The sequence below is a fragment of the Sarcophilus harrisii genome, chromosome 6 (assembly GCF_902635505.1).
Source record: "Sarcophilus harrisii chromosome 6, mSarHar1.11, whole genome shotgun sequence".
In the NCBI taxonomy this organism is placed as follows: Eukaryota; Metazoa; Chordata; class Mammalia; order Dasyuromorphia; family Dasyuridae; genus Sarcophilus; species Sarcophilus harrisii.
The window spans coordinates 36,698,024-37,851,456 of NC_045431.1; the positions used below are offsets into that span (position 1 = coordinate 36,698,024).

At 37.5% G+C, this 1,153,433-nt stretch overlaps 6 protein-coding genes, 2 long non-coding RNA genes and 2 other non-coding genes across 17 annotated transcripts; 6 read left to right on the forward strand and 4 right to left on the reverse strand.

Annotated features, from left to right (window-relative positions):
* The first annotated feature begins 21,880 nt into the window (after nt 1-21,880).
* LOC105750905 (protein GVQW3) lies at nt 21,881-26,892 on the forward strand. Of its 2 annotated transcripts, none has more exons than XM_012552252.3 (3): nt 21,881-22,103; nt 22,821-22,988; nt 23,748-26,892. In XM_012552252.3, exon 3 carries the CDS (start codon nt 23,970-23,972, stop codon nt 24,402-24,404), a length of 435 nt encoding a protein of 144 aa, XP_012407706.1. In that variant the 5' UTR covers nt 21,881-22,103; nt 22,821-22,988; nt 23,748-23,969; the 3' UTR covers nt 24,405-26,892. The 2 variants fall into 2 exon arrangements, with proteins under 2 accessions (XP_012407706.1, XP_031797409.1); XM_031941549.1 differs by lacking the exon at nt 21,881-22,103 and adding an exon at nt 22,124-22,233.
* LOC111721374 lies at nt 22,604-22,725 on the forward strand. The gene has a single exon (XR_002770605.1). It is a non-coding gene; the product is annotated as a small nucleolar RNA SNORA26 (small nucleolar RNA).
* LOC111721373 lies at nt 23,338-23,460 on the forward strand. Its single transcript, XR_002770604.1, has one exon. It is a non-coding gene; the product is annotated as a small nucleolar RNA SNORA26 (small nucleolar RNA).
* A 66,532-nt stretch (nt 26,893-93,424) lies between the features above and the next one.
* Nucleotides 93,425-98,623, forward strand: RASL11B (RAS like family 11 member B). The gene is made up of 4 exons (XM_031941597.1): nt 93,425-94,401; nt 94,820-94,876; nt 96,298-96,374; nt 97,112-98,623. Exons 1-4 carry the CDS (start codon nt 94,248-94,250, stop codon nt 97,580-97,582), a joined length of 759 nt encoding a protein of 252 aa, XP_031797457.1. The 5' UTR covers nt 93,425-94,247; the 3' UTR covers nt 97,583-98,623.
* Nucleotides 98,624-110,257: 11,634 nt separating this feature from the next.
* SCFD2 (sec1 family domain containing 2) lies at nt 110,258-497,176 on the reverse strand. 2 transcript variants are annotated; one of them, XR_004230411.1, is made up of 10 exons: nt 496,260-497,176; nt 485,579-485,747; nt 426,865-426,992; nt 417,792-417,967; nt 343,061-343,310; nt 145,610-145,755; nt 137,059-137,193; nt 123,355-123,474; nt 110,843-110,973; nt 110,258-110,616 (listed from the first exon to the last, which is right to left on the reverse strand). XR_004230411.1 is itself a non-coding variant. In XM_031943952.1 (9 exons), the coding sequence occupies exons 1-9, from the start codon at nt 497,095-497,097 to the stop codon at nt 110,524-110,526; spliced, it is 2,055 nt and encodes a 684-aa protein (XP_031799812.1). In that variant the 5' UTR covers nt 497,098-497,176; the 3' UTR covers nt 110,258-110,523. The 2 variants fall into 2 exon arrangements, 1 of the variants encoding a protein (XP_031799812.1); XM_031943952.1 differs by lacking the exon at nt 110,843-110,973.
* On the forward strand, nt 231,777-253,961 carry LOC116420141. Its single transcript, XR_004230412.1, has 2 exons — nt 231,777-232,093; nt 252,752-253,961. It is a non-coding gene; the product is annotated as an uncharacterized LOC116420141 (long non-coding RNA).
* Nucleotides 497,177-506,939: 9,763 nt separating the features above from the next.
* On the forward strand, nt 506,940-582,223 carry FIP1L1 (factor interacting with PAPOLA and CPSF1). 4 transcript variants are annotated; one of them, XM_031942612.1, is made up of 18 exons: nt 506,940-507,213; nt 508,579-508,618; nt 517,109-517,166; nt 519,478-519,581; nt 521,515-521,579; nt 524,946-525,053; nt 525,638-525,753; nt 526,027-526,095; nt 533,731-533,840; nt 536,560-536,667; nt 539,989-540,082; nt 540,921-541,077; nt 553,629-553,655; nt 555,797-555,851; nt 558,261-558,316; nt 572,327-572,540; nt 581,070-581,210; nt 581,908-582,223. In XM_031942612.1, exons 1-18 carry the CDS (start codon nt 507,129-507,131, stop codon nt 582,053-582,055), a joined length of 1,755 nt encoding a protein of 584 aa, XP_031798472.1. In that variant the 5' UTR covers nt 506,940-507,128; the 3' UTR covers nt 582,056-582,223. The 4 variants fall into 4 exon arrangements, with proteins under 4 accessions (XP_031798472.1, XP_031798474.1, XP_031798475.1 ...); XM_031942614.1 differs by lacking the exon at nt 553,629-553,655 and having other exon boundaries at nt 506,941-507,213; XM_031942615.1 differs by lacking the exon at nt 526,027-526,095 and having other exon boundaries at nt 506,941-507,213.
* Nucleotides 582,224-583,180: 957 nt separating this feature from the next.
* Nucleotides 583,181-792,056, reverse strand: LNX1 (ligand of numb-protein X 1). 3 transcript variants are annotated; one of them, XM_031942611.1, is made up of 11 exons: nt 791,766-792,056; nt 691,238-691,718; nt 618,858-619,093; nt 618,297-618,449; nt 615,871-616,073; nt 614,019-614,393; nt 601,416-601,550; nt 593,875-594,052; nt 590,240-590,468; nt 583,994-584,152; nt 583,181-583,591 (listed from the first exon to the last, which is right to left on the reverse strand). In XM_031942611.1, the coding sequence occupies exons 2-11, from the start codon at nt 691,627-691,629 to the stop codon at nt 583,456-583,458; spliced, it is 2,196 nt and encodes a 731-aa protein (XP_031798471.1). In that variant the 5' UTR covers nt 691,630-691,718; nt 791,766-792,056; the 3' UTR covers nt 583,181-583,455. The 3 variants fall into 3 exon arrangements, with proteins under 3 accessions (XP_031798471.1, XP_003773297.1, XP_023361774.1); XM_003773249.4 differs by lacking the exon at nt 791,766-792,056 and adding an exon at nt 719,639-719,959; XM_023506006.2 differs by lacking the exons at nt 691,238-691,718; nt 791,766-792,056 and adding an exon at nt 679,057-679,726.
* A 290,565-nt stretch (nt 792,057-1,082,621) lies between these two features.
* LOC116419930 lies at nt 1,082,622-1,089,143 on the reverse strand. Its single transcript, XR_004230253.1, has 2 exons — nt 1,086,336-1,089,143; nt 1,082,622-1,084,607 (listed from the first exon to the last, which is right to left on the reverse strand). It is a non-coding gene; the product is annotated as an uncharacterized LOC116419930 (long non-coding RNA).
* A 1,689-nt stretch (nt 1,089,144-1,090,832) lies between these two features.
* Nucleotides 1,090,833-1,128,135, reverse strand: CHIC2 (cysteine rich hydrophobic domain 2). Its single transcript, XM_031942618.1, has 6 exons — nt 1,127,932-1,128,135; nt 1,112,393-1,112,447; nt 1,112,091-1,112,246; nt 1,098,011-1,098,067; nt 1,097,785-1,097,844; nt 1,090,833-1,092,652 (listed from the first exon to the last, which is right to left on the reverse strand). Exons 1-6 carry the CDS (start codon nt 1,128,048-1,128,050, stop codon nt 1,092,602-1,092,604), a joined length of 498 nt encoding a protein of 165 aa, XP_031798478.1. The 5' UTR covers nt 1,128,051-1,128,135; the 3' UTR covers nt 1,090,833-1,092,601.
* Nucleotides 1,128,136-1,153,433: the final 25,298 nt, after the last annotated feature.

Genomic DNA, 1,153,433 nt, shown 5'->3' on the forward strand with positions numbered 1-1,153,433 from the left:
CATTTTTTGAGGTAAATAAATTCTAAATTTCCCCCAAACTGGCTTAAAAGTAAAATCTTTTATCATGAACTAGAAGTTGATAAATGCCCATCCAAATATAATTTTACTTTTGAAAACTGTGATGAGGCTGGGGAAAAGGGGTAATTAAAAATGAAATCCTTATTGGAAAAATAGCTGAGAACTATTCTTGTCAATTTCTCTAAGATAATTGCTGTTCTCCATATTTGTACTTTAATTCAATCAAATCAACCAATTAAGTCACAGGTTGTTATAAAATATTTTATCTTATTGGTCTGTTTTAAAAGGCTGACTAAATAAAATGGGCTTAACTTTTATGGGCATACCAACTATACTTTTGAAAACTCAATTCCATCAGATTAGCATTTAAAATCTGCTAGATGCTTTTGCAATATCCTGAATAGGCATTTAGCTGACAATAAAGCCCCCTCTATTTTCTAGCTTATTGCTTAATTACATTTGACAAAATTGTTTTCTCTATGTAAATTAATAGCTCTGTGCAACAGAAACACTGAATCAGCTCTTGCCTCTGGTTGTATAGCTCACTCATTCGTGTTATCTAGCTTTTCTAGGGCATTACCCAATAAAAAATATTCATTGGCTTCCATAATTAAGGAGCCTGCTCAGCACCAAGGGAATTGCATCACACAGATGTCTAACTCAGCAAAAAAGCAAGCTAGCCAAGGATTTAAAATAATCCTTTTTGCTTCAGGTAATTGTCACATTAATGAAAAATGAATAGCAGTATTTTTATGGGTGAAAACCACCAACAACAACCGATTCCACTTGCAAGTGGAAAAGACTATCGCTACCAACATCTCTCATTCATTAGGAAAGGCCTCCCTGTTCTCTCACCCTCCTTTTTCTATCTCATCTTTTACTCTAAAACCTTGGCAGGACTCAAATTGTAGATTTATTAGTTGTCTTCAAAGATATCTTACTCACCTTGCTTCCCCCCACTCCCTCAGCTCATTAAATTGTTACTCAGGTGCCTAATTGTGACATGGTAGTGAACTGGACTCTCAAAGTCTGTTTGTTACCAATAGATAAAAAAATCAAGCAAGATGGTAAAGACTCAAATAAAGGTCTGACAATGGGTTGCCATCCATGCTTCAGATTTAATCATTCTAGAGAAGCTCAGAACAGGAAGGTTAACAAATGACAAAATTTTTCTGGATCTATCAAATCATAGTCACCCACTAAGATTGTGGATATGAATTCTGTCAATGGCAGAAGTGTCAGCACTGATGGAATCACATGGTCTGGGTTTTCTTTCTTTTTCTTTTTTTTTTTTTTTTTTTTTTGGATACTTGATAGATGCTAACAAAACGGACATTTCTACATGCAAAGGAGAAAATAGGGATTATACAAGAAAGCACAAATCTCTGTCATATAGTTTAGCCCTCCTTTCTTTAAAGTATACAGTAAGTTCAGCATTATACTACCAAAGCTTGTCTACATTTTGCCATGCACTTTCTTTTCTATTCAATGGCATTTTTAAAAAGGCAACAAATTCTGAAATACTAAATTGTCACTATGAAGGGGTAATAAGTTTAGGGAAGGACATAATTTCTTTTTCATACCCAAGTCCCTCTAATCTAAATGTACTAAGTATATAAGGGTCCATCTTTATGAAACCCTTCCTATATTTTGAATTTTACTTGACCCTTACATTAATTCTTTTATTTTCATCTTTGTTTTTTCTCCATGAAATCCTATTTCAACCCCCTATTGTGGAAGAGAAGTGAACCTGAGTTCTTGAAAATTATTGCAGGAAAGCAAAAGCCTTGACAAGTTCTATTATGTTGAGAAGCAATATGGGGTCTAAGTGATATTTGTAGACAAAGAATCTGGGTTTGATTTCAGGTTCTGTACCTTACTACCTGTTTGACTTTGGAAAACCAAAGTTGTCCTTGTCCTTGTCTGTAAAATAAGAACATCCGATCAGATGTCCTCCATGGTCAACTTTCAGCGCTGAATCCCCTTTCTGAGGATCAATCCAGCCAAGTATTGGAAGGCTCATTACCAGAAGGCACATGACTAAGAGAAGAGTTCCTTCTATAGATGTTAAAAGTAGAGAAATTCTATGAAAATGCTAAGAACTGGTGAATGTCAGCATAGAGCAGTATGTTAAAAAGTTTATTGGAAAATATGCTTTGTGTTTAAAAAAGTGAAAAAAGATAAAAGTCTTGTAGAATGAGCAGAAGCAACACAAATCAATATATCAAGACTTTCTTCAAATACAATTGGAAGCTGTTATTCACAGCAGCAAAGGGCATCAGAAAAAAATGAAACTATGTTTCAGCAGCCAGGAAATGACCAGTGGAAATCCAGATGTGGAGATTATATCATAATCATTTGTCATACACTATTTGCTAGTTAGAACAAAGGTCAAGATCAACATGAAATTAAAAGAAAAGCTAATAATAATAAGATGGCAATGTATATTATTGCATCAGCTTCCTCCTGACCTATTTAAACACATCATCTGGGTTTTAAGAAAGGAAAAATTTCTAAACGTAAAGATAATGACTTTAATTATCACTGTTTCCCACAAAAATTTAATTTGCACAAGGCGATCTACACAACAAAATGGCTCTAAAAGTCCAGAAATTCAATACCAGTCCAGACAATCAGCATTTTTCATCCACTTGGATTCTTTTGCTCTGTGTGAATTGTTCACATAAACTCTTCTGAGGAATTATGAATCTCATTTAACAGCATCTACAGCATTATAGTGTTTGATTTAATCAATCCATTTGTAATGACAGTAGCTAATGGCATTGAGGAGAACATGTCTCCTTTTTTTTTGTTTCTCATTTATAAAAGTATTGATGAACAAAGCAAGTCTGTTGTAACGTCTTTCAGAAAATCTAGAATGATTTTGATAGCTATGTAGTAGTCATATTATTGATGAACAACCTGTAAGGTACTAATTTGATCTGTGGAATTTAATGATTTTTTTAAGTCAATAAAATAATATGCACAGGGCCTTGTATTCCTTATGCTTCAGTCAATCACTGTGTGACTCAAGAGCTATGACCAATGGAAACCTTTCCATTCCCTTCTCATTGTTTCTTGATTAATGTCATAAAAATGCTGAGAAAAGGAAAGTAGACATATGCGTTGTTAGTCATTTGCTATTTTTTTAGCAGCCATTTTTGATAATATTGTTTGGTGAAATTTTTTCCCAAGCTTTTGGTATTTTCCTCTCTTTCAGAAACAATGAATATGGACTTCTCAGTGCCCTCCCCATTATATGATCTCCAGCACAGACTTCCTATTGCATTTGTTCTTCTTCCCTTTGCTTTCTTTGACATGTCTCCTTCCTATTAACTAGCACCTTTGAGACTTTTCTGTTAAAAGTCCAAATGGGTGACTTCACTGTCATAGATCCTTAAAAAGTTTGTTAAATCTTTATAGATTTTCGCCCCAATTCTTTGTTTGTTGTCCTATTTCAGCTTTATGCTTAAATATCCACAGGGTGATTATTCTTAATTGGGTCTTTCCAGATTTTCTGCAAGCTTTTCCCCTCTGCTGCATCTTACTGTTTTCTCATTAGGTAATACTACTCATAATCTTCCACCAGTCCATAAGATTTCACAAATTAGTTTCTATTCTCAATTAATGTTGTTCTTGGAAAAGAGATTAAGCATTAGTTGGCAGTGTTTCTAATCTTTAGTAAATTCCTGATTGAGGTGACCAAATTGCATCCTTTAGGCTTCTTTGTGAAATGGTGATAATCTGCTAATCTGGTTTTTTTAATTCATTTCCTATTTTTAACCATCAAGAGTAAATAGGTCAGGCTGGAGTTTCTATAATTGTATGCCATATCTTTTCATTTGTATTCCTTTATATTTGATATTTTTTAAAAATGTTGTGATATGTACTTTTCAATCCAGTGACAATGGCCTCCTTGCTCTTCTACAAACAAGACATGTCATTTCTTGGCTCCAGGCATTTTTCCTGGCTTTTTCTCATAAGTGGAATGCTCTCTCTCTTTATCTGGCCTATTGGCCTCCCTAGCTTCCTTTAAGTCCTGATTAAAATCTCATTTTCTAGATCCCACCTTCTTAAACTGTTAGTCACAACCCCATAAAGGGTCTCATAACTGAATGCGGAAGTCACAAAATTATGATTCATTGTCAGTAAATGTTTTAATTGCATACTTATTTTATGTATCATATACCTGAGGTCATATTACAATTTCTTGGGTGAAAAAAGGTCATGAATGGAAAAAGTTTAAGAAGCCCTGTTCTAGAGGAAGATTTTCCCAATCTCTATTTTAGTGCCTTCCCTCTGTGAATTATTTCCTATTTATCCTATATTTAGCTTGCTCTCTATATAATTTGTTTGCATGCTTCCCTAATTAGATTATAAACTCCTTGAAAGCAAAAACTGTTTTTTGCCTCTTTTTGTATTCCCAAGACTTAAGCCCAGTGTCTGGCAATTAGTAGGCCCCTAAATAAAAATTTACTGATTGATTGATGTTTAATAAATTAGTGGCATGATGTCAAATTAGGCAGCTGGTTTGAAAATATCTCCAGGAGACTTACATGAACTGATGTCAAGTGAAATGAGCAGAACCAGATCATTGTACATGGCAACAACAAAATTATATGATGGTTAGTTCTGATGGACTTGACTCTTTTCAACAATGAGATGATTCAGGCCAGTTTCAATGATTTTGTGATGAAGAGAGCCATCTACATGCGGAGAGAGGACTATGGGAACAGCATAGATCACAATGTAGCATTTTCACTCTTTTTGTTGTTGTTTGCTTGCATTTTATTTTCTTTCTCATTTTTCCCTTATCTGATTTTTTTGTGCAGCAATTGTATAAATATATATGCCTATATTGGATTTAACATATATAGTTTTACCATGTTTAACATATATTGGATTACTTGCCATCTAAGGGAGGGGATGGAGGGAAGGAGGAGGAAATTGGAGCACAAAGTTTTTCAAGGATTAATGTTGAAAAATTATCCTTGCATATGCCTTGAAAATAAAAAACTTAAAGAAAAAAAGAAAGAAAATGACTCCAGGTATTTCCTGTTGGTTAAACTGTAACCAGTATCATTTTTGGTCATGTTATTTGGGGATCACTACGTCTGATGCCTCCCATCTCTCTTCTCAAAGATAAGTATAATATACAACTGTGAGGCTTCAGTATATTTGCAAATATACATGTATATGTATATATATTTATATATTCTCATTTCTTTCTCTCAAACCATGTTTACCAGAATACTTATCACTTTCTTCCTTATAGCAATCTTTGCATTAAAGTCACCAAATAAATGTAGATTAACTGAGGAGTCTTCATAGAATGTCCCTTCTTCATCACCCTCTGTAAAAGATGTTGACAAGTAATCTGAACATCTTTTCATAATGGTCTTTTTATAAATGTTTATTGCAGTCATTGCAACAGGAGATGATGAGGAGACCGAATAAATGATATATCTTATTACCTTTGTAAGCACAGTAAAACCAACTCTGCCAACCCCATTATTTGTATTTCCAAGGACAGTCTGCGTGCCATCTTTCATTTAGCTACAATTACTTTTTTTTTCTTTTTGGCTTCATTTTTACTGAGCACAGAAAGATTCATGTAATTCACTTCTTCCAGAGCATACTTACCTAGTCCCTGGACAAGGATGTCTCACACTTGGAACCCTGAGAACTAAGTTATGTCTGGAGATGGTCTGCTCCTCAATTATCAGAGGGTTGTTGAGCAAAGTGTGTCTGTGATAAGGTCTTCCAGGAAATCTTGAATGATTTTGATAATTATGCAGGAATTGCATTGTTGGTGAACCATCTGCAGGGTACTAATCTGATCTATGGAATCAGATGGCTCATACTCAACAAATAAGTATTCCTTATACTTCGATCATTCTTTTTTTTTTTTTTTTTTAATTTTTAATAGCTTTTTATTTACAAGTTACATGCATGGGTAATTTTCCAGCATTGACAATTGCAAAACCTTTTGTTCCAATTTTTCCCCTCCTTCCCCACACCCCCTCCCTAGATGGCAGGACGACCAATACATGTTAAATATGTTAAATTACAAATTAAATACAAAATAAGTATACATGTCCAAGCCGTTATTTTGCTGTAGAAAAAGAATCAGACTCTGAAATATTATACAATTAACCTGTGAAGGAAATCAAAAATGCAGGTGGGCAAAAATATAGGGATTGAGAATTCTATGTAATGGTTCTTAGTCATCTCCCAGAGTTCTTTTGCTGGAGCTGGTTCAGTTCATTACTGCTCCATTGGAATTGATTTGGTTCATCTCATTGCTGAAGATGGTCAGGTCCTTCGATCATTCTTTATGCTTCAATTAGAAGCTATGACCAATGGAAGAACATTATTTGTGAAAACCCGACTATTCTCTTCTCATTGCTTCTTGATGAACATCATAAAAATTTGGAGAAAGGTCAAGTGGGTTCATAATTTCTTCTATACCACAATAAGGCATCAAAGTAAAACTTTGTAAAGGCAAACAGACACACAGAGGGAGATAATGATGGTACAATTGTGCTAGGGATAAATTTGAGATCACGATGATAAATTTATAGCTACTATAGATCCTGCCCTCTGAGCAGTCATAGCTATTGAAAACATAGAAAGCAAATTCTTACACAAAAGTCCTGAACATATGAAATGATTGAACATCAAAAAGTGAATGACATTAAAAAAGATGCATTACTTTGTGCTTTGAGTTCAAATCCAGCCTTAGACAACTCACTGTGTGATGGTAGGCAAGTCATTTAACCTATTTGTGCCTCAGTTTTCTCAGTTGTAAAGTGGGGATAATAAAACCACCTACCTCTGAGAGTTGTGGGTTTAGAATTAAAGAAAAGAACATTTAAAGCACTTAATACGATAGCAGTTGGTGCTAAATAAATGCTTCCTTCCTTGCAATTGTTCTCTATAGTTCTTTCCATCTTAAACCTCCTATATGGATGATCTTCCCTTGACTTGAGATTAGGAACTGTAGAGATAACTAGATGATGCAATGAATAGAGCACCAGCCCTGGAGCCAGGAGGACCTGAGTTCAAGCCTGGCATCAGACACCTAACCTAGCTGCGAAACTCTGAGTAAAATTGCCTCGTGAGGAAAAAGAGAGAGAGATTAGGAACCATCTTCACAATTCTGTATGTGTTTTTAATGTTGATCACAGCACTTTATACATTGTTTAGTCATTTTTCAATCATATCCTACTCTTTGTGACCTCATTTCAGGTTTTTTTTAGCAAAGGTACTTGAGTGATTTGCCATTTCTTTCTCCAGCTCATTTTACAGATGAGGAAACTGAGACAGACAATGACTTGCCCAGGATCCCACAACTCATAATTATCTGGAGTCAAATTTGACCTCTTTCTGACCAGGCAGTAATATGCCATCTGTTTACATATTATATTATTATTATTATTATATATCATAATATATATTATAATAAATGATTTTTCATTCATCCACTCAGTTAATATAATAATGGTTAAATTGATTCGAACTGGATAAATGGTAAACTGTTCTACAATAATTAAACTGTGAATTCCATGTAGACAAAGACTGTATTTTATTAAAAGAACAAACAAAAAAACATTATGTTCTTCTCAGTAGTGACCACAATACTCTGCAAACTGTGGATATTCAATATTATAAATAAACTGAATTATAGTAGAATAAGAGTAACACCTAAAAGTAGAAGGGGAGAGGAAAAAGGCTTGAGACTAGTCTAAAGAACATAAAAATGGGCAAAATGTATACCACTTGTTCCATTCAGGAGGCTTCCTTATCCACCTCCTGATATCACTGGTTTCTTTCAAGACCCAGCTAAATACTCACTTTCTACAAGAAACTTTTCCTGATTCCTTTTAGTAATTTCTTCCCTCTGTTGTCCCAATGTATCCTGTAGAAATCTTATTTTACATGGTTGTTTGAATATCATCTCCCTTTTAAATTATGAGCTCCTTTAGATTAGGAACTATTTTTGTCTATCTTTTTATCCTCTGTGCTTTGCACAGTGCCTGACACACATTGTCCAGGTACTATTTTATAAGTGGCTTTTGTTTGCCCTTTGTTTTCCAAGAGGACCATGGTATCAAGGAGGTGATGCCATGACATGCAAGTGTATTGGATTTCAGTGAGGGAGGGCTGGGCAAAACCACCAGCATCTCTTTCTTCTCCAGAGTCATCTGATCCACTGGCCAAATAGAGATCAAGACAACTATCCAATTCTGAAAGCCTATGCTTTTAGCAGTTGCTTACATGGGGTTAGTTATAGACAAGGAATAAACTTTGGGTGAAGAAGTGCTCAAGCCATTTGAAATTCCTAGGGCTCTTTTCTGGCAGTTAACCCAAGGCCCAATTAAAAAAAAAAATTCCCTTCACCCTTTGCTCTACCCCTCACTTAAAGGACTCCAACAAATACAACCCACAACTCTGCAAGACTAACTTCCTTGTAGGTTTAAGTCTGGACAGAGACTTAATAAGGTCTTAATAAAAACAGGTATCTTTATTGATTCTTGGACTCAGAGCTCAGTGGGTATGTGATTGCCCACCACTGTAGCACAATTTGACAAAATAACAGAAAAAAAAAAAGATCAGAAAGGGAAATGAAGCAAATGATATCCTTTTGTTAAAGTTATTTTATGAACTTTAATTTTTAATTGTGGTTTGTGATATTTTAAAATATGTTCTTTCTCTCACCAAAAAATGAATGGAAATCGGGGATTTTGTATCTTTGTATGCTTTATGTTGGGGAATTTTTACCATTGTGGTTACTAGCAACATTTCCTTCATACGGTTTATAAACATCCATTTATTTGTAGTCATAATGCTTTTTTAAAAGTGAAATCATTTGGACAGAAAATGCCATCTGCATCCAGAAAAAGAGAACTAAGGAACCAGAATATAAATCAACATATGCTATGTTCACTTTTTTTCCTGTTTTTTTATCTCTCCCATGATTTTTCCATTATGCTCTGATTTTTCTCTCCCAATGTATTCATAAAGCAATGTGTATTAAAAATAAATTTACCAGAGTAAAAAATAAATTAAAAATGGAAGTCATAATTGTTCCTCTAAGCATATTTGGAATTTTGAGGAATTATTTCATATATTCTCTAAGAACTGAAAGCATTCTTCATTTCCCATTCCCTTTCTTTTTCTATCCAAAGGCTCTCCTTTTACCAGGCAACACCTCTACTATAGTATACTTTCTTCGAGTGATTCCCAGGATCTTTAGTCAAGAACTGAACAACATAAATGAGAATTGGACAGAACACACATTTTCAGTTGTCACAATTCTTTATTGAGCCACAGAAAAGATAACATAGATGAATATGTACACACACACAAACATGTAAATATATATGTATATGCACTCACATACACATATATCATGGAAAAGATATGTAAATATATATGGTATTTACATAATAACATAGCAAATGATGTGTAAACCATGGAAAAGAACCAAAATTGGATTCCAACCCCAGGTCTACATGTTCTTAGCTCTGTGACCTCAGCCAATTCATTTAAACACTTCAGTTTTATCTCTTAACTGAGCATAACATTTTCACTACCTATTGTTGTAAGGATCATTGAGTGAGTACAAATGTACACTCCAGTAAAACAGTTCCAGAGTTCAAAATTCCTTTAAAATGGGGTCAGTTGGCTTTTTGTTTCAGCCAATCACTATATGGCCTTTGTGTCTCATAAACTTCCTAAATCCAGTGGCTGACACCATAATCTCAATCAGATTATTTGAAAATCTTAATTCAATGCTATGTTATCAATCAAGGGAGCTAAAATATGATCAATAATAATCTATCTAGCAGGAAAATGGGCATTTAATGAAATAAAAAAATTTCAGGAATTCATGATGAAATAAATAAGAGCTGAACAAATATGAAACCTTTATTCGAGAAATTGTCTCTCTATATTTTTTTCGATTTTCTGCTTTCCTTCTAATCTTGGCTATATTTATTTATACGGAAACTTTTAAAATTTAATGTAATCCTGGGAGATGACTAAAAACCATTACATTGAATTCCCAGTCCCTATATTTATGCACACCTGCATCTTTGATTTCCTTCACAAGCTAATTGTACAATAATTCAGAGTCTGATTCTTTTTGTACAGCAAAATAATGTTGTGGTCATGTATACTTATTGTGTATCTAAGTTATATTTTAATATATTTAACATCTACTGGTCATCCTGCCATTTAGGGGAGGGGGTGGGGGGGGGTAAGAGGTGAAAAATTGGAACAAGAGGTTTGGCAATTGTTAATGCTGTAAAGTTACCCATGTATATATCCTGTAAATTAAAGGCTATTAAATAAAAAAAAAAAAAAAAAAAAAAAAAAAAATTTAATGTAATCAAATTTATCCATTTAAACCTCATTTTGCTCTTTATCTCTTATTTTATTTATTTTTATTTTTCTTCCCATTTTTCTTTAGTAATATGACTATAGTACAAATATATCTTGCATGCCTTCATATGTTTAATGGTTACCATTATGGTTGTCTTCTCATTGGATTAAAGAAAAAATTTGAAACTTAAAAAAAAGAAAATATTAATTCCATTTATTAAACAATAACAAATGACCCATACTCTACAAGAAAGGTGTTAAACATGCTCAGGTTCCCCAATGCAGTCTGAATCAGATTAAAATGTAATTGAGAAACATTTTTTAAAATTAAAAAATAAAACATAGATAATCAGTCTTTTTCCAAATATGTGGCCCACAAGGATCCTTATGTATAGTTTAGTGGATGATTCTGTTTGACATCACTGTTCTACAGTGTTATCAGATGGTTTCAGAAAATATCCCTGTTTGAGCCAAAACTGTTGTCACCTCCTTTATACCAGGGCTTCTTAAACTTTTTCCACTCACGATCCCTTTTCACCTGAGAAATTTTTATGCAATTCTGGGTATATGGACATGTAAAATATACAAACCAAATATTTACTGATAAAAAAAATCATAATTTCATGACCTCTACATTCAGTTACATGACCTCCTATTGAGATCCACAATTTAAGAAGCTTTGCTTTACACTAAAGTTAAAAATGCTCTTTACCACAGACATCTGAAATTTTTCATGGCCTACCAAACTTAAGTGATGGCTCTTTCATGGCTTTGCAGCTTTCCCAATCTCAAGTGAAATCAAATTCTCCCTTGAAATTTTTGCAGATTTCGGCCCTCTTATTCTTTATCCACATTTCGACCTTGTATCACATTTATTCATAACTATATTTACTTTATCATTTCTCCTTAGATTCTAAATTCCTTGATGTCAGAGCCACAATTGTTTTTTATTCTTTGAATTCTCAGCACCAGCATAGTTTCTTAAACATAGCAAGTACTTCTTAATTATTTGTTGAATTGTCAGAAGTGATATAGTTGGATTCTTGAAATATCCTTTTACTTACCTAAAATAATTAGATGAAATAATCTTAACAAAACCCCAACATTTATCAGTCTTTTAAAAAGAATCAGCATACTTTAGCTAACTGTAGCGTTAAAATGCCTTAAACTTTTATCAGAGGGATTCAAGTAGATTAGCTTCTCTTTTAACACAAATGTAATGAGGCCTCCTTCATTGGCTCTATTCTAACTCAGAAAAAGAACACAAACTACTTGAAATTCTGTTTCTGGCTCAACCATTGATCTGGCTATTCTGCACTGAGCCAGAGAGATTCATTTTTCCACTTTCATCTGTAACATGCAAACCACGTTTTTAATCTTTTTCCCTGTGGTGGTAGGATTAATGAGCCACTAACCTGACATTAAAAGTCATTTCTATCAATAGATATTTAATGACAAAGGCTAAGGATAGCATCGAACAATTTTTAGATTATAGCCAGTAGGTCCTTTGCTCTGTTTTAAATTTCCAATTTCTAAATTTAAGCAAATGGGCAACAGATAAATCTCTCAAGTGATAACACAAGTTGAAAAAGGAAGTGACAAATGTTCACCTTTAAAATAATGAGTTTCTCAACTTTAAATAATTTTGTCACCTTCAAATAGATTTTTCATTGTCAGAAAATGTTTCATGTGCTGGGACAAGAATCAATAAAATGCCTTATTTTGAGAATAAGAACATCATAAATTGCAAATGATAATTCTCTACTGGTGCCCCAAATACTTTTTTTATGTACTTACAACAGGGAATAGATAAAGCTGATTTACCATTTCATGTGCTTATTAGAGTTTTTACACTAATAAGACATCCTCATCAATACAGATCATTAAATATTATTAACTATTTTATAATAGGTAACATCCAGTCCTCTAGGAACAAACCAGCAACTTGCTCTATACAGGTCCTGATATGTACTCATGACAAGGTTCCTTCTGTGAAATCTGTGCCCTATAACTTCCTTTAAGGTGATATTCTGTCAAATACTTGACATGTATTTGACATGTACTTCATGAAATAGTACTTCTTTCTAGTGAACAAAGGATGCTCACACGTCCAAGTGCAAAGAATAGGCTTCTGTCATAGTCACAGTCCAGAAACAGGCTGGTGTCTATGATAGGTTTTTAGGGTGCTGGCTAAGAATGTTTAGAAATTACATATAGGGGAGATTACATATAGGTAACCATCAAGGAGAACAACTTCCCCATCATCCATGTCCAAAAAACAACATCTCCATTTGCAATCTGAATCCATCTCTGTCAGGAGGTAGGAAGCATGCATCATCATAAGTCCTATGGACTATTGGTTGATCATTGTATTGATCAGAGTTCTTAAGTTTTTCAAAGTTATTCGAAAAAGTTTGTATCAGTTCATACAAATTTTCCCAGGTTTCTCTGAAACTGTTCCCTTACCACAGCAATAAGAAAAACAACAAAAATCCTAAGACTATATCAATGGATGCAGAAAAAAGCTCTTGATAAAATACAATACTAATTCCTATTTTTAAAAAAATCACTAGAAAGCATAGGAATAAATGGAAACTTTTCTTAAAGTGATAAGTAGTACGTACCTGAAACCAAGATTAAAAAAAAAATCTCTGTAATAGGAATGAAGTATAAGCCTTTCTGATAAGATTAGGAGTGAAGTAAGGATGACCATTATCATCCCTATTATTCAGTATTATACTAGGCATTTGTGTTTGTTTAGTCTTTCTTTCTTTTTTTTAATCTTGTCTGACTCTGTGACCTCAACTGGGGTTTTCTTGGCAAAGATATTGGACAAGTTTGCCATTTCCTTCTTCAACTCCTGTTATAAATGAGGAACTGAAGCAAATAGGATTAGGTAGGTGACTTACCAGGTTCATACAGCTAGTATCTGAGTCAGATTTGAATTTGGAATTCCCTCACTCCAGGCCCAGTTCTCTATCCATTGCATCACCTAGCTGACCTAGCATTTCTATATGTTACCAATAAAATCCAGGGTAAAGAGACTGAAAATTGGAAGACAATGTAGGGTACTTTAAAGCTAAAAGAATTAAAATGGAAAATAGACTGAGAAGAAAAAATTTAAGATCATTAGACTTCCCAAAAGCATCATCAAAATCATCAAAATCATCATCAAAATCCAAGAGTTTCCAGGTCAAATATATATATTGGAAGGCAACAGAAATAATTCAAATACTAAGCAAACACAGTCATGATCATATGTGACTTAGTAGCTACTGCTCTAAAGGACCAGAGAACTTGGAATACAATATTCCAAAAGGCAAAGGACATAGTCCTAGAGCCAAAAATAACTTAACCAGCAAAAGTGAATGTAATGTTACACAAGAAAATATAGATTTTAAATGAAATAGAAAAATTTGAAGCATTCCTAACAAAAAAAATCAGAGCTATTTAGAATTTTAAAGTTCAAATACAGGAATGATGAGAAACAAAAAGGTGGACATGAATGTACAATGATAAAGGATGAAACAAGAATAAACTACTTGGAATCAAATATGGTGAGACTATATACGTGTTTCTTCTTAACCCTACCATCATCAAAGGTCACAGGAGTCCAATTAAACAAGGACTGGGAGTAGTCCTGTTTTTATCTTGATAATTTTAGAAAGGAGAGAGGAAAAGGAATACACTAGAGCTAGAAGATTGGGGAAAAGAAAGAAAGATTAGGAAAATGATCTCACATAATCAGAGTGTACAGAGAAGGTGGGTTATTAGGGGGAGTGGCTGATACTTCAATTTCACTCTCATCTGAACTGATCAAAGGAGGAAAATATATATATATACAGAGAGAGAATTGAATGTAGAGATACATTTCATTCAAAAGGGAAATAAGAGGGAAAAGGGAGAAGGGAGAAGGGGGAATTAGAAGGACGGTAAAATTAAGGGAGGTATGAGTCCAAAGCAAAACAAATTTTAACTGAGGAAGTACAAAAATAGCTCTTTTTCAGGTGATAAAGAATGGGAATCTGAAGAGGTGCCCAGAATCTGAAAAGTGGCTGAACAAGTTATGGTATATAAATGTGATGGAATACTATTATGCTATAAGAAAAGATGAAGGCATGGTTTCAGAAAAACCTGGGATGTCTCACTGTATGAAGTGATAAACAAGTTTAGTGACTACAATGAAAGAAATTTATATGATGACAACAGTAGGAATCAATGACTGAAAAATTTAGGAATATGGATCAGCATAATGATCAACCACTAGTGAATGACTCAAGTACAGAGTGAGACTTTTTTCCCAACATGAACAGTATGGAAATTTGTCTCGTCTGACTATATTTGTTTGTAAAAAGTATTTTGTTTTTCTTTCATTTTCAATTTGGGGAGGGAGTTAGAATGGGATGGAGAGAGGATAGATTTTTGCTGATTTAAAAGAAATACAATTTAATTTAAAAAGCCATTCACATTCATGAAAATGTTTAAAGGACCTATCAGCCAAGAAAGGATACATTTCTAAAATAACCAGCTTTCTACTTAGAATTCATGCTAATACTTAGATGAAGGCAATGCTACAAAGAGCATTTTACTGGGAATCAACCCAGACATATTTGATGTCTTTATCATTGCAAGGGGTTCATTAATAGAAGAGCTAAGATACATACCTTCTTGCCTTCTTTGATGGCTGGAGACTGAATATATAATATTGACTATACTGTGAGATAAGGTTGATATAGTGATTGTTTTTGCTGAACTGCTTTTTGTCCTCTTTCTTTTTTATTCTCTGATACATGAGATAATTCTCTGGCCAGAAGAGGGGGAAAGAGATATTCAGAAATATCAGGATACTAAAACAAAGACTATCAATAACATATTTTTAAATAGGAGTTATTTTCACCTATTTAAGCTGACTCATTTGCTACTTATCAACAAAGCTGAAATTAGAAACTGTTTGGATTCCTGTTCTAGTATTTTTTTTTCCAGGAGATTTCACCAGAACCAGAAACTCATCATATTAAGTACAGAAGGAATGATGTGGTCTATTTTAAACGACTTGATCATCTGTCTTTTTGTATGTACTACATTTATAAAAGCTACAGTTTCTATTTTAGATAAATAAACTACACTTCAGATTATTTTTGTCTGTTAAGGATTGGAAAATTGGAAACTATTCTCAAATAATAGTAAAGAAATATAATAGCATGTATATATAGCACTTTAAGGTTTATAAAATACTTCATTAATAATCTCTCAGTTTATTCTCCTAATGTATCTGGGAGCTCATGCTATTTTGCAGATGAGGAAACTGAAGCAGACACGTTAAGTGACTTATCCAAGGACAAAAAGCTGGTGTTTGCGATTATATTTGAATTCAGGTCTTCTTGACTCTAAACCAATGCTGTCTTCATTGTGCCATCCAGTTAAGTCAGAAAAGAGAAGTCAAGAAAAGTAAATTGACTTAAATTCAAAACCTGATCCTAAGACTTTATGTTCAATACTCTTTCCATTGTTCTATGTCCCTTATTCTCCCTATTCCTAAAGAGTCACTCTCTTCCAAAGACTCTTCCTTTGACATGTTTCCTTCCACATCATATATTCTACTATCATTTTTCTTCTTGATTTTATTTTATTTTTTTAAAGTTTTCTCTTGACTTAACTCTTTCAAACCTAACCTCTTCCTAGGGACCAACACTTTTTCGAGATACATGGTTGATAGGAAGGATCTTAGTTTTCAAGCAAACTGTTTTGAGGTAGCCAGAAAGAACCACAAATGGCTTTTTCATTAAGGAGTGATGAATTAGAGTAAATAGTGGAGAATATGTGCCTAGGACAGAATACGATTGGTAGGCCTATATGCAGAGAACTTTGTCAAGGATAACAATTTGTTTTCTGTTGTTCAATTATGCATTTATGCTATTCTTGAATATGATAGAGAAAAAAGATTTATTTGACATCTGGCTGATATTTAGCTGAAATACCATTCTCCAGCATTAATTTCAATTAAAATCCTAAGTGGTTAGTATGATGAGGTGAAAGGCACTGGAGATTTAGACAAAAATATCCTTAAGGTTCCTTTCAGGTCTGTCTGAGTCTAAAAACTGATTTAATCAGCTGAGAACATCTTTAAGGACTCTAGAAGCTAAAAACAGCTTGAGATCAGGAGATAGGTTAGATTAGGGTGGAGCTGGGAACAGGGGACAATTTGAGATGTGATATGCTTTAATGGTAGAAGGGAAAGAAATAGCATGATGTAATGTTTGTTGACCCCTTCTTTGGGGGCTAAGCCTTTAAACATTTTCTTTTCCTTTGGCAATTAGTAAGGTTTTCTAATATGTCTGTCCTCATTGGTTTAAGGGCTCAAATAGCACCTCTCCCACCAATCCAAGGAAAATGTGTTTGACTTGGCTGCCATCACCCTTTCCTAATTTTGTGTTCTGGTTTAAGAAGCAGATGAAATGGTATTTGTGTGTGTGTGTCAATTTGTCAAGGGACTGTCTTATTTGTTTTTGTTCCCTTTTGTATTTTTAACTTTTCATCACAGCATTTAGAGGAAAATGTATGGTCTCCTAGCAAATCTCAATTTTTTTTATGAAACAAAATAATAATACTTGTATAGACAAGTAGAAGAAAAAAGCCTGAAAGGCATTCATCTGAAATATACTGATATGTATACCTTTTTCTGTTTAGATTCCTTTGAAGTGAAAATCTGATGTGGTCCTTTCTCACTAGCTCATCTTTGATGTTTTTCTTTGCTATTGCTTCAATTCCATACATAGGCAAAACCTAAAATAGGGCAATATATAATCATCATTCTATGATTAACTTAAATGAGATGGTTGTCAAAAAAAACTTAATCTGTTATGGTTCAATTAACTTTTTATGATGTTTCTGAGTATATCAAAGAAAAAGATTAATTTAGCTGAAATGTTATTTTTTGGCACCAATTTCAATTTATGCCATAAGTTAGTTTTTAAATTGCCTTAACAGATTAAAAACAAATGCGTTAAAATGCCTATGAAAAAATTTGATTATAGTGTCAGCTTGATGTTTAATTGGAAACTAAGTAAATCTCCTGGCAATCTAGGGTATAATTCCTTCTTTTACTATGTTCCATTAAGATGGGAAAGAGAGGAAGGAACAATCTCCAGAAATAAGTTATGAGCCAAATCAATCCTGCTTATAAACTTAGAAAACTGGCCTTGCTCACAAAGCTTCCACCAAAAGAACCAAAATTGAGGCAAGAGATCAATTTAGAGCCCAAAGTGTTCTAGGATGGAGGTATTAAATACATGGTAGGATGCCATAGAATCAGATTAAAATATACTTGGGACTTAACATGTCCTCTCTGTGTGACTCTGGGTAAAGTCACTTTACCCTAATTGCCTCAGCAAAAAAAAAAAAAAAAAAAAAAAAAGTACTTGGGAAATATTTAACAAAATAGAAAAAAAGACAATAAAACATAGATAATATTAATATGTGATTTTCTAGGACAATATGCAGCTCACAGGGATCCATATGTAAGGCTTAGTGATCCCTGTGTCAATTTGGGTTTGACAACATTGTTCTAGGACGTGGCTAACATGTGTGTCAACCTGGGAAGAAGAAATTCAAAGGCAAGGGGGAGGAATATCCAATGAGGGAGAAATTCTACTACTCCTTTAAGAAAAAAGCAGGAAGATTAACTGAGGTTCCATATAATCAAATTGGGACAAAAAGTATTTGGGAGATTAGATCACTGGTTCTATCTAGCAACAGTATGGTGAGTGACAAAAAGTGTTTGAAAGATGAATGAGTCTTGAGTTCTAGATATTGACCTTCCCAGAGTTCATGAACAGAAGGAAAATAACAAAATCAGGAATGTTTGTTTGCTCGTGGCAGAAGCAGCTGGCAGAGTAGTCTAAACAAAACAAAGCACCTAAAATGTGCTACTGAATGAAGATGGAGAAAATCATGCAACCATTCTGAGTCTACTATAAATTTAAGTTACACAACTTCAACTGGGCCCTCATTGCTACTAGGCAATCTAACTATATCTCTTATGCTATTCTTATATTCACCATGCTACTCTCCAGAGAGACTCTTCTAAGCTTTCTCATCCTTCCTCAAACTTTTCATGGCTCTTCCTCCCAGCATTGTCTCGACCAAGAACTTTGTCTCATATTTTATCTTAATATTTTATTTATGCCCTAATTACATGTTAAAACAATTTCTAACATTTATTGTTATTAAGTTTTTAAGTTTTAATTTATGGTATTTAAAATAGAATCTGAATTCTTCCCTCCCTCCCTTTCCCCTCTTCCATTTCTCTGAAAAAACTGATATTATCTGAATACTTCTCTACTTGTTCAAGTGATCCTATTCCATCCTGCCTCCTCCAACAGATTGTGCTCTCTGCCATCTCCATGCTTTCATTCATTTTCATTTTCTCCCTCTCTACTGGCTCATTTCTTATTGCATCATTTCAAATATGCCCATGTCTCTCCTATCCTCCCCCCCAAAACAAAACAAAACAAAACAAAACCCTTCAGTAGATCCTTCCATTGGTGTTCTGATCACACATTCTCTTCTGCCCCTTGTAGTTAAGGTGCTTCCACTTTTTCTCCTTTCATTGTCTTACTAACCCTTTACAATCTGGCTCTGATCTTATCATTTCCACCAGAACTATTTCTCTAAAGTAACCCTAAAGATCTTTTAGTTGTCAGATCTAATGGTCTTTTTTCCTTTTTATTCTTAATAGTATTTTCTTTTTCCAAATACATGTAAAGATAGTTTTCCACATTCACCTTTGCAAAATATTGAGTTCTAAATTTTTCTTCCTCTCCTCCTCTTCTCCCTTTCCCCCAAAATAATAAGCAATCTATTATATGTTAAAGGTACAATTCTTCTACACATATTTCCATATTTGTCATACTGTGCAAAAAAAAAAAAAGATCAAAAGGGAAACAAACACAAGAAACAAAACAAACAAACAAAAAAACAACAAGCAACCAACCAACCAAAAAAAGGTGAAAATACTATGTTTTGATCCGCAGCTCTCCATAATTCTCTCTCTGGGTGCACATGGCTCTTTCCATTACAAGTCTATTGAAATTGCCTTAAATCACCTTATTGTTGAGAAGAGCCATGTCCATCACAATTAATAATAATCTGATTGTTGATATGTACAATGTTCTCTTGCTTCTGCTTACTCCACTCAGCACCAGGTCGTATAAGTCTTTTCAGGCTTTTCTGAAATCAGTCTATTCATCATTTCTTATAGAACAATAATATTCTGCTAATGCTCTTTTTTTTTTCATTCCCCACCCTTCTTGAACTCCTTGCAGCCTCTGCTTATTAATCATGCTCTGCTCCTTGACACTTCATTCAGTTGCAACTGTTCTCTTCATAGTAATGATCTCTTAATGCCAGATCTAATAGCCTTTTCTCAATGCCCATCCTTGATCTTTCTGCAGCTTCTGAAAGTGTTGATTACTCTCTTTCTCTCTCTTTTTTCCTTTATTAAGGCTTTTTATTTTTCAAAATATACATGTGGACAATTCTTCAACATTAGCCCTTGCAAAACCATGTGCTCCAATTCCCTCCTCCCTTTCCCCCACTCCCTCCCCTAGATGGCAAGTAGTCCAATACATGTTAAACATGGTAGAAACATATATTAAATCCAATATATGCATACATATTAATACAATTATCATGTCACACAAGAAAAATCAAATCAAATCATTAAAAAAAAAAGAGGGGGGAGCAAAATAAAATAGTGCTGATTATTCTCATCTCCTTTTTTGGGTTCACCATTCTTTCCTGGTTCTCTTCCTATCTATAAGACTGCTCCTTCTCTGTCTCCTTTTTCAGACACTCTTCTAATTATGCCCTTTGATCTGGGTGTCCTTAAAGGTTCTCTATCCTGAGGTCTTCTTCTCTTCCTTCCTACCTATACTGCCCCAAACCCTCTGCTGATTCTCATATCTCCAAAATTAAAATATCCAAATTTTGATTTGCCCAACCCAGTGGTCTTTTCTCATGCTTATTCTAGTTATAGACTAGTAGTAATCAACATTGTTGACATTTTTCCTTCTAGACACTATAGCTTTGGCTTCCTTGACACTGTAGCACATGAAGAAGTGGAAAGTGTTGCATTTGTTGGCTAGAAATTTTCCCCTGGGTGTCTGATTGTACTTTAAATTTGATTCATCCAAAAATGAACTCATCACATTGAGAGGATTCATAAGGTAGTGGGGGAGGGACCTCTGGAATCAAATGTGACCTCCATTTTGACTTTTTGGGGACACCATCCTTTTGGTTCTCCTCCTATCAGACTTCTCCTTCTCTGTCTCCTTTTCCACATTATGCCCTCTGATCACAGGTGTCCTTCGGGTTCTGTCCTGGAGCCCTCTTGCCTTCCTACCTATACTGGTCCAAATCTTCTGCTGATTTTCTTATCTCCAATTGCCTTTCAGTGGTATCAAAATAGATATCCACTACATCTCGAAATCAGTGTCCAAAATGGAACTCATTCTCCTCTTTCCTACTTTCTCTTTTACTGAAAAGATAACAGAAACTCCCCAGTCCCTCAGGTATACATCCTAGTAGTTCCTTCTCATTTCCCGTACCCCATCTGTTGTCAGTGTCCATCTCCTGATTATAACCCCTTCTCTCCACACTGCCAGCATTCTAGACCATCATTGTTTTCTTGGGCAAGTCTGCTGAATTTCGACCTTCTGTCTCTAAGTTCTTACATATACCTACTAATACATATTCCTACTCCATATATACAGCGACACAACTACATACATATATGAATGTGTAGATAAATGTATGTTTGTGTGTAATTGCTTACTGGCTCCCTGATCAGAATGTGACTTCCTTGAAGACAACGGCTTTTAGAAATTCGATTTTTTCTTTACATCGGTAGAGCTTAGCACAGCATCAGGTATACAGAAAGAGCTCACTAAATGTTTGTTGACTTAACAACCCCTCTCTCGGACCCTCAGTTTTCCAGCTGGAAGATGAGGGCACTAGACTAGAAGGCCTCTGAGGTCCCATGACTTCAGGACGCTCCTATGACCAAGAGTTTATGAGAGATGTTATTACGCTGGGAATATAGGTCTCAAACTTGAACGTGACCTAGATCTTGCAGTTATGTTTGGAGGCCATTTGGGGCGCGGGGAGGGGGCTTCAGGTGGAGACAGCTGGAAGAGATCCGCTTTCGTTCTCCTCTCACTGCTATCATTAGGAGCCACGTGGAAACGGGCTCAGGTTTACACCAGGGCTATTTAGGGAAGAGGAGGAGGTAAGTGCTGGGGGAAAGATGAGCCAGATGCTTTTCAGAACCCGGCGAGAGAAGGGGTGGCTAAGGAGGAGCAGTCGCAGATTTGGTAGTGGGAACACGTGTCACAATCATCGGTTCCTGCACGGGGGAGGGAGGGTGTGGGGGAGGAGAAAAAGGGGGAGGAAAAACCAGAATGGAGGTCACATGCTCCTGCTGCTTTCGGCCAATAGCAATGGCCGGCCGCCCCTCTCCCTCCTCCCCTGCTCGTCACTTTCTCTAGGATTGGTGGGCCCACCCTTCCCGGAGGCACGCACGGGCCGGGCTCTCGCGAGGGTAAAGGCCTTTGTTAAAGCCCGGCCACCGACTCACCTTTCTCTCTCTTCTTCACGGCGGCAAAGGTAGAGGATGCGGGCGGCCGCCGGGGCCAAAGGTAGCCGGGGCTCTGGGGCCCTCCTCCTTCCTTCTCCCCTCCCCCTCACTTCTCGCCCCATGCAGCCCTGGCCCTGGCCGCAGCCCCTTGCGTCCTGATCGGACCCGGACCTTGGTGTCGGAAACGGGCGGTGAGGAGTCAGGGCTGGCTGGCTGGCTGCGCGGGGGAGGCAGCGGGGCCGGACGCGGCCCTGGTGGGCTTTGCATGCATGCGGGTGGGTGGGGTGGGCTACACAGCGCTCCCGGACCTGACTCCATGCAGTGGTTCACTACTCACCTGGGTACTCCATTCCCCCAGCTCCTCGGTGCATGGCCAGAGCCGGGGGTCCAGGAGTCGGAGGGTAGGCGGGTGGGCTGGGCCGCTACTGGAACCACTGGAGGATGGGTGGAGGCGGGTGGCAGGGACTTTCGGGCCTCCCCTGGAAGCAAGGCCTGAGGCTGGGCCTTCTGTTGCGCCGCGTGTCTCTCTGCGTGTTCGGAGTCGCGGCCTCCCCTCGAGCTTTGCCCACCTGGAGCTCCCGGTGCACCACGTGGCCAGAACAGAGGGGTAAAGCAGCTTTCTCTCTCAAACCCGGGCCAGACCATCCCCGCCTCTGCCCCGGATCCTGTCGTGAGAAACAGGCTAGTTCCTTACCCCCCCTTACCCCTCCAACGGGCTCAGCATCTCGCCGGGACCTTGATCTATACTAACTTGCCACACTTGCCCATGTTTTCCCAGGAGCTTCGCGGAAGGGCCGCCCCGGGTTGCTAACAATGTTGCTGCTTGGAAGAGGTGAACTTTGAAAATCCGTTCGCCAAAGGAACGGGCGGGCACTGAACCCCGAAGCCGAGGGCATCGAAGGCCTGGAAGAAGCGAAAGTCAAAATAAGACATTTTGCAGTATCAGGTAGTAAGATGTGTCCCTATTATTAAGCTCCTTAAAGGGGTATCTTAGGTTCTAACTATGTATTTTTATGGGGATATATTTGCTGTAGTCTTAAAAAAATCAGTTTTTTTATTCCTGTTCTTGGTATGGAGTAATATGTTGATTTTTTTTTTTTTTTTTTAAGGACCATATTCAATTTGTATGAATATTTCCCTTGCTCTAAAGCAGTATTTTCAGGAATTTCTTTGTGTAGAGAATGTTTTCTCCTCTCCCAATCAGAATTACTAGCAGTTAGGTTATATTCCCATTGAAAATGAGGGACTATAATAAAATGTTATGGAAGGAATAATACTAAAAGTAACCCTTTCATGTGGCCTGTTAAAGCTGATAGTGCCTTAAGAGGCTAACCCAAAAGGAAGGGTATAATATTTCTCCATTAAACCCAAACTTGAGATTTAAAGCTCATTTTTGGATCCTGTCTGGAGTTACAACTAAAAATTGGTGGAGTTAGGGATTTCTTGTTGGATTCTGAATTTGTAGTCTTTCTCTAAAGACCAAGTTATCCAAACTACTTAGAAATCAAATCCTGTGACTGAAAAGGACTCTAGTTCAATAAAATATTTTCAGCAGATGAGGAAAAAAATCTGATAGGTCAAAAATATCAAGTTACCTTTTGTAATTAATGCACCAAGACAGTCTAGCATTGAGAATGTTGCAGAACTTCTTGCTTCTGTATCATCAGTACTAAATGCCTTTTTCCCCCCTTTCTTTTTTTTGTAGGTAGGAAAAATACAAGCTGGGATGATCTGATTCTGAGACTCCTCCAAAAATCTTTTAATCCACTGCTGTATGATGTACAAGGTGTGACCATTACATGAGACTAGTTTTTATTGTCTGACTTGTGGAAGCAGAGAAGTGACCCTAGTGGAATATGCTTCACTTTGTAGAAAAAAAAAGTCAGGGGCCATGAATCCATATTGTAGTTGCATAGTGTAGAAAAGCATGCTTTCTGTTGGTATAAAAATGAGTGACCGTTACTTAGAACAAAGAATTCATATCAAACTTTGTGTAAAATTAAACAAATCTGCCAGTGAGACACTTGAAATGTTAAAAGAAGCTTATGGGGATGAAGTAATGTCCAGAGCGAGAGTTTTTGACTGGCACAAAAGGTTTAAGGAAGGTAGGGTTGATGTCCATGATGATGCACGTAGTGGGCGCCCAATTACTCACAGGACCAATGAAAATGTTGAAAAGGTCAGAGATTTGGTTCGTTCAAATAGCCGATTAACTGTGAGAATGATGGCTGAACAGTTATCTTTAGATAAAGAGACAGTTAGACTTATTTTGAAAGAGAATTTGAATATGAGGAAAGTTTCTGGGAAGATCGTTCCCTGTACAGTTTCAGTAGATGCTGCTGCTGAGGGAGAGATAAAGTAGGGGACTATAAGTTGTCAGTTTGCAGGGTTGATTTAACTTTCAGAGATTTTTTCCCCCCTATTCTGTTCATTTCATTGCTTATAGAACCCTAACCTAAAATAACCTTGACCATCTTCAAGCCTCATTAGGTTTTCTTGGTATGAAATGTGAAGGTATAAGTGGAAGTCATGATGAGTTGGCATCTCCTACTTTATCATAATAGAACTAGATTTTTTTTTAAATACATGAGATGGTTTTGCCTCATTAAGATACAGCCCATACATCTGAAAGGTTAATAACAAATTGCTAAGATTTGGTAGGCTGTAAGGTCTAAGACTAATTTATTGGGATTATCTATTCCATTAATTTCCTTTCATTTTAAATTTGGTTCAATGAATTAGTATATTTTCAGTATTGGTAAAGCAGAAAAATTAGTTCTTATAAAATTGCTATTAACCATAGAAATTGGCTTACAATTTATATTTTAATTGTCAAATGTTGATTTGATTTTTTTTTTTTTTTTTTTTTGAACAACCAGCAGTTTTAGAAAGGGACTAGAGAGGATCGTTGTTTTAATGTTATGGATCACTGTTCTGAAATCATGTTGAAAGTATTTCACATGAAAAGGCCAAAGGACTTAAAATCAAATGGCATAGAACACTAGGAATGATCAAGAACTTAGCATCTCTTGGTCTTCAGGTAAATGCTTATACTGAAATATTAATGACTTGGGATTTTTCATTACACCAATGGAATTAGTTAATGGCCTCCCTTAAGCTTCACTAATAGATCAGCAGGATTATCTAGGGAGTATTGGAGAACTACATTTGGTCCACTAGGGATTGAAGTTCACAACTTGTAAATTGAAAAACGGTAGCAAGTAGCTGTGAGGTCAATGAGGAAGGCAAGATTTTAAAAAATTATTAAAGAGTTTAGGTAAAAGAACAATTGGCTGTAATCTAAAACAAACTAATAAATACTGTGTTTTAGCTAGAACTTGTTTTGGTCAGCAAGGTTATTGTATAAAGTATACAGATATAACCCATAGATCTCTAAGGAACCACAAACTACTATTTGACCTTTGTTATCAGTTAATTGCCATTATTTGGATATTTAGCTAGATTCTAGTCTAGTCATATCTTCCCTTCCTGATTTAATGGTGCAATACTATGTTATTTATGTTACTAGTTTTTAAAAATTTGAAACTTGATACAGAATTGACTTTGTTCAAGGATTGAAACACTAACAAAGATTTCAAGACTCTTAAACGTTTTTAACCTCTTTTAAACTTTCCTGCCCCATAACCTCATAATTGCCTTCATTTAAACCATAAAGCATTTGTACTTTAATAATTTTTGTAACATGCATTTTCTCCTGTTCTTTTGGCAAAAATCAGGTTAAAGTAAATGTTCTCTCAACTGTTGCTAACAAAACTAAATTTGAATAGTGCATGTCACTAACCCTCTCTAGATTTAATGTGTATCTTGAATAAATTATCCCCTTGTTTACAAGCAGATCTCTACAACATGTGTATCTGTATTTTCTATTAGACCATAGCTATTTTATCAGTTTGCACTGATGTAATTCCCCATAATTTTCACATCATATATTCTGTGTAATGAATACTCAGCATTTGTTTTTTCAAATGCTTGCACAATTTGTAAGTATGACTAGTTGTATTCATGACTTATTCATAGTGCCTTTACTTGAAGTTTGTGCTTTTTTGTGTCAAGCCTGTTAAATATAATAGAAAAATTTGAGCTTACACACGAATTAAATTTTGTCAAAGTCATTGGCTTCAGATTTTATCTTGTGGTCAAAGGATGCCAAATACAATAATTATCATTGTGAGATTTATTATGAATAAATGATTGAATTTTTAGTGTTTAATGTGTTAAAGATACTGAGCCAGCCATTGTATCTTAAGGATGACCATTTTTTGTCAAGTAAAGAAAAATTGTATCAACCCAAGAGTTAGTTGTTGGATAACTACTATAAGTCTATTCTGATCATTTGAGATAAGTATGACAATCTTATCTCTAAGCCTTCACAAAATAGTGTTCATTCACTACCAGCCCTAGCAGGATAAATGGCACTTACCTCTAGTTTCTTACAAAACAAAGCGAATCTGGTAAGATTATTTTTTAAACTTAATTACATCTTGAGACTTAACTGGTATTAGGTATGACCATTATCCAATCAGGTGCTTTAATTTTGTACTAATACATTTCTCGTAATCTAAACCTGTTAAATATCTTTAGCTCATGGTAACAGTGTAAAACTAATTTGTTTGGAAACTAATTTACATTAAGTTGTGCACTTTGTCATAATTAGATGAACTTTTTTTCATATTTTCTTAACATTGTTGCCTATTCCTAGTGATACTGTTCTTTTGTAGCTTAAAGTCTGTTGCACAGTTCCTAAATTCACCTTTTGGGAAGGAGCATGGAAACAATGAAGTTGTATTTAATTGTAGTGAAATAAAAATAAAGCTCGTACAAAAACTAAAGTTCTTTGGTGATCTTTGATAATCAACACATCTCCCCTTAAGTGTTAAAGTTCACATTAGTAATAATGCTTATTTTAATCAAACAGTAAAGGGTATGTGAAGGGTGCTTTGACACTGAACTCATTCCCTTATGGCTTTATTGTCATCTTGGCTATTTGCAAAAGGAAGTAGGATATAAGAATTAAATGAGAAGGCAACTTATTAAAGGTTTTTGGAATGAACTCCTTAAAGTAACTAAAACACTTATGAGTAAGGGAAGGTCTTCTATTGTTTTCAGGTAAGGAGAGTTGCCTTTTGAAGGTAAGGGGAACAAATTAAGCACATATATATATATATATATATATGCCAGATAGTGTTTTACAGATGATTTGATCCTTGCCACAATCCTGGGAGTTAGCATTATCCTATACTATTAACAGTGGAGGAAGCAACATGAGCTTAAGTTCGAGCTGAGGTCACTGGGCCTGAATTTAATGTCAGTTCTTCCTGATTCTAGGCCCATTATTTACAAATGAAGAGATCAATTATCTTGAAGGTTGAGTTTGGAAAGGATAGGTCTAAAAAGTAGCTTGAGTGAATTAATCTTGAGTCATTTCTCATCTTTAAAACAAAGGTTTGATTTGATGGTCTTTTGTATCTCCAGGTTTTACTGAATGGCATAGGTTGGGGTGGAGAAAGCATAGCCAACCACCCCATGAATGGACTTCAAGGCTTCTAGGTATCTGGAAACTCTAGTTTCCATGGTATCCAGCTCGATTGGGGGGGGGGAAATTTTGGATATTGAATATGGCTTCAGGTAAAGACCACAGGATTTGGGAGGGCTTGGTCTTCACATCCCCTTTTCTCACTAATTTTTGCGTGACTCCAGGTATACAAGTACATAAAATGGGTATAGGTATGTGTACTTCTGTAACTTGGAGTTTAACAAGCTTTGGAATATAGAACACTTTGCCTACCCCTGCAAGGCAAGTATTACCAAAGGAAAAAAAGTGATAGTTAAAGCATAGTTTTGATATTGATGGGGAAAAATTCAATCTGTTGAGCCCTTGGAAGTAAGAACTGTATTGTAAATACAAGCAGGATTTAATATAGTTTGAATGTAGTAGACCAGTATCAATAGGACTTTGATTTTAGTAGACAAATCGGTGGGATCTGTATGATTTGAAGACTCTGGAATAGTTACCCACCCCTTAGTGGCAATCCCCTTTATGACAGCTTAGACAAGTAATGTCTAATGCAGAAATAGCCCATTCCATATGGGGCTTATAATTCTACCTAGTTCTGGCTTTTTTATTAGAGCTTATCCCAAGTCAAATCCCCTTCAAAATGCAGTCCTTTTGTGTGAAGATGACAGCATGTTAGCTGTCTCATAAGTGCTTACTGAGTTGACAGATGGCTTAGCTACAAATCTGTTAACAGTTAACGGATAGAATGTTGGGCTTGTGCTGTACCTTTGCCTCCATTTCCTGTAGAATGGGAATAATAGTTCCTACTGCCCACTGTTGGGAGAATCAAATGAGATACTTGCAAAGCAAGAACAATGGCTGGCACATACTGGGTGCTATATAAATGTTGGCTATTATATTCATCTCCACAAGAGGCATATCAGAAGGAAGGCAGACCTTGGGTTTGTAACTGTCAAAGCCATCTCAGAAGACATCAATCCATAACCATCACTATAAGGCTCTACCCAGTGATATCTAGCATCACCTACCACTTTTGTCTTATGCTGCTCTTCAGACTGAAGTACAGACACCTTTCTGGTCTTGCTTGTCTTTGAGACCAATTATGGGATTTCAACTCTCCTATTCTATGCCTAATTTAGCCAGAATAATGTGATTGCCGCCTTCAGTTCATTTTCCCCCCCTTAACAATTCATATTTATGGATGAGATTATTTTAAAAATTTATTAGAAAAGTCAATAGGGTTGTTAATTAAGAATAACTTATTGTAACTAATTGTATGCTAGCAAGTAACTTCTATAATTGGATGAGTCAATCAAATTTTTTTGTAGCATAATTTTAACAGGCCACCAACGCTGAGCTCAGTTCAGAATCAGAAAAGAAGCAGAAATTATTTGGATTGCTATTTCTGGCCTTGCCACTGACTGCTATTATGCTCAGAGCATGACAATTAGGTGCTTTCCCCCTCCCCATCTGCAAAATGCAGACAGTAGTTTTGACCTCTTTCATTTGCTCTGAAAGTGCCAGGATATTTTAATTGCTCTACTTTTAATGAAGAAAAAAAGTCAATTTTTTTATTAAGCTAATTTAGACTAAAAAGTTTAAAAAGATGAAGCACTGTCTCATTAATTGCTTCTTTTTAAAGTTTCAGTTTCTAAAAGGAAACATGATGAATATCTTCTGAATCAAAAGTTTAAAAGTTTCAGCTTTCAAAATATGACATTAAAAAGTGAAAGCCTGTATTTTGATCAGATTTTTTTTCCTATATATTAGAAGCATGAGCCAGGTCACCAGAAGAAACTAACAAAACTGAACTGCCATGATAGTGTGTGACTCTGTATATATTTAAACTTCAAAATCGGCAAAGAAGATGGTTATTACCTGCTTCAGGTTTGCCTGCAACTTGATATCTATCCTATAACCAAAGATGACTTGGGTGTTGACTGATCTGGTAAAATACAAAGAAGACAATATTGAGTGACAGTCAACATCATTCAGATTATGATGGCTACACACTACAAGGTCATAGGGCTTGCCCTTGGGCAGAGCATGGTGAAAGTAGAATATGGGTTAAATTAGATCTGTGTTGCTAACTGAAATCTTCCTCTTGAATAGTAGGAAGGGAAAAGACATGGGAAATTTTTAATGTGTGATGTTTGAAAGATTCAAGAGACATAACTTCTGGGCAATTAATAATTTTATTAATCATGCAAGCAATAATATAAAAGGTCAGTGACACTCTCCAGTACCAAATACTCTCCATGAAACCCACTTAGTGCTTATATGCCCTTGGAAGAGTGGCCATTGTCTCTGAGTTTAACCAAGTATTAAGAGAGGATGAATAAATATAATGACAGGTAGATCTATTCTAAGAAGAGGCTGGGCATGTTGCATTGATCAAGTCATTTACTTCCAAACTACCCCCAGCCTAGAAGCGCTTTGATAATCAAAAAATTTATCACCTCCCAAACTGGAGTAGGAGCTTCCCCACCTCGATAGTCTGAACAAGATTGAGGAGAAAGTTTATCCAATCTTATCAGCAATATTCAATATTTCAATTCTGCCTTGGCCTAGTAGAGAATGAGGATTCAGAAAGGGAAAAATCTGGGTCTCTCCAATATTAACAGCAAGTCATTTCTCTCAACTGCAAATGGAGACTAAGAACACAGTACAACAAACAACTACTAGGAATCAGGTGAACAGATGGATGCGTTTTGAGAAAGCCAGAAATAAGGATCCAGAAATTCATTAGAAGGTTTTAAGGAAGTGTTGACAAGCAGTAGTTGAATTTCAGTTTGTTTTGGGGTCAGTCTGGGCATTCGCGCTTGTGCAGTTGAGCGTCAGCACTAGAAGATCTGGGTTCCAGTCCTACATTTGATGCTTACTATTTGTGTGACAATTAACCTTCCTGGATCTTTACTTTCTTCATCTGTAAAATCAGGAACTTAGACTACATGGCTTAGGAGATTCCTTTCTAGATTAATGAGTTTATGGACTAATCAATCAACAAGTATTTATTATGTTACTATCACATGCTAGAAACTGATATAACTGGATATAGAATACATTTAATCAATCATACTTAAAACTTTTAAATCCTAAAGATCTGTAAGTAGATCTGTCTGCTGCTTCCTTCATTAACTTCTATGGGCTTTATGGGGCAACAAACAGGTTTTTGGCCACTGATCAATTAGTACAGACCAACTAATGCTAACAACAATGAATTCTTTTGTAAAATAGTTACATTTCGAAGACCTGATTTTGTTTCATATAAATCACAGAATTCTAAAACTAGAAATTGCTGTAAAGAGTCATAGATGAGGAAATTAGGTGGTTAGTGATAGAATTTGGACTATAATTCAGACCTCCTGAGCCCCATTCCCCAACACATCACACTATGTTTTATTTGTTGGAATATAATTAGACTTGAGAGGCAGTGTAGCGCCAATAGAGAGCTGGATTTAATCAGGAAGAATTGGTTTTGAGTCTGACTGTGTAATCCTAGGCAAGTCATTTACCCTCTCACTGTCCTAAGCAATTCTCTAAGACTATGCAGTTCAGAGAAGATACCAACTTGCATTTATATAGCTTCATTATCTGGGAGCTCTCTATACCACTGATATCACATCTAGTAGCTACTCTTATCCTCCATCCTTTTCAAGAGGTGAGATTTAACTTTTATTTATTCATTCCACAAATTTAACAACTTTATGTAATGTACTGTGATATCCAGTGAGAAAGATAAGAAACATCTTAACCATAGTTCCTGCCCTTAAAAACTCAAACTTTGTGTGAAGTTGCGGAAGTCACTTAATCTGTTTGGGTCCCAGTTTCTTCATCTGTGAACCATGAGAGTTTAGACTAGTTGACTAATAAAATCATTTCCAACTCTATTATCGTAAAGCACTTTTTATCACCAAGATAGGTTTGGGGCTTTAAGGTTTGGGGTAATAGAAGAGGCTATTAGTAGGCAATAATCTGTTGAATGAATGTCCATAAGTAATTAGGGCATGCTTATCACCATCCCTAAAATATTCAGTAAAGCAGGCAGGATAAAGAGTAATATCCTGAGGTTGGAAGCATCAGAAGCAGTAGGTAGAACCTGAATGGCATCTGCATCTATAAATCTTAAGTCAGATGTTTTCTTCCCCTTCCCCCCTCAAAAGTAAACATGGACCTAGATTTGGGACTTGAAAAAAATCATCTCTGTCATTAAAGTCAATAGCAGCTAATGTTTTGTCTATCTGTTACTAATAATTAGTTCATATTTATGATGACCAATTTAGCATAACATCCTGGAGATGATTTTGAGAGCTTTTAGACTAATCTTCCTATAAGTTTTGAAGCCAATTGGATATTTTCTATCAGGATTAATCAGGGGATATACAAAATAGCCTAACAATTCTCTACCACCCCCATCTATAACAGCCCCTTTCCCAATAAAATTATATTTTCCAAACAGAAGAAATTCAATATTTTCAAGTTTCAGTTTAGGGAGCTGCTCTTTAAAAATAATGGAAATGTCTCCACTTCCATGATCTTCTTTTGTCAGTGAATAACTGTAATCCCTTCATAAAGAAAAAGGATAATGGCAAGATCAGCACAGGGGTTGGATTGCAGAATATGGGCAAGGACATAGGGCCACTGCATAGTCAGACTTATGAAACTGAGTGCTGGAAATATAAGTTTCTAAGTTGCAATAAATACTACCCCATAAGCATTTCTGCAGACCAGACCAGACTGGAAAAGACTAGTACATCAGAAACAAAGAATGAGTAAGGGTTGAAGCCATGAATATAGCCACAAACTTTACAGGATTTTTTTTTCACTTGATTACTATGAAATCCCTGCTTCTAGACTATTTGATCAAGTACTTTCTCCATAGAATTTCATATAGCAAATTTCCCACAGATTAGGGGAGTTATAGAGTAGAAGAAGCAATTGAAGTTCTCATTCTTCAAGGTCCTATGATGCCCTGGTGTGATGGTAGTGTCAACCAGAGTAGAACTAGTCTCTTAACTAGCTATCTATCTGTAGATAGCCAAGCAAAGAAGGTTAAATATAGGAGAGTCAGGAATCAAAAGTTTAATTTCAAAGGGGGAAAATATTTGCAATCAGGAGATTGCAAAGGAGAACTTGTAGTTCTCTGGGAATAGTTTCTAAGTTATTAGAATAATTGATCCTTGTGATTGTCTCAAATGCTTACAGTTGTTGAGTCTTGTGATCATTCAGCAGGGTATAGAACCAGTTAGCATGGTGGGAACAAGAGTGTAGCACCTGGTTCAGTTCACTTAGCACTTACAAGGACAGACATCAACCCCAAATTAATTAATTAATAAATGTAATCAATTACAGGAAATTTAATTGATCACTTTCTGCTGCAGTTATGTTGGGTGCAGTTTTGAGTCTTAGGTCAGGTTTCCCTGGGAAATAAGGAAATTGTAAGTCCCAGTCTGGGATTTTGCTGTATACGAGATCATCCAGAGTGAGATTGCTGTTATGCCGAACTCAGGGTACATCCTGCTTGCTGGGCCTTAGCTCTGGAAAACAGGGTGTTTGCTAATATTTTGACAGTAGTGGTATTGACAATTTTTTTCTCCAAGCACCAGGGACCTAGGAATGGAGGTAGTGGTAAAATGGAGTTAGCCTTTGGTAAATACTTGGTGAACCTACTGGTTCCTTTCCAGGTGCCTGCAAATATGAGCAGGACTTCCTTATTCTGAAACACACACACACACACTCTCTCTCTCTCTCTCTCACAAAGTCACACATATACTCTGTATTTGATCCGGCCATCCTCTAAAGCTATTTTTCAAATTTCTCTCCAGGCTTTCACTGTCAAGTACTTCAATACTGGTTTTTTGGTTTTTTTTTTTTTTTTTACATTTTCTGACTCTACTTTCTAACTTATTTCTCAACAATTTCTAGCATCTAACTTCACCACTCTACTGAAACTACTCCCAAAGACTACCAACAATCTCTTTACTAAGTTCATGACCCTTTTCTCAATCTTCATTCTGTTGATCCACCAGATAATTTTTTCCTCCTCCTTGTCTTTTCCCTTGGCTACCATGACATTATTTTATTCTTGTTCTTCTATATGCTTGAATGCTTCTTCTGACTCTAATTTGCTGGGATTGCCATTCATTGCCTGCCACATATGTGTGGATGTCATCTAATTGTCTGTCATGGCCCCTCTTTGCTGTTCTCAATGCCTTCTAATATTTGGTGATCCTATCAGATTCTTATCTTAACTCCATATCAGAGTTAGTTATCATCTCTATGTAGCTGATTCCCAAGCATAAGTATATATAGATCATTTTTGAATGAATAAATAAAAGTTAAAATCCTACCTACTGGGAAGGATGGAGGCTGGGAATAGGTACTAGATGTGATTTCATTGATATGGAGAGCTCCCAGATAAGAAAATTGTACAAATTTGTGCTATCTTCTCTGATGAGACAACCATTATCATTGGCTCTTTCCTCAAATTTATATATTCTATCAGTTTCTCTCCTTCCATATTATGAATTGCCCATTAGACAGTTTCATCTTCATACAGACATTTCCAATTCCATGTATTCAAAACAGAACTACTAAACTTCTTTATTAAATCTATTTCTCTTCCAAACTCTTATCCAGTGCTTCACCATTTTCTCAATTTCCCAGATTTATAGATTCAGAGCCATCAATAAATATTATCTCTTTTACCTTCTCTCCATTTAGATTCCAGTTCTCATTTTTTATCTCCACAGTATAGCTCCCCTTCTCTCCAGTCACACAGTCACTATTCTAACTCAGGTTATTGCTTCTCCTCTGGTGTTGAAAAGAACCTTTTAATTGATTTCTGTTCTTTCAGACTCTCCCTTCTTCAATCAATTTACACAGCTGCCATAATTGTCTTCCTAAGGAAAAGCCTGACTATGTCAAATCCTCTGCTTATGAGAATGCTAACATGTTTTTTAGGATAAAATACAAACTCATTAGCTTGACATTTAAGATGATTCAGGAGAAAATGTATAGTTTCCTGATGAGGCTTACTTTTCTCTATAAAACACACTAATGCTTGCATAAACAGCTGAGGAGAAAAGCCTGAATGACGTTAATCTGTAAGGTATTGCTGTGCACATTTTTCTGTTTGAATCCCTTTGAAGTAGAGATCACAGATGATTTTCTCCCACCCGTATCCCTTTGATGTTTCACTGTGCCTTTACTTAGATCTATTATATAAACATAAAACAGGAATATCTACAATCACCATTTTATTATTAAATAAGAAATTTGTCAAAGAAAACTGTTCAGTAATGTCTTATTTATAAAGATTCAAGGCATCCTAGAGAGAAAGTTAATTTAGTGGCAATGAGACCCTTTAGGTATGAATTTCTATTAAAAACTTTAAATTTTAATGGGTTGGAAATGAATGTATCAAAATCCCCCCAAAGAGTTTGATTTTTTATAGTCATAATGTGGTATTTAGTGAAAAAATAAGTCACCTTCCTGGAAATAAAATGTGAAATAATCATCTCATAAAATCATTTTGAATACACTTGTTGTTATTACTGTATTAGAACTATAATTTCATCAATATAGTGAGGAAATTAGTGTGGAAACTCCTACTAGTAAGGAAACTTCCTTCATCAAATTAGACTGGGACTTTTTCTGTAATATACAGTTACAGCTAAATGGTGCACTAGATTTAGCACTGAGCTTGCAGTCAAATGAAGCCTCAAATCCTCTGTGATCCTGGGCAAGTCATTTAAATTCTGCCTGACTCAGTTTCCTCAGTTGTAAAATAGGAGTAATAATACCACCAATCGCTCAGAGTTATTGTGATGTTCAAATAAAATAATATTTGTAAAGCACCTGGAACATAGTAGGTCCCTAATATTTGTTCTCTCCTCCCGCCCCCCTTTCTCCTTATATAGTCTTAGAATTGATTATGATAATGAAAATTTAGGTGACTTACCCAACATCACTCCTCCAGTGTGTGTCAGAAGTGGGATCTGAAGCCAGATGTGCTTTGATTTTAAGAGAGGCTTTATATCTACCACACTCTGTGTCTCTCATATTCAGTCATTCATTCAGTCACTTCCAACTCTTCTTGATATTGTATCTGGTTGTCTTGACAAAGATAAAGGAATGATTTGCCATTTCTTTCTCCAGTGGAGCAAGGATAAGTGACTTGCTTAAGGTCACATAGCCTAGTGTCTGAGGCTAGATTTGAACTTGGGTTTTCCTGATTCCAGGCTTAATGTTCTATCCATTGAGCCACTTTGCCACCTCTCTTAGCTACATGTAAATGACTGATATTCAGAAATTCCCAAGTTTTAAACAAAATCATATTAACTTAATATTATATGGCTAGTTCTCTGTCTTTCCTTATCCTTGTCCTATCTCTTATCTTAGCCAAACATATTGAATTTTCCTTGTCTCCAAAGGCTGAAAGTACTTTTGCTTTCAAAGGCAGTAGAATAGGGATCTAGATTGTACACCAAAGAAATAGATACTTAATTACAGCATCTCTGTATGCTTTGATTTATAGCAATAAGCTTTCTTAACAGAAAGTTAAATAAGTTGGGATTAGCTACATTTTACATAGAACGTGGAAAAGGATTATCATAATTTGAGAGATCAAAGAAGAATCCCTTTAAAAGCACCTTTTTTGCTTTTGTTTTACATATTGCTATTTGGTATTCTGTAAGCACAATCACAGAATCGTGCCAGGCTGAAGGATGATGTCAGTTTATCAGCTAATATTTGAAAATGAAAGGCTTTTTGTAGCTTTTGAGAGGCTGCCATAGACTACATAATGTTGGCAACTGATTCTTACAAAAGTTAAATTTTTTTTTCAAAAATTACAAATTTAGTGACCATCAATATACTTATAAAGTATACAAATAAGAATTTTTTTAAAGGTTATACATGAAACTATGACCTATTATAGTTTCACTACATTTTAAACAGCATATCACTTTAACTAGGCAAGGGCAATGTCATCCTGTTTGTTGCTGGGTTGACTTCTGAATGGTTTTTGTTTTTGCACAGTTTTCCCAATTTTTGTTGCTCTTAGATGGTTATAGTGAGGGTCTATTTTGGTTGTTTGGTTCTGCATCACTTATGTCATTGCAGACTGGAGTTTTCTTCTGGGGCAAAAGTCCTCAAACTGGACACAGCTAAGTGACTCCATCCAACCCTCTTCCATTTTGATTAACATTAGATAAGTAGCCCATGGTAATTTGCATAACCCTGTCCTGGAGGAAAAAGGAAATAGGCAATGTCTCTCCAACACCAAAAGACTCACAGGAAATCTGACAGGAATGAGAAGAATGAGGGAAGAGGTAAACCGAGTCAATATGGTCTGACCCACAGCAAAACCAAAAATCCAAAGTATAGAAGTGTTTGCGAGAGGCCTACCACCCAGCTATGGCCTCAGACCAAAAGAGAATGGCCAGCTGTATCATGCTCACATTTACTGCCAGTAATTCTAATTAGGGAATACTTTTATGAAATTCTTATTTCCTTGGGGGAAAAAAAAATAACAGTTTATAAAAGCTCTGGAGATGACTGGAGCCCCATGGAGATAATATCCCAACCACCAGCTCCCTGTAGGAGAAGAGTATTGGAAAGTCAATGAATCGGATTCCACAAAGTTTCTATCCACCATGTACAAATGTCAAGATTAGGACAAAGTAGAAACTGAATTTGCCTGTATCATAGGAGAACACATACAGGTTTCCAAGGCTGTCTCAATCTAGGGGGAACCTGTGCTGTAGCAAGAATGATATGTGAATCAGGAGAAAGTCACCTTTTTCTTGGAAGTCCCCAGGGGAGAAGGGGATATATGGAGGCTAAAAGCTTAGGGAATAAAGAAATGTCCATTTGTTCTAGACTATCCATGGGCCTCAAGCTAGGACCCCAGGACAACTGTCTACCTCTTTTCCACTACAGACAGTGGACTATCTGGAAGGAGTATTTAGTTATAGTAGAGGTGTCTAGGTGCACCCAGAGGTATATCTTACTATGTTTCTTGAACTTGATCTTTCTTTTTTTTTTTTTTTTTTTTTTTTTTGCCCCTAGGCATTCACCTAGTCATTCTCTATGATTGAAATGCATTTATTCCTCTATTTTCCATCTCAGAATCATCACCTTCTTTCAAGGCTCCATTCTAATTCTACCTCCTCTATAAAGTTTCCCCTGATTACAATCCCCCTCATTTGTGCTTACATCTTCAATTAGTGTTGAATTTTAAAATGAGCATATACTTATTTTCCAAATTATTCTGACCTCAAACAAATATTTCCATGAGTATTTCCATATATATAAAATAATACACAAAAAGAAAATTATATATGAAACTGTGAATCTCTATTCCCTGATATTTAAGATATATGTATTTTACATATACTTTTGATTTATTTATATATATATTTATATATATATATCACAATAATATAATATTTATGTAATTTATCTATAGAATATATATTTAAAACAAGTAGTAGGAACTGTATTTCACAAAATATACAATCTCATTTCATAGTTTCATATATAAATTTAACTTTTCTCTCTGTGTATATACATATGTATTATATATATTTAAACATATGTAGGCACACATATGTATAGATATATATATATATACACACATGCAGCTCTCCTTTCTCTGTGTGTGTCTACATATATGCATAAATACATGCAACGCATATGTATATACAGAGAGAAAATTTATATATTAATTTATATATTTTATATATTATTAATTTATTATATTATGTAATAATTATATAATAATGATATATATTATATAGTAATTTATATATTAAATTATATAGGAAACTATGAAAAAAAAAGTAATCTCCTTGTTTTGTTTAGTGCCTGTCATAAGCAAATGCTTAAAAAATCCAATTTGACTTGACGCCTGACAAAATAACTACTATAACTGAGAATTTTGTGTTCAACTCTTTAAGTAAAAGAAAAAAATCTATTACTTAGCCTCACATCATCTCTAACAAACACGCTGAAAATTCATTAGTTCTGTCCTTCAAACCAAGAGCTATACTAAGTGGGATGGATATTCCACATATTTACTCTACCTGTGTTTTATGTAGAAAATTTAGTTAAAATCTATTCGAAGTAGAGACCATATCACTTGCAGCTCTGCTTTCATGATGCAAGAGTTTAAAGAGTTACCACCTGGTGTTTATGATTTCAAATATGAATAGCACCATAAGGCAGAGCCAAGAAATAGTAGAAAAGCAGGAAGATGCACAAGATTGCCACACCCCCAACTCCTCCCAATAGAGCTAGAAAATACAGCAGCCTGAGTCCTTATCAAGAAATCCAAGAAAAAGTCACCATGAATATATTCTCTGCTGTCTTCCAGACTGTGTGAGGGCTTTGGGACTGCTTTTGGCCATGCAGCGACTCATTGTCAAATGGACTTGGTTTTTTAATGTGACACAAAAGATCTTGAATGGTTTCTTTTTGTCCTTTCCACTCCCTACTACCTATGACAGTTATCAAGGCGTTAATGAGATAATGCCAACCAGAGACTAATTAGTTTATGAGCAGACTCAGAAAAACTGTTTTGTCTTCTTGAGGTTTAACTATTAGCCTCCTAACAGATTATACCAGTGGTTATGTTACTGAATTTTATTCTAAACAATCTGTTGATGTGCATGAGGATTTTTTTGTTTGTTTATCATTGCATTTTGTTCTGGTGTAAAGTATCTGTTTTCTATCTTATTGCTATTATTGAGTATCTCTTTTACTTTCCTTTTTGAGAAGACCTATGACTTTTATTGTCATTAGCACTTTTACTATAACTGGCACCATCTTTGAGATGCTGGCCTGAGACAATTAGGGTGAGAATGGGGATCCCATTGACGTAGGACAAACAGGAATGCTAACTCCAGGACGGAAGTTGTGTGACCATCAGCCCCTGTGAGTCCTAGGGTTGCTGAATGGAAATCCATGTCAAGAATTGCCTATTTTCCCCATTCATCAAGCAGCAAACTTATGGCCTTTTCTTTCTAGGTGGTTCCAGACTTTTCGAGTTTTCGATGAAGTTCCTGGCCTAGCTCACCATTCTACAACATAGCAAACTTTGGCAGAAAACATCAAACTTCCATCTTTTTAGTGAGAAAAATCTTTTGCTTTTTTTTTTTTTTTTAATTAAGAAAAGGAATAATAGAGAAACCTTCTGGCTGAGGAAGCCTTACTCAGCCAGTAACAGGAAGACTTCTCTTTCACCCCCAAGTCATCAATGAGCCTCTCTCTCTCTCTCTCTCTCTCTCTCTCTCTCTCTCTCTCTCTCTTTCTTTCTTTCTTTCCAATTGAGGTTAAGTGACTTGCTCAGGGTCACATCTAGGAAGTGTGAAGTGTCTGAGGTCACATTTGAACTCAGGTCCTCCTGACTTCAGGGCTGGTACTCTATCCACTGCACCACCTAGCTCTCCCAATCCCTATTTTTCCATGATAAAGTATCACTGAGGAAACTTATGCTATAAAAAGGAGATGGTCAGGTCATGTGGCAGGAGTGGGGGATAACTTGAGCAGTCCAAAAGATGCATTGGGATCCCAAAATGTTTTTTTTTTTTAAGTCATGAAAACCAGATGGAAGCCTCCAGCAAGTTGGCTGGCTCCTTTATGGAGGAACTATGCAAGAATCTGGGTGAAAATCACACTTAAATGAGAAGGCATGAATGAGTAGCAATTTACATCAGAATGCTCATGTTGATGAGATCACAGATCAACCAATCAAGAAGGACCATTAAGCATCTAATGGGAAACATTTGAGCTTTTCACTTTGCCAGTTGTTCTTTGCTAGTTTTAAGTGGTCCTATTTCAGAATCAAAGTGATTAGAAGGGGTAAGTACTGATTCTCCCACTTTCTGCAGTTTATGTCCTGAATTCATAGGGCAGCTCATGGAAACTTTTGAAGCAGTGATTTTCCATGACATTCTTTAAAATCACAGTGCTTGGAAGTAACATCAACATGTGGCCAATGTCTGGTGTAGGAAATGATCTTTTTACTAATGATGACAGAGTCCTGGAATGCGGAGGGTTTTTTAAAAGGGGGGAGAAGAAATTAAAATAATTAGCTAATAGGCTTGTATTTTCAAATAGGTCATTTCATTCAAACAATCCCAACCACTTGTAAGGGAAGTTGTTCTCCTCCTGTGACAAGAATAGAAACATATCTTCAGTCAGAATGCACTGAAAAGGGGATGATTCATACAGTGACAGGTTCCACACTGTAATGAAAGTAAATTCTCAATTCTGGAACCATAAAAACATATCAGAACTACAAAGGAAGGGAAGGATCGTCTAAGTAAGAGGTCTCCAAACTGATGGCCATGGGCTTCTGGGAGCTGAGAGTTGCAGTAAGATCATACAATCTGTAGCTGGAATGTTGTTATACATACACACACATTTGCACAAATATACATGTATACACATATGTTACTGTATGTATAGTATAGTGTATATATTCATGATTCAGAAAGTACATAGTTATTTTAAAGTACTACTGATTTCATACAAGCTCTTTTTCAGCAGTATATCCTAAGTCTTTGGATACTAAGCGTATACTTGCTGTCATGTAAGGATCTGTGCCTCTGTCAATTTTTTCCTGGTAAAGAGGGGTCTTCATATTCAAAAAATCTGAGAATCACTGCTAGAGCTCAACCTCCTGATTTTATAGATAAATAACTTAAAACCCACACTTTCTGAAGGCCATTTAGCAAATCATTACCACAGACAGACCCAGAATCCTGGGTCCATTGAATGCTAGCCCAAGTGTGCCTTTTACTACTCCCAGCTACCTGCCCATGGCCTTGCATCATTTTGTGGCATTATCTCCCATTTTATGAGATATAAACTCAGTGTGTAGACATCAAATAAGTACATAGGAAGGCAGCTGTCAAAGCTTTCCACCCCAAGCTCACTTGCTAATCTGTTTTGAGTTATAATGTTAGAATCGCTACCTGTCCTAGCAAGTTTTCTTAGAAGATAGAAATAGATATGTTTCCTTTAAAGGCTTCAGAATTTCTCTGTAATCAGCAGGTTATTAGAAAAGAGGAAAAAGGGATGGAACTTGCCATTTCTCATAAATGGGGCATGTGAAAAGGAAAAAAAAAATATACAAATAGGGGGTTGGTAGGAAGTGGGTATCGAATGAACCCCATTCTTATCTGAAAAGGACAAAGGAGGTTTGAAAACACACACACACATACATGTTCACACCGAGTTTGATGTAGAAATACTTTGAATTCAAAAGAGAAAAGAAAGGAGCAGGGATAGTGGGATAGAGTGAGAAAGTGGATAATACCAAGAAGGACATAGTTGCGAGCAAAATAAACTTTCCTCATCCTGGAGTGGGGATTGAAATAGGGAAAAGGAAAAGAAATAAAGAAAAAAGAAAGTAAACTAAGCTCTAGATAAGAGCTTAGATTGCACAAAAATATAGGCAAGAATTGCACATGATGAGAAGATGTGGAAAGATTATAATCTACATTCACGGAGTATCCACACAATGAAATCATGACTCCATTTGATTATCTAATGTGCTAGACACTGGGGGAATTGTGAATATAATAATAAAAACATTAATATAAACCTTTTAAAATTTGTATGATGCATTTCTTTAGTTCACATTTTTTATTTCATTGATTTTTAGGAACTCTCTTTACTAATGCAAATCTGTTGAATTGTATGAAGCACTGAGAAGTTAGGTGACTTAGCTAGGGACATTGAGCCATTATAATCAGAGATGAGGTTTGAACTCAGACCTTTCTGATGCTAAGATCAGCTCTCTATCCAATATGTCATACTGCTCCTGATTACAAGATGGGTTACAACATTATCTTACTCTGTTATAAACAAAATAACCTCTCTCCTAAGTAACTCTGTCCAAAAACATCCTCCCTTGAAGCAGATTTTCAGCCTTTGAAGATAAACTTTATTTTTGGAGACATAAAAAGTAATCTAGAGCCAAATCTGATGAGTGAGGCAAGTGATACCTTCTTTAGTGATCTGGGTGTTGCTGTTTGGCTAAAAAGACAAAAAAGAAAAGAATCTGGAGCAGGGTGAAGAAAAAGAAGCATCTGAAGCTCTAGTCTCAGGAAACATTCCTAAAGGAGATCCTTTAGTCTAGACTCTTGACCTATCATTGCCTCTCTCTCTAAGCAGGATCTTAAAGTCTGTGATTTTCCATGTGAGCTCCCACACATGTGGTATTTGGATTTCCTGGAAAAGAAAATCCCAGCTTTGTCACATCGCATCCTTTTGCCCCCAAAATTCCATAGAGTAAGTGACTGGAGAGACCCATTCAGTGAAAGCCTCTAGCCTGCTGTCTGGGTCTAGCGGCTGATTCATTCAACCCAGAAGTACGTCAGAGGTCACTGGAGACATTCTCCATTCATCTGGTCCTTGTACTCAGTCAGTTTCATTGATGGGTCCTTTGGCCATTTCCTACTAGATGGGGAATATCTTTGAGCATGGAGGCTCTTTAATTTCCATGGTGTCCAGAGTTCAGAGAAATGGACATTTAAAAAATTTAAAGATGTAACACCCGGTATTTAATAATACTGTTTTGCTCTGATTCCTTTCCCTGCCCCAAACTTTCACAGTTATTATCTCATCTTCCCAACCAAATATATAAAGGCAGTATAGCTTATTGGATAGTGGCCTTGACCTTGGAGTCAGAACAATCAGAATCCAAGTTCTAAGCCTGATTCATACTATTTATGTGACTTGGGACAAGATACTTACCCTCAATGACTCACAAAACCTTCTAACATTATGTTTCCTTATGCCCAAAGGGCTATAAAACTTTACACTCTGATGCAGCAGTGTGTCTACTGGGATTGTATGCCAAAGAGATCATAATGGAAGAGAAAAGACTCTCATGTGCAAAAATGTTTATAGCAGCTCTTTTTGTGGTGGTAAGGAATTGAAAACTGAGAGAATGTCTATCAATTGGGAAATGGTTGAATAAGTTGGATTACATAATGTAATGGAATATTATTGTTCTGTAAGAAATGATGAGCACTTATTTCAGAAAAGCCTGGAAAGTCTTACATGAATTAATGCTAAGTGAAATGAGCAGAACCATGAAAACGTTGTACACAATTACAACAAAATTATATAATACTCAACCGTGATGGACTTGGCTCTTCTCAACAATAAAGTAATTCAAGGCAATTCCCATAGACTTGTACTGGAAAGAGCCATCTTCATCTAGTGAACTATGGAGACTGAATGTGGATCAAAGTATAGTGTTTTCACCTTTTTGTTGTTATTGTTTGTTGGCTTGGTTTTTTCCTTTCAATTTTTTTTCCTTTAGATTTGATTTTTCTTGCATAGAATGACTAACATGGAAATACACTTAGAAGAATTGCACATGTTTAACCTGTATCAGATTGCTTACTGTCTTGAGGAGGTGGAGGGGGGAGGAAAGAGAGAAAAAATTTAGAACACAAGTAAAAGTGAAGGTTGAAAACTATCTTTGCATATATTTGGAAAAACAAGAGACTATTAAATTTTTTAAAATTTTAAGTTTCTGATTTTCACTGTAGAGGGAACTTCCTCATCAGCAATCCCTACATGGATTAAATCTACACAGATAAAACCGTATGTCCAGATCTTCCCACCATCTCTCCCCCATATATACTATATAGGTGCTTTACAGATGTCCAACAAATAAGTCCAACAAATTTTGTGTTAATGCTGAAGATCACATAGCAAATTATTAATTTGCTATTAATAAATCTAAGACAAGAACAATGTTCTCCTCATCTAATCATCTTCCTATTATTACATACTTTGTCCAAGCTTCATCATGCCCTGGAAGAGAGACTACGGAAGTATTACTACTACTGTTGTTTAGATGGGAAAATAAAAGCAAAAAGAATTCAAAAGACTTATCAGAGGTTGCATAGCAAGAATGGGAGCAAAGCTATGAAGAGTCTGGGTTCTCTACTCTTTTCCCTCTCTACTTTTATATTTGGTGATCTCACAAGATCTCATGGAGTCAGTAATCATCTCTGTGCAGATGACTCTCAGATTTACTTGAACAGCCATAATCTCTTTTCCAACTTCCGTTCTCACATCTCTGACTGACTATTAGGCATTTCCAACTGGATGTCCTGTAAACATTTTAAACTCAACATGGCTAAAACTGAACTCATTATCTTTCCCCTCAAGCCCTCCCCTTGATTCCTCTATCACTGTAGAGATTGCCACCAGCCTTCTAGCCACCTGGACTTGAAGCCCAGGTATTACCCTTTACTCTTCACTCTCATCCACTTTATCAAATCATTTGGTAAGTCCTTTCTGTCTTTATGACATCTTCCCTATATGTCCCCCTTTCTCCTCAGATACTGACACCAGGCCCTCATTTCCTCATGTCTAGACTAGCGTGATGAGGGCTGATGGTTGTCCTTTCCAATGCAATCTCTTCAATCCATTCTTGCAAATGTTGTCAAATTGTTGTCCCTAAAATAGAGGACTGTTAATCCCTTCAGGATTTTAAAATTTTTATTTCATTTTTTTTTTCTTTTTCCCTCCAGGATTAAATATAAAATCCTCTCTTTGGTTTTCAAATTTCTCCACATCCTCCCCATCTTTCTAGTTGTCCCACACCTTCATCCCTCCCATGTATTCTAAGATCTAGTGACATCCCTACCTTTAGCTTAGTGCCTGGCGCATAGTAGGTACTTAATAAATCTTAGTTATCTGACTAACCCAGTCTTTTGTCCTTCCATTCCCGGTGTGAAAGTACATACCCCGATTCTTGACATTCAGTGTCAAATCAGTGTTATTGAAAGCAAGTAGATCCATAGAATTTCACAAATATTGTAAACAAGTAATTAGCCAAGCAACGACATAGCAGCAGGTTGATGAAATCTAGTCAGTGTTATTAAGTCCAAATGATGTTGGGTGAGAGGGATTTTATGGAACGTACCTGTAACTAATCCTTTTTTTTTTTTTTTTTTTTTTTTTTTTTTAATGAGCATCCCAAGAAATGGTTCTGTGACTGGGAGATAAGGCCAGGGCAAAGGCACATTTTTAATATGACTTCACTTACCACAGCATAGCAATAGTAGAGACTTTGAAAAACACATAACAAGTGTCATAATAACATGACTGACATATCCAAACAAGAATAAAGTAGGCAAAAGACAAGAAACAAGAATACTAAGAAAAGCACCATCAGTTCATTAAGTTTTAATCTTTCTTAGCAAATAGTATATATCCCCAAAAAACATTCTCACCAGCTGATAATTTTCTTTGATGTTCTAATGGCCATTATTTGAGTAAGTAGAGAAAAAGCCCAGGGAGGCAGCTTGAAAAGGGCAAATGTGAGTGGAAAAAAAAGGTGTGTGTGTGTGTGTGTGTGTGTGTGTGCGAACTCATTCTGCATTGGGAATGGTGATAGTAGCACTAGTCAGGGCAGCAGCCAGCATAAAATTCTTCCCTGGACTTATTTTTACATGGCAGAGTGCCTGCCCAATTCAGGCTCTCAATGCCTTATTTGACAGCCATTTGGATACACCAAATTCACTGATTTCTAATTAGTACATGCTGGAATTGCTCTTTGGAAAGTATTTTGGTAGTTACACCCACTGGCATGCTTAATTACCCCTCTCATTAAGGGACCAAAATACATCCCTTGAAAGTGTAACCTTTTCCATTTTTTACTGGGTACTTTTCAGTTCATCCGGCTAAGATTTATGCATCCCTAGATGGCTTTTAAACCACTTTATAACTGAAACAACACCATTCTGCCACCGAAACCAGGGATGTCTGGGGATAATGAACTATTAGATGGACAGGCTTTGAATCTACCTTATGCACTGACCATTATCCCCATTTCTCAGCAGCTAAACTACTTTAGGACTTCTTGGGTGCTCTTCATCATGCCATCTTCACCCAGGAAACTCATCATTGGTAAATCTCATTATCCCATGACACTGAATCTGCCTGATACTTATTTCTTATCATTACTTGCTCCCTGTGCCTTCTGCTTATAAAGTGTTTCTGAAAGAGGAAGGAAAAGGTCGGTTGGCCCAGTCTTCTGCCTGTGTCCCACCATTGTTTTTGTATTTTTTTGGATTTTTCCACCATGCTCTAGAGCTGGGTATCTTTCCCCACTCCTTGAGATCAGGAACTGTCTTTCTTTAAACTTGCATTTGTATCCCAGAATGTATCATAGGGCCTGGACACATAGTGGCACTTCATAAATATTGAGTGGTTTGGCTATCAGAAACAAATTGAACATAAATGTAACATACGCTGAATGTAATTAAATGTTTCAGTTCTATGTTCAGCTCCCTGGGTGGGCTCAGTCCCCTCATCTGTAAAAAGAGGGAATTAGAATACATAACATCCAGGGTCCTTTCTAGCACTAACATTCTGAGAGCCTGTTGTTTTAAATTCCTGGGATCGGGAGGATACGGGAAACTTCATCAGAAATATCAACAAAGTGGCATTTAATTTGTAGTGAGAAACCAGAAGAACATCAAATTCTTCCCTCCCTCCTCCTTTCCCAAACTGCAATGGATCTCCTTCTCGATTCTTACCTGTCAATCAATCAATCAAGAAGTACTGATTAAGTACCCCCTGTGGACAACAGAAGATGAGATGGAGAGATAATGCCATGGAAGTAATGTACGTGAATTTTGACAGATTTCAAGAAATAACGGAAAGCAGAAGGTCCAGCCTTGCTTATTATCCCTGGAGTCAGCAAGATGGACCAAGCCCTATGCCCCACACCTGTTATCCAGGGCTCATAATGTGATAATCTGGTATAAGAGGCTCTATCACAAGTCATAGGGAAGACTCGGGAGTTATTGGTCTAATGGGTTGCTATTTAAGCCAGAGTTAGCAGTCAGGAACAGCAGAGGCTTTTACTTCACTACCTTCCACCATCCCCAGCACCTCCACTACCCCACTCTTCACCACCCTGCATTAAGAGGATGGGAGCTGGAAGGGTCCTTAGAAATCAATTAGTTCCATTGTCTTATTTTAAAGATGAATACACTGGAACAGCTTGGTGGTGCAGTGGATTGAGCACCAGCTCTGAAGTCAGGAGGATCTGAGTTCAAATGTAACCTCAGACACTTAACACTTCCTAGTTGTGTGACCCTGGGTAAGTCACTTAACCCCAATTGCCCCAACCCCCTACCTCCCCCAAAAGATGAACACACTGATATTCAGATAAGAATCATATAAATAAATATCATAAATAAATCATATAAATAATCATTGAATCATTGTATTATCCAAATTCACATGGGCAGTAAATGAAAGACTTCATGACTTGTAGATTAGATACAAGTCTCATACTTCAGATAATCATGGAAATGTATGCATATTGCTGTTGATCGTAGGTTGTTGTAATTACACTAAATAGCATGATAAAGAATAAAATAGATTCTATTTTAGCACACAGGAAAGACTTGTTATTGATGTAGGAGTTATCTCTGAGTCAACTGGGCACAGTCAGACAAGTGACTGGCCAGAGTGAAGATTGGAATTATAAACAAATAATCATAATAAAAAATAAATTTAAAAAATCAAGGAGAATAACAATTAAAAATGGAGATAACTTGATCTGCATTATTTTTGATACTCAAAAAGAGAAATCACACTGAATATTTATTGCTCCAATTACAGTGTGTATTTATGCAAACAACCTATTCAATTGTTTCAACAGTATGTCTCTCTAGGCCACACAGTACAGATATTATGAGTTAGGTCCAGAATTAAACCAGAGGAGGTAGTAGGCTGGGTTGACTTTGAGAAATTGCAAAACTTCCCAGGAAAGCAAAGGCCTATTTTAAAAATGCTAACCATATGGCAGCAAGACGTAGAATATAATAGCCTGTGAAGAAATAAAAATGAATGTCACACAGATGGCTATGAAGGTAATCATGGTGGGTGTGAGGAGGCAGCAACATGACCAATAAGGAACTCTAAAGAACAAAAGCCAAAAGAGATCTCACCACCAAGAAGAATTTGGACTGATCCTATGGCAAATGTCAGGGATGAATTGTTGGTAGATGCCTAGAATGATCTACTGATATTTTTTTTATTAAAGCTTTTTATTTACAAAGCATATGCATGGGTACTTTTTCCAACACTGAGCCTTGCAAAACCTTGTGTTCCAAATTTTCTCCTCCTTCCTTTCAATCCCCTCCCCTAGCTGGCAGGGAGTCTAATACATGCTGAATATGTTGAAATACATGTTAAATCCAATATATATAACATATTTACACAGTTATCTTGTCGCACAAGAAAAATCAGATCAAGAAGGAAGGAAAAGAAAAACTGAGAAAGAAAACAAAATACAAGCAAAGAACAGAAAGAGTGAGAATGCTAGGTTGTGATCCACACTCGGTTCCCACAGGCCTCTCCCTGGGTGTAGATGGTTCGCTCCATCACTGCACAGGTGGAATTGATTTGAAACCTCTCATTGTTGAAGAGAGCCACGTCTGTCAGAATTGATCGTCAATTGATATAGTCTTCTTGTTGCTGTGTACAGTGACCTCCTGGTTCTGCTCATTTCACTTCGCAGATCCACGATTCTTTATGATGGTCAGAAGATAGCAAGGGCTCTAGTGTGCTGGGTGGAACACATGGCCAACATTTTGGAGAACACAGACAAGGTTTTAGCATGGACAGGCATGGGTGGGTTACAGTCTGTCTAATTGAAGAAATTTCCAAATTGAAGACATCAAGGGATCTTTTTAGGTAAATTAGTATCATCTGGGGCAAAAGAAGTTGGCAGAGGTATGGAGGTCACGGTTCATTTCTTCTTCCTACTCTTCTGGCCCCAACTAGCTTAAGACCTCCTCTTTCTCATTCCCTATGGGCCTTCCCCCCTGCCTACATCCCGTGGGGGTGGGAGTCAGCAAAAGGCCTCAAGATGCAAGGCTGGGGATATTGTTCTTCAGACCAATGAAGAGAAGAATCATTTCCCACCCAAATGTTAGCTTATTAGACAAAGTTCCAGCTATCCTGGCTTTAAGAGGAAAAGGAAATCCCTCACCAGAGAAGAGCTTCCCTCAAAGTGGCAACCACTACTGGCAGCTTAGTTAAGAAGCACAATTCATCAGTCTTTCTTTTCTTTTTTTTCCCTTCTTTTTCTTTCTTTCTTTCTTTTTCTTTCTTTCTTTCTTTCTTTCTTTCTTTCTTTCTTTCTTTCTTTCTTTCTTTCTTTCTTTCTTTCTTTCTTTTTCTCTCTCTATTTTTTTTTTTTTTTTTGCTGAGGCAGTTGGGGTTAAGTGACTTGCCCAGGGTCACATAGTTAGGGAGTATTAAGTGTCTGAGACCAAATTTGAACTCAGGTCATTCTGACTTCAGGGCTGGTGCTCTGTCTGCTGCGCCACCTAGTGCCCAGTCTTTCAAATTTCAAAGCAAATATGATGCTGGTAATCAGCTGATCTATGAAAGTCCTTCGGTCATTAACAGACTAACGGATCCCATGATTGGCTAGCAAATTATTCATAATTTAATTTACATTAATTAATGTCAATTATGGTCAATAATTAATTTAACTAATTAATGATATTTGATATGTTAATTAGATTCATAATTTAAATAATTCTCCAGAATTAGCCAGTTTATATAACCCAATTCTGGGTTTGTTTATATGCTCTTTAGGCTTTGGTTTTCTCCTCTGCAAAGTGTGGGGGCCGGAGCTGTGTGGTCTCTTCCATCTCTGGTGGAATGACAACAAGTTGGACCCAACATTGAACAGGAGGAGAAAGTGAGCTGGATTGCTTGTGAGAAACCGCAAAGCTCCCCTTCTGGAGAAAGTAAAAATAGAATGTTCTATATTCTAACTTTTCTGCGGTCGCAGCTTTTCCCAAACCCAAACTCAGGTCTTGAAATCTTACCTGCAATTAAGGCTGAGAATAATAGACCAACTGAATTCGGGAACTAAGCCAATTCTCTGGGGAGTTCAAATGGAAAAGCAGCAACTCCAGAGTGCTTTCTGCCCCATTCATCTGCAGGATTCAGACAAGAGCAGGTTTTTGACCTACATTTCCCCCTAAATTTTCATATGCAGACAGTGAGATAGGGTTTCTGAACTAAGACAGCTCATTAGAGTCTGGGGCGTTCAGCAAAAAAGGTGAACTGTTGGAAGAGAAGAAATTTCATACCCGCCCAGCCTTTTATCCCTAATTTGTAAAATGAGGATGATACCCACCCTCCCCACCCCAAAAAATTGTGGAGAAATTGCTTTTAAAACTTAAAGGGCAAAAGAAATGGGAGCTGTTGTTTAGGGGAATGGAAAAGTACTCAGCTTTAGCCTTTGGGCCCTGCCCCTCTGGGATGCTGAGGAGTTCCTGCTGCTCCAGACCCTTTTGCTCCAGTATTCAAAAAGGTCTAGGTTATCTCACAATTTCCACCTTAAAACAACAACAACAACAAAAAAAAAAAACATAGATGTGCCACGCATTGTGCCAAGTTCCCACCATGCAAAGAAAGGGAAAAACCCAGCACTATCCTTGCCTTCAAAGAGTTTATCATATTTAGTCCTTTCTTAACAATCAGAGGACCCCTAAGGACAATCTAGTCTTAGAAAGTTGTTGCCATTCACTGAGATGTTAAATGACTTGCCCTTTTCAGGTGCCTTCCCGACTTTGCCTCCAGCAACTTGGCAACACATGTTGCCACACTTTCCACAATGTGATCCCTTCTACTTCCACAGAGCACATATACTCCCTCGTGCTTGGAACCTGCAGATTTTAATGCTGGGTGACCTTGGAAAGGTTCCAATAGACTCCAGACAAAGCGAAACCGAATGAAAGTAAATGTCAGCTGTAGAGAACTAGACCAACAGTCATTTTCTAAGTGCAGTGTAGGCTGGCTGGCTTTGGAGCAAAAACAGGGACAGACACAGTCTTTGTTTCTCTTTCTGAACAGTGAATCTGGAGGGAAGTTTCTGCACATTCAGAATATTACTATGAATTTCTATGATGCTTCCTCACTTTGGTCAGTAAGGAAACACTACTAGATAATCTATTTCCATAACCTGGTTTTTAGATTTGTCGTGATCTTCAAGAGAGAAGATGCGAAATGAGGCAACACAATAAGATGTTTTAGGATGATTCTTACAGATGGAACCTTTGGTGCTCGAAACCGGCTAAAGGCTCTTTCTATTAAAGAGCTCTTGTGAATTTAGGTCATAAACATGGCAAACCCCAAATGTAAACATCTTCATGATGGATGTTTCTCCAGTATTTAAACAACCCTATATTAACTGTAATCTTTTCATAAGTAGTAACACCTACATTGAGGTAGCTATGTAAATAGGTAAGCAAGTAAGTAGGTAAATAATGACAGCTATAAGGGGCAGGAATCAGAAAATCATAGCACTCTCCAATTAATTAATGGATTCTCTGAAAATTGCCTGCTCTAAATCTTTTTTTTTTTTTTTTTTTTTTTTTTTTGTTAATGAGTGAAACTATCCAAGTCAATTCCAAAGTATACATTTGTTTAAAACACAGACATGTAATCTGAAATTTGAGAAAATTTTTTTTGTTAATTTCTCATCTTCATTTCCAAATATAGCCTTCCTTCCTCCTTCTTAGAGAGTCATTCTTTATTATAAAGAATAAAAAATAAAGAGAAAAAAAAAGTCATTCAACAAAATTAACCAACAAATCAACTAAGTTTGAGAGTATATGTAGGTTTTCACATACATTGCTCCACTTCTCTAAAGAAGGAGTAGATCTCCTTGGTAATTATAATTAGATCATATTCAGTTTTACTTCTTTAGGGTTATTATTTTTTTTTCTGTTCATGTTCCTGTAGTTCCTACATATGCTTTTTTTTTTCTGCTTCTGTTTACTTTGTATCAGTCCATTTAAATCTTCTAATGTTTCCTTGTAATCTTCATATTCATGGTTTCTTGTGGAGTAGCAATATTTCATCACATTAATATAATAATATAATAATATTATTTAGTCCCCAATTCTGTCTCTGTCTGTCTCTATCTCTCTATCTCTGTATCCCTGTCTCTGTCTCTCTTTCTTCTCAAATTGCCACTATAATATAAATTAGACCTCTTGTTTTTTATATTAGACTTTTATTGAAGTATCTGCTGAGCAGTGGGATCTATAGCTCAAAGTTTTAAAGTCATTTTCTTAGCAACATTTCAAACTATTTTCCAGAATGGTTCCATTGTATCCTCTCCAATATTACTTCTTAGGAAATGCTTTTTCACTTCATCTTGAAGCATTATACTAAGACTTATCCTCTTGTTTAGGTCCCTATTAAGAGGATTAATTAGAAGCACCTAAGCCTCTAAGAAGGATGGTATTTACTTCTTTTCTAAGTGCTACACTCATAAGGTGAGTAGTAGGGAAATGCTTTATAAATAGGAAGCAAAGCAATCTAGTCTGAGGGCTAATTCTCATCAGGGTTTACCTCTCATAGTCTGACTAAAACTAGCTCTTTAGTTCCCTCTATCTACTCCCATAAAGATTTGTATTCTCGGCTATAAAGGATGGCTCTGAATGGAGAAAGGATCAAGAATATATTGGAAAATGCCAAGGAGCAAAGAAGAAGAAAGAAATGTTATACTGATCCTAAGAAGTATTACACTAGACCCAGTTGGGTCGGTTCCTTAAGTAATAAACAACCTTACAGAAACAGACAGAAGGGGGAGGAAAAGCCCAATAGGAATAAAGGCCCCTCCTTTTCAGGGTCCTGCAAGCATTCTTATTTAGAAATCCTGATTTCCCAATTATAATTTGCTTCTCAAGAGAAGAGAAAAACAACTAAGTCAATATAAGTAGCTGTGTGAATCTTGGGCAAGTCATTTAATTCTGATTTGCTTCCCCCTTAAAATTAAAAAAAAAACCCAAAACCAACAATTCCCCAACCATGAACTTTAGTTGACTTCAGTTGTCCTTTAGACCTTATTAGCTTAGAATAAACAGTCATCCCATGGTTTATATTCTTTTGGTTTTACACCACTAGTGCTTCACATGAATGTGCTTCTATGTGTATGCACACACATACACACATATCATGTCTATATATTAATATTTTCCTTCTGGTTCCATGTTTGATAGCCACATTTGCTGTGTATCTTGAAAGAAAGGCACACATTTCTCTTCATTCCCTTTACCATTTTAAAAACTGGTTCTCTTGAACAGTGTATCATTGTGTGAACGGCAGAGCTATTTTTCTCCACACAGTCATAATGTCCCTTGCTTCTTCCCTCCCTCCCTCCTCCATTATTATTAATCCCATGAAGTAATATTTGGAAATATGGTGGCCCTGCCCTACTGACATAGAGAATTCAAACCAGTAAAACCTAATATCTGAAGTCTTCATGATGGAAGAATTTCTAAAGTGCTTAAACATCCCTTAAATGGAAAGTATCATTTAAATAAAACTGTTTAGAATAATTTTGGACAGTTTAGAGTAGACTTAAAGGAAAACATTTGTTTTGTTTTGCTTCAGATCCTAAATTCAACCTAACAAATGGAAGGAGGCCACTTCCAGTGAACTCTTGTTGAGAATTTATTTGGCAACATCAGGCAAAATGGATTGAAATAGGTCATGTCCCCATCAGTTGTTTTTAAGAGGGAAAAACCCAGATGAGGCCATAAGAAGTCACATTTTCAAAGGTCTATCTCTTACCCAAAGAATCTTCAATATACTCATAGGATATGAGAGCTGGGTATGGTCATAAAGATGAACTACTGCACGGTTCCCATTTCATGGACTAAGTCCAATGAGATGAAGTAATAGGAATCATAATATTTTAGAGCTAGAAAGAATTTTTAAAGGTCACCCAGTTCAACTACATTTTAGCAATGACGGAGCTTAAACACAGAGATAAAAAGTAACTTTCCAAGGTCATACAAGCTAACTAAGGAGATGATCCAAGTCTGACACTAAGGATTCCTTACTCCCTCGTAGTGGTTTTTCCCCCCAATTAAAACAACCTGAAGACTTGGTTGTAATAGAAAAGAATATTTGATTTGGGGTCAAAGCATTTTACTTTGAATCTTACCTAAGCTCTGAGCAAGTCACCACAACATCATTTATTTTAATTTGTTGTATGAGAGTATTGGATTAGAATAACATACTGGATCCCAGCTTCTTAAGCTATAGTTTGTGACCCTTCTATGCGGGCTTGTGACTGAATGTGGAGGTTGCAGAATTTTGATTTATTATCAGTAAATGGTTGATTTGTATATTTGTGCTATATATTTATATACTTGGGCCACATAAAAATTTCTTGGACAAAAAGGGTCTGTGAGTGGAAAAAGTTTAAGAAACCCCAAACCAGATGATCTAGGTGCCTTTTAATTCTGAGATCTATAAACTAAGAGCTGGACTGTAGAATGCACAGCATTATTAAAGACCTGAGTAATTTCAGACAAATTGCTTCATTTTTATGATCTTCAATTTCTCATCTGTTCATCTTTAAATTTTAAAAATTCCATGTTGACATTCGGATTTTTGATATAGCTTCTAAAGATACCTATTTTACAACAGGCAGTAGCTTTAGCACTGAGAGAAATTAGCTTCATGGGAAACATCTCTAAAAGAGACTTGGCTAGTACTCTTAGCAATATGACACCTCAGATTTTGATTCTGATGGGTTTCAGCAAATGGGGAGCTGCCTGTGTACCAAGATCATCAGGAGGGGATGTTCACCTATGTTGACTTCAGGGGTAGGAAAGAAAAAGGGAAGTGGAAGGGGCTAGGCATTTGTTCTGGCCACCAATTTGAATATTGACTTTTTGAGGGTTGTTGAGAATATTAATAAGGCTAGCATGTACGTAGCACTTTAAGGTTTGCTAAATGTTCTACAAATACTATTTCATTTTATCCTCACAACAATCTCGGATTGTATATACTATTATTATCCCCATTTACTGATAAGGGAACTGAAGTAGATGGCAGATAAGTGACTTAAAGTCACCTAGCCAGTAACAGCCTAAAGTTAGATTTGAACTTAGTTATCTCTGACCTATGTGAAGTTCAGTGTTCTTTCCACTATAGTGCTGCTGCTGATTGGTTATCACCACTAGGGCAAAGGATAGCAGGGAAGCTAAAAGCAATTAACTGAACCAGCACTGCAAATAAGCTGAGCTCTCCTGTACTGCATTATGTATATGAAGATGTCTTGTGTAGGGGCTGATTTAAAGAGATTGTAGAGAAGATCCTATTTGTCAGGAGAAGTCACCATCATGGCATTTTGGGGCAGACTCTGGTGCTTATGGAGAATGTCAAAGACCCAACTGATCCTTGAGCTTGATTAAATTGTCCATTTCCAGGAGTTTTCTCAAGTAATGATTGATATCTCTACAACTTTTCTGTTCTAAAGTACATTATCTCATTGGAACCTTAGAACAATCCAGTGCTATTATGAATCTCCAATACCCAGATGAATAAATCAAAGTACAGAAGTTAAGTGACTTCCCTAGCGTCACAAAGCTAGACTGTGTTTGAGACTCAGACTCCTGACTCCAAGTACAGAACAAGATTCATTATGCACTGGGTCAAGAATACCCAACAAAAGACAAGTATAGGTCACAGTCTTGTTGATGGAAAGTCAGCAAAATGGTGGATTTATAACACAGCTGCCAACATGAAAGAAAGACATAAGTCATCCACTCAGCCACAAGTTCTTATGATGAATTAAGTCATTGTCTCTCTGTGGCATCCGTACTCCCCAGCGTCCACTTGGTTAAACACGACACTTTCCAGATCCATTTTTTGGTAGCCTGTTTTGCTAAAACCTCAAAACCCAAAGGGCCATCTACTCTAGAGTATACTACCACTTCCTACATTTAAGTGGATTTTCTGTAATCTAATTTAGGCCAGATTTTAAAACGTGATTCCTATATAAGAATGACTACTTTGCTCCAAGAATCACTAATCACTTGTACTTTATGCTTAGCATAAGGCATTGTATAATCCAGGACAGGGATGCATAATCTGGTTTTGGTCTTAGTCTTGTACAAAACTTGGTCTTGGTAAATTTCCCAAAGTCCCCGACACCCCAGATTTTCCTCAGTAGTATTTATTGTCAATTTTAAAATCTCAGTCAGAAATGAAGCCAGCAGAGGTAAATGCCTTCAGGTAGGTCTGAAAGCAATATTTTTTTGATATAATTTTTGACTACTGGAATAAGATAGGGTCTCCTTTTTTCTTAAGAGCCTCATCTTATTCTCATTGGACCCTCATTAGAGCATTTCATCCTCAGGGCTACTACAAATGTAAATGATTTTTGTGGACCTTTCCTGGCGCCCTAACTCTTGGAAAGGGATGTGATCTGGGAGTTAGGTATTTTTATTGTTGCTCTTGGGTTGGGGGCTACTTTTTGTGACCCTGTGGACCACAGCCCGCGAGGTCTTTCTCTCCTCTACCAAATCTTGAAGTTCATCCACATTCATGTACATTATTTCCAGGACACTATCAGTCCACTTGGTCTTCCTTCTCATCCACTTGGTGTCTTGTCCATTTGCTCTGTCTCATGGCCTCTATTCACTGGACAGTGACAAGGCTTCCCTGAGCTAGCTTAGGCTATGCTCCAGTGCAGTGATCCTCTGACTCTACCATCCAACTCAGGTCAAGTCAGAGAGATCCAGACTTTGTGGCTGGAGGGGATGATGAGCAGTTTGTATTAGAATCCAGGCCAGCAGCCAAGGAAAACTACTTCCACCCGTCATTATGTGCGGAGGCAACCGACACTGGGGCTACATTACAGATGGCATTTTTGCCTATGAGAGCAGCGGGCAGGCGCTCTGCCTTCCGTTACTTAAACAAATGATGCCCATTTGGCTCTGCCTTCCAGCTTAATGAATTCTACAGAGACACTTTTTCTTTCTGCCCCCTTTAAATATTTCAAGTGCAGTTCCCCTAGACGCAAAGCCTGTAAGTGGGTGAGAAGATTTTAAGGCCGGGTGAGACTGGAGGGACTTGACATGTTATTGAATGGGGGGGCCTTAGAAGGCGAAGCGCGAGCCCTTTCGGAGTTCAGGAATGCGGATGTGCGCATGAAGCTGACAGGGTTTGACAAGAGCCATCTGCGAACAATAACACAGGGAGAGTGGGCTCTGGGCTGTGGGCAGGTGGGCGGCCCTGGAAGGCTCCCAGAGTTCCCGACCACTCTTGGGATTACGTCAGGCTCATCCCCACCCTCCGTGGCCAAGAGCCATTAGCCTGGGGTTTAGAATGCACTATCTCCTGGTGTGCCCCATGGGGGAGGAGCACCCAGCCGGCCCTACCCGGCCTACTTAATATAGAAGTAGCCGGCAGATTCATTTCTTTTTTTTTATTCCTTTCTGGGAGACTAGGAGAGATGCCTCTGTAAGAAGGTAATGGCAAATCCCAAGGGATCAGCCGGCTGGCAGCTGATTATTTCCTCCTCTGCTTCTGGCTGCGGTGAAATAATGTGTTTATGTCACAATTAATACTGCAATCACTCTTTGGACTTACATGGTGCCTTTCATCTTGGAAGTTCAAAGAACTTTTCAAACCCCCCCTGTTAATCCTCACTCTGATCTGAATTTTGTTGTGTAACTAAACTGATTACAAGAACTTTGTGAATTACTATTAAGCTCCTTCCTCAGGGCCTCAGAGGGCTGCTGATGCCTTGAATTTTGGGCAATAAGATATGGGACTCTCCTCCCAGAAGTACCTGTTCAACCTGAATGGAAGAAGGGGGATGGTTGTCCTTGGGGCTCTGCTCTTCCTGGAGGATACATAGCCTTCCAACTCTCCCCCTCCACTCCCAGCCCTTCCAAGAGAATGTTCCACAGAGACCTATATACTTCACCTGCCCTCTTCGCCCTTTGACCTCCACCAGTTGGACCGGTCCTTCTCCACCAGATTCTGCTGTCCTCTCCAAAACCCTCATCTTTGTGCATTTGTTTGTGAGTTACCTGTTCAGAGTCATCGGATCATGGATGGAGACCTGGTTCTTAGGCTTCAACTGATCCAACCTTTCCATTTTACAAATTTTACAAATTTACATTTTACAGATGAGAAAATTGGGATCCACAGCCTCACTCCAAGTCATAAGGCCAGAAGCAAAAGAAGTGGGACATGAACCCAGAACTCTCAACCCCAGAGTCAGTGCTTGAGTTATATCCATGGAGATATAATAAGAAAGAAATAAAAAATTACATTTCTTACGTAATATAAATAATATTATAATAATATTAATGTAATTATTAATAATAATAATAATGTAATAAAATAAGTAATTACATTACCTTCTTTGTTTATTCTCGGATCACTAGTTCTCTGGGATAAATAAAACAAGAATTATTTTCCTGGAAGACAAGAAATAATAGGATGTAGAATAAAGAACACCAGAAAGGAAGTTCAAAATGTAGGGTTCTAGTCCTGGTTCTGTCACTATTGGTGTGATCCCAGGCAAGCTACTTTACCTTGAGGATCTCAGTTTTCCCATTTATAAAAAGGAAGGGATTGGACTAGACCACTTATTTTGAAAAGAGCATTACAAGTCACTGAAATTCAACCTCTTCATTTTACAGATAAAGAAACTGACCTTGCTCAAGGTCTTAGAGGGGGGGAAGAGGCAGAGCCCGGGTTTGACGCCAGATCCTCGGGTTCCAAGTTCAGTCTCCTTTCCACTACACCATGCTGCCTCAAATTCCCTCAAGTGTTAGCATTTTGAGTAATGAAAATGCCACTCACCAGTCTTGAAAGGAAGTCCCACTGCAGTTCACCTGGTTCTTCCAGATATTCTAGTGAAGGGACCTGGAAGGAAATATTCTTTCTTTTGGTTGATAGAGGCCACACTGCTTTCAAAGCATTAGTAGTATTTAGAGCTAGAAGCAATAGCCCTATTTTGTTGTTGTTCAGTCATTTTTCCATTGTTTCCTACTCTTTACTCCATTTGGAGTTTTTTAAGTAGAGATATTAAAGTGGTTTTCTATTTCCTTCTGCAGCTCATTTTACAGATGGGGAAACTGAGACAAACAGGGTTAAGTGATTTGTTCAGGATCAAACAGCTAGGAAGTGTCTGAGATCAAATTTGGACTCAAGAATATTTGTCTTTCTTACTCCAGTCCTGGTGCTTTATCTACTGCACCACCCAGCTGCCTTCAGTTACATAATACTTTAAAATGTTCAAAGGGTCTTTCAGAGGGTCTTCTTACAATGACTCTGTGGGATAGCAGATCAGGCATTGTTACTCTCACTTTACAGAGGAGGAAACTGAAGTGAGGTGCAAGTTAAGTGAGTTGCCAGGGTCACAAGAGTAGTAAGCAAGAAGTCCCAGATTAAGTCAAAAGACCTGAATTTTAGTTCCTTTGTTGGCAGTTAGTCTCTTTGAGCCCATCCTCTAGTCCATAAATGATAGTGGTAATGATGGTGGTGGTGATAGTGGTGAATACAATCATGGTGATGATAATAACTGATGTGGGAAGCATGACATAGTAAAAACACCTCACTGAAGTCAGCCCTGGTTCCTAGTCCTGCTTTTAATGATGGATCTTCAGACAAATCACTTCACATCTCTGCGATCTGATGACGTAAAATGGGGACAATAATTACTTATGCAATCTGCTTTACAGGAAAACATTTTGTAAATTTTAAAGTGACATAAATATAAGGTGTCACTCCTCAGAATTTGGTAGCATTTTACAATGTTCAAAAGGCTGCGGGCCATGAAGGCGGAACTATATCATTTACCTTTATGGGTCTCTCGTTACAGTACAATAAATGCTTAATAGATGTTTGTCGAATGGAGTTATGATGTTGGTTATCTTGATCTGTACCACATCCTAGTGAGGTATTATTCCCATTTGACAAATAAGTTCACTGAGGTTAAATGATTTGCTCAGAGTCATATATCCAGATACAAGAAATCAGATCTCAAGATCTTCTAGAGAAGGACCTTGACCTTTTGTTATATAGTCTCTGGCATAGTCCATTTTTCTCATCTTATTCCTGACTTTTGTTCCTTTCTGTCTTAGCTCATATTCCCTGGTCTCTTGCCAGACTGGTTGGGTCTGTAGTGCTTCCATGCTTTTGAAGCCCTTTCTAGAGATAACCTCCATTTTTCTGGACTATGGACAGTGCCGACCTCTGCCTTGATCACTGGGCACTGCTCCCAACTCTATTTATTTTGCCCTATTTTATTACTAAGCAAAACCCAGTGGGATACCAACCATTTTGTAGACCCAAACAAGCCTATGTATTCTTTGTTCAAACTTGATTTGGGAAAATGAGTAAATGGGGAAAGGTGATGTCTTTCTTTGATTGTTAGAATAACAGATCAGTATGTATGACAGGCATGTGATTGCCAAGGGCATCGAAAAGAGCCATCTTTTTCCTGGTTTACATGAACAGGATGCCAAGCATCATCTGAAATGATAGAAATGATGTCTCTAAATGGGGGGCCTAACAAGTTGCCCATAAGATTACTTCACTTTTATGACTCATTTCCCTTATTACATACTTCTTCCTCCTTCCTTCCTGGCCTCGGAGGGATACATGCCATCCAATTTGAGCTGGACCCTTGTTACTGGGTGGTAATACCCTTATTTATCTCTCATCAACTCCCTAACACGCTTCCCTCAGCAACTGACTCTTCTCTCCTTATTATTTCAACTTTGTGCCCCACTTTTGGGCTGGGGCATCCTATCTTATTTTACTAAGATGGCCGTCTGGAGTAAGCCATCTCAACTATTGTTGATCTATCTCAGCAGTACTTTCTCAGCTTTGCCTCCACCTAAATCTAACCCTGTATCATGCTTGTTCTAAATCCCAGCCTTTTACAGCGCCTAAGGGAGTGCACTTCTCTACTCATCCCACCTTCATCATCTTCACTCCTTCTCCACTGGCTCCTGTCCTTGTGCCCTAGAGCATAAACATGTCTTCCCCATACTGAAGGAAAAAAAATAACCCCAAATTTCTGCTTTAGTATGCTGACAGTGCCTCTAGTTACTATTGCCTTTATCTCTACCATAACAGGCAGGTCTGTCTCCTGAATATGTCATCTTCATTCTTATCTCTTAAGTCTTTGTTAAGACCTTTCTCCACACCTGGGATGAGATCATCCAGTCCAATTTGTTCAAGAGCCAAGATTCCAACCTGTGCTTTCTGATTCCAAACCCAAGGCTATGCATGACAAAGCTAAGAGAGCTTAATTCCAGGCTCCCAGTAGAGGCAGCCCTTTCTCGTGTCTCCTCTTGAGTTCTGCTTAATCTTTTGACCTGAAATCACCACCCTTATTGTTCAAATAGCCACCTTGACTGGCTCCATGTTTATGATTTCAGCAAAGCCCTAGTCAGCAGAGGCATTGATCAGAAGGAAAATGGAGTTAGTGGAGTTTATTTCAATTGGGAGGGACCTGAAAAAGAGCTGGTCCAAAGCTGTCTTTTGGCAGAGGAGCAAACTGAAGCCTGAAAAGAGGAAATACCTTTGGTCATTGAAATAATGCTGGAATTCCTTGACATCTTTGTCTGAAAGTAGGCACTGTAGACTCATCCAAGACAGTCCCAAGCTGCCAAGAACTTGAGCACTGGATGTCTCGGCTCCCTTGATCCATACTTGACCGCCGGAGTAGAAAGGTGGAAGAGTACCATTCATCATTATTTTTTTTTTAATGGAAAATACAGTTCTCTCCCATTCAGACCTTTCCATAGTGGGTTTGGCTTCCTCAGAGATGGCAGCCAGCAAGATTCAAGCTCTCCATAATCCTACAATTTTCTACTAATCAGATGTCTAGACAAGAAAGGCCTCTGCCTCCTTTCCTGTTTGCAAATCTGCCCTGACAGGTCATATCCTCCTGGCAATACCATTCAAATGTGCTTTATTGGCACAGTGGGACTTGTGAAACTGGCGGCTGGAAATACTATCAGGTCCTGGATCAAATCAATTCTTTCTCAATCGGGCTTTGATATTTCTCTGCTTAAATTTCATTCTCTTGAGAGGAGCTCTGTTAACAAGGCAATTAGTAATGCTTTGAATATAAATACAGTACTGTGTTGTTTGTGGCCAGATGTCCTGGAAGCCAAACTTTCCTCAGGTTTACAGTGACTTTGGAAAGAAAATCCTTCTTGCTCTGACCCAAGCTCATTTAGGCAGCACAATGAATGTATTTCTGTAACACTGTAAGGAAAAGGATCCTGGGAAATGTTCTCCATTTCCTTCCAGCTCCTTGAGAGTCTATTCCTCTATTTGCCCAAGGAGGGTCAAATATTTCTAGTCTGCAAAAACCTGAAAAACCCCACCCAACTGAGGTTTGGTTATTTTGTTTTTTAAAGGATCTTGGTCTAACCACTAATGACAGTGCTGATGGGAGGGTAGGGGGAGAGCTTTTTGTTGGGAGTGGATGGCAGGGAAAATGGGGACATCTTAAAAGAAGGGCTACCAGACGATGCAAATCCCAGCCTCATACCAGAAGCTGAAAGAGAAGTGAAACAAGGGAGCAGAGAATGGTAAATGTGGAGTTTTTGTTCAATCCCTTATTTTACAGATAGGGAAAATGAGAGGGGCTAAGTGACTGCCACAGATGACACAGTTCATCTGCACAAGTGGAGGTGAAATGAGAACCTGCATGTTCTTTACAGCCGGGCTGCTTAAACTTTTTCCACTTGCGACCCTTTTTTGCCTGAAAAATTTTTATCTGGATATGACCCTGGGTATATAGGTCTATAAAAAAAAATATACAATCAAACATTTACTGGTAACAAATCACAATTTCATGACCCGTACATTCAATCACAAGACCCCATATTAAGAACCACACTTGAAGAAGCTGGGTTGTACGGTACCAGCTTGGTGTTCTTCCCAAGATATAGTGAGCAGCTGGCCACCTCCTTTGTGCAGCCCATCCTGATTCCTCCTAGTGTTTAATATTCCCTCTCTCCTTCAAATTGTTTTATATTTACTTCTGTGTACATACATGTTGTATTCCTGCTCCTAAAATGTAAGCACAAGGAAGTGTTTCAGGAAATTCACTTTTGCAAGAATTTCTAAAGATAAATTTGTAGTTCACAGGAATCACTGATGTCTACTAAGCTGAAGTTGGTTGGGAGTTTGGTCCCAGACCTGGGTAACTCCAATCTTAGTTTGTCCATGATTATATCTGGGGTGGCTGGGCGGGGAATCTTGCTATCCTTTCTTACTTACTCGCTCAGTTGTGTGCAAATGAGAAAAATCCTCCCACTTCTCTCCTGGAGGATGTAGGTGTAAATCTCTGTGTATAGAGAAATGAACTGGTTTGGGATGGATTTGTGAATGAATAAATGAATGAAGCATTTATTAAGTGCTTACTATATACAGAGTACTATGCTAAGTGCTGAGGACACAAATAGAAGCACAACAGTCCCTTTTCTCAAGAAGCTCACGTTCTAACGGGTTTTTTCTCAAGGCGCTCCCGCATATACAGATTTCAGCTGCAAGTCCGGGGGAAGGTTCAGGGTTCAATGGCAAAACAGGGGGTTATACCTCTTCATTAATGCCATTTCCTCTGATAGACCCATATCGCTTTCTGATGCCGAGCCATCTAACAGCACTGAGGACTTCCTTTTCTGGCTCTGCCGTAGCTGTGGGTGGCTGACCTCTAGAAGTAGCTGCCAGGCTCTGTCTTGGCTGGGGCTGCTTCCCAGAAGGATGGCTTCAGACCCTGGGGAGTGTGTGTGGTGACCCTGGCGTTTTTCCATCCTGGAATCTGCCTCCAAGATTTTCCTGCCTCTGAGAGGCTGGGTGAACAAGAGTTCATGGAGGACTAAGGACTATTGATGAACTTGAATCTTTTCAGGGGGATATTTTAAAATATTTTGATTTTGAAGGATATTGTTCAAGTATTATATTTTTACATATATGTATACATTTCCACAAATACATTTGTATATGAGAGGCAGTGTGGCATATTGGTTAGACAACTGGTCTCAGATTCAGGAAGAACTCGGTCCCAATCCTAACTCTTACTTATTGACTATAAGTCACTGAACTCAATGTCCCAAGAAACGCTCCAAGATAACGAGCTGCTGAATACTTGGATGCCTCCATGTGTAGTTCTATATCACTCAAATCACAGGTTTATTCTAGAAAGTTTATGGAGATATTCTTACATGCTTAAAGATATTCATATATTAAATATCATTTCAATCTCTGCTAAAGACCTATTCTGATGCCTCCTGATGATAGATAGGTGAGCCTGGCTTTTAAAAACGGTGGCAGCAGAGACATTCTGGTAAAGTCTATAAAACTAAAAAGGCCTCGAGTGTGGGACTACACAGAGTATGTACTCACTGCAAGGACTCAGACAAACTTGTAAAGGTGGGTCACCACAAGGCTGGACATTAAGGAAAGGGAACTGAGGAAACTGGGGCAAATAGAGACATAGAGCTGGTAAGTGTTTGAGGTCACATTTGACCCAGGGATTATGGTTTCCTGCTCCAGTGCTCTGGCCACTGTACCACTAGCTGCCTCTTATGATGAAAATTAAGTGTTTTTCTTTTTTTTTTTTTTTTGTTCATTCATAATTCATGAAGACCATTTACTAAGGCATTGTGGGAGAGGTGATCTGAATTAGAGAAGAGTGGACCTAAACTGCTGAAATTCTCCATCTTCAAAGGAGTTTCCAAAATGCAGATAACTTTTTAAAAATGTTATAATTCTTATAATTTTTTCCCAATCATGTATAAAATCTTTTAAACACTTTTTAAAAATTTGAATTCCAAATTCTCTCCCTCTCCCCCGCCTCCTTGAGAAGGCAAGCAATTTCATATAGATTATTCATGTGCAGTCATGCAAAACATATTTCTATATTAGGCATGTTGTGAAAGAAAACACAGGAAAAAATCCAAGAAAAATGAGGAAAGTTTTTAAAATATGCCTTGGTCTGCAAAAGAAATAATTTTACCTGAAGCTTATTGGATGATATGCGCATTCTTCAGTTCCTGGCAAACTGGAAGAATTCTACTTTCCTACCCTCCTCATTTGCCTTTTTCTATTGGCCCAGTGGGGGCACTAGATAGGGCAGTGGATCAAGATCCGTTCTGCTTGGAAGGAAGGTCAACAAGATTCTTCTTCCTGAGTTCAAACCAGCTTCAGACAATTGCTAATTGCTGCCTTGTTTGCCTCAGTTTATAAAATTTATAAAATGAACTAGAAAATGAAATGTCAAACCACTCCATGATCTTTGGCAAGAAAACCCCAAATCACGTCTCTAAGAGTCAGACATGACTGAAAAATGACTAAACAACATATATTGGGGCTTCAATTTTAGGACATAGATAATAAAGGATCTAGAAAATAAAGACTTTTCTGGTACTTTTCAACTTTTATAGTGACATTAAGGACAGTTGACATTTGACAGTGTCCAAGGACTGAATAACAAAGCAAAGGAGCACTGGATTAAGTTCAGATTTCACTGTTGACATTCCCTGTCAATTTACCTCCCTAGGCCTGTTTTTTCTTTAATAAATGAAACGATGGGACTAGAAAGCCTCTGAAGATCCTTGAACTTTTCCTCAATTTCTCACTCTACTGGGAATACTAATCCTACAAAAGGTCACGAGGCAAAGTTAATTAATATTTGCCACTTGGTCCTAAAATAATCTAAGAATTATGTTTTGCCCACTTTCCATCTTGCCTCTATTTATAGAAAATCAATCTACTGTAATGCTGAAAACAGCTTTCTCCTGAATTGGAAACAACCCTCCTGTGCAATCTAAAAAGGCCAAATAAAAGAATTGTAATATACAGAAAATATCTGCTACCATTATCAATGGAAATTTCTTAGTCGTAGTTGTTTGAAGACAAGGGAAATTGTCTTTTCCATTTCTAAGTGGAAGCACACGTGTTGTCTGGATTAAACTTTTATCGCTGCCGTTCAGGTGTTTCAGTCATGTTCAACTCTTTGTGACCTGATTTGGGGTTTTTTTTGGCAAAGATATTGGAGTGGTTTGCCATTTCCTTCTCCGACTCAAGGCAAATGGGATGAAATGATTCATTTGGGCTCTCATAGCTAGCAAGTCTGAGGTCAAATTTGAATTCAGGTTTTCCTGACTCACGGCCTGGCACTCTATGCAGTGCACCCCCCCCCCCCACTCCCCCTGCTGCCCCATGTACAACTGAACCACTTCAGTCCAAAACTCTGCATCTTGCAAAGGGCCAGTCTCCACCCTGGAACACCCGTGATGTCTGAAAAGTACATTACACAGGAGTGGAGCCGATCCAAGTTTTTAATACGGCTTTCCTCTTACCCCAGCTGGCTCTGACTTCCGTATGCTTTCTCACCACAATTTCTTGGAGACTTTCTTAAAGAAAAGAAATAGAGAACAAGAGATCTTTGCCCCCACAAAAGCAGCCCCCCAAAATCAGACCACACCAAATACTGTGCCTCTTCTGTTAACACGACGGAACGATGGCTTATTGTTCCTTGGGTTTGAAGCTTTTCCTCAGAGTTTCCCGAGCTCACAGATGCTGGCATTCGCTTTGCCGCCAAGGACTCTGGTAATGTCTGCTCTTTCTTCCCCAAGGAGCAGGAGGCAGTCAGAATTTGGCAGACAAACAAAAGTCATTTGCAACGTCTGGAAGAAGGAGACAGACGAGTAACTAACAGCAGTGGCGGCCAGGGGCCCTTTTTGGTGACGTGTATTACAATTCTTTTATTATTTGGCCTTTTAAAATTGCACAGTAGGGTCATTTCCAATTCAGGAGGAAGCTATGCTTTTCAAGATTACAATAGATTGATTTTCCAGAAATAAAGAGGCAAGATGGAAGGTAGGCAAAACAAGCAATGCTCCCTCTTGTTCCCTTTCTACAATGTACTTAGAGACCCTGGGAGACAAGTATTATATATAAATGCCAAGCCTGATTACCCAGAAGCTTACTGGTATGCTCAGATGTTGCAGGGAACATATGAAAAGCAAGATTCTGCCTATTTGAACAGAATTCTGTTTGAAATCTTCCTTCAAATGGAAGGTACTCCAATGGATCCCCAGCCTTGTAGCTGTGGGTACCAAGTTCCAGGCAGACATTCACCCTTCCCCCTTTTCATCTTGGGTAGTCTCCCCATAAATCTAGCTTACATACAGAGAGAGCCCTCTCTCTGATTCTTCTCCTATTTCACAGATGTCAGTGAAATACCTGGACTATCTATCTGTCATCTCCAGCTTTCTCTTACTTCTAAGGGCCGTGGTATTCACAAGAGTATCATGTCATTTTTTAAATTTGTAGTTACCCATGACCTTGATGCTATCTTGGGCCATTTCTTAATCCAGATATAAGAGTTTTGCTATGATAGCAGGCAGGAATGTTGTCAGAAAACTCACTGCTCGAGTCCCTTCCTCCCATCAGTTTTTTGACCCCTCCTTGAGGTTTACAGGGGCTTTGGGGAAATTTGCACCCAGGGCATAATGGGATTTAAAAAAAAAAAAACCAATGAAGAAAACTGTGGTGAGAAATGTGCATGGGGTTGGGAGGTCCCTTATCTGTCTATCTCTGAAGTAGGGGTGAGGTTAAAGAAAGTCATTCACTCTAACCCAGATACAAATCAAGGCTGGTGTGGGGTAAAAAAGGATTTTCCCCCAATAACTACCTGGGGAGTCTCTTTGGTTCCATTTAAGTAAAGCCTGGGTACATGTGAAAAAGAAAAATCAAAGCATGTTGTGAATAAAACCCAGGGAAATCTAACTCACTTGTACTTTGCAGAGCCTAAGGCCTGGGGAGTTTGAATCTACAAGAACAGATTGCCTCTTTGACATACAGTTAGTGAGATCTAAAATAGTGAGGAAGAAGAGCAAAAGGGGAGATGGAGGCTTCAACTTTTAGGCAAAGCAAAGGTTGTGAAAGGGACTCGGCTGTGATTGATGGGAGCAGGGACAGAGGCTTATCTGGTGACAGATGAAGAAACTCTGGGGCAGCTGTTGGAGGAGTAATTCAATTCTCTCTCCAGTGTCTCCAAAGGAGTGGGTTAGTATCAAAGAAAACTCTCATTCAGAAGAAAAGGATGATACCTTTTTTCATCATGTCAAACATTGGCTAAAACTTCTTTATTTCTTTTTGACGTAGTGAAAAAAGATGTCATCATACACCCAACCTTTTCAAGAAGACTAAACCTATCAACACAGACATATCACATTCACAGAAATGAAAATGACACATTTTTGTTCCTGATACAAAAAGCCTCCATTTACTTGTTTGATTAACCACACTGACTTTTTCTAATGGAAGAGAAACTGTCAGTAGGTTCTAAGGAATATACTTTACATCCTCAATATTTAATTAGACCATCTCAAGACACAAAATAATCAGGTCTTATTCCTTTTTGATGGGATTACCAGGTGGTTAGATCAGGGAATTTCCATAAATATAGTACACTTAGATTTCAACAAGAGATTCACTATTCTTGTAAGAAAGATAGATATAAGATAGATGGCAGCACAAACAGATGGCTTTAGAACCTCAGTGGTATGCTGGTAAATATTTAACAACTAACTTGGGGGAGGAGGGTATACATAATACACTTTCAGTTTACTCTGCATCATTAACATTTTCTCTATCACCTTCTTAAATTTAAACCTTAATTTGCAGCCTTTGCCAGTTTTTGAGGTATAAACACACTCACACTAAAAATTTAAGAGTAGGCTCTTAGGAACTGGTTCAACCTGGCTTTAGCACTCCTTTGGAGCTGGTTGAATAATGCAATTCAGAAAGTAATCTGGAGGGAAGAATCTGGTGGAGAACTCTAGGGATTTCTTTCTGTCCCTCTGCTGATTAACATTTTTATCACTGATCTGGAGAAAGGCATAAATGGAATGGTTATCAGATTTACAGATAAGTCAAGATGACAGCCCGAGTGTTTTGAAGGGTGGCTGTCTCTTCAACACCCCTTAAACAAATAAACAAACCTGAAAAGAAACATTAAAGAGAAAGCAAATGATCACGAATAAAAATCAACCAAAATTAAACGCTAGCAAAGCAGTGCCGGTATTATTGTTAAAAAGACTACTGAGTTAAAAGTACTAGACACAATGCAAGGGTAAGGTATTCTAAGAGATCCTCTCAGAAGCCAAATTCAAAGAAGTTAAGTGTGGACTAACATAAGAAAGACAAACACACAAATCACAAAACACAAAATCACAAGACAAAGTTAAAATATTTGAAAGTAAGAAATCACAAAAGAAAAATCAAGTTAAAATGTAAGAACTTTTTAAAAGGTAGCCAATAATAAAGAAAAAGACCAATATGGAAAACAAGATAGAAAACCTGGAAGAATGATAGAACCAACCATCAATACATTCACCATAGTCAGCCCAGATCAAGGGGAAGAAAAAAGGCATAAAAACCACTTGATTATCTAAAGAATTTGAAAACACACAGCATTAAGTAGCAGCCATGTCAGACGAAAGAGAACACAAGGTAATAAACAAGAGCATAGGGCTAGGATTTTAGGTTTGAATCCTGTATCAGAAACTTGTTCTTTATGTAACTACAAACAATTCAATTCAAGAAATATTTTGTTAAATGCATACTGTGTGTGAGACATTGGTGCAAGAGAAATTGCATTGGATTTTGAGCCAGAAGTAGGTTCAATTTGAACTTAAAAGGACTCAGTTTCCTCATTTATAAAATGAATGGATTGACTATATACCTTATGTGCCTTTTAGTTCTAAACCGATAGTATTATAATAGATTATAATACAGTGATTTTAGGATTACTTTGAGGTTAGAAAATTTAGAAATCCCCCCAAATCTTGATTTGACATTTCAGCAAATGACCAAAGAACGCGCCCCAGAAATAGTAAAAATAATCTGTTATATTCAAATAGGGAGAAACTACAAGATCACAACAAATAATAAACCAAGAATCAACTCTCCCAGACACAATATAATTTATCTCCAACAATATAATGATCAGGGAAATTACTTATCAAGGATCATTAATCCCTATCATAATGACATTTTAGCAAGGAAAAGGGATAACTCTGATCTTGTCATCCCCTGCAAATGTTTCACCTCTACATTTAAGAATTCTGAAATTCTCTTATATGATTTTAATCCACTAGCTTTTCCCTCTATCTTCCTTTACAAAATCTTTCTCTTTGTCCTCATTGTGATTTCCAATTTCCTAATCCTCCAGTTCTTTCCCAGTTATCTCCTGTGCACTAGCCACTCTTTTCTCTCTTCCCTTTCTTGACCCCTTGTAAAGTTCAATTTTACAATTCTCTTTTGAATCCCTGTATCCCCATATCACATCATCATTTATGCCCTGCCAAGGCTTAAGCTTGAATTACCGAAATCGTTCACTGATTTTGCTCATGAATAAATGCTGCTGAACAATGTAGAGAAAATCACACAACCATTTTGATTGGGTCCATTACAATTTCGTTACAGAGCTTCATCTGGGTCCTCACTGCTTCTAGGCAATCCTACTATGTTAAATTTTTTCTTTTTTAATCAACTCTCTATCCCACTGTCCACAGTAGTTCTTCCAATCTCCAAACAGTTCATCCCTCTTCAAATCTCCTATGGTTCTTCCTCCTGCAAGGATTAGTTGAGAACTTTGTCTCATGTTTTGCAGAAAAAAATTGGACAACAAATACCATATCAACTATTCTTTGGCCCTTTCTGAAGCCATACTGGCTCTCAAGTAGACAACCATCTTCTGGCAAAGAATCAGCTAATTAAGGAGGACTTGAGCAAGAATCATGCCAGCAATGACAGAGACCTCCCCCCACCCCATGTGATTGTCACAATTCATTTCTTTTTTCTTTATAGAAATGGACAACGGAGGTATCCTTGAACTCCTGGAGGATAAACTCCTCTAAGATTTGCTTATACTTTATTTCTGATGGAGTTAAATGTTGTCTTTTTTAGAGATGGCAGATTTTCTTGATGGTAGACTCTGTAAAGTTCTTGATTTTCACTAAGTAGCTTCTGAATTTCCTCATCATTTTCATCAAACCAATCCTAATGATTGTGAGTGGTCTGGCTCAGATGAGTAAATGCAGTGTTGTTCACCACATCTCTGAAAGCAGTTCATTTCTTTTCTGTTCCACTGTTCCACAGTCAGTAACTTTCAAGCTTTTCTTTCAAGTCAGTAACTGTTTGTACATACACACACTACTGTAATCCGCTGGCATTGAGTCCTAGTTGCCATGCCTTGAGGCTACCCCTTTTGTTGAATGGTTAGCTTGGAGACAAGTCTAAGTTCCAACATTCTGTACCATGTATCACCTTTGTCATTCTCACATCCTGTCTGTCTCCTCTCAAAATATGCAGCTGGGTGGTGCAGTGGATGGAGCACCAGCCCCGAAGTCAGGAGGACCTAAGTTCAAATCTGGCCTCAGACACTTAATTCTCCCTAGCTGTGTAAGCCTAAGCAAGTCACTTAACTCCAATTACCTCAGAAAAAAAAAGTCATAGTCTATTAAATGGTTTTGCTGTGAGGATGGATTCATGAAGTTTTGTTGCATGTTGGTAACTGGAAGACAGTTCCAGTGATGAGAAGCTGATGAGACAGACTTGTGTGTCTCTTTTGGGATATTGATGATAAGGGTTTCCAGGTCTTCATAAAATTTTTATTTGACATCATCAGGGTTTGTCATGATAAGAGCATAAGTGCTAATGATGCTAGCTAGCATGGTGCTTTCCTACCAGCGGCAATCACATTGTCATGAGTCGGTCATTCACTCCTTTTGAGAAGCATACAAACTTGTAGACTAGATTAGATTTAATTGTGGAACCTACGCCATCTTCACAGCACTCCCCTTAGCCACTCCAGGAGGAATGCTAAAGGACAGTAGTACTGAAGTACCTAGAAAACCAAAGTACATCTGTCTTCCACTCATGGCTCTTCCCTGGTGTTCCCTAACATTCAGTTCACATTACAATAATAATATTTATAAAGATGCTACTTTAGGGCTTGTAAGGCACTATCCTCATAATTCTCCCTAGGAGGTAGTTAATACAAGTATCATTATTCCCATTTTACAGACAAGAAAATTGAAGATTTATGGTTAAATGACATGTCTTTGATCACACAGCTAGTGAGATGGGATTCAAATTCAGGTGCCCTGACTTCAAGATTTATATTCTCACCAACCATGCCAAATTGTCACTCATTGCCATAGGATGAATATGAAAAGTCTAATAACCAGTGGGAAGAAGAATATCGGGTACATCGAGGCATGTAATGCATGCAGTTGCAAAGATATCTCAGTAGGACAGATGGGCAAAGCTGAGCATAAGCAGCTGAGTTGGGCCCAGAGAGCCATACTGTATCTGTGCCAAAAATAGTATTCTCTCTCCCAAACCCCTGCTGGAACCACTAAACTGCACAATCATGGTCACATTGACAGAACACATACAGCAAGGGGAGCAGGGCTTTGGTTGACAATGCAAGACTAAAGTAGAACAGTGGTATTTATTAACAACCAACCTCTCCCAGTGAATGGCTTTTACTTTTCTGAAGGTTATCCCTTTTTTGCATCAACGTCATTCAGCTTCTGAATGGTACAACAGGCAGATTATGTAACAACGTGGAACAAGTGAAAAACAACCAAGAGACACAGGACTGCCATTTTTCTTTTTCTGCCCTCAGTTGTAAGTCCTATCCTGCTTCAGTTTCTGGCTTTGGAACATCAGGGGCCAGGTGAACTAATTGCTTAAATTAATTTCAAGTACTTGATTTCTTGGGACAAGTCTAAACAACTCTGTCATTGAGCTTTGATGAGATCAAAGAACTAACACACGCATGTCTCAAAGGATAGAATATTATGAGCCATAGTTGTGTTGTTTTTATTACCTACTGAGCTCTAGCTAGAGTCAGACCTGGAAATCTGGGGCTGAAAAAGCAAAAGAGAAAAAAAATCTAAACTTAAAGAGGTCTACCAGTCCTAGGCTTCCCCTCCCTTGCCCAGGATGTGTTTTCATCTGTTTCCCACATTACTACTCTCTTCTCCCAGTTTTCTGCACCTGTGCCTTTCATTCTCCTCCTGAACTCTCTGCAATCCCACTTAATCCTGCTCCTTCTCCACACATTTACCTAACTTTCCCCATACTCCCTCCCCCCCCACCTGATTTTTAGCTCTTTCACTCATATTTGGTCAGTTCATTCAACCAATATCTATCTGTGACCCCAGGAAATTTCAGGGCTCAAACTGAATTTCTATGTTCAAATCTATGTTCTTGACTCTAGACTCTATTGCTTACCTTCTTTCCTTGTTTTTGGCAATATATTCTTGGTTTTCTTGCCCTTTCTCTGTTCTCCTATACAGGCTCATCTTTAAAAAAAAAATTGATAGTTTTTTTTCTGGTTATATGTGTACATTCATTTTTTAAACTATAAATTCCTGTATGAATCATGTTGAGAAAAATTAGAACAAAAGGGAAAAAATCACAAGAGAAAAAAAAACAGAAGAAAAAAGGAAAAAAAGTGACTACAGCATGTGTTGATTTACATTCAGTGTTCATAGTTCTCTCTCTGGATGCAGATGGCGTATTTCATCTTCTTGACCTCTAAATGTAGGTGCTCCTAAAGCTCTCTTCAGTTGTTCTCACTCTACATTCTGACCCTCAGAGCTTTGGGCTAAGATGATACTATCTTCTTCTTTGGATGGTCTTTCCCAGTAGTAGGAAAAGGGAAAGCCTCGGGGACATATGCTGAGATCAGAGACTAGTCAACCTAGTTGCCCATTGATTTTCCATCAATATCCATTGCTCATTGCAACCCGATCAACTCAGTTCAGTCCCCCAACTCCTTCTGGACACCAGTTGATAGAGATTTAAAGATTTCATCTTTCCTTCACAAAACCACTCTCCTATAATTCCCAATAATAGAATCAGCATCTACTACTAATCTAGTTGGGATCCACGAATGGCAAGAAGACTATCTAGTACCTGCTATAGTCGTCTCTGGCTTGATTGACATTGCATTGACCTGTGAGTCAACACACTTATCTGACCAGCTAAATGAATGTGGATGTGACAGAGGGCTATGTCCAATTGAACCAATGCTTTATCTTTGCTGAATAGCTTTTCTGTGCTTTTGTTGAGTAATCTTTTGTTCAAGACTATGTGGCCCATGAATGTGTTATTTCATTCTAATCCTGGATCTGAACCATAAAAGTGATCTGGGTCAGGCTGGGTCCAGAACACTTCCCCAATCACATAAAATGATGACATTTATTCATTGTGATTTTGACCAGGAAGAAAACATGCACTTATGTAAAGCGTCAGGTGAAGTATACTTCTCCGAGGCATCACAGCTGACATTTATTAATTGGTGGACATACTGAAGTCTTTAATGCTGGCCTCTAGATAGATGACTTCACAAATTCTATCTCCGGTTTTGAACTTTCTCTCAAGATCTGCTCTCATGTTTTCAGTTGTTCAATGGATATTTGCACTTAAATGTCCTGCCTATTCTCTTGTATATAACTTGTATAAAACTGAGCCCATAAGAAAAAAAAATCAATGCAGCTGGATATGAAAGGAAGCGGCTGTCAATGGGAGAAAAAAATCTTTGCATCAAAAGTTTCTTAAAAGGGCCTGATAGTCAAGCTATATAAGTTATTAACACACACATGTAAGATCATCCTAATGTATAATTTGAACAACCAAAAATGAACAAACAGCACTCCAAAGAATTGTGAACTATTAAGAACTGTATGAAAGATTGCTCCAAATCACTACTAGGAGAGATGTACATCAAAATAACTATTATACCTCATATATATGCCTTATACACAGAAAACTGTCAAAGATGACAGGTTTTAGAGGAAACTGAAGGAAGATGAGCACACTATTTACTGTTGAAGTTCAGTGTTGGAAAGCCATTTGGAATTATGCTGAAAAAGTGACTGAAATATATCAAGGAGGTTAAAGGTAAAAGGAAAGGTCCATAATACACTGAAATATTAAAGCATCACTTTGTAAAATGGTAGCAAAGAGCTAGAGACAAAGTAGATTCTGCTGAATAGTTAAACAAATTGTAGTACATGAATGTTAAGGAATAGGAATGTCCTGTAAGAACACTTACATAGACCATATAATAGGAAGAATTCTATGAACAGAGTGATGTAAGCAGCACTAGCAAAATAACTGATACAATGTCTACCACAATTTAGATGGAAAGAACACCAAGAACAACAACAAAAATCTAAATTCTGGCCCTGGAGAAGAATTGAAGAAAAGTGGCAAACCCCCTTCTTTGCAGAGGTGGGTGATGATGGTGTGGAATATTGCATATATTGTCAGACTTCACCATCATGTTTAATGGTTTTGCTGAACTGCCTATTTTCCTTTCTTTTTTTTTAAAAAAATGCTTGATTATAAGGCAATGTTGAAGGATGCGTGATGAAAAATGCTATCTATCTCCAGAAAGAGAACTAATGAACTCTGAATGCATGTTGAAATATATATATATATATATTTTTTTTTCCCTCCCTTTACTTTTCTTGCCTTTTTTTTGCAACATGTTTTGCATGATTTCACATGTATAATTGATGTAAAATTGCTTGCCTTCTAAATGGGTAGCTAAGGGAAGAAGAGAACTTGGAACTCAAAATTTTTAAAAAATTATGAATGTTAAAAATAAATAATTTAAAATTATAAAAATTCATGACTTCCTAGATGTAGGCATGTGTGTGTGTGTGTGTGTGTGTGTGTGTGTGTGCAGGTCCTACACTGCCTCCTACCCCCATTTCACCCTCTGGTGAAATTAGTCTAGAAAGCCTTCAGTGGGGAAACTTTTCATTTAACTCTCTCTTCCATATGGGGTGCCTTCCCAATTAGAAAGTGATTTCCCAGGGGCAGGGACTTTCTTACTGTTGTCTTTGTACCCTCAGTGCTTAGCTTTGCACAAAGTAAGCACTATTGAATGCTGGATTCATTCATTGTGATTCAGAGGGACAAAGAGTTTTACATACATTTTCCCATTTGATCCTCACAAAAACCTTTATTAAAGGACTATCCATGGGCATAACACTATGCCTAGACATTGGGGGAGATAGAAAGTTTCAATATGATGTGAGGGAGCCTGCAATCTAGTAAGAGTGACAATAATGTTACTGTTTATTATTAAGCCTTAATAGACAGTAACACAACAATAACATAACAATATTATGTAATAGGTGCATTAGAGAATTACAGAGTAAAATATTACATGGGATAGAATGAGTATTATATTCCCATGTTTTGGATTAGGAAACAGGTTCTGGAAGTTATGTGAGTTGTCTAAAGTCAGTTATGTGAGTAGAAAAGCCAGAATTTGAAGAAAGCTTTTTGACTCCAAGTCCATGGCTGTTTCCACTGTACCAAGATGCTTATTTCTTGTATCATTGGTCTCTGTAGTGGGGTACCATACCAAACGTTTTGTGATGAAATGTTTCCAGGGTGGGAAGATGGTATCCATCGCATTCTCTTCATAATATAACCAAACATAAGACTTGTCTCCAACACAACCATATCTGTTGCTGTTCCCATCCTTCCGGCTCCTAAGGCCCCTCAGGGCAGTTAATAACTGGGGCATCCACAATAGCAATCTGGCAGGCACGAAAGGGATAATTTTACCCATCCCCAGTACCCCTGCTCCTTCCCCATTGCCATCACCTCATAGCTGTATCAGCGTTCCTCTTCTCCAGGTTCTGTACTCTGAGACAGGGATATGAAAGTAAGAAACCCCACTTTCATTTTGGTTGGGACAGAGTGAGTAATACAGGATTAGCAAATATAAATGGGTTGTAATATAGGTCAGAGACTTCATCACGTTTTCTTTACCCTCAAAGGCACTCCTCTTCTAAACTTCTCTGTATCTGTACAGGGTACAATTTTCCTGGTAGTTACCTACATTTAAAATCTCCCTCTTATCCTTAACTTCTCACTTTTACTTACTACACATTTCCAAGCAGTTGCCAAATAGTTATCTCTGTTTCTCAGATTGATTTACTACTTGCCACACATATAGCTGCCAACCTGCTTCACTTCTTACCTGGAATATTGCTTTTTTTGTTGTTCATTCATTTTCAGTTTTGTTTTCGCATAACCCCATTTGCAGTTTTTTTGGCAAAGATACTAGAGTGGTTTGCCATTCCTTCTCTAGCTCACTTTACAGATGAGGAAATTTAGGCAAACAGGATTAAATGACTTGCCCAATGTCACATAGCTTGTAAGGGTCTGAGGTCAGATTTGAATTTAGGAAGATGAATCTTTCTGACGTCAGACCTGGTACTTATCCACTGTGTCATCTAGTTGCCCTGGAAATGACCTCTTTTTTTAAAAAAAAATAGTATTATATTCCTTTCCTAATTATATATAAAGGAATTTTTTAGCATTCATTTTTACACAATTTTGAGTTTCATTTTTTTCTCCCTCTCTTTTTCTTCTCCGCTCTTCTTAAAATGGTAAGCAATTTGATATAGATTATATATAAATGCAATTATATAAAATAATTCCATATTGGTCACAGTTGAGAAAGAAGAATGGACCATTGAAAAAAACAATAGGTACATACATACACACACACATATACATATATACAAAATAAAGTGAAAACCATATGCTTTGATCTGCATTCAGAATCCATCATTTATTTATCTGGATGTGGATAGCATTTTCCATCATGAGTTCTTTGTAATTGTTTTGCATCATTATGTTGTTGAACGGAGTCAAGTAATCCATAGTTGTTCATTACACATTGCTGCTGTACTGGGTACAATGTTTTGTTTTGTTTTGTTTTTCATTCTACTCATTTCACTTTGCATCAGTTCATATATGTCTTTCCAGGTTTTTCTGAAATCTGCCTGCTCCTCATTTCTTATTGCACAATAGTATTCTTTTTTTGTGTTTAATCTGTTATTATTTTATTATCATTTCCATTTCCATAGCATCTTAAGGTTTGCAAAACACATTTTCTTTTATATATATATTTTTATTATAACTTTTTATTTACAAGATATTTCAGCATTGATAATTGCAAAACCTTTTGTTCCAATTTTCCCCCTCCTTCCCCCCAATACTATTCTATTACATTTATATACCACAGCTTGTTTGAGCCATTCCCCAATTGATGGGCACCCCACCTTAACTTCCAATATTTTCCTAGCAATGGCCTCTTGTTGTTCTGATTCAATTGTTATTTCACTCCAATTCCTTCATACTCTATTCATCTGCCAAAGTGATTTTCTTAAAATTTAGATTTGATCAAGTTATTCCTCTACTCAATAAATCGCAATGACTCTTGTCTCTAAGAGTCAAATATAAGCTCCTCCTTGTAAATGAAGCTGTTTACAACCTTGCCCCATCTTATTTTTCTAGGTTCCTACCTTTCCCTCCTTTCACTCTAGAGTCCAACCAAACTGATTTCTGGATCAGACGGATGATTTCAGAAAAGCCTGGAGAGACTTGCATGAACATGTTAAGTGAAGTTTCATACAAATTCATCCAAAACCAGAAAATTAAGTTCTTACCTATTATATAGAACAACACAAAGAAAGATGAATGAATTTATACCAAAAACTTCCTGCTAAGTTATAACTAGGTACAATTCTCATTTGCTTGTTTTTGCATTGTATGTAGTGAATATCTAGACATGGAGAAACATAATGCTTGCTAAAGAAGGCTATTCTCTCCACTGACTATTATGGTCTATTACTTTCTGAATTGTGTATCTTTCAATGAAGAAGAATCTGAAAAAAGAAATCCACTTCCTTCTCTAGTTACATTGATCAAATTAACCAAATAATTATTAAAAATAATTATTATTTCCAAGTTCTCTCTATCCCCTGAAGCATATTTAATCACATTGCTGTCACTAAAAATATTATTTTTATAATTATAATTATAATAATAACTATTAACATAATAGTTATATTACTAATAATATTTCAGTGAGAGAAAAGGGAATTTTATTCCATTAACAAATGAAATTTTTAAAATATTTGATCATTGAAATTTTGCATTATATAACCATTAAAATACATGATATACCAGTTCAGTAGCACATTAATGAGTTACTTTATACATACTTTGGTAAATAAATACATTGTAAATAAATATACACATTGGGGTATATACTATAATAGCTTTTTATTTTCAAAATATATGCAAAGATAGTTTTCAACATTCACCCTTGCAAGAGCTTGTGTTCCAAATTTTTTGCCTCCTTTCACCCTCCAATATATGTTAAACATGTGCAATTCTTCTATCCATATTTCCACAATTATTATTCTGCACAAGAAAAATCAGATCAAAAAGGAAAAAATTGAGAAAGAAAAAGCAAGAAAACAAACAACAAAAAAGATTAAATATTATGCTGTGATTCACACTCAGTCCCCACAGTACTCTTTCTGGATGATGGTTCTCTCTGTCATAAGTCTATTAGAATTGGCCTGAATCACCTTGCTATTGAAAAAAACCACATTCATCAGAATTGATCATTGTATAATCTTCTTGTTGCTGTGTACAATGATCTCCTGGTTCTGCTCACTTCACTTAGCATCAATTCATGCAAATCCCTCCAGACTTTTCTGAAGTCATACTGCTGATCATTTCTTATATCACAATAATCCATAACATTCACATACCATAACTTATTCAGCCATTCTCCAACTAATGGGCATCCACTCAGTTTCCAGTTCCTTGCCACTACAAAAGGGCTGCCACAAACATTTTTGCACATGAGTCCTTTTCCCTTTTTTATGATTTCTTTGGGATACAGAGCCATCAGAGACATGGCGGGATTAAAGTATATGCACAATTTGATAGCCATTTGGGCATAGTTCCAAATTGCTCTTCCAAATGATTGGACTGGTTCATAATTCCACCAACAATGTATTAGTGTCCCAGTTTTCCCACATTCCCTCCAACATTTAATATTATCTTTTCCTGTTATCTTAGTCAATCTGAGAGATATGTAGTGGTACCTCAGATTTGTTTTAATTTGCATTTCTCTGATCAATAGTGATTTAGAGCATTTTTCATATGACTAGAAATGGTTTTAATTTCTTCATCTGAAAATGGTCTGTTCGTATCCTTCAACCATTTAGCAATTGGAGAATGGCTTGTATTTTTATAAATTTTAATCAATTCTTTATGTATTTTAGAAATGAGATCTTTACCAAAATCCTGGGATGTAATTTCCCCCTTTGTACAAACTTAATATGATCAAAATTATCCATTTTACATTTCATAATGCATTTTAGTTCCTCTTTGGCCATAAATTCCTTCCTTCTCTACATATCTGAGAGGTAGACCATACTTTGTTCTTCTAATTTGCTTATAGTATCACTCTTTAAAACTAAATCATGAACCTATTTTGACCTTATCTTGGTATATAGGGTGTTAGGTGTTGGTCAATGCCTAGTTTCTGCCATACTACTTTCTAATTTTCTCAGCAATTTTTGTCAAATAGTGAGTTTTTATTCCAGAAGTTGGGCTTATCAAATACTACATTACAATGGTTATTGACTATTGTGAACCTAACCTGCTCCATTGACCAACTGCTCTATTTCTTAGCCAGTACCAAATGGCTTTGATGACCATTGCTTTATAATATAGCTCTAAGTCTGGTACAGTTAGGTCAGGTTTTTATTTGCATTTTTAAAATTAATTCACTTGAAATTCTTGACCTTTTCTTCTTCCAGAGGAACTTTGTTATTTTTTTTTTCTAGTTCTGTAATTTCTTGGCAGTTTGATTGGTATGGCACTGAATAAGTAGATTAATTTAGGTAGAATTGTCATTTTTATTAGCTCAGCCTACCCACGAGCACATGATACTCTTCCAGTTGTCTAGATCTGACTTTATTGATATTGAAAGTGTTTTGTAATTGTTCATATAGTTTGTGTCTTGGCAGGTATGATATTTTATATTATCTATTTTTTTAAAAGGAATTTCTTTTTGTATCTCTTACTGTTGGACTTTATTGGTAACATATAAAAATGCTGATGATTCATATGAATTTATTTTGTATCCTGAAACTTTGCTAAAGTTAATTGTTTCTAGTAGTTTTTTAGTTGATTCTCTAGGATTCATTAAGTCCACCATCATATCATCTGCAAGTGTGATAATTGGTTTTTTCATTACCTGCTCTAATTCTTTTAATTTCTTTTTCTTCTCTTATTGCTAAAGCTAACATTTCTAATACAATATTGAATAGTAATAGTGATAGTGGGCAACCTTGTTCATGTCTGATTTTATTGGGAATGCTTCTAGTTTATCCCCATTACATAATACACACTTAATTTTTAAAATGTTTAGGGCAAATGGGCAAAAAAGTTGGGAGACACTGGTTTATATAATAAAGATCATAATAGTTACTTGGCATTCAAGGTCTTCCATAATCTGGCTTATGCCTATATCTCTATACTATCTTCCAACACTCCTCAATAATTCCAGTGTAAGTAATAATCTTTGAGGAAAGAGTGATAATATTCAAAGGATTCAATGAGGACTTGGATAGTTGGTTTGTTTTTTTTTTTTGCATTGTCTGATTAATATGAATGTAAATAGAATGCTAAACAAGTTTAGTTAATTTTATTGATGTTCAGTGTTAGATTTCTAATAAAATGCTGTTTTTAAAATGCCATTTCTAACATACATCAGCAAGATTCCATTCCCATTCAGCTACCCTTTGTTTTTCTGTTTCTTTATTTATTCCTGTTCTTTCCTGCTCCAGTCCACCTATCTGTAAGCTGGGTCTTTGAGGATTTAAAATACAGTTATCCCTTCCATATCATGACTTTCCCTCTTGCGATTTTAACATATTGTGGGTTGGTATAAGAAATTAAATGTGAATTTTGGGAGAGTGTTGAGGAAGCCAAAGATGTCACTTGAAGGCCAGCAGATGACACAGAGGCTATGACCAGATACTTAACCCAGGCTTTACATACAGTATTGTAAACACTTTATATAAGAAAAAATTCAGACTTTTCTGTTACAAAGGGAGTGCCAAAATTTTTTACACAGATTTTTTAGATGTGGAAGGGAGAACTGTACTGAGAAACTCCCAGGGTCTGTGCCCATAAGAAAATTAAACATGCTAATCAGGTCAGTGAGGATACAATGGAAATCTATCTTTGGCTCCATGAACTGCTATTATTTTGAGATGTCAGATCCTTCCAATAGAATGTGAGTTCTTAGAGAGTAAAGACTTTCATTCTTTTGTACTTGTATATTCCATGTCTAGCTTACTCGATTCCTGGCAAATAGTAGGAGCTTAATAAGTGTTTGTTGATTGATTGCCCAAAGTCACATGTGGATTCCACATATGTCCAACTGTGCATGTATAGATCCAAAGAACACTAGCCAGTCTCTCGCCTAGGAACAAGGTTGAGGCTCTATCACATAAGAAAGCAATCCTCATTTATCTCTAGGCTCTTTTAAAATAGAATTTGTAGTAAGACTGAATCCTGTTTGGGGAACATACCATCTCCTAACAATAGGTCAAAATAATAATTGTGGTTGGAAAAAACCCATCCTTTGCTGTGCTACACAATCTGAGATAAAGATTTTTGTATGTGCCTATTAATTTCTTGAAATTATATGTCCTACTGAATTCATTAGCTATTGCCATTAACATGGAAGCAAAAGGACACTTCTTTTTAAAACAAAGGATTTTTAAATTTAAAGTTGGGTAAGATTAGTCTCAATGAACACAGGAGTTTTCATACCTTGAAACCCTTACATTCCATTTGGAGAGACTAGATTTCCACTCCAGATGCATTATTAATGGGCTTCACACTCTATTCCCAGTAGAGATGCCCTAGCATACCAACCTTTGTGTTTTTGGTGCTTGGAATGTACAACTTCTCCGGGAACTGCATTCTCCTAAGTGTTACTTCTATTTTAGGGATGTTTATTCTTTATATAGAAACCAGTTCCCTTGTCAGACTAAATGATTATGTGAATCATTTTTCTGTTTTCTAAATGGCCGAAAGGAATTTTTTCTCGACTGTTATTCACTTTCCCCATTATAATAAAGATATGTTGACTGAATGCAAATATCTTAGTGAAAATCCCAAATTGTATGTGCTATATGAAGCAATGGAAAATTGCATTTTGTTGTTGGAAAGAAAATGTCAAAAATGCTTTGGAAGTTGCCACAGCTCCAGTTGCCTCTGTGGCAACAGGCTCATTGGTATGCCTTTGTTAACTTCTGATTGCAGTGCTGAATTCCACAATACATATTTTGAACCTGGGTGTGAACCCAGAAATCAGAATGAACGGCAAATGGGATGAAGGGGAAATGGTCCATAAATAATTAGCACCTAGGCAATATCTGACTGCTCCTATCCATGAGATGACCAAATAAAGCAAAGGAGATGGGCTCCATACCAGAACATTTTGTTCCTTCCTCCCACAACTATGGAGGGAACTAGAAATAAAGAATTCGGGCCCCAGTTTCCTGATGCAGAAAATGAAATTTGTTGCCTCCTTAATTAATTGATGACTTTCTTGTCATCTTTTAGGATGGTGCTGGGAAGCGGCCTGCACATCCCAGAAGGTAGTGATCTCGGGTCTACTCCTAAAATCGTGACAACTGAAGTAGAACCGACGTCATGGAGTGTGCAATTAAACTCTTCAATTTTGCAGATAAGGAAAGGAATCCTGTATGGGCCAGAATGACATGGATACACAAGAATGTCACACAGCTATGACTTCAAATTTAGGGCCTGGCTTTGACCTGGCTGACAACAAGGTCACAGCATCGCCAATAAGGCATTTGGCGTTATCACCTCCTGCATTCCCCTGCCGTCCCTTGGCATGGTAACCAACTATACAGTCCTATAGAAGTTGTTTTTGGGGAAAATGAAATTTCCCAGTGCGTGATACTAGAGGTACAAAAGTTTCTTTAACATGGCAGGTGTGCTCCCATTTCAGCATTAGAAGGGGATGACTACTCAGCCTAATTATTCAAATTCAAACCAGACTTATTCAAATTCAAACCAGACATTTCTATTCCTTATCTACCTGGCCCATGTCTGTGGAGCAGAAACAGGAACATCTTTTGATCTTTGTATCCATCTATGTGGAATATGAACACCTGTAGGACCTGAAGCTAGCAGCTTTAATGGAGAGAAGGGTCAGATGGTCAGGACCATTTGAGCAGGAAATCTTGTTCCACTGAAGAACAAGGGGAAAGATACAGTTAAAAAATGATATCTGCAAAGGCAATAGAATTCTCTCGAGAGCACACAATGATGACTTTTTTAAAATAATGGAGTCATGTTAACTACTAATATAGTTTAATATTCTCTAAAAGGCATTTGTAATCTGGCCAATGGGATTACCTCCTACTTAATCAAAGGATATTGGCAGCTTCCTAATAAGTCTTTAATAATAGATAAAGCATGGATTTATTCAAAGATGCCTGTCATCAGACTGCTTATGAGGAGAACATTCCATGCTCTTAGAAAAATGATTTAGGCTATTGAAAGAATGAAAGAAAAAGGCACAAAAGATGTTTTGAATGAAGATTCACTTTCACTTCTTTTTGCCTTCAGTTTAAATACTTTTTTTTTTTTTTTTTTTTTAAGAGGGGAAAAGGGTAAGACCTTTCAAAGTAAAAAAAGATAAAATCTGTTTAGGATGCAAATTAAATAGAAAATTAACAATTTTTTAAAAATTTTTTTATTTTGTGGAAGGAGGAAAATGTGTATCATTATGCTGCTATAGCAACCAGCTAGGATATGTGGGATGGGAGGAAACAGACATATACTATGAGCCCATCCCCCACTTCTTGGTATTTGAGCATCCTATTAGAAACAACAGTGATAAGTGAGGGCTCTGTTGTCCAGGTGATTTTTCTAATGGAAAGAAAACTTGCTATTTAATTTCCAGTCTGCCCTCCCTGCTACTTTGATCATAAAGATCACGGTCTGGTGATTTAGCATTGTGCCCAAAGGCCAAGTTTGGGGGTGACCTACTGGTTGCTTAGGTCTTCAGACCTAAGAAACATCTGCCCTAATCCTGACTGTTATACTGAGGCATGAGGAAATTAGACCTTTCAGATGTCCAGAGATTTCTTAGAAGATAAACACCCCCGATATGCTTTTCCCTCCATTAAGGCAGAAAATGCTTAGGAACATTTGGTTCCTGGGGCTTTTACTTTTTTTTTTTTTAATTCAATTTTAAAAGCCCACATTACAAATGAGCCCCAGCATAGGGAGAAAGGACATAGCTCTTATTTGTAATGTTCTTTCCAACATTTAATATCGCATTGCGTCTCTGCTTCTTATTTCTTTTATCTGTCCTTTCCAAAACACCATATATAGCATAGGAACATTGGATCAGTTATTTAAAATTGGTATAACTTCAGGAAGTTACTTAAAAAAAGAAATTAGGCTTAGATTGACTACTTATTATGGGACAGGCTGTGGAAGAGCACTGATACATATTGAGTAAAACATGAAATCCAGCTTTGGAATGACTGGAATGTATACAGCACAAGGCACTTATAGCCATGACTTCATTTAGTCCTTCCACCAACACTGAGATACCGTATTACCATCTCCATTTAACAGAGAGGTAAACTGAGGCACAAGGATGTGGAATCATGCAGCTGTTGTTAGGGACATAATTGAACCCAGCATCCCAATTCCAAGTTCATCGCCAATTACGAGACAAATAGGATTTTCAGGAATGAACTTTAAAAAGTTCAAATTCCTACCCAAATCAGAGATATAGAAACGTTGGATCAATCTAACTGAAAATCAAGAGATTTGGAGAAAATATGAGTCTGTTGTACAGTTGGGTCTGACTCTTTGTGACTCTATTTTGTTGTTTTTTTGACAAAGGTACTGGAGGGTTATTAAAATTTTTTTTATCATTTCCTTTTCTAGTTCATTTATTTATTTAACAGATGAGAAACTGAGGCAAACAGGATTAAGTGATTGGCCCAACTAGTAAGTATCTGAGACCAGATTTGAACTCAGGAAGAGGCGTCTTCCTGATTACAAGCCCAGTACTCTATCCATTGGGACATATAACTAGTCTAGATGAGAGTCTGCAAATATCAAAAAAAGCAATGATAAGAACGATTCAAACTTAAATTTTGGGTCCCCAAAGCAAAAATTTCATAACTCCCCTGTCCTTTAACCTTTAAAATGACAGAATGAACAGGTATTTGTGTCTGAAACAATTCTCTCCTACTGGGGGCGGGGGGGAAGGTGGAAGGGGATGGTGACCCAAAGGCTTAGGGGTGAGAAAGGAGGATTTGCACATCTGCTGGGAAGCCTCCTGACTGGTCAGACAGGGTAGAGTTTGCAGCTCCCTTGGGTGACATCAATTCAAGAGAAGGACCATTTGCTTCCAGGGGAGCATGTTTCACGAGGGGCCAGCCACATGCGGCTGTTTTCTTGCTCACTGGTCCATCTATAAATGTAAAGAGTTTACAGTGGCCCCCACTCACCTGCTGCCAAGCTCCACAGCCAAAGCTGATTTCCTCAGATCAGTCGAGTGACCCTATCTCTAAGGAAGACAGAATGGAGGAGAAATTTCACGTACTGAAGCTATTATAGCGGAAAGACTTGGAAAAAGCTTCCTCTTTTCCTTTCCCCCTCTTCCTGGACCTCAGCTATGTCTTCCCCTGAAGGAAGAAAGCTAGAAATGTGCTTTGGTCTCTAGAATTTTTCTTCTTGCTGCATCTGGGGCTGCTGGTTGACTTGACTGGTGAAAGAAGATCACATACTTTGTTCTAGAACATTGCGTCTGAGAATAGTGACTCACTTGACCAGTCCGAGTGACTCAGTTATTGATCTTGCTCATGAACTGTGTCCCAGAAAGGGTACACTCAATTGAAAGGGGGAGGCTACCTGTGGCTATTAGCACCTAAGGAGTTGTTATAGATTAGAGCAGACCCGTTCACTAATTTTCTCTTTGTCTTTTGGCATTTCTTTTCTGTACAATCAAGAGATTGTACAGCTAGATGGATTTGGGGCTAAAAATAAGAAGACCGTATTGAGCTTTTGTGTTACAGACAGAAAAATCATAGGTTGATCCAACTTCCTAGTAACAGAAATGAAATTCCAAGAAGTAAAGAGATTTCAAAGTAAAACTCTTTTTGGCAACCATTCGTTTGGCTGGCAAACTTTTAAGTGGTATGTGGATGTGGATATAAGCATAACCAGCAGCTTTAATGAATGTCTTGATTTTAAAAACTATTTTACAAAAGAAAAAGAGGATGGTAAATGAGACTGACGATTTTTTTCATTAAAAATTCATGTAGATTTTCCTTTCTTTTTGAGGACAGCAGTCTTGCCAAGTCTAAAGTTAAAGCAAAAACCAGGCTTGATTTAAACCATACAAAAATGTGCTAAACATTAGTAATGCTCTCGTTCTCTTTTTTCCACTTGAACTCAACTGTTGGCACTTACATAGTCTTGGATCTTTCCTTTCAAAATATGTTAACCTTTAGAATATAAAGAAACAGGGTAAACTTTCTTTGTAAAAGTAACTTTTAGACAAATGAACTACCAGAAATATTAACCACTGGACAAATAGCAGTTCAGCATAATTGGTGAATCCTTTAATTCCCTCTCACAATGATCATTGCCTTCTCTATCATTCAGCAGGGGAAAGAGAAGGTATGGGTCTAACAGCCTGGTGGACTGGATAAAACACTGGATTCAAAGTCAGAAAGAATAGGTTGGAATTCTCACTCCCAGATAGCAGCTCACTGGCTATTGAAACTTGAACAAGTCAGTTAACCTCTATGCCTCAGGTTTGGTGATAATTATAGCATTTACTTCACAGTGTGGTCATGAGGTTCAAATAAGATAAAGCAGGAAAAAGTGATTTGTAACCCTTATGGTGCTGTCTAAATGTAAGCTCTTGATCATTTGTATATTCCATTCTAAAACTAAAACTAAAAAAATTTCAATCTACTTTGAAAATTTTAGGATACCGTGCAATACTTGAATCCTTTTATTATTATATTTACAATGTATTATAATAAGCATAATTGTTATATAAAATTACATTTTTTATTATTATTAATAGTAGTTTTTGCTAGGATTATGTGTGTTTACCTTGTTTATGGATTATTACATTGCCTATTATAGGGGCAGCTAGATGGTACAGTGAATAGAATGCTGTCTCTAGAATTCAAATCTTCCTCAGTTCATATCTGGCCTTAGATACTAGCTGTGTGACTCTGGGCAAGCCATATAACCCTAGTTGCCTCTGTTTCCACATTTATAAAATCAGCTGGTGTCTTTGCCAAGAAAACCCCAAATGGGGTCAGGAAGAGTTAAACATCATTGCAAACCACTGAACAACAACAACAAATATTGCCCATTATACATGGTGTATCACTTGAGATTTTATTTCATGTTGCTTGTCTTGAAGCACTTCTTGCTACAGGTTACAGGTTAATAAGCAAGAAGATGGAATAATGGAAAGATCATTAAAAATAAAGGTCCTGGAGTCAGTCAGAGTACCTGTGTTCAAAAGTAGTCTCCACCACCTTTGAGTTATGGGAGCTAAAAGAAGTCACTGGATTGCATTGAAGATGATCATCATAATCCTTATTTACTGCACAAAATTGTGGACATCAAGTGAAGATAATGTGCATAAATTTAATTATTAAAAAACCCTTAATGTGGTCTACAATTAAGAGCTATTGTGATCTAACAGGAGAGTTGTTTCAGTCTAGCAAAGACATCAATTTCAGTAGAAAAATAAAATACTTTGGCATTCTATAAGCAAAATCAAGTTTTACTTTTTTTTTTTTTAAACAGCTCTGTTTCTCTGACAAAGATATCCAATGTCACATTGTGATACAGGGAAGTGACATTTGTTTTTTGTTTTTTAAAGTTATGCTAATTGATGCACTGGAGAGTTCTACTTAACTGAAGCTTTCATGTATATGACTGGTAATGAACTCAAGCTATTCTGATACCAGCCCAATTAAGGGCAGAGAGGCTCTATACAAGGTTGGCTGAAATATGATATTTTTCAGTCACAGTGGCTCTAAAAGTGATTGACTGATTCTTGGAAAGGTCAAAATCTGAATAAATGGAGGAAATAACCCACACTGAGGAATAAGATCCTTGGAAGTATAAGTATGTGGGTGTTGTCTCTTTCTCTCCTGATCTTCTCCTTCCATGGTCGAATTCAATTTAATTTGACAAGCATTTATTAAACAGCCACTATTATTTTTCAAAAATTGGGTTTCAAATTCTCTCCCTCTCTCCTGACCCTCCCCCACCTTTGGAGAAGGCAAGAAATATGATATCAATTGTACATGTGAAATCACACATAAGATGTCCATATTATTAGCCATGTTGTCACAACAACAACCCAAAAAAGCAAGAAAAATAAAGGGGGAAAATACCTAAATCTGCACTCAAGACTCCATTGAGATGGGTAGCATTTTTCATCCTAAATCTTTCAGAATTCTTTTGGATCATAATATTGATAAGAATAAAAAAGAAAAAGTCTTTCACAGTTGATTATTCTAACAATACTGCTATTACTGTATACAGTGTTGTACTGGTTTTGTTCATTATCGCTTTGCATCAGTTAATGTAAGTAACTTCATGTTACTTCCCAGGTTTTTCTGAAATCATCACCTTTAACACTTTTTATAGTACAATAGGATTCCAACATTATCATAAACCACAAATTATTAAGCCATTCCCCAGTTAATGTCTAATTCTTTGCCACCATAAAGAATTAACAACTCTTTTCTTTTCTTTTTAAATTTTAATAGCCTTTTATTTACAGGTTATATGTATGGGTAACTTTACAGCATTGACAATTGCCAAACCTCTTGTTCCAATTTTTCCCCTCCTTCCCCCCACCCCCTCCCCCAGATGGCAGGATGACCAGTAGATGTTAAATATATTAAAATATAAATTAGATACACAATAAGTATACATGACCAAACCGTTATTTTGCTGTGCAAAAAGAATGGGACTCTGAAATATTGTACAGTTAGCCTGTGAAGGAAATCAAAAATGCAGGCGAGCAAAAATAGAGGGATTGGGAATTCAATGTAATGGTTTTTAGTCATCTCCCGGAGTTCTTTCTCCGGGCGTAGCTGGTTCAGTTCATTACTGCTCCATTGGAAATGATTTGGTTCATCTCATTGCTGAAAATGGCCAGGTCCATCAGAATTGATCATCATATGGTATTGTTGTTGAAGCATATAATGATCTCCTGATTCTGCTCATTTCACTCAGCATCAGTTAGTGTAAGTCTCTCCAGGCCTTTCTGAAATCATCTTGAACAACTCTTTTCAAAGTGTTGTCTTAAACAGTGGAGAAAGAAGAAGGGAGGGAGAGAGAGGGAGGGAGGGAGAGCAAGATGGAGGGAGGGGGGAGAGAGAAAAAGGGGGGGGACGGGAAGGAAAAAGAGGGAGGGAGCGAGAGATCTTGCCTTCAAGGTTTGCATTCCAATAGGGGGCTATGACATGTACTCAAATAAAAATGATACATGCTGAGAAGTAATGGGTACAGGAGAGGGATTGAAACCATATGCTGAAGAAAACTTTGTTAGGATGGGGGGGAAGAACATTTTTAGTTGTAAGAAATGGAGATTAAGAAAGCTTTAAAGAGAAGGTAGCACCTACCTTGAGTCTTAAGCTTCTGAGATGAGGACAGTGTATTTCAGAAATAGGAGGCAGAACGCACTGAGCTACAATGGGGCATACAATGCTTGGGGGAAAGGGAGTGGACTATTTTGGTTGGGATGTAGATGCCATAGGAATGATTTCAGATGAAGTTGAAAAGTGAATTGGAGTTAGACTGTGGAGGGCATTGCATGCCAGGCTGAGGACATTGTATTGACTCCTACAGGGAAAAGGAGGCAGTAAAATTTTGAGGAGAAATCACATGGTCAGATTGATGGGTTAGGAGGACTGTAGCAGGTATGAGGAAGGAGAATTTGAATAAGAGACTGGAAGTGAAAACAGAAGTGAGGAGTCTGTTCTAATACTCTGAAAGAGCATGATGAACTGAAACAGAATTGTGAGTTCATGAATGGAGAGAAGGGGACAGATGTGAGGGGCACTGTAAAAGCAAAATTGACAAGTACTGGCAGGTGATTGGAGGGGGGTGGGAGAGAGGACAAATTCAGGGATGCCTCAGGTAGAGTGCCCTAGTAAAATGATAGCATACAAAAATGCCTAAGTACACAAAGGGACAGAGTCGGGAGAAGGGGCCATTTTAGAGTGAAAGCTGATGAATTTATTTTAGGACATGTTGATTTTGTGGCAGTGGTGTGACATTTCAATGAAGGGATCATGTTATTAAAATTTACAAGAGAGGTTATGGTTGAATATATGAATTTGGGAGTTATCCCCATCAAGGTAAAAACTGAATCTTTGGGAGATCAGATCAAAAAGGCAGGGAAGCACATGAAGAAAGAATGGCCTTGCTCTTTTATGCCTGTTAATGTCCAACCTATTTTTCTCTGTTGAAATATTACCTACTCTTCAAGATCCAGCCCAAACATTACCTCAATCTTAAAATCTTCCCTGATCCCTTCTGTTGGACTTAATTCTCTTTTTCCTTACTTTTCAGAGAGTACATCTCTCTTGTGCACTTATCATATTCTTGAATTTCAATTATCTGAATGTGTCATATTTCTCTGATTGGACTGTCAGTTGCATAAGAATCAATGTCTTATCTAAAGTTCGTTTCTTTTCCTTATCTGTGTTCTGAATCTAGTTGCTACTTAATAGAAAAATTGAATCAAATTGAATTTGTTTAATTACATAATCCTCCAATATATATTAACGTAATCTTATAATAGTAATAATAGTTCATACTTATACAATGTGTTTTGATTTAAAACCCGCTTCACTCATGACAGTCCTGTGAGCTGGTTGGTGTATTATAGGAAGTATGAGTAGCATCCACGTGGGTCTTTCTGTGCTTGGAGTTCCATCAGCGGAGGGCCTTGAAGAGCGAATGGTAAAAGTTGTTTGGGGGCAGCGGGCTGGAAAGCGTTCCCTGAGCAAACTTTTGTTTGAGCGTCTGAAATTAACCTTGCTGTTAAAAGCTCTTATTAAAAGTTGCAACAACATTTCACTTCTATTGTAACCAATTCTGTGGTTACGAGGAATTGATGCATACATTGAAACATACACAGATAGATATTATGTTTCAAAACAACCAACCAGCTAGTCAGGGAAGGTATTATTGCTTCCATCTCGCAGAACTTTGGAAACATTCAGGGACTCTTCTAAAGGAACGTTTATTGCTAGAAAGCAATGGAAGCGGATGCTTCTAAGTCCGTTGCTGTGAGGTAATGACTGTGTTTCTATGGCCTCTGTGCTTTAGAAGACTACTTAGGAATGTTCTCTGGGAGAAGGCACTTGGCCTTGTCCCAGTATATCCCGTGGGAGGAGTTGCCAGCATCGTGGGTGACACCTAGGACAGGAGTGCTCCGAGGAGCTTTATTTAGAGTGTGAACCTCCGGGATTCTCGCTGGCTTTTAATCTAAGACAATAGGGCTATTTCCTACGAATAGGATGGACGGCGGACTGGTCAGCGGCAGCTGCAGAGGTCCCACAAAACCCTAAAAGGGAGCGATGCCTCCTGGGTCCCGGGGACCCTCCGCAGAGAGCGGGGGGCGGGGGGGGAGGAGCCCCGCGCGGGCGAGAAACCCTGGCCCGCTCGGGGGACGCAGGCCGGCGGGGGGAGGGCGAGCGCTTGTTTGTGGGGCGTGAGTGGGTGAGAACGCGCGGCGGCCCCGACGGCTTCGGCCGTTCTTCACAAAGCCGGGACTCGCAGGAAGCGTGTCCTTGTCCTTGGCGTGAATGTCCCCTTAGGGAGGAAGCGACTGAGCGCGACCGGTCCCCGCCACGGAGCAAGGCTTCCTCAGAGCAGGAGCGGGTGTGAGACGCACCGCCGCCGCCGGGGAACTGGGAGACCCGCCCGCACAAAGGCCTCGCCGGCACAAAGGCGAGGGGAGTCCGAGGGGCGGGGGGAGGCGGCCGCCGCGCTCCCCTCCCCCACGCCCCCCGCCCCCCGCCGCGAGGCCGGGAGGGGCGGCGGCAGCGCGGGCTGCAGGTACCCGCCCGTGCGCCAGGGCGTGCACAAGCACGAGGGAGCCGGGGCCTCCATGTGCGCGCGCCCCGGGGACGGGGAGGGCCCTGGTACGCGGCCGCCGCCCGAGAAAGCCCACGCGGAAGGAGCCGGCCCCCCCGCCCCCCGCGGCCCCGCCCTGCGCCCCCCCTCCCCCCGCGGGGCCGGCCCGAGGGCCCCTTCCAGGTGCTCACGTTGCTCACCTGGGGAAGCGCAGCGGCGGCAGGCCTGGGCTGCCCCACTTTTTCCGAGCCCCAGGGCCTCGGCAGTCTCACGGGGCCCGGCACTGGACCCGGCCCTTTCAGCGGAGGCTGGCGGCCCGGGCGGGGGGTAGGGGGAGGCGAGAAGGGCGGAGGGGGATGCGGCCAACGGCCCAGCGAGGGGGCGGAGTCTCCCCGCGGCCCGCGGCCGGATTGGCTGCGGGAGGCGAGGGGCGGGGCCACCTCGGCACAAAATAGCCTGCGCGCCGGGAGACAGCCGCCACAAACTCTGCCCCTAAGCTTGAGCTTTCGAGCAGCGTTTAGTGGCTACAACCCCTTACCGATCTCCGGGAGCCGCCGCCGCTCCTGCAGCCGCTCCCGCTCCCGCTCCCGCTCCCGCCGCCGCAGCGCCCGCCTCCTTCCCCGGCTCGTCCAGCCCTCCCCGGCCGGGGCGATGCGCCTGATCCAGAACATGTGCACCATCGCCGAGTACCCCGCTCCGGGCAGCGCCGCCGCCGCCGCCGCCATCGAGTGCTGCCTGGGCGCGGGGCCCGGCCGCCGCCTGGTCAAGATCGCCGTGGTGGGGGCCAGCGGAGTGGGCAAGACCGGTGAGCCTCGCGCCCGGCCCCGGGAGGGCGGGGCGGCTCCGGCCGGACAGCGGCTCTCCCAGCGCCCTCGGCCCCGCTCCTCCTCCGGTCTCGGACCTCTCCGGTCGGGCAGCCGCCGTCACCCGCGGTGACGCCGAAGTCGCTCCCCTGGCCCCGCTTAAAGCGCGGGCGCTGCTCCCCTGCTCGGGAGCGGCGCGGCCCTGCCCAGAGGCAGAGGGCTGCCCCGATGCCCGTCCGGCGCAGGTCCTCGGGGGCTCCTCCTCCTTCTCCCCCCTTGGGGCTCTGGTCAGCGACCCGCAGCCTTAGTGTAGACATGGCGTTTCCCTTGGCTTCTGGCCCATTCCCCGGGGAGGGAGAGGGAGAGACCCCCGCCAGCCCGTGTCCCGAGGGTTAACCGAGCTTTCTTTCTGACCCTCAGCGCTGGTGGTGCGATTCCTGACCAAACGGTTCATTGGCGACTATGAAAGAAATGCAGGTGAGCATCTCGCAAAAGGTCCTCCTCCTGGGGGGGGGGGGGGGGAAGGCGGGTTTGGTGCCGTTATTGTTATGGGGCTTTGAAAACAGGCAGGCAGAGCATTGTGACTCCCAGTCCTCCCAAATTCTGCTTCCCTCGCCCCCACCCCCCAGCCCCTGCCATCTGGCCTCATTCCATTCTGCCCTCATTCATCATTTTACCCCAAAAAGGATTCTTGTCCTTGGTATGTTTTAACCATTGGCGTCTCAGTAGGAAGTAGCCTTTGAACTCGGGCTCAGTCTCCACAACACTCTTGCTAGAGCCATAAAAAGATAGCCTGGCTCTCCCCCCCGGAGTGCTAGCTTTCAGATTTGACCTTTTCAACCACAGAGCAAAGCAAAGTAGTTATAAACTTAAACCTCCCTCTTTCCCAATAGCGTGTGTCTAAGAGGAAGAAATGGTGGTGCTTTGACTTTGTTGTTTTTGAGGAGCTAGCCTGAATAATTGTGAGAGCTCACACTTGAAAATCCTTATTAGGAACTAGATTATTTAATTTATATATATATATATATATATATATATATATATATAGAGAGAGAGAGAGAGAGAGAGAGAGAGAGAGAGAGATAATTATATGCACTCATACACATGTCCAGTAGACCATTAGATTGTATTACAAGGTGGTGGAAATCTTCAGGCGAATATGGGAAGGTCTATGCCAAGTAGCTTGCTATGGTTTTGGTCATTGCTACTGTAAGTGGATTAAGTGCCACTATAAGTGAATCCACATTAGTGGGTGGTGTGGGTTGTGCTTTTAACTATCCAACTAACCTGTTTTGAGGTTATGTCAAGCAGTGATCAGAACTGGGGGGGGAGGGGGGAGATACAGGGAAAGGAGCATTCAACTTGATTTACTTGGTTTTAGAAGGACCAGGGGTCAAGTTTTCAGCCACTTATTAGCTGTGTCATCATAAGCCAGTCAGAGTCTTGTTAAACCTCAGTTCCTCATCTGTAAAGTGAAGGATTGTATTAAATGAGCTCTTAAGGCCTCTGCTAATTCTGATATTCTTTGATTTTATGATTTCCAGCATGGAAACAGACATAAGGAAATGCTTGTCCATATATAGAAATAGAGTTTGGGAAGAGGTCAATCCTCTAAAAAAAATGAGTTTCCTGTCATAAAAAAAGACCCTATAAATATCATGCAGTATTCTTTTGTTAAATATTGGCAGACTGCTTTAGTTTTCAGTTGATGACGATGAACCCTTTTCAATTCAAATAAAAAACCCTTATAAGCCCATTAATAAGTTTTTAAAGTACTGGAGCTTTAGGCAGATGGGTTTATTTTGTTTGAGCGTGTGTGTCTGTTTTAATGCAGTGCTTTGAGCACCCTCTCAATGAGAGACAAATAACCTTTTTTCTTTTCTTTTCCCCTTGAATAGGTAACCTTTATACCAGACAAGTCCAAATAGAGGGAGAAACACTGGCGATTCAGGTTCAAGATACACCAGGAGTCCAGGTGAGAACCTTATTTATAGTTTCATAGACACTATCCATTTGTTTATATTTTACATCAAAATGTCATTGCCCTTTAGCTAGAGCCAGCAGAGGAGAGGTTATGAGCTAATGGAATGTTGAGAGGATCTCTTTAGCAGCTGATCAGTCACTGCCTGAGAAATTCTGGGGTACAGAATCCCCCCTCCTTTTACCTGTTACAGGAAAGGAGAAGTCTAGTGCCCAAAAAGGGGGAAAGAGATTTATTCTTGTAGCTGAAAACTTTAGCTTTATGGTGGCATTCACCACAACTTAAGAGTCAGTTTTATATTGTGGAAAGTTAGTCTGTGGACAAAAGAACCATACTAGTGATAGAGTGGGGCTTTTTTTCCTTCTCTCACTTGAACTGGGCAGTTATCCAGGTTTAAATGCTTCCAGCTCATATCTTCACTTCCCCAGACTTACTGTCTAGCCAGCTAATTTCCCATTTTGTGAAACTACAAAGTCTCTCTGCGTGTAGTACTATGCAGGTCAATTTTCCACTTGAGTGTAGTGAGCTGCAGAGTTTTATTTATTCCACCTTCTTGCAGCTGGATCAACATATTCTTAAGAAAGCCAAAATGTGCAGGAATGCAATTTGTATTTATGGCCCTTGGTGGTGCGAGTCCAGAGAGCTCTCCTGACTTAGACTAAGCTAACCAGACCGGGAATTTTTCCTGTCTCCATGAATTCACTCATGATCCTTCTCTTTTTTTCTTTCAGATCCATGAACAAGGGTTGAGCTGTAATGAACAACTGAACAGATGCATCCGTTGGGCTGATGCCGTGGTGATCGTTTTCTCCATCATCGATTACAAGAGCTACGAGCTCATCGGCCAGTTGCACCAGCACGTCCAGCAGTTGCACCCGGGTGCCCGGCTGCCCGTCGTCATCGTGGCGAACAAGGCCGACCTGCTCCACATCAAGCAGGTGGAGCCCCAGCACGGACTGCAGCTGGCCAACATGCTGGGGTGCACGTTTTACGAAGTGTCCGTCAGCGAGAATTACAACGATGTCTACAACGCCTTCCACGTCCTGTGCAAAGAAGTGAGTCACAAACAGCAGGTGACTAGCACCCCAGAGAAGAGGAGAACGTCCCTCATTCCCAGGCCCAAGTCCCCCAATATGCAGGACCTTAAGAGAAGGTTCAAGCAAGCCCTGTCTGCAAAAGTGAGAACTGTCACCTCAGTCTGAGAGCAGAACTTTGGAGAGAGATTTTGGTCTTCCGAGGAAGTAGTCCTGAAGTTCCCATCCCGGAGCATGGAATTCTGGTACTTCAGGGTCTGCGGGAAGGGCTGAACCTGAGGGTCCTTCTGAACTGCTGCAGAAAGGGAAGAGCCCTTTTCTTAGCAGGGAAGAACTGAGGAGCCATGAAAAAGCCCGCGAAGTGGTTCTAGCATGTGGCCAGCTGGATGAGTGCTGTTCCGAAGGGTTGGGCCTCTCTGAATCAGTGAAATAATCCGTGTTGTCTTTCCTTGTGGGGTGTGAGTGCTGTAGTGTATGTCTACACCTGCCTCCTTTGTAAAGAAGCTAGTCAGTTGTAGTTTCACAGGACAAGTACAGAAACACCGTGATGTACAATGAGACTGGAGGAAGTTCTTGTCCCCTTGTCCCTGTCCCACAAGAGTTTAAATTGCCAGTGCTGAAGCACAAACAAATTAATTGCAAGATGCCATTCTAAGTTGGGGGGCAACCAAATTCCTTCATGGATAAGGAGCAAAATGTTCCCCATGAATAAATACCCCTGTTGTGTTTCTGGCCTCTAAACTTTCTGTATGACCAATACAGACATCTGTAAACTTACACAAATGTAAAAAAAAATTTAGTTGATGTTTGCTTGAAATACGATGGGTGTGATTCGCCGGGTCCAAAAGATTCTGTGGTTGAGTATGATGCTTCTGCCGTGGATGCTTAGTAATTGTTAGTAACTGTCCTATTGTTTCCTTCTGTTTTGACATCAGGTGAAGAAAAAAAAGTGGATATCATGTTCATTGATTTTGATGTGATTTGTATAACAGACTCTTGGCGATGAAGTTGGGCTGCCTTCTAGGCTTGGCTGAGCCATGACTGGTGGCTAAATGCTAACGCACCATCTTGCAGCGAGCAGATGGGGATGGGGGAGGTCATACGGTCCCCAAACCTATGGAGATGCACTTTAAAAAGCCAAGTGTGCTTTTGCTTAAACTGTAATTAATTTATTTTGTGTACAATAAAAAGGTCATCTAGATGAACAGACTTTTGCCTTCACTATCTTTACTTTTTAACACTTCTCTTCTGCGTCACACACACGCCATTCGGCAAGAATACCTGACAACTTGCTTGCCAGGTCACACACTAGAGTAGAACCCATCCCACCATTTCCCTCCCTCAGTTCCCCATGAAAACTTCAGGCAGATGACAAATGTCCGCCTCCCCTTATAAGGCACTAAGACTCAACATTCAGCCCACCAAAGTTAGGAAGAGCCTTTCTTAAGTCTGGTTGAAAGACTGCATACCTGATCTTGTAGACCAGGTCTGTCGTTTGACCAATCACCTGTTGTCACTAGGGTTTGAATGTTAAAATATTCCAGGTTAGGGTCTGTATCCACCTGGGGGTGGGGGAATCCAGTGCTGCTTGAGGCTCTGCCCTTGGCATAATAAGTTAGGGCTTTAGCAAAAACAGATGATCCAGAGGAAAGGCAGGTGGTCTAGGGAAAAGTGGGTGGGCCCCTCTTGGAATTAGACATGGATCCATATCCTTTGACACATACTAGCACCGCATCCCCACTCATGATGCAAATAAAATGAATTGGGAGAGAGGATGCTTTCTAGTGGATCGAGATCTCATTTACTGATTGCCTCTGATACACGTCGGCAGTCTGTCTAGCTATGGGTTAATTAATGATTAATTAGACTTTCTTTAAGTCTAATACTGTAAGCTACAAATGAATCTTCAATCTGCACGTTTGGGGTGACAACACTATTCCCTACACTGAAGAAATCCATATTTCAACCACTCCCACCTAAGGAAAAAAGGGAGCCATGCTCCATCCCAGTTTCAACAAGTAGGTCTGGTAAGACTGTCGGTTTCCCTACCACTCATGACATATATCTGGGGGCCGGATCTCTTTCAAGTCTACCTGTGGGCTTAAGTGCTGTATCAAAATGGCATCTCATTTCCAAAAAACAAATAAACAAACAAACAAAAAAAAAACCCAGGTATCATTAGCTAGCTACTTTAGAATTCGCTTTTAGTTTTATCCTTTCTATTTTGTGGATTAATGAAGCTTTAGCAGTGAGAGTTTAAATCTTCCTATGCTTAACTGCACAGTCTCCTTACTAAGCTATCATAATTATACAGGGAAAAAAAAAGCTTTTAAGTACCAATTTTAGTTTTTATCTTGCAAAGTTCTGAACACTGCCAGGCTTCAATTTGCTGGCACTCCATTAACTCTCTTCCCACTCACTCCCAAGTTTGGTAAGAGCTGTGTTCTTTGATCTCCTTGATTTGGAGAGCCTTTTAAGAGGCAGAAGGAGGAACGAAGATGCACCAGGAAACTCTTTTCAAGATTTCTCACCATTTCTCATATGTCTACTTCTAGATCTGCCATTAACTTTTTACGTCCTCAATTGGGGATTCTTAAACTTTTCTGACCCCTTTTTTGTCAGAGAAATTTTTATACAATCTCGGGTATATAGGTAAAGAAAATAGGTATTCAAATAAAAAATTTACTGATAATAAATCATGATGCAATTTATTTGAAATAATTCTTTGGTATACTTATAATTTTATCATTTATCAGAACATTCTGAGATGGATGAGTTTATTTTTACATAAAGAATTAAATCTTGGCCGAATATTTGATACCTTTTGCTGCTGCCAAATTTTTCATGACCCTCACATTCACTTACTCGACCCCATGTGGAGTCATGACCCACAGTTCAAGAAGCTTTGGACTTCACTAGATGGGCATATATTCCCATCTGTAAAATGGGGGTTGTGTACCCCACTTCCTTTATTTCTTTTTCATTCCCTTTCCTTCCACTCACTCACTCTTTCTAAGGGATCTGGGAAATTATGTTAGGAAATACTGCCATTTTGGAGAAGGCACTTAGGGAGAAACTACGGAACACCAGAAAAATGCCCTATATTAAGAATTAAGAGGATATTGATTCAAGTCCCAGTTCTGAAACTAAGCTGTGTGACTGTGGGCAAGTCACTGAATCATGCTGAGCTCTTTTCTTCATCTTTAAAAAGAGAGAAATGACATATCTAGTTCTTATGTGGCAAGGTTGCTGTGTAAATGCTATGGAAAGTTTAAAGCCTGGGATGTTTTAAGACAATTTTAAAGTTTTTCAAGCTAACAAATAGTTTTATTATTTTTTTGTTAGAGCTGAAGCTCATCTTAACTCTCTGCTGCTTTTTCACCCCCACTATTTGAAATCCTTTACAGTTGGTCCCTATTGTCTATATTCTGAAAATATATTAACAATGTTTTCTTCTCTTCTTGGTACTTTTGCTTGATGCATCTTTCTTGTTGTTGCTCAGTTATTTGTCCTATCTGGCTCTTTATGACCTCATTTGGCAGAGATACAGGAGTGACTTGCCATTTCCTTCTCTTCCATTTTACAGATGAGGAACTGAGGCAAATAGAGTTAGGTGACTTGCCCACAGTCACCCAGCAAAGAAGCGTCTGAGGCAAGATTTGAACTCAGGAAGATGAGATACATTATGCACTGCACCATGGCGCTACCCAGCTGCCCCTGGTGTATCTTTTTTCCATCCCTTGAATATCTTTCTGATTTGAGTTTCTGACATGTAACTCTCTGCCACTGAGATTTCTTTCTTTCTTCTTCTCTCCTCCTATTTAAAAACGGACCCAGACGGATCCTCGAGTCAGAAGCGTCCTGGAGCAGTGATCTCCTGGGCAGCCTCCATGCTTTCTTCCCGTATCTTGCCGTGCATTTTCTCAGACTGTTGTTCCTGCCTGTTCTGGGCCTGCTGTCGGTCCTGGGTCTGCCTCAGCAGCGGTTGTAACATCTGCTGTTTTCATTAGGAGGCCGTTCCCTTCCATTCCCAGATCACTAATAAAGACGTGGAAGGAGAGGGGCCAAATCTCCACTTCTGAGGAGCTGTACCAGACAGCTTGCCTCATAACCGGATATGTGTCTGTCTTGATGTCTGGCTTTGGAGTTTTCTATCCTTCTTCAAATCAGAAGCACTCATCACAGAATGAGATGTGCCCTGCCCTGGCCCGAATGGGGAGCCTGCCCCTGCCTTTTGGCAACTTCTCATCCAAGGCAGTTAGGAAGCCCTGCTAAGGAGGAGGGAGAGGTCTCTGGCTGAAGAGATCCCTAATCTTTTTTGTTCTCACATGGAACAAGAAAAGCAAAATATTTTCTGGGACAAATAATTAGGTTTGTGGATAAAATCATCTCAAAAAAGAAAACCCTTGATTTAGTGGTCCCGCCTCTCTGACTACTGGGGTGTCTGGGAGAACAGCTTCGCAGGCTTAATTTCCAGGAAACTGCAGAGATGTCCCAGGGAGAGTGACCCAGCCAGGATAACAGTGAATTGTTGATCTGGTTTACTGTGACCAACCCGAGAAAGCAGATGTCTGCTTCGCTCTCAACAAGGGGAGCCTAAGCAGACGCTGTATTTCTGGTTTTCCACCAACAATTCAACAAATATTTTTTAAATAAGTGCAAACTTGTCTGCTGGATCTGGGGAAGACAAATATAAAAAATGAAGCCATCTTTGTCTTTGAGGAGCTCGCTTTCTCATGGGTAAATGTAACTTGCACAAAGAGAAGAATAAACCAAAGTAGAATGTGATGGGAGCTGAGGAATAATGAGCTCCAGAGGAATTTGATAAGGGAAAGGAATACATCTAGCTGGGAGGCAGCCATGTGTGATGTGGACTAATGTGGACAGAGCTAGAGGGGTGGAACAGAGGAAAGAAATCTGGGGAGGAAATCTGTATTTTTTCCTAGAGGTCTCAGGGAAGTGACATGAAGACTCAGAGACTTTCAGAGTGGTAAGGGACCTCACTCCCAAATAAGAATCTCTTCACTTAGATCATATGGTCATTGATCATTTCTAAGGATGGGAAACTGAAAAGCTAATGCAGCCTCTCTCTTCTACTCACCAATGTTCTTCAAATGTCACAGCCAAAACTGAAGCTAATATTACGATAGCATCTGAGCATGGCAGAGGAGAATGGGAGTCTCGCCTCCCTAGGCCTGGACACCACGTCTCTCCTAAATGTGGTCTGAGGCTGCATCAGCTTTTCTGGCTTGCCATATCACACAGGTGGTCCATGTTTTGAGCTTATAATTCACTAAAACGCTGGGGTCTTTTTCACATAGATTGCTGATTGGCCATCTTGTACAGGTGAAATTTATTTTTTTGTACCTAAGGTAAGACATGTTTTAGAAAGATCAGTTTGATAGTGGAGTGGATGCTATGATCAAGGATGGCTTTCTAATCTACATAAATGTATTTACACATATTTTAAATTTGAAATAAATGCATGCATGTGTATATATGTATAACATGCATACATGCACACATGTATACATACATATATGTGTATATATACATATTTATGTGCACACACATGCATATATATATGTATCTCAGGCAATTTTGTAACCAAAAGGGGAGAAAGCATAGACTAGATTGTAAATAGATCATTTTTGATAATCTAATTAATAAAGCATTTGATGCAGAGAGAGAATGAGATGAACTGGATTTTGAGTTCTCTACACTAGAAATACTAGTTTGTCCATGAGCCACAGTTTTTCTTTGATGGAGTTAATTGTTGCCAAGCATTTAGGAAGACTGAATTTAAAGGTTATGAAGCTTTTACCTGGCAATCTTTGGGGCGTGTGTGTGTGTGTGTGTGTGTGTGTATTTTGAGAAGATTGAGTCTGTATCACCATGTATCTGTCAATTAGTTTTACCCAGCAATCAATCAGGGAGTGTCCACTGCAGACAGGACTGGACAAAACACAGCCAAAGGAAACCACGCTGGCTCTCTTCATGTGACTGAAACCTCTGTTATTAATAAGGGTGGAACTGTACCCAGAGGAAGAGACAGATCGGACCAGGATTATAACAGTATGTTTGGGAATCTTCAAGACCAGCACGCTTTCCACTGTATTTCACACATAAATCACCTCTGAATCACAGAGGGCTGTGATTCAGCCCTTGTGACCTTGCCCCTTGACCTGGACTCCCATAACAGATGGAGGAGGTGCAGGGCCTTGAGTAAGAATGACTCAAACAAAAGGCAACCCTATAACTCAAGGGGAGTCATTTTCATTTAGCCAAAGGAAGCCAAAAGTCCTCAAGAGAGTGCAGACTTACCTGGAGAACATCACACTATCCATCAGTGTGGACAGAAAAGGGTCCCAGGTGGAGGAAAATCCAATTAGTGGGAGAACCGACTGGCAGAAAGAGATCCTCTACTCTACTTATTTGGCTCTACTCTATAGAGCAGAGCATTGTTGCTTGTCTGGCCTTAGAGCAATAAGATTCCACTGGATCCTCCCATTTATCTTGCATATCTTCAGTTTATCCAATACACATCTTGCCTGCCCATATTTATTTAAATATCTGTCTCATTAGACTGGAAACTCCTTGGAATAGGAGCACTAAAAATGGTGAATCAGAAAATGCCTTTTATAGACTGAACTGGAATTGGGCCCTAATGGGAGCCTAGTGGGTTAACTCAAGGTGGAGATGAGGAGAGAACCTTCTAAGCTTGATTGGGTGTAAAGGAAAAGGAAGATGGAAGCTGGGACTGGGAATAGCATGACTGGAAAGGAGAGTGTGTGAAAATGTGTATGTGGGTGTACATTCACATGCATAATTATAATCAATCTAAAAAATTTAAGCCCAGATTCTTAATCTGAGGCTGGGGATAGATATCAGGATAGATCTTCCTGCTGGGGTTTAGGAGGGGGAGATCTGTGAATCTGAATGGGAAAAAAAAATTAATTTCTATTACTAATCTCTGAAATTGGGCATCTTGTCAATTATGATTTTTTAAAAAAATAACCACAGTAATCCAAGGGTCCACAGGTTTTATAAGACTGCCCAGAGGTCCATGATACATAAAAAGATTAAGAATTTCTGGATTATAAGGAGCCAGATTGTGAAAGCCTTCAAAAGCTGAACAGAGGAGTTTGTATTTAATCCTTCGGTTTTTAAATCAGGAAGTAGTATACCGTGCGGGGCTTTAGGAATATCCCTTTGGCAGCTGTGTAGGGAACAGACAAGACAAGGAACAGGAGGGTGGGAGATCAATTAGGATTCTACTGCACTAGTCCAGGCAAGAAGGGCCAAACTAAATTAGCAGCCCTCTGAGTGGAGTGGAGAGGAGGAATGGCTGGCTGATTTATGAGGAGGTAGAAGAAGAGTCAATAATGGATTAGATATGGGGTCACAATGAGAGTAAAGACAGGCTGCAAACCTGGTTTACTAGAATTGTTTATACTCTCAACACAAAGAGTAAAGTTAGGAGGAGGGATTGGTTTGGGGAGAAAAATTTGGTTTTGGACATGTTGAGCCTGAGATGCCTACGGGGCATCCAAGCGCTGCTGCCCAGTGGGCAGATAGGAGTGCAGTCTACACTGGGGCTTCTTAAATCTTTTCCACTCCTGAGCCCTTTTTGCCTGAGAAATTTTTATGGGACCAAACATTTACTGATGGTAAATCACTATTCTGAGATCCCCCATTCAGCTTTGTGAGCCCATGTGGGGGTCAAGAACCACAATTTAAAAAGCTTTGTTCTGTAGTTGAGAAATAATACACAACTTGGGATTCAACTCCATGGAGATGAATGATATCAGAATCCATGGAAATTAATGAGATTATTGAAAGAAAATATTTTTTAAAAATCCCAATGATTTGTCCGTTGCAAAGGAGACAGAAATAAGAGAACTATGGCAGACGAATATCACAAAAATCATAGGGAGGAGCTAATATCTATTAGGAAGGATTAGACAACTGTCAAATGTTACACAGAGATCAAGCATAATGAGAACTGAAAAAAGACCACTGGGTTTTATAATAAACAGTAAGTTTGGATAGAGTAATTTGCTTAATGAGATGAGGAAGGAGGCAACATCACAAGGAGTTGAGAAGTGAGTAGAGATGAGAAAGTAGAGGGAAGGAGTATAAATACTCTTCTAGGAGTTTAGCTGTGGGAGGAAGGAGCGCTATACATTGAGGGGATGCTAGAGTGGAACGAAGGATTTGTGGAAAGTTTGGTGGCGATATAGGCATTTCTTTTTTATGTTATGTTTCCTTTTTCTGGTTATACATGTTCATTAGTTTTTAAAACACACATTTCTTCATGAATAATGTTGGGGATAGAGGCATTTCTGAAAGTGGATGAGAAGATGAGATTTAGGGAAGATGATTGAAGAGACAGATTTCTAGAAGTCATAAGCAGGGATGGGATCAAGGACAAAAGCTGAAGGGCTGAAGTCCTCAAGTACAAGGGCAGTAACCGTGAGCTAACATTGAACAGCTTGAGGTAGGAAGAAGGATGATGGTGAATGTTGAGAGTGGTCTCCAAAGTGTGGATGGTGCCCTAAAAAGTGACATGGTGGAACAAGAGGCAGTTTGTTCCCCACAGGATATATCATTTAATCAATATTGTTATTTAAAGGTAGTTGGTTTATTGGATAGAGTAGGGTGAAGAGAAAGGACTGATATTCAGGCTATAATTCATCTGGGCAACTCTACTGAGAAATACACTGAAGTCCTAGAGAGAAAAATCACAGATCTCTTTAATACTACTCTGTGATCCTCTGGGGAATTTAAAAAACTTTGGTTGTACTAATGGAATCAGATACAAATATATAATGTTCTGCATTCACATTATGTGTAAACAAAGCACATAAGCAGCACTTAATTTTTAAATTTTTTTTGCTGAGGCAATTGGGGTTGAATGACTTACCCAGGATGACACAGCCAGGAAATGTTAAGTGTCTTAGAACAGATTGAACTCAGATTCTCCTGACTTCAGGGCTGGTGCTCTATCCACTTTGCCCACTAGCTGCCCCACTTATTTTTTTTTAAATTTGAACTGAAATAATAGGCTGCTAAATTAATGGGACTTCTGGATTTGTATAGAACTTATCTCCCCACTTTCTCCTTAATTTTCCGGGAGTAGCTATTCTCATAGATACGTCCTTGCAAGATATGAGTGTGCTTCTTTTAAATAAGTGTACAGAGCTTTTAGATTATAACATCATAGTAGCACTTATTACCCCAAGTCTTACTCTATGGCACACGGTGAATGTTTTATAAATGCTTTATCTCTTACTAGCCTATTCAAACTGATCTAACACTGTAGATGGTCATCCGATACGGTCTGGGGATGGCAAAGTATTTTTTTTTTTTCACCAAAAAGCAGCAATAAATCAAAACGCTCTGATTTGGGTGACTCATCAGACTCCTGACCATCCCTACAAAGGAAAGACGGTTGGCCAATCTTTGTCTTCCAAAGTGTGAGTAGCTGCCTTCTTCCCCACCCCCTCACCCTCCCGCCCCAGCCAGGTGAGCCGACTTGTCTCCACCTGCAGACTTGGGCCTGCCCACACTCAGAGGTCAGTTCTGGCTTCAGACCGGAAGCTCCGAAGGGGCCTTGCCTCAGAAAGTCCTTGGCACGTTATCAACTTCCATTCTTCCCACTGGCGCCCACCGTCTATAATTATTCAGTCTTCTGCTCCTGCTTATCTCTACCTGCAGTCTACCCCAAATGCCGATTCCAGCCCCCTCTGACTCGCAGCCCCCGTGTTTGCTTTCTGTTAGCCCTGGCGTCAAATAAAGCGCCCGATTGGGAGAAGGCCGCATTGTTGTGGGACTCGAAGATCTTGTTCCAAACCCCGGCTCTGCTAATTATTACCTTGGTAATTCAGCACAAGTCATTCACCTCCCTGGGCCTCAGTGTCTTTGTCTACAAACCAAGTTTGAGCTACTTGATCTCTGAAGTCCCTTTCAATCGCCACCATCCCCGGCTCCCTCACTGGCTTTCATGCGGAGTGCCTTGTCTCGAGTCCCATGCTGCGCTTGCCACCCTAGGGGAGGTGCTAAGAATCAACAACTAGGAGGATAAAATCGGTGTGCCTGTGCCCAAATGTGGCACTCTGTAATCATACAATTAGTTTATCTGCCTTAAGCATTTTTGTAAACCTGAAGGAATTATGCAAATGTGATCATATATCACATTTATAAGCTATTGCCATTAAGTGTGTTGTTGTCTTGCTAGATTGTAAACTTGCTATTTTGTGCCTAGTGAATGCTGGGTAGATGTTTGTATTCTCAGTACAATTGAAATTGTACCATTCCACTTGGGGTTTGCAAACCTTTTACTCTCAGAACCCCTTTATTCTCCTAAAAACTATTGAGGTCTCTCTAAAGAACTTTTCTAAAATGAGTTATATCGACTATATTTAATAAATAGCATTATGAAAATAATGATTCATGATGAGACCCTTAGAGGTCCCTGGACCGCATTTTGAAAACTGCAATACTAGACCACACCAATGATTGTTTCCCCTTAATGTCCTTGCAGAAATTCCAAACTAGTTGCCTGTGACCCTTTCACCTTTTTCTCTCTCCAATATATCCTGTGATTTCCTCCTCCTCCTCCTCCTCCCTTGCTCCCCTCCTTCATAGATGGCAGCTATTTTTATCCTTGAGCCCTTTGCTATCTCCGTGAGTCATGTGTAGAAATTATCATTTCAAGTGTCTACGCAGAGAAACAAGGCCTAGGACAAACTACTAAGGACAAACAAGATATATACAGAATAAAGTGGAAATAACCAATGGAGAGGAAGCACTAGCATTTAGGGAGCCCTTGGAAGGTAGGATTTTGGACCAGGGGGTGACATGGTCAGAGTTGGTGGGGGTGGGCTGGCGTTCAGACTTGAGGCAGGCAGACCAGCCAGCAGGCAAGGGCAGCAGTCCAGGTGTGAGATGCTGAGGGCCTGAATCAAGACTCACTCCCCACTGGACCCCATCTTTCTTCCACTGGACACTCATTTTTAAAGGGTTTCTGTGAATATGAATCCTTGTGGCTACCCCTTGTGGCTCAAGGTTCAGCACCTGCAGGGGAAAGCCTTTCCGGGTCCCTCCCACAAAATTTATTCTTTCCTTCTCAAATAATATTTTAAAAATCTATTTCAATGTGCTATTTTCCCCAATAGAGTGTAAACTCTAGGGCAGCAACTGCATTTTTGTGTCTTTGGCTCAGGGCCTAGGACATAGAAAGTATGTTCAAATCTTCCTGGGGAAGCTAAGTGACAAAAGTGAAAAGCAGTCAGATTTAAATTTAAATCTAGCCTCAGACTTATTTTTGTGACCTGTTGCCTCAGTTTCTTTAACTGAGAATGTGGATAATAATAGCACCTACCTCCCAGTGTTGTAAGGAGATAATATATGTAAAGTGCTTAGCACAGTGCTTGGTACATAAATGCTTGTTTCCTTCCTTAATAAGTGCTGGTAAATTGAAGTGATTTGAATTGGAAAAATGGCAGAGCTACAAAGGCAAAACTCAAACAGTTCCTGCCCCCAAGAAGGCGGTTAGACCATCCAACCCCAAGCCCAGAAGTGGAAAGCCCATGTCGGAGGATGAGAAGTGCTGTCAGAGAGAAATCCAGACCTCCTCTTCCACACCCTGGGAGGATTCCCAAGCCCAAGCTAACGACCTGCTCTGGAAGCCGGCTTGACTGGCTTGTCCAGTGCCTTCTGGGGCCCTTCAGCCAATTAAGGCTGCAACCTGCTTGGGAGTTTGTTTGGTTTCATTTTATTGCCACGGCCTGTACATCAATTCACAAGAGGTATTGTTCCAGCTTTATCAATCAGTGCAAACATCTTTTGGGGCTAACCCAGGTTTGCCATTAACTATGGAATCAAATCAGATGAGGTTTTCCCATCTCCAATCGTGCCGGCTCCAGAGCACCGGTTTGCTTTTCGGGGACTCTTACATTACCCCTTCATCCATTGGGTTTAGGTTCCCAGCTTCTGATGAAAGGTTAGATATTCAGAAACAGAAGCTTTACATTTCGGTCATACAGATTAGGATGAGCAAAATCAGGCAGAAGAGAACTTCAAAGGGGGAATGGGGGGCTCTAGCACATGCCTGTGGGGACCAATTATTTTCTGGCTCAGCCTTCTCCTAGAGCTGAGGGGAAGCACCGGGATGCGACTCTCTAAGCCAGTCCCTATCATTCTGAATTGCCTTCCCGGTGTGGAATGGCTGCTCTGCCCCTCCAGGAAGATCTCAAAGACTTCAGGAGGGCCAGTTCCTAGCTTCCCTAGAACTTCTCTGGCTAGAACACAACAGCCCTGCTTGCTAATCCCCTCTACCTCTTTCCTCCAGACTTTCAGACGGTCCCCAGTCTCTGACTGCAAAGGTCCTGGTTACAGTTGTTTTGCAATCTCAAAGAACAACAAACCTGCTTCTCTCCCTTATTCCCAAATGCAGATAGCCAGCTTTACCCATCGGCAGTATTGACTAGCTGCAAATAAGGAAAAAATGTAATTTATCTAATAAGTCTGCCAACAAGTATTTCTTTAGGATTAACGAGCCGGCAAGTCTAATCACCAGATAGCACAGAAGAAACTGGGAAATATCACTAATCATGTGGGAGGCGAATGAATGACAGCTTGACACCTTTATTTTTTTTTTTTTAATTTTAAAAATTTTTTTTTAAACCAGTACAATCTCAACAACAAAATTTTTAAACCAGTGCAATCTCAACAACAAAATTTTTAAACCAGTAAAATCTCAACAACAAAATTTTTAAACCAGTACAATTCTCAACAACAAAATTTTTAAACCAGTAAAATCTCAACAACAAAATTTTTAAACCAGTAAAATCTCAACAACAAAATTTTTAAACCAGTACAATTCTCAACAACAAAATTTTTAAACCAGTAAAATCTCAACAACAAATTATCTCCCCTCTTTCCCCCCTCCCCCCATTATCCAGGGCCTTCAGGCAAGATTCAATTATTCCTACAATTAGTAACAGGGCAGCTCAGTTTGGGAAGCGTATCTCAACTGGTGACAGACAATAGAGCAGGTCTTTCCAGACCGGCTAAGTCTTATCTTCTTAGCAGATGGAGCTGGCTCAGATGCCAATGTCTGGATGAAGTCGATCCGTTGCAAATAACAGCTCCGGAATGTTAAGTGGGTTCAGGAGTCGCGTGGACAGCACAATTACCTAAGAACAGGAGGGGGTGGGGAAACACCACATATAATTAGGGAGGGAAAATCCGATCCTGCCTTAGCCAAGGTGAAAGAAACAAAAAGGGCATGGGGTATTACTTTTTAATGGACTGGGGGATTTGGGGGGCAGGCAGATCCCATTTCCAAGTTTCAAGAATGGAACACAATCCACTTTTAGATTTTCTGAGGTTCATGGCTTGGGGGAGTAGCATGATGGCTACCTTGTGCTTCATCTCAGAATCTGTGCTCGTTACTCCCCATCCTCCATCTGAACTCAGACTCTCCGAATCTGTGCTCATCACTCCCCATCATCCCTCAGAACTCGGACACTTAGTAGATAGCAACTCTACTGCTGAGAATTTGGACAGAAAGTGATTTTGCTTTCAGTTAGAATTGCTCCCTCCTAATACCACTCTCTGGCTCCAAAGACGAATTGCTGCTCCCTTTCGCACAGTCGATCAGATCATTTTTAAGCCTGGGGTTCCTGATGTTCTGGCCCCTCCACTTCCTAACTCAAACCTTCCTCTGGTTTGGGTCTTCATCCCTGGAGCACAAAGGGCCTTGCAGAGCCAAGGAAGCACTGGGTCAATGGTAATCTTTGCTCTGGGCTTATCTACTCTAAAAAGGAGGAAGTCTAGTATACTGGGAAGGGCTGGCTTTGGAGCTGGAGGCTATGGATTCAAATCCCAGATCTGCTGCATTGGGTGTGTAAAATGGACTTGGACAGCTCTAAATCTAGGGTCAGAGGGCGATGGTAGCCAGTATCTTTGTCAAGAAACCCTAAATGGAGTCACAACTAAATAACAAAAGTGACATATAAATGTCAATTATTATGAGACCCTGAGGCTTTCTACAGCTTAGGGGTATGAGGGACAAAGCCTGAAAGTTGAGTCACAAAGTCCTAAATTCAAATCCAAATGCAAATATCTAGTAGCTGTGAGTCAAGTCAAGACATTATCCTGAATGTGGTTAGTCCTCTTCAGAAATAAAGGATGAACCACTACTGACAGAGAACAAGGCTGCCTGCCTTAGTTTCTAAAATGGACACAAAAGTACCTACCTTTTTTGCTGTATCAGATGAAATATTTCTAAAGCTCTCTGCAAACTTTAAAATATTAAATAAATGCTATCGATTTTTTATTACATTATTATTATTAGGAGTTGTGATGTAAAAAAAGAAAATGTCAATAAAACTTAAAAAAAGAAAGTGAAAGAATTCTCCTAATTTGGGTCAGAGAAGAAAGAAAACCTAGAAGTGGAATCCAAAGATAACTGGCAATATCTACTCATTCTAGTTTAAATATAGGCCTTACTCTTAAAAAACTGGTCTTTCAAAGTAAAAATATATTATGAAAGTAACATTGATAATTTAGACCATAAAACTTGGGTTTTATGTAAGATAGATTTCAGAGGAAAATATGGGCTCTACAATAGCTGGTTATCTTCCTTTCGAAAGAGAAAATGCCTTTTTAAAATCAATATGGTATCATCCTTGCTATTTTTGAGACAGAAAAAAAAATCCTAAATACAAGAAAAAAATGCCAAGTCCTTCTATGAATAATATAAAGTCCCAGCTCAAGGATTACATTTCTCTTTTCATAGTTTATATAACCTCCCTATCAACAAGGCCTGCGCAGTCTGTGTGGTACAGTATGAGATTCTGTGGAGATATCAGATTCCAGACAGTTTCTAGCCTCCAGAATCTAAAATCCAGAACATAATATTAATTCTAAGAACTCTGTCCATAACAGATTGGTGGAATTTCAGCCCCACTGGTAGCTTTGGAGGTGGTGGTGCTTAGGGAAGGAAGAAGAAAAGCAAAGCTACACACATACACACACACACATGTGCACACACACACATATAAATAATATATTCTATATATCTGTCTTATATCTATATAGAATATACAAGATATGTACAAACTCACTCTCTTCTCCATATATATATATATACACATACACACACACACATACATATATATATTTTTTTCTAGCCACAATGGCCAAATTCACCCAAATAGTCAAAGCACATCAGCTTTAGGCTTTGAAAATGCTGGCCCTAAAATATATATGAAGGCATCTTATTGGGAAGGGAAATTGACTGAAAATTTAGTCGAAGTTTTATGAGCACCATGTTGTTTAGGCGCAGAAGTATGATTGGGGTTGAGTAATTCTAACTCTTGAAACCTTCCCCCCCTTCCATGGAATTGAGACCTTCTGTTACACAGAACCCATAATGCAAAAGGCTCTTTAGGCTGTTCAAGCCAAGCTGGGCCTAGGTCTCTCCCCTGTGAGGCTGAGAATTCCCCCTTTTCTCACTTCTCGTCAGAGAAGCAGCCCCTTCCCTCCTTATCCAACTACTACATTTTCTAAATAAGGAAAATAGAAGGGAAATGATGACTTAGATTCAGATCTTTGACCTCTCAGTCTAATATTCTTTTCATTAAATGGACCTGCAGGCTTTCATCATATGCATAGGGCCCCCGTCCCACTACTCTCAAGGAAACTGTTGGCCTGGTGTCCTTGAATTGTACCCAAGGAAATTGTTTCTGAAAAGCTGCTGTTAACTGATAAAGATATGACTTTCTCTTTTCCCTTTCTTCCCTCTTTTTCCTTCCCTTTTTATTCTCTATAATCTTTTCCATAAAGGGTCTGATTAGTGGGAAGACAGGTCACTGATAAAGTTCCAGACCTCCCATGAAGGAGACAGTATGGTTTAGTGGAAAGAACAATGATATAGTCTCAGATGATCTGGATTTGGATCCCATCTTTGCTACTCACTCACTAAAAACCTTAGTTTCCTCATCTACAAACTTGGGAGAATAGTGATTATATGACCTCCCCTTCATAGGGGGGTGTTATGAGGAAAGCATTGGATGAACCTTAGAGCACAGAGACACAAGTTATTATCCATTTATTTTTGTGGGCTCCTTAATTCCTAGTACAGTGCCATACCTATTTGAAACATTTAGAAATGTTTTTGAAAAAGTGAGGGTAGACCCGAAGTCTGAGCCCAGATTCAACCCACACTAATATACTAATCTATGGCTTGATCCAGAGATTCTTAACCTTTTTTGCATCAAGAATCACTGGGGAAGACTATAAGAGGAACCTTTCCCCATAATGGTTTTTTAATTGTTCTTATTTTCTTTTAAATTTATAATTAAAGGAAATGCTAAATTTTAACCAGAAGTTAGTGAAAATAAAAGTATATATGCCCCTCCCCCCCCCAATCCAAGTTCATGGACCTGCCCCTGTGAAATCTATCCACAGAACCCACAAAGAAGCCAGTGGCAAGGGGCCGGCTGGCAGCTAACTGCCTTGAGAGGTGTTGCCCTTCCCAGTGACCAAAATCAGGGGTATGTGTAGGTAGAACATAGGAGCCCAGCCCCAGAGCCAGGGGCCAGGGGCCAGGGAAGCTTGGGGGCTGGAGGGAGAGGGATCTTCCCTGCTCAGCCTTCCCTTTCCTGCTCATCTGTAAACACTTCTGGAATAAATGAGCAAGGCACAGTGCTCATCTCATGGATCAGAGCATTGTATCCCACTTAAGGAAGAGAAAGCGGAAAAAGGGGGAGACATCTGACTCAAGTGGATCATGCTCTCAGACATGGAAATAAGGGCCTCTGAGACAAAGCCATGAGTTCCTCTGCAGCCTCAGGGCAGCCATAATTTGTGCGTCAACAAGCTTGGGTGATTGCAGACAACTACATCCTGGAGTTTTATGACACAGCTGGTACATGGGGGAGAGGCGCCCAGTGCCAGAGTGGGACCCCCCCCCTCCAGCAAGAGCACGTCCTGGCCGGAGAGGGGGGCAGAAAAGCCCTATGGGAGGGAGCATGGGGGCCCAACCCCCCGCGGCCTTCTTTCCCAACAGCTCCCAAAGCAGAGACAAAGACAACTATCTCCAGAGGCCTTTGTGTGTCACATCCCCACTGTCCTCCCACTCACACCTGGCCCACCGGTGGGATTGTGCCCTTTGTTTTCCCCTTCTCCAAGCTATCGCTTGTGATGGCAGGTGCCAGAGCCTTCCCATGTCTGCCCCCCAGCAGAAAATACGAGGGGATGAAGGCTGCGGGCTCTGCCTTCAGGACCTCTAGGATTTCTTACCCGAAAGAAGCTGAGGAAGGCGGGGCAAGGCTTCCCCCTCCCTTTGGGTATCTCTCCTGCTGAAAGTGGGCATCTGTGTGCCCTCTCACACACACACACAATCATTCTCCCTTTACAGTCACATACACAATTACACACATATTCACACACTCTCTCTCCTCTCCATCTCTGTCTCTCCATCTCTGATTCTATCTCTCTGTCTCTCTCTCCATCTCTGATTCTATCTCTGTTTCTCTCCCTCTCTGTCTCTCTCTCCATCTCTGTCCCTCCATCTCTGATTCTATCTCTCTCTGTCTCTCCATCTCTGATTCTCTCTGTCTCTCCATCTCTGATTCTATCTCTGTCTCTCTTTTTCTCTCAAGCACACACACACAACACAAACTCACACACTTTGTCTTCCTTTTCTTTCTCCCTCTTTCCTTTTCTCTTCCCCTTCCTGTAAAAGGGGAAAAGCTGGAGCACACAATTGCAGAATTCCCTTCTAGTTCTAACTGCTGTTTCGTGCTGGGAGTACCAAGTTTTGGAGCAGGGCTTCTGACCATGCTGAGCCTTCCTGGTCTGCCTGGAGGATGTATCCAGGAAGCAGAGGCAGGAACTGGAAGTCAGCCAGATCATCTTGTCTCTGACTCTATCCCTCACTGTTGATCTCAAAAGGAAGTTAGATATTCTACCTTTGGAGAATCCTATAGGATCTGATCTTGATTAGAGGCCTCAGAAAACAGCTTATGTTAATGATTCTAGCTGCCAGACTGCTCCTTATTTCTCCTCCAAACCTAGATAATTAGATAAAATTATTTTCCTTCTTTGAAACTTACCACCTGTAAGATACTACCTTAGATTCTCCTGTATATTAAGGGAAAGAACTTAGATCGATAAAAGCACCTAAAAAGACAGGACCAAGTGTCTTGGCTACCTCTTCTGCCTCTCCTTCCACCTTTGCAAACACACAGCAGTTGTCGATAATAAAATTATAAGTATTCCAAGACAGTGATATCACTTAGAAGGACTTGATTAATTAAGTCGATAAACACTGAATGAGCACCTTCTCCGTGACAGCCATGTGTTGTGTGCTTGGGGAAATCGAAAGAGAGGCAATGTAGCAAGAGGCAATGTAGCTTACAATCTAATAGATCATAATAGGAGAATTACTTTGATGTTCCTGCTTGTTCAGTTTGATTTATGGGTTACCACACCAGCAGACTGTTGATTTTCTCTGGTTCTTTTTTCTCATTTCTACCTACTGGACTCCTGGCTTCCTTCAAGCTCCAAATGAAGTTGTGCTTTCTACAGGAAGCGATTTCCAACCCCTCTGAATTCTAGCACCTTTCTCCTGTTGATTATTTCCCATTTTTCTTCTATAATTTGTTTGTAGATATATATATATTGCTAGCTTGTTGCCTTTCCCATACGAAATTCGATATCCTCAAATCCCTAAAGTTTAGAATGAGTTTTAATCCTGGCCTCCTGGTTCCTATATTAAAAATAGCTGGTGGTAGTCAGATCTAAATTTGTAGATATTTCTCTGAGTGAGTAGGGAGGGAAAAGATGGGAATAAGGAAAGCGGGAAGGAAAGGGAGGAACACCTACTATGTATAAGCCATGTATTTTTTCCCTTTGGGGAGAAGGAGGAAGAGAAGGAAGTCTAAAAGGGGTGAGGGAAGATAGGTTTAGGGGTGAGAGTGAAGGCAGATAGTGACTTTTCAGTGTGGAAATAAGCTAAGTACAGGAGATGATGATATAATAAAGGTTCTAGGACAACTCTCTTGAAGGAGGAGTTGATGACTAACTATTCCACTATAAAAATAAAGTACAACTTCTTAAAAGTACAAAGAATTTGCCCACCCACTTCTTGCCTCCATCTTTTCCAGCTGCCTTCCGTCTCCTCCCCACCAGCTCCTCCGAGCACGTCGGGCCCGTGCCCTCCTCCCATTCATGGGCTTCCGGAGCCACCCATGCCATTCTCTGTGAGGTGTGCTCTGCCAGGAATGCTTGGCAGGGGAGGCCGTCTGCCAGGGGGTGAGGGAGTACTGAGGCAGAAGACTGCAGGATGGAAACTCTCAGCTAAGCTCCGGAACAAAGGAGGCCTGAAAATACGCCCGATTTACATCCAAGACACCAGGGATGGGGCGTGGGAGGCAGTGGAGGGAGTTGAGAGATTTGTTCTCTTATCTACAGCCAAGTGTGGAAGATGAGTCAGGGAAGGGGGGAGGGGGTGGGCCATCATTAACCCAACTCTTAACTTCTCTACTTCTTTCTCCCTTTGGCCATTTTGTTTTCCTTTTGGCTACTGATCAGCACATCCATTAACAGATGAGTGGAGAGAGACTATAGAACACAAATAAGTTTTAGATTGTGACTAGCTCTAATAGGTTTGGCAGATAACAAATGAAGAAAGTTATTGGGAAACCCAAAGCAACACTGAACATTAGAATCGGAAAAAGCCCCCAAATCCATTTCTCATCAGGAACATACATTTCCTTTCTATCACCTCAAAGTCCGGATGGCCTCCACAATGACCGCTGTCTAGTGGGTCAGCCCATTTGATTTTTGAAGGTTTCTGTATTTTAAAATTCATGTTATATACTCATCTACTTTTACAAAGGTGAGTTAATTTCTGAATGTACCTTAAAAAACAACTTTATTTGCTTGTATAAGTGAAGAGAATAATATATTATCCTACTATAGTATAGTAGTATATCATCCTAATCATCCTCCTTATTCAGTCAGCCTTAGGGTCTGAAAATGCTTCTTTTTCATTTTGAAAAGCACAAATGTCCCCAATCTCCCATATGAATATCTTGTTCAGCCAGCCACTGAACCTAGTGTGGTTTTTGTATATGGCCTGCATGGATTACTGGACACCCAAGCCCAGCTTTCTTTATGCTCTAAACAGCTGAAGACTAAATGTATCTCAGGCTTAAGCAAAGGCGAAGCTCCAAGCTGGGGCAGCTGAATGTCCGGCTCTTTGAAAAGTGAATAATCCTAAACAGGTGACATGGTCTTTTGGTTTCCTTGTAGAAACCTAGGTAATCCAAGTCACTCTATCAAAAACTTTGAGGGGCTGAGTGGAGAGGAAGGCTCAGAAATAAATGACCTGCTCAGTATTTTTCTCTTAGGCTGTCTGCTTTTGGACTCTCTCCGGAGACCTTTAACTCCTTAATGGAGTGTTTTTTTACAGAAAGGACAAGTGACATTAAAAGCTATAATTTAAGCTCTAAATCCTTTGGGAGCCCATCTCAGCGGATGACCTGCCACTGAGGTCAACCCAGATCAAAGTCACTCTTGATTCTCTGTCCTTGCTGTCAAATGTCCAACCTTTAGAAAAAGGTTGCTCCCAACCAAGCGCCATGCATAGTTGGAAACCTCTTTCCCTTCCTCATAAATGCTGTGCAATTCTTTTTGGCTGCATTTAAATGTATTTAGGGACTGGATTAGCTCATCTGTCAGGACATCACAATTCAATTATTCTCAAGAGTAGCCAAGAATTTGGTTCACCATATTAGGGAGGGAAGTGAGAAGCTAATTGGAGAGAAACTGGGTGTTTAATCGCCTCTTGAATGAACTCTTAACAAAAAGAGTGCTGCCAGAGAGGAGAGAAATAGTTATTTGAGGCATTTGGGTTAATGATGCAGTATTCACTTGCCCAGCCTTGTTAGAATCTCCACTAGCTGTGAACATGGCAGGTGATTTTAAGGGTAGAAATTGGTACAATCAAAGGTCCACTACCACCCCACTCAACAGCTTGTGGTACCTCTCTGATCACTATTTTATCAAATTTTAATTTCTGTTTGGTATTCAAATGTATAAATGAACTGTTTCCTTCTACCCACTAACCTATTTACCAATCATTCCCCAACAACAAGCTCTGCTATAATCAGGCTAATTTTTTCATTAGTTGAAAATTTTATCCAGGCCTGAAGGCCCAGCTCAAATGCTACTTCCTCCACGATGCCTTCTTTGACCATCTGTCAGAAAGGATTTCTTCCTTTTCAGAATCTCATAGCTCCTTATCAATAACTTTTTTTTTCTGGGGTGTGGTCCTATCACTTTCTTAATGCACTTATGTCCTTTGTATATTATTTTATCCTCCTTACTAGATTATAAACCCCATAGGGAACTATCTCACTTTCTGTCTTCCCCTGGGCCTAAATCACTGTTTTTTTTTTTTTTTGTAAATTAATTCTATTGCATGGTGGATAGCACGATGGAGTGGAAGTTGGGCCAGCATGAGCCATCAGCCTGACAGGTATTAGCTGTATGGTCTTGGCCATGTTTTTTATTTATGTAAAATGGGGGGATAAGGGAGAGGAGTAATAATAGCACCTGTCTCAAAAAGTTGTTAATGAGGATCAAATGAGATAATATACATAAAGTAATATTTACCTTAAAGCACTACATAAATTTTAATTATCATTTTTATTTCTGTTTTGTATGAGGTAATAAATAACAGAACAATTTACTGAGTGACTGTACGATACCTTGCATTGTGAGGTATGTGACAGAAATATGAATGTGATATATGAGCTGGCAACCACCTAGTCTATTTATGGGATCACTCAGAGAACATTAAAGTTAGATAACCGTTATTAAATGCTTATTGTGTGCCTGGCACTGAGCGAAGTGCTGTGAATAAAAATATGGAAAAGTCCAAAGTTCTGCATGGGGAGAGATGAAGAAGGGGGTGCCTTCCTCAAATGGGAGCTCTGGGAGAAGTTATCCAGAGAGGAGGCGGCATAGGGACAGAGGGGACTTCAGGGATGAATGTTAAGAGAGCACACCTGGAAGGCTTTCCATCATCATCATCACAGTCCTCTCCTTGGCTTCCTTCCACTCCCAATTAAAATCCCACTTCTCCAGGAAGCCCTTGCCAACCCCTCTTACTTCTAGTACCTTCTCTCCATTAATTTTTTTTTTTTTTTTTTTTTGGTCCATAGCTTGTTTCTATTTACTTATTTGCTTCTTATCTTCCTCATTAGATTATGAGCTCTTTGAGGGCAGGGTCTGTGTCTTTTGCCTTTTAATCCCTAGAGGTTAGCATAGTGCCTGGTATATAGTAGGTACTTAACTGTTTATAATTCATTGGCATATAGTAAGCATCAAATAAATGCTTTTGGAGTGACTGGACATTTGCATGGGAAAGACTGGAATTTAGAAACTAGGGGCTGAGATGAAGAAGTGAGAGGCTTCACATAAGCCTTTTTGCTCTTGTCTCCCTAGGAGAGCTAGGGAAGGGGAAATCTCATTTATTTACATGATAGAACCCGAGGATCTTGGTACTCCGAGGGAAGCTGAGTAGCCTTGTAGCCACCACAATGAAGAGGAAAGAACAAAAATTTCAGAGGACGTGTGTCCTGTATTCCTACTTTTCCACATGAAGCTGTGACCGGCTATAAACTTCTCAGGATTTGGAGTTAAGAGAAAGGAGAAAGCTTCATGGATCAGAGGGGTTTTAGAGAGTGAGAGCTTGGGCTAAGCCCTGAAGGAGAACTAGAATTTAACTGGGTGCAAGGGCAGGAGAAGCCTCGAGCCATTAAATCTTAGTCCTGTGAATACACAGTGTCCTGGGTGATGGAAGTAATCCTCCCACTGCCCCATCAGAACACGGCTGCAGTATCCATCAGTTTTGAGCATTGCTATTTAGGAAGGTCACAGCCGAGCTGGGACATGTCCAGAAGGGGACACTAATCACAGCTGGCATTTATATAGGGCTAAGGGCTAAGGGCCATGATCTTCCCAACACCATGGGAAGCAGATGCTAGGGTGGCTGAGGAAGGTAAAAATCACTTGTTCAGGGTCCCAGGCAAATGCTCATGAAATGTGAGCATAAATTGAAAGATTTGGATACACTGAATTTGGAGAAGATGATTAGTGACATTTAGTGATGTTCTCCTGGACCCTGGAGGTCAGAACGAGCAGCAATAAATAGGCAGAAGAGACAGAAATAGGGTTCATGTAGAAACGAGGAAAAATTTCAAAACAATTAGAGCTGCTTTTAAAAAATAGAACAGACATTTCAAGAGGTAGTGAGCTTCCCCCCCACAGAGGGTCCTTAAAAGCAGAGTCTATAAGTCCACCCTTAAGGGATGGTGTGAAGTAAATTATTACTTATGTAAATATTGGACAAGAAGACTTCTGAGTCCAACTCAGAGCTTCTGCGAAGGTTGATGTAGAATGGGGACCTCTGGCTTCTAATAGTGGAAGGCTTGTCAAGAGGGATTTTTCTGCAGCGAATGCAACAGAGTTTCAGTTTATTGTAAAAGAAAAGTTTATAATAATTAGAGCTCTTTCCAAAAAGGAATGGATTACCTCAGGCAGCAGTGAATTTCCCATCAATGGAGGTCTTCCAGCAGAGGCTATCTGACCACTTCTTGGGTCAGATTAAAGCCATAATTGGTAGGAATAATGGACACAGAGGAATAAAGAAAATATGTACCATGTAAATATAATGTTGGGGAGAAACTTTAGTAATTGGGGATATCAAGACGGGATTAATGTAGGTGGTAGGCCTTCAACTATGCCTTGAAGGAAATCAAGAAGGACCCTCTGTTGGTGGATTGACTTTGGGAATTGCCAAATTCTGGGATTCAGGGAGTTGTGATCAAAGTAGGAAATAACCTTTTTGGCAAAAAACAAAACAAAACAAAAGGAAGCCATCACCTTTTCGTATATGACTTATGAGTGGGCTCTGAATGTAATATCAAAAGAAGAGGTTCAAAATTGTTTCCAGAAATGGCAGAATTGGAATAAATGTCTTAGGGAGGTTGCACTCATTTTGATGCAAATGTTATGGAATCATTGTAAAATAAAATAAAATTTAAAAAATGCTAGCTAATAGCTAGCATTTGTTTAATGCTTTAAGAGCTTTATGTATGAACATTAATGTTTTTCTTTATAGATATATTAACATCCTTTAGCCATCATTTCTTGAGTTTATTTGGCTGTAGCCAAGGATAAACAGTCATGTCTGACTTTTCATGACTCCATTTGGGGTTTTCTGAGCAAAAATACTGAAGTAGTTTGCTATTTCGCAAATTATTTAGCAGATCATTTTACAGATGAGAAAACTGAGGTAAACAGGTTGCACAGCTAGTAAGTGTCTAAGGCCAGCTTTGAGTACAGGTCTTTTTGACTTTAGGCCAGGTACTCTATACACTACACCATCTTGATGCCTAATAATAATAATAATAACTTGCTAATATTTCTACTATGTGTCAGGCACTGTGCACTATTTTATAATTATTATCTCATTTGATCCTCACAACAACTTAGGAGCTAGGGATTATTAGAAACACCATTTTACTGTTAAGGAAATTGAGGCAGAGGTAAAATGACTTGTTTAGGATCAAACAGTAAGTGCTGGAAGGCAAATTTGAACTCCAGTCTTCTTGACTTGAAGCCCCTTGCCTTCTATCCACTATACCATCTCACTTTTACCCTTTCTAGTGTTGTAATGGCTAAGTTTTTGGCTCCCAGAAAGGCAATAAATTGGTCATGGCACTAGGAAAAAGTAACAGTAGTAGTAGTAGTAATAATAGTAATAGAAGAAAGTAGGAGTAATAGTAGTAGGAGTAGTAATAATAGTAATAGTAATAGTAGTAGTAGGAGGAGTAATGGCAGTAGGAGAAGGAGCAATACCAATAGGAGAAGGAGCAATGGTAGTAGGGAGAAGGAGGAGGTAGAAAGAGTAGGAGTAATATGAGTAGTAATATTAATAGAAGTAGGAGTAATAGTAGTAGTAGGAAGAGTAATAGTAATAGGATTAGGAATAATAGTAGTAGTAAAATAGTAATAGTAGTAGTAGTAATAGTAATAGCATTAGAAGTAATAGTGGTAGTAGTAATAATAGTAATAGGAATAGGAGTAATAGTAGCGGTAGGAATAATAATAGTAGTTGTGGTAGTAGGAGTAGGAGTAGTAATAGCAGTAGAAGTAGGAGTAATGGTAGTAGGAGGAGAAGGAGTAGTATGAGTAGTAACAGTAATAGGAGTAGGAGTAATAGTAGTAGTAGTAGGAGGAGTTAATTGGAGTAGGAATAATAATAGTAGGAGTAGTGGTAGTAGGAGTAGTAATAGCAGTAGAAGTAGGAATAATGGTAGTAGTAGTAGTACTAGCAGGAGTAATAGGAATAATAGTAAAAGTAGAAGTAGTAATAGCAATAGTAATAATAGTAGAAGTAATAGTAGCAGTAGTAATAAAATAAAAGTAATAGGAGTAGGAGTAATAGTAATAGCAATAGGAGTAGGAGTAATGATAGTAGTAGCAGGAGGAGGAGAATAGAAGGAGTAGTAGTAGTTTGAGTAGTAACAGTAATAGGAGTGGGAGTAATAGTAGTGGTAGGAGGAGGAGTAATAGTACTAGTAGTAAGAGTAATAATAATAGGAGTAGGAGTATACAAGTAATAGTAGTAGTAGTAATAATAGGAGTAGGAGTAGGAGTAATAATAGTTGTAGTAATAGTAGTATCTGACATTTACACAGTGCTTCACAATTTTCAAAGTTCTTTCTATAAATCATCTCCTCTGATGCTATCTCTCCCCAAGCCTCAGACCCACCCTTGTGGGAACAGCCAGACTCTCCCATCCTTGACCCAGGTACACATATTTCCTCTTATTTCAGGCTCGGTACCTGTGTTCCAGGTTTCAGGGAAGAAACAAGGTCTTTAACCATCTTGGCCTCCGAGATTGTCACCCCACCAACCACAAAGAGGATCAGGAGCGGATGGTCACCGGGATGAGGGCGGCTCACCTGTAACACAGTCACCATAGCAAGGATGGGGTCAGCACTCAGACAGCATGTCAGTTAGTGTTGCTACAAATGAGCTACATAAAACCCAACTGAAAATATATGGCTCATTAGCGATCAAATACAGATCTTGCGTTAGGACATCATGCTCCTAGATTTTCAGCTATGGAATCAGTTTTAGAACTGGAAAGAACCCTCGTGGTCATGTAGCTCAACTCTCTCATTTAACATATGAGGAAACTGAGGCTCAGGGAGTTTAAGTGATGATAAAAAGTCATGCAAGTAAAAAATAAATATCAGACCAAAATTCCACTTGTTTAATGTTACTTTATTACAGTATCTTTCCGCTACCCCATCCCACCACCTTTTTTTTTTTTTTTTTAAGACTTAATATGTTTAGACATAGGTTAGATGATATGAGTATGGAAATACACACATACATCTACACATATACATACATGTATATATATGTATATACATATACCTACATATATATAAATAAAATGAGTATCTAGAGGTGACATGATAGTATTAATTAACAGGATTTGTTTGAATCTTGTCTCTGCTACTTACAATCTGTATGCGCTTGAACAATAGACTGAATCTTTCTGAGTCTCAGTAACTTTCTCTGTAAAATATGGGGATTCAACCAGAAACCCTGAACTATTCCTGCCAGCTCAAAAATCCATGATGCTGTGACTCTACTTGAAAACAAGTAGTTCTCAAAGGCTTGTTTTCTCTGTGGAGCAAAAATGATTGCATCCGCTTCCGAGAAACTCATCTTAGGGAAAAACAAGTAAATTTCTACTAAGTAGTATATCAAGAAACCCAAATATGTAAGCTGAAGGACTTGGCAGACAAGGAAAAACTTCTGGAGAAGAATTAAAATTTTAATTTGATTTTTAAAAATGAACTTCATCATCAAACTTCATCATTTCAATATACAAGAAAATTATATGAGAATGAAAACTTATGCACAATTTGAAGAAATTTTTAAAAATGTGTGCATTGGATTTAATATGGAAATAACAAAACTATCCTTTTTATTCCTTCTGAATTTCTTTTTGGAGATTTTTTTATTTATTAAAAAATTTAATCAATGCTTCTTTCTTTTTTTTCTTTCCTTTCATATTTCTATCACTAAACAACAATTCCTTACTGCTCCTGTCCTAAAAGCCCTCCCTTGTAACAAATAAGCATAGTCAAAAACAAAACAATTCAACAAATTTGTCTGAAAATGCCCACCTTCATTTTCTACCTCTCTGCCTGGAAACGGGAAATATGCATTAAATCTGTGAAGTCTTTTAGAAAGACACTCCTTTACATTATTGTGTTCGTTGTCTAAATTGTTCCTGTTCTGTCTGCTCTGTCTGACATATATCTTGGAAGGAAGAGTTTCACAGAATAGAGAAAGGGATGCTTAAGAAGTCTGGGACAACTAGCTAAAATAAAGTAGTTTACTTTTTCTGTGTCCATTTTCCCCTTACTATGTTCTTTCTCCTTTTAGAAGACCTGACAAACAACTACTTCCTTCTACTAAATATGTCTAATACTCCATAGCTGAGACTTACAACATATGTTCACTATATTTCACATTAATTGCGAATGAAAGAAATCCAAATTAAAACAACTCCAATATTTTACTGCAAACCTGTTAAACTGACAATGAAGTTAAAAAACAAAAATAAGAAAGCAAGCCAGCAAGAAATAAAGGAGGAGAAAAGAAAAGAAAGAAAGGAAAAAGAGAAAGAGAGAAAGAAAAAAAGAACAAGGAAAGAAAGAAGAAAGGAAGAAAAATAGGAAGGAAGGAAGGAAGAAAAATAAATCCAAAGCATCAATAAAACTTTTTTTTTTTTTTTTTAAATCCTAGATCAGGTATATAACAACTTGAGCTTTGTGAGACAAAATATAAGGAAACCCAAGAAAAAGAACTGGAAATTGAGATGATCTCCATCAAATGGGGAGTGGCTAAACAAATTATGGTATGTGATTGTGATAGAATACTACTATGCTGTAAGAAATGTTGAGCAGTTGCTTTTAGAGAAAAAAAAATATGGAAAGGCTTACATGAAATAAAGAAGGAAACATGCAGAACCAAGAGAATATTATATACAGTAACAGCAACATTGTTCAAAGAATAACTGAATGACTAAGTAACTCTGAGTATTAAAAATACTCAAATCATCTACAAAGGACTTTTGAAGGAAGATGCCGTCTGTCTTCAGAGAAAAAACTGAAATAGAAATATATCTAGCATGGTTTTGCATACACATACAAACATAACAGTATCAAATCTTAGCCTTCTTTAGTGCAGGAAAGAAGAATTTAAAATGTAAACAAAATTTTTTTATTAAATTTAATTAAAAAGAGACAGCTAAGGAAGAAATGAATAAAGAATTCCTAAGAACTTTTTAACATCGGGAGTGTGGAAAACTCTGGGATAGGTTCTACAGGCCAAATATGGAATCTACTTGCTTGGAGATGTCTAGGAACAAATTCCTGGTTAGGAGCGGTTTGCACATGATTCTGCCTAGAAGTAAAGGCGGAACTCCTGGCATCCGTCCTTTTGCCTCACAAGAATTAGCTATTTTCCAACTCATGCTGGTCCATGGATTCTGACAGTCTCATGGTCTCTTAGTGGTACAGTATGTTCCCAAGGACATATGCTTTCTATAAGAGATTCTGCAGCCAATAGTGCAAGATGAAAAGGCAGAAATGAAATGAATAACAACAGAGAAAACACCACGGGGGGGTGGGGGTGGAGAAGAAGGAAGGAATGCTCGTTTCTCTATAAATAAACTGGTTCAATTACTTCATGTTTACATTTGCTATTCTTGGTTCTTTCAAGATTCATTTTCCGATATGAGACATTTCCTTGTACACTTCTTCACATTGGGGGTCATTTTGGAAGCACGGCAAATTGACTTGTAGGTCAAGTTTTTCTCTCTTATAATAAAAATATGTTCCTTACAAACAACTAAATATCTGATGAGTTCGATGGGGGACTTTGTCAAGAAGCAGACAAATCAAATAAGTACATAAATGTAAGTATCATAACTATCAATTGTGCATGAGATGGATTAAGAGAGTAAATCAGCATCCCCTCACTCTATTTCTCTCTCACGCCTTGATTTTACCATTTGTCACATTAAGACATCATATTTCAGGTTGGAGGAGTCTGCTTCCCTTGGCCATTGTGAGCCCAACCTTTGAAGCCTTCAGGCCGGCTTGGACACATGCCCAGCGGGACCCTTTGATGTCCACGGTGGTCTCTGTCTGGTGGGGTGACCAGGTGCAAGGTTCCCGCCGCTTCCGGTTTCTTCACAGCTCTCGATGGGGTACCAGAAGATCCCTGTTGCTTCCCCCCCAATCCTCTGCTGTTTCCTTTTTCTGGCTCTTCTTCCCCATGACCTGCTTCTCTCTAGAATATACAAAGGTCAGGTGCCCTCACTCTCCCCACACTTTGCAACATTTTACCAATCCTTCAATCATCTCCCCATATCGGGGTCTTGCTGACGATGGGTCATCCACAGGAAATGGTGACATCAGCTAGAGTGTCTTTGAACAGAAAGGACAATAAATCCTAAGCTGAATGCTCTCTTTGGGACAACTCCTTGATTACTGATCTACCAAGTATGACGTAAGAAGCGACTGACAGTTTTTTTCCCCAATAAATTTACATGAAAATATTTTCAAAATGAAGGAAATAAAAAAAAAGACAAAACAAAATTAATTTCTATCTCTTTAAACCTTTAGTTTTCTCATCCTTTAGAAAAATCTGCCAGTTACCTAATTTCTTTGGGAAACAGTAGTTAAGTTTGTATAGAATATTCCTAAACCAAATTAGGAGACCACCAACCATCCTATGCAACTCTCATATGATTATCTCCTTAAAGACTACAGGCTCTATTTAATTTGGTCATGGCATTATTCTATGGGGTAGGGTAGACAATTCAGCAGGGGCAAATGCATTCAAGATGAGCAACGATAATTCCTTAAGTCGTCTTTGACTTTGCAATTTCCAAAGTGCTTACATGTCTGTTCTCTCATCTCATTTTCAAAACAACTTGTAAGGGAGGTAATAATAGTAACAACAGCAGTGAATATCTCACTTATGCTGAACTTTATTATTTTTTTTTTTGTTTAAACATTCCATTGATTTTTTCCCTTTAACATGTCACTTCCCTACCACAGAATTCTCCCCTGTAACAGATAATTAAACTAAACCAACATATTTATCATTCCTGATGAGGTCACTGTCTCTATGTTAGAGAAAGGAGACACATTTTGCCATAAGATCATAGCTAGAAGAGATGTTAGGGATCATCTGGTCCAAATCCATCTCTCATTTCACTGATGAGAAGTCTGAGGTCCAGGAGGGACCAAGGACACATGAATAGGGACTGAGACATATTGAACATGAAAAAGTAGTGCTGTTCACATGGTACTATGCAGTTTCTTATCCTCTTGGATGCACTTAAATAGGGCCTGGAGTTAGGAAGATAGGGATTAAAATATGCCCAAAGACCCTTCTAATTGTGTGACCTTGGCCAAGTCATTTGCTTAAAACTTACTGCCTGGCTCAGTCTCTTCACCTGTAAAATGGGGATAAAAATAGTACCTTGCTCTTAAGCGTTGTTGCAAGGATCAAATGAGATATTTGTAAAATTCTTTGCGAACCTTGCAGCATGATACAAATGTTATCTATCATTGGTAAAAGCCCAGATTTGAGGTTGCATTAATTAACATAGTTATATTTTTCACAATTATTTTCCTTTCCATTATTTCAGTCATTGTGGAAATCATTCCAATTTGGTTACTTTGCATCAGTTCATACAAGTCTGCTCAAGTTTTTTTTTTAATTTCCTCATATTCATTTCTTATTGCACAATAATATTCCATTACATTCAAATGCCACAATTTGCTGCTTCTTTGATTCTACTTTCCTATCACAAAGAATATGCTGTAAATATTTGTGTATATGAAGGCTCCTTCTCTGTATCGCGGATACAGAATAGCCTTGATAGTGGTATCTTTGGAGCAAAGGAGCATAAATAGTTTGGGGACATAAATTTTGTCCTCAAGAGAGAAAGAGTGAGTGGTTCCTGGTTCTCAGTTGAGTTTACTACCATTACACTTTCACTTTGTCTCCTGAGTTGAGTGGGTGAAGGCTCTCCCCAATTGCTGCCATTTTAGAGAACTGTGTCGATTTATCGACTGGGTACCAAAGACACTCCTTGCCTCCCTTACTGGACTTAAATGTATCCATGTATCCATGACTGTGGATGCACTAAATGCAATAGCACCTTTGAAAGGGGAAGCTTGTTAAAAAGAGAAGGTAGCAAGAAGTAAACTGGCCCTGCATTTTTATGATAGATAAAACACCCTCATGGCTTCTCCTGCAGAGAAAACATCTTGACAAATCATTTCTTTCAGTCAAAACAAGCCTGGGTCCAAACACATGGAGTCTATATAAAAAGATATTATTTTTCAGGAGACCAAAATCCAAACCACAAATTCCAGAAATGCACATAAAGCGTACTCCCCATTAGACATGCAAGCCCTAAATTAAATTAAAGCTTCAGCCGAAAGGGTTGAGGCATGCTATTGATTTATTAATTAGATTGCTATCTCGCTTTTCTGGGGCAGAGCCCAAGGGGCTGCAGATGCCCGGGGGTTTGGGGCAGGCCGTCCCTCTGGGTACTGGGAGGCTGCCTTAAGAATGCGAGTCTGTGCCAGAGCTTCTTCCCTCCTGATAGTGCACCCCCAAAGGCCCTTTCTTTTGAAGCCAAAAGTTTTATGTGGCTAACCACAGTCCATCCTTCGACTGAACATCAGACTGTGGTGGACTCGAAGTACTTTCTTGGTATCTCAGGGAGGTGCACACATGATCCTTGGGGCTCACGGCCCTCCCCAAATCACTGCATGCAAAGGGTCCCAATGGAGTACATCCAGGAAAGTAAAGAGCCATGACTGAATTTCCTGTGAACTAGGAGGCCTGCTAGGTTTTCAGAAACACAGCGGAAAAAAAATAACTCAGGAAAGGAGAGGCCGCGTGTCTGCCTGTCTTTTCATTGCTGCAGCCTTCCTGGTCCTACAGAGTCTGAATGTGGGCCAGGCTTGTTAAGGCAACTTTCTGACCTCAGGGAGAGGAGTTTCGGAAAGACCGCTCGGTTTCATCCTTGGCGGGGCACCCGGGGCCTGTGCAATTCAGAAGGCTGTACAAAACAACCCACCCCACAGAATTCAGTCGGACATTGCCCAAGAGACCCTTTGCTTTGTAAGTGGCAAAACTAGAACACGATGTTCCTCAGGAGAGAAGACCAAAATAATCTGAAGAAATGAATCTCGGCAAATTGCAGAGTGGGGCATCAGCAAGGGGAGAAACGAGCTGCCGTACCTTTTCTGCCCTCAGAAACGAAGGGACCGTTTAACACTGAGAAACGAGTGCAAATGCATCCTCGCTGCCTGGAGATATTTTACAATGCTTAAAAAAAAATTAATGTGTTGGATCTACTTCAAAGTGTCTGGAAGCAAGGCTTCCATTTCCCCGCAGCACAGAAGCTGCCTTTAGAGCTGTCTCCAAAGCCCCACCAAGCATCTGTGCATTCAAAGCCCAGGCCAAGACACTCAGGAGACTCTCTACCATCTGGAAAGAGAAAACATATTTCTAAAGTCTTAAGAAGTATTAGAAGCCAAAGTTATTTTGGGGCTTCTGGCAGTGTGTCTTGAGAGTCTGTTTCGCTGCGGAATATCTTCCAATTTCTAGGCATCCTTCTTAATCCTTCATCTAAATGACAAGAGTCACAAGGATCCCTAGAGCGTGGCGCTGTAGGAGTTGGCTGAGGTCTCCACAAATGAGCAAGGGGTCAAACAGGCTATTAGAGAGAGGGATGTGCTCCAGGAGGAGGAAGGTGCTTCTGCCCAGAGTCACATGGCTCCCCAAAGGCTCAGAAGTCCCTTACCCCTGGAGGAAGCCTCCCAGCTCCCTGGCAGTACCATGGCCAACAAAATTCACATGTTCTCCATAATCCGAAGGCTTTCCATTAGAGGGGAGTCCAGCTCTGAATTCTATAAAGTCCAGCTTCTTAAACTGTGGTTACACAGGGGATCTTCTAACTGAATGTAGACTCATGAAATTAGGATTTGTTATCAGTAAAGATTTGATTTGCATACCTATTTTATATAACTCTATAGATATAAAAATTTCTCAAGCGAGAAGGGGTCTTAAGTGGAAAAAGTTCAAGAAGCTCTACCTTAGAGAATCCCAGAGCCGGGAATGATCCCAAGAGATCCCCACTTCATCTGTCTCTCTTAGGAAAGGTCATATCTGAATCATCTTCAATGATGAACATTTATTTTTATGGCATTGGATATTTTTTTTCAAAGCAGATAGAAACTTTGCCTTTGACTTGAGGGCAATAGCAAAAGGAAGACCAAGGAGTTGAAGAAAATAGATCTGTTTCTGGCTGAGCCGCACAAAAGGTCCAGGGAAGCCTCGGCTGCTCCTCTGGGCCATATCGAGCTTGGAGGATTCTCCACTTGCTTTTCTTAGACTGTCCCCTGAGAGGGCTCTTGGGCAAGGGATTTTCCTGGTGAACAAGCCAGAGAGTCTGCCCATTGTGTCTCCAACAATCACCGACCTTCCTTCATCGTAGAAAGACTCCAGCCAGGATCATTTGACCAAACTCTGTCTCCTTGGGTTTTTTTTTTTTTTTTGTTACAAGTATGACTTCACCGTGGAGGAAGCAGGGGATTGACCCCAGGTCCAGAACAGAACAGCAGCAGAAATGGCTATAAATAGCCAGGGAGCAACGTCCCCTCAACAGAAAGTGGCCAAGGCAACCTGCCTTCTGTTCTGCTGGGAGAGGGGGAAGACAATGAGTGAGGCAGAAATCGGAAGGTAGAGAGTCTACTGGCCCATGACAGGAGTCAACACCAGGATTCTGAGAGAGAACTGGTATCCCTACCAAACCATACTGAGTCAGGAATCATGATCACAATAACTAGCAGCTATATGGTGCTTACCATATGTCAGGCACCGTGCTAAGTGTTTTACAAACATTATCTCATTTAATCCTCAACTCTGGGAGGTAGAGGCTATTTTTATCCCCATTTTACAGCTGGGAAAACTGACAGGCAGAGGTTAAGTGATTTGCTTAGGGTTACACAGCTAGAACAATAATAACAACTAACATTTATACAGTGACAACTATGTTCCAGGCACTGTGCTAAGTATTTTACAATTATTATCTCATTTAATCCTCACAACTCCAGGAGGTAGATTGTATAGATGAAGAAACTGAGGCAGACTGAAGTTAAGTGACTTGTCTGGTGATTAAGTGTCCAAGGCTGGACTTAACTCTGGTCTTCAGAACTCCTGGTCCAGGATTGTAGTACTCAGCTGCTGAACAGATAGAACCTGAATATGGAAGAACTTGCTACTAATAACCATAAATTGATGCGATAACTTGGCAAGCATCCAGAGAAGCTCAGACAGGATGATAAAAGCTTGGAGTCTGTTTCATCAGAAATGGTTAAAGAGCTGGGAATGCTTAGCCAAGAAAATCAGGGAAAATGGACAGAAGTTGCCAATACAAAAACTTAGATTTAATGTCAAGAAAAAAAAATCATAGCATCGAGAAATGACCCAAAGCAGCATGGGACTTTGAGAGTTCCCTTCACTGGAAGTGTTCGAGCAAAGCCCGGATGAGAGATCTGTCTGGTCTGTAAGTGTAAGGATTCTTTGGTTAATGAGATAAGAGGTTCTTCTTAAGAAGTGGTGAACTTAAAAAAATACACATAAATGTTTGATAACTGTATTTCAACATAATTTTTTTCTTTGTAACCCTATGTATTTTATTTTATGAGTTCAAAAGCGTTCTGAGAAGGGGTCTAAAGGCTTCACTAGATCCCTTGCTGATAAGTGTAATCTTTCCTTCATGAAAACTACCTCCATTTTCCAGCAGGGCCCTTTAGTAAATCACAAGTAGTGCCCCAAAAGGACCCCCATTGCCTGATGCTCATTACATCCCGTCCGACTTATTTATACCCTGGAAACACAGACCTGAGCTTATCTTGCTGATTAGGCTCTCTGAAACAAGACCCATGTGGAAAAATAGACCAAGACTTTGGGTGGGGCCTGGAGTGGTGAGGAGACTTCATGGGGTGTGCTGATGGCCCTCTAAATCTCCAGCTGACAGATGAGAAGGACTCCCGGCAACTGACAGGAGGGGCCCCTGGCAGCTGAGACCAAGGAACAGCTCCTGACAGCTGCTGGGAGGGCAAGAATTCCTGTTCCTTAAATCCATTACTTGGAAACCCCTCTTTGAGATCAGTTTCAAGCCACAGGGGCAATTCCTCATAAGGCCTTCTTTCAGGAGGGGGTTCAGTGGAGGAGAGAAACAAGGAATAAATAAAATCCTGGCCCAGGGGGTCCCAGAATGTTTTCCAAGATGACGCCCACTTTAGTACTTCTGGGCCTGGGAACCAGGAAGGCTGCTCACAGTCCCAGGAAGAAACACAGAAAAGGTGTGATTTTTAAATGTTACTTTCTGGAGGTGGCTATGAAAAGTGGAAGGCCCCCTGACATGGGATAAAAGACATCTGAGTATTTCTATAGTCCTCAGATCTCATTCTAGAGCATAAACGAGGAAAGCAATCTCAGCCTAGAGGGGCAAGACCCAATTTGTTGGATGAGGGAGGATCAGGGGCAACTCACGTTCTGGAGGCATGGCTAGATTGGGGATCCCTGAGAAAAGGGAATAAGCTTCAGAAACCCAAGCTAACTCGACTCAGTCACACTCAACTCTGGGTCCTCACACACTTCTGAAGAGGCAAGGGTGGAGGAAAAAGTCCCTGACCCAGGACATCTGGGCTCCATCCCACCTCAGGTCCACAACATGAGCCAGGGGCACATTCACTGGTTCAGAACTTCAGAGCTGGTTTTTCCTTCAGTTCCAGGATGGCACTTCTTTTCCAGGAATATATATTACTGAACTCAAAAAGGCAAGATCTTCCATGCAGATTAATTTGCATTTTCAAAACATCTTTGAAGATGAAAAAAAAAAATCTGCAATTTCTAAATGTTATTATATTTGGAACACCAGGCAAAGTACAGGAAGGAGGTCAACATTTAGTAGTTTTTGTTTGTTTATTCACACACACACACACACACACACACACACATACACACACACACACACACACACACACACACTGAATATTCAGAAAGAAAACTAGAAGGCTTTGGACACAGAGTGCTGAATAACATCCTCCCCTAAAATTGATGATATCTCAACAGATAGAAAAAAAAAAGCAAGTTGCTAATATAGTCATTTCTAAATCAACTTAGATCATGAACTTTTTTTTGCAATTATGTAAAATATTTCCATACTAGTTATTTTGTACAAGAAGACTTAAATGAAAGAAAAAAGACAGAAAAAGGAAGACAGAAAGACAGGAAGAAAGGAAGAAAGAGAGAAAGAGAGAAAGAGAGAGAGGGAGAAAGAGAGAAAAAGAAAGAAAGAAAAAGAAAGAAAGAAAGAAAGGAAAGAAGGAAGGAAGGAAGGAAGGAAGGAAGGAAGGAAGGGAGACAGGAAGAAAAAAGAAGGAAGTAAAGAAGGAAGACAGAAAAAAAGAAAAAGAAAGAAAGAGAAAGAAGAAAACAAAAAATAGCATACTTGGTCTATACTCAATATCAGTTCTTTCTCAGAGGGCAGATTATATGGTTCATCATGAGTCCTTTGGGATTGTCTTGGATCATTGTATTGCTGAGAATAATTATGTCATTCACAGTTCTTAACTGAATAATATTGCTGCTAACTGTGTACAACATGCTCCTTGTTCTATTCACTCCACTTTGAATCAGTTCATATAAGTCTTTTCTAGGTTTTTCTGAAATCATCCTGCTTGCCATTTCTTATAGCACAATAATATTTCATTATAATCTTTTAACCACAGCTTTGATTTCTAATTCTTAGCCACTACAAAAAGAGCTGCTATAAATGTTTTTGAACAAATAGGTCCTTTCCCCCTTTTTGGAGGTCTTTGGGACATAGATTTAGCAGTGGTATTAGTGGTATTGCTGGATCAAAAGGTATGGCCAGATTCATCGCCCTTTGGGCAGAATGCTAAATTGCATTTCAGAATGGTTGAATCAATTCACAACTCCACTAACAATAAATTACTGTCCCAGTTTCCCAAAGGCCCTGCAATAAAGTATGAAGCAGTACCTCAGAGCTGTTTTAATTTATATTTCTCTGATTAATAGAGATTTAGAGCATTTTTCTTTTCATATGACTATGGAGAGACTATAGAGAGACCATAGAAATTGATTTCTTTGTCTGAAAATTGTCTGCTCATATCCTTTGACCATTTATCAATTGGGGAATGACTTGTATTTTATAAATTTGCTTCATTTCTCTATATATTTGAGAAATGAAGCTTTTATCACAGATACCTATTGCAAAAATTTTCCCCAGGTTTCTGCTTTCTTTATAATTTTGTTTGCATTGGTTTTGTTTGTTCAAAAACTTTCTGATTTTGTATATTCAAAATTATCTCCTTTACATTTTGTAATGCTCCCTGTATTTTCTTTGGTCCTAAATTCTTCCCCTATCTATAAATCTGATAGATAAACTATTTCATGCTCTCTTAGTTTTCTTATGGTTATCACCCTTTATGTGTAAATCATGCACTTATTTTGATCTACCAATCATCTTGTTTAGATTAATGTAAATTTAGCAACTTTATGTTTTAAACATAGAAAAAAATTTATAGAGTTGGAAAAGCAGATTAAATAAAGAAGTTTTTTCTATCTTCATCCTCACATCCAGTGTTGCTTAATATTTGAACATCCTTGCTACCCTCACCCCCGCCCAATAGTAATTAGAGAAATTCTGGATTTCATCAGCAAGTTTTCTGTTAAGCAGAAAAAAGTATAGTTGTTGTTCAGGAAGTGATGGTGTGGGAGCCTGGTGAGACCTGAACAGAATCATACCTCAAACTTCTTACTGAACAGTCTATTTCTTATATTTAACATTTAATGAATGTTGGTTGAATGAATGAAATAAAAAAAAAAAAAAAAAGGAAGTGGTATATGGCCTTAGTTTACACCGAAACATGGTTCACAACTAGCCAAGTGTTGGGAATGAGGGAGGGAAAAATATTTATATAGTGCCTATTATATAAAGTGCCAAGTACTTTATATCAATCCTGCCAGGTAGATATTATTATTCCCATTTTACAGATGAGGAAACTGAGGCAAACAGAGATTTAAGTGACTTGCCCAGAGTCATACAGCTGGTGTTTGAAATCAGTTGTGCTGATTCAAGTGAGATCCAACAGTGTTATCCACTGTACCACCCAGCTGCCAATAATTTTAGAAAAAGTCTTCATCTATATGTAATTCAATTCAACAAACATTTATTAAACTTCTACTATTTGCAAGTCATTTTTTTTTCTGGGAACCAGGCATAGGATGATGAAAAAGAATAGTTTCTGAACTCAAAGAATCTGCTGTTTTTGTTTTTTTTAAAGATAGGGTCTCTCTTTCCCAGACTATTTGTACTTCTAGTACATATAGGGCTAACTCAGCAGGCTGGCCCTACCTTGATCCCCATATTAACACTGAATTTAGAGTGGATAGCAGATCAGCTTAGCCCACTCGGGCTCAAGCAAAGCAGAGATGTCAGGCATGTACTACTGCAGAACCCAGTGACTTTGCATTCTAGTGGGAAACAGGCACATTGAGTTAAGGAGATGAATAAATCCAAGACATCAGAGGGAGAGAAGCACCCCATCACTTGGGGAATCAGAAAATCCTTCCCTGAAGGAAGTAAGGATTCTACAGGGGTCCTCAAACTACATCCCCGTGGGCCAGATGCAGCAGCTGAGGACGTTTATCCCCCTTACTCAGGGCTATGAAGTTTCTTTAAAGGCCACAAAACAAAAGTTTTGTTTTTACTATAGTCTGGCTCTCCAACAGTCTGAGGGACAGTGAACTGGCCCCCTATTTAAAAAGTTTGAGGACCCCTGGAATAGAGCTAAGAGGTAGGGAGGAGGAGGGAGAGCATTCTTGTTAGGGAGAACAGTCTGGGTAAAGCCATGGGAGATTAATGCTCAAGAACAGCAAGTAGCTTAATTTTACTGGAATAAAGAATGTCTCAAGGGGAGGAATGTGAAGTAAATCTAGAAAGATGGGCAGGAATCAGACTGTGAAGGGTTGAATAATTTACAATTAATCCTGGAGGCACTGGGGAGCCACTGAATAATCTAGAGAGGAGAGGAATAGCATAAATTTTTAGAGAACATGTAAATTAATAACACCTGACTCCTACTTAGAAAAACCCAGTTGACCCCGGAATTATAGGTTTAATATATGACTGCAGTGCTAAGGTTTGAGGATCTGCCACTATCTCAATTCTTTGTCTCTAATTTTCATGGACATGAGTGTCTCGATTATAAAACAAAACACCCAAAGCTTCTGAGGAGAGCTCACTTATGCTAATGATGCACCCTCATTTCAGTTCTCTGCACAACGACCTGCAATCCTGCAGGTAGATTATCTCCATGTAGCTGCTTTACCTTCATGAACATGCTAAATCCCGTTTTAAGCAGGTCACTGAGGCCCGAAGACACGTGCTCAATATCGCCAGAATCTGGTCGCTCTGGATTAACTATCTCCTCCACAATCTGCTTCAGCAATGGCTTATAGGTTGCCTGAAAAGGTAAAATGTTACCGCATTAGTGAAAGATATGTGTCCATAAAAACCATTACATTGAATTCCCAATCCCTATATTTAGGCCCACCTGCATTTTTGATTTCTTTCACAAGCTAATTGTACAATATTTCAGAGTCTGATTCTTTTTGTACAGCAAAAGACTGGTTTGGTCATGTATACTTATTGTTTATCTAATTTATATTTTAATATATTTAACATCTACTGGTCATCCTGCCATCTGGGGGAGGGGGTGGGGGGTAAGAGGTGAAAAATCGGAACAAAAGGTTTGGCCATTGTTAATGCTGTAAAGTTACCCATGCATATAACCTGTAAATAAAAGGCTATTAATTAAAAAAAAAAAAATAAAAAAAAAAAAATAAAAAAAAGGAAGATATGTGTCCAATTGATCTACTGGAATAACTATCCAAAAACTGCAATTTTGGGTGGAGGGGAAAGAGGGGAGGAAAGAGAAGTCAACACTTTTCCAAGCCAGATAGAAAGCAACATTTTAGCTTATGAAATTAGAGAATAAAATATAATAGTTTAATACTCACTTGAAGACAGTCTCAGTCTTTGAGAGAAGTTCTTGGTATATGTTCATTACTGCCAGGAAGGATTTATCTATCCAGTCATTATTCATTTACCCACCCATCTGTTTATTCATTCATTCTCTATCTATATCTATATATTTTAATCCATCTATTCATTCTCTTTTCTACCTATAAATCTCTTTACTACCTATAAATCTCTTTTCTACCTACAAATCTCTTTACTACCTATAAATCTCTTTTCTATTAATCTCTTTTCTATCTATAAATCTCTTTTCTACCTATAAATCTCTTTTTCTACCTATAAATCTCTTTTTCTACCTATAAATCTCTCTATTAACTTATTCATCCATCTATTATTATCTATTTATCTTTGCATCAGTGTATCTATTCATCAATCTGTTTGTCCTATCTATCTAATCTATTAGTCTATTCATTCATCCACCCATCCTCACTCATCCACCCACCCATCCCTCTCTCTCCCTTTGCTGTCAGGATACAACTGGATTGTTGTGGAGAGAACATCACCTTTAATGTCAGAAAACCTTGAGTGTTCTTGGGCATGTCACAATGAGCTAGGTCTCCATGGAGAAGGTAAGCAAGGCAACTGCTCATTAGATGAGGTTAGTGTTTAGCCTATATGCAGAGGTTTTCTTTTTTAAAAAATTTTTTTTATTAAAGCTTTTTATTTACAAAACATACGCAGGAGTAATTTTTTAACATTGACCCTTGCGAAACCTTTTGTTCCAAATTTTTCCCTCCTCCCCACCTCCTCCCCTAGATGACAGGTAGTTACATGTTAAATATGTTAAAATATATGTTAAACCCAATATATGTAAACATATTTATACAATTATCTTGCTTAGGCAGAGATTTTCTTCCTACTTCTTTTGTTAACGTTATTTTCCCCAGTAGAATATAAACTCTGCAGGCAAAGACAATTTTGTTTTTATCTTTCTATCTCCAGGGTCTAGTGTAATGTATGACACATAGCAACTATGTAATATATGCTTGTTACTTGTTTATTTGTGCTTTGCCGATTGAGGAGTCCAAGGCGGATGGATGAGGTGGGGTACCGGATGAATGATACGGTCACAAAAGACATCGGGACCAGAATCTGGGGACACGAGTAAAAGAAGCCAGTGGGGAAGGGAGCTAAGCCCCCATATTGTTCTTGGGATGGAGCCTAGGCTTTGGCTGAGAAGCAGAAAGAGCTCAGGCCAGGGTTAAATCCCCTGAATGCTTTATCAGGTGCCTTTCATCTTGTACAATTTGGAAAATACCCCTTTGAACGCTGCAGATCTTGAATCCCCTTATTAATTGGGCAAGGGGGGTTGTCTGCACAAGACACGTCCAATCTTATGCCAAGGTTATCATGTTAGATCCCTATGATAGTAAGTCTGGAAGAGGTCATGAGCAACATGCCCTGAGAACAACATCTGCTTAATAGCTCTCTAATGCCACAGCTGAAAAACACCAATAAATCAAATGTTGCAACAACTGGGGGAAGAGATTAAAGCGCACATTAAACAGAAGCATTTGCTTTGAGAAATTGTAGGGTAAAGATCATTTTAAACAAAATAAAAACTATGTGTTCCAATTGTCAGGTAGCCGAGTCCCCTGAATAAACACAACCAATTTAAATCCTGGGTTAAGAACAAGTCTGAAGTCTCAACACTCGGTGGTGTTGGGCTTGAAAGGATTCCCCAATCTGTTAGGGCCCTGTCCCGCTTTCTCCCTGAGAGAGGGGGACCTGACCCTCAGCCCTGTCGGTTCAGGGGCAGAGATGGGATACTTGTTGGTCACTGAGCGGCCAGCAAAAACTGGTTTACTTAGCCACGACATAGAAAAGAGATCAGGAAAGATGCAATCCCATTTAGGTTCAGTTTTGGGAAATGTGGCCTCCCTGCTGCCTTATGGAAACAGGGCTGGTCAGCTGGCAGAGCACTGGGATCTTTCATCAGGACTGAGAGGCTCAGACTCCATACGGGTGGAACTTTATATGCTTTGGGGTGATCGGGAAGTTTTGTCATGACAGGACAATGTTGTCTCCCTTTTAGGGAGAATGAATTGAAGGGGAGGGGGCTGGGAGCTGCTAAGGTTAGAGGGAGGTATGGCCCTAATCCAGGTTGTGGAGAAACCCTGGCAGGTATTTATCCTACCACACTCTGTTCCTTCCTCCAAAAAGAAAAAAGGTGATAGGGACATTCTACCCTTAAGAAAGTGCTTTGTACAATGCCTGGTAATCAACATCCCCATCATCCCCTCCACCATCATCATCATTATGACCACCACCATCATCATTATGACCACCATCATCTTCACCATCATCATCCCCATCCCCATCACCACCATCAACATCATCATCATTATGACCACCATCATCTTCATCATCACCACCACCATCATCATCCCCATCACCACCACCATTATCTCAGCTAACACAGCGCTCGCCAGATGCTACCTCCTGTGCTAAGCACTTCACATTTGTCCCTGCGGGGTCCTCCTCTCAACCCTGGAAGTGGGGGTATTATTTTTTCCCACTTTTAAAGATGGGGCAGCTGGGCAACCTCTGCCAGGGTCACACAGCCCGAGTTCAGGCCCGGGACTCTGCCTGCACGGGGCATTTGAGTGCTTGCTGACTAAGGACTAAGGACATTACCACTGCCTCACTGGGTCAGAGCCCCAGCTCTCCCTTGCTCTCCGTAACCTGTCTCTGCCCCGTGAAGCCCACGGCTGTGCCATGGACATGGGAACAGCTACCACCATGTGGGTGGAAGAGCATTCGGCGCCTCCCACGTGCCAGCACCACAGAGGACAGGGAGCTCCTCCTCTGCTCAGTTAGCATGGGTAGGTTTTAGAGCCTCTCAGGGGCCAAAAGGGCTCTAAGCTGTTTGCAGAGACTACTAAAAGGATTCAAGGGTGAGCTCCCCACAATTATTTACCATCCTTTCACGCTCCGTGATTGTCCTGAGGAATGGAATTTTCTAGTTTGCTGACTAAGAGGGATGAAAGGCTGGTGCCTGTGGGATGCAGAGCCTCCCTTTGTATGTCTGTGTGTAAAATACATCCGAGGGAGTGCATTCTGTGCATCTATGAGAAATTGTTCTGTCTCTATGCTAATAAATGCAGCCAGGTTTTTGAAGAGGTGATTGGCAACGGATAAGCACCAAGGGCCTTTGGCATTGCCCACAGAAACAGAACTGGTTCTTCACCAGCTCCAAGGTGGAGGCTGATAGTCTTGGAGATGCCAGGTTCCTCACAGAACCACAGCTCAAGTAACCAGGGCCTGGGGAGCCTCGGCCAGGTTTATCCCTCCTTCAGTTTCCGGAGGAGCTCAGAGCCAACCTCAGGTTGGACAGAAGGGAGCAACAGGGTGACCCTAAGTAAAGAACAGAGACATTTCCAGGATCCGAGAGAGGAGGAAAGTTCCAAGTGTCAGGGGGTCTCAACCTGGGATATATCAAGTTGATTTTCAAAACTATTTTTAATAATGAATGTTGAAAACTATCTTTACCTGTATTTGGAAAAAAATGAAATACTATTGAGAAAAAATAAAAACTATTTTAAAACTGTATGTCAGTAGGACCGATTCCCTTGTAATCCTATTTCTTTTATCTTAAGCATTTAAAAACTTCTATTCCTAGAAGAGGCAGTCACCAGACTGTCAAAAAAGTCCATGATACAAAAAAGTTAAGAAAGAAAGGATGTTAAAAAGAAGTCAGGACTAGACTTTAGACTCTGTCTGCTATTGTGTGCCTATAGTTGCCTGTATTTGAAAAAAAAAAAAAGTTGATAATAACAGCTGACATAGTAAGTGGATAAATAAAGTGGATATATTACCTTATTTGTTTTCCACAAAAACCCCACGAGAAAGGGCTGAGGACATCCTACCCATTTTACAGATAAGAAAAAGCTGAGAATGAGTAAATGACAGGATCACCTAAACTCTGAGTCTGAGGGGGGCATTTGAGCTCATATTTTCCTGGCCCCAAGACTGGTCCTTTAGCTGCTCTACCACTTAGCTTCCCCAAGGGACCTCTCCTCCCTTTTGTGCCCTTTCTATACACTAGGGTCCCGATTAATGCCCCAAAGCACTTACACTATTTGAATTTCCATTGGATACTTCCAATCAGGCTGGAACCAAGTGACCATATTTTAAATAATTATCATTTCAAATAGAATTGGAATACATATAGGAACACTTCTGGGGACTCATTATTTGCACTCATCAGGACCTAACAGTGGAAATGAGATTCTTGACACTCAAATCAGAGGTAATGGATGGTACAATCCATGGAATACTGGGTCTGGGGGCAGGAAAACTGGTTGAAATTCAGTCTCAGACACTTACTAGCTGTGTGACTTTGGGAAAGCCATTGACCATAGCCTGCTTCAGTTTCCCCAACTGTAAAATGATGATAATAATACCAGCCTTTCAGGTTATTGTGAACATCGAATTATATAATATATTACAAATAAGGTGCTCACAACACTTTGTTGTATTACAACACCTGGCACATAGGAGGTAGATAAATAAATGCCTTTTCTCTTCTCCTTTGATTCCCTTTCCCCTTCAGGGTAAATGGCCTAAACTCTGTTAGTATGGCTGATATTATGAAGAAGGATAGAGACGATAAGGTTGGGTTCTTGAGCCTGCCAGTCACAGAAAGGAGCCCCAGCCCTGGAAGCGATGGCGTACACGTAGAATTCCTGGCAGATCTTACACCATGTTGTGGAGGCAGGGGCCGGTAGGAGACACCTGGCAAACTGTCATGGTATTTCCCAAAAACACATTAAATGTTAAGTTATAAGAGAAACTGTGACTTCTGTGTGTCACATAAACTAAATGTCTATGTGAAGTTAGCCAAGGTCCTCCTCACTGCTGGCCATAAATACTCCAAGTCCTCATTAGGGTCCCCCTGCCAAAATTTACAATAAACGCACTAAATCTTACTTGGTTCTTGTCATTCTGCTGTCTAACTGTCACCATATATCCTAGTTCAAATCTGCTACTCTGACAGACTTACAAGAGAATTTAAGGTTATCCTTTTTAATAACCGAGCAACACATGATTAATTATCTAAGTAATTTTATTTCTCATTTTTATGGCCCCTAGTACATTGAATAAAGGGAGAAAATATTTTGCTTTTAATTAAAAGGCAAGTCTAAATGACCGTCTGCATCAATATTTCTAGAACCCTTAGCAGGAGGTAATATTAGATCGCTATCACCACCATCAATTAATTTAATCACCCCGATGGAGTGTAGAGCTCAGGAAATGGAAGAGACTGGTAGAGAAGAAAGGGACACAGGAGATCCACATTGGAGCCTCATCTTTACCATTTTTTGTGCCTTAACCTCCTCATCCATAAAGTGAGTTTAATTATACCTGCCCACATTGACCAGCAGAGTTGTCGTGAGGATCAAAATGAGAAACAGGCATGAAATGGCTTTCCTGTCTAAGGCCAGGGCCTAATACCTAAGAAAAATCTGAGATTCCATCAGTCTTGGAACTCCCAAATGGAAATCCCCTCCACTAACAGCCCACTACTCATCTATGACTTTACAGATAAACAAAAATAAATGAATATTATAAATAAAACTAAAAAGATATTCTGTGCTGAAAGACCTACTTTTGGGCAGCAAAGGCCAGTTCTCTCAGGCAGTATGGGAACGTCATTGTGTGGCCCAAAGGGAGGCAGAAGGGTCTTCCTTCTACCCCCCCCCCCCCAAGGGAGGCTTTAATTCCTGCCAGGGGGGAAAGCAGGGAGCTGGAGTCAGGAGCTAGCCACTCTGCTTTCCTCAGAGAGAAGGGGAATGGAGCTAGAATTATGTTTCTGTTCTCTTAAACATCATTCATTGAGGCAATGTGGTTTCTAGATTCAAGCTCAACTTTTGATCGCTGTCTCTTAATGGGGAAAGAATGGCCTCAAGCTCGATTCAAGACTTGACTTGCTTCCCATCATTCCCTGCCTTTATAATGAACACTCTTACAGCAATTAGCAAAGAAAGCTATTTTCCCAAGTTGGTAGTAAACCAGAAATTGGAGAAAGCAAAATAGTTAAATATATAGTAAACAAAATGGGGTGAAGCAGCTCTCTGGCCGGCAGCGAGGTGATTCGCCCCAACAAGAGTCTCCTCGAGATCACCCATGTCTCTAGGGGAGCAGGGGCAGGGGAGGAATATGGTGAAGTGTTGGAATCTTTACAAAGTGTTAAGCCATTGGAGTTGATTTAATCTTAGAAAGAGTTATTTTGGGTCAGAACTTGAACTAGGTACTAAGTATAACTAATGGAAACAATGCTTGTGTTCACACCTTTAGAGAGCTCATAAGTATCTAAGAACTCAATGGAGTTCACATGTTTGGGAGATTTCAGAGAGCATGCTGGGAGATATCCCACAATCCCACTCTCAGAGAAGTAGCATAAATACAGTTCCAGTGATCGACTCGAGGGAGTTTTTGGGGGAACATCGACTGGGGTCGGAGATAGACACTCTGGAAGAAAGCCTACAAGCCCTATCTTCGAGGCAAGAGAGATTCATTCATATCTTCTAACTTGGTGCTGGCTGGAGGCTGAAGAAAGCAGAGGCAGAAGCCAAGGACAAAGCTGCAAGATCTCTTGGAGCCGAGCAGAGAGATAGGCCTCAACTAACTGGGCTAATTTGGAAGGAGAAATAAACGTTTGCATTTTTACCAGCTGGCTGCATTTTGGAGTAATTATTTATTTCAACTGAGACTAAGGCTGCCTCCAAGAAAACCTTCACAGTGAAGACCACTAGCTCCTCTCCCCTCAGCTTTCCCTTCAGCCACAGGAAGTGAGCTTGGGATCATCCATTTCTTCTCTTGGAGTTTAAAGTCAAAAGCTACAGATCCTGAAGGAGTCTCCTTCCTTCTGCTCTTGCCAACTCTGCCTTTCTCCGATGGCGGTGCAGGGCCTTGATCTCCGTCAGGGAGAAAACTCTCATACTAATGGGCTGAGTTATGTCCATAAGCATGAGGAGAGAGATCTGAATTCGGGGCATTTAGAATTCAAGTCCATAACTCTATCCACTAGGCCATCCACCTTTATTTTCTCACTAACCTGAATCACTGACTTTGTACGATTGAGCTTTGAGTACAAAGGACTTCTAATTGCAAGACAATTAGCACGTGAGATCCAATGCTGGGCTTGGAGTCAGGAAGACCTGTTCAAATGTATACTTATTACCCATAAGACCAATGGGAAATTACTTAAGGGGGTAGGGGTGGGGAAAGGAAACAAGCATGAACATATATATGTTCATAATTTTTTGTTATATATCATAGAAAATATATAATTTATAATTATTTGATAACATATGGCACATATATTTGTATATATAAATATACATATTCATATGTGTATATATCAGTTATAAGTATCACCACTATTTGAAAGACTAGAGAAAGATCACAAGTTGGAGCGGAGAGGTGATTGCCCTGATTTTCAACATAGGAAGGAGAACAGAGTCTGAAAATGATAGTCCAGTGAGCTTGACTTGACTTTCTGGGAAAATTCTAGATTACACTGTTAAAAAGCTAATTACTGAGCAGTTAAAAGAGAAATGGCCATTGAAAAAGGGCCAGCAAGGAGATGAGCGTCCTGCTGAAGCACAGAAGTAAGCGCCAGAATCAGGAATTGATCCCAGCCAGGGCTCCTTCCAAAAGACCTTCCTGTATCATTATTCTCTCCACTGTATACATCTCCATCTGTCTGAGAGGGCTTTAGGATGCTCTACTGAGTAAAACCCATCTCCCCACCGTCCCTCTCCCCCCCAAAAAAAATTTAATTGGGAACAATTCTGCATAGATTAAAAAGTCATTTGCAAGCACGTGTTACTTGCCTGGTGGGTGTGACTTCCAGGAACATACACAGATTTAAACTGTTTCATGAAACTTCGGGCTGTGGTGATATCGTGAAGTGACTCAAAGAGCTCATCCACAGCTATTCTGGCCTTCTGAAATGTCAGGTTAATTGCAGATTCACATTCTGGAAAAATACAGAGACATTTCTATGAGCAAGAAGAGAACTTTAATTTGTGTTTTAATAATGATAGCTTAAGCTAAGATTTAACAGTTGAAAACAGTTTATTTATTTGTTTTAACTAATTTTCTCCAGCTGTGTCTCCACTGGGTTAGTTTTGCTCTGCGTGGACACAAAGGAATATAAAGCCAGGAAATGGGTTTGACAGAATTAGAACTTGATCCCTGTTGAAGTCTTTGCCATTGGTCTCACTTGTTAGGATGGCATAAGTGACACGAAGAGCTGTCTAGGATCAGCTGTCTTTAATTTCATGAATATTAGGGAGGAGTAAAAATTTTAAATCTGAAAAGAATTCTGATGAAATCTCCCTATTTTTCCTTTCTTATCACAAATATTGTCCTCCTAACTCTTGAAAAACACATATTGTTAACAAAAACATTATTATGGATGCAATTACAAATGCTGTGTTAATGAAAGAGTCATCAACTTTGATATTTTTAATAATGAATTTTATGGGTATGGTTTGTTTTAATATGTCATCATTTGAGAGATACAATCAACCCTTGAGTTTCATGGAGGGAACATTCCTAGAAAATGGCACAAGAGTAAAAGCTGTGAATGTTGATACATCAAACCTATGGGAAATGAGTGAGATTCCCATAAGCACCCAAAACCGGCATCTTTCCCTGCTTACAGCAGCTGCAGATATTCCAGTATCAAGTTTATCTAACATCTTTATTTTCTCACTAAACTGAATCCCTGACTTTGTACTCTTGAACTCAGAGAACAAAGGACTTCTAATTCCAAGACAAAAGTTGAGTTGTAAAGTCAAAGAATGATAACATGCAACAAATGCATGAGCTCACTAGACGCTGCAATGATGGGGGGAACGACCTTAGTAACTCATCAGCCAGTGCAGAAACCTGGTGCACAGCATTGAATGAGATTATTGATAAAATTGCAAAAATAATTGATGTTGGGGAAGTTAAACACAACCTCCAACCAAAGGCACTCGTTAAACAAAACCAACCGGAATGGAGATCGGTGCTGGCTGTGTACATAGCACTCCACAGCACTTGCCCCTTTCCCCTTTCACTTTACCACAGAAAGGAGGGGGGGCCATAGGATCATGGCTTTCAAACTGGAAGGGCCTTATTTACTTCCACCCCCTTCATTTTGCAAATGAGGAATCTGATGGCTTAGCTCTGCTCATTTTCTCTGGCTGTCTCCATGCCTGGGATGCTCTCCCTTCTCTGTCCAATTACTGACCTCCCCAGTTTCCTTTAAGTCCTAACTAAAATCCTACCTTCTTCTCTAAAATCTCTTAATTCCAGTGATTTCTCTCTATTAATCATTTCCTATTTATCTTGTATGTATTATATATCTTGTTAAGTATACATACATATATCTTGTATATGTTATATATCTTGCTGTTAATACTTATTTGCATCTTGTTCCCTCTGTTAGATTGTGAGCTCTTTGAGAACAGGGATTGGCTTTTGGCTCTTTTTTGTATCCACAGCAAAATCTCTTAATTCCAGTGATTTCTCTCTATTAATCATTTCCTATTTATCTTGTATGTATTATATATCTTGTTAAGTATACATACATATATCTTGTATATGTTATATATCTTGCTGTTAATACTTATTTGCATCTTGTTCCCTCTGTTAGATTGTGAGCTCTTTGAGAACAGGGATTGGCTTTTGGCTCTTTTTTGTATCCACAGCAAAATCTCTTAATTCCAGTGATTTCTCTCTATTAATCATTTCCTATTTATCTTGTATGTATTATATATCTTGTTAAGTATACATACATATATCTTGTATATGTTATATATCTTGCTGTTAATACTTATTTGCATCTTGTTCCCTCTGTTAGATTGTGAGCTCTTTGAGAACAGGGATTGGCTTTTGGCTCTTTTTTGTATCCACAGCACCTGATAAACAGTAAGCACGTAATAAATGTATATTCAATTGAATCAATGCCCAAAGAGGTTAAGTGATCAGATCAAATGGGCAGAGACAGAAATAGGATTTGAATCCACATCTTCTGATCTCAAATTTATTCTCTGGGGCCAAGATTTGTCAAGACAGGTTCTTTCAGATTATGTCCTTTTGATGGAATTTAATTTTAGGGTTAGTTAAACTGCAGATAAAGGGAATTGATTGGGACAACTTTATGCATGATGTGACATTTTATACAGTTACTGAATAGTTATTCAATAACTGGAGGTCTTCATGAAAACAAAATAAAATATGCTGTAAAAAAGGAATGAAAGATTACAGAAATGCTTCCAAAAAAAGTAATGAGACTGATCTAACACTCAAATAAAGCAACTTCATATCTCAAGAAATAAATAATACAAAATAGATATGCATGAAAATGCATCAAAAATATCTATATAGCTAATATAACAACCAGAGCTAACATGGTGCCATAGTGCACAAAGCCCCAGGTCTGGAGTCAGGAAGACTCATCTTCCTGAATTCAAATCCAATCTCAGACACTTACTAGCTGTGTGATTCTGGGCAAGTTACTTTGCCCTTTTTGCCTCAGTTTCCCCATCTGTAAAATGAGCTGGAGAAGGAAATAGTAAGCCACTCCAATATCTTTGCCAAGAAAACCCCAAATGGGGTCATGAAGAGTTGGACATGACTGAAATACAAAAAGGCACCAGGCACTGGGCTAAGCGCTTTACAATTATTATCTCATTTGATTCTCTCCAAAACCATGAGAAGTATATTATCATACTCGTTTTATGGATGAAAAAAACTAAAGCAAACAAGGTTAAGTGTCATACAAGGTCATACAGGTAGTTAGTGTCTGAGACCAGAAGATTTGAACTCAGGTCCTCCTGACTCCATCCATTATGTCCCTTAGCTGACCTATAGTCTCAGGAATTATTATATTCCACTCCCTCTATTGTGGAGGCTGTAAGATTCTGGAACTGCTTTTCATTTTGTCTGTGCATCTCTAGTCTATCTAGAGAGATAAGGTGTTATAATGAACTTTGGATCAAGAAAACGTGGTCTCAAGTCCTAGTGGTCTCTGATAGATAGTAGCTAGAGGACTTAATCAAATAACAAGAAAAACACCTACTATGTGGAAGGCACAGGTGATATAAATATAAAGCATTAAATTATCTCTCCTGAAATGGGCTCTCTCTAGGTTCTATGATTATTACTTTATAGAAGAGTAGTCGATTTGCATTAGTGCAGAGAGATTTCATACCAAGAGTCTGGACAAAAAAAGAAAGAAAGAAAGAAAGAAAAATCCAAGCATTTAACAATCCCTTACACATAGTAGGTATAAGTGCTTCAGAGGAATAAAAAGTAACATTATTGAGAACCAAATGTTCTAAACTCCTTTAAAATAAGACTTGGAGACTTTGTGAAATTACCTGATATTAATGAATCAATCTAAGACTTCTATTCCAAAGAGAATTTCTTATTGTAGTTTATCCGTGATCATATTAACAGTGATTGTCAAAAGAAAAGTAATGTTTTGTTCATTGGTTATAGACTAACGGTAATAAATCAGCAGCAGGATGTTCAGAACTTCTTTCTCTGAAGTACAATCTTGTGATCCTGGCTTTGGCCAAGAATTTTACCGAGTAAGCTCCTGGGAAATCTTGGCTCCTCAATCATTTTTATGTTTTTATCTTTAACGACTCATTTGGAGCCATTTTTGTAAATATTGGGAAACAGAGAGTTGAGGAAATATTGCCTAAATGCAAACAATAGACTTAAGAACTAGGAATGCTTCTTTGTTAACGGACCATAGCAAGTCACTTAAATTTTTAAAGGCTTGGTTTCTTCATCTGAAAAATGAGGATAATAATAACTGTAAGACTTACCTCCTGTGGTTGTAGGAAGATTCATATGAGATAATTATATTAAGCATTTTACAAACATTAAAACAATATACAAATGTCAGCTCTGATTATCATTATCAAGGAGGGAGAAAAAACTATTACATTTATCTTATATACTGCTTTTGTTATAACTTGTTTAAATTAAGCCAATGTCTCTATCAGGCCTATTTAAATGGCATTCCATTTTATGGAAAGCAGAAGGATTAACATTATTATTTCACATGTTGACAGTTAAGTTTAGCTTTTTGGAAGTAGGGAAATTTAGACTCAATACTAAGAGCTAAGTGTAAGCCATATAATTGTTCATAAAATTTCCAATGACTGGGATGGAGGGAAAAAAAAGGCAATTTCTGGGTACATTTGGTAAAGCTTAGGTTAATTGGAGCAATGTTCAGAACTGTTCTTGCTTGTATTCCTAGTAAATGAAAATCAAATGAATACAGTAGAAAAATAAGCTTTTCAAAGAAATGAGGTAGCGAGTAACCAGATAGACTAAACACTGCATCTAAAATAAAATTTTCCTATAAGCAGCCAAGATTGTAATTACTCAAAATGAAAAAGTGGGATGGAACCTCTATAGTTACTTGTTTTAAGTGCCATGGAAGCCCCAAAGCAAACATCCTGGAACACAGACACAAGATACAGTGGAAAGAGCAATATTTCTAGAGGAAATTCAGGGCCTTCCTCCAATGTTTTCTTCTTATGGTTAAGTCAGTGAAGATGCTGGGTCCTCCTTTTCTTCATCTGTAAGAGGTTAATTCTAAGATACCTTTTGGCTTTAGAAGTAACTGTGTGTTATGCCTTATTTTAAAGTTTCTTGGTGGAGGCAAACAGGGACACCTGACTTGCTCAGTCACAGAACTAGTAAGTGTTAAGTATCTGAGGCTGGACTTGAACTCACACCTCCTAAATCCCAAATGACCTATTGCATTATCTCTTCCATTAACATGTAAAAAAATACAAATATAGATATTTTATGTCTGCATTCTATTCATTCCCAAAGGTAGCTTTTGGTACCCTTACCCATAGTAACTTTTACAAATCCCATCTGCTCCAACTCCATAATTGACACAAATACTCTCCATAACATTTGGCAGAATGTTTCCACTTTGGTCTGCATGAAGCTATTTCATCGGGACCGTGGCTGAAATATTTCTGATTTCCCTCGGAGCCGGAGAAGTTCTCCCGGCTGAATGAGCTAAGCAAAGGTAGGGGCAGAAGGGGCAGGGAGGACATGGATTCTAACTGTGGGCATTTCCTCTCTGTTCATCTTGTCCTTCCAAATACAACCAAAGGAAGCATTTGTTTTGTTTCCCCATTTCCAGAGTTCATTAGCTGGGACGGGATCTTCAAGGGTTTTCCTTTCCTATCGTTGTTTTGGCAGTATTTTCTCTTTTGTTCTCAGAGACATATGTGGTGGCCAGACCACTAAAGCCAACTTAAAATTTCCTGAATTTGGATTTGGAAAGACTAGAGGAAAGAGTAAGAAAAAGGAGAAAAGGACAAAGAAAGGGAGAAAAGAATAAAGGCAAAGGATGGACCAGATGGGGAAAAGAACAGAATTTATTCCCCTACTAGCCTACTGCTTTATTTCTTTTGGCCCCCAGGCATTTGGGCACATGCTAAATTGCATGGCTACGCCTTTGCCCCCATGTCAATTGACCTTCAAAATGACTTCCAGACATACAAGGTGAAGGGATTTTTTTTTTTTTTTCTGAATTCCTTCTAAACATTTTCTTTAGGTGGGTTTTGTTTTTCTAGCTAGCTTCTGAACTAATAACATCAATCCCTAAAGGATGTTTCCAGTGCCCCAGAAACCTAGAGGAAACATCCCTTATCATTCTTTTCTGAGGATTAAGGCTTTATTTGTTTATTTGGTAAACAAAGCTGTTTTTTCTGGATGAGGGCTGAATGTTTCTGACCAGCCAGGGACTGTGAACAGTTCTTTGGGAGGGCCAGAATCTGTATTTCTAGCTTATAAATTAATGACTCCCCAAACCGAGCCTTGACTTTCTGACTTCAAGTTCAGGCTACAGAAACACTTAAAAGGACATTTAGTCTCATCTCTCCCATTTTATAGAGAAAGAAACAGAGGTCAGGGCTGGAACAGACTTCAGAGGTCCCCTTAGTCCTATTACAGAAGTCAGGAGAGGTAAGCTAGCTTGCTGGAGGTTACTCAAGCATTACATTGCACAGTTAGGGTTTGGATCCAGTTTCTTTGTCTCCAAGGCAGTTAGTGACTCAGTGACAGAACTCTGGGCCTGGAATCCGGGAGATCCGAGTTCACCTGTGGCCCCAGACTGCTACTGGCTGTGGGACACTGGGCAAATCACTTAATTTGGAGCTGGAGAAAGAAATGTAAAAGCGCTTCAGAGTCTTTGCCCAGAAAACCCCCAAAAGAGGGTCAGGAAGGGTGGGACAGACTCAAAAACCACCTCCAACTCTAAACCCAGCCTTGCTTCCACCGCACCCCAGAGGGGTCAGATGGCTTGTCACACAACACAAGGGAATCAACAGCACAATCGTACTTCAGGGTTTCCAGTGTAGCCCTCTTCCCACTGTGGCTGGATCCCCTGGGGTTGTGTGTGTGTGTTTGTGTGTGTGCGTGTGTGTGTGTGTGTTGCTTCCCCTTTTCCTTCTGGCTCAATAAGATAACCAGGCAAGCCTCAGAATTGGTCATTTAAAGCATTTCAAGCATATTTTACAATAACAATAAAAGCTCTGGGACCTTCTGTGGCAACAGAAGCCTTGGGCAGGAGACTCCCAGTGGGGCAAGGGCCCTATCACCCGGGGCCTCCCCGGGGCCCCCTCCGTAAGACACTGTATTCGGTTACTCCTCATCAGCATTCCTGACAGCCAGTCCATTGAGCCAGTTTATGAGATAATGGCATTTGGTAAGACTATCCACCAAGTGACCTCACTCCCTACAATTCTAGTCAGTTCACATTTAATCCTTTCAGTTAAACCCACAATAAATCACTAGCTCCTCCTAGCATGTGGCCAGTTACTCTGGCTGATAAAGGGATGCGGCCTCGGGTCCCTCCCCATCTGTGTGATGACTCATTTGCCGGCTCCCTCTCTCCCCCAAAGGACCCTGGGTCTCTTGTGTGACGCTCACTGGTCGGTTCCGTTCAGGGTTAACCCTTTGGGCAGTAAATCTGGGCATGGGCACTCACTGCCATTTCCTCTCTACTGACTAAAGTGGCCCACGCAGTGACTCGGAACCGTTTCCAAACCACGACTGATACACAAATGCTTTGCGTGAGCTGGTTAATCAGATTTTTTTGTCCTAGAATTTAGTGAAATCTCCTCTGGCCTTAAACAGCCTTCCATAAGATTGATGCTGGCTGCCACCAGCTTGGTTTTGGCCAGGCAACTGGGGAATGTAAGTCTGGGGCCCCAAAGTATGAGCGCTGGCAGGGTCTTTCTTTCAAAGTCTTGGGCTGAACCAGCGGCTGAGATGGGAGCTGCTTTTATTCCTTGTCCATGATCATAACCATGCAGTTGCATGGAAGGAACTTCGGATGGCTTAGTCACTTGGGATAAAGGAGGGGACGGGGTGGGGGAGGAGGTGGGGGGTGGGAAGGGTTGGGGTAAGAAACTAAAACAAAAAATGAGCCTTGATATTACATGTTCCCCTTCCCCCACGCCCTTCTCAATTTATTTTTATTGTCCTAAATTTAACTCCCCCCCCCATAAACTTATTAGTTGCTGAGTTTGGGCAAATTTCCTCATATATGAACAGAGACGTTTGGACTAGATGTTCTCTGGGCTATCTTGCAGCTCTAGAGCTACGCTCCTGTGCCCAGTAAAAAAGGGAAAACAAAATACGTCCTAAAGCCCTCAAGGGTGTTTATAAACTTAAAGACACGTAAATTTCTCCTTTTTTTTGGCCCATGCTCCTGATTCCATTGGAGGAACTCACTGTCTGGAAACGCCACTGGACAGAGGTCGACAACTAGTCTGCACCTCAGTTTACTGAGAGGTTAGGTGACTTCCCATTGTCCCCTCCCCATATGGGCCCCGGCTCTGACCCAAGTCTTGCTGACTTCCAGGTCAGCCTACTATCCATAAGGCTTCTGTGAAGATGTCTCTTCCTATAGATAAACGTCAGTGGAATCAGGGACCTCACAGGCCTTTTGGTCCAATGCCTTCCTCTTGCAGATGAGTAAACTGAGGCCCAGGGAGGAGCTGAACAGCTGGACTGGACTCTGCACCACTGGCATATGTTATAATAATAAATAATGCAGAGTTAAATGGAGGCAGCCTTAGCCTGGGCAGGTGGGCCCGATTCACGTCACGGACTAGCTTCTGACTATGGCTGTGTCTGAATGGCCGAAAACATCTGTATCACGGGCAGTTAACATCCATGCCCTTCGGCAGCCCCGGAGCAGCAGGGAGCAGCTTCCCAGGCTCCTTGTGACAATTAGAAAACAGGCCGGGAAGGGCCTCTGCAAAGCCCCTGATCTGAGAGGTCAGGACCCCTCCATCCAGCACCCTGACAGCTGCCTTTCTCTCCAGCTAAACGTAAGGATTTGCATCCACTGCCCCCCATCCTTCACCACCTCCACCAGGGGGGCAAGAGAGCACTACCACATGTGTGGGCCTTGTGTGTGCATGGATTTCTGAGTGTATGATGTCAGCTCTTGGAAGTCTGTAGTCCCAGCTCAGTTAGGCTGCACTAGGGCCACCAGCATCTACAAAGGAAGGGCCCGATGGTCACCGAAACTCCTTCCAGCTACAGCTCTGTGTGGTGGGATGCAGGAGCTGTGGGCACTTCCCCGAGTGCGCGAGGAGATTGGGGGCCTCTTATTAGGCTCCCCTTGGACCTCGGTCTCAGTCTGGTCCCGGAGGAAGGACCGCTCTGACAGCATCTTCCTCTTGCCTCTTCCTAGCTCAGTTCCCTTCCTGGGTGTCAGAGCTACAATAGGGAGGGGAGGAGAGAGGGAGGAAGAGAGAGGGAGAAAGAGTGAAAGATGAGAGAGACAGAGAGGGAAAGAGAGAGAGAGAGAGAGAGAGAGAGAGAGAGAGAGAAAAGAAACAGTCAAAGCCAGAGGGAGGAGACAGAGGCAGAGACACAGCAGAGAGACAGAGAGCAAGACAGATACAGAGAAAAAGGAGGAGGAGGAGGAGAGAAGAAGGAGGAGAAGGAGGAGGAGGAGAAGAGAAGGAGGAGAAGGAAGAGGAGGAGAAAAAGAAGAAAAAGGAGGAGAAAGAGAAGAAGGAAAAAGAGGATGAGAATGAGAATGAGAAGGAAGAGGAAAAGGAGGAGGAGATGGGAGGAGAGGAGAGGAAAGGGGTAAATAAACTAAGAGCTTTAGGATAATTTAGTTTGTTCCATTTCACAGAGAAAAAAACTGATTCTTATCTTTGGGCCAGCACCAATCTAGTCTTTTCTGGGGGCTCTAAACAGAAGAGGGAGCACTCTGGGGTGAAGCCCAACAACATTAGAAGAGAGGGGAGGTGGGAGGAAGGGGGAAGAGGATGTATGACAAAGGGATGATGTCCCATAGCTCAAAGTAACGAATTTGAATTTCACAGGGAGCAAGTGACATGGCTAAGGAGCCAGTTCCAGAAGGCTCTGGATCTGAGGCTTCGCCGGGGCACAAGGCCCCTCTGGGCTCCGAAGAGGCTAGGCCGGGATCAGCAGAGCGCCAGCACTGAGCAGTCTGCACCAGTCTGTCCCTGTGCCAGGCTGTCCAGGAGAAGGCAGACTGCCAGGGGAAGACGCGCTCAGCCCACACCCTGCCCTTGTGGAGCTTGTGAGAGGGCAAGAGGACAGTCACAGATTTATTGCGGCGTGGTGAGACTCTAAAGCAGATCGGGCCTCGGAGCTAGTTTTCTGGTGACAATAAAGGCAGCATATGGTCTGCCTAAGGGGCAAGGAGATCACAAGGACTCCTGGATCATTAAATATCTCATGTTCTCTCCAGCCCCATTGAGAGAGGTCAGCATTTTGATTGTGGAAGTAATCACTCAGTTCTGGGGCGATCAGTCAGACCCTTGATGTAATTAGAGGAGCTTTCTCCAGTGTGGTCAGAGGCACCTGCGGGGTCCAGTGCACAGGGCTCTGGGTCAGGAGTCAGGATGACGAGTTCAAACCTGCCTGACTCAGTTTCCCCCACCAGGGAAAATGGGGATAGTAATAGCACCCACATCTCAGGACAAACTGAGAGAACAGTTAAAGAGCACTTTGCAAACATGAAAGGGCCATATAAATGCTAACTTTATTGTCAGGTTCGGTGCTGGAAAGGCGGAGGGAAAGGAGGCACAAACATTTCAAATTCCCAAGAGACTCAGTGGAAGGTACTTGATCCAAAGGAAGACAGTGGCCAGAGCCCGGGAGGAGGGAAGAAAATGCAAAATGGACTCAGAATAGCCTTAATCAGAATGGAAAGGGAGAGACCTTGAAGTGAGCCTGGGAAGAAGAGGTGCAGGGGCTGTTGAACCAGTGAAAATCTAGGGAGCATCCAGGTAAGTCCTGTGAGTCCTGCGGACCACACCAGTGCTGGGGCAGTGCTGATATCCCAAGGAGGTAATCAGAATGATGATCCTGACACATGTCAAGACATTATTCTTGAGCACTCTTTTCCAAGGCAGGGAAATGGAATATTATGTTTCTGAAAAATTTCCAACAGATACACTTTTCTGTTTAAGCTTTAATTAAATCAATTGAATTTAATGAATTCTGCTATACAAAAGTAAACCAAGCTCAGACCAATATTATCTAAGCATTCTGAGTAATCAAGGCTTTACTATATGGCAAGTTTCTGGGAAAAAGATGTGTAAATTCAATATATAATAATCATGAGTAATATTGATAATCATGTGTATTTTATAAATAATAAACTATAGTATATATTTTCAAAAGAAGAGACCATATAGTCCCATCCATTCATTTTACAGACGATGAAACCATTTCAGAGACATCAAGTTTCTGAAATGTCTAACTGGGATCTTAACTCAGATCTCTGAAACACCAAATCTAGTTTTCTTTTACACTTGAGCACCTCTAAAAAGGTGAATTATTTTATTTTAAAAAGTTATTTAAATCATCTACTGTTTTTCTTCATGTTGACCAGCACACAACGTGGATGATAAATGCTATTTGATAGATGTGAACTTGGTCATACAAATACTTTACAAACGTGCCCTAACCCAAGATCTTATATTTGAGGATGGCGATATGAACTTTGGGGATTCAGGAAGGTAATGGGGAGCCAGAGAAGCATAGTTTAACCATAGTCATCCACACTTGTTGAACGCCCATGGTAGTAGACTTAAAAAAAAATTAGATTCAACTGTGTATTTTTAGTTAATGCTAGTGACCTAGGGGAAGGAGTTTATATTCTAGCTGTGATGTTTGTTATTGAGAAACACCTTCTTATCTAGGGTTATGATGAGTATGTTAGTGAACATCTGGGTCATCTGCTAATTATAGTATCCTCTACTACAGCTAAATTATTTAGTTATTAAAAGGAATATAATTAGACATCCATGTTGAGATATGCTAGGACTTAAAATGGACCTGGCTCATCTTCGCTGCCACTTATAGTAATAACTTTCTGAAACCAGGAGCAACCTCTTCTTTGCCAAAGTGATTTGCTCTGCTCTGAGCTGTAGAATGTGTGTGAATATGAATGTGTGTGTGTGTGACTTTAAGAGCAATGATGTCTTTGTTTAATAAAAGAGACCCAAACCTTTTTTCTTTCTTTTTTTTCCTGAGTCCTGGGAACATGAAGAATGAATAAAAGGGAGACTTATTCACTTAAATTTGCTTTCTTTCCCCGCCTTCCTTTCAAACAGAACAGGAGAGCTTTATTTGTCTTCCTATAGGAGACAATCTCTAATGTAATCCCCCCACAAGAAAATCCCTTGCTGCCTCATCATTTTCAACCTCCTGTCCACTTGTTGGTGTCGGTCTCAGCTGAGTTACATCAGCCTTGTACTTTTTGAAATTTAATCTCTGACTAAATCAGGGGCCCTTATCCATCACTCTATACACTTCTCAGAAGTTTCCTTTTTAAGTCAGTGTGCTCAGAAACTTCTCCCTTTTAGATAGGGCTGGATCTAACAAAGTTTGTCAGTGGGCCCATGAAGAGGGGAGGAAGAGGAGAGATGGAGATTCTCCCTTTTAGATAGGGCTGGATCTAACAAAGTTTGTCAGTGGGCCCGTGAAGAGGGGAGGAAGAGGAGAAATGGAGATCTTCTTCCTCACCCCTTCCTGCTGTACTGTGTGGCCACATGGCTGAATCATGGCAGGGAGATGGGAGGAGAGGACGGGGAGATTTCCTCTTTCAGATCTTCTCAGCCCAGAATTAGAGAAGAGGCAAGAAGGGAACAGATTTCTCTCTCTCCCTTCACCCCCACCCTGTTCCCATCCTGCCTGAATAAAAACCTGTTTTCTGCTAGGATACCACTATATCCATCAGCCTCCTTGCTCCTGAGAGTTGGGTCCCACTGGTTTAGAGGTACTTATCCCCCTGCCCACTCAACATCTGGTATGGAGGAGCAACTGTCTGCAAGGGGCTTCTGAGTCCCTCTGATGTAAGCAAGTTATCATAGGACACAAAGCCCGGGTCTTGTAGGTTAACTCTCTCTCCAGTGGGGCTATTCTTGAACCCACAGCTGTTTTCCCAGTTACTTGAACCCATCCCACACTCCCCATGGGCCAAAATGAGTAATTCGGTGAATCCTCCAACAAGGAGGCCGAGCTGAAGAAGCTCTTAGCATGGAAAGAGTCAGGGATGGGGGCTTGAAGAGGGGGAGTGAAATCAGGTACAGCTGCATGCAGATGCCTCTGGATCCAGGACCTGATCAGAAGACAGGAAAAAGGAAGGAAGCCGCAGAGGAGCCCTGGAAAACTGACTGTTAGCTAGCAAAATCCCAGAGCGGACTGAAGGTTGTTTTTGCTGTCTATATATATATACATGTATATATACATATCATATAGAGATATATATATATATATATATACACACACGTTTATACATAGGTGTATGAATATATACATATATACAGACATCATTTAGACATTTTTATACATACACATGTATATATATGATATATATGTACATCATATATAAAAGTGTATATATGAAACACACATCATATATGTATATACACATGTAAATACAAATTATATATACATATATAATTACTTTCAAAAATATATTTGTATATACATATATATAATATATATCCCAGATTACTTGGTTCTCGGATAAACACAATTAACTAGCTTTCTGTACAAGTCTCTAAGTGCTCCAAAATGAATGATCTTTGACCCCCTTCCCAGTGAATGGATATTGCATATTGCTCTGTATCGGATTTACCTAACAACCCTCCTTTTCACTAGTGGAATCAGTACAAAGCTTTCATTGTGAACCCATGAATCCCGCCGGGTCTCCTGCTCGCAACAAAAATGTTCAGCGCCCCTGCTTTGGCGCCTTACAGAGGGCCAGGAACCCAGGAGGTGCTCAATAAACGGTTTGTGTGGCTAGATGCAAAACACCGAGCCCCGCTGACAAAAACTCCTCAGAGAACGGCCTGCCCTTTGTCTGAGGGGCCGAGCGCATTTGCAACAGCTGGATTCTGGGGGATGGTTCTGTTTGCTGTGAAAAGCTACAAAGCACAACTCTGGGCATGAAACGTACTGAAAGCCCAGCTGGGGGAGGCAGCCGCCTTCCCACTCCTGAGGTCTATTCCCAGGGAGTGACCGGGGCTAAAGTGCCCAGCAATTCCATGTACGCTGTCTTAGGTCAAAAACGGTGCTTTTTCTTTCTTTTTTTAAATGTCCACTGAGGGAGGAAATCTGCAAACGCCAAAGAATAAGACCCCAAGCTTAATTTATGCAAAGTCTTCCTGGCTGCTTCAGTGCTATATCTAACACCTCAAGGGCTCCAAGTCAGCCCAGAAAACACACACTTGATTTCTAGGGTAAAGCAAAACATGTAGTTCATTCTCTAATAGGAAATGGCTCTTGATTATTGCTCGCACGCCTGTGAATCAATCAACAATCATTTATTAAAAAGTCCCCACAATCCGGGATGTACCATGCTAAGCATGCTGAGGGTACAAATGGGGAATGATGAAGCCTTGGATATGGAGGTTAGGTTCTCCTTTCCCAACTAATGAACGGCAATCAGAAGTTTAGCTTCAACCCCAAAACTACATCCCCAAGGCCAACAATATTTAAGGGGGCAGAGACATTGCTAATGGGGTACCCCTCTCTAAGGAGAGCAGAATGGCTAAGTTTCTGGCCCCAACCCTGCCTCCCCTCCTGGAATGAATTAAATTCTCCCTCGGAGAGAGGGGGAAGAAACCAGAGGTCTATTCTGCCTCCCTTCCAGCCGTGATGACACTTCCATGCTACATGGGGGGAACAGCCTTCATGCACAAGCTTTACCCAAGGGAGCTTTGGGAGGAAGAGAACAGTTTCAGAGGTTGAGTCTTAAAGGAAACAGGGATTGCAAGAGGTGAAGATGAAGAAGGAATTCAGTCCAGGGGGGACAACCAGCAAAGGAAGGTGGACGCGACTGATCTGTGCTCAGAGAGGCCAGTAGGGATGGATTGCACTGTGGGGAAAGCAATAGGTAGGAGACCGGAAAAGTAGTCTGGAACTCGGTTTGAAGAGATCTGAATTTTGCTTTCAGTCACGTTTGACTTTTTATGACCCCATCAGGGACTCCTAGGCAGACGCTGGAGAGCTTTGCCATTTCCTTCTTGGGCTCATTTTATAGAGGGGGAATCTGGGTTAAGTGACTTGCCCAGGGTCTCCCAGCTGGTACATGTGATTAGGAGTCACCGGGATTTGGGAGGACCTGGGAGTGTGTGACACGATCGGACCTCTCCTTTTAGGGTGCTCGTGATGACAGCTGCATGAAAAATGGATTGGAGCGGAGGGAGGCAGGAGGCCAGGAGAGCAGGTAAGAGGTTATGGCAATAGTCCAGGTCAGAGTGATCTGTGAGTGGGGAGGGCAAGTCCATGAGACAGAAACGGGAGGACGTGGTGCCCGACAGGGAACGGGAGATAAGGGAAATTTAGGAGCTGAGGATGAACCAACATTGTGTGGCTCCCTGACTGGGAGCAAGGAGGTGGTCCTGACAGGAAGAGGGGGAAAGGTAAGCTCTGTTTTAGACACACTCACTAGGTGTGGAATGCCTGTGGGTGTCCTGTTAGAAATGCGATGTATGATAGGGATTGTATCTCAGTGAAAGACCAGGCTGGAGGAGGGTTGAAAAATTATCCGTGCATATGTTTTGAAAATAAAAAGTTTTAATTAAAAAAAATTTTTTTTTTAAACACACACACACACACACACACACACACACACGAAATTTCAGTGTTTTGGGATCATGGAAAGAGGCAGCATGGCCTAAAGCAGAAAGAGATCTGTCTGTGAAGATTTGGGCTCAAGCCCTATCTTTGGCATCTGTGTATCTCTGGGGAAATCATTTAACCCCTCAGTGGTCTAGGTAATTCTCTAAGACTGAGTTGTAGGGAGGGTGCCGATCTGCATTGGGAAAGGGCACTTCCTCACCAAGAGGTCTCAGTACCAATGAAATCACCAACCTGGGCTCTATCCCCATAGATGCCAGGAACAGTGGCCTTGTGGGTAACAGGAAGTTAAAGGCACAACACTTTGATGGGTTGAAGGGTGGAGGGAGGGACAGGAATGAGGTGAAGGAAGCATCCTCATCTCAACTAAGATGGAAACGCGAGGGAAACAGGGTGGCTTGCTGCAAACGGTGTCACTCCATTAAAATCGGATGCCAGAGGCTTGTTCTCCCAGTCCAGCTGTTGACAAGGTCAGCCAGAGCGCCCACCCACCTCACCTGTCCCTGCTTCCCAGTATGGCCCCTCTGCTCCTGCCAAATTGCCTTGCTTTTCTCTGCCCTGCATTCTGCTCATGTGGCTTCCTGCCCATCTCTTGCATGAGCCGTTGCTCCCTTTCAAATGCCTTACCTTCTGGTCACGTTCAACCTGTGCCAGGCTTTGAAGGAAACTGGCTCAAAATTCATCAGCTCTAGGAAGCTCTTGACTTTCCTCTGGATCCCATCAGCACTTGGGGGAATTTTAACTAGGTTACACATCAACATTTCATTTCATATGTCCATGTTGTTCCCTCATCCCCATCTGGGATCTCCTCCACAGCTAGAGTTAAGGAAATTTTCCATTTCTATTGTACTTCCTCTTTGGAACAATAATAGTAACTCACATGTATAAACAGAGCTTTAGGGTTGGCAAAAAAACAAACAAACAAACAAACAAACAAACACCCTCAGTCCCATAAGGTGGGTGGTGTGAGTCTTGCCTCCATTTTATAGGTAAAGACAGAGAATTTAAAAAATACGGTTGTCATATAGAACACAGCTTCTTAAACTTTTTCCTCATGATCCCTTTTTACCCAAGAAATTGTTACGTGACTCTGGGTATAGAGGTCCGTAAAAGAGGTATATAAATCAAACATTTACTGATAATAAATCATAATTTTGCAACCTCCACATTCATTTATACATCCCCATAGGGAGTCGCAAGCAACAGTTTAAGAAGCAATAGAAAGACTAGAATGGATATATATATATATGTGTGTATATATATATATATATATATATATGAATATATATATATATATTTATACTTTATTAAGTATTTATTCTGTTTCTAACTCTGAGTTAAGTAAGTAGTGAGAATATAAATATAATCAAGAAAAAACAGTTCCTGCCCTCAAGAAACTTACATTTTAATGGATGCACTATCCCTTTGACATCATGACTTTGCCCATTGTGGTTTTGATGTATCTCAGGCTGGCATAAGAAATTAAATGGGATAGATGATGGCCAGTTCTGATGGACCTGGCCATCCTCAGCAATGAGATCAACCAAATCATTTCCAGTGGAGCAGTAATGAACTGAACCAGCTACGCCCAGAGAAAGAACTCTGGGAGATGACTAAAAACCATTACATTGAACTCCCAATCCCTATATTTATGTACACCTGCATTTTTGATTTCCTTCACAAGCTAATTGTACAATATTTCAAAGTCTGATTCTTTTTGTACAGCAAAATAACGGTTTGGTCATGTATACTTATTGTGTATCTAATTTATATTTTAATATATTTAACATCTACTGGTTATCCTGCCATCTGGGGGAGGGGGTGGGGAGTAAGAGGTGAAAAATTGGAACAAGAGGTTTGGCAATTGTTAATGCTGTAAAGTTACCCATGCATATAACCTGTAAATAAAAGGCTATTAAATAAAAAAATAAAAAAAAATGAAAAAAAAAATGAAATTAAATGGGAATTTGGGGGGAGTTTTGTGGAAGTCCCAGATGATGCATAAAGACTAGCAGATGACACAGAAAAAAAGTTTAAGAAACTCAGAAATGCATAAAATATATGTATAACATTGTATAATATCAATCTAAATAAGAAAAGATTCAGACTTTTTCTCTGGTACAAAGATTTTCTAGATGAAGGGGAAACTGTGCCCCTAATACCCCACAAAGTGGAAGGGACAACTATATTGTTCTGAAGAGCAGGGAGGAAAGGGGGATTAGGAACTCAAAAATAACATAGAGATCTGGACCTTAGAAAGAGGAGGTGAAAACTCCCCTAGCAGAGGCAGGAAGGGGACCCAGGTGTGGAGTACAAGTTGCCAGTGGGATGGAAATGATAAAGAAGTAATCCATGGCGAAGAAATGGCAGAGAAGGGGTATACAGAAGAAATAACAAACGCCTTTGGATGAATACAGTTCTTTAAAACACTGACAGGTTAGTCACAATAGCGAATGCTGCCTCCTCCTTCTATAGAATATTGTTTTGCTTGCTTTTTTCAGGCTTTTCCTGATTTCTGTTTGTGTGCCAGAAACCTGCCTAAAGACTTGATTGTGTAATTGCTTCTCTGCTTTTTTTGGCTTCCCTAGTCAGTGCGGCTTTTTCACTTAACTCTCGGTGGCCTTTGATGCCCAAGGACTTGATTCTTTGGGGTGAGGGGAGCGAAGGTTCAGGAAAATGGACAGTGCTGGGGGCAGGTGATGAGGTAAAGTAGGGAAGGGGCAATGGAATGGGTAGTGGGAACCAAGCCTTCATAAACCAAATGAACTGGGGAGGGTCGTTGCTAACGGTTTGGGGGAGGGCTGAAATCCAAAGGGCTAAAGAGAAGAGAAATTCAGTTGTAGAAGCAGAGTTCATGTGAGGATCAAAGACATGGGGAGGAGTTGACCATTTTCCTAATTTGACTCAACTCTGCTTGAAGCGTTGGTCTTTCTGGTGGATGCTTGTATTCCCTGTCCCTGTGCTGCCAAGGACAGCAAGATGGGAAGGAAATGTAAACCTCCAAAACATCTGTGTCAGCCAAGCCATGACCCTCCCAAAGGTCCAACTGGCATAACTCGATACAGGATCACTTGGGGCCTTGTGGCCCTTCTCTAGGGCAAAGATTCTTAATCTGGGGTCCAAGTTGTTTTTAAAATTTGTCTAACTGTCTTAATATACTTGGTTTCTTTTGTAATCTTATGCATTTTATTCTATGCATTTAAAAACCTCAGTCTAAGAAGAGGTCACCAGGCTGTATAAAGAGTTCAGGGTAGAAAAAAAAAGAATTCATGATAAGACTTTAGAAGAATTCAAATAAAACTGACTAGTTTATAATTTATGACAGCAAGAAGAATTTTTCCAGTTCTAGGTGTCAACACACAATACTGTTTGGAGACCCACTTGAAAATAAAAATTAAGATTACAGGTTTAGGTTTAGAAAGCCATTTAAAGATCATCGAATCTATGATAATAAATCATAATTATGATTTATTAGAGATGCCTAATTGCCATGGACCCCTCTGGTGATCTGGGGAAGCCATGGAGAGGTCCCCCCCCCCCGACTCCCACCTCATTGTACAAAATAAAGTACATAAGATAATAAAGGAATCCAATTAGACTAGAGTATAGTTGTCAGATTTTTTTTTAAGTTCACAAACCCTAGGCTGTAGGGTTAACAACTCATAATTTAGTCTTAGTCTAGAGTTTGTCTTAGTTTCCTCAATTATAAAGTGGGGGTAATAATGGCATGTGCTCAAAGACTTGTGAAGATTAAACGAAGCAACGTTTGTAAAAAAATCGCTTAGCACAGTGTCTGGTAACTTGTTGGTGCTATTTAAATGCTTATTCCCTTTCCTCCCCCTTGTCTAAACCCCACATGTTATAAGAGAGGAAATTTAAACCAGAGGAATTACGAGATTTTTCATGTTACAGGTAGTTAAGTGACAGTTAGGATTTGAATCCAGGTCCTGCCAATCCAAATCTAACACCATTTTTATGGTTTCAAGTTAATATACTTTAATTAACTTCAAAGGAGAATTACACTTATCTCATATGTTCTACAAATTCAGCCAGATTGTTAGGATGTTAGAAAAGGTTTTTTTGCTTTTTTGTTTTTAAAAGCTTCCTAACTGTTGGCTTTCCCCAAATGGCAGAAGGCTCTCCCGCTTTGATTGGTCTTAGCTTAGCCTCTGTGGGTCAGAGGCTCACCCTATCATCAAGGGCCTTCCTTTTCTGGACCAGATGGTTACCTCCCTAACTTGGATGATCTTTGATGCTGTGGATGAGGTGACTGGAGTACATGATGAAGGGATGGAAGAAAAGGAGCAGTTTAGTATAAAGTATAATTAGAGATAGTAGAAAAGGGAAAACTAAAGGCTGAGATTGGCTATTTTGCCTTGTGCTGACAAGTGACTTTATTTAGCTTCCAAGAGAGGAACTGTATGAAAAATAGTCTCCTTTCTGAAGAATGAGTTTTAGGGATATTTGCAGCCTTCAGGAAGAAGCAGACCATCTGGAGGACTGTGGGTTATAGAGAACAGATGACAATCTATGGGTTTCACGTGTCGAGCAGGTGGAGGATCATCAAAGCAGTTCCAGGGATATTTTTCTATCTCCATGCCTGGTTAAATTCACCTGGATCCAGACAATGACTTACAATTCAAACTCCATGAGGCAGCAAGCCATATGACATACAGTTAATGTAGAAGGAAACAGGATCATTTCCTTAGCCTAACATAAGAGCGACAAGCTTCCACTGCAGGGGTGCTGAAATATGAGGGAAGTTAAAGGGAGCAAGAAGAAGGGTCTCATCTGAAGCAGAACTTTGCTTTGAAAAGGAGGTCAGTGCAAGTAAGTAAAGGGAAAAAGGAGCAAGGATGAGACCATAAGATCAGTGTGTAGACCTATATGCAATTCTGAACATATGAAAGTTAACCTTTGCCAAAGCAAACTTTAAAAGCAGAGAATAATCAATTCCATATAATAATATAAAAAACCTGGCCTTTGGTTTCAATATGATCCTTAACTTTAATATTCTTTATGGAGGATACTTCAGTGATGCATAATTTAATTGATGAAGGGATTCCTTTCCATGGTGGATGCAGATTGTAACCTATCCGAATCTTTTTATTTTTTAAATCCCGTATAACTCTTGTCCACATTCTCCCAGCAATCCTTTACTCAGGATATTAAAGGTTTTCTTTTAGGTGTTTTCACTATCCTTTTTGAAGGTCAATCTGGCTCAGACTAGAATCATATAATATATATTCCTTCTGCAGTTTTCACTATGTCTAGCATGGTGCAAGTAGACACATAGCAAACGATCCATTTGCTCATTTAACAAACATCTGTTAAGTCCCTACTCTGTGCAAAAGCTCAGGAAACATTCGTTGATTAACTATCATTGTGAAAGGTCCAGTCTGAAGCTTGTCTCCTTTCACCAATATGGATTAATCAGGGAGAAGGTTAGTCTGAACTTATAAGTACTGCAAATAAAAAACATTTTATTACTTTCAAATAACTACAGTTACCAGAACAAACTGCTAAAAGATGCTTTAAAAAAAATTCTGGCCAATGAACAGATATGATTCACGAGTAATTAAAGTCTCCCTAGCCATTTAAAAATTGATATCATAAAACAGTTCGTTCTCAAGCTTTACCACCCTTCATTCTTATTTTATTTGTAAGATTAATTTATGTAGACAACCTCTTTTTCATAGTACAGGCCAGTTCAGGTCCTGGATATTATTTTATATTAATGGATATTATTTTATATTAATGAGATCTTACCGTACTTCAGAGTCTACCAATCTTAAATTTATTCTGGAATGATAGCCAATAAAGGGGAGATAGTAAAGAAATCAGTGACCCTAAGAGCAGAACAGATAAGAACTAATTTATCCTAAAGGCCCCAAATACATAAGTAGCATCAAATGAAAAGATAAAATGGAGAAGGGTGGAGGAGAAAGGATGGGAATTAACAAAAGAAAATGGAACAGGGCAAAGCAAAGCTGAGCAAATGAAAGACAAAGAATACCCAGATGAAAAGGAATCTTAAAGCAGCCCCATTTCTGCTCTGTATTAGTGCACATTTGGCAAAAACGTGTCATATGCCTGATGTTGGCACAGAGAAGTATAGCCTCCAGCTGAATGGCAGGCAAGGAGAGAAGAAATCAAAGGCATCGTTTGAAAAGCTAAAGGACGGCATCCATTCGATCCCACTAAATGTCATTTTCCAGACTCATTGGCCTAGGGAATACAAACAGAATTAAGCTTGTGTTTGCAAGGGGCCCTGAGCGGTCTCTCAACACATTAAGTCCAAAGGATGAACAGGGTGTTTGCTGGCGAGTGAAGGGAGGCGTTTGACACCACTAAAATCCAGTGAAATGTGTAATTGTGCCATACTGTTTTTAGCCTGAAATCTGCCCTGGTTTAGATCTAACTGTCAACTGTCGTGTCAGACAAGGCTCTCTCGGCCTTTGGTGACTATTAAGTAAATAGAGTGGAAGGACTAGGATGGTGGCTGCCTGACAATCCCTCAGGTCCCTGAGTCGAGGGCATGTGTGAATAGGTTGAAAAGTCACATCTCCTCTAAGAATAGGAACAACAACAGCTTCTCTTCCAGTGCCCCTTGCATTTTGCTTATTGGATCCTCTCAATAATCTTGTGAACTAGTGAAAGCATCAGTATCCTCATTTCAGAAACGAGAGAATGATGGTCTTGAGATGCAAAGTGAGTTGCCCGAGATCCCATGAGTTCTTAACCTTGATACCAGCCTTCTGGTTCCAAAGCCCACACTCTCTCCTTTGGAAATGCATTTTCCAAGAGTGGTCCCCTTCAGAGCATCATTAGCTTAAATCCCCATATTATGATCATGTTGAAACATTAAACTGAAAAACTGAAAAGAATCCAGTCACCTTGTCCAGTCCCATAATTTTATAGACCCGAGGCCCAAGGTAACACAGCCAGGGGCAGCGTAAGTAATTCATTAGTGTAGGGTATTCTACTCACATTGAATCTGTCAAGATGGTAAACTCCTAAGACCCTTTATTTTACAGAGAAACTAATTAGAAAAAATAGGTTTGTGATTATCAATTGGCACTTTTTAAAGAAAATTGGAACAACTTTTCTCTAGGGAACACTCAGAATGTTCTGGTGAGTCACCACCATTTTCATTGGTCAATTAATTTAAGTAAATTGAAACAATCTCTAGTAACACCTTTAGGTGATTAACAAAGCTAGCCATATTAAACACTCCAGAGAAATAAGTCTCAAACTGTTCTAATAAAACTTAAGACCCTATAAATGTGTATCCATTTTTTTGGAAAAAAAACTATTCATTTGTCTTTGGTTAATCTCAGCTCGTTAAAGAGCCAATTTCTTATTTTGTAAAATCTGTAGTAACAGCGTCAGAGAGGAGGAAGGAAAGGTTACCAGAGAAACAAAAGCCAGAGTCCCTCCAACCTGCAGGAAGACACTCACTAGTGGGGCCGACATATGTGTACGGGGCACCATGTCTATATGTGTAAAAAATTATGCTTTGGTTCAAACTGAGGTCGAATGGACCAAGGGGGGATGTAGGACAGACATCAGCCAGTCATGTCTCCCTGGGCAGGAAAAGTTTCCTGAGGTAGGGAAATTTTGGATTATATTTTGAAGGAGAAGGAAGAGAAGGACATAGAATGTTTTGGTTTTTTTTAAAGTGGAGAAGAATAAGATGAGATTTCAATATGTGCAAATTTACATGCAAAGTTAAAGAAGTAGGAATGAGCAAATGGCATATGTTTTGTGTGGAGGACCCAGAAAGCGGACTAGTTTGGCTAAAGCCAAGAAGAATAATGAGAGCTTACATTCAGAAAGATTGGGCATGGGGGATATGGCTTTGGGAGGGTTTTGAATGTCAGGCAAAAGCAAAACAAAACAAAACAAAAAACCCAAACCAAGGTAATTTTAGAATATTAGTTCCCAGAACAAACAAAATGCAGTATTTGAGAAAGCATCATTTTCAGAATTGCAGAAGACCTCTTGGAAGTAGGAAATGATTGTGAGGGTCTAAGTGTTGGCTATCAGAACTGAGAGGAAAGGGAAGACAAGAGAGAATATTCTGGTGAAGATGTGGAAGATTGGCCGTGGACCATGGTGGGGCTGAAGGTGGAGATAAAGCCGAGGCGGGGGGGGGGGGGGGGGGGGGGGGGGGGGGGCAATGGCAGCTCTAAAATCACAAGTCTGTGAGATTGGGAGATGTAGCTTGTGTATATAGTTGTTTGCTTGTTGAGTCCCCCCTTAGACAGTGAGTTCCTTAAGCGCAAAGACTGAGTTTTTACCTTTCTTTATCCCCAGTACTTGACATGGTACCTGACACATACTATTGCTATACAGCTAATATTTACACAGCACTTATCATGTCAGACGCTCTGCTAAGTACTTTACATTTATTTTCTCTTTTGATTTTCTCAACAACCTTGGGAAGTTGATATTTATCCTCATTTGGCTTGCACAGGGTCACCACAGGTTGTATCTAAGCCTAGATTTGAACTCAGGTTTTCCTCTTTCCTTTTGCTTAATAAATGTTTGTTGATGGAATGGTTTCAAGGAGAATTTGGGAAGAGAAACCAGTCTGGGAAGAGAGAGAATGAATCACTGAGTTTGTTTTCTAATGGAAGGGGTTCAATAACAGTAAGAAATACAGGAGAGGTAAGATGAGAGGGCAGAACTGGAGATATAGAGATGTGGAAATACAGACCTAGGAGTTTTTCACATTGTTATAAGTCATCCTTCATTTTCAAGTGTGATCACCTGTAATGCTGTCTTGACTTAAGGGTGAGTTGGAGTTAAGGGAGGGAGAATTGCACAAAGTCCCCAGCCTAACTCTCTCCTGGGGTCACTGGTCCAGTGGCAGGACTGATGGGCCAAGATGCAATGGATGACCACGGCCTCTTCAATGGCTGACCAAGCTCCAGGAGCTCCACAGCACTTGCTTCGGCCTCCTTCATGGCTACTGAAAAAATTGTTCTTGTCCACTCACTCCACTGAAAGAACTCTCCAAATTCTTGGGGCAGACATTCCCCCTAACTCACTGACTGGTTTTGGAGCCACAGGTGAGAGGTAGATGATTGGTAGATACCAAGGGTGCTTAAGCAACCTGAAAAGGGTTTGGCAAACTCTCACTCCAGAGGTGATAGTAATATTAATTCATTATATATTTTTAATATTTAATTTATATATGTAAATGAATAGAATTCATAAATTAGAGCATTCACATTATTTATAAAATCTTTTTTTTTTACCTTTTATATAAAGCCTTTCCTAATGTCTCCAGTTGCTAGAACTCCCTCCCAAATTATATTTATTTTCTTTACATATATATACACACATATATGCATAAATATAAAATATATTTTCTTTATATGTTTTATATTTTTGCATACATTGTTTCCCTACATAGAATATAAGGTCCTTCAGGACCAACTGACATTGTTTCATTCTCTGGCACCTAGAACAGTGCTTTGAAGTTACCTTAATAAAGGTAGGTTCTATTAATAGCCTCATTCTGTTTTTACAGCTAAAGGTATTGAGGTTCAGGGAGAAGCTGCAAGCTGGAGAAGCAGGCCTCCGCTCAGGTCCTGTGACTCTATCCAGAGATTCCTCTCGGCATTATACCAGAGTAATCTGTACTTGCATCAGATCACTTCTCCAAGTGGAACAGGGCTATCAAGGTCAGAAAATGGGCCTAAGTCTTGAGCCTTTCACCCTTGGGCCTGTTGGGTCAGTGGGGGGGATCGTGGTAATGTGGCTATGGAGCCAAAAAGACCATTATGTCTACTGTAAGCTATGTCTTGCCCATAGCTGCTATCATCCACCTGTACGACTTTAGGCAAACCACGTCTCTGGGTCTCAGTTTCCTCATCTGCAAAAATCGAGGTTGGAACTCTGAGGTCCCTTCCATAAGTCTATGATCCTGTGATCCTGACAAGTAACACAAAATAGAGACTACTGGATTATAGGCTACAGACACCTTACTAGAAGGAAAATAATCTTACATGAGAAGGATTTAGCATTGTGGCAAAGAGAAATCTGTGAAACAAAATCCATTGGAGGCAGTTTTTCTGCAGACTCTATCTAACGACCTTTTGACTGTGGAGACAGAGGTTTTCAAAAAATCAGAATAAAGTGAGTTGGGTACAACAAGTCCATGGGGACAGGGCTGGGGAGGGAGGACAGAATCTCATCATTAGATGTGTTCCAAGCACAAGAGAACATTTGCTACCCATCGCTCTACCCAAACTTCTTCCTGAATTCGGTGAATTCTGAACATCCCCCTGTTAGGGAAAATGTGTTACCTAGTAACTGAGGCTAAAAAAATGCTCCATAAAGAAATTCAGCAGGCTTAGCCATTATGTTAATAGAGAAAGCAGAACAATGAGGACAACATTATAAGCAACTCTCACATAATATCATGGATTTACATGACCCATCCCTTTGCTGTCTGCTGCACAATTCCCCAGACCCAGAATAGAAATGAATGGAAGATCTGAATAGAGATATAGGATGAGGGACTTAATTTTGCCTATGAAACCCTTTCTGTTTATCTAATCACATCCTGAAAGTACAGACAGAAGAAAAAAAACTATCAAAATGGAGGCAACATGGAAATGCTGCCCTTGACCATCTGGGGCAAAGCTTTCCTACAGTCAGCAGGTAGGAGAGTCACCTAGCAGCCCCTAGACACGAGGGGCACTTGAGAAGGCACTCAATGGAATTTATGTAATGGCAACTAATCAATATAATTATGAACTTACTATTGGAGGTCGATAGAGTTACAAAACCAGTTCCATATGCTTTTTGTTACCATGGTTTTATGTCAAGTTTAAGATCTTTCTTATTTCTTTTATTATTATTATTATTAGTTTATTTATCTATTTTTACAAGTGAATGCTTACTTTCTCTCTTGGTCTTTCTCTCCTACCCAAATCCCAACACTATGACTGAACTCAGTTTGGAGGAGAATATGGCATGAAAGCTGGTAAAGTTTCTATTCCTGCCTTTTTTATGTGGTTAGAGCTTAGGGCCAGATACTTAGAAGCAGAACAAAGCTACGGAGTAATCCAGGCTGGGAAAGGGAACAAAAAGACCATTAATTCATTCACTATGTTTAAAAAAAAAAAAGAAAAAGAAAAGGACATTGCTATATCAGCTACTGAGAGATGCAAAGCTTATCATCCCTATTGGCTTTCAAGGACAAAACTGGATAGTTATGTCTGTGCAGCAATTATTTATGTTTTTCAAACCTCTTGCAAGTGAGTTGGAGCTGATCCGCTGGGAGCTTGGGAGGAGAGCTCAAACAAATTCAGCAAAGCCGGGGTGCGCGGACAAGAGTTAAGGTTTTTTTTTTTATGCCGTGTTTGGCCCCGTGCCTCGTAGATAACAAACATTAATATTTGTTGAAAGAACAAAAGTGGGAAATGTTCATCTTATGCACTCCCATATTTTCATCGGCCGGGCCTTCCTCAAAGCTTTTGCCCCTATCATTGTAACATTTCCAATACCCGCTCCTTTCCAGAGTTTGCCAGTCCTGAACCTCATTCCCTCAAAGACCCTATCTCTCCCGTTCTGCCCAATTAATGTGTTCAATTAAATTTTTTTTACAGGATGCCGATGGACTTTTACCTTCCAGATAAAATTCAGAATTTTAACAGGGGCCTTTAAAGGACTGGCTCCAGATGGTGGGATATTCAGGCGCTACTGCTGCATACCCACAGGAGCAGAGGGCATGGACTTAGTCCCTCAAAGTCAATGGATGCTTCTTAAATCACATTCTTGAGATAGATGGTCACCTCCTCTGACTGCACAGCAGGGACTTTAGTATTACTGAAGTCATAGCAAGACTTACAATAAGTGGTTCCTTAACTTCCCCAGTTCCAGCTGTGATACCTCCCACTACCTTTGTCAAGTAACTTCACATTTTTATTTTGATTCTATATCTATTTGAGATAAAAGGGGGGACTATACCAGATGATCACTAGGGCTTCTTTTAGTTCTAAAGTTTTGGCTCTATCTGGACCACAGCGGTGTGCAGAAAGACAGAATGGCTTCCAGGAAGAGCCGAACCTTCATAAACTTGGGCCACCTTGTAAAGGTGATTTAATCCCTCAAATCCTCAACTCCATTCTGAATCTAAAAGGGGACACTGTCCTCAATGCAAAACTCTAGGACACTTTATTGAAATGTTTTCAGTCCTGTCCTTGGAGATAGATTGCATCTTTAATTATTTTTAAATCCTACATTCTCATAGGGGAGGAGGTCACTTTCTTCAGTTAAGGCTATAAGGCTGTTGCATCTCTGCAGCAGAGCAGTAGAACAGGACCTGGCCTGAGTGGAAAGAAATTACATTTTTATCATATCCACAACAAAGGCTCTTTTGAATTGGTTTTGTCAGATAAGGTGCCCTATCTAGCCCAAGTAACAAACACTTGGCAGGGGGAACCCAGGCTCTTCTGAGAAATAAAGTATTTTTCTGGGGAATGAAGAGACAAACATGTTCTGTCATGACTTTCTACCCAATGCCCTAAGAAAAAAGTTATTGCTTTTATGGTCAAAAGCTTGTGGTAGCCAGCTATAATACACAGATAGCTGCTGGATGGTCAGGAGCGGTCCAGGAATAAGCCGTCCATTTCAGCGGACTCAGGAGAATTGAGTCTCTGACTTAAGCCAAAGTTTAGCTGGCCTGAGGACAGATGATGAATCTCTCAAAGACAGGGATGGTTGCCAAGGCCCTGCTAAGGGAGATAGTGGTATTGGGTTGAAAGGGAACTGTCGCAGGGCAGGAACTAGCACAGTTTTCTGCTGAGAAAGGCCAGCAATGCACAAGATTTCTCATGAAACTCATCAGACTATTTTCTTGGATGAAGAAATCTATTCATTAATATGTAACATCCAAGTATCTGGCATATCTATCTATCTATCTATCTATCTACCTACCTACCTACCTACCTACCTATCTATTTACCTACCTACCCATTCATCCATTCATCCATCTATCTATCTACCCATATATTTATCTACCTACCTATCTACTCATCTATTTATCTACCTATCATTTCTACCTATCCATCATCTCTCTCTCTCTCTCTCTCTCTCTCCCTATCTATCTATCCTTTATGATTAATTCATACTTGTACTAAAAATATTACTAGCTGGATGTTTTTAGAACTTTATACCCTTATCTCATTTGATTCTTCAGCCGACAATTCGGCACTGCCATTATCCCCATTTTACAGATGAGGAAAATGAAGACGCTTGGGCACGTAAGTCACAAGTTAATGTTGAAGGCAGGATTCCAGGCTGGCTCTTCTTACTGACTCCCAAGCACTAGGCATTACACCATACGAGTTGGCAGTGCTGTTCCAAAGAACACCTGTGGATAGATTTCCCAGCTATCCTCTCCAAGTCTCCCCCATTGTCTCCCAATGTATCTATCACACACAAACAGGATTCAAAGCCCTGGGAGAAGGAAGGCGAAGACAGTGGAAGGAGAGGGAAAAGGAAGGAGTGGGATAACAGGAGAGGAGAAGAAGGAGGTAAAGGAAGAAGTGAGAGACCTGCGCACACAAACACAGAGAAAGAAAAAACCTTTTAAGTCAAAGGCTCTGATGGTTTAAGTTTCATGGACTTAGGTAAGTAACACCACATTTGAGTTTCCAGTTCAAATTTCAGGTTTGAGTGATCCTAGAAATTTGGGTCAAAAGCAAGTGGAGAAAACTGAACTCCTCTGCATTGGTGACCTTGGGTCCAGCATCATGTGTGGAACCAAATCGAGGGGCTGTTTTTCTTGGTTTCAGGTTTTCCTCTAAGAGCTATTCTGCTATAGAAGAACCTCATTGATTCAAGCAGTCTGCCAGATGATAAAATAGCCATTAATGGGGGGAGGGTGAGGAGGTGGGAGGGGAAGCAAGGCAGGTGCTTTCACCCATTCAAAGCTAAAGGATTACTGTGGGAGTTCAGCAGAAATCAGGCTGCATCCTTCTTTCATTGTTGAGCAGTAAACAGTTTCTTTTCCTTCCTAGTTCCTGGGATTGAGACACTCTTAAGAACCTTCAGAATCAGCGCACCCATGGACAATGGCTGCATGGATCTCTTGGTCCTATGATTTCCACTGTTCTGGTCCCAGAACAGATCTGATTCAATTCAATGAATCTTTATTAAATTCCTATTAAGTCCAAGGGCATATGCTAGGCACTGATGATATAAACACAAAAACTTAATAGTCTACATCCTCAGGGGGCTGACATTACATTCTACCTACACAGAGAAATAAGCAGAAGGTAATTTTAAGAGGGAGAAAGCACTAAAGAATTGGGATATGGAGGTAGAATGGGCACCCAAGCTGCACCTTGAAAAAAGACAAGGATTTTAAGTAATAGAGATGGGAAGGGGTATGTTCCAGGCATGTAGGACAATCTATGCAAAGGGACTGATTCAGAAGACGGATGCTAACCAGGAGGAACAGGAAAGTGGTCCTTTGGTTGAAATGGAATAAGTCAAGGAGAGTAATAGGAGATGAGGCTAGAAAAGTAGGTGAAAGTCAGATTTTGAAGGGCTTTAAATGGCAGGCTGAAGAGTCTCTACTTTATACTAGTGGTAACAAGGAGCTGATATAGTTGTCTGAGTGGAGGTTGATTGGAGTTCGGGGAAGGAAGTCAGATCTACATTTTCAGATGCATTGTTTTGGAAGCTGGAAGGAGAATGGATTAAGAGAGGAGGAGATAAGAAAAGCAAGTAGATTGATTAGTCCAGATAAAAAAATAATGAGGGTCTGGTAACAAGAGTCCTTATGAGTGGAAAAAGGGAGATGGATGAAGAGATGAGATAGAGGTAGTAGTAACAAGAAATGCTAAATGACCAGGATGTAGGAGTGTGAGCAAGGAAAAGTGAAGGGTGACTTCAAGATGACCAATCTGTGTGACTAAGAAGGCATGAATAAGAGGAGGAACTTGAGAAAGGTAAGGAATCACTGCTCTAATTTTAGAAGAGCAGACTTTCAAGAATTGAGGGTTCAGCCCTGCAGGGAACTCAACCTGTGAGTTGTAGGGGCGTCCAAGAGGTGCTAAATACAACTTCTATGAGAGAAACCAAACCCTGCTTTAGACCTTTAGGTGTTTTTGATCCTGATTTCACATTCATTACTCTATTCTCTACTTTTGGTGGCTCTAGAGAAAGCAGTTTTCAAGATGGCCAGAAGGAGCCATATTTCAAAATGTAAGATCAAACAGAGCAAAGATGAGGAGCCAATCTTTTTGTTGTCTCTTTGCCCCAGGTCCAAGTTTTTCCATGGGACAATGAAAAATAGGACTTTATCTTCATATTTTTGTTACTGCCTAGTTCTGAATTATAAGCACAATAATATGTACTTAATATAGTTTTGTGACATGCAAGTCAAACTCCTGTCAAAAAAGCTCAACAGAATAACAGAGGAGAAAATGCAATGTTATTTCTATTTTACTTTAAGAGCTTTAAAATTAAAAATAAAGCTTTCTCATTAAACATGTAAAGCTCCACTCTCTGAAAGTAGATTATAGGCTAGGAGAAGCAGTGGGAAGAAAAACAAGTCTGTCTAAGGTTAAAAAAAAAAGAAATCAGAAATTTATCACACATGAGCCAAGGGTGAACGGAGAGGCGCCTTTGAGTGGCAAGGTTTGGGACAGCTCAATGTAAAAGAGAAAATGTGTTGGGGGAGAAAAGAAAAAGCTTCCCTGCCATCCCCCTTTTCCTAAATATCCATATGCTCAGCACAGATTGGGGCTTATCGTCATTGCTGTTCTGGCCCTTCCTGATGTGTGACTGGACACTGCACTGTCTTTTGTAAAAGGGGGATATTTGCACTACTTCTCTCAAAGGATTGTTGTATGGAAAGCAATTTTTAAAAATTGTTGTAATAATCACATTACAAAGGCCTTCTGGGAGAAGGGGGAGAGAGAGCTGAAGGCAGCTATTACCCTCTTCTCCAGTGCTTTGGAAGTAAATAAATGAAGGATTTGGCATATTCTCTTTGAGAGGCTAAAGGTCCTTTTGACTGAATCTAAGTAACTAAATAAAACACATCAGCCACATTTTGTTTGCAAACTTTTTCTTTCTCCAATCCCAAACTCAAAGATCTTGAGAAATGTTTCCATTAAGATGGTGGAATTATTTTTTAAATAAGGGAACCATATTGTGACTGCAATATTTCAAAACATGTAGCTTAAATAAGATCTAAGCTGCCAGTTGCTAATGAGAACCTTCCACCTTCACTAATATGTGATTCATTCAGTCAACAAGCGTTTATTAAGCACTTACTATGTGCCGTGCTAAATGCTGGGAAATATTAAGAAAAGCAAAAAGAAATTCTAATGAATACACATTCTTATGATGAAGGACCACATGTAAGCCACTAGAAACATACAAGATATATACAGAGTGCATGGAAGGTAATCTGAGCTGGGAAGGCAATAGCAGTTGGGGGTAATGGGGGATGGAGAGAAGACAGGACCAAGAAAAAGCCCTTATAGAAGATAGGACTTGAGCTAAACAAGGAAGCCAGGGAAACAAGAGGTAGAGGTGAAGGGCAAAGCATGATTCTTGACTCTGTGTGAGCTCAGGACACAGGACAAAAGTTTGACAATCATTTAATGATCAAGAGAAAGTGTTAAGAACTACCCCTCTGCAAAATTTGTTATTCTTTTTTTTTTTTCTGAAAACTTACTAAAATTTTTGTCCCCTCCTCCCAGATAAAAGTAGAAAGTTCTATGCTCCTGAAATGTTCCCTGGGAAAGGAACAAAATGAGAACTACTTCACTTAATCCATGAAATGATTTCCCTCAAAATTCTTATAAAGAAATGACAGCCTAAGTCTTAAGATTTATCAAAAGTGACATTTTAGTAGCTGACAGCAGAAAATGTTTTTCCATGGCCCTGAAATTATAAAAGCTCAGTTAGCTAGAGTGAGTATTGATTTGTGATGGAAAAGCAGCAGAGTACAATGATCTAATTCATTTTTACAAGCTGTGTGGCCAGTGTTGGATTATACCGGTGACAGTCAGGCATTCGCTAAGTGGGGTAAGAGGAGGTGGGGAAGGGAACTTAACTGAATTGTAAGAGATCTAGGGATGGAAAAGATCTCAGAGGCCATATGGTCCAATTTCCTCATTTTCCATATGAAGAAACTGAGGATCAGGGATATTAAGTGACTTGCCCATTTGAACCCCAGTCCTATGAAAGAAGAGCTAGTTCACTTTCCATTGTACTTCACTGCTTTTCCTTCTGGGGGTCAGAAACGATAACAACTGGCTGGCCAATTTCGTAGAGTATCACATTAGAAGACAGGCTTAAAACCCCAAATAACTCATCCAAAATACACTTTCACTAATGGTTTTTCATGACTCATTACCCATGAAAATTCTTTCATGCAAGCCATCAGAAGCACCCAGATATCCAAAAAGCAAAAGGCCAATCTATGAATGTTTGATAAATAATAATAACTGTGTTTAACAATTAATGTGTTAAAGACATGCATGAGTCACCCAATAGCTGGAAGAGATGTACAGAGCTCCTAATTCCAGTTGGGCTTTTCCATTCTCTACTTGGGTAAGCATTTTCCCATTAGCACCAAGAAATGCTTGATCCATAGCTACACAGACCACATGGTGCTTAACGGCCTCAAATTAGTTTTTGTCCTTAAAATTACAAGTAAAATATTAAAATAAGAGAAGTATTATAGAAAAGCATACCCTAGAGGCTAGGTGATGAGAAAGTTATATAGCCACGGGTTTTTTATTTGTGTCAAAAAATGTCATAGAAACAGCTAAAGACTGTTATAGCAGCTTGTATGATTATAGGAACATTAAAGAAATATATAAATTATTTCATTGAGTTATTTCTATGTAAATATCAGCACAAGATGGAGGTGCTATTAAAGTAAAGTTGGAAGATGCCCATAAGAAGTTGCACTAAGTAGAGAAGGATGTTTCGAAAGAACAAAAGGAATGAGGAGCCCTTGCTGTCTCTCCTATCTATCTCTTTCCTTTTTCTTCATTGGTTTAGGTCTTCTCCTTCATCCCTCTTTTATTTCATTTCTTGATCTCTTTAAATCATACAACTCAATCTCCTATCACTCCTCTTCTTCTGATCTTCTTACATTGGATATCGGGTCTTGTGTCTCTCTATAAGTTATTTTTAAAACAATTCCCATCCCACATAGAATCATAGAGCTGGAAGCAATCTTAGAGATAACCTGAGTCTAACTTTGCAAACGATAAAACTAAGGTCCAGAGTAGTTAACTAAGTCACCCAAGATCTTCCTAATCCCAAATCCAGCAACTCTATTCATTACCCCTATCTAACTGACAATTGGCTATTTTTGTCTCCAGTCTTCAAAGTCTATCTTGCATCTCACTGATCCCATAAATTAAGAGGAACAAAAAGGAAAACCATTTCTAACTTTTCTGTAACCAGCAACTTATCCAATTAAGATTTCCCTATTCATTCTTCAAGAGCCAGTTTATACACTAAACCAGTGCTTTAGCACAGTACCTGGCATATAGTAGGAGCCTAATAAATGTTTATTGGCTATTACTGTGATTAAATCTGCTCCATGAAGTGGCTGACTCCAGCTACAAGAAATCCTTCCATTTTCTTTTAACTCGTAAAAACTTACTTTGCATCTTGCTTGTTGCACTTTTGTATTCTGCTATGCATTTTGGGCACACGGTTTACCTTTCCCACAAGACTATAAATTCACTTGGATTGCCTACAATTTGTATATTTCCCTGTACCAAAAACAATATTTGAATGAGTGTGGCCCTATGGAAATGATATCTTTGAGGTTTTTGGTATAATATTTGATACAGTGCTACAGGCAAGAATTTACCCTCCCTTTATTCTAGTTCTGTATTTGATTTATTTGCTCTCTGTTTATTTGCCAGGTTCCACATCCCAGAGGCAAAGTCTGTGCTCTGTCTTGTACATGGTGTGACTGTAAAATAATGAATCATAAATAAAAATGTCTCATTACTTTTTAACTATCCTTCATCCTTAAATGAAAGTGAAGACATTTAGGATTGGAAGCTGATAGAAGTCACTAATGCAGCCATTCAGGAATATAGGAAAACATTGTTAATTTGATTGGTGAAAGGAAAAAGCAACAACAAAACCATGCGGCTTTCCATTTATGGCTTATTTGCCAAAGATCGAGAGTAATTGATTTAGGGTGAAGGGAAATATTCCCTGAATTACTTAAGGTAGGACACATGTTCTGTGAAATAGAGGTGAACACATTTCATTGACCCCAAAAGATTGGCTCGGTCCTGACTCGAGTATGATGTGCTCCTGTGCTCAATGGGACACCAGGAAGGCTGTAGCAGGCCTGCCAGGGAGACCCAGTGAGCAGATCACACGCCCTGGGCTCCAAGTAACATCCTGTTACTAACATAAAACATCTATTCATTAAAGGGCTCATGACCTGGTCGATTCAATTTGACTAAACACTTATTATGGGTCTGCTCTGTTCAGGTACTGCGTGGGCTTTGGTGATTCCAAAGGCAAAAGGAAATAGACCTTGTTCTCAGAGACTTACATCCTATTAGAAGGAAGATGCAGCCTGTAGACAGATAAGGACAGAAGAACACTTTGCAATCATTATGCACACACCCCTCCCTCCAAAGCCACAAATCCCTATTCTTCGGTGACTTGGCAGAAGGTCTCCAAGAGTTCCACAGCCCCGATGCAATTAGATAATAAACCTTTCTGAATTTAGCTAAGCCGGTTGTCCCACAACAGATGGACAGCCCATGCTGCCCAGTGCTGGAAGTCTTTCCAGTGAGATGGGATCTATCAGGGCTCCTACAAGCCGACCCAGGCCTTGAGAAATTGCATCCACATAAGGATGAGGTACATACCAAAACTCAAGTATTAGTGGAGGAATGGACTTTTTGGTTTAAAAATAAGCAGGCAAGTTTCATGTTAACAATTCTCATGATATGCACAAGATGATCTGAGAGAAAAAAAATACAAGAAAAGCCACGCAGGTCCTTATATTTTCTGAATACACCTGAAGAGACATTACTGAAAGTTAGCCGGACATGGAAACTACAACATCTGGTTAACTTCTTATCTGCCATTCTAAAAGAAACATTGAATAATCAGCAAGACAGGAGTGGCACGTGGCCTGAACAAAAATAAAACACATGAGAACATACATATGCAAGTATATACATATATGGATGGATATATACATAGACAAGAACACGTATACTTATGTAGTCATAGCAGCTGTTGCCAAATGGCAGTTGCTGGGGCAAGCAACATTTCTCTCTGATTTAAAAATGTATGAGCTTTCGGAAAAAAAGACCCATTTGCTCCCAAATAAGCATAACCTCCATAGATTTCATATGAAGGACATTAATGGTTGATATCTCACAAAAGAAACTTATGAATCTGCACTCTATACAAATTTTCCCCAGATTTCTATTGTGACATAAGCCAGAAAAACTAGAAGGCTTTCTGGATAAATGAAGGGAAAAAAAACACTGGTTTCACTTGAATTATCTTAATTTATTAACAGATACTCAAACACAATGTGCTTTAGGGCTAATTTGCACTCAGTCTAATTTTCATCCATCCAGTCCTAGTGTGAAACTCAAAATTGGTAGCAACATGCATCTGCATCCAACCAAAGGTATAATTATATCATCATTAGAATGCAGTTCCTACACATCGGAGTGGAAGGACCTCAGGCAGGAGTGGGCATGGTTTGCAGGAGCTGGTTTTCATTATCTAACTGGTGGTTGTTTTTAATTGAGTACTATTAAACTTGATTTAAGGACTCTGTGTGTATTCGAATAATAAATGGGATTGTTATGATCAAAACTGTCATTTCTAGGTGTTCCTCTAAACACTTGTCTTGTGTATTAGAGAATTATAGTCAGACACAAAAGAAAAAAGCTCCCACCACCTTTGCACCTATTAAAATGATTTCTTTATAATAAGCCTTTCTGCTTTTCCTTTGAGGTAGTGGAAAAAAACAAAACAAAGCCTGCGCAATTAGAAAAGGTACAAAATATAAACAGTAGATCGCTGTTCTTGTTATGAGGTTAGGAACCCAGAGCTAAAGTCTCCATTTACTCTGAGTTAAGGTACCTTTTTGTTAATGCCATAATGATCGTTTATGTTTCTGGTAGACAGGGAATAACACAACTCCCCTGGAGATGGCTTCTATCACTGATTCAATCTTAAATGTTGATCAACTCCCTTAACTTTCCTGCTCTTGTTTTTCTACTCATTCAAAGAACATTTCTTAAGTATCTAACCCTAACCCTAAATTCTTATTCTTAAGTATCTAAGTAGTGGAAGAACCAATTTAGATATTGGACTTTTTACTTTTCTTTTCTTTTTTATATAATAATATGCTTTTTTTGCTATGATATTAATCATTCAAACATTAGTAACCTTCATAATAAAAGTCTCAGCTCACACAAGATCTTTATTTGCATGATCGTATTGCTTTTTTCCCTAATGTCACAAACTTATTAGTTATATATGAAATTTTTCTATATTAAATTTATCATGCTGTAGAAGAAAAATCAGATCAAAAAGGGAAAAAAAAATGAGAAAGAAAAAAAAGCCACCAACAATTAACACAGCAAAAGGTTGTGATCCACACTCTCTCTGGATGCAGATGGCTCTCTCCATCACAAGTCTACTGGGATTGCCCTGAATCATCTCATTGTTGAAGAGAGCCACGTCCATCAGGGCTGATCACCTCACAATCTTTCTTGTTGTTGTGTACAGTGATCTCTTGGTTCTGTTTATTTCACTCAGCATCAGTTCATGTAAGTCTTTCCAGGCCTCCCAGAAATCCTCCTGCTGGTCGTTTCTCACAGAACAATAATATTCCATAACATTCATCCCATCACTTATCCAGCCATTCCCCAGCTGATGAGCATCCCCTCAGTTTCCAGTTCTTTGCCACCACAAAAGGAGCTGCTGCCAACAGTTTTCATGCTCATATTTCAATAAAAGAAGTAATTCCTGTGTGTGCATGCCGATGAGTCACCAATCACCCATGACATTCTCCTTATGACCACAGTCGGATGGCACACGTTCCATAAATAGCCCTTCAGTAGCAAGATGGTGGAGTGGATAAAGTACTGGACCTAGAGTCAGAAGGACTCAAGATCAAATTCAGCTTCTGATGCTTTCTAAAGTTGTGCCAAGATGTGAGGCTTATTTCTTCAGTTTACTTATGTATAAAATGAGGATAATAATAGCACCTATCTTCCCAGGTCATTGTGAGGATAAACTCAAATAATACTTCATCAGGTGCTTTGTAAATCTTAAATTGTTACCAAAACGCTAGCTATAATTATCTGTCTAGAATCTAGAAGACCAGTGAGGAAAAAAGCATACCTGGGAGAAGCCTCCTAGTTTCTCTTTTGATCTCTGGGTCAAATTAATACAGAAGATCTTCTATTGACAATTTACTTCCTATTCCTCTAGCTCCTCCATTCTCACTGCCTTTGGTGCAAGTAACATGACCAAACTACCTATTCTTCAGCCTAATCCTTATTCTGCTCACTTTATTCCTCTCCAGACCCACTCTAATACAAGCTATCCATTTTCTAATTTCACTTCACTCTGCCTCTACATATTCCTATTTTTGAATTTTCCAGTCAACCTTCCCCACCCCCCCCATCTCCCTTTAATGGAATCCTGGCTCTCCCCTGAGGGTATCTCTGATAATCCTCTGCCCTCAGGTCTCTCTCTAAGAGGAGGAATGTCCATACTGCCACTTTTGGATCATCCTCACTACAATGGCTCCCCAGAAAGCTTCCTATTTTAAGATCCACACAATCCATTTATTCCATTCCAAACCCTGCCACTGTTATCTACTGACCTCGAGGTCAGGCTCATCATTTTTTCACCAACTCCATTTTGAGACTGACTGATCATGTACAAATACAATTTGTCCTGCCCCCAGAGCACCTTTCCATATCATCATGAATAGTTATTAAGCAGCACCTCTGGGCAGGGGTTGAGTGGGGGAGGAGAGACATTCTGGATTTTGCACATGACACAAAGGAAAATTTGTGTTGGGCGAAAGAAGCAATAAAAAGAACATTAGTCTGAAAACCTAGTATAATATAAGTTTGTTGAAGTTGGAGACTATCCAGTTTTTGCCTTTGAATACTTAGGGCCTAATGTAGAATCCAGCAAACTATGCGCTTGATAAATTTTTAAAAATCTAATTTTTGAGACAGTTTATGGTCTTGATTTTCCTACTAAAAAGTTGTATTCTTTGGAGCACTTCCCTTTGTTTGGTCTCAGTTTTGTCACCTTTAAAATAGATCTCTAAAGAGATCTATGATTGCGAGTTGGACATTTATGTTCCACTATTTTTTTCTTTTGGAGGGCAGCTAGGTAATACAGTGGGTAAAGTGTCAAGAAAGTCTCAAATCAGGTCACAGAGAGATGGACATGATTAAAATAACTGAAGAACATTTTTCCTTTAGGTAACAGAGAACTCAGACAGCTAGGTGATATAGTGGCTAGAGTGTTCAGCCTAGAGTCAGGATGGTTCATCTTCCCGAGTTCAAATCTGACCTCCAACACTTACTAGCTTTGTGACCATGGGTCAGTTAGTTACCCCTGTTTGCCTCAAATTTCTCCTCTGTAAAATGAGTTGAAAAAGAGAATGGGAAACTTCTCCAATATCTTTGCAAGAAAATTCCAAATGAGGTCACAAAGAGTTGTTCATGACTGAAAGAACTGAACTAAGTTGGATTTTTCAGTTGCACACAATCATTACTAACTTTATATTTTTGTTTATGTAAAAAATATTTATCAAAAATCCAACTAAGTGTGCTTAAGTTTTCCATTAGATCACCTTTAGGCAACACAAGATCCTGTTTCACAGATGATTCGAGCCAATTGTTCGTTCTCCTAAATGTTTAAATTGTGCAAAACAAATTCTTCACATTGCAAAGGAATGCCAAAAACAAGATGACATGACCTTAGCCCAAGGAATTTACTTAAAGCTGTTTTATAAACAAAGGACAATAAACATATGGGAAGAATTACTGAGAAAGGGGTTACTTGAGCATGAAACACTGAGGAGATCACCAAGACATGAGTTTCAATAGGAAAAGTTTCCAAAGCTAAAAAAGGTAAATTCAGGAATATTAGATGGTATGTGATGGGGGAATACATTTTTAGTGAAGACAAAAGAGCTGTCCTGTTTTTGGCCATTAAGTACAAGGAGAGTGATTTTTAAAAAAATGTCTTTAACCTCCATCGGCAGCATGGTGTAGCACAGAAAGCCCTGGTTTTAGAGTCAGGATACCCGGGCATGGATCCCAGCTCAGTCACAACTACCTGTATCACCTTGAGCAAGTCACTGAATATCTCTGTATCTCAGCTCCATCACCTGGAAAAATGAGGTCACTGCACTAGATAGTCATCAATTTGCAAACATTCTTTCAAGCTCTAAGTCTAGAATGTCCCTTAATGGAAATAGCCATTGTTTGCGTAGGCTGGGGCTACATGGGAAAATGGCGATATAATCTCATTGCATTGACCAAAAGATAGGAGCCAGCACTTGCTGGCCATGGTTAGTGGCTACAGAAAGACACCTTCTCTTGAAATATACAAGTTTTTCTTATGCATTCTGTAAATGAGGAATCTCTCCCTCTCTTCTCTCTCTCCTCTCTCCCTCTTTCTATTTCTGTCTGTCTCATACACTGCTGCAAAAGCAGTTTGTATAACCACAAATATCTGTGAATTCCAGCAAGATTCTTTGCTCGAGATGCAAAGAAGTATAAGCTATGATCCTTATTTACATCATCTAACCTTAGCTAGCCCTGTACTACTGATCACCAATCTTTTGTTTACCTTTTGTTGATTCTTTATGTCACATTGCACAATTGGTATTTTAGACCTTCTCGATTTTTTTTTCCAGTCTCCAAGTCAATCTTCACTCCCCCTAGGTGCCTGCCTCTGCTCCTCACTGTTCCCCTGATCCAGGTAGACTCTGCCTCCCCTCCCCTTGCCTCCAGGTCTCATTCCTCCCTTGCTCAAGGGGAATAGTCCTTTCTCTTTTCTAAGGTAAATATGACCATCTACAAGAAGATTGGGGAATCTTTTTTTTTTTTTTTTCCTGCCAAGGGCTATTTCATGGGTCATACAAAATTATCAGTTTATCGAACCCAAGCAGTGGAAGATTGCCCCTAGCTTTCAGCTGCTCGTTGCCTATGGTTACCTGGGCAAATTATTTTGTGGAATTTATATGGCTTGTGGAACAGGCATTCTCCACTCTGGTCCAAAAAAGATTCTCAGGTCTGCCCCTGCCTGAAAAACAAACAAAACCACTTCTCTTGACTCAAACTTGCTTACACTGTCTCTGCTGGATATATCTACAACTGGTTGCCTTGTTGATACCTCAAAACAAAGATATCCAGTACTAAACTGATAACTTTTATCCCAATCTGTCTTTCCTCCTGGCCATTTCTATTTTGGTCACTCATCTTGGACTTCTTAATCCTCCCTTCTCCCTATTTTCCAATCAGTTGCCAAGTTCTATTAATTCTATCTCACATTCATCCCCTCATTTCCTCTGGTCTTGTAAAAAAACTTGCAAAAATCTCCCAATTAGTCTTACATTTAGGTTTTTTTCCCCCCTATCTTCCAATTCATCCTCTTCATTGCTAAAAGATTTATGTTCCTAAAGTTTTTCTTTGGCCATGATGCTCCACACTCAAAACCTCTGTAAGAGCTCCTTTAGAATCCAAGAGACAGACACCATTTAAACTCACTAAATTACCTAGTTATAACTTATTAACATTAAAAATTGGTTGTCCTGTGACTTTTCAACAGTTCCTTTTTGTCTTGATTCCAGAACATGACCCTGCAGCTAGTAGTTTCTGCAAGCACAGCAGCCTACTATGTGTGGTTGTCTCGAGTCCATTTCTTTCTGCTCAAGAATGAATAAGGTAATAATTTGCCCTTTTAGAAATACACTAATCAAAGTTAAGAAAGACCCACGTACCTATGATAATATTAAAAAATCTATCAGCAATCATAGAGCAACCAAGACCCATAGAGGGATATTCAATTACCCATATCATACAGTAAGTAAAGAGCAAATTCAGGGCTTAAATTCCAAACTTCTGAATCCAATTCTCAACAAACATTTTTAAAGTGCTTCCTATATGCTAAACACTATATTCCAAATTTAATCATCTTTATTAGCTAAGATTAACCTAACATTTTAGGTTAATAAAAACAAATACTCCTATAATTTCCTAAAGCAATAGAGTTAGCAGCATTTTGAGCAAGCACCTATTTTTAGAAGTGGAAAGGCTCCAAGTTGTTAAGTTCTAAGCCTTAAGATAATTAAGGAATTATTTTTATCTTTGCATCATGTAAAGATTTAAAAATTAGGTCAGGAATTTTTCTGGCTTCCGTCAGTTATTTACTTTCTGAATTTACTTTCTGGTTGGTGCAGATCAGGGAAAGGATAAAGATATTCACAATCTGGGTTCAAGTTTGATCCAGATCAGTTATCAGTAATAATTGCAAATGGCATTAGTTGAATGTGAGCTGATTTTTTAAAAAATGGGCAAAGGAAACATTTTCTTCTGCTCAGAGTTTCCTGAGGCTGACCAGAATTAATACCTGCTAATCCAACAAAGGTTTGTGTCATTTTTTCTTATTTTCAGTCCAGATTTCCAGGCTTACTCTGTAACATGAATGATCATATTCAGACCACCCTAAAGACCAGGCTAAAAATACTACTTTCCATGTGTTACCATTCACAGTCCATCTATCTTTTCAAATTAGATACTCAAATGGGTTGAATGTTTTGTGGGCACCATTAGTCCATTTATCCTGACAGTCACTGGAAATCTGGGTATTAGAGTTAAGGTCTATTCCAGAATCAGGGATTCTTAGAGTTGAAAGGATCTTTCTAAGTCATTTAGGTCACTCTATTGTCTAAATCAGGATCCTGTCCCTTCCACAGCATCTACGTAAGGTAATATTTCTGCCTTTATTTGAATTCTCTTAGTGACAGGAAACTTATGACTTCACAAGGCTACCTATTACATTTTTGAAAAGCTTGACTTTTTACAAAGGCTGTCAAGGTGGCACCTTTCACAAGCATAAAAGGAAAAGAATAGTTCATAGTTCAAGTCATGTATTTTGTGTTTGGGGGCAATGAGATGGTACAATGGATAAAGTACTGGATCTGAGGTCAGGATGACCCGAGTTCAAATCGGAACTCAGATACTTATTACTGTGTGACCTTAGGTAAGTTAGGTCATATAACTCCATTTGTTTCAATTTCCTTATCTGTAAAATGACCTGGAAGAGATGGCAAACAGCTCCAGTAATCTTTGCTAAGAAAACCCCGAAAGGGATCACTGAGAGTTGAACAAGATCGAAATGACTCAACAACAACGTTTTGTCTTTTAGGAATTCTTAAAAGCAGCACGTCGGAGAGAGTAGCATCTGTGGACAAGAAATGCAAAGGATGAAACGCAATCAGAGAAGGACTATAATATATCAGTGCCTAAGGGAATGAGCATCTCAATCCACTGGAGTACCACTCCCATTCACAACTGGAAATTCTGATCGATGTTAACGGTGGGAAAGACGCTTAGAATATTTTGGTCACATTTCATATTTTAGGAGCATTTATGATGTCAGCAAGTCTCACATAGGTTCAGTGAAGAACATTTCCATGTGTTCTACTGAAAGGAGAAACCTGGTCTGCCGATGGAATGTGGGCTGGGAAAGAGCTTTTTGTAATTCCACGACTTTTTAAATATTCAAATATTCAAAATTTCAAATTTTAATATTCAAAAAACATACCAAAAAACATATCGGAAGAATCGTTTGGTTGGAGTTTGGCATCATCTTTTGAGTTGTTTTTCAAGAAAACGTTTGGTTGGCAGAGTCATGTTCACTATTTAGAACCTGAAAAATCCTGCTCTTTTAATTGCCTTCCTTACATGCTATTTGGCAACATGTGCACAAAGCCAGGTTGCCTGGCTGGAGGCCTCCGAGGCAGTGGGTGACATGGGCTGAGGTCATCTGGGTGACCTGGTTGTTTTCCAAGCCCGAATCCCCTGTAATCTGCTTGTCGGCCACAGTGACTCTCGGGTTCCTCTTTATGCTCCTTGTCTGGTTTACTCCATCCAGCCCTTTAAGCCTTGCCTTCTGGAATCAAATTTAAACGTTCTGTCATCACTTATACAAATTCCTTTCCCTGCCTGCCTCCCCTCTCACCTCTGACTCTGGTCAAACACTTTTCTGTTTGTTTTTATTCCTGCCTCAGCCATCTTCCAAGCTAGCATAGGTCTTAAAAACTCTTCCAATGACTTGTTCCTCCTCTCCTCTCCTCCCTCTTCAAGCCTAGCTTTTTCCGAGAAGTTTAACTTAAATTACCAGAGGCCTTTGCGGAAACATGGCGACACAATCCCAATTTTTGTATCATGTTAGACTGAAAACTCTTTAACTGTAAAGACTGTGCCTTTTTTGGGGAAAGGGTGTCTTTATAAATCCAGCATTTAGCATAGTGTGTCTAGCACAGGGTGGTCACTTAAATATTTATAGAATTAAATTTAATGGGGTGTTATCACCCTTATTTTTAATTCTATGCTATACTGGCATCTAATCTACAGAATTTAAGATATCAAGTCTGTCATGACTACATCTACCTGAATGTCTTATATAATTTTTTTTTTAACAACGTTTTTATTTTATCAATGTCACAGACTTTTCTTTTTTATGGAATGTTTTTATTTTACCAATGTGATAATTTTCTTTTTTTTAAAAGAATGTTTTTATTTTTTCAATCTTTTATATCATTTTCTATGTATGTATGTATGTATGCATGTATGTATGCATGGCTTTGGTCTGCCCATTCAGGGAACAGCAGGAGGATCAACCGGAAACTATCCTGCTCTTAATACAGCCCAAGATAGAATTAAGGCTTTGGCCTACTATAGCACATTGAGGGTTCATACTGAGTTTGTAGTTCACTCCAACTGCGAGATCCTTTTTTCAAACTTCTGCCTAAACATGACTTCTCCATCTTGGACCTGTGAAGTCTATGTGTTGAACCTAAGTATAAGCTTTATATCTATGCTTTTAAATTAAATCTTCTTTGTCTCAATTTTTCTGGCCTGTTACATTTTTGGATCCAGCCCCTTTCGGTGAATTAGCTATGCCTTCTAGCTTTTCATCCTTTACAAATTCAATAATAATGGCTTTATCCAAGTCACAGATTAAAATACCCAATAGTAGAGGGCCAGGTACAGATGCCCGAGACATTCTCCAGCAGTCTACTTCCAAAATGACCAAATGCTCTTGGAGTCTGGGTCTTCAATCAGTTCTGAAGCCATCTAGCTCATTATCTTTTCCACAAAAATAGCATGAGATGCTTTATCAAAGGCTTTGTTAAAATCTAGTTGAACCATGTGTATATGTGCATACATGTATACTACATACAGGGGATGTGTGTTTATATGTATATATAATACATAGGTATGTATAATATGTATGTGTGTATAGAAAACTATATGTATATGTGTGTGTACAGAGGCAAAAGCAGAGAGAGAGTGAGAGACACAGACATAGAGAGAAAGAAAGAGACAGACACAGAGAGACAGATGAGAAAGGGGGGAGGAAAGAGAGAGAGGGAGAGAAGAAGGGTGGAAAGAGAGGGAGAGAAGAAGGGAAGAAGGGAGAGAGAGAAAAGGAGGGAGCAAGGGAGAGAGACAAGAGAGAGAGGGGAGGGGAGGGAGGGAAGGAGAGAGCACATAAAAACAAACATTCCTTTGATCTACTAGTTTAGTAACACTGTAAATAAAGGAAAGGAAACAAGATTAGCCTAGCATTACCTGATGTTGATGGAGTCCTGCAGACTCTTTGTGTGCATGATTTCCTTCCACAAACTTCACTAATAATAACACATCCTAGATTTTCAGAAGCAGAAATGTCAAGCTCACTGGCCTATATTTACTCCCCTCTTTTAAAAACTAGACAGCTCCTGCTAGCCTTGCGTCCGGCGTACTTCTCTTATTGACCACAGCTATTCCGATATCCTGATGTAGCAGTCATACCTGGCAGCTCTTTCACTCCTGGAGGATGTTGCTCATTTGGGCAAAGATGATTTAAATTGATCAGAGGCACAAAGTGCTCTCCTACTACCTCCTCACTTATTTTGATTATCACCTTCCCATGAGCCATTTTTTTGTTCTACCTTTTCTAGGTCAAAGATTTTTCTCCTTGCTAGAGGAAAAAGAAGCTAAGTAAGAATTGAGCAGCTCTCCCATCTTCCTGTGGTTAGCTATCACTGTCCCATTCACTCCAAACAACAATCTCATTCTTTTTTTGATCCTCCTCCGAACCCCCGCCCACTTTGTCGTCCTTAGCTCCCCTCTTCCGCCTCTCTTGATTCTGAACTTTAGCATTTGTGACATTATTCATGTAGGATTACATCACAACAGGCCTTCTATTATTTGACTTTGTTTCCAATTTCTTTGGATAGCTTAAAAAAAAAATCTATATTTTTTGGTGAGTTCTCCGTGCATCTAAGTCTGCTCCTTTGGAAAACACTGATCTCCTTTTCTCTGGGAATTGTTTTTCTTCCTGTCTTCAGAGTTTTCTCATCCCTCCTTTCATGATTTCTCTTGCCTCTCTAGAATTCTCATCCATGGGATCTTACCCATCCTTTCTGAAAGTTTTCTGAAAACTCTTACACAGTGTTCATGTTACTACATGTCATATCATATCCAACTTTTCTCCATTCTATCATAGACTATAGGTGAGAAGGATCATTTCTTCCTCGAGGCTTCCATCGTTTGCAACCCCTCTAGTTTCTTCTTGTTGGTGACACAGATAAGACAGGGATAGGATCTGAACCTGTGCTTTCAATGGCATAAGGAATGCCTGTTTGATCGAGGCAGACCAGCACCTTCCTTGAAACAGTCTAAGAGAATGAGCTTGAGCACGGGGTGAGATTAAGTGATTTTCCCTGTGATCATTTCGGGACCCCGTGATGCTTCCAGATTTGCTGACTCCCACTCAGGGGCTCCTACACTGCACAGCCTGCCACGTTGTGTAATTAAGTAGAGACAACAGTCTCAATAAAACCGTGTTGGGGGATGAGAGGTGGGACAGCAAAACACACCTTGCAGTTTTTCAAGGCAGTTGTTTAATCATCCTGGGAAGCAGATGAAGTGCTCATTAGCACAGGTTGACCTAAATATCAGTGGACAAATCAGGACATGCAGACACATCCTCCTACCCTGGAGAGCTGGATGCGGCAGCCATGAGGCAAGCAGGTGATCAAAGGCACATGTCAGCAGCTTTCTAACTACCCTGCTTGTCAACCAAGAGAAGACTCTAAACTCTCTGCTGTGACATCACGGTGTGGACCATATCCAGGCGAAGAGAAAGATCATGAAAACAATTTGCAATTTGTGGCTGGGAACTCAAGGGAGCAGTTAACTCTCCAACATGGCAGCAGATCTCTGACTCCTATTTCCATGACAATCCAATATGCTTTACAGATAAGAAAATGAAAACATTAGATTGTAAGCTCCTTGAAGGCACGGACTGGCTTTGACCTCTTTTTTGTATCTGCAGGGCTTAGCACAGTGCCTGGCACATAGTGGGCACTTAATAAATGTTTTTTAATTATTGACAGATTCTAATTCTAGGGCCTGGCACATAGTAGGTGCTTAATAAACATTTATTATTGACCGATTCTCTATCTAGATCCTGGCACAGATTAGGTGCTTAATAAATGAGTGAAATGACAACGATCAGAACCAGGATTCTAACTTCTTTAGCTGTTCAATAGCAAACAACTACTTTCTCAATGGAGAGAACTGGATTTGGGGAGTTTCACTTTTTACAACTTAAAGTAATTTTCTTCTTATTCTTCTTTAGTTGAAAGGGAGATACAGACTGAGTAGTCTATACCAGTTGCCCTCATTTCCTCAAGAAAAAAAATATTTATAGGTGAAAGCTCCAAAAAAAAAAAAAAAAAAAAAAAAAGAACTATAATATTTTGGAGCTATGATATAGACCAACCTTCTTCCCTTTTCTACTCTCTTTCTGCAGATGGGGAACTGAGGCCCAGAGGAGTTAAATGACTTGCTCAATATGCATTAAGGGGAGATAAGAGGAAGGGAGGGTTTAGGAACAACATATCATGGGCATGGAAAAGACAATAAACAATGGAAAATAAGGTAAGCTCATTTAAAATAGAAAAGACTGAGAAATGGAAATAACAATCTACCTTAAGATAGAGAAGGTACTCCTCCTCTTCCTCTTCCTCCTCATACTACCACCATTACTATGACAATCACTGCTGCTACTACTATTATCATTGTTACTATTACTACTACTACCACTGCTACTATTACTAATACCACTATTACTACTACTACTACTATTAATACAATATTAATACAATTACTACTACCACTATCACCACCACTACTACTATTTATGTGTGCTTTAGAATCTACAGAGAGCTTTATATCCATTATTTCATTTGACCTTCACAATAACTCCATGAGTTATTGTAGATATTATCCTTATTTATTTTAAATGGAGAAACCGAGACTGAAGGGGTTCAATAGCACGTTTCATCAGTGTCTCAGGCAGGATTTGAATCTATGTGTTTCTGATTTTATATATACCCTGATTACTGTTCCATAGTAACAGATGCCCCTTTTTGCTGGCCCTTAGGTATAAAATCAAGGCTTGGGTTTTTTTGGGGAAAGGGAGGTGTAAAGGGATTATAAGTGAGCTTTGACTCTGGAGAGTCAGAGGAGCCAGTGTGGGCCTTGGATACCCTACACATCATCTTTATGAGTCACATCCCATTGTTCCTTCTTCACTCTACTCTCTGAAAAAAGAGTGCCTTTGGGCCAAGAAAAATCATTTTCTTTGTGCTTTTGGTCCTTTCCTTTTTTATGTTCTTTTATTTTTTTACTATTCAAATTCTTATTCAAGAATTCTTTTATTCTTACTCCTCTCCATCATTCTCCCTCTACCTTCTTATCTTCATTTTCTCCTTGCTTATCATCTCCTTTTCATGCAGCCTCTAAATATGTCTAGATCATGTAGCCAATATTAGAAGGGAAGTAAAAAACTAGGAAAAAATTTTACATTCAAGGACTCTGATAAAGGCCTCATTTCTAAAATATATAGAGAATTGACACAAATTTATAAGAATACAAGTAATTCCCTAGTTGTTAAATGGTCAAAAGATATGAACAATTTTCAGATGAAAAAATTAAAGCCATTTCTAGTCGTATGAAAAAATGCTCTAAATCACCATTGATTAGAGAAATGCAAATTAAGACGATTCTGAGGTACTACATACACTACTTACTTCTTAGATTGGCTAAGATGACAGGAATAGATAATGATGAATGTTGGAAGGGATGGGAAAACTGGGACACTAGTATATTGTTGGTAGAGTTGTGAACTGATCCAACCATTCTGAAGAGCAATTTGATGTTAAGTCCAAAGGGCTATCAAACTGTGCATACCCTTTGATACAGAAGTATCTCTACTGGGTCTATATTCCAAAGAGGCCATAAAAAAGGGAAAAGGACCCATGTATGCAAAAACATTTGTAGCAGCTCTTTTTTTGAAGTAGCAACAACAGGAAACTTGAGTGGATACCCATTAACTGGAGAATGGCTGAACAAGTTATGGTATGCTAATATTATGGAATATTATTGTTCTGTAAGAAACGACCAGCAAGATGATTTCAGAAAGGCCTGGAGAGGCTTACAGGAACTGATGTTGAGGGAAATGAGCAGGACCAGGAGATCATTGTACATGGCAACAAGATTATGTGATGATCAACAGTGATGGATGTGATTTTTTTTCAACACTGAGCTGTGTCAGGCCTTTTCCAATAGACTTGTGATAGAGAGAGTCATTTGCACCCAGAGAGAGGATTGTGGGAACTGAGTGTGAACCAAAGCATAGCATTTTCACCTTTGTTGTTTGTTTGCTTGTATTTTCTTTCTTTTTGATCTGATTTTTCTTGTTCAGCATGATAATTGTGGAAATATGTATAGAAGAATTGCACATGTTTAATCTATATTGGATCATTTGCTGTCTAGGGGAGGGGGTTGGGAGGAAGGAAGGGAGAAAAATCTGGAACACAAGGTTTTGCAAGGGTGAATATTGAAAAGTATCTTTGCATGTAATTTGAAAATAAAAAAGCTAATTAAAAAATAAGTTAAACATATCCAGGTCTCCTCCAGTTTAAAAAAAAAAAATACTCCAGCAGATCTTGCAAGTTCTTTAAGCTTTTAGTCCATATTTCTTCCTTTTTTTTTTTTTTTTACAGCTAAACTGCTAGAAAACATCTTGCTGTCTCAACTTCTCCATACTTCCCTTACTTCTGAAAGCCTTTGCAATCTGGCTTCTAAGCCTTCCTCCAATACTGTCCTCATCAAGTTAGCTTTTCAATCTCCCCAATCATTAAGGATAACTTTCTAGTTTTCTAGTTTTGCTATTTTGGAATCCACCTTGACTCTTTCTTACCTCCCATATGTCATGTCCAGTGAATCACTAGATCCTATTGTTGATCTTCTGTCTATAACATCTGTTCAATCTATCCTCTTCTCTTCTCTTACATGTTTTCTACCTTGGTTAGGACCCTCAGTTCCTTGTCTGTACTGTTATGATAATCCCTTAATTGATCTATCTGTTCCTTCCTGGCTCTCACTTCTTCAATTTGTCCTCCAAATAACTGCCAAATGAATATTGCAAAAACCCTCAAACACTCGCTCAAAAAGCTTCTATTTCATCTGAATTATTAAAATAGAAACTCTTTATTCATTTAAAGGCCTCCCCAAATCCAGCTCCCATCTCTCATTTTAGGCTTATTAGATACTTTTCTCTTTAATGCATTTAACATTTCAATCAAATTGGCCTATTTGTTCTTCCTCAAATATAAATTTCTGTCTCTTGTCTCTGCTTTTCCACAGGATGTTACCCATTCTGAGAACATGTTCCCTCTTTCTCCTCTGCTTCCTAGAATTCTGAGTGTTCTTCAAGTCAATGTGTCTCTAGGATGACACATTGGGAGCTGGAAGGGACCCAGGAGGCCATGTAATCCAATCCTCTCGTTTTATAGATGAGAAAACAGAAACTATGAGAAACTAAATGACTTCTTCTTTGAAGACTGACCTGGAAGGATTTAAACTCAGCTTTCTAAAAGCAGTTTTCTTCCCACCGTACTCCTTCTCATTGAAGTGCCAGATCCTGCACAAGACCCTAATCTAGGTACTAGTGCCTTTTCCCTGAAATCACTTCATATTTTGTATGTGTACATGTACACGCAAACACACATAATGTATACTTACAACATGTATACTGCACATGCATGCCCACATATGAGTATGCATATATATATATATATATATATATATATATATATATTTTTTTACTTATATGTAATCAGGTTGTTGTCCCTCTCAACAGAATGTCACTTCCAGGAGAGCAGAGACTTTTTGATTTTTAAAATGAAAAAAAAATTTATTAAAGCCTTTTATTTTCAAAATGTATGTATGGATAATTTTTCAACATTAACCTTGTAAAACTTTGTATTTCAATCCCTCCCTTTCCCCTACCTCCTCCCCTAGATGGCAGGTAATCAATGTTAAACATGTTAAAAATACATGTTAAATTCAATATATATAATTATCTTGAAAAACCAAATCAAGCAGGAAAAAATGAGAAAGAAAACAAAATTCAAGCAAACAACAACAGAAAGAGCAAAAATGCTATATTTTGTTCCACACTCGGTTCCCACAGTCCTCTCTGGGTGCGGATGGCTCTCTTCATCACTGATCAAGTGGAACTGGTTTGAATCCTCTCATTGTTGAAGAGAGCCACGTCCATCAGAATTGATCATTACATCATCTTGCTGTTGCCATATACAATGCTCTCCTGGTTCTGCTCATTTCACTCAGCATCAGTTCATGTAAGTGAGAGCAGAAACTTAAAAAAAAATTTCTATCCCTAGTTCCTAGCACAGTGCCTGGCACATATAAGACTTAATAAATGTCTGTCAGATAAGTGAATGAATGAATGCATTAATAAATAAGTGATGAGTTCTCAGAGTTAGCATGTTTCTTCTACGATCAAGGAAAGGCTTCTGCGTTTCCTTCTGGATTGTTCAGGACAGTTCAGCATGTTAGGAAGAGAAACAGAGTCTCAGGAAAGATATTTGAAGTCTCCAAGTGTATTCAATTCCCTTATACTTTATCTGTAAGGAACCTGAGCACACTGAGAGGACGAAGAAATCTAAACAATAAAGAGAATACAAGAGTTGGAGAGAGTTTCTGCCTCTTAACTGATCAGGCAAAGTCTATCCTTTTAATGAAGTTGGATGAATAGATCTTCACTGGTTAAAGTGGAGACAAGCTGATGGCAGATGTGGAAAGTCAATCAGAAGAACTTCGGATGCTTGGATGACAAGAAGTCACACAGCTTAGTTTGATTCTAAGATAGGATATAAAGCAAATTGTTCAGTCATTTTTCAGCCATGTCCAACTCTTCATGAACCCTTTTAGGGTTTTCTTGGCAGAGATACAGAAGTGGTTTGCCATTTCTTTCTCTTACTCATTTTACAGATGAGGAAACTGAGGTAAACAGGCTTAAATGATTTGCCCAGAGTCACACAGCCATTAAGTATGTGAGTTGGAATTAGGAAGGAGAACTCTGATTATTGTCTGAGATTAAGGCTGGTCTGTTGATCTGTGGCTGTTCACAGTTAAGAATTATCTAGAAAAAGTACCAAATTATACCTATGTACCCATCTCCTTAAAAAAAACCCTAAACTTTCTCCATAGGATTATCTGATTCATTTTATTTAGTCATTTAATAGTCAATTTTTCCTCCTAAAAAATGATGGATTCTTGGTTGTAATCTAAATCTGAGATATATGGCATGCTTTGTTGACTGAACCACACAAATCAGATCATGGTTGCTATCTGATGGAAGTACATTTCAATTACAAAACCAAAGCTTTCTAAGAAAAAAAAAATAAGGGCTAAAAACATCACAGGCAATACAAAGCACAGGTTAAAATAAAAACAAGAAGCATGAACATAAATTTACTCTGGCTTTACCATTCATGTTTTCCGGTAAGAAAGAACAACATATTCTAAAAACAAAGGGATGTTACGAGACCCAAAAGGGAAGTTGGTGAGGATTATTTAGGACGTCACATGTTAATAGAGCAGAAGGAAGAGTCTGCGTTCTTGGTGCTATTAATACCCTTCTCTCTCCCCCCCAAACACAAGTATCACCAAAACAGTTTGGTACGTATGCTGCTCAGCATTGGGATGTCATCTACATCCCAATGTTCTCAAGTGAGTAACAGAGCACTATTTTCAGGCTCTTCTGCTGTCATCATGTTCTGAAGTCACATTTATAGAAGGATTTGCATATGGAATTTCTTTTTTCTGTGTCTCATTAAAACTTCACACTCACACATCTAATGAAGAGATATTTCAAATACATATTATAGTGCAGAAATTAGCTTCTATTGTTGGAGATGATAATACTAAGGCTCATGAGAAAGACTGACACATACACTTTAGTTATTAATAATGCTGGGAAGGAGTCAGACTCTGTAGATAGGACAACTGCCCAAAAGAAAGTCAAACTGGAATTCTAGTGTCCTTCATGTAAATGTATCATTGGAAAGAATCAAATCTCAATGATTCCTACTCACATGGTGCAGCAATGTCACATTATGCAAAAAGCCACAGATAATCCAAAATCATCATATTTGGGCTTTGGAATATTGTCAGAGACACAACATTCTGAATCATCCGCACGTCATGTCTAACTGACTGTGCTCAGCTCTGACTCTTAGATCATTCAGCTCAGGACCCAGAGAAGTTATAGAAGGTGGAAGGCCCCAGAATGTTCAAGATGCCATGGAAAGTGAATAATGCACTCAACCGATGGAGAGACTTATCTGGTGATCAACTGTGATGGACTTGGCTCTTTTCAACAATGTGCTGATTGAAGGTGACTCCAATAGACATGGGATGGAAATGTCAATTGAGTCCAGAGAGAAAACTTTGGAGACTGAATGTGGATCAAAGGATAGTATTTCCACCTTTGGTTTATTTTTTTCTCTTGTGGGTTTTTCCCCCCTTTTTGGCCTGATTTTTTTCTTATACAACATGACAAATATGAAAATATGTTTAGAAGGATTGCATACATTTAACCAAATCAAATTGCTTGCTGTCTTGGGGAGGGGGAAAGTAAGGGACAGAAGGAGAAAAATTTAGAACAAAAATGAATGTTGAAAACTGTTTTTTTAATATATATTTGGAAAAATAAAATGCTATATATAAAAAGCGAGAGACTTACACCGGACAGGCTCTTTCTCAAGAGGATACCTACACACGGAAGAAGCTAATAATAATGACGATAAGAAGAGTTAACATTTAATATGGCATTTTAAAGTTTACAAAGCAATTTACATGTTAAATTATATGATTGTTGCAATAATCCTGTGAGGGAGGTGCTATTATTACCCACATTTTAAAATGAGCAAACTGAGGCTGAGAGGGTAACTGACTTGTCTAGTCACAAAGCAAGAAATTTCTGAAACTACTTCTTTTAGTAGAAGCAAAATCTATCGTTTATAAGGGGGGTTTTAAGCTTTCCATTTTCCCACTGATGGAGATATTCCAGCACACCAAAAACCACATTTTTATAAGATTTTATCATTATAGGGAATCTAGATGGTGTAGTGGATAGAGCATAAGATCTGGAATCAAAAAGACTCATCTTCCTGAGTTCAAATGTGTCCTCAGACACTAGCTGTATGACCCTGGGCAAGTCACCTAACCCTGTTGGCCACATTTGCTCATCTGTAAAACGAGCTAGAGAAGGAAATGGCAAACCGCTCTAAGAAAACCCCAAATGGGGTCAAAAAACAGTCATGCGCCACTGAAGAAGAATTAAATAACTTCATCACTATAGGTTTAGATAAATGCATTTAGAAATATCCTAATTTGGTGGTGGTGGTGTCTGTAACCAGTGGTGGAGGTAATGAGGTAATTTAGTCCAGATCTGCCTAAAATAAAAGCATTCAATCAGGATGGTTGAGCATTTTGAAACTGAAAACCTAATCCTGCCCTACTGATGAGCAGTTAACAGTTCCAAGATACTGTTCTCAAGAAAGGAACCAGAGCACATCAAGTTCTCCCACCCAGAACCCACCTGTTCAGCAGAAACTGCATCTTGATAAGAAAACAAAGACTTCAGAATTTCATCCTAAGAATTAAGACCCTCCCCTCATTTCAGGCATTAAGGCTTTTCTCATGTGATAAACATGCTTCTGATAACATAACAGTAAGAAGTTACTGAGCACTGCACTTGAAGACCTTGAGAGTGCTTTAATGCATTATTTCTGATCCCCATGACACCATGTGAGGTGGGTGCTATCATTTTCTGCATTTTACAGGTGGGCAGAGGCAGGCACATCTAAGTGACATACTGAGTGTCACACAGCTAGCATCTACAGCAAAATTTGAATTCAGGTCTTCCTGACTCCAGTGCTTTATAAACATTGCTGGCTACTGTACAGATTATCATTTCAGGGGATGTTGATGCACAGGGTGCTCTCTATTGTGCTAGGAAAATATTTTCCCAAGGAAATATGGCTCATTTCTCATTTTACTTTAGGCCCTGAGCTTGAATGAAAACTATTGAAAGACAACATAGGAAAAAAAATTCTTTTTTAAAGAATCAATAATTTTAAGTCATTGACTCACTTTGCTGGGAGGGGCCTTTTACTTTAGCCCATCATTCTTAAGATGAGGGAAGGAAGGCCCAGAGAGACTGAGTAATTTATCCAAAATCATCCACCCACTTAATGACAAGTTATGAACAGAACATGCATCTCCTGACCCCCAGTCTGGTGCTCTAAGGGCATTTGGGTGGCTCAGTGGTTACAGAGCTAGGTCTCAAATCAAGAAAACTTGAATTTGACTATGACCTCAAATACTTATGGCTCCACAACTCTGTGCAGGCCTCTTCACCTAACTTATCTGAAGAAGTTTCCTTGACTATAAAATAAGGATAACGATAGCATCTCCTTCTCAGGATAGTTGTGAGTGTCAAATGAGATAACATTTATCATGCTTATCATGCTGCCTAACAAACAGTAGGCACTCGATAAATGTTTCCTTTTTTCTTTCCTCTTTCCATTGTATTCCAATGATTAAAAAAAAAAAATAAAAATGACATTTAGGACCACCTCAGCACCAAAATGAAACTTGTTACAGGTTGTTTTTTCAATCCTATCTTATTCTTTGTTGACCCCATTTGGAATTTTATTGGCAAAGATATTGGAATTATTTACCATTTCTTTCTCCAGTTCATTTTACAGATGAGAAAATTGAGGCAAATAGGGTTAAGTGACTTGCTTAGAGTCACCCAGTTAGTAAATTCGTTATATATAAAATGTATTAAAGTACCCAAATGATAACAATATTCCATCTATTGGATAACTACACTCTGAACGCCTACATTCCAGACTGCTTCATAGACAGCAATCCAGAAGATCCTCAGCTTATATGGGCGACTTTTAATTCCTCCAAAGTAAATAACATTCTTTAAGTTAAAATAAACACAGACAATCAGTATAAATAATGGCATTTTTGAATTGCGGCCCATTAAACAACTTTGGACGTCATTCACACAACTTCCCAAACCAGACATTTAAAAAACACATTTTAAATGCATCTGTCCCATTCTCCTTGGAGACAAAGTCCAATACTAAAAGAACATACTGGGTTGTTATTATTATTTTTTTTTTAAACAGCTTGATTTTCTTTCTGCTTGGATACTAAAACATTCCTCTACTGCTCTCTACTGTCCATAGTACAGAAAAGCCTGACAATACTATTTCTAAGAATTTCATTTGGGGAAAAACAGCTTCTCCATAAGCCTTCAACTGTAATTGGAAGGAAAAAATCCCCATAAAATCCCATGGTCTGAAAGATTAGCTGACTTTTCCAATATCACACATCACCACCATCATCATCATCATGATTATTATTAAATCACAGAACTGGGATTTGAAGGAATAAAACCCCAACTATAAAATCATGAGGTCCAGAAAGATTAGTTGACTTATCTGATATCACACATCACCACCATCATCATGATTATTATTAAATCACAGAACTGAGATTTGAAGGGAAAAAAAAAAAACAATCCTAAAATCCTCAGGTCCTGAAAGATTAGTTGACTTATCTGATATCACACACCACTACCATCATCATCATGATTATTATTAAATCACAGAACCGGGATTTGAACTCAAGTCTTCAAATCCAGTATTCCTTTTTTCTACGTCATCAGCCACAGTTGAGCCAATTCATGCCTATTTGGATTCTCTGCTTACCATTTTCTGTTTTAACATTTTCCAGTTCTTATCACTAGTGAAACTGAGCAATGGAGGAATGTGAGGGGGCAAGGAAAATAGAGAAAAATGTAAGATTCAGTAGAAACTCAAAACAGGATGGGGTTTTTTTTCCCCTCTCTTGAGTCAGAAAGTTCAAGTTAATCAAAAAATATTTTTATCCTCCTTAGAAATCAAGATTATTTTTTGCTTAAGAGAATTTAAACCTGTGGTGTCTTCTGTAAACATAAGGGATAGAAAAGTATTTTAATCAGCTAAAAGGCGATCTCTCGAAATACTAAATTTAAATAGTTTGAAGAGCTTATACTTGACACATGCTTCTGACTACAGTCTTCATCTTTTTGCATAAAATGCGTGCCCAACTATAAGTCCCCAGTGACATTTACAATCCTCCCTCACTTACAAGGTGAGTGACAGGAAGTTCTTTCTTTTGAGGGAAACAACTGTCTTGAGTGTCCTACACTAAGGCTCAAGCACCGACTAAATCATGGAAACAGTGACCTCTGCTGTCGTTTGTGGGAAATACAAGAGGGACCAAAATTGCTTTCCCTTCTCAGGTTTCCTGCAACACAGGGAGAACGGACCCATCCTCACTGCTTGGTGACAAAATTAGGGATTACCCGAAGACCCTCATATGCCACTATCCAATCAAGAAGGCCACAATGAAAAGCACGGGTCTGCTCAGTTCCTGATGGATGCTTGTTTTTTGTGTTACTGAAATACTCGGACAATTCAATAAATATTTATTAAGCTCCTGCTACTAAACAAATGGAGACAGGAAGGTGAAAATAAAATGGCATCATTATCATAGAGAGCCGAGCTGGAAGGAGCCTGGAACAGAAAGCCGGATTTGACCTGAACCCCCCCAAGGAGCTTGCTGACTGAGGCTTTGACTTGATTGCTGCTTCCCTGGGGGGCCTCTGCAGCTGGAGTCTGCGCCAGGGCAGAGTGGAGGCCAATCAGAATGCACTTGGGGGCCTGATCTCCTCAGATTCTGTCCGATTCCGAAATGAAAGCCAGTTGCTTTGGCAATGACTGGGACCTCTGCTCCTCGGGTTCTTCCAAGGATGCTTTTTACAAGGATATGTTCCTAATCAGCATGATTGAGATGCAGGGGCTGAAAGCCTCAGTTGTTTACATTATTGTACCAAGGCTAAGCTACTTGGGGGCTGACTTTCCTTAAAAGTGGTTCTTTTTGCAGCTGTAGAGTGTGGAGACCCCAGCTCGAAGCCAGAAGAGCTCGCAACCGGTCCACGGGAGGGTCTTCCCACTGGAGACCTGAAGAGGCGGCAGCTGCTCCGATTGCAGAAGCAAAAGAACAAGAGCTACTTTCATATCCTCATTCAACACCTTATTGTGGAAATGAGCTGAACTCGACCCATTCTTTGCAAGAAAACCCAGAATCATCGCTACCATCAATCTTGGGGACCCAGAACCCTAAGAATGGCAGCCGATGAGTATTGTCTCTGAGGTCTGAAGCCTACAATACCGATGTCCCATAGAGGGCTGGCAAGTTCTGTGCAGAATTTTTGCTTTGGGTTGGTTTCTTGAACCTCCTTCCCAGATCCAAATAAAACACTTCAGTGACCTATAGAGGGTAATAGGATGAAAGATTTAGGGCCAAAAGGAACCTGCATTTCACAGGTGAGGGAAAGGAGGCCATGAAAGACTCGGCCAAGAAGTCACAGAGCTGGGATTTGACGCTTGTATTCTGACGTCAAATTCCTATTTCCTAATATACAATGCTGCTTTTCCTAGAGACTTGGTGCTCTATATAATAACTCAAAAAAAGAGAGAAATATATGGAATCTAGATTTCTAGCCCTGCCTGGAACATTTTGCATGAGACTCTGCTAATTGCTGGTGAGAATACTACTGGGACAATAAAGTGTTGGAGAGGGGAAACCTTCTTCATTTGCCCCTTCTACCTTTGAGAAAAACAAAAGGTTCTAGACTGTCTAGAACCAACTATAGGGAGGAGAAAAAGAACAATTTTCCTGCAGATGTATAGTAGAAGTCCTCTAAACAAGTCCCTAAATTCCAGCTTACCTTTCTAGAGACTTTGGGCACTTTCTATTTGAAATTGGGGCTTCTCTCTTGATTTAGAAATTATATTCTAATTTTATTTATTTATTTTTTTAGATTGTAATTTTAGAACACCAATTTCTGCCGACTATTTACTTGGACAAATGGATTGATTAGCGGTTCACTATCTCTGATGGTCTTTCGTGTAACCAATATTTAGGAGGAAGGGGTCAAGCTGGTGGATATAAGCTTAAGGTACCCTCCTGCATTGAGAAATAGTAGCTAAGAAAATGGATTTTTTGTTCTAATCATACCTATGACCATGAGTCATATTTACAAGGAAATACTTAATTCTAGTTTGGTACCTCCTCCCTCAAAGAAGAGAACAAATCTCTTGGTTCTTCTCCTGTTCCCCCAGGACAGGAACTGCATCACCTCTTGCAGCAGAATGGACAAGATAGCAAAGATATATTGATATCTTTCCTGAAACCATTTAGGCAATTAGGTGATGCAGGGGATAGCATGCCGGGCCTGCACTCAGGAGTAAATTCAAACCAGATATTTACTATCTACATAGCTCTAGGCAAGTTACCTAATCTCTGTCTCAGTTTCCCCAACTATAAAATGGGGATAATAGCAGCTAATTGTAAAGTTCTTAGTACATGGCCTGGGACACAGGGGTGTTGAAATTTTATTTCTTCCCTCTCATTTAGATATGGAGAGCTTCATGTAGGCATATACATCTTACCTGAGCAAAGCAAACATCTTACATAATATTTTGCTCACTTGGCAAAGACTAAAATCTCAAATAATATTTAAACCTACTGAATTCTGAACCCACAACAATTTTGGTTTTTAAAATGGAGAGTCTTAACCTATGAATTTATTGAGATAGAGATCATTCAGGTTGGCAAACCGTACCATGTAGTCGGAGCCTTCTCTGAAACTTTTAATTAGAATACTGTATTGAGAACTGAGAGGTTAAATAACTTGCTTAGAGGGACCCAGTCAATATATGTCAAAGAAGGTACTGGGCCCCAGACCTTCCTTATCCTTCAGGCCTCTCAGTTTTTAAAGTAGCCACAGGATAGCTTATTTACAAATAATTCACTCGTTTTACAGGAGCCACATATCTAAATTTAGGAAATTTTAAGGAGTAAAATTACTTTTAAAGTTTTACATGATTTTTAACAGGATTGATTATAAAATAATTTCTGGTGACACTACCATTCTCTCAATCCCTCAAAGCTCAAAGTCATCCGATTCCTTCCTCTTCCAAATTGCTTGCTTTCATCCACAGCCTGCAGACACTACCTCACACGCCAACTTTTCACATCTATTCCTTCCTTCCTACACCCTAGCCACCACCCATTAGTTCAACCTGGGTCTGATCTCCCAACTGATGTCTGACACTAATCCCTTTTTCATTTCAACCTTCACTCCACTGCCAGAATAATCCTTCTAAGGTACAATTACTCCTCTTTTCAAAACATCTAAGATTGCTTCTAGAATAAAATAATTATTCCTTAATTTGGCATTTAAGGCCTTCTACCGTCCATCTCCAACCTACCTTTCTAGATTAATCTCATTCCAGTTCTATATTCTCATGGCATTCTACATTCCTGTCAAAGCCGGCCACCCCGTCTTCCCTGATCTCATCCAATCCTGTTCTAGTTTTGTCCACACCTTTACACCTGCTGTTCCCTATCCCTGGAATGTCCACATCTCGGCCTGTTCATGGAATCATAATTTAGGCCCCTACAGATTCCTAGAATTCAGATTTTACGTTGAAAAAATGGAGCAGAGGGATGCTAAATGACTGATAGTGAATGGCAAGGCTAGGATTCTGTAAACAAAAGAGTTGATGCACTGAGGTTGGACAACCAAGCACTTAAGGCTAATTACCGATTGGACAATACTCTATTAGCATGTGCTTGGAAAATAGTCCTTCCCACTTTCCTGTGCTGGCTCGATGATGGGTGCATACAGAGAACTGTAGGAGGGACGAGGGGGTGGAGTAAGACTAGCCAGAATCACTTTTGGCGGTAGAGAAAGAGAGGAGAGGTCAGGAGATTCTCTTCCATCCCCTTCACTTCTATCCCTAAAGACCAAGAATAAAGACCAAGGACATTTGCTTATCCTGACTCTGGCTGATTCTAAGGTATCCAGGGTGATAACTCGGTCTTCACAGGATTCCATTCCCATCTGAATTCAGGGATCTTAAGCCTAAAAACCAAACTCTTTTTTGGTTAAGCTCTTGGGATTATTTCTTGCTGCATCCAGCACAGGTAATTTCTCCCTCATGCACTGACATACTGTAAAAGACTGCCTTCCAGTTATTTTTGGAGTCCTCCCCCCCCCCCCCCAAAAAAAAAACAAGGTCCTTAAAGGCAGAGGCTCTATTGTTTTTTTTACTGGTCTCAGTCCTCCTTTACATTCTTCAAAATTATTGCATTCTCCGTCCCTTCCCTGAGAACTTTTATTTGTATTTGTTATAGCTATCGACACTGACCACATTAGAAATGAAAACATTGCAGTATTATCATGAAAATTAGTTTTGGCTTCCAGGATAGGGAGTCAGTTTCCAAGTCAGGAAGACCCCAGGTACAATTCTGTCTCTCGTACCCTAAGAAAGTCCCAATCTCTAAACATACGAGTAACTCAGAGTTATGTCATCCAGATGTTCTCTGTATGACTGAAATGACAGGCCCGGCCAATTCTCTCAATTTCTCCCCAGTGCTTGGCAGAGTGCATAATCCAGGTTAGCTAAAAACTATCCACTATTGCTTCATTCTGATTTCTCAGTGATACTGGGCTGTCTCTGACCTATTTCCTTCCATTTCCATTTCAAAGAGCCGGGAATCATAGTGTGTGTCTGTGAGTGTAAATCAACCCGTTTGGGATTTTTCAGCTTGTGGATGAATCCGTAAAATCCAATTTTTAAAGACTCTTCCATTGAAGTAAAGATCTCTCAGTTGTTTCCAATAAATATTTATTTAATTTGGCACAGTGTTCAGCCCACACTTTATTAATTAGTCAGTCATGCTACATTTTGAACACTGAAATGAAGACTTTTAAAGTAACAGAGGGCCCCAAGTGCCCCCAGAATAAGCCCATATGTACAAGCCCAATGTAGTTCTTTTGTGTATTTTAGTTTCGGGCACCAGGGAACTGGGGTGGGTGGTGTTTGTTTGTTTGCATATGTTGATATTTAACTTGACCAAAGCAGAGTTTTGTTCTATTAAGAAAACAGGCCCCTTGAAAAGGTGTCTGTTCGACTTCCTACCAAAAGCTGCAAAACACCAGATACAATTTCCTGTATTTTCAAGTATTTTCAGAAAACTCAAGAACCCAATATTTATGATTTGAAAAGCTCTCAATGTTTTAAGTCTCTGTCTGGGATTCTGCATGAGACTTAACGTTTTGGAGACATGTTACAATTATTAAAAAAAATAAATTTCTAAACAAATAACAGATGGCACTCCACAATCCCATCTCTCCACCCACCTCCAGGAATATCAAATCAAATCAAATCCTGGACACATTCTGGAATTTGCAGATCAGACAAAAAACCAGAGAGAAGAAGAAGAAAACTGCAAAACCCTGAAAAACTCCTCATGAAATTATTTTTTCTTAAAGAAAATTTTGACAGGGACCAAGTTTTGCAAAATTCTCTCTCTGTCCTCTTTTGCTGGTCTGCCAGGAGGGGGCAGAAGAATAGCTTTTGTTTGTGGTCCCCTCCTGAGGCTGCTGCAGGGGTCAGGCCTGGAAGCTGCGGTTTCAATCATTGCCTCTGTGGCTGAAATTTTTCCTGGTCTCTGCATCTGAGCCCTTCCCTGCCGCCCCTCCTCCAAATGTGTTGATAAAAGGGAGGTTTTTATAATTCCTGGCACCTTTCACTTTGTTTATCAAGGAGGGACACAGCGTATCTTCAAGTTCCATAGCTAGCAGTAGTAAATGGCATGGAAACGGGACTCTGGGTATGGGATCGTAACTGCATCTGTGCAGGGATTTAAGGACCTCTGTACTTTCTTCATTACTTTTAAGTATGATATGGTTTTTAATTGTTTGATATGAAAACTCCACTTCTCCTCAATTGTGCATTCATCATTCGTTCCCTTTTTTCCTCCTCTTTCAGACGGAGGAATTTGTTTTCCCCAAACGCAGGGCTGCACTGGGCCTAAGAGATTTGATCAGCCAGATACACAAAACGCACAGGAATGTGGGGCAGGAGGGTGGAAGACAATGACTTCCAGTGACCTTTCTCTCAGTTTTTGTATTTGTTCAGATTGACTGGCAAGGGCTCATTCCTTTGGGATTTGTTAGAATGCAGCCTTCCAAAATGATTTGTCTAAAAATGAAGGCCGGAAGGTAGAGAATCCCCCTTCAACTTTTGTCAAGTCCTAATTCTAAGTCAGAGAAAAACCTGGAGAGGTGAGTTGTTCCTGATAGCAAGAGGAAGTCAGTTGTAAGAAACCAATTATTCCTTCTACACCAAGGAGTTTGGGGCATAGCATCCCTTTCTCCTATCTGGAAAATCTGCATAAAATATTTTTTGTCCTTTCTTCATATGGGAAAAAGTCTAAATTTTTCTTTTTATAAGAAAATAATATAAATATTTATTATATATATATAATATATTAAGTTATTCCTTCCACATCAAGGAGTTTGGGCACAGCATCCCCTCCTCCAATCTGGAAAATCTGCATATTTTTTTTGTCCTTTCTTCATATGGGAAAAGTCTAAATTTTTCTTTTTATAAGAAACCAATTATTCCTTCCACATCAAGGGGTTTGGGGCACAGCATCCCCTTCCCCAATCTGGAAAATCTGCATAAAAATTTTTTTGTCCTTTCTTCATAAGGGGAAAAGTCTAAATGTTTTCTTTTTATAAGAAAATTATATATAATATTAATTTATTCCTTCCACATCGAGAAGTTGGGGGTACAGCATCCCCTCCCCCAATCTGGAAAAACTACATAAAATTTTTTTGCCCTTTTTTCATATGGGAAAAGTCTAATTTTTTTCTTTTTATTTAAAGGATGTTCAAAGTATCTAACTGCAAAATCTGGGTTAAGTATTTGGTCACAAGCTCTCTGTTATCCACTGTCCTTCTATGTTGTTTGTGGCTTCTGCAAAACTCCCCTCCCCAAATTCCCATTTAATTTCTTATGTCCATGTGCAACGTATGGACATCTTGATGGGGAAAGTCATGGAGTGGAAGGGATAATTGTAGATTTAATCTTAATCCAGGAGGCACTCTGTTAGGTTATTTTAGTGGGGTGGCTCATAGGAAAGTTCCCAGCTTCTTTATAGTCACTGACCCTAGTAGACACTGTCTGCTAGTGACAGAGAGAGCTGGTGACAGAGAGAAGTTTGGCAGTCAGGGCCTTGTGGAAATGTGGGAGACCCCACGACCAGCAGAGAGATGCAGCTGTGCAATATACGGTAGAGAGTAGAACCAGGAGACATAATGCCCGTTGGGCATCAGGCCCAGTGAAACTGAGGTAACGGACTGGACTGGTCAGCCTTAGCCTGCCAAAAATGTTCCCTGCATATAACCAGCCACTCTTCCCATTGACAGTGTCTATGTTTATGGTAGAATGTGCTCAAGAATATAGAAAGAAAATAGGGGCAATGTTTTCCTATGCCATGTCAGGAAATTCTACTTTGCATCAGTTTTGCCCTCTGATTAGTAAAAGCTAACACATTGGGAAAGGCTCTTGAGCAATGATTTTGAGAGAATGGGGATCTCTAGATTTCCTTGAGCCTAGGGCAGATTTTCTTGGGGTCCCACATTTGAGGAGGTATATCAGGAACTACACATAGATGGCAGAATTTTAATTTTATTTACTAAAGCTATTACTATTTCCCTCCCTCTTCAATACTCTCCCTTTCTAGATTCTATTATTATGTGCCTCTCATCGTTTTGAATATTCTCAAGCATAGGTCAAAGGTTCTTGGAGAATTAAGTCACTTCCTTCATGGACATGATCCCTTGTGACTCAGATTAAACATACAGGTGCTGTAACCTTCCACCATTAACAGAGATTTTGAGATTTTTCTAAATATGAGAATTTGCAAATTTCTTTCCAAAATGAACTGGGCAATAGTAATTCTTTTGTCTGTTCCCTTAAACAAACTGGTGTGGTTCTGCTCCTCCTGCCCCCCAATTCTGCTTTTTAAAAGTATCTCCCACAGAATCATGGATGCTTAGGGTTGGAAGAGGTCATCTCAATCCCATCCTCAAGTCTGCTTCTACACAACAAGTTCCAAAGGTTGTTACCTACGCTTTGCCTGAAGACCACAGGTACATTAAAGTTAATATAAAGGAACCATTCCATTTTCATCTAAATGTTACTGCTTCTCAGTAGCTTTCAGCCATCGCTCACAGCTCAAGGCTAAAGAGAATAAATCTGGCCCTTTTCCCATATGATAATTCATCAAATGTTTGAGGAATTGATATCATGTTCTTCCCTCCCCCAACCCTCAAACCATCTCATCTGTAGGTGAAAAAGTTCAGATGAATACTGGGGATAATGATGATCAGATTCTTGAGAAAGCAAATCCATCACTGTCATTAGAGCTCAGTTTCTATCTGCTTCGTTTTCTTGACATTTTAGGTACAGAGTAAGATATTTTTAAGGGCTACGAGCTCTGTCTTAACAGTATTTCAGGAAGTCTGCGGCTGAATTTGCCCTATTTCTATATTTGTATCAGTTTCTTTATATTCACTCAGATATGAAAGTGATTTATGTTTTAATAGGTAAAATGATAAACTAATATCAAAATGTTTTCTGTTCCAACCATGACTATTTGAAATTACTCTTCCTTTATTTAATTTTGCCTTTTTTTTTTTTTTTTTTTTTTTTTGTGGAGTAGAGGTGGAGATAGGAGGAGTTCCGGCAATTATAGTTTTTTTCCCCCTTTACTTTACTGTCTACTGTACCTGTAATTCTACCCATTAACATTTCTCTGTTGAAAGTAGCACACCTTTGGGAAAAGAATAGGACAGAAAATTAACCGAGTGAGAAATGTAGATTATGTCTCTTGCTAAATGATTTTAATGGTCATTTTGCAAATTTGGAAACTGAGACCCAGAGAAATTATGTGCTTCACTCAAGATCATAGTTAGTATGGGATTCAAATCCAGGTCCTTTGACATCAAGTCCAAAGCTTTTCCAGAGCAAAATAATGTCTTCTTTGGAAAAAACTTTAAACTTTTTGGCTAAAACAGAAATCCTAGTAAATGAATCAAATGTTCAAAAAGAGTTGTTATGAAGACTGATATGTTAATGTTTATGAATATTCCTAGGAAAGGGGACACAAAAGCTCCTTTAATTATCTAGATCCAGATCATTTCATTGAGATTTTCATTTACTTTTTCCATGTCTCCAGAATGCTGTGACTTAAAAGAGATCCCTGATAGGAGGACATTCTTTAATCTTCCACAGCTAGTCTATTTCATAATATGCTACAAACATAGCTATTATGAAGAAAGAGGAAGAATCAACACATCTTACTACTCTTGCAAGAGCCACTTCAGAGAACTCACTAATTTTTTTTTCAATTTTAATACATTTTATTTATTTTTTGCCTTTCTTTTCACTCAGTAAATTTTAACAGAAGATAGTTTTGCTTTTGTTAGTATAAAATTAGCATAGTTTAAGAATGCAAATTTTAATTTAGGCATTTAATATTCTTCTTCCTTTACTCCATCCTGTCTTCTCCTTATTTATGTGATTTATTTTACTGCATCTTTTTATCTTTCTTAATGTTTTCTCTTTACTATGAACTTGAGTAATGAGTCTTCTCTTTCTAGTCTTCCTTTTCTTTTCTTTTCTGAATGCCGGTGAATTTCCCTTCTTCCTCCAGTCTTTTTTAAGTTTGAGGTCGCTACATTCTGTTTCCTTTCCCTTCCTTCAATTCTATGTTCCCCACTATCTCTGTCCTTTCCTCCCTTCTCCATTCTTCAACTTCTTCTCAGCTTTTCCTCATTACTGCAGAATTGACAAATAACCTTGATGTGATCTATCACTCATCTAAACCTTCTTGGAAGAATCTCTGAACACGTCTCCCGTACAGTAGTCAACTGCAGTGGGAACATTAACGTAAATGTAGTCATCTGTCATGTTCTTGAGGAGGAGTGTTGAAGCAAGGGTCAAAATGACAGAACTTTCTGAGGATGTTCAGGTCACTCAGGAGCTCCTAGAGGAGGTCCTGGGGATTCCCAGAAAGGGGACATTTTTATTTTAGACAAAGCAGTCTAGAATATACATTTTAACACAGCTATAACATCTATAACCTTATGCATTTTTTTTTTTTTTTTTGCCCTTTCTCTGTATGTTTTCAATCTCTTGGATTGTTTTCATTTGTCTAGACAGAGCTCTTGCTTCAGGAATTTAGTCATTTTTCAGTCACGTCCTACTCTTTGTGAACCCATTTGGAGTTTTCTTGGCAAAGATACTGGAGTGGTTTGCCATTTCCTTTTCCAGCTCATTTTACAGGTGAGACAACCGAGGCAAACGGGATAAAGTGACTTACCCAGGATCACACAGCTAGTAACGTGTCTTAGTCTGGATTTGAACTCGGGTGTTTCTCACTTGTGCTCTACCCACTGCACCACCTAGCTAAAAATCTGAAAATCTGTCCTTTTCCACACAACTGATAATCAGATAGCAGTTATTCATGTCAATGTGTACTATACCCACAAGGAACTCAATAAAGATTTATTAACTGACATACAGAAAAGCTCAGCACTAGAAGGGTCTCGGAGAGCATCCGGTTCAAGCCCTTCATTGGGGCTGAACAAAGCGTTAGGGGAGGTCTGTGAGATAATGGAACGTGTATTCCACCTGTTGTTTCCTTTTTCAAGTTATTTCAGATTCCTGGCCCGCGGTTTTCTAATTTATAAATTGGTCTCTAAGGTCCTTTCTGTCTGTAAATCTTAGATTTTCTGACACTGAGAGCTATGGAGGAGAAGCAGCTTATTTTAAACACGATCGTACCATCTGTTAATACACGCCCTAGGACTATACGTGGGCCTGGCGGGCCCATTCCCCAGGCAGCCTTAGACCACAAACAACAAAACTCTGTTGTTCCGGGTGCTCCTTTTCTTGAGCGGAACGTGCTATTTCTGTGCCGTAGCTGAATCACCAACACACATTCTGTGGGATGCATATGCAAAAGCGACTATATGTTTTGGTCTCATATGTGTTTACAGGATTCACATAATTTTCTTCGTATGTTGTTTCTCTCCTTAAAATGAATGCTTCAAGGAAATTTAAGAAACAGAGATAGTGCCAAGAAGGCAACGACAACAAAGTGCGAGGGAAAAGTCTGCAAGAGAACAGATTTCAACTGTAAGTTTCCAATTTGTGGTTATAAAAAAAAAAAACCCATTAAATTCATCCAAATTATTTAAAATCTCTAGGGTGGGCTCTTTTAACTTTAACACCCAGATTATTCCCAGACTGCTCTGTTCCTGGCACCGAATGACCCCCCGAGAAAGGGAGGATGAGTCTTTGTGTCCCCACTGCCAAGCACGGAACTTGCGGGTGGTTAATGAATGCTTGTTGATTGACTAATGGCAGGCTGAAGAAAAGCATGATGAACTGGGCCACTCCTGAGACTGCAGTTGGTGGTAAAGCCAGCACTAGAACTGAGGGCCCCTTGTAGGTCTCAAGAGAACGCTGCAGGACCCAGAGAGCAGTAATAGTGACCACTACCTAAGCAGACCCCGCGATAGCTGAGGACACGGGACATATTCGGAAATAAGACTTGTGAGCATGGCTGTGGGTTCTTTTTAACTGTTCTGTTTCTTATATATTCAGATATACTTTTGCACTGCTGGAAAACGCCTCTAGTTCCTTTGGTGTATATACAACACTGGGTTCTTAAATGGGGGGTCCGATGGCCGCCTACCTGCCTTAACGCGGGGAACAAGTATATTCCGAGAACATTTCACAAACTGGGGTATCTGTGTATTTTGAGTAATGAAGGAGTGGTTGGTCAGAAGCAATTAGGTCACATAGTAAATAGAGCGCCAGACTCAGATTCATGAAGAACTAAGTCTGAAACTTGCTTCAGACAATTACTAATGACTAGACTGGCTATGAACCTCAGTCTTCCCATCTGTATAATGGGAATATTAACAGGATCTACCTCATGTAATTGTTTTGAGGATCAAAAGAGGTAAAATAAGTAACGTACTTTATAACACTTTAAATGTTATGTAAAGGTTAGTTATTACCACCACCACCACCACCACCACCACCTCCGCTACTACCATTACTACTAGTAGTAACAGCTTGTACTTGGATTGGTCCAAAGTCATTCGTTAACATGGCAGGAATCATAGTCTCGTGTTCTAGACATCATAAAGTATGGAATTTTCCCATGCATCATTAAGGCTGCTACATATACGGTATTTTTCACATTTAGAGGAAGAGAAGGGAATAAACTTTTATATAGTGACTACAGGGCAGCTAGATGGCACAATGGATAGACTACTGAGTTTGGAATCGGCAAGACTCACAAGGCCTCAAATATTTAGTAACCATGTGACTCTGGGCAAGTCCCATCACCCTGTTTGCCTTATCTGTAAGATCAGCTAACCAAGGAAATGGCGAACCATTCCAGTGTCTCTGCCAAGAAAACCCCTAAATAGGGTCATGAAGAATTGGACTTGATCGAAATGACCGAACGACAACAATATAGCTCCTGTCACATGCCAGGCACTGTGGGCTAAATTCTTTTACAAATATTATCTCAATTGATCCATTTAAGCCAACCGAGAGAGGGGCTAACCTGTTGCCTGGTGCCATATCAAGCATGTTTATGAAGCTTGCCGGCCTCCCGCTCTGATCCTTGTGGATTATTAATGCCCCACCTATGACCAAAGTCTGATTCACAAACGTTATTTTTGTTCCCAATACCTTAGTTGGAACTGGATGAGACCTGGGATACTTAAATAAAAGCGTAGTGCATTTCCCTAGATCAATGCAGACCGTACTGCTTCCTTTGCACGTACCAGCTAAAGGACATTCTAAAGTTAAGGGAAGCCAAACTTTTTATTCAAATCTCTTAAATAGTGGAACAGACAGAGGGGTTCCTAAAGGTCACTTCTTCATTCCAGGATCCCATCCATTAGGCAACGTCTCTCTGTGTTGGCTGGATCAAAATGATCTTGGAGATGGGATGCGTAAGGGATGGTGTGATGATAATGATAAAACTCCAGCTGGATCTGACCACACTGTCTCCATTCCTGTTTCCTACATGGTGAATATTGGAAACACATTGGACTTATTTTCCCTTTTAAAGAAGCTGTTGTCTTATATTCCAGTCTTTAAACTGTCCTAATTTCTATGAAGTAATATCCCCATATAATAGCTCAAGGTGTTTCCAAGCTTGCTTTCAGAGAGAAAAGAGAGGGCTCTGGGTTAGGCGGTAAAGGACTAGCCAATGGGGGTGGGAATACGGAGGGACACAAAGAAACTCAAACTAATTGGACTCATCTCAGAAAACCAAGATCTTATGAATTATTTATTACAGTACTGACCCTAGCAGCAATGTAGATTTTGGGTCTTGCCAAGAACAAATTAGGCTGTCTGCATTTGTTACTCCTCCCTTGTCTTAGGAAGAAACAAGGCCCTGCGCCAGGACAAAGGATCAACAAGACTAAAGATAAGGCTCTCATTCCACTGGTTCTTTTGCAGAGGCTTCACATCTGAGGCCCAATAATTTTTTTCCCCCAAAAGCTAGAAGGATAACTAGGTTGAGTTTGTACTTCTGGAAAATCTGGATATCAGAGGTATTGGGGACATTTCAAATGTTAAACATGCTAAGTGCTAGGGAACAAACATGACCTCAAATAATGGCCTTGACTGGGAACAGATTACTTCAGGTCACTGTTTAACTTCAAAAAAACCTGCTGGCTAGGACCTATTAAGGGCAGAGGAGGAGACAAAGTTTAAATAGCTTATGACCTCTGGCTTCAAGAAGAAGCTCATGATCTTAGAAAGAGACATTCTCCATCTTTAAGACTCAGTTTATGCAGTTTTAGACAGTTTTTTTTTTTTTTTTTTTAAAATACAGTATGGTTACACCCTCCATAGCCCAGTGAATGGTCTTCATGAATTGCCATGGGTAAAAAAATAAATAAATAAAAAATAAAAGGTGGGCCAAGACTTTGGCCAAGAATCACAAGTTCTAGCACAGCTAAAGAAAGTCTGCCCATGATGGATCATGTAGACAGCTATAGAGTGAGTTGCTGGCTTGTATTTTTTTTTTTTAACTTGGCAGGACCTACCAGGGTTTGGAATCTGTTGACAAAACCTTCTAGAAGTTACTGACTAACTCCAGGCGGTAATGGGCACTTCAGGGGAAGAAAAGGGATGAAACATATACTCAAATGACCATAATACATGCATGGTGAGCAAACAGGAGTGGTAGGAGCCTAGGGCCATTTGAGGTCCGAGGAGGGAAGGATTGTTCTAAGTGGGTGTGTCAGTTTTCAGAGGGTGGATTGGGCTGCCTCTGGTTCCAGGAGCCAAGTTCCAGGCCAGATGTGGCTCTTGGACTTTGTCTGTATTTTCTTCCCCCACCATGGCCATACTTCCTGACTGCAGAGTCACAGTATGATTAGGGTTAAAAGCTCTCAGTCCTAACCCCACTTTGGAGAGTCTTTCCCTGTCTCCTCCAGGAGTGAAGACAATTGTTTTATCAATGTCTTGATGCTCCTCGAAGGCAGACCAAATAAGAATATTCTTTGGGGGTAAAATCTCTCATATTCTTCCTTATAAGACAATTTTTTGGGTACATTAGTATATAACTTAATAGGAAAATTATAAAGTCATAGAATCTTATAACTTACAGAAGAAAATTATAAAGTCATAGAATATTAGAGTTGGAAAGAGTCCTCGGAATGGGCCAGCCCAACCCCTTCATTCAGAGCTGGGGCTAGAGGAGTTATGGGAATTAAAATAATGCCCTTCAGCTGGTTAACAGCAGAGACACAGAACCTGAGCTAAAACATAAAGAAAGTTAGAGGCCGGAGTGAAGGCTAACGGTTAATTTAGAAAATCAAATTCTATTGTACAAAATCAGTATTAAAAACAAACTAATTGTGCAGTGGATAGAGCCCCACCTCTGACGTCAGGAGGACCTGAGTACAAATCTGGTCTCAGACACTTAACTTCCTGGCTGTGTGACCCTGAGCAAGTCACTTAACCTCAATTGCCTCAGCCAAAAAACCAAACCAAACCAAAACAAAAAACTCATTGCTTTAAGGACAATAAAGGACTATAGATTGCATTTCCCTAATGGCGTCTTGGTACAAACCATTATAAGTCAAAGAGAATGTTGTAGGGCAATGACTTACAATCAAGTAGCTACACACTGTGCTAAGCCTTTTATAAATACGTTCTCATATTTTCTTTGGCCTCAAGTACACTCAGTCATTAGTGACCATCAAAAATAAGAACTTAAGCTATGTGACTCTGAGCAATCACCTCAGCCAAACAAATAAATAAATAAATAAGAGCTTGAGATTTCACCGATACATGAAAAGGCAGGAAATAATCATCTTAAGACAGTCTTAGATTTTTCCTAATATCTAACTCAAAAAACCACTTAAATCTCTGGAAAATTTCCCTTAAAGTTTCTGATTTTTACTATTGTTTTTAATAGCTGACCTCTCCTTAGTGATAAAACATCTTCTAACAGAATCACATAAAAACAAAACACTAGATTATCTATCATATAACTGACTGAGTAGCAGAATTACTGACCATTTTCTTTCTTAACTCTGGAATAAATGGAAGGGGAAAGGTGATTTCTTCAAAATGTTGTTTTAAACCCTTGAATAATAATAGCTAAAATTTATATAGCACTTTAACATTTTTTAGGAACATACACACTTCTATATATTTATTGTTATTATTAATTATTCCTACAACAACTCGGTGAGATAGACATACTATCCCCATTTAACAAAGGAGGAAAGTAAGACTCACTACAATAAGTGATTTGCTCATCTAGCTAGTATCTGGGAAGACTTGAAATTGGATCTTCCTGGTTCTAAATGCATCACACTATCCACCATTCCATCTGATTTAATAAAAGCTTTTTCACAAGACTATCTTCCAAAAATTGTTTGGCTCTCCATCATATTCTTAGCAGTATGGCCAATTATAATAACAGGGTTACAGAGCTACAGGAAGCCTAGAGGGGAGTCCCCCAGGATATTTTAGGCCCCATCTATAGGGGGGTCTGATAGTACTAGCTTGACCTCAGATGGATAGAAATCCATCCTATTTCTGATGATTTGCAGAGAATTCAAATTCCACAAGCTCCAATGGAAACTCATTTTAATGGAGTAAAATTTCACTAGTTCCAAGACAGTTAAAATTTGAAAATCTTATGAAATATTGTAAAAGGAAGTCTAGTTCTATAATTTTCATGTGCACTGATCCTTCCTTGTTGGCAAAAATTAAAAAAATAAAGGAAAGCAGAAATGCTTGGGGATAGATTTTAAGGTAAGACAAGAAGTTTATGATCAGTAAATCGGGTACTTATTTTAGTAGATGCTCATACAAAAACAAATTGTTCTTTTAAGTTAAACATCCAGCTAAGTGGAGTGAGTTGAACCAAGAGAACATTGTATAAAGCAACAAGATTATTCAATGATCAACTCAAAGTTATTCTTTTATGAATAAGAATGGCGATGATAGAGAAGACATTAATGTATTATTACCTAATGTTCCACCTTGTTATCTAATACTTCATTCATCATAAAACTTTTCAAAAGCGAGGCGATTAAGGCCAATTCCAATACACTTCTGATGGAGAGAGCCATCTGTGTCCAGAGAAAGGACTGTGGGAACTGAGTGTGAATCAAAGCATAATATTTTCACCTTGTTATTGTTTGCTTGCTTATGTTTTTTTTTCCTTATGTTTATTTTCCCCTTTTGATCTGACTTTCCTTGTGTAGCATGATAATTGTGGAAATATATATATAGAATAATTGCAGATGTTTAACACTGGATCACTTGCAAGGGTGAGAGGAAGGGAGGGAGAAAAAAACTGGAACACAAGGTTTTGGAAGAATGAATATTGAAAACCATCTTTGTATGCATTTTGAAAAATAGAAAGCTATTATTTAAAATAAAACAAATGTCTTTTTCCGAGAATAAATCGTCCTTTTTTTGAGGGTAGGGATGATGGTCTTATTATTAATCCCTCGATCACCTCTGCACTCTCTGTCAAGGTCCTGACCAGCATTTCTCAGATCTTAAGACTAGACTCCCCTGTGCCAAATGTTCCCATACAAAGTACCAAATCTTTCCTGAAGTTTGAGTGGAAAGCAATCCAGACCCAGTAGAGGCTCCTGGCGTGGGCCTCTCATGGAGGCAGTTCCAGCTAGTACCCAAAGCCAATTTCTTTTGTGTCTGTCTCTCCCTCAGAAGGGAATGGGCATTTTTTAGTGAATGGAAACAGGAAGTAGGGAGGGATTTATTCTTTTCTGACAGAAGTTGTTTTTAGTATCAAAAAAGAAGTCTCCCCTGCTTCTCAGGTTATGTGAGGTTATGTGTGACAGTTTCTGGCTGAGAGCAGCTGGCTTATGTATTTCCATTTTTTTTTTCTCTCTCTTAATTCCAGGTGTTAGGCAGGATTCCCTGATCCGTAGTTGCTGGCTTTCCTGCATGTGAACCAAGGAAAGAAGACTCCAAAAACTCTAATAAAAGCTTTATGATGAATGCAGTGTTTAGATAACAAGGTAGAACGTTAGGTAATATTACATTAATGTCTTCTCTGTCATCGCCATTCTTATTCATAAAAGAAAAAAGGAATTCATTTCACCTGTGAAATCAGGAACAGAAATGAATCCTTTAAATGTATTTTGTTGCTTTTTAGAACTTCTGGAATTACTGTCTACATCCTAATTCATTTGACTTTCGGTATTTCGTGTCACATTCTACTTCCATTGATATTTCTAGCATTCAGGTTCATCAAAAGACATATTGTGGACAGCACAGCACCCATCGTATCCCCAAATTTGCTTGTGATTTCTTATAGCTTCCCCTTTGCCTTTGGGATTAAATGAGAACTTCGAGGTTGGGTCTTTACGTATGCTGGCTCCATGTTGCCTTTCCTATGCTTATTTCACGTAGTATGTTATATAATATTGAGTTGGCATTTAATCAATGCTTGTTGACTGATCAAATGAGACACGATCTGGGTGTATGAAAATTTGCAAAATTCAGAAATGTCTCAGAACCATTTTTCTGCATGAAAGAATACACTGGCCATACCAAGGCTTACGTGACAAAGGAAAGGGAAGACGAGAAGACTGCAGGACTCAAATCACATTAAGCTGATAGAGAATGGTGTATAATAAAATTCTATAAGACAGAAGGTCAATTCATAGAGTTCAGCCACCATAGATAGAGGCTTATGAATATCATTAATTAAAAGAGCACAAACTAGTTCAAAACCCCAGAATCCCTTCCTGAACTACATGGAAATATATAGGAATTAAATTTCCATGTAGGCAAACCAATGTCAGCATTCAGACATTGAGATGTAAAGGAGGGGAGAGGCAAGAAATACATTTTTAAAAGGAGACTGGGTACAGAATCCCTGGGTCCATCCAGCCCGAAGGTGGGTTCATGAAGATAGCAAAAGAAAATTACTAGATTTTACTCAGGCATAGAAGTTAGCTGCTTTTTGAAGCAATCTAATATGATCTCCTGAATGGTGGCAAAGAGAGCCTGGTGAGAATGGGCCAGATTTTGGTTTAGCAGCAGACAGGGTTCTTGACTGTACTTCACACATGTAGCTGTAAAGGTGATGAGCACGCTATGTGGAGAAATCTGAGATATGAGATGATCTCAAGTTTACTAATATGGAATCACCTGAGAAGAACATTACCTCAGAGTGTCCATGACTGTAAGATGAAAGTTCAAAAATTAGGGAAGATCACATAAAAATTCAGATTGGCTATCTTTCCTTTAGATCTACTATATAAAAATGACATGTTCAGACTTATTAATGTATTCATTACATAAGTTTCTTAAAAGGAAAATTTGGGATACTAAATTATATCGCCCTATTGAATTACTCTACTCAAAGAAGCATTTCTATGGGAAAAGAATTTTTTTTTTAATCTATGATTATCTTCGATAATAAAATAACATTTAGTAAAGAAATGCAGAGAAAAACCAGGCTTTATTCTAAGTGACGGCCCAAACAAAACCTCTTGATAGTGTGTAGGAGAACATCAGCTGAACATCAGTCTCAACTTCTAAGCCATAAGCTTATACCTCTATGGAAAAGAAAGGGGAAAGAAAGGGAAAAGAAAGGGAAAAGAAGGGGAAATCAGTCTTTGTGACTCCAGTCACCAACTATATTCTGGGACATCTCCTGTCACTTATAGGTAGCTGCAATTATTAGGGATTCCCCCTTACTTCAACTCCAAATTTATTTCTTTCTAACTTTCAACCATTGCTTTTGGTTTTGCCCTATGGGGCCAAGAAAAATAAAGTCCAATTCCATCAGCACATCACGGCCCTTCAGTTACTTAAAGATGGCTATTACACACTTCCTGAATCTTCTCTTTACCATTCTGGATGTCCAGTTTTAGGTATTATCCATCTTACAAATGTCCACCCTAAAATGCCACACCCAGAACTGAACACCATATTCCAGATGTGGACTGATAAGACTAAGAACATAATGGGACATTAGAAATTTATTAATGAAGATTAATCAACCAATAAACACTTATTAAGCACCTGCTGTATGCAAAGCATTGTGCTATGTGCCTGGGATACAAAAAGAGGCATAAAATAGTCCCTCCTTTCAAAGAGCTTACAATCTAATAGGGAAGACAACATGCAAGCAAATATTTACAATACATGCTATAAATACGACAAATAGGAAATAATTTACAGATGGGGGGTGGTGCTAGAATTAAGCAGAAAGGTTTCCTGTGGAAGGTGGGTCTTAGGTGGGACTAAAAATTTAAAAAATTTTAAATCAGATTCGTGGCTTCATGGCTGACACATCACATTGTGGAATCCTACTGAGTTTGGAGTCCTTTAAAAACCTCTCTTTCTCTGGCAAATTGCCTAGGAGCCCTTCTTCATCTTGGGCTTTTGATATTGGCTTTTTGATCTCTCAAATTCAAGATTTTTACACGCATCTCTATTATATTCGTCTTATTATTTAGTCCAATGTGCTGTGACCTGTCAAGATCTCTTTGAGTACTGATTCTGTCATCTAATATATTTGTTATCAGACTTGCATCCAATAAGCATGGAATCTATGTCTTTATTCAGGTCTGAATTATGAAAATGTAAGCTGGCAAAGGGTTTAAGTTATGTTGGGAGAAACAAGGGGATTAAAGAAGCATTAGGACCTTGGCCAGGATTGGATGGAACAATGAAAGGGGACAAGAAAACAGACAGATCTGTCCAACTCCTCTTTTCCTTCCATTTTCTCTGCCAAAATTATCCTTTATATTTGAAATTTTTCAAACAAAAATGACTCATAGGGAAATGATACTTAAGATAAGTCAAGAATATGAAGACACATCTAGTTATCTGTGATGAATTTGAGTCACAGTTGAACAACATCCTTGGAGAGTGAAAGAGTTGACCTATATACATATGATTGCTGAGCCATCAGCAGGATGGCTAAAAGATTGTGGCACAAGATTGGAGAAAGACAAATGTCCCAATTATCTCCCCAAAAAGAGAGTAGCAATTAGAACCAAAGGCTGGTGAGCAGGACATCTATTCCATAGGAAAATTATGAAAGAGATCATTAAAGAGACAGCTAGAGACCATCTGGAAAGAGCAGTGATGGTTACAAAACGTTGGCGTGGTTGCATCAAGAATGAATCTTGCCAGGTTAGGTCCATTGCTTCTTTGAAAAACAGGATTACTAAACTAGTAGATAAAAGGAATGGGCTCAAGTTTACTCTAGAGAAGAGAAAACTCAGGTGGGGCCATGATGATTGATAAGTATCAGAAGGGTTGTCACGTGGAGGAGGATTGGACTTATTCTGTTTGGTCCTAGTGGGAAGAACCAGGATAAGTGGAAAGGAATTGCAAAGCCAAATCTTTAGGCTGGATATCAGGAAAAACATTCTAGTACCTAGAAATATGCTAGAGTAGAATGGGCTGTCCCAGGAGATCTTCAAGCAGAGGCTGGCTTTCACTGATAGGGAATACTCTGCCTTTCAAGGTATCCAAGTCCTTTTTTGGGACATAGTAGTACTGAGCCCCAAGCTGCCCCTCTAAAGCTTTTATCTGTGGGTTCTAATTTTACCTGCTGGGGCCAATTAAGTCTAAATCCTCTTTTACCTAAAAACAGTTGAAATATTAGAAAAATAAAAAAGATGTAGATCATGTCTTTCCTAAAACTTCCCTTCTCTAGGCTAAAAACAAATTCTTTAATCATTTTTTTTTTTTTTTTTTTGGTATGGCACAGTTTTCCTGTGAATTCACAATCTTATCTGCCCTCATCTGCAACTGGTCCAGCTTATTAACATTCTCACAATGTGGTGCTTATGTCTGAACAGGGTACTCCAGATGTGGTTGACCAACACAAGGGATTATCACTGCCTTTACCCGAGAAACACAGGCAGATCATGAAAGCGGCCTAGGATCAGTTTAGCTCTTGTATCTGCCACAATATACTGTTGCTCATACTGAGCTTATATGCAACTAAAACTCCTACAACTAGGTCTTTTTCTTGATATTTCATTTGACATGAAATGAGGCCAATCGCTGTTTCTCCCTTCTGCCTTTATGAAGTACCTTAAAAAAAAAAGTTAGTTGACATGTTTCTCCTATTAAACTTAATTAATTATAAGCACTTCTGTTTCCCTTCCTGACCAGGTAAGAAAGGTTTGCTCTAATCTATAGCAAAGTGCTTGCCTTCTTAACAAGGAGGGAAAGAAAAGAGGGAGGAAGAGAATTTGGAACGGAAAATTTTTTTAAATGTTAAGATTGTCTTCACATATGATTAGGAAAAATAAAGTAGTATATTTAAATTGGATGTTGATATAACTAACTTGTTTAGAAACTTATTTTTGAGAGAAAAGCAGAAGAAAATCTGGTTCTTAGATTATAAAAGTCTTTTTATTAATTTTTATTTTATTTATATTATTTATATTTATATATGTGGCATACATAAATATATATTATTTATATTATATTACTTTATTACAACAATGATTTACTATATTTCAGGCATTAAAACTAACTAGTATTCCAGGAAAGGGTGAAATAAAGAACATTCATAACAAATTAAGATCCTCTTTCGCATGAAGACTGAGTTCTTAGCAGTGTACCAGGTGTAACAATAAAGAAGGTGATTAAATAAAGCACCTTAATTAACAACTAAAATGTACATGCATATGATCAACCACATTAACACCATTGGCATGGAATCATATATCAAGAAGACAAACTCTATGCAGGATGAAGAACAATTGTTAAGACTAAAACAATAGAGAAGGTTATTTTATGAATGCTCCAAAGGGGGAAGGAAAGGGCCCTTGGGAGAGTCATTGATGGTTGGGCATTGGAGTCTTGCCTCTGACAAACACTAGTTACACACTTAACCCCTCAGTGATTGTGGTAACTCTCCAATGCTGTAAGGTACTATGGTTTACTCATCTGCAGCAGTGGAGATTTTTTTCCACACCAAGAGTTCTCTATCCTGATGAAATTACAGATATAGACCAAATAAAATGTAATGGAGAATACAACGTGTACTAAATCTACATTTTTTCCCCCTGTGAAATTCAAGTAGACGACCTTTTCCTATAATAAAAATTTAGCCATTTTCCATGATAGTTCTTTCTGTTTCTTTGATTCTGACCTGATTTTGATTTTCTCCACATTTTGTTCCTAGCAGACTAAATGCTCAACATTTAAAAGTATGGTTTGCTTAAAGTCCAGGCAAACCGGCGCTGCCAAACATTTTCTTTTCATCTCCCTTCCAACTCCACGTCAAAGGTGAAGGAGTGAAGAGGTCAGGAAGGGCCAGAAGGCCAGGACAACTCCGAGCACTGGCTGTCCCCAACTATCTAAACAGTCTTCTAAGGAACGGCGCTGGAATTCAGAAGAACTGAAGCATTTCTACTTAAGGGAAGCCATTTATCAGATTTTTAAATGACCGGGGCACAGGGGAGAACTATATATAAGCCAAATCCCTGGACTGATTCTTCCCTTCAAATAGCAAAGGGCAACTGAATACATAGTTTAGTCAATATTCTGAGTGAGGGACTTATAAACTTAAAAAAAAATAGACATAGTTTGATAAAATTGGTTTCTTTTGCAATTTTATGGGTTCTATTTCATATATTTAAACTACTATTCTGAGGAGGGCCCTAGAGCCTTCTCCAGACCACCAAAGAGGTTCTTAATTTTAAAAAATAGGTTAAGAACTCTTGTTCTTAGTGAGAATTCACAACCCTTTCTATGTTAGTAGCTGGTCTGAGTTGCTATGGCCAGTAACTTTTTGGGGAAAAAATAGGGCAGGAAGAGAATTTCCTTACACAATTAAACGGATGCTTTAATAAATGTGTTAGCAAAAAACAACTTCTCAAACAAGGGAGGGACATTAAAACCTGCAGGGGAAACAATATGTTCAGATAATTGAGGAGTTTCTCATTAGGAGGAAGTAAGAAAAAGTACATTCTTCTTATTTTAGGAAATGCACAGTTTGCCATCGATTCTTGAAATATTCCTGTTGCTAAGTATCATTCTAGTCTTTGAAATGATACCCTGTTAGGGTTCCCCTTTAATCATAGGATCTGCTGGTCAAAGACGCTATAAAAAGAAGCTGTGGTTAGGTATCCATTCTTCAGCCACAAAAGGAGGCTGGGTAACAACAAACACACACGTGGTGTGTGTGTGGTAAGTGATGGAGACTTCAAGAGGCTGATTCCAGTAATTGGAGGGTCCACAGCTTTCCATTCCTGCCATGTGTCTCTTATACATTAGTGGGTACGGACTGGAAGGCATAGGAAAAACATTTGAAAAAAGTGAACACAGAACACAGGGAATAAGACAAGGATTGTTTACTACATAAAATGCAAGGTTTCTTTGGGATAGGTAAGTTCCTCTAGTGTAAGGGACCTTTCTGAATGAGGGACCTATAAACTTAAAAAAAGATGTAGTTTGATTAAATTGGTTTCTTTTGGGTTCTATTTTATGTATTTAAAAATACTATTCTGAGAAGGGTTCTAGAGCCTTCTCCGGACCATCAAAGGTATTCTTGATTTAAAAAAAAACAAAACTTTCATTCCTAGTGACAGAATTCACATTTTAGTAGACAGTCTACCTGGCTAAAAAACTTATCTCCAATCTTAAAGTGATGACGAATTACTACACAAAGGAGTTATTAAAATTATTCTGTTTGCAGACTATTTTGAATTTTATTTACTTATTTATTTGCTTTTCAGAGGCAGAGCTCAGGAATTCAATGCAGTCTATGAATTAGGTAGATAGAAAGGGCAAAAAGCTTGGGAGGAAAGGATATCTGAGAGTTTGCAATAGATAAGGAAAGGAAAGTTATAGTACAAACTCAAAAATAAGCCAACTCTAGGCATGGTTTGATCTGAGCTCTGAGATTGAAGGCAGGTTTTTTTTAAAAAATGGGGGTGGGAAAGTAGGGGAGCAAGATATATTAGGAACCTGAGACTAAAAGGGAATAAGCAGTAAAAGGGAATAAGCTCAGGAGGGAAGGTTCAACATAACAAAACTCTGATGATGAATTCCTAAATGATTTTATTGAGGAAAGGGAGAAAGAGCTATCTAAATAATATGGTTGCATGGGGAGTTTATTGATGAACTCCGATTAAAAAGCCATGCATTAAAAATAAACCCCACAAGTGACAGCATGAATATGACAGGGTCATAAAGATGAATGCCTTTAATAATCTGAGTCTTTTGATAAATGCACGGGACAAATAAAGGTGTTTTTAAGTATTGTTCAGATCAAGAGAAGAAATAAAAGAAACAGACTGCTTGGGAGAGGTGGGACAATGATAAAAGATGACCAAGAAAAGGCAAGACTACTCAGATCTTAAAACTTTGCTTCTGTTTTCTCTCTAGAAGGATAATCTTAAGACAGAGAAAAAGATAAAAAACTAGTTAACAGGGAGAAGCAAAAGGTAGTGAGTTTGGCCATGACTGGAAAACTTCAAAAGGAATCACAATGATTACTTGTAGAAGAGCCTATTGCAGAGATTCATGCTTCAGGAGAAGGGGCTGGGCTGTCAGAAGTTCTTAAACACGACTCCTTTTGCCTGAGAAATTTTCATACAACCCTAGGTATATAGGTATACAAAATATGTATGCAAATCAAATATTTATTGATAATAAAACATCACTTCCTGATGCCCACATTTAGTTATGTGACCCTGACCCACAGTTTAAGAAGCTTCGGGTAGATGACCATGATTCTATAAAGTCAACGTATACCTTACTTATCCACGAATATATATCTTAACTTATATATTTTTATCCTCTATTACCTCCTCAGACAACAAATTTCATATTTTCATAGAATCTCTGGATTTTTGAGTTAGCAGGAGTAGCAGCAGTAGCAGTAATAGAAGTAGTGAAGTAGTAGTAGTAATAGTAATACTAGTAATAGTAGTAGTAGTAAAATATAAGTAGTAGTAGTAGCAAAGTAATAGTAGTAATAGTAAAGTAATAGTAGTAGTAGCAGCAGTAACAGTAAAGTAATAGAAATAGTAGTAGTAGTAAAGTAATAGTAGTAGCAATAATAGTAGTAAAATAATATAAGTAGTAACAGTAATAGTAAAGCAATAGAAGTAGCAGTAGTTAAGTAAAAGAAGTTAGTAGTATGGTAGTGGTAGTAAAGTAATATTAGTAGTAGTAGTAAAGTAACAGTAGTAGTATTAAAATAATATAAGTAATAGTAGTAGTAGTTGTTGTTGTTGTCAAAATAATAATAGTAGTAGTGATGGCAGCTAGGGGCACAGTGGATAGAGTGCCAGACCTGGAGTCAGGAAGACTCCTCTTGCAGCCTCAGACACTTCCAAGCTGTGTGATTCTGGGCAATCACTTACACCTGTTTGCCTCAGTTTCCTCATCTGTAAAATGAGCTGGAGAAGGAAATGGCAAACTATTCAAATATATTTGTTATGAAAACCCCAAATGGGGTCATAAAAAGTTGAACAAAACTGAAAATGACCTATCAGTAGTAGCAGCCATCGCAGTAACTATGATATATGAAGTGCTTTAAAATTTGCAAAGTGTTTTACATGCATTGTCCCATTTGAGTCCCAGAACAACCCTGTAGAATGGGTTCAGTCAATATTATTGTCCTGATTTTACAGATAAGAAAATGCGAAGGCAAACAGGACTAACCTGCATTTCCCAAACCTCAATCAGGTGCATAAATGTACACCTGAAGAGGCTCTCCCTGACAGCATGCCCTCTGAAAAGCTGGAGTAACAGGGAGGCTCACCACTTTGTCCTTCTATGCGTCCTGAATTTATTTACCTCTTTTGGGGAGCACACCTGAACAGGACAGGGATTGTGAAATCAGGCTCTGCTTCCTCCTTTTTTCCCCCCTGAGGTAATTGGGGTTAAGTGACTTGTCCAGGATCCCAGAGGTAAGAATTGTTAAGTGTCTGAGAGCACATCCGAACTCAGTCCCCCTGACTTCAGGGCTGGTGCTCTATCCACTCACCACCTAGCTGCCCCTTTCTGCTTCCTCCCTGCCAGACACTAGCTCCTTGGGATTGTTGGTGGAGTTGGATGCAATAATCTCTGAGATCCCAGGTTTCAGCCCTGCTCCCCCATTCCCCATCCCACACCCTGCCTCCAGTTTGATAAGGTTGGTATTTGACATTTGATGCATTTGCCTGCATTACTTTATAGACACTGAGTATCCTCTCTCTTAACAACCGATTCTGGTTCTTTATGGCTTGTCCTTCTATAGTAAATATACGTTCCTCTTGACCTGTTGTGAATCTGGCTGACCGAAGGATACCTGCTCTAGACTAAATGCTTAATAAATTCTGGTTGAGGGACTGAGGAGGTGGAAACCTGTGGTTACCAGCCAGAAGGCAACATGAGGGACCAGAGAGGAAAGGTTATCTCCACATTGGAAGAAGAATCAATACCGGCTTTGCTCCCCAAGATTGTTAGAGGGAAAATGTCTTGTAAATCTATATACAGGTGAATGATTATTACCAGGATCAAATCAGAGCTGGAAACAGACAAATGAAGACATGTGGTCCAAGGAAGGGTGCAGGGCTAACAGCGAGGGAGGGGCTGCTTTGCACCTCTTTTTTCAGGAATATGGGTTTTTATTCCTGGCCGTACCTGTTAGCCTCATCTTGCCCCTCCCTTTAAGTTCCTCGCAGTTGGACAGCTCCCAGGCAAGTAATCATCCCCGGACAGCAGAGGAGATGCATCTCCCTGTGCCCTTTGCCACTGATCATTTCAACTACCCTTCTCTGGACTTTCTCCAGATCTAAGGTTATCTCTTGAACTACAAGGCCTAATCCTGCCAACAGGGCTGCAGGCCTGGGCAGACTAAGGTTCTTGCAGGGAAAAAAAGGCAAATGTGTTTAGTTCTATTTCCAATACTCTTCTTAACCCACAGCATCTTGTTGGCCTTTTACTTGAAGCAGCAGACCTGGGTTGATACCTCCAGGAAATGTTTTCCAATGACTCCAAAAAGCCTTGATTTGGTTCCAATGATAAGGAGAACCCATAAGCCTTTAAGTCCATGGTTTATTTAAGCCTGGACTCAGTTAGATTACAAGGTCCTTGAGGAACGTCACTTCCTTTTATTTAATTTTATTCCTTATAGTAACTTATGTATTTTTCTTTTGATTGGTTAACTTGATTAAACAATGTGGGTTATTTCCCCTAATGTGTTATCTTGCACACACCCACACAAACCCATTTGCCATTTTCTGCTCACCCACACAGTCCTGGCAAGGTCTTTGTGCATTTTATCTATGTCAGCTCACATAAAAAAACTAAGTTTATATATAGTGAATGTCCTTAATGAACTCAAAATATTTTCCATGAACTATTTCTTGGATCTTTTTGTCACTTTGTGGCAGATAAGAGATCCATATCAAATTACTAGAAATACCGCCTTTAAAATGAATAATGGACTTAAAACAAGAGAGAAACATTTGGTCATTAAACCAAGAATCAAGTAAGTAGATTTAGTTTTTTGGGTTCAAACTCAGTGAGATTCTTATGATGTCAAGGCTGAACAGAACAATACAAGCTCCTCATTAACTACAGAAAGGAAAACAAAATATTCTTGGCAAATAGTAAGGGAGGGAGAGGGTGTGTGCCAAAAGGAGTAGGAAAGTTGAGGGCAGCATGTGATGTTACCTTTTATAATAATCTTCTTTTTCAAAATCTGATGAATAGTAGAAGTTTAAATTCTGAGACTTCAAGCACAATTTTTTTTTTTTTTTAACCAACCCCCCTCATCTCTCCCTTAATTTTTCTGCCAGAAGAAACACCCTCATAGGGACTATAGATTTCTCCCCTCCTCCCAATACTGAAGGAGCTTGTTGGGAAGTAGCCAGGTTTACAGTCATGTAAACTTAAAACTTTTAGAACTATTATATCTTACTTTTAAAAAGGCACACTTTTAAATAATTCTAACTGTATCGAATGCAGTTCCATTATAATAAATCCCCTGAAAATGGTTTAAAGAAAATGGAGCTGAAATGAATTTCCATAGAAGACCTTGGGGGAAAGGCACTTGAAGGCCAAAATTCATCAGAAACAGGCTCTTCTACAGCACTCAAAGATCTGATTTCAATCTTTCCATTTGGACTTTTTTAATACTATTTCTCCCAAGGTGGGTGAAAAGAGAAAAGAAACATTATTTTATACATTTTCTGTACAATCATGACTATTCTGTATCTATTTCCAGAGCAGTACTGCTATGCACAATGCTTGTAATAAAAACTTCATACTAAATCTCTATGCACCTTATGAATTTCACTGAATTTTTTTTTAAAGAAAACCCTACTCAGGTTCCTTTAATAATACTAGCAAATGGCTCCAGCTTTCCACAGCTGCAGAGGTTTGCTTTCCCCAGAGATTTTCAATGGTACGATTCATGCTTCCAATCAAAACAGTGACAGAGTTGACATGATTTACAGACTAGAAGGGGCTGATTAGGGAATAGCACACTACTGAGCAAATATTAAATAGCTCTGAGTAATTTTTAATATTCAGTGTTTTCTATCTTCACAACAAAAGACAAGCCAAAAATTATTTCCTGTCCAAAAAGTAAGGGAAAAGGGAACCCATATTTAAGATGTCTCTCTCTCTCTGTTGTGGAGGTTTTGGCAAATAACTTTCACCTATGAAGGAGACTGGCTCCTTAAACAATTTTATCCTTATAATTTCAAATGGGAACCATCTGCACCTTTAAAAATCTAACAAGAACTCATATTTATGAGGTCACAACTGGGCTCCACCGTACCTCTCTGAGAACTGGTCAAGTTTCTTCAACTGAGCTACAGAAGTTTGCGCCGATATAGGTTGAGTAAGTAGCCAGAATTCATAGGCTAGTATTAAATTTCTTGATATTCTGAGATGGTTATTCTTTCTCTCTCTCTCTCTCTCTCTCTCTCTCTCTCTCTCTCTCTCTCTCTCTCTCTCTCTCTCTCCTCCCTCCCTTCCTCCCTCCTTCCTTCTCCTTCTCTTTTTCTTTCTTTCTCTATTTTTCTCTCATCTCAACCATGAAACTGTGGTTCATGCATTTATGAGTTCTTTTGAAAAATAAAACAATGCTTGGGGAGGGGGAAGAGAGAAAATAGACAGCATTTCTACCTGAATAAGTTAATATTTAAAGACTATTTTTATCCGTCTAATTTTGGCTTTTACAAGCAATTCCTTCTTAGAACTGGGGAGATTTGAGTGGAAAAATAATCTCCCTAAACATACAAAATCCCTGCAGCAGTCAAAGGGTCAATGGTACCAAATAGCTTTCAGGTTCAAGTATGGAGGAGATGTTTCTTTAACTTAGAACACTGGCAACAAGAAAGCCACACTTGTGTTAGATTGAATCATGGCTTGACAAGAGATTCCAGCCCATAAATATGAGTTGTACATACAGCCCTTACAAATTGTATAGTTTGCAAATCTCTAGGGATGAACCTGATATGGGGAATTGGCAAAACGTCTTATTAGCATAAAATGTCAGAGAGAAAAAGAATCTACAGGCGAATAAAGGACTCCAGCAATCACTCTGTGTTTGGAGTCTAATTATAAACTTACAGACCTGTATGATCATGTGTTACACATTATGGAGAAGCCCCCAAGGCTATTTGTCTGCTCTATAGGCCAATCTGATGGTTTTACATATGTTGAGGTTTTTCTTTTCCACTTCAAAAAATTATTTTTAAAAATTAAAATTCTTCTCTTCCTTGGTTCTAATGATGGCAGAATTTTGTAATTCTCAGTGCATGATTGGATCATGTATTTATTTTTAATCAGGAGAAATGAAATAATGCCATCTTACTAGCCTAGGTTAGTCCCACCAAAAAAAAAAAAAAAAAAACACTCACCTGCATTTAAGGAGTTAATTGTCATTTTATTAATTTTGCTCAGCTTCTTTCTCTTCCTACCTCCCTCTTTTTCTCTCCCCCTTCCTATTTTTTTTTTTTTATAGAAACCTAATGAAAACCATGTTTATGTGCTCAAAGGAACAGAAGAAATTCATTACTCTGAGGAATAACACACTCCACAAGTGAAATGAAAGTAATCTTATTTATGACAGGAAGGGGCCTTAGCTAGACTGAACTCCACCACATTGAGACTGATAGGAGCAGGAGGGAAGAAGCTGCAAACCAGGCACCATTTGCAGAGGGAGGCCTTGCATGGGCAGCTTTGTTTAGAAGCATCCAGGAGGTTCACCAGAACTCCTGGTCATACTTCAGGAAGGGCAGGTCCCTTGCCTGGATAGGGTAGAAACGATCTCTGAGTATCTGCTGAACTCTTTCCCCAAAGGCACCTTCCCAGGGCTCCTTGCTGGCAGATTTCAAAACAAAGCCTTAAGTTAGCACTAACATACATTTATCAGGTGCTCCCCTGGGTATGGCGCCAAGATTCCCTCATTATAAGGTGGTCGGCAGGGACGACGAGGCAAATAAAAGACTGGGCTTCTTAAATATCCCATTTTTACTGGGAATTTCCATTTGCCCTCTTGGGAATCAAGTCCCCTAGGATTCTCTCTCCTGGAAATGTCTAAAAATGCCCTCACCTCACCCTTCCAACTTGCCCTTTAAGACATTAATTATTCTCTTTATTAAGGAATCACAGGGTCATAGGTCTAGAGCTGGATAGGCCCTTGGGGACCATCTAGTCAACCCCCTCATTTTACAGATGCAAATACTAAAGTTGAAGGAGACAAAGTAATTTGTCCAAAATCACATAGACAGTAGGGATCCATATGTAATATTTGAACCCGGAGCTTCTGACTCCAAAGCCAGTGACTTTTCCATGATACCATGTTGCCTAAAGTACCTTGTTTGTACCTTGTACTTAACGACATAAGGTCATGTGCTTGCTTAGATGATTAAATCATATGCTTGTGACAACTGACCCTTCATTAACAATATACAAGATTTCCCTGGGATAAAAGTTTCTAAGTGCATTTGTATTCAACTTTCCATAAGGAAATAAAGCCCAAGAAATTTGGGCAGTGGATGAAAAATATTCCTTTCTTTTCCAACATTTTGGGTTCCGAGTGGTTCCCCTCCCTCCAACACACACAGATCCTCAGAGTTAGAAGGGGATCCTCAAGGCTCCCCAGCCTTCCTCTGACCAACAATCTCCAGCATGGCATCCCTTTGCTTGGAGACTCTACTACAGGGAAATCCTCCGTCTATCTCCCAAGTTAGTCTCTTCTTTCATTAGGTTCTTTTTGCTAGTTAAATAATTCAATGGATAACTATTTTAGAAAGGTTTTTTTTTTATTATTATTATACAAAGCCTAAATCTGCCTCTCTGCAACTTCCTCTGACTGTTGCCAGTTCTCCCTGGGGCCAAGCTCTGGAGTCAGGAAAACCTAAGTCCAAATCTGGCTTCAGATCCTAATTAGCTGTGTGACCCTGGGCAAATCATTAAGACATTAATCATGTCTGACTCAGTTTTCTTAAAGTGTAAAATGGAGATGATAAAAAAAAAACTTAGTTGTTATGAGAATCAAATGAGATAATTTATAAAAGGCTTATCCCAGTGCTTGGTACATGCTTCTTTAAATACTTGTTTCCTGCCTTATAACATGAAATAAAATGGGGGTAAGTATCTTGGTCAGTTCAGCAATTCAATTGATCAGATTTAAAAGAGATCATTCTGCTCAAAAGAATGAATTGGAGGACTTTAAAAAAGGGAATGCCTTCAATGAATTAAAGGTATAAAAGAGAGATATTAAGACGTAATCTCTGGTTTTCCCTCGTCATACTCAGAATCCAAGCATTCCCATCATATTCACTTTTGGGGATGGGGGGTGGGGGTGGTTATGCTGTTAACTACTCCTTCATAACACTTTCGCTTGGTTCATCTCCAGTTTCACAACAGCTCAGGGAGTCTCCAATTGTTTTGGAGGGCTCTAAAATGAATTTCAATTGGACAAGTAGTGACCCCGTACACATTATGTACTTCACAACTTATATGAGGCTAAACTGTCAAAACAAAGTTCATCTCTCCTTCCTTCTGCTTTATGAAGACTCAATATTTTAGGAGGGGAGAAATGTCAAGAAAATCACTTCTAAAAAAAAGTTGGGAATCCCTGCTCCCGGAAACACACAAACCATCATCGTCTTGCCCGCTAAGATAATGCTGGACTCTATCCTACTTGGAATCTGCAGCTTCTAGCAGGCTAAAAGCTACTCGTACACCACTGGGTCATCATTTAGTGGCAGATGTTTTAAATAAAAGTTAGACATTACAAGCTAATGATTTAGCAAAACAAACAAACACAGAGCCCCCATTTCCCGCAAGTCTGGAGAGAGGAGAGAGGCTATATTAAAATGATGGGCTTTTTGGGAGGGTTTTTCTTTGTACCTCAGTTTCTCATTAAGGAAAGCACACTATATTTAAGGCAATTTTTAAAGAGCAAGTATAGAAAAAGACCATAATATAGACTTAACCATACACTCCCAGTTGGTCTAGAGCACAGGCCAATTTTGCACAATTTTATCCTTCCAGCTGCATTAACCCTAAGCAGTCTCTAGTTTATGTGTCACAAGGACAAAGCCGGCACATGGGGATGGATCAGCACTGATATATCACCATTATTGGGGGAAAAAATTTGGTCACACACATGAGTATATCATTAAGCCATATTTATCACATTTTGTCTTATTCAAACTTTCAAAGTGTATGGGCTGGAAGAACTCTTGAAGAGAACTCTGCTCTTACTTTCTCTTGGCAGTAATTTACTAGCACCACAAGGAGGCACTCTGGGTTAAAGAATAAGAGGTTTTTTGTTTTTGGTTTTTTGTTGTTAAACAGCTGCCAAGGTTTGCATTCTTTCTATCTCTGCTAGGGACTCACAGAGAGCGATGAATTTATCTAACATCATGAAGGACAGCTGCCCTTATAGGAATGCAGATGTTTGTCCAGCACAAAGTTCAGATGCTTGACCAAAGTCAGTCGAGAAATTCTCGTATAAAGAAATTTATGGAAGAAGAAAGCAGGACTTCTTAAAGGGGGCTTTGTCACTTTTTAAAAAACTCTTTAAAAATCTGAAAATATTAGAATTGAAAAAAAAAGTATACAAAGGACATTGCCAGAGTCAGGCACTCATTGTACTTACTCCTGTATTCAACTCTGTCCTTAAACTAGAGTTTAAAACTAAAGTCAATAATCCCATGTTTGAAACATTACAGTTGGTTGCTATGGAATTGAATCTGATGTCACAAATGTAGCATATTATGATCACTCCAGGATCAAGAACCGGATTTCATCAGGAAGGCAAAGAAACTTCCTTTCAAACTATAATCATTTTAATTGTCAAATGGATTAAGAAAAAACTCATAAAAAATAAGCCATTACAATGCCTGCTTCAGTATAAAACATTCAAGAGTCTTGATAGAATTTACATATTTTTTGCAAAGCTTGTGCTCTGGGTGCATACATCCAAAGGTGACAGCTTTATTTAATTATGACATTCTTTGGGGGAAAGAAGGGGGGGCTAGATTTGAGGTCAATGATCACTACCTCTTCTTTCTTCCAGACTAATGACAGAATTACAAACAGAGATGAGCAAGAGGTTCTAATTAGAAGAAGCCTGGTGGAAAGAAAGCAAAATCTTCTGCATTTGCAACATTTAGGCTGAATATAGAGTTTATATGACAATTTTAAATAAGAAAAAGATCTTCCAATTAGTTGAAAACATTCATCTTTCCTAGTACCATATTTTAATCCCCTCTGAATTTCTGATTATTTTCTTAGCAAACACAGAATAAGGAAAACTTCTTGAGAGTGTCTATAAAAATCATATTTGGATAGGCAATATGCTAATTATTACACAATAGACAACTTTCCTCCTCTTCCTTAAAATAATGTGGGAATTGGCCACGGGTGGGAATAGCTCTACACATAAGCAAAATTCCACCCAGAAAATGAGGGGATTCAAACGGGTTGGCTTTAAAAATTAAGAAATGCAAGATGGGAGAGGGGAAGAAAGGGAATGGGGGATAAGTTAAATAACATTTAAGGGGAAGCAGTCAATGAGTCATCCATCCCCCCAACTTTCATTGGCCTTTCATGGGATCCAAACTTGGAGTAATGATAATAATAATAGCAGTAAAATAATAATAATATGGCTGACATATACAATCAGAAATCATATAGTTCTATTTCTATTGCAAATGAGGACCCTGAAGCTCAAAGTAATGAATTTTCTTGGTAATATTTGTTTTTTATAGCACAAGATGGATAAAGATGCCCAGGCATCTTTTAACTACTGACATTTTTGCCCTGAGGATGAATTTAACTACTCTTTGCCTACACAATATTTTTTTTTTAACTTGGAAAAAGATTAGGTAGAAATAAATATATAAAACACAATGAACTCCACACTGCCTGTAGTTATTCTAATTCTAAAATTTAAACTGAATAAATTCATAAAAGCTTAAAGAAGGGACCTTTGGAATCATCTGGTTCCATCTCCCGATTTTACTGATGAAGTCAATTGCAAGAAAGTCTATAATCATGTTTCAAAAGAAATATAAATTTTATTTAATTTTGATGTATTTTTGTTTTTTCATTTAAGTCATATACAATTGCTCATAACCTGACCTGATATATTATCTATGATTTCAATGGAATATAATTATTATTAATTCAATTTGACAAACATTTATTAAGCACTTAAACAGGAAAGGCATCGTACTAGTAACTGGGGACACAAAAATGGTGGAAAGATGATAGTTCTTGCCCTTTAGAGAAGAGAATGAGAAACACCAAGAGTTTTAGTAGTAAAAACAATGATGTTTTACTGTAATTTAGATATTTTCAATAGAGAATGTTGACATTGCTATAATTTCAGTGCTATGGGACTTGTAATAAACAGCAAGACACAAATGGGAATTTCACCAGCCCCTTTATCCATTTAAACATTTGTTAAATGTCTATACTGTTCGATTCTTTGCTATGTGTGTTGGAAAAGGCAAAAGGGAAGAAACCCACAGTCCTTGCCCCAAAGAACTTCCTGTCTCGGTGATTTCCCAAAGCAAGACTTGTTCTTCTGAAGGTGAAGGAGAAAGGATCAAAGAAAGATATGTCTTCCACCAGGTGCATCAGCATCTTAAAAGTTTTCATCACAGTACCCCAAACAATGAGAGCTCCAAAGGGGGAAAATTATATACTACTTTTTCCTGTTGCTTTGATTTAATAAACATAACATTCTACTAGGGGAAATGGCTTTACTAGGTACTGAGTATCCAATGGAGAACAACACAGTCCCTGCTCCCAGGGAGCTTGCAATATAAGTGGAAAATGGGGAAGGGAGAAAATGCAAGTAACCAGCATCTTGCTGAATTGAGGAGGTGGCTCCTTGAAAGATTTCAACAGATGGAGGCAAGGAGGGCTTAGTCTGAGGGAAGTGTTCAGAGACCAAAGAGGGTCATCCAGTTTGGATGCAATGGAACAGCTCTTAGTTCAATTTGGATGGAATGCAGTATGTGTGAAAGGGAGTAATAGATAAATCAGGAAAGGTAGAGAGTGGTCAGGCAGTGATGCAGGGTCTTGACTCTCAGGTTGAAGATATTGTTTATTTTTTTTCTTACAAGTATGAGAGAAGAAAACTTTTAAGCAGGAGAATAAATGATGTGGTTGAGCTGTGAATTTGGGGGATGACTATGCGTTGTATGAAGGGCATCTGTGAAGGGATGGGTATGAAAACTGGTAAATAGAAAGAGAAAGCTTGACACAATTTCTAGAAGAGCATCGAAGAGTTGGATGCTACCATATTTCAGAGTCTTCTCAGAATATTGGACTGGGAGTAAAGATATCTGGGTCTGAACTTAGTTTGCATTGTTGGGCAAATCACTTCTCTGGACCTCAGTTTCCTGATATGGAACACAGGAGGGGAGATTCAGGCCATCTGATAATAAAATGTTTATTTAACTCAAAGCTTTAAGAACTGGAATGTTCAGCTAGGAGTAAGAAAAAACCCATGTTCCAAACCCTGCCTCAGATACTTAGCTGTATGACCATGTCTAAGTCATTAACTTCCCTGAACCTTAGTTTCCTTATTTGTAAAATGGTGGAAATGATAAAACCTAACTTACATGGACGTTATGAGACTCAAATGCTTTAAAATGGTAGGCAAACTTTAAAGCATTAGACGAATGCTAGTTATTATAAAAAATAATTATAAATTCAGGTTCCAACTGATTTCTTTTTTGGTTGTAGCAAGTACAGAGAAAAAGTCAAGGGAGAGGAATTTACTCTCAGGCTATCAAATTCGTTATCAGCAAGAAAACTTTGCCCAATCCGTGGGAGCAATTTGCATTCTTGGTGTTTCCTTTATTGCTAGACAGACCCCTATATTATCTACACTGGAGATCACAGACAGCCCCCTCACAGACCGGCTGTTCAGGAAATGTAAATATAGCCAAGCCTATGCCAGTCTGACCTTGTTCATTAATAACGAAGAACACAGCCTGGGTTCCTGCAGCCACGTCAGTGGCTGTAGCATTGGTTCCCATTAACCTCCGGACTGCTGGCGGTCCCAAACCAGGCGGCCGTCCCGGGCTCTCTCTTGCAAAGCATTTTCTGGGTTTGACCCAGTCAGTAAGCATGCTGCTTTTTCACAAAATAATGTCCTATAAAAAGACTGCAGGCCGATAACTCCCTCAAATGTTTCAATTTCAACTTGACGCGTTTAGAGGGCAGAAAGAATCTTGGCGGCTTTGCAAAAATGTGATTGGGATGTCTAGTAGTTACTAGAACTACTATTGCTTTTATCAGGAATCTCTTGCTTGTAACTGGTTCTGAGATAATGAAACTGGGGTCCCTCCAGTTGTCCCCTCCGCACAGGTTCTAATGTGATCAGTCATCAATTGGATATCGATGATGTGGCTGGTCTTTGGTGACGGGCCAGGGGAGCCGTTGCTGACATCCCTGCTTTGGACCCCATGGCCATGCAAATTGTTCACCGGAATAAGACACGCTATTCACAAGGTTTAAAGTTCAGGCACAGAAGGCTTTGTCTAAATTTCCACTATTTGACTAATCAGATTACAAGGGCCTGGTGAGTCCAAACCACCGATTCCTAACCCAGAAGTCAAAGCTGGGCTGTGGTCCATCTTAACCTAATCTTAACACCAAGATTTATAACATCCCATCTCCTCCTCCATTATCACCATGAGCAACCAGAATCTCTCATTCTTAGATGACTAATTTCCTTTATGGTTATTTTTACATAAAGAGAGTACTCTGAAAGCTCTTCTGACTTGGGTTCTGTGACATGTCCTATACTCTCATTTTAAATTAACACGAACAATTCTTTTTAAGTACTAATTTTTCTAGCATTCTCTACCGCTACAGCCTAACTGGAAGAATGTGTTTGTAGTCATTTCAGTTGTATCCAATTCTTTTTGACATCTTTTGGGATTTTCTTGGGATAGGTACTGGAGTGATTTGCCATTTCCTTGTCCAGCTCGTTATACAGATGGGGAAACTTAAGCAGCTGGCATTTAAATGGCTTGCTCTGGGTCCCACAGCTAAATCTATAACCATATTTAACTGAGGAAGATGAATCTTCCTGCTTTCAGATCTGGCATTCCATCCACTGAAGCACCAAACGGCCCAAGAGTAATGGATGTGTTAATAATACTAACTTCAGTCTTTCTGTGTGCCATGTGAAGAAACTTTAACACCGCTGGCTAAGTGACTTTCCCCATCATCCAGCTAGGAAGTGACAAAGGGGAATGAAATCCAGGTCCCCTGGCACAAAGGGCTAGTTCTGCCATTGGTTCTGATACCTATTAAGTGTGGGAGTGCACTCAAGTCATTTAAGCTTGTTCATTTTCACTTTTCTTATCTTTAAAAGGGTCATGGGCACGGAGGTACTGAGCTGTGCTCGTTGCTTGAAGGATTTGAGATCTTGTCTCTTCTATGAGAAAGTCTGTAGCCCCCTCTTCCCCAAGGAGGATCATACTAGTGACAAACGTCTGAGATTCAGCTAGACAGCTCCCTGCACCCCAGACCTAGTCCTGAAGTGATTTTTCCAGATCTTGTACTCTCTACCAGCCTAGCCTTTGAGATCCCCAGTTTAAATCCATTTCTAAATAAAGCATCAGAGCAGGACATTCGTGAAGTATTGGATAATGCTCATTCCCACCACTGACCCTCCATCTCACCTAAAACAGGGCTTCTTAAACTTTCCACTCAGGATCCCTTTTCACCTGTGAAATTTCACATGACCTTAGCAACATAAATATATAAAATCAGAATATAACATTCACATACATCGGTATACAAACATTTACAGAAAATAAACATAATTTCACTACCACTGCATTGTTACATGATCCCATATGGGGTTGTGACCCACAATTTAAGAAGCTTTGCTCTAAAAAGTCTCATAGCACACATTAGGAGCTTCATGTTTGTTGAATGACAAATCCCTTAAAACATGGTTTATGGTCAAAGTCAACTGAAAGTTCCCTCTCCAAAGTTACCAATGATCTCTTAATTGGCAAGTCTAAAGGCACTTTCTCAATCATTCTGCTTGACCTTCTGGCATTTAATATAGCAGTTAGCATATCAGAGGCACCTAAATGTTGATGGACTGATAGATTGATTGACCTCTGTGTACATTTGCCATCTTTAGCCATCTCTTTCTGGCCACACACTATTCCAGCTTAGTATAATGGATAGACTGTTACTGGTACCACGTCCTAGCTGCTGACACTGGGCACAACGCATAGTCTCTCTGTGTTCCAATTTTCTCAGCTGTAAATGGGCTCAATGTCTGCTCCTTAGGGTCCCTTCTAGATCTGGATTCCTCTACCTCTCAGACCATTATCAGTCTCTTATGCAGGATCTTGATCCATATCATGTCAACTAATGGTGGGTATAACTCAAGGCTCTGTGCTGGGCCCTTTTCTCTTTTCTCTCTTAGTGATTCAATCATCTCCAAAAGATTTGAATATCACCTCTGTGCAGATGACTCCAGCATGTACATATCCAGTCCTACTCTCTCTCCTGAGCTCCATTCTTACAGTGTGAACTGCCTTTTGAGCATTTCAAACTTTTTTTCCCTAGAAATATATTTTTAATACATATTGGTTTATGAATTATGTTGGGAGAGAAAAATCATAGCAAAAGGGAAAACGATGAGAGAGATTTAAAAAAAAAACAGGAAAAAAAAACTTGATTTACATTCATCCTGAATAGTTCTTTTTCTGGATGCAGATGGTATTTTCTGTCTAAAGTCTATTGGGATTGCCTTCGATTACTGAACCCCTAAGAAAAACCAAGTTTTTCATAGTTGATGATCACACATTTTTGCTGTTTCTGTGTACAATGTATTCCTGATTCTGCTTGTTTCACTCTGCATCAGTTCATGTAAATCTTTCCAGGCCTTTCTATAATCTGCTTGTTCATTATTTTAAAAAAAACCTATTGCCTTCATATATCACAACTTGTTCAGCCATTTCCCTATTGATGAGCATCTTCTCTTTTTCCAATTCTTTGACATTAGGCTCTGAGCTACAGACACTGCACCACCCAGCTGCCTCTAGAATTCAAGTTCCCCAAGAGAAAATGTTTTGCTTTGGCCTTTGCAGCTTCAATGCTAAGCCCACAATATCTGGCCTATAATAGGTGATAAAAAATACTTTTCTGACTAAGAGACTGACCCAAAGCAGAGGAGTTAGTGATGCTTTTTTGGCTTGTGAGTTAAAATAAAGACGTTTGGTAACTGCTGGGATGTGTGGGGTGAAGGAGGAAGAGGATGAAAGATAGCAGGGAAATATGAACTTGGTGACTGAAAGGAGAATGGCTCCCATGTCAGGAAGAGGGGGGTTTGAGGAGGGGGACAATGGTTATGGCAGGTGGGGGGAGACAACGGCCTTAGAACTATGAGGTGCTGCAATTCGCCTAGCCTGGGTATTATGTGCAACTCCCTCTGTGCCTACAAATGATTAGGGTGAGGGCACAGTTCTTAGTACCTAGTGGTGTTCATGCTCTGAGAGGCTCCTGTAGCCATTGATAACCTGGGAGACGTGGGATGAAGAGAGAGAATTTGCTCAGTAGCACCTGTGCGGTTGCTGCTGTGGGTCCCAAAGAGTGACCACCACCGGGTTCTGAAGGGCAAGAGTGGGTAGTGAGGGTAGTGGGGACAGGAACCTTGTGGCTGTGTTGCGACAAGTTGGATGATGATTGGCTGTTTCTGGACTAATGGAGTAGAGCCCTTCTTTCTGCCCTCCCATGTCACACATACCTTGGGGTCGAGCCATTTTGAACTCAGTGCTCTAGATAGGATTCCTTTTCTTTCCTTCAGTCTCTAAACACCAGTGGCAGTTTCTGGCTGCAGAAAGTTCACAGTCAGCCCCCCTCTGTAATTTCACAAAGTGGGGCACAAGAGCATTATCTAACTCGAACTCGCACACCTCGACGTGGGACAGAATGGGCTGCACACACATATACGCGCTTTTCTCTGAAAGTTTTGGGAAGTGCAGCACCTCGCACTTTGTGAACCTTAAGAAAACCCTTGGACCACATTTGCATTTCTTTCAAGTAACTTGTCCTTCCGTAAATCAGAAATCATCTTGTTCTGGTGAGACAAAATAAACTGCCAGCTGATGATGGGATGGCTTCTCTTTTGTTAGAGAATCTCTAGTCTTGGCACTGGAGTCAGAAAATAGGGAGCCAAGGGACACTCTAGGGCTCCTGGTGCCAATTTAGCAGATGGAAAACATTCCTGGGGCAATTCTGGCCAAGCAATTGGATACCAGGACCCCAGAGTGAAAAATGAATTGAGGTCAGAGGTCAAGGCATTATAAAGCATGACAGTGAACGCCACTAGAGATGTTGTCAGTCCTTCATGTGAAGTGATTCGGGTTGTCGGAAACTCTTCTCTGACGATAATTCCTTGTTCTGTTACCTTTGGGAATATGAAAAATGCTATCTTTGCTGTGTTGGAAAGGAGGTCTCGATTGCAAATGGATGTCAAGCATGAGTCGACTATAGAGACATGCATCTTAAAAAGAACGGAGAAAATCCTCCTTCCTTTTTGGAGGATTTTCCTCCCCCCATCGAAAATGATGAGAAATAAGAACGTGGATAGTTTTTTGTTTTGTTTCTGAGTATGAAAAGAAATCATGAAATATGGATGAATTCTTGGAATGGAATAAATTAATTCTTGTGACCTGAGCCTACATAAATCAAATGTAGATCTATAAGAAATTATGAATTTTACAAAAAATGGACAGATTCTTCCTCTTTCAGCAGGTCCTCACTGATTTCCCTATTGTTAGTGCTCTCCCCAGAAAGATTCTGTATTTGTTTTGTGATAAATAAGAGGGCTTTGACACATGCCCAGATCATCTAAGAGGGGGAGCCCATGTGAGAAACACCAGGACCTGACTCTGGGAGAAAACATTCTACATCCCGCTGTCATGTGGGCTGGAGCAGGCTTTTCCACCGGCTTTGTCACATCAGGTTTTGTCTTTAAAACTACCTGACTGGCACAGCATCCCTTTCTAGTGGCATCCAAGGGCAAGGGGAGGCGGAAGTGAGGGTATTTTTCTCCAAGAGCTTTCCTTTTCCCTCCTTCCTTTTCAATTCTAGGCATAACAGGTGAAGTCCCTGACCTGGGCTTGGCTCATAGAGACCTTGACGGCAAGATTCCAGAATGGATGTTACAGCCATGAGGGAAGCCCTGAGAGACCAGGGTACTGGGACACAAGCCAAAGGGGAAATTCTGACTTGGAACTCAGTGGAATCCTGAGCTAAGCTAAGCTATGAACCCAATCTCCTTCCCCCTTCAGAGACTGAGGTGGCGTAGGGGGATGGGGTTGGAGGGGATGTTTGTATAGTTATTCTTGATATGCCTCTTTGTAAAAGCTAATCTGATTGCTAAGTGATCAAATGAAACAGAAGTATAGGGAACTCCTAAAATTGGACAAAAACCACTGGCTGGGGCTGAAACCAATGGCAGAGACTAGATGCTCCCCAAACCCTTTAAGGATATTGGAGAACCCTGGGGAAGGAGGGAAATGTAACACACCTGGTCTTCAGACAATAGGGCTAGGAAAGCCACTGTTACAGAAATAGTTTGTGTTTGCTTATCTGTGTACATGTTATGCTAATAGGCTTTTTCAGGGATCATTGTTACTACAGCTGTTTTGTATTTTTATCTTTTTCCTTCTTTCTATTCATCTATCTATCCATCAATCTGTTTATCCATCTATCTAGCTATCTATCCATTCATCTATCTATCCATGTACTATCCATCTGTCTGTCTCTCCATCTATCTGTCTATTCATCTGTCTATCTATCTATCCATTCGTCCGTCTATCTATCTATCCATCTATCTAACTATCTTTAACCCAGCGTCTAACACAGTTCCTGGCACATAGAAAATGCTTATTAAGTGTTGCATACAGAACCAAACTGAATGATCAGAATTTGTTGAGTTTTCTTAGGAATCCATGCTGGCATTAGAGAGAAGAAAAGACAGAACTGTGGGCCCTATTGTGTCTTTTTTGGTCACTGATACAGGCAATATTTAAATGGGGTGAGGATGGCTGAGTGGAACAGAGGATAGCAGAAATCAATTGGAAATTGGACAATATAAATCCCATCTATTAAGTAATTACTGATTCCTAAACCTTCCCATATCAAAAAAATGTTAGGAGAATAATCTAAGCACATATCATAAGTTTATAAATTTGGGAAGAGACAGAAAAGGCCATAAAGTTCAATCATTTCATTTTAAAGATAAAGTAATGGAGATCCAAAGAAGGCAAATAACTTGTCTTGGATCACAAAGCTAACAAATGCTTGAGTTGAGCTTTGAACCTATTTCTTTCTGACTCCAAGTCCAGCATCCTATCCACTACAACACAATACTGAGGGTATTCCTGATAAAGATAAGAACAGAGAATAAGGAAGCTGTTGCACACAATATTCTATAGCAGATTTCAGACAAATGTGTAAATATAAAAATGTAAAGTACATAGAATAGAAAAGCCCAATATGTTTATTGATTATGGACTATTTAAAAAGTGAGTGTTCTTCCGGTGAGCAAAATGAAACTTTTCACGTGCTCCTCCGACAATACATTTTCCACGCATGTGTTAAAATGAATTCTTTGCAAAATAGAGTAATAAGAGGCCAATTTGTTTGATCATCGATCAAGACATAAAAAAGGAGGCACACTTGCCAAAGGTATATGGCACTGTCATGGAGGCCATCCAATATAGTCATCAAATGGAAGAAGGATTATCTGGGGATGCTGAAGTTCTCCAGATACTCTCATTTGTGGATTGCATTTTGTTCATTCCATCAATCAACGAGCCTTCTGATCTACATCCAAGATCACTTAAGAGTTTGGCCAGTCTATTCAGGAAAACCAAAATGAATTAAGAATAGCTATTGTTCAGATTATGTTATTGAAGGTGGATGGAAAATCCATAAGGCTGATCTATTACTATAAATATATCTTGGATAGACACGGTAATTAATCAGTCAAAAAGCTTTTGTTAAGCACCTACCAAGGGTCCAACAAATTTGTGAAGTGCTGAAAATATAAAGACAAAAGTAAAAAGTCTCTATCCTCAGGGAACTTATACTCTATTGAGGGGAAATAATAATATAAGTAAATACTACAGATGTGGCTATGTCCATCCATATCTATATTTATGTATAAATAGGTAGCTATCGAGAGTTATACATTAAATACAAGATTATTTCAGTGAGTCACTCTTAATACACTCCATATAAATGGACAATGACCTGAGTTTTGCATGGAATGAGAGGAAAATATGAGGATTCTCTTTGGGAAAATGCACAGTGATGGGCCCCAAACTTCTCCCTATAACAAAGATCTGTCTTTTTAATAACAATATTATTCTGGTCATGCCAGATGGAATGATGGAATATCCTACTGTCTGAAGAATCAGAAGAGGCGAATCCCAAGTGCAATGGAGGGACATAGAACATAAAGAAGCTAGTATATTCCCACATATAACTCTCAGCATAAGCACTTCAAAGATATCTGAAAAGATGGTTGACTGGATGTGGAGATAGGACAGTGATGCAACAAGAGTAAGACATAAAAGATGAATAGCCTATGTGCCCCCATAGGTGCCCACATAATGTCAGGAATATTACAGGAAGGTCCCTCAGATCAGTAGTTTTTAAAGTATGGTCTGGGAACACTTGGGATCCCCAAGAATTTGTCAGGAATCTACCAGGTCAAAACCATTTTTGTTAGAGTACCAAGATGATCTAATTTCTATTTTGGTGAATACAGGTATAACCAACATATTTTCCATCAGCAGCTCTGCTTTGTTTGGGCTCCATGAACATTATACCTCCCCCAGCATAAGCGTAATACCTGAAATTTCATTACCACACTCAGTCACTTGGTTTTTGGTATTGAAGAGCTTTTCAACTCCCTCAGCTACTTCTCTCTGTCAGGGGGACAGAAGGATGGAGCAATAAATTCCTCCCAAAGCCTGCCTTGATAGAGGGTTTGGAACTCCCATGGGGTTCCAGGGAAGTCTCCATTTGTGGCTCTGCCTGGTTCCTACTCCATGCAGTCCTTGGCATACAGACACTCCTCCTGCTGCTCAATTTCCTTTTGTATGTCGTCATCTTCTCCCACTGGATCATAAGCTTCTTGAAAGTAGAGATTCTTTCCCATCACTTAGAAAAGTGACTGGCACAGAAAAGGAGCTTAAATGTTTAGTGAATTGAAGTGAGAAATGTCTTAATACCTTTTTAGAGAGGCGACAGAGAGAGAGAGAGAGAAAGAAATTGTAACCTCCACTGGAGGATTACCCACAGTGATGAAATTTTTCATCTTTGGTTCACAGATAGATGAGCAGGGCAGATCTAAAGGCAATAATAATAAACTGATTCCTATCCATCTGGTTGAGCTTTTTATATATGGTAAAGGGTTAAATCACTGCTGACAGCCTGGGGAATGCCTAAGGGGCCACAGCATAGAAGGGAAATGATCTTTCCAATCTTGAGTGGACTATAGTAGTTTCTCAATTCTTATCCTTCTTCTTAGTCCTGGAATATTAACTTATTTCTAGCTAGGACCTAAATTTCTGTAGACTGGTGGAGTCAAAGTGAGGAAGAAAACCAATCATGTATGGCCCAGAGTCAGTGTTGCTAAAAACACAATGTCAGTATGCCTGGGGAAATCCGAGATAGTCTCCCAAAACTACAGTTTTGGAAACCAACTTGCAAGGAAGAAGACTGAAGCCCCCCAAATAGTAACCAGGTCATAGAAGCCCACAGTTCTGGACTATCTTTTAGAACCTCGTCTCTTCTCCTAGAGAAGCAAGCCATGGTAGGCTCTGGCTGGGGCGTTAGGGAGAGTCTATTCCCTCGCCACACATTCTAGAGCTGATAAATTGATGCACTAAACTGTTTCTTCACAACGTGGAAACAGAAGTGCATTCAATTCAACTTTTAAAAAAATGACTAAACATCAGTTAGAAACATTAAGTCATCATCCCATGAGCTAAGAGCTTGTGAGGATATTTTCTCAGCAGGTTTACATGCAATTTGTATACTCTCCCCCCAGGCTGACAATTGTCACATGTTTCGTTTATAAAGATGTTACAGAAGTATTCGTTTTCTCACTGGATTTCTTTCTCTTCTTTAGGTGACTCTGCCAGTTTCTGCTTTTCTCTCCTCCGCATTACTCTTTTCACCTATATCTTGAAGGTTTCTTCCAAGGTACTAACCTCACAGTAGCCATACTGAGCAGGATGTAACAGTGTGGTAGATGGCGACAACGAATGTGGAGTCAGAGAATCTGGATTCAAGTACTAGCTCCTCCATGGTGTGATCTTGAACAGTCTACCCTCTGAAACTTATTGTGTTTATCTGTAAAAGGGGAGTCTTGGACATTATAATCTCTACGGTCCCTTCTAGTGCTAAATCTTCTGGGTCTAAGTTACAGGACAGGAAGCAAGGGCTCTCGGGAGCCCTTTTCACTTTCAATAATTAGAATTATCTTTGGAGTGGAGAAATGCTATGACTTGTTTTGAAGCATTGGAAGGCTTGTCAAAGGCACAAGAAATTAGACTTATTCTCTTTGACGTAAGAGGGTAGCATGAGTAGGAGCAATGGGAAGAAGATACTGGGTTAAGTAGACTTACTAATCCAAGTTACTTGATTCATTCCATATATTTGTGATCTTTTTGATCTAGTGCAGATTTGAAATTTAACACACTTTCTCATCCTGGGTAAAACATGCCCCCATCACCCAAGTCTTCCATGGAACTCAACATGGGTAAGAAGAAGAATGACTTTTTTTAGATCTCTCAACAGTGTGTAGGTACCAAAGGTATTTCTGACATTAACTACATGATCATCCCACCTTTGTTTCTTTTCTATTCTCCATCTCTGATGATGTTCTTTAGGCCATTTTTAATCATTGATATTAAATGCCCAACATGGGGCTCTCCAATGCCCTCAGAGTGACCTGTAAAATTATAAAAAAGGATTCTCTTCCAGAAAACTATGAGTGGCACTGGGGACATTGTAAGCATCAAATATCAGCCTCCCAAAATGAAATCAAATAGATCTTAATACACTATAAATGATTCCTTACTGTTGAAAGAGTAATTTCTAAAACAGATATTTTTACATCTAATCGGCTCATTGACAAAGCAAATTATCAAAATCATCACTGAATCAGAAAAATAAGAAGTTACGTTAAACAATTAGCTATGATCTGACCAATTTAATTAAACAAATAATTAACAACAGAAAGAAATAAGGAATGGGAATATCAACCAAATCTGGAAGCAAAGAAAATATCGAGAAAGATTACTTGGGCCTTCTGGGTGGCCAACTCTTATTAGAAATACATTATTACTCATAATATACTAAGTTAATTCCTCAGATCACATTTGCACACACAAAAATGTTTCAAAGTTATGTTCAAAAATCAGATAGGGAAACACTTGGGTAATGAATTACAAGATTAAAAACAGTAAACTCGGCACTAATCTGTAAAAACATGGAATCTGTTTAACTGACTGCAAAAAAACATACAATTTTCAAAGTGAAAAATAATTGTTGGTGATAAATCTTAATATCCCCTGTGCTGCTAATGGAGAATACCCAATAGGTGCAGTTTAAGAAGATCATCACCATGGGAGGAAGGAAACAATCCCAAACTAGTATTTCATTCAAAATACAATCCTCCCTTCCACAATAGACCTTTTCACTTTCACTCCTCCCTACTGTTAGGAAACCAATTATCTATCTATTGGCAGAATTCTTGCATATACACTCAGGAGGTGAAGATTTGTTTTGTTTTGTTTTTTTAATTTTCTGGAAGTCAGTAAAAAGGCCTGTTCATGTAAAATGATACTTTTTATAAGTATAGGTTTTTTATAATTTTTATGCTAGCATTTATTATGCTGGTATATTGAAATCTTTACTTTTTGAATAAGCATACACATAATCAAACCCATAAACACATATGATTTGGTATCTTATAGGTATACACACATACATATACACCCATATATGAACACACAGAGAAGTTTATTCGCAAAAGGCACCCATAAGACCCTTAGATATTTACATTATCATATGTTCTTGAATTTCAAATCATGTTATAGTGGAGAGAGGGATTGATATATATAGTTTTGTCTTTTCTTCTTCCCCTTTCCAGGAAGTTTTTTCTCTAAGTGATAATCTCCTCAAATGTTAACATTTAAGAAACCAAGAAAGTCTTTGCAGTATTCCAAAAAGAATTACCGATGTGGTGTGGGTTCCATTCCCCTCAAAATTTAAATTACATTTTAGCCCCTTAACAGCCTTTGAAAAGCCATACTAATTCTTTGAATCATCAGATGTTGGAGTTAGAACCTTAAAGATTATTTACTCCAGGGCTTCTTAAATTTTTCTCTACTGGTGACCCCTTTTTGCCCAAGAAATTTTTACAATATATATAATAAAGGTATATAAAACAGGCATACAAATCAAATATTTAATGATAATAAGTCATAATTTTATGATCCCCGCATTCAGTTCCATGACCCCATATGGAGTTGCGAACCACAATTTAAGAAGTTGGAATCTAGTCCTGCTTCTTCATTTACTGATGAATAATTAAAGATTCTTGAGAAGTAAATGATGTGCCCAAAGTTTTCAGAGCTGGTTCCCAAATCTACATCTTTTGACTCATGTGCTATGGAGGCATAGAAGAGTAGTAATACAATGCACAGGAAACAAGTTACTTGATTCAAGTAACGTAGCAGTTCCCATGTTATCAATAAGTATTTGCCTGCACTGAGGGTTAATCTCTTGTTGAATGTGGAAGTAAAGGCAAAAATGACTTCATGTTTCTAAAGGAGATGTTTTCTTTCTCAGTTATTATGTACAAGATGTTGGGAGCTTGGAGAAAATTAAACAATTGTGTGTTTGATGAGCTGGATTTAATCAAAATAATGGAGACAGTGGAAAGAAAGAGCATACGGGCTCTGGAATGCCAGGCCTCGGGGACCTGAGCAAGTTGCTTAGCCCTGCTGAGCTAGAATTAGAAATGAGAACTAGGTTAGATCAGATGAGCTCTGAGATCTTTTCAAACTCTAGTCCTATAATCATGATTCCTACCTAAACAAACATCAGTTAGTGCATTTAAAACCCTATGCAAGAACAAAAATGAAACAGCCCCTACCCTCAAGAAACTGACATTCTACTAAGAAAACAACAGTTAAATACAAAATATATGGGAAATAATACAAAGGGATGATTATATTTGGGTTTTTTTTTGCTGAGGCAGTTGGAGTTAAGTGACTTGCCCAGGGTCACACAGCGAGAAAGTGTTAAGTGTCTGAGAACAGATTTGAACTGGGTCCTCCTAACTTCAGGGTTGGTGCTCTATCCACTGCGCACCTAGCTGCCCTACAAAGAGATTTCGAGGGAGAGAGTGTTATCTGAGGTTTAGGTAGATCAAACAAAGCTTTATGTAGGCACCTGAATCACCAGCAGCCATTGAAGGGTAGGGAGGAAAGCCCAGTACCTCATGCTTTGTTTGAGGCACTGGAGTGCTGGTTCATTGTGTCCCCAGAAGCTTTAAAGTTATCTCAGGATTACAAGGTGCCCCTCAGACAGGAAGTATTTGGCAAACAGGAAGAAAACTAAAGAAATGCCCAGATAGGACACATTTTGACTTGAGTGATTAAAGAGAGAAAAATTCCATATCTTGCAGGACTGTTCAACTCTTCCCCTTTTCCCCAGTGGTGAAGATGAAAACTATTAAAATGATTGATCTGGCCACCTCACAAGTGCATCATTTACTGCCACTCTCCTGGAGTGCAAGCTAGCCTTCGGGGCTTGATTCAGTATCCATCGCTTCATGGGTTCCTACCTTTCAGAACTCCTTTCTTTTGTACCATTTTGCATCAAGAGTATATTAAGTGTATCATCATTTCAATGTTTCTTTCATCTTTATCTTCTCTCCCTCAAACAGACTGCCTTATACTTCGATATTTCCCACAGCAGCCAACAAACTACAGTGAATATGGGAGCTACGCAGGAGCCTTGGATGGATGGATGGATGGATGGAATACCTTCCTTGGACTTTCAAATGCCTCTTGTCATCTGAGAGCTTCCTGGGCTGGGCAAAAGGAGGGGTCTCTGAGGTCCTGTGCCATCTGCTCTGAGCACCTTTACAGAGTTGCCTCATTTGCCCTCAAGCTTAATCGAGGTCGCTTAGGGCCAAGCTGCTAAACCATAGGAAGGAAAGAAGCATCTGTTGTTTTGTTGCTATTATTTTTCCCTCCGAGCTGCTTCTTCGGTAGATGTATTTTCCATTCATTTTATGCCCCTTTGTTATTACACTATTTGAAACCCCTAAAGTGGTACCTACTGATACTCTATTCCAATGGAAACAGAATACCAAGTGCTGAGAAGTTAGAAATCTGACATTTTGTGCTTAAACAAATGCCAAATGTTTTTGAGCTGTAAAATTGGACTTCTGATGTGGCCTGAAGGGTTATTTTGCAATTTCACACTTTCCCTATTAGGAAGAATCTGGAAAAACTTAACACTAATTTTCATCTTTGGGAAAAAAATTTTAAAAAGATTTTTAGCTCAAGTAGCTTTGTTCTTCCTTTCCTCCTCAAATTTGGTCAAGATCACATCCTACCAAAATGAACCATAGTAGTGAGAAGAGAGAAGTAGGGTGAAGGCTTTTCCCAACCAGAAAGATAGTAAACCAGACCTGCAACTCCATCTTCCTTTATCTTACCACTGTGGATAATGAGAAAAGGAAGGGGAAAAGAGAATTTTCTTTATTGTAGAGGTAAGTAGCAAGTGGAAGAAATGTTAAAGGAGATGGGAATGGCACAGAGATGGTTCTCATTTCATTCTGCTCTCTCTTAGACACTGGGCATTATTAGTAGGGCATAATTAAAAAGCATCTATGAAACCCTCACATTCCTACTGATGACGACATGGTTCTGCACTGTGGGATAAGCTATGTAACTAATTACCTGGGAGTCTCTATTAGGAGGGGATGGAATTTTTTCTTTGAGTCCTTGATTAAGAACCCAAAGAGTTGGCCTGTATCTAAGGTATCTAGTATTCTAAATGTAAGATGTAGGGTAAATACAATGGAAGCTTAAGGATGATATTCTCTTCCCTTTATAGTTAAAGGGTGATGTTATGGAAACCACATACAGTAAATTCAAAAGAAGGAAGAAAATGAGTCAAAATTCATGGAAAGAAAAGTTGACACTACTCATTTCTAAAATGAGAAGACCCAGTGTAAGTTAACTACTGAATCCTACAGAAAATGATTCTTTCTATGTATTTCAGTGATTAAGCAGAGTTAAAAGACTTTTACTTTTGAAATAGTTGCTTTCTGCTGAGGTTAAAGAATAGTATAAAGAGGGATTTTCTGTTGGTTTAAAAGATTAACCTAGTTACAAAGCACATAACAGTTAGAAAAATCATCTAAAGGTAATTAGAATTTCTCTTTTCCTTCCCACTAGAACAGGAAAATAATCCATTGACATATTCTTATTGTTTGTAAAAAGCATTGAAATATTGAATGTTTGCATATACATTAAGGTAGGGGATGTGAAAAGACTTTGAAAAGTATAAAGCACTGCATTTTGTTTCCTTACTTATTTTCTTTCCTTTTTGATCTGATTTTTCTTATGCAGCATGTGAATTGTATAAATATGTTGACACATATTAGATTTAACATATATTTTAACATATATAACATGTATTGGATTGCTTGCCATATAGGGGAGGGGGTGGAAGGAAGAAGAGGAAAATCTGAAACACAAGGCTATGTAAGGGTCAATGTTAAAAAATTATCTGTGCATATGTTTTGAAAATAAAATGCTTTAAAATAATTTTTTTAAAAGAAAAATATAAAGCACTACATGAGTGTAAAGTATGATAATAGTCTAATGGAAAAATCACAAACTTATTTTAAGGAGATTTTTAATAAGATTACAAATGTCTTCCTGTTAATATAGAACAGAACTAGGAAAATACCGATTATAATATTTAGAATGTATTTAAGAAACCTTAGATATCCAAAGGTTTTATTGAACTGACTCACGAAATGTTTTTTCTAAGTTCATTGAAAGGTAAACAAAAACAGATTTTTCTATTACCCATTCCTAGCACAGACTTGGAAGCAAAATGGCAGATTTTATAAATTCACACCTTTTATTAATGATATATTTTTCTTCCAGTGGCATGGGAGGTTGGCAAATCCATGCCATTAGGAAAGTTAATGTGAGTTTGAAGAATGGTTTCTAGGAACAATTTGAGCAAGAGCTCAATTCCATGTTTTGAATAAAATTTCAGGATCCTATTAGCAATATTCCTTTCATACAAGCATTGGCATCCTGAGTGTGTTCTATCTATTTAAACCTAACACTACTACATGGGACAGGGTATTTTTATTGGCAAATCATTATTCTACCTATGAATTGCAAAAATAAAAAAAACATTTTTAAATAATGAAAAGATACCTCAGGAAGAGAAAAATCCTGCCATCACAGGTGCATGTAATACTAAGGCCTATTAAGAACAAAAAACAAAACAAAACCCAAACCAAAAAAAAAAAATCCTCACCCCAAGCCAATTTTTAAAAAAAGACTCTTGTTATTCTGTCAGCTTTGAGGTTGCTTTTCACAGTAAAATAGCTAAGCACTGCAGAAACACATGTATCAGTTACAGGTGGCCAGAGAATTCATCTCGGCCAAGAAAGCAGAGGAAATCCAAGATAAACATGACGCTGATCTGACACTGAGCACAATGTCAAAACTCAACGATACCCTTGGAAATACAGACCCTGAATTTTAGGGAAGAACATTCCACCTTTGAGTCAATTAGAATGAGAAGGTTAATACCTAGGATTCTTCTTTTGTAGAAATGGAATGGTGGCGCTATGGATCTTTTAAAAGTCAATTCCTGGAAGCAAGCACCAAGCCTAACATCATTTTTGAAAATTAATTGGAAACACAAATTGATTCTTTCAGAGCCACAGGGTTCCCAGAAATTTTCTTAATAAAGACAGCATGTTTCATATGCTTCATAAAAGGAAAGAATATGGACCTAAAAACCAAAAAAACCCACAAAAACCTGATTTTTGGCTTGAATGAGCATTCATTAATGTTCACGGTAGTATGATAGATTCCTGCTCTTACAGACATCCCCAGAATTTGACAAATCCCTTCATGAAGATGAGGAGCAGGACCTATAGATCAGAGAGGCCAAGTGAAACTATTTCCTTTCCCCTTACTAACCTTTGTCCATCTTCAATTATCAAGGCAGCTAGGTACATTTGGATATGAGTTTCCAGATTAACGAGACAGTTTACATTTCATTCATTACAAGTGGCTTAAGTGTTCCAAGAACATCACATCTTGTTTGAATAAGCTATATTTAAAAGGATCGTTATGAAGTAACATACCTAAAAACTTAACTTGGATAGGGCGATCAAGTCTTCCTCCAGAGTACCAGCATTCAGATAATGCTTTATTCCTTCAGTAGGTAGAAACAACTAGGCATTGCACTTAATAAGAATAATTAGTTAAAATAGGAAGCTGGCACATGGTAAGTTTCTACTCTCTAGCTCCCCTTGATCGGGCACTCGTGGTATTCGAAAGTTTGAATTTGCTTCCTTGGTTCCTTTCCTTCCCCATCTCAGCTCAAATAGTCTTATAGGGTTGGTGTCAAGAAACTTTTTGTGGTGTTTCTTCATGGTCACAGGAACACTAGTTGCAGATCTATATATAATTATATCTACATCCCTATATATTTCCCACCTAATTTCATTTATTGGTTTTGTAGACACATGACCAAATAATGATACAAAGGGATAGTTAGTCCTATTGGAACAATATTTTTTTAAAATTCCATAGCCAGGTCAGTCATAATGCATTAATGTCATTGAAATGGCAGTAGCATTCTGGATGTACCTCTATGTAATGATTATTCATTTTAATATCAGAAACTGAAAATAGAGTGAAAAAATCTAATAAAGCACAGATTTTATCAATTGCAAAAATATGATCAATTTTATTGCCAAGTTTGTTGAAAACATCTGAATCTGGAAATTGTCTTTTATCATTAGTGTAGATAGGTTTTCTTTTATTTCTTATGATGATTACTTGGGTTCACAGAATGCTTGGAAGCTTTTTCAGAATGGACAAAACTTTTAACACAAGTCTTCCTTCCAACATGTCACTTTACCTCCAAGGAACTTCATTTCCTCAACTAAAAGGGAAAGGTCCAAAGTCCCCTTCTGTTCAGTGATTTTTGGCGTGGTTTTATTATGGTGTTGGAAAGCCAAAGTTATCCCTCTTTTTGCTTTTTAATTAAAAACCTTTTTTTTTCCCCTAGGAAAGACTCTAAAACCTTACAGGGCTAGGGATTATATAGTCAGCTTATTTTAAGAAAAATGAAACATAGTGCCAGGACACTTATGTACGGTGATTGAAAGTATACAAGGCAGGTTCCCCTTTTTCCTTGTAACTCCTCCATACTCAGTTTGCAATTGCCTAAAATACTAGCATGCTAGCCAAAATGAATTATTTACTCTGAATATGTCCCATAGTTGCCCTCCTGTATGTCTTTATATCAGACTCTTTCTCTCTTTCAGGCCCAACTCAGATGGCATATGTTTAATGAAGTTTTCCCTGATTCCCCTAGAAGGAAGTTAATTGTTGCTTCATTGAACTAGTACAAAATTTTGTGCATCTCTTCTTGTACTTTCCTGTTACACCTTGTACTGTAACCATCCCATCTGTGTACATATCTCTTCTACTAGACTTGAGGTCCATAAGACAGAGACAAATGTCAGCAGCTGGCACAGTGCCAGGCAGACGAGAGTCTCTAAACAGATCTGATTCTACTTCCACAATATAAGCAGAGGCCACGAAAAACAAAAACCCAGTTCCTAGGACTAGGAATATTAGATTGAGGCTAGAAAGGTCCTTACACATTATCTGGGCCAAGCCCCCCATTTTATGGATGAGGAAATGGAGGCTGAAGAAGGTTGTGTCTTATCAGTGAAAAAGTAAGTTACAATCAAACCTATATGTCCTGTCATTGTGGCTTGAAATCCATTATTCTTTTCATCAGGGTCGTTGTTCTCATTTATTTAAAAAAATTATTATGAAGCACGTTATGATGTTCAACCAGGCCCAATACTGACAAAAAACTTAGTATCTGCCCTTCACATTCTACTAGGGATACTCCATGCAAACAGCTCCATAATGAGATATATATAGTAGAGAAGCAACTGGAGGAGGAGGGGAAAGTTAGGAAAGGTTTCATGCAAATGGAGAAATTTAAACTGAGTTTCCTGAAGGAAATCAGAGGAACCAGGAGCTGGAAACGAAGAGGGAAAGCATTTTACTCATGGGGGACAGCCACTGAAAAGTCATGGGGTCTCTAGTGAGGAACAGCAGGAAAGCCAGTTATGGAAAGTAGAATATGTGGAGGGGAAAAAATGTAAGAAGACTGGAAAAATAGGTTGGGGACAGGCTGTAAAGGGCTTCAAAATAAGGTTTTTGGTTTTGGGTTTTCTAAAATTTCTTTCATCCTGGAAGTAATAGGGAGCCACAGGAATTTACTGAGGGAGTGGGCAGAGTGGTAGCACTCTGACTTCTGCTTTAGGAAGACCACTTTGGCAGTTCCTCAGTCTCTCCTCATTACTTTTCTTCCTGTTGGTCATAGGCAGAACAAATAGAAAATGTCTACACAAAGGAAGACTCCATGCAGAACCCTCCTCTTAGAAAGGAGTTGTGTCGTTCCAGTCCCAAAAGTACAGCCGAGAGTGATCCTATCCTGTTGTTTCTGCCCAAAGAAGAGAATTCATTATATTCTGTTGCCTTTTACCTGATAATACAAAGATAGGAATATACTTTCTCTTTTTTATTTAAAGGAAGGAAGGAAGGAAGGAAAGAAGGAAGGAAGGAAGAGAGGGAGGGAAGGAAGGAAAGAGATGAAGGAAGGAAGGAAAGAGATGAAGGAAGGAAGGAAGGAAGGAAGAAAGGAAGGAAGAGAGGGAGGGAGGAAGGAAGGAAGGAAGGGAGGAAGAGAGGGAAGGAGGAAGGGAGGAAGGATGGGAGTTTTTTGACTTCTAACTGGGCTGTGTGCAGGCCAGAATTTCCCAAAGACTTCTACAGTGTGGCTTTAAAGCAGGATACCCACAGCAGCTGGGGTGATGCGACTCTAAAAGATCACTATGGAGTCAGCAGTACACAGATGAGAGTATGAGCAGCTGTACACTCCTCAAGGGCCAGAGCTTGTTTACAAAATGTCCTGCACCTCGGAAAATAACATGGAGGCTCAGTAAGGCCGTCGATGATGTCAAGGAGGCGGTGAAGTCAAGAAGATTTATAAAGTGTTTCACAGGGCAGAGAGTGTCACTGACACAGTGCCCAGTCATTCCTTCGGAGTCTTACAGCTATAACAGCTTTATGCTGAAGGCACCAATGTTGCACTACGTGTGTCCAATTCTATCACTCGTGGAAAGAGCAAAATTCCATTTAAAGCGGGAGACGCAGTTTGGCATAAGTTACCAAGTCCATGAAGCTGGATTTGGTCCCATGAAGTATGGGAATCCAGTCCTGCAAAAACATTTCATGGGGTGAGGAAAGGAGAATAATCCCAACCAGTCCGTGAAACCTGCAAGAGGGCACTTGGTAGGTTATTGGTGCAATGGCTGAGCAAGTGTTCACTTTCCATAGGTCACTCTTCCATTGCCCAGCGGCCCCAGGCCTGGAGCTGGTCTTCCAGCTACCTCCAGAGGCACTTCCCAGCCCAGCCCCTTCCTACGTTTCTCATTCTCAGTGATGGGATACCCAACAAGGATTTGCTGGAGCCAGCTTGAAGTAATTCCAAAGAGCCACTTGTTAAATTTTGCACATGGGCATTTAAATCTTGGGAATCGACAAATGCTACAAATCAAGATTGGATTTGCTATTTTATTCACTTTCAATATTTAAGAAAGTAATGTGAAAATGCTAATATTACAGATTAAACATAAAAATGTGTCACGTGTAGTTTTTTTCAGGACAGCTCATTATTCATTATTCATCAGCACATATCTTTTCTTTCTTATAACTTCAAAAATATCTGCAAATGGGATGAATGGCTGACCAAAAGCAGAGAAAATCTTAGGGACTTGTTATTAAAAGTATCCCATAGGCAGGATATATATTTTTATTAAGGATTCAGGGATAACATTCAGCATCATTTCAAATGGCATATGTTTTCTCAATCAGCTAAATTAGGAAGTAGAACTTATTCTAGAAACATTACATAAGGCACCAAAGCACACTATGCTGAAATAAGAATGAATCACTGAATCCTAGAGTAGAATGGAAGTTGGAGTTTATTTGGCCCACTCCCAATGCAATGTCAGAAACTTCTTTATAGCTCTCCCAAAGAGTGGTCATTTAATTCTGTTTGAAGGTCTCTGCTGAATGGGAACTTGCTACATCCTGAAGTTGCTTATTCTATTTTCAGACGTGGCTAGTTCATAGGAAATATATTCAAAAATTAAGCTGAGATATGTGCCCCCTATGGCTTTTCATGTTTTTACTCTAAGTCTGCCCTCTAGAACCACACAGAATTAATATCTTTATTCTTCCACCTGAAAACCTTTAGAATAGAGAGAGACAGAGACAGAGAGACCATAATTAATATTTAAAAAGAAATTCATTTCCTAACTCTCTTATCTAGAGTAAACACCTCAAATCCTTTGACTATTCATCCTATGACAAGATTTTGAGCTCTCTCTCCAACTTGGCAGCCATTCTTTGGACTTGTTCCAACTAGTTGATACTGCTTTTAAAATGTGGCACCTAGAACTTAGCATAATTATTTCAAATGTGCTAATAGATTCAGGTTATAGAACATCAGAACAATGATCTTTTTGTGCTAGATTTTGAAATATGCTAACTCATATCTAATTTTGTAAAGTAACAGCTATTTTATAAAGTCCTTTTTAAATTTTGACTGATTTCTTATCTTCTTCCTGTCAAAAGTAACATATGAATCATTTCCGAGTACTGGAGAAAATCTGAAACAAAAAAAACTGCTGCTTCCTAGTTGTTGTTTTTAATTTAAAAAAGAATATGAACTTGTATAATCTAGCTCAAGATAATGGCTTGAGCCATTTAGGCATGAACTTAGAACATCCATTCCCAGTTCTAAGCCCAAGATCTACAGGTTGAAGTTCTTGTGCTATCTCATTCAAAGAAGAATGTCTTCCATAATTACAAATGCTTGCCAACCATCAATTCAAATAATGCTCATTAGCTATAAGTGAAATTCTCTCCAACGCCTTTCATTTCAATCCCACTTTTTCCAAAAGATCACATTTTATCTTTATTTTTTTCTGAGGCAATTGGGGTTAAGTGACTTGCCCAGGGTCACACAGTTAGGAAATGTTACGTGTCTGAAACCAGATTTGAACTCAAATCCTCCTGACTTCAGGGCTGGTGCTCTATCCTAGCGTCATCTAGCTACCCCCAATGTCACATTTTATAAGGAATATTAGACTTCTCTAAAAGATTCTTCTAACTACAAAAACAAGTTTCTCTGATCATTAATAGATTTTCCATTGGGCAAGATACAGCCAAAAGAAGCCAGGTTTTATTTCTTTTATATTTCAAAAGTCAAGAAATTTCATAGGTATTTCTTGCTGGTATAGTTTTAGAAATAATGTTTCTGCTTTTTGAGACCCAAACTGGCTAAGTCTGGAGAGGTTCATCATTAGGAGGCTAGCATTTAGTGTCAAATTTTTTGGCCATGAAAACCAATCCAATGAAGAAAAGTACCAAAAATCTCCCCGATCTTGTATGACCCCCCTTCTACTTCTGCAGAGATGATTCTGAGACACAGAAAGGGAGACAGAACATACTAAGCTTGGATAGTTTTTAGATTGTCTATAAATATTAATTTCGCTGAAGGGGAGATATTTATCCCATCACCAATGAACAGATGTACCAGGAAGAACTAAAGCTATCAATTTTAAAATTCTTGCTATGAAAGAAACTAAAAGACAAAACAAAGTTGTGTAAGTTGGAAAAATGGGTCACAGGTTCTCAATGGGAAAGCAAAGAAGAATAATGATGATGATGATGATGATGATAATGATAACTAGCATTTACATAGTATTTTAAGATCTGCAAAGCCCTCCTTAAAAATTATCTCATTTTATCTACACAAGAACCCTATGAGAAAGGACCTATTATTATCCCCATTTTACAGATAATGAAACTGAGGTAGACAAAAACTGAATGAGTCTCTCAGGGTCACACAATAAGTGTCTGAGGCCAAATCTGAACTCAAGTTTTCAATGCTCCCTCATCCACAAAACTCAGATGTCAGAAGAGAGCGTCTTCAAAGTCAACAAGGAACATTATTTATTCAATGATCTTAAAATTCTGAATTTAAACAAGTAAAATAGGCATTTCCGTAAAAGTAATAGAAGAGAAAAAAAGGATTGTATATAAAATGATGAATCTCTATTTTTTATTGCTTATTTTTCTTTTAAATTATATGTGACTACATATGTAATGGATTTGTTTGTTTAATTATTTCCTTAATGGTTTGAGGGAAGGAAGGAGGGAGAGAATTTAGAACCAAAAAAAAAAAATTAATAATGAATTTTGAAAAATAAAGTATATGACAAATTCAAAATACTAAGGTTGTCCCATCTGGTTGATTCTTTCTCAATTTTCTACTCTACATTTAAAATAATTTAATGATATTTTTTTGAGGTGAGGAGAGATAATCTAACCATAGCTCCCTTCTCAGCACTTCCATGGGGGGCAGGGAAGCAGAACTTAGTAAAACACATGCACAGACAAGCAAAACAAATTCTCACATTGGCTCTGTCTGAAAATGTATGTTTTATCCAGCATCTTGAGTCCATTACCTCTCTGTCAGGAGGTAGGGAGCTTGGTTCATCATTAGTGCCTTGGGATTGCTGTTGGAACTAGACTGACTGGAGCTGTTAAAGTTGTTTGTATTTACCATGTTGTTGTTATTATATAAATCATTTTGTTCCCTTCACTGTGTTTTACTTCTTAAAAGATTTTCATGTCTATAAAGTTATCCTTTTTGTCATTTTTTGACATGGGATATCAATAACATCCCATGATAAGCATACAATAAAGTTTGTTCAGCTATTCCCCAATTAATGGTTACTCCCTTGATAAGAAACATTTTTTATGACACATTTGGTCATCTTGCTATATTACAATAACGGTAAGAATTTGCTAAAAAGAACAATATCCCTCCCCCTCACCAAGAAAGAATAATTACAACTTACATGTCAATATATTTTGCGATAAAGAGGTAGGAAAATTCCAAGAGCTTCTTTACAAGATTCTCCAGACAAAATCAACATCTACTGTAATATCTGGTGACTTTATACATGGCAGACTAGGCAGAGAGAGACAGTGTGGCCTTGGATAAAAAGCTAGTCTTGCAGTTATGAAAACTTGGGTTCAAGCCCCATCTTGGACACATCCTGGCTGTGTGGCCCTGAACAAATCATTTAACATTTCAATGTCCCACATACTCTCCAAGTTGGAAAAAAAAATGCAGATTCACTATCAATCTCTTTTGGCAGAGAGTGTTATCAGATGCTTTTAAAAACCACTCACAAGAGGGCACAGGCAAGGATAGTGAAAAATATAATGGAAAATGTGGTTCTAGAGTAAGAAATAAGAAAGGCTCAAAATACTGGACTGCATAGAAATTTCATTTCTAAACATTTATTTTTACTTTCTTAGAGAAAAGAACTGGTATATAACAAATTTGACGAGTGCCAAAAATAATCACAAAAGTAACTATCTTTTAACAGAGAAATAACTTGCAATTCATTATTAAAATAATAAAATATAATCATTAATTAGTTGTGCTTATAAAATCAAGCAACCAACTTGTTAGAAAAAGCACCACAGTTAATGCCAATAATTTTTCATATTTATATCTAGCTCCAGTCTCTCTCCTGAGCTCATCCCATATCACCAATTGCCTTTTAGAGATTGTTTAAATTTTTTTCATGAATTATTTTCTTTTTTTAAAAAATAATATTTTCTTTTTCCAAATACATGCAAAGGTAGTTTTCAACATTCACCTCTGCAAAACCTTGCGTTTCAAATTTTTCTCCTGCCCTCCTCCCACTTTCCCCGCCAAGACAGCAAGCAATCAATATAGGTTAAATGTGCAATTTTTCTAAATATATTTATATATTAGTCATGCAACCCCCCCCCAAATCAGATCAAAAGGGAAAAAATACAAGACAAAAAAACAAGCATAACAACAATAATAACAAAAGATGATAATACTATGCTTTTATTCACATTCAGTCTCTGGATGTGGATGGTCTCTCCATCACAAGTCTACTAGCCTGAATCATCTCATTGTTGAAGAGAGCCACGTCCATCAGAATTAATCATTGTATAATCTTGTTGTTGTGTACAATGATCTCCTGGTTCTGCTCACTTCACTTAGTATTAATTCATGTAAGTCTCTCCAGGCCTCTCTGCAATCATCCTGCTGATTGTTTCTTACAGAACAATAATATTCCATAACATTCATATACCATAATTTATTCAGCCATTCTCCAGCTGATGGTCATCCACTCAGTTTCCAGTTTCTGCCACAAACACTGTTGCACATGTGGGTCCCTTTCCCTTCTTTAAAATCTCTTTGGGATAAAAGCCCAGTAGTAACACTGCTGGGTCAAAGGGTGTGCATATCTTGATAGTCCTTTAGGCATAGTTCTTTTGAAATTTTTTTTTTCTTTTTCAAGGCAATTGTGGTTAAGTGACTTGCCCAGGGTCACACAGTCAGGAAGTGTTAAGTGTCTGAGGTTGAATTTGAACTTGGGTCCTCCTGATTTCAGGGTGGTGCTCTATCCACTACATCAGCTAGTTGCCCCTCTTTTGGTGATTTTTAACTGCTTGTACCATCAGCAACTCAATCTTATGGCTTCCAAAATAGAACTTTCTCCTGGATCTTTCTCTTTTCCAGACTTCTCTGTTATTATCCTAGAGATTACCATTATCTGAGTCACCCACAGAAGTTTGCAACCTCTGTATCATACTTTGCTCTTTATTCTCTCCATCCACATATCCAATATGTTGCCCAATCTTGTTTCTATCTATCTCCCACAAATGCAAACTTGGTATCATCCTCGACCTCTCCCTTATACCCACTTCATATAACCAATCCATTGCCAAATCTTGCAATTTCCATATTCAAATTTCATATATAATATATATATATATACGTATATGTATACATCTATATCTAAATGTGCGCTCTCTCTCTCTCTCTCTCTCTCTCTCTCTCTCTCTCTCTCTCTCTCTCTCCTTCTACGGTCACCAACCAAATTCAGGCCCTCGTCAGCTCTCACCGGAACCCTGCAACAGTTCCGGTGTTCTACTTGGCCTCCCGACCTCAAGTCTTCTCTCATTCTGATCTACGCTCCACTCATCTGCTGAAATGATTTTCCTAAAGTCTAGATAGGGCCACATAATCCCTTTATTCAATAAATTCCAGTGATTCTCTATTATCTCAAAGATCCAACATAAAGTCTCTTATCTATTATTTTAAAATTTTCATGATGGGGGCCTTCTCTATCTTAAAGGCAGGGAATGTTGTTTATTTTAAAGTAAAGGTAAAATAATTACTTCTTTTTAAAAATAGATTAATTTAAAACCTAAATGCAAAATAGAAAAACATTGCCATGTGCACAGTAGAACATAAGAGAAGATTTGCAATATAAAGCAATAAATTTCCACTTTAAGAAAGCCCCAAATAAGTGCTACACATTACGTTCAGAACCGTCCACCTATTCTTTGTTCTTTGTAGATTTTCTTTTGTTCTTCCTGTGCACTTTTTATTCTGTTCTTTTCTCCCTTTCCCCCCAAATTTATTAAGCACAAATACATTTATATATACATATACACACACTCATACATATACACATAGATATACATAATCAGACATTATATTTTATATATATAAAGACTGTACCATAATTCTTTAGCTACTATTTCTCTGAAGATGGATAATATCATCCTTCATAAGTCTAAGTCTTTCAATAATTTTTTAAATCCACCAACTCATCATTTCCTATTCCAAAGAAATATTGTGGGAATGTTTTTGCATTTCTTTGCATCCCAAGTGCTTAGCACGATGCTTTGTACAATAAGTACTTAATAAATGCTTGTTGAGTGATCCAAAATAAGACTGAAAATAATAAAAAGATATAGTGTACAATTAAGACAATTCAAACTTGACCTATTTAAGAAGTTGCAGAAGAAATGGGAAATGGATAGAGGCAAGGACATTGACATAGATTAAAGGAGGACATTGACATAGATTAAAATGATTTCTTAATGAGAACTCCATAGCTACCTAAGTTGGCAAATACCTAATTTATTTTCAAAGTTCAGAAATATGATAGTCAAGAGCAGCAATTATCTAAAATATAAGATCACTTACAAATTCTATATAGAAGGACAGAGGAGGAGTATGACTAGTATGGCCTCAAAAAATCACATAAAGAACTGGGAGGAAGAGCAAGTTTAAAGAAAGCTTCATAGGAGACACAATTAAGCAAAATCAAGTCAGGGACATTTAAGAATAAAACTGGGAGAATTAAAAAAAATCAGATCAGGACCCAAGTCAAAGACAGATTCCCTAAAGTGGTAAGGTTTTCCTATGTTCCTGCTTTTGGATGATGTTGTGCTAATTGTATCAAGCTCTTGAACAATTCAAAATATATGAGATTCACAATAATTCAAAAGAAGTTGGCTTTTTTACACAGGAAAACCCAATGGAAAATTAATTCCTATTATCCAAACATGATACTAGGTAACTAAATAGACAACACATAATTTCTTTCCTCTTCCTTCTACCTTTTCTCTCTCTTTATATATTTATATGTATAGTTATATGTATGCTGCATATATATTTATATATGTACTTGTAGACATAAATATAGCCATATGTGTCCTTCTAGCCACATATACATCCAAATCCAGCCATATGTTTATATATACATGCATGTGTATACATAGATATTTATATATGTATTTATAAATAAAAATATAGCTCTGTCCATAGCTCGTTATAGACATATGTCCATCTCTCTTCCTCCATATATTTAAATACACATGTATATGTGATATTGACAATGTTGGGGAATTGCAGGATCAACAACCATTAATATGTACACAATACTCTGAAGTTTGCAAAGTACTTTACAACCCATTATTTCTTGAACCTCACAATAACCATGACATAGTTATTAATACGCCTATTTTACAAATGAGAAAACTAAGGTCCAGTGCCAATGGTCAATCAGCTTGTGAATTTTCGAGAAGGGATCTGAGGTTAGGTTTTCCTTATTTCAAGTCTACCTCTCTATTCACTATTCCCCAATGTCTATGCAAAAGCTTCTTAAAATGTAGATTATGATCCCCACATAGGGTCTAATAAAAGAATGCAGGGTTTGTGAAATTATAATTTACTATCAGAATTACAATTGATCATTAAATGTATACATATATATCTACATAAATGTATGTAAACGTTCTTGGGCCAAAAGGGGTCGCCAAGTAGAAAAAGTTTTAAGAAACCCTGAGACAGAAGTAAAAAGCAGTGGAATCTTTTGAGGAGATGGAGAGTAATCCTATTTGGAGGAAGTGCAGAGTACATGAATTAGAGTAACATGGAAGAAGTTTGCAAAGGTAGACTGGAGGGAATATCCTCTGCATTTAGTGACAGCCTCACTCTGGGGGAGGGACAAGGCTAGACAAGCAGGAGAGCAACTTGGTGAGTTAGCTCTGTTTTCCAAAATGTTGGAACAGACCGTGAGTCAGGTTAGGAAAGTCACCATTAGTGATGAAATGAAGCAAAAGCAGGTGATGGCTGAGGTAAGGCTTTGGCTGCAAGCCCAGCGAGAGGGAAACAGATGGTAGCAAAATTATAGTTTTTGAATGGGCCAGAGGTCTTGGGCTACTTTTAAAATACCCAAAATGCACTTAGGGCAATAGAGTACCTGTTATTTTCATGTAATGTTAAATGCCATTGATATTTTTATTATACATCCAAATGTTTGGGGCATATTATGCCTTCCAGTTAAGAATTGGTCCATGTCCCAATTTTATGTAGGCATACACATACTTCATTTTATGGAAACTAAAATGTTGATAGTAAAGCAAATTCCTGAAAACTGAATAATACTTTCCTACTGCCATTACAAAATTGGAAGTGTGCTCATGGAAGAAGACTTGGGTTCTAAGACATAATAACAGTTACACTTAAGAAAACTTTATCTCTTCTCCCTATCCCTCCCCTGAATTAAATGTTGCATCTACCTTATCATACAGAAGGTCCCCAGAAAGTTCTTATGCACCTTTAGTCACAAAGGCTGTAGGCATGATACAAGTGAACTGTGGACAGTTTTGAAATTAAAATTTACTCAAGATTAGGAAAACAAGATTGATTGTTCACAATTCCATGTTGTATTCCACAGTACTAGAAAAAAAGCATCACCAAATACAAAAAAAAAAGACAAAAAAGGTAAACTGCATCTTACAATAAGCAGAACTAGAGCCATGTCAGCTATGAGAGGAAAAGTCAGTTGGCCTTTATAGTCAGCATTTCTGTATTATTTGCATATGATGAGGAATTAAGTAAAGTTGCAAACTTAAAGGTTCAGAAATGCTTTGGAGACTGGGTATTGACAATTTTCCTAACAAAGGGATCTTTATTATTTGCACTAATGAATAAAGTGAAATTATCTAGATGATCTAAAATGGCAGATAATACACATTGATATTTTCCTTCGGCATATACTGTATTTATATTGCTTATATAAATACACATTTGAATACAGAGCTGCCTGGGAATTGACAAAGGAATGAAATCACACTCTGAAAGCCTGACATGGGAAGAGCCAGAAAATTGGGTTTACAAGGTACCATTAAATTTCATCAGATGGTAAAACAACACTGGAGAACTGCCACGAACATGGATTTACATACTGTGAGTGAGGTACTCGCAAACTTATACATATTTGTGTATAAGTTTGTCAGTCAGTCTCTCATTCTTCAAATGGAAGCTTTTACTCAATCAGGCTCTCTTCTGGTATTTTTCTTTGGTACCGTTTTCAGATATTTTCCATTCTGACTCCCTTAACCACATTTTTCTCCTTTCACTTCTCTTGAAGGGTTGGAATGCTACCCACTAACCACACATATTCATCATTTTCTCTATAATATCATGTATGTGACTAAAATTCCTTTTATTTTTAGTTGTTCATGGTTTCATATGGCTTGTTCTGTATCCCAAAACACCAAGAAGTGTTTTTGTTTTGTTTTACCAGGTCTTTCAATCTAGTTTCTTCTCATTTGCTTCATCTCAAGGAGATAGCAAATTTTGGGGAAGCCTCCTTTGGAAAAAAAAGGGGATAAGGAAATTCTTTGCATTCAAATTTTGAGAAGAGTAATTCTCTTGAAAATCTGGAAACTCCTAGATCTGGGGCAATCCTTCTGCCTGCTTTAATTATACAAGATAACCCCAGGACTTTGGACATTGCTTTACCAGGCAAGATTCTATTGAGGTGACTTGAAAGTAATTTAATTTAAATTTTAACACTTTGCTTTTACTTAGGGGAATTTTCTTGACCTTAGAGACATAATAAATTAACAAAACACATCAACTCTTGGGAGTCTAAAAAAATGAAAACATAAAACAGTTGGCATTAGGAAACTCATCACAAAAGACATGAGGAATGATTTTGCAAAAGATAGAAATATTTATAATTATATTATAACATAAAACACAAAAAATATCTGTGTATATAAGCCCCAGGAAATCTCTTATTTAACAAGCATGCTCTCATTCTCTTTGAAAGCAAATTTCAGTTTCTGATTGACTAGAATATCTCAACACATATTCTAGATACCTTATAAGAAATACAGATGCTCCCGACTCACTAGATAAGCATTCCTATTTATTTATTTATTCATTTGCTCTTATTCATATATTCTTTAATTCATTCGTTCATTCAATAATTAGTTATCAAAAGGTCAGCTATGCGCAAAGTGAGACTAGTCTAACGACTTGGCTCTGGACATATAAGGAAGGGAATAGAAATGAGGTTTGTGGGCTGTTGGTACAGAAATAAAAGGCCCTTCATTTTTGAAGGACATCATCACCCTGTGATGTCCTGGTGCTGGTGTGAATTGGATTTAAGTTGGTCAGAGTTTCATGAGGTTATCAGCCTTATTCTATCTTCCAGAATCATCCAATTTCAGTGGCAAGCTGAGAGCCAAGATGACTGATAATGGCCGCCTTCAACGTCACAGGAACAAAATGTCTTCATCTGCCCTTCCCTCTAACTTCCCGAGAGGCCTAAGGCCTTTTAACCATCCCTAACCTGTTCCAGGCCATCTGCCAGCCAATTTTACTGGGGTGTTTGCTACAGCTTCTTGGTTCAGGGAGAACCAGCAGCCGTGGGAGAAGGCTGGCTGGGCCCTTTTCAGGGATGCTCACCTGCCTTTGGGGTCTGTCTCTCACCCAACAGTACACCTGGAATCTCCTCTTTGTGTTGGGAACAAATGTGAGATCATTTGCTTTGCTTTTATAGGCTTTGGGGGAGGCGAGCATGGAAATGGGATACAGAGACCAGACCTACAGTTTCATCTCTAGAGAAAGCTACAATTGAGCAAACTCCCATCCCGATTTAGAATAAAACCCACTCCGCAACTTGTACTCTGGGAGTATTTTTGTCTTCCCTCATACTCTCTAGATGTGGTACAATGCCGGGCACGTGGTGAGGGTAGGTCCTCAAGACCACCCTGTGAAGTAGGAGAGTTTAAGTGATTTACCCAGGTTACAGAGCCTGTATATGTTAGAAGTGAGAATTGAACACAGGTCTTCCTGACCAGATCGCCACCCACTATACCATGCTTGCCTCCATCTTTATCTTGTGGATTAAAAAAAAAAAGACAAAGCTATTTAGACAGACAAAAATCATGGCTTAATGAAAAAGAATCCAATTTAATGAAAACAGAGCTGAAAGGGGCTTGTCTAAGTTCAGTTTTGTCATATTACAGATGAGGAAACTGTTTTCAGAGAGATTTGCTCAGGGTCAGAATCATCAAACAACAGATCCACAATTTAAATGCAGAACCTTGGATTCCAAAGCATCACTATTTCAACTAAGAAAAAAAAAAAAAAGAATGATATCATAACCCTGAGTGACTGGGAGGAGGAACTGGCATTAATGAGCACTTTGGAAAGGAGGGCCATTCTTTTTTTATATGACAGAAGACAACATGTAGTTCCAGATTCTTTTTGGTTCTGATTCCAAGCAAGAGAGAGATTGAGGGCAAGGCTTTGTAAGGGATAAACATGTAGGGGAAGCTGGCTCCTCAATATGCTCCTGATTTCCAGGTTGTTCCCTAGAGACTCTAGGGAATTTCTCCTTGGATGAAATAAATATGTCTCTTGGTTAATCCAAGATAACTTGTTTTCCATGGGAAGACTCATTCACTCTATGTATTTGAGTATATTCTAATCTGTATAAATTCTTTTGACTTGTTTTTATTGCTGGATAAATGAATTAATTCCCCATTTTCTAACTGTAGTGATCTTTGGTATAACTGGCATTTGGTGGGAAGGGTCTAAGTTGCTAAATGTATGAAGATTAGGGAATCTAGTGATCTTCCTTTTTTCCTTTCTTCCCTTTCTCTTTCCTTCTATTCCTCTGTCCTTTCTTCCCTTCCATCCCTCTTTCTTTCCTTCCTTCCCTTCCTTTCCTCCCTCTCTTCCTTTCTTCTTTCTTTCCTTCTCCCTTTGGACTTAAAAATAATGCCCCATATCAGCAATATTTGCAGAGGGGAAGTAAACGGATATAATGCAGAAATCCTCTTTTTCATAGAACTGCGTAGTCAACCTCAAAGTCTGTCTTCTGCTTTCCTCAAAGTAGTACAGTAGTTTTCCTCAAGGAAAGGTAGAAATGATTCCAAAAATAGTTGCCTCCTGTCAAGCTGGCTTTCTATACATTTAGACAGTCTATATGGATATACATACAATGGGCAGCGCATACCTTACATGATAATGTTTAATTTATTTGGAAGTCAGACATCCAATAAACTCAACCATTTATAACTGAGAAGAAAACTTTTAAACAAAAGAAAGCAATGTAACAATTCCCTTGTCACAAAGATTATGTACTTTTCCCTGTGGATAGAAGGAAGGTACTGTCAATTCTTAATTATGCAGATTCTTGTCTATTTGATTTTGCCAATTCTGTCTTCACAGCATCTCTGACATCTGGCTTCTTTAGTATTTTCATATGGGAATTCTCTCCTGTTATATTTCTTTCTCTCTCTCTCAAACAATAATAATGATAATAATAATAATAAAATAATAATAAAATGTATTTTTCAAAATACATGCAAACATAATTTTCAACATTCACCCTTGCAAAATCTTGTGTTTCAAATTTTTCTCCCCTCCTCTCCCCTACTCCCTTAGACAGCAAGTAATTCAATTAAACAGGGTTTAACAGGGGCAGTTCTTCTAAATATATTTCCACAATTATCATGCTGCACAAGAAAAAAAATATCAAAAAGAGAAAAGATGAGAAAGAAAAAAAACAAGCAAACAACAACAAAAGGTAAAAATATTATGATGTGATCCACACTCAGTTCCCACAGTCCTCTCTCTGGCTGTAGATGGCTCTCTCCATTACAAGATTATTGAAACTGATCTGAATCATCTCATTGTTGAAAAGAGCCAAATCCATCAGAATTGATCATTGTATAATCTCGTTGTTGCAGTGAACAATGATCTCCTGGTTCTGCTTATTTCATTTAGCATAATTTCAAATAAGTCTCTCCAGGCCTCTCTGAAATCATACTGCTGGTCATTTCTCACAGAACAGTAATATTCCATAACATTCATATGTCATAATCCATTCAGCCATTCTCCAATCAATGGGCATCCACTCATTTTCCAATTTCTTGCCACTACGAAAAGGGCTGCCACAAACATTTTTGCACATGTGGGCCCCTTTCCCTCCTTTATGATCTCTTTGGGATACAGACCTAGTAGAAATACTGCTGGATCAAAGGGTATGTAGAGTTTCATAACTCTTTGGGCATAGTTCCAAATTGCTGTCCAGAATGATTGGGTCGTTTCACAACTCTACCAACAATGCATTAGTTTCCCCACATTCCCTCCAGCATTCATCATTATCTTTTCCTGTCATCTTAGCCAATCTGAGAAATGTGTAGTGGTACCTCAGAGTTGTCTTAACTTGCAATTCTCTATTCAACAGAGATTTAGAGCGTTTTTTCATATAACTAGAAATGGCTTTAATTCCTTTGAAAACTGTTCATATTCTTTAACCAGTAATCAATTCTTCCTCTTATTTCTCAAGAAATTTATGGCTTTTTTCTGTATCCTAAGAAAAATAAGTAGTTACAAAATTGGAAAAATTTAATTGAACACTCCAATCTGGAACTATGTTCAAAGAGCTATAAAACTGTGCATTCCCTTTGATCCAACAATACCACTACCAGGTCTATAATCCAAAGAGATCAAAGAAAAGGGGAAAGGATCCATTTATAGCAGTTCTTTTTGTAGTGGTAAAGAACTGGAAGTTGAGGAGATGCCCATCAACTGAAGAATGGCTGAATAAGTTGTGGTTTATAATTGTATGGGATACTAGGGTACTATAATAAATGATGAGCAACATGGTTTCAGAAAAACCTGATAAGACTTATATGAACTGATGTAAAGTGAAGTGAGCAGAGTCAAAAGAATATTGTATACAGTAACAGCAATATTATAATAATGATTTACTGTGAAAGACTTAGTTATTCTGATCAAGGTAATGATCTTAGACAATTACAAAGGACCCATAATGAAAAATACTATCACTAGAAATGATGAACTCTACAGACTGAAGTATAATTTTCTCACTTTCTTTATGTTTCTTCCCTTCCTTTTTTTTTTGCAACATGGCTAATATGGAAATATGTTTTTCATTACATTATAATTGATACCATATTGCTTGCCTTCTCAATGGGTGGGGATGAGGCAAAAAAGAAGGGAGAGAATTTGGAACTTAAGATTTGTTAAATGAATGTTTAAAACAAATAAAAAAGAAGAAAAGAATTATTAGAATTTTCCTTTGAGAATTAAAGCTAGCAACCAACATAGAGACATTACTGGCTTGAAGCAATTGAGCATCAAGATGAAAGCAAGATGAATAAACACTGTTTTTGGAACTACACTCAAGATAATGCTCCAGCGATTTTCCGAAGTCTAGGCTGACATAAAGAAAGCCACACTATAACCTGTCAGTCTTTTTCATAACTGTTTCTTGTGTTTTAAGTTTGAGTTCACAGCTGTCTACTGCAAATGAGGAATCGTCCTTGCAAACAAAAGAAATATTAATAAGTTTACACACATGGTATAATTTACACAAATTCTATGATTGGTACTCTACAGTACGATAAATTTTGGAGGAAAAATAAATTTTAAAATATGATTCTGGGTACCTTGGAGCTATTAGCCTTTCTAGAAGATTTAGAAATTATGTCATTCAAATACTAGCCAATAATATTTAGTGATATTTTCCAGTGTTTAAATATTTGCAAAAGGATGCTACTATTTGCTATAATTCTTTGTAAATACTATTAAAATTAATATTTCTTATTTGTTAAATAATTTTAGCTATCCATAATAATAAGTAAAGAGCATGAAAAATACTGAAAATATTTTAAGCAAGATAGAGGAAATAAGGCAGTTCATTGCCAGATACATCCCAATGTACTAGTTCATAATAATACTATGCTTTTATTATTATTATTTATAGAAAATCTCAAATTTTTAGTATAATCTGACCACAGGGGAAAATTATTCACTGTATATTATTATGATCACTCATTATTTTTTAGAAACATAACTACAATGTTATAGAAAATGGAGACTAACATGATTTTAGAAAATCTGCTTTGTCATTCCCAGATCCTGAAGATTAATATGTTGGGAATTTGGAACCATTACTCTTCTCTTCACTTACATGGCCAACTCTCTTGCTCAGGACCTCATCAACTTTTCCCAGATTATTTCAATAGCCTCCTGATCAGCTTCCTTGTTTCAAATCTCTCCGCTCTCTAATTTATAGTCTACTGTCAACAACCACAAGAAAAATGCCCCAAACCACTAATTGTAAGAGAAACACAAATTAAAACAACTCTGAGTTCTCAAGCTACCACCAGGACCCTGGCAAAGATGACAAAAGCTGGAGATACAATCAGTATTGAAAAGAATAAAAAGATACTAAATGTGAATGAGTCTAACCATGCTGGAAAATGACTGATAATTACTAAACTGTTTACACTGTCTGACTGGGCAATATACCCCAAGTAGTTAGGTGACAGGAAGAAAGAAAAGAAATATCAGAAATATTCATAACAACATTTTTGGTAGAACTAAAACGTTGCTTGGCCACAAATAATTCTTTGTGATCCTATCTGGGGTTTTCTTGGCAAAGATACTGGAGTGATTTGCCATTTCCTTCTTTTGCTCATTTTACAAATGGGGAAACAGAGGCAAACTGGATGAGGTGACTTGTCCAGGGGTTGTGACCCCTAGTATCTGAGGCCAGATTTGAATCCAGGAAGTTGAGCCTTCCTGTCTCCTGGCCCAGTTCTCCATCCACGGCACCGCCTTGCTTTACAGAAGCAAAATGGGTGACAATCAAATAGTAACAAATGTCAACATATAAATGAATAAAATATTGTTGCACTGTAAGAATTCAGGGAAACGTAGGAAGACCTAGGAACTAATTCAGAGAAAAGAAATTACAATCAAGGAAAAAAATATACCCAATGATTACAATAATGTAAATGATAATGCTAAAAAGCCACTGAACCTGAATGAATAGCAAGGAACAATCTTTGTTTTGGAGAACTGAGAGGAAAATAGGTCTCCTCCTCAGTGGGGAGGCAGGAAGGCAGAAGTTTCAGCTGTAGAATACAACATACACTGTCTGAAGCAATCAGACAGTATCAATTGGTTTTGATTAAATATTTTTCCTAGTTACCTGAAAGAATTCAGTGGGTTTGGGGGAGATGGTAACCCTTAAGTAAGAAATATGCATTCATCCATACATATATATGTGTAAACACACAAACACACACACACACACACACACACACACACAACATTTCTAAAAATTAACTTGAGGTCATGTATACTTATTGTGTATCTAAGTTATATTTTAATATATTTAACATCTACTGGTCATCCTGCCATTTAGGGGAGGGGGTGGGGGGGGGTAAGAGGTGAAAAATTGGAACAAGAGGTTTGGCAATTGTTAATGCTGTAAAGTTACCCATGTATATATCCTGTAAATTAAAGGCTATTAAATAAAATAAAATAAAATAAAATAAAATAAAAATTAACTTGAGTTGAGCACTTCATTCCTTGACCAGGCCGGCTCAAGGAGGCACTGCTGACAGGTACTGAATGATTTCTTGCCTTTGGAATCAGGAAACCCAGTCTCGGAGTTTTGCTCCCACACTTATCAAGGATGTGACTGTGGGCAAGGTACTTAAGCCCTCTCTGAGCTGGTCTGCAGAATGGTGATACTGGTTGTGATGACAAACGCATTCTGTCAATCTCCGAGTGCTCTAAATGTGATTTATTATTATCGTGAGTGTAAATAGTGGGCAGAGCAGCCATGCCCTTTGATCCCTGGGAATTCCAGATAAGCTTTCAGCCAACCTAGATGATAGTGGTCTGCTTACACAAGCAGCTGGATGATTTGAATCAAAACAGAGTTGAGGGGCCATGAGGAGTATTTTTAGATGACATCATACCTTGAAGGAGATTGGATTATTCCATTGCAATAACAAAGGCAGAATTCTCCCTGTCTGGGGCACTTGCCCCCTCTAAGATGATCAGAGCATTGTATAAATTCTGCTGAAGAAGAGTGGCTAGGTTACCAAGCAAGAGAAAATGAGGAAAGAGTTGTAGCCTAACAATAATGCATCGATTGGATTAATCCTAAATGCTTTTCAAATTTGTTGTCCTTCCTTTGGGTCCAATTCTTTTGGGCCCATTTAGGGTTTTCTTGGCAAAGATACTGGAGTATTTTGCCATTTCCTTCTCTAGCTCATTTTACAGATGAGGAAGCTGAGGCAAACAGGATTATGTGACCTGACCAAGGTCACACACCTAGTAAATATCTGAGATTAATTTGAACTCAGAAAAAAATGTCTTCCTGATTCTAGGCCTAGCACTCTATGCACTATGATACCACCCAGTTGCCCCCAACTTTTCAAGTTTGATCCAAAATCAATCAATATTTATTAAGCACCTACTATGTGCCTAGCACTGTGTGAAGATCCAAATTCAAACCTCTTCAGAGCATGTACTGGAAAGCATGCAGTATTTGAAGTCAGGAAAAATCCGTAGTTGAATCCAGACTCTGTGATCTTAGAGCAATCATTTAACCTCTAGGAACCTTAGTTTCCCCATCAGTAAAATGGGCATAATAATTCTTGCACTATTTACTTCTTAGGATTGTTGTGAGGAAAGTACTTTGTCAGCCTTAAAATTTCTTTCAAATATATTGTTTTACCATTTAACCAAAAAGCAAAGTATTGCTGGGAACAAAAGAAACTCATTCCCTTCTTATCTCCGTAGAGGGGATATATTGATAGAGAAACTTCTCAGTGTTTGTAATATATCTCTCATATAATAGAATATGTAAAATAGAATGTTTTCTGTATCTGATTCCTAGGAATTTGACTTTCTACTACGTGCCTGGCACTGTGGGAAGATCCAAATTCAAGCCTCTTCAGAGCATGTACTGGAATTGCTCCATCACATCAGCCTGGATATCTCTATTTCATCCCCAAGACCTCCTTATACCTTATACCTCTGCACATATACCCCAGTATAGCATCCTCAGTTTGTCTTTTGTTGATTGATCTTAGGACTACCAACATTAGATTACAGCTGTAGGGACTTGAGAGATTCAGGTATTCTAATTTCTCATCTCATAAAAGAATCCCAGATAAAGATCTAGAGCTAGACAGAGCATCATTAAGCACATAACATAACGGGAGTCCAACACTCACTCACTTAACCTGCCCTTCCTTTACCTCCAAAATATTCTGTGTCATGCTTAACTGTGTACCCATCACATATCTTCTGTTCCTTTGAGGATATAGATTGTTTTGTGGTCTTCATGTCCTGAGGGTAGGCCCAGTGCTGGACCCAATGAGTTCCTCTTTAGAGGAGAAAGTAGAATGGAGGGTTCAAGGACAGAACAGATTACTTCCCTGTAACGAGTATCATGTAAGTGGAGGTAGGATGGCTACTGATACGGGAGACTATAGAAGGGATTCATGAGGCTGGTCGAAAACTAATGACTTTCCCAGATCCTTTCCAATCTGAGGACCGTGCTTGCTTGTTGGGAGAACTTAAAGGTTCATGGGCAGATAGGGATGAGCCAGATGAAAACAAGAACAAGAACCATAAAAAAAAAAAAAACAGTCCTTAGAGTTAAAAGACCAAGCTGGCCAGATTGAGAGGAGAGAAAGTGAGGACAATATTACAAGGCTAAGTGAAATCGGTACAAGATGGTCAAGTGCCATGGGAGGTCCATGCAAGGGGAAACATCACAATGAAGTCATTACAGTAAATAAATGACATTTCAATGATGGAGAAGTTGTAAGTATAAGTATAGGCCTGTGATTATGAATGGGAAGTGATTAATATTTTGAAGTCAGCCAGAACATTAATGAAAATGGCAATTTTCCTCCCCAATCCAGTTATGTGTTGAGCGATTTTGAGTATGAAAGAATAAAAACAGAGAGTCTTAATGATTAACAGGGGTATAGCTGCATGCTAAATATCCCTGAGAATTTTTGCATTGGGATTCAGGAGATATGGGCAGTAACGGTCTTTAGAATCCACTATTATTTTATACTTTCCATTTTTAAATGATTACTTTCCTATCTCTGAATGGTAATTTAAAATTTCATTTGGGAATCTCATTGACCAATAAACTAATTGGGGAACAAGAGGCAAAGAAAATGCATGAGTTTTGTCTGATGGCGTAGAAAATTCAAGCAGTTGTATTCATTTGATGTATTTGGTTTCATCAGTTGCTAACTGATCCTGAATCCTGTAGGTGGGACAATCATCAATAACAATGGTAACCTGAAAAAGTAAGTTTAGCAAGAAGCCAAAAAGAGAAGGAGGAAAATCAGTTTGGGAGGCACTCGCCATTAAGAACAGCTTTCAGAACATGAATGAATCAAAAGAGAAGAATAGGGAAAAAAAATACGAGGAAAGGTAAAGAATCAGGGGGCCCTTAAATAAAAAAAAAAAAAAAAAGGCCTTGCAAAATATGGTAGAGAACCAGAAAATGAAGAAGCAAAAAGTCTCAAAAGATATGGAAATTCTTGTTAAGATAGAGGCTGAAAAACCTAATCCAGCACATTGTATGTGGACACAGTGGATACATTTTGGAGAAAACTTTGACAAAAAGGGAAGAAGGAGAATAATAAATGTGTCAGCAACTGGGAGAAAGGGAGGGAGAGGAGAGAGGATGCTACTGTCCCAAATATGTCCCAAACACCTCCAAGGATGTTGGAAGATGGAATTAATTTACCTAAGGGGAAGCAGGGGGAAGGAATATATAGGAAATAATGACAGAATGGTACTCATGTTAGCAACAGGCAGCATAGCATTATAGTACTAGTGTGCCTCTGAGCAATTCTCCTCTGTAATGACCATCAGAGCTCTGAAAACTTGGAGAGATGGACAGAAAGGCTGCATAGCCTCCTTTCCTATTAGCCAGATAAAGCAATCCAGAAGCCCACAGTTGTAGAATTACCTTGGGAATGAAGGGAACGAGAGTTTCAAGCTTTAGAAATGTCTTTAAAAATAAATGTTGCAAAACCACATGTGAAATTGTGTGGTGATTTCCTGTAAGGGATCCCCATACTTAACAAATCCCAAAGAGAACCACCCTGGAAGATCCCACAACATGAGCACACTGTGAAAATGACTCCAAAGGTCCCCTGACCTTACAATAATTCTCCCCCTCAACATATATACACTATTCGTCTCCCTCCCCGCCATGAATGGGATATACCAACTTCTTGAGATGAAAGCATAGGAAGCACATGCATAAAGATTATATTAGACATGCTGGAGGACTAAATGACAAGCAGGTTATTTGGGGAAATCTCAGGAGCAATGCATTTAGTGGTCTGTTTGTAAAAAAAAGTCCATCTCTCTGCCTGCCTGTGAACCTAATGATGGCTCTGTGGAAAGCCAACTACCATCAGAGAACCACCAACTGCTTGGCAATTTCTGATGTAGTTCATTCCCAAAATCAATACTTAAAAAGGAAAAGGCAATGGTGAGTGTAAAGAGAACACAAATTAAAAATTCTGTCCCTAGAAGCTTTGCCAATTTCATTGCCAATTTTTTTTCCCATTCCCCAAAGCACCTTCCAAACCCAACATTTACAGGGTGTTTTGCTGCTCTGCAATGCAGTTGATTCAGCTTGGTACAGAGGAAAACCAAATTAAAACATTTAAAAACTAACAGCATCAAAAACCAAAAGAAAAAGAAAGTCTCCATTAAATAGCCAATATATAGCCTGTTCAATATAGTGTCGTTTTGCCAGTGTTCATTTGTATTCTAGTATCATCAATTGGCTCCGACAAAATTAACTGAATGTTATTAGGCGAATCCTTCAGGGATTGTCATACATTATAACCTCTCACTATTATACTTGGTCATCATTTAAAATATTTTGCTACCTCTAGTATATTAAAAAGCAAGCTTCTTCATACTTGAAAAGTGATCAAGTAGGAAGATTTTGTGGGAAATAGAAATTTAGTTTTATCTACAACCAAAAAAAATTACAAGTACATTTCCTGTATATATTATTCATTCCAACTGCAAAATAACATCTTTGAAATAATTTACAATAATGTGAATTAACTGCAGTTAATACCACTTAAAAAATGTTTCCTTCAAAAACAGTTGACTATAGACAGTAAGCATCCCATGAATGGATAAATGCAGAGGTTTGCTGTCATTAAAGAAATCAAAATTAGAAAAAATTTAACAGTAAGTTTAATATATCTGTGAAGCTAATAGACATAAGTAAGAATGATAAAAGTCAACTGCAAGATAATAGAGAAACAGGTACATTCATACACTGGAAATTGCAATGGAAACTGGCTTAATCCTTTTGGAAGGCAAACTGGTAACATAAGAAAGGTTACAAAACAAACTGCTCATCCACTTTGATGCAGGGATTTTACTTGGAGAATACAGTTCAAGGGAAAAAAGACTATTTGTATTAAGAAATTCATGGTAGCATTACTTATAATAGTAAAACACACACACACACACACACACACACAAAAGAATAAAAAAACAAAAAAATTCCTCAAGACTCAATCTGGAAATCACACAAATATCCAGGAATAGAAGCAATCCATGATGGGTCTCACAGGATTTAGATATCCATCCATCAATCAAGAAGCATTTATGAAGGCTTTTTAATCTACCAAGAGCCATAACAAGCACTAGGGATATAAAAATAAAACACCTCCACCCCCATGCCCTGATAAAATCTGCACTTACAACCATACGTACATACACAAATACACTCACCCCACAACATACACACACTTTTTGGTCTGGATTTGGGAAATCGTTGGTGTAGGACATTCTGTGAATTTGAAAATGTGAAAAATTGTGAAAAATATCCTCTACTCAGTGAACATTAGCAATTATCTGTAACTTAGAGTCTTTCCAGTTGCCTAAGGCAACTGGAGCACTGAGTGACTGAGCCATATGCTTAGTATTTGTCAGAGGCAGAATGTGTGACTCCAAAGCCGACCTGCTCAATCTGTGATTCAAACGGACAATTATGTGTGCTACCACAATGTTTTGAAGAATGTATATGAAATATACATGAAATATATGAAATAATATTTAATGAAAAAAATAGAGCCTAAATGTTATATTTATGAAAAATGTGTGCATATGCATATAATAAAGTAAAATTGGAAGAAAAATTGGAATGATGCGGTCTCCCATTTAATGTTTACTGAATACTTTTTCACATAAAAAGGCTTCTTTGTTTAATTAAGGGTGTGTAACTATTACAATGAAGAAAATGACTTTTTCTTTGATACATTTGATCAGATAGAATCAATATGATTCTTTGATATTTTTGATACATATAGAATTCTCCCTTACTGTTCTTTTCCCCAGTTTTTTTTCCTAGCTGTTATGAGGGGGACCCTTTTAATTATCTATGGATGAACATTATTGGAAAATGAAAAAGAAAGAGAAAAAAGCTGGAGAGTAGAGTAAAATACAGAAAAAAGAAAGAGGAGAATGTAGGAAAAGGAAAGAAGAAAAAAAGCAAATAAGCATAAATAATGGAACAAAAATACTGGGGAAATTGAGGATTGAGCCTTAAAGTCGAGCAAAAGGTAAATCAAATACCAGACTCAGGAAGGGTAACTAGTACTCTTAAATTAGTTCTACATAAGTAGAAGAGTTAAAAAAAAAAAAAAAGCATGTTAGTCATATTCTATTGCTTTAAAAAATAAGGTGATAAACACTGACTTTTAAGAATTAAGTGGAATATAATTTACAAATAGTAGCATAAGCCTTAAGGACAGTTTCTTTTTACAGACATGTTTTAGATAGGGCATCATGTAGGACTTGGGGGACAAGAATATTTGGGTATCATGTACACTGAGATAACATTTAAACCTATGGGAATTCAGAAGATCTCTAAGGAAGAAGGTAGAAAGAATGAAGGTAGCCAGGGTCAAAACTCTGGAGATACCCATATTTATGAACAAAAAGGAAGATGAAGAGGAGGAAGGTATGGAAAGACAAGGAGAGAACCACAATTCAGTATCATGGAAACTAAGGGAAGAAGGAGGGAGTGCTCTCAAGCATCAAATGCTGCATGTAGGGAGTTCAAGGAAAATGAGACAAGGAAAGGAAGGCAATAAGGCACTTATCAGTGATACTGGAAATTACTTCAGTAGACTGATGGGGACATAGCATTAAGAAATGGGAGCAGTGATTGTAGATTTTTTGTCCCTCTTTGACACAGAAAAATAGCACACAGGATAGCTTGAAGGAGTAAAAAGGAGGATCGAGAAAGGGGTTGGGTTTTGTTTTTTTTTGGCAGGAAGTGGGGCTGGTATGAGAGACCTGAGTATATTTTATAGCTAAAAGGAATGAGGGAGAGTCTGAAGTTTCCAGAGAGAGATGGCTGACGGAGCAAGGTCACAGAGGATGAAGGGATGGCACTGAGATACAGGTAAAGAGGTTTGTTTTGGCAAGAAGGAGAATCTGGGTTCAAATCCCATCTCTGATGAATACTCCCTGTGTGATCTTAGGCAAGTCACACCACATGGACCTCAACTTCCTCATCTATAAAAATGATCAAGTTGAGATAGAAGGTCCCTGAGGATAGTGCTAAATCTATATGAATCTATGATCCTAAAACTAGGTGAGGACAGTGCAAGGTTAAGAAGAGTGAAAAAGGTTCCCATGGGTTGAGAGGAAACTGGGGTCAACCTTGAACTCCATTTCTCATTTAATGAGAGTACCTTTCTCTTTCTGTTGCATTGAAAAATGAAAAATAAATTGAGTGTAGATCCCAACATAGCATTTTCATTTTTTTGTTGTTGCCTGCTTGTTTTCCCCCTTTCTTGTTTTTTTTCTTTTTGATTTGATTTTCTTGTGCAGCATAAATGTGAAAATATGTATAGAAGAATTGTGCATGGTTAACATATATTGGATTACTTGTCTCTGGAGTCGGGGGAGAGGGAGGGAGACAAAATGAGGAACACAAGGTTTTACAAGGATGAATGTTGAAAACTATCTTTGCATATGTTTTGTAAATAAAAAAATTTAATTTAATTTAATTTTAAAAAAAGAAGAAAAGAAAAGTGATCCCAGGTGACAATTTGATTCAAGAGACTCTAAGTCATTTCCTCTAAATCGACAGCTCATCATCCTGTTAGAAAGAGAAGAGAGGAGGAAAGGGCTCCATTACTGTATTCAGGTGCAGAACAAGTTTTTGTTTTTGTCTTTTAGCAATTCTCCAAGTAAGGAGAATAACAGCCAACTGCTGTGAAGGTGACTTTTTGGTTCTCGAAAATGGAAAAGTTCATTTTCTACCATTAAGCTCCTTACCCTTGTCTAGACAACAGCTGATTTGGAAATCTTCCTGTTTCTGCTGAATCTCAAAATCTGGTTATCAGATATCATGTCACTGAATTACACATATTTTTTGTTTCCTCCTTAAAGCATATATTACTAACACTGCGACAGACAGCACGCATTTATAATTGGTTGATTAGAGTAATCAGGAGAGAAGGAATGATAGATATACTCTGCCTTGATTTACAAAACTAGCAGCCTTCCTATCTGAGTCTTATTGCTCCTAGGTAACTTTTCCCAAGACAGTAAGTTATAGCTATGTTCTGGAACTAAATTAGGGAAAGGAGTTTCCAATCAAGAGGACCCTACATTGATGGAGTCAGAGGTCTGAACTCCAGCCTGACTATTAAAAAAAACCAAATACCAACTACCAAAAAAGGTGGTCTTCCAATTCCAAATCCAGGGCCCTTGCCAGGACACTATGCAGTGGAGGGATAGAACAAAGTTAACTAGGAAGTGACATATCTTCAAAGATAATGACTGAATAATTGGGCGGGGGGTGGGGGGGAGGGAGAAAAACATAGTCTTTGTCCTAAATATAACCAATCCTAAAATTTGGAGAAAAAATAAATATGTCTACAGAAATATCATTAGAATGAAACTTAGGTGAGATGTCAGATTGGAGAAAACATACACACAAATCGCAAGTAGAGCTGCTGAGAAATATCCTAGAGAGTCCTCAACAAGGAGGATGGTAATTTAATTTTTTCAAATTAGATTGAGACAGTTTTTAAAGTTAAACATGTAGGATTATGGTTCTTTGCCTCCATGTTGTTAAGACAGTTTGGAACAGCAAGCGATGACATTTTCAAGGTGCGTACAGCATCACAGAACCTCCCGATACAGAAACAACCACAATCCTCCACGTTCAGTCTCATTTGGAAATGCAGTTTTTGTCTTCCTTCTGTTTCTGTCACAGCAAATTCTCTGGCCATGGAGTCAAAGTCAGAGAAAGGGTTGGGACTTTCATTCTGGCTCTTCCACTAACTACTTCTTAGTCAAGTCACCTCACTTGTCCATCTCCCAAGCTCCTCACCTGTAAGATGAGGGGGCTCTCTTAGCGATCTCTTAGGTCTTTGATGACTGAACCTCAGGTGTTTATTTTCTTATATTTTAAAATAATTATAAATGTACATGTTGCCAACCCCAGTAGAGCATAAGCTCCTTTGGGGAAGAATTTTTTTGTTGTTATTGGTTTTTTTTTTTCTTTTTTCCCATTTTTGCCTTTGTATTCTTGAAAGACACTGTGGCCTAGTTCTTGCGGCTTGTTTGAAAGGCAGGAAGTTCTATGCCGGCATTTTCTAATATCTGACACTGGGCATTTCAGTTTATTTCTCAGTGGTCTAGGCCAAAACATTTTTTTTTTTGGCTTTTTATTTTTAAAATACATGCAAAGATAGTTTTCAACATCTACCCTTGCAAAATCTTGTGTTCCAAATTTTATCTCCTTCTGTTTCCCCCAACCCCTTCTCTAGACAGCAAGTAAACCAATAGAGGTTAAATATGAACAATTCTTTTAAATACATTTCCATATTTATCATGCTGCATTAGAAAAATCAGATCAAAAAGGGGGGAAAAATGAGAAAGAAAAAAAAAGCAAGAAAACAACAAAAAGGTGAAAATACTATGCTGTGATCCACATTCAGTCCCCATGATCCTCTCAGACCCCACGATCAGTCAGTACAGATGGCTGTCTCCATCATAAAACCATTGGAACTGGACTGAATCATTTCATTGTTGGAAAGATAAGCCAAAACTTCTTAAACTGTAGATTGTGACCCCATATGGAATCTCATAACTACATGTGGGGGTCATAAAGTCATGATTTATTATCAATAAATATTTGATTTGTATGCCTGTTTTAGATACTTATATACCCAAGGTCACATAAAAATTTCTCAGGTGGAAAGGGCCACAAGTGAAAAAAGTTTAAGAAATTCGGGTCTAGACAACTCTACAAGACTAGAGTTTACTGAAATTGTGCCTAACTATTTATATGTCCAGGAGAGGGAGTTACCTCACCTGGGAGTTCTCTGTGTCAATGAAATTACAGGTTCAGTCCCTCTCTTTGTATCCTTAGTATTCAGCACAGTACCTGATTTAATGAGTGGGATTCATTGATCCACTGACTTCTTCCTTTTTTTTTTTTCTTTTAAGAAATTACATACACTTAAAAAAAAAACAACAACCCATTTTGTTCTCTTTTTTATTTATTTCTCTTGGAATGTTTTATTTTATAAGAAGACTGCATCACATTAAAGTGATATAGATTCAGAAAATGAACAAAACTGCTCAATGCAGGTAAAAAAAATTTGATCAAGACAGCTCTATAAGAAGAGCATGTTTTATAAAATTTGTTTTCTTGCTACTCTATTTGTTTAAATTCTCTTTCAGGAATAAAACTTTGAGAAAAGAGAACCTATAAGACTGAGCAATAAAACTGGAGAATTTGATTAGAGTTATAATCTTTCCCTTCAGATTCAATTGATTTGATGCTTCCATTTCCCCACGAAAATAATTACAGATGAAAGTTCTGACCAGCTCTCAGCTTCCTTAAAATCCTCAGCTTCCCAACTCAGTTCTAAAACTATAAAAGGGACAAAAAAGCAAACCTGTGTCTAGGACTCGAGAGTTCTGTGCTTCTAGCTAAAACCAAAGCTTGATATTAAATCAAATTGAAGCATTGGTCCAGGAGTGAGGAGAGGTGAAATCACGTTATTGAGACAACCTGTGTCTGGGAGGCTGACCTTTGACACTTCTTAGAATTGTTAAGGCCAGTTAGCAATTAAAATAAAAACAGAAAACTGGTATTTTTTTTTTTTCTCTTGAGATCTACAATGAACATTTTGATTGAGTACTAAAAGAGCACAGTTGTAAAAACAAATTCTGTAACTCAGGGAAAATATAAAAAATGAATATCAGAGAGTCAAGAAAACATGGTTTTGTGTAAGAATCAGGAAGCAAAACAGGTGCCTTTTCTCCCTCCTACATGGAATGAAAATCCAAACAACAAACACTGGAACAGTTGGGTTCTACAGTCTGAAACACACTGCCAGGAGGTTAGGCAAAATTGAGAAACAGCCAAAATAAATAAATAAGCAAATGAAGGAATAAATGAAATAACAAATAAATGATTAAGTGAAAGGAATGAATAAACAAATAAATAGATAAGTAAACAAATAAATAAATGGGAGGGTGATGCCTTTTCAGTCTTTGTAATTTACCCATTCTCTACCCTAGCCTTTAATGGTTTATATTTCATAATTATATTAATTTACATTTTTATAGCATTTTATGGTTACAGACTCTCTGAGGTTGCTTTGCCCAAGGTCACAAGGCTGGGAGGTGTGAGAGGCAGGGATTGAGCTCAGGACTCTGAACTTCACATTCAGGGGCTTTCTCATTTCCTGCCCTTGCCTTGAGCTTGGCTTAAACCCAAGTCTCCCCACTCCCTTCTTAAAGCACACACCGCCATTGCTTCTTGCTAATCTGACATTTTGTTACATCTCTAAGATTTGCATTTTAATATAGGGGATTTATGGAGACAGTGCTTTATTTTTGTTAACAAAAGAAATTACTCTATTTACTCTAATAAAGCAATATGGTAGGGTTTGATGTCTGATGTCTGGAATCATGTGTAAGTAAGGAATAGAGAAGAGTGGGATCATCCTTGTCTGATACCTTGAGGGAAGGGATACATTTTGAAACATAGCCCTAGATTTTAGCAGTTCCATCAGTGTTTAAATAGCAAGCAACCAATGATCCACTGTTAGTACATACCAGCCACTTGGGGAAGCAATGTGGAACAAGGCTCCCCAAAGTCATTTAACAGTGTTTACTTTTTTTCACCCAGAAATACCACAACTAGACTTTTATCCCAGTGAGATCAAAATAAAAGGAAAGGATGCATATGTACAAAAATATTTATAGCAGCTCATGTTAGAGTGTCAAGTAAATGGAAACTAAGGGGATGCTCATAAATTAGGAAATAAATGAATAAATTATGTATATGAATAGTATGTGCCATAAGAAATTAATGGTTTCAGAGAAAGTTAGGAAGACTTATATGAACTAATGCAAGTGAAGTAAAGACTATTTATGTAAATAATAACACTTTAGAGGCAGCTAGATGGTGCAGTAGATAGAGTACCAGCCAGGGAGTCAGAAGGACCTGACACTTGACATTAATACTCCCTAGCTATATGATCCTGGACACGTCACTTAACCCCAATTACCTAGCAAAAACAAACAAATAATAACACTTTATATAATAATAAGAAGAACTTTGAAAGACTTAAGAACTCTAATCAATGCAAAGAGCAGCCTTATATCCAGATCACTGAAGACAAAGCATTTTTCCTGAAAGAGGCATGATAGACTTAAGAAGCAGATTCAGACATATATTTTGGACATGGTCAGTCAGTACAGGATTTTTTTTTTTTTGCTTGAAACATATATTTATTACAAAGATTTTTATTTTTATGTTTTTAAAAAATAGGGAGATGGGAAGAAGAGCAAACTAGATTAATGTTCATTAAAAAATAAAATACAACTAAATAAAAGATAGATAGCTAATAATTCAAAATGAAAGGAATACCCACAAAACCAAGAAATACCCAAGTTCTAAAGAAAGATCTCTTCTTTCTTCAGAGATACTCTGGCAAAAAAGCCAACCAAAAAAAGCCATCTAGTTCAATAAATATGTACTTAATTTCCATGATGTTATAGAACTAATGTGGTTACTTTTTATCTCCTGTTGATAAACTTTTTTTGGCCGACTCTTGAAGAAGGAAGAGGCTGGACAATTCTAAGCAAATATATAAACTCTGACCTATACATGTTCTGTGACTCTGAAGAAATCAGTTTCCTCATCTATAAAATGAGAGATTTGAATTTGATGACTTTGAAGGGACCTTGCAGGTCTAACTCAGATACCAATGATCATGTTAGCATATTTTGGAGATTTCACATGAGAATTATAAACTCAACCAACACAAACAAAAGTCTTGTGGGAACAGCTTCTTCTGTTCTGAGCTAACTGGTCCAGACTTGCTATTGCAGACAAGGGGATCAGTATTTATTTCTGAAGCCGTGAACATCTGCCTCAGTTCATTCTCCTGAATATTCTTAAAGTGTGGTACTTTGGGGGTGGGAAAATCTAACAGGCTAAACACTGAGCATCTATCTTAATCTTTGTACAAGACACTAGTATTGGCAATGCTGGCGAAGAAGGAAAACTCTTCTTAGGACCCCAATTTTGCTCTAGACGGATGTACATGGTACAAAGCCAGCAAAGTGATAAATAGCTTCTGGCAGCCTTCTCTTCCTACCTTGAGTAGAATTACAGTTTATCATTGGTGTGGGTCATTTAGAACAGGAAATAGGGGAAGTAATGCAGTGTTCTTTCCCAGTGAAAATTCACAGATACTTCATAGAAGTCTTTGGCAGTATGCTCACTAGGCACCAAGAAGTATAAAAAGTGGCTTTATTTTAAGGAGCAGACTCATCTCAAAGGATCCGTGAGGGAATCCAGAGAAAGGGAAGCCTGGGCTGTAGTTAAAATAGCTGATTGATTCTTGACTTCACAGTGCACAAAAGCTTTACTCATTCCCCCTACAAGCCATGTGCTAATCTCACACCTTGGAAATAGTAGTACACACACATACAAATTAACATCAAATCAGCATCCATGAAGGGAAAGAAATCTAAGAGTCTAGATCTTTAATTCAAAATGTTAAGAGTATTTTTGTGACCATATGGCAACTCAAGGTTATCTGTGTTACTACTGTAGGGCAGGCAAAAAAGCTTTATTAGTGAAAGAAATCATGACATGGAAAAGCTTTCTCTCTGAAATCTCCCATACACCATGGTCTCAGAACCAAAGCTATATGACATCAACTTCTTAGACTGCTGCTTTGCATTTGCTTTAAAGAGATGAATGGTATTAGGAAAAGTAACCATTGTTCTGAAAATTTTAAAACATTAGCTCTTTTCATATTTAAATAATACTGTATATTTTAACTTTGAAAACCAGAAGAGTAAGAACATACTTGTTTTAACAAAGTGTTTTAATGGTAACAACTGATTTTTTTTTCCTCAAAGAAGCGAAATCTATCAGGAGACTCTTTAAAATTAAAATGAACAATTTAACCATTAGTATCTGAAAATTTCCACATGAACAAGAATGTGCTCAACAAAAAAAAATCATTAAAATGATTAAAAATGCTTATATTCCTATAGTAGGACTTATCCACTGTTTACTCCTAAAAATAGATTAAATTAAAAATTTTTTTAACTTTAGGCTGTTTAATAGATGTTGCTCAATATGAAATAAAAATACAAAAAAAAAATTTAACTATTCAATAAAAACTCCTAAAATACAAATTCAATTAAGGTGGAGAAATTGAATTGCTACACTAAATTAATATGGAATCTTATACTTATTAAAAGGAATATTTAGTACATTGTATTTGAATCTTTATCTGTGTATAAAATGAAAAGAGAACAAGGAATGATTGATTTTTTAAAATCACTTAAAATTTGCTAAAGAGGAAATTAATAAATTTTCAAGTATATAAAAAAGACGCAAGAAAAGACTATTTGTAAAATATATTTAATCTTAATAGTGAATTAACTTAAAATTATGTTGCATTTGTGCTTGGCACACAATAAGCACTTTGAAAATGCTTCTTGCCTCAGTGACTATCTTCTTCCTGCTCATAGGACTATTATATAAGTAAGAGTTTAGAGAACTAAAATATGGAAATAGTTCTTCTATCAGTCTACAATTTTGTAAATGAATAGAAATGAATCATTAGAGACATATTCTAGAGGCTTATAGCCTGAATTGTATGGCCTTGGTACACATAAAGCATAAAAGTAGTTTGTCAGTATTCAAAGTATGCAAGCTAAAACTTACTTAGGTACTTCAGGATTTCACTTAGATGGGTTCTACTAAAGCAGATTGCAATACCTCCTTGTTTGATTAAATAATCTTAAGGTCTTGAGTCTTATAATATTTATCACAAGTTGGCTGACTTTTTGATGCTCAGTATCTCTAGGTTAAATCTCTAATAATAAATATAGAATCCTTCCCTGAGCCTATACGTACTATCTAGCTCAGTAAGACTGTTAGATGGCAGCTAGGGGATACCTTAGTGCACAGAGCACTGAAGTCAGGAAGCTTCATGTCCCAAGTTCAAATCTGGCCTCAGACAGTTACTAGCTGTGTGACCATGAGCAAATCACTTAACTCTGTCTGCCTCAGTTTCCTCATCTGTAAAATGAGCTGGAGAAGGAAGTCCTCCTGACTTCAGGGCTGGTGCTCCATCCACTGCACCAAGAACCAAAATATTTTCAAGAAAGGCAAGCTGTTATCCATTGTATTTGGAATCCCTAATAAGAAAAACGTAAATTCAAACATTTGAAGTTTCACCTCATAGCTATCAAATTGTCTGAGAGGTAAACTATCCTATGCTCTTCTAATTTATTTATAATCTATTTCTTTATGCCTAGATCATGAATCCATTTTGACCTTATCTTGGTGTACTGTGTTAAGTGTAGGTCAATGCCTAGTTTCTGTCATACTAATTTCCAGTTTTCCCAGCAGTTTTTGTCAAATAATGAATTCTTATCCCAAAAGTTGAGATCTTTGGGTTTGTCAAACACTAGATTATTAAAGTTATTGACTATTTTGTCCTTTGAACCTAACCTATTCCACTGATCAGCAATTTTATTTCTTAGCCAATACCAAATGGTTTTGATGACTGCTGCTTTATAATATAATTTTAGATCTGATACAGCTAAGCCACCTTCATTTGATGTTTTTTTCATTAATTCCCTTGAAATTCTTGACCTTTTGTTCTTCCAGATGAATTCTGTTATTATTTTTTCTAGATCATTAAGATATTTTCTTGGAAGTCTGATTGGTATAGCACTAAATAAAGAGATTAGCTTAGGTAGTATTGTCATCTTTATTATACTCGCTTGATCTATCCAAGAACACTTAATATTTTTCCAATTGGTTAGATCTGGCTTTATTTGTGTGGAAAGTGTTTTGTAGTTCTGCTCTTATAATTCCTGACTTGCCTTTGGTAGATAGATTTCCAAATATTTTTTGCTATCAACAGTTATTTTAAATAGAATTTCTCTTTGTATTTCTTGCTGTTGGATTTTGTTAGTGATGTATAAAAATGCTGCCGATTTACATGGATTTATTTTGTATCCTGCAACTGTGCTAAACTTGTGGATTATTTCTAATAGCTTTTTAGTAGAATCTCTGGGGTTCTCTAAGTATACCATCATATCATCTGCAAAGAGTGATAATTTGGTTTCCTCATTACCTACTCTAATTCCTTTAATTTCTTTCTCAATTCTTATTGCCGGTTAGCATTTCTAATAAAATATTAAATAGTAATGGTGATAATGGGCAACCTTGTTTCACTCCTGATTTGACTGGGAATGGTTCCAATTTATCACCATTATATATGATGCTTACTGATGGTCTTAAATAGATGCTATTGATTATTTTAAGGAAAACCCTATTTATTCCTATACTCTCAAGTGTTTTTAATAGGAATGGGTGTTGGATATAGCTATCAAATTGTCAAAGATGATAAAAAAAAAAAGTCAATGTCAGAGGGGAAATAGGAAGAAAGGTACATTATTATGCTGTTTATATTGCTGTAAAAGGATTCATTCCTTTTGGAAAACAATTTGGAATTGTGGAGAAAAAGTCACTTATTTGTTCATACACTTTGAGAGTCTCAGTCTCTTTGACTCTCATGGATTGACTGGCCAAAAGATAAGTTCTAGTCCAAGCCTCACCTGATCATTATTTGGGTCCTGATATCTCAGAGTGAATGTAAATAGTTATTGGTTCTGTTTTTGGCCAGAAACCCCAAAGGGTCTCCTCTCTGAGACTGATTTGTTTGTTTGTTGTTGTTGTTGTTGAGATAAGAGAGGCCATTCTTTGCCTCATTTCTTACCTGGCCTTAATTACTGAATGGGCATTTCCTCAATCAGACTGAGATCTGGCTTAAAAAAGCCAAAGTCTCCCACTGCATCCAGGGCCATCTCCGGTCACCCTGATATCTATCTTGCCCCTGGGCCAAGATGAGTCTGGAGGCCGGGGACTTTGCAAAAGCACCCCTCACTTAAATCCAAATCACCTGCAAGCCATGGCACCATCTTCCTGATGCTATGGTCCTCTCTGAGAATGAAGAACAAACAACAATTCATCGATAGGTACAATGTCAAAAGAAAAGTCCTAAACGTAATAAAATATTAAAAGCATCACTCTTTGTGGTAGTAAAAACAAAAACAAAAACAAAAACCACAAGCAAAAGTGGAAACAAGAGAGGTACCAATTGATTGGGGAATGCCTGAAGAAATTGCTATATAAACACAATGGAGTATAACAGGACTATAACAAAAAGGGAATTGAGAGAAGCATGGAAAGACATACAGAATGAAGAAAGAAGAACTAAGAGAACTATATATGCTATGCTAACAATACTGTAAATTCTAACAAAACTAAAAAGTCCATCAACTTTGGAAAGAGAGATGGGGACTACAAATATGAAGTGCAGTATACACATAATAAGAATAGTTGTTGGGTCAGTTTGACTTTAGATATCTTAGCTATGAAGAAAGCATCAATGGGAAAGGGGGAAACAAGATGTGTAATAAAAACAGACCATAATGAATTAGAACATATTAAATATTCTATTCTGCAAATAGCTGATGCCTAATTTAGAAATTTTTCTGAAATTTCAGTATTTATACATTGAATTTGTAAAAGAAAAAAAAAGTAAAATTTACTTGACAAACTTTTGACCATTCACACTCACACAAGAAAAAAAATACAAAATTTCTATATATTTGCTTTTTTGCCTATACTTGAAGTTTTTAAAAGTCATTCTCTTTCCATCAGCCTAAAGAAGCTTATTTAGTGATGCACACAGGGTTGTTTGGGCATTATAATTTTCCTGGCTCTGTTTAGTTATTAGCTATCAGCCATCATCTGTTTAGTTGCTAATCATTTAGTTACTAGATCAGTCCTGATCTCTACAGATCTCCTCTGCTGTCAGAATCAGAATTAGAATAGCATTCCAGTCATTCCAATCTGTGTGCAACTCCAAACACTGCAACATGGACGTTCTCTCTGAAAATGAAATCAAGATGCTGAAAAAAAAAATCTAAAAAAAAAGCTTTTCTCCTTCCAGGGATTTGTTGACGTGACTGGCCAAGATGGTATGAGTGTGTGAGAACTTAAAAAAAAAAATCAGAAGAAAATATTTTTATAGCAAAAGGTACAATTTCTTAATGGCATCTAATGAAATGTGAGCCCAGAAAGGGATGCCCTCCTCAAATCATCATTTTCATCCATTACTATAAAAAGCTCATGTCATAGTTTCAACTTTGCACTCAGACATCTGGGTTGTTTTTGTCTTTTTTTTTTTTCCTTTTCTAAAATCTTCTATCCACAAAACTGTTCAGTTATTTTCTTATGAATTAAATAGAAAAAAAAAATCCAGTTTTATTAAGTAGGTGTCCTCTGCTAAATCAAGGTTGATGAAAACCACAGCCTTGAACAGGAAGTTCAAAAGATGGAGAATGGCAGACAAGAGCTGCTCCATCTGTTCTGGACACATGTTACCACACTGCAAGGGCCAATACAACTGACAAGATTCCAGAATTATTTATGAAAAGATTTTGCACTCTGACCATTTGTCAAGCTCACTCAAGGAGCTCTTGCTAGGGCTGATATCTTGTCTGGAGTTGTATTTTGACAATGGTGCTGGTCAGAAGTACTACAGAAACAAATGGAGAAAATGGAAGAGCGAAGGGGGGTAGCCCTAACCATCTGTAGGAAGCTTTCCCAATACAAATGCAAAAGGTAAAAGCCCACCTTTCAAAAACTGAGAGAGGAAATAGGATTCCTGCTTCCCACCACTTTGATGTAATTCTGAAGCACATCCAATAAATTCTAACAACAATACTAATAACTGACATTTATAGAGCACTTGGAGTTTACCAAGTATTATATGTATATATTATTTCATTGGAGTCTCATGACAACCTTGCTAAAAAGGTATCTTATTCACCCTCACCTCCTTTTTCGAATAGATGAGGAAATTGAGAATCCCAGCAGCTGCACTCTTTGGATTCCACTCCATCATCATGGCTCCAGGAAAAACTCATCACCACAGAGATGGCAGAGGCCTTCTATTCATACCTCCTCTGATTGGAAGGCAGAACAAAAAACTCCTCCCAAAGCCTTCATTTAAAGAGGTCTCACAGGCAACCTGCAATTATCATCCACCATAGCCTTCCCAGTCCAGGAGATTAGACTGCAAACTCACTGAGGTCAGAAGCCATCTTTTTTTCTTATTTGTATCTCCAGCACTTAGCACAGTGCCTGACAAATAGTAGGTGTTTAAGAAATAGGTAGTGAAGATGACAGGAAAAGATAATGACATATGTTGGAGGGGATGTGGGAAAACTGGGACACTGATACATTGTTGGTGGAACTGTGAACAAATCCAACCATTCTGGAGAACAGTTGGAACTATGTTCAAAGGCCTATAAACTCTGCACACCCTTCAATTCAGCAGTATTTCTATTGGGCCTATATCCCAAAGAAATCTTAAAGGAGGGAAAGGGACCCATATGGGCAAACATGTTTGTGGCAGCCCTCTTTGTCGTGGCCAGAAACAGGAAACTGAATGGATGCCCATCAATTGGAGAATGACTAAGTTATGGTATATGAATTTTATGGAATATTATTTTGTTCTGTAAGAAACGATCATCAGGATGATTTCAGAGAGGCCTGGAGAGACTTAAAGGAACTGATGCTAAAGGAAATGAGCAGAACCAGGAGATCATTATACACGGCAACAACAAGACAATATGATGATCAATTCTGACGGACGTGGCTCTCAAACAGTGAAATAATTCAGACCAGTTCTACTTGTGCAGTAATGAAGAGACCCATCTACACCCAGAGAGAGGACTGTGGGAACTGAGGGTACAGCACAACATAATATTTTCACTTTTTGTTGTTGTTTGCTTGCGTTTTGTTTTCCCTTTTTAATCTGATTTTTCTTGTGCAATACAATAATTAAATAAACATGTATACATATATTGGATTTAACATATATTTTTAAAACTTTTTTTTAACATATATTGAATTACTTGCCATCTAGGGGAGAGAATGGGGGGGAAATTTGGAACACAAGGCTTTGCAAGGGTCAATGCTAAAAAATTATCTGTGCATATGTTTTGAAAATAAAATCTTAATAAAAAATTAATTAAAAAAAGAAACAGTAGCAAATTGAACTGGGAGTCACAATGGCCTTTTCTTATTCATTCTTTTTCAAACCTTTGCCATATTTGGGACTATTAGCCACCCTTTCTGCCTGATTCTCTCTCATCCCTCAGTTTTTATACAATAATCCCAGACGTATTATCATCCAACTTGTTATTTCTTTCATCTCTATCACTAGAACAGAGGGATTCTACACTCTATGTTTGGGGGAATTGATCCAATTAGTTTTAGAACTGTCTTAGAGTGGAATTATTCTGATTGGTGAGTGAATTAGTGAGTGCAAACTCACTTAGTAATCAGCTATATCAAGCCTACCCCAGACCATGCTAACTTAACATCTATCTAACCTTTCCTATATGATCTACATCTAGACCATCTCCCTTCCTCCCATTTTGTTATGCAAGTAAGAATCAAATTAACACTATCATTGATTTCAGAAAGGATCAACCAACTGCCAATCAACCTGCCCATGATTCTATTCGTTTTTCCTTTGACTCCTTAGAACAAATCTCCCTTCCATGGTTTTATATTCTATGTTGATTTGGTGAGTTGATTAGCTCAGTGAGACATAATCTGTCTAAATTTTATTCTCCAATTTCTATTTTTTTATTCGATTCCCACTCTCTCTCTAGCCCAAAGCTTCTTAAATTGTAAATCGTGACCCCATATGAGGTCACATAACTGAATGTGGGGGGGTTGTAAAAAATTTAGCAAAAGTAAAAGATATTAAATGTTCTGATAAGATTTAATGCTTTATGTAAAAATAAACAAGCATATCTACCTCATTAGTATGCAAATTTGCTTTTGTCTTTAATAAATGGTAAAATTATGTATATATACCAAAGAATTGTTTTGAAATTAATTTCCTTATGATTTATTATTAGTGAATGTTTGATTCGTATACCTATTTTATATACCTTTTTATCCGAGATCATATAAAAATTTCTCAAGTGAAAAGGGGTTGTGAGTAAAAAAAAGTTTAAGAAGCCCTGCTGTAGCCCCTAATAGCCACTTTTATTTACTGTAAAAATGCTTCCTGAACAAATCAAGGCAATTTCAAAGAATTTTTAATTTTAGAAATATTAATAAAATCTTTTTAATGTCTCTCAATTTATTGTTTTTCTTCAATAAGGTTTTATTTTTCCAAATAGAGGTAAAGATAAACACTGATTTTTGTAAAACTTTGTGTTTCAAATTTTACTTCCTCCTTCCCTTATCTCCCCCATCCTCAAGACAGTAAGCAAACTGATATGGGTTACATATGTGCAATCCTTTTAAACATATTTCTATATTAGTCATAACCTTTTTGTGGCAACTCCTCATAGTCACAGAACTTTAGATGAAGACGGTAACTTAGAGATCATCTACTCTAATTTTTTTTTCAGTTTACAAAAAAGAAAGTGAGATGAAGATATTAAATGATTTGTCCAGGTCTCCAAACAATTTTTTTAAAATGCCACTTTTTGGTGGGATATAAAAGAAAAAAAGCATGCTGTAACTAAAAGTATATTTAAATATAACCCTGATTTTACATACCCTCAAAGTGTGATCAAAACGAAAAAAGAACAGCATTCATAGCATCATTATTTGAATTTGCAAAAAAATAAATAATAAATTAAAAATTAATTGAAGCAACTGTGTCTAACAAGAAGTTGAATAAACTGGTGGGATTAAGATTATAGAATACTTTATTGTAATTAAAACTGACAAGTACAAACTCTGGAAAATCTTTATAAAAATGCAAATTCCAAAAATAAGCAATACTAGCAGAAAAAAGGTTCATATTAACAATGACTTTACAGGAACAAAAGAGAATTATGAGAATGATTACAGAATTGTGACAGAATTTAGAAAAATCATGATATTTCATATTTAGAAAATTATTTAAATATAAATAATTGCAATATTATGTTTGCTATCAGCAAATACAGGGCTGACTTCAAGGGCAAGAAGACCTTGGACAAAATCCAAACATACACTAGACATCCAAACCAGGGCAAGTCATTTCATTTTTCTCTGCCCCAGAAAAGTCTCTCAAGACTAGAATCTACAGATCAGTTGATACTACACATTGGCTGAAGAAGTTTCCTTTCTAAAGTTTCCCAAAACAGATGAATTCACAGGTTTGGATAAAAAAAAAAAAAAGTTTAACATTAAATTCATAATGAGCCAATAAAAATAATCCATGATCGCCTTTATGTGGGACCTCTCCCTATCAATATTTAGATGATAATTCTCTTATTTTTTTTTTTTAGTAGAATCCTCAAAGATGCTATCTTCTCCCCCCACCTAAAAAGCCTCCATTACCACATAGCTAATTTTTTGTAATCCAGACTCTGAAGTTAGATAGGATGGATAGTTCTTGGATGACAGATCTGTACAGTTCACTACCAAGAATGAAGTAGATGCTTTCTAGCTTCTATATGTTTATGCTCAGTCCAAAAGTCATTTCTATGACATAATAGAGTATCTGAGTAGGGCTTTAGTAGAGGAACAGAAAATGTTACTCTAAATGTTGAGAAATAGCTTAGCGTTGTAGCAAATAAAGAGCCAGGCTTCCTCCAGCGAAGTCCTAGAGGTTCAAGTACCACAACCAGCTGTTAACCTCTCCATGCTCCAGACGATTCTCTTATAACATATGTTGTAGAATTGTTGCCTTTCTACATTTGTTTGGGGAATTGTTCAAAGAGAGATTCCCCTATACTAATGAAATCCCAAGTCTGGACCAAATCAGAACCAAAACCTAACCCCCCCAAACTAAATGTAAATTAGTACCATTAAAAAGACAACAATATGTGTATGATCAGTCACATCATTTTTAGGCCAATTATAATTCAAAACAAGTGTTCAAAACAAGAATTTTGAAGCAAAGGAGAAAAGCATAATCTATGAAGCTATGGAACATAGGGAACTTGGCATTAGTTGAATGCATGAGTAACTGGACTACACTCAAAAAAATAATTCAACAAAGTATCTTGTTAAACATTTGGAACAAAAGCAAAATAAAATCTTATTTGAGAATTCCTTGTGTGAGAACCAGAAACAAACTTATTTGTAAAAGAAAAGGTATTTAGGCTCCTATTCTCCAATAGTGTAAATGTTATACTGAACACATTTTAAAGCAACTACAGTACCAGTTTTCCCAGTTTTGTATAAAAGAGGGCATTTGGAATAGGCTTTTTTATTTTTTAGCCTTTTGAGCCAAATAAAGTAAACAAATGTGCCAAAAGAAGATGGATCTTTAATTTGGATATGTAATAAAGCATTAATTTTATAATTTCTGTTACTAGAAAAGATACAGCATTTAGAACTGAAATAAATCTGTTTTAAAATGGAGAAGATATCTTATGCTCTACTGACAACTTTGGGAAAGACTCAATTTTGTTTGGAAATTTGAGTCTGACAATGAAATAACCCATACCTTTTTCATTTTTAACCTTAGCTTCCCTTTCTGTATTAGTCTGTTGAATAAATAAATAATTCAAGGGCTTTGACTTTCATTTTATGAACTATGCTGCTTTTGTAAGGAGATTAGGAAGTAGTTTCTGTGCCTGAATAAATATACTGGAAGCCTTACCAACCTATGAAAAACTTGGGGGAAATTCTCTATACAAAATGCATTTTATGATATCAAAATCAAACCTGCCAGCTTGGCAATTCCTCTAATGAAGAAAAATGACTTATAAGGGTGAGGTAATTAAGTAAATCAATCAAGTTGCCCCAGTAAACTAAGTGATAAGATGCTGGGTCAATTAACTTCAATTATAGACTCTACACTAAGGATAAAAAGTCTTTGAAAGCCGTTGGATGAAATGATGCCAGAAAGGAAGTTTGTTTCAATTGGCTAAGGGACATCATAATCTCTGGATTTAAAAGAAAAAAAGCATCAAATTAGCTAGGATTGGATATTTCCAGTGAGTGAGAAGCTAAGGGAAAGATTGTTCCGGCAAATTCCCAAGGAAGAATTGCTATGGGTTAGGAGAAGAGGGGGAAAAAAACAGAAAGAAAAGGGGAGGAGGTAGTGGGGAGAAAAAGGGGGGAAGGAGATAATGGGGAAAGGAAGAGGAGGAGATAAATAGGAGAGGATATGGAGGAAAGAGAAGGGGAGATTACAGCTTTAGGTTTAGCTCTTTGACCAGAGGAAAAAGTTGTGAACTTTGAATGGCTGGGAAGATACTGGTCTTTTTAGTCTGCCATCTTATCAACTTTACCAGTCTTATTAATAACTGTGGATCAGCTGATGGTAGTGTCTGCATGGGACAGATATAAATTCACATCTCTGTGAGTATCTGAATAAAGAAATGTTACTATACAGACATGGGGATTTTTTTTTCTTTTTTTTTTTTTTTGGCTTTTAGGATGGCTGAGAAATCTAAGGTACCAGTTTTAAGCTCAAGCTTCCTCTGTGTTAGGAGTCTTCTGGTCTCCATAATGGAGTCATGGGTTGAAATCCCACTCCTGATAGGTCTCTGTTTGAGGGGCAGGTTGGTATTGCAGAGCACTGGGCTTGGGGTGATGAAGACTCATCTTCTTGAATTGAAATCTGGTCTCAGATACTTACTAAGTGAGCCATGGACAGGTCATTTAAACCTGTTTCCTTATTTTTAATTATTTGTAAAATAAGCTGCAGAGGGAAATGGCAAAGAATCCCAATATCTTTGCCAAAAAAATTCCAAATGGGATCATGAAGATTCTGACAAAACCAAACAACAATAACAAAAGGAAACTTTGAGATGACTTCCAGTATCCAGGAACACCCTCTAAATTTTTTTTTAATTATTATTTATTTCATTAAATATTTCCCAAATACATGTAAAAAAATAACATTCTTTTTTTAAAGTTGTGAATGGATCACATTCTTTTGGAATATTCTTGTATCACTCACTGTCGGGATCAGAATAACAGCATTTCATAGATGCTCATTATTTCAATGTTGCTGTTACTTTATACAGTGTTCTCTCGGTTGTGCTCACTTCACTTTGCATCAGTTCACACATGCCTTCCCAAAATTTCCTAAAACGATTCTACTTGTCAGTTCTTATAGCACACTAGTATCCCATCACAATCATATACAACCTCAAGCACCCGCTTTCTGCAGGACTCTGGATGTATTTGTAGGAAGGCATGTCACAGACCCGGCCAGACACAGGGGCAAGGAGGAATGTTGTGTACCAATCGTTCTTACTGTAACACTTTAGTTTCTAAAGGCTACTTAAGGCTGGCTGACTAAACTGAGTCTCAACTAATAATCTTGGGTGGGGAGTACAAGAGGTGGGATGGGGGCCCTATACCATTAGAGAAGAATCACCCTGCCATCTCAGATGTATTCCTAGATTCTAAGAGAGAGATGGACTCACTCCGGGGACTCAACTAGCTAGTGTGCCCATGAATCTCTATCAGACTCCAATTGTGGTATTTGCTCACAGTGTGGAAAATGGTCTTTTCCTGTCCTTCATTCCTACTTTCTCCTTCCAATACTCTCTTTCTTCCTTTCCTTCCTTTCAGATCCAATTTGTGTAATTTTCTCCATACACTGTCTCTTTTCTTTTTTCCACTAATCTGTTGCCATTTCTGTACTAGTAGAATTATTCCCCCCCAAGACGGAGAGTTATTGTGTATTTTTCTTTTTTTTTCAAAATAAAAGGGGTAACAAGTTCATTGACCAATGGTCAAATGAAGCTCTATACACGTTTAGGTGGTGTGACAACTAGTTACCAGGGTTGGACTTGGAGTCTTCTCAGTATGTTAGAAAACGCTATATCTCATCTTATTCTGGTGCGGACCCAGGGTCACCTCCACACCACAACAAAGCACCAGCATAAAAACCAGCTCATGCCTGGTTGGGGAACCAAACCAAGAAAGTGGGGGAAACCCTGCAGACAGGCCAGCATTTAACGTTCCCAACTATTTTTGGCAAAATAACACAATCCCTAGGTGTTTTCCTAAATTCTGGAAAGATGCTTGTGCCTGTAGTGCCAGAACTTGGGAAGCCAGAACTACTGTCAATATGCACAGTGTGGGGCAGCTAAGTATGGAGTGAATAGAATACCAGCCCAGGACTCAGGAGGACCTAAGTTCAAATTCAGTCTCAACTTCACTTACTAGCTGTGTGTTCCTGGGCAAATCATGTAACCCTTATTGCCCTGCCAAAAAATAAAATAAAAAACCAAAAATTGAGATATTATTGCTTGATGGAGCTTATTATACAGTTAATATATATTTAAACATAAGCTCTAGTTACTTAAATATTAGAATAGTTTCACATTTGGGGGGGGATAAAATAGCATCTTTTGTGAGGGAAGTATTTTAATAATGTAAAAAATAGGTCTCTGCCCATCCTCCACATTTGAGTATTCCCTAATTCATTCAAGAAGTACATGCTGATGTCTTATTAATGCATGATCCTTGGGGCCCATGTAGTGATACATGGGTGAAACCGTTTTCATATTTAAGTAACTAGAGCACTGTATCACTTGGCTGCCCAAGTGCATATTGACAGGAGTTCTGGCTTCCTGAGTTCCAGCAGTCAGGCACAGACATCTCTCAAGGATTTAGGGAAAGGATCCAGGTCAACATGCAGGGAGGACTTTATTCTTGGGACTCATCTAGGTTATAGGTGCTCATGCCTGGTTGGGGAACCAAACCAAGAAAATGGGGGAAACCCTGCAGGCAGGCCAGCATTTAACATTTCCAACCTGAAACACCTCCCTATATTTCCAAGATTAATTTCTACCTTTAATTACCTATGTCTGTGTTGGAAACATTAATTGAAATATGACCATGTATCACTGTAGCAACATAAGGTTCTACTGGGTGGTGTTGTGTTGTGTTCTGTCATTTGCTTGGCTAGAGTTATTCCTTCCACATCGCAACTTTCCCCATCATGGTTTTGAAACATCTCGGGTAAGCATAAGAAATTAAATGGGAATTTTGGGGGAGTTTTGTGGAAACCCCAGAGGACATGCGAAAGCCAACAGATAATACAGAAAAGTTTGGAAACTCAGAAATGCATAAAATTTATGTATAGTATTATGTAATATCAACATATTTTATCTTTTAATACCAACAGAATTCAAACTTCTCTTGCAACAAAGGAAGGCCAAAAAATTTTATAGATTTTTCCATATTGCAGACGTACTGTGTCCTTACCCACTGTGATGTGGAAGGGATAACTATATACTATAAGGACCATGAGACCTTTCCACCTCACTTTTAGTTGGTATCTACTAATTCATATTAGAATATGAACCTGATATCAGGGACTATCTTTTCTAATTATATCCCCAAAACTTAGCCTAGTGCTGTGTACATTACATAGTCAACATTTAACAAATAGCTTTTCATTCATCCATTTATTCAAATGGGCCCAAAGGTGTACACCAAGTGTATTTCTAGAGTTAATGGATAAAGGAAAGAGTAAAATTTTGTTTAGACTTTATACAACTGGACTAAATCAACTATCCAGCTTCTTAAAGAATTAAATTCATCATGCCAGTATCCTGCTCTAAATTGCCTAAGGGCTTTCTAATGCCTAGAGGAAAAACAAAAACAAAACCTAAACTCCTCACTTAGCCTAGAAATCAAGGTTCTTCACAACCCATATCCCCAATCTTATCCAATTGATCTTACTTCTCATGGCTCCCAAACATCTCTGGCTCCAGACTGGCTGGTCTCTCCAAACTGATCCCTAAATACATGATGTTTATTCTCCAATCTGACATTTAGTTCATGTTGTAATAATCTTTTACAATCTTTTGCTTTTTGGAATTCTATATTCCAAGATTTCTCTCCTTTTGTGGTAGGAACTATACAGGGTCTTGTGTGATCCTCAATGTGGTTCCTTGGTCTTTGAATTTTTATTTCTGGCTGCTTCTAGCATTTTACCTTAACCTGGAAATTAGAATTTTGGCTATGACATTTCTAGGCATTTTCTTTTAGGTTTTTTTTTTTTTCTTTAGGACGTGACTATTGAATTCTTAGTATTTTTACTTTGCCCTTTGGTTATCATTGAGTTACCAAGTTCTTTTCAGTCCATTCTGATATTCAAGGGAACTGCAACTGGAGTACAGTTTTCTACCTTATTTTCTCAGCTATTTCTTCTTCAAATTCTTCTCTCCTGAGCTCTCATTCTACTTGTAATTCCATGTGTAATCTCTTGCTTCCTTTCTTCCAAGTACTGTGGCAGTCCTGTGGCAAAGCCTCTGGCTTCCATGACTGTTCTGTGCTTTTCTTATCCCTCAATGTCTAGCCCCATAAGGAGACTGTGACTATTCCAGCCCCTCTAGGGCATCCTCAGCAAGAACAATAAGCATTCTCCTTCTCCCTGGGGTGTCCCCAGAGTTCTGGGTTTCCATCTTCCTACTAAAGGCTTTCTGGGCAATTTATACTTATATTGGATCCTCTGTTAGAAGCCCTCCTTCAGGCACTGGGATTTAAGCTATCTTTCTGTGCAGTCCTGAGATGGCTAAAGAGAACTTGCTGATGTTTCTCTTTGTAATTTTCTGGTCATTGCTTGATCTGCTATCCTTTGAATTCATTGATGGAGTGTATAGGTGGAAAAGCTGGGCTCCTTTGTGACTGTATATAACTCGATAAGCTCTTAGGGAATAATAATGCAATTCAGTTCTAATACCCCTTTCTCCTTGGACCTTGAAGGAAGAGGAAGAAGGCTATCATTTAATATCCATACAGTAAGACAGGCCGGGAGTATGGGAAGTCCTAATTTAACCTCAGAATTATTTTTGATGCTACAAGACATATGTCAACAGCCAGTTTTAAAAACTTCAAAATAAACACGCCACTAGGGTATAAAGTCAATGATACTGTACTACAAATAATTCTCTTGGGGTTATAATAGTTGATCCAGTGTGAAGTTAAGGATTCTAAGAGGGCTTCGAAATACAAATATATACAGACACTACTACATAAATATTTATAAAATTGAGGAAATGTTCACTATAGTATTTTTCCTAGTTATTATTTGTTCAGGATTAGACATCTGATGAGGGAGAATTCAAGCCACTTAACTTTGAATGCCAACTGAGTGGAAAAATAGAACAAAATTTATACTTTTTTCAGGTGTTTTCAGGAATCTCCCTTTGCTTGGTATTTTGAATGAACAAAGTCTTCCTGATAAAATGACGATCAATCTAAATGATCATTTTTAATGGTGGCAACTTGATATTTCATACAATCATTCTGAGGGCAAGATGTGAATTTTTGATGATGACTTTTTCTGAATCAGAAAAATGACACCTTCTTATTTGTTGTAGATTTATGGAGCTATAAGAAGTTCAGAAGCAATTAGGTGGCAAAGTGGATAGAGTGCTAGGCCAGAAATCAGGAACACTTGAATTCAAATTCAGCCTCAGATATTTACTGGCTGCAAATCATTTAATCTCTGCTTCAGTTTCTCCAACTATGAAATAAATGCAAATAATAATAACAGCCCCCAGGATTGTGTTGAGAATCAAATGAGATAATATTTGTAAAATGCTTAACACAGTGCCTAGAACTGAGTGGGTACCCTTATTACTATTATTATTATTATTATTATTATTATTATTCTAGTATAAAGCTGTAATTTCTTAAATATTAAAAAAAAGAATATTAATTTTTTAATAGTACAACTATTTGGAAAAGGCCAGTCAATCTCCTCAAATTAAAATGTAGATCATTCAGTTGATGACTTCAATAAGAATTCAAATTAGAATTCAGTAAGAATGATCTAAAATTGCTCTATTTCAAGAAACATGATTAAAGTCGCAAAAATATGTCAGCTTAATTATTAAGAAGCAACTATAGAAACCACAGTCTGATTTTCTCAGTAGAAAATATTTTTTAAAATGCAAACTAGAAGAAAGTTCGCTTAGTTTTTCAGGGACAAATGACAATGCTTTTGTCATGCAACAATTCCTATAAAATAAGTTTAAAGTATTTGTTTTCTTTACTATACAAGTTACCAGAAACATGTTTAACACGAAACCAAAATAAATTTTAAGGAACTATACCACAATGGATCATTACAACCATATTCAAGTGGATGCTGCCAGCAGAATTTCCATATATTTTTCACAAAACTTGGAATCGACATCTGGACTGAATACTACCATTCGCTAATTCAGAGAACATTTTAGTTTGTCATCATTTATGTCTTAATCACACGCAAAAAAATTATCAAAATGTGTTTTCTCTGTATGCTATTTTCCCTACTACACATCAAAATATGCAATATACCATTAAGAGAAAATTAATTCCAAAAATTGTGCCAATATGTTTTGCTTCTTCTATAAATGAGTTTTCAATGACTATTTCCAAAGCTTTGTTTTTGGTAATGATATATTATGCTAATATAACAAAATATAGCCTTTTATAGTAAACAATCACAAAAAAAAAAAAACTTGAAGGTTTGTCAAAAACTGTGAATACTGGGTGGCAAGTAAGATTTTGTTGAGCCTATGGGACATTGCAAAATCTAATTCTTTGGGCTTGAACACTTCTCAACCATCTGTGCTTTTTATCTGAAATTCTACTGGAAGTCCGTCAGAAAGAGAATACACAAGTGAAAACTATTTTGGCAATGAAACAAAAATAAACAAAAACAAAAAGAGGAATTTTTTTATATTAAAGTCATATACAGCAACAAATTTTTCTAAAATACAACTATTGTGACCCAATTCAAGAATGCAACAGAAAACTAGTTCAGAGGGACAAAAAAGGAGGGGGAAATAATCTGCAAGAAGGATTTTAAAGGAGGGTATGAGCTGGTGGCAGAGAGAATTACTAGAGCAAAAAGGGTAAACTAGAGAAAATTCTTATGAAGGCAGTCACTTGGGATTTTAAAGAGATGATTGCAGTGATTGTGTTCAGACTGGAGAGTTTGATCTGGGATGGGAATTACACAAGGCAGGTGCTGGGCAGGAAAAGTCATCCAGGGATAGAAAATCTGGTTTCTGAGTTTACATAGGCTGAGTCCATGGATTTAATGTCAGAAACCATATGTCACAGGGAATTCCTATCAGAGAAGGAAGAAAATTTTATTCAGGGTCCAAAATTAGGAAGGTTGATCAAAAATGAAAGGCAGAAGCATTTCCAGTAGAGATTCCTGAAATGAATTCTGGGAACACTTAACAATTCTATGCATTGCCCCAGATTGAGGGGAGTTGTTTCTAAGTAGAGATCCATTTGGGGATCTAAAAATCTCTGAAACCAGATGTGAGGCTCCTAGAGCAGAGAAATCTCATTTAATTTTTTTTGAAAGTTTACTTTAAACAAAACTTTGGCAGAAGGTATGTGAATACAATTTTTAAATGATTTTTAAATGCTAATTTTTCATTTCTAATTTGGAATAGAACAGGAAAGGTAAAAGAACAAGCATTTAAGCACTTCCATGTGCTAGGCACTGTACCAAGAACTTTACAAATATAATCTTATTTTGATCATTCTACTAGGCAACTCCCAGTGTGGATACTCTCTCCACCAATGCTAACCAGCAACTGTCCCAAGACTTTCACTGAAGAGTTTTCCTGGAACACTGAAAAATTAAGTGATTTGCTCAGAATCACATGGTCAGTCTATGTCAGGAAGACCTGTAGCTTTCTCTATCCACTAATGCCTCTTGCCAAGTATTTAATGATATATCAAATATGATAAAGCTGGAAAAAACAGCTTTGTATTTGTAGGATCGACTGTATCCCAAATCTCTAACAATATTAGCAGAAGGTTCTTAGCAATCATGGAGTTCAAAACATAATGGCCCAGAAACTGGAAACTGAGTAGTTGCCCATCGATTGAAGAATGGTTGAATAAATTGTGGTATATGAATATTATTGTTTGGTAAGAAATGATCAACAGGATGATTTCAGAAAGGCCTGGAGAGACTTACATGAACTGATGCTGAATGAAATGAGCAGGGACAGGAGATCATTATATACTTCAACAACAATACTATGTGATGATCAATTGTGATGGACCTGGTCCTCTTCAGCAATGAGATGAACCAAATCAGTTCTAATAGAGCAGTAATGAACTGAACCAGCTACACCCAGCGAAAGAACTCTGGGAGATGAACCACTACGTAGGATTCCCAATCCCTATATTTTTGCCCACCTGCACTTTTGATTTCCTTCACAGGCTAATTGTACAATATTTCAGAGTCCGATTCTTTTTGCACAGCAAAATAATGGTTTGGTCATGTATACTTATTTTGTATTTAATTTATACTTTAATATATTTAACATGTATTGGTCATCCTGCCATCTGGGGGAGGGGGTGGGGGAAAGGAGGGGAAAAATTGGAACAAAAGGTTTGGCAATTGTCAATGCTGTAAAATTACCCATGCATATAACTTGTAAATAAAAAGCTATTAATTTTTTTTTAAAAAGCATGCAGTAGAATCTAAAAACAAAACAAAACATAATGGCCCAAATATTTGATAAATATGTTATCAATAAGGGTCATGGATTTAGGACAGAAAGTTTGAACTTTGGAAGCCAATGAGTTCACTTTCCCTCAGGTCACATATCCAGTATGTTTCAGAAACAGAATTTGAACCCAAAGCTTACCAATTTCAAAGCTAGCTTTCTATACAAAACACAATGTTGTTTGAAGCTTTTTATAACTGAGAATGCCATTATATGCAATAAGTTCTCATATAAAAAATGTTGGCTATAATGCATTTGCTTCCTTTTCTTTAAACTTCTCAATTTTCAGAAGTTGTTGGTCCAAAAGTATAATTTTTAAAAAAATCCAAATCCAACCTCCCTCTCCAAAACTAATATAGAGACCAATTATTTTATGACACTCTAATAAAGGAGAATGACAAGAAATTAATTGTTTTATATAATTTAGGATACGCTCAGTGGTCGATCCTAGACCAATAATAAACTAACTTTTTTATTAAAGAGATCAATTTCAACCAATCTGTGATGGTTTTCTGCATCAAAACAAACACACAACACATGTACCCAGTTCCAATATACAGCAAAATTAAAAGATTTATTATATATGCTACTCTCCATGACACCCTCTTTCTCTATAAAATCCCAGAATTTCATGGAATATTGTTTGAGAAATGCTGTCCTTGACAGGAAAAGAATGATAAATGTTGGAGGGGATGTGGGAAAATTGGGACACTAAGGCACTGTTGGTGCAATTAAAAAAAAAGAGAGAGAGAGAGAGAGAAAGAAAAATGCTGTCCTACACTGACAGTATGAGAATCTGTTTTTCTTGTCTATGTGTTCAAGAGCTTCCTTTCTTTTTCTCCTTACTTTCTTCTTCATTTTCTTCCTTGCTTTCTTATTTCTTTCCTCCTTTCTTCTTTTGTTCCAATGGGAGTAAGTAAGAGAGAGAACATAAAGTGGAAGTGGGGAAGAGAGATTGCATTCAAAAAGTAAAACAAAATAACAACTTAAAAATAAGAATGAAGAAATATTGTCCTCAGCTATGAGGAGAATTTGGCAGGTATGTAAAATATGGGAATTGGTTACTTTGTGAAACAAGGAAGAATGGTGGTCCCAGAGAAGGGAAATCTTTTCTCAGCAAGAGATTTGGAGTAAAAAATTTAAAAAACTTATTCAGAAATGTTTCCTTTGACATAATCTACTATGACTTTACTAGACAGTAAACTCCTAAGGATCTGAGTCTCTGGCTAACATCTTATAAAACTGTAATTTCATCTATCAGAGACACATTCATGAATCTGATTTCTAAATGGAAGTTAATTATGAAGTATTGTTCTGTAAAATGTCAGTTCATTTAAACTTAGGACAGCTCAAAATTACACTGCTTAAAATCCTATCTGAGTGCTTTTGCTATAGGTTTTGTAAACACTACTAAGGTGACCTGTGACATAAAACAGAACAAGGGATTACTAGAAGAGAGGTCACCTTTGAAGTGTCTGGTTGTGAAATATGGTACTTTTAATTCTATTTTATCACTATCACATCATCACTACTGGAAGACTATAACTTATGTATATCTTCTAATTAATGCAACTTATTTCTTTCCTCTCAAAGAGTAAATCCCTTAGTTTATATTCCACCAAAGGGGCAACAGTCTCAAAACTGCAATGACAGGACAACTGGGGGGAAAAAAGCCCTACACACTTTCAAATTACCTTGATTGTATAGTTCTAGTTTGGATGGGGAAAAAAACCCAGAGAGACTTAAAAAAGTTATAGTAGAACATTTGTAGAAGTATTGTTTTCTGCCATGTAAAAAAATTTCATTGGCAAAATATATATAATTTGTACTACACTGTATCACTGTTATATGCATTTGAATATGGTCCTATCTTTTGGAAATCATAAAATATTCCTCCAAAGAATAAAACCTCAATTACATGAAGATTTAAGGGAAGAGAAAATATACTTCCTACCTTTGGCAACCACTTGAGTTGAAGTAGCCGTTTTCAAAACTTGCTAATTGAGCTCACACGTTCAGTGGGGAGGTAATTAAGTGCTGTGATTTAAAAGCTCTTTCTTTCTAACTAAGTATGAAAGGTAACCTCCTATCATTTTGTTTTCTGGACTGAAGGGCATAAAATGATGGATATATACATATAAAACTACAAGTATAAAATACAATGGAGTAATATTCCATTCTAAGAAATAAGAAACTAAACAACAAATAAGAAAAGATGCATGTGACAGATGTATATCAACTGATGTAGAGTAAAGTGAGCAAAAACAGAATAATTTATACTGTAACATCAGTGTTTTAAATGAAACTATTTTGAGGAATTTCACAAATTAATGAAGAATGAAATAGGCTAAACCAGAACAATTTATATGGCAATATCGTAAAAACAGACAACTCTGAAAGTTGTAAGAATGAGGATCATTACAATGATCATTCATGTTCCTATAAGACTTAGGTGAAGAATTTAGGATTCAGAATGAAAAAGACATGTGTATATATATATATATATATATATATATATATATATATGTGTGTGTGTGTGTGTGTGTGTGTGTGTGTGTACATATATATGTATATGTATGTATGTGTTGCATATAGCTATTGGGGAAATTTGTTTCACTTGATTAAATGTATTTGTAATGAGAAATTAATTTTTTTCTTTTACAAATGGGCATAGAAGGAATGAAAATTAATTTCTGTTCATTTTTTAGTGAAGGTGCTATAAACAACATATGACTCATGAACTTTCAGAAGAAGTCGATAGATGATCAGCTTTACTTAACAATTTTTCTTCATTCTTCATAGACCTCTGACAAATCAAGAGTAATCTATAAGCATGTATAATATTTTTTAAAAATCAATAAAACTGAAAAAATTAAATATGTTCAAATGTGATTTTATCACGGTAACAAATTCTAGGTGCTAAAACTCTCCTGTGATACATATCGATATATAGCCAATGATTTATTTAACTGTTTATGAATATAAGTGATTTGTCTAGGGTCATGTAGCCAGTATATATCAGAGGCAGGCCTTGAACCCAGGTCCTTCTAGCTCCAATGGCTGGCTCTGTCATTTCCTTTTCAAGAGTACATTATTAGTCCAAAATTTTAAATGAATAAATTGGAATTAAATAATTGCTAATCAAATAAATTGGAATTAAAAAATAAATACTGGAGCATCTATTTAAAACCAGCAGTAAGCATCATATGTAATGGGGACAAACTGCAACCATTCCCAATAAGATCAGGAGTGAAACAAGGTTGCCCACTATCACCATTACTATTCAATATTGTATTAGAAATGCTAGCTTTGGCAATAAGAGTTAAGAAAGAGATTAAAGGAATTAGAGTAGGCAATGAGGAAACCAAATTATCACTCTTTGCTGAGGATATGATGATATAGTTAGAGAACCCCAGAGATTCTACTAAAAAGTTATTAGAAATAATCCACCCCTTTAGCAAAGTTGCAGGATATAAAATAAACCCACATAAGTCATCAGCATTCTTATATATCACTAATAAAATCCAACAGTTAGAGTTACAAAGAGAAATTTCATTTAAAGTAACTACTGATAGTATAAAATATTTAGGAATCTATCTGCTAAGGGAAAATCAGAAACTTTATGAGCAAAACTACAAAACACTTTCCATATAAATTAAGTCTGATCTAACCAACTGGAAAAATATTAAATGCTCTTAGATTGGGTGAGCAAATATAATAAAGATGACAATACTACCTAAACTAATTTATTTAGCGCTATACCAATCAGACTCCCAAAAAATAAATACTGGGTAAATTAAGTAGCTAATTTTCCCTACAGAAGATATCATAATTATAATCAATGCTCCCTAAGCACCACTGGGTCATTGGCAGTGTTGTTTATACCCATCCTTTTTCTCAAGAAATTGTAAAAGACTGAGACAAAATTTAAGTCACAAAGAAAAAAGTAACTATTATTTCATTCCTACATTATACCAACTGAACTAATAATTTCCAGCACTTCTCTCTATAACTACTCTCTCCTCCTAAAGATGCTAATTAAAACAAAACAAAACAAGTCACTTGCTTGATAGAGGATGAAATTATGCAAAGCTTTATTCTAGGTCCTGTGAAAATGATCATCCAAGTCGCATGGATAAATTTAAGAAAGAAGTTGAAATGTGCCAAAAGATTAGGATAAATGATGTAGTAAACAAACTAAAGGGAGACTGTAGGACAATGGCAGAGAAAATCTAGTAATGCTATTCTGCTATCTGGCATGCTAGTAACCATGACTTTCCTAATATTTCTGTATGTAAAATGAAAAGTCATATTTATAATGATGACCATGAGGCAAAAACCAGAAATCCATTATATATTATCAGAGAATTATTCAATTATTTTAACAGGGGGAGAAAAACACCTATTTATTAAGTACTTATTGTGCAGGGCAGTATGTAAGTGCTAAACAGAGACACAATGAAATAATACCTGTCCTCAAGGAGCTTAGTGTAGTGTTAGAATATTCTAAATTGCAGTTATTTAAGACTTGGTAATCTATTCATAAAACAGAGAGAAACCTACTATTAGTTTGCTGGGTTTGATAAAAAGTATATAGCTCATTCTGCATGCTGGATAACAGCACTTATCGGGTCTTTACTGAATTAGCTGATAATAACGCAGAGGGCCTAGATTATAAATTCTCATTAAAATCAGGCTGGTGGGAGCAGCTAGATGGTACAGTGGATAGAGCACAGGCCTTAAAGCCAGGAGACCCTGAATTCAAATCCAGACTCAGATATTTAATACTTACTAGCTGTGTGATCCAGGGCATGTCAGTCACTCAACCCCAATTGCCTTGCCAAAAAAACAAAAAACAAAAACGTTGACTAGCAAGGAATTCTGACTTGAAAAGATGAGAAAATGTGAATGGAATCAGTTGACAGTAGTCAAAAGAGGGTGAAAGTGGGAGTCAGGGGTCCTGGGTTCTAATTTGAGATGTGTAAACAACTTAGTGGATATCCTTGTCACTTCATTTTACGAGGACTAAGATTTTTCTTTTATAAAATCATGGGGGTTGAGGAGATGATGTCTGAGGTCCTTCTCAGTGCCATGAGTCTATGAAATATATATGATTCCCTTCGGAACAATGAAGTGCCCCAGCCCTGACCTGTGGAGCAACAAAGGTCACAGAATCGGCATTTCTGGATTTACTTCGAATTTCTGTTTTATTTCACTGGGTTATCTGGCCCTTGTTGAAATGTTTTCATTTGCCACAGTCTGGGATTAACACAAAAAACCCCAACAACCCCCAAATCTTATGTTAAAACTGTCTTGTTTTTATTGTTTTTTTGTCAAAGGTTAGAAGTTTTCATCAAACAATGATAAATATTTAAATAGCTGAGTATAGCATCAACACTGTCCTTCTGTCTTCCTAATTCTGTACTGCAGAATTAATCTTGTCAACTCACAGCTGTTTTATTAAGTATGGGAGAAGCAGTATTCTTCTGGCATTGTTTCAAGTACCTAAGTAGAGAAAAATGCCCCTCAGAGTTCACACGAAAGGGCTGGTATGCAATGGGTATGAGACATCATGGTACTTTTCTATAGGTTGAACACTTGAGATGCTTTGCTTCTCATCTACTTACTTTTTTTTAAAGGATTAAGTTGAAAAAACTTGGAAAAGAGCTGTGGGTAGGTCCTGTATCTCCATTTCACTTTCTGTCTCACAACAGCTTTTTGAAATAATCAGATACAGAACAGATGATGCTTTTTGAAATGAAATGAAGCACTCCAATCTGCTGCTCTTCAACTTGCACTTCACCACAGCCACAAAAGCAACAGCACCAAGAGCTTCCAACTTAACTTTCTGTCTCTCTGACCCTGTGTCTCTCTGTCCCTCTTCTTTCTCTCTCTGTCCTTCTCCCTCCCCCCGCTTCTCTCCTTGTCCCTCCCTCTCCCCCTCTTCTTCTCTCTCCCTTCCTCCCTCTCTCCCTCTTTCTGTCTCTATCTATCCCTGTCTCTATCCCTATTTCTGTTCCTATCTGTCTCTCTGTCCCTGTTTCTGCCCTTTCTTTCTCTCTCTGTTCCTATCCCTTTCTCTCTGTCTCTCTTGATAACACTTAAATGCTTTTTGATTTTCTAGCAAGTGAAGGGTCTTCAGTGGATGCTAAGGCCTGGTACATGTGTGAGGATTTAATGCTTTCTTTTGACACACAGGAAATTACTCATAAAAGAACTATCTATGGCTCATGAGATACAAGACTATTCTGGCTGTGTTGGAATGGTTGTTGGTATGTAAACAGTCTTCTGAATCATAGATTTTTATTCTGATGGATTCTTATATGAAACCCAGTGGTAGACAGATGATAGTTTGATAGATTTAGATAGAGATAAAATAAAATATTGTCTAGTATGGTCAAAGAAATATATATATATATATATATCTTTTGATATATATGGATATATAGATATATATCTACATATCTTTTGATATGTCTCTTTGATATATATATGTGCATATATATATATGAATAATTTTATAAGTTTTGCATTGAAATCTCTTGCTTTTAGACAGGAAGACCGATAAAATAAGATGAGAAGTGATAAGAGTAAATATTTATTAAGTGCTTACTATGTACTACGCACCTAAGCTCCTAGGATAGAAAAAATGAGAAAATCTACCATATAGGAACTAACATTTGAATGGAGGAAGGTAATATGTTTAAATGGATTACTTAGTATTTTTTGTGTCTTTTTTATTTTTAAAGCTTTTTATTTTGAAAACTTATGCATGGATAATTTTTCAACATTGACCCTTGCATATCCTTGTGTTTCACATTTTCCCCTCCTTCCCTCGACCCCCTCCCCTAGAAATCTAATATATGTTATATATTTTAAAATATATGATTACTTAGTATTAATATAAATAGTTAACACTTGTGTACCATTCTAAGATTAGCAAAGTGTTTCTCAGGCATTATCTCATGTCACGTTCATGTAAGATAGGTATTATTATTATTACCCTTTTTATAGATTTCAGGAAGCAAACAACCAGAAAAATGACACAAATTGTCTCAGGTCATATAGTTAGTAAGTAGCAGAATTAATTTACTTTTTGATCTTATCAGTTCCCATGCATTCAATTATCATCTCTATGTGGAGAACTCTTATATGTATTTGTTCAGCTCTGATTTCTGTCCTGTGGGGCTGCTAGGTGGAGTAGTAGGTAGAACACTGGGCCTGGAGTCACGAAGATTCGTATTTTCAAAAGTTTCTTCTTATGTAAAATAAGCTGGAGAAGGAAATGGCAAACCACTCCAGCAGAGTTGCCAAGAAAATCTCAAAAGGGGTCATGAAGAATAAAACGACTGAAAATGTATGAACAAAAATTTCTCTCATGTCTTACCCTAAATGCGCCTCCCAACTCTAACCCTAAGTCCTATTTGGCTTCCTGAAATAGATATCCCATAGACATTTTGAACTCAACATTCCCAAACTGAACTCATTCTCCTTTCCCCCAAATTCTCCTGTATTTCCTATTACTGTCAAGGCTCCCACTATCTCTCAGCCACCCAGGCTCACAACTTTGGTATAATACTTGATGCTCCACTCTCTTTTACCTTGCCATATCTAATCAAGCGTCAAGTCCTATCATTCAACCTTTGAAACATTTCTCATCTCTGCCTCCTCACCTCCTCTGACATGTGAAAATCCCCTTCTGCAGACCCTCATCATCTTATGCCAGATTTGAACTCATGAAGATGAGTCTTCCCGACTCCAGACCCAGGACTTTATCCATTGAGTCACTTAGATGCCCTGCTATCATGAAAAAGGGTAAAAAGTGGATGATTCTGAGCTAGGTCCAGAAAGAAACATGAGCAGGACATCAGACTTGACTGTATTTGGGAATCGGGAGCACTTTCAAAGATCCCTAATTAGTCATTCCTTAAAAAGTTCATTTTTAAGCCCAATATTTTCCTTGATGCTACTCTATGTCTATAGATCTCTGGCTACCATGATTCATAGAAGAATCCCTTACCAAATGTACTACTAAGCAGCTAGATCAAGTGACCTGAAAGCCAATTTGACACATTCTCATAATGTCAAGTCACAAAATAAAGCCACTGGTTTGTCTTTTTCCTCTTCATTTTTATAAAAAATACACATTATTTTCTTTTCCCAAAATAACTTCCTAATTGTTACAGCTACTGCATCTACCATCAAAAGATGCATTGTAGTTTGAGTCTCTTTTGCCCAAAAGTAGTGAGGAGTTTGCACTGAGCCATTAATATTTTTAGAGCATATGATATCAGAACTAGAAGAGTGGTCGAGACCAATACTTCCCCTTATAACATTCCCATCTCCTCTGGTTCTTCTTGTAACCCCTAACACTTAATAGATCATGAACCAGAGTTGAGAGGTAGCTTTGCGCCTGCGAGGTTTTCTTGGGTAAGTGACTGTGGTAACCCTCACAGGCTTGACCCTGACCTCTTCAGCACTATATCCTGAGCAGCAAAGATCAGTGGTCCGGTTAAAATACCCAAAAGGTCATTAGGGCAATGAAGCTTGAATGTTGGGTTTCTTTTCTTCTGGAGTTATTCCATAAGAATAAGAAACAAAAGTCAGAAGCTGAAAGAAAATGGAAGAGTGACAAGGTGCTATAATCTACAAATTGGTAAATTACAAGTTATCCACATTATCAGTACATAACTAAGTAAGGGTTAATTGAATTAGGTCTCAGTGTTTCTGATGTTGTACTTATCCTAGAAAATGATTTCATAGCGAAAGCATCATTCTTTTCATCAGCCCACTGATTTATTAATTCATGCTTCATCAAAAGGCCTGGATGCAAAACACAGTGGGAGTTTTGACTCTAAAAAAAGACATATCAGTTCTTTTTTTCATCCTCTGCCAACCAGTAGCTGCGAATCATCTGAAACCAAAATGTAGGAGGAAAGGGTTCACAACATGTATGTAACATCCATAACTGATCTTTCTTTTGTCATGATTTGGGAGCAAAATATTATAAGTATTTAAAGGTAAGTCTTATACAAGTTGGGGGAATAAGCTTTATCCATATTTTTCTGGTATTTGAGTTTCATTCTTCTGGCATCGGGAGATTAAAAACACAGTATTCTAAAAAACACACGATACATTTTGAACAGCTTTTTCTAATTCTTACTGCAGAGTATCATCATATGATGGAAACATTTCCCTCCAGTCCCATAATATTAGATATCACAGGGTCACCCAGAAGAAAGTACATGTGTGTGCATGTGTATGTGTGTTGAGGGAAAGGGCTTGCTAGAAACAGAAATGATATAATGACAGGGAGGCATATTGTTTGTTTGTTTTTCTGAGGCAATTGGGGTTAAGCGACTTGTCCAGGGTCACACAGCTGGGAAGTGTTAAGTGTCTGAGACCAAATTTGAACTCAAGTCCTCCTGACTTCAGGGCTGGTACTCTATCCACTGCACCACCTAGTTGCCCCTATTGTTTACAAATTTTTTTAGCACCTAATATTTTCCTACTTTTTATATCACTTTTATTGGGATTACACTTCTATTTCTCTCTAGATTTTCCATTTTTATATAAAACTTTAAGATACTTAAAAAGACAAGAATTAGATAAAATTTCAGACCAAACATTCCTCAAAATAGATGAAAAGTTCATGAATTTCTTCCTAGAAGCCAAGGCTGTGATATGGACATTTGAGAGCTAAGAGAGAAGGTTAATGACCAGAGTTAAAAAAAAAAAAATCTGTCATAGACACATGGTCATTTAATAATACACAAACTAATAATTGTTACATTTGAATTTTCCAATTTTCATTTTCTAGTATACCAATATGAACTACTGACCTCACTATCAGAAGCTTTTTCCTACTAAGACTACTTAGTACAATAAGAATGGTAAGTTTTTTTATATTTAACATAGCACTTTGTAGTCACAAAGCCCTCTAACATACACTGTGATTTTTATTTTATATTGATGCTTCTAAATAAATTTAAATATATGTGTGTTTGCTTATCACTGTTATTTCCCAGTGATTCCTTCCATAGATTTCTCCCTTATAAACAAAACAAACAAAAAAACACACATGGTAAAAGCAAGCAGATGTCTAAATGATAGTATTCAGCATTCTATCCACACTGTTCAGCACATTTATACTAAAAGGAAGGAATTAAGTTTTGTCCTCAGCCCTTTGAAATAAAGATTTTTCACAGTATTTCATTTGATCCTCCTGAGAACCCTGTGAAATAACTAGTGCTGGTGTTATTATTATTTTTTTAGGGATGAGGAAAATGAGAAATGAAATAATATATCTCAGGTTATATAGATAGTAACTGGTGGATTCAAACCTAGGTTTTTCAGGTGCTTTTTCCAGTATACTATATAAGCAACATCAGGCAGCTAGGTGGTACAGTGGATAGAGCACTGGGCCTAAAATCAGGACACCTCATCTCCCCAAGTTCAAATATGGCCTCAGACACTTATGGTGTGTGATCCTGAACAAGTCACTTAACCCTGTTTGTTAACCTCAGTTCCTCAACTGTAAAATGATCCGGAGGAGGAAGTGGCAAAACACTTCAATATCTCTGCCAAGGAATCCCCAAATGACTGTACAATATAAGTAACGTGGCAGATTTGCCAATCTCCAATTCAACCTAATCTCCCTTACCAATAAATAGAATGCAGTCAGTTTCTTAACAGTTCTAACTTAATATATTTTATAATACAAAACAAAACTTTGATAACTAAGATTACACTACACTTGTGGTCTTGTAAGAAGGATTATCCCAACTACTTTACACGCTATATTACACAATCTGGCATCTATTAACCTTTTAACCTTCTAAAGGACTTATTTGCTCTTTAAACAGTGTTCCATTTCTACCCCCATCCTCCCATGTCTATGCACAGGCTGTGTCCGAAGACATTTTAATTCCATTTTCCCACATCTCTTTCAGGATCCCCTAATTGTTCATACCCTCTCTCTCTCACATGACCTTACACTTACTGACCTTGCAAAAATTTGCATCTGTCAATATGAACTCCTTCAGGATTCCTTTTCTCAACACATCACATGGTGCCTTCCAATTAATAATAAATAATAGCTCCCATTTATTATAGTGCAATCTCATTTGATCCTCACAGCTCAGCAAAGCAGGTGATATGTTCATCTTGCAGATGATAAAATCAAGATTTAGAGTTAAGTAACTTATTCAGAGTTGAACAGATGGGATTCAAACTCAGCTCTTCTCAAACCTAAGCCTGTTCTAACCATTATGACATTTAATAAATTCTTATTGAGTTTTTAAAAGGGACTACAAGATACTTGAATTTTGGCTGATCTTTTCCTACCTCAACCTTGAAATTTGAATTTTCTCATGACATCTTTATTGTTTTTAATATTTAGCAATAAAATGGGTTCCAATATTTGCCTTCACCAGGATGCAGAGTATAGGACTTTTATAAAATTTTATAATGGCAATACACCATCCGCTCTTAACAAAGGCACATCCAAGTGAAGATGACATGGGATTATTCCTTAAAAACAATGTGAAAAAGCTGCTGAGAAAATCATTCTTGTTTCTTAACCCATACCTACATTAAAACAAGCAAAACAGGATTCTATTTTCTGTGCAATACTGAAAGACTCTTAAGGGACCAAATGTCCTCCATGTACCATATTTTGCCCTGGCTTTCCCAGTGGCAGTGGGATCAAAACACAAGTAGGTTTGTTTACTCCCAGTCCGTTACACCTACAGGTGTGATTACACAAGGAGAGAAGCAGTTGTCAAAGAAAATCTAGAAAGGACCTAAATTCTAATTGTGTATGGAAAGGATTTTTGTGCATAAAAATTTCTTACAGTGAAAGGGGGTTGTGAGTGGAAAAAAGTTTAAGAAGCTCTGATATAGGGAATTTGTTTCAATTTAAACTTTCTCTAGACCTGTCCTACAAGATGGTGCCAAAATCTTTTCTCCTGCCAATCTTAGGTGGAAATGTAGAACCAACAGGGATGGGCATGAGCTTATCCTGCTGTCCACTAGCTCACAATCTGTCTTTTTGGTTTGGAAAAGCCTTTGTTAAGCTACAAAAAGTACCACAATATTTGGGAAAGGATGTTTGAACTTTCTTCTAGGAAAATTCCCAGAAGAAACATTTCTTCTTTCCTTTGTAAAATGAGTCTGTAAGCATTTGAGATGGTGTAGAAAGCCAAGATTTGGGTATAGAGTCAAGGAAAGCAAGGATTCAACAAATCCCCTAAAGGTCTGTGTGAACACCAGTCCATTTGTGGCTCTAATGAGTCTCTATTGTCACATAGGAAACAGTTAATGTCCAAGACTATAAAAAATATTAAACTGCAGACCCTGAAGCCTTACAATGCTCTGGGGTTCTGCCATAAAGGAAGCTTTTTTGGCGAGTTTCAGACAAGCCCAGGGCCTTCCCCACTGGGTCCAGGACTCACTCTGGAACCCTTCTAAATGCAAAGAGAGGGGTTTCCATGGCCCTAAAGACTCATGCTGCTCAAACTTCTCTTGGTTCATTCAAATTCTGGTGTTATTTCCGCAGTACTGGGCATTAACAGCAGCAGCCACATTATTTGGCATGAGGACTGCTTTTCTATACGTATCAGATTATCTAGGGACTAAATTAAATGAGTATTTGAGATCTGAAATGAGATATAGCCCCAGATGAGAGAAGACTACTCACACAGCTATTATTAGAAATAGATGGGTTTACAAATTGCTTTACCACATCAGACCTCAAAATTTATTAAAAAAAAAAAAAAAAAGTAAAAGCAAAAATCAAAAACAACAACAACAAAAAACAACAAAAAACCACTTCAAGATTCAGCCAACAGCTATCAGAGCAAGAATATTATGTTTTCAGTGTAATAGTGATGTTTCATATTTTTATGGCACTTCACAGTTTACTAAATACTTTCTATATGACAACCCTAAGAAGTAGTTTATACAAGTATTATTATCCCCATTTTAGGAAGGTTACCTGATTTGCCCATGGACAAACACTCTTAGCAGTTTAGTACTTAGTACTAGTAGAAGTCCCAAATAGGAACTTTTTTTTTTTTAACCAACCTGTGATTTCATTGCTATAGGAAATTTCCAATAAGGAAACCCCCTTTCCCAATGCAGATTAACACATACTCTATGATTTCTAATCTTATCAAATGAGATCATTCTTATAAAGCATTTAACACAGTACCTGGCACACAGTGGGAAGTTAGGAGGTACAAGTAGATAAAGTGCCAGGCCTTGTGTCAGAAGACCTGATTTCAAACGTGGTTTCAGACACTACCTGTGTAACTCTGGGCAGGTCACTTAACCCTGCTTGTCTCAGTTTCCTCATCTGTAAAATGAGCTAGAGATGGAAATGATAAACTATTCCAGTCTCTTTGCCAAGAAAACCCCCAAAAAACATCACAAAGAGTCAGATATGACAACTGAGAACACAATAGGCACTAATTAAAGTGGTCCCCTTCCCTGGAGACTTACCTTGACTGATATTAGAATGTTTTCCATAATTATTCCTTCCATAATGTTTACATTTTTTCTTTCATGATAATTAATAATTTGAAGTCACATATAGCTTCAGCCAAATAGGTGTAATCTTTTGAGCATGTCATTGGTCTACCTTATGCTTTTGCCTTTCTACAGTATGAAATGTGATCATCTTTTCTCTTTTTACCTAAGGTCTGATTCAGTACCTCCTCCTCTGTGATCAATCTCTTTCCTACAGTTTTTCTCATTCATTCCCATTTATTTAGTGCTTGCCCTAGTTTTTATGTACATATCTTATTTTTGCAACTAGACTGTATGCCACAAAAAGGCAGGTACTTCAATGAAAAACTCTGTCCTCGATATACTCTCAGAAAATGCTTGTACAGAAGTGAAGGAGCTATAGAGACCCCTTAAAAAGTCAACTGTTGCCCCTAATATTCTACTTAACTTGCTCCCCTTTCCAAAGGTCTGTAAAACTCTTCCAATCACCAAAAGGAGGGAAGGGGAGGGAAGGAAAGCAGAAAAAGGAAAAGAGGGAAAGGAAGGAAGAAAAAGAAGAGAAGGAAGGGAGGGAAAGAAAAGGAAAGGAAAGAAGGAAAGGAAGGAAAAGAAAGAAGGAAAGAAAGGGAAGGAAAGAAAAGAAAAAGGGAGGGGAGGAGGAAGGAAGGGAGGGAGGGACGGAGGAAAGGAGAAAGAAAGGGAGGGAGAGAAGGAGAGGGGGGAAAAGGAAATGAGAGAGGAAGGGAGTGAAGGATGGAGAAAGGGAAGGAGGTAACAGGAAAGGAGGGAAAGGAGAAACAAAAGGAGGGAAAGAGAGAAGGATGGAAGGAGTGGAGGGAGAAGAGAGGGAATGGGGAAAGGAAGAAGGGGAAGGGGAGAAAGAAGGAAGTGAGGGGAAAAGGGAAGGAGAAGGGGGAGAGGGAAGGAGGGGGACAGGAGAAGAAAGAAGGAAAACAAACTTCTAAATGTTATTATTTACTTTATAGCATCTACCACTGCTATCTGGACAAGTTTCTATCTTAACTGGGGGTGGGGTTGAAGAGGTTGGGGACAGGGAAGACTGTTAAAATAATCTTGTGGTTTGGATGACCAAGAGAAAATAGAGTCTCCTTGAGATTAACTTTTGCGTTGGACTTGCAGCGAACACTGCCAATGTTTTCGATATACATTTTTTACCACTGAAGTAGGCTTTCATTTCAGAGCTGCTCAAACCCCTTATGAGTCCTGAAACCCTCCATGGAAAACAGACAAGGCTGAGCTATTCCAATAACACAGATGAAACCCAGAACGAGCAAGGCAATAATCAGAGGAAACGCACATGGGGCTGTCATCGGCCTCCAACAACACGACACTCAGGCATTAAATCAGAACCTTCCTTTTTTATGGATAATCAAGAGGAGAATACAGTTCAAATTTTTACAGCAAAACAATTACTACAGAAGTATAATTGCCCAAGCTCAACTGGACTTCATCTGCCCTTCATAATTAGGGAAGGAAAGAGCCCCTTTGGATTCTGTAAATTCAATGATTTTGTTCGGGAAAGCAGCCGAGCATTTAGTATTTCTATACTCTGATTAAAGAGGATCTTTCTCCTTGGCTATGAAAATGGCTTTGAGATGAAACTTAAAATTCTAAGTGGACACAATGTGCCCAGGGGAGGTCTTGATAGTTCAGTGATGCAGTAAACGGAGTGCTGGGCTTGGAATCAGGAGAGTAACTCAAACTCTGGTATCAGACACTTATTGGCTATATGACCCTATTCAAGTCACTAACTTGTCTGAGACTCAATCTCCTCATTTGTAAAATGGGGATAATAAATCACTCACCTTCCACAACTGTTGCAAGGATAAAATGAAATAATATTTTAAAAGAGTTTTGCAAACTTTTAAGCACTATATAAATGTTGGGTATTATTATTGTTGCTGTACATTTGACCTCCATGACATCTCTTGATCTGTCCCATTTTTTCCCCACTGGCATGGCTACCACCTAACTCAGATGTTTACTCAACGCTCTTATCAGGATTATCACCACAGCCTTCCTCTTAACTGCCTTCTCCATCCCACAACCAATTTAATTTTCCTATAGCACAGGTCTCACTCTCTCCTTGAGAATATTCAGTGGCTCCCTATTACCTCTAGGAGAAAATGCAGACTCCTCAGCTTAGCATTTACAGCCTTCACAATCTCAAAGCAAGTTGTTACCACAAGTTTTTACTGTTGCGCCCCTTCACACATCAAACTGACCTACTTATGTTCCTGACCTTATATTTCACCCCTCACTTCCATGTCTTTTCACAGGCTGTGTCTGTGTCTTCCATGCTTGGAATGAACTAACTCTTTCTTATTTCTGCCTCTTTGCATTCTTAACTTCTTTTATGATAGGTAATCCAAAGTTCACTTCTGGGAAGCTTTTCCTGATCTTCATTTGCTTTCTCTCTATTCAAATGATCTTGCATTGATACTTATCAATTTTTTGTTTGATTTTACTTGTTTATATCCCCTGGTAGAATTAGGGCAAGAGCAAAGTTTTTTCATTTTTGTCTCTAGTAATAGGTGATGATAACAACAATAGTGGCCATGGGAACAAGTAGCCCATCAAAAAGTAGCTCAATGCTTCACCACTCAACACGCTTCATCTCGTTTCCCACTAAAATAATCCTTTCGGGTTCATAATGCATGAAGACAGCAAAGGGAATGGGGAAGAGAAGGAGGAAGAGGAAAAGGAATAGAAGGAAGAAGAGGAAAACAAAGAAGAGCAAAAGGAACAGAAGGAGGAAGAAGAAAACATAATCACAACAACAATTAGGCTGAGGCCAGTCACTAAATAATAGAAAGAATGAGCCAGGGATGGCTCCTCAGCTCAGTGGTCTATCTGCTGGAACAAGCTTTATAATGACTGGATTGCTGGTCCCCAAAGATGGAAAGAACAAGGGATACATATGATCTTCACTCTCCTTAAGCAGGGAGAGAAAATTCCATTCCGGCCTGCTGCTGTGTCTGTGTATTGTTTTTTAGCTACATAAACAAACTTAATTGCTTATGACTGACTCAGGGATTGGAGAGGCCTTTCTAATTAGATAACAAGCTCACAGTAATCAGGAATGGAAAAAAATTACGCAGCTACCAAGATTTTGATAGCTTTTCTTCTCCAAAGTATGGTATTGCTTTTAAAGTTCTGGCCATAAATATCAAAATATCACAAATATCATTATCTTAAATCAGACTCTAATGCCGTACAATCATCTAGGAAGGGCTTCCCAAGCTTCATTTATTTTGGTACCAAATCCAAATCCAAGGGAAAAAAGCCTCCTGGACTGTGACCTCTGACCAATACATTCTGACAAACTCCAGCACCATTCACCATGAAAGAGAATGAAGGGTCACACCAATCCCCAGTTTGTTGAGAACTTTATCCACTATAGGTAACAGCTGTGTAACTATAAACAGGAAAAAAACAGAATTATACGGGTGTGAAACACAGGAGCAGTGCAGGCCAGAGTTAAGTTTATAGATCACTGTACTAACAACTTTTCAGTTAGGATTTAATATTGCCACACCATTACATATGTGTCCATTTGTGACTCCTTTTCACCTGAGAAATGTTTACGTGACCCCGAGTATATGGGTATATAAAATAGGCATACAAATTGAACATTTGTTGATAGTAAATCATAATTTACAATCCCTAAATTCAGTTATAAGACCCCATAAGGAGTCAGAATTCACAGTTTAAAAAACTGGATGCTAAAGGATAACCTAGACAAAATGTCATTTTTAGTTTCCATATTCAACAGCAAAATAACCTGGCAAAATATAAAATCTGATTATACAGGGAAAGAATGCAAATTTATCTCATTGCTGGATTATTCCTCTCCTTTTTTCTTGCAGACTCCTCAGCTTATAGTCATTCTGATGTTCATAAATATCTCTAGCAATTGTGAGGTATTAGAAGAACAGACCCGTTGCTCAGGCTAGGGCTGCTTGTGTTATATCAGCAAGAAGAGTGTGTACGATACAATTACTCTCATTTGGCACACAGAATTTAGAAAAACTTAAAAGACAAGCCATGTATTGCTAGAGATACCGTATATCACTGTAAATACCTGCAGCTAGGAGGCCATAGCAGCCCTTTTATATTTAGGTCCCAAGACAGGATGTGACACCGTTTTCCAAAGCCCAGGTTTGATGAGGTTTCTCCCCCTTTCAAGAAGCTTCAATGGCTCCCAACTTCCTCTAGGATAAACCACAAATGGCTCTCATAGACATTTAAGGGTTTTGACTGGCTCCAGCCTTTCTTTTTTTTACTGATTTCAAGTTATTTTGCATACTCCACATTTCAACCAAAGCAGCTTGCCTGCCATGTCTGATCCATGATGCTCTACCTTCTACCCCGGTGACCTGGCACATGCTGTGACCTGTGCTTACAATGCTCTCCCTCCTCCCCTTTGCTTCCCAGAATCCTTAGCTTCCTTTAAGGCTCAGCCCAAGCAACACTTCCACAAGAAGACTTTTCTGAGCCCTCCAGTCCTTCCCTCCATGAAATCATTTTCTATTTAATATTATAATCATTAAAAATGATTAGTAACAGGTTAGAGATATGGATCAAAACTGGACCTGGGGACTCATAGTGAATTCCCGAGTGATGAAATGTCTTTTACCAATGCAGGCTGATACCTTTTATTCAACTCCCTTGCTTAGAGCCAGACAGACCAGAAGACCAGAAGCAAAACTTGAACCCAGAACCATCTGATTTCAAAGCTGGCTCTCCCTAAATCAAGAGTTCTTCATTTTTTTAAGTATATGAAGGAACCCTCTGGTAAAAAGCCTGTGGACCTCTTCTCAGAATAATATTCTTAATAACTGAAAATAATGCAAAGTTTCAATGACAGATTGGTGAAAATAAACATATATGCATATACATCAACATGTATATATGTATGTATTGTAAACATATATTTATTTATTTATTTACACACACATGTATATATGTATATCCTATTCAAAGGTCATGGATCTCCTGAGATCCAGTGATCACTTGGAGGTCTGTGGACCCACGATTAAGGGTCCCTGTTCTTCATGACAAATGATTTAATTATTAATTAATCATGTTTTTTTATTTACTTGGCATTTATTTTTATAGTTACTCATTAGTATATGAGTTTTCTTATAGTAAATATTTCTTATAGAAAAAGGGATGTTTTGCTTTTGTCTTTGTGTCAGTGTCTAACACAAAAAAGATGGTTAATAAATGCTTGCTAAATTGAAATGAACTACTTAACAGGTCAGGGAAATAAATAGTACGGGAACGATGATGGAAATAGCCAAGCGTAAACTTTTGTTGTGATTCTGGCTTATTCTGTTCTTCAGTAAAAAGATTTGGAGTTTTTGCACAAATCTGTCCTTGACCCTTATTCTTTTCTAAAACCAAGCTCATTAAATAACTCCAGTGTAGAAAATCGAGCTCATAAGTGCATTCATGTGAAATATTAAAGCAAAATACTCAAGGCAGAAATTACGAATGAGGGGAAGACTTCACTGCGGGTAACAGGAAAATGGAGACAGATTATTCTTGTTCAGCAGTCAGACTAGGAAGAGGAAAGACTTCTGGAGGACATTTTAACTTGTTTTTAGAAGTTCCATTTGACCACTGAGTAAGACTAGGATTACAACTAGGAACATGTATGGCACCGTGTTTAAAGGGATGGGGTTGGGAGGAGGTCAGAGGGTTGATGTAACAAATGATTACATCATCTGATAAAACAGTCTATCTCTAGAATGGAGGCGTGCTCCATTAGAGAGACCAAAATATCACTTGAGTGTTTGTTTGGATTCTAAGATAATTGGACAGGGTCATCCCTAATTATATGTTTGATATGCTGCCTGGTACATTTTTGATGCTCAAGAAACATCCATTCCAATTAGTGTAGGCCAGTTTGCCAGGTATCCTGGGCCAAATATTTTAGGGAGAGATATTTTATCAGCTCTTCTCTCTCAATATTAATAGACATGTTAGTAGTTGCTAACCTTGTATCACCTCATCATTTGAGAGCAGACTGTATGCCAGATAATTATTCCCATTTCCAAAAGACTGTCCTAAAAAAATAAACTCTTCTATATCTGTAGCAAATATCTTTCATGTATAAGGAAAGTAAGATATGATATAGTTCCACACATGTATGTGGACTAGAAGAATGAAAAATTCAATTATGATATCAACAAAGAAGTTTTAGGGAAGGCTGTCTAGAAGAGTTGATGATAGAATGTTATATTTTTCATGGTGTTTTACTTGACAGGGAATAAAAGAAAAAAGTTTTCCATAGAGTAGAAGGTAGATTATTAAATTAAACTACACTAGACTTTTTTGTTTTATTAACAATTATTTTTATAGCCTTTCTATATTTCTATATGTAAATATCTACATTTTATATATAATGTATTATACATACATAAATATACATTCAGTATATATTACCGACATTAATATATACTATATTACTTCAAAATAACCATCCTTCCATAAAATCTTCCCTCTTATCAAAAACAATCAGTTAAGCAAAAAAAAGACTATTACAATAATTCCATCTGAGTAATCAGTCACCTCTCATGTTACAGAAGGGAACTTACTATAGTTTCTCTCTGAGGTAAGATTTTGCATTCAAGTTCATTAAACATTTTCCTTCTCACGTAAATATCTCATAACCTGGCATATAGCATAGCAATTGGGGCAGCTAGATGGCACAGTGGATAGACCACCTGAGTTCAAATTTGACCTCTAACACTTAATACTTCCTGGCTGTGTGACACTGGGCAAGTCATTTTACTCCAATTGCTTCAGCAAAAGATGCGTATATATATATATAGCATAAACTTTTAGTTCAATTTTAATTTAGGCTTAGTCTAAATTTTCATTTATCCATTCAACAAATCTATATATCACATGTCTACTATGTGCCATGTATCATACTAGGCTTGGAAGGTGACTAAGAGGAATAAATTACAATCCTGTTGTAGTAGGTCCATGGTAATCCCATTTTCCACAGCAAGTATTACTTTCCCTAAAAGGCAATAAAGTGCACCCAGGATTTGAGTGACCCTCCTTTGCTTATAGAGTTTTCTGGCCATCTAAGTGAACTTAGGTTTTTTGAATCTTAACCAATGCCAGTTTAGCATTTGAATAAACATGTACAAACCATGTAATGCATCTATCTCTGTCTTAATTTTCTCATCTGTAAAATGGGGGTAGCAATAGACACACTGGGTACCTCAACAAGACTACTGTGGGGATCAATTGAAATATACCTGTAAAGTGCTCTGCAATGTCCATCACTTCCAATACAAATATGAGATGTAGTTCTCACAGAGGCACTCAGTCCAAATCTCAGGACAGTAAGCCCAAGTTAGCACAAAGCATCATGTCTCTTTGCTGGCAGTATCCCAATCATTTTATATACCATCACCATACATACAGCATTCATAAAGTTTTCTTTGCTATTCTCTTTAAGATAATAATGATCTTGATTTCAGACAACAAAACTCTTGTTTCTCACGATTGCCCCAGAGTTCTGCATCCTCCATTCTCTTGTCCCAACTTCTGGTCTATTTCTCATGGTTGAGTTTTTAAACTTGAAATCATTTTTGACTCCTCCTTAAAGGGATTGTAAAAAAATAATAATAATAATGAAGATAGAGATCTTTAGGTGGCTGAAACCAAGAAAAGAGATGTTCCTAGGAACCACAAACTAGTCAGAAATAGAACCAACAATTTGGGCTGCCTGTAAATGAACTTAAATGGCTTCTTCTGCACCGTAGATAATGAAATGCAAACATGCCTTCGAATGGAAATGCAAGGGGAAACAAGTTCTAAAGTTCTGATTTTGACACTAACATACTTTATATGATATTGTGCAGGAAATCTATGAAATGGACTGAGATCACTCATGGTGTCTAAAATATGTCACATGATTCTAAACCTCTGTGAAAGAAAAGAGGCAATAAATTTGTTGAAAAAAAAAAAACACAAGAAGATATTCAGCAAAATGATCTTATTTGTCTCAAACGGAAGGGTAGGGTGACTATTTTAGAATGAGACAGTCCTGCTCTGTTTTAGAATACACACAGTGAAGAGCTCACTTTCCTGGCTCTGGAATGCAGAGCACAGTCTGGGTGTAGTACACTATTTGGAAACCCTTTCTAGATCCTCCCTACCCTGGAGTGCAATGACCTGGATTTTTTTCTGCCCGATCATATTCTTTTTTGGATATTCCATGATTTCACACAAAGTTCTGCATTTTCAATGTCAAACTAAAACACATAAGCACTTACAAAAGAGGCCCATCTGAAAGAAGAAAAACAAAACCAAAATACTGCATTGTCCACGTTTATAGGATTTCAATGTTCGTTTCCATACCTTCTACTTGATTTTAAAGTCAATCTACACTTAAATGAGCTCTAGAAATGATGATTGTTAATAAGAAAGCAACGGACAGAGATTGTATATATTCAGGTTTTTTTTTTTTATTTGCACAACTCAACAAAACAACCCTTAAGAAATACACCCTAGTGACTTCTTTCTGTTTTAGACTCTTTGTACATCTGTCTTCACTGAAATATTATACCTTCAACACATCTTCGTTAATATTTGAATGAACTGTTACTCTGAAATGCTGTAACCACTCTAAAGTCAAAAATCATAAAATGTCCATTTCTAAAAGAAAAGGCTTTTGCTTGCTTCAGATGATGTCATCTTGTCTGGGCTTCTGCATTCCCAAAGAGAACAACTTGAGGTAACCAGGACTGGGGGTGGCAGCTCCCAGAATCACTGGGCACGGGGGGGTGGCAAGTACATGAAGTCATAATGTCTGGCTGAGGGACCCATGTGTAGGAGTCTGCTGGGAGAGACTGGCTTTTTCAGCATTCTTTTCTTTTTTCAATAGGTAAAACCATGTGTTTGGTTATTTTGAGTATTTTCCCCCTTTTTTTATAAGCAAGTAAGCCAAGCACCAGGCCCATAATAATTTCATCTTCATAATTCTAATTTATGTATTGCACTGAGTTGGCAGGTTGAGTTTGTGTTCATTAGCTAATGGGAATCCACTCAACATTATAAATTTAAAGGAATTATTCCCTTCTAAGTTTGACGTCCTTGCAAGGAAATTATTTATATAGGAAACATCTTATACACCATTCACTAAATTTAAACACAAAAGTCCAACAGCAGATTGGACTTTCTGTGTTTTTTTAAGAAAGAGAAAGCAAAGAGTCCCATCACTTTGGAGTACAGTTTGGCAAAGTCTAGTCTATTACAATTAAAATGCCATTTCATTTGCATGTTGAAAAAGAATATAAATTGTTAATGAACATTGCACCATACTAGTTTCCTGTTCCAGTTGGCTGACTTGTCAGGTTGGCAACAATTCAGGGGCTTGTTGAGCTACAGGCATATGTCTTGTGTTAAAAACAAAAAACAAAAAAAAAAAATAATTTTTTTTAAATACTGAAAGAAAAAAAGAGGGAGACATCAAATTATAAACACTTCAATGAAAATTACCATCCAGTTTCAAGCCAACTCAGACCAGGTGCTGAAGACAGAATAAGAGACATCATATGAAGACAGAAGAAAAGTCAATAGAGATTATGTTCTATGGTATTTTTAAGATACCACCTTGTTATATAAGTCAATGTCTCCATCACTAGAAATACAAAATTCTCTAATTCTGTGAACTTTTTTTATTTGTCATTATCTCCTTGATGTACCTAATAACATAGTGTGAGAAAGAAATTATTCTGGTGTGCTATTATTATTACTTCTTCTAAACATTTAGGCTGAACTGACTGTACTCAAATAATACAATTCTATTCAAATGAACATATTATTCCCAAGGCCACAGTGGCCCTCAATTGTCTCAGAGGGCACCTATCTGCATCTTGATGATAGATATGTCTCTCTTTAGGGAAAGTATCTCCTCTAACCTTAGAACACCCACTCAGTCATTCTGAACCACTTCCCAAGGTCAGTTTTACTAACCTTATACAGAGTGTTCTAAAAGTCTCAGTGATTTTCATTTTTAACAAGGAGCAGGATTCAAGAGATCAAGGATACAGATGATTAGAAAAGGAGGTGGGTTGGCCATATAGAAAGAGTGAGGAATAACAGATGGATAATACCGAGTATTGTAATGGAAGCTCAAAAAAATACAAAAAAGTCTAGAGAAAGAACTACAGTGAATTATGTTTCCAGAGCATTAAAATAAAAAAGAAATATTCCAACTTGCACTACAACTGTCATAAGTAAAAAAAAAAAATTTTTTTTGTTTATCCCAAATAAGCCTACTTTAGCATTTTACTCTGTGGGCCGTGACTTTATTTAAAAGCATTTAAGGAACCTTTAAGAATTACACAATCAACTTTATCTTATTGTGCTTTCTCATCTCCTGAAAGCTAGGTTAAAATCAGGGCACACAAGTCATGCAACAATTCAATAGCAAAACCAGGGTTTTGCATAGGGAAAATGTAAAGTTGCCTATGGCGGTTTTAGGTTTTTATGGTTATTCAGGATCCGTGGGAAGAATGGTCACTTTATTGAGAAATTGGGTATTTTACTAATAGAATAGGAGTTGTGATGTTAGCATATTAGGGAAGGCAATGCAACTGAACTGGATTAGCACTAAGGCCTCTCCCGAGTCTCTCATACTTGGACAAAGCACAGAAAAAACTTTATAGAAAAAACAACAGTATTTCTGCAGATGTCAAGGATGCTTGAAGTTAATATACTTCATGGGAGGGACAAATTAACCATCACTAGTATATAAAAGACTTTGAACTATGTTTGTATGGGCTAAAAAAAATGACAGGAGGGATCTATTAAGTAAATCATAGCATCTATAGTAGAAGTCTAGCCAAAGAAAGCTATACTTCTAAGTTTAGTTCCTTCAATCCTACTACACAGTTTTCTCAAGTACACATTTATTAGTGAGTCTGATCCACAATCATTTTTTCCCTCAAAGGCTTAATGAATGTCTTATTCCTATGCCATCCCTTCCTCTTCTGGCGAATGGAACAGTGATGGAGAAAACAGAGCAGAGGGCGCTAAGAACCACAGAGTTTTTTAGACTATCTGTAACCTTTAATTAAAAGTTTATGCAAATATACAAAGGAGACATGATGTGTTTTAACACATTAAATGTAAGATATGTGTCCACTGACAAATGCTTTTACATACTAATGAAAGAACCGAATAGTAGCAATATTGACATTTTCTCTTTAAATCAAGTCCAAAGACCAAAAGAAATTGCAGATAAATGGAAGAATAGGTTGTAGATTTTCCTTGAAAAGAAGAGATATCCTTCATGTGACTCTTAGTTATTACTTTTACTTGCAGGACTTATGATAGACATATTTTTTCTTTTCTTTTTTTTTAAATAATAGCTTCTTTTTTTTTCAAAATACATGCAAAGATAGGTTTTAACATTCACCTTTGCAAAGCCTTATGTTCCATATTTTCCCCTCCTTCTTCACTACTCTCTTCCCATAGACAGCAAATAATTTGACATAATTTAAACATGTGGAATTCTTCTAAACATATTTCTACATTTATCATGCTGCACAAGAAAAATGATAGACACATTTAAAAAGGTAAATTCAAAGATAACTCTTGTATACACACCACAATTTGCTGCAGCCAATGAAGTTCTATTAAAAACGACAAGGTGTTTTAAAGTTAACAGATATTGAGTTATTGCATAAACTGATATATGCTTGCTTCAAGGATAGACAACAAGAAATGTACTAGAAAATATGGTTCAAGATTATAAAATTAAAGATACCAAAGATTCTCAGACTACTCAGTAACTTTAAACTTGTTTATCATACTTTATTCAAGAAGAGAGGTAGAAGGTATTAACTATGGTAGTACTCCAAAAATCACCAAAAAAGAGAAAAGAAAATGACTGTCAATCATGAGAGGAAATTAGTGTAAACAATGAGAAGCCATTTCTAAATGTCTAAACTAGACATGTGTATGTAGTTAGACTATTGACCCACTGGAACAAAGAAGAAACTCCATATCAAGTAAAACGAAAAGATAAAAAAAATGAAAAGACACTAGTAGTGAATATACGAGTTCCAGTCTAGTGAAGTAAGCTATTTTTGCTGGGGAAAAAAGGGGCAATAGACCATGGAAAAAACATTGCAAATTTTCACCATGTCATACAAATACCAAACCAAAATAATATCCACAACAAATAAGTCCAAAATGGCCACCAACCAGACAAAACAGCAAACACTTGATTTTCTTATTAAACGGAGACATAACTATCAATAACAACAGTAGGTTAGAATATTCATTTACACAATATGACAGAGGAGAATAGTGGATGATACAAAGAATACTGCCCCATGGAAAACTAAAAAGTGGCAAAGTTGAAAATAAATTTATAGAAAGGCTGGCTTTTTTAGATGCAACTAAACTAGTTTATTCTAAGAGCTTCTACTAATAAAATTGGAGGGACAAAAAATGGACACTAAACAGGTCTTTTAGCATTTCTAATATTCACTAGTTTCTTTATTAGTAGTGGCAAAATCATAACATTTGAACTCTAACATTTCAGTCCCTGATATGAGGAAGCAGAAATGGCAGAAAAGAAGATGGAGAGATCATCAGAACCACTTTGCTCTCCTTGGATTTTGTGTAGAATAGCTGCCATGACAGTGGTGTATACCTTTTACAGACATTCATCTTTTCTCAATTGATGTCTTGCATTTTACACATTTCTACCTCCTCTGTAAATGTCTGACACTAAGTAGGCTCTTTCTTGGTAGTTTGTTGTTGTTTTTTTGTTTTTTTTCTGGAGAAAAGTTTCATTTGAGCTTATCTTTTCTGCCCCTGTTGAAATAGCATATGCTCTGTTGACCCCTTCCCTCCAGCTTAGGTATTCAGAAAAGGAAAAATAGCATCTGTCTTTTGGGATATCATAAGGCCCTGTTTCAAAGGGCCCCATCCCAGGCACAGATTTACTTAAGTGATTATGGCTATCCTCCATCAGGCTCTCTGGACAGTTCCAAAGTTGTCCTTGAATTTCAAAGACAGAGGAGAAGGCAGGATCGTTCCTCCCTTATATCCAGAATTATCGCTCAGCAGTCAATTAAGAATCATTATCCCCATGCAGTACCACTCCATACGTCACTATGCCAACGTGGAGCCAGAGGTGGGCCAACAGGAGACAGAGGATATCTATGCATGTTCTGAAGTAAGGAGATGTGAAAGGGGGGTGGAAGGTAGGAAAGTCCCAGTTATCATTCCTGTCCAAACACAGGCCCACCCTGTTTCATGCTCTAAGGAAGGCCCTCAAAGGTATTTGCTTTGCTTCTTAGATAATGGTTAAAAAACAAAAGCAGATGGATGATATTCCAGATGTAGGAAACAATATGTACAAAAGACATGGTGAGCAGGAAATTGCCAGCTGTGTTCAGGCCCTTGTGAATAGTCCAATCTGACTCCAACATAGAATGTGTGGAGGAGAGTAACATAAGAAAAGGGGGGGCAATCAAATTGTGGAGAGTCTCGAGTTTAATGGGTACCAAACAGGCAATAATAACAAAAGGGAGAATGGTCAATATTAAAGAGATTGTGAAAAGATAGACATAATAAAAATACCATTTGGGGAAATATGAAAATTGATCCAAACATTGTTAAAAGTAACTTAAGAGTTATGCTAAAGAAATTTCTAAAACTGCCACATATTTTTATTTGATATTTAGCAATGCTAAGTATATCTCCCATTTTCTTTCTTCCCCTAGAGGTTAATAATAAAGGAAAGGACCATTTTGGTGTCTCTAGAAACCCTAAAATATTCACAGAAGCACTTTTGTGTAGCAGCAAAGAGCTAGACACAAAAGCATTTGCCCATCTATTGGAGAATGACTCAACATGGTGTGTTACATGAGTAGGAAACAACATTGTTGTGCCTTAAGAAAGGAAGAATAAGAAAAGAAGCAAGGGAAAGATTTACATGAATGTTTGCAATACTGAGTAAGTGGAACCAGGAAAATAACCTACACAACTACAGTTAACATAGGTGATAACGTAGGTAGCAAGAATATCAACAAGATAATCAAAAATAAATGTGGTGAAATTGTGACCACAGGTGGCCCCAAAGAGGAAAACTTAGAATGCTAGTCCTTCCTTTGTTTCCGATTTGGAGGGCTGGGAGTGGGGACCTCTTCCTATTATCCAAGGCTAGGTCAATGTATCAATTTGATCAATTGTTTCCCACGCCATCTCCTCTATTTTTTGTGGTTGTTATTGTTATTAGGGATGGTTCTTATAGAAAGGAGGAGAAATATATTGAAAAATGTCAGTGATTTTTAAATCTTAAGTACCAATATTTTTTTTTAATTCACAAGTTTAGAGAATCTGATTACTGACTAGGAAGATGGAAGATGAAGTAGAGGAATGAGTTCAACATGACTATGAAGTTTAGCCTGGGTAATTAAGGTGACGGTAATCCTATTGAAATAGATAGGGTTATTGGGTTAAGGAACAGATGCTCAGTTCAGAGGAGGAAAGTAAGTTCAACTGGAGTAATATCCTAATTATAAGAGTTTTTAAATTGCAGAACATGTTCCTGAAAGAAGCTTTTGAATCTCTTACACAAGGGATAATTTGGAAGAGGACTAACATCCATTTGTCTGAAATGATTTACTAGTGCCCTGTGTAGAAGCAGGAAGAGGGACCAAATGACCTCATTTTTCTTTACAAGAAAAAATGGTTAAAAGTCAAAGTTGGCAAGAACACATCTTTGAAGTGGCATAGACTTTCACCTGGAATAATGTCTTTTTAAATAGAGGGAGACGTGTGTGTGTGTGTGTGTGTGTGTGTGTGTGTGTGTGTGTAGGGGTGAGAGAAAAGGAAAAAAGAGAAGGGGAGGAGAAATGAAGGAAGCCAAGTGAATTGTTTTCAAAGGCTGGTTTTTCAACTAGCTTGTGGACACTCCAGAGACCATAAAAAGTTCCATTTGTCATTTCTATTTTTGTTATGGAATTCTGTAATTTGGTAGGGAAAATACCAATACAAAACCCAACAATATCACAGCCAAAATATAAAGAAGTTATATTGATCAGCAGAGACTTATGTTAATATCCATAAAACTTACAAATCATCTTCATGATCAATCAGAATTTCCTCTGAAATCTTCAAATCAGAAGTTCCATTAAGGCCACCTTTGAAATATCTATTTCCTTTTCTGCTGCCTTCCTATCCACTTAACTATTATCCTATCCAAATTCTTTACTGGAAGCCATTTGATTCTGGAAGTGATGTGGGCAGAGTCAAGGTCAAGCATAGAGCAGTGAAGGTGGCCTGAAAATCAGTGAGAAATCTCACAAGGAAGAAAATCTTTAATGCACATGGAAGAAGAAGGGGTGACCCCCAGGACATTTTCTATCTGCTGCTTCCTGACTCCTTCATGAAGGTCTTACTGATCCTTTCTAACTACAATGGATGTTTCCCTCCCCTGCCCTTCACTTCTCTCTCCAGAATCAAATCCTGCCTCTGACACTTAACTAGCTGGGCAAACCTGGGCAAGTCATTTGAGTTCCCGAAGCCTCAGTTTCTCCATTTGTAAAATGGAAATTAAAATATCCTTAAATACCTCCCTCAAAGTTGTTGAGGCTCAGATGGATTTACTGTCTATATTTCACCTTCGCTGAACATGGAAAATTACACATAGCTGGTACTTCATAGTTGCTGAAATCAAATGAAATACTTAAAAAAAAAAAAAAAAAAAAACTAATGTTTAGAATACCCTCTTAGTGATTTAAGGGCCATTTAATATAGGGTCATTTAAAACAGAAATCATGATTTGTGGGGTTTTTGTTTATTTTATTGATAAAAGTTTGCCTTAAAGACATTTATTAGCATGAAAAATGTCCTTTGTGAATGCATATCCAAGGACCTTTCTCTTGATTATTATAAGGGCTGTGTTGCTTAAAGACAGCAATTATATTAAAATAATACACCTTTGCAAAGGAAGGTTGATAAATGATTAAAAAGACAAAAAAAAACAAACAAACAAAAAAAAAAAACAGACTCTAAGGTTTTTTCCCTTCTCATTCCTTTCTTACCATCACTCCCCATATCTCACCTCTTTCCCTTTATATGCTATCTTATGAAACATAAAGGGCCACTTTTTTTTTTTTTTGCTTTTAAAATCCTATTCTAACTGAAGGACATTTTTCAAAATTTCAAAAATCCAGCCCTTGATGTTCCCAGGCCCCTGAGCATCACTTGTGGCCAGGCAGTACAACAGGATGTTGCTGTGGTAACTGGCAAAGGGATCAGAAAATTCCTCCCATCACTAGCATGAATGTTCCACACACTTCAATGCCAACTTGATCCCATTCCAGCACTGGGAGGGCTTTATAAAAATCATGACTATGCAGAAGACACCATGGTTCTGGAGCATGGACTTGAGGATCTTGCTGGGGGTAGGGTGGGGAACATAAATTCTTCATCCCATCATGTATGGAAAAAAGATTTTGCTTCCTCACCAAGGTCTGCTATGATTAGCTTTCCCTCATAGTGGCACACTAATAACTGATTCTTCCCTTCGTTAATATACTTACTTAGCTTATTTTGCTTCTTTACTTTTCTTGACTGCCAAAAGTAAAAAAATCAATCTGCTTAAAAAAAATATTGTTTTGTATTATAGTTTGCAATACTGTTTGGTGTAACAGGGTATTTTCCTGTATTTCTAAGGTTTCTGCTAGAAACACTGATGAAGAACACATGTCTTCTCTAAATCACTCCCATGAGAAATCTTGGAGCTGTTACATTTCATTTTATTGTCCAACACATTAAAATAGCCCTTCACTCCACTCATTACTCAACAGCTACGTCAAACGAAGGTAAGAAATATGGAGTTCACATTTCTAATGGATCACATACACAGTAGAAAGAATAGCATAATCTCAGTTTTTCAAAGAAGATAGCAATGTAATATTCATTTCAAGTAACTACTTCAAATCTTTATTTTTTTATGATATATGATTAAAATACCCTTTTTGAATCACAGGATCATTGGCTTAGTGCTGGAAAAGAGCTTAAAAGCCATTGTATCCAAGTCTCTCATTTTAAAAATAAGGAAATTAATTCTGAGTGAGGTTGAGTGACTTGCCTGGGTTCATAAAGTTAATAAATGTCTAAGGCAGCATTTGAATTCTGGACTACACAGCCAGTATTCTATCCACTGTATCATATTGCTATGAAATAACAGCCAACTTTACAATGACATGCATATATTTGAAACTAGTGGCAGTGATCACTATCTATATGAGTAATTAAGACTTTTGGTACCCAGTAATATCCCCTTTTTTCAATGGTTTGGTCCATGATTCTGGTGGACCAATATGGAGGGATGGGACGAGGTTGTTGATGAACTTTGAGTTTAGAAGGAGACATATCTTTTGGACATGGCCAATCCAGAAATTCGTTTTGATTATTTATATTTGTCACAACTTTCTCAAAGTGAGGGAGGGAGAAGATAAAAAATAGATTTTTAGTAATTAAAAAATATTTTAAAATGTAAAACATAAAAAGACAGAGTCTGTCTAAAGATACAAAATGTAATGCATCTATAACTTGTCATCCTGTCTAAGTCTTATTCAAGTCCTCTGGAAAATCTTCCCCAAGGGGTTCACAAAACATGCTAGAATCATTAACATTACAAGGGTACCCATGGAGAATGGAAACAGTTCATCTTTTATCTCCCATTCTTGTTCTTCTTCCTACCTGGTCATACATCTTTAACGCTACTTTTTGAATGTAATTCTTCAATTGGTTACCTACTACAGTCTATTTACACACATTATGTCACTCTCCATTGGATTTTTCAGAGACTTCATGGACATAGAGAATCATGAATACTAGTATTTTTTTAATCAAAGAAAAAGAAGGTTTTTGATTTAAGAGATATTTTGATAACAAGAGAAACTTATTAGGTCACTAAGATCAATGCAGAATTCCCCCTAAGGAATCCAATCTGTCTCTTCTTCCTATTCAATTCAGGGACCATAGACAACATATATTTACTGACAGAATAGAAAATTTTGAAACACTGTCAGAGCAACGTTCTTTACTTGAGGATCTGTGAACTTGTTTTTTAAGAAAATATTTTCCTATTTCAATTTCAGTGGTTTCTTCTGTAAGCCTATATATTTTTATTTTTTTGCATTTAAAACATTATTCATAGGTTTTATTAAAATCCCAAAGAAGTCGACGACCAATAAATAAATAAAAGGTCAAGAATCTGTGGTTTAGACATTTTTCATCTACTTGGCTATATCCCCATCAGACTGAGGGCAGAGACTGTCTTTTGTATCCCTAGAGCTTAGCCCAATGCCTGGCACATAGCAGGTGCTTAATAAATATTGGTTGGTCAATTGATTGAAAGTCTGTTCTATTACTTCTACTCTGAGCAGCAATTAAAATTCTTTTTTCAGTGGCAAGATGTTTATGGATGAAAACTGAATCTCTGATTCCCTTTATGATCAAATTTTTCAATAAAAGTATATCCAGTATGTATATAAATAAAATTTTCTCTTTCAAAATAGAGTTCATTGTTGGATTAGTGTTCATACAGCATCCCATTTCTTCTTTTTGTATAGATGAGTTACCATCTTTAAATGTTTAAGGCAGTAGAAAGACTTAGGCTATATCTAAGTCACTGATTTTTTCCATCTAGTTTTATCAACACAATAAAAGCAAAACTATGGACATAGAATCAAATACTTTGAACAACACTACTAAGATTTCACTGCATTTAAAAAAACAAACAATAATATACCTTTTTTTAACAAGTTTACATTTTCAGTGTTTACTTACGTGACCTGTAAAATTCTTATTCTAAATATTCTATAGGATCATTTTGAAAATGTAATTACATTCAAATACAAATATGTTGAATAACTGAAAGCAGTGAACATCATAAAAGGATGAAAAAGTAGGCCTTTAGCATATGTTAAATGGAAATAACACTGATGTTGCCCAAATGGCATATAAACATCCACTCCTGAGAACAGCTGGCACAAATCTTCGCTATAACATGTTGTTATTAGTTGTCTGTTTGTGGAATCATGGATTTTAGGAATAAACTTTGCAGTTCAAGATGCCTAATCCAATCAGGTTTCAGGAAATGCACTTTTTAAGCTTATCCTAGTAAAAACCATTTTAAATCTCTCCTCTAGAACTCATGGTCTTCATTTATATTGGCAAATAAACATAAAAATACATGATTCTGTACTTTACACACACACCTTAATACGAGACAAAATTCCATGAGTATTTGCCAAACAAACTCTTAAAGCGGGAAAAAAAGAAGGCTCTGTGTTGAGTAGTGAAATTTGCCCTTTTAAGAAAAGCTATTTTGAATTCATCACCTCAATTGACTTCTTATCCTGGAAATCCTTATATTTTCATTTTTAAATGTAATATAATCTCTAAATAATTTAAATACAAGCCACAGAAGGCATGGAAACACAAGCTAAAACAAATTTTAAAACAGTTCCCAATGAAACATATTCTTCAGGATATGAATCAGAATCTGCAGGGGCCACTTTTGGAAAAATCTAAGGATAGGTTTTTCCAAAAGTAGGGAAACTGAATAAAGGGTAACATATAGGGTGGCAGTATATATATTATTATTTTATATTATAAATATATGATTATTTATTTATAAATATATTTAAGAATACATGAAATAGAGTTTGGTAACATAAAATTAGCATTAATAAAAATTTGTCAAAATCTGCTAAAACTGGATTTTTCTTTTAAAGCTGAAGAAATTCAACATGTAAAGATGCTTACAGGAATTAATTTTCTACCAAAAAAAAAATAGATTAAAACTTTGCATCTAATATACAGGAATTGTTTCTATAAACCATTTATGGATTTTCATTGTAAGCAGAAATGTGTTGCCTGCTCAAAATATAAGGAAAAAGATGAATTTTGTAATATTTTAATTGACAATTTAAAAAATTATTTCTGTTCATTTTTTATGATGTTTAGTTATTACTTCAGATTATGCAGGTTTAGGATCAAATATGGGGCAACATAGAAGAATAGAAGTTTTATTAATTTCCTGATTTTTAAAATATTTTTCAAATGGCTATAACCTTAAGAAGAATTACTGGATGGAAATATCGTGAAGATAGCTGGTTTTCACTTAAAGGATCCAACCAAATTGTTAATCCACTTTATATCCATCACTATTTCAACAGGGCTTTGGCAAGAATTGTTTGTTGGTTGTTTTGGGTTTGGGGTTTTTTTGGGGGAAGGGAAGAATGTTTTTTATGCCCAGTGTTTAGCACAATCCTGAATACACAGTAGGTATCAGTAGGTATTACTGATAAATGCTAGTTGAATCGGATTTCAGAAAGTGAATTGTGATAATTCATTAGATGGGAAACTAAGCAAACAGTGGCTCAATTTGGAAAGTATTGAGAGGGAGAACTGATGAAATCATAGTCTGAAAATATGGTTAATAAAGAGCAGAACTTAATTAGAATTGAAACAAATCTAAGAAAACAGACTTACAATGGCGCATACTCTTGTGGAAATAACTCTGGGTTTGGGAGATTGGTGGGGCTCGTGTCTTATCTGCTTGTTAAACACTCACCTAAAATTTTCTGCAGCAAAGGAGGCAGCTCGGGTTCTTCAGAAAGGGCCACAGTGAGTGCCATCTTCACCATTTCTTCAGCTGTGTCCAGGTCTTTGTCAATTGGGATTTCTCCAACAACTGAATAAATGTACACTAGCAAGACCAAAAGGTCTTCTGGGCTGTAGTCATCACTGGTCCTCTGGCTAAAAGATTTAATCATGGGCAGCAACTGATTGAGTACATTGGACATCGATGATTCCCCAATACTCTGGAATAAAGAAGTAGGGATTTATAATATAAGAGAAACCATAAAGGAAAGAAATAACAATAATAATGATAAAAATTATATAAATACCTATAACTTAAATAATTTAAATGTGTCACCTATATTATCTTAATAGACCTTCGCTACAATCCTGTGAAGTAGGAGCTATTATTATCCAGATAGAGATTTTTCTTTTCTTGCCTAGGTCTACCTGGTTAATAAGTGCCTGAGACAGGATGTGAACTCTGGTCTTTTTGACTCCAAGACAGTGCTCTACCCACTATACTACTCAGTCCATCATCCGAAACATGTGGGCTAAGTGGCCCTACACAAATGCCCCACACAACTTTGTCTGATCATAAAGTGTAGGGCAACTGCCAACTTCAATCCTTAGAGGAAGGTTCTTCACTGGGAGTTCCCCACACCAATAAAAAAAAAATCCAAAATTTAAAAACATAGTTTACAAGAACATTTCCATTCTATAAATGTCATTTTTCTACACTACATAAGCCACACACAATTGGAAATCAAATCTCTTACAGTTACTGTCCAAACTAACTTTATTTTTTCTTTTGCCATGGAGAAGATATTGGCAGGAAATTGGGCGTTCCTCCCTCAAATGGGCTAAATATTCTTTTAAGGAGATCAACAGGAAGATAAAATATGGTGTGCTTTTATCCTTAAAGTTGTTTTTAATTGTAATGATGTTATGAAACAAAAATAAAAAGCATTAGAACTTAAACAATGAAAAATTTGAATTTGAAATAATTTAATAAATTCAAGATGTAACGAATCAGTAATGTCACAGAGTTGATTGTTTTTAATAAGTCACACAATCAAATGAGTACTGACATCTTCAAAGACACTATGTGGGAGGCCATGTTTATTCTCAAACTGCTGCCCCTGCTCCAAATATTGCTGAAACCCCTCTTCTGTAACTGACTTCAGAGCCTGCTGCTTTTTTTCAAGGATATTCTAAGTAGTGGCAAATATTCCTTTGAAGATGTTTGATTTTTGGAAACAACTAAACATTATTAAAAATGGGGAATTGAGCCAGATAATACTGCCTGTGATTTTAAAAATAATAAGTATGACTGTTAAGAAGAGCTACTGATATCTCTTGTATGACACAAAAAGTGGCCTCTAAGGTAGCTTAAAAAGACAAATTTCAGAACTGCTGGCAGCAACAGTTGTATCATGGGATTGGGTACGAAGCTCCTCAGATTCATTCATTCACTAAACACCATTCTGAAGCAGATTTGTCTCTCATTTGACTCTGAAATATACTTGTCCAATCCTAACTTCAATCTCGAGTCAGTCTATTGGACATCTAGAACTGGATATCCTGTAGACACCTTAAATTTAACATGTACTAAATACAGGATTGAAGCAAGGATGCTCACTCTACTCACTACTATGTTATCTAGTTCTGGAAAGGAGAGAGAATTAAAGTCACAAAGTATGGTATATAATTGGAAAAATCCGAGGAAATCAGCCAACATGATTGAGATATTGGTTTTAGTGAAGTTGAAGGCAACAAAATAAATCCTCAAAATTCAACACTATTGGGGCAGCTAGGTGGTGCATTGGATAGAGCACCAGTCCTAAAGCTAGGAGGACCTGAATTCAAACCTGGCCTCAGATACTTAAAACTTCCTAGCTGGGTGACCCTGGACAAATCACTTAACCCCAATTTGCCTCAGCAAAAAAAAAAGAAAGAAAAAGAAAAAGAAAAAGAAAAGAAAAGAAAAGAGGGGGGAAAATTCAGCAGCATTTCTATGCAATAATAACAAAACCTAAGAATCAGTAATAGAAAGGGAAATTCCAAGGGATACTTTATGGAACTTTGTTCATTCTCTAAGAGTCTGAAGGTTCACTGTATACCTCACAAAAGCAAAATGCTACATCCGAAAGCCTTAAAATTAATCAAGTATTTAATGGAGAATGTATATAGGCTAATGTTCACAAGAGAGTCAGGAAAAGCAATACAAGGATACTCTCAAGGTCTCTCTTAAGAACTTTAGAACTGATTTAGAACATGATAAACACTGGTATAGGACCACCCAGCATGGGAACAAAGCAGAATTGAATTAGCCCAAAGGAAATGCATATCATTTCATCACAAAATCTTACAAAAATGAATGCCGAAACTATCTTTACATGTATTTGGGAAAATAAAATACTATGAGAAAAAAAAAACAAACAAAAGAAATACTGTTTTATTTGCTCCTCACAACAACCCTAATAGTAAGTACTATTATCATCCCCATTTTCCAAATGAGAAAACTGAGACAAACAGGGTTAAATGACTTGGCCAGGACCACATAGCTAGTAAGTGTCTGAGGCCAGATTTGAACTCATTTTCATGACTTTCGACTCAGCGCTTTATCCACTGAGTCACTAGTGGGCCATGTACCAGGAACTATGCTAAGCACCAGGGATACAAAGACCCAAAAGTGAGTTTTCTTGCTTTCAATCTATCACTGACTCATTGTATAACATTAAGTAATTTTGATCTGAACCTGTAATTCCTTTGGGAGGTGAAGGAAATTGCCAATATGCAAACTCCCGCTGCTCATGGCCCTAGATGTCTGGGACACGAGGGGTTAGGGACTTATCCACAGTCCCCTTCGCAGCCTGAGTCATGGGTAGAATTGGAACCCTGTTCCTTTTTACTTTAAGGTCAGCCCTTTTATAGAAAATGTTGTTTCTCCAAATGGTTGCATGTGATCAGAGAACAGAGTTGTGAGAGCCATCTAGTCCAGTCTCTGCCTAAAGCAGTGACAAGGCAGAGCCATAGCCACAGTGCATAGAATTCCCTGTCAGCAGCAAGTTCTGGATTCAAATCCAGCCTCTTTCACATATTAGCTATGTGACCTTGGGCAAGTCATTCTCTTGTTTCCTCATCTATTAAATAGAGATAATAATGGCATCTACCTTCCAGGGTTATTGTAAGGATCAAATGACATAATAATTGCAAAACATTTTGCAAACCTTAAAGCTACATAATTGCTATTGTGATCATTGCTATTGAAAAGGAATTCACTCTTACAACCTCCCTGGCTTGAAATAGTCCAGCTTCTACCTTTTTAGTCCCGACTCGTGAAAAGCAGGTTTATAACACACCAAAAACCCTATGAAGTCCTTCAAATTTCCCTCCAACTTTTATGGAAGGAGAATTATGAAGGAATAAGAGAATAAAAAAAATTTGGTCAGGATCCATGTTCTCGAGTATCAAAATTCAATCTTTCAGCACTCCGTTGAGGATTTAATATTATAAAGAATTCTCATTTATCTATTTTAACATTAAACAGGCTACTGTGGGCACGTTAAGATACACACACCAGCTTGGTTGAAATGGAAAGAAATAACTTTGGAGCAGCTAGGTGTGTAATGGATAGAGCACCAGTCCAGAAGTCAGGAAGACCCGAGTTCAAATCTGGTCTCAGACATTTAACACTTCCTGGCTCTGTGACCCTGGGCAAGTCACTTACCCCCAATGGCCTCAGGGAAAGAAAAACCTTTACTTAATTTAAGAAAATTGAATCACTGCTAAAGCTGAACATAAACCCAAGAATGTGAAAAAGTCCCATTTTTACAACCTAATCAAAGTGCCGAGTGTGTGCTCTGACCTCTTCAAATTACTATTGGGATGGGAGATAGCAAAACAGCATCTTGTAAACAAGATAGCTTTACTGCAAAGCTGTGAATGGCACCAGAGCCAAGCCAAGAAATGCATAAAAGATGACAGTTCTAGACAACCGTTAGTCCCTTTTCTGATAATGGATGTGGGAATTAGAAATAAGGCTCGAGATAAGGAAAGGCTTTTTGATGACATTAGCCATCCGCTAACGGAACAGGCTTGTCTGGTAGAAAGGAAGCGCCTTCTCATTGGAAGGATGTCAGCCAAGTATAGATCACCCTCTGTCAGGGATGGTGGCTGATGGGACCACAGGGGCTTGGTCCTAGGGTTATAAAAGGTAAAGGACGCCAACAGAACTTCCAGTTCTTTAACAGCATAGAGCAACCCTCAGCACTCAGCTAGCAAGAATCATCCATTGAAATGGGCAGCGAGGAGATGCAGTCTCCTCCATTGGCAGCTGTACTTTCCTCTAGAGAAGGGACAGCGGTTTCTCTGTCTGTTTGTCTCTTTGTATTCTCTGTACATGGCATGGCACCTAGCGCGTAGTAAGAACTTAAGAAATACTTGCTGACTGAATTTTCTCATCTGTTGTGCTCTTTCAAATGAAATCAGGGTAAGAAAGAAGTCAGAGATGGGAGAGAGCTAAGAGATCAGCTAGTATTAGTCATATCTCAGCATTAGTTCCCTCTATTACAGTTACATCATCCTCCTGTCTCCATGGGAAGATCTACGGTGGAGAAAAGACGAACAGCCATTGACAACCCTTCCACTTTTGGATAGTCACAAATGAGAAGATCCATAAATTATAATGATGACTGTTATTTTTGTGCTGCTTTAAAATTTATAAAGCATTTTCCTAATAACAATTAAGTGAGGAATACAAGACTTTGATCCTCATTGAGGTGTTCGCTTCTAACAGTGTAGCAGGGGTCCTCAAACTTTTTAAATAGGGGGCTAGTTCACTGTCCCTCAGACTGTTGGAGGGCCAGACTATAGTAAAAACAAAAACTTTGTTTTGTGGACCTTTAAGTAAAGAAACTTCATAGCCCTGGGTGAGGGGGATAAACATCCTCAACTGCCACATCTGGCCCGCGGGCCGTAGTTTGAGGACCCCTGGGAGAGATGATGAGTTTTCCTCCTTGCCCCACTCTAGCCCAGTAAAAATGAAGAAAAAAATCATTAGGGAAAATTCAGTTTCACTTTGTAGGATTCAAAAATTAGCACTTGCTCGGACCAGGAGATCATTATATACTTCAACAACAATACTATATGATGACCAGTTCTGATGGACCTGGCCATCCTCAGCAACGAGATCAACCAAATCATTTCCAATGGAGCAGTAATGAACTGAACCAGCTACACCCAGAGAAAGAACTCTGGGAGATGACTAAAAACCATTACATTGAATTCCCAATCCCTATATTTATGCCCACCTGCATTTTTGATTTCCTTTCCAAGCTAATTGTACAATATTTCAGAGTCTGATTCTTTTTATACAGCAAAATAATGTTTTGGTCATGTATACTTATTGTGTATCTAATTTATATTTTAATGTATTTAACATCTACTGGTCATCCTGCCATCTAGGGGAGGGGGGTAGGGGGGTAAGAGGTGAAAAATTGGAACAAGAGGTTTGGCAATTGTTAACGCTGTAAAGTTACCCATGCATATAACCTGTAAATAAAAGGCTATTAAATTAAAAAAAAAATTAGCACTTGCTCGATAAATTGAATTTGTAGGGATATAATCTGGAAACCCTGGAGTTGAAGTCACTAAATCACTTCTTAGAACTTCATTTCTTCACTGCCAGCACTTAACCAGTGGAATCAGAAGCTAGGTGAGAGAGACAGAGAGGGAGACACATAGAGAAGAGAGACACAGATACAGACACACAGAGGCAGAGAGACAGAGACAGAGGCAGAGAGACAGAAGCAGTCACAAGGAGACCAAGATAAAATAATCCTCAGAGATTATTAACCTTTAACTCTTCATTTTAAAGCAACAGGGCTTATTGACTGGAGTTGAGAAGACCAGAATTATGTTGACAGTGATAAAACTTTCTGATTATTTTACAGTCTGGGACCGATATTATTTTTGAACAAGTCCCAATATCTTCATACAAAGAGCTCTTTGTCAGCTTCATATGGTCTTTCGAAAAGAAGTATTTGGGGTTGACATTAAAATGACGATGCTTAGTCAGATTTAGACTTCCTGGCCATATAGAAAGGTACTCTACATGAGCATGACAGGGAAATGAGTCATATTACACCTGGGCAGACAGAAGAACCCACAGCATGCATTTGGGGCACAACCACAGTTGACTGCTTTAATGGCTTCTCATATGAATGAAGCTTCTGGGTGGGTCACTATAATTTCATTTAAGACACCATTCCTCAAATGTTTAACTAATTCCACCCACACATACAGAAAAAGGAGGACACTGACCAAGTGGAATAACTGAGAGGTACTAGAAGGTTTTTCTAACTAAAATCTGCTGTCTCACTCTCATTCTGTTTCTGTGGGTGGGCGGGTGTATCTGTCTGTCTGTGGGAAGGAAGGAAGGAAGGAAGGAAGGAAGGAAGGAAGGAAGGAAGGAAGGAAGGAAGGAAGGAAGGAAGGAAGAAAAATTACATTAAAGGGTAGTACTGTATTCTAAGGATCATAGTACCTTTCCAACTGACAGATAGCTGAAACCTTCCATGTGTATTGTCTCTCCTATTAAATTTTAGCAGGAACTGTGGTACTTTTTTAGGGGTATCTGAATACCAGAGAAACTGCAGGTCTAGATTACCTCCCTCACCACACTAGGCCATAATCACATTGGCAGAAGCACATTCCCTGTAGGAACAAAGCAAGTCTGGCTCAGTGCAAAGTGAAAAGGCCCAGAACATGAATGGCAGCAGGGAGGCCAGAGAACAGCAAGAATGCTCTGGACATCTATGGGAAGGTAGCTCCCGATGGATGTTCAGTATCAGGGGGGCTGCCAAAAATAAACTTTACGGACTTCCCACTAGTGCCTGAAACTAGCCATGCTCGCCATACTCGCAATCACACACTGTTTGTTCTTCAGTAACACTCGTCAAGCCTCGTATTATCAGAGGACACTCTGACCAAACAAATTAAGAAGGCACCAGGAATTTCTCTTGTCAGGAGGGGTAACTGAGGACACATCATCAGGAATGGATTATTGTATTTCCACTTTATATCCAGCACTGAGATAGCTATTGTTGATGTATAAGGGGGGAGGAAGGAGAGATAATTTTTTTTTGTTGTTCTAGTCAATGTAGTAAATTGTTTTGTTTGGCTCTGCCTATTAGTTTGAGGATTTATTGGGTTTATTTATTTTTCCAGTGGTGGTGATGGGGAAATGAGGGGGGAAATATATATATATATATATATTTGAAAGATGTTTTCAATTTTAAAAAATCAAATGCTGCTGGAAGTTATATGCAAAACAAAGACCAAGGGAAAAGGCACTGGATTTCAGAGTTAGAAGATGGCCACAGAAAATATAATTTCAGTAGAAAAGTAAGGACAAGAAAAATAACTATGACACAAATAGAAACAACAATCCTTACTAATTTTAATTTATTAACTTAATTAGTTCTTAGTTGTCATGCTGTATATGTAATGGGCTGAGGCTTGAGTTGATGCACTGAGGTCCCAAGTAGGTGAGGCTAAATACTAATTGGACTATACCCTATTAATATACATGATTGGATAAAGAATGACCCTTGCCCACTCTCTGCGCAAGTCCTGATGAGTTATATAGGAAATGACGATTTTGGTGGGTGGAGACAGGGAGACAGGAAGAGAAGCTGAGAGAGATTGACCTTGGGTCCATACTCCGAGCTGCTGGTCATGTGGCTGCTGGTCTAGCTAGCTTCTTGACTCAGCTACACACATTGCTATTGTCCATTCTCTTCCACCTCCGATCCTTCTTCACTGAGAATAAAGACTGATGATTTTCCCCTAACCTGAATTCCTGACTCCTGCTGATTTTAAAATATGTGGTCTTCACATTATACACTATATAGTAATTATTATATAATATATTAAATAATATATTTGTCATATTGATTATGAATTAATAGTTTAATTTAATTACTACTCCTTACTTATTTCTATTAGCAGTGTGGGCTTTAGTGCTGGCAGGATGTACGTTTGTTGAGGACAGGAACTATCTTGTTTTCACTCTTTTATCCCTAGTTACTTCCATTCCTGGCAATGCTTGTTGAATAAATAATAATAGTAATAACAGAATTTCTCAAACCAAAGTTATTTTAATAGTAGTGCTGGAGATAAGGGTTATCTTAACTATGATATTGGTCATGGTAGTGAAGAGACAAGTGGGGGTGCGAGAGAGAGACAGAAAGAGCCGGACGCAGAGAGACGCAGAGACACAGAGCCCGAGAGACGGTGTTTGGCTCCGCGCACCGCTTGGGACATTCCCGGGGGGCGGGAGGGTCCGTAAAGTACCTTCCCCGCCACATGTGCCGCCGTGACGGTTTCTTTCTGCCGCGTGCTGGGAGAAAGGGGCCCATCACAGAGAGCAGTGCGCTTGGCCCCGCGGCCGGAGGAGCCACCCGTGGCCTGGTCTGCTGGCCCTTCACTCGCCCCCCGCCAAGGGAAGACGCAGAGTTCTCCCTTTCCGAGAGGGCGGGGGTAACTATTCTCAGTTACTGTAATAAACTGTTCCGCTTAAACCCCGTCCATGCGGTTTCAGGATATGAACTTGGGGGGGGGGGGCGGGGGGCGTTTCTCCCCATCTCTTGGGAAACGATGTTCCACCGGGCTCCACGCGGGGCTGCCAAGTTTGGGAGGCTGTTTTCTGGGGCCGGAACTTGCGTGAAATAAGGGACAGGGCACCCCTCGGAAGGCAGAAGGCCGCTCCGCGGGAGGGCTGAGAAGCGGGCCGCCAACAAAACTGGCCAGTTCTTTATCGTCCCCCAGCCACCTCGAATGATTCAGGGCTTCTCTCTGCCGTGCTATCGTCCATCAATTACAATGACTGAACGGACCCTAAAAGCCCCAGTTTTTAAAATGTAACTACCCATGACCTAAATTTCCTGCTGGTTGTGCGGGCCCCAGGTTAGCCCGGTTTGTCTATCATCAAGGGAGCCCATAAAAATAATAAAAACAGGTCAACGCTGAGCTTCCCAAAGCCTCCATAAAAACATTCACGCTCCTCCACCAGGGGCCAATGTAATTTATTCTCTCTTTGGTCATGTTCTTCACAAATGCTAACATTAGTGCTGCTGCTACTGCTAATAATAATAATAATGATAATGATACTATGTTTCTTCCCAAAAAATGTATTATTAAAGAAAGCTTTTTCTTTTGTTTCCTTTCTTCTTTTCCCTCTTTAATCCTGCCCTAAACCACAATTTTGAAATTCTCAACAGACAAATTAAATGATGTCACTTTGCTGACTTAGCACAGGATCTGCATTTTGGCAGGTTGGGGGGATATATGAGAAGGCAGAAACGTCCACCTCAGTTGCCCCAGTGGTGAACGTGACATTCGGCTTCCCAAGGTGTGCTGGAGTTTAACTTCCAGGATCTAAAGGATGAAGACAAATGACTGCAGAGCACTGGGAAAGGGGGCGGGCAGAGAAAGAAAAGAATAAGAGGTGGTGGAGATGAAAAAGGCTAGCTTAAAGCAGACATTAAAACTGGGGGGAGGGGGGAATAAAAAGCAAAGTCAAGTGAGATTTCAACACATTCCATATCATTTGATGAAGGAGAGAGGGCGAGATAAGAGCGAAGCTGTCAAAGAGCTTCCTAAACTCCTCCTTTATGACACTAACTTAGAATGCTGAAATTTTTATTTAGTAACCAAGAAGAGTCTCACAGCTGTGATCTGCTTTCTAAAAGCTACAAGAGCTGTGGGGCTCGGGAAAGGTCCCAGGGAGCCTGGCCTGGCAAATGTCAAAACAAAGGTTTCGGCTCTCTGCTTGAGAAAGAGGCCCTGAACTCACATGCACTACGCTATGTCTGTGTCTGCATGTGTGTGTGTGTGTGTGTGCCTCTGTCTGTCTCTCTTTGTGCCTTTGTCTCTGTCTCTCTGTGTCTGTCTCTCTCTCTCTCTCTGCTTCTCTCTCTCTGTCTTCATCCCTCTCCCAATGTTTTACTGATGCTTTTTTATATTACAGTCACTTCCTGAACACCAGGGGCCAGACATAGATCAAGATGACTAAAGATGGCCCTGGATGGAGTGGGAGATCTTGGCCTTTTTAAGCTAAGGTCTTTCCTGATTCTCATTTTGTCTGATGCAACATAACCATTCAGTGATTAAGGCTGGGTAAGAAATGAGACCCAAAAAATATCATCTTTTAACTAAAAAAAAAATCAATCTGGGAGGGGAAAATCTCTGGATTTCTGGCCAGAACAAAACAATTGCTATATACACTCAGTCTGAGCGAACAAAACCAAACTATGGCCCACTGAGGCTTGGATTGGGGTCCATTATTGGTCAATCAGAGGCAGAGTGATTTGGGTTTAAGGTATAATCAAGTAACTTCATCTGAATCCCAATGACTTTATCAATGCCTGGTTTTCTAAAGCTCTATTTCAAGAAATTTATCTACCTTGTAAAGTCTTTCCTAGGTCTCAGTATGTTTGAAATAACATCCATTCAGTGATTTAAAGTTGGGTAAGAAATGAAGCAAAGGTTGGTTTACTTTGCCTAGTCAAAAAAGGAAAAAAGTCAATTTTTTTTTTGGGGGGGGGATCCCTCAAGATTTCCAATCAGTACAAAAACAATTGCTACTTACACTCACTCTAAGTCATCAAAAAAATTCAAATGATCTTAACTGATATAAAATCAATTTGGGAGTTATTCCCAATTAATTATCTCTGTGTTGTCATACTACTGACTAGTTAAAACTCTGATGAAAATTAACACCAAATAAGATGATAGATATAAAGAAAATGTTGCATACAATTATAGAAATTTCAACCTGATCTATTCAAACAGACTGATCCCCTCTCCCCCCTTCCTACCTCCAGTAGGAAATGAAAAAGGGAAGATATTGTTGTAGATGATTGCCACTTCCTAAGTTTAACTGATAATAAAGCAATTATCATAATTAGGAGGACAAAAAAAAACCACCTGACCCAGTCAACCTTTGATCTCCTTGCTCAGCAGAGAGACATAAAGGTCTAGCATTACTATATTATAACAGTCATTTTCAAAATATTTCAGTGAGAATAACAAAGATTATAAGCAGTGTCATATCACAAAGCAGTGGATGATGGGAAAAAATGTCTTCCACACCAACTAAATCATCCCAAGAGCAGTTTAAAGATAAAAGTGGAAGTATACAAAATAGACAACAAGTGGAAGGGTCCTATTGATGTTTTCATAGTAATCTATTTCATCTATTTCACTTTGATAGTGGAGGTATCAATATGTTCTCTTAATTTCTCAGGCTTCATTTATGCTGTCAATTCCAAAACACTTATTAAGCACCTACTAAGTACTAAGCACTGTTATAGAAGCTGGGCACACAAACACAAAAAATGAAACAGTCCTTGTCTTTAAGGAATTTACATTCTATTACCAACAGAAGTGGAAAAGGCATTAAAAATGAAATTAGGAAAACCAACTGGATTAGACAAATACACGCATGAGACACAAGCAATCCATGCTAGAGCCAAAACAACCACAAAAGCAATGAGAAACTGATTTTCAAGGTATCTAAAAGAAGGAGATTTTTTAAAATGGAAAAAAATCACAGATATTACAATTACTAAAAAAAATCTGATATTTTTATATCTCATTGAAGTATTTCCAGCAATAGTTTTCAATAAAAAAATTATTTGGATGAAGACATGAAAGGCATTTTTTTTTTTTCTGGTAGAAGGATTTAAAAAAAAATCAAGGCTGCAGGTGATATAAGTTGAGGAGGAAATGAGAAAATCATGATCTCAATGGGCATTTATCATATGCTATCCTTTATTATTACTCATATTATCTCCTTTCCAAAATAAGAAGCATCTGGATGGAAGGAAAGGTGTCTTCCTCATCCCTGAACCCCTTCCTGTGGTGTCTGCAGAAATGATGTGGAGAATTAAAAATATGGTTGAGTTGGTTCCCAAATCTGACAATCCCTAGCTATATTACTGAGGATAAATTACATAAATTCTCTTAAGTCCTAATTTCCTGATCTATAAAATGGATATAATAATAATAATATATATGTATACATATATCTCACAAGATTCTCATGAGGAGTATTTTTGAAAACTTTAGTATTTATGTAAAGGCGCATATTATTTGTTTTCATGTAAGTACAGTATGTTTTATAGAGTAAGTTCTTAAATATTTGAATGATGAACAAATATGATGGGGTGAAACTAAGATTAAATTTAAAATGTGGTTCCAATAAATAGTATGTTAAAGTTTGAGGATGTTCTTCATTTGACTTAATTTTATATTTATTTAGGTTTTAAAAAAACTCTGAAAAGTACAGAATGAAAACTAAGTAATCTGATTCAATATTACTGTTGTTGTTATTTGTTTGTCTTTTGCTCTCAAAGAGCACCATGACATCAGGGAGGTGATGCTATGACATGCAGTGAATTGGATTGAAGTGGAGGAGGGCCGTGCAAGGTTTCTTTCCTCACTTTCCCATCCAGAACCATCTGGGTTCCAGTGACCAGATAGAGATGGCCCTGGATGAAATGGGAGATCTTACTTTTTAAGCTAAGGTCTTCAACAGGTCTCAGTTTGATTGAGACTGAACCCATTAGACCTAAGGAGCTTTAAGTTAATATAATTTTAAGAAAAACCAATAGTCCACAATGACTATAAAAAAATAACCTCATGTAATATTAGATTGATTTAATTAACAGAAAGTGTTCACATCAAGTGTGGCAAAATGGAAACTGGCCAAGTGATCTAATCTTTTATTGCTCTAGATTACTCTCTAAGGCTGGGCAGCTAGGTGACATAGAGAATATCACGATGGGCCTCAAGTCAGTAAGACTCACCTTCCTGAATTCAAATCCCACCAAAGACACTCCCTACCAGTGTGATACTGGGCAAGTCACTTAACCTTGTTTACCTCAGTTTCCCCATCTGTAAAAAGAGCCAGAGAAGGAAATGGCAAAACACTCCAGCCAAGAAATCCCCAAATGGGGTCATGAAACATTGGACAAGACTGAAACAACTGAAGAATAACACCAGCAACACTTTTTAAGGCTTAAAGGTGCAAAACTAATGTAGCAATTCTGTTTGCCATTGAAAAGGAAAAAGCCCAGGCCCTATCCCTATCAAGGTGAGTAATAGCAACCACCATAACACTATTATAGTACAATTTCTACTAAAATACTGTGTTTTGATCTAAATTTTCCTATTTTAAAAGGAAGAAATGATAGTTTCTGGGAAGTTTTAAAGACATATTAGATTGTAAGCTCCTTAAGGGCAGGAAATGTCCTTTACCTTCCTTTGTATACTAAGGACTTAATACAGTGTTAGGCACAACAAAGCCTATTAACTGGCTAATGTTACCAGATAAATACATAGTAAAAGATCTGGAAATATTTAATTTGGAAAAGAGACATCTTAAATTAGTGAGAGAGGGTGCAGATGAAATCATAACTGTATTCAATTATTTTAATAATATGTTGACGAGGTGATATACTTATTATGTACTGATCCAAATTTCTAGCAATTAGAACTACTCAGCAATAAAATGAGTAGCCTCAAAAAGGAGTCAGCTCTTCCTTACCACAAGAGTCATGATGAGTAGAAAGATGAATTAAATAATCCCTAAGGGCCCTTAGAATTTTTCTTTTTAATTTTCATTAATTTTTTTAACAACATAAATTCCTCCCAGTATTCCTACCTTTTTTCCTTCAAGAAAGCCATTTATTATTATTTTTAAGAGAAAAAAAGATGAGGAAAAAAAAAACAATCAACCAAGCTGATCAACATACAGAAGAAAAAGAAATTGACAAAGCTGATCAATATACCAAAATAAAAAAAAATCTGAAAATTTATACAGTGTTATATATCTATGGACTTCCTATTTTTATTAAGCAGGGGAAGAAGATGTGTTTCATATTTCTTTTTTGGAACCATGCTTGTTCTTGGTAATTCTACAACATTCACTTTTAATTGTTCTGTAGTTGCTGTTCCTTAACATATTCTTTACTATCTACACTTTGCTCTGCATTAATTCATACAGGCGTTTCCAAACTTCTCCGTATTTATCATATTTGTTGTTTCTTACAGCACAATTATATTTCATTATATTCATGTACTATAATTTAACTACCAATTCCCCAATCAATGGATAACAATTTTGTCTCCAGTTCTTTGCTATCAGAAAAAAGTAATGCTGTAAGTATTTTGGTGCACATAGAAACTTTTTTTAATCCATAATTTCCTTGGGGCACAACTATAGTAGTGAAATGTCTACACCATAAAATATGGACTGATTTTCAATGAATCTCCAAAAATGGGTTATTTGAACCTTTAAAAAATCAATTTTTCCCACTTAATTAAATCAATTTCCAGGATGCATCAAATAAGACAGTTCTATGTCAAGCAAATCTGATTAAAACTTTCATTCAATAACTTATTTAAATGCACTTTTGTGAACAAGATAGAAAAATGTGGAGTAGAGAAGAGTCAAATTACATCTACTCAGTTTGTGGGTCAATGCCAAAAAAAAATGAATGAATAAATAAGGACTGAGCAAGAAAGTGGTATTAATCTAAAAGGAGATTCCTAGGGTTCCATCCTTCACTCTGTCCTGTAGCATGCTATTGTTAGGAATAGTTTAGTGTGACGATGACTGCAATCAGACATTGATTAAATGCCTGCTATGCAGCCCTGTAGTATAATGAATAGGATCATTATAGAAATGATCCTATAATCAGGAATCAGGAAAATGGAGTCTCAAATTTTTCTTGATACTTCTTAGCTCTTGACTAAAAACAAGTTACTCAACCTGAGTCTTAGTTTCCTCAGCACTAAAACAGCTTTATTAATGTAGTTCTACACCATAGAATTACAGCAAGACTCAAATGAGGTAAGGTATACAGGCCACTTTGCCAATTTTAAGGTGCTTTATAAAAGCCTATGATAATGTGCAAAGAGCCATACTGGATATCAAGAAAGGAAAACTAAGTATACAGCAACTATGGTAAAAAAGAAAGGGAGCAAAATAAAAGTGTCTTCCTCTCCTCCTCTTGCAAAGGCACAAAACCCTTCCTCAACAGTTGGAATGTTTTTATTTATAAGAATCATACCATCAATATAAATGCACATATTCATGCAGTGCTCTTGGGATCTGCTATTGGTAGCCCCCGCTTTGTCAATTGTAGCAGACCAACTCAATAGGGTATCTTTTAGACAAATCTTACTAAGCTCTGATTTCAGTTTGCCTGAGATTTCACATTCTGCTGAGTGAAGACAATTGTTCTTAGCCTCATAAATGTTGGTACATTTTGACCTATTTAATGATTTCTATGAGGGTGTCTTGAAAAATGCTAACTCTAAGGAAAGAGGAAAATTTCAGGCCATCCTTGAAGTTTATCATTTTTCCACTGCTGTAAATATTATCAGGACAGCCATAAACTTGAGTTCTTAAAACAGAGCCTTGTAGAAGGGATGCTTTTAGCATGTTTTGAATTTCTGTATTTCCTGTTTTAAGAAACTTGGAACATGAATATAAAGACTCATTGGGGCACAAATTCCATAATTTATTCCAAATTATTTAAGTAGAAAGCAAAAACATTACTGGGTTTAAAAAGGAAAATTAAAATAAAAATATAAATAAAAACACATTTGTATAACAGAATAAAAAAATTCCAATAAAAGTCAATTAATAAGTCATATCTTTGGTATCTAAAAAGTCAAACGTGAAAATTATTCAATTCAATTAATACTAATCTAGATTAATACTAATACTACATGACCATCTTCAGAGTAGAAGCTCCTTAAGAAGAGGTTTTTTTTTTTTTTTTTGCTTTTCTTTGTATCTACAGCACTTAACCCAATGCCAAGCATTTAACAAAAACTTAATAAATGCCTTTGATCAGCTGATCCAAGAAACTTTTAGTCTTATTCAAGAACATCAGAAATTTCACCCTGCTTTTGACCACTGGTTAGCTCAGACAAACCATGAACCAATCCATGGGTGAACACAGCTGTTCTCCATTACAATATTCTCAAAAGTTAAAATAGAGCAGGATCTAGAGCCCCATGATTTCTAATTCTCATTCCCATGGATGTGGAAAAACCATGGGAATAAGAATCATCGGACTGTATATTCTGCTCTATTTTAACCATGACCATAGGTAATTTCACTTCTCTAAGACTTAGTTTCCTCATGTGGAAAAGAAGAAGCATAAGGAGGAGTATAACTGAGAAGCTTTCTATCTTTATGACTTCAAAAAGTTGACTACATGCCCCATGCTTCCATTAAAGTACTAACTGATGTTCTATTGTTAGGGAGAGGTAGCTCTGGGTTCTTGAAGGCTTTGTTAGGGAGAGATGTTCTATTGTTAGCTCTGGGTTCTTGAAGGCTGGACCAGTGAGGTTGAAGCTCTGACATGTTCTTCTAGTCAAGGAGGGCTTTTAGTTCAAGACCAGTGATAGGCTGAGGTTGAGACAAGCTAGGCTCATCACCAAAAGGCCGGCTGCCATGAAATGAGTGCTTTTAGCCACAGCAGCTCGTGAAGACTATCTCCTAGTACATCAATGTGCAATGATCTGCACTAGTGAAAGGAGTATCCACACAGAGGACATTTTAGATCTTTGAGGTATTAAAGCACATGTCAGATACTACCAAAGACATAAGACAAGTAAACAAATCTCTTTACAATACATGGCAGAATAGAAGTACAGTTCCATCCACATCATGACTTTCTCATCATGATTCCAATATTAAGAAATTAAATAGGAACTTTCAGGGAGTTTTGTAGAAGATACAAATGATAAAAAAGGACAGCAGACAACACAGAAAAAATTTAGAAACTCAGAAATACATAAAATATATGTTTCATTGTATAATATCAAAATATTGTTTCTTTTATCTTTTAGTATCATAATAATTCAGACCTCTCTGGTATGAAGGGAGGGTCAAGAAATTTGACACAGATTTTCCAGATTTCTGGGGCACAGAGCTTCTAACTTCTGCAATGTGGAAGAAATAATTATACAAAGAAGGGCATTTAAAGTGATATGAAAAGCTTCTTTCTTTGGAGATCTTGAAAGACTTTATAGTGGAAGTGGCATCTGAATTGAACCTATAAGCAAGCCTTTTCACAACAGGCAGTTTGGAGGAAGAACCAGAAAAGAAGGATCTATTATTGCACAGGCATGAGAGAGTAAGAAGAAAGCTGTGGAGAAAGAAAGGACATGGCAGGAAGAGAATGGGGAATAGTACATAGGCCAATTTAGTAAGAATACAAAATAAGTGAAGGTAGAGAGGGACATAAGGGTAGCAGCATTATGGAATTCCTCAAACGTCAAAATAAGAAGTTCAAAGTACATTGTAGAGGTAATAAAGATTCCCTAGAGATTTGATTCTACAATACCTCTCTCGACTAGACAAATTAAATCCATCACAGTCCAATCATCTAAGAACCTGATGTCACTACAGCACTATAGCAATAGTTTTTGAAGAAAAACAATTACTACTATTTTCAGTCATTCCTTAGTAAATAATATGTACTCTTATAAGTTTAATTTGATGGTGTTTGTGAGTGATTGAAGGTACCTGTAAATTTGTATTGCTGAGAGTAAAAAAAATTCACAAAATATAACTTCTCATTTAGACATTTATAAGTATATTATGTCCACCTCAAAAAAACACTTATAAAATTTAAAACATTCAACCCAGTAAAAAAGTGCAATATTTTGCTAAGTCTGAAAACTCTCATCAGATTTAAAAATTACTCATCTTTGAAGATTCAAAGACTGACCCAAGTAAATTTTTTTAATTATTCAAAAGAAAATCAGTTGTAGTAGATGTATTTTAAGACTTAAGGACCAGGGGCAGCTCGGTGACCCAGTGGATAGAGCACCAGTCCTGAAGTCAGGAGGACCTGAGTTCAAATCTGCTCTCAGACACTTAACACTGCCTAGCTGTGTGACTCTGGGCAAGTCACTTGGCCCCAGTTGCCTTGGAGGGAAAAAGACTTAAGGACCATTGGGTTTTTTGGATTTTCAAATTCAAAAATTACATTCTTTAGCAAAACTCTAGTAATGATTTGATTGGAAACGGTAAAAAAAAAAAAAAAGCCTGATTATTACATTGTCAAGCAAACCAAAGAGTTATGATCCCACTGCTACAAATCTTTGATATTTATTCTCTCCTGCCTACTTAGTTCTATAGGTGATATGTAAAGAGTAAAATCAGGTCAACAAGCATTTATTAAAGGTTTACTATGTGCCGGGCATTGTGCTAAGTACTGAAGATACAAACACAAGCAGAAAGAAAACAGTACTTGTCCTCAAGAAGCTTATTTTCCAAAGAAGTAGGATTAGAGAGATCAGACACAATGACGGAAGGTTCAACAACATTAAGTCTGTCCTGGCACTTTTGAAACCGAGCTTTTTCTTTTTTTCCCCTCATTTTTCTTCTGTTCTTGAGCATCCTGCCAAATTGATGAGTTAAGCAAAAATGTGCCCAGAGTGTTAACATGCTTGTGGTCAGCATTTTATCCAACTCAGCTCTGAGGCAGTAATCACTGATACCCTTCTTTTTCTTCCTTTATTCTCTCCCCTTTTCTAACTCATTTTTTCTTCCTTCATTTCTCTATTTTCCTAAGCCCCAATTTGGATTTATTTCATTTGGGAAAAAAATTAGAAAAGGCAAATACACTGCCAAATAAAAAAAGGTATTAAGAAATAAACAATTTTCCAAGACAATCCCAAAAATCTTTGGATAGAAAACACCATCTGCATCCAGAAAAAAAGAACCATGGAGATTAAATGTAAATCAATACATTTTCTGTTTTGTTTTTTTTTCCCTTCTCCCCTGGTTTTTCCCTCTCGTTCTGATTTTTCTCTCCAAATATGATTCACAAAGCGATGTGTATTAAAAAAAATAAAATCTTAAAAAAAAAGAAATAAACAATTTAAGATTGTAAAAGCCAGAAGAGAAACAGCATGGGGGTGGAAGAAAGACAGCCTAACTCAGAGTCAGAAAAACTTGGGTACAATTTCTTCCTCTCTCACATACCCCAGTGACCCCAGGCAAGTTTAGCTGAACCTATTAGTGCTCCAGACAAATAGTTCCCTTAGACTCTTAGTTGCAGGCCAGCTGCATTGTAGAGGGCCTTTCCTCTCTGGGAGTTCCCTATGCCAATGAAATTACAGAACGATCCTTCAAAAATGAGAAATGTAATAAAAAATAAACTGAGATCAGTCTATACAAAGGCCAGGTTCACTTTGGAGGTTACAGTAACTGGGATGATAAAGGCTGTTAAGAACACAGTGAAACTTTAAGGAACGTAGATTTAATTTACTACCTTCTCTTTCTGTATCTGCAACTCCTCTGCACTGACAGCTGGCTGGTCACCTGACCACACAGGTGGCTACAGCCGGTGGTCATTGAGGGACACAGAGTCAGCAGGGCAGATAGCTCTGGTCTACCTATCAGCCCTGGTCAGGGGAACTGCCCACCCACCCAGGTCGCTAGAGGCTATGTAAAAGCACCGAGGAAGCTCCCTGAGCCTACACAGGACAACAGAGCTTCACTTAAGTCACTGCATTTGGGGAGGTAGTCCAGTTATGAGCCAATACATACAAATGAAGAAACTGAGTCAGAGAAGTGATGCGACTTGCCCAAAGTCACACAGCTAGGAGGTGTCAGAGGCGGGATTTGAAATCAGCTCTGCCCAGTATTCTGTGTTGAGTTCCCCAGCTGCCTCTAAAGGCACAAACCACTGTAGTTATGAGGGATACCTTTTCCCTTTCCATGAGAAACCGCTGGATTGCAAAATTACCACACAATTCATACAGAGAGGCAATGTGGTACAGTGAATAGCATGAATGCATGACATGAATTCAAGGGGGATATGATACTTAGTAACTGAGTGACCCCTGATAAGTCATTAATCCCCTCCGAATTTCTATTTCCTTAACTGTAAAATGGGAAGAATTTTTTCTGAAATACCTACTTCACAGGGTTGTTGTGAGGCTCAAATGAGACAATGTATACAAAGAACTATATAAATCTTTAGGCATTTCAAATAAATATTACTTGAAATATAAACAAATATAGTACAGTTATTATTTCTAGTATTATTATCCTAATATAATAGTATTTCTGTTGTGCTTAATATTTGTTGAATGAATGAATAAGCTTTTTAAAAAAATCATCCCACTAGGTTTCTAAGAAGTTTTTCAACCTCATTTCTTCCTCTTTCAGAGTTGTCTAGAACCCTCATTCCCATTGCTCCCCAAACCAGACTAGCAATCACTCCACTCCATTTTTTATTCAAGGACTCAGCAAAGAAATAATTGTTTTGGCAAGATTTCTGCTATCCGACAAGCTGACCATCAGGTATCATTATTTCTCCGGTTCCCTCTTTAAATAAATGCAGTGAGTTTATAACTGTGTGAAAGTTTTGGTTACTGCTGTTGAACTGATCCCAAGTGTAATAAACCTCTAAAATATGTAATTCAAATCTAGATTTTACTAGACATTTCTACAAGATCAGCTTCTTTGTTAATAATAACAATAACCGCAGAACTCTGCAGCTCGACAGAAGGGCAGCCTTCTCCAGAATGTCTATTCATGTCCTTTCCAGAATCCCACACCTGAATCATTTTACATTACAAATCCCCACCCATGTGTTAGGTGAAGAGTATTAGGTCAAATCATGAGTGGGCAGTTGGGTAGCACAGTGGATAGAGACCCAGGCCTGGAGTCAAGAATATGCCTCTGCCTGCATTTAAATTGGGCCTCATACACTTCCTAGCTGTGCGTACCTGGGCAAGTCAACTTACCCTGTTTGCCTCAGTTTTCTCACCTGTAAAATGAGCTGGAGAAGGAAAAAAAAACATTCTAGTATTTGACAGTTGCTTTTTACCCGTCTTTCACTTATGTCCAACTCTTTGTGATCTTTTTTGGAGTTTTCTTGACATGGACTGAACAACATGTAACATGAATTTAGAAATTCAATGTAGCTTTGATCCAGCAGTGTTTCTAGTGGGCTTATAACCCAAAGAGATTAGAAAGGAGAGAAAGGGACCCACATGTGCAGAAATGTTTGTGGAAGTCATTTTTGTAGTGGCAAGAAACTAGAAACTGAGTGGATGCCCATCAGTGGGGGAATGGCTGAATAAGTTACGGTTTATGAATGTGAGGGAATATTACTGTTCTGTAAGAAACGACCAGTAGGAATGTTTTCAGAAAGGCCTGGAGAGACTTAACGTGACCTGATGCTAAGTGAGCAAAACCAGGAGATCATTGTACTTGGCAAAAAGATTATATGATGATTCTGATGGACCTGGCTCTTTTCAACAATGAGATGATTCAGTTCCAATAGATTTGTCATGAAGAGAGCCATCTGCTTTCAGAGAGAGGGCTGTGGGAACCAAGTGTGGATCATAACATAATGTTTTCACCATTTTTATTGTTGTTTGCTTACTTTTTTGTTCTCATTTTTTTCCTTTTTGATGTGATTTTTCTTGTGCAGCATGATAATTATGGAAATATGTATGGAAGAATTGCACATGTTTAATCTATATTGGATTCCTTGCTGTCTAGGAGGGAAAGTAGGGAGAAGGGAAGAAAAAAAATTTTGAACACGAGGTTTTGCAAGGGTGGATATTGAAAATTATCTATGCAGATGTATTGAAAATAAAAAACTTTATTAAAAACAGGAAAAAAAGAAATTCAGGGTAGAACTTGGAGATGTAGCAAGGTAGAATGATAATCCAATGCTTTAGTTCAATTGAAATATGAAAAGCCCTTCAGAAAGCCCTTCCTGTCTCCTCTTGCTCTGTCCTTTCTACTCTACCTTTCTCCACGTACCAATTGAGAGATGCTGGGCCTATAACCGGACACCTAACAGGTGTGGAGGGATGAGATGCTCTCCAGGATCAGAGCCGTAATGTTAGATGAGACCCAGGACAGCATTTAATCCAATCTTACTCAATTTAAGAATTGAAAAGCATTTATTAAGCACCTTCTAAGGTTCAGTTACTAGGGACATTTCTTTCCCTCAACCAGGGGAAACAACCAAAACATTGATAAAGTCCTATAAAATAAATAAATAGAAATATGAGTAATTTTAATAAGGAGGGAGAAAACAGTTCAGGGTAGACTTGAGGGAAGGAGTGAAGGATACATGAAGAAGAGGGTACCTGAGCTAACCTTTGAGGGAAAGTCAAGATTTTAAGAGACCAGATAAGGAGAAAATACCTCTCCAGCATGGGACACAGTCTGGATAAGACACGTAGATGACAGATGGATTGTCTTGTGAAGGGATCGCATAAAGGCTGGCCCCTATGAACCAAGAACAAGTGAGAGAGAGTTTGGGGAGGCAGGCTGAAGCTGAATGATGAATGACTTTAAATACTAAGTAGAAAAACCGTACTTGGAGAGCTGCTAGAGTTTCATTAGGAGTATTACTTCCACAGGTGTCAACACTGATTAGAGTGGAGAGGGAATGGAGGCAGGATGACCAATTAGGAGGCTACAAGAATGGATCTCCTAAGTGGTGAAGGTTTGAATTAGGGTCATGGCTCTGTCAGTCAAAAGAATGAGATGAAAATGAAGTGTTGTGGAAGGAAAATCAGTGATACTTCCTAACTGATTGGGTTTGGGGAGGAAGGTGAGGAAGACATTCCACTTCTTTCTTCAGTAGCCCTAAAGAGGCTTCTTATCTTATTTAATAACAAGGAGCTTACCTCTTTACAAGGCTGAAAAATTCTACTTTGGAGTCATTCTACTTATTAGAACTATTCCTCATGCTAAGGAAAAAAAACAAACTCTGAAACTTCCATGTACTGTTGCTAGTTTGGCCTTTGGAAACTATATTTGAATTTTATAGTGTAATTCACAGAGACATGCTGATCTGAACCAGGTACAATGAGACTAAATAACCCTTGTACTGGACAATCTGCCATTTTTAATGTAGTCTGATGTTGTCACAGCTTTCCAGCTCTAGAAGCTTGCAGTCAACCAAATCACTGTCTTCTGGCTTTGGAATATTATCTGAAACCAGGTACTTGTACCTTGGCCCTCTACCCCATCCTATACACAGAGGTATAGCTCAGTTCCTTAAAGCAACTTCTTTTTCTTCTGCTCTTCCTTCTTCAGCTAAGCAGCACAAAATTTTACAAGCATTTCAAACTGCATCTCGTTAGTTTAGGCCCTTATTCCAATCCATCTGAAAACTTTATAAATTCTGGTTCTGTTAATTCTGTATACCAGATACATCTGAGTTATAATCTCCCTAAATTTGATAAGCTTGACATCCAGGTGACAACTATCCATTAATTAAAACTCCCCCCCCCCCCATAGTTTAATCAGCTACGAATAAACCTAACTGGTAGATTTGACTTAAGAACTCAATAGGAGCAGATTGTTAAATGTCTGGTTAAATGGTTCAATCCATGACTTTCCTCTAATTGGTTGTTCAATAACCCTGTCCAAAAAAAAGCAAATGAGACTCACTTTGTATTATTTGCTTATAGAGAACCCATGCTAGCTCTCTCAGTAAAATCTGCTTTGCTTTAAAAGTAAATCTAGGTCCTGATTAATATCAATTAAAAATCCTCACAAGTGATTGCATGCATGTATATCTCTGAATTTGAACTATGCAAAGTCAGAATTAGATAAAATATGGCAATCGTTTCCAACTAATGGAATTGTGCAGTGTGGATTCAAATAAGTGGGGGTGGGGAAGGTGGGATTCAGTGTTTACATTAATTGGGCTCTGAATGTAGTCAAAAACAAAAGGTTTTCTGAGAAAAGACTGATTATGCTATTCTAATACTCTTCTCTGTGGATTCTTTTTTTTTTTTTTTTTTTTTTTTGGCTGAAGCAATTGGGATTAAGTGACTTGCCCATGGTCACACAGCTAGGAAGTGTTAAATGTCTGAGATCAGTTTTGAACTCGGCTCCTTCTGACTTCAGGGCTGGTGCTCTATCCACTGCACCACCTCACTGTCCCTATAGATTCTTATAGAATTGCCTTTATTCTTAACTTTTTTTGGATAATCTCTTATTGGCTGTAAAGAGTGTGTCTGACAAGCAGAAGGAACCTAATGTCACCCAAGTTCTGATAACAGCAAAATAAATATCCTTGATAAAGGAAACCTTCCCACTGAAAGTCTGTAATAAATTGACATTGTATAGATGCATTTCAGGATAGAGACTTAGCTCCAAAGAATAACACACACTTTTAAAAACATGTGTATTCTTGTGTCCTTCATGAAAGGTTGTATTGTATTATAAAAAGAAATCCTCTGAGATCTACCTCTGCCTTTTATGAGCTAGTTGACCTTTTTTGGACCAAAAAAAAAAAAAAAAGTCTGAATCTGTTGTCTTATTTATAAAAGAATAATGATCTTTATACTACCTACCTCGCAAAGCCATAGAATAAAATGAAACCATTGCTATTGATTATTATTATGATTGTAGTAGTAGTGGTAGAAGAGTTAGGATTAGGGTTATGTAGCAGCAGCAGCAGCAGCAGCAGCAGCAGCAGCAGCAGAGTTAGCATTAGGATTATGTAATAAGAGAAGGAGGAGGACAGGAGAAGAGGAGGAAGAGGAAGAGAAGAAAGAAGAGGAAGATGAAGAGGAGAAGGAGGAGGAAGAGGAGGAGGAGGATTAGGGTTAAGGCTAGGTTTAGGAGTAGGGATGGTGATGGTGGTAACACAGACATTTAAATATGCAAAATACTTTACATGCATTTGAGTCCCCAACAAACTTGTGCGGCAGGTATTACAGAGATCACTGTATCCCCATAAATAAAATATGAGTTGCTCCTGGTCACAAAGGTAGAAAGAAACTAGGCAAGATCTGGGGTTAGATGTTTCTGACACATTTTAAGCAACATTTTAAACACTACAGCACACAGTCTCTCTGAGGGACAATTTGCATGTGGGGATATGACCACTGTAAGACAAACACTGTGTGATTTTTTTTTCCTTTGGGATTATTTTAGCTGCATTGAAGCCTAAGGCATATTTGTAATAAGCCAACATACTTTTCAAAATTGAAAGCATAATAGCAATATTCTTACAAAATATAATAAAACTGATTTGGGCAGCTGGCTCTTTTGAGTTAATTAAATTCACTTTCCTTAGGGAACGCATTTTGAACTTCTTGAATACTAGTCTCTAAATACAGTATAATTGGCTTTGCAAAAGAAAGCAAAGCAGAAAAAATTTTGTGGAACACAGTTGATTAAATATGAGTCAGCAACCCTTAAGTTAAAAGCAAAAAACACAAGTGATATTGTGATATGTAAACAGTCTAGCTATTGGGAAGCAAAGAGAAATAATCCCCCATAGCCAGCACTGATCAGCCTTTTATTAAAATTTAGTGTCCCACAATTAAAGAGAGAGAGAGAAGATCAAGAGAAGAACTACAAAAATGTTCCAGAAATTATACTAGAGAACCCATGAGGAAAGAAGAAAAACCTAGAAGAGAATAGAGGTGGTGACAGATTACAAACCTCTAGAGTCCCAGGGAACCAAGACTTTGGAAGCCTTTCCTTGGAGTTTATATTTTTTAAAATTAAATAAACAATAACATATATTGGATTAATTACCATCTAAAAGAGGGGGTGGAGGAAGGGGAGAGAAAATTGGAACACAACGTTTTGCAGGGGTTAATGTTGAAAAATTATCTATGCATATATTTTGAAAATAAAAAGCTTTAATTTAAAAAAATAAACAAGACATATATAGTATTATGCTGTAATTTTTTAAAATTGCAATCTCTAAAACTGGAGAATAGGCTCAATATTCCATTATTTTATTGAATAGTTTTTTAACATTTTAATTTATATTTTAAGATATCCTTAAATACTGAAATAGATTTATGATCTCAATGACGTAGAAGTCAGCTCTGATGATGAGATTATCAGCATAGCTACCCTTCTGATGGAACCTCTGCCCACATTCACAAATTCATTTGTCCAACTTTCATAATTCTAGGACAGTGAATATACTCAGGGTTCCGGGACCCTTATCACCTTCTCTGTACATCTCTCTAATAGTAATACAGCACATGGCCTGTCCATTATTTATCCCTTGCTGTTGACAAACTGACAAACCTGAAGATTTTTTTTTTACTCTTGTTCCTGTTTCTGTGTTAATTCATTCACACCCACCATGCATCTCTCCATTACCTTCCAAGGAACACTCAATTTTAAGTCTTCAGGGAACTGTGTTCTATGACTCACAATTATAACACAGCACCAACAATATATTGGTATTTAAAAGATGGGTCTTTATGGGGTAAGTTTAAAAGGTTTGTAATTTCCTAAAGGAGATAAAAATCAGGAAAAATAAACAGGTGCTCCTGTTTAATTATGGATCCAATTCATTGTCTATCTTCTGTATCTTTCCAAGATATTTGTTTTAGTATTTTTAAGATTGAAATATAAAAATAAGCATTAACATTACTTGATTTTTAAATTATAAGAAGGACCTGTGAAACTGTAGAAGAAAAATTGGATTGATAATATAAAAATCATACCAATTTTAGCAAAGTGAAATTATAACAAAGATAAAAAATCAAAGAAAATTTAGGGAAAGCTGAATATCATTAAATTGAATTAACAAGCTTAGCAAAATAGTTTTTTTTTTTTTTAAATAATACAGGAGACAGTATTCTTACATATTAACATTTTAGCCTGGAATCTATAACCTTTTTTAAATGCTTTAATAATTGGTTTTGTCACCGATCAGTTATTTCAGTCATGTCTCACTTTTCATGTTGGGCTTTTTTCTTGGCAAAGAAACTGGAGTGGTTTCCCACTACATTCTCCAGTTCATTTTATAGATAAGGGAACTGAGGTAAACAGGGTCAAGAAACTTGCCCAGAATCCCACAGCAAGTAAGTGTCTGAGGCCACATTTGAACTGTTTTGTACACTGTGTCACTTGTCTTCCCTTGATAACTGCATTTTTCAATATAGTTGATTTCCACTGAAATCAATTCATTTTACTTTAAGCATTTAAAAACATTATTTTGAAAAGGAGTCCAAAGTTTTACCCTCCTGAGAAAGGGGATGAAACGAAAAGGGTAAAAAAGTCTTTAGTGTCTGCTTTACAACTTTAGTCTACATGCCAGAGCCCTGGGTTTCAAGGTCATGGCAGAAATCAGGAGGGATGACACTCAAAACTGGACTGATCAATTAAGACTCCACAGAGGCTTACTCAAGTGAACTCTAGGTTATTCCTACTTTGTTCACCCATTGGAGGTGCCATTTAAAAAATGTTGGGAGGTAGCCATTCTAACTATTGTTTGAATGTCTGTGTTTGGGGATTCAAACAAACAAATAAATGCAGAGGGATAGTCTGGTTATCTCTACCCCATATTACTGTGGATATGAAAAAAAAAAAAAAAAGAATTCAGGAGGGACAAGGGAATATAAAAGAAGTAGTTTAAAACCCATGCACCCAAGTGGAACCTTCCACACATGGGACCAGCTTGACTTTGTCTTTAGGCTAAGCACTTTGGTTCTGATAAGCTCCAAACCCTAGGCCATGCCTCGTGTGCTAATTACATATTTGGGTTCTAGAATAACAGGAAAGGGTGACAGATTTAAAGCTGAAAGGGACTTCAGAAATCTAGTCCAACTTCCTCATTTTAGAATTGAAGGAAAACTTTAAAACTGAAACCCAGAAAGAGCCCAGATTCATCCAGCGAATAAGTGACAGAAATCAAACTCAAGCCCATTTCCCGGACTTTGCAAATCCAGTCTTTTTTCCATGGCTCCCTGAAAGTACTGCCTGTATTTTTGCATCCATTGCTAGTATTTCTGTTGTTCTCTTCCCACCACCCCACTATGAATGTACAGTTACTTCTATATCTCCGGGGCTCAGCACCTGAGCCTGATGATAGATGGATGGATGGATTATAATAGGCAGTCACTCTTCGGATCTGCTGCATTTGATTCAATAAACAGTTATTAAGTGCTTACCATAGAGGATTGGGCTAGACTATTATGTGATTCAGAGTTTAGATAAGACGTACATCTGACCAGAAAAAAAGAGAAGAAAAGAAAACTGGATAAAATTGTAGCAGGGTAGATTTAGAAATAGCATTAGATTATATAATATATAATATATATGTTGGATAAATAACAGATTCCAACTGAATCTTTTTTTCAGGGAACATTGTCCTTCCAATGCTTGAAGGTAAGCTAAGACTCCCAATTGCAGCCCTTGCTATACAGGGGTTTCTATTCTTAGTGGTGCTAGAATCAGCTTAGGTAGTTCTATTCTGAGAAAAGCTCAGTTATGTATTGAAAACAAGTTATTATAACATATCCTCAGTGATTAAATGTGAGAAAGCATTAAAAGCATAAGGATAAAACTAAATCCTTTAGTATCGTGCTTACTCGGCAATAATGAGAAAGCAAAATTTGGAGACATTAATTAGAGAAGACACAGTGATCTGTATGGTTAGTCTTGCAGAAACATTCCCAGCGTATGTTATTTCTATTTACTTAGTCACTGCTTTCTGAAAATTTAAAGGATCCTCTTGGCTGGAGGTTCAAATGCTTGGTCTCAGCTAAGGAAAATCTGTCTAACCACATATGAGTTGGGCAAGGGGGAAAAGTCCCTATTCTTCAAATAAATGTTGTTTTTTTTAAAGGAGTTCTAATTTTGTACATAAGATAGAAAAAATACAATTTGATAATTAAGAAAATGTGAATAAATGTTCAGTCTGCTCCATTTTTCTCTAAAGCCAGGGAAACAAAATTTTGGAAGGGACCTGGAATATGCATTTATCACAGTGAAGGGAGAGAATTCTTTTCCCTCTGGGGCTTGTTATTTTGCTCATGGCCTTCTGAGATTCAAGATGGGTAGGCCTGGTGGAATCTTTATTCATGTAGTCATTCATCCAATAAATATTTATTGAGCACCTTCTGTGTGTAAAACAATGTAAACAGAACTGGAGACAGCCATGACAAGTCTCAATGGCTATGGCCTCCTTAAAACTAAAGGAAAATTTAGCTGTCTGAACCACTTTAACTTCAAACAAGGAAAAGTGTTCAAAACTTCATCTCTGAATAGTGGGCAATAGAAACCCAAAATATAAGCCAGAAGTGAACTCTTGACTTAAACAGCATCAAATCATAAGATTTCAAAATGACCAAATCATAGGATTTCAAAATGATTCCCAGACTAGCTACAAGCTCCCACTGTGGTCATCCAGCTACCACTTTAAAAACTCTTACTTACAGGAAACCTATGACCTTCCCTTCACTTTTAACCAATTCTAATTGTCCCAGGTTTTTTTTTTTTCCTATCAAGCCCAAATCTGCCATTCACTGAAGAATTTTGACTTCTAGAACCAAACAAACCTATTCTTCTACTTAAAGAATGTTCTCATGGACTCCTAATTCTTCTGTTCCCTGCATTAAATAAGCTCAGTCCCTCCCTAAGTCTGATCCTCAAATAGCAGGACGATAGGGCCCTTTCCTACACTGATTACCCTCCCCTCTGAATACTCCCTAGATGAACAATTTCCTCCCCCCCCCCACAAAGTAACTGGGATTAAGTGACTTGTCTAGGGTCACACAGCTAGGAAGTGTTAAGTGTCTGAGGCCACATTTGAACTCAGATCCTCCTGCCTTTAGGGCTGGTGCTCTATCCACTGCATAAAAATGTCCTTGTTAAGTGTGGCTCTCAAAACTGAGCATCAGACATGAGAAGTTGTGGGGCCAGAGTAGAATATCTTTGTTCCCTGAGTCTGCACAATACTGCTAATACAGCCTAAGGAACAATTGCTTATTTGCCTGCCATCTTGTACTTCTGAGTCATCCTAATCTTATGCCTACTGAAAATCTCTAATTTTTTTTTTTGCACATGCAAACTGCTTTTTAGCTGCAGTTACTTTCCAACCTGCATTCGTGCAACTGGTTTTAGAGTAAACTGCAGAACCCTTAGAGTTCATCTTACTAGAATTGACCCATCCTTCCAGACTGCTAGATCTTTTGAGATCCTGCTTCTGTGATCCAACATAAAAGCTATCTACTTCAGCTGTGTATCACTGGAAAATATGATAAACAAGACAAGTTTTCGTCCAAGTCATTGAGAAAATGGCTGAAAAGAATATGACTAAAAAGGAAACCCTTTGCCATTACACTAGAAAATTTTATCTCCAGGTACACATGGATCCAAAAATCAATGCTTTATAACTAAACGCATCCAACTAGTTCTGAATCAACCACATTTTTCTAGTCCATACATCCACAGTTTAAACCTGAGGAGATTATCCAATGAATCCCTGAAATCTGGGTATACTGTGTCCAGGTATTTTGTTGTCTACAACATTCCCTACTCAACAACTAATATTCCTCAACTAGCCTTCCCCAAGTCTAGCCACTCGTCAAAGAAAAAAGAGTCAATGAGATCAATCCACTAGAACCTGTTCTTAATGAACCCAAGTTGATTTTCAGTGATCTCTCTGAAAGTTTTGGTCACAATTTCATCTATTTCTTCTACAATCTTTGGATAAAATAATCTGCTGGACTGGGGCATGGGGATTAGATTGAAATATTTATATGTTTCTTGTTGAGTCAAGGACACTGAGATTTTCTATTGTAGATATTTTCTATGTAGGATGAATAACCATAAAATAACGGATGATCAGACTTAACAGGGATACACAGGAAAAGCAAATACAGATTTTAAAATATGCCCTCATTTTAAAAAAAAATCTCAAAAACATAACTAACTTTTCAGTCAGGCTACACAGGAAGGTCATTGAATTTCCTTGTGAAATAAAGATAAATTTAAGGTCAGAAAGTTCAGACAAGTTAAGTTTTCAAGAGTCTTATATATGACAGAAAGAGTAACTAGGCCTAAGGCAATGACACAAGTAAGGAACAAAGCGCTTACAGAGGAAGCTAAGAAAAATGTTTGTGCCAAACATAAATGAACAGCTATCATTACTGATTCTGAGCAGAAAGAAGAATATTAAATTTCACCCCTGACTGACCAGTTTTAAGACACAAAATAGGCAAGTTTACCAGTATCTCTCATAAAGAGTCCTGCAAAGTAAAATTACAATCTGGCTACAAAAAAAAACCAAAAAACAAAAACCCTCAAAATCCTTGAAAGCTCATCACACTACATTCATCAAGCAAATCTATAGCTTTATCCAAAGCCATGAAGGCAGCTAGGGGCTGACTGAAATCAGATTTCCTGTGTTCAAATCCAGCCTCAGACATTTACTACCTGTCACCTTAGCCAAGTCACTTGACCCTGCTTGCCTCAGTTTCCTCATCTGTCAAATGTACAGGAGAAGAAAATGGTAAAACATTCCAGTATCTTTACCCAGAAAACCCCAAATGGGCAGTTGAACATGACTGAAACAATTCAACAATAACATTCCAATCTGCTCACTTTAAATAAAACAAAACTGTGCTCCAGAAAGATGAAGTGACTTGGTTCTATAGGGGGGCAGTGGCAGAATTTGGATTCAAATTCAGTCAATGAAAACAAAGACATAACATGGAGAAAGAATACTGCAGGAAATCAAATATTCACATAAACCCAATTTTTAAAAAATCCTTAGACTATAATTAAAAACCATGGCATAAAAATCCTATGATGAAATCACAAAATAACAGACAAGGGAGAGAGGGAGGGAGGAAGGGAGAAAAGAAGGGAGGGAAGAAGGAAGGAAGGAAGAAGGAAGAAAGGAAAGAAGGAAGGGAAGGAACGGAGGGAGGGAGGGAAGGAGGGAGGGAGAAAGGAAGGGAAGGAAAGAGGAAGGAAGAGAGGGAGAGAGGAGGGAGGGAGAGAAGGAGGGAGGAGGAAAGGAGAGAAGAAGACTGGTTTTAAAAAAGGAAGGTATTTGTGACTTTTATGAGGCCTTTTTGTTAACTTTTAAATATATTTTTAAAGCTACTCAAAGATATACCTGAAAAGACAACTTTTTCTGGAAAATGCAAGTTTCAAAATAATTGCTTACCCTTGGAACTGTCTCAAGAAGAGACCTGCATATTAATAGTCATGAATTTTATGTATTTAAAAATAATTATTTGGAGAGATGATTACAGACCAGCTGCAGATTTTAAAAAAATCATTATAATGAGACTTTAGACTATATTAACAGATGCAGAGTGTCCAGAACAAGAAGAGATATCGATAGTGTGGTTGCACTCTGCCTAGGTCATAAGCACAGCTGGACTTTTATTTTCAGTTCTATGTACCACATTTTTTCCCCCCTTTAATAGTATTTTCCCTCAATTACATGTCAAGACAATTGTTAACATTCTATATTAAACAGAGGAAAAATTTCCCAACAAGATTAGATCTGATTGGAAAGAAATACTTCAGAGAGCTCTTCAGGTTTCCTATAACTGGAGATCTTCTAGAAAGGTTTGCTAATTTGAAAACTTAGACCATTTCTACAGAATCTTAGAGTTGGGAGTTTAAAAATCATTTAGTTTTACTGGAATGAAAATCCCCTCAACAATATCTTTGGCAGGTAGTCATCAATCCTTTCTAGAAAACATCCAGAACCAGGACAAAAGTCCCATCTACAAAACATTGCACAAGTAGTTATCCAGCCTTTGCTTGAAAACTAAGGAGCAATGGTAGAGCCTGTAAAGGGAAATCTAGGCTTAATGAAAGAATTTCCTAAAAAGAGGAGCCATTCAAAAGTGAAGTGGGCAATGCTATCTCTACTTCATGCATAGACTAATACAAATAGTCTTTTGCTTGGTCTCCCTGAATCATATCTCTTCCCAATTCTCCCCTCAGCTATCAAATTGATTTGACAAAAATCAATAAAAGCCAGTGGCTCCCAAGTACTCCCATGATCAAATATAAAATCCCTGTTAGCTTTTAATGCCCCTTAAAAATCCACCTTTTCAGTCTTCTTATTCCTTACTTCTCTCTACATTCTGAGATCCAATGATAAAGAGCTCTTTGCTGTTCCTCAAACAAGACATCTCTGCATTACATTAATTTTCTCCCATAGTATCCCATACCTTGACCCTTTCTCATTTCCACTTCTTGGCTTCCCTGGTTTCCTTCAAGTCTCTCTTAAAGGTTTATCTTCTACAAGAAGCCTTCCCCAATGATGACAGCCATCTATACCCAGAGAGAGGACTGTGAGTCCTCATAATATTTTTACTTCTTTTGTTTTTTGCTTGAATTTTATTTTCTTTCTCATTTTGTTTTCCTTTTTGATCTGATTCTTCTTGTGCAGCAAGATAATTGTATAAATACATATGCCTATATTGGATTTACATATATATTTTACCATGTTTAACATATATTGGATTAGTTGCCATCTAAGGGGGCGGGGAAGGAAAGGAAATTGGAACACAAGGTTTTGCAAGGGTCAATGATGAAAAATTATTCTTGCATATGTTTTGAAAATAAAAAGCTTCAATAAAAAAATGATAAAAAGAAGCCTTCCCCAGTCTTCCTTAACCTTAGTGCTTTCCCTCTGAAATTACATCCATTTTATTCTGTATATGTATGTGTGTGTGTGTGTGTGTGTGTGTGTGTGTGTGTAGGTCATCTATTTATCTATCTATTATCTAGTTGATTGTATGCTATCTTCCCTACCCCTCCCCCCCCCCAATAAATTGCTTCTAAAAAGCAGGGACTGTTTTATTTTTTTGCCTTTTTTGTATCCCCAGCATTTAGCATAGTGCCTGGCTAAACACAGTAGGCACTAAAAAGACTTACTGACTGACTAGAAATAGTGATTTTCTTTATTTACTTTTAAATAGAACTAATTTTTAGAAGCTCTTTCTTACATCAAACCCAGATTTCTCTTTTTAATTTCAATGCATTATTTCTGTAGAAGCCTTCTGGGACTAAGCAGAACAATCATAATCCCTATTCCACATAACATCATACAACTACTTGAAGATAGCAATCCTGTCTCCCCCTCCCCACTTCAATTCCTACCTCATCCAAATTTTCTTTTCTCCATGCTAATCATGCCTAATTTCAACATCCTTCCCATTAATTTGTCATCCAAACAATTCATATATCAGATCACATAAGTTCCTAATATGTGTCTCTCATTTACATTTTCACATTTGTTTTTCATGCTTTGGGTCTTGTCTAATGATAATAAATGTGATTACCACCATAGTTGTTTTGGCTGCTACAACAGATATCAATGTAGACGTAAAGATCATACAAATAGATGCAATCAGCTCATGGCATCAGCGAGGATGTAAGTTATGTATTTGGTTTGCAAATCTAAAGCTAAGAATAAATCAAATTAATCCGTATAGCGCTGTCCATATGTAACAGAGAATACTCTTTTGAGTAGTTCTTTAAGGAAAACATATAACATTAGCTTTGGTTAATATATATATAATATTATATATATATTATATTATATATAATAATATATATTAATATAATAATATATAATATATTATAATATAATAATATATAATATATTATAATAATAATATCTTGTCCACTCCCCTGTTGATTCCTAATGAGTAATAGGTTCTTCCCTTTATCAAAACAATCAGCTATCTCTTGCCCTATTGTCAAAACAAGGGGACATGGTTCTAGGCTATAAAGTAGAAACTATTCCTTTTTGGCCAAGTTGAGAGCTGTAAACCCCCAATGGCCAATACCATTAGATAAGCAGGAGACACTTGTGAATTCCTGGTTTCATGTTACAGTTTTAAAATTCCTCCATCAAGACAACTCTTAGAATCAATCCTTATTTTTTAGTTTATAAATATTAAAACCAAATATTTAGAAGAAGATAGCTAAGAATTTTAAGAAACAGATGTGCTACCTTCTATTCAGATGTTTGAAACCCAAAGCAACACTGAAACAATGATACCTGTCTAGTAACTACAAAAGTAATTCATGTTGACATAAGAATGCTTTAGGAAAAAAGTCCCTCCCAAGAGCGCTTTCTGGAGCAGTGGAAGAAGACCTTGCTAAAGCATCTTTCAAGACTAAAAAGAGAAATGAGATAAAAACCAAACTATTGCAAAACAGAAAAGGAGCTCATGAACCTGAAATCTCCATATGTGAAACGTCAAACAAATTGCTGTTCTAATCTAGAACTGTGATCTTTCCTTTCAGCCTTTTCCATTTTATTAGAACAAATATTCCATATCTCATGTGTGTGCTATTACAGATCCGAAGGACAACCGGACTACCATGACTGTTTACAGCATGCAGGGACCCCTTTGCCGTCAGCTTTGAGTCACAATGTTTGCAAAGAGGACCCTTTGTAATGCTCCAACCAATCTGCCCCTCCTTGGCATTTTATTTTGTTTTGGTTCCTCCACCCCCTCCATGCCAATACAGTCTCATCATCAAAATAAATTATTACTTGGTGGTCTGGTTAGTCCTCCCAATGATACATTTTAATTAGGCAAAGCACTGAAAGAGATAATTGCAGAAATGCTGGCGCATCTTCAAACAAGACTGCCTGCTGTCCATTTTCCTCACAATGAAAATGCTCTTAAAGAGATTTCGAGCAAGATTTGCCTCCTACTTGCAGTCCACATTTGTAATGTTTATATAAGTGGGGAATATAAATCTTCCCCCAATGAACCCACCATTTTTAAGCTAGACTGCTTGTTATAAACTGCCTGTTTCCGTTTTGCCTGCCTAAGCAAGCAATGCAAAGCCCATTCTGGATAGGCTGGAACTAATTTAATGTGCTCCAGGTTGAATCCCCTATCCTACCAGCTTTTACGGGGAGATTTTACACAATGGATTAGTGCTGACTTTAACAATGATTCATGTGATAAGTGGGTTTTGATTTGTTTTTCAATGTCAGAAAATATGTGCTGGCAAAAGCAATGTCACTGGGATCACTCTGTTCAAGCAAAGAAAAAAGAAAAAAAAGGGGGGGGGAAAAAACAACAAAGGAGTTCACAACTGGTAACACAGAAATCAGGCAGAGAGCTTACCCAAATGAACTCGGAGTTTCAGTTAGGCAAAAGAACAGAAAGTTGTTTGCAGAAAGCTACATTTGGGACTGGAGAGGCGCCAATGTGTGATCGGTTAAATTGATACACTTTACCGCAAGACTCATTCCTATTATTAAAAATACCAAAGTTATACCGAAGATAGACAAAAGCATTATTCTTTTTTCCAGCCTGAAAGCTACCTTATGTAGTTTTCCCCTACAGATTTAAAATTCCTTGAAACCAACACTAATTAAAACAATAACACACTCACAAAACCCCCAGTAAAAGCCATCATGGAAGAGGGAGGGGATCAAAAAAGATTCCTCATCTAGAGTAAAGGAATAGAGGAACAGTGTCTTGAATTTAAAAGAAACTATATGAAGGGGAGGGGGGGGTAGAGAAACTTGTTTTTGTTGTTATTGTTAGCCAGGTTTGTACATTTGAGGACCTGATCGGGGAGGAGAAAGGGTGTAGAATTTATGTTTTCAACGTTATAAGAAACTCCCAGAGGAAGGAACAGGAGAGAGTTTGCTCCGATTTCTAATCTGTGAGAGGTGTCTGGGACACTGGGATGTTAGTCCATGTTTGCCCACTTCACACAACCGATGAGTGTCTGAGGAAGAACTGGAACCCAGCCTGCCCTGAGGCCGACTGTTTAAAAATGGCATTGGGCTGGCTACTCATTACCCTTATCAACTAAGCCAAATGGTTAGCTTGAGGCAATAGCAAATGTTGCAGTAGATGGCAGTATTGTATCACCGAGATCTCACTGGAAACATTAAACAGAATCCTTGGTGGGTTTTGGGGGGAGAGCAGGGTGGGGAAAAGGCCATTATTCTTCATTAAGATTGAACCATGTCAGAGTAATTACTCTAATTTATTACAAAATTTCAGATTTTTTTAAAACAAAACCTTGTTCGTTTTTTTCCTTTGTAAAAACATCTGCAATATACTAAGTCTCCACTTAAAGGGACAGAAATTTTATTGTGTTCTAAAAATATGAAAACAAAACAAACCCCCAAAATACCACAATCTCAAAATCACACCAAATGCTGTTGAATACCAGAAACAGTACTATTTAAATGCCTTAAAAAAAAAAAAAAAAGAACATCAACTTTTCCCACTCTTATACAAAAAGAAAATCCAGATGTTCCTTATTGTAAACCTAATTTGACATTGGAAAATGGCAAAAATGAATGGATATTTTAGCTTGGTCTGAAAATGAACGAAAGGTGGAACTGGTTTAAAAGCACAAATCTGAATGCATCATACTAATCTGGTGTTTATTTCAGAAATTTAAAGTAAGCCAATATTTGCAACAAGTGCAAGGATTGCTTTCTGTTTTATAGCACTGAATTGTTCTTTCAGTCTGCCTAGAACAGTTAACAAGACAGCTAGAAAAGGAAACTAAAACTTATTGTAGCAAATGTTTGACTTTTAATGTTTTAATGCTATTCTCCCCCCGCCTTTATTCTTTTTCTTCTTTTTTTTGGGGGGGGAAGCAGTAAATCCTTTGCCAGGTCCTCTGAGGGGACAATAAACAACAACTCAACAACTGGAATGTATTCTATGAAAAGCAACCTGTGATATCCCTGATTTGTGAATTCTTTCCTTCACTATTTGATTACAAAAGAGTCAATGAACATGTGGACAGAAGACTGACTTGTTTAACTAAAGTTAAACATGCTATATTGGTACTCTAAGTGAAATATTCATTCACTGGCAGCTCACTAAGCAGAAAGGAAAATGGAAAAACAGCCTGGAATGGTGCAGTCAAGATCTTTTTTTGACTTTCAATATAATCTTTTGGATGGAAAAAAAAGGCAGCAGCCAATTTATTAAAAAGTCCCCCCTACCATTTCATTTGATAAGATGAAAAAACTCTTCCTATAAAAATTATTATTTTAAAGAAATAGATTGCTCAGAGAATTACAGTATTTTTGCATCAAATGAGACAGAAGAAAAGGAAGAGAAGGAGACAGAGTTATTAATATGGAATGAGAATGGAAGGCTAAATGTAAAAATGACACTGATGTAAAAATAAAATAAATTAATAACTCCTAAAAAGCCAAAAGTTGTAAATTTCCTTTAAAACCATATAGTCATTTAAAAAAAAAAACATTCAGGATCCACTAAGAAAGCCAACATTGATGAAGGTGATGCCAAATTAGTCATCAGAGTAGTCACATAAATTCCTAATTGATTACACTTTGTAATTGTTCAATTTTTTTTAAAGTCATTATTCTTTGGAACCCCAACCAAAGGGCTATGAAACTGGGCATACCCTTTGAATCAGCAGTGCCATTACTGGGTGTGTATCCCCAGGAAATCATAAAGGAGGAAAAAGGACCCACATTTGCAACAATGTTTGTAGCAGCTTTTTTGTGGTGGCAAAAAAATTGGAAAAAATAAGTAGATGCCCATCAAGTGGGGAATGGCTGAACAAGTTGTGGTATATGAAGATATGAAAATAATGGAATATTATTGTTTTATAAAAAATGATGAACAAGATGATTTTTAGAAAGGCCTGGAAAGATTTACATGAACTGATGCTGAGGGAAACAGTCAGAACCAGGAATATATTGTACACAGTAGCAGCAAGAATGTGTAGTGATCAGTTATGAAAGACTTGATTCTTCTCAGCAGTTCAGTAATTCAAGACAATCCCAATAAACTTTGGATAGAAAACACCATCTGCATGCAGAGAAAGAACTATGAAGGCTGATTATAAATAAATCAACATGTGCTTATATTCACTTTGTTTTTCTTTTTCTTCTGTTTTTTTTCCTCTTGTGGTTTTTCCCTTTTGTTCTGTTTTTTTTCTCTCCTAACATGATTCATTTAAAAAGTGTAATAAAAAATTAATGAACATGTATAACCAGAAAAAATAAAACAATTAAAAAAATAAAATGTTGTAATTCTCAGAATAACATTTCAATCTGTATTCTTTATTCTTTTTTTCCCCTTTATATAATTATGTTTTAAAATACTAAGAGAATACCCTTAACATAATTCTTGGAAGATGTGATCAGTTTATAATCCTTTCTCCAAGGCATTCTTGACTAGTGTGTTAGGTTCATTTTTCAGGACTCAATAGGAAAACTATGACTGTAATTACCACTAAACTTTCTTGAAGATGGGCTAACATGTACACATTTCCATGACCAGCAGGGACTAATTCTTCATAATTAATGCATCCAATAGCCTGTGACTGCTGCAACAAAGTATTTACCCCAGGAAACCATGACAGGTATGCATTTCACCAAACATCTGTTTGTAAGCTAGGGGTCAAAGGATAATTCAAAGTAATGGTCTCATCCTCCAACAAATGGTTCCTGGGCCAAAACGTTCCTGTGAGAGTTAATTCAAGTGGTTTCTAGGGACCAAAATTCTGCCACAGAAATGACTATGAGTCTTGTGCTTTGGCCTTCTAAAGCCAGGCACAAACTTCAATTTCAAACTTTGACCTACAGAACACAAGGTAGCATTTATGTCTCCAAATTAAAAAATGAAAGAGAAAACTTCAAGTGAAATAATAAGTCCCTTTCTCACAAAGGCAAATTGAGAATTGTAATGTCATAGACTTTAAGCTGAAAGAGATATGACATCATCTAGCCCAACCTCCATCACTTTATCAATGTGCAAATTGAGGCCCCCCAAGATTAGGTGAAATCCTGTCAAGTCAGTGTAGGTGCATTGAAGTAATCAGGTAGTGCAGCAGGTATTAAAGTCATGTTCCAAAAAGTAATGGTGCTACTAAGGTGCATGGTCAGAATTCGAACTCAAGTTCTCTGAATCCAAATTCAATGATCTTTCCACAAACCACAGTGGTTTACCACACTTTTGAAAATCTTTTAGTTGCTAATGAAAGTTTAATAGAAGAATGAAGAACAATTCCTTTTCCTTTTTATATCTTCACACTACTCTGAAATTGTTCAGGAAACAAAAACTATTTTATTTCATAGTAATATTGGACAGAAAAGAAGAAAGGGGAGGGGTATGGAAGGCAGGAAAGCATGACCCCAAAGAAGAGATATGAAAAAGATACCTCTCCTCACTCCTTTGAAGGGGAGAAAGGAATACAAAAGTGTGGAATATTACATATAATGTTAGGGTTTGTTTTTTTTTTTCAGTGTACTGATCTGCTTTGCCAAAATTTTTCTCTTTATCTTTTTCATTTTAATCTCTAGAAAATTCTTTGTTAAAAACCTGACTCTTTGGAAGAGGGGCGCAGACACAGGTGGAAATCTGGGTAACGTACAAACAAAAGTTACCAATAAAAATTTATTTTTTAAAATGAAGATTTCCCCCTAACTGATAAAGTCAAAAGATATGAACAGCTAGTTTTCAGCAGCAGTCAAAGCTATCCTTAGGACATGAAAAAATGTTTGAAATCACTATTGATAAGGGAAATACAAGTTAAAACTTCTCTTAGGTACTTAATAAATCCTTCCTACTTCCCTTCCCTCTTTCCTTCTTTCTTCCTTTCTTTTTCTTCCTTCCTTCCTTCTTTTCTTTCTTTCTTACTGTCTTTCCTTTCTTCCTTATTTTCTATTATCTTTGCCCTCCAAACATACGATTGTTCCAATTTGTCTAACATGATAGATAAAAAATGATAAACCCTGGAGGGGATACAGAGAAACAGGGAGACTAATGTACTATTGGTAGAATTGTGAGCTGGTCCAGCCACTATAGAGAATAATTTGGAACTATACCCAAAGCGTTATAAAGCTATATTTATTGTTTGATCCAGTACTACCACTAAAAAGCCTGTAATCCAAAGAGATTAAAAAGTAAAAGGACCTATGTGGACAAAAATATAGCAGCAATTTTTGTAGTAGCAAAGAACTGGGCACTGAGAGGATGCCCATCATTGGGGAATGGCTGAACAAGCATGGCTTCTGTCATAATGGGACACTATTGTGCTATTGGAAAGGTTGAAAGTGATAAGTTCAGAAAAACCTGGGAAGATTTACACAAACTCATGCAAAGGGAAGTGAACAGAACCAGGAGAATATTGTATACAGTAAAAGAAAATAACTGACAATGAGTCAATATGGTAAAGTGAATAAGGCCAGAGGCAAGATGAGATAGACTTCGGTTGTGATCCACCTCTGACAATAACTAGCCATGTGATCATGAGTAAATTGATTACCATCTCAATCCTTATCTAGGGATGGTGATATCTCTAGTACTTGGTTCACAGGATCAGTGAGACTCAGATGAGATGATGTGTGTAAAGGCTAAACAAGGTCAGTTTTTATCATGTTTAACCTCTCAGTATATTTCACATATACCATGGTAATGTTGCTTCACGTGGTCTTCCTACCTCTAGGTTCCCATGAACTCTCATAGGTCCAATGATCATTTTTCAAGCAGAACTCTCCAACATCTAGAGATCTATTGCTGGTTTCTTTCCTTAACTACAGTACCATATCATCAGTTAGATATTTACAAGAGACATTTCAAACTCACATGTCCAAACTATACAGCAAAGTGAAACATAACTAGTGAGGTGGACCTTGAATCCGGGAGACCCATGTTCAAATGTTGCCTCAGATGCTCACCTCTGCCTCAGTTTTCTCTCCTGTAAATTAGGGATAATAATTGAAACATGCCTCCCAGGGTTGCTGTGAGAATCAACAGAGACAATATTTGTAAAGTACTCAGCACTGTGCCTGGCACATAGTAGGTACTTAATAAGTCCTTCTTCTCTCTCTTCCCTCTTTCCTTCCTCCCTTCCTTCCTTTCTTTCTTCCTTCCTTCCTTCTTTTCTTTCTTTCCTTCCCTTTTTCCTTCCTTATTTTTTATTACCTTTATCCCCAAACAAACCACTGTTCCAAATGTCCTTATTTCTATCAATCCTTCCATTCTTTTATCCAATTTGATATATCCTATGTGCCAAGACTAGGCTAGACATTGGTGAGAAAAAAAAAAAAAACCCACCACCACCAAAGACTATAACAAAGCATAATGAAACATTCTAACAGAGGAGACATCAACAAATTAAGATATATAGAATAAATTTAAATAAAATAAAAAATAAGTGACATACAAAGTAGGGAAGGAGGGCATTCTCAGGAGGGGAGATCAGGAAAGATGATAGAATCTGGTGTTTGAGCTGCGCCCTAAAGAAAGAGTCCTTCAAACTATGAAGGAAGAGACAAGGACAGGATGCTCTCCAGGCTGGCTATAAATACAGAGGCATAAAGTGGAGAACTGGAATTTCATGTGTGAGGAAGAGAATGAAATCTCATTGTGGCTGATTCACAGCATACAGGAGTATAAGTAATTTCCAATGAAACTGGAAATATAGGTTGGGGGCAAGTTGGGAAAGGCTTTAAAAGATAAACAGGAGCTCATATTTTATCCTAGAGATAGTAGAGGCAGTGAGTTTTATTCCTTCCTAACATCTGCCTCTTAGAAGCCCTACTATTCTTCAAGACTCATTTCAAGCACCATATTCTATTCAGTCTCCCCGATTCCCCAAAGCTGCCAGTGACTTTTCCTCCTAAATTACCTTTGAACTGTTCTGTATAGACTCAAATATATGCACCTGCTATCTCTCCCCCACCAGAATATAAACCCCATAAGGAGGGGTATTTCCTTTTTCATCTTTGTATCATCGGTACCTGGTATACAGCTCATGGATAAAAGATTCTGGTCCATCTCTGACTTTATTACATGTTTTTTTTTCCCCATGCTTAGAATGGATTCCTTTCTCTCTCCTGTCCCCATCTCCAATGACAAGATTTCTCCCTTCCTTCAAGGATAAACTCAAGTGCCACATCTTCTTGATGTTTTCCTTAATGATCATTCCCCATGCCAAAGACCCCTTCTTCTTCACATTTCTCAAAGCATTTTGCAAAGACGGGTTTTTGTTTGTTTGTTTGTTGCATCCTGTGTCTTGTCTCAATCAAACTGAGACCAGGTAAAGACCTTAGTTTAAAAAGGCCAAGGTCTCCCATTGCATCCAGGCCATCTCTATCCTGATCTAAATCCAGCCCCTGGACCCCTATGGCTCTAGAGAAGAAAGTGTGGCTGGTGACTTTGAACAGGTCACTTCAATCCAATTCACTTGCATAACATGCATCACTTCCCTGATGTCATGGTCCTCATCGAGAATGAGGGACAAAACCCAACAAAATGCATACTGCAATTATTTGATATTTTTATTATTTATTATATTTAATTATTTGGATATTTTTCTCTTCCATTAAGTTCCTGGAGGGCAGGGTGTAGGGGGTTGTACCTTTCTAGTAGCAAGCCTTGATTTAATACTTAAACACTTAAGGTTTTTCCCATATTTATGGAAATTCTTCTCAGTAATTAATCTCTCTTGGCCATTTTAATTTCTTTTATTGCGATTCTTCCACCAGTGATACATTCATTCTTAAAAGAAAAATATAAACATTTAGCAGAGTTCATGCATCTGCTATACACTGGAACTAGGGTTAGGTTCCACAAACACAAGGAATATGCCAAAAATAAAGGAGATGAAGCAATCTCTTTACCTTGTACATGATCACTCAGGAAACTATGGCCACCAAAGTAGCTGCAAATGACAACCATCTTGAATTACTTTTGATTAAAAAAGAATAATGGGGAAAACCATGTGAAATTAGTCAGATTACTTGAATTAAGCCTTCATTGTTAACTAAAATAAGGCTTTTATAATATACTCGAATTTTAAAGTTACTTTTTTAAAAATTCTATTTTCATGGTAATTTTGTGAGACTCAGAAAAATAAAAGTGATGAATGACTATAAATTCATTAATTAACAAAAAATTTCAATACTGACTTGGAAATCTTTTTCTTTTAAATCTTCTTTTTAAAAGATTTTTGGAAATCTTTTAATCTTTTTTCTATTTTTATATAAAATGTAAACACATAAACTTTTTAGTAATGTATCATAAAGCTCTTTTCCAGCAGGGCATGCTCTATTTCTTTTGACAACCATCATGGACCACCAGTCTCATCTTTCTCTAGCCCAAATAAAACATAAACTTGTTGCTTAGGAACTATTTTCCAAGTATTCTCCACAGTGTCTGAAAAACATGATGGTGTCGCATGAAATAACTAATTTAAAAACTATCCCAGCCCTTTTAATTTTCATTTATTTTTGACACAAAAACAAGGATTGTTACTTGGGTTACATCCTAAGATTTTTAAGGTAATGTTATCATTTTTAAAAAGCATATATTAGAAAAAATTTGTGATAAAATCACATTCAATATAAAATGTGATAACTGCATATTTGATAATGCTTTTTCCATGGTCATGGTCCATGGAATGTAATCTTAAAAACATAAAATAGAAAAAAAAAATATGGACGATCTTAACTTAATTGCAAACAAACTCGCAGTGCGTTGAATATATCTGCTTTTTCTGTGTGTTTTAACACATAATTAAAACAAAGCTTAATTTGGATTCCTTCTAATTGTTTCCACAGATTCAGTGGTGGTGGGGGTGGGCAAAAGTATTCTTAGGGTCTTTTTTGATGATTGCTCAGTTAAAAACTTCCAATCTTGTCTGTCCTTCCCCCTCTTCACTTTCCCCCTTCCACCTTGAGCCTTTGAACTGTCTCTAGGTGAATACAACTATTTGGCCAATCAGTTGTGCTTAATTCTATAAGCATTAAGGTGTCAACGTTTCATTTACTGTACAACCTATAAAATCACAAATTTGCAGTTAACAATGGCTTTTTTTTTTTAAGGGAGTGAGTGGAGAAGAGATTCTTTTTTATTTTTTCCATAATACTCTTCTTTTCTCAAACCAAAGTGTTCTTCAGTCTTCCAAACTTTGATTAACTTAACCATATGTCTTAGCTAGCAGAAGCAGAAGCTTAAAGAGCAAAAACATTAGGAAAATCTATTGGGTTTGGTCCAATTTTTGATGCACCAAAAATGACAGACTGGTGACTGAAACCACTATTTATCTAGTCAGTGAATTTATGCACATTGACTTCCCAAAGTAAAAAAAAACAATTTTGGGAAGCTTGGAAAAAATAAAAATAAGAGCTGTTTATATACGAGTGGGGAACTCAATAGTGAACTCCTGGGAGAAGGATCCTTATTTTCCTTGAATTTTCCAAAATGGCAGATGATTGCTGAATATTCTTTATGCTTTCAACTTTGGAATGATTGCATTCTTCTAGTTTTTCTGCAGCCTGAGTATTTTTTCTTCAGTCTCTTTCAAAATGTTTATTTCTGTCTCTTCTAGCATCTACACATGGCAGGACCCAAGAGCTCTGTCCCTGTACCCCTCCTGTTCACATTCTCTCACTTGGCAACGTACACTCACATGGGTTCATTTATGAATTCTATAAACACAACATTCAAATCCATACTTTCATCCCTAATTTCCCTCTAAGCTCCATTTTCATGTTTTCCATTGCCTGTATGATATATAGTCATATATATATCCAAATATAGTCCTCTGACACCTAAACCTCCATAAATTCAAAACTAAACTTTTCATCTTCCTGCCTATTTTTCCCATCTTTATATTTATTAGTGCCTAGAATACAAAAAGGCACTTAGTAATTGTTTGTTGAACTGAATTAATTACTGCTTAAATGAATATTAAGTGTTTTGTAGTGATTATATCCCTGATGAAAAGAAACATAAAAGCATGAGATCCACTTTTTTTTTTTAACTCAATGGTAAATGTTTTCTTAGTCCACTTATGAAAGAACCTGTAGAAAAGTTCTAAAACAAAATTTTGTTTACTTTAAAAAATAACTTCATTTATCATTGTACTGTTTGTCTCTGAGGGTTGCAGAGTGACAAAACTATCACTCTTTTGGTCACTTGATCAGTTTACAATATGAAGGTCACTTAAACATGTAAGGCCAAGAAAATCAAGAATTTTTCTTCAAATGAAACTTTTTCAAAGTTATAATCAATAATTATTTAAATGTCTATTGTGGGCTAGATTTGGGGGATACAGTGGTAGAGGTGGGAAAGGAGGAATGGAGGGAAAGAGAAAGGAAGGAAGAAAGGGAGAGAGAGAGGAAAGAAGGCTGGGAGGAAGGGAGAAAGGGAGAAAGGAAGGAAGGGAAAAAGGAAGGAAAGAAAGGAAGGAGGGAAGGAGAGAGGAAGAAAGGAAGGGAGGAAGGAGGGAAGGAGAGAGGAAGAAAAGAAGGAAGGAAGGAAAAAGGGAAGGAAGGAAAGAAGGAAGGAAGGAGAAAAGGAAGGAAGGAGGGAAGGAGAAAAGGAAGGAAGGAAGGAAGGAAGGAAGGAAGGAAGGAAGGAAGGAAGGAAGGAAGGAAGAAAGACATGCACATAATACTCCATGTAATACTCTATATACCCATAATACTCCTACCCCATTAGCTTTCCTAATGAAATCATTTAAGCAAACATTTAAATCCCTTTCTAGATTTAGAAATTCAACTGTATGTACAATAGGTCCATAACAGCTTGTCATTCTGGTCTGTGGTTATTCCACTCTGTCTATATACACATTTCCTTTTCTAGAATATTATTAGTGTATATGATGATAATGCTTCATTTGGTTCACAATACAATTTCCAAAGATTTCCTTGAAAAATTCTTAAAATGAAAAAAGTATTGGTGCTTGAAATGTATAAGTTATCCATGTGTCCTATGTCAGCATATGACAAATATATTTATGGTGAACACTTCATTCTCTAGTAATGTCAGATAAATGAGGTGTGATTTTATATGTCTATGTAAATATTTATCAGTTATGATAATCAAGCTGAAATCACTTTGTACATTCTCACAATGGAAGAAAACATCACCAGTTTAGAAAATTCAGTGTCTAAAGCCAAATATATCTGTGACTTTAGAAGCTGATTATTAGTTCATTTGTATATCTTTAATATAAAGAGCCAAGACTACATCCTAAACGCCTCCCCTCCCCTCTCTCCCATGCAGGTGTATGTAAGCATTTTTTTCCCTTTAAAAAAAAAAATTTTTTTTTGGACATACACAGTGCCAAGACAAAACCTAAAACATATTAAGTTGGCCTTAGAGTGAAGAAGGGAAATATTCCTAACTTAATAATGAACTTCATTTCTCTTTGGGGACTTGACTTTTGACACAAAAGGAGTTCGAAATAGGAACCAGAATGAGTGAGATCTCCAAATCAACCTGCTTTTAATTAGGCCTTGTAAAGCAACACTTCTGCTAAAACTCTCAGGTTGGAGAGTTCACTCACATTGGCTCATGCATGAACACAGTCAGGAACTAGGAAATTCAAGCATTTGTTTTGCTGTTGTTTTAAAAGTTGCTGAAATTTACTTTTAAAATTTATAAATTTTCAATTTAATTTGCAGAATTATATGTATTCTAGTTTAATGCCTAAAATCGAATAAATGTTACTGACACTATTAATAGCATCTGAATTTATCTATCATATTTCCATATTTCTTCAGGAGCACAAAGCATGATCACATATATTACCATCTATACTTTGTCATCCTTTATCATCAAGACATAGGATGCGCTAATTTAAAGAAAAATCATGTCATTTACATTTACATTACATTCATATTATTTTCAAAGATTGAGAATATAGTATTGTATTTTTTGTTTTAAAATTTAAAGGTGACTTAAAACCTCCACACTGGAAAATAAAAACAAAACACCCTAATGCTTATTGATTGTTCAATTGGGAAGGGATGCGGTAACATTCCTTTAAGGTAACAAAAATTAATGCAAATTATCAAATTTGTAAAACAAAATAGCAAACATCTCAACTTGAATCTGAAGAGCACCATTATTTCATCATTTTTATAAAGGAAAAAATATACATATTCAAATTATAATTACTTTGAAAATAAAAAAAACTCACTATAACTGCTACAATTAGTACTGCTGCAGTACTGTTGCTACTACCACTAAATACTACTGCTGCTACTACTACTGTTATTACTGCTGCTTCTGTTACTGGTACAGTTGCTGCTGCTGTTATTGTTATTAGTACTACTACTACTGTTACTATATACTGACACTGTTAACTGTTACTAGCCCTGCTGCTTCTGCTGCTGTTACTGTAACTAATACTGTTCTACTGATGTTAACTAGTTCTGCTGCTGCTATTGATGCAACTATTATTAGTGCTGCTGCTGTTACTGGTATTGCTGCTTGCTACTACTGTTAGTAGCACAGCTGCTACTCTTCCTAGTACTTCTGTTATTACTACTGGTGTTATTGGTGCTGGTACTACTACTAGTAGTATTAGTATGGCTTCTATTATTGTTACAAATACTGTTGGTACTGTTGTTACACTTACTAATACTGCTACTGTAAAGCATACTGCTGCTGCTGCAGCTACTAATACAACTACTGATGCTGCTATTGTTACTGGTACTGCTATTGTTACTCTTACTAGTATGGCTGCTGCTGTTATTAGTATAGCCTGTTGCTATTGCTACTATTACCAGGATTGCTGCTGCTGCTACTGTTACTAGTGATGCTGCTGCTACTGCTACTGTTACTATGACTGCTGCTGGTGATACTGTTACTAGGGCTGCTATTGTTACTGTTGTCCTGCTAGGGCAGCGGTGTATAGAGCACTAGCTTTGAAGTCAGGAGGACCCGAGTTCAAATTTAAGCTCAGACACTTCACACTTCCTAGCTGTGTGACCCTGGACAAATCGCTCAACACCAATTGCCTCAGAAAAAAAAAATAGTACTCCTGCTGCTGCTGATCCTGTTACTAGTGCTGCTGCTAATAATAATAATTCTAGGAGTGGATCTAATTTTTGCCAAATTACTTTTTCACTTTTTTCCCCCATTTTAACAGTATAGTTTTCCATATATATATAATGTTTCCAAGAGTAATTTCTTTAAGATTTTGAATTCCAGTTTTTTTACTCCCCACCCTTTCCTTCTCTCCCCATTACTCAAGACAGTAAGCAAGCTGGTATAGGTTATATATGTGCAATCATTTAAAACAAATTTCCATATTCGTCATGTTGGGAAAGGAATATTGAATGGATAAAACCATGAAAAACCAAACCAAACAAAAAGGTCCCATGCTTCAGTGCTCATTCAGTCTACTTAGTTCTTTTCCTACAAGCAGAGGACATTTTTTTTCCATCTCAAATCTATTGGAATTATCTTGGTATTGCTACATTGCTGAGAAGAGCTTTCAGAGGTGACCATCACATAATCTTGCTATTACTGTGTACAATGTTCTTTTGGTTCTGCTCCCTTCACTCAGCATAGTGATTTCATGTAAGTCTTGCTAAGTTTTTCTGAAATCAGCCTGCTGATCACTTCTTAGGGAACAATATTTCATTACTTTCATATACCATAATTTATTCAGCCATTCCCCAATTGATGGGAACATCCAATCAATTTCATATTCCTTGTCACCATAAAAAAAGATTTGCTACATGATAATTGTGGAAATATATACAGAAGAATCACATGTGTTTATCCTACATTGGATTACTTGCTGTCTAGGGGATGGGGAAAGTGGGTAAGGAAGGAGAGAAATTTGGACATGTTTTGCAAGGGTGAATGTTGAAAATTATCTTTGCATGTATTTTGAAAAATAAAAAGCTATTATTTCTTTAAAGAGTTGCTACAAATATTTTTGCACATATGGGTCCTCAATCTTCTTTTATGATCTCTTTGGGATACCAATCCAGTAGTGACACTGCTGGATCAAAGGGTATGCACAGTTTTATCGGCCTTTGGGTCAATAAATTGCTCTCCAGAATAACTAGACCAATTCACAATTCCACTAAAAATGCATTAGTATCTCGGTTTTCCCATATGTCCTCCCAACATTTAACATTATCCCAAATTATTTTTTCTAAGAATTTAGTTTGATTTCTACATAGAAAAATCAAATATATGACATGACAGCTCCAGTGAGCTGGTCATCAATATGTATAATCTAGGATGTGGAACTCATAATTAAAAAGAAGAGGGGTCTACTTGTCCTTCAGAAAATGGCAAGGAATCTTCAATTATTCCAAATTTCTCCCTGTAACAAAGACCCATCTTTTTAATGGAAATATGCTATCAGTGTTACTAAGTGATTATGAGACATGGAACACAATCTCTGAAAAACTGAAAATCAGTATCACACAGAGGGCAATGAAGATGTATGAAGAATATGAAAAGGCTGCTATGACACCTACAATGAATAAGAAACTTTGAAGAAGAAAAGAAGCAAAAGATGTAATCAGGGAAATGTATATGACAGGCAGTTCAGCTCAAATGCTTTACAGGATGAAAGAGAGGAGGGAAGGAGGGAAAGAAGGGAGAAGGGAAGAAGAGACTGAGAGAAGGGGAGGGGGGAACACTTAATTAAGGTCTTATTATGTGTCAGACATTGTGCTAAGTATAAATATCATCTAATTTTACCCTCACAACAATCTTGAGAGATAGTGCAATTATTATTTCCATTTCCAGATAAGGAAACTGGGGCAAACAGATTAACTGACTTGTTCAATCATACACACATATTTAGTTATGTGAGACCAGATTTGAACTCAATATTCTACCAACTGTGCTCTACCCAATTTACAAAGACAGCATTATGAAAAAGCCAAGAAGCTCCATGGGACACTGGGCCCTGTCTTTTCAGCTTTGGGGAGGATATAAATAAGATTTTCACAGAATGGGCAGGCTTAAGTACATTGCAATGTGGATTTTCAGAGGGAACAACTAAATATGAGAATATAGATCCATCTGAGTGATGGTTTTGAAGAAATCCACTTAATAGACCTGTCAGATAATGAGCACATTTGCTTAGTCAAGTGACAGTTCACTTATGATCTAGCAGTCAACATCACAGAATATCTTCAAGGAAGAAAGAAACAGGCATTAGTCTGACTCCATTCTACTCTAATCATAATACAAGGCATAACATAAAATAGGCTATAAATGGTATAAAACTAAAATCCAGGTCTTTCCTCTCCTAAATTCTCCTAAAATATTTTTATTTTATTGAAATTCTATATTAATGCTACATATTTTGGTAAAATAAAAATACATGACTATAAGATTTTGGTAAAACAATATTGGTCTTATTGATGTAGGCAATATTGGTGTGTGGTATAAAATAGTATTATATAATAAAAAAATAATAAAAACAGTCATTTGGAATAAGTTTTAAAATATTTAAATGAAAATGTAAACAAGTCAAACAAAAACATCCCCCCAAATCCTATATCTAAAAAGATTTTTTAAAAATTTATCTTTGATTGGCAATAAGTCCATTGGTTGGAAGATTGATCCCAAATGAAATGTTAACTTGGAAGCAAATACTCGATTTAATTAGCTGTTGTTTAATGATAATTATTGAGAATCTGGTAAAAGAAAAAAATGAATGAATGAAAAAATATTCATTGCCTGCTTGCTGAATCATTATTATGTATAAAGTGAATTCTCTCTCAAATATTTCAGATAAATGCTATTATCTCAGAAAAATATAATAGAATAAAATAATTTAAAAATAGGTTGAGAAGAGAATGAAATTCATATTGTAGGAAAATTGTGATGAGGGCATATGTTACAGGTGAAAAGTAATGTCTCTCCTATAGCTGGCAAATGTCCAGGTCCCTAAATCCCACCAAGCACCATGGGAGGCTACAAGAAGCAACGGAGGAACAACAAAAAAAAATCCCTTATGTTTAGAAACATATGTGACTAGTTCTGCTAACTCCAGCGAGCCCCCTTTCTTCCTTGTCTACCTGACAGTAAATTGAAGGAGTCAAGTTTCAGTATCACCGAGTTTCCTGACCATACTCTTTTTCCATTAGGCTTATTACCAAAACAGCTTTTCACAGTGTCAGTTAACACTTTCAAAATCTTTTCCTATATTTCTTTAAAAAAAAAAATCTATACTATTGTTTCTGCTTTGTTTTATAAGCACAGGAAAACTGTATTAATTTTAAGCAGTTAGAGCAAGTTGGAAATAGAAGAAAAATGCTGGTGCTGAAAATGAGAATCAGGGTTCTGTCCCTTACACACTATTAGACTTAGGGAAAATCACTTCATGTGTTTCTCTTGATGATAGTAGTGCCGGATAACCCAGCTATCATTTTAAATTTTTTCTATTTTCTAGGTTTATTTCCCCCACAGTATAAAGGTAAAGTCTTTCTACAGTAGATTTCCAAAATGTTGAATAACAACAAAGAATATCAAGATGTTTTTCTCTTACACTTTTTTTTCCCTTAAGTATAACTTGCTGAGAAGCATTTTAAAAATTATGGAAATGGCAGATTTTGAATGTGAACAAAAATACAATTTATTAGTAAAGAAGCCAGGAGCCACTGCAAAAAAGCTATTTTTTTTCCCATATTGCCTATTGAGTATAACATGCTATAAGCCAATAATAGTTCTGCTTACCATATTTGATCATGATTTCAAGGAAATATCAAAACATCAAAGAAACACCATCACAAAATAAATGAATAAATAAATAAATAAATAAATAAAAAGCAAAAAACTAATGGCAAAGAGGTTAAAACCCAAATTTGTTACTGTGCCTTACCTAGTTACTATTTGTTATCTTTAAAAGTTAAGAAAATTTTATTTTTACCCAATTTGATTTGGAACCCAGATATGTGAAGGAGAAAGTAGGAGCAGATTCCACAGAAATGCTCTTCTGTAGCCTCTCAAAGGGAGCTTTATTTTTTTCTGAAGACCATGGAATGTTTACCAGATGTGAAACACACATGGCATCTGGACATGAGAGTGATGTGATGATAAAAGATTAATCTAATCACTAAAACACAAAATAATAATCACAAAGAGATGATGGGGGAGTGTTTGGTTCCATTTTTTTTACTTACAAATTATTTTTTCAATCCAGACATATGATTAAGCTGATTATTTTTCTCATTCTTGGCCCCTTTTTATTGTTGCTTTTATTTTAAAAGAGAATTTTTCTCTATGTAGCCTACTACTTGTTTGGTCTGAACTTTGTCCTAGAGAAATTCAGTTCTTACCAAAATTAAAAGGATGAATCAGAGATTCCAAGTTTTTTTTTAAATCCTAACATCAATAAACTTGTATTGTGTGCCAACTTATCACACACAGGGAATAGAAGTAGGGATGGGATAGAGAAGTGACTTCATTGGTTTAGAAAACTGGGGAAGGGGGAAGAAGAAAACTGGGAGGGGCTGAAAAATTTCCTTCCAACTAGGAAGACTGGCACCTTTTTGGTGATTTATAAAACCAGAGAACTGTATGGGCCATGGAGAATTATGTGCCCACTATCACAAATCCAGTGTGTCAAACTGTCCAGGCATTGGGAATACAGAGATAAAAAGAAAATAAAGTCTCTTCCTTCTTGGAGTTACATTGTATTAGGGAAGGGAAGAAGGAATAACATATGAAAATAGTTTCAAAACATATTGAACAAATGCCAGATATTGAAAACATTTTTTTGGCACTTCTATTTTCTACTTCCAACTTCTTGCCAGATTCAATCAACAAACATTTATTGAGTGCCTACTATGTGTCAGACACTGATTCATTGATTCACTCATTTATCAGGCTGAGCCTTAATATTCCGCCCAGACTGGAAGTACTGCAGCCACTCATGAGCTTGATCCCAATACCAATTGGACCAGAAGCATCTTGTTGCTCCATTTTTCCTACCGGGGTGGTTTGTTCCTCCTTGGTCAGTCTGGTAGTGAGCCACTAATAAGAAAAATCTCTGGAAGATCACAGTAGTTATTTGCTGGTTTAAAAGCTAAATCTGGGGAGTTGGGGGCGGCGGCGGTTAGTGAATGAATAGGGTACACTTTCTAAGTTCATTCTGAAATATTAAGAAAGTGATGGAAGAAATGTTAAGTCTAGACAATTAACAAAACAATAAATCAAGTCCTGATTTGGAGATTTTGACAATTTCTGAGATATAAATGCTAATACTGAAAATTTTCCAATAGGCTCCCTACGGAGCTGGAAGCAGCTGACTAGCACAATTATTCTTACTGGTGACTTTGCATCTCCTCTGCAAATAAAGCACCTAGGAGGCACTCAACATATGTCTGCTGAACTGAATGTCTAAATTAGGAGTACATATTGAAATAGAAAAATTAAATAATTGCACATATATAACCTAAATCAGATTGCTTGCTGTCTTGGGGAAGGGAAGGCAATGGAGGGAGGGAGAACAAAGTTTGGAACTCAAAATCTTACAAAAATGAATTTTGAAAACTATCTTTACATGTAATTGGAAAAATAAAATACTATTGAATTAAAAAAATAAATGACTGTACACTTATAACTTTAAAAAAAATTAGGAATACAGACTATATAATACCATTGTGCTATTTTTCAAAGGTTTTGCCTGCAAAGACATGAACTGTGAAAGGGAACTGTGAATCCTTTATTATTTTTTAAAGCATACACCACTCATCTTCCTATATTGTGCTACATTTCTTAGCCTGGGAAAATGATGCCCTCTCTCTGGGTCTCAGGTTTCTCTAGAAAATAAAAGGACTATATTATAAGATCTCTAAAGTCATTTTCTAGGAGTAAATACCACTATGATGTTTCTTAAGGGAAGGATTTTGTAGGAGAGAAGACACTAGGATGACTGATTAAAGACCAAAAGATGTTTCAGTTAAAGCAGTCTCAAAGCATGGAAGATTTAAATAGTTTATCTGTAGCTATAGGTGAATATCCACGTTCAAGAAATTCCCTATTTGTACAAATAAAGCTCATACTCTTCCCTGAAATTTAAGAAAGTTGTATCATTTCTGATACAATCACATTTGGGAGATTCCCATCTTCCTTGATCCCAGCAAGAGAGTTACAAGTACATCAATATCGTGTTTGTAAAGCTTTTGCTTAGCTGATAATTTTTCTACCATCACAGAAACGGTCTCATTCTTTACAAAAACAGATCTTGCCAAGACTGTGTACAGCCGTATGACTAGGGGCCATTTCAATGAAAGCCAATCAAAAACATTTATTAACTGCTTACTTTGTGACAGATATTGTGTAAGTATTGAGGACACCATGAAGAGTTCCATCCAAAAGCCTGAAACCCCCAAGTGAAAATTTAAAAAGAGACTAGAAGCCTTCCCATCTGCCCACCAATGGAAAGCCCTATGAAGCCCGAAGTCGCCGTTGAGAAGCAGGTTTCAGAGTGGACTTTGTCCCCAGACGGCAGCTGCTTGGTTTCTGTGTGCAGCTATGCAGGCCCAGAAGATGCAGTTCTTGAGCCTAGAAGGTGGTAATATCTTTGCAAAAACAGCATTGCAGCTCTAAAGATAGAAGGGACTTCAGAGACCATTTCTCCCTATCTTCTCATGTGATAGATAAGAATACCAAAGATTGGGGAGGTTCAGTGACCCCTCAAAGTCACCCAGTAGTAAGACTCGGGTATGCTATTTGAACCCAGGTCTTCATTACTCTAGAATGTAAGCTCCATTAGGGTAGGGAGTGCTTTAATTTTGTCTCTGTACAATAATGGGCACATGGTTGATTAATCAATGCTTGTTGACTAATTAGATTATATGCTGATTCCCTAAAAGCTAGTCTTGATATTCTCATCTCTGAACACAAACCAGTTTCCTTATTTTTACCTTGGTTGGTCAATGTAATTCTCAGACCACAAAATAATCATGCTTCCAATTCTACTGTACTTCCATCCTCCATTTATATATTTCTGCTTTTTCCAAAATGGAAAGCATCCACCAGAATCCACCTAATGAAGACTACTTATTTCAGAGCTATGATTGAGGGTAAAATTAATAGACATGTAATTTACTATACATTTCAACCAATTTGTCTTCTCAAAAATAAAGTAACAAGATCAGTTTTATTGATAAGTGGTCAAATGAGGAGGAATATTTTGGCACTGACCAAATGTGCAACTATTGTCAGAGGAAGTGAGTTGAAATGTGAAAAAGAAATGAAGTGTCCCTTGGTGGTCTTCACGCTGCTATAGAAAATTAACTGCTGTCATACTTCCTTTAAAGAGGTCTCTGAACTCCATGGCCTCTCAATTGGCTAAAGGAACCTGGACGGTTCATCAGAAATGGAATGGAAGTATATTCTTTGAGGTCTATTATTTCTCTTAAAAAGGCTTCAATCAGCTGAATAACCTATATTTATAGTCTCCTGAAATGTAAAAAGCAAACATAATTTATTTCTTTCAGTCAAGAATGAATTTTAGGATTTTAAGGGTTTTCTGTGCCTAATTTGAACGGTAAATGAACAAATTAGGCTGTACTATTTTGTTGCTATATAAAAATACTATATATTATCTCACCCACTGATGTAGGACTTAGCATTTAAGGCCCATTAGGCACACTTGTAAGAGAGTTATCAGAGTCTAATCCATTTGTTCCCCCCCTGCTGCTTAAACCTGGAGACTTTTTAGCACACTGATTTTCAGCCCTTGAAGCTCTATTTCTAAAATGCACTAAGTCTGGCATGACAGTGGCCTTCTAAGATTCCCCTTTTTTTAAAGGGCCCTTGAAATTTCACAATGGAAGCACCTCAGGCCCCAAGTCTTATGGGAAAGTGGCAAGTACAGTTTTAAAATTGTCTAGGTGCTCAATACACATTCAAATGTGTACTGACTGAATTAGACCTTTCCAGTTTCAAACAGCACTTGGTGCCCAGTCCTGCTAGATGAAAAACTCTGGGAACAGCACAGCAAGAAGGGTTTACAAAAACAAAAAAATGGGATTTGTTCTCTGTAAGGGAAGGGGATTTTTCTTCTATGGAATATGGCCACCCAAAGCCAGCACCCTATAAGAACTGAGCTGAGTCAAGAGGAAGTGGGAAATGAAGGGCCAGGTTTACAATTCTTCTTGAGATTCTCACTTTCAACCAAACTAGGGACTAAAAAGGATTTTGAAAAATACGGAAACAATTAGTAACAATAACATTTGCAAATGCCAAAAGGACTTATCCACAGCAGCACATTTTATTTATCTTGGACATTTCATTCTCAGAGACTATGAAGGTTAAAAAAAAAAAAAAGACCCCATTAATCCTCCAAGGAACAGCCATCAGGATTCTGACCATGTCTCACACACCTCGCTCAGTGAGTTCCAGTGGCTGTAAAGCCAAATATAAACTCCTCTATTTGCCACTAAAGATCTTTATAATAATTCAGCCTCTTCTTACTTTCCCTGTCTCTGTATTACTATGCTCACCTTTGCACAAGCTGCCTCTCATACATGGAATGCTTTGTCCCCTCAACTCCACTTCCTATGTCACTTCCTGCTTCCTTCACAATGAAGCTCAAATACCACCTTCAGCAGAAGGCCTTTCCTCCATCTCCCCAATTACTGATGCTTTCCCCTCTCAGATTGTTTTCTTTCTACTCAATTTAATTTAGATGTATCTAGTTAAGCACATGATATCTCCCCTTTGTTAGAAGGTAAACTCCTTGAGGACAAACTATTTTCCCTCCTTGTTTAGTACAGTGCCTGGCACAAACAGGCCGAACAGTAGTTAAGTGGCTGGCCGATGTTGTTTGGTCTAGTTCGACTCTTGCTGGACCCACTTGAGGCTTTCTAGGCAAAGATGCTGGAATGGTTTGCCATTTCCCTCTCCAAGAAAAGGGGAAAAAAAGTCTCTGCTCTCAAGAAGTTCACAATCTAATGAGAGATACCACATCATATCATTAAGTCATTCAATTGGTCATAAAGACTTATATCCTCAAGAGCTCAGTGATACGGAAGATATAGATTAGAACATGATCTGTGCAAACATGTTTGTGGCAGCCCTTCCTGTAGTGGCCAGAAACTGGAAACTGAATGGAGGTCCAGCAGCGAGAGAATGACTGAATAAATTGTGGTATATGAATATTATGGAATATTATTGTTCTGTAAGAAATGACCAGCAGGAGGATTTCAGAAAGGCCTGGAGAGACTTACACGAACTGATGCTGAGTGAAATGAGCAGGACCAGAAGATCATTGCATCAACTAGACTATTCTGATGGACGTGGCTCTCTTCAACAATGAGATAATGAGAGAGCCATCTACAGCCAGAGAGAGCACTGTGGGGACTGAGTGGGGATCACATCATAGCATTTTCACTTTTTTTGTTCTTGTGTGCTGAGATTTCATTTTCCTTCTCATTTTTTTTCCTTTTTGATCTGATCCTTCTTGGGCAGCAAGATAATTATATAAATATATATGCCTATATTTGATTTACATATATTTTTACCATATTTAACATATATTGGATTACTTGCCATTTAGGACAGGGGGTGGGAGAAAGGGGAGGAGATTGGAACACAAGGTTTGGCAAAAGTCAATGATGAAAAATTATCCTTGCATATTATTTGAAAATAAAAATCTTCAAGAAAAAAAAGACTGAATGAGCACTAGGGTATATTTTTACATCAAACTCTGTGTTTTTACCCTTTGACAATTTCAAATTAAAGTGAAGTTCAAATAAAAAAGAAAGATTAGGACATGATCCTCACCTTCAAGGGGCTTATACTTTAGTTGGAAGATATAACATACAAATGAAATAATTAAAGAACAATTACAGGCATGGGGTAGTACTGGTAGCGATGGGACTTGTTACAAAGGGAAAATCAGCAGAGGGTAGTATGTGAAGTGAGACACGCTAAGCCTGAAGAACTGATAAGATGACAAGTTGCGGATATGTTCATAAAAGAGGAAAATAATTGGCAAAAAGGGTCCAATAATGTGTTAAGAGGCTCAGTGTGGAGATCTTTTATGACAAAAGGACCCAAAATTCAACAACTAAAGCAAATCTTGAACAAGGTTGCCAGGAAGATTCATGGGGAACTCTGCCTACCAAAACATTTGATAGTCATTTATTAAATGTGATGCACTCTGCCAGGTGTTGGGAGAGGTACTAAGATAAATGTGAGATGGTCTGTGCCTTCATGGAACTTAAGGCAGATACCAAAACACCTTCTCTCCTTCCCCCCCACATATGCACACTCCCTACCTCTCTGATCCATGTCATAACTATAGAGGAGAAGCTCCTTATCATTAATCCTATGAAGTCTACAAAAGGAAAGAGCTTTTTTGGATCTGATTTTTCTTGTGCAGCATGATTAGGGTGGAAATATGTACAGAAGAATTACACGTTTACTTTGGACTACCTGCTGTCTAGGGAAGAGAGTGGGAGGAAGGGAGAACAAATTTGGAACACTAGATTTTGCAAGGGTGAAATCTATGCATATATTTTGAAAATAAAAAGCCTTAAAAAATTAAAAAGGAATTAAAAAGGAAAGGGTATAATGGGGGTAGGGTATAATGGGAACCAGACATTTCATGGAGAAACTTGATTCAAGTCTATGGAAGAAAAAAAGCTCAAGCTCTCTCTGAGGCCCACCTGAATCTCATAAGTAAATAAATAATTTCATTTCTGCCCCTTTTCAGGAGCCTAGCAACTATTATGAATGTCACTTTGGCACAGACAGATAAAGTACGCAGAGTAGGCTTTGGGACCATAAAGGCACAGGCACCATTGTTTCCCTCTTGGCTTAGGGAAGCCAGAATGACTATGGACAATTATACCCCTTCTGTCTTAAGAGTAATAATTATTTATGTACAATATTTGTTTTTCATAATACCTTAGCGAGATGGCTACTTCAGGAATTATTACCCACATTTCACAGATAAAAGAATTGAGGTTCAGAGAGATAAGCTGACTTTCACTCACGATTAAAGCTGGGAAGTGGAACTTGAACTCGGGCTTTCTCCGCTGACAAATCTTTCCATTAAAGCATGTTGCCTCACACTATTTTTAAGATTAAAATATCCCATTTGTGTAAGCTTCCATATCCAATGACTCGGTTCATATTAATTTTATTTTTCTACAAGACAAAATGCTAGGGACTAAATGGTTAGACTAACACTCTGGCACATTGGCAGGCCACTCTAGGTTCCGGAGGTGACGGCACTCAAAGTGCTGCTTTCCAGTAAGGGAAACCCAGCAAAGTCAAAGGATTACACGCTCTAAAGCTCCACTCCCAGCTCCCTATCATGCTGGCCTTAAGCCTACCTCCTGGAAATCTGGCAATCCACCTTTCCCAGAAAAATAAGGAACGAGAAGTACTGATTTTTTCCTCCTTTCCCTTCCCCACCATTTGGCTTTTCCCTTTAATCACTTTAAAATCTGTTACCTCAGTGTGACAAAGGAGAAAGACAGAATTATGGCATGAGAGATTCTGTAGAAGAGCAACCTAGAGACAATGTAATTCTAGAGAAATAGGTAAAAGCATTTGGTAAAAGCATACTCAGGAGATAAACTTGAAGAAAAGTACACTTCGATCTTTATTTTATAAACTTAGCAAAACAATACAAAATGGAAAAAAAAGACTTTTTTCAGACTTTTTCTAACATTTTAAGACGTAAAAACTGAATAATTGAATATAATTTAAATATTAAATATAATTGAATATAATTTAAATATTAAATATAAATATATAGTAAATATAAATAAGATATATAAATGTATATATGTGTATAGGTATGTATGTACCTACCTATATATTTATAGATGCATATGGAATGTATAACATAAGCTATGCAGCATAAACATGATCTACTTACATCCCAGTGTTTGCCCAAAGCCCACGGGATATGGCAAAAGCTGAAGAGAGCTGTTGTCAGCCATCCTTCAGCAAATGAGCCAGGAAAGTATTTTCCCAGCAACAAGGTAAAGCAATAATGATTTCTGCTAGATTCGTGGCCACATATGTATGGCAGAATGGCATTATAGCATGCGAACAATAGCAATCCAACAAATCACAAGCCATACCTGAGATAGTGATCTCATGACTAAGACGACCTCATGGAAACGGCACGTACAAGGGGAAAGCCCTCTTGCAGAGAGACAGTAAGTTGTGTAATGAACACATAGGAGAAAAACTAGAAAACTGGCATTCCTACAAAAAGACAAACCTTCACTAAAGTCTTGTAGGTCTAAGATATCTCCAAGATAACTCTGATCACAGAGAGAGCCTAAGTCCCCAACAGGATCATGAGTCTTGGAGGAATTGATCTCCTAAGCTGGGGAAAAGTAGCAGGATGTGCTCTTCATTGGGAAATGTGACTGATATTATCTTTAAATGCTTTTTAATTCATTTTGTGGCAACAAAGGTGTCCAATGGATAGAGTGCCAGGCCTGAAGCCCGAAATCTGGAATTAAATCTGACCTCAGATATTTATTAGCTGTATGACCCCGGGCTAGTCACCTCTATTTGCCTTAATTTCCTCATCTGTAAAATGGGCATAATAATAACACTTACCTTACAGGGTTATGAAGATCAAATGAAATTGATTTCTATGAGGATTAAACTATAACTTAGCACAGTCCCTGGCACATAGTAAGTACTATGAATGTTAGCTATCACCACCACCACCCACCATCATTATTGTCCCAACAAAAGGTTTTATTGCTTCCTGGCTTTTCAGTCAGTGGGTCTCTTAGCACGATGAGCAATGGAATGCCTCGTCCTGAATTAACTTTACAAGTTTCCAGTTTCTTAAGAAAATGAAGCAAAAGAACGAGAAAAAGAAATGACCATTTAGCAAGAGGGGAACAGGAGGCAACACAGGTTCCCTAAGCCAGCCAACAAGTAATTTTTTTTTGCTAAACATATTATGTCTTGGGGGTTTCCAAGATAGTTGCAAATACAGAATCACTGGATTCAGCACCGAAAGGGTCTTTTGCCATAAGCTTTGCCTTGCTTGTATCTGCCCAAGAGGAAGCCCTGGCCTCCAGTGCAGTCCTTCCATCATGCTCCAGGCTATTCTCTTCAGCTGCAACTCTCCTGACTGTCCTTCCACTCCCTCTCCCTGCTATTTACACAGATCTCTTTATATCTTCTTTTATTCAGAAAGACTCAGTTCCCTCCGGATGATTCATTTTTAGCCACCATTTTTAGCAGTGGCTGGACTTCTGTGCAAACTCCTAACTCCCTGGTCCAGATTGTCCCTCCACCATCATCACTCAGCAATCTCTTTTTCTTTGAGGTTTGTTTGTTTGTTTGTTTGTTTTGATACATATTTATCACTTTATCACTATTCTGGTGGAGGTTGTCTTATGATCTCCAGGACACCATTCCTCTTTCTTCTCTGGTTCAATGTTTCTTTCCCAACTTTTCTCCTCATACTAAGGGAATTCAGCATACAAAGTGATACTCCTTCAAAGACTCTATTTTCTCAACTTATTCATTAACCATAACCCATTCTTCTGCCCCACCACAGGTCCACATAAAGATTACTGTCATATCTTTAATTTTGCTAACTCCCACAAATGTGCCAGAGAGCTCTTTAATACTCAACTCTAATGCCTTTTTTCTCTTTTTTTTTATTTTTTGCAATAGTATTTTATTTTTCCAATTACATATAAAGATAATTTTCAACATGCATTTTTGTAATATTTTGAATTCCAAATTTTTTCTCTCTTTCCCTTATATCTCCCCATTCCCCAAGACAGCAAGTAATCTGATATACATGTTATACATATACAATGATTTTAAATAAATTTCCACATTAATCATGTTGTAAAAGAAAAAAAGAGAGAACAAAAGGAAAAAAAAACACCAGAAAGAAAAAGCAAACAAGTTCTCAAAAGGTAAAAAATAATATGCTTTGCTCTGCATTCAGTCTCCATAGTTCTTTCTCTGGATAGGGATGGCATTTTCTATCCCAAGTCTACTGAAATTGTCTTGAATCATTTCATTGTTTAAAAGAGCCAAGTCCATCACAGTTGATCATTACATAATCTTGTTACTGTCTACAACATTCTCCTGGTTCTGCTCAGTTCACTCAGCATCAGTTCATGTAGATATTTCCAGGCTTTTCTGAAATCAGCCTGCTCATCTTATAGAACAATAATATTCCATTATGTCTAGTGCTTTTTCTTGAACCTCATTCTTCTGGATTTCTCTTCAGCCTCTGATACCACTGATCATCCTCTTCTCCTGGACACTTGCTTCTTTCTAGGTTGTCATTATACTACCGTCCTTTGATTCTCCTCCTATTTCTCTGATTGTTCCTTCTCAATTTCCTTTGCTGGATCTCCATCCTGGGCAGATCCCTTAACCATGGAGTATCTCACTAGGCTCTATTTTCTGCCCTCTTGTTCCTCTACACAGTTTTTCTGGGTGATCTCATCAGGTACTATGGATTCAATTATCACTTCCAGGCAGATGATTATCACTTCTATTAGTGTAACCCTAATCAGTAGGGATAAGACTCTATGATGGGAAGAAAGAAATGAATTAGCAAGGGTTTCATGTAGAAAATGGCACTAAATATGACTTTTGAAGGAAACTAAAAATTCAAAAGGCAAAAGGAAGAGGGAGTGAATTCTAGACAACTTGTGCCAAAAGGAGAGGCAGAGTCTTGTTAGAGGGATAATATGACATTTTAGAATGTGTTTAAGAGAATAATATATCACAAAAGACACATACAAATTTTAATATGTACTCCGGAAGGTGCCATTTAAAGAATCTGATGGCGAATCCTTTAGGGTAAAGCACTTTTTGGGTAATTTATCTGCTTTGTAAATTAGGATTTTCATTTAGAGAGTGTCCTTACAGAGTTAAAGCAAATCCACATTTTAGGAAAGAAACATAATTCTCTCCTTGTCCAGATTTAAAGAAAAGAGACATTCAAAAGCATATCCCAAGAAATTACTCCAATTTAAGAGCAATTATCTGAAATAACTATCCTGAAGAAAATGAAAATATCATCACACATTGTTCTTCCTTGGGGGAAGAAATTCTATATGAACAGAAAAGTGTTTCATAGTCAGGTTACTTTATATCTGCCTATTTGTAAGACATGCAAAAATAAGATGTGATACTAAGTACTTACAAGTTGTATCTGGCAACACTTCTGGTCAGCTTCCCTATGTCAGCTCCCAAACTTGTGCGTGGTTCTTTTTTCCCCCAAGTCGGAACACCTGAATGGTGCAATCAAATCATTCTTTTGCACTTTCCATAAAGTCTGAGCCGTCTATCAAACCCATGGAAAATTTTACTTTATCCTGAGCCTGATATCTACAAGATAGCAATCTAGCCAAGAACTATGCCTTTTGATATTTCAAAATGCTCAATGCAATTTGCAGTCAAAATGAGAAAGCAAAGAACCTCATTTGAGAATGATTGTCAATCAATTTCATTATCTTCAGGGAACATTTACCAATCCTCTCCCCTCCCTGCGACTCATTACAAAGCTTTTTATTTTGTTGTCCTCTTAATAAATCCTTTTCTTGAAAATGAATAACTGACTTAATTTGCAAAGAAGTAATAGGTAAGCAAATGATCCATTAGAGACCTCATATGTGCTCTCTGTCTCCTGAAATTACTTTCTAGATAGTTTGTACTTAATTATCTTGTTCTTTTCTTCCCATTCCCACATTCTCCTGCCCAGTAAAATGTATGCTCTTTATCCCAGGGGGTATTTAGTTTTTCTCTTTCCACCTCACCTAGCACAAAGCCTTATTATACATTATAGGGACTTAATAAATTGAATCAACAGATATTTTACTGGATTAGGTGGTACAGAGGATGAAGTGCTAAGTCTGGAATCAGGAAGACTCACCTTCATGAGTTCAAATCTGAGCTCAGACACTTACTAGCGGTGTGATTTTGGGCAAGTCACTTAACCCTGTTTGCCATCAATAAAAGGAGCTGAAGAAGAAAATGGCAAGTCATTCAGTATCTCAGCCAAGAAAATTCCAAATGGGGTCACAAAGAATCAGAAATGACTAAAAAACAAATGAACAACCACAACCACTGGATAATCAAACAATTCAGCAACAACTACTAATAAATCCCACAAACCAGTTATTCTTGTCTACACAACACTCACATGAAACTGAAACACAAGATATAAGGCATCAAAAACTTGCTAAGCCTTTAACCTTGATGAGATAATTATGTACTTTCTTTCAAATCAAGTCCTTCATGGCAATTTTAAAAGTGTTTCATTATTTTATTACACATTTTTATCTTAGTTCAAAGAAGGATCACAAACTAATCTGCTTCATTTGAGCACATCGAATTAGGCCACATGGAAGGTGAGTGAAGCACGCTTTTAAGAAAGGAGTTTTTCCTCTTTTGGCCAACAAAGTTACAGCAGATTTAAAGATCAAAGATGTAGCAGCTGAAGCAACCTCAGGGCCACCTGAAAGGTGAAGTGGATTGCAGAAGGTTACACAGGTAGAATCAAAGGTGAGATGTGAACCCAGATCCTCTGACTCCAGAAACAGCCTCTTCCCACTGTAATGTAATTAAGCAACTGTCTCTAAGGAAGATACCTGAATGAAGACATATCCTAATCCTCCCAGGTGCTGGTGTTTCCCATACCCCCTTACAGTCTTGGATTTATGGTATATACACTTACACATAGATGTTTTTTCTCTCCAATATAGAGCAGAAGCTGCTTCATTTTTGTCCTTGTATTCCCAGTATCAAGTACATAGCAAATGGTTAATAAATTCCTTATGGTTAGTTGATTAATTCCATCACTAAACGGCACTGGATTAAAGCTATAGGGAGAAGGAGAGGGTTATGCTCATTTTAACTTAGTAGAACTTTAAATTAATAGAACACATATACAAAAATGCTGTTGGCTCTAACAGAACTCAAGAGAAGGGAAACTTCTAAAGCTTCTCTATCAGACATCTGAATGTAGGAACAGACCTTCCTCACTTAAATCCAACTCACTTGCATGCAAACATTTGCTTGTTTTGTTGTTTGGGTTTGTTTGTTTGTTTTTATGGCTAGCTGATAATGATGCTTTGCCTCAATTGCTACCTAGCCTTCTAGCCTCACAGACATGTAAAAACATACATATGTATGTATATGTACACATACATATGTCCCATATACGTCAAAACGTTTATAGAAGCACTTTTATAGCAGTTTTTACTAAACTGAAAGCAAAGTAGATGACCCCTGATGGGGAATATCTAAACAAATTATAGTGCATAAATGTGATGGAATATTACTGGATTGTAAGAAATGAATATGATGATTATAGTAAAGCATATGGTGAAAAACTTATGTGAATTGATGCAGAGTCAAGTAAGGAGAAACGAGAAAACAATATACACAATGAATGTAGCAATGTAAACGGAAAAAGCAACCACAAACCAATCAAAATGAAATATTCTGACATTAAAAAAAGCAAACATGGTCCCCAAAAAGAAATATGAGAATATATCCCACCCTACTCTCCTCTCAGAGGTGGGAGGTGCACAAGTTTACAATATGTATATATACATGTGTGCATGTATATATTATCTCTATGCATAAATATACATATACACATATACATATATGTGTGTATTTTTCAACTTTTTTGATGTATCAATCAGTTACATTGATTTTTTTCCCCTCTTTTCCTTTAAAAATATTGTTTGTCATATAGTATGACTTTCTGGGAAGGGAAGAAAAGGAATAATGGCCCCAAAAACTAATGATAAAAAAAATTAAATAAAATTCATTTTTAAAAAGTTTAAGATACTTATCAACAGATGCAAATATTTCAACATAAGAAGAAAAATTAGAAGAGAATTGTATTGTGAACAGAATATGTTTAGCCATTTCCCAATATTACATGTAATTTGTAACACCTATGATAAACCGAATGTATTGAAAAATTGTCTTGTATAGCCTTTTCTTAATTTGTTTTCTTTTGTGCATTTTAAACCATTTTAAATATATGCTTAAAAATTATTTTACATCTCTATCACTAGTTACTAATTCATTCCCCTCTGCCTGCAAAAGGAGCCTTCCTTTGGAACAAATAAGTAATTTTAAGCAAAATTAATCAATATATTGGCCACTTCTGAAAACTTATGTCTCATTTTATACCTGTAATCCACCACTTCTTTGTCAAGAGGTAGATAGCATGGTTCAGTGTGAATCTTTTGAAGTCATGCTTGCTTTAATCAGAGTTCTGAAACTGTTAGCTTAACTTTTACAAAACTGTAGAGCAGAGAATAGAGTGCCAGACCTGGAGTCACCAAGACTCATCTTCTTGAGTTCAAATCTCACCTGTGACACTAGTTAAATGACCCTAGACAGGTCACTTAATCCCGTTTGCCCCAGTTTCCTCATCTGTAAAATGACCTCAAGAAGGAAATGGCAAACTATTCCAGTATCCTGGCCAAGAAGACCCCAAATGGGGTCTCAAGGAATCAGAAGTGACTGAAAAATTGATGAACATAATTATGAAACTTCATATAAACTGCTCTCTTAATTCAACTTGCTTCATTCTGAATCAGTTCATATAAGCTTTCCCAAGTTGTTCCCCCCCCCCAAATCCACTGTGTTCATCATTTCTTATTGCACAAAAGGGACAGAGATAGAGAACTGGAGCTGGATCATTTTCATTGATCTAGGGAATCCCCAAATGAAGAAACTGTCTTGATTAAGGTAGGTCACCAAGTTCCCTTCAACTTGTAGAGTTATTTGAAAATTTTAGTGACTTGTCCAAGGATATATAATCACTATGTCTCAGAGATTGGATCCAAACCAGGATTTCACAGCTGCAAGACTAGCTCTCCATCCATTATACCCTGCCACCTATCTTGCACAATAACATTCCATTACTCAAATGTCAGAATATGTTTAGCCATTCCCCAATTGATGGGTACCCACAATGTTTCCAGTCCTTTGTGATGGAAAGAAGTGCTGCTATAAATATTATCAAGCTTATAGGTCCTTTCTCTCTGCCTTTGAAATTTGGGGAGTATATACCTCAGAGAGGGATTGGCAGGTCAAAAAGTCTGCAAAATTTAATAACATTAGGGGTATAGTTCTAAATTGTTTTCCATAATGGTTGAAACAATTCACAACTCCATGGGATATTTTTTCTCACTCTCTTTACTCTGGTAGATTTCACTCTGTTTTCCAAATGACAAGCTCTTTATAAACTTAAACCATCTCTAGGAACTAACTCTTTGCCAAGAAAGAAGTGGGGAGGTGTGATGTTCATTCTCCCAGTAAAGTTGAATCCAACTTGGCTGCAAACATGTCATTATACAAATACAGCCTCCATGGCTATCAGCTGTCTGAAACACATTTAAAGGCTTTTACGGCCTCAAACAACCAAGAGACTGAAAAAGTAAAACTGGTTTGCTATAGAGCAAATAGACATGGTGCTATTTAACCTACCATTAAAAAAAAAAAAATCTCAGTCAATGCATCATATAGCTTAATCTGGGCCATTAACACTATAATGCACATTTTTCATTTCAAAGATGGTAAAAGGTAGAATTAGAGGCAGTAACTTTTTCTGACTCTTTTGGTTGAGTTTACAGCTCACCTTAAGGTTATTGTAAAGTGTTTTCTTAGTTGGATTTTTGGAGACTTACTATAAATTTATCCTACAGCAATAATTAAAGATGGATAAAACACTACATTTTAAAAAAGTATAAAGCAGCTGTTTTTCTTCACCATACAGCCTGCAGTAACTTTACAACTACAATAAATTCTTGCTAATAAATTTTTTTCTCTGTGATGATTAACATAAAAACATTAGCTATATATTAAACAAGAGAATGAGGTTTTTTTAGTAAGAAAAATATTATCAAAATTCTAGACAAGTATGAAGTACAGAATAAATATGCTTAAGTAACAGTTGTCCCTTCTTTCAATAATAACAAACTCAGGAAAACAAAAACTAAGTATGAGTTTGGGCTCTAAATCCTTGACACTTCTGATATTATAATTACTAATGACAATGTTTTGGGTCCAAGCAAAGGGTGTGCTTTTTTTTTTCCTAACCACTCCTCTACCAGATTAAGTATATTAGCATTTATGAGAAACAAAAGTATGCAAAGTATATGCAAAGTATACTTATTTACTAAATATTTCTATCTATTGTGATGTGAAATTTTCCAAATTTTAAGTGAAAACTAAAATCAGCAATTATTATGTTTTGTTTTTTCCCTAAAGTGACATGACAAAGTGGATGGAATCCTCTTGTAAAGAGATTAGATAACCTACAATCAAGGTTATGAAAAGAATCATCCTCTTGATTCAATTATTTTATTCTTGGTAATATTCCCTGGAAATTATACAAACAAAAAGGAGCTGACTATTCCAAAGTTCTCGTGATGGCATTCTCTGAAATTGAAAAAAGCTGGGAGCAACCTAAATGAATAACAACAGGGGGAATGAATGATTAAATGGGACACTGACAAATTTACTGGAATATGAGTCAAATTAAAATGAGTGTCCATTTCTGACCAATTCCATTCTCACTGAGTTGAGTAACTAGGAGATGGGACCTTAAACATTTATAATCTATTTAAATTGGCAGCAGTGGAATTCTAAACAATAATAAATAAATTTAAAAGGTAGAAAGGAAGGAAGGGAGGAAAAAAGAAAAGATTTGCCTGTGAGGCAACATTGAGGTTATAGTAACTGAAGTCTGAAATCCAAGCATTGCTGAACATTAGAGCTGAAAACTAAGAAACCATTGAGGCTCAAAATGACTGTCTCAGGAACATACAACTGCTTAGGTAAATATCTAGCATTAGAATCCTGGTCTCCTGATTGTTGTTCTACTGTTCTCAAAAATAATGGGATAAGAGCAACTTTTAGACTCAGAAAAATTAATGCCCCCCTCAAAGGGCTGAAAATTTCTTTTCAATTATGATAAAGCCTTTGTGGAAAAACTACAAGCTACTCTCGTTCCCAAAATAGACTTAACTATTTTGTTTTCAGACAAGAGTCTGTAGAAGAGACAGCTGACCATGGATTATACCTTGGCATTCAAAATTAATGGTTGTGTGGGCACTGAAGAAAATCAGTAGGTTCATAAACAAAGGTCAGAGAGAATAACTAGCTTCAAAATTTGCCTTGGCTCCACAAATGACTCATGAAGACATGGGAACAACTGAGAACATAGTGCTATCCAGAGTAGGGCAAAATTATAATGAAAGAGAGGTCTCAAATTGTTTAAATGGCTACTTGCCATAGTTGCCATGTTCTTTTCCCCCTTTTTTCTCCTTGCCATGAGCACTGGGGCTCAGGCAGTCCAAATTATGAGCGAAGACGACAATCCCGCAAATGGATCATCTTCACAGGCAGAGACAGGGCTTCAAGTCATCTTCTTAGCATTTCCAAGGATTCAGAGAAGTGTTCAAGTGATATAAGAACCTTGGAGGAAATCCCTCTGTGTGTATTTGCTTCCACATGTTCTGTCAGTGATGTTACAGAATAAAGGGCCTTCGGAAACCAAAAATTCCAACACATGCAGAAGCAAAAATTCCTTTTTAAGAACCCTAATAAGGAGTCATTTGATTTTGCAGGAGGACATCTACTCAGGGAAAACTCACTAACTCCTAAGGAAGGATATTCCACTTTCAGATAGCTCTAACTATATAGGAAATTGATTTTTTCCCCTTCCTTTATCAGACCTAAAACTACCTCCCTAACTTCTTCCCACAGACCTGAGTTTTGCTATATGGAGCCAAAGAGGACAATACAAATCCTTATTCCATACAGACCTTCAAACAATTGAAAACACTATCAACTACCCTAAGACCCAATTCCTTCATGATAAGGGATGTGACATTGTGATATGATGGAAAAAATACTGGACCTTAAAGTGAAGAGAAACTTAAGTTTAAATATTGCCTTGGACCTTTACTAGCTGGGGGTCTTGGGTGAATCAAGTCTCCTTTCTCAGTCATGGTCAAATTCAACTGTAAATCTAATATAATGACAGCACCTACTGTAATAGGGTTGGTGTAAGGTTCAAGTGAAATAACATGTAATGTCTTGCAAACAAATGTCAACTGCTACTGCTACTGCTATCATCATCTCAAGTTTCTTCACCTTTCTAAAAACTTTTCTCTGAACGTCCTCCAGTTTATCAGTATCCTATCTAAAATATAGTACTTAAAATGGAATAAAAAATTCCAGGTGAGATCTGACCAGAGCACAACACAGTAAGGCTATTTATGGCATCCCTCAGTTTGGAGATCACATCTTTCTTAATTAGACATTCTAAGATTAAGCTGGCTGTTTTGGTCACTCTATCACATTCTTAACTCATCTTGAGCTTGCAGTTAGTCCACTAAAACTACAAACTTCTCATATAAATTACTCTCTAGCCATGTCTCCTCCAACTTGTATCTAAAAGATTGACCTTTTTTTAAGTTACCAAAACATTGGCCCAAACAGTCCTCAGAACCCTGTATTCCTGAGACTTCAGGATAGACTGATTATAAAAGGACAAGGCCTTGGGATAACAAAACTGGCAAAGAAGAATGTATATGACCTAAAGATGGAAGCTGTTCTAGATGTCTTATTCTCTGTAATGACTAAGTTAGTCCAAGTCCAGTCCAGGTGTTCACTTAATTTCAGTCCAGATCCCAGAGACCCAAACCTCTGTCTTGAGATTTACTATGATAGTCAGTTCCCCCATGTTTGTTTTTTAATTAAATATTTTATTTTCCATCTAATTACATGTAAAAGCAATTTTAAAATTCATTTTTAAAAATTTTGAATTCTAACTTCTTTCCTTCCCTTCCTTTCTTCCCCCTTTGTTAGAAAGGCAAACAATTTGATATACGTTATACATGTCCAATCGTGCAAAACATATTTTCCTACAAAACAAAAACAAACAAAAAAAAACAAACCCATGGAAAAAAATAAAATGAAAAATTGTGCACTTTGATTTGTTCAGACTCCATCAATGCTTTCTCTGGAGAAGGAAGCAATTTTTAACATAAGTTATTCTGAACTACCTTGGATTATTGTATTGTTGAAAATAGCTGTCATTCACAGTTGTTCATAGTATAATGAACATAGTACGTGAACAACCGTTCATGCTATAATATTGTTGTCAGTGTGTACAATGTTCCCCTTGATTCTATTCACTTTGCATCCAGTTGATGGAATTCTTTTCAGGTTTCTTTGAAATCATTCTGCTCATCATTTCCGGTATTACACCAAAATCACATACCACAGCCTGTTCAGCCATTCCCCAACTGAGGGCATCCGTTCAGTTTCCAATTCTTTGCCACCACAAAGAGTTGTTACAAATATTTTTGTACATACAGTCCCTCTTCTTTTTCCTTTTTCTAATCTCTGGAATATAGAACTAGTAGTTGTATTATGGCAGTTTGACAATTCTTTGAGTATAAGAGCATTTTATGGTCCCAATTTTCCTACAACCTTTCCAACACCTGCCATTTTCCTTGTCTGTCATACTAAGCAAGCTCAGAGGTGGTACCTTTTGTTTTAATTTGTTTTAATCTGCACAGCTCTAGTCAATAGTGACTTAGAGCATTTTTTCACATAGCTATAGATAGCTTTGATTTTTACATGCAATTGCATGTTCATATCCTTTGACCGGTTATCAACTGGGGAATGACTTGTATTCTTATTAATTTGACTTAGTTCTCTATATATTTGAGAAATGAGGCAAAACTTGCTTTAAATTTTTTTTCAGTCAAGATTATTATGTATTTCCCTCCCTATTTTCCCCCTATTCTCTCTCCTTTCATCTTGTCTTTTCTCAAAAGCATTTCATTTTTAGCTACTGCCTCCTCCAATCCACTTTCCCTTCTATCAATCTCTTCTCACTTCTTTTATCCTTTTCTTCTCCTACTTTTCTGCAAGGGAAAGATAGTTTTCTATACCCAACTGAGTGTGTATGTTATACCCTCTCTGATCCAATTCTGATAAAAATAAGGTTCAAGCATTATCTGCCATCAAACTCTACTTTCCCTTCACTAGAAAAGCTCTTTCATATCTTTTATGTGAGATAATTTACCCCATTCTCTCTCCTTTCCCCCTTCTTCCTCCATGTTTAGAGAGGAAACATTAAACCAATTTCAACCTCCAACACCACAAGACTTTGAAACCCAGAGGCAAAAACCAGCTACTATATTCAGCTAGCAAATGTAAACCTACTGGTCCCTTAATTTCAGAAATCCAGATTTGTGATCTACTGAAACAAAAGCTCTCTTTGACTGATAGTTCTCCCCACACTCGTCTCCATTCAAGTTAATTCTAATAGTCTCTTTCCTCCCCTAACATTTCATTGAGACCTCTAAAATCCCATTCTATTGCAAATAACTTGCCTGAATCCTTTGCTTCTCTTTTTCACATACTTTCCCTCTTTTTTGAACATGAAAAAATCTGGCTTTCTTCATAAGATTGCACATCTTTTCACCCCGACTCCCAGAATTAGTTCTGGCTAATCCTTTCTTCATGTCATTGACACATTGGACCAAGCATACTAACTTCTCTCTCCAGAACCTTTGTCATTATCATTCTGCAACTTCTCCTTTGAGGCTCATTCCATTTATCTATATGATCGGTTCAAATCACTGTTATCTTCCAGTAGCAAGATCAACGTTTTCTGATTTCTCTAGTTTAGTATTTAGCTCACAGGCTCCTTTTTCAGCCCCAATCCGTGACTTTAAACTGGATATCCTATACCCACAATGAGGTGCCCTCAAATATGATAACTTCTTCTTTTAGCAGAACCCAATCTTAGTTGTCACTATTACCCAAAATTGTGCGACTGCCATGATTCTGAAGTCTGAAATTTCCCTCTCTGATCTCTAATCTTTCTAATTCTTTTAAACCTATTCTATAAAATAAACACACAAACTTAGTCTTTCTCCTTAGATCAATATAATCCCAGACTCCTCTCTAACCTACTCCATTCTTCCATTCCATCACTCCTTCTCTGGGATCATTTTCCTCTTGCTCCTAGAGTTGATCTGTTCAACTATATTTTGCTTTCTGTTGTTGGCTTTCTTGCCCCTTTGTCTTAGCATCATTTACAATCCTCCAGGTAACTTTAACTTTATTGCTTCTGCTCCCTTTTTGAAGAATCTGAATGATAAGGAAGGAAGAAATCCCAAAGTGTCAGCTAGGTCTACCACAAATCATACAACCTAATTTTAACTGGACCCTCATGATTAGAAGTAAAACTTTTCTTTGACTTAATTTCTTCTTTGCTTCCTTTAGGGGCTAAGAGTAGTTTTAGAGAAAACTTATCTTCTATCTTCAGCCCCTCAATGCTTCCTTTAAATCCATCTCTTTTATCAAGTGTGATTTGGTAAGAAAATAGAAACTATCTGCCACAATCTTTTGTCCCCTACTCCATACATCAAAACTCTACTACTACATCTTTATCTACAAAGATGCATGTAAATGGAATGGCATGTGTATACAAGAAATAGGTACCTAAAAAGGAGATATGAAATATAGTTGGATGCCAGTGATGATTTTCCATATTCAATATGTCAAAAAGACAAAAAAGATAAAGAAACAAAATTTCCACTTGGACCTTTAGGTTTTTTCTTTTTTTCTGGGAAATAGTTGAAGAGAAGAGAAAGAGAAAGAGAAAGAGAAAGAGAAAGAGAAAGAGAAAGAGAAAGAGAAAGAGAAAGAGAAAGAGAAAGAGAAAGAGAAAGAGAAAGAGAAAGAGAACTGAGGGATATGGGGAGAAAGTGATTTAAAGAAAAAGCTTTTAGAGGCATCTAGGAGGCACAACTGATAGAGCACTGGCCCTGATGTCAAGAGGATCTGAGTTCAAATCAGTCTCAGGTACTTCACACTTACTAGCTGGGCGACCCTGGTCAAGTCATTTAACGCCAATTGCTTTGTGCCTTTCCCCCAAAAAAAGTCTACATGACAAAATTTTTTAAAAGCTTTTAAATGACAATAATAAAACCTCCAAAGTAACCTGTGATATTTTATTTTTAAAACATGAACCTTAGAAAATTGTTTCAAAACCTCAATTGCTAATATTCTAATAAACTCAAGTAGCATTTTACCTGGAGAAGGAGTCTTTCAAAAGCCAGAAAGTTGTCCCACTTGGCAGACAGGGGATGTTTTAAAGTCTGGACTGCAGCCAGTCCAAGTTGCAGGAGACCACAGTGACTTTCCAAGGCTTTGAAGTTTTTCTTGAAAAGCTGGATGTAAGAGGCAAGCTGCCCAGAAGTAACTCGTCCTATCAGTGAAGAAAAAAAAAAAAAAAAGTTTTCTCAATGTATTCTTCCTGAGTGATCAAGTGAAAATCTTGAGTGACTTTGCAATAAAAAAAATAATACTTCCAATAATCATGTAAATAACATTTCATGGTCAATGTACTTTCTCCATAATGTAGCAATGGGATAGGCAGGTCAAACACACAACAGAAGGGACAATCCTTGGTCAGAATCTCATTCCTGCATAAGACATTCACAGAACTGATGCAGAGTAAAGTAAGGAGAACCAGAAGAACACTATACAAATGACAACAATAACATTTTTTTAAAAAGACAACATGGAGACTGACCTTGAAATAGATGCAAAGACTTACATTTAATCTAGAGGTCAGATGACTACAGAAGCCCAGAGTGACAGACTTGGGCATGAATGTCTGTTATATTGGTCACTTTTGCTTCACTCTTCTTTGCTAGAAAAAAGGGTTAGGGATTTGAGGGGGAAGGATGGTAGGATATAATTCTAATATAATTATAAATTATTATAAAAACATCAACATTTCTTTGAAAGAACTCTTCCTATGAGAACAAAAGACATTTTGATAATGAAGGTTAAGCATAGTTTCATTTTGCAACAAGATTTCACATTTACAGTTGTGCTTTAGGGTTCATAAAGAACCATAAAAAGCCCTTAAAGGGCTTTCCTTAAAACAAAGCTGTGGTAATACAATTATTATTTCCCCCATTTTGCAGGTAAGGAAACTGAGACCCAGAGAAATGAAGTGATTTGCCCTTGCTCAAGCAACTAGAAAGTGACAGAACTTGTATTGAAGTCTAGGTTTTCGAACTCAAAGTCAGAAGTCTGATTCTGGAATTCTAAGCACATTTCTTCCTTGGCAGTACGTAGTTAACAGGTCTGGAATGCTGAAAGATTTCATTGGAAAGGAGGAACAAGAAATGAGGAATCACCAGAAGTGTATCAGCACTGATGACACATCACATTTGGAGCAACAATCATCTGCTTAATATTTATTGAAGGATCCTACAACGTACTGGACACTGTACAGAAAAACTCTATTCGGTGTTTATTCCTTCCTTGCCTCCAACTCCATCTAAAACCATCTGCCCGTAACATTCCAGAGGCCTGAGATAGCTTCCCCTTCTCTCCATCTGCCAAACTACATTCTTTAAGATGCAACTGCCCAGAAGTAACATTCTCTATAAAATCCCACATCATTTCACATCTTTGAGATTCCATGTTCTCATCTGTAAGATGAAGTTGGATTAGATGACCTTTCAACTCTAAATCCATGATCTCTCTGTCTTAATCTTAATCTAAATTAAAGAAGCCAGTCAACTCACACCCAGAGGAAGGTAATCAAGGAACCTTCCTCACACATACAGGCAGAATTGATTATTCCTTGAAAGTTGATATGGCATAACAATAAGGAGGTAGCCTTAGAGTTAAGATAGTCTAGGTTCAAGACCTGCCCACAATACGTATTAATTATGTGGCCAAAAGCAGGTCATTTAACTTCTCAGTTTAGTCAGGCAAGTCTTTTAAGGATCCAACTAAAAAGCAATTTTTCTGATTTTTATTAGTGTAGGGAGTTTCTATATTATTGCAAATGAGTGCAAAAATAGCTTTAGTCCATCACTAAGTAAAAGATAAATAAATTTTAAAGAAACTGGTAATGCTTTGATGCTTTTCATATCACAGCCATCCTTTGTCCCTAAAAAGATGAGTGCAAGCCCTATTTTCTCCCTCTAGAGTTTTAATTAACAAACAACTCTTCAAGTGTGTGGCCAACAGACATATCGACCTCAACATGTTCCCCCCCAAAAAACTTACTAGCTTCCCTCCAAAATCTATCCATTTCTGATTTCCCAATTTCCATCTTTCTGAGCACTATTCTACCAGTTACCCAAATTCACAACCTAGGAATCATCCTCTATTCCACACCCTCCCTCATTCCCCTCATTTTTTGTTGTTCTGTCATGTCCACTTCTTTTTAATTCTAAGGATATTAGATCCTTCTACCCTCCACCATTTCTCAAAGACTGGCCAAGTTCATGTTCATCTCATCCTCTGCCATCCCCTTTTCCTTTTACCTTAAATTTTTCCTAACATCAAGGTCTTTTCCAATGAGTCCTTTTCTTGTCATTATGCCACCAAAGTAAGCCTCCAGCGAATAATTTCAGTTAATTTAAGCATTGACTGATTTAATCTCCTCACTGTCCATGGTTTCTCAAAAGTCTTCTCCAGCACTGTTTCTACACATCTTTACATCCATCATTTCTTCTTCATTCACACAGATATTCCATCACTTTTAACTTTGACTACTATAATAGCCTTCTAATTGGTCTCCCTGCCTAAAATTTCTCTTCTCTCCATTCTATCCTAAATACAGCTGCCAAAACAATATCCCTAAATGTCACTTCTCTAATCAAAAGGCTTCACTGGCTCCTTACCTCCTCTAGAGAAAACATAAATTTCCCAGTTTAGTGTTTAAAATTCTTCACAGTCTGGTTCAAACCCATCTTTTCAGAGTAACTATATATTACTTCCCTTTATACATTCTATGTTCGGGCTAAGCCGGGCTTTTTCCTGTTTCCTATACATGGCATTCCATCTCCCATCTTCATTTCTTTGCAGTGCCTCCTTCATCAGAAATGTAGTCCCTCTTCACCTTCATCTCCTAAAATATCAAGCTTTCTTAAGAGCACAACTCATCCGCCACCTCCTTCAAGAAGGTTTTCATAAGATTTCCTAAGCTTTTTGCTCACTCCCTCTAAAACCCCAAGTATTCTGCTATTTACTTTGTATAGGTATATGCTGTTTGATTCCACTGGCACCAGAACTATCTATCTTTCTTTGTGCCCGGCACATAATCAATGGTTAATAATGCTTACTGGCCGACTGCTTTCCACTATCCCAAGCAACCTCTCAAAATTCATTTCATACTGGGATCCCTGACTTAGTCAACCCTTTCAGATACAGACATGTAAGACATATGATCTTAATTAATGAAACAAATGTTTATCTTTCATTACATAAATCTAAATAGTATCCTCATTAGCAAATCTGGCAATTATTCACTATTACTACAATATTCTCTTGCTTGTAACATCCAAAAAAAAAAAAAAAGCAAATACAGAAATCCATATAAAAACACTTATGTAGAAAGGGGGCATGAAAGCAACACATATTTCCCCTTTTCCATGGATTTATGAACAAATAACTCAAACAGTTATAGGCTACTGGTTTTGTTGTTTTTGTTTTAAGTCAGGATACATCTATCCTGAATATAAAACACAACGAAAAGACTATTTTTCAAATCAACTAAATGACAAGATTACAATATGTCATTAGAACATATAGCCCTTAGTCAAGGGCTTCTAACATTCAGTCTACATCAACTAACAGAACCCCAAGCTTTGAGTATTGAAGAACAGACAGAACTTCCATTCATGCTTTTTTCTTTCCTCCTTTAAAAATCATCAGAAAGATTTACTTAGTGGTTTAAAAACTTGTCAATCCAGACTGCCTTTGCAAGGTACTTTGAAAACAATCCCTCTTTTATACTGAGTTTTCATATGAGTCACTATTTTACTGAGGCAACTGGGAGACACAGTGTATAGACAACCAAGCCTGGAGTCAGGCAAACTTCAATACAAAGATGACCTCAGACACTTATTTGCTATGTGATCCTGAGCAAGTCAACTCTGTTTGCCTCAGTTTCCTCATCTGTAAAATGACTTGGAGAAGGAAACAGCAAACCACTCCAGTATCTTTGTGAAGAAAACCCCAAAGGGGGTCATGAAGCGTTGGACATGACTAAACAACACCGTTTCAAAAATGAAAATTTGTAGCAACACAGGAAGCTAAAAAATAAATAAATAATAAACCCTTTTGTTACTGTTACTGCTATTGCTGGGAGTCAGTAATGATAAGCAAATAGTTTGCTGATTTCAATTTGTAAAAAATGAATTTCATCATACTTTACTGCTTTTTATAATACTAACAAAAATGAATCCAGACACGATGTTGGCTCCATTCATTTACACATCCCATGAGCACGAAGACTGCAGATTTGAATAGAAGTATCTTTGTTTTTTTGGAATTATTAAATAGAAACACATCTATAGATTTGGGGTGGAGCAAACTCCATTGTAGCAGCCTCAAAATAAAGAGCAGTTTGCCAGTAACATCTGTAATGATTTATTAAAAATGGATTAGACAGAAGAAGGAACCCATACTTTGAGAACTGCACATGAAGTACATTGCTTAGTTATGAAATGGTTTCATGAGAGTTCCACTGAGCAAGAAAACAAACTGGAAGATGTCAGCAAGAATGGTGCTAACCAGATAAACTGATGAGTCAATGCTTAATACACAAGATATTTCCCAAACCAATTAGACTCATCTCAATTGATTCTTCTATGGTGTAACAAAGAATAATATAAGCTCAAAACGAAGGCAATCACAGATTTAAAGCTGAAAGACTCTGAAAGTCAATCATTCTAACCGTCTGATTTCATAAATTAAACTTGAACAAGGTTAACTGACTTGCTCACATTATTATGGATGTTATCATTGAGATCTTAACTCGGGCTTTCTGAGCCTGATTCTAACATATCCTTTCATCTAAAAGAATTGTTACTACTCAGTCAATGTCATTAGATACAATCATAATATTATTATCTTTCATCTGAATCCCAAGGATGCTCCAATGAAAAGAGAAAATTAGGTTCTATTTGTTAAAATGACTGAATGCAAACTACTCTCCCAGTGATCTGTAAATTATTAGAATGTGTAAAGCGTGGTGAAAGAAAGAACAATAAGACTTTATAAAGGTACTTGTTTGTTTGTTTTTAAAGCATCATAGAGTGGTTAGAAAATAAAGAATTAGAGTTCCAACAAGATACTCCAATAAGCAGACAGAACCAACCTCAGCATTAGTTAGTTGCAATGCTGATTTAAAACATTTGAATATGAAAATTATACTCCTCTTAAAGGCTATGTATACAATGAAAATATGTGAAATATATATGCACATTATATTATTATACCTACACATATACATACATGCCAAAAATCACAGAGACTTAGTACTTACAAGAAAAGTTAACAAAAATACAAGATTTAGACAGCAAGGTATTAATGATTAGAGAAGTTTATCCATACCTGACAAGTTAAACTGAAAGGTAAACAAGAAGAAAATTATTATATTGTAGAGGACTATGAAGTGATCAACACACGCACCTATAACACATTCCTTCTTTAATTTTTCAAAAGCATTCTATCTCTTAAATTTAAATTAAATAAATCAGAGCCAGACATATTTTAAAAATACAGCCTCAAAAGGAATTTGCATTTGAACGTCTGGGAGTTTTGTTCATGAGAAAAAAGCAACATAAAACATTTGCTTCATCCAAAAACTTAAGACTAGCAAAGAAAAGAGGGAAAGGAGAAGGCAATTGTCAATAAATCCTATTACAAAAAGCACCAAAGGGGTTTCTTTGTTCCAACAATGCTTTACAAAAACCCAAGTATCACCACTATACTAGTCTGTTTTACATCACTAGTCAAGATTTCCAAAGTCTTATTCTAACTACTAATAGACATAAAAAAGAGATTGTAAGGAAAATGAGTTATGGGACAGAATGATGACACACATTCTAATATGGCCACAACTTAAGTAATAAAACACTACATTTAAAAATTCTCTCAAAATTTTATCAATATTTAAATGGATGGGGTGAGGTGAGGAATATGATCTAGCATGCTAGCTGGGATGAAGATGCAGTCATAGATAAGCTTGATAGAAGTAACTAAAACTACAAAAGGTATTTTAAATCATTCTTTGTAACTTTCTTTGCAAATTCAACAGCAATATAAATAAATCTTCCTACCTACAATAGAGGTTACAGGTTGAAATGTTATTCTAGATGGAGTGTTCACTACAATGAACCTGGAGCTCAAATTCCCAGTCCTTTTTCTTCCCCATAAACTTGCATTAAAAAAACACAACCACCAAGAAAACAAATATCATTCAGGAAGGAGGAGGAGGGCAGAGAGAATAAAAAAGATAAAATAAAACATTGACATGATGATTATAATATCTTTTTCATTATTTTGCCCATAACATATGTAAACTCTCCCATCATGAGCCTTGGAGCTGTCATGTAATGAAATACATATGCTCCAAAGAAGTAGTTTGCATACAAGCTGTAAATTGTTATATTTTCCTACTTTCTTCCATGACACTAGAAACGTCTTCTAACAGAGGGAAAAAAAATCCTTTAAATTTTATCTTTTAGCATATGAGGAAAATGACTACCCACTCCAGTCCTGGGGATGGGGAGCCCCCTGGAATGACTATCCACCCCATTCCTATTGTAGGATCCAGAACATCCCCCTGAGATGACACCTGTGATCAGAAGTTCTTCTCATGGTATCTCATGACTTTTTCATGAAAGCTGACACTTTCTCAAGGTCTACCCAGGCAAAATAAACACCAACCAAATAGCTAAATTTGGTTTAGCACAGCTAAATTAAGTGCTGTAAGAAAAGCTCTATACCAGATGGTTAGCCACCCAAAGATTAGGTACAATGTCAAGATTCTGATTAATAAAAATCATTGGTCAGAGGATAGAGATATCCCTTAATTCTATGTCTGATGGGTAACTACAGCCCTTGATTGAAGAGAAAAATAATATAAGTAGAATTTAGATTATTATTTCTTCCTTCAGACCCTTTCCACATCCAGAGGACAGTACTTGGTTAACTGGCATATATGTAGAAGACATTTCCATTCTTTTTCTCTAGCCTTATTTGAATTCCAATGCTATCAAATGATCTACAAATAACTAAATAGCCCATTGTGTGTGTGATCTCATCGATGTGCATACACATCTAGTAATCACCAATCACAATTCATCCAACCCTTCTCAACTTATACTGCTCTTATCCACATCATCTTAACAATCCTTCACAAGACATCCCCCACCATACTGTTGGTCTTCCTTTTGATCTCCTGACACTTGTGCAGTGACCAATGTCATACATAGTCTGTCCCCCTCTTACTATGTAACAGGTCCAAGTCATCCTCTGGCCATAAGGGAAATGACATTTTTAAATTAACTTTATCTTTTACACTGCTTTGTACATGCACTTTATTATTGGCAATGAACCTATTTATGCCTAATGTTTGTCTCTTCTTTGCCCTTTATTTGACATGCAATTTTGACTCCTTCAATATTGTATTATGCCTTCATTTACAGCAATGTAACATCATCAAAAGATTATTAATATAAGATTGGTTCTTTTGGCCTTTCTATTTTGGCAAATGCTTTACAGAAGTTATATTTCTATAGGAAATGGTGAGAGTTCCTGATGACGTCTGTTCTTTTATCTATTTCTATGAATAAATGGCAACATATTTGTAGCCAAGAATTTATATCTCTGGATACAAGTAGAGGACAATGTCTATAGTATAGAAGAATGCTGACCAGATTCATGAATATGGGTCCTATTTATACTTTTTTCTAAAAAAGATAATTACTTGTTTTGTTGTGATATCCTAGTAATCTTCAAACATAATACATGAAATTCATTCAAATTCACATTCACTGACAAATACAATGACTTTTATGGAGTCAGAAAATCTTAGATGAATTCATTCACTTATTCACCTATACATTTACTAATTATAATGTAATTTATTAGTTAGATTTTCATATATATATTTATAATGGTCCATTATGTACAAAATACTAGGCTAGAGCTACAGGATTTTCAAAATGAGGACAATATTCCTACAATTTGGTAAAGGAGATATAGCAGATAAATATATATAATTGAAGATAGAAACTCAAAGAAAATGCCATGGGAATAAACATACCATTAGAGTTGACAAAAGAAGTGGTTTTTAGATATCAATTTTAAAGTAATCAACTCTTAATTATCTAGCTACTAAACATATTTTTAAACAAAAACCTGTTCTCATATTTATCTTAAGTGATTATGTTTCCATTAAATTATTACATAAAACCAAAAAACAATTAATATATATATACATACATATATATATTTTTTTAGAAAAAGGGACTCTGGGAATCTCTAATTTTTCACCAAAATAGACCCAACCCCCCCCCCCCCAAAAAAAAAAGGTCCATTTAACTTACATTTTATCAGAGTTTAGTTCTTCTAATTTTAAAGTCCAAGTTCATTGGGCCAGAATGAATAGTAAGAGACAGGCAATGTACTGTAAAAGAAGTGATAATAATTCTGGAGTACAAAATGGCAGATGAGAGAGAGGGGCAGGGGATGTCTAAACAGGCTTGATCTTTTTTCCAGGTACAGTAGTTCTATTCCTCAGAATCTGTAAAACAAGAGGTTTTTTGTGCACTATAAAAAGAAGAAATAATGAAAACAAAGGGGAGAAGGTCAAAGCCAACTTCTGACAGTGATATTTGTAACATCATCTGTTTGCCCATCAAGTACAGAAGGCAAGCAGGCTGCCTTTGGGAAATCCTCTCCTATAAGTCCCATGTGTTGCTAGAAAGGCAAAAGGGAAGGACTGATGACTCTGTGTGTGTGTGTGTGTGTGTGTGTGTGTGTGTGTAGATAGCAAAATGTTGAAATGGTATTAGGAAGAATATACACATATATATGTATCTCACACACACACATTCACACTCACATTCTCACATTCACACACACATTTCTTCCTAATACCATTAGACCATTTTGCAAATTTTTCAAAGCTTTTCCAAGATTTTATTTTAGCCAAGGAGGAAACAAAGCCAGGGCTTAGTTTATGATCATCTCAGCCACAAAAGGCCAGTTTCCCCCAGGCTCTCTAAAGGACGATGACCTTAAACAGGGGCCAGCCCTTGGGCCGGCCCCCTGACTCACCCATGCTCATTTTGATGGGCAGGCTCTCCCTGCTCGCTGCTTCCACCAGGTGTCTCCTAACTTCCATCAGAGCTTCTTTGTGCTTGGTGCTCAGTAAAGACTCCCAGAGGGCTCTTGCTGCTGTGTCACTGCAATAAAATCACAAAGAACATGGGTTAAATTTCCAGTGTGTAATAAAAAGGATAAAAAGCATAAACTTTTTTTTAAGTCTGAACACTAATGTTTACTCATCAAGTTAGGGGTTGCTTGACTCACTCTTTTGAATTAATGTTTATCACTGAAAAAGTAATGAAAACCCCCCCACTCCCTCCCCCCCCACACACAAATTCATCAAATACATAGGGAGGGGGAAGAAAAAAAAAGAAGAAAAGAAGAGAGAGATAGAAAGGGGAAAAGAAAGAAACAAAAAGAAGGAAAGCAAAGAGGGAGGGAGGATAGGAAGGAGGGAAGAAAGAGGAAGGAAAGAAAGATGGGAGGGAGGAAGAGAAGAAAATAATACCATGTTATAGAAGATGAGGGTGAATAAGGTAAATGAAATTATTTAATAATTTAAAAATTAAAAAATCCAAATTACTTTAAGATACATAATGCTTGCTATTGAGATGCCAAAGATAATCAGTGACTGTTTAATAGCACTATTTATTAAAAGGTCATACAATAAATTTAATAATCACTTAAAATTCAGGCAAACAATTTAGAACTGAGTGTTTTAACAAAAATGGCTACACTGCCCAATGTTAGAAAATATTATGTCTAAGAACCCAAAGTAATTAGCAAGATAATTGGACTTAACAAAATAACTATACTTAACAAAACTCCTTTAACAGACTAGCTCATTAATAAATGAAAAAGTAATTACTCTATGGTAAAATTGCATCAAATCCTGTTGATTGTCACATCACTAGCATGATGATGGAAGGGTGATATTTCAACAAATCTCTCACAATTAACCTTTCATAAAAGGCACAAAGTTTAAGACCATATTAGGCTTATCTTAGCTCATTTCCTCCATACTTCTCAATCTCAGCAAAGTACCATATCCAATTTGTGAATGAATACAGTGTTTATCTCTGGAAGAATGATGACTGAATGCCAAATATACACATTTGGATTCACTTTTTTAAAACAGAGGATAAAAGAACAAAGATGACTTCTGTTCCCTTTCAGTGGCTTTTTCCCTTTCCAAGTCCCCAGGAACATTTCCTGTCATCTAGTTTGCTCAAAGATGTTCTACTTAATGTTTTAAATGACCTATTTGAATGTAGTTTGTAAAATAATGATAATATATAATAAAATAATTTTCAAGATTACATTTAAGTTAACAGCTAGTATTCTACAGGGAAAACTAACACTGAACTTTAACCTTTTAAAAATTACTTTAATTATAACTTCAGGTAGCTCCTAATCTAAAAAGTTAATCAATTAGCAAGTATTTAATAAGCATTTACTATGTTCAAGACAGTGTGCTGAATACTGGATAGAAAAAGACAAAAAAAAAAAGGGCAATTAGGTGGCACCATGAACAGAACACCAGCCCTGAAGTCAGGAGGACCTGAGTTCAAATGTGATCTCAGACATTTAGCACTTCCTATCTGTGTGACTCTGGGCAAGTTACTTAACCCCAATAGTTTCAGATATATATATATATATATATATAAAAATAAATGCAAAATAACTGGGAAGGGCTGGATAGGGCACTAGGAACCGAGTAGATCAGGGGAGATTTATGAAAAAGTAGAATTTGAGCCTAGTTGTTAAAGAAAGAAGGAATCTAAAAAGCAAAGATGCAGAGGAAGTGCATTCCTGATTTAGCAAACAACTAATGCAAAGGCAAAAAAAATTAGAGTGTGATTGAGCTGCAAGAAGGTCAATCTGCCTGGACTAGAGAGTGAAAGATGAATTATGGACAAAAAAGCACTTTGGGATTAGGTTGTGAAGGGTTTTCAAAGTCAAGCAGAAAGGTTTATGTTTCATCCTACAGGCAATAATATGGAGACACTAAAATTTATTCAATAGGGGAATAACATAGTAAGACTCATGCTTTGGGGAAAACATTTTACAGTGGGGCAAGATTTGAAGTAGGAAGACCAACTGCAGTTTGTTGTAATAGTCTAGGAGAGTGATTATGACAGCCTGTTTGAGGGCTTATTTGAGTAGAAAAATGAGGACAGATCTAAGAGATGTGGAGATCAGAAATAGCAACATCTGATTACTACTTGGATAGGTTGGGTGACTTAGTGTTAGAAATTAAAGATAATATGGAGGCTGTGAACTCCTCTGAGGATTTTGGTGTCCTAGACAGAAATGGGGAAGTTCAGAAAAGGGAAGAGGTTGAGGGAAAAGATAATGAGCTCTGTTTTGGCCATGATGAGTTTGAGAAACCTATGAGCCATCTAGTTTGCACATTTACTTAGCATTGAAGTTTTATCCATAGCATTTTCCATTAAAATCCACAAACTCTTTCAAAGGTTAATTAAATAAGCTTGGATTAGAGACAAAAAGGATCAGGGGGTTGATCTTTAAATGAGGAAACAGTAATATATTTACTAAACTCCAATTCTTACCCTTTTACAAATCATTTCTCTTCATCTATCTCCTTTACCAAATACATCCTTCCCCCCTTCATCTACCTAATCTGATTCGTTCAGTGTCATAAAAAATGAGACAAAAAGTAGAAAGAATATCTCATCAGCTTTTCTACAAGCTATCCAAAAGATATCCAAGAAGTGATCATCTATAAAAACAAAACTAAATCTAACGTTATCTATGATGGGTATGTCAGCTAACAAGGAAAATAAGAGGTTGGGGATGAATCCCTTTAAATACAGACAGTTTTCAAATCCAGGTTTATTTTTCCTAGTAATTATAAAATACCAGCTATTTTGAGGTGGCTATATTGGAAACAATAAAGCTTTATTTTTCTTTAAAATGTCTCATATTACGATTAAACTACTTATTCTTGGCTTTGAAATATGGAAGATTTTTTGTCTTTTTTCTTATTTGTATCCCAAGCATTTAGCACAATGCCTGGCACATAAGGACAATTAATAATCATTGTATTATATATTGTAAAAGATTGAGGAGGTTAAAATATACGTCACTTTCTTTTTGCATTCATGGTGATCTTGGTAACAACATCACCACAAAGTGCTCTTCAGTAACAGAGACCATGATAATTGTGAATGCTGTGTCCCCCCAAATTTTCTTACTGCATATATTAACAGTTAATGCCCCAAATTAGATGGCTTTCATTCAACATTTAACATAGGGGCAGATAGGTGGCGCAGTGGATAGAGCACCAGCCCTGAGTCAGGAGAACTCGAGTCCAAATCTGATCCAGCCTCAGACGCTTAACACTTTCTAGCTGTGCATGGCCTAAGCAAGTCACCTAACCCTAACTGCCTTAGCAAAAAAATAAATAAACAAATAAATGAATGATTGAATGAATGAATGAATAAATCTAATGTACATGAAAATGTCCTAAAATATTCATGTAAAGCATTTATACTTTAAGGATTTGTTAAGTACAGCTGAAGGAGCAGATTTTTCTTCTAGTGCTTTGCATAACAATAAGTAGTAGATTAGATAATCTTTCAGGATAATATTGGATATTAATGTCATTAAACATCATCTGTTAATTTGTCACTTATATTTCATAGCTAATCCTCTAAATGCTTGACAATTTTAAAGGTAGTACTCTTAATCTGAACATTAATCAGAAGAGTCTATTGTTATTATTGCCAGAAATAATGACAGTTGACATGTATATATAAAGTGTTAAGGTTAAACGAAATATTATCTTTACAATAAACTTATGAGATCGATGTAAGTATTGTTATCTCCCTTTGTTTATATGACAAAACTTATTTTAACTTTCCCAAGGTCACACAAAGTGGTGCATCTAGAACTCCAAGCTGAATGCCAGCTCCACCAGAGGTGATTTCTGTTCCATTTTGTCAGCTGGGTGATTCTAGACAAGTTGGTTAACCCCTCTTGGCCTGAGTTGCCACACTGTAAAATGAGAAAAGTAATACCTCATTTTTACCTTCTGAACCCAATTCTCCCTGTGCAACAAGAAAACTGTTTGGATCTGCACACATACATTGTATCTAGGATATACTACGACATGTTCAACATATATAGAACTGCTTGCCATCTAGGGGAGGGGGTGGAGGGTGGGAGGGAAAAATTGGAACAGAAGTGAGTGCAAGGGATAATGTTGTAAAAAAAAATTATCCTGGCATGGGTTCTGTCAATAAAAAGTTACTATAAAAAAAAAAAGAGAAAGAGAGAGAGAGAAAAGTAATACCTCATATGAACCATGTTCCTTCTTAGATAGATACTTCTCATTTGAAGAGGTATCACCTATGACCTTGAAATGTTAGTAATTACTGGTTGTAAATTGTACCAAATCTATTGCTAAAAATACAGAAATTTCTGATCTTTCCCCAAATTTTAATATTATTCAGATTTTTGAGGATAACATTAAAATTATTTAAATGGTTGACTAAGCAGAACTTGAATTTCAGCAGTAATATAAATAATTTTAAATGGCAAATATTTTTACAGCAGTATATTTACAAATATAGTTACAGCAGTAGCTGCTTACTTATGTCTATACACATACACATTAGAGAATAAAGGGCTTCTAATAATTAGGATGACCAATTTCTATAGAGTATATCCTACTTTTGTTGCTGTTCAGTCATTTTGCAGTCATGTTTAACTCTTCATGATTCCATTGCGAGTTTTTTTGTTTTGTTTTGCAAAGATACTGGAGTGGTTCGCCATTTCCTTTTCCAGCTCATTTTACAGATGAGGAGGCAAAGAGAGATAAGGGACTTGCCTAGAGTCACACAGTTATTAAGTGTCTAAAGACAGATTGGAACTCAGAAAGATGAGTCTTCCTGACTCCAGGCTGGCGCTCTATGCACTACAACACTCCTAGCCACTCTTCTACTTTTATGACTGATATCCATAGTCTAATATAGTCCATAAGCCAGAGGTTGTCTCGCATAGGAAACATTAGAAGTTATAATTATAATTGTGGCAACAGAGACTTAGTGCCTAATAGGATTTTAATTCCAATCAGCAGTTCACACTATTTTTTCATTACTTTTCCAGCTCTGGGATCTGTCCCCTACAAGTATTCCATTTCTCATGCTACAGACTTAGTCACAAAGCCTCAGCTGCACCCTGGCTCTGATTATGCCGTCTCTTTTTCCGGAGGGAGCTCTTTCCAAAACATCCATTCATTCTCCATTTGGCCTCATGTCCCCATACTCCTACCTCCCTGCTTTTTGGTTCCCTCTTTATGTGATGTCTTCCCCTATTAGAATGTAAGCTTGTTGAGGACAGAGACTGTCTTTCTTTTCTTGTATTTGTATTCCTAATGCCTAGCACAGTGCCTGGTATGATAAATAAATGCTTGTTACCTTAATTTGATTTGGGTTTGGCTCTGCATCGGCTCTCACAAAACTAATCTGAAATATCACAATAGGTCATTGGATACACTCTCTTATGGTCTATTCCAACATGAAGATGCCATAAAAATTAAGAAGCTTAGATTTTATAAAACTAATTGGCTCACCAATTTATCATATCTATTAGTTTTGAGATTAGGGGAAAAGAGAGAGTATTTCCTCACCCTAAAAGATACCTATACTTAATGTATCTAGCCACAATTAAAGTTAAAATATATATGTCATGTTGATTTTCTATATGTCAAAGATCACATGGAGTTTAGAATTCTGTCATTCTATTAGTGAAAGATTCTAGAAAAAAACATAAGTTCTATGTAAACCCCTTTATTTTTAATTGACTCACACAAAGGTAGCCTGGTTGCTTCTCCTGTGAAGTTCATGTTTTTATTATTAAAAATTTTGTAGAATTTAGGATTCAAAGGACCTTTTGAAATTGCTTGGCTCAAATACCACATTTAACAGATACTGAGAATAGAAGTCATGTCCCAAGGATCATACACTGGGATTAGAACATACTTTCTTCCCCTTAAAATGCAAACTCTTTGAGGGAAGGCACTGTTTTTGCCCCCTTCTTGATCACTGCATTTTTAAGGCAGAGGGACCTGCATAGCTCAATGAAATTATGAGCTCTGCTGAGCAAGTTTACTCTGATAGGTCAGAGTGGAGATCAAAGGTGACCTACTGGAGACGGAAACAGCAAACCACTCTAGTGTCTGTGCCAAGAAAAGTTCATGAGTAGTATGAAAATGATAAGATATGACATCAGAAATGAATCCCTCAGCTTGGAAGATCCAACAGGTAGGAGGGAAGAGCAAAGTACAACTACAAATAGCTCCAATACTAATGAAGCAGCTGGGCCAAAGGCAGAAGGAAATATGGATGTAGCTGGAGCCAAAAGGAAAATCCAATGCTACAAAGATCAAAGATCAATATTGCATAGAAACCTAGAATTTAAGATTTATGAACTAAGGTAAGCTGGATGTGGTTAAACAGAGATTGAAAGATTAAACAGACATCTTAGATGTCAGTGAATTTAAATGGACAAGAATGAGTGAATTTAATTCAAGTGATCATTACATAGACTACCATGGGCAATTTTCCCTTAGAAAATATGGGAGCAGTCAATAAAGTGGTCATAGTCAAAAAAAGTGTTAAAAAAGGCAGGACTGGGGTATAAACTCAAAAATAACAGGATGATACCTGTTTGAATCTAAAGCAAACCATTCAACATCACAGTAATACATATCTGTGTTCTAACTACTGATGCTTAAGAGCCCCAAACTGCTCAATTCTATGAAAACCAACAATGTCTTCTAGAAATAACACCCCAAAATGTTGTTACATTCAACATAGGGGATTAGAATGCTAAAGTAGGAAATCAAAAGATCATTAGAATAACAAGCAAGTTTGGCTTTGGAGTATACAATGAAGCAAGACAAAGGCTAACAGAATTTTGTCAAGATAACTTGCTGGTCAAAGGAAACGCTCTTCTTCAACAACCCAAAAAATGAATCTACATATAGACATCATCAGATGGTCAATATCAAAGTCTGATTGGTTGTATACTTTGCAATTAAAGGTAAAATAAACTCTTTATAGTCAGAAAAAAAAAAAAAAAAAAAAAAGGCCTGGAGCTGACTATGGCTTAAAATCACGAGCTTCTTATTGCAAAATTCAAATTTAATTTGCAGAAAGTGGGGAAAACCATTAGCCCTATGACCTAAAGAATATACCTTATGAACATGAAGGAGAACAGATAAATAGAATTAAGACATTAAATCTGGTAAAAAGAGTGTCTAAAGAACTATGGACAGAAGTTCATAGTTTTGTACAGGAGGCAGCAATACCCCCCTCCCAAAAAAAAAAGAACAAGAAAGCAAAATGGATGTCTAATAAAGCTTTACAAATAGTTGAGGCAAGAGAGAAATGGAAAAGGGAAAGGGAAAGGGAAAGGGAAAAGGGAAAAGGGAAAGGTAAAAGGAAAGGAAAAGGGGAAAGGGAAGGGAAAAGGGAAAAGAGAAAGGAAAAGGAAAAGGGAAAAGGAAAGGGAAAGGAAAAGGGAAAGATATTCTCAACTGAATGTTGAATTCTAGAGAATAGTAAAGGAGAAATAAAAAAGGTTTTCTTTAAAATGAGCAGTGCAAAGAAATAGAAAGATAATAGAATAAGAAAGACAAGACATTTCTTCCTTCAAGAAAATTAAAGCTATCAAGGAAACTTCTCATACAAAAACAGGATGATAAAATACAAAAACAGTACGGAATGAATAGAAGTAAAAGAGCTTAAGACGAGGTGTCAAGAATACACAGAGGAACTATATAAGAAAGATCTTAATGTCACCGATCACCATGATGATGTGGTTAGTTATCTAGAGTTAGACATCATGGGAAGTCAAACAAACTTTAGGAAATAGTGCTAACAATAACAGTGACAGTGATGGTGACAGAATGCCATCTAAGCTATTTAAAATCCTAAAAGACGATGCTGTTAAAGTGCCACAGTTAATATGTCAGTAAATTTGGAAAATAACAATAGTTATGAGGTTGGAAAAGATCAGTTTAAGACCAAAGTCTAAAGAAGGGCAAGGTTAAAGAATGTTCAAATTATCAAACAATTGCACTAATTTCACATGCTAACAAGGTTATGCTTAAGGTTCTACAAGCTAAGCTTCAGTAATATGTGAATCAAGTGGAAGTGGATTTCTTTGACAAAGAGACCTAATTCAGTTTCAATTGATCAATGATGGACAGAAGCAGCTACACCCAAAGGAAAAAACACTGGGAAATGAATGTAAACTGTTTGCATTTTTGTTTTTCTTCCCGGGTTATTTCTACCTTCTGAATCCAATTCTCCTTGTGCAACAAGAAAACTGTTTGGATCTGCACACATACATTGTATCTAGGATATACTAGGACATATTCAACATATATAGGACTGCTTGCCATCTAGGGGAGGGGGTGGAGGGTGGGAGGGAAAAATCGGAACAGAAGTGAGTGCAAGGGATAATGTTGTAAAAAAATTTACCCTGGCATGGATTCTGTCAATAAAAAATTACTATAAAAAAAAAAAATATGTGAATCAAGAATTTCCAGAACTGAGTGCTGGTTTTGGATGTGACTGAAGAACTGCCAATATTTGCTGGACTATGGAGAAAGCAAAGGAATTCCAGGGGGAAAAAATCTACTTCTGTTTCATTAATTACACTAAAGCTTTTGAATGTATGGATCATAACAAAATGTAGCAAATCCTCAAAGATATGGGAGAACCAGATCATGTTACTTGTCTTTTAAGGAGCCTGTCTGCTGCTCAAGAAACAATAGTTAGAATTGAACATACCTGCACGAATGTTTGTGGCAGCCCTCTTTGTAGTGGCTAGAAACTGGAAACTGAATGGATGCCCATCAGTTGGAGAATGGCTGAATAAATTGTGGTATATGAATATTATGGAATATTACTGTTCTGTAAGAAATGACCAACAGGATGATTTCAGAAAGGCCTGGAGAGACTTACATGAACTGATGGCTGAGTGAAACGAGCAGGACCAGGAAATCATTATAAACTTCAACAACAATACTATATGATGACCAGTTCTGATGGACCTGGCCATCCTCAGCAAGGAGATCAACCAAATCATTTCCAATGGAGCAGTAATGAATTGAACCAGCTACGCCCAGAGAAAGAACTCTAGGTGATGACTAAAAACCATTACATTGAACTCCCAATCCCTATATTTATGCCCACCTGCATTTTTGATTTCCTTCACAAGCTAATTGTACAATATTTCAGAGTCTGATTCTTTTTGTACAGCAAACGGTTTGGTCATGTATACTTATTGTGTATCTAATTTATATTTTAATATATTAAACATCTACTGGTCATCCTGCCATCTGGGGGAGGGGGTGGGGGGTAAGAGGTGAAAAATTGGAACAAGAGGTTTGGCAATTGTTAATGCTGTAAAGTTACCCATGCATATAACCTGTAAATAAAAGGCTATTAAATTAATTAATTAATTAATTAAAAAAAAAATAGAATTGAACATACCACAACTGGTTGGTTTAAGATTGGGAAAGGAATACAAGGCTGTACGCTGTCATCTTATTTAAGTCGTGCAGAATGCATCATGCAAAATACCAGGAGAATGTTGCTGGGAGATCTATCAACTTCAGACAGACAAATGATACCATTGTAATAGGCAGGAAGTAAAAAAAAAATTAAGAAGCTTCTTGTTGAGGATGAAAGCGGAGAGTGGAAAAGTTGATTTGAAGCTTTAAAAAAAAAAAAAAAAAAAAAAACTAAGATCTTAGCAACTAACCCCATCACTTCCTGGAGAATAAAGGGAGAAGAAATGGGAAATAGTGTCAGATTTTATACTTTTAGGCTCAAAGATCACTGCAGACAGCAGCTGCAGTCATGAAATTAAAAGACATTTGCTCCTTGGAAGAAGCTGTGGCAAATATGAACAGCATTCTAAAAAGCATACAGAGATAGCACCTTGCTGACAAAGGGCCTTCTTATCAAAGCTGTAGTTTCCCAAAAACTACATAGAGGGCCATGAGAGCTGAACTACAAGGAGAGCTGAGCACCACAGAATAGATGCTATTGAATTGTGGTGTTGAAGATTTTTGAGAGTTCCTTGGACAGTAGGGAGGTCAAAGTAGTCACCCCTTAAAGACATTAATTCAGACTACTTACTGGAAGGACAAATAATAAAGCTAAAGCTTAAACTACTTGGCCACATAATGAGAAGATCAGGACTCATGGAAAAGAATGATGTTTGGAAAGATTAAAGGTAAAAGAAGGGGACAAGAGAGAATGAGATGGATGGATAATTTCATGGAAACAATGAATATGAGCTCGGACAGACTTGGGGAGATAGTAGAGGATAAAAGGGCCTGACATGCTATTGTCTGTGGGATCACGAAGGGTCACACAAAAATGAACAACAATTGTTTTGTCTGCCTTTGTGTCTCCAGCACTTAGCCTAGTGTCTGGTATATTGTAGGTGCTTAAGACAAGCTTGCTGACTAAGAAAATAGGTCTACTGGCTTCCATTCCAAAACTCTTAACCAAACTTTCTGCTGATTTATCATGATTTCAGACGGTTGTCTTTTAAAATACCTACTTGCTGTTCAAAAACCATGCACTAAAAACACGATAAACACATGTCATCATCGTGAGCTAAGTTAACCACTAGAAGTTTTTGGATGGAAGTCACTGAGGAGATCAAAGACTAATTGACGGACATTTCTTGTCTCCTATCACAACCCACAATGTCACATTTCATTAAAATTGTTTGGTGACTCTTTTGCTAATTATCTAGTTAAATTTTAATTCACTGGTGAAGTTAAATCACCCTTTTCTTTTATAGGCTTAAATAAGTTAATTCAAGAGGAGTTTTGCAAACTATTGACAATTTCTTTGAATCACCTCAGGATGTGTTTTCCCAATCAAGAGAATTCCAACCAATCACTTTAGTGTTCCAGTGCATTTTATTATATTCTCTCATCCCTCTCCTACCCTGCATACTGAAACAATCTTAGGACCTTCCCTTATGGTAGATACTCGGCATAATAAAAAGGAATATGAAGTAAATTGAAGTGATAGGGAATAAATATCCTAGCAGACATAAATTACTGAGCATTTCTATTTCTATTTCTGATGGTTAGATAATGGTCTTGCCCAGTCATATTTATCTAAACTGTCATCAACCATTATTCAAGTCATCATATTTTGAGAGAATAAAAAACAATATACAGCCTAGCTTTCAATGGCTCCCTCTACTTCAGACATTTCTATCAACTGCCTGTAGAGTGTAGATTCATAAATATCCCTAAGATAATATTTTACTAACTCTATTAGAACAAAATGTTACAACTGCAATAAAGAATCTTATAAACACTTTCAGATCAAAACTGCAAGCCAAGCACTTATGTAACCCAGGGTTCAGGTTGACACATTTGCAAAGTTGATGCAGAGACTGATTGACACTGGATGTCTATGTGAAAGGCAGAGTTGGTGAGATCCTGGGAGAGCAAAGACCTTCTTGTGGTTTCTAGCTTCAAGGGAAGAAATAGGTGATCGTAGGTTCTCTTCAGAGAGAAATCCTTGAAAAAGAAAGGACTGTAAGAAGCAGCAGACGTATAAAGGAGCCGGCACCTTATTTCTGGCTTGCCTACCTAGAGACTTCAGGGAATTTTCCCCTGAGTGAGAGTGGGGACTTTTTTTTTTTTCTTGATTAGGCTAAGCTGTATTACTCATAGTGGAAGTGCTCATTCTCTGTATGTATTGTCTGGTATATTATAATGTGTATAACTTCTGATTTCTATTTACCATATGAACATGTGGGTTTATTCACTATTTATAATGTTCTTTTGTGTAACTAATATTTGGTGGGAATAGAGAAGGGCCTCAGATATAAACTTGAAGCACTCTTTCCCACTTAAGGGACAGAGGTTAGCTTGAATCTAACAACAAAATCATTACCCTTGGACTAGCAATATTTAGGTAGATAAGATAAGATAGATACAGTTCTAGCCCAATACCTCCTCTCTGGGGAAGGGCAGAGGGGCTAGCCCATTTGCCCTAATTTCCTGTCTCCCTTCAGGTAGTAATCAAAGTTTCCCTAAGAGAATAGTAGATAAGTTTCCTAAATAGTATTCCCATGTGGGGATTCCTTCCTAGCATTTCTGTGAAGATTTATGGTTTTTTTTTTCCTTTTCTTTTTTTTTAATTTATGGCTTTTTTTCTGAGAAAAACCAAATAAGATATTGGGAAGGATATTTTGATTCTCCTGCAAAAATCACTACAAAAATATTATTAGTTCAAAAGAATTCACTGTTTCAAGTCAAAATCAAGAAAACGCTGAGATACAAAGTCAAAGCTTATGGTTGACATTTCCAGGTACCAGGATAGGATCAAATAAGAAAGACATAGTCACGATATTACCCAGCAGTCTTGCTTGGTCAGGCTATAAATGTGAGTTTGTGTCCCAGTCTGCTGCTAATGTCTTTTATGAAATTAAGAAATATTAATAACTTTGTATGTACTGCATACCTTATACAAATCTTAAATTTATAAAAATTTAAGAAATATAAGTTTTAGAATTAATGTAAGTCCTTAGATTAGCCATCTCAGCATGTGATTCGATGTATTGCCATTGATCTTGCTGAATGTTACATTGGTCAAATATTACCCAATTATGTTTACTGGCTTTTTCCAGTATTTGAATCGTCACTATAGTCTATACTTCTTTGAAATACTATTAAATCTGATATTTCATTTTAAGAATGATAACTTTGAAATATTAAATATTGTAATAGTATCTTTCCATTTTATAATGTTTTTCATTTGTTATTTTATGATAATATTGCCTTCGTTTAATGTTTTCTATTATCAAATGCCTATGAGATAGACATAATTTTCACTATTAAAAATAAAAATTTCACTTTCTTAATACATTGGTCTAGAATACCAATAAAGCACATATTAATTAATATAATCCTATAATAGAAAAATGATATGATTCATCACTTATTATTATTATGGTCATTCATTAGTATTTAAAATCACATATATGAAATGTTATGAAAAACAGAACATATGATTTGGGGTATTTGTGAAAATTACGGTTCCTAGTTCTGGAATCCCAAAGATTAATATCTATCAGAAATAATCAGAAATATTATATTATGATAATATGATAAATGATTGACTTATTTTCCCAAGATTTGTATTAATATCTCAATTTTAAGTCACAGCATTTAGATGACTCATAAGGACATACATATTACCTACACAAGTGACACATACATCATATACTTACACAACAGACCTAATTTCAGAATACACTCTGAAACAATAATCATCAGAATGATTTAGTATTGGTTAAAAAATTAGAAATGTCTATCAGTGGAACAGATTAAGTAAGAAGAATTAGAAAAGAATGAACTATAAACTATATTAAATAAACTCGACAACATAATTTGCTTGGGAAAACCTCCTCTACTTGACAAGAACTCCTGGAAAAAATGCTAAGTACTTTGACAGAAACTGAGTTTAGACTGACATCTTACATAACAGGTCATGATAAACTTAAAATGGGCAATGACATGAATATTCAACATCATATCATAGAAAGAGAAGGGAGGAAGAAAAGGAGGGAAGGCAAGAGCAAGAGAATGAGAGAGAGAGAAGATGGAAATAATCAATGTGTAAAGATTGTGAAAATATAGATACACTAGCACATTGCTGGTGAACTTGTGAATTGGTCTAATCACTTTGAAAAACAATTTGGCATTATGCTAAGAAATATTAATCACTCATCGTTAGATCAAGCCAATGTAATAAAAATGATAAAATCCAAACCAATTTATTTAGTCAATGCCTTATAGATTAAACTACTTAAAGACTGCTTTTTAGAACTAAAAAAATAACAAAATTCATCTGAAAGAACCAAAGGCCAAATATATCAAAGGAATACATGAAATAAAAATAGGAAGGAAAAGGGCCTAGCAAAACTACTATTCTACAAAGCTGTAATAATCAAAACAATCAGGTACTTGCTAAGAAATAGAGTGGTGACTATCTATGCATGCTTTGAAAATAAAAAGCTTTAATTAAAAAAAAAAAAGAAATAGAATGGGATAGATTGGATACATTGTAGTAGTAAAGAAATTTCGTGTTTGGTAAACCCAAAGATCCAAGCTTTTGGGACAAAAACTCATTATTTTATTTAAAACAAAAAAGATGAGAAAACAGGAAAACAGTAGGGCAGAAACTTGGTATAGACCAGCAATTTACTTCAAGATAAGGTTAAACTGAGTAGATGATTTAAATATAAAGGGTACCAAAGGCAAATTAGGAGAGCACGTAACAGTTTACCTGTCACTATGGATAAGCGAAGAATTTAGAAGCAAACAATATAGAGAGATTATTAGGAGATGTAAAATGAATAATTTTAATTGTGTAAAATTAAAAACTTTTTGCACAAACAAAATCATAAAGCAGAAAATAGAGTCGAGGTGGGGATTTTATAGCAACTCTCTCTCTCTCATAAAGGTTTTATTTCTCAAATAGAGAACTGAGACAAATTTATAAGAATCCATTGACAAATGGTCAAAGGATATGAAGAGGCAGTTTTCAAGCAAAGAAATCAAAACTATCTATAGTCATATGAAAAAATGCTCTAAATCGCTACTAATTAGAGAAATACCAATTAAAACAATTCTGAGGAACCATCTCACACCTATCGGACTGGCTAATATGACCAAAAAAAAAAGTGAAATGTTAGAGATGTGAGAAAAAAAGGGATATTAACATCCTGCTGGTGAAGTTGTAAACTGATCAAACCATTCTGGAGAGTAATTTATAACTATGCTCAAAGGGCTATCAAACTGTGCATACCCTTTGACCCAGAATATTACACTAGGTCTGTATTCCAAAGAAATGTTTCAAAAAAGAGAAAAGAATATGGAAGATAAAATGATTTATAGTAGTTTTTTGTGGTAGCAAAGAGTTGGAAACTGAGACTCCTATCAATTGGGAAGTGGCTGAACAAGTTGTGGTATATGATTATAATGGAATACTGTTGTGCTAATAAAAAAGGCAAGCAGGATGACTTCAGAAAACCTGGAAAGACTTATGCAAACTGATACAAAATGAAGTAAGCAGAAACAGAACATTACACAGTAAGAGCAATAGTACAAGATGATCAACTGGGAATGACTTAGCTATTCTTAGGAATACAATGATCCAACACAGTTCCAAAGGACTCATAAGGAAAAAATAATATCTACCTCCTGAGAAAGAATTAATGGAATGTAAATGCAGATTGAAAAATGTCATTTTGCATGTTTTGTATGCTTGCATGTGCATAATCCATATTCAATTTTACCATCTCAGGGAAGAGGGGGAAAGGAAAAGGGGAAAAAATTTGGAACTTAAATTTTTTTAAATGAATGTTAAAAATTGTATTCATATGCAATGGGGAAAAAATAAAATATTATTTTAAAAAAAGAAAATGTTCTATGGTACACACAATAGAATGCTTTGGTATCCCATTTCTCCAATATTTGCTTTTACATGAAGACATTTCTCAACTTCCAAGTTGTTGATTGATAACCTATAAATATTTACAGTCTGGAAAAAAGATGGACAAAACCATAAGAGATGGAAGAAAACCTTATGTGGTTATTTAATCCATCTCCTGATTTACAGCAAAGCTATTCCCAACCTATCAGAGACAGGCAACAAATTACCCTGTTTTGAAAAGTCCTTTGAATGATACTTTATAATGTACCTGAGAAATATACTGTCAAATCTAAAAATCTTTATATCTAATCTAAACTTTTCATGCTATAGTGTAAACTTATTTCTTCTTGTTTAGTCTTCAGTAGAGAAGGCCAACAGCTGGTCAACATCTTTTGTATCACTATTTTTCACACACTTTAACAGAATTATTGGTTTTCTCTTAGAGGTCTTTTTCCCAGGCTAAAGAAATGAAGTTTGTCATAGGTCTTCTGAGTTTGTATAACAACTAAAGAGGGGAGGAGTAATGATTACACTGAACACCTACAGACAGCCCCTGACTAATATATGACTGAATTAAATATACAAACTGCTACATATTGGGCTGCAAACCAGCAAATGAAGTATGCTCACATAAGCAAACTTGTTAGAAGTCACATATTTGAGAGTGCTGTTGTTCCTCTAAATGGGAGATCTTTGTCTAATAAATGGTCATGCTACTGGAGGAAATGACTCCCATCCACACTGACATTCTTACTATAAATTTCAGTCAAACAGAACACAAAGACGTTTCGGTGAAGGAAAAAGATGAGATGTAGTTTCTCCTCAGAAAGGAAAATAAAACGACTGATTTAAACAGCAAAGGGAAGATAATGCTTATAATCATTCAGGAAGAACAGGGGCTACAGTAGAATAGGAGTGGTACCATAGGGGAAGAGGCATATTCTTGGTGCATAAGACTCCTTTTTCTCTAAAACAGCATTGATCATCCAGAGAGAATATTTTACTACAAAAAAAAAAAAAAAAAAGAAATAAGAGCTACTAGGGGACAAACAGCACCCACCCTTATGGGACTGCCAGGGAAAGGGGAGGAAACGATCTCAGGAAGGACAGGGGGACAAAAATGGATTGTTTGATTCAGGAAATTTGTACCAAAGGAAAATGTTTCTCTCTTCATTACTTTCCTCAGTATTTCCCACGCAGATACATCCCTCTGGATTTCATCAATGTTCTCTTGAATCTTATCATTCCTGCAAGAGGACCTCTGAAAATTTACATTTTTCTCAGTATTCCCTGCCCCTTCTTCAAATTGGAGAAAGGAGAGGATGGATACCGGAAGCTCCTCCAGGGTCCTGCATTAAAGAAGGATACCATCTCATCATTTCCCACTTAGTTGCACTCCACTGGACATCATCAAGTCTCCAACCCCTTTTCAGCTTCTTTTTATGTATCAGCTATCTCAGTGGTTCTCAAACTTTATCTCAATATCTTTATACTATTAAAAATTATTAGGATCAGGTCTGCAGAGTTTTTGGTTACGTGGGTTGTATTTTGAGATATTTACTATATTAGAAATAAAAACTAATTTTGAATTTGTAGACCCTCTGAAAGGGTTATGATTCTCTGGACCACACTGAGAACTACTGTTTTACCCCCAAGTTATGAGCAAAGGGATCTTTTGCCTTTTCTGGATCTCTAACACTTACTACAGGAAAGACACATAGTAGACTTTTAATGTTTATTAACTGAATAGTTATTTCTAAGGCCAATGCATCAGAGAGATGCAGTAGAGAGACCAGTAGCAGACAATGCAACCAGATAGGAGGGAAACAGGATCAGTTAAAATAAAAACAACAACAACAACAACAACAACAACAACAACAACAACAACAACAACAACAACATCAACCACCCTCCATCTGGGAACTAACGAGATAAACAGGATAGATATATGCAGAGGGGTATTTACTAAAACATTTCTGCGTGGAGATTCTGTGAAGGAGAAAAAACTTCCAGTACCAAGAGCTGTGAAGAAAGCCAGATTCAAGTAGCATGACTCTCTCATGGCTGACAGATGTGCCAGCTCTGGATTCCAAAAAGGCCTGGACCCTCATAATCCAGTAGTGATTTACCCCTAAGAGGAACTTCTGCAGGGCTTCTAATGGAATAAGGGACTTCTAAGAAGAGATCTAGGAGCTGCCTCTGTTATTTGTGTTATTCAAGGCATGAATCTACTCTTACCACAGGCCTATATTTGTGGGATATTCTGTCCCCAGTTTTGGAGGAAATTTTTTATACTTTCTTCCTGTAAGTGGTACAATGGATAGAGAGTAGCATGGAGTAAGAAAATCCCAAAATCAAATCTTGGACACTTAATAGCTGTGTAATTCTAGGCAAATCACCAAATCTCTCTGTACCTCCATTTCCTCAACTGTATTTAACTAATATTATTATTATTATTATTATTATTATTATTGCTGCTAAACCCTCTTAGTAAAATGTCCTTTCTAAAAAAATAATTAATAAGACAACTCTTGAGGCACCACTTCACATCTCTCATATTGGTGAAAGTGATAGGAAAAGACAATGATAAATGCTGGAGGGGATGCGGGAAAATTAGGATGCTAATACATTCTTTGGTGGAGTTGTAAACTAATCCAACCATTTTAGAGAGCAGTTTGAAACTATGCCCAAAGGAGTATCAAACAAAAATTTGACTCAACAGTGTCTCTACTGGGCCCATATCCCAAAGAGATCATAAAAAAGGGAAAGGGACCTACATGTGCAAAAATGTTTGTAGCAGCCCTTTTTGTAGTGGCAAGGAACTGGAAACTGAGTGGATGGCCATAAGCGGGTGAAAGGCTCAATGAGTTATGGTACATGAATGTTATTGATTTTAGTCTTCTATAAGAAACGATCAGGAGGATGATTTTAGAGAGACCCAGAGAAACTGACATGAACTGATGCCAAGTGAAGTAAACAGAACCAAGAGAACATTGTACATGGCAACAGCAAGAATATGCAATAATCAATTCTGATGGACAAGGTTCTTTTTGACAATGAGGTGTTTCAGGCCAGTTCCAATAGATTTGTAATGGAGAGAGCCATCTCCACCTAGAAAGAGAGTCAGGGGAACTGAATATGGATCATAACATAGTATTTTCGCCTTTTTTATTATTGTTGGCTTGCTTTTTGTTTTCATCCTATCATTTTTTTTCTTTTTGATCTGATTTTTTTTTTATGCAGCATGATATATGTGGAAATATGTATAGAAGAACTGCACATGTTTAACCTATGTTGGATTACTTGCTGTCTAAGGGAGGGAAGAGAAAGGGAGGGCCAGAGAAAAATATGGAACATAAGGTGTTTTGTTTTGGGGGGGCTTTATTTATTAAAAATTTCCCCCCAGTTATATTCAAAACAAATTTTTTTACATTTGTTTTTAAAGTTTTTGAGTTCTAGTTTCTTTCCCTTATTCCTACCAATAATGTGAAACCACATGTGAAGTTATACAAAACATCTCCATACATGTATGTCAAGTTGGAATACAAGGTTGAAAGCTGAAAACTATCTTTGCATATATTTTGAAAAATAAAAAGCTGCTATTATAAAATAAATAAATAAAAGATAATTAAATTTACTGACTAATCACTGTGCACATTGGTGGAAGCTCAGTAACCATATTTGAAAGGTAAACATTCAGGGTTATCCTTAAAACCAGAATAACTAGTCTGTGAGGACCCCAATCTGTGAATACAAGCACACACTGGGGAAATGTCCCCAGCAGGGTTGCTCCCTAGAGAAGAGAGCTAGTAACATTAACTATGTGGCTGGAGGTGTCGATTTATTTGGACGAGCTCAATATTATAGGTTCACAGATCTCAAACTGGGGGGAGCGGGGGCAGGGGAATGCCTCAGAAGCTATCAGTCCAGTTTCCAGAACAGAAAATGGATCCTAGAGCAGGGAACTGAAGTGTGTCAGCACAGACCACTCAAGCAGTTAGCAACAGAGTAGGGTTTTGAACTCGGGTCCTTCCAGAGCCAATACACCTTCCATTGTACCAGCCTTTGGAACACCAGGGACATTTCCCGAGATGTAGCTTGGCTACTTCAACCTCAGAAGGCAGTGCAGTGCTATCTGCTGACAAACCTCAGCTCTCCAGAGCCTCTCTACTTCCTGAGTCATACGGAGCTCAGCAGACCCCAGCTGGGAGTAATGACCCCAAAAAACAGAGGAACTAGAAAGTCTGTCACCATTGGGAGAAGCTGGGGATAAATGAATGGAAAAATATTCGTTATTTGCTTACTTTGTGGCAAGCATTATGCTAAGCCATGCAGATAGAAAAACAAAAGGAAGATAGCCCTTATACTCAAGGAGTTTACATTCTAAAAGGGGGGCTATATACATCATACATTCATACATGTGTGTACATGTACATACATTATGCAAACATGCACTTGTATGCATGTGGCCATGTATGTGTACCTGCGTACACATCTGCAAATACATATGCATGCATTTGTGTATGTATACACATATACCTCTTGATCATACTTCAGTGTCTCTCTCTCACACACACACACACAGAGTTGGCCAAGAAAAGGTATTCTATTCTGCTATGGAAATATTTAGGTCTTGGTTTCTGGGTAGAGGCAAAGTGGATTTGATTATGTTTCCAGGACTGTAAAGAGGAGGAAGCATGTGGTTATCAGGACAGGGTAGAGTCTGGTTTGGTCTTCTGAAAACTAAAAGTCAGAGGCCTTCATTCTTTTTATGCCCTCATGTGACTAAGCAGTTTCTGCAAGAAAGGTCAAAATTGATCAAGGCGCCATGATGGGTTTTCTTTGCTTTTTAGATTAGAATAATTCCTAGTGGGGGGAAATGGAGAACCGGGTCCTGCCATACAGGTGGGACTATGTGTGCAGTAGCCAGGTAGCTGCTGAGAGAATGGTGAGGGAATAAAGCAAAATGTGGGATATAACAATTTTAATTTAATTTACTGTACAACCACAGTACTGCTGGGCGTGGGTAAATCTAGTTGATAAATCTAGCTGACCCTTTTCTTTTATTAAACAGAAATTAACTTAGAAGGCTTGAGTGGGCATCACTGGCATAGAAGGTAATTCATAGTGGGTCAAGCTGCTTTGGGAAGGGAGGGAGGATGTTGCACTGCAAGAGCCCCACTTGCACCCTTGTGGGGACAGAAGAGACAAAGGCAAGTCCCCAGGAGGCAGGAACAATAGGAGTAGGATGATGCAGAAGGTGGAACAAGATACACAAGGTCTTGCTGTGCTAGGCAGGGACCTTGAGAATGTGGCTTAGGTGAGAGCTGAACCATAATTCTCAGCACAGACCAATGAATGATAGCAAAACAGGGAAGACATATTGTGAAGCTCATGAACAGGACCCTTTAGACAATCCCAAGGAAGAGATGTACACCTTCCTACTGTACAAAGCCCTGAGAGGCCACCCGTAGTTACAGCTCTGGAACATAAATGCTCCACTCTATATTAGATATTCTTTTAAATGAGAACAATGCAACAATCATTCAATTTGTGGCATATTGTTCCCTCGGAGGATTTTTCTTCTGCCCTAACAGTGCCAGTCATTCTCTCTCATTCTCTCCCATGAATTGTATATAACTTTTCTCCTTATCCCTACTGGATTTCGTTCTTTACTTGTAGCCATTTATTCAATGAATTTAATTTCTTTCATATTTTTCTTTTAAAAAATCTTTCAGGCCTTCTTAAGGTGCTTTAGCTTACATCAGTCATTACCGAATTTACATCACTTATGTTATTTTAAGAAGACACAGGTATTATTTCCATTCCTGTTCTTCTTTGATCTAAATGGGACTCCTGTGAAGTAGCTAGCACAGGAATATTAATCACCCTCTTACAACTAAAAATGATAACAGCTTTTTCCAAAGTGGCCAATGATTTCTTTTTCATCTTTTAAAAATTTTATTTTTACATTTTGTTTTCATATCACATTTATTTCCAAACATATTTCTTTCATCTCTTTCCCAAAAAGCATCTCTTATAACCAAAAATTCAAAAAGGCAGAGTGGGGCGGGGAGAGTAATTGAACAAAATTAATAAACACATCAATCAAGTCTGACATCACAGGCAATGTTCCATCATAGTCATTCAACCTCTGTATAAAAGCCAGGGTGATAAATTTTCCCTTTTCCTCTGTGGGACCTAGTTTAGTCATTTTAATTGCAAACATTCAGTTTTTTTCTTAAAAATGAATTTTTATCAATTCTGATGCATGTGGCCCTCTTTAACAATGAGATGAACCAAATCAGTTCCAATTGAGCAGTAATGAACAAAACCAGCTACACCCAGGGAAAGAACTCTGGGAGATGACTATGAACCACTACATAGAATTCCCAATCCCTCTATTTTTGTCCACCTGCATTTTTGATTTCCTTCACAAGCTAATAGTACACTATTTCAAAGTCTGATTCTTTTTGTACAGCAAAATAACTATTTGGACATGTATACATATATTGTATTTAACATGTATTGGTCAACCTGCCATCTGGGGGAGTAGGGGGGAAGGAGGGGAAAAATTGGAACAAAAGGTTTGGCAATTGTCAATGCTGTAAAATTACCCATGCATATAACTTGTAAATAAAAAGCTATAATAATAAAAATAAATATCAGTGTCTTTTTTTTTAACTTCAAAGTTTTCCTTTTACAGAGAGCCATTCCATTTAACAAGTATTAAAAAAAAAAAAAAAAAAAAAAAAGGTAAAAAGAGGAAATATCTGTGCAACTGATCATACCATGAAAGAAAGTTAGTTTTGATTGTTTTCATTGTTATTTGTTCCATTTACACTGCTGCAGTGCTTTTTCATATTGTTCTCCTGGTTCTGTGTTGGAATACATGGGAGAGCTGCTTACACAGGAGCCACCTGACAGTGGCTGCTGGAGATCCAACCAAGACTGAATCTCTTCTTGTGAGAGGAAGATACAAGGAGACTGAGAGGCAGTTGCTGTTCTCTGACTGAGAGACAGTTGCGTTGTCTGACCTCTCTCCTCTTCCCTCTGCCTCCAATTTATCTCATTCCCAATCTGCAACACCTGGGTCAGCAAAGGCTGCCCTGCAGCCCCTTCCGATGTTATGATCCACAGCTGTGGAGGCTCTCAGAGAATTGATCCATCCCTTAACAGTTCCGATTGCTTTATTTTGAGTCCTCTCATATAAATTCTTTCATATTTCCTTGTATTTATCATATACATCATAAACAAAATCAGTTGCCAAATCCAATGGTCTTTTCTTAAGTATCATTCTTTTTTTATATCTTGTAGCAATTGGCATTTTCAACAACTACCTGAAAACACTTTTTTTTTCTTGGTTTTCATAACACCTTAGTGTGTAAGCTACCTCTTTTACTCCTCCACTCTGCGATTTTTCTGGCAACTCCTCAGTCTCTTTTGCTTGATCCTTTTTCCTGTCCCTTAACTGTTTACTCCCAAGGTGTACCCTAGGCTTTGTCCTGAACCCTTTTTTCTCTACACAAATTCCTAGTGACTTCATAAGCTCTCATGGGTTTATCTGTTCTAGTCAGATAACTCCCAGATAAACATTCAACGGTCTCTCTCCCCTAATCTCAAATTCTGCTTGGATATTCCTAGGAGATGTCCAATAGAGATCTCAAAATCATTATGTCCAAAACAGAAAAGATCTTTGCACTAAAACCACCTTCTCTCCCCTTCAGATGGGTCAGAAGAAAGAACAGGGTCTTGTTGTGCTAGGGAGGGATCCCCTAATTCTTCCAAGGGTGCCCCCATTCTTCCAGTCTCTTTGGCCTGGACTGCACTCCCCTTTTACCTTGACCACAAAGAACCTCTTATCTTATCAAAAGAAGCTCAATTCGAATGTTTCCTCTTCCAGGAAGCCTTTCCTGATCCCCTCATCCAATAGTTGTTCTCTTACCCTCTTGCCATTTTCTTTTAGTTTCTTTGCACATAAAATATTTTGTTTCCTTATATGTATAAATATTATTTAAAAGCTAAGTTTCTGGATGGCAGGCTTTGTTTTGCCTTTGTAGATCTATAGGCTAACACTGCCTGGCACACAGTAGATACTTAATAAGTGCTTATTGATCAATAAGTCTGAAGGTTGCTTTTTATTTATTGACCATCACACAACTAGTTAATGGATGAGGCAGAACCACACACAACCTATTTCTTTGCTCACAGTGAATACTCTTATGTGCCATTTTCTACTCTGGTTGAAGAAGGCTGATTTTAATCACTTTGGCTCTTATTATTTCCTTTATTGTTACTATTTGTGGGGGTAGCCAAGTGGCAAAGTGGATAGAGTTCCGAGCCTGGAGTCAGGAAGTCTCAGCTTCCTGAGTTCAAATTCAGTCTTGACACTAACAGTGTGATCCTGGGCAAGTCCTTTAACTCTGTTTACCTCAGGATCCTCATCTGTAAAATGAGCTGGAGAAGGAAAATGCAAACCACTCTAGTATTTTTGCCAAGAAAACACAATATAGGATCATAGAGAGATGGACACAGTTAAAACTACATAACAACAGAATTTGTCTTTTCCCATAATTTGAAATATAATGAGAAAGATTAATGCAGAGATTTAAAATACATTGTGCTGGGAAATCTTAAATAACTCTATACAAATTGTATTTTTTTCAAAGACCTCACTTTGCAAAAGGGCAGCTACAATTTATTTTAACCATTAGAATTCTATTATATCTGTAAGTTAAAATATATTCCACTTAGTGAATGGCATTCAACACAATATGACAACTATTAAAATGTTTCTTCCACAAAAAGATATATAGTGTTGCTATTAAGTAGCATTAGTTTCTATATTAAACTATCACCTATGTAAAATACCAAGTACAAATAATAAAAGCTACCTTTGTGGAGGTTTCTCATTATGCTTCTGAATTTGCTTTAAACATTTTCCTTTTGAATTTTCCTATTTAATGACCACTCAATACTCTATAGTTCAAATTATATCTCTCCATGAATAAAATAAAATTTAAAACCAATTAACCTAAAAAGAATATGTGATAGTTAGTAATATCACTTTCAAGTACTGGATATTTAAATTTCAATTTTACAAGAATATCATATTGTTGAAATCTACTTCTACCAAAATGCTAGAATAACCAACTTGGTTTTCTTCTTAACTTTATAATTAAATAACAGTATTTTGTTAAAATCAACAACTCCAAACCATTATCTTATTTTTTCCAATTATCTGTAGACAATTTAAACATTCATTTTTACAGAATTTTGAATTCCACATTTTTCTCCCTCCATCATTCCCTCTTCCTAAAATGGTAAGCAATTTAATATAGGTTATAACAACTCCACCCTGTTCAAACACTTCCTTTGAGAAGCTGTTCCCCTCTAATCTGCCCAGTTTTTCAATATTATCACTCTACTTCTATCCAATTACATAGAAAGATCACTGGAAAGGTTCCCTGGGAAAGTCTGGTATATACCCTCATTGATCCTTGGTTAATTCATCATTATCTTACAGTATCTGACTCCCAAAAGACCCCCTGCTCCTCCCAAAAGAGCCAAAGCATTGCCTTTAGGTTCCTTCTGTCCTGTAATCAATTGCTAAGCTTTAAGCCACTGCCAACTTCTCGCGTGGGTGTGCCCACTGTGGGATCCTCACTGCCCATATCTTTCATCTGATTGGGAGAGGAGATAATTCTTCCATGTTTTTGAGACTATGGTCAAATCAACAGTCAAAAATGCAAAGGAACACCAGAGCAGAGGCCAGATTCACTATTAGGTGGCTTAGAGTAAGAATTTGGGAACAGGGGTGGAATAAGCTCCTTAGGGAGTCACGTGGATTGTCCTCCCAGAAATCTTTTAATTATTTGTAGATCTGTTTGTAGGTCACAAGAAAGCATTTCTCCTCGATGGAGACCATGCTATCCTCATAGCATGCTCTAGATGCTCCAATCAATCCTTCATATGGCAGAGATACTAATGCATAGTCAATCCGGGGCTTGATAAAATTCACAAGCTCTTTGCTGTTGGCCAAATCAAGTTCAAAGTTCTTTGGAAGATCTCCACCCCCCATCGCAATATTCTTCTGTGCTCTTGAGAATATCACAAAAATCAAAGATTTAAAGGGACACTAGATCAAAGGCCAGGTGCACTATAAAGTATAGGAATGGAATAAGCTGCCTTATCTTGCTAGTTTTAGCTTAAACCATTCTCTAACCCAATGTAGGGAAGGGATGTGCCACGAGGAAGGTTCAGGGAAATTAAAAATATTTTTTAAAATAATAAAACAAAGATGCTTTTATTTTTAATATGGTAAATGTCAGTAGATATAACCCATATAAATAAAAGCACTTGGAGATAAGATAGGGGATGGAGTCTTCAATAATTTTTAAGAGTGTAAAGGAGTCTAGAGAGCAAAAACCTTGAAAGATGCTGCTCTAGCTAAATGTGACTAGCTTCTATTCCCTCCAAAGACCCTATACTTTTTAAACTTTGTCTTTGCTCATGGTTTTCCTATTCTGGTAATGTTTTCTATACATTTGCCTGCTGGATTTCTTACATCTACTCTGTAAAGTCTTTTTTAACTTCTTACGACTAGGAACAATGTCATTGATTTGGATGCAATTGATTCATATTTATTAAGCATATTGTGTGTAGAGAATGGTGCTAGAAAATAGAGAAAATAAAAAAGGTTAGATAGAATACAGTCTGGTATTACAGAGCTTACAGATAGCATAGACTTAAAATATAGTACCTACATTTATAAAGTATTTTAAGGTTTAAAACAATGTTTTCCTCACACCAGCTCTAAAAGGTTGCCACAGCAAATATTATGAATTTTATTTTATTGCAGTGAAGACCTGAGTGATTCATTTGTCTGTGGTACAGTTAATAAGTATCAAAGCTAAGATTCGAATCCAGTCCCCTAATCTCCAATTGAGCATTTTTCTTCTACCCTCTAGTCTTGACTCATGCAATTTGAAAAAATTGCAAACCCGGCACTTCATTTCATTTTTCATCTCTCAAGTGCATTGTATTGCTTTGTATTATATTTATTCATTTATACATACATAGAGAGATTTATTATGTAGTATTGCCATTTATTCATTAAAATGTCATAAGAGATAGCTGGGTGGCATAGTGAACAGAATGCTGGGTCTAAAGTTCGGCAGACATCTTCCTGAATTCAAATCTGGCCTCAGACCCATATTAGCTGTGTGACCTTGGGCAAGTCACCTCACTCTATTTGTCTCAGTTTCTTCATCTGTAAAACAAGATAGAGAAGGAAATGGCAAGCCATTCTAATATCTTTACCCTAAATAGGCTCATAAAAAATTGGACACAACTGAAAAACGACTGAGCAAAGACTTTATACTCCTTATCTATATTTCATACTAACTACCGATACTTAAGCAATGAGTCTTGAATTGAATTTGGAATCATCCTGAAAATAGGAAGGTTCTTGGCTTCTAGACTCAACTTTCTTCATTTTTTGATTATTTTATTTGTTATTTTTATATAAATTTATTCTTATATTTAGATTTTATATAAATTTACTAATATTTATCACTATTTTATTATATTACTCAAGTCAATCTTAGCTCCAGATGAGGTGAAAATTAGAAGTAGGTTTGGTTCAGTCTGATAAGAATCATATGGAGTTTTGTTAAGAACCAATAGAAAACACACACACACACACACACACACGCACAGAAAAAGAAATGTTGGGGAGTGGGGGGAAATTGTGACCCTGAACAAATCACTTAATCCCAATTGCCTCACAAAAATAATATTCCTTATGAAATAAAAAGTAAACAAGACATTTTTCATTTTGAAAAGTTGGTAAAATTTTAAGTCATAATCTTTAACACATCATGCTAAAGGTATAATGAAGTGACCGAGGAAAGCAAAATCATCAACCAAAATTTTTCAAAATGAATTAAAAATGAATCATTTTCTCATAATGTGAGGTCTAAAACTTAGTTACAATATTTTAATAGAAGTACAAATCAGACTAACTCAACAGGGAGTCAATTTGTGTTAACAGTGTGTTATATACATACGTATATACATATACATAATGTATATGTACATAACAAAATCAGTCATCAACAGTCATCTTCTGAATTTTTAAGGCAAATGTGTCAAATCAAGTCACAAGCCATTTACTAGTCATCTATTCTCTTTAGGTTTTACCATCCTCTCTTTTTTTTAAAGTGGAGAATCACATCATTTTTGAAAATGATTCACCAAAGTCTCTCTCAGTAGAAGTAGCTTAATACTGGTAAGGCATGTGTTCTTGCAACTCAAGCTTCATGACTTGAAAGCCACAGGAAGTAAGGGTGAAATGTACAGTTATCACATAGCCTGCCATTCTCTGACTGTCCAGGAAAGCGGAGACAGGAGTAGGTATTGTGTTAAAGGGGGAGATGATAGGGAACATGAAGTCAGTAATTACTGAGGTAAGTCCAGAGCATCCCAACTCCAGTGAATCATGGATAAAAGATTTCACTAGAAGAGAAATGAGACACAGGGAAGAGTAGCCCAGAAAAAAGTAAACAAATAGAAGAGCTGAAAATAGGGGACGAAATAAAAGACATAGCCAAAGGTCTAAGAAAAGTGTAATGCAATCAATCAAGTTTCCAAGTGGTTGACAGTTCTAACAAAATCAAAGTAAGCCTCCTGTACAAAGTCCTTTCAAGCTGGGTTTACATTGGCAGCCACAGACAGTCACACTCACACAGATATCTTCACTAACATAGAGAAAAAGCAGCCTGAATAATGTCAAAAAGGGGAAATCTCAAAATCATTTTCTTTGGGGTAAGAGAAAAAAAAAATTCTTGACTTAATTATTTATATTCAGAAGAAAATACTGAGAGGCATGAACATCTATTTTGACTGAGATTTTTTTTCATGAATTGGCTCTTATAGTGATGTCAAAATGTGTATGCAAACGCAGGCTTAATCACAAGGACTTTCTGACTTTGGAGGAGACCTATCAGCCTGGTTGCTCATATAATACTCTGCTTAGGACAACCACCAGTTGTTAGCACCAAGCATTTGCAATGCTATACAAACGAAGCTTATTCCTCAGTGTGATGAAAGACAGGGATTTTCAAAGCAGTCTTCCCACAAGCGTACAGACATGATTTTGTTCATATAAAAATAACTGAACATAATTGAATATCAAAATCTCTCATACTGAACAAATATTTGTGATTTTTCAGAATTATTCATTTATCTCAAAAATGCAATCATTGTAAATCATCAAAAACTATGAAAAAAAGTTTTAAGAAAAAGTAATCAAAGATAACAATATTCAATAAATAATGTTGTAGTTCATTAATAATTATAGAAATAAAAATCTTAAAACCCTGAGGTACCAGCACACACCTATCAGATTGGCTACTCTGACACATAAGGAAACTGACAAATGCTGGGAGGGATGTGGAAAAATAGATGTGCTACTGGTAGACCTGCAAAATTGCTCAACCTTTTGGAAGAACAATTTGTAATTATGTCCCAAAGACTATAAAACTCTGCATAAACTTTGACCCAGTAATAATTGCACTAGTAGGTCTGTACCACAAAGAGATCAAAATAAAAATGAAAAAGTGAGAGAGAGTGAGCATCTCTTTTTGTGGTGACAAAGAACTGGAAACTGAAGGGAAGCCCATCGCTTGGGAAATGGCTGAATAAATTGTAGCATATGATTGTGATGAAATGGCATTGTGCTGTAAGAAATGACAAACAAGATGGTTTCAGACAAACCTGGGAAGTTGTATATAAACTCATCAATACAACAACCAACTAAGGCACCAAGAGATTCACGATGAAACCAGCCACCTACATTTCGACAGAGAGGCATTGGACTAAGAGTACACATAGAGACACAGTTGGAGGTATTTGGAAAGGGGAGGGATGACCAAGATGGAAATTTATTTTACCTGACTACGCATTTTCATTACAAGGGTTTTAGTTTTCTTCCTTTTACAAAGGAGGACAGAGGAGGTTGAAGAGAAAATGTTTTTGTTAATTATATTAATTGAGTGATTTGATTCTATCACACAAGGGAATTTGTGTCCCATAATGAATATAGCATTAAATGAAGATGGCTTATTTTCTTGTCTTTTATTTCTTTTGTCTAGACTCTTAGTGTCTCCTCCTTAAATGGCTTTACTCAATACTGATGAATGCAGAATTTAGTTTTTAATTACATTATTTATAAGCAATATTCCCATTGGTTGGAAAGGACAAGGTAATCAACCCCACTAAGGGGTTTTATACAAATTATAGGAAATTTCTAACAATTACAGCTGTCTGCAAATGGAATACGCTTCCTTAGGTTAGTTTACTGACACCAGACACATTTAAGCAAGGCTAGATAACAGTGTGTTGAACATCTTTTAGGGAGATTTATACTTCAAGTAAGAGTTGAACCATTTTTATCTCTGAGACATTCTCTTCAAATTTATGATTTTATGATTCTATGAAACACATGCTTTTAATATAATGATCTATAGCAGCTATGTTGACTATGTGGATAATAAGAGAATACAAATTTACTTAAGAGTAACTTTAGCATTTAAGTATAGAACTCATAGCTATGTGGTAAGAAAACTAAATAAAAACTCGGATAAAAATGGTTAATTCCAAGAACATAATTTGTTGTTATACAAAAAATGCAAATTAAAGCAACTCTGAAGTTCTACTTTATAAACTTTAGATTGGCAAAGTTGATCCCCCCCCCCCAAAAAAAAAAAAACAAATCAATTAAAGTACAAATAGTAACTAATAACCAGTTTCACTTCTTGCCCTCTGTGCAAAGGCTTCTCCATTTATACCCTCTCCCATTGCTATTAATAATTATAACAGAAATTTGCATAAGGCTTTAGCCAAGGATATCCATAGAGGGTAGTTGTAAAGAAAGTCTAAATATTCTTATGCTGGTTTTATAGATAAGAAAACTGAAGTTCAAAGAGGCTATGTGACTTTCCCTGTAGTCTAACTTCTAGGAAATATGTGATAGGACCAGAATTTCCCTGATACAATTTTTCCCTCTCTCTTCATCCTTCCAAATAAGGGGAAGCCAAAGCACCTCCTTATTTCTTAATCCTTAAGGGTAGCTTTCCCTTTAAAAGAGACAAAATTATCCCCAGGATCCAGTTGGCCCGGCTTTCCGGTCACCTAAAGGCAAAGGAAGGCCCCGCAATGGACAGTCAGAGCATCTCAGACTTGGTAGATTTCTAAAGAGCACAGGACACCATGTCCTTTAACATATCCTGCCCTGATGACCAGACACGCTTGATGAAAAGCTAATAGTCCCCACCTGGCTGCACTTCCCTCGACTTCTAGCATGCCCTCTGGAATCTCATCATTCTGCAAGATCATATCAACTCTGAAATTCATATCGCCTCAGCACCCCCTGGCCCTGGGGCCCCCCGGTACCTTTACCAAGAAAAGCCCAAATGGAGTCATGAAATCAAATGGATGGAAATGACTAGACAACAAAAGATGAGCAAAATAATGAGAGTTTTTCAATGCACAACTAAAGGACAAATCCTTTCTCATATACACATTAAAGGCCCTGTTCTTTGTCCTTGAATGTTTAAAAGATAACTTCCCTACTCTATTCCAAAGCCCTGAGTTGCTCCACTGGAGTGTTGGGCCCTAGGCTGTTATATTTGTCTATTTTGGCTAGGAATCAAAATATTAAGGTTCTAGTCTGATTTATGTGCCAACAGACTGGGAGATAAAGAGCCAATGACAGACTGAGAACTCAGAAAATCCTAGAAGCAAACATCCCTAGCTGGCTGCTCTACTTTTCTCCATGAATTTATTCAGAGGGAAGAGTATCATTTCAAAATCTGCTTATCCAATTACCCTGAGGTTAGAGTGCTTTGACAACAAAATCTATCACTCCATGGCTAGCTGTGTTTTATTCCCATAGACATGTGTAAAGCTTCCTAGGCACTGAACTGTAAAAAGCTTATTTCATTTCAAAATTTTAGTTTTCTTTTCAGTACAAGTGTAGAGCAGGCAAAGGTCAGAGAAAAAGACCATCCAAATGATATTTCTGGTTTTGTTCTGGATCAAGCACAAGTACCCACAAAGGACAGACAGATTCAGCCCCAAACCAGAAGCACATGTGTACTACGAATTATCTCGACTGTTTAGGGAGCCATTCAGAAGGACTGGCCCTATTCTAAAAACTATGAGTTCTGAGATTACAGCAATGGTGTTTAAAAAGCTGTTTATATGATGGGAAAATATGATATGATGGAGAAAAAAAGTAAAAGGCCTTCCTGTCATAATTAATGTTTCTTAGGTAAGGTGAATTATGCCACTAGATGGTGTCAGTCTTGGAAGCTGGAAGACTGGAGTAATAAACCCAGAAGGAAAGAGTGAAGCCAGTGATTTTGCAACAGCCTTCCTCACTTAAATCCAATTCACTTGCATATCATGGTGTCACCTTTCTGATGTCATGCGTCACCTTTCTGATGTGAGGTCCTCTTTGAGCATAAAGGACAAACAAGAACAACAACAATAATAACAATAATATTGAACTTGGCTGTCCAAAGAAAGTACTAGAATTAGAACTTTTCAAGTGTCAAACATCATCAAACTGGAGCACAAAGAATTCATTAACATGGAGGAAGCAGGTGGATAATAAAGGACTGGTAATAACCTTCCTCTTATTTGAGTTGAAGAAGAAACAACTTATATATCTGAAAAGGTTTAGAAGTCTTTTGAACATTGAGAGAAGTGAGAAAAATATAAAGGAAGGAGGCTTTACAGTACCAGATTTTAAGCTGTATTATAAGGCAGTAATTTTCAAAATTATTGGTACTGGCTAAGAAAAAGAAGTACATCAATGGAATATAGTAGACATACAATTTATAGCAACAAATAAACATAATAGTCTTGTATTTAACAAGTGTAGAAAAGATTTTGGGATAAGAATTCATTATTTGGTAAAAAATGTTGGGAAAACTGGAAAGCAATATAACAGAAATTGGGCACAGACCAATATCTTATCCCAAAACAAAGTAAAAATGGATACATGATCTAGATGGAAAGAGAGATTTTTTTCAAGAAAATTTGATGAACACTGATATCAGATTTATGAAGAAGCAAACATTTGTGAATAACCAAGAGACAGGGAGCAAAGCTAGGTGTAAAATGGATAATTATGAATACACGAAATTATAAAGGTTTTATTCAAATAAAACAAATATGGCCAAAATCAGAAGGAAAGCAGAAAATTAAGGAGAAAATATTATAGACAGTTTACCAGACAAAGGTCTCATATCTAAACTACATAAAGAATTTTGTCAAATCTATGAGAATATGAGTCATTTGCCAATTGATAAATGGTCACAGGATATGAACAGAACTGTAATTACAGAAATGCAAATTAAAACATTGAGACTATCACATTATCCCTACCAGCCTGACTAAAATGATAGAAGAGGAAAGTGACAAATGAATGTTAAAGGAAATGTGGAAAAATTGGGACACTAATTCATTGTTGATGTTGTGAACTGATCAAATATTTTTAGAGACCAATCTGAAATTATACATAGAGTTATTAAACTACCCATATCTTTGACTCAGCAATACCACTACCTGTTTATTTCCAAAGGTAATTAGGGGAAAAGGAAAAGAACCTATATATTCCAGAATGTTTATAGCAGCTCTCTTGATACTGGCAAGGAAGTGGAAATTGTAAGGATTCCCATTAATTAGGGAATGGCTGTACAAGTTGTGTGGTACATGATTGTGATGGAATATTAATGTGCTATAGAAATAAACTCACTAATTTAAAAAATATATATGGAAAGACTTGCACAAAAAACATGAAGAGAAAAATGAACTAAATCTAGAGAATATTGTATATAGCAAGGATAGGGAACATCCAGTCTGCAGACTGTATAAGGTCTGCAAAATCATTCTCTAAGACAACTGCATATAATAATGAGCTGAGCTACGTACAATCTTCCACTGCTTGAGTTCTGTAAGCTGACAATTTTGTATGGCCCAAGAATGATGTTAAATGGTCCTTGGAAGAATAAAGGTTCTCCAACCCTCGTAAACAGTAACAACAATATTGTTTTAAGAACAACTTTGAGCGAATAGGTTATTTTGACTATTATAAATATTCAAATTAACTATAAAGGACATATGATGAAAGACTCTACCTGCATCCAGAGAAAGAACTGAAAAATAGAAAAATAAAAATAGAAATAGAATAATTTTACATATAGATACATACACACACACATACACAATTATTTTTGTCTAATGGTGGCCATCTCTAGGATGGCTAGTTGTAGGGGAAGGAAGAAATTTACATGAAAATTTTATTGGACATCTGAAAAGAATAGCAAGTTGTACATAGAAGATTTGCAGTTTCATGTCCAACCATCTCTTTTTAATTGCACTATGTTGTGGAAATGCTTGTTTTATTCCATAAATTTAAAAAACATTAAAAAAAAAAAACCCACACAATTAACTCAATCCAATATATGATTGAGGGGGCAGCTAGATGGCACAATGGATACGGCACTGGTCCTGGAATCTGGAGTTCAAATACGACCTCAAACATATCTGGGTGACCTTAGGCAAGTCACTTAACCCCAATTGCCTCAAAAAAACAAAATACAAGATATTATTAAGCTCTCTCAAATATAGAGTTAAGAAAAGAAAGAGAATGATGAGAAAGGCCTTTTCCCTAAGGAGGGGCGTAATTATATGCTAATCTTACTGGGAAACCTAGAATTAGAGTACAGTGAGTATTAGCTCACAGGAACAAAAAGGAAAACTAGCCAACACTCCATATGTTTGAGTTTAAGACAACATCACTCAAATAATCAGTTGTATAGGGGAAAAGGGAAATGTTTAAAACACAGAATTAATCACCAGGACACTGGTCAAATTTCCCAAAAGTGAAGAAAGAAGCCATTCTTTTCTGAAGCTTCACTACAAAAACCCAAGAGATATCTATGACAACTAATATATGTTGATTACATGAATCACTCAAAATATACAAATATGTATATATAACAAGGATATATCATATGCAAATGTACATTCTCATACACACATGCATCATTTTATAAGGTAAGTACATAAGAATCCATTTCCAAGTTCTGAGTGCTGACTTATTTCTAGAGAGAAATTTTTTATCCTCCCTGTAAAGGATTCTCTCTCTGAACAAGCCCTTCCTGTGACCATCTCTTTATGTAACCTTGAAATAAAGTTAGCATAATGCCAAACCATGCTGGTTCTTCCCAATCCTATTCCTAGTCTTCAATCCTCTTAGATCTAAGTTGCTTCTTTATGCTATGATTAAAATTATATTTATGATGTATTTAGTCCTCCCAGTCATGATTTCTTATCATTTTTAGCTAGTAAACATTTCTGTAGAGAACTTGATCTGCATTTATACTGAGAAAACTGAGATGACAAGCTTTCTTATTAACATTTAACTTGCAAGTATTTTTGCTAACATCTAATTTATAGTTATAAGCATCCCTTAATTACCTTGCTAGTACTTAATTTCAACTTGGTGGATTTATTTATCCTGGAAAAAATCAGTCTAGATAAAATTTCTTTATCTATGAAGCTATGAAGTATATAGGAATATTTTATGAAGCTATAGGAGTATATAGTGCCAGCTATCAAAGAAAGAAATTAACAGCTTAGTAAAAGAAGTACAAAACTTTACTAAAGAAAATAACTCCTTGAAAATCATAATGGGCCAAATGGAATCTAATGATTCCATGAGACATCAAGAAATAATAAAATAACATCAAAAGATTAAAAAAGAAGAAAATTACAAAGATCTCATGGAAAAAAAACAGCTGGAAAACAGATTGAGAAGAGATAGTTTTAGAATCACTGGGCTACAAAGAGATCAAAGAAGGAGAAGGGCCCACGTGAACAAAAGTGTTTGTAGCAGTTCTATTTGAGGTGGCAAGGAATTGGAACATCAGTAGATGGATGGCCATCAATTGAAGAATGGTTGAAGAAGCTATGGTATATAAATGAAATGGAACACTATTGTTCTATAAGAAATGATGAATAGATTGATTTCAGAAAAGCCTGGAAAGACTTACATGAACTGATGCTGAGTTTAGTGAGCAGAACCAAGAAAACATCATATATGGTAAGAAGAAGACTCTGTGATAATCAGCTCTGAAAGACTTAACTCTTCTTAGCAACACAGTGATTCAGGACAATTCCAATAGACTATGGATGGAAAGTGTCCTCCAAATCCAGAGAAAGAACTATGGAGACCGTGAATCAATATTTTCACCTTTTTGTCATTACTGTTTTCTCATGTTTTTTTCCATTTTGCTCTGATTTTTCTTTCCCAACATGATGGAAATATGTTAAAAATTGATTGTACATGTATAATTTATATCAATTTGCATGCTATCTTGGTGGGGAGGGAAATAAGGGAAGGAGGAAGAAATAATTGGAACTCAAAATCTTACAAAAATGAATGCTGAAAACCATCTTTACTTGTATTTGGAAAAATAATATACTATTACAATACAAATTTCTTTTTAAAATCATTGGGTTCCTTGAAAGCTACATAAAGCATGCAAAGTTTAAACATCCTATTTCAAGAAAGCTATAGAGAAATTTGCCCAGGTGTCTTAGAATTGGAGAGCAAAAAGTGAAAGAATTAATCACCTCCTGAAAAGAATCTTAATATATAAACTACTAGGAATATTAAAACCAAAATCCAGAACTCTCAGATCAAGGAAAAATACTTCAATAAGTCAGAAAGAAATAATTCAAATACTACAAAGTCACAGTCGAGATCATACAAGACTTAGAAGTCCCAACAATAAAGGAATAGAGAACTTGAAATATGGTTTTCCAGAAGATTCCTTTGATGCAGGATTTCAACTAAGAATAAACTATCCAATAACACTGAATATAATTCTACAAGGGGAAAAGGAGATCTTTAATGACATTAATGACATAGAAGACTTACAAGTATTCCTGATGAAATGATTAGTTGATTATTAAATGATTAGATGAAGTTGATTAGAAAACCTGATATTTTAACAAGAGTTAACAGAAGAATAAAAATGAAACATCAGTGAGGAATCTTAACAGACCAAACAAGGCTAAACTATTCACATACTTATATGGAGGAAATAATTTGGATAATCGCTCAGGATTTTATCACTATCAGAGTTCTCGGAGGACTCTAATTAGACAGAAAGCCTAGGTATGATTCTATTGTTTTTGGATGATCTCAAAGGAAGAATGGAAGGGTTAGAAAAAGGATTGCATGAGAAGATGGGGATGGAGGAGAAGGGAGGGGAAGCATGAGGGAAATTATTCATACATTAAATCCTAAATTATCTCATGAGCAAGAAAGTTTTATATAACAGAGGGGCAAGTTGGGGAAGCTGGTGGCACTTGGACCTCTCATCTGAACTGATTAAAGGCTGGAAGAAACTCATATACATATAGCGTGGTACAGAAATGTATCTTACACAACAAGGAAATAAGGGAGAAAGAAGTTAAGGAAATAAAGAGGGAGGAAGAACAGATGAAGTAAAGAGTGGTCAGAAGCAAAAGAGATATTAGAATAGATGATAGAGGGAAAATGAGAAGAAAAAGCATAAGAGAATAGGATGAAGGGAAATACAAAATTAGCAATCATAACTGTGAATGTGAATGGAATGAACTCACCCATAGAACAGAAGAATGAATTAGAAACTAAAGTTCAACAATATGCTATCACAAGAAACACATTTGAAACAGAAAAACAGATATAGAATTAAAATTAGGGGCTAGAGCAGAATCTATTATGCTTTTCAGAACAGGTTATATGAATTGGCTTTTGGTTCATGACAAGTGAAGAAGACACATGTAGCTACCCTCAGCTTTATCGCTATGTATATAATGTTTTCCCAAAACTATTTGCTCACAATTGCCTTCCTTTAAAAGTATATAATATATTATGCACACATGCATTTTTGATTTCCTTCACAAGCTAATTGTACAATAATTCAGAGTCTGATTCTTTTTGTACAGCAAAATAATGTTTTGGTCATGTATACTTATTGTGTATCTAAGTTATATTTTAATATATTTAACATCTACTGGTCATCCTGCCATCTAGGGGAGGGGGTGGGGGGGGGGTAAGAGGTGAAAAATTGGAGCAAGAGGTTTGGCAATTGTTAATCCTGTAAAGTTACCCATGTATATATCCTGTAAATAAAAGGCTATTAAAAAAAAAAAAAAAGTATATAATATAAATCTGGAAGATTTGAGAGAGAATGAAAATATAGTCAGTAATAAGTGTAATGGGCTGAAGCTCAAATTGAAGCACTGAGGTCCCAAGCACGTGAGGCTAAATAATAATTGGACCATACTCTATTAATACATATGCTTGGAGAAAGAATGGCCCCCGCCCACTCTTTGTGCAAGTCCTGATGTGTTGTATGGGAAATGACGATTTTGGTGGGTGGAGGCAGAGAGGCGGAGAGAGGAGCAAAATGAGATGGCTGGCTGGCTGGCTTCTTGTCACAGCTGGCACACATTGCTATTGCGATCCCCCCTTCACCTCCAATCCTTCTTCACCTCTATTGAGAATAAAGATTGAAGATTTTCCCTTAACCTGAATTCCTGACTAATTCTGATTTTAAATAATCAACAAATAGGGATACTTCAGAAGGAGAGACTATGACTTTTCTATTAGAAACAAATAACACATTCTTGGAATCTGTCCCAGTCTTAATTAAGGTCACCAGCATTCTGAAGTTTTCAATGAACTAAATATGCAAATAAATTAAGCACTGCTTGATAAGATTTCAACTAATCAGAACATCAGAAGGTTTGTAGGAGTAGAATAGAAAAGATAATGGGGTAAGAGCAAAATATTGCATTCAATAAGTACAAAATGGAGTTCATGCTTCCATCCCTCATAATACATGCAAGTTTCTATTGGGCCAATAGCAAACTTGCTAAAGAAAAATAAGGGAACCCACTTATTGGATTTTATGAGTTTTGTAGGAAACTAAAACTTCCCTCATATTTTGGGGACAAACATAGAATCCAGAAGTAGTGAAAAAAAAAATCATTTTGAAATAAGAAAGTAGAGTCATGATAATTCAGGAATAACAGGAAAAAGAAAATTTAAACAAATTGCTGGTCAGAAGTAAAGTTCTAAGAAGCCAGTGTAAAACAAATTCAACCAGAAAATTGGCCATCATTTATTAAGGCTACTATAGAGGAAATTCATTTATGATACTAGGGGTTGGATTAGAATACCATTAAAGGTCTTTTCCATCTCTGAAATTCTATAACTCTAAAACAACTCAAACTAAAATACAACTCAATTCAAACATCTATTAAAAATAAAGCAAAATCTTAAAAACAAAATATTTTAGTTTGATAACAGCTTATAAAAAATAGGCAAATAATGAAAAAAATCAACTTTTCAAATTCTGATAGACAAATAGATCAATTTAATTGGTTTATAGGGGCAGCTAGATGATGCAGTGGATAGGGCACCAGGCCTGAAGTCAGGAGGAGCTGTGTTCAAATCTGGCCTCAGATACTTTAACACTTTCTAGCATTGTGACCCTAGGCAAGTCACTTAACCCCAATCACCCCAGCAAAAATAAATAAAGATATAGAGGGCCATAGATAGTGGGAGAAGTGCTGGGTAAGGTATAAGACCCTTTAGCCCGGAAACCTACTGACAATGTCTGGTTTGGCTCCCTATTTCCCTTTGGTGGCCACCTCCCTTCCTGAGAAATCAGGGAGAGTGTGACCACCTGTTTTCTACTTGAAGCAAGCGATACTTACAGCAGGCACTTATAGTTAGCACACACCCAGTGTGATTGATGAGATAATGGTCTCTAGTTCACACATACTTAGTGTGATGTAGTGATGTAATACTACTGAGGTATTTAAGGGCTAAGAGGACTGGAAATGAGAGACTCCATCTTTGACCACCATCCTGATGGCTCTCCTGCCTCCTGCCCTCCTACACTAAGATAAGGCTGGTCCCGAGATCCTCCAGAGAGCAAGTCTGGACACTACATTTTGGCGCCCGAACAGGGACCTCTAGAAGGACACTACATAAAATAAGGTGGTTTATGATTTCTCTTTCTCTGAAAAGAAACCTGCCATACAATAGAGTATCATATGTAAATGTGTTACTGTGATGCACTTTGTGAGTTTAGAAACACTGCTTTATTTAACATCTTCCAGATTCTCTTCCTTCATATCTTACAAAAGAAAAATTTTTGGCTTCAAATACCTTGCCTTCTAAAGCAGGGGTCCTCAAACTTTTTAAATAGGGGGCCAGTTCACTGTCCCTGAGACTGTTGGAGGGCTGGGCTATAGTAAAAACAAAAACTTTGTTTTGTGGGCCTTTAAATAAAGAAAGTTCATAGCCCTGGGTGAGAGGGATAATTGTCCTCAGCTGTCTCATCTAGCCCGCGGACCGTAGTTTGAGGACTTTTGCTCTAAAGTTTGCTTCCAATTACTTTTACATACTTTGTATGTACCGATGTATGTTCATATTGTTTCACCCATTTGAATGTGAGTTCCTTGAAAGTACCATTTTGCCTTTCTTTATAGCATTTAGTACAATGGCTGAGACATAAGAAGAACCTAGTAAATACATATTGATTGATCAATATGGGCAACCACGTGCTGATCAATAATTCATAACCATGACAGAATTCATTATCTCAATAGTTTTCAAACATTTTGAAAATTGTAAAGACTTACCATTTGGCAAACAGGAGTTACATGGTAGCAGAGTACAAGGATATAATTTTTCCCCTCTCTAATCAAAAAATACACAAAAGCCCCAATATTCACGATCAAATAAAGAGAAAGCCCTTTACTAAGCTGGTATAGAGAAAAATAGACACAACCATACAGAAGATTTTTTATATCAAGATTTTTACTCCAATCATTATATATTTCAACAACAATACTGTATGAAGATGTATTCTGATGGAAGTGGATTTCTTTGACGAAGAGACCTAATTCAGTTTCAACGGATCAATGATGGACAGGAGCAGCTACACCCAAAGAAAGAACATTGGGAAATGGATGTAAACTATGTGCATTTTTGTTTTTCTTTCCGGGTTATTTTTACCTTCTGAATCCAATTCTCCCAGTGCAACAATTGTATCTAGGATATACTGCGACATAGGTCAACATATAGGACTGCTTGCCATCTAAGGAAGGGAGTGGAGGGAGAAAGGGGAAAAATCAGAACAGAAGTGAGTGCAAGGGATAATGTTGTAAAAAAATTACCCTGGCATGAGTTCTGTCAATAAAAAGTTATTATAATAAATAAAAGCATTATTTTGAGAAAAAAAAAAAAAGATTTTCACTCCAAACAGTTATTTTACAGGATAAAAACTGACCTATAGTATTCCCAAAAGAAGATGGAAACCTTCATCTTGGATAAATACTAAATACTGACAATGACAAAGACACAGAATTGGGGAGCTGGAAGAAACTGGTAGGATTGTGTTTAATAAACTGGAAAACTATTTTGATAATTTCAAGACATTCATTGTCATAAAAACCCCTCTATTTAAATACCAATATTCTCCTGGTGACGGCCATTACTCAGGAACTATCAAGAGCTTAGAAGAATAAAAACATCGACTTAGTTGGTTTCCTTTGTTACAGGGAAGAATGTAATTCCTAGAACAGGAGAGGATATATCTAGAAATACTGTTACATTTTTTTAGAAAGATAAACAAAAGCCTTTTTTTCATTACAAGTAATTCAAAAGGCAATGGAAAGATCCATGGGTAGATGGGAGTTTATCAACAATGATTTCTACAACAAGGAGCATTTAATATAAAAGATGCCATGGAAGACAAGTATAAGTGGAAAAGGAAACCAGTCAGTCACTTAGTGAAAATGGGAGGCAACAGATGGGATGTGCAAGTGTTACAATAGAACCCCTGAGATACTGAAAACATGAAATAGAGGTCTCCAGGACATTGAGTCCATCTTCCATGAAGGATTTATGGAATTGTCAGATATGTTCAATGTAGCAGTTTTGTGGAACTGTTTTTTTCCCCTCCCTCTCTTTTTTTTTTTTTTTATCTTCATGAAACAAAGGGAATGGCTTTTGGGTAGGGGAGTATGAAGGAATATACAATATTCAGAAAGAAATATAAAAACAAAAGATAGCAATAAAATGGGAAATATTATTAAAGGATTTATTAAAAAATTTGAATAAGAATTATAAGGAATGATTAAGCATGGAAACACTGGGATGCATCCAGGGAAAGAACATCCATATTAATGAAATAAAAGATTCATCAAAGTATCAAATAAAAAGGCCCATTAATCAACAACCTATAAAATCAACACCACAGAAAGGAGTATTCTAAGGACACACCAGTACAAAGCTCAGCAACAGCAAGAAGCTATAGATGCCCAGCCCTTGTTTCTTAGCTAAGAATACCAATGTATATTGTTGCAAACTGTTCTTTAAATTTAAAATTTTCATATTGTTCTGCTTAGATCATGTACAAGCTTTTACAAAGCTGTGGTTAATGCATTCCCAAAGTGTGGAACTTGACATTTTAGAAGTATGGGAGTACTTAAAACAAACAGAATACTAAATTTACTCAATCGAGCCAAGCTATAGATTATGAAATACCCTTAGAGAATTTTAGATTGCTCCCTCTCCAATAACAGAAGAGTAATATTAAACACTGGGTTTGGGCAAAACCAAATGTGGCTCAGTTTTCCAGAAAACTTTTCCCACCCCACCCCCATGAACATAGGGTAAAAGGTAAACATTAAAAAACATTCTGTAATTGTACAAATGGTGGTTGGATTAGTCTTGTAAGATGCTATTCCTCAGTGATATAACCCAGGCCAAAATGTAGTAGATAAAATCCTACTGAGAAGTAAAAACCATCCTTATCAGAAGACCACCATTTGGTCTTTCTAAAATACATAAAGGGGCAGCCAGGTAATGCAATGGATATAGCACTGGCCCTGGAATCAGGAGGATCTGAGTTCCAATTTGACTCAGACACTCAACATTGTTAACTGTGTAACCCCAGGCAAATCACTTAACTCCAACTGCCTCACCAAAAAAACTCCAAAACAATACAGAAACATACACAATATTGGCCTAATAAAATATTCCGGCCTGCTACACTCAGTGATAACCCCAGAAATTCAGTATCTAACAATGATACAGTAGAAATAATCACAGCACAAATTTATAGAGCACCAAGCATTTTAATTATAATCCCAGAATATGAGAATCAAAAGGGGCCTTAGCTAGGACCTCATCCAATCTAGAACCAAAAGGAATTTTTATCATAACATAACAGGACAAATGGTCAAGCAGCATCAGCTTTTGAAGGTCTCCAAAGACAAGGAATCGTAACAATATAAGAGAGACATGTCTGAGCCTCCAGACATTACACTGCTCTCTGGGACAAAACTCTCTTGTGGTCCGGAAGTTTTCCCTGACATCAAGCCTCTTTGCAGTTTCAAGCCACTGCTCCTGACTCTACCCCTCTGAAGACAAATAAATCTAATCCACTACATCAGTTGGGGAATGGCTAAATAAGTTCTGGTATGTGAATGTAATGGAATATTACTGTTCTGTAAGAAATGACCAGCAGGACGATTTCAGAAGACTTACATGAAATGATGCCGAGTGAAGTAAGCAGAACCAAAAGAACATTGTAAACAGTCCCAAGATTATAAGATAATCAATTGTGATGGACTTGGCCCTTCTCAACAAGGAAATGATTCCAAGACAATTACAATAGACTTGGAATGGAAAATGCCATCTGCATCCAGAGAAAGAATTATGGAGACTGAATGTGGATCAAAGCATAATATTTTCACCATTTTTAAAAAGCTGTTGTTGATTGTTTGTTTGCTTGGTTTTTTGGTATTTCTTTCTCATGTTTTTTTCCCTTTTGATCTATTTTTTTTTTTTTTTTGTGCAGCATGAGAACTATGGAGATATATTTAGAAGAATTGTACATGTTTTAACCTATACTGGATTGCTTGGTGTCTTACACAAGGGAGGAGGGAGAAAAAGTTAGAATGCAAGGTTTTGCAAAGGTGAATGTTGAAAACTCTTTGCATGTAAGTGAAATGAGCAGAACCAGGAGATCATTATATACTTCAACAACGATACTGTATGAGGATGTATTCTGATGGACGTGGATTTCTTTGACAAAGAGACCTAACTCAGTTTCAAATGATCAAGGATGGAAAGAAGCAGCTACACCCAAAGAAAGAACACTGGGAAATGAATGTAAACTGTTTGCATTTTTGTTTTTCTTCCCGGGTTATTTACACCTTCTGAATCCAATTCTCCCTGAGCAACAAGAGAACTGTTTGGTTCTGCACACATATAGTGTATCTAGGATATACAACAAGAGAACTGTTCGGTTCTGCACACATATATTGTATCTAAGATATACTGTAACCTATTTAATATGTATAGGACTGCTTGCCGTCTTGGGGAGGGGGTGGAGGGAGGGAGGGAGGGGAAAAATCAGAAGTGAGTGCAAGGGATAATGTTGTAAAAAATTACCCTGGCATGGGTTCTGTCAATAAAAATTTATTAAAAACAAACAAACAAAAAAAAAAACCTCTTTGCATGTATTTGGAAAAGTAAAATACTATTTAAAAAATAAGGTTAATCCATCTTCCACACAGTATGCTATTATTACTCTTATTTTACAGATAAGGAAACAGAATCTCAGAGGTTAAATAACTTGTCCATAGTCCCAAAGCCTGTAATTTCCTGAGGTAGTATTCAAACCCAAGGATTCCCAATTCCAAACTATTCAGTGAACCATCTATTTCTCCACTGAATCTGAAGCCTAAGGATTTGGGTTCAAACCTGGGGTTCTTCCACTTCTTACTTATGTGAATATATGCAATGCATTTAAATGGATAATATCTCTGTTTCCTCATATATAAAACAAAATAAAAAGATTGGATCATGTCATCTCTAGAAGTTGATCATGTGATCAATATTTTTGACAAGATGCTCAGGTTTATTTATACCTCAAAGAAAACAAGTTAGGGGTAATGTTAAAAACATCTTTTAAATGATGCAGTAAAATGTCAACAGTGAAATTAAAATGTGCATTATGTTCAGTTAAAGAAAACCGAGTCATGTATTCTCCCCTCCACATCTGTTTGTGCTTAAGCAGTTTCTGTGACACTAACATTCATTAGAAACTGTCAGCTGAAGAAAGAGGAACATAATTTACTCTTGGCAATCGCTGCCCCAAACACTAAGCTGCAATGTCAACAGCTTTCTTTTTTTTTTAAGTAGTATTTGTACTTTTCTGATAACTATAATGGGCACAGAATTCTGGATTCAGAACTAGAGGGGATGATAGAGTCAATAAACTCAATTCTTTTAATGATGGGTGACAAATTGAGGCTTAGAGAGGGAGTGTGCCTTGCCCACCTGGATTTGTCAAACAGATGTAGGCCTTGGGTGTCCCATAAGGGGAAGATGAGAAATGAAGCTTTAGACCCATTCCAATAACACAGAAGTTCCTTTTTCTCTTTTTTATTTTCATCATCTTGTGCCTGTATTCATCTTCATCTTCTTCCTCCTTTACTTCATCTCCTTCCCTCTTTTTGTTTTCCTATTCCTCTTCTCATTAATATGTTATTTCTGTCAGGCTCCTGCCCGTAATGAGAAGGAAGAGCAGGTGGGCACAAAATGGTGTTGGTAACTGTGAGTAATAGAAAGGTCAAAGAAGAAAATGCAGGGTGAGAGGGGAGAATACCATTCGTACTAAGATGCAAGTAGGTAAACAGAAAACCTAAGAAAAATCAAAGTCAGAAAATCACAAAGGTTCTATGAGTTAGACCAGAAAAATGGCAACAATTATGAGTATCAGCATCATGACTCTCAATCCTAAAAGCAAGAGTTTTCATCACTATAACCCTGTGAGGTATATTATGAAAATTATCAGTAGTCCCATTTTACAGATACTGGCATAGGGAAGTGAAGAAGAAACTATACCTCCATTCTCCAAGTTTCAGGATCAATCATCTTTCCAGCATACTACAATAGAACGATCAAGCCTGAGTAAAAGATCCAAATCAGAATTTAAGTAAGTAAAGAAAAAGCTAGGACTGCCAAAGGAAATAATTACATAGGCTCATGGCAGGACATTATAAACTGAACCTGTCACCAAAAGGTCTAAAGCCAGTGATGGTAGGCCACACCAAAAGTCAGGAAAAATGTCACAAGTTGCTAATGAAGGAAGCACAAAATATCAGCGACAGCCATTTTATCCCATTTGAAAAATAAGTCTTGGAAAGCAGAGGATAACGCCTCCTCACTCAGCTGCAGCTGAAGAAATATAGGGCAAGACAAGTTTAGCCCTAGATCAAGAAACAGAAATTTGCTTGGCCACCACAGTTTATGGGCTGGGTCTATTCTGCTTTTTGGAAGTGAAGGAAGATGTCCGTACAAAAGGGAAAGTGCACCACAGCACTAAGGAATAATGGAGTGGAGCTGCCTCAGTCCACTCACCACCCTCCTCTGACCCCCCAAAGAATTCCAACGTTAGTGGTAGTTTGAGACTACAATGCTACAGCAGCAAGGAGATACTACTGCCTTCTCATCATCAGATATAGAAATATCTCATCATGAGATATAGAAAATGCTTGACTTCAGATTCACATCATGAAAATATCAGTCTTCTGATTACAAAAATAGAATGTTAAAATGTCATTTATTTATTCTCATAGAATATGAGAAGAAGGAAAGACACTGAAAAAACCTATTGTCTACACCAGTCTATACTCCCTCTCATTTGAAAGGCTAATGAAAAATCTGCCATATTACAGAAGGCTTCCCAGAGTCAGAAGATTGTTGCCTAGGGATTCAACAAAGGTCTAAACACATTAATAGAACTAATAAAGGCACACTTTTTGGAGAAAAACCTGAATTGAGTTCCACAGATTACCTCCTTGCTTATCATCTTGCCTCAAGCAAAGTCAAAGCTTTTGGGGGTCTGTAATGGCCTTTTTCAGCAGCCGCAATTCATTCTGGGCCTTAGCAGTTCTGCTACAATTCCATAATCTGGTCTTTGATTATGTAATTTCCCTTCTATCTTTTGTTCTTGTCTTTCAAAATCTGAGATCATTAATCTCATACCTCCTTCATCTCTTTAGTGGCTCCCCTTTTCTCTGTGAATGGCAACATTTGTTCCAATCCTCAGAATTCAAATTTTGAGACCTTTTTCTATAGTCTTCCATACTCAGTTCATTGGAACACAACTATCTGTTTGTTTGTTTTTTTTTAGCTTAAAAAACTCAACTTTCCTAAAACTGAGAGTAAACATTAATATACAGTATTTCTCTCCTTGTTTTTTACAGTCCCTTAATGACAGTCACTTTCTTCTCTTTTGCCCTCAATTCTACTGCCTGTCAGTTCCTCTTTGTAGATCAGAATGAAATTCCTCTCCTGATTTGTTTGACCTTGTGAGAAAGGAAAATTTTTGCAAGGCAACTCAAGGTTTTATCAGATGGTCTGCTTTTAATAAAATGAAACTTCTAATAAATGTCTGGATACCCAAAGACCCACATAATTACCATATTATATATCTCTGCCAGCTTCATGATCTGTGTCAAGAACTCCTTATCCATTTTTTCCATCTTGCCAGGCAATCTATGGTACATTCCCTCCTACCATGAAATAATTTGTTTCTCCCTTTATCTGCACCTAATCACTCACCATCATGTTCTATTTTGGCATCGTACAGATACTCAGATACAATGGAAAGAAAAATGGATTTGGAATCCAAAAACCTGGATCCAAGTCTAAAGCTTTGCCATTCTGTAGCTTTGGGACCTTAGGCAAAGTACAACTTCCCTAAGCCTAAATTCTCTCCAGTGTAAAATGGGACTACTAAGTCCCTATTTAGTGCCCTATTTAGCTCACAGGAAACCACTGTAAACTTTGGGATTCTATAAAAGGGTGAGTTGCTACCAACCACGTCTTAAGGAGTACTTACTCCTTTGTGCCAAAAATCACATCCAATACATTGTGTTAGTTATAAAAATGTGAACCATCCAGTACCATTCAGGACAACCTAACCAATTTTTTTGCCCAAGGGCAGCTTGACTATTGTTATTCTTATTTTTATATTATAACCGAAGTCCTCTAGAGTTAGTCTTATCAGCATTTTCCCTACTTCTCTTCCATTTTCAATTATATTGGGTAACAATGACAGGGAATAAATACAATTAATATAGGGATTATCCAACAAGTCAAGTGCATTTTTTGTTTAACAAATGGATTTCCATTAATTGTACATAGACCTTGTGCACCTCAATTTGTTTTCTCTTATATGAATATGCTCAACAAATGCAAATGAGATTATTAATCAAAGAATCTAGATCATTACCATTTCAAATAGCTTAACAGGGAGAACTTTACCTAAACTGGCCTCTTTAGACTATTCCTGGGAGTTAATAGGGAAATCTACTCTTATATGTTCCATGCATGACTTTAGACAAGACTCAATCAGTCTAAACCTCAGTTTCTCCTTCACTGTAGTGAACATGAAAGGAAGTTACATGTGTGAAGCATTTTGCAAACTTTAAAGTACAATACAAAGGTCAGCTATTATTATTATAGTAATGTAATGAGGCTACCTACAATTTGTTTTGAACTGCTTTGTTTTTATAAATATAACTTGAGGTGATTTAATTATTCTAATCTATGTAAAAAATATCCAGAAATCTTAGATGATATTGTCAGTTGAATTCCATGAGCAAAAAATTCTAAACATTAAACATCTTCACTGTTCCAAACATCTTCATAAGAACAAGTATTTTAAAGTAGTTAAATGTTATTTAAACTGTTTTAAAATGTCTCATTTTAAAATATATGCTCAATGTTTGAGTTCTATTTTACCAAAATACCATATTGTTCCAAACTTACATACACATGAGAAATGTAAAGCCTTCCAAGAATGCAAAAGAAAAATAAACTGAATCCAGGAAGCCATCAAAATATAAATCAACCTGTTAAAATACATATGATTAAAAAAATAAAATATTTTGTAAGAAGGGAATTGAAAATGCATTGCAGAGAACATGGCTAAAAAGTGAAAATGCTATTTTTTTCAAATGTATTTACAAATTTATGTGTTTTCTTTTGCTTTATCTGATTCAGTACCCTACAAGGAGGTTCACTGACCTCATAAGCTCATACTTGCCCTTCCCACCCCTTTTCACAGCATATTTGTCCATTTTAAATTTCTTTTTGAGTACAAGGAGGAAGCTAAGAGGGATAATGAGTAAGGGAGTAGATAGGGTTGAAAAAGCCAAGGGATGATGGGATAAGCTTCCTCTAAAGGATTACACAGAAGAAGAGGAAGAAAAGGAGGAAGCAGAGAAGGGTGAGGAGGAAGAGGAAGAAAAAGGAAGCAGAGGAGGAAGAGGAAGAAAAAGAAGGAAGAGGTAGAGAAGATTATGGTAGATGGTGATGGTAATGAAGATGAAGAGAGAGAATTGAGTGGTAGTGGATACTTGGCTTCCTTGAGTCAAATGTTCAAGGGTCTGCTTACGTGCCATCTCCTATGAGAATCTCTTCGGATCACAGTGCTTGTTAAAGTTTTCTCTTTCTCCTCTTCAAATTATTGTGCATGTTCTGATTTATTCAAATGTTGGATCCCTCCAGGAGAATATAACACTCCTCTTGAGGAGAGTTACCAAGGTATTATGTGTATTTAGGATCACTAAGTTACATTATAAAGGGTAAAAGCAAAAAACAACCACCACAAACAGAAACAAACCCCCAAAGTCCTGAGACCTTTCAGAACTCTGCTCTTCTGCTTAATATCTTAGTAACCTTGAACAGCTCTCTTGATATTTCTAAGCATCAATTACCTCCAATTTGACAAGTGGAAAAATAATGCTTAACCTCTCTTGTGTCACACAATGGTTTTTGAGACTTAAATGAGAATAATGTATAAAAACCATAAAATATCATACCAGTGAAAGATAATATTATCTTCAAAAGTATGATCTTATTTTCTGATCTCTTCCTGGACCAGGTTAAACCCAAAACTCCCTGACCCCATATAAACCTCTCCCAGAGTCTCTCCTTGGGATACTGACTCCCCCAATACCAAGACCATTGATTCTATTCTCTGACACGTCCCCAAATCTCTACTGGTCCTGACTCCTGCCCAGACAACTTTTTCTACTGTCCATATCCCAGTGTGATACATGCGGTAATAGGGAAGGGACATACTGGCTATAAGGCACTGCAGCAAAAATTGAAGAGCAGGTAAGCCATAAGAGGAGCTGTCACCATCAAAAATACAAGGAAATTCTGGCTTCCTGCAACCTGCCTACATTTTATAGCCGTGCTCTATATAGGTATGCCACAACACACTGGCATAGAAACACTGCGGTTCCCTGACTTTTGATCTTGGCTCCCTTATCAACATACACAGACCCACAGACAGAATCCAGACTTTTTATTGGCCTTTAAAAAGCAATTACAGGGACAGCTAGGTGGTGCAGTGGATAGAGCACCAGCCCTGAAGTCAGGAGGACCTGAGTTCAAATCTGGCCTCAGACACTTAACACTCCCTAGTTGTGTGATCCTGTGCAAGTCACTTAATCCCAATTGCCTCAGCCAAAAAAAAAAAAAAAAAAAAAAAAAAAGAGTGACAAAAACCTAATGATCAAATCCTAGAAGTAGCATCTAAAAGGACTGAGCCACTTCCAGTGTCCACTTTGCTTCTTTAGGGGACCTCAGAGAATTCCACCCTTTGTTTGAATGAATAATTGTTTCCACTTAAATCATGTGCATTCGTAGCATAATTCAGTTTAGGGACTTCACAACATAGAGAACCATAAGCCATTTCAAATCTTTAAATGAGAAAAAGATTCTATAGCTCCCTTGAACATTCCTTGCCAAACAGAGATCCGTGACAGGGCAGCAATGTGCAAGCAATTACACAACCAGATTGACTACCCTTCAATTCTTTTTCTCTTAATTTCTGAAGACCAGTGAAAAAAGAATTCTTTTTGAAAAAAATCATCTTTTTAACTTTTCAATCCTTTATCAAGATATAGAACTTAAGCAACATCTGGCATGTAAAATTTTCATTTAAATCTTTCAAGTGGTTCATTTTTCCTCAGCTTTACGAAAAGAACCCTGCTTTATTTCACCACGCCAGCCATAAATTATTCATTAATTCTGTTTGCTAAACCCATAACTGAGCCCAGATGTTTCTTCTGGAGAGCTATATCTCAAAAATATAGCAATCTGCAAGGGGTGGAGGGACAGGTCTTTCTCCCAAATAAGATGCAGTGTTTATTTGAAAAGAACAATGCAATGATATTTTTTTTTCAGGGATGGAGCACAGAGGTAATTAAAGGGATGGAAACTGTCCTATAGGACTAATATTAACTTCAGCTCCAGAGCATTGGTCTCCTCCTCCTCCTCCTCCTCCTCCTCCTCTGAAATGCACCAGTGGAGACTGGAGATTCCATCCTAAAGCATTTAAAGGAAAACAGTCTCCACTTGCCACACAATGAGTAAATATTTATGTGGTGTTTAAAGACACATTTTAACAAGACAAAGACAAAGAATGTTATTTGTAGTTGAATTTTAATTCAAATCAGCATTTCTGAACCTAAATCAAGAATTACTTTTCAAAAAAAGAAGGTAGTGTTTATATTAATAGCTTGAGGTTTTATAAAAATTTAAATAACAATGAACTCGGAGTAAACAGAATACTGTAAACAATAATTCTTTTGGACTAAAGAAGATCTATGTAATAAAGGAATTAATTCAGGCCACAATTTTCTGTAACACAGTAAAAATGAATCTCTCTGTCAAAGGAAAACAATGAACACTTTCCTCACTCATCAAATAGAAGCCATTGGTGTATCCATGTATGCTAACTACTTTAAAATACATGAAGGTCTATTCCCCTGGGAGGACCAGGACAGAATTGTTCTCCTTGAACTCCTCAAGAACAATGAATAGACATTGTAAAGAAGCAGATTCAGATTTAATGTAAGGAAAAACTTCCTACCAATCAGTCTCATCCAAAAGTGGAATGGGCTGCCTCAAGAGGCAGGGATTACACTTCATTGAGGACTTCAAAGAAAGGCTGGCTGACTACTTCTTAAGAGATGTGGGGACAGCTAGGTGGTGCAGTGGTTAGAGCACCAGCCCTGAAGTCTGACTTCACACACTTAACACTTCCTAGATGCGTGACCCTGGGCAAGTGGCTTACTCCCAACTGTCTCACCAAAAAGAAAGAATGCAAAAAAAGAGATGTGGTAGCAAAATTCCTGCAGAGGTAAAGGTTGGGCTAGATGGCCTCTCTGATCCCTTTCCATGGCTGGTGGAACTGCAGCCAGCTCCCTGACTCTATTCACTACCTCTGGCCAGTGCAATGATTGGGGGAAGGTGAAACAAGTGGACCTTAGTGTCATGACATGCAATGGTGGCAGCTAACCTGGATTGAAGAGCAGCCTATATATGACTGTCTGCAAAAGCAGGGAGCATCATTATGGAGTCAAGATGGATGCAAGTCTAATCAAGACTGGAAAGCAGGGCCAAAAAGAACAAAGATAAGATAGGGAATAGGGCCAACCCCAGACTAAGAGTCCACATGGGACAGAGGAATTGCTGCTTTCAGCACATGCTGCAAATGCTCTAGATAAGCCAGAAATCCAGATGGACAGAGAGAGCGCTAGCTCATAGTTCCATTTTATTTTCATTCTTATCTGTTCACTTTGGTTGGCCAATAAGAGTTTTTTTTTTTTTTTTAAACTGTTTATATATAAAGAGAAAGAGAGCATTTTTTACAAGGATTACATCAGGGATCATTTTTAACTATCAGTGTTTATATCACAATTGGAAACTTTTACTTCGTTAAGTTGTTTTCATGGACAAGCATATCACTTACTCTTTGGCAGTAGTATCCACCTGTTTTTCATCTCAATGTATTTTTCTCTCCCTGCCCCCCATTTTCTTAAAAGGTTTTGGGTTTTCTTATAGAAGTATATAAAAAGGACCCTGCCCCCCACTTTCTTCAAAGGTTTCGGGGTTTTTTATAGAAGTATATACAAAGGAAGCTGTGATTTGTTTTAATATCCCTTTTGCAATGAAATTTTAATGTAATCATTTTCTCAGGCCCCCCTTCCCTATGGGTTCAAATATCCTACTCTCAGGTCTCCCTAATTATAAAATGCATAAAATTATAAGATGGTCAAAGGACACAAACACAATTTTCAGATGATGAAATTAAAGCGATCTATAGTCATATGGAAAAAATGCTACAAAACACTTTTGATTAGAGAAATGCAAATTCAAACAACTCTGGTATACCATCTCACATCTTTCAAATGGGCTAAGATGACAGGAAAAGGTAATGATAAATGCTGGAGGAAGTGTGGGAAAACTGGGACACAGATGCATTGTTGGTGGAGCTGTGAAATGATCCAAACATTCAGAAGAGCAATCTGGAACTATACCCAAAGGGCTATCAAACTGTACATACCCTTTGACCCAGCAGTATCACAACTGGGTCTGTATCCCATGGAAATCATGAAGGAGGGGAAAGGACCCACATGTGCAAAAATGTTTGTAGTAGCTCTTTTTTTGTAACAAAGAACTGGAAAATGAATGGATGCCGATCAATTGGGGAATGGCTGAATAAGTTGTGGTACCTGAAGATAATGGAATATTATTGTTCTATAAAAAATGATAAACAAGCTGATTTTAGAAAGACCTTGAGAGATTTACAGAAACTGATGCTGAGTACAATGAGCAGAACCAGGAATACATTTTAGACAATAACAGCAAGAATGTGTGATCAACTATGAAAGACTTGGTTCTTCTCGATGGTTCAGATATCCAAAGCAATCCCAATAGACTTTCGACAGAAAATATCATCTGCATGCAGAAAAGTATGGAGATTGAATGTAAACCAACATATACTATGTTTACTTCTTTTTTTCTGTTTATTTTTTCTCTCCCATGCTTTTTCCCTTTTGCTTTGATTTTTCTCTCCCACATGATTCATAAAGCAGTATGCCTTAAAAATAAATAAATGAAAAATAACCATAAGAAACAAATAGATAAAATAGGTAAATTATTTTGTAAACTATAAAATTATTTATATCTGTACAATTATTTTGTGTAAACCTACACGTACATATGAGCTCACCTTACTCCCACTATCATAAATAAGCCACCACTTCCCCTGGAAGTTATAATCTATACTTATTTTCATGGCCAAATTTTGGTAAAGACAATTAGTTGCCTGAATTTAATCAATACCTGCCTACTGGCCAAAGTGGCTAGTGGCTTGGACAATTCTATGGATATTAAAGATACTAATTAGCATCTTCTTGGATAGATCTCAAGATTTCTCTTTATCCCTCTGGGGCTGTCTTTCTACCCTAGAATATTTTTTACAACCACTACAAGTTTCAAGATCCTGACCCTAGACTCCACAGACATTCACTTTTAATCTGGGAACAAGACAGGAATAAAGAACAATAAAAAGAGTTTCAAAGAAACCAATACTGTAATGCTGGAGAAAGTGAGGCAAGATAGAGATTAGAGAATTTTTAATAACTTATTTAAAGGGGAGAGATTGTGCTGGAGGCATGCTGACCCCAGAGCTGATGTCCAAAGCATCCAGCAACTAATATGTGCTTCCCATGAAGTATATATACTTGTGGCTCAGCTACAGGGGTAGACTGAGGCAGGGGCGGAGTCAGAGCACTGAGAGCGGGAACAGACTATCAATCTGGTTCTGACAGGATCGGGGGAGGCACTGGACATTCTGATAAGTAGGGAGGGTCTGGGATCATGATGCCTAAGATAGAAGATCTTTGTCCTTATCAAACATCCTTTTGATTAGGAGGGAGGAGAGGTAGTGTTTCAAGATTGAGCAGAACAATTAGGAACTGAGGCAGAACAATTCAGAGAAACTGAGGCAGGACAAATTAGGGAAACTGAGGCAGAACAATAAAAGGGAACTGTGGCACAACAATACAAATAAAAGGCAGCTAATGGGTCCAAGAGCCCCCAAAGGGGAAAGGGGTAGTGAGTCTCCTGACAGAGCAGAACAGAGCAAGAAGACTTGCATAGCGCCATTGGCTCCCAGTTCTGCTTATGTACAGCTGACTATCCTTCCTAATTGTTATTACTTCCCTGTCCATTAATCATGAATTCATTTCCTGAGTCTTCTCACTGTCTCCTCTTTATCTTCTACACAAACATCCACTGTAAGCTCATTCACTCACTAGATTTCAGTGAGTGCAGACATCTGGAGGCCTATGATGTCACTACCTCTAGAGGATCCCTCACCTAAAATGTGCTGCTGACACCTAAACTAATGGAAAATAAGAAACTTTTCATGACAACCCAGAAAAAAAGAAAAAGGGGAGAGTAGAAGAGAAAGCAGAGATGGAGAAGAACCTCATTAGCCTGAATACGTCCCCCTGAAGCTCTTCCCAGACAGAGGATCAGGGACGACTTCTGACACTATTATTAAAGATCACTTCAATCTTTTTCCATTGTATGAGAGGCTCTACCAGCCTCTAAGGAGTCAGTTTGCTATAGGCAAAACAAAATTCTGTACCTGCATTCCAAAAAGTCAATAATATCAATACAGAAAGAGCAAGGCAGAAGAAAAGTCATTATGTGGAAAAGGCCTGGCATCTTACCAAATATCAAGCCTGATTTGAATCAACGGTGTTACATGACAGCTAAAAAAGGAAAAATAACAACAATCATCCAATGAGGCTGCTGATCAGGATGCACTGATAGAAGCTCAGGATCCAACATGAGGGAGAGACGCTTCTGATTTATTCAGCCCTCTGATTCTGGTCACCACAATGCCAAGCTGAAACATATCCATGAGAGGGGGGCCAAGATGTTGTGAAGACTAAAATCTATAACATACAAGGAGAAACTGAAAGATATGAATGTGAAACATGTGAAGAACCGGAGACTTTTTCAGTGTACAATATTCCTGGCCTGGCAATTTCTTACAGTAATGCAAACCCATCTAAGACTTACTGATTAACGGTAAGGAGTAAGCTAAGGTTCAGAGGTTAAGTAACTTGTCAAGGACCCTACAGGAAGTAAGTATCAAAGGCTAAATTTGAATCTAGTTCTTCCTGAATCCAAACTTGGCATTCCATCCAATACGCAAAGCTGTGCTAAAAACAAAGGGCATCTTCAGCCAGGAGAGGAGACTCAGTGGAAGAGTCTAATAGTTTCAAGCATGGGAAGGACTATCCCCATGGAATAAGGAAGAAGCCGATCCAGCTTGGTCCCAGAGGCCAAAAGTCAAAGTAAAGATCACAAGTGCGGGGTAGATGTTGGCCCAATATAAGGAAATACTAAAAATAATAATGTGAAAAAGTGGTATGAGGTTAACTTCACCTGTTGCCAGAGGTCTTCAGGATGACCGCTGGTAACGATGCAATAGAAATGCTTGCCACTTCAATATAAGTACAACAGCTCTGAGAATGGCAGCATTTCTAGACTACAATTCCTGTTTCCATGCCAGCTCTCACAGTCAACATCTGAGGAAGCAATTTCTATAAAAAAAACACCCATTTCCACCAAAAGCCGACCAATCAATACCACAGGATGGTCAAGTCAGCCTAGCTAAAGCCCTAAGAGCCCTGAGAGATGGGCAGCCCATACCGGTAAGCCACACCAGACCCATCACCTTGGCCCCATCTCCCCTCAGATCTCGATGTACACAATTTAGCACTCTGAACCCAAGAGCCTTGAGAATAGCAACGCTTCTAGTCCAGTACCCTCAGACTTCAGCCTTGGAAGCCACCCCTGCCAAGGCACAGCCTGGAAGTTGCTTGTATGGAGGCTGTAGTCGCAGCCACTGAAGACTCAGAATAGAAAGTCTATGACATTGTCAATGCTTCAATATCAGAAAATGAGGCGATTTTGTCCAAGAAAATTAGTTTAAAGGAGAGACATTGTTATCTGATTTCCCATTGTACTCTAAACCTGCCACGTGAAACCTCGCCCACTGGAATATGAGCTCTTAGGGAGAAGAGAATGTTCTCCTTTTCTATTTGTTCTCCCACCCGTTAGGACAGTGCTTACTAAATGCTGCTTCAATGCATTTTTCTCTCATTCCTTTGTTCAGGTGGGTTTAACTGATCTCTAAAACACTTAAATTTCAACTTCTGCTTCGTTTCAGCAAGTGGAATTTCTCAGTACCAGCTCTTCTTTTCCATTTGTAAGAACAAAACCTTAACTGAAATTCTAACTGCTTTGTGTCTGCAAACCACTCCAATAACTTCTAAATTGGACTACTTTCAGTGGCATTAATCTGATCAGCTATAATAGTAAGAATCCTTCTCCTTGCACACTAGATTTAATTCCCTATTTAAACCAAGAGGTTGTAAATTGTTCCTCATATAAAATTAAAATTATGGATCATATCATTTAAGATACTCTACAGACTGTTCACTTATATTGAAATAAGAAAGGGACCAAAATCAGACAAGCCAGATGATAAGAGTTATTTGCCTAGATTATCTTTATTCTTATTAGAGTCCTAGAAATGACCTGAAAATTAGCTATCATTTAGTATTATATCTTTTTATCATCAACATGGACAGCCAAATTCTGTCTCTCTTTCTCTGTAAACCACTAGTTTCTTCAGATCGTTCTCCTGACCAAGAACCCACAATGGCTTCCCCCTGCCTATGTGATCCAGTAGAACCAGTTTAGAGGCTCTCAATGATCTGGCCCCACTTTTTCTCTCCCACAAATGCTCCCATTGAGCTGGTCTGTTTCCTTCCTCAACTTTATACTTTTACAGGCTTTTGCTTATCCTGTTTCTTTCCCCTATCTATCCCACCTCCCCAAATCGCCATTGCCCTCACTCTTAAGTTGAATTCATAATTAAAGCTACCTCTTCCACAATGTCTGGCCAAAGTCTAGAATCACAGGATGCTGTATCTGGCAAAGATCTTGGGCATCATTTAAACAAGCTTCGATTTTAAACATGAGGAAAGGAGATGTTCACCAAGAGAAGTAACTTGACCAAAGACCAAATGCACATCCATCCATAAGGTGGAATTGAGTTGGGATATAAATCATAGTCTTCTAAATCTAAATCCAAGGCTCTTCTAGGACATCTAAAGATATTTGAAATACATCATATTTCTTTCCTATTTCTACAAAGCATTTCCAGCCCAATATGAGGTACACAATGGACACTCATCAAAGATCTGCCTATTCTCTGTACTTCCCTGTTTCTGATGTATGTACAGACTTTTTCCAGGCAAGGATTCCTCTAAAAGATTCTTGAAGGCTTAATGACCACTTTTAGGGTACAATGGGATTTTCTTTCTGGTATGGTTTGCTACAGTCCCTTTACACTGGTCAGAGTCTGTGGTTCTGTTTCTTCTCTTCTTTTGTCTATAGCCGACACTCAAACGCAGCTAATTTTTTTCCATAAAATAGTTATAAATTTTAGTAGATCAAAATTAACAATTACACTGATATTATTGATTTCTAAATTATAAAGCTTTCTGTGACTGAAAGATCATAATAGGAAGAATTCAATATTTTGCTTAAAAATATAAAAAATTACCATAAAAGAAGTCTAAATATATTTTTTCATTTCCAAAATAATGCTTCTACAATGAAGAAAGTCAAGAAGCTCACTTCACTCTTTCTATATCTACATCATTTCTGGCCATAATTTATTTGAAAGAAAAAGGGAGGAAGACCAAGAAAAACAACATATAATTTACACAGAAAATTATAATACAGTTCCAGAACCACATGGACTGTGTAATAGCTATGTGAATAATAGGAGAAAGGCTGAGAAAACTTACATATCATGTAATTCCAGGTGTGCGAAATGGAAAGTCATATATCAACTCCCTTAAGTATTCTTGAGGACAATCTTATATGATACTTCTATGAAATTCTACACTTTGATTTATTCGAATGTTTGTGGGATACAGCTATTATAAAGTTAGAGAAAATTATTTTAAATGCTATCCACTAAAGATTTTGTCAGCCAGAAAAGAGTTTTGCTCGGTGTTCCCATCGCAGAGAAACATTCCTTTGGGAAGAAAAAAGAAGAAGCACATCTTACTTGGATTGGGCTAAGCAGCCAGGTGCTACGAGTGTATAATTCTCTTCCTTTGTCTGGAACGCAGTGAGTTCTACCATATTAACCATCACATCATTTGTGTGGCCTGGAAGTTTGGGAAGAAATGAAATTATCTTCTCTACTAAATTGTCTCCATGGTGTCCAACAGCTCCTATTGAAACAAAAATTAGAATAAAAATGGTTAGAGAATGGGAGAAAAAAACCAACATATAGTCAATCAGTCTTCAGAAGCAAGTTAAATATTATATAAGGTTTTGCCACCAACTAAGAAGTCATAAAATTTTGGAAGTAGAAAAGACTTCAGAGGTTGCCTAGGCTAACTTATTCATGTTCCAGATACAGAAATGAACGACTAAATGACGCAGTTATTAAATGTTTACTATGTCTATAGCAATGAAAATAGGAATAGAAAAAGATCATCCCTGACCTAAAGGTCACATTCTAATGAGAGAAATAAAAAGGCTTTAGCTGTGGGCCAGATGGAAAATCCCATGGTTCTTTGGGCACAGCAGCAAAAGCGACAGCAATGCCTCTTTAATGCTACTTCTACTAAAAAAATAAAATTAAATAAATAAATAAAAATTAAAATTAAAAAAAAAAAAAATGCTACTTCTACTGACAAAACCGTATCTTTGACTGATGTCAAACCATTTGACAATGTCCAAAACTCTGGTGTTAAAGAACTTTCTTTCCTGGTTCTTCAGTAGCTATGGTGATAGTACCTGCAGAAACGACTGCCAGAGTACATCCCAACAATGCATGCCTGCTTCTTAGGATGTTATCTGAAGGCACTGTGCTAGAAGCAAGGTTTTTCCCAAGGCTCTTGGGTTCAAGATCATGGGCTGTCTCCACCAAGGTCTAAGGGGAGTTAAGTAGCTAAAGTGGTGGCTTGTCTAGCCTGGCACATGCTGCCACCCTGCTGCCTTCTATCTTTCTTGCTCTGTCTCTGTCCCTATGTTTCTTGTCTGTTTTGTCTTGCTCTATGTGTGTGTGTGTGTGTGTGTGTGTGTGTGTGTATGTGTGTGTACACACACCTTGCTGCTGCTTAAATTAGGCTAGTTTGCTTGCCCTATGGGTGGTTGGCAGTTGATAAGAAATAAATCTTGGTTAGTTTAAATGAACTCTCCAAGGCCATTCTGTCAATAAAGGCAGAACAATGAACTAGAACATAAATCTCTTATTACCAGTCTTGTCTTGTGCCTTTTTTGTGACACCTTAATGCCTTCTGAAACATCGCAACTCAGAAAGGTAAATGTAAGTGGAAGTCATGAAATTCTGAATCAGTCCTCAAAAGAGAATTATCCCCTTAGTTTCTAGGTTTTTTTCCATCACAAAAAGAGCTCCTAGGAATATTTTTGCCCATACAGGGCTTCTTGTTCTTTCCTTGATCTCCTTTGGGGCTAGGCTTAGCAGTAAAATAGTTGGGTCAAAGGGATGCATTGTTCAGTAATTCTTTGTGTACAACTACAAATTGTTTTGATTGAACCCATTCACGGGGTCAGAATGTCTGCTTTCCCACATCTCTTCCAACATTTATCATTTTCCTGTTATAAAATGATGAAAAATGAAATGAGAAGAACCAGAAGAACAATTTTAAAATACCTGCAAGACATTCTTCTTCAGGTTGCACTTCTGATTTCCTTTTCTATGTCCATTTCTACATCCTAAACCCTCCCCTGCAGACTCTCCTTCAAATGTTAACTCCAACAAAACTTCCCCTCAAGGAGGTCCCCCAAGCCAGCCATGTCTCATTCCTTTTTCTTCTCCCTTCCCCACCCAAATCCTTTACAACTTCCATTTTTTGAAGGTTTTTCCTCTCAGCAGAATGTAATCTCCTTGAGGGCAGAAAAGCTTTTCTTTGGATTTGGATTTGGATTCTCAGCAATGAAACAGTACAGAGCATGTAGTAATATTTAATAAATGCATGACTTATTACATGAGAGAGAAGTGATGATTTAATGTGCACAATGAGACATCCGTTTTTATATAATAATTGAGGGAATTTGTTTTTGTTTACTATGCATATTAATATATTATAGGATTCTGTTTTTGAATCCACTCCCATTTTATAGGAGAGATCATCCCATTCACAATTAAGATTATTAACTCTCTATTTTCTGCCACCCTATGTTTTCCAGGCATATATTTTTCTCTCTCCTTTTACCCTTTTTATCACCACTTCTCTCAATTTGGCCTCCCTTTTTTCAGCTTCCTCTTCCTTTTCACCGTCTGACTTTTCTTCTTTCTATTAGCTCTCCCATTTTCCTTTCTCCCTTTCCTCTTACTTCCCTACAGGGTGAGATAAATTGTTATACCAAACTAAATATGTATGGTATTCTTCTGATGAGATTAAGGGTCAAACAATGCTCATCTCCCTCCCTTCTTTCCCTCTACCTTAATAGGTCTTTTGTGCCTCTTCATGCAATGTAATTTACCATATTTTACCTCCCCTTTCCTCTTCTCCCAGTACAAACCTTTTGTCACGTCTAATTTTTTTACATCATAATATTAAAGTCAACTTATACATTCACCTTCTAAGTATACTCCTTCTAACTGCCCTGACAAAAATAACAGTTCTCAAGAGTTACACATTTCATCTTCTTATGTAGGGATATAAACACTATAACTTTAAAAAAAAAAAAAAAAAAAAAAAACAGCTTTTTTTTTTCTTCCTTGTTACCTCTTTATGCTTCTCTTGAGTTCTGTGTTTGAAGATCAAATTTTCTGTTCAGCTTTGGTCTTTTCGTCAGAAATGAGTGATAATCCCCTATTTCATTGAATGTCCATTTTTTCCCATGAAAGATGACGCTTAATTTTTCTGGGTAATTGATTCTTGGTTGGAGTTCAAGCTCCTCTGCTCTCCATATTATCGTACTCTAGATCTTTCAATTCTTTAATGTGGAAGCTATTGTGGCTCTTCAATATGTGAAGTGTTTCCTTCCGTCTGCTTGTAGTATTTTCTTCTTAATCTGATAATTCTGGAATTTAGTTATGATATTCCTTGCAGTTTTCATTTTGGAGTCTTTTTTAGGGGACTGGTGGATTCTTTCAATGATTATTTTACTTTTGAATTCTAGGATATCAAGGCAATTTTCCTTAATGATTTCTTGAAAGATGTTGTCTAACTTGGCTCTTTTCAACAATGAACTCATTCAAGGCAATTCCAATGGATTTTTTTGGTCTTAATTCTTTTTTTTTACTTTTTTTTTATAAATAATAGCTTTTTATTTTTCAAAATACATACAAAGACAGTTTTCAACATTCACTCTTGCAAAATCTTGTATTCCAAATTTTTCTCCCTCCCTTCTCTCCTCCCCCTCTACTAGAAATCAAATAATCCAATATAGATTAAATATGTGCAATTCTTTTTAAACATATTTCCACATAGCTTTCTGTGAAGACCGAGTTAGCACCCTGGATACCTTAGAATCAGCCGGAGTCAGGAAAAGCAAAAGTCCTTGGTCCTTAGGGGTAGAAGTGAATAGGATGGACGCAGAATATCCACGACCTTCCTTTCTCTTTGTCTACCACCAAAAGTGACTCTGGCTTGACTTACTCCACCCCCCTAATCCTTCCCACTATTCTCTGTATACACCAAAAGAATGAACCATCACAGAATAGTGGGAAGGACCATTTTCCAAGCTTATGCTAATAGAGTATTATCCAATAGGTAATTAGCCTTAAATGCTCTGTTTTCAGACCTCAGTGCATCAACTCAAAGTTTTACTCCTTTACAGCTTTCAAGGAGTTCAAAAATTCTTAGATGGTCTATATTAGATTTTTTTTCTTTTCTAATGAGATATTTTACATTTTCTTTTTTCTTTTTTGTTTTTTTTTGTTTGTTTTTATCTCATTTGAGTCATTCACTTCCACCTGTCCAATTCCAATTTTTAGTGAATTATTTTCTTATAGCTTTTTTACCTCATTTTGCATTTGGCCAATTGTACTTTTAAAGGATTTGTTCTGTTCAGTGGATTTTTTTTTCCATGTTGCCAATTCTAGTCTTTAAGAAGTTTTTTTTATTTTTCAAAATACATGCAAAGACAGTTTTCAACATTCATCTTGCAAAACCTTGTGTTCCAAATTTTTCTCCCTCCCTCCCTCTCTCCTTAAGTGTTTTTTTTTCCATTTCACCAAATTTATTTTTTAAGCAGTTGTTTTCTTCAATTTTTGTGCTTCCTTTTTCAAGCTATTTCATAATTCTTTCATAATTCTCCCGTGCTCTCATTTTCCCCCATTTTCTTCTCTCTCTCTGTCTTTCTCTCTCTTTTTTTTCTTTCTCTCTCTTTCTCTCAAGATCCTTTTTTGAGCTTTTCCAAGAGTGCCTTTTGAGCTTGAGATTAGCTCATACCCCCCTTTGAAAGTTCACTGTAGGCATTTTGCTCTTGCTGTCCTCTTCTGGATTTGTGTTCTGATCTTCCCTGTCTCCATAGTAGCTTTTTAAGGTCAGAGTTCTTTTTGCTTTTTTGCTCATTTTAAAAAGTTGAGCTCTGCTCCTAGGGCACAGGAAATATTGTTCTAAGCTTCTTTTTGCAGAGGGGTAGGGGCCACTCATTGCCTGCACTGGGGCCAGTGGTTCTACTGTGTTGGGTGGGCCTGACCAAGTCCTGCCTGTTATGCTGAGTTCCGAAGCTCACGATTTACTTTTTGTGATTGTCTTGGAGGTCTCACATCTAGTCTGCAGATCCACTAGCCTTCTGAACCCATCAGAGTAGCCAGAGTTGCTATACTTTGGCTAAGAGCTTCCAGCTAGATTTCCCCAACCCTGGCTGCTAAACGTGCACTGGGCCATGTTTCCCTCTGCCCAGTTGAGAGACACCTTTTCTGAAGTCCTTCCAAGATGTCTTAAGCTGAAAAATTATTACACTTCAAATGTTTGTGGGTTTTGTCACTCCAAATTCTATTCAGAGGCTTGATTTAGCTTTGATTCTGAGGGAAGCTGGGGAGAGATCAGGCAATGTTCTGTCTACTCTTCACCATCTTGGCTCCACACCTTATCTGGACATGCTTCTATGTTACAAGGAACTTTGCAAGATCTTTTGAATATAGAATCCTTGCTAGATTTCACAGACATTCAGGAGAGTTCAATTTATTTATTATTCCAGAGATCTTGAGGAAGAGACTTCTGCCCAAGCTTTGAGGTTTCAGACAGGACAAAGAAAAACAAGAGTAAGACTCAAGCAAATGAACTTATAAAGAGGAAAATAAGAGGTGAGAGGAGAGTGATATGGTCGGTCTTCAATACTTCTGGAATACCAGTTTTGCTGTCAAGTGTTTGCATGTATTGGGAAAAGGGAAGAAATGAATATAGCAGACCAATTAGAAGACTTTTATAATAACTGATATAAGAGATAATACAAGCCTGGACTATAGTTTTAGAGGGAATAGGATGTGGATACAAAAAGCAAAAGAACTGGAAAGAAAAAATGGAATTGCCAAGACTTGACTTGGATGACTGGATATTGGGGAGTCCTGGATTATTTTCATGTCGTATAACTTGGGAACTGTGGTTTTGCTATATAAGATACATCCATTAAGAGCCATTCTTCAAAAAGAGATAGATAGACAAGGAATATTAACAGTTTTCCAAATAAATTAACAAACACATGAAAAAATAGTCGCTAGTAAGAAAAATACAAATCTAAACAATTCACCTCATACTCAAATTGGCAAAGATGATACTAGCAAATATTAGAGGGATTGTGGGAAGATGAGAATACTTTTACATTGTTGCTGAAGCTGGGAATTTGTCCAACTATTCTGAAAAAAGACAAGGTGGAATTCCTTATGAAAAGTGAATATTTGCTATCCATACTCAATTGACCCCATGTTGCCATCTCTGGGAATGTAACACAAAGGAAGTAAAAACCAGGTCTTACATATGCAAACATATTCACCATAGGCTGAAAGGACATGTGCTTCCACTGAGTTGAGAAGTGAGGAATTAGAGGCATAGAACATTGCATGTACTGTTAGATCTGCTAGCTATTTCTGACTATTTTACATAGCTTTTTCTTTAAAAAAGACATCTGGACTATGACATGGAGTAGCAAATCAGGAAATGACCAATACCCAAAAAAAGCTACCTAAAAATAATTTTCAGAAACATATGAAGGAGATATAGTAATTGATAATCCTGCTAATTTTGCCTAATTCTTGCTTCTTACAAAGAGAGTGAATATGTAGGAAAGCATTTTGAGATTCTGCTGACAGCCAGTTAGTTAGGCTTGTGATTTTTATAGTCATGGTATTATAATGCTTAGGATAGAAAACCTTGTTTGAAATGCATCAAGTAGTAAAAATCATAGCTGCTTATTTTTATCAAATAGATCACCAATTTGGGATTACTTTAGATCAGGGGTCCTCAAACTACAGGGGCCAAATGCAGCAGCTGAGGACGATTATCCCCCTCACCCAGGGCTTTGAAGTTTCTTTATTTAAAGGCCCACAAAACAAAGTTTTTTTACTATAGTCTGGCCCTCTAACAGAATGAGGGACAGAACTGGCACCCTATTTAAAAAGTTTGAGGACCCCTGCCTTAGATAGTAAGAATAATAGTTCACATTTATATTGTCTTTAAAGGTTTGCAAAACAATGCATATATTTATTTATATGATCCTCACAATAACTCTATGGGGAGAAAATGCTCTTAATGATGACTTTTTATTAGGTCAGGAAATTGAGTTTTAGGGGAAGTGACTTACCCAGGATCACAGAACTAGTAAGTGTCTGAGAGAAGATTTGAACTCAGGTTTTCTTATATCTATGTCGAGTATTCTCTTACTACTCCACATTACCTCAAACACAACACTTCAAAATAAGAGATTATTGTGGCAAACTTTTCTCTCAGGGAGAAAAGTGCTTGAATTTGTTGCCATAGTTGAAAGTTAAAAAAAAAAAAAAGTGTTTGTTTTGGCCACTGAAATCATAGGGAGTCCAATAACTATTCTGAGTTTCTGAGTCTTGCAATGATGTATGGTAGTACTTATTCAGATACATAATCTCTCCACAATATCAACATTCCCTCTGTCTTTTAAGGGTTAGTCCTTAGTCTGCTGGATTTAATCCAAGAAAAAGGTTTTCATTCTTCTTAAATCTAAAAGGGTCAAACCAATAAAGGAAAAATCAATTCTGAGTTTTCCACAAATTGTCGAATTTTAACATGAAGACCATTAGTAAAACCTCCTGGCTGATGTCAAATGTCATAAGGGAAAAGGAGAGGAAACAAGGCCCAAGTTATATAAATCAAATCTAACCTCTAAATTATTCTTGGAAGCCAATCAGCAGGCAAAGCTACCTATGAATGCAACTATTAAATGCTCTGTGCAACAATGGTTGAAGCAGCTATCTCAAGGTCTTCAGCAACAGAAGTTCCCGGTGGTCTCCATGTATAACAAAAATCTGCTCTGAAAGTCACAAAGGTTCAAGCAGGAACTGCTAGTCACATCTTATGAAAAAAACCTAAACTTTCTATATGTTCAAAATGTTGAATAAAGTAAACAAATGAATTTACTAATTATAATTACCAATCAAGGAAGACACAAAGGGCCTAAAAGCTCTAAAGAATGTAAATGATTGATGCTTTGGGGTAGATGACCACAAAAAGATGACACACCAAAATTACAAATAAAAGTCACTGGTCATACTTTTTTTTTTTTTAAACAGTAATATTGTTGCTGATAAACCAGATGTTTACAGATCACATAATACCACTGTTTGGGAAGAATTTAAATAAATGAATGAAAAATCATTAAGTCCTTAATTGTAAAAAAAAAAAAAAAAACCCCACTGTCAACAGATATATAAACATGATTGAAACCACTGAATTTGCAGGAGAAAATAAACAAGAATATCATAGAATGAAAGAGCCTGCATATATTGATAGTAATCTATATCACTACAGGATGAAATCAGGTCCATTTAAATATCAATAAAGTTCATAAATTGTTTTGACAATTTTCATATTCACCCAAATGAAATGTGATATAGACCAATATACCAGATGTCAGTTTACTGACACAGAATCATGATGACACTCTTCTATAAGATCTCCACAAAAGAATGGACCAACATATTATCTGACTTCTCTAAATGGAACTAAAATGTATAATCACTAGGTGCAACAGACATCATCTGATAAAGAACCAACCATTTGAGAACTCCAACTCAATTCAATTTGATCAGGCAAGATCAAAAGTCATATTTGAATTACATTTACTTATTCCCAATCCCTAAAGCTAACTATAACTATGAGGATTTACCATATTTAAGATACAAGAAGAAAGCTCACTTATAATACACCACATGCCAAAAGATTGATGGTTAGTTACATCAGTAAAATAAAATCGCAGTTTTTCAAGGTTGAGAAAGGAGGCACTAGAAAACTGAATGAATCCTTCTTTAGTATTGTCCTCAGGACTTTTTTTTTTTTAATACAGACTTATACATTTTTGTAAAAAAAAAAAAAAAAAAAAGAACTCCAGATGTAGTCTGACCAAGGTAGAATATGACACTGTGTTGTTCTCTAACTGGTATAGCATGGATGTGGAATCAAGTCATTGAAGACCTGGCTCCTGATATAATAGCTGCATCCCCTTTCTATCTTTCTGGGCTGGCTCATTCACTCCAGTCTGTAGTCACACCAGCAAGTATGAGAAATGGAGCACTTCTTCAGTATAAGTATGACCACTCTACTAGCAAACTCTTTCAGGGTCCGAGGGATAATTGGTATGAAAAGGAAAAACTTTTACTAGTTATATAACTCTACCTCCTGAGCCCCAACCCTGGATACTTCCCATTGATATAAAAATGGCCATGACACCACTGACTCTTAAACATGAAACATTTGCCTAAATGATAAGGCAAAAAGCAAGCATAATAATAGTATTTACTTAATAGAATAATCATAGTATTTACTTAACAGAAATGAAAAGCAGCAAGGACCAAAATGTGAATAGTTTACTCACAAACCTAAATCACATTCTTCCACTAACACACCCAGGGTCCTTGAAGACCTAGATATTAGTGATTTCTTTTAGGGAAGAGTCTACATCATGTGGCACCTGTATCTCTTCTAAGTTTCCTCCTGGATAAGTTGCTTCTCTTCTACTTGGACTCTTTTAGTAAGCAGTAGCGCTGTATTTTCTCAGCAAAAGAGCAGTCCTAATGTTCCTGCAACATTTATCATCTCATACTCAATTTAGATCTGTTCCTTTTCTTTTCTTCTAGAATTCTTTTATTTTTTGTTCTTGAACCTCCCAGGCATAGGATACAATAGACTACTAATAATTATCTGCTGTTTGATTGATTCGAGATAGTATCCTTCAAAGATCTGTATTTTGAGAAGGAAAGCTAGTGTATTCTTTGCATACATTCCAATGTATCCCTAATTGGCAATCAGCGTATAAAGCTAACTCTCTTCTTTGTAGATATTTTTGCTTTCTGCATCACTGTGGTCTCATTTTCATTGTAAGGTCCGACAGAACAGGATAACAACTCTCTTTGGCATCTGCAAATCACAGACATAAGCACAGGAGATACATGGCAAATAATGCTCCCACTATGAAAACAGTTGTACAGCAAGAAAGGCATTACCTATCTTTCCAGATATAAAAAGCATATAGAACCCAATTGCCAGGAGCTCAATGCTTATCTAACTGGAAATAAGACAAAAAGAGGACATGAGTGATCAACTTAACAATGCAATAAATTAAATCACACATTTTTGCCTTGTGGAAAATTGTTAAAAAACATTTTCACAGATCTTTCACGGAAATGTTAAATATGGTGCGCAAATGTTTTCTCCCAAAAAACAACTATCTTATGACAAAGTTGGAGAAAGATGAACTAGGCCCCAAGTGATTCTCTGCAGCCACGCTGAGTTAACAGCATGATACAACATGACAATTTCTTATCACTAAAACTAAAATCTAAATTTCCATACACTTATATATATGCTATGAATATATATATCCATAGATATATTAAGAGCATATATAGATGCTCTTAATTTATCTATGAATCCCAAACAATCTCATCAACTAATTAACACTTTGTAAAGGTTTATTTCCCAATCAATCCCGGAAATGCTAATAATCACAGGTTTTTAACTAGAGTGTCCTCTATAATGTAGAGGTCTGATCTGGAATACATGACTGCTATCCTCTGAATGTAACAAGAAAAAGCAGGAAGTCCCTCTGTTTATTTAGAAGATGTCATTTTCTGGATGGACAAATGAGTTAAATGCTCTAATTTTGTTTGTCACTTTTCTGTCCATGATTAAATCATACAATAAGTAAATCATACAATTTACTTTGGCATAGAAGGCTCAATTTGCTAATTAGCTTATGGCTTTTCAAGGCCAAGCGGCAGTTTATGTCTGTGACGTTCAATCCAAAGACAACGGATGCAGCGTGCTACATTTTACCGTTTTTCCCCCAAAGTAGGTGTTTTCCGGGCGAGTTTTCTTTTTTTTATTTAATAGCCTTTTATTTACAGGATATATACATGGGTAACTTTACAGCATTAATAATTGCCGGGCGAGCTTTCTAAAGAGCCCCAGCGCTAGAGCGGCCTGCCCCTGCCCCAGGCCCGGGCGGTGGTGCGGCGGCAGAGACCCTGCCCGCACTTGGGCGTGTCCCAGCACCCGCGGCCCGCCACCCACCTGTGAGATCCAGCGTCCGGTCCACGAAGAGCAGCGAGGCCCGGGCCGCGGCCGCCTTGCGGCGGCTCTTGGCCGGGGCGTAGGCGGCCAGGTCGGCGGCCAGCACGCGGCTGAGGCCGCCCACGGAGAAGCAGTCCTCGCGGACGCCGAGGTGCTCGCAGAAGGCGCTGAGGCCCGACACCAGGCACCGGAGCTGCAGCTGCAGCTCGGGGCTCAGGCTGGCGGCGTCCAGCTCGGCCAGGCTGGCGGGCTTCCTCCTGTCCGGCCGGGCGCCGTGGGGGAGCCTCAGGTCCCGCGGCAGGGGCGGAAAGAGCGAGGCGAAGGCCGGGGTCACGGCCAGGTGCGGCGCGAGGGGGGCCAGCAGCAGGGGCACGTGCAGCACCTCGGCCGTGTAGTTCATGTTGCCCATCCACTCGCAGAGCTTCTCCTCCAGCTGCTCGAACACGGGCTGCCGCCCCTCCAGCTCGGCCACGGCGCCGGCCGGCAGGTGGCTGGCGGTCAGGTGCGCGGGGTGGCCCACGGCGGTGACCACCACGCAGTACTGGAAGCGGCTGCGCCCCACCAGGGCGCGCAGGGTCTCCACGGCCCGGCCCTTGAGCAGGCCGCTCAGCACGAACAAGGCCTTGGGCTGCCCGGGCCCGCCCCCGGCCGCCCGCGGGCCGAACTCCCGCACGTCCCGCGCAGGCCCCCCCACGGCGGCCAGCAGCCGCTCCGGGCCGCAGCTCCAGTGCAGGCTCTCGGCGCAGGCGGCGTCCAGGTAGACCACGGCCCTCTTCGCCTTGGCCAGCACCTGCTCCCAGGCCTGCTGGGCGAAAGACTGCACGCCCGGGGCGCTCATCTCCGCGGGGACCCGGCTCCGGCCGCCGCGACCGCCCCGAATTACTACAGCCCCAGGGAGGAGGTGACAGTCAACACGGTACACGTGGTACGCCCTCTGACGCGGCCACTGCGGGCGCCGGGTGATGACGTAGGAACCAAGCCGCGCGCCGATTGGCGGGTCCGGGAGCGGCCGGGGAGGAAAAGGTGGGTGTGTCTGCCCGGCTTCTCCCCGGTGCTGGGGAGGGGAGGAGGCGGCTCCGATCGGGCTGCTGCGTTCGGGAAGCAAGCGGGCACCCGGAGGCGCGGGTGACCTGGGCACACTCTACGGGATGAAAAGAAAAGAAAAAGTAACCCGACACCCCTTGCCTTTCCTCCTGGCTTTGGAACAACCTGCTTTCGGCTTGCAGCCCCCTCGTTCAAGTCCATTTCACTGAGAGCTCCCTGCCAGTGCCCAGCGTCTCCTCCAGTTTGTGTCCAGATGCTCGCTGCAAGCGCGGAACAGCTGCTGTTTTCTTTCATTGATGCCCGCATTCCTTCCTTCCTTCCCCCCTTCATTGATGCACGCATTCCTTCCTTCCTTCCCTCCTTCATTAATGCATGCATTCATTCCTTCCTTCCCTCTTTCATTAATGCACGCACTCATTCCTTCCTTCCCTCTTTCATTGATGCATGCATTCCTTCCTTCCTTCCCTCTTTCATTGATGCATGCATTCATTCATTCCTTCCCTCCTTCATTAATGCACGCATTCCTTCCTTCCCTCTTTCATTGATGCATGCATTCCTTCCTTCCTCCTTCATTAATGCATGCATTCATTCCTTCCTTCCCTCCTTCATTAATGCACGCACTCATTCCTTCCTTCCCTCTTTCATTGATGCATGCATTCCTTCCTTCCTTCCCTCCTTCATTAATGCATGCATTCCTTCCTTCCTTCCCTCTTTCATTAATGCATGCATTCCTTCCTTCCTTCCCTCTTTCATTGATGCATGCATTCCTTCCTTCCTTCCCTCCTTCATTGATGCATGCATTCCTTCCTTCCTTCCCTCCTTCATTAATGCATGCATTCATTCCTTCCTTCCCTCTTTCATTAAGGCATGCATTCATTCCTTCCTTCCCTCTTTCATTGATGCATGCATTCCTTCCTTCCTTCCCTCCTTCATTAATGCACGCATTCCTTCCTTCCTTCCCTCTTTCATTGATGCATGCATTCCTTCCTTCCTTCCCTCCTTCATTAATGCATGCATTCATTCCTTCCTTCCCTCTTTCATTAATGCATGCATTCATTCCTTCCTTCCCTCCTTCATTAATGCAAGCACTCATTCCTTCCTTCCCTCTTTCATTGATGCATGCATTCCTTCCTTCCCCCTTCATTGATGCATGCATTCCTTCCTTCCTTCCCTCCTTCATTAATGCACGCATTCATTCCTTCCTTCCCTCTTTCATTGATGCATGCATTCCTTCCTTCCTTCCCTCCTTCATTGATGCATGCATTCCTTCCTTCCTTCCCTCCTTCATTAATGCACGCATTCATTCCTTCCTTCCCTCTTTCATTGATGCATGCATTCCTTCCTTCCTTCCCCCCTTCATTAATGCATGCATTCCTTCCTTCCTTCCCTCCTTCATTAATGCACGCATTCATTCCTTCCTTCCCTCTTTCATTGATGCATGCATTCCTTCCTTCCTTCCCCCCTTCATTGATGCATGCATTCCTTCCTTCCCTCCTTTTTCTGCTTCCTTCCCCTTCCCTCCTTTTGATGCATGTTCCTTCCTTCCCTCCTTCATTAATGCACGCATTCATTCCTTCCTTCCCTCTTTCATTGATGCATGCATTCCTTCCTTCCTTCCCCCCTTCATTAATGCATGCATTCCTTCCTTCCTTCCCTCCTTCATTAATGCACGCATTCATTCCTTCCTTCCCTCTTTCATTGATGCATGCATTCCTTCCTTCCTTCCCTCCTTCATTGATGCATGCATTCCTTCCTTCCTTCCCTCCTTCATTAATGCACGCATTCATTCCTTCCTTCCCTCTTTCATTGATGCATGCATTCCTTCCTTCCTTCCCTCCTTCATTGATGCATGCATTCCTTCCTTCCTTCCCTCCTTCATTAATGCACGCATTCATTCCTTCCTTCCCTCTTTCATTGATGCATGCATTCATTCATTCCTTCCCTCCTTCATTAATGCACGCACTCTTCCTTCCTTCCCTCTTTCATTGATGCATGCATTCCTTCCTTCCTTCCCTCCTTTATTAATGCATGCATTCTTCCTTCCTTCCCTCTTTCATTGATGCAAGCACTCCTTCCTTCCTTCCCCCCTTCATTAATGCATGCATTCCTTCCTTCCTTCCCTCCTTCATTAATGCACGCATTCCTTCCTTCCTTCCCTCTTTCATTGATGCATGCATTCCTTCCTTCCTTCCCTCCTTCATTAATGCACGCATTCATTCCTTCCTTCCCTCTTTCATTGATGCATGCATTCCTTCCTTCCTTCCCTCCTTCATTAATGCACGCATTCATTCCTTCCTTCCCTCTTTCATTGATGCATGCATTCCTTCCTTCCTTCCCTCCTTCATTAATGCACGCATTCATTCCTTCCTTCCCTCTTTCATTGATGCATGCATTCCTTCCTTCCTTCCCTCCTTCATTAATGCACGCATTCATTCCTTCCTTCCCTCTTTCATTGATGCATGCATTCCTTCCTTCCTTCCCTCCTTCATTAATGCACGCATTCATTCCTTCCTTCCCTCTTTCATTGATGCATGCATTCCTTCCTTCCTTCCCTCCTTCATTAATGCACGCATTCATTCCTTCCTTCCCTCTTTCATTGATGCATGCATTCCTTCCTTCCTTCCCTCCTTCATTAATGCACGCATTCATTCCTTCCTTCCCTCTTTCATTGATGCATGCATTCCTTCCTTCCTTCCCTCCTTCATTAATGCACGCATTCATTCCTTCCTTCCCTCTTTCATTGATGCATGCATTCCTTCCTTCCTTCCCTCCTTCATTAATGCACGCATTCATTCCTTCCTTCCCTCTTTCATTGATGCATGCATTCATTCCTTCCTTCCCTCCTTCATTAATGCACGCATTCATTCCTTCCTTCCCTCTTTCATTGATGCATGCATTCCTTCCTTCCTTCCCTCCTTCATTAATGCATGCATTCCTTCCTTCCTTCCCTCTTTCATTGATGCATGCATTCCTTCCTTCCTTCCCTCTTTCATTAATGCATGCATTCCTTCTTTCCTTCCCTCTTTCATTGATGCATGCATTCATTCCTTCCTTTCCTCTTTCATTAATGCATGCATTCATTCATTCCTTCCCTCCTTCATTAATGCACGCATTCCTTCCTTCCTTCCCTCTTTCATTAAGGCATGCATTCATTCCTTCCTTCCCTCTTTCATTGATGCATGCATTCATTCCTTCCTTTCCTCTTTCATTAATGCATGCATTCCTTCTTTCCTTCCCTCTTTCATTGATGCATGCATTCATTCCTTCCTTTCCTCTTTCATTAATGCATGCATCCATTCATTCCTTCCCTCCTCCATGAGTGCTCCCCTCTCTTTCTTCCACCGTCTCCCAAACCAGAACACTTTTTTTTCCGTATTTATATTCCAAGTATTTAGCACACAATAGATACGTAATAATTACATTTTCATTTATTCATTCATTCACTCACCCACAAAAATTGCTTATCACAACCCACTAATGCTGGGATACTTCCTTCATGTGTGGAGAAGCCTGGGAACTCTCCAAGCTTTGGATTGTTGCTGTTGGCTATGGATCCATTTATATGGATTCCAATATTTAGCCTTACCTTCCTGGAACTTGGGGAACTAGTCTTAGAAAACTTATGTGGTTAACACTGGCCTGCCTGGTTTTCAGGTCTCATGTGAATATATATGTATTGCCTACTGCTATGTGCCTAAGGGATCATAAATTTAGGGTTGGAAGAAGGGACCCTGAAGTCATCTCGACCAAACCCCTCATTTTACAGATGAGGAAACTGAAGCCAAAACTACTCATACACACACACACACACACGGAGGGGAGGGAGAAGAGAAGAGAGAGATAGAGAGAGGAGAGAGAGAGAGAGGGAAGGAGAGAGAAGAATCTGGACAACATCTAGACAAGTAGTTTAATGGGAAGAATACTGGATCTGGAGTTCAAATCTCAGATTTTTCATATACTCTGGGCAAGTCATGTAACCTATCCCCATTTACACTATAAAATGAAATGTTTGGACTAGATAATCTCTAAGACTTCTTCCAACTCTAAAACCATGATAACTGGCATAATGTGCAAAGACTTCATATTGAAGCAGGATTTTCTTTCCTTTCCAGAAAGGCAAGTGTCTCCCCTATTCCCTCTTAATTAGATGTTACAAAAGTGACCAGACCTGAACTCCACCCCTCATTACATAACCAGTTCCTGCCCCCAAAGAGTTTACATTCTAGAAGGGGGGAAATACCAGTGGAGGGCTAGAGACAAAGAACAAAAGATGTTTTTCAAATCTCAGATCTCCACTCCTGATTATAAAACCCAGTTCCTGCCCCCAAGGAGCTTACATTCTTAAATTCTTTTGGGGAAGCTAACCACCAATCTGGGGGATTTCAATTTTCTAATTTAAGTTTCAATTCTCCAATTTAATTTTTATAACTGTGGATACCAAATACATGCCCATCCATTTCTCTCAGAGGTATATGTAAGAAATGTTTCATAGGCAGAACCAATTGGACTTGGCAGCAGAACTGATAAAAGGAAGTGAGAAAAAGTAAGGAATCAATGAAAACTACTTCAATTGTAAGACTAGAAGACTGGGAACATGATAGTACTCAAGAAAGTAATAAGGAAGTTTTGAAGATGGAGGATTTGAAGGGAAAGATAAATTTAGTTTTGGATCTGCTGAGTTTGAGTCTATGGGACATCCAATTTGAGATGTCCAAAAAACAACTGGAAATATGAGATTGCAAGTCAGGTGAGAGAGTACAGCTGAAAAATTGACCTGAGACTTCTGCAGAGAAATGATAAAGTTTCAATAAAATTCATTCTCAAGAATTAATTGTACAACAGAGGAGACATTGGCACAGGATCACACAGCATGGTGTGCCCTCACCAGAGAAGATGCTGTGCTCTATGAGCAAAGCAAAATTGAAGGAGTTCAAGATGTGCAACATTAAAGAATCCACCCCAAATATCATATGGACTATTTGTGCCTGAGCCACTGTGGCAGAGCTCTTATTGGTCAGATCAGCCAGTTAGACACCGAAACTTGATTCTAACATAGTGATGTCATTTTGGTCTTCTTTGAGAACTAAGGACTAACCAACCAAATAGCAGAAAATTAAGAAGTGAGAATAAAGGTTAGCCAAGAATGAGAGATATAGGAAGAGGGTAGAGGCAATGAAGGAATCCAGTGCAGATACCTTTAGGTAATACCAATAGATGAGATGTGATTATGTTTGTAGGTGTCAGGGAGTAGCCAGTATTTAGGGAGATTTTGAAGTTTACTGAGAGATTTGGCAATATGGTAGTGAATCCAGCACAGAACAGGATTATTTGTACTTGTTGGGAGTGGGGTATTAGCTCAGTAAGGAGAAAGGTCCCTTCCTTCATTTGACACTAATAAAGGAGAAGATTAGAGATAAGTTGAGGGAAGGGGAATATGGTTCTGGAAGAGGGATGAAAAGATTTGCAAAAACTACTGAAATAAGTGGGATAATTAAGTAAAGAAGGAGGTTTCCTTGCAAGCTCCATTGAGGATCAAGATGAGATTATGTAAATAAATTTGTCTTGGACCCAAGTCAGCATGATTTTGCAATTTCTCCAGCTCTCTTCCAAAGTATGTGAATAGGGGTGAAGGATGAAAGATTAATTCAAAGAGTTTGGCAAGGCAAGATAGGTTATAACATGTGGGGATTCAAAAAAAGAAAATAGAGAATTCATCTAATTCACAAAGATCAAGGTGGGTATGGAAGGAGAATGTAACCAATATATAAATAAGCATTATGGTCTGGGAAAGAACTGGAGGATAAAGATTTTAAGAGGTCATGGAAGAAGTCTAATAGAATTATGTCTTTATTCAGTTTAAAGGAAAATGAAAAACAGACATATAATAAAAGAAATATACTTCAATTAACATTTGCACATAAAAGAAAAAAATGGCTTTTTAAAGTGTTCTGACATCTTTGTCTCATTTGCTATTCATTTATTATTTATTAATATATTTATTATATAATATAATTTATTATTATAGTTAGCCAAGTATTATTTTTCTTTTACAAATTTAATGCTTGAAGCTAAGAATTTTTTTAATTTTTTAAATTGTAAATAATTTTATTTTTCCCCCACTTAGTATTTTATTTTTTCCAATTACATGTAAAAATACTTTTCAACATTCCTCTTTATAAGATTTTGTTTTCCAAATTTTTCTTCTTCTTTCTCTCCCCTTCCTTTTCCCTAAGACAGCAAGCAATTCAATATTAGTTATACATGTATAATCATGTTAAACCTATTTCCACACATTAGTCATGTTTTAAAAGAAAACTCAGAACAAAAGGAAAAAAACCTTGAAAAAGAAAAAAAAAATTAAAAGATTATGCTTCAATTTTCATTTAGATTCCATAGTTCTTTCTCTGTATGTGGATAGCATTTTCAAAGAACATTTTTAAGAAAAAACTATTTTGAGGTGACACTGTTTTTTACAAACAAAATTAAAAAGAGATAGCAGTGTGAGGTAGTGACACTTTTGTTGAAATCAAAAGATGTGAGCTAGAGTTTCAGCTCTGATAACTTTCAGTTCATACTACCATAGAAGAATCTCCTAACCTAAATTTGCTCATCTATAAAATGGGCATTAAGTTCATCATGGAATTGTTGTGAGCAAAGTGCTTTCTAGACTTTAATGTAATAAGTCAATATTACCAATAATAAAGTTATACCATAATGATTGAAAGCCAACATTAAATTAAGCGTGAGTACTTAAGACAAATGATATAATTTTTATTTATAAAAAAGAGCAAAAAAGCTTTCACAACTTGAAGAAAATAAAGATTGAAAAAATCCAATAAACCAAAAACAGCTTTTCTAATTTGATTTGTCATTAGCCTTAGAACCAGGTGTGCTGATATATTAATCAAACTTCGCTATCTTGGTCTTTAAACTGTACATAGCTGGAGTTGCACAAAGCAAGAGACAAGTTTTAGAGATTTAATTAATCACTCTCAGAGTGAGGAATACAGTTTGTAAACGGGAAGTTCTCCTATGCAGGAGAACTCTTCCTGCTGCAGAAAAGGGAGAGATTTTATATACAAATTATAAATGGAAAGAGAGGGGAAATGTAGATTAGGATTCAATCAGTTTTAGGAGTTGAGTGCATTCCCATGACAGGCCCACAAATTCAGGACAACATGAGTGTTCTCCAATCCTGTGGAAGAAACAGTTTGTAAGTGATTATTTCAAATCAGAGGGATTGTTACTTGGTGGGGAATGGGACCAGAGTTTTGTAAGGAGAACAGGTTCTACAATCTTTGATTCACTTCACTTAACATATACAGGAGAGCATTGTCAAGAATTGACTGATCATTTCAAACTATATTGTAAGATTATGACTCTCAGACCAAAAGAGGCAGCTCTGAGAAATCTAAATTATCAGTATATTAATTACATACATTTTGTTATGAAAATCATAATTTTCCTTCACCCCATCTGATAAAACAATCCATTTGTGAAATATCGTGTAGCACATCGTAGTTTGTAAAACATTTGAAGTTTAATTAAACAAAGCTATTTATTTGACATTTATCTTAGAAAAGGATAACAAGCAACAAGAAGGCCTGGTTATATTGTTAGAGTCATTCAATCGTTTCAGTCATGTCCAATCCTAAACGATCTCATTTGGGTTTTTCTGAACCTATTCAGAAAATAGGTTACCTATTGTTGTTACCTATTTGGGGTTTTCTTGGTCCAGACACTGCAGTAGTCTGCCATGTCCTTATCCAGTTCATTTTACAGATAAGGAAATTGAGGCAATCAGGATGCAGTGACATGTCCAGAGTCACATAGCTAGTATGTCTGAGGCCACATTTGAATCCTGGTCTTCCTAATTCCAGGCCCAGAGTTAATTTATAATTTTTATTTATAATTATAAATTATAATTTATATATTTATATTAATTTATAATTAACTTTTTAATTATTTAATTTATATTATTGGGTTAATTTATACTTTTCACTTGCTCCACCCTGTTAGGCATTTTAAGTTAGGACTTAAAGCAAAACAAAAAGTAAGCCTGGGAACTTTGTCTATTTAGCACCAATAGGTGGTAGAGCTGAGATTAGAACTCAGTCTCCTGAATGTTTTCTCATGCATCACACTAAGCTTGATTTTGCTTTGTGCTTGAGTGCACCTGGATTTACAAAGATTGGCAGTCATTGATTCTCTCATTATCAAACAGTAAAATATTGGCTCATCATTCATTTCCATGCTAGTCACTGTACAACATATTTATTTCCTATATGTTTCATAGGCTTAATTGTATGAAGCAGATAAAACTAGTAAAAATGAACAATAAACACCAACTGAAAAAGTAAAACAAAGTATAGAAGAGTAAAATGTGCTGTCAGGGTATAACACAAGAGAACATGTTTGGAAATGGGATTTGGAGCTGTTTTCATGAAAAGAAAGGAAAAGGGGGACCTTAAAGTAAAGTGGGAAAAAAACCTAGTCTTGGAGTCATAAGACTGAAATTCAAATCCCAGTTTATTTACCACTCAAGTAAATGATTTTATCTTTCTGGCACCGAGCTTGCTCCTCTGCAATTCATGTGTGTGAATGACCTAGACACCCCTTCCAGTTCTAACATTCTGCAATTCTACTAATGGCTCATGTTTAAGGTTTTCCTTCTTTCTAAAAATTCTGATATAATGAAAAGTATGATTATGCATTTACAGATAAGCTTAACCTGAGGCTCTGATTGAGAATTGCCTGCAGAAAAAGAACTAATAAAACCTGTAGGGATTTAGCCTTCAGAATCCAAGTCTGGAAATCTATCGATTAAGTTGTATTACTTTATTTTTTTTTTCATTACAATAACTTTTTATTGACAGAGGTTGCATTACTTCTTAAAAGCAAGGAAGTGTTTTAAATAATTAGAAGGTCGAGGTCAGGGGTCAAATGATCTTAAAGCAAAAACTTCTTTTGTTTGTATATTTGAAAAAAAAAATGAACATTGAAAAAAAAATCGCCCCTCCCCCACACCATAAAAGGCAAATAATATCAATTATATATGTGCAATCATGCAAAACATTTTCATGCTAGCCATGTCGCAATAAAAAGTGGGAAAAATAAAAAAAAATGTAAATGCTTTAATCTGCATCATTTCTCTCTCTGGCAGCAGAGAGCATTTTTCGTCTGGAGTCTTCTGGAGATGTCTTCCCTTGTTGAACTGATTATACTCTCTATGAATAAGCCGGGCAGGTAGGCGGCGTCAGGAAGACGGCTGGATAAAAGCAATGGGAACTTGGTTAAAAAACCAGTTCTGGATGTTCCGAAGTGAGCAGCTCAGGACCGGTCTCGTGTTTTACAAAACAGGAAAGAGCTGGGTGCAAAAACATCGCGAGAAAAAGTTAACTGCGAAGTTAAGCCAAGTAGGCAAGGGCGGTGGAAGCGCACCTAAGGAGCTTCAAAACTTGTCCAGGCCATGTAAACAGGGAAAGGACGTAATGGGAGGAAGGATGCTCAGAGAGGCAGGAAGTGGGGCTGGGGGGAGGAGCGCCCTCCTCTCGGAGCGTGCGGGGGCGGGGCGGCGCCCGCCTCGCCTCCGCGCACGCGCGCGCACGCGCCCCTGTCCGCGCTGCCCTCGCGTCGTGCCGCTCAGTTCAGGCTGCGCTTGCGCGAGCGAACCTGTGCCGGCGCGGGGGGGGGGGCTCGTCGTCACGCCCGCCGCCTTGGTCCGCTCCTGTGCGGTTCCCCATCTCGCGCTCTCCCGCTCCCCCCTCGGAAGTGGGACAGAGGGGGACTGGGGGTGCCGGCGTCTGTTCCCGGTCGCAGGCGGCCATGTCGGCCGGGGAGGTGGAGCGGCTGGTGTCGGAGCTGAGCGGCGGCACCGGCGGGGATGAGGAGGAAGAGTGGCTCTATGGCGGTACGCAGTCCCTTCCCCTCCCCCTCCGCCGCCGGTTTGCTCCGGACCTCTTCTCCTTCCCCTCCCGCAGGGTGGGGGTGAGGGGCGGCCTGCGGCACCGACCGGGACGCTAGGCCCGAGCGCAGCGCGCCCAAACCCTCGGGAGCTCCTCCTCCTGTTCCTCCTCCGCTCCCCGGGGCGTGCAACCCCTCCCCCCGCGAGCCGGGCGGCCCGAGGGACGCCCCCGGAGGGTGCCCACTCCTTGGTGCCCCCACCGCCGTGCATGGCCCGGGGCCGGTGCTCGTGCCCTTCTCACTAGAAACAACCTCCCCCTCCTGGGCTCGTGTGTGCTCGGCTCCTTCCGTGCGTGCGGAGACCAAGTTGCAGAGAGGCCGACCCTGAGCTTCTGGCACTCTTCTTTAGCGATTTAACAGTACTAGCCCTGGATGGAGCCAGAGGCTCGGGCGAGCGGCAGCTGCTTTTTCAGACACAAGAAGTGGCGAAGGGGGCGACTTATTTCTTTTTTTATTTTTTTCGGCTTTTTTTTCCGTTGGCGACTTACTAGTAACGCCCCGGATGGAGCCAATAAAATAGTGGCTCATCACCCCTGATTACCGTCGGGTGTTAGGAGTAGCTCGGGAAGTTTTGTGTTTGCAAGCCAGTTAATAAATGCTTGTGGAATCAATGGTCTGTCCTCCCTCCTCCTGTCGACGTCGCCTTCGAGGGACTGACTCCGGTTAGGTTTCACGTGCCTATTTGCTAAGAGTTCAACCTTTTATTTGATGTCTTTGCGGAATCAAGCAGCCGGGTGATTGACATCAGAACCTTCACGAGCATATTTCTAAAAGAGCTTAACTTTGTATTTGATGCTTCTTGCCTGATCAAGCAGCCGGGTGATTGACATCTGAACCTTCACGAGCATATTTTTACCTTGCTTTTGATGCTGTTTGCCTGATCCAGGCAGTCAGATGTTTGACATTTGAACAAGTGTAGTATCACCCCAGTGTCTTCTGGGTACTGTGTGTCATGTTTTTGTTATTCCATAGTTAACGTAATGCAAGTCACTACCATGCCTCCCTTCCGTGGATTCTAGGTTTTCATCACACTTAAGTCAGACTGTTTTGACAAGAACAATTTATCAATAGCTTTAAGTAAGTTTGGAAGGATGAGGTTTCCTTTGAGAAATTTAAAAATAACTTAAGTATATATAGAAATAAGGTCTGATTTTTCTACTTTTAAAACATCTAGTAATCAGTTTTAGGTATTTGTTCATTTGTAGGTGATATACGAAGTGAATTTTGAAAGATTGGATTAATACTTGTGCATCCAGGTTTGGAGTAGATTCATTGACGGTGTTGTTTTGTTTTTTTGTTTTTCTTTTGACAGATGAAAATGAAGTTGAAAGGCCAGAAGAAGAAAATGCCAGGTGAGTGAAATTGCCAGTTGATACCTTTAATGATCTTTAGTGGTGTCGGTCACAATTATTAAGTTATGATTTTGGTATTTTATTTGAGATTATCAGGGTTAAACTGAAATTTTTAGTCGATTTAAAGCTAAAGCTTTGAGTATCTGCTCATCCAATATAGAGAAGACTTTTCTGGACTTTGTCAGCAACTTAAGAGACAGACTTGAAACTATGATTTCATTGGCATATGGAACTTTTATGTGAGGAAACTACTACAATGTAGGATCCCTTCATCTCTTCAGTTTACAGCTTTAGAGTTTCCTAAAGTAACTAGAGGGAATTAAATGAGCTAGAAGTCATCACCTTGACTTCTAGATTAGCTTTTGACCCCTTATGACCTTTCCTGCCTAAAAAAACTCAGGACATGATTTCTTTTATTTTCACAAATTTTTTTGTTTTTACACATTTGCTAACTCACAGTGAATTTTTTAAAAAATTATACATTCTTTAGGCTTTTCCAAAATTTTAACAAGTATGATAGTTAAAATTAATACACTGGTCAAAAAGTTTGCCTCTTTCAATTTGTTTAAATTGCTAAGTGCATTGTTAGAAGAATATAATTTGATGTGTGCTAGATTAAATTTGTGGCTACTTTTTTACTGAATTAATTATCTATTTTATTTCTATATATGTTTATAGAAGAAATTATGTTTATAGAAGAAATCTCCAGTTTCTAAAAATTCAATTTGTCCACACACCATATAAGTAAATTGCCATATAATATATTGTCCTGTTTCTTTAGGCCTAAACTCATCACAATGTGAAAGAATTTGAGCTTATAGAAAACTTCTAGATATAGAAGAGAACATTGAGAAAATTAAGAAAATTTTTGTTCACCTTCACTACTTTTGAGCCTTCCTCCACTGTTTGTTATAACTTTCTTTTTAGAAAGAGCAAGGTATCTGAGTTGGAAGGCCTTGGTAGAAAGTGTCCTATCTTTCCTAATTCTGTTGGTTGGACAAGATGTTTATATCCTTCCTGAAGCTTTGGTTTCCTTATCTGTAAAATAAGGGTATTAATACTTGTACTACTAACTTCACAAAGATTTTTTTTGAAAAAAGTATTCATAAACCAAAAATCGCTTCATAAAATTGGACTCTGTAATAGCACTTGAGCTAGTAAGTACTCTTTAGTATTAAAGTTTGCCTATGTTTTGAATTAAGTAGACTTCTGTGAGCAAGAGTAGGAATCTAATTTTCAATTTCTATGGAAAATGTAGCTTTTTACAAGCTTATTTATGAAAGGCCACCCTTTCCTAAGTAAAGACTACCCATATCAATTCTCATTAATCTAGAATAAATTGTTTTTAGTCTTTTCTTATTATCATTACAATTGTCTTATGTTTTGAGAAAAGACTTCTGTCAGTTTAGTCCTTTATAACATTAGACTTCTGTTGAAAAGTTTCTAATTCCGATTATACTAATCAATAAAGGTGGTCATTGTTTGTTGTGCCCTGCTTTCTAGAGCCCTCACACCTGGGTCATTAAAATATACTGTCTTAATGGAGAAATGATGAGGCCCTGGGACTCCTGGGGATGGTGGGAAAATGGAGTCTGTTTATTCCAAGGACTTTGCCCTTTTTATACCCTTATTTAACAAAAACAACACTGGGCAGTAAATACTGCATGTGTGGGACCACATAAACAAGTTGCTATTGTAATTTGCCGCCTGGTATCATTCTGCTTCAATCACAACAGGTTGTCATCACCCCCCAACTGCCCAGGAAGACTGAGGGTCCTTAGGGGAGACGGGGAGACAAATCAGACATTATCAGCAGGTTTCCTCTGGACTGAAAGGTCTTATACCTCACCCAGAGGTTCCTCACTGTCTGTGGCCCTCTATAATTGTTGTTTCATAAACTTGAAAGACTAAAATTTTTAGTTTTTAAGTGTTGATTTAGTCTTCTGAATCCTTAAAAATCCTTATTACAATCAGCAATGATTATTTCATAAATTTTATTTGCATTACTTTAATTAAGCTTTTAAAAATTAACACCATGAGGACAGCTAGGTGGCACCAGCTCTGAAGTCAGGAGGGCCTGAGTTCAAATATGACCTCAGACACTTAACACTTCCTAGCTGTGTGATGGGCAAGGTACTTAACCCCAGTTGCCTCAGCAAAAAAAAAAAAAAAAAAAAAAAAAAAAAAAAAAGCACCATGTAAGCACTACTAGTGCATATCATTTTGCATTTTGATGCATAGTCAAAGAAAAACAAAGTCAATCAAAAAAACAAATTTGTTAAGTTTCAGAAATTTACCTTTAATGACTAATGGCTCATTTTGATGATTGGTAGTGGTGGACTTCATATATCACTTCATGCTTCCATTCTAATGCATTTCTCATTAAATTTGTGTATTATAGTTATCTTATTTGACTCTTAAGTTTCATAGGGGCAGGGATCATGATGTCATTTTCAATCTAACACAGGGTCTGCAAGTACTAAATGTTTAATGAATGAATAAGGGAGCTAGAACAAAGAAAGGCTTTGTGGAAAAGATCATTTTAGTTATGTTTATAGATTTAGAACCAGAGTATATATTGGGTTATGTAGTCAAATTGTCTCATTTTACAGATGAGGAACCTGAAGCCCAGGAGGGTTTAAGTGAATTACTCAGGTTCACACAGGTAATAAATTACAGAGCTAGAATATGAACCAAACAGACTCTTCTGACCTGAACTCTGACCTGACTACTGTTTTAAAAGATGGGTAAGGATTCAACAGACAGGCAGGAGAAAGCACAGTTCAGGCAGAGAGCATTGTTTTTATGGGAATCGAAGGCTTTTGTTAACCAAAAAAAATCTTCATTATTCTGAAATTTTCTATCTGATCATAATCTGTTCACATTCTACCTAACCTTCTACCTTGCTCCTTACCCTGCTCTTCAACCTCATTGTGACTTGCAGTTCCTCCCTGGCCCATCACTCCTGTACTGGCTGTACTCTTTGCCCTTACTCATCTTGACTCTTACCTGAACCAGCCCTTATCCCATCACCCTTCTGGCCCTGATAAATCCCAGCCTTAAATTATTCCCATCACCCATTGTCATCACTCCTAAATTCATATGCTATTCAACAATACTAGAGAAAAATCATGAAATTGTGCCGATTGTATCCACTAAAATTTGTTACATGTTTTTAATTGAGCATCTCACCCAGGGTCAAGACAGCCTTTTACACCTCAGGCATTGACTATCCCACTAGCCACAGACCCTTTTCTAACCTTTTCATCCCTATTTAAACCTGTTTGTTCAGCTCCCCTTGCCCTCTCAGCTTAGAATCATCTTCATATTTGACTGAAAAAAGGCATTTTGTTCTTCCCACCTCTGATGTTTTGAGCCCCTATGTCCTCCTGTCTCATAGAAAGAGATGGTCCTGCTCTTTGAACAGGCAGATCCTTTTTTTTTTTTTTTTTTTGGCAATTGGGGTTAAGTTACTTGCCCAGGATTGCACAGCTAGGAAATGTTAAGTGTCTGAGGTCAGAAGACCCCTCCACTTTCACAAGTGATTCTGTTCCTTCAGCAGATTGACCATTCTCTCACTATCCTCAATATCTCCATCTCTGCAGGCTGCTTTCTGCTGCCTACAAACAGGCCATGTCTTCTAATTCTCAGGAAATCCCTCATTTTATCTTTTCTTCCCATCTAGATAGCATCCTGTATCTCTTCTTGCTTTCATGGCTAAATTCCTTGTGTAAGATGTCTGCATGCAGTTCCTCTACTTCCTTTCCTCTTACTCTTAACTCATCATTTAATCAAAGCTCCTCTCTTTAGTGATACCTTACCAATGATCTCTTAATTGTCAGATCTGATGGACTTTTTTCAATATTGATCCTTCTTGATTTCTCTGAAACACCTTAATCGAATTGTTTGCTCCCTTGTCCTTGCTATTCTCTTCTCTATGTTTTTATGACATTGCTTTCTCCTGGTTATCCTCCATGTTTGAACATTCCTCAGTCTCCCTTGCTAGGTTTTCATCCAGGTTCTGTCTGCTCGCTCAACCCTCTACTCTTTTCCAGATATATTGTTTTGCTTTGTGATCTCATCAGCTCCTGTAGATTCAATCATCATCTTCTGTGCATATGATTCTTAGTTTTTTAATTCAATCTTTACTTCTCTTCCAACTCCCAAGATCCCAATCTGATCTTGCATTTCCAGCTACTTATGGGATTGGATGTCCCATAAACATCTTAAACATGTTTCCAAAAGTGAATTTTCTCCTGTGAAGTTTTTCCTCTTCCAAACTTCCCTGTCATAGTCATGGACATTTCCATTCTCCTAGCTGTCCAGGCTCACAACCTAGTTGTTATCCTGGACTCTTCATTCTTTTTCATATACACATATAGATACCCACAACCCTGCTCAATCACATCTATTGCTAAGTCTATTCCATTCTATCTTTGAAACACCTCTTGCATCTATTCCCTTTCTCTTTTCTGTCTTTCTTCCCCTTCTTTCTTTTCTTTCTCTTTCCCTCTTGTTCTTTCCTTCTTTCCTCATGCTTAAAAGTTTTTCTTCTTCTTCCTCTCCTTCTTCCTCCTCCCTTTTCTTCTGCTTCCTCCTTCTGTTTTCTGATTTTTTTTAATGTCTCAGCTAAAATCTTACCCTTAATTCAAGTGCCTTTCCTCTCAGATTATCTTCAGTTTATCCTAAATTACACCCTATCCCCTACCCAATTAAATTCTAAATTTCTTGAGAGTAAGGGCTGTTTTTGCCTTGCTTTATATCTTCTAACACTTAGCATGTTACCTGCCATATAAGTACTTAATATTTGTCATCTTGAAAATAAATTTATTACTTAATTTATGGAATTTATTACTTTAAAGATCTTTATGAATTACTGCAATTGAAACAAATTACTTCATAACTAGTAAATTGAAAGGAGATGAGGAGGAGGAGATACTTCATATTTGAGCCGCGGAGGGAAGACAGGCACACTAATATAACCGGTTTATAGAATTGTTAATTTCTCCAACTATTATGGAATCAATTTTGGGATTGTTTAAAAAGTGATTAAAATGTCCATCCCCTTTGATCCAGTGATCCCATTGCTAAGTATATGCCTGAAAGAAGTTTTTGTCAAAGACAGGTTCCATATGTATGTATGTATGTTTATTTAGCACACAATGCATTATTAAGAAATAGCAGGGATACAGAAACAAGATACTACATATATGTTTATATACATGTATGTTTTCTTATATACATGTGTGTATGCCAAAATATTCATTGTAGTGTTTTTTAAAAATTAAAACTTGTGGGGTTATCTTTTATCTTTGTATCATATGTGTTTCCTGATGCATCTTTCCTATATAAAAGGGAGATCTACTCATTCTTCCCAGAAAGCTTTTTTTAATTTTATTTTTTAATAATAGCTTTTTATTTTCAAAATACATGGCAAAGATAGTTTTCAACCTTGCAAAACCTGGTATTCCAAATTTTTCTCTCTCCTTTACCCCCTTCCCCATGTCCAATTCTTCTATACCTATTTCCACATTTATCATGCTACAAAAGAAAAATCAGGTCAAAAAGGAGGGGGGGGGGGAAACCAAGCAAACAAAAAAGGTGAAAATACTAGGTTGTGATTCACATATAGTCCCCAGATCTATCACAGATCTATTGGGATTGGCCTGAATCACCTCATTGTTGAAAAGAGCCAAGTCCATCAGATTTGATCATCTTATAATCTTGTTGCTGTGTATAATGTTCTCTGGGTTCTACTCACTTCACTTAGCTTCAGTTCATGTAACTCTCTCCAGGTCTCTCTGAAATCATCCTCCTGATCATTTCTTATAGAATAATAATATTCCATAACTTATTCAGCCATTCTCCAACTGAAGGGCATTCACTCAGTTTCCAATTCCTTGCCACTGCAAAAAGGGCTGCTCCAAACATTTTTGCACATGTGTCCCTTTCCCTTTTTTATGATCTCTTTGAGACACAGACCCAATAGAGACACTGCTGGATCAAAGGGCATGCACAGTTTGACAACCCTTTGGCATAGTTCCAAATTGTTCTCCAGAATGGTTGGATCAGTTCACAACTCCATAAACAATATATTATTGTCCTAGTTTTCCTACATTCCCTCCAACATTTATCATTATCTTTTCTGTCATTTTAGCCAATCTAAGAGTTATATAGGGCTTTCTTAAGAGTTGACTGAATTTTTATTTCTCTAGTGAATACTGATTTAGAGCATTTTTCAGATGATTAATTTCTTTGAAAATTTTCATATCCTTTCAACGTTTATCAATTGGAAAATGGCTGGTATTTATATAAATTTGAGTCAATTCTCTATATTTTAGAAATGAGGTCTTTATCAGAATCCTTGGGCCATCTCTTGTTTTAAAAAAAAAAAAAAGTTTAGGGATACTAACATGTAAAAAAAGTTTGACATTCTATATTTTATTCCACTCCTGTGAATCTGTTCAAAGAAATAGCAAGAATTGGAAACAAAATCAGTATGGATGGGGAGCAGTTAAACAAATAGTGGTCTATACAAAGTTTTGTTCCATATGAAACAAGGAATATAAAGAATTTGCTAAGATATGTGAAAACAAGCTGATACCAAGTGAAGTTAATCATATACATAATTACTGCAGCAACATAAATGGGAAAAAAGCAATAAATAAAGTTGAGCAGTGTGTAAATTATAATGACCAAGAAGAATTGAGAAAATTACCTCTTGAAGAGGTGAAAGACTGGGGATATTAATATGTTGTTGGGTGTGACCTCTGTTGTGCTGAACTTTTTAAAAAGATCTTTTGTTTGGAGTAATCTATATCTGGAAATAACTGATCTAAAAAAATACCAATAAAATAACAACAAATATTTTAAATCCAGTTCAGAGAACATTGGATTTAATAATGAAAATATTAGGCTTTTTCTGAATCATGACACCAAATATTTAAAAGGGTTTTGATGGGTCATTTAGTTGCTTTGTTCCTCATAGTCCTTTTGTGTCACGTATATTTATCTTGGCTTCTTTAAAAATAAAATTGTTGATGATTCTGGTTTTTTAATCATCTTAATTTGTTCCAGTATCTTTCTCCCTCCACTTTACAGAGCTATCTCATATAGCAATTGTTTTTTTAAAGGCTCTCCTCTTCCCCCCCCAAAAAAAAAAAGAAAAAGAGGAGAGAAATCTCTGAAAAATATACAATAAAAAATCTTGTGAAACACCCACTTCTTCTAAGGAATAGTGTGATCGTGGGGTGTCTTATATTTCTCATGCTTGTTTTTGATAGTTTTCAAAGATTGACTTATTTTTTTATGAGTCTTTTCATTTACACTAATATATAGACATTATACATGCTATTTTCTTGGCTCTACTTTTCACTCTATTTCAGTTCATATGGGTCTTTTCATTCTACTCTATATTCATCACATTTATCATGAAGTTGTTAATGTTTTCCATTCTACAACTCATAGTTGTTGGAAACTTTTTTTTGGTAAAGGCTTAAGTGTAGTATCTGGTATATAAAGGTAGTATATATAGGACCTGCTCATTATATAGACAGTGGTTTTTTGTTTGTTTTTTGGTATTTGATTATAGGAATTTTAAGGTCAAAATTGGGTGGAGTGATCTTTATCATATGAGAGGACACTTTTCACTTAAGTTTAAAAATTTCACTTAATCATTTAAGTTTAAAAATAGTATTTTAAACTGCTTCTTAATCAACTGTTAAATTATATCATTGATTTAGAGAATGGAATTAACTAGCTTACGTGCTTCTCATCAGCAAAAATAATCTTTAATTGTATTTGAACTCTCTTAAATTGTATATGTAATGGAAAGAGCATTTGGGGGGGAGGGGCAGCTGGGGGCATAGTGGATAGAGTACCAGCCCTGAAGTCAGGAGGACCTGAGTTCAAATGTGATCTCAGAAACTTAATACTTCCTAGCTGTGTGACCCTGGGCAAGTCATTTAACCCCAAATTCCAGAAAGAAAGAAAAAGAAAACACTTAGATTGGGATCAAGAAACCCAGTTTGAATTCTATCACTAAGTTGTCATCATTAGTGATTCATTTTACTTGGTCAAAGTGGTGTCCTCATCTATACAAAAAGGCTTTTTAACTTTAAAATATCAATCAATACAGATGTCATTTTTTTCTTCCTTCTCTATATTATCATATTCTGTTATTATTTATTTGCATATATTCCTTTTTACCACTACCGCCCAATCCTTTCTCACTTTCAATAAGACTATAAGCAGTTTGAAGCCAAGTACCTTTGTTTGGTTCCTACTGTCTCATTATACTGTATTTGTGATAGCCAATTATGTATATATATATATGTGTGTGTGTGTGTGTATGTATGTGTGTATATATATATATATATATTGAATGAATGACCTTAAAAATACTAAAGTGGCATGATAGAGTTTATGTACTGGTTATATAATAACTGAGTTGACTGCATTTTTATTTATTTATTTGTTTGTTTTTTTAAGTGCTAATCCTCCATCTGGAATTGAAGATGAAACTGCAGAAAATGGGATATCAAAACCAGTAAGTTTAATTGTGTCTTATCAAACTAACATAATTCCTATATGGGTTAGGATATTTTGTAGAGAAATGTTTTTTCTTTGCTTAAAGTAAGCCTCTGAGTATAGAACTTGATATCAAAAAAGCATAGGATTTATAATCTAAAGATCTGGGAACCAATTAATAGTGATGATTGAACAAATAACTTAGTCTCTATTAATCTCAGTTCCTTTATCCATAAAATGGGGATAATTATATTCCTGATTATCACAGGATAGCTTTAAGGAAAATACTTTCTGAACTTCACAGAACTATGTAAATTCAAATTTTTATTAATGCTATTTTGTTTTGCTTTCTCAGAATATCATATCTATGGGAATCATGGCCAGAATAATTTGCTCATAATGGATAGTCATAAGTAATTATTCTCTCAATTTGATTAGGTTTTCCAGTGCTACTAAGTCAAAGAATCTTAAACTTGTCGACGCTGAGCTGCAGAACCCTTGTATTACATCCAAACTATGAAATTGCTCTGTATTTGTCAAAATGTTCCCTGACTTTGAGCCTACTTTTTAGTTCTTGCATTACATTTAGTAATTTTTTATATTTTATGTTATGGAAGGATGGATGTTCTGTTGGAATGACTGGATCTCCATTAGGTATTAAACTTTCATACTTGCTCCTACCTGGAATCTCTTCCCTTCAACCTGCTTCTATGCAGTTTGCTCCTTCTGTCACCCTATCTCAGGCCAGTCCAGCATGTGATGGTAATGACAAGGAAACAGGAGAATATATAAACTTTGCTATTTCCCTACCCCATTCCCGTTTCACACATTCCCCTTCTATTTCCTTTGCTTCTCTTGTGTTGAGAAACTAATCTCAGTTCTTTTGAAATGGTTAGGATAGTTTGATCTTATTTTCCTCTGAAATACTATAAAAAATAAATCTTAATTTTTCATTTAGAACCTCAACATTTATTATGCATTTTTAAAAAATGGTGTCTAATTGAATAAAGAGAATTTGGAAAGCAGGCATATAAAGGAGTCTTTTCGTTCCCTACATATTTCTTTCCTTTTAGCCTATGAACCTTAAAAGGTCTATACATTTTAGGGATGGGAATATACATTCAAAAGTATGAAACTTGATTCCTTCGTTTTTGGTTTTCCAAAACCTAACATAGTATATCATTTAGTAGGCATGTAATAAATGCTCATTAATTCATTGCTTGATTCGTATTAAGCTTGAGGAAAAACTATTGGGAGGCAATAAATAGTAGGTATAGTAGAAAGGGAAGTATTCATTTGTGTGTGTGTGTGTGTGTGTGTGTGTATTCACACACACATATAAATAAGGTTTTAAGGGAAAAGAGTTATTAAGCTAAAGGTGGGGTAGAGGTGGGATATCATGTGACCTTGGCAAACCAAGAACTCTGTAAGGGTGTTTTCCCATAGGAACATTGGGGGACATGATGTTTAGATTTCATAATACAAGTTAATTTAACTTATGGGGATTGGATTAGGGATGTTACTGTATTAATACCATTGTTTCTTTGAGAAGATGTGTTTAAGTAAAGCAACTTAAGAAAAGACACCCTGGGATATAGTATGCTAAGTTTGGTACTTATCTTTAAGAACCATAGATTTAGAGCTAGAACAAATTTCATTTATGTAAAGTCATTAAACTCAAACCTCCATCACCTCTCCTTTTATAGATGAGGAGATTGAGGTCCAATGAAGTTGTCATATTCCCAAGTTGTGCAGATAATAAGCATTAGAGCCATCTTACAAAGCCAGATTCAGTGGAATTTTGTATTAGGAGAGTATTTTAACAAAAATTATGGTCATTTTTTCAGAAACTCTATTTGTTGTATGGGGCAGTGCTTCTACCCAGGGTTCTGTCATTAAATATTTTTACCTTTTACCCTGGAAAGGCAAGACCAGGGAATTGCAGAGCTTGAGTTTTTATATGGAACACTCTACTCCAGCAGTGGGATTTTGCTTCATCTCCTTATTGACGACTTTGTGGTTGGACCCAAAGCTGGGCAGCTCTCTCACAAGTAATTCTCTGAGGAAGAGATTTACATACTGATGTATATATATGTGCTAAGCATCATATCACTGAGAAAAGTGTGAATTATTTTGTTCTACCTCACATTAATATTAAAGTCAAAGTTGGAAATAATAAAATCAACTGATCATCCAGTGAACTCTGATTCTCCTCCCAAGATAACTAAGGAAATTTTGATTTAACACAGTACACTTTTGATCTCTTCCAACCCTTGTGGATTTTTTATACTAAATTAACTGAAGAATCTTTTAAATTATTCTCTGTGTAGAAGGTGACTGAAACTGAAGATGATAGTGAGAGTGACAGTGATGATGATGAAGATGATGTTCATGTTACCATTGGTGATATTAAAACTGGAGCACCACAGTATGGGTGAGTTAACTTTCTTCTTCTTCTTTTTTTTTTTTTTTTTTTTTTTTTGCTGAGGCATTTGGAGTTAAATGACTTGTCCAGGGTCACATGTGTGTTAAATGTCTGAGGGCAGATTTGAATTCGGGTCTTCCTGACTTCAGGGCTGATCTTCTATCCACCACTCCACCTAGTTGCCCCTGAGTTAACTTTCAAGAGTAAAATTTAAAAGCTTCATGAGTCATAAAATAGTTGTTGACCCTGTCCTTTTTTCATTTTTCTACCATTTTAAAAGCGCCTTATAAACGCTATTAAGACATAGTTGCATCGACCTCTGATGGACTAAAATGAGACACAGGGGAGTGGAAATTTAAAATAGGGCAGTGAAGTCACCTGGATAGAAACAAAAATCTATTGATCTAGAAAACAATGAATCAGTATTTTGTTGCATTATTTATTAAATGTTTCCTAGTTTTTGTTTTTAATTGAGTCAGCCTGCACTGGAATGGGAGTGGAGGAGGGCGGGAATGATGTGAATTTGCCATCTCTGGTACAGGAGATGTTAACAGACAGAAGTACCAGAGGAACGAAGTATATGATAGGAAGAGAGGATGTGCTGAGGGGTAACAGGGAGACATGTGTGTTCCCCATTTGGTTCTCCTGCAGTGTCATTAGAGAAAGAAGAACGCTTCCAATATGTTGGATAAATGCCCAACTTTTGTGGGTAGCATGAGTATGGAACAAGGTCTTAACTTTTGGAAAGACATGGATGGGTTGTGAATTGCATGGTTTTAGTGAACTTATAAACTAATGCATTCAGAGATCCATTGGAATAGTATCACAATCTCACAATCTCTGCCATTTGAAAAAAAATCTAAATGGCACCAAAATAAAGATAAAACACACAACACACAGAGGAGGTCTGTTCTGGAAGTTAGACTATTTCTGGAGGGTGGAGAGGATGAATCTCAAACTACCTGGAAAAAAAGACTACAACAAACACTTGGAAAAAATCATGACATCATTGTTATATGTCCTCCTCCTGCCCCGCCTTCTCCCCATCCTTGCAAAAAAAATTTTTTTTAAGTCAATTGAGAGATCCTTTTCATCTCTTGAATTTTTTTTTGAGAATTAGCATTTATAGAAAACGTGTTCTTGATAGCATGAGTATGAAACAAGGTTTCCAAAACTACATCAGTGTTCATATCTTTTTTATAATCACAGAATTGACTGAAATATTAAATCCTTGTGTACTTTCTGTTTTAATGTAAAAAAAAAAAAATTTTTTTTTCTATGAAGCAAAGTGACATCCTATGGATAAACAAGAAACTGGGCCCAGAATTGAATAAGGGGAAAAGAGCAGCCTGAATGAGGATTAAGGAACTATTTTGTTTTAGTGACCTTTAATTTTTTTACTTTGGAATTGTGGTTGGTTATTTTACTGAGTCCTTAATTCTTTCAGATGTCGTTTTCTTTATAGTGTTGTAATTATGTAAAATGTTTTCCTGGTTTAACTTGTTTCACTCTGCCTCAGTTCATATTAATCTTTCTAGGTCTTTTTGAAATTACCGTTTCATCTTTTTTTTTTCCCCCTTTCATCATTTATTTGGCACAATAATATTGCATTGCAATTGTATTACATGACTTGTGCAGCTATTCCTTAATTAATGAACTAGAATTGATTCTAGTTCTTTGCCATTACAAAAAAAAAAAAGCTATTATAAATAACAATGTTCAATAAGGCAAGCTCATTGTACTAGGATTTCATCTAGTATAGTGTTAACTGTTTTTTATCTTTGTACTTCAGTTTAGGGTTTTGAGTCATTTTAAATGAAAGTATCTTTTTAATGTAAATTTATCTTGAGTACACAACATAACTCAGATTTTTTGTGTAGGTACATGAGGATTCGTGCTGACTTAATTCTCTGATTAATCATAATATAATTGTTACTTTTAGGAGCTATGGTACAGCACCTGTAAATCTTAACATCAAGACAGGAGGAAGAGTTTATGGAGCTGCAGGTAAATTTGCATATTGGCATGAGTAGAAATTAAAATGAAATAATATTGGCAAAAGTTAGATTGCAATTCAGGGAGAAGGTAAAAATCAAGAGTTAAGTTTTACTGATGTACAAATAAGTCAGGAGCTTTATGTGGTAAAGATTGCAATTCAGCTTTTGTGTGATGTTTCCAATAAATTGTATGTGTTCTGAATTATGCAATAAATTGGCAAAACAATTATATGGGGACTAATAAAGTTATCTTCATTTTTATAATTAATATGATTTCGATGTATTAGAAACAACCCTTGGAGTTGTACTTTTGAGGAAGCATTTTGCTGTATAGTAGGGATTGCTAAAATCTGGCCTTCACCATATGTTTTTGTATGATTATCAAGCTAACATTAAGAATGTTTTTTTTACATTTTAAAATTTTTACCGTACTTAAAAATATAACAACCATTTTTACTTAGATAAGAACAGGTTTTACTCCTTGACCCTCAGATCAGTCTGTAGTTTGCCAACCTATGCTTTAGAAGAATCAGATTTTTTTAGTCATCACCAGATAAATACAGAGAGGCATGTTACATTCTCTACAGTTTTTGTTCAATTAAGTAATGATTTACTATTTGGAAAACCTTAAAGCTACTTGAGTGAGTGCTTAGATTTCTTTTATATTTTATAGAAATGGGGAAGTATTCATTCATGTTCACTAATGATTATTGAAATTCTGTCTTGCTGTATTTGCATATTTATGTTTATGTAAAGTTAAGAATTTTCTCCAAATCTTTGCTATCTTTCTTGTTTTCAGATGCCTTGATGCTTAATCCTTCAAGGCCTCCCCAGTTTCTTTCCCATTTTTTTATGTACTTCAGTATATTTGTTTATGGATCATGACCAGGTGTTCCTGTGTCAGTTTCAACTCTTAGCACTAGATCAGGGGAAGTAATATCAGTCCAAATATTATAGCTTCATTGTCTTTGATATGAAACAGTTTTTAAGAGTGATTTTGATTGCTCTTGACTTTTTGTCTCCTTTGTGCATCTTCAATTTCATCATTGAAAGCCTTTGGAATGATTACTTAGATCTGTTGCCAAACTTTCTACTAATTTTACCTTCTTCTACTTCTCACTTATATTTAAAATCCAAAATGATCTTAGTTGCTGCATCTCTATTTGAAGAGATCAAGTGTGTGTTGAGGTGGTTTCATTATTCCTTTGGTTTCCTCAGGATAACTGATTTACCTGACTGAGTAAATAGTCTTCAGAAAATTGTTAAAATTTGTGTTGCTACTCCTCCATTCTATCTAATCTGGCTTTATTTTATTTTATTTTTATTAACATTATAAGCTTCTTTAAGTCAAGCTGAAATTGTTTAATTTGTTTGACAGGACATCCTTTTGTCACTTTTGTTCTTCTAACTTTGGAATTAAGTTGTTCTTTTTTTTTAATCTTTGTGCTAACAAGCCAGCAGTTTGACTATAAACATAGACAGCTGTTATTTGGTGCTTGTGCTTTTCTTTCTGTTTTCCTTGGGGCAATCGGGGTTAAATGACTTGGCCAAGGTCACACAGCCAGGAAGTGTTAAGTGTCTGTGGTCAAATTTGAACTCAGGTCCTCCTGACTTCAGGGCTAGTGCTCTATCCACTGCACCACCTAGCTGCCCCTATGTTTATAAAGGATTTTCTTGAAGAAAGTTTTCATGTTTGACAAACATGAAGCTGTCTTGTAGTCTTTTGGCCTCTTACTTTATTTGTAAATTATATTTTCCAACTCTTTTCATCCATCTTTGCATTGAAGACATTTAATGTCTTTATATTTAATCAATTGGAAAGAAATTATTGAATTCTTCATCGTGTTTCTGTAACCTTTTTTCTCAGCAACAAATCTTGGCAATGTACAGTCGTATTTATGATATTTCTACAAATGGGTATTTTCAACACTTCATTTTAAGATGAACTAATAACCCATGAAACAAAAATTCACTCCTTTTTTTGCATATTTAGATGTAAATTTAAATTGCTCTTCAAGTTAGTTTTACTGAGAAAATATCCAGTTTGATCTAATTCACTTCTCTCAGCACTGTGTCTATTTGCTGATTGACTGAGGAACTCCCATTTGGAATACCAATAGCTTTTAAGTAGTCTAAAGGCCAATCAATCACTGTTCTTGGTGCCCTTTTCCTGTTCTGTTACTGTTACCACAGGACAGACAATGTCTTCACGCAGAATTTGCATAGTTTCATGGTTTTGTTTTGTTTGTTTCGTGGATTTCCATGGCCAAAAAAGTTAGTAGCCTTCTGAGAAGTAAGACTCCTTATATTTAACTCATGATAGTTCTTGGAGAATAGAACTAGTTATTGCTGAAATTGAACTCAAAGTCTTTCTCACATGGAAGACTGCTAGAACTTGGTTTTTACTGCTATGTCATTTGACAACCTAGGATCTTCTTCCTGTGCTAAGGCATGGGCCTAGGACTTGTGACTTATTTAATTTTCAAGCTTGTTAACTAACTTTCCTGACTTTTTTTTTTTTTTTAAGGAAAGGAGTATGTTTTTAACATTTTCATCACTTGAAATTGGTGCTTCATCTCCTTATTGACTTCTTTGTGGTTGGACCCAAAGCTGGGCAGCTCTCTCACAAGTAATTCTCTGAGGAAGAGATTTACATACTGATGTATATATATGTGCTAAGCCTAAAAAAAAAAGAGAACCAATTTTTAGTGATGAAAATGTTTAAAATGTTAAAAACGTCAAATCTTATTTTATTGTGACTTTTCAGCTTCCTCTCCTCCCACCCACCACGTCCAACCCTTCTGTCCCCTAATACTAAGAGTTTATAATACTTCCTGAATTCAAATTCTTCCAGTTTTATTTCATGACATTACCCTTTATAAATGTTTTATTGACCAAATTAAATTCAGAGACTAAAATAGAGCATTAATAAATTAGTATTTGTAATCTGGAAGTGAAATATATTGTAGTTGATAGCGGGCTGCCTTGGACACATGCTGGTTGCTCAAGTCACAAGCTCTTATTGCCCCAGGTAACACTCTTAAAATGATAGGTTATTAGCTAATTGTCATTTAGGATCAGCAAAAGGGAATCCTAATATAGACTGATGAAAACACAGCTTTATCAGAATCAAAATTCTTTTTACAATACCTTTTTAATTCAGTTTTGTCCTGTGTTTCTAGATTTCTTCTTGGCGAATGAATCAACAAATCAAACAAATAAATGGGGCTATGTTCATTTCTTCTTTCTTCATATATAGATCTGACTTTTTAAAGTCTCATTTGTTTGTCCATTAGTGAAATAATATATATGGCATATGGATTGATTACTTTTTGTTTATATAGCTAAATAGCTGTTGCATAATTTTTCCTAATAGGGACAAAAGTCAAAGGTGTAGACCTTGATGCACCTGGAAGCATTAACGGAGTTCCACTATTAGAAGTAGATTTAGATTCTTTTGAAGATAAACCATGGCGGAAACCAGGTAATATTACTCATTTATATCATTGTACACAATGCTTGGGAGGGTAGAGCAGGCGTTTGTTTACTAATGCTTATTGAATTAATCACATGTTTGTGATTAATGAATGTTACTTGTTTTAGGTTTTTCTTTTCCTAATCAAATATGTTAATTCAAATAATTTTGTTTTAGATGGTTATTTTTATTTTTTCTTAAGACCTAGGCACCATTTAAAAATAATTAGTTCTAATTATGTACTGATGACATTTTTCACATGTAACTAAATGCTATCTGAGATAGAATTATCTTGAACAAAAAAGGAATATGATCTTAATAAATTAGAAGTGTTAGTAATTGCTATAGAAAGAGAATAGATGTGTGTGTATTTAATTTTCATTTCTATATGCATACACAGAGATAAACGCATTTGTTTTCCACTAATATACTTACACTGGAAAAAATATATCACAAATAGAATTAATGTAATTTCACCACAATTAATTAATTAATTTTTTTTTTTTTTTGGTATTACTTTGCTGTATGAAAGTGATTAAAACTGGAGAAAACCAGAACATATTTGTGCATTAAAAAGAATGTTTAATTTATAGGTGCTGATCTTTCTGATTACTTTAATTATGGTTTTAATGAAGATACATGGAAAGCTTACTGTGAAAAACAAAAGAGGATACGAATGGGACTTGAATTAATACCAAATAAAATTACGGTAATTAGTAAATATTGTATCATTCCTCTTTTCTCCCTCCCCATATCCCAGTCACTTTTTCCACCCCATAAAGGTGGTTAACTGCAATATTATTGCAGTTTAAAAAGCCATTCTTTTTCTTTTGTTAATGAATTTGTTCTTTTTCCCTTCCCTTCCAGAGTTTCAGTAATGTTTCTCAATATTGTTCTTACTTTCATGTGACAGACTAGCTACAACTAGTAGCTAATTCAAAATTGTGTGGTATCTTAATGGGGAATATGTTATTTAACTTAGGCCGAAGACTATACTATGGAAGTTACACCAGGTGCAGAGATCCAAGATGGCAGATACAATCTTTTTAAGGTGAATTTTAGTAAATTATCCTTGGTTGCTCTCATTTTTGTTCTTGAGTATGCTTCCCATACCACTACTTAAAGTGACAAGATTGAAGTGGAAGTAACTACTTTTTTTCAAACTCTCAGCTTCCTGGTGACTTACAAATTTGCTGAATTGTTTTGTCTCCACTGCTGCAAGCATGTGAGTTATTAGTAGCCTACTGTACTAACAAATGCCAGATAAAACTGTATGTACTTTGTTTCCTTATTTTAAATTATGATACATTTTAGGATATTAAAATTACATGCCAACATACTAGGCAGATGCTATATAAATATGTATATATGTATATATCAAGGCATTATCTTTTAATAGTAAAGTTGGACTATTTCATTTTTTTACACTTCTCACATATAGTCTAAAGGAACATAGCAACTTAACTTTTTTTTTTTTTTAATTGACATATTCTTTTATTTTTTAAAAATTTCTTAGTGGTATTTAATTCCTTTCCTAGTTACATGTAAAGATATTTTGATATTCATTTTTGCAAGATTTTTGAGTTCCACATTTTTCCCCTCCTTCCCTTACCTCCCTCTTCTCAAGATAGCAAGCAATCTGACATAGGTTATACATGTAACATTTTAAACATATTTCCATATTTATGCTGTGAAAGAAAAATCGCAATAAAAGGGAAAGACCACAAGAAAGGAAAAAAAGTGAAAATAGTATGCTTCAATTTGCATTCAGTCTCCATAAATCCTTTGTCTGGATGTGGATGGGATTTTCCATCCCAACTCTATTGGAATTATCTTGGATCACTGTATTGCTGAGAAGAGCTAAGTCTATCAGAGCTGATTATCACACAATCTTGCTGTTATTGTGTACAGTGTTCTTCTGGTTTTGCTCATTTCATTCAGCATCAATTCCTGAGCTTATCTGATTTCATTTGATACTTATTTTATTGATGAAAAGTCCTTTCGTAATTCATTCTGGTGAAAAATATTAACTCTCCAGTCAATGTCCACTATTTGGTGAAATGGTAAAAAAAAAAAAAAAAAAAAATAATAATAATTTTCTGTCTTTTATGAACTACTGAAAAGTAGGTTTGTATAAAGAACACCAAGACTGGCTCAATCCTGCCCCTTAATATGATTAGAAGGAATAATAGTACAATGATATCTTTTCTCACCCCAAGTTCACACCCACCCCATCTACATTTGCATATATATACATATATATTTGATTCAAGAAATAGTTATTTTGATTTTAGTATACACACATTTCTTCTCTCTCTCTCTCTTTTTTTTTTTTTTTTTTTTTTTTGAGACCTGGTCTTTCATGGTGGTTGAAATCTGGGGAAAAGTTAAAAGTAGTTCTTATACTGCTCTCTAATTGTACTCTGCTACCTTCTGTGGACTGGATGTGAAGTTTTATACCCACTTCTGAATCATAATCCTCTTCTAAAATTGCTGTTTTAAACAAATGCATGGTTAATATCTCTAGAAATGCCAGCTCTGCTGGAACTCAATACTCTTAATGCTGAATTTAGTTTCAGTTTAGCTTTTGCATACGGTAAGTATCTTGTCTTTGCTGCAAATATTTTTATTGTAGTAGATTATTTTTCTCATGTTCTGAATTTAACAGGGTTTTAATCTGATCAGTGGTCATTTAAAATAGGATTGTTTTAATGATGAAAAACAATTCTTCTAATTTCTCCCTCACACTTTTCTGTGCTCCAAATAAAAGCTCTTTTTCTAAACAACTGCTTCTATATGCTTTACTTCCTTTCTCCCACAGTGGACTCTTCTAAGCCAGGAGAGACAGAAAATGAAAGGGGCTTGGTTTCCCATTGTAGGCATCCATAAGAGTGAGTTATATATATATATGGGAGGTACCATTCTAGAAATTAGTCTAAAGTTGCTTTCAAATGCAAAAAAATCTCTGAGTGCTTCATTCTGTGTCTGGTATCTTGAATGAACTAAGATTTAAAATTTCACTGTGTTATATGGTGGTTTAACATCTTTAATCTTTTTTATTGATTTATACCTGTGTATCAAAAGTCATACAATAGTTATCTCATGTAACTTAAAAGATCCCTTCATTTTTATATCACTGCTTCCAGGGGTGACTATTTTTTAATCTAAAAATATATAAAATGTGGTTACCCATTATGCTAGGTTTTAAGTCAAGAACATAATAGAATAGACTTGTGGTCTCTGCTCTCAGAGAATTTATTTAATTTAATTTAACAAAAAGAACACTTGTTAGGTTCTAAGGAAAATCAAAAGTTTAATAATGTAAGGTCCCTGTCCTGGAGCTCAGTTTCTAAAAGAAAATTAAGCACAAAAGAGGAACTGTAATATATCTATATATACCATGATCTAAGTGTTTGAAGGGAAAGACATGACTTATGATCTAGGATGATCATAATACTTCTTCCTCCTCCATTCAGTGGACTGTTAAACAGAAACCAAAGAGGTAGGATAGTACAGGGAGAGTTCAAGGAGGAGTAGGTGGTCTGATTTGGTCAAAATGTGTGTTTCATGAAAAACAGTATTGGAGATGGAGAAAAGAAGCAAAGTTTATAAAAAATATAGTAGGAAGTGACCCTAGAGATGGTTTTGGCTTCATTTTATAGGTAAGGAACTGAAACCAGAAGTCAATTAAGGGAGGGAGATACAGAGCTTGAAATTAAAAGTGGGTCCTTTGAATGCAGATTCCAAAGAGGCATATTTATGTTGAGGAAGTACACAGAATTTAGAATTAAAGCTCCCATGTTCATTTTTAGTTTTCTTGTTTGTGTCCTTAGACAAGTTATGAACTCTCTGGGCCTGAGGTTTCTTATCTGAATAATGGAACATTTGGGCTGTGTTCACAACTGGGGCCTTTGGGAATTGGAGCAAGCTGAATATTTGATCTTAGCTGCAAACACAGACATGTTTACAAGTAGTCATATCTCTAACACCATACTTTTCTAAGGCTTGAGAATACTCTTCCTCACTTTGCCCTTCTTCACTCTTCCTCACCCTTTCTCCTTTTTTCTTTATTTCCCCACAGTTTGAATCTCCCTTAGTGCTCTCTGGATAGAGGTGAAGGTCTAACTCTTCAAATTATGAAGCCTAGAAAGACCTGGTACCAAATGGTAGTTTAGAAGTAGAAAGAGGAAAGTAAAAGTCTTGAGATATGGGGGGAAAAATTCCCCAAAAAGCTAAACTAAAGACTTCTGAGGTTCCTGCCAGCTTGAAATCAGTTTGTTTTCTGCAATGTCACACTGGAATGACACTAAGAATTTTGACCTTTATTTGATAGGCAGAGGAGGAGCTTTTTTGCATTTCTTTGAGCACAGAATGTAAAGTAATACATAGAATGTATTGGGAAGGAAGAGAATGGAATCAACTGATTGAGATTTCCTTGCTATAATTATTATGGAAGTAATAAGAACCTGAACTAGGATGGAAGTGTTGACATGAAAGCATGGGAGAATATTGCAAAGAAAGTTTTGGTGGGCTGATATATAGTCTTTCCATTAGCAACAAGGGAACGCCTTTTGGGGAGGGAGGACTGAATGATTTCAGTGCAAATAAAAATGAAGTTTAAAGTGAAACAATTGTAGGAAGTTGGAAATGTGTGTCTGGAACTTGAAAGAAAGCTAAAGGAAGAGTGGAGAAGGATAGAAATTAAACTCTGAACATTGTTTTAAGGTGGGGAGGAGAAAGAGTAACAAGAGGAAACCAGGAAGAAAGCGGGTGTTATCACAAAAATTTAAGGATTAGCAGATAGCAAAAATGGACAAATTCTGCAATGTCAGATGCAGTAGAAAGTTAGGAGCAGATTTGAGGGAAAGGAATTGAACAGCAATTAGGAATTCCTTAATAATCTTTGAAAAAGTGTTGTTAGCAAAGGAATGGGTATGGATATCAGATTTCAAGGTGTGGAGGAATGAATGAGTTGTGAGAGGCAACAAATAAAAGACTGCTCTTGAAAATTTAGAAGACTAAAAGGAAGGAGAAAAGATATCTAAGATGGGTAGCAGGGTTCTTTTTAGAATCTAAAGAACTGATCATATTGAAAATAAAGAGGAAGTAGCCACTGGAGGAAGAAAGGTGGAAAAGGAGAGAGAATTTGGAGCAAGGTGCCAGAACCAAGATGAAATCCGTTATCTCTCTGTCCCCTGAAAGGGGAGAAAAGAAAAAACTTATGGGTAAAAATGCATTGTCTATTTGAGGAAAGTTGAGGGGGCTTGCATCTTTGTAAAGTAGAAATTATAGGCTGATTTAGAAGAAATTTTATACAAATAAGTGGTGATCTAGCCCCTTCCCTTGATGAGAAAGAAAGCAGAGTTAGGGAATGGAAGAAAAGAGGCGTTTCAGTGAATAAACAAATTAGGAAGTAGACAACTGTAGGACAGTGATCTCCAAAGGGATTGGCCCCTCAAGACAAACCTTGACTGCAACAGCTGTGATTAGTGTACTTGGGAAAATCACCCTCAAAGCTCTAGCACATCCACCCGGAAAAAAATGTCATGAATCCTCAGTCAAAAAAGTTTGGAGGCCACATTGTATGACAGTAAGTCCACTAAAAATGCATAACATTTAGGACTGTTGTCATCAGTTGTGCTAAGTTTGGAGAGTGTAAATTTGTAGAAGTGCAAATGTTTTACTTGAGCTTTCTCTAGTTGTACTCAGCAGGCTTCAAACAGGAAAGAAGAGTAAAAAGTGAGAATGTAGGCTGTCAGGTTCTCTATAGCCATCTTGATGTAATGGGACTAAAACCAGGAAAAATATTCTCTGTGCTGGATCTAATGGAGAGACTGACTTCGTAGCTCTTGCATGGCATACATACTCTTAACTGTTTCCAAATTGCACTGACTGTTGAATAATGGCATGTGTGACTCTTATTCCTTACCACCTTAAGTGTTTTTTTTTTCCCCCTTAGTTTTACCTGTTCTGGTTTTTTTTTAACCTATATAGTATGCATTAGATTCATTAGTGTACTATTTAGCATATGATTATAACTTCATTTTGATGTAAAATAGGTCTCCTTATCACATGGTCAAAATATTACACTTTTTTCACAATCTAATTCCATCCAACTTGATAAAATTTATTTTTATGAGCCAGAGTTGTCATTTAGACAACTGTGGATGTCCCAGCTCTGAACTTGGGACTTTTGAAATGCATCTCTCCCTCCTTTCAGCCTGACTTTGTCATTAGAACTATTTTTAGAGTAAAATGTTAAATTCTTTTGTGAATGTGCCTTACAATAACATTTCAGACAGTTACCTTCTTTGCTTGTTAATTAGAAATTTGTCTGGGGTGTAATCAATAATAGGCCTTGCTTGGCCTATATTGCTTATGTTTATGTAGTTAAAGTGACATCCCCCCGAAGAAGGTACAGTTTCCTTTTCCCGCCTTCCTCTTCACCCCCAAATTTTGTAGAGGAACAAACAGGTGAAGGAGGATGAGATGATTTCTCCCCACCCCTTCCTCCTGGGGTCATACGGCTGGTAAGTGTCAGAAACATGTTAGAACCCATGTCTCCTGACTTCTAGTCCTCTTTCTGCCTCAATTACTTGACCTCAAGCTGTCTTGGGAAGCTTCAGCATCGCCGTCATTCACTTAGTTTATACTAAATATTGATTGAAAATGTCACTAAAGAAGTTTTGAATCTTTAAAGAAACAGCACAGCAAGCTAACTAAATGGCAAGTATTAAAAGCCATTCATCTTTCTTTAGAGTGTTCATTAGATTTTGTTGACTAAAACTGACAGTGACTTAAGTAAATTTACTGAATACAAAATACTGCAGATGTATACACCTAACATAGGTACGTGGGGTACATAGATGATGCAAGATATAATAATTGAGTGTAAAAACTCATCTCTTAACTTAAATAAAATTTAAAATAATAATAGTGGAGACAGTCCTAGGATTTGAAAGTTATAAGATACATTAGTGAACACTTAGTCTTAACTCCTTCATCCTAGAGGTGAGAAGATAAAGGCCCAGAGAAATTGTTACTTGCCCTGGTCAAGAAGCTAATTAGTGGCAGAATCGAGAATAACATCCTAAAAGTCCTAAGATATGATAAAAACTTTAATCTCTGTTCCAACAATCATTAAAAATACTGAATTCTAGGAAAATTAGGTCACTGGTCTTAAAGAATGTTTCCATATTATATGCATAGACTTCATAGAATAGTAACTCTTTCTGACAACTGTAGGCTGTCAGATATGTTTACCCATAAATCTTGTACCATATGAGATAATGTAAAAATGTAGAAAGAAGCCTACAAAGAGCTAAATGGAGTTTACTTCCAGCTGATAAGATCTGTGAAAGTTTCATAGATTTGATGGTATTTGAGCTGGCCCTTGAAGTCTGGGAATTGAATAGGGCAGAATTGAGGAAGAAGCATCTAGTATATACTATACTGGAACAGTATAAACAGTCAAAGTAATGGAAGTTGGAATATGTAGTGGTGAGCAGTCATGCTCACCTAAAGCATGGTATCTGAAACAGGGTTGCAAATTGAAGTTTAGATTAATCCCTTTATAATTAGAATCTTGAATCCAAAATTCTAAAGACTTTCTGTCTCAAAAAGCTATTATAATAGTTCAGGCAATTAGTAACGAGGATGTGTGAAATAGAATATAGACAGCTAGAATGGAAAGGAAAGGTAGGAATAACAACTTAAGAACCTGAGGGAAAAGAACATTTTAAAAAAAAGAGATCAAAGATTCTCTAAAGTCTGAAGCTGAGTCAATCACAATAGACAGTGATGTTATTAATTGGAAAATAGACAAGATGGGGTGGGGGATTGAAATTATACTTTTTGTTTTGAGTCATTTTGAGTTTTAAGTGCTGACATCCTCAAGTCACATGGAGACCTTTTATGCACTCTGTTAATTATTCAGGTTACCTAGATTTATTATAATATACTCCAAAAGTCCTAGCAAAATGAGAAAAAGACCAGTTCATTCTGTAATTCTATACTATGTCAAGTAGAGAAATAGTTTAGAAGTCTTCCTATGTGTTTCCCTAGAAGTTATATTTACTCTGTTGTACTCGAACCCAGTTTTTAAAAATACTCAAAAGATCCTAGTAGTAAGACTTGTTTAGCTTTTAAGTTGAAAAAAGTTGATATGGACAAAACATTAATATTCACATTTGTTTGCACCTACTCTTTATGTTAGTTATTTTATACTAGTATAATAGTGACTATGCTAGTAAAACCTCACAATTTTGATATATTAAAGTGAAAAGTTTGCTTCTTGTGATGTTTAAAATTCTCATTTGCCACTTGGTGGTTGGGCACTTCATTTGTTTTTTAAATCTTGGGATTTTCTGCAAAATTCAAAGAGCTAATTATTTTTTAATTCAGTAAGTAAACATTTCTGAAAGAAACAAAAAATTTTGGGTTTTGTGTGGTTTTTTTTGTTTTGTTTTGTTTTTGTTTTTTTGGTATGCTTTGTTATATCCTTTAACACAAAAAACAATGAATTCCTAATGCCTGTGGAACGCTTGATATTCCACAAGCAATTCATTATGTCTTTCATCCTGTTTTGAAATGTTTCATTTTGTTAGATATCCATTAACATTTCCAATATAATAAATGTTAACTGAAATTCAATTTGAAGAGCTAATAAGAAAACATTATTTTGAAGGTACAGCAGGGCAGAACTGGAAATGCAGAGAAGGAGACAGTGCTACAGTCTGCCAAAGCTGAGTTTACATCTCCTCCTTCTCTATTCAAAACAGGACTTCCTCCAAGCAGGTTAGTGAATATTTGTAATCAGCAAATCATCATAAATTATTATGTTGTGATAATACTATGTGAAATGTAGGGAAAGTCAGACAAGTGATATCTGATTTGGCCTAACTACCAAGCCTAGTGCAACATGAAAGAGTCTTCTAATGTATTGTCCTTAATAAATAGATTGAAACTGAACCAGAAGTAAAGTGTGTGGCTGGTCTTGTCATTTCCATTTTTAATGATCATGTTTCCAGAAAGAATTATGTGGATTATAAAGCCTGTGGGTTGAATGATTTCTTAATATCCATAATGCAATTTGTGGAGAGTACATATTAAGAAGTCTTCCAAAACAAAATAGTTTTTCATATTTCTGTTTTGAGTTAGATGTAATATGTTTCCCCCGAATACCATTTATAATGCGACACATTTATGCTTCATAATTTCCTAACAAACTAGTAAATGACCAATCCCATATTTGGAGGCCAGTCTGATTATAATGCAAGATCTAAAATCACATGTTCAGACTGAAAGTAATTTAAAGAATTCTTTTTATTATGTATTAATTACATCCAGAAAAGCTAGGGGAAGAGTGTCATCCTTATAGGTATTTATCTGTTCTTGAATTGGTCCAGAATGACTCAGATCAAAATATATTCTAACATAGTTTTGAAACTTTAAGTGCTTTAAGGTCTTGTTTATATTTGATTCTGTAATACGATACTTATCCATTACATTGCAGGTTAAAGATTTTGTTAAAATAGAATTATAAAGTACCTCAGGGTCATCTTATTTAGCATCTTGTATCCAGGTAAATAACTAAGCCATGCAGAACAGATGACTGTTGTTAAACATACAGGAATGGAGCTTACCGTGGTCATCAAATTCAGCATATTATTCCTTTAAAAAGTTGAGTAGTTAGCAAAAGAATTATTTCCTGGTATTTTGATATCTTATACTCCAAATACAAACATTGGCTTAATCCCCACCCACCTTCCTCCCCCCCCAAAAATTCTATTTTAATGATTCTCTTAGTTTACAATGTTCAAATAAATACCATAATATATTTTTCAATTTAGTTTTACTAAGGTTAATTTAAAAATTAACTTATTATTTTTAATATTTGGCAAGCAAAGAAAGATACTATTTTGAGAATCCATGTATTGGTTAAAATAAGTTAACATTTAATTTGTATGAATATTCATACATATATAATCCTAACTGTTCATCATGTCATAGCTACAAGTGCTTAGAATATAAAATGTATATTATGGTATCTTAAAATATAATCTTGCCTTGTTTGATAAACCTGGATTTAATTTTATAGCATTTAAGTTAGCTAAGTTGATCATTCCCTCAGTGCTATCATGCTCTAGTCAAAAGTTTAATTTCTTTCTGTGTCAGCTTGTTTTACTGATTCTCTAGACTAAATCCCTACTCTCCTAATCCTTGAGACTACTTGGGTCATGATAGTGCTAAGGCAAGCAAGGATGGATAGGTCAAATACAACTCAGTTACCATTTCTAGAAAACATATAATCTGCCGTCAGTACAGCAGTTGTGTCGTCTTTGTGTATAAAAAAGAAGGCTCATTTGATATTAGGACTTTTTTGGAGAGTTCATTTTCACTTGATGGGAGCCAAAATCGGGGTAGGGAGAGGAAGACCTTTTGAATCAATATAAATAAATCACACGTCTTAGTACCAAACTATGTGGAATTGAAATGCTAAAAGAATAGAAATTAAATAAGACTATATTTAGTCTTATTTTTAAGACTTTAGTCTAATTTTTCAAAATTAGATTTAGCATGTTTCATATAGTCATTTAGGACACTGTTCCAGGTATCACTAAGCTCTAACATTCTGTCACTGAAAATGTTATTGTATTCTCAGTTTAAATATTACCTGTGTTATGCATATTGAATATGGCTGTATATTTTATACAGCAGTATTTCATTAAAACAATGCTAAAGGTTTTATTACTGAAAATACTAGTTTCTTGACTTTAGGTTTGTAGGAGAAACAAGATCAAGTCAAAATGTTATGTTCAGTACTTGTGTAGATCTGTATATTTTGCCGCATTAATCTTCAAAAGTTTTGTAAATTATTGGATGGAACCTTTTTATTCTTTAGTAATACTTGAAAAGAATGACAAAAAGAAAATAGTTAAACTTCTTACATATTGTATGTAATTATAGATGCTATTAGCTTTTTTAATAAATGTATTTTGAAGAGATTAAATTGAAATTGTTTTATGTAACAAATATTAATTTATCATGAAATATTGTTGGCATAGTATCTTGATTGATTCATTAAAATCTCTTAATACCTTTGAATGAAAAGAGGGAAAGAATATAAAGTCGTAGTATAATTTTTTGAACCCACAAAAATTAAAGTAATGTTATTTATGCACAAAAGCAGGAAATTTGTTCATATTATCCTTTTTGTTCATACGTTGTAATCAGAAATAATGTTTAGGTCATATTCTTCCTTTTTTAACATTTGGAAGAATGCGGTATTACGCTAGAAAATATTTCTGAAAGTACTCCTATTAAACTAGTTGATAGCCCTTATTTATTCAAACACTAGCAGAAATTTTAAGTGTGATGTATTCTTTGTGGGGTAGAAGGAAGAGTATATAGGGACATGAAAAAGAAATTGTTTAGGAATGAAAATAATGACAAAGAAACCTAATATAATGGTAGTAAAGATACGGGAAAAGACGTAGAAAATTTATCTCACCAGAAACAGCGCCTCTTCTCAGTCTCAGACAAGTTCTGCCTCCAGAAAAGCCAATTCAGGCATCGGGAAGTGGCAGGATCGATATGGGAGGGCCGAATCACCTGACTTAAGGTAAGACTACCCTAAAGAATGTTGTATCAGCCCTTCCCCTTGAGATGATTACCACTGTTTTGTTTTATTTATGGGGACAGTAATTTTGATTAAACTTGCCACATTTATATAAGCCTTGATATTGCAACACATATCTTTTTGTCTGATAAGCAATACTTTTTTAGTCCTTAATGTGAAGGATTTTTTTCTGAGTCTAATACTACCTTTGAAAAATTCAAGATCCCAAGACCTGGACAAGAGAGAATAGATTATAAATTCATTATTTGTGAGAGTGGTTATAGAGGGTTCCCTCAATTTAAATGCCTTACTGGTGATCTATCTCAGCCAACAGCAGCAGCATTATCAAAAGCAGAAAGATAACAGATCATTTTTGTGGGTTTTTTTTTTAAAGTTGGATCTTCATGAGTGATGCTCTGAATGGAAGAAGCAATAGTCTTTAAACCAATAGATGTAGTTTTTGGTTCTAGGTTAATCTTTAAGTAGCTGCTGTTCATCCTTCGTTCTAGGTGAGGATCAGGATCTCAGGGAGGTGGCACCATGACATGCAAGTGAGGGAAGGCTGGGCAAGGCCACCTGCCTCACTTTCCCCTCCAGAGCCCTCAGAGTCCAGTGGCTCTGGAATGGGAGACCTGGGCCTTTAACTTAAAAAGTCTTCAACAGACCTTGGTGTGACAATTCATAGCCATTCAATGATTAAAACTAGTAGCAATTGAGGCTAAAAGTCTCCTCTTCAGCCTGGTCCCCCAAAAATCTAAATAGATGCATGAATATATATATCTGAGAGAGGGGTGATTCTGGTTTAATTAACTTGTGATTTCAAACAAGTCACCTATCCTCCTAGATATTTTTTTTTCTTTTATCTATAAAGAGAAAATTATGAAAGGTAATCTCAAAGTTTTCTGATTCTAGGATTAAATTTTCGTCTCATATCTTCCAAATCCATTTTTGAGGACTAGGTTCTTTGATTTGTTAATAATTACTTTCAGTTTGTTTCTTTTTATTTGAATGGTTAATTAATGTATTGATAGCTCTAATTATCATATACTCTCCAAAACATCATCTTTTTAACACAAAAAAGATAGTCATACTTAATATGTGATTATTTGGGGGAGAAGAGGAAATAATGTATTTAGTAGTAATTTTACTATAAAATTGACTTTTTGCATTTTGTGGTTTGGAAATTTGGGGAAGTGATGTGATAGGTTTAACTAAATATTACAATACTGCCATTATTTGATGTTTTGGATAATGCTATTTGGTGATATTTTTTAAAAAATCTTTTATTTGGTCACTGGTGTTTCAAGGTACTTAAATAATTTGAGAACCAATATGTCAAAATGTGAGATTAGAAAAGACAAAAATTTCTCTCTTATTTATTTAAATTGTTCTTTGTTAACTTTTTTTTTTTGGGGGGGGGGGGGGGGTGTTAAGTGACTTGCCCAGGATCACACAACTAGGAAAGTTTGTTCAAATGTAATTCTTTAGAGAACTTTTAGTTCTAGACAGCATTTTAAAACTAGCACTTTACTTTATGTTTGTTTCTGGCCCTGTTTTAGAGCAGTTAAGCTTGAATTAAGACACAGTTATCAATATGCTTTTAAATTTATCTGTATATTATAGGAAAAATTATTTTAAGGTTCTTTAGTCCTTCATACCTTAAGGGCAATTACTTTAATCATATTAATTTCTATTCAGTATTTTTACTCAGGGACCATTTGTTATAAAGGGTGAGAAGGGAAAGAAATTTTGATATTGTTTAGAAGGGCAAGCTTGATTGGGGTGCTGTTCTTGGATGACTTTGGATAGTGAAAATAACTTGGGAAGAACAAAGGATTTGGGCTGCTAAGTGTGCAGGGAGGGCCTGTGCTCAGTAAACCCTTGGGATAACTAAAATTTTAGGATCTTAGGATGCTTCTTATCTCTTCTGCCTGCTCTATTTGTTATACCTACCTTATTATATTGTTGCATAGACATTATACTTTATTATAACTCTTGACAGCTTTACACTTTTAAAAGTGTTTACATTTTAGTACTAAGGATTCAAAGTTCAGGAGAATACAGTGGAATCTTCTGTTTCTCCATTAATAGTTATTTTAACTTTCTTAATGTAACATAGTATATCTTTATGTATGTTTTACTTTAAATTTGAAAGTTTATGTAAATGTTTCATATTTCAATCATATAAAATTTTCATGAATTCAAATGCAAAGACATTTTCCTTAAAGTACCTAGTATATTGGCAGCTGGGTGGCACCATAGCGCACAGAGTGTCAGGTCTGGAATCAGGAAGTCAGTCTTAACCCTGTTTGCCTCAGTTTCCTCATCTGTAGAATAAGCTGGAGAAATAAATGGTAAACCACTCTAGTATCTTTGCTAAGAAAACTTCAATTAGGCTTGTTATGAATAACACAATTGAAGTAACCTATTATATGAACTCGAACCCTTACGAAATATCAGTTCACAAATTTTTTTTTTACTGTAAATATTTCCCATGTTTATTTTTAACTTTTCATATGAGCTACTTGAATTTTTATTTTGCTTTTTCTTTGTTACCACAGGGGCTTAAAACTTCCTGTAGTCCTAAAGGAACTTAAGTATTCAGAGGGAAAAAAAAAAACCTGCCATTAAACATTCTAGATTTAATTTCTAAAACCTGTATTTTTCAAGAGTAGAAAACTGGCATTCTTATATTATTTATTTTTATGCTTTGTAATGGACTCAATAAAAAATAAATTTTTTTTAACATTTAAATATTCTAATGAGTCTACAGTAGAAACATATGTGCTGCAATATAAAATGGCCCTATGGTACAAATTATTGTTCTCATTACTCTAATTATCTACCTAGTTTAACAGATTCAGTTATGAATTAGTTGTACAGTTTTAACTGAATTTCCTGACTTTTGTAGTATTCCTATAACATTATTTCAATGTTGTGACCAGCTTTGCTAGATGAAGATGACAGTGGTACTCTAGCTTGTTAAGAAGCAGCAATAATCATCAAATGGGCAGTTGATATTTCATTCAGTAAATATTTTCTCGAATAAGTAATATATTGGTCTGAATACAGGCCATATTTGTTCCACAGGCCAGCTCATCCAGAGCCTAAGTGAGGTATTTAATCAGTTATTTTATATAATATACTTTTCCCTCCCAAAAGTTTGCCTTATTTAAGGAGAATGGCCTGTATTTGGACCAATATTATAATCTCATTTTAGAATGATAACCAGGGACTAAATGTGCTTTTTCAATGCTGTTTTAAATATAATTTTTTAGAAAAGTCTAAAGGTATGATACTGAATTAATATGATTTATGTTGTAGGAGATTATCTGGCACAATAGATGTCATTGGGCAGACTATCACTATTAGCCGGGTAGAAGGAAGAAGGCGTGCAAATGAAAATAGCAACATTCAGGTTGAGTATTTTTGTATTTAATACTTCTTTTCCTAATCAACAGATTATTTTTCATCTTGAGAAAGATGACTTTTTTTTTTTTTTTTTTTACACCAAAGGATCATGTTAGGTATTAGAAGAAATATAGAAAACCTGAGCTCAAATTCAGCCTCAGACACTTAATGACTGTGACCCCTGAGCAAGACACATAAACTCAGTTTGCCCCAAGTTTTCTCAACTGCTAGAGTAAAATGAAGATAATGAAAACACATACCTAGTGGGGTTATTGTGAGTTTCAAATGAGATACTTGTAAAGCTTTTTTTTGCACAGTGCTTGGCAACATAGTAGCCCCTATAGAAATGCTTGTTCGGGAGTTTACATTCTGCTGGACAAGCTTGCGCTTTACTGAGTTATCGAATATTGTCAAAAATGTAGAATGATATACCATCTCCCACTTATAGCCTACACTTTTTCTGAAACAATTCTATTCAATAAATACATTATGAGCATAGAGTTGGTGCCTAACACCATTAGTATTTAGGTGTTTCCAACATATGATCTTCCCCATAAGTTTGTCTAACAAATAACACTTATTGGCTTGACTTTGTTTTTTAAAGCAAAATAGAACCTGGTAATGAAAGTTGTTGTTTTTGTATGTGTAAGTATAAATTCTAACATATAGGAGAATTAATAATTAAAAAAGAAACTTGATTTCAAATCTATCCCTTAACTTTATGCAATATTCAGTTTTTTTTTTTTTTTTTCATTTCTTTCTAGAGTAAATAAAATTTTAATTATGGTTACTCTTTAGAAAATATATATTATATGCATATATATAAATGTTCTTAATTCCTGTAGGTTCTTTCCGAACGATCTGCTGCTGAAGTAGACAACAATTTTAGCAAACCACCTCCATTTTTCCCTCCAGGAGCTCCTCCTACTCATCTCCCACCACCTCCATTTCTTCCTCCTCCTCCAACTGTCAGCACTGCTCCGCCTCTTATTCCCCCCCCAGGTAAGTAATACACGTAACTTGTAAAGAAAGCAGTATGAAAGGACTTGTTTTAATTTTTTCTAGGGAGAATATAAAATGTACCATTATTTCAGTAGTGTTTTGGGTAATGGTACAACACGTGGTGCATGTGAAACTGATTTAATGAAGACCTATGTTTTTTATCTGTATTTACATATACATACACACACATATTTGTATGTATGTGTTTTTATGTATTGTTGTACTTTATAGATGTATATGCATATGTATGTATAATGCATATTTTCAAGTTTGAACACTTATGTGACTTAGTTGGTTTAGGGGAGCCCCATAGTGTGAAGACTCTCTGCAGAGATGGAGATTGACAACTCAGCTCAAATTTATGCTGTTAAAGACTTGCTTGGGCCATTGAGAGGTTGAGTAACTTGGTTACATAGAGAATTTCCTGCCTTCAGGGCAGGATTTCCCTTCATTGTATCATACTGATCCTCATGTGTCACACACATGTGCGTGCGCACACACGCACACACACACAGTTTTATATTTCAGCACAGCAACATTATATGGTAATAAAAGACAAAATGATGTAATTAGAAAATGTATGTAATAACTGTAATCCTAAGTTCAGCTGATTCTTCCCTAATATAATATCCTGTGTATATTAAATAGTCATATAACAAACAAGATAAACTTTTCAAGTTGTTTTAAAAATCCTTTCAGGAGTCATTTTTATAATCTGAGTGAGACAAAAGAAGATTATATTGTTTATAGAAACCCTGAAAAAATATCAGGATTTGTTTGTTCTTTTGAAATACATTCTGATTTACTTTGTGAGGCTTTTCCTATATTCTACTGTAACTCCTATTCAGTTTTTAAAAATAGGACAGCAAAAAGATATTCTATTTTTTAATGGGTTCAGTTCCACTCTTGAGTATGGCAAGTAGCATCAAGAATAACACAGATCATTGAAATATGTAAATAATTGAGTCACTTTATTCCCACTCCTAGCATACTTCCCAATAAACTTCTGATTAAAGCTACTAACCAGTAACAAGATGGATTAAAAATGTTTTACTTCTTAACTCTTTTTCATTGTAGGGGAGGTAGTAAACCTTATGTAATTGTATGCTGCTCTTATTAGAAAAATGATGCTACTAATGTCTGCTGAAAGTGTTGAGTTGATTTTTTCCCCCAGTATTATCAGAGAATTTTTACTTTTTTACTTTATTTCCCCTTGTACTTTTGTATAACAACTGCTAGGATCCTAAAACTCAGCATATAGAAATGACTCATGCACAAATGTACAAGTTCTGCGACTCTGCTGCATGAGGCCAGGTTTTTTTGTTTTCTTTTGTTTTGTTTTGAATGGGCAACTGAAAGAAACTGGTGGGCTTAGAAGCATAGAGAGAGCATGAGTGAGCGCACACTATGAAAAGCAGGCTCATTTTAGGAGGTTGACCATGACACAGCCGACTGTTTATCATAAATTTCTTGCTTCAAAATATATTCTCCTTAGTGTTTAAACTATTGTTTCATTCAGTATAAATTCCATAATTAAAGTATCTTTGGAGTCGGTTCAAACATCTCTCTAAAATGTGTAAATTAGATATAGTCATCTAATCAATCATTCCTTAAATTAATTCATATTGCTTTCCTTGAAATACTCAGATAAAAACATTTGCACTAAAGAATATATATTTTAATTGATGTAGGAGAAGAGATAAGTCACTTTGAACAGTAAATCAGACTTACATGGGATGTCAATTTAGAGGTTTGATGTTGTGGGGAGCAAGGCACAAATGGGTGATAGCATGCCAGAAATTAACTTTAGTTTTGCCTTATATCAGAATGTCTAGAAATGTTCTTCCTCTTCATTAGCATTTACAAGGGAAAATGCTCTTTCCAGACAACTAGTTTAAAGGGAACTTTTGGATTACAAATCCAGTCATCAATTGGAAACTACCTACATAAAGATTATTAACCATGCCTTTGACCTCTTGAATATAATAAAAATTGATGAAATGACAAAGAGAAGCTATATGATAGTATATATGATCCATCCATAAACTGCTTTATTATTAGCCTTGGGTCTATTTAGCTTTATAATTTATATAATTAGCCTTAACGATAATTTTTTTCTTAATTTAGAAGAATTAGGAGTAAGAATGATAGGTATATTCATTAAGACCTTTAATGGTGAATATGCTTTATTTAAATGCATAAATTATATGTAAGAATAAAATGTGTAACTGTTTAAAGAACATTGGCACTCCTGCCATAGACTGCACCTGTGTAAATCTTAGTCCACAGTTTGTTTCTCTTCATTGTTGGTTGGTTGTAAAAGAAAGTGGGTAATGTGGTAAGAGAAGTGCTCATCCTATGGATTTCTAGTACTCAGGGTCTCTCTAAAATAGAGAGTGACATTTTTTGGCAAAAGCAGAAGAGAGCCTCCAGATATCTTATGGGGCCAACACTCGGCCACCTTCTCTTCTGGTTAATACACAGAAGATGCTCACTCGCAGAAATCACTTAATCCTGTTCCATACTCTTTGTATCTGTGTAGTCAACTATCAGTATGTGTGTTGTAGATTTTTTAAAATTTAGTGCAGAAAGCTCTCTATTTAACATCCTCTTCTGCACACTATTTATCAAGATAAGTTGTTTCATTTCCATTCGAGTGTTTCACAACAATATATAAGTATAAATATATAATATGGAGAAATGCAATATGTAGTTCAAATTTAGATTGTTAATAATTTTAGAATATCTGAACTAGATTTTTTTTTTTTTTATAAATAATTGAGGGTCAGCCATCTGTTTTTATACTTTTTGTAAAGTGCTGTGGTGCACTTTTGGGACTCAAGTGAAACTTTTGACACTTCCTCAAAGAACCCATATGTCTAGTCTTTTGAGGTCTGTTATGGGGAAGGTAACATGTTCCCATGGAAAGTGGGCTGAATCTGTAATCTGAAGAAGTGAGTCTACATCTCAACTCTGCTTTAGGGTTTTTGTGATTTGGGGGCAAATTACTTAATCTCTCTGGGCCTCAGGTACTTCCCATGCAAAATGAAGTAGATTAGATAATTTTGAAGCTCCTTTTCAATTCTAAAATCTTTGTTCTCTATAGTCTTTCAAGACCTGTAGAACTGCAAGTTGAAGTAGAAGTATTAAAAAAAAAAAAATTAGAGGTTTTCTATAGTCCTTGCATTTATCAAATATCACAGCTAAGAGAAAAATAATTCTTTGCATTACAAGGATTAATTTTATATTCCTGTTTTGCTTTTGTTGTCATTGGAACTGTAAATACACATGCCAGGCAATTTTTAATTAAACTAAATGTCTATCATAAAAGATTGGTCTTAAAAAACAAAACATAATTTATGGTTTGTAACTTCTTTCTTGGAGATCTACAAATGAATGGATTTTTGGTATAGGCAGAAGACATTGCTTGTTAGTGGCCAAATATCTTAATATTTAACGATGCCCATCCTTCTGATACTATATTCTCACCAAGTAACCTTTATTCCCCTTAGCCAACAATAACTTCTGTATATGTCTCTCAGCCAATAATCATAATATTATCTGAGAAGGGAAGGGAAAAGAAAAAATAAGTCTAGGGAAGCGAGCAAAGATGGGAATCTGGAAGTAAAGTAAGGAAGCAAGCATAAATGGGACCCACAGCCCTAAACCAAATCTAGTGTGTCGAGGTCAAAGTAACCATCTGATGGTTATGACACTGCAGTTGATGGCATGACCCTCAAACTGCATCATAATTCTTATAGAAAAAAATCATTTGATTTAGTTGGCCAACAATATATTGGAATAAATTTTAAAATTAACCTTTAAACTTAACATTTGCAGAATGGATTACTTTTATTGACAGAACTCCTTTTTTGTTTTATCTCTTGAAAAATATTTTTAAAACATTTTTATAATGTTCTAACAAAATTAAAATTCTTTTGAGGATCTTACAATATCTTGGATTCATTTTTTTAACCATTCTACTTTATTGTGTAGTTGTATGCAGTATAGATCTATATAGCTCTAGAAAGTTAAGTTAAATACTTGTTAGCCCCAAGTTACAAAGTTGGTTTTGAGTAATTCCTTAGCAGCTTTTTGTTTTGTTTTGTGATTCATGTCTTAAAAGTAGAGTATATAAAAGAGAAGGAAATGTAGTTATTTGAGAGAATCAACTAGTTGTGTGACACAGTTAAGGTTTTCAATAAGGTTGAAGTTTTAAAATGTTTCATGTTATGATGAATAAAAATGTTTCCAAGTAATAATAGACTATATAATATATGGAAAAGGGGGAGTGATTGTGAATACAGCAAGGACAGAAAAAAAAATACTTAAGAATTCTGAGTAGTTTCTACTATTTCCCTAATTATTGGGGCTTGATGTTTTTGACCAAACCATTTTTTATGTCTCTGCCAACTATGTTTAGGTATAAAATTCACCTTTGTATTCATGGAATTAATACTTTTAAAAAATTAGGTTATGTAGAGTGGTCAGTTTATCTTGACTATTAAAATGTAGTCTTGGAAAGAAAAGAAAGCAGTTAATATTAAAAATCATTAGCAAGTATTGATTTTTTAGGAAGATTTGTATAGCTGAACTAGCAGAACCACAATAGCAACTAGTTCTACTGCAAATAGAGATATTTCCTGAGAAATATAATCTAATTTAACCTTCTATTTAAGATATTGTAATTTGATTTAGTTTTCTTTGCTTTAGTGTAAATGTTTTGCATTTCATAAAATTTACCTCTTAAAACAAGAGATATTGTGTGTGTGTGCGCAAAATATGTTTTCAAGTTACTTCATGTTTTCAGTCTTTTGTTTCATAAAATGGTTTAGGACATGCTCTTGTTCAAAAAAAAAAACCAATAATATTGTAATTTTGAGAGCTGGGGCTCTCTTCTTTTCATGTTTTTCTTAAATTGTCTTTTGTTGTGCCTTCCTAAACAAACAAAATAGTTATCTCTGTTTTCGCTGAGATTTTAATGTCTTTGAGATTTAATGTACTGCTTATAGGAGGCTATATTTGTTACTTGTTATAATTGGCATATATATTGGTAATTGAAAATTATGATTTAAAAAATTACGATCTCATTGGTTTTGAATACTTTAGAGTTTTTCTGTCTCTGATTTCTCTCTTTTTTTAACTAGTAAGAGAAATTGCATTTCTTGGGACCATAATTGCCTTTAATTTCAAGAATTTAATACCTTTGTCTTTTCAGTGACCCCATCCTATAATATAATTATATAGAAGAAATATCATCTAGAGAGGTTATAGAAATATTAAAATAGTAGAATGATCCCTCAAATAATTCTAGAAAAAAAGGATGTCCACTTTAATATAAAATTATTCTATCATTATTTAGGGGGCTACATAAGTAAAGGATTTAAAGATAGCTACCAATGTTAATTGGAAAAGCGGGTATCTAATTGTCTTGTTTTTAAAATTATACTCTATTGCCTTAAAACTTTTTTCTGATTAATTTAAATCTTTACAAAACAGGAACTTTGATGTAGCTTATATAGTGCCCTGAATTATATAGATTATAAATCAAATGACTACATTTTATTGAACATATGAGGAGTATCTTTCATATTTCATTCAGAAGTTCTATGTCATTTTGACCAAAGGATAGGAATACATATTGGGATTGAGAAGATGATTCATTAGCGTTTATTAAGCCTTCATTGTGTAAAGAGCCTTTCTTCTACCACCAGCTTCTAGACTATGATTTCCCCCTCTTCCCCTAGGCAATTGAAGTTAAGTGACTTGCCACATAGCTAGGAAGTGTTAAGTGTCAGAGACTAGATTGGAACTCAGGTTCTCCTGATTTCAGGGCTGGTGCTTTATCTACTGCACCAATTAGCTGCCCCTACACTATGATTTCAACACAAACAGCTACGCCCACTGTCTGCCTGACCCATGCTATTCAGTTTTTTTCAGTATTACTTAGGACACGGTTGATGCCATTGATGTGGCTATTTCCTTTATATCTTAGTAAACTTTTTGTGAGTTTCTGTCTCTCCCCCCCCCCCCAAAAAAAAAAAAAACAAAAAAAAACAAATTAATCTCAAGGTAACCAGTGTTCTGTTAATGCCATATGCCTATATTTGTTCTCAGATAACAAGCATATAGTATCCAACCCATTCTAGGAGACTTTCTAGCTTTGAAGCATAGCCTTAGAAAATCTTATTTTCACATCATTTTGAAGTACTTGTGCTAGACCTAAACTTAAAATTTCATTCTTTAGATTTTATTATAATAATGCTAAATAGATAAAGAGATACCTCTTTGAGTACAGTAATGGAATTTTACTATGCTGATAATATAGTTTTAGGGTAATCTTTTTCTTCAGAGTCTCTTGCTAGCAAGACTGAGCCAGGAAGGAAGCTTAGACTTTATTGGGTTCTCAGTATTTGGATGTCATATTTTAAGAATCTTCAAGTCAGTATTAATGAATACTTTTTTTTTCTTCCCCTATTTAAGAGTTTAAGGACACACAGAAAATTGATTGCGACTTGCCTAATATGTAAAAAGGTTTCTAAAGAAACAAGATACCCTAGATAATAATCAATAAGCATTTGTTTAAGTGCCAAATAATGGATTATACTAGGGATACAGATAAGAAAAGAGGTAAGGCAGAATTAACCTAATCTAATTATAGGCCAAGTATGTCTCTTTTATTCAATTCTTCTATTCAGTAATAAAACCTAAAGAATCAAGATGATGATTTCACAGAAGTTTAAGGCAGGAATTTCTTTTTCCTTACTGGAAAAATTTTATGTAATAATCATGACAACTTTTGCTGTTTTCTAAATCAATTTTATGACTTTTGAATATTATTAATTTATTGTACTTGTATAGGTTTTTCTTATGTATCATTAGAAAAGTATAATTATGTTTAGGAATGAAGATTTTAAATAGAATCAGGAAATCTCTTTGATAGGTTGAAAGGCAACCGTATCTTAGATTCTTTTCCCATCCTTTTCTGTTAGTTTTAATCGAAGTTTGTTGAGAAATTGGCCTTGTATAAATTAATTGATTATATACTCTTGACAAAGGTATTACCTGTTACAAACAGAGGTCAAAATAATCATCTTATAATGTTTTTATTTCTCAAGTAGGATGCTTATAACCAATTTTTACTTAGAAGGCTCTACCTTGAAAAGAACTGTAGTGAGTTTAGGGAAAGCCAGTGTGGCCTACAGCAAGTTCCTTCTCTTTTTTTTATCCATAATTTCCTCCTCTGTGAAAGTGAGGGATTTGGAAAGGATGGTCTTTCAAGTCTATTTTCAGTTTAATATAAAAGACTGTTGAGTCATGGGGGCAGCAAGTAAATATGCAAAAGTATTAAAGAATAGGAAAAGATAAGAAAATAAAAAGTAATAGAATTAAGCTAAAGAAAAGAATATGTGAAGAATAGTGGAAAATCTTTGAAAGTAGTTTGTATTCAGATTTGTAAGGAGTCTTTGATAAGCTAAGGAGTTTGTTTTTTATTTCATGTCCTCACTTGTATTCCAAAATGTTTTATTAGATCCCTTCCAGGTGATTCTTGCTATCATATCTCTTCTATTAATGTTATTAATTATAGTGAAAACCATTAATAGAAATGGTAACCGATTATTACTTTTACTTAATTCTTAAGTAATTTCTTACTGGATCTGTTTATACCTCTTTTTTTTTCTGCTAGTTACCTATATTACTAAGCAGATTACAACTGTTAACCATTCATTAGTCATATACTAGGTGACAGGTGATATGCTAGGCACCAGAAATCCAAAGACAAAAATGAAATGGTCCCTGCTTTCAAGGAACTTATCTTCTTTGGGAGAGACATCATATGTACTTGCAAAATAAATACAAGATAATGGGAGAGGGGAAACAGGAGCTCTGATAGCCAAGAACAATGGAGGAATGTGTTTTATAAATATACAAATTATAATTATGAATTATATAAGTTACACTGAAGAAATTAGGGATTCTAAGAGGCAGGGTTGAAGAGAATACATTGCTATCATGGTAAAGGAATGCGTTGAAAGATGAATGTCATCTGTGAGGAATAATATCAATTTGGCTAATGTGAAGAATACACAACGTGAAGATATGAGTAATAAGACTTGAAAATCTAAAACACTCAAGTGCTTTCTTACTCACAAAAATACTCTCATTAATCAAACTATTGTTTAATATTACAATAAAATTGGTTGGCTGATTTATTTTGTGAAAATCATAGACATAGACATAACTATGCATTTCAAATTAGGGGAACAGAAAGAAACATACAGTGCAGGATGTTGGATAGAAAGCCTAATGTCTTTGTAGCAGGCTTTAAATGCTAAGGTTATGTTTTATCCTTTATCTTTAAAGCTATTGAGCTCTATTGAAGGTTCTTAAGCAGTGAGATAGTGAGATGTGTTTTAGGAATGTTGTATTGCTAAATGTGAAAACAAATTGAAGGGAAGGAAGACTGGAACATGGAGGTCCATATTTTAGAAGTGGATTGGAATAATCCGTACAAGAAGTGATGGCTTGAATTATGTAGTGACTGTGTGAATATAAAAAGGAAACAAATGCAGAATGCATTTTGTAGATAGAATCAACAAATCTTTAAAACTGATTAAAGAAGGGACCACAAGTTTAGGAATCTTTATGACTGGAAAGACTGGTTACCTTAACAGAAAGAGAGAAATTTGGAAGAGTGTGATTTAAGGGAGAATTATAAGCCATTCCATTTTGGTTATATTAGATTTGAAGTTTCTGTTCTGTGAACATCATTTGGAAATGCCTATTAAACATATAGTGGAGTAAAACGAGTTTTGAAGGACTAGGGTTGGATCTATGATCTAGAATTTATCTGCAGAATAGGATAATTATATAGATACAATAGGAATCACTGAAACTTCTTAGGAAAGTGATTTACACTGTCTCATCTGTCCTTGTCAACTGGGTAGAATATGAAAAGAGGTGAGACTCTTAAGAGAAATCAGTTTGGAGGTTAGGGTCTAAAAGGTATAAGGTAATGAAGTAAGGTAGGTAGCAACCTTATGAGTAATAGAGAAAAGGGAATAAATTCAAGATGAGAGGCAGATAATTCAAGTTTGAATCTGTATAAACAAAAAGATGTTCATGCTTGACAGAAATTAAAAAAAAATTAGTAAGGGAGATGGTTTGGAGGGAAAGACACTGAATTTGAAATGTCTAAGATTAAATAATAGGTAAGTGGTGATAATTTTAATTGTAAGGACTAGGCTCAAGTCAGAAGTAGTATGGTTATTTAGATTGCAGGAAAATTTTTTTTCTTTTTTTTTTTTTCTTTTTTTTTTTTTTTACTCTGAGGCAATTAGGGTTAAGTGACTTTCCCAGGGTCACACAGCTAGAAAGTGTCAAAGTGTCTGAGATCAATAGGAAAATTTTTTAGAGAGACTTGAACATGTGGGAAATAGTGAGCTCTTTATGAAAGGGTTTACATAGTAGAAGAGGACATGGAAAATTATTCAACAAATGACTGGAGTTTTTCATTTGAGAAAAGTTTAGGGAGGAAAGTATACGGGCATGGGGTATCAAGGTGTACATAGAGTGAAAAAAGATGAGAACTGAAAAGAGACCCTTCAGATTTAGTCATTACCAAAGTTTATTGGTAATCCTGAGAAGAGAGTGGGAGGTTTACAAGAAGTTGAGAAATTGGAGGAGAGGGGGTGTTTGCAGACAGAAAGTAGAGACAAGTACAGATCTGAATTTTGGCTGTGAATGGGAGATGAACTATGGTATAGCCTGAGGGGTGGAGGAGGGGTAATGGTAATTCCAAGTGAAAAGTGTTTTATTTTGGTTTGTTTTTTTTTAAGAGGCTCTGGAACCTGGATATGTTTGTAGAAGGCAGGGAAGGAAGCAGTAGGTAAATAGGGAGACATTGTCTGTTGGAGAGAGATGGAGGTGACTGAAACGACTCTGTGTGGGAATTAAAAAAAACATTGAATAATCAAAGACAAAAATGGAGATTGGGGGTGTCCTTGGCAAGAAATGCCAGCTCTTAACCTAGAGCAAAGATGATTTAGGGAAATGGTGTTGGGAGATTTTGAAGTACCTGATATAAGAGAGGGCTCAGAGGATGGCCTCTCTTCTCAGGTTAGGCTTGTGATGAGACAAGGGTGGGAGTTGTGTTTCTGGAACCTTGAAGAAAGAATGTTTGAAGTAGCCATTGTGGAGAGGACCCTAGAAAACTGATTAGTGAAGGACAGGGCTCAGTTGGGAGGAATATATTTTAGTAGACTCAGTCAACAGGGTTGGATTTCTTGGGTTGTCTTTTAGCATCATGAATAGGAGCAAAGAAGGTTCAGTTGAGATTTGTGTGAGTGAGAGCAGCAGGACACAAAGGTGGAAGCGAGCTCAAGAGTCTAAAAGACTGTATGGTCAAATCAGCCAGTTATAGTCAAAATTGTTTATGGTGGGAAGTAAGGCCAAAAGAAGCTCTGATTAGGAAAGGAGTCCCCTGCACAGAGTAGCATAATTAGGACAGATGGTGAGAACAAATAGATGGTCATCCTTTAGAGTCTTCAAGAACAATTTTAGGACAGGACTAGGTTGGAAAGCTTAAACTTCATGCATTAACTCCTTGGAAAGGGCATTATGACCTTGAGCTGCTAGATAAATGCTATCAGAATCTGGATGGGTTGATGGTTCTCTTTAAATTTAGCTAGTCTACTCCTTGTTCTATAGACATGCAATAAATTTATCACTAGGCCTTTATTGGAAAACCTGTTCAATTGATGACTTGCCAGAACCTTCTGTTCTGTCTGTATAATTTTCAAAAAACAACAGTCAGTTACATGCCATGATGAGACAGTTAAGCAGGATCGTAGAACTTAGAGATAGAAGGGAATTTATAGATCATTCCAATGGATCTTTTTCAAAGATGAGGAAATCCAAGTCCAGATGGAGTAACTTCCCCAAAGTTACAAAGGATGTATAATGCAGAGTCAGAACTCATCTCGAGAGCTTCTCAATTTAAAGATAGCCTGCTTTCCATAATATCCCACAGAATTGTAGTGGTAGAAAATTAGGTGACAATGATTAGCAAAATAACACATGGCCTTTCTTCACTTTTTTTTTTTTTTTGTCTCCATGGAAGTCTATTTGTGGTGTACTTGGTGTTTTTGCTGTATTTAGCAATGTGGAAAACAGCAAAAGAAATCATAAATGGATGGGAATTAACATTAACGAATGTGATTATGTCCAACAGAATTTATTTAGGACTAATATTTTCAAAGCTGTATCTTAGAACTTTTAGAATTTCTCTTTGTGTTTGCATTTTTAAGATCTTCTAAATGCATAGGTGGAGTAGATATCTATCTAGATATCTAGATCACTATTTTAAAATCAATTTTTGATTTAAAATTTTTTATAAACATGTTTCTAACTGAAACAGTATAGAATGTGCTCATACTGCATATATTAAGCAACTTTTTGGATTTTTTTTTATTAATTAGACAAAATTGGATCATTCAGTTAGGATTTAGGAAATGTTAACATTTTGGTCAAATAGCCTTTTTAAATACAAATTTTTAATGATTCAAAAATTGTTTTCATTTTCTTTTTTCTCTTATTAGCATCTTTTTCTCTAAGGTAAAACAGTTGTTTATGGAACACAGTTAACTTTTTTATACCATTGTCTTGAATATTTAGTTTATTTTGAATGCATAGTAAATGTAAATAAGTAAATTTCATCATTAGTGTTTTGGCAGCACTTAGCTGGCATAAATTGATAATATTTTCTTTGTCCTAAAATCAGAGCATCTTAGGCTGAAAGTGTTGTTATTGAAACACTGCAACTCTTCAGAGTTTACCAACAAATTCTATACAATTTTGAGGAATGTACCAGGATATTATTCACTGAAATTTATGGCAATAAATTGAGCATCTTTTTCTTCAGGTGCTCTTCATTGTTTATATTTATAGAATCTTCCCTTCCTTCCATCAGCAAAATGTTGTATTTTCATTCATTTTTCCATTAACTATAATAAAATGTTGTATTGAATGCTTGTTTAGTATCCCAAACTATATTGAAGTTTGTGAAAGAGTGCTAGATCTCATCTTCAAAGTTGTGTTTTGTAATTCGTTAAGGCTACAAAAAGAGCCAATTATCTTATCATCCAAGTGTCAAAATGTATTCATGGAGCTTTTGTGGAAATGTGTGAAGGGTCCACTTGGGACCTATATTTTAGTCGGGCTATATCATGGGGTTTGATATGTGTGCACGAGTGTGCTTTTTAAATGATTGCTAAATCTTCATTTGCTGTTTTAACAAATGGGAAAACTAATATCAAGTTGTTAGATTGGGTTTCATGAGGAAAGTTGGATGTTATTCTCTTGTACTGTTACTTTTACACAAGATGGAGAATGATCAAAAAGCATGGCTCATGATTCTTTTGAGTGAATGAAGCCAGGAAAATGAGAGGCCAAGGGTTTTTATTTCAAAGTTTGTTTTGGTGATGGCATTAAATTACGTACCAGGTAATGAAATCCAATTACTATATTAAATTTCATCACTTGTTTTTTAGGTATTCCAATAACTGTACCACCTCCAGGTAAAACCTTTTTTCATGTTTTCTACATCGTTGTTAATAAACATGAAATTTCACGCATGTAGTTACAGGAGGGACAGTGGTGATGTGGTTAGCATATGGAATAGGCTATTGAGATTTCAGGTCCTATTTTCAGCTCTGCCTTTGCTTCATTCCAGTCCTGATTCAGAAAACTACTTTTAGTTTTCTCTTACCATTTGTTTTACCCATTGATATAGCAACAACTATTCTGTAGGTGAAAGGAATCTGTTAAAATCATCACCAAACTAATTCATAAAAACCTCGAAGAAACAGATTACAAGGAAATAAAGACTATGATTCTCTTAAGAACAAGTCTTCTCAAACTGACAGTTTTCTTCTGTAACAAAGTGACTGGCTTGGTAAATCTAAAGAAACAGATGTAATCTTATCTTGACCTGAGTATAGATTCTTATTTTTATCCCACTGGTGTATTCATCTGTATACTGGGATAATATGGTCTCAACCACACAACTATTAGATGAGTACTCAACTGGTTGGATAGTTGTATTCACAGTGACTATCAGTTGATCAGTGTCGGAAGAGTATGATCTACAGGGTTTGGTCCTTGACCCAGAGTTGTTGGTGGTTTTTTCTTTAAAAAAAACAAATTTCGTCAGTGGCCTTGATAATGGGAGCAGTGAGCATGTTTGTTAAGTTTATTTAAAACTCAAGAGGAGTGGAACATGTGGGAGGATAACTAGTACTTTGAAGGATGGAACTAAATTTCAAATTGACCTTGCTAAATGGGAGAATCAATAATAGGCTGAGAATGAAGTTTAGTAAGAGTAAGTGCCAAATATTACACCGGCTTATGGATAGAGAATGACTTGCTATGTACGAGTATGGTAAAATTTATCATAGTGGATGACAAGGAATACATAAATCATTGGTGTGTCATGGTAGTTTTTAAATGTATCAAAGTATCAAAGCATATAGAAATAAAAATAATGAAGTAATTTCATTATATTCAGCATTTTGCAGACTCTTGATACATAAATAATGGATCCTCAAACTTATAAGCTAGAGCAAAAAATGGCATGGTGACTTGAGGAAAATTGGAGAGCCACAAAAATGTTTAGATTAGTCCTTCAAAGAAAGGGTAAAAGAAGTGAGATCTCTTAACCTGTAACAGAAGGGTAAGGAGAGCTTAATAATAATCTTCACATATATGAAGGGTAATTAGAGTGAAAATAACTACCTATACCCTGACTCCATTAAGAATAACCTAAGAGGAAGTGGTCTAAAACTAATATAAGGAATTTAATTAATATATAACATTTCTTAACTGGGTTTGGTAAAATTGGGGTGGGTTGCCACAGAAGATTAAAGAACCTCTTTTTTTTTTTTTTTTTTTTTTACTAAGTCTTTAAAAAGTTTTCTTTTTTTGGAATGGGAATACAGCTCTGTCAGAAACTGGAAATTTAAACTAGTTAGTTGAACACTCAAGGCCCTTTTAGTCCTGTGATTTTTTTTTTTTTAAAGTATATCATTTAGGTATTGTAAATAACTAAGAATAAAGCTATTCTATGAGGGAGTACATAATGGTGCAAATTTCTTTCTAAACTAAATTAAAAGCTACACTAAGTGCTTTGCTTTTTTCTTTTTAAAATAAATTAGTTTCTTCGGATTATGCTGTCAGCCTTAAGTGCTTTAGATCTTTCCTGTAATATATTTATAAACTAAGACTTACAAAGTAAATTCTGACATATCTCAGATTATTTTTTAAAGTGGTAAATATATCTTTTCATATATGTTTCATCTAAACTATCAGAACAATAATAGATGTCTGGTGTAATATAGGTTATTTTATGTTTTATATATGGAAAAGGTAAGGCATTGAAATTGACTTTGTCAGACTTAATAAAATGGGCTATGTGTGGTGCTGAAAATAAGACCGGGTCTCCTGAGTCCCAATTAGCAGACAAGACTACTTTATAAAATGTTAGAGGTACCTTTTTTTTTTTTTTTTTTTAATTTAGGGATTCTTTTGCTGTCCAGTACAGACAATAGAAGAATATTTGTTTCCAGAAAAATGGAATAATATTCAATAACTTGATTTTAACTCCTTACACACTATGTTGACACCCTATTAATTAATTCTTTTATTTTATGATTGAATACAGGTTTTCCTCCTCCCCCAGGAGCTCCTCCTCCATCTCTCATACCAACAATAGAAAGGTAAAGTAGAATGGATTTTATAAACTACTGATTGATGATTGGTGACAGTTGGCAGATTGGAATTTTTAAGAAAGCCTTTTTATAGCTTAGAAATTGGTTTTTAAAGATTTTATCTTACGTAAAATATTAATTTGCTAATATATTTAGTAATATTTAATAAGTTTTATACATTTACTTGAAGAGCTAGACTTAGTCACACACCAAAATTACTGAAAAGGAAAAAAACCCACAAGAGATATTATTAAAACATAATGTGTGATGATTGCTTGTTGAATTTGATGAATATATCATTATGGTTTTCCCAATTCCTGATTTAACAGTATTATTATTATTATCTATGCCTCATGGAAATATAGAAGATGCATTAGCAGGGAGTAAACCAAGAAAATGGCACTTGACATAGTTTGTAACTAAAATCCTTTACTTTATAAAAAGAGAGACTTACCACGGAAAAACAAGCATAAATAGAGATGTTGCTATTTCTATCCTTACCTGTCCATTGATTCTTTTAAGAAGCAATGAGCCTCCAAACTATTCCCTGAAGCAGGAACTACATAATGAGAAATTCTCTTGGAAGGAATTAAGTAGTTTCAGTTTGGAAAGGTTCTAAAAATAAAGCATCATAGTATATAACTGGGTTGAGTGGGTCCTGGTTATTATAGTTTTCTACAACAATATGGTAGTTGTATGCCAAGGAATCCAAAAATAAGAAACAGATCTATATTCTGTGGTAAAATTGTATCAGTCAACCAACTTGTTTAGCTCTTGTTAAACAAAATTTTATCTCTGGATTGTAGTGAATTGGATATATTTCCATACTTTACCTATTACCAATTAAGAACCTTTTAGTTGACTTCGCTTAAAAAAAAAAGAAAAAGAAAGGTTTTGCTTTAATGTCTATTGGATAAATAAAATTTCCAGGGCACAATTTTCATTAATCTGTTCCTCAGCTGCCAATTTTCAAATCAGTGTAAAATCTTGTTTATTATTCTATATATATATATATATATACACACACACACAACACACACATACACATACATTATTATCACTTGTAGGTTAGGAACAGTAGGGGGAGAGAGAGAAGAGGTTAGTGCTAGCTTTTAATTATTAGACCCTTATTTTCAAGTACTCAGCATTTAATTCTGAATACTTAACTCCTTTCATGCTTGTGCTGATAGATATACTAGTGTGCTGTGATATGCTAAAGGATTTTTTTGCCCTTAAATGGCAACTTCTCTGTAAAAAAATACATATCTAAGAAAAGAATGTGGCATGTGGAAAATGTAAAGTAAAATATGAAGCCTGGGAGAAATCATTATAGAAATTTCAATCATAAATGTGTAAGTAAGCATTTTTTAAATTTGTTGAAAGAGATATTTTCCTACTTATGATATATATCCCTTCTTAGTAGGCATCTTAAGTGTGTATTGGAGGTATAGATAGTATGATGGATTTGGAATATGGAAAGTCCCGGGTTCAAATCCAGCCATAACACTTAGAAAGTGTATGATCTTGGATAAATCACTTGCCCTCTGTTTCCATTTTCTTATCTGGAAAATAAGGTGGTTGGGCTAAAGGATTGACTTTTAACATCCCATTCAGTTCTAAATCTTCTCATTTAAAAAGTCAGTTAAGCTGTTCTTTGATCCAGTGGAGCCAGCTGTATTCTTAAAAATGGTATATTGTGTATACTATATGATAACCTGTTCTGATGGACCTGGCCATCCTCAGCAAGGAGATCAACCAAATCATTTCCAATGGAGCAGTAATGAACTGAACCAGCTACGCCCAGAGAAAGAACTCTGGGAGATGACTAAAAAACCATTACATTGAATTCCCAATCCCTATATTTATGCCCACCTGCATTTTTGATTTCCTTCACAAGCTAATTGTACAATATTTCAGAGTCTGATTCTTTTTGTACAGCAAAATAACGGTTTGGTCATGTATACTTACTGTGTATCTAATTTATATTTTAATATATTTAACATCTACTGGACATCCTGCCATCTGGGGGAGGGGGTGGGGGGTAAGAGGTGAAAAATTGGAACAAGAGGTTTGGCAATTGTTAATGCTGTAAAGTTACTCATACATATAACCTGTAAATAAAAGGCTATTAAGTTAAAAAAAAAAAAAAAAAAAGAAAAAAATGGTATTGTGTGTTTGTATATTTTAATATTGATCTTTCTGTGTGTTTTTAGTAAGATTAACTAGTATTTGAAGATTTAAAAAATTAATTTGTAGCAGTTAATTATTCGTTATATAGTTCCAGTAACTATTTGATATTTAAATTCTATTGTCTCTTTCAAGTTTTCCTTAAATCTTTAAACCTTTAAATCTAAGCTAGTGAAATTAAAAATTCAATATGATTGTCTTGGAATTAATAAAATATTTTCCTTCCCATAGTGGACATTCTTCTGGATATGATAGTCGTTCTGCTCGGGCATTTCCATACGGCAATGGTAAGTTTGTTAATTTCCTAAGATTTAAGTTGAATGTACTTAAAAATATACTTAAAGGTATATAAATTAAAACTAAAAAAAACTTCCATTACTTAAGGCCATATTATACAAAGCAGTGAAAAGATCATTGCACTGTAAGGAAAATTTATTTATGTTGTTGTGTAATATATCACTTAATAGTGGTTCCTGTCAATGATAAATGGTATTTGGAATACAATCATCAACACACTTGTATAAATAAGGCAAAATATCGCTATTTATTTAGTTTTGGTAAAAAGTTGACTAAAACATGTATTTTTGGGAAGGCTAGTATAGTATATACAGTAAAATATGGCAGGAAAAGGGAATGACGCAACAAGATTATAAAGGGCTTTAACTGCCATTCTAAGTTTATGTTTTAGTCAATCAGCATTTATTAAATGCCTATTATCTCCCAGGAACTTTAATAAACTGTTTAACAAAAAACAACAACAAAACAGGGATGGATTAGATAACCCTTTTTTCCTTACCAAGAAAATGGTGATGATTACATGTTCTAAATGTGTTATAGTATGGGTAAGGAAAAAAACTTTTGTAAACCTTAAAGTACTACAAAAGTACTATTATTTGTAAACCTTAAAGTACTACAAACGTGAATTGGCATTCCCAGTGTAGAATTATTATTCTCTTATAGTCAGTTTTTCATTTGGCTCAGTACTCCTTTTTGTTTGTTTGTTTGTTTTTTACATCTTATTATTTTACAGATATATCCTTCCTCTCTCAGTGAACCTTTCTTTGAAACAAAAAAAAATTGAAGAAATAACGTTAGCAAAGTCAGCTGACAACTCAATCCTTATGATTTCTAACAGTAAATCCTAAGTAGTTTTAACTTCTTAATGAATTTCCCCTTTCTTGAACTTAACTATTTTTTACAAGGACTTCATCCAAGGATTTAACCTAGAGGTTCTCTCCCTAGACTTTCCTACTCTAATCTTACCTTAATTTATTTTGTTTGCATTTTTATATATCTCTGAGTGGTTTGTGATTGTTATTCCATGGGGCCTCAGCCTTTTTTATATGTAAAATGAGAGTGTTGAGCAAGGTAATCTTTAAAATCCTTTCTATCCTGAATCTTATCCTGTATTTAATCAGTTTTTTTTTTTAAGTACCTACCACTATGCTAGACTGAAACTACAGAGGGAAAAAATAGAAATGGCTTTGTCCCAGGTACACAGATAGAAATGCAAATACAAGTTTCCTGACTTCAGCTTCAGAACTTTTCCCCATGGACTTTGATGCCTTAATTTTAACTATGTTATGGATTAAGATAAAATAATGATCAAATTAAGACTAGAATTATTTTATTTTTGTTTAGCAGTAGAGATATATGGGGTATGTAGGGAAAGGGAATGATTTGGAATTAGGAGGACCTACATTTAACTTCCAATTTCATATACACAGTAGATGTGTGACTCCTGGCAAGAGTACCATTTTCCTTATCTAAAGTCATGGGAAATAAGGTTGAATTAGATAGGCATTTATTATGGGCAATGTTCTCCCCTCCCCCCCAGAATCATTGTTGACATGTTTATTCTTTTCTCTGAGGATTAGAATCATCATGTCTGAGTTGGCAGGATTGTTAGAATAATTATTCCCAATCTCCTCATATTATGAATAAAATTGAGGGATGGAGAATTTTATCTTGTTGTGATAAACTAGGGCCTGAATTTAGAGGTTCGCCTGTATTGTATATGGCCCTAACTCTCAGATGTTAAATGAGGGCTTCTTTTAAAGAATCCAAGGGTTTTAAAGAATTTTTGTTTTTGTTTGTGTGTTTATTAATCTCTTTCCATCAGCTTTAAAAACAATTTCTTTTATGGTTGTCCATTGCAGTGAAATGAGTCCAGTTAGAGGTTTTAAGTTCTGTGTCCAAAAGAAGGTCATGCAGATTTCTTCCATTGTTTCATCTCTCCCTGTGCCTTAACTATTTTTGCTCTCATCATCACAAGAATTTATGATGATGCCCTCCAAGTTTAGAATTGTAGATGTAGATATGGAAGGAACTCTGGAGACTTTATCTCATGACAGATGAGGAAACAGACTCTGGCAGAGGAAGAGTGACTAGCCAAGTTTCCACGGAGGTAGTATCTTAGCATTTGAACTCAGGTCTCTGACTTGAGGGCCAGTGCTCTTTCTACCATATTATGCTGCTTGCCTGCATGAGTCCACAGAACTTTCTCAATCCTTTACTTCTATTTTACTCCCTTTTATACCATCAAATCTCATCGTTGCTTATTCTTTGCCAAACCTCACCCCTGGATTATTTCTACCATCTGCCTCTGTTCCTCACTTGTGCTAAAGATTGATAGAAATTGCCATCTACCTCCTCTGCTCCCACTCATGTGCTTGAGCAGAATTAGAAGTCAAACAACTGAGTTGACTGATTCCAACTAGAAGTTGGTTGACTAACTTTGCTGGCCCTCACTTCAGCAAGAAAATCCTTTTACCTGTCACCAATTGGTCTCTTGGTCACCCAGCTCCTCCTCCTCCCCCCATTTTGCAAAGCTTCTCTGAGCCTTTGTTTCTCACCCCTTCACATCAACTGGAAATTTTTTGCTTAAATTTTTTTGTTTGTTTTTTTTTTTCCATGAAGTTTAAGTAAAAGTAAAAAATAGCCTAAACCTGGGTTTGAGAGTAAAAACTATTTTGAATTGATATTTTGTTTTAATATCTCATTCATTTTCATGTCTGACCCTCACCAAAATCCATTACCCCAGAGTGCACTTTGAAAAAGAATAAAAAAGAAAAAATTTTAAGAAGTTTAAAACCACCTGAAACATTACATTTGACAATATGTGTATATATGTAATTCATACTTGTAGTTTCTTCCCTCCATTCTTCCTTCAACAAAGAGAGCCCAGACTTGGTTGTTATCATTTGCTTGAATTCTAAAAAGTGATTTTTACATAAATGTCTATGACTTCTCAAGGATCCTGTTGCTAAATGAATCAGTTCACTATTGGATGAAAGTGGTTTAAATTGTTATTAACACTTTTTGAGAATTTAACCAAAAAAGTCTAACTTATCTTAAAAAAAAAAAAAAAAACACTCTTCTTAGTTATTCTTGCTGTAAATTATTACTAGATATAGTACAGATTTATTTCTGTAACAGTACATACAAGTTGTCTGTTATATAATGGTGGTCAGTAAATTTGTTGGCAAACATCTGTAACCATCTGCTTCAGAGTTTAGAATTAGGTTTTAATCTTCCATGGTCCTATTCTATAAATATTTGTAATTATTTCTGTGAAAATGTAGGTAACTTATAATACTGTATGTATATAATATAATGATGTCTGGTACCACTAGTTGTTATAAATGAAATTAGTTATTTACAGCTGAAAGATTCATTATTAAAAGTACTTGTGGCTAGATCTACATTGGGCTAAACTATTTGAATTAAAAGCAATTTCCTTTTAGGAAAGGGAAACTAAAGATTTGGGCTGCTTGAAAAAATTAATACTTGAAAAAGTTGTTTTGGTGACTTAATGGTGAATCCCAAGAGCAGTGATGTGACAAAATTTCAAATGGAGATAAGGAAGTGAGAGCGAGTCACAGAAGAATTTCTTAAAGTAAAAATACCATCTGTGTAGAAAAGTAAAAATAAAACCAAAATGCATTTAGAAGTCAGAAGATCAGATTCTTAGCAAATAGAATAATCAAGTTAATTGCATGTTATCACTTGTTTACAATATAATACATTCATTCTTCTAATGTATTTAGGTACATTCAACATTATGTACAGTTTTATTTCAGAATACATTTTTCCATTTGTTTTTGATTTTGTTATGGATATGTTTTTGCTAATATTTAACTATGAAAAGATTAATACTCTTTTTCTAAATACTTTAAATTCTATGATTGTGAATTTTAAATTATTAAACATTCTCATCTTTTAGAAGGGAGATGTGAATAGTCTGAGAGACATTTCTTTGGTTTTGATTCACATCAAATTTTTAGACTTCGATAATAATAACAAAGCCTGTTATATAAAGGCAACAGGCAGAGTGATAGTTTATATATGTTATATAAAGGCAAGTTAGAGTGATAATTTAGGTGTTTTATTATACTTCTAATAAAGATTCCCATATGAGTCCTAGAAAACACACTTTTTTCTCCTCCGCAAATGGTGTCATGCTGTCAGATTGTGTCTTGCTTCAATATTTAAAAGATCCATGATTTCTTCAATTCTCCCACTCTCTACCACATCATGGAACACTAATCTAGTGTAGAAGTTAGTAGGTGGTTTGAGGAGTTTCTATGTCTGAAAAATCAATCATATTACAGCCAATCTAGTGGTATGTCTCTTATGCCTAAAAAGGCTGAGTCTTATATTGCACATTACAGTCCATGTTCCTTTGAAATTTGAATCCAAGTCTTCCAATGATAAATCTATTCTTTTTTCCATCAAGATATTCCCCTGCTTTGAGGATTCTCGTAGATGTTATTAGTCTATAGAACCTTCTTCATTTAATCTCAGCACAGCTTCTGTTTTCTCTGAAGAATGAGAGGTAGAAGTATATTCAATTTATTGGGAGTGAAAAAAGAGGAATGTATAAGTTTTCTTCAAAGATAGCATCTTAATTCAGCTGTTTAGTGTTATCATGGACTTCTCAAAACCACAGGGTGTTAAAAAAAATTCATTAATAAGGATTTTGAGTAGGGGAGAAGAGAGGAGGCTCATGGTAAATGTCTGCTTTTCTCAATCAGTTATTAGGGGAAGTCTTCAGTTGAGAGGGTAGAGGGAGAAGGCCATGTGAGAGGCTTGAAAAAGAAAACAAAGGTACGTAATAGATGGGGTGGGGGTGGGAGGGGTGTAGAGTGCAGCGCTTGGCTTGCTTCAGGAAGGGTCTTATTGAAATCAGATAATTTATAATGGACCTGTCAGCACAATTTCCTTTCATTCTCAACTTTAACAGCACATAATAGGAGCAGAGGTAGCAGATGATTGAAGTAATCCAGGGTTGAAATTTGGCAGGTCATGAACAAGGGGACAAGGGAGATGAGAACCCAGGTAATGTAAATTTTGAGTAGATGAGTAATGTCGTTTGGGAGAAAGGCAAGAAAGCAAAGCAAAGAAGGAGGGAGAAATTGGGAGAAGTGAAGCATGGATAAAATTGTTAGGAAGATGTGATTAAATAGTTCAGAAAGTTTCATCATGAAAATGAAACACTTGTTGAATGATGGAGAGTTCAAGTGTGATTATCCTCATGTGTGGCTAAGGTGGAAGGGAGGAAAGAAAATGTGAGAATTGAGAGAAAGTCAACAAAAACGTGTATGAAGTCCCCTAGTATGATAGGCAGGTATCAAGAAAATGGAGCAGATACTGAACAACTTAAGAAAGGAACGAGTGTGATCTGGGGACTGGTAGAGGCAACCTTAAAAGGAGCAAAGGGTTTGCCAAATAAACGATGGCAGAAGATAGAATAGAAATAGCAAAGGTGATACAAATAGCAAAAGGGGGTGGGGGTGGGGTTAAGAAAAGTGTACCAACTTCCTCTCTTGGAAAGACACAACACGGTATCACAGATTAGTTTTTGAAAACTAAACTCAACACTCAAAATTCTGACAACTGAAAGAGTTTGTATTTGTGTTTTCACTGTATTGGAGAGAGAAAGGAGAAGCAAAAAAATTGGGTTTGCTGGTTGAGATTGATGATATCAATGATAATAGGTTATGGAGTCAGGTGTAGAGCTAAAATAAACCATAAAAGTTACAACCCTGCACTCCATGTGATAGATGAAGAGCCTGAAAGCTTAAGTGTCTCTCCCTGTGCCACACAGCTAGTGAGCACTTGAGAAAGGGGTCAAATTTGCCTTCCTGATTGCCAAGGCCAGTGCTGTGACTGGATATATATATATATATATATATATATATTCCAAAATTCAGTCTTTTATCTTCTTGTCTTTCTCTCCATTTCTCTACCTCTCAGCTATCTCATCAGCTTCATTATCTTCTCTAATCAGATAACTCTCAGATCTGTACAGCTAGCCTAAAGGCATTTCCCCTAAAGGCATGAGCTACTTAAGAGTAGTAGTTCTTTATTTTTATATCTTTTGGTTTTTCAATATCTGAAACATAGGAACACTGGACCAGTGACTTCATTGATTTAGAGAATCGCTGGTAAAGAACTTCCTTTACCAGTGAAAGTGGGAATCTACAACAGACTATCGTAGAAAGCTGGATAGTTACGTATCTTGCTTGGGTTCACCCAGTCAATCTGTGTTAGGGACATGGCACATAGCAAATAAACATTGAGTAAATTGCTTGTTTGATTGACTGATAGATAATAAGACATTGTCATTCAGAAGGTTTTGATGAACTCAATACTAGTCCTATTTGAATTCTATCCCAGGGTGCTGAAATACTGGTAATTGTGATTACTGTGTCTTTGCCAATCCATGAAAGAATATGAAAAAGTACAACATAACTAGGAAAGGACAATTCTGGAAAAATAGTAGAGTACAAATTAGTGTTTAGTGACCTTGACTTGAAATAATGGCAAAATTATAGTTTATATTAGTAAAGGTGTGACTTTTATCAAGAGCAAATGATGCCAAACTAACTTCATTTTCATTTTGAAAGAATTGTAGTTTGAATCAGGAAAATGCTATAAATATTTCATTTACCAAGTTTTTAGTGAAATAGTTCATAAAATTTTTCATGTTGTCCATGAAGATAAAAGGAGAGATTAGATTAAAGGATCACATAGGTGTATTCAGATTGATTGAATAATCAGCATAGTCATTAGTGATTGAATTGTCACTTTGAAAGAGGCACCTGTTCTTTTCTCTCTTTCTCTTTTTTTTTTTTTTTTTTGATAATATTTTTTTTATTTTCAAAATACATAAAAAGATTGTCTTCAACATTCACCCTTGAAAAAAACCTTGTGTTTCAAGTTTTTTTCTCCTGTTTCCCCCATCCCCTTTCCCTAGATAACAAATAATCCAGTATGGGTTAAATATGTACAATTCTTTTACACATGTTTCCACATTAATCATGCTACACAAGAAAAATCAAAGAGAAAAAAATGAGAAAGAAAACAAAAAGCAAGCAAACAACAAAAAAGGTGAATGTGATGTGATCCACACTCAGTTCCCATAGTCCTTTTTCTGGATACGAATGGTCTCTCCATCACAAGACCATTGGACCTGGCCTGAATCACCTCATTGTTGAAAAGAGCCACGTCCATCAGAATTGATCATCATATAATCTTTGTTGCCGTGTACAACGATGTCCCAGTTCTATTCACTTCACTCAGTATCAGTTCATGTAAGTCTTTCCAGGCCTTACTGAAATTGGCCTGCTGATTGTTTCTTATAGAACAATAACATTTCATTATATTCATGTGCCATAAGAAAGAGATACTCTTTGAATGGCTAGGGATCTAAGGTGCTTGTTTAACCTTTCTTAATAAGAGGGAGGTTGGCATGGATATGTCATTTGTAGATTTGGGGAGTGTGCTAAGAGAGCTAGCTAACACTTTGATAAGGGATCCAAAAAAGATCTTGAAAAATCTAGAGAGAGGCTTATCTAAAGTAATATCCCTGAAAAATATTCACAACTTTTAGTGGACTGAGAACTCAGCAGAATGATATGGCAGTGCAAAAAAGAACAAAGAAGATCTTAGGTTGTATTTAAAGAAGCCATTATATTTTCCTCCTGATCAGACTACATCTAGAACTTCATGTTGAATTCTGAGTTCCATATTTTAGGAAAGGACATTAATAAAAGCAATCGAAATAGTGAAGACTGCCTTCAAAGTTATTCTATACATTAGAAGGATTAGTTGAAGAAGCTATACATTTGGGGCAATGAGGAAAAATTTACTGGCAATTAAAGAAGTGATCATTAGAGCTATCTAAAAGTGGAACAGATTGCATTGGAAGTTTTCAAACGGAAGTTTAGTGATTGCTCTGAGTTTCTGTAGTAGCAGAGATTTGTATGCAAGTATAGTTTGGACTAAAAGGCCATTATGATCTCTTTTCAATTTTAAATTCAATTTGGTTGCTTTCTGTTCTTTCTCATTTTTTTCTCTTTGATTTTTCTTGTGTGAGTCTGTGAATAAAGACTATCAAACATAATCAGCCAGCAACCAAAATTAGCACAAAACTGCAGAAAGATTTTTTTCTTTGCTGTTCTTACTATTTTTGAAAGGGACAAAGAAAGATAACAAGAACTTTTAACCTGCCTTGATACTTGATAGGTCTTTTGAACCATGTACTTTCTTTCTCTTCCTTTCCTAGGTAGATCTTGGACAGAACAAATGAATAATAGTAAAGAAAGATGGGAATGACTATTGGGAGTAGGGAAGGGAAATTTACCTGCCATTTCATTGGTATAGGAAATTCCTAGTGAGGAAGCTTCCTTTACCAATTAACATCTTTGCAACTAAAAATGTTATAGAAATGTTTTGAGCACTGAAAAATATCAAAGTACTTAAACCCAGAATTTTCTGATTTTTGAAGTCAGCTCTATCTACTATGAAACTTACTTCTCTAAAAGGAATATTGGATTAACTGGAATTTTATGTATGTTAACAATCCCATTTTCTCAACTTTGCCAGATAGCAGAACTTTTGATGATGATCCTTAGGTCTTACTAGAAACTTGCAATGCGCTGTCCTTCCATTTCCCCCTCAATGTATATTCCGTAGTTGCACACACTTAAACAGAACTTATTTTCCCTTAATTCTCTGTATGTTTGTCAGTAATCGTCTCTTGATTTTTATTGTGCTGGGGAAAAAATAGTCTTGAGATATTCTTCAGAACCTTCTCTATCCTAAAGCACCAATATTTTCGATTACTATCCTTTCAACCCTAGACTGTCACTCCAACTGATTACAACATTGTTTTCGAGTCTCCTGTCTAAAAATTTCTCTTGGTATAGTTCCTTGGTTCTTGTTGAAAACAAATGTAATTTTAAATTACAGTTAAATAATAAGCTCTATACATTAATTATATTTCTTAGTGCTGAAGTGCCTTTTCTTGATGCTTTAAGCATATTACTTGAATAAGTAATTTTTCTCTCTCATTCTTGGTACTTGGAACTTGGTACTTGGAAAGTTCTTTATAAACCTTAAAACACTATTTATTTTAATGTTCTTCTTGTGATTATTACACAATAAGCCAAAACATTTATTAATGGATCACCATTGAACTTTCTTGGAGGACTCATGAAGTGTAAGAAAAACAGTTCTGTTTGGGCAAGTCACTTTATCTGTATAGACTTCTACTTTTTTTTTTCCTTCCCTATACAATGTAAGGATTTAACTGTGTGACTTCTAAGGTGAAGCTATGTATGATCTGAAATCTCATTATTTGAAAACCACTTAAGTAAAGATTTATTTAAATTCTTCCACATTAACATAAGAGTACTGTCCTACTTGCTTTGTGCATACTGGGCAGTAAACTAAAAGGAAGTTAATATTGTCTCTTTAGATTTATGTTTTTAACCTCATTTGAACCTTATAGCGAGGGGAAAAAATCTTGAGTAATCACCTGGTATTAATCACTTGTATGTCACTCTCTGCTAAGCACTAACAATTTAAAGAACAAAAAAAAGTTACCACTCTCAGGGAGCTCACAGAATGTTGACAACATTCAAATAATAATGTATTTTTAAAAACTGCGAATTCAATCTACATTGGAGATAATCCATAGAGGAAAGACACCAGCATTTAGGCAAAGTAGGTGAGGCTTCTTGCTAAAGGTAGAGCTTTAGCTGAGACTTGAAGGAAGTTAGGAGATGGAGATGAGGAAGAAGAAAGTTCCAGTTAATGAAAGACAATAAGCAAAAATGTCCAGAATTGAAAATTAGAGGAGAATCTTGAGCTGGGAATGCCAGTATTACTTTATTGAAGGAGCAGTAGGAAGTGTCTAAGGAGTAAAAAGACAGGAAAGATAAAAAGGTACCAGATTATGGAAGGCTTTCAAAGCCAAATAGAGTGTTTTATATTTTATTTTAGAGGCACTAAAGAACCCCTAGAATTTAATAGAAGAATTTAGGGATTAGAAGGAAGTAGCATAAAGGGAAAAGAAAAGAAGGATGGAACCATGGGATATACCCATAGTTAATTGTGGGTACTGTGTCAGGTACTGTACTAATAAGTACTTTACAAATATTCTCATTTGATCTTCATAATAATTTTATGAGGTGTTAGTATTTTTATTATCCTATTTTTATCATTTCGTTTTATAGTCGTAATTGATGCTAGAATGAAGATCCAGCAAGGAAGACAGAGAATGAAGGGTCAGAAATGTAGGAGAACCAATAGAATATCAAGGTTTTTTAAAAAGGTGGTCAGTAGTGTCATAGATTGTAGACAGTTGAAAAGGATGAGGATTGAGTACAATACTGATTCATGTAACTTCGTGTCTTTAGGCCATTGTGTTCTATGACTTGTGTTTGCAAATTCCAGAGTAAGGAAGTCTAGAGCGTACGGCAGAAATAAAGTTTTTGTCAGCCTAATGAGCTTTTTGTTGATGATGGCAATATATACTCCTGTATCAAGTCCACACTTGACTTCTGTTTATTTATATGCTGTCAAGATAATATTGAGTATATACTTTACAGAACATGTATAAGAATAGAAGGCTCCTAGAAAATCAATTAAAAAATCTTAACAATTCACAGCTTCAGCAGAGTTGCAAGATACAAAATAAATTCACACAAATCATCAGCATTTTTATATATTACCAACAAAGTCCAACAGCAAGAGATAAAAGAGAAATTCCATTTAAAATAACTGTCAATAATATAAAATATTTGGGAGTCTATCTGCTAAGAAAGTCTAGAACCATATGAACACAATTATGTTGCAAAGCTGCGGTTATCAAAACCATTTGGTACTAGCTAAGAAATAGAGTTGTTGATCGGTGGAATAGGTTCATTTTCCACAGATCTAGGCAATAAACTATACTTCGTTCTTCTAATTTGCTAATAATATCACTATGTCTAAATCATGAACTAATTTCAGCCTTATCTTGGTATATGGTGTTAGGTGTAGCTTAATGCTTAGTTTTTGCCATACTAGTTTCCAATTTTTCCAGCAGTTTTTGTCAAATATTGAGTTATCCCAAAAGCTAGCGTCTTGCTATAGTTATTGACTATTTTGTCCTGTGAACCTAACCTATTCCACTGATTGACTACTCTATTTCTTAGCCAGTACCAAATGGGTTTGAAAACTGAGACATTAGTACATTGTTGGTGGATTTGTGAACTGATTCAACCATTCTGGAGAGCAATATAGGACTATGCCCAAAAGGCTATCAAACTGTGCATCTCCTTTGATCAGCAGTGTCCCTATTGAGCCTGTATTCCAAAGAGATCTTAAAGGAGAGAAAAGGACCCACATGTGCAAAAATGTTTGTGGCAGCCCCCTTTGTAATGGCAAGAAACTGGAACCTGAATGGATGCCCATCAGTTAGAGAAGGGCTGAATAAGTTATGGTATATGAATTTAATGGAATATTATTATTCTATAAAAAATGATAAACAGAATTATTTCAGAGAGGTATGGAGAGACTTGCATAAACTAATAAGTGAAATGAGCAGAACCAGGAGATCATCATGCAGAGTGACATCAAGATAATAAAGTGATCAATTCTGATGGACGTGACTCCTTTCAATAATGAGATGATTCAGGCCAGTTCCAATGGATTTGTGATGTAGAGAGCCAGAGAGAGGACCGAGTGTGTGCTTTTTTGTTGTTTGCTTGCTTTTTGTTTTCTTTCATAATGGTGGTATCATTATCTTCCCTGCTGGTTTTATATGTTTGTGCTCAAAGATCTTTTCTCATTTTCTCAGTCTTTTCCTAATATTCCCCTGTTCCTTATTTGCTGGTTCTCCCCTTTATTGGCCATTTCCTTAGGGACCAGACTTCAAATCCATATTAAGCCTCTCATGCATTTCAGGCTTCTCCAACCTCAATCTTTGCCACAATCAGTGCCCAATCCCAATATCCTCTGTTCTTACAACATGATCGGACCACTGCCACACTGTAGTCCTCAGCAGAGAATGTCCACTTGACACTGCAGGAGTAAAGGAAGGGTTGAGTTCTTAAAATAGTTCTTTGATAATTTGTTTGGCATGGAACTGCACAGGTAAATTAATTTGTGTAACACTATCATTGTTATCATAGTGCTTCAGCCAACTAATATTGCTTCAGTTATTTAAATCTGTCTTTGTGTACGGAGGGATTTATAGTTCTATTCATATAGTTCATGTGATTCTTTGTAGGTACACTCCACAGAGTCTTAAACATTCTGCAGTTAATTTTTTTAAAATAAGATCCTTTTATTTTTCAAAATACGTGCAAAGATGGTTTTCAACATTCATCCTTGCAAAACTTGTATTCCAAATTTTTCTCCCCTTCACCTCTCCTCTCCCTTCTCTAGATAGCAAGCAATTCAACATAGATTGAACATGTGTAATTCTTCTAAATGTATTTCCGTATTTATCATGCTGTACGAGAAAAATCAGATCGAGGGGGGGGGGGGGAATGAGAGAGGAAATAAAACCAAGCAAACAACAACAAAAAAGGTGGAAATATTATATTGTGATCCACATTCAGTCCCCACAGTCTCTCTCTGGGTACAGATGGCTCTTTCCATCACAAGACTATTGGAATTGACCTGTATCACCTCATTGTTGAAAAGAGCTAAGTCAGTGATAATTGATCATCACATAATCTTGTTGCTGTGTACAATGTTCTCCTTGCCCTACTTCACTCAGAATCAGCCTATAGTTACTTTAAATGGAATCTCACTGCCTCTTCCTGCTGAGTTTTATTGACATATAGAAATGCTGATGATTTATGTTAGTTTATTTTATATTCTGCAATTTTGCTAAAGTTATTATTTCATTCATTTTTTAGTTGATTCTCCAGGATTTTGAATGTATACCAAACATCATGTCATCTGCAAAAGTTGACTTTTATTTCCTATTTACCTATATTCCCTCAATTTTCCTTTTTGTGTCATACTAGATTATATTAAAAAGTATTTCTAATATGACACACAGGAAATTATTGTATTTTATCCGATGGTTTTCAATTCTGCAACTATTGATAAAATCATTGGGGAGGGGGTGTTTATTAGTATGATAATTCAAGTTTGTAGTTTTCTTAATATTAAACCAAAACTGAATTCTTGTTATATATCCAATATAGTCACAGTGTATGTAATCTTTGTAATGTATCTAGTCTTGTTAAATTTTATTTTAAAATTTTGCATCTATATTCATTGAGATCTTTTTCTAAACTTTTTTTATTCTATTAAGAGAATATTTGTATCATAAAAGAAACTTGGTTAAAATTCCCTTTACTGGTTTTGCAAGCATATTGTTTTCTATTGGAATTAGTTGTTCTTTGAATGTTTATTAGAATTTGCTCATGAATCCATTTGGTCCTGGGGAAGGGAGAGTTCCTGTTTCATAAAACCTTTCCTTTCCCTATTGACCCTCCCACTCCCTAATTCACACTTCATTTTGGGTTCCTTGACACTTAGGAGCTTGTGATCTTTTCTTCTATTAACAAATTAAGAAGTTCTAGTTCATGCATGAGTATGCATGAAAAATTTTTGAAGGTTGAAATGTTTTGTGGTTTGGTGGAATCCCAGTGGTAAATAAGCATTTCTTTTTTTTATCTTTGCAGCAGAATTGGGCTTGACTTGCCCGGGGTCACACAGCTAGTATCAAGTATCTAAGACTAAATTTGAAGTCAGATTCTCCTGACTCCAGAACTAGTTCTCTGTCTACTGTACCACCCATGTGCTCTTAAGCATTTGTAATTTTTCTTTTTCTTCAGGAGCATTATCTTGTTAAATTTGCAACATGCCTCACACTTTAATATAAACAGCATATCTATTTTTTCTTTTCTGTGAAAAAAAAAATTTTATTCCAGTCTCTTTAAGCACCTTCTTTTGTTTTCAGTGTGTTAACTTTTGTTCCTAATTATTTCATTTTCTTTCAGTTGCTTTCCCTCATCTTCCTGGTTCTGCTCCTTCATGGCCTAGTCTTGTTGACACCACCAAACAGTGGGACTACTATGCCAGGAGAGAGAAAGATCGAGAGCGAGAAAGAGAACGAGACCGAGAGAGAGATCGTGATCGTGATAGGGAAAGAGAACGTACCAGAGAGAGAGAGCGAGAACGTGATCACAGCCCAACACCAAGTGTATTCAACAGGTTTGTTAAAACATACCTCAATTTATGCTTAATATTAGATATACATCAGAGTTTTAAATTCAAATAAATGTTTTGGAGGAAGAGTGAAAATTTCCAATGGAAAATTTTTTAAATATGTTAAAAATTACTTGCTAAATGTTTTCAGGACAATTGAACTAATTATAACTTATTATTAAAGAAGTGTGAGAGAGATGCCTCTTTACCCAAGAATAGTATTATCTTTTTTTTTTTTTTTTTTTTTCCCTGAGGCAATTGGAGTAGAGTTGCACAGCTAGGAGGTGTTAAGTGTCTTGAAGCAGATTTTCCCTCAGGTTCTCCTGACTTCATGGCTGGTTCTCTACCCATTGTGCCACCTAGCTGCCCCAATAGTATTATCCTTCAAAGAGGAAAAAAGAATAACAATGGAATTCATAAGTCATGTTTATGTTGCTGCCTAGGAAACTATTGTAACATCAAGTGGCCATCTCCTTTATTCAGTCAAGCATTTATTAAGTACCTACTGTATAATGGGTACCAGTCCACATACTGAGATTACACAGACAAAAAGAAATAATTTGTGTGCAGGTGAATGTCTAGAAATTGTATTTTAAGACCTCAGGAATCAGGTCCTTTCTCCCTATCCCTCCCAGGATGCCACTATCTCCCTCCCACCCTTCCACATCTATCTTCATAGTCTTTCAGTATGTCCTGTCCATTTCTGTTTTCTCCACACATTCTTCTGCTCTAGTTCAGGACTTCATCATCATTAGCAGATCACTATAACAGCCCTCAAATTGTTGCAGTTACTTTGTCTCCTTTTTCCTCTCATTTGCCATCTATATAACTGCCAAAATAATCTTCCAGGGCACAGGTCCACCATATAATTATTCAAAATGCTGAAAACCATGAAGGATTCCTCATGGCCTTTAGGAGAAAATATAATACTTTCCTCACTCATTTAAGGCTCACTGCAGTCAGATTCCCACTTAGTCTTATGCCCTTTTAATACTAATCCCTGATACACACTAGACATTCCACCAAACCACCACTAGCCATTTCCTTTCTGTCCCCTTCCCCAGTCCCTGAGAAGGCAAGGCAATATGATATCAGTTATTCATGTGAAATTAAGTAAAACATTTCTTTTTTGCCAGATTTTTTTAAAGTGAGAAATTATATTTCAGTTTGCACTCTTTCTGGAGGTGGATGGCATTTTTTTCATCATTAGTCTTTTGGAATTGTCTTGAATTATTGTATTGATTAGAATAGCTCAAGTTTTTCACACCATTACATATCATTTCAATTCTCACTTCACTGGGTACCAATCCACATACATTGCATCAGTTCATACAGTCCTAGCCATGTTTTTCTGAAACTATCCTCTTCATTTCTTATAGCACAGTGGTACTACATCACAATCATATACTCCAACTTGTTCAGTTGTAACCCAGTTGATGAGCATTCCCTTTGGTTTCCAATTATTTGCCACCACAAGATGACTCTGCTCTATATTCAGTATATATTTAAGAAATGAGACTTTTATCAGAATATTTGCTGTAAAGTTTTTGCTTTTCTACCTTTTTTTTTTTTTTTTTTTTACTTCATCTAATGTTGCTTTTTAGAAAAATGTTTCCCCAATTATCCCTTGTAATTAACTTTATTTTTGCTTTTACTTTATCTGAAATCATGGTTGCTCCCCTTGCCTCTTTTTTTTTTTTTTTTTTTTTTTTTTTTTTTTTTTTTTTTTTTTTTTTTTTAAGTTTTGCTGAAGCATACTATTTCTGCTCCAGCTCTTTATTTTAATTAAGCAAGTCTTTCAGTATCAAGTGTCTCTTATAAATAACACTTGTTGATTGGATTCTGGTTTCTAATCAGTTCTTGCTGTTTAAATTTTATGAGTGAACTCATGTCATTTATATTCAACAGTTATGACTACTTTGTATTTCCCTCCATGCCATTTTCTTGTTTTTTATTCTTTCTCTATATTCTATCACTCTTCATAAATGTTTTGCTTCTATTCCATACGTCTCTTAATTTTTAAAAGGGAAGAAAAATTATCCCAGCTTTCTTGTGCACATATGTATGTGTGTATTTTTCTGTCTTTGAACCAATTCCAATGAGGTTCAAGCATTGCTTTTCACCCCTACTTCCCATTTTCCACTAGACTATAAAAGCTCTTCCTTGTGTGTCTTTTATATTTAAAAAAAAAAAAAAATTACCATTTCCCCTCTCCCTCATTCCTCACAGTATATTCCTTTTTCTCACCTCTTCATTTTTTTAATCATCCCATTATAATTGAGTCACATCCATGCCCTCTAAATTCTCTCTCCTTGATCTATTTTGCAAAGAAGTTATATTTCCAAAATTTTGTTTCTTCTATTTTTCATTCTTTTGACTTTGTTTTCTTGTTTCTTGATGTTTCATGAAGCCAGGTTCCAAGCTTTAGCTTGGCCCAGTTTTGATTTTTAACGTATTATTTGCTTCAGCTAATATTCTGTACTACTTTATCCATTTGGCCAATTCTTTTTGTAAGTTTTTAAGTTTAATTTTGTATCTTTGTTCTATTCTGCTCTTTAAGGAATTTTTTCCTTCAGTAAATTTTTGTGCCTTTTTTCCATTAGACCAATTTGTTTTTATTAAGATGTCATTTTATTCAGTATTTTTTGTGCCTCTTAAAGAGGCACAGTAAATTATTACTACTTTTTCATAATTTTAGTGGATTCTTTTCTCAATTTTACCTTTACTACTATTATCTCTAATTCTTCTGGGAATTCTTATCAGGCTTGAGTTCAATTAACATTTTTCTTTGAGGCTTTGGTGACATTGTTTTCTTTTAAATTTGTGTCTTGGTTTTTACTGCTACTTTATTAACTTTTTATGATCAAGATCGTTTTTTGTTATTTGCTCATTTTTCAAGCCTTTTTCTTCACACTGATGTGCAAATCCAAATTTGAGGTGTTATTCTAAACTTAAGAGAGGAATGTTGACAGACTCAGCAGCAGTGTTGCCTCTGATCCTCCATCTTGGCTCTCATTTTATTTTAAAGTTAACAAGCACCAATGAGTAAGAAATAAAATCACAAGTTTCAATCAATTTATGAATTAAATGTATAAATGTGTAATGTATTGCTCTACATTTGCCTTAAAAGTTGATCAAGGAACTAATTTATTATATTGCTTACTGGAAACATTTAATACTAAGGATAATACCTAAATTAAATGATGAGTTTTCTGGTCATGATTTTCTAAGATTTATAAATATATGTGTGTGTATATATATATATTTCTGTGTGTGTGTATATCCTTTTTATTTTTTTTTTTACTTTATATTTTTATTTTACTTTAGTAAAGTAACTTGATATTAGGAATATAATTTAGGTTACTTTCATAATTTTGAAACTTGGAAATACCTATTTTGATTTTATTATTGAGTTACTTAGTTAACTAGCATTTTGCAGCTGACTTGACCAAGTAATTGCTGAAAGTTCTGTCCACTTTTAGGATTTTATAGTTTTATCATTCTGCAATAAAGTCTTACAGGACAGTTTTAATTCCCATTTGCCTTCTCTTTTACTTGAGTTGAGGATTTAGGCAGAGGTTACACAATATGATTCTTCTTTTTGCAGGTGCATATGCACCTACAATACCCTTGGGCAGATGATGACTAATTTTGATATTCTGTCTAAAGCAGTAATTATTCCCTCATGCCTATTATATTCAGAAGAAAGTATTATAAAGATTCCAGTATTTAAGTGATTCCAAGAAATATTTCCAAGTTCATGCTTACATTATGAAATTATATGAAGAAAAATTCATATTAGAGTGTATGTGTGTGGCTATTATTGATCACTGAAAATAAAGCTGTCAGACAGATAATAGTTACTTAAGTATAAATTTAATATGATTCAGCTGGGATGTGGAAATTACAGAATAATAGTGGAATTAATAAAATTATCATTCTTCCTGAAACTTCTACTCAAATTTAACCTCACCAGCCCACAACTATTTCCTCACCTGCCCCACAGATTGTAATTCTAGCTTATCTCCTGTGATGAAGGAATAATCAAAGAGAGAGTGCGTGAAATATGCATGTTCATAAACAAAGGGCTTAACCTTAATAAGCAGAAATTAACTAGTATTCCATAGAATTACACATTTTCATTGTGTATTAATAATGCAGGTACTTGCAGAGTAGTTTTGACTTATTGGTGAAGAAGAGGACTTTTTAAAAAAAAATCTTTTAAGTGCTATTTAATTTTCGGTGAAAGAACATGCGTTAACAATTATATTAAGCCAGTTTAAAGAAAGTGTAACCTTTAGATTCCTGAGGAGTACCAGCCCTCAGTGTTTACCTTTATCTAAGATTTTAGGGTAGGGCATGATTAAAAAATAAAACCAAGAGGGTGAAATGTATTTGTAGTATTATTTATGTATTATGTAGTTTTGTATGTAGATTTGAATTGTCTCCAGCATTGAAACATACTTTAAAGGTCCAAATTAAGTATAAGAAAATGCAGTTTGTTTGTTTTGTTTTGCTTTGTTTTTGGGGGGGTGTTTGATTTTTTTTTTTTAAACAGTCATTATATTGATAGGGCATCTAGTATGTGTGTTGTATTACAAATTACAGGGTCAGTGTTTTAAGAAGTCCAGACCAGTTGTAACATCTGTTTTTCAGACAATTAAATTGAGGGCCAGAAAGAAGACTGGTCATTCTAGGGTGCTTAAAATGAGGTATAATGACTTCCAGGCCCAGAGAAACTTCTGTGTGGCTGCCAGAGTTATCAGTAAAAAGGGTGGGAGAAGAGGTCTTGAGTTTTGTGTGTGGGACTAAATTATCTACCATCTGCAGTAAAGCTGCTGCCATATGGCTGTATTTAGAAACTGAAAGACCTTATGCTAACAGAAGTTGGTTTTTAGGGTAAGTAGGATGGTTAAAATGACAAATCATGAAGTAATTGGCATGTGTTTAAAAGAGAGAGGAAGAAAAAAGTGTTCTACTTTAAATCATTTAAAAAAAAATTGGTACTGTGTGTTATTTTAGAGATTAGCTCAATTGTCAAAATCTTGATTTTTAAAAAAAAAAAATTTTACTATTTCTACCTTTTTCCCCTCCTCTTCTCCGCCCCCCTCAAAAAAAAAAAAAAAAAACTTTCTCACAAAAAGTAAATTAGATGAGGTCTTTTGCTGCTATCACAATGGATTACTGCTGGTAGTAAAATTACTACCACTACTATTACCTCTTTTTAAAGTGATTGGTGTTATTTGGACTTTAATATTCATTTTTCTTTTCCCCAATATCTTGCTTTTCTTCAGCCAACATTGTACCAACTTAACTAGTTGGCTAGTATTGAGATAGATGTTAAAGGGGAAACAAGAGTATGAGAGGTGGGTACCAAAAAAAGAAATTGGGGAAAGGAATCACAGGTTAGAGAAGTGTGGGGAAAGAAGCAAAGAATATTCCAGCAACGTTCAAAACATTAGGCACATTTATTCCATTTTTATCAGTGTACTATTTATTAATACTCATTGTCCCCAAATTAATATTTTACCTTCATGCACCTCAGTGATGTCAGAAGTCAATTTTTCTTTAATTTCAGGCTCCCTCCTTCTTCTCTCTTCTTGAAGCCACAGTGTTTTTCGTGACCTATTTCACACTTTTCTAAGTTATAATTTACCGACATGATGAGCAAGAAGAAAGTAGTTGGGCTGGTTCCCCCCCCCCCCCCATTCAGTTGGTTAGAAAAGGTGTTTTAATTAAAAATTTTACAAACAAGATAAGCATGATAACTTGGTGACAGTGTATCATTTTGTTTATGAACTGCTTGAAACTGCTTTTTGCTCAGCTTTTCCCCTGCAGTTTTTTGGGGTTTTGGAAATTTTTTTTTTTAAACTGCATAGTACAGTTCACAGAAACGTTGGTTTTGAGCCTTAAGCAAATCAGTCCTTGTTCCAAATTTCAAATTGCTTAACTATAAATAGAGACTGAACTATATGATATCAGAAGTGTTTTCCAACTCTAACACTATCTGATCTTATGTACTTTTCTTACCATGTATCTCACATGGTAAAATAAATTTTAAGGCATTTAAATACTTTTTTATATAGGTAGGCTAACCATAATTACCAGATCTTGTTTTTTGAAAAAAATAACGTTAGTACATGTGCAGTAGGATCATATATTTAGACCTTGAGGGAACATTAGAGGTCATGTAATCTGAACCATATATTTTTAGATGAGGAAACTGAGGTCCAAAGAGTTAATTTGATTTGAGGTTATATAGTTTGAGTTGACAAGTGCTACTTATAGAATCAAATTATTATTTCCTTAAATTTTAGAAAATTGTATTCCATGTACTTGAAAATATTTCCATTTTGGGGGGGAGCAGTGCTCTACAAAATGAGATGATGACCCCTATTTTCTTCAATTCCCTTATTCTTTGCATTAATGGTGGAGTTAGGAAAGGGGTCAGGGGTTCTAAGAGTCACAGGTTTTTGACCATCAAATTTGAATTTGACTATTGGTTACTGTAAATGTGAGGTTCTTGAGTCCATATGTCTTAAGTGGAACATATCACTCTTGATATTTCTGCTATAAATGAAACCAAAATAAGGAAATTGGAGCTAATTGAAATGATGGGTCACAGGATTTTTGAAGAGGCAAAGAAAGAGATTGGCAGCATCAGTTTTATATGGTCAATGCATCATCATCATGTACTGCAGCTCTGTTGGAAAGACCAAATAGATGAACATAATTTACCCAAATTCAATGTATATCTTATCTATTTATGTCTAGCAGACTTAATGTTATCTGTCTGAAACAGACCTCAGTCTGGATCAAATGGGTTCAAAATTTAAAAAGAAGGTGGAAATTGGATTACTTTTGGGAAATTGCAAAGCTTCTCATAATAGCCATGGCCCATCCTTTTAGCATATTTTACTAGTGTTGTTACACAGCAGCAAGTCTATAACATCACTTCTTCCAAAACAATTGAAGATGAACATGGCTGGTAGATAGGCTCATGGTGGGTTTGAACAAGTATATAACCAAGAATTTACTTGAGAGAGAAGAGGGGTTGGTTACATAAAGGTTAGTGGTTGGCTAGAATGCTGGCACTTTAGCAATTTAAGGAGAAAATAAGAGTAGAAAACTCATAAGTATGAGTTCCTAAATCATTTTGAGTAAGGAAAAAGGATTTATAAAAACTTTCAAATAAAATAGTCTATAATTTACTTTGGAACCATTGTGGTTCCATAGTCGCATTATATCATATTACATCATCCCATTACATAATTACATATTACATCTTATATAAATCATATTACATCTTATAATGCCAACCTGGCAACTCAAAATACAAGGTATGACGTCTTTCGGTCATTCTACACATTTTTGCAATCATAACTAGACATCTAATTTAGTCCCAGCAACTTACTTAATAAAATAGCTCATTAAAGATGGGGAACACTTTTATTATTTTCATTGCTTACCAGTGTCTTGAAATATAAGTATTTATGCTAAATGTTTGAATTAAACTGAATTTATTGAGTTTCTGTGGGTAAGGCATTGTACAAAGATTGTATAAGAAATTTCTTACTTTTTGTGGTACCTAGGCTAGATTATTTCTCTGGCCTTAATTTTTCTGGTAACTGAATTTTAACTATTTCACTCCCTCTAATCACAAATTAAATTTTCTATGGAGACCGTCAAATTTCTTTCCCCTCCTTGAACCAGCATAGCATTCTTTGGTTGACATTCGGGGTATCAAAAGGAAGACTTGGATTATTCTTTTTTAAAATCAGAATCAACTAACTTTTTGGTTGGTTATACTGCATATTTTTACAGACTTGTGTATACTTAGATATACTACTAAGGGTACTTTATGATTTCATTACATAAAAATCAACGTTGGAACTTAATGGATGGAACATTATCATGCATCTTAATTTCTTCATTGTCATCTAAAATATTGCTTACTTTGCTCTCTGTATAAGTTTTTCCAAATTCTTTAGTGAAATTAATTCTCATATTTTACAAGGAATTTGAGAAGGAATTAAACACAAGCTATATCACTTCCAAATTATGTGTATATGTGTGTTTTATCCATAAATAGACAGATGGTGTGTCTTTCATGTGAAAAAAATAACTAGAGAAAAACTATTTTATTTAGTTATCCGAGATAATTGTGAAGCTGGAGTTTAGCTAGTTATTACTTGCAGAAAGCAGCTAGGTTATAAATTTTTTCTAAAATAGGTGATACTGTATTCTAGAAAAGAGAGCCCATGTCTTCTCTCAAACCCCCATCCAAATCCCTCTCCTCCAAATCTGTCACTTACCGCATTGAACCCTAGCAAGTAGTTCTTGCTGTACTGCGATTCCAGTATACTCACTTATATCAGAGGGTGAAACCAGGAGGTCTTGAGCCACGACTGGTAGTATTTAACAGCAGTATGTAGTGACAGCTTTGTGTGGCTGCGCTACCTGCAGGTATACTGATACCTGCCCCCACTTTGGATGTCTGAGAGTTTCTGGGTAACTTTTTCCTGCTTTCTCCAGTGATGAAGAACAACGATACAGATACAGGGAATACACAGAAAGAGGCTATGAGCGTCACAGAGCAAGTCGAGAAAAAGAAGAGCGGCACAGAGAAAGGAGACACAGGGAAAAAGAGGAGACGAGACACAAGTCCTCGCGAAGGTGCGTTCTTTAATTTAAAAAGGTGAAGTGAATATTGGGAGCAACCTCGGATTGAAATATCAGAAAACTCACATAAACCCACTTGCCAGTAATCAGGAGCATCCATTACATCATTAGGAATGACCTGTTGAAACCCAGAACTTATTCATTGTCATTAGACAGTGCATTCAGGCTTTCACTATCCACAGATTTGGATGACAGCATAGCACTGAATGTGATTTGGAAAATAGGAGTGTGCTTTTTTTTTTAAGAGAAACAATTAATGTAAGCTATTATATAAGCAGCCCAGCATGTCCTCCCTTTTTTAAAAGTATATTCTGCTTTAAATTCATTGTTTAAATCCCACAACTGCTTTTTCCTTTTTATAATATAAATATAATGATTTATAATAATTATTTATAATAATAAATAAATTCTATAATTTAGTTTGCATAAATAGTAAGTATAATATGAATCAACGAAGTCCACATATGGTTTTTTATATTTATATATGTATATGTCTAAAGGTCATCTGGAAAAATTGTCTTCCAAATGATGGTATCTGTTCAGTATTTTGTTTTTCCTTCATCCCCAAAGCACACAGAAACATTAAGGTTTCATAGAAGGAGGCTTACTTTCATCAGGTTTTAGTGTAAAAAAATATTATAAACACTAGTCACTATACAATAGCTGACCTTTTTTCCCCCTTTTCCTTTAGTAATAGCAGACGACGCCATGAAAGTGAAGAAGGGGACAGTCACAGGAGACACAAACACAAAAAATCAAAAAGAAGCAAAGAAGGAAAAGAAGCTGGTAATGAACCTGCCCCTGAGCAGGAGAGCACTGAGGCTACCCCTGCTGAGTAAGCCAGTAGTGCTTGCATTAATGCCAGAAACTGGCTGCTTTAAATCTTGTTATTTTTTTCTGGATAATGTTTAAGAAATTTCTGCTTAATCTTGTTCTGTTAGCATAAAGATAAAAGGTTAAATTTTTTTTTCCAAAATAAAAGTGAATTTTTCATGTCAAGTTTAGACTTCCTTGAATTTGTCATTATCTCATAATGTATGTTTGAGAAATCAGAGGACAGAAATCACTAGAGCGTATTGTGGACAAACTACTTAGCAGATTGAGAGAGGATGTGCCTTTCAACCTAAACACCAAATTGGATCTCATAGTTTTCATGAGTTAATCAACTGCCTATCACCTGCAAGTAAGTTTTTTTTTTTTTCCCTTTCATTCTTATATTTGAATGGAGGTCTCTCTATTGACATGATCCAACACTTGTTTTGGTATTACAGCTATTTGACATCAATTTTTTAGTCTAAATTTGGGAGTGTAAACAAATGGTGGCATGTTTTGTGTGTTTTTGTTTCCAAATCAGGAAAATCCAATTTTAACACAATGTGGTAATTTTATTGGAAAGTGCTTGACATACAGTTCCTAGCAGGCATATATAGAATAATAAATAACTTGTCACTTTGGCACAATTTTGAACCTCTTCATGATCATTCAGAAGAGCCAAGATTTAAATTGGTTTTATATTACATTTGGTGATTTTTTCCCCCAAGGCTTCTTGGCCTACTCACGTGTATAGTTCTATATTGTTATTACCTGTGTTGTGAATAAAAACCTTCATTTCTGGTAAATCAATCATTTATAAAGACTTTAAAAAGGCAAACCCATAATTCTGAATGCTTATGAATTGATCCTAAAGTTGATGTTGGAAGTTTTTGTGACAAATAACATGGAATTACAAAAAATGAGTTATAGTTTATTTTTATAGTAAGTTCAATTTATCATAATGTAATTAAGATAACAAATTTGAGAAATATTTGCTGCCTATAAGATCATGAAAGATCTTGCTTCAGCTATTTAGGGTTGAAACCATAAATTTCTTCATGTTATTTCTATGGTGTTTTGACTGCTGATTTTCTCCTTATCGATTTCTTAATCAAACTGCATATATATTTGAATAAGGAGCACACAGGTAGTTCTAGCTAAAGGGTTTTTATTACATTATTATGTAGAAAAATATAAACTTAGAGACATGAAATAATGAGTCTTCCACTTTGATGAAAAACTACTAATAGTTTTCAGGTTTTTCGAAGCATTTTTCTTGAGATGCTACTTTGCCTGACATGCAAGTTTACATTTTTCTTAATGTATCCTTTAAGAAATTAAGTTGGAAAAAAAAAAATTCAAATCTCATGTCAAATTTTAAATAGCTTGTCTCCGTGTTCTGTGTTCCACCATAGCATCACTTGTTCTATAAAAAAGTTCCAGGCCAGGAGACAATAGTGAGGGTAATTCTTCCTTTAAGTTCTTTAAGCATCCTTGCCAAACAAGCATGCATCATTCCTGATGTACTTCTACCATTGACAGCAAGAAGAATATCACCACATCTAAAAATAGAGAGACACAATATGTTTATCCATAGTTAGTTATTTTAAGATTATTCTGCTAGTTTTAGTTTCCCTTACATCAGTTGATTTTCCCATTAACGATATGACAATCTCAAGCCTTTTTTGTGTATATAAATCATGTATCTAACGTATTTTATTACCAAAGAGGACGGTTATACCCTTACTTTTCCATTGTTCCTTAAATTCACATATGATAGGAAGAAGTTATTTACATAACTTCTACATAAGCCTAAAAATCTATAGCCAGGCTTTTTTAAGTAATATGGAGCAAAAAATACTCTCTCCCCCAGTCCTTAACATTACTTAGATTTAAAAAAAAAAAAAAAAAAAAAGGAAATTCTGCTGGAACAGAACCCCCTTCAATTACCCATTCATCCTTACCTAATTCTTCCATCATTATATGCTGGTGTTCCTTCAACAATAGATTTAATAAAAAATGGTTTGTTTCCACTATATTCTTCATAACCTCCTACAATGCTGAAACCTAGACTTCCAGCTGGATTCCTTCGTAATATTACATCTTTGCAGCTGTATAAATACCTGAAATATCAATATGATTAATGTGCATACAGAAGGTTAAGCTTAATTACTGATGACTCTTAATTTACCTTAATATTCTTCATATTTTTTAGATTAATAATGCTAATCTAAAAAAAAGAAAAACAATGTTAGCTTGTCGAAGACCTTGATTTTTCTGGCATCCTCTAATACACTCTTAAGTTTTGTATGATAGAACATTACAGAAAGCTAAAGATGATAAACACCAATTAGTCTCATGCTAGTAGGATTGCAACAGCAATTAGCTATGTCAGATGTGTATGGAGGGAGAGTGAAATATGATTCTGGTTAATATATTTTTGTTAGGAATAATGATTTGTTAAATTGAGTGTCTTGCAAACAAGTATTTAAATGTTAATTGTTTCAAAACAAATATTTACATGTATGTCCTCATGGGTGCACAAATATGGCATTCAGAAAAAAGCAGATATTAATGTAAACCAAGTTTTATATATGTCAAGATTGAAAGGATAATTCATCTGCAAAATAGAAACTGAGAATGGCTTCCTAACAAAAAGCATGGAGAGGACCAAAAATCTGAACTTAGTATTTCTTTGTATTAAAGTAGGAAATTGGATAAGGAATGTTTCCATCTAATTTAGTATATATTAATAACTTAGTTGTACTAATCACTTAAATTTGTTTAGATTTTACTGTATGCAGGTAAGTCTGTATGTGTATAATCACCTAAAATGAGCCTTAAAGTATGATAACTATTCTGAAAGAGCAGAAGGCATGTATTCCAGATGTTTGGAGGTAGCTTTAAAAAAAAAAAAGTTTTAAAAGGGAGATTGTGAAGGAAGATTCCTTTAGAAGCTGGCAGGTGTGTGAAGGAGAAATTGGAGATATATCAAGAATTGTATTGCATTAGTGTAGGTAAGAGAGAAAGATCTGATGAACTTGAAGGTCACACAAATAAATATTTAAATGAGCAGTTATGAAGATGCAATTTTGAAATAGCCATGGGGGCAAAAGAAGAATCAAGGATGACTGAAGTTGAAAAAATCTGGCTAACTGAAGAGATGACTCAAGTTAGAGCATTGGAGTAGACCCATTATCTAATACATGAGAAGTTGTGGTCTGAGGGGTAGGAGGAGAAATCGGCAGAGAGATTAAAACCAAGGGGACAAGAAGTGTCACAATCAGCGTAGAGGTCAAATGGATGAGGGTTAGAAAAAGGCCATGCTTTAGGAGTTAAGGTGACTGATAATGGAAAAAACAATTTCAGGTAAGTGGTAGGATTGGAAATGAGATGGAAATCAATTGAGAGTTAAGAATAAAATGGAGACCGTAAACAAGGTTAGATTGTGAAAAGGAGGAAGATACAGGATTGGGGAGCCAATCTCATTCCTATCCTATACATATTGATGATTCTGTCTCTCTAAAGCATTTCCCACCCTCCCCATTCCTTACCTACCAGACCACTTTTCCTACTGCTCATCACTTCTGAACTCAACTGGTGAAATGGCCTAATTATTTATTCTCTTTGATTCAAGTCTTTTCTCTCTCTCCAATTAATCCTCCACACAGCTGCCAAAGTAGTCTTTCTAAGGTACAAATCTTCATTTCCTAGAGTATAAGGTAACTTGAGGGTATAGCAGGGTCAAGTGAAGGTTTTTAAAGGATGGAGGAGACATTTTATCTTAATATCCATTGGCATCTGGATCAACATGTTCCTGTCAGTAGACTAACCATAAATTGTTTATATTATGAAATTAATACATATTGGCAGCTAATCTCGATTATTATGCTAAAATGCCTACAATGCCATCTCAACAATACAGAAAGTCTGTTTGAATTAATATAGCAATAAAATGTAAACTATTGATAATGTTTGTATGTTAATTACTATTACTGTTTATTATATTTGCAATTCAATCTCCCCTGTTTCTAACTGCCACATAAAAAAAGATTTGAAATAAAGCAAAAAACCTTTTGATTATTGGATTTTTAAAATGTGGTGTTTAAATGAGTTCATTACATATCCAGGTTTTCAGGTTCTATTAAAAATTAATCTAATCATTTAGGACATTATACCAATTTTGTTGGTTTTTTAAAATACATAATCTAGTTGCTCAGCAAAAACAGGGTAGCTGAAAAGCATGAATTTCAGTAAATAAGAATCCATTATTTTTGATGTAAAATAATATTCTTTTGCTTTGTTTCACAGCAGGATTTTATGGTAGTAGTAGATTCTTCCCAGAGGAACTACAAATATTCACCTGCTGCTAGGATGTTAGAAACCATGTTTACACAACAGTTCACTGACTGCTAATGTTAAAAACAGACGATTTGGGGCTTTTCTCCAGAAACCAAAGAATATTACTTTACCATCTGGGTGGTTGTGCACCAAATTACTTTGAGGGAAGAGTTAGAGAATTTGGTTGATACTTAACCAAGGTCATGGTCAGGCTATTGTCAGTTTTAGTTCTCAGTGTTAATATGTTATTAGCATATTAATTTTAAATTGGCATGCAGATTAGTATTTAATTATTTGCTTTCATAATAAGTCTTGTCATTTAGCATCTCCTAAGTCCCATGCTATTTTTGGCATTTGCTAAATACCTAGTCTACTATGAACAGTGACTGAAAATACAAATACTGAAACAACAACAATAAAAATTTAATGACATTTTTAGGAAATCTCTTTCCTTTTTTTTCTTTTTGGTTGCTATCACATGCCAAAAATACAGATCTTGGAAAATTAAATTTCTGCGATTTAGGAGACAAAATAATTCTTGGATAGAGAATGCCATTCTGTGTATCATATTAAGTCATAGAGATAAGTTTAGTTTTCATTTAATCATAAAGTCATAGATCTTTAGAAAGAAAGAAAGCTGGAAGAGACCTCAATGAAACCCATTCATATTTTACAAATGAAGAAACTGAAGCCCAAAGAGCTTAGTGATATGGTCAGTAAATCGTAAGGGGTGGGATTGGAAACCATTTGCAAGCAATAGATAAATGTCAGTTCCTGTCATTTTGAAAAGCTAACAAAAGCAATTAATTATGCCGGCTAATCAGTTTTTATGAATTCTTCATGAAAAGAATGTGTATTCCACAAGGAGGAGCTGAATATTATACATGCCCTACTGTGCCACATCCTAGAGAAAATTATGGCTCAAATTGTGCTTTGTTTTGCTTTTTTAATTTAAGCATCCAAGGGGGTGCTTTCTAAATGGCAGAAAATTAAGAGCTGTCCTGAAATTTTTAGAGCAACACTTCCTTTACAAACTGTGGGCTAGCTTGGGCTAGTCACAGTTTCCCTGATTCTACATGTGTGCTTTTGTCTTAATTGGAGGGTACAGGAGGAGGTGTTTCCCCCCGCCCCCCCAAAAAAAAGTCTAAACACTGATTTGATTGTGCACATACTCAAAAAAGTGTGTCTCATATTGTGATCTGATATGTCCAAAACTCTTGAAAATACCTCTATAATTCAGTGAAATTTACAATTTGACATTTCTTAGGATATTTGGTTTGTTTCCAGTGTACCGAATGATTTTCTCCTTGGTGATCCAAGTGGGAGCTCTGGTGGCTAGTCAAAGCTGTAGGAGCCAGGCTCTGAAGATCCTTTTCATCCTCTGAGAGTTAGTGAGCCACCTTAAATATTCATGTTGCTAAATGAACTGGGACTAGAGATCATAACAGGTGTGCAATAAAGAGAAAGACCACCCCTGATCTCCCAGCTCCTGGATCTCTCTCCTGGTTCAGAGATCCTATTTCATTCAAAATGAGAGTTCTAAGTCACAGGCCTTGCTTTTGCCTTTGATAACTTGCTCCCTTTTGTTTCAGTCATCTTAATCTATACCTGGCCCCTGAACCCCAGGGTTCTGGAGGGGAAAATGGGGCAGGTGACCTGACCCAGCCATCCCTCCCTGAAATGCAACTCAAGTGCATGTGCTGGTCCTCTTGGAGAACAAAGGAGTACCAACAACAATCCTTACTATCATCTGAGATGTGACCGGCATTTCCATTTGTGTTAAATGGAATCCTCCTTTCCTCGAGTTATTTCAAACTCCTTCCTCCAGAATCTCACGGTCATACAGACAAGGAAGCAGTGTCTAAAAGTGGAGGGTTTTCTGCTGCTATCTTCCATCACCCACCACGAACAATAATGCGGGAATCTTCCCCAGACGCCATCCCCAGCATTTGTTCCTGGGCAAAGATAGACTCCTGGTGCCAAGCCACCCAGTCTGAGCCCGTGTCTCACCTAACTTAGAGGTGAGAGGTCTAACCGAACTCTTCTAGGAGGGGTAGCAAAGGTGTTTGGTTGTTTAATGAGGAAACCTCTGCCCAAACATGTAGGACTTCCAGGATAGGAAAAGGTTAAGTTCTTAGGGAAGAAGGGAAATGATTTAATGTGGATTAATGTGATACATGTCCTGATGAGAGAATTTGTTGAAGGACTTCCAGATGCTGAGTATGGGCCCTCAAGAGCTAGCAGAATAAAGGTCATAAGTATTCACTGAGTCAGCTCCCATTAAGTGGCATCTGATAACCTGTACCACTAAATGACGTCTGAAGCTTGTGTCTAGCCCAGCACACAATCGCGCATTAATGAGGGTGAGACACAGCTCTGTTCATTGTCTGGCTGAAGCCACTTTTACTCCTAGCAAAGTCTGAATATAAGAGTATGGGCACTCACTGGATTAGCATACTAATGCCCCCCCATACACAGTCAGGCTCTTTTTGTGTGAATTTGGTTGTAGCTGGGATGTGATTACACTGAATTTCCTGTTTCTAGACCTGATGATATGGGGCGTATTTTTTTCATAATTGGGGGCTAAGAGGGCTGGCTTGGTCTGGCATTAGGGGAAGGACACCTGGCTGATCATAATAGAGAATCTAAAGGAAGACCATGTCCGGGATCTAAATGGAGGTGAGATTTTTTTAAATAATATTCTGCCCTGTTTGTGATTTACTGGGGCTTTCATAGCTAACTAGAATGTCTTTCATAAAGGGTTATAAAGTAGCCTGAAACTCTCCCACCTGAGAAATCAAGATGGATGCCGAGAGACATCCCCTTGTAATGGGGCCAAAAGTGTAATGAATTTGTCTCTATCAAGCATAGGCTGATTTGGGGAGTCCCCCAGGGATTCCACACTAGCTGGAACAGCAAAAGTTAAAGACAAGAATGCTCAGCCTCCAAGTGAAAAGCAAAAAGCGTTCCAGGGAGGGAACTGGATCCTGGCACTGCCCAAATGGGTGATGTAGCAATGAAGATGGAAGATTTCCTAAGAATACCCAGGCAACTGAAACCAGCCATTTGTCGATGGGAAACACTTCAGGACACTCCCTCACTCTTCCCTTAGAGGGCACTCAGGAAAAGCTCATGTTTCTCTCCCACCAAAGAGATAGGCTACATTGTTCCCTCCGCCAAATGAAAGCTTTTTAGTTAGGTGGAAATCTTGGCATTTGATTTCAATGCTATGGAAGAAAGGGAAGTTTATGTTTGTTATTTCTTATTTGTGATTGCATTGTGGCTTTTAAGTCAGAAAGACCTTCCTTCCTGATCTCACATCGGCCTTGTATTAAATGTTGCCTAAGAGGCCTTCCATCTCCAAATCCTATCTTTAGCAGAAACAAACTCCCAATTTCAACTTTTCCTTGGCTTAATTTCCATTTGGTAGAGATAGTGGGACACCTTTCTCCCTGGAGATTGTGTGAGAAAATAAGTCTCACCCTGTAACAGGTCTAATTACACTTAGCCAAAATTATGATTCAGCTGCTTCCCAGGTTTTGCAAATGAACTTTTCAGTTGCAGAGGGTGAAGAGGAGAAAAAGGCAGACAGCTCAGCTCCAGTGGGCTTATGGCAGAATTGCACAAGAGCTGCAGAGGTTAAATTGGGGGGCAGAATGCACTAAATTAGCAATGAACTCTCAGGTCCTGGAAAACCTAAGAGTTCATTTTCAGGAAGAGGTCATAGACACAAGTCTTTTACCCACAAATTAATCTCTCCCCATGCTGCAGGGGAAAGAGTCCCCCTAGGAAGACTGGTTCCACTTAAGATGGGAGTCTTAAGTCCTATGAAAGAGATGTCTCAGGAGCACATCTTTGCGCGCACTTACCGTGGCAATTCCAACCACATGACCCAGGCTGGCGACCACTCGCTGACTTGTGCCGTGTTCTGGTTGGGCTCCGGGATTGGCCAGTTGTTGCCATTTTCCAGGGCCTCGCATTCTCTCAGTTCCAGGGCTTTGAGAACTACAGCTGAGGAGGTATTTTTCAATAGGGCCACAGCTTCCCCACGACTGGCCCCGGTCAGGTCGATGCCATTTACATTCAACAAGATGTCACCTGTTAGTCAAAAAGCACAAACTGCTTTTTATGCTTCACATAGGGATCTGCGTTTACATGGTTTACCGCCTTCAATGCAGCAGTCATTTTGGGGACTTCATGCAAAACTTAGACCTACTGCCTTCAATCTACTTAAATTTGTTTTCCCTCTCTTTCTTATTTCATCTTCAATAGGGAAGGAACAGCATGAGTTGAAATGACTATCCCCAAATCATCAAGAATCCTTCCTATTATTAGAAAACCTAGAACTGTGGTTTAAAAAAGGATCATTTTCTGTGATTGTTCTTTCTCTTTGTCTATGCAAAGATGAATGAATGTAGCTGACAAATAGCACATAGTAGGAACTTAAGAAATGCTTCCTGTTTGATCCAGTTGAAGCGCCCCTTTTAGCTATCTACATCTTGGGCAGAAATTGCTGAGAACAGAGAGGATGACCTGACTGGATCAGAGAGATATTGGTCAAAGGTTGTTACTCCTAGCCCCTCAATTTACAGGTAAGGAAATTGAAGCAGAGAAAGGCGAAAGTACTTGGCCAAAGTCACCCGGCCAGCCCTCTTTGAATCCCAGTCCTTTGGCTCTCAGAGCTCTGTCATCACTCCACTCTATACCCCCAGCTTCCTTTCCCTTCTCTGAGACTGAGCCCCATCAAGCAGCCCTGGCACCAGGAATGGGGGCTGAGCCAGGCTGAAGTTCTGCAGGTTCTCATCCTGTGGCACAGAGTGCTGAGCACATGGGCAAGGGCACCTTACTGTGCCACATGAAGCAAGGGCATCCTGAGAAAGGCAGGGAGAGGAGACCCAAGGGGACAGTGGATGCAAGTGCAAAAATGTATGATCTATAAACAGCAAAAGGCGCCGTCTGATTGGTTTGTACCATTCTGCCCTGAGGCATTAGAGACCTAATGATGAAATCCATTTCTTCCTCTCACCAGAGGGGTGAAGAATGACACAAAGAATGGGGATGCAGACCCATTCAGTTAAACTTGCTTAATTGTTCTTTAATGTCAGGGAGAGCTTAATGGGAATGGGGGTAAGAGTGTTAAATGCTTAATATCAAAACAAAAAGTGGCAATAATATATATATTCTTTGGAATCAGCCCTAAGATTTCCTCTTTATAGGGACCCTCCAATGAAGAAATTCATGTTAACGCAGATGGGCACTTGCTTGGTGACTTACGGTCCGGCAGGAACCCAGATTTTCACAACTGAGACTAGCTCTGCTCACTGTGCTACCCTGCCTTCCCTAGGTCCTTCTGAGGTTCCTGCTTCCAGGTCTTCACCTCTCCCTCACGCAGTGACTATTAAATCCCTCACTCACTCGTTCCAATTCATCACATCCTTTCAAGGCAACCCATTTGACTGCTTCCCTCAGCTTGCTGCTACTTTATCTGAAGCTCAAATTCACCTCTTCCTGCCCTCTGAATAAAGGGAAACACAATCAGAGGCATTGATTAATGGAATCGTAATCTGAGTTCAAGTCCCATTTCTGAGAGTGAGCCCAGTTGCAAATCACTTAACCTTTCAGAACCCAGATAGCTCTCCAGGACGACAAGCTAAAGACAAGTGGGCTGCAGTTGGAGGAAGAAACTTCCTACATGGGCAGTTCCGTCCCCAATTGAAATCCTAGGTCCCCCCAAACAAAACCAAAAATAAAACAAAAACCACCCTGAGCATAATGGATCAAATTTAGAATTTTTGTCTCCCAGGGAACAGATGAGATTAATTTTATATAGCTATATAAATAATTACCTTGTCCCTTCCTTCCCATCCATCTCTAGAGTAAAGACATTATGGTAACAGAACACAGAAATTTTTACCAGCCTACAGAAGATATAATTCCTCTCAGGGATAAACAAATGTGTGCTTTTTTTCTAAAGGCCCATGTATGTGTCTCTGCCTTAATCACATTATTGCATTATACATAAGTACATGCCATATTGGAAAGGGCAATAGCAAACCATTCTAGTATTTCTGCCAAGAAAACCCCAAATGGGGTCACCAAGAGTCACATAAGACTGACCCATAACAACAAACATGCCCTAAAGCCACATGCACTATTCCCACTGGTAAAATGTAAGCATGGGGAGAGCGGGGAATATTATTTTTATCTTTGTATGTGTGTCCTAAGCCCACCATATAAGAAATAATAAATTTCCAGATAAATGTCTCTGGAATTTAAGTAATAGTCATTTCAGAGGTTAAGAAAGCCTAAATCTTTTTCAGCTCCTGATCCCATGACATTTGCGCGATACTACAGCCAGGAAGTATTGGAACTTGAATCCAGGACTCCAAACTCATGTTTTTTCCCTCTGATATCAAACTGCTTTAATCAATTAGGCAATCTAAGGGAGAGAATGGAGGGAGGAAATTGGAACACAAGGTTTTTCAAGGGTCTTTGTTGAAATTATCCTGGCGTATGTTTTGAAAATAAATTTTAAAAAATAATAAAGAAAAGAAAACCTCCCCAAAATAAATACATATGCAACCATTTTCTTAAGTCACCTATAACCAAAATCATTTAGATAAACAATTATATTTCATTCTCAGGGGAGTGATAGAGTGCTAAGATTGGGGTCAGGAAGACCTGAGGTCAAAACTGACCTCTGACACCATTACCTGTGTGACACTGGGCAAGTCACTTGATCTCTGCTTGCCTCAGTTTCCTCATCTATAAAACCAGAGGATTTAATAAGAAATTAATTATAAGGCACTTAGCACAGTGGCTGGCACATGTAAGTGCTACATAAATATTAGTTATTGCCGTTATTATTGAAATACTGGGCATCTGGATAGCTCAGTGGATAGAGTAGGTCTGGAGTCAGGGAGACTTCTTCAAATCTGACCTCACCTACTTCATGGTTATGTGGCCTTGAGCAAAAAACCTAACTTTTTTTTTTTGCCTCACTTTCCTCAACTTTAAAACTGGAATAATGATAGTACCTACCTCCCATAAATGAAATAATTTTTGTAAAGTGATTAGCACAGTGCCTGGTAGGCGCCATATAAATGCTAGATTCTGAATGGTTGTTGTGTCTGACATCATTACTATTATTACAATTTCCACTGAGGATCCAACCATGAAATTTAACCAAAACAACTTGGTGTTAATTCTTAGAGCTTCTGGTGGTTCCTGAGTTTGTTGTGGGGTTCTAGCAAAGGAAATCGGAACCCTAAGAGCAAAAGGATGGCACTCTTTGCATACGACTGTGTGTGGGGAATATGGAAAGGGGAAGTTTGGTTAGCCTGTGAGCCCAACTCAATCTGGTGGTCAGCGCCGTGACAGCTTACACCAGCAAATAGCTTTTATCTTCTTATGGGGTGAAAGGCAACAAGGCACAGCAGAAACCCGATGCCTCCTAGCTCCGCGTAAGTCACTTAACATTGGCTTGGGTCTCCTGAGTTTTTACCTGTTTTTATCCGTCCATCTCTGTTTATGACTCCTCCGGGTTCAACGCTGGTGACGTAGACAGGCAAGTCCCATTCTCTGTGGGATGCTCCCCCTGCAACGGTCATACCCAGTGATTCTGTATAGTCTTTGCGAACACTGACCACCTTCTCATGGCAGGTAACAGCATGGAGGAGAGTCTGTGAAGGATAAATGGTTTAAAAAAAAAAAAAAAAAGGACATAACTAGCAAGCATGATTCACCCATTTAAAAGGGTCTTATATATATATTTATAATTTATTAAAATTGCCCCAACAGTGTGTCATTGTAGTACTTGATACAGAAATCTAGTTATGACAGCAAGAGTTCTGAACAGAGACCCAGCTCTGCCACTGATTTTTGTGAGCTTCGGTGTCATCATTTGTAAAACAGGAAGATACTTAATACTTACCTCATCATAAGGTCTTTGGGAGAATGAAAATATACAATGTATTTAATGAGTTTAAATTGAGTTACATAAATTGCATTTCCTATGATTATTAATAAGGTAAAAGAGATGGACTGGGTAATTCTTCTTTTTAAAAACTTTATCATTTTCCAAATTTTCTCCCTCTCACTGAGAAGACAGTCACACAAAACTTATTTCCGTGTTGGACTAGATAATCTCCAAAAGCTTTCCAGTCTTATGAACCTAAAATGTATAATTCCCAAACCAGCAAACATCTAAGAATGACAATAGTACTATTAAGATAATGAATGTATACTACTAGGTAATGAAATTAGCTATTATATTTAATAAATAATACCCCTCAGTTTTAGGCTTCTTTCATCAAAGAGTTCAGAGATATAGTCTGTCTCATCAATCTTCACAAAACCCTTAAGTAGGTTGTTCTAGTCCTTGGAGTAACCATGAAGAAACAAAGAGCTTAACCGGTTTGTTTGTCTTTGTCGGGGACAGTTTCCATTAAAAAGCTTCCCAGAATTTCAGAGACAACTTCCCTAATTATTTGGGCTGACTCAGAGGGAAATTTTTTTCATTTGAAAAAAGAACCAACAAAAATGGTGGGAGGAACTGACCAGACTCCCTTGGAGGAAGATCAGAACACAAAGTGAACCAAGAGTTATAAATTTCTCAAATGACTCATTTATCACTTAGAGTAAGTGAATTAACATTTTAAAAAGTTTCTACCCCCAGCAAATTGGAAGGCTGATGTTTTAAACCACATCCCAGCCCACCAAAGACAACATATTTTTATTGTCAGTCATCATGCTTAGCTTCTGAATACTTTGCAAGAAAATTATTTGTTACAGATATTTTAATAGCAACTCCATTGTTATTTCCAGTCTCAAAGTAGATTCATATAGATACACCTACCATCCCAGGAATCTGTCAGCAAAATTCATTAGATAGATGAGAATCTGGTTGTCAGCAAAATCAGAGACTGCAGTAAGACTGACTCAGGAGACCCGAGTTCAAATCCAGACTTTGCACCTGCCACCTCTGCAATCTTGTTAAATCATAAAACTTTTCTGGACTCAATCCCTTTGTTTTTCAGATGAGGAAATTAGACTAATTCAATCCACAGACATCTCTTCCCAGAAGTTTCTTTGGTATGTCAAACTTATCACTTCCAAATGGGACTTCCATTTCTCCCAAAGCCCCTAAATTTCTTCCAGACTCCTTTATTACATTAAGACCCCACCATTCTTCCCATCCCTCAGACTCACCACCTTGGAGGGCATCATCTTTGACTCTTTTTTTTCTCCTGCACACTCAACCCTAATTAGTTGTCAGCCTCGTTGATTTTACTTCCACAAAATCTCTTGCATCTATTCTCATGTCTCTGCTCACACAGCTATTCCTTGTCTTATGTCTTCCCTACTTCTCATCTGAGCAATGACAACACCTTCCTAATTGGTCATCCTGTCTCTAATCCACCTGCCATCCAACTGATACTCCTAATGCTCAAGTCAGAGTATGTATCTTCCCTACTCAGGAAAGTTCAGTGGTTCCTATTGCTCCTAGGACAAGATACAAAAATCTTTGTTAGGCTTAAAATGCCTCCAACCTTTTGTTCCACACTTATTTCAGATTGCTTCCTCAGAACTCAAAACTACATTCATTCAATTTGGCCTGCTTGAGGTTCCCTACACAAGACATCTCATCTCCTTCCACTGTGCCTTTGACAGGCTGTACCCTACACTTAGTATTCACTCCTCTGCCTCACACAATCCCTAGCTTCCTTCAAGGTTCAATGAAGGTATCGCCTCATATGGGATAAAAAGGTGGTAGAAGAAAGAGTAAGCCATTTCCAAGGCACTGTTTAATGCATTTTGATATATTTTTCATTTTACTTTCCCCCCTCAATTACAAACAAAATTTTTAACATTTTGATATACTTTTCTAAATAAACATTCTTTTGTAATTAACTTGAAGGCCTTCGTAATGAATGTATTTCAGGACTTTTTTAGGTTAAAGAAAGTATTTAAAAGAGATGGCCATTGCCTTAACATTTTGCCTACATCACCAAAGCTTGGTTCACAAACATGTCTGTGAGAAACAGTACTTTCTCAACTGGTTAGTACCATACACAGAACACAATGGCCATTTAGAATGCTTGGGACAGAACTTAGATAAGCTATAAAAAAGGGCCATCTTTTAGGTACCAAAATTGATTATTAGGGTGCTATTGGAAAAACCCAATAGGCTGTTGCTTACTTTTGTCCACAGTGAGCGTTCAAGAAAATAACACAAAACCAACTTTCTGACTAGTATAAGTATAGTTTTGCCAAGAGTAAATATGGATTAGACCAACGTTTTCCAAATTAATTTCTGTTGTACATTTTGAGCCTTAAGATATATTGCCAAAAACTCATAAATGTTGATCTGGGAGAGCAGAGGAATAGAGAAGGAGAAGGGCAGAAAAAATTTTAATTATGTTAAAGGAAATGAAATATTTCCATACCAGAACTTTCCACACCTAATATGTATTTTTGATATATGTATGTAATTTCTTTTTTAACATTTAAGCAGGAAAAATAATATCAGCATTTTTTTAATTTTAGAACCCTAAATTATGTACCAGATTGATGTTCATAACATTATCTGGTTCCCTGTTGCCGTTTGAGAATTCTGTTCTACCTTCAGTCACTCTATAGCACTTATTTTCAATCTTTTCTTCATGTCTTCTCTACACCACAATAACTCTACTTTCCTCTGCATCCCAACATTTATGCCAAATGATCTTGCCTCCTACTTATTGAGAAAGCTGAATCTATCAGACTATCAACTATAAATTCCCTCCTGTCTCTACTCTCAAAATTTCTCAGCATGACTCATTCTGTACTCCTCCCTTCTGATTACAGAAAACATATCTTTACTTCTTATTAAATGTTGCCTCTAACAGCTTCAAACCTGTTCCCTGTCATTACTATGGATCCAAAAGTCACCCTCTCTCTCTTTTTTGTATCTTTAGTATCTTACCTTGCACTAGGCTCATATCTTCTCAATTCCCCCCAATCCCCCCCAAAAAAGCCTTCCCTGGATTTCTTCCTCTCATCTAGCTGCTATAGTTTCTGTGTTCTCTCCCTTCCCTGATAAACTTCTTGAAAAAGTTGTCTATAGTACTTCTATTCCTTATTCTTCACTCCCTAGTCCACCCTTTGCACTATACTATCTGCCTCTCCATTATTCTGTATAAACTATTTGGAGGTCACCAATGACCAAATCCAATGTTTTTTCCCCTCTATAAATCCTAATTCTTGACCTTGAAGAGTCCCTTCTATTAGATCCTTTCTTCTCTCTTGGTTTTAGACAACAAATGGTCCTGATTCTCACCTATTCCTTCTATAACCATCTACTCCCTGTTCTCTTGATAGAAATATTTCCTAAAGATCTAAGACCTTCCTCTCTCTCAACATTATTTCTTTTGACAAACTCAGTCTCTCCCATGGCTACAACTCCCAAATGACTCCCAAAGTCAGATCTTCAGTCCTAATCTCTCTTCAGAGCTCTGGACCCTTATCTCTATACAACTATACAACTTCTCTCCCTGGCAGTACCAGCAATACTTCAAACTAAACAAACAAGTAAAAAACCTTTTTTTTTTTTCCTTAAATTGAATCTTCCTTCTGATTTTGCTACTTCTGTAGCACAAACTTTCATCTAATCTCCCATAATAATTCCAAATCTTGGAATTATCAAAATTTAATTAGTTTCCAAATTCTGTTGCTTCTATCTCCTTTTATTGTCCCCACCACCACAGAAGACATCCTCATTGTTTTTTGTATGGATCTCCACCCAGATTTTCCTGAGTCCGTGGTCTCCCTTGGAAATAATACAGCATTTTATTTTGTAATAACTGTCTAGGAATTATGAAATAGTGTATATTATGGATTTCTGGTTTTATTGTTTGCATGCAGTATGGCATAATTATTATTTTATTTATTAATTTGGTATCAATGTAAATTATGTAAGGAAAACAGTGAAGACTATTATTTTTTATTGTTGATTACTTAGGGATTAATGTGGATTAAGCAAGAAAACAGTGAAGATTTTATAATATGTTATTGCAGGAATTATATTTATATGTATTTATATATGTATATATGTGTGTGTATGTATATATACGTATATACATATATATGCATATATATGCATATACATGTATATATTTATATTATAAAAATTTAGAACCTGCTAAACACCTACCGAGATCTTTCATGAACTGACAGGTGACAAATCCCTGTACTACAAATACAGACCTGAAGAATTGAATAAAACAACAACAAAAACCCATAAACAGAACTAAATCTGAATCACATCAGAATCTATCAGAAACCCTGATTCATTAAAAATTAAGAATAATGGTTTGAATAGAAATCATCATCCCAAATAATCATAATCTTTAAATTACACAGAACAAAAAGCTTTCAAAACGTATCCCCATTATCCTGTCTGCACTTAAAATTGTACTGAGAAACTTTTCAGATAAACACATCCCGACTCATTTTTTTTCAGCTGGAAAAAAAAAAAAAACACTTTGCTTTTTGCATGGTGGCAAAGAATTGGATACTGAGAGAGGGTGTCTATCAATTGGGAAATGAACAAGCTGTGATATATAAATTCAATGGAATACTACTATGTAAAAAATGATACAAGAAGTCGTTTTACAAAACCTGAGAAAATTTGTGTCCACTGATGCAAAATGAAGTGAGCAGAATCAGGAGAACAATCTACATAGTAAGTGCAATATTGTAATTAAAAATGGTAACTTTGATCAATACAGTGACCTACCATAAATCCAAAAGTTTCATGATAAAATTTGCTATCTACCTCCAGAGAGAAAACTGATTGAATCAAAGAACAGATTGAACCATATTTTTTTTTCCTCGTTTTTCTTGAGGGAGGAGGAAAGGAACATGGTTAATGTAAAAAAATTGTTTTGCAAGACTATAAATATCTGTAATGTATTTTGTTTTTCTTGCCTTCTCATTGGCTGGGAAAGGAAGCAGGAGGAGAGAGAATTTGGAACAAAAAAAGAAACAGAAGAAAAAACTCTTCTCTTAAAAGTTATTTTGTCTATCTTTGTAAAAATACATAGAACATTTGACTATAAAGGATTAATACTGGGATAGTAATGTGTCTCTGGACTGTTTTTATCTGAACCCCATTGAAAAAGATAATTACAATAGCTTACGTTGGGATAGCACCTCAAGGTCTGTGAAAAGCTAAACATATAATTATCTCATTTCATTATCAGAGACAAGGGAGAACCTAGAGCAAATTCCACCTCTGAGGCTTAGTAGCTAAGTGACTTTGGCAAGACACTCAAAATTTTTCTGATTCTCAGTTTCTTGGCCTGTAAAATAGGGATGATAATACCCAGTACCTTCTTCACAGGGTTGCTATGAGGATGCAATAAGAAAATATTTTGATTTCCCAAAAAGCATCTTTATGCTATGGAAGCTGTTTAGAACTCTAGCTGGTGCTATCTCTGTTTCTCAGTTTCTTTTTCCTTCCCTCCCCCTATTTCTCTCTCCCCCCATCCCCTTCCCTATCAGGGTTTATATGATTCTAAGACACCAATGAACTGCCCTTTTGTTTTTGCTTGGCCTTTTTCAGTGTTTTCAGTCACACAAAGAATAGAAATATACAAAATTGGAGCTAGAGATGAAGCTGAAAAGGTGAGTGATCAGAGAGCCAGATGCTTCTTGGTTTCATTCTGAATATAATTTTGTATCTTTTGCCAAGGAGGGGACAGCATCTGTGACTGATAGAGGGAATTCCCCGTTGGGGAAAATGAGAGGCCCAGAGACACAACCATATGTGTCAGGAGCAGATCTTGAACTCTAGCTCACAAACCAACTTCCTCTCTGCTCTAGCAGGCTGCCTCTTTTCTGTACCTCCATCCATCCATCCATCCATCCACCCACCCACCCACCCACAGAGACACCCACATCTTCCATCACCCAAGCTTGTGAAAACCTCCCTCCCCCTTGAAGACACCGCATTTCTGCAGCCTGGGCAAGGCCATTTCCCATCCCACTCCCAGCCTAACCCCCAGGCAGGCAACCCGTGGCCTCCTCCTTGGTCCCCACCTCCTCTTTAAGACCTTCCCTCTATCCCTCTTACACAGCAGTCCCTTTAAAACTCCCTCTCACACTTCCAGATCCTCTCCCTCTCATTCTAGATGACTCTCCTCTTCCCTCTCTTAAGGACCAGCTCACAGTCACTCCTCCGTCTCAGTCCCTGTCCCTTCCCTTCCAATCCCCCAGCATCTGTGATCTCAGCCTTGTGGGCTGTCAGGCAACAGACAGAGAAAGTCTGTCCCAGGCTCTCCCCCTCAATCCCCTTTCTCTCAGCTCTTACTCAAGGGGGAAAATTCCTTCTTAGGGCTCTGGTTGCAGAGGGAGTTCTAATGAGGAAATGGGGGAGGTGGTCAGTCAGGTCATTAGCAATTGATAGTGATAGAAATAGTCACAGACCAAAGTACAAGCTGTACCTACTGAGTCACCCCAACTCATCCACTCAAGGAACAAACGTCAGGACTGTCATTATGCTGAGCTTCAGCCAGACTGAGAACTGCCCAAACCCAAATCCAGTCAAACTTCTTGCTTTATCCTAGAGTCCTTCCTTCCTTCCTCTCTCCCTTCCCTCTCTTCCTTACTCACTCCCTATCTGTCTTCCTCTCTGCCTCACCACTCCCCCCCCCCCCCCCAACTTTGTCTCTCTCTCCCTCTTTCTCATCAATCTAGAAGAATTTTTACTAGGGAGCCTTGCACTTAATTGTCTGATGGGAAAGCAGCTTTGTCTAGAATATGTCTGTAATACCTGACATGTTCATTTTCATCACTCATCTTCCCCTTTTCCTCACCTAGATAGAAGATACCATATGAATACAGAAACATGGGTTTGGGGGGTTTGTTTTGTTTTGTTTTTACATTTATAACATCAATCCAGCAGTGCTCTTCCTGGGGATGATATCCAGAGGCCATACCTAGAGATTTTTAAACGATAAGGCAGCAAAACAGTCCCCATTTCTGTAGCCTACACAGCCTTACCTTGTGAGCATTCCTCCTCTCGCTGTGACGCAAAGGGGGGCTGCCGTTCGCGTTCCAGCCTCCCTCCTGCAAGATGTCAGGCCCCTGCTGTCGGGTCTGCCTGGACACAACGAAGTGAACACGTCTCTCACTGGCCTGTGTGATAAGACACAAAGACATAAATGTAAATCCTGCTATTAGCCTGAATAAATCCCATACCAGAGGATGGATTACAGGATTACAGAATATTAGCATTGGAAGGGACTTTGGAGATCCTCTTGGCCCCACTCTGATTTCACAGATGAAAAACGGAGACCCAAAGAATTTGAGGGAGCTTTGCCCGACGTCACCCAATTTCCTAGTGCCACAATCAGAACCAGAACCTATTTTCAACTGCCAACCAAGGCTCTTTCTTCTACAGAATGGCTCACTCCTGTAAGACTGAAGTTTGAGAATCTCTCTGTTCTTAAAAATGGGTCATCTAGAAATCAATATCAGCATCAATAAATACCTCTTTTTTTTTTTTAATCTTTGTTCCAAAGAGCTCAGAGTACTTTAATAATAGGCACATTTTCACTCATTGCCTTAGCAACAATATTTCAGAGCATCTTACTGGGTACCATGTACTATATTTATTATCTACCAAGAAAAAAAAAAACTCTTAAAATGGAAGATAAAGAAAAAATGGGGGGATGGAAGATAAGAGTAAGAAAAAAAAATGAGATTATTTAATTGTATCCCTAGAATAATTTAAATTTCTAGTAGAGAAATAAAAGTAGGCACACCCAGACAATTCAAAAAAGTATTCCAAAATAATAATTATTATTATTTTTATACATATAACACTTAAAATTAATAAGGAACATTATATAGCTATAGAGAGAATAATTTGAGCCTCACATTAATTCTGTGGAATAAAGCATTTTACATATTATTATACTGAATATACACATGAGGAAAACAGAAGGTAGTAGAAATTTTAACCAACTCATGTCACACAACTAATAACTATTACAAATAGAATTTGAACTCCAACTGCAGAATTCTGTACTATGATATACAGAAGACTTTAAACGATCTGCACAGTGAAAATTTGGGCGAAATTTTTTTCTGAGAGGATATGAAATGTTAGGATTAGACTCACAAAAAAAAAAATCTTGCATTTTAAATAAGATGCTAGTCTTATACTGTATAGACCACTATTAATAGCTAGCATGTGCATTATGCATTGAGGTTTACAAGGTGCATTATAAATCTTATTTCAGTTGAACTTCACAACCCTGAAAGGCAGGTGCTGTTATAATCCTTATTTTTACAGATGAGGAAATTGAGACAAACAAACTGACTTACTCAAGGCCATCTAGCTAGCGTCAAGGGCGTGATTTTGTCCTATCTACCATGCAATCTACATTATCTCATTTGATTCCCACAACCACCCTTGGATATAGGTCATACAAGTAGGATTATCCCCATTTTATAGATAAGAAAAGAGATTAAGCCAGCTGAGCTCCCTGAGCTAATTAATGAGGCCCCAGATTAGAATCTGTCTCTTGAATTTTTCTATGCGCTTATATGTGTATACATATACACATGTACACACATACATATACAATATATTCTGCTACAATATATTGCAGTATCCTAAAGATGGGGCGGGGGAAAACAAACAGGGTTGCAGCATGAAGGATACAGAATAAGAATATCCAAAATATAAAAATTCCTGGGAAAGCTCTAGTATCTTTGCTTCTAAAAACATTTCCTGAATAGCTTTAAAACTATCCAAGGAAAAGGCTAGGGTTTTGTTATATTCTTATCCCATACATTATTCCATTCAGTGAACGTCCCATTTTTTTCTAACCTATCCAACTTCATTGTATTATATTGTGCCTTCCTTATATATATATATATATATACACACACAATCAGCATCCTGCTATTGCTCTTTGGATCATCCACTGTTCTGATTTTTCAACGCTTGTGATGTTCCTTGGTTCACAACCACATAATACCAAAAGAATTTTGATTTAAGAAGATGGGTTTGTGTGCAAGGACAGAGAATAGATGTGTTCTAGGGAACCCCCTGATGGATATTCTGACACCTTTCCCACACCTTTCAGCTTTGAAAAGTTGCCTAGGTCTTTAGGAAGATAAGTGACTTGCCCAGCATAGCAAAGCCAGTACATGTAAGAGACTGAACTTGAATCTGGTCTTTCTGACTTTGAGAATGACTCTCCAGCCTCATCTATGTCAAACCTGCTGGAGAGCACTGAAACACTGCAATTTCCCAAATGTAATCCAACTCCCCGCCTCCACCAAAAGCATTGTCTAAAGCAACAATCCAACTCGTGAACTTCATTCTTTTGGTTTCAAGTCCAGCTTAATGCACGAGGGTACAGTACAACGGATTCACCACCCAAAATGGTTGATATTATACTAGAGATGATAGATTCCCCCTCACACACCCAGATACTCTGGAGGTCCCTTCACAGGAAGATCTGATGTGCATTTTTTATTAGGTGGCTGGTGTGAGCCGAGAATTTAAAGTTATAAGTAAGGATTTCCACATACATGGAGAGCAGTAATTTATTAGGGGAGTCTCCTTGCCAATAACTTAATGCTAGACATAGCACATGAAAATCCAGTGAAGTCTGAGCCTGAAAATGTGAATTGAATAACTGCTGCGGACTGTTCCTTGGCATGTGGGCTTTGTCTGGCCACTTGATATGATGTATGAGCCTAAAATGCTCTTGATCCTTTATGAGGTGATTAGATCTGGTGTCCTCTCCTCTTCCAAGACTAACTCAACACGAAACACAGGCCCAGAGGGGGAAGTCGCGCCAACATGAAGCCTGAAGTTTCCCAAAGAGAGAGAGACCAACTCGAGCTCCTCAGTTCAAGATTCATCCCTAAGGTTTCCCTCAACTTATCTCAGAAAAGTTTTTTGTTGCTTTTTTTTTCTCTCAGAGAGTATGGAAGATAACCTCATTAGGATAATTAATGCCAGCAGTACAAAGAAACGGACACAGTTATTACAAAATACTTTTCCAAGAAGTGCATTTAGCTAGCTAAAGTCGTAGATCTCTGTGTCAGGTTTCTCAATTCCTGCTTCCTGGATGAGCTATTTATGTGGCGCTCTGAACCTGACTTGAACATCTTTGCTTTATATCTGATGAGAAATACCAGGGGAAGAAAAGGCAGTGACTCCTCTGATCAGCAGAGATTACTGGGCTTAAGAATTCTCTGAATTCACAGGCTCTATTTATCTTCAGGCTCTGGGGGTGCTTCCAGTTGCAATGCGTCGGAATGTGGAATTCTTCACTTTTATAATGTTCTGGTTAATAATCAATCAGCTAGGAGGTAGATAGAGTGCCTAGTCTGGACTCTGGGAGACCTGAATTCAAATCTGGTCTCAGCTATTAATGAGCAGTGTGACCCTGGACAAGGCACTTAACTCTCTTTGCCTCAGTTTCCTCATCTGAAAAAAATCTGAAAGAGATGGCAAACCGCTCCAGAAAACCCTAAATGGGTCACAAAAGAATCAGCTACAACTGAACAACAGCAGCAAATTTTGCAAACCATATAGCATTACATTAGAGACATGGATTATTATTGATAACTACCAGGAAGTCAATATATTGGAGCACTTGGCACAAGGGATTGTTTCCTTCCACTCGTCAGGGTACAAGAGCCAGTTGTTGACAGTCTTCTTCACTTCCCACATGTGCCATGGGAATGGATGACTAAAGGGGAAAAACTCACAGAGAAGTTGTCAATAACAGGAATTACTAATGATGGAAGTCTGCCTGGGAGGCAAAAGGATACCTAAGTATTTCCGTGTGATTTTGCTTCACTAAAGTCTTCCTGAGATGTTTTGTCGGGTGTGGAAGGAACCCAGGGCCGGTGAGACCAGTATTTATGTAAACTGTGATAGGGCCAAAGACATGATGGTATAGCAGAAAGAGCTTTGAATCTGGAATCAGGAGAGGTAGATTTGAAGGCCATCTCCACTATGTCCTACCTAGGCAAGTAACTTAATGTATCTGGGTCTGAAAAAAGAGAAGGGACTGGATAACTTCCAAGGTCCCTCCCAGCTTTCAATTTGTAATCCTATAATCTTACCCAGGTGGAAAGAACTCAAGGCTAGGACCCAACAGCTGTCAGCTGAGGACTGATCTAGCCAGATGTGGACAGGTTTGGCTTCTCCTGAAGCTGTGAGAAAGCCACAAGGTAAATGGAATTTCTGGCCACAGCATCTCATGAACTAGCTCAAAGGCATCTATAAGATATTTATGGTATTATGACAATTATACCTTATAGATATGGGTACCCTGGCAGCAGGGCTGCAACCTGCAATCATACAGGGTGAATAAAATCACTGATTTTAAAAAGTTTTTCTGGGAAAATGGCAGAATAGGTTGGTAAATTTCAAGCTCTCCCAGATTTCTCCCATAAATAGAACAAATTTGCACCTTAGGGCAAATATAGACTGGGGAAAAATCAAGAAGATTTGGGGTAGAACCTGATACAACCCGAGAACCTGATACAATCCAGGCCAGGGATTAACCCTTATGAAGTGCAAACACCTCTGGGCTAGCTCCTGAGAAATATCCAATGGGGACTCCTTGGGCTAGCTGGGTAAGGCTGGAGCCTCAGCAGGAACCACAGAGATTTTCACCTCTCAGACTGTTTGTGGAGTCAGGGTCTGAGTTCGGGAAAGCTGAGGGTTCTCTGCTGACTGTTCTGTGCTGCTGAGATGCATCCCTGGGCAAGAAGGAACCATCACTTGTTTAATGCAGAAAGAGCAGAATAGGGGACACTGCTGGCTGTGGGCACTTACAGAAGGGTGGGGCTCTTGGTTTGGAGTTCCTGGTCAGAGAGGAGAGCTGGAGGGAAGTTTGAGGCACCATTCCCCCATCCCATAATGAGAAGTACTTATACTAATACTTCTGATTAAAAATAAAGAACCAGCAAAGAAGAAAGACCCCACCAATGAAACATATTATGGGAACAGGAAAGACTGGGATTTATCTTCAGAGGAGGAGCCTGAAGGAAAAAAGCTTCTACCCCAAAGAATAATGTGAAATGGCTCCCTGCCCAGAGAGAATTTATAGAAGAACTCAAAAAAGAATTCAAAAATCAAATGAGAGACATTGAGGAAAAACTAAAGAAAAAAATTAAAACCATCCAAGAAAAACAAGAAGTTTATGAAAACAAAGTTAACCAACCAGAAAAAGAGATAGAATCTCAAAGATGAAAATAATACTTTGAAAATTAGAATTGGGCAGGGGAAGCCAGTGAAGCTTTGAGAGACCAAGAAATAACAAAACAGATTATAAAGAATGAAAAAATAGAACAGAATGTGAAACATCTTACAAGAAAAATGACAGATCTAAAGAATAGATCAAGAAGAGAAAATTAAGAATAATTGGACTGCCAGAAAGTTCTGACCACAAAGAGAATCTCTACACAATAATGCAGGAAATAATTCAAGAAAATTGTCCTGGAGTAATAGAATATGAAGGGAAAGTAGAAATAGAAAAAAAAAATCCAACTATCACCCTTAAAGAGATCCTGTATGGAAAATACACAGGAATATTATTGTCAAATTTTGAAACCCCCAGATCAAAGAAAAAATTTTGCAAGAAACAAGAAAAATGCTGAAACTAGAATTGTACAAGACTTATCAACAGCTACAATAAAAGACTCTAGGTCCTCGAATCATATCTACCAACAATCAAAAGAACTAGGCCTGTGACCAAAAATATCATATTCAGCAAAATTTTCTATGATCCTGAATGAGAAAAAACAGACATTCAATGAACTTGCAGATTTTCAGTACTTTCTATCAAACAAACCTAAACTTAACAGGAAATTTCCTATAGAAGAGCCACTATGAAAGCTCAATTTTAAGAAACTTAATATGGGCAAACTTGTTTAAACATGGACAAATTATTTTTCTATATTATATATGTATGTACATACATACATATAGATAGATAAAGATTCACATCAACAATAGGGTAGTTCAAAAGAAAAATTGGCAGAGTTAAGGTAAAGATAACAATCATGTTATACAAATGAGGTGAAGAAGAAGAATAGACACAGAGACATTAGAGAGGGGAAGGGGGTTGTAATTCTGAAAATCTACTTGCATCGGAATGGGTTCAATAGTTAACACTACATATAGACCATGAAGGATATAGCACTTTCCAAAATCTATAATATATTTTCTTGATCTGATAGTTTGTTGTTATATATTTTTAATTCTCCCTGATGTTCTGCTGGGCACATAACAATGTTTTCTTTTTTTCCTTTTTTTTTTTCCTTTTTTCTTTTCTTTTCTTTTCTTTTTTTTTTTTTTTTTTTTTGCTGAGGCAATTAGAGTCAAGAGACTTGCCCAGGGTCACACAGCTAGGAAGTATTAAGTGTCTGAGGCCGGATTTGAACTCAGGTCCTCCTGACTTCAGAGCTGGTGCTCTATCCACTGCACCACCTAGCTGCTCTTTGTTTTGTATTTCTTTTCTGTTTTCCTTTTTTTCTAACTCTGTTTTTTCAAATAGAAAAAATAAAAAGGAAAAAGTACCTGTAAAAACAAAAAAAGTAAATTTTTCTTCACCTTTGTTGAATTATGGACTCCTTTGGGAAGTTTGGGAAGCCTATGGACCCCTCTTTGGAATAATGTTTTTGAAAGCATAAAATGAATTACAATTATATAAAATGCAAAACTTTTTTTTTTTTAAGTTCAAAAGCCTTCATATTAAGAATCACTGTTGCAGAGAGAAGGAATGTGTAGAAATTTCATCAACTGGAATTCCAAAGTTACATCATTTTAATTCAGGTTTCTTCTCTGAATCTTGACTTTCCCAAGTCAGATAATGAAACTAATTCTAAGAACTGAAGAATTATTCCTCACACTTCCCATTCCAACTTCCATCTCTTTTACACTCACAGCCTCTTTGCATTCAAAGATGTAGATTCTATCTCAGTTTCAACACTTCCAATTCCTAGTAAAGCACTTCATAAACCTGGTAGTCTTCCACAAATGTAAACTAGCCTATTTTTTTGTTAATAGCATTAAGGTCAAAATCGATAACCTACAGAGCTCTGTGTTAGAAAGCAGCCTCCTTTTTGACTGTGAGACTTGGCCATGTCTCGAATAGTGCCTCTCAAGGATCACAGCCATTTGGCAGTTTCCTTTTCATTTACCATCCAAAACACTTAGCCCTCCAGAGAAGCCAAATGTTATTGTGTCCAATACAGCAGCATGGATTTGGAAGGCAGTCAATTAGCTGTTTGATAACGCCAACTGATGGTAGCTTGTCCAAGTCACTCTGAACGAAAGGGCTAACAGAGTAAAATTCAAAATATAAGTCAAGTGGGCAAGGGAAAGATCCACACCTTTCACAATACTTAAGGTCAACCTCTCATTGTTTGGGGATAGCCACATGGGTATAAAGGGATTTAGACAGTGCAAGGACATGGAAAAAGATGGAGGAGAAAAACCTGGAAGAATTTCGTTCGAAAAAAATATTGGTGTTTCCTGGATATACACAGATCATTAGAAAACTCTGTGTAAACTACCGCAGTGCAAGATAAGCTTTTTGAGGGTAAGACCTATTTTTCACAAGGCCTTTTTATCCCCAGAACATACCACAATGTCTTGTTCACAGCAGGTGCTTAATAAATGCTTATTGGTTTTAATTGAAAAACTTATAAGCTAGAATAGAAAGACCTCAAAAATTCTCTAGTTCAAGCCCCTCCATTTTTACAGATCAGGAAATTAAGGCCTAAAAAAAAGGGTCTTCAAGACAAGATGGTGTCTAAAAAGACCTAGAAAGTATACATCTACAAGATACTTAATTTTGTCATCTACGTTGCTGAATCTTTCATTGGGTAAGTCTGAATTTGCTTTTAAAAATAGTGTTGCAGCATAGTATTTTCACTTTTTTTGTTGTTTGCATTTTGTTTTCTCAGTTTTTTTTTTCCTTTTTGATCTGATTTTTCTTGTGCAATACTTCTATACATATTTCTGCAAGTATGCTGTACATGTTTAACATATATTGGATTGCTTGCTGAATAGGGCAAGAGGTGGAAGGAAGAGAGGGGAAAAAAAAAATTGAAATACAAGGTTTTCCAAGGGTGAATGTTGAAAATTTTGCATATATTTTAAAAATAAAAAGTTTTAATTAAAAAATAACATCCCCTTCCCCCTCTCCCCCCATTGGAGAATCAGGAAAACTCACTATCCCCTCCAGGATCAAATATAAAAATCTTCTGACATTCAAAGCCTTTCATATCCTAACTCCCTCCTTCCTTTCCGGTCATCTTACACCCCAACACATACTCTTGGATCCAATGACACTAGATTGCTGGCTGTTCCACAGAGGAGATCCTCTGTCTCTTGACTGAGTATTTTTTCTGGGTTGTCTCCCATCCTGAAATGGTCTCCCTCTTCATCTTTGCCTACTGGCTTTTCTGGCTAAGCCCCAATGAAAATCTTCTTCAAGAAGCCTTCCTTAACCCCTCTTAATTCCAGTGCCTTTTCTCTGTTAATTATTTCCAATTTAGACCCAGTACAAACTAATTACTGTCTGGAATATCTCATTAGGTTAGTCACTATGTAGCTTAGTTTTGCTTTTGTTTCCAAAACTGTTACAAAGAAGGGTTGGATGAGAGGGAAACCATTATAGTTTTCAACAATCATTGTTTCCTAGAAACTTTCTAATAAAAAAATTTCCAATTTATCTTGTATACAGGTTACTTTGTGTATATTTATTTACATATAATGAGCTGGGCTTCTCAAACATTGGTACTGTCCCACAGGTACTTAACATAGGCCAAATGCATGAAAATACTCACTCTTGGAAAAGAGTGATTAGATTGTAAACTCCTTGAGGGCAGGGGCTATTTCTACATTTTTGTTTTAACCCTTGACCCTCCACAGAGTGCTTGACACAAAGAAGGCAATTAATAAATGTTTATTTATGGCTATAAACTCTCCGAGAAACTCTGTAAGGCTATTAGTGACAGCTGAGTTTCTGCTTTCTTGATGGAGGGGGTTTCCACACTGATGAAATTCAAGTCCAGTCCAAAATACTTTAGTGACAGAATTTCATAATGAGAATGATTCTCACATCCACACCCATTCTCGTTGCTTGTACGTAGGTGATTAGATAATGTATTTTTATTAAGAAATCAGTACCCACTAACACCCCAAAGTTCAATACATTGAGTTCTCTGATGGATTTATCTCAGGACCCAAGTTTAAATAATGGTTCTGCTACTTAACTCCTGCCTAGAGGACCTTAAGTCAAACTTTTGGGACCTCAGTTCCTCATCTGGAAAAGGAAGGACTTGGAGTAAATGACTTCAAAGTTTCCTCAAATTTAATTCTGAGATTATGACCTTCAACTCTTTTTCTCCCTTATTTTTGACCCATCTGTTTCAGGTATAATCCTGCAGATTTCAGCAGGAGCCTTTGTTTAAGTCAATCACACAAATGCCGTTTTCAAAATTATTAAAAAACTGACACCGATAGGTAAGGATAATGATATCAAAGGTGTGAAGGAAATGACTTTCACATAACTTGGAACTCTTGGTTCTCTCATGCCATGACCCTGGGTCCAACAAAGGAGTCTGGCAAATTGAGGGTTGCTGAGGTTAAGGTCTGTCCAATTCAAAATATTTGCGGCTTCTTCTGTAATAATTCTTCCCTGAAATCATGTGGAAAGAACCAGAGTGTGTGGAACCGTAAGAGAACACATGACCAAAAAGACATGGTGTCTGGGAATCCTTCCCTTAGGCTGATGTGATTCACGGAGTACACATTTCGGGCCACGGATGGCTGAGGATTGGTGGCAAATCTGACCATCGCCTTCTGATGGGGGATGCTCCCCCCACCTCCACCCTGGCCTGGTGTGTGTTACAAGAATCACAGAAATATCCACATTTTAGAATTAACATGGCTTAGCTGGCTGGGTTTTTTCCAACAGTGTTTCATTTTTTCCCATTTATTCTCCAACCAGCTTTTTGGTGGGATCTTCCCCCAGCCCACTCTTCTTCTGCTTATAAAGCAAACTGGTTTTGTTTAGTAAGCAAAAGGAAACATTTTCAGAAATTCCCAGTGTTAGGCAAGATTTCATTTCATAAATTACCCTCCTTGGAATAGAGTTTGTTTTTTTTTGTTTTTTGCCTCTCTTAATAAGAGGAAAAATCCTGAATTCAATTAAGATCTTTTCAACTGACACAGATAGTGAGTTGCCTCAGCAAACTCATTTGTCAGAGTTTTATATCTGGGATTGTTTTTTATTTTCTCAAAAAATTTCAAATGCACTAGATGCGGTGCAGATGAAGCTGAGAGACCTAAAACAGATCGCAACAATGAGAGAGACAGTTTGTGGTCCTTTGTCTGTTTTTTTACCCTTAATTTAAAATCTCCCCCCACGTGACCCAGACATAAAGAAAACCAGAGCGGCCCCCTCCTTCTCCAAGAGTACTTTCATGCATTTGGCCTATGTTAGGCGCCCGTGGAACGGTACCAGCTTTGAGATGCCCATACTCATCGCATGCAAATGGGACTTAATTTCAAAGTTGTTTAGCCAGCTGTGTTAAAGGCTTTCCAAGGAGCCTTCAAAGCCTTGGGGCCTCCAAGAAGGAGGGAAAAGCCAAAGACTGCCATGAGGACAAATGGTGTTTAAAAGGGGATTCACGGCTGATCCTCTTGGCAAGGGGCTTCAGGAGGAATCCCCACAGGGCAGGGCTGACACGAGACAGCTTCATCACTGCCTGACTAAACCATTTGCCATCAGAAAAGGAACAATCCTGGCTTCGCTCTAGGTTTGTCCCACAGTACAAGGGTCTGTTACGGTGCACAGAGCAGGTGAGAATTGTGACAGCGGGAAGATGAACAACAGCTCAGGTTGGCTTCTCATGAGGGAAGAGTGCGTCATGGAACCTCCCTGCTCCTCCACTAGATTTCCCCATCACTAAAACTGAACTATCAATATACATCCTGAATATGAGTCAGAGCAGTAGTATCAACACTGCAGAAAAGAGCAGGAGTCTAAGGCTCCTATAAATATAATTATATTTAAATATAAAATTAGAGGGAAACATTGCTTCAGGGCAGGGAGTGGGTTCCTGACTCCAGCACTGCTCTCTCAATGAGGCATGACTGACAATCCTCCTATCAGGTTCTTCTGTGATTTTATGAACCAAGATATTACTAAATGCAATTTAAAATCCAAGTCCCCAGATTGGATTTCTTTAAGGGAATGCTTTTGTACAATATATAATAGTTTATATAATTATAATTATCATATATATAATAATTATAAAAATTAATATAACATTTATATAATAGTACCAACAAGAAAGGGTAGATTTAACAAAGGGGTAGAAATGGCAAATATTAACACTCTTCTCTATGTCTCATCTATATTCCATCCCACAGAAACTCAAGGATATGAATTCTGAGCCAACATGAGGTCTGGGATTTGCGTGATGAAGCAAACAATTGTCTTAATGCTCCTCTGGGCATCCTGGTGTGGGTGGGGTAGGAACAGAGGAGAGGAGGGGGTGACATATGTGTGAGGCTCCCAGCTGCTCCAGGAGAGGCTCAAACAAAGGGAACCTAAGAATTTAGAGTTATCCTAAAGTAGTTTCCATCCCCAGCATCCTAAAAGGGGCTGCAGGGAGGCTTTCTTCTCCAGACATGTCAAGAATGGGCTGGAATACCTGGGGATCCTGGAACATACAAGTATCTGGGAGGTGTTATCTGCGACACAGAGGTAAATGCCAGAACTCAGCTGTGTGAAGCTATGAACATGTGTCCCATGATACACTGCCAGGGGCTACTTTGGCACGGCGGCAGGCCGGAGTGGGCAGACAGCAAGTGTGGGAAGCAAACAAAGCTTGGGTTCAAGCCCTTCCTCCGGGCATCCTGGCTGGCTCTGGGCAAGTCTCATAAACTTTCAGTCTCAAATCAACTTTCTAACACCATTAATTTCAGAACAGGCCCCGATCTACCTCGGTGAGGGAAAATCCTGCTCAGGAGTTGTCGGAACCAGTGAAATCACAGGCCCAGGTTAAAACAATGACAACAACGGTAATAATAACTCGCTTCCCATTTTACAGCACTTTCTAATTGACAAAACACTCCTCTCACAGCTTCCCTGGGAGGAAAGCAGTACAGGTATTATTCTCCTCCTTTCACAGGGGAGCAAGCTGAGCTTCCAAGAAGTGATTTGCCCACGATACACAGCTGATGTTAGCTCCAGGATTGAGAACCGGGTCGGAGCCCTCTTTTTAGGACAAATACCGCCCCATATTCATTTTCATTGATTTCGTTCATCGATTATTATCGGGCAATTTCCAGCATTCACATGAGTATCATTTACAGCAACACTACGGGGGCAAAGCCTGTATCCGCGCTAGGCCTGCCCCCTTTTGTCCCCAGTTATGTGTGGAGGTGACGAGGCAGGTGCGGAAGGGCACTGATGGCAGGGGCGGAGGGCACTGATGGCAGGGGCGGAGGGCACTGATGGCAGGGGCAGAGGGCACTGATGGCAGGGGCAGAGGGCACTGATGGCAGGGGCAGAGGGTGATGGAGCCACCGGGACTCACCTGGATCAGCTGGGCTGCCCTTTCCGGGCTGCCGTAGCGAAGGTCGTGTCCATTGATGGCTATCACCCGGTCGTTCTCCTCCAGCTGGCCGTGGCGGTCGGCGACCCCGCCATCCAGCAGGTTGAAGATGAACACCCCGGGTTCGTCCACCTTGCGCACTAGTTTGATGCCGAGCTGCTCCTCTGGGCTGCTTTTGTTCAGGATCACGTGAAAACTGTCGTCGCGGGGGCTCTGCGCCTCCAGGGCCAGCCCGGGAGTCCGGCTGCTGCGGTACCTCTGCTCCCTCAGGACCGTCAGCCGCAGCACCGGGCAGGGCTGTCTCAGGAGGCCCAGGGCATAGTTGTGAGGCACGCTGCTGATGTCCATGCCGTTGACCTAGGGGGGAGGGAACAAGGATCAGAGGGGGACAAGAGAACAGCGCGGTGTTCTGTTCCAAACAAGGTCCTAGAGGGGCTCGGGCATCCACAGGTCCCCACTTCCTTCCTACACACAATGCCCACGCTTTCTTTTCAGCCCAGATCCCGTTGTACTTATCTCATGTTCGTAGAAAAGAAACATTTTTACAGCAGAGACTTGCTCATTTGTGTCTCTCCACGTCCAGAGCCCATTCTTATTGTTGAATTGTGTCCAATTTGGGGGTTTTCATGGCAAAGATACTAGAGTCATTTGCCATTTCCTTCCCTAACTCCTTTTACAGGTAAGAAAACTGAGGCAAACTGCCCAAAGTCGTCCAGTTAGAAAGTGTCTAAATTTAGAACTTCCTGATTCTAACCCCAGCACACTATCCACTCATTATGCCACCTAGAAACCTGTAGCCAGGTAGCTACCTGGAGTTTTGTTTTTACTTATTTCAGTGAAACTCTTTGCTGCTCCTAAAAAAATGTGATAGTCTTCCTTCCTCCCTGATTTTCCCTTTTTTTCAGTCACAGAGAAATCTTTGCAGCATTTAAGTCAAACTGAAGTAAAGAAGAACTTCCAACCATACATATTCCGTGCAATATTAGAGCATTTGGAAATGCCATTTAAAGAGGCTGAAAGTACGCCCATCCCGGTAGTACAACAATAAGGCTCGACAGGGCTTTCTGGTTTGAATTACTCTTTTCCAAACAGTCCCTGGCTGAGAGGTTGCACCCCTGAAAGTTCCCCATGACTCTGGAAGAAAACAATTTCACAGCAGCTCTGTAGCTCAATTCTCCCGGGGTTGAAACCATGACAAAGGAGAAACAAGTGGTCTGGATTGCCCTAATATTGGTGAGATTTCTTTTTCTGGTAGTTATTCATTAGAGGAACCTTGAAACCAGATTATAAATCAATTCCACCCAATGTATGTATCCTCGGGGAGCATCTTCGGGATCTCCAGCAAACAAAGCGGAGGGAATAGGGATGGGGGTGAGGGAGGGCGTTTAGTCAAGAACAGTCAACCCCCTACCCCTCTGCCCAATCACAGACAGAGGAGAAGAAGAAAAACAGGATGAGATTGGCTCTAGTTACCTACTCTGCCATCCATTCTATGAAGAATTCAACATGGCTTATTTAAGCACAAGGAACCTTTCTGTCTCCAAACTCTACCCAAGAAGCTGCACGTTTGTGGCACAGTACTCAAAGGAACAACTTCATCTTGTTTCCTTTGGTTCTAGGAAGGGAGAAATGCTTGGGACAGTGGACAGACAATTTCTGTGGCTTCATAGACACACAGAAAGAAAATCAGAGGAGGAAAATCAAAAGGTAGCGAGAGGGACAAGGATATACACATAAAGGAACCATGTACCAGATTGGAGTCACATAGTTATATAGAAATACCCAGGAAAATTTAAGTTCATTAATTGAACCCTGCAGCCATAGATTTCTGTACCTTTAATATCATGTCCCCTGGTAGTAATCTTCCATCTCTGGCAATCACTCCATCTCGATAAATATGCTGGATAATTATATGGACCAAGGGAGTTTCACTGCCTCCCACCACCCTGATAGCCAGGCTTTCATTAGGATCCACCCGGGTGATCTTGATGCTGGTGATTTCCCCATCTGGAATCAGGTGATACAATCTGGGGAAAACTAAGACACACAAAAAGAAAGACAAAAGACAAAAAGACTCACTGAATGGTGAGCACTCATCTTTGTTGGAACAGTTTTAATTCTAAGGCTCCCAAACCAATTAAAAATGCTTTATTATTTGGTTATTGAAAAGACTGGGAGCAATCTACCTGTTTTTTTGTCCTCTGATCTATCTCATACATTTCTTTCTTGTACTTCTAGATTTAGTGCTATGACAAATATTTCTCCTCTCTAATGAATACCAACATAATAATAACTTATATGTATATAGTACATTTCATCTGATCCTAACAAAGTCTTTGAGGTCAATGCTATTATAATTCTCATTTTAGAAAGGAGAAAACTGAAGCAGAAGGTCAAGTGACTTGTCCTGGCTCACACAGTTAGTGTCTGAAACTAGATTTGAGCTCACGAAGCTGAATGTTCCTGATTAAGCCCAGCTCTCTATATACTATGGCACCACCTAGCTGCCCAGTTTTTTTTTTAAAATAATAGCTTTTTTTTATTATCAAATTACATGCAAAGATAGTTTTCAACATTCATCCTTGCAAAACCTTGAGTTCCAAATTTTTCTACCTTCCTACCCCCAATCTTCTCCTAGATAGCAAGTGATTTTTTTATATATTATATACATGCAATCCTTCTCTGAATATTTCCACATTTATCGTGCATAAGAAAAATCAAATCAAAAGAGAAAAAGAAAATGAGTGAAAAAAAACAAGCAAACAAACAATGACAACAACCTAAAAGGTGATCCACAGTCAGTCCCCATAATCCTCTTTCTGGATGCAGATGACTCTCTCCATCACAAGTCTATTGGAATTGCTGCCCTAATTTCTTAAGAGATTATAATGTGTGAATTGTAATAATAACAGGAAACATTCTAAAAATGGATCTCTCTATGTCTATACACACATATGTGTGGATAATGTGTATAATATATAAAATAATATGTTTGTATGCATCTGTATGTCTATGTGTGTATATAGCTAGTGGTTTGTACATACATACATACACACACACATATGGGGAGGGAAAACCTTTAGGAGTGGGGTAGAACATGATGGTGGGCAGTAGCAGCTCTGAACTCAAGCCTTCCAGATTCCCAGTCTCACACTCTTACCATCATACACCTAACTGCTTCCATTCAAAGTCCTCCGAACTCTTTGGTCCCATAGTTGTGAACCCAAACACCCACAGACAGCACCAAATAGCATACTCTTGTTAAAGCTAGGAAAGAATCTTCAGGCTAAATGGCACTGACTTCTATTTCTAAGGCAGAGCTCCCAGTTTCAGCAAGGACAGGTTTAAGCACCTAGGACATTGAGTCCCATTGAAAGGAGAAGCCATGGCTGTCTCTGCCCCAGGAGGCTTGACTAATTATGTCAATTGGAAAGGTCACAACAATGGGTCCAGGGTCTTTGTAATCCACTCCTCTGTCTGTCACTATTTCCCAAACCCATGACCTTAATCCATTTTCTATAATAGGATAACAAGCGGGCTGCTCTCTGGGGAAAATACAGGGAAGAGCTAAGTTCCTTAAAGTTAGTAACCATTTACCATTCAGTTACAGAAGAAAACAAGGTCTCAAAAAATCTGGACTCAAAACTGAGTTTCTGATCCAATTTAATTAGTTCTTTTGGGAAACATTATGCATATGACTTAACTTCTCCTTCCTCAGTTTCTTTACTTGGTGTAAAAATTAGGCAATTTAAACTTAAATCTTTTAGTCACTATGAAGGTGAAAAACAATATATTTGATTATTTTATTCACACACACACAGACACACACTTTTTTATTGTTCTTGCAAAACCCACTTGAGAAATTTTCTATTTGTCAGTTTGGATAAGGAAAGTTGACATGTTCAAGATGATGGCTATAAGCCACTATTATTATTCTTGGGCAGCTAGGGCAGCTGGAGCTAGGAAGATCCATCTTCCTGAGTTCAAATCTCGCCTGGTCATTTCCTAGCTGTGTGACTCCAGGCAAGTCACTTATCCCTGTTTGCCTCAGTTTCCTCATCTGTAAAATGAGCTGCAGAAAGAAATGGCAAACCACTTTAATATCTTTGCCAAGAAAACTCCAAATGGGCTCACAGAGAGTCAGACATCACTGAAAAATGACTGAACAAAATTATTATTCTTATTACCAGGAACTGAATTGCATAATTCATCCCAAGTCCCCACCCAAATCCAGCTGGGAATTTAAGTGACCACACTTACCTTCCATGGCAATGGCATTCTCAGAACTTTCTCTTGGTTGGTCAGCTTGGTTGGCCACTGCACTTCCACTTTTTGTCCTCCGAAGGACACTCAGAGCTCTATTTATTTTTTTAAAAGACCTGCTTCTGATGGTGGATCGCTCAAAGTGCTGGGCTGTTGTAGGAGAAAAGAGACAATCAGGGAAGTTGGAAAAGCCACCAGTTCCACTCAAATAGTGATCGTGGCCCTGTCGTGATCCCCCATTCAGTGCTTCGGCTTCTCATGGCAGCTAAGGAAAAGGAACTTCTTCATAGAAGGCTGTTCTATGGTTAAACTCCACAGAGTTCTCCTTATATCCCTGATTAGTTAATTAACAGCCCTTGAAAAGGTAATGCAATCCATATGGCTTTGGATTTGTAGTTGGAAGACCCAAGTTCAAATCATCCATTCACCCTTACTTTTCTCAGAAATAAAATGAAGGAGTTGAACACAGAGGCTGCTGAAGTCCCTTTCCAGCTCTAACTCCATGATCCTATTCAAGGACCCCGTCCCCAGAGTCCCCTTCTTTTCTTTCCTACTCACTTCTATTGCTTCGACCGGACTCCCCTGGGCTGTTGGCCGACTGGCCATCATCTGTGGCAGAGACATAAGCAGGGTTGTCCAGGCCCGGCTCGTCGGTCATCAAGGCGATGGTTGCCGCCACTGACACGTCCGGAGAGACTGCTGCTGACGTCAAGCTGGCGCAGCCTTCTGAGCCACCATCTTGTGAGCGCCTCTTGCGGTCCTTGGTAAGGCCATAATGGGAGGCACCTTTACAGCTAAAGGCAGCAAAAAGAAGAGAAAAAGTTTAGTTTGAGAGGAAAACATTCTGATAAACCATGTCTAGAATGGCCAAAATAAACTGATGTCCACTTAACTTTGATGGCTCTGACTATACTGTCCTGCAAAAGTTGCTCAAGCTTATGATGAGCATAACAAATTCTTTCATAATCACAGTTAGGTATCTTGCGTTACTGCCAGTTGATCATCTCTCTCTTTTATTTTTTAAACCCCTAAAGTCCTGAACACAACTGATGCCGTGCCAGTATTACAAACTCCTAATACCAGCACATCCTATTGCGCCTCGCTCCCTAAATGTAAACAAGGGACTTCCTGGGATTCCATATTTAACCTCTTTAAGCCACCAAATCACACAGAAACCACAAAACCAATGTGGTCTGATGAGTTTTCCCCAGAGTCTTTCTTGGTCGCTGCTCGTCTCTTGGTATTCCCAATCAGAAATACTTGGCTGTAGATTTGCTCTGTTTACTACTACCATCAACAGTTTCTGATGGCAGAGATTAATTTGCCATTTATGCATTCTGCACACGATCATCTCTGCCCTTCAGAATCCTACAGAATCACTCAGTGGCCACCTTCTTCACGAAGTCTTTCCTGATCTCCCTCAGCTGAAAATAGGCTCTCTCCCAACTCAGATTGCTAAAGTCAGGTCTCCATAGCTCTTCTTTGCCCTGATTACTGTTTTCCTCCTTCTGTAAGGTAACCAGGATAACTTTTCACCCCCAATCTCAACACACACACACACTGCCTTTTAGAACATAAACTCTCAAGAACCAAGATTATCCCAGTTTCATTTCTGTACAGCCAGGAACTTGATAAATGTAGAAATGAATTTCACTGAATCTTTGACAATTCAGAAAGATTTAAAAATGTTCTAGTATCTTATGGCGTAGCCTAGTGGAAAAGAAAGAACACTATGTTTGGACTGACAAGAGTTGGGTTTGAATCCCACGTCTAATACTTAGGTTAGCTTGATGGAATGGTGGATAGAGCACTGGAGCTGGAGAAAGGAAGGGCCAACTTTACATCTATCCTCAGATATTACTAGCTGTATCATCCTGGGCAAGACATCTAATATCTATTTAGTATCTGTTGTAAAGTCGGGATAATAATAGACTAATCTCCCAGGTTGTAGTAAAGATTAAATAAGATAATGTAAACTGTTGGCCCATAAAAGGCACAATATAAAGAAAGGCTTATTTTCTTCCGACATTAAGCAAGTCACTGGACTATCTGATATCTCAATTTTCTCATCTTTGAAATGAGGGATTAATTAATAATATAATAATATTAATAATACACTATAAATAAAATAATAACAATGAATGAAAAGACTTCAGTCCTGGAACAGAGACTCTATTCTTAATTTTCCCCTTTTTTCTAATGGCTTAAGTGTAGCAGCTAGGTGGTACTATCGACCTACAGTCAGGAAGACCTGAGTTCAAAGACACTAGCTTGACCCTGAACAAATCATTTCACCTCAATCTGCCTCAAGTTTTCACACTTCTAAAATGGGGATAACAGTAGCCCCACTTCCCAGGGTGGTTGTGAGGATAAAATGAAATCATACTTATAAAGCATTTTGCCACCCTTAAGACACTATATAAATGCTAGCTCTTATTATTAAGTGTGAAGGAAAGTTAATAAAAATTAACTCCAGTCACCCTCAAACTTTGTTCTCAGTATTTTTATGTTATTAAAAATTATTGAGGATCTGTCCAAAGAGGTTTTAATTATGTGGGATATATATATATGTGTGTGTGTATATATATATATGCACATGTATATATATATATATATATATATACTAATTTTTAATTTGTAGACCTTCTGAAAGGGTCAGAGAATCCCAGGATTTTCTGGACCATATTTTGAGAACCACTGATCAATTATCAATTAAACATTCTACTATGTATAGCATTATGCTTTAAAAAAAAAAAAAAAGATTAACATTTCCTTGACTTTTGCTTATCAATAGTTGAATGGTAGGACAGATGGAGGAGGCAACAGAATCCACTTAAACTTGATTTTACAGAATGCTGGAGCAGAATGGAACCTTCTAGATTTTTTTGTCCAACCCTTTAGTTTAACAGAAGAGGAAGAACGCCTAAAGGGAGTGAAGTGATTTACACATACACATTCTTGTTGCCCCTTTAAGCTGTCAGTGTTAATTTATCACTCTACTGTTGCCCAGATTTGAAAAAAGACTCCAAAATGTCCATCTCTCAAGAAGTAGATATTTAGATATTATTAAAATTCATTTTAATGATTTTTTAATCTCTTGAATTCATCTCTCGCTAATTTAGACTGTACAATAGCAGCACAGTTTATCCTTTGCATACATTTTTAGAGCAAGTTTTCCAAATTAAATTAATGCTGCCTTCAAGATTCATCAAGTTCATTGGGGATTAAGAAAATAAACTTAGCTCTGCTCTTTCATAGATAGTTTATATACTAATTACACATCTTTGCTTCATAAAATCTCCCCAACCTGATTATATTAATCAACACTTTGTGTAGTTTGAATGACCAGTGATTTTAAAAGAATAAAACTCTTATTTCTTATTTGAAAAAAATTAGTTGAAAAAAAAAAACCTCAAACTTCTCTCCATTAAGCCAAATTATTAAGTTGCTATTGCTTATTGGCCTGGAAATAGCAAAATAGTTGATATGGGAAACTCAAAATTGGAAGAAACACTGGGAGATGGGAAAAATAAAATGAGATAAGAGTTTGGACGGCCAGAAAACCACACAAATCTACGAACGGAACATTTCCTAACCGGGCCAACAGTACTTGGTTTACAATGCATGTATCAGGGGTGGGAAGTTCCTAGATTGTCAAATTGGTTTGGAAATATTCCTTCTTTTCTCAGGGCATCATTGCTCATGACAATACACTCTACTAGAGCCAGGGAATGACTTCTCCCTTTGGACAGATGGCTGGAAGAAGTCTCCAAGATCTGATTTGTTGGGGAAAAAGAAATATTGTGATCAAAGGCGAGAGAGGCAGCCTCTCCCGGTGTTGCAGGAGTTAAAAGGATCCATCCAGGCTTTGAAAGTGTGAATACTAAGAAGGTACTACTACAAAACCATGGCAGTGTCAAATCCCTGAGGTTCCAGGCCTTTCAGGAAACAGACTCTACTGTCTCCAGAAAGGGAGTGATTTTAAACTTGAGAAATGGAAGGGGAGATACTTCCCAGATATGAGCACTGACCCAGAGACTGAAGCAGGGCACGTTTAACATACAAAAGAGAAAGCAGTAGAGGGCCCAATAATTCCCAGGAGGCAATAATGGAGAAGGGAGAACATGATAATGCATCTTAGGTTCCTGCCTCAGTTTACCTGCCTGTTACACCAGTTCCTCTGGTGGACTCTCTTTGCTCCCTCTAAGCTGTCTGGGAACTAGAATCCTGAACCCCCAGTTTCTGACACTGGGTCTCACTGGCCCTTATGGTCTCCTCCTTGCTTACACCTCCATCTACTGCTCACAGCCAAGGAGTCGCTAAAGGATTTTGAGTAAGGGAGTGAGCGATATGATAGAAGTTGTATTTCAGCAAGGTAATGTGGACATCGGTAATTATAGAAGCAGCAACTGGCTTTTTATACTGCTCTCAAGTTCATAAAGCTCTTAATATAGTTCCCTCTCTGGATTCCACAACAACCCAGTGATAGAAGTACTGCACAGATTATTATGCATATTTTAAAGATAAAACCAGGAGGCCAAAAAGGTTAAATATACTGCCCATTTTCACATGGCTAAAAATCACCAGAGATAGAATTCACATGATCATACAAGAGGAAGCCAGATAAGGAAGCTGAGGCACAGAGAGAGTAACTTGTTAGCCAAAGATCAAAAAGGGAATAAGTAAGATAGATTGTAAGCTCCGTGAGGGCAAGGAATGTTTTTTGCCTTTCTTGGTTTCCTTAGTGATTAGCAGGAAGCCTGACAGATAGTAGGTATTTTAATTAATGGGGACAACTGGGATTTGGAATTGAATCATTTCCCTTCATGGCCTAATGTATCAGTTAAAATGATGTAAATATATACGTGTATATATTGTAAAATATATTTTTAAAAATGTAAATAATGTACACTTAAAAATAATGAACCAAGTTAGGAAGTCTAGCATCTCCTTTGGATCAAATCCCTTAACTCTATATCCAGTTCCCTCCCCTATGATCAAGCTGGAAATAGATTTCTTCCTACTGCTAAGAAGTGGTAGAATAAGCCCAAAGGAAAAATCTCATGTTGCCAACTGACCTGTTCCAATCCTCTAAATAAATGTACAAAATCCCTGGAAAAATCCTTCCTGTCCTTAGAGACATCCTTGGGCCAGTCTCCCTCCCAAAGCCCATATAACTAGGGGCAAGCCTTCCACACACATCTATCTCCCTTTATTTAGACCTCTTGCCAGCCTTTATAATACTGGAATTATTAGCACGTACTTCTCATATCCCCTTCTATTCAGATTGGAAATCCCTCTGTAACACAAATCATGCCATAGTCACCTTTGTACCCCATGCTCTACCCATAACAGATACCTAACCAATCAGTCTTAAATATGTTGAAATGATGAATCTCTCTCCTCCCCGGTCTTAATGCACAACTGTGTTTTTTTACGAGAGAATGGGAAGGGGAACTGAAGGATTCTGACTCATGAAGCTTTAGCAGAGGAGGGGGTTCATACTTGTGCAACACTGGCTTTCCCCTTTCTTTAAGATGAGCTGGAATCTGAGGCACAGTTAACTATGAAACATACACATGTAAGTACTAATCTCTTTCATTGTGACTAATGCTTAGGTCTAGTGAAAGGAAGAAAAGAAGGAAAGAAGGAAAGGAAGGAAGGAAGGAAAGGAAGGAAAGGAAGGAAAAGAAGGAAAGGAGGGAAAGGAGGGAAAGGAAGGAAAGGAAGGAAAGGAAGGAAAGGAAGGAAAAAAGGCAAGGAAAGAAAAAGGAAAGGAAGGAAGGAAGGTGTGTAAGAGGGAAGGAGAGAGGGAGGAAGGAAGGGAGAGAGGGAAGAAGGAAGGGAGAGAGGGAAAAAGGAAGGAAGGAAAGAAGGAAGGAAAAGAAGGAAGGAAGAAAGGAAGGAAAGAAGGAAGGAAAGAAAGGAAGGAAAGAAGGAAGGAAAGGAAGAAAGGAAGGAAGGAAGGAAAGGAAGGAAGAAAGGAAAGAAGGAAGGGAGAGAGGTAAGGAGGAAGGGAAGGAGGAGAATGCAACCTCAGAGACTTACTACTGTGTGACCCTGGGTGAGTCACTTAACCCCAATTTCTATATATGTATATGTCTGTTTGCATGCACACACACATGTGTAGATATGTGTCTATGTATATCTATAGTGACATTTAGGAATGCAAATCACCTCTGTATCTACTACCAACTTTAGGAATCCTGAACACTCGAGGGTTGTGACCACCTAGAAGGAAAACGACCGGCTCCCCCATTTTTGAAAACCCAAAGAAGTCCTTCTGCTGTGTGGCTGTGAAATACGCCAAGTCCGAAAATTGTCTTTCCTGGCAGTTCTGCAGCGAGGGGCCTGTTCCTTCTTCACAAAGTGAGCAATGACAAATAACTCATCGGAACAAGAATAACAAGTTACAAAGAGGTCATGGGTTATTGGTGCTTTTAGAAAAGAGGGGAAAAAAAACAACCCATTCCAAACCAAAGCCCAGTGAGCTTATTGCTAATGAGTCTTGGAGGCCGATAGCAGATGTTGAGCTCTAATTCAGACGAGGTCTGATGGGGCTTCCTTTTCAGAGTTCAGCCAACTGTACCTTGGATCTGTATCAACCCTGTTCAGAAAGCAGATTCACAGGGTGGAGTGGAATTTGGAGAGCGGGTAGAAAGCTGGTTTCAAAGCCAGAAATACCGGGTTCAAATCTTGCCCCTAACGTGGAACTTTGGGCACACTCACTTAATCTTTCACTAGTCTAGCTGACTAAGACTCTAAATTGCAGAGAAGAAGCCAAACCAGATTGGGAAAAGGAGTTTTTAACCTCAGGGAGTTCCATACACCAATGAAATCTCAGGTCCTGTCTCTTTGTTCCCACCTAAGTGACCTTAGTTGTATCACCTCCCTGGGTCTTGGGATTTCCTTTGTAAAATGAGAGGTTGGATTATAAATTCTCCAAGGATCCTTTCTGTTCTAAATATTATGATTCTGTGTCCCTGAAAACTGCTCTGTACAGATACACGAATGTATCACCTACAAGGAAGTTGGATGAAAGACTATTGTCATGGTTATACTGACTGTTGTTTTTTAAATTAGGTTACACATAAAATCAGCTTGCAGCAGCAACACATTTTCCTCTGTGGATGGGAGATTTGAATTCATTACCTATCCAAAATGACTTTGATATTAAGAACAACAAAAAAGCTGCCAGGCCAAGGAAATGTTCATCAGCCTAATGTCCCTAGCACACTGCTTGGCACATAGTAGGAGCTTACTAAATGCTTGCTGACTGGTTCGGTGCTTTTATTCCTCCACTGTTATGATGACTTTTTCTTTTGAACCAGAATTTGGGACCAATGGTTTAAGACAGAATCCCAGAATCTCATAAGGTAAATCAAAATCATCTGGACCAATATGGCCCAAACTCCTTAAGAATCTACTGTAGATTTCTTTTTTTTTTTTTTTAAATCCGATTTCTCGTGTAGCAAGAGAATTGTATAAATATTTAGACATATTGAATTTAATATATATTTTAACATGTTTAACATATATTGGATTGCTTGCCCTCTAGGGGAGGGAATAGGGGGAAGGAGGAGAAAATCTAAAACACAAGGCTATGCGAGGGTTAATGTTGTCAAATTATCTGTGCATATGTTTTGAAAATAAAAAGCTTTATTTAAAAAGAAAGGGGGTGAATGTAGAAATAAAAAATCCACTGATTAAAAAAAAAAGAATCTTCTGTAGAAAACTTTCAACAAGTAGTCATCTGACTATTGCATAAAGACCTCCATTGATAGGGAAACTGTTAGGTTGCAGGACAGCTTGCTCCCCCTTTTTAGATAATCTTTTTTTTTTTTCCCAAAGAATTCTTTGGGCTAATCTAATCTCTGAATTTCCTGAAATTTCCACTCCTCACTGCTCCTAATTTTGCCTTCTGGAGAACATCTAATTCTTTTTCCATGACAAATCTTCAAATACTTGAAGACGGCTATTGTATCCTTCTTGAACCTTCTCTTGTCCAGGCTAAACATGTCCAGAGCCTTCAACTGATCCTGGCCTTCTCTGACCTTCTTGGGACGCTCTCTGAAATAGAAATGGCATCCTTACAGGATGCTTATACACAGATATGCTCACACCACACTTGTATGGCATATAAATGTGTATACCGTATTTATATGGTATACACATACTCTAGCCCAGATGGAAACCAAGAGACCTCCCTCTCAATATTCACAACCCCAAGTTTGATACAGGGGAGGAAAAAAAAATCAAGCTGAATACTTATTATTCCTGGCTTCCAGATTTTCTCTTCTTAGCTCTAAGTCTTTGTCTCAGGAGCAGAGGCTTGGACTGGATAGTGATTGAAACAATTAGCCCGGAGAAAGGTCCAGCTCTATTGTAGCTGGGAGAAAGGAGATATTCAGCCTTAATGGATGTATTCAACTAATCAGACAGCAACCGGAATCAAGATTAGCAGACTCTACAGGGACTTGTCTCCCAGAGTTCACAGCAGAGTACAGGTTACACAGGCTAAGCCAGAAGAGTGACTTTTAAGCTAAGCTCAATGGCAGAAGTCAGATAGCCGAGGCTGCAGATGGATGGCAGAAGAGATGACAACAGAAGGATACTAAAAAGACTGAACTTTTCTTAGAGACGCCATCTAAGCTGGGACGTTTCTAATATTATTGCCTTTGACCCCATCCCCACGATTCCTTTCTCTAGGGCTGGAATATCCACTAGTATAAGTCAGCTAACCGGGTGACAATTTTTCTCCCCATTTATCCCTCCAGTTCCAGTGTCTACCACGAGTGGGGTCTGTACCAGCAGAAATCCTAGCCTGGGGATGATGCAGCTGTCCCCTACACTGCTACATCCACCCAGTCAGAGATACCAGATTTATCCACCCTCTCCCCACCCTGCCCTAACTTCAACTTCTGCTCATTCGCCAGCATATACATAAAAGCCAAATGGTTTTGTTCCGAGAGAACTCTTCTGTAAGCAAAGAGTTTTAGCTGCTCTTGGCAACCTCACACAGCACCACCATTCTGAGGGCATTTCCCAGATACAGCATTTGCTTCTGAGCCTGCTGCCATGCCCATAGCTGCCCTGTCCCCCTCATACTGCCATAAACCTTTACCCATGGTATTCCTCCCACAAGGAATAGCCTACCTTCCCCTACCTCAAATGCAAACCCTAGTCATCCTCCAAAGGCCAGGAACTGTCCCTTTTTCTCCATGGGTTCTGGATCCTCTGCTCTCCCCTTCTTTACATTTCTATACACTTGGTCATTATCTGTATCACTCATTTTACACAGTGCTGCACACATTAGGGGTCTAATAAGTGCCCATACTCTTTAGTTCAGAGATTGTGCAGATAGGTATATATCTCAAGGAAGAAAGGCTCCCAAGATACTCATAAATATTGATAGCGGTGCTTTTTTTGGTAATAAAGAATTGAAGATGCTCAGTGATTAGGGAGGGAACAGCCAAATTGTAGTATGTGAATGTGATCGAATATAGTTACGCTCTGAGAAGTAATGAACACAAACACAAAGAAACATGGGAACGTTTATATGAAATGATACAAAATATAGCAAATAGAACTAGGAAAAAATATAGACAACAACTGGAATAATGTGGACAAAAGGACCACCAAAACCCCTCTGAATTGGAATTCTATTTAATTAGACTGATCAGACTTGGTCACAAAGAAGAAATGAGCTCTCCCTCTCATGAGATTATAGTTTTGAAACAATTCATATAATATAGTAACAGTAGCAACAGCAACAACTTCTCACATTTATGTAGTGTTTACTATGTACCAGGAACCGGGCTAAGCACCTTATACATTCCAACTCATTTGATCTTCACAACAACCCTGGAAAGTAGGAGCTATTATTGTTGCCATTTTACAGATGAGGAAACTGAGGCAAATAGTGATTACATGATTTGTCTAGAAACATTTTTAAATTGAAATTTTAATTTCGAGTTTTATTATTTTTAATTCAAGTTTAATTTTTTAAGTTTAAATTCAAATCTTCCTAACTCCAGTTAGTACTTTATCCACTGTACCAAAAATCAGCTTGAATTTTAAAAGAGAGACTTATTTGGAAATGAATGTTATATAAAAACAAAACATCAATAAAGTTCTTTTTCCAAGTCCTGAATAAATGAATGAGTAGTTTATTCATGCTTTAAAGATACTAGGTAGGCAAACTAGTTGGCTAAGAGGTTAGTGTGATGAGCCTGAAGACTCCTCGTCCTAGATTCAAACCTAATCTCAGGCACTTATTAGTTGTGTGACCCTGGGCAAGTCACTTCACATCTGTTTGCCTCAGTTTTCTCATCTGTAAAATGAGTTGGAGAAGGAGATGGCAAACCACTCCAGTATCTTTGCCAAAGGTTGGGAAGAGTCAGACGTGGCTGAAAAATGCCTGGACAACAATAAGTGATAGGTAAGGAGATACAGTTAATGAAAGTGATTAGTATTGGGGTTTACAATAGCATGATGTAATCTTCTTTCTAAAATGATTTTCCTTGAAGTGGATCTGTTGAATTTTTTTTATTTTTTGGCAAGGCAGTCGGGTTAAGTGACATAGCTGGGGTCATGCAGCTAGTAAGTGTCAAGGCTGGATTCAAACTCAGATTTCCCTGGCTCCGGGTCAGAACTCTCTCTTCATTACAACACTTAGCTGTCCATTTAAAAACTCTCTACTGATGGGAAAACCATGACCTTCAAGCCCATTCTGCTGCTGGATACACCTAATCAGGATATTTTTCTTTACGTCAAGTCTAACTTAGTTTTTAATCATTGCCTCTACAAAGTATTCATCGCTCCTAGATGTATGCTCCGAGTCCAAACAGAACTGCCAAAAAATCCCTTCCACTTTGGGGAGGGACAATTGTAAACAGGCCCCGGATAAAGTGCACACAAGTTCATGAGTACAAAGAGTCAGGCTGGGCCCCCACCCTTTGGCATTTGGTTCCACCATGGCCAAGGGTGACCTTCAGCCCAGATGTGGCCCGTGCAATTTATTTGCTTCTGTTACCAGTAAAACTAATATGGCCTTCTCCTTGCGGCTGCCATTTCTGCGCCACTGAAGTACTTATCTACATGGGGGAAAGCGTGTTCGGCTTTATCTGCTCCTTCTGTTTGACTTACTGATGAAAACCAAACCAACACAGAACAGGACAGGAAAGTAACATTAAAATTCAAACTGACTTAGGAGCAGAACTCCCCCAAACCTGCCCAACTCTACCCAAAAAGATCGAGCTGGCCAAGGCCCTGCATCAAAGCAAAGGGCTCCGTGCCCCTGGCCACATCCCACTCTAAACAAACACCATCAATCTGCTTTAGCAAAAAAGGTGACATTTTCCCTGCAAGATATATTATAAAATGCCATGGAGGCATGAGAAATTTTATTATTTCTGTAGTGGATGAAATGCCGAGTTGGAAGATGGGAGGTGGGAGGACTTCTTCCCACATCTCCCTTGGTCTTTACCTTCCTCCTTCCTGCCACTGGAGCTAACCTCGCAAAGGCAGAATGCTGACATCCCTAGTCAAAGGTCACGAGGTGCTGTCCCAAAGGGCTGGACCCTGACATCACGGAAATACTGCAAAGGCCCCGGTGTGACATTCTAGCCACAGGCTAGTCGGTTGTAGACTGGGATTCAAAACAGCATTCTCTCTTCTCCTTCTCCCCTCTTCAGTTTTTCTATTCTCCTGATAATTTAAGAGCAGTGAGACGGCAGACAGAGGAAAGACAGACTTGTTTTTATTTCCCCCAAAGAATTATGACTTGGAGACATCCCCAGTGCCAAGAAGTCTATTGCTGATCAATATTCTGACCCCAGTGGACCCTAGCTTGGTCACCGTTTCAGAATGTGCACGAATTCCAGACCTGCCTTGTTCTTTCTTTGCTATAACCCTGCTGTGGACTCTGCCTCAGGGGATTATTTTGGGGGTGACAGGGAAACACAAATGATGAGAAATGTTCCCAAGAAAAGGTAGCTGTAAAAAACCCTGATGTTTCTTCATACGGATTACTCACTACACACAAACGAGTGGCTGCCAACAGAAATACAAACATCACAATCCGGTAATAATGCCAGACCGTAAACTCTGCTACTGGACGAGTTGCTCTAATTATGTCTGCATCCACATGGGCGGACATACTGAGGCTCCTGCTTCATCGACAGGGACGTTTTTCAAAAGCAAGAGAAAGCTGGAGTGGGGGGGGGAAGGAGGTGCTGGTTCTGAGTGGCAGAGGAAGAGGTTACTAGGACGACCACATTGTTTCTCTTAGGCTCCAGACTTCTCTTTTCTTTTCTTTTTTCTTTTTGCTGAGGCAATTGGGGTCAAGTGACTCACCCAAAGTCACACAGCTAGGAAATGTGTCTGAGATTTGAACTCAGGTCCTGATTGGTGCTCTATCCACTGTGCCACTAGCTGCCCCAGGCTCTGAACTTCTTATCTCAACAACCTGGCTATCTAGGACAGAGATGTCTCCATTTATTTGGAAGGAAATGGTACCCAAGTGGTAGGATGGGGAACATGGTAGAAGGAAGATGAGAGTATTTCATTCTAACACTTCAGGGGTTTCCCTCCCACACCATCAAATAGGAGTGTACCAGCTTAACAGAAGAAGAAAAAGCACCAGATCCTTTCGATATCAGGAGCACATTTCCTTTTTCACTGAAAATAAATACTGTATATATTGTAGCATACAAGATCTCAGCTTCTCAAATTGTGGTTTGCGACCTCATCTGGGGTCATGAGAGTATGATTTATTACCCATAAATGTTTGACTTATGTGCCCATTTTTTATATCTATGTATCCAGGGTCGTGAAAAGGGGTCGTGAGTGGAAAAAATTTAAGCCACCCTGGTCTAGATAAGAAAGCCAGACTTGGGGTTGGGGGTTGTCACTGACATGTACCAGCCATGTGAAGATGTTACATCCAAGCAGGAAGGCATCCCTACACCAGGGCTCCCCACATGGATGAAACTATAGATTTGGACCAAAGAGAGAAAACGGGATTGTCTCGTTAACAGCTGCCAAGGCATTTACCTTGCCCAAGTATTACCTGCGGAAACAACAGAAACCCAAGCGAAAGGAGGCGATGCTTTCCCCGCATTCACAGGAGCTCCCGGTTCTTTTCTAGACCTCCAGGATTCTACCACAGGCCGAGCAACTGCCCTAAGAGCAGACCGGGGAGTGGCCAGAGAAGACCCAAGGGATCTCCAGTGACTGAAAGGATGACATTCATTGTTTAGTTAGGAAGAGCCAGCTAATAGTCATGACTGCCTGATAAATACCATTCCTGCTCCCCCGGGGGAGGCCGAAGAGAATTCCAAAGTCAGAAACCAGATGTTAAATTGACAGTGGTTAATGGGGAATGTTTGAGGATTTGGGCACAGTCCAAATGCCAGGCTAATTCCTCAAAGAGATAGATGTATGTGTCCCTTCTGTGGCTCTCCTGTAGCCAGTTCTCTCTGAGGTCACAGGCAAGCCATGGCTGGCATGTTTTGAGGGAGAAGGAGATATCCCGGCACTTGGAGACAATTCTAATATTGCAGATGAATTGGACTTTCCATCAGCTTGTTTTAAATTTGAAGATTATCTCATTGTTTGTTAACATTTATTATGCTGTAACATTCAGAGGGCCTGTAACGCTTAATTATGTTCTCAATTTTGGTGTTATACTTTTAAAACACTTGGAAATGTTCAAAATTGATCATTTCATTGCTTACAAGAGCATTTGAATCTCTATAATGGAGAAAAGCTGTCCCTTTCTCCCGTCCCCTAATAAAGCCCAGATTCAAAACAAAAGAAATTCAAATTAAGACATCAATAAATCAAAAAAAATTTTTTTTGCTGTACTCCAAGACATTTATTCTATGATAAATCTCAAGAAAAAAATGCAATATTTTCTTATCAATCATCTCTCTCAAAGCTGCTTCTGGGCTGGGTGTTTTAAGAATTTTTTGGAAGAATATTCTATTAGACTAAGCATATTTGACTATGAATCATATTTTTCTTTCTCTGGTCTGAAGATGTTTACTATATGAATAGTGGAGAGAGAGAAAGAGAAAGAGAGACAGAGACAGAGACAGACCTAAAATTCATATTCTTGACTTTAGGAGGGCCAACTTCAAGATGTCTGGGAAATACTCTCTCTTCCCCAAATTTCAGTATATCAATCTGCCTGGTTTCTTTGTTCCCTGGGAGAGCATTCCATCTTCTCAAAATCTCCATGAGTATATGGTAAGTAACGGCAGGCATCAGAAGTAGGGCTTAAACAGTCTTCCAGACCCCAAGTTCAGCCCTTGGTCACTAGACCACATTGGCTTCCAAAGCTTCCAGTGTTGAAAATGACACTGTCTCTTTTAGAGTACAGAGAGATTTCTCCATAGGAGGTAATGACTGGATTTAAGTATAAGATTATTTTAAACCCCCTTTTTCCCCCTCCATCGCCTTCTTACTCTGCCCTCCAACATTCTTCTTTTTTTTTTAAAAGTTACTGTTGGGGCAGCTAAGTGATACAGGAGGTGGTGTACTAGTCCAGGAGTCACAAGAACCCAAGTTCAAATTTGGCCTCAGATACTTGCTAGCTGCCAGACCCCAGACAAATCACTTAACCCCAATTGCTGACAAAAGAAAAAGTTGCTGTAACAGTAGAATTCCTAAAACTACAACAAGTGTTCATGAAATATACATTCAGGAGAGAGGCCATTCCCCTTTTGTTATAACCCAGATCTTTGAGTTTTTCAGTTATTCTCTCGGACAAAGCTTTTAATAGTGGAACGTGTTCCAAATTGTCTCATGCTCACAGCATATTCCCGCCCACCTCTATACCTGCTTCAGTCTATTGTCCACCTAAAATAACCTGCAATCATCCTTCATATCTCAATGCCATAAGCGCCATAAAACATTTGATCCTCAAAATGATTGGGAGAAGTAGATGTTATAATTATCTTGATTTTACAATTGAATAAATTAAGGCAGAGGTTAAGTAACCTGCCCAGTCTTGACCATGTATTTGAACTTGGATCTTCCTGAATCTACATCTAGAGCTTCATCCAGTGCACCACCAGGTTTGGAGGCGAGGTCCAATGAAACAAAAAGAGCATTGGTCTCGGAACCCAAAACCTGGGTTCAAATCTTAACTTTGAAATGTAATTCAAATGAAATTACATTTAAAATGAAATGTAATCTAAGCAATTTAAGAGTGCTTAGATTCTAAGCAAGTTATTTAATTATTCTAAACCTCAGTTTATAGTTGCAAAATAGGAATAAAAGTGGGTTTATAACAATTATGGGATTGTTATAAAGAAAAAAAAACTTGAATACCTTGAAGCACTGTATCCAAGTGCTTTTATTTTTATTTAAATTATTTTTATGTCTCTGACTCCTACTTCTAATTAATTTGATAAAACAGGAGGACCACCATATTGTATTCAGAAGAAGCTGTGTAGATTTTAGCCTTTTCAAACTTTTTCTTCTTTTTATTTTGCTGGGGAACTCGGCAATCCTTGCCTACAGCTCAGGGGCAGGGGGGTGGGAGTGGGGGGCAGGCCAGAAAAAGCCTCGAGAACTGAAACAAAGCATGGCTTTTGGCCACTTGCCAGCCAGGCCAGCACAGCCTATTCAGAAGAGATTTCATTATAAAGTAAATTGAATTCAGAAGAGATTCCATTGTAAAGTAAATTGAATGCCTTGGCTGAGGTCAAACTTTTTAATTGCTCCAATCACTCCAGAGGGGGTAAGTAACCCAAATCCCTAGATCCCTATATTAAGAATTACATGGCTTTCACTGATTTTTCCAATCCAGCCTCTACCCAACTGCCAGCCCAGGTAAGGTGAGCAGAACTGAACTCCCAATGGACCTACAGCTGGAGAACTCATTTAAAACAACAACAATGAGACCAGCTTTTAGAAGTGTGAGGATTTAAAGAGCTTCACCGGTGACATTTTCTCTGCCCTCCTGGACCCAAACACTCCAGACCTGCCATGTCAGCCTAAGGTTTCTTCCCTTTGCTTCCAGTATCTCCCATAGGAAAGGCCCCGATGAATAACCTTTGAAATCTCAGAATAGAGCAAAGTGGACCATCCAGAAACCTTCTAAGCAAATGTCAAACTAAGTTTGGCCGAGTTTGGGTAGCTCTAGCCAGTGGTATGCTGGTAGATGTTTAACAACAAGCTCTCAAAAACTAATACTTTTAGGTTTAATCTGCATTCTTATAATTTTCTCCATCACCATAAATCTAGAAAAACCAAGAAAACAATAAATCAAGTCCTATTGGGTAGTATTTCTAAGGTGTAAGTATTCACACTGAAAATTTAATAATCGGCTTTTGAAACCTCTAGCATAATCCTGACTCCAGCCTACTTTTCCAGCCCTACCTGTTTCTCTCCAGGTCCAAGAAGATGCAACTAACTTTTCTCAGCTTCAAGTTTGGCTCACCTCATTCCCTTTTGGTCAAAATGCTTCCTCCTACCCAAATCTCTACCTATTAAAATTCTTCAGATTTCTTCTTCTTTCAGATACTTAGATGGATCATCTTCCATAAAACTTTCCCCATCTCTCTAGATGTTATCTTCTTCTTTTGAGCTCTGCTACATCATCTCTTTCTGTTATACAATTATCTATTATATTCTAATTTACATTGGAGTTATCTATATGCTACATCTCCTCTGAATCCCTTGAGGACAAAGTTATTCATCTTGGTCCTGTCTTCAGTGGCTAACACCTGCTTTTGAACATAGTTTTTTGCAGGTTTGGGGGGGTTTAAAATTTGTCATTTCACTGTGTAGGGGACTTCTTGTATGGAAACTACCTCCACTTCTTAGAAAAACAACTTCTCTGTTACTCTCAAAGGGTAGTTTGGAGCCCCAGAGGTTAAGTACCTTGACAGCTAAAGTGTATAAACAGACCATTTTGAGAGAAGAAACTCCCCACATTTTGAAATTCGAAAGTGTTATTTTGATCCATTCAACTTATGTTCTAGTCTTTCAAAAACAATAAGATATAAATCTGAAAATATGTCAGTGAAAGTCTACCATTCATAATTCCTAAATGGGGATGTTAGAAATGAAAATATTTCTTGATTTATTCCTGAACTAATAAGCTCTCTAAGGTTTCTTTCCCTAAGTAAGGATGGATTTGAAAATATAAAGCAACTGGGGTGTTACAGGAATCACTTTTCATCCTGGTGGGTTTTATGTATTTGAAATGGTCAGCAGGCAGGCCCAGCTTTGCCAATTAGATTCCAACATCTTGTGGGTTTCCTTTCATGCTCATTCCCCTTCCTCCCACTGTGACCATTATTGACAAAGGATTTGGTTAATTGCGATCCCAAGAGCTGATTTTCAGAAGCAGCTTTTCCTTCCTTGGTACTGGGCTGCATTCTGGGTGGGCAAGATTGTTCCTGGGTTGACCGTTAATGGGATTAATGGGATGCCATTTGGGTAAAGTGCTCTGTTCTTTACAGCTTTCTTGCCCTTTCTCAAAACATAAATCCTGTTGTTATGTTTGGGGAGACAATGTCATCACCTGGTTTAAATTGTGAAGTTCGTTTTAAAACCCAATAGTCAAATATAATCGACGTTGCATTTAGTCCTGTTCATGACGGCGTCAGCCATCTTGCTGAAGGAAAACCATGGATCTAGAACTGGAATTCGAGAACAGCCAGGAGAAATCTTAGGATATTGAATCCAGCTCTCTTAATTTACAAATGAGGAAAGGAAGGCCCAACGGGGTTAAGTAATTTGTCCAAAGTTTGTTTTTTTATTATGGCTAATTTGTAGAATCGAGAGTGGAGGCTATGCTAATAGTGGTCATAAACCAACCCAAGATGGCAGACACCTGGCTGGAAAATAGTCAGTTGTAAAAAAAAATCTGGGAATTTTCATGCACCCCAAGCTCAATGGTAAGTCAGCAATACAACAAGATCATTCCCAAGAAACACCTCTAACCCCCAAAACAATTCCTTCTTAGGCTACATTGAGAGGCACAGTTTATAAAACAAGCCACAGATTCTGTTATGCATTGGGCAGACCACACTTGAAGTATTATTTTCCGATCTAGGTGTCACATTTTAGGGATATATTGATAAATCAGGGGATGTCCGGAGTCCATAGCCAATGTCGACCAGACAAAGGATCCAGGGATCCTTTGTTTTGGGAAGAGAGGTCTAAAGCTGAAAGGCTGATATATAGAAACAGGATGGGACTTTTTTACCTTTGGCCCAAGAAAAGCAGGAAGAAGCTGGAGAGAAACACATTTTTATCTCTGTGTGAGGAAAACCTCCGAATAATGAAGATAGTCTGAAAAGGAGATGGACTGCCTCAGGACGGAGGGAGTGAGTTAAAATTCAGTGGCATTCCGTAAGTAGGTACTGGAGCACGGGTGTCAGAGAAGCTGAGAAGGGGATTTTCATCTGGGGACCAGTTGGACCCATGGAGGTGGGGACCCTTCCGACTCTATCAGCTTCAAGCAGCTGAGGTCTTCCCCTGAGCTCTAGTGCTCTGCTCCCGGGAGATCGCTTTCTTTCCCATCTCCCATGTTTCCTTGAATATTTGCCGGACTTGAGAGGAGAATTTATGTAGGAGTTTATTCAGAAAGAAGTTGTAAGATTAGGAATTTGTGCTCGAGCCCGAGAATGATCCCCAACGGGCAAAGACAGCAAGCTCAGGTTTATTCTGGCCACGCTGATGGACCAGATGCCTTTATTTACCTTCACCAGCTTGTTCTTTAATACTAATTTAGTTTAACCTAAATTACCAAGCCAGCTACCCTTTTCTAGGCCTGGCAACTCACTCAAAGCAGCACATGTGCTTCCCATTTCTGCAGCTCTCACTTTATGCCGACTCAGCTAATCCCCCGATCCATCCCTATGTCACTTACTCAACAATATTTATAGGGCATCAACTATGTGAAGAAAGCCCATCCATAAGGCCAACAGATGCTTTCTAAAAGGGTAGGCTAGGTCAGGTAATCCAATCCAACTAGCATTTATTAAGTGTCTACTGTGTGCCCTTGGCTGGGGGCTAGAGATAGAAAGATGAAAACAGACAGAGCTCATAGCCTCCACAGGAATTAGAGGCTCACTGGGGAGGAGCCACACATACAAGAAGTTCCTAGAGTACAAATTAGATTTCATTAAAGATCCTAACCAAGAGCTTTAAGAGTTTCAAGGAGGGAGAGATCATTTCCAGCTGGGGGGATTAGGAAAAGGCTTTGTGGAAGAGGTAAGACTTTCCCTAGATCAAAAATGTGATTATCTTGTGATTGGACCCTGCTCACTCCTCTCAGTTAGTTATTCCCTGTAGAATAGGGAATAGGGAGTAGGGGAGAGGGTTGAGGGGAAGTTGGAAACCGATTGGATGATGGGTTCAAATGATGAAGGCTTTTATTTGTTCAACCACAATTGGGGAATGTGACACTTGATGGATACAAGCTTGTACTCTTTCATTTCAAATTTCAAGTAGTATGAAGAAGGGCCATCCTTCCCACAGGAATGTTCAAAGTGCAAATGTCTTTCTAATTATGGCTTAATCATAATTATTTCTAGTTATCAGTCTTTAGAGAGGGGGGAGGAGAGATGCACTTGTGTTTTGGCTGCCTAGAGAAAGCGGGGTTGTGGAGAGATGGAGTGGAGATTGTTGTTACCTCCAGTTTTGGGAAGGAAAAAAAAAAATAGGTATTATATACATGTTTACATATCCTTATATCAAACTACACATTGACATAATATATTTAAAGAAGGTTGACATGGCATGAAGAAAAATGTAAACCGAGTCACTAATGGACAATGTGGAGATTAATTTCACCTAATGAAGTGTATTTGTTACAAGGGCTTTGTTTACCTTTCCTTTTTTTCCCCCCCAACAGGAAGGAGGAATAAAAAACCCAAAGTTTGTTAAGAAAAAAAATTTTTTTTAAAGAGAAGAAATTAATTGATTGGACATATTTGAAACCTTGGGTCTTTTCTTTCTTTTAAAAATACAGCCCTTGTTGGAACTGGTATCCTTTGTGGCAGATAGATTCACATGATCATGGATTCGAAGCTCAAAGGGACATGAAATAAGGCTAGCTTGTCTATTTTACTAATTTAATAGATGAGGAAGCTGAGACTTAGGAGAGATTCATGAACTTGCCCAAGATTCAAATATACTTCCCTGAATTGGCAAACATATCATTCAATTCTTGCACTTTCTTCATGAAATACAAAGGCTATTTCCGAACCAATTTTTCCACTCTGAATTCTCTTATCCAGTAGTAAGTGGCCAGCAAGTACATTGGAAAAACTGGGGGGACCCCATATGGCAATTCAAATGGCATCTCTTTAAAGGTAATCTTAAGAGCTCATCCTCTGAGAATCATCCTTTTTTTTTTTTTTTAAATTTATTTAATAGCCTTTTATTTACAGGATATATACATGGGTAACTTTACAGCATTAACAATTGCCAAACCTCTTGTTCCAATTTTTCACCTCTTACCCCCCCCACCCCCTCCCCTAGATGGCAGGATGACCAGTAGATGTTAAATATATTAAAATATAACTTAGATACACAATAAGTATACATGACCAAAACATTATTTTGCTGTACAAAAAGAATCAGACTCTGAATTATTGTACAATTAGCTTGTGAAGGAAATCAAAAATGCATGTGTGCATAAATATAGGGATTGGGAATTCAATGTAATGGTTTTTAGTCATCTCCCAGAGTTCTTTTTTCTGGGTATAGCTAGTTCTGAGACTCATCCTTGACACAGCTGATGGGAAACCTGATCAGATGCGCTCCTTCCTCATCTCATCTTTTAGTTTTAGGATAACGTTAACACAAGTCCCTTCTCTAGGAACCTCAGTTACCTGTAAATGTTACCTGTACAGTTATCTGTAAAATGAGGGAAGGATGATTAAATGATTCAACAAACAGTAATTAAGCACCTAGCTTCTATGGGAAAGGCAAGGTGGGAAGTGAAGACCCTGGGGATGCAAGGATTAAAAAATGTCTTGGAGGAGTTTACTCATAAATATTTATCATTTGACATTTACTAAACTTCTGCTGTGGGTACTGTATTCTGGTTAGACATAGTCCCCTTTTGCACAGGCTTATAGTTGAGTAAAGAAACACAAACGAAGACAACTCTATTAAGCATAAGTTTTGGACTTGGTTGTATATCATTGATATACAAAAATCCTAGATGAAAAGACTCCCTGAAAAATAATGGCTGGTACCTTTTTGTAACTTATAGTCAGAGAAATGCATAAAACATCTAAGAAGTTAAGTAACGATCATGATTTGGATTTGGATAGCTAGTATTTATATAGTGCTTTACCAATATTATCTCATTTTATCTTCACAACAATTCTGGGATGTAGGTGCTCATATTATCCCATTTTTACAGATAAGGAAACTGAGGCAGAGGTGACTTGACTTGCCAGGATCACACAGCTAATAAGTGCCTGAAGCTGAATCTGAATTTGAGTCTGATTCCAGATTCAGCACTCTATGATCTGAACTTCTAGCTGCTTCAAAGTCCCACAGCCCATTCTCAGAAGTAGATCTTGAACTCGGGTCCTCCTGGTTTTAGGGACAGCTTTCTAACCACTATACCATACTTCCTCTTGGATAACTCTAATACCCAATTTTAAATGACAATGGCATTTTTGTTTCTGACCCTCTGATTTAGTTGGTTCAGGGAGTTCCTGGGGAGGAACTAATTCAACTAATTCAAATTAGCAAATATTTTGCAATTTAGAGCATTAAAGAGTCATGAAAGGATTTCCCAAGCTCATAGTCCTTAAATGTTCAAAGTTCGATTTAAGTGTATGTTGTCCAACTCCTGGGCATCATACTGCAAGCACAATCAGAAGCGCATTTGGGACCACAAAGCAAAGGTTTGAGGGTAAAGATTGTCACTCAGTAAGGGGGATGGCAGAGACTTTCTGTCTTATTCCATCTCATACTACAACATTGTTATAAAAATGAACAATTTTTTCCGACTGTATTTCATCCCAGAGCAATTATGCTATCACCTATTCACCTCCTGATAGAGAGGTGATGAATAAAATCTGCAGAATAATATTGACATTTTTAAACATGACTTTATATATTTGTTGCAATGGTCTTGGGCTGGTTTTTCTTTTTTTTCTTTGTACAATGAATAGAGCCCTAGGGGTGAAGTCACTCCTAAATTTAATTCTGGGCTTAGACACCATGTCTAAGCTGTGTGATCTGGTGAAAGTCCCTTAACCCCATTTGCCTCTATTTCCATATCTATAAAATGAACTAAAGGAGGTAAATGTCAAACCATTCCAGGATCTTTACCAAGAAAATGCCAAACAGGATAATGAAGAGTTGGCCATGACAGAAAAATGGCTAAATAAAATACACAAAACACAATTGGGGAAGAAAAGACTTGAATTCATTGAACAGCTTATTAATTAATTGTGAAATGATAACTTTTATTTCAATCATTTATTTAGTGAATAATTATTCCTTTGTGTCTGTATATCAAATATAGCAAATATCAGATCAAAGCTACAAAGGAATTATTTTCTAAGCTTAGAAGACGCATTAATTGTGATTGTACTGACCACTATCTGCCTGGCTTCCACATTTTCCTGCACAAGACAGGGTGGGCTAGTTTTTCCATGAAAGGGGACAATGTCACAAATGGGACTTGATTGGTCCAAGAGGCTAGCACTCAAGACTCTGGCTGTTGATGTGCTTTCCTGGTCACTTAAAGATCGTCCCTGTCCGTCCCTCCCTTCCCCCCCAAAGGATTCACCCACATGGAATGGGGAAAGCTGAGGGAGGACTGATCTAAGCATACTGAACAAGTCCTGAAGGTCTCAACTGCTTATAGCTAGGAGTCTAATCATAGGAGTCATGTGTTACAACTATCATTGACCTTTAGGGCTAGATGTAAATATGGGGATCCTCCAGTTATAATTAATCATATTAATAGCGATAATGTAGCTAATTATTTTAGAGACCAAAGAGAGGAAGCCCAAAGCTCACGTGTCCCACTCAAAATAAACCCCAAATCAGAGAGAGAAAACCCCCAAATCAAGGGTCTCAGCCAAGCAGTAAAGAACAAATAGTGGGGATTCTGATTCTGATTTTATAGTTGAGGAACCGGAGATTAAGTGACTTGCCCAGGACCACACAGCTAATCTGTGTCTCTGTGACAATGCACACTATGGTGCCACCTAGTGTCTGTCTGGTCGGTACTACAACCCACGGTTCCATAGCTTTCTTTAATTTCTAAATTTATATTCCTAGTTTGGCCACATGTTCATGATGTCACAGGAGATCTGGAAATGGAAGAGGCCTTAAAGGTCTGATCTCTACTGGAAGCATCAACTCGACAGGTACTGAGGGGAGCCTTTCTCTTCAATTTTCCCACAGTCCTGATCATCAGAAAAGTTCCTTACATAGAACTGAAATGTCCTGGGACCTAGATGTGCCTTCAAGTCCCTTTTGTCTTCATGATGGTCCTTGGGACATTTGAAAAGAGCGATCACATCCCTCGCACTCTTTCTCCTCTCCAGGCTAAACCTACCTAGTTCCCAGCTCACACGACCCGATTTTAAGTCCTCCCCTTTAATCCCCCCCCCCCCTTAAATCCTAATCCCCCTTCTCTGGATTGGTCCCACACACATGCAGAATCGATGTCTCTCTCAAAATACAGGAGCACCTACAACTGTGAACCAAGCAGGGCGGAGACCGAGAGAACCATTCAATGACTTTCCTTGTTCTGGCTTCACAACGTCCAAAGTTTGTATAAAATCCTACATCAGTAACTCAGTGTTTCCAAAGACGCTTAGCCTTGGTTTTATAAGGGGTCTTCGCTTCCGAGCACTTCTTGAGTCCATCTGTTTCAGTTGGCAATGTTAGAGGGAGCTCCAGTCCTTCTTTTCAAGTCAAGGCTTAAATACAAACACAAAACATGCGCTCTTTCTCCATGTCTCTGTCTGCCTCTCTCTCTGCTCTTGCTCTCGTTCTCTCATTCTCACACAATATCTTTGACTCACTACATATTTATTATTATTTATCTATTTTTATGTCACGCTTGATACTTCTCAGCTGTCTGCAATCTTGACTAATTCCATTTTGACTATTTAGACAAAAATGATTAATTCTCCATAGATACCACAAATTCTGCAGAATGCATATAGCCCAGAAAATGGCACACCAAAGAGCAAGGGGATCCTCGTCCTCCACGTTCTTGGTCACTCTGTCTAAAGGAAGATGACCATAAGGTGAGATTTTGAATCTCTGATATGGGTAAAAATTGCAATCTTGCTTAATGACCTTCCCTCTACTAAAAACTAAGTTGCAGCCTTCCTATGACTTAGAAAACATTTCATCGCATACTCACTAGCGACAATGAGTTCTGAAATGACTTAGGCTGGTCCTCAGAAAACAGACACCCAGTCAGACACCAGATCCAAACTCAATAAATAGGCCCTTGGTAAGAACTTGCATTCTGCTGGTATGGGCTTCAAACAGAGAAGGGGAAGGGTCACAGTGATAGAACTAAGCCTAATCCTCAAGGAGATATTGTTGTGGTTGTTTATTCTTTGGTGCATTATCCCATCACAGGGTGATTCTTGACTTATCTGAACTGGATTTAATTCAGGCAAAGTTGCCCAAAGTTGTCAGCCACATTTTTTTCCAGAATCAAAGTCCAGTGTCAGGACAAAAGTCAAGATGACTCATGATGGCCCAGGAGGCAGTAGATGGGTTGGGATCTTTGATGTCTAACCCAGCCCTAAGCATTTCACTTTAGCTGCCCTTGGAACAGATTGTTCTCGTTCCCCCCTTCTGCTGAAGGACATCTTCACATGCTTGGAGCTGATACCCCGCTAACTCATCAGCTTTGAGGCCCATTTGTAACCCACAACCTGGTTTAGCCTGTCTGCCAAGATTGTTTTTACCGGGGTGTGACCACTGTCCTGCTATAGGTTTTTGGAGCTATGGGTGAAAGTTGAGTGCCAGGTAGACACCTTCAGTGGATGAGTAGCCCTGAGAAGGACTTGATGAGCCCTCATAACAGAGGGATCACTGTTCCTGAATACCCCGTGCTTCTCAAAGAGATGGCTCTTTGGAAACAAAGATATTTCTAACAGCTTTTTTTATAGCGGCAAAGAACTAAACTAAAGGGGAGTCTGGGAACTGAGGAATCCCAAACAAATTATGGTATATGAATACCATGGAAGACTACTGGGTCATAAAAAATAACGAAAGAGACGATTTTAGAGAAACTGATATGGAACCAAGTGAATAGAAATGATTTATTCAAGGGTAACATTGTAAAGACAAAGACTTTGGAAGATTTAAGTCATAATGACTAACCATGATTGGACAGGAATTATACTAGCCATCTTCTGACAGAGGTGATAGATGCAAGATGCAGAATTAGACATGCATTTTTGGATCTGGCTAGGGTGGAGATTTGTTTTGACTAGAGATATATGTTACAAGAGTTTTGTTTTTCTTTTTCCTAATCAGTGGAGGATCAGGAAAGAAACAAATAATTTTTTTGTTAATAGAAAAAGAGTAAATAGAAGTGAGGGTTATACCATTATTAAAATTTCAAAAGATGTTGGAGTTTAGATTATGTAGACTTAAACTTATGTGCATATCCCCCAAGGTTAATTGGTCTATTTCATCAATCAGCATATATTAAGTGCCTACCACATGTCAGGCACTGGGCCAAGTATTATGGATATAAATTTAAAAGTGAGACAATCCATACCCTCAAGGAGTTCATTACATTCTTGCATTCTAACAGGGGGTGCAACATAGGAGAACATAGTCAGGGGAGGGAGTTTCAGCTTAGCCGTCACAGGCTAGGAGAGGGAAATCAGAAGGGAGTAGATTAATGTAGTCTCTTCAGAAATCATACTAGATTTGAGTCCGTTCCCAGAGCCAGAAGAAGAGGTGGAATAGGGAGGAGAGGGGCCGGGCCCGTAGCATCAGGGTGGATGTCAGCCTTGCTGTCCTAATAGACAGCAGGTCAAGATTACAGAGGTAACAGAGGGCAAAGACAGGACTGATACTCAAATCCTCAAACTCTAAATTCAGGAGTTCTTTCTCTAGAATGTTTTATTTCCTTATTATTTTATCCTTAATTATTGCCCTTTCCAGGACAGACCCTAATCATAAAGATTCAGTTCAAATCAATAAATATTAATTTAAGAGTGAGGAGAAAAATAAGCATTTATTGAGTAGCTACTATGTACAAAACATGGGGGCGACACCAAGAGCTGGTGCAAAATTTACATGATATATAGTCCTTGCCCTCTACTCTCATTGTTCTGACTTATTAGAATGCCTTCTCCCTTTGAGCCCTCAACCTCATCTTGCATGCTGCTGACAGATGAATCAGCCCTTTCTCCCTCACTGAGAAGATTAAGAAAGCAGAATTCATAGGTTCATAGACTTGGAAGGCAAAACCACCTGATCAGGTAGGTCATCCAATCAAAGCCCCTCATTGTACAGATAAGTAAACTAAGGCCCCCATAGGTTAATGACTAGGTGTCTTGGACACCAAGGCAAGTGGCAAAACAGAATCAAACCCAAGTCCTCTGACACCGGATCACTATGTTCTTTCCACTGAGCTACTCTTCCTCTCTCCCTTAATTCTCATTTTCTGTTCCTTGCGGCACCTCAACCTCTTCCTTCCTACTGTTCAAAATAGGAGAGCCATTTCTACTAAAACAATCTCTCAACTCTTAATTCCACTATCTTCTACTTCTTCCAAGTTTCCTACAAAAATGGTCTTCATCAATCCTTTTTCCTTTACTGGTTTCTTCCAATCCACCTGTGAACATCACCATAAAAAGAAGTCTTCCTTTTCCCCTTCTACCCATCTGTTTACTTCTCAATCTCTCCTTTGCCCTTCACGGCCAAACTTTTGGGGAAAACTTGTCCACATACAACATCTCCAATTTCCTCTCCTTGATCTGTTATAATTTTGCATCTGTTCTCACCACTTTACTGAAAGTCAAGAGATCTGAATTCTGCTGGTAGCTTTGCTCAGCCACCTTGGATAAATTATTTAACTGCTTTCCATTGTTGTTGAGTCATTTCAATCATATCTGATTCTTCCTGATCCCATTTGGGGTTTTCTTGGCAAAGATACTAGAATGATCTGCCATTTATTTCTCCAGGTCATTTTACTGATGAGGAAACTGAGACAAACAGGGTTAAGTGACTTGTCCAGGATCACACAGTTAATAAACATTTGAGGCAACATTTGAACTCGGGGATTCTCTATCTACTCATTAACTGCCCTAGGCTTCAGATTTCTTATATGTAAAACGAAGGGACTGGTTTACATAAGCTTTCACATTCCTACCAAATCTCACCCAATACTATCCAGACTTACATCTCATTCTCCTCTCTCCCCACAACCCTCTGGAAAAGCCTCAAGGGAATAGGAAGAATTCAGTCCAATATTTATCTTTGGAAATGGTTTTTAGTATAAATTATTTTAGCTAGAAAAGCCCAGTTGTTTGATTTCTCTCTCATTGATGCTTCTGTGCCGTATAAACATCTAAGTTTAAGGGGATGCAAATGGATGTGAATGAACGTACGAGTTAGATGTAAACTAAACCGGGAACACAGTTACGATCCAAACTAAAAATGTCGCACATTTGTATTTTGTTGGAATCGGGTAGAGTTCGGTCATGCTCCCCACACATCATTATTCTTGATGTTTTACTATAATTCATACTCTAAGTTCTAAGTATCTTGGGTCTAGTTTTTTCCAGACATCACTTTTGTGTGTTCTTTGGTCTCTTACTATTAAAAAAAAATATTGATGATGTGTTTATTTACTTCTATTCATGAATGTTTATGAAGGAGGAAAGTGTGGTTATTTTGAAGATGGTTCTGAAAACTTCACATAAGTGTTTTCTGCCTCAGTTTCCTGCTTTGCCAAATGGGAATGGGGTTTAAAATGACCTATTGTAGTTGTGAGTATTATGCGAAAGAGATTCCGCAGATATGTATTGAGTGGTCTGAGTTCCTCAGATGAAAGGTAGAAATGTTAGTAGAGGAAGGTAATATTATTTGCACAAATAACTAGACTATAAGAAGCAGTAGACTGGAGGGAACAGAGGTGGAGAAGACTTGGATTTGAGCACAAATTAGCTGCGTAACCACGGGCATGTCACTTAACCTCTAAATCGGGGCTTCGTAAACTTTTCCCATTCATAACCCTTTTCTCCCGTGGAATTTTTACGTGACCCCAGGGATAAAGACACATAAAACAGGTTTACAAATCAAACTCTTACTGATAAATCATAATTTTGCAACCCCCGCATTCAGTTACAAGACCCCACAGTTTCAGAAGTGGGTTAAAAGTGGCCCGGCTAACTGGCCTAACTAATGTTAGGGATTAAGCGATTTCCATAGAAGAGGTTTCAGAGTTCTCCAAAGCTCCGAGTCAAGAACTTCTCCTTCCATATACATAATCATACATATATAATGGCGCCTCATTAGGGGAAGGGAGAGGAACATGAACATAAAGGTGTCACGGCAGTATCACTCTCCCACAATTCTCATGTTGAATGAGGCGAATGATTCTTCCTGAGCATCCCAATATACAAGGCTATTAAACACAACAGTTGAAAGACCCAAGGGACCCTCAACCATTTCATCCAAAAGATCGTAACCCATTGTGGGTAGAGAGTGCTGATGGACCGAGTCCAGACAGATTTCAAACAAACCCCGGCTCGCTTTCTGTAAATATCACTGCGCAGCCCGGCGCTAAGCCAGCCAAGCGGACCAGCTTTCCAAAGCTTAATACTCCGAGTTACAATAGGAAATTCTCCTCATGCCAGTTTCAAAATAACATCCCCAGTAAGAACATTTTGGAAAGGAAGTTTCCAACCACAGGAGACAGACTAAACATCGTAATTCCCTAAAGTATTCAGATTATTTGTGTTCAAGAGGGACACTTCGGGGTCTGTCTTCCTGGTTGCTTGCACACACGGTACCTTAAAAATTGCTTCCTGGCTTCTATCGCCTTCCCTTCGGGTGAACTCGGGGCAGGTGCTCCGCACAAATGAGCCTGCCTCTATGGTGTAGTCAGGAGAGTTTCCAGCCCCTTGTGCTCAAGTATCTCTCTCTGGGAACAGTCACCACAGTACCTTAACTTGGCCTGGAGTTCCTATCACCCAAGTCATTCCACTGCATTAGCCAACAAAGGGGATGGTAGAATATCTTCTCTTTATCCATTCATTCATTTCATTGGTTTATTTATTTATTCGTTTTTTCCTGAGGCAACTGGAGTTAAGTGACTTGCCCAGGGTCACACAGCTAGGACATGTTAAGTGTCTGAGGTCACATTTGAACTCAGGTCCTCCTGACTTCAGGGCTGGTGCTCTATCCACTGTGTCACCGAGCTGCCCCAAGAGTATCTTCTCTAAGAAGACCATCATTCAAAACGTTATCCATACCCAGAGAAAGAACTGTTTGTGTCTGAATTCAGATTGAAACATTAAAAAAAAAAAGGAGACTATCATTAAAAAGCACATGTACTCTAGAAGCAGAGGAAGAGTGAAAGCTTTCTTATTCATAGAGTATAACAGGTGATAGAAATTAGAACTGGAAGGGATTTTAGAATCTCAAAAATACCCTTAAATAGGCAAAAGGGCAGTTGCCTAAAGAAATTATGAGGAACTCGCCAGCTCATGTAGATTTAAGGGACAGGAGAGGCATCTAAGGATGATAAAAGGTCTCACAGGAGATGATTCATGGATGGTCTATGAAACCCTAAAGCTCAGAAGCACTATGGTGGGTGATGAACTTTCAGGAGACAAAAGGGGTCGGGGGTCTTTTTAGCTAGAGTGGGCCAAAAGAGACATATCGAGGAAGGGATCGCCACTGCTGGTAATGATCTCAGACAATCTGGACAATCTGAGTATCTATGGAAGGCACTAACAATCTTATTTTGTTATTTCCCTTCCAAGGACAATATCTTTGGATTCTAAAGAATGGAACAAACATAAATAAATAGGGATTTGAAATCCAAAATAAAGAAGAAAATAGGAGAACAGGTAGCTGTCTTTGAGAAGCTCAAGCCATGTGACCCAAGAAGGACTATATCCTTGGGTACTAAAAAAATGAGCAGACAGGACTTCTGAGCCACTGTCAGTGATCCCTGAGCTCTCACACAAGCCAGAGCAGGGCAAACATGAACCCAACTTTCAAAAAAGGGAAGAGAATAGAGTCTCTAAACTATAAGCTAATGAGTTTGACTTTAATTTCTGGAAATACTCTAAAGCAAAGTTATCAAACTTTTTGTGTATCATGGCCTGCTTTCATAGTTTGGGGAAGCCTAGAATACTTTTTTCTAATAATAATGTTTTCAGATACACAAAACAAAATTACAAAACAAAACAAAACAAAAAAACCAAAATTGGTTAAAAAAAAAAGTTCATGGACTCCACATTAAGAACCTTTGTTTTAGAATATATTTTAAAGGCTCTATTAGTGAAAGAACACTGGGAAACTAGTGTGGACTACAACAGAGCATTTTCACTCTGTTGTTTGCTTACATTTTTGTTTTTCTTCCAAGGTTATTTTTATCTTTCTAAAGCCGATTTTTCTTGTGCAACAAGATAACTGTATAAATATGTATACATATATTGGATTAACATATACTTTAATATATTAACATGTATGGGACTACCGGCCATCTAGGGGAAGAGGTGGAGGGAAGAAGGGGAAAAGTTGGAATAGATGTGTTTGCAAGGGTCAATGCTGAAAAATTACCCAGGCATATGTTTTGCATATACAAAGCTACTTTAAAAAAAGGTTCTATTAGGGGGCTCAACTATTATAAACTCTAGTATATTAGGGAACACACACTAGGAATATTTTTTATGTGGAATAATAGGTGACTTTTAGAAGCAGCTTAACATGGTGAATCAAGATTTGATCTTGGAGCCAGGAAGATATGGAGACAAAATCAATCTCTTTCACATTCTGGTTTTGTGATCCTAGATAAACTAATCATCTCAGGCAGTTCTCCAAGGTCCAAAGTCATAAAGGAGATGCTGACATGCATGAGGAAAGGGAGTTTCCTATAACAATAAAATGACAGGTCTAGTCCCTATCTCAAAGCAGGGAACAGCTAGTAAAGGAAATATGAAAAGCCAGACTCACTTCATTTCCACTTTCAACCACAAGATCAGTGAATTGGTAGATCAGGGAACCATGATAGAAATTATTTATCAAGGTCTTATCAAAAACATTGGCCCTAAATCACAGAGTCTCTAGTCAAGCCCACTAGGACCCAGATCTCCTAATTCCCCATTCCACTATGTCCAACTGATTGTTAAAATTGGAGGACACATAAAACCTTGAGAAGCTGTTGTAAAAGGATGAAGAATTCCAGCATAGACATTTTGATTAGAAGAGCCCGAGATATTCATATGAAAATACCATCATGGCAGGTGGAAATTCAGACAAGACAGGGCTGGAGATGCAAGTAGAGGAATCATTTACAGAGAAGTATGATAAGCTCTGAGAGTGTATACAGAAAGAGACAGAAGGCAGAGACCTCAACTTTAAATAATGCCTATAATTAGAGATTTGCAGGAAAAAGTAGAACTGGTCAAAAAAGAAAAAAAAGGAGACACATTTTGGGCAAGGACAACAGGGAAAATTTGTCTTGCTTAAAACAAATAGCTAGCATTTATATAGTATATAAATTTCACATATATATGGGGGGAGAGAGAATGTGTGAGAAAGAGAAATGAAGAGAGAGGGAGAGGGAGAGGGAGAGAGCACATAATATTAAAGTTTACAAAATGCTTTATGAAGACTCTTTAACATTATCCCTATAACAACCCTGGGAGATAGATGCTATCATTATCCCCATCTTATAGATGAGAAAACTGAGGACAAAGGACACTAGGGATGTTTTTTACAATGATATTGTTTTGCTTTTAAATTAGAAAAGGAGGAAAAGAAAAGAAAAAAAAAAAGCCTGTTCATTGAAAAAGAAAAGGAAAAAACCAGAAAAGGATCATCTGAAAGGTAGGAAGAAAAAAATAGCATCCAATCTCAGAAATCTAGAGTGTTTGTTAGAGGCCCAAAGGAGACTTTTAGCTACACATTTATTATGGAGGAAGACAAGGCTTCCAACCCAGGTTCTCAGGTCCTAAATATAGCAATCTCTCCCATGCGTCATGTTGTCTCCAAGTTACGTGATGATTCAAATGAGGAACTCCCAAGGTGTGATTCTGTTTGTGTGAGATGGGACGATATTACTGTTCTAGCTTAAAAAGTATAAAATGAGGGAGTTGGCTGAACCAAAGCACCTCTGAAGCTGTGTCCAGTTCTTGGGTCTGCCATCCACAGCCGTGTTTCTGCCATCTCATGGAGCCCGCACAATGGACAGTGAACACGCAGCTTAAGGCAGTGACTCGATTTTGCCTTTTCAGGAGAAAATGTTTTTACAATTGTTTTCTTTCAAAATATTAATTTCCTTCAGTCCCATCCACACTGCTCTTTGGATGCTGGACTCAGACCAAGTGGTTCCCCCCTCTTGCAGGGTCGCAAACCTTGCTTTATTCTGTGATTCTACAAGGGAACTTGTCAAATCAACCGAGGGAAATAAGTTGGGTCGTGATATTGCAATGTAACTGAGCATTAATTATTTTAATGGTTGGTCTCATTATACTGCTGTGCTAATGAGAAATTTAATATTCTATTTTATTGTACCACGAGGAAGATCTTGTTATTGATACTAAAATTATTGCATTGTTTCTTGATGCGAGGTAATAGGAACTGGTGATTAGAGGTAGGAATGAAGGCAGACATGGTATGTTTATCAAAAAGGCAGGCAGGCAAAAAAAGGGAAAGGAAATAAAAAGGGGAGGAGGGAAAAAAACAAAGGAAGAGAACGTTTGTTAAGCATCTATTATGTGCTGGGCACTGTGCTAAGTGCTTTACAAATATCTCATTTGATCCTCACAACATCCTTGGAGGTTGGTGCTATTATTATTCCCATTTTACAGCTGAGAAAACTGAGGCAAACATAGGTGAAGTGACTGCCCGGGAAGGGAGTTTGAAGCTGGATTTGATCCACAGTACCACCTAGCTGCCTCTAATATCATGTTAAATGACAAAGTCAGGGTCCAAAGTCCTCCAAACAGCTGAATCAAACACCATAAAATGTAATAAGGATAAAGGGTAGGTTCTATAGGCTGGTTAAAACAAACAAACAAGTGTACAAATCCAGGTTGGGAGTAACCTGACTAAGACAACCATTCAGTATAATAAGATCTGGGGGGTTTACTCAACTGGCAATTCTTGATAAGTTAGTTAATAACGTGGCTCTGCAGAGCTGATGTCTAAAATTAAGGAGACGATCACTCATTTCCTGCATGAGGAACTATGGTTCATGATCCATATGGGGTCCTATAACCAAAGTGGAGGGTCACAAAATTATGATTTATTATCAGTAAATATTTGATTTGTCTATTTTGTGTATTGATATACTCAAGGTCGCATAAAAATTTCTGGGGTGAAAAGAGGTTGCAAAAATAACTGTTTGGACATGTATACTTATATTGTATTTAATTTATACTTTAACATATTTAACATGTATTAGTCAACCTGCCATCTGGGGGAGGCAGTGGGGGGAAGGAGGGGAAAAATTGGAACAAAAGGTTTGGCAATTGTCAATGCTGTAAAATTACCCATGCATATAACTTGTAAATAAAAAGCTATAATACAAAAAAAAAAAAAAAAGAAAGAAAGCAAGCAAGAAAGAAAAGAGATTGCAAGTGGGAAAAGTTTAAGAAGCTCTGCTGTAGGAGCATGTATCTAGGATATATGCTAAGTCCTGCTAAGCTTTCTTCAGGAAGCGCTGACCAACTGGAGGGCAGCCAACAGGCAAAGATAATGGTTAGAGAACTGAACTTCATGCTATTTGAGAATGAGTTGAAGGAATTGGGAATATCTAATCTGGAGAAAAGAAGGCTGGGAGTGTAGGGGTGTGGAAGGGAAAACAGTTGTCCTCAAGGGTCCATTGTATGGAACAGAGAAATCACTTGTTCTGTTTGACCTCAAAGGGCAAAACTAGAAAGAATGCTTCAATAAAGCCAATTTAGGCTTAAGGTAAGGCAGCCTAAAGAGTTGAGCTCTCTAAAAGGGGAATGTAGTGAATTTTCTATCACGAAAGGTTTTCAAGCTAAAATGGGAAGACCAAAACTTGTGGGGAATGTTGTCAAAGGGGATTCCTGTTCCCGGCTGGTAGTATTAGATCATCCCTGAAATCCCTCCCAAATTTGGATTCTGTGATGTTCTCAAACAACTGTAAGGCAATAAAAACTACCCATCTCTAGTCTGGGGCTCTAATGTAGCACTAATATCCTGCATGTGGTCCTCTCCTATATCTCTATGTGATTAGACTGATTCCCCAAATTCAGGTTATGAAGGTGTTAGGTAACAATTATTTCTAGCTCTGTTTTGTATAGCATGAGTGGAGCCCAAAGAACACAAGCTCTGGAACCAATCTCCTCCTCCAAATCTTGCTCCCTGTTTGGACTTTAGGCTTACCTTCCTTATCTGTAAAATTAAGGGATTGCATTAGACATTCTCTGAAGTCTCTTCCAGGTCTAGATCTATACTCCTATATGCTCGGAAGATGCTTCCTGGAAATCTACCATTGATGGGTTACTGCCTTTTGAAAAATGAGGAACAGAACACACTAAAAGAATTCTAGAACCTGTTCTGTGCTTTCCCATCTCTACATCTTTGCTTTCTCATGGAACATCTGTAATGCATTTCCCACCTCATCTATACCTCCTGAAACCCTTCAAGACCCTGTTCAGATGTTTAAAGCCTCTATTGACTTTCCTAGTCTGTAATGGTCTCTTCAGAACTCATAGAATAGACTTTTTTTTTTCCTTAAGGATTTTGTAATTGTTCTGTTGCATCTGACTCTGTCACCACATTTCGGGTTTTCTTGGCAAAGATACTGGAGGGGTTTGTCTTTTCCTCTTCCATCTCATTTTACAGATGAGGAAATGAAGGCAAACAGGTTTAAGTGACTTGCTTAGGGTCACATAGCTATTAAGTATCTAAGGCCAGATTTGAATTCAGGAAGATGTCTTCCTGACTCTAATATATATCAGCTCTTTAAGAAACTTCAAGAGCAAGTGAGAAAGCATCCAGGTAAGATCTATATATTACATGTCCATTCTCATAGTGGACTTCCAGGTCCCATATTTGATGGCAATTCAAAGGCAGATAGCCTTCTAACTATGTTGGTCAATACCCCTTTGTTCCAAGAAGCTCAGGCATCTCATTCTAAATATCATCAGGCTGCTCGAGCTCTACGTTTACAATTTGGAATAACAAAAGAGGAAGCTAGGAGCATAGTAAAAGCCTGTACGGCTTGCCTTCCTTTCCGCTCCTGCACTGCCTCCAGGGAAGAACCCTAGTGGTTTGAGACCCAATGAAATCTGGCAAATGGATGTGACCCATTATAAATCTTTTGGTCATCTGTCTTTCATCCATGTTGTGGTAGACACCTTTTCAGGATTCACTTTTGCAATGCCAGCAGCAAAAGAGACAGCCCGAGTGGTCACTGAATTCCTCATACAAGCATTTGCCATTATGGGTGTGCCACAAGCAATAAAACAGACAATGGTCCTGCTTATACTTCGAAACATTTTGCACACTTTTGTGCACAGTATAAGATTTTACACACCACGGGCATACCTTTTAATCCTCAAGGACAGGCAATAGTGGAGAGGAGAAACAGAGATATTAAGACACTACTCCAAAAACAAAAGAAAGGGGGAGCCACAGGTAACCCTAGAGAACTTCTAAATCTAGCTCTTTATACTATTAACTTCTTGATTTTTGACAAAGATGCACTGGCTCCGGCTGACAGGTTTTATAACCCACCGGAAGGTCAGTGTCCAGTGCGAGCAGCTCCACTATCTTTAGATAATCGCCAGGTGATGTGGAGAGACCCAGAAAGTGGTGAATGGAAAGGACCAGATAGGCTAACTGCTTTGGGGAGAGGGTTTGCTTGTATCTCTACAGGTGGAGAAGGAATCAGATGGGTGCCAACGAGCCATATTCGCCTTGTCCATCGCAGAGAGACGGAGCAGACCTTTGAAACAAAGGAGAAGACCCAAGAAATATCGGGTGGTGCTGTTGCTGATTGTGCTCACCATTGAAAGAGCGTGGCAGTTATGGCGTTTGACTCATGGACATCAAAGATTGTTGGACTTCAAAACCCTCAGGAATCATTGGATTCTCTGAGAAATGATAAGACTGTTACAACACTTCAAAATCTGCTGGAATCATTGGATTCCCTAACACATAAAAAGACTTTTTCAGGACTTCAAAAACTCAGGGGGATCATTGGATTCCCTGACATGTGAAACAATGGACAATAGATTGGTTTTGGACTATCTCTTGGCTGCTGAAGAAGGTGTATGTGTGACTGTTGTTTACATACCCTCCTTCTAGGACTTCTGGTGATCTTTTCCAACACCATGTTGATTTATATTGTTTGCTATTCCGCTACTTGCGTGTACAATTCATGTTTGTTACACCACATCGAGCCTGCACTGACTGAGGGGAGGGTCATCCCTAATAGCCTCTGCGTTATTGCTATGTGCTTGTGTAATACCTCCCATGCTGATGGGTTTGTGCATAATAAGACCCTTCAGCCCAGAAACCCGCTAGCAACCCCCATTTCCCTTTGGTGCTTTTCATCTCCCTTCCTGAGATGTCAGGGAGGGCGTGATCATCTCCTTTTTAGTGCTTTCACCGCCTTTCCTGAGAAGTCAGGGAGGCTGTGATCACCTCCTTTTCGGTGCTTTCACCTCCTTCCCTGAGAAGTTGGGGAGGCTGTGATCACCTCCCCTTGGGGGCTCTGACCTCCCCGAGGAGTCAGGGATGGCATGACCACCGGTGTTCTAAAATAAAAGAAAGTGGGAAATGTAATGGGCTGAGGTTTGAGCTGATGCACTGAGGTCCCAAGTACATGAGGCTAGATAGTAATTGGGCTATACTTTATTAATATACATGATTGGATAAAGAATGGTCCCTGCCCACTCTCCGTGCAAGTCCTGATGTGTTGTATAGGAAATGACGATTTTGGTGGGTGGAGGCAGAGAGAGAGGGAAGAAGACAAGCTGGGAGAGATTGGGCTGGGTTCGAGACTCCGAGCTGCGGGTTGTGTGGCTGCTAGTCGAGCTAGCTTCTTGACTCAGCTGCACACATTGCTATCGCCGATTCTCTTCCACCTCCGATCCTTCTTCACTGAGAATAAAGACTGACGATTTTCCCCTAACCTGAATTCCTGTCTCGTGCCACTTTGCCATTAGCTGTCCATATGCTCATACAACACTTATCTTAACACTCATATTCTCAAGGACAAGGATCATGTCTTGTGCATCTCTTTATCTCTCTGAATTCTATATTAGATTCTAATTATAGATTCTAAGCATTTAACTGATGTCTATTGAACACATCAAGAGCCTGAGATTTATTTTAGAGACCTACCTAAGTCTCAGAGAAGTTAAATATCTTGTTCATGGTCACATAGCTAATAAATATGAGAGGCATTACTAGAACCCAGTTCTTCTAAGTCCAATACATTAGGACTTCTTTTTTGAGTCATTTGTGTCCATATTGGCAATCTGGTGAAGCTTATGGATCTCCTTTTCCACAATAAAAGGTTTTTTTTTAAATTCATAATTGAAAGAAATGCTAAATTTTGATTAGAAGTTAATGAAAATAAAGATGAGATTCATTTCCTATCCACTTTCACAGACCACACTTCTCCTTCCCATGAAATCTCTCCCCAGCCCCTAGGTTAAGAATCCATGGACTCTCTATCCCACACTGCCCCTCTTTGGTTAACTATTGTGAGAATCTACTACACAGAAATTTCTAAACTTCGATTTTTTTTTTTTTTTGTAAATACCATAAGTTTCTGACTTCAAGCTTGGAATAATTTTCCTTCTTTCTGCCTTGCTTTTTTCCATCTATTTTTAATGAGCATTTCTAGAACACTACATATTCATTCAAGTGTCTTGCAATCATTTTTATTATTTTTCACAACAGATTTAGCCTTGTTATCTCATTTTGCACATGAGGAAATTCAGGAAACTGATTAATTCGAGTCATTCTCACACGAATGCACTTTACCCAATCATTTTATTGCTTCTTTGCAAATGGCGGGTCTTAATCCAGTCTGAATTCCCAAGTGGAATGGAATAGAAAACTATTTATTAAGCCCCTATGTTATGTCAGGCGCTAGGCTAAGCACAAAGGCTACACACAGAAGCAATGGTTTTCAGCAGAACCAACCACTGAGCCAGAACTTCCCATTTTAACTCTTTAACAAAATGGGAGCTCCATTTGCAACCTACTTTCTAACCTGGATGCCAGTATTCGAGTATTCGTATTGCCTCCTTGCCCATTAAAAGGAAATCCACTTGAATTAAGGGGGCATTTCTTCAGGCTAAACTAAAAAACCTTAAAATGGCAATATCAAAATCAGAGCTGTCTTCTACCATTAATTGGTCCAAATCTTACTCAAAGTCATCCTAAATAAGTGGTCATTTAGTTTTTGCTCAAGAATGATTGAAAATCACCTTAGAAAGGATTCAAGAGGTACCCCTCCATCCTCCTTTGCAGAAGTTGGGTATGGAACATTGTGTATAGATTAATATTTTTTTTTTGATAAACTGATCAGTTTTGCTGAATTTTTTTCATCTTTTTTCCTTTTTTTTTTTTTTTAATGCTTTATCATAAGGGACTTCTTTCTGGGAGGAGGGAAAAAGATATAAGAGAAAAAATCCCATCATGTTAAAACAAATAAATCAATAAAAATAAATTATTAAAAGAAGGAGAATTTTGACTATTCAGAGAAGACCACATTGACGTATTTTCAGCCATTTCCAAGTAGCTTTCTACTGAAATTAGATAAGCATAAAAAGAAAATGAGAGTTCAAGTCTCTTCACTTAAACCAGATGGACCTCAGTTTTATCATCTACAAAATGAGTAGGTTGGACCACAGCCTTTAAAGTGCTATCTAGTTTTACCTGATCTACATCTCTGATTCTGTTATGTTTCATGACTCTCTAAACCCCTTCCTCTCTACCCCTCCTCCACAAGACCAAATGTCATCCCACCCAGAAAGCATCAGAACTTCTGTCAAGTTTGTTGGAGTCCTTGACTTTTGTTAAGGGGTCTCAATTAGGTTTGGATTCAGAATTAAAGACTGGATTAGAAACCCAGAGAATTTCTAATCTACTGAATTTTGCAATGGGCCATACTCCTCTTTAAAGAGAAAGTTATAAAAATGACTGCATGGCAATGAAGTTCTGAACCCCAGTTAATTAATGCTTATAACTTGAAGCACGTGCCAAAATCCTGTGATTAAAGCTTAGAAGTGCAAAGTGGTTTTGAGAATGGGATTTACTAGGGGAAATTGCTTCTCTGTTTTTCTAGGCTCTGTGACCCCTCTTGTCCTAAGTCTTCAGCTAATGGTGTCTTAACAGAGGGACTTTTTGCATGTTTTGAAAACATTAGCTTCATCAACACCAGTTGAGGTCCTACTGTTACAGAAAACAAAGATCAAAGTGTGTTGCCCAAATCTCCTCTCTCCTTCCCCCTTGCTGAGATCTTTATTTGTGCTCTTTCCCCAACTCCTTCCCCATCAGCCCCAAATATTCTGAGATTTAGGTAATGCTCACATAGCCCACAGTAGACATCTTGAGATTTATTTTATGACATTACTCATCTCTATATTCAGTCTGTTGACAGGGATATCATGAGGCAGATCGTGTGCTAGGCCACAGTTTTTGCCATTTCTTGGGCAAAACCAAAAAGTCATGCTTATATTAGTGATCCGAGACCTAATCTAAACCAGATGATGAAAATATGGAGGTTAATGTGAATTTTTGTTAAAAACTGGCAAGAATAATGCCACGATTGCAAATTAAAATTAAAATTTTATAATATTATCAAATATTATGTAAATGATATGGAATGGTGAATATGCATACAGATCTTTGGAAAAAAATGACTGAAATTATTTGTATAAGACAGATCCTCCCATGAGCTGAGCTTAGTAACCCAAGGTAATAGCTCTGTTGACACCTAACTGACTTTTGGGCTTCTTCCTCTGGCTGGTTTTTATCATCCAAATACTATAATGTGTACAGACATAACTAGGAAGATGAGGTCAGACCGGATTACATTTGGGAAATTGCCATGCTTTCAATAATCCCAAGCTGCTCTCGCCCACTGAAGTCTACTTCATTTGAAACAGCATGATCTTAGCAGCATCCAAATTCCAGGAGATTATAAGAATAATAAAAATATTCATGGTGAGTGGAAGTGGACCTCAGCCCACTAAGACTTTTGTTCAAATGGCAACACAGATAGAATGATGGAAGAGATGCCCGGAAAAGGAGGAGGAAGGATAGTTGTGTTTGAGAATGAGAGATAATGGTACTATATTAATATCTTTCTGTTATGAAAAGAACTTGAAGAGGAATCTCAAGCATTAAGATGATCTACGGAAGACTTGCAGAGAGACACGGATAAGAGCAAGAATGGTTTGTGACCTGCCCCTTGGGTTCCTCAGCACCATAGGGTCATTGATTCACCTAAGAAAAGTGGAATAAGGACTACAAAAGTTTTGATTCTTTGTACTCAAGGCTGACTTTCTAAACCATCATGAGTAAACACCCATCATGAGCAGGGCTTGTTTTCCCAGAAGCTGTCGTGGATTTCTTGCACTTAAATCCAACCTTGATGCCTCAGTGAGGTACAGAATTAAGTCTGGATCCTCAAAGACAAATGCCAGCAAAGCCCAATCCCTTACATGTCCTACAGAGCTGGGGAAATCTTCGAGGATGGGCAGTCTGGAACACTATCTGTCTACAGATTAGATTAGCTATGCTCAGAGAGGTTCAGCATCCAAAGTTTGGCTAGTCAGAAATGGAGGGATTACCGTTTTCAGTGGTAAAGGGAGTTCTTTCAGGGAGAAATCACAGCCCTTGGAAAGAAATGATGAATTAATGTTGATCCATCCAGATTCTCTAATCAAGTCTCCTATATCTGAGATCATGAATTTTTAATATGGCATCTAACGAGGCAAAAATATAATCCACAATCATGAAACAGAGTGGTTTAAGTGAGTCAAACAAAAACATTCCCCTCCTTGGATAAATCCTGGGTTGGTTACTTATTAGCTCCAATAGCAGCCAAGGGACCCAAACATAGATGTACCCAGAGAATCACAAGTCTATTAAAGCTTGAAAGCACCTTAGCTATTGCACCAATCCAAGCCCCTCAACTTGTAGATCAAGCAAGCAAGCAACAAACATTTATTAAGCCCTTGTTATATACCTGGCACAGGGCTTACCTGCCTCATCCAGATAGTTAGCAAGAAAACCAGTTCTTTCCAATGCTGCCTGCTTTTGATTCCCACACTTTCTCTCACCAAATCCTTAATAATTTTACGAGGTTAGAAGTTTATTTTCTTTCTAGCTGTGTCACAATCACATAGACCAGAAAAATGAGGAAATTAATCCCATGTGATTATCCAGAAGCCGAGTTGATCTTGTCACTTAGCTCGTATACTTCTCTTTTATCAGGATTCCATTATCACCAAGGGGTCATTAGCAGGTAGCTTGAAAAATAGTACCTCAGCTTATCTGGCCAAAGCAGCATCCTCTCTGTTCTTTGAATGTGACACTCCATCTCCTGTCTCCCTGGTCAATCCCAATGCCTGAAATTAATCCCTCTCTATCTCCAACTCTCTGAACTTCTCTATTTTGTTTTAAAGAAGCAGCTTGAGAATCATCTTCTATCTAATCTTCCCAATTGCTAGCACCCTCCCTCCCAAATTAGTTTATATTTTATGTGATTTATTTTTAGATTTGTTATATAAAAATACATAAACACACACATGTATACATGTCTATATACATATATATATATACATCTTTATATATACATATATCTGAATATGCTTTTATATATATATATATGCATACACATTTCTGTAAATATTGTCTTTAGACATATATACATATATATACACTTACACATGTCTGTATATATTATCTTTCCTCATTAAAATGGAAACCCATTGTGAGTATTTCATTCAATGCCTTTGTCTCTCCTGCACTTAGCACAATTCTTGGCACATTGTAGGCATTTAATAAATGCTTATTAATTGATTGGTGATCAAAAAGTGGGAAATCATTGTTTCCTGCTAACTTTATGTTTATTTTCCTTCAGAATTTGTAATGAGTGCAGAGCCAGGGGGGTTTATCTCTACAAAAAGGGAATTCTTGAGCCTTCACATCAAAGAGGGCCCCCTCTCTGATCTCCCATGATCACCCCTTCTGAGTGATTCATCCTACAACCTGGGGTGCATCAAAGGAGGGGAAATAGTTTTGTTCACAGCTAAAAGAGATGAGTTCTTCTCCCTCTTCACAAGAAATCCCGGCTCTATCTGCCTGTCTCCATCACTTCCAACAGTCTTTCTGGATTGTGACAGTCCCTGATGGCACCCCAAAGTTTGGCACTGTGGTACTGGCGGCTCTGGGATACTCTATAATTGCATTGTCAAATGCTTATTAGGAACGTGGAACATTAAATATGAAAAGAAATCTCCGTCAGAATTCACTTCCGTTAGCCTGTGGCAAAGGGAGACTCATCTCTTTGGGAACCACACGGAGCCCACCAGTACCCAGAACTTGGGCACATGCGTGGGAAGTTCCTAGGCAGGAGGAACTGAATTCGGGACTGTTTCTGGGCAACTTTTTATTCACTTCTGCACCTCTTTTAGCTTCATCAGCCAGGCAATCACTACAGAGAGACCAGATTGGTAGACCTCAGGCATCAGAGTGGGATGGAGGTGAATTACACCAGAAAAATGCCATTAAGAGCATCATGTTTTAAGGTGGCGCAGTGGATGGAGCACAAGCCCTAAAGTCAGGAGGACCCGAGTTCAAAACTGACCTCAGACATTTCCTCACTGTGTGACCCTGGGCAAGTCACTTAACCCCAATTGCCTCAGCAAAAACAAAACAAAATCCACAAAAAGGCAAAACAAAAAGGAGCATCACGTTTTAATACTGAGAATGATTTGAGAAATGCTTAGAGATTACAAGCAACTTCCCAGGGAGACATTTTAGCATATGACAGAGGAAGCGATCTGAAGCATGGGGCTCCAATTAATATAGTTCCTTTCTGAATGTCACCAAATTATAATTCAGGTCCAGTGAGCGTGGATTAAGTTTCAAAAGGCCAGGGGCGTGCCAAAATAGATGGATTTGTTCGGTCAGATGCAGAAAATTCAGCCGAGAGTCAAGTTAAATGTTCATCCCGATGCAGCTCGAGTCTCATCTGATTAATCTCTAATGTGAATGAAAGAACCTTGTAACTGGCAAATGTTCTGATCCCAAGGGACACGGGCCCACAAATAATAAGCACAGTGATCATTACTGTCCAGTCTCATTATACTCAGGATAAGGGAAGACCACGCAAGGATGTATTAGAGCCCGGGCCCTTTGGGGGCGGAAGGATTGTGACTGAAGATTCTTGATAGGGACAATGTACTGCTAGAACCAAGCAAGCTCTCCATGTGGATTCTGCTTCGTGGCCAAGTCCGCAAGACTAACAGCTGGAAGGAAACCCAGGAAGGGGACTGATGATTTTGTCTGCTGGGGCTGGGAGCCGGTTCAGGACGAAGAAAAGGAAGGTGTTTTATAAGTTTAATCTGTCTCAGTATTGTTACTTCAAATGAGGTAAATTCCTGGGCAACTGGACTGGCTGCATCATTAACCTGATATAGCAAAGTAACTCAAGGTGCTTTATAGAAATAGAACCACTTTGAAACAGCTCTCAGAGAAAAATCCAGCTGTGAGGGGAACAAAAGGGAGTTCTGGCTGCAATATGGCCCAAAGCAGCTTTCATCCCCCTGTGAGAATGTCTAGGGAGTGTTCCTCATCCCTCACAGAGGGCACAGCAGGCAAATGAATCCTCTGATTCATTTTGAAGTATTGATGAGGAGATAGGGAAGAAAATCTTAGATCAATTTTCAATGAAAACAAAGATCAGAGGGAGGAATGGTCTTTCTTTACTTAATGAATGAATTGTCAGGTTTCTTACTTCCAAGTCTTATTTCTATTCATTTTAACATATTTTTTCTTTTAATAAAACTAAAACTTAGTTTTATTACTTAAGTAATAAATATATTATACTTATTATAAAGTATATACTTTATATATAAAAGTATATACTTTTATATAGCTTATACTATATACTTAAGTATAAAGCTGACATTAACACACAAAAAGTTTGTAGATTTCTCTTTTAGCTGCAAGATTCCATGATTCATAGCAAAATGATTAACACCATTTTGCTATTTCTGGAAAAACAGACTTGTTCAAACCTATTTTATTGAATTCTTTATTACACTCCCTTTAAAGACAAATTTCTTTCATTCATTTTCAAAATCAGAGCTGCTTTGCAACTAAAGTTGCTATTGTGACCAGTAAGATTTGCTGTGCATTTAAAGAGAGTGGATAGAGAGGTAGCCTGAGACCTCAGGCAGCTAGGGGTGCACAGAGAGTGTGTCGGATCTGGAGTCCGGAAGATGGGAAGTCAAATCCAGCCTTAGACACTTATTAGCTGTGTTCTTGGGCAGGTCACTTAAGCTCTTTGTCTCAGTTTCTTCATCTGTAAAATGGGGATAATAATAGGATTCATCTCCCAGGTATTAAATGAGACACTAATTGTAATATATTTAGCACAGTGACTGGAACATAGTAAATACTAAAAAATTATTGGCTATCATTATTATTGTTAATATACTCTGACATATACTATATCAATCATGGAAATCATAAAGTACATTCCTAAAATTATTTTTAGAATCCTGGAATTTTAGAATTGAAAGGAAGCAGAGATTTCAGAGTTAGACAGTCAGGTTAAATCACAGAATATCAAAAGTGAAGGGACCACCCCCCTCCCTTTTGCTGAGAGCAAAGAATTGATTAGTCTCTTAAGAATATGGGGATAGAGATGGATTGTAAATCAGCACATGCTATGTTCATTCCTTTTTCTTTTTTCTTCTCTCCCATGATTTTTCCCTTTTGTTTTAATTCTTCTCTCCCAACATGATTCATAAAACAATGTGCATATATAAAGAAATTAATTTTTTTTAAAAGACTAGAGGGAACTGTGCAGTTGCAAATTTGGTGTTTATGTGTATTGTTCAGTTCTCTCCAGCAATGAAATCACAAGACCAGTCCCTAACTCCTTAAAAAATCAATATTAATATTTGGAAGGCAGGAACAATGGCTCCTTTTAGTAATGGTGTATGGAGGACTCCATACTCAATCAAATGGATCTATAATCTTCCCACTGCGGGTAATCCCCCCTCCAACAATACAAGTCACCATACAGCCCTTCTGGTGGATTTTGTCCTTGTCCTCCCATAAGCTCCCTGCATATGATCCTCTCCAAGCTGACATCAGAGGGTGGTCATAACACAAATGAAGCAATCCTTTCCATGGTGGCTGCCATCCACCTAACAATTACAATGGCTGCTCTTTGGCGCTTCGGTTTTGGTTGATAAGCTGGAAGGTGATCAGAACCGTGAATGGGGTAAGAGACTTTCCCCTTCAGACTCTGAGTTAATATAGACACCTTAGACCTTCAAGCTGCTCCATTTCTCCTGAAGAAAATAAGGCAAGAAAGAACAAATCGAATTCTTGCTAAATGCTGAAGTTAGTGTTATGGAGAATCTTCATGGTCCCTATTAGCCAGCATCAATTCTAAGTGGAATAATTTCATTTTAAACTGACTAGGTGGAGAACATGCAGGGGAGGATGGCTTTGAGGAGTGATTTAGTGAAGATAAGGAAAGACTAGGGGTAGGAGATTGTTGAACTCAAGTGTTTCAGGATGGAGAGGGACTAGATTTGTTCTACTTGGCCCTACAGGGAAGAGCTAGATGCAATGAGTAAAAGCTGTAGAGTCAGATTTCGACTGGATATAAAGAAAAAGCGGGCTGTCAAAAGTGGAAAGGACTGTGCTGGGCTCGGCCATGTGATTTCTTGTCTAGAATGTCACAGAAGGGATTCCTACGCAGACTAGACTAGATGGTCTCCCTTCCAATTCTAAGATTCGATTAAAAGTTTTTTTTTTTTTTTTTTTTTTTTTTAAAGAATAGAACTGCATCTAATTTATAAAATGAGGCTATTCTTTTGGGTGATGTCATTACCTCAAAACTTTTGTGGTTTTTATTGCCCTTATTCAATTTAGCAAGAATCAGGATCAATTCTTTGCTCTCAGTAAAAGGGAGGGAGTTGGTCCCTTCACCTTTGATATTCTATGATTTAACCTGACTGTCTAACTCTGAAATCTCTGCTTCCTTTCAATTCTAAGATTCCAGGATTCTAAAAATAATTTTAGGAATGTATTTTATGATTTCCATGATTCTCTAGTGGGTGGGTGGAGGCAAGGAGTAAGTCAGAACATGGGTATTAACATGTCCTCCTTAAACAAAAAGCCTCCAAATGTTTCTTTGGCAAAGGCGATCCGTGTGAAGAGAGGGTGGGCTGGGGAATCTGGTTTCTCCACTGCATAGTAAGGCGGGTGACAGATGGCAAAAGTATGTCCATATAGTAAATCTTGTGCTTGGGGATTAACAATGGTCTTGTGCTAGATCCCTGGCAGTTTCTAATAGTTTTGTCTATGATTGCAAATGTATTTCATAGCTAGTTCTCTAGAGATAAGCTAAAAGATTTGGTTTTCAAGTTAGGATCTTGGGAATTCAATGTGTTATTTCTTATATCAGTGGCTGGTATGAGTCTTAAGAAGGAAGAGAAACTTGATCAATACTAATTACTGAAATTATTATTATTATCAAAAAATTTTTATTTTTATATTATTATCAAAGCTTTTTTTTTTTTTTTAAACATATGCTTTTGAAAGTTCAGAGCCATGAGAAAGGAGAAAAGGGTCAGGCAATATACTGAAATCTGCAAAGTTTATAAGAGGAGACTAGAAGTGAATGAAAACAAAATGAATATCAGCAGAAGAAATCTTTTAAAATAACTTCTGGCAAACCAGAACACTGTGGTATGAGCAATATTGTTTGGAGAACTCTGAATGACTTAGCTCTTCTCAGCAATGCAGTGATCCAAAACAATCCCAAAGGACTCATGACGAAGCATGCTATCTACTCCAGAGAAAGAACTGATACTATTTGAAAACAGACTGAAGCATGTTATTTTTTACTTTCTTTCTTTCATTCATTCTTTAAAAAAAAATTTAGTCTTCTTGTATAAAATGACTAATATGTAAATGTTTTATAGGATTGTGCATGTATAAACTATGTCAGAGTGATCATTATCTCAGGAAGTACGGAGAGAGAATTTGGAACTCAAAACTCTTTTAAAAGTTTAAAAATTGTTATAGTGTATAATTGGGGAAAATAAAATATTACATTATAAAGTGGTTGCTAACAAACTCGTTTTTTAAAAAAACTACCACAACCTGATTTTAATAACAAGGAACATAAGAATGACATTCGAAGAATGATAAATTGCTGAAGACGCTTAAAATAACTTAAGATAGTTTAAAATAACAGAAAGAATACTTGGAAAATGTGAACAAGTAAACATTAGAGGTGGATCTTTAGGGAATTAAAAAATCAGACTAATATACTAACTAACTAATTGTACTATACAAGTACATAATTATTTTTGAACAATTATTTTGCATGGAGCAAGTTCCCAGCTGACTGAGAAAAGATCAACAATTTGTCTAATTGGTGTAGGAAAAAATTTAGGGAGATTGGTATTGAATAAGATTCTAATTTTTCCATCTTAAAAAGTTGACAAATATCAGGAAGATAATATTAAAAAAAAAGTCCAGAGAACAATAGAGTAATAATACATTGCTTGGATTTAATTTACAACAGACAAGCTTGTGAGATTGGAATAGAATTTTAGATTTCAGTGCTGTAATGGGTACATTTAGTTCCAACTTCTGGTGGGGGTAGGGAGAAGAAGAAGAGCAGATTAAATTGGTTTGACTCATTTGGCCTGAAAATGAACATGAATCATTAAAAAAAAAGTAATCCTAAGTGGTTTTAATTTCAGTTGTGTGAAGGTGTCTGGGAGGGTGTTTCGACAGTCAGCAACCTCAGAGCTCTGACCCAACACATTGATGAATGACCTGGGAGAGGGAGTGATAAAATTCATGGTTCACACTCGCTTGGGTAGTTCTTCAAGTAGCATAGGAAAAAAAAAGCAAATTGGAAGAAATCTGAAGATTTGGAGATGATAATGATAGAATCATAAGACATGAAACAATATCATGAGATTTAGCTTTCAGAAATGGTGACTGGGACAACTAAAGCAGGGGAATCTATTTATAAATAGGCTATAGAGGAGTCCATGTACCTGTGAATTTGTATTGGATAACAACCCTCTGTAAAATTAAACAATGAATTGGTTTTCAAGTTCAATAATAAAAATAAAAATTAATTAAAAAAAAGTGATATTTCAGATTGCACCTGAAATTCTATTTGGAGTCTTTCAAAAGATATAAATTGCATGATGAGATAATCTTTTGTGGGAGGATCCACAATTGTCACACTTTGCTACGGCAAATGGTTCTGGACTTTTTCCAGTATATTGATAAGTTGTGCTGGGTTTCCCCCCCCCCCCACCTCAATTCTAAGAAAATGCTATTTGTTATATGACATGGCTATCTGGGAAGGGAAAGGGAGGGATATTTGGGATAACACTGATGATGATGAAGATGACATTTTGTCCTTCATTTTAAAGAGTCTCAATGACATCATAGGATGTCTTGACTTGTACATGAATCAACTGGATTTGAGGCAGAGCTGTACAAAGGCAGACATCAATTAAAATTTTTTTTAAAGGTAACATTCTCTTGAACTCTTCAAGAAAAGAATATCATGGTGAAATAAAAAGAAACTGAGAAGTATATGCTCTCTTCTCTGGTTGAGAAGTGAAAAATACCATTTGTCAACTAGTAATTTTCTTTAAAGGACATTAAAGAAACTGTTAGATTCTCCTGTCATTTTGGCATTGCAGAGACAAAGTCTGGTTTATCACACCTCGACTTGTGGAAATTGGTCCTCTTCTTCTGCCTTATATATTTTCTTCCTCTTCCCATAACCTTTCTATGTACCGTTATCTACTGTAGACTTTCAATTCCTTTCTAGACAATGGTGAGTCTATCTTGGAGCAAGATAGAAACTCCAGGATCAACACTATATTCCAGGAGTACCTAGTTTTATTAAAGGAATCACCAATTCTGTGAAAAGGTCTGAGAAAACTGTAATCCACAGGAATAATCAAGTTCGGCCCTTGAGAACAGATGAAGAAATACATTTTCTTCCTTTTATTATAGAAGTGGGAAAACCTATGGGTGCAGACACTTAGAAAGGTTGCTAATGTTGGTTGCTGCAATGTCTATGTATGAGATAGGGGAGGTAGTATTAATGTGATATTTAATAAAGACTATTTATAACTATTTTCTAAGAGCACAAATGATTGTGATATAAAGTTTTAAAAAGAAAGAATAATTATTACTTCCATTTTACCCCCCTCCAAAACTTAATATAACATATTCAATGAAACAGAGTTATACATTAAATGTTACTTTAAGGAGGGAATTTTTTTTTTTTAAACCAAGGGAGACAATGTTTTTGCTTTAAATGTAGGTAGATGGTACAGTGGCTAGAATACTAGATCTGGGGTCAGTAAGATCTGGATTCAAATCCAGCCTCAGACACTTACTAGCTATGTGACTCTTGGCAAGTCACTTAACACACCGCCTGCCTCGGTTTCCTCAATTGTAAAATGGAAATAATAGCATCTACCTCCCAGAGTTTTTGTGAGGGTAAGATATCTGTAAAGCACTTCGCACTGTTCTTCACACATACAAGGCAATACAAATGCTTATCCTATTCACACGTTCTTCCCTTCAATTAAATGTTTCTTGAAGAAAGACAATCCAAAATGTTTTGTGGACAACGGTCTCATTTACAAATCACTGTATTTGTCCAGGTCAAAATCAAGAAGAGGATTTCTTCTCTTTCTTTAGATTAAAAACCCCAACAATACATTCACAGTGATCCCCTCAGCAGGGTCTAGATACGACCCCATCTACTTATTTGGAGAGAAGAGACAGAGCTAGCCATTTTGTTACTCTGAGCAAACAACAGGAATATCTCCCTAAAGATCAATATCTAAAACATGTAAATGTAGTTGAAGATGGCCAAGAGATGTTGAGGAGAGAGGGTGACTTTGGGGCGTAAGTATTGGGAAAAGAGAGACCTAGGGTGCCATGGCAGTGGGTGCTGAAGCTGACATGGAAACATCTGGACCTTGGTCAGGCACAGAAGCCCAAATGGCGGGAAAGGATGCATCATAGGGCTGGGCAAGGAAGAGCTTAGCTGGGGCACGGAGGGAGAGGTAGGAAGCATGCCAGTTGACTGTTTCTTCTTTTAATAGGGCATTCATCATCCTTTACATTTCAACACCCTGAACCAAAGTTCCTAACCTCACCCTAGTTATAGCTCTGATTCAAAAAAGAAAAAAGAAACAGCCAAATGACAGGACCACAGTCAGATTCAGTTATCACATACCAAACTGGGGAAAGATGATTCTAGTATTTCCTGGATTCTATTTGCATTAAAGAATCTGCTGGGACAGCAAACTTTTGCCAATTAGCTCCGGCCTTAATGTTTCTCTGGACTTCAGCACCATGACTCGGCTGCTTGCTCCCTCAACCTATAAGGGTTCTTTCTTAATTCAGTGAGTTTCTTGCCAATCCACCATTTCCAGGAAGGGCTCAGACCAGGTATTCCCTAAAGTTCGCCACCATTTCCCCAATCTCCATCCCTTCTTAGGAGGATACCTCCTTTCCCCGACAACTTTTCCGTTTCCTTTTATGTGTTATCTTTCTCAGATTAGAATGTAAGGTTCTGGGTAAGGACTGCCTTTATTTTTGCTCATATATTTTAGTGCAATAAGGCCTGGAGCCCTTAATAACTAACTGCTTGTTAACTTGACTATTTTCCAAGGATACATTTGTAATAATATTAATTAGTATAAAGATCACATAATTGAGTTAGTAGAATATTTAAATTCTACACCAGGAGTCTTAACCTGGAGTCTATCAATAGATTTCTCAGGGGTAGGAATTATATCTTTATTTCAATATAAGTGGTTTCCTTTGAAAGCCTAGGTGGCTTTCTGAAACATTATTCTGAGAAGGGCTCCTTTCTCTAAACCCAGATCATCCACTAACTAAATGTATTATCTTGGGCAAATATTCACCTCTTCTGGCCTTAGAAATTGGACCGGATAAGCGCTACCATCCAGGATATGCTGGAGCCAGCTCACACAAGTTTGTAAGACCCGATTGTTAAATTTTCAGTGTGAACATGTATTATATCTTTGAAATTGGCAAGTTACCAATCAAGATTTGAGTTTTTGTTTTGCTGATTGTCTAGACTTAAGAAAGTGATAGAGAAAACTTTAATAATGCAGATTGAATTTTAAATGTGTCACCGGGCTTTTTCCCCCCCAGAGAGTCAACAAGCTGTCAAACATTTACCAAGACATTGCTCCTAACATCCTTCCTAGCTCTAGAAGCCTATGGTACTTTGTTAATAGGCTTCACATAATAATGTTTAAGCTCTTTGGAGAGCTTAATAACCGTGGCAGCTCTTTGAATCTGCAAATAAACAACCAGTTAGATTTCATAGTCCAAGCTGAACTAAATACAAAGATGTCAAAAGCTAAAAAAAGCTTTTTATAGCTGGATATATTTAAAATCAAAATTAAGGCAAAAAATGCAAAATAAGACCAAGGATAGATCAGGATCAGCTCTTACTGATGGTGATGACCAGGAAGAAAGGAAGAAATAGAAACACCTGGAGAGAATTGAGTTTTGCTTCTCACAGTAAGGATGTGCTCTATTCAGTGGGGAGGAAATATTTCCATAAGTTCTTAACACATGCCAGCGGATGCTCCCAGATGGCTGATTACTCACAATGTGCAAAAATGAAGGAAGGAAGGAAGGAAGGAAGGAAGGAAGGAAGGGAAGAGAGGGAGGAAGGAAGGAAGGAAGGAAGGAAGGGGAAGGAAGGAAGGGGAAGGAAGGAAGGAAGGAAGGAAGGAAAGGGAAGGAAGGAAGGAAGGAAGGAAAGGGAAGGAAGGAAGGAAGGAAGGAAGGAAGGAAGGAAGGAAGGAAGGAAGGAAGAAGGAAGGAAGAAGGAAGGAAGGAAGGAAGGAAGGAAGGAAGGAAAAGGAAGGAAGGAAGGAAGGGGAAGGAAGGAAGGAAGGGAAGGAAGGAAGGAAGGAAGGAAGGAAGAAGGAAGGAAGGAAGGAAGGAAGGAAGGAAGGAAGGAAGGAAGGGAAGGAAGGAAGGAAGGAAGGAAGGAAGGAAGGAAGGAAGGGAAGAGAGGGAGGAAGGAAGGAAGGAAGGAAGGAAGGAAGAGAGGGAGGAAGGAAGGAAGGGAGGGAGGGAGGGAGGGAGACCAACCAAGAATATAATAAAAGAAGAGTCCTCGAGGAAGCAGAGCTATGGCAAGGGTGGAACAGGTGTGACACGTCACAGGTGTACTATTGGAGGGAGGGGAAGCCTAACAAAACTCTTTGCCAATTAAAATGCCAGCAATCTTCTTCCTTGGGCAGGCAGATCCATTAGGTTTTTCCTTCTTTCTGAATGATGTGGCAGCTTGGCTATGTGGTCAGAGAAAAACAACTCCCAGGATCTTGACCGGTCAATGATGTCCATGAAGCTACACTGGCCCCTTGTTAAGAATTTAGTTCCCCTTCAGACAAATCTCAATCCCAACACTGGAAAAGTTCCTACTCTTCCCCATCAGGACTAGGGATTAAGATGCTCATGAAAAACTCTGTTCCCATCCCTAATCCTTCTACTCCAATAACATGAACTGCCTTCTTGTCTTGTCCCCTGGAAGAACAGATTTCATAGGACCTTGGGCTGGAGGGGCTCTGGAACCCCCCTCCTCTTTTTGCAGATGAAGGAGCTGAGGTCCAGAGAATTTAAATGATTCGACCGGCATCGCACAGATATCAAGTGGCAGAGATGGATTTGAACACAGGTTGACTCAAAAACCTAATCAAAAGTAGAAGAAACAGGAAAAAAAGGAGGTTGATTTTGTTTTAGTGCCAGCAAATATTAGCGTTTATGGGATCTCTGAGTAGAGATTAATTAATAGGTGACTGAGAAGGAAGGAGACTCAGAGCTAAGTAAGAAAAATCAGACAAAGAAGGACTAGGGGAAATGGTCCCTAGGATCCCCTCCGGTTAGAAATCTTGTGATCTGAGAATCCTATTCTCTGAGGAGTTGGTACAAAATTAAGAAATAACTCAATTGACAGAAGTTCTGTTGTCATTTCTGTTATTTCTGGGGATCTCTGGAATGTCTCCATAGAAATATTCCAGAAGATGCTTCCAGGATAGAATGTTGTTTTGTAACAATATTATTTGAATGGTCAGCAAAAGTCAATCAATATACTGAAAACATTTGACTTTCTACTAGTGTTCTGCAAAAGTCTCCAGCCTCTGTACAGAGCAAGGGGAGGTGTTTTAGGTCACTTTGGATTTTGGAAAAAAAAAAACCCAACACTAACCTTTCTTCTGCCATTTCACATCACATTTATTTAATTTCATAACATTCACTTTAGGCAGAAGTTTTATTTTTAACATAAAAAGTCTAAAAAAGAGCTATCATTGCTATCTGGGAAAAAAAAGATTGTTGTTTTATACTTTTATGTTTCCATGTTATTACTATTATCATATTCTTCCCTTTTAACAATCTTTTTTAGGTACCATTTTCCTTGGCAAAGTTTATAGAAGCCTTTTAAAAAAAAGTTTTACAGATAATTATTAATACATAAAAATGTTTTCATTCATTATATTTGTCCAGTACTTCCACAATAAAAATGATAAATAAATGAAACAAATAATAAAATGAAGACATATCCATTTTGATTTATAATATATTAGTGTTTTGGCTTTTCACATCCTTGTATTATTTTTCTCATCTAACTGGCTGATTTATCTACAGGTTCAAAGGCTTAGAGTTCTAGGGTTGTAACGTCAAACTTAGAAACTGGGTTGTTCATCCATTCATAAGGCTCCCTGTGCAGTTTCATACTGACAATCTTAAAATACACTCTCTATGTTTTATTGTATTCTTAGTTACTTTGTCAAATATTTCCCAATTGCATTTTCACCCAATTGGGCCTCACTCTGGAGATCTAGGAATTATCCACAGACTGTATATTTCACATCTCTGTGGAGACGTGAGGGGTTCTTAGATATCATTTAGCCCAAACTCTCCAGTGTTCACATACACAAATTGAGGCACAAATAGATAGCCTGACCAAGGTCATTCAGTAGTAGAAAGTACATTCTCTGCCTCCCTATCCAAAAAGTTCCTTCCACTGTCCCACACTGCCTACTTTTTATTCCTAATCAGCTTCTTTTGACTCAGTAAATGTCAAGCTTAATGTCTGGACTTCTCTAAAATTTATCCCTTCTTTACAAGTTACCTGAAGAATTTCTTTGCATTAATGAAGTGTTATAGAAAGGAAGAAAGACAAAAATAAAAGCAAAAAAAAAAAAAAAAAAAAAGGAAGAAGAAAGGCAGTTATAATACCATTGGGTGGTTGATGTTGTGCCAAACATGTTTTTCAAGGAACTTTTATTTTGGCTTTCAACTCCCTGACAAGCCATCAGGAGCACAAAGGAGAAGCAGGTCTATTTTGCTAAGGAGAGAACCCGGATCCTGGATCACAGGAGGAAGAAGGAAGGAGAGGCTGGGGTTCCATTACAGCCAGTAAAGCAGAAAGGGCTGGTTCTTGGGAGGAAGGGGAGCTAATCAAAAGGATCGTGGAGCTCCCTGGACATCAAAGAACCCTTAAAAAGCAACATTTTGATGGGTTAAGTGTAAATGAATCAGAAACATGAGGCTTCAATTTCCTTCCAAATACATGAGTTCAATATTTAAAAAAAAAAATGTTTGGCTCAATTTATCAAGAATTTTTCAAAAATACAAAGAGATGTGACCATGAAACCTATATCGTCTCTCTTCCTTTCCCAACTCTAGATTGGTGGCTTTCTTCCTAAGCAAAAGAACTCTCTTCCTTTTTCTATTTGCAGTCAATTATGTGTCCTTCCTTCCTTCCATATTCTAATCTAGAATTCATTTAAAACATATATACATATTTTTTAAAGCCCAGAAATGGACTTTTTTTTTTTTTTTTTTTTTTTTAGTGCAAAAGAAACAACCCTTGGAGATTTATTTTAGACATTTTTGCCCTGGAAAATCCAGAAAGCTTACTTCCCTATTGATTTAAACTTTGAAAAAACGAGGAAAGTAATTAATAGCTCTCTCTCTCACTCTCTCTTCCCTTCCCTCCCTCTCTCTTTCCTTTCTGCCCTCCTTTCTCTCTGCTCCTTCTGCTCTTGCCCACCCTTACACAAACATACACACAAACCCTTCCTCTCAGAGTCAAAAATATATGGAATTGTGATAATTTACAGCTAAGTAGATATCTTGCCATTTAATAAAATTATACCTTTCAAAATGCTTTCAAGGTTTAAAAGTAGTCTTGAATTAAGTAATGAGTCTGGCTCATTACTTAATACCTGGCTAAAACCAACAGAAAGAGAAAGCCAATTCTAGACAAATGTCAACATAGAAGTGATCTAGGGCTGGCAAGGCTGGAGGTTCTTAGATGAGGATTTGAAGCTTTGTGAAATTTGGCTAGGCTGATGATTTCTCACATATAAATAAGACAGGATGAGGGGGAAGAGAGAGGGAGAATCAGACCAACTGTGCTTCATTTAAAGTTATTTTGGGGGTGTGAATCCAGAGGTGCAGCTTTTGGCTCCAGCTTAGCAGGTGTAATTAGTCAGAGGTGTGCTTTTTCAAGTCGGTTTGTGAATACTCTACTTATGAATCCCATGTTCCGAGTCTCGGATTTCTTCAGCCTGCCCTGTGTAGTCAGTAGAACAGCCATGGGGTCCCCTAGTCTTAGACTCTTGACAGCCCCTCATTACAGGGCCTTATTTCCTCTCAGCATCAAATGATTCAAATAATGATTTTGAAGCCATTCATTTTAATGTTCTAAAACCAAATTACAACTGGAACAGGCCTTCTCTACTGAGGAAAACCGGGGCTGGGTACAGAGCCAGCATTAGGAACCCCAGCCCTCTGAAAACTGAACCAGATGAGGCCAAAGGCAGATGTTAGTTTGGGGGCCGTGAGCCAGGTAGAGATTTCCTGGGAAGGCCAAATGCTGACAAAACCAAGGATGGAATAATCTTTCAGGAAGAGAGGGGCTGCTTAGGGATGGTGTCTGAGGGAGGGTCTAAAAATGAGTGATGGAGAGTAAGGAGTGTACCATAATTGTATCCTGGCTTAGGGGAAGAAGTAGTTGCCTTCAGAAGGGTGCCAAGAGATGGGATGCCCTGAGGAAGCAGCTAATTTTCAGAGAAAACTGGAAGGTAAAAGGAAAAGATCTAAGACGAAAAATGTTTTGTTAAAAATAGTGGAGATTTCCCCCTCCCACCTTTCACACTGTCTCCCTTCATAAGTCTTATCGATAAAACGTTCTTTGCTCTAAAAGAGATGCCTACCCCCCCCCAAAAAAAATAGTGGAGAATAAAGGATGATTTAAAAAAAAGGAGGTTTGGGGTTGTGGGAGGGGTGTTGACCACCTACTTATGTGCCACTTTTTCTTTCTCTCCTTCTGATATTAGACTGGTTATATACCCTTGACAACAGTTAGAGGACACAGTGGATAGAACGTCAGGACTGAAGTCATTAAGGCATGAGTTCAAATCTTGCTTCAGACACTTATTAGCAGTGTGACCCTAACTGCTCTGAGAGAGGTAGGATGCGTACCGGAATTTGTATATTATACATTGTGTTTCCAGATTGTCCATTGTACTGATTCTAGCTCAGTTTTGGGGGGGGGGGGGGGGGGGGGGGGGGGGGGGGGGAAGTGTGATAGAGAGAAGGCACGAAGCAGAATCCAATGCTTATTGCCTTTGCTCCCAGCTGATCACACACACTAGATCTCAGGCACCTCAATCACATGGAGTGACTCTCCAAGCACGTGGCATTTCTGGGGGGCAGAGGGAAGGGGTGGCTGGATTCAGCTCTGTTAGGTAACTAGGTCTTGAAGGAGAGCTGTGATGGCCTCCAGGTGAGGGAATGGGGGCACCTGATGATGATATTCTATGGGGTGAGAGGAAAGGGGAAGGGGGAAGTAATCCTCCTTGATTTTGGTGCTTGGAAAAAGCCCCGCTTGCCCTGTGCTACTTTCACTGGCTGGAGAAAGTTGGGAGGAATGGATTATCATTTTTTCCTTCCCTCTTCTGGCAATAACTCACTAGTTACTGACATTTGAAAACTGAAAATATTTTTTATGTATATGAGCTAAGCTGACATTTCCCAACTTTCTGAGAAGCTCTACAGTCTACAACAAACAATAACAAGGAACTTTTCATTCTTCATCAAAAGCAGAGTTGGTAATTTCATTTTGAAAATCATAATCCACCCCCCTACCCACCCACTGAGACCACACAGCAACAACCCATTCAGAAACACCCAATATAAACAGATGAAAAAACAGCTTCACGAGGGGTCAATAGCCAGAGTGTCTCCACTCCCCCATTCTTTCCCTTCTCCCCATTCCAAATATATACAATATCACACATGCTGTCACACACACACACACACACACACACAGAGAGAGAGAGAAAAAAAAAATAAAGTTCAGCTTCTTCATTGCTTTTCAAAATCACAAAAGATAAAATGTTCAAATTCCTGAACGGGGATTCATGCATTAGAAATCTGAGTCTGGAACTCAATGCAGTGGGTGATTAAGAAAAAGATGCTCCAAGTACCAGAAATGAAATAGAAGAAAAGCACTGAGGGGCCCAAAAAGAAGAAGAGTATATCATCAAAGGAGAGAGCAATAGGTTTGAAAAGTCACCAGAGAATTTTCAAGGCTGAAGAAAGAACACAAATGTACTCATATAAAAAATGCAAAGAATTAAACTTCTTGCTGTTGTATTGTCTGGTTGTTTCAGTCACGTGGGACTCTTCATAACCCTATTTGGGGTTTTCTTGGCAGAGGTACTAAAGTGGTTTGCCATTTCCTTCTCTAGCTCATCTTACAGATGAGGAAACTGAGGCAAAGAGGGTCAAATGACTTGCCAAGGGTCACGTGGTTAATAAATATTTGAGGATGGATTTGTCTTCCTGACTCCAAGTCTGACACTCTAGTTACTGTGTAACCTAGTCGCCCCTAACCTTCCTGTCACCAAATGATAATAGTAATATTATCCTATTGACAAAGCACTTTCCTTACAATAACTTTTAAGGGAGGGCAGTATGGGCAGGTTTTGTCCATTGTGTGGAGAGCTCACACAAGCTAAGTGAGCTGTCAATAATCACATGGCTAACAAATGATTGATTGGGGGAAGAAAGACAAAAAAGTCAACCTAGAAGTCAAATGCAGAGGATTTTCCCACTCCTCTGAGCCTCACTGCCCTTTTATGTTGAAAACATGAGATGTTTGAGCTTTCTCAGTGAATTGATTCAACCTCCCCCTATCTCACCAGCACTTGTTACCCACCTATATGTCTGGCACTGTACTAAGCACTAGGGATAAAGGGGGGAAATGACCCTTTGGAAGCCAGTAAGTTTATTCCTAAGATTTTTTTTTTTTTTGGAGGGGGGAGGAATCTTCATCAAAGATATTTGGTGTGATGTCAGCCACAGTGGAGTCAGTTCCAGGTTCAGCTACTAAGGCTGATCTTGTTTTCTTAGGGAAGGAATATTGATTAAACACTTATTTACTAAAAGGTAGACACAGAGGATACAAAAAGCGAGCTGGGCCGGAATTGCCCAAAAGAAGCTGACTTCTTCATGGTTTGAAAGCCCATTGGTAAGTCAAGTGAAATGCATTTTTATAATTGCTCCAAATAGATGAGACACAATGAGAGGCTTCCTCCAATAGAAGAAGACACACAAGGGAGAACTGACCAGGAAGAGTATTTCGGTCAGGGAAGCCTCGGCAATGGTAAGTGGAAGGAGAGAGCAATTGCCTGAGAAGCAAGGGACTGATTTAGGAGTTCTCAACCCAGGATTAATCCCATGATTGCCTATGTGACATTTTTCTATTCTCTCTCCTCTGATATTAGACTGGCTATATATTCTTGGGCAAAGTCTTTTCATTTCTCTAGACCTCAGTTTCTTTATCTGTCAAATGATAGGGGGAAAGAGAAATAATGAGAGGGGAGGATTCTTTGGCAGCTGTGACATTAGGACTTGTGGTAATGGTATAGTCGACAATCTGCAGAGGGGGTGATGGGTCTTTCGGTGACCCCGATTCACCCTAACAGCATTTATTTTTCCAGAAAAACATTTTTCAATGTCCTAGTTTGCCTTGGCCATGCTCACTGAATTTAGATTTGGTTTAGCCGGCATTAGTCCAGAGATTTTCCTTTCTTACCCAATGTTTAAAAAAAAACAAAAAACTGGCTTTACATCCAGGAGGGTTTAATGAGAAAATCCCGAGAACTGCGTGATTTCCCAATTCAGCCAAGATCCCAGAATATCCCAATGATCCGCACTTGTGTTTTTAGGGGCTGGAATCCCCCTTTTAAAGGCACCCTTGGCCGTTTCCACATGGTCTCTGGTACAATCATTGCCCTCACTGTCCATCACAACCATGCTTACTCACTGGGATCGAATAATAGTATTTTTCCAGGATGGGCCTGTCCTCTATTTGTAATCCCTATTCGAAATTACCCATTGACACTCATTGCATGCGTGGCCAGTGAGCTTGCTGGGGTTATTTTTATGTCTCCTCTGAGCCCAGATACCTGTTTTCTTAGTGGTTGGTGAGCCCACCGGTTAGTCAAGTGAAATGCATTGTTCTAATTGCTCCAGATAGCAGAGGCAAGCTTATTTATTTGTTTTCTAGAAGCCGGCAGCATGGCTCCTGCAACCTTCCCTCAAAGCCTACCAACAGCCACGATCAGACATGAGCTTTGCTCCATGAACTGTTTTCTCTCATAAAAAATGGAGAGATCCTTTTTTTCCAGGTCCTCCCAAACCAACAAGGGTGTCCTCCTCCTGGGAGGAGAGGAAATGGAGATTTGCACAAGCACCTTCCCCATCAAACAGAACCAGCTGAGAGAAGCTGGAGAGGTTCACACGCCTTCTCTTGGGGTCTATTTATGGAAAGGAGATGCGTTTATTGAGAAAAGGCAGAGCACTTGCAAATAAGGGAAAGAAAAAGAAGGAAGGGGAAGGGTTCCTCGCTGAGGGAGCCCTGGCTGCACCGAGATCCCTCGGCTTTTTGCGGAGTGTAAATCGGGCACAGGTTTTGTGTTTGTTTAATCGGCCATGTTGCTCTAAGATGCAGCCAGGAGATGCTTTTCCCCTGTCAGGCACGTCGTATACAGTGGGTTTCTCCCACTCGGGAGAGACGGACGAGACAAGGCAGGCACGAGCACGGGGAGCCCCAGACCACAGACCCTCATGCACGCACGCACACACACACACACACACACACACACACACACAACAAGCCACTGTGAGTACTCACAGTTCTGAGTACAGGAAGTGAAGGTTGCCCACATTGTCAATGTAGTTGGCGGGGCTTAACCAGGGCAAGACCAGTAAGAGGAGAGCCTTCATTTTCTGAGCTGGCTTCCCGGCCACTTTGGGGGGGTGGCCCCCGGACCTTCGGGCTCCCGGCCGGCCGAGCCTCCCTCCTTTAAGCAGAGCCGTCCCCGGGCCCGGCGCTCAGCGGCCCATGGTGCCGCAGCCCGGAGCCCTGGCAGCCCTGGCAGCCCGGAGCCCGCACGCCAGGCTGCGCCCAGAAAGCTCCGGCTGCTAAGAGGATTACTCAGTCTGCTTCTCAGACGGGCGGAGGGGAGGGAGGCCGGGACGCAGAGGCGGCCCCGGCCCGCGGGGGAGCGGAGGGCTCGGCTGCCGCCGCACGGGGCTGCTGCGCGGGCCGCCTCTTCCCCTGCGCCGTCCAGAGTGGCTCCCGGGAAGCAGCTGGTACGTTTACATCACTGGCCAGAAGCAGATGGGCTAGCGGGAGGGCAGGAGCGCGGCCCGCAAACCCCCACCGCTGGGGGAGTGGGGGGGGGGGGTGCCGAGCAGAGGCTGCACCTGCCCAGAGAGGAACTCCGGCTCGAGAAGGAGCCGCCCGCGGCCGGGGCGCTGCTGCCCTCACCCCTGAACCGGGATATGTGAGCGCGCACACACGCGTGTGGATGGAAAAGTGGGGGTGTGCACGCGCGGGTGTATATGCAGGTAGCCGTAAAGGGGTATGTGCACACACACGTGTGCAAATATTCCGGTAGATATAAAACTAGGTGTGTGTGTATGTGTACATGCACACGTGTGTATGTGTGTGTGTATGTATTCAAGCAGACTTAAAAGGTGTGTGTGTGTGCACACATTCGTATGTATATTCATACAGATACAAAAGTAGCTTGCATGCATGTGCACACACAGGTATATTTATTCAGGTAGATATAAAACTAGGTGTGTGTATGTGTGTGCATGCACACATCCACACACCCCTACTTTAATATCTAGATATTAGATATTAAATGTAGATATTAAAGTGTGTGTGTGTGATCCAGGGCCATATCCCATCCTCTTGATCCATATCCTGCCACGGGACCTAGAAGGCTGGAGGGGAACGTGAGGCAGGTGACCTTGCCCAGCCCTCCCTGACAAATCCAACTCCCTGGCCACTCACAGCGTCACCTGAGGATATCAGGGTCCTCCTCCCGAAGGAACAACAACATGTAGCAAGAGACAGACCAGAGTGGAGAGCAAATGATACCTTGTACTCAGCCCCTCCCCATCCTCCCCATCAGATCTATTATGTGAGGCAGAGGAGGAACAAGAAGATAAAAGAAAACAGTGGGGTGGCTAATTACTTTCCCTCTTTCTCTTTAGGTTTCATTGAAATTTCCAGGGAGCTGGAAGTCAGCTTGTTTAGAGGTAGAGAAGAGTGGGATTTCTCTATAATTCTGGGCTTTGGAGACAGTAACATCCCAAATGTATGAGTTGTGCTCTGGCCGGCTTTCCTAGAACCTTGGGGGCAGTGGCCGGAGTAACGGAGCCTGGGTTCAGATCCCGCCTGGGCCACTTTTCAGTTATGTGATCCTGAGCCAATCCCAGAACCCCATTTCTCTGAATTGTCAAATGGGGATAATGATAGCACCTAGTTAACAGCATATTGAGAAGATAAAATGAGATAAATGTGTAAACCATAGCGTGCTATAAAAAGGTCAGCTCTGATTCTGAGGATCCCATACAGAGCTGTTATCTGAGAGACAAATATTTATCTGAGTTATCTGAGAGACAAATTTATGTAGCACTTGAAGGTTAACAAATGGCTTTGCAAATATTTTACTATCTGATATGACCACAATATATAGAAACATAGACTTAGAAAGCCACAAAATAACATTATCCGTGTTTATTTTTATTTAGTTTGTTAAACATTTCTAGGCAGTGGTATAATGTTGGATACCTTACGTTCACTTTGCCAAACTCTTCTCTCCTTCCTTCGAGAAGCTACCTGATTATCCCCAACCAGGTGTGTGTGATCCCTCTCTGCCCTGAACCCTCAGAGCACATTTCAAAAATACTTCCCTTAAAGCCTCAGTGTATTTTGCCTTGTAGACTATAGTCATTTGTGTATTTTTTATCGTTGTAGCAAAAATAGATTGTAAGCTCCTTGAAAGCGGAGCCTGAATTTTACTCAGTTTTCCCCTGCAGTAGAACATAGTATAGCACCTGTACATTGTAAGTGCTATGTAACCGTACTAAATGACATTAACAATATTTGTCTACTGATTCATTTGTTCTGTATGACAGTTTATCTTTCCCCAAGATTTGGATCAAGATTTATCTCTTTGTCCATTTCATTTGCCCACACGCACGTATGATGGGCCTGGATAGGTGGGTGGGGTGATGGATAGAACACCAGGTCTTAAAGTCAGGAGGACCTGAATTTAAATCCAGTCAAAAACAATAATTGTGTAACCCTGAGCAAGCCAATTAACTCTGCCTCAATTTCTTCATCTGTAAAATGAGCTGGAATATCCTAGTATCTATGCCAAGAAAACCCCAAATGGGGTCATGAAGAGTGACGACATGTAACTTAATCTACCAACAGCAACAAAAAATGTATCTGGCTCTGAGCTAAGTACTGGAGAAACAACAACAAAAGAAACAAAAATACCCCCCCCCAAAAAAATATGATACATTCTAATTCCTGTCTTTAAGGAGTACAATCTTTGAGACAGCATATAATTATTAGATATATGTGATACATATGGAGTACATAGAATGTCCTATCACAGAGTTAGGTACTACCAGCTGGGGCTGGAGAGAGTGATCCAGAAAGGCCTTTCCTACAGGAGGTAAGAGCTAAGCCGAGTTTTGAAGGAAAACAAAGAGGTAGAAGTGAGGGACCATACTTGGCAAGGGTTTGGTCAAACAGGGCAAAGACATGGAGGTGTGAAACGGAACACCATGTAAGCGGAAGAGTGAGCAGTCCATTGTGTTTAGGGATTCATGTGAGTTCTTATTGTTTCAATGGACACTTTGTGACTTGCACGATTAAAATACCTAAAAGACATGCCGGACAAAAGTAAGCTTCGAAAATTGGCTTCCAGGCTAATTTTGAAAATTTGTTCTAAAAAAAAAGTAGCTATCTGTATATATCTATTTTGTAGGATGATAAAGAACAATTACAAAAACAACATAAAACAAAGACGATTTAATGATCTATGGAATCAAAGGGATTTCTTCCCTACTAATCAACTGAAGAACAGTCTGCCCCCAACAGAGTCCCATCACTTCTCTGGCCCAAGTTACTTTTTCTGACAAAATGGTCACAATACCATATGTAGCTGAAGGCAGAAGACTAAATGATCTCAAGGTTTTTTCCAGCTCTATGATTCTATGATTCACAGAGATGCCAAGTCCTGTTTACCTCCATTCTGCTGATGTCATAGCTACCTATAGAGAATGTCCTTCCTGCATCCAAGACTCATGAAGTGAGTCTGGAATCCAGTTTGCCAACTCAAGTTGAACTGAGTCAGCAGAGGGATAAAGAGCTCTATTAATAACAAGCCCCAAACTATGCAGTCATAATAAACCTTAGCTCATAGAGAAAGGAGGAAACAAACTCATGAAGATGACGTCTGGAATCTGGACTCAAATATCTGTATATTAGTCCTTAATGACCAATTATCTGGGGATAAAGGGAGATGCTGTCGCCCAATGCTTATGTCAACAATGATAGAAAGGAAGAGAGCATGATTGGTGGTAATCCCTAGGAAGGGAATTAGGGGACCCCGGGTGTTTATCCTGTCTGTACCACTCACTTTAGGGAAGTAATCTCTCAGCCTTCTGCCTCCTAATCTGCAAAATAGGGATAATACCATCACCCAGCATGCTTCCCGAAAATGGAATTATGTTAATGGATAGGAAAGCACTTTGGAAAGCATCAAGAGTTATGAAAAATGGAAGCTATTCTTGTTTTTTCTAATTTTTATATTTCCTTTTTGACAGAAAACCTACACTCCAATTCAGTCAAATCAACCAACAAGTATTTATTAGGTACTTATGAAATGATGGGTAAGATGCTAAATATTGCATCGGGGCAAAAACAACACAGAATTTATTCTCAGAGAGTTTACAACATATACTTAGTTATATAAAAATTTTTAAAAAGAACACATACAAAGCAGACAGAGGAAGCTGGATGGGAAGGTGCCCAGAGGTAGGAGAACCAGGAAAGCTCTGAAGATGGGGCTTGAGCTCAGTCTTGAAGGAAACCAACAATGGCAAGTGGTGGTGGTCAAGAGGGAAAGGATTCCTGCCAGGATATGTACAATTTCAGGCAAGAATATAGGAATTTGCTTTGCCAGACTATATGACTGTGTATCCAAGGCTGGGTTTTTTTTTTTTTTTTTTTGGTTTGGTTTTATTATTTGTTCTATGGGAGGCTGGGGGAAATAGCAGGAAGGGCAGATGAATTTTTATAAAAAGAAGAAGCCATATTGTGAGGAACTTTAAAGGCTGAACAAAGGAGTTTATAATGTATCCTAGATATAATCAGTAGATACCAATTTGCTGAGTAGGGGGAATAATTTGGATTTAGGAAAATTATTTTGTCAACTGCGTGGAAGATAAATTTGAGTGAAGATTCCTTTTCCATTTCTCCCTCCCTCCTTCTCTGTCCTTCTCTCCCTCCCTCCCTCTTTCTCTCTTCTTCTCTATGTCTCTCCCTTTCCCTCCCTCCCTCTTTCTCTCTTCTCTCTCTCCTCTTTCCTCCCTCCCTTCTTTGCACGCTCTCTCGCTCTCTCCCCTCTCTGTCTCTGTCTCTCCCCTTCCCTCCCTCCCTCTTTCTCTCTCTTCCCCTCTCCCCCACATATACACACACTCAGAATTTGATCCTCAGAAGGTGCTTCTGCATTCATTTAATCCAATGCATAAATGAAAGGAATCCCCACTAAAACAAATCCAACAAGTGGTCATCTGACCTCTTCTTGTAGACTTTCAAAAAGTTCAAACTCATCACCTCCAAGTCGAACCCATTCACTTTTTGACACCTATTACATCCACTCTTCACAACTTCTACTCCTTATTTCTAGTTCTAAAGAAAACAAATTTAGTCCCTCTTCCATATTATATTCCCTCAGATATTGTGGTTCTTGAGAGGCTTCTCCAGATTAAGCATGCTGGGTTCCTTCCAACAATCCCTTGGCTATCCTGGTGTCCCCTTCTAGCCCCTCAAACTCATCACTGTCCATAAACTTCAGGGTGGAACATAAAAGTTCCTGATGAGGTCTGAAGCCAGCTCAGCACGGAGACCATGCCCTTCTTCAGCTACGGCCCTCAGATTTGAACTAGCTCATTGGATGCTAGGTCATACTTGCCAGATCTCCTGGTTTACTAGGTGGCAAGACCAAACAGGAATTACTGCAACCCTCCAGACATTTTGGTTTCCCCTTCCTCATATCCCTTTTAGCCCCCACCCAAGCCAATTTTCTTTTTTTAAAAAATACTTTGGCCACTAAGAAAAAAGGATCTGTCTAGTCTCTCCACGTCTAACCTTCAAGGTCAAGTCGGACCATATTTTAAGCAGCGACTGACACAGGGAATAATAAACCCTTGGTTTGCTACTCAGAGAAATCCCCCTGGATATTTTCAAAAGTGGAAGGAGACAACCAAGAAGCAAAGTGATCACAGAATCTCAGAGCAGGAAAAAACCACCACCTTCAGAGACCATCAAGGTCAACATGTACATGAGGATTCGTTGTGGTACAGATTCAGGGTCGCACTCAGCCTTTGCTTAAAGGTTGGCAGTGAGCAGAAGGCTGCTTTCTTCTGAGACACCTCATTTGACTTTCCAATGGCTCCTCCTCACAAGTTTATACATCAAGCCCAAATTGGCCTTTTTTATAATTTCCACCCATTTCTTCGACTTCTGTTTTCCTGGGGCCAAATGGAAGAAAGCTAATGCACCTTTTTGAGGCAACTAAGTGATGCAATGGATAGTGCTAGGCCAGGAATCGGGAATATTTCTCTTCCTAAATTCAAATCTGGCCTCAGACAGTTACCAGCTGTGTGACCCTGGATAAGTCACTCTTTTATACTGTTTGCTTCAGTTTCCTCACCTGTAAAATGAGCTGGAAAAGGAAATGGCCAACCACTTCATTATCTCTGCTAAGAAAATCCAAATGGGGTCGGGAGGAGCTGGACACATTCACCTTCCCCATGATAATCCTTCAAATATGTGAGGAGGAGGATGGTGTTTCCCTGAGCTTTCTCATCCCCAAGCTAAACATCTCCAGTTCCATTAACCAGTTCTCATAAATCATGATTTTCAGACCCTTCCTCATCCTGGTTTTCCTTTTCTGGATATTCTCCAGCAGTTTATCAAGGTGCTCTCCAACCGAGTGACACCGGGCTCCTGGCTATTCCACAAACAAGCCACTCCATCTCTCAGCTCGGGACATTTTCTCTGGCTGTTTCCCATGGCTGGAAAGTTCTCCCTCAACTCTCACTGTGGACTTCCCTGCATTTCTCCAAATCTCAACTAAAATTCTACCTTCTGCTTTCCTCATTTCCTTCATTCCAGAGTCTTCCCTAGGTTAATTATCTCCTCTTAATCCCTTATGGGGCTTCCTTTGGAGTTTGCAAATAGCCTCCCCCCCCCCCCCCCCCATGATATTGCAAATTCCTTGAGGGCAGGGATTGCCTTCCTGGATCTCTAGGTCTCAACACAGTGCCTGGCACACAGTAAGTAGTTAATGAATGTTGATTTATTCCCAAAATGTGCCACCTGAATTCTACACATTATTGATTAGGGCAAAGCAGAGGACTACCATTTCTTTAATATTTTTTCCTTCCTATGTGACAAAAGATCATTTATAGGCTCAGCAAATTAGATCAAATCTGACTTTATCACCTATAGGATCTTTACTTTAGAATGTAGTGTCCTTCTTCTCCCTAAAGGACTGATATCAGATGGAACCAAAGTTTGCTTTCATTGCCTCACCAGCAAAAGAACCAGCAAACAAAAAGCACTCCTGGGCTTGGCCAAGTCCTGATCTATATCTGGCCACCGGACCCAGAAGGCTCTGGAGGGGAAAATGAGGCAGGTGACTTTTCCCAGCCCTTGCTCACTTGCAAGTCACAGCCTCACCTCCCTGATCTCATGGTCCACTTTGAAACCAAGGACAAACCCAACTATTAATGCCAAATGCCCACGGTTTTGCTCTGCCGGCCTGACTCAGCACATCCTGTTATGGCTCTCCACCACATCCTGTTATGGCTGTCCACTTAAGCCAGGTGATATCTGGAAGCTGGCGAAGTCTCAGACACTGAAGGGAGATGGACTTGTTTTCCCTAAATATAGCAGCAGTGACATCCCTGACTCCTCCATCATGGCCACCATCCAGCATTCCCCTCATTAATGGAGAGCTCCTTTCTGTCATGGGGGCAGAAAAAAGCTTCGACATGGCAAGCCACTTAGCTACAAGTCTCTCGGAGACTCACTTAAAAAATGAAGGAGAAAATATTCTCTGAAATGAACTCCATAGAAACTGGACTCAGGGACCCAGACTTGCTCAAATTTTATACTCCCTAAGCAGAGGTAGGGCCTACATCTCTTAAAGATCTATAGTCCCCTAAAGCCCAGCTGGTCCCCATTCTTCTGGGGCACAGTGCTTCCAAAAGGGGGCCTGAAGATATCATCTTGCCTTTTATAATGCTCTTGTCTTATTACCTATTCCAATCCCGAATTTGTGTCTCACTGATACAGCAATGTTAGGTGTTTGCTTTCTCCCATGTTTTTAACAAACCAGTTCTTCACCGAATAATTATAATAAGCAAGTTTATCTGCAAAGAAATGAGCAAATGTTCCCCCAATGTCTTTGCAGAGTTGGTGTATGTAACTTAACATGTCAAACTCAGTTGATATGTTGGTTAGATTCTTCAACTGCTTATTTTCTTCTCTTTCTGTTTTATTTTTGTTTTAAGTGCTGACGGTGAACGGGAACGAGGGATATACCGAGGAAGGAACGAAGGAGTTATAGAAACAAAAGGGACAATTTTTTAAACGAAACCCCAAAATGCCATTTCTTCAAAGGAACAATCCCATCTTTGTAGAACCTTCTCCTACCTTTATTCCCTAAAGTGTGGATGCTCAACGAATACCATCTTAATGGGGATTTTTAAGACAACCAAGGTCTTAGTTTCACTACACATCCTCTTAATATCAGTGAAATGAAAGCATGACCTCTCCACACCCTCTTAAAAAAGGATGGATTCCCAGGGTCAAGAGGTGCCTTAGATTGACTTAACTACTTCTCCCCTAACTGTAATTATCAGCAAGGCCTTTTGGTGGGGGAAGGCTGCTATTTGACCAAGGAGCCCACCATCTCTATTGGAAATCCTTTGCAAGTGGTCCCTTCAGTGATAGTGTGTGAGCTTTGGGGGAGGTCAGAGGTCAGAGGAATTAAAGGCTTCCAAACAGTAGCTCAGTCTCAGAGTTCCCCCAGGAGAATTCTGAGCCTTGGAATCAGAAACAGTAGTCAGAGAGCCCTGTGGCCAGGCCTTCTGCATGAGGCAAAGTAATCTGCACCCCTACTTTTAAGCAGGGAGTATGGTTTTTTACCCAAAGATTTATATGCAACTTGGTTCACTTAAAATCTGTTGACTAAAGTTGTTGACTAAGTGCAAGATCCCGGGTGAAACAGCAGCAGAATTTGTTTAAACAGCCAGCATACGACATGAATATGTAATTCAAAGACTTCGCAGTGGCCCCATCAATAGCCTCTAACAGAAGCTTTGGCTGAGGGCAAAAATATTTCTCAAACATCAGTTTCTTCTTTCAAAGCAGAGGGCCCCTTAATCTTTTTTGTGTGTGCTGAGACCCCTTTGGCAATCTGATGAGCTGATGGATCCCTCCTCCAAAGGGGGAACATAATAGCATGTATCTCTGAGATTGTATCCCGAGGATAAAATGAGCTATTTGTAAAGTGCTTTGCAAATCTGCTTGAAAGGGAGAAAAAGCAAAGTCCCTGGCTAAAGGAAATTTTAAAAATATTTTCTTTATTTTCAAGACTTTTTATTTTTTTTTAAACATAAGGAGGTTTAAGACCTAATGGTTCCAGTTTCCAGGGTTCCCAACTGGCAGATCCAAGTTTGACACCAGCCCCCACTGAAAAGAATCCCTTTAATTCATAGACTATATTCATTCTCACACTAGTGGTTTTCAGAACAGCCCCCCCCCCCCAAAAAAAAATAAACTTCAAGAAAATACCTTTTTTTAAAAAAGGGTAAAAGCTATATTTAAAACCCTTGAAATGAGGAGTTACTCACTGGCATCAAAAACCTACTTCCATCAGAGCCCTCAAGACTTCAGACAGGATTGTTCCCAAGTAATAGTACTCTGCTTAAGAAAACAATCCAGCTCAGTAATCTGCTTTTCAAGTTCAAGGAAGTAGAGAGGTATTAACAGTTTAATCCTCTTAAGATCCCCAGCCAGGATCTGAAGCGTGTGTTTGTATGATTTCGAGCCTATAGGTGAACATGGCAAGCCCTCTCAGAGGGCTGCCTGAAGCCCAAAGGGATTCCTCAGTCCACCAGCCTCAGATTCTTAACCCCCGTCACAGACACCTTTGTGCCACAAGACTAGAGCCTTGTAGGAAATGTTGGTTCTAACCCACTTAGAAAACTGAAATATGGAAGGGGTCAAATTTTAAGCCAATAACTCACTTCAGAGGGACTTTCCTATTTCCATGGAATGCTTGAGCAAACACTTAAGGTCACAGATTTAGAGGGTCTTTGAAGTCTTCTAGTCCAACATACTCATTTTACAGATAAGGAAACTGAGTCCCACAGAAATGATTGTGTAGAATTCAAACCCAGGACCTCAGATTCCAAATCCAAGCAATACCAATAGCTCACGTTTTTAAAGCACACCTACTATGTTCCCGGCACCGTACCAAGTACTATACAATTATTATAATCTCATTTGATCATCATGACAACCCTGAGAAGTAGATACTGTATTATTTCCATTTTACGAATGGACTGAGGCAAAGAGTGAATTGTCCAGCTAGCAGTTATGGTTGTTGTTCTGTCATTTTCAGTCATGTCCGGCTCTTCCTGACCCCATTTGGGGTTTTCTCGGCAAAGATATTGGAGTGATTTGTTATTTCCTTCTGCAGCTTACTTTACAGATGAGGAAACAGAGGCAAGGGGGATTAATCGACTTTCCCAGGGTCACATAGCTAATGTCTGAGACTGGATTTAAACTCAAGAAGATGAGTTGTGACTTGTTATTAGTTCCATACCAGGAAGGGGATTGCTGTTAATACCCCTGGTTCTTGAATTTAAAAAAGCAGATTACTGAGCTGGGTTGTGTTCTTAAACAGAGTACTATTATTACATGGGAACAATTCTGTCTAAGGTCTTGAGAGCTCTGCTGCTTCCTTGAACTATCTGCCTTAATGCACGATTCAAATCCATTTGGGGATTCAATCCCCTTCCAGGTATTTTCTAAAGCAAAGTCTTTAAACTGAGTTTTTTAAAAAAGTGATTTCTGTTGGATAAGTATGTGGTTTTTCATTCTTCATGTGCCCCTTTCGATGCGACTCAAAAAGCTGTTGAATCCTTTCTCGCAGCTTTCAGAGATCACCAATGGAGTCTTGTATTAAGCATTTTACAAATCTTGGGAGGAACAATGAATGGTTGCCATATTGTGTTTAGGGAGCATGTGGTGGTTTAGAATTGTCCACAGGCCAAAGCTTCTTTTCTTAAAGGAAGTTCCTCGACACATCAAGTTCTAGTCTAAAGAACCATCCTTTCTCATCTGATGGATGCCTTCCATATTAGTACCCTTAATATCTATGATTACTGAGAAGGGACATGGATACCCTATGGACATCATAGTAGAGTCAGAAAGCTCTGTAGTGAAATCCTGCTTCTGACACAGGTTCTATAACTGTGAACAAGCCACTCACGCCCTCTTTGGGCCTCAGTTTCCTCAGTTGTAAAATGGTAATAATAATATCTGCAGCATCTCCTTCATAGGGTTGTCATGAATCATTTAATGCCTCAAGTCCCCTAGGCACCTTAGACTAAAAATCATAGGGCAAACATCTATGTGTCGACTGTGAGTCAGGGTTACAGACCCAGAAGAGACACTGCTAGATCAAAAGATATGCACAGTTTGACAGCCCTTTGGGCATAGTTCCAAACTGAGCTCCAGAATGGTTGGATCATGATTTAATTTACTCCCACTATATGTCAGTCACTCACTGTACTAGGTGCTACTAAGACAAAAATGAAACAGTTTACTCTTCAAGAGCTTATAGTCTATGGGGGAAATGACATATACATAGCCAAACAGAGAGATGAGTGGGCAGATAGATAAATAGATGAGTAGATAGAAATATATACAAATATATATATATATATATATATATATATATATATATATATATATATATAGTTAAATCATCATATGATCTTCCAAAGAATAAGTCCCTTGTTCTCTCAATTCTAAAACTGAGGGAGCAGAGATAAATGTCAGCCTTCTCCAAAATGATCAGTATCGTTTATGATCATTTAACGAAATGATTAATATCGTTTTAGGATCATTCAACCTTTGCTGAGAAGTGTGAACATTCCAGGTAGAGAATCCGCCGCAGGGCTGGACCCGGTGCTCGCCCTGGGACTCACACAGATAAATGATGCAAAGTTACCTGGGAGTGCAAAAGCCCCGTATAAATGGCCAGCAAATGTCAGTGATGGGTGAACTCAAACAGCAACATCAGCCAAGGCCCACTCATCACATCACATTGCTCCAGGCTCTGGGGTGGTTCCAGATATAGAGAATCACTCAGAACCTGCTAAGGTTTTTCTTCATGAGTTTTAAACTCTCTCTCTCTTCCTCTCTCCACCTACTGTCATCTTTTCTTTCCCTTTCTCTTCTCTCCCTCTATTTCCCCTGCTCTTTTTCTAGGTTGGTCCAAGTCAAAATTACCTAAATCCTACTCCAAATGAATTTTCCATGTGTTATACAGGAAAAAAAAAAAAAGACACCAGACTCTCCTGATCTGTTCATTGCACTTAAAGCCAACCATCCATGACATTTGGAGACATAGTTAACTTGCCTTCCCAGACAACTGGGATTTCCTGAATCTGTTTGGAAAAAAGGGACCTACCTGGTCTGAAAATGATATTCGAGGTCACAGCGCTGCAAAACTTCTGAACAGTGTTCTGTGAAAGGGCAGGTCACCATGAGCTTATTCAAGAGCTTATTGACTAGGATACTGGACTTTTTGCAGTTTTGCAATATGATTGTTTTGCGATCCACGGGACAAAAGTCTTTTTCCACTAAGAAGTTCGTAAGGCAGAGCGTGCAGTAGGTATGGCCACAGGGAGTGTCCAGGGGCTCCAGCAGAGCTTGCAGACAGATGTGACAGATGAGGTCATCATCTACTTCCTCCGCATAGCTGTAGAAGTGGTTCTCCTCCGGGGAGTGGGTTTGGCCACAAATGGCACATAGTGTTTCAGAGGTGGAATCCGGGTCTTCGAAAGGATCTGGCTGAATCATGACTGATAAGGGGCTGATGTGACTGAAAACCAATTAAAAGGCAATTCTTTAGGTAGTCCCTCAGTTTATCCTGGGAGCCATCCATATACCTAAAGGAAAAAGAATAAGGAATCTAAATAACTCTCATATAAATTGAAGACCCAGACCTCGGGAGGGCACAGTACATTGTGGTTCATTGGGTGGAGAACTGGCTGAAGCTTTAGAAATCTGCAGCGTTAGTACCAACTCTAATGCTGACATGTAATTTTGAAGAGTTACTTGGTGTCTGTTTACCTCTACTTCCCCATCAATCAGAATAGGGACAATGATATTTGTTTCTTTAACCTCATCATCTGGGTGTGGAAAGAATGAACTAATAATATCCACAGAGCACTGTGAGTACCTCAGAAGAAAGGTACCATAGAAAAACAAAGTCTTGTTAATAAAATTAAATAGTTCTGTGATTTATAAGGAAAGAATGTCCTGACGGTCAGAACAAGGAGGAAAACAGTTAACTCTTTGGTATCTTTCTCCATTTTTACTTCTTTCTCTCTTGCTTCTAAAAGATTTTGCAGTGGAAATATGTATGGAAGAATTGCACAGGTTTAACCTATATTGGATACTTGCTGTCTGGGGGAGGAGAAAGGGAGGGAGAAAAATTTGGAACACAAGGTTTTGCAGGGGTGAATGTTCAAAACTATCTTTGCATATATTTTGAAAAATAAAAGCTATTAAAAATTTATGGAATAAAAAAATTTTTTTTAAGTATTTGCAAGACAAAGACACAGAGTGAGAGGAAGTATGGTATAGGAGATGATTTAGGCTCCAGGAAGACTTAAAACTCAAATTATACCTGACACAAATGAATTGGGGACACCTAAAAAAGTCACAGAACTTTTCAATGTCCCCAGACAATTACCTAAGGACGTGGAGAAGAATTGCAGCTCTGAACTGGAAGAATAGTCTTGTTTTGTTTTTTTTTTCTCACCAGGTGGTCCCTAAATCAATTAAATTATAAGTCCAGTCCAAATAAATTATAAGTCCAAAATTTAAAAGACAGGGAACATATCGTCTGGGTTTATAAGCTTATGATTATTATTATTTTTTCTTTTTGCTGAGGCAATTGGGTTAAGTGACTTGCCCAGGGTTACACAGCCAGGAAGTGTTAAGTGTCTGAGACCAGATCTGAACTCAGGTCCTCCTGACTTCAGGGCTGGTGCTCTCTCCACTGTACCACCTAGCTGCCCCGTATGATTATTTTTTGAAACCACTAACAAGAATTAGATTAAAACCATAGCTTTAGAACTTGAAAGTCAAAGTTGAAGAACTCTCAGTTTACAGAATAGGGAAAGCGAGGCAAGCTATTTGCCTCAAATCCCAGAAGTAGGGTGTAAATCCTGGTTCTCTGACCCTTAAGCAGGTGCTGGATCATATTGGTTAGCCTTTAACTAAAGTGTATACTGGGTGAAAGAAAATAAAACCTAGGGCTAAATGCAAGAAGGTTGTTCTAATGCCTCCTGAAATAGAAACAGCCTATGAATGAGTTTGTCCCACAAACATCTGGGACAGGATTGAAGAGCACTGATTGACAGCTCAGCCAGCCAGTGACAGGAGAGGATGATGTCTACTGAAGGCTGAACAAATCCTCCATTGATTTAACATGAGGGAATCATGAGCTGCCTGTCTCTGTTGCTTCTTCCCAAACATCAGAAAAATAGCAGATGTTACTTAGCCCTCAGACTCTCTATCTTCCCGTCTTGTAAATGGCAGGAAGGAGAGACTTCTAGCTGGACCTCCAACATCCCTAAAAAGAACAATCTTTCCAGATGCTCCAATGTGTTCATAATCTGGAGAACCTTCGCTTTCTCTTGCTATTTTTCCTTGTGTGAAGAGACCCTTAAAAGAAAAATAAAAAAGAGCTAATCGAACAGCTTCTATCTGTTCTTGAGCTCCTGGGAATTCAAGTGTTCCTGGTTTTTTACATTCTGATGTCATAAAACATTCCTTCGATTTTCAGGAAGGACAGAATTCCCGGTGGGCCAACGGAATTCCCTGAACTCACAGGATGCTGCGATGCCTTTTGCCCGGCCCTAACTTTATTACTCTGCTCAGGGATCCCAATTGTCCCCACACTTACAGGCCAAACACACCACTGGAGCTCTGTTACATAAATCACTCCTTTAGTATTCTGCACCAGGGGCCTAAGAGACCCAGTGCACCTTTTTAAGGTGCCTAATTTACAACCAGGAAGTCACTAAGGCCACGGACAGAATCTGATTCAACATTAAGAGAAATTTAAGATCCTGGAGCGGGTTCAGGACAAAAAGGTTCCCCAAACTTTGTCTCGTCTCAGGCAGAAATAAAAGCCTTCAAGGTTTCCAATGGAGTGCAAAGCCCCATAAATAACTTAAAAGGAAAATGGTTTGGAAATAGCCCAATGGTGGAAAAAGCATGCTGCATCTCTTGGCCCAAATCGACAGGGTCTGTGGATAGTTTGTACAAACAGAGACTTATCATGGAGAAAATGTTTACTTCAGACTTTCACTGAACGGGGCTGTTTACATATTTATAACCGATTTAGATGCTCAAAACAGTTACTTTCCAGGCAAGAGATGAAGGTAAAATCTGCCATAGGAAAGCATTGAGTGGGATCAAAGATTGAAAAGGACCTTAGAGAGGACCCGAGTTCAAATACACTCTCACTTACTTAACACTTACTAACTTATAGCTATATGACAGAGGAAGGAAAGAAAGAAGAAAGGGAGGAAAGGAGAGAGAGAAAAGGAAGAAGGAAAGGAAGGAGGAAGGAAGGAAGGAAAGGAGAGAAAGAGAGAGGGAGAGAGGGAAGGAAGGGGGAAGGAAGAAAAGAGAGAGAGACAAACAGAAAAAGAGAGAGAAAGAAAAAGAAGAGAAAGAAATGAGAGAAAGAAAAAAAGAGGGAGGAAGAGAGAGGGGGAGGGTGGGGTGAAACGGAGAAGGCCAGAGACAGAGACAACAGAGAGGGAGAGAGAAAGAGAAAGGAAAGGAAAGAAAGGGATCTTAGAGACAATTTCAAGGCTCAAGGTCACATAGCAAGTAACCCAAGTCAATAGCATGGTTACAATTTGAACTTAAGTCCTTTATTTTTTAAAGGGCAGCTAGGTGGTGCAATTGATAGAGCATCCAGACTGGAGTCAGGAAGACTCATCTTCTTGAATTCAAATCCAATCTCAAATACTTACTAGCTATCTGACTCCAGGCAAGTCACTTTAACCTTTTTTGCCTCAGTTTCCTTCTCTGTAAAATGAGTTGGGGAAGGAAATGAAAAATTACAGCATATCTTGGGCAAGAAAACCCCAAATGGGATCATAAAGACTCAGACATGACTGAATAACAACAACCTCTACTCTTAAAATTACATTTGATGATCCCAAACTTAGGAATTGAAGAATATAATCATTTAGTCCAGCTCCTTCATTGGAAAAACTGAACCCAAGTAAAAAATATATTGAGTAGAACTACTTCTAATTATTAAAATATAAAAACAACCTAAATGCTCATCAATTGACTAATGTTTGAAAAAGTTATATACATAGAAGCATAACTGGCATTATTTTGATCTCTTTTAACTGAAAAGCAAGAACCTGTTTTATGGGGCCACTGCTCTTGTTTCTATTTTGACAGATATTAACTTGATATGTGTATGTAAAATAAGTTTATATACTTTCTGTGAGTTCTTATTCCAATATATTAATTTAGTTAAAAGGAAATTTCCGATTAGAATCATCTGATGAAAAGAGGCGGGTTTTTTCCTTTTTTAATGTTGTTAAAATATACCTTTAGTATTCAGCACCAAGAGCTTCAAACATTTAAATACACTTTTAAAAGTATATGTATCACCATGCCTAATTTATAACCAGGAAGTCCCCAGTTAGGAAAATTCCTAACATTTAAGCTTGAGGTTGGGTTTGATGCCTAATTTTCTCATTTTCTCTCTTTCTCCTTTCTCTTTCTCTCTCCCTCCCTCCCTCTCCCTACCTCTCCCCCCCACCTCCCCCCAGCCAATGTGAAAGTGGATATATCTGTTTGTCTTTGTCTGTTCATCTGTCTCTTGGTTATACTCAGGAATGGAAAGGGGCACTTGGGTAAGGAACAAGCCTTTCCCCACTTCTCTCAGTCCTTGAATAAATTAGATACTCTGGGACCATCAATCCAAGGCCTTCTAGGCTATCTCTTCTCATCTTACCTAGCTCCTCAGCCCTCTCTTCTGTTTCTCCTTTTCCTGCTTTCCCAAGATCTTGGCTCTCCATTTCCAAACCACTCCCAAATCTCTTATCCAGCTCTCCCTCTTATACCAATTCCTTTGGATGAAACCAGGTCCGTCCCACAACACTTAGATGGATTCAAGGAGTCCAGACCAAGTTTATATTCAATAAACTTGACTAATTTAATCAAGGAATTTTTACTTTTAATGACTTTTAAGTGCAAGGGATAATCAACAGGACCCCATCTTTATATTGTAGTCTACATTTGTAGGAATAGCGTGGCCACATCCTAATTCTCACCTGAATGCATTATCCTAAGGCAAGATCGGGACACTTCCCTGGGCCTCAGCAAAGATCCAGCTCAAGTATTTCTAGGAAGCTTTTCTTTCCTAACTGCTAGTCCCCTTCTCCCCGCTTCCAAATAACCTAGTATTTAGATAGATTCCAATTTTTTTTGTATTTCTTGACTTTATGCTTTTATATATAATTCTTTTCCCCCATTCAAATGTAAATTTCTTGGGAGTAGGGATTATTTCACTCTGTATTTATATCCCTTTATGTCAGGAACATGTGCCCACTTGTTTGAATTTGTTGTTGCTTCTTGTACAACTTTTAGTGACTCAAATTTTTTTTTTTTTTTTTTTTTTTACAAAAATACTGGAGCTCATTTTACAGGTGAGGAAACTGAGGGAAACAGGTAAAAATGATTTGCCCACAGTCACACAGCTCGTGTCCGAGGCTGGATTTGAACTTGAGAAGATGAATCTTACTGATTCCAGCACTGTGCACTATAGTGCCCCTTCTGGTCCTAGAAAGATTCCTACTTTCCCCCAAGACTCAACTTAAGTCACCTTTCCCGTTGCCCTCTTGAAATAATTTTTAGGCAATTGCTACATGTATGCTATATGCCTCGGATAGAATTCAGGCTCCATAGGTCTGAGGGTCTTTCTTTTTTGGTTTTCTATCGCCATGATTAGCACAGTGCTGGAATCTAATAAACCTTTTATAAATATTTGTCATATTGAAAAACAATGTGCATGCTAAAATGACTATATGAAATTTATATTTACATATATTATTTATATTATATTTACATATAATATAATATACATACATTTATATACACAAATACAAAGCTGAATGAATAAACAAAAAGCAGGAGATGTTATAGAGCAAGTGATAATTCATTTTAAAATATAAACAATTGCTAAATAATTTATTTTTTGAAAATGAATTTCTCTTTCCTCTCGGTCCAACTCAAGGTACTAACTACCCAGAGCTTTCTTCTAACTCCCCTTACTGAATATGAATTTCTCCCTTAAGTTTTTATTTTGTTTTGTTTTCCCTGAGGCAATTGGGATTAAGTGACTTGCCCAGGGACAAGCTGTCCCCTCCCTTAAGTTTTTTAAAGCATTTTGTACCATTCCTCTTTTTTACCTTAGACCAAATATCCTTCCTGTAAATGTCTTATTCCCTACATTCCCCAAATAAGATTATAAACCCTTTGAAGGACAGGAAATGACATTTTAAAAATTTTATGATCCTCAATGCTTTGTACATTATAAAGTACTTAATAAATACCTGTAAGTTTTAATTGAATAAAATGGTCAAATGTTAGTATTAGAACTAGCTCTAGAACCTAGGTTCAAATCTGGTCTAAGACACATACTAGTTCTGTGACTTTGCCATTTAACTTGTCTTTAACTTATTTCCTCATCTGTAAAATAAGATGGGGAGGGAATATAGACTCAATGACTTCTAAGATCCTTTAAGGTCTAACTCTATGATCCAATTTTCTTGACTCTTCGGACAGTGACGTTTCCAATCGCAATTATGCTACCTCACCTTTTCTTTACTTAAATGCAGCAGACAAACCCAGACTGGCAGCACCAATAATGGGAAAGATGACTGGAAAGGTTAAAAAAAGTGATTACATCTAAGGTTGGGCTACTGAGGGACAAGGGGACGTGTTTGGGCCAGACTTCATGGATGCTCCTAAAGCCGCCATTCCTGCTAGTTTTGGGTGTCTGTGTAACTAGAATGCTGAAGTCGGGAAGACAAGTGTTCCAATCAATCTTGCCATTTACTGGTTGTGTGACCTTAGGCAAGTCAATGAACTCTGCCTGCTTCAGTTTTCTATCTATAAAATGGGCTAATAACACTTAGCTCCCAGCATTGTTGTGAGGCTCAAATGAGATCTCTGTAAGGCTCTTTGAAAACCATAAAGTGCTTATATAAATGCCAGCTATTGTTTTTCTTTTCACCATCATCATCATTTTTATGTGGCAGTTTACAGCACTGACCTACAGAGGCAAGGCTTTACCTGGCACCCAACAGAGCTAGAAGATCAAAACAAGAGCTGATGGTTTTCTATCATCTGCTTCAGAAGAAAAGTTTCCCCAGCACTTCTGTATTAAGAAGTATTCACAGTCACTAAAAGGAAGCGAAATTCTGAATAATTGCAAAAACCAATAATGGTCTTGGTGAGCATGTAATGAAACCTATTCCGAGACACAGGGAGGCAAAATTTTGCTACCCTGTAGAGTGGGGGTCATTCTGTGGGTTGGTTTTGCTTAATAGCTTTCCTTTGTGGCAAGGGAGAGTTCAATTCCAGAGGCAGAGGAGTAGATCCAAGGAAGGGGAGAGGGGGAGAAATATATATATATATATACTGAAAAACTAATTTTTTAAAGTCTATTTATTAAATAGGGAAGCTAGGTGATACAGTAGTAGTTAGAGCGCTAGGGCAGGAGTTAGAAAGAGAAAAGTTCAAATCGAACTTCAGATACTTCCTAGTTATGTGACCTTGGGCAAGTAAAGCATTTGACCCCGTTTGCCTCAGTTTCCTCAACGCTAAAATGAGCTGAAGAAGGAAATGACAAACCACTGCCATAGCTTGGCCAAGAAAACACCAAATGGTCATAAAGATTCAGGCTCAATTGAAATGACTGAATAACAAATTTCTTAAAAGTTGAGATTTACATTCAGAATTCTAAGTTCAATCTATATTTTTCTATTTCTCTTATTTCCTATTCCTATATATGTTTTCTTTGCCAATTTTATTTAATGAGTTATACTGGGTTTTTAAAACTTATTTATTTGATCAATTTAGTTTTTGGTAGTTAACATACTGGAGAAATTTCTTGAATATTGTACCTATCAAAACCACATCAATATTGCTAACAAGTATACTCCATATGTTTAAAAACTCTGATTTTCCTGCCTCTGATATTTCAAAGGTCCCAGAACAAAAGGATTCCTGAGATTCCCTTTGCACGGAACCCATCAAAGTAACCTATGGACAGAATGGGTTAAGACTGATGTTTTTTTCTCTAACAAAGATTTCTTTTTTTCCCCCTTTGCACAGTTTGAATTCTCTGGCGTTCTCCTGTATAGACAAACCAGGCTCTTAATTTAATTTTAATGTCAACACTCGTGTATCTTTTTTAGCTGTGCTTTAGATTAAGACTAGATAAACAGAAACAGATTGTGAAAAAGTTGACCATCTAAGCAACTTTGTCCGCTTCAATAGAATTAAATGGGCAATATTTTTTTTAAACAATAAATTATTTACCTAATTATTCTTATTCTAACTAAACTATCTCAGGAGTATTTAAACTATTTTATTTATATACAGATGAGAGAATTTTAAGATATTTTATCTATATACAGCTGGTAATTAAGAAGGAAGTTACAAAACAAGTGTTAGAAGTTAAACTATTTCCATCAAAGAGTAAAAGAAATGGTCTGAGATTGAATGAAAAATGTCAAGCCAATCTGTTTGAATTTAAATATTAAGGATTTAAGTCATATATGTAGGAAGCAGAGATAGGGAAATGCTGTGGAATTTTTGATCTGGCTTGTGGCTCAATAGTAGATCTATAGTGAGATTAAAGACTCCCTTAAGAAAGGTTTGTAACTCTATAGTGAGATCAAGAAATCCTCCTTAAGATAGATTTGTAGATCTATAGTGAGATCAAGGGATCCCCCTAAGAAAGGTTTGTAACTCTATAGTGAGATAAAAAAGGGAAATCTCCCTAATTGGTACAACCCCCAAGTGGTGTGTCTTTGCCTGAAACAGGACCTCTAAACAGCACATTCTGGCAAGAGTAAAGGTAAGGCCATCAGTGTGAATATGAAAGGCCACAAAGGCCATCCTACCCCAGCTTCAACTTTGATCCTAGAGAAATTTAAGGAGACTTAACCAAAAAGGGGAACAAGTATGGGGCAACAAGTTATGATGGGGAAAAACAATGGTTAGGGGAGTTCGGTGATTAGATTCCATCCTTTCTCCTCTCATAACTAAAGTGTGAATTTGGACAAGTCACTTCCCACCTCCCATCTCTCATCCATAAAATACTGAGTTGCAAGTAACTGTCATATCAAGGAAATAATGGCAGATTTGAAGGAAGAGTATATGGATTCAAATTCCAGCTCTAATACTTATTATGTAACTTGTGACTCAGTTCCTCCTTGTTCCCCAGCTTAAAAAGCAAGAACATGCCCAAAGAGTTGCTAAAACACAGAACAGTCTCCAACAATAAATGAGCAAAAGTATTCTGTGCTGTTGTGAAGTCTCTATTCTTATGTCTAAAGGGCAAAGCATATTGTCACTGAAAACTTCAATCTTTTCCAGGCACAAAAGGTATTGATTGTGATCAATCGATAGAATCTTATGACTGGAAGGAAATTCAGGAGTCATAGGATCATGGATCTGGCAATGGACATGACCCAAGAGGTCATCCAGCTGATGAAGAAGAAAAGCCCGGAGGGAATCTGTGGTTTGCCCAAAGCGCTGTTCAGATTCACAGATCTAGGGCCCTTCTGCTCTATGACACATTCCTCCCATCCACTGGGTACAAGAGTCTCCTCTCCAAATTCCCAGACTGACTGACTAGTTTTCTTAACTTTCCCTGAATACTTCCAGTAATGGAAAGCTTACTACTTCACAAGGCAAACCATTCTAATAAACTTGCTTAAACCTCATAACTGTCACTCATTGATTCTAGTCTATTATTGGACACAGAGCACAACTAATCAAACCTCATCTGGCCTTTATCCTTCAAACATTCTCTAAAATAAAATGTCCCTGCTGCCTTCAATCATTCCTCATGTAACTGGTTTCTAAGAATCTTTTAAAATTCCTTCCCTACTCATTCACTCTTATCTAGAAAGCCTCCATTTTGTCAATATATCTATTAAAATGCAGCATCCAGATTTGAACTCAGAGTAGTTTTTAATGGTTCAATGTCAACGTGGCAAGACAAGACCTTCTGCTGTCTCACATTTTGATCAACGACTTAGACAAAAACATAAGATGATTATGTCCATCAACTGTGCAGATGACACAATGCAGGGAGAGGTAACTAACGTCTAGATGACAAAGTCAAACACCAAAAAAAGGTCCTGATAACTTGAGTATTTTGGCCAAACCTACTAAGGTAAAGTTTAACAGGAATCAATGCTCATCATTGCAATTGTGTACATCAATTTCACAAGGATAAAATGGCAAGTTGGAAAACAATTATTCTGAAAAAGCTCTAGGAGTTTTAGTGGATTGTAAGATCAATGAGTCATCATTGTGATGGAGCAGTCAAAAAAAGGGAAGACAAATCATGGGATGCATTAAGAGGCTTCCAGAAACAGGAAGGTAATGATTGCCCTGACCTCATGTAGAGTATCATCATGTTCATTTCTAGGCATGAAGATTTTTAAAAAGACATAGCTAAAACTAAACATTGTCCAGAGGAAGAAAATAAAGATGGTGAAGCTATTCAAATGGTGTTCTGGAAAAGCATGGTTTCAGGATATATCTTTTAGATTCCATTTAAGTTTAAGAGTCCCATTGTATCACCAAACTGTGTTCTGAGTAATTAAAGGGTTGTCATGGGGGATGGGGGGGGGAGATTAGATTTGTTCTGTTTTGCCCTAGAACTCTGAATCAGGAGCAATGGGTAGAAGATACTATATGTTGTGCCACAGTTCCCTTTTAATGTCCTGACCCAGTTTCCCAATTGTCCTATTTAGTTACTCTGCCTCAGGTTATAACCTTTCCCTCTTAATGTTTGATGAGATAAAGGTTTTATATCTTTAAGCTATAATCATTTCTTCTTAATGTTTGACAGAACAAAGGTCTATCCATTTTAGACATCGTTAGAATATCAGTAACCTCTCCAGTATCTCCCTCCATTATGTCATCCTAGGTGCCTCCCCCATTATGTCATTGTTCTTGTTATCCTATAAAAGAGTCTTGCTGTCCAGAAACTCAGGGCTGGATTCTTTGAGATGATAGTCTCATTCAGCCTGGGACCAAACATGGATCACTTGGTAGTGTAATACTTGGTAATAGTAATAAACTATCAAATTGTTCTCCAATCTCTGTCTTGCTCAGTTTCTCCGGCATTACAACTAAGCATTAAATATGACATCAAGAATAAATTCCCAAGAGTGAGTGCTGTCCAAAATTGGAATGGGCTTTCTGGAGAGCTGGTGAGTTTGCTCATCTAGATGATCTTTTGGGGGTAAGCTACTTGGGAGTCTCTTCATGAATATGTTGGATTAAAGGTCTCCAACTTTCAAATTCACTCTGTCTTGCTTCACTGAGCTTCTTTGTTATCAAAGGAAGATTCAATGGCATGAGATATACTGAGAAAACTACTATGGCATAAAAAAATCATAAATTTAAAAAAAAAAATATATATATATACAATGTTTTACTTCTTTTTTAAGAAAAAGGGAATATCATATATATGTGCACATAATCATTTTAGTTACTTTTTTAAAAAGCAATTTTGACTTAAGAAATCACCACCATTCTGTGATATGGGCAATACTGATATTACAGCCCCATTTCACACTTGAGAAACAGGATTAGAGGAGTTACAAATGACTTGACCAAAGTCACAATGCAACTAAGTGGCCCCTCTAGGTTTTCTGTCTCCTAGTTCAAGGATCTTTTCACCATAATAGAGAGTAAGGGAAGGGAAGAAATCCTTTTTGGGCTATTCTATCTCACAAGTCCTTAGAGTAGAGCACTAGTCTTGTATTTGGTGCCTTGAATATAAACAGTCACACATATGGTAAATATGGTCTCCAAAACAAAATCTGAAGCTAAACAGATTCAGTTACAGATGGAAGGGAAAGGAACAGGGACAGGACAGGTGCATTGTGGGCCGATGCAGACTCGGCTCCCGCCTAATACTGAAACCGATCTATTTGGAAAAGCACATAAACAACTCATTAAGGAAACGTGTAAATAAGATGTAGGTATTGCCAATATGGGGGAACATCAAACAAAAGTGAATGGAAGGTACTACAGAGATCAGGAAATTAAAGAAAAGTCAATGTGAATAGAAACAAACCAATACATCAGAACCAAATACATAAAATATAGAGTGAAAGAAACATGGAAAATAGTGAAATGAAGAGTTCCTAGTAGATAGCCAATTAGAGAGAGTTTACTTTCTGATTTAAAAGCCAAGAAAGGACATTAAAAGGCTGGTTACAAATGATCACAGCTTTCTGGAATAGGAATGTTTTAGTTCCTTTATCCCTTGGGTCTCCGGATGCGTCTTGTATACTCCATTTAAGTTTAAGAGTCCCTCTGTACCCAAAAAATGTTTCTCCATTTCCTTATTTTAAAACAGGCACAAGAACGTAAACTATAAAACCAAATGTATGAAAAATGTTAATAGTTAAACATAACATTCATCAGGCAAGAGACTGATGTTAAAATAACAGACTTGTGGAGATGCTAGTTTTTGGTATTCTTCCACCTGAAGAAGAAAAATATTAATTTTTTTAAATGTTCATGAGGTCTTACTAAAAGATTCTGTAGACCACTAAGAGACTAAAATAGCATTATTTAAATGTGCTTGAATTTTTTTAAAAAAAGAATCAGTAATTCATCTTGTATCCTGAGCACCTCCAGGCTAGCTAGTGGTACTTCTGTGGCCTCAGCTTTCTCATCTAGAAAACAGAAAAGGCTGGACAGCTTTCTCAAAGTTTTTCTAGCTCTAAACTCCTATAATTTAATGACCAACTTATGCTAAGCACTGTGGGAGATACACAAGAAGGACAGACTACCTTAATTTTTAAAAATAATTTATTTAGGTCTTAGATTCATTCATTGCTATGGACATTCATTAATTATATAATGCAGATATTATTTTGGACATCAAAAGAACAAAGATTTTAAAATATCATCCCTGCACTAAAGAAATGATGACAGAGATGGCTCCGGAGATATGCATCCTGTAGCAGGGCCAGGAAAACCATTTATGTGATAACAGCAACATGGCAGAGAGAAACAAATTTGAAAATCTGGAGAACTTTGATCAATGCAGTTGATGCAATCTAAAGGACCAAACTCACCTTCTCATAGAGAAGTAACAAACTCAGGATGTGGATTGAGACAGATTGTTTTAGACTTGGCCACTGCTGAAATTTGTATTTGCTTGACTATATGTATCTGTTACTATAGTTTTCTTTTTTCTTTCAGGTTTTCTGAAGGAGGAGTAGGAGGAAGAGGAAATTGATTTATTTATGAAAAGTAGAAGGAAATTTTTTGGGGGGAGAAAAGTATAATATTAAAGTCTGATACAGCAAAAGAGTAGTGCAGATAAAATACTTCATGAAAATTTGAGAAGAAAAGAAACAACTTCAGTCTGAGGGATTGAGTAGGGCTTCCAAGAGGAAATAGCATCGGAGCAGCTAGGTGGCACAACAGATACAGCAGTGACCTGAATTCCGATTCAGCCTCAGACACTTTTTAGCTGTGTGATCCTGTGCAAGTCACTTAACTCTGATTGCCTCAAAAAAAGAAAAACAAAGCTTTGAGTTCAAGTGACTGAAAGAATGTCATATACAGAGGAGTTTTGAGGAGGGGCAGGCTTGAGGGAAAGGAGGATATTGAATTTGAAGTGCCAAAAAATCTCTCATTTCATCCTCTCCCTGCTATCATCCCACATCTCTCCTGCTCTTTGTGGCTAAACTTCTTGAGAGGATTATCTACAATAGGTGGCTATACTTCCTCTCCTCTCACTCTCTTCTTCACTCCCTACCTACATTTGGGCTTCTGACCTTGATGTTCAACCACAACTGCTCTTTCCAAAATAACCCGTGATTTCTTAATTTCCAAATCCAGTGGCTTCTCCTAATTCTCATCCTTTTGGACATTGCCGATCATGCTCTTTTCTTTTGATTCTCTCTTCTCTATATATTTTTGGGATTCTACTACTCCCTCTGTCTTGTGTTTCTCTGTGTAGAGTCTCTCAGTCTATATGTGTCTGCGTATGTGTGTGTGTCTCTGTCTCTCTTTGTCTCTCTCTCTCTGTGTTTCTATCTTTGTCTCTGCTTCTCTCTCTCTGTCCTGATTCTCCTACTATCTATCTGACAATGCCTTTCTCTTTCTCCTGTAGAGGGCAGGAACTCGGAAAAGGTGTACTTAAAACTAGGACAGCAGGGTATTTATAGTTAAGTACCTACTCAGTGGGAGACAATGGTTCTCTAAGCACATACTTAATGTAATGAATCCATCCAGTTGGCATATACTTAGGGTAATGTGGTGATGTAATGTTCTACAGTTGTACATGCTCAGTGTGAGGTAGTGATGTAATCCTACTGGAGTATTTAAAGGGAGTCTCAGCCAGGGACACAAGAGAAGAGGCCAGATTCCAGACTCCACCTTGGACCAGCCCCGTAGTAGCTCTCCTGCCTCCTTCACTCCTCCACTAAGACCAAGGACTCGGGCTGATCCTGAGGTCCTCCAGAGAATCAGTTGGGACTTACAGTCCCCTTGGGGTGACCTCATCCAAACTGTGGCTGTCCCCCAGGACTTTTCCCTCTGTACTATTTCCCTTGGAGATCCCATCAGTTTCCATGGATTCAATGATCATTCTTTTACTGATGATTCTGAAATCTACTTATCCAGCCCCAAACTCTCTGTTGACCTTTGGACTTCCGTTTCCTGCCATCTATTAGACATCTTGAACTACGACTTGTAATGGGCTGAGGTTTGAGTTGATGCACTGAGGTCCCAAGCACGGGAGGCTAAATAGTAATTGGACCATACTCTATTAATATATATGCTTGGAGAAAGAATGGCCCCCGCCCACTCTCTGTGCAAGTCCTGATGTGTTATATAGGAAATGACGATTTTGGTGGGTGGAGGCAGAGGTGCGGAGAGAGGAGCTGAAGGAGACTGCTGGCTGGCTTCTTGTCGCAGCTGCTCACATTGCTATTGCAATCCCCCTTCACCTCAAAAAGAACAAAGATTGAAGATTTCCCCTTAACCTGAATTCCTGACTCTGTCTGATTTTAAAATACACGGTCATCACAATGTCTTAAAGATATTTTAAACTCCAACTCATTTTTAAACTCATCAACAATTTAAAACTCATTCAAAACAGAATCTTTTATCCCTAAACCCTTCCCCTCTTCCAAAATTCCCTATTTCTGCTGAGAGTGTCACCTCCTTAGGGGTCATTCTCTACTCCAATCTATTGCCCAGAGCCTGTAGATTTCACCTTTGTAATTGCTTTTGAATGTCCCCTTCTTTTCTCTGATACTGCGGACAACCTGATGCAGACCCTCAACTCTTATTACCTGGACTACTGCAATAGTCGGATGATGGTTATGTCTGTCCCACATCTTTCCTTACTCCAGTCTGTTCTCCTCTCAGCTACCCAAGTGATTTTTCTAAAGCTAAGGATCTGATCTTGTCAATCTCCTACTCCACTATATCCCTATCACCTCTGGGATCAAACACAACACCAGCCATTCAACATTTGAAGCCCTTAATAACCTAATACTCCTTCACCTTTCCAGTATTCTTATACCTACTCCCCTCCACATACTCTGCAACCCAGTGTCACTGACTTCCTTGCCTTTCCCTGTGCAAGACACTCCGTATCTGAGCATTTTCACTGCTTGCCCCCCATGCATGGGAAGGAAATTACCTCTTTCCTGCCTCTTGGCTTTTCTGGCTTCCTACAAGTCTCACCTAATGGGCCACCTGCTATAGGAAGACTTTCCTAATCTTTTAATTCTAATCCTTTTGGTTGATTATTTTTATTTATCTGATATATAGTTTGTATATATCTGTTTGCATGTCATTTCCCCCTTGAGATCACAAGCTGTCTTTTGCTTCTGTTTGTGAGCACTTAGTGTAAGGTAGTAGCTAAATCCATCAGGCAGTTGGAAATGTGGAAGAGTTTGACATTTCAATGAGGACCTTGCCTGAGATGTGGTAGCAGAATACGTGGATAGGAGAGAAGGGGAAAAGCATGAGAGACATGGGGGAGTCAGGAAACCTAGCTAACCAAACACGGAGGTCACCTGCATAATGGCCCCCTGTATCAAAGAAGGACTGAAGGGAGAAAGCACAAAGACAAAAATGGGGAGGATATAGGGTTTGGGGAGAGTCATGCATGTTCAGGGAATAGGGTTTCTCAATAAACAATAAGCTAATTTAATAATAATAAAATAAATTTGCTTCTGAAAAAATCTGAAGAAAACAGGGGAAGAGTCAGGAAGCCCAAATGGGGGAAACAATGGAGGAAGAGGAGATGAGAGCAATGTTAAAAACCAAAGAAAGGCCCAGGAGGAGAGCAGTTTTCTGCAGAATGGGCGGATTGGAAATGGGTTGAATTAGAAGGAGCCTTCAAGGATGAGCATGAATGGAAAGGGAAGATGGTATACTCAGATGCTAGAGGCTCAAACAGGCTCACTTCTCTCCATGAAGTAGCTTCAGACTCTATGGAGGAAGACTCCCAAGGTTCTAAACAGTCCCCTGGAGAGTAGCAAGTCTACAAATTCTCTCGAGAAAGTTCTGAAACTCCTTCTCCTTGAAGGCAGGAACCATTGGAATCATTGCCTTTCCTCATCTCCTCAGTCCCTAGGACAGTACATGGCACACAGTAAAAGCTTAATAAATTCTCACTGGAAGATTAACAAGAGAGGGCCCCCAAGAAATGGGTTTCCAGTGATTAGCACCCTAAGCCAGTCCATAGTCCAAGATGCAGATTACACTCCAAGCTTCCCCTTTGACTCTCATCAGTCTCGCTTCCCCGCAGAACCACGGACAATCTGAGGGCTGACCCTTTCCACTAGGCCCTTCAGAATTCATTTCATTTTTCCACAAATCCCCTCCAGCCTCTAGCTGTCCCAACCACATTCCTTCTTCCTCCTAACTGAAACAGAACTCTCAAATTCTCCCCTAAGGACACCACACCCTGAGCAAGTCTTTCCAGATGCAGCGGATCTTTCCCAAACCCATTCCCACCTTCTTTCTCCTCCAGAGCCACCTTGGTCTCCAGATCCACCAATTGCAAAGGCTTTTCTTTACTATGCTACAATCTCTCCCTCCCTCATCTCAACTTAGGCTGCCCCAGTCAGCAAATTCTCGGCCTGGGGAAACTCATTTAATTTCTCTACCTCTGGGGTTTCAGAAAAGTTAATAAAATCAAACCAGGGAGCTGGTTTCACCCACTATAATTTTATGCTCTATAATCCCAGCTGAGCTCTTGCTAGTAAACGATCTTGATCCTGACATCTCATCTCATCCCTGCGCCTTTGCAGTAGCTGTCCGCCATGCCTGAAATACTTTGCCCTCTCACTTCTGCCTCTTAGTTTACTACTACTACTTATCCTTTTTTTTTTTTTTTTTTAAGCTGAGACAATTGAGGTTAGGTGACTTGCCCAGGGTCACACAGCCAGGAGGTGGTAAGTGCTGAGGTTACATTTGAACCCCGGTCCTCCTAACTTCAGCACCTGTGCTCTATCCACTGCACCACCTAGCTGTCCCTTAGTTTACTTTAAGATTCCACTCCAATCCCACCTCCTTCCTTCCTGGTGGCCCCAGCTGCCAGGGCCTTTCCACCAGAGATTACTTTCCCTCTATTCTTAATTTTATCTTGTATTACCTAATTGTTTACATGTTGTCTCCTCCTTTAGAACATAAGCCTCAAGAGAATGACTATTTTTATCTTTTTTTGCAACCCCAGAACTTAACATGGTGCCTGGCACACAGGAAGCACTTAATAAATGCTGATTGACACTTATCATATTCTCCACAGAGATTGGTCTAAACCTTTTCCTCTTTCCATTATTTCCATCCCCACATTTACAGCAGATGTGATTTAGATATCTCTTCCATAAGAACATGGAAGCCAATCTAACATGAACTCCTTTAACTCCTTTCCTCATTTCCCAAAAAGCTCTGGGTCAACCACCCTCTTAGTCCCACGTCCTTCAAGCCACAGCAGCTCCATCCCTACTATTCATTAAGGCTAATCCAGCCACCTAAACCTGGAGCCCTTCCTTCGGCCTCTTCCAACAGTCATTCATTTTCTCCTCTCTCCTGTAACATCTTAGGCAAGCTCTTAATAAATTGGAGAATGTCCCTTGGAAGGCAACCAGGATGTCAAGGGACCTTGAGGTCCTGCCAGATGTAAATTGGTTGAAAGAAATGAGTTTGTTTAGCCTGGAGAAGATTAGCTGGGGAGTGGGAGAGAGGGAGTGTGTGTGTGGGAGAAGTACTACATGATTGCTATCTTCAAGTATTTTAAGGGTCATCATTTGGAGAATTTTTTTTAAGCCCCAAAGGGTAAGAAAACAAGACCAATGGGTAAAAATTGCAAAAACAAACAAATGAAAAACCCAAAGAAACAAACAACTACTCAGTAATAAACACTTTTGGGTTGGGGTAAGAGAAATATTCCTATAAGTAGGTGGTCCAAAAGTGGACCGGGCAGAAGGTTGCCCTTGACTGGAAACCTCCAGGTTAATTTGTTGGATTTTAGATGGGATCCTTTGGAGGATTGCTTAGATCAGACCATGCCAGCTGTCAGGTTCCTTCTGGTTCTGTGACTCTGCCTCTAGATAGGTGAGCCCAGCCGAAGAGTTTAATAATGAAAGGGAGGAACAGGTAGGTTGATAGCTTGAGGGGGTAGCAAAGATTATTGAAACAATTAGAAAACGACACAAGACAGAATATAATTAAGGTCCACATGTATAGTAAAGGCACCAAGTCCCTTTAAAAGTCTGTGAAGGGCCTGGAGTAGTCAGACAAAGCTTACTATACATTAAAGGGGCTGGCAGTCACTTATAATGCCTGTCTGGGGACAATAATTCTGTCCTGGAATAAAAATAATGTGCCTGAGAAACTCAAGTAATTCCATTGTTTTTGCAGCAATATTTCCTCTCAGAGTCCCCCAAAGATGAATGCTGTGGGAAATTTCACAGAATACCCCCAAATGCTAGGGCTACAGGGAACGTTAGAGATCAATCTTCTTGTCCATGTACCTCATGATACAGTTGGCAAACATGAGATCCAGGGATCTGTAAAATAAATCTGCATAAAGTCTAAGTGGTAGAGCTGGGACTTAACTCTAAGACTTCTGGGTTTTTTGATTCCAAGGTCAGTTTTTTCTCCAATACATTCAGTTTTCTGAGAATGGGGCAGGGGGAAGGGGATGGCATTCTATATTATATACATAGAAAAGGACACCTGTGTGTCTTCTCTGAACAAGATGAGATCACAATGGCAGGCGTACCAACAACATTCATGGAGCAGCTTGAAAACACTAGCTGACTCATCAGTGACTTTATGTGTGTGGATTGCAGCATAAACATGGAGGGCCATATGATCAACAAAGGCAGGCAGTCATGAGCAAGACATGCAAATCGCCTCCAATTAGCACTGAAATATTAGTGCCTGGCTCTCCGGCACGTGTGGCTGCCTCGCGCTGTGCCGGGAGGCCATTAAGGAAAATTCTTGGAGAGTTTTAAACATTGCTGATATGCTTTCATATCTCTCCGATGAATACAGCCAACAAACGTGTCACTGCAAATATGATGGCAGAATTTAGAGCCACGTGCTTAAGTCGCAGCCAAGGGAGGCAATGAAAAGCCTCCAGCTGCAATGTTGCCACACTCACAGTCTAACAAGAGGATTCAGAGCATCCGTGAGAGAGAAGCCAGTGGGATGAGGACGATCGGAGGATTCTTTGGAGCAGGAAGAAGTCAGGGTTTCTTCAGGACGAGAGAAGGAAAGGTGAAAGACAAAAATTAAAAGGATCCTAAGGAACACAGATTTCAAAGGGGAAGGATTATTAAATGTCATTTGGTACTCCCCTCGCCACCTTACAGAGGAGGCAACTGTGAACCAATAACTTGCTCAACAGAATCAAGATTTGAACCCAGGTCCTCTGAATCCCAAAGCAGCATTCAACTGCATCACGTTGAATCAAAAAAATGAATTCGAGAAAGAGAGATTTTTAAAAGGAGAGCAGTAAATGTCCAAGCCTTAGAAACCATTTTCTCTGTTTCTGATTTTTATATTTAATCAATTTTATAACCCTGATTCCAAATGCTCATTGTATGGGGCGTTTATGGTCAGATTCTGTGAAATACAATAAAACCTGTAAGCTCTCTCCTTATTTTTCTCCCCAGTGTTCTTAAATGACCTTGAGGCTTCCATGGTATTGGTCAGATGACATGGAATTTGTCACCAGCATTAAAGCAGGGCTATGTAATTCCAGGACATACCTATTCTACTTAATGGCTTCCACAAAGTACATGAATACCACAGAATTGAGTTGGCCACATTTCAGAAATGTCATTTTAGATTAACACCTGCTGGCACTAGTCCTTCCTCTTGGCCATCTTCAAGTTCTTCCTCTTTTCTGGTTGCCCTTCATCTACCCACAATCACACATAAGTTCCCCATTTCCAAAAAAAAAAGAAAAGAAAAAGAAAAAAAATGAGAAATACCTTCCTACCATATTTCCCTGCTCTCAGTCACAGACTTCTTGAAGAAGAGCTTTATATTAATAGTTACTCCCCCCACCAACTCCTGCCCACCCACTTGCAAATCAGCTTTCAACCCCACTAGGCTACCCAAACTGCCTTTTTAAAGGTTAGTGATCTAAACCCCAAGTCCAGTGATTCCCCCACCACTACCACCCAAAGTCCCTCTCTTCCTTGAAGGCAGCTAAATAGCACAGTGGATAAAAAGCCAGGCAGACTTATCTTCTGGAGTTCAAATCTGGCTTCTGACACTTACTAGTTGTGCGACCCTGGGCAAGTCAATTAACCCCATTTGCTTCAGTTTCCTTATCTGTAAAATGACCTGGAGAAGGAAATGGCAAACCACTCCAGTATCTTTGCCAAGAAAACCCCAAATGGGGTCATGAAGGGCCATCCACAACCGAAAAACTCCCCAACAACAACGTCCTCCTTAACCTCTAGCATTCGATAGGGTAATGGTACTACTAAGTTTGTAGGCAGATTTGAATCCTGAAGGTACAGCTAAAACTTTCAGCAAGTGATTTAATCTTTTTAAACCTGAACTCCTAATCTATAAAATGAGAGTGTTTGGAGTTAATGGTCTCCATATTCCTGTTCCAGCTCTAAATCTAGAAGTTTATAATCTTCTGCTACCTCCATGTGGGCAGATATTCCCCAAGACTCTTCCTCCCAATTCTTTCTCTATTTCTAGGCAAGCTCTTTCCTTCTCTCCCTAGGAAACCTCATTCATAACCAACTTTAACTAGAGTTAAATCTCTCCAGAGATAAATCCTGTATCACTATGCTTGGTTATGTCTTCTCTTCCAAGCTGCCAGATCTCCATCTCCAACTGCTTTTACCTGAATATCCCAGAGACAGCATCTGAAACAGCATTTACGAAGCTTACTGCTTTTAGTAGGGATTGTTTGATTCACTGTATTTATAACCCTAGTGCCAAGACACTGCATATAGTAGGTACTTGATAAATAATTGTTGATTCGTTATAGGTTTAGCACCAAAGTTTGAATGTAGGTTTTGTTTCTAAATCTAATATTTTCCATTTGACCAGGCTTCCTTATCTTATTTTATTTTGTCAAAATGATCTTATTTCTCCTTCTGATTTCATTTGGTAACAAAATCACAATGTCAGAGTTGGAAGTGACTTCGGTGGCCGGCTAATCCAATTCCTATCTGAAAAAAAAAAAAAAAAAAAAAAGAATCCTTTCAATGTTCCTAACAAATACCCATTTAGGCTCCAATTGAAGGCCTGCCATGAGGCAGAGCCTACTATGAGCCTACTCTACTTCTGGACAGCTTTATTAAAAAGCTTTTTCTATCAAGTCTTAAATTTGTCACTCTTCCCCCTATAACTACTGACACAGGTGAAACAAACCAAGTCTAATCCCCTTTCTCCAGTTATAGCTTTTATTTTATTGTATTTTTATTTTTTAGTTCTGTCTTTAAGACAAACCATTTCCAGAGACTTTACAGTCCTCCACCAATTAGTTTATTACTATGAAATGATTTGTATTTTCCTTTCTTCGTGCCTTTATTCACACAGAGTTCTATTCTGTGCCATCACTCCCAAACTGATTTTGTACCTTTCTTACCCCTGATTTACTCAAACAATTGCCTTTGATTCCATCTCCAACTCCTGCCAGACCTCCCACAAGGCACTTTGCTTCTAACTTTCCTGTGACTATTTCATTATTTTGTATTCTAGTCCTACGTCTGTGTGTCTACATGTCATATTCCTTTGAACATCAGCACTAAGTTGCAAATTAGATAACGGAAAAAACTGTATCTTAGCATTGCTCTTTTCTTCCTTAAAAATCCAACAGTGTCCTGGATACAGCAGGCATTTAAATAAATGTTTAATTAAACCGAAGCTTCTTAAACTGAGTCATAACTCCATATGAGGTCTCTTAACTGAATATGAGGGTCAAAAATTTTTGATTTCTTATCACTAAATGTTTGATTTGTATACCTATTTTATATACTTATATACCCAGGGTCGAATTGGGCAAAAAGGGGTGATGAGTGAGAAAAGTTTAAAAAGCTCTATATTAAATTAGTCCTATGGAATAGCTTTCCCCTTAATTTATCATTTCTTTCACATCATTTTTCTGCACGGGAATGTTTTCTCCGTTTCCCATAAATAGATGTGACATCAAATGACCAGACAACTGATATGAGACTCTAGGAATTCTGCCTCTAGGAATAAACTCTGGCTCAGTCATAGCAAAGAACTGGGGCTACACACTGATTTACACATGAAGGGCCATTTCAACCAGCAGAGAGATACAGTATCCCAGAACTACAGCTCCAACAGGGTATTCATTGTTGCTTGTTTCCTGCCCACAGCAATGTCTTTTAGGCCATTAAGAGAATCTGCCAACAGATACCCCAAAGAGGTCAATGATTTAAAAAAAAAAAAAAAAAAAAAAAAAAAAAAAAGCTGTCATACAGACTAAACCGTTCATAACAGTACTTTTTGTGGTACCAAAGAATTGTAAATAAGGTAAACACACATCAAATAGGAGTTGTTTAGCCGAATTGTGATACTTGATTGTTATAAAATATTACTTTCATATAAAGAGCAATGAAGAGAAAAACACAGACTTTTGCATCATTTCATATAAGTCCTTCTGTGCTTTTCTGTAGAATCAGGAAAACCTGAAAAGTAGAACCAGGAACACAAAAAAGTACAACAAAATAATTGAAACTGAATTTAGGGTAATTATAAAGCCATTTGGCCCCAAAGAAAAGATATGAGGAGATACTTCCTTTATTCTTTTACAGAAGTGGACAAATCCATAATAATGAAACAGTGTGTATAATATCAGACTTTTTCAATGTGTTGAATTGGTTTTGCTGAATTTTTTCCTCCTTCCTCCTCTTAATTTTCTTTTCTAGGGGATGGTTCTCTCAGAATGATATGGATGAAAAAAAAAAAAAAAGATTTCAATAAAATCTCTTTTTAAAGAAAATATTTGTTTCACATATTCAGAAGTCACCGGCCCTCAGCCTACTAGCAGATTTTAGAATTGCCATTGTCACTTTTTTAAAACAATTATTCTTAGGATTTTTGGTTTTAATTTTCTTTTGTAACATGCCTAATATGGAAATATTTCACATAACTGCATAACCCATGTCAAATTGCTTGCCTACTCATTGAAGGGGGAGAGGAAGAAGAAAGGGAGAGAATTTGGAAATCAATTTTTTAAAAATGTTGAAATTTTTGTTTATACGTAATCGAGGGAAAAAAACTAAATGTGGGATTGTAATGTTTAATCCACAAATTATTCTAGGCAGGTTATTGACTAAAATGATATATCAAATATAAACTTTTCTTTTTAAATATTTTTATAAGTTTATTTTTAATACACATTGCTTTATGAATCATGTTGGGAGAGAAAAATCAGAACAAAAGGGAAAAATCATGGGAGAGATAAAAAAAAAAAAGAAAAAAGAAGTGAACATAGCATGTACTAATTTATATTTAGTCTCCTTTTTCTGCATACAAATGGCATTTTCTGTCCAAAGACTATTGGGATTATTTTGGCTCACTGAACCTCTGAGAAGAACCAAGTCTTTCATAGTTGATGGCACAGTTTTGCTATTATTGTGTACAGTATAATCCTGGTTCCGCTTGTTTGGTTCAACATCAGTTCATGTAAATCTTTCCAGGCCTTTCTATAATCAGCTTTTTTTTTATTTTAATAGAACAATAATATTCCATTACCTTCATGTACCACAGCTTGTTCAGCCATTGATGGGCATCCACTCCTTTTCCAATTCTTTTGTTACCACAAAAAGAGCTGCTACAAACATTTTTGCACATGGGGGTCCTTTTCCCTCCTTTATGATTTCCTTGGGGGTACAGACCCTGTAATGGCACTGCTGGGTCAAAGGATATGCACAGTTTTAAAGCCCTTTGGGCATAGTTCCAGATTGCTCTCCAGAATGGTTGGGTCAGTTCACAGTTCCACCAACAATGCATTAGTTTCCCCACATCCCCTCCAACATTTATCATTATCTTTTCCTGTCATTTTAGCCAATCTGAGAGGTGTGAGGTGCTACCTCAGAGTTTCCTTTCAAGAGTGGATAAGTAAATCATTTTTTCTGAAATATTAACATTTTAATAAAGAAAACATTGCCCCTAAATACTAAACCTGAAAAACTCACTAGGCCTGAGTTTATAACCTGTCTATCTAGTTTGTAAATATATAAAAGTCTATTCTTAAAACATATCAGGCATATCTATTCTTTTCAAATAAATGAGGAAACAGATGAGTAGGGAGATAAAAGTATTCTTCCAGAGTTGTTCAGCAATCATCTCCCAGAGTAGCAAAGTTGGAATTCGAATTCACAGTCCTAAAATCACCAGGCCATTATTCAATCAGAGTGGGACAGGCAGGCCTGTGACCCTGTCCTCCAGGATGAAATGAGGATTGAACAGTTGCAGGAGGGACCCTTGTTTCTGCATCTATTCTTCCCTTCTTTGTCTCTTGACTATACGTAGGTCCTGAGAGACTCTGAGTTTTCTCACCAATAAGTCATCTGCGCTCTGACCATATTTCCTCTGCTTCACATCATCTCTAGAGCCCTAGCTTACTGGCACTTGTGACCTCAAAGGTGAGAAGCTTATCATACCTGAACGGGGCCCAATAAAACATACGGAGCTGTCCTGAGGCCAGGACCCAAGAATTCTAGTCACAACTTGGTACAGCCATGAGTCAAGTCTAGAAATAACCTCTGATGAGACCATCCGCTTCCCATAGCTTGAAGCTTGGCCAAGACTCCCCAGTGACATTGCTAGGTACATCCCTTCTCTGTACTTCCCTGCTTTCATTCTGGAATCAGTGATCCAGGGCTCCCTAGTACTCTTCTCATTTTCCTCCCCTTCCCTTTTTTTGTTATTTTGGGTGACTTGGGTTAAGCCACGTGTTCTCATGGGCCAAACAAAAGGACCAATTGCCTTCATTATTAATCAGCCACCCAATTTTTCTGCCAATCCCCTTCTGTGTAAACAAGAAACCTCAAGAAAATCCACAGTAGTGACATGCTCAGTGGCTACCATGTTACTTCTTACAATCAATGAGCTCTTGAAAGTGGTCTCAGTCCTTTTGACCATGATACCTACTGTCTGAAGGTGAGACAGAAAGAGCTTCCCAGTTATGGAAGAAGATACCTTGTCCCAAGTCAGATCACACAAAAGAAAGCTGAATTTGGAGTCAGGGTTCCTTAAATCCCCTGCTCTGTAGTTTCCTCATTTACAAGCAGCAAATTGAACTAGATGACCTCAAGGATTCTTTCCAGCTGCAGATCTATGGTCCAGAAAGAACATGGTTGTCTTTCCTGACCATCCTCCTTTCTCCAAACTAAAACTGTCCTCCCATTCTCACATGTCCTTGGAATAAAATTACTGCCTGAATTTCTTCTCTTAAACACACTCCATCTGTACAACCTGTAGTTTTCTTCTCTCAGTAGAATGGAAGCACCCAGTGAGGCAGGGAAAGGGCCATTTCTCATTTTTGCAAATATGCAAATATCTCCTTGGCAGGAAATCTTCCTGGGATTAATATTTACAACGAGGTTGTAAAGAAACCTCTGTTGTGTTGTACAGAATCTGGTAGTGACAAAGTAACTACTGCCATCATCCCATTACTCCAGACAACAAATGGAGTATTTGCCCAGTGGTTTGCGAGATACACGGCATTTGCTGTTCTCTAGGATAGGTGAAAGAACAGGAGGGAAATAGCAGGTGGGACAGAGCAGACAGGGCACAGCAGTTCCTTCCTTCTGCTGGAGACTCAAACCAGTGGCAATCAGCCCAGCCTGCTTTATGGAAGAAATTCAAAAGCTTTGATACTGCTTCCCTCCTTTTTTGTTGTCGTTGTTAGGTTTCATGGGAACTGTCAATGATGAAGTTTAATAATTTACAATTTGTAACAACAATTAATAGCATGATTATTAAAATCTGTGCTCCCAATAGAAGTCCAGGACAAACTTTAAAACTAAATTCTGACTCCTTGATCTCTCCCTCTTTTCTTCCCCTTACCCCTTGTGATCTTCAGTAGGTGATTTACCTAGGTCTCAGTTTCCTTATCTGCAAAATAAGCAGATTAGACTAAATGGCCTGAAAGCTTTCTAGGCTTTCTCTAGGATTCTGGTCTTTGTCCGCCTTTTCCTCTCCTTCACTACTCACAACTTCCTTAACCTCCCAATATCTGTTTGCATATAAAATCGCCACCTTTAACATCAAGAGAGAGACACAGATGGGGAAAGGAAGAGAAGAAGAAATGAAATTGACACAGATTCAAATTTATCATTTAAAAAGATCGAGGAACTACCGAACCACAGTGAAGTGGAGATAATCCCATTTAAGAGAGGTTTTGTGATTTTCATATACATTTGCCTTGGGTAAATACTAGTTCTAGGAGATCGTGCTGAGTCCCATTTCCAATAAGGCAAAGGCAGCAGCCACCGGCCAAGCACATGAGCTCAGAAAAAAAGGACACAAGGGTCAGAGAGGAGAACAATAGTGATCTCAAAGGAATAAGAGGAATTGGCAGCCACAGCAGGACTAGTTTGGCTCGGTGAGAGGCTACTCTGTCCGAGACCAACTTCCCCAGATTGTTTCCATTTCTACTTTGGGAGAATGAATGTGCACTTTGACTTTTGGGGTGGATGAATATCAGCATAATTACTAACAGATCACTTCCTTGCAAACTTTTTTTTTTTTTTTTTTTTGCTAACAAGTCTCAGCAAAACAGCTGATGTAGGAGGTTGGACATATTGCACCTCGGCACTAGTTCTTTCCGAGGGTTTCCCACAGCCAGGCCCTGACCTCTCAGTATCGTGTGTGGCTTGCACGCCACAGATTCTCCAACCTTCCCGCTTTCATCTAAATCCCTTCCATGTTCAGTTGGCACACTGGGGGTGAGACTGCAGGCTGTGAGATCTTTAAGGAAACCAAAAGAAAAAAAAATGGGTCCTAGAGGTAAAGTTACTTTTAAGAGAAAAAAAAAAGTAAGGTCCTGGCAGAACAATTAAACAGTTTATTTACTATTACAAGCAAGAGGAGGGAGGGGAGTTAACCTACACAGGGGAAAAAAAAACACCTTTGTACCCCATTCATGAAGCTCAGGAAAGATAATCCATGTTACCTGAGCTACAGGTTTAATAAACACAAGGTTAAATATAAAGTATTCTAATCCAGATCACAGTCTCTTAAAAAAAACAAAAAAACAAAAAACAGCTTGTACAATTGAGGATAAAAATTAAACATTTGCCTTCTTTTTAAAAAAAAGTAGGGGCCAGGAACACTGGGGAGTGGATAGGTCGAGAGGGGAGGATAAGGAAGCATTCGGAAGGCACTTTTAAAAATAGGTGCTTAAAAAGAAAGTTTTAAGGACATTCCTTCCTCCCCTCCCCCATTTGGCACAATTTTGGGTAAAAATGAATTGTGATAAAAGCAAAAAACGAATCGAATCTGAACAGAGTTCGCCAGGTTCTAAGAGTGGATCGAAATGAGCATTATAAACATCTCCCTTCCCCCACCTGGAAATTAGTATTAAGAAAATCTCCCTCCCCCACTGAATTTAACACTATAGATTAGAGTTAAAAAGAAAGTTTACCACTTTAAATTAAATTTCAAAGATTTCTTCCTCTCACCTTACAATGCAGAGATATTTTTTTTGGGGGGGGGGGGGAAGGGGAAGAGAGAAAAGGGGGAAAAAAGAAATCACTATCCCAGAAAGGAAAAGACTGACTTCATGCTTTCCATTTGTCCAAAGGAAGCCTTAGCCATGTGGCTTGGGAGAATTTCCTTGGGTGACCAGAAGCTCCACAGGCATCCACCTTCTCTCCCTTGTCTCCTGAGGAAAAAAGTAAACTTGTACTCACTCGCTCCATTTCTTTCCTGTTTCCTGTTCGAAACAATGTGACCAGTGGCCTAAATCTCCAGGGAGAAGATGGGCGGTTCGACTCACCTTTGCAGGTGTTAAGCGTTCCCCGGCCGGCCCCGGTCTGGCAGAGCCCCCACATCCCTCGCCCGTAAGTCAGTCTAACTCGGGCGCCGCGTCCTGCCACCCCATTTGCCTTCCTCCCGCAGGTGTCTGTGCGGAAGGGGAATGAATGGTATTGGTTGGCCCGGAGCAGGAAACGTGTGACATCACGCCGAGCCTGCAGAGCTCATCTTCGTGGCTTCCACCTTGGTGACTGATCGAGCCGGGCAGTAAATTCCTCCCTGCCTGGCATCTGCCCGAATACCTGAGCCAGGTGCAAATTATTCACTTAGACTCATTTGCACCGAGCTATGTACTTTCCTTTTTAAGTCACCTCCCCACCCGCCCGCCCGGGAGCCGGCTGGAAAAGGACTTCCAGGGTAGTCAGTTTGCCACAAGACTGGGCTCTCTAACGCTAGAGACTTCCCGGAGAACTTTAAACCCCCCGAGGGGAGAGAGTCGGTCACCTGCTCTAAGCCACGAGAAACTCGATTGCAGTAGAGCGGGCGGGAGAGGGAGGGGAGCACCTGGGTTCAAATACCCAATCTCCTCACTCCTCACCACCTCGGTGACCTTGGCAAGTCCCTTCAGTTCCAGACTCAAGTGCCTCTTATGGATTGGATGGTTTCGAAGTTTCTACTTCTATGATTTTTGCTTCTAGGATTCCATGAAATTATATGTATATTTGTACATGTATATCTATATGTGTGTATATACTCATATTATTCAATATGTATATATACACACACATATATTATATATACACAGAGAAATCCTTCTACAGAAATGTGGTGGACTACCTGCCATCTAAGGGAGGGAGGGAGGGAGGGAAGGAGGGGAAAATTTGGAACAGAAGGTTTTGCAAAGATCAATGTTGAAAATTTACCCATTCATGTTTTGTAAATAAAAAGCTTTAATAAAAAAAAAAAAGTTTAAAAAAAAGCCCAACCTACTTTGTATTTACGGGTATAAGTTTTATTTTTTTAATTTTAGAAGTAGTTTCTAAGGATCGATTTTCTCCTTGCTTAGATCAAGTAGATTGCTTTCATACTGTTTCAAAATCTAACACAAATGAATGTTGAAAACTAGATTTCTGAGTTCCAATTTCTTTCTCCCTCTCTTTCTAACCTTCTCCTTCTCTAAGCACTCTGATAAGAATTTTTGTATAGGCTTTATAACCAATTTCTTTATTCACATGCTGTTTCCTCCAAAAGACTATAAGCTTCTTGAGGGCAGAGATTGTTTCTATGTTTGTTTCAATGTCCTACATACTGTGCCCAGCACTATGCAAACACGTAAGTGCTTGTTAAATGACTTCATTTTGTTGGACCGCATTCAATTTTCACTCAAAATGTTAGGGCTGAAGAGAACTTCAAGAAATCCCTGTTTTCAGAAGAAGAAAAAGATTCTGAGAATTAAAAGTTTACCTTAGGAAACCCACAAAGAACCAGATTTTGAATCCAGATCTTCTGAGTAAAACCCCAGTTTTTTTGTTTTGTTTTGCCCGGAGAGTGAGCCTTCATCAACTCTTAACCAGGAGAGCTGCCTGCTAATTTCCAATGAGATGTCAAACTTTTAAAATGCATTTTTTTTTGTTCCAAAGCCACACTCAGACGTTTGTAACAGTAGTCATGCCCATTACAGCTTGCTCAGCTGGCACGGGGCAGTTACAATTCTTTGGAGGCCTGCAATTACAAGTCATTTAAATGATTCAGATTAGAATGCTATTAATAAGGCGACTTTGCCTGCTAGTTAGAGACAGGAAGGAGGAGTCAGAAGTAGTTATTTCTATTCCTAGCTTATTGTATGTATTGGGCTGTATGCCATTTCAGTCTTTTTCCACCAGGAAAAATAAAGCTAATGCTACTTACCTCCTAACAAAATGGGTTGTTATGGGAATATCAAAGAGCTCACGCGAGCGAGTGTGGTAAAGAAGTATTTATTCATTCATAATTGAATTTCGATGCTTTATGTTTTTGTGGCCTCTTTCCAGGATTCTTGAACAATTTAGACTATGCACTGGAATGTACCACCTGGGGAAACTGTGGAATCTCCTATCCCGGAGGCCTTTAAAAATAGGGCAGCCAGTCATCTTCTTTCAAGAATGGCCCAGATAATTTTAAGGGGTTCCTTGCAACACAGTGCCTCTAAAAACTGCCTCCCCTGCCCTCCCCGAAAAAGGTGCTAGAATTCTCAAGTACTTCTTCCTTCGCCTGTCCTTATACCTTCCCTTATGCAAATGCTCATTTTGAAAGGTGCCAGGTTTTTTTCATGGCCTGGATGTATGATTTCATCAGTGTTGGGAGCTTCCCAGTGAAGAACTGCCTCTCCATGCAGATGGGTACCTTCTCTGGCACTCTGACAGGAGCCTAGACTTGAAGGGCTTCTTAAACTTTTTCTACTTGTGACCACTTTTCCCCAGGAGAAATTTTTATGTGACCCCCCCCCCCCAGGTATATAGGATATAAGTATATAAATCAGGGATACAGAGCAAACATTTATTGATGGTCCCAATTTCATGACTGCCTTTTATGGGGAAAACTAGGGCTCTTAGTGATCAAGTCATCTGTGGAAGGTCACAAAGGTAATAAGTGACAGAGCAGGAATTCAAACCAGTAATCCCATTTACATGACTCCATGTGGGGCTTGCAACTCACAGTTTAAGAAGCTGGGGAGAGCACTGAGGGTGTATTGCCCAAGGTGACACAGCCCTCCGGGCCTTGAAAGCCAATTCTTTTGGCTTCTTTTCAAAAGACTAGACTTTGGAGGTCGACACTGTAATACATTTAATTAAACAAATATATTAAATACCTGTCATAATGAGGACATCAAACTTAGAAGCCTTAAAAAAATAAAATAAAAAATAGTACTTTAGTTTTTCAATAACATGCAAAAATAGTTTCAACATTCATTTCTGTATGATTTTCAGTTCCAAATTTTTTTCTCCCTCTTTTCCCCTTCCCAAGACAGGAAGCAATCCAATATAGGCTATACATGCACAGTTATTAAAAACCGATCTTCCAGACTATGGTTCTGACATTTATTAGTTTTATGACTTACTAGGGAATTAGTTAAACTGAGTTTCAATTTCTTTACCTGGAGTGAGCTACATATACCAGCTGCCTCCCAGACTTGTGAAGAAAACTGTCTTAAAGTGCTATTGAAATGTGAGTTGCTATTAGTAGACATTAATTTTATTTTTGTACCAACTCTGTGAGTTAAATGGGGCAGGTGTTGTCTCCCTCTCATCTCAAGCAGTCATACTGCTCTCACACAGTAGGGAAGAGGTTGTAGCTGTGCTGGAGTGCCAGAGTATCCTGTATTTCTAAGCCTGTATAAGGCACAACCTCTCTGAACTTATTTATTGCTACTATTATTATCATTATTAATACTAAAATAACAACAACTCATTCATATATCACTACCCTCACAACTCCATGATGTGCTACTATTATCTCCATTTAACAAATGAAGAAATAGAGGTACACAGAGAGGGAAGAATTTACCCAAAATGTCTGAAGTAGGATTTGAACTCAGCTCTTCCTGACTCCAGAGCTACACTCTATCCACTGTATTATCTAGCGTGAGAGGAGGAGGAGGAGGAGGAGGAGGAGGAGGAGGAGGAGGAGGAGGATACAAGGAGACTGAGAGGCTGTTCTGACCTCCCTCCTCTTCCCTCTGCCTCCAATTTATTTCATTCCCAATCCACGAGGAACATCTGCCAAGGCTGCTTTGCAATGCCTTCAAGTTTATGATCCACAGCTGTGGAGGCTCTAGGAGGACTGACCTGCCCCTTCACCCAGGCATGGTCCTTAACAATATGGGAATAATAATCGAAGCAGGCTGAGGGATTGGAAGGGCATCGAGGTGGTGCAGGGGATAGAGCACCAGGCTTGGAGTCAGGAGGACTCTTTCTCAGTTCAAACCCAGCTCTAGATACTGCCTAGCTATGTGACCCTAGGCAAGTCATTTGACCCCATTTGCCGCCTCAGTTTCCTCATCTGTAAAATGAGCTGGAGAAGGAAATAAAAAAACCACTACAGTATTTTTGCCAAGAAACCCCCCCCAAATGGGGTTGTGAAGAGTCAGTCAAGACTAAATAACAACAATGGGGATGAGAAATAGTGCTGTTGGATTTTGAGTCAGAAAACCTTATTACTTTTGTGACCTTGGTCAGGTCATTTGATCACCAAGAGCCCTAGCTCTCCCTATAATCAAGTTCTCTGTTCAAAGCCGGAAGAGTGCCAGGTACTGGGAATAACAAAAATAAAATCCCTTACATTCTTTCGGAATAGATGTACATATTTATGTATGGGAGGTATACAAGGTCACTTTCGGGGTGGGTGGGATACAGAGCTTTTAGGAGCTGGGAGAATGCAACAAGAGGGATCTGTAAAATGATTGGAGCCGAACAAAATCTTCCCTGCTTCAAAAGTCTTTGATCCTGTGGGTAGGTCACAGTACTCTATATGGGGGGTGGGGGGTGGGGGGTAGGAGGATTTGTAAAAGTACCTTCAACTTTGCTACTTTAAAACTGAAATAGGATCTAGCTTGGGATCAGTGAACACAACAAGTCATCCAGAAAGCCCTTGGGGGGAGGGATGGTTCTGGTCTACAGCTCTGGGGCAAATCCAAGCTCTTTAAATGCCTGCCTTCGGGATATTTAACTTTCGGTTGTTTGTTTGTTTGTTTATTAGTACCTGGGCTTTTATCAGGGTAAGGAACTTTCCCCCAGTGCATATTAACTTTCCGCTGGAAGGATAATAACCCACGCCCAACCTGAGCTACAAACTTTCAGAAAATTCACAAATGAAAATTGAGGGATTTTGACATCAAACAATATTTGTTTTCCCTTTCTTAAATTCTGCTTTTTGGAAACTACCAGGAATAATGGGAGGGAGGGGAAGGAGAAGTCTTATTTAAAAAAAAGAAAGCGACAAAAATCCCTCTAAAAGAAAAGAGAAAGTATTAGGTTGTAAATCTGGTTTAAAAGCTGATAAGGCTGAACACAAATGCTCGTTCCAAAACCAAATGCACTTCTCTGGCTACTGGAAGGGTGTTCCCTTTGGGGAGGGAGAAGAACTTGTCTGCCAGCTTGTGTTAAACGCTGGTACCCGACTCAGACCTTGCTCTCAGACTGACAATATACCAAGTGGATTTCACTATACACATGCAGGAGGCTGATCAAGGGAGCCTGGTCGACTTGATCTGGTTAGCTGGGAAAAGAGCGAGCGATTGGCGCAAGGAACCATTCAGACTTTGGGATGATTGAGTCTCAGAACCGCTGGGAAAGTTTCCATGTTTCCAATTATTGTGGAGAGAGGCAGCTTTAACAGCACTCTACAAAACTGTAGAGTGTATATCATGTGTATATATAAATATGTGTATATCAAAAATTAGCAAATGCTACAAATTGGGGCTTGAGTTCATTGTTTTGTTGGAGCTTCTTAAACTTTTCCCATTTGAGACCCTTTTTACACGATCCCAGGTGTATAGATATTTAAAGTAAGCAGATAAATTGAATATTTTCGGATAATAAATCATAATTCCATGATCCCGACATTTAGTTATAAGACCTAATATGGGTTTGTGACCCACAGTTTAAGGAACTTTAATCTAGAATAATAGTGAGGAAAATGATACTAACTCAAAATTAACAGCATATCATGCATACATTATTCCTCCCTCAAAGAGCTGTTTATTAAACCTTTAGCAGCACATCACCCGTGGCAACTCTTTTTTAGTGGGTGTATGAAAAGAAAGTAGAGTCAGAGAGGGAACTGCAGCAAAATTATGAATCCATCTAGATGTGTGTGTGTTGGGGAGAATCAATGGCTCTGGATCTCCTACCTTATACTGCCCAGAGCTATTAATGGCAAGCAGAGAGTTTGCCTAAAACACCCAAAATTATAAGACAAAATTATACAAGATAAATGCAGTAGAGAAGTGTTTTAAAGCAAAACGCTACAAAAGATCCAGAAGCTTCTTATTGAGGAGGAGGATGAGTGAGGGACCACTTTCACGGAGGAAATGGAATGTGAATTGGGGTTTAAAAGATTTTTTAAGAACTAGGAGGCAAAGAGAGAAAGGGGAGGGCATTCTAGTATGACATTGCTTACAGTGTAACATTAAAACATTACCAATTTCCAGAAGAAATTCACAAAGGCATAATAATTATAATTATTGTAATTATTATAAAAAGCAACTTTGAATGTTTCCCCTCTGGCTTAATTTATCCTCTTCCTGTCCTATCGAAAAGCTCATCATTATCTAGTCATCACACTTAACCTCTTTCTGCTTCAGACTACTTCCTAGAATTTATCTAGCCATAGAAAGCTTACAGTGTGAATTTTTGAAAGGGTTCCCCAGCCCCCCTTTCCTCATGATATCACAGCTTTTTCATATACTTGGTTAATATGGTATTTTAAAGATTTTCCAAGCATTTTACGAATCTAAATACACAATTAAAAAAAAAGGCCCGAGTACAGCAGAACATGAGGATTCAAAATATTAAGTAATAAGTTTCCATTTCGTCATTATTAATCAGAGAAATGCAAATTAAGACAACTCTAAGATACCACTACACACCTGTCAGATTGGCTAAGATGACAGGAAAAAATAATGATGAGTGTTGGAGGGGATGCGGGAAAACTGGGACATTGATGCATTGTTGGTGGAGTTGTGAACGAATCCAACCATTTTGGAGAGTAGTTTGGAACTATGCTCAAAAAGTTATCAAACTGTGCATACCCTTTGATCCAGCAGTGTTACTACTGGGATTATATCCCAAAGAGATTATAAAGAAGGGAAAGGGACCTGTATGTGCACGAATGTTTGTGGCAGCCCTTTTTGTAGTGGCTAGAAACTGGAAACTGAATGGATGTCCATCAGTTGGAGAATGGCTGAATAAATTGTGGTATATGAATATTATGGAATATTACTGTTCTGTAAGAAATGACCAACAGGATGATTTCAGAAAGGCCTGGAGAGACTTACACGAACTGATGCTGAGTGAAATGAGCAGGACCAGGAGATCATTATATACTTCAACAACAATACTATATGATGACCAGTTCTGATGGACCAGGCCATCCTCAGCAACGAGATCAACCAAATCATTTCTAATGGAGCAGTAATGAACTGAACTAGCTATGCCCAGAAAAAGAACTCTGGGAGATGACTAAAAACCATTACATTAAATTCCCATTCCCTATATTTATGCACACCTGCATTTTTGATTTCCTTCACAAGCTAATTGTACAATAATTCAGAGTCTGATTCTTTTTGTACAGCAAAATAATGTTTTGGTCATGTATACTTATTGTGTATCTAAGTTATATTTTAATATATTTAACATCTACTGGTCATCCTGCCATCTAGGGGAGGGGGTGGGGGGGGGTAAGAGGTGAAAAATTGGAACAAGAGGTTTGGCAATTACCCATGTATATATCCTGTAAATAAAAGGCTATTAAATTAAAAAAAAAATAAGTTTCCATTTCAAGAAAGCCTATATAATAAATACTGCACATTGTGTTCAGAGCTGTCCATCTTTTCTTTGCTTTCTTGTAGGTTTTCTTTTGTTCGTTGCTGTGAATTCTTTATTCTTTTCCCCCCCTTCCTTCCTATTTTCCCAAGTTAACAATTAAAGTTTGTGTGTCTATAGGTGTATGTTTAATATATACATATGTAATATAATATATACACACATACATGTTTATCTGGAGATATATACACATATTTATACACACACACACACACACACAGATGCATCCTTATATACATCCATATAAGGCCATACTATGCTTGTTTGTCCTATTTCTCTGCAGTTGTGTAATATCCTTCAGAAGCCCAAGTCTTTCCTATTTTTCTAACTCCACTGATTCACCGTTTCTTACACCACCACAATAATCCAACTTTATAAAGCCTAGTTCTTTTAAACAGTCTAACACAAATATTGATTATTATCAGCCCATCCCTTTTTCAAGGTCTGATGGCCCTTAGTGTTTGTACCTTCCATTGGCTTAGAGAGAAAGGCAGGGATGACCTGCAGTAAGAAAACAAAGGGCCTGGAAGAGAAGTTCTAATTATGAAGGCCAGGAAATAATTGACGTAGCATGGGGCAGGGAGAGGCTGCCCACATTCCACTCCTGTCTAGGTACAGTGTGGATTTTTTAACTAGGCAAGAACTTCCATTATTCAAAGGACAAGGAGCCCCTTGATGGGGCCCTTAGTTCTGGAACTGATGGAGGCCTCCGTGTGGAAGCTTGCAGAACTCTTGGCTCCTGGAGGTCCCAGTTAGAGCTTGTCGGCCCTTTACAAAAAGACCCTCACTGGTGGGGAGCGCAGAACAAAAGTAGGGGAGGCCTTCTACAGACTTTCCCCGGAGCAGGCCTCCTAAATGGGCCGGACTGAGCGTTTCTTTCAGAGCCACATGCTCTGTAGGGCACTGTGGGCAGCTAAGGCTGGAGCTGCCAGCTTGAGGTGGAAGATACGAGATCCTGGCACAGGTGGACAGCGACTGTTTTCCTAGGACCCTTTCGAGGATATCTGGGTCCGGACCGGGCAAATCTCCGGCTGCCCACAGGGAAACGCTAGGGGAGTTCTTGTATTAATGGCAGCTATGCCTGGATCAAACAGTGGCCCCTTAACCTCAGGGTGATAGGAAAGGAGGGGATTGCTTCAGCCCAGATGTTGGACTCAAACTTCCCCCTTATTCCCTTCTCCCAGTCTCTCGGGCTTGCAATCTCCCCTATACCCTATACCCAGTACTTTTAAAGTCCAGCCAATTGTCCCTTGTCTACAGCTCTTGAACACACCATCTCTCCTCCGAGTCTGCTACCAGGCAGGTGCAACCCCTTCACCTCCCGCCTGGACTGGCATCCCTCCAGGGGGATGCCCCTCCAGCCCCTCTGCTAACTCAACTGCCAAACTCATGCTCCGAAGGCCCAGCACTAACCGTGTCACCTTGCTATTCGATGAGCTCCAGTGGCTCCTCCCAAGTCCAGCTCAAAACCCACTACAAGCTTCTTCCAAAGCCAGACCCTCCCCGCCTGCTCTCCGAGACCCGAAATCCCTTTAATGGGAGATTGGGCCTTTCCACAATTAGAGAGAAAAACCTTAGTCAGGAGGGTGGAGGCAACAAATTGGCTGTAACTGGTTCCCAGTGCAGTGTAATCAATCTAACAGCCGGTAATGGGCTTAGAAAGCCAGGTTAAAAGGGAAGAGGAACAGGAGTTTTCTTGGAGGAAGGATTTTGGAAGCAGTAAACTTTTGGAAGAGCTGTTTCATAATCTAATCATTCCTACCTGATCAGAGAGACCTTTGGCTCCACCTTAGATACCACTTGGAGGGGGCAGGAGAGTCTAAATCGGGCTACAGGGCCGGTCTGGAGTTCCCACAAGTTTTTGTATTTATGCTCCCCAGCGTGGGCTGAGAGCTCCTGGAGTGGGTACCAGGGACATGTCAACTGTATATTCTATATGTTCCTTCAGTTCCTCCAGGACTTCTTACCTTATCTCTTGGACAGGGAATTGGCAAACAAGCTACAGTCAGAGTCCAACTGTCTAGTTTAGACCAGAAGTTCTTAATCTTTTTGTGTGTCATGGACCCACTGACCAGTTTGGTCAAAACCTCTGGATCCCCTCTCAGAGTGACAGGCTTTTTGTTTTGGGGTGCGATTGGGGTGAAATAATTTGCCTAGAGTCACACAGCTGGAAAATATCTTAGGCTGTGTTTTAACTCCTGACTCCAAGGACTGAGCTGTATCCAGTGCACCATCTAGTTGGCCCATTGTTTGTTTGTTTGGTTTTTAAAATGTATTTACTTAAAACTTAAATGCAAAGCCCAAATTTTTTATTTTCAAAATACATGCAAACATTCACCTTTGCAATACTTTGTATTCCATATTTTTTCTCCTTCCCTTTCTCCCTACCCCTCGAGATAGCAAGTTATATATAGTTAGATATAGGCTAAAAAAAATCCAATATAGGGGCAGCTAGGTGGCGCAGTGAATAGAGTACCAGCCCTGAAGTCAGGAGGACCCGAGTTCAAATCTCGTATCAGACACTTCCTAGCTGTGTGACCCTGAGCAAGTCACTTAACCCCGATTGCTTCAGAAAAAAAAAAAAATCCAATATAGATGAAACGTGCAATTCTTCTATATATATTTCCACAGGAAAAATCAGATCAAAAAGAAAAAAAAAATGAGGAAGAATACAAAAAGCAAGCAAATAACAACAAAAAAGCTGAAAATACTATGTTGTGATCCACATTCCGTTCCCTCATATTTCCACAAGTATCATACCGCACAAGAAAATTCAGATCAAAAAGGAAAAAAATGAGAAAAAATACAAAAAGCAAGCAAATAACAACAAAAAAGCTGAAAATACTACGTTGTGTGTGATCCACATTCTGTTCCCATAATACTCTCTCTGGATGCAGATGGCTCTCTCCATCACAAGTCCATTGGAATTGAAAGTCCAATGTTTTTAAATAATTGAAAGAAATATTAAATTTCAACTGGAGGCGAGTCAAATTAAAAATGATTTCTTTTCCCATGCAAATTCACAGACACCTCATCTCCTCCCAAGCAAAAGTCCTGCACTTCTGCTCCACAATCCAATTTCACATGAGTACCTGTTTTGCTTAAGTTCTAGCTTTCCAAGGCTGAAGATGACCCAAATCACTCAATCCCTTGCTTACAAGTTGGCGCTTGGATAGTAAGAAGTTTGCTGTATTGTCTAAATCTCTGGATTTGGACTTAGAATTATCAGGGTTCAGAGCCTACCTCAGCTACTTTGTAAGGCAAGTCACTCAACTCCTCTGAATTTCAGTTTCTCATTTGTAAAAGAGGGATAAAAATGATGATAGTAGATGCACTTCCCAAGGTGTAAGGATCAGAGTATTTTGCAAATGTTAAAACACTAAGTAATAGTAATCACTATCTTGTCTCATGAAGTCTGCTTTTCAGCGTGCCCCAAAAATGGTACCCTGTACTCTCCATGATTTTTATTTTTAAGCTGTACTCTTCAACTCACTGATTGGGTTTTATAACAAAACCATGTGTCATCTATAGGACCAAGAGCTTGGGTTATATTTTGGGGGTGTCTCATTTTCCTTGTTTCAAAGCTTCCTCACTCCCCATGAAATCAGTGATTTTTATTATGGACTATTATGGACAACTATAAGGCACATTGTATAGAGTACCAACCCTGGAATTAGGAAGATCTGAGATCAGGTCTCAGACTAGCTGTATGACTCTGGGCAAGTCATTTCACACTGTTTGTCTCAATTTCCTATCTGTAAAATGAACTGGAGAAGGAAATGGGAAACCTAGATAGTGTGTTTACTAAGAACAGCCCAAATGGGGTCACAAAGAATCAGTTGATTAATTGACTAAACAACAACAAAACAAGAAACTAGTTCTTTTGTACTAGTTTCCCCTTACGATGACCATGCTTTTCAGAATGCATGGCAGGCATGTGTATTGTGACAAAAGATTTTTTTTAACCCTCATTTGTGAATGAGATAGAATATTTGAAATTGGGATTATCTCAGAGAATTGGGGAACTATGTGGCCTCCATGGCTATATCATGCCAGAGCAAAGTTTTATGAAAAGGGGAAAATCAACAAGCTGCATTAAAACGTATCAAAAAGGATTAGTACAATTCCAGGTTCTGAGGAGGATTCTGTGATGTAGAAGAAAAAAAATCATTGGATTTGGAGGCAGATGTGATGGGTTTGTGTTGGGCAAGTCACTTTACTCTGAGCCTCAGTTTCCTTAAGTGTTAGATAATTGAGTTGGCTTAAGCGATCTCTAATATTCCTTCCGGTTTTAAATCTTGAAATGTCAATCAATGAATGAATCTGCCTTTATTAAGTGCTTACTATATAGGAAACACTGTGCTAAAAACTCTGGGAATACAAAAAAGATACTGGAAGATAATTGGGGCAGCTAGGTGACGCCATAGTGTATAGAGTGCTAAGTCAAGAAGACTCTTCTTCCTGAGTTCACATCTGGTCTCAGATACTAGGTATCTGGGTACCCTGTGTTACCTCCTTTATAAATGAGCTAGAGAAGGAAGTGGCAAACTACTCCAGTATCTCTGCCAAGAAAACCCCCAGTGGGGTCATGGAGAGTCTCACTAAACAACATCTCAAGAAGCAGGAGAGAGAGAAAAATTTCCAGTCTAGACCCTCTCCACAATTTAAATTCTTAAAGAATTGCCTTAAGTGATTAAATCCTTTGCTCAGGATTATACAGCCATTTATGTTAGAGATTGGAGTTGAACTGGTCTTTGGGGTTTCAAGTCCAGCACTCTATTTACTATACAACTCACCTGGCACATAGTAGGCACGTAGTAAATATTTATTTTTCTCTCTCTCCTGCTTCCTGATTCTAGTGCAAGTCCTTTGTTGCTCTATGTAGGTAACAAGTGAGAAGGTCTAACCTTCCCCCTTCAACGTCTGTTCCTGGTTCATCCAGCCAAGGATGACATTTCCTTGGTTTATGATGGTCAATTCCGATTCTGCTTCTCAGAACTGGGGATGAGAATGGGGTTCATATCTTATACATATGATGGTAGAATAACAGATTCAGAAATGGAAGGAATCAGATAAAATTGCCTCACTTTACAGCTGAGTAAACAGGTTGAGGCAGGTCGAGAGACATGTCCAAGATCATAGAGCTAATAAATGTTGTTTAGTGAGACTCTCCATGACCCCACTGGGGGTTTTCTTGGCAGAGACTCTAGTTTAGCCTTTTATTAATTTCTCATTCCCTTTATCTTCAAGCCTGAAGTGCAGTCAGGAGCAGGAATCCACCATGAGCACTTCATTTCAGCTTGCTAGGGAAGCACATGGTGAGAAACATACCTGTTTTGCAGGATATTTTCTGATTTCCTGTTCTTTTCTAACCATAGATCAGAGAGATGACTGCAGCTTCTGAGAATGGATTTTCCTTTCTATAATATGCCGGACCACTTTCTGTAGCAGTAAATGGTGGTGGTGAATATGTACTTACAGGCAGCCTGAGAAAGGAGTCTGAGGATACTTTAACATCCTGGCTATAGATTTTGAATTCCCTAGGTAACTTGATCCCATAATTTAGCCTTCCATCCTTCTATCCAGCAAAGGGAGATTTCTTCAGCAGCACTAACTTTGGGGATTGTCTTGTGAGTAACCCCAAGTGTAAGAATTCCTAAGTTTGAGTGTTTGAGCATAAGCCTCCTAGGGAGAGCTGTGGTTCAAAGCAAGCTTCTTGGAGAAGAAAGGGGATTACTTAGAGGGTTACTCTTCAGCTAAAACCATCTACACGACTCACATAAGTGCAAAAGATTTTAGGTCTTGCAAAGCTTGGGTTTGCTATGAATTATTTGTATAGTGCAGGTCCCATGGCTTGCCCCCATAAAATGTTTTACTTCCTAAGTGGAAGCTATTTGTCTGTTTTATGTGTCCTATATCTTTTCCCGGGATACAGTGAATCCTTTGCATCTTATGCATTTTGTAGGAGGGTAAAATCAAAAATTTCCAAAAGCTAATTTGCTGAATGCTGATGGGAGATTGTGTTATGTTCATTGGAGAAAATCATTACATGAATTATACCTAAGTCTTTGTTCAGAAATTCCTTTGGAGTAAAACTTTGGAGTAGGGACAATAATCTACAAAGGGAAGTGGATACTTTGTGAGTCAAAATGCTCTGATTGGACCCAGTCTAGGGGATTCCAGAGAACTTAAGGGAATCCTGAGGACAGATTACATTTCGGAATATGACACATTCAAAGAGGAACTAAATTCTTTTTTTTTTTTTTAAATAACTCTTTATCTTCAAAATACATGCAAAGATAGCTTTCAGTATCCACCCCTGCAAAAACTCATGCTCCAATTTTTTCTCCCTCCCCTTCCACATCCCCTCCCCAAGATAGCAAACAATCCAATATATGCCAAACCTCGCAACTTTTTTACACACTGCACATTCACCACACTGCACAAGAAGAACCGGGTCAAAGAGGAGAAAAAAAAGCAAGCAAATAATAACAAAGAAGGTGAAAAGCCTATGTTGGGGTCCACACCCAGTCCCCACAGTTCTCTCCCGGACACAGATGGCTCTCTCCATCACAAGTCCACTGGAATTGGCCTGAATCACCTCATTGTTGAAAAGAGCCACGTTCATCAAAACTGATCATCCCATAATCCTGTTGTTGCTGTGTACAATGATCTCTTGGTTCTATTCACTTCATTCAGTATCAGTCCATGTAAGTCTCTCTAGACCTCTCTAAAATCATCCTGCTAATTCTTTCTTCTAGAACAATAACTTATTCAGCCATTCCCCAACTGATGGATATCCATCCAGCTTCCACTTCTTTATCACCACAAAAAGGGATGCTACAAACATTTTTGCATATTTGGGTCCTTTTCCCATTTTTATGATGTCTTTGGGATACAGACTCAGTAGAGACACTGTGTTGGATCAAAGGGTATGCACAGTTTGATAGCCCTTTGGGGATAGTTCCAAATCGCTCTCCAGAATGGTTGGATCAATTCACAACTACACTAACAATGTATCAGTGTCCCAGTTTTCTCCTCATCCTCTCCAACATTTGTCATTATCTTTTCTTGTCATATTAGCCAATCTGACAGGCATATAGTGGTACCTCAGAGTTGTCTTAATTTGCATTTCTTTTATCAATAGTGATTTAGAGCATTTTTTCATATGAAAAGTATTTCTAATACTTTTAATTTCTTTGTCAGGACTAAATTCTGATGGGGTAGGTCTATACATCTATATCCCTTTAGACAACAAGCAATGCTATTCCACAGAGAGAAGCAGTGCTATGGGATTTAAAGTCTTACACTCTCTAGTAACTATAAGGAATAGTGAATTTATTCTGGATTTTGTCCCGGGGTAACATGCACAAACTGACAGCGTGAACATGGCCCTTCCTAGTGATGAGCTATAAGCATTCTCTATAAGTTCTGTATTCCTATAAGCATCATACTGGAGGGACTTGTCCAGAATACACTTTTTTTTGCATGGATTTTTTTTCTTGTCAATTTTTCAGAGACTAGAATGTAAGTTCAAATCCTAGCTGGTCTTAACCTATGTGGCCATGAGTAAATCATTTAATATCTCTAAAGATACAGGATAGTTCTAAATCATCCTGGAATTCTATAGATTGCCTTAATGATTTTGCTTGGAAGATTATTTTGTGACTTTCTGAGAAAATGTGTTTTCTCATAGAATGCTATAATTAGCCTGCCTCCATTTTACAGAAGAGACATAGATAGTATTACTTATCTAAGGAAATGGCAAAATAGGAATATCATCTCTGGTTTTTCTGCTTTGTTTTCCTACTGAGAACCCCCTTCTCAACTCAACTGCTGTTGCCTCAATGCAACAATGCATTGATCAAATGCACGATTTGAACGTAATGGAGTTGGTTCCTGATAGAAGTAGAGGCACCTGATGGGATACAACACTGTTACTCTCAGCAAACAGCCAAAGTAGTAAACAGTATTTATTATCGAGGACACAAAACAAAATAAGAAATAATGATTTGCTAAGCTACTCTAAGTCTGCTGCTCTCCGGGACTCTTAGTGCCTCAGACATTGGGTTGATTTGGACTTGGGAATTCTAGGATGAAGACAATTCAAGTCCTATATTGTGCAAGGGGTTTCCACAGGATTCACACTTTTTATAACATTAGTTATCAGGTACAGTCACAGAAAAACTGAGGTTGAGCTTCTACTCAGCTTGGTGCAGGGAACTCAGGAACACATACAAGTAGGAACTCAGTAGGGTTTATTTTACTTATATGATTGATGGGACCTCTGACCTCATCTGGTCTCATGAGTTCTGGCTTTGCATCAGAGCTAAGACTATTCACAGAGAAAAGTTAGTGCGTTCTCGGGCAAGAAAAAGTCTAACACTGTCCTTGTTGGTTAACCTATCATCTTGTTATCCCAGTTCAGTATAAGGAGGTTGCTCTTGGAAGTAGGGAGAGTGGGAAGTTGCTGTTAAGGTATCAAGCATTGATTAAGCATCTACTATTTTTCTTTCTTATTTGTTTTGTGATTTGATTTATCTAAATCTGAGAGTGCAAGATTGAGATCTCCCACTATTATAGTTTTGCTGTCTATTTCTTCTCACAACTCTCTTAACTTCTCCTTTAGGAAGTTAGATGCTATACCACTTGGTGCATATATGTTTAATATTGATATTGCTTCATTGTCTATAGTACCCTTTAGCAAGATATAGTTTCCTTCCTTATCTCTTTTAATTAGATCAGTTTTTGCTTTTGCTTGATCTAAGGATGGCTACCCCTGCTTTTTGGACTTCACCTGAAGCATAATAGATTCTGCTCCAGCCTTTTACCTTTACTCTGTATGTATCTCCCTGTTTTAAATGTGTTTCCTGTAAACAATATATTGTAGGGTTCTGACTTTTGATCCAGTCTGCTATCGGTCTCCTCTTTATGGAAGAATTCATCCCATTCACATTTACGGTTAAAATTACTAATTCTGTATTTCCTGCCATCTTAATATCCCCAGATTATGCTTTTCTTTTTCCTGCTCCCTTTCACCCCTTCTCTAGTATTAAACTTATTGATCCCACTTGCATCACACAGCTCTCCCTCTTTAGGATCCCACCCTCTTCCCTTTGAATCCCTTCCCCATTTTTATACCCTTCCCTTATTACTCTTTTTCCTTTTCCTTTTTCCTCTCCCACTTTTTATGAGGTGAGAAGATTCTCTGTAAAACACATATGTCAATTATTTCCTCTTTGAGCCAACTGATTCACACAATGTTCCTCCCCTTCTCTAAGTTCCCTCAGATATGTTTCCTTTGCCTCATCGTCGCATGTAATTTCCCTCTTTTTATGTCCCCCTTTCCCTTTTTCTGACATTATCCCCTTTCCATTTCTACTTCCCTTTTTTATGTTATATCAGTAAAATCAAATTGTACATGTGGTTTTTGTGTATATCCATAACAGAAATACAGTTCTTAAGAGTTCCTTTTACATTTTTCTACTTCTCTTGAGTCCTGTTGTTGATCAAATTTTTTAAGTCTGGAATTCCTCTGTTTCATTAAATGTCCATCTTCTTCCATGGAAAAAAATGCTCAGCTTAGCTGGGTAGTTTATTCTTGGCTGCATTCCAAGTTCTTTTGCCTTTCGGAATATCAGATGCCAGGCCCTTCGATCCTTTAATGTTGAGGCAGCCAGATCTTGCGTGACCCTTATTGTGGCACCTCGGTATTTGAATTGTTTTTTTTCCTGGATGCTTGTAATATTTTTTCTTTAGTCTGAAAATTCTGAAATTTGGCCACAATATTCCTCGCAGTCTTTATTTTAGGGTCTTTTTCAGAAGGTGTTCGATGAATTCTTTCAATGCCTATTTTACCTTCCGGTTCTATTACTTCTGGGCGGTTCTCTTTGATGATTTCCTGTAAAATAGTATCTAGGCTCTTTTTTTCATCATAATTTTCGGGTAGTCCAATGATCCTCAGATTCTCTCTCCTAGATCTATTTTCCAGGTCTGTTGTTTTTCCAAGTAAATATTTGACATTTTTTTCCAATCTTTCAGTTTTTTGGTTTTGCCTGACTGATTCTTGATGTCTCAATGAATCAGTCATTTCTATTTGTTCAGTTCTGATTTTTAGTGAATTATTTTCTTCATTAGCTTTTTAAACTTCTTTTTGTATATGTCCAATAGAGTTTTTAAATGAGTTGTTTTGCTCTATGGAATTTTTTTCCATTTCACTATTTTTTTTTTTTTTTTTTAGTGAGTTATTTTCTTTTTCCAATTCACAAATCCTACTTTCTTGGGAATTCTTAACCTTTTCCAATTCATAAATTCTGTTTCCCTGCACTTCTTGGGAGGTTTTTACCTTTTCCAATTCACATTTCAGGAAGTTGTTGCTCTCTTGCATAGCTTCTCTTTCCTTTCCCCATTTTTCTTCTAGTTCTCTTTTAAGGTTTTTAATAGTTTCTTCTAGGAGAGCCTTTTGTATTGGGCACCAACAATTGTCTGGAGACTGTCTGCTATTAGTCTCTTCAGGGTTGAAAAGCTGCTCTCTTTCTGTATAGAAACTATCAATCGTTCTTTTGATTTTTTTACTCATTTTGTTAAAGCCTGTAGGGTCTGCCTTCAGGGCCAGGAGGTTACCAGCTTCCTCTGCAGAGCAGTGAAAGGTGTATGGACGGATAGCTGTCCTGCTAGCTGGCTGCAAAAAAAACAGCAAGGTATTGGAGTGCTCTGGGAAACAGTTCCCCACTGGGAAGTAACTCAGGCCTGTAGGGCAGAGCTGGGAAAGTGCCCTGCAAAGAACCCCCTCTGTGTGAGATAACGACTACCCTGGGGCTTGACGCTGAGCAGTGAGAGTTTCACTACCCCAAGCCAAATCCTGTCCTGGGGCTGTGGGTATTAGCAGCTGAGCATCTACTATTTTTCAAGCACTGTGCTTGCTGAGGATGCAAAATAAATAAATAAATAAAATAAAAGCAAAAACAGTCCACTCTGAAGAAGCTGATGAAAACCCGGGACTTTTATCCTTCCTTGTAGCAAAACATTTCCACTTCTTGAAAATACACAGGGATGCATGTAAACAGGGGTGTGCTGGACCTGTTCAGATTGACTAGAGACAGTTGATTGTTAGATTTCCTTTGTAAGCATTTACATCATAAATCAGCAAATTCTTTAAATTAGAGTATGATTTAATGTTTTGCTGATGATCTAGAATTAACAAAGTGAGGGATGAAATGTTAATTCAGATTAAACTTAAAAATGTCATGTGTATTTTGGGGGATGAAAGCTGCTTGTCAGATATTTATTATCATATGCAAACCATCTGCAACTTTATATTTTATAACCATTATAATTTAGCACATAACATAGTTGGAGATAATCTTTAGGGGAATAAGAAAGGTGGTTTAGGAAATCTTGGGAAATGGAGAGATCTCCATGGGCAAGATCAAGCACAATGCAGCTTTGTGTAGTCCCCGCTGATCTACCTCATATTTATTTGAACTATTTTGCTGAATGAATTAATTGCAAGGTCCTAATTCTGAATCCAAGGTCCATTGTAAGGTCATGGATTTAATTTGTCTTCCTATTCAGTGTGAAATGGTATCATAGTACAATAGAAAGAACTGGATCTGTCTCCAGAAGAACTGTGTTTCAGTGTTTGCTCTGCCATTTAATTATGACACCAGCTGTGTCAAATCACTCTAAGTCTACAAATTTTCATCTCGAAAATGAAGGAATAATAGTTAAAGTCCCTACTCACTAAACTAGTGAAAAGCTCAAATGAAATTGGGTAATTAAAAGGTTTTGTAAACTTCAAAGCACTACATACATACGTACATGTAAGCTACTACCGTTCTTGAGTTATCTTTCTGGACTATATCAGTTTTTATATGTTTGCCTCTTGCTTTGTCTGGATCAATCCAGATCAGAGATTTTTAATCTGGGATTCATGAACTTGTTTTTAGAAAAAAAAAATTTTTCATAAGTATATTTCAAGATAATGGGTTTTCTTTGCCATGTAGTTTATTTTATGGGTTTAAAACCAGACTGCCCAGGAATTCATAACTTACAAGAAAAGGTAAGAGCCCTCGATTGGTCCTGTTGCTATCCTACCTAATTATTTTAATTAATTTATTTATTTTTGCTGAGGCAATTGGGGTTAAGTGACTTGCCTAGGGTCACACAGCTAGGAAGTGTTAAATGTCTGAAGCCACATTTTTAACTCAGGTCTTCCTGACTTCAGGGCTGTTTTTCTATCCATCTAGCTGCCCCTAGACTATGTAATTATTACTGAGATCAGCATCATCACAGCCCTGGGTACTACAGGCCCTATAAGAAATTACATAAGAGATTTAGCCCTTGTCTAGGTATTTCACGGTGACTCTAAAAGAGTGAATTTGAATTTCACTAATTTGCGGAATATTCAGGTGAAGAGGGAATTCCCTCTAGTCCCCCCATCCCAACACACACACACACACACACACACACACACATTTTATGACAATAGAGAAATATTGGTGAGATGTCTGTTTCCCAATGGATTAACCCATCTGGGAAATATCTAATAGCGGATTTGAACCCTGGTTTTCCCGATGACAAATATCCCATTTTATCCTCTACAACACGCTGTCTCCTTGACTTTAGGTTCCTGCAGATCACTACCTTCTTAGCTTTGAACCAAGAGGCTTTTTAAAAACAATTCCAGTTCATGGTGTATCTGGAAACGCTATTAGGAGTGACGGCGTTGTCGGGGCCGAGCCAGGCAGCCGGGGTGGGGCCCTCCTGCTACCATTCTCGCATGGCACCCTTCGGGGGAGGTCTCCCCTTATAGGAAACCCAGCCCCCCCGACTTTGTCTTTGACCCAGGCCGGCAGAATGCATTAACGGTCTCGGAACTCAAGGCCGGCCCCAAGTGAACCAGTTCTCACTCACTTGGGCCTTTTGATTAGTCCCAACTCTCTTATGTGTTTTGACAGGAAGTTGAAAGGAAAAACAAGAAGCAATCTTTTCCAAGCACTTTATTTCCAGCCTCCCAAAATCAATGCTGGCACCCCAGGAGTTTCATGTGGGGGATGGACTGGTTGCCAAAATCCTGCCTGGTGAATAAGCGGCTTACTCATGGCAGGGGAAAGCAGAGGGCCATGTTCCGCTTCCTCTGCCTTGGGTTTTCACCCGGATTTGACAGTTCTTTAGAAGCGATGCAGAATGGTCCGGCTGACCTTAATGAGAAAGTATTTCTATAGCAGACATCTTTAGTTTTATAACTGATGGGACTATTTAGCGTCATGGAGCTAAATATAACCTATTTATAATCTAGCAGGCTGGCTCTAGTCTATTTCTATAAGCTGTCCTTGGCCACTCATAGAACTTTGCCGAGTGGATCCCAGACCGAAAGCCACAGTAACCGTTGCCGGCACTTGGGGCTGTTGCCATAGGTACCACCCATTAGGATGGATGGGCAGCAGCTCTGTTTGGTTCTGCTCGCTCGGTCTGGTAGATGGTCTTTTGAAGGTCCATTCTGGGCACACAGTTCAGAAGAAACATTTGTGGTTTGGTGTTTTTTCCCCTCTTATGGAAAATAGAATCTTTCATTCTGATCTTGCCAAGCCTTTTTTATAGATTGCACCAGAGTGTCTAAAAACCAGAAGGTCCTCCCTTTCTTTCAGACAGATTTTTCCCAGAATCTCTTTGGGGTTTTTAATGAGAGAAAGAACTGAAAGGGACTTTCCGAGAACATTCCCCTGCCTCAGAACAGAACATTTTTCGGCAGTTAAATACGAAATTGAACCTTAGTAGTGTCCTCCAAAAATTTTTCCTTGGACTTTATCTTTGGGTAGATGAAATGGTTAGGAGGACTCCAAGTGTGCACGCCGATGGTGTCCAAATAATTTAATCTTGCCCTTGAACTGGGTGGTCTGTTTGCAATTAAAGTTCTGCAACTAGGAAAGCTGGAATGTCTTTGTTTTTCCCTCACTTACTGCTCCCTTCCCTCCTCCCCCATCATTAACTCAGATTATCTACATCAATGAGGTAAAGCAGATGAGGGAGATCTACAGAAACTGGGAAGGGATAGAAATAGTGAAAGCTATTCCTCCTAATGTCCTTAATATGATAATATGGGGATTCCCCTCTATTCCCTCTCTGGTTATATGTTCTGGTCCGGGTGCATGTCAATAGATTTAGAGCAAGAGGGGGAGATAGAAAAAAGAAAAGGGAAAATAGTCCCTAGAAACTCATGCCCTACTGAGAAGATAAGATGTTTTGTATATTCAAAAAGAAAATTAAATATGATGAGAATTTGAGGAAGGAGAAAACACCAGCAATGAGGAAGATCAGGAAAGGAAGCCTGTGGAAACTGATTCACAGAAATCTCCAATGAAACTAAGGATTCTAAGAGGTAGAAATAGGGAAGGAGTGAATTCACAGCTTTCTGTAAACTTTCCATAGAGACTCTATTTGACATACCCCGGGGTCTTCCGGATATTTCAATATCTCAAAAGTAGCAATGAACAATTTAATACTCATTCCATTTACCTTTGTTTTTTTCATTCTCTTTATTTATTTATTTTTTTTTTAGCTTTTCCTCCTTTCTGGTCATGCAGATCTCTGATAAACATACATGTTTATATGTATATCTATCTATCTATCTATATATATATATATATAGACACACACCAAGGCCTCTTAAACCTTTTCTACTTGTGACCCCTTGTTGCCAGAGAAATTTTTGTGTGACCCTAGGTATAAAGGTATATAAAATAGGAATACAAACTTACTGACAATAAATCTTAATTTCATGACTTCCACATTCAGTTATGAGACCCCATATAGGGTTATAAACCACAATTTAAGAAGCTGGGATATATATGTATACACATACCTATATTTGGATAGAAGTATATGCATATAAACCTACATCTGTGCCTCTATATGAGTATATATTAATGCAGCTATATACATACATATACACATGTAAGTATTTTTAATAACTCATCCTTAGTAATATACTACCATTTACTTAAACTGGGCTTTTCCACTGCCCTTTGGGTTACTTGTTACTGTAGATGTTTAGGCAAGTGAGTGAGTGCTTGGAATGCAGTTGACTTCTTGTATAAACTTGTCATCATAATGTCAGAGCTGGAAGGGACCTTTGAGACCATTTGGAGAAGCAATTTGTCCATGTTTTTTGTTTGTTTATTTTTAAAATAAGATTCCCTGTTTAAAAAAATAAAAAGTAAGCACTCTCAAGATCCTCCCTGCTGATGTATGTAGTCTAAACGCTTCCTGCTGTTCATCCCCAGTTTCTTATCTTTAGTCATCAGTAGATACGAAGAACAAGCTTCCCTCTTCCACACAGCAACTTCGCCATGTATTTGCTGCACTCAGAGTCATTTGGGGTTTCTCTTTCTCTTACTAGTTGAATGCTTTGCTAATAATCAGAATGTTTATAGCAATATTTTGACTGCAGATTAGTTAAATTTCTTGATAGTAATCAGAATGTTCATAGTAATATATTACCCACAGATTAGTTAAATTCCTTGATAATTATCAGAATGTTCATAGTAATATTTTGACTATAGATTAGTTAAATTCTTTGCTAATAATCAGAATATTCATAATAATATTCTGACCACAATTAGTTAAATTTCTTGCTAGGAATCAGTAATATTTTGATCTTAGGAGCCCAAGAGGTTTCCAAAAGAAGACAGAATGAAAGTGTAAAATAAAGTGGGAGTCACTTTGTAAACCACTGAATTATTGAAACAGGAGAAGTCACATTCCAAGTAGGAGCAAGTTTCCCTCTGTAGGATGAACTTTTAGTCTTAATTCAGGAAAAGGTATATTCCACATAAACTGTGTTCCTGAATATCCTAACTACAGTTTGGTGTGTGCCAAAAAATAAAAGGAGAGAAATGACAAACCGAGTGAGGGGTGAATGGTGAGAAAATTAATCCTTCCTTTGATTTTAGTGTATCTAATCCAAGGATTCTTACTTAACCTGAGGTCCATGAACTTAAAAAAAAAATTACCTTGATAAATGTATCTCAGTATAATTGCTTTCCTTTGAAATTTTTTAACATTTTATTTTGTGCATTTAAAACTACTCTTCTGATGAGAGATTGATACATTTTGTCAGAATGTCAAAGATTAAAGACTTCTACCTGATATAGTCCATAGAAGTTGTTCTAAGAAGAGTTGAGAATTCTAAAGTAGAAAAACACTTTGGAGGGCATGGAATCCAACCCCCTGACCAACGGATCTCTGGAACATATTTGACAAATTGTCATCTATCTTCTGCCTGAACACTTTCAGAGACAGGGAGCTCACTATTTCACAGTGGATCACAATCCATTTTAGAATAGCTCTGTTTATTGGGAAATTCTTATATAATTGTTTTTGAAAACTGTATCCCTATAAACTTTCACCCATTTTTCTTAATTCTGACTTCTGGGGCCGAGCAAAATAATCTAATCCCTTTTCCACCTGACAGTCCTTCAAATGACAGAAATAAAATGTTCCCTCTTTCCCCTCCACCCTCTCCATCTCATCTCTAAACATCCACACCTCCTTCAAGTCAATCCCATGGTCTCAGTGTCTTCCTGTGGACATGGCTTTTCAAAGTCTTTTCTAAAATATGACACCAAGAGCTAAATACAATGATCCAATTGCCAACCGATTGTCCTAGAGTATGATGTTTATCCATTTTTTCTTATATTTTAAAGACTCCAATGCATCCCCAGGTACTGTGCTAACAGAATGTCATTCCCAACAGCTTTTATGAAGCTGGAGGCCACAGTACTGGCTATTTCAATCATCTGCTGACTAGCCTAGCCAACTCTTTTGGGCTGCAATACCAGGTTGACAGCAAGCGATGGATTTTTCTTTTTCTTTTCTTTTTTAATTAAAGATTTTTATTTTCAAAATATATATACATGGATAATTTTCAACATTCACCCTTACAAAATCTTATATTCTAATTTTCCCCCTCCTTTTCCCTCACCCTCTCCCCCAGTTGGCAAGTGATCCAATATATGTTAAACATGTTCAATTCTTCTATCCATATTTCCACAAATATTGTGCTGCACAAGAAAATCAGATCAAAAAGGAAAAATAAATGAGAAAGAAAACAAAATGCAAGCAAAAAGAGTGAAACTGCTATGTTGTGGTCCACATTCAATTCCTACTGCTCTCTCTCTGGGCTCTCTTCATCCCGAGACCATTGGAACTGGCCTGAATCATCTCATTGTTGACAAGAGCCACGTCCAGGAGATGGATTTGTCAACCACAAAAAGATTATCTTAAAGATTATCTACAACTAAGATATAGAGCGGTTGCAATCTAGTCCAATGGAGGTGATGTAGAAAGAGCAGATGCTCTACTACTACACACAATGGAGAGCAATGTAACCTCATCTGTAAAATGAAAGCGTTCTTAATTAGATTGCCTCTGAGGTTCTCTCCAGTATCATAATCCTAGAGCTTTCTTTCTCCTAATCTACCCTCCTCATAGGGCCCTCAACTAGACTGACCACTTCCCCATCCCATTTGTTTTCCAGATGGTTCCAAATGTTTATCTAAAAATAGCCAAACAAGAAGTTCTTATATTTGATCTTAGAGGCAATTGGGTGATTGCGGTGCCACCTACTTTGTACTCAGTGCAGTGGAATCACCTACAGAGGTTCAAAGAAAATACAAAAATTCAGAACAGCCCAGTCAGCCAAAGTGGGTAATTTGAGCCCCAAATCCCGAGGTTCTCGGCACATGCTGGCTTTGTTGATGCTTCAGGCTTTCAAAATCAGAGTGACATCAGCCTCGGGTCACCTGCTCCTGTAATTCCAGCTCAGGCAGTATTCCTGGGAGAAAGGGGCCAACAAATATGAAAGGAGTCCAGCATTTCAAGTCCTCCTCCTGCTTTCCCTGGGCCATTCTGGAAGACTGCCCCACGATCAAAACAACCTCAGCTCAGGAAGGTCTGAATTGCCTCAGTGGTTGCACCTGCTACTTGCTATAAGAAACTTAGTTTGCTTTCCTTTCCCTCTACAATGAGGCTGACATTATTGGATAACAGAAAACATGGCGCCGAGTAAGGTGTAAGAATATTGGAAAAGTTATGGAGGACTTTAAAGACCAAAAAGAAGATTTAATTTTATCCTGGAGGTAATAGGGAGCTATTAGGGTTTAGGAGTAGGGAGGGGGATCTGGTCAGACCAGACCTTTAGGAAGCCTGGTTTGGCAACCTGAGGGAGGGGAAAAGGAGGAGGAGGAGGAGGAGGAAATTTGGTACAGGTGTAATTGAACATTTAACAAATCAGTAAACTGAGTCCCAGAAGGGCTAGATCACTTGGGCAAACTAACACGGCTACCTGTGGAGGAACTGGGACTAACAGATGACTTCAGATCCCACAGTTTACTTATCTGTGTGTAGTGGAAAGAGCGCCGACTGTCACAGGACCTGGATTGAAATTCTGTCTCTAACATTTATGTCTTATTCTATCTCTAACATATGTTAAGTGACCTTCCTGGACCTCAGTTTCTTCTTCTGTAAAACAGGCCTTTGAATTAAATGGCCTCTGAGATCCTTTCCAGATCTTAATCTATTATCCTCTGTTCACAGAGAATTCTTTGTGTTTAGAACAATGAAGGTACTACTGGGCCAGCTTTCCTGGGTCTGACCAGCACCTAGAATCTACTGAAGGATTTATTGTTGACTTATAACTGGGGATAAGAATCAGGAAGTTCCCGCCCCACCTCAAAATCTCTTAACAACTCTGGCAATATCTGCTAGACTAGCCAAGAAAATCCTTTATCTAAACTTTTTATCTCCTCTGGTGCTTAGTATAATATTTTGCATGCAGTAGGAAATAAATAAATATTTCTTGAATGAATCTCCATGAATTCCTAACCATCTTTAAGACAATTTTTTTTTTCTATTTTGTACCTCTCTCAAGTTAGTTTGAAGGGTTTCCTGGGAGCCCCCAATAAAGATCTACCCATTACTCTTAAAGATTTAGCAGATAGATCTCCAGGCTGGTTCATACCACCATTCTTCCTTCTCTATGGATGATACTGAGCATCCCTCATCAGAAACCTGCACTATTAAAAGCTTTCTCCTAACCTGGACCAAAAGGAGCCAAAGGCTAAAAAAAAAAAAAAAACCTAGAAGTAACTCCTCATCAAAATATTAGGGTGGCTTTGCTCTATAGTTATCCTAAAGAGTGGTAAACTGGCAAGTAGGAGACCTGGCCTTTGGTACTGGGTCTGTCATAAACAAGTTCTGTGACATTAACGGTAAGTGAATTCCATAGGATTTTTAGTTTCCTCATCTGTAAAGTGAAGAGAGTGGATTAATGATCTCTAAGGTCACTGAGATTTATATCAATGAAGGAGTTTCTCATATTAAACAGAATCACATATTTCCTCCTGAGAATCAGAATTTGCTAATGTTGAGACAGCTTGTGAGCCAGGATGCTGGACACAAGAAATAGCCATGACCATGTATGTCAGCCATGGGGCCTCCCCCATGGAAGGGCTTGGATTGTCCCATGTTCTAAAGCAGTGGTTCTCAAAGTGTGATCCAGAGCATGCTGGGGAGTCTCTGAAACCCTTTCAGTAGATGTGTAAATTCAAAATTAGTTTTCATTTCTAACATGGTAAATCTCTATAGATGTAATCCACAGAAAAACTTTGTGGACAGATCCTCAATCATTTAAACAAAGACACTGAGAACAAAGATCTGGGAATCGCTGTTCCAAAGAACTTATTTCATATTAATGGGAATAGGGATGTCACCAGGTGCAGCCCCAGGTAAGTTGTCCTTTCAACAAATGGACACCAAAACATCGGAGAGATTTGGTTGTGGCTTTTAGGAGTCAGACAGCAATTCATTCCAATGTCAATTTGCAGCAGGAGCAAGGGTGCTTGTGGATAGACTGCAGGCACTCTGGGAATTTGGATAGGAAAAAACAAAATAAATTTATTTACACTAACCTTTTTTTTTTCTCTGTAATCCTATGTCTTTCCTGATTTTAGAACATCATTCTGAAAAAGGTCCATAGACTTCACCAGACATCAAAGGTGTCCAAGGCACATAACATGGTTAATCACCCCTGTTCTACAGAGACGATGACCCAGAACTGAGCTTGCCCGTTTGTCTCTGTAGACATTGCTGATGATGCAAAAACAAGTGCTGAGCTGTCAGAAAGTGGTTTTTAATTGACTCATTTGATGTTTTCCTTTAACTGATTTTCTTAGGAAGAAACACTAAAGCCACACTGACAAATAAAGGTCTACAAGCTTTAGTTTCCAAGCCTTTTCACATACATTATCTTTTTTTAAATTTCTGCAACCCTATGAGATAGGAAGTGAAAATATTATTCTCTTGCAACCTGGAAAATATAAGCTTCTCGAGGGCAGGTACAATTTGTATTCCTAGTGCTCAGTATAGAGCTTTGCACATAGTGAGCACTTGATATAACTATTTGTTTATTCCTTTTTTTAAAAATAGGATACCAAACAATCTCAGAGAAATTAAGTGTTTTATGGTCATAATTAAGGTCAGTTAGTAAGTGCCAGAACTAGAATCTAAACCAGGGTTTCTGACTCAAAATCAGCTCGCTTTCCATTAAATCTCACTGTCTCATATGAAAGATACAATATACAATCTATCTCTTCCCTCACAACTTAGCTATGAGAAAATCACAAATTGACTTATTAGCTTTTATCTAAGCAAAGATATTAATTTTTTAAATAGATTTTTAAAAATAATTTTTAGTTTTTATTTTTTCCAAATACATGCAAAGATAGTTTTCAACATTTGCTTTTGCAAAATCTTGTGTTTGAAATTTTTCTCCCTTCCCCATCTTCCTTACCCTAGACAGCAAACAATCTAATATAGGTTAAATATGTGCAATTCTTCTATTCAAATTTCCACATTTATCCTGCTGCACAAGAACAATTAGATCAAAAAGGGAAAAAATGAGAAAAAAAAGTAAGCAAACAACAACAACAAAAGTGAAAATACTATGTTGTGATTCACATTCAGTCCCCATATTCCTCTCTCTGGATGCAGATGGCTCTCTCCATCACAAGTCTATTGGAATGGCCTTGAATCACCTCATTGTTAAAAAGAGCCAAGTTATTATACTTATCATCATATAATTTTGTTACTGTGTACAATGTTCTCTTGGTTCTACTCATCTGAAGTACATTAAAAAAAATCTCAGCGCCTAAGAGAAGAAAACCATTCCTCTTTTTTTGCAATAGTATTTGCATTCATCTATGACAAGTATTTGGCAAAAACTTGCTTATTTTGTCTAGTATAGAGAACATGGCTCAATATCAATTTCAGAATTATTAATATTCTTCCAAAAAGAGGATCAAAATTTTTCAGTCACCAGATTGCTCTTTATTGTGTCTGTCTCTTCATTGCAAAATGAGAACGCTAAGGACCCAGGTCCATATGCAAGATAGTGGTGATGATGATGAACCACTGGTTTCCTACTCAGTCTGGCTCATATATGTAGGAAGTACGGAGAAGTCCAGTAACTTGAGCAAAATGTCAGCAAGCATGAATATTTTTGCTCTGTTCTCTTCCCCCTTCCCCCTTTTTCTAGTCTCTTCTCTGTTTAGTTGGAACACCATGAAAATTATAACTATTGTTTTTTCACAGTTTTCCATATTAAATGGAGACTGACCAAAATAAGGAAAAGTGGGAGAGTCAAGTACAGGTTTGAATGTTGAATTTATTAAGAACTGGAGATGTTCCATGAAGTTGATCAATGAACAAGAGGAGTCTGAGCAGGTTAGGGATACTTCCTAGCAATGAGCGCTATCCCAAAGTGGAATTATCTTGCGTGCTAGTCAACTCCCCCTTTCTGGAGGACTTTAGGCAATGGCTTGCTGACTCCTGTTGGCAGTCTTGTAGAGGGGGTTTTGTTCAGAATGGGGCTGGTTATAAAGTGAAATTCCTTCTAATCCTGAGATTTTATGATGTTCCTGAAATCTATGATAAACTTGGGCTCAAGGTAGTTAACTCTGATGATGTGGCATTTAAAAAATTTCCTCTAATGAAAATTAGGAATTTTCTTTTACCTTCCATTGACAAGTATCCAGAAATAAGAACATGATAAATTAAGAATTAATTAGGATTGATGTTATTGTCTTTAATTATGAAGAACTCTATTTCCTACTCTCCTATTCCAAAAGTAAATCTTCAAATGAAAATTATATCCATCTATACATATACACACAGGTATATGTATATATTTAAACATATATACCATATACATATATATTATATGATATATATATATATTTTGGGGGGGATTTCTTTTCTTCATTTTACATTCCCAGTTTATACTCTGCCTCCCCACATATTTTTGTATTCCTATATTTGTTGGAGTGTTTGTCATTTCTTAAAGCATAGTAAAATTCTTTTACTTTTTTATGTCAAAATTTGGTCAATGATTTCATGATTGTTAGGGCATCTAGTTGTTTGTCCCCCAGCTTTTTGCTATCAGAAATAATGCTGTTAAAAGTAGCTTTGTTAAGCACCTAAACCGGTATTCATAATCTCCTCATCCCAGGACACTGGGACAAAGGGTATAGCTATTTTTGCAACTTTTATTGTGTAATTTTACCTTGCTTTCTAAAATGGTTAAGTTAATTTACAGTTTAACCAGATGTGTAAATGACATGTTTTCTTCCCTTCATCTTAATGCAATGGCTAATTTCTGAAATAAAAGCTAACCCCATAATTGCATAGTACAAAATATCATTTGGAACTCAAACAGGTAGATGGAATTAGATTTATTTTACTTAAGAAACAACTTATGCTAATTCAAAAATTTCTTCTTGTCATTTAGATTTTTAGTTCAAAAGTTGTCATGAAAAACAATAACTAAAAATAGAAAATATGGCTGTGTTTTTCATTTTGAAATCTAGTCTACCTGAGTTTTTGTCTTTCTGGTGATAGAGAAACATATTCAATTGAGTCTACCTAATAGCAGAAAGTCTGATGAATTCTGGCTAATGAAATCTGAAGATCAGGAAAAGGAAAATGATATAGTTAAAGACTTCAAAAATATTCTAAATGTCGCCAGACAAGTTAATACTGTTAATACTTTTCAGTGGAGATTATGCTATTAAAATGGAGACCACTATTCTATTAAGTACTAAGTATATTGTAATATTTCCATTGACAGATGATCTCATCAATGTTGATTTTCCCCTCCATTATTGTGGATTACAATGCATATGTATCTTCTTATTCCAGGCAATTATTGCTCAGGTTCTCCTGGAGCTTTTCCAAAGAGGATTTACCAAAGGTGCTAGAAGTCTTTTATTTTGTGGTTAGACTGTCTACAAGTTTTTACTAGCTTTCATCATATGATTCACTCCCCTTCTTTTCTTTGTGTCATCCAAAACTTTTATATTTCATTGTTTGCAGTATCCCAGACTTTGGAAATATAGAGTATTGCCAAGAGAACATTTGTATTGTTTTTTAATTATGGATTTTGCCTGAGGAGCAACTCCGGATCATTGAAGGCATTATGTGATTTTCTACATTCAATATAGTTCATCTCTTTGTTTTTGGACCCAATTCATTTTTTATCTATAACATATTTCTATGAATGTGATCACTCAATGGATCACAATTACATCTTCAAATCTGAACAATAGGCATTTTTTATTCATTTATTTTTTCCTGTTGTCAGCCTCTTAAAAAGAAAATCATGTTTTGGGGTTTAATGCAAACAGTATATAAAGGTTAGGGATTGTGGATGGTTACTTTGTTGGCTGGGTTTAATTCACTTTTTCTTTGTTACAAGGTGGTAGAAGTGAAGGTTTTTTTCTAAAGGCATGAATAAAATAATTTTGAAGAAAACAATAAGATGCAGTTTATTTTGGAGGAAAGGTTATGAAATATAGCCTTTCTCTTTCTGATATTTTCATTGAATCTTCTTTTTAAATTTTTTGAAAGCATCTTCAATAAGGATATAGATCATTTTCAAAAATATATTGTAAGGATGAAAAATTATGCATATGGGTGAATAGTTATTGATTCTCTTTTGATTGCCTTTTGGAGGTAGTAATGTCATCTATCCTTTCATGCTTTTGGTACCTTATTGCTCCAAGAATTAGTCTAATTCACTTGCTCTTCCCTATTTTTTCTTTTTGAATTCTATTTCTATTCCTTCTGATGCCACATTTGGGACTGAAGTGTTCTAGTCTACACAGAGTAGATCCATTGTTAAAGATGAAAACAAATTATTGGCAAAATTGTTCCATTTACTCTCCATTTTTGTCTCTAGCCACTTTCATCCAAATTCTATCATCTTGGAAATAATGAGACTTAAGAAGTATCAGAACAATTGTTCTATAGCCATATTTTTATTTTTATTGTTTTATGAAGCAATATTGATCATAATATTTCACCATCTTCCTATGTAGTGTTTCACAAATAAGTTTGTAAACTAAATTGCTCTTGGATGCCAAGTATCTAGCAAGGTATTAAGTGTTTGCAGTTTCAGAAACATTCTAGGCTTTTATTGGCCTTTTCGAAAAGTCATTATTTTTACCTTTGCTCACTTCCCATTTTTCAGTGTCAATGGCTAATAAAATTATAGATTTTTAAGATGGAAATTTATTTCTTTTCCTTTCCACTAATGAAAAAAAGAAAAATAAATAAATAAAATCATTGTAACAAACATGCATAGCCAAGCAAAGCAAATTTTCATGGTTTCCACATCTACAAATATGTCACATTCTGCATCCTGAATCTCTCATTCCTCTCAGTCTCGCCTCATCAGTTCTTTGCAATCATGATTGGTCTTTGGATTGATCAGAGTTCCAAAATCTTTCAAACTTGTTTGTTTTACAGTGTTGTTGTTATTGTATCATTTGCTCCCGGGTTTTGCTCACTTCACTCTGCATCAGTTCATGTAAACCTCCCCAGGTTTCTCTAAATCAACACCTTTCATCTCCTCTTACTTTTGCCCACTTTTAGGCACCAAGTATCAAGGTATATATGTAGACTTTCTCTGGATAGTCCTTTTAAGATCTTTATAGGATTTCTCTACCTCTTCATTCTCTGCAACAGATGTTGGTTGGCACATAAGCTACAATTATCTTCATGGTGGTCTTTTTGCTTATGCTCATAATAAACACTACAAGATGAGATGAGCAACTTTCCCATGAAATGGTGTTTCTCGTTGCCTTTGGGTTTACAATGGAACCAACTCTGCCAGTTTCTTTGTTTGCCTGAGCCATCACTCTATTTAACTACAATTTCTTTTCATCTCTTAGTTTTCTTTATTGTAAGAATACCAGTAATGATTTAGTTCAATTCTTTCAATAATATGTAAAGTAACTGGTTACTGGCCCAAAATCTCATATATAGAGTTTGTTTATATTTATTACCCGCCTTAAAACTGAATGATTCAAAGGACTCTGTCTCCCTATTTTTCTTTTCCATCATCATGGAAGTGAAAGGGGATGACAAAAAACTAAAGGTCATTTATAATCTTTCTTTGTTCTGTGAATTGTTATGGTCAAATAATTCAACACTTAGTGACCAACTTATTATTAATGAGTCTCTTGGTACTTAGCTAAATTAGACTTTAGATAGCTGACTTAGCCTGTGACTGGGACCATAACCAAAGTCTGAAAAAAGTCTACTAGAATTTAGGACTAAATTTAGGACTAAACTAGGATTTCCCTTCCAGAACTCAGAGTAACTCCCACCCTACAATGAGGCAATAGCGGAATAAAATTAATAATAATAGTAAAATTAATTACAATTTAATCAGTGCCTAATACCATATGCTGAAGATGGAGGAAATCAATCCCTATTAGCTTATGCTAAAGACACTAAAAAAAGATCGACATCTCTTATTATATTCACATATCTAGTTGCTAAGAGCTCCTGAAATAGACCTCCTAGAATAAATGGTAACAAATCTCAATTTGAATGCAAGGCTCTGACCCAAGTAGTCTTATGCAAGATTTGGCAGACCAGAGTCTGAAGAGTCCCTAAGAAACTAATCTTACTAGAACAATAGGCTGTCTGTTTTTAGATTGGTTCCATGTAAGCGTACAGCACTTCAAAACTTTGGAGGTTTGTTGACAGCTACAATTGCATATTAAAGACAGGAGTCAAAAACAAAGAGTTGGAAGTGGATGATAGCATCATAGCATCATTTGTATAAAAGACCCAGCTTAGTACAGGGGAAAGAACATTGTCCCTTGAGTCAGAGAAGGGGGGATTTTGGTCTTGTTACTTAATGATCTCTAGTTTTGTAGTCTTGGACCAGTCATTTTTCCTCCAAGGTCTGTAAAATAATAGTGTTGGACAAAATGACCTCTTATGTTCCTCCCAGTTTAAGATTTATTTTTCTATTATTGTTGAGGGCCAAGGGCAGCTGGAATACTTGAGACTCACATAGCCCTTTGGGGCTTGTTGGAATGCTGCTCCCTGAAATAGTTTAAAGGGGAATGAACGCAGGTTGACAATCAGGAATTGAATTTCAGGGACTTTCTAACCTCAATCGGACAGCATCTGGGGAGGGGGACTTTAATCCGGCCAGCAGAAGGAAGTCAATTCAAAAGACAGACTAAGTATCTTAAAGCTCTTGTAAAGTGATTGGATTATCTGGTCCCAAAAGAACTCAGGGGTTAAAATTCTGGAAGTTAAAACAACTTTTCTCCTTCTGAGGAGAAAGCTGTAATACAACTGAGATTCACCCTACCGTGTGTCCTATTGACAACTGCCAAAGATCATCCTGAGCAATGGCCTTTAACAAATGTGGAGTGTTACAGTTTTATCCACAGTAATCTTTCAGCCATTTTCTTCTTCCATAAAATAGAAATAATATTTTCTCCTAGAAAAAATTAGACATCTATCTACTAGAGATAATATCTTTTGTATTATCTGCTGGAAGGATTACACAAATCAATGTACCTAAAGTAAGGGGTGTAGTGAGGCTTAAATGAGATAATGAATAGAAAACATATTGCAAATCTTAAAGCTCCATATAAGTGCTAGGAATTATAGTTGTCATCATTAATGGTAGTAATAGTACTAACCTACAGCCACCAGTCCCTAATCTGGTTTCACTCCCCCGGCTTTTTCTACTGCACTCTTGCTGAAACTATAGCTGGAAACACTGCTGAACTCAAACAGTGTTTACAGAGCAATATAGAAGTGTGCTAGTAAGTGTTTAACAACCAGGCTCTGCAGAAAAAAAAAATTGCATTCAATGCAAACTTAAATTTAATCTGCAGTATTAACTCGTGCTAAAACAATTCGTAAAATAATAAATAGAACCTTAATTTATACAGCATTTAGAGACAGAAATATTCTCACTGAAAATTTAACAATGGACTCTTCCAACCCAGAGCTGGCTCTAACATACCTAGGCTGGAGTACTACTAAAATGTACATTATGACCAGAACTCCTACACTTTCTATTTCCTTTTCTACTAAGTAGGAACTTAAAATATTTTTGTTGTCAACTCTCATTTCTCTTAATTTTTTTTAATAAAACCTTTTATTTTCAAAACATCTGCATAATTTTCAACATTCAGATTTTTTATCTCTCTTCCTTCTCTCTACTTTCTCCCTTAGACAGCAAGTAATCTAATCTATGTTAAAAATGGGCAATTCTTCTACATATATTTTCACAATTATGGTGCACATGAAAAATCTGTCATTTCTCAAATACAAATATCACAGTAAATATAAGCATGCTCAGATTTGCCCTTCCCGGTCAAATATACCAAACATGCACAGACATTGTTTGCTGGGTTCTAATTCAACATGTAAAACTTTGAGAGCTGGTTTCTGGCCATGCTGACTCAGGGCTCACTATGTGATGATGCAAAATCTTCTAGATATCTTTGGAAATAGAAAAAATGACTCAGGAGTGGATAGATCAAGATGGAGTGTACATTAAAACCAAAGGATCAACCTATGGACATGCTGGATTCAGCTCATACAGGTTCACTAGAGGCAAATGTTAAATTTTCAGTGTGAGCATTTATATACCAGATAGTAAACACTACAAATCAGGGCTTGATTTATAGTTTTGCAGATAGCCTAGACTTAAGAAAATGATGGAGAAAATGTTTACAATGTAGATTAAACTTAAAAGTGTTACATGAATACATTTCCCCCCAGGGGGGGCAGATGTTAAATATTTACCAACAAGTCCTTGGACTCATCTATTATGTCAGTTTTTTCCTTCCTGGCATCAAATCAGACAAAAGATTATTTTGAGCTACCACGTGGGAAAAGGGCATCTTGTTGAATTCTCCTACCTAGCTACTATGTGCCCATGGATGCATATTGTGCTTCTGTTTCTTTTGAATTTATTCTTTCATGATTGTAGGTGAATGAGTATTCTGGGAAGTGTTCCAGCTACTGAGTGAGTTCCAGAGACCTGGAAATCCCATAAGATATTCCTCTAATAACTAGAATTGATAACAAAGTCTGCAGCAATGGTCGCTAGAGTTGAAGTGACTTATGACAGAGAAAATTTTTATAGACAGAGATGAAAAAAGACTCCTCCTCCCCTCCCCCAAAGACAGTGGCCATGTTAGAGAACATGACCTCTGAAGAGAGCTGTGGACTCTAGAAAGAGATTGGTACTTTGAGTCTAGCAGAGAGGTACTTATTTATTTGTTTGTTTATTTATTCATTTATTTTTTGCTTTGTGACTTTCCTTTTCCTTTCTTTCTTTCTTTCTTCCTTTTTTTTTTAGCTTTTTCTTTTTCTTTCTTTCTTTTTTTTTTTTTTCTTTTTGCTGGGGCAATTGAGGTAAAGTGACTTGCCCAAGGTCACACAGCTAGGAAGAATTAAGTGTCTGAGATCATATTTGAACTCAGGTCCTCCTGATTTGGGGCTGGTGCTCTATCCACTTTGTTTATTTATTCATTTATTTTTTGCTTTGTGACTTTCCTTTTCCTTTCTTTCTTTCTTTGTTCCTTTTTTTTTTTTTTTTAGCTTTTTCTTTTTCTTTCTTTCTTTTTTTCTTTTTGCTGGGGCAATTGAGGTAAAGTGACTTGCCCAAGATCACACAGCTAGGAAGAATTAAGTGTCTGAGATCGTATTTGAACTCAGGTCCTCCTGACTTGGGGCTGGTGCTCTATCCACTGTGCCACCTAGTTGCCCCTTAATTTTTATTTCCAAAATATCTGCATAGATAGTTTTCAACATTCACCCTTGCAGAACTGTGTGTTCCAAATTTTTTCTCCCTTCCTTCCCACACCCCTCTCCCCTGGACAGCAAGTAATTCAATATATGTTAAACATTTGCAATTAATTCTTCTATACATATTTCCACAATTATCATGCTGCACTAGAAGAATCAGATCAAAAAGGAAAAAAGTGAGAAAGAAAACAAAAAGCAAGCAAACAACAAAAAAGTGAAAATATTATGTTGTCATCTACATTCAATACCCCCAGTCCTTTTTCTGAATGCAGATGGCTCCCTCCATCACAGATCTATTGGAATTGGCCTGAATCACCTCATTGTTGCAAAGAGCCACATCCATCAGAATTGATCATCGCATAATCTTGTTGTTGCTGTGTCCAATGTTCTCCTGGCTCTATTCATTTTACATATTATTAGTTCATGTAAGTCTTAGAGAAATACATGTCAAGTCCATGAAAAGAGAAAAGGAGTAGAAAAATATATTTTGGACACATATGTATTATACTTTAGATTTGAATTTATGCTCCTCAGGGTATTCAAAGAACGAATGTGTCGTTGGTTTGGGGAGAATATTTTGTAACAACTGTTTTTTTTTTTTTAATAAAATCTTTTCTAAATGCTAATGTAATCAACTGGTGGATAGATAATGACAAGACTAATGTAAGATTATAAGCAACAGTAATAGTTACCTCAACCTTTTACGCTTATTCCCAGAATCCAGAGGAAAAGAGTAAGTAGTTAGCTTTTTTCTAGTGTCAGTGCCCGTGTGAGTTGGAGGAGTGGTAATGGGGAGAGGGTGCAGTGACATACCCATATGGATCTGTGATGATATTAACTGGAAGTTCCAACGACAGATTCATGCTTGCCCGCCCTGTGTGACAGTTGTCTATGTCTTCCTAAAAGTCTGCATGGGAAACCAATCCAACATGACAAGTAGGACACTGGCGGCCCTTCTGTTACAGTTAATTCTTGTCAAGTTTCCAGCCTATCTTTTCTTCCTATCATACACTTCCTAGAGGACTTCTTTTATTATTTCTCTTCATCTCACTGATTAAAAGTTATAGCCTGTTCACATCTACCATGAGCCTCTCTTTTCTGCTCTTTGTGATGTTCATTTTTAATGCTTAATTATCATTATTATCATTAAACCATCTCTAAACTGGGGATACTAATAATTGTGTCTAATTCACAGGGTTGTTGTGAGGACAAATAAGATAATATTTATAAAAAAAACTGTTTACACAGTGCCTGGCACATAGTAGATGAATATCTTTCATTTTTTCCCCCTCTCCTTCCTCTTTCCTTTCTTTTTCTTCCCTAAATCAAAGAATTTTTGAGCTGAAAGGAACAAGTTAACTCACCTAGTTCCTTTTCTTTACTTGGGTTACTCATTCTTAAATTCAAGATCATCCTTTGCCACTGTTTATCCATTTTGGATAAAGTCCCCTGACTAGGGACACTTTCTAGCTTTGCATAGGAAAATTCATTCTTTTGACATCTATGTATCTGCCATGTGAAGAGGGCTGGGACAGGCTCAGCAGGAGATGTACAAATCTCATGGATCTTATAGTTTAAGAATTACACAATTTTGTGCTAAAACACAAACACACATAATTATAGGTTATTCCTTCCCCATAAACCCTCCTACCTTGCCCCAATACTGGTACTGTCTTCTCTCCATTAAGAGAACTCTTCCCCCAGACTTTAACTGCCAGTAAAATCTCCCCATGTCTGTAGCTCTCTCCTGAATTCTCTCCACTGAATTCCAAAGTATTTTGGCCAAGATCGCCATTCTATTCTATTTCCTTTTCTTTAACTAGATTTTGTAATTCTACAGAGACAAATCAGGAAAAAGCCCCAAACCAAAAAACAGTTTGCTATGAATTACTTTTTAGAAAGCTCTTACTATCTACTGCTCAGAATTCCATCACTTCATTGATGTTTAAAGAATTTTCTCCCTTTTTATATTCCATGGACCAGATTCCCATCTGCCTTCACTCATAATCTCCTAGTACTCAAGCAATTTCCTTCAAAAGAAGTTCCAGGTGCAGAAGAGATTTAAGGGTGTGGTTGGATCTCAGTATTTGGTTCTATTATTTTACTAAAACATTTATTTTCTTAATCTTTGCCCCAAAGTGACTTTTCTGAGCAATTTCTAGCTGAGCTCATTCATCTGTTTTTGGAATCATGTGGAAGAAAACAAATATACAGATATTTCCAGCTCATATAAATGACCTCAAAAATTGGCCCAAGTGGTAAATAAAACTTTCAATTGATTATCTCTTAGAGACACAGAGTTCCTTTAAAAAAAAGGGTTGCATTGCATATAAAGGGAGAGAAAACACCACTCTTTAAACTGGCAAACAAACTTCGACTCTTTAATCCATTGTTTACATTTTCTCTCTTTTCATTTAGAAATAGCATCAATTTTTTTCTCTTCTTAGAAACTGAGGAAAACATATCTTTAGTCTCCATAACAAGTCCTATATTAACTATAGCTCATTGAAACACAACCAGAAGAAGAGAAATAAAAGCAGGCTTGAGATCAGGTTTTTTTTTTTTTTTTTTTTCTATTTGTCAATAACCAAAGGATCCAAATAATTCTCCAAATAGTTAAACATCACTCATAACTTATAAATAAATAAGGCGGTGCATGAAAGAAAGAATACTAAGGTAGAAAGAAATAATAAGAACTAATAAGAAGAAGAAGAAATAATAGAAAGAAATAATACTAAGTTAGAAAAAAATGTATCTACTAGAAAGCAGAGGAAGCAGGATAGCCCAATGAATTATTTAAATGTGTCATCAGAAAGAGGAAGAGAAAAAAAGAAATAGAACATAAACTCCTTTAAGTAGGGCCACAAGACTCTGTTATTTATTTCCCCATTGCAGGACATGCTTGGCGTATACTGAAATATTCGGGTGGATTCAGGGATTGTCTCCAGTGATGCAGATTGTAATCCATTTATGACTGCCTATTCTATGTGAATCTTGTTCATGTCCTTCCAAAAGTTTGGGCCCATCCACCCAACATGAAGCTTCCTCTCCTCCAACGTTAAAAAGGTACCTACCAATGGTTCACCCTGGCCATCCATCCATCTGTCATCCCTCTCCCTTGCCCCATGGCTACCTTATCCTCTCTTCTTGTGACACATTTTCCTTGATGATCTTTTTTAATCCTATTAAACCTTTGATGGACTCTTTCAATCCCATGTTAGACCTACCACACGCCTCTCCATTGCCCTAAGTGTGATGCTCAATTTTAGATCTTCACATATAATTGTTTTCAATGTCTTGCTGCCCTATAGCAACACTTATAAAATCAAAACATTGAAAAGATGGACTTTGTTTTCATCAGAATCTTAGTGAAAGAACTTTGCAATTTTTCAAAAGTAGTCTAACCTCCTCTGCTTTTCACCTCTGGGTCCAGTTCAATGTTTGTTTGTACTATCGATTCTGTATTTACCTACTGATGAACAAGCTCTGGAAAGTGTCCAGCCAAATGCATATAAAAATCTGGACAATAGATAACTTCCATTCACTTGGTTTTTTTCTCTATTGATAGACAAGTCAAACTCTTTCGAGATGGCTCTGAAATGTTATGGTGCTTGAGGAGGTCAGCACAACATTAGGAACATGTGGAATACTTCACATCCATGGGGAATCCCATCTCTGCCTTGGACCTCATGCTGAATCTCCTCCACTATGATGGTGAATCTACATCTCCTTATCTTGTGCCCTTGCCTGATGCTTGTCATTAAATAGGATTATTTATCTTTGTTATTTATTTATTATATTTTATTATATTACTATCATTTATTTATTATAAGATTATTTATCTTCCAAGGAATCCTAAGTGAATGGTTTTGAAATGTGGATGGGAAACACTTTGTGGTAAAGGAGGCTGCAAGTTGGCAAATCAAATGCTTTTAGGGATCAACAAGCAATAAGTACCATGGGAAACATATTCTTGACCTCTTTTGGTTAATTGTGAAATGGTAAAGGTGTGGTCTATTGCTGAATATCACTTGTGAAAGTCTGTTCCTTACTAATCTCTTTCATGGGATAATATTGTTGACTTATGTTTGAATGGCTCTCATAAAGATTTTTATTGATACAAGAGAAGACATATTGATGGATAATTATTGATATTCTCTCAGTACACTTTTCAGTATTAATGTGAGAAACTTCTCTCTCCCTTATATCTTTGATATATAGATACCTCATCATCCTATCAACTTTCCTATTTTCAGCATATTAATTTTTCTGTCTCTCTCTGTCTCTGTGTCTCTATCTCTGTCTCTGTGTCTATCTCCATCTCTCTGTGTCTCTCTCTTTCTGAGATATGGTCCAAAGTGGCCATATCTTTTTTCTTTTTTGTTCTCTGTAGAAGTTATTTATTTTTCACTTATCTGTACATATGAGACCCTGGTGTTAGGATCCAAGTCTGGTAATTTCTCTGCCCTTGAGAGAGAAAACAGTTTATTAAAATGATTTTTAACAACTATTTCCCATTTTTCTCCTGTTTGTAGTCCATCTTCCCATTTTACCCTTTAATGCTCTTGGGCTGAATTTAAACTGGCTTTACCCTATTCTGCATTTCTTTTGATGAGATAATACAGCTCATAATAATAATTCATCATTCTAGGACAAATCAGATGTTTAATAAATGCTTGTTGATAAATTAATTCAATAAATCCAGGCCAAGAATTAATTTTTCCTTTTGACCCTAGTAGCTAACTCACTAATGCTAAGATGCTGTGACTCCATCACCTGGGTTCTTACTTCTGTCACTAACTAGCTGGACAAGTCACAGCATTTCTCATTTATAAAATGGTGGCTTTCATCTAAATGGCTTCTAAGGTCTTTCTGATCCTTGGACTCTTATAATCAAAGTTTACATAAACAACTTCATGTTTGCCAAAGCTGTTCTCAGTCTCAAGAGAGCCACAAAAAGAGTTTAAGATACAGACGGTCAGCAAGAAGGAGCTTAAAGTCCAGGTCAGGGATTCTTAACCTTTTCTATGTCCTAGCCCCTTTTGGCAGTCTGGCAAAGCTTATAGAGTCCTTGTCATGATGCCTATTGTGATGTAATCTTAATTCCTTTCATTTATAATACAAGGAAATGCTAAGTTTCAAGTATATGTTTTTTTTTTCTCTGTCAAATTCACGAATCCCTCTAAACTCTATTCATGGATTCCCTCAGAGGCCATGGACTCCAGATTAAGACACAGAGACCAGATGTAGACTCAAAAAAGAGTTGGTGAACTCAAATTTTGGTCCAGTATTCTGAATTTTATAATAGCATTTCTGTATTTAATTTAAGGGGCAATTCAAAACAGCCAATTCAATTCAATTCAACAAACATGTACTGAGTGCCTACTTTATGTAACATTTTCTGGGAACCCAAAAGACAAAGTGAATAATAATCCCTGTCTTCTAGTTATTTTTCACTGGCTGTCCCCCATGTCTCAATGCTCTCTCTCTCTCTATCTCCTCCTGGATTACCCAGCTGCTTCAAGATTTAGCTCATATAGAAAGGACTCTATCACTTTGAGTATATAGAAGTAATTAGACAAACAATGGCATAAAAGGCATAGTTAAGCCATGGCGCACTGTTGGAAGGAAGGCGTACTTACATGAGAGCATCCATATAAATATTCTGTTATTGGTCATGCTTATGTTTCATCCAACAGAACTTGGAAATGCTAAAATTCAGATTGGTCAATTTGTAATGAAACGTACCTAAGGTATTGAAGGAACTGAAGTTTCATTGACCACCCCACTTTTCTAGTTTAAAGTAATTATCTTTGTTTGGCAAGAGCAATTTTAAAATTAAAATTTAAAAAGCTGAGTGGATGCTCATCAGTTGGAGAATGGCTGAATAAGTCATGGTATATGAATATAATAGAATATTATTGTTCTATAAGAAATAATGTGCAGGAAGATTTCAGAAAAATCTTGAAAGACTGACATGAACTGATGCTAAGTGAAATGTGCCGAACCAGGAGAATATTGTACAGAATAACTGCAAGATTATGTGATGATCAACTATGACAGACTTAGCTCTTCTCAGCAATGTGATGATACAGGACAATTCCAATAGACTTGGATTGGAAAATGCCATTCATATCCAGAGGGAGATTCATGTATATATAATAGTATGCAAATCAAAGCATACTATTTTCATCATTTTTTTGGGGGGGTGTTTGCTTTTTCTTTCTTTCTTGTGTATTTTTCCATCTTTTCTGATTTTTCTTTCACAAAATAAAAAAAATATGGAAATATCTTTAAAAGCAATTGTATTTGTATAATCTATATCAGGTTGCTTATTGTCTTGGGGACAAGGAGAAATAAGGGAGAGAGGGAAAAAAAAAATTAGAACTCAAAATCTTACAAAAATGAATGCTGAGGGCCAGCTAGGTGGTGCAGTGGATAGAGCACCAATCCTGAAGTCAGGAGAACCTGAGTTCAAATCTGGCCTCAGACACATTATACTTTCTAGCTGTGTGACCCTGAGCAAGTCACTTAATCCCAAGTACCTCAGGAAAAAGCAAAAAAAAAAAAAAAAAAAAATGCTGAAAACTATTTTGCATGTAATTGGACAAATAAAATGTTATTAAGAAGGAAAAAAGATTTAGCTCAAATCCCACCTTGTTCAGGAAGCCTTTCCTGGTTTCCAGATTTCCTTCCTGCTGAGATTACTTTCCATTTACACTGGCTAGATCTTGAAGGTACAGTTATTTGAGCTCCTTGAGGGTCATATTTCTTTTCCTTTTTTTTTCTTGTATTTCCACCACTTACAACTGTACCTAATATTTAGAAACCACTTATAAAAATGCTTCTTGACTGACAAAGCAATGTAATGTGCAAGAACCTTTCATGTTTGCCAATAAATAAATTTAAGACAATTTGAGAAGGTAGAAAGCTTGAACAATTAGGGGAATTGGGAATAGCTGTCACTTCAGGTGAGCATAGGAGAAGCTAAGGAGTCTGGGAGTACAAGGTAAGTTGACAGTGCATCCCAGGAATGCTCAATAACTTTTACAAAGGTGTGGGTGGAATAGGGCAAAAAAAAAAAAAAAAAAAAAAAAAAAGCAGGTCAGGTTGGCTGGAACAAGGAGCCTGTGAAGGGGAAAAACCTTAAATGTCTAAAAACGAAGATGAAGTGGCTGGGTGATACATTGTATCCACAGTGTATCCAGACCCAGGTCTGGAGTGAGCAAGATCTGAATTTAGATACGAGCTCAGATACTTACTAACTGTGTGACCCTGAATAAGTCACTTAATTCTGTTTTCCTCAGTTTCCTCATCTGTAAAATAAGTGGAAGAAGAAAATGGGAAACTACCCATATCTCTGCTAAGAAGCAACTTAGGCAGCTGTGTGGAGCGTGGATTGGACAGAGAAGGGAGTGGATACGGGCAGATCAATTAGAAGGCAAAGGAGAGAAGTATCATGGCTAAGGTCTCGTTCTCAAACCCTCCCCTTTGGAGGCCAAGAGATGAAGGTGTTCTTCAGTAGAACGCAGCGCTTGCTGTCTGTATGGAGCATCAGCAGGAGAGAAAACTTATTGTGGAGCAAAGAGAATCACAACTGATTATTTCTCAAGAGGTTTAGAAACTAAAAATGTATAAACACAGCTGGGGAAGCACTTGAATCCAGAGCCATCCTAATCAAAGTAAATTAATCATTCATCCTCCCAGCTCCCACCAGGGTTGTAGAACCGGGTGCCTGAATTTGTAGAAAAGCGACACATTTTAGAACGTCCTTGTTGATTGAGAGGAAGGACTTTATAGACACCCGCCCCCGGCTGTCATGTTTATATGGACATGTAGATATCCGTTGTAGGCAGCCAAAAAAAAAAAAAGCCCTTAGCCTGGTCAGGAAGTCACAATGTAGCCATGTTCCATAAACAAACTCACGAAAGTGTTGTTTACATCCTCACAGTTTACGGTATCAAGAGCCGACTTCTGAGCATGAATGGAAAGTGAGCTCTGGACAAAATGTACAGCGATCTTGGCTCAGAAGAATCGGGCTAATTTTGCCTAGCGATTGAAATCCAAAAATCTGCTGATACGTTTCTGAGACCATTTAATTAAAGTAACACTATCAACATTGTCCAATAAATATGTCTTTGGTTCTCTTTTCTCCAAGTTCTTGGGCTCTCCTTGATTTCAGCAAATCTCTCTCCCCTCTGTGACTCTACATTCTAAAAGACTTCTTGAATGCATTATTTTATTATAATATATTTATTATTTAATTAATTCATGAATAAATTATTATATATTATTATAATTAATTATTAAATTAATGTAAAGAATTAAGGAAAGTCTGCTTCAAGAAGTGTTTTACATGATATTCTGTACAATCCATGAAAGGAATTGTTGGGGCGTGAAAACTAAAATTACTATGAAGAATTAAGGAAGTTTGTGTCAAGAAGTGCTTTTAGGTGAGTTTCTATAGTCCATAGCAATAAACACATAAAGGGCTTTTCTAAGATAATAACAGTCTAGACTTTTGCTGTCCCAGATGAGGGAGGGTCTGTTTGTGCAGGTGGGTCTAAGCCTGGGAGAACAAAAATCATAAACATCAACGTAATCACCCTGTTTACATATATTTTGTCATGCTAATGGCATTGCTTCAATTAAGCTCTGTCTACTGAGGTTTCTTATATAAAAGGACTAAGCTTTCTTTCTACATGCACACACACACACACACACACACACACACTCTTTTTATGTCATTTCAAAAGAGGCCCCAAGTACATTACGTATAGACTCCAAAACTAAAATGCTTTCCTTACTCAGTGAAATAACAAACTCTTTTATAAACCAAGGTCAGCTGCAGTTCTTACCAGCTAGGAAAATAGTCAAAATGGGAATGCTCAGGCTCTAAATTAAGGCTGGAGCTGGGCTGCAGAGCCCCAGGGGCAAACTCCCTCCCTGCCTCACCTGTTTAACTGTGATGATATTTAACTGTCCAGATTGATGACATTTACATAGGGAAAGGAAAGGCAGCTAGTCAGCATTTATTAAGCACCTACAATGTTCCAAGCACCATGCTAAGTGCTTTATAAATATCTCAGTTGATAACTCACAACTTTGTCAATACTGGCTTTATGCCTTCTGCAAAGCACACTACATGACTTTGAGAGTCAGTGCTATTTTTCTTCTCATTTTTAAAATGAGAAAACTGACGCCCAGGGCAGTCAAGAGACTTGCCAAGAATCGCAAAGCTAATAAGTATCAGAAGCGGGACACTGACCCAGGGTTTCCTGGCTCTGCTGTGCGCTGCTGTCTCTAAAAAGGGATGTGAAGTGAATGACCCCTGTGATGATGCTTCAATATACTCCTGTTAAGGCTACTGTTACCAGTTACACATAGGATACTACCCTTCTTGGCATTCAATTAATCAGTCAGTTAAGCATTTATCACTTGCTAGTTGCTCTGCTAAGCTTGGCAACTCAAAGACAACATGGAAACATCCGTTCCCTCAAAGAACTGAGGTGACCCCTAGCATCTAACCCATCATTTTTCACAGAGAAGTTTCCTAGAAATGGTTATTGAATAAAGGCCTTTAGGATGAATAGATGGATAAACGAATGATTGATAATAGCTGACATTTGTATAGTGCTTTTTAAGGCATCAAAAGTACTTTGCTTTTATCTAGTTATCATCTATAATAATAATAATAGTTAACTTTATGTAGAATTTTTTAGGTGCCAAGCACTGTGCTAAACCATTTACAATTATTATCTCATTTGACCCTCAAAAGGAGGTAGATGTTATTATTATTCCCATTCTGCAGTTGAAGAAATAGAGGCAAATAGTTTAGATTAGAAGCAAATAGTAGAGGTTAGGTGGCTTGCCCAGGGTCAGCTATTAAATATTAAAGGACAGATTTGAACTCAAAAGTAACTGATGCCAGATTCAATGCTCTATCCTTTGCATCCATCCATCCATCTATCTATCTGTCTGTCCGTCCATCTGTCTGTCTGTCTACCTACTTACCTATCCATCTATTTGTCCATCCATCCAACTATTTACCTATCTATCCATTTATCCATCCATTTATTTACCTACTTATCTATCTATCCATCTATTCATTCATCCATCTATCTACTTTCTCTCTACTTATCTATCCATCTATTCTGATATCTATGTATCTCTCTAACTCTCTATCTATCTATTCATCCATCCATCCATTCATCTACCTAACTACCCATCTATCCTTCCATCTATCTACCAATTTCTATCTATCCATCTATTTATCTATCGAGTTTTTGTCTGTCTTTCTGTGTATGCATCTATTATCTAGTTTTTTCTTTCTAATTAGTACCTACCTATCTGAATATTTGAATGAAGTGAGATTGACTTACAAGAAGATCCATTTCAGTTACTAAATTCTCTTAAATGGGATATATAAGTGAACCTATAAGTGATAGAGAAAATAAGGTTTCAGCGAAATTCAAGTGTGAACTTCTCCAGAATAAAAAGACTCAAATGAAAACAGAGTAGGAACAGTGATGAATTGAATCAGAAGAAGCACATTCAAATCCCTGTGTAATCTTGGGCAAATCAGGGAGTCTATCCAGGTCTCAGTTTCCTCATCTGTAAATGAGGGGACTGAACCTGAAGGTCTCTGAGATCTCTTCAATTACTAAATCAATAATTCTGCAAATTTACTGCCTATTCAGAAGTGCTAATTACTGTCTCTATTCAACTCTGCCGATTCATCTAAAGACCATCTGATCAAGCATATACGGTATTGTAGTCATCAGCCTAGAGACAGCTGGTGATCCAGTGGGTAGATTGCTGGGCTTGCAGTCAGAAAGTCATGAGTTCTAATGTGACCTCAGACAGTAGCTATGTGACCTTGAACAAGTCTGAACTTAGCTTCTACTTGCCTCAGTTTCCTCAACTGAAAAATGGGAATAATAATAACACCCACCTTCCAGAGCTGTTGTGAGGCTCAAATGAGATAAAAATTGGAAATATTGTACTTAGCACAGTGCCTGACACATAGAAGGTGTTTTATAAATACTTATTTCTGTCCTTGCCTCTTTATAATCAGACAGGATTTTTTTTTTAAACTGACCCAGAGCGAGCAATATTTTCTTATGGTCATAAGGAGAGACGATTGTAGTAATGTTGTGAACGGGAAAAAACTTCAATATCTCCATTTTTTAAATGGAGATTTTTTTTTTATGAATCACACCTAAGTATGCTCAGATAATTACTCCATATTACATATACTTTTGAGCCCTCCACAAAAAATGGTCACTAGGGTCTTTTGGGAGTCAAGGTCCAACTTGCACTCAAGTCATCAGAATTTAAGCCAAATGTCCCAATCCACTGCATTTTCTTCTAATATGTCGCCCTTAACTCATTAGTTTTTTTTAAAGTAATATTTGTGATGTCTATATTTTTAAGAAGAAAAATAAACTGTTGGCATCTGTTCAGGAAATACATATGTATAACACCAGCTATTAAAGCTAGCCGTTGGTAGGGAAGGCCGGTGTTTATAATCCAACTTTCATCAGAGCAATTAAGTGTCTGAGAACGTCCATTGACTTTTCAATGAGTGGATGGATCAGAAAATACGGACAATTTTCAAAATGCTGGCCTTGCATTTTAATGCCCCGGTGTGATAGCATTGAACAGTGAGATACTGTTGGAGCACACTGGGCCACTCATCACACATAAAATATGTTGACTTGACAAGTGTGTGGAGACTACGAACTCCCTTGTTTTCCTCTCCCCTCCCCAAAATGGGGAGCAATGGACCATTATCTTTGATTTGGACATCTGAAGGAGGGAACTGAATGCCAGGAAGGAAGTTTTCCAAATCTGTATAAAAATAAAATACTCTTATTACAACAGGATACAGTGAAGAAAACAAAGGAGAGGCCTCAGGAGAGAGGAAAGCTTGAGCTTGCAAATGAAAAATACTTTTGAGAAAAACAAGATGCCTTTAACAAAGTAAAATGACTTATTTCCCCTTGGAACACTCTATATGTTTGTGAAATAAGTGTGCAGTAAATGTTACTTCTGAGGTTCCATTTACCAGTCTTTGTTGTGGTACTTTGAAATCTTACCTTTAAGACAGAGAAGAGATTGCTTTTTATTTTTTTCTTAGAAGTAAAATATTATTCTATTGGGTGGGAATTTTAAATAGCTTTCCTCAGAGAGAAAACAGTTTTGCAAGAAAGGTAGAAGAGATTCAATCTTTCATAACTCAGGGACGAGGGAAAATATTTAATGTCAGTAGTTCACCACACATGGATTGAGCAACTCTTGAGATTCTTCTGAGAAGTTGGGGCTGAAATTTAAAGTTTCAACATCGAGCTTGCAGTGTCATCATCTGAAAGAAAGCCTACGGGTTTGATGACATCTTAAGCTTTAGGTACTTTGAAGCTGGCCGTGTGAATGGCTAGACAAAAGCATAAACTAACCTCATGTTAGTGGATGGGACATGGAGGACAGAGACTATATCCATGTGACTGGAGGAATGGTCACATACATCACATGTGTCTGCTGAATTGTGGCCAAGAGTATTATTCCTTGGTGATGCTCAGATCTCTAGGACAGATTGAACTGATGATTTCAATGTGAGAAATTATTTATTTAATACCTATTTTCTGCCAGATAAAAAGAATACAGACACAAATTTTAATGTTGGGGGCTTACAGTCCCAAAGGCCAGGTGAATAGAGGAAGGCATTTACCCAAATAATCACAATACAGAGAAAATGAGATAAGTGCTAAGGAGAAGTCCAAGGGAAGTTGGATGAGAAATCTGCCCAGTATAAATTAAATCACGAAGCATTGTGCTGTATTTTTTTTTTTTTTGAGGATAGGATAATATTCATAGACAATTGGATTTGCGAACTCTTTGACTCCTGTCTCTTATTCACTCCTATGTGGTCAAGGCTGGTTGATTCTACCTTCATAACAAATCTCAAATCCATCCACTCCACTTGGATCGCCACCAAACTCTCCAGCCCTTCAACGTCATGAGCTTACCACTTGGCTTCCGTGTTTCTGGTCCCACATCTCTCCAATCTAGGTGGTCTGGAGTCAGGAAAAGCTGATCTCCAATTTGGTCTCAGATACTCACTTCACTTAACCTGCTTATCTCAGTTTCCTCATATCTTTACTTCTGTCTAAGTCTCTTTAATCTTGAACATCCATCGCGGTATGATTATGTTCAGAACGAGGTTTGCTTGTCTTTATGAATATTTAATAATTCATGGTTGAATACAGTGTTTTATTTAAAATAAATATATATTTACGTATATACATACATATGTTTATATATATTTATACATATTTACATATATACATACACACATATGTGTGTATATATACATATATATTTGTATATGTATTTATGTGTATACACAGAGGCACACACACAGGATAACAGCATCTACCTCCCAGGGTTGTTGTGAGGAACAAATGAGATAATATTTATAAAGTGCTTAGCGCAGTGCCCGGCACATACTAAGCACTGCATAAATCTCAAACTATTATGATAATTATTTGTCTTTTCCACATAGTTGCCAAAATAATTGTCACAAAACACAGACTTGAACATCTCCCTCCATAGCTCAAGAAGTTTCTATAGTTCCCTATTGTCTCTAGCCTAGAATCCAAACTTGTCACCTCAGCATTTAAAACTCTTCATGGTCTGCCTCCAGTCTACCTACAGAGATTCCTTTTTACTCCCCTTCACACAAACTACAATCTAGGAACGGTAATCAGATCAATACATCATTGCTGTAAGAAAGGGTGTGATAATCAGTTGCGTTATGGTTCCACTCAGAATCCTTGGTTCCTTCCCTCTCCCCAACCACAACATCCTTCCCTGACCACCATTATCCTATATGTATTGATTCCCTTTCCCCGCTTCATAAGGCCAGAGACTGGCTTGCTTCTGTATTTATATCTCCAGCTCTTAGCTTGGTGCTTAACAGAATAGAGATTTAAGAAATGCTCTTTCTCGTTCATTCAATTTGCTGAGTAAGAGGTGAAAACTGACTTATTTTCATGAATGTTTCCGTTTGGCATTTGGAGTATTTTTTCCATTTGCTTTTCCAATCAATATTTGTTAATTATTAAATAGATTATTAAAAAAGATTCACTCCATTCTTAAATGTAATTTTAAAAAATTATGTCTAAAGTAATGGGACCGACCTCTAATATTATAATGGTAGTCAACGAGAAAATGTACCTCAGTTTGTGATAATCTGTTAATAACCAGCTTTTTAGTAAAACTTCTATTTTCCAGAGTGAGATCCAATTAACTTTAGCTACCCAGAAACAACTCTTATTAATAGAGCACCAATTGTTCTATGTACTTTAGATCAACATCTATCTATCTGTCTGTCTGTCTGTCTGTCTCTCTCTCTACCTACCTACCTACCTTACCTGTGTGTTTATAACACATACAAATACACACATCTACATGCACACATGTGCCCATATGTAATTAATAAGCAGACATTAGGTACTTGGTGGCTATGGATAGTTTATAAATGTGGAAGCTAGTTAATACAAGGAAAATGTATTCTTCCCAATAAGAAGTCAAGTCATTGTTTCCTTTTCACTGTGAACAGTCAAACCAAAAAGAGAATCCAAGTCCTTCATAAGCTGATTGGAATCCAAAGAAAGCCCCAAAGTATCCAGGAGATTCAGAGAAAGACTTTGTTATTGTAGAGCCTAAAGATTGGAGAATTTAATTTACTTTTGAAATCTAATAAAAAAGGTATACCAATATAAATGGAATATAGTAACCCAACAAAGACAGAATGGGAAAGAGACATTTCCCAGGATAATCTGGGGGAATTGTGTATGTGTGTGTACAAATGCACACAAATATACAAATACATATATATATATATATATATTTAAAATAGAACATTAGATTCAAACTATTAATTATTAAATGTTCATAAAGATAAGTAAACCTAGTTCTGAACATAATCATTGCCACTGATATATGTTCAAGATTAAAAAGCTCTTATCAGGTTCTTGACTCAAGTAACCCTTAATCTATACAAGCCTAAGGATTTAATTATAAAGACTTTAAATTCAATGACTCGAAAAAAATGCATAATGAATTATGAGACTCGCTCTCCCTCTGTAGGTTATTTACTAGTTCTGGAAAGAGTGGGATTTTTTGAAATCAATCTCTCATATATGTGGGTATGACTTTAGGCTTGGGTAGCAGGTCTAAGTCATTGCCAGACCATCCAGATAGACGAATGCCTGGGTCAGGGGCTAGCACTGGCAGGAGGTAGCTGGGCAAGGGTCATTATTAGGTTGATAGAAATGATTAAGATTATCCACAAAGGGCAAACTAAGGACTGGTTAAAGAACCACATGAAGCATGGCTTCTATGCGAAGGTGGTGGATGCACTGGAGAGGACTTCAGTAAAGTAATTACTGATAATTATTTGCCTCTGATTAAGACTCTTAATATGGGCCATCTCTGGCTTCTTCCAGTGGTCCAGGCCTCAGGTGTCCACTTTGGCTTCTGAAGGCTCAATCATGTTAGGGCTGTTTTGGCTAGTCTTCATACATTTGAGGAGATATCAATTCTCCAGAAAGCATTATTCCAAATTGTATTCCAGAACAGTAGAATTAATTCAAACCTCTATGGACAGTTTACAGATTGGATCTATCTTCCCATAGTTCCTCCAGCACTGACTAATTCCATCTTCTGGCATCTTTGACAATTTGATGGAGGATCATTTGGTAAGGACACTGTAAAGATTTTGGTCATATGTACCTTGAATTAAATGGCTTCCAAAGCCCCTTTCATCCCTGTGTGGTTTGGGTAATAGAAAGAGTGCTAGATTAGGAAGTAGAAAACCTAGGTAGATATTCCCATCTCTGAATGGTTTGCCTTTAATTGTCCTTCTTTCTTTCCCTAGAATTTAACCCACTGCCCAACATCTAGCAAATGATGAATGCTCGATCTCAGTGGTCTTGTTTGGGAAAGCCATTTTATCTCTTTGGGCTTCAGTTTTCTCATCTGTAAAATGATGGGATTGTACTTGTTGACCACTAAGGTTCCTCTAGTTCTAAATACATGCTCCTCCTGCGATTGGGATTCTTTGAAGGGTTTGCAATGTGCTTCCTACTTTCAGGAGCCCCACATCCTCCCCAATAATCATCTCTCCTTCTGACTTTGCTATAGTGCCAGTCACTTTGGTGAAAGTTGGCTGGAAGAGTAAAAGCATCTTGGTTAAATTGAACTCTTGGGATATCATCTGTTCCATCCCTGAAATAGAGGATCGACAATAGGACTTGGTGAAATATGATGGCTCAATCCCCGCTACTGGGGAGGCTGATGACAGTGGATCACTCAGGCTCAGGAGTTCTGAGTTACAATAGGGCTAACGCTGAGAAGATGTCTACACTATGTCTGTCACCAATATGATAAACCCTCAGGAATTGGCCAGGATGCATAAGATAGGGTAAACTGACCCAGGTCTGAGATGGGGTAGGTCAAATGTCCACACCAATCAGTAGTTACATTAAGCTGCTGTATTTTCATCCTGGGAAAACTTGGGAGGACTAGTTTCAAAAAGAATAAAACCCAACAACTCAACAGCAAAACAAACAAATTACCAATTAAGACAAAGCAATAAAAAGAATATCTGTGACAGGTGACACTCTTCAAGAAGTAAGTAACATTTATTTTTTACATAAAGATTTCAGGTAGGACTAAAAATCAACTTTAATTAAAACTATGGCAGGAGTTCCCCCAGAAGAATCACAAATGATTGCTATAACATACATAAAATCAGGAAATGACCTGGTGTCAGGGAAGAACCTAACAATGAGCCAAAAAAGAATGATAAGAAAAAAGTTGTATGAAGAGCATGGTGCCCTTGATATGGCTCATCCCGCGAGACCCCACATTCAGAAACACAGAAACAGAATCTATGGTTTGACTCGAGAATCTCAAAAGTGAAACTTCTCTTTAAAAAAAGCCCTTCCACATTGATTCATTGTTGGTGGAGTTGTGAACGAATCCAACCATTTTGGAGAGTAGTTTGGATCTATGCTCAAAAAGTTATCAAACTGTGCATACCCTTTGATCCAGCAGTGTTACTACTGGGATTATATCCCAAAGAGATTATAAAGAAGGGAAAGGGACCTGTATGTGCACGAATGTTTGTGGCAGCCCTTTTTGTAGTGGCTAGAAACTGGAAACTGAATGGATGTCCATCAGTTGGAGAATGGCTGAATAAATTGTGGTATATGAAAATTATGGAATATTACTGTTCTGTAAGAAATGACCAACAGGATGATTTCAGAAAGGCCTGGAGAGACTTACACGAACTGATGCTGAGTGAAATGAGCAGGACCAGGAGATCATTATATACTTCTACAACAATACTAGATGATGACCAGTTCTGATGGATCAGGCCATCCTCAGCAACGAGATCAACCAAATCATTTCTAATGGAGCAGTAATGAACTGAACTAGCTATACCCAGAAAAAGAACTCTGGGAGATGACTAAAAACCATTACATTGAATTCCCAATCCCTATAGTTATGCACACCTGCATTTTTGATTTCTTCACAAGCTAATTGTACAATAATTCAGAGTCTGATTCTTTTTGTACAGCAAAATAATGTTTTGGTCATGTATACTTATTGTGTATCTAAGTTATATTTTAATATATTTTAACATCTACTGGTCATCCTGACATTTAGGGGAGGGGGTGGGGGGGTAAGAGGTGAAAAATTGGAACAAGAGGTTTGGCAATTGTTAATGCTGTAAAGTTACCTATGTATATATCCTGTAAATAAAAGGCTATTAAATAAAAAAAAAAAAAAAGGAAAAAAAAAATAAAAAAAATAATTAAAAAAGCCCTTCCATTAGCCTGTCTCTATTAAAAGGCTCTGACTTCCCCATGTTGGCTTGCATGAGACTCAGTATTATTTGTCATATTTATAAAGAAAGGAGGTGACAGAGCAACAGGATACAAACTGGGTAGAAAGAAAGGGGGGGGGGTAAACCCAATATGAATGAAGCAATTGATTTTTCTTATTTGTTCAAGGTGATGTAGAAAGAGGGCCAAATCTAGGCATCTTTTCTCTAAATGCCAATTGGATAGGACCCAACTTCTACTAAACTTTTAAAGAAAACAAGTCATAGAAATAAGTATTTTTTCAAAACAATTGCAATTGTATAAAACCCAGAAAAAAGTCACAACTATCTTCTTTACATAGTCTTCTAAATGAGGACTTTTTTATACCTGGAAATTTAATTTATTTCAAGTTTACCTGTTATATTTTAAAAAAACCCAACCCAACAACAACTCTAAAACCTTCTTAGTTCAGAGAGTTTACAAGGCTTTTAAACTTTTCATATGAAAATTGTTTTCTAGAGAAAAAGAAACTATCCCTGTACTGCCCAAGCATTTCTTTAAACCCTGGGAAATAGGGTTTATGTTAAAAACTGGTGAAAAGAGGCAGGTACAATAGTGAAAACTGGCTAAAGTTAGCCTTGTGATGGAAAAACCTGAGTTCAAATTTGACCTTTGACATATGTGTACCAGTAGAGTTATGGAACCTTTTGGTGTCTAGATAACTCTCCGAGTAGAAAGAAGTGAATTATCTGTATTACTGAGAGAAGTTGCTATTCAAACTCAAAAGAGAAATCTCAATAATGGATTTTTACATAGCTCTTTAAAGATTACAAAGAGATTTTTTTTAATTATTTGATTCTAAAAGGAACCCTGTGAAATAGATGCTGTTATTATCCCCATTTTTAAATGAAGGAGGCACCAAGGCTCAGGATAGCACGGTCGTTTTGACTTTGACATCACATTGCCCCTCTAATAAAAATGACTTACATTTCTACAGAACTTTAATGTTTAGAACATACTTTTTGTAATACACTGCTTGTTAATATAAAAACCCCAACCTGAATCCAAACATATTCTTTGCTCATATTTAATTAGAAAAATGACCAGGGAGCTAGCTGATTATTTTCAAACTGATGCCTTTTCTTATCATTGAAAGGACACCGAGACCCCTTTTACAATTCCCTTTTCTGAGATACTTTCCTCCCTCTTAACTAAAATTCTCCCAATCAGGTTGGGCTAGTTCTTACAGAAACCTAGAGAAGCTTAGGAAGAAGCAGAATCCACCAATCAATGAACAAGTATTTGTGGAGGGCCTACTATGTGCCAGGTACCGTACTAAGGGCTTTAAAGATAGCATCTCATTTCATCCTCACATCCCCATTTTACCATTAAGCAAACTGAGACAAACAAAAAACAAATGATTGCCCAGGATCACAAAGCTAGTAAATGTCTGAATCCAGATTGGAATTCAAATCTTCCAGATCTGACAGTTGCCTATCTTTCCAAGTACAAAAAAAGTTCTCACTTAGAAGACTATGTGAAGAAGATAACTGTGATTTTTTTTTGGGGGGGGGAGTTATACAAGTGCAATTGTTTTGAAAACTATCCACTGTACCACCCGACTGCCTTAGGAGAGGTGATGGAGGTGAGCAAGGTGGTGACAGAGATCTAATGTCATTATTCCAAGCACCACTCACCTAATTTAGCCAGGATGTTCTTCCCCATGGCCACTGATGAGAATTTAATTAATTAACTAAATTTAATTAAACTTTACAATGACTTATTTGATCTTACATTAGATTCTCCCTGTCAACTGAGATAGAAGAGGCTGGTTTTGCTTTTCTTTGGGACAGTACCTTTGCCCCAATGGGACAGTACCTTTGGCCCGGTGGGACAGTGAGGTGAGCGAGCTGTTGGCAGAGGGATGATTGGGCAATCTCAGCCCCTTTCACACTTTCCTCCAAAAATCTCACCAACTCTCCTCTGACTCTTCGTAACATAGTTTGAGTCTCCCCTGAAATCTCTCTTTGGTCATGACTCCTTCCCCCATTAAGCAGCTGCACCCACTTGTAGACACAATGCTCCTAAAATGAATGGAAGGGACAAAGGAAATGAAATCTGACATTTCCCTGCCTCTCTACTACTTGTAAAGCATTTTAATTGCCTGAGATCAGTTGACTCTCAACAAGGCTGTGAGATGATACGATCAATAACCCCCGTTTTATAGAAGAGGAAGTGGAATTTCTGGATACTTGAGCCACTTGTCTAGAAGCCAATGACTGCTCTTTGTCAGAGGGGGATTTGAATCCAGACCCTCCTCATTTTAAGCAAGGACATCCATGCACGTTATACCCCTCTGGGTCTTATAAACATGGTCTGTTATTTCCAGTCATCTTAACTGTTGTGGGGGCTATCCGCTTTCACTGGCTAAGCAGGGTTAAGCCGGGTCCGTGTTTTGACTAGGACCTCTTGAGGGCCATTGGGATGTGGGTTTCTCTTGAGATAATGTTTAGTCAGGGAAGGAGGGATGTTTTGCTAGGAAGACAAAAACGAAGGTTGTTATGTAACTATTTTATTAGAGTTGGCTGGAAGACCTGTAATCATGATCCCCTGGTGGGGGCCCAGGATCCCTGAGCCTGACCCCGGCCTGGTAGGAAGCAGAATTAGGTAGGAATGGTGTGGTTCTGCCACAGTCTCGTGGGACCGCAGGGGGATTGCTGATCCTCCTCGGGTCCAAGGGAAGTGAGCAAGAGAAATAGGATACTAGAGAAGCCCCATGGAACCTTTAGGAGACAGTAATGTAAATTGATTTCTATGGCTAATCCCTGAGAAAACTGGGCGCAGTGGTCGCTGGTCAGAATGAGATCAAGGTCTGCTTTTGACTTAAGCTAGATGGGAGATGACTTCCCAATATTATAAATTACTGGTCTGTTTATAAATTATATATAAGTTTATAAATATATAATTAATATATAATACATGATATATAAATATATAAATTTATATTATTATATACATTATAAATTGCTGGTCTGCTTTGAGGGAGGGGAGTTCCATACTGAAAAATTGATATATAGAGAATATAGATTAGAACATAGGTAATCTGGATTAGATGATTGAAATAATAGCTCCTATTTTGATAGCATCTTACATACATTATCTAATTTTTATTCTCACCACATCTCTATGAGAAGTTATTGTTCTTCCCATCCCATCAGGATTAGGGAGATTTCATGATTTGCTCTGGGGTCACCCTGCTGATTTTTAAGTTTTCAAGTCCTGGACCCTACACCATGAGATAATATCTGTAAAGTGTTTACCAAAGCCCCTGGCATATAATAAGTGCTGTGTAGATGTTAGTTATTATTATTAATTTAATAAGTACTTATTAAGCACCCACTATGTGTCAGGCACTCTGCAAAGTCCTGGGAATATAAGAAGAGGTGAAAACACAATCCCTGACTTTAAGGAGCTTATAACTTAATTGGGGAGACAATATGCAAATACACGCAGGGGTACTACCTCCATATCTGTCTTTAATTGGTTCCAGAGGGCACGAGTGGAGAGCATGAGAGCACCCAATGAATTTTTCCCATAAGGAACATCTCCAGCCTGCAACCTAACCATCCCCTTCCCACCCAGTTCCCAAAAGGGACAAGGGGGACTTCCAGGGACCGGCCCAGCCCTGCTCAGCCCTGCTGGGCCCCTCCCTTCTAGACCAAATAGGGCCCTTTATAGTTTCCCCCACCTGACACCTGCCAAGATTCCATGGAGGGGGTGCCGGGAGAGGCTGGATGTGAAAGCAGAAGCTGGGGTCCCTGGCCTCTGCAGCCCAGAGCTCTGGCCAGGGGAGGGGGACCTTTGGCTGCGAGGGATTCTGGGTCTTCTGCTGCCCATGGCCTGGCCCCCTCTGCTGCCCCCATCCTTGCCACTTCTCCACCTGTGGAACCCACCCGCCACTTGTTGGCCCTTCTTGTACTAGGGTTTGGGGAGCCGGGAGACGACACGTTGTAGCCACATCCTCCTGCAGGAGCTGCCCACTGAGGCCCAGTCTCAGCAAGGTGGGCTCCAACCCGCCAGTCCTGCCGGGAGCCTTCCCTGGGGAGGCGGGCCCACGGGCAGGGCCAATAGCAGCACGCCTGGCCAACCCCACGTCCCTGCTGCCAACCCAGACAACAGCGGCGCCGCGGGTCCCAGCGAGCGTCGGGCCAAACCCTTGCTTTTCTCCTCAAAATGGGGCAAATCCCAAACCCCAGGAGGGCATGAGTGCCCAGGTACCGCTGTGGCGCAAGCACGCTGCCCACAGGAGAAATGGGAAAGGACACAGGGGGAAGGTCGCAGCCCGAGCGAAGGTGACTGCGGAAAATCCCATTTCGGTGGGGACCTAGTGGGGGAGAGCGGCCCAGGCCTGGGGACCAGCAGGGAAATGCCCTGGGCTAAGAGAGGGGCGTGTGTTTGTGACCCGCAGACATCAAGGAGTACGTGTCAGGGGCCAAGGTGGAAGGAGATGGAAAGGTGGGAGGGGGCAGGTTAGGAAGGGCTTTGAAGGTCAAACCAAGCTTTTGTATTTGCCCCTGGAGTTTACCAAATAGTGTGTGTGTGTGTGTGTGTGTGTGTGTGTGTGTGTGTGCACCCCGTCCTGGCTTGGGGAACTTATTTCCTTGTGTTCAATGACCGATTTTCTACCAGATCATTGTTTAATTTAAATTTAATTTTAGTTCAAATTTAACTAATTTAGTTTAAATGACATATAATAACTAAATTATAATTACATTTTATAACTAAGTTATAATATGTAATATAGAATATATGTAACACAATATAGTTAACTAAAGATTATGTCAATAAAACACAGTCTTTATCTTCCTCCTCCTCTGGAAGCAGTCCTTCCTGCTGCTACTTCAGCCCTGGACTGGCACCAAGGCAAGACATTGTGTCTGATGACAAGGGGGGCCAGCATCCCTTCCTTTGTAATTAAAACTTGCACCCACAGACCCAGAGACCCTGGGCAGTGCTGCCCTGCTCTGGCTGTCTGGGCACTTTATTTCCTCCATGGACCGGGAGGAGGGGCAGTTGTTTGACCTGTCCAGACTAGGGGAAGGCTATTGCTAATGTTCTAATTTTGTTATCTCCACCTCACAGCAGGGAAACTGAAGAGGAGGCAGTGAAGGATGTGTCAGCCACCTGGTACCCCTTTGCTACCACACTTTTGGGAGCTGCATCCACATCATTCTGCCCCGGGCTTAGGGTCACACAACTAGTGAGACTGGATTTGCACTCAAGTCTTGCTACAGGTGCAGCTGGTGATGACTGATCAATTAGCATATTTATATATTATAAACTAAGGAGCTTGAGTGGGTGGTCTTCAAAGTTTCTTCTGTTCTAAATCTATGATCTTATGACCCATGGACCAGGGCCCTCCCCTTCCTCCGCAATAGGTTCAATGCCTGGCTGTCAGTATCTTTCTCCCTTATAACCCCTGGCTCTGACTTTTGGGGGGCTCAGCCTGCTCAGATTGCCACCAAACCCTCTCCACCCCATATTTCAGTGGTTGTCCCTTCTTAGACCCATCCCTAATGTTAACCACATTCAATGAACCTCTCACGCTTCACTCTCAGAACTCCATCCTCTCTCCACTGAAAGTTGATGTCTTAAATCTCTGTGCTCATCTCTGGGAGAGGAAAGAGAAGAAGTCACTGATGCAGATCTGATGACCATCTCCTGCCCTGCCCTCTTTAGGGAGTCCTGAGCCAAGGGGAGCATGGGGAACAGTAATATTTATCATCCTGGCTCTCTGTGTGCCCCGGAGTCAGGGCCCAGGGGTTTGGGAGGAAGTTGGAAACAGATTGGGAAATAAAGGCGTGCTTTTATCTAGTAATTGTGTATGGGGATGTCTGTAGTGAGGGGGTGTGTTGGAGCAAACAGAGCTGCATCTCTTTCCCTCTGACATCAAACAGCCAGCTCAGTTCTGGCCCATCTCCCAGGGTGAGGAGGGAGTATGGGATGGGTGTGTGGAGGGAGGGAGAGGTGAAGAGGAGGTTGATTCCAGCCTGGAGTGGCCCCAGTTAGGAGGACTTTTGAAAGTAGAGGGAGTTGTACAATCATCTCAAGGGATGGGAACTGCTCCAGGGGCTCCTCGGGGTACTGGGACTTGGGGAAAAACTAGACCTCTTGGGGTCATTGTGCATTACACAAGATTTTTCAGGTTTTTAGTGAAGAGAGTTCTGATTGATTTGACCTTCTCCACACACACAGACACACTTCTCGCCTTCCCTGAGTTCTGGGGGTGTGAGAAATGGGGAGAAAGATTCCCATTCTGGAGGTGATGTCTGCTTAATGAGGAGATACCAGCATGAATGGGTAAGGGAGAGCCCAAAGTGTCTACCCAAGCTATTGCCCAACCCAGGGCTGACCTAAAACTTGACTGGTCTCTGGCCACCTACTGGTACTCTCCCTTGACTCTCTGTTTCCCCCAATTAAAACCTAATTGTTTTATAAATATCTAATCTTATCATTATATTTTTATATTATATAATTGGAAATTTTTTTCTTATAAATATTTTACCAAGAAGCAACCCAGTTAGTGGACGGACAGAGAACCATCCATGAAGCCTGAAAATCCTGGGTTCAAATCTCACTTCTGAAACATCATGGTTGTATGACCCTGGCCTAGTCCCATAGTCTCATAATTCTGTATGTAGGACAGAAGTATCAGATACTTGGCCCTAGAAGGCCTGAACCAGGTTAAAATGGAACTGGGAAATATTTATTAAAATAAATAAATAAATAGAATAGAATAAAGAAAATGCTAACATGTGGTTTTCTAAGTCAATAGCTTACAGGAATCATTATGCACTGTTTATTCATTTTATTTTGATAATAAGTTTTTATTTTCAAAATACATGTAAAGATAGTTATCAATGTTCACCCTTGCAAAACCTCATGTGCCATAGTTTTCTTCCTCTCTCCCCACCTCCTCCTATGTCTAGACAGCAAGTAATCCAATATAGGTTAAACATGTGCACTTCTAAACATATTTCCATATTTATCATGCTGTAGAAAAAAAATCAGAATAAAAAGAGAAAAACTGAGAAAGAAAGAAAGCAAAACAACAACAAAAAAGGTGAAAATACTACATTGTGATCCACATTCAGTCCCCACAATCCTCCCTCTGGGTGCAGATGGCTCTCTCCATCACAAGTCCATTGGAATTGGTCTGAATCTCCTCATTGTTGAAAAGAGCCATGTCCATCACAGCTGATCATCACCTTATGTTCGGTTTAGTAGTCCCTGTTTCTATTGCATTTGATTTCTCTGTTCTAGGAAACCAAGAAAGAGTTCTTAACATTAACTCCATGAACTTATTTATTCAATTTTTTTGAAAGCCATATTTTAATATGAGTTCCTTTGTAACATGTATTTCATTTTATGCATTCAACAGCATTAATCTGAGAAGATTCTAAATAGGATTTATGCCAGCCCAAGGAGTCCACAGCACAAAGAAAGCCAAGAACCCCTACTTTAAGATAAAAAGATGCCAGAGAATTTCCTTACATGAAAGTCCCCTATTCCAATGAAATCACCGGTCCCAGCTCTCTCTCTTACCAGTCCTTCATATTTTAGCATAAACTTCAGTTAGTGGGATATCTTTTTTAGGGATGTTAAAACAAAAAAACTCTTGTGGCTAATGGTGAAATGAAAGTTTTGTCCCCAAAGACCTAGTTCAAACATCAAAATGGCAGAAAGTGATATTCCTGAAATTAGTAAGTAAAATATATATTTTTTAAAATTTTACTTAATCCTATTTTTATAGGTTTGTATAGTTAGTAGTATTTTATTTTTTATAGGTAAAGATAGTTTTCAACATTCATTTTTGTAAGATTTCAAGTTCCAATTTTTTTCTCCTTTCCTCCTTTTCTTTCCAAAGAATATGAATATTTGTTAAATATTTAGCATTATGCTAAGTGTTGAGGATACATAGGAAAAAATAGTCTCTACTCTCAAGGGAGTTACAGTCAAATGCAGGAAACAATATACAGACAATTAATAAGATACATTTGAAATAGCCAATAGCTTATTAGCTGTGTGAGACTCCGAGCAAGTCTCTTCATTCTGTTTGCCTCAGTTTCCTCATCTGCAAAATGAGCTGGACAATGGAATGAAAAACCACTCCAGAATCTTTGCCAAGAAAACCCCAAATGGGATCATGAAGTCAGACAACTAAAAATGACTGAACAACAACAATAACGAGATTGGACTACCTTGAGGGCCATTCTAACTATGAGATTCCGTGACTTTGAAAATCTAAGTGAAGAGAAGAGGTGGTACAGTCCCAGGTGATATCCACCTAGAATGAAGGGGGTTAAGGAAAAGTTTCTTACAGAAGGTATTGGAAGGAGTCTTGTGGGTTAGTGGAAAGAAAATTGGATTTGAAGTTAAGAGAAACCTGGATTCCACTCCCACCTTTGACATGAGTAAAATCACCACAAGCAAATCACTTGACCTTTCTAAACTTCAGTTTTCTCAATTGTAAAATGGGGATTATTGTTCTTGTAGAGATTATTTTATTGGTAGATGCCCATCAATTGGGGAAAGGCTAAGTTATGGTATGTGAAAGTACTATGAAATAAGTTATTATTGTCTATTAAAAATGAACAAGCTGATTTTAGAAAGGGCTGGAAAGATGAACAAGAATTGATACTCCACTAAACAAGCAGAACCAGGAATACATTGTACACAGTAACAGCAAGATTGTCAACTATAAAAGACTTGCTTCTTCTCAATGGTTCAGTGATCTAATACCAATAAACTTTGGATGGAAAAAGTCGTCCGAATCCAGAGAGAGAACTATGGAGACTGAATATAAATCAACACGTGCTATGTTTGCTTTTTTTCTTTTTCTTCTGTTCTATTTTTCTCTCATATTTTTTCCCTTTTATTCTGATTTTTCTCTTCCAACATGATTCTTAAGAAGATATATTTTAAAAATTAAATTTACATGTATAACAAAAATTCAATTAAAAAATAAAAAAGAAATTATCTCATTAGATAGTTTTAAGTATAAAATAAGATAATGCATAATGGAGTGCCAGTTTTCTCATGGGCATAGATGTGAAGAAGTCCTGCTTATCTACCAAGAGTGCATCATAAAGTTTATGGCTTTAAAGGGTTGCAAAGAATTAGAAAAGGAAAAGAGCTCTTTCATGGACTAATGTAGAAAATCCACCAGAGTGGCTGACTTTGGATTGGGATAATCATGGACAGGGAAGCCCTCTTTAGTGAAAATCTTGTTCCTTTTCCTTTAGAGCCCTACAAGACAATTAGGCAATATCCTGGCCCTTGATTCAGCCTAAGTGTTTCAGGTCTCGCTTCCACACTAGTGCTACTGACAACATGTGGGTCTGCTGTTTAGTCTGGGGTGGATGAGATGCAGGTGAGTGATTGTTCAGGGAAGGTCTGTGTGGAAACAGATTTGCCAAATCAGCAAAATTCTTCTTTGTACGTGGACAAGGACTTGAGTCCCAGAGCCTTAGGTTTGTCTGGAACCTTCATTCCAGATCTTCATCCCTCTAGTCCCAGGGACAAGACTTTTCCTCTTTTTTTGCATCCTTTTCTCCACCTCCTGGATGTGGCCATCCTGCAATGGAAAATTCTCCCTACTGAACCAAAGGAGGAATATGACCAGTGTGGTGGGCTGACCATTCACAAGAATAAATGGAATAACATAAAGAAGTAGATGTTCTCTACTGGTCATCCTGCCATTTAGGGGAGGGGGTGGGGGGGGTAAGAGGTGAAAAACTGGAACAAGAGGTTTGGCAATTGTTAATGCTGTAAAGTTACCCATGTATGTATCCTGTAAATAAAAGGCTATTAAATTAAAAAAATATATATATATATATATATATATATAAAAGAAAACTATTGAACTAATAAAAAAAAAGAAGTAGATGTTCATCTACTTATTTATTTTTATGTTTTCTCATGTAGAATATAAGCTCCTTGAGGGCAGGAACCCTGTTTTTTGTTTTTTTTTTTTCCTATTTCTGTATCGCCAATATATAGCATGGACCCTGGCACGTAGTAAATACTTAATAATAAATACTTGACAGAAAAAAAGAAGCAGATGTTCAAAAGATGGGTAGGAATTTCAGAAGGAATTTTAGAACTTGATTCCATTGTCAGAAACAGGGTTTGAATGTGGATCTTTCTGCCGCCAGGCCCAGCATAAAATATACCATGCTTTAATCTCCTGAAATAATGTCCTGGATGTTTTTCTCTTTCCCTGTATTTTTCCATTTGTTGATCTTCATGATTCTTGTGGGTTCAATTACTGTCTCCATGCAGATTATTTCCAGATCTATTTATCCAGCCCTAATCTGCTGACATTCCCACATCATCACCTGCCTCCTGGCACTCTCAACTTGGATGTCCCAAAGGCACTTCACTCTCAACAGAACTCGGTAGCCTTCCCCCCTAAACTCTCCTTTCTTTTTTTTTTAACTCTCTTTTCTGCTGTGGTCTCCTTAATGTTCCTCTGCCCCAAGCTTGGAAAGTCCTTCCAACTTCAAGTCTTAGAGCACTTGGCTACCTTGAAGATTCAAAAAAAGTGGCCTTTCCTGGTCCCCGGCTCCACTCCAACTGCTAGTGCCTTTCCTTATGACACTTGCCTTTCAGCTACACTATATTTTTTATATGCTGATTTATATGTGTCTTCATATATTTATGTTGTCTCAAGATATACACTCCTTGAAGGCAGGGATTGTTTCACTTTTTTCCTTGTATCTCTACTACTTAGCCCAGTACCCAAGACAGAGTAAGCTCTAAATAAATAAATGTTTTATGATTGTCTAAGTAATAATAAAAATAACAAACAACAATAATAAGAGTTGCATTTATTGGGAATTTGGAGGACTATAAAACAATATATAAATATTATTTCATTTTATCTTGAAAAGTAGGTACTATTATTCTATTTTACAGGTAAGGAAATTGAGGCAGATGGTACTAAGTGACTTGCTTAAGGTCACACAGCTAGTAAATATGTAAAATAGAATTTGAACTGAGGCTTTCCTGATTCCAGGTCTAGGACTGTATCTACTATACTACTTTTGCAGGGTAGAAAAGGTAAAAGATACATAATTGGGTCATATTTCTCATGCATTTATTTAAACTTTTGTGGGTTTGCTTTCCCAAATATATATATGAGCTCTTTGATATTACATTTCTTATTTTATTTTATTTTTTCTTGCTGAGACAGAGTAAAATGACTTGCTTAGGGTCACACAGCTAGGAAGAGATTACATTTCTAATATTTCTTTGGAACATCTTTCATATAATAAATATTCAATAAATATTTGTTGACCTGATTTGATTTCTTCCAGGAAAAGGTTAGGAGGGTCTGTCCAGTTCAGTGGTTGCAGAACTCAACTTTGAGCAGCTGGTAGACAGAATGGTATGAATACGTGGCAACTTTGCAAAAAACTGGCTGACTATTCTTATCCCCATTTTATAGATGAGTATATTGAGAATCAGAAACACTATGATTATCCCACAGACACAAAGCACAGGTTGAAAAAGCAATGTGCTACAGGGGCAAGAACTCTGCTCTAGGGCAAAGGAAATCCCCATTCTAGCCCTGGCTCTGGGGACCTCAGGTTTTACATCTGCAAATTTAGGGGTTGGGTTCATGATCCCTCAGGCCCCATTAGCTCTGAAGTTGTCTGATTTCTTTATTCTAAATAATGTTGCCAAGTCAGGGTTCTACTCAGGGAGACACTGAGAGAACCACAGACTTTTGGTGGGGTCTCAGAGGTGATCCAATAGAATCCCTATCTCAGGCCTCCTTTATAGGATCCCAATAAGTGGCCACACAATCCCTGTCTGAAACCCTCCAGGGCTGGAAAAACACACCTCTAATGGTCAGAATGTCTCCCTTCCATTGAGTGTTATTAAAAATAGCTATTAAAAAAACCCCCAAAAATCAATTTACCTGTAACCTTCACTCGGGCCCATATGGAGAAGTTACACATTAGCTGAAGCTCAATTACCCAACTTGCCATTTATCGTAGCTGCCTTTGGCTTGGCCTGGAAGCCTGCCATAGACTCAAGAATAAACTGGAGTCAGGGAAAAGGAAAAAGTTCAGACCATCTGCCTTCAGCTTTCTTCCCATGTCCATAGATTTGTGAGGATCATCCAGCAAGTATAATGAGTATGTTTGTGTGTGTGTGTAAAGTAGAACTATTTTTCAATAAATAGGAGGCAAAAAGGGGTTCTTTTGTTGTATTTGAGGATCCAGAATTGCGTTTCCTACCATTGGTCCTAGAGCTAAATCCTGGAGGTTTTCTGGCAGTTTAGTGATTCAAATATAACAGATTCCTGACCTGCTTCCCACGTCCTTCCTGCCATTGGCTGGGCTGGGGGGAAGGAGCTGGAGCTGCTCTGTACAGGGCTGCACAACCCCAGGTCTGTTGTATTTTTAATTCCTGTTTCCTACTACAATGACTCAGACCCTCCCTTTTCTCCTCATTTCTGTTCCCACCCCTCAGCGTGGAAGGGCCTGGAGGAGCAGGGGAGGATAAAGAACTAGGCAAAATCAATTCACTGACCTGAATTGGATTTTTCTTTAGGATTCTCTGTTCAACAACTGCAGCTGGATTAAAGATACAAAGTGGGCAAGAGCCAAAGAAAGGGAGGACTCTCAGAAGTATGGTGGCCAGTGGTCATAACCATGATGAGCGTGTGAGCTGCTTGAAGATAGGACTGTTTTAACCTTTCTTTATATCCCCTGAACTTAGCACAATGGCTGGTACACAGTAAGCACTCAATAAATGCTTGTTGATTAAATACTTTCAGAAAGGGAAAGATCTCCTTTGCCATGATTGTCCCAAGGATCCTTCAGTGTATCCATCCACCCTAAGTCATTAAAATTGCCTCTTTTTTCCTTCTACAATGACTCATAAACCTTTTTAACCCCAAAGGTCTGGAACAAACCTTTTGTTCGTTAGATACACTTATCATGTTAGTAATTCATATTGCAGAGGAATCGGGTCACTCAGTCAGTCAGTCACCCAGCATTTCTGAAGCTTCCACAGTGGGCCAGACACTGACCCAAGGGCTAGGGAGAGGGGACAAAAAGGGAGAAGGAAGTCTGCTTTTATGGAACTTGGAGTCTCTGGGGAAGACGGCGGGCTACATGGATAAGCGAGGGCTTGGGGGAGACCCGGCATGTTTGCAGGCAGTAGGAGTAGCTGGTAGTCAGGGAGTGAGAGGGATGCTGAAAGATGCAATCTGTAGAACAGAGGATGGAACAGGACCTAAGTGCACACAGCTGGGCTTGCTTTGGCAAGAAGGGCTACTTCTTTATGCAGAGACAGTGGTAGAAGGCATCTGAGTAAGGTGAGATGGGGAGAAGGGGAGAAGGCTCTCAACTGAGAGGGGAGGAGTAGGGGGACTCTTGGGAGGTTTGAAGAAGGATGCAAAGCTGCTGTGGAGAATGAATGGATCAGGGAAGTGTCAAAGGCTTGCCTTGCTGTGGTGAGGGCTTAATTGGGATTATGTAACACAAACTTGTAGGGAACCCAGTCAGCGTGCTTTGATACTTTTCTCCAGGGAGCAAGAGTATTATATTTTCATAGCAAACTTTTTGGGTTGTGTACAGAATCAACTTGAGTTCACGTCAAGGAAGAGCAATGAGAGAACGTTCCATAGTACGATAATTTTCTTAGGAACCCTTTACCTTTTTTTTTTTTATGACTATTTACTTCCAAAGAACTTTTGTTTAAGTGGGTTACATCTAAGAGACAGCTTGAACTGGCTTTCTGAAAGTTGATTGTTAAATATTCAGTATGAAGCATTTACATCTCAGAAATTACAAATACTATTAATCTGGGATTGATTTGCTGCGTTGTTGCTTATCTAGACTTTAAAATGTGACAGAAGAAAATGAAGATTAAACTGAAAGGTGTGTCATGTCTATCCTACCACCCCAGAGCTGATTATTAAGTATTTACCAGCACTCTACTGGTAATATTTATCAATATTTCCAATAGTAGAGATTAAACCATTTTAGTATTATTATAAAAAGAGCTTTGACCTTCCTGAGAAGTCTCAGCAATCCCAGATCTCTGCCATAAAGGGCAGAGCTTTGTTAGCCCTGGCTTAAAATCCTGGGCATATCATTTAATCTCTCTCGCCTCTTTTTCTTCATTTATCAAATGAGGTTAGTTAATAGCACCTACCTTCCCTCTCAGAGCTGTTGTGGGGATCATATAAAATAACGTAGGTAATGTACTTCTCAGAGCTTAAAGAGTTATCTGTCTGCTGTTATTGCTGGCTCCTTGTTCACGCAGAACATTGAAAAAGTTCACTTACATCTCAGAGCCTCAGTTTCCTTGTTTATAAAGCAAACAATGATCTCTTTCTAGGATCCCATCCAACTCTAAAATCTCTGATCCTAAGAAGCATTTTGTGGCTCAGAATTAAAACACAGGACCTTCCCCAGTAATCTCCAATTAATTGACTTCCCCTGCCTCCTCCTCCCCCAGCTCTGAGAAATATGGTTTTCCTTAGATAATCTGTACCTGCTGCTTTGATTCAGCAACTTGAAGTGCACATCAGACCCAAATAGAAGCTAAATCCATGTTCTTAGAGGATGTCGATTTTATATTCTCCCACCACTTCATCATCTCCACTCTCAGGTTAAATCTGTTGTGATAGATCCTTGAATTTGAGGGGCATAATTGTTCAGTCATTTTTCAGTTGTATTTGATTCTTATTCACCTACTTTGAAGTTTTCTTGGAACAGATACTGGAGTGGGTTGGCCATTTCCTTCTCTGGTTCATTTTACAGATGAGGAAACTGAGGCAGACAGATTAAGTGACTTGCCCAGGATCTTATAGCAAGTATCTGAGACTGAATTTGAACACAGGAAGGTGAGTCTTTCAGATTACAAGCCCAGCATTCTGAGACCTGACTATATTCTTGTTCATATTTGTGTTTTTCTTGATGGTATCATTATTTGGGTAGTGTTTTCTACATCCCTATTATCATCAGTGAATTTCAAGGAAAATAATGATGTTCAAAATTTTATGCATTTTCAATATAGACTTTAATTAACCAAAATCCCCCATTAGTTACACATTAAAAATAGACTACATATTTTCACATTATTTGAAATAAAACACATTTCATAGTCTATATTTATAAAGAATTTTATATAAAGGCTTGTTAATTTGTGCTGAGCATTTCAGAGTATTTTCAACTCAGTAGAAACATTCACTTGTGCATTTTGACAGTATGATGGTGCAGTCTTATCTTACTATTTTCAGTTGCAAGTTTCCTGAATTTGTTTTTTAATGTGTATTTTTATGAATAAAATTACAATGGGGGAATTTGGAGTTCAATTCAATCTTATTATGATAAAGCATATATTTAAAAATGTTTATTATTTAATTATAAAAGGTTAACTTACATATTTTTTTCCAATTACGATTTATTGAAAATATTTCTACACTCTTAAATTAGATCTAAATGTCCAAATTATGTAAATTTAAATTTTTAACATTTTAATAAAAAACAAAAAGCAATTGCATTTTGTAATTAGTCAATTTAAAATATACTACATTATATGTGTTGCAATTTGTAGAGTTGCAATTATTGAGTTTACTTTTGTCAATGTCAATTATATAATAATGTGAATTTGGCTTGAATCTTTTGTATATTCTTTACATTTTGATTTTTCTGTGTTCTTTAAGAGTCCTTTATTTTCCCATTCTGTTTCACTTGTATACCAGGGCATATTTGGGTTTTTTGCTTACTGATACAAATCCCCTGTAAAGATTTTTTTGGCAATTTTTCCCTTTTCCTCCCAGATCTTGCCCTCACATCTCCTTTCCTTTCCTCTAATCTCCTCCCTTTCACATCTCTTTCATCTTTTCTTCTTTTCTGCTCTTGGTGGGGGGAGACCCCTGCCCAATCCCTAATGCAATTCCTTCTTCAATCTGAATTCCATGAAGGCCAGCTACCTCCTCTCACACTTTCCTTTCTGCACATTGTCTTGGGCCAGCTTCTCATTGCTTCCTGTCTAATTTTTTTTAGCTCGATTTTAAGTTCCTTGACCACAGGCACATTTCCTTCTTCTGCATCACCCCGCACCCCCCATCATGATGCTGGGCACACCAGAGACTATAATTGTTGATTTATAATTAGAAATAATTATAGGTTTAGAACTGGAAGGAACCTTAGCCATCAGACGAGGGACAAAGAACTTAAGGGATGGGTCTACAGTCACATGAGCAAAGCCCAGACTCAAATCCAGGACATTTGAGTCAACATCCCATGATTTCCCATGGTGCCTTTATGATGCCTTCACCATAATTCAATTGAGTTAAAATTCAACAAACATTTGTTAAGTCTCTACCAAGAACTTAGAGACTTAACATATGTTTGTTGAATTAGGAAAGAAGCTGAGGGAGACACAAAATTGAAGATGCTGTCTCTGCCCTTATCAAGTTTATGGTCTGGGAGGCAGATATAATACAAATACAAACAATTTCACAAAACAATAGTACGTGGTAAATGCATGAAAAAGGTATCGCATGAGGTTGGAGAGAGATTAAGACATTATTGACTAGAACTTTACAGAGCTTACTAGGGACATCTGAGTTGCATCCCCAGTGCTAAGAAATGAGCAGAAGCAATAAAGTAGTGACTTGCTGCAAAGAGTCAAAAACAGAGTAAGGAAACTGGGATTTTTTTCACTTTTGGGGGTCTAACTTGCATGTCCATGAGCAAGTCACTTAGCCATACTCAGCTTCTAAATCTGTGAAATGGGGTAATAGTCCTTTTCTTATTTTGCTGTCAAGTTATAAGAATAAAATGAAATAAACTCTATGAAAGTGTCTAGAGTTTCTAGGAAGAAAAATATTATTTAGATTCAAGATATTGTTGTCATATTCATTCCTAAAATTTTTATTAAAATACTTGGGGGGGGGAATAGCATAAACATTCTCTGTGTTTTAAAAGTTGTGGTTTACTTTTAGTCCCATTTTGAAAGCCCAAGAAGCAAGATTCCAATTTCAAGGCAAACCTAGAATCATAGAAGTCAGAAGATCTAAGTGGAGGCTGGGAATTTCAGGCTCTGTCCAGTGCATAGGAGGGGAAGGAAATAGTAAAAAGAAGGGAAAGAAACTTGGGAGATTTTTCTCTTTTTTAATCCCAGGCTCTTTACTATGGAAGGCCATTTCTAGGGCTACTGGACCCAGATGGCACTGGAAGGGAAAGTGAGGTCCTCCCTCCCTGAAATCCATTTCACTTGCGTCACCTCCCTGATGTTAGGGTCCTTGAGAATGAGGGACAAAGAACAATAACTTTTCTCTAGGCACTGGATCCTCGGCTCTCCTGTTCCACAGTCACTCGGATATTCCAGGGGGCCGGTCACAAGATTCTCTCTACCTGAGAGATGGGAGAGGAAATCTTACCTTCATCGCTTTGCAGACCCAGTCCTTCCTGCGGCCACAGTCACCAAGGACAGGCTGGCACCTGGGCTTTCCTGTTTCAGTAGGAATCTGGGAGAGGGATGTCTCCTTCCTGCCCAAGGGATCCCTTCGGACGCCTGCGCTGCGTGCAGACCGAGCTGCCCGGTGGAGTCAGCGGACAGTCAGCACATTCTTAGCCCAGACCCTTTCCAGGACGGTCTCAGCCTGGGCAAGCACAGTGGCAGGCCCACGGCTTCTTCTGCTTCAGGGCAATGTCAAATCAGTCCTAGCTTGGACAGGACCACGGCTGTCTCCGACTTCCTCCTGCCCTTGCCAAAAACCGAGATCCTTTTGTTCACCTTTGGGTTGGCAAGCCAGGCGTCCCCCCACCCTGACTGTTATTGTCCTCCAGACAATGGGAAAATGAGCTGGGACACTGGAAGGCAGATAAGTAAGAAAACATATAGGGAAGAGTGCCCTGAGAAATAAGCAGAAGGTCAGCCCACCTCGAGGACCAAATATCAGCCGGCCGAGCCCAAGTTTGACTGGGGCTTTTAGCAAATAGCCACAAGTTTGGGGCTTGTCTTTAACTATCTAAGTGATTAATTATTTTGAAAAGGAAGATATTCTCTTCTCTGTATTGGACAAAGTAAATTCTCCCATTCGATAAATAGACATATCCATTAAACATCTACTCTGTATGTAAAAGGCTATGAGGGATGTGGAAGATAAATAAAAACAGATTCTCTAGGAGCTTACTGCCTAGGAGAGGACATACAATAAGAATATAAATAACCATAATACAAATCAAATTTTGCTTAAGTGCAGGAGAGAAGCATAAATGTAATGCTTTATATCGTCAGAAGAAATATGTGGGGGCAGCTAGGTGGTGCAGTGGATGGAGCACCAGCCCTGAAGCTGGGAGGACCCGAGTTCAAATCTGATCTCAGACACTTAACATTTCCTGGCTGTGTGACTCTGAGTAAGTCATTTAATCCCAATTGCCTCAGCAAAAAAAAAAAAAAAAAAAAAGTATATATATATATATAGAAAGAGAGAGAGAGAGAGAGAGAGGTAGAGAGGTTTTGGTTAAGGAGAACTAAGAAAGACTTCCAGGAAAAAGTGAATTATGAAGTCAATCATGGGTTAACATATTCATAATTAATGCATAATTATGGCAGCTCTACTTAGATATGGGCCGCTGTTGACCTTCAATAAAAAATAAAGGCATTTGCATTTGATACCAAGATGACTCAACAAGTTCGTATTTTCACGGACTCATTGCTCTGACATGTTTTTATTTGAATCCATTAGCAGGCATTAGGAACAGAAGCATAATCACGAATTTGCTCATTGTGCTTCTCTCCCCAAAATATTAGCTAGGGTTCTCTAAAGAAGAACAGACGACCTTTGCATGTATTTTGAAAATACAAACAAGAAGAATACGCACTCCTAACCAATATTTATTTATGTAATTCTGCTTACAGCGCAGATACCTCGTCTCTTTTTTCTGTTCCAAATGGAGTCGCGGACAATGTTCGGCCGCTCTCCGTGATTTTGATTTGCAAACAAGGAAGTCGGCCGCACATTTCTTGGCATGCCAGTGTGTTTTGGTCATGGCCCGATCACTTGTTTGTCCCTTTTTATTGGAGGAAGCTGACCTTTACAAGACTCTTTAATTAATCTGGAATGAATGAAGCTGCGAGGTCAGAGCTTGGAAACTTCTGCCCGGGGAGAAGACGGAACATGTGTTGCTAACCCTGGATGACGCTTCCCCGAGAGTCTCTGCCTTCTTTATATTTCTAATTTTGCACAATTAGCTCCCCTGTGCCATTGTGGCTACTACAGGCTGGCTGGCAGCGTGTGGGAGGCTGCCGAGGCTGTTAATTAGGAGTTACTGGGAATGCTAGCTATGGGGACTGGGCTCTCTGGTTGCAACATCAGGGGGCCCTTAGTTTTCTTCTGGCCATTTTGGGGGCATTTTCTCCTCAGCTGGTCAAATTCATTCACCCAGACTGTGGGCCAGATTTTAAGTTTTCTCTTTTGTTGTTTAGTTCTTAACAGATAACAAAGACATATTTACTCCTTTTTCTATGACTGAGAAGCCCATCGGAGAGGGGATGATTGTTTGGTTTAAGCATCATTTCATTTTCTTTTCCAGTGGTTTACAGTTGAAAGCAGGATCCTGATATGTTTACAAATACTGGTCTTGGAGTTCTTTGACGGGAGAAAGGGATTTATAACAGTCAAGTGAGTTCTTTCAACCTTATCATGTGAAATAAAATATGAAATAATAGGAAGGAGACATTATCATGGATCACTCATCTGCTAGGCAATCTTCCGAAAATGGGTGACTTGGCTCTGGTGTTTGGAAGCTGCTTAAAGCTTCTGGGATTTCATTTCAGCAAAAAGCAAAAAGTGAATTTTGATTTTTCTATCTTCCCTTTCAACACTGGTGATGACAGAGTAATGGTTAGCATTTATAAGGCATTTTGAAGCTCCATGTTAGTTCTTTTGATCTTCATAACAGCCCTTTGGGAGGGCTACAATTATTATTCCCTTTTTACAGTTGCGGAAACTGAGGCAGACAGAAGTGAAATGATTTTCTCAGGTCATGCAGCTTCTCTGGATTCAGCAACGGGTAATGAGAACCTTCTAAAAACCAAGCAACAAATATTTATTAGGTGCCTATTATATATCAGGCACTTAAAATGAAACAGTTCCTCCTCTCAAAGACCTGTTCTACTAAAACTCCAAAATATTATGAGAATGAAAAAGTCCCAACCATTCCAAAATTCATCCATAAGCTGAATACTTCTAAATGATTTATGATTTGCCTGCAATGTTTAAATTTCCTTTTGAGAATCTCCCTGTAGGAGAACATTTCAGATTTAGATCTAATGCCCCAAAGAAACATAACTTTATTCAATTGAACGGAAGCTTTTACTATGCGTCTATCGTGTGTTAGACATTGTGCTGAGGATGCTAATCGTTGCGTCCCTCAACAAGTTCACTGGAACAGGTAGATAAGTAAATGCAAAATAGATATGCAATAAATACCAAGTTGTTTCAGGGCACAGGAGAACACTATCAACCGGGGGGATCAGAAAGGGCCTAGTATAGGAGGTAATACTTGAGTCGAGCCTTGAAGGAAGCCAGGAATAACAAAGTCATGGAGGCCATTCATGGTTTAAAGTTGAGAAAACAGAATCTATGAATAAAAACAGAACTATTTAATTTTATTTAATAAAAGTTCATTTCCCAAAGCCAAGATTAGTCATTTGCTGGCAAAAAGTGGACCAGGAAACCAGGGTCTACTCAGCTTCCATATCCTTGGCAAGTCATATCCACTTTGCGCAGGAAGTCCCGGGTGAATGACAAATCCCCAAACCCTTGTGACAGCTCTAATTGCCATTTCGGGGATCACAGGAAACAAAGATGCCTTAAAATAGGCCACAAGGGGACAAACTGCTTCCCAGAATCCTAGAACGCAAAGCCTGTTTACCTGGTGAGACACCTTGGTCGATGCTTCCCCTACTCCTGAAAACCACTGGATTTGGGGGGTCACCCGGGAGTCTGTGAGGGATAAGCAGGTGGTGGAGTCGGAAAGGGCAGCTGCTTGGACCTCATCCAATTGTAGCAGCCAAGTCTGGTTGGGCTGGTCTCCTATTGTCTAGGCTCACTCTCCGAGGACTCAGCTAGAAATTAAGCCATCAAAGTCCTTCCCACCTCTGGAAGTGGGGGAAAACATAATTTCTTTGGCTTTGGTGACCAAAATGGTTTTGGGGGACAAATCCTATGCTTAGAAAGAGAGAAAGTGAATCCCTACTCTTAGAACCTCTAGGAGGTAATTGTCCCGTGTTCCCCAATTTAGAACACCTCGTTAGTGACTGACCAAGAAGAATCCTTCTTTTATGCAAATATAGAGTTGTTATTGACCAAAATGGCAGCTCCTTTGGCTCTTCAGATGGGTACCCATCTGTCTTTTGGGACCTGGAGACTTGCTGATGGGGGTTCTCCATCTGGTATTTCCTGACAAAAGAGTCCTTCCATCCCCTGCCCAAGAAGGAAATGTGTTCTTGGCAAGCTAAAAGCAAAGGGTTATTTCACATAGAAGCAATGCTTAAAATGAATAAATGAAATATATTTGTGCCATTCTTTGGTACATTATGGGCTAGCTTAGGAGTCTAAGAACCATGAAAAAATTTTAACAATGTTTGTGGGTTTTGAATTTCAACAATCCACTGACACACTGATTTTTGAAACAGAATCTATTTGTAAGTTGGGGACTCCTTGCCCAGGATCTTACAGGCTAGGAGCAGCAAGATCACGCTTATCTGCCTTATAGCTCCCCTCCGCCTGAACCGGCTTCTGGCTAACACGTGTTTACTTGGTTTGGATAAAAGGAACGATAGACCGGGCATAAGTTGATGGCTGTGAGCCAGGGTGCCCAGACATGGAGGAGGAAGCAGACATCAGAAACATGGAGGGGGATGGAAAGAAGTGAAAAATGGTGGTCAAAGAATGAGGTCATGGTGTGAACTGGAAAGGGAGAAAAGGAAAGTCATCTTGCCAAAGAGGTCAGCAGGAACTCGGGAGTCACTGAGCTCAGACGGGCCAACGGGCAGGGATGGGATAGGAAGCTAAGAAGAGGATGGAGGACCATGAAACGTGAGTTAAGAAAAGCAAAAAAAAGGGAAAAATGAAGATGAGAGCTAAAAGCTGCTAACAAAAAGAACTTGCCCATAAACATCCAATTCGATGATGACCAGAAACAGCCTAGCACAGTGATGAGAGAGCTGTCTCAGGAAGACCCGGGTTCAAGACCTGCCACATCCATGTCCTTTCTGGATCACGCTAGGAAAGTCCTGCAATCACTGATGCTTTAGACAACTATTAACCCCAGAGTAAAGGCTGGTCTGTGGGGTGGAGGGAGATCTTTAGAGGGTGATTGCTTCCTATATCAATCAAATCAAATTTAAAAAGGAAAAGGCGTTTATGAAGCATATACTAGGAGCAGCTTGGTGGCACAGTGGATAGAGCATCAAAAGTCAGGAGGATCTGAGTTCAAATTTGACCTCAGACACTTAATTCTTCCTGGCTGTGTGACGCTGGGCAAGTCACTTAACCCCAATTTACTCAGTAAAAAAAAATTAATAATAAAGAAAATGTATATACTATATGGTCAGGGACTAAGAATAGGAAAACAAAAGAAATAGCTTCTCCCATGAGAAACTTAGATTTTATTGGGGAGGAAGAGAAGGGGGTATACATAGATAAGTGCATACAAAAGAGTATTTTTTGGTGTAAGTAGGATTATACTAACATTTGCAGGTCTAGGAGAGATGGTTGTATTTGATCCAGAAGTTCCAAGAAGCATAAATGAAGGAGGAGAGCATAATAGTCTGGGCAAAAGTAAAGACATGTGACATGAAAGGTAGTTACAAGAAGGTTGGCCAGTCTTGTCAATATATAGAATATGTGCGAAGGAATAATGATCTCAACTTGGAACCCTAAGTTGGAATGAGGCTGGGAAGGGCTTTCAAGGCCAAGCAGAAGAGTTTAGGGCATAGGGAACCACTAAAGCTTCTTGAGGAGCTTTAGTTCCTCAATTTAGTTCAACAATCCACTGACACACCGATTTTTGAAACAGAATCTATTTGTTCTGGAGCAATAGTTCCATATAGTACAGAACGGCATTTTAGGAATATGGCAGCGGTGTGGGAAATGGAATGGAAAAGGGGAGAAGTTGGAAACTAATTCTCATTCTTAAGTGTTAGCCCTGTGAGAATTCAGTTTTTATGTGTCAGTATATGAGATGAAACTTTGGATATACATTGATTATGTTAATGTGGGACTCTTTTTTTTTTTTAATTTTCCTTTCAGAATATATTAATTCTCCTCCTTTATTTAGCCTTAATCATTGATAGGGCATTGCCTTAGTCAAATTGAGACTGTTAAAGACCTTAACTTAAAAAGGCTAAAGTCTCCCATTGCACCCAGGGCTTATCTCCTGTCGTCCTGATTTATATCTGGCCATTGGACCCAGAGGCTCTGGAGGGGAAAGTGAGGCAGGTGGCCTCCCTCATTTAAATCCAATTCACTTGCATGATATGGTGTGTCAGCTCCCTGATGCCCTGGTCCTCTTCCAGAATGGACAAACAACAACAATAACCTTCTCCCCATCCATTATACAAATAAAGATTAAATTGTTATACACACATACTTCTCTTGCTAGAACATGGGATACCCATAAAATGAATGTTGTTCTCATGTTCCAAAACAGGCCTTATGATGGAGCCTTATTTCATCTCTATAAAAATGCTTTCAAGGAGTAAGCAAAGTTCTTGCAGAGATTTCAAGCCCATTTGACCTTGCTTCAATCCAATTCTGCATATATTTATAATCCTACTCAACACAGTTTATAGGATCATAGATTTAGGAGTGGAAGGAATAGAAATTATCCAGCACAAACCTTTCACTTTGTTTGTAGTTCCCTCGTCTATAAAATGGAGGTTGGATTAGGTGACCTTTATGACCCTTTAAGAAAACTTGTAAAATTTTGATTAAAAAAATTAACAAGCGCTCATTTCTGCCTCCCTCTCATCTCCTTCTGCCCATCAGAAAAAGAAACAAGCAAACCCTTGTAAAAATACTCAGAGTGAGTTATTTCCACATTGGCCAGTCCAAAACCACATTTTTCATTCAATGAATTCATTCGATTCATTCATTTTTTCTGGATCAGGAAGTAGCCACACTTCTTCTTTGGTCCTTTGGAATTATGATCAGTCATTGAATTAATCGGAAATCTTAAGTCTTCCAAAGTAGTTTTTAAAAGTTTATAATGTTATTATCTTTATGAAAAATTTCCTCTTGGTTCTGATCAATTCATACCTTCATTTTTTGTTGCTGAGGCAATTGGGGTTAAGTGACTTGTCCAGAATTACACAGCTAGGACATGAGACCATATTTCAACTCAGGTCCCCTTCTGATTTCAGGGCTGGTGCTCTATGCACTGCACCACCTAGCTGTTCCATCTTCATTTCTTCTTAAAACAGATTGGGAAATTGTGTGCAAGGGATATATATCTCTAGTAATGACTTGCCCAGGGACATAGTTAAGTAAACAACAGTGTTAAGAGTTTTTGATTCCTAATGCAGTATTGTTTTTCCCCCCACTGTACCAGGGATTCTTAATCTTGGATCCATTAATTTTTCTTTTCTTTTTTTTAACATCTTGATAACTATCTTAATATAATTAGCTGTCTTTGTATTCCAACATATTTTATTTTATAAAAGCATGATACTGAGAAAGGCATCATTGGCTCACACTGCCAAATGGGTCCCGTTTTACACAAAACATGCTTATACCATATATTTTCTTATTCCTAAAGGTTTTGTTTAGTCGTGTAACCCATGGTCTCTCCCTCCTACAGAGGTTCAAGACTCCCATGAACCTGGATTCATCCTTTCTGGGAGGAGCTCAGGACAAATATCAACCACAGGTCTAGGTTTATTTCGCTCCCCCCGGGAAATGGTTAAGACACCAAAACCCTCAAAGGTACACATGAGGAAATAAAGGACCATTACACATCCCAGATAGTCCATTATCCTCATTACGTTCCTCTCGAAGGCAAAGACATGTAGTAGGACTGATGAAGTGATACTTCACATTCACTCCAGATGTGCATGGTCTGGCTCACTCATGAGGTTCAGATTTGCTGGCCAGCTTGGATCGTGGCTCTGGCTTTCTTTAGCCCTTTCTTCTAACAGAGCCTCTTCCTGATGGCGGTGCTCTTTCCCAAGAAGCAGACTTCCATGGAACTCTATGCAATACAATGGATAGAGCATTAGACCTGGAATCAGGAAACCCTTAGAAATCTAGTCTTAGATGTGTTTTCCTAAGTCACTGGACCTCTATCTGCCTCAGTTTCTAGATCTGTAAAATGGAGATAATAATAGCACTCACCTCTCAGGGTTGTTGGGGGACAAAATGAGATAACCATAGCTATTTTTCACATAACACTCTAAGGTTTGCAAAGCGTATTATTATTATCTTACTTTGTAGCCAGTAATTTGAGTAAGGAAGGACCGCCAAATGAATAATATTAACTGGCCAGACTCAACTCAGTAGCCTTCGTATCCTGTTAAATCCCCAAGCACGTCCAAATCTCAAGACACCTTGCCAAATGAGAAAGGCTGAATATCATCTAGCGGTCAGTTCCTCCAGTGTTTTCTCCCAGCATGAATCAGCAGCAGTCCAAGTCCCTCATTTCTTCCCCCAAAATTTGATCTTATTTGACCGAGATAGGGGACCTATAAAAACCCATTGTGCTTTATTAGTTTCAGTGTGCCCAATTCCACTTGGGGTCCCCAAGAGGACTGTTTCTATCCTCCTTTACTGGTTCCCTTAAAGGTTCCTCCATAACAGCTGAGAAAATTTTCAATTCTACTCTTCCAGGGCACTAGCACTCATGGGAATCATTCAAGAGTTCATGTGTTAGAGAGAGTTATCTCTCCCATAACTGTCTTGTATATATGACCCATAACCTTTGGGAACCTGTATTGAGCAGGTCCTAAGCTCAGCAAGTTTGTAAACATCCTTCTCTAGAGTGCTCGTCTCTGGCCTGTGCTCAGGAAGGAAAACAGAAGAGCAGAAGGAAAAAAAGCCCTCTATTGGGTCTACTTAGGCAAGTGACTGTCTGCTGCCATATACTCATGGGCACTATGGTATGGGGAGATGGGGTGTTCCCTAACAGAAATCCCTCCTCCTCCTCCCCCTGCTAGACCTAGGGAAAGAGCCGATTCACTGGGAACACAATCCCCCAAGAGAAGCAGAGCCATTTCCATAGCTTGGCTTAGCGAATACATGGAATAGGGAGAAGGTTTTTCCATAAGAGCTGACATTAATCTGCAACCCAACTCTTCCTGGGGCACCAGGATTCATAGGGATTGATCAAGAGTTCTCTGTAAGTGCAATAAATTTTTTTTGCTATTTATCAGTGTGCACACAGCTCCAAGAAAGCTCCTCAGAGCCGCCCCCATCATCACCAATGAGACCAGCTAGCACTGACTGATTGTGCTTTAAGCTTTGCAAAATGCCTTACACAGGTGATCTCATTTGGTCCTCCCAGCGAGCCTAGAAGCAGAGCTGGGAGCAGAAATGAGCTTCAGCTCAGGCTCGTACTCTAGCAGATCCTCAGTCTCTTACAAAACCTGCATATTTCTGCTGATGAACTCAGGGCTATCTCTGCCCAACTTTGCCCCCTGCCCTGGCAGAGGGTACCAAATGTGACCCTTTAAAGGATTTTCATCTGTGCAGTGATTGGCCCTGAGCTTTTAGACTAAGTAACTATAGCTGCTTGTTAAAAAAAAAAAAAAAAAAACAACAGATATTTATATTTATATAGGTTTTAGCTTTTAACTCCAACTGAAGAATACAAGAAGATCAAAGGTTTTCCACTATTATGGTTAAATTAAAAAAAAAACTGGCTTGCCATTTCATTATGACATGAAGAACTTGAGAAGAGACTGGGTTTCTTTGTTTTATGCTCTTAATTCAAACCAAAGATTTTTGTTCTTTGAAGAAGGATTAGGTGGCTAGAACCTGGTCAAATCTGAATTCAAATCTGGTGTCGACATTTAATAGCTGTGTGTACGTGGGCAAGTCACTTAATCCTGTTTGTCTCAGTTTCCTTAACTGTAAAATGAGCTGGAGAAGGAACAACTCCAGTATCTTTGCCAAGAAAACCCCAAATGGGGTCAGAAAGAATCAGACACAAATGAAAATAGCTAAAAAACAAAAGATCTACCCAATCTATGTAGAGATTGCATTGCACACAAGCTTCAGCCGCTCTGAGTCTCACCTTATTCCTCAGCAAAATGAGGGATTTGGATTAAATAATCCCTAAAATCATTTTTAGTCTAAAAACTATGATCCTATGAATTAGCAATATATTAATTAGGCAGTGATATATTAATCAGGCACTCTATGTTTTACAAGCATCATGGGGACTGTCAGCACCCAATAAATAAAAACAACAATAATAATATTTACTTATGAAGAGAACATTATGTGGGGCATGGGAAACTCTTCTAATTCAGGAAGGGATTCATAGAACTATCTCCGTTTTTGGAAAAATCCCAAGATCCTGTGATAACATTAATATCGCACTGGGATCTCGTTGCATAGAGGCCAGATGCCTCCTGTCTTCCATCTATTGATTCCTTATTTTGAAAGACTTGGTGAACTGCCCTGATTAATTGATTGCATGGGTTGATTTTACAACTACACTATAAAGTGGGAACAGTTGGAAAACATATAGGAACATTTTTATTTTTAAATGTGAGCCTTCCAGTGGAGGCCAAACAGCTGGCCCCTATTTTGTGTTTGTTTTTTCAAATAGATCTTTGGTGTCCCAAAGTAGAGCCAGCTGGACACGGTCACTACGCATTGGGATTCTGCGCCTGAGTGTTTGGGTCCTCGCTACTTGTTTAGCACGTTTGAGCTTTTAGGTGAACACCCCATTCAGAGGAAAGGGACCATTGATATCTGGGTGTGGGAGCATCCTTCCATAAGTCTCTGTGGAAATCGTGGACCAGATTCTCTGTGGGTGACCTCAGCCCCATAATCCTGCCTTCTTTCTCTTATCGGATCCTTTCTCTTATCTCAGCTCTCCACAAAGTCTCCTCCACCGATTGTCCTTCAAACCTCCCTCTGTCTCCGTCCCAACCAACCCAGTTACAGTCCATGACCATGGCTCCTTTTCCACTGAAGCTGTTTTCTGTAACTTCCCTCATTCCCTCAAATTACCATCTTTTTTTTCTTAGGAAAGAAAGACCGTCCATACCACTCACTAAGATCAATTCCTTTTCTTTAACCTTCTTCTATTCTTCCTTCCTTCCTCCTCCTGGACCCTCCACCCCATGCAGCTTTAAATCTCTTTTCTTTCCAGTAGCTACTTCCTGTCTCCCTACAAACATGCTCAAGTATTCCCAGTTCTAGAGAAAACAAACACATACCCACACCACACACACACACCACTTTTCCTTCATCCCTCTGTTAACGATTTCCTATTAAGCATGCAACTTGTTTTTTATATATTTATATGTAATAAATATATATTGTTATTTATATATTTATTTATATTTAAATATATACGTATATTTATATATACAAAATTTATTATATATATTTATAAATATATTTATATATTTATTCGTGTATTGTTTTCCCCATTAGATTGCAAGATCCTTGGGAGTAGGAACTGCCTTTTGCTTCTTTTATATTTCTAGCATTTATCACAGTATCCTCCACATAGTAGGTGCTTGATAAATTTTTACTAATTGATTCAGGGACTATTGTCTCTCTTTTTATTTTATTGTATTTTTTGCTGAGGCAATTGGGGATAAGTGATTTGCCCAGGGTCACACAGCTAGAAAGTATTAAGTGTCTGAGGTCAAATTTGAATTCAGGTCCTCCTGACTTCAGGGCTGGTGCTCTATGCTATCTCTCTCTTTTTAAAAAAAAAATTATATTTTTGGACAGCCATATTGCACAGCGGATACAGCAATCAACCCTAGAGTCAGGAGAAACTGATCTCAAATCTGACCTCAAACACTTACTGGCTGTGTGACCCAGAGCAAATCACTTCACCCTGATTGTTTCTTTAAAAAAATATATACTTTTTAAATGTTAACATTCTTTTTCAAATTTCAAGTTTCAAATTCTCTCCTTCCTTCAAGCCTTACCCCTATCCATTAAGAAGAATAGTAGTGCTTTTTTTTTCTTTCTCATTTTTTTTCCTTTTTTGATCTGATTTTTCTTGTGCAGCACTATAATTGTGGAAATATGTATAGAAGAATCACACATGTTTAATCTATATTGGATTACTTGCTGTCTAGGGGAGGGGTGGGGAGGAAGGAAGGGAGAAAAATTTGGAACACAAGATTTTGCAAGGGTGAATGTCAAAAACTATCTTTTCATGTATTTGGAAAATAAAAAGTTATTATTAATTTAAAAACAGAAGGAAAGCAGTCTGATACTCATAATAATTAAAGTTATGGAAAACATATTTCCATATTTATTGCTAAGCTTCTTGAAGTTATCTATACTTGGTACTTTCACTTCCACTCTATCCAAGCTCTCTTTTATACCTTGAAACCAGTGTTCTGGCCCACCATTCCCTCAAAATTCCTCTCTGAAGTCATCAAGGACCTCGTCAGCATCAGGACCAGGGACTTCCTTTTTTCAGTCCTCATCCTCTCAACAGCTTGATTACTCTTTGCTTTAGAGACACTACACATCCTTAGTTTTCCTGTCTCAAGAGTCACTTTTTTTTGTTTTTTTTAATACTACCCTTTATTGTGAGTGTTCTCCAGAGGAGGTCCATAGTTCTCTCCCTACACTTTTTCCCTTGTTAATCTCCTTCAGTTCCAAGACTAAAAAAACTATAGACACCCCTCAAATCTTTCTCCCCATTTCTGCTTTATTTTTAGGGGACACGTACCTTTCTCTTTAGAATGCAAACTCCCTGACAGTAGGGGTTATATTATTCTGTGTAGTTTATAACAACATTTGGCCAATTTTATTTTTAAGGAATTATCTTCCTTTTCCAAGCTGTTGACCCTCTCTTGCGTACCTCTCATTTCTTTTCCCATTTTTTCTTCTATTTGTCTTTTACAGTCTTTTATGAACATTTCCAAGAAGCCTCTTTGGGCTTGAGACCAGTTCATCTCACTCTATGAGATTTTTTCTGTGGACATTTTGTCCTTTTCTGAGTTAGTGTTTTGGTCTTCCCTGTCACCAAAGTAGCTTTCTATGGTCAAGGTTCTTCTCTATTTCTTGCTTATTTTCCTTTCCTTTCTTTTTATGGTCGAGCTCTGCTCCTGGGGTAAAGGGGGAACTGTCCCAAGCTTCCTATGCAGCTCTGAGCCTTGCCTTTGGGCCCTTGTGTTTGCAGAGGCTGGCTCTATCTCTTTTTTTCTAGGAAAGAGCCTGGTTCTGAGCTGGGCTGAGCCAGGACCAAGGGTCTCAGCTGCTGATCTGCTGTAAGACCCTCTCACCATCTTTCCCAGAGTCTGACTGAGCTTGTCTGAACCCGTTTTTCTCCCCAGTGAGACTGACCTTTCTTGGAATTTTTTCAATCTATTTTGAACTAGAGAGGAGTTTCATTCCATCAGACTTTGTTCAGAGGCTCGGTTTCATGTGGTTTCCAAGGGAAACAGGGAGAACTCAAATAACTATCCGATTTTACTCTGCCATCTTGGCTCCACCCCCAGAACTCTAGCTTAGGATAATAATAATAATAGCTAAAATGTATATTGTGCTTTCTTTGTGCCAAACACTATGCTAAGTACTTTATAATTACTATTTTATCTGATCATCACAACAACTCTGGGAAGTAAGTGCTATTATTATCCCCATTTTACAGATGAGAAAACTGAGGCAAATAGAGGTTAAGTTATTTCTCCAGGGTCACACAGCTAATACTTATCTTGAGTCACATTTGAACTCAGGTTTTTTCGTCTTAAGGATCAACACTCTATTCACTGTACCACCTAGCTAAACTATGAAGTTATTCATGGGAATCATGAGGTGATATATGTAAAATGCAAACCTTTAAACCTTAAACCTCTATATAAATGCTAGCTGATAGTAGTAGTTGTTGTTGTAATAGTAGAAATTTATTTTATTTGTTAATTTATGGAATAAAAAGCTTTTTCATACCAGTAACATAAGATTGCACATGAAATGCAAATTTATGTTCAATCTGCTATTTTTAAAAAATATATAACAAGGTTATCATGTAAATGTCTTTTGTCCCCTTTTTTCCCTCCCCCTACTCTGTTCTAGAGATGGTTCCCATTAGACACAAATGCCATTTACACATATATGTGAAATTTGTATTAGTGATAGTAGTAGAAGTAATAATAGCAGCAGCAGTAATTATTACTACTCCTCTGCGGGCATTCAGCATCTTATACCTCCCTTTCTCCAGGCCATGTTTCTCTCCTTCAGGCACCATATATTCCTGCCAGCTCAGATCATTTTCTCCCCTCCTCCAACACCCACAGACAGACCCTGAGCTCTCACACCTCCAACCTCTGCTCAAGATGCTCCTCGTGCTTGGGAAGTCCCTCCTGGTCACCTCCACCTGCTCACGCGGATTCCTCCAAAGCCCCTCTAGGAAGCCTTCTGCAGGCAGAACCTCTTCCATCGCAAGCTTGGTCGAGCACAAAATGCTCTCATCCGTTTGGGATGTCATCTTCTTCATTATGATTATTTGTATATTTCCCTAATTTCCCTAAACTTCATGGGGCAAAGACCTTGTCTTATCCTCACAAACTTTGATAAGGACTTATGTCTCCATCTCTCTCTCTCTCTGTGTCTCTGCTGTTTCTCTCTCTCTGTCTCTCCTTTCTGTCTCTGTCTCTCTCTGTGTCTCTGTCTCTCCTCTCTGTCTCTGTATCTCTGTGTCTGTCTGTCTCTGTCTCTGTCTGTCTCTGTCTCTCTGTCTCTGTATCTGTCTCTCTGCCTTTGTCTCTGTCTCTTGGTCTCTCTGTGTTTCTGTCTGTCTCTGTGTCTTTGTCTCTCTCTATCTCTGTCTCTCCTCTCTGTCTCTGTCTCTGTTCTCTCTCTGTCTCTGTCTCTGTGTCTATGTCTGTCTCTCTCTTGGTTTCTCTGTGTTTCTGTCTGTCTCTCTATCTCTGTCTCTCTCTGTCTCTGTGTCTCTATCTCTGTCTCTTGGTCTCTCTGTGTTTCTGTCTGTCTCTGTGTCTCTGTCTCTATCTCTGCTTCTCTCTGTGTCTCTCTGTCTCTGTCTGTCCCTCCTCTCTGTCTCTATCTCCCGCTTTCTGGAGTACAGCCCAGCACATCACCTTTTTAGCTGGCCACTTTGTTATTTGAGCTCATTTCCCCTGATTTTTCTAGGAGAAGAGGGGAAGGGTATTTATCTTTCTCCTTTGACGTCTCGCACAGTATTCTGTACACAGTAAGCACTTAATGTCTCTTCTGTTGTTTTCTTCTGAATTATATTATGTTATATTGCAGCATATTGATACCGTATACTCTCTGAGGTCATATACGAGGGCAAATCGATCATGCTAGTACTTTTTCTCCACTGTCCTGTTATTAAAACTTGGGGGACTATGTGAGTGATCACAAGGGCCCCAGAACAGGATACATACAAATGTAACTGGGGGTGCTAGATGGAGAACAGCCTTCCCCAACTTCCCTAGATGCCCCAGGGTAGCTTGGGGCCTGAGAAACTATGATCTTTTCTTAAAACCGAAGGCACTGGTGCTAAGAGACTCTAGGCATTCTTAAATGAGCTCACATGTGTGAGCTCACACACACACACACACACACACACACACAGTATCCAAATGTTTGTAAAGTATAAAGAAAATCCTAATAACTCCTCAACACTCGTTTCCTGAGTGTACCTTAAACAGAAGCCAGAGAATTGGGAATGGGGAGAGAGAGAAAGAGAGAGAGACACACACATACAGAGACAGTGAGAGAGACAGACAGAGAGAAACAGAGACAGAGACAGAGACAGTGAGAGACAGACAGAGAGAGACAGAGAGAGAGACAGAGGGAGAGAGAGAGAAGAAAGAGAGGGAGAAGGGGGAGAGACAGAGAGAGAAAGGAGAGACAGAGAGAGACAGACAGAGACAGAGAGAGACAGAGACAGAGAGAGACAGACAGAGATACAGAGACAGAGACAGACAGAAAGAGAGATACACAGAGAGAAACAAGTCCTCATTTTTCTTAATAATATGAACATTACAAATTATAAAAGGATTCTATCCTTAATAATAACAAGAGGGCTTAGGGCTCTAGATAAGTTCATAGAAAGGTCTTCAATCCGGTGTGACAGCTGATTATTTTGGCCTGTGCAGTTGGAATAGACCCCAGAATGCTACTTGTGAACAAAGATGGAGAAAATTTAATTAATTTTCAACTTTACATATTTAAAATGATATTTTAAATGGAACTACAAAGCTTTTGAAAAGAACACAAACTTTCTAGTTCCATAAAGAACACCGATGTCCCATCTAATTCTGTCACTTATTTCAAATATCTTGGCTAAGTCTGAAATGGTAAAAGCTCAAGGCTGCAAATCCACAAAAACAAATAAACAAACAAAAAATCTATGAAGCTTTAGGTTGTTTTTTTTTTTCTTTTTCTTTTTTTTGGGGGGGAAAATTTTCTTTTATTTATTTAGTACTTTTCTCCAGTCTCATTTAAAACAAACAAAAAATACATTTATTTTTAAATTTTTTATGTTCTAGATTTTCTTCCTTGTTCCCCAGCCATGGACATTTTTTCCAAGGTATTATTAAAATACACTGAATACTATAGTTTAAAAAATGTTCTTTAATTCCATGGACCTATTAAAAAAACTGATTATATGGCAATGAAATAAAGGATGTCTGAAAGAATTAGGAAGCTATGTGTCCCAAACAGAAGACTATGGCAAAATAATTCCCTTGGGATATTTTGGCGCACAGATTCCATTTTCTGTCCTATTCTTATGACATGGATAATTTCCAAAACCTCTGACTCTATGGCAAGAAATGACAATCTCTTCTATAAAAATAATGGAACCACTGAAATTCAAAATGGTGTCCTCCCAGAGAGTCACGATTGGAGAATAGCAATGCACTTCTCTCTGAAGAAGACAGAGAGACAGGAGATAGGGCAGCAGATTAAATCTCGAGAGAGGCTCAGAAGAGGAACCAAATCATTTTGGGCCTCGTTCTAGCAGAATGAAAACCTTACCAAATTTTTCTGAGGAGAGTATCCAGTGTTTGAAGGTACTAAATATTCCTCCAAAATATTATCTATGTATTCTCTTTTTAATGGGAGACAGCAGTCAGTACACAAAATATGCATGGCCAATCAGGTATGATTTATCCACTGATGTTACATGAAAATGACCTGAGCTTTTATGGACACTAACAAATTTTTAGTGGAAAGATTAAGTATTCATGAGTTAGTTCCCTGATATGAGAGTGTTTATCATTTATTCACCTATTTGCAAATATATTTAGAATTGAGGGAAAAGCAAACATTTTATTTTGCTTGGCTTAATGACTCCAAATGAATTCTCTTTGCCGATGACATTGTGTTGGATGCCAAAAAAACATGAGTAAGAGGAGTCAGAAAGAGAAGATGGTCGTGGGGGAAGGAGGAGGGATGGCAGGTGGATGACTGACGTGCTCCACTGGCTCTCTTGTGTTATAGAAGAAGTCAGAGCACATAGGTTTAAATTCTAGCTCTATATTTACTCCTGGTGACCTCGGATGAGTGACTTAATTTCTGTCTTAGGGCTTCATCTATAAAATGTAAAGTTTGATAGTTGGGGTTAAAGATCCCTTTCAGCGCATTCTTTCCTTTTCTCTATCCAATCTCAAAGAAAAAAAGGTTCCTTCTCATTTCCATTTGTGCCTCTTATCCCATCTTCTCCTAGCATAATTGGGTATTCTACTGCTTTAATTAATACCCCTCATTCCTTTTCTTCCCCATCCATCTCTACTAGCTTCTTCCCCTTTATTTTTTAAATATTATTTTAAAAATTATATTACAATATATGTGTGCAGATCCATACAGTTCTCTTGTTACCCAAGAAAAATTGGATTCAGAAGATAAAAATAACCTGGGGAAAAAAAGTGCAAATAGTCCACATTCATTTCCCAGTGTTCCTTCTCTGGGTGTAGCCGATTCTGTCCATCACTGAGCAATTGGAACTGAATTGGATCTTCTCTTGTCGTTCTTCCCCTTTATTTGTAAGTATGTTCAGGTTCCATCATAGGAGAGGTGGGGAATCTAACTTGTTGTATGTCTGGTCCTTGTTGCCAACTTCTTGAGGTTAGGGTTCATCCTGTTCCTCTTGGTATCCTGCTGCGGTACCTAACGCATCATCTTGCAGCCAACCAGCCAACAAAAAATCAATGTTGATTGATGGAGTTGGATACAATCTTGTTTCTCTAACTGTCGTGAGCATTTAAGTTTAAATTGCAGACTATATGCACTTTGAAAGCAGTAACTGTGCTTTGTACTTAAAAATTTCTCCTTCTTTAGCACCAGACTGGGCACATAGTAGGCACATAAACATTTCAAAAATAAAGAAGCATTTGGAGACTAAGCATGAGCCCAGGGACTATTGGCTATTAATTTCCAAAGCAAAAGAAAACCTTTACTGCCTAATTCTCTTTCTTTTATGCACTGAACATATACGAAGCACCTATTATGTGCAAAGGCACTGCACTGAGTATTGTTCATTACATTTTATATTCCCCCTGGACTATTCTTTCCTCCATCTCAAAGAAGAGATGCTGCTACTCAAGGTATCTCCTGAAGGTCCAAGGCAGTTCTAAAGACCCCACTTGATGTCTTTAAATTAAAGCTTCTTAGGGATAGCCTAAGGGTTTATACATTGAAGGACAGTTAGCTAGATGACCTAGGAGATCTCTTCCAACTCTGGGATTTTATTATTCCCAACAGTCTTTGGTGGCAAGAATATCAAATTGGGTGTCAGAGAACCTGGATTCAGATTAAGGTTTCTTCTTAAGCCCTCAGTGATTTTAAGCAAATTGTTTTCTTCTTTTCAGTTCTTAATTTCTTCATCTGTAAATTCAGTGTTTTTGATTCTATGATTCCAAAGGTTCCTTCTAATCTTAAAACTTAGGGTCCTATGAGTTCCCTGGAAAACCTTCACCTAAATATTGTTCTTTGCTGCAGGAAACCTCACTAAAAACAAACAAAACCATAAACTTTTTATGGATAAGCTACTTCTAAGTCTCCACAGAAATGGGTGATTAGAAAAAATTTATGAGTATTTGATGGAAGTCAGCTTAGTTACCACTGGCCATTTTGATTTCTTTTTGGCTAAAATTAAAAATCAAAGTCTCATAAATATAGAGAAAGGGTTTGAGATATCACCTTGTTGATCCTTTTAGCCTTGGAAAGACTTCTCATAAACATTTCTAGCCATATGCCATCCATCCTGTTTCTCACAGAATTCCAAAGAAAGAAATCCTCTAATCTTCTCTCTGACCCCAGACAGGGTTTCACAAGTCTCACTTTTTAAAAATCCCACTATTTTAAAAATTTATGCCTTTTGTTTTTTTAGCTCAACAAAACCTCCTGGATAACAACAATTTGAAAAGAAAGAGAAGAAAACAAAACCAAATAACATATGGAGTACAATACCATACATAATTTGCTACACTCATAGTGCCTCATATTTGTACTTAAGGGAATTAATGTTTTCTTAATTTTTCTTTGGGCCAAGTTTGGGTACCACAATGACATATACTTTGATTTTTATTGTTCTCTCTCTTTCCCTTTTCCTCTCATTCTCCCTCTCATCCCTCTGGTTTTACACACTTCTGTATTAGTTCATATGAATCTTTTCCTATTTCTGTATTTCCTTCATATTCTCATTTCTTTTGACATATTAAGAATTTGTCCCATTACTTATTCCACAATCTGTTTAGCCATATCCCATTCAAAAATTACTATTTTGTTTCCAGTTCTTTGCTCCCACAAAAAGTGAAACTATGGATATTTTGGTGTATGTGGGACCTATGGACCCTTCTTGAGATATATTCTTAGCAATGTGATCTTTGGGTCATAAAGAATAAACATTTTAGTCACTTTTTCTTAAAACATAATTCCAATGGCGTTCCCTAATGGATCAACCAATTCAGAGATCCCCTAATACTGGATTAGTGTGCCTATATTTTCAGAAAATATACTATTTGTCCATTTTTTTTTCTTCCCTCCAGAATAGACTGTTTCCATATTTTGCCATCTTCACCAGTTTTCTGGATGTCAGGTAAAGTCAGGATGGTTTTGATTTGCATTCCTCATTGTTAATGATTTGGAATAATCTTTCATATGGTTGTTAATAATTTCTAATTCTTCTTTGGAGAACTGTTTATTCATATCTTTTGACCACTTGTCCTTTGGGGAATGGTGTAAGCTCTGATGTTAACTACTCAAGCAATAATGTGAGTCATTTTCTTTGGTCCTCCTTGTACAACAGCTGGTAACCATCTCTATCCCTCATATTTAACAATAAAATCTTCCTGATTCCCCACATTTATTTCATGTGCTTTCACAATATATGCTGGGTAGGCACAATCAGCTCCCCCAATCCCTTTTGCTTTTTGGAGGGAGGAAGGTGACTTGTTTAAGTTGTGGTTGCCGCTCATCACATGAAAGTCTTGAGCTTCACGTGCTCGGTACCAGCCATATGGGAATTTTTCATTAGTGTGTTGCCTCCATGCTCCAAATGAAAGATCTGCTATCTCCTATTTTCACAGAACCATAGAACTTCAGAACAAAAGTTGGAGGTCATGTAGTTTAACCCAAGCCTAAAAAAGAATTTCTCTAAAACATAACTGACAAATAGTCATCTGGCTTTTGCAGGAAGACTTCCAGTGAAGAAGAAATCGTTACTGTTGGAGGGTGTCCGTTCCATTTTTGGATAGCTAGAATTGTCAGGAAGTTTTTCCTAATTCCTAAGTCTAAATCTGTCTCCATAAAGTATTATTGCTTTTGCCCTCTGGGGCAAATCTATTTTCCGAAAGGCAGATTTTGAGGTATTTGAAGGATAGCTATCATGATCCTCCCCACTTCCTACAGGCTGGCACCCCCAATTTCTTCAACTACTTTTGATGTGGCCTGGAGTTGAGGGCTATACTTCACATTGTGGGTGATTTTCTGCAGATATTCTTTCATTTATCAATGCCCTTCCTAACCTAAGCATGGAACCAAAATTAATATTCCAGATATATACTGAACAGTTTAGAATAATAATTATCCTCATTTGTATGGCACTTTATAGTCCATAAAGTGCTTAAAATACCTAATCTCAGGCTGATCTGGGAAACAGTACTATGGATCAGCTACTATCCTTGGCCCAATTTTACATATGAGGAAACCGAGTAAGAGAGAAGTTATATAATCTGTCCACTGAACATCTGAAATAGAATTTGACTCCCAAAGCAATTTGACTATAAGTTTATTGTCTTCTCCAATAGTGCCCCATCATCTGTTAACTAGTCAATAGCATCTCAAATTATTTGTTTGGGGTAGATGGCAATGATCGTTTCCTCCCAAAAGCCATTTCTCATTTGAAAAATCAGTCTGAAAACTCCCCATCATCATTGAGAAAAGAGCCCATCTCACACTATTGGGATACATGAAATGAATGGCCTTGAGGATATTAGCCATGCTTAAATGGAAGATCAATTTGGATTTTTAAAATCATAATAATCCTTTCTACATTAACAGAAGCTATAAAGAAATAGCTATCTATCGTAGCTTTTTATTATGAAAAGTGAGATCTCCTGAAATTAAAAAAAATGCACCCTTCTCCTTCCTCATGCCATGTGTTACCTATCTAATTTTAGTCTTGAGAGATTTGGCTAGTATTTTCTTACACACTTTCCTTTTATTTTTCTTTTAAAATTTATTTATTTAATATTTTCCTTCATTATATTTAAAATAATTTTAACATTTGTTTTTAAAACTTGAGTTCCAGATTCTCTCCTTTATCTCCAATTCCAATCCCCATTAAGAAACCACGTGAAGTTATGTAAAACATTTCCATAAAAGTCATGTTGTGAAAGAAAACACAGATCTCCCACCTTAATTAAAAAAAAAAAACGCTCAAAAATAGTTAAAACCAGAAAGAGACAACAGAGAGAGAGAGAGAGAGAGAGAGAGAGAGAGAGAGAGAGAGAGAGAGAGAGAGAGAGAATGCTTCAATCTGTATTCAGACACAGTCAGTTTCTTCTGTGGAGATAAATAAGATTTTTCATCATAAGTCCTTGAGAGTAGTCATGGATCATTGTACTGCAGTCATTTACAAATTGGTCATCTCAGAACATTGCTATTACTTTGTACACAATACATTTCACTTTGCTTGATTTAATGGAGGACATTCCAGGTTTTTTTCTAATAACATCCTGTTCATTATTTCCCATAGAAAAATGACATTCCATGACAATCACATAGCACCTATTAGTCATTCCCCAATTAATGGGCATCCCCTCAATTTTCCTTTTTTTTTGCCCTGAGAAGAAAGCTCCTACAAATATTTTTGTACATATCAGTCCTTTTCCTTTGTAAAAAATCTATTTTGGTATTCATGGCTGGTAGTGATATTGTAGTTCAAAGGATACACATGAATTTGTAGCCCTTTGGGCATAGATTGTATCTTTTGATCATTTATCAATTAGGACATGGTTCTTATTTTTTTATAAATTTGTTCCCTCTATATTTAAGAAATGAGGTCTTATCAGAGAAATTGACTTCAAAATTCTTTTTACAATTACTATTGTAAACTGTACCCTATCCACTCCATTTATTATATTCTCTTTCTTTTCACCTTGTCCATCTTCAAAAGTGTTTTCCTACTGATCATTCTCTCACCCAAAATGTTCTCTCTTTATCACCCTCCCCCTTTCCCATACCCCATTCTTCTCCTACTTTCCTCCAGGGTAAAATAGATTTCTATATACATTTTGAGTGTGTATGTTATTTTTATTTTGAGTCATTTCTGATGAGAGTAAGATCACTCACTCACTTTTTCTTTCTCCTCTTCCTCCATTGTAAAAGTTTTTTCTTATCTCTTTTTTATGGCAGATAATTTACAGAATTCCACTTATTCCTTTCCTTTTGTCCCAGTACATTCCCCTCTCATTTCTTAATTTCATGTTTTTTTTTTTAGCCATTAATCCTTTATATTCAACTCATACCTGTAAATTCTCTATCTATACTCCTTCAAACTCCATAATAAGAAAATTCTAATGAGTTACAAGTATCATCTTCCCAAGTAAGTATGTAAACAAATAAATTTTATTAAGTCCTTTATGATATCACTTTCCTGATTACTTCCTTATGCTTATCCTAAGTACCATAATTAAAAATCAAATTTTCCATTCAGTTCTGGTCTTTTCATCATGAATGCTTGAAAATCAATCTATGTCATTGAATGTCTGCCTTTTCCCCTAAAGGATTATATTCATTTTTGCTGAGTAGGTGATTCTTGGTTGTAATTTTAGCTCCATTGCTCTCCAGAATATCATATTCCAAGCCTTCTGGTCCTTTAATATAGATGTTGTTAAAAATTGTGTGATCATGATTGTGGCTCTACTATATTTGAATTGTTTCTTTCTGGATGCTTGCAATATTTTCTCCTTGATCTGGGAGTTCTAGAATTTGGTTATAATATTCCTCAGAATTTCCATTTTGGGATCTCTTTCAAGAGATGATCACTTGATTCTTTCAATTTCTATTTTACCCTCTAATTTCTAGAAAATAAGGAGAGTTTTCCTTGATAATTTCTTGAAAGATGATGTTCAGTCTCTTTTTTTGATCATGACTTTCAGGTAGACCAATCATTTTAAAATGATCTCTCCTGGATCCATTTTCCAGGTCAATTGTTTTTCCAATGAGATATTTCACAATTTTTCCCTTATTTTTTCATTTTTTTGGTTTTGTTTTATTGTATCTTCATTTCTCATAAAGTCATTAGCTTCTATTTGCTCAATTGTAATTTTTAAAGAATTATTTTCCTCAGTGAGCTTTTGAACCTCTTTTTTCCAATCGGCCAACTTTGCTTTTTAATGTCTTCTTCTCTTCATTAGCTTTTTGCATCTCCTTTTACAACACTCTCAATTCTTTCCCTAATTTTTCCTTTATCTCTTTTACTTGATTTTCAAAATCCCTTTTGAGTCCTTCCATGGTGTAAGCTCAAGTCTTATTTCTCTTGGATTATTGATCTTTCTTGTCACCACAGTAACTTTCTAAGGTTAGAAACTTTTTTTGTTGCTTGCTCATTTTCCTAGCCTATTACTCATTTAATGCATTATTAAAGTAGAGCTATGCTTCCAGGGTGGAGGGTGCAATGTCCCAAGCTTCAGGGATTTTGTGCAGCTGTTTCCAGAGATCCTTCTAGGAATCTAACCACAAGAACTCTTTTCTGCCCTGGAACTGTTAGAAGTGTCCCTGCCCTAATGTAGCTTTAAGATCTATTGTGCTAAAGCAACAGAGTCCTGCTTTCTTGACACTGGACCTGGGGCTGCATGCTGAATTCTCACCTGGTTTTAAAGCCCTTTTCTGCCGACCTTCTAAGTCACCTTTGGCTGGAAAAAGTTCTATTCATCTTTTTGGGTATTCTGATGCTCTAAAATTTATCTAGTTATTTAAAGGAATTTGGAGGGGTCTGTGGAAGAGGTCAGGCAAGTTCCTGACTTTACTCTGCCATCTTGGCTTTGTCTCCTCAGATTTTGTATACTTAACTCACATTTACATACATGTGCAAACACATCTCTCTCCAAAACATGGATCAAAGCTATCTATTTTTGTCACAAATAATGAAACAGAGCCTATCTACCATAATGATAAAATAACTAATTATTTGGAGAATCCTTGAAACTTTACACACATAACTTCAGTCCACCTCCTAAGGGGTTGCTAACTGTTCTAGGATCAGGACTCAATGTGCTTTTGTTTGTTGAGATCTTAATTTTATAGTTAAGCTATAAACCCTTCCCTATTAACCCTCAAGTAGCCAATGTGGGACTGTTAGAACTAATTCATAAGATACCTAGTCACTTGGTCGAAGTTTTCTAGGACAACGTTCTCACACTCCTTCTTTTACAAGATGCAACAGGACAGGGTGAGGGACAAATTAAGCCAGAGGGGAAACATTCAAAGTTGCTTATTATAATAATTACACTTATTACAATAATTATAATAATTATGCTTTTGTGAATTTCTTCTTTTGGAAATTGGTAGTGTTTTAATGTAATTCCATAGGTAATGTCATACCAGAATGCCCTCCTGTCCTCTCTTTGCCTCCTAAGTCCAACATAACCTTTTAAACCCCAATTTACATTCCATTTATTCCATGAAGCAATCCCTCATGCTCTATGCTCATCAATAATAAGATTTTCAGAGGATTTGTGTAGCATTTTGTTTTAAAACAATTCTCCAGTGCATTTATCTTGTATAATTTTGCCTTATAAATTTTTGTGGGTCAAGCATTGGAAAATGGGTTCTTACCACTGATTCTCTATGTGTACCATTAACACCATTAGAGTCAGTGTATGTTGCAAAGCTGAGAGATCCAGAGGCATTGATACCCTTCCACCTCCATCCCCAACACGCAGACCGAGATTGGTTCATAGTTCTGCTACAGTTCTCTCTCTAACTTTAATTTCTTTTCATATACTCAGAACAAAGGTGATGTGCTGCTAAAGGCTCAATAAACATTTCTCTGAGAAAAAAAGATGTATGTATGACATGCTTTTAAGTTTAATTTTAGTTATTAGCATTTTTTCCGTTGCTTTATTATTTTAAACCAAAACTTTTTAAACTGGGGGTTGTAATCCCCTATGGGGTTTCATAACTAATTGTAGAGGGTCTTGAAATTATGATGCATTATAAATAAATACTTGATTTGCATACCTATTTTATATACTTATATTCCCAGGGTCATGTAAAAATTTCTTGGGTGAAAAGGGATCATGAATGAAAAAAGTTTAAGAAGCCCTGTTCTAGACAACCAACAAAACAATGAAGGTAAGCCCTGATTTGTAGCATTTGTCTATTTTTTCTATGCAAATGCCTGCAGTGAAAATTTTGGAATTCACTTTCTACAGTCCTGTATGAGCTGGCTCTACCCACAAGAGTTTAAAACATTGAACCTCCCAACAGATATGAGATTTAATCATCCCAAAGTCTGAATGGTTCCAAAAGGTCCCATGGAAGATGTCTGCAGTGCTCTCTCTGAGCTGCCTGTGAGCTTGTGAACACTCTCCATGGGGACATGTACAAATTTCTAGCTCTTTTCTCAGCTAACCATATCAAATTGACCAGATTCCCTTGATCAACCTTCTGCATGTGTATAATCAAAACCACTTGGTATATTATCAATTCTATGAGATCTGAGTCTCCTCCAAACTTTGTATTTATTATGGCTTCTATTGTTGTGTTCTGCAGAATTGGTACTTAATAATACTTTTTTTTCTTTCTCATATTATATGTAAAATAACATTGTTTGGATTAGAATAATGTTAAATTTGACACTGATAGATTTAAATGGATTTTGGATGATTTTTTTTTTGCTACGTATCCAGAAGTAATTACTAATTTTTCCTCTTTGTACCCCTATCCACTCCCCAACCTAACCAATCTAGGAACACAGGGCTGACCTCAGAAATAAGTGAGCCAAAGACCAGAATCACAGATTTTGATTAATAATAATAATAATAATAATATATATACATATTATATATTACATAATAATAATAAATAGCTGGAAAGATTTTGAATGGTCATTTTTAGTCAATTCATTCACAGAAGAATCCCTACTGTAATATATACATCATGTGGTCAATCAGCTTCAGCTTGAAGACCACCAGGGAGGACCTCTTAAGCAGGCTATAACACTTTTTTCCACTAATTCCCCCTAAATCATGTAAATACTCCCGAATATATGGCTTGGGGTATATTGGGAGGATTTTTTATGAAGGATTTATAGAAAGATATGGAAAAGAAACCTGTGTTCCAAACTCAGGTTGTATGATTCTAAGTCTATTCTTTCATAGCTCAGTGTATCCTTTGTGTCCTCTCTAAAACTATAATTAGCTGATGGAGTTTCCTGACTGATAATTCCTCCCTCCAAACCCCCAAGTCCCCTCCTCCTGATGATATCACAAATCCAAACCATCCCACAAGTCCTATCAGCCAGTCAGCTAGCATTTAATTGCTGACTATATGCCCAGTAGTGTTTTAAGCATCAGAAAAAGGGCAAAAAACATTCCCTGTCCTCAAAGAGTGTACACTGTAATGAGGGAGACATAGACATAGCCAGGTGTATTGATGATATACACAAAATAGATGAAAGTAATCTGAAAGAGAAAGGAATTAGCAGCTGGGGGGACCAGGAAAAGTCTCCTGCAGAGGGTGGAATTTGAGCTAAATCTCAAAGGAAGCCCGGGAGTTGTACCGGGAGATGGATGATGAGAGAACAGAACATTCTAGGCTCAGGGTCTCCAGTTCAGTGGAAGATGGGGTGCTGTGCTCAAGGAACTACACGTATGTGACTGTAACTAAAATCAGAATAATTTAGGTAAGAAAGGCAAAAACGGGTTCTGATCTTTTTTCAAGGGAATCTTCATATCCTGATCCTGATACATCAAAGAAATCTTAGTAAAATCAGGAAACAAATAGCCAGCTGGCTGCTATATAGACCCCAGAGATGTAGCTGAGTAGGAAATTTTACTAGGCAATGATAACTAGGCACGCCCATCAAGAAATGTTCAGATTTCTTCCATATAACTCTAATCATATTCATGCAGTAGATGTCCTGTGGACTGCTCTTAGGCAACATTTTATGAATCTACAAGCAGATCCCAACTAGTGTGAATGAGAAATGTCCTTTTACTGATCACATTATTTGAATTGGTACTGTCTATTTCCACTGGGCTAAAACCAATGGTCATATTTTACATAATTATAATTTCAAATAGTGAGAGTTTGAGACTTTATCGTGATCTCATTTGAGACATGGATAAACAAGTTGGTCCAAGGATTCTATAAAAGTTAAAGCAGAAAATGAAAGCTTTGGTATTGACCGGATGCCGAGCTTCCTCCGAGTATTAGTGCAATTTCTGCAGAACTTAATGGCATTACAGCTTCACATCTGAGTTAAATTGCTCTACAATATATTTCCCAGATTCCTTTGTCTAGCTCCATGATTAATTTTTTTTCTGGACCTAGAATTAATCTAATTTTCAAAACTTTTACTTGTGAAACATTTTCAAGTGAAAAGAAAAATTTTATAACCTCATTTAATTTTGCTCTTAGCTAATTAGGATCAATTAAATATTTTTCTTTACACATAGCTATGTTGGTATATATTAACAAGAACAACTTATGAATAAATGAAATGTACCTCAAAGGAAAGAGGTCAGTCCCAAAAGATATTTCAAAGAAAGAGCCTGACATCAAATATATTTCTTTTATACTTGAGTTTTCCTGGATTGAAGGTTCAGTGGCTCAAAGGCCAGTCTCTGAACAAAGCATCTGTTATAAAATTCTCTTGGAAACCTGGTTAGTCACTGGTCTGAAGCTGAGTGAGCCTTTAGCTTTCAAAGACCTTCAGAACATCCCCTTATCAAGTCATTTCGTTTTTGGGCTCCCATGTATTTTTCCATTATCTTTTTCTTTCCAGAAGAAATGAAAACCATTTATCCAATGACATGAGAGGATCATCAATGACTTACTGTGGAAACTGAGGTGGTGGATTAGAAGCAAACATCTGCCATCGAGGCAACTGGCCAATGGTGTTGAATAAGACAATGCACCTTTGAACAAAGCACGCCTCTCATCCGGGCTCTTTTCAAGCCAAGCCCAAGGGTTGAACCATCAAACATTTTAATGAAAGATGAAAAGACTCACTAGGGATAGTTTCTTTTAGACCTGTGTTCTGAGGTCAAGACTAACAGATTTGGGGGTAAAATGACGGGTTATATTGGGAAAATCAAATTCAGCCATTTATAGAGAATGAATTTGAAAAATCTCCAAGCCCTTCTTTACCACAAATGGCACTTACAAAGCCACTCTGAGAAGGGTTTTCCTTTCTTTTCTTTCTTTCTTTTTTTAAACATAAATGAGCCAGAGACATATGGATTACATTTTCCCAGAAATACAGATGGATTTAAAAATGAAGGAAAGCTGCTAAGAAAAAACCCACACTAGAGGGTACTACAGATCCCAAATCCTTTGGGAAGTACTTTGAAATGTTTTGCTAACCCTAAATACTATTGTGTTTTTTTTATCCATAATAATACATAGTAGTCTTCTGGATAGAATCAAATGCTTCTATGCTCATTTACCTCTATACAGAGGCCAGGAAAATGTCTAGGATGACAGAATTTGGAGGAACTGGCAACTGTTCCTTTTTCTCCTCTAATATTTGAAATTTATAAAGCACTTTGTGAACATTATCCCATTTCATCGTTTCAAGAGCCCTGAGAGATAGATGCTATTATTATCCTTACTTTGCAGATTAGGGCACTGGAGCAGACATAGGCTAAATGGTCACACATTTAAAAAGTGTCTGAGGTTAGATTTGAACTCAGGAGTTTTTTGGACTTTTAGGTCCAGTGCTCCATCACTAAGGCGTCTAGCTTTCTGACCTAGCTTCCCAGCTCCAGAAGGTGGCGCCAGCCTGGGATGCTCTTAATTGTCCTTGAAATTAAGGCTATATCTGCAAAAACTATAATTCACATTCCTCCTCCCAATGGCATTGAAGTCACGGACAAATTCTTATTGTGCGCTGCTCCATTTTGGAAACTCCAGCAGAGACCTCCAGTATTCTGTTCGCAAACGCCACCATTTATTTCACAAGCGCTTAAAGAACATGTTACAATTTCAATTTTACGTAAAAGGAAAGAAAATGGATGGAGCAGGGGAAGGGCTAGTTCAGGTTAAAGTGGGACATCCATAGGTCCTCGAACCGTTAACAAGAAGTGATTTCTCTAGTTACAGCATAGAAAGCATCTCAGGAAGGAGACACTGGCATTAACAGCCTCCCTCACCTTGGGGAGATGCTTCTGGTCAGTCGATGTACAAGGTGACTCTTGGGATGTCCACAGAGCTCGGGAGACCTGCACTCCTCCTGCATGGGATTTTGTAAACCCTTTGGATGGCCAAGGAGCAATGACAATGTGATCATACTCTACCAGGAAGCTGCATCAAGGGAATATCTAAATGAATCAGGTCCCAGGGAATGATACAGTCTCATCAAAAGTTAGTGATAGGGGACCCAACTCCCCTGTCAATGTAACAAATACATATTGGGCACAGTATAATTTTTATCTTACCTTACAGAAAATGTAAAAGGTACAAAGGATTAACAGGAACTCACAACCAGACACACAAACGTATAAGGCACTGAACCTACTCATTTTTGGAATCCTTTTAAGATAAAATTAGTCTCTCTCATGTTGATGAGAATGGAGAGAAAGGAGAAGGAGGCAGAAGAAACCCTCTTAGATATTAGTTTTATCATAAAGGTGGGTCAGGGAAGTCTCTAATTAATGTGTGAGTCCTCAGTTAATTTGTTGAGATTGCAGAGCATGGTTCTTTGCAGACGTCTAGATGTGTATCCCCATGGAGGAGGACATGTCCCCTAATACCTGCCTCAGTGGGTTTCAGAGACTGGACCTGCTTCCTGAACACTGGCTGACTGAAGCTCAAGAGGATGAATTTGTCAAGTGCTCCCCTTTCCTCCCCTTAACTCCACAAATGAAATAATATTTGTAAAGTGCTGGGTATAGTGTCTAGCACATAGTAAATATTTATTTTGTGATTTATCAAAGTATAACAAAAAAGATAATAGAACAGAAATGCTTTTACATTTGGAGAAGACAAATCAGCACAAAGTTCAGGGGCCCAGTGTTCTGGGAGTGAAGGGAGAACCTGTCCCTATACTCAGTTTCTTTCCCTTAGGGGAAAGCAGGTGGGTGATTCATGTGCTTGTCCAAATGTCTGTCTTGAAAGGGAAATTCCTGGGCTTCGGGTTCATGGTTTTTGTCTGCCTTTCTCTTTCTCTTTCTGAGCATAATTTCAGAGTCTGGAGGCTCAAGATCTGAAAGTAAACTTTCCAAGCTCAGGAGTTGGTAGCAATCAGGACACTGAGACATTTCTTATAGAAGTAAATACATACATTCTCTCCTGGGGAGCTAACTCGGTCTGGGTGTTACTTCATAGGTAACTTCAAATTTGAAAGCTCCTCAGTTTATGACTTCAGATCCCCTATTTCTAGAGAGAGAAAACAGATTTTCCAAAGGTGCTCCTTAGAGAAAGAAGAGTGACGTATCTTTGAAGAGCAAAGCTAGTGAGTTACTTAGAGCAACTGAGAGAAGGAGTTAACAATCTGTAAGGTATATTTATCTTCCAGGGGGATTCTAAACCACAGGGTAGAACTATGAGTCTTTAAAAAAAGTAATTCTTTTTATTAAATTTACTTAGTATTTTATTTCCCCCAGGTATACATAAAACAATTTTTAACATACATTTTAAAAAATGTTGAGTTCCAAATTCTCTTCCCCTCCTCTCCCCCCGAGAAAGCAATTTGATATAGGTTATACATGTGTAGTCATGAATAACATTTCCATAATAATCATGTTGTGAAAGAAAACATAGACTCCCCCCAAAACCCATCCAGAAAAATAAAGTTGTTTTTTTTTTTTAAAGTATGCTTCAATCTGCTTTCAGATACCATTACAGTCTTTCTCTGGGAATAAATAGGATTTTTCATGAGAACTTCAGAGTTGTCTTGGATCACTGTATTGCTGAGAATAGATAAGTGGCTCACAGCTGATCATACAATTCTGCTGCTACTTTGTACACGAGTACTATGAGTCTTAGGGAGATGGAATATGACTGTAGCAAGGAAGACTCCCTGGAATGCCCGAGTAATTTCTATGCCATTTAGGCAGTGCAGTGGAACTGGAGTCAGGAAGACTCCAAAAATATGTCCTCGGCCACGTCCTAGTTGAGTATCCTGGGCAAGTCACTTACTTGTTCTTTTAGTTTTCTCAGATGGAGATAATAATAGCACCCCCCTCTCAGGGTTGTTGTGAGGATCAAATGAAATATTTGTAAAGAGCTTGGTATAGCGCAGGGGAGCTAATGAGTAATTTCAGTGCCTTATAAGTTTGTGTGTCTGGTTGTGAGTTCCTGTTAATCCTTTGTACCTTTTACATTTTCTGTAAGGTAAGATAAAAATTATACAGTGCTCAATACATATTTGTTGTGTTGACAAGGGAGTTGGGGACCCTATCACTAACCTTTGATGAGACTTAAGAGATGAACTGTAAAATGACTAAATTAAGAGAGTTTGTGGGGGCAATAAGTCAAGAAAAGAAACTGATCAAGTTTGCAGGAATTGGGTCTGGTTCATGTGAATTCAGAGTTTTGTGAGCCCTTGGACCATAGGTTAGACATATATTATTTTTCCTGACATTTTAGACTCAATACATTTATAAGAATACAAGTCATTCCACAATTGATCAATGGTCAAAGGATATGAATAAGACATTTTCAGATGAGGAAATCAAATCTATCCATTGTCATATAAAAATGGTCTAAATCATTACCGAATAGAGAAATGGAAATTAACACAATTCTGAGGTACCACCTTACACCCATCAGATTAGGTAATATGACAAGAAAAGGAAAATGATAAATATTGGAGGGGATATAGGAAAATTGGGACACTAATGAGTTATTAGAAGAGTTATAAACTGATTCAACCATTCTGGAGATGATGTCCATATCTGAAACTATGTCCAAAGGGCATTCAGATTCTGTGTTCCCTTTCATTCAGCAATACTACTATTAGATCTGTCTGCTAAAGAGATCAGGGAGGAAAAATCTATTTTAAAATATTTAGAGCAGCAATTTTTTGTGGTGGTTAAGAATTGGAAATTATTGGGGAATGGCTGAGCAACTTGTGGAATGTGGTTGTAACTGAATAGTATTGTGCTATAAGAAATGACAAGCAGAAAAGCCTCACATGAACTGATACAAAAGGAACTAAGCAAAACCAGAATATTGTATACAATAACAGCAATATTGCTCGATGAACAACTGTGAACTATTTATCTACTTTCATCAATATAATAATCCAATACAACACCAAAGGATTCATGAAGAAAAATGCTATCTCCCTCCAGAAAAAGAACTGATATTGTCTGAATACGGACTGAAGCATACTATTTTTCAATTCTCTTCTTTTTGTTGTTCTTTTTATTAGAGTTTTCTTACGCAAAATGAATAATATAGAAATGTTTTACATGATTTCACATGAATAACCTATATCAGATTACTTACTGTCTCAGGAGCAAAGGAAGGGTAGGAGAGAGAATTTGGAACTGAAAACTTAAATAAAAAGCAATGAATGTTAAAAATTGTTTTTACACGTAATCAGAGGAAAACAAAATATTATTTTTAAAATTGGCTTAGGAGGAAAAAAAGAAATTATAGACTTAAACTGGAAGGATCTTTAGATCATTTATTCCAACTTTTCACCCAATGTAAGAGTAGAGCTTCTGTGCAAATACTTCTGTCTAGTGATGAAGAGCTCACTTCTGAGACATCATTCCATTTGGAGCTCTTCTGTTAGAAAACTTTTATCTTTTACCTTCTCAGATTTCCTCATATGAACCTTCCATAGGAAGGTTTTCTGCTTCCTACTGACATTCAGAAAAGATTAAAAATGATCTTTTCATTAAACTACTTTATTTCAGGATGGGGAGAGCTCACTCTAGATAGTTGCCTTTCTATCCACACTTTCTAACTTATCCCTATGTTTGGGGATAATGTCTTACTTTGGGGACCTGTAGGAAATGTCATTGAAGAAATAGGAGTTTAAAAAAAGATGGGTTGGTGATGTAGCGAGAGTAAGAACAAAGGATAGTCTCATTAAAATCAAGAGCATGAGGGAAGGTCTCCAGCATGTTGAGTTGACCTCCTCTGGTGAGTTTATTGAAAGCCACAGGAGAGGGGTTGCACAGGATGGAAAGTAAGGGATGATTTGTGATCTGCAATGTTACTCACTAACATTTTTGATTATCCAGCTTTATCCAATAGCAATTCAACTTTGTTCATTACTGTGATCATATGATCAAGGAGCAGGAATTTTCTAGTGGTGTGGAAACCAATATTATTTGTTTCTCTGTGGCTAGGTTTTTGGGGTGATTTTGTTTCTAATGGCAAATTTTGTTTTCTTTCTCCTAATTAAAAGGCCCCTGGGCCACATTCCCAGGACAGAGTGGGTGTTTGCATCAGGGCCAAAGCAACCAAATTCTGATTGTGAAATCATTTTTTAGAAATACCTTCAGGCGGCTCATTTTAGATATGATTTAAAAGCAAACAAATGATCAAAGAAAACAAAGCCAGAAAAAAAAGTTCCTCTCCCTAGGGCAAATAGACTCCCTTATGTGCTCCCAGGGCCCAGAGATTTCAGAATATTGGTTAGGTAGGGCTCTCTTTGGAAGTCCAGGTTCAATCCAATCCCACGAGATATGTTGTATGTACTATGCATTATTTTCTATGTTGTATTATGCACAAAGAACAGAGGGATCCTATGACATAAGAATAGAATGTAAGCTCACTGAGGTCAGTACTACTTCATATTTGTCTGTGTATCATTTGCAAGGAGCCCAGCACCTGCCCTATATGTGCTAGGTGATGTGCAAAGAAAGATCTATTTATGGCTAGAGTTGGAGGAGCTCCAAGCCTTGGCGTTAGAGAATCTGGGTTTCAATCTACCATTCCACTGCCCATGTGACATTGCCCTGGGCCCACCGCTCCTCATCTGTAATAGAAGGAGAAGCCTCTGAGGTCATTTCCAGTCGTAAATGTATGATTTTACCCCAAATCCATCTTTTTTTCTAATTCAGAGATAGAGATTGAGATCAGACCCATGTTCTATATGACTCCTTGATAAGAAAACTCCACTGGTGGAGGACTTAACAAAATGAAGGAGAAAACAGCTTCTTTACCAATCACATGGCTACTGAAAGAGTAAAGTTTCAGCCATCTGCCCAGGTCACACAGCAAATAGGATGTCTCAGATGTTGAATTTGGTCTCAGCTCCTCCTGACTCCAAAAACTGGAACCCCAAATAAAGGGGCATTGAAACACAAACAAGCCAACGGCTCCAAAATAACATTCGGAGGAGTTAATTAGGAAGATTCATAAACATGTGGAGTACATTTTTCCTTAATGATTCAAAAGGATGAAAAATATGTTTATTTATAGTTAATTTTTTTAACTTTTACATTTTTTTAGAAGGAAAAAAATCACTGGTAGAACTGGGTTTAGGCTGTTGTAAAATCTCAGAGCAGTTAAAAAAAATTTGTGTGGGAATATTTGTCAAAGTCAAGGCAGCTGCCCTGGCCAGGCCCTGCAGCTGACGGTGTCCTGTGTCCACTCTAGGGAGCAGGGAAGCACAAATCCTTTCAGAAGAATAAAAAAGTCTGGGCTTTTTCACACCAGCCAGAGGAGAAGGGAGCTCACCTCTGGAGCAAGCTTTACTCAGTCCCCATCCCCAGGCTCTCCTACCTCTCTGACCCTGCGAACTCTTTCAGAAAACCAGGCGAGGGAAGAACAATATAATATTCAAACAGCAGAACCCAAAGGCTCCTCTGGTACTTGGACTCTGTGGGGCAAAGACTCAGCTAATGTGAAACAGAGCAGAGACCTCGTTTAACAAGTGAATTCTGTATTCGGCTCCACGAACACCTTGGCCTGAAGTGAGCCCCTTGCCCCAGGCAGTCCCCTAATGAATGCTACCTCAGACCCGGCTGATAGCCCGCTCTCTATAGCATCTTTGTCCTGGGAAAAAGCCCATGGTCCCTCGGGGTTTCATGCAAATCGGAACAGCGGGTCACTGCCTATGAGGGCTGATTGCAATTATTGGCAAAACAAAACTGGCCGGTTGATCCTGCCTTTGTACCCAGGTGGTTCCTTGACCGTTAGGGAGTGTTTAAATGGAATTAATTGGCTACTAGGGGGATCATTTCAACAACATTCGTAATAGAGACTGGGGACCTTCCAGCATCTATGATGAATAGGGCTTATTAGCATTTCCATGTTCAGATGAGCAACATATGAAAGCTTAAGCTGCTATGGCATGGCCCATTATTAACCCCCATCAACCTTTCTAGAGGACCTCCCCTTACTCTGTTGGATGAGACTTGGTGACCCTTTTGTAATATTCAATCATCTTAATTGGACTCTTTCCCTGGTACCCTGGAGAAGCTTTAGTGCTCTATGGGACGAGATTACTTTAGGTGATGCTGTGAAAACTCCTATTTCATCAAAAGCAAAGCATTTCTCTCCTTTCTTGGATATAGAATGAGAGATACATTCTCAGACACGGTCAGCGTGGTGGTTGATTTAACTGGACGTCCTAATGACAAGAATCACAGATTTAGAGCTGGGAGAGACTCAGCTGGTCCCACGTCACCATTTTCAGATGAGAAAATTGAGGTCCAGAGGGGTAAATGTTCCCACATTCACACAGGTAGCTTTTAACTTGATCTAATAAGCTTTTCACTATACTATGATGATGCCTTCAGAGAGGAATCCACGAGACTGGGAAGATAATAGCTGAGAAGTAATAGCATTAAAAAAGAAAATAACAGCATACTTAACTTGTAAAAATAAAAACTATTTGCCTTAAGGCAAATTTCAGTCACTCGATTTTAGTATTGGCTTTTGTGGTTATTTTAGTGTCGGCATTTGTGGTTATTTTAATATCACCTTAATGTAAAAAAAGAATTCACAAGCTAGATGAAAGGCACTGAACCAATGAGATGGTCGGGACAGGATACTCCTGGGCCAGGAAACTGCCTCTGCCAATATTTCTGGGCACTCAATCTTTGAATTTGAATGGGAAAATAAAAAGACATTTTGATTTTTTGCTCCTCCCTAATGGAAACCTAGCAATTCCTTCAATTTATTTTATGTATTTAAAACATGCTTCTGAGAAGGGGTCCACAAGCTTCACCAGACTGCTAAAGGACACCCATTAAAAGGTTAAGAACCTTTGTTCAATAAAGACTGTCTGGAACTACAGGAGTTAAATGACTTGTCTAAGGTAATATAAACAACAGGGGTCAGAGAAAGGATTTGCTAGTTCTGAGTCAGCTCTATGACACACTGCTTCCCAAACCTAAGAAATATCAGTAACAGGCTCTAAAATATCTTCTGGCCAAAAGGAGATATTCTGGATATTCTCTAGCTATACGGAAAATGTAACAATGGGACCTAGCAATATAAACCTTTAACCTAAAGTATAGGAATTTACATTTGTTCCCATTCAGTTTTATCTCATTAAAGTTGTCCCGTTGCTCTGGGAAGGATGATCATGTGGTTAGATGACAGACTCAGGACCCAAAAAGGTTCTGGCAAGCTAAAGCAAAGGAAAAACTTTAATGAGATAAAATTGAATGGGAACAAATGTAAATTCTTATACTTTAGGTTAAAGGAAAAAAAAAAAAACACCCAAATGATGTACAAGGAGAAGAGACATGTCCAGAGATACCAATTCACATGAAAAAAATCTTAGGGGTTTAGTGCACTCAATATGTTTTAGCAAACTGGAATGACAGCCATCAGAGCTAAAGTCATCTCAGACAAGATAAACAGAAACATAAAATAGCAGAATGTTAGAGTTGGAGGTGTGTCAAGCAAGGGAAGCTATAGGTACACTGCACTTTGTCCTAGGCGAGTCACTTTTGGTTGACACATTTTGGGAAACACATTGATAATCTAGAGTTTTCCCAGCGGATGGTGGCCAGGATGCCATGTGAGGGACAGTCCTGAAGCTGACCCCTTGTTAGTCCAGGTTCATTTATGGGATGCTACGAAGCACTCATAAGTCATTGAACAAAAAGAGGTCTACTTGGCTCTAACAGAGAAAGACTATGCAACAGGGATATAGTGACAGCTTCTATAGGTCTCTTTCTATAGGTCCCTTTGTCTCCATCTGGAAATATGTTTGGTTAGTGGGGCAACCAGGTGGTGCAATGGATAGATTGTTAGGTCTGGAGCCAAGAAAACTTGAGTTCAAATCTGGCCTCAGACACTTACTAGGATAAATCATATCACTTCTGCCTCAGTTTCCTTATCTGTAAAATGGGGATAATAAAAAGCACCTTCCTCCCTTAGTTGATGTGAGAAAGAAATGAGATAATCACAAATTGTATAATTCAGTGCCTGTTACCTAGTAAGAGCTATAGATAAGTTAACTATGATTAGGCTAGGATATATTGATTCACACAGTATTCAGACATCCAAGTCAGAGGTTCCCTGATTCTATGAGTGGGACTTTTTTATGCCCTTAGGAAGCTCATGAAGAGAGGCAGGGGCTAAGTTCCTAAGGCAGCTTTGTGACCTTTTTGGGAGAATCCATCCCTATTGCCAAGAGATGGGAGCAACCTGGTCCTATCACTCTGTATAAGAATCATCAGTTGAAGGAACTGAGAGTATTGGGTCAGAACAGAAGATAAAAAGTATGTAAGAGTGATTTTCGAGGGGTTGTTGTGTAAAAGAATGATTGGTCTTGTTTTGCTTAGCTCCAGAGGACAGAACTCCTTGTTGAGTTGGATTTTGTATTAACATAGGGAAAGTTTTCTAGAAATAGAAGGAACTGTAGTGGGACATGATGAGCTCCCCATCACTGGGAGGTCTTTAAGCAGAAATCTGTGCCATCAATCAGTTTGACTTCTATCTTGCTGCTGGATTTCAATGACTCTGCAGAAGAGATAAGGCTGATGATGACTTTGTATAGCCCTACCTCACTTAAATCCAGTTTGTCAGCAAGTCACAATATCACCCTCCTGATGTCATTGGTCCTCGTCAAGGACAAAAAGATGAACAGCAATAAGCAGAGGTTGGACGACTTCTTGCTGATGTTGTGAAGAGTGTTCCTACTTGGGAAAGGGTTGATTCAGAAGCATAGGACACTGGAATACATTACTCAACCTGGAATCAGATATATCTTCTTTCATATCTTGCTTTGGACATTTTCTAGATGTGTGACCATGGGGGAGTTAAACCTTCAATGTTCTTACCTGTAAAATGGGGGATTATAATGCCTACTTTAAATGGGGGTCAAATAAGATTATATATATATATATGTGTGTGTGTGTGTGTGTGTGTGTGTGTGTGTACACATATAAATACTATAATATAATTGTGTTTGATTAAGTGAATTTGGGCCACGGGCAGCTAAGGGGACAGCAATCCAATTCAGTTCCTTAAATCTAATACCAAGAAACAGCTAAGTGTTCCAGTAAATAAAGCATCAAACCTAGTCAGGAAGACCTGAATTAGAATCTGAATCCAGATATTAGCCATGGAATCCTGGGAAAGTCACTTAATCTGTGTGCCTCAATTTCATCATCTGTTAAATTAAGATAACAGCACTAACCATGCAGGATTAAGATAATAATTATGAAATACTTAGCACATTTTCTGGCACATAATAAACACTACGGGAATATTATCTATTATTATTCTTTAAATTACAAATACAAAGTTGATATTTTATATAAATTCTTTCCAAACAAATTCAAGTACTTTTACAGTGGGATGTGTGTGTGTGTGTGTGTGTGTGTGTGTGTGTGTAAAAAACAACAATAACAAAAACCCAACCCATTGAGACGCAACATGGCATGGTTGATAGAGATCTAGCCTTGAAACTAAGAAAACCTTTGTCATTTAATTTCCTCACCTGGGAGTTCCCTATACTAAATAAATCAAAGCTCTCTTTCTATCTCTAATTGACCCATTATTTAAACTTTTATAATGCCAAATATGCATACAGACTGTGAAATTTCTTATTATTGACTTAAAAAGCCTCAATATATGCATTGTGTGTATAGGGTATATGTATAACAGCTTTAGTTATAAGCTAATATAGCTTATATATTATAATATATAATATAATATAATGAAGATAATAATTCTTCAAAATAACTGTTACAACCTAGAAAACTAGATGTCCTATTGTTCTTTAATAAAAACAACTGCTATTCCAAACATGGCCACTTCCCCCCTAGACCTTTATGTTTTTTATTAAGAGGGTTTTGTTAAGAGGGTCTCTGAGCCTGAGGCCATGGGATCTCCAATACTTAGATCAATGCTTACTGTGATAGAGAGATGTGATAAAATCATTTCTAAGTTTCAATGATTATTTTAATTTACTCTATAAAGCCAAGAATAAACCAATGCTGCCCTTTTGGGTTAGCCTGCTGCTATAGACACTCACCAGAACTAAACAGTAATAACAGTCTTTAACCTGAGAAACCGGTTGAAAGAGGAAGTGGGTTTTTTGCTTTTGTATAATAATAATTTAAAGCTATAACTAAAGTGGAGACATTAGGACTTTGCCCGGGGTGCCCAATTTCCAGGGGGCTGACACAAATTCCTCTGCTACTTCAGTTGGTAGAAACAAGTGGACTTAGCTCTGAGCTCACAAGAATCTTTAGCGGCTGTCAGCAATTACTGCCACACTGTTGTCAGCATATACGCAGATGTCAGGGCCTATTTTTCCTTAAAAACAAAATAAAATGTAGGTATTTTGACTGGGTTTTTACTTCTTTGGAATAGATATGTATAGCAATAAGGTTTTCCAATTCCAGTACTTAGTTTGTGTATAAAATGTAATTATGTTCATTGTGTATATATTTTACACCCAATATAAGTATATCAAGTTACTATTGTTTAAATGCAAATGTTCATATTTAATTTCTTTTCTATCATGTTAAGTAAATATTGACTTTTTTTTCTGAGACAATTGGAGTTAAGTGACTTGCCCAGGGTCACACAGCTAGGAAGTGTTAAGTGTCTGGGACAAATTTGAACTCAGGTCCTCCTGACTTCAGGGCTGGTGCTCTATCCACTGCATTATCCAGCTTCCCCTAAATGTTTATGTTCTTAACACAAAGAATCATTAGCTGCAATAGGCCATTGGCTGCTCCTTCCTCCAAGATGTTGCATTGCCATTATACTCCTTCCTTTCCCCATCCTCTGTGTCTTAAAGTCTTTGCCTCCCCAACTCTCCCTACTGAAATTTGTCCTAAAAACCTGATTTGAGGGAGGGTCTCCTATTCCCTGCCCCGGTTTATTTTGTGAAGCTTTCCCTGATAGTGAAAAAAAAGCAAGAGCCATAAGTGGCATTTAATAGCACTTTAAAAGTCCCTTCCATTCATCCCATCCAACAACCCAATGAGGTGGGGCCTAGATGATCTATAAAGGACACGAGGTTCAGAGGGTGATGAGATTCAGCGAGTCAGAGGCTGCATTGAAACTCTGAGAGTCTGAGCTCAGCATTTTGTCTGTTAGATCGTGGTTCAGTCATTCAATTGGGAGGGGGGGGGGAAATGGGAGTTAAATGAGTGGGTGAGGGTCACACAGCTAGTAAGTGTCTGAAGTCAGATTTGAATTCGGGAAGATGAATCTTCCTATCCAGTGGCCCACCTACCTACCTCATTTCTTATAGCAGGATAGGAGTTTTAAAAGCGGGGATGTTAAAAAATGAACAAACCAAAAAAGCGGGAATGTTAAAAACAAACCAAAAAAGAGGAAATGTTAAAAAAAAAAAAAACAAAAAAGCGGGAATAGTAAAAACAAACAAACCAAAAAAGTGGGAATGTTAAAAAAAGCGGGAATGTTAAAAACAAATAAAAAAAAAGTGGAAATGTTAAAAAAAAATGGGAATGTTAAAAACAAACAAACAAACCAAAAAAGTGGGAATGGTTAAAAAAACAAACGAATAAGAATAACGAAGGCCATGTGGGTGAAGGTAGCCCAAGGTACAGCATGGGGCAGGGGCTCGGGCCGGTGGGCGGTCAGTGGCTGGGCCCGCTCTCCAGGCTGCCATGTCCCGGACTGGCCTCTCAGGAAGGGAGCTGAGCACAGGGAGAAGGACGGAGGCGGCCAGCAGGCAAACAGCTACACAAGAGGAGGCACAATAACAGGGTCCGTCTGCGCGCCAAGAACAACAGGAAGCTCAGGCACGCACACCCAGCACACACTGCGGCGCTGGCCTGGACACTGGGGGTTATTTGCTCTGCGAGCCTTCTGCAGATGTTATATAAACAAAACCTCCATTGAAATAAGTTCTTGGCCTGCTCTAAAATAGCCCCGGGGCTTTTCCCTTGACTCGAGGAGCTTTTTTTCTCCCCCCCCCCCCCCCCCCACGGCCCCAAGTGTGTAAGAGAAGCCAGCCTGCTTCATTGGACACATGTGTGGGTCCCGGAGGAGCCCCAGTGCGTCCCTGTGATGGTGACGGGGCCTCCTCAGCTTTCACTGGCGGAGTTGTGAGTCAGAAGCCGTTCCTGTCTCCGGGGCTTTGGAGGAGCCACGCTCTGCCGAGACATCCTTGGTTAACACAAGGAGGCAAAAAGGAGTGAGAAAGGAATCATTGCTGTTAGTGGTATATTCGCGCGTGGATCAGGAAAAGCCTGATCTTGCCTGTAACTAGTCTGTCAACAAGCAATTATGAAACCCCTACTGTTTGCCAGGCACTGTGCTAAGTTTTGAGGCTTATCCCCTAATGGGAGCTACCCTGGGAACGACATATATGTGCAGTATTAATGGGAGGTCAGAAGCCCTGGAGAACAGTGGGAGGGCTGGGAAAGATCTCCTACAAAAGGTGAGACTGGAGCTGAGTCGTGAGCCCGGAGCCAGAGGTGAGGAGGGAGAAGATTCCACTTTGGGGGGGGGGTGGCTTGGGCAAAGGCAGAGAGTCTGAAGATGCACAAAGTACAGCAACGAGGCAGGTCACAGAGGTTGTAAAATCTGGGACTCAAACCTTAGAAGACCGGGTGGCACAAAGTTGATCACACCAGGGATCTCAGCTTTCTGGCTGCGGAGCTCCCCATTTTAAGATGGCACCAGAGAGACACAGAATATTTGTAGAATTGTGTCAAACTGCCGACCGTCTTCAGGAGAGGGGGAGAGGAAGGAAGCAGGGAGAGGAAAATCTGGAACTCAAAATCTTGTAAAAATGAATGCTGGGGAAAATGGAACGGGGGAAAATACATGTGCCAGATACTTAACTAATATAACTGTTCCTGCCTTCAAAAAACTTAGATTCTAATGGGGGAGCACAAAAGGGAACCGGAGAATGGTGTGGGAGGAGCGAGAACTTGCCCCATCTATCACTCTCATCCATATGTTCCATCTCTTCTTAGGTACTGGATCTTTCTCTACTGCCTACAAGCACGCTCAGGTCTTACCCACTGTAAAAATAAAACAAGCAACAAACTTTTTTGTTTGACCCTTCAATCACCTCAAATGAATGTCCTTTATTTCTCCCCATTTTGCTGCTCAGTTATTGGAAAGAAGAACTAATCCTCCACTCCTTTACCATTCATCGGTGTTCTATTCATTTCTAAATCTGAAGATCTTTTCTTAGTCCTCATCCTCATTGATCATTGATCATCAGGTAGATCTCTCCATTGTTAACCTCCCTATCCTCCTCTGTATTTTTTTTTCCTTCCATGACACTTCCATCTTTGGTTTCTTCTAATTTTTGCTTTTCTTTCGCCTTCACTGCTTCATCTTCCTCATTCTTTCATTAAATACAGGTATCTCCCAAAGTTCTGGGTTTTTGCCCACTTTTCATCTTTCCTTCCAAACCTCTTCCTTTATGGTTCCATTCATTCTAATGGGCAAAGATGAAATCAAGCTGCCTTCTGTGTCTGTGGAGCTTCCCTTTTATGAAGTGGTGCTTGAGGAGACTTCAAGATCAACAACAGCCAAGGGGAAGACAGGGGAAGGGGTCCAGATTTAAAACAATGATCCTTTTCATATTATGGTGGCAGATGAGAAGGTTCTGAAGCATACTTTAAGATAAAGAGGCATATACTACTTAGTAAGCTAATAAAAATCTATTGTAAATGATAGGGTTTATCAATGAGGCTGATTTGCATCCAGTTTGATGCACAGTCAATCAGTGAAAAGAATACAACTGTACAATTAGAATTGGAAGCTGAAGGTACAATTCAAGTGTTTCAGTACCAGGCAGGAGCCATTTAATGAAAATGGAACTCACTACTTTACTCCAGAGCTGGGCTCTACAGGAAAAGAATACTTTTACTATTAGAAACTCAACATACCCAACATTTGGCTCATCCACATCCTAAGGCTACATCCTTTACTATATATAGTAAAGCTTTACTTTATATATATGCTTTACTATATAGATATATAAGCTTTCTCATTTCTTTGATTCCTAATTTTCTTAAATTGTTTCTGCCAAGAGACTAAATTTCAAGGGATGACTCAACCAGTCTAATTTAATGCCTCCTTCAACAAATTTTTTCTCTAACTACCAATATACTTCTTGGACTCATTGTTCCAATGGGTACCATATTCCCATTCCCATATACTCACTCCCAGTGATCTTGAACCCTGGGGTGCTCATGTACCCATGCTACCTTGAACCCTGGAATACCCTTAACTTGCCACTTCCTCATGCTTATCTACTTTACCTATCTCTGTTCTGTTTCAGCTCTGTCAGACCTTTCCACTATGTTCTTTTGAATGTCTACAATGATGATTTAATCCTCACTTCACTTTGATCAATTCATATAGACCTAAACTACATAAAAAATAAACTTAAAAAAAACATGTGTCCCTCACTGAGATCTCTCTTGCTGCTGCTGCTGCTGCTGCTTTCTTCACCAACTTTTCTAGTACTGACTATTCTTTCCTTCATATCTCCAACTGACTAGTCCAAGTAGAAGATTTGGAATGTTCCTAGTTCCCTATTGAGATGTCACTCTTGCTTTACTAAGCAACTTCTCTTTCTTTGGATGTTATTCGATTCAAATGTATTATCATTCAATCCAAATCCCAATGGCTGTTATTTATTACCCCTAGAATATTCATCTTCCTCCTTCAATGAATTCAGTTCCTAGATCAGTTCTCCTCTCAATCTCCCACTCTTAGATTAGGTGACTTCAACATAAATTCTCCCTTCAAATATTGTATGTCTCACTGCCTAGATATACTCCATTCTCAGGATTTATTCCACTTCAACTATATGCAGAGATGGTCACTTCTTTGACCTCGGATCACCATAAGTGTTTCATTTGTAGGCTTGTGAACTCTGTAATTCCTTTATCTGACCACAATATTTTATTCATTTTATCCTTGCCTATGCTTTATGACTTTATGACTATACTTTATACATTCATTGTGACCTTCTTTTTCTCTGCTCCTGAGTTTTTCTACAGGTCATCATGTCTATACTGATTGTATTGTTCTCAATATAGTCTTTCTAATCTTGATGTCCTCATTCTACTGCCCTTGGTGAAGTAACACTATACCAAACTGAAGCATATGCCCCGCCTTGTCCCAGAGCTGACCACATCATGCCAAGCTAGAAACCTGAATGAATTCCCCCTTCCACATCCTTTACTTCTTTCTAGTCATATGCTGTTGAATGGAGCTGCAGGAAACCATGAAACCATGCTGACTGAATCTGTTACAAATTGATATTATTTTATCTTATCTGGGCTCTCACTGCAGCAAGGCAAATATTCTTTTCTTTTTTAATAGATTCATCGTCCCACATTTTGCAGTAGCTATTCCACATTTCATCGCTTCTCACAATTCCCATTAATGGCACTCCTTGCCCTGACTCATTCAGCCAAAGATCTCACCTCAAACTATACCAAAAAAAATGGGACCAAAAAAAAAAGAGAGAACTCCTTTTTCTCTCTTTTTTTCCCATCTTATATCACTCATCTCTCTTTTTATTAGCTCTTCCTTTACTGTGGTCTCAAATAAAAATATAGTTATTCTTTTCAAACATTTGTTCTTGGTCCCCTTCTCTATCTATTCCACCCTTCCAGTAAATTGTTCTCACTATCCCATCCATTCTTTCTCTTGCCTTCAATCTATCTACTAGCTTCTTCCCTGTTTGCTACAAACATACCTAAATCTCCCCAGTCCTTAAAACTTGATCTGATCATTTCCATTAGCTATTATCTTATTTCTCTCCTTCATGGCTCAGTTCCTTGAGAAAGAAGTCTACACTGGACAGGTTTACTTTTTCTTTTCTCATTCTCTTGTAAACCCTTTGTAATTTGGTTTCCAACCTTATCATCCAGTGGATACTGCCTTCTTCAAAGTTGCCAATGGTTTCTAAACAGACAGATCTAATGGCCAGATTTTCCTCTCACTCTCTTCAGCATTTGACCCTTTTGACAATTTCCTTTTGGTTATTCTTTTCTTTGGGGGTTTTCATGACACTGTTCTCCTGATTCTCTTCCTTTCTGTTCAATTAGTCTTAAGTCTCTGTTGCCACTAACTGAGGTTATTCCCCAAGAAGACGTCTTGGAACCCCTTCTCTTTTCATTTCATACTATTTCATTTGGTGATCTCATTGGATCCCATAGGTTCAGTTATCTCTGTGCTGATAATTCCCAGATCTACATATCCGAATGGAAATGGACATATAGACCTGGATGCCCTATAAGCATTTTAAACTCAACATGTCCAAAATAGAACTTTTATGTTCTCCTCCTCCCAAGTTTCACCATGTTCAAAAATTTCTTTTTTACTCTTATTATTCTTTATTACTGAGAGCAGCACTATTCTTCTAAACATCCAGGTTTATAATTTTTGTCATCCTCAACTCCTCACTTTCACTTACCCATTTATTCAAACCATTGAGAAATCTTGTTTCTTCCTTCACATCTTTCTTATATGTCTCCTTTCCACTTATACAGCCACCATCTCTCACCTGTTCTATTGCAATTGCCTTCTAACTAATCTCCTGTCTCAAGTATCTCCCTTCTCTATCCCATTTTTAACTTAATTGTCAAGGTGAGTTATCTAAAGTGAAGGGCTAATGATATCACTCTCTGTTCTCATACCCTATGGTTCCCTGTTACTGCCAGGAATAGGTTCTTTATAAGTCAGCCCCTTCCAACTTTTACAGCTTTCTACCCTGTATTCTTTACACAAACCCTACGATCCATCTACACTAGCCTCCTTACAATTCCTCTAACATGACCATAGTTCCCTCAGTAGTATCTTTTAAATAACTTCCTCCATCCCAAAATGCTAAATTCTGTCCTGTCACTTCTGCTTTTTACCTCCCTTTGCTTCCTTCCAGACTTAGATCAACTCTTATCTTCAGCTGGAACCCTTCCCTGGTTGTCCCAGATGATAATGTCTTTTTCTTTTAGACTACCTTCTATCTATTCTGTATATGTATTTTGCAAAACCAAGGATAATTTTATAATTTTTTTCATATTAACTAGTGTTTTACATACTTTTCTTTGTATTCCCAGTGATTAATACAGTGCCTGAAAAAATAAGTGCTTAATAAACACTTGATAACTAGTTCCCTTTATTGTACCATAATGTAACTGGTATATTTGCACAGGCATAAAGTAAAGCATATCTATTTTTTCATTACCTAAATAGCCAAGGGTATGTCTTGATCAAGATCAAATAAATATAAGGTGGGGGGAAAACCAATTGGCTTTGTGAAAAATTTCCTTTTTTCCATTGATGATGTGCTCCTGTGACTTTTCTTTTTATATAGCCAGTACATTATTTTCTTCTCAATGTTTCATGACAAGAACAACAATAAAACCCACAAAAAGTCCTTGAATGTCTATTTGATTGGATGATTTCCATGTTTTTCTTTTATCATTGCAAAACTAAGGATAATTTTATAACTTATTTTAGTTTGTAGCTATTGTAAGTAAGACAATCCCTGTCTTTAAGTAGGGATGAATTACTCCAAGAAAATTGATCCCAATTTTCTCTACAAGTCAAGCATCTTTTGTTTAAATAAACTTCTTATTTAAAATGTAAACAAGGTGGATTTTGGGGACGAGGCATCATTTTCTGGTGAGATAGCATTAGGCAATTCCTTCAGGGGTTTCTACTTGGGCAGAGGGAGAAAAAATAGTAGACTAACTGCAAGAAGAGATCTGGATGATTTGATTTTTGAAAAATCAGTGACAAGTCTACAGAAAGTCCATATACCACCTTTGGTTCGAAACATGAGTGCCAATTAATGTCATAGATAGGATTTCCAGGATGGTTGCCAAGTTTCCTCTCTATATTTCTTTACTTGGGAAAGCTGCAAATCAAATATGCTTTGTTTTTTCTTTCCCAAATACCTTTGCTTTATTTCCTCCCATCTCCTTGTAGACTTTTACTGGAACTGTACTCGTGGATCATATTTTGCCCCAAGAAAAGCATCTTTTAACCCCAGATATCAAAGGATTGAGTTGATCCATACTCTCTAAATGGTAGGTCAGAATCACTATCCTCTTTTCTCAGATGAAGAGAAATTGGGACAAAATCAGATTGTAACTTAGAACCATCTTGGGAAACAGTGGCAAAACCAGGAGGTAGATGCATGAAGTCTAACTGGACTCAGTGCTCTCAACGCTGTACAATTTTGCCTCTTACTTGGTTCCATTAGCCTGCCTCCTCAATCAAATTATTGGCTTGACTTTTGAATGACCCCTGCCTGTCCTCCATTTGAGTCCTATCAAGAGCCAAATGCTTCACAATTCCTACAATCATAGCACCGAGATCTGGAGTCAAACTAGTCACCCTAGCTGGAACTTGGAGGCCCAGCTGTTGGCCAGAGCAGGTGGCCTTGTGTGTACTTTGGAACCTCTTTCTGTTAATGGAACTGCTCACTGTAAATGCTTATATAACCCTCTTAAAAGCATTGAGTTAGAGAAAAAAGCTTTTGCAAGGTGGGTGTCTTGGTTTCTGTGGGCTGCCTGGATTGGTACATCTTGCTCCCATCAGCAGAATTGGGTTTTTGGCTACATAGAATAGCTGCCATAGTTAGACAAGATTGATAGTTTCTTTAGGAATGGCACAGCTCCAAAAGGGCTGAGGGAGAGGAGAATTCAGCTGACCTTGCACCCTGGCTCTGGGCAGGCTGGGGATAACTTATATTTTATGGAAAGGAAACCTCTAACTAAGGGAAATACCAAGGGACAGGCTGGGAAGTGATGATTAAGAGCAGAGCAATGACAAAGTATTTTTGAGTCTGTGGTAGATGGGGACTATATATTCTTTAGTCAGTTCTTCCCCAATTCCACCGGTGACAACATAATTTAGACACCTTCACCAGCTCCATCCCCATCCCCTACCCCTGAAGGGATTTAGGCTATATTCCCTAGGTTTTGGAGAAGAAATATAAGAGAAAGTAAAACAAAGATTAGCTATTTGTGACGGCTAATGCCCACAAACAATAGAAAAGGAAGAAATCACTTGTAACCTGACCTTGGGAAGGATAATCTTAATGGTACCTTTTGGTTCTACCATTCAATGCTTGTATGATTCACTTGTTAATCGTCATCTTACAAATCTGGTCTTTGGTTCAGTTCAAAGTACTTCTACATTTAACCAACCAATGTTTAGCTTAGTATATAAATACCCAAACTAGTGCTTACAAATGGTGGTTGGAGGTAAATGAGTATGCTGCAGAGATTCTGAGAGCCACTTCAGAGCTTGGGGCAGTATCAAAAGTGTTTTGGGACAAACATCTGACTCACTTAGTTTTTCTGGAAAAAGAGATAAGTCAGTATCCATGGGGTTTTATGATTTATAGAGTGAAAAATGAAGCTTTGGAATAATCCTTTAGCAGAACATCTTAATGATAGTACCTATTTGTAAAAAACTCTAAGTTTTATAGGGACTATATTCATTATAACAACTGTGAATTAAGCAGTGTGTATTCTTTTTTAAAAAATAAATTTGTTATTGGTTTTAAACATTTTTTTCTTTTTAAATTTTGAGTTCCAAATTCTCTTTCCTTCCCACTCCTTCCTCAGCCACTGAGAAGACATGCAAAATATCAATTATATGTGTGAAATAATATAAAACATATTTCCATATTAGCCCTAGTGCAAAAAAGTGAGAAAAGCATATTTCAATATTCTTAGAGTTCATCAGTTCTATCTCTGGAGGTAGACAGAATTTTTTCTTTTCGCCTGAGTCCTTTGGGATTGCCTTGGCTATTGTATTGATCGGAGTAGCCAAGTCTTGATCATTACAACATTGCTGTTGCTGTGCACGATGATATCCCTATTTGTCTTATTTTACTTTGCATCAGTTCACATAGATCTTGTCATGTTTTTTTTTTTCTGAAATTACCTCCTCATAATTTCTTATAGCATAATAGTACTCTATCACAACCATATGCTACAACTTGTTTAATCATTCCCTGATTGGTGAGCAATCAATTTCAACTTATCATCAAAAAAAAAAAAAAAAAAGATGGTATAAATATTTTTGTATATATAGGCCTTTTTTTTTTCTTTGATTCCTTTGGGATACAGACCAAGTAGTAATATTGCGGGGTTAAAGAGTATACAATTTTTATAGCCCTGTGGCTTTGCTCTCAATTGTTCTCCAGAATGATTGCACCAATTCACAACACAAGTAACAGTTTATTAGTATACCTCTTTCCCCACATCTTCCCACACCATTTGTCATTTCTGATAGAAATGAAATTATACTTCAGTTATCTTAATTTGCATTTCTCTAATCAGTAGTGATTTAAAACATTTTCATATGACTATAAATAGCTTTCATTTCTTCTGAAAACTGCTTGTTCGTATCTTTTACTATTTGTCAATTGGGGAATAGCTCTTATTTTTATAAATGTAACTCAGTTCCCTATATATTTAAGAAATGAGGCTTTAATTAGAGAAATTTACTATAAAAATTTTTTATACTGCTTCACTCTTGGGGTACTTTTAAAAAAAATCAAAATATACTTTCCCTGATCATCTCTTTAATTAAGTCTATTTTTGCTTTTGCTTTGTCTGCAATCATGTTTACCACCTCCCTTTTTACTTCAACTGAAGCATATTAGAGTCTGTTCCTGTCCTTTATTTTAACCCTGTGTGTATCTTTCTGTTTCAAATGTGCCTCTTGTAAATGACATTGTGGGTTTCTAATCCATTCTACTTACTACCTGCTTCCATTTCATGGGTGAGCTCATCCCATTTCCATTCATACTTATGCTTATTAACTGACTGTCTTGTTCTTCTCAAAGTTTGTTTTCCTTCTGACTATTTAGTCCTGGAACTGTGACCAGGTCCCTTGCTTTCCTATAGTTACAAATCCTATGCTCTTTTCTGCCTTGAAATGCTGCCCAGCTATACAAGGGCTATAGAGTTGTCAATCAGTACCAGTACCAGCAAAAGTTCCCTGCAGTCTCTTTCTGATTAGTATCTCTGGGCTGAAAGCTTCCAAAATTACTGCTACTACTACTGAATTCCACACCACCCCCCACCCACAGACCTCTCCTGCCAACCTCCTAAGTTGTCTTAGGCTGGAAAAATGTTTCACTCTGTCTTTTAGTTGCCTCTGCTGCTCCAAAATTTGAGGAATTATTTTAAAGATCTTTGGAGGAGAATGTTGAGAGAGCTCAGCTACTTATATTCTGCCATCATTAGTGTATATATTCTTATCCCCATTTTATTGTTGAGGAAATGGAGACTCAGAAAGATGAAAGACTTTTTCCATGGCCACACAGTTAATAAGTAACCAAGCTGGAACTCAAACCCAATTCCTGGCTTTAAGACTGGTTTTCTTTTTACTTCCCTATATTTTCTTTCCATGGGGAAAAAAGTTAAAGTTTAAAACTTACTTATGATATGTTTCTGACTTTATACTGTTATGTTTGAAACTGAGGATTAGAATTACCATCATGTACTTAGTTAATGGTTCAACAGAATAGAGGAACTAGAAAAGATACCTTTGAGAAAATAAATGAAAAAAATTTTAAGCACTTACTATGTACTAGGCTCTGTGCTAAGCACTGGGTATAGATATATTGCAAAATAGAGATGGTCCCTGCTTTCAGGGAGTTTACATTCTGACAAGGGGAACAAACATAAATTGGGTTTTGATGGCTAAGAAAATGGGATTGGGACCTGGGCACACAGGGAAGCACAGGGAAGGTGAGTAGAGCCAGGGGGAAATCAATTTTGATGCCCTTTTCAGAAGTAATAATACTAATGATTGCTGTTTCCAAAGCCAGAGAAGGAAAGCAAAGAGATGGAGAAATGGTGTTACATGTCAACTAGACAGGACACTTTTAAATAATACTTTTGAAAAATATTATTTAATAATACTTTTAATGCCTGAAAAGTTTAAACTCTGTGACATATAGACATTTCCCCTCAGTGACAAATGAAGTTGTATGTGTAAAATGGAGGCTCAAAATCTCTGGGAAACAGAAATGAAAAAAAAAAAAAGAGAGAGAAGACATAATTTTCAAACCATAACAAATCTATGGTGGCACAAATTTTAAGGTAGTAAGGAATGATTTTTAAGACTTCTTGGAGATTCCAAGAGAATGGAAAAATTCACAAATTTATGTATATATAAAATATGCAAGTATATTTTGTCTAAATATTTATGTATGGAAATACACGTACTATACATCTGTAAACAGGTTATTCCAAAAGTCTTAATGCAACTTAACCTTTAATTACTTTAGAAATATAAAAGCTTACAAAGTTACAAAAAAATTATATACCTTCTTGAAATTTTGATATATGTCTCGTTAAATTTCATTATGAACACCATCTTGTAGGATATATCACTTTAGTCAATTTTCCAACTTAAAAAATAATTCATTGACTTCCATTTAGTGACTGAAAGGATTGCAATTGTAATTCTATAGCCCTAAGATCTTTCAAAGAATTAAGTTTTGATGCATATGTGACAGTTTTGGCAAGATTCCAATGGAAAAAGTCTAATGGAGATAGATGAGGTGGCTGAGGTAGTGAAGCAGAATGGCAGTCTCCTCTAACGATCCACTAGTCTGAGAAAATGTTATCCTGAAATTGGCACATGAGCAATTAAAATGATAGGGTGCCTCATCTTAATAAAATTAAAATTTTGAATGTATAATTTAAAATTCACAAAACTAGGTACAAAAAATTAAATAATTAATTTAAATAATAAATAATTATTTGAAATTTGTAATATTTATATTTCTAAAGTTATTAAAGATTAAAACCTCACCAAAATTTTTAGAGCACCCTAAACATGTAAGAAGTTGTTATCTATGTATATATTGTATACATATATGTGTTACATACCCATATATATTATAGCAAGGAAGATATCAACAACTATATATCCAAACGCCTACTTTTTTCATCTATACAAAATCCATATATCTATATATCTATATCTATATCTATCTATCTATCTATATACATGCACACACACACACATATATATGCATATATAATAATGAAGCATTTGACCCCAATCCTTCTTAATTCCAGTGCCTTCCCTCTGTTGATTGTTGATAATTTATCCTTGATCATACCCAATTTATGTGGCTTATTTGTATATAGTTGTTTGTATATGTGCAGCTCATTAGACAGTACCACTACCTTTTACCTTTCTTTGTATCCCCAGGAGTCATGGTGTCCGGCACCTAATAGGCACTTAAAAAATATCTTTTGATCGATCAACTGGTTTGACTTAGTAGAGCAAAATGTCAGCGTTTTAAAGGGTCTCCATATGTAGGTTTAGATCCTACATGATTCTATGACAAAGATAATCATGGAGATAATTGTTCAAAACGTTGAGTACCAACATCAAGCAATACAACCTGTCAGGGAGATCTATGATCACCAGAATGTTTACCACTTTCATGGAAGGATGTCCTCCACTAAAACATATAGAAAAGTGATTTCTACTTTATATATCTTTCTGTTTGTAAGTGATATTGTCCTGCTGTGCATCAAGTGCAAGAAAATTATGGTATTTTCTAAGAGAGAAGAGCCTAGCCTTTCATTAAAGAAAGGCAAAATAGATGAAAAGGAATTCATTTGACCCACACGATGACATAGATGGAAGAGCCCCCATTGAATTACAGGTATTAGAGAGACAATGAAGCAGGGCCCGAATTAAAAAGGGGAAGAAAGCCATATCATATTTGGGGAGTCTTAGCAGCCTATTAATATCAAGCTATTTCCTGCTACAAAAGCCCCTTTCACACTAATAAGCTCTAAGAGACGCAGTTTGGCTGAGAATCAAAGAACATTATGCTTTTGAGAGAAGCCCGATTGCCAATAAAACAAAGATGCAAAGATGCACCGGGTAAAAATAGACTCCAGAAAACGATCAATGATAATCTGCTTATAAGAAGTGGAGTTAAAGACATTACTTGAGACTGGAAAAAGAGGTAAGCCAGTCATGAATTAAAATGAAGGTTTGATCAACAGTCCAAGTGTTGCACCAAAATTACTCAAATATTAAAGGAGGACAGCCTTCAGTGCTTTGGGTGAATTCTCCATTGGAGATCTCTGGAAAGCTACAGACAAGAAAAGCACAGGATGAGAGGATTTGGTTGGGATTTACACCATTGAATCCCTCATGTTGATGGGGCCATAAATTCATTTCAGGCCACAGGGCACCAATGCCTCTTCCCATTCTGCTGAAAATTAGCTTTTTCTTTTCAATAATGTAATATAATTCTTACTTTCCAGAAAGTGACATGAAATAATCACGCACAACAAAAGTTAATTGGAGAAATCTTTATTATTATTAAGATTTTTGAAAACACACAAATAACTTCCAGGATAATATCCAAAAAGCCCTTTGTCATTTCCTTTCTCCTTTTTTTTTTCTGTGAATATGGGAACACTTAACCACACAGGAAGAAGTTGGTGGATTTGGAAACTTGCTGAATTATCTTGTTTGAATCAATGCACATTAAACACAAGCAATTGTTTTACTAGCAAATGGAGGAAAAATACTACTTTTTAATGGAAAATGAAAGATATCTCCTTTTTCCTTTCCTCTTGAAAGCTAGATAGTAAGGGAGAGAGTATGGCATTCTAGACCTGCTCTCAAGAAAACCTGAAGTTAAATCTTCCTTCCGGATCTGGGTACTCATAGACTGTGAGGTTCAGTTTTCTCTTCTATAAAATAGAACAATAATGCTTATAGTACTGAGTGTTTGTGTCAAATGAAATCATGTATGTAAAGTGTTTTGTAAATCTTAAAGTTCTGTCCACAGTGATAGCTATTATTATTATGAATACACCAGAGTGAAAGCTTCTTGGAGGGCCACCTCCTCGCAAGGTCAGAAAAAAAAGCAGGCAAATAATTGTCCTTTAATGCATTCAGATCTGTAGATTTTTCTTTACTTCTTCTAATAAATAATATTTAAATGATCTGATGATGAGAAATGATGTATTGAAGACAGCTTGCATTTCCCCTTCTTTTTTAAAATCAAACTTCCCCCAATAATTTGTTTTTTGCTTTTTAAAAAATCAGCCAGTCCTTTGCCCATCACTATATTCCCATTCAAATAACTTTTAGATACGAACTACATCTTATTACTGACAATTATTTGAGTGAGCAGGCAAAGAAGGCAGGGATAAAGAGAAAACAACTGATTCCTGCCCTTATTTTCCCAGCTCTAAGATCACCAATATTCTTGCTTTCAGTTCATTAAATAGTATTTCCAAGGGGGGGGGGGGATGAGGTAATATTTCTTTTAGATTTTCTTAGAAGAAATTGGTCAAAAGAAGTCAGTCTTGCCCTTTCACCTCCCAGAAAACTCAGGAACAGCCCAATTAAGTGCTGGGCCAGATTCACACAGCGGGCTGGAGACAGCGGGAGAGATCTTTGCGCCAGAGCCTCCCAGCAGAGGAGGCAGGATGATGCTCTCGGCTCTCTTTTAAAGGTTTCAAACCAAGCTGAATATCATGATGTGAATGCTTTATTAGGCTGTGGATGATTCCGTCGTCCTGAGAGTTGGGAGGCTGCTGGCTTGATTTCACTCATGTTCCTGATCATTTGTCATCATTTCAAGCCCATTTCCTGTGCACCTGCAGAATGATGCAGCCGGCCTTCCCTGTTTCAGGGACCGATTAGCCAGACACTTCTCTTTTGTCTCCTTCCCTCCCACCTGCTAGCCTCCTCCGGACCGTCCCCCCACAGGAGAGTGGGCCTGACTGGGAGAGAAGAGGAAGCTCAGATGCTATCAGACCAGTTCCTTGGAATTCGGGGAGAGGAGCCCGATACGAGGCTGAGGCTGAAACGAGCTTATAAAACTGTCCATGGTTTCAATTATAACTCATATCACATCATCTGGAAGGAACATAAAAGTGTACAGACTTGACACTGACCTCAGCTAGAGGGGAGCATCTCTCCTGGAAAAATCTGTCCAAAACAGGGCAGATTTCATCTTTGTGTTCTCAGAATGGAATCATATCTTGGGGGTATAATAATCTTCCAGAGAATGAAGAGATGGGTCTCACAGAATATATCTTGTGCTTTAAAGGCTGACTATTCAAGGAGAGGTGCCCATTTTTTTAGGATCAGGATGCAGCCCCTTATATCAGTTAGGTAGCATTTCATGTTTCTCTTTGTGTTAGTGTATTCTACAAAAATGTAATAGTTTCCATTGTTAGCAACTATTTCTCAAGATGCATAAATATAAAAAGTAGCTAGAAGTAGCTGGTACATCTCATCAGAATTGTTGAGGAGTATTTGAAACATGTATCTTTTGTTTTCTCTGTTAAGAAGTTGCTTTCTTAACTATGGTCATAACTAATGAACTAATTTCTCTTTAGTCCATACTTTTGTGGAAATTTGGAGCTCAAAGAAGACAAGACTCTTAAATTTGTACTTCCAGTGTGTGTGTACCACATGGATGTGAGCAGAATGAGGTCTAGGGAATATTCCGAAAAGATCTCACGTTTCCTGACATGGTCTTTCTTTGTTCTGCTCACTGACCTCCTGTATGGCATCTAACTCATTCCTGCCTTGTCCCACCCCTAAGGAAACACCTTCCCATGCTTGATTCCCAGCTACTTTTGGGATATCCTTCCACCTGGTTCCAGAACAGACCAGGTCAAAGGGAAGAAATGTTAAAATTATAACTAAAAAATCCAAGTCTAGCTACTCTGACCACAAGGCTACACCACCTAAAAGTATAAATGGATCATTCACCTTCCTCCCATTACTCTAAATTCCTATTACCACTGCAGCTAAAACTCAGGTTCTACTGACCTAGATTATTTAATGGGATATTTCTTCATTAGCTATAAGAGAATAAGCTGCCAAATTTCTTAGGAAACCAAAGCTCTCCCTCGAACTATTTATTAGAGAATCATCACCCAACAGAGGTCAAAGAATAATCAGTTTTTGTATTGATGGGAATTAGTTAGAAGAGATGGCAGAGGAATGAGAAGTTTATGGGGCATGGAGAGCTGTACCACCAGAGGAAATGCATCCTGGAGATGTTCCATGTGTGTGAGTGAAATGTCTTCCATGTTACATGGGATGGAAAAATGGAGTCAGGCCATGGAAATGTCCATTATTTTAAGATGGGTGAATATCCTGTGAGTCTGTGTATGTGTGACTCATTAATGTTGGTGCAAAATGAAACACTGTAAGGAGGTGGGGGTTGCTTTGGAATGATTCAGCGTGTATTACAAAACCTGTAGTGGATTAATTTCTGGATTCCACTATACACGTTCGACTTCCATCTTATAATTAAAACAATATTCAGTGTTTCAAAATTCACATTTCAAATGGACTTGTCAGCATTGCTTAGAGAGAATGTCTCATCGTGCATGGAGGAGGTTATAGGATTTTGATAAAAAATTATTTTTTCACTGTTTGGAATGTCTAAGTAGATTTGTGGTCTCTCATTTTGCTCAAATATGATTAAATATGCTTAACAAAATCAAAGGTCTGGTCTGGTTGTTGAATTTCTTCCAAGATTTGTAGCTGGTTGGTATTATGCATGTCATACCAATGTTGGTTGGGGTTTACTATATGCTTTATTTAAAGTCAACTGAATCTTAAGAACAAGTTTATAAAATTTTGTAAGGCACCATTTGTACTCTCTAGCTCAAGGAATTGGTTAAATTTCTATCAGGAATTTTTAAAACAGCTAATTCCATGAACATCTTGTAGAAAGATCTAAAATATGATCTTCTAAAAAGGATTTTGGAATGGGATGAGAACTAAGTATGGTGGTAAGGTAGGCAAAAATGAGAGCGGCATTCAGGAAAGAGCACTACATTGGGAGATTCAAGATAGAGGTTCAACTCTGGTTCTAGTACTTTATTAGCTGTGTCATTTGGAATATATCATTTAATTTCTCTGTACTTCAGATTCTTCAACTTTAAAATGTGATTAGTGATATTTAAATTACCCATGTCATGGGAATAGGTAGTTGTGAGGATCAAATGAAATCATATATGTAAAGGGATTTTTAAATGACAAAACTCAAGTTATCTATTTGAGTTATCTTTGCCTGACTAATATGCCAAGCACTTTCTTTTGCCTTTTTTTAAGATTAAATTTTATTTACAACCAAAGATCCTTTTCTCATCATAGCATCTTTATGATCATTCCAGTCCCCAACCACACAAAGAAAGAGGGAACCTGTTACAAACAAGTAGGGTCAAATAAATTCTTACATTGGCCATGTACAAAGAAATTATGTCTCACTCTCCTCTCGTTACTCTTAAGAAATGAGCCACATATATCAACAGAAGTTCTCTGGAATTGTGGTTGATTATTGTATTCAAAGTTTCCAAATCTTTCTAAGTTGTTTGTTTTTGCAATATTGTTATTAATGTAGAGTTCTGCTTGCTTCAATCTGCATCAATTCAATCAAAACTCTCCAGGTTTCTCTGAATCTGTCATCTTGATTTCTTTCAGCAAAATAGTATTTTATTATCATATAACATAACTTATTCAGTCATTAATTAATTGATGGGTACCTCCTCAGCTTATAATTCTTTGATGCTACAAAAAGAGCTCCTATAAATATTGTTGCAATTGCAGATCTTTGTCTTCTTTCTTTGCTCTCTTTGGGGGTATAAACCTGCTACTGGTATTGCTACATCAGAGGGTATACACAATTCATTAGTTTTGGGGGCATCACAGTTTCAAATTACTTTCTGGATCAACTGGACCATTTTGGCTGCCTGCCCACTTGCCCAACTGCCTTCCTTCCTTCCTTTTCCTTTTGATTGGGTATCCTTGTTTCACCCAGGATGAAAGTGTATGGGCTACTTGTGGGCCTGGTCCATTCCAATCAGCAAAGAAGCTTTGAACTGTTCTGATTCCAACCTACATTTGTTTGCTTTCCTTCTACAAGCTGTTCATGGAATTAGATGTTTTTAAAATTCCTGATAAAAATAGTCAAATAGTGTCTCTCATTTTGCTCAAATATGATTAAATATGCTTGACAAAATCAAAGGTCTGGTCTGATTGGTGAATTTCTTCTAAGATTTGTAGTTGGTTGGTATTATACATGTCATACCACTGGTTGAAGTTTACTATTTGGTTCATTTAAAGTCACCTGAATCTTAAGAAGAAGTTTATAAAAGTAAGGCACCATTTGTACTCTCTACATCAAGGAATTGGTTAAAAGCCAAGTAATAGGCCAGGAAAATAAGCAGACAACAAAAATAGTTCCTGACCATAGAAAGTTATCATGGTGGCAAGGAAGATCAAAACACACATTCAGAGGATGATAAAGCCAAAACTCCTATATCCAAAGCCTCCAAGAAAAATAAGAATTGAGCTCAGGCCATGGGAAGTTCAAAAGGGATTTTGATAATCAAGAGAGATAGAGGAAAAATTAGGAAAAGAATTGAGAGTGGTGCAAAAGGAAATGCAAAAAGCTAATGAGGAGAAGGCAAAATCGATCAATTGGGAAAGGAGGTACAAAAGCTCACTGAGGAAAATAATTCTTTAAAAAATAGAATTGATGCAAATGTTTAATATTTATTGAATTACTTGCTGTCTAAGGGAGGGGGATAAAGGCAATGAGGGAGAAAAAATTGGAACACAAGGTTTTACAAGAGTGAATGTTGAAAATTATCTATGCATATATTTTGAAAATAAAATGCTAAAAAAAATTAGAACTGAGCAAATGGATGCTAGTGACTTCATGAGAAATCAAAACAAAAAATGAAAAAATAGGAAAAAAACATGAAATATCTCATTGAAAAAAACAACTGATCTGGAAAATAGATCCAGGAGAGATAATTTAAAAATTAATGGTCTACCTGAAAATCATGATAAAAAAAAGAGCCTGAACATCATCTTTCAAAAAATTATCCAGGAAAACTGTCCTGATATTCTGGAACCAGAGGGTAAAATAGAAATTGAAAAAAATCCACCTATCACTTCCTGATAGAGATCCCAAAATGGAAACTCCCAGGAATATCATAGCCAAATTCCAGAACCTCCAGGTCAAGGAGAAAATACTACAAGCATCCAGAAAGAAACGACTCCAGTATAATGGATCCACAGTCAGGATAACACAAAATTTAGCAGCTTCTACATTAAAAGATTGGAGGGCTTGGTGTATGATATTCCAGAGAGCAATGGAGCTAGGATTACAACCAAGAATCACCTGTCAAGCAAAACTGAGTATAATCCTCCAGAGGAAAAGGTAGTCATTCAATGAAATAGAGGATTTTCAAACTTGTGTGATGAAAAGACCAGAGCTGAATAGAAAATCTGCTTTTCAAACACAGAACTCTGGAAAAGCATAAGGAGGTAAACAGGCAAGTGATATCATAAGGAACTTAATAAGGTTTATCTGTTTACATCCCTACTTGGGAGGATAGAGAGACAGAATGAGTTGAATATGAAAAGATAATATCTTTTTTTAAATGGTGAAATTAAGGAATGAGAGAGGAATGTACTAGGAGAAAGAGAAAGGGAGAAGTGAAATGGTGCAAATTATTTGCCACAAAAAAGAGGCAAAATAGCTTTTACAGTAGAGGGGAAGAGGGGGAGGAGAGGAGGAGAAAGTGAACCTTACTGTCATCAGAATTGGCTCAAAGAGAAAATAACATAGACAGTTAATAGGGATATAGAAATCTATCTTATCCTGCAGGAAAATAGGAAGAGAATGGGAGATGGGAAGGGGGAGGGTGATAAAAGAGAGGGCATATTGGGAAAAGAGTGATTAGTATCAAAACACTTGTGAGGAAGAATAGGGTGAAAGGAGAGAATAAAGGAGGAGAAAGATAGCAACAGTAATTGTAAAAAGAATTTTGAAGCAAGTTTCTTTGATAAGGCCTCTTAAATACAAAGGAAACTGAGTCAATTTATTAAAAAAACTGAGCCATGTTTCAATTGATAAAAGACCAAAAGATATGATCTGTGCCCAAAGGACTTTAAATTCATGTATATCCTTTGACCTAAGATCACCACTCCTTGGCATGAATACCAAAAGAGATTGGGGGAGGGGAAGGAAAATGACCTATATATACAAAAAAAAAATATTCACAGCACTCTCTTCTCAGGGCAAAAAAAATTGGAAATTGAGGGGATACCCATCATCATTTGGGAAATGGGTCAATGAATGGGTCTGTGTTTATGAAAGAGTATTACTGTTCTATGGGAAAGGATGAGCAGGATACTCCTAGGAAGAAAAAATCCTGGAGTCCTCCATGAACTCAACCAAAGTGAAATGCTCTGTATACATCTTACAATCTGCCTTACAGCTCCCTCATTACTCCCTATCTGAACCAGATCATCAGAAAAAAAGTACTCCCATCCATGGAAAAGTTAATCCACTCGGTTTGTATTGTTTACTCTATGCCTTAATAGTCAAAAAGTGAGCATAGATGGCACTAGCTTGTCTAGTTGCTATAGGTAACAATTCTAGCACATAGCTATAGCTGTGCTATAGTTAATAATTCTGAATAATAATAGTAATACTGGAAATTGTTGCTTTATCTTGGAAAAGCCTCTTAAATGTCCTTATTAAAGATAAAGCTGACTCTTAGGTTTAGATAGTCACTACACATCTTATTAAATAAATACCTAAACCAGATATTTCTTGACAAATATTTGTTCATATTTTTTGTCTACTTATAAGTTGGAAAATGGCTTTTTGTTTTATATTGATAGTAATATGCTTTATATCTGACCCTTCTCAGAGATTTGATGAAAAGATCTTTTGGTTGACTACTTTTCTTCTTATTCTAGTTGTGTTCACATTGCCTATGCAATTTTTTTAATAGCCTTTTATTTACAAATTATATGTATGGGTAACTTTACAGCATTGACAACTGCCAAACCTTTTGTTCCAATTTTTCCCCTCCTTTCCCCTAACCCCTCCCCCAGATGGCAGGATGACCAGTAGATGTTAAATATATTAAAATATAAATTAGATACACAGTAAGTATACATGACCAAACCGTTATTTTGCTGTACAAAATGAATCGGACTCTGAAATATTGTACAATTAGCCCGTGAAGGAAATTCAAAATGCAGGTGGGCAAAAATATAGGGATTGGGAATTCAAAGTAATGGTTTTTAGTCATCTCCCAGAGTTCTTTCACTGGGCGTAGCTGGTTCAGTTCATTACTGCTCCATTGGAACTGATTTGGTTCATCTCACTGCTGAAGATGGCCAGGTCCATCAGAATTGGTCATCATATAGTATTGTTATTGAAGCATATAATGATCTCCTGGCCCTTATGCAAAATCTTTTGATTTTCACATAATCAAAATGACCTATTTTCCATGATGACCTCTATCCCTTGTTTGCTTAAGAATTCTCTGTTAAGTCATAGCTGCAAAAGGTAGCTGAACTGATTTTCTTTTCATATTAAAAAATTATATGACCTCAAATATTCCAGTCATGCATATATTTTGAGCTCTTATACTATATTATATTAAAACTTCATTTTTTTCTGTGTTGTCAAACTGCTTTCTAATTTTTCCAGAGATTCTTATCAAATAGGAAATTCTCTGAATATTTATATTCTTGGGTTTATTGAATACTCAACTATTTTAATAGCAGCTGATAGGTAGCTAAATAGGAATGAGATGTGTCTTTTTTATCTAGTCTCTTATACTGAATCACTTTTCTATTTTTTAACTAGTATCAAGTAGTTTTAATAATTACTGTTTTATAATATAACATGAAGTTTCTAAGTAAAACTAGAGATCTGAAATTCCTCCTTAATTCTTACTTTTAAAATATCATTTCTTTTATATTCTAAGCCTTTTGTCCCTCTAAATCATTTTTCTATTTTTTCTAACTTTATAAATGATCCCCTGTATAGTATATTATAGCATTAAGACCACAAATTAATTTAGATGGTATCATTCATTACAAGTATGGTCTAAATATGACCCCTAGGTATCCTTCTAGTTATTTAAATCACTTCCTATTTCTTTAAAGATTTAGTAATAATTTTTTTCAAAATTATGAATATTCATTCGTCTTTATTCTCTCAGATATATTATTGTGATTTTGAATAGTATTTTTTTTCTTTTATTTGCTCTGAGATTTCAAGGGCTTATTTTGTATCTTGATCCTTGATTGACACCATTAATTAGTTAAATTAGTGTTGATTTTCAAGAAATTTCTATGCAAACCATCATGTTATTAGCAAATGGAATTGTTTTGTTTCATTTTTGCCTGTTACATCTTTAATTTATATCTCTTACCTTTGCAATTAGCAACACACTAACATTTCTAAAACTATGTATATAAAATAATGATAGGTAAAAGAAATATTTTGCTTTACTCTTGGATTTATCAGGAGAATTTTTAGTACTTTTCTCATACATGCAATGCTAGTTTCAGATTTTAAATTCATACTTCTTTGAAAAGTTGATTTGGAACAATTAAATCTCATTCATTAAAACTGGATTGAAACATACAGCCCTTTACAAAGTTACAAATAACCTCTTCATTTCCAAATCTGATGGACTTTCATCAGACCTCATTTTATGTGATCTCTTAGCTGAATTTGATGCTACGATGACTCCTCTCTACCAGGATATTCTCTGGGAGTTTTTTTTTTTTTTTAATAATACTCTCTCCTGGTTTTCTTCCTATCTAACTGAGTTTACCTTCTTAGTTTTCTTTGCTAGCTTCTCATCCATATCACACTTCCTATTTATAGAATGGTCTCTAAGGCTCTGCCTGTCCTAGATGCTTCTATTCTTTCTGGATGACCTCATCAACTCTCATGGGTTTAACTGTCATATCTGTGCAGACAACTCCCAGATCTGTATAGCCATCCCTAGTTACTTTCTCTTAACCATTCCTAGCTGCATACCTCAGTGACATCTCAACATCAACAAGTCAAAACCAGAATTTGCTATTCCCACAAATCCATTCATCTCTCAGTGTCGTCTTCACTCCACACTCTGCCACATATTCAAATCAGTTACTAAATCTTGCCTCTTCTATCTCCCAACATCTTTTCCATCCAGCTGCTTCTCTCCACTCCCAAAACCACTTTAATTCACACTCTCATCACTTCTCACCTTGATTATTGAAATAGTCTCTTAATTGCTATCCCTTCCTCAAGCTTCTCCCCACTTCAGCCTATGCACTACACAGCCGTTAAATATATTTTTCTCAGGCACAAATCCGGCTATTTCACTTCCCTATTCCACCCGTGCCTCCAGGAACCCCATCTTTAGGAACCTTGACATCCTGCAAAGTTACATCAGCAACCCCGGACTCCTTGGTACTCACACCACAGCAGTACCCTCTGCCCCCTGACTGGAGAATGCAACAAAGAGCTTTTCCCCAAATCTCCATTTAAGGAGAGTACTTAGGACAGTTATATCATTTTCCACCAAGGTGCCCTCCTTTGAACTTGTCCATCATGCTTCACTCAAGGGAACTCTCCACTCCCACTCCCAACCATCTAATACCTGGCTTTTAAGCTCTCTGTTTATTGTAATCTCCTTGAGGGGAGGGGCTTTCTGTATTTGTTTCCCCGGCACTTAGCACAGAGTGTTGCTATTGTTGTCCATTTGTTTCAGTCACGTCCATCTCTTTGTGACCTCATTTGGGGTTTTCTTGGAAAATGTTAGAGTGATTTGCCATTTCCTTCTCCAGCTCATTTTACAGATGAGGAAACATGAATTTTCCTAATGCTGAGCCTGGCACTCTATTCACTGCACCACTTAGCTGCCCCATGGAAAAATAAGAGCTGTGCTGCTTTGTGCATACAGAGTTCACATGCCCACATAATTACTGTCCCTCCTCCTAGTTCTGCCAGTGTGCAAGGCTAAAAGTTAATGGTCTACAGTTCCAATGATCTTGTAATGGAGAGAGCCATCTGCACCCAGAGAGAGAGCTGTGGGAACTGAGTGTGGATCCCAACAGAGCATTTTCACTATCTATCTCCATTTATCATTATCCAAATATTCCCCTCCATCTTTTCCTTATTCTGGTTCCTGGTTTCCCTCGTATGAGCATATCTTCTTAATCTACAGAACGATCACTATGCTTCTTATCTGTTCTTTTTCTTTTTAAATGAGATGATATATATATTTTTTAATTTCAATTTTTTTTTAATTTAATATTTTTTTTATTAAATAACTTTTTATTGACAGAACCCATGCCAGGGTATTTTTTTTTTACAACATTATCCCTTGCACTCACTTCTGTTCCTATTTTTTCCCTCCCTCCCTCCACCCTTTTCCCCAGATGGCAAGCAGTCCTATACATGTTAAATAGATTACAGTAGATCTTGGATACAATATATGTGTGCAGAACCGAACAGTTTTCTTGTTGCTCAGGGAGAATTGGATTTAGAAGGTATAAATAACCTGGGAAGAAAAACAAAAATGCAAGCAGTTTACATTCATTTCTTAGTATTCTTTCTTTGGGTTGTAGCTGCTTCTGTCCATCCTTGATCAATTGAAACGTAGTTAGATCTTGTCTTTGTTGAAGAAATCCACTTCCATCAGAATACATCCTCATACAGTATCGTTGTTGAGGTATATAATGATTTTCTGGTTCTGCTCATTTCGCTCAGCATCAGTTCATGTAAGTCTTGCCAATCCTCTCTGTATTTGTCCTGCTGGTCACTTCTTACAGAACAATAATATTCCATAACATTCATATACCACAATTTACCCAACCATTCTCCAACTGATGGGCATCCATTCATTCTCCAGCTTCTGGTCACTACAAACAGGGCTGCCACAAACATTTTGGCACATACAGGTCCCTTTCCCTTTTTTAGTATTTCTTTGGGGTATAAGCCCAGTAGAGACACTGCTGGATCAAAGGGTATGCACAGTTTGATAACTTTTTGGGCATAGTTCCAAATTGCTCTCCAGAATGGCTGGATGTGTTCACAATTCCACCAACAATGTATCAGTGTCCCTGTTTTCCCACATTCCCTCCAACATTCTGCATTATCTTTCCCTGTCATTCTGGCCAATCTGACAGGTGTATAGTGGTATGAGATGATATTTGTAAAGCATTTAGCACAATGCTTGACATGTAGTAGGCAGTACATTTCTTTCCTAAGTCCTTTTCTTCTGAACATGGAACCTGCCGAGACATAATTTAGACACGAGTTTTATCCCAACAAATTTCCCTCGTGTTCTGTGGACACTAGCTAACTCCAGATTTGGTACAGGACCTGGGGCATTCAGTTCTGCAAACCAAACTACAAACCCTCATCTAGGGCACTGATGATTCACTGATCTCACGAGAACCATTAAGAAAATACAGAGTATTTGATTAAGACAAAACAAAAAGGTGACACAAAGGAAAATAAACAGGCAAAAAATCATTCTCATCCTGTCCTTTGCTGCCCATGCTACCCTCTATATGGAGATAAGGGAGTAAGTTCTAGGGAAGCTCAATAGCTGTCTCTGTCTTTACTTTAGGAAAGAACCCATAATTCTGTCTTATTAGCAAATATGGATATGTGTAAATGATTCTTCAGGAAGGGATCTGCTTTACTAGCTCATCAATGTTATGCTGGAGCTCCTAGGTCCCAACAGGCTGTTATAAAAGCACCCACATGGCCTTTCTTCTTCCTCTTCTTCCCTCTTCTTTTTCAACATTATCTCTGTGGCCAAAAAAAAAGTTGTATGATCACCACTGTACCTCTTCCCCAGGGTTCTCATTTTCAATACCCCAGCCCTTACTTTTTTATATAATATTTGTATCCAGGCACAATTCTCATTGGACTTTTGATCTCCTGGAGTTTCTTCTGATAAATGCAACCTTTTTTTTTTTTTTTTTTGCATTTTTTGGTTTTCAAAGTTTGTTAAAAATCTTCTATTATGGACATTCTAATATGCCCCATTATGTACACTTTCTAGGTGCCTTCCAACAGTATTACTTATATCTATATGAATTATAAGAAGTGGGTAGTATCCATACAGTTTGACGAGTCTTGGGAGAATTTCAATATCATATTACGGACAAGTCCTAGGAAAGGGAGCAGTTCCCTCCATTGTTAACAAGCTGACATATAAGATAGGGTCTCAGTACCCCTTAGTAGTTTATCACCAACTACCACTTGCTATCTCTTCCTATTTTTCCAACCTCGCTTAATAGACAATCTGTAACCAACAGCAGCAAACATATGTTCATTCTGCAAAATAAGTAGTATCTACCCTTTCAGAGCATCTAAGCCAGGGTAGGGAATGTCTGGCCCACAGTCCATATCAAACTCTGTGAAATCATTTGCTAAAGCTACCTCAGGTGACAATGAACTGAAAGATAAGTATAATCTCCCACTAACTAACTTCTATAAATTGATAATATTATATGACTTGGGAATAATATTATAAATATCCAAATGACCTTTGGCAGAAAAAAGATTCTCCCCCTGCCCTGAATTTCAACCTTAAAAAAATAACTTAATAGTATTTTTTTTTGCAATTACATGTAAAGATAGCTCTCAACATTTATCTTTGTTCATTATCATATTTTTCTTCCTCCCTCCCTTTTGACAAGCAGTCTGATATAGGTTATACATGTACAATCATGTTAAATATATTTCTACAAAGTCATGTTGTGAAAAAAGAATCAGAACAAAAGAGAAAAAACTAGGAGATAGAAAAAAAGTGAAAATAGTATGCTTCAATATACATTCAGTCTCTATGGTTCTTTCCCTGGTTATGGTCAGCATTTTCCATCATGAATCTTTTGGAATCATCTTGGATCATTGCATTGCTAGGAAGAACTAAGTTTCTCATTGATCACTGCACAATATTGCTGTAATTGTATACAGTGATCTCCTGGTTCTGTTCATTTCACTCAGTATCAGATCATGTAAATCTTTCCAGGTTTTTCTGAAATCTGTCTGCTCATCATTTCTCATAGCACAATAGTATACCATTATATTCATACACCACAACTTGTTCAGCCATTCTCCAATTGATGGGCATTTCCTCAATTTCCAGTTCTTTGCCACCATAAAAAGAGCTGCTATCAATATTTTAATACATGTGGAGTCTTTTCTCTTTTAAAAATGATTTCTTTGAGATATGCTGGATCAAAGGGTATGCAGAGTTTTATAGCCCTTTGAGTATGGTTCCAAATTGCTCTCCAGAATGGTTGGATCAGTTCACAACCCCACCAATAATGCATTAATGTTCCAATCTTCCCACATCTTCTGCAGCATTTATCATTCCTTTTCTGTCTTATTAGCCAATCTGATAGGTGGGAGATGTTACCTCAGAGTTGTTTTAATTTGCATTTCTTTAATCACTGAAGATTCAGAACATTTTTTTTTTTCACATGCTAGTCCATCTTCTTAGGAAGAGCATTATATCTATCCCTTTGCATCAATTAAATGATGTCTTTTCTTACTCTGTTGAGAGGAAGTATGCATTTTTTCTTCACCTCTGACACTACTTGTGTGACTTTAACCACCTTGGACTTCAGGCTCATCTGAAAAATGAGACCTTTAAGATCATTTATAATTTTAGATCTAGGTTCCTATGATTTCTTTTCTAGGGGCACTACAGTAAGAAGCATGAGTACTACATAAATGATTTATATACAAGGAAGATTCCATTTCCATTCATTGATTCTTCAAATGTTATGTGTCATATCTCAGTTTTAAGAAGGCTCAATTATTCTCCTTTTCCATCCTACTTTCGTAGCTCTATTTATAGTTTGGGACAAGTAACTGTGACCTGACATATGGAAACAAAATGAAATTTCTATGGGCAGAGAAAGAAAAGTAAGAAGTAGATTCTAGTAAATGATACAAAGTGATCTGTCTTCTAGAGAAATCTGGAAGCAGTTGCTTTGATTTCCTGTTTTTTGCATGCTGACCTTCACTTTGCCAGCTTATTGTCTAGATAAATTTATTTTCAGTAGAAAAGGACATATGCTTATAATTTTACTAGAGGGTGACACGAAATAGAAATTGCCACTAAAAACAGGCCAAAATGAAGTTATCCCCTGGTCTCCAGCCTTCAGGATGTATTTGTTATCCTCTAGAAAGTTCCTGAGTAAACAAAATTGATCCAGAGGTTTGTGCAACCCGATCCAGCTTGTCTTTTAAAGTACATCCATAAATACCCACTTTCTGTATCTCTGGCTTAAGAGTCCCAACTGCCACAACCTGGCAACAGCTACAGCTAATATGGTTCTTATGAAAAATGACAACAGCCAAAACGTGTCTAGGGTAGGATGAAGGTGGGATTAATAAAACCTTGGACAAAAACAAAAGCTTCACCAGGCAATCATGCAATGCCTCGCACCCAGCCCATCTGCTTTAGCAGATTGTCATGTTCCTCAGAGAATCTTCATTTACCAGAGGGAAGTAGGATCTAAGGCTGTAATGAATGAGAGTCCTTGTTTGCCATTTGATAATCACCATGAATTCAACTGGGCCTTCTCCTTGTGATGTCCTTCAAAAATAACCTTTCAGGTTTATATTTAGACCTGGAGATATGGTCTTTCTGTTGATGGGACTTCATCTTTACTTTCCGTGCCTCCAGGACTAAAGTAATTAAATGTTCAAGTATTCAAAATTTAGAACATTCTACAATTTAGAACGCCGAGTTCTTGCTCCCAAACAAGGGTGACTCAACGGGAAGACAAAATAAATGTTAGAGCATGTAAAATCTCAGTTGCAGAGCATACCTGAGCACAAAATTTGAAGGCTGACCTCCAGTGCCTTCTCTAAGTGTAAACATGAAAAAAATTTCTGACTTCATTAGAAATCCAATTAAATGGTTCATAACTATTGACCTCCTGATTGCATGATTGGGCATGTATACCAAGGAAGTCAAAGACAGAAAGAGAAATTTTTAATACTTAAAAAATATTCATAATTTTACTTTTTGTGATAAAAAATAGCAACTAGAAATGACATGAGTGGTCATCTCTAGTAAATGAAATTATCTTCCATTTATACTCTATCTACCTTTCATTTATTCTGTGTGTATTTTTCATTTAGTCTCTACATATCTTCTCTCTGTGTATCTTTCATTTACTCTTTACGTATCTTTTATTTATTCTCTTTGTATTTTCTACATTCTATATGTGGTCTTCCCCATTAAAATTAGTCTTCCCCAATTTTCTTTAGAGCAGAGACTATGTTTTTGATTTTTTTGAAGCCCCAGTAATTAGTACAGTGCTTAGAACATAGTAAGGACTTAATAAGTATTTGCTGATTAACTGGGGTATTATGGAAAAATGAAAAAATGATGGATAGAAGGAATTCAGAGAAATTCAGGAAATCTTGTTTGAACTGATACAGAACAAAGTGAACAGAGCTAAGAGAACAATAAATGCACTAAGCGTAATGACATAAAGGAAAATAATACTAAGAAGCATTAATATTCAGATCAATGAGATGACCCATGTTACCTCTAAAAGACCAATGGTAAAAACAAAACAAAACAAAATAAATAAAACATTTCCTTCCTCCCAGAAGTGAGGTGGTGGAATAGAGATGTTTAATAAGGCATATATTGTCAGGCTTGTTGGGTTGTTTTGTTTTGATTAAAGACATTTATTTGTTATAAAGCAGGATTCTGTGGCTAGGAAGGGCATACCTGAGAAACAACAGCAATAGAAAAGAGTCACAAAGAGGTCAATTAAACATAAACATGTTCCTGAAGGGACATTTATGGAAAACAACTCAGTGCTGAGTATGAAGAACGATTCATAGAATGCTGATGATCTTAGTGATCATTCTCTCAATTTATTCTTTTTTATAGTTGAAGAAATTGTAAACCCCAAAGGGATGGAATAATTTGCTCATGGTCACTCTGCTAATAACGACAGAATGAGACTAGAACCTGGCTATCCTGTCTTCTAGTCCAGGTATCTTTTATCTAGCAATGCCTCCTGTGCTGTTAGGTCTTTGAGAATAGGGACTATGTCTTATTTACTTTTATTTCTCCCCTAGTGCTTAGCATAACACATAGTAGTAGGCACTTAATTGGTATTTATTGAATAACAATGTATTATTTGGAGTTTTTCAAAGTTAATCTGCATATCTAGGAGAGAAGAGAACAAAATCCCTACTAAGAGGAGGTAAAAAAAAATTAAAGACAAAAGATTAATAATTTCAAGTTGCCCATTTACAAATCCAAGAAAGAATGATCAAAATTATTCATTTGTATTAAATGTCTAATGTTTAAACACTACACAGAAGGGCAAGGCCAAGATGGGGGAGAAAAGTTAAGGACTCTTCCCAAATTCCCCTCAAAATAACTTTTAAAAATGCCTCAAAACAAATTCTGGAGCAGCAGAACCCACAAAAGGCTTTGTGAAACAAATTTCCAGCCTGAAAACTTAGAAGCTTGGCAGGAAAGGGCTGCCACACCAGGATGTGAGGAGAGCAGGCTCTATTCTAGCAATCAGCAGTAGTTTTGGGGAGAGGAGCAGATGATTAAATAAATAATGCCTTATAAGTTACTTAACCCCAACTGCCTCAGCAAAAAAAAAGAAAAAGAAAAAGAAAAGAAAAGAAAAAAAGAAAAGAAAAGAAAAGAAAGAAAGAAAGAAAGAAAGAAAAAAGGGGAAAAAAAGAAAAGAATGCCTTAAAAGAACATAATAGGCCAAGTGATAAAAGAGGCAAAAAAAAATCCAAAGAAGAGAAAATGCCTTAAAAAGGAAATTTGAGCCCTTGCACATCTCTCAGATTGGCTAAGATGACAGGAAAAGATAATGATGAATGTTGGAGGGGATGTGGGAAAACTGGGACATATACATTGTTGGTGGAGTTGTAAACTGATTCAACCACTCTGGAAAGCAATTTGGATCTATGCCCAAAGGGCTATCAAACTGTGCATATCCTTTGATCCAGCAGTGTCTCTACTGGACTTGTATCTCAAAGAGATCATAAAGAAGGGAAAGGGACCCACATGTGCAAAAATGTTTGTGGCAGCTATGTTTGTAGTGGCAAGAAGTTATGGTATATGGCATATAAGTATTATAGAATACTATCCTTCTATAAGAACCAATCAGCAGGATGATTTTGGAGAGATCTGGAGAGATTTACATGAACTGATGCTGAGTGAAATGAGCAGAACCAGGAGATCATTGTATATCTTCTAGATATACAATGATCAATACTGATGGACGTGCCTCATTTCCACAATGAGATGATACAGGCTAGTTCCAATGATCTTATGATAGAGAGTCATCTATATCCAGAGAGAGGACTGTGGGAAGTGAGTGTGGATCACAACATAGCATTTTCACTCTTTTTGTTGTTGTTTACTTGCATTTTGTTTTCTTTCTAATTTTTTTCATTTTTAATTTCTTGTGCATCATGATAATTATAGAAATATGAACAGAAGAATTGTACATTTAACATATATTGGATTACTTGCCATCTAAGGGAAGGGGTGAGGGAAAGAGGGGAAATTTTGGAATACAAGGTTTTGCAAGGGTCAATGTTGAAAAATCATCCATGCATATATTTTGAAAATAAAAAGCTTTAATTAAAAAAAAAAAAGAAAAGAAAAATAGAATTGGCCAAATGGAAATAAATGTAGAAAAGTTCACTGAAAAAATTAAGTCCTTGAAAATTAGAACTGGACAAATGAAAGCTAATGATTCCATAGGACAACAAGAAACACAAAAACAAAATCAAAAGACGAAACAAATAGAAGAAATATGTCATTGGAAAAATAACTGGATCCCTGGAATATGGATCAAGAAGAGATAATTTCAGAATTTTTGGAGTATTTGAAAACCAAGATAAAAATAGAGCCTACACATCATCTTCCAAGAAATTATCAAAGAAAAAGTTACCAGAGAGTAAAATAGAAATTGAAAGGATACACCAATCACCTTTTGAAAGAGCTCCCTAAATGAAAACTCTCAGGAATGCTATAGCCAAATTTCAGAGTTTCCAGGTCAAGGAGAAAATATTGCAAGCAGCCAGAAAGAAACAATTCAAATAACATGAAACCACAGTCAAGATAAACATCTTGAAATACCACTACACATTTATCAGATTAGTTAATATGACAGATAATGAAAATAATAAATGTTGGAGAGGATGTAGCAAAAATTAGAATACTAATGTATTGTTGGTAGAGTTGTGAAGTGATTCAACCATTCTGGAAAACAATTTGGAACAAAAGGCTATCAGAATATATCCTTTGACCCAGCAATACTACTACTAGGTCCATCTTCTAATGAGATTAAAAAAAAAAAAGAAAAAGAAAAAGGACCTATATGTACAAAAACATTTATAACAACTTTTTCTAGTGGTGGCAAAGAATTGGAAATTGAAAGGGATGCCCATCAATTGAAGTTTTTTTGGTCTATGTTTTCTTTTACAACATGACTAATATGGAAATATGGATGCACAAAGATAAACTGTATCAAACCTTCTCAAAGAAGGCAAAGAGGAGAGTAGGGAAAAAGGAAAAAACTGCAATTCAAAAATTTAAAAAATGAATATTATAATTATTTAATATGTAATTTTGGGGAAAATAAAATAGTAAATGAAATAAATACCGCACAAAGTTAACTAGACTCTGATCTAATAGTGCCTAATAATCAGCAATGGCCAAAACCAGTTCTAATTATAATTTATAAAAATATTAAGCAATTTTAGAATTTCATAATTAATATATTCATTATAGTTTACCCTGGCTGGTTTTTCTATTTTCCCCAAATTGAGCATTGCCATTCACATCATGGTGTGAACTATCTCATAAAATCGCTTTTTATTTCCTTTAAGTTGTTTATTTGTTTTCAGTTGTGTCTGATTCTTTGTGACCCCTTTTGGGACTTTCTTGACAAAGGTATTAGAATAGTTTGCCATTTCTTTCTCTGGTTCATTTTACAGAGAAGGAAACTGAGGTAAATAGTGACACACTCATGGGTCATACAATTAGTAAGCATCTAAGGCTGAATTTGAACTTCATTTAAGAATCTCTTCTTAACTTTTTTTCTTTTATACTCCTCATGAATCTGAAAGACAAGGGGATTTTAGCTGATAGAGGTCTGGACTTGCAACTAGAATAAACTGCATTCAAATGCTGCTTCTGACACAGGCTTGTGTGACCCCAGACAATTCAGCTAAACTCTTAATGGTCCTGGACAGTTCTTTATACACTAAAAGCTGCAGAACAGTTGGCCATTTGCATTGGTAGAAAATGTTTCTTTCCTGGGACCCCTAAAGCAATGGAATTCCAGGTCCCCATTAAATATATAAAAAATCCAGACATATTCCATAGAAAGGAAGAATTGTTTCTCCATTTGCTAGAGCCATCTGTTTACAATCATTGGCTCTTGCCAATTCTTCCCTCCTACTAGGTGTAAAAGCAAGTGGAAGAAGTTCTTTCCCCATAACTATCTAGAATCACTTCAGCTTAAAGAGATTAATTTGGATACAGAGCTCAGATTTTTAATGAGGATGAATATAAAAAAGGAGCATGGTCCTAGAAAACTTATGTCACATGATTATTAAAGCCTGGGATGAGCTGAGGCTTTCCATGAATGCCAAAGACATTAAAAAATTGATTTTTTGAAAGCTATGTGGGGTCAAGAGGAGGAAGGGAGAAGGAACAGGATTTCCTCTCAGCGTGAATAGGATGATGATACAGGTAACAGCTAAAATGTCCAATTTGCTCAACTCTTATCTGACTTATTTTTTTCTCTTTCAGAGAGAATTAGCTTTTGCTTGGAAAAACTAGAAAAACCGAAATACATGAAGCATGTGGTCTGAAAGCATCTAGCAGCCTTTAGTTGTCTTAGGTCCAGGGGAGTGAGGTTGCCACTATTAGCAATCTCTGAGAGATCTCGGAGAATTTGAGAGGTGCCTTAGGGCTAGAGAAGAGCATCTATTGTCCCAATATTGAAAATGGCAAAAGGGTAGAGTCTAAAAATCAGTGGACTTGACTTATTCCTGCAAAAAAAACTTTTAATTGCTATAAGAATGGTGTATAGACATCTAGAAAGGGAAGGAATGGTACCTAAAAAGCAAACATGACTTCTTTAAGAACAGGTCATATTGGCCTAATTTCCTTTTCTAATAAGGTTATCAGCTGGTAGATAGGAGGCTAGTGTATTCATGTTACCATAACTTTCAGCTAAACATTTGATAAAGTCTCTCATATTTTCCTTGTAGACAAATTGGGAAGTTATAGAAGTTGTTGGTATATCTAATTTAATGGATTAGAGACTGTATGAATGCCCAGACCTAAATTGCAGTGATTTTCATCTTAAATGAAAGTCTTTAGAGGAGGGGTCCAGGAATCCGTGTTTGACACTATGCTGTTTCATATCGTTGCTAATTTCTTGGATGAAGACATAGGTAGCATGTTGTCAAATTTGTTGATGACACAAATAAGTCCATTTTGAATAACAGAAAGGTCCCAAAAAGATCTTTAACATTTTTTTTCAATTATCACACATTTATTTTTTCCTCCTCACCCCAAATCCCCATTATTAGGAAGGAAAAGAAAAACATAAAAACATAAAACTAATAACTAATAAATATTCCCATATGGACTGTGTCCAAAAGCTTGTGTCTCATTCTTCCTTTTAGTTCCAGATTCCAAAAAAAAATTGATAAACTAAAATGAGGGCCAAGTAAAATGAGTTGAAATTTAATAAAGTATAAAATCCTAAACTTGACTTAAATTTTTAATGAACTGATAGAGTTGGTATAGACACCATGTGAACAAAATTTAGAAGTTTTAATGCAATGCAAGCTCATTGTGAACAAAAAATATGACAGGGATGCTATAAGCTTTTAGGTTGTATCAGGAGGACACTGGAAAGATCTTAGTTAAATTATAATCCACTCTGGTCAAGTTGACTAGAAAGCTTTCATGTCAGAGATAGCTAGGTGGTGTCATAACAGATAAGAGTGCCAGGCCTGGAGTCAGGAAGACTTATTTTCATGAGTTCAAATCTGGTCTGAGACTATTATAAGCTGTGTGACTCTGAACAAGTCACTTTACTCTGTTTGTTAATCTCACTTTGTTTATCTATAAAATGAGTTGGAGCAGGAGATGGCAAACCACTCCAGCATCTTTGCCTAGAAATCCCCAAAAGGGGTCATAGAATCAGACATGACTGAAAAATAACAACTTGCCAAGTCACATCTAAAATTTTGTGTTCAGTTCTGAGTCTTGCATTTTAGGATCTTTCCAAAAAAGCAGGGCTGGATGCATCCAGGGAAGGGTAGCCAGAAGGAGCAAAGGCATCCAGAACCTGCCATTTGAGACTGGCTAAAGGAACTGGGGATACTGTAGTTTGTAGAAAAGAAGGATTAGGGTACTAGCTGTATTCGAGTATTTTAAGAAAGTGTGAAAGAAACTTTTCATGGAGAAACAATCAACAAGCATTTTTCAAACTCCTAACCTGAGTAAGGCACTGTGTCAAGTACTGGGAATAGAAATAAAATGCATGAAAAAAAAATCCTTTCCTTCAAGGAGCATCTGTTCCAGTGTGAGAGACAAGCACATATAAGAATTGGAGTTTATTTAGGTTGAACTAGAAGCAATGGGAAAAGCTAGGAAGAGGAAAGTTTAGGCTGGATGTCAGAGAAAGTTTGCCATGAGAGCTACCTAAAAGGGGAATCTTGGCTTAGATATTAGTGGGTTCCCCCTCATTTTTGTTATTGTTGCTTTTTTCCCGGAGTGGGGGGAATGGGAAAGAGGTAAAATGGTCTAGAGAAAAGATGACTGGACGGTGTGTGAAGCCTTAAAATGAATGACCAATGGAAGAATTTCAGGCAATATGGCAGGCAGAGCCCATATGCAGGGGGTCCTGGCTTCTCTTTGTCTCCTCAAGTTCCTCCATGTGCAAGGCTGGCCCTGGATGTCATCACCTCAGCCATACTGCTCTCTTTTAAGATGATAGCCTCACTTGAAGCCTTAACTTTTCAAAGAATCATGCTCCAGTTTTCTTTGAGAAGTACTTCCTATTTTCTGCTTTGAAGGAGAGGGCCATGTATTTAATGTCAATCCCATGTCCCAGATTTTCAAAAGCAAAATCCAATTCCAAGAAGTGGAAACTTTATGTTTATACTATTTATGGCAAAGGAGATGAGAAATGGCAATCTCTTCACATTGGGGACTGAATAGGAGGGGAAGAAAAGCAGCCACAAGGAGCCCCTAGGGCCCGTCAGTAGGTCTCATACAGGTTTACCTCTTTATTTCTGAATGCAAGAGACAAAATAAAGTTTATGTCAATGCCATTTATGGTTGCAACTATTGAAAAATGATGGGAACACCAGTACAGACCTGTAAACAAACCCTGAAAAAATATTAGAAAGCTGGAGAAGCAATCCCAGAGTGATCCTAAGTTTGTAGACTGAGACATTTGGGGCAAAAAAAAATATCACCCAGATATTAAGTGGATAAAAGAAAGAAGGGAAAGCATAACATTGGGTGGGTTTTTAGAGGGAAATTGGACCCAGTTTGATTGCAGTTTGCAGGATATGACATGACAATAAGGAAGGACAAACACTGTTCTGAGTGGCACATAAAAAGGCATTGGATTGGTGAGAGAAGAGCTGTGGCAATGGGAACATTTATCCTTCTCTCCCTAGTCTGCTCCAATCAATCAGTCAATCAACCAACCAGCTCCTGTTTCTCTGCTTGTCAATCATCCTTTACATTAGAGAGAAGCAGAGAAAGGTGGGAGGGATGCAGGGAGGGAGCATTTATTAAGCACTTACTATGTACCAAAGGGGATTCCCAAATAAAAGGAGCTTACATCTTACCTATGAGTCTAGAGACTGTTGTAGCTATTGATTGCCCTTTGTTCTCAAAAAGGAGCCTGACATCAGGGAGATGATACCATGAGATGTAAATGAATTGGATTTGAGCAAGGGAGGCTGGCCATGGTCACTCTGCTCCAGAGCCATCGGGGTCCAGATATAGACCTGAATAACTGGAGATGGCTCTGGATGCAGTGGGAGATTTTTTAAGGTCTTTAACAGGTCTCAGTTTGACTGAGGCAACACCCATCCAGTGATTAAGGTTGGGCCACTCCTGAAGCTCATTTCTCTAAAGGCTCTAACTCTGGGAAGATATTCCCACTTTCCAGAGAGATTAAATTGAAAAACAACCTAAATAAATGAGTTAATGGGGAAAAAAAAAGGGCTTCTAAGGTGTGAGGAAAGTACACATTGGGACTGATCCCAGAATGATGATACCCATTGATCCACAGGTGGAAAAAATGTCAGTAGAATGGAGAAGGAAATGACTTAATCTCAAAAAAGTGGGACTATAAAATAAAGAGATTATATTCCCCTTCCCCCCCTGCCCCAACCATCTCCTGCCTCCCCTGTAATATCTGTCACCCAGAGATCTAAGTGATAATAATGTGATAGAAATGATAAAGGAGGAGGAGGAGAGACAGACAGACACAAACACATGTGGGGGGGGGGGGAGAAGGAGGGGAAGACAGAGGAAGAGGGAGAAGGAGAGGAGAGGGAGGGAAAGAGAGGAAAAGAGAGGAAGAGGGAGGGAGGATATCAGGAAATCTATTTAAAAGCCAGAGTATTTGGATCTCAGCCCAGCATACCAGGGGCTGGTGGAGCAGGGCAATCATTTATAGGACGGAGAATAAGCCAGAACCAAACACCCAAAGGTGGACTCTGGGGAGCAGTCTTTGATCGCGGTTGAATGAGAATCTGGGTGTGCGCCAGCTCCTGTTTCTCTGCTTGTCAATCATCCTTTACATTAGAGAGAAGCAGAGAAAGGTGGGAGGGATGCAGGCCCAAGCGGAAGCAGCTGAGGCAGGTGCTCCTAGCCCATCCAGAAGACTATTATTTGACACAGCCTTCATTTTTTGTGATGACAAAAAGTCTTACGGAGGGAATAGGGAACTGAGCGGGAAGGGCTGTATTTTTACAGTATCATCAGTAGGCAGTGTGGTGCAGTGGGAAGGATTCTGGCTGTAGAATGAGTCGACTAGAATTCAGACCTCACTTTTGATACTTCTTGCCTGTGTGACCTTGAGGAAGGCATTTTGCGACCTCAAGAATGGTATTTTTCCTACAGTTTTTTGGATTTTTGTTTGCTTTGTTTTCACAGTAATACAAGATGGACTGGAGATTCCTTCCAGCTCTTGCTCCATCATCCTTGGAAAGGACCGGTGATGGGAACTAGGGTTAACATCCCTTTATTCCAGATGGAGGAACGGAGGCCTGGGAAAGCAAAGTCATTTACTCAGGGTCACACTGAGCCAGGGCTAGAGCCAAGAGTTTTTGAATCCCAATCCAGTGCTCTGTCTCCAATAGCTTCCTTTCAATCCGGATAAATATCTGGTGAAGCCAGAATACTTTATGGCTGCGTTTCCATCATTTGGGGTTGGATTGTCCCATTAGGAACTGGTTCAGGGTGTTCTGAGGAGCTTCTTAAAATGTCCATTTTTTTTTTGCTGATACAATTAAGTTGGGAGTCATGCCAGCAAACCTGCCAAGAACAGTACATGATGGTACCCCCCAAAAAAAGAGGCTCAGCAATTTTTGCGCTCATTTCTGCATTTGATTCTTAAATGCTTTGTCAGAACTTCAGGGGGAAGGGTCTGGAAGACACATGAGTCTCATCATCTATGTTTATTTATTTTAAGGAACCAAAGAATCACGGATCACCACCATGATGACCACCACTACCATAACCCTGCACTTATGAAAAATTATATCCTAAGCCAAAAATGACATCTCGATCAAACTTAAACGATTGAAGTTGCAGAGTTTGGGGTAGAGGGAAAAGAAATTTTCTTTTTTTTGCTCTCTATATCTCCTCTTCCTGATCAGATGATTACAGATGTCTTTCCCTCAGCAGCAACCCCCATCCCCTTCTCCATAGCACTGAGTATGGCTAAGGCACTAAATACCTCAAGGGAAGATACCCTACTATTATTCTCCTGGCAAGATTTACATGATTTGCAAGTGAACTTTTCTTTCTAGGGAGACTTCCCACCTCACCTCCGCCTCACCAGACCTTCATTTACTTTTCCCACTTTAAATCTCAAGATGGATGTGATGCGCTTTTGACCCTCTGACAGTAGCTTGGGAAATGAGTCTTTGTGGCTGTGGAAGGAAAAGCAAGAAGGTGGGGGAGGACTTGTCAGATGCAGTGATAAGGGCAAATGGGGCTCAGATCATCCCCAGCCACAAAGAAATGAAGCGTGAGCCCCAGTGAGCACCTAATGAGTCAGAAAGGAATTATTCTAATGAGGGTCGAGTGTGGACTGCAGGCCAAAAGAGACAGCACGGGATTTGGAGAAGCGTCCAGACTGATATTTATGTTTAATTTTCTATAATTTTGTATTTATAGGGGCTGCAGATTGCCTGGGGCTTAGCTGACAGGCTAAGAAAGGGGGATGGGAAGCTAAAGAGAGGGCCTCGGCCCTCTGGGGCTGCGCAGGTGAGCCGAGCCTGCGCCTGAGGGAGTGAGCCCACCGGCAGGCCCTGGCACCGTGGGGGACGGGGTGCGGAGCTGTCCCGGGACAAGAGCCGGGCTGGCAGCGGATTGGGATCCGGATCCTCCCGCCGATGGCGGCTCTCCAGAACTTTTTGCATCAACGCGGCTCCGGGCAAATCTGCCCCCATCCCCACCCCCTCGTGGCCACACTGCTTGCTCAGCAGACTCTGGCCCATCATCAGTTCTAACTGTCCTGCAAAGTCCGGGACCACAAAGGGAATTCGGCTGCGCTGTGCGCGTGTTTCATCCCGTTTCTTTCTTCCCGGAACGTTCGGGGGGAGGGCGGGGGAGAGAAATAAGAAAGAATCAAACCCCCTCTCACCGGGCTGGACTCTCAGAGGCTTGGTCAGGGCCCGGCCACAGACTCAGTTTGTCGCATTCTCTACTGTGACGAGGGGGAGTGAGGGAGGGTCCAGATCACGTGGGAAGCCCGTGTGGTAAGGGCCGGAAGGGATGTGAGACACCCCTCTGCCCCTCTTATGGATGGAGGCCCCGAGCAATGAAAGGCCCTGTCCAGGCCGACACCGCTTAACAAGAGGGCAGTCAGGATGAAAGTCAGGCCCCAGATCCAAGTCTAGTGAATCTTTTCTTTGTACCCATCTGTCTTCCTACCATTTAAGTCTAATCAAAAGGTTGAGAAATGATCCTTTACTAACAGCAGGTGAATTTGTATGTAGCATTTCCCCTCAACCATCTTTCTTTTTTTTTTCTTTTTCTGAGGCAATTGAGGTTAAGTGACTTGCCCAGGACCACATAGCTAAGAAGTGTTATTGTCTGAAGTCAAATTTGAACTCGGGTCCTCCTGACTTCAGGGCTGGTGCTCTATGCACTGCACCACCCAGCTGCCCCCTCAACTATCTTTCTAAATCATGATTTAATCAAATCAAAGGCTCTTTATTAGCTTTTAAGTTATCATTAATCTAATATTAGCTAATTAATTATAAATAATGATTTGTAGGGGACCTCAGAATATGCTCAGAATAATTTTGTAGGACTTGGAGATCATCTAGTTCAATTCCATTGTACACATTAAGAAACTGAGGTCCAGAGAGACTCTTGAGAAAGTCATATAGCAAAGAAGCAGCAGAATCTGGATTCAAATCCCAGATCCTCTGACTCTAAAGCCAGCTTGTTTTCCAATGTACTCCAAGTTTCAGGAATTAATCATGTTCTTGGCATTGATGGACCTCAATTTTAACTTTCTTCATGTATTCACACATTCTTTTATCTATTCTCAATTGCAAAATGGCACTGAAGGAATTGAGTCTTTGGGGTTTTTTTTTAAGTATAATAAAATTCATTCAAATGAAAACACTTCATCTAATTGAAAAAAACACTGGAACCAAATCCCAGATTTATTTGGATGGATGTGTCTATTCTTTAGAGAGTTTGGAAGCCCACCCTAGAACAATGTCATCATTAAACAGGCAGCCAAATTAAGTATATAAATAAAATCTTTGGTCCCATCTGAAACATGAACACAAACTCCACAGTCGGTATATATAATAATGCTTCATAGATCTGTAAGTCAGCACATAATGCTGTGATCCCTCCAGTGAGGCAGAGAATCCCAGAATTGGAAGGGACCTCAGCAGTGGTTTAATTCACCTTCACTTGACAATGACCTCACATTTAGAATACTAAGAGCTAAGTTCAAGTTTATTAACATTTATTTTGTTGTTGTTTAATCTTTTCAGTCTCATGTTTTACATTTTGTGATCCTATTTAGGCACTTTCTAAGCAAAGATACTGAAGTAGTTTGCTATTTCCTTCCCCAACTCATTTTACAGATGAGGAAACTGAGGCAAACATGGTTAAATAACTTGGTCAGGATCACACAACTAGTATCTGAGGTGAGATTTCAAGCCTTTCTGACCTCAGACTGTTAAAATTTATAGATCACCTAAAAATTGTGTGATACTTCACTTTGATTTATGCCCTCTTTTCTGTCACTCTGACACTTCCATTTTAGAAGGTAAAGGGAGCCCCATAGGACTGAAGCATATTCCATATTTTTGTGTTTGTAGACTCAGACTGGTCTGTTGACCGGTTTTTACAGATGAAGAAGCTGAGGCAAATGGAATTAAGTGACTTGCCCAGGATCTGAGATGAGTCTTCCTGATTCCAGATCTGAAACTCTATCCCCTGGAAAATTTGTGCTTTACTAGTTTTTGCAACAGTGGAGTACAGAGTGTTTGAATCTTCTCTGAGCCTATATCAGCGTTACACGATGAGTCAGAAAATGCTATCTTATTCATCACCAACATATAAAGAGCACCAATCTCCTCATGGACTGTCTCTCAGTATTTTTTTTTTTTAATATGTCAAGATTTCCTGGTAGCTGGACTCACCTCTGCCCTCTGTCCTCATAGACAAAAGAATAACACAAAATGGCGCTCTGCTTTCCTGTCCTCCCAGGAAACGCTGAGGAGATAATACTGCCTGGAACTGTCCACTTACATTCAGGAGCAGCACACATCAGTCAATGGGAAGGCAATTTTTTATTCTCAAAATCCGGAATCCCAGAATCTTACAGCTGCAAGGACCTCAAAGGTCGGATAGTCCAATCTACTGGAACCTAAGAGGTTCCATGGATAGGGTAAAGGACTTAGAATCCAGAAAACAGTTCAAATCCTGTCTCTGACACTTACTATTTGCATGACTCTCAACAAACTACCTAAGCATCAGCTGCCTCAGTTTTTCATCTGTAAAATGGAAGTAATAACAGCATCTCCCTCCCAGGATTATTGTAAGAATAGAATGAGATTGTATTTGAAAAGTACTCTGTAAACATTAAAGCATTATATAAATGCTAGATATTGTAACTATATATGATAGCAATGATTTCCCTACTTTGCCAAAGGAATGCTCTCCCTTCTTCAATATACTAAAGGCATGTTCAACCAACTTCAACTTCTTCTTCTTCTTCTTCTTCTTCTTCTTCTTCTTCTTCTTCTTCTTCTTCTTCTTCTTCTTCTTCTTCTTCTTCTTCTTCTTCTTCTTCTTCTTCTTCTTCTTCTTCTTCTTCTTTTTTAAAGATTTCTATAAAGAGAAAATTCATTACTCCTGAAGAAGATCATTATACTTGGAGTTAGCTTTAATTGTTAGGAAGTTTTTTGCTTTCCTGAGGCTGTCTAAACATACCTCTGCAATTTCCACCTGTGGCTTCTGGTTTGGTCTCTGGGAGCCAAGCAGAATAAGTTTAATCCTTCTTTCACGACAATCCTTTTTATAGTTAGAACAGTTATCATACTCCTTGTAAGTCTCTTCTTCCAGCTAATCCTATCTATTTCTTCAATATTCATCATTTACCCATGATCTTGAGACTTCTCACTATCCTGGCTCCCCTCACCTGGATATTCTCCATCTTATTAATGTGTGGTCCAGATTCTCTCATCTTTCATCTCCCCAAAGATTCTAGCAGCCAGGAAATGAAGCACAGTACAAGAGAAAAAATCATGGCACAGTTTCTAGTGATCTTGTAACTGGACATTTTTCCCTCTCTTCCTTCATCTGGGATCATGATAATCCCCTTTTTTGTTGTTGGTTGGTTTCCTTTGTCTGGCTATGGGGCTCACTCTGCAGACCAAGAGAAATACTATGTGTTTTTTTAAATTTTTGCTGTTCTTTTTCTATTCACTCTTCTTCATCATGTGGTCTCTGAAAGCCAGCAGAGAAGGGGGTAGCTTCATAGAGAAGTGCAAATACCATGACCAGCCATGCTCAGAAATATCATGTGACTTTAATGGTGGTAATCGTAATGTTGAAGAAAAATTATTTGGGGATAGAAGGGCTCTAAAAAAAAGGGACTCTTTTTATCATAAAATTAAACATCAACCAATATGAACATCCCAATATGCAAAAAACAAAAAGACTATATATTAAACTACACTTCTGGTATATAGTTTTGTTTTGTTTTTTAAAGGAGTATATTTAAAACTTAACTAGGTAGTAATAAAACAACCATTGCTATCTGAGTCACTTCATCATCCAATATTGAATAAAGCATGCTTGCTCAGGAGGACAGTTTTCCCTCAATCATGACATTAATAACATTTCTTTCCAGTATGAATTCCCAGATGTTGAATAAGCTGTGATCTCTGGCTGAAGATCTTTCCACATTGATCCTGTTCACAAAGTTTCTCACCAGTATGAATTCTCTGATGTAATTATTCTTATTTTCTGGCTGAAAAGTCTTTCATTCATAGCTGTGAACTTTCAACACTGTGAATGGTCAGAAGTTTGGTAAGTTCTGACCTATAGCTGAAAGCCTTCCCATATTATATAAACAAGGTTACTTTCTGCCCAGGATGAACTGTCTAATGTCATTTAAGTTGTGACCTCTCTCTTAAGGTCTTTCCATTTTTTCACATTCATAAGATTTCTTTCAAGTATAAGTTTTCTAATGTATAAGATTTTTCTTGGACATTAAGCTTTCATTCATTCATTGATATCATTAAACTTTTCTCCACTATGACTTCTCTAATGTCATGTAAGCCACATAAGAATGGTATCTCATATTCTCATAGCATTTTTAAGATTGTAATTTATATTATATTATATATTAATTTTTTTCATCTGATCCTCACAACAATCCTTTGAAGTAAGTAATACAGTATTATATTGGATAATGAAGGGACACAGATAACAAAGCAGGAAAATTATTATTCCCAATTTGCATATGGAGGAAAAGAAGGCTCAAAGATGCTATGATTTCCCATGGTGACATTACTAAATGAAGGAGCCAAGTACCAATTCTAAATCTTCCAAATCAAAATTTTCTTACTATCATCCTTGAACAAACAAACAAAACAATATAACACTAAAAAGAAATTCACATGGCTAAAATCCCTTTTTCTATAAAAAAAGACTTTCCTGATCCTTCCTAACACTAGAGCCTTCCTTCTGAAATTATCTCTATTTTATTTTGTATATATTTTGTTTGTACATAATTGTTTACTTATAGTTTTCTCTTTCCACTAGAACATAAGCTCCTTGAGCAAAGGGATTTCCTTTTGCCTTTCTTTGTATCCTGGGACTTAGCACATACTAGGTGCTTATTAAATGCTTGTTGACTTAACTGCTACCACATGGGAAAAACCAATTCTTTTTTGTTTGTTTGTTTTTGGTCTCTTATTTGTTACTGTTTTTGCATCTAATAGCATTTTATTTTTTCCAATTACATTTAAAGATAATTTTCAACATTCATTTCAACATTCAACATTCAACATAAATTTTTCTCCTTTCCTCCTCTCCAACACAGCAAGTAATCTGATAGGGGTTATACATATACAATCATGTTAAACATATTTCCACGTTAGTCATGTTGTGAAAAAAGAATCAGAACAAACAGAAAAGTCACAAATAAGGGGAAAAAGAGAGAAAATAGTCTGCTTCAATATGCATTTAGACTCCATGGTTCTTTCTCTGGATGTGGATGGCATTTTCCATCATGAGTGTCTTGAATCATTGTTTTACTGAGTAAAGCTAAGTCTACCATAGTTGATCATCACACACTGTTTGTTGCTGTTACTGTATAAAATTCTCTTGGTTCTGCTCACCTTATTCAGCATCAGTTCATGCAAGTCTTTCCAGATTTTTCTGAAATCCACCTGCTCCTCATTTCCTATAGAATATAATATTCCTTATTACTGTTCTGTAAGAAATGACCAACAGGATGATTTCAGAAAGGCCTGGAGAGACTTACACGAACTGATGCTGAGTGAAATGAGCAGGACCAGGGGATCATTATATACTTCAACAACAATACTAGATGATGACCAGTTCTGATGGATCAGGCCATCCTCAGCAACGAGATCAACCAAATCATTTCTAATGGAGCAGTAATGAACTGAGCTAGCTATGCCCAGAAAAATAACTCTGGGAGATGACTAAAAACCATTACATTAAATCCCCAATCCCTATATTTATGCACACATGCATTTTTGATTTCCTTCACAAGCTAATTGTACAATAATTCAGAGTCTGATTCTTTTTGTACAGCAAAATAATGTTTTGGTCAGGTATACTTATTGTGTATCTAAGTTATATTTTAATATATTTAACATCTACTGGTCATCCTGCCATCTAGGGGAGGGGGTGGGGGGGGTAAGAGGTGAAAAATTGGAACAAGAGGTTTGGCAATTGTTAATGCTGTAAAGTTACCCATGTATAAATCCTGTAAATAAAAGGCTATTAAATTAAAAAAAAAGAATATAATATTCCTTACATTCACATACCACAACTTGTTCAGCCGTTCCCCAATTGATGGATATTCCCTCAGTTTCCAATTCTTTGTCACCACAAAAAGAGCTGCTATAAATATTTTTGCATATGTGGTTCCTCTCCACCTTTTATGATCTTTTTGATTTATAGACCTAGAAGTGAAATTGCTGGATCAAAGGGTGCACAGATTTCATAACCCTCCACTAAAAATGCATGAATATTCCAATTTTCCCACATCTCCAACATTTATCATTTTCCTCTTCCATTATATTAGCCAATCTGGTAGCTATGATACAGTACCTCAGAGTTGTTTTAATTTGCATTTTTCTAATCAACAGTGATTTAGAGTATTTTTTCATATGACTATAGATAGCTTTAATTTCTTCATCAGAAAACTGCCTGTTCATATCTACTGACCATTTATCAATTGGGGAATGATTTGTATGCTTATAAAATTGATTCAGTTCCCTATTTATTTTAGAATTTGGAGGAACAGATATTAATACTTTTTAGTCACAGCTCTGTTCTTTTTTTTTTTATTTTTTTTTAAATTTAATAGCCTTTTATTTACAGGTTATATGCATGGGTAACTTTACAGCATTAACAATTGCCAAACCTCTTGTTCCAATTTTTCACCTCTTACCCCCCCCCCCCCCCCCCCTAGATGGCAGGATGACCAGTAGATGTTAAATATATTAAAATATAACTTAGATACACAATAAGTATACATGACCAAAACAATTTTGCTGTACAAAAAGAAACAGACTCTGAAATATTGTACAATTAGCTTGTGAAGGAAATCAAAAATGCAGGTGTGCATAAATATAGGGATTGGGAATTCAATGTAATGGTTTTTAGTCATCTCCCAGAGTTCTTTTTCTGGGCATAGCTAGTTCAGTTCATTACTGCTCCATTAGAAATGATTTGGTTGATCTCGTTGCTGAGGATGGCCTGGTCCATCAGAACTGGTCATCATATAGTATTGTTGTTGAAGTATATAATGATCTCCTGGTCCTGCTCATTTCACTCAGCATCAGTTCGTGTAAGTCTCTCCAGGCCTTTCTGAAATTATCCTGTTGGTCATTTCTTACAGAACAGTAATATTCCATAATATTCATATACCACAATTTATTCAGCCATTCTCCAACTGATGGACATCCATTCAGTTTCCAGTTTTTAGCCACTACAAAAAGGGCTGCCACAAACATTCGTGCACATACAGGTCCCTTTCCCTTCTTTATAATCTCTTTGGGATATAATCCCAGTCACAGCTCTGTTCTTAATGCTAATTAGGTTTCTTTTTTTTTCATCATTTAGTTTCATCACTCCCTTTGTTCATGACTTAATTTTTAAAATGTAATTTATTATTGATTTTTCACATTTACTTAAAGGGTTTTTTAGAGTTCTGAATTCTCTTCCCACTCCTCCCCCTCTTCCACCCATTGAGAAAGGCAAAAATATGATATCAATTATACACGTGAAATCTTGCAAAACATTTTTCCATATTAGCCATGTTGCCAAAAAAAAGCAAGAAAATGAAAGAAAGTGAAAAAATTTTGTTTCAAATTGCACTCAGACTTCCTCAGTTCTGTTCACAACTGATTAGATGACATTTGAATTGTTCCAAATATCAACTCCACCTCTTACATTTTCATAGATTTCTTTTAAAATGTACTCTAAGCTCTGAGTATAGTTATATGAGAGACATTTCAAAAATAGATTGAGCAAGAACAGCCCCATTTATATGGCCTCTTTACAGGGATAACACTCCTTTGGATCTATAAACTCTGATATCTTTGTTAAAAAGAGTCACATTTCTGATAGCCACATATGCATTCACATAGGCAGAACTATGTCACCAATGTCTGAGCACAGCTGCTGCTGAGCAATTCCAAAAGAAGTGGGTTTTGTCCCTATGCTCTTTGGGAGAGTCCCCGAATCTCTTCTCTGCATGTTTTGGACTCTTCTCGACACATCTGTGTACAAACTGGTCCTGTGATCAGCCATTACACATCCTAAGACAGGTTGTAGACCAGATCCTCTGTGCATGGGTCCCAACATAATTGACAAGCCCTATCTCTGCTCTCTCCCCCCACTGATAAGAATTGCTCATGGGGCCATCTTTCTGAATTTTCTGGTTGCATAGACATGTGTTTGCCTTCATGACAAATGCATGTTCCATTATTAATTTAGATTAAGAGAGGTGCTGCAGCTGTTGTTTATCACTTCGCAAGACCTCAAGACCTTCCATCAGACACATGCCGCCACAGTGGAGGAATACTGCTGCACACCATCCAGGGCTCCAATTCGCCCCAGTTGAGTTTCCTTCATGGAAACTGGAGAAATAGATGGAGAGATGGATAGCTAAGAAGGGTAGATTATGTCAAAACTTTGGCCAGGAGACTTTAGACCAGAGGTTCTTTTTCTGGAGGTGGAGGATGGCTATAGTATGTGGATAATTCGGAGTGTGAATTTAGATGGGAAGAAAAATTACACCTTTAATTCAATATAATCGGTTTCCTTTGTAATCTTATGTATTATATTTTATAAATTTAAAGACACTATTCTGGGAAGGGCTTCTTAGATTTTGCTAGACTGGCAAAGAAGCTTATGACACAGAAAAAGGATAGAATCTTGTTTTAGAACCGCCCCTTTCCCCCCCAAAATTGTGATTCTTCCTAAAAATCATAGAATTTTGGAGCTAGAAGCTGTTTTGTAGGTTATCTAGTCTAACTCGCTCATTTTATGGGTAAGAAAACTCAAGTACTGAAAAGGGGAATAATTTTCCTAAGATCATACAACTAGTTGAAGGCAAAGCTGGACCAAGACACAGAAATTTTAATTTTTAAACTAATGGACAGATAGGATACTATACCAAATGAGGATTTGTTATGAGTCAAAATGACACTGTGGTATGATTTTATGGAAGATGTTAACTGAAAAATTCCTTTAATAATGGACATGGCTTTTAGTTCTATAAACTCTGTACTCAGTTCTGCCCATTCATCCATCTGTCCATCCATTCATATTCTAATGTTTTAACTGAACCCTGGATGTCTTTTAAAAAACATAGAAAGAATTTGCAATATGCTTTCAATCCTGCCTAAAAAACACCAATTTAATCAATTAAATTCTAAATTGCCACTGACAATCCATCTCAGCCCCTTCTTGTTCCTGGATGCGGTGAGCCCTGGACACTCTCTTCCCAGGAGAGCAACAGGCATTAAATCACAGCTACTGGTCTGACATGTGGAAGATGTTACTGTTCCATGTTGTTTAGAAATATGGGGATGGATTTAACTTCCAACCTAGTCAGCTTAAAAAGTATCATGTACTTAACTGCAGGCTCCAGGATGTCTAATCTCAAAAAGGTTAAGAAAAAAAGAATAAGGCATAGGGGGGTGGGAATGGCCGACAGCAAAATCATGAAGGAAACAGTGTATTTTCTGAAGCATCCCTTTCCCTTTCTTCTCCCTTTATGCTCTTTACAATAACTCTCTCCATTCTCCATCCAACAACTCCCCTTCACATACACACACACACACACACACACACACACACACACACACCCTCCCCAATATGCACCCCACTCAGGCAAGAATGCTCACACACTACTCTGACCTTCTTCTGCCCCAGGCAAAGTTTATAAGCTTTGATTTATCTTGATATCCCCCACAGCAGGTAGTCTATACTAAGTGATCTGTAAATATTTTATTCAGATGACTCTTGTCCCAAAATCAAGCTGGAAGAGACCTTATACTTCAGTTTTTTAAACATCTATTAGTTCATCAGGGAGCCTTTCACCAAAGGTCCTTCGGTGCTTTCAGAGGAGGATTTTCTGGCTTTCTGTGGTCAAAAAATTCATCATCCCCTGGCCAGTCTGTTAGGGAATCTCTTCAAACAGCAGTTAGGTTGGTCCTTAAATGATGGTACATCATCAGTTGGAGAATGGCTGAATAAGTTATGGTATATGAATGTTATGGAATATTATTGTTCTGTAAAAAAAAAAAGACCAACAGGATGATCTCAGAGAGACCTGGGAGAGTTACATGAACTGATGCTGAGCAAAGTGAGCAGAACCAGGAGATCATTGTTAATAGTAACAATAAGATTATATGATGATCACTTCTGATGGAGGTGACTCTTTTCAACAGCAAGATGATTCAGGTCTTGTGATGGAGAGAGCCAGAGAGAGGACCATGGGGATTGAGTGTGAATCACAACATAGTATTTTCACTCTTTTTGTTATTGTCTGCTTGTCTTTCTCATTTTTCCCTTTTGATCTGATTTTTCTTGTGCGATATGATATTGGTGAAAATATGTATAGAAGAATTACACATGTTTAACATATTGGATTACTTGACATCTAGGGGAGGGGATGGGGAGAAGGAAGGGAGAAAAAATTTTGGAACACAAGATTTTGCAAAGATGAGTGTTGAAAATTATCTATGCATATGTTTTGAAAATAAAAAGCTTTAGTGAAAAAATAAACAAATAAATTTGACTCCTACTAAAATAGATGATAGGACAAATAAGTAAATAAACAAATAAATGATGGACACCACCTATAGCTGAGTCTGGGCTTGAAGCATTTCCAGCTGAGTAGTACTGCCAGCTCCTCTTGTGGCTTTCAAGAACTCAAGGCCAAATTGTGCTGATTTGATTTGCTTTAATTATATTTATTTGGAATGAATTAGTAGGTAGGGATAGAGAAGCAAAAGAAAAGAAAGAAATGAGCATTAATAAGACATTCTAAAAGGCAAGGAAAAAGAAAATTCACAAAGGGACAGAAACAAATGGTGATTTTATTACTTTGTTAAATTTAATAGTTTAAAAAAAATGGTTCTTGACAGAAGTTCATAGGTTCCTATGAAGTCTTCTTTCTTGTTCTTTGTATATTGGAATAATTGTGTTTGTTGATGATTGTTAACTTCATAATAAAAAAGAAACTTAAAAAGGAGATAACATATGTAAAGCACTTTGCAGCCATAAAGTGCAAGGTAAATGCTGGCTATCATTATTGTTATTACTATTCAAAAGAACACTTCAAGGCATGATGACATATCTGAGGAGGAAGGAACCTTAGAGGTCATTGGATCCAAGATAAGGAAACTGAGACCAAGAGATGTATCCAAAGTCAAACAATTAGTATGTAGAAGAACTAGAGATAATCTCCTATTTCCCAGCCCAGGGCTTTTTGTTCAATAAACAAATGGAAGGATAAATTGTCCCTGGTTAGTGAATTAATGTTTTTCCTCCTTCCAGGATTATTCATCATATATTTTATTTATTGATTAATATTTTCTTGGTACTTCTTGTGGGTACTTGTTCATTTCCCAGTAAATATCTCCCTTTCTTAAAAAACAACAACAACAACAAAAATCATAGCAAACCAGTAAAGGGCCACGGTACATCCATTATCTATCTCCTCTCTTCCAAAAGGAAAGAAATGGATTTCATCATCACTTTTCTGAACTATGATTAGATGTGTAAAATCTAAATTCTTTTGTCTTTTAGTGCTGGTTTTCTTTTTATTATTAAAGACATGTTATATATAGTTTATTGGTTCTGTGTTCTTCCTTTGGCACTGGCTTTTATAAGTTTTCCCATGTTTGTCTTAATCTGCATAGTTATTATTTTTTACAATGAAATATATTATTGCATTCTTGTACCATAATTTATTTCTATCATCATCCAGTAAGTGCATACCAACTTTGTTGCTATTTTTTCACTAATATAAAAAGTGTTATTGTGAACACTTTGATCTATATCTTTTTATCTTTCATCTTGAGATACGAGCCCAATGTCAGGATTCCTGAGGCAAAGGAATCAAATATTTTAGTAACTGTTCTCTCATAAATCTAAATTGATTCCTGGAATGTTAGGACCAATTCACAGTTCCAAGAACACTAGGTATCCACAGTCCCTCCAACTTTGTCAATCGTTTATATCATTCTCCAATTTAATTCGCAATTGGTAATGATATTATCGAGTTATTTTAATTCACATTTATTATTACTGACAAAGCATTTTTCACACTCATTGACATTTTGCTTTTGGTCTTTTGAAAACATTTTATTTCATAGGATCATAAATAGGAAGGTGCTTTAAAGACCACTGAAATCCAACTTCTTCATTTTACAGATAAGGATACTGAAGCCCAGGAGGTTAAATAATTTTTCCAAGGATGCATGGGTAATAAGTGTCATAGATAGGACTGAACCCTGAATTTCTAACTTTAATATTAGTTTCTCTCTGTCTCTCCTCTGTGTGTTTGTCTTCTCTCTTTGTCTTTTTCTCCTCTCTCCCTTTCTCTCTTTCTCCTCCCCCTCACTTTTTCTCTGTCTCTCCATTTCTCTGTCCCTATCTCTGTCTTTCTTTCTCTTTTACTATGTCTCTCATCTTTTTCTATCTCTCTGTCCCTCTCTGTGTCTTTCTCTGCCTATCTGTCTCTGTCTCTCTGTTCTTCTCTGTGTGTGTCTTTCTCTGTGTCTCTGTTTCTCTGTATCTCTTCTTCTCTGTCTCTATCCTCTCTCTGTCTTTCCTCTCTCTGTCTCTGTGTGTTTCTCTATCTGTCTGTCTGTCTTAGCATGGTACACTGAAAAGAGCCCTAGGTCAGGGGGCATGGGTTTGAATCCTGATTCTACCATTTACTACTTGTGTTACTTTAGGGAAAATCCTTCTTTCTGAACCTTGGCTTCCTGTTCTATAAAACTGAGACACTGAGGGGCAGCTAGTTGGCGCAGTGGACAGAGCTCCTTGAAGAATATGTTACAGTCGAATGGAGGAGACATTGTACAAACAAGCTATGTACAGGATAAATTGGAAGTAATCCACAAAGGGAAGACAGGCTTGGGAAAGGTTTCCCGTAAAAAGCAGGAGATGTGGAGAGGTAGCCTGGTACAGGGGCTAAAGCACAGGATTTAGAATCAGGAAGCCCTTAGTTCGTATTTCACCTCAGATACCTATGGACAAGCTATTTGATCTCTAGGGGCCTCAGGATCTCGTTTGTAAAATGAGAGGACTGGACCTGATGACCTCAGCTCTAAATCTATAATCTCACATTAGAGCTCACAGTTCCCCTTCAAATGACTGGACCAAACTGAAGGTTTATGTCCGCCATGATGCTCGAGCCCAAAGCTGTGCTTTGTTCTTTGTTCTCAAAGGCGACCACAATATCAGGGAGATGTTGCCATGACATGCAGGTGAATTCTATTTCAGTGAGGGAGGGCTGGGCCACATCAGCCTTTTCTCCTCCTGAGCCATCTGAGTCCAGTGTTCAGACATAGATCAGGAGGACTGGAGATGTCTCTGGATGCAGTGGGAGACCCTGGCCTTTTAAAGCTAAAGTCTTTAACAGTTCTGGTTTGACTGAGGCAATGCCCTTTCAGTGATTAAGGCTAGGTAAGAAATTGCCCTCTGTGGAGTAAAATAAAAAATAACAATAGCTAAGATTTGTATCATGCTCATGGTTTGGCCCCTGATTGACTCAGAATCAATGTCAATAGCTCTCCCAGATTGCTTAATCCCAATAAAGGGTCTATGAAAGGGTCAGTGTACTTCTGCTCACCCATCCTATTCATTTACATCAAAGATCGTCACTAGTGTTCACCTTTTGGGTGCCTTTAGCCAAGGGTTCAGGTTCTCTGCAGCTTCCTGGGGAATGCATGCTCCAAGAATATGACCCTACAAATTACAAAGTTCTAGGAGAGACGCATGGTGGAAGCCCAAGGTCCTCCCACAAGCATTCTGTGCTTTAGGAAGGTTATTTTGCAACTATATGGAGGCTGGCTTGGAGAAGGGAGAGATTGGAATCAAGGAGTCTGATTAGATTGCTACTTAAATAATTCATTTAATTTTCCTTTATAACATTTATTTTCAATATATTCAAAAAATGAAGAAATTATCTTTTAATCTAAAATCAAATTAAATAATTGATATGAAATCTCTGAAGTATGTAGAATACTAGAGTTTTATACTACTAAAAAAACCAGAGGCAGCTAGGTGATACAGTAAATAGAGCACCAGCCTTGAAGTCAGGAGGACCTGAGTTCAAATTTGATCTTAGACATTTAACACTTTCTAGCTGTGTGACCCTCAGCAAGTCACTTAATCCCAATTGCCTCAGCAAAATTAAAAAAAAAAACAGAGACTGGACATGTGAATGGAGAGAAAGAGGCAGATGTAAGAGCATAATAAGGCTTGACAACTGATTGGATGGGGCGGGCAGAGGGGAATGTGTTGTCTAGTGGTAGCCTTAGCTTTTGGTTAAGGAAAGTGTGAAGAAGAGGTGGGTTTGGGGAAGGAGAAGGGTGAGATAATGAGTTCTTTTTTGGACACGCTTTGTTTAAGATGCCTGTGGGACATCCAGGTGGAGATACCTGGCAGCATTATTTACTCTGACGGCATGAGGGTGACCTGAACATTTCACAGACTATCCTAGTAGAACTCAAGATCTAGCCAGTGTCTTTCCTTGCTGGGAACTAAGTGGTTCAGTAGATTGAGTGCTGGACCTGCAGCCAGGAAGACCTCAGAAGCTGCTTAACTGTGTGACCCTGGGAAAGGCATGTAAGTTCTGCTCACTTTAGTTTCAACTGCCAAATGGAGATCACAATAGCAGCTACCTGCCTGGGTTGTTGTGAAGATTAAACGGGACAATATTGGTCAAGAACTTGGTACATGATACGTGCCAGACCATGCTGGAGAATCTAGGCAAGGGTTCTATTGTTCAAGTTCAGAGGGGCTCCTTTCCAGGTTAGTTGCAAAGTGATTTATTTTTTCCTCCTTAACAGCTCCTGGAGAATATCTGTTACCTCACAGAGAAGTTGGGATCTGCATGGTCTGAAGGAAAATCCAAACTGATTGTCCATTAAAACATTGACTTGAAGCATTGTTTTTTTGGTGAAATGTCCCTCTTGCCATTCAGTCTAGGTGGAGCATCTCCCGCAGAGGAGTATCCCACTGGTGTGTGCATAGGAAGTGCTCAATAAATATTAACAGATGGGTAGGTAGATAAGGATATTGGGAATTGCTCTGTTGATTTCATGGAGGGAAATAATCCTCCTCTGAGAAAAGGCAGAGGGAACACTTTTTGTATACATTTGGTTTAACAGCTAGGTCGTACAGTGCTTAGAAGGCTGAATTAGAATCAAGAATATCTGTGTTCAAATCTAACTTCAGACACATACTAGCTATGTGAACCTGGGCAAGTCACAGCATCTGCACTTCCCCATCTGTAAGGTGGGGATTAACTTTACACCTACTTCTTAGGGTTGCTGTGAAGATCAAAAAAGATATCATGTGTGAAGTACTTTACAAACTTCAGAGCACCACAGAAATACTATTTTTGTTGTTGTTGTTTAAAAAAAATTAACTCCACAGAGGATCATTAAAACCATGTCTTAATTTCTGTATCTCCCCAAAATGGGGATCCTCAATTTTCTTATCTATAAAATAGAGATGATAATTGCATCTCCCTCACAGGGTCATTGTGAGCATAAAATTAGACAATGCTTACTAATGAGTTCCTCTTTGGACACATTAAATTTGAGATTTCTAACAGTATTTTTACTCTGATGGCATGAGTTTTAACAACATTCAAGTGTTTAAAAAATTTTTGCAAGCATTTGTTTAACAAATAATATCGAGTGCTGACTAAATACTTAGATGTATTCTATTTGACTGAGGTCCTTCCTCCCTAAAGGTCCTATGATTCTACAGGAAGTCATCTTTTCACTACCACATGCTTTGCAGGAATTGTGAACTCCAAGGAGGCACTCTCCTGGGGTACAGCACCCAGACAACTGTACCTTCTCTAAGGGATAGTCTTCCTTTCAATCTTTTCAATTCCATGGGCATCAGAGAAGTACTCTGATTTTCTGTTACCCTTTAGTCTTTTTATCTGATCAGTCTAATCCCACTTCTCTTCCTTTAAAGGAATCTTTTAATTAATTAATACTAACATATAAATTTATTTTTTAAAATGCATTAAATGTTTAAATCTTATTTTAAAAATTAATTTATTTGAAATATTTTAAAATTTTATATTCCTTTATCATGTGCCCCTTTCACTATTCCTATCCTTATTAAACAACAGCAGCAAAAGAAAAATCCCTCCCAAACAAATCCCTCATATTTAGCCCAACAAAATAAATTTCTATATTGGCTATACTAGAAAGTATAAGTTTCTGTCTGCACTTTAAGTTCTATATTATGCTGGAGAGGGTGAGTCAGCCTACCTCTTATCCCCCAAGTGGAGAATGTCCCTTCTACCATGTCTGCACCAGCACATACCAAAGACAAAAGCCACTTACTTAGCAGTAAACTCAGATAGGACCCTAGGTCTTACAGGACTTCTAAAAATGTTAAACAAAATGGCGATTTTTGACAGGTCAGGTGTTGACTAGGAGAGAAAGTAAGGCAATTCATTATTTCTTCTTAATCATGAAAACCTAATTTTGAGAAACCTCAGGTGTCTTGTATAGATAAAGTCCTGATAAAAAGGACCAAAGGAGAATGATTTAATGCAGATATAGAAGGCTATTTCTTCTCTAGGACAAAAATAGAATAGATTTAGGCTGGGTGGTCTAGGTTCACCCTAAAATAAGCCCAACATCTATGAGTAGAAGTGGCTTTGGGTCTGGGATGTGCTGATGAAAACATGGTACAGGATACATGGTACAGGAGGGGAATGATTGGAGAACAAGGATAGTTTCTGGCCCTTCAGGGCTCTGCTGGCAGTTGACGATATCCCTCAGATGGGTGACGGACCTATCTCTTCAATGATTCTTTGGGCGTGGCTTCTCTCAGGGATTCAGACTGTCCAGCTCAGGTTCGTGGTGGATAGTGTGGTCTTGTGTGTAGGGGATAGGGTGATTGCTAGTGTTACTTGGTATGAGATTGTTTGTGCCACGGCTCGTAGGGCTCCAATTGGGACATATTTTCAGTAGGATGCTCATCCCAATCATGGGGAACCTAGAAGTTAGAGCTGGAAGGAGTTTTGAAGGTCATCTTACTTCATGGAGATTGCCCGCTTTGCCCAAGGCCATATGGCGAGTAAGTTGCCCAAATTTCCTTTCAGGCTGAGTTAGGAGTGAGTGATTATGTAGGAATAATGGCAGAGAATGTCTTTTCCATCTATTTCTTTTCCCAATCAGTGCTTTTTGAGTGGCTTAAATAAAACAAAGACCCTCGGATTTTGAGCATTTAGAAATCAATGCTTTTCATATTCTGTTTATGGTGAACAACAGATCTCACATTCCTTCTTTCCCTCAGGTCACCTAACTGGCTTCCCTGACTCCGTACCATTTAGCTCCGTACCATTTAGCTCCCATCTGCCGTATTCACATCGGTCTCCTTTACTGACTCTACATTCCAGTCAAAATGACTTGGTGATTGTTCCCCAAACTCCAGCTTCCATTTTTCTACACCTCTGCAGTTTGCCCCTCCCTCCCCAGAAGCAGCTCCCTTCTCTTGTCTACCTCCTAGAATCTTTGATTTCTTTCAAGGATCATTTTTCACAAGCCTGTCCTAGGTTATTAGTGCAGTAATGAGCACAGTACTTTGTATACAGTAGGTACTTATTAAATATTCGTAGCAGTGAATTATCAGAATTCCCTTCAGCACTATTTCCTGAGGTTAGCACAGGACAGTTTTCAAGAAGTCTGTTTCCTATCTTCTGACAGCTTTTAGACCATGTCTTTTAACACATGAGTCGAGTAAATTAGCCTTCTCTTGATAATCAGAGAAAGTCACATTTTAGTGCTGAATAACTCTTCATCCATCTTTAGTCCAATCCCCCTGTCCAAGCCTTGACATTTAGACCCTCAAAATGACTCGCAAGCCATACTGGCTTGGGGGGAGGGAGGAGAGAAACCACACCATTTATACTTGAATTTTAAAGATTTCCTTTCAGAAGGTGAACTTCTGGACTCACTTGATTGGTATCTGGCTATAGTTGCTCAGAATCCTTCAGGTGAATGCAGAGAAAAAGAATAAAACCTAGACTTAGCAAGGGAAGCTTTCAAAGATTGTCCCAGGCCAGAATTTTCTACCTATGGAATTTTGGCTTCCCTGTCTCCTCCTGTAAAATGTTATTACATTTCATCTCAAGTACAAAAACATTTTTCTTTTCACTCACAATTAAGGATTCGATCCTTCTTTGGTGGTGGTTGGGAGAGTGACTCTAAAACAGTCCCCAGCCAAACTGATCCAATGAGAGAGATACCATCCTAGATAGGAATATAAATTCCATCATTGTCTAAAATGCTTACTATTTACCCGGCTTCCCCATTCCCGGTAGGCCAGGGTCTCCCCTTGCATTTGGAGCCATCTCCCCTCATCCTGACTTATGAATTGCCCCGGACCCAGATGGATCTGGAAAGAATGACAATGATCTTGAGCAGTTCTGCCTCACTTAAATCCAATCCACTTGTGAGTCAAGTCCTCACCCTCCTGATGTCACTGGTCCTCTTCAAGTATGAAGGGCCCACAACAACAACCAACCCACTGTAAGAATATTTTTTCCTTGTAGGGTTTCCTAAGGGAGTCAATGAATGCTCTACTCTCTCACTTACCACTAACTCAGAGGATGACCTTGCGTGGGTCATTCGCCTCCTCAGGGCCTCAGTTGCTTCCTGCAACTGAACAACGGTCTTAGCTATGATCCCATCTGTGTTTGACATTTGTTTATTCTGTGACTTGACTATAGACGTGCTCATCTCACTTCACGATAACTCTCTAAGGTCATGATATAAACCATTGGGCAGGAAAAGCATCACTTCCTTCATCCTCAAAAAAATCTCTATGGAGACTGAAGTCTAGCTCTTCAGACTCACAGGGCCCAGTTCAAGACCAGAGCTTCCAAAAGACTCCACAGAAATTTGGGAGGTTAAATGCTTCCACACAGAATCTACACAAGAGAAAACAGAACCAAAGGAAACACTTTGAAAGATTTCTGAGTCACATCCTTGGGAGGAAAGTCCTACCAAAATATTAGCATAGCAAAAAGCAGAGCCCGATGCTTCTGAGCTGGATAAACTGACTGGAGAATTATGAAACAATTTGGCTGGGGAGAAAGGAAGTAGTGTTCACCAGATTGCCTTCCATGTGAAATGCAGGAAATTATCCATCAGGTGGGAGGGAATTACTGTGATTCCACCCAGATGAGACTATCAGGAGCTGAAGGGTTCTTGGTAAAAATAAAATAAAATGAAGGTGGAAGGACATCTGAGAAACCTGTTCATTCCACAGGTTCCCAGATCTAGAAATATTTTTCCATCCTTCCATCCTAGTACTCTGCACTTCATTTCTTAAATTCCTGGTGAATGAACACAAGGGGAAGAGAGGCAGGAGCAATCGATCTGGGTGAAAGGCACAATGTGTAATTGCCTGGATGACTTCAGTATGACCAGTGCTAGATAAACATAGAGCTTTATCAGTCAGAGATGAAAGCCACCTCACCAGCTCCGGGATTTCTCCCTGAAAAGCAGACAGATACAGACGGAGTATCTTATCAAGTGGTTTTAGAATTCAAAAAGGGGCATATAAAGTCTCAGAATAACAACATCCTCAAGACAGGATGTGCAAGTCCAGTTTGGTAAAACTGAACTTCTTTTAAAGAAATAGGAATCAAGCAGAGAAAAGATGACATGAAAAGAAAGCAAAAGCTATTATTCCAGTTTATAAAACAGAGCTGAACCTGGTCTCAGACTCTCAATTTAACCTTATGATCAAAAAATGCTGCTTCTTTTAAACTCACTCGTTTTTCAGAGCTGTGCTAGCTCTCCTCAAGCAAAAGGCAAAAGCAGGCGCGCACACACACACACACACACACACACACACACACACACAATTAATTAGATATGTCACATAGCTCTGAGGAAGCTTCAATGCTAGGTCATATTGTTACTCCCATAGAAAAATTGCACTGAGCCCCAAGAATCAGGCATCAGAGTTAGGATGGAAAGAGTCTCCTTTCCTCATGAAGGAAGAGAAGAAAAGGAAGGAAAAGAGTTCCTTGCTTTTGTGAGATTAAGATACTATATTAATTTTTCATTTTCATGGAGAAATATCATATGTAAAGGGTAAATGACATTTTTAAAAACCAAAAAGATAAACAAGATGCTTAGTGCAGATCTAAGAAAGGAGATTGCTATTAGAAAAACCTGGCTTGATTTCATCATAAACAGGATAAAACTTTATTTCTATCATTGAATGGTTTGCTAAATTGGTATAAAGGGAACATAATAGATAGATTTTAGCAAAACATTTAGCAAAGTCTAATGTTAGCATGATAAATGTGGAAATATGTTTAGAAGAATTGTATATATTTAACCAAAAAGGATTACTTTGTTGTTTAGGAGAGGGAGGTTGGTTGGGAGAGAGGGAGAAAAATATGGCACAAGGTTTTGCAAGGGTGAATGTTGAAAATGATTTTTGCATGTATTTTGAAAATGAAAAAGCTATTATTAAAAAAAACCCACCATAGTTTAATACTATAGAAAAGATAGGCACATAAGATAAGCAAAGTAGCACAGCAAAAGGAGAAATAAAATCATTGATTTTTGGAGATATGATGGTTTACTTAGGAACTCTAGAAGTTCAATGAAAAAATTAATAACATTAGTATTTATCAGTTTGTTTAGAACCCACAAAAATTACCAACCATTTTATGTAATAGCAACAAGACCCAGCAAGAAGAGATATGAAAAGAAATTCTATTCAAAATAACTAAGTAATATAGAAAATATTTGACAGTACACTTGCCAAGATATATAAAGAAATTATATCACTATAAAACATTCTTTACAGAAATAATAGTTAAATGATTAAAAAGATTCTATTTATGGTTGGACCATGTTAATATAATAAAAATAGTAATAGTACCCAAATCAATTTACATTTTCTGTGCCAAATCAAACTACTAAGGAATTATTTCATATAACTAGAAAAAAATATTAACAAAGCTCATCTGGAAGAATAAAAGGTAAAGAATTTCAAGGGAAAATGGTGAAAAAAGAGGGAAGAAAAGGGACCAGACATGATAATGATAGTATTGCAAGGGAAATATGAAAGATTTAAGTTCAAAGCAACAAAAAGCAAAGATTTAACCTTCTACCTTTAGCATAATAATTTAGCCAGTCAAATCAGATAAAAAGAATTTAAACCTTACAAATATGGAGGAAGGCTAAGTGGGGTTGAGTCCTAGGATAACTATTATTAAATCTAATTGATTAGAAGTGGAAAATGCTACAATTTTTTTGATGTCATTTTGTATGATGGTATAGATAGTGGTAAATGAGGTTGTAGTAGCAACAAATATCATTACAGCTTAAAAAATAGAAGTTGATCAATGAAAGAGATTAAGTACACAAGACTCTGGTAACTGAATATAGAGAACTAGTATTTGAAAAACCCATGGTAAACACTCACTGGCAAAAACTGCTGGTTTCCTATCTTTTTGGGAAGACTTATATGAATTGATTCCAAGTAAAATGAACAAAACCAAGGAGCACAATTTATGTTGTTATTCAGTTATTTCAGTCTTGTCCAACTCTTTATGACCTCATATGGATTTTCTTCACAAAGACACTGGAGTAGTTTGCTAATTCCTTCTCCAGTTCATTTTAGAGATGAGGAAACAGATTAATGAGGTTAAGTGATTTGCCCAGGATTACACAGCTAGTTAGTGTCTGAGGTCAGATTTGGACGCAGGAAGATGAGTCTTCCTGATTCCAAATTCAGTGCTCTATTCTCTGCATCACTTGGTTGTCTGTGAACAATTTACACAATGATTACAATAACCTAAAGGAAAAAATAGACCATTTAAAGGCTACATAAACACCATGACCAATTCTGACTGCAAAAAATGAGTGATGAAACATGTTTCCCATCTTTTGGCAAAGAGTTGATGAACAAGAAATAAAGAAGGAAACAATGTTTTCAAACAGGGGCCAATGGATAGATTTTTGCTTGATAATATTTATTAATTTATATATTTGTATATATTTATATATTTAAATATATTTATATAATTTATTAAGGGAAGGCTTTTTTTACTTTGAGCTGTGTTGTGGAGGATAGTGGTTAGGTAGTGATAATAATGTAAACAAATTTTGAAAGATTATCAATGAAACATTTTAAAACACACAGAAGAGAAGAGGAACAAAGGCAAAGGGGACACAGAATATTTTTGGTATGATCATGTTATATTTAACATAGACTTCTTAAAAAGCTGTATGGCAATAGATATTCATGGTTTTACATGCACTCCTCTTTTTCTGTTCTTATTTATGATATAAGTGTTCATAATTGTTAAATTTGTGCTTTTAAGAAAAAGAAAATATTTATTTTTTGATTTTTAAAAGCCTTTAATTTTCACAACATATGCATAGTTTTCAATATTCACCCTTACAAAACCTTGTATTCCAAATTTCTCTCCCTCTCTCCACTCTACTCCCTCCCTTAGACGCTAAGTACTCCAGTATATGTTAAACATGTGCAGTTCTTCTATACATATTTCCACAAATATCATGCTGCACAAGAAAAATCAGATCAAAAAGAAAAAAAATAAGAAAGAAAACAAAATGCAAGCAAACAATAACAAAAAAGTGAAAACACTATTTTGTGATCCACATTCAATCCTCATAGTCCTCTCTCTGGGTGCAGATGACTCTCTCCATCACAAGACCATTGAAACTAGACTGAACCATCTCGCTGTTGAAAAGAGCCAAGTCCATCATAATTGATCATTGTATAATCATGTTGCTGTATACAATGTTCTCTTCATCCTACTCACAAAGAAGGTATTTTGTTTTTTTGTTTGTTGCATTGGTGAAGCAAATGGGATTAAGTGAGTTGCTCAGGGTCATACAGCTAGGAAGTGTTAAGTGTCTGAGACCAAATTTGAACTCAGGTCCTCCTGACTTCAGGACTGGTGCTCTATCCATTGTGCAACCTAGGCTAAGAAAAATATGATTGAACAGCCAAAACCAAAGAATAGTCTTTATTCAATGTGGAGTAAGTCTACAGTGGAGTGTAGCCTGTGTTATTTAACAATTTTTAGCATTTATTTGGATAAAAAATTTATTGGATAGAATGTTTATCCAATTTTTAGGTTATCATAAATCTGGTAGAGAGAGGCAGTACTCTGTATAACAGCGTCAGGATATATAAAAATCTTGATGGACTAGAAACATTGAATTAAAGATATAATTTAATAGGGAACAATCTAACATTTTATGTTTGTGTCCAAAAATTCAACTTCACAAATACAAAATAGGGAAGAGAAGTTAGAAATTTCTCTGAAAAAATTCTGGGGGTCACAGTAGACTGTAAATTCAATGAGTCAAGAGCATGGTATGGTTTTCAAGATGGCTAATGCAATCTTAATTTGCATGAAGAGAATCACGGACCAGGCAGGTAATATTCTCATCCTTTTCTAGCTTTGTCAGATGAATATCTGGAGTGCTGTAGGTGCCACATTTTAGGAAGGATGTTGACAGGTTGGAAACACTCCAGAGGAAGATCACCAGATTGCTGTTGGTCCTTGATTTCGTGCCATATGAAGAATATTTGAAAGAATTAGAGAGAGAAGACTAAATATCTCCAAACATGATGGGCTTTCATTTGGACCAGAAATTAAATTTGTTCTTCATCTCAGAGGGCTGAACAATATGTAGAATTTTAAAAGAGGCAGGGATTAGGTTTGGGAAAAATTTAGAGCCACTTCAAAGCAGAAGGGCCTGCCTCAGGTAAACTACCCTCACTTAAAGACTTCCAGGAAAAGGTGGATATAGTCTTGTCTGTTCAGGCTTGGGTTGTTTCAAGCAGGTCCCAAGATACCTTTTTTTTTCCCTGAGATATCTTTCAAAGCTGAGATTCTATGATCTCTTTAAAAACAAAAACTTCTCAGGTAGAATGAAAGCAAAAAAAAAAAAAAAAAAAAAAAAAAAAAAAAAAAAAAAAAAAAAAAAAAAAAAAAGAACTAGAGAAGATCAGTATCTCACTGGAAGATTTAAAGTTGAAAGGGATTTTAGAAATCACTTCATCTAAGCCAGACTCATTTTTCAAAATGAGGAAACTGAGACCCAGATCTGAATAGTGACTCCCACAATCCCACAAAGAGTACATAGTAAAATTAAGATATGAAAAGAGTCCTTTGGTTCCAAATCTAGCCTGTTTTTTCTACCACCCCAAATGTCTCTGGAAAAACAATGCTTACAACTACGGAATGCTGGCAATCTGGGGTTGTTATTTTACTAGAGGATATGAAGGTTCCCGAGGGCTGAGGTCACCCCCTCACCCCCAGCCCTGCCTCCACACCACGACAATACTATCTATCTGCCTGCTCAAATATCCAAGTTGTCTACGGGTAGGTCTGTTTACCTGATAGATATTTATCTGGTTACTTCACAGCTCCTTCCTTTCACCAAGGCATCTGGCAACAGCACCACTATGGAGGCTTTGTTCCTTAAATTATTTGGACTGGATGTCTCTAAAGCTCTGAGCTGAAAAAAGAACTTTTTTTTTTCATGGAAAATTTCCCAGAGAATTAAATGGGATTGAGTGGTGTTTAAGCCATATGTCGAGAGATTCATTATCTCTTCTTCATTGAACTCATTATCTCTGAGCTGGTGGAAATTTCTAGAAACTGATTTCTATGAAGCTTGCTGGGAAAGACATGTGCTCTGCATATGGCAGAGAACAGAAAGGGAATCTCACTTACCACAGAATACGCCTTCCAATATGCTAATCATCAACACAAAAACTTGACATTTATCCTTTTCAGGAAAGCTCATTAGCTGTGTGACCTTGGGCAATCATTTAACCTTTTGGAATTATGTTTTTCTTGTTTTTATAAGTGAGAATGAATCTAAAGGATTTCTAAGCATCCTTCCAACTCTGAAATGGTGAGCTTACACAAATATAGATTTTGACAAATAAATATTCCATTATATTCATTTACCATAATTTGTTCAGCAATCCCCAGTTGTTGGGTACACATTTACAATTATACTATAATATAGTTTTATATATAATAAATAAAATATATTATATTTAAATTTATTATTAAACAATATATCATTATTGCATATAATAACATTTATTATATATATTATATGTAATAAAATTTTTATATACAAAGTATATTATAATATAAATATATATTATGTGTTAAAATATATATTACATGCATATATATTGTTAAAACACTGGCAAATATACCAGGTCAGCTTCAAATCCTGTCATCTACACAGCACTCAATTCATTGATAAGAGTAAATGATACTCAAGGATGGTCTTTGAACAGTTGACCAAACAAGGTTAAAAACGAAAACAAAATGGTGGAGATATGCTTTAATGGTCAGTCAAAGCAAACATTGTCATATTTTACGAAATCTATTCCTGTGGATTTGGTGTGAGAATACCCCCCAGTGCCGCTATGCATATTATATATAATTCATAGCTTTAATGAGCTTCCTAGAATACAGAGCTGTTAAGCAAATTGCCAAGGGTCCTACAGACATATCTTCCTGCCTCTAGGGATGGCCATCCATTTATCATGCCTTGCTTCCACATTTATTCTGACAGTATTTCTGACTTTCACAATTTCTGGGGATGCTTCTATGATTAATACCTGAATTAAGTAATACAATAATGAGTGCACAACACAAGTAATTAAAAATTTGATTCAAAGAATCTTTTACTGTTTTGATCCATAATAGTGAATTAAGATTTTGTGATGTCCCAAAAGTGATGTTTTTCACATCCCTAGAATAAAGTGAAGGGAAGAGTTCTAAACAAGTAGATAAAAAGCTTCTGTTTGAATCAGATCACAGAGATCTCAGAGATGAAAGAACCTCATCTCATCTAATCAGCTCATGATAGGACTCCTCTCTACATTATCCCTGAAGACCTCTCAATGATGGGGAATATACCATCAACTGCAGTTGGCCATTCTGCTTTCAGATATGCCTTTACATCAAGCCTAAGTTCTTACTACTGCTCCTGATTTTATCATCTGTAACTAAGAATATGTCTATTCATCTTCAGTCTTCAATATTCAATCATCAGCCTATGACAGAAACAAAGCAGGTCAAGAATGGAGAGGGGACAGCCAGGATCCAAGGGTCTAAGTTACCTGTTATAGTCTAAGGATCTGAGTTACCTGTTACAATCCAAGAGCCTAGGTTATCTACAATGTTGTTAAAGAGTAGGAGAGGTCCAGGGTATGTCTTAAATTGGATAGGATATTGGACTCAGGCCACATGGAGCTCATAACCATCTTTCAGGAACTCCTGGGAGACCCTGATAAGCTTAGTTCTTTGAGAGGACTTCTCAATAACCACCATTGATGTAGTGCTTTAAGATTTGCAAAGAGTTTTATACATTTCATTTCATTTGATTCTCATGAAAATCCAGATGAGAAAATTGAGATTAAAAGAGCTTAAGTGACTTGCCCAGAATCACACAACTAACATGTATTTGAGGCAGCATTAGCAGTATTCCTACATCCAAGTCCAGTACCTTCTTCATAATATACCCAGCTTCTCCCTAATATTTAAAGTTTTACACATTTCAAACACTTTGACCTAACCATATTCAACAGTGAATCCAAAGGCAACTAAAGGTGCTGTGGGTAGGGTCAGGAAGCGCTGAAATCAAATCTGGCTTTAGACAATTTTTAGCTCTATGACCTTGGACAAGCCATTTGAGCTCGGTGGGAATAATGATAGCAGTTGGGAAGAATAAATGACATAACATTTGTTAAAATCATAGCACCTGGCATGTGGTAAACCATGTATAAATATATCATCATTAATAAAAAATAAATATATCAACATCAATAAATATCATCATAATTATTATTATAAAATTACATTTCAAAATCAGATAGAAATAAATGTGGATTGCCCATTATCTGGGAATTGGCTGTTCTTGCTTCCTTCCAGGTTCATGATAAGAGGTGGCATAAATTAAGAGGCACAAAACACAATAAATGAAAATTAGGAAGAGAATGAACTCTTCATGAATACTGACATCACTGATGTTCTGAGAATTCCAAAGTGGCAATCATTAAGGATCTTCCAATGCAGTCTCAGGAACTTGCTAGCTAGGGGAGCCTGGACTGAGCATAAACCCCTCTAAATCTCAATTTCCCAATATGTAAAAAGCACCTGTTGCAACTATCTCACAGAGTTGCTGTGAGGATCAATTGGTAAAATGTATATAAAATCTTTAAATTTAAAAATATCTTCAAGTGCTATAGAAAGGCCCATTTTTATCATAAACAAACTTTCTTGAGAATTAGTCAAATAATTGTTTTGACTCCAAGAAAAGAGAACTGTTAAAGGCAGACTTTATCCATCACCATTTTTCTATCTTTTAATAATGAAAGTAAGAAAGATTTATCTCCCAGTTTAATCAACAGCAGCCTTCTCCTTCAGTCAGCTCTGTGAAATACAATGGACCTGGACCTGATCTTGTAAGCATAATGGCTTCTCACCAGATGCTGATGGATATTTTAGTATCTTAGATTTCACCTTTAACGCACTCATTTTATCATCTAGAAAGCTTCCTTGTTGTTGCCAAGGAAAAATTGCAGCCTCTTCCTCTGCTTGGCTGAATGAAAAGTTATAAAAGAAAAATGACCTATCAACAAGACTAAAATATCTTTTTAACTTAAAAAAAAGCTTCTGAGTGCTTTGTTGGGTTGGATGTCTGAAAAAGGACAATACTTCTCCCAAGTGGAATGGAAATCCTGTCAAAGTAGAGATGTCAAAGACCACTTTTGCTGCTATTTTTTTACAGTCCCAGTCCTGGGTATAATTGTGAAGGAAGTAGAATTTATCCCAAGCTTCCCTATTTTGCTCTCTACTCCACCTTTGCCTTATTTGAAGCCTCTTTCTTCTCCTGTCTCTTAACTAAATTCCCAAAGTCCTCTTGCTTCTTATATTCCTCTACATCTCTTCTAATTGTCTTACAATTATTTCATTCATTCTAGGTATAAATATCTGATGACATCCTAAAAATTTCCCACTTTTATTTTGAACAAATATTGGATTAACTGAGATAAAGATCTCACCAATGAAATTTCAGGCATCAACCAATTGGTTGGGAAGCAGTTAAAAGTGGGGAGTGGGCTTCAAGCCCCTGAAATTATATACACCAAATGGGGGCCAACTCCATGGTAGGGATAGCTCTGCTCTAAAACACTGTGTTCTCGAAAATCAGGAGTTAAATGATACAGGATCCTGGATGCAGAGGCAGCAAGATGGCATAGTGGATAAAGCACTGGGCTTAGAATCAGCAAACTTCATCTTCGTGAATTCAAATTTGATCTGACACAAGCTGTGTGACACTGGATAGGTCATTTAACCTTGTTTGCCTCAATTTCCTCATCTGTCAAATAAGCTAAAGGAGGAAATGGAGAACCACGCCAGTTTCTTTGCCAAGAAAAACCTCCAAAAGGGATCATGAAGAGTTGGACATGATTGAAAAAACAATTAAACAACAACAACAAATGGATGCAGACAGAAAGGAGCTTTAGGATTTTTTTCCCTACTCATCATTAAAACCATTTACAAATTAAAAATTAGATTCTCCCCCCCCCCCCATGGAACTGTCAGAACTGCATCAACACAAGAATTTTGCTTTCTATAACACAATGGTCCTCTAGTATGCTTATTTTCTTCTCCAACCTTTTCCCCCAACCTTGGCAGGGGGTGGGGAGGAGGAGGAGGAATTGAGGGGGTAGCAGTGCAACAGCTTAGCTTAATGTTATTATGCAACCAGATAATACATCCCAGCACTTGAGGAAGTTTGACAAAATGGAATACGTGTTTAGATTTCTAAACCCTGAGACAACTCAGAGCAAAGAGGATCTGGCAAGAATTTTCCAGATGTACTACAAATGGTTTTACTCTTTGGGTACAGTAGGGATACAGCTGTTGCTGGACTAGTTATTTACAGAGCAAGTGAAAGAGATGTCAGGGGAATTAAAACACTTGGGGCCAAGTTCTCCCCCTCTTTCCTTCGGTGCAAGGAAAACAGACTACAGTGTTCTTGATGCTGGTCAGCTTTGAGAAGTATCTACCAAGAACACAGATCATCGGTCTCTCCCGAGACAATTCTGTGAGAGAGAGAACATGCAAGGGTACAGACTGAGGAGCATCAGAATATGGAGGTAAATGTGAGATAAGACAAAAGACTTCTATTAGTGTGGAAATCTAGCATTTCTGCCATATGGCGAGTCACATATTTTACACAGCAGTTCTTACTCAATCGAGGGCCTCCCTGTCGTACCATACTTCTGGTCACACAGACATTTATAGCTATATACTTCCCTCTCCTATAAACCTTGTCCAGGGAGGCAGAACAACACATTACTGTGGGTAAAGGGGGGGTGGGGAAAGGGGAAGAGGCAATATTGGCCAATGAGAGAGCAGCCTTTATGAGCATATAAGGCATACTTGGCAGATTCCATCCTCACCTGGGCTCCAGAGAATGTGCAGGTATTCTGTGATTAATCCACCATGTGGTGAAGAGAAAGAATTTTGATTGGCTGCTGAGCAAAAGGTTCTAATAGGCCAAAGATAACTCTTTTTTTTTCTGGCTACCATAAATCCAACTCATTAGTGTGAGTATGAAGCAGGATAAGGAAACCTCAGGGGTTACTATGGCAATTGCTTTAAGTATAAGACCCCTCTCTCCAGGGACTGAGATGATATATGCCTTAATAGTATGCCTTTACCCACATCACTGATAAAAAAAATTTAAATGGCATAGGGCCAATCACAATTCTCTAAGATACTCCACTGGATAACTGCTGCTATATGGACATGAAATCTTTTTTTATAATTATTAAAGCTTTTTATTTTCAAAATGTACACATAGTTTTCAAGATTCATTCCTGCAAAATCTTGTGTACCAAATTTTGTTCTCCCTCCCTTCCTTTTTGTTCCCATCCCTCCCCTAGACAATAAGTAATCTAATCACACTGCATGAGAAAAATCAGATCAAAAAGGGAAAAAATGAGAAAGAAAACAAAAAGCAAACAAACAACAACAAAAAAGTAAAAATACTCCGTTGAGATCCACACTCAGTAACCCGAGTCCTCACTGGGTGCAGATGGCTCTCTCCATTCACCAGCCCATTGGAACTGGCCTGAATCACTTTTCTGTTGAAAAGAGCCAAGGGACATGACATATTTAATGACTGTTCTTTGGATCTGGACATCCAACCAATTCTGAACCCATAATTAGGTACACTTAACCCGTGACCAAAAGTCCATCATTACTATTTCTTATACCACAGCCTAGAAAGAGAAGCCCTATTCTTTGACACCATCTCCTTCATCATTATATATTTATAACAGGGTACAGTGCAGATACTATTAGAGAGGACGTTCTTCTCATGTTACTCCCAGATTCTACATTCATTGGCTCATTTGCCTACTAGAAATTCTTCATTTCTCTCTTATCCAACCATGTCAACAAAGCACTTAGACTCCATTTACTAAAAACAAAGGCAATATGGTTAAAATAACAAATATGGTACAATAAATACACACACACACACACATACACACAAACACAATAGCAGTGAATACTCTCCAAACCAGTGACATGTAACAACATGAGAACAAGAATCATAAGAAGCTATCGCTTTAAGATTTGCAAAGTGTTTTATATATGTTATCTCATTTGATCTTCACCAGAAGGCTAGACAATGAATACTATTTTGTTATTGTTCAGTTATTTCAGTCACGTCTGACTCTTCATGACCCCATTTGGGGTTTTCTTGGCAAGGATACCAGTGTGGTTTGCCATTTCCTTCTCCAGAGTAAATATTATTACTATCCCCATTTTCCAGATGAGGAAACTGAAGCTCGAGAGAGGTTAAATCATTTGTCTTGGGTCACATAATTAATAGACATTTGCAGCAGGGTTCCTGTCTCCAAGCCTAACACTCTACCTACCACATCACTTAGCTGCTAATTTGTAGTGACAGAGGGACCCATTATGAGTGATTGAACTTAACGGACTAAATAAGCCACCTTGTCACCTCTCAAGTCCAATCCGTCCCAGCCCTGTGACCCAGAAGGGTCAATCAAGAGGAAATATAAATATGGGGATGGTAACTTGCCAGAGTAAGTCTTTATGATGGGGAAGCCACAGCTGTATGATTCAGGAACTTTGCTCTGGCGCGGGAGACGGGCTCCACCCAAGGGCTCTCTACAAGAGTCCAAACTGTTCTCAGGAGCAGCCCTTGAAGGAACTGATGAAAGGTCTGGGGATTCACTCATCATTTGGAATTGAAATGACTGTCCTAGCTGCTCTGAGCCCCTCACTCACCAGACCAGTGGGCTAGGGGCGGCCCATAGAGCTCTCAGGACATGGCAGCCAGCATCTCTCTCCCCTTGAATCCTCAAGCAAAACAGAGTTCCTACTGAGGGCTGTGTCACTCCTGGGGAGTGCCCCACAAAACCGAGCCAGAAATCGTCGCTCCAAAATTCCAGCACTGCTTCCAATAGGTGTGTCTTTTCCATGACTGTTTGTGACATCTTGTTCACTACTCTGGTGCTAATATTGAGCTTCTCGTGCCATTTTGTTACAGGTCCTTTCCTCTCCTTGTAGATGTGAAATTCTTTACAAGAAAAACACTCCTTACTTTTCTTTCTGTTTTCATAACATCATAATTTATGAATCTAGTCCTACCGCACCCCAAGCATTGAACCCTCCCTTATAGCAAAGAAAAACAGTTAAGCAAAAATAACTGATAAGGATACCTATATGACAGCAAATGCAACATTCTCCCACCTTTGTGCCATAAGGGATGAAATAGATGACATTATTTCTTTTCTGGGTTCCAGTTGGTTATTATAATTACTCAGAGTTTGGCTTTTCCTTAGTGTTCTTTCCATAAGTCTTTCCATCTAATAATAGATGAATTATTTTTGTAATCTCCCAGAGCATGCATAGAGCCTCACTCATAATAGAACTCTCTAAATATTTGCTAATTAGTAGATGAATTTCATAGCTATAAATGAGAAAGAACTCAGTCCCTGAGGACTGTATAGTCAGTGCAGCCAATTGCATAACTCATTAATGTTACATGAAAATGTTATTTTGTTATTATTTTTAACAATTAAAACATTAATGTTACAAAGTCAACATAGCTTGTCAACTAAGTTACACAGTTATTACGTGTTTTGATGCTCGCCCGGACAGGCTAGGACTTTCGCCAAGGTTGGGTTGCCCTTTCTAATCTCCCCTTCTTGTTCTATGTTTCTAAACAGTGCTCAGTGATCATCATCAGAAGTATTAGGTTCTTTGTTATAGTTCTTTTGTTCTGCACTTGAGTAGACCCCCTTAATTCATAGTGACAGAGGGACCCATTGTAAGTGATTGAATTTAATGGACTAGTGAGCAAGCCAAAAAAAAAAAGTGGCTCACCCAGGGATAATGCAGAAAATAACTGGTAAACTGGAAGTTGCCCTGAGGGTAAATAAATACTTTGGTACGGGTCACTTTCACAGCCTTGCTACTCAGCTGGAAACAACAACTAGGTAGTAGTTTACCCCCCTTGCAATGGAATCAATCAATACAAGGTAGAATATGAATTCCATTTCCACAGAATGGATCAGATGAGGGAGCAGGGAAGAGACAGCGTTAAGTTACTTATTGGGATAAAATTTAAGAATCCTAGACTATTTCAGACAAAATCACAGTCATCCTATACAAGGACACCGGATAGGTCTTACTAACACTCCACTCTGATTACATTTTCACCTACTCACTCATAAACGTTCAATGGCTCCCATCGCCTACTGAATAAAATCCAAATGTCTTGAACTGAAATTGAAGGTTCTCCACAAGATGGCACTTTCTAGCCTCCCATAAATTTCTGTCCCATTTTATATACCCTACAATTTCCCAACTAAGCCATATTCTTTACCTTGGTTCATGGAGTTCCCATCACTCTTCTGCCATCTTTATTTTGATATTTCATTGGAGGGCCTATAATTTCATCCATGTGGATAATCTGGTACAGCTCATGCTATATCCAAGCCCTGTCATCTTTTATAAGGCTGTTCTATGCTTTCTCAGATATTCTCCAGCAGAGAGAATATGACCAATATACTACAACCCTTTTTTATATTCTTTTAACATTTTAAACATTTTTAATCACTTCTAGCATGCAAGTCATATTGCTAATGGTATGACTTTATGTCTTCACTCTGTCTTTCCATTAGAGAGGAAATATAAAGGCCCATTATTAGCAACAATGACTTGCATGCTAGACGTGCTAATAATAATTTGTTTTTTTCTTTTTTCCATCTGTACCACTACTAGGTCTATTTCCAAAGATGATTAGGGAAATTATAGCAGCTCTCTTTGTAGTGTCAAAGAACTGGAAAATTCAGGGATGACCACACATTGTGGAACAGCTGAACAGATTGTGGCAAATGATTGTGATGGAATACTACTGTGCTATAAAAAAATGATGAGCTCAATGATTTTAGAAAAATGTGGAAAGAATTACATGAAATCATGAAGATTGAAATAAGCAGAATCATGAAAGTATTTTATACAATAATTACAATATTATTTTAAGAATGAATTTGAGCAAATAAGTTATTTTGGCTATTATAAATATCCAAATTAACTATGAAGGACATATGAAGAAAGATGCTATCTTCATCCAGAGAAAGAATTAATAAACAAAAGTATGTATGGAATAATTATATATGTGTATATATGTGTACATACACACATACATATGTATTTATGCCTAATAACAGCTATCTCTAGGACAGATAGGGTGGGGAAGAAAAAAAAGAAAAAATAAATTTACATGATACCTTTGTTATATATTTAAAAGAAATAGCAAGTTATACATTATAGACTTGCAGTTTCATTTGCAGTCATCTTTTTTATAATACTATGCTATGGAAATATTCACTTTATTCCATAAATTAAAAATAAAATAATCTTTTTAAAAAGATCTAATAAAGTTATTTACATCGAAGAATAAATGATTGATAATATTTTTTAAAGCACATTATCAAGGTCACTGATGAAAAAAGGTGGGTTGGTCATGTTGCAAGAGTTAGGCAAACTAAGTAATATAATGGTACCTCTGAGATGTTAAAATAATACAAATATCATGGCATGGCTTTACATCTTCCCTCTATTTTTTCATTGATGGCAGAAAGTGAAGAATAATTTGAAAACCTCTTGATGAGGGTGAAAGAGGACAGTATAAAAGCTGGCTTGAAGCTTAACATAAAAAGCAGTAACAACAACAAAGATCTTGGCATCTAATCCCATCACTTCCTGGCAAATAAAGGGAAAAGAAATGAAAGAAGTGTCAGATTTTAATATTCTTGGACTCAAGACCTCTATAGACAGTGACAGCAGCCATGAAATTAAAAGACTCTTGCTCCTTGGAAGGAAACGGCAAATCTGGATAGCATACTAAAAAGCAGAGACATCACCTTGCTGAAAAAGTTCTACATTATCAAAACTATGGCTTTTTCTGTAGCATTGTAAAGTTGTGAGAGAGGGAATATAAGGAAAGCTGAGTGCCACAGAATTGATAGTTTTAGGTGGTGATGCTGGAGACTTTTGAGAATATCTTGGATAGTAAAGCAATCCAATCAATATTTAAAGGAATTAATATAGGCTATTAACTAGAAAGTCAAATGCTGAAGCTGAAATCCTTTGGCCACATAATGAGAAGAATGGACTCATTGGAAAAGCCCTTCCATGTTGGAAGAAATTAAAAGAAAAAGGGTAAGGGAATAGCAAAGAATGAGATGGACAGAAAGTATCATGGAAACAATGAATGTGAACTTGGACAGACCGAGAAATAGTGGAGAACAGAAGAGCTTGGAATACTAGTCCATGGGGTCACAAAAAGTTGAACGTGACTGAATGACTGAACAACAACATCTTTCTATTGCTTTCTTATTGATTTCTCAGTCACCTACAAATTTTATTCTTTAGAGAAAGCAAAGTTCATTGATTTACAGACACATAACATTACTGTTGATAAAGATATATTTTTGCATTAGAGAACTGTTTCAGTGCTGTGAACTTCTCAAATGCAGTCCACTCTCCTCTCCACTCCTTAAACAAGCTCAATTTATCATCCAATAGTAATTTGTAATTGTACATTTGAGATACGCATGCCAACAGAATAACTCAATGTACTTTCCATTCAACTGTCTGTTGCAACTTTGGTTCTTCCAGACTGAATTACTGGATCAGACCATTTTAAACAGCCATAAATCTCATTGAGGAGGCCCTCCAATATCCTGGGGCTTGATGCAATTAGTACAGAATCATCTGAAAATATGAACATCTGGAGGACCTCACTACTGATAGGGAATCCCTCTTCATTTTGAACTCTATTCAGGACATCATTCACAACAACGACAAACACGTTTTTGTGAACATGTGCCTTCCCTTTTTATTTTATGTCACCTGCTGAGTGAGTCATTGGCTTCGTGTATATATGTGAGATATCTTGGAAAGGGAATTCATAATTTCAGGATACATGGGTGCCATTTTAATAGAAGACTGAGATAACTCTCAGGAAGTGATGTCCAGATGTACTGGAAGTAAGAAGCACCCTTTTCATTCATTCTGTCAGAACCTCTTTGAGCACCAGCCCAAGGTAACCCCCTCACCCTTTTTTCCATGAAGTAAAATTAATGAACTCAAAATGAGGCGAACAACTATAGTCCCAATGTCAGAATGAGGCACTTGCTCTTAGGAATTCCTTGGTTACTATCTTGACCATTTGACTGAGCTTATTCATCTCTGGCAATCCCTTTTCTCTTCCTTCAGTCAGACCTTCCTCCTGTTTCTGGGGAATGCTTGCTTTTAAAGCCTCTCTACTTCTTCTAGAATTTGTTTTTAGTGGAGGTGTATATATATATACAGCTTCCTATATTTCTCTTTTTGCCTCAATCTCTCATGTTTCTGGCTATAATTAACCCCTTGGGTTAATCATAAGGTTAGTCAACCCTATGGGATAGTCAACCTCTCAGATCTGTGAAGAAGAAAGAAATTTACTGCCAAAGAAGAACTAAAGGACATTATGAAATGTAAAATGGATAATCTTGATTATATTATAATTATATATAATATATATAATTATATACATATTATATATATAATATAATATATATTATAATTAAATTTGAAAGTTTTTGTGCAAACCAAACCAATGCAGCTAAGATTAGAAAGGAAGCAGAAAACTGGAAAAAATTATGTACAAGGTTTCTGATAATGGCTTCATTTCTAAAATATATAGAAAATTGACTCAAATTTATAAGAATATAAGCCATCTCCCAATTGATAAATGGTCAAAAGATGTGAACAGATAATTTTCAGATGAAGAAATTAAAGCCATTTCTAATCATATGAAAAAAATGCTCTAAATCACTATTGATTACAGAAATACAAATTAAGACAACTCTGAGGTACTCACACCTCTTAGACTGGCAAAAATGACAGGAAAATATAATGATAAATGTCGGACATTAATACACTATTGGTGGAGTTGTGAACTGATTCAAGCAATTAGATGGCACAGTGATTTGAGTGCTGAACATGCAGTCAGGAAAACATGAGTTTAAATCTAGTCTCAGTTGATTTCAGAAAAACCTGGAAAAACTTACACGAGCTGATGCTAAGTGAAATGAATAGAACCAAGAGAATATTGTACACAGTAACAAGAAGATTATGTTGTGATCAACTGTGATGGACGTGGCTCTTTTAACAATGAAGTGACTCAGGCCAATCCCAATAGACTTGTGATGGAGAGATCCGTCTGTATCCAGAGAAAGTATTACAGGGACTGAATGTGGATCACAATGTAGTAGTTTCACCTTTTTGTTTTCATTGTTGTTGGGTTTTTTCCCCTTTTCTTCTTTCTCATTTTTCTCCTTTTGAGCTGATTTTTCTTGTGCAGCATGATAAATGTAGAAATATGTTTAGAAGAACTGCACATATTTAACCTGCATTGGATTACTTGCTGTCTAGGGGAGGGATGAAGGAAGGAGGGAGGAAAATTTGAACACAAGGTTTTACATGGGTGAATGTTGAAAACTATCTTTGCATATATTTTGAAAATTGTTATTTTTATTTTTAAAATCATATAATTAAGCCCTTGGATAATGGAATCTCTTTGGATAATAACACATTCATTTATTCCATGAATCTATGATTTCTTATGATAGGCTTTCCCAAAGATCTCTATTGTCTGTCATTTCAAAATAATTGTATTCCATAACATTGTGACCTGCATACTTATATGAAGGGAGGAATGGTACAGTGGAAGGAATGGAGACATAGAAATGTCTCTCATTTCCTGGAAGGGACTACAAACCAAAAGAATCTTAAAACCCCTTATGTTGTACCACTACTGTTTGTATCATGAAAAATTTTTAAACACGACAGTGACATGTTCATTCCACAAATATTTACTGGTTGCTCACTATGTACCATATATTATGAAAAGCACTATGCAAAACACAAAGATGTTCAAGAATGATCTTACCCTCAAGAAACTTACAAACTGGTAGAGAAGAAGACATATGTATGTGTAACTGAAATAAGAGGCCATTTATAATAAGTATCTGTAAGTGGTGACAACCAGGTGTTATAAAAGCAAGCCTCCAAATATAAAGAGTAAAATTATAACTCGATATTCAATGACTTCATTGTACAAAGTTATCATAGTATAGAAATTTTTTTTAAAAGATGGAAAAGATAGTTCAGAATAAATTTAAAAAGCTAAAGGCTTTTAAGTTACTCAAAAGCTATTATTGTTAGTGTATCTTTAAGAGCCAAATGGTATGTTGCAAAGAAGTCAATTTGACCAACAGTTTAGAGTTTTAGCTGCAATTGTCATTCTATGGAGTGCTTCTCCCTATAAATCAGAGAAAAACTGCACATGCATCTAATTTTCACCTATAAAGAATTTGTCAGAAAATATAGAGAAGGAAACTGAAGAGAAACTTCCATCTTGTTGACTTATTTTATGAAGATAAATTCATAAATTTATAAAGACAATTTTATGAATAGTCTATGAGGAAGTACCAATTTATAGTACAATCTGGAAAAGATGTTAAACCATCAATGGCTAAAAAGAAAAGACAAAAAGAACTAACTAAATTATTTCCTGAGAAAATGAATTATGAAAAGGATTTTTGGGAAACTATAATCAGTATTTTTAATGAATTGAACATTATAGGTTTGCCTGCAGACATGAAGGTCATCTACCATAATGATCATTTCAAATATCTCTAGCTGTCATCTTCCACCTCCACTCTCTCCAGATACTATCAGCTGACAAAACCTATTGATTTTCCTTTCATAAAATTTCATATATTCCTCCTTCTCTCCTCTGATACTACTATATTTTTGTAGAGACCCTCATCACCTCATATCCCCCCAATTTTTCTTCCATTTAGTTATCATAGTGATCTGCTATTCACACAAGATACTCTTATCTCCTGATTCTAAATATTTTCATTGGTCTAGTATTCTCTCCCTCCTTATCTAACTTGTTTATGATACGATATTATATTCAAGTCACTTATCCATTTTGAATTTATTGGGACATATGGCACAAAATACTGATCTAAACCTAATTTTTGCCAGACTGCTTTCCACTTTTTCCCAGGAGTTCTTATTGAACAGGCCATACTTGCTTAAGTAATTTATATTTTTACAGCTTATTGAACATCAGGATGCTATTTTATTTTTTTTCCTGATTTTTCCTCATGTAGGTTATTTCAATGATCTTTTCAATTTTTAAACCAACATAAGATGGTTTTGATGACTTTTACTTTATGCAGTTTGTGACCTGTAAATGCTAGTCCTCTTTCATTCTTCTCCTTTTCATTATTTATTTTGATATTCTAGAACTTTTGTTTCTCCAAATGAATTTTGTTTTTATTTTATCGAGTTCTGCAAGATATTTTGATAATTTGATTAGTATAGCATAACAAGTGTAAATTAACTTTGCCAGCGTTGTTATTTTTATTATATCGGCTCGGCTCGGCCATAAGAACTGAATGTTTCTCCAGCTATTTAAGCTCTTTATTTTTTTAAGGCATATTTTGTAATTAATTCTATATTGTTCTTTGGTAGATTGGTACCCCGGTATTTTATGTTCTTTGTAGTTAGTTTGAATGGGATTTCCTTTTATATTATTGTCTCTTGGATTTTATTATTATGAGAATCCCATAAGAGAGTTTTATAATGCTTGACCTCTTCCCCACAGAGATAGATTGCAAACCCTTGGGACCAAAATACTCGTAACCACATGGCTAGCTTTCTTTTGATGAGCTTTTTGTACCTTAGCTTGGCTGGTCAAACCAATGTCAGTCTGACACTAGGTCTTTATTTGTTTGCATTCTCAACTTGGAAAGACCTCCCAGAGCTTGTGTGGTACAGATGTAGTCTCTGAAACCCTAGCGTTCATTCTCCACCAAGAAGAGACATTGGAATCAGACTCAGACACAAACCCTTCTAAAAAATATGGAACAGTGATCTGATCCAACCATTTTGAAGAACAATATGGAATTATGCCCCCAAATTTATTAAACTGCCCATATCCTTTGACCCCATAATACCACTACTAGGTTTGTTTCCACAATGGTCATGGAAAAAGGAAAAGAACCTAAAATGTTTATAGCAGCTCTTTTTGTGGTGGCAAAAAACTAGAAATCATGGGGATGCCATCAATTAGGGAATGGCTGAACAAGTTGTGCTATGCGATTGTGATGGAATACTATTGTGCTATAAAAAGTGAGTTCAATAATCTTATAAAGACATGGACAGACTTGAACAAAATAATGAAGACTGAAATGGGCAGAATCAAGATAACAAATGCAGTGACAGGAATGTTGTTTTAAGAACAACTTTACATGACTAAGTCATTTTGATTATTAGAAATAACCAAATTGGCTATCTAGGACAGATGAGAAATAGTGCTATCTGTATGAAGAGAAAGAACTAATAAATAGAAGTATGTATTAAAAAGTTTTATATATATAAATACATATGTAATAATTTTCATACAGATATGTGTGTATACACACACAGAGATTTGCATCCATTGGTAGCTAGGGCTGAGTTGGGGGGAGAGGAGAAAAAAATTAAAAAAAGAAATTTACAGGATAATATATGACATCATTTTTTACTGTGTGTGTGTGTGTGTGTGTGTGTGTGTGTGAATCAGAGTTAAATATTTTGTCCAGGGTCACACATCTAGTAAATATCTGGGATTGGATTGGATTTTGGGTCCTCCTGATTCCAGGCTGGTATTCTATTCATTCTGTCATTTAGCCACTCTCTATCATTAGTTATCAAGGAAATAATTTATATCTAACTTATTACCTTCAGTAAAGCCCCCAATCAACTCAGTATGAATTCTCTGTTAGGGAGGGAGGCCCTTCCATCATTCTCTAGTTGACATGCACATTTGAGATCATTCTTCTTCCTTCAAACTCATCATCAGCATAAGCCTTGGAGGAAACTAGACTTCCTGAATCCCCAAGGCATTTCTGAGGGAGCATTAAATACTGGGCTTGTCTTACTGTAGATGAAAAGAACTTGGGAGAATCAGAGTGGGAAACTTAACCAGACATTTTAAACAGTTTGCTTTTCCTTTATGCTGATTGCCTTAACCTGTCACATTTACCTTAAGACTTCTCATAAACTCTTTCACTGCAGTATTTTCATTGCTTGATGACAACCCAGTTTTCTATTTGACTTTTACATGAGTGCTCCAACTTGTGATCTGAAGAATGAATTTTCTTCCCATTATTTCCCCCTTGATTTTGAAATACACCCAATCTACCCAGTGTATATAAACAAGGTCCTATTATGTCATTTTGGGATGTTATATTCTGAACTGATGTCTGCACTGAATAACCTGGAAGGATTCTGGGGATGGGGCCAAAGTGAATGGAATACACAGTGGGTTTAAGATGTGGAAGGTGGAGGAACACTATTTTCTTTGTGATGTCTATTCAGTAACATTTTCTGTGATAGATCAGATGCCCGTTGGGCTGAAACTTCTGAAATATATGCCCTTTATAATTGAATCAGTTAAAAAAAAGGTTACTTGTGGTTTTCAATAATCTTTTCCTCTCCATATTTCAGCATATAAATATGATTTGCCTATCAGTGAATCTAAAAACAAAATTATATATAATAAAACAAATAATTTAAATGTGTTTTTTAAATTCTCAGAAAATAAATAATGATCAGCTTATAAAAGAGTTCTTATACTAGAATCTCAAAGGTGAAGGATTTGAAATTAAGAACTATTAGGATGCTAAAGTATTATTTTAATAAATATATCTGTTCTCCAATATGTACACACACACACATACACACACACCCCCTAATTTTTTTTTTTTTTGCTGAGGCAATTGGGGTGAAGTGACTTGTCCAAGGTCACACTACTAAGAAGTATTAAGTGTCTGAGGCCAGATTTGAACTCTAGTCCTCCTGACTTCAGGGTTGGTGCTCTATCCACTGTACCACCTAATTGCCCCCTAAAATATTTTCTAATAAATTTGGAGAGCTGATTTGGTGAAAGTTACTTAAAAACATATTTCAATGATACGCCTGAGCAAAATTTCAAGTAGACAAAGTTGGTCTTCTTGCTCTCCCTCTTCCTATTTCTCTGTCATTATCTATTCCTAGATCTCCTCTCATGTATTGATATAGCCCAGAATCTCCCACCTGTGCACTGTGTTATGGACCTCTTTCTCCTCCAATCTCCCTTTTAAAATTTAGTCTCCTCCTTAACTTCACTGCCTTCACTTTCCCTGATTCCCTATACATCCATGCAATGCCAAGTTCTATCAATCAATGAAGTGCAGAATTTCAAAATAAAAAGGGACCAGAGTTCATTTAATCAAACCCATATCTGAGTGAGAATCCCCAATACAACACTACAGCAGTAAATACAAATAAGGCAGAACTCATTGGAGCAGCCCATTCTCTTCTGGATAGCTTTCATTGTTAGGAAATTTTTTTCTCACATAGATTCCACTGGAGCTGAACAAGATAGGGATGGGGCAATGCCTCTGTTGTCATTGATAACAGAAAACTCTGAGATAAGAAAAGTTTTTTCTCAATTGTAAAGGCGCATATTATATCAAAAGTTTCAGCCCAATAGCATCTCACCTGCCACAGAAAATGCTATTGAAGAGACATCACAAGGAAAATAGATTCCTTACCTAGGGTCAAATAACCATTGTATGTCAGGGACTGGACTCCAACCCAGATTTTCCTTGCTCCCAGGCTGCCTCTCTACCCACTAACTCCAAGCCATCCATTATGGCACAGTTTTTCATATCCTTGAAAAGTCAGTGCCAACTTCTTTCTGTATACTATGGCTGGATTCTACCATTGCTTTCTTAGTCACACTGATGTCTCATACTGAGCTTACAAATCTGTTAATAACTGCAATTATTTTTCAGATGAACTAAATACTTCATCTATGATGTAGTCTTTCATTTAAAAATAATCCATCTCATTACTATCTAGTATTTTCACCTCTCAGAATGGCTGGGATGACAAGAAAAGATCATGATGAATGTTGGGGTGGATGCTGGAAAACTGGGACACTAATGCATTGATGGGGGAGTTGTGAACTGATTCGACCATTCTGGAGAGCAATCTGGAACTATGCCCAAAAGGTTATAAATCCAGCAGTGTTTCTACTGGGCCTGTATCCAAAAGAGATCATAAAAAAGGGAAAGGGACCCACATGTGCAAAAATGTTTGTAGTAGCCCTTTTTATAGTGGCAAGAAACTGGAAAATGAATGGATGCCCATCGATTGGAGAATGGTTGAGTAAATTGTGATATATTAATGTTATGGAATATTATTGTTCTGTAAGAAATGACCAACAGGATGATTTCAGAAAGGCCTGGAGAGACTTACATGAACTGATGCTGAGTGAAATGAGCAGAATGAAGAGAACATTGTACATGGCAACAGCAAGATTAATGGTGATCAATTTTGACAGATGTGGCTGTTTTCACTAGTGAGGTGATTTAGCCCAGTTCCAATCATCTTGTGATGGAGAAAGCCATCTGCATCCAGAGAGAGAACTTTGGAAACTGAGTGTGGACCACAACATAGTATTTTCACTTTTTGCTGCTGTTTGCTTGCTTTTTGTTTTTTTTCCTTTTTGATCTTATTTTTCTTGTGCAGCATGATAATTGTGGAAATATGTATAGAAGAACTGCATATATTTAATATATTAAATTACTTGCCATTTAGAGGAGGGGGTGGTGAAAAGGAAAGGAAAAAATCTGGAACATAAGGTTTTGCAAAGGTGAATGCTGAAAATTATCTCTGCATTTGTTTTGAAAATAAACAGCTTTAATAAAAAAACAAAAGGGCAGCTGAATAATCAATCAGATTATCATTATTAATCAACCAAACTTAATGAAAAAAGTTAGTATTTTAGAGAGCTGAAGAAGGTGGTTTCTATTTAATTTATTCTTGATCCAGATTTCTGTAATTGCTAGCTTTCTGGGGAACTCCTCAGGTGAAAATTCCCTCCACCAGAGCAAACAGCAATTCTTCTGTAATTCAGATTCTTTGGGCATTGCTTGAAGTGCTGAGAAGTTAAGGGATTTGTTCAGGGAAGGGCAACCAGAATGGGGGAAGGGAGGCAGACTTAGAGATTTTCAAGCTACTATATTATGATGATTTACCTTCAACTTGAAAGCAGAAAGAAAACTATAAATCATTATAGTTCACTCAACTTTCTGATCTCTGTCATTAATGCAAATAGCATGCACCAAGGTGTTTTCCAACAGAATGACATTTGTCAATTCCAGAGAAAACCTACATTGCCCCAATAATTCCACTGTAGAGAATTCCCGTAATTCGATCACCAAGGCCCTTACAGTGGCCCCTGTCCATAGGCATGTGGAAAAAGCTTTGTTGGGTAACCCTATTATCTAGTGAATTTCTCTGCACTAGGATTTTACTTGAAATTATTTGGGGGGGGGCCTTCATCTGTCAGCAGCAGTAGGAAACAGGGAAAGAAATGAGAGCTGTATCAGTGAAAGTCAAACAAAGCTGATTCTGCACTAGCCCTTGCCAGAAAGGAAATGAAAGCTTTCAGGATGGCCTCATTTAGTGTAAAATGGTTTTAAATGGAGGTCTAGGTTTAATGGAGCATCTGGTATAAGTTCACTTACTAAAAAAGGGTAAATATCAATTTTTCTCTCTTCTTTAGAACATCAAAGCTCTTTTTTTTGCCCCAGATAATATATCAAATACCAGACTGAAGTTTTTTGTTCTCCTCCAAGAATTTTTTTAACCAAAAGTTTCTATTATAAGACTAGAAAAGGGTAATTTTAAAAAAAAGTTGATGTAACTCTGAAGTGGTATCATTGTTCAAAGTCAATCACTGTTTCCTTACCAACTGTGACCCTTTTAGATGAATCACATAAAATCAGACCTTAGAGATCCAATATCCTTATTTCACAAATAAAGAAAATAAGATCCAGTGACGGTTAAGCCCCTAGCTTAAAAACACATAGTCAAATTAGTGACAGAGCTAGGAAACAGTCTTCTATCTTCCAGTTCAAGGTTTTGTCTACTCTATCACACTTTGCTTACAAATTGATGGCTACAATTGGTATAAAACTATGGAAACCATTTGGAAATTTGCTAATTTCTGAATCAGAGAAATGTCTTCCATATTCATGTATTTCTAGGATGACTGAATCAGAGCTGAAAGAGACTTTACAAGCAGAATCTGAACTCAAGTTCTTTAATATCTAAGTACATTTAGGAATCTGGTCAAGCCCTCACTTTGTTGAGAAAACTAGAGCCCAGAGGGTCAAGTCACATAGAGAATACATAGTGGAGACAGATTTAAGGCCCTTGAGCTGATTCCTCTTTGGGGTGTTACTTCTATTCATGTCCTGCAGTCAGGCACGAAGCTCCCACAGATGTGCTAGACTGTATAGCCCACTGTCTTGAGCATCTCCACAATCCTTATATTTCATTTCCCTTGACTCAATACTCTCTCCCACCCCCTGAAATTACTTTGGTTTTTTATATATACACATACACACACATATTTTTTTCAGTTACATATAAAACATTTTTTACATTTGTTTTTAAAACTTCCAGATCGAGTTCCAGATTCTCTCCCTCTCTCTTTCTGCCTTCCTCTCCCTCTCATTGAGAAGGCACGTGTGAAGTTATACAAAATGCTAAAATTATTCTCTTTACTTATACTTAGTTATTACCTATTTTCCTCAATGCCAATCCTTGAAATATATTCTTTCTTCGTATTCCCAGTACCTAACAAGGTGTCTGTCTTAAACACAGCAAATACTAAAGAAATGCTTAACTTAAATTAAATAACATAATTCCTATTTTACAGATAAGAAAAACTAAGACTCAAAAATTAGGAAAATTCATAAACATTTTGGATGAAATATTTTTCTCTTTCACCAAGTGACTTATAGAGGATGAGAGATCTAAAATATATAAGGATCCCTAAATTACTGTCTTAAAACTCTCAGAAATTAAATTCAGGCAAATGTCAGACTCATGCAACTGAGCTCACAAAACAGATATTTGAGGATATTTGCGTCAGAAAATTGTCAATATCTTTAAGGAAAAACCAAGGTTATCTTGGATTTACAGGTTTCACAAATATTTATGCTAGGTGCTAAAAAAGTAGTGTTTCCCCTGCTTAAACTTGTTTGCAGAATGGACTTAGGTCTTTGCTCTGCAAATAAACATTACAGTAACATTCTAAACAGATTTATTAGTGCTATCATTGGAAACCAAATATTTATATAAGTTGCATGGGTTGAAAAGGTACTCTAAGGAGACTTTTAACCACAGCTTTATAAATGTTTAAGGTAATATCCTGTTTCTTTGGAGCCATCCCACCTTTCTGTATCATCTTATTTATAATTTAAAAAGACAACATGTACAAAATGATTCATTATTTCCTCATGTAGAAGTTACATTTCAAAATCTTCTTATCATAACTGTTCCAAAGAGAATGACTACAAGGCCATCCTTCTACTCCGTAGCACGTGGAGAAAAGTCCCTACAAGTGCTACTGGAGAAGAGAGGTGGGAAGATTGGAGTCTAGTGGCAGAATCAAATAAGAAAGGAGCAACTCTGAGGTCACAGAATGAGGCTACAAGTAGAGGTGATGGAGATCAATTTTGTTCTCCAAATGTAAAGCTTTATTACCATTGGGACCAAGAGCAGGGCTGGAGGTGAGGGATTATTTGCACAGCTGGCTATGGCACTGTTTAACAACATTCAGAAATGAATAGCCCGGCCAAGAACACCCTTCGTGTTCAATGAAAGATATTTCAAACCCTGGATGGAAAGGATCCCCAAAGAGTCACCTATCAGCACACTAATTATCCCCCCAAGAACTTTCACTGAACCCATGAACATTTTCCAGTGACTTGATTTTGAATAAGGACTATGGAATATATTTTCCATTTAATTAAACTTTATAATTGCCCACCACCTGATTTTTTAAGACCTAGATCTGGGTTTTGTTTTGTTTTGTTTTGTTTTTTGGTCTCCAGGCCAGCTGGCACTGCTGCCTTATTGCTACAAAAACGGGGAAGAAAAATAACTTACCTGCCTATGAGTTGTCCTAGTTGAAATAGGAAAAGAAGGGAAATGGACCCTGTGGAAGAAAATAAACATAGGATAATGATGATAACTTACATTTAATAATCTATTAATAATGATAATATGGATTTAATATTTTAAGATTGGCAGAGTGCCTTTGTCACTACAACCCAGTAAAATGGGTATTGTAAGGATTGCTATTCTCCCCTTTTTAGCTAAATCTCAGAAAGGAAGGAGCTGAAAGGAAGTAACATTTCTTCTGCATCTTGTTTGGACGGGTCGTTGCTGACTCCCCACTTCTGTACCATGAAATTGAGTCTTAGAAGAACCAAACTGTACAGTGAAGAACCTCCCCCATTTTCCCCACACACACATAACAATATGTCCCCTATCAAGTATGCAGAGAAAGAATATGCTGCTTTTTTAATCCCGGAGGTTAGAGTCTATGCCTTAATCTCTTAGAATTGTGGGGCTCCCTGGAGTGGTCAGTGAAGGAGATGTGATTTCTGGAGCCAGTTGAAATGTGGAAGTACGGCAGTCAGAAGGCCCTGAAATTACCTGATTTTAGCTCTATTTTTCCTTTCTTTTTCTACAATGAATCTTCCCAGAGGATCTACCAGGGAAATTACATTTCTACTTCCAATCTTCTTTACATTACTCAGAATGGGTTTCTACTTTTCTATCCACATTTTTTCACCACCATGTTTGTAAAATGATCTGTGACTGTGGAACAGAGTGTAGCTGACACTAACCAAGGTTAAACCCATGACCTTGATCATCATCATAAACAAAAACTGGTGGAGCCCCTACTATGTGCTTTGTTGTCATTCGGTGATTTAAGTTGTGTTGATTCTTTGTGACCCCATTTGGGGTATTCTTGGCCAGGATAATGGGGTGGTGTGCCATTTCCTTCTTCAGATCATTTTCCAGATGAGGAAACTGAGGCAAACAGGGTAAAATGACTTGCTCAGGGTCACACAGCTAATATGTGTGGATCTGAACTCGGTCAGATGAGTCTTCTTGATTCCAAGCCCCGGGTGGGCTCTATCCACTGTGTCACCTAGCTGCCTCATAACATCCTAAGGGTCTGCACTAAAAAGGCAAGGTGGCTACTCTTCATTTACTCTAAATAAACAGATCAAGAGCTTTAATAAGTACTTGCCTAACTAAGCATACTTCCAATGGAACCCATCGGTTCAGACAGGTAGTATTGTCCAGGTCCTTGTGGATAAGAGATGCAAAAGAAATTCAGAAACATGACCCAAAGAGGAAAGAAAAAAATCATTGTGACCATCCTTTCACCCCTTCATTTCAGAGCCCACAAATTTTCATCAGCCAAAGCCTTTGCAGACAATGTAAAAACTGTGTGAGCGGAGCTGCAGCGCTTTTCGTCCGTGACTCTCACTGGTGATTTCTGAGGGCTCGAGAACATCAAAGCAGAGAACTAGCTTGATATGTGAGGCATGAGCATGACAGATTGTTTCACTGATGCCATGATTACCGATTGGTTGAAACAGATGACTGAGATGCTAGATTGATAGAGCAGCCCATCCCTGAAAGGAACTTCTGGTGAAGAAGTTATTCCTGGGCAAAAGTTTTAAAAGGGGCTCTCATCCATGAGCATTTATTAGGTGCCTGCTGCATACACAGCGTCCATCGCACTCAGGGGTTCAAAGTGGACACAAAGTCCATATCCGACCCAGGGAGCGATCACCTGCTTTTGTGCATCGTGAAGAGCGGCCCCTGTGTTCAATGAGGGGAGCTGGGTGATGTAATGACTGGAAATGATATGAGGATTCTGGCGCATTTCGCCATTATCCGTTACAGAAGATGCATGTGCAAGGGCTTGAAATGCAATCCAGACCCTGCAGCTGGTTTTGAATGATCTCAGCTGGATCGCTTGCGCAATGGGGAGGGGGGGCGAATTCTTGTATGGCTGTTCTAGCCCTGGACCTAGTGGAAATGCTGATGCCTGAGCCAGACCGAGCCCCATCTCACCCAGATTCAGAGGTAATCCCGGGCCCTCCCAGACAGCTATCCATTTTTTACCACATCCAAGCACTTGGTTGATGGTGTACCCTTTGAAGTTCACTCGCCACTGAGAGAATTCCCTGATGCAGAACATGTGGCTATCAGGAGGAGGGGGAATTAGAACACAGGCTATAGCTAGATGACCCAATATTGGGGTGCTGGGGGCTGGCATCAAGAAGATCTACCTTCATGTGTTCAAATTCAGCCATTTACTCCCTGTGCGGTCATGGGCAGCTCACTTAACCTTGTTTGCCTCAGTTTCCTCATCTGTAAATTGAGCTGGAAAAGGAAATGGCAAACCACTCCAGTATCTTTGTCAAGAAAACCCCAAATGTGAGGCAGCTAGGTGGTACAGTGGGAAAAGCACCAGCCCTGAAGTCAGGAGGATCCGAGTTCAAATCCAGCCTCAGACACTTAACACTTCCTGGCTGTGTGACCCTGGGCAAGTAACCCCAATTGTCTCAGCAAAAAGCAAAAAATAAAATAAAAATAAAATGTGGTCACAGAGAGACACAACTGAAAAATGAGTAAACAACAACAATAGCTACATTCTCCCAAGCTTCAGAAACATTTAGGGGCTTTGTGATAGATGATTAGGCTGCGTGAGCATCTTCAAGTAACCAACAGGTGATTGACTACTTGCCATTCATAGCTGGGTTTCCACTGGGGCAGCATCTCTTAGAGAATCCCAGATCTTTGTTGGATGGGAAGGGATTAGAAATGGGAACTAGAGTGTAGAAAAAACAGAGAAGGAGAGAATGACTGACGTCTACATGGCACATTAAAGTCTTCAAAAGATGTCTTTAACATATTCTTTAAGCTCCACACCCATTGTGTGAGACAGTATCATCCCCATTTCACAGATGAGAAAACTGATTCTCATAAATGATTTGTCCACATCGAGGATGTGTTTCAGGAAGGACTGGAATCTGAGTCTTGTTGACTCTCAGTACTACATGCTAGCTGTCAAGTCATATTTCTTCTACTCTACTCAGCAGCCTTATCTCCCCTAGTTCTGGCTATTTCACTCAACAGGCATTTATTAAGCATTTACTATGTGCCAGGATCATGACTAAATATTGACAATATCCATAAAGGCAAAACCAATTTCTACCTTGAAGGCACTTATATTCAAATCAGAAAGCCAATTTTAGATAATTAGACACAGACATTCGATATGTTGCTAGTTGGCCCTGTTGTTTCCAAATTAAGAATTTGAGAAGAGTAAAAAGTAGAACTCTGAAGGTATGTTAGTAAATTAGAATAACAGAATTTATATCGGGGGGGTCCTTAGGGCTTCTCTAGTTCAATCCATTTTATTGATGAAGAAACTGAGGGTTAGATGTAAAAACTATGGAATCCCTTATAATCTGTGTGGGTTAGTTACCCTGAAAGAAATGGCTAACCCCTTAAGTAACTCTGCCAAGAAAACCCCAAATGGAATCACAAAAACTTGTATACAATTGAAAATGACAATAATAGCTATACTCCCTCCAAAATTATGTAACCCTTCAATGACACAGAATCCAGGCTTCTTAATTCTTCTCAGCTCAAGAAGTAGGGTAATAAGTATCAGAATCCTATATTTAGCTTCTATGCCTTTCATTTATCATCATCATCATCATGGCATTTATATAGTACTTAAAGACTTGCAAAGTACTTTACACATATTTTTTCATTTTATCTTCATGATGGCCCTAATTGGTAGGTACCATTACTATCCCTATTTTGCAGATGAGGAAACAGACTCCGAGGGAGGTTAAGTGCTGCTCAGTACTCATACAGCTAGAAAGTATCTGAACACTAGATTTGAACTTCCATCTTCCTACCTTTGAATTCAGCCCTCTATCCACTGTGCCACCGAGCTGTGTCTTAACCCATTAGGTCAAAAGAATATCCCACTTTACTCTTCCTTGAAGATATGTCTTTTTTTCCCTGACACCAAATGGAAAGATGTCATTTCTCTTTTCTCAATCAACTTAATCTCCTTGAAGAAAATTCCCATTGGCTAAATTGCTGGTCACCCTTTCTGAGATCTATAAAAAGTTAACTTCTCTCTTGAGCTTGGACTATATCTGAAATAGGGAATTAAAAAAGCAAACATAGTGTTTTCAAGTTTACAAAGCCCGTTGTATATATCATCTCTTTTGGTCCTCCCCATAACATTTTTGAACTATTTGTAATTTTTGTCCCCATTTTACAGAGGAGGAAAATGAGTTTCAGAGAGATTGAGTGATGTGCCCAAAGGTCACACAGTTAGCAAATGTAAAATGTGGGATTAACAGCCAGCTTTGTCCTGATTCCAAGTGCTCTCTCCACTATATCACACCATCTCATCTTTGAGCAAAACTTCTATTTAAATTAAAGATAAAACTGAAGATCACTATACAACCATTTAATTTTTTTTTTTTACTTCTTAAACACATTGCCTAGAAAGAGAGCAGGAGAAGCATTTTAAATTTTTTTAATGCCAACAAAGTAAAGCTGATACTCTGACTTTCTTGGAAATAGATTTCTTTTCTTTTTTATTGGAAATATATTTCTTAAAGGTAAAGGAACCAGGCTAGAAAATCTCTTAGAAACCAGCCAACCAGAATCTCTTACAAACATACACACATACATACATACATACATATATATATATCAGATTTTGTTCTGCAAAGAAAGGGTCTGTATTTCCATCCTTGCCTTACTCAAGAGTCGTTCAAGAGTTCTAAGGGTTCTCTGAAATCAGGGTACCATAGGATTGCTTTCAGACACATTTTTCTGACCCAGTAAGAAAAGGAAGAGAGATCATTATTACTCACTGTGGTCATTACCCCTATCTAACAAACTCAGTTCAGGACCATTCTGCAATATAACCCAATTAAAAATATGACTGGGCATTAAAATATAGGATTATCCCTTTTAATAATATACCTGACAACCTGAAATAGAATTTAGACAGATGGGATCCAGCATCCTCCCATCCTTCACTTAGTCACCAAATAATAGATCTCCGAGTCAAAAAGATAAGCAAAAGATATGATCGGTCTCTGCTTAGGAAGGTAAGATGTAATTACCCAGAATTTATAGATGATACAGAGAGTCCTAGACAGAGCTAGCTAAGGTCACACAGTAAAAAGTGGATCTGTTGACACTTCTTAAACACTTGTTATTCTGGAAGGACAGAAAACAAATGTCAGAGGTCCTCTCCTTGACTAAAGTCCTCGAGTTTAACAGTCCAGCAGAATCTTCTGACATCTGACCCCACAAGAGTGTCTCTTAGAATTCCTGCAATAAAAACAATCTCATCTGATCCTCCCAACAAGCAGAGTTGAGGGATAGGTAAGAACTACTGTTGCTCCCATTTTACAAATGAGGAAACTGAGGTTAAGTGATTTTCCCAGGATCACACAGCCAATGTCTAAGGCCAGTTTTGAACTTTAGGGCTTCAAACCTAGTGCTCTCTACTGAGACACTTCGCAGCTCCAAGGAATTACATTGCTTTTCAATAGCTCATTGCACTTGCCTGACTCTTCTTCCTTAGTCACCCTTTCTTGTACATCATCCATGTCCCTCTGAGTAAGAGTCCTTCAGGGTCCTTTCCTCCTGGGTGCATTGACCTTCTTTCATAATACTTCTCTCTTGGACATCTCATCAGATCCTCTGGGCTTAACTGGGATAACTCCCAGATCCATATGGAAAGCTCCAGTCTCCTGAGCTCCTGTCCGACATCATCAGCTATCCATTGGACCTTTCAAACTGGATATACCAGAGACATCTCAAACTAAAAAAGTCAAAATGCCCTCAAAATCAAAATAAAATTTAAAAGGTCAAAACCCAAACTCTTTTTTTTGCCCAAAATTCATTTTCTACTCAACTTCCTTGTTTCTGTAGAAGGCACTACCACTCTCCAGCCTCCTGAGGGTTACAGACTCATCTTTATGCTTATTCTTCACTCTCCCTCACTCCATCTTCCTCCAATCAATTGCCAAATCTTGTTTCTACATCTCTCCCAATTGATCTCTTCTCTCTGCTCACACAATTGTTGTCTAGACTATGGCAATGTCCTCCTCACTGGATTTCCTGTCTTAACTCTCTCCTCAGCTCCAATCCATCCAACAAAGCTGCCAAAATGGTTTTCCCTAAGTATAGATCTAACCACTTTACTCTCCTACTCAATAAACTCGGCAAATAAAACTCCTTTTTGTCTTGTAAACCTTTCACAACTCTACACCTGTCTATTTGTTATAGGCTGATTACTCTTCTCTCAGTGCCCTACAGTGGAGACAAGATAGCTTTCTCTGTGTGCCTAGAATGGCCCTCTCCACTTCATCGAATCCCAACATCTTTCAATTAACAATCTTCTCTAGGAAGCTTGTCTTGATCCTTATCCCATCCCTACTCCCTACTGCTACTGCCCTTCCTCTTCCTTTGTTTTTAATTGCCTTGTATTTATTCTTCACACACTTATATGTGTACATGATGTCTACATTCAGAGAACCTAAGTTCCTTCACAGTAGGATTTCTTTCTCTCTCTCTCTCTCTCTCTCTCTCTCTCTCTCTCTCTCTCTCTCTCTCAGCTCTCTCTCTCTCTCTCTTCCTCCTTCCCTCCCCCCTCTCTCTTTCTCCTTTCCTTCTTCCTACCTTCCTTCTTCCTTCCTTCCTTCCTTCTTTCCTTCCTACCTTCTTCTTCCTTTTGTCCTTCCTTTTTTCTTTCTTTTCTCTTCCTTATGTTCTTTTTCTTCCTTTCTTTTTTCTTTTCTCTCTTTCCAGATCTGTATCCCTGTCTCTCTCTGTGTGTGTCTCAATTTCTCTTTCTCTCTGTCTCTTTCTTTGCATCAGAATCCTTAGAGACCAGCATAGTGCCCAGTACTTACTATGTGCTTGTTGACTGACTGTACACTTGACCCTACCGCACAGAACATGCAGTGCCTGGCTCCCTACTCATCTGATTCCGATTGTGCTAACCTTCCTGACCTGTTCCTGGGAGCAGCTGGGAGGGCTCAGCGTACACTAGGTATCTACCAGTGGCTGGATGCAGCTGGGCACAAGAAAGCTGCCAACATCCTGTTTAGACCATCACAGAAGAAGATCTTGGAGTTATGAAGGAATTCAGAGATCATCTAAATCAACTGTGACCTGAACAAGGATACTGCCCCTGCTCCCACATGTAATGTTCTCTGATTTGGTTTCTTGGGGTCTCTGGGAGCAGTCTTCACTTCAGTTCAGTAATCACCACATGAGTAGCCAGGGGTTAAAGTCCAAATCCTTTATTATCTCTTTCCAAGTCTTGTCTCCTTTCCTGGGGCCCAGTTAGCTTTCTTATAGTCCAGATCCTTTATTATCTCCTTCCTGGGGTTAGGCAGCTTTCTGGAGAGCTTTTCAGTCTGGCCTTGGTCTCAGTGGAGAAATGCAGAAGGAGAGCCTGCCACCAGTGGCCTGACTGAAGATCGAATGAATGTCTGTCCTTGGTTCCGAGAGCTTGAACTCCCGCCTGTCTTTTCTACCCTCTGAAAACTTCTCTTTTGTGGTTCTCAGTCCCTGCTTATATGCTCCACACTGAGTATAAACCAATCATTATATCATTAGGAAACCATTATTTGTTGTAAGATTAAATCAATCATATTGAACTATGTTAAACTAGATAACCACTGTCTCCTCAATTCCACTTAGTACCTTGTTTCAAGTTCTGGCCCATAACACCCACATACAACAAGAAGCCATATAGTCTTTGCTTTCTCTCTGTTTCTCACTTCTGTCTCTGTCTCTGTTTCTCTCTGTCTGTGTCTCTATCTCTGTGTCTATGTCTGTGTGTCTGTCTGTGTCTGATTCTGTCTCTCTCTCTCTCATTCGTTCTTTTTTCTCTCTCTGTCTCTCTCTCTTTCCCTGTCTCTCTCTTTCTGTCTCTGTCTCTCGATCTCTGTTTGTATTTCCATCTATCTCTCTGGTCTCTTCCTCCCTCCCTCCCATTTCCCCCTCTTTCTCTCCCTCTCTCTTGCCATCCCCCACTCCTTACAAAGAGAAGGGAATCCCTATCCCTTAAGCAACCGGCCCTGTTTGGCAGGTCTTCCTTACATGAATATAAATCTTCCTACATCATTTCTAATTCAGTCCTCCAATATCATACAGAACTATCATCTTCATGTGATTATCCTTGAATACTTGAAGACAATTATCATGTCTCTTCTAAGTTGTCTCTCCATCAGGGTAAACAGTTCCTTCAAATGATCCTCACACTGCCTGGTCCTTAGGCCCTCCACTAGCCTAGGGACAGTTGAATGGCATGATGGATAGAGCACCAAGTCTGGAGTCAGAGAGATCTGAGTTAATCTGGTCTCAGATGCTTTTCAGCTGTGTTATCTTGTGCAACTCAGAGGGGTTCTATTTGCCTCAGTGTCCTCATCTGTAAAATGGGGAGGGTACGTTCCAGGGCTGTTGTGAGAATCAAAGGCGATAATAACAATGACAAGGTACTTAGCACAATGCGTGGTGTGTAGTAAGCACCATATAAATGTTAGTTATCATCATCATCATCATCATCATCCTTATTGTTATCCTAAGTGTCATCCTCTGGAGAACCTCCAGCTTATCGAGGTCTTCCTTAAAAAGCTGCACCCAAAACTAAACACAGTATTCCAGTATTTCACAATACTTTAAGCACAGGAAGTACTGACCACAGAGTCTGACCAGGACTGAGTGGAGCAGAGCTGTCGGATCTCTAGTTTTTTGATACATCTCTTCATGTAACCTAAGACTGTATTAACCTTCTAGGTTATTGATTCTTATTGAGTTAGAAGTCCACTGAAACTCCCAGATCTTTTTTTTTTTTAAAGAAATATTTATTTAAGACTAAATACAAAATAAGAAAAAACAAAATAGGAAAAGAAAGACAGAAATTTAAAAAAAAAAAAAGATTGTCATGTGTCCAGCAGAATACCAGGGAGGATTCAATAGATGTAACAATAAATTTCCATTTCAAGAAAGCATATATAATAATGAGAGACATTATATTCATGACTATCTATTCTTTGCTTCCTTGTAGGTACTTTTACTTTATTTTTTTCCCCCTTTTCATTCCACACTTCCCCAAGCAGACTAGAGTTAAGCACAGGTGCATTTATATATACATATCTATATATTCACTCCCATATATATCTATATATAAACTCCTACATTAATATATATATATATATACATATACACATGCATCTAAAACAATATTAATATGGTTAAGACATGCTATATAGATCTCTCTTGATTGAATCTTTAAGTTTGACTCTGTCTGAGATCAATGATTATTACCCTTACTTTTTTTTTTTAATAAATTCTACTCCTAATCTTTGTTATTATGTTTGTATATATCTCTTATTTCCTATCCCTACTAATTCTTCTACTTTAGTTCTACTCCTTAACTTGCCTTGCAACTACTTAACCTACCTTCTCACCCATGGATCCCTCCCTTATCTTCTCTCCCCAATTTTTCCCTCCTTCTTTATCCCAGTCCCATTAAATCTTCAGACTTTATCCTACTCCCAGTAATCTAAATTGCCTTCTATACCCCAATTTATCCTAGGCCACCCTTTCCCTCCCTCTTTATCCCTTCCCCATTAATTTATACACCTTGTCCCACTACCATAAATCTACACACTCTTCTATACCCCACTTTATCTTATTCCCTTCCCCCTTATTTCTTTAGAGATTTTGGAGGGTGCTCTACCCTTCATGATATAGATATATAGATTTCCCTATTTAACCCATTTTCAACATGAGTAGGTTTTCAGGACCACCAGCACTCCTCCCATCTAACGCCTCTGTGTCAGTTTTTCCTCTGCACCTCATTCATATAGCATAATTACTAATTTTACCTTTTCCTAGACAATTTTGCTTTTTAGAGTCAGATCATACTTACCTCTGCCCCAATCTTTCTTTGGATCTTCCCAGTTACTGATGTCAGTCTTAGATATATGGTTTATATTTATACATCTAAAATATAAACAATTTGTCCTTGATGAGTCCCTTGAAATTATTCTTTGACCTTAATACTTATATATTAAATTTTCTATTGAATTCAGGTTTGGTAGAGGCAAAATCTTGAAAATCTGTAAGTTCATTGAATGTCCATTTTTTTTTGTTCAATATTAAGCTTAGTTTGATTAAATATATTTTTGGCAACAGGTCTAGTTCTTTGATTGTCAATATATGATATTCCAGGATCTGCAGTCTTTTATTATAGCTGCTGACAAATCCGATATACTTTGAATTTTGTTGTTGTTTGTTTGTTGCAAATTTTTCTCTTTAATCTGGAGGGTTTGAAATTTAGTGGTCATGGTCCCATGTTGTTTTCTCTAGATCTCTTTGAGGTAGTGATGGGTCTATTTTTTCTATTTCTACTTTCCCCTCATGCTCTATCATTTCAGGACAATTTTCTTTGATTATTTCTTGATTATTCTGGTCATAGCTTTCAAGTAGTTCAATTATTCTTATATACTCTCTTCTCCATCTGTTGTCCAGATCCATTGTTTTTCTTATGTTTGATATTTTCTTTTATTTTTTCACTCTTTATATTTTACTTCATTATTTCTTGGTCTCATAGCTTCCCTGGCTTCCCCTTGCCCAATTCTAATTTTTAAAAATTATTTTCTTTTTAAGACTCTGTACCTCCTTTTCAAGTTGTTTATTTTTTTCTCCATAATTTTGTTTTTCTTGGATTTTTAAAAAGTTTTTCTTTAGTCTCTCATTTGATTTTTAAAGGCTTTTTTTGAGTTCTTCTATCAGTTCTTTCTGGGCAGCAGCCATTTAACATTACTCCCGGAATAGAGGAGGCTTTTTTAACTTCAGGGCCCTCCTCTGAAGATGAAACCTGGTCTTTCCTATTCCCATAGTAAGTTTCCATGCTATATTCTTTCTTCTTTGCCTATTTAGTTTTTAAAATGAGAAATACTATGTAAGCACCTCTAATCGTGGGGTGGAGGGCATGGCACCTCTGGCTTTACTTCTGCTCTCCCTGAAACCCCAAATCAAGTGCCCGCAGCCGGCAGCGTCCCGGCGCCTGCTTCCGCACTCCCGGTGCGCTGGTTCCTTCTCGCTCGGGACAGAGTTTCTGCGGCACTGCGGGCCCGGGGTTCCTGACCAGGAGAGGTTCCCTCACTCTGCCCGGACTCACACCTCCCCGCTCCCCACGTGGTCCTGGGGGTGACAGTTCCTGTGCTTCCAAGTGAGGCTCCAGACGAGCCCAGCTCTGTCCCACTTGGTGCTTGTATGGAAAGAGCTGTTTGCACTTCACACTGGCTGATCCCCAGCTTGGGGTCTTTCTTTGGGTCCCGGGAGGACCCCAGTTCTGCCCCAAGTCTTCCTGATTTTTCACCAGTCTACGTTCGCCCTGAGGCACAAATTTGTTCGGTTTGTGGGGGAAATCTGGAGAGCTTGGAATTTTCTGACCTACTCTGCCATCTTCCCAGAATCCTCCCTGCCCGCATCTTTTTTTTTCTTTTAAAGAACTATCCCAATTTTATTATACCCACTTGACTTTTTTTAACCCAGGTGTAATAATTATCCTTATTAGATTTAATATTATTCATTAACTCATGTCAAAATCTTTTTGAATTCTGACTTTTCCATCAACTGTGTTCTTTCTCTACTTTAAGTCAACTGGAAAATTGTGGCTATATTTAAGTCATAGATAAAGAAAATAATTAATATCATGAGGTCAAGCCCAGATGGAAGGGGCTCACCACTGAAGAGCCCCTTCCAAGACGACATTGAATATTGGTAATTAATCCTTGAATTCTGTCATTCAACCCATGCTGACTTCACTTATTTATGTTATGGTCTAGTCCACCTCTCCCCATCTCAGTTATATGAATAGTACAAGGGAGTCTATCAATTTTTCCCTTTTCTGGTGAGAATCAGATCCAGAATAGACTTTCCCCTTGATGATTCCTCTTCCATCATCGTCATCCACCTTTGAAAGAAGAAAGGTTTCTCAACAGAGAAGCAGTCGAATTTAATTCAAAGAGAGGTATAGTTAATGGGGTGCTGGGATTGTAATCAATTAAGTTTTCAACAAAGTCTAGCCCACACTAACTTTTAAACACACACACATTCCCAATGTCCCAAGAGTCTTAAGTTGAAAAGCTTAAAACTGTAGTAAGACTTTTTGGATACTGTGTATAGTAGATACATATATACACACATATCTACAAACACACAATATACACTTGCATACACAGCTCTTCTTTGTAACACATTGTATGCTACTGCAGAAAGCCCATTGACACACCTGCAGGTGCTTGGGATTTCCAAAGACATGTGATTTCCTGAAGAATGTGCATCCCTAGCAAGGCTGCAGGGTCACATGGCTGTTTAGGTCTTCCATTAGAGAACTGATGATGTTACTAGATAGAGAGAGGTGGATTGATGGAGAGAAAAAGAAAGACACACAGAGAGAGAGACTGATAGAGGGAGGGGGGAAGAGACAGAGGAAGATAGAAAGGGAGGGAGAAAGGAAGAGAGGAAGGGAAGGAGGGAGAGAGAGGGAGGGAGGGAGAGAGAGGAGAGACAGAAAGAGAGAGAGAGAGAGAGAGAGAGAGAGAGAGAGAGAGAGAGAGAGAGAGAGAGATATGGATGGATAGATGGATGGATAGATATAAATATTTGTGAATAGATGGTTAGATAGATGGAAGGAGGAAGAGACCAAGAAATATAGATAGGGATGGATAGATGAACATAAATAGATCTACACACATGGGTACAAACACACACACATACACACAATCTGAGCTAAAGAACAGAGGACAGAGCACTGGGTTTGGGAAAAGACCTGAGTTGAAATCCCAATTCTGCTACCTATTCCCTGGCATGACTACCCAGCAGTCATTCTGAAAAATATCAGGAAGTTTTCGTGGCCTTCAGGATCAATATTTCAGCATGATGAGCAGTCAAAAAAACTCTTGAGGTACATTAAGAGGGACATAGCTTCTAAGTAGAGAGATGATGATACCATTGTACCTGATACATTAGTTCTCATGTGGAGTATTATGTTCAGTTTAAGAAGGACACTAATGAGTTGAGAGAATCTAAAGAAGGACAACCAGAATAGAAGGATACAGGACCTTGAGTATTTGTCATATGAGGATAGACTGAAAAAGCCTAGAGAAGAAAAAACTAAGGGGGAGCAACATGATAGCTGTGTCCAAATATCTGAAGGGCTAGCATGTGAAAAAAAATCCTATATATACTGTGTTTGGCTCCAGAATACAGAACCAAGAGCAATGTATTGGAGTTATAATGGGGTCAGTATAGAGAAGAGGAAATAATAGAAGAAGCAGAAGAAGGAGGAAGAGGAGGAGAACAAAGAAGAAGAAGAGGAGGAGGAGGAAAAAGAAGAAAGAAGGAAAAGAATAAAGAAGAGAAGAAGAAGAAGAAAGAAGGAGAAGGAGGAGTAAATCTTCTCAACAGAACTGTCTAAAAATGGAAGGGTATGCCTCAAGATCTGGTGGGATACTACTCTTTGGTGGTCTTCAAGCACAGGATAGACAAACAACTTGTGGGTATTTTGTAGTGAGGATTATCTCAATGAATGGATTATACTAGTAGATAGCTTCTGAAATTCCTTTCAATTCTGAAATTCTGTGATTCCTGTGTGACCCTGGGCACAGATTAGATTCTCTGAGCCCAATGGGATAGACTAAATATTCTTCAAGTTCTTTTCCCATTCAAAATCCTTATGACCTTATTATCCTTAGCTAGTATAATGCCTCAGCAAAGTGTGGAAGAGAGCCTGGATTCTCAAAGGGACACACCAAAGGGAGTTGAAGTTCTGTCTGGTCTCATTAAACTGACAGGCTTCAACTATGGGTCCAGAAATGAAATAACAACAATAACAATGGTTATTGTTTTAGGACCAGCCTAAGTACAGAGAAAGAAATCATCAGGTTGGCCACAAAGTGATGAATATTTTTAGTCACTGCGATTCTGAAGGACCATCTGCTGCTGCTGCTGCTGCTGTTGTTATTCATCCTTTGTTCAAAAAGAGGACCAATGACATCACAGTGTTGGGATAAAATAGTGGATGATGGGAGAAATCTTGACTTCTGCACAAATTGGATTTCAGGGAATTAGAGTTTCACAAAGTCATCAGGCTCACTCTTCCGGAGTCACTGAATTTCAGTGGCAGGGCAAAAATCAAGATGATTGGCCATGGTTTGGGTTGCAGTGTGGAGAAGCCTTCACGTGCTTGAAGTAGGACATCCCTCTCACTCCTCCATGGGTTTGAGGCCTGTCAATCACCCTCAACTTGGTTTAGCCCATCTTCCAAGATGGTTTTACCAAGAGGTGACCACTGCACAAACTACAGCTTCTGGAAGTCACAGGTTAGAGTTGGATGATAGGTAGCCACTAAAGAAGGATGAGGAGCCCTCAGAAGGGCTTGGAATCCCTTGTATCAGAGGGGCTAATCACTCCCTGATCATTCCATATTCCCTTGACAACCATATATGAAATTACAAAAGGATGGCAACCTACTTTGGTAAAATTACAAGTGCTAGAAGTGAAAAAAACTCTTCAGTTTTTAATTATGTTTTAGAAATGAAGGCAGTGTTACATCTCTAACTCCACATAGATCCTCCACAAGGCTCAGAAGCAAAGGATTTTTCTATAGATTTAGGGAGAAGGTAAGAGGACAAATTAATTGTGAATATGCTGTAGAAGCAAAATAAAAACCTCCTTTCAAGTTCAACTGAAAATATTAAGAAATATATGTATTTCTCTAATCTAAAAACCATTTCCAGACTTCCCTGTTTAAAAGTACAATCAGTTCTGTTTATAACTTGTTTTGAAAATGCCAATTTGTTCCAATGTTATTGATATATTAGGAAACAATTTAAGCACAACTCAAACTTCCTGTTTCCTTGAGTGGTTTTCATTCCCTAAAAATACTGAGAGAATATAAAAAACGATCCCATTTCACAATAATTCACAAACTGCAATCCTTCTAACATTTCTTTCATAAGCAAATCTCAGGTCATTGTCAAGGTAGAGTATCATAGTTATTGTATATTTTCTGGTACGGTAGATGTTGGGACTAGTGAAGGACCAGTTTGTCCCACAACTTAACCTCTTTCATGGTCCCCCACTGCACCCAATCACCTCAACACTGGAGTTTTGTCCTATCCAACCTGTTTGAGACTTTACCAGCCCACAGGGGGCAATTGGAGTACAGACCCAGCTTTTGAGTGTGTCCCAACCCCATTTCTACATTAAGCCAAGTAGTTTTTATTATGTGATTTTCATATTTAGGAATGGATTGTAGAAGATCAAGAATAGAGGGCCTTCAGTTCCAGTGATCTTGTGATGAAAGGAGCCATCTGCATCCAGAGAGAGGACTGCAGGAACTGAGTATGGATCACAACATAGTATTTTCATTTTTTTGTTGTCGTTTGCTTGCATTTTGTCTTCTTTCTCATTTTTTTCCTTTTTGATCTTTTTCTTGTGCAGCGAGATAATTGTATAAATGTGTATGCATATCTTTTTTTAACATATTTAGCATATATTGAATTACTTACCATCTAGAAGAGGGGGTGGAGGGAAGAAGGGGGAAATTTGGAACACAAGATCTTGCAAGGGTCAATGTTGAAAAATTATCCCTGCATGTTTTGAAAATAAAAAAAAAACTTTAATAAAAAGAAAAAAAAATAGTGGGCCTTTTCTAAAGAAATGAAGTAAGGGTGATAACCCAAATTTAACTCTTATCTAGTCAAGATCAGTGCCTCCCCAGCATGCTAAAGCAGATAAAGAATAGTGGAATTTTTTACATTCAAGGTTAAGATAATGATTGCCGGGAAGAAGCCTTTTTCCAATCCTTTAGGGGAATGGACTAGGAAGGAACCCAGTAGTGACTGTGCAGTAACTATTCAGGAATGTTAACCTCAAACTGTATTTTAACATGTTATACTCTTTTTCTTGTTCAAGATTCCTATAAATGTTTCCTCAAATTATCTTGGAATAGAAAAGCACATTGGAGAGCATGGGCAACGGTGCCAATTTGGATAACTCTCTCTAAGCTAGAAATTCTTAGAAATTAGATGATGAATTAAATGATGAATTAAATAAAAAAATGTTTTCTGGAAGATTATATCTAATTCAGAATACAGTATTCAGGTTTTCTTCAACAAAGACCTATCTGTCCCTTCTACTTCAATAACTCAAAGCTTCCGAAAAGTGATCAGGTTCCATTGCATATACAACAGAAAAATGTGTTGTGCAGAAAATGGTCGAGGAAGTATTAGGGTATGGGGAGGGGAAGTAGGAAATAAAGTAGGTTCTGAAGAGTGTTTAAAGGATTTGCAGACAGGGCATAGAGGAAAGAGAACTGATTAAACTCTAGCAGAAAGGTAGGAATGAAGCCAAATACAGGGCCATTTGCCATTAGGTGAGCATTTAATGAAATCTATCCCTATAATCAAGAAAAAAAAAAAGCATGTGTCATTATTACCTAGGAAGTCAGTCTTTAAAGGAGAGTGAACTTAGAGTCAGAAGGGACTTAAGGGCTATATTCACTCCCTAGATGTGCCTGTGTTGCAGGAGTCGTTTAATTAGTAATCCTGAATCAGGGGCAGCTAGATGGCACAGAGGGCAGAGCAGTGAGCCTGGAGTCAGAAAGACCTGCATACAAATACAGACTTCAACAGTTACTGGCTATGTGACTTAACTTAGCAAGTCATTTAACTCTATTTGCCTCAGTTTCCTCATCTATAAAATGAGCTAGAGAAGGAAATGGCAATCGACTTCAATATCTCTGCCAAAAAATCCCAAATGGGGTCATGAAGAATCAGATAAGAAACAACAATTCCCTCCTTTTCTCTCTCTGTCTCTCTTTCTCTCTCTCTCTCTCTCTCTCTCTCTCTCTCTGTCTCTCTCTCTCTCTGTCTCTCTCTCTCTCTCTCTCTCTCTTTCTTTCTCTCTTTCTCTCTCTCTCTCTGTCTCTCTCTCTCTCTTTCTTTCTCTCTTTCTCTCTCTCTCTCTCTCTCTCTCTCTCTCTCTCTCTCTCTCTTCTTGCTTCTCTGTTTCTCTGACTCTTTCTCTTGTGTGTATATGTGTGTGTGTGTGCTATATCTCAATTCTTACAAAAATAGCCATAAGGTTACTTCCTAAATGGAACTCGTATATTTTTGGAAACTGGAGGCCAATGTTACACTACAATAGTTATAGTTTTCACCACCACCACCACCAGCACTACAACAGTTCTTTGTTTCAATGGAAGTTTCTTTTGGCAAGAGACAGTAGTCACTAAGAAATAACAATTATGTTCCAAGTAAATAAAAAACAACCAAAATTAAAAAAAAAACTCTGAGAGGTCTAGAAATGGCACAGCAAGTCAGATAGAGAATGGTCAGTTGACTTTGCTGCATAAAGATATAAATGGCTCATGAAGAAAAATTAACCAACAAAAAGAAAGGTGTCTCAGATATATGAGAAACTGAGATCTTATATTAGGAGTCAATGTGTCTTAAAAGCCAAAATCATGGCTGGCAAATGGAAAAGAGAGCTAAAATATACCCACTCTGAAAACTCAGTCTTCAATGAAGGGTAAATGAAGGGACCTACTTGCTAATTTATTCTTTTAAATTGTGTTTTATAGATTCAATAAAAAGGTGACAAAAATAATTTGTTTGAAATCTGAGAGCCGGGGTTCAAATCTCAATTCTCCCACTTACTACTGGGGAGACCATTAGCAAGTTATCTTACCTCCCTGGGCCTCAGTTTCCTCATCAGTAAAATGAGAGAGGCTGAAAAAGACAATCTCAAAGGTCCAGTTTAAAGACTGCGATACTACAAAACACAACAGACTTTTTCAACAAGCACAGTTAGTTTGTCAAGTGAGATTTGCTACTCTGCCACCAAATTCAAGGATCCGTAATTCATTTTTATGGATACTTCTTCTAGTGACTGGGATCCTGAGTCCTTTTATGCATTTGGTAAATGGTCTTTGAGTTACTGTAGCTAAAAAATTTATCAGTCTAAGGTCAACCTGGTCATAGCTTATCCAAGGCTGGACCTTGGACAGGACAACTGGTAGCAGTCAATCCATCAATGGAACTATATTTAAATTCATTATTTGAATAAAAACTCAGGAGTACCACCTTATAATGAGGCAACAAAGAGGAATTCTAATGGACTGTGTGTGTGTGTACGTGTGTGTGTGTTTCTCTCTTTCAACTCTTACAATAATAATCATAAGGTTACATAAGATCACTAGGAGCTCATATATCTTTGGAAACTGGAGCTAAATATTACACCACAATAGTTACAGTTTTCTGATAGATTGGCTTTTCTGAAGGTAACAGAAAGATATGAATGGGGAAAGGAGAAGAGAGTAGAGGAAAGGAAGGGAGGGGAAAGGAGAAAGAAAGAAGGGGAAGAAAAGAAAGTGGAGGGGAGAAGGAAAGGAAAGGGGAATGAATCTCATGCTATTCACTATTTTGGGAGGTAAGTGGGAAAACAACACATGCATTATTTTTCATTATACTCAGTGAATTCTTTTTAAAATTCTTGAGGGAGGGGCAGCTAGGTGGCATAGTGGATAGAGCACCAGCCCTGAAATCAGGAGGACCTGAGTTCAAATATGACCTTAGACACTTAATACTTTCTAGCTGTGTGACCCTGGGCAAGTCATTTAATCCCAATTGCCTCAGCAAAAAAAAAAAAATTCTTGAGGGTTACTTTTTCAATACTGAAAGGATCGTCTGATTCCATGGATGGAGCCACTCCTACTGACACAGATCCAAAATTTAATAGAAAATCTTTAAATAGAAAGTCTTCCTGAGAAGTTGCGGTCAAAACAAATTGACCATCTGGTACCTGAATGTGCCTGTTGGAGTTTATCTGAGGTGGTCCATTACTAGCCACATTCTTGAAGCCTTTCCAGCTCCGTAGGAACAGTCAGAGCTTGTGCTTCAAGAACACAGAGTCACCTCCATGATATGGTGAGGAAGGAAGTAAAACAGGGCTTTAGTAGAGGAAATAGACTTCAAATATTTTAATTGTTTGTATTAAAATCATTGCTTGGGGATGGGGGAGGTAGAGATTTTTAAGAGGATCTAAACCCCAGTAATGTCAACATGCAATCATAAACACATTAAAATTTCAAGATAAATCTCCATAAAAGGAGCTTTCTTAGCTAAATTGCCTTTAAAAGGAAATTCTCCAAATATCTAAATTCACTTATCCAACAAATTTTTGTTAAATACCTACTTTATATAAATCTCTGTCACGACTGAAAAACAAAAACTCAAATTTATGGTTGACACTATCCTTATCGGTCCTTTTAACTCTCTCTCTCTCTCTCTCTCTCTCTCTCTCTCTCTCTCTCTCTCTCTCTCTCTCTCCTCCTTCTCTCTCTCTCTGAGTGTGTGTGTGTATGTGTGTGTGTGTGTGTGTGTGTGTGTGTGTCCAACAGAGTGTGCTCCAAAGGAAAATGATAGTGGTACATCCCAGCTCTCTGTCAAAAAGGAAGTTTTTGACAGAGAATCTTTTTTACATGAAATCTCTTGGCCACCAGTCAATCAATCAATAAACATTTATTAAGCACTTACTATGTTCCAGGCACTGTGCAAAACATTGGGAATACAAAAAGAGCACCCCTCAAAAAAAGAAAAGTCCTCCACAACAGTGTCTGCCCTCAAGGAGCTTAAAATCAGTGGGGGAAATAATATAATAATAAATATATACAAACAAGCTACATACAAGATAAACAGGAAATAATGATCAGAGGGAAGGCACTGGAATTCCTTGGGAAAAACATCCTGTAGAAAGTAGAATTTTAGTTGAGACTTGAAACTAGAGAAGGTAACAGGTGGAGAAGAGGAAGGAGAGAATTCTAGCTATGGGATGGCCAGAGAAAATGCCCAAAGTTTCATGTGCCTCTGGTCACTTGGATCCGGCACCTGCCCTTGTCTGCCCTGGCACATCTGCTTGCTCTCCAGGTCTTGTTCTGACTTACTCTTGGCTTCTGTTCCTGTTACTTCCCTGCTTTGGGCTTCCCCAGCTTTCTTTGCAATCACTAGATATCCAGATTTCCAAAATTCACACCACTTGCCTGAAATCAATTTAATTAAAATATAGTAAGCACTCACTGCAGACTCAACACAGCGATTGGCCCATTGGCTCTTAATAATTGCCCACTGATGGACTGGTTGACTCCACACTGCACATAGTGCTCCTTTGTGCTGAATGTCCTGTAAGCAGTCTTGGCCAATTAAGTCAGTAATTAGAAAAACCCACAGATGCTTGAGGACATCTGAGCCCCTTTGCAATATTTAAGGCTTGTTGACGGTATAAAAATTAGACTAATTGCTCCCTGGTTGCCTTTAAGTAGAGGGATTGTAGGGTCAGACCCAGAGAAGTCTTCACAGCAGGAAGGGTGTGACTCCTCTTTTTTAAAGAAGCTTTTTATTTTCAAAACACACGCATAGATAGGCTCAACATCCACCCTTGCAAAACCCTATATCCCAATTTTTCCCCCTCCTTTCTCTCCCCTTTCTCCCCAGATAGCAAACAATCCAATATATGTCAAACATGTATAATTCCACGATACAGATTTCCACCATTATCTTGCTGCACAAGAAAAGCCAGATCAAAAAGAGAAAAAAATGAGAAAGAAAACAGAATACAACAAACAACAAAAAAAAAGTGAAAATACTATGCTGTGATCCACGCTCAATCCCCACAGTCTCCCTCTGGATGGGAATGGTCTCTCCATCACAAGACTATTGAAACTGGCTTGAGTCACCTCATTGTTGAAAAGAGTCACGTCCACCAGAATTGATCATTGTATAATCTTGTTCTTGCTGAGACTACAGTTTTTGAATCCACTCTAGAAGAATCTCCTAGTGCTGCTGCTGCCAAATGGAAAGGGGGGGGGGGGGGGGGGGGGGGGACAGACAAAATGCTGGACCTGATGTCAAGAATACTAGTTTAAATTGGGTCCCAGACACTTAGTTTGGGCAAGTCACTTAATATTTGCCTTCCTTGGTTTCCTCAACTGTAAAATAGGGATAATAATGTTAGAGGATCAGATGAGGTATTTGTAAAGTGCTTAGCACAGTGTCTAGCACATAGCAGGTACCCTGTAAAGTGCTAATTTCCCTTCTCTTCCTCCTTACACAAAGGAGCGAGCAGCTGTGTTGTTGCAAAGTGAATGGTAGCCATACCCATTCCTCCCTCATTTGGGAGTGGTTTGGGTATAATAAATTGTCTGGGACGACCAGACCCTCCAAGTCCGTCCCAACTTCCATTTATGTCATTCTAAGATTCTATCCCATTAGTCTAAAGTTTGTGTGCCCCAGATGTAACAGCTCGGGGCTAGAAGTCTTAGGTTTGTCTTCTGGCCATTCTTACTCTGGAATAAATGTCTACCAAATGTCGTGTTAGCATTAAGAACAATGGCCATGTGTGCTGTTGCTGTGTGTCATTTCCTTGTGTCTGCTGTTATTCAGTCGTTGTTCAGCCTTGTCTGACTCTTCATGACCTCATTTTGGGTTTTCTTGGCAGATATGTTAGAGTTGTTTGCCATTTCCTTTTCCAGCTTATTTTGCAGATATGGAAACTGAGGCAACAAGATTGAGTGACCTTCCTAGGGTCATGTAGCTACTAAGTGTGTGAGGCTGGTTTTGAACTCAGGTCTTCCTCACTCCAAGCAGTCTATCTACTTTATCACATGGCCACCTTTCCCTGTGTCTATTAACCAGTTAATAAAAAGTCTGTCCCATTCTAAAGATTGAAAAAGCAGGTTAGGGGTCAGTCAGAGATTGGTCCCATCAGTCTTGCCACTACCTACTACTACTAATCAATTAATAAACATTTATTAAACACCTATTATATGCTAACCACTGTGCCAGAGGATACAAAGGCAAAAGATAACTCCTGATCTCAAGGAGCTCATAGAAGACACCAAGCAAGAAACTTCTGGCAAACAAGATAGGTAAGATAAATTGGAGATAAGAGGAGGGTGGTATTAGAATCCAAGGGATTTGAAAAAAGCTTCCTGTAAAAGGTAGGACTTATAGAAAGCACCCTTGGGAATATATTCTTGGGGGGACAGGACACAGCTAAATGGCTCAGTGGACAGAGCACCAGCCCTGAAGTCAGGAGGACCCAAGTTCAAATATGATCTCAGACATTTTACAGGTCCTGGCTGTGTGACCCTGGGCAAGTCACTTAACCCCAATTGCCTCAGGGGAAATAAAGGGATTATAGTCTTGGGAAAGTAACTCCACAACCTCTGTTTCCTCAACTAGCACCTAAGCACTTGCTTTTACATAGTAGGCACTTAATAAGCCTTTGTTTTAATTCTCTTGAAATTATAAAGACAGGAGGCTACATTAAATGAGCTCCAAGGTCCATTTCTAAGAAAATATTCTTACATCATTTGATGCTGTAAATTCCTGAGACTTGAGCCAAGGGTCAGTGAATAACTTTCTCATTATAGACAGCAGCAAACATTTTGGAATGAATTAACCAATACAGATTGATGTTGCTATTGGACTTGTATCATATGAGATAATATTTGTAAAAAGCTTGTTAGCACAGTGCCTGGCATTTAACAAGTGCTTATTCCCTTCCCCACCCCCTCCTTGTGTCACCCAGCCAAAGTCTTCCCAACATGTTTAGGAGTTCTCCAGAGCAAATCCTCTAGGCTGACAATCAGTGAACCCCCTCCAATCCATGCTGCCTTCTTTAAATTTTGTCTCCAGTTTCACTGCCCATCTACCCAGACACTACAGTAGTATTACTGATATGAGGGAGGAAACAAGGGGGAGCCTTCAATTAACTCAACCAGTAAACCTCCCATGAGGTCTGTCTCATTGGGGATGAACAGGTGCACTGATGTCATTTAAAGACCTCACTTTGGACGCCAAAATAATCCTTGTTCAGTCCCCAAGAGTTGGGATTGTGTCAAAGAGGGTTGGTGATGGAAGCAGGAAAAGCCACATCTTCACAGTCTCGGTAATCTATGCAGAAAGATCCTATCTCCCCTAGATCTGAATGCTGTGTTTTGCCCCACTGCCAGCTCTCTCCCTTCCTCAGTGAGGGATGAAAGACATTTCTCTCCTTCCTTCTACTCAGTGGTCATAGCAGTGCAAACGCCTAGTAATGACAACACGGGCTTGCCTAAATCAGCCTTAATCTGGACTTCAAGTCCCAGAGTGCCTTCTGCTTGGTGTTTATTTCTCTGAGCACAGGTGACCAAAGAGTAATCCTGAGGGACAGATTTTTCCAGCCTTGGGCAACTATCTTGTGAGTTCAAAAGATAATGGGTTCTTGAGTGAGTGTCCACTCCCTGGCAAGTATTCCTACAACAACAGCCTTTCGCTATGTGTGTCAAAACAAGGACTATGTTGGGAAGCACCAATCTAGACAGTTACAGCCTGGGACTACTGGGAAATTACTGATCACAGGACAGATCACTTATGTCTAAATCTTAGGTTGATCTGATTTGAAATCTTGGGAAGCCCTTCTGCTAGTTCCCAAGTAGAAATGGGGTTAAAAGTAGATGTTTAGTCTAGTGTGTATTTGAGAATCCTTCTTGTTCTTGCTTCCTGAGGGGATCATCGGGAAGGGAAAACAAAGTATTCATTCCTCTAATTCAGTAGTCTGTAGGGATGGACACATTAACTGAGTCAATTGAATTGCATTTACTCTATATGTGAACCAGTTTATCTGCATGCTGATTCCTCCATTAGAGTCTACACTTCTTGAGGAAGTCTGGTTTCTTACCTTTCTTGGAGTCTCCAGCTGTTAGCATGGGACTGGCATATAGTAAGAGTTTAATAAATGCTTCTTGACTGGGCTACAATACTTTCTTTTTTTTCCCCTGAGGCAATTGGGGTTAAGTGACTTGCCCAGGGTCACATAGCTAGGAAGTGTTAAGTGTCTGAGGCCAGATTTGAACTCAGATTCTCCTGACTTCAGGGCTGCTGCTCTATCCACTGCACCACCTAGCTTTCCCTGGGCTGCAATACTTTAAACTAATTTCATTTTAGCTCTGTTCCATAATGCCGTCCGTGATGGACCACCTACCCAAGTTTAGCTTTTCAATGTCCTCTGAGATACCACATCCAGCACATCCCACTCCTTGACCTTCTCACAACATAATTAGTCTCTGGCTAGGAAGAAACTGCTCACTGGTGAGTTCAGGCGAGGGTGCTGGAAACGACTTGTATTTCTTTACTGGAACTTCAGCATCCTTCCTCCTGAGTCACTCTCCTTCGTGCATTTGTCTCCATTAAACTGGCAGGGAATTGGGGAGCCAAACGATTTGCTGCAAGAGCTCACGAGAGAGCTGCGTACCTGACCTCATTCTAAAATCTGACCCCCTTGCGACTGAGGCAAAGTGTTAAGTCATAAACAGGAAGAATAGTACACATTATTTGGCCCAAATAGTAGGAAACATCAGATACCACTTTCGTCACTGGACCTGGAACACATCTTTCTGTTCCTTGACGAGTGAATCCCAGGCCACTTTTAAGAATCTGCTCAGTAGTTTGGGGCTATTCAAGCAGTAGAGCCTAAGAGGGTTATAAGAAAAGTTCAGAACTGGTAGCATTTTTCTTTCCTTTCCTTTTTTCCTTCCTTTCCTTTTTTCCTTCCTTCCTTCCTTCCTTCCTTCCTTCCTTCCTTCCTTCCTTCCTTCCTTCCTTCCTTCCTTCCTTCCTTCCTTCCTTCCTTCCTTCTTTCCTTCCTTCCTTCTTTCCTTCCTTCCTTCCTTTCTTCCTTCCTTCCTTCCTTCCTTCCTTCCTTCCATTCTTCCTCCCTCCCTCCTTCCCTCCCTCCCTCTCTCCCTTTCTTTCTTTCTTTCTTTCTTTCTTTCTTTCTTTCTTTCTTTCTTTCTTTCTTTCTTTCTTTCTTTGTTTCTTTTTTTTCTCTTTCTTCCTTCCTTCCTTTCTCTCTCTCTCTTTCTTTATCTCTCTTTCTCTCTTTCTTTCTTTTCCTCTTTTTCTTCTTCTTCTTCTTTTTTTTTTCTGAGGCAATTGGGGTTAAGTGACTTGCCTAGGGTCACATAGCTAGGAAGTGTTAAGTGTCTGAGGGCAAATCTGAACTAATTTCAGGATTCAGGATTGGTGCTCTCTATTCACTGTGCCACCTCGCTGCCCCGCCCCTTACTTTCTTCAAAAAAGGAGAATGATTTAATTCCTTTTCTGTATCTGAGTATTTCCCTGTTGACCAAGAGAAAGGTACATATATATCCTTATATGTTTACATTTAACAAGCATGCTCACACATCATCCTATGGGTCATTGTCACTTCCACTAATATAAGACTTTTTTCTTTTTAAGGACTGATGATGAATCCAAACAAGGGATGTAAAAATCTTCATGACCCTCTGGCATTGCTAATGTGTCTCTGATAAGACACACATTTCTTATCTGGTTTTGTATTGTGCATTTGATGCTTCCCTGATTCATTGACCTTTAAAACAGCTAAGTAGAGAGTGAGAGAATCAGAAAGAAAACCCTATACACACCCGGCAGGTTCCCCAAAGGGAAACTTGTACAATCAGGGGGACCCTATAGAAGAACCATTTGTTCCAGGGAACCACATGCATTAGGAAATGAGAATGGCAGTGTTGTTGTTCAGAGGTGTCCAACTCTTCTTGCCCCCATTTGAGGTTTTCATGGTGAAGTTTGCTTGGAGTGATTTGCCATGTCCTTCCCTGTTCATTTTACAGATGAGCAAACTGAGGCAAACAGGTTTAAGTGACTTGCTCAGAGTCACACAGCTAGTGAGCTAGTAAGGGTCTGAGGCTGGATTTGAACTCAGAAAGATGAGCTTTCCTGACTCCCTGACTCCAAGCTCTATATAAATTGTGCCATTTAGGGGCTTTTCCAATAGTGTAGCAATAAAGAGTTCCTGGCAGCTAGGGAACAACAGTAGTGATGAAATGATTAATGAGTTCCCAGAATCCTCCTGAACCCCATGGGATAAAGTTCCTGGACCATTCCAAATTCTTGGACAAGGTGGGGGCCAGAACCAAAGGACAGAGTCATATAATAAGGAGGAATAAAATGAGACTTTGACCTTCATTAATAGGATGAGTTATATGAACTGGACAGATCCAAGACAGGGTAGACAAATTCTCTATTAAGCCAGCATTCTTTCTCCTTTGGGGGAGTAGCATTTTAGTTTGGAAGAAGCATACAGATATTTAAGAAGTGATATTCACTAAACGGGATTGATTGTCACCTAGAAACCCTGAGTTTCTTCCCTTTGGGTAAGGGCTTAGCCAGAATACTAATTCTCTAGACCTATATAGGTCTCTGAGAGTTGGGGCTTAGAGGGAAGGAAACAGAGTTGTCTAGCTTCTTTGTGAGTTCAAGTGTGAATTCTCTATTGGAGTAAATGAAGCTTATCCCATACTTTATGTTTTGTTAACAAGAGTACTTGCAAGGGAGCCAAGGATATTTTTCCTTTTATGGGAAACCCTATATGTGAACCTAATTTTAATGCTCCTGGTGGAAATCTTGGGTGAGGGACATAAAGATTTTAGTGAGAAGTCCCAACATTAAACTTGGCCCATGCAAACCCAGAGGTTCAGTTCTGGACTACAGGTCACATGTAAAAAGAACCATGAAATTTAAGTGCTCCAATAGTGAGGCAGGATGGGGATATTAAAAAGAAGGTTGAGGGGTAACTACATGGTGCAGTAGATAGAGCACTAGCCCTGAAGTCAGGAGGACCTGAGTTCAAATCTCAGACACTTAATACTTCCTAGATGTATGATCCTGGGCAAGTCACTTAACCACAATTGCCTCAGGAAAAAAGAAAAAGAAGGTTGGTCTCAGATGCAAATTGTGACACTTGTTATAACTTCTCTGATTCTTATTTTCGTTATCTGTAAACTGAAGGAGATAACATTGGCACCCAGACTCTTGTAAGAAAAGTGCTTTGTCACCTAGAAACCCTGAGTTCTTTCCCTTTGAGTTAGGGCTCATCCAGAGTAGAATTCTAAAAACATGAGTTAGTATCATCCTAAGAAGGAAGAAAGAGGGGTTGTGCAGAGAATTAGTCTTCAGGCTGGAAAGTCATTCTGAGAGGGCAATTAAGTGGCGCTGTAGTGGACAGAGCCTTGCAGACCTGAGGAGTTCAAATCTCTCCCTGACATGTACTTGCTGTGTGACTTTTTACAAGTCACTTACACTTAATCCTAAATCGCCTTGCCAAAGCAAACGAACAAAAATGAAGAAACAAAAGAAGAAAGTCATTATAAAAGAATATTTTAAAGAAGGAAAATATACAATCTGCAAGAGCTTGTGGGGGGAGATGACTGTGCAAAAAGATATGAATGAGCAAAAGCATTCATTTTACACATGTATTTTATAGTTCAAAATGATTTGTAAGCAAGAATGCAGGAAAGGAATCAGCTATCTCCTCTGAATCAGAAGACTTTACTTCAAAGGGGGAAGCATAAAGAAAAAGAATTAGTCTCAGACTTGAAGAATTGGAGGAGATGGGAAAGAGGAGGGGTGGGGGTATCCAAGAATTGGCTTCTGTAGAAAAGGAACTGCCCTGTTGTGTTAGAAAGGCTCTGTTGAAAATCACTGGTGATAAAATTGGTGAGTTTTTGTAATAGGACTTTTCTGCTTTCAAGTGCTTCTGAAATGGGTTCAATTAACAGAAAGGGAAAAGCCAAGAAAATGCAGTAGACATCTATGACTCATTTATATGGCAGTCAATGAGGGAGGAGACCTCTTTCCCCAGTGAGATACTATAGCAAAGAGGTGGTAAGAACAAAGGGATCCCATTGTCACTATCCTTTTGGAGAGGAGACTTTTGTGACAATTAGGAAGTAAGTTCAGCTTTGTTTCATAATAGAAAGATAGCTAGGTGAGATCATGTGGGAAGGGGGGGAGATGGTGAAGAGAAAGGGAGGATCAGTGGGCAGGAACATTTTACACTGACTTTCACCTATGGCCAATTTTCTACCCGACAAAATAAACCAATTAGAACTTTGCTGGCCCATTTATCAACAGAAATATAAACAGTGAAGGTCCCAATTAATGCGAAAGCGAATCCCCCTAAAATGGTCACACTGTGTATTTCCACTGGGCTGGAACCAATTACCACATTTTCCATAATTATAATTTTGAATACTGAACATTGGAATACAAGCAAACGCTTTAAAGGGATTTGTTGTTCACACTAATTGGGACCTGGTTATAGATCCTCTTTCTCTTCCTATCCAAATCTACACAGTCCAATTATGTTCAGTAATTAATGAGTAATAGGCTCTTTTAGATCGGGGGTTTTAGACATTTTTGTGTGTCATGGACCCTTTTGGCAGTGCAGTGAAGCCTATGGCACCCTTTTCAGATGGGTTAAAAAGAAAACATGGGATTACAAAGAAACCAATTAAATTGAAATATAATTATCACAATATTTCAAACAGATCTTGGTTTAAGAATGTCTTCTTTAGACAGAGCAGGAAGGGCGCTTATTAGGATGTTACAGTAGGCAAGGCCCTTAAAGATTTAGTCCAGCCTCTCCCTTTTGTAGATATAGAAACTGAGGCGCAGAAGGACAAAGGGATTTATCCAAGCCATGAAGACAGTAGCCTGTCTGGGAACAGACCCCACGACTCCTGATTCCAGGTCCATTACATTTTCCACAATAACCACCTTCCTCCTTTTTATTATCTAAATAAGAGCAGAACTTATGCCCTGAGCTGGCCTTCATATTTTAAAGGCAGCTGCCTACCTGTTGTTTAATCTCTCACCCCCCCCAGGCTTCTCTAAGATAAAAAATGCAGAGAAATTGCCTGTCTGCTTTAGTAAGAGAAGTTCTGGTGAAGGTAGAGGGGAGAGAAATTGCATCAACACAGCAGTTGATATTTATATAGGGCTTTAGAGTTCTAGTATGCTTTACAGATATTGTCTGACAATCCTCACATTAACCCTGGGAGTTTGGTGCTATTGAAATCCCCATTACAGATGATCAAACTAAGGCAGAAAGTTTAAATAATTTGGCTACAATCATGGACAAGGAAGGAGGGGAGGGAGAGAGAGAAAGAGAGAGACAGAGAGGGAGAAGGAAGAGGAGGAGGAGGAGGGGAGGAGGAAGGAAGAGACAGAGGAGAGAACAATAGCAATAACAAGTAAAAGATGGAGAAAGATAAAGAAGAGAAGGGAGGGAGGGAGAGAAAGAGAGAGACAGAGGGAGAAAGGAGAGAGAGAATTTATTATTTGCTCTATGTCAGTCACTGAGCTAAGTGTTAGAAATACAAATATAAAAGAGAAGAAAGACAATCTTTATTCTCAAAGACTTTCCAATGTAATTGGAAAACATATACAGAACATCTAGAAAGAGTGGTGGTGAGGGGGTGGCTGTAGGAGGAAGATGTTGTCAGTGAGCAGGCAGAGAAAAAGTCCCCAAGGTGACATGTGAAATGGACAGTGAAGTGTTCATGGCTGGGCCTTGCTAAAATGACGGTCCTAATAAAAGAGTCACCAACCAGGAGAGCAGAGGCCTCTCTTACAATCATGTTACATGTTATATATACTCACACACATGCTGGAATTTTTTGTTTGCTTGTGGATGCAGAGGGGGGGAGGAGTTATTTTTCAACACAAAATCAGTTTCCTCAATCTTTGGGAAGCCTTGTCTGGGTGACGCAGACACGTTAGGGCTTCCCTTTTCTATCAAGCTGTCCAGTAGGGTTCTAAATCCAAGGCTTCTCAGGATACAGGATGTCCTCGTACATCTGCCCCAATGACCCTCAGATGATGGAAAGATGCTGCATAACCCCAAACGCTTTCCTTATTTGTTTGTTTGTCCAGTTTGCAACAGATATTTGTTGTGAAATCCCATTCACAGTCTGTCTGTGCCTGTAAATGGTCTAGTAGCCAGAGATTTCTCCTACTGCTTCCAAGTTCCATTTATAGCATGCTGACGGTCCGGTTCAGATCCCTTTGCCACGGGTCCTTCCAGGTTAGCCTTGGAACCAATGGGTGGTGTGACCAACAAGCTTCATCCTTTAGCATCAGACAAAGGAACTTGGGGGTGGGCACAGCAGCTCTAGGGACCCCCTTCCCATCTGGGATGCCTCATTGGCAGGTTTCTGCAAACCTGTAGTTGATTTATGCCTTCAATGCTGGGTGGCTGCCACAGCTCATTTGGGGACATGGATATAGCTCTGCTTAATATTAAACTTCCCTGCCCTCCTCCCTTTCCCTCTTATTTGAGTGAGAAGGGACGGGTCCAGAGATGTTTTGTGTTTGGCAAGGAAGCTGATAGTCTTGGGATCGTTACAATTGTCCTCTCACGTGAAGCTGAGAGTAAAGGCTGTGGGTTCTAATGTGCTTAATGGGAGACACAGAGAGGGAGGCCTTTCCCAATATGTGCCGTGGGAGGATATGTCATTTATAGCAGACGGCAAAGGGCCAGAAATCTAGGGAGGTCTGGGGGAAAGATATTCCCTCTTCAAAAACAGCTTTTTAAATGAAAATGTGGACACGTAATACAAATAAGGGGCAGCATCCATATTAAGAAGTTCCTACTATGAGAACATATTATATGTCTATCTTCCATGGAGTATTTTAGCTTCAAGTATCCAAGAGACTGTAAGCTTCTTGAAGGCTGGAATGATCTGTTTTATCTTTGTACCCCTTGGCATTGGGGTATTTTTTGGCTAACACATATAGAGGAGAGTAATGGCTTAGAAAGAGAGGGAAGGGTCAAGTTGTAAATGGCATTAAAAGCCAAAGAGAGGATTTCCTATTTGATTCAGAATGAAAGAGAGGGCCATGGAGTCTGAGGAGTTGGGAGGTGACATGATGTGACCTGTGCTGTAAGATCACTATGGAAAGGAAGTGAAGGAGGAGTTACACCTGGGAGAGACCCAAGAGAAGAAGATGCATCAGAAGGCTGTCCCTAGTCTGGGTGTGAGGTGAGGAAGGCTGCACTGGGGTGTGGGGGGGTGTCAGAGGAGAGAAAGAGACATGTAGGAGAGATGCTGTGAGGGTAGAAATGATAAGAGGAAGGGAGAGAGGGACAGAAAGAGGGAGGAAAGGAGGAAGGAAGGGAAGAAGGAAGGAAGGGAGGGAGGAGAGAGGGGAAAAGGGAGGGAGGAAGAAAGGAAGGAAGAAAAAGAGAGAAAGAGGAAGGAAGGGAGAGAAGGAAAGAAGAAGGAAGAGAGGGAGGGAAGGAAGAAGGAAGGGAGGAAGGGAGGAAGGAGAAAGGGGAAAAAGGAGGGAGGAAGAAAGAAAGGAAGGAAAAGATAGAAACAGGAAGGAAGGGAGGGAAGGAAAGAAGAAGGAAGAGAGGGAGGGAGGGAGGATGAAAGGAAAGGAGGGAGGAAGGGAGGGAGAACGGAGGAAATAAGTAACTTTTAAGTCTTTACTATGTACCAGGCACTGCTCTAAGTACTTGCTCTCAAGGAGCTTACATTCTAATGGAGAAATCAAGCTTCATAAAATGGGGAGGAAATGAGGAAGTGGGATAAAGGAACCCAGCTCAGGGTTCTAGTTATAAAGTCCAGATGCTAGGGCTGGGAGGGGAGTGAGGACCAGACCATTTTCCTCCATAAAATGGGCTCCAAGAGGGAATTCAATGGGGGAACCTTGCAGAGGGAGGTTCCATATTGAGAAGGCTGCAAGAATGGTGGATGTTCCAAGGCAAGAAGGGCCCAGGCTCTGAGACAAGACCTAGGAAAAGAGAACATGATTTGGAAGACTGGAAGCCTGGAACAGGGTGAAGAGGGAACAACAATTAAGGGACCATATTATTGGCAAGGACGAAAGGTCCACCATGAGATTTCTTAGTGAGTTCCCTCTGTTCATTTAAAATAATTGGAAATACAAAAATTCTATATACAGACAATAGTTTCAAAACACACCTAGTAGGAAATAGAGAAAGAAAAGATAATCCATGTATAAATGAATACAATGTATAAACAAAAGGTATCAATGAAACTTTTCAAACGCTAAGAAACCAAACCCAACATATCAGTTTTACAAACAAGCCTACTCTGGAAATGTTTCCTTCAAATCCCTACCCATGGCTGGTATGACTGTTACCTCCTAGTGTCTAATCTCCACATCACAGTGCTAAGTCCCTGGGAATTCACTTTTACAGTAGTGACACAGAGAACAAAGCTCATTGTAATAAGCCCATGCCCTAACTTTTCCTCCTATGCAATCGCCAGGTTATTCCCTTGCAGTGTGAGTGCATGCTTTTTTGTTCACTGCTTGGTTTTTCAAATCCAGATTTTTGACTCATTAAGTATGGAAAACTCCCAGTGTGAAAACACCAATACCGATGGGCAACTCCTTTGTAATTTTTATTTCTAGAGAGTTGCCTGAGAAATTAATTTTTATTTTTATTCTATTTTTGTAGTTTATTGTTTATTAATAGGACTAAAAGGTATATATTTTTTACTTAACCTGAGTTTTAATACACAAGAGGTTAATTTTTACCTGATAAATGCTTCTTTTAAAATTTTTAAATTTAACTTTATTTTATAAAGCTTTTTATTTGCAAAACACACACATAAGTTTTCAATATTCACCCTTGCAAAATCTTATGTTCCAAATTTTTTTCTTTCTCTCTTCACCCTCCCCCTCTCCTAGATTGCAAGTAATCCAATATATTAAATGTGCACTAAAATGTTTCTTGACTTGACTTGATTTTTTCATGGTTGCACAGCTAGTATTATGTAAGAGGTGAAATTTGAATCCAGGTCTCACACTGTGTCCTTATTTTGGTCCTAGTGGAGAGCAAATCTCGTTTGGAATTATCAAAAGCATAAAGCAGACAAAGATTCAGAAATGAGTATTTTTTATCCATTTCTAACTACGATACCTCCATCTGAAAAAAGTTGCTATTGCTCATTTCATTCCACCCTCCTCTATCTTTTGTGAGAATAGGCGCTGATATTCACCAGCCATTCTGTTTCTCTTCCTGTTTTAGAGTCTGTTTGCACCAATCAGAGAGTTGGGACACAACTGAGAAATGATGCACTTAGTGGGGTTCCTTACTTTTGGCTTGAGGGATGACAGAGAGTGCTAGAACCAGAAAACAGAAAAACAATCCTCAGAGACCAGTTCATTGTCATGGAGACTCAGATTTGACTTATATTGAACACTAAATCACTTTGAGAGGAGGCAGGGAAAAGAGTCTAAAATTCACCCTCACCTCCACACTTTCACACCCTCTTGGGTCTTTCTTGTCTCTTACACTTGGTCTATTTGTTTTTCTTCTCACTCCTAATAGCTCCAGCTTCACTTCCCCTAACTTTAAATGGCCATGGCACTGGAGGGGTCAAATATCTTTCATTCTTCATCACAGGTTAGAAAAACAAATTGGATTTTGGTCAGGGTTCTAATTTTATGTGGACCTGACTTGGTCCTCTTAGTTTAGGTTCCATATTGGAAATTTGTAGGTCATTCATTAGTTAACAAAAGAAGGTTTATTCTGGCATATCATGAGAAAGATATTCAACAACAATAGTAATAATCGCATACATTTATATAATGGCTTAAGCTTTGCAAAGTGCAAATATGATTTCATTTGATACCCACAACACCCCTGCATTATATTATTATTCCCATTTTATGGAAAAGGAAACTGAGTCTGAAAGGTTTAGAATCACAGAGCCAATAATAATAATGATAAAGCTAACATTTATGTAGCTCTTATTATATGGCAGGCATTTTGCCAAGCATTTTGAAATTATTACCTAATTTGATCTGCACAAAAATAAAAAATTAATTTCTCTATGCCCTAGGAAACTCTCTAGAAATAAAAATTATGACTTCCCTTAGGAAGTAGATGCTATTACTATTCCAATTTTATGGATGGGGAAACTGAGGCAAACAGGGATTAAGTGATTTGCCCAAGCTCACAATCTAATAAGAGAGACTGGATTTGAACTCAGATCTAGCATTCTACCCACTATGCAACCTAGCTGCTTCACAAGCACCTAGCTTGAGTAGATAAGTCCCTACCCCTCACCTCTATGTGAAAATCAGTCCTATCAGTACGGCAGGGTAACTAGTGAAGGGACTCCATGAGTGGGGCTTTTTTGTCCTTTGATGAAATATCATGCCATATCAAACCATGTCAAAACTTCTTTCAAATACACCACTAATTCTCAACTAGTTTTAAGATTAAAAAAAAAAAGACAAATAATCATTCCATTGGGGATGGTGATTTGTCCCAACATCTTCTCGCCATGCATTCCCTTTAGTTTTTATATTATCTTTTTTTATAACTCATTTTCCCCTTTTAAGTCTTTAAATCTTTCTTTAAGTCTTCAAGGTTTATTTTAACCTGAATTTGTCTTATATGAAATGTGAGGTGTGAATGGTTTGATTTTCTTTATTCTACTTGTCCCCAGCCCCAAGACCCCTTTCTAGGTCTGTGTAGTTTCAAAGATTTCATTCCCTTAAAAGTGCAGATGAATCTCATGGATCTCATCTCTCTCTCCCTCTACTATACTGCTTTATATTATTTATTATAGTTTCATTTTGATAGTGCTCAGTGCTTTTATATTCCTTGTCTTCAAAGTACATTTCCATCATTAATCAACAACTTTTGGAAAAAAAAAAAACAAATAAACAAAAATAAAGCACAATGGAGGAACGCCAGATCACAGTGTTTTCAGAGTTCAAGGAATTTTTTCAGGTCCAAGTTTTCTGGGGACACAATGAGCTCTAACATTAATTTCTGGTTATATACTCCTTTGGCAATGTCTAAACCTTATTATGAGTTCCTCCATGTGTGCACCATGGCCGTGATTGTTCATATCTGTTCTCTGTGTGTATCTGAATCTTCATTCCTCTGGCATATATTTGCAGGACTGTGCTTCAGGTTTTTGAAAAGAATTTTCCAATGGTACTTGCTATTTTTTTATGCTATTTTACTGAGTGATTTTAATTTAAGTAACTTGTGAGTTCTGGCTTAATAGAAAAAGTAAGCACATCAGTGTGCACTTGTGCTTTCTATTTTATTTGTTTTTTTGTTTGTTCATTTGTTATGTAAACGTTGCCCTACAGATTGTCTTGAACACAGATCACTTTTCATGTTATACATGCTTTACATGTTAACAAATACAAAGTAGGGAATGCTTCAGAGGCTATCTCAACCTCGCTTTATTATAAACTTTTGATCACATAAGACAATATTCCCCAAACTGTGTTCTACAGAATCCTGTTGTTCTGCATGATGTAGATAAGAATGGAAAAGTAGATAGAGTGCTGACTTGGAACCAAAAGGATTGGATTTAAATCGTCTTTCAGATACTTCTTACCTGTGTGATCCTGGGCAAGACATCTAACCTGCCTGAACATTAGTTTCCATATCTGTAAAATGGGAATAATAATTACACCTACTTGAAAGAGATGTTGCAAGGATCTCTTGGGGGTAATATATGTAAAATATATTGCAAGTCTTAAAGCATTATATAAATGTGTTAAAATTTATGTGTTAAAATGTTGCTGCCAGTGATATTTTCCCTCTAAATGCAAAATACCAGATATAGCATAAGAAATCATTTTCCAATAAGAAAATAGGTTTTATAATTTCTGTTTTGCTTCAAAATTTCTCTAATCTCCTTTTATCTTGGGAGCACACTATGCTCTGGGTCTCCATTCAGTTGCCAAAAAGATCTTCCTGAAGTTCCCTATCTCTGTCCACATCCTCTCCCCTTACCCCATAAGCTCCAGTGACTCCCTGTTACCTCCAGAATCAAATATAAATCTCTGTCATTCAAAGCTTTTCTGATATTAGCACTTCTCTTTCTTTCCAGTCTTCTTAAAGTTTACTCCCCTCCATGTACTCTATGATCCACAGTCATTGTTTTTGTTGCTGTTCCTGGATAAAACACTCCACCTGCTGTCCCTGGAATACTATACTCCATCTCTAACTCTGTACCTTTTCACTGGTTGTCCTCTATAACTAGAATGCTCTCTCTCCTCAGGGTTCTCTAGTTTCCTTTAGGGCTCAGCTCAAAGGTGACCTTCTATAGAAGCCTTTCAATATCCTCTCTGCAGTCTGCCCACTGGGATTACCATTTATTTACACTGTATATATCTTATATATATGAATTTTTTAACTTTGAAAAACCCCTACTGGAATATAAACTCCTTGAGGGAAGGGACAGAGTTTTTGCTTTTTTTTTATATTCTCAGAACAATGATCGGCACAGATATGATTTTAACAAATGTTTATTGGACCGACCGACTTATCGATACCTGAATAAAAATGGGTGTTTATGAAATACTCATTTCCTTTCTCTGGATGTGATTTTTAAGTGATTCATAAGTGATAATGTGACTTGCAGATGAATAGTATTCTGGAGAATTTGCAAATTAAAGAAATGTGCTAAGGAGAGTGTAGAACTTGGAGCTGAGCGGAACCTTAAAGACCACTTAATCTGACTTTCTCATAAAAGCAAACAGAGGCCCAGAGGAGGAAAGCATCTTGGCCAAAATCGTGTATCAAATAAATGTCACAGTCAAGATTAGAATCCATGTCCTTCATTTCTAAATCCAGTGCTCTTTCCATGACACTGGGCTGAGTCTTACTAGGCATTAGCTTCAGGTTGGTTGAAAAGAGCCTTCTGTCAAATGAAACATTTTCACATTTGCAATGAAATAAAGCCTGAGATTCATGCATTTTGGATTAGTTCTGCTTTTCCCAGTTCCTCCCCCTCCCCTGTTTTTTTTTTTCTTTCTGGTACTTCTTGCTGTCCTAAAATATTGGGGACGCACTGTAATTTGTCCGAAAGCAGCCAAAAATGTGGTTTTGCTTTGTATACTTAGAACTGGTTTCTATGTCAGATACACACATTGGGTGGATCACAAGTAAAGGTCTCTCGAAGGAGAAGGTCAGCGTCTTGGTTCCTTTTCCATATGTGTTTGGAGCAGAGTTTCTGGCTGGATTGAGAATAGAAAAGGAGCTTTGAAAAATGTGTGCTGGGGCCTGGTTCCACATCTGGAAACGCTGACGGTCAGTTATGATTTTAAAGCACTGCGGTCATTCTCTTCTTGAGCAGAACTTCAACTATCTTGAAGGCAAATGCTGTTTTTGCCAGTTCCTCAAGACATTTCTCCCATCTCCTTTCTGAAAACCAAAGGAGTTCAAACCAAGATGGCATAAGAATATTTACATATATCCTTGTACTCCTTGGAGTAAGCCTTACATAGCCCTGCTACCTGTTAGATTTCAGTCATAATGAGCTACCCATTTCAAATGGTGCAGAGATTTTTAAGAACTGGCTAAAAACAGCAAGTTAGAGCCACTTCTTCTGGTCACAGTGAAGGAAAAAATACCATCAGGAAACAAATGGAAAATTAGGCATTTTGGTGCACTTAGAAAACAAATAAGAAGAGCAGCAACTTTAGGGAAACTACTAGATAAATCTTACATAGAAAATGGTATTTTACAAAGAAGAGATGTTCTTTCCCCTCTTATCTTTTATTTCATGGGGAACTGCAGGGTTCAAGATTCCTAAAAAAATCTTCTTTAAAGAACTATTGATTTATGGCAGCTATGTGAAAGGTTCTGGGCAGAGGATCTACTTGGAGCTTATATACTCAGTTTTATTTTTATTTATTTTTATTTTTAACTCATTTTTAAGAAAAATGTACAAATGTGATTTCATTAATATTATGCTTTATTCTATCCATTTAAAAATATTCTGGGACAGGGTCCATAAAACTTCATCAGACTGCCAAAGGAATCCATGACACAAAAATATTAAGAACCTCTGGTTTAGGTAAACCTAACTCTCCTGAGGAATAGAGGACATTAGCAATGAAGAAGCACTATAGGAAAGAGTAAACAGAAGACAGAACCAAAGACAAACCTCTATCCCTTAAAGGAGAACTTAAGGAGTCAGAATCTTCCATAAGTTTTATTCTAGATGTTGAGGCTTCCTAGTAAATGACGGTACATAGGTGATGACACAAGGAAATGGAACTACAGGAGATCCAGGAACTTTTTAAAAGGTCATCCTGAGATCAGTGTCATCTCCCATAGGATCACTCTATAGGGACTAAGCCTGAAAGGAATCCCCAGAAGGGTAACTGAATAAGAAAACAGCTGTATACACTCAAGACTGGGGGATCTGTAGGGTACACCAGTCTGAATTCAAGAGCATTTCTAATGGAGCTGTTCCAGGAAGTTATTCAGAAAGTACAGATTTTAGCAATGTGAAGGGGTTAGCAATAACACTTGTGTCAAGTTCTCAGCCCAAGGCCAGGACTGTGATCCAAGGCCTAGGGCTGAGGGAAAAGGCAGTTTTTGGCAGTTTATTACCCAAAAACTACAGGACAGAAGTTTCCAGACAGCACTGGAGACAGCCTGTAGCCCTACTCCTATCCAAAAAGAGTGGGAAGAACCTAGTCCTAACACAAAATCTTAATCCAAGAACTGAGACTATAGAGCAAATAGAAGAAAATCTATCTTACAGTGAAGAAATATTATGTGTACAAACAACCTTAAGGAAAAAAATCCTAGAGGAAAGGAATAAATTCCAAAATAATCATAAGTAAAACCTTGGGATAAAATGTATTGACCAAAAGAATTCCAAGAGAGAATGGAGTAAATCAAAGAACTAAAAAGGGGATTTTAAAATGGAATTAGAATACTTGGAAAGAGAATAAACAGTTTATAGCAAAAAGTGAACAATCTTACCCAAGTAGTTGGCTCTTTGGGGGGGGGGGAGAAATATATATATATATATATATATATATATATATATATATATATATATATACATACATACATACAAACAAAACTCAATGACAAAATGAGATAATAAGAAATATTAGAATAAAGTATAAAGACTAAAATATTAAATATATGCAATCTATAACAAATGATATAGAAGACAGTGAAGAAGTTTTAAATGCTGTGGGTAAGCAGACTTTCCAAAGATGTTCACATTGATAAGATAGACACATGCATTGCCAGAATTAGCTCAGTGTTTGGGAGGATCCAAAGGTAGGATAGGAGAGGTATTAGACTGACTACCAAAAGAAGTTCTACAAAGCCATTGTGCTGAACTCATGATTGTATGCCTGTGAAACATGGACAGTATACCAGCACCATGCTAGGAAACTGAATCGTTTCCATTTGAATTGGCTTAGGAAGATTCTGAAGATCACCTGGCAGGATAAGATATCAGACACAAGTCCTTTCTTGAACTAAAGTGCCAAGATTTCCCACTCTACCATAGAGAGCACAACTTTGTTAGGCTGGCCATATTGTCAGAATGCCAAATGAACGCTTGCCCAAAAAATTTTTTATGGAGAACTCACACAGGGCAAGCACTCACAAGGTAGTTAGAAAAAGTGATACAAGAACACTCTCAAGATCTCTCTTAAGAACTTGAGAATCCATTGTAATACATGGGAGATCAGAGAAGGTTCTGTGTTCTATGAGCAAAGCAGAATTGAATTAGCCCAAAAGAAATGCAAAATAAGGGAAGCTACCCCAAATATTCATATGGACTATTTGTGCCTGACCTGTGGCAGAGCATTCTAAGCTCGTATTGATCTGATCAGCCAGTCAGTCACACTATAACTCGACTTTAATATAGTGATGTCATTTTAGTCCTCTTTGAGAATGAAGGACAACAACCACAAAAAATATATATATATAGTTTTATGATTATTGGACTCCAAGAAGACTATAACCAAATAAAACAAACCAAATGACATATTTCAAGAAATCACAAAAGAAAACTATCTAGAACTATGGAAGCCAAAATCCAGAGTTTTCAAATCAAAGAAAAAATACTATAAGCAACAAAATAGAACTCAAATACCATTGAAATGGTCAAGATCATACAAGCTGTAGTGGCAAACACTATAAAGAAAAGGAGATCTTGGGAAATTATATATCAACAAGTAACATAAAAGAGTTTTCAATACAGAATAATGTACAAACAAAGCATAATTGTGTGTGTGTGTGTGTGTGTGTGTGTGTGTGTAGCATGGGGTGCTGGGGGAAGCAATGTACCTTTAATAGTCTAAGGACTTTTAAGCATTTCTGTTGGGGGAAAAAAACCTGAATGTGGTAGAATCTTTGAAACAAATACAGGACACACAAAAAAGCTAGAAAGGTCATATTTGAGTAATATGAAGGGGCTCAATGGTGACCAAATGCTTATATCTTAATAATAATATCTTAGTAAGGGGAAAAGAAATCATTATTTCTTCAAAGCCCTATTGATTTCAATAGGCAAGGAAAGTAAGGAAATACATTGGGGACTTAGGTAAAGTTTTGTTCCTTTTGTTTAATTTAAGAAAGTAAAGAAAAAGGATGGAAAAGGGATTACATTAAAGAAATAAGAAAAGGTAAAGAACTTAGTCTTTCTCATAACTGGGGCATAGCCAAAGAATGTACAACATGGAGATAAGGATTGGAGGAGTAGGTATCTCTATTTTTAAAAAATGCATATTTGTTCAATGACCTAGAAAGAGGAAAAAACCATAGGGTGGACACTTTAAAAATCTATTTTTATTTTGTTAAACATTTCCCAATTACATGTAAAAAGTTAACATTCTTTTTTTTTTAATTTAAGTTTCAAATTCTTTTCCTCTCTTTAACCCCTTCCCATACCCTTGAGAAGGCAACAATATGGTATCAATTATACATGTGAAATCAGGCAAAACATAGCTATGTTGTGAAAGAAAACATACATCAAAATCAAGAAAATGAAGTTTAAAAAATATGCTTTAGTCTGCAGTTAGAGTTCATCAGTTCTCTCTCTGAAGAAAAATAGCATTTTTCTTTTTTTCTCCTTTTTTTTTGGTGAAGCAATTGGGGTAAGTGACCTGCCCAGGCTCACACAACTAGTAAATGACAGGTATCTGAGGTCACATTTGAATTTAGGTCCTCCTGATTCCAGGGCTGGCAGTTAGCTTCCCCCAGATATTAGTTTTCATCATGAGCCTTTTGGAATTGTCTTGCATTGTTGTCTTCATCACAGTGGCTAAGTCTTTTCACAGTCGATCATTATACAATATTACTATTGCTATGTACAATGTCTTCCTGGTTTTGCTCACTATATTTTGCATCAGTTAATGTAAATCTTCCCAGGTTTTTTTGAAATTATCCTGCTCATCATTTTTTATAGCACAATAGTATTCTATCACAACCATATACCACAACTTCTTTATCCATTCCCCAGTTGATGGGCATCCAATCAGTTTCCAATTCTTTGCCACCACAACAAGAGCTGCTACAAATATTTTTATATGAATGGATCCATTTTAGGGTGAATATTTTAACATTTACCATGCAATATTGATTCAATAATGGATATCTTATTTATTTAAAAAGTGTCCTTTCCCCCTTCATTTTTCAGTGTCAAAATTGTTTATTAAGTTGGTCGCAATCTCACCTGTATAAAAATATCTTCAAGAGTGCACTGGGCATTCGCCTTAGGAAGTCTTCCAAATTCTCCCATCATATTTTATCTGACTCCTGTTGAAATTAATTGGCATTTTTGGTATATTTTTTACTTACTTACTTGCATCAGTGTTATTCTTCCTTCACCCTCCAGGACCTTGAGAGCAAGAATTTTTCATTTTCCTGTCTACTTCCATTTCTTAATTAATGTCTTTTGAATTGAATTCATTGAGATTCTGTGCAGATTATTATCTGAACCATCTAACTTGCTCTCCAGCTCTCCTCTTCCTTTTCTTTCTGCTTCATATTAAGTGAGCAAGAAAGGATGGTTATACTTGCCCTATCTTTTTCTTTAATACTTTTGTGATTTTCCTTCCCCAAGGATGTGGCTAGTTTCAGGATAATTCTGGCCACTTTGCTGCTCTCTGTCGCTTAGATTTTGTTTGACCCCGAGTTGTACAAGGAATATAGCTTCATGGCCCACTGATGCTGCACCATTTTGTTTATTTTCCCCTCACGACATCACCCAGATCTGCAAACATTTACAGAATTTTTTGTTGTTCAATAGTGCCTGACTCTTCATAATCCCATTTGGGGTTTTCTTGGAAAAGATACTAGAGTGGTTTGCCATTTCCTTCTCCAGATCATTTTACAGATGAGAAACTTAGGCAAATAGGGACAAGTGAATTGCCCAGAATCACACATCTAATATTAATAATATTAATAATTATACTTTAAAGTATCATATATTATGTTGTTTATCATAAATATGCTTTAAAAATACTTATTTTATTGAAATAATATTTATTGCGATAAATATCTGACTCATATTTGAATTCATGTCTTTTCAACATTCCTATTTTATATATGCCTAGAGTTGCAAAAAAATTTCTTGGCAGAAAAGGGTCATGAATAGAAAAAATTTAAGAAGCCCTATGCTGTACCACCTAGTTTCTTAGCGAGCCTTTAGCCCACTACTAACATAGTTCTGTTCTGGAGGTATGGGAGTGACCTTTGGTGGCTATACGAGTGGAAAGCAACTCCCTATATAATAAGTATTTCCTGATGGAGATTGAGCTAAGAAGATCTACAGAATTAAACTTTTTAAAATTTTTATTTTTATTTATTTGTTTGCTTGTTTATTTAAAATTTAAAATTTTAATTCTGATTTGTTGTCTTTGAGAGGTTCTCAGCTGAGCTAGTTCTAGGTGATAACTTACTCATCATATACTCATATTTAGTTCTCATCCTCCCTTCATTTCAACTTGATTGACTTTGTAAATTAGTGCTGCTCCCAAAGAAATTGAGAAGTGAGCCAGTAAGTATAGTAAGAAACTTGAAAATATGAAACCCATATGGAGTATCTCTTTAGGCTACAACTTCCCACTTAGATCTGACCCACTCTTTCTTTCTGCAACATTGGTTAATGGTGAGAAAGCTAGTGAAAATTTTGCAGGTCACTAAAGACATTCTCAGGCTGGATTTGTTGGAGAGTTTTTGCTTGTTTTTAGGGGCTGGGTGGTGCTTTAGCTGGGAGATTGCTTCTCATCTAGCAGGAAACCTGCTTTGGGAACACTTGGAAGCAAGTTTGGATTGTTCTGTTCATCTTATGCGTCTTTAAAAAACCACAATTCATTTTTAAATGGTTTCATCTAGAAGGTGAGGTTTTAATGAGAAATTCTTTGACAATATTGAAAAGGTTTTAAGATCCATTTTCCTCTTCTCATTATTGGTTCATACATTTTTCTCCATTTGATTTTTTTTTTAATTGCGAGTGAAAATTTGAAACTATTTCTTTTCCTTCAAAGGTTATGAAACTTTTGAACAAATCACTCTCTAAGCCTCCTGTAAAAAAGAATACTTCATGTTTACCTAACTTACAGAGTTGCTTATTTTAATAGAGGAAATGATACCTCATGGGTCAGCTTACTTTACTTTCTGAAGTAAGAAAATCCATCAAGCTGAAAAACTGATTCCAACTCTTCTTAAGAAAAAAGAAATCTAATAGCTCTTAGTGGCGCCTTGTGACCTGTTTATACAAAATAGAAATATATAGTCCAGCCAAGCTGCTTTGGCACCTGGGAAGAAGGGAGGGGGCTTGCACCTGGGGGGAGGGGACCTGTTGCAGCCTGATGGATGGATCCTTTAGGCTCTCCTATCCCCTGCAGATGAAATTCCTGCTCCAATATAAAGCTGTGAGGTGCCTGAAGTTTGGGAATGCACTGAGATTTCTCCCAACCGAGACTATAAAAACAGATGGTGATGAGCACATTAATAAGTCTGCATTCACAAACCCTTTAAGGTTTCCAAAGGGCTTAAGATATATTATCTTTTTTGAGCTTCACGACAACCCTGAAGTAGATGTTGTTATTATTGTCACCCTTTACAGATGGGGATACTGAGGCAGGCTAAGTGACTTGGCTAGGGTTACACAGCTAGTAAGAACCTAAGAAAGGATTCAAATTCAGGTCTTTTTTTTACTCCCAAATGCAAAATTCTATTCATTTACTGCATTACCTAGCTGCCTCAGATAATCTCTGATCCCCAAAGTCAATGACAAAGTACCAAGGCAGGTTAGTAGTACCCATTCCTTTAAATCCAGTAATGTTCCCACAGTCTCAGACCCACAACCCCCCAGAATAAATGTTTCACTCGCCTTCAACCTGGTTCTCATTGTATCACGTATGTGGGGTTTTTTTTCTTCTTATGGGTGCCTGAATCTCTGGACAGTATTTTAAAATTAAAGATGAATGATTTCACATTACCCATCATGTTAGCTGCCTCTGAATAAAGCATTGGACCCTGGAGTCAGGAAGACAATTTTGGCCTGGGACACATAGTAACCCTATCCCTATCTGTCACTTAATCATGACTGCCTCAGTTTCTTCATCTGTAAAATAGGGATATACATCTCATGGCTCATTCTCTGTTCCCTGTGCTTATATTCTATCCTTCTTCTTCTTCTTCTTCTTCTTCTTCTTCTTCTTCTTCTTCTTCTTCTTCTTCTTCTTCTTCTTCTTCTTCTTCTTCTTCTTCTTCTTCTTCTTTTCTCCTCTCTCTCTCTCTCTCTCTCTCTCTCTCTCTCTCTCTCTCTCACTCTTCACTCTCTGTCTCTTTACCTTCACATATATTGTTCTCTATGACTGGGATGTTCTCCCCTTTTACCTCTTCCTCTTGGATTTCTTGGCTTTCTTCAGGTCCAAGCTAAAATCCCACCTTCTATAAGAAACTTTTCCAGACCCTCCTTAACAGTAGGGCCTTCTGTGCCATTATCTCCAATGTATTTTGTTTGTCCATATTGTCTCCCTCACCAGACTCTGAATTCCTTGAGAGCATGGATCATTTTTCGTTTTTCTGGGTATTCTCAGCACTCTTTACAGTGAAATAGTACATGGTGATAAATGCTTATTGACTTGACTCGACTAGAAGGTAAGTCTTGAGTTCAAGTTTCGTTTTCATTATCATTTTCTGTTTTCCCTTTTCCCCAACATGGAGCAAAATGGCCAGTGTGACTTAGATGCTTACAAAATATTTATTGGATTGAACAGGCAATCAGGGGAACGATCCTCCTCCTCTCTTCCAACCTACCACAATCTGGTCTCAATGACCCTCAAAATTTTATCTGTAAAAAACAGACTTGACTGGAGGAAGTTTTCACATCCGCAGCTTTATGGATTAGATTCTCATGCCATTGTGCTCAAGTCTCTAAACAGGCCATGATCATTTGTGGGCTGTTGAAGTATGACTCTACGGTATGGAGAGGATCCTCTGTTCTCCAAGGCTACATCTATGGTGGGGTAGGGTTAATCTCTGGCAGGTCTGGAGATACTGTTTGTTGTCTGCTGTCCAAAGACCAAGTCAGCTAAGTTCAGTAAGATTTACTGACAGAGAGTCAGAGACTTAGGAGCTAATGTTTTGAGCCTAGAGCAGTTTTTGAACCCAAGATGAGGAAGGGATAGGGAAAAAGTAACTACTGGAAGAAATCACAAGCCTGTAAAGTACTATTTCTTTTTCTTAATCTTCCTGAGACTTAGGTGGCTATGTAGTAGGGGATAATATAGACTGTCTCCATGGTTTCTCTGGGATTTATTACTCCCAGAAAATCTGTAGTCATTGCAAGAGAGAAGAAAATTTGAGGCTTGAACTAGATGGTCTCCAAGGTCCCAGACTCCTCTGGACCTATGATTTCAGAATAACCCAGGTTGTTCTTCCAAACAAAATACCATGGCATGCTAATACCGTTGCTTTGTTGGAAGCAAGTTATCAGATCCGAGATCCTCTGTGATCTTCCTCGGCAACAGATTTTAGTTCCACAATGGGGGTATTAGAACATAGCTAAGGTGGGGACATTCTCAACATTGCCAGGAAACTAGTCTCGCGCTCGAGTGAAAATCGTGTCCATCTGACTGTGGCTAAGGATAATGCTGGGAGAACTACCTTGAATGGTTCTGATTTGTGTCTTATGTTGCGAAACAAATACTTCTGACACCTCCACACTCACCAGGGTTCTTTGCATGGAAATCCCACCCAAACTGTTCAAATTCTCATATTGGAAAGGAAGGAGCAGAAATTGATTCCCTTTTCTCAGTTATGATTCAGTCCGTCAGGCATGATCCTTTGCCACAACACCCTTTTGAACTGGAAAGCATAACTCTTAGCAGGACAGAATGAAAGAAGCAAATTTCCTTGGCAGTAGACTGAGATGACTATGTTGTTTAGCCACCCTCATCCAAAAGATTTAAAAAGCAACAAAAAACACCCTTAGGAGATGAACCTCTTAAAACAGGAAGGCTGCATTCCTGGGAGCAGATAGCAGAATTGTTTTGCCCCTACTCCCCCCCACCAAAACATGATGCACTAGTTAGTCAGACATTTCCAGGCATTTGCGCTTTAGGGAGAAAAAATGTGACTGGAATTGCTGGGGAAACTATTCCAAATAGGGTGAGTTTTAAGGACATCTGCTGTGTGCTCCACAGTGAAGGTTCTACTATGAAATACATTCATGGAAACAGAGGAAAGTTCTTCTTGTGAGTCTTTCCATGACTGGGAGGTCTCATAGCAATTGCTGAAAAGGAGAACACATTTAAGACACATTTAGTTAAGATATGGAACGGTAGAGGGGAGCTATTACAAGCAGCTTTGGCAGCTGGGGCAAGAAACATGAAATGTTATCTTAAATCAACATTTTAAAGACAAATTCAGTTGGGAAGGAGAACTCCCAGAACTAAGGCCTCAGTGCAGGGATATGGGGAAGAAGAGTTTACATGGTGAGCAAATGGAAAGGACTAATTCATCTGAGGTTCCTCTAATACTGCTTTACTACACTCAAGGAGTGTAAGATTTTCCTTCAAAGCTCCACTGAGAGGGGTGCCATAACCTACATCCCCATAGTTATACCCTGAGTTCAGCCTTTCATCACCTCTAAAGAGACTATGCTCCTGGAGAGCAGGAACCGATCTTTACTCTCACTGTTTTCCCAATGCTTAGCCCTGTACCTGGGGCAGAGTGGGCTCTCAGTAAATGCTTGTTGATTGATTGATCCATTCAAGATTCCAGTAGCTGTTATCTATTTCCCAGACACCCCTCCTCATGAGTTCAGTGCTTGACTCAAAGACTTTCTCTCTTCCCCAAATCCTGCCCTCATACCTGGGGACTTTACTATACATGTTGATAGTTCCTCAAACTATCTCACTTCCCAATTTCTCACCTTTTGAATTTCCATGACCTATTCACTCCATCTCAGCTACTCACAGAAATGGTCATTTTTGATCTTGCCATCACCCCCGAGTATTCCACGTCCATGTTTGTGAACTCTGAAATTTCTTCATCTGATCATAATCATTTGTCATTCCATCTTTCTGACTTTTTGTTCATAGAGATCATCAATCCCTCCAAATCCCCCCCCACACACAAGGTTATTACCTCTGCAGTGGCTAGACTCCTTTCTTTTCCCATTCTTGATCCCTTTGTTGAACTTTACACTATGTTCCTTCAGTCCCTTGCCCCCTTGTCCTATCACCGATACTGCCCTGCCAAGACCCAGTCTTTGATTACTCTTATTGCTTTTACTTCTCTTCATTTGCTGCTAAGTGAAAGTGGAGAAACCATAGTGAAAATCCATGAAACTATGGTGAAGTAATTCACTGCAAATATGTATTATTTACATTATATTAGAGTTCATTATGTTATGATTATGTAATAAAATCTTAACTGAGTCCTTACTAAACCAAGGAAACCCTTTCAACCTCTCTAAGAATTCACTTTACATTACTCTGAAGAACTTATGATGAAAATCTTAGCCATACCCAGAGAAGGAACTGATCAAGTCTGAATACAGATTGCAGGACCTCCCTGACTCAAGTCTGTCCCCAGTCCAGAACATCTTCAACTCAGCTCTCAAAATGATCTTCTGTAACTGTATCACATCACTCTCCTATTCAATCAATTCCTCCAGAATCTAATATAAAACCCTCTATTCATAATCTGGTCCAGTGACCCCGGCCTCCCTGTTGCACCTTGCAAAATATACTCCGTCCCCCAATTCTGCTTATTTTCACCAGTCATGTCCCATGTCTGGGATACTTTCTCTCCTTTTCTTTACCTCCTGGCTTCCCTGGTTTCCTTCAAATCTCAGCTCCAGTCCCATCTTTGGTAGGAGAATTTTCCTGGTCCCCCTTAATGCTAGTTCTTCCTCCCTGAGATTTCCTCCAGTTTATCTTGTATAAATCTTATTTTTACATAGTTTTTTGCACTGTTGTCTCCCTCATTAGATTATAAAGTTCCTTGAGGGCAAAGATGGCATTTTCCTTTTTTCGTTTCTTCAGGTTGATACAGTGTCTGGCACATTGTATATATATGTGTGTGTATGTATGTGTGTGTATATATATATATATATTTATATATATATATATATATATCTTATCTGATTCTCCCAGTGGCTGGGAGGAACTTATGAGGAAATGAAGACTGAGAGACCAAAATACACACTCAATGTCACATAGCTAGTAAATGTCTCACAGTGAGTTCAGATTCAGCTTTTCTTGACTGTAAGTCCAATGCTTTATCCACTAAACCACCGAGTTTACATTTTAGTTGTTATTAGTTATCTCTGATTCTTTGTGACCCCATTGGGGGTTTTCTTGCCCAAGACACTGGAGTGGTTTGCCATTTCCATCTCCAGCTCATTTTACAGATGAGGAAACTGAGACAAACAAGGTTAAGTTAAACACTTAGTAAGTGTCTGAGGTGCACGATCTGAACTCAGATCTTCCTGATTTCACGCTAGGAACTCTATCCACTATGGCACCACTTAGATGCCCCAGTTCACATTTACCTAGTACTTTAAGACTTGCCTTTTTCCCACTATAATATTGTAAAGTATATAAGTGTTAAGATCGTGTATTTTAAGATCAGCACGAGACAGGAATTCAGGTTAGGGGAAAATCGTCAGTCTTTATTCTCAGTGAAGAAGGATCGGAGGTGGAAGAGAATCAGCGATAGCAATGTGTGCAGCTGAGTCAAGAAGCTAGCTCGACCAGCAGCCACACAACCAGCAGCTCGGAGTCTCGAACTCAGCCCAATCTCTCCCAGCTTGTCTTCTTCCCTCTCTGCCTCCACCCACCAAAATCGTCATTTCCTATACAACACATCAGGACTTGCAAGGAGAGTGGGCAGGGACCATTCTTAATCCAATCATGTATATTAATAGAGTATAGCCCAATTACTATCTAGCCTCATGTACTTGGGACCTCAGTGCATCAGCTCAAACCTCAGCCCATTACATATAAGAAAGCATTATTATTAAATATAATACTGAATTTTATTGTTAAACAATTTCACAGATGAAGAAGCTGAAGTCCAGTATCCCTTGTCGAGGGATCCCTTGGTTACAATTTGCACTAAGGTTTTCTGAATCCAAGTTAGAATTACTCTCCCTGCAAAGTGTGACTAATGAGAAATATCTTACATGTTTTTCTCCAGCCAGATTACAAACTCTGGGAGGCCGAGGACTCTATTTAACTTACTCTTGAATCTCCCTCAGTATATTGTAAAGTGATCGACAAGTAGTTGGTGCTAAGTAACATCCACATCTGTAGTCCCGAGTTTCCCTAGCCACACAATGTCTAGTCTATACCAGATAATCTCTAAGGTAACTTCCAACTCCAAATTCCTATGATTCATTGACCCTGAGGATCAATTTCACAACCTAAACTTAATGGAAAAACACACCATAGCAATAAACTTTAAAAGTTACAAAACTGTTCGTACCCTTTAACCTGTGATTCCAGTCACAGGCCTATACCCTAAGGATATTATTAAAAGGAAAAAAGAATTATCTGTATAAAAATATTAATAGAGATTTTATTCACAAAAGCTGGAAACAAGCAGTGTTGGACTGAGGAACTGTTGGACAAACTGTGAAATAGCAATGTAATAAAACATAACTGCTCCTTAGAAAATGACAAAAATGCAGAGAAATATGGGAAGACATAGGAATTGAAGCATCCTGAAGAAAGAAGAACTAGAAAAGTATATATACTGACTATAAATTCCTATAATCCCAATAATAACAGCAACACAATCTAGAAAAAAAAACCCGATATAGACGATAAAGAGATCAGAAGATGACATGGAAGCAAACAGGATGTTATTATTAATTTAATAAAGATAACATAAACATTTTTAACAATTTGAAAATGGCTTGAAGCTTAGGGTTTTATGTATGGTCAGATTTCAAAATTGAAAACAAACAAATGTTTATTTAATCTTTGCTTTCTTGATGGTTACTAAGTTTAGAATTAAAAAAGAAAAAAAGGAGGGAAGAAAAAAGGAAAGAGAAAGAAGAAGAAAGGAATGAGAAAATAAGAAGAAGGAATTAGTGGAAGGGAACAAATAGCAAAAAGAAAAGGGGATGTAATGAGGAAAGAAGAAAGAAAGGAGAGGAAAGAAAGAAAGAGAGAAAAAAAAGGTAGGAATAAGAGGAAGTGAGGGAAACACATTCCAGGAATAACCTGTACAGAAGTATCAGGAATTGTGGTCAGACTAACCCCCTTTTCTCTAGAAGAAGATGGGAGAGATGGAGACTGAAATAATTAGTGATGGGCAAATCTATAAATATAACCACAGAGCTCTAAAATAATTTTACTAATCTGCATGTACTTTTTTTTTTTTAGCTTAATCATGATTTCTGTCTTCAAAAATGCCTGAGGTCTTCTTCTTCTGAATGGAAATTAAATAAATAAAAGCCTCTGCTCCCTTTGTTTACTCCTTGTTATAATATAGAGAAATCTCCAATGCTAAAATCCTCTCATGCATCCATGTGCCATCCTGGCAGAGCTGAGCAGCTCCTGACTGGACCTCACAAGTCACAGATCCCAAATTAGGATAAAATAAACCTAGGTAGCCATAGATTGTTAAATGTCTTTCTTATAACCTTTCTTTTAACTTCAGTTCCCTGTGATCATGAATTGTTTCCAGAGATGTACTGGTAAATGTTTAACAACTGTCTCCTCCCCACCACCACCATCACCACCAAAGAAAGAATGTGGTACATGCATTTAAGCTTAAGTAACTTTATAAACATTTTCTCCATTACTTTCTTAAGTCTAGAAATCAGTAAAACAATAAATCAAGACCTGATTTATTTCGCTTGCCATTTTTCAAGGTGTAAATGTACTCTCTAAAAATTTAACAATCAGCTCCCGACCACTATTTGTATCTTTTTTTCTCTAAATTCAGATGCACTGTTACAGAGGAGAAGGACTATCATAGATAATGGAGAAAAGTTAGATAATCCCTTCCTCTTCTTAACTATAGACCTCTTCTAAGTATCCTGGGCTAGGGGCACAAGGCTTCGAAGATAGCAGTAGGACATTATGTGTTTCAGGCAGCTAGATGGGAGGGACAGAAAGAGGCTCATTAAAAAAAGAAAAAAAGAAAAGGGAAAAAAAACTTCACAACCTAGTTAGATGAAGAGGGCTATGTGCCGGAGGCTGAGGATTTGAAACCACATGTGTGTCGTTAAGGGTTGTGACTCATTAGCTCTACTGCCATACCTTGCATCATTTTTTCCACTGGAGAACAGAAAAACGGAGCAGCCAAGAAGCTTTGGAGGCTGATTTTTATGCATGTTTCATATGCTCTCTCTCTCTACTCTTCCCCTTTCTTCAACTTTTCTCTTTTCTTGCATTCTTCATTTATGAGTTTTTGTGAATTGCAGGACTATTAATCAACAATTTGCCCTAACATGGTGGGGAGAAGCCTATGAGAGACCCAAATACAGAGCTTCCTCCATTCCTCACCAGATCTTTGTCAGCACTTCCAGTAAATGATTCCGAGTCAGTGAACTACCAAGCTCAGGAATGAAGCTAGTTCAGGACTGTGCGGTATGACAAGCCCGCTTGCTGCCTGTGTTTCCATAGGTACAGCAAAGTAGAGCAATAAAACTCAGGAGCAATGCTCTCTTTCACACAATAATAGAAGGTTTAGATTTTTCACTGACCTAATCATGGGGCTCTTCCACCTCAGAAGGATGCAATCATTGTCTAAAGATTCAAGCATTAGACCAAGGTAATCATACTTTACCCCTGATGTGTATGACTCTAAAACCACTAAGTATATTTTTTATTTGGGGAGAATGGTCATCACATGTGGATCAGAACATGAAGAAGGAACATGTGCTCTCCTATTTTGCATGTCAAGGTGATTGTTATGGTATTTCTAAATAGTCAGCATCTAGCCCTACACTTGCCTATTTATTTCTTAGATTCATAAATGTAGTTACGTCATACTGACCATTATGCTAACAGTAAAAAATAAAAAATTTTCAGAACTCAATTGGCCAGCATTTTAGAGTTCTTGGCAAGCCTTTGTAACTATTATAGTAATATCCAAAACATCCTATATATCACCCTGGATTGTATTTCACAACTCAGCCATTGGTTCCTCCAACTACTCTTTCCCAACCTCCCCTCCCCATAACATGGGCTTCAAAGGAGTTGTTCTTACCATTGTTATTCAAGGAATGAGTCTCTTAATAGTAAAATTCTAGATCCACGAGTCCCTAGTTAGGAGAAATTATTTTCTTGGCACTACTCTAATTGCATTGTGTCTGAAGTGCCCACCCATTTCACTTATTCATAAACCTTCTGTGAATAGGAGAAAAACAATTGTCCTTTGCTATTGGTTTATGTGTCTTGAACAGAGAAGTGATATCTAAAAGTACCTTGACCAAAAACACATATTGAGTGTAAGACTAATGGAAAAAAGCTAAACTGAGTGTATCAGAAGACTGGCTAATATTTTAAAGTCAAAGTGTTTTTATTATTATAGCTTTTTATTGACAAAACATATGCATGGGTAATTTTCATCACTGACTCTTAGAAAACCTTTTGTTTCAAATTTTCCTCTCTTCTCCACCCTCTCACCTAGATGGCAGCTGGTCCAGTACATGATAAATATATTAAAGTATATGTTAAATAAAATCAAAGTTTAATGGAAAGAATACCACCATGATCACAATTAATACCTATGAAATACAAGTTTCAACATATATTTATGGCACAGTATCATTGGTGACAAAGAATCCAAAAAGCTTCAAACCATAGTGTTAATGAAGCAGGAGACTTATCACCCATAGGCAGTTATAGAAAAAAATACACTTCTTCAAGAAAAAAGAAGCAAAGGATTGATAGATATTGTTGGGACAAATGTTAAATAGGTCGAAATTTTATAGAAATACTTTGGAACCAACACACCAAGCAATAGAAATTCTGAAAATAAGCATAGGCCATTGGATTTGTTGAATGTAACCCAAACTGATTTCATCTGTGGATGAAGCTCTATGAAGAGCTAAGATCTAAGAGTGAAATCAAAAAGCACTCATTGGGCAACATCCACACTCAACCAACAACAAGTAATCAAAGAACTAACAAAAAATCTCTGAGGCATATGAATTATATTTATAGTAATTGCATAATTTTTGGTACAAATTCATGATCAGGTCATTGTCTCTGGAAATTACAAAATGGTTATATTTAAGCATCCCAGATTTGTTGATTGATGCAGGTTATTCAATGAAATAGAGAAAAATAACACATGACTCATTATAGGTTTGCAAAAATGTGATACCTACTAGACACAAATCAGGTGGCTAGAATTAGATAGAAGCTTTCTATTCTTTATAAACTGACAAATAGCAAATATCCATCCTGCAAATACAAACTTCAAAATGTCCTTGAAAATTTAACAAATGAACTGTACTGGAACTGGAGCATCATTAAAACAGAACTGTTGCCCATAACTGCTTGAAAATAACATTGATCCATAAAAATTTAAGAATAATGTTTTTAACAGATGCCACCGAACTGCATACTTTTAATCTCCAAAATAAGAGGAATGAAAAGCTTCCAAAATATAGAGACTTAGCAGAAGAAATCATGTGAGAACAGAACAAGGTACATGTAATCCCCAACATCCTGTCTGCTACTGAAGTTGTTCCAAAGATGTTTTCAATGATCTATGAAAGACAAGATTACATCCCAATACTCTTATTCAATAGCAAAAGCAGTCTTTTATCCATCTGCTTGATAGTCAGCAGACCATTAATATAAAAACATCATAATGATAAGACACCAACTTGCCTTTGAATTTTTTATTGGATCAAATAAAAACAATAATGAAATGAAAAAGAATAATAACAGCATACAATTCCACTACATGGCAATGATCTATTTTCTTACTCCAAGCTATGAAAGTCTCAGTAAGGGGAGGAGGGAAAAAACAGTGCTAGTTGGAAGAGCAAGGATTAGAGACACAAAGCAACAAGGAGAGACACCACTTCTTATTTAAAGGGCTGGTCTCCGAAGTCCCCATTTCCTAAGTCATGTGGATCAGATAGAAACTATACTGACACAAATGGCAGAGATGGCTCACTAGAACATCTCCCATATACTTTGTCCTCTCTCCACTCATTCAGCCATATCTCTATTTCATTCCCTCATCACTTCCCAAGTAGAATATTACTAACTGATCTGCCTACTTACCCCGCTCCAATTTATCCTCCACTCAGCTGGTAAGGTGATTTCTCTAAATTGTAGGTCTGATTATGTCATCCTTCACTCAAGGTGCTCTTGTTGATCCCATTACCAGCATCCACTATGAACTTCTCTGATATTTAAATTTCTTTGCAACCTGCTTTACTACTTTCCAATCTTCCTATATTTTGCTCCCTTTAACTCACTCTACAATCCAGCTATACTTGCTCTACTTTCAGTTCATGACACTCTATCTCTCATCTCCATGTCTTTACTCTGGCTCTCCCTCATGCTTGGAATGCTCTACCTCCTCATCTCCTCCTCTTAGTTTCTCTAACTTCTTTTAAGATTCAAATTAAAGTCAGCTTTTGCAGACCTTTCCCAGTCCCTATCTCTGTCTCTCTCTGTCTCTGTCTCTGTCTCTCTCTCTCTTTCTGTATCTCTGTCTCTCTCTGTCTCTGTCTCTCTCTGCCTTTCTCTCTGTCTTTGTCTCTGTCTCTCTGTCTGTCTCTTTCTCTCTCTCGCTCGCTCTTTCTCTTTCTCTCTCTGTCTCAGTTTCTCTGTGTACATAGTCTGTATTTATATCATAAATATTTTTCTTGTTATTTTCATATTGTCTCCATTAGAAAAAAACTTCTTAAACTAAATTCTTAAACCTCTTTTCTATATCTATCTACCTGGGCCACATAAAAATTTCTCTAGCAAAAAGGTGTCTCAAGTGGAAAAAGTTTAAGAAGCCTTGTGTTAGAATACCTCCTTAAGGGTAGGGACTAGGATTTTTTTTGTTTTTTGTTTCTTTATATCCTCTATACTCACCATAGTGCCTGTCACACAGTAAGCCTGAATTTATTGACTGTCTGACTTAACAGCTTTGAACTAATTTGTCCTCTATTTGATATAGCAAAAGAGTTAAGTGGGAACTCACAAAATGTGGTTTTATATGAAGAATGAAAAAAGTATCCTTTGAATATATAAGGTAGTTTTCAGGGTGTCTTTGATTTCCTGAGTTGGGGAGGTCAATGTCAGAATCACCTTAATGAGAAGGTTCATCAGATTATTTTTCTCCTCCATCAGGACAGTTTGAGACAAAGATGAGGAAGAAGAGCAAGATGTAGCCACCAAAGATGAATGAGGAAGAGGTTAGAAAGAGTGGACAATCCAAGAGAAGAGAACATACTACTTCCACCACCATTTTGCCTACCACAGCCCCTGTGGGATTTCAGCATCTCATTTAGTGAGCCATAGTGTAGCTCTCTCAGCTTTGTCTCCAGCCCAGGAAGCCTCAGCATCTGAATCTTACCATCCTTTTCCTCCTTCCCCACCACTACCACCGTTCTTCAGTTCTGATTCCTCTCCTCCATGGAGATAAGGAAGACCCAGGGCCTCTTGGTGTGTTTTACATCAAAGGCTGATGAAGGGTTCTGACAGTCTAGATGTCAGTGATGTAAATAAACCATTAATCATCCTGTCTTTCTATAGAACCCACTCTTTCCAAAGGGCATGAACTCTCTCCAGGTCACTAATATAAACCACATCTTCCCTTGGCCAATGAGGGCAGTGCCGGTGTCAGAGCCCCGTGAGCCTGGCTTACTCCCTGTCGGGATGACACTCCATTACTTTCCTTTTAACAACACAGATCAGTCCTATAGTCCCCATAGATTGCAAATGATCAAAAAAAGAGAGTTTGTTGAAAAAAAAAATTGTAAAAGCTGAAGTCACAGCTCTGGGGAATTTATACCAAGGGGGCAGCTGTTTCATTACTTCTAAAATCTCGTCTCCATGTTACCTACAACACTAAAAAAAAAAAATGAAAAGAGAGGGAGAGGCCACGAGGAAACATTAATGACTTTGCCACTGACCAAAACAACGTCCATCTGGCAGATCCCAAAGTCCGAGTTCCAGGAACAAGAGCCCAGAGACAAAAATGCATGTAATGCCATTCAAGCACAGACCTTTCTGCTTTCTAAAATCCCATCCTGATGGAATTATGTACTCTAGGAAACAATTTTTTGGAAAGCACGCGGAGCTGGAAATATCATTTAGTCCCACCTCCGAAATTTTCATCATGGAAGCCTGAGGCTGGAAAGGTAAAGCCAAGGTCACCGAAGGTAATAAATAGTCAAACTTAACTCACACCCAGGTCTTTGTGTGGTCTTTCCGCTACATTATGTAGACTCCTTCATTTATGGGACCCCCATCACACTGGTAGTACTATGCTGGGGACAGATTTGGTAGAAGACATGGTTCCTAGCCTTCAATGGCTAAATAATAATAAAAAGTAACTGCACTTTATTTCGTATTTTTATAATACTCTAAAGCTTATTAAGTGCTTTCCATAGGTTAACTTATTTTATCTTCACAATAACCCTCCGAGATAGGTTCTGCATATAGGTTAAATGACTTTCCCATGATCATTCAGTCAGGAATTATCAGAAGCAAGAGTTTAATTTGGGTTTTCCTACTCCAAAGCCCATCCTTTGTCCACTGTGCCACTTAGTTGATGTAAAATCTAGGAGAAAATATAACAGAAATATGAAAAATACAAATAGAAAATATAAAGTAAAAAAAAATGGCACTAACTACACTATAGTTAAGTAACAAGCAATCCAACAAGGCTTTATTAAGTTGGTATTATGTGCCAAGCACTGTGCTAGATTTTGGGAATACAAAAACAAAAAATCTAATTATTCTTGCTATCGAGAAGCTTACATTCTACTGATTGGGTGGAAATGCAACCTGGAATGGAAAAGCAAAAAAAAAAAAAAAGTCATTTCAGGAGGTAGATCAGAAAAAGCTTTGTGTAGGAGGTGACATCAGATATGAGCCTTGAGAAAAACTAGGGATTATAAGAGTGACGGGTGAGGGCAGAATACATATGTGTAAAGGCACCAAGAAAAAACATGGAGTTACTTACAATAAACATAAAATAGTCCAATTTGGGTACATTGTAGGAGTAATATGGAAAAAGTTGGCTGGAGCCAGATTGTTTAGGGATTTAAAAATCAAAAGAAAGGATTTGTGTTTTATGATAGAACTAATGGAAAGCCACTGAAAATTCTTGAACAGAGGAGGAATGTTGCCAGACTTAGAATTTAGGAAAATTATTTTGGTAACTGTATAAAGGATGTATTTACAAGGGAAGAGACAGGCAGCAGGGAGGCCGATTAGGCAGCTTTTGCAATAATTTAGGTTAGAGGGGATGAGAGTTCAGTCTAGTGCCTCATGAACTAACTGAGAAAAAGGAGGGTTATGAGAAGTGTTGTGGAGGTACAGTTGTCAAGACTTTTCAATTAGACCGAAAGATAATGAGGGAGAGGAAAATGTCAAGGATGACTCTGAAGTTGCAAATCTGAGTGACGGAATAGGGTGATAATGCCCCTGATGGAAATAGGGAAGTCAGGTAGAGGAATGAGTTTAGAGCAAAAGAAAATGAGTTTTATTGCCTATGGGAGGACATAGAGGGAGAGAGATCCAGCAGCAATTGGAGATAGATTTAGAAGTTATTTGTGTAGAAATGATCATTGTGAAAGAGGATAAAGGAAGAAAGCTCAAGCTAGAGCTTGGGGATATACCAACAGAGTGGGGCAAGACATGGGTGATGATCAAGCAAAGGCACTCAAGGAGAAGGAGGAAGAAAGATAAGGGGAGCTATATCACGAAACTCCTGAGATGAGTATATCCAGGAGGAAGAGATTGTTAAAAACATCAAAACCATCAGAGAGGGCAAGGAAGATGAGAGTTGAGAAAAAGTTATTACATTTATAGTTAAGGGATTGTTGCTCATTCAGGAGAAAGTGATTTCATTGCAATGATGGAATTGCAAAATTTTGAGGAGTGGGAGGTGGAGACATTGGGACAATGAGTGGGAATAGCTTCTAGTTTAGTCATGAAAGGATGGAGACCTAGGACATTAACTTGAGAGGAGACAAATTTTTTTTAAGATGGGAGAAATCTGGCAATATTTGAAAACAGCATGGAGGGAGCCATTAGAATAAGGAGAGATCAGAGAGAAGGAGGATGATAAAAGGAGTAAACCTAAGGAGGAAATGGGATCAAAAGATTAGGTCCAAGAGTTAGCCTCTGAAAAGATGTTTTTAATCAAAGACAGGAGCCAAGAAGTATAGAATGGGGAGATCATTTAGAAGCATTTTGATATGTAGAATATGGGGACAGAGGGACCTGGAAACACAAGGTTTCTATCTACTTCCTTCTTTTTTTTCTTTAGAAAAGGATGGGGGAATGAATTTTTCTCCTAAGAGGACAGGTGATGGGATAGGAGACTTGAAGAGAAAAATAAGATTTGAAATGACTCTTGGGAGAAAAAGGAGGAATAGTATGATGTGTAAGTTAATCAGAGGACAGAAAAATTGTTCTAGAGCAGTATTGGCCAAATTAAGATTATGAAACAAACAAATGTCTGTTGGATCCAGTCAGCAGAATTGTGCAACTTCCTCCAGTGTTGTTCAGTAACAAAGGAGTAGAAGCACAGAAGGCGAATATAAAGATGTAAATATAAATGTGCTTAATTATAACCTTTTGGGGGAAGGTGAGGAGGAAAAGGCGGAAAAAAGAATAAAGTAAAAAGTGCCCAGCAGAGAACGAAAGAAAACCTACAAGGGAGCAAAGAAAAACTGGACAGCTCTGAACACAATATGTTAAATTTATTATATAAGCTTTCTTGAAATGGACAATTATTGTTTTATATTTTGAATCCTCTCATGTTCTGCTGTGTATGTGGCAATAATTTTTTTCTTTTTATATTTTGTATTTAAACTTTAAATTATTTTTAAAGGGGAAAAAAGACGTAAGGAGTACGAGATAAAGAGATCAAGGATCATGAGAAATTTGTCCATTACAGCATTTGTTTTAAACCTCTGTCACTTTCAATATTATCCTTGACTGCTCACTCTCATTCAGCCCCTTCTTTTTTTTATTTCATAGCTTTTTATTTACAAGTTATATGTATGGGTAACTTTACAACATTGACAATTGCCAAACCTTTTGTTCCAATTTTCCCCCTCCTTCTCTCCACCCCCTCCCCTAGATGGCAGGATGACCAGTAGATGTTAAATATATTAGAGTATAAATTAGATACACAATAAGTATTCATGACCAAACTGTTATTTTGCTGTACAAAAAGAATCAGACTCTGAAATATTGTACAATTAGCCTGTGAAGGAAATAAAAAATGCAGGTGGGCAAAAATACAGGGATTGGGAATTCAATGTAATGGTTTTCAGTCATCTCCCAGAGTTCTTTCTCTGGGCGTAGCTGGTTCAGTTCATTATTGCTCCATTGGAAATGACTTGGTTGATCTCATTGCTGAGGATGGCCAGGTCCATCAGAACTGGTCATCATATAGTATTGTTGTTGAAGTATATAATGATCTCCTGGTCCTGCTCGTTTCACTCAGCATCAGTTCGTGTAAGTCTCTCCAGGCCTTTCTGAAATCAACGTGCTGGTCATTTCTTACCAAACAATAATATTCCATAATATTCATATACCACAATTTATTCAGCCATTCTCCAACTGATGGGCATCCATTCAGTTTCCAGTTTCTGGTTACTACAAAGAGGCCTGTTACAAACATTCTTGCACATATAGGTCCCTTTCCCTTCTTTACAATCTCTTTGGGATATAATTCCAGTAGTAACACTGCTGGATCAAAGGGTATATGCACGGTTTGATAACTTTTTGAGCATAGTTCCAAACTGCTCTCCAGAATGGCTGGATGCGTTCACAATTCCACCAACAATGTATTAGTGTCCCTGTTTTTCCACATCCTCTCCAACATTCTGCATTATCTTCCCCTGTCATTCTAGCCAGTCAGTATCTCAGAGTTGTCTTACTTTGCATTTCTCATTCAGCCCCTTCTTATGCAATCTGTGGACTTCTGTCATTTCTATCCTCACAACTTCTCATATAAATAATGTTCTTTCTACTTACATTGCCACTACTCTGGTCTTGTACTTCATTACCCCATGCCTGGACATTGCAACAGCCTTCTATTTGGCCTCCCTGCCTCAAGTCCCTCTTCACTCTACTTCATCTTTCACTCATCTGGGCCAAAGTGAGTACCTAAAACACAGCTCTGATTCTATCACCTCCCTACTCAATAAACTCCACTGGCTTCTAATTACCTTCAGGATCAAATATAAATCCCTCAGTTTGGCTTTTAAAGCCCTTCACAGACTGTCTTACCTTTTCTCCCCATCCTGCTCTCTACAATCCAGGTATACTACTTCATTTGCTGCTCCTCCTTAACCCACACAGCATCTCCATCTGATTTAGAAACATATTACCTGACTAGAGACTGAAACATAGACATTGAGACCTGGAAGCAAGTACAGTTAACAAATGAGATAGATCAGAAACTCTGGCTATTAGAAATTGCCAAACCAAGGTTAGGAACAGAGGAGAAGGGTGTCAGGTTGTTGAGTAAACACCAGGAACACTGAAGGAACTGACTGTTCAGGCTTATATAATAAAAAGGGATTGGTCTAGGAAGGCAGGTCACCAACAAAGATTGCCTAGGGATTTTATTAAATACATGTCTATACCTTTATCTTCCAGCTGGAACCCAGATTCACCCTTGTTTACTCATCCCATCTACATCCCCTTGGAGTTGTGGAAGATTGATGAGACAGATGACACAGACCCTTCCAGGATCCTAAAATAATATTGCCAGCCTAGTCCAACAAAAAGCTTGCAAATAATCTCTACTTGGAGTTATGCATTCAGAGATCACTCATTCCCAAACTTAGTCTAATACAGCTCACTACCCTTCCAGAAATCATATTCTGTTTAATAATCTAGCTCTTGGAAAGGTAATACATATGTGTTGGCTCAAATGGGAAAACTGCTTGACAGGCTGGATAATAACCTATTTGTCATTGTTGCTTAGCTTTCTGAAGTGCTGACAGAGCTCTGAACTGCTTGCAAAGGGACTTCCTGCCGAAGTTTGGAAGAAATAAGAGCCAAAACAAAATCTGAGTAGCAATTACCTACAAAGTGAAATTCGATGGTTATTTTTTAAGGAAATAAAATGGAAAATGTCACATGCAGGAGAACATCACACATGTAAGAATATTCCAAAATGTTCCACCCATTGTTCCTACTTTTCTCTTTTGGGGCTAAGCCGAACAAAACCTAATCTCCCTTTCATGTGACCACTCTTCAGATACTTTGAAGACAGCCAACGTACCCTTCCCCTCCTCTCCCCAATCCTTTCCTTGTCCAGGCTGAACATGAGTCCCATGATTATCCTAGATCTCATTGGCTGTGGTCAATTCTCATCCATCAGTCAATTATTCAAGATAGTGGCCAAAGTAAGTTCATATGAGAAGGCAACTGAGCACTAGTCCAGTGTCCTATGTGTTGATCAAAACATTTAAAACTTGTAGGAAGGGATGACTCATCCCATCATGCACTCACTATGCGACTGCTTCTCCTTACATCCCTAGTTTTAGTTTTTAATTGTATTCTCATTTTAGTGATGGATTGCTCTAGCGTCCTTGCATTTTTCCAATCTGTAGCATTACCTTCTGATCACAGTGAATGTCACACTCACTTCTCTCTCTGAGGGGTAGTTAGCTCCTCAAAATGGGAAGGAAGATAAGAGGTGAAAAATTGGAACAAGAGGTTTGGCAATTGTTAATGCTGTAAAGTTACCCATACATATAACCTGTAAATAAAAGGCTATTAAATTTTAAAAAATGGGAAGGAAGGAAGAGTTTGGATTGGAAAGGACTCAGCTCTTGGTGGGATACTCTCATTTTCATAAGGAGTATTGTCAGTCTGAGGGCCATCTCCTATCATCCTGATCTATATCTTGCCATTGGACCCAGATAGCTCTGGAGGGGAAAGTGAGGCAGATGACCTTGCACAGCCCTCCCTTCCTGAAATACAATTCACTTGCAACTCATGGCTTCACCTTCCTGATATCATGATCCTCTTCGAGAATGAAGGACAAATAACAACTTCTGTGAGTCGGAGTTGATCCACTGGGGACCCAAATGTCTCACAAAGTAAAGCTTCTTACATAAAAATAACTACCAACCCTTTTATTCAGCTCTGAGGAGAACTTGGGAATTGCTCAACTTTTTAATTCTGACTTTTTTATTATGTCTTTCAAAGCAATTTACAACAAAAATGTCAATATGGATGTGGCTCAGTTCCTCTAGCAGCATATTCAATTGTTGATAATTGGATAAAATCTCACATAAAGATAATAGTTTAAAATTCTTACATATATATACATATTCAACATGTATTCTCTATTCAAATATTCTAGTACTAATTCTAATAACTTCTATTCCAATCCATTGCTGTTAGAGTACTTTAGTGACTCAAGGGATTTGTGATTTCATCAATCAAGGTACTTTTTCTAATGCACAGATGGTAACCTACTCATGTTTTCTTATCCTATGAAACTCTTTATAGTGTCCTCCTATAAATCTTCCATGGAGGCATGCTCTCCCATAAGAATGATTTTTTTTAGTTTAATATTACCTGTAAATGGAATATTCAACAGCAACTCTTCTTCAGCATCCTTTTCTCCAAAATTGGTGTATCAACCTGGCTAACTGGGTGGGACTGCTTCCTGACTCTGATGGAGGCCCAAAGTCTGAGGTTGGATGCACAGGTACGGCTTCTAGTCCAGGCTGAAGTGTCAAATCCTGATCTCTCTGTGTGCCTATGTGACTGACACCCTCATTTTGGAGCTTGGGTTCCAGCTCCATCACGGACTCAGGGACCCCTGACTGACCAGAGGGAGGCTGCCATTTATTTTTAAATCTTCATGAGAGAAGCTGGACTTATTCCCAATAAGACGTATTACCAATAATTCCCAGGAGTGAAACAAGGATGCCCATTATCACCACTATTATTCAGTTTTGTACTAGAAATGTTGGTTTTAATAAGAAAAAAAAAAAGAAAAAGAAGTTAGAATAGGCAATGAGGACATAAAACTATCACTCTTTGCAGATGATATAATGATATATTTAGAGAATCCTAGAAAATCATCCAAAAATCTACTTGAAACAATTCATGACTTTAGCAAAGTTGCAGGATATAAAATAAACCCACACAAATCATTAACATTTCTCTACATTACTGACAAAGCCCAGAAGCAAGAGATAGAAAGGAAAATTCCATTTAAAATAACTGCAGACGAAATGCAATATTTGGATGTCTACCTGCCAAGACAAACCCAGAAACTATATAAATACAATTACAAAACATTTCTCACACAAATAAAGTCAGATCTAAACAACTGGGAAAATATCAATTGCTCATGTGTAGGCCAAGCTAATATAATAAAAATGACAATTCTACCTAAAGTTGTCTGCCTGTTCAGTGCCATATCAATAAAACTCCCTAAAAATTATCTTAGAGCTAGAAAAAATAACAACAAAATTCATCTGGAAGAACTAAAGGTCAAGAATATCAAGGGAATTAATGGGAAAAAATACAAAAGATGGTGGCCTAGCAGTACCAGACCTAAAACTATATTATAAAGCAGCAATTATCAAAACTAGTCAGGACTGGCTAAGAAATAGAGGGGTAAATCAGTTGAATAAGTTAGATACATGTGACACAGTAATAACTATAGCAATCTAGTATTTGATAAACCCCCAAACTCCACCTTCTGAGATAAGTACTTATTATTTCACAAAAATTGCTGGGCAAAATGAAAAATAATAAGTCAGAAACACAGTATAGTTTGACATCTCACACCCTATACAAAAATAAGGTCAAAAATGAGTACATGATTTGCGTATAAAGGATGAAAATATAAGCAAATTAGGAGAGTAAAGGATAGTTTACCTATTAGATTTTTGGAGAAGTGAGGAATTTATAATCTTTTTTTTTATTTAATAGCCTTTTATTTACAGGATATATGCATGGGTAACTTTACAGCAAGGAATTTATAATCAAAGAACTAGAGAACATTATGAAATGTGAAATGGACAATGATGATTACATTAAGTTTAAAAGCGATTGCACAAACCAAAGCAAGACAAACACAAACAAGATTAAAAGGGAAATACAAAGCTGGGGGAAATTTTTACAACAGCTGTTTGTGATAAGGTTTTCATTTCTAAAATATATAAAGAACTATGTGAAAAACAAGAATACAAGTCATTTCCCAATTGATAAATGGTCAAAGATTATAAACAGATAATTTTCAGATGATGAAATTAAAGTCATCTATGGTCATCTGAAAAAATCTCAATCACTCTTATTAGAGAAATGCAAATTAAAACAACTCTGAGGTACTACTTCACAATTCTCAGATTGGCTAAGATGAAAGGAAAAAGATAATGACAAATGTTGGAGGAGATGTAGGAAAACTGGGACACTAATACATTGTTGGTGGAGTTGTAAATTGTTGCAACCATTCTGGAGAGCAATTTGGAACTATACCCATAGGGCTATAAAATTGTGCATAACCTTTGACCCGGCAGTGCCACTAAGGAGGGAAAAGGTATATGAAAGTAATGGAATATTATTGTTCTATAACAAATTATGGACAAGCAGATTTTAGAAAGCCTGGAAAGATTTATATAAACTGATGCTGACAGAAACAAGCAGAACCAGGAATACATTAAGTAATAGTCAGAATGTGTGATGATCATCTATGAAAGACTTGGTTCTTCTCAGTGGTTCAGTGATCCAAGGCAATCCTAATAGACTTTGGATAGAAAACACCACCTGCAGACACAAAGAGAACTATGGAGATTGAATGTAAATCAACACATGCTGTGTTCACTTCTTTTTTCTGTTTTTTTTTTTCTCTCTCTCATGGGTTTTCCCTTTTGTTCTGATTTTTTCTCTCCCAATATGATTCATAAGGAAATGTGTATTTAAAAAGTTAATAAACATGTATAACCAGAAAAAAATTAACAAAAAAAATCTTCAAGAGAACAGTGAGCTTTGTACACTACAGAAAATTTAACTTCTTGACTTCTTTGTATGAACAAGGACTTCAAGATTTGCTTGAAGCCAGACCTTAACCCTTCGTCACTGTCCTGTGTAGTACTACAACCTCAGATGGTGAGATTTTGTTGTTTGGAGTGAGGAGAGTATTAGGTTCAGATCAGCATGATTAAGAAAGGCTTTTCTGGAAAACTACAACACATTTTTCCTTTGGGGGGAGAAAAGGGAGTAATGGGATTATTATTTTATTTCTATGTCTATAGAACAAAGAGAGAATGTGGGCCAGAATTAGAGCTGTCATTATTATGACACAGAAGAGCTTCTTTCCAATGCAGCAAAAGTATGTAAAAACTTGGGGATGGGAGGAGAGTGAATTTGTTTCTTTAATTTGGCTTTGTCGAGTGCCCCCACTATTTATTGTTCTTATTATTTTGTAAAGGCAATAACCTGCTGGGAGTTCCATGCAAGGTCATGTTTCACTGGCTTAACACAAAAATCACTGGGATCTCTTTTCATGTGGTAACTGTCAGAAATACAGTTTTTCTGGCAGCTTGGGTTGGTAAGGTACATGTTGGGGTAAAGGCAATTAATCATGTGTAGATAGCCAAGTGCTTTGAGCTTGACCACTGAATGTTGAATTAAAGGGCTAAAGCCCCTATTCAGCATTAAGGGATTCTTAATCTGTCTAAGGAAAGGAAAGATGTTGTATCACTACTAGTTGTCTAAACTCAGTGTGCTGATCTCCGACCTCTATGCATTTGCACAGACAGTCCCTCATGCTTGGAACACACTTCTTTTTCTTCTTCATCTCTCAGTACCATTTCCACTATGAAGCTTTTCCTGATCCCTTTACCAAATTTTTCTAGAGCACTGAATGAACTGAATTCCTTCAAAGGAGTCACTTATCCGCCTGGGCTGAATTTCCCCATCCCATCTCTTCACTGCCGACATTTTCTCAATCATTGTAGCCCAAGACGCTGGTCTTGATAGCAAGGATTGTCCCCTTTGTACCTACAGCACTTAGTTTAGCACAGTGCCTGCATACAGTAGACACTTAATGCTTGTTGACTGATTTGTTGGCTTGAAACTTCATGCAACTATTATCAAACAATGGCATCTTTTTTCTTTAGTTTTGTCTCAGTATTTCATCTCTTCTGTTGGCGACTCTTCACTAGCATGATATTACCCCCAAAGGTAGATTGTTTTCTTTTGTTTATGACTTATTAAAAAGTTTACCACCAAGCTAATCCTTCATTCCTCACCAATCTCCCACCCTCAAGCCCACCAAAATAGGGCAGACATTGGTAGAGTTTTTGTGCAGATCTCTCTAGGGGTGGCTCATGTTGTTTTAGCCCGAGAGGCTCTTTTAAAACACCCGGCTCTAGCTATCTCTAGTGCTGTCCCCATCCCACCAGCCTAAGCTATGTGCAAAGTTGTAATTAGTAACTTCACTCACTGTCTCTTATGTTTATGATTTCGGGGCTTATACCAAGTGACAAATGAGTCTCCAAGTCACGATCTAACATTCGATGCCCATATCCAAAGTCATGGGTCAGACCTCGGTGACTCAAAGAAGGCACTTAGAAGCTGCTAATTGATTTCTGTTTGGCCCTCATGCTTGAACTGCTCTGTGGGGTTTGCCTGTCAGCTACAGGTTGGACTGATTCACTGTGCATGTGCACAGGGCCCTAGTGGAGATGAGGGGAGGGGATTTCTTACAGCTGCTCTACATGTGTTGCAGCTGAAGCTGCCATTTTAGTTAGCAAAGGGCTATCTCAGCAGTGTTCCTTTCAAGCTAATCCCAAATGGAAGGAAGATTTTCTTCTCTATTTGAGAAAGGCAAAATGAAGTTTGGAATTTATTTTCTTACCCTGGAACTCTCAGACTTGCATAGTGCCAAGTGTTAGGTTCCAAAGGCACAGGAAAGGGGTTGCTTTGGTAGAAATTTTCTTTAGAAACCTTTATTTGTCAGGCTTGAACGTGTCATGGCTAATGTCCATTAGCAGTCAACAAATTAGTAATTGCATCTGTTTTCCATTTTCACCCTAATTGTTTGCTTATTTAATTTGTGTTTGATACGCTCAAATTAGAAACTGTTAGCACATCACGAGATCCCTCTGGAACTTGCTGGCAGGTTTAACCAAGGTGGAGAAGCTTTTGGCACAGAGCTAGTACTGGATGTCTTTTAGGAGAGGACAACCTAATTGAAGTCAGAAAGGATCGTCACCTGGTTGGCCATAGTGTGGTACATCTTTTTGGCCACAGAAATTCTCATAGATCAAAGTCATAGAGTAGTTGTGACCTGTGTAATGGAATACCTACACCATCAAAAATAATAGATCCTATGCCCATTAATTGGAGAATAGCTGAATAAGTTATGGAATATGAATGTTATGGAATATTATTATTCTGTAAGAAATGATCAGCAGGATGATTTCAGAGAAGCCTGGAGAGACTGACATGAACTGATGCTGAGTGAAGTGAGCAGAACCAGGAGATCATTGTACACTTCAACAACAATATTATACGATGATCAATTCTGATGATCGTGGTTCTCTTCAACAATGAGATGATTCAAACCAGTACCCCTTATTCAGTGATGAAGAGAGCCATCTACACCCAGAGAGAGGACTATGGGAATAGACCACAACATAGCATTTTCATTCTTTCTATTGTTTGCTTGCATTTTGTTTTCTTTCCCAGTTTTTTCCTTCTTGATCCAATTTTTCTTCTGCAGCAAGATAACTGTATAAATATGTATACATATATTAGATTTAACATATATTTTAACATAAATAATAATGATAATAGATTCTAGGTAGATGGAAAAAGAAACAGTCAAGATGATGTTTATTGAAGGGATAGATTTTACTTTTATTCTCTGTATTAATTGTATTTGAACCATATTTCTTTTGTTTCTAACAACCCTTATGGAGAGCTGTTGCCATTACTTAAGTAAACAAAGAGAGTCACTCCTAGAGAGTAGGAAGAATATAGCTTTAGGAATTAAGAAACCTGGGTCCATCATTCCACTAACTTAGATAAGTATTTCACTTTGTGCTTCATTTTCCCACTTTAAAATAAGGGTTGAATGGCAGCTAAGTAGCACAGTGGATAGAGTACCAGCCTGAAGTCAGGAAGACCTGAGTTCAAATCTGGTCTCAGATACTTATCACTTCCTAGCTATGTGACCCTGGGTAAGTCACTTAATCCTAATTGCCTCAGCAATAAATAATAAGTAAATAAATGGATGAATGAATGAATAGGTAAATAAATAAATGGATGAATAAATAAATGAACAGATAAATGAATGAATAAAATGAGGGAATTGGACTAGATGGTCTCTAAAGTCCTTTCCAATTCTAAAACTCTTTTATTCAAACCATTAGATTTATTACAAAAATGTGAACACAAGCACAGCCTACTAATTTGATCATCATGGATGGTCATTAACCATTTGAAGATTTTTAGATATAACATGTGTATAGCATGTATAGGGTTGACCTTTATCTAGAAAGAGAAGGCTAGCTCAGAAATGGCTACACAAACCTTGCTATTATAGATGAAAAGCCTATGACTTTGAAAAGCCATCCACAATGTTTTCCCTCACATACAGGAAGATTGATAGTCTCTTAGAACTTTTTTTTTTTACAGCAGTTCCTTGCAGGACCTTTGTTGCCTGTGCACAGCATGGAGAATACATGTGACCCAATAGTTCCCAGGATGTGTAAACAGCAGCACGCTGCTCTTTGCAGTGGTGGCTTCATGCTGGTTCCATCTTTCTTATCCTGATAAAATGCTACAGAAAGTTCTCAGGATCTGGCACCAAGAACTGGAGATTATTAGCAGAAAAAAACCCTCATCTTAAAAAATTATTAATTTAATTTTTAATTGATAAGATAAAAAAATTATTTCCATAACATAGAATAATAAAAAAGATGATTGCACATAAAACTGCAAATCTATTATATACAACTTGCTAATCCTTTTAAATAGATAGTTATCATGTAAATTTCTTTTCTTTTTTTCTCCTCTTTCCTCCCTGACCTCCTGCCTCAAAGAGAGCTAACATTTCAAGCACACAAATATGAATGTATATGTAAAATCATTCTATACATCTATTTATCAGTTCTTTCTCAGAATGCAGATAGCATCTTCCATCATATGTTTTTTGTAGAAGGAAAGAAGTTCTAATATAATGACAATAGTGCTGGGCTTAAGACACAAAAGGTCTGGTTTCAAATTTGCCATTTACTAGCTGTAGGACCTTGGACAAATCACAAAATAACAATGTCATGCTAGGAAGTGACCACAGAAGTTATCTAGGTCAACCGGCACCTGAACAGGAATCCTTCACAGAGATCCCACATATTCATCCAGCTTCTTCATGAAGATCTCCAGTGATGAAGACCCAACCTTCCACTTTTGGACAAATCTTAATTTTTAGGAAGTTTCTCTGAAGCTGAAATCTTCCACTTTTGCAAAGTGCACCCATTGCTCCTAATTCTGCCCTTTGTGGTCAGACAAGTCTAATATTTCTCACGTGACTATCTTTCCAACACTTAATCAAAGAGACATTTTATTAACCCTTTGGTCTCTTCTTCTCTCTAGACTAAAAAACTACAGCTTCTTTAACCAACTTTTATTTCTTTTTTTTTTTAATAGCCTTTTATTTACAGGATATATACATGGGTAACTTTACAGCATTAACAATTGCCAAACCTCTTGTTCCAATTTTTCACCTCTTACCCCCCCCACCCCCTCCCCTAAATGGCAGGATGACCAGTAGATGTTAAATATATTAAAATATAACTTAGATACACAATAAGTATACATGACCAAAACATTATTTTGCTGTACAAAAAGAATCAGACTCTGAATTATTGTACAATTAGCTTGTGAAGGAAATCAAAAAATGCAGGTGTGCATAAATATAGGGATTGGGAATTCAGTGTAATGGTTTTTAGTCATCTCCCAGAGTTCTTTTTCTGGGTATAGCTAGTTCAGTTCATTACTGCTCCATTAGAAATGATTTGGTTGATCTCGTTGCTGAGGATGGCCTGATCCATCAGAACTGGTCATCATCTAGTATTGTTGTTGAAGTATATAATGATCTCCTGGTCCTGCTCATTTCACTCAGCATCAGTTCAACCAACTTTTATTTCACTTGATATCCATTCTTTTATCATCCTGGTCACTCTACACTTGATACTCTATAATTTGTTCATGTAATTCCTAAACAGAACACCCAAAACCGAATCCAGCACCTCAAATATAACAGTATCAGAGCAAAGGGAAGCTGGGCTGTCACCTCTTTGGTCTTGAATGATCTGCTAACATGTGTTGGCTTTGAAGGCTGCCTTGCCACATTATTAATTCATATCAAATTGAAATTCATCTAAAACGTTCCAATTCTTCTTCATATGATGTTGCGATACCTCTTATCATTGAGCCATTGATTTTTTTGAGCCCAAATAGAGGGTCTTAATGCAGTTTTAAGCTTTAATTGCTATTATAATATATTAATTTAATAACTATTATACTTGATAACTTTTAAAGCTATTAAAACTTAAACTGCACTAAGATTTTTGGGACATCTTATATAGGATATCATTTATCTTGAATACATTGTGTGTTTCTAGTTCTTTATAAGTAATTAAAACCCTCAGAGACTTGATTTTCTTATCCATAAAGTAATTTGGTGTTAATAATATCCCCTATCTCTGCAACATCTTAGGAATGTTAGGAATAACATATGAGACTATGTATGAGACTATGTCTCATACATATAACAATATATATACAATATATACAATAACATATGAGACTATGTATGTTCAAAAGTGTTTTGAATACTGTAAAGTACAATACAATTATGAAGAGTATTAATAGTATTTCTACTAGTGATAGTTTAAAAAATAAATTGATAGTTATATATCTATATCTATATCTATATGTCTATATCCTTTCTCTTCTCTCTTTCTTTCTTTCTTTTCCTTTCTCTCTCCCTCTCTTCCTCTCTCCCTCTCCTTCTCTCTCTCTTCCTCTCTCTTTCTCACTCTCTCTCTTCCTCTCTCTCTCTTCCTCTCTCTCTCTTCCTCTCTCTCTCTCTTCCTCTCTCTCACTCTCTCTCTTCCTCTCTCTTCCTCTCTCTCACTCTCTCTCTTCCTCTCTCTTCCTCTCTCGCTCTCTTCCTCTCTCACTCTCTTCCTCTCTCGCTCTCTTCCTCTCTCTCACTCTCTCTCTTCCTCTCTCTCTCTTTCTTCCTCTCTCGTATATCACTAGATCCTTAAATTTGCTATTAAAAATTGCTAACTAATTGAAAGCTGAGTAAACTTTTTATCCTTCACCTTTAGTAACCATTCCCCCTCCTTCAGCTGTATACTGTATATTCATCAATGGATGGTTTCTTTATCACCCTTCGGCTCTTCTTTCCAACAGACTCCTGCTGCTCTATTGCATTCGTGTATGATTAAACCTAGATGAAGGAAGTCATTGTGTATCATCAGCAAAGACACTGTTCAGCCATGTTGTTTTGGTGTGAGAGTTAGTGAGTAATATGATCCTAAAGCCTCTTTCTTCTTTTCCCTCTCTACCTTCATATATTTCATAGAAAAGCTCTTAACTGATCCTAAATTAGTAGGTTCCAGGAAGGAGTCTTGCCTCAACACTTGAACTTTTGCATTTTAAACTCTAGACCGTCTGGGACAGACAACCAGGTGCACTTGTTTACAGAAGTGATGAACCATCATCAAATAGAGTTGTGCATTTGTGTGGGTTGGGGAGTAGGAAGGCTAAAGGAAAAACAGATTCCCTTTGTCTCCAAAAAAGCTTTGCAATGCTGTCCAGACAGTTACTAAACAATCTGTTGGTTCTCAGAGGTACCAATCCCTTCTGGCAAAGGAAGAACAAAATGATCCTAGGGAATGAAGAACAGAGCTCTCTTCTGCAGAGGCAAAACACTGATTTCAAATCCCATGTTAGAATTAGAGGCCCTGGGTTCAAATCCCAGCTCCACTGGCTCTGTGAACTTGGGTAAGTCATCACTTGATCTCCTGAAACTCATTTTTCCTCAGCCATAAAGCAGAAGGAGGAGAAAGAGCAGGAAGGGATTTGTTTTTCAACTAGGAAGCCTTTTCAAAAATTAGCCATATGCTAGAATGTGAAAACTAAAAAAAAAAGTCAATATAGAAGTGCAGAAATATAAAATACATGCAAAAATCAAGTATCAAATATTGTGGCCACAACACAATAAAAAGATATAATCAACAAAGGAAATGTGAAGAAAAAATTGAAATTTAATGGAGAATAATAAGAATTGGGAGTTCAAAGACAACTCGTAGAAACAATAGCTTATTTCATCATAAAAAAACACATGAAACTTTCAGAATGTAGCAGGTCTTAAAGGAAATTGTTTCAACAATAAAAGAAGAAAATAAATCAATGAATTGGGTATACATCTAATCTTAGTATTCTCTCAACCATTCAAGAGCTACATCTTCCTTTCGATGTATAAATGCAGAATGTCTCATTCTGTACCTCTAGTCACCTTCTCTCTGCCAAAAGGTGAAAAACATGATTAAATATCAATCTCCTAGAGTTATGACTGGTTATTATACTGATCATATTTCTTAGGAACTGTCCTTTCTCCACTTTGCATGGGAGTGGATGTTACCAATACTGGATATTTCCAATGATCTTGTGATGAAGAGAACCATCTACAACCAGAGAGAGAACTTTGGAAACTGAATGTGGTTCACAACATAGCGTTTCCACTCCTTTTTTTGTTTGTTTGCATGTTTTCTTTCTCATTTTTTCCTTTTTGATCTGATTTTTCTTGTACAGCAAGATAATTATATAAATATGTATACATATATCTATTTAACATATGGTTTAACATGTTTAAAACATTTTGGATTACTTGCCACCTAGGGGAGGGGGTAGGGAAAGGAGGGGAAATTTTGGAACATAAGGTTTTGCAAGGGTCACTGTTGAAAACTTATCCATGCATATATTTTGAAAATAAAAAGCTTTAATAAAAAAAAAAGAAAAAAAAGGAACTACCTGTTAAATTTCAAATATTAAAAACCAAACAAGTTATATGTGGTAGAGAATCATAATTTCACACAGTTCTATTTTTCTTTTTTTTTCTTTAATAAAAATTAAGAGGTTGTTACTTGTGGGGTTACACTTTAAATAGCACCAGTGAGAATTTCAATGGCAGTATAACTATCATTTTGGAACTCATGGTGATTTCATAGCCATAGACACTAATCAATTTTTTGTTGAGGGAGTGTATGAGACACAGAGAATAAGAAACTAAGAGAATATCTTCCTTGAAAAATTGAATGAGTTATCTCTTATCTTGCAAAGAAATAGCATAAAGATAATATTTAGAAACAATTTTTTAATTAACAGTCATCCTGAGAAAGATGAATGGTGAGATTGTGTTTCCAGAGTTGATGGTTAGAGGTAACTCTGGCTGTGATCTTTCTCACTATGAGATATTGTTGAAATATTTGAATATGTCTTTGGGTTATTTACTACATTATTCATAAATTATATAGTCAATAACATCAATGTTTAAGTCTATGAGACTATGGTGTTTTGATGCAAAAATCAAGGGGAAAGCTTATGAAAAACCAATTTCTCCAGTTATCATTTTTCAGTCATGTCCAACTCTTTGTGACCCATTTGGAGTTTTTTTTTTAAAGCAAAGATACTGGAGTGATTTGCCATTTCCTTCTCCAGTTCATTTTACAAAATGAAGAAATGAGACAAACAGGGTTATGTGACTTTTCTAGGGTCACACAGTTAACAATTGTGTGAGGCTGGATTTAAATTCAGGTCCTTCTGACTTCAGGTCTGGTGCTCTGTCCACTGTATCACCAAACTGTCTGCATTAATGTTGGATGAAATAGGTTTGGGGTTCATAATTACTTTATTAATTAATAAGATGAATTAATGAGTGTGCATTTCTGTAAAGACCGAGTTAGCACCCTGGATACCTTAGAATCAGCCGGAGTCGGGATAAGCAAAAGTCCTTGGTCCTTATTCTTGGTCTTTAGGGATAGGAGTGAATTGGATGGATGCAGAATCTCCACAACCTCTCCTTTTTGTCTCTTGCCCAAAAGTGACCCTGGCTTCTCTTACTCCACCACGTAGTCTCTTCTACAATTCTCTGTATACACCAATTATCTAGTCAGCACAGAATAGGGGGAAGGGCCATTTTCCAAGCATATGATTATAGAATATTGTCCAATCAGTAATTAGCCTTAAGTGCTTGATTGTCCAACCTCAGTGCATTAGCTCAAGAGTTCCAGCCCTCTACATCTCCTGTTTTCTTTTATTTTAGAACATAGGTGGTCATGCCATCCATGACTTCTCAGGGAGGTGAAAACTCCAGAAAGGATGTGATCATGCCCTCCCTGACTTCTCAGGAAAGGAGGTAAAAACACTGAAAAGGAGGTGATCACAATCCCCCTGACTTCTCAGGAAGGGAGGTGAAAGCACTAAAAAGGAGATGATCACACCCTCCCTGACATCTCAGGAAGGGAGGTAAAAAGCACCAAAGGGAAGTAGGGATTGCTAGCAGATTTCTTGGCTGAAGGGTCTTATTAGAAACAGGTATGCACAAATCCATCAGCATGGGAGGTATTACACAAGCACATAGCAATAACGCAGAGGCTATTAGTGATGACTCTCCCCACAGTCGGTGCAGGCTCGATGTGGTGTAACAAACATGAATTGTACATGTAAGTAGTGGTATAACAAACAATATAAATCAACATGGTGTTGTAAAAGATTTCCAAAAGTCCTAGAAGGAGGGTATGTAAACAATAGTCACACACATGCCTTCTTCAGCAGCCAAGAGATAGTCTAAAACCAATCTATTGTCCATTGCTTCACGTGCCAGGGAATCCAATGATCCCTGGAAGTTTTTGAAGTCCTGAAGTTCTATCATTTCTCAGAAAATCCAATGATTCCTGAGGGTTTTCAAATCCTACAACAATTTTATCATGTCTCAGAGAATCCAATGATTCCTGAGGGTTTTCAAGTCCTACAACATCTTATCATGTCTCAGAGAATCCAATGATTCCTGAAGGCTTTCAAGTCCTACAACATCTTATCATGTCTCAGAGAATCCAATGATTCCTGAAGGCTTTCAAGTCCTACAACATTTTATCATGTCTCAGAGAATCCCATGATTCCTGAGGCTGTTGAAGTCCAACAATTTTTGATGTCCATGAGTCAAACGCCATAACTACCAGACTCTTTCAGTGGTGGGCACAGTCAGCAATGGAACCACCCAGTGTTTCTTGGGTCTTCTCTTTTGTTTCAAGGGTCTTCTCCGTCTCTCTGAGATGGACAAGGCCAATACGGCTTGTTGGTACTCATCTGATTCCTTCTCCATCTGTGGAGATACAAGCAAACCCTCTCCTCTAAGCAGTAAATCTATCTAGTCCCTTCCATTCACCACTTTCTGGGTCTCTCCACGTCACCTAGTGATTATCTAAAGATAGTGGAGCTGCTCGCACTGGACACTGCCCTTCCTGTGGGTTTTGCAGAGTCTGGTGGAGCCAGTGAATCTTTGTCAAAAATCAAGAAGTTAATAGTATAAAGAGCTAGATTTAGAAATTCTCTAGGGTTACCTGTGGCTCCCCCTTTCTTTTGTTTTTGGAGGAGTGTCTTAATGTCTCTGTTTCTTCTCTCTACTATTGCCTGTCCTTGAGGATTAAAAGGTGTGGTGTGTAAAATCTTATATGTGCACAAAAATGTGCAAAATGTTTAGAAGTATATGCAGGTCCATTATCTGTTTTTATTGCTTGTGGCACACCCATAATTGCAAATGCTTGATTAAGGAATTTAGTGACCACTTGGGCTGTCTCTTTTGCTGCTGGTATTGCAAAAGTGAATCCTAAAAAGGTATCTAGCACAACATGGATAAAAGACAGACAGCCAAAAGATTTATAATGGGTCACATCCATTTGCCAAATCTCATTGGGTCTCAAACTATGAGGCTTCTTCCTTGGAGGGAGTGTAGGAGCGTGGAAAGGAAGGCAAGCCATACAGGCTTTTACTATGCTCCTAGCTTCCTCTCTTGTTATTCCAAATTGTAAACGTAAAGCTCGAGCAGTCTGGTGATATTTAAAATGAGATTGTTGGGCTTCCTGAAATAAAGGAGTATTGACCAACATGGTTAGAAGGCTATCTACCTTTGAATTACCATCAAAAATAGGACCTGCAAGTCCACTCTGAGAGTGGACATGCAAGATATAAATCTTACCTGGATGCTTTCTCACTTGCTCTTGAAGTTCCTTAAGAGCTGATATATATTAGAGGCTACAAATTTTATTTGGGCTGTGGCAATTCTTTTTTTTTTTAATTATAGCTTTTTATTTACAAGTTATATGCTTGGGTAATTTTACAGCATTGACAACTGCCAAATCTTTTGTTCCAATTTTTCCCCTCCTTCCCCTCCCCCCCCCAGATGGCAGGTTGACCAATACATGTTAAATATGTTAAAATATAAATTAAATCCAATGTAAGTATACATGTTCAAACAGTTATTTTGCTGTACAAAAAGAATTGGACTTTGAAATAATGTACAATTAGCCTGTCAAGGAAATCAAAAATGCAGGTGGACAAAAATAGAGGGATTGGGAATTCTACATAGTGGTTCATAGTCATCTTCCAGAGTTCTTTTGCTTGGTGTAGCTGGTTTAGTTCATTACTGCTCCATTGGAACTGATTTGGTTCATCTCATTGCTGAAGATGGCCACGTCCATCAGAATTGATCATCATATAGTACTGTTGTTCAAGTACATAATGGTCTCCTGGTCCTGCTCATTTCCCTCAGCATGAGTTCATGTAAGTCTCTCCAGGCCTTTCTGAAATTATCCTGTTGGTCATTTTTTATAGAACAATAATATTCCATAATATTCATATACCACAATTTATTCAGCCATTCTCCAATTGATGGGCATCCACTCAGTTTCCAGTTTCTGGCCACTACAAAGAGGGCTGTGTGGCAATTCTTTGTACCACACTTACTGAATAGGCTGAACCAGATATAATATTTATATCTCCTGGATAATTAGTAAGAGCTAAAATGACCATACAATTCATTCTGCTGAGTGGACTGAAAAGGAGTTCTGTCACAAGCATATACAGCGCAATTATGTTTGGATGCATGTGTAAAGATAGTTGGTCCTTTAAGAGGAACTTTAGAAATCTTTTCTTCAAGAATCCATTGCCAAATATGTAATAGTCTTGTTATCTTTAATGGAGACCCATATATAAATTTGGAGCCATGGCTAATAAAATTTGCCACGCTGGGATGGTTTCACAGCACACATTAATTTGTGTATTAGTATAAAAGGTGTATATCTTGTCAGGTCTTGTCCCAGATGATTGTACTGCTTGCTTAATGGCCTTTAATAAAATTCTAGCCACAAGCACTGGGTAAGGAGCAAGCTTTGTTCTGATTGTGCCAGGAGGTTCACCCACTTTATCACACTGTCTCCTTGATGAAGGACTGCTATGGATGTCTCTTGTGTAGCAAGAACTGATATTTCCAAGGGTTTTTGAATAACTCTTTCAACCACATTGGATAAAGCCAATTCAACTTCTCTCAAAGCCTCTTGAGCTTCTTTTGTAAGCTGGCATGGTGAGTTTAAGGCACTGTCTTCCCTTACAATGTCATATAATGACTGCAATTGATAGGTAGTCAAGCCTAACACTGGACGCATCCATTGGATATCTCCTATCAATTTCTGAAAGTCATTTAAGGTGTTTAGCTTCTCTGTTATTGGGGAAAGTTTTTTTTTACTGTAAGCACCTTAGGATATACTTCATATCTTAAATATTGAAAAGGAGCATGTCCATTCATATCTTTTATAAGGCTCAGCTAAGTTAACACTGAACACTGAAAAGGCAAGTCTTTTCATATCCTCCTTATCTAGAGGGATAGAATAGAAACAATCCTTAATGTCCATAACCCAAAGAGGCCATTCTCTAGCCGATTGAGTAGGAGATGGAAGTCCAGGCTGAAGAGTTCCCACAGTCTTCATCTGTTCACTTACTTTTCTTAAATCAGTCAATATCCTCCATTTTCCAGATTTCTTTCTTACAACAAATACTGGGGAATTCCAAGGACTTAGAGAAGGTTATAAGTGTCCTTGGTCAAGTTGCTCCTGAACTATATCTAATAAGGCCTGAATTTTATCACTACCTAAGGGCCACTGTTCTATCCACACTGGTGTATCAGCTTTCCATTGCATAGGAACAGGTGAAAGTGTTGGTAGGCCTTTAACAGCAGCCCTACATAAAAAAACCAAAGTACTCATTTTTCATAATCCCTTTCTCCCATCAAATTGCTTCCTGGCTGATTGGTCATGTCTGGGTACTGAACTTCTAGGCACTCTCTGGGTGTAACATCGGCTGCCATCATGCCCCAATATTTTTTGCCTTGGGCCCAGGGTCTGGGCCCCCCATCCACTTTCTCTGAACCAATCAACATTCTGATGCCCAATGGAAGCCTCTGTTGCATTTCGGGCATGGGGTATTGGGTCTTATTCTCCCACTCTGTTTTCTCACTCTGTCTCTATGCCAACATTGAGCTTTCAAATGCCCTACTTTATCACACTGAAAGCATTGACAAATCTCTCTGGAAGTCCCTTGCCAAAAGGGACCCTGTATTCCCATGTTTGGATCTTGGGAAGTCTGCATCATAGCCTGGCTATAAAAGGTATTTGTGCCCACTGTGGCACAGCATCTTATGAGCTCCTCTAAAGGAGCATCCTTGTGTAGTCCTAGTATAATTCTTCTACAAACCTCATTAGCATTTTCTTTAGCAAGTTGCCTTATCATAATGTCTGTTACTGCATTTTCACCATTAGTTTGTATGACAGCTGTCTGCAAATGTCCCACAAAATCAGCAAAGGGTTCATTTGGCCCTTGTGTTATTTTTGTGAAGGCTTCACCCTTGTCATTTTTACTGGTGAGAAAAGCTCATGCTTTGATAGCAGCAACAGCAATTTGCTGCTATAGGGTAATTAATCTGTACCGAAATTTCTGCATAAGAACCTACCCCTGTTAGTTGGTCATAGGTAATTGGAGCATTAACTCCACTATGACTATTTTGTTGGCTTGTATCCTACAGAGCTCACTGTATTCAGAAAGCCACAACAAGTTTTGTCCAGGTTCTAAGGATGTCCTTGCTATAGATTTCCAGTCGCTAGCGTTTAAGACTTCATATGCCAAATTCTGTAATAACATCTTAACATAAGCTGATATAGCCCCATAAAGAGTGTAAGCCTTTTTCAGGTCTTTGAGGATTTCTATATTTCTATATCAAAAGGAGTGTACCTTCTACTTTCTTGACCTGAAGAGTTATACTGTTGAATCACAGAATACATTCCTATTTTCAAATCAATTAAATCCTGCCCTTCCTCTGTGACTTTAAGTACTGCCTTTTGCAATCTACTCATAAGAGGGGGTGATTGCTGGGAGGGAGGGGGGAGGTGCTGTTGGTATTCTCCCACTACTCCTCCTCCCACCATCCCAGAAGGTGGAGTTGATGGGGATATGTCATTAATCTGCTCTGTAGGCGGGGTTGAAGCTGCCTTGTAAGTGTGAGAATCACCACACCCTTCACCACGCCCTTCATCCTCACTTAACTCCTCATGCCCTCTGGTGATATCACTATTAATCTGTTCTTTGTCTTCCTCTTTTTCCTTACTCTTCCTCATCTGGCTGTTCCTAGAACTTTTCTTTTTTCTATAATTTGCAGGATTCTTTAAAGCAAATTGTATTATGTTGAATATATAGAATGCTTTCTTGGAAATTGAATCAGGACTTTATCATTATAGTATTCACATAGTTGCTCTCCTACTAGTTTCCAATTATCTGACCCAGTATCTTCTTCCTTAAAGAACCAAGGAGACATACCTTCTAATGTACCCAAGAGTCTAGCGATCTGCAACCAAATTATAATTAAACCTTGTCCCTTGATCAACTTAAGTATGCTTTCTATAGCGCCCCCTCAGGGTGGGGGTGGGGATGGGGGAGAATCTTTTCCTAATATCTGCCCCATTTCAGCTAGAAAAAGTTACTAGTTTAATCCTTAACAAAGAAAGTTCCCTGTTTGTCTATTTAAATACTCGCCCTATTTCCTGGTCACTGGAGACTTCTTCAGTGAAATTAGGGTCCTTGGTCCACACATTGGTCACCAAATGTGAAGACCAAATTAGCACCCTGAATACTTTAGAATCAGCCAGAGTCAGGATAAGCAAAAGTCCTTGGTCTTTATTCTTAGTCTTTAGAGGTAGGAGTGAAGTGAATGGATACAGAATCTCCATGACCTCCTTCTTCCTCATCTACCACCAAAGTTATCCTGGCTCCTCTTACTGCACCCCCAGTCCCTCCTACAATTTTCTGTATACACCAATTATCGAGCCAGCACAGGATAGTGGGAAGGGCCATTTTCCAAGCATATGCCCATAGAGTATTGTCCAATCAGTAATTAGCCTTAAGTGCTTGAACCGACCTCAGTGCATCAACTCAGAGTTTCAGCCCTTTACACATTTCTATTGAGTCATGAATAAGTATCAGAACATATCCTAGTTCTTGGGATATGAATTCATAGGAAAATTATACAAGTTGGTATCAAAGAGAGGGGTGGCCATCCCACCTAAGTTACATATGGAATCATTCCTAAAAACCTGTTACAGATGGTTGCCACAAAGTGTCATAGTTTGTTACCGTAACCAAAAGTGGTAGCACAGGGAAGTTGGGATAGCACAAATTGGACAGTGCCCAAAGTCCTTTGGAACAGCAGCAAATGTAGAATCCTTAAGAAGAGTGAGCACTATTGTACATCTACTTGGCTGCTGTTTGTTATATATAGAAAGAACTATCCAGGGAAAATGCAAGAGCTAGAGCCAAGAGGGGCTTGAAGAAACAATGTGGTTGTGTTGTGGTTACAGTAGACGGGGCCTCCTGGATAATTTTCTCTTTTTGTCTGTTCATCTGTGTGTAGAGTTTGTAACTAACCCTCTGGGAGAGGCGGCCGGGAACACATGGGCCTCATACACACAACGGATTGTTAAATTTGGTTCTAATCTAGAACTCTTTGTCTGTTTCAGACTGTGACTCTGTTGTGTTGTTCCATAGTCCAGATCATGACCATAGCATTGGGGCACTTGCATGGAGGTAGCCAGGGTCCCATATTTGGTGTAGAACTTCACAACTGACTGTTCTGAGTGAGTCTACAACTTTGGGATGTTTACCAGGACCTAAATATTGGAGTCTGACCTGAGTATCTTTTCTTCCAAATATTAGGAACATAATATCTGAGAAGAGAATTTTAGCTGTCATCTTGAGAGAGTCAATTGTGGGAATGTTTCCAGAGCTGATGGCTTAAAAGTGACTTTGGCTTTATTTCTCACTGTCATGTATTATTGAAATATTTAGTATGTTTTTGTATTATTTGCTATGTAATCAATAATATTGATGTTTACCTTTTCTCTCTCTCAGAGTCCAAAGCAGTGCTTGTTTTACCTTTGTTATATTTGGTTTCTCCCTTCCCCTATAAATAATCCCAAATCAGGGGATAATGGGTAACATCTCAGATTTATCTCACTATAGTTGTTTTAAAGTCTTCACAACACAATATGATATAATGGGATACAATACAACATAATGCAAAATAATATAAAAACAAACAAATATTTCAAAATTATATAAAAATTGTATTATCAGAATTATTATAGCCAAAATCACTTCTATTCATCTTTTCTGGAAATAGTCTCATCATGCAGTTCTCTTGGGATATGGATGAAGTTTCTCCTCTAGGCTCTTCAATTTTCTTTCTTAGCTAGTCTCCCTGTAGTAGGGCTATATACCCAATAAGGGAAATACATTTGGCTGATTATGTATTTGCCTATTTCTATTCCAGAGGATCAGTAGAAGAAATGTCCTGCAAATTTGACTTAAAGGTTGAAATAAATAATGAGGAGTTGAGGACACATCTAAGCTGTTAAGCATGAGTGACTGAGAGGATGGTGGTATCTCAATAATAAAGAAGTTTATAAGGGGAGGAAAAAGATTTGAGAGAAAGAGAATGAGATTGGGTTTTGGACATTTGAGTTTAAGACATTTCTGGGACATTCAGTTTGAGATGTCTAATAGATATTTGGATGTGGCCAATCTGAAGATTATGATGAAATAAATAGATCTAACAATCATCAACATAAAGATTGAGTCTCAATAATTGAATCCATGGGAGCTAGTGAGCTGAGCGATTGAAACAATTGAGAAAATTATCCAGGACAGAGCTTTGTGGCCAAAATGAAGATCCAGCAAAGGAGTGATCAGAGAATCAGGAGAGAGCGATGTCATGGAAACCTAGAAAGGAGAGTACCAAGTTTAAAAATGTGACTTATAGTGTCAGAAGCTGCCCAGAGATCAAAAAGGAAGAGATTTGAGAAAAGAGATAGTTGGAAACTTTGGAGAGAACAATTTTGGTTCAATGGTGAGGTCAGAAACCAAACTGCAGAGAATTTCACAGAGAAGGAAAAAGGAGGGATTCCTTTTCAAGGAATTCAGCCATTAAGGATGAGAGATACAGGATGGTAAGTAGTTAGAGGGCACAGATGTGAGCCAATGGAAAGGAAACCATAGCCTTCAGACCAGTGCAGCTTGAACCAAGGAGAGTTGGGGAGGAGCAGGAGTGGTGTAAAAGCTCTTTTGGAGTTAAGGCATCTGGCAGACTTAGTGGGAAAACAAGAGCTTTGAAGAATGCCAGGCTCATCAAAGTGCTCTGTGGCTGTCTGCCAAATAAAGGTCCTCCCATGTGTTCAGCATGTCGAGGACTGTGGTTGGGCATGGATCATTTTAGTCACCCTCCACCCCTACACATGCTGGCCTATACATGATCACTGTGACCATGAAAGAAAACATGGTCTACACATGACTACCCCTCTACATGTCTGCTCTCAAGAACACCATCTCTTAACACAAAGGATAAGCATTTCTATATGCATGTTAAAAGCACAATAGCCCCCTGTGACGTGGAAACTTCTGCTCAATGAATCCAGCAGCACTAATAAGTTAAAGAGTCCAGGTTTAGTTCATGGAACAACAAAGCTCCAAGAGACGCCTAAAAGGAGCAGGTCCAGACATTCCCCCTACTAGTGTCTTGACCGTCTTTGCCTCAAATGCAGCGATATTTTTGTCTGCAGTGTCATCCCATTGCTGAATGGATTTGCTTCTTTCCCTGACAATGAATAAAAACCAGGGAGTTATTTCAATCTGATACAATTAGAAAAAGATGTTTTAATTAAAAGAGAATGGGCTTTTAGTCCTGGATCTGTTAGTATCTGTGTGACCCTGGGCAAGTCTTTTAACCCCTTTGACCCTCATTTTCTTCAACCCTAAAAGAAGAATGTTGAAAGAAAACTTGTCTCTCTCTCAACACTAACATTCTATGATTCTATGTCTGTAAACATGTGAATTGAGTTGAGTGTCCCTCTCTCTCACTCCCAGTCTCCCTTCTCTGAAATAAAATCTTTTCTAACCTCTAGAAGTTTTCTGTGCCCACTACCAAAAGACTGGAAAGAAAAATCCCTCATGGGCTCAAACTCTTGCCATTATTCAAACACAAACGTTGTTTAAAAAAGAAATGTTATTGTATATTCTGATTTCAAAGTGGACTTTATCCCATCCAGATGTTGTTGCTTATATTACTGTCTTCATACAGAGCAACACTGCTGAGTACCTATCCTTTAAGTCACTTTCCTGTTACTCACCACTCAACTTGTCTCCCCTCCCCCCAAAAAAGAGCCTGTTTTTGATGTGAAACACTAGTTTCTTGGAGAAGAGTGGCTTTTGTCTCTGATGCCCTTTTTCCTCATGTACTTTACCCTGCAAAAAAAGACATTTACCAAAAGAGTTTCTGGAACTACTTATGCTCCCTTAAGACAGGCACCTTTTTCAAAGAAAGGGAAGAAAAAGGGACACATAAGTACACATAGGGACCTTCAAAAGAATGAAGAATACCCAAACACTCTTCTTTGTGTGGGAGAGGGTGTAGAATTAGACCCCAAACCAGATTGCTTTGTTGTTTTGACAGAGTAAGGAATGTTTAAGCCACCTGCTCATTAAGCAGTCCCACATATGGTTTTGTATGGACAGCAGAATTTAAGGCCCCTGGAGAATAAGGGGTATATGAATACTTATGCTGCCAAGTTATAGGTCTTTAAACAATTCTTTTGTGGACTCTGACACCCTCCTTCATTGTCTTTCTTCCTCTTGTACGTTAGGAAAATGTTTGAGGAAAAAGTAAGCCCTCTTTCCCCATCTCTTCTCCTTCATTGTCTTTCTTCCTCTTGTAGGTTAGGAAAACATTTGAGGAAAAAGTAAGCCCTCTTTCCCCATCTATTCTCCATTGTCTTTCTTCCTCCTATAGGTTAGGAAAATACTTGAGGAAAAAGTAAGCCCTTTCCCCATCTCTTCTCCTTCATTGTCTTTCTTCCTCTTGCAGGTTAGGAAAACATTTGAGGAAAAAGTAAGCCCTCTTTCCCCATCTCTTCTCTATTGTCTTTCTTCCTCCCGTAAGTAGGAAAATCCTTGAGGAAAAAATAAGTTCTCTTTCCCCATCTCTTTGGATGGACTATAATGTGCCAAAGGAAGTGTCCTCCCTACCAGGGGGAAGTAGAATTGTGCCAAGGAATATTCTATGTTCAAGATAACATTCTATGGAAAATGTAGGTGTTAAGTTTTACCACCTCTGGTTTCCATGATATCCTTGTCTCCTTTCACTTCAGATTCTAAGCATTAAAGTCAGTCCAAAAATGGTGGGAGCATCATTACTTAAGGCCTAAGATAGAAGAAATGTTACCTGGGAGTAGAAAAAGGGCTTTTAATGAATCTCTCCCAATGAAAAATTTGTTTATTAGCATCTTAGGCATTAATAACTTCCTACCCAGACTTTTAGAGGGTCATAGACGGGATAACTAAGCTTTAGTGGGATAGGAGAATGGAAAGGGAGTGTAGAGAAAGGACTTGACAGTTGATTTAGGGGGTTAGATTCCCCAAAAGATATTCTTAGGAAAGAGTATTCTTTAGGGCCAAATCTTCCCCCAGATGGCTAGAAAGTAAAGACAATTTTTTTCCATCTCTGTCTTAATTTTAATCTGGGGCACATGGATAGAATATAGAGGCCTATGAGCTTGTATGGGGAAAAATTACATCTTCATTTTGATATGATTACTTTCCTTTGTAATCCTCTGTACTTTATTCCATGCATGTAAAGCCCTTATTCTGATAAGGATCCATAGGCTTCACCAGCCTACCAAAGAAGGTTAAGAACCTCTGTTTTGCTAGACAGAGGCAAATGCTTTTTTGTAATTTATAAACAATAAACACAGCAAGATCTTATTTTTTAGACCTTTTGATCAAGAGGGAGACTATAAAAATATACTCTGTGGTTGAGAATCATTTGTGAAGGTCTGCCTCTTTTCTTCTCTTATACTCATTAAGGAGCCCCTTGATATGTATGTAGATCATTGTCATAAAATTTTATAAAAAGGAGAAAATAAGCATCTGTGTCAGTGATTATTATCCTCTAGACAATCATTCTGAGATAATAAGAGATTTTTCTGTTCTTTTGCTATTCTCTTCCCTGAGATACCTTGTGAAGCAATCTAAGAAAAGAAGCAGTGTAGTTGGGTTCACCATTGTTTTTACTTAGCTTAGAGCCATAACAAGGACATAGCTAGTTGGTTGTACTTTCTATGGTTTTCACAGAATCCCTACCATAACATCTTGGATAGTCCATCACTAACTCTGCTCATCTTCCCCTAGCTTGTCTATCCCCAGCACAATAGTTGCGATGGATCCCAAGGTCTGCCAGCAGCACAGGTGAGCTCCTCCTTCCTCAATGGTCCCAGCCTGCTTCCTTCCCTATAAGAGGGATCCTCCCCTATGAATTTTATGTGCTGAAATCTTAGGAAGCTTCTTAATATCGATAATCAAGATCATCCACTTGCTTGAGCCATCAGAATTGCTAGTTCCAATTCTGCTAAAGCATATAGCACTGAAAGCCAAATGTATTAAAGGAGGAGGATCGGATGTTTTTCATACCCTCACAGATTGAGAACCCAACAGGACATTCTTAGTAATGAATGAAATACAGCCGCTTAAGATGCAATGTAATTAATTCATGAAACCATAGCCAAATTTACAAGGTTAGGAGGTAGATGGCTCTTTTCCACAATATAGGATAGTATACTAAAGTTAACATGCCACTGTGGGCGATATACACTGTAGAATGCCCTGTGTCCAAATTACCCATTTCCTTTTCAATGCAATCTCCTTTAAAAACTTTCCAAACTCAGCTGAACATCTGTGGCCCCATTGGACCTATTTTTTTTCCTAAAATTTTGTTTTGTTTTGTTTTACACCATTGACAATCAAATCTGACTATCAAGTCTGAAGATGAAAGCTTTAAGTGGAAAGAAGGGGGAAAGTCTTTAATATTTAAACTTACTTTAAATAAAATAAAGAACAAAATTAATTTTGTTTCCACAGCCATCTACACTGGCCAGAGCATCCTCCAAAAGAGAGCCCTCCTTGGAAGTCCTGTCACCAAGTTCCAATAGTTTATTCACTCTTGGAAAGAGATCTCATCCATCCAGGAGGTCCTTGCCTTTCTGGCCTCATTTATCTGGTAATTTGAAAGGTCTGAGGGGAAAAGCAGCGTCAAAGGCCATTGTTGGATGTTATTTTGCTTGCCTATGCATATTTGTGTTAAAAAGGATTTTGTTTTTCTTTTTCTAGTTGGGGGGCTGAGTGCAGAAGGAGAGAAAATAGATCTTTGTTCATTGAAAAAAATTTTTTTTAAAAAAGCACTTACAATCAAATTCCACATGAAGTTCAGTGAACAAAAGAATTTTCCCATCAATTTCTTCCTCCTTCCTTGGCAATTTAGTGACTCTGAGTCCCAGAGACTACTTTTAAATAATTCTATTGTTAAATTAAAATTTTAAATTAAATTCAAATTAAATTAAATTCAAACATGCATCTCATATAGGATTTTGAAGAAGAGACGAGTCCCTGCATACTATACTACAACTTGAATAAAAGATAATATAAAATCTTCCAAGACAGAGAGCCGTCCATATCCAATCTATTTTAAAAATCTACATGTTTCTAAGAATTGGAGATCTAAAAGCTTCTTTAGGAATCCATTCTATAATTTAATCATCTCAAAAATTAAAATATCATCCCTTCTAATTGAAATGAATTTTGTGTACCTGAAACCTCCATGTTTTTGCTCTGTTCCTTTTGGGGACTGAAGCCAAATCTCAGTATCTTGTGCGGCTGTTATCTTGCTTCAGAGAAGCAGTGGTTAGGAATGGGATCTTAGAATGGAAAAACTTGGTGAGAAGCAGATCCACAGAAATCACTATGACATTTAGACAATTTTCAATGCTTCTTATTTTGAAACAGCAAAAGTCGGGAAGATCTGAGTTCAAATCCACCTTGGGTAGACAACTTAACCTCTGCTTTTCTCAATTTCATCATCCGTAAAATGGGGATAATTCCTCCTAAGATCATTGTGAAGATACAATGAGGTAGTACAATGTCCGACATATGGTATATAAATGTTAACTATTTTTAATCTGGTATCATGAAATTATACTGAATCAAAAAACCTGGGCCTGACTCTTGGCTCTGAGAATTGCCTCAATTTCTTCATCTGTCAAATGAAGCTATATTACCAACTTCATGGGACTTTGAAGAAAATGTTTATAATTCTTAAAGAACTATAGCAAAAGGAATTAAATTTGTACATCTTTATTCCAAGTATTCTGATTAGTCTTAAACATCATATAATAAGACTCCTATAAAATGGATTCTCTATTCCATTCAACTAAACTTCTTCATAGGAATTTTCTGATGTTCCACTTTCAGTAGAATCATTCCATATCATCATCGTCACATAATATTTGGACTAGTAGATTAAGCAAACTTCCCTCCAGCTGGAATATCAGGCAAGAATTTCAAGTGACAGATCGCTTTGGGTCTTTTATGAAGTTTCTAAAAGTACAACATCAAAAAAACATATAGGGAGGTAGTAGAGCCAAGATGGCAGGGGAGAAGCAGCGATCCAGTTGAACTTTCCCAATGTTTCTCTACAAAAACCTTGGAAATAAAGCCTCAAATCAAATTGTAGAGTGGAAGAGCCAACAAAAGGGCAGAGATAGATGTCTTTCCAACTCAGAGAACTTAGAAGGTCAGCAGGATCTCGAGGTGAGGGCTGGCTGGCTCAGAGTATACGTGATGGCAGCACCAATAGCCAGCCTTAGAGCTATTTGACAGCAGTGGCAGCTTCAGGAGCTCTCAGCTCTGGTCAAAGACAGTAAGGGGGTCAGACAGCTAGTCAGAAAGATTACAGGGAAGCCTTTGCTGACACTGGGTGAAGGGCCTGACACTAATTGGCAACTCTATCACCCATACACAGTTCTGGGTCACAGGTCCAGGGCAGAGGGGAGTGTTTGTGGTCAGTCACAAGGGAGAAAGGGCTCAACTCTACTGCAGGAGAGCAAGGATCACTCAGTGCTACAGGGCCAAGAGGAGCACAAGTGCTTACAGCTACCCAAATTATATATCACCTCAACATCTCTTCATTTCATTTTGTTTTGTCTTTGTAAATCTAAAGATTTGTGATTATCAACCTAAAGATATGACCATTCCCTCCAGGGATGCAGTTCAGAACCTATTCATGCCCATTTCTCTTTTATGGCTCATCCATTTTGTCACCATAATGGGTCCTTTACGCAAATTCTCTTGGTATCTTGAGAATTCCAGTGGACTGGATTCTTCTCCTTTCCCAGTCATATATTCTTTACACTGCTTCTTCCTGGACAACACTATCATTACTTGGGTGTAAATGTGGACAATTGGCTCATACTTACTATCTCTCCTCCATTGCTATTTACACAAGGTTGCCAAATCTTGGGATTCCACTACTGTACAGAGAGAAGTTCTCAAAGCAAATTGAATGCTGGTTCCATACATAATACAAATTCAAGCTGGGTCATCCCGCTTCTTCTTCTGCCCCCGTCCTATTTTGTCTATAACTCTCCATGTTTTACCCTCGTGTATTTCTTGTTTCTGCTCATTTCTTTGGTGCCGTAATCTCCCAATTCTCCCCTCTCTTGTTTCTACCTACTCCTTTATTTCTTAAATTCTCAAGAATTTTCCATTACAGGTACTGGCCCTAGCCCTAGCTACCTCCAAGTCTCTCTTTTTTAGGAAGCAATCTGACCTATTTAATCTTATTGCTAGTCATTAGCGTAGACTTTAACCTTAAAAACCATAACAAGTTCTAATTAGCATATGGGAAATTATCATAGGAAAATAGGAAACAAGATTCAGATCTGGAAGGGATAGTAGAAGTGGTTTAATCCGGACTCGCCATTTTACAGATGAGAAAACTGAGGCTTGACTTACCCAAGGTCACATACAAAACCAATGCCAGCACTGAAGCAGCTATCCAAATAGGGAAAGGGGAAAATCACCCTGGTTTGAACACTTGAAGAGCCAGGTGCTCTTATTCAAGATTTTTATAAAGTTTTATAAAGATAGATCTTTATAAAGATGTATAATAGAAATTAAATTTTTGAATAATATTTTATTTTCCCTCAGTTACAGATAAATTTTCAACATTCATTTAAAAATTTTTTCAAATTTTTAATTTTCTCTCTTTCCCTCATCTCCCCCCACCCTGAAACAATAAGCAATTTGATATGGGCTATACATGTTCAATCATGCAAAAAAATAACATATTAGTCACTTTGTGAAAGAAGACATAGACTCAAAATTGGGGGAGGGAAAAGAAAAATACATAAAATGCATAAAAACACATAACAAATACAATAAAATACATAAAATAAATTTAAAAAAATAAAAATATATAAAGTAAAGAATAATAGGCTTCAATCTGCATTTAGATTCCATCAGTTCTTTCTCCGAGGGTGAGTAGCATTTTTCATCATGAAATCCTTTGGAATTATCTTGGGTCATTGTGTTGTTAAGAACAAATCCAGTTGATCATTGTGCAGTTTTGCTGTTGCTGTATACAGTGTTCTCCTGGTTCTACTCACAGATAATTTTCAGATGAAGAAATTGAAACTATTTCTACTCATATGAAAAGGTGCTCCAAATCACTATTAATCAGAGAAGTGCAAATTAAGACAACTCTGAGGTACCACTACACACCTGTCAGATTGGCTAGAATAACAGGGAAAAATAATGATGAATGTTGGAGGAGATGTGGGAAAACTGAGACATTAATACATTATTGGTGGAATTGTGAACAATCTGGAGAACAATTTGGAACTATTCCCAAAGGGCTGTAAAACTGTGCATACCCTTTGACACAGCAGTGTCACTACTGGGTCTGAATCCCAAAGAGATCTTAAAGGAAGGAAAGAGACCCACATGTGCAGAAATGTTTGTGGCAGCCCTGTTTGTAGTGGCCAGAAACTGGAAACTGAGTGGATGCCCATCAACTGGAAACTGAGTGGTTGGGTAAATTGTGGTATATGAATATTATGGAATATTATTGTTGTGCAAGAAATGACCAACAGGATGATTTCAGAGAGGCCTGGAGAGATCTACATAAACTGATGCTGAGTGAGGTGAGCAGAAACTGTACATGGCAATGACAAGATTATATGATGATCAGTTCTGATGGACATGGCTCTCTTCAATAATGAGATGATTCAGGCCAGTTCCAATAGTCTTGTGATAGAGAGAGCCATTTGCAATCAGAGAGACGACTACAGAGACTGAATGTGGATCATAGCATAGTTTTTTTCACCTTTTTGTTGTTGTTTGCTTGTTTTTTCTTTCTCTTTTTTTTTTCTTTGATCTGATATTTCTTGTGCAGCATGACAACGGGGAAATATGAATGGAAGATTTGCACAGGTTTAATATATATTGGATTGCTGTCGAGGGGATGAGGTGGGAGGAAGGGAGGGAGAAAAAATGGAACACAAGATTTTATAAGAGTAAATGTTAAAAACTGTCTTTGCATATATCTTGAAAACAAAAAGAAAAGAAAGAAGAAAAAGAAGAAGAAGAAGAAGCAGCAGCTCCCCAAGGAATATCATCCCCATAAAGTAGAATACTTCAGGAAAGAGCTTCTTAGACCCAGTGGGAATACAATGTAGACCAACTTAAATTCCAAAATAATACCTCAGAAGGGAAAAGTTCATAAAATCAAGGATGACTAGTTTCTTATGTCCCAGCTTCCCCAGCCCCACCCTCTCATGCTTTGCTTCTAACACAAAAGAAAATAAGGCCCCCAGAAGAGATAACATTGGAAATTGCCCAATTCTCTGATCTTATGCAGCTCCCAGAGTATGGACTCATGCATGGGAGGACAGTAAGGTCTTTGCAACTATGATAATGATAAGGCAAAAGGAGTACCAGAGGTTGAACCTGAAAGTTTAGGACAGGTTCCAACAGGATTACCTTAAAGCCAAATACAGTCAATCCTTAACATTCAGGTTTAACTTTCCGGAAATCTAGAAGTCCAGGGATTTTATTAGTAATCTCATTTTTATTTTTCATTGGCAACCATGTACATTCATGGCTATACAGTTAGAGGGAGAAAAATGGGGAGGTAAGATGTGCACAAGTTTATAATGACAAAAATGAAGTATTTATAAAAGTGTTCATGAATCTGCCCCAGGAAAGTGCTAAAGTAACCCCTTTAATTACAAGGAGGGACTTGAGGAAATAGAAGAGCAGCTCAATTTGGGATAGATGAGATGGTGGTCACCCTTCCCGCTCCAGTGCTAGTCTAGCAGAGGGAGTATCCTGCCTAATCCTCCATTTCCCTACTTCAATACATCAAATCGGTATTTTTTAGTTTGCATCATTTTGTACCTAAGAAAATTGAAGATTGGCGATATCACAATCTAGTCATCAAAGTCTACAACAGATCGGTCCAAAATGTCTTTGAGCATGGAATGTAGGTCCTCCAATAATAGCAATAATAATAATAATAAAGCATCACAGCCAATGTGCATATTGAGTTGTCTTCTCTGGAGGTTTGGAGACACAAGAGATGTTTTACTTTCCACATTTAAGCAAACACTGGCCCCCGGAATGGCCCTACAAGTAACTTTTCTCATGTCAGGAACCCCAAGAGATCACTGGGATCCTTCAGGCCATTTTTTGACAATTTTCAATGATGTCTCATTCTTGTCTCTCCCACCAAAGTCTCTGCTAGTAAACATCAAATGAACAAAGTGCCCAGTATTAATGAGGCACTGCTGTGGGAGAGCTCAGTGAATTCAGGTCTACTGAAGGTCTGGTAATAAATACAGGGGAAGACCCAGCAGAAGACAGAAAACCATGACAAATCATCAAGTTTATTGGCTTGTACATTTTGCTGTGCCACAACATCCCAGCTTCCAGTTTCAGATGTCAGCAACTGGTGGCAAGATTGTTGATTAACGAGTGAGAAAGATGACCCTGGGCACCATAGCAGAGCCCTTTAACAAAGGATGATGATGTAACCCTAGCCGGCTTTAGGATGCCAGGAAGAAAGTGTGTACAAACGTTTGTGGTAGCCAAGAACTACAAATAACTGAGTACCTATTTCCTATGGAATGGCTAAGTAAATTGTGGTTTTATATATGCACATACACAATATATACATATATGAGTATGTGTATTATGTATATATACATGTACATTATATATATATATATATGAAATATTCTTGTGCCATAAGAAAGGCTTAATGTAAGGAATTCAATAGATGTAAAGTAAAAGTAAAGGAAAGATATAAAGTGAAATAAATAGAACCAAGGAGAACATTATATCCAGTAATTCCAGTTACTTAATATCTCATCTTAATAACCCATACTATTCCTAAGGAACAGATCATGAAACATAAAGAGCACTGTTGTTTGTGAAACAGAAGATCTAGATTTAAACACCAGATATTCTCCTTGTTCTGTGTGTGTAAGGATCTTGGGAGTCAGTTTCCTCATCTTCAAAAAGAAAGGCTCAGATTGCATCAAGAGATTCTTAACCTTTTTGTGTGTCACGGACCTCTTTGGCAATCGGATGAAGCCCACTGAATCCCTTCTCAGAATAATGTTTTTACATGCATAAAATAAAATACATGCGTTTACAAAGAGAATTAATTATATTAAAATATCATCACCAGAATATTTTTTTTAATTTTTAAATGCACAAATTGCAGGTAAAGAACCTTAGACTAGATGGTCATTGCTTTTTATAGAAACAGAAGACCTTCTAAATGAAACCTTTCTTGATCTCCATAGCTTCTAATTCCTCCACTCTGTCCCACATATGATTTTGTCTTTATTTCAAATATATTTTATATCCAATTATAGAGAATATAAATGCTTACAAGGCAGGAACTGTTTTATTCCTAACATAGAAGATGCTTAATAAATGATTGATCATTGATCACTTGACTAATTGATTTATACAAGATCAAAAAATCGCATACATTGTCAGATGCACTCAGCATATAATTGGGGAGTTTTAAATGTGTTTTCTCTATTACAAGGGATTTTCATTTCTAGGAAACAAGTAAATCCAAGACTGATTATTATTTTTTAAATCACTAACACTTTTTTTTAAAGAAAGCAGTTATCAGCACAATGATCAATCATGATTGCAAAGGAGTGATGATGAAGTACCTCCCGACAGAGAAGGGATAGCCTAAGGTGCAGAACAAGAGATGTATTTTTGATGTGGCCAATATGGGAATTTATTTTACTTGACTATGCTTCATTCTTATAAGGGTCTTGTTTTTCTTTTCTTTCCTCCAGGGTTTGGAAGGAGAAGAAATACTTGATAATTTTAAAAATAAGATTTGATTAAAAATTAAATTAAAATTAAAAACTTTATAACCTCTGCTAAAATAAAAATTAAACAGCTTATAATCCCTGATAAAACAGGAGAATCTAGCAAAGGCTGATTCTAGGAAATCCCTCACAGCTAAACAAAACTAGTGAATACATTTTAGACAATTCTATATCATGACTTAGAGATTCACTAGGTGGTGCTATAGTGGATAGAATATCGGACCTGACAATCAGGGAAAGTTGAGTTCAATTCTGGCCCCAGACACTTACTAGCTGTATTACCCTAAAAAAGGTCACTTAACCATATTTGCTTCATTTTTCTCATCTTCAGAATGCGTTGGACAAAAAAAAAATGGCAAACTACTTCAGTATCTTTGACAAGAAAACCCCAAACGGAGTCATGAAGCATCGGTTATGACTGAAAAACAATGAAAATCTTATGAACAGGAATGAGAAATGGGACAATTAAGAGCAAAGAAAGAAGTTCAGAATGAATTTATGAGTTCCTTTATTGCCATCCCGTTTTTTCTTAATCTCATTAATTCTATTTTTTTTCTTTTATCTCTTGGAGTGTTAAAGGGTAATTACTAGTAATTGTGGTAATGATAGTAGCAGTAGAAGTAGAAATAGTGGACCTGCAGATCTAGGATCTGTATTCAGGAAGATTTTAGTTCAAATTTAACTTTAGACATGAATCTTGCTGTCTTAGGTAAAAATTACTTAACCTCTCTCAATTTCAGTTTTCTCAAATGTAAATAGAAATAATAATAATATCTGCCTCCCAGATTGTTATGAGATAAAATGAGATAATCTTTGTAAAGTGCTTTGCAGACCTTAAAGTACTATATAAATGCTAACTTACTATTTATTTTAATACGAGACTCAAAATAGGAATAAACTTTCTAATACCCTTGGAAAGAATTTGTTTACAAAGTGAAAGGTACACAGTTTATGTTTGTTGTACAGAGGTATTCAAAAGAAGGTTTGGCCAGAAAAAGATCATCCACAACCTTTAAGTTCACATAGCCAGCTTATCTCCTTATAGCCTCTGAATCCACCTCCCAGTGGATTCATTCACAGCGGTTCTTAAAACCCCCACTGAACAATCTAAAGTGGCTCCCCATTGCCTCAGCCTGGCATTTAAAGTCTTTTGTAGGCTGGCTCTCCCCTCCCTGCCAGACTTGATATTATTCTCCTTCATACTTGTTCCTGTCAAACATGTGATATCCCCCCTTTGCACGAGGAGTCCCCCATGTCTGGAATGAATGCTGTCTTCCCTCTAGTTTGTAGAATCCCCTACTCAGGAGCCACCCCCTCCCTGATACCTCTCTCCATTCCCCTCAGTTCTTGAAATCTATATTACTTCATAATTTACTTAACTATTTACATGTAGCTAGGTGGTTCAGTGGAGAGAGAAGTGGTCCTGGAGTAAGGAAACCTAAGTTCAAATCCAGCTTCAGCTGGATTTTCTAGCTGTGTGACCCTGGACAAGTCACTTAAACCTGTTTGCCTCAGTTTCCTCATCTGTCAAGTGAGTTGGAGAAGAAAATGACAAACCACTCCAGTATATTTGTCAAGAGAATCCCCAAACTAAGAGTCATACGTCAATGAAATGATCGAACAACAACAAAGACATGCATTCTCCACCTAAGAATGAAACTCTTTGAAGATGACTGATTTTTGTCATTATCTTACCAGTGCCTCAAATGCACGGTGTCTTGCAACTAGTAGATGATTAATCAATACTTGTTGAGTTGAATTGGCTTTTGGGGTTCCCAGCACCAATTTTCAAGCCTCCACTTTCCCACCTTGATAGTCTAGCGGAAAAGAAAAAAAGTAGCTGAAGCAACATTAACCTGCATCCTGGGGATGAGGGCTTTTGCTAAAGAGTCATTCTGTATGGAACCCTAAAAAGCTGACTAGCGGGAACCTGGAATGTTGGGAGGAAAGCGGGGAAGGGAAGGGAAAACGGGGACACATGGGATGGATTTGCAAGCCATTCCTTTAGGTGCTTGTCTTTCCCACACTTTCCCCCCTTTCTGTTGACTTTTAAGTTCAAAGTCAAGCTAGCAAATCTGTTTTGTCAGATGGAGAGCCCACTGCTAATGGCCATGAGAGGGTCTCGGTGATCGTTGCACTGCTTTGCCTTGCTCAGAGAAGAAGGGAACCTGCTGTTTTCCAGGGACACTGGCTGCTTTGTGCTCTCCATTTATTTATCCAATACCGGAGGGCCGTGAGCTGGAACGTGGAAAACCGTTCCGAACACAGCGAGCTCGGAGCCAGGCGGGATTCTGATGGGGACCACAAATCAGCAGATGCCTTTGGCAGCTTCAGTATTCTCATGGCAGGGCCGACCAAACAGTCATTACATTTTATAGGTGCTTGCCTTGGTTTTATTCCTCTTCCTCCATCTATCAGCAGGGCCTCATGAGTGGTAAAACTATTGCAGATCCAACACGAGTGGGCCTGGGGCCCAGCCCTACTGATCTGAATGTGGAGGGAGTCCCTTTCAGGAGGAATATGGTAACTGGCCAGCCTGCAATTACGTTTCCTGGATGAACCCCTGGGATGCTGCATTTGGGATGCTATTAGCAGCCATGTGGCAGCCATGCCCTGCTGGGAATGCTGGTGATTGAAATGTGTTCAAACGGTGGTCAGGGGAGAGGTGTGAGGATGAAAGGGAGAGAGATAAGTCTTCCATCAAAATGCTTTTGTTTCCCTTAACCATCTCTCCAGATACTGTGTCAGGCCCAATTTCACTGCTCCAACTGGGGAGCAGTTTGGGTTTTGTTCCCAGCTTTCCTTGTAGCTGAACACTGTGAACTGGCTGTTTTCCCTGGGATATTTCATAGCCTGAAGTCGATCTCCAATTACAATAAATGAGCTGTTGTATATGAGAACAGTCTGGCTGACTGGCTAAAGCCTGGAACAGGAAGTCGAGATCTGGGTTCAAAAACCCCCTCTAAGTCTCACTAGCTATGGGATCATGAGAAAGTCACTTACCGCATTGAGCCTCAGTTTCCTCATCAGTTAAAAAAAAAAGAAAAAAAGAGGTAGAGAAAATATAGTTTAAAATATACATATAGTAATCTGTAAGGACCTGTAAGGCCAGGTGAAATAGCCTACAAAGCACTCTATATAGCCCTTAAATTGAAATGTCACCAGTCATCAAAATGCTGTTATGTTAAATGCAAAGTGTTATGAGGCATTTTGTTCAGACTCTAAATAAAGCAATTTAAAAGTACTTTAAGGGAAAACAAATTTTCCAGTGCTTGGAGTAACTCTAAAGTCTAACAATTTTAACACTTTTCACTGTCTAGAGCTTTCTTTCCAATCGAAAGAACAGCAGGACTTCTCATGATTTGTAAATTTCTGTTGCTTCCAATGAGATTATTATTTTTAAAGCAAGAAAGCCATCCAACAGCTCTACTGTCTATCCAAATTAAACTCCTTCATCGAAAACTCTCAAATGCCAAATAAACATTACTGTATTTAATAGCTTTGACACTACTACTATAATGACAGCCCTTCATAATGTCACCATAGGATGTCCAGAATCTATTTGTATCCAGAAATATTTTCTATTTTTAAATGGGAACTGGAACATTTACATTACTTAAATCTCAGAACATAGGCTCTGGACTCAAAGTGAGGAACATCTGCTTTCAAATGCCACCTGGGTGACCACAGGCAAATCTCTCTGAGCCTCGCCTTCCCCATCTGCAAAATGGGAATAATAATGTCAGTGGTACCCCATATTGTGGAATTATTATGAAACTCAAGTTACAATGCACTCAAACTTGAAAGTGCCCTATAAATCATGTTATCACAAGAATAAAAATAGGTTGTGTTTATTAGCTCGGCCACAAGACCGAGAATCAGAAGACCAGTTCTTACACTCACTCTCTATCTTTGTGACCATGGAAATGGGAAATGTTGCCTAACCTCTCTAAACACATATCCTCATCTGTTAAAGTGGAGAAAATGATCATTGTGTTCCCTTTTTTCATAGGTTTGTTGTGAGGAAAATCTTCAAGTGTTGATACAGGGTATCCCAACAGTCTCAATGCAGTCTCTAATGCTACTAAATGTTGATGATTCAATAGCTTAACACTTCACTAAGACTTTTGGGACACTGTAGAAATGTGAACTGTCATTATAAATACAAATATAAATTTTGGATGGCATGGACATGTAACAAGGAACTGGCTTCGGGCTGAGTCCATAGAATGTCAAATATCTTCCCTCCCCTCAAAAATTGAAAAATTAAATCTCAATCATACAGATATTTTACTAAATGGACCTTCTGTGCTTGGACAGACCAAACTTGCTAGTCATTTGGTGACTAAATTTTTCACCTTTTAATAGGATATTTAAAGTTACTTGGGCACAACTCAAAGCAAATATTTCATCACAAGTATTTAACAGAAGGAAATCATCTGAGCGGATTTGTTTTCTGACTTCCTTTTTTGATGACTATTTATCTTATCCTTATCCCCGGTGCGATGGAAAGCATCTTGGGTTTAGAATTAGAAGGTTTAGGGCTAAAACTTGACTCTAATATGTTAGGAAGGTCCCTTTTCCGACCCCTTTTCACCTCACTTATCTGTGAAATGGAAGTAGAACAAGACAGCCTCTAATCCTTCTGGCTATAAAAGCTGTGATCCTATGAACCTTAAGTGTCTAATATTTGTTAAGCACTTATTATTGAGGAATAACCATCAAATACCTTCACCAGTGTAATTTGGGGGAGGGCTGAAGCAATTGGGGTTAAGTGACTTGCCCAGGGTCACACAGCTAAGAAGTGTTAAGTGTCTGAGACCAAATTTGAACTCAGGTCCTTCTGACTTCAGGGCTGGTGCTCTCTCCCCTGCACCAATAACTGTCCCACCAGTGTAATTTCTCCTTCATTGATGAAAAGAATATAGAGAAAGACCTTAAAGAAACTTTAGAAATGGTAGTGGTAAGAGAAAACATTTTTTCCAGGAAAGAATTTCAATATGAACTGATCCAGTATCTGAACTTCATAGCATTTAGAATATAATTGGGTCTATTTCTGTGGCTTATACTGTCCCATACGCTTTCAGAATAAACTTTTTTGTTGTTGTTGTTTGTTTGCTGAGACAATCGTGGTTAAGTGACTTGCCCAGGGTCACACAGCCAGGAAGTCTGAGGTCAGATTTGAACTCAGGTCCTCCTGATTTGGAGGCTGGTGCTTTTTCCACTGCCACCTAGCTGCCCCTGTCCCAGATGCTTTCATTCTTGCCCTTAAATCTTTTCTCTCCATCCAGAATAGAAACTTCTTGAAGACAGAGACTCAATCTTACTTTTGCATTACCTCCAATAGTGCATTGATTCTCAGGAAGCACTGGATCATATTTATTAATTACCTGATGGCCAAAATAATTCCTAAATCTTTCAGGTACTGATCTAGGAGTTATATCCTAAAAGGAGCTAAAAGGCCCCTGAATTTTGTCTTTGATGCTATTCATTTCCCCATCCTTTAATCTTTATTATAAAATACACACACAGACACATACACACACAGATACCCACCCAGAGACACAATTCCTCCCTCCCCCCACCAGGATAGAAAGCTGTCTCACTGCATCCTTCTTCTTTAACTTCAATTCTGTTGTAATAAATGAGTGACTTCAGGCCACAGAGACCAACTCCAACTCTGACTTCCCTTAGGGAGGTTACATGATCACAGTCCAACCAAAATGAGATTATTGGTTCCCCCCCCCTCCTTGCTAACTCCTAACTGCTAGATTCCAAATGTCTATATACTTTCAACAAACAGTGAATGAGTCTAGTTTGGAATAAAACGTTCCTAATTCAAATAAGCAAAGGAAGGGAAACAATCTTTTAGAGGATTCTCCCGGAAAGAAATAATTCAGAATAATATTTAAGTCACGGGCCAATGAGAAGAGACTGTCTGGTTGATTTTTCAAGTGATCTAATGATCGAAACACAATAAACCTATAAATATCTCATGAGATTATGAAGCCAATGCAAGGAGCATTTGTCGCACAGGAGCAGGAAAACGCCCTTTGTGCAACTAACAATATTCCTCATTGGATGCAAGTGTTCAGGAATATACTTTACTCAAATACACAAAGAAGTCACTGAGTCGTATGTTCTCCCTAAAACAGAACGAAGGAACATCACCACAACTAAACTGGGGGTTATTTTTCCATCCCCCCCTTTTCGCGTGTTACCTGGAGGCCGCGTTAGGGGCGGCGGGACTCACCGCGAGCCAGAAAAGCCCCCCTTCCGCGCCGGCTCCGACACCAGCTTAATGAGTGACTTAGTATCTGTTTCGTTATATGCAAAGTGGGAGCGGGATGAGGGGGAAACACTGTAGCCGCTGGTATTTCTCAGCCCCGGGAGGGGTTCGTCAGGCCCCCGGGAGGAAAGCAGTTTCTCGGGGTCTGGTGACCGACTGCGTCCGGGGCCCAGCTCTCTCCCCGGAGAGTGAGGCGGAGAAGGGCCGAGGCGAGGCCGCTGCCCGCGGACAATCCAGGGCAAGCCCCGCTTTGGAGCATCTCCCGGAGCCGCCACACATCCACCCGGAGCGGTTTGGGAGAGGCGAGCTCGCGTTCCTGGCCTCAGAGGCTCACTCACGTTCGTCAAAATAAAGCCGCTTCTGGGTGTTTGCACCGGGGCTACCCCAGGGGCGGGGGGAGCCCGGGAGTCCGGCCCGGCCGGGGCTTGGGCGGCCCCGGGCTTGCTCCCTTTCTCTCAGCCCGGACCCTTCTTTCCAGGGAGAGGCCGCAGGCCCTCGCAATGGCCGAAAGAGGGCACTGTTTGCCTCCTCTTTCAGGGCCCCAGCGGCGTTTCGCCCTTTATTTCGGGGGGGTGGGGGGGAGGGTGGGGAGGGAGGGAGAACGGAGTTCTGAAGTCCCTGCATTTCATAACACAGGAAATGGAACCGATGTGCGCGGGAGCAGATTAGATAGCGAGCTCCCCGCTTACCCCCAAATGGCATGGAGTTTTAAATGCCGCATTTCTCCAGGGGAAAGCCGCGGACAAAGGCTACTCTCTCTCTCTCTCTCTCTCTGTTTCTGTCTCTCTCTGTCTCTCTCTATGTCTCTCTGTCTTTCTGTCTCTCTGTCTCTGTCTCTGTCTCTTTCTCTGTCTCTGTCTGTTTCTCTTTCTCTTTGTCTCTGTCTCTGTCTCTGTCTCTTTCTCTGTCTCTGTCTGTTTCTCTTTCTTTTTGTCTCTGTCTCTGTTTCTGTCTCTCTATTTCTCTCTGTCACGCTGTCTGTGTGTGTGTGTGTGTCTCTGTGTCTCTCTGTCTCTCTAGCTCTCTCTCTGTTTCTGTTTCTTTCTGTCTCTCCTTCTCCTCCTCCTCTCTCTCTCTTTCCCCCTCTCCTCCCCTCTTTCCCTATTTCTCTGTGTCTTTTTGTCTGTCTCTCCCTATGTCTCTCTCTGAGTGTCTGTCTCTCTGTGCCTTTGTTTCTTTTTCCCTCTCTCAGTTTCTGTTTTTCTGCCTCTCTGTCTCTGTATGTCAGTCTTTATCTACTTCTGTGTATGTGACTGTCTCTCTGTATGTGTGTTTGTCTCTGTGTGTCTCTTTCCCTCTATTTCAGTGTCTGTCTCTGTCTGTCTGTGTCTCTGTCTCTCTCTGTATCTAATCTGTATCTCTTTGTATATGTCTGTCTGTGTCTGTGTCTGCATCTCCCTCTCTCTGTCTTTCTCTTTCTGTGTTTGTCTGTCTCTTTCTATCTGCCTGTCTGTGTTTCTGTCTCCCTCTCTCTCTTTCTTTTTGTCTCTGTCTATCTCTTTCTATCTGTCTGTCTGTCTGTCTGTCTCCTCCCATCTTTCCCTCCTTCTCTCTCTCCCTCCCTCTCTCTCAATCTGTCTTTCTGTCTCTTTCTATGTCTCTCCCTATGTCTCTGTCTCTATTTCTATTTCTCTGTTTCTTTCCATATCTCCCTCCCTCTCTGCCTCTCCTCATCATTTTGGCTAAATCCTCTGATGGGGGGAAGCGGGGAGAGGAGGGTTATAAGTTCCCAACTGATAGAATTATTTCAATAATGGGCTTGGATGACTGACTTAGATTCTATCCAGTGACCCTTCGGAATAGGATTGTATCAGAGAAAGGACCCTCAGAGATTCAGGCTCCTCCTTTCAGGCCGGATGACCCCCAAGTCATCCGAGGGCTGGCCTGTTCTTAATGAACTCACTGGCACACCTGGAAGGAGTCAGCCCCTCCGAGCATGGAAGCTGACCTCTAGTCTTAACGTAGCGTTTACCAGCCATTTGACCTCATGCAAATAACTTAATCTCTCCGAGCTTCAGTTTCCTCTGCTGGGAAAAGAAAGACTTGGGCTAGATCATTAATGTCCCTTCCAACTCCGACTATGCTACCCTACCAGCTGCCCCCGGGATACTCCCTAATGAATTCTATTAGCCTTTTGTAAACCCAATTGGGGAGTATTGAATTGTTGGGTTTTATCCCTATGCTTAGTAAGGATGTACTTTGCTTTAAGGAAATCCAGCATGTGATCATTTAGATTCCCATCTTCCCCCCAAAGGATAAACTCGAGGGAGTGAAGGAATAACCATTTCCTTTACAAAATTAGTCTACACTGAACTCTTTGAGTATCTTTAAAAGAGACAAATGGGATGTAATTAAAAGAAAACAACTTCAATAGATTTAAGAACTCTAAGCACTGAAATAACCAGTAATGACTTGAAATGATTAATGAGGAAGTACAGCTTTAAAGCCCTCATCTATACAAAATAAGGCAAACATTTTCGGTAGTTTCCAGTGTATGGATCTAGTCTACTTGACTATTCCTAAATTGTGAGGGATTTAATTTTTGTTGTTGTCAGAAGTGGAAATAAGAGAAAAGAGAATGTATAGGTTGTATTAGTAATATGAAAAGAGAAATGAAAGGAAAAGAAATGAACATCAAGGAAACCAAAAATATGCAGAAAAGATGTGAAGAAAGTTCAAAGGGGATAATCAATAAATAGGTCAGCTTTAGTCCTATTCTGTTCAATTTAATACACATTTTAAAACAAATTGAACAAATAATAGTTCACAGTCTCACAGATGATTTTTTTTTTGTAGATTGAAATGGATTTCTCTTGATTTTTAAGTCTATAAGGAAAAACAAACTTTTAAACTGGATGTTATTTCTAAACAGTAGATTTGCATGGACTTCATTTTCTTATCTTTAAAACAAGAAAATTGTCTCAGAAATATGAACTTGGCCCTATGTTGTTCATCATTTTTGTCGATGACTTAAATGGCAATATTGTAAGTGACACAAAATTGGGAATGAGGCTAACACATCAGTTAAAAGAATCATATCTAAGAAGGTCTCAACATGCTAGAAAAATAGAAGAAATTGATGGAATTTCTTAGGGATAGTAGCTGGAAGAGATGGTGTAGATCACAAAGTCAATATGACTTCATCATGGACAGATCATGCTGAACCAATCTTAGTTCTTTTTGTGACCAGAATTTTAGCAAAATGTTTCACAAACTCTCTTGTGCTGTTCTTGTGAGTAAGAGGGAAAGATAAAATTAGATGGAATTAAACCTAATTTAATGCTTAGAATAGGACAAAAAAAGTCATTGACAGTTAAATGTCAACTTGGAAGAAGACCTCCACAGTGACCTAAAGAATCTGTACTTGGAATTGCATTCTGTTTTGTTTTTTAAATTTTATTTTATGGAATGCTTATCAAATCCACCCATGGCACAAGGCTATCACAAAGTTGGCAGTGGTTATCAGGTTGGATAAGAGAAGCAGGATCAAAAATGATCTTGACAGGAACAAGGGACCATATTTAATAAGAATAAATACATTTAATTAGGATAGATGTACAGTCAAAAAATTGACTTCACAAATTCAATTTTATTTAAACAAAATAAACAAAAATGGAGAATTTGACTAGACAAAAGTACATCTGGACAAAAATATCTGAAGGGTTTAATGGAATATGAGATTAATATGAATCCATAATGTGATTTGGCAATCAAAAAAAAAGTTAATTTGATCTTGGTTTGCATTAAAAGAAGCATACGGAGGTGATAATTGCTCCTATACTCTTCCAGTCAGGCTACATATGGAGTATTATATTTAGTTCTAGGAATGACACTTTAGTAAGGACTTTAAACATTGTCCATTGAGTGTGTCAATATGATAAAGGGACTTGGGATTATGTCATTAGAGGATTGATTAAAGGAATTGTAGATATTTAATTTGATAGATGTGACTGAATATTGGAAGGGCCATCATGTGGAAGAGGGATTTGACTTTTTCTACTTGACTCCAAAAGACAGAACCAAAAGTGAAGAGCTGAAGTTTCAGAGAGGAAGACTGGACTGAATTTAAAGAAAACCTTCCAACATAATCCTCTAGAAAAGGAATGAGCTACCTCAGAAGTAGGAAGCTCCTCATCACTGGAAGTCTTTAAGCAGAGTGGGATCCCTTTCTCCATGCATCCCAAGAGAACTCCTTATTGGGGATAAAGGATTCTTTTTTTTTTTTATTTTTTTTTTATTTTTTTTTTTAATTTAATAGCCTTTTATTTACAGGATATATACATGGGTAACTTTACAGCATTAACAATTGCCAAACCTCTTGTTCCAATTTGGGGATAAAGGATTCTTAGGGTCACAAATTCTCCTGAAAGGGTGTTCAGAAATCTCTAGTCAAAGTCTCTTGTTTTACAAGTGATGAGAGAGAAGCCCAGGGAGATCAGGTGCCTTGCCCATAGTACCAGAAGCACGATTTGAACACACGTCCTCTGCCAGATCATGTTGAGGAATGAGTTGAAATTAAATGAGACCGCCTCTTGAAATCTCTTCTAACACAAAAATTCTATGACTGGATGACATCAAAGAACCTTCTACTTTTAAAACCCATAAGCACTCAGGTTTTCAGGTTGCACTGTGATAAAGAAGGTGTTTTAGAGGTTTATGATATATCATTAAGAAAAAAAATGAAAAAGTTATTTGAATAGAAGATTGTCTCAGTAACTGGAACTAGTGTTATTGGGCTCTCTGCTCTCTGCTCCCTCTTCACAATTAATATTCTAAACCAGAGGTGTCAAACATGCAGCCAGCATTTAGTCCACAACATTCTTGACTGGGTCTGAACCAGATTAAAATGTAATTAGCAAATGTTTACCAAAATAAACAAAAATGTAATTAAAATATAAATTATGGGTTTTCTGGAGTCAATGTGCAGCAGCCCATTGGGATCCATATGTATGTTTTAGTTGACCCATTTCTATTTGCATTTGACATCTCTGCTTTAAACTTCTTTGGAAATTAAAATGTTTCCCCTCGTGTTCTTTCCCTTGAACATTTTTCTTTTCTCAGAGCATGGCAGGAGGGAAACCTATTATGCTTTACAATAATTCTTTCAAGTCATTTTGCCTTCCTATGAATGTTATTACATCAATAAGAAACCCACGTGAATATAGAGCTGTGGAATATAGTTCAAAAAGTTCTTTTCCACAAGGACATTGCAATCTGTGACTCTGGAAATGTCCCCAGGAGCACCACTAGAAGGGATTTCATAGCTCCAGATGGTGCTAGGTCCCCTCCTCCATCACCAGATCAACTAAAGATGCTGTTCTCAACTTCTTTCTGTCAAGAGACACATAAGTAACTAAAGTTTGTAATCCTTATTCATCCTCTAGTTCCAGGGGGTGTTGCTTTGACTCCAGTTTACCTGATCACTTTCTAAAGTAAAAAGAGCCACCTTTTCTTTTGAAACAGAAAACAAGTTAAAAGGATGGGTAACAATAAAGGAATGGCAGATTCGATCTATTGCTGAGTCGTCTTGACCCTATCTTCATGATATCTCTAGCATCTGTGCCCTCGTCCCCCATCATCACCTCTCCTGGGGAATCTCACTTCTCTTTCTGTTCCATCATTTACTCAGTTAGCAAATTGACATCACTAAAGCACAGGACTTTTGCTCAGGAAGCTTCATTAACTCCAGTTATTGCCAAGACAAAATAAAAAGTCTGAAGGCATTTTCAAGCACCTCAAAATCTTGGTCCCATTTATGTTTCAGGTTTATTATCCATCACTATTCTTCATCCACGCACTCTACATTCTAGTCAAACACACTTACTTGTTCTTGTTTGTGGTATTCCATCATCTCTTGCCAATTTTTTCCCTAGGTTGTTCGAAATCCCTGGAATCACTTTCTCTTTACCTCTATCTCATAGAATCTCTAGGTTTCTTCAGGCCCAGTTGAAATGTCATCCAATGCATATGGCATATCCTATTTTTTCTCCCTCAACCTCTTCCCCATTTGCTGATGTTTCCCCTCAGAAGCTACTTTGGAATCATCTTAATTTTAAATAACTACTTCTTGGCATTTCCCCAAATGGGATATAAAGTTCTTTAAAGAATTTAAGAAAGAAAAAAATAAAAAAAAAATTTAAAAAAAAAAAAGAATTTAAGAAAGGTTTGGATCAGCCACCTTGGAAAATATAACAATTCACAATGAATAAGAGGATTGTCATGGAATAGTAAGAACCCAACGGATGGCAGAAGAGCAGGCATTTAAAGCAAATCAACTTGTTGCCTGGAGCAAGAACTGGAGAAAGCAAATGGGGGTAGGGGGTAGGAGATTATTAAAGGTTGAGGATTATCTTGATAGGAAAAGGTGAAAGTTCTGGAGGGCAGAGATTCTAGGGTGCTGACAATTGCTTTGTTGAAATGGTTAATCCATAGGATCAAGGCTGCTAGGGAAGGTAAGTGAAGCTAAGAACAATGGTGATTAACCAGGAAAAAAAAAAAGATCTGAAAGGGTCATACAGATCCTGACCTACAGAGACCCGGAGGACTGAGATCAGGTTCAATTGGCATGAAAATAAGGAAAGGTGGAAGGACAGAAGACTGGACAGAGAGGGGAATTTCAGAGTTCAAGACCTTAGAGGTCCTGCGCTTTCAAGTGATGGATGAGATCTAAGATGTAACTGAAGTTAGAGTTAAAATGGGTGTTAGTGGAATTAAGGTTAAAGAATGATTAGAAGAGACATTACTATGGATGATAGAATTTATCAAGGATAATGGCTGAAAGTATAGAAAATTTCTTTAAAAGACATTAATTTCAGAAGACCCTAAATTATAAAGGAACGGGATATCAGGCCAGTAGTCACTGGCAAATATGAGGGTAGCCAGGGGTGCCATAGTGCACAGAGCCGTGGGAAAGAATTTGGAAGCTATTTTGACTAATTCATTCATTTCATCCGTGAGGAAAGTCTTGATCAATGGCTTGGAGTGATTTAGTGAAGTCAAAACAGTTATTTAGTGGTAGAATCAGGACCAAAGCCCAAAGATCCTGATGACCAGTACGGGACTTTTTAAATGAAGCAATTTGATAATTCGTTAGTCCTAAATTCTCGATGTCATGTTCAGTGTTCATTTTTTTTTATTTTAATGAATGTGACTATAAAATAGATGTATGTTCCCTGACATATGGGGAGGGGTACCAGATTTGAATCATGTTATATTAAGGTCTGATAAAAAAAAAGTAAGGGGGGAATATTTTATTTTGGATTTTTAGGGGTAGCAGAAAAAGGATCAAATCAGGTGTGAGTCCTGAGCTTTTAGATTTGGCTTATAAGAGGGAAATGGAATGACCCTGGAACATATCCAGATAATTAATAAATTAAATTAGCCCTGAGCCTTCAACAGGCAGGACTGGTTTAACAACATTTGGTGACAACCTAAGGAAGTTTCTCTCACGTGCTAACTTGGTATCCACTTTGGTTTCATTGACAATCCTTGCCAATTCTCTTGTTTACCAGGAAAGATGGCATGGCTTAGTCAAAGATCACAAGACTTTGAATCAAAGGATTGGAGTGATGACATTTCTGATCTCTGGCAGCTCATTTAACTTCTCTTATGCAATGTCCCTTAGAGTAATGTAATCTCCTGGGGAGAAGAGACTGTCTTTTTTTATTTTCCTTTCATTTTAATTTTTGTCTGCCTTTTGGACAGTTCCTCACACATAGTGAGGCTTAAGTGATTGATGGTTTGGATTAAATTGAACATCTGAAAATGAGACAGCTGTAATAGGCAGTTTCAAAGATCCCACTTAACTTCTGAAATCCTCTGGTCTTCAGCTCATCCAGTGACATACAATCACACAAGTTCATCCAATCCCATTTTCCCACTTTTTACCTTAATTAGTAGAACCTAAGAACACAGAGTTAAATTTGGAAGGGATATTAGAGACTATGTAGTCCAACTTCCTAATTATACAAAGAAAAACCTGATCAATACAATCTAGGTAATCCTCACCATTATCCCCATCACCATCACTAATAATTATATAATGCACTAAAATTTGCAAAATGCATTACATTCATTATTTTATTTGATGATCAGAGAGCTCTCACTCGAACCTAGGTCTTCTCACCTCAGATCCAGAGCTCATCCTATTGTATTATGTTTATATTATCTCTGAAATAATAGTACAATATTTCAGTGTCTCAAATTAAATTTCAGAGTAAATCATCTGATTGGCAGAGGTGAAAGAAACTCATGACTCTCCTATTAGTTTACCGGCAAATATTAACTTATACGGGCCCAATTATGTCACCTGAACTACAAAAGAACCAAAACAATGATATCTTAACATGTAATCCTCCTCCCCCGTGGTTCTACCAAAGCTTGAGCATCATTCGCACTCTGTAATGACATGCTGAGATATTTCACTGACAGAGATTTAAGAAACAATTACTAAGAAGAGACAAGTAGGTGAGCCACTCCTTCCCATGATACTAAAGGGGAGAGGAAAAAAATCTACTCACTGAAGTCTGGGATCCAATGGATTGTTGCTCTCTCTCTTTCAAATAAGTTGCTCAGCTCTACCTCAGCTTAGAGACCAATACTTAAGTGCCCAGTGCCAGTTGCAAATAATGCCTTTGGATGAACACAAGGACACTTGGGAAAGTACTATCCAACTGACCTACCCAAAGAGGCACCAGTCTGTGGAGAGGGCCCAGAGGAGGGGGTGAACAGAATTGTCCCTTTCTACAGGGCTCAAGTGGAAGAAAGCCGGTTCCAACCTTATGCTTGTGTTCACTGACGGAGTATATGACTAAACTCCTCCAGAATTTTGCCTTCAAACTAACTATAAGACAATTTCTTTGGCCAGAGAAAAACAACAATTTGTGGATCCTTAAGGCTGAGGTGCTACTAGGAGAATTACACCAAGTTGTAGACCAGGGAGTCAATCTTTCTTCTCTTACATCTTTGCCTCATCAGTTACATTGATGTTTGCTTAAATATAACTCAGTGATAATAGATTTAAATATGGAATGAATCTTTGAGATCTAATCCTCACATTTTACAGTAGAAGAAACTTAGCAAGGTAGGTCACATAGGTAATGAAAAAAGAAAGCAGACATATTTCTGAATTAGAGCCTATTTTCAGTATATCTGAATAAAATACAACATCATTCTCATTTATCTGTCAGGGTGGGTGGATGGATATGAATGTGACACAAGAGCAGGTCTAAAAATTTCAACATTAAGAAATTCTCATCCACCATTGTTGAATAGGACTATTAAGAGCTTTTTTAAAATAAGCGCCACATCTGCAATTTTTTGTAATTCTGAGTTTCTCTCTAATTGTCAGCTTTTTCCACCACCTTTTTGTAAAGGCAGGTCCTGGATGATCTTCAGAGCTTGTCAACACCTATGGGTCAATAGACAGTAGCTCCTAAAGCCTTAGAGATTCAATTTTTATTAAGTGCTTACTATCTGTAAGGAAGTAAAGTTGAATAGAAGGCTGGTAGCTATGGGAGCATCGTGATTCACTTAGCTTCTTACTGCCTCTGACAATTCTAATGTCTTTTCTCTGTTAATTATTCTCTACTTATCCTGTAAATAACTTGTTTAGATATAGTTTGCAGGTTCTCTTCCTCATTATTAGAAGGTAAATTCCTTGAGAGCAAGGACTGTTACAGTAGAATGCCAGTTACATAGTAGCTGCTTGATTGTCTCTAACACTATAAAATCCTATTGTTCTAATAACTTCATTCCTGAAGGGAGTTTTCACACTGGGAGTTGCCCCTGATGAAATTAGGAATTCAAATTCCTCCCTGCCTCCCCCCAAAAGTATACGGTCCAGTCCTAGGTCCCAGAGTCAAAGGCAAACTAGAGTTAACAGGTGGTACCCTCAAGAAGTTTCTGTGCCATTTGGATTCTGTGCTATGAAAATCAGAGAAAATGGGAATCACCTCCCTGATGTCTTTCCTCTGATTTCCTTAAGGAGCATTTTTTTCCCTCTAGAAAATAACTGAGTTTATAATCCTTGTGATTATATAATGAGCCTGCTGGTGTGAGTTAAAATACAGTCCTAACCCTTCTGACCCAGCAGGCAGACTCAACAATGGTACCCGAAAGGTATGGGCTTCCTTTCCAGCTCAGGAGACACAGTCTCACTGGAAGGCCTAATTATAGCTATTTGAATGCTAACAGTGTTTACCCAGTAATTGCTATTTGTCCCAGGTCAAGGGCTTGGGCAGTTCAACTGGCTTAGTCAGTTGAATCAGTCATACCTGCTGTTCCACTCATTTGTACTGATGTAAAGAGTGAGCACAGGACTGGAAGATTTGAATATTCAAAGAATTTAATTGTCTCATGATTAATCGGCTTAATTAATGTGATTAAGTGTTTGTTGTGGTTGTGTAAGGGGTTAAGTAGATAGAGTAAAGGGGATGTTTATAAAGCTATCTGCAAGGAAAGAGGGAACTTTTGCCACCTGGCATTTAGCTTCCCTTTAGGAATCTAAGGATTTGATAGGGTTTCCCGGAGAAATGAAACCAGAAAAATAAATTTTGTTATTGGATAAATGGAGCATTGGGGTGGAGGTGGGGGCAGGGAAATGAACTATAGGAACATAGAAAATACACTTTCCTAAGACACTTTCATTTTTGTGCTTTGTGTTTTACACGAAATATTTAAACATAAGAGTAAATTATGCTTAAAAGAACAAGACTAAAAGGAAGAAGTCCAGAGATTGGGTTAAGAGGGAAAGGCAGATTAGAAGGAAGGTAGGGGGAGGAAGGGGAACAGTAGAGAGACAAAAGATCAGGTAGATATCACAAAAATCCTAGGATTTTTCTCTTTAATATATTCAGCTATGTAAAAGTATTAGAAATTTTTATAGAAGATGAGTTATTCATCTACTGGCGCTCAGTACCTTTACCTCAACCAAACATAGAAATATCATATTTGCATTTAGTAGGAAGAAGTATCTCATATCTGCACAATAGATCATCAAAGGGGAAAAAAAAAACCTGCTTGACCAGTAGAAATGTTTCATTTATTATTATTAAAATAATTTTTCATCCAATGAGAAAAAATATAATGTATTACACATAGCTGAATATGTAGCAAGAGGAAATGAGAAGTCTTTTTTAATCAATATTCTACAATAGATCACATCTTTACTGTGGTCTGACACAGTACTGTCACTGGCTGTCAGTTGGCTGATAGATTCAGAGAATGCAAGCTCCTGGGCTGTACAAAAAGAGGCATTGGGCTAGATTTGGCCCTCAGATCGTAGTGTGCAAACCTCAGCTCCAAACCAGGGACTCTGAACCTTTCTTGTGTCAGATTGATGAATCCTAGAGAGCTTTTTCAGAATAGTTCTGAGTTCTCCTAATTCTCTATTTTTCAAGTGCATAAAATGAGATACTTGGGATTGTAAAGAAATGAATTCTATTGAGTTACCAAAATAAGTTCATAACCTCAGAAATTGTTCTAAACATAATTCTCGATGGCCTCACCACCTCATCATCCATATCCAGAGCCCTGGACTAAGTCCTGGATTCATTTTTTTTTCTCTCACTATTTTACATTTTGAAATTTATCTTCAGAAGCTCTTCTTCTTACCTTCTCCTCCTAACTGAACAAAAAAAGAAACCTCCCCCCCCAAAAGCCCCCAACCCCAAAACCTTCCAATAAACATGCATAGTTCAGCAAAATAAGTTCATATATTGGCCAAAAATCCATGTTTCATTCCAAATTTTAAGTTTGTTGCCTTTCTGTAAGGAGGGGATAGACACAATTCATCATCAATAGTCTGGATGTGTGGTGTATGATTGCATTAATCAGACTTATAAAGTCTTTCAAAGTTGTTTCTCTCTAATATTCTTTTCATTGTATAAATTGTTCTAGTTCTGATCATTTCAATCCCCACAGTTCATAGAGGTCTTCCCAGTTTTCTCTGAAAGTGTTCATTTCATCATTTCTCATGACAATAATGTTCTATTACATTCATATACCATAATTTGTTTAGCCATTCTTAGCACCAATTCTACAAATAGAGTTGTCAGAAATATTTTCTACATATGTACCTTTTCTCTTTATTTCATCTCTTTGGAATATAGACCTAGTAGTGGTATAGTTAGATCAAAGAATATGCACTTTTGTAACTTTTAGGAGACAGTTCCAAATTGATTTCCAGAATGTTTGAACAAATCCACACCTCCATTAATAATGGATTAGGAGACCCATTTTTCCAAAGTCCATCCAATAGTTGTCTCTTTCCTCGTTTATTATTTTTGTCAGTCTGATGGGTATAAGGCAGAATCTCAGAATCACTTTAATTTGCATTTCTTTAATTAATTGTTAGTGATATCAAGATTCATTTTCCTGAGTTCAAATGTGACCTCAGACAATTACTATTTGTGTGACCCTGGACAAGTCACTTTACCCTGTTTGTTTCAGTTCCTCATCTGTAAAATGAGCCCAGAGAAGAAAATGGCAAACCACTCTTGCATCTCTGCCAAGAAAACCCCAGATGAGATCATGAAGAGTTGGACACAGCTGAAATGACTGAATAACAATATAGTGTTAAGTGCCTTTAAAAATATTTTCTCTTTTATCAAGATAATAATTTTAGATTGGAAAAAAAACCCACCTCCTCCATTCTACAGAGGTGTGAGAAAAGAGGGAGTGCTCATGTGGGACACTGCATATAAATTCATATTTTTTCTGTATTTTGATTGATTTTGACAATTTTGAAATCCCTTTTTGTCTCTAAAAACACTGTTATTTGAAATGACTCTTTGAAAGGAGTATTAAAAAGGATAAAGGGGGAATATTTAGAAAATGTAAAAATAAATTATCATAATACAAAATACATAATATTTGTTTTAAAAGGATTGTTTAAAAAAATAAGTAAGTGGTTGTTGTAGGAAGAGTGATTCAGATTTGATAGAAGAAAAAATTTCCTAAAAGATCTAATTATATATCTATAGAGAAATAATAGATTTTCTCTTCATTGATGGTCTTCAAACAGGGTCTGAATAACCACATGGTTGCCCTGTGAGAGAATGGATTATTAGTCAGAAAGAGACTGAATGGTTTTCAAATCATAGATCTAGACTTTTTTAAAAGTAGGTTTCATATAAAAATTAATATTATAAATATTATTCAAATACCAGTCAGCTCTATTCAGCATAACAAATTAGTAAAACATTAATATTTTGAAATAAATTATCTCCCTTTATTGATGACATTAAGTTCTACCCCCCCCCCCATTTTGTCATTTACCAGCTATATGCTTGGGTAACACTAATCTTCCTGGTCCTCAGTTTCCTTGAATATCTTGAAGTATTTTTGAATACTTGAAGACAGAAGAGTTGGAACACGTAGATGATCTCTTAATGACCCTTTCAGCTCTGAAAGTTGTGATCTTGCAGTCTTTCTATATCTCTCCACTAATTCCTTCCTGTCTCCTTCCCATCACATTTCTTATTTTCAGTCATTTTTAAGCCATGTCCAACTCTTTATGACCCTGTTTAGGGATTTCTTAGCAAAGATACTGGAGTGGTTTGCTATTTCTTTTCCAGTTTATTTTATAGATAAGAAAACTGAGGCAAACAGGATTAAGTGACTTGCCCAGAGTCACACAGGTAGAAAGTATTTGAGGATGGATTTGAACTCAGGGAGATGTGAGGGGCCTGACTCTAGCTCTGTGCTCTGTGCATTAAGGTGCCATTTAGCTGCTCCTTCCATCCCATACAAATTCTAAAAAAACAGTATCTTCCTTTTATCTTTCTACCAGATTCAGCAGGATTGCAATGAAGCAAAGTGAGCAGTAGCCCTTGTAACTAGAAAATGCTACATATACATCAGCTCTGTTTATTCTAAGTTTCTCAAACACGGGAAAAGATATTGGCATAGGAGTTAAGATTCTGGTCCCATCTAGTTATGTGAACTCGAGTAAGTCATTCCAGTTTTCTTTAAAAATTATAATTGGGAAATTGGGAGATGATGACTCTGAAACATAAGAGCAATCAAACTGGACTTGGCTCTTTCTGACAATGAGATTATTCAGATCAGTTCTAATAATCTTGTGATGAAGAGAGCCATACACGCAGAGAGAGGACTGTGGGAACTGAGTGTGGACCACAACATAGCATTCTCACTCTTTCTGTTACTGTTTGCTTTCATTTTGTTTTGTTTCTTAGGTTTTTTTTCCCTTCTTGATCCGATTTTTCTTGTCTAATAAGATAACTATATAAATATATATACATATATTGGATTTAACATATATTTTAACATATTTAACAAGTATTGGATTACCTGCCATCTCGGGAAGGGAGTGGAAGGAGGGAAAAATCTGAAACACAAAGTTTTGTAAGCGTCAATGCTGAAAATTTACCCATGCATATATTTTGTAAATAAAAAGCTTTAATTAAAAAAATGAAACTGAAAAATAAAATAAAAATATAAAAAAGAGTCAATCAAACAAAAAAAAATCAAAGAATGAAAAACCAGAAGACCATGTGAAATGGTCAAAAAGAGAACTTTAAATTGGGTGACTTTCTCATTCTATGACCCTAAATCCCTTCTTCTATATACTTTGAACACATAATAGTAATCGAAGGAGGCAGCTGGAATAAAGATGAAAATATGAATTTAGCAGAGAATGAGGCAAAGTGGGGAGAGCTTTCTAGCTCCTGGAAAAGATAACCTTGGGTTGTGGAGGCTCTTTGGCATCCTTTGGGGTTTAATGTTTAAACATTAGGAGAATTTGAATATCAGTAATTTGTTAGCAGTCAATCTTTCAGCAAGCTGTGGAAGTGTTCAAGACAAAGTGAAATCCTTGGGAGGAGGATGTCAACTAATCCAAGCAAAAAAATAAGGATGCAGGTTTTGTACCTACTGAAAAGTTGTGAGAGATGATACAACCTCTCAGAGGCATCTCTGTGGCAGCTGGACATCATTGTAATTCCTCTTTAAATATAAATAAAACTGTCTTGTCTGACCTTCCAAGAGTGCTTCCATTGGTACTGATCCCCTGTATTTAACTCTTGATCCAGAATAACTCTTCTAACATAAATCCAAACAAGATCTCAAACTGAGTTTGCTGGAATTGGGAACGGGTTTGATAGCTGCGCACTAGATAGTGCAGGGACAGTAGTTCCCTTCCACCAGCCTTGATCTAATTCCAACAGGTGTGGTCTAGAAATCATCACAGTCACTACCCACTGTTAAAGCCGGCAACTGTTTATGTGGATGTGAATTGAGTGACACTACAAGTTCCTAATCATCTCCCAAATATTTCTACTGATGTATCATAATACAATCCTTTCTACATACCAAATCTTAAACTCCTTACCTTTGGAGTCACTATGTTGGGTTAGAATCATAGGATTCAACATTTTAGAGGAAAGAACCTTAGATTAGAGATCATCTTATCTACCTTCCAACTCCTGATCCTATTTTAAAGATTAGAAAACTGAGGCACACAAGCACTCAATGTTGGACATAAATGCTTGTTGATTAGTGGAGTAACCCAAGATCACATAGCTAATAAAGCAATGGAGCCAAGACGACTCCAATTCTCATAATTCATAACTCATAAAGTATTCTATTAAGAAAGAAAGAATAATTGTCTTCAGAAGGCCATGACTGTACATATTGCTCAATAGTATTTAATTTTTCCAATTGCATGTAAAGATAGTTTTCAACATTTATTTTTATACGATTTTGAATTCCAATTTTTTCTCCCTTCTCCCTCCTTGACCAAGACAAGCAAGCAATCTGATTTAGGTCATACATGTATAATCATTTTAAAAATATTTCCACATTAGTCACATTGTGAAAGAAAAATCAGAGCAAAAAGGAAAAACCAGGAGGAAGAAAAAAAGCAAATCAAAAAAAAAAAAAAAAAAAGGTGAAAATAATGTTTTGATTCACTTTAGTGTCCATAGTTCTCTTTCTGAATGCAGAGAGAGACTATCCCAAGTTTACTGGAATTATCTTGGATCACCATATTGCTGAGAAAGGCTAAGTCTATCAGAGTTGATCATCATCAGCCTGCTCATCATTTCTTATAGAACTAATATTCCATTACATTCATATTCAGCCATTCCCCAATTGATGGGCATCCACTCCATTTCCAATTCTTCCCCATCACAAAAAGAGGTGTTACAGACATTTTTACACATATCATACAATATGCAACCTAGGAAGGAACAGAGATCCCTAACTCCTCTAGCCCTTGGACAGCATCTTCCTTCCAACACAAAAGAGATAATATATATAAAGGGCTTGCTTTCCAAACCTCACAATTATTATTTCCCAAATTCACATGGGTAGTCATCATCAGAGATCACTTTATAGAATGAGTTTGAGGTAGGCTTTAAAAGTTGAACAGACATCCTTGACAAGTAAGAAAAGAAAGAGAAGTTCCCCCAAATTTGACAATCTGCCAAAGTTTCCATACATATATAATTATATATATATATATATAACTGTATATATGTGTGTATACATATATACACACATAATTCATTCTTTTTTTAAATTTAAATTTGTTTTTTTAATATTTTATTTTTCCAAATACATATAAAAATAGTTTTTGACATTCATTTTTATAAATCTTACGCAATTCATTCTTAAAACAGTAAATATATTTTTGCCTTATGCAGGTGCTAAGGAACAACTCATTAATATACAGTGGCAACATATTTATCCATTGCTAAAAAATGAGAAACCAAGTCCCATCAACACCAACAACTAATCATCCTCCTCCAGTGTTTGGCTTCCTTCCAAACACACTATCCATCTCCTTCTAAAACAGGAACTTCAGAGACACAAAGTTTAAATCCAGAGACAAGAATTGGAAAGAAGAAGAAATTTAACAGGATAACTGCAAAGTTTGGGAAGAAATGCTGGATTTCTTATCAAAAGGCCTGAGTTGAAATGTAAGTTATGATACTTCCTAACTATTTGATCACTTACCTCCTCCAAGCCTGTTTTATCATTTATAAAATGAGGATAATAATATTTATAACTATCTCACAGTGGAATTATGAGGGAAAAGACTTATACTATATTAATTTGAGCTATCTCAGAAAGGTGTTATCTATAATATTTATGCAAAACCCAAAATATTTCTTGTGTGTGAATGGGAAACAAGGAATGTAAAATGTATGCTCAATCAATTTGGCTAATGAATACCCCCTCTTCATCCTTTTAATTCTTTTTCTTTTTAAGTCCTTTCTATTATTAAAACTCCTCTAAAAAGTTGAGCCTGAGCCTGAAAATTCCAGTGTTCTAGTTTTAAGGGGGGAACAGAAGCTTTGGAGTACACTCTTTAGCCTGGTACATCCAATACAAAAAGATGTCAGTCAGTAAGAATTAAGTCCTTGTTATATCCCAAGTATTGTGCCATCTAGCTTCCTCTAAAGTTTTCTGAAATAGTGTCACGGTGGGAAAAAAAATGGCCGGATTTACACTCAGAGGCTGAGTTCAGATTTCAGCCATTTAGTAGTATCTTTGTGGCTCTGGCTAAGCCACTGGGCTCAATTTCTTCAGTTGTAAGATGGAAGACTGGGCTAGATGCTGCCTTGAAGCTTCCTCCTCGCTCTAGATCGAAGACCTCATAAAGCACTAGAATATCTGCAAGTGATGTTTAGTCAATGCCTGCTGATGCAGGGGGTATCTCATAAATCTTAATTCTCATGATTATCATTGTTCCATTGACTCATAGTCATAGCTCAAAGTATCATATTTTTACCAGAGGATTCTAAAGATTCTCCAGGGGCCAAATGATCATCTAAAAGTTAGTGTCAGGAAGTCAATTCAGGGAATAACTTAAATGGGAAAAACTCAGCTTGGCCAATTTATAATTTTAAATTAGACAAAATTCTGTTTGGAACGGGGGAGTCAGTCTCGGACACCTAGAGCGTCAAGTGGACACTACCCATTTTCTGGAGCATCCTGAATAATCTCTGGAGAAGAGTGACTTCAGGATGACCCTAACTGTCCTTATGCCAGTTTTGCATAATGCCCAACATCTTATGGCATAACTGATTTTCTCTCTTTCTTTTCAGGGGTGAGGATGGAGTGAGATAGGGTGCAGAAATGCCATCAACCAAGGGATGTTTAGGAATGTGCTAATAATTCCCAAGAGAAATTGGCTGGAATTAGCAACTAGTGACTAATGAAGCTGTCATCAACCATTCCTTCCTGCTGTTTGATAATGCCTTCCAAAGAGCTCTTTATGAAGATGGATCATGCTGTAATGCTACATCAGAAGAACTGGCACTTTGTCAAAGAACACGGGAGCCAGCTAACTTTGCATGCTAGTCTTGTTTTTATTGTATACCACAATAACTTGTTATTAAATGAAAATGAATTCGCCATTAGGGACTAAATAGTATTTAATAACAATTCAACAATGTTTTGTGATTAAAACTTATTTTAACTATAGTAAGTTTTCAGCATACCAGTCACCTATGTTAATGTCATTCTGTATCATCAGGGATTAGAGGTTTCCATGGTAAATCTTAAATTTTTTTCATCAATCAGACAATTTTTGTGTTTAGAAACAGCACAGAAAATTTTACTGGAACTAAGCCAAAAATTACCATGAAGTATCTTTTCTCCTTAAGTATTTTATATACAGGATTAAATAGCCTCTATCGATAAATGAGCTCCTATGTAGGGGTGCTATCCCTAGTGGCCAAGACATCCCTTAAGTCTTCCAGAGCAAGAAAAGGTAGGCAAAATGATTCTTCTCCATTCATGTCCTATAAGATAGAGAATGTGATGATTGGAAAGAATGTCAAAGGTTAAGAATAGCCTTTATTCTTTATGTAATTTATTTAATTTAATTATTTTATTAACAGGCATTTATTTTTTCTTCCTCCCACCTTCCCCCTTATTAAAGAAAATAGCTCTGCTATAATGCTTGTTTTAAAATGCAAATTTGTTCTAATATGACTGATATATTTGGGAACAATTCCAGTATAATGTGAATTTCTCATTTATTTATGAATTTTGTCCTCAAGAATAGCAAAAGATAAAAATGCTCTCAATCATTATTGATTAGAGAAATGCAAATCAAAACAATCCTGAGGTTCCACTTCACACTTATCAGGTTTGGTTAATATGACAGAAAAGGGAAAATGACAAATGTTGGAGGGGATGTGGAAAAATAAGGACACTAATGAATTCTTGGTGGAGTTGTGGATGAATCCAACTATTGTGGAGAGCATTGTGGAACTATGCTCAGGGGGCTATAAAAGAAGCAGAAGCAGAAGAAGCAGAAGCAGAAGAAAGAAGAAGAAGAAGAAGAAGAAGAAGAAGAAGAAGAAGAAGAAGAAGAAGAAGAAGAAGAAGAAGAAGAAGAAGAAGAAGAAGAAGAAGAAGAAGAAGAAGAAGAAGAAGAAGGAGGAGGAAGAGGAGAAGGGGAGAAGAGAAGGAAGGAAGGAAGGAAGGAAGGAAGGAAGGTAGGAAGAAAGGAAGGGAAAGAGGGAGGGAGGGAGGGAGGAAGGAAGAGAAGAGGGGAGGAAGGGAGGAAGGAGGGGAGGAAGGAAGGGAGGGGAAGTACAAGATATAACTCATCACATCATGATATCATTGATCCTCTTTGAAACTGAAGGATGAACAACAGATCAGAACACAATGAAGAAAAACCAGTAGTACATTCCATATCTAGATTGATCTAATTATTTTCACATATCAATCCTAAATCTCCTGTTTCAACTTTCTTTTATTTTAGTTCTACTCCCTGAGAGTAAATAGAAGTCTCATACTATTTTGGTAGTTGCAGATCTTCAGACATTGATCATTTCCCAACCCCCTCCCCAATAAGTCTTCTTTTCTACATGTTAAATATCTTCAGTTCTTTCAATCCGTCCTCAGATGGCACAACCTGCTTATCCTGGTCATTCTCAGAAATGCTTCAACTTGTCTATCTTAAAATGTGATAGTCAGAACTGAACCCAATATTTTAGGTGTGTTTTGACGGGAGTCTATAGAATACAATGGGTTTGTTCCATCTTTCTTTTTAGATACTAATCATTTCTTAATGTAGTCCACTATTGGCACTTATTTTATTACATTATTATATTAAAAGATGACCAATGTTGAACTTGAAGTCTATTTAAATCTTGCATATATCTCTATTTTTTAATTCATAAAATTGGAAAGATTTTGTATAAACAAAAACAAGTTAGCTAGAATTATAAGGGACACAGTTAACTGGGGGGAGGGAAGCTTTGGAGGAAGTTTCTCTCACAAAAATCTCATTTCCATTATACATAAAGAATTGGAATACATTTATAAGAATAAGATCCATTCCACAACTGATAAATGGTCAAAGGATACAATTAGGCAGTTCTCAACTTAACCAACAATAGGAAAAAAAAATAATCCAAGCAGTAATAATTAGTTAAAATTAAATTAAAGCAATTTTAAGGATCTACTTCATACCCAATAGATTAGCAAAGATGACACAGAAGGAAATTGTCAGATGTTGGAAGTGTTGTGGAAAAATGAGTACATTAATGCCCTTTGATGGAGCTATAAAAACAATTTGCAACTATTAGTTGGAACGTTAGTGCCAAAGTGCACCAAACTATGATGATGATGTTGATAATTATAATAATAATAATTATAGCTAACACTTACATTGCACCTACTAAGTGTCAAACATTGTGCTAAATACTTTACAAATATTATTTCATTTGATTCTCAAAACAACATTGAGGGATAGGTATTAATATTATCCCCATTTTACAGATGAGAACACTGGGAAAAAGAGAAGTGACTTGCTCCAGACCTAGTGCTCTATCTACAACACTATCTCCCTTCTTATGAATAATTTTAGAACCAATGTTACCTTCCAATTTTTTTTCTTAAGGAACCATTGTGTAGTCATACCTATCCTGTATTACAGTTCGTGAAGATGAGTCTGAGCCAAATGTAGGATTTTACACTTACTTATTTTGAAGGGCAACTTGCTAGATTTCGGACCTTTTCTGGCTCCTGATCCCGCTGGTTTTAACTGATCCTTTTTGATACACCTTTTAGACCAGAGGTGTTAAGCATATGTCCTGTGGGTCACATGTGACCTGCAACACTCCCTGAATGTGGCCTGAACTAAATTAAAATATGATTGGGAAATATTTAGCAAAATAAATCATAAATATAATAAAACATATTGTTAACACGTGGCTTTCCAAGTCAATATGTAGTCCACAGGGATCCTTGTGTACCATTGAGTGGCCCCCATTTCTATTTGCGCTTGACACGACTGATCTAAATGTTTATCCAAACCATTGATAAAAATGTTCACCAGTTGACCCAAGAAAGAGATCTGAAGATTTACTCTGAGACTTTAGTCTAGGTTAACAGTAACTCATCCAGGTTGTCGCTAGTCATCCAATTAGCTTTTAGATGACTTATCTATACTTCTCTCTTACCTTACAAACTGTTTGCATCATGGAGTACTTTGGCAGTCTATTGAAGCTTATCCCTTTTCAGAATAAAATACATAGGATTACAAAGAATAACAATCATGTTAAAATATGATTAGTAAAATATTTTAAAGAATAACAATCATTAAATATGATTATTGGAATATTTTTTAAAATAACAATCATATTAAAATGTGATTATTGAAATATTTTTAGAGCAAGTTCATGAACTAAATTCTAACTCACATTTTACCATCTTATGCTCAGAGCTAGGAAGAGATTACTAAATTTCTTATTGAAATCTAGGCAACTATCAAGGGACAGGAGGCAGGGAATTGGAACACAAGGTATTGCAAGACTCAGTGTTGAAAAATTATCCTTGCTTATGTTTTGAAAATAAAAAGCTCCAATTTAAAAAAGAATTGGAAATTGAAGGGCTGCTCATCAATTGAGAATAAACAAGTTGGAGCATATGACTGTGTTGGAGCACTATTGTGCTATAAGAAATCAGGGGAAGACTGGTTTAAGAAAAAATATATAGATGGAACCATATGGCCTGAAGCAAAGCAAAGTGAGAAGAACTGAGAAATCATTTATCCATTAAAAGTAATTTTGTAATGATCATAAACTGTTAAAGAAAAAATAATACCCAACTCCACAGAGAGAACTGATGAACTCTTTAGTAAAAATTAAAGTATACCTTTCTAGCTTTAAAAAAAAAGAAAGAAAGAAAGAAAGAAAGAAATCTAGGCAACTTATTTCTTGTCACATTTACCTGAGATAGCAATCTAGTGATCCTGTTCATTTTTTTTTTAATTCGTCCAGTATAACCTGTTCTTGATGAAGCTATCTTGGCTCTTAGGGATCTGTGTTTCCCTTTCTAAATATTCACAAATAATCCCTTAAATAATTATTCTTAAATTTTCCAGGTATTGAAGTTAAGCTTGCTTATCCTTTGGCTTGAAGACTGTTCCCTTCTCCTTTAATAACATCTACAATTAACAGAAATATAGGATAGTATTAGCTCCTCTTTAGTACTATGGCATCTCTCCCATTCTGTGTCCTTTGATCTTTCAAAGATTGCTGGTATTCAGCAATCTCATATGTATTTTCAGTTCTTAGAATATTTTTAGTTTGAGTTTAATGAATTTAACTTATTGAATGCAAACAGACATTATCTTATTTTCAATGAGTTTTTTTGGGGGGTGCATGAGGTGTTCAAGAAGGACTAGCACTTCTGGCTGAGGGCTTGCCAAGCCTTTTTCAGGGCTACTCAACTACCTTTGGTGTCCACTTCACACTCAGATTTCACCTGTGACTCCTGGAAGTTCTAGCATGCTCAGCAACTACACTGGGGTAAACTGTATCTGTAGTCAAGTTAACCAGGCCTCAAACCTAACAGGGAGTTAATCCACCCTAGGCAGGCAACACAGTTTAGTGTAGAGATGGATGGACAAGGTGTAATATTTACACTGGGAAATCTGAATTTTTCTAACATCCATTTTTTGGAGAAATTTCTTTTAACTGAATAAATCATGATTTTTTTTTCTCTCTCCCTTCCTTCCTTCCTTCCTTCCTTCCTTCCTTCCTTCCTTCCTTCCTTCCTTCCTTCCTTCCTTCCTTCCTTCCTTCCTTCCTATCTCTCTTTCTATCTTTTTCTGTCTCTGTCTCTTCCTGTTTCAGTCTCACTTTTTCCCTCTCTGTCTCTGTCTGTCTGTCTCTCTCTTTCTCTTTCCATGACATCCAAAGCATAAATTAGTCTTCCTGGAACAGAAGTCTGGTATGTTTAGCATAATTTAGGCAAGTGTTAATTTAATGCAAACAAAGACATCAGTAAATACTTTGCCTTAATAATAATCACTAACACTTATATAGCATATTAAAGTTTGCAAAACTCTATCAACATCACCTCACTTTTTCCTGGTAGGGAGGTACTATTACTGTCTCCATTTTACAGAGAAGAAAACTGAAATAGACATGATTAAATGGCTTGCCTGGGGCTAGATCTGAAGTCCGACTTTCTGAATTTAGCCCTATTGTTCTATCTACATCATCTTAAGCAACATAGAATTAATCTAGACTAATTAGCTTTATTTTAATTTTAAACTGGTGAATCTAGAAAAGCCATCTCTCCTCTCTTTTTTTCTCTCTCTGCTCTCTTCTTCCTTCACTTCCTTTATATTCCTGCCAACTGTAATGTAGCTGTTTCCCAATTTGCCATGCTATCTCCCTCCTCCATGCTCCCCGTGCCCAGAATGTGCCCCTTCATCTCTGTCTTTTGGGATCTTTCTCTGCCTTCAGAGCTAAGCTCAGGGGCCTCTTCCCCATAGGAGCAGCTCTCTAATGTAAGCTAATAATCCTCTGCTCAAACACTCCTATAGCCCCTAGGCTTGTTGTCCATCTCCTCATCCTTTACGCTTTAGTCTCTAACTTCTGTTATACTTACTTGTGGACATGCTCTATCTGCCCAGTACAATGCAAGGTTCTTTATGGTAGGAACTATTTAATTTTTGTCTTTGTATTCCTTGCATACTAAAAGGATAATAACTATTTATGGAATTGGACTGTCCACTGAAACATTAATTAATTGATCAAATTTTCCTCTCTGAGCTTCCATTTCAACCACAATAGGGGAATAAAAATAATAGTGTTACTTACCTCACAGGGTTGAAGTGGAAGGCTAATGAAATAATGTAAAAACCTGCATGTCAGCTGGGTCTAATGTTAACATACCTCCATTCTCAGCCTGCCCTAACACTGGCAGGTCTAGGTTTCCAGAGAAAGGTTGTCACAACAGTATCAGTGAATCACATTTAAACTTTCTTCGCTTCCTAGGTGTACTTCTTGAGCCCCTACCAATGAGTTTCCATTTACATGAAATCACTTAAATACAGTCATGATTTATTAGATTTTAAACATATAGGTACAACCAGCAATAAAAACATTATAGTTACTCATATAAAACAAATGTAGGTATAATCAATGCATCACAGTCCACTCATAAAGCTGGGTCATACTCTCTCCCTATATCCCATTTATGAACTCAGTATCTGGCTGCAGAATAGATACCTGGCACTTACTTCTCTCTCAGTATACTGCTTAGTGTCTGAGACCACCCTTTACCCCAGGATGCCCCCCTCCTCCCAGGCACAAGTACTTTCCTCAGTTTTTGCTGAATCTATGACCTAAAATTAGGCAATCAGCAGCAAATCTTCCAATAGCACCTCTTTAAGTCCAGGCTCTCTTTCTCCCCTAGTAGACAACCTCTCCCTTGGGCAGGAAGGCGCTGTGGTGCTCTCTTGACTAGATCTCTTTCCCAGATTTCTCTGTCTCTTTATACTGACCTGAGTTGGGGGGAAAATGACTCACTATGACTTTTTCTCAGATTTCCTCATCAGAATTTGGTCCATTACCTTTTCTAGGTCTGTTTGGAGGAGTTGTAAGAACTCAGTGTATTTCTTCCTACTATTTCTCCATCTTGACTATGCAACTAAATGTCCCATTTAGAGTAAAAGGAAAAAACAAAACTCCTATTGCAATATTCTCCTTTTCCCAAACTCTTCAATTTCTGACATTATAAAGTCAACATTATGAAGTACAAAATGGAAAAAAAGCTAAAAGAATTCTTAGCATTTCCTCCCTCCTAACAAGAGGAGGCACGTGCTCAAGAGAACAAGACCCTTCATAATCCTTTGGGGACTCTACATGCTGCCTCAGAAGCTCCAGGCAGAAAAAGTTTATATTGTAGAGTTCACTGTGAAGTATTTGTAACTGAAGACTGGGGTCAAATGTTTTCCTGCTCAATGCTTAGTGACACACTCTTACACATGGCTAAGAATTATGTTCTTACAGATGATGGCCGCTGAGATGAACCACTAGAAATATCTTCTTAATGAGAATCCATTTTCTTTCCCCCTGAGACACTGAATTTGAACTTCAGACCTTTTTATTCCTCTGACAGAGGCTAGAACCACAATTTGCTCCCGTGCCATATGACATGCAAGTGACCGGAAGTTTTTCCTTCCTTCGTGCAGCCTGCCTAATGGGCTGCTTGCCCACAATGGGAAAGAAAGAAGGAAAAAAAAAAAAGGAAAAGAAAAGAAAAGAAAAACAAAAAGAAAAAAAAGTCTCTAACAGAAAGACATCAGGATTGAATCAACTCTAAAGGGCTGGCAAGCCTTTCCCTAGTTACATCAGCCTGAGATGTCATGTGCTGTTCGAGCCCCATCCATTCACTATTTGTCTATTTAACATGTCTCCTGGAGAAGTCTACTTTGGCTTGTTGACTGGGCACAGCTGCTGCCCCCTTTGAAAATGGAAGGTTCATCGAGGAGCTTTTTGCCAGCCTAGTTCTCAACGATAGCTGTCTGCTCCCAGAATGGCAGGTGTGAATTATTGAGAGTAGGCAGATGATGGGAGGTCCAGATGACTTATTTAAAGGATGACTTTGGCAATGTTTTTATTTAGGCTTTGCAATTCATTACCTAATTTTTTATGAGGCAAAAAGGGAAGCTCCCTCCAGTATGCATGTGTAACTGACTGTGGGCTCGGAATGGGACAGTTCTCCTTCTTCCCCAAGCCCATAGCTCAGCAAATAAGGTCAAAGCCAGAGCTCCAGGTTTCCATGAGCAAGCCTGGGGGAGGAGCGCTGGGCGTATTTGTTATGCGTAGTGATATTAAGACTTACTCCAGTCTAACACGAGATTAGCTCCAAAGAAGGTGGGATTAGGAAAAATCTTCTGCAATGGGGGAGGAAACTCTGGTCCAGTCATATTAATTACATGTTCAGAGGGCTAAACACTGGACTCCTGCCTGAAATTCTGGTGTTATTATGTCATCCAATTCTAGGCTGGTGACTTTTTTTTTGTTCCAAGTCTAAGGTGAAGGGTGAAGGTATCTCTTGCCTCTAGAGTTTAAATTGAAGACCCTCACAAAGAGTGATATCTTTGTGAAGGGAGAGAGACAAGCCAATTTTATAGCCAAGGCCAAACAGTGCAGTGAAGTCATGAGATATCTAGGACTTGATTGCAATTCTGATACAGACTATGGACAATATGGCCCTAAATCTTAGTTTCCTCATCTGTGCAATAATGTCTCATTGGGATGCCATGAGGATCAAATGAAATTATATATATAAAGTTCTTTCCAAACTCTTAAGTGCCATGTAAATATCAAATATTATTATATCATCTCCTTCCACCTAATACCCACCTAGGTCACTGATACCAAAACCACCTCACCCCATTATTTAAGATTTATTTTTGAATTTTTCTGGTCCATAGGGTTGGATATAAACAATGCTCTATCCATCATCTATACCTCAGTGTAAATGAATTTATCACTTCCTTTACTAAGCATGGGATTTAATAGCTGGTTGTAAAGAATATCTTTTAGCGAATCTCATTTGGACGTGTAAATCACAAATACATTCTGACTCATCCTTCCAGAACCAGATTGGCTACAGCTTTGGCTCAGGTCTCCACTGATTATGTTCCTCCTATTATTAGATGGCAATGATTATCATCTCATTTCCATTTAACCACTTAATATTAATTAACTTTTTTAAAATGAGAAAGTTGTTTAGTAAACATTTACCATGTAGCAAGTGCAGTATTCTCTTTGGGTTGATTCTCTCAAGTTCCATTCATACTGGTAAACTGGAATTTCTCCCATAGATTTCAGAGATGACCTTGAGGATCTTCCATCTTAACCCAATCCCTCAAGAGCCCCCTATTTATATGCCTCCCAATTAATTAACACTTTAAAGGGGATATTTGCTTCAAAGTTATACCAGGAACAAACTCTTAACTTAACCTCAAATCCCATCTTCTGTAAGAGAAAGGAAAGAAAGAAGGAAAATAAGAAGAGAGAGAGAGAGAGAAAACAAGGATTTATTAAGCAACATTAAGTGGAAGGCTGGGCGGCTTGGTGGTAACTGAAATCCTTGTTTCTTCTTTCTCTCTCTCTCTTTGGTTAATAATCACCAGTGTTGTTCAGTTGGTAACAAGGGAAGGCAAACCAGCCCAGTAGCTTTGCTAAGAGAACAGGACTGAAATAACTGAACACTGGTGATTATTGACCTTCCTGCTCAGAGAGCACCAAAATGACATCCCTATATCCAGTTATAGTGTCTGTGATGGTGGCCGATCAGACCAATATGGTCTTGGAATGCCATTAATTCTTGTTGGTCTAGCACCATTCCATGTTCAGTTTAACTGAGTTACTTGTCCTGAAATAGCTGGCTGTCTTTAGCACCTCAAGGAATATCAAAACTATCCTTGGCAGTTCATAAAGTAACAATCTTTTTTTTTTCCCAGATGTTGTCTTAGTTATTTAAATTAAGAGAGGTTCTCAGAACAAGCTATCCTTGGTTCAGATGGAGATAAAGAGTGCTGAAAAAGATTTATCAAGAAATAAAAGATACCTAGAATCTCTCCTGAGACAATGTGAGATACTAGAAATTCCCGCTGAACTAGAAATTAGAAGACTTAGGCCCACACTGATGGACTAGTTGACCTTAGGAAAGTCACCTTTTCTCACTTTTAACTGAAAACCTCATGAAATTGTTTAGTTCACTTTCCCAAGCTTGGTGAATGAGCCCCCTTTCTAATTCCCTTAAAAAGTGTGGCTATCTAGTTCTTATCATTATGCTTATCTAGAGGCATTTAGTAAATATTCATTGGATCACAACTTTTTTTTTCCTGAGGCAATTGGAGTTAAGTGACTTATCCAAGAGTCACACAGCCAGGAAGTGTTAAGTGTCTAAGGTCAGATTTGAACTCAGGTCCTCCTGACTTCAGGGCTGGTGCTCTATCCACTGCACCACCTAGCTGCCCCTCATCTTTGTTTTATTAAACTGAATCCAGTTTCTGTTTTATCAGTTAACCTACAGTGACCCAGAATCTCAGTGTTTTGGAGGTGAACAGTTATATTCCTCATTCCCTTCCACTGGACCATGTGTGATCTGACTCAGCATTGATGGATTTGTACCTTGGGATCGTATAGTAATTCTGTATTAATCCCTGATTTGCTTTGGGGAGCAAACCCTAGATCCCTGTTCCTATTATCAGCGACTGAACAAGCTTCTTTGTAGGAAGCACAAGTGATCCTGAAATAGGAGACTCTATCTAGCCTTATCATCTATCTCAGCAGTTTGAGAGGTTGGGAGCTAAATGCTGATTACCTGGCAAAAGGTGATCTCCTCCCCACCTCTCAAAGAAGGGAAGGTGACAGGTACTGAACATATTCTACCAATGAAATGAGAAGTGAGAAAAATGATGAGTGGTTGGCTCTTGTTTTTATATGGCTTGCCAAAAGTGTGAAGCTTGAATTGGTTGCTCAAAAAGGGAAGATCTTTATGTGAAATTTCTGTTCAACAGTCACCTAGCAGTGTTTCAGGTTTTGATGTTTTAAGCATCAGTATCTCAAGCAAGTACACATGACATAACACTAAATTACTATTTCATATCTTAACTTTATTCTTGTGTACTCACAAGCCTTTTGCATTTTAAGCATTTCTTTTGTGATGGAGGAAACAAATATTCCTGTACCTGTTACACCCTGTACATCGAGCATCTTTCTATGGAGGATCTTTGTTAATTTCCTTTGAGGACTCCCTAGACGGGAGCCATTTCTAAACTTTATTTTAGAGATCTGCCCTGGAGTTTGACTGTAGGAAGAAGGCAGAAGGCAGGGACTATGAAAAAAAATCCCAGGCTCCCCCAGGATATGAGTCTAGGCTGCATGAGTTCAAAGCCTTCCCTTAGTAGCAGAGGGTCCTCCTTCAAGGCTGTGGCTCTTGACTCATGCTAGATGGCACAGGGTCAGACTAGGTGACCTCCAAGACCCTTTCTGTCTTCCATTCTATAACTTCCTGCTCCCTGATTCTTCTGGGGGTTGGATACAGGACAGATCTCACAATCTGAGGCAAATAGGCAGGGTTCCCAGGCTTAACAAGCCACTGTCACTCCTTCCTCCCACCCACCAGAAAGGCATAGAAGAAAAAGGGACAGTTTGTCTTTTGGGGGAGTCCATTGCTGGCTTCCCCTGCCACTTAAGAGCTAAATACTGATTTGCCAATCTTGGGCATTTGATGGTGTGCTTTCATTCACAAATTTCATACAAAAGTCTTTTGGGGGGGAGCATTCTTTCCTGGTTCAATGAAGCAAACTGCCTCTTTTTCCACAGAAAATATACTAAGGGAAGTGACATTCACTGGAAAATTCGGATGAACTTTTTTTTTTTCAAAGAAGAAACCAGTGTGAAAACGTCACAGAGGTTTGTTACTTGAGGCGCCAGAGAAGAAAACTGCAGGAAATGGTAAATTCGAGACATAAAGGGCATCCTTTGCCTGCCTTATTATCTCATTTTTCAGTAGAACTGACGGGACAGCTGCCTGTTATTATGGGGCACACCAGGAAATGTTTAACTGCCAAATAGTAAAGAGCCAGTGAGGGATTAGCAACCCTGTTCATGCCACACAAATAGAATTTTTGCACCTGGTAGTCATGCAGTTAGATTTATCGTTGTAGGATATGTTACTTAAATCCCATTTACAAAGAAACAAAAACAAAAAAAAAGTGCCTTAATGTCATTGTGATTATGATAAGTACGAGTAACAGTTTTGCAGTTTTTAGTCTAGATTAAATTAATTGGTGGTGGTTTTCATTTAATTGCACTAATCTTTTATTTGGTTCATATAATGTGGTAAATTTAGTATTCCGTGTGGCGAATGTAAAGTGTTCTTAAAAATGACAGATCTGTAACAGTTTAATCCTGCAGAAGGCTGCTGTCATTAAGGATGTTATGTAACAATAGGAATCCCTTCTGCAAGGTGGCAGACAACTCAACTCAGTTTCAAAGAAGGTAAATATATTTCTTTCCCAGCTGCATTTTACAATGCCCAGGCAAACTGAATAGTTGGTAGTAGATACAATGAGTTTAATTCTCCTCAGGGCCCTCCCCATGTCCATTCATTTCCTGTTCTCAGTAGTGGCCTAAAATATACTAAATACTGGCATCCTTGTTCCCTCGAAGAGTGCGTGTACTTCCCTTAGTATCAAGAAGTTTGGGATAGAAAATATAATTAATAACTATGTGATTGGTGGGTTTTACTTTTACTGAAAATAGAATAAATTCATAATTGGTTTATCTAGCCTGTAAGTTATTGGTGATTAATCTTTAGGCATCTTGTGATTATACTTTGCTTCTTGTCCCTTTGAAGAGTGTACTTCCCTTAGTACCAAGAAGTTTGGCATAGAAAATGTAATTAATAACTATGTGGTTGGTGGGTTTTATTTTACTGAAAGCAGAATAAATTCATCATTGGTTTATCTATCTTGTAGATTATTGGTGATTAATCTTTAGGCATCCTGCATCTACACTTTGCTTTTTGTCCCTTTGAAGAGTGTAATTCCCTTAGTACCAAGAAGTTTGGCATAGAAAATATAATTAATAACTATGTGGTTAGTAGGTTTTACTTTTACCGAAAGCAGAATAAATTCATCATTGGTTTATCTATCTTGGAGATTATTGGTGATTAATCTTTAGGCATCCTGTAACTATAGTTTGCTTCTTCACCCTTTGAAGAGTGCGTGTACTTCCCTTAGAACCAAGAAGCTGGGATAGAAAATGTAAATAACTCTATGTGGTTAGTGGTTTTTATTTTTCCTGAAAGCAGAATAAACTCATAATTGATTTACCTATCTTGTGGATTTTGGTGATTAATCTTTAGGCATCCTGCATCTACACTTTGCTTCTTGATCGCTTGATCACTGCTTTTGATGACAATAATCTGTTTCCAAACTATGTAAGTTGGTTTTAAACATTAGTTTGATAAAAAAAAATGTAACTCAAAACTAATCTTATGATGCTATCCCAAACCAGAAATAATGAATGATATTTAGATTTTCTGTATTATCATCAAAATGTATTAGGGGAAAATAAACCTTCCTGAGACAGCTTTTTCTTCTGTAAAATATATGGAGAAGTTGAGTTAAGTGATCTCTGGGGTCTCTTTTATTGCTAACACTCAATAATAATAAGATAATTCTATCTCTACTGGTATAAAGATTTAGAATCTACATGTAACCGAGTTCAAATCTGCTGGTTCTGGTAGATCATATGGCTGCTTTGAGGTCAGCTTCCTGTCATGCACAATGAAGAGTCTTCTTATTGGCTGCTGAGCCAGAGAAGTTTGCATCTCCTCCTCGGAAAGATCCAATGAATACCACTATTTGGTCTATTTTCAAAGAGAGTTAGGAAAAAAAGAAAGCATCTATGTGTCCTAGAATGTTTATAGCAACTCTGTGGTGACAAAGAACTGGAAATTGCAGGGATGCCCATCAGCTGGGGGATGCCTGAACAAGCTGTGGCCTGTGAATGTGTGGAATACTACTGTGCCATAAGAAATGATGAGCTCAATGATTTTAGTAAAACATGGAAAGACTTGCACAAAATAATGGAGTGAAATGAGCAGTAGAACACAAGAGAACACTGTATATAGTAACAGCTGTAATTTTAAGTACAACTATGAGTGAATAAATTATTTTATTATAAATACCCAAATTACATAAAAGGACATATAAATCTGCATTCACAGATAAATAGAAATATATATAGAATGTGTGTGTGTGTGTGTGTGTGTGTGTGTGTGTGTAGATATTTGTGTATAATGGTAGCCATTTCTAGGGTGGGGAAAGGAAGAAAAAAAGGGAATTTACAGGATAATTTTGTTGTACATTTGAAGGAAGCAGCAAGTTGTACATAGTAGATTTGCAATTTCATATAATAATTTTATTATGATTGTTTTATTTCATAAATTAAAAATAAATTTTAAAAAAGAAGGTACAAGGAGTTAGCTTCTGACTGGAGTACTCTTCATAGAAAGTCTTCAGGAGGCATCACGTTATTCCAGCGAGGGGCAGGGAGGATGTTAGGTCCCTCTTTAACTCACCCAGTATTTATGTTGATGATGATCAGATGCCCCATATGAAAAATGCTCAACTAAATGGGCTTGCTCCAAGGACCTAGGATATCTTCACCCTTTTTGCCAACTCAAAAGAGTAAGCATTTATTAAGTACCTACTATGTGCCAGGCACTATACTAAACACTGGTGATAGGAAGAAAGACAAAAACAGTCTTTGACCTCAAGGAGTTCCCACTCTCATGGAGGAGACAACATGCAAACTACACACACACACACACACACACACACACACACACACACAGAAGATATACAAGATATATCTTACATACATACAAGATATACACAGGATAGTTTGAAGAAAATCTCAGAGGAGAAGTATTAACATTAAGAAGGACTAGAAAAGGATTCTCAAAGAAGGTGGGATTTTTAACTGAGAGTTGAAGGAAGCTAGAGAAACTAAGAGCAGAGGGAGAAAATTCCAGACATTAGTCTATGAAAATAATTGTTTCTAGATAGCCAGTAAAAAGGCAACGAATATCTGTATCACTGGATTGTAGAATAAATGTAGAATAAAAAGGTAGAAAGGGAAATGTTTTTTGCTTTTCTTCTTTTCCTCCACTTCCTCTTTTTTTCCTACTCCTTCTTTACTTATTTTTCCTCCCCTTCCTCCACCTGTTATTTCAATCCAGTTCAATTCTTCACCCCATTTGGGTTTTCTTGGCAAAGATACTGGAATGATTTGCCCTTTCCTTCTCCAGCTCATTTTCCAGATGAGGAAACTGAGGAAATGGGGTTAAATGAATTGCTCAAAGTCACAGAGCTAGCAAGTATCTGAGGTGGGATTTTAATTAATAATCTCAGAGAGAGATAGAAAAGTAATAGGGGGCGCCAAGTTATAAAAGGCCAGTCTTTAATATTTGATTTTGGAGTTAATAAGGAGCATTAAAGTTTATTGAATAGATCGATGACTTGATCAGACCTGGTCTCCAATAAGATCACTTTGATAGCTAAATAGAGGATGGACATAAACACCAAAAGTCTGGGATTGAAAGTGACCTTGTCCAGTGACCTTGTCTACTTTAAGTGTCCAGAGGTCTGTGAGTGTAATGGTGGCAGATCTACTGGACAGCCAGATTAATGCTGACTGGAAGGGCTGGCTGCCAATGTGGCAGATGCAGGATCAATTGATTGGGATAAGTCATGGTGTGGAGCTGAGGGGAAATACAAACGCAATACCAAAACAAGCCCGCCAACTGCTTAATGTTCTGATAAAGTTTAAGTGTTACCCCATCCTCAGAAAAAAAAAACAAACAGTAATTATTTTATTGCATAACTGTTGGGTCAATGTGTGCTTATGAGCTTTTTAAAGTTTAGCATTTGTTGTGTCTGTAGGAATACAATACCTGTCCCGTACCTGATTCAGATTATTCATTGAATGCTCTTGTTTCTTCCTATTTTGAGGAACCCTTAGATTTGTGTGCCACAATCTAATTTACTAAAATTAAAATAATCCTCTGGGAGTTATGAAAGGGGCTTAATGAGCTGAAAATTTTGAGAAAGGGGAAGTTTAATCCACCTAAGTAAAAGAAGCCTTTCCCAGGACAACTCAGCCCAATCACATGCCTAGCATTGAGATGGCTGGGCTGGGTCCCAAGTGATGGGGCACTGTGCCATTCTCCACTGGGGCCTGTGGTCAGTGCTGGGGTAGTTTACCTACAATTAAGGAGATCATCAAATTATAGACATATTTTTTTTACTGCCAGGTCCACACTTGAAGTCCTCCTCATTTAGAAAGACCTGTAAGAGCTTGTACTACATTAGAATTGATTTCAGGAATTAGGTTCACTTCCACACCATGATAAGCCACTGGAAGAAAGTATACAAATTATTAAAATAATGAAAGAGGAACAATTTTTATTTATTTATATTTACAAAATATTATTATTATTTTGCTGAGGCAATTGGGGTTAAGTGAATTGCCAGCCAGGATCACCCAGCTAGGAAGTGTTAAGTGTCTGAGGCCATATTTGAACTCAGGTCTGGTGCTCTATCCATCATCTAGCTGCCCCATATATACAAAGTATTTATGCAAAAAAAGTAAGAGGATGAGACCATCGTGTCTTTTTTTTTTTTTTTAGAGGGGGAGAAACAATTTCTGAAGGAAACAGCTAACCATAAGAAATGAAGGAGCAAATCTCTGTATCACCCAAAGAGTGAAAAAGTAATAAGTGGGTAGCTAGTGCTTTTATACAGCTCCTTTACTCACTGTAAATTTTATTCAGGTAGGAAAGAAATATCGTAGTTTGTTCACTAGCAATCAGGTAATACAAAAGCAATATTATTCCAAAAAGGCTTAATGGTGAGTCCATACAAGCAGTGGCGATCCCAACTCCCATTATTAAGAGAGCAAAGCTGAATCCCCTTCTCAGAGTTCTCAGGGAACTAGGAAGGTATAATTCCATATTATAATGGAATTCTATTATTCCATATAGATGGATTCTAACCTATATTCTAATATAGATTCCATATTCCATAGCTTGAGCTTTCCTCAGTACTCTTCCCTCCAAGATTGCTGAGGATCATCTAAGTCAGTCAGTCTTAAGTACTTTTTAGAAAGAGGTGTTCTGATAAAGTTTAAGTGTTACCCCATCCCCAGAAAAAAAAAACAGTGATATTACAATAATATCAATTGGTATAAAACTTTTCCCAAAACTTTTGTTTCGCACTCTTTCACAAATACATGAAGAGTCCAAGGGAAAGTGGGTTCAGTCCTGGTGAAAATAGATGGCAAAGTGGTAACTCACAGCTCTTGGTTACTGGAACTCCTTTTCTCCCATTCAAGGAATGCTCAAGAAGTTTCCCTAGTACGTAGGGGGTGATTTCTTTATTATTTTCCTTTTAGAGCTGGGAATTTATGTGCATTCTGTTCTGATCAAATGAGATAATATTTGTAAAGAGCTTAGTACAGTGTTTAGCACTTGGTAGGTGCTATAAATGGTTATTTCCTTCCCTCTCAACCCCATAGCCTCCATAGCAATAAGATCTACAGATATGGCTAAGACACCAAAGGGAAGTTGGGAAGTCCAAAATATTCATCTTCACAAGGTTCTACTCCTCCCCAAAAAAGAATAAGGGTCGGGGGAAAAGGACTGACTAAGACCAAGGTCCACAACAAGACTTCCTTTTCCTTCCTAAGAAGTTGCTCCTCAAAGGTGTTCTGGAAAGATACAATTGTGCCAGTTTCTGCCAAGTCCTTTCATTACAAATAACTTAATCCTTGTATGCAGGACCCAGAAAATATATTGAAAGTCCCCGACAATTGGAATAAACTCCCCTTCTGGCATCATTTAACTCCCGAAATGTCTTTCCAAGATTTTCACACTTAATCTAATGCCTATGATTGAATTGATTGACCTAATCACTTTAAGTGGAGTGGGTTGACAATATATATCAATTGACCCTACCCTTACAAATATTTCAGTGAGACCTGTTTCACTATACTTGGTCACGGTTTCCATTTGTTAACCCACAGGCAGGAACAATTGTACCGACAATACAAAGAACTTGATTCAGAGCACCTTCCACAGAAAATGACAGGAAAATTATTTTTTAAACTTTCAGAAATGCCAGCACAATCAAAGCCATCAATGTGATAGGTGGTTTTTGTAGCCCCTGGAGAAGTTATTTTTCCTTAGATTTAGAATCTGTCTCTCATTACCATTAGGAGAAGTCAATCCCAAGCAGCAAGGAAAAATGCATTCCTCTGAATTCAAAACATCACTTGTAAAATGGAATTTTCCGAGCAATTTGTAATTTGTAAATGTCGCCTAGCTCCATGGGTTCTCCATGTAGGGAAAACAAGCAAATCCTTGTCATTTTGATCAGTTGCTATGAACATTTCAGCAAAAATCAGAGAAAAAAAAACTGCATTGTGATTTTTCAGGTGCCTTTCTTGCCTTTTCTACCGTGGAGAGTTTACACATGAAAATTCCATTTCCATTTTGGGGAATTATTAATTTTTCTCAATGGAAAAAGAACACCACTCAGATCATCTGCTTGCTAGCAGTAGTGACACGGTCAATAACAACAGTCTTAAATAACCTGTCCTGGTGTGTTGGCTGTTGATCTATAAATCTCTCCACATATGTCAAGACTATAAAATATGACTTCAAAAGCCTTAGACTTGAAGAGCCACTTACTATAAACTCAGCTTTTAAATGGCTTCAAATTATAAGCTGAGGCAGCCAAGTGGAACAAAGGTGTAGAATATTAGGCTGAGAGTCAAGAAGACTCGTCTTCCTGAGTTCAAATCCAGCCTCAGACTCTGTGTGATCCTGAAGAAGGAAACAGTAAATGATTCTAGTATTTCCCTTTCTTCTCTCCCCCCCCCAAAAAAAAACCCCAACTAAATAGGTCATGAAGAGTAAAACATGACTGAAAAAAAGACTTAACAAAAGACTTAACAGTTGCTGAACATTATTTGAGTTCTAGAGCAGCCACCTCTATCTAAATAGTAGCCCCCCCCAAAAAAAAACAAATCTGATTCCTTCCTTCAAATGCCCCAGAGTTTTATTAAATCAGATCAGTTTGAGGAAATGTCAATAAAGTTTTTGATTGTTATGGAAAAGGAAGCTTTCTCAAAGTGCCAAATTTTCTGTTCGTGTTACCATTTCTCCTGCTACCCACTGAGCATTTGAGGATATTTTATGGGTGTTACATCAGGAATATAATCTTCCCTTCCTCTTTCACATACCCATTTCTCAGTTGTTAGGACCATAGATTTAGAGACTGGAGGAAACTTTTGAGTTTAGACCAATAGCCTATTGTGTAGTTAAGGAAACCAAGTCCTAAAGATGTAAGAACTAGTCTGTGTCCACTATACCAGACAAGTTTAGGTAGAGAATGTAACTAGAGGGTTCAGATTAGGAACAAACGATAACCTATTATTGTCTGGTTACCTGAATACAGAGCTTTCCTGACCCAGGTTTTTTTCTACCAGCTCTTCAAAAAAGCTACACATCCTTTAGTGATCTCATTAACTTGTAAGATATTGATGCAGTGCAGCTGGAGAAGGAAATGGCAGACCACTCCAACATCTCTGCCAAGAAAACCCCAAATGGGGTCACAAAGAGTAGGACTAAAAACAACTGAACAACAAAACACGCGTGTTACCTACTGTATCCCTGGCCATCATTAGTAATCCTGACTTTTTTCTTGATTTTGAGTGACTCTGCCTTATGTAAATCCAATTCAGCATAAATCAAAACATCACCTCATGTTTTGTTCCTCTTTGAAAATGAAGAACAAACAGCAACAATCTCCATCTGTATCTGTGTTATCTAAAATCTACATATATATATATACATACAAATATATACGTATATATATACATACAAACAAATAAATGTGTATATATATACTACATATATATACATACACACAACATTTACACAAATATACATATATATATAAAACATATATATATATATTTACACTTCAATAGATATATCTATTTTGGAGGCAGCTAGATTGTATAATGGATAGAATGCTGGTCTAAAATCAAATCCAGCCCCAGACACTTGGCTAGCTGTGTGATCTTGGACACCTCTGTCTCAGTTTCCTCATCTGTAAATTAAGGATAATAACAGTAATTACCTCACCGGATTGTTGCAAGGATCAGATGAATGAGTAATGGTCTAGCACCTAGTGAGAGCTATGTAAACATGAGCTATTATTATCTGTATCTATATTTATGTGGTTACTGTCTAATTATGTCTGGTTTGACTATTGTGTTGCAAGAATAGCTCTCTCACCTAGAATCTGTTTCACCTTTCTCTAAGGGAGACCAATATTTCTTCCTTTGTGGGGGAATGAGAAGAGAACCATGATTGGACTTTTGTTTTTTTTCCTTATATAACTCCAAGAAAAGTATTGAGTAAAAACTTTATCCTATACCTCCAATATTAGTAGTCTAAGGTACAACACCATGAGTATCATAAATCAATACTCCTTTCCCTGATTGCTCTCACGTGGAGGTTAATATTTATTTTTCTTTGTAGTTTCTAGGGCTTCAAGGACTGGAAAATAAAGGGACATGTTGGAGGATATATTTATATACATAGACATCTATCCATCCACGTATACGTGGATGGATAGATGTCTATGTATATAAAGTATGTATACAGGTATATGTGGATGGATAGATGTCTATGTATATAAATATATGTATATGTATTTCATTTTATTTTTGTATCCCTAGGACCCAACACAGTGCCACATAATAGGCACTTTATAAATGTTGTTTGATGAAGTTTTTAATTGCTGGTATGTCTGATGGTGATGACTACGTAAAGATTCAAAACCCTTTCCTCATCCCTTTGAAGTCAGCCTCCTTCAGCTTGCTGGAGTTCTGAAATTTGCCATCTTAAGAGGTTTCTACCTTGAACACATATGAAAGAAATGTGTAAACCTTAAATACTTAAACTTTGACTCATAATGGATTTGATAACATCATCCACTTAATATTCTATCCAATGACACAAATTCCGTTCCCATTTGCCATTTCTTCCTGCAAGATCCTTGCTCGTGACTTCTCCAAAGGTGCTACATGAACATAATTTATGATTATGTCTCTCCTTTAACATCTACTGTGTGACTCATGTAAGAAACTTAACTTCTCAAGGCCTAGGCAATTCTAAGAATATAAATTACAAGAGAAAGTACCAATCTGCACTGTTGGAGAGAGTTTCCTTGGTCAGGAGTTCCCTGTGCCAATGAAATCACAAGTCCAACCCCTATTCCTATCCATATGGCTAGTATTTCTCGGCAGAAATCTGACCCTAGGATCATGAGACTGAAGGAATCTTCAAGACAAACAATTGTTCCAGCCTGGGAAAAACTGTGAATTTGAATTAATATCTTTCAGTATCTACTCACTTTCTGGGGGGAGGGAGTCATTCAGCATTTACAAGTTATTCTAGCTAGATTTTAACATTTAGAGGAGAAAAAAACTAAGTCATCTAATTTAAGGCTCTTATTTTACAAATAAAGAGGCTGAGACACACAGAGATTAAGTGATCTGATCTCCTTACAACACTAGTAGTAGCAGACAAAGTCAGAAGTCAGATGTGGTGCTGATCTCACCTCTCACTGCACCTTTCCATTTAATGGGAAGGACAGAAGCTCCAGATGAATAAGACCCAATCAGTCATCAGAGGCCGTTGATTAACTTTTGGTTGGCAGAACCTGACAGGGAAAATACCAGCCTCCAGTGTGAAATCTGGGCCATCCCATCCAATTTTCCTATTTTACTGATGAGAAAAGCAACTTGGAGAGTTTAAATAACTTAATCACAGAATATAAAACACTGAATGGAAATTACAGCATACTGCCCCCTTTGTGTATGTGTATATATATATATATATATATATAATGCACTTCATGTTTGATTTGCCACATCTAGCTTTAAGTTGTTCAGCCATTACCCAGCTCTGCTACTACAAAAAGTTGCAAAAGATAAATTGCAGCCTGAACAACAATGTATTATATTAATATACAAAGTTTAGCTCCAGTATGAAATGGACTTAAGTAATCACAATGGAGAAATATTTGAAGAACACTCCAGGCCTTTTTAGCTTTAAGATCTACTTATTACTATAACTTAGCAGTTGATATTTTATCCTGTGCTTTGCAATCATGTCCTTTTTCCAGAGGGTGAGGACAAAACAAGAGAGTTTCATTAATTCAGACTCCTTGGATTGAGCAGCAGCATGGAGAATGGATGGGACACTGAACTTAGAATCAGAAAGATTGGCTTACCTGCTACCTCTGACACTAGCTGTGTCACTTAATGTTCCTCATGAGGATGGAACAGCCCCTGCCAGATCTAAATCTATAACCTTAAACTCTATAAGCAAATTTTCTATATTTTTTTTAAAGCAGGTCCTGGATTAAATTGTACTTGGAAAAAGTGCTAAGAGTTACTTTGCTGGAATATAATAAAATCTTGTTGCCTTTAAAAGCTCTGTTGAGACTTCAAAAATTTTCTCTGTCCAAAACCGGTTTTCACTCTACTTTGAGTAACAAGATTTTAATGTAATTAAAGTTTTTATTGTACTTTCAGATTAGTCATTTTTTTTAAGAACAATTTTTTCCCTTGATGCTTAAATATTGATCACATCCTCATCCAGGACATCTTGTCCTTGCCCATGACTTAACCCACGGGCACTTATAAAATCTACTATTATTATTGTATCTCTCCACTGACACATATGGACCTTTTCTGAAAATATCATTGAAAGTAGAAAACCAGACTGCATTAATCAATCACATCCAGTTCCCATCAAGTACTACATGCGAGCACTCAGTGTGGCCCTGGGTTTTTCCCTTGTCAACTGCCCAGTGGAAGGACCATTCATTTATGTCTCTGTCACCCAATTCTCAGAAGAACTGGTACCAAATAAGTATTTGTTGAGCTGAATTAAGGTAAATGTTGTGCTAGGAGAATTGCAAGCTTGGGCAGGTACTACCAGCATGGAAAAACTTTATGCATGAGAACTGGAGTATGTACCTGCCATGTCAGACCTGCCTTCTTAAGAGTAGACATCCATGACCACTTGATCAGGTTTTAGGCTATGATAATTCACAAAGGTGGGCGGTTAAGGGGGTTTCCAGTGGTTATTACAGAGGGAATAGTCACATTGGTAAATCACAGATGTTTTGATATATAGAAATGCCCAGTGTAGCTTAGCCATCTGTCATTTGGTGGGTCGTCAAAAGGGCTGGACCCAGAGCCACAGGGGAGCTGGGTTGTATTCTATACTCTAGAGTTTCCTAGTCATTGAACTAGGGGCCAATAGTTTCTACATCTGCACAAGGTGGAGAGGAGCCATATCACTTACATGGTCTACCTCAGAGGAGCGTTGTGAGGAAAGTACACCATAAATTTTTTAAATCCTTTGTGAATTCAGTCCCTTCAGTTGTGTCTAACTATCTGTGACCCCATTTGGGAATTTCTTGGCAGAGATACTGGAATGGTCTGCTGCTTCCTTCCCCAGTTCATTTGACAGATGAGGAAGCCAAGGCAAACTGTGTTGTCACTTGCCCAGGGTTACACAGCTGGTAAGTGTCTGAGGTTGATTTTGAATTCAGGTCTTCCTGATTCCAGGCCTGGGATGCTAGCTTCTGCACCACCAACCTACCCTATGAGTTCATGCTATTCGCAGGCATATTTTAATTATAAATCCACCACGTGTACAAAAATGTCTGTGGCAGTCCTCTTTGTAGTGGCCAGAAACCAGAAAGTGAGTGGATGCCCACCAGTGGGGAATGGCTGAATAAACTGTAGTATATGAATGTGATGGGATATTATTGTTCTGTAAGAAATGACCAACAGCATGATTTCAGAAAGGCCTGGAGACACTCACATGAACTGATGCTGAGTGAAGAGAACAGAACTAGGAGATCATTGTATGTGGCAACAGCAAGATTATACAATGATCAGTTCTGATGGATGTGGCCCTCTTCAACATTGAGATGATTCAGACCTGTTCCAATGGCCTTGTGATGGAGAGAGCCATTTGCATCCAAAGAGAAAACTGTGAGGATTGAGTGTGGATCACACTCAATTATTTTCACTCTTTTTGTTATTGTTTGCTTGCATTTTGTTTTCTTTTTCTTTTTTTTCCTTTTGGATCTGATTCTTTTTGTGCAGCAAGATATTTGTGGAAATATATAGAGAGGAATTGTACATGTTTAACATATATTGGATCACTTGCCACTGGGGAAAGGGATGGGGGAAGGGAGGGAAAAACATTTGAACACAGGGATTTATAGAGATGAATGTCAAAAATTATCCATGTGTATGTATATATATATATATATATATATATATATATATATATATACACACACACACATATACGTACATGTATACACACACATATATATTTATATATATATATAGGTCATAAGGTGATGAAACTTTATTTTTTTATTAAAGCTTTTTATTTACAAAACATATGCATGGATAATTTTTCAACACTGACCTTTGCAAAATCTTCTATCCCAAATATTCCCCTCTCCCCGCCCCCCAACCTACCCCAGATGGCAGGTAGTCCAATACAATCCATGGATATATTTTGAAAATAAAAAGCTTTAATTAAAAAAATTATAAAGTCAAGCAATGGACTCAGTACTGGGCCTGTCTCATTGTTTGGATGAATCCATGTTGAATGACGTTAATAGAGATATAATCACCCTCCAATGACATCAAACCTTATCTGGGGCACCTCATAATTAGATTGTCAGTGGGATCCTCCATAGCATAACACTACAGCCAGCTCACTAGCCAGCCACAGTGGGGGTAGAATGCCAAAGAAAGCACTTTATTCTAATCAGAAGAAGGAATCACAAGATTTATTGATCTGACAAAAATCAGCAGGGCAATTTATTTGCAGAAGAGAAAGAACTCTTCTGATATTAAATCCAGAGAGGCCAGATTCTCAATGATTTCATCCCAGGGAAGCGAATGCCCAAATCCTGGCTCCTCAGAGAATCTGAGAAACATCAGTCAACTCCGACTGCCTTGAAACGGTCTCACATTTCAGTCCCAGTCTTAGGAACTCCGCTCCAGTTGAATTGATAAAGCAATTTAGGCAGGCCTGTGTTCAATGTGTTCCTCTGCTGTTACATGGGAGGAGAGCTTGCCATTTCTGAATAGCCTTGTTGAAATTTGGGAACAATGTATATAGTGCTCAATATGGAGCTCAATTTGGCTTCAGGGACCACTTTAATTAAATTAATTATCTGCAGAAGAAACAGTTGGAGCTGCTTAAAGCTGAACAATAGGCACTTGTTCTCATTTCTAATAGAAATCACATTGTTCTGAGACTCCTCTTAGCTGGTACAAGACAATACCGAGAAGAGCCATTTAAGAAAGGTCCCCTCCCCACCTCCAGCAGTGCCTTCTGTTTTAGGCTTCCTTTAAATTTAGTTAAATTTAGGGAATTTCACAGAATTGCCAAAGGACAGGCTAGAGAGAGCTAAACATGCCAGAGTCGTGTAAACAAAACTGCCTCAGCTCACTAATATTCCTATCTCATTGATTTACAGTTGCACCTTTTAGAGGGGAGAAAGGGACAACTTCTTACCTCCTTCCACCTTTAGCTTCTTCCTTTGTCAAAGGAAGGGATTGTCTAGATGATAACTAAGCTTCCTTTGAGCTTGGGTTCTTGGCTAGAATCCAGGTCTCCTGAGTCCCCGCTTCAGTGCCTGCAACCAAGCTACCCCTATTTCCTTCAGATTTTCTAGCCTCTATCTATTCTGCATTTCAAAGGAGGGAAAAAAACCATGAAAATGTAGCAATTGTTGTTTCTCCTATAGAAATAGCCACCATCATTATTTCTCCTTCCAGTTCCCCAGATTCCCTCCATTATTTTCTCCAGGCATCAGAACACAACTGTCTGGTCCATCCCAACCATTCTTTTGGGCACAGTAAGTGAGTAACTGGGCAAGTAGGCAGCCAGATCTGGAGTCAGAAACTCTTCTTCTTGAGTTCAAATCCGGCCTCAGACACTTACCAGCTGTATGACCCTGGGCCTCAGTTTCCTCACCTGTATCTGCAGGTGGGGGAAATAGATAACCACATACTAGAGCATAATGCTCAAGGAACATTTTAAAATATTACTTATTTTAATATGAGAAATTTCTGTTTTCCCTAGAACATAAGAACTTATTTTGAGAGATATTAAATCACATATTCAGGAAAGGCTCAGAGCTTACAGTAACACACAATGGGTACCATTTTTAAGCCTTGCTTTTTCATGCTTCTGTATTTAACACTCTTTTAAAGAACAGAACTAATAATACCCATCTCATAGGCTAACCGATTTTTTCTAAATCGGTTTTTGACTACATATAGCCACATTTTAGGAAAAAAGATTTAACTTGTCTGCAGTAGAGTAAAATTACAATTTTTCATGCTAACATTTAATGGAAATGCTAGTTTTACTTTGTGAAAGTGACTGATACAGATGATTTGAATGAGATTTCTCAGCCTTTATGTATTTTAATTGAAATTTTAAATATCTTAATTCATTAATAAAGAGGAAAAAAAGGAACACTGGCATATTTTATCTTCTATTGTTATTCAAAGAGAATAGAGGGCTTTTCCCAATAAAAATTCTTAAGGTAAACTCTCAATTCCCATTTTTCTGCAAAAATCTATTTTTACAGATTGATCAGGCTCATAACACATTCTGCAAGGACTGGCCTATTGCTTCTGAATATCACAGTATAACTCCAATCATCTTTATCTTAATTAATTTGCAGACAACAAACCCTATAGGCCCTTTTTGTTGGTATTCACGGATCTTCGAAAAGAATCAGACTAGTGATTCAACCAGGAAAAGCCAAATGGATAAAAATGCTCAGATTCAACACGTAAGAGAATGAGCTGTATTTTGAGTTCATTCCCCAGGATAGATCTTTTGGACTGGTGTTGAGTTGAACAATCTGAACTCAGATCTGGAGAGGGGAAAAATATTGGACTGATAATTTCAATGACCTCAAGCTGTTCCCTGCTGTCAAAGCCCATCTTTTTAGCTTTAGTATTCACCTGCTGAAGACCGTATAGCTGCAAATCAAGAAAGGCCATGAACTCTGAAGAATCAAAAATCCAGGTAATAGAAAAATTCATGGTGTATTTATATAGATCTTACTATATTGCTAACAACAAAAAAAGCAAAATATTAGTCTCAAGTTTGCAGGTATAATAGAATGAAAGACTTTAATATACTGACTGATTTAAGGAGACCATTTGAGTTATAAGCTGCAGAATCAAGATCCGTTGCTTATGTTCCAATTGATTAGAATATCTAGAATATTCTGGTCCCATTCAAATGCAAAGATCTCCTGTTTCACCATTTTCTCATTGCTCAGATCTCTAGAGTTTTTGCTACTCACTTATCTCATTCTGGAATCCTTGGGGCTATATGTTAATTGATTTGTCATGATTTAACACTACAAATGAATCTTTGATTTGCTTTCCATTCTGCTAAGATAAATTCTCTCTTCTTGGTTGGACTGAGGTTTAATGTAAGATATGAAGTTAGAGATAACTGCCTAGAATTCTTGAGAGGATCTTTGATGAGTTTTACAAACTCTAAAACTTCCTTTGTTATTTGAGATCCTTGGCTAGAATGGGAAATTGCCTGAGACATAATTGCCTGAAATATAATTGTACCTCTGATGGATCTAAAATACAATGTGAAGAGACAATCTGATTTTTTGGATGTGAGCATAGAAAGAGGTGGAAACAATGTAAGTAAAAAACATTAAAAAGAAAACTGAATACTGAGTGAATGAAAGGCAACCAAGTAGTAATGAAAACACATCATTAAAATTATGTGTAACTGACATAACTCCCAGACTCTAATAGGCCCCACTCTGTGGATTTGGGGACCCTGATGTCTACCTGTCTGCCTATCTGTCAGTGTGGGTTACCTGGCTTTGAGGGCAGGAAATGGACAGGTTAGCCAGAGATTACAAGTATCTTTGGGAAAAGTCAATTCAGGGACCACATAAGAAACAACAGCTCCCCAGTCGTTGTAGTAGATCTCTGGATATCAGGTGCCCCCACTTTTTTACCCTGACATAACACATCTTTTGTCATCAGAGCCTTCCCACAGCTGTTTGTGGGAAGGACTTAGACCCCTTAGTCCCTAAAAGGACTTAAACCCCACTGACAGCCTAGCTTTTGGCTCTCTGTATCTTCAAGGATAGCAAAATATAAATTTTATATATCAGAAAGAAAAAAAGATGTCTTTATGACCAGAAAGGGAGGGTGTTGTTGAGAAGAAATGGGCAAACAAAACAAATGGGAATAAACAGGCAAACCAAAAACTTCAAAATATCCAGGAGATATCGAAAGAACTACAATACCTGAGTCTGATACTAAGGAAAGTAAAAATGGCATGTCTGCAAAGTTCATTTCTCACTTCCCCCATTCAACAAGCATTTATTGAAGCCTTACTGTATACTAGAAACAATGCTAAGCACTGGGAATCCAAAAGAAAATTGTTCCTGTCCTCAAGGAGCTTACTTTGTAATTGGAAGAAAACAACTTGAAGACATCCAAGCCCATATAAAATGCATACAAAAGTAAATATAATGTACTGGAGGGAATTAAGTACTATGACAAGAGTAATCCCAGAAGAACCCACATAAAAAGTAGCTCTTTAATTGTGCTTTAAAGGATGGATAGTCAAGTCAAGAGTCAGAGAAGACAAAAGGAGAGCATTCTACACGAGGAGCAGAGGGGTCAAAGGCACAGTCCTCTGTAAAGGGGGGATACTTGGAGGGGCTGGAATATTGGGCAAATAATTTGAAATCTTTGTGTGGAGGCAGGTTTTGAAGGGCTTTAAACAATCCAAACAGAATGTAACCTACTGGTGATGGGAAGCTACCGAAGGAAGGGTGGTGAAAGAGTCAGATTTGTATTTTAGAGGTATCAATTTGGTATCTTTGTGCGAAATATATTGAGAACTGGAGAGACTAGAGGTAAGGGAGGCTATTGAAATAGTCCAAATGAACAGTGATGAAGTCCTGAAGTAAAATGGTTAGCTCAATGGGAAGCAGGGAATACATATGAGAGACATCATGGAGGCCTTCATCATATACGGGTAATTTTCATTCAATCTCCAGACAATATTGAGAACAAAAGTAGAGGAAGAGAAATGGCAGGAGACAAATCAAAGCCACCATTAAGAATGCTACATAGAGCATTGTAGCATTGTAGACAGTAGATATTGGACTGATAATTTCAATGACAGTAGACAGTAACACTGTAGACACTAACAGCAACATTATGCGATGATCAACTTTGATAGACTCAGTAATACAATGATCTAAGACAATTCCAAAAAACTCATGATGGAAAATACTCTCCACATCCAGACAAAAAACTATGGAATTTAAAGGGAGACCAAAGCAGCCTATTTTCACTTTTTTGTTGTTTTTTCTTTCTCATGGTTTTTCCCTTTTGTTCTGATTCTTCTTTCACAGCAAAAGTAATGTAGAGATATGTTTAATGTGATTGTACATGGATGTCAGACTGATTGTCTTCTGGGGGAGGAAGGAGAAAAGGAATAGAAATCAAAATATTATAAAAGTAAATGTTGAAAACTAATTTTAAACAAAATAAAAAAGGAACAGCTAAATGGCACAGTGGATAGAGCACCAGCCCTGAAGTCAGGAGGACCTGAGTTCAAATTTGACCTCAGGCACTTAATACTTCCCAGGTGTGTGACCTGAGCAAGTCCCCAATTGCCTCAGCAAAAAAGAAAGAAAGAAAGAAAGAGTGCTATCTATAAAAATTCTGAATTTTCCAATTAAAAGAAGTATAGACCCAAGACATGAAAACAAAGCGGTATCTGTCTGCAGGGGAATGGCAAGACAAATGATGTTATATGTCAAGGGTTATTATTGTGCCATAAGACAAAATATGAATTCTGGAAAACTTGGAAAGAGTCAAATGAACTGATAAAGAGTGAAGTAAGCAGAACTAGGAGAACACATGACTAAAACACAGTGGTTTAAAGCAAAACAACTTTGAAAGACTTAAGGATTAAGGGAACCAGTCCCTATTTCAGAAATCTGATTAAAATGTGTTCCCAACACTCGATGCAGAATGAGACATACATCAGACATGGATGTGTTTTCTCTTATTAGAGAGGGCTATATTTAGGGTAGTAGAGTGAATGAGTAGTGGTAGAGATGCAACAAGAAAAGGAAGAGCATCAATTTTAAAACTGCATAAAGAGAACAGAAAGACGATCAGAGGGGAATAAAAACGTTAATTTGAATATAATTTAAAATAATACAGACTGCATGTAAATTTCTGATTTCATACACAATCTTCTTTTGCTGTTCTTTATATGAAAATGTATATCTCTGTCAAATTGATAATAACAAAAAATAAAGTACTCGAAGTTGTAATTACTGAACTTGGAATCACAAGAAAATTGGCACTAGCTACCTGTATGACCATGGACATCGGTCAGCTAATCTTTTCAATCTCAGTTTCCCCATCTCTAAAATGGGGATAAAACCATTAGTGTGATGTATGTGATGGACTTTGTCAACTAATATAGGTAACTCACAAAAGTTACACAATACTCCAAGTACTGCCTAGCTTTCTCATTGTTTATTATTGGATACTACTTCCCACAAGTCTTGACTATTATGATAGTACAATATTAAGGTTATGATTATAGTAATGGAGGTGAGGGAACATAAATAAGTTATATTCAATATATCTTTTAAACAAATGGAATTTGTTGTCAGAATGCTCTGCTTCCTTTTTCAGAACCCTTCAATAAGTAGGGACCCATTGCCTTCATGTCCTCCTTTGTAAAGGCAGGTAGATGGCACAGATGATAAAGCTAGACCCGGAGTCAGAAGACCCAAGTTCAAATCCAGCCTCAGACACTTTCTAGCTGTGTACTCTGGACAAGTCCCTTAAAACTATCTGACTCAATTTCTTCAGTTGTAAAATGGGGATAATAATAGTACCTGTGTCTCAGATTGTTGTAAGAATAAAATGAGATGGGAAGCTAGATGGCACAGTGAACAGAGTACCAGCCCTGAAGTCAGGAGGACCTGAGTTCACATCTGATCTCAGACACTTAACACTTCCTGGCTGTGTGACCCTGGGCAAGTTCACTTAACCCCAATTGGCTCAGCAGAAAAAAATTTTTTTTAAAAATGAGATATTTGTAAAGTACTTTGCACTATATAAATGCTAGCTATTATTATTATTACCATCATTATCATTATTATTTCTCCAATAAGGTAGAGAAAGAATCCAAACAAATGATTCACCCTATGGTCATAGATTTAACATAATAAGCTATATATTCTATCGATATGATTTATATGTGAAGTTAATATATTCAGTGAAGCGGCACTTTAAAAGAACAAAGAGAAAACAGTACTTCATTAAAAGTGATAAATTGATTTTTTTAAAAGGCAAGCACTGGCTAATGATAGAATTTTAGGTTTTATTAAGAAAAAAACCACTCCATGAAATTTCATCTCCTCACAAAGCGATAAAACACAAATTTAGACTTAGAACCAGATAGAAATTGAATTGAAAGCTTTTTAGGTGGTCCTTTGGTATATGGATTCATTAAGGAAGATGGGCACAAATTTTAGTAGAAGTCCATCAGTCACACTTTATGCTCTGACAGTTGCACCCATGTTACTGCCTAAAGCTCTTAGGCTTTCCACAACCTACATTGTCTGGTTGGCCTGCTTCCTGATGCTTTTCTATAAGATGACAGTGGATGAAGGAGAGAAGGCAGGGGGCAGCTAGTGACACAGTGTAGAGAGAACCAGCCCTCAGGTCAGGAGGACCGGAGTTCAAATCCAGCCTCAGACACTTAACCCTTTCTAGCTGTGTGACCCTGGGCAAGTCACTTAACCCCAATTGCCTCAGCAAAAAAGAGAGCGAGAGAGAGAGCGAGAGAGAGAGAGCGAGAGAGAGAGAGAGAGAGAGAGAGAGAGAGAGAGAGAGAGAAAGGAGGGAGAGAGGATAGGCTTTCTTAATTCTAGATTTATATGGCATTTGTTTGTTTGTTTGTTTGCCTAAAAGAACTGAGTAATAAGCAGGTGAAACCTCCAAATAAATAAGATTTCAAGAGAATTCTTTTAATGAGTTGAGTTCACTGGGCTCCTGAGATGGGCTTTATTTTAGGGTACTTAAAAAATGAACAGGGATCTTGAAAGCTCATGGAGAACCAGAGATGCTGAAGGAAGAACTAAAAAAGGGTAAATCTTATTCTGATTTCAGAAAAAAAAAAGAAAAAGAAAAAGAGAATAGTTTTGTTTGTTTGTTTGTAATAAATAGGCCGGTGAGTTAAAATTCAGTACTAGAAAAATTCAGAACTGGGCAATAGATTAAAAGTTAGAAAGGATCTAAGGTCAGCTAGTACAGCACCCTCGTTTTACAGATGAAGGTACTGAGTCCCAAAGAAATTAAGTTATTCATTTGAAGTCGCAGAGGTAGTAAATGACAGAGATGGGATTCAGACCCAGGTCCTCTGATTCTAATGCTAATGCACCTAATTGCACATCAATATTATATCCAATCACAATCCAGTCATCAAATCTAGTGTAGTCTATTTCCATAATATTCTACCTATGCTTCTCCTTTCTGTTCATATAGCCATAACCCTAATTTAAGCTTTTATCAATTATTACATGAACTAGCTAAAAAATCTTCCACTTGGTCAGTGCAGGCTTCACATCGCTGGCAAAATGGCATTTCTGAATTGCGAGTTTAAGCCCCTATTCAATAAATTTCAGAGATTTCTTACTACATATGGGATCAAATTTAAATTCCTATTTGGCATAGAAAGCCCTTTTACAATCTGACTCCAGCCATCTCTTCTTGCCCTTCTCTACTTTATGCTCCCTACTAGGCTGTCAAATTGACATTCTTGCTCTTCCTTTTTGCTGCTAACATTCTCTTCTTTCCCAGGTTCATCCCTGAGTCTCTGGATGTTTCTAACTCCTCCCTATCAGCCTCCTCACCCTGGAAATGTCTCTGCCCTGAACCCTCACCCTGATTATTAAATCCCTGGCCAGAACTACCCTTCATAAAGTGTCCAGGCCATCCATATTCACTTCTCTCCTGGCCCTACTCTAAATATCCAGACATTCCCACTTGTTCATCAGCAGTGTATGGGGATTCTTCCCTTTTCATTCCCATCTACTTAGGGTTTTTTCCCCATTAAGAATGTAAGCTTTTCAAAATAACTGTATGGATATGTATACATATATTGTATTTAACTTATACTTTAATATATTTCACATGTATTGGTCAACCTGCCATCTGGGGGAAGGGGTGGGCGGAAGGAGGGGAAAAGTTGGAACAAAAGATTTTGCAATTGTCAATGCTGAAAAATTACCCATGTATATATCTTGTGAATAAAAAGCTATAATAAAAAAATAAATTAAAAAAAGTCAGCTTTTTAGGGTAAGTACTGTTGTTTTTGCTCATATTTGCATTCCCAGTATTTAGCATAGTGCTTGGCCAGTGCTTAATAAATGCCTTTTCTATTCTTTCTCCTATGAGAATGACTTCCCATAGATCATCCAGGCCTCACTGCATTCATCTCTGCCTCTTAAAATCCCCTCCTCTAAAGTTCAGCTGAGATACCACTTCCTATATGGTAGAAGGCTTTTCCTGATCCCCAACTATATCATCACCAAAATTCTGTTTTTAAATTGCATATCTATTTGTGTAATAGGGCTTTACATTAAGATTGGGGTACCCAGGAGGAGACAAGGATCTGCTTCTAAAATAAGACATCCTGGGTTTTCCTATGACATAGGTTTTCCTCTTTCCATTGGCTGCAGATCTGAAATGGACCGAGTCTTTAAAAACTACCACACTGGTACAATTTTACTCTCTTTCTGACAACGGCCAAGGGTGGGAGATCTGTTCACTGATAACACGGGCACCATGCACTGAACTGTGTGAGAGGAAAGCCTACTTCTGCCTCCTTTAGCCTTTAAGATCCTGAGAATTGGACTTGCTGTTTATCCTTTTCTGTTCTAGGCACAGGCAACAGATCCCTATGTCTAGTAACTTGAGCCATGGCACTACTGGAGGCAGAATTTCCAAGTGGGTTGTTGCTTGCAAATCTGCAGAAAAGCTCTGAGAAGCCAGGGTGACAGGATGAGCCCTAGGAAACTTCTGACTTGAAACTTGATGGGACCATGCTCTACAGGAACTGAGTTAAGGAATGAACCTAACATGTCTCCCCTTTCCAGAAAATGAAAAGAGGCGATCACAGCCCCCAGCTATAGAGGGGGTTCTTTGTTCTTTATCTTTGGTGTGAACACTCCTTTGTAAAAGTTACTCTGTTAAATCAGTTAAATGGAAACAAGGTACAAGAAACCCCTGAACTAGGGGAAATATTAAGCATAAAATTGAATGGCAGAAAAAGATTAAACATCCTCCCATCAATTGGAAAATGGCTGAATAAGTTATGGTATATAAGTGTTATGGAATATTATTGTTCTATAAGAAATGACCAGCAGGATGATTTCAGAGAGGCTTGAAGAGACTTACATGAACTGATGCTGAGGGAACTGAGCAGACCCGAGAGATCATTATACATGGCAACAACAAGACTATACGTTGATCAGTTCTGATGGTGGCTCTTCAACAATGAGATGATTGAAACCAATTCCAATCTATGCCCAGAAAGGACTGTGGGAATTGAGTGTGGACCACAACATAGCATTTTCACTTTTTCTGTTATGATTTGTTTGCATTTTGTTTTCTTTCTCAGGTTTTTTTTTCTCTTCTTGATCTTTCTTGTGCAGCAAGATAACTGTATAAATATATGTGTGTGTGTATGTGTGTGTGTATATATATAATTTAACATATACTTTATCATATTTAACATGTATTGGACTACCTGCCATGTAGGGGAGAGAGTGGGGGTAAGGAGAGGATAATTTGGAACAGAAGGCTTTGCAAGGGTCAATGTTGAAAAATTACCTATGCATATGTTTTTAAATATAAAGTTTTAATTTAAAAATAAATAAATGAATAAATGAATGAATAAAAAGACTAAACATCCTTAAACTTCCTTTAAGAGTAGAGAAATCTGCTGAGGGATGAAATATCACACACCCAGACTTCAGACGGAGGGCCAATATCACTTGCATTAAATTTATCTCATGGGGGTAATGAATGTAAAGTACTTTGCAAACCTTAAATCATTATATATGCTACAAGAACCCTACACCAAAAAAGTCTGAACACCTTTTGTTTAAATAGAGACAAATGTGCACACTAAAGAAAGTGTATTAGAGATACATCTACATGTCGTCCCCACAGAATGCATGCTCTTAGGAGTAGAGTCTGTTTCATTTTTGTCATTGTATCCCCAACACAAGGACTTAATACTTGATTGATTGGCTAATTGCTGTTCTAAATAATTCTTCCCCTTAGTTTCCATATCTTTCTGTATAGTAAGATCAAATACATGCAGACCAAGGCCATTCTTATGTGCTTTTATCTATTAATTATAGCAATTATTTTGAGCTAGTCAACAATCATTTATTAAGGGCCACATATCAGGGTTTGTGCTTAGAGCTGGAGAAAAAAAGACAAAACCAAAATATATGTACTCATATATATATATATATATATATATATATATGTATATATATATTTATAATATATAGAGACAGAGAGATGGGGAGAGACAGAGGGAGGGAAACAGGGAGACAGGAAGAGAGAGGGAGAGACAGAGAAACAGAGAGAGAGAGAGAGAGAGAGAGAGAGAGAGAGAGAGAGAGAGAGAGGAGGGAATGAGAATATACTCAAGATGTTTACATTCTCACAGAGAAGACAACACACATAAAGGTATTCACCAAGTATAAGCACAATACTCATGTGGTTAGGTGAGAGGAAAGTCATCAGTAGATAGTGTGACTAGGAAAGACTTCCTGGGAACGTGATTCAGGTAGAAGGTCAGGCATTCAAAGTATCATGAGTTTAGAGGGAGAGCAATTCTAGGCATGAGGAACAGCCATTGTTTCTCTTGTAATGTTTATCTGGGTCACTGGAATAGTCAGGCCTGTATATTTTTAAAACATCACTTTGGCAGCTGTATGGAGGATAGTTTGGAGAATAGACATATTTGAGGGAGGTCAATTCAGAGATTTTTGCAATAATCAGTCCAAAGGAATGATGATTAGGATTTGAACCAGAGAAGTGGGGACATCAGAGGACTGATAGGATAGAGGGTGTTAAGGTAGAACTGACAATTTTTGACAACTGAATATATATGGTGAGGGAAAATGAGATGATAAATTTGTCCTTGGTTCAGAAGATAAAAGTCTTCTGAATAATAATATTGAATCTCATATTTTTTAGAGTAGACCAATAATTTATTTTATACAAATACAAAACCTCAGCTTTCTTCCCCCAAAGGAGTCCCTCACAATGCACAAGACCTGAAAATAGCTAGGTAAAATTTTTTTTAAATGATAATGATTGGTTAAGAAGTTAAATTATGCTTTCTTTATGACATAAAAAATTAGAAGAGAATTATACTGGAGACTTTTCATAGGAGATATACAGCTATGATTTTTCTTTTAAAGGAATACCTGGAAGTCAATTCTATTAGAAGTCCATTTCACAGAATTCTTTTGAGGGTAATTTTATTTGCTTTTCAATGCTTTCTCATATTTTAACATTTTTATTTATTCCCGATAACTTTATACAATTTTGAATGGAGTTCTTTGTAGATCATTCTTGATTGATTTTCTCTATCCTGGAATTTTTTTTTGGGTGCTTGGCAAGTACATTTATTAGGTGCACTAAAACTGGGTTTGCTCTCTGGTGACATTCTATGAATTGTTATAGCTTTATACTTTGTTCTCTGGGTCTGATATTTCTAGGTAATTTTGATTTTTTTTGAAAAAGCAATCAAGTTTTTCTTCACAAGCTAATTGTACATTATTTCAAAGTCTGATTCTTTTTGTACAGCAAAATAACTGTTTGGAAATGTATACTAATATTGTATTAATTTATACTTTAACATATTTAACATATATTGGCCAACCTGCCATGTAGGGGAGTGAGGGGAAGGAGGGGAAAAATTGGAACAAAAGGTTTGGCAATTGTCAATGCTGTAAAATTACCCATGCATATAACTTGTAAATAAAAAGCTATCATAAAAAAAAAAGAAAAAGTAATCAAGTTTTTTTTTTGTTATTGTTTTACCAATTTTTACACATAAAAGATGCTTAATGTTTAACAGATATTTGAACCCTGACTTCCAGCTATGTTTATTATAAAACTTTCATTTTTCTGATACCGCAATGTTTTGACAATTCTCATTAAAACTTTGCATAGTCTTTTATTTTTCCCCAAGGAATCTATTCCTTCTTGATCTGTCATCTATTTTACTTTCAAGTCTTCCACTGGAATTTTACCTTTGCTAATTATTTTTTTAAATAGTTTTAACCCATTCTTGGGTTTCTTATGTCTACTGTATTTTATTTTTTTGTTTTAGTAATAAGTATTATGCTTATTTTTCTGGAGATTTCTCTCATAATAGTTCTTAGTTTTGTTTTTGCTGAGGCATTGGGGTTAAGTGACTTGCCCAGGATCACAGAGGTAGGAAGTTAAGTGTCTGAGGTCAGATTTGAACTCAGATACTCCTGACTGATATTCTATCCACTGTGCCACCTAGCTGCCCCTATTTCTTAATTTTATTGGGAGTTGTTCTTTGCTTGCTCCTTTCCTCAAATTGTTCTTTTTGGGGGGTTTCCTAATTAAGATCATCCCTCTTCCCTTTCCCCGCTTTTGCTATTATTCTTTTGTCTGATTTTTACCCAAAGTCAACACTTTGGCCATTTTCCTGTTATGCTAATATGTTCCATCCTTTGCCACTTACACGACAATCCAGCTCCCATCCTTGGGCTCTTTGTTCTTGATTGGCGAGTGTTAACCAAAATAGGGTGTCCACCATTCGACCATGATGAATGCTGGCCATCTTTCCACATGTGCTACGTTGTCTCCAATAATCAAGACTGCTATTCTTTTCCTTGATTACACCTATTATCCTTGCAAAATCCTAACTCATAACAACCCTTCCTACCTTTCCTCTTCATGTATTGCCTTTTCCTATCAGAATATAAGCTCCCACCACCATGTTTTAAAATTTATGTATACTTTTTTTTAAAGCTATAAATATCACATTCAGTTCTTATGCAATCTTTTTTCTGTCCTTCATATATGGAAATGTTCATTGCTCATCTTTGTTGAAGACTGTCAGATTCATTTAAAAAAATTAAGAACATACTTTTCTGGGGAGTACAGTAAAGATGTTTTAGAGAAAACATTTTTGCCTAGTCCTCCCAATATCTCTCCTCCATAATAATAAAGAAAATGTGCCAGATAAATTTTGATTAGAAAGGACAAGATAAAGTCAAAGGGTGTCATTTTTCCAGGCCAGGACAACTTAGGAAGACAGAGAAGTCTATAGACTCAAGATTGGGATTGCTCAGAAGTTTAGAATGGTAGCAACACAGTGCCCAGGCACAGAAAGGGAACCTTCAATAAAATACCAGATTAGGAAGCACTACAGCCCCCCCCAAAAAAAAAAGATCCTACAAAAACCCCAAATCAGTGTTGGAGAAAGAGGCAGGTGTCATCTGGCAGCTCTGTCACCCATTACATAATTCCACATCATAGATCCAGGGAGGAGAGGAATGGTAGATTAATATTGAAGATAAAACAAATTCCAGAATCTTAGCTTGCCATTCAAAGCCCAAGAACAGACCAGGAAGACAGTGAACAGATCATATATATATATATACATATATATATATATACATATATATATATATACATATATATATATATATATCATCATCATCATCATATCACTTTAGAAGCACTGAAAACTTGTAGGCCCCCAAAATGATCTGTGAAAGCATCAGAAACTCAATTCAGACATCCCCTAGAAGTGAAAAGAGTCCAACCTAAAAAGTCCAAAGTCAAAAAGCGTACAGAAAGAATAAGCAAAAAATCAAAACAAACCAAAAACCAACCAATACTATGATAGGGAAGTTCAAGACACAAATACAAAAGGTAATGACAAACCATCATAAGCCTCAAAAGGGAAAAAATGCAGATTGGGCACAAACTGAACAAGAATTCCTAGGAAAATTAAAGCAAACACTAAAAAAAGAAACTGAAAAGTAGCAAAAACAATTTTAAAAACCAAGAGTGGTAGAGGAAAAATGAAAAAATAGTAAATGAGAATTTTCAAAGACTTTTCAAAGAGAATTAATGTCTTAGAAAAGGAGAGACAAAACTTTAGTCTTCAGTAAGTTTTCTTCAAAACAACTTCTTAAAAATTAGAATCAACCAAATGCCAATTAATGACTCCATAAGACATCAAGAAATAGTGACAATAAAAGCAAAAGACTGAATAAATAAAAAGATACGAAATATCTGACAAAAAAAAACTGACCTAGAAAATGTTCAAAGATTGCAAATAGTTAAGCAGTCCAAAATATATATCTTTTTTAAAATAGCTAAATGGGCTACTTTCATGTGAAGATTTCTTAAAGTTCCAAAAATCATCTCCCACAGACACTGACACATGGCAATTCTTAAAGATTTTACTCTAACTTGTCACCATCATTAGCACTTACATTGTATGGCTAGTTTGCTGCCATTTTCATATTACTTGAAATTGACCCTTTTTAGGGTAAATAACAATAAGTATATGTATATGGAAACATAGGCAAAATCCATCTGATTAAGATTCCTTGTGAACACTGTACTAGTCACAAGGGAACATAACATGAACGAAGAAAAATTAATATGGCTGATTATATTGGGTACTTTTGTCAGATTCCTTTTTAAAAAAAAAAAAAACAAAAAAACAAGGGAATGTTCACACTGGGGGATGGGGGAAAGTTATTTCCAGAAATTACATATAAAAACCAAAAGTCACCATAAAACATTTTTTTTTCAAAATGATGTGGCTGAGTTGGAACAGAAGTGAGTGCAAGGGATAATGTTGTAAAAAAAAAAAAAAAATTACCCAGGCATGGGTTCTGTCAATAAAAAGTTATAATTATTAAAAATTTTTTAAAAATGATGTGGCTGAAAAACGTAACTGTTTTACAGCATTCCTTGAAGAATCATACCAAGTTCTTGAAAAGGCAGTATTTTGTTGCACAAATAGTGCTGAATTACTTCCTTCTTTTCAGCAGGACTATAGCTGTGAGTTGCATACAGGGTCAAATGGGCTTAACTGTAAGTATTGTTAGAAAGGCTGAAAAGAGTAGGGGAAGGTTTCTCACACACACGCGCACACACACACACACACACACAAGGATACAATAAAAACTTAAAATAAAAAATAAAACAGGGGTGGTGACATGTGAAGGGAATGGAACTACCCAATGTTGAGAGATTTCGTTTAGGTTTTAAACATTTCATAGATAGCAAAGCATTTGAACTGTGATTTTTAAAATTCTTACATTACTGGTTTGCCACCTTTTTTATTATTTCCTTGACATTACCATTTACTCTGCATCTTGTGTATTGTCACTAGTACTATAATACAATCCTCCTAATACATTTCTTATAGATGTTTCTACTTCCATTATATGGAATTTTAAATCTTTGAAGATTATGGTATTCAATGGTTCACAGCCATCTCTCATCACCGGGAGATAATTTCACATTTAAAAAACAAACAATCAAACAAACAACAAACAACAAAACAGGTATACAGGTAAAGAAGCAGCTTGGCATTTTTTAAAGTGCTTCATAGTATTCCAAAAGCAATCCAATCCAACTCTTCTATTTGATTCTCAGCCCAAATAGTCTATAAGACATTGTCTTTTTACAAATACAAAAATAAAAAAGTCATTAAGACTGAATTTTCTATTGATGACGGAAAAGAAAAAATGCCATTTTCCCAAGAAAGATTGCATTTTCTTCTTCCAAGAAGCTAAATTTTAAAAGGCATTAAGGACAGAATGCCCCAAGGCTCAACTAGAACCCTGAGATAAAGAAACTTCTTTAAGCAAGCAAAATGTTGTAAGAAACCTCTTGAGATATAAACAATATCTCAAAAATATTGCAATAAACCAGAGAAATTTCACCACAACAAAACAAAGAATATGCTCTTAGAGTACCTAAGAAAATTGTGAAGAAAATACACTGTTGTAAAAAAAAAATAAGTTATTGCTAACAAAAACAAAAAGGATTATTCTCTAATCATACAAGTTCATTAGGAAGTTAATATGTTCAACTTAATAGACAAAGTTGTAAAAACAATGACAGAGAGCTAAACAAAAGGCTAAAGTAAATTTTTTGGATCAAAATGGATCTTAAGTCTTTAATGAAACATTTTTTGTGTACCTATTTCAAAATTAAGAATTAAAATTGGGAAAACAAAAATGCCTGTTGATTCAAGTGATTTAACATACTATGAGTAGAAAATAAAAGATTTGGGATTTGTCTTTTCTACTGAGAAATGTCTTCCTAAGATAACTGAAATGGTATCATCCTCCTTGTATAGTGTTATTCATTTCTGTAGGATTGACTGTAAATTTTGAATAAATATGTTTAGAACAGTCATAAGCTCAACACCCCAAGCCTTACACTATCTTCTATTGAAGAGAAAGAAGGTAAAAGAATTTACTTTTCAAAACAAACACAGAAATAAGATCCAGCTCTTCAAATCTACATTTTTTTCAAGACACAGCAACAGGTCCCCTTAGCCCTCTCAAATGCATTCTTGACTTACAAAAGCAGTTCATTAGGAGTTTGTATTGCTCCTTATATTAGTGATCATTTCTACTTTTGCACAATCCCTTCTGTTACAAGATATTACATAAAAGCTCCTGATCAAAAGATTTGCCTGTCATTAACAGAGCTTCTACAAGTAACATGTTATGCATGGATGTAAACTAACTTCCTGTTTTCCAAGAGCCTAATGGTGTCTTTGAAGCGTTAATTCACATTACATGGGAATGCATTACTTTACTTTCAAGCAGTATTTTACTCAATTGTGGCATGAAGCCCAAATGCCATTAGTCCTGATGCCAATGACTGGGGGTTGGGGCAGGGGGGGGGGAGCTTGCCTGCCATTTCAGAGGCACCAGCTTGCCAATCACCATCAACAGACAGATCAAGCCCAATAAGAAGCCCACTTCTCCTAGAATACAGAACACTTGGCCCTCATTTCAATTAATTACCACGACCGCAATTACTCCAATCTTTTATTTTGTCCATGGCTACAACCTATAGAAAACAATACACTCTGAAACTTAGTTTGTGCCTTCACAGATCTTTCTAATCAGTGCTTGAAAAAAGGTTATATATGTGAAATTAGTGACATAATGGAACAAAGTCACATGACCTCTTTTATCCTAATCTCTCCAAATAATCCTTAGAGTCAAGGACTTCAACTGTCACTCAGATCATCATAATTATCCATTTCTGCTCTGGAGGATCCCAGAATGAGATTGACAAGCCAATGGAGAATAAGTTTCCTGTATGACTGAGCAATGAAGTTCAAAGCACATCTCATTATTTAAAAAAAAAAAATTAATCACATTTTTAATGACAGTATTAGGTAAAGTTTACCTAAATGGATTATTCAGATAATGAAAATCAATACAGCAGGATTTCTTATCATAATTTGTCAGTACCTCCAAATTTAATGAAATCTAACATTAAAAAGATGAAAGCAATGAAAACATATTTGTTGAACTTCTAGCACACCATAAAAATACTCTGAAAAAGTCTGACAAAAAAAAATCATAATTTATATTTGTGAATCCTCATATTTTAAAATAGTGATGAAATGTATACTTTTTCTTCAGGTCAAAACTCATGAGCATTTATCACTAAAGACTACATCTGATCAAAGGAGTCTAAAAATTATACTATCATAGCTTTCTTTTCCCCACCATTACTTTTAGCCTCCCTCCACCGATGCTCTCAACTATTTCCCTCTCCTCCCAAAAAGACAAAGTTCAATCAAAGATTATGCATTTTCTTTGACATCACTAAATGACAGGGAAGCATAATAAGATTTTACCTTAGAAAGCTCAGCACATCTCATGCATTTTTAGTATAAAAATGGGTTGTTTGGGCTATTCAGCATGTACAGAATGTGTTTAATCTGATGTGAAGTTGGCTACCAAGCAGTCTAGCCAGCCCCAAGAATGTTTAACTCAAGGTCTGGTAGGCTGCCAGCCATTCTAAATGTTTTCGCATTGGTTTAATAAGCACTCCCAGGAAAGCTGAAGGCATGGGTGGGCAGTAATTAAGACTGTCATATTAACTTGGATTGGGGTGGGCAGGGGACTGAAACTCCATCTCTTAAGTTAACTTTTCATACAGAATTTTAAATTTTATTTTATTTCAGAGTAAATTCAGAATTTTATTTTAAATATGCTAAACATATGAAATGTCCCATTATTAAAAGTTTGTCTATTTTTAACATAATGAAAACTTTGCAAAAGATAGACCCAGATTTTTCCTCAATATCTGAGCTTTATTTTATTAATCAGACCTAGCTTCTAATCCTGGCTCTATCACAAATGAGCTATGTAAGATTGTACAAGTGAGTTAACCTCTTTTTTTATCTGTCAAAATCCAGGGACCAAACTAAAATTTTCAAATGACTTTTTAAAACAATGTTCACAGTGACTACGGAGAGGTCCCAAACTGACAAAAGAAAAGGAATGGGATTTTTCTTAGTTCTTTCCTGTACTCAAATGACTCGAAAATGTGGATTTCCTTTTAGTGATACAGACTGCAAATCACCAGTGCCAGCAAATCCACATTTGTTCATGGCCTGCCATAAATTCACCACAAGAGGTCTACCCATTTTATGGAGGCCTTTCTCCTGACAGCACAAGGATAGCAGTGGAGCATATGACTGTCCAACAGTGATATCTCACTCTCACCATGCTATTACAATAAGAAGAATGCCAGTTATTCATGACATATTATTAATATTTTGATAAGCTGTATTAAAAACAAGTTTCCATAGTACTTTTACAGAGCCAATCCTTATCCCAAAACAAAAAATGGAAGAATAGATGATGGCCAGAATAGACCAGTTTCTAATTCTGTCACTGGCTCTAAATATGGCATTAAAACACAAGATTTAGAACTGGTATTCCAATTTGATTTCAACTTGACTGAACTAGGAAATTTCCTCTATGTGCATTATGCTTTCTAGGCATAAAGGAATTTATCCACTTTTTCCTTAACAAGTAAATAGCAACCTAAAATCAATTAATAAGCATTCAGAGACTTAAGTGCTAAGCACTAGAGTAAGGATTGGAATTTAAAAAACTTGCCCTCAAGGTGCCTGTACCCTCACAAAGGGAGGAAACCTGTATTCACAGATATAGATATGAAATAATTGGGGGGGAAGGGGAAGACACCAGAAATTGAGTTGGGTTAAGGCTTCTTAAAGAAGAGTTCTCAACTTTTTTTTTTGATTCATGGCACAGTCTTATTCTTTGCGCTGAGGATTTGAGTTACAATATGAGGATGGTGAGAGACTCCCAAGTACTCATTTACCAATAGCTGGTGTACAATTCAAACTGAACTTGATGAAAGCAGAGGTCAAGACAGCACATTCTAGGAATCAGAGATAACCAGTGCTAGGAAGCATAATATATGTGAAGCATTTTGGGAAAGCCAGTGTAGTTGGGCAGTAGCATGGCAGGGGACTAACTTTATAAGGCTAAATATTTAGGATGTGCCAGGTTGAGAAAAACATCAAAGGCCAGAACTGCTTAAAATTTGATTCAATAGGCATTATGCAATATGCTTAAACTTTTCAAGTAGGTTTTTATAATGTGATTCCTCATTTCATTGTCAATCTATTGAGTAGCCACTATGTATAATAGGTATACAATGAGCTAAGCGATCACATGATTTGTTCTTATTCTGAAAGAAACTGATAATCTTGATAATCTTCCTTCAAGGATCACATATGAAGAAAAAACAAACAAAACCAGAAGTGCAAAGTAGTTACTTTATTCTGAAATACCTCTTTTCGTGATGTCATGCTTTATTCACAAATATTCCAAAGTTTCTCTTTATTAATATCACTCATCATCCAGACAAGAGTCCAAGGATTGCACCTGGCATTTCAATATAAGAAACATGGGGTGGCTGAAAAAGAAACTATTTCTTTTCTTAGTTGACAGTAATTTCTCTAGTGTTACCAGATATATGTCAAAAGCTAAAAACAAAACACATTAGGGATCAGATTTTTTAACTTCATATTCCTTCTTAATACACAGGACGTGAACCATGGTCTCATTACCCTATTAAGCAATAAGTTTTTAAGTTCCAGTTCTGCTTAAGTGAATTCCAATATGGAAGAAATGTTCATATATTTTTTTTCCCTCACTAACTTGAATACCTAGGGACATTGTGGGAAACCAAAGTTAATGTGGATAGAAGAGTGAAGTTTTAAAATTAAAATTTCCATCATTTTTAATGTCACTCTTCTTTGAAATTGAAATTCATTCACTGAAAGTGTTTCTGAAACCAGACCAGTATTTGTCAAGAAACATCCAAATCAATTATGGACTTAAGGAGAATTACACCAAGATCTTTACTGCCTACACAGCTTTGGATTTTCACCATTGAAAACAGAATAGTTGATTTCTATTGATTTCAATCTTTGGGTTTTCTCGTTCTTTGAAAGGCTTTCGAAAAGATACTGTTGACAGAAGAAACCGAGACCTTTCTATACCAAATCACACTATCCATAAATTACATGCTTCCCAGTGACCTTAGAATGCCTTTGGAGAATGTATTTCTTGCTCAGTTCAGTGTTACAACACTTAAGAGTTTAAATTTATAATTATTTTGCCGAATCAATTCACCACCTAATTTTATTCTGAAGAAAGGTTTTTTTATACAAGCTTATTACACATTTGCAGCTGTATTTATAAATTGGGACTCTCCATGTTGTGTCAAATTCCGAATTTCCTTTAAACCTCATCTAGAAATTACTTTCCCCACAGAACTTGTTAAGCCTAAGTAACTTTCAAAAAATTAAAAGCAATAGCCCGAAATCTTAGTGCTATCAGTGCATAACATTAATGGAGTCCATGTGACTGTGTCCCTCTCTGGAACATTGTCATCTCTGAATGGAAGCTCCCAAAGGGGTTAAGAACATGAAGGGCTCAGCTCTTCTAACTAGATGCTCTTCTACACAGCACTTACTAAGTTGCAAGCAAGCCAATTAATAAGTCAGATCAAATCCCTTTCTTAGGCTCAGGATCCACTCACAATGCTGATGGGGGAGAGCGCCATAGGAAAAAGGAGCAGGTAGCCAAACCCGGTCGTCTCCCCCACGAAGGAGACGCACCAACCTAGACGTTCAAGGGTCTGGTCCCTCATCCTTGGGGATCCCCCCTTCAACTACTTGGAGATCACCTAGAATCCAAAGTGTGGTCTTAGCCATGCTCTGGGTGAAACAAGTCAAGGAGCTCCAGGGCTAAGAACCATTTCTTCTGGCTTTGTGATGGCCCCATCTTCGTCAATGAGGTAATCCGTGGAGTGCCAAGCAAGGCCACAGAAAGTGGGTGGTCTTTTGGGAGGGAGGCGCTCCCTCTCCCCCGGCCTCAGGCTGGAGCCAGTTCCTGCAGCTGGACGAAGGCAGCCACAGCCTGCACTCGGCACATTTCTTCATTTCTCACTTGAGTGCCCTTCTTTAGTTCCCTTTCAACTGCCCACTTTATATCGGCTTCATTACACCACCGCTCCATTTGTGATGTAAATTGGGAAACTCGGGGAAGTTTTTCTTTTGGCCTTGTCTAAGGAAGAATACCAAGAGGTATTCAAAACGTATTAACACAAATCAATGGCACCAATAAAAGCAAAATCTCCTTAGCAACATAATCTTGATTGCAAAAGGAGAACTGAGAGCATTTAGCAGAACAGTGGCCCACATGGAATACGCATTTGTCTGGAAGAATCCTGCACAAAGCCTAAAAGAGAGATTTTGAAAAAATCCAAAATTAACTCACAGGGAACAGTTACTCTTTTTTTCAAAAGTACACAATTGGCTACATTAAATCTATCGTGTGCTTTTCTGCTCAGCAACATTGTATCATACCACTTTGCAAACTGAAATTATAACACTCTGCATGCTTCCCGGGAGCTCCAGGGGGAAGGTTGGGTTTGGGGTTTTTTGGTGGGATTTTTTGGAGGAGTTTAAAGAGTAATCAAAAGTTTCAAGAAATACGCGTCTCACACACAACGTGGGGAAAGTCAGAAGGCTACTTAGCTCTGTCATCTAATAGATACCAAATCACTAGATGGCTCTTAGGGCTGGATCTAAGGACGGTAGCTATTCACCACTGAAATAGTGTTTCTGCCTGATACAAACATAAAAAAGTCACAGTCATCTAGAAATTATATATATATATTTTTCCTCCACTAAGTAAAAGTACTTGAATGATTCGTCCAAATGGTTATATCACTGCATAACTGAGGTAAAATTCAAGTAATGATATTAACAGCAAACATTCAGAAGAAAAGCATTTTGGCTTACTGTATATAAGACATTAAATCTTAGTGAAATGATTCATAATTATTTTATTAGATGCAATACATATAATTAAACCTTTTTTTTAAAAAGCTTTGGATTGGAATTTTTCAACCCTGGGGTAGTCAGGAAAAGAAAAAATCCTATTTGAATCCTCTGTGTATGTGTGTAGATACATGCTCATTTAAAGGTGTAAATACTTAAATTTATTTCTGTATTTTAAATTCAATATTTTACTTAGACATATGAACTAGAAAACTAAGACATTAGAATTTGTTTACCTTATAAAGTGATAGAGGCCGAAACAAAGTATTTGGAGAAAAAGATTATAGAAATGAAATCAGACTTTATTTCTAAATCTTTCTCCAACCATGAGAAATTCATGAAGACAAGCATGCATGTTTTACTTTAAAATACATAATCAAAAAAACCTAAGCTTAAATACAAGCTCCTAAGTATGCACTCATAGTTGGTTTGGAAACTTTATTCCTGGTCAATGTATTAAATATATATATGTATTTTTTTCATTAAGAAATGCTTATTTATTTAATCCAGTTTAAAAAATTGCTTGTTTGGTCAATTTCCTTTAAGTAATTGCTCCCTTAGTCCCAAACTTCCTCCTTCATCTCCACTCAAATTGGTTTAAAAGCATTTTATTCAATTTTATGATTTATGGAGACAGGCAATAAATTCACCAGTCTATATTTTAGATTTAAGTGTTGAACAACAATACTTAGTTGTACATTAATCATTTTTTAAAAATCACCCTATATTTCAATTAAGGTATTAATCTGTTTACTAAAAAAATTCAGCAAATGAAAACTTAATATAATGAACATACTGATGTTTTGTCAAAGTTTTTTTTTTTGGATAAATATTTTATACATGAATCAATTAAAATATAGACTCAAACCTAAACAAATTTTCCCAAGCCATTCTACTACTCCATTTTCTTTAACCATATAGATCCAAACACTGCCAAAGAAGTATAATTTTTTTACTTAAAAAGATGAACAGCTTTTATTTTATTATGATTTGTATTTTCTTAATGTTGAAAGAAAAACTTTAAATATTTATCAATAGAAATTAATAGAATATCAACTATTGAAATTAAATTTAAAACATTTAACCAAAATTTGATTTGAATAAAAAGTATTACTTGACTTACCTGACTTTACATTCTTTGATAGCAGTATGAAACAGAGCACCAGCTCTTCATTTAATTTCTCATGGGTCATCAATAATTTCTGAACAGTTAAGTGTTTTTGTTTGCAAACAGCCCCCAAAGAGTTTTATTTGTAAATATTCACAAATTCCTGAAATCTTTTACCCAGCAATTGTTGTTAAGCTAAGTTTAAGATCATTAAATTTAACAAGACAAATAAAGCATGCTTTATTTGATACACTAACCATAAGCATCTCAAAGAGCAACTTAGTAGACAAAAATCCCTATTCTAAATCAAACTTGTAAAATTTCTTTTGTGATATAATGACATAAATCTGTCTACAGCCACTGACCATGGCATAGCCTTCAACCTTTTAAAGAACCAATACATGATAATATAACTATTTCCCCAATCTGGTAGTTATGAGCATCTTGTTCCAAATACCATTATTAGTATATTTTATAATGCTAATTAATTTTGAAAGAATTTTTTAAAATTAAGGAGAAACTGTAAAGGAAATTTAATGCCTATAGTTCATAAAAACAAAAGCAAAAACCCCCCAATTTCTAAAAAGTTCATAAAGATGTTAACAAGATAGTTGAAATTGCCTGATTAAGTGGAATGTAATTTAGAAATGGGAATCTTCAACCTGAAGAATAAGTTTCTTCTGTGAAAAAGTATAAAAACCTCTCAGACTTTCATATCAGACTTTAGACGTAAACAAATATGTTTGAAACAATCAAGCTACAGTAAAAAAAAAAAATTAAATGGAGACAGGAATTTTTTTTTAAGAGTTAGGGGAAATGCAGTTTTCAAGAATACACTAAAATTCAATAAATGACAGTAGATTGGACCGCTCTCTTTCTATTGAAAACTAACTTTTTGTTTGTTTGTTTGTTTCTAGGCAAGAAATAAATCATATTTTTCATAAAGTCTCTTGCTCTAGTTAATCAATAAATATATGCTTAAGAAATACTATACTCAAAATAACAATAACAGCAACTCACACATAGTATTTTAAGGAAAAAGAAGTTTCTTCATAGCAATCCTCTGAAACAAACAGTACAAATATTTCAGATAAGGAAACTGAGGATCTAGGAGATTAAATGATTTGCTTATACTTAGAAAACTAATATGTGTTAAATTTCAAAGCATTTTATTTTTAAGTAGATGTACTATGACATAAAGGAATCTTGTATCAGAAGTCAAAGAATGGTAAGGGTAAGAGACCCTAGGGAGAGCAGAAGGCCCAACCTTTTTACTTTATTGATGAAGAAACTGAAGACTTGAAATTAAAAAACTTGCTCACATACTGCTGGTGTCCAGATTCATAGATTCTCTAAATCCAATTCTCCCTTCAGCTATGCTAAGCTTATACATTTGTAGAGATCAAGGACCTTCAAGTACTACACGTAATTTCCTGTAACAAAACAGTATTCCAGCCACATACAGCAAGTATCCTCAATTCTGAAAATGCAGATGTAAACTTGAAACCTTAACTACTAGTTAATTCACTAAGGTTTGTGTTGACATGGCAAATATAAAAAGTCTACTACTGCTACTAGTACTACTACGACTACTATTCAAACACTATTCTTAGAAACCAACTAGTTACTTACTTTCATACAAATTTTTAACAACTACAAATAACTCTATGAGGTAGGTAATCATATCTTTGTTTTGTAGATGGGAGAAAGTGAGACAAAATAATCTGGTCTCACACAAAGTTAACAGAAAAAATACGTCAAGTGAATTTCAGCATTTGGTTTAGCCTAAAAACCGTCTGTGTTGATTTAAATTTTCTACTTTGCAAAAATCTATTCCCCTATGACTAAGAAAATTTTGAAACTTCTGACTCTTAACATTCTAAACCAAATATAACACCTTTCTACATTCTAGAAAGAGGATATAATAGCAACTCTTAAAACTTCTTCAGGATATATGGTTGAACCACCACATATCACACTATATAGACATGAAGAATATGGAGAGTTGGAAAACAGAAACAATAAAAAGTTTGTAAGCTCAATTTATCTTTATAAAAATATCCAGACTCAAAATATTATAATAGAGGAACCTTATTAAACCTTAAACAAAATACTTGGTGACAGAAGATGGGAGAAGAGCAAATTAAAGGAAGTAGTTCTGATGCAGGAAAGGAGGAAACTTCTCTATTTTAGTATTTTAGCTAGGCCTTCTTTTTCAACCTCTCCTCCTAAAACCTATTGAGACATCAACTATGCCTCTTGCCATAAAACAAAGCAAAAGGATTGGAGTACCACAGTTCCATTTTGCCCTTTTTCCTTTGTTTCCTATGGAAGGATTTTTTTTTGATGTTTTCTTTGTGAGAACAAACAGCTTCGAAGGGGAATATGAAATAATTAAAAGGTTACAGAACAGCTTTGGGGTCAGAAAGTGGCAGTAATCTTAGAAAAGAAGAGAACACTAGGTTCTATTTATGTACAAAATAAAGACCTACTACATGCTTTGAACCTGGCGCTAGACATGAGGGCTTGCAAAGTTAATCTTGGAGCTACTGTTAGTGGCAATAGAGATGAGGCTAGAGTGATATCCTCTTATTCATACAAATAAATAATCAGGTCACTTTATTAAGCTCTTCTTTTAAAAATGCAAATATCCCCAGAGAAGGCTGAATCTATCTGTGACTCTCCCTCTTCCCTGCAATAATCAGAGTAACATTCAATAATGAAAGCAGGAAATTTTGAGTTTTCCTTTACAAAAACAGGAAAGAAAGAAAAGATAACTTGGGAAAGAAGAAAGGGAACGAGGGGAAGGAAGGGGAAGGAGAAAAGGAAAGGGGAAATAAAAAAGAAGAGGAAGGGGAAGGAGATGAGGAAAGGGAAGGAAAAAGAAAAAGAAAGAAGAAGGGGAAATGGAAGGGGAAGGAAAAGAGGAAGGGGAAAAGGAAGGGAAGGCAGGCTTAGAGGAAGTAGAACATAAGAGGTTTAGATATCCAGGGTTAAAGGAGGAAAGATTGCTCTGGACAAGAAAGGAGTACAGAAATGAAGGTGGGAAAGGCACCAAAAACAAACTATGCAAATCTGCCTAAAGACACCTTATTATGCTCCTGAAAACCAACAACATATAATGGCTCTGACCTGTTATGTTTAAAGAAACAAGCTGAAAAACTCTACAAATGACACTAGGAACAAGATACCTTAAATCACCTTTTGGTTCTTCCTGAACTATTCTTTAGTCATATGGGAAGCTAATGAAAAGAAGAAGCCTTTGGTTATTGCCGCACTGGCTTTGAAGGTATCACTATTTTATAATATAAACATCAGTTCTGCTTAAAAGTAGCAGATACTGCTAGTTTTCCTAGAGTGCAAACACATTCATACAGCGACCATTTTCTATATAGACTAATTAATTTAAGAGTATATATTTTGAATGAAAAACTGACACTTGTCTTAACCATCCATATCATGTCAGACTGGCTATGGTTTTCACTAATAAGTGAGTCATATTGCATAGTTAAGTTTCCAGGGACATAATTTTACCAACATAATATCTAAATCAATAGAACAACAAACCATATAGTAACATGGTTCCATGCTACATTTCAATTCCACCAAATGTTTCTTTCTATACAAGAATGGTGAATTTCCAAAACCACAAATGATATGCAAATTATTCACTAAGCTTATGTAAGAATTTACACATTCACTGAGGGTTTTACAAGTACCCCACTTTGCCAGTATAAAAATGATAATATGGCTCAGAACTCATGGAAGCTATAGAATAATTACAATTTTGAGTATTTCCTTCAGATCAGCCTACATATAAAAGCATCTTTGACATTTTCAATAACATGGCCACTCAAATTCATAGTCTGCACAAAAAAAAAAAAAAAAAAAGAAAAGAAAAAGAAAAAGAAAAGAAAAAAAGAATAACCCAGTTACACTTACACTGGGGGACACTAATGAAAACCAAAGCACGAAAACCTAACTGTTCAAGGCATAATTGGCTCATGGTAGTGCCGGCATATTAAGCATTCATGGTTCTTTTCCAGATACACATTGAAAGTCTAAGAGTGCACATTCCCAGAGAATCTCTTTAAGCAAATGACACACTTCTCCATTTAATTAAAAAGGAGAATTAGAAAGGCTTAAAAAGGACACTATACTTCACACTACCATTCATAGTAAGTTTCATATTCTCTTGAGACTCTATTAAAAAAAATATACTTTCAAAAGACCTTACACATCTTTTTGAAGGTTGATATAAAGAAAGATTAAGGTAGGAAGAAAAAAATATATATCCTTCTAATCAAGTTCAGCTCTTTTCACTAAGGAAGCCAAGGAGACACATCTACACATGCAAGATAAAACACCACATTTAGAGATGATGCATTCTACTGCATCAGCTAACTCTATACAAGCAGCCTACCTTTCCTCTGGTTTTACATCCTACAGGAGATAAGTCTTCTCCATACAATATATTCTTTTCCACTAAACCCAATAAGGAATATTACAGTGTTGTTTTGAATAGCATAACATTTTAATTGCACTATTCAAAGGGCAGCAAAACATACCCTAGATACAAGCTAAGTGAGGTGAAACATGTGATTGGACTCTGAAATTTGAGCTCTTCAGAAGAAAGGTTATTATTCTTTTTATATTGTTAACTATAATTTCGGGCACCAAAGATAAACAATATCAGAAAAAAATGATAAAACTATTCAGACAATTCCTGATGTCAAATATAAGATGACATCGAACCATTTTAGAGAATACAGTACTATGGAGAAATACACAGAACACTTAAAAAATACAGATGTATAAATTAATGAAACTGGTATTTAAAAGATTTAATACAAGGAGGAAGGTATTTTGTAGTGGTACCACTTCTTAATACAAAGTATTAATCAGAGTATATATGTTTCAAAATTATTCACATTATTGCTCGATACCACAGCTGTATGGAACAAGTTCTTAACATACATTAAAATTTGTGTAATTCCAGGCTTATAAAAAGAACAAAAAACTTACATATACACCATTGAAAATTTCTTTTTTAAATTTAAATGCATGAAGGTATATACAACCAAAAGAAAAAAAAAAAAGAAATAACGAATATAACTGGACTGACTCAAGACTAGGTCATATCCCCATTTTTAAAAAAAATTCTTGAACAATTGTGCAGAAAATTAAGTTACTCTAATGGATCAAATTTTTTAAAAGAACCAGCATGTACACACACTGTTACCTTCTCCATATCTTAAATTCTCACTGTTATCCTATATATCTTATTTTAAGTATCCTTTGGAGAATTGGTAAAGGCCTTTATTTGTCTCTATTATTCAATTTTTCAAGCCTGTTTTAATTTAAGATTATCCAATCTGGAACTGCAAAGAAGATGCCATGGAAAATGTGTTCCTTAGATAAATACTTACTAAAAATGAATATTTCTGCACCTTGGCATATAAGATTTGATAAACAATAAAAAATAACCCAAGTAAGGCCATCATTAAAGATATAACCTAGAATAAAGATATATGTAGGTTGTGATGCTACTATGTTTTCTGTGATCCTGAGCTCTAATAACCATTAGATGCATGCATACCTTTAATCAATTCTCCTATTCTAGACAAAATAATTCAATGTCTGTTTTAACAACATTGAAGGTAGAATATTTTCTGGACTATTTTGATATGATTTATCCATGAAAGAACACAGATATTCTACTCAGAATAGGGGTAAGGAGTGGGAGCTGGATTTGGGGAATGGGGACTTAAATCCCAAAAAGACTAGTACAGAAAATTCACAATTTCAAAAGGGATAGCTGATTAAATTAATAAAAAATATAAAATAAAGAATATCCACTGGGAATGATACACAAAGAGTCACAGAAAGTGTGTTTATGTTAAAGGAATTTACAGTGAAGGGATCACGAACCTTAGGTTAAAAATAAAAAAAAAGCCTGGTCACTTTTAGGCTATGTTCAAATGTATTTTTTTTTTTGATAATACAAAAAAAGTAATCTTTGAAAATCAGAATACATTAACAGAAAAAGCACAATAACTTAATTGTTTAACATCTGTATGAAATAACTTGCAAAGTCTGACAAAAAATACACACTTAGAACATGCGGTTATTAAAAAAAAAAAAAACAAAAACAAAAACAAAAAAAAACACCACCACAAGATTCTGTAGAACCAATGCTATGTCACCACCAGGAGAGCACCAAGCAAGGCACCATTGGAAAGACAACATACTTGGATAAGTCTCTATAAATAAAGCAAATGCTAATCTGGTCGAAAAATCGGTGTCTTTGGTAAAAATTCTATGAGGATGACCTGTTAAAAAAAAAAAAAAGACAAAATTAAATAAATGTGACCATAACAAAATGTTAGCACTTTTCTATCATTTGAAAAGACTGCTAATGATATAACAATCACAAACACTCCTATCACCACCACTTGGCATTCAAATAGTCTTTCTCTGAGAAATTCTGATACATGATCTGGAAATGTTACATTAAAAAAAAATTCTTTTTGTTAATTTTCTCTCTCTACCAAGCAGGGCTTAACTCGGTTTTGCAATCTACAAAGGGCCAAAGAGGCAAATGGAGAAACCAAAGTGTGAGAAGACCTTTCTGGGACTAATTCCCCTGCTGGCCAGGTATATCTATAGGTTCCCAATTAATGTCTTCTATTTTTTCACTCAGTATTCTTGATCAAGGTGTGTGAATAATTCCCCTTTCCCCTAATTTCACAACACAACACAACACAACACAAAGGCAGAACTTTTACTTCAAAATTTTGGCTCGCAGTAGGAGGACAGTAAACTGAAGCACAGAAACAAGTATTCAGAGTGCAGATTTCTAATTCTCAATGGTTTGCCAAAGATCAGCATGGCTGGCATAAACCATGAAACAGCAAGTCCTAGTTCCTTTGACTTCACTTAAATCCTCTTTAGAGTTGAATAATTAGATTCTCAAACTTCAAGCCAGATCTGCTGGGACTCTTCAACCCTTTCCAAAATCAGCTTCCTGGTTTTGCATTCACTGACTAGATCCTCTACCTCAGGTTTGGCCTCACGCTAGTCCCTAGGAGAAGGAAAGAGCTCTATCTAGTCACCCAATAATCCTTTTTTGCTCCAGCTACCCTGTCCTGGATTTACATGTAGCTCCTTTGCCTCTGCTGCAGGTTCTCTATGAAAGTTTTATCCTTACTCCATCCATTCCTTCTAACTTGTTTGCTTTGATTGAAACATACTCCCTAGATTGTAAATGTATTAAAGATTGGTACTATCTTTTGGTAAAAATATGCTTTTCTATCTGCATTAGTTGGCTATCTAGACTTGTTTTTTATTATCAATTATGTAATCTTGATGGAAAACATATCTTACTAAGGAGATCATTCAGATCCCTTACTTTCTGTACTTTTTTTAGAGGAAGTTGGATGGCACAATGGACAGAACAGAATGCTAGGCCTGGAATCATAATGACCCAAGTTCAAATTAAACCTGAGACACTTAATAGTTGTCTGACCATGAGCAAATTGCTGAACTGGAGTGACTCAGTTTCCACAACTATGAAATGAAGGTAATAATGGTATATCCTTGTAGGATTGCTTATTAGGACCAAATGAGATATTTGTCAAAAGCACTTAGCAGAATGCCTGGCACATAGCAGACATTATATAAATACTCAATCCCTTCTCCTTTCCTTTGTCCTGTTCAAAGTCTGTTGCTACTCTTTTTAAAAATTCTTCACTAAATTCTTGTTTCCTATATGAATATATTTTTAGAATATAAATTAGTAGGTGCTATAGTCAATGAATTATTAATTCCCTCATGGTTCATATTACCATTTCCACAATGCTCTTCAATGAATTATCATTTAAGAGATCTCAGGAAAGAACCTAAACAAATCATACTGCTGTTTTATTACAGCAAAAAGACTGTACATAAACTTAAACCAAGTAAAGGTTATTCCTTCATACAGAATAACTCATGAGATAAATGATAAAGCCAAGACTAGAATACATAATTCCTAATTTTTAAATATACCATCCTGGATCCAACAGATTAAGATATTTGTTATGAAATGTTTGTTTTTTATCTCTGAAGAATTATGATCCTATGATTTTAAGAAGAAAAACCAATTAAGGAAACAGGAAAACAAAGAAAGAAAAAGCAAGCCCCAAATGATAAAAACAGAATATATACTTAAAAGGTTTGAACAGAAATCACAAAACTCACAAATAATTCTTAAGGTCTAAGTCTATCTAAATTTAGAGTTCTTTACATTTTACTCAAGAATTTTAATAAAAAAGAGAAATAATACAGGCCAATCATTCAGGGGATCTAGGTGAAGATCTACCACTTAATAGATGTACTACCATAGTCACTCAATCCCTCTAAATATCTTTTACCTTTATTAAAAGGTAATTATGCTAGGTTTCTTTGAGATGATCTTTTAGTTCTAAAAATTAATATTCAACATCTCTATTCTCAAAAATTAGAGATATTATATTTGAACAATATGTTTTTCCGGGTACAAAATTCTATGGTTTGTGTATAGCTCCTAGTAGGACTGAATTTCACAAGGGCATCATTTCTTCTAACAGGAAATTAAATTAAGTAATTCATAAAGGTGTGATTTCCTTGGTCAATGAAGGTTTCAAACTCAACTATAATTCAGTAGGTCATAACTGTGTTGCCTGAAACTCAGAGTTACTAAATGTCAGAGGCACAATTTTTAAATCAGGTCATCTTGATTCTGCAAGTGATGCTATTTCATTATGTTGGTCCTAATTTCAATAAATATTAAAAATCTACTATCTTCATCAAAGGTCCTGTGCTAGGTTCTGGGTTGGGATGCAAAATCAGAACTATTTAGTCCTTATTTAACAAACATTTGTAGAATAAAACAGCAAAATAAAATGCCAAAGCATAAACTCTCTTCAGATCTAATTAATGTTTGCTATATAATAGGTATTACAATATTTAGCATTATATACTACATACATCAAAAATAAAGCCAGTTCTGGTCATATTCTAAGGCATTAGTGATTTTTTAGAAAACATTTTATGAATATGGTCTTATTATTTTATATTTAAGCCATTTGGTATTTCTCCAAAGATCTCTCACCTATGTGTTCTTTCTCCATTAGCAAAGCCCTTTATAAATTATAGATGGCTTAATGAATTGCTATGGTCCCATCATCCTCCACTCTCCAAGCATCAGTTGATACCACACCTCAAATGATAAGGTTCTCCAAATTAAACAAGGCTATCCTTATACAACAGACATAAAGAGACAATATTCAAAAGCTTTCAAGATAGTAAGAGGACTACCACAAATCATCATGTCTACTGGCAAATTTTTGAAAACTTGGGAGTCCTATTTATACGACAGTGGTAGTAGAATTTCAATTAAACTCTGCTGTCATTTCAAGATGGAATATAAGGCTAAATTAGGTTTTCCCTGGCATACCTATTGAAAATATGACTGGAACCCTACTTTGTTCCAACTCAAAATATGGCTCAAAATTACCAAAAATTTGTTCTTAAAAGGAATGAATACTTTGCAAAAAGCATGCATTAACTAAGAAAAAGCAGTATCTTCTTAATGGAGCACTTCACAGAAAAACATCAGAAGAGAGTATCTGAAATTTGTTCTTTCCTCCCAACTCTTAAAAATATGCATAAAAACCCTTCAGTGAAAAAATGCAAAAATTACTTGAGTTTTAAAATTTAATCTAATATACAACTTAAATGTTATTACAAAATACAATTTAGATAATTTGAACTAATCTTATTATTCTAAATAAAAAAATGTATGTAAGCATAATAAATACAGAAATATTCAAAATGATTGTTAAAGAAAAATATTTTAAAAAAAACTTCTTGACAACACACAATTGAGAATGTTTTCTAAGAGTGCTACCAAAAAAAAAAAAGATATGCCTTAAAAACATGTCACAGAAAGAAATAATGTGAATGACAAATAAATTCATTAGATAGGTGAATTTCATCCGTATAAACTTTGAAAAGATTGAACAGTATTGATTTAGACTTTTGCTTTCTCCAAAACAAATTCAAGAATGAAGAAAATCAAAGCTTGAAATTTCAGGTTAGTGGTTAAAATCCCTGGTTTGTCAATGTATTAAATATTTCAATATCCCCCAAAGCAAAACTTCCCACTAACCTACATTCAAACTGTCCTCCTGAACAAAAACATAAATAAATAAAAATTGCCTAGAGAAAAAACTATATAGAACTAGCATTTTCACAGGTCAAGCTAAAAACAACTTATTCAGATGTGCTTTTTTTATGGTTATAGAGAAGTATCATGTGTCTTTCTCATCATCATAAATTAACATGTTTGATATAATAGATAATGATACGAAAAATCTACATTATTCGGTTCACTGAATAGAGCTATTCTGTGAAAAAAAAAAAAGAAGCATTTTTTAAAAGGTCTTTTATGTTTCAGGCTAGAAATAGGACTTGATAGTATGAAAATTGAAGAAAGGGGAAATGCTAACAGAGAAAAGATGATTTTAGGATAATTTCCAACTATTTAAACACTGTTTTAATCAATCTTTTTATAAGCTATCTATGATAGCTGCATTGTTTCAAAGAATAGACAAAATATCATGCAATAAAAGACCATAGATGTGTTAGAAGTTCTATGCCAGGTACTTCAAGAAGGTTAGTCTAAATTTTCAGCAATTAACCCTTTAATGGACCTTTCACTTCTAGCCACACACATCTATACATAAAAGACCCACTTTAAAAAGTGCCAGTACCTCAAATTTCTTTATGTTGGCCATAGATTTTTCAGAAGGATCAAGAAAATTCAAACAACACAAGTCAAGGGGAGAGGTTAAGTTCCATACTAAATTATTCCAAAAAATTAAATAATTGCTAGATTATATAGTTTAAAAAACAGACACAGGAAGAACCATATCTCTTTTGCTTACTAAGATGAACTTTATAAGTAATGTTCTAGAACCCAGTGAAAGATACTTTGAATCTCTTGAGGTATGGGCAGTTAAAATCTATAAAGGCTAAAGGTTCCTTAAGCTCCAGCAGCTTGGCTGAAAGGTCTTCTTCCATACTTGGAGACTTGATTAGCATTATATAAAAAAGCCATATCTGACTTGCTGCGTAACCAAAGTTCTTTATACAGCATCTAAAATTTCACACTCCATCAACACACGTTCAGGCTATTTTATTTTGGCAATTAATTTATTATTTTTCAGAACACAGTGAAGCCTTGTTTTCAAGTCATTCATAACTTTATAAATCAGTCTTGCACATGAAACCATGCATCTGTGAACCGTAGAAAATCCTTGCACTCAGGAGATTAAGCTCCTGACACCTTTGCTGATTAATAATCGTGAAAAGAATAAGATCAGAAGCAAAATAAATGATCATTTAATAGAGAAACTCACAAAACAGCCCTTTAACTTACATATTCCATCATGTTATTCGTTTCACATTTCCTTTTGCTCAGTCTCCAATGCAAGCACAACTAGACAAGGAGGAGAGTAAAGAAAGAAAAATGAGCTCTATTTTATTGCAGCACGCAGAGTAACCCATTTGTCCACCTTTCATATTTTTAGTTCAACAAAAGCATCTGTTTCCATACTGTGCAATTCAGACCCCAACAGTACGAAGCTGCTCCCTGCGGCACTCACCTTGTGGTATAACCTATTGTTTTCCCATTCTAATAACTTCTCAATCGATCTTCGTGTCTGGAAGACAAATGAGAAAAAAACTTTACTCTTGACTGGTTTTAGAAAAACTTTCTTTTGCAGCTGCTTTTTGTGTGAAAAGGGGAGAGGTACAGGACAGTGACTAAGTACAGGGTGGTCTATAACACTATCAAAACTGCTTCTAATGACAAAACAGTAACATAAAGTGTCTTCTCTATTAAAAAAAAGCTAAGTTTTATTTTAGCATGAATGTCAAGTAGTTTTAACTGCCTCAAACTTGATGGCTTCTGAATTTAAAATATAACACAAGAATGGTTAACATTAACAAAGTTATTCACTCCCAATAACCCATTTTAATATTGCTTTCAATTGATTTTAAATATTTAAATAACAATAAAACAATTCATAATGTTAAAATAAAAATATGTTAATAGTTAATAGTCCTGCTTAATTGTCAGTTTGAAACCAGCAGTTAGTGAAAATTATATCAATAATAAATTATTGATAAAAATCAATAATATATAATATACTTAAACTGAATTCTGTCTAATAAGAACTTAAACTTTTTTAAACTTTTTTAAGATTTGATTTTGTTTTTAAAGGGGAGGGGAGAGAGATTTGTTGGCCAAATAACTTCTTTTGAAAAATCCATTTTTGTTTTCATGCCCAAAGTTCAAACTCAGGCTTAATAATATGTTCAGAAATTCTTCATTCAGTTTCATAAACCAATTTAGGAATTTATTTGACATATATATAGATTAGATATATATTTCTCTCTCTCTCTCTCTCTCTCTCTCTCTCTCTCTCTCTCTCTATATATATATATATATATATATATATATATATATCATATTTTGCTACTGTCACAGATACCATGTAGTCCTAAATGTAACCTGCTTAGGAGTATGACTAAAAGAAAGGATAATTCATGATGCCAGGTGTTAAGATGAGCCTGACACAGCTGCAGGTGCAAAAGGACAGAGAACGGGCAGCAAGAATCAACCGCAACTTAGTGCAGCTGCAGCTTCTTTAGAAGGCAAGGGGGGGAGAAAAAGCATCTTGCAGTTAATACTCCAAAAACCACAGAGATGCTGTAAACAATATTAATATAAAGATGTCAAACAAAGATGATTTGCAAAGTAAAACTTGTTAGAATCAAACTGTTCTTAAATGTCTAACATTTTACAATACAAAGTTCATATTTATTTAAAGCACCTAATGTCAATCTGGATGTTATACTGCACTTTCCATTTTAAATATGCTTAAGAGTGCTATAATCACATGAATGCCAATTATAATTCATCATTATCTATGAATCCCCACCATTGGCTTAAGTTCCCTCGAATATGCCATAAAAGCAGAAACTCAAGTAACTTTCTAGGTAGCAGTGTGTCAATGACTAATTTATTGCATTACTTTTTTTTTTTAAACATAGTCTTTTGGGCAAGAATTTAAAAAAAAAAAAAACAAAAAAACAGTGCCCTTGTTAACAATGATCAGCAGACCTCACTTGTTTCTTTGTAAAGATAGCCTTTTAGAGACTGCTCTCCTTTTAAATGAAAATAGGGCAGCAGTTATGGTCACACTTTTTGTTAATTTAGTTGCCAGTCAGCTCCAAATCAAAAGAAAATAAGGCTGCAGAGTGTAATTAACATTCAGTTCAGTCGTTTTGTCCCTTGTCTAGCCCCCAAGCTTTGTTAAAATTGCCATCTGAATGCTGAAGGCTGTAGGGAAATCGATTTGATTCTAATCGCACCATGAAAAGAACATGATCTAACTGCTTTCAGCCCTCCGTAAATCTGTACTAGGTCTTTAGCACAATGCAACTTCCAATTTAAAAAGCACTGAATGTCTCGTCAATGACTTTGTGAAGAAAAAAGAACAAGGAGCAGACATAAAAATTCCAATAGTTGTTTAAGCATTAAAGTTCATTTGCATCACAGCGAACCTGAAAAGGGCTGACCTCTCAAACCGCCTCTCAGGTCTATGAAGTTGTAGCCTTGACAAGCTCACATTGACAGAGCTCATTGACTCTGAAAGGCTACTCTATCAATGGTGAAAAATGGCAATAGGTTCTACTCTGAGCAGGCATCTGCCTGCCCACCCGCTGCTAAACCAATGGCAAAACTGATTCAAAACCTGAATCTACCTTGTAATCTTCCTTTCTGGGCCCTTTTAATAATAGATTAAGATTACTATACAATTTGAGGTTTTAATTTTACTGGTGGGTTTGAAAAAAAAAGGGGGGGAAGGAGATGAATGGAAGAAAATCAAGCTCCCCAAGACTGCCCCTTTATACCTAATTTTTAAAAATAAGGCTCTAACGTACTAACAAATTACAGGCTATGAATACTGAGTATTAAATGAAAAACTATAGCAATGTGCCCATATAAATCTTATGTTTGGCTAATAACAGGATTTTAATTAGTGTGATCTTATGAATCCAAAAGGATTTCTGATATTTATAGCATTTACTGTAAATAATGTGAAATCTCCCTAACCCATAGTTGATGACTATATAACACAATCTGCAAATTTCAAAAAATTTACTTAGGAATTCTTTCTATTTACTATGTTCCTAAATAAGAGTTTACTACATTTTACTACTGTGGATATACTTTGGAATGCCTAAGTTTTTTAAATCATACATTCTGCTGATCTTTGCCAAAATCTGAATGAAAATTTGAATGCAATACATTTCTACAAACTTCACAGCCTAAAGTAGAAGCTATGAACTAAAACAGCAGCATCCATCCTCTATAGCAAGACTTTTCCTACTTGACAGGTGAAAAAAAAGCACTTGCACGTGCAGCTTAATTAATCACTGCACTTGACATCTCAATGATTTACAGTGAGGAGCAGGTGAGGACATACAAAACCAGAAAAGAACCCTTGATTTGAGTGGAACATTTCTAGCACACTATGATGAGAAGCATATAGATACTAGCAGTAGTGTTTTAAAAAAAAAAAAAAAACCAACTCTGTGCGACAAATTATTTGTTAGTAACAACAAAAGCTCAAATTAAAAGAAAAAAAGGCTTTAGTTACTAAGAACATTTGTTAATACTCTACAATTATTTTGGTTCACAAAATCAAAATATAGTTTTAAGAACAAATACAATGCCAATTTAGCAGACACTGGAAAAATATACTATTTTATCACATCCATGACAGCTGTATTTAATTAGATGCTTTTAATCACTGTGAGAAAGCAGATTATAATTGCATTCAAGAAAAGATTATGTGTTTATGTCCATGGGTTTGTCATATATTTAATCTAATAAAACATATTCCAATACTGCCAAACTCTGAGTATTTTTTATTACCAAATGAAGCAAATGAAATGAAGTTATAGAAATTTTTCTTTGGCTTTTGTTTATATTCATTCATCCCTTTTTCCCCTATCCCCAAAGAACTTTAACTAAATGAATATACATCTGAAAAAATTTGTCTAGGATCTGTCAATGACAATGAAACCTTAACCACCAGTGAAACACTGGTCTTTTATGTTCTACTTCAGTGGATTTCTAAAAATGTCATTTTAATTTTTTTAAAAAGAAGTGAATTTAGTGCTTAAGAAAAGCACCAGATTGATAGTCCTGGGAACTAAAATCCTCTATTTAACTCAAAGAACAGTGGAAAAGGCAGTGCAAGCTTCAGTGTGAGCTTCCCCACCGTGCTCCACCAGTCTAGTGCCTTAATCCTTTTCTGTGCTTACACCCGAGGGGTGAGAGGACAGGTTAGCAATTTTTAGCATTGAATCTCTAGCCATTCTGCTTAGATGACCAACAAGAGAGTTAATTTTATCATGGGTTCTTGTCCTTTACAAAATGGACCAAGACCACCAACTCACTCCATAAAGCCCAAATAACCTAGTTCTAACAATATTATGCTTGAAAACATAGCATGAACTGATATTCTTAGAAACAGAAGGCTTCACCACCTGAATAGTCTACCTTCAGCACATAAAGACCTATTCTACTTTTTTAATACAATTTTTGTTCACTCGTATCTCCTTGCTAACTTTTATTTTACTAATCAGTAAATTAAGTCACTCAATTATCATTTAAGACAAAGGCAACTAGTATGTAAAACTTATCCCACAAGATAAAATAATCTTTAGCTAGCATCTGAATCTATTAAACCTAACACAACTAACAAGTCTAGATTATAAGGTGAGAATTTTTGTTTAATTTTCTTCATTTTAACTTCTCATTTTCAAGTGTGTTGAGGAACAGAAACTAGAAATTGAGACACTTGGGGAAGGAAGAATAAACGGCCATATAGTCCAAAAAATCAGGTAGTCAGAGCAAAAATAACTAGAAATTAAAACCATAAAGAGAAATCCTTTTATACATTTTAATAAATGCTCTTATTTCCGATTTTCCTAAAGAGTAGATTAATTCCTAGGAATATACTCATATCCTGACTGGCATTATATGTTGATTAACAAACTATAAACCAACCTTACGGTTTTTAAGCCAAATTGCTATAACTGTAGCTAAAGGCTCACTAACAGTATTGCTCCTATCAAACTGCTTGTTTGACACTGTTGTCTTCTCAGAGGATCCACTGATGATACTAACAGGGTATGCTTATAAACCATGTTTTTAGAGATAGATTTGCCCAGGGTCACTAAGCAAGTAAGAATATGAGGTCATATTTGCACTCAGGTGCTGAATATTCTAAAATCTAACTGCCCCACAATATATGTGTTGTTTCTGTAGAAACTGCCCGTTTGAGTTTAGGTGTAATATTGTTATAGAGTTTGTTTTTCTGTGTTTCTAGCTGGCTAATTCGCCAATATTAAATGAGATTTGTTGAGGGAGGAGGGAGTTGGTTGTTATTGTAAATGAGGTTTCTTTTCTCCCCCTTTTTTATCGCTAGTAAATGAGAATGTAATATTTTATGGGTTAATTTTGAATCTTACAACCTTGCTGAGCTTGTCTGTCTCATTCACACATCTTGCCAATTCCAATTTTTTTTACATGTTCAAATATGTAGCTTTTCTTAATTTTTAAATTTTATCTTGCATACACTGGAATTGTGTATTCCTTTATTCTCATACTTATATTCTGGTATTACTGATAATCTTTTATTTAATTTAACTGTCAAACTGTTTGAAACATTAAAATTGAGAATTGCAACCTATAATTTGTTCTCAATCTTTTCCCTCAAAATAAAACTGCAAGGTAAACATTAAGAATTATTACTCCCATTTTATAGATGTTCTTCTGAAATAATGGGGTACAGAAGTAATTAATTTATTTTCCCAGGATCACACAGAGAATAACTGTAAAAACTGAAAGCTGCACCTAATTTCCTAGCACCACATCATGCTGCCTCTCTCAATGTGAAATTAAAAAAAAAATACTAAAAAAAAGAAACGTTAGTTAACCATACTTCCCTAAAGTTTAATGGGGGAAAAAAAAGCATCTATTTCAAGTTTATCATACTTAGAAATTTTGCCTTCAGGGTAGCAAGCTCCTTTCTCCCTCTCCTTTTCTGAATTGTTTCTCATCTCGTTTTTCTGACTTTTTTTTTCCTCTTCTTCCTCTTTTTCTTAAAAACAAAACAAAACAAAACTATTTGTTATAAAAGATGGTTCTCTGGGAGGGGGAAAGGGAGAAGTCAGAAAGGAAGGTAATAAGAGTATCGACGTGGATTTAAAAGGGGAAGCTACATAGCAGAGAAAAGAAGCTTGGGTTCAAATCCTGCCTGACACTTGCCAGCTGTGGTAACTCTGTGAGTCACATTAACTCCCTTCAGCCTCATATTCATTGATCCCCACATTCGAGCCACTGACACATCCATCAGTTCCACTATTAGTACTTCTAGTGTCTGTCTGTTCCCTTCTCTCCTTATATTATAACCATCTTATACTAAGCACTTAGCCCCCAGTTTCCAATCCATCTTCCAATGGCCTGGCCATACCACTCACTCACTTGCATAAGAAGCAAGTAGCTCAGGGGCAGTTAATTGGTGTAGTGGATAAAGCACCAAGCCTAAAGTCAGGAGGACCCAAGTTCAAATTTGACCTCAGAAACTTAATACTTCTTGGCTGTGTGACCCTGGGCAAGTTGCTTAAACCCCAATTGCCTCAGCAAAAAAAAAAAAAAAAAAAGCATTTTCCCCATTTCCTACAGATATTTAGGACCCTTCACAATCTGGCTTCAGACTACCATTCCAAATTGATTATACATTACTCCCCCATCACAGATTCTATACTCAAGGCAAGCTGCCCTACATTTTGTTCCGCTTCCACCTTGCCTTCAGTGGTACAGGTTATCCCCCATAGCTGGAATGTTTTTCCTCTTTACATCCACCTCTTGGAATTCCTAGAATTCAGTCCAAATGCCACCTCTTACAAAAACCTCTTTCAAGAGATCTTTCCTCATTTTATCAGTCATAATTCCCAATCATAATTCTATATATAGTATGTAACCTATATTTATGTATCTCTGAATATGTCATATCCTTCCAGTAGAATGTAAATTCCTTCAGAGTAGGGACTGCCTTTCAATTTTTTATCTCCAGAGCCTAGTAGTACAATGAATGACACCAATCCCAACATTCACTTGTTCATTGGATTTTGTGAGTTTAAAATGAGATAAAGAATGTATTTTGTAGATAGCTAGATTAAAAAGAGCTAGACAGTAGCTTATGAGAAGGAATGAAGAAATAAAGGAAAGCAAGAAGGAGGAGAATATCTAAGCAAACTGTGAAAAGGATGTAATGGAATACTGTTGTATTATGAGAAAATTACAGAAACATGGGAGATGCTTGCATGAATAACGAAAAATACTTACCTCATCTTATGAGAGATGAATTATAATTCATATGATTCATATGACATAATAAATATGTTTCCTGTTACATATGCTACCAGACATGATCACTTTGCCCATTAGTTTTATTTAACTATTTTTCTTTGTTACCTGGTAGGGTTTAACTGCAAAAGATGGAAAGGTAAGAAAAAAGCTAGTTTTGTGGGAAATGGCTATATTGTGGTATAAAATCAAAGCTATCAAGGACCATATTGTATTGAAAAAATGAAGGAAAAGGAGAATGCATGACAAATGCCCAAGACATAAAAAGATATTAACATAACTTTTGGAAAAAAAAGTAACAAACGAGTTTTACTGGAGGGAGGCAAAATAATGCATTTTGGGAAAAAATAATCCAAATGTATTTACATATTTACAAGATCATATTATAAAAGATCCTTTTTAAATTTCTCTCTATCGAGTATTCTGAGAAGAAGTATTGCTTTGCACCAAAAAGGGGACAATATATGAAAAAGTAGTAGAAATAAAAAAGAAGACTTGGTCCCATGGTACCTTGAAATCTGAAATACTACTAGCAATTCTGGTCAAATTCCAAAAATTCAAGAGCAAAAGACAGTCCATCCATCCAGGGGGGGAAAAAAAGGAACTAAAATGATCAAGGGAATACCATAAAAGAAATTCAATTAGGACTCAATAACAATAAAAAGTCAAGAGAAGGGATATGATCAAATCCTACAGCATCATAAAGAATATAGGTAAATATTTTATATACTATTTCAAAAATTTGAAAAGGAAAAACCATTTCAAGTAAGTGGCAAATAAAAGACTCAAAAAATGATGCAGGCTAAAAAAATAAAAATAGAATCAAGAATGGTTAGGACTAACAACAAAATTCCCATTTGACAATGGCAATCCATAGACGAAATCCAAAAAGTAGAGTCAAAGTGTAGTGAATGACCTTTTAGATACTATGCACTTTTAAAAGAATCTGTGTCAAGCTTCCTCAGAACCTTCTTATTCTATTTTAAAGTAATTCTGATAAATAAACTTATCAGAATTTGTTCCAATCCATAAATTATCAGAAATAGTGAATAAGAAATCAGAGGCTGGTATACTAAAGTAACACAAATAATAGCTGATACCAAAGGAAGAAATGGAAAATTATGAAACCCAAAACACAAAACGATGAGTAAGGCAATGTCTAGAACCATTCTGTTTAGTGACACATAGTTCTATATTCTTCAATAAGCTCTGAAGGAGAAGTATATAATGCCTGATGTTCATAATAATTACCTAAAGAGAAAAAATGCTTACATTCTGTCCTGTATATGCCATGTGAAAAATATGTCAAATAATAAATTTTATGAAGTATCAAAAGTAAACCAAGACAATATGCTAATAACAATAAATAAAACAAAGTTGCTATTTAAAAATTTTTAACCAAGTTTTACCTTTTTGATCGGCAAAAATCTGCCCTTTTTCTCATTCCTGCCTCAACCTCCAATGGAGAATATAAGAAAAATAAAACTTGTCACAATCTTGGACAGCCAAGCAAAACAAATTCTTCACTAGCCATGACAAAAAACACCAACACCAAAACACTGTAAATACATGAGTATATGCATGAACACATATATGTATGCATTCATATATATTTACATCAATTGAATTTACATCAATTTACATCAATAGAATGTCTCATTCTACTTTCAGAAGTTCCTGACTCTACCAGAGAGTAGATTTCATGTTTCATCATTACTTCTGTGGAATCATCACTGATCACTAAGATTTAAACTTCCTAAATGCTTTCCAATTTGTTTATAATATTATTGTCATTATATATAATCTGTTCTGCTGATTCTCTTTTCTTTACTCTGCATCAGTTCCTACATCTTCCCCATGTTTCTCTGAAACCATCCTTTTCATCATTTCCTATAACAGAATAGTACTCCATTACGTTTGTATACCATAATTTGTTCCCCCATTCCCCAACTGATAGATATCTTGTTTCCAACTCTTTGCCATCTCAAAAAGAACTATACATATTTTTGTACATGCTTAGAATTAATCCTTTCCTTAATCTATCCTCTCTCAAATCGATCCTTCCTTTCTTTTCTCCTTTCCTTCCCGATTTGCCTGAAGTACATTTCTGTAACCAATTCCAATTGCATGTCAGAAGTACAATCAATTTCTACTCCTTTGGTCACGTTTTGATCAGTTGAGATGAGTGAAGTTTAAATGTCAGTTGATCCCCTGGTTCCTTCTTCCTTGACATTGTATCCTGATTATTTTATATATAACTATATAAAACTATACAAAAATGACATACTTAAATGTATATATTATATATATATATGTGTGTATGTGTGTGCGTGTGTGTGTGTGTGTATATATATATATATATATATATATATATATATGTAAATTTCCCTTACCATTCTTCCTCCTCCCTCATTCTTCCCAGTGCATTCCTCTCCCCCTTCCTTCTCATTCATTTTTCTCTTAAGATCATCAAGATATATATATATATATATATATATAATAGAACCACCACTCTCTCCAGGCACTGTATCTAAATAGAATCCCTTTGTGACAACTGATAAAGATAGATTCAGAAGGGACAAGTGTATTATCATTCCATGTTAGTATGTAAGCAATTTATCCTTTTTTAGTCCCTAATGATTCATTTTCTCTTTTACTCTGAAAGCTCTGGATTTGAGCCACAATTTTCCCAGGAGTTTTCATTTTGGCGTTTCTTTGAAGAGGTAAACAGAAATATTTGCTATTTTGTCCTCTAATTCTAAGAGATCTAGGAAGTTTTCTTTTTTCCTCTACCATTCATATTTTTATTTTCAGTACTAAATTCCCTCTCTCCTAAAGTCCCTCCCTATTGAGAAGATAAGCTATGATACTCATAATACATGTGTAGTCATGCAAACAAAACATATTTCTGTATTAGTCATGTTGCAAAAAGAGAAACACTCAGTTCCCACAATCTTCTCTCTGGGGGTAGATGACTCTCTTCATCACAAGATCACTGGAACTGATCTAAATCATCTCATTGTTTTAGAAAGCCACATAATGGTAAGAAATTATACTATGCTAGAATACTTTCCACTCCAAGTATTTATAAAATTTTTTTTTAAAAAGTGACCAACTTGGACAAATAAAAATTTAAAATAATGCTTCACTGATCACAGAGATCACAGGGTTCAGAGATGAAAGATACCTTAAGAGATTTAATTTGCCCAACTCTAGAGTTCCCTTTCCTTATCTTTTGCTTCACCAAAACAAGAAATTATACTACAGCAGTATTTTCAAATTTACAAAATAACATGTTATCAAATATACCTCAAAATCTGTGGTCTTAAAATGTAGGAAATTTTCATGTTATCAGGATCTAATCCAGGCTGTGCCACTAACAAGCTGTATCACTTTGGGGAAACCACTTAACCTCTCTGTACCTTGGTTTCCTTGTCTATAAGTTAAAAGGATTAGATTCAAAAGCATTTTCCAGCTCCAAAATTCTCTAAGCCTATATAATAAATAAAAGTTCCTATGGCAGTGTGATATTCTGGCTTTCTTGAGCTCTGTAAACATGACAGAAGTAATCTAAATTAGGCTTCTATGTAGATCCAGAACATACTAGAGATAGAAGAATCCCTACTGTCTGAGCGATGAGGGAAGTTGGAAATAATAAAGAAATAGAAAGGAGAATCTGGACTTGGAAAGGAGCTATGAAGTAGTTCAAAGTTCATAAATTCCTAATTTAAAAAAATATCTTTTCTTCTTCTATGCCAAAAACTCTTATTTTTTCTATTTATACTACAGGACAATGGACAAATAAGTTTCCTTTGCCAAGTTTCCTGTCCTAAGAAAATCAAAATCAAAATCAACTCATACTTTAGGCATCCATGATCTTATATGCATGGACACTCCTTCTGATAGTTCATACAGTGAACATGTAGAGAGTATAAGTTTCTTGACAGGAGAGACTATATTCTGCCTTTCTTTATATCCCCAGCACTTAACTAGCATAATGCCTGACTCACAGTAGGCACTTATTAAAATAGTAGCTAACTGACATGATTTGTCTTTTGTGATTCTTGTTCATGTCCCATTCATCCTCCAAAGTGCAATTTGCAGTATGCTGGATGGCTTCCTAAAGATTTCAACTTTCCCTGGATAATAATGAATCACTCAGTGTATCATTCATCTATTCTTTCTCTCTTACCATATGAGCAGCCCACTTACGCTTCCAATATTTATTTACTTTATAGATTTGACAGTGTTTCTTGCTGTTATCATTGATAAGATAATACAGCTAATTTATACTCACTGTTTATCTTTCCATATCCCTTTGAATCACTGATAGTTTTGATTCTTATGAGATTGTGATATTCCAAGATTCACAACTATATAGCAACATAAGAACAATACTGGGGTTAAAAAAATGTGGCTAGGGACAGACTGAGATCACTGAAAGAGCTGTACAACTTTCCAAATACAATCTAGTTCAATCTCTTCCTCCATTTCAATTCAGCGACAACTGCTGCTTGTCCAAGATCCACATATTGATGGACTAACTCATTAGACTGTTGATCTAAATGCATTTCAAAACGGAAGAAATGAGCACTTTCACCTATCTGCTTGTTTTTTCCTATGTGATTGTTAAGCTAATTGAATACAATATGAATATGTATGTGAAAAGAGTAGTTTTGGAAGTTAGTCGAGGTCTTTAATTATATGACTAGCAGAATCAGTGTTATGGCAATTATGAAGGATAAGAAGTAAGATTTAATAATTCCCTTTTGGGTAGAAGTAGTGGTCAATGATATGGAACTATGAAAGTTGGCTTGACCTTTGGGTCCTGTTTTTTCATATCAGCTTAGATCAACATGGATCATGGTCACTGAGGAAGTTCTATTCTGAATTTTTGTTAAAATATTATACAAAAACCAGGAGCATCTGGAATAGCTCATGATCTAGTGATAAACTGCTACACTTGGACAAATTCTCCATGGCACCATCTTTGTTGAGACATGTAGAGTACTATATTCAGTTCTTTGTGCTACATGTTAGTAAAAATGTTGATAACTTTTAAGAGGGTAAAGGGACTTGAAATCATCCTATATGATATTGGTTGGAAGAGTAAGAGTGCTTGGCCTAAAGAAGAAAAGACTTAGGAAAAGTATTAGAACTGTTCAAGAGTGTTCAAATATCTTGAAATATCTGAACTAACTTTGCATGATTCTGTATAATTATTACACTCACTGGAGCAATACAGAGAAAATGAGTGTGGTCTCTATGAAGGCTAGTATACTTTATAAAAATATTTCTTTATTTGTTATGTATATATTTTAGTACCACAGCATACCCAATTTATTCACACATTTCCTAACCAATAGACCTGTACTCACTTCTAATTTTTTTCTAATATGGTGATAGCAGTTATTAAAAATTGTCCCTTTTGATGACATTTTTAGGATAGTTTTAGCACTGAAATCACTGGCACCCAAATTATATATTTAATTTTGTGCTTCATGTACCATCATTCTTCTGTACCAGTTACAACAATGTATTTAAGTGTCTGTTGCACTACAGCTCTAACAACATTGAATTTTTTCATGTTTTAAAAACTATTTTCCCCATTCTGTTTGTTAGAAAACACAGAATTCTTTCCACATACATATCAATAGTTTATAGTCAAAAAGTACTCATTTCCTTTGATCACCACCCCAAAAGGGAGTATGTGTTGTTAGTCTTATGTAAGCTCTTTATAACTCAGATTCTGGATATCAGACCTTGATCTGATATAATTACAGTAAATGTTTTCTCCTAAACTGTCTCTTCTTTAATTTTCACAATAATGCTTTTCCATACACAGTGTTTCAATTTTTATATAAAAAAATAATTTTGACTTCCTCAGCAAAAATGTTCCTCTTATCCAACTGATCTTTCTTCCTCCTTTTTAAAATATAAGATGATTGAAAGTTATTTTAGTGGGCTGAACAGTGAAATATAGCTTCAAGATATCTATTTTCCCAGAAATTTATTGAACACTAATTACATTCTCTAGGGTTTGTAAGTGTGGAATTAGAATCTTAAATGATTTCAATATATTCATGAAAGATCCCTTGTTGAAGAAATCTTTACTGTTCTACTTTACTCAATTTTTTAAATTGATAAAAAACATATATAATATGATATTTTTCAGTCATTCTATGACCATGAAGATGTAGTTTGCAGTGGAGCAATATCTAGAGAAGCCTACCCATTTTATCCTGAATATCCTTGATAGTTATGTAGATCATTTTCATGAAGATTTTGTAGATAATGGTGAATGTGTTCTAACAGATATATAAGTTGCCTTGACTTGAGAGGCTTTTCTTAAGTTCTTTGTAGAATTTATCTTCTTCATTCTCTACAATAAATGTTGGCATATACAATGGAATTATCTTCATGATGATGCTTATGTTTATTATAAGTACTGAAAGGTAAAATGATCAAGTAGCCCAAGAAATCATATGTCAGATCTCTGCCTACATGATGAAATCAACTAATCAAATTCTCTCATTTGTTTCTCTAAGTTTAACTTTTGAGGCATCCTTTTAGTTTCATTTATTCTGAGAATGTAGATACTAATATGGTTTAGTTTTTCTAGTAATATATCAAAATCATAAGTTAATTGACCAGTATCTTACATTTAAGAATACAAACAATTAATATATAGAACATTTTAAAATTCTTTTTCTTGACAACCTTTTCAATCATTCCACTAGCATCAATCACTAAAAAAGCAGAAAAATCTACACTGAAGGTTATTAACATTTTTCTTTATGATATGTATTGACATAGCCAAATAATACATTACCTAATAGCTGACCTACTGGTAGTTATCTTACTCCATATTTTTTGCTAGCCTCCTCAGATAACAGATACAAAATCAATTAATAATGAAATAAAATGCATGGACCAAAATAAGCTTTCATTCTCTTTCACTAACAGAAATTCATATACAATATGCTATACAACTATTATGAGCAATTTTTACATATTCAGTCTGTAATAACCAGATAAATATTTATTTCCATTACACAGGTTTTAGGTTTTAAACCGTTAGGACTGTAATTATTTAAATATTTTCATATATTATTCCTAATAGCACTCTTCATTCAAGACTATTTGATATGACAATCAGTTATTGCAACATAAGAAAACTGAATAAGACATGCTTTCCTCTTACAAATAAATCAATATATAATCCAACTTACTCTTTTACTGAGACAAATAACTGGCCACATACTGCAACCTAATGTACAGCAGCAACAAAGGCAACCACAAAGTAGCCAACGGACATTAACTGGAAGGTTCTTCTTTAGACAACTGTTAACTCGGTTGATGCTGGCTTTAAATTCTTCAGGTGCTACCTAAAGAGATTTTAAAAGAAAAGTCACTAAACATAAAGCAAAAATTATTTCCTAGAATTATTAAAATTCAAATAACAAAAGTTTTTTGTAACAAAACCTTTAGTTGAATGGCTGACAAATATTATTTAAATAATTCCAACACTCACTTTTCCAGTTAGTGATGAAGGGAATTCTGATTCAAATTTGTTGCTCAGTCCAAATCTATGAAAATAAAAACATAAAAGAATAAAGTCACTCCTACGGAAAATGCAAGAAAGTAAATATATGTTATAAAATCAACTATCATATAATTATAATGACCAAAAAGTTTGGCCCTGGGAGAATAGTAAATGCACTTTCTCTTGTCTTTAGAGGATTAGGCTCTGTCCATGTATTGTTTGGTTTTGATTAACTTTTCTTTTTAAAATTCTTTGCTACAAGGTAGAAAAGTTATGTTTGGCAACGAAAATGACAAAGACAAAAGAGGTCAATAAAACCTTCTATCATTTGATATGTGGAAATATCTTTTTAAATGTTTATTAAATATTACTACAAAGTAAAACAAAACACATCAGTCAAAATTGTTGTTGAAACAATAATTTTCAAAATATGGCAAATATTTCAAAGAGATTAAACTAACCTAGTAGCCATACCTAATATTTAATTTTATGTTTCCTGAAGCTCCATACTAATGGGTTTCTGTATCCTAAGTGAACGTATATTGACAACAGATAGTAAAAACCACTATATAAATCTATTAGTGACTATAAAAATCAAAATAAGAGGTACTATGTAGCTTTAAAAACAAAATATATTATGCAAGCTTGCATCTCCCTTATAAAATATTTAAAAGCAATTTTACAAATTTATGTAATATACTTTAAAAAAAAGGAACATAGCATTTACCTGGCTAACTGCTTAAATGCTTAATGTCAGTTACATTACAGATTTGTGAAATAGGTATGATGTCTCTCACACAATGCACTGAGATGACATACAGAGAAGAACCCTATAGCTAGCAACTCAGAGGAGAAAAAACAAAACAAAACATTGTAAAAGACATTTAGAATTTATATAGATCCAGTATTCTATATTGGGCAGGGCACTAGCTTGAGACTCATCTTCTGCAAGCTTGGGTAAACAATTTCATTTCTCTAGGTCTCAGTTTCCCCATTTATAATACAAGGGGATTAGATGATCTCTAAGATCCCTTTCAGTTCTATTATTCCAATATTCTTGTGTGTTCAAGGGCTCAACTTTATAAGTATTCTAACTATTCATTTCTAATCAATTCCTCCTCAATGTGGTAGGTCAATATCAATATCCTGTTTGATATACAGATACAGGATCAGTCTTCAGAAGTACAGTAGAAAGCTACTTCCTTAGGGGAATTGATAAGCTCTTTGAAGGCAAAGTCTATGACTTACACTTCCTTATATTCTATGTAATACTCATCATAGTGCCTGGGATAAAGCCACACTTCATAATCAATTCTTACTTTTAAAATATTGTAACAAAAACCACAAAACAGTCCAGGACCTAAAATTCTCATTCTATCTCCAGAACACCATCAATGGACTATACTATACCTTCAAGTATCCCTCTACAGAAAATTAAGTTAGCTGACCCTTGGAAGTTCAAAGTTGGCCTGAGAAAATCAACTATATGACAAATTACAATTGAAGGGGAATCACAGGAGGACAAGGAAACGCAGGGGTGAGGAAATCTGGCACTGGGATCCTGGACAGAAAGAGAAGGGAAAGCACTAACATAGGGCAGGAATGTTGAAAGTAAGCTTTACTTACTTTACTATTTTGCCTATTGCTGACCCTGGTCATATATAACATCTGTGAGAGTGATGAAAGAAAAAGTCAATAGTGGAGATGCATGTATTATAGGCCATGTACCAAATCTGAGTGTTCCCTGCAAAGGCAAAGTCCTGAACAAGGAGAAAGCAAACTAAATTAAGAAGTATTCATTGAATAATATAATAAACATTTAATCAGTCATAATAAGCATACACTTTCACTTTATAGCAGATTTTTCCTTAAAACATCATATTTATAATAAATTTTTACAAGTTTAATATTGTTTATATTGACATTTTAAGTATATAGGAAGGTTATTCCTACCAAAGATGAGGGTAAGAATTATATAGTATGCCTCTGTTAATACTAATAAAATTAATCACTACTCATTCCTAGCAACAAATAATGTTCTCTGTTAGGTTTGCTTATGAACAAAAACAAAGCTACCAGTCCAAGTTTTAACTTTTTTCCTGGACTTAAAGTAGGAATGACTTTATTTAATTTAATAATATATAGACCATAATAGAAAAAAAAAGTACAAATACCAGTATGGTATTATATATATCATAAAGACAATATTATCTTAGCAGAAAGAATCCCGGGTTGGAATTAGGAAATCTAGGTTCAAATACTGATTCTAACACTTAGTAGCCATATGATCATAGAAAAGTCACTTAAGCCCTGAAGTCAGGAGGACCTGAGTTCAAATCTAGACTCAGACACTTAACACTTCTTAGCTGTGTGACCCTGGGCAACTTATTTAACTTTAATTGCCTCAACAAAAAAAAAAAAGGGGGGTGGGGTGGGGGGAAGAATTATCACTTTGGAAGTTATGCTTTATCCAGAGCGAGGCTGCATTCTTAATTTAAACTATTTTGAAATGTATAGGAGGCAAGATAAGTACATATAGTTTAGAGTTATCCAGTATGTGTCCATACTACTAAAACATTTTAGTAATAGCACTTCAAACTGCTGGTGGTTGTTGGTAACATTTTATAGAAACAAAAAGACATTTAGTTTCTTATCTCCATGGATGAGGATTTAGAAATTACTTTGTACCTATACATATTATGAAAATATTCTAAAACAAGCTAAAATTTTAGTAAAATCTAGCTATACTATTGAAATTTTTTTAAGTGATTTGGATTCATTTGGGGGGTCCAGACTCATTTTAAGAATTATCTGAGGTACTGGAAGGTTACACATGACTTGTCCCTGATAATTCTGCTGGTGTATATCCCAGACAAGCCTTGAATCCAGATCTTCTTGACTCCAAAGCTTCCTCTATCTATTGAGCACTGCTCTCAAGGGTGTTACATATCAGGTAAAAAAGTTACATTGATCTGACCGTAAGCTCCTAGAATGCTAGCTTTTTAAAAAATTTGCAATCAAATTTTAACACTGAACATAAACTTGCTTAGTGACTCTTTACATGTAAAATAATCTCATAAAAATCTCTAAAGCCCTACCAGAATTCTTTATCCCTTTCTTCTGACTTACTTTCTTTAATGTGAATACAGTGTCTATTTTCTTTTTTATATACATAATTCTATTTTAAAAAATCTTTCAATGGATGGCTTTTTGAAAATAACATTTTTAGGATATATGCCCAACAACAGAATTATTTGGTAAAGGAGTATATTTATCTAGCTAGCTTTGACACCAGACTTTCCCCCCATTGCTCTCCAAAAAGGCTTTATAGACAGATAAAATTCTATCTGCAGTGAACAAATGCATTTATTTTTTTTACAATCCCAACAACATAGAATTTCCTTGCTTTTGTTATTGCCAAATTGATGGGTACGAGGTGGTTGTTTAAATGTGCAACTCTGATTGTTTTTTCATGTAATTATTAACAATGTATTTCCTCTTTTGAAAACTGTCTTGTATAATTTGACCTTTAATCAATTGTGAACTGAAAGTTTCCATAGTGACTGCTTAAAATTTCTAATATTATTTTATATGGCATTTTTATCTATCACAGCACAAATTTTTCCCCAAAATATTGGGTGCCTTATTTTTATATCCCTAGCAGCTACCACAATACTTGGCACATAGAAAATATTTAACAAGTATATTTTGAATGAATGCTTTAATAGAGGTTTAGAAAACAGACTGTTACAATTTATAAACCATTTTTAAAAAATCTCTTTCCACAATCTAAGAAACTTCCATGGGCTTAATTAAAATCACTATGAAGTTGACTTTCAGATCTGTAGACCCAGCTCCACTCTCTCCCACAAGTTCTAGTCCCAGATCACCAACTGCCTTTGATCAGTGACATTGGCCACCCTGCTGTTCTGAGTAAGATGCTCCATCTTTCAGTGCCACGTATTTTCTATTTCCCCATACACGCAACATTTTCCTTCCTTATTTTGACGTACTGACTTTTCTTAAAGCTGCAACTAAAATCCAGTATTCTACAGAAAGCTTTTCCCCATCTTTCTGAATTCTAGTGTCTTCCCTCTCTTAATTAGGTCCTATTTATCCCATTTATAGACTATGCATATTTGTTGTCTCCCCACTATGAGCTCCTTAAGGGCAAAAACTGATCAGCTTCTTTTGTATTTCCAGCATTTATCTGAGTGTCTAGCATATAGCAGTCCTGTTTACTAATATATACTGTTATAAACTGTTTACTAATTTGCCTGTTAAGATATTTAAAACAGGGGTGTCCTGGGAGCACCTTCATACCCTACACAGACATTATCTTTCCCCAAAATCTTTCCTTCCTCCAAACTTTATTATTTACGTCAAGGGCATCACATCTTTCCTGGATCTTTGGTTCATTATCTTGACATTTTCTACCACTTTCTTTCCACTCAGAGCTACTATCTACTTGTTCCTACCATTGCAATAGCCTAGCAAATGATCTTTCTGCTTCTAGTCTTTACCATCCTCATCTGTCCTATTCAGTTACGAAAATATATCTTCCTGAAGGCAAAATCTGACCATAAAAGTCTCTTACTTATTTAACTCTGGTGGCTTCCAGTTATCCTCAAGGTAATTTAGTTTTTTTGAAGTCTCATACGACCTGGCCTCAACCTCCCTTTTCAGCCTCATTGGATGTTACTTCCCCTTCTGTATTCTGTAACTCAGCAAATCAGTCTTTTCTCCCTGCTTCCTCATTTAGACACACCATATCTCCTTTTTCTGAGTCTCTAAACTAACCATCTTTTTAAGCCATGAAATGTGCTTTCTTCTTACTTTTACTTAAAAGAAGCCCCTTTTTCCTTTAAAATGTAGTTCAAACACATCTTCAACATGAAACCTTTCCTAATCCTTATTGCTCAAGCCATTCGTCCCAAACTATTTTATATATGGTGTGTGTGTGTCTGCGCAAATACATCTGCAAATACAAGTATACATCTGCTATTTTAAAGTGTAGATAGAAATCTTCTACCAATACAGGTAGAAATCTTCCACAATTTAGCAGATATTTTAATAATTTCTATGGTCAAAACTAATCATTTGATGTAACGATCTAAATGATGAATTGCTTTGATCCTAAGTAGACTTTTCTATCCAATGATAGATATTGCTCACACTGGATTCAGTCTTTCTAATAGAACTAGCTAAAGTTTCTACATCTTTTGAAGAGCTTTGAAGAATCCAGGGTTACCTTCACAACATCTTAAGTACCCAAAGTAAGACTTTAAATGACTGCATTTATTATCCAAAGACACATAGGTTCAATTGATTAAACTCATAACTAAAAAAATTCCCAAAGCAGAACATTAGTATTATTTTTAATTATTTTCTTAGATTAACTATATTTAAAATAATTTTCTAAAAGTACTTATGTTTTGCACTGTCGTAAAGAGTAAAACTTTTCATGAGAAATAATTTTGATTTGAAAAATAAGGTAGATGGCTTCACTTTTATGTTGTCAAAATCACCCCTTTAAAGAAATCAATTCCAATGAAAATTTACAAACAAACATTGGAAAAAACATTAGAAAAGTACTGGATACATAGAAAGTCCTTCATTAGAATAAACAAGGGCTACTTTATAACTTTAAAGTAAGATCAAAGGTAGTAAACTAAGAATCTTACTACCTTTTTGAGGTTGAGATAGATAGGTGTAAAGCAGAAAACCACTAAATCTGGAATGTAGAAAAAAGCCAATTCAAATTGAGATTCAAAGATTCACTTAACTTCTCCCAAACTTGCTTCCTACTCTGAAATAGAAATAGAAATAGCACCTATCTCTTCCCAGGGTTGTTGTGAATAATATTTGTAAAGTCCTTACACCTTAAAAGTGCTATATAAATGCTATACTAGGATTATCTATAAAATACAACCTAAGTCAAATACAAAGGTACTTTGTATTTGTACCTGCACCATTACTTAATCTATAAGAAGCATCATTTACCTCAAAGTTTACTATTTTGGTTGAAAGTTCACTAACAAATACTGTGTTCTCAAGAAAGGGTTTTTTCAGCCATTCTGGCAAACAGCTTTATTTCTTTTGTCCCACCTACTGACCCGGAAATTTTTTAAAATTAGAGGAGATAGGGGGGCAGGAGACTAGAAAAATAAGGTAACAAATATGACTGATGCCACAATGCCCAAGTTCCCCAGACACTTTCAGGTAGATCTTATCATCTGAGATTAAAATGAAATCTATTTCTCTGTCCTAAAATTAATGCAATATTCTCCAGAGATCAAGTGTGTATCATCAAAAAAGTCCAGAAATAAAGAATAAACAAAGAGCATTAAGTACATCAAGTGTATACATGTGTGCAATAATTAAAAATAGTGCTTTGTTTCTAGTAGGTACTTAATAAACGTGCTGATTTAAAATTACAACTCTTGCATTTTACTCTCAGGACCATAGACCCTCGCTTATTCTGTTTACTCTAACATGAGAAACAGTTCTAATAAGTTTGGTTATCTGATTTCTTAGGAATATGAAGGAGGGAAAAGCCTTCTAAAATAAGGAACATTGATAGTAACAAGAAATGAAAGTTAATTTGGGGTAAAGCAGGAAAACTATTCCCTAAAAAGAAACAAGAATTCAAAAAGCATAGCTTATAAACAGTGCACTTCACATACTTTGACAGCCCCTTTAGGGCATCACTGTATTACAATATTAATACCATTTATAATCACAAATTTAGAGCTAGTAGGGACCTTAAAGATCATGTGACACAACACTTATTTTATTCATGAGGAAATTAAGGCTAAGATATTAAATAACTTGCTTAAGATATCACAAAGCCGGGATTTGACCGTAGGACCTACCTCTGATTCCAAACGTGGTGCTTTCCCCCCCCCCCCAAGATACCATATTGCCTCTTAATGACTAGAAGTCTTCAAGACAAGGATAAACATAACATGTTCAGCCTATTATTTACGATAACAAGAAACTGTATACTATTATTTAAAAAGAGTTCTATAAAAACTTTTTGTCACTTTTGCAAAATAATTATGTTTGGAGTAGACTATCTCTTAGATCTGGAATCCACCTTTAAAATTTTACAACTATGAAAAACTTCTAAGATCAATTTATCTGGAAAACTAACTTACATGGAATATCTTCTATCTATATCTATTGACACCAATTTAATAAGGTATTCCTGTACTAGGTCACAACATATGTGCTGGAGAAAAAAAAAAGTCTGCCTAGAATTTTATAAATAAATCTTGAGAAAAATGATGGCAAAGTTATCTTAGAAAACATTCCACTATTGTATTTTACAAAAGAAGCAAACGCTACATCTATCACATTTACACTTATACTTGACGAGGATTTAATTTTCTCAGGTTTTACAAAACACAAAAAAAACTAAATTTATACTAAAAAAAGGTTTTTATTATAGTAATTTGGAAGATTCTCTTCTAATCACCTATTTCATCTCATATTCAAGGCCCTTAAAATTTTGTTAGAAATATAAATTACAGTGTTAATATTAGCTTAGATTTCCAGAAAAGATCTAAAATCAAAAGGCTTATTTTTAAAATAGTCATAAATGTAATTTGCTTTTCAAAATTTAATCATTTTATTTCACATAGTTATTACCAGGAATTTTTAAAGCCTTGTCATTTTCACTTCTTTTATCAGGTATAAGTCCAATAATATGGCAATATTTGAATTGTAAATACCATATGGCACTGAAAAATTCAGATACAGCAAAGCCTTTCTTCACAAGTTCCCACTTAGATAAAATTTTCTCATACATTCAAATTCTGGAATCCCAAAGTTAAATTACTGTGTGTACGTGAACAAGTTCCCCAAGACGCAAGTTCTTGTCCATCTCTCAAACTACAATCCTATCTATGACTGAGAACATTGTTTGAGGACATGGACCACATCTTAATCTATCTTTACATCTTCTTCTTTAACACCTGTCACAGTGGACTGCATGTACTAGATGCTTAATAAACTTGTGCTTGGAAATACAATGTACTAGATGCTTAATAAACTTGTGCTTGGAAATACGTTTAAAAGGATTGTACATATTTAACCTATATCAATTTGCATGCTGTCTTGGGGAAGAAGGGAAGGGAGAAAGAAAAATTTGGAACACAACCTCTTATAAAAATGAATTTTTAAAACTATCATTACATTTGAAAAAAAAATAAATTCTATTGAGGAAAAAAAGGATGGATGGAATTAAGGTGAATACCATATTTAAAAAAAAATTTAAATAAAAGAGGTGCTTACATCTCATTATTCAAAAATAAATTAACCAGTGACTTCAGAGAACTGAAAGTGAAGTATAACTGTGATGACTGGTACAAAATGAAACAATCTTTCAGGTGAAACCAACATGTTAACGAATCCAACCATTTTGGAGAGTAGTTTGGAACTATGCTCAAAAAGTTATCAAACTGTGCATACCCTTTGATCCAGCAGTGTTACTACTGGGATTATATCCCAAAGAGATTATAAAGAAGGGAAAGGGACCTGTATGTGCACGAATGTTTGTGGCAGCTCTTTTTGTAGTGGCTAAAAATTGGAAACTGAATGGATGTTCATCAGTTGGAGAATGGCTGAATAAATTGTGGTATATGAATATTATGGAATATTACTGTTCTGTAAGAAATGACCAACAGGATAATTTCAGAAAGGCCTGGAGAGACTTACACGAACTGATGCTGAGTGAAATGAGCAGGACCAGGAGATCATTATATACTTCAACAACAATACTATATGATGACCAGTTCTGATGGACCAGGCCATCCTCAGCAACGAGATCAACCAAATCATTTCCAATGGAGCAGTAATGAACTGAACCAGCTATGTCCAGAAAAAGAACTCTGGGAGATGACTAAAAACCATTACATTGAATTCCCAATCCCTCTATTTATGCACACCTGCATTTTTGATTTCCTTCACAAGCTAATTGTACAATATTTCAGAGTCTGATTCTTTTTGTACAGCAAAATAACGTTTTGGTCAGGTATACTTATTGTGTATCTAATTTATATTTTAATATATTTAACATCTACTGGTCATCCTGCCATCTAGGGGTGGGGGTGGGGGGGGTAAGAGGTGAAAAATTGGAACAAGAGGTTTGGCAATTGTTAATGCTGTAAAGTTACCCATGCATATATCCTGTAAATAAAAGGCTATTAAAATAAATAAATAAATAAATAGGTAAAGAAAGAAAGAAAAGAAACCAACATGTTGATTTGCTTTGTTTAATCATACTTATTTATTACAAGACAGGGCCCCTTAAGGAAAGGGTCAGTGTCATCCAGAAGAGTGGTGATGTAAAATTATCAATGAGATTTAAAAAGAAAAAGTACATTAACCATTCCTCTCAACAACCTTTCAAAGTAAATAATTAACTTTTATGAAATAATAATGCTAGAATGGACATGGAAAACCTTCTAGTCAATCTCCGCAAATCTAAAAAGACTATACTCAGATCCCAGAAAAGAAATATATCATCTTTTAGATAAATGTAGAGCGACACAGGTAGAAAATCACTATGCATTTTTAAATGATACTTCTGTTATCCCCACTTTGCTGTTCCTTTTCCTCAAAATACTTGTTTTTCAGCTATGAGTTCTTCTACTTTGGAGCTGTCTACTTCATTAACATAACTGAAATACAGGCAATTTCCAAGTATACTGATAAGGAAAGAACAAAAGGGGAATTTATTTGGTGTCAGACTTAAAGAGGTTTTATTAAAACCACAGTGAAGCATATTTTGTTTACATAACACTAGACATTTTTTGTCATAATTTCCTATATATCAGCTTAGCCTCCAAACTAACCTGGACCTTTTTAAACAAAAGGAGGAAAAATCAGAATACTGCCTATAATATAAAATGTAGTCACTATATATGATTTTGTTTAACTGTCATTGTGTGTTACAAGGAGAGGTACATAGTGGGGATAGGGGAAGAAGTAGGGGTGCAGAATTAACATCTGGAAATTTAACATATTTATTTTCAAAATAATAAAAAAGGAGAAAAGAAAATTAAAATAGCTCTGAAATACCACCTCACACCTATCAGACAGGCTAACATGACGGAAAAGGAAAGTGATAAACAATGAGGAAGATGGGGGAAAACTGGGACACTAATGGAATTGTGAGCTGATCCAACCATTTGGGAGAGCAATTTGGAACTGTGCCCAAAGGGCTATCAAACTTTATATACCCTTTGATCCAGCAATCCCATTACTAGGTCTGTATTTCAAAGAGAACATCAAAAAAGGAAAGGACCCACATGTACAAAAATATTTATAGCAGCCCTTTTCATGGTGCCAAATACTGGAAATTGAGAAGATGCCCATCAGTTGGGGAACTGCTGAACAAGCTGTGGAAGAGGCAATGTAATGGAATGCTATTGTGCAATAAGAAACTATGAATATGCAGATTTCAGAAAAACCTGGAAAGAGTGATGATACAAAGTGAAAAAACCAGAACCAGGAAAACATTGTACACAGCTTTGGCAACACTGTGGCGATCAACTATGAACGACTCAGCTCTTTTCAGCAACAAGATGATCTAAGACAAGAACAAAAGACTCACAAAGAAAATGATATCCAAATCCAGATAAAGAACAGATGGACTCTGAATATTTTTTTCAGTTATTTACTTTATTTCTTGTGGGGTTTTTTTTCCTTTTGATTTCTTTCCTCTTTCACAAATGTGACTAATATGGAAATATAATTTTGAAGACAGCACAGTATATATAAACTTTATCAAATTGCTTACTATCTTCAGAAGAGGGGAGGAGAGAAAAGGGAGTAGAAAAATTTGAAACTCACAATCTTATAAAAGTGAATGTTAAAAATTTTCTTGATATATAACTGGGGAAAAAAATAAAATATTATTAAAAAACAAAAGAGTAACCTATGTTACCCTTAAGTCTATAAGTTTCAAATACTATTTACAAATAAAAATAAAGTAGCACTATATTTACATTAAATTACACATGGAATAGACATGTACAGTAGGGAAAATATTAGATTTACACTAACAATTAGAGAAACACAAATTAAAACTATCTTATATCCACCATCAGATTGGCAAAACTGATTTTTTTTTTTAAAAAGCGCAAAATGGCAAATGCTGGAGGGACTGTGGGAAAACAGGTATGACTATGCACTACTGGTAGAGCTAAGCAATGGGACAGTCCTGAAAAGTAGTTTAAATAATTCTCTAAAGGTTATTAAATTGTATGTACCTTTTAATCCAGCAATAGCATCATTAGGTCTACACTGCAAAGAGATGAAGAGCAAAAGGACACATGTACAAAAATATTTATAATAGCTCTTTTTTTGGTGACAAAGAATGGGAAATTGAGGAGGGAAAGAGAAGAGAGCTGGCAGGATACATCAATTAGAAAATATTTAAACAAGTTTTAGTATATAAATGTGATTGGAATATTATTGGGCAGTACTCAGCACAGTGTGTAGCTCAGTTGTTTATGGTATTATATTGTACTGAAAGAAATGATAAAAGGAACAATAGGAACGATTTCAAGAGAAACCTGAGAAAATTTGTATGAACTGATGCAGAATGAAGTAAGAAGAATCAGAAAAATAATTTATACAAAAACCAGATTTAAGAAGTCTTGATCAACGCAATGACTAATCACAAATTCCAAAGAAATCATAAAACATACTACTCACAGCCTAGATTACACATTGATATATATGTGTGTATATATATTTGGACATGGCCAAGGGGGATTTGTTTTGCTTAACTATAAATATCTGTCACAAGAGCTTTATTTTTCTTTTGGGGGGTAAGGGAGAGGCAGCAAATTATGAAAACAAATTTAAGCAATTAATTTATTCTTTAAAAAGGATACTGAAGAAGATTCAAGAGTTCAAATCCTATCTGTATTTTAAAAATCACTTAACCTCTTTGATATTCAACTTATCATCTGTAAAATGGAATAAAACCCCATGATATCTAAGGTCCCTTTTATCTTCTAATCTATGAATAAAATAATTGACATAATCAAACTAGATTAAACATAGTTTAATATAATAATGCTCAAAAAGATCTATGAAGCATATTATAGATCTCCATATCTCATTACTTCTCCATATTAAAAAATCTTTAAAATAAATTTAAGTTTAAATTTATTCAAATTTGTCAATGGAAATTGTCAACATAGCCACTTAGTAAAAACTTGAGTTTAATAACTTAGTTTTTACACTCTAAGGTCTTATTTTTATTTGAAGTTAATAAAATTAAACATGATCAGTCATAATAGTGGGAAAAAAAAGGTCCTCTACTAAGTGTATTTTCCTACTTCTACATAATATCTCTGCTAAGTTTTAATCATATAAAGATTTCTTATCTAGAGAACACATTCTCTATGTACTCATCCAATTTTTGACCAACTCATGAAATATTCAGCAAACGCCTATGATTCTTTGCTTGATCCTAGTGACAAAGACAATCTAAAGAAGTTTTGAGATGCTTTAAGAAGCTTACATACCACTGGGGAATACAACAGATATAGGTAAGTTAATACAAAGTAACATGAGGCAGAAAACTACGCTAACATACAAGGAGTAAAAAAAGAATCAGCAAGGCATCTCTCAATGGAGGTAACACAAAGCTGAGTCTTGAGGGAACTAAAGTATTTTAAAAACTCAATTTAAGCTTATTAACTATCTTCTACAGGTAGCAAGCTAAAACTCAGCTGACATAATATTAGTGAGTTATTTTATACCTGGTAATAATAGTTCTACTTCCTAAGTATTATTCTCCAAATCAAATTTCTTCAAAATGTTAATTAAAGAATAACTCAACAAGAACCACTGAGTTCTGGAGGATCCAAGGCACATTGATTTCCAATCTAGAACTGCTTTGCTATTTTCTGGTAAAATAAATTTCCTCTTCTGAACCTATGCTCTCCCCCCCTCTTACTGATCCCTTCCAAGGAGTCAATATTTAATCGATATTCATCACCTATTTTGTCTGAACTTAACCACTTCCTCCAATATATCTTTCTTTTCTTTCAATCAAATTAGCCTCTTCTCTGCCAGTTGTTAAGAGAATTTATTCTACTATTATTAAGAGCCAAGGAAATTCTTAAGGCAGTACAGAATAGTGGACTCTTGATATTAAAAAAAATCCGGGGGCCATTAATCTGAGCAATTATATCCAATAAATGAGATGATGTGCAAAATGATTTGTAAACTACAAAGTTATATGACAGTCTGGAAAAAATTAAAAGATTCTAAAGTTAATAACCATTTAAGAAATGATGTTTTATTCTAAGTGTCAAGAAGTTGCAATATTAAAAATGTCCTGTAATTATTATATATGTAATTTGCTGTTTATTACTTTTGTTAGTGTGCTAGTTAATTCATTCACAATTAATTGTGGAAAAACAGTGTAATGATGTTTCAGACATAGGGTGTGACAGTTCCTATCCAATGTCTATATTCTGTAAAACTAATTGATGCCAAAGAACCCAGCATATTACACAGGCACACCTAGCCTAGTAGTAGTTTGTTGAAAAACAGAGATTTTTACTAATGATATGTTTGAAATCTATTTGGCTAAAAGTTAAAGTTAGTACCCTATTCACTAGATTATATTTTTTAAAATTATTTTAAAGTATACAAATCACTAATAGGAACTGTTATATAAAAGGCAAATTACAGAGTTCATCAATAAATATGGCACTTGAATCTGGGATCTGAATGAACAAGAATTTATTCATTTATTATTGAGTGACTACTGTGTGCAGTTTTACAATTTATCATTGTAAAGAAGTTGCAAATTACAGAACTCACCAATAAACATGGCACTTGAATCTAAGATCTGAGACAAGTATTTATTCATTTATTAAGTGCTTACTGTGTGTACTGTTTTACAATCTCATTTGATTTGTAATGAAATTGTGTAAAAAGCAAATTAGAGCTCACCAATAAACACGGCACTTGAATCTAAGATCTGAGATAAGTATTCATTTATTAAGTGCTTACTGTGTGCACTGTTTTACAATCTCATTTGATTTGTAAAGAAGTTATGTAAAAAGCAAATTAGAGCTCACCAATAAACAGGAATCTAAGACCTGAGACAAGTAATTATTCATTTATTAAGTGCCTACTGTGTGCACTGTTTTACAATCTCATTTGATTTGTAATGAAGATGTGTAAAAAGCAAATTAGAGCTCATCAATAAACATGGCACTTGAATCTAAGATCTGAGATAAGTATTCATTTATTAAGTGCTTACTGTGTGCACTGTTTTACAATCTCATTTGATTTGTAATGAAGTTATGTAAAAAGCAAATTAGAGCTCACCAATAAACAGGAATCTAAGACCTGAGACAAGTAATTATTCATTTATTAAGTGCCTACTGTGTGCACTGTTTTACAATCTCATTTGATTTGTAATGAAGATGTGTAAAAAGCAAATTAGAGCTCACCAATAAACATGGCACTTGAATCTAAGATCTGAGACAAGTATTTATTCATTTATTAAGTGCTTACTGTGTGCACTGTTTTACAATCTCATTTGGTTTGTAATGAAGTTGTGTAAAAAGCAAATTAGAGCTCATCAATAAACAAGGCACTTGAATCTAAGATCTGAGACAAGACTCATTATTAAGTGCCCACTGTGTGCACTGTTTTACAACACCTCATTTGATGTCTAAGGAAAAGAATACACATACTGTTGATACTGTTGCAAGTGTATACATAACTGTACTTTTCAAAGAAACATTACAAAACTTCCTACTTCCGGACAGCTCATTATTTGGTTCACATTGCCCTCTTAGTCACGACCCTAATTTTTTGTCTTGTTTCCCTAATACCTGGATGTTAGTGTTGGCTGGTTTCTGGTAAAACCTAATCCCCTGAGATGCAGGTATACGCTAAAGGGGGATGGATGGCAGAGCGGGGCTGGGGGAGGAAGGAGCCACAGGTACCCGATCGCAGTAGCACTGGCTACCTCCGTTTAAACCGGCCGTTTTGGCCGATGTGCGGACATACTCCCGTCTCCCCACCGCCCCGGGCGGGCTCGGGCTCCGGAGAGCGACCCGGAGCTGCCCCGGGGAACCAGCACCGGCCCGCGCTCGGGGCCTCCGCCTCTCGGACGGGGAATCCTTGCCAAGGACCGGTCTGCGTTATGCCCACCTCTGCCACCGGCGCGGAGGGAGACAACCCCGAGTTAGGGCGAGCAAAGCGCCGAGGAGGGAGGCGGAGGCACCGAGGGACCCGGGAGGGGGCTGGGGCTGGGGAGAGGAGGGACCCTCCCTCCCGCTGGGTTTTCCGGGAGGCCTGCGGGGAAGGGATGGGGAGAGGGAGCGGAGAGACAGACACACAGGGACCGAGACCCTCCCCCTCCCCCCGCCCCCGTCCCCAGGCCCCGGATGGGCGTCTCAGCAGGGGGCGTCCCAGTCCGGGGCCCCGGCCGCCCCTCCCCCGCCTGGCCGCTCCCGCCCCCCGCCGGGCCTTACACGGTGACGTGCCCGGAGCCGCGCACCACTACGGGGTCCGGCGAGTACTTGAGCAGCTGCTCCTCCAGGGCCCGTTCCTCGTCCTCCTCCTCCTCGTAGATCTCGTCGAAATCCGCCATGCTGGGGCCTCGCAGGCTCCCCGGCCCCGGGCGGCCCGCGGGGGGCTGGAGTCCCGGGGCTGGGGTGAGAGCGCGGCGGAAGGGGGGGGGGGGGGGGGGGGCGCGCCCGGCCCCCCCCCCCCCCGGGGGGGCCGGGGGGGGGGGGGGGGGGGCCTACAGCAGGGCAGGCAGAGTCCCGGCCGTCACCGCCGCCGCCATTACCGTCAAGCCGTAAAAACACACAATGTCAACATCCGCCCGGGGCCGACCCCTCCACCGGCGCCGCCGCCGCAGCAACTAAGGCAACCACAGCAACAGCGGAGCCACCCGCAGCGGGAGCCGCGGCCTAAAGCATCGCGAGACTCGGCGAGGGGAAGGCCGGGGCACGAGCGAACGGGCGCGCGGGCGCGAGCGCGGGCGCGCGGCCGCTCCCTATTCTCGCTCTCCACGTCATCCTTCCCTTCCGTGGGCGCGCGGCCAGATCCCTGCCCCGCGTCCCGGAGTCCGCCTTCTCTCCTGCTCCCCAAACCCGAGAGACTTCTCGGACTCTGCTCCCCTTCGGGGGAGGAGGGACCGGCTGCCGTTGCCCAGCGGGAGAACACCTTGCGGGGCGGGGGCGGGGGCGGGGGCGGAGGCCCAAGCCCGGGCTGGGCGCGCATCCCCAGGGACCGACGGCTCCCTTACGCGCCGCGGGCCGAGCCGCCAGCCCCGGGAGGCTTAGGGCGCCGCGCGGCTGCCGTCCCCGCTGAGCGTACGGAGAGACTGGCCGTCCCCAAGGCTTAACGCTGAAGCTCAGAGATGGGGGGACGCTGAGCGCAGACTGTCCTGGCCAACCGCCCGCCAGCAAAAGAACCACCTTTTGTACCGGGGAATAAATACCGGCTCCGAAGGCTCCGGCTTCACCTCCTGCCTCAGATACTTTGCCAGCTCTGTGACTCCGGGCAGGTCACTTCTTCCGCATGAGCCTCGGTCTCCTCGTCTGTAAAAAGCGGGTGTTCCTCAATTTATGACCCAATCCTTCCTTCTCCGAAGCCACTCTTTCTGATTTTCCAGATGGATTCTTACCCATTCTCAACTGCCTTTGATTATTTCTTCCCCTCCCCCCCCCCCCACATTCAGCCAGTTGCCAAATCCTGTCGATTTTACACCTGCCCATCCACAACCGTTTATTATGTGTCAGTCACCGTGCTAAACTCTGGGATACAAAAAGGAGGCAAAAGGGAAGCTGACCTGCAAACAAATATATACAGAGCGAATTACATGCAGAATCGAGAGGGAATAATAGAGGGAGGACACTGGGATTAAGATGCCTTGGGGAAGCCTTATAGAAGGTAAGGGTTTAGTTGGTTCTTAAAAGAAACCAGAGTGGAGGAGGAAAAACATTCCAAACATGGGAAACAGGGAGAGAAAATGCTCAGATTCAAGAGAGAAGGAGTGTCTTGTTCTTGGAATACCCAAGTCAGTATCATTGAATAAGAGTATATGGCAAGGGGCAAGGTATAATGAGACTAGAAAGGGGGAGGGAGGGGAGGGCACGAAGGGCTATGGAGGCGATTCTGGAGGTGATAAGCCACAGGAGTTTCTTGAGTAGGAAGTGAACATGATGAGATTTTACGCTTTAGGAAAATCACTTTAGAAGCTGAATGGTGGATGGATTTGAGTGGGAATATATTCAAGGTGAGGTAGTGAGGAATACAGGAAGCCGCCTAGGTTGTGAGCCTGAGTGATGGGAGGATGGTCTTGCCTTCTACGGTAATGGAGGAAGATGGAGAAGGAAGATTTAGGGGTGAGGGGGAGAGAATAATGAATTCCACTTTGAGTTTTAGATGTCTGAAAGGCACTTGTACACTCGAGACTGGAGGTTAGCAGGGTGTTGGGGTAGAATGGGTAGATTTGAGAATCATCGGCACAGAGATCAATCAAATCCCTGGAAGCTGGTGAGACCACTAAGTGAAATAGTGTAAAGGGAGAAGAGAATATGGCCCTGTACAGAACCCTAACAGACACCTAAAGTTAGAGGACGTGATCTGGAAAAAGATTTGGTGAATGAGATGGAAAAGGAGCAATCAAATAAAGAGAAGAACCAGGAAAGAGAACAACGTCTCAAAAACCCAGAGGGAAGAGACTATCAAGGAGCAGATTGTAATCAGCAGTATTAAAGGCTGCAGACGGGTCAAGAGGAATGAAGAGTGAGTAAAGGACATCATTGGCAATCTCTGAGCAGTTTTGCTGGATCGATAAGGCAGAAATTCAGATTGTTAAGAGGCTGAGAAGAGAGGGGGAGGAGAGGAAGTAGAGGGAGGTATCCATTGTAGATGGCCTTTATGAGGAGTTTATCTACAAAGAGCAGAAGAGATATATAGGATAATAACAGGGAGGGAAGGATCAAGTGAGGGTTTTTTTCTGGATGGGAGAGACATTGTATATAAGCAGTAGGAAATGAGCCAGTAGAGAAGGAAAGACTGAAAAGTGTGAAAGAGTGGAGGTGACATGACAGGGCAATACGATGGAAGAGATAGGATGGAATGGGATCAAAATTAGTAGACGGGTTAGCTTTGGTAAGTAGTAATGTGAATCAGGGTAAACGAGAGAGATTGACTAACAAGATATAAGGAAGAGAAGGGAAGGAAAAGCTCATGGTAAATGGCCTCAGTTTTCCTTCTCTAAAATATGAGGCAAGATTCTCAACTGAGAGTGGAGAGAAAGGGAAACCATGGGAGGTTTGAAGAAGGAAGAAAAGGTTTGTGCAAAGTCGGATAGTGAGTTGATAAGGAGGGCATAACAGAATTGTCTAGCAGCAATAAGGTCCCAGTTCAGACTCCAAATTTGTAGTGGACTCAGTTGGAACAGTTGCATGATTCTTCCACTTTTGTTTAGTAAGACAAAGATGATGATGAATGGGTTGGAGTGATTCAAGGCTGAAGCTTCAGCTGGGCATCATTGGCAATTTAATTAAAGGGCTAGGGATTCAAAAAAAGAAAGAGTTTAATTGGTTTACCAAGGGGTCAAGATGGGAAAGATTTTCAATGTGTGGCTAGTATTGGGGACAAAGTTGAGGGAGCAAGGGATAGAGGTAAGGGTGCGGATGAAAGAATGGGGTTTTGTAAAGTAAGGCAAAGGGAGGTAAAAAGTCAATAGATTACAGTCAGATAAAAGAAATTCTATATCAACAATATATCTGTCAACATCCCTTCCTATTTCTTGCTTACTGCAACTACTTTTCCCAGGACTTCAAGAAAGATGATGAAGAGGAAGACATGAAGGACCTAGTATGATCTCAAGTTAAAGAATTACATTTCCTATAGAAACAGTATTACAAATATTATATTACAAGTCTATCAAATTATGCTAGAATAACCAAAAACACTTTATTTAATACATAATGTTGTTGACCTACAAGAACAATATACTATTTCTTCAGCTATATTATGGATGAATGAAAATTTAGTGAGCAGGCCTAAAAACCTGACTAGCATTTGTAGTAATTTTTAATGGTCTCTATCTTCAAGGAATGTATGAGCAAGTGGGCTGGAGATATGGCATTCCATAATAACTAGAATACAGGTAACAAAATGAGCTCTTCAAAAGGACCATTCCCTAACTCATACTCCCTCCACTAAGGAATGAATTTCAATATTATCAACTGCCTGGTACAGAGAGTCATTACCTTCTTTGACTTCATTTTTCCATCCATATTTATAACCTACAAAATTAGAGTTGTAGAATATCAAATTTCATCTGCTTTATCTCAGCAAATAAACCCCTGGCCAAATAGAGAGGTAAAAGTAGAAACAATGATGTTAGGGATAAGTCACCATCATCATCATCATCATCACCAACAACATCATAATAGCTAACATTTGGTTATTTTAGGTTTGCAAATTGCTTTATAATTATCTCATTTTACACAAGTTATCTGGAACCATCTTGTTTCCCTTCATTAAAAATCACATATCGAAGGCAGTTAGATATTACAATGGATAAAGCAAGAGTCCTGAAGTCAGGAGAACCTAAGTTCAAATCTGGCCTCAGACATTTAATACTTCTAGCTGTGTGACCTGGGCAAGTCAATCCCAATTGCCTCAAGGGAAAAAAAAATCACATATCAAGCACTGACCATATTCACAATGGCTCATGTTTTCAAACTATTCTTAAATTTACAAAACTCATCTAGAAAAAATTACCCACAGTTATCTGTAAAGGTACTTTGCATATCACAAACATTTTAAATTTAGGTCTTCAAATACAAAGATTGCTGAATTCTCTTAAAAGCCTTCTTTAAAATTTCACAAAAACACTAATTTGAAGAAAGAGAAATCCTAGTCCTTTGCCTATGATGTTTATTCTGAATGGCCCTTCTCTGTCCTTTTCAGCTAAGAATTCTATCCATCCCTTAAAACAATACAGTGCAAATTGTGTGTGTGGGTGTGTAGTCTACTATGTGCTAGGTATTCTGCTAAATCCTGGGGATACAAATAAGATAAAGACTAGTGTCTGTTCTTAAGGAACTTACAATCTATCTAGGGAAGATTGTGTACCAGAGGGAACTGGAAAACCAAGGGGAGGGGAAAGATGAATTTAAAGCGTGCAGCTGGTGGGAACTGAAGAGTTAGCCAGGCAAACCCAGAAGCCATCTCCTCCACATTCACCCATCTTTAATCCCCACTCTCAAGGACTTGCTATAGCATTTTGTTCTATGCCTCTCTAAAGCACTTATGGATACATATATTTCTATCTTGCCATTTTACTGAGAAGGAAAATGAGATAAGGACAAAGAGAATATCTTATATAGTAAAGGTTTAATAAATTATGGAATTTTAGAATTGGAAGAGATGTCAGTAAGCTGTCTAGTCAACCCACATCTGAAAAAAAAAATTTCTCTTAATACACATACAAGTAATCATTCAAGCTGTTTCTTAAGACCTCTCAGGAAAAGGGAACCCACTGCCTTCTAAGGGAGCCCATTCTACTTTGGGATATCTTTAATTGTTTAAGAAGATTTTACTGACAAAGTCTAATTCTACTCCTTTTTTTCTTATTTCTTGTTCTCTAGGATTAAAAAACAAACAAACAACTAGCAACTCATGAACTCTCTTCTTCTTAACATTGGACCTGCAGCTTGGACCAGATGGGATTTCCCACCCCAATTCTTGCACCTCATCACAACTACCACTGACCTCATCAATGTTACCTTTCAAGTACTTACAAACAATTCTGAGTGTACTCTCATTCATAGGTTGGGTACCCAAAAAGCAGTTACTGTTCCCAAGTTCTTAGTATCCAATATTGTCCATGAGCTTCCACTGGTGTACTTGTCTTTAATAGTCAGCCAAAAATATTCCCTCTCACCAACACTAAGCCCAAAATATAGGCACACCCTCCTATAATAAATATAGACCCAGAATGGGGCATATACTTGGAGAAAATGGAAGCAGTGCACACATGTAGCCAAGTCAATTTGTGCTTCCTCTATTGGGAAGCCCAATATGATTTGTCTTCACATGAAATCATCCCCACATCCCCAATCTGGTTTGTGTTCTTTCTCATGTTTGACTCTCTTCCTGCTGTCAATGATATCACATGGAGCTGTTCCCATTCTCAAATGAATACCTAGGTGTTTGGATATATGTTTCATTGCTCTGCAACTCTTGCCAACCAACAAACTCTTGAATTACTGGATAGGATATCACTTACTGGGTAAATAGCTTTAGCTTTACTACTAAATGCCATTGTTATTGAGGGGGAAGAATAGTCTCTTAATCCCCCATCTGGTTTAGACAAAAAGAGTCTCCTCCCTACAGATATTCCCATCTTAAATTCATCTGGAGAAATTCGATCCTTTTCAGAGACCATCAGAGGCATGACAAATTATTACCTGCAAATAGCAATATACCTTTTAATTTAGTGGAATAAAAATGTTCACATTTCATAAAATGATAACTGGATATTAGTTAAATACTACTTAAACACTTTTATTATCTGACCTTTTCTTCAAATATAGCAACTGGTGAGGGGGGAGGGGAGCAGAAATCAACTAGTCAGAAATCAACTATTCCTCCCCAATATGTATTTTGTTGCTGTTGTTCAGACATTTCAGTAGTATCCAACTCTTCATGACCCCATTTGGGGGATTTCTGGTAAAGATGCTAGAGTGGTCTGCCATTTTCCTCTCTCACTCAGATTATACAGATAGGAACTAAGGCAAACAGGGTTAAGTAACTTTCCTGGAGACAAAACAGCTAATAAGTACCTGAGGCCAGATTTGAATTTAATGAATCTTCCTGACTTCCTCTATCTACAGAGACACTTACCATCCTGACTTCCTTTAACCAATCATCACATGGCATGAATTTGAAGTACTTCACTACCTTGGTTCCTTTCTCTGGACACTTTTGCTTATAAAAGTGTCTTTTCTAAAATCTAATACCTAAAACCCATCCTAATATCTCAAATGTGTGGATATCTCAGAATATCTATCTCAGAAGTGGATACGGTGGAACTATCTCTTAGTCTCATTCTTAATGAATCCCGAGACCACATTCATCTTTGTAGCTACTATAACAATTATTGACTTATGTTGATGTAAAAAGTCCTTCTTCCTCCCTCACCTCCTTCCAGGCTAAAATATTAGCTTTAGTCTGAAATTTATTTTTAACAATACCTTTTTATTTTCCAAATACATGCAAAGATAGTTTTCAATATTCATCCTTGCAAAATTGTGTTCCAAATTTTCTCCCTTCTTTCCTCCGCTGCATAAGAAAAATCAGATCAAAAAGGAAAAAAAAACGAGAAAGAAAAAAGTAAGCAAACAACAATAAAAAAGATGAAAATACTATGCTATAATCTATATCCAGTCCTCATCATCCTCTTTCTGGATGCAGATTGTTCTCTCCATCACAAGCCCTTCTTAAATACTCAGCTTTTTAACAGATTGATTGCTATCTAGCAATGCCTTCTTTATTTTCTGCTTAAGTTAACTTCTTGGATCCAAGGATAAGTCTTTATGTTTATACTTATTATATTTCAATTTATTTAGTTCCCCTTAATATTTTAATCAGTAAAAATCTTTTTAGATCCTGCCTCTGTCATTTAGTATATTAGCAATAAATCCTTCTTACTTGTTTGTTGTTGTCATCACAAATATCAAATAATAAATTCAAGGAAACAAAAAGAAAAAAGACCAAATTTTTTAAAGTGGGCAGAGAAGTTGAATTATTTATGCTTTTTACAGCTATTGTCCTTTAAATGTTCCGTTACAATAGGTTAAACAACTTTACAGGATTTCCTATAGTGTCATGCTCATCTAACTACTATATATATTTTTTTGCGGAGACAGTTGAGGTTAAGTGATTTGCCCAAAGTCACATAGCTAGAAAGTGTTAGGTGTCTGAGGTCAAATTTGAACTCAAGTGCTCCTGACTTTAGGGCTGGTGTTCCACCCACTGCACCACCTAGCTGCCCCCACATAATATATTTTTAAAGATATTGAACATCTCCCTTATATTCTGGAGGGTACAATCAATGTAGGTATTAAGGAAAGTTAATCATGGGCCTTCCATGATTAATTTTACAAATGCTTCATTTGTGTTTTTGGCAGTTCTAAACCATGGGATACACTTGCTACAAAATATTGGGGAGCAAAAACTTTCTAACCTCGTGGATTTTAGCCTTGTGTGACTGAGTGCCTTAACCACCAGGAATATTGTGATTTATACTTCAAATATGATACAAGAAGAATTTGAGTAATTCTGCCTTCTTCCTGCCATTGTTATTGACCATTATTATTGATTCTGATCAGTGGTCCTATTGATTCTTTCATTTTTCTCTGCCTCCCAGTATAACTAGAGAAGCCATTTTGCTTGTGATTAGCAATTCAACACCAGTCTCAACTCAGAAAGTCTTCATTATCATTCCTGCATCTTGAAAGGATCTGGGCTTCTATGAATGTCCCAGATTAACACTCAGTACCAAAGTGAGACTTTTGGGGTGTCCCCTACCTTCTATGGGCAATGGGGTATTTTCCCAAGATCCTCTAAGTAAACATAAACTTTAGGCACTTTTCCCCTGGCAGAAGAATAAAAGGTGCCTAAGACTATGGGAAGTCTTCCTAATAATTTAGAATAACTGTATGGGGAAGAAGAAGAGATTATCAAACTCTGATACCAGCACCAGAAAGGCAATTATATATATTTAGAAGAGCACCAAAGTTGAAGGAGAGACTTGAGTTTCAATCTCAACTCTGAAATTAATTGTATAGCCTTGGTTAAGTCATACAAACTCTCTAAAACTCAATTTCCTCACCTATAAAATAAGGTTTTCAATACATACCTCATAAGGAAATATATTTACAAACTTTAAAAATCATACAAATATGTCATTATTAATATTATTCTGACCCTGAGCAATAATAACATACAGGATCCAGCTTAGATGTCCAACACAGGAACTTGAATTCCTCTTGTTTTCCACTGCCTTATGTTCCTTTCCCTGTTTTTACTGTTCAGCTAGAAGTTCCTAACTGATGCTGTACCAAAAATAAGATTACTTTTTTTTATTGACACTCCCCAATTTAATCAATCTCTAACTCAAATATTCATTTTCTCCATATTGCATGTCAATGTCTTGTCGTCGTCCTGAGATGCTTGCCAGAAGAATCTACATGGGAATAGGTAAGTAACAATACCAGGAAATAATGATCTTTTTTTTTGTTTTGTTTTGTTATTGTTGTTGTTCTGTCCTTTGTAATCAAAGAGCACCAAAATGACAAATGACCAAAAAGACAGCAAAATTACATGTTGAACTCAATGTGTACAGAGTGTCTGACTGTGGCAAATCAAACCAATAGCTCAGAAGCCACCACAAGTTGGGCACAAACAGTCCACATGAACATTTAGGAAGGATATGTCTCTAAATTTGCACATCTCACATTTCCTTCAAGTTACTGCAATTCTGCTTTGCTTAAAGATCCCAGCCCCTTCTTTTTTTTATTATAGCTTTTTATTGACAAAACATATGCAGGGCCAATTTTTCAACATTGGCCCTTGCAAACACTTCTGTTGCAATTTTTCTCCTCCTTCCTTCCACTCCCTCCCCTAGATGGCAGGCAGTCCCACACATGTTAAACATTTTAAAGTATATGTTAAATACAATGTATGTGTACATATTTATACAGTTATCTTGTTGCACAAGAAAAATCGGGTTTAGAAAGGTAAAAATAACCTAGGAAAAAAACAAAAATGCAAGCAAACAATAACAGAAAGAGTATAAGTGCTATATTGTAATCCACACTCGTTTCCTAGTGTTGTTTTGCTGGTTGTAGCTGGTTCTGTTCATTAAAGATCAATTGGAACTGATTTGGATCCTCTCATTGTTGAAGAGAGCCACTTCCATCAGAATTGATGGTCATATAGTATTGCTATTGAAGTGTATAATGATCTCCCGATTCTGCTCATTTCACTTAGCATCAGTTCATGTCAGTCTCTCCCAGCCTCTCTGTATTCATCTTGCCCAGCCCCTTCTTTGACGTGGGCATGTCATGCTGGGAAACTGAGCTCACTCTGGCAATGCATGCAATAATTTCAGCTATGTGTGCATTCCTGGGAAGTATATTCCTACAGTCAGTGAATTTATCCAGAGCATTCAAAATTTCTCCATTTGTTGTATTCACTATTTCCACATAAGAATGATGTGGTCCTAAGTGAAGGCTGAAAGGGACCAGCACCAAGGTCTATAATTATCCCCTTGGCCTTTATGTATAACAGCAATAAAGGAAGGTCCTCTGGTTCCATAAAGGGAAGAAGGGCTACAAAAGAATGACTGAAAATTTAAGATAAAAGCAAGAGAAGAAAAATCTGAGCTTATGGCTAAATCCAGAATCCCCAGCTGCTTCTTCAGCTTTATACTTCTCTCTGAACATGGAGACCCAACAGCTCCATTTCAGGATAATTGTTCTTTCTAGCTCTGGCAGTTTATCTTTTCAGCTCACTGAATTCATCTCAAACAACTTTCCACAGTGAACTACTCTTGAGTATAGCTAAGAATTAAGTTGTGCCTCTTTTCCCCAGTGCTAGGCCACTCCTGATAATGTTAGATTATTAAGGTGATGTATGGATTTTTCCAAGCCATTAGGTATCATGTAAACTCTGTTGCTGAGATGATTAATAATGCTGACCTATTATGAATGTGGTAAGAGCAACATTCTTAACACCTTGACTAAGTAATAAAGAAGCAATGAAGTCATCCTTGAGACTTAATTAATTCAAGGGACTTGGGCCCAAACCACTGACTAGATTCTTAGTCACCTGAGATATAAAAAGCTCTTCTCATGAGGCACTGTTGAGTTCAGGTACAGGTAGCTGAAGTGAATTAATGCTATCTGTCTTTATTGCATCATCTTCCCATACTATTGTTACGTAAACTTCTTGTTAAATGTTATATGATGTAGAAGTCCAATCTCTCTGTCCCCCAAGTCTGAACTACCACACAAGCCTACATCAAGTCTAGACCAGAAGAATAGTTCAACTACCACTTGAGGAACTGGGGGTAATAAGATAAAATGAAACAGCCCTCATTCCTGAAGAATTTACATTTAATTGGTTGAAATACCATGCCCATTTAAAAAAAAAACGAAAGATAAGATCTATACAAAAGTCAACAAAAGGTTACCTTGGATGGGATAGTCCTAGCAGCTGAAGAGAACAAGAGAGGCTCCTGAAGAAGGTGGTATTTGAGCTTATTCTTAAAGTAAATCAGAGACTCCAAAAGACAGAGATAAGGAGGGAGAGTATTTCAGCCAGCCAGTGCCAAGGCAAAGTTGGGAGATCAAGCATCCTGTGTGAGAAATAGCATTTAGGACACAATGCCTAGACCATAGAGTATGAAGAGAGAAGTAATGTATAAGGAAGCTGGAGAAGTAAAAGATCAGCTTGTTAAAGATTCCAAAAAGAGCTTATATTTTATCTGAGGGGTAAGAGGGAGCCACTGAAATTTATTAAGAACAGAGAGTGAAGAGGCAAATAGGTGGCACAGTAGGTAGAGTACCAGCCCTGAAGTCAGGAAGCCCTGACTTCAAATCTGAGCTCAGACACTTAACACTTCTTAGCTGTGTGACCCTGGGCAAGTCGCTTAACCCCAATTGCCTCAGGGGAAAAAAAGAACAGAGGGTGACATGGTCAGAATTTGATTTAGGAAAATCATGTTGAGAATTATGTATATGATAGTTTGGAGTGGGGAAAGACTAGAAATAGTAATCTGAATTAAGTCTTACTAGGACTTGAACTACTACAATGCTATTTGTGCTGAATGGAAAGAAGACATCTGAGAAATACTGTTGGAAAAGAAACTTAAATTTGGTGATTAACTGGATACATAGGATCAGTGAGAATAAGACATTGATCCTGTGTCTTTGAACTGGGATATTGGAAGGATGCTGCTACCCTCGAGAGTAATAAGAAAGTTTGGGAAAGAGTTGGGTTTGGGGAAATAGATAGTGAATTCCCTTTTGCCTAGATCAAACTTTGAATGCTTGAAATTCTAAATCTCTATTTTCAAAAAAATCATACAAGATTCCTTGAAAAATACAGAATCGTAAATAACTTTGGTTGACTGCTTTCTCATTATTAATATCAAGCAAGCAATAAGCCATATCATATTCTTGCCAAATATGTTTTCTTTATGCAGGAAGGATTTCTAACACAATGATGAAGTGCTCCTATTGGTGGATGACATTATTCTGATTGCTTTAAGTCCTAAAACACTGAAAACAATGAATTTTAAATTTTACATTACATTTAATCTCTAGCTCTAAATATTTGGTTGGATAGTAGATTTGAACATCATCTGTACAGAGATAATAATTGAATTTGTGGGAGTTGATGAAAAAAGGACCCAAGACAGAGCTTTGGAATACATTCACAGTTTGCTGGCATGACATGGATGATTAGCTAGCAAAGGAAACTAAGAAAGAGCAATCAACAGGCAGAAAGAGAGAACCAAGTCATAGGAGCCCAGAGAAGAAAGGATACAAGGCAAGAACACTTGTCAACAACACACATGCTTTGGAGGTAGCAAGAAGGGTGAAGACTGGAAAATAGGAGATACGGATAACTTTCTAGAGAGAAATTTCAGTTGGAAGTTGAATCAGCTTACCACCTGAAAGTGAAAAGTACTGAGTAAAATACTGCCATATTTTGAAAACCATCCAATCTCACTGATATGGACAATCCTTCTCATAATTCAAATTTCACCCACCTAAATACATTTTCATTTTGTATTCTTGTCCTGCCATATGACTTTCAAAGGACTCACACAATGTGCTGCTATAGGCATCTCTCCACATATCTTAGTATTGTGTAGGGTACAATGTGTTTGTGATTCTTGGTCACATATATCACTAGAAGAATATCGGTACTAAAAATTTGAGGTCATCATAAGCACAATATAATTTCTTAAATACAATCTAGTCCCTTTTCTTCCTGTTCAATTCTGAGCCCAGTTATTGGCCATATGCATAATCTATGAAAAAATAAATGAATTGATGTATTAGTTCTTTCAACTCTCCTCCGACTAAACATGGGGACAATATTTAATGTTTACATTTAATGTAAACATATAAAATTAAGTGTAATGTAAATGTAATATAAAATTTGAAATTCAATATTTACAATTTTTCTTGAGTGGAGTATTCTAGGACTTGAAGCAATCAGAGTAATGTATCCATGAATAGGAACACTTCATCATCACTTTCTGAATAAAGAAAACACATTTGGCAAGAATATGATATAACTTATTTGCTTGCTCGATATTAATAAGAAGCAGTCAACCAAAGTTATTTATGTCCTGTGTCTTTCAAGGAATCTTGTATGATTTTTAGCACATGCATGGGAAATACTCTTTTAGAAAAGAACAATATTTTGCTCTAGCTTTCTTATAGTAAACAAGCAATATATATCATGGGAACTTGTATTCTTTGTACCTTTCAGTCATTTGTATGACTATAAAGATGTAATTTGCTATAGAACATCATTTGGAAAAGCCTATTTTTATAAAAGTTACATTTGATGTGTATATACATTGTGCTCATAAAAGTTTAGTAGAGACAGGAAAGAAGACATATGAGTCGATAATTATTGATATTTTCTTAATTGCTTTATTTTTGGTAGCAATAACAAGGCATTTTGGTGGTATTAAAGTAAATAGAGGGCTGGGCCTGGATCCAGGAAGCTCTGAGTTCAAATTCAGCTTCAAATACTTGCTAGCTGTGGGATCTTGGACATGTTACTTAACCTCTATGTATCTCAGTTTCCTCAACTGTAAAATGGGGATAATAAGAGCACTTACTTCATAGGATTATTGTGAAGATTAAATGAAATAATATTTGTAAGGTACTTAGTGTAACACTTAACCCATAGTAGGTACTAAGTAAATGCTTGGTCTCCCACTCTCAAATTGCACTGATTCCCCTCCAAAAAATAAACAAACAAACAAACAAACAAAAACCATTTGATATTTCTCTTTTAACTATTTTAAAAGTTATCTAACAGTCTCAAAACCATTAGTTGGAACACAGATCTCACATATACACTTGGTCTGGTTTCTGTTTTTCCCATCTTGTTTTTTTTAATACCATTTCTGCTTCCTCGTGTAGCACATTTGGGAACTGTGATGTTAAAAATAAGCACAGTCTTGGGTGTGGCAGCCCAGCCCTCAAAGCCATTATCCAGGGAGCAAGTCCTATTAAGAAATGGCCAAACTTCCCCAATAACTGCCAAACAACTGTCACCTACAGGCTGGCCAAAGTGGCTGAAGCATCAAGGCACACTGAGGGAACGAGAAAACATACTGTATCCTTTCTGACTCCAGGACTCCAAACCCCCAAAATCGTGGGGAAAAGCAATAGTTACAGCCCAATCGCTGTGAAAATGCAGCCCAGCTACTGCTCCTACAAGTAATTGCAGTCACAGCAACTAAAAACCCAGAAAAGGAAGTTCTTGCCACCAAAGTCCTTGGTACCATTAAATGGCTGAACATCAGAAACTGATTTTATCAGTTGATTTTATCAGATTTTGATTATCAGATGATTTTAACAGTGGAAATGGCTTTAAAGAAGAGACATTAATATCTGTTTTTCTGCTATTTCATACGCACTATGAATCCTTTTAATTTGACTTCCCTTTTTCTGAATTGTCTTGCCCTCTAGAATGTTAGCTCCTTGAGAGCAGGATTATTTGACTTCTTTCTTTGTTCCTGGCTCTTAGCCCACTCACTGCTTTACACTTTGCTAACGTTTAAGCCCTTTCTTTCATTCAATCATTGGAACACAAATGTAAACTGCATCACTGTCATTGATGGACAAAACCATTTGCAATAAAATTTTGACAGAATTTGCAATAAAATTTTGACAGATCATTTCCATTTTTCATCATTTTGTTGTCCTCTTTCCAATTTTATCCTTAAATATTGTTTCGGTAGTGTAGGTTAATTGGATCTCTTAAGAAGCTTTGTGTAAACTTGTTTTCCCCTCTGCTTTCTTCTCTGTTTTTAAAGCAATACTACTTTTTATCTTCCACTTTCACTATCTTCCTCTGTAAGGTTTTACAAACAAGCTCATAATCTAAATAGGTCCTTCCTTTGGCTGCTAGAGCTCTCCAACTGGCAAGGATATTGAGGGTTTACTGGCTGAAGCCATTTCTATACTCTCTTAAAGCCTCATTGTGAAGACTTGATTTACATGAGCAAAACTTCCTTGTAAAGAGCTCTTCCTAGCTCACTTAAATAGGCCAGATTTGAGCTGTTTTAAAGTACAAGACATATTTTCTTATTTCTATTCTCTCTTTTATTTTGGCATTGATTTTGATTTCTGCTCCAACAAATAAAAAAAAAACAGATTTAGACAGCTGTTTCTGAAATAACTCCCACATCAGTGAATTTCCCATCTGCCAAAATACAGTAAATTTGATTTTTAAAATATTTCAAATATATAATAATAATATAATATAAAATATTTTAAAATATTATTCACAACAACCAATGTGAAGGCCGTATTCATCATAGAGAGGCATGAGGCTTCAATGCCTTAAAAACCTTTGACCTCTTCATTTTTTAAACCTCAGTTATGGTGTCCAGTCTTATCTTTTTCATGTTCCCCTACATTTATCTCTTGCTTCTACTAGGTAGAACCTGTAAGCCACCTTTCTCTGAAGAAATGTGACTTCAAAAGATACAGATCAGGCTCTTTTGTCTTATTTACTTCTGATTCATTACATCTCCATCCTGGAATTCTCAGGAAAATTACCTAAAGTTTAAGACTGGCAAATGTCCAAAGTCTCCCCCAAATTGAGCAACAGAATGGAACTCAATGTACAATGTAGATCAGGTATAGGACAGCTACTTTATATCGCTTTCTCAAAAAAACAAATTCAAGAATTACAATTATATACTTATGGAAAAACAAAGTAGCAGCAGTAAATAACTAAGATCATACATAATCTCCTGAAAGACTGAGACTTAAACATCAGAACATGAAGGTGTTGCAAAACTGATGAATAAGTATTTTATATTTTACTCTGGTTCTATACCATCCAAATAGCTCCCTGCATGCTCCTGTCCTCCAGAAAGCTACACCAAGGGTTCGACATCGTCCTGCTGGTAATAACAAAACTACTCCTGCTTCCAGTCATTCATGTATGGTGAGAATGGCAATATCAATATGAATCTGTTCCTCCAGTAGTACATAGATACTCATTGGACAAGAATCATATAAATAGAGTAAAACGATACTTAAATTGAAGTATAAGGCACTCTAAAAACTGATGTTCTTAGTATCCCCTCTTTTTCTCATTGTCACAACCACTGCAGTAACAAAAAACTGACATAGGACTGAGGGCCATTTTGTGAACCACAGAGTCGATCATATCTGTTACCAATACTGTACATAAAGTCTTGCTGGCCTGGCTAAAAAAATAAAAATAAAAACCTTCTAGAGTGCATCACAGTAGCAGAGCATTAAAGACTTGTGATGGAGAGAGCCATCTGTACCCAGAGAGAAGAGTATGGGAACAGGATGTGGATTACAACAGAGTATTGTCACTTTTTTGTTGTTGTTGCTTGCTTTTTGTTTTCTTTTTCATTTTTTTGCTTTTTGATCTGATTTTTCTTGTGCACCATGATAATTTTGGAAATATATATAGAAGAACTGCAAATGTTTAACATTTACTGAATTACTTGCTGGCCAGGGGAGGGGGGGGGGGAAGGGAGAGAGACAAATTTGGAACACAATGTTTTGCAAGAGTGAATGTTGAAAACTATCTTTGCATATACTTTGAAAATAAAAAAAATATTATTTTTTAAATAACATAATATTAAGAGGCAGCTAGATAGCATAGTGGATAGAACATTGGCCGGGGAGTTGGCAGGACTCGAATTCAAATGTGGCCTTAGACACTTGCTAGCTGTGTGACTCTGGGCAAGTCACTTAATCTTGATTGCCTCAAAAAACCAAAACCAATAATCTAACATTGAGGAACCCAAACCAAAATCATAAAATCACAGATCTAAGAATAAAAGACACCCAAATAGTTTTCTAGCCCAATCCCCTCACTTTATAGTTGATAAACCATTAGAGAAAAACTCTGTGGAGAACTGAGAAAAAAACGAATTCTTAAATTACCTTATGGGAAAAAAAAAAAAAAAACTTGTTATAGTCCTAGATTGTTTTACTTTTGTTTTGGCATCTTGTTCAAATGAAGAGATATGAATGAATAAAATGTATTCACCCATGACAGTAAAGAGAAAAATGATAATTTAATTTTTTTTTTCCTGAGCCAATTGGGGTTAAGTAACTTGCCCAAGGTCACACAGCTAGGATGTATTGTGTCTGAAGTCAAATTTGAACTCAGGTCCTCCTGACTTCAGGGTTGGTGCTCTATCCACTGTGCCACCTAGTTGCCCCAATAGTATAATTTTTTAAAGTAGAAATGAAGATATAAGCACAGTAAAATAAATTAAAGAAATGAAGAAATGTAAGAAAAGAATATATTTCTACCCCAGCTTTCTAAATAGTCTTCAATAGGCTCTAAGTTGACCTACTTTCCTTAATACCCAACTGTGATTTGATCCTAAAAACACAATGAAGAAGTTTTAAAATTTCATCAGTGGGAAAGAGTGCTAAACTAAAAATAATAAATAACAATGATAATAATAGACTGGAATAATAAACTTTAAGTTTTCCTGACTAGATTCCAAGTGACCATTTCCCTATATGATATGAAGAAAATATTGATTTCCAACTAGCTTCTTCCCAGAATGTATTAATACACAGTATTATGTTCAAAAATCCCTGGAAGAGCAAAATCAATTCAGGAAGATATGAGCACTCTTATTCCTTTTCCTGTTCTGTTGTTCCACTTTTCTTGTTATTCTGAGTGGAGCAAGAGGAGGGAGGGAAGAGTAGTAAGCCTTTCAGAACCTACATTGTTGCTGGGCAACTTCAGAATTCAATGGCTAAAGTGGCCAGAGCAGCCAGCTTGACTTTTCTGTTTTTTAGTATTCAAACAGACAGCTTCACATGATCACTGAGAGGTTCATTGAGGCAGCAGCCCACGAACCATTGCGGGAGTGGATTGCTTATTTTGCTGACGTGTTAATACAGAGCAAACAACCTAGGAGAGAGTTCTGCACGAGGAGATGCTTCCTCAGAAAATAAATTATGCACTTGAAAACCTGCTTGCTGTCAACTGCGGCAAATGCTACTGCTGAGAAACTTGCAACAGGAAGTTGAAACGGATCCAGGACTCTGCTTGCTTGTTGAGATGCCAGCTATTCCTCTCTCCTGACTAGGGAACTACATCTTCAGGGCAATGACACATCCCTCCCTGACAGTACCTGTAAATCATGATGCTATGAGCTGACTCTTGGCAGCTCAAGGATGTCACATGTGAAGTTAATCACGCTTGTTACTCCCAAACAATAGCCGCGTCATTAATCGGAGCTTATGGGACATGGTAGAAAGAGAACTCTTTGAAGTCAGAAGGTTCATCTCTGGGTTTGGGCTATACATATAATGCATGTGACCTTGGAAAAGTCACTTAACTGCCCAGACTCAGTTTCTTCATCTGAAGAATTATCTTCTAAGGTCTATTTCAACTCTTAATTCTGTGATTCATCAGAACTAGATTGTTCCCAAAGAGAAATAGCATTCACACTGGACTACTACACACACTATTTTTTTCTACTTTGAGCTGCCTGGTTTTTAAGAAGATTCAAGAGTGATGTTATTTGGAGGCATATATATAATGCGAATTTGTATGTAATTTGTAATCTCAGATTCACTGATTTAAAAATATTTTACAGATCACTGGGCTAAAGAACTCTAAGATCTAAAGATGTATGTATCTAAAATTTATACATAATTACCTATCTAAAACCTATCCATTTCTGTCAAAAAGAAAGTAAGTCTATTCAATAGTACTTGGTGCAGATTTCTTCATCTTAATTCACTGAAGAAATCTCATATACTCTGGATAAGAGGAAGTAGTAGGATCAGATTATTGCAGATCAGATCCCACTACAATGGAGATGAGTACATCCAAACAAAATTTCTTAGCCGATAGTCTATTTATTTCTGCAGTATAGGAAAAGACAAAATGTCACTACAGAAAAAGTCTTATCAGTTACAGTTCACTATAATAGGATTTGAGACGCCAACAAAGTGGAGAAAAATGTAATTTACACAATTTGAATTTCCCTTTCACATTGTATATATAGACAGGCATGAGCTGATATTCTGTGTTAAATGTAAATGATTTAGTTTAAATTGGACAATGTGGTATATTAAAAAGACCACTAGATGCTAGTTCAGAAGTTGCTGTTGTTACACCTTGTTCAATTCTTCCTAAACCCATTTGGAGTTTTCTGGACAATGAGACTAGAGTGCTTTTCCATTTCCTTCTCCAGTTCATTTAACAGATGAGGAAACTGAGGCAAATAGGATGAAGTGACTTGCCCAGGGTCACACAGTAAGTGTCTGAGGCTAGATTTGAATTCAGGAAGATGAGTCTTCTTGATTCTGAGCCCAGCACACTATCCACTTTTCTACCTAGCTGCCCCATAAAGTTAGAAAGCCTGGGTCCAAATCTCAGCTTGGTTATTTTCTACCTAAATGACTGTGGGCAAACCACTGATCTGATCTAGCTCATAGTCTATGGTCCTATGAGCCTATTTTTGCCTTTAATTTTATGGATCATTTTGATGTTGATGAAATGCTTATAGAAGGCAGCAAGGTATAGGAGATTTAGTACTACACTTGGATTTAGGAAGACCTAAATTCAAACCCTACTTCTGACACTTAATAACTGTGGCTACAGGACAATCACTTGGTTCTGAGACTCAGTTTCTTCTTATGTAAAATGGGGGTTATAATAGCCATTGTACTTGCACAACTCCCAAGGCTGTTGAGAGACTCCGATGATATACTGCATGAATCACTTTGCAAATTTTAAAATACTTTATAAATGTCAGTTTTTATTTTTTTCTAATTTTAATGACCTTCCTTTTCTCCTAAATAGATGCCTGATTATATCTATGCAATATTACAAAATTAGCTGTTATGAAGTCAAATGGGATTGAGTGGAGGGGAGAGTTGTCATAGCAGCTGGTTTCCAGACAATTAAATTAATTATCAGTATAAATGATCAAAACAACAGTTAAAATATCCAAAAATACAAAATCTGATGGTTCTGAATTTGGCATTTTTCAGAGACATAAATGCAGATCTCAACTCAGTTCCCTTCAACTCCCCCAAAATTCAAAGATTTTCTTGGCCAGATGAAACATTTTTAAAAAGTAAGTCAGAATCTAATAAATTATTTATGGGGTCAATCACTGATCCACCCAACATAGTTTTCTTTCTCTGACAGTGACATAAAGAGATGGTTTTGTCAGGACTTGGTTATTTACTCAAAAGGAAGCATCACTAACCCTGAAGACATCCCAATTTCACTTGATAAATTGCTATGAATAAACCCTCAATACATTAATCTAACCTTTTCTGGATCTTATGTGTGCTTTCAGATAGTACCACATAATGAGTTCCATTAACTTTACTCCTTCGGGCATAAAGTATTAACTTTTTTATTTTTCCCAATTAACATGTAAAAATAGTGTTCAACATCTACTTTTATAAGATTTTGATTGCCATTTTTCCCTGTTCTTTCCCTCCCCAAGATGACAAACAGTTTGATATAGGTTATACCTGTACAGTCACATTCAACATATTTCCACTTTAGTCATGTTGTGAAAGAAGAATCAAACAGAAGGGGGAAAAAAAACACGAGGAAGGGAAAAAAAGTGAAAATAGTCTACTTTGATTTGCATTCAGACTCCATAGCTCCTTCTCTGGACATGGATGGAATTTTGCATCATGAGTCTTTGGGATTGTCTCAGATCATCGTACTGCTGAAAAGAACCAAGTCTTTCAAAGTTGATCATCCCACAATGTAAGCAGCAACTTCTTAAAAACACTTTCTATATATAATAGAGAGATGATCTGGTCTAATAATAAGATTACACACCAGAAGGCTTACCACTTACTAGCTCTGTGATATTAAACAAGTCATTTACTTGTCATTTACCTACCTGTTAAATGGGAATAATGATCTTAACTCTTCAACATTTTACCAATGCTTTAATTGGTGCTGGCATCCCCTCCTTCCATGCAGATAACTGCTCTTTGACTAAAGAAAAAGATGGAGAATTGCTAAAACTGAGAAATTCATTACTCTTTAGTTAACCTGATTATGAATTTATTGGAGATTAAGTAACAGATCTATGGAGCCTGCATTCAAAGCTCTTCCAGCTTGGTTGGATTTTCCAAAATATATTCTCTGCTGAAATAATCTTCCAGGATGTAGATTCTCTGCCACATTAAAATTAGAATCAGAAAGACATTAGAAGAACAGCAACTTGCTTTGATTTAGCTCCAGTTATCTACAGACATCTCATTATCCTCACTAAGAACCCTGAGTGCAAACATTATTATCTCCATTTTACAGATGAGAAAACGGGGGCTCAGATTCTAACTTGTCTAAAGTCATGTCAAGTAAGTGATGGGTCATCATCTCCTGTCCCTGTACCTTTGCAGAGGCTATCCCCATCCCTCATGCCTGCAATAATCTCTCTTTCCAGCTTTCTACCTCTTAGAATCTCAAAGTTTAGCTTAAGGTGCTACCTAACACAGACATTCTGGTTATAAAATCCAATGCCCTTTCTATCATAGTAGGCTCCTCAATCACAAGGTTTTTGAAAGAAGTACATGTAATAAGACATGTAAAATGCTTTGATTCAAATTACTATATAAATGCAAATTTTAACAGAGTGATGTAATGAAAAAGAACATTGAACAGGGAATCAAAAAAAATAATCAAAAAACCATTTAAAAGCCATATAACATACTGAAAAGTCACTTATCTTTCCTCATCTATAAAAAGTCACAGTTGAATTCTTTTAGGATCCCTTGAGAATCCTGAATTCTATTGTTCTATTAATACTTTTAGGTAATTTATGCTGAAAATAGTCAAACTGGCCTATCATCCAGCCCACTCAGTGTGATGGGTCATCATCTCCTGTCCCTGTGCCTTTGCAGAGGCTATCCCCATCCCTCATGCCTGCAATATTCTCTCTTTCCAGCTTTCTACCTCTTTAGAATCTCAAAGTTTAGCTTAAGGTGCTACCTAACAAAGAAAGTTTTTCACCTAATTGGACTTTTCTCTTCCCTCTGAAATTAGAGGTGAGGACTAGGCTTGTGATTTCACTGATATAAGGAACTTCCAGGTAAAGAAATTCCTAACAATGAAATTTTTTCACTATTTTGTCTTAGCATTTAGTAATTTACTCAGAATTACACAACCAAAATATGTCAGAGTCAGGACCTGAAACCAGGTCTTTCTGACATGCTGCCTTTTCCTCTTAATATTACTTAGTACTTATTTATTTTTGTACATGTTTCATATCCCTAGGAAAAACAAAAATCCTTCAGGGAAGGAATGATTTTGTTTTTGTCTTCATATTGCCTAACCAAGCACAGTGGATAATAGGTAATTAATAAACGCTCATTGAATTGAATTATGGCATTAAAATATCAAGTCTCTCTTCTCTATGCAATTAATTATTCAAGAAAATTATATCATTATTCCTCTCAATTGAGACTGTTTTGTTTTGGGGGTTTGGAGGCACAGGGAGCTTTTTCTATTCCTTTGATCATTTCAGTTGTCCTTCTCTGAACTGTCTCCATCTTTATCATGATTTCCTTGAAGTGAGACAACAAGAACTACAGACAGTACTTTAACTGATTAAAGTATTAAGAACTAGCAAACTATAGAATTTGTTCTTACTTTGGAGAAGTGTTTACATGCCACACATAAAAATATGGGAGATTTCAAACTTGGTCAGTCCAAAGATATCCTCGATGTCATAGTTTTTTCTTTAATACATGCACTAAGAGAAACTTTGTGAAATCTGTACAATAAATTTAAGGATGTTCTTCGGAGATTTTAAAACCACACAGGAACCCAAGTCTTAGTATTTATAACAGAAATAACTGGTAAAACTACATATATATATATATATATATATATATATATATATATATATATATATAGTAGCCACTGTGTGAGTATAAGGAACAAGGGTGATTCAAATCACTGGAGCTACCAAAACCACGTGGAATTAGTCTGGAAATATTTCATAAAGAGTTAGTCTTTCATCAGAATTATGAAAGTATCAATGAGCAAGAATATCAATCTTTTTTGTAGAGAAGAGGAGAAAGACTCCTTTTATGTGACATAGATGGTTATAATTACCAAACTAGGGAGAGACAAAATAGAGGTGGGGGGGGGGAGTTTTCTAATCATATTGGTGTAAAAACTTTAAACTATGTGAGGAGATTACAGCAAAATATCTGGAAACTAATTCACTATGACCAAGATGTAATCATACCAAGGATACAATCAAGTTTTTCAATATTAGAACAATTAAGATAATTAATAATACAAATAATAATACAAAATCCACATGGTTATTTCAATAGCTGGGAATAACCTTTAAGAAAATACTGATCCCATTTATGTTTTAAGAAATGATAAAGACATGGAAGGACCCTTAATACAGCCTGAAATATATAACTAAAACTAACACTAGCATAGCATTATTTGTAAAGGGGAAGGCTTTCCCATTACAAGGATGAATTTAAAAAAAGATGCCCCAACTCCTCACTATTATTTTACATATTTTTAAAAATGCTAGTTCTAACAATGAGACAAGAAAATAACATTAAAAGCATAAACATTGGCAAAGATGAGACTAAAGCATTCCTGTTTGCTGATTTCTGTACTTGATAGTACATACAAAACACTTTAGAAAATCAGTAAAAATAAATTAAAATTATTACTAATTTTAGTAAAGTAACAGGATACAAGATAAATTCAGAAAAATCATCTGTTGTTAAATATAATATTAACAAAAAGCAGAAAGAAATTATAGTCACCTGAACTTTTTATTACATGAGAATACTCTATCATGGGGTAGGGAGAGATGAACTGATGGTGGTATTTTTTAAAAAGACATCAATAATATGTTAATTTAATAAAAGTCAGTTAAGTAGATATGAAAAAAAATGTCAATAAGACATTTTCTTAAGAGTTTTACTCATAGAATCTAAGATTAAAAAAAAAAAAACTTGTAAGAGACATCTAATTCTCCCATCCCTTATATTAAAAATAAGGAAGCTGATGTCCATTAAAGTGGAGTTATTTGCCTATTTTCACCAGAGGGACAAAATACCAACAACATATACTGATTAATAAGGAGCTACTCCTGAAACTCACATCCCTTAAATGCATAAAGCTCTATAGAAGATGGTAACAGTATACTTAAAAAAAAAAAAAAAAGACATAGTCACTGCCATCAAGGAGCTTACCATCTAGGGGGGGAAAAGGCTATTATCTATATATCAAGAAATGTAATACAAAGTAAATTTCCAAGTCAAATGCTGTAACAGAACTTGAGGAGGGAAAAAAACTGTTCAGTTAGGAGGATCAGGTGATCTCAGACATAGAGGATTTCAATAAACAGTGATGAAGGGGATTTGTTGCCAGAAGACCTTTTACAAAGGCATGGAGACGGGAGAAACCGAATGACATTAGAAACTTGCTATCAACTCACTCTGGCTGAAATGAGGAGTACACAAAGATTTGCAGGAAGGCTGAGTGATGAGATTGACTTTAGATTGTCAAAGTCCTTAAAGGTAATGAGTTCTTATTTCATCTCATAAGCCAAGAAGTGTATGATCACAATTTTGCATTAGGTTTGTAGCCATAGTGGTGGAAGGGATATTGAAAGCATCTAATCCAACCCCTTCATTTTTCAGTTCAGGAAACTGAAATTTAGTGAGGTTATATAATTTACCTAAACAAGTATTTAGGCATAGGATTTGAATGCAAGTCTTTGGATTGCAGAATTGGCAGTCTTTCTGCTGTATTATGCTAATTATTTTGGTAGTTGTGTTAAAGATATTTAGGATAAGGAAAAGATGAAAGGCAGAGAACCCTGGAAATAATAAGGACCTGGACTGGGGAGGAGAAGAAATCAAGAGATATTGAAAAGACAATTTTCAAAAATAGCAATTGACAATTCTGAGAATCATGGGAGAGGAAAGAGTCAGAGGACCCTGAGATATTAAGATTGGGTTTCAGCAGAAACAGGAAAATGAGTAAAGGGAAGAAGTGTGTTTGTGTGTAGAGGGTGTTGGAGGGGTGTGTGTGGGTGTGATGGAGGGAATGGTGACAAATTCAATTTAGAATTTGGGTCATCTAAACGGAGGTTGATGGAGATGTAGATTGAGATTTGAGTCATTTTTTAAAGTCAAATTGAAATAATGTACATAAATGGATGGCATGCCAGGAATAGAATGTAGAAGGAGGAAATGGGGGGGGGGAGTAAAAAGAGATTCATTCCAAACTATGGGAATAGTAGTGGAGAGATAGAACATCTCTGTTTTAGTCATCCTTGTACTGGGAAAGCCTCTACTCTTTCCCCTATGCATATAATACTAATTCGTGGTTTCGGGGATATAGACTTTGGATTATATTAAAGAAGGCCCCTTCCATGTCTGTGTGCTTTGTTAAAACATAAATGAGATCAGTATTTTCTCAAAGATTATTCCCAGCTATTGAAATAACCATGTGGATGTTGTTGTTGTTATTTATGTGGTTAATTATTCTAATTGATTCCCTAGTGTTGAAAGACCTGAAGCTATGGAAGATTCCCAGACTTTATTACCCCCAAACTAGAACTACTAGTTACCCCCAAACTAGTATAGGTTACTAGAGTAGTCCATTATGAGGTAAGCCTAGA

Coding starts and splice junctions, on each gene's coding strand:
- LOC105750905 (XM_012552252.3), top strand. CDS start 23,970: ATGCTTTCTGTTGGTATAAAAATGAGTGACCGTTACTTAGAACAAAGA.
- RASL11B (XM_031941597.1), top strand. CDS start 94,248: ATGCGCCTGATCCAGAACATGTGCACCATCGCCGAGTACCCCGCTCCG. Junction 94,402..94,819: donor CAGCGGAGTGGGCAAGACCG/GTGAGCCTCGCG, acceptor TCTGACCCTCAG/CGCTGGTGGTGCGATTCCTG. Junction 94,877..96,297: donor CGACTATGAAAGAAATGCAG/GTGAGCATCTCG, acceptor CCCCTTGAATAG/GTAACCTTTATACCAGACAA.
- SCFD2 (XM_031943952.1), bottom strand. CDS start 497,097: ATGAGCGCCCCGGGCGTGCAGTCTTTCGCCCAGCAGGCCTGGGAGCAG. Junction 426,993..485,578: donor GGCTGCTTAGCCCAATCCAA/GTAAGATGTGCT, acceptor ATTTTATTGCAG/TGACACAGCAGCAAGAGCCC. Junction 343,311..417,791: donor TTGAAAGACTCCTTCTCCAG/GTAAAATGCTAC, acceptor TCTTTATTCCAG/AGTATTGGGGAATCATCGAT.
- FIP1L1 (XM_031942612.1), top strand. CDS start 507,129: ATGTCGGCCGGGGAGGTGGAGCGGCTGGTGTCGGAGCTGAGCGGCGGC. Junction 519,582..521,514: donor ACTGGAGCACCACAGTATGG/GTGAGTTAACTT, acceptor TGTTACTTTTAG/GAGCTATGGTACAGCACCTG. Junction 526,096..533,730: donor GCAGATACAATCTTTTTAAG/GTGAATTTTAGT, acceptor ATTATTTTGAAG/GTACAGCAGGGCAGAACTGG.
- LNX1 (XM_031942611.1), bottom strand. CDS start 691,629: ATGATTCAGCCAGATCCTTTCGAAGACCCGGATTCCACCTCTGAAACA. Junction 618,450..618,857: donor GTCCGGTCGAAGCAATAGAA/GTGAGTAGGAAA, acceptor CTCCTACAACAG/CCCAGCACTTTGAGCGATCC. Junction 614,394..615,870: donor CAGGGGACATGATATTAAAG/GTACAGAAATCT, acceptor CCTCCCCCCTAG/GTCAACGGCATGGACATCAG.
- CHIC2 (XM_031942618.1), bottom strand. CDS start 1,128,050: ATGGCGGATTTCGACGAGATCTACGAGGAGGAGGAGGACGAGGAACGG. Junction 1,112,448..1,127,931: donor GGCTCCGGGCACGTCACCGT/GTAAGGCCCGGC, acceptor TTATTTTCATAG/ATTTGGACTGAGCAACAAAT. Junction 1,092,653..1,097,784: donor CGAATAACATGATGGAATAT/GTAAGTTAAAGG, acceptor TTTTTTTAACAG/GTCATCCTCATAGAATTTTT.